Here is a 1,153,433-nt window from a genome sequence, read left to right on the forward strand (position 1 = left end):
AATTGAGCTTTATTCTTCACAGTTCAAAATCCAATGTCCTTCCTCCTTCATGACCTTACCTGCTTCCTGTTATTTTTTTTTAATTGGACAAATGATCCCATGAAGAGCTTTTCATGATAGCATCACATTATTGTTTGGCAACATGCATAAGTACTTTGAAGGTAGATGGTTGAAATTTTGATTAGTTTTGATGGATTATTTTTTTTAAATACCTGGAGCATGACATGCAAAAATCCTATTCCAACCACGTAAGACTTGTTAGAAATGGTTCATCTACTTGTTATCAGTATATTATTATATATAAAGAATACACTTGCTAGAAATGAGTCATATAATTTTTAATATATTAATTAGTATGTTTTAAGGGTTTTGTTATTTTGGCACAGAGGGTCCCCCTACTGGAATCATTTGAAAATGCAAAGGAGAATTAGAATAGGTACCCTAGTTATTTTTACTTTTGAATACACTAAAGTTTACAAAATTCTAAAATAAGTGATAGTTACACTATCACCTTAATCAACTTAAGGTTGAAAGGTCCAAATACATAAAAGGAGAATTTCTTTATGAAAAAATAGATAAGTGTAGATTATTCATAATAAAAATAATAAAAGAAGAAAATAGGGATTAAAAAAGAAGTGAAATTCACATTAAATCACATTCATTTTAATAATTGGTTTTAAATTCCTTCAATATCAAATCTTGACACAAGAAGACAATTTTGAGCTTTGACACTTCAGCTTCCTTCTTTGTTGGTGGTAAAGAATAGGGGAGAATTCTGTGTAAAACACAAATTGAATAGGCCTGTGCATCATGGTTATGAAATGTTGATTAAAAAAGAGAATACTAATAAAGTTCAAAGTTTGATTGGAATAAATTTTTTTTTGTAAGGAGCACATATTACTTCACAGATTTGTATGGTTACAATATACTTATATAACTTCCATTTACATAATGCTTTATAAAGATGACAAAATTCTTTCCTAACAATAACCCTGCGGAGTTGGTGAACACTTATGCATCATTTTATAGATTATAGAACTAAGGTTCTGAGAAATTAAGTGACCAAAACAGCTAATAAAGACTAATAGGATTTGAAGCAAGGTTACCTAACTTCCAAGTCGAATACCCTTTCCATTATATAGGTGTGCTTTTCATATGATACTTACATTGATTTCATGTACATTATTCTATGTGATCCTCACTAAGTGTAGTAAACCAGTCAAGTGTTTCTAATTTATTGGTTTATCAGTTTCATATTATTAGTTCCATTTTTACAGTTTTGTAAGTTGAGACTTAGATAGTAAATGGAAGACTTGGGACTCAGAATTTCAACAGAGTTTGACTCCTGATTCAATGCTTTTTACAATACTATACTGCTTTTCCACATGGTGGATTTTCAAACATTAACTCTTATCAGTAAATCAAACATTATTGCTTTTTTTTTTCAATGAGGAAGTTATAAAATTATTAGAGAGAATTCCCAAAAGCGAATTTCACTGAAATCATATAGAAAATCAAGTGGAATACATCCATAGACATACCTTATATATAAAACACATATGACTACACACACACACACACACACACACACACACACACACACATCCCACACAGTTTTACTGGTTCAATTTATCATGACAAAGCTCTTATCTACTCCTTTCTCCTCTCACCTATCCCTCTTTCCTCCCAATAAAACAAATACTCTTTGGCCAGTTCTTAATTATGTGTGTCAATGGAACCAGAAGGTAGAATAAAAGAGAGATCAAGATTTGCTCCCCATAAAAGCAGTAAAACATTTCTCCTTAATTAGTTCTTTGTATTTGTATTGTCAAAAGTAGAGATGTTCTAAGGTATTTTACAAATAACTAATTTCCTTATTACTTCTTGCAGAAAGACAAGTATATTAAAATTAAACCAGATTGTCCAGAAATTTGGCAACAGTAAAGAGACCATTCTGTGATGTCCATGGTTTTAAAAAAATATAAAACTGCCATACAAATGATTTGTTATTTATACTTTTCTACCCACATTCTTTCTTCCCTTAGCTTAGTTTAATAACATTAGCAAGACATTTACAAGGATGTCTATGTGACCAGGGTTGTCCATGTGATTATGTGGTAAGTTCAAATTAATTGATTTTATCTACTTAGCTGAACAAACCAAACCTACTGTTCCTTAAGAAATCTCCATTAGGAAATATTATGTCTATATATGTATAGTTAAATGCAGGGGGAAAGGGAATGATACAAAGAAATTAGGACAGTAATTAAAAAAAAAAAAAAACACCAAAAAAAAAAAAATAATCACATTCTCCTGAAATCAAATAGTTGAAGTTTAAAAAGTTGAATTAAGGCTTTTTTTCCCTTGAACCATTATTTATATTTTTCACCTGTTACCACCTGTTCCACAAAACTATTACATATTTTGTAATAGCACAAGTACTTTGCTTTTTCCAAATCTTAATTTTTCTATATTTAAAATTTCTGAACACATTCCTATGTGCAAGTTGACTAAGCACCAGAACAAAACATAACTAATTCTGAATATAGGTAATGAAACTAAAAGTGAAAAAATGGTAAAGGATATCAAGTAGAAGATATCATATTTCAGGAGTTCATGTTTTAGTGGCCTAAATAGCAAACACAAATGTCTGATTTTACAACTACATGTTTTTGTTATTCTTAGGGCTCTTGAACATGATAGAATAGTCTAAGAACAAATGCTATATGAGAAATGATGCTTTGTGTCTTTATTTTGGATTATCCTTGATGCCTTACCCCAGAACTGAGTTGAATCTGAATGGATTTTTTTTTTTTTAATCCCAGATGCAGCCCAATTGTTTCTAGGGTCCTAATCATCTTTCCTGCTTCTACACCCTGTCGTTTTTCACACATTTATGTCAACTACTATATAACTACATCCTACACTTCCTTCTGTCCCTTAGCACCCTTAGGAGGTCAGACTTTTTACCATCTGCTTTACAGCTAAATTTCCTTTTTACATATTGCATTCCTAAAAAGTATCAGCTCCTAGTAAGCAAGTACTGTCGGGGGTTTTCTATTTGTATCCAAAGACATATTAAGTACTTAATAAATGCTTTTTCATTTATCCAATTACTACGATACAGGAACCCTTTGGTATTTTGATTGTGAAAGGCCGAGTGGCAAAAGCATAATATTTAGACTAAGAAAATTTGCATTTAAACTTGACTGTAGTTTTTGGGACTTTAAGCAAATTAATGTCTCTGAACCTCTGTCCTCATCTGTAAAATGAGAGGTTGGAATCTATGACTCTTATAAAGTCTTTTCCAGTTCTTTTGTATGATCCTCTTCTCTTACACACTCATGTTTAACAATGCCTTTTCTAAAATGTGATGCTCAGAACAATGCTCCAATTTGGCTAGAGTGCACTTCCCTATTCCTGGATAATACAATTTGTAAATCAGGCCACTAGCACATTAATTTTAGCAACCATCTCACACTGTTAGATCATTGTTTGCAATGCACTAAAACCTTCCTTCTAGATCTTTTTTTTAGACAAACTGTATATGCCTAGTCTGGATCTAAGAAACTGAATTTTTTTTTTTTAACTCATGAAGCACTTTATATTTATTATTAATAAATTTCATCAATGGAATGCAATGTATGACAAACAGCAAAGACAATTTGATTGGATTGTGTAATGCATGATGGGGAGTGATATCGATAAACCCAGGAGGATAGAATAAAGCCAGGATGTGAAACTTTAAAGACAAACATGTTTGTATATAATATTAGGATAGGAAACCATTGGGGTTTATAAGCAGCAGTGATGACCTGTTTTAGGAATACTAATTAAAGGAACATGAAATAGGGAGACCACTAAGAAGCCTACTATGATAGTCCAGGCAAGAGATAATGATTACAATTAGTGGGGAAAGGAGGCAATTGCAAGAGATGCTATGGAGGCAGGATCAACAAAACTTGTTGAATGAAAAGGTGAAAGAAATATGTTGAAAATTACTACAAATTCATGTGCCTAAATGATAGTTAAGTCAGTATGCCTTGTATGTAAAAAATAAAAGTTCAGAAGTGGGGTTTTGGGGAAGGTTAACAAATTCTGATTGGGACATTTAATTTTGAGATGTCTATAGGATATAGAGTTGAAAAATGTCCAATGAGTAGTTGGTAATGTGGGACAGGTGCTCAATGAGAGAAGGCTAGATAGATATACAAATCACCCGCAAAGATCTAATTAAACTCATAGGAGCTTTTCAAATCTTGTTACATCAACTATTCCTCTCAGCTTTGTCACCTGCAAATTTGGCATGCCATTTGTGCTTTAATCAAAATCACTGATTAAAAATATTAAAACAGTCCAGTGTCAAAGATGATATTGGGGCACTATTCTAGATTTAGTTTTGAAGTGTAATAAAATGTTTAAAATGTAGTTGTTTTATTACATTTTTGGTTTATTATATATTTCCCAATTATATTTTCATCTGATTCAGGTTGCTGAAACTCTGTGTTTGACACCACTGACCTAAATAAGTACTGCCAGCTTCTAGGGGATGCAAGTATAAAATAACTCAGCTAGTTGGAAATCTACCTCCCTGTACTAATGGGAATCCCACATCACTCCATCTTGTCTAAAAGGACAACATGATAGGCTTTGTCATATGCGTTGCTAAAATTTAAGACTGTAGCCTTCTCTCAATTTACCACAGATCTAGAGCTGGCAGGGACTTTAGTTTACAGATAAGGAATCAGGCTCCTCAGGGAAATTAAGTGTTTTGCCAAAGATAACACAGCACTTCTGCTGTGAGTAGGCAGAGGCATAATTTGGAGATAGACACTCTGGCTACAAAATAATTACTTTTTACATTGTACCACAATGCTGAGCATTCTAACAACTCTGTATAAAGAAAACAAACAAACAAAAAAAGGAAATCGTCTGGCACAAACTAATACTGGTCCTCACATTTCTGGGAAAAGTCTTATTGCAGGATCAAAAACAATTTTTAAAAATTTATTACAAATCCTAAAAATTATTCAGGAAGAAAGAGCATTGTAGCCTAATTATTGCTTTGGTCTCTGGATTTAAATGATTTTAGTTAAATAACCAAAAATTGATATTTTAAAAGTACAGAAAAGAGTAAGTCAATATTACATTACAGATTCTTAACAAAAAACCCACTTTGAAAAGTTCCCACATTAGAGGATGTTCTTCACTTAATCCCAATTCTAGAATACTGAAATGTAACTTGATATTAAATTAGGAAAATGTAATAGACAATAGCAACAAAAACCTGACAATTTTATGCCAAATAATTAAGAAAGTACAATGAATTGTAATGTATAAAGATGCTTTACCCTTAGTATCACAAATGATATGATCAAATATCAAATGTAAGTATCATGCACCACAGAAATCTAAAGAGGTGACAACAAAAGGTATACATACATAATAATTATTTGGTTCCATGAGTCTTCAGTTTTTTTTTTTTTTTTAAAGGGTAAGATGGCTATAGAGCATAAAACTACCTTTCAAATAATTGAGTTTATGGTTATCAAACACTCAGTTTCATTTAGGCATTTAATTAAGCCATTTATTGCTTCAAATGTGTCACCATGAACATTTTAATACACACTCCACAAAAGTAAGGCCTCAATTTTCACCACCTATATAGTTTGTGAACCCACTACACATTTGGATTTATTTTTTTTTTGTGATACCAATTATCACATGTACAACAAAGATTCTAAATGTGCATTTCATAAAACCGGGTGTCTTCACTGTGGACCTTGCCGTATACATCACAGACAATATTAAATGTTTGCCATGTTTTCTGGGATGAGGTAGCTGCTCCGTATGTGGCCCAATTATTTGTGGCAGGCTTTAAAAACATTTTATCCATTACTTATCAACTTCATAAAATTTTGGTGTAGCACTTTATATATATATATATATAAAATATTTAGTTTCAGTTTAACCCTTGTCAAAGAGTAATTTTTTTCAATGGTAAAAATCAAAGTAGATCTAATGAAATCCATACATTGAAAAGTGGCTCCAGCAGCAATTAACCATACTTCTAGCTCAGAAGCTGAGACAATGCTGAAAATAAGATGTTATTAAAGACTTTTACCTTTGAGTAATTACAGTAAGATGACAAACAACAGAAAGTCATGCTGCACCATAGGAAGGGGTATATTATATAATTAAATGGCATATTCAGATAATATAGTAATAACTAATTATCATTTTGTGTAATTTTCTAAAGGCTTTATTAATGAGCTATCAATTAAAGGCGTCACTGGTGCTCATTTATAAAGAAGCCTAATTTGCTTTTATGTTACAATATGGTTGAGAGACATATTATGACAGGTTAGAATCTTAGAATTTGAAGGGTTCTCAAGAGATCATCTCATTCAGCTCCCTTGGATAGCATTGCATAGAACTTGCACTATTTTCTGAAAGAGGCTTTCTATATAGGCTTATAAAATGAGTTTAATTAATGAAAGCTGATGGGCCAACAAAGCTTTTAAGATAGATATTCAAAAAAGAAACATTAAGGATCTTAAATACTTATCTGCTAATCAGAAATTTTCATTTCAGTATCAAAACCCACTCACTGCAAAATTTAGAATTTCAATAGCACCTATGGAACAAAAATTCAATGTTTTTATAGGCATTTACAAATGTAGTGACAATCACTCTGGTTTTTAGAAATAGGAAACTAAGGCCCAGAGTGTTTACATTTGACTTAGCTGTCATGCTAGTCTGGAGGAAAACAAAAAGTAAAACTTAATTGTAAGTTTCTAACTCAAGGGTCTGCAGTCTATTCAGATGAGCATTTTGCCTTAAGACAAATATTTTATAATAATTGTTTTTATTTTATATAATGTAATTTTGTTTTCCCTTATATACTGAAGTAAAAGGGTATTCCTAAAAAAATAAATATTCATTTAAAATTTACATTAAAAAGGTTCTTTTTTCTTATGTTCATATCACAAAATTGCAAACAATATTAAAGAAATCGCAGAACAGTCTCTATATCATGGGACTCTAGATAAAATGAGAAAGGTGAAAGGTGATTGGACTTTAGAAATTTTCACTATTGTTAAATGTGTAAAATATAAATACAAGTAATTTTTTAAAAATTTTATTTTAACACCTAATACAATTCCAATTTTAAGGATTACTTGCACAAAAAAATAAACACATTTGGTATAAAAATTTATCACTTTAACACCCTTTTCCCTCAAGCCCCCCCACCCCACCCTCATGAACTGCATCCTATTTTGATGCAGAAACATATAAAGACTAATGGCACAAATTAGTTTTTACTCTACAGGAGTTTCTGTTTATGTACCCAAGTACTCTAGAGGACACCAGCCCACTTTATACATGAACCATTTTCTTCAGCCTGCTGAATTTAGTTTCACAAAGAAACAAAGCTATAAAGGCATTTAAAAACCATTATCTTAAATTCTTTTTAGAAGCACTGACTTTTTTTTTTTTTTTTTTTTTTTTTGCAACCAGTTATATACATAGTGTTACGTAACAGCTCTGGAGTACAGTACATGCAGCAGAATATACCTGTTGAATATAAAATACTTTTCTTAAAATCTTCACTGTTGGAATTCTTTGAAGATTAAATAATAGAATGCCCATTACTTTGAGAAAATGGCTGGAGAGTACAAATGTCTGCATATGTTGGCCACTGAAATAATCCAAGGCTAACTGGAATAGTATTTATAGCACACTGCGAGTGCATAAATAATTTACTTACATTATTAAAACACAACTAATAAAATTAATAGTTTGAGATCTTATAAGACTGCCTATATTAATCCTTTAAGTGGTTGCCAGGAAATGTGGTTTGTTGTTTTAAGTCCTGTATAAAATGCTTTGCATTAAGTTTTTCCAAAGCTTATTTATGTCTACTGCCTCTTCTCTTCATTGCAGCAGTACACTGTGGACAGTACCATTTTCCTTTTGGTGCTTCCGTCAATCCAACACACCCATAATGGAACCATTCTATAGGGCACTAGAAAACAAAATGTCAACAAAAATCTTTATTATCACTAAGGAAAAAAAAAATGACTGCTATTTCAATTATATTATTATTGTAATCATGTTACAAAATTTTTAGAGCTAAAGGTTATGTGTGTGTGTATACGTATATATGTGTATATATATATATATATTTTTTTTTTTTTTTTTTGCTGAGGCAATTGGGGTTAAGTGACTTCCAGGGTCACACAGCTAGGAAGCATTAAGTGTCTGAGACTAGATTTGAACTCAGATCCTCCTGACTTCAGGGCTGGTGCTCTATCCACTGCGCCACCTAGCTGCCCCTACACGTGTATATATATATATGTATATATATATATGAAACAGTTAAAATGCACTTGGTGCTTTACAATTTACAAAGGATTTCACTACTATTCTATTCTGAGATCTAGTCTAGCTCTTTCTTTTTATAAGTGAGAAAACAGAATCTGACTTCTGATAAGCTTATTTTATTCATTATTGGAATATCTATAATTAGCAATTCACTCAATTTCATTAAAAAGTTGACATGTGATCATTCAAAAGCAAGGAGAAAACTATGAGATATATTTTAAATATTTTTTAATTTTTTGCCTTACTAATTCCCTTCAAAAGTGTGGAAGCATGTTACAGATAACTTTTATCACCTTTATGTATTTAAAATATTCATAGAGGTCAGGTCTTATATACACAAGAAAACACAGGTCCTTTGTAGTTATACTGCTATATCTGATTATCAAAAACATTTCTAAGAAAAGAAATGGAACATAGATGAGCTAGGGAAGAAGTTGGGAAATGTAACACCAACAAATGTGCTACTTTTCTTCACCAACTGTTCAAATAAGGATTTTTTTCAGTGCCCTTTTAAAAATAATATAAAAAAAGATTCTTCAGCAGAACCCATTCACAACTAGGTAAGAGATTCTGGGAAGAAGAGCTGTTGTGTCCTCCTAGCCTATAACTTACTCCCTAAAACACAAAAGCGATAAGATACAATAAAATGTACAAGTTTAATTATAGCTTTCCTTTTAACCTCCACATGCTGCCTTTTCTAAATTTCAAATTTGCTTTCATTACTAGAATGCCTGTATAACCACTTAATTCTTTCTCTTTGCCGCTTTTTAAAAATTCAATGGTCTGCCTACAGCCAAATAACAATTACAGATAAAAAGAATTGATATGAATATAGATATAGAATAAAAATGCCAGGACCAAATCCAAAATAGGCTCCCTTCTTATGGAAAACTCTTTTTTCCAAAAATCTCTAACGATAAAACATTGGACCAGCTAGTTGTTGTAATGGATAGAGCACCAACCCTGAAGTAAAGAGAACCTGAGTTCAAATCTGACCTCAGACACTTAAACAATTCTAGCAAGTCACTTAACCCCAATTGTCTCAGCAAATAATAATAATAATAAAATAAACAAAAAAGATTTAAAAAAAAAGTAACTTCTTTGTCTCTACTCTCTGAAGGTTTGTAAGGTCCTAAAGAATAAGATTAGTATTATATCTTTGTTTATATACTAAATGAATAACATAAACTAGAAAATAAACACTTAAGTGTTTATCATTTGTAAGGCAGTATATATCACTGTATTATAGATCTGAATTACATTCTTATTCCACTAATTGAATTATAAGACATATCACTTCTCTACACACTCTTTAAAGCATTCCTTTTTAAAGTTTCTATGTTTGTTGCAATAAATGTATTCTAGATATTGTTAAATACATTTTTGTTTTAGGAGAAAGAGGTGTCAAATTTACATCTATGAAAACTGTTGAAAGAGATCATATGTCAGTAGTTATAAAACTAGCATTACATTTTAATACTGAGTAAATTTAAGAGAATTATTTACTTTTAGAATGTTCCAACATTCCAAAAGTACCAGTCAATAATCATAATAAACTTACATGGCTAGAGCCTTCTCCACTCCCTCCCGCCAATCACTTTGTTTTATTCAGATATAATTTTTATACATATCTATAAATCCACATGCATTCTTCCCCAATAGGATGCAATGTCTGTGAGGAAAGGGACTGTTTCTTTTTTGGTGCCTAGCACCATGTCTGATACATAGTGGCAGTTAATTAATGCTTGATGACTGATTTTAATTTTCTTGATCCAAAATTAATAACAATATCAAATAATAACAAAAACAAAAACACAATTTTGATATCATAACACAGAATTAAAGGACAATTTTCATATACTAAAAATGCTAATGCTTTCTACCATCCAACATATTATTTTGATACTTACATCTTGGTTATCGCATCCTACCATTTCACCATAGGATACCTGATTTAAAAAAAAAAAAAATTAAATGTGAATATTTAATAGCCAAAAAAACAAAACAAAACAAAAAAAAAACTGTGGATGTTTAAAAATACACTTAACCTTTGCAATCCCTAACTTACATAGTTTTTATCAAAATGTTACATATAATTACATGCAATTCTTATATGTAAATGGCCATATTTATTGCTTGGGAGACCGCCCCCTCTTCTCTCTGGTACCATTGCCACAGCTTGGAATTTTCCTCTTTCCACCTGTTTCTTAGCTTATTGCTCCCTGAAACTACTCATTCCAACTTCTTCACATTTCCTGTTATTTCAGGGCCGGTTGAGGATTAGGACGCAAGAATGACATTAGTAAGGAAAAAGGATAATAAGTATCCAATAAGTATCCAGAAGATTCTTTTCACTGATCTTCCCACTTCCATTAACAATCTTCTCCCATCTGCCCACAATCCATCTCATCATCCTTGCTCATCTTTGGATGAGTGAGATTCTTCAGGTCTGGCCTAAAGATGCTGTTATTCTCAAATTTATATGAATTTTAATCCTTAGGATGCATTAATATTTTAGAGTTGGACGTGGTAGAGAAGAGGGAAGAAGAGGAAATATACAATATAACAAAGAAGAAATTTTTATAATTTCCCAGTGGAGACTACAAACAGCATTATAAAGTTGCAAAGTTTTGAATATAGTCCTGATAAGACTATCTGTCTACTGTCTGTATAGCAACTTAGTTAAGTACAGAGAATGGGTGGTCACCAGGTGATGAATTCTTTTGTCTAGGATGATTTATGAAACTGATAAAAGTACAAAAATCCCAGATCTGCAGTCATAGAAAAGTAGCAAAAAAAAAAAAAAAAAAAAAAAAAAAAAAAAGCAAGGATCAACTCTTGCTAAAAATTTACATCATCTACAAATACTGGTATATGTTGTTGGTATACAATGTAAGATCTTGCCCAATAATTAACAAGTGACACATCATCAGAATCAATCCTATTTATGTAGACATTCTTACTATAAACAAAATGAGGAAAAATAAAGAATTTATAGTTAAATAAAAGAATGGTCCAGAGGTGTTCATTGGATAGGTGAATAAAGGAGTTTAGTGGAGTTGGTTTACTCAAAAGTTGTGTACTCAAAGTTACAAGAAAAAAAATTTTATGGCACTTTTGTTTCATGTTTCATTTCATGTTGAGGTATTCATCATTAGCATAAATATACTATCACCATGAAAAGAATTCCAGTTTATAAATCAACATTTATTAGAGAAGAGAAATTTATGAAGAACCGGATGAAGTAATTTACAAAAGCAAATACACATGCCCTGCTACTCTATGACTTCAATGCAAAGGTACACAAAGGTAAGATGATAAAAAAATATATATATTTTTGAAAATAAAGTTGGTAATTAAGAAATGAAAGAGGCCAAAGACTAACAGAATATGCAAAAACTTCACATCTATATAACACAAATAGCTTCTTTAAGAAGGGAGCTGGAAGGCATTAGAACATCAGAAAATCTCACTGAAAAATTAAAAAAAATGAAACTGACTACATCTCAACAAGAAAATGCTTAATTATTAATAATGACATCATTCTGAAGCCACTGTCTTGTGCACTGTAAAATTAATTACTGATAAACCAGAACAAAAATTAACAAGATTTAAAAAGAATAAAAAATTGAATATAATTACCAAATTTTTAGTTTAACCTCTTAGTCTAAAAAGGAGGAGAGGGAAGTGAACAAGATAAAGACACCAACTTTGGTAATTACTATTTGTAAGAGAGATTTGAATAATGCCAAAGTTGGCATAAGAAGCAGCCCAGAAACTGCCTCAGATGCTAAACTTGAAGGGAAAATTGATCTGTAGAAAGTTCAGCATGAGACCAAGTTAAATTAGATTATACTAAATATTCATAAATAAAACTAAGACAATAAATAGGTGTGAATTGGAACACATCTATCAGCATTTTTAAAGTAATCTACTTTTTTTGGTAAATGAAACCATCAGAATTGGACTCTTATCTTAGTAAATGATGTGTTATAGTGAATAGTGAAAATAATATTTAGGAAGCGCAAGTCAGAAAGGACATTTAGACCTTAATAGATAAAATAACCAATCTTCAAGTAATACATTCTTAATGAAACTCAGAAATACATTTTTAAGATCCCAAAGATAGTAATAACACAAAAACAGGAAAGGCCATAGATAAAATTATTACCAAAAAGAAAATACAGAAAAGATATTAAATATCAATCTACATATCAACTCTCCTATCTCTATAAAACCATTTTGAGGATGATCTATTTATATATCAAGAGTGTCCTTCAAGAAAATAAGAGAATTGATCAAGCAGGCTTTCACATTTAATTCTATATAACAAAGTATAGTTTCAGTTACAAAACTGACTGAGCAATTTAGATATTAAAAGATCCCACTGTTTGTTAATCACCAAAATCAAACAAATAAATATATTTCATTTGTTAGGATAAAAGTTTCAAAGATTCTTCTCCAACTTAATATTATAAAAACTTATATAATAAATGCACCTGATGAAGTAAATTGTTCAACCACCAATCAGTAAAGAATGAATAAAATAGAGAATATGTTTATGAATATATTCACACTGCTCTTGTGGAGAATGTTTCATACAAAAGAGGAATTCTGATATATGGCAAGGTACTTAATATGCTCCTGTGTGTGGATGACTTTATACTAATAATATACATTACACATTCAGAACACTGAACCTCTTATGAAATTGATGATTATACAAAGAAAAAAAAAAAAAGATCAGCCCAGGAATCCATGCAGAAAACAAAAATGAAGAATACATATTGCCCAGACACTGAAACATAGACAAGTGGCCCACTAACTCAATCTATCAGTGTATACATATTGGGGAGCAACTTCAATTAAAAAATGAGCTGGGTACTACAACAGGATTAGATAAGGCTAGATTGAAACTGAGAAAATGTAGTACTTTTAAGATGCTCAGTGCTGAAAAAACTCTACTAATTCATATTTTAAATACCAATATTATTATTTTATTTTTTATGATTTGCAATTACATAATATCATTATTCTAGTGACATTATGTGGTTGCAAATTATTAAAAAAAACAACAAAACACCACCATAATTTTAAAATCACCTGAAAAGCAAGAGAAAATCCATGTGATCTAACTAAGAACTGCTATTTCTTGCATACTAGAAAGGATATAAATAATTATCAAAGATATTTAAGACCAGAAACTGAAATAAGTATAGTAACAATCAGGAATAATAGTTGGACAGTACAAGTCCTACAATATTAAGCAAAAAAATTCTGTAAATTGCAGGAGAGCCAATATAATAATGATAATTCTACTAAACTAATATATTTATTCAATGCCAAAATTACCAAAAAACTATTTTATTGAACTATAAAAAACAAGAAGAAAATTCATTTGGAAGAATAAAAAATCAAAGACTTCAAAGGAATAATAGGGAAAAAAAATATAAATAAGGAAGATTAATAGTACCAGATCTCAAACTATGTTATAAGGTGGTAACAAAATCACTTGGTACAGGTTAAGAAATAGAAAGGTGGATCAGTGGAACAGAGAAAACATTATACACTACAGAATAAATTATTATAGTGTTTGACAAAAGTAAAAATTTAAGCTTTGAAGTCTAACAATGCACTATTTGGTTAAAAAAAATGTTGAGAAAAATGAAAATCTGTCTGACAGAAGCTGGTACAGATCAGCATCTTATATCATCTATCAGAATAAGGTCAAAATGGATATATAACCTAGATAAAAACAGAGATATTATAAGAAAAAAAGTAGAAAAACACAGAATACATTATCTAACAGATTTATGGACAGGAGAAGAATTTGTGAAAAAATAAGAATAGCATTATAAGAAGGAAGATGGATCATTTTAATGACATTAAATTAAAAATATTTTGTACAAATAAAATCAATGCAGCCAAGATTAGAAGGAAAGCAGAAAATTGAGAAAACAATTTTTATATGCAGTTTCTTGGAAGAGAGAGTCAATGGCTATGAACAGGTAGTGTTTTATAAAAAAATCAAAACTATATGTAATCACATGAAAAAAATGCCCACAGTCATTACTGATTAGAGAAATGAAAATTAAAACAACTTTAAGATATCATCTCACACCTATCAGATAGACTAAAATGATAAAAGAGGAAAATTACAAATACTGGAGGCGATGTGGAAAAATTGGAACATTAATACGGTGTTGGTGGAGCTTTGAACTGATTCAACCATATTGTAGAACAACCTAAACTTATGCACAAAGAGTAATTAAACTACTTATACTCTTTAACCTAATAATACTACTATTAGACTGTTTCTCCTAGAGATGGGGAAAAGGAAAAGAATCTATGTGTCCTAAAATATTTATAGCAGCTCTCTTTGTGATGGCAAAGAACTGAAAATTGAGGGAACCAAGAATGGTTAATCAAGTCGTGGCACGTGATTGTAATGGAATAGTATCACACTGTTAAGAAATAATGAGCTGATTTTAGATTTTGATTTTAGAAAATCATGGAAAAGACTTGTATGAAATAATGAAATAATGAAGTGAGCAGAACCAAGAATATATTGTACACAGAAATAGCAATATTATTCAAAGAATAATTGTGAACAACCGTGTTATTCTGAATACTGTAAATACTAAGATCAACTATAAAAGACTTATGAAGGAAGATGCTGTCAAACTCCAAAGAAAGAACTGATAAGCAGAGTATTCATAGTAAGTACAGTTTTACATATATTTATAAGTCTACATCAAATGGTGTCCTTCTCTAGTGTAAGGGAATGGTGTCCTCTAGTATGAGGGGAGGAAGGAGGGAGGGAAATAATTCCAAACTTAAAATTCAACAAAAACAAACAAAAATCAGAAGAAGGCTCCAATTACATTGGCTATCCAATTTTTGGATTAGTGAAAACATGGACAAGAATTGCACTGATTAAGGTGTAGATTGATTTTGACTTGAAGAGAAAGTAAGAGAGACAGAGAAGAGGGGAAGAAAGGGAGAGACATAAGGAAAGACAGAGACAGAGATATAGTGAGAAAGACACACAAAGAGAGAGAGAGAGACAAAGACAGAGATGGGGAAAGAGAGAGAGAGACAGGAAGAGAGAAAAGGGGGCAAGCAAAGAGACAGATGGGGAGAGAGAATGTAAGTAGGAAAAAAAGCAATTAAATTTTGTTATATTCTGATAGGCTGGAAAGGGGGGGATATAAGTTAGAAAGAAATAGGAATGACAATGGAAAGGAAAGAGAAAAAAAATTAGATCAAGATCAAGATCGCCATTGTTTCTTAGTCTTTGCTTGAGACCATGAAACTGGGAAAGTAATTGCTCCCACTGTGAGAATGGAAGTTTCAGATTCCTGTTTTTCTCAGTAAGAAATCTAAATACACTGTCTCATAAGAACACTTTATGAAAGTTCATTTCTATGATACTAGTAATTCAGATTTATAGTTTAGGCATGTTATATTCTTTAAAAAAAATTATTAGGTATAAATGGTATACATTAGGAACCTAGACACTTTATATGATATTACTTCTATGGGAAAGTAATCCATAGTTCAAAATGACTGTGAATTTTTAAGAACATACCACTTCTATAGAATTACTTATAATTATGAAATATTTGCAAAAAAATCTACATCTTATTTAAAAAGTAAAATAACACTAAATTTATATGTATAGACTAAGTAAAAAAAAAGAGTATTTTAATAAGCTGATGAAAATTATAATAAAGTAGATATTAGTAGATGCATTTACAATACTTAAAAGATGGTATTTACAAAACTTAAAAGATTACTAAGGTTTGTTATTTTGGGGGGTGACAAATATGAAGTTCTTATTTTTGTCCCTAAAATTTCAAGTTAAGTAAATGAGTACTATGCTGAGGAGCTTCTAGTTATGGCATTTATGCACTTTCATAAGCTAGTCTATTATCCCTACTAACAAAATAAGGAATAAATGTTAAAATACACCATGTACTCAATTACTATTTTCTTCTGGAATTTTCCCAGCTCATGAAGGGGTCAAGATGAATCTTATTTTCTAAAAAAAAAAAAAAAAAAAAAAAGATTTCCTTGCCTCAAATGCCATCTCATTCATTTCAGTGTGTAAGTTCATGCCTTCTACTTACTTACATAGCTTTGTCTATATACTAAGATCTACAATATATACTGCATTAAAATCCAGAACCAATTGTATCATTCAGAATCTTTTAGGGGATTGACTGAAAAGATATACTAACAAGAAATCAAGAGAGAAGGGGAAGGCAGAGTCTTTAAAAAATGAAGTTGTATTGTAAGTTGGATTTGTTTTTCACTTCATCTAGATTAAAAGAATATTAGATATTTACCTGATTACAAATACAATAACGTGGTTCATTTGGGTCATAAGTCCAATCAACCTGGTTGTTTGAATCAGATTCTGGTATTGCTGTTGTTTGTTGAGAGAGTTCTTGTGCTAATGCTGATGATGAGGAACATGATGATAAAGAGGAAGAAGAAGAGGAAGATGAAGACTGCTGGCTTGAAGACTTGTTGTTGTTTCTGGAAAAGAGCAAAAATTTTATTTGGTAGAGAATATAGGGAAAGTCAATTAATGAACTTTTACAAAAGTATCTGAAAGGAAAGAATTTGATTATATTATTTAGTGTTTCTTTTAATATGTAAATTTAAAAAATAATTTCAAATATAAGAATGAAAATTTTGTATAACGGGGAAAAAACACAGACTCCCGAAAAGTTGTTTATCATTACTGAATTGCTTTTTGTGGCTATTGAATTATTAATGACCTAGCCTCCTACTTTATTGTGAAGGCTGAGGCTATCTGATACAAACTCCCTGAGTTTCTTTCTTCCATTCTTTAAAAACTTATCATCATCTAACTTCTCTTAGTGACACAAATCCCTACTACTCACTAGACTAACCTCTTGGCTTATACCATTGATCTGATCCCACTCCCTCCTGCCTTCTTTAGGGCCTTGCTCTGATAGTTATCCCCTTCACCCCAACTTAAAAAAAAAAAAAAACAAAAAACAAAAACAAAAAAACCTCCCTTGATCCTGGTAGCACATATAGCTATAATCTCACCTTTCATCCTCTAGCTTCTTGAAGAAATGGAATAAATCTAAAGCTTACAATTTCTCCATGTTGTCCCTTAATCCCCACAAGGCTCCCCAATGAACTAATCAATAAATCCAATGTTTGTTTTTTTTTCCTAGTCATCATCCTCTAGAACCCCTCTGTAACTTTTAACACTGCTGACCATCCTCTCTTATGAGATACTTTCTCTTCTAACCAAACTGTCCTGGTTCTTCTATTTGTAATTGTTCCTTCAGTATTCCTTACCTTCTCCTCCTCCTTTTATTCCCAATTCTCTTAAGGTATACAAATGTTCCTTAAGAGTGAGTTTTAGGATTTTTCCACTTCTTTCCACAGTTTTTTCCTTGACAGTCTCATTCACTTCTATGGCTTCAATGATCAATTTTATGCAAATGACTACTACATATTTGTCTCCAATGATAACTTCTCTGAATTTTAGACCCATATTCAGTGGCCTTCATATCTCCATACATATGTCTAATAAAGTATATGTCACCCCTAAATGACATTAAGTTTGTAGGAACAGGAATAAAAGTTAAAATCCTAAACTAACTTATCCTACTGATTATTCCTACCCTGTACTTCTGTAGTCTATATCACTATTTAAAGATGCTGAAGAACAGGCTGTATTATTTCCTAGAGAGGATACTTTAAACTAAGTAAGGTTAAGTAAAACAAACATGAAAAACAAAAACAAACTTACTTGCTTTTTCGACCACTTCGTGAGTCTGTTGCTGCTGAACTTATGGTCTGAGTTAATGTAGATGCCAATGCTGATGAAGAATAGCCAGTTGATTCCCTGGCTAATGAAAATTCTCTCCCTAGCTGGAAGTCATTATTCTTAAAAGCTTCATAACTTGCCTTTAAACTTGATGTTCTTCTACCTTCTTTCATCTAAAAAAGATATGAAAGTATTAGAATACACAGTCATCAATATATTACTTCTTTTGTACTGTCTAACTTTAAACTTACTGCAGTTAAAATTACTGCATCTGAATATTAAAAAGTAGACATCAGTCATAAAATATATACTATCTTCTGACCAGAGGCACTAAAAAAAAAAGTCTGTAAACTCTAAGCTGTGCAGCTGGGCAAATATGCCAACATCTATAATAGGATGAACAACTTCAAGAACTAAAGAAAAGACTCAAGAGCACAAAAAGGGTACATAAGCCAAAGTGCAATCTTGGTAGATTCATCTTTCGTTATCTTACAATCTCTAAACCTGAAATGGTTTATGCTACAAGCTTAATTTGTTAATTCTACTTAAGAAAATTAGATATAAAACTATTTCAAATGAACTGATATGGAAGCAATATAATTTATTTCATTTTTAAGAAACTCTACCTTTTAGACATTTTAATATATTTCTTAGGGTTCTATACAGATTGGCAAAAGAAAACTATCTGCCCTACCCCCATATATAACTATTCTTTTACCTGGGCTGTGGCTTGAACTGCTTGAGCTGCTGCCATGGTAATTGCTCCAGCTCCAGTTCCTGAAGATAATGAGCCGATGTTATAGGATGCCAGCGGTTGAGAAGAATTCACATTGTAAGCATTGTTAGAAGACGTTGAAGAATTATTGTTTCGACATCCTAAATGAAATAAAAACACAAGAGAAAATGGAGAAAGTGTAATTTCAGTGAGATAAAAAATATCCCTTCCCCATTTAGACAGTAATGAATAACTCAAAAACAATATTGCTTAATTGAAAATCACTATAAAGTAGGTCAAAGAATTTCAAGAATTAAAATTTTCTGTTTTCTTTTTCTGTAATAACATGTAAATATATGGCATTTCTCAAAACAAGATCCAAACTATCTAAAATCCTAATTTAAAAAAAAAAATTCAGGCTTATAATAAATTTAGAGAAATACATTTAAGAAATTAAAATTACCTGGAGTATTTTCTTTAGAGGCATCTGATGTAAGAGTGGATAGAAGAGCTTCAGATTTAAACTTCTTTTCAGGAATGTGATCTGTTGTAGTATGGTGAGAAGTTGGATTATACTTCCTTTCTGAATAAGAATGAAGAATTACTTGGTTTTTAAATTTTGGAAAACTATGGTTGGGGAAAGTGAGAAGTGTTCTTTTTAAATAGAACTTTTTTTATAGTTTATTGAAATTAGTTTTAAATCTGTGGTTTTATAATCTTGTGAGGAAAGATGGAAAACAATGGTGGTTCAAGGGATAGAATGTCAAGAGCTAGAATCAGTAAGACCTGAGTTCAAATCCATTCTTTGGTACTTATTAGCTGTATGACCCTGGGGTAAAATACTTAAATTCTAATTACTTTGGTTTTCTCATCTGTAAAATGGGGATCATAATAGCACATCTCCCAGGGTTTGTTGTGAGAATCTGATAATAATTATAAAGTGCTTAGCACAGAAGCATAGTAATCGTCATAAAAGTTAACTATCATTATTAGAAACAGCCATAAGTTGTTACAAGATGATCTGAGGATATTTTTATCTGAGAATAAAGTACTAAGACCTTAGTGGGTACAGTTCAGGAAAATTTTCACATAGAAAGTAGCCTTTGAAATAAGCATCAAAAGGAATTTTTCTTAATTCAGCCATTGTCCTAGGAGATCATAGCCCAGTAATGGGTCATAACAATAGTTTGATAGGGGAGGTAATGCCCAGGGCAAAAAGCAGGTTGGTAATGAAAACAACAGGATAATAGACAAGATGATTAGTTTCCCAAGAGAATGTGTACATCTCATTAAGCAAAGTTTTCTAAATTTATAGTATCTATGTATTAGAATGTGTTTCTATTTTCATGATTATATAATTAGGATATATTAAAATTTCAAACACAACAAAATAAATAAATCCCCAAACTTACTCTCTACTGGTGTATGTGAATGAGCATGATGGTTATTTACTGGTTGTGATGGAGTATCTAATTCCAGTGATCCTGAAAAAAGACACACAGAGAGAGATAGGGCATTAAATTACAAAAGAATTTGGTAATTTATCTACTAGTTACAGAGATTATGTCCCTTCCTTTCCAATCCATCTGGACAGGCAACTTTAATCCATATATCTATAGATTTTGTTTAGCCTTGTCCATTTAAGTCAACACAATCTACACTATTACTGGTTGCCCAGATTTTCCTTAAGTCATCCCCAACTCTGAATAAATTAGAGTTACATAATGAGAAACACAGAGCTCAAACACTTTGTCATGATATACTAAAAAGATATCAAACTCAATTCAAAGAGATTACAATGTAGCGAAATGTTCAACATAAAATTAAACCAAAATAATACTACATAGATAACTGAAGTCTGGGTTTTCTAAGTCATTTCTATTTAAGTATGACACCATTGGTATCCTGAAAGAACTCTGGTTTTGTTATCATTACTCCTGGCTTCAGATTCCACCTGGAATACTTACTGCCTATGTGAGTGTGGGAAAATCACTGTATCTCCCTGGACCCCAGCACACTCCTTTGCAACATGAGAGGGAAACTTTAAAAACGGTCAAGTTTGATTAAGCATAATATGTTGAAGTGAGACCAGATAATCTCTAATATCACTTTAGCTCTAAATTTATCTTCCTTCAACAAGAATATATATGCGTAACTACATAATCTGAAAAAAAAAAAAAAGTTACTGTATAAGAGACTTGATGAACTTTTTAAACCCATTTTTCCACTATAGTCCTAACTTCACTGTCTCATCCTGGAGGAGACCCTACACCAATGAAACCTGCCAATGCTTAAGCTCTGGCAGTTCTATTATACCAGAAAGACAAGAGGCCAAATAAGAGAGGTTCATTATCACATTAGCTACAGAGTGATGAATTTTTTTAAACCACAGTTCTGAAAGAATGTCTATTAGGTTATAGATGGATGAAATCTATATTGGAGAAGAGTGATATTAAACTAGCAAAACAGAGCTCATTAATGTTGATGGGGAAAAAAAACTCATCTAAAAGCTAATTGATTAAGAGACTTTAAAACAAAAACAAATAGTTCAAGTCTAACAGAAAGGCAAAGGGGTTCGGAAGTCAGAGAAATGGTTCAAATCTACATTATTTGTAAAATGATGTTATACTCAAACTTTAAGCTCTAATTCTAGGATCTCATGGATATCATTACTATATAAAAGAGAATTCACTGTTCAGCAAATTAAAATGTGGTATTCTCCACTTTCATAAGGGGACAAAGTTAGGTTATTTTTGCTATGAAAAGCTAAGTAGAAGAGCCACAAGGTAAAATACTATATTGGCCCAAACGTGTGTCCACTAATTTCCAATCTGGTTTGTACAAAATCTGAAAGAAGCAATAACCACAATCTCAATGATGCATATCACTTTAAGCAAGTGATAAAATAAAGAAAGCAATTTTTGACAAGAATGAATATCTTTATTTCAACTAAAAGTAATGTAAAAACAATTCAGTAATTAAGTATATATTTTAACATAAGTTTTTACATCATTGTTTTTTAGTGTACTGAGATCAGAAGTAGTCCTGTTTTTTCAATTATAATTCTTAATTAGGAACTCTTATCAATGCATCCATACACTTCTTGTCACTTGTAAGGAGTCCAGAGACTCTAGGAGATCCTGGAATCTAAAGGCCAGGAATTTATGTATTTTTTAAAAACTCATTTTGATAATTATTTTAACAGAATTGGATTCCTTTTTAATCTCATGTATTTTATTTTATGCATTTAAAACACATTACTCTGAAGATCTAAAGATTTCACTAGCCAGCCAAAGAAGTTCATGATAACACAAGTGAAGGACCCTCCATGCTTTAAAACATTGAAAGGTTAAAAAAAACCTGTCTAGGATCAAAAGCAAATGACCCAAGCCAATTTTATAAATGCAAAAATTAATTTTATTTTCTAACCTTGTTTCCAGAGATTTTAAATTCTAATGTAACTCATATTATGACATGAACAATTTTTTTCAGTGCTGAAAACATACCCTTACACACACACACACACACACACACACACACACACACACACACACACACACACACACACACACACTTTTCCCTAGATAATTTAGGAATGGAGATTCAACCATTTTGAGAAATTTTGGCAGATGGTAAACATAAAATGGGGATGGGGGACCATCCGGCGATTGTGAAGTAATATTACGCATATTATCCGAAGTCTTTAGAGGATCTCAAAGGAAAGAAACTGAAAAGCAAGCTGAAGCCTTTAGAAGGAGAAATTAAAAATAGTTTATCTCTGGCAAGAAATAGATTTAGGGCAAAGAAATTTTAATGGGGAAAATATGTTGCTTCAGAAAGTAATTTAGAATTTTACTAGACAGGTTACTAGAGTATTTATATTCTTTCACTACAGGATCCCACTAATGGGAATTTATCCCAAATACTATATATGTAACAACATATCATAACAGGACTTTTTATTATTGCAAAAACAAACAGAAACAAAATATGTACCCACTCATTGGGAAATAAATTGTTTAGATAAAATGATAAATAAATCACTATTAAAAACATAAATTACACAGTAAAAAGCAATGAAATCTGAATTTTAACGATCAATTTCAGGCCCTGAGAAGTAGTAATCAAACATATTCTTCTCTCAGTGGAGAGGAAGAAATATAACATGGAAACGATGTAAGTTCGAGTTTTTTAAATATCTTACTCTGTTATAAGGGGAAATGATAATGGCATAAAATCAAAAAGGAATAATACATTTAAAAACAATCTTTTTAGAATGAAAGTTTTTAAATTTGGAATCTATAGACCAATGAAAAGTACATGAATAAATGTTAAAAGGTCTTGGAAAAAGACCTCCATGAATTTGTAGGGGAAAAAAATTATTTTTACTATTTTGCTTTGGTATTTAAAATCATTTTGGGAAGGGGTCTATAAGATTTTCCTGATTGCCAAAGAAGTCCATGACACAAAGAAAAGGTTAAGAACCTTTGCTATAGAAGAACGTCCACTGAATTTCTATAAAGGAGAAAAAAATGAACAATCTTTTCTTAAGTACACAATGATATTTTAAATAAATATAATCAACAAGTCATTAAATAAGCATTTATTAAACAACCCACTAAATGTCAGGCACTGTGCTAAGGGCTAACAATTAAGTTTAATTTTAAAAAGTACTTAACCTAAGGAATTACATTTCTTTTAATCTTTATTTTAACTGGTTGACTCAAATTGTTATAAGCAATTTGCAACAAACAACTGTGGGAGGAAAGAAAAAGAGCTGGCCTTGGAATCAGAAAAACTTGAGTGGCTTCTGCCAACTCATTGGCTGTGTGATCTTAAGCCCTCATAAACTCAGAGTGCCCAATACAACTCTCTAAAACTAAACTGCTAAAAGGGTAGTGATTTGCAATGGTAGAGAAAGTATCTTTACTGAACATTCTTATAGAAATGAAATCACAAGATTAGTCTAAAATAAAAACAACATTATTTTAGTAGAAAAATATCATTAATATAAAAAAAATGAACGGCATACTTTTTCTACTTTTTGTTATTCATGCCTGAAAACAAGAAAAAATGTCAGACCCCATATTAACTTTAAAAGGATGCCATCATTCATTCACTTTGCAGCAACTACCAAAAAGACTTAGAGGAATTTAAAAATATTTGTGGGACACATATCACATCTGCTTCCCAATATATGAAATCTTAACATTTACTTACTTCTCTCTAATATTTCTGTAATTCCAGCATTATCAGCTTCTAGCTCCATTTTAAACTTAGCCAGCTCTTGATCCAATTTTCTCAAGTGTCGATCTACCTGTTTGAAAAAATATCAAAGGTAACCACCAAAATTTGGGACTCAGTGTTAGTTTTGTAGGGAAATATATGATTTTTATTTTTAAACAGATATAGTTATATCACAATCTGTGACATGAGAAGAGTTATTTAACTACTCTATGCCCAGTTTCTCCAACTATAGAACCAAGGGATTAGACTAGATCTTAAATGTCTCTTTTAGAGTTAAAATTTAATTTAAAAAAACTTTTTAAAATAAAATGTTAATCAATTTTTATTTACAAATTTTCCCCCTTCTTTCCCTGCGTTCTATATTTAAGATAGAGAGAAAACAACAACCAAATAAGCTGCTACCATGGATTTTGGGGACTCAGCAGAAGAGTCCTGCAAACGTAGGCCTTCAGGTTTCTATAAAATCACTCTATGGATATTTACATTTTGTATAATAAAGTATGATGATTAGGGTTAAGAATGACAACTCAGAGACAACAATATCATTAATAAAATATTTAATTATGGTATACATATACTAGTACAGCTAGTAAGTGGATTAAAATAGTTATAAACTTAACAAGAGTTGAAACAAAGTATTTTCTGATTAATAATGAGCTAAACAAAACACTCAAAACTACTTGCCTTGGGAACTCCAATTAAAAATAAGTTTAATGTAAAATGCTTCCTTTTTATTTACATGGGACAAAATAATTTTTTTCCTATTAGAGATTTATGATTTGGTTGTAGATGCTGCAATAATTCTGAAATCTAACCCAACTGCTATAACTGGGTGAAAAAATTTTATTATATATTGCAGACAAATGAGAACCACCATTTTTTTGTAGAACTGTGCTTAAGAATACCTGCTAATTATTTTAATACTGCTGGATTGGAAAGGTAAATTTTATTCAAAATTATATTGTTCAGTCTAAATTCCATAGAAATAAATGGAGATTGCTTTTCCTAGAAGATCATACAATATATTGATAAAGAAAAAGTTAGTTTGTCAAGAAAATAATATTTAAGGTGACCAGTAAGTGATTAAGTGCTTAATCACTTTTGCCTATAAGTGAAGTTTCTACATTCCAGCATAAAAAGGGTTCATATTAGAGCGTAACATAGTTATTTTTCAAACTCACAGAATAATAAAAATCAAGTTGCAAAACACAAATAAAAAATATTACATTGTTTTTAGCCTTTGGCTGAATGGGCCCAAAAGAGTGTTAGTCTGTGAAATGTCTATAATTAGGACCCAGCTCCCTTTGTCCTTACCCGTAAACTGCCTGTCTGAAACTGTCAGAAGCTGTAATTAGCATCAGGGTCATCAATGTTGGAATCTCACTCATTCAAAGAGTTTGCAGGTATTTGAGCATCCTTGAATCTAACCTCTATTCTAGGAGAAAAATATGAACCTAAATTTCAGTAAGGCAAAGAAACTCCTCCTTACTTCTTGCCAAAAGTGGTTTTAAAGGAACTCAGAAACACAAAGAAAAATCACTTTAGAAGTATTAGTACCCATTTAAATTCAATGCAACCTATAATTGCAACAATTTACAAATATTCACTGTGCTCTACAAAAATATGTACAAAGTAGAGAGATAGGTCTCTGGTGGGACATCTGTCTTGAAGGAATTGACAATCTATCTGGGAAGATGGGGAGCTTCATAAACTGGCCCCTTCCTACCTTTTCAGCCTTATGCCTCACTTCCCTCCATCTATATCCCAGGAACAGGGCCTAATAACAGTTCCTCAAGCACAATTCTGTCTTTTGCTCTTCTTTGCATTAGCTGGGACACATACCTAGAATATTCTGCCCTTTCACTTCCACCTCTTAATTTCCCTGGATTCCTTCAAGACTTAGTTCAAATTTCAGTTTCTTCAGAAGGCTTTTCAGAGTTCCTCCAGCTGCTATTGCCTTCTTATATGCACCTAAATATTTGTAAACTGTCTCCTCCATTAGAATGTCTGATCCTTGGGAGCAGGCAGTATTGTTTGTTGTGGGGATTTTATTTCATTTTATTTTTTGGTGGGGAGAGGAAATTTTTGTAGTTTTGACTTTAATAAAAGCTTTATAATTGACTAAAAAAGTTAAATACCACCACCAGACTAAAAAATCATTTAAGAGATATTAAGGCTAATTACCTGCCTCCCAAATGATATAAATAATAAGTGCCAGGAATTTAGAACTGCAGAAACAAATGAATTTAGAACTGTAATGAGGGGCAACATGACAGAATCTAAACAACAGAAGACTAAAGTCAGAGAACTTGTGTTCAAATTCTTTTTCTGATGCTCTATAATCCTGAGCAAGTTACAACTCCTCTGGGCCTCAGTTTTTCCATCTATACCATGGAGGATTTGGACTGGGTGGTCATAAAAGGTCTCTTTCAGCTCTAGATCTAAGATCCCAGGAGTCTTAAGGGGTCACCTAATAAATATCACACATTTCAAGAAATTAGCATGGAGCACAAGGACCTAGAATGGTGCCCCAAATTTATTTCTTACTATGTGACTCTGGTCAAGTCATTTATCTTCTTGGAGCCTGAGATGCCCTTATTTATGAAACTGGGTGGGTGCTTCCTTGACTTCCTGAGTGATCATAAGGATGATGGGAAAGAATGAATGTAAAGTATTTTGTAAATTCATAAATCTATAAAAAAAATTGTACTACAAGTAATTTTTATAAATAAAGAAATCAGGGACCTGAGAAGTTAAGAGGAAGAAACTATTTTGGATTGAGGTAGTCTGGAGAAGCTTCAAAAGGCAAGGACAATTCATTCTCTGCTTTAAGGATATTTGAATAGGCAAAAAAGATATTCTAGGCAATGCAGAAGGTTCCAGAAAGAAAAGAAAAGTATTCAGGTACCAAAAGAGCAAATCACCTTGTTTCAAGTGGAAAGTTACTATAAAAGAGTTAAGGCTGGTTCCAGATTATTATAAATTGTGAATACCAGATTTAGGAATATAAATTTTATTATTCTGTAGGTCATGGAGAGCAAATGCAGCTTTATGAGTAAAGGGTTTAATCCAAATAGCATTTTAGAGAACTAAAACTAGTTAAGTCCAAATTCATTATTTGCCAAAGTCTAGGGAAATGAAGCTTAAAATCATTAACTATACTGATACTGACTACAGTCTAAATGTTACCTTTCCCCTTCCCTATCCAAGATAAGTTCTCAAGAGAACTATTATTACTTTTAAAAGGCAGGATAGCATATTGTAAAGAGCACTTGATTTAGTGTCAGAAAATCTAGGTTTAAATTCTGTCCCTTAACAAAGAACCTTGGGCAAGCCACAACTAATTTGCTTCTTTCCTGCTTCCATTTCTTCCTTCCTTTCTTTCCTCCTTTATCTATTCATGTTATATAATTGAGGATAAATGACTGGTCTAGGGTCACACAGCTAGTAAGTATTAAGTGAAGTTGTATTTTGAACTCAGGTCCTCCAGTTTTCAGGTTGGTGCTCTTTCTACTGCGCCATCTAGCTGCCCCCCAAGTCACAACTTCATCATCATCTTTTTTTTTTTTTTTTTAAACAACTCCTAAGGAAGAAAAAAGATTTTAGTGAAAGTGTGAAGAAGTCATCAAAGTAAGAAAAGTTACAGTAAGAAAGCAGAAGAACCAGGGAAAGGACAAGCAAAGGAGGTACAAATATGGGTTGGTAAGAGAGAAGTACTTTGAAGATTTGCCACTTTTAGCACAGGCACCGATGTGGAAGTGAAAAAAATCCTACAAGAGCTAAAAGTTTCTCTTCCCTAAAACCTAGTCAAAAAGAGGAAGAATGCAGCAAGTATCTGCTTCTATTTCAGGTTCCAACTACTTTGAAGGTTCTGAGGTATCACTTTATCCCTACTGCAAGCTACTACTAGAGATCTCAGAAAGACAAACCTTTAGTGGGGCCAAGAAGTCTATAAGAAAAAAGAAAGGGAAGGGAACTTTATTTTAACACTTCTCTTCCCAGGACATCTATAGTGGGTGAAATGGGCAGTTCCACTTTTCTCCATAGGATATGATTTCATAATTTGATTTCCACCAAATCCCACCTTTATAGGATTTGAATAGAGAAAGAGAAGATGAGAGATCCAATCAGATGCACTAAAAATTCTTGAAAAACTCCTTAGCTAAAATAGGAGCATGAGCATTGACTAACAACTTCATCTTACTAGTCTGTTTATCAAACTCTTCTATGAAATAGATCACAAAGTCCATCAGCATGTGTTCATGCATAAGTTTGTAATCAGAAAATTGATATTACAATCCTCTTCGAATTTCTTATATAAGATGAAATTCTCTACTCTCATCATCATGAAGTGAATGAATCTGTGGGAGAGAATCTTCTCAGTCTTATTGGTTTGATTCTCAACAATGCTACCAGCACTACTATAATTCTCAAATCACAACTGTTTTCTTTTTCATATCTGCTGATGGTCATAGGCTGTAAGATGAATTCTTTGTTATTCCTGTCTCTCTACCTCTGACTTACTGTGCTTTTCACAGAATTGGGAGAAGTTCTACAGAATGTACCATGGCTACATGGTACTAATGTGGTTTGAAAATGGAAGCCACACAGCCTTCTTTGTAGTGGCCAGAAACTGGAAATTGAATGGATTTCCATCAATTGGAGAATGGCTGAATAAATTGTGGTATATGAATATGATGGAATATTATTGTTCTGTAAGAAATGATTCTTATAGATTAAGAATTATTAACTATTAAGAATTCCTCTGCAGAAGATTTCAGAAAGGCCTGGAGCGACTTACACAAACTTATGCTGAGTGAAATGAGCAGGACCAGGAGATCCTTATATACGTCAAAAACAATACTATATGATGATCAATTCTGATGGATGTAGCTCTCTTCAACAATGAGATGAACCAAATTAGTTCCATTTGTTCAATAATGAATAGAACTAGCTACACCCAGAAAAAAGAACTCTGGGAAATGAGTATGAACCATTATATAGCATTTCTAATCCTTCTATTTTTGTCTGTCTGCATTTTTTATTTCCTTCACAGGTTAATTGTACATTATTTCAAAGTCCGATTCTTCTTGTGTAGCAAAATAACTGTATAGATATATACCTATATTGTATTTAACATATACTTTTAACATATTTAACATGTATTGTTCTACCTGCCATCTGGGGGAGAGGTTGGGGGGAAGGAGGGTAAAAATTGGAATAAAAGGTTTTGCAATTGTCAATGCTGAAAAATTACTCATGCATATATCTTGTAAATAAAAAGCTATGATAAAGAAAAATTTTAAAAAAAGAAAAGAAAATGGAAGCCAATGCTAGAGCACTGGCTATCTCACTGGTTTCTAACTCTAAATCTGTGATCCTATTATTAAGAACATAGAATGGAAAAATAGAATTGCAAAGTTGGAAAGAACCTAATATGTCATCAAGCCCTCAAGTCAATATAGGAAAATGATGCCCATAAAAGGGTGACTTGCTCAAGTTCACACAGTTGTTAAGAAGATACCACATTGAAAATCAAGGTTCCCAATTACTAGTCCGTTAGCTCCAGTTGCTAACTTCAACAGGATCAACTGGCTCTTACCTTCACCAGGTCTTCAGATGTCACAGCTTCGATTATCTGAATTGAAGAACGACCTCAAGAGGTCCCCCACAGAACACCAGATACACACAAATATGCAGCAACAAGTCTTTATTCTATTACTTCACTACATAGAGTTCCCGCAATCCTAATACTCTAATCCTACCCTCTCCTTTCGGCAACCTCTTTTTCTATAGTCTCCAGGTCACGTGTCAAAGAGTGCCAGAAGCAGGTGCATAATCAATCAAGAGTGAGGAGGGCTTTCACCTCGTGGGAGGAGGCTTATTCAATGCCGTCAATGCCCTGTTGGGCTCAGGCACAGTAAGCCTCCAACTGCCTCAAACTCTGCTCTTGAGATTTGCTCTGGACCCTAACATTAGTCTAATGGCATTTTGGATCACTGCATTGCAGAACTTAATTTCTCAAACTCTAAATAAATCTATGACAAAACAGAGACAAATCAGAAAATCAAACTATATGATAGCAGAATACTGTATAGAAATAAGAGCAGGAGAAAGGAAACCTGCATTATGGTCTAATTTTGCTGCAATGAAAAAAATCTAAGAATAACACTGGAAAACACACTTTTTAAAAAACTATACTTCTAAACAATATTCTTTTTGTTAAGATTTTGCTTCTTCCTCTTCCTCCCTCCACATCCTACCTTTATGATACATTCATTTTTATAGATGCTTTGTTATCAAAGATTTTTTAAAACAATGTTTGTGGATGACATTGTGTTATTTGCAAGAAGCCCTAGAACACTAAAAGAACAGCCTTCAACAAGAAATTTGAAACCACTCAAAAGAGTTTGATATGATTATTCACAAAGGAAAAATTAAATGGATGAAGAATATTTATTGTAAGGAGCGTTGATTCCCCACCATGTGGTCTATCTTGAGTATATTATCAGATTCTTTGTCTTCTGTAAACTATAGCACCTTCCAATATCCAGGTGAAAGAAAAAGAGGCAAGCCTCTATGGAAGCATTTGAGCCAACATATAGCCAATATTTACAAGAAGCAGTAACAGGATTACCCTTCTACCCTCTAAAAAAAGGAAAAAGCTTTCCCTGGAAGAAATTCAGAAGAAACTATAGGCTGCAGAAAAAAAGACAGAAGTCTTAAGAAGCCGAAATTTTGAAGAAGTTAGCCAAGAAGTAATAGCATAAGATAGTATACTCAGAAAGCAAATGAAGAAAATAATATCTTCAGTAAAATGGCACAAGAAAAACTAACACATAAAGTGGAAGTGAATAAAAAGATATACAAATGACTCCTATAGTGGAGGATTTATAAAAGAACAAACATACTCAAGAAGTGAAGAAGACTAAAGAATCTAAAAACCCTGCTAAAAAGAATGAAAGACGAGGCTGTTCTGAGAACCAACTTTTTCCTGCCATCCCCACTTCCTAAATCTCTCAAGACATTAGTTAATGCATTCACTACTTCTGTTTTGATAAATACTCTAAAAACTAATGTAAAACTGTATAGATAGGTCTAGATTATATAAATGTTTGTATAGGATCACAAATGGGGAAAAACACAAGTTTTAAAAAATTGAACTCTTTCCAATATAGCTATTTTTCTTGTTACATTCTTAAAAATTCCAATAGCCTTGATCCTGGATTAATGACTAGTACATTCGTTCTGTAAAACATGTTTTCTAAGGAATATATAGCATATTTTATTCAATTTGTCAAATGCTGAATATATTAGCTTTTAAAAATTTAAAAATACTTGAATGGTTAGTAAAACTGCACAGGATACTTTTATGACAATGAAGTCTTTCTATTTAGGTTTCAAACATTTGCACTTCATAGACCTATCCTGTTTAAATCTGAACCCCAAAGTTCCTTTGGAATAACAGAATGACTTAGCACATATAGCAACAAACTTTGGGCCCCCTTTCTTTGAACTTTTTCTAGAGTTGTCCATTTTCTACTATAATAGCTTTGTTTTGATACCTCAGCTCAGATTAGCTGTTCTTAGACTTTCAGGTATTTTTTCTCACACAATATATTTTTCTTGTTTTTATGTCCCAATTCAGATTAAATCACAATTCTCACTGTAAAAAGAAAGTCTATTGTTCAGATTATTACATGCAGTTTACATAGATAACCTGTAGAGTTTATCTATCAGTATGTTTATTTAGACAATATATATGTTAGGGAGAAGAGAGGAGCTAGTCACATGACAAGAATGAAATATGATAGGAAGATAAGTTCCATAGGCCTCTCATAGCATCAAGATAAATCAAGGAAAGCGTGCAGCATGTCCAGTGGAACTACAATGGTGGACTTCTGGAAGAATAGGGCCAAGAGTCACACAAGATGGAGAGCCATAGATGAGATGGTGATCTATATTTCCGGAGAGGATATCTTTAAGAATAACATCACAGCTCCATGTTAGTATTGGGTTTCTGAGTGTTCACTATTAATTCAATTCAACAACACATTAAATGTCTACTATATGGCAAAGCACTGAGATATATATATTAACAAAAAATAAGTTTCTTCTCACAGAAACTTTTATAATCTAGTAAATTAAGAGAAAACATATGCATAAATAACATAAGATAGACTATGACAAGAACAAAGAAGGGATGTTCTAAGAAAAATAAAGCTAAACTGTTGAAAGGAAATATGTAAGAAATCAAGGGGAAAAGGGCTCTGGCACTCACTTGATGTATATCTAGAAGAATAAGCAAAGATGTAGAGGGAGTACATTTCAGATTTAGGGTCTGAAGGTAGTGGGAAACCACCCAAAGGTTTTTGAGCAGTAGAATGGCAATAAACATACCTTTGCATTAGGAAAATCATTTAACAACAATGTAAAGGACATATTAAAGAAGTAAAAGACTAGAGGCAGGGAAACCAGTTAGGAAATTGTTATCATTGTTCATGTAAGAGATAATTAAGGCTTAAAGTGAGAGAGTAATAATAAGAGGCAATGAAAAGATGAGTTCAAGAGAAATTGGTGAGGTATAACTAACAGAACTTGATAGATATTGGGCACTTAATAAAAGCTTGCTGATTTGATCTGACTTGATTGGACACTGCTTGGTTATAGGGATGATGGAGAAGAAAAATCAAAGATAACTCCTATCCAACAAGCCAGATAGTGATACCATCAACCAAAAGAGAAAAGATGTCAAAAAAGTAGAAGGGACAGGATTCAAAGAGAATAATGTGGTTTTGGCTTTCAAGAATCAGGGGAATAGGGGCACCTAGGTGGCGCAATGGTTACAGCACCAGCCCTGAAGTCAGGAGGACCCGAGTTCAAAAGTGATCTCAGACACTTAATACTTCCTAACTGTATGACCCTAGGCAAGTCACTTAATCCCAATTGCCTCAGCAAAGAAAAAAAAAAAAAAAAAGAATCAGAGGGATATGATAAATCAGCAATCTTTTAAATTGGTAGAAGGAGAACAAGGAGAAATCTATGTCCTAGAATTAATTATAAAGTCATGGAAGCTATGAGAAGGGAGCAGGTCCATGGACAGTGTGGTCAATATCAAATGCTACAGAAAAGTCAGAGGATAAATACTGATAAAAGATCATTGGGACTGGCAATCAGGAAGTCACTGGAGACTTTAAAAAGAGTTCTTTATTTAAGATAATAAGGATTAAAACCAGTTTGCTGGAGTGATGAAGTAAGGAATAAATAACTGATGAAGTAAAAGACCGGGAATCTGTAGATTATTCTTCTAAAATGTTTTGTTGATCCTTTTTTTTTTTTTTTAAATATATCATAGACATTTCCCATCCAACCTTCAGACTGAACCCTCCCTGTGAGAAAGGGAGAAAGAAAAATTATTAATCCAAAACTATAAAACCTTGTCTACTAATGCATAGAAGACACCATCCTTTTATTACCTAACTACTTCTATTTAATTTTATGGGGTCATGTAGCTTGTATGTATTATATATTGGATGTTCTGGCTTCAAAGATGATTCCCTATACACAATGCCATACTGTTTTTTTTTTGTTTGTTTGTTTTTTAGTATTCATATATCATAGTTTGATTTAGCTATTCCTCAATTGATGGATACTTGATTTATTTCTAGTTTTTGTCTTTTAAGGATAATGCTGCTATGACTATTTTGGCATATATTGGATATTTGTTTCTGTCCTTGACTGTCTTCTGAGTATATGACCAGCAATGGGATTTCTAGGACAGAGAGATATTTATTATTATTATTATTTCTTGAATAATTCCCAATCCAAATTTAAGATGGTTGGTAAACTTCTATTAACAATGTCTAAGTGTGTCCAGATTCCCTATAACACATAAACATTTTTTCCATCTTTTGTTATCTTTGCCAATTTGCCTATAATACTGTGATATGAAATTTAGGAGCTATATTTTAATTTGAATTGCTCTTACTATAAGTAATTTGCTATATTTTTCCAGTTTGCAAATCTTTTGAAAACTGTTCATATCCTTTAAATATTTGTGAATTAAGCATTTTTGGTATTACATGTTTTTGTCTTTTGCCTGTAATTTGTGTGTATTAGCTTTTGTCAGTGATACTTGATGTCAATTACTCTTTGTAGAAGTTTAACAGAGACAAGAAGAGAAAAATGTCAATTAAGTTTGTTTATAAGTTTATTTTAGAATAGAGGATATTTAAGCATATTTGTAGATAGAAAAGAAGGAGTAAGAATAGATGAATGCATACTTTTAGAAATGATAGAGAAGTATCGGAATAAGATCAAGAGTCAGAGATGAATAGAATACTCCAATGTTAAACCTGATCTCCCTCCCCCCCAAAAAACTCTTATCTATTCATCCATTCATCTTTCTACCTACACTGGGAGCAACCTCCTTCCTCTCAAAGAATCATAAAATTGAAATGATATATAATAAATATGAGTTATTTTCTGTAGTAAACCTAAAAGCCAAGATGAAAACTTGTTACCTTTTAGATTTTCAACAAAATCTTTATAGTTAAAATTAGTTTGTCAGGTTATTCATCTTGTTTGTTTGTTTGTTTGTTTTAATATAAATTTATTTATTTAGAAGACCAAGTTTTTATCAATTCTGTCTATTCCTAGCACATTGGAGACATTCAATAAATATATATTCAATAAAATCTGTTACATTAATATTTTACTTATATGAATTTTTCTAAAATTCCATTAGTTACTATCAATCATAGCAAAGGAATGACAGTAACAATTAGTATAATGCCACACATAAAGTGAATACTTAATAGATTTTTGTTATTGACAATGAAAATTTTAATAGTGTATAACTATAAAGGTAAATGGCAGTATCCAAGTGATCATTCATTGCAATTCGAGATCTGATTTGAAAAAAAAAATCTTAACCATGTATTAATATTATTGATTACTTTATTAAATTGTTTCCTTTTCAAAATTCAGCAAAGGTGACATAAATACTGATAAACTCAACCCTGACATATAACAAAAAGAGAAAATAATTTACTTAAAATTTTTCATTTTACTTCTCTATTTAAAGTCTAAAATTCATAAATATCATCTTATTTAATGTTCTCAACACCTCTGGGAGATAGGTGCTATTATTATCCCATTTTATAGCTACCCACGGTCACACCTCTAGTAAGAGTAAGAAGCTAAATCTGAACTCATGTCTTCTGACTCCAGGGACGATACTACCCAGTTGGTAACTTATATAGGAAATTTTCAGATAGAAGAGAAAGAATATCAGACGTGGTAATCTAAGGGTCTGGATTTGAACTGGCATTTTGCTACTACCTGTGTGACCCAGATAAATTCACTTCAATTTTCTAAGCCTCAATTTCCTCATTTATAAAAATTAGATAAGTCCTTTCTTCTCTACTTAAGCAATGTAAAACATACATATTAAAATTATTCCTGAAAGTGAAGTTAAACTGAAAATGAATCAGTATTCATTTTATATTTGAAGTACTCTAACATCACAGCTAGTAGCTTCCAAAATTGGCTGTCCCTTGAAAAATGTCAACCTAATCAGAATAGCAGGAGCCTTATGGATAAACACTATTATTTTCCTTGTATTGCTATCCTCTAGAATCAACTAAAAAACTCTGTATGCAAAGTTCTCTAAATAAATATGCTTTCCCATGACAAGAATAAAGTTACTTGAACATAAAAAACTCTTCTGATATTAATGAATTTGGAATTGAGAAGGGAACTTTCATGGATGATACTCATGGTATATTTACAAATAAGGAGAGGAAAAAGGAATGTTGCTTGGGAAACTCCTAGAATTTCACAATGAATGAATAAGCAGTCATAAAATAGGCCCTTTAGGGGAGGGAATAAAATACAAGCTCTTCTCTTCAGAATCTCAAGTCCTTCACCACTTGGATCCATCTGGTCTCTCCAGGCCGAGTACACATTACTCTCCCTCAGGCACTCATGTTTTATCCAAAATGGCTTATACACATACACATACACATTATATCCCCTACATCCAACCTTTGTAGTTGCTGTCTGCCACTGTCTTTTTCATGCCTGAGTTCACCTCACATCCACTTATTAGAATCCCTATTTCCCTTGCAAATTACCCTGCTCAGGTACTATGGCACTTCCTACAATAAAGATTTTCCTGATTTCTCTGGTTATTAATTTCTATCTCCATTCTTGAATATTAAATTTATACATATTCTACTTTCATATAAAACTTTATTTAGTTGAAAGATGGAAAGAACTCACTTCTGGATTTCTATCCCCAATGTATAGCAGGCAACTCTAAGTCAGTTTCTATGATGAATAACTACTCAAAAGCTATTTTAATCTTTTACAAGATTCACAAATATCATTCAATTAGGAAATGAAAATAAAACATCTGAAAGAGAATTTATAGAAAGTTATTAAATACCTACTAAGATGTAGGACAAACAAGCAGTATATAAGTACCGCCTTATATCAACCTTAAACAGAAAAAGTTACATATTGATTTAGAAGCCATTTAAGAAGAAATTTAACATTATGTTGTATTGCATTTTTATTTATTTTGTTAGACATGTCCCAGTTATATTTTAATGTGTTTCTGGAGCTCAGCCCAATAGACCCCAGGTTTGACACCTCTAGAATAGGGAACATAAAACTGGTCAGGAGCAAGGATTCCTGGATTTAAGTCCTATCTCTGACACAGACAAGATGTACAGTCATAGACAAGTCATTTAACCTCTTACTGTTCCCAGGTGATCTTTTCAGACTAAGAGATGTGGATTATTTGTTGATGTGCATCAATGCAAGGAACTGTCATTCTACGGACATATACATAAGTCCAGCTCAAAAACAAAAAGAAAAGGGAAAATACAAATAAATGGTCTTTATTTTCATGAAACTTATTATGTGGCAAGGGTATGTTTCATTATGTATGAAACAAAGAATAAAATAATATATAGTGCTGGAAAAAAGTAATAACTGAGATCTAATGGAACAGAGGTTACGAATAGGAACAAATGACCTAGGCTTTGAAGGACTCATAGGATTTCAAAAGATGGAAGAGATAAGGGAAATCTTCCAGTCAGAAAAAACTGTATGATGATTATGACAATTATATGGCTCAATAATAACACAGCCTCAAGCCTAGTTAATTTTCATTCTCATTCCATGGAGTTTGAAAAATTAGTATTCTAATACTGAAATGAGGAATTATCCACATTTATATCATTACATACATGCTAACATCCCAAAAGATTCTTACATAGTATTTATTAGCAACAATAGGACATTAGTTGAAATTGGCTGGACTAAAGTAAGAGTACTTTATCCAGAGAAAAGGGTAAGTAAAAAAGGAACCCTAGGTGATTACTCTATTTGGATTAGACAAAGTTCTGTTATACTCAGAAAAAAACTGTGATATAAAAACAAAGGCATCAATTTTAAAAAAGGTCTTCTGCTAGTTGTTATTTTAGAACCTCTGGAAACAATCAGAAATAGTTTCCCATGAAAAGAATTTATGATCAAAGTAGTCACAGCTAAAGAAGAGGTTCCTTTTAAAAACACAAATCATGAAAACAGACTTTACACATTTGGATTATATTCAAAGTGGATGAAAATTATTCAATTTTAGGTTTTCTCTTCAAAATCTTGAAAATAATTGTAACTATATAAAGAATAGCCAGGCATGGTGGCACACACATATGTAATCTTGCTATGGAGGAAGCTGATCACTTGAATTTGAGAAGTTTGAACTCTGCTATGTGCTAAGCTAATGAGGTATATGAACTAAATCCAGAACTATTACAGTGAGAGGCACTAGACAGTATGAGAAGAAACACTTCTCAAGTGAGACACAGAGCAGGTCAAAGCCAATGAGCAGTGGGATTAGGTCCAAGAGCAGTTGCTGTGCTTCCACTGAAGGCGAGATAGGGAGATCTTCAAATACATGTGTGGGGGATATCAGAAAAATGTCATATGCTATATTTACTTAATCTGAGGATCAAATGATGGGTGCTCAAAGTTACAAGTAATCTGTGTAATGATGATGTATTATTAATCCTAGAATAACCAAAGATGTACAGAAAAGCAATGGTTCCCAATGTCATTGGGAATTTTAGAGATTATTAAAATCATTCAAGCATTAACTATAAATTCAAATTATATAAGATTCTATAAATCAACTTTATTAAGTATTATAATAGAATATATTCTCATGACAATGACATGTAGCAGAAGAGTACAAATAAACATTCAATAACTGAGTTTTAGGTTTCTAAAAAGGTAGAATTTTTTTTTAAATGGTTCCTGTCCAGGTTAGTCCATTTTCTGAAAACAAGTATTGAATTTGTTGGTAAGATTTTCAGCATTGGTACTTCAAAACTTCTACCACCATTCTACTATCAAATTCAATACTGATGATGTGAGATTAGCATTGTGGTAGGTAAGAAGCTACTATCGCTTTATTAAAATGGAAGAAAATTATTTAAATTAAGACAAAAAGAAAGAATAGAAAAAGTAAAATAGTAAATGAGGAAAGAAAACTTAAAAATTCAAATGGAGTTCTAATATTTAGGGAAAACATAATATTAAATTTCTAAAAGTTTAATAATAAATGAATATATTACTAAGATAGCTATGCTTATTAGAGAAGAAAAAATAATTTACAATTAAAGTACTAAGCATAAAATAAAAATATCAATAGACAGTAAATCAAATCCAAAAATGAAAGAAAAAGTAAGAAAATAATGGCATAAATTTCCATTATCATTTGATAGGTATTCATTGGCTGATAGGTGGTCTCTGGGGACCTACATCCTACCTTCTAGAAGCATGAGCTTGGGCTGAAGAACTTTATTCTGTACCACAGCTAATGGGGGGAAGAATAGTTTTCATGATCACAGAACCCTGGTATCCAGATATGTCCAAGATAGGTCAAAAATCTCCATTATGGTTCCATGTTCCTAGGGTCTTTTCAAGGTAAAAGAATGTTAGAAGGGGCATTAAAGATATCTCAGTCCAACACTCTCATTTAAGAAATGAGGAAACTGTGGTTCTGAAAAATTAAATGACTTGCTCAAAGTGAGAGTTTATAAATAAATGGCAGAAGTAGGATTTGAACTCAGATCTTCTAATTCCAGGACCACTTACACTATAATAATTGCTTCTTCTGGCCCAGACTTGAAGCCTAATTTACAATTACAGGGACACTTTCAGCTTTGGAACCTCACAGAGATAAGACTCATCACAGTAGAAGGAATTTTATCATTAGTGTGTCAAATACAATTAAATGGGATATCTTCCCAAATTTAACAACACTGAATTCTTTTCTGGCTAGTGAGGATGAACTTTTGCTACTCCAATTAGACTCCTTTAGTGATGTTCTTTTGTGATCTATGGTAGAACTTGCAAGAAGACAAATTATGCATTAAGTCTGTGGTTATAGAATGGAATGAAATTAGAAGTAACTTAGAACAAATTTGATAACTGGATAAAGGAAATTTTCATGTTAGAAATTCCCTCTATCAAGGTAAATGTGTATTTTTTCTGCAACTTACAATATTATAGTTACCTGGGCCACTGAGACATTAAATTACTTGCCAAGGGTGACAGCATATCAAGTGATTTGAATCTCAGTACTCCTTATTCCAAAGCCAAGTCTCTGTCCACTACTGCCTACTTACCAATAATATAATATAACATGTTTTAGCTAGATTTATATATCACAAGTCATAGTATCCCATTTGGGCAAATTTTGCTAAAATGTTCATAAAACATTAATTATAAGTATACAACAATAAATCTAATTATTGTGGTTATTGGCCAAGTGATGCATGAATATATATATTTTTTGCATTTATATGATATTTTTCAACCAAAGAGTTCAAGGCATTTAAAAAACACTTAGTTAATGGATAGCAATTCTCACAACCTCCACATGAGGAAAATAGAGAACATTAAATAAAATAATAGTAATAACCATTTCAACTGCCTCATTCATAGAGCATATGAGTGTTTTAAGCTCTTTGAACTCAGTTTTAAACAGAAACCTTTAATTTTTAAATCTTTTAATGTAATTTATAAAGTACGTTACTTAAATGCATAAATAACAGTGATAGTCCAGGAAGTATAATTAATTTGACATAGTAAAACTACTTAATAACTTCTCTAAGGAAGTTAGTCCTTTTCTTAAATTCTTCTGAAATTATTTGCATGCCAATTGAAACCCTTATTTTAAAGTAAGAAAATATTTAAACACCACCACTAAATTGCTACAGTGTGGTATAATGGAAAGTATAGCTACTAGATTATAAAGAAGAGTCAATTTAAGAACCACACAAAGCAATGTCAGATTATTTTACAAATTTCTTTCATTTTTTTTGGTCCAAAAAGTTATCACCTAGTTTGATTACTCACCTTATTCATAAAACTTGGTTCCAAATAGCTTTTAGCTGTTTCCATGAAACAAATCTAATCTTTAAAAGATTTGCTTCCCTGAAGATATTTTTAAAATGTGCCACAGACTACAATTTCAATAAGTTCCGAAATATTTTGAACAACAATGAGACAGATTCATGTGAATCTTTAGATTCTGGTACATTTGTAAAAAAAAAAAACTAATCATATTACCTTATAGTCACATTCCTACCAATATCAAACTTGGCATGCTGAAGAAAAGAAAAGAAATTAAAGGGTACTTATTAAGCACTTACTACATACCAGGCACTGTGCCTTAGCACTAATGCTATGAATACAAATATAAAGAGCAAGATAGTACCTATCCCCTTTGAAGAAGCTTGCATTTTAATAAAGGAAGATAACATGCAGAGTTGCAGTGGACAAGGAAGGGTAATTTAGTTAAGGAAGACACTAGGAAAGTCAGAGAAGTTCTTTGGTAATTAGCTGACATGTTCTTCCCAGGAAAAGCACTGCTGATTTGATTACAATTTCTAGAAGGTATATGGAAGAAGGAGTAGGAGAATATACTGGGTTGTGAAGTGAAAGAACAATGGAATGTGTATAATCAGGAAGAATCCTCATGGAAGGTTGGGACAGTTATAGTGAGCACTCACAAATCCTATTATATGCTATAAAATACACATAGAGACATATATACAAATATACTCATATACCCAGCCATTGATGAGGGAAAAATCAAAATCAATGGCTATATATGCAAAGTCAACAAGATAATTTCCCACAAACAGGCACTGATTTTGATTTTCCCTTTACCAATGACAAAAACTATATTCTCCCATCTCTAATGCTCAAAAATTTGGGGGCAGGGGAGGCTGGAGATGGAGGTCTATTTGGCCTCTGACTTTACTCTTTGATAAATGTCACTGATTCTCTCTCTCGAATCCATCCAATTCTATATTTTGAACAATTACCATATTAAACCTGGCCTAATTAATGGCTAGATTACATGTCTGACTTTACCTAAGGCCTGATTTTTCAGGTTACCTTGCCAGTCACCTTGACCTTGAGCTCTCAATACTAGAATTAATTTAAGAAATTTTAGGAGTTTGCTTATCTCAAATAAAGTCATCGTACAAAAAACCTTACAAAAATATTAAATCTGCTAAAAGTATTACCCCAACTAGTGTCAAATCTAAATGTAAAAATGAAATAGCTTTCATTTTTCTGAGATTTAAGCTATCAACACTGTTTTAATTTAAGCATTTCATTTTTTCATTGAGAGTTAATTCTAACAACTGAACTCTGAACTTTCCCTTTCCATATACAACCTGTAAATTTTAAGAATAGATAAGACACAAGAAAAGCCTAGGCTTGTGAATTTTACTTATCAAAAGGAACTAATTCTCCCAAGTGAGAAAACTCCTTCACCAATGAAGATCAATACCTACTCTGCAATTTAGTCTTCAAACATTGGGAGCCTAACTAAAGAATCTAGACTTAAAGACCTCAAAATATTTTAGTATTATAGGCAATATAAGACCTACTATGACACACACACACATATAGTAAGCCAATTTATGATGTAACATTTATAATAATTATACTTTCTGTACCTTTTTCTTTCACTAAGGCCCTTTACTTCAATTCCAAGGAGTTTACTACATTGTTCAAATGCCAAACATATGGTTGTCTAAAAAAATTTTATGAAGACCTCATACAGGGTAAGTACTCACATGGTGGTCAGAAAAAGTGATACAGGGATACTCTCAAGGTTTTTATTAAGAATTTTGGAACTGATTACATGACATGGAAGAGAGAAACTGATACAGAATTGCCCAGCATGGTATGCCCTCATAAGAGAAGGTGCTGTGCTCTGAAGCAATCCCAAATGTTCATATGGCCTATTTATGCCCAACTTGTGAGCATTCCAAGCTCATACTGGTCTGATCAAAACTTAATTCTAACACAGTGATGCCATTTTGGTCCTCTTCAAGAGTGAAGGATAACAATCATACTCCAATATACATGATGGTGTAGTATGCTTAGGTCTCAGAAGTTTTGTCAACTGACTATAACCCTAAAAGGTTCTATCAAAAACCTGAGTCTTTAAAAGACTAGTGTAGCTAAGTTCAGAAATAACTTATCACCAGCTGGATATTATTTTTAATGGCCACATCAACTCATGAAAATCATCTTCTAAGATGCAGAAGAGATACAATTTCTTAGTTAAGGAATAACTATACTGATGAAATCATGGATATTACTCTTTTAAAAGTAAATTCATATAGCAGATATTTTTTGTTTAAACATTTCCATGCAAAAGCTAATCTACCAGGGACACACATGATTAACAGTTCTAATAATAAATTAAATATTGCTAAAATGCTTAAGAATAAGAACATTCATTCATTGAACATTTATTAAATATTATGTGTTAGGTCTATGCTAAGAATCAAGCAAACAAACAAAAAAAAAAACAAAAGCAAAAAAGGCATCAAAGTACTGGCATGCTACTAAGAGGATAATAACTTATTTGGTTGTTTAAGTCATATCCGACTCTTTGTGACCTTACTTGGGGTTTTCTTGGCAAAAACACTGGAGTAGTTTGCCATTTCTTTCTCCAGCTCATTTTACAGATGAATAACTGAGGCAAACAGGGTGAAGTGACATTCCCAGGGTCACACAGCTAATAAGTGTTTGAGACCAGATTTGAACTCAAGAAGTCTTTCTGACTTCAGATTCAGCACTCTATCCACTGTAGAATTTAGCTGCCCAGAACAATAATTAAAGACACACACAAATAACCAGGGGAAAAAAAACAAAAAAACAAAAAAACAAAAACAAAACTTAAGAGATGGGGATATTAAAAACTGGAGAAATAGAAATCTTATATAAGAGTTGGTACTCAAGCTCAACTTTGAAGATAGGGATTCTAAGAAGCAAAAGAGAAGAGGAAGTACAAATATGTGCTATAAAGCAAATATTTAATAAATGCTTATTGAATGATTGATATTCCAAGCAAGGGGGACAGTGCATGCAAAGGCAATGAGATAGGAGAAAGAATGGTAAGGTAAATAGAAAATAGACTAGATTGGCTGAAACATGGATAGTGTTAAGGGGAGTGATAAATAATAACCTAAAAAGATAAAGTGAATGCAGAGATTAAAATGTCAAACAGGGGAGACTGTATTTTATCCAAGAGCCACCTGGGATTCACTGGAGCTTTCTGACTAGGCAAGTAATATGATCAAATCTGTTTCAGGAATACCAATTTGGCAGCTGTGCAAAAAATGGATTGGAAAGGAAAGAGATTAGAGACTGAGTAACCAATTAGGATACTAATGCTATTATTGCCAGAGATAGATGATGGGGGACTAAAATTGGATATATAAGTCAAGGAAAAGGACTGATTGTGAGACACAAGGAAGCAGAATTTAAAATACTTAAGTTTAGAAACTGACTGCATATTGAGTGTGAGTGAAAGTATAGTGTTGAAGATAACTCCTTGGTTGCAAACCATACTAGAAAAATGATGTTACCCAAGACAGAAATAGCCAAGTTAAGAACAAGACTGAGTTTTGGAGGAAAGATAATTCTGTTTTGGATATGTTAAGTTTAAAAATCTCTTAACAGACATTCAGATGAAAACACCTTATAGTCAATTGATAATGTGGGGTTAGAAGTTAAGCAAGGCACCATGGTTGGAGGTAGAGATCTTTGAGTTTTCTGAATTGAGATGATAAACTACACCTAAAGAATCAGGAGTTCCATAAAGTGTGTAGAGAGAGAAAAGAAGAGCAAAACTCTGGGTGATATCCAAGATTGGGGATAGGGAATGATAATAACTTAGCCAAGAGAATTTCAGAGGCAGCAAAAATAAGTAGGAGAACAAAAAGAGAGCAGTATCATAAAACCCTAGAAAGAAGAAAGAATTAGGAAGACAAGATAATCAATATACTATAGGAAGGTCATGCAGGAAGAAGACGGAGAGAAGGCAGCTGGATTGGCAATTAAGAAATCACTGGCTACTCTGGAGAAAGCAGTATTAAGTTCAAACTGACATAAGGTGAGATACCAGATAGTAGGATTGAGATGTAAGGAGTAGAAGGCTTTTTTTTCCTGGGCATTTAGGTAAGAAAGGGAAATATAAGTTGCAGGCTTGTTTTTTTTGTTTTTTTGTTTTTTAAAGGATGAGGGAGACCCAATATGTTTATAGGAAATAGGGATGGCTTCAAGAAATAGGGAGAGATCAAAGTTGAAAGATAGAAGGAATGATCGTAAGAGCAAGTGGCTGGAGCATTTCAGGTTCCCTGCTAGCATAAATTGAGGATCATCTAATCTAAGCATTTCACAGGCAAGGAAAGAGAGGCTCAAGGAAGTGAGGAGAGCATCCAAGATCACACTGCTGGTAATCATCAGACCAAGAATGTGCAGTTAAGCTCTCTGACAACCTACTATGGAGACAGGACCAATGTTACAAGTAATGGGTTTATCTTAGTAAGAAGGATCACCTCTTCATCAGAAAATAGTGGAAAAGAGGCTCTCTGGGTGGATTTGTCATTATTAAGGGCCATTCAAAAAAACAGGAATAAGAATAAAGAAGACATCCAATGTTGGGTATGAACCACAGCTGAGCAGGGTATAAGAGGCAAAAATTTCAAGAACTATCTGAAGAAAAAGTCCAAAATAATGCATCATGGCACAATGGGGAAAAAAAATCAGGCTCTGGATTAATAAAAGCCAAACATAAACACTATCTCTAACACTTACTACCTCTGTTACTTTTGGCAAGTTACAGCCTCCTGAGGCCTCAGTTTCCTCAAATGTAAAATCAGACAATCAAACTAGAAAGCCTTTGAGGTTCCTATAAATCTTATAGAGGCAAGTATATTAATGAATAAATAGGAACTTCAAAGGACACAAAAAAGAGGGTAGAACTGGATGAGGCACAATAGAAATAGGGGTGAGATGGACAGGTATAAGAGAATGAAAAGTAGGATTAGGTAGATTTGCTAACCACAAAATGGGATTATAATATCTTATGCCCACCCTTAAGAAGCATACAAATTGTAGAGGATAATACAATGGAAATAGGGAAAGTAAGCCTGTGTCAACAGCCCTTCATAAGATTCTTAAAACAAGAGGAATGGTTATCTGAGTCTTTGGTCTTGGCTAGGGTCCTAAAGAGCAGAGCAAGGCCTGGTGTAGAGGTTTTAGTAAGAGAAATGAAACACCTAGTTATCTGAGGTTTAGGTCTTGGGGGTAAGGGACAGGTCCTGTGATAGAACCTAGTGGTAAAAGGCTTGGCATGTGATGCTTGGGCTGTATTCAGTCAAGGAATAGGTAATAATGTAAAATTCTAGTGTTGATGCTATGATTAAGGATAAAGTATCAATAGATATGATAAAAAGCCAGAGAAACTGCTTATGATACAGGAAGACATTGACCCAGTCCCCCAGATAATGGCTGCTCCTCTGCAAGATGTTTGCTTTCTGGGATTCTTGAAATGGTATTTCACATAGGGCATTTGTCATTAAATATAAGTCAAAAAACAAGATATAATTTTATTTTCTGTGACTTATTTTGTGACACAGGCAGTAAGATTTTATTTCTATTTTTTCCTCTTTAATTTTTAAAAGTTACCATATCAAGTATTCATGTGAAACATTGTCTCTAATACTTTAGAAGAAAACCACAGAATGTCAAGAAAGCATTTCATGTTAAACACATTAGAAAAGACAAACTCACTAACTTCAGAAGATTATAGTCATTCAAATAAAAATTAAAAATCAATTCTTACTAACACACAAATTTGTAATCATAATAAATATATAGTCTGAATCAATTTTTCCAGTAATTCATACTCCAGGGCAAAAATTTCAGCTGTTACCCTATCATTAACTCATACCACTATTCTTCACAACTCCATATCAATAAAAGATATTTTTTAAAAAAAGGAAATACTGGCAGGTCTTCACTTATGAATACTTAAATCTCAAACGAACTACAATCAAAATAAGAAGTGAGAGAGAAAATAACAAAAAGCAGCTTATTACCATTGCCCCAGAAACAACTGCTCAATTCAGAACAGCAGGTAAATCTAATCTAGAGATACCTTATTTTAAAAAGATGTACAGACTTACAGAACTAAGGAGCTGATGCTCAAGATTATCCACTCATTCTTTAAAGGGATCTCTTCTTCCCAGATGCCAACAAGGGAAAATAAAATATGTTCCCAAGATCCAGAATTAAAAACAAAAATATATTTCCCCATAAAAATGTTACAAATAATTGTCAAACTGAAATACTATTAAACATCCAAGTACAAATCTAATCCATTAGTAAATTTTAATTGGGTTCTATATCTTTTAATTTTACTTACCAAGTCATATATCTGGTTTGCCAACTGTACCTTCTCATCTGCATCTTCCAAAGCTTTATAATAATCCTGCATGAAAACATGTTAATGTCAATAACAAACTTTAAGAATTAAAATGTCTATTTCAGAGACAAAACTGACTTTATGTAAATAGTGCAGTAATGGAAAGAACAGTAGATTTGGAAGACAATGTGGTACAGCAGAAAAAGTACTAGTTGTGGATTTGGTAAGACTTGAAATCAAATAACGCCCTTGAAATTTCTAGATGTGTGACCAAAGGCAAGTTACTTAATCTCAGTCTCAATTTCCTTCACAAGTTATGGACCTCAAATGAGATAACATTTCAGTGTTTAACAATTTTTAAAGTATTACATAAATGTCAGATATTAATGTTATTTTTTGGAATTAGAGGACTTGGATTTGAATCTTGGTTGTTAAAACTCTAGATGTCAGTTTCCTCAACTATAAAATAAAGAGATTAGGCTTGAGGATTTCTAAGATCCCCTTCTAGATCTAAATCTAAGATCTAATGGCTCACTGATATATAAATCAGCTCCATCCTAATTTATTATGCAAAAAATTAGAAGAAAATTTCAGTATTAATTAAAAAGTAAAATTTACTTGACCTCTCAATACTCTAGATAACTAAAAGTTCCTATAATAGTAAAATCCACAATACAGGTTCTATCTTTATCCCTTAAAAAAGCTTCCTGAGGAGAAATTTCTGTTACCTACAGTGGGGATGTTTCAGCTCTTCAAAGGTTTATCTTATCAGCCATGAATATGGAACTGAAGAATTGTATTCAGAGGAAGTTCACCTGGAATAGTCAAGTTCTTGGTGGAAGCCTACAAAGTGAACTTTTCTGAATGACAGGCAGGGCAATATTCTCCTAGATGATGCTATATCACTCAATCACCAGAGGTAATCAAACTGTTGCAGGATTATCAGAATTCCCAAACTTTTTTGAGATTCTATTAGCCAAAGTGGTTAGTATAATGAGAACTAATAACCATATGATAAGCCATAAAGGACTCTAAACCAGGCAAAAGACCATCAAAAAGTACAAAACCATGAGATCAAAGAATCTCTGAATTAGAAGAGATGGCAGATATACAGTCCAGACATTCTCACAGTTTCCTTAGGGTACCTGAAACCCTTTCAGTGAGTCTACAAGGTCAAAACTGCTTTCATAAAAATATTAAACTATTATTGGTCTATTAAATATCTGGTTTTCCCAAATGAATAGTTGTGAGAGATCAAGTTTTTTTTCAACCAAAATCACATATCACAATAGATAAAATACAAATGCAGGTTTCTAAATCCAGTTATCTTCTATTAAGCTAGATATTTAAGGAGATTTACAAAAATATATAAAACAATGTCACTCTTATCATTAATTATTTTTGTTTTGACAAATATATATTTTAAATAAAAATGTTATTTATGTTCATTTGTAGAGGGTTTCTATTGTTAATTTAATAAATACATATTTTAAAAGAGTATAAGTTTTCATTCTTAATAGTAAATATAGACTGATATAACCTACTTAAAAACTCTATGGAATCCTGAGACCAAAATGTTTAAAAATTGTTGATCTAAACCAACTCTGCATTTTAGAGATAAGGATACTTATAGGTTCAAAACAAATTAAGTGACTCACTCAAATTTATTATTATTTTACTAAAATATTAATCAGAGTTATAGATCTTATCAATCAATTCTGCTAGGATTTTACTTAACCTCTAAATTAAAGATTTCATTTTTGAAAAAAAAAAATTTTTTAAGGGATGGGAGAACAGGGATTGAAAGAGGAAGAATAGGTCTTCAAAATTTTGGAAAAGATTCTGAAAAAAAAAATAGGTATGAAGTTACAATTTTAAATTGAACCTCAATCTGAGGTTCAAATAAGGCTAAAATGAGACTATTTCATAAGAAAATATCATGCTGAAAATCTGATATAAGAGCACATTTAAATATTCAGCTTTTAAGAAACATTACAAAAATGCCATTTCCACTAAACATAAAATTCATCTTCAATTTCTAAATCTCCTTAACTATCCTATATCCACTGTAAAATCATAAGGTCACAAATCAATTCAAACAGATTAATGCTGAGAACAAATTAAATTCAAGAAAACATAGTTAATTTTTATATCACGCCACTTTAATTCTCTTAATTCCTTGCCACACTTAGATGTGTCAGACCTTACCAGAAGCTTATGGGTCTAATAATCTTTGGAATAGAGATCTTTAGGACTTCAAGTATCCCTACAGTCTAAGTTAGTTCTGTTCTAGACCTAAATCTGGTAGGCTATCAGGAATATGATTGGGTCCCGGTTCTAACCATTCTTCCTTAAGGATCTATGGAATACAACCAAACTTAGGTCAAGAAGAACCTGTCTGAAAAGGCTTGTTCACACAGGGATAGACAGCAACATGGACTAGAATTCTAGATAGTCTACAACTAGTTAGGGTTCAAGAAATCCTTTAGTCTAGGATCCAGCACATGTCAAATTATAAGTCTGGCAATCTATGTGATGTGCCAGAAGTCTTGAGGATTATTCATCTAGATTATATCATAACAAAATTGAAGGATCTTATTTTATATCCTCTGAAAGTAAAGGCAATTGATTACATGTCACACAATAAACATTTCATCAATGACCTGCATTGAAATGGCACAGACTGAACTGAGAAAAGCACACTTTTAAACATATTAATTTATGAAGAAAAGAGGAATCAATTCATTTTTTATAATTCTTGCAACTTTTAACTTAAAGACACAATTTCCAATGAAACAAAAATTACATCATGAAGAAAACATTTTAATGATTATAACTCCTTTTGTTGAAATTATATTTTAGAAAGTCTAAATCTTCCCAGCATCAGGTATATACCCAACAATCAATTACTTCCCTTAATTAAATAAAATTAAAATGGCAATCTTCCTCAGTCTTCCTTAAGATGTTCCAAGTTTTATGGTAATCATTTCCAATGCTGAACATACTTTTTTGATGGATGTCATTTGTTCTTCTCTCCATTCAGGTTTATTTTTCTTTGCATTCATAAAGAATTCACTAACTCTCTGTTCTAGTTGATCCATTGCATCTACAAAATACAAAAAGAAGCCTTCATCATTATGTCTCCAATCACATAACCTAAATACATTAATTTTTCCTTATAAAAATAAATGTGCATCATTTTTTATAACTTGCCTTTCTTTCTTACAAGATTCTTTCCAAAAAAATACTTCCATTTGTCCCTTTTCACTGGCCAGTGTCTTATCTTAAAGCAAAAATGATAGGATGTCTTAATTTCTTGAATAGAAGAAAAAACTACAAATCTCCCAAATGATCAAATAATTTAAAATATTTTTTTCTTAACTAAAAAACTTCTTCCACATTCAATGAAATTGATTCAACCATCGAAATCTGCAAACTATATTACCATTTCAAACTTTTGAATGGAAACTTCTTAGAGATGAAAATTAAATTAAACAGGTACAGAAATTGCCAAGCTGGAATGAGGCTATATGTGACTGGAAGTATATCATGATAACTTATTTATCAGAATAGACATTCCAATTTGTAATGTACCTTTATAAACTAACTCACATATCTTAGATGATCTGGCCCAATCCATTCATTTTACAGATCAAGATTTAAAGAGAGCAGCAGGGCAAAGACAGCTACCTCTGACACATGTTAGCTATGTGAAAATGGACAAATTATTTATTTTCAGTTTTCTAAGCATGAGTTGCAGATCTCCAAACATACAGGGAGTATTTTAAAAAATAAATTCTATTGATATTTTTTGTTTTTACATAACCTACATTTCCATTGTTTTCTTCCTCTTTCCCCTCTGCTGGAGAACAATTCTTCATAACAAAGAAAATGAGAGAAAAAGTTCAACAATCTAACCAACAGATCAAAAAAAAAAAAAAAAAAAAAAAAAAAAAAGTCTGACAGTATTTCTATATACATAGCTCCCTTCTGCAAAAAAAGCATTGGGAGGAGAGGAAAGGAAGAATATTCTCTTTTCTCCTCTTTGAGATCAAGCTTGTTCATATAATTTCATAGCATTCAGTTTTCACTGCTTTGTTATTTTTGTCCTTTCCATTTATACTGATGCAGTCATTGTTTAGATTCTTTCCCTTGGTTCAGCTTATTAAACTTTATATAAGTTCATCTAAGTTTTCCCATGCTTCCCTGTATTTACCATATTCATAGTTTCTTGTAGAGTATTCCATTATATTCATGAAGCACAAATTCCTCAATTGATGAACGTCTATTTTGCTTCCGTTCTTTGCAACTACAAGAAGAAATCCTATATTTTGGTGTATATTCCTTGAGGTATATGCCTAGCAGCAGAATTTCTAGGTCAAAGGGAAAGGACATTTTAGTCACTTTCTTTACCTCATACTCAACTGCCTTCCAGCATTCCTGGACCAATTCATAGCTCCACCAATACTTGTACTGGTAGGTCCCATCTTTCTGTAACCCCATACAACATATACTATTTTTATCTTTGGTCACCTTTTTTGTTATTAGGCAAAAATCTCATGATTGTTCTGGTTTACAATTCTCTTATTATTATTGATTTGGAGCATTCTTTTATATGATTGTTAGTATATCACGGTATTTCTTTTGACAGACCATAGTATATCACGGTATTTCTTTTGACAGACCAGGTTTCTACACCAATGAAATCACCATTTGGGGTCTTTCCTCACCCCACTTCCCAAAATAAAAAGAAATCCCTCCACTTATAGTCTATCTTACTTATTATATAATGTGACTTCTGACAAATCATAATATCTATAGGCCTCAGTTTCCTAATCTGTAAAACAAAGGGTTGGATTTAGTTTCTGAGAATTCTAGAATTACACCTCCATGAGCTGAATACTGGTAATTCCAGCCCTAAAACAATCATTCTAAAATTTAATTTGAAAAACAATTGTTTGGAATTCAAAGCATATTTTCACATAGAAACAATGTTACAAATAGCAGTTAAGTCCTCAGGCTAGCCCACGAAGTTATTTAACTTGTAACTAAGTTATACACTTGTTACAAGATGACACAGTACAAAGTGATACTATTACAAAAACAATTTTATCAGCTTTGCTGAGTGTTAGCATGAGAAACTCATTTATAATATTATTCCTACTGGGTAATATATTTCATAGTCAACAGAAGGGAGGACAGAAGTTCTAACAAATCTCTCCCCTCATTTTCTTTCTGTCACTAATGCTGACAAGCTAGAGCTCAGGATCCATAGAAGCCGAACATAGATGCGTGTATACATGTGGATCAGAACAAGCAAATAAATCTAGATCCTACCCACACAAGGAAACATAGTAGCTCAAGGCCTATTTCATTTTAGGGATTTTTTGTCACGTAGTCCAGAAATTTACATGAATTGTCCATTAACAGACTACTTCTAAAAAGATGACACAGGACAAGGTGTTAATAGTATATCTTTATACCTGCATAATGCTTTAATTACCAGACATTTTCATTATCTTGTCACAGCAACCCCATGAAATAAGACAATTATTATCCCAGTTCACAGAAGAGGTACATATGAGCAAGGCTCCAAGAAGTTAAAGAATATGCCCCAGTTCACTTAAATTTTACATGACAGAGCCAAGCCTTGAATTATCTTCCAGTTCTGATGTAATGCTATTCCTCCGTAGTAACAGCATTTTATGCTTTTTAAAATTCTTCTTCCTCCTTTTTGTTTAATCCTCACAACCATGAGGCTGTGATAGTAAAGCCGATAGTAAAGCTACTATACCCATTTTACATATTTGAAGACTGAGGCTCGGGAAGATCTTCCCTGGAAAAAGCTGGTTATGAACTTGGGACTCCTTTCTTGTTTTGGAGCATAAATTTGAGATACTGCCTCATCTTTCATAAGAATTACTTCATGTTCTTCAGTTTTAAAGTCACTCAATCTTATATAAAGAACCACGACTTGAGTAGGGAATTAGGTCACTGGTCCCTCACTGAGAGCAGGTTATGTTGGGTAAATTCTCATATTTGCACTGTAAAATTACGTAGGCAGGATCCTTCCACAAGGAAACTTCAATTCTAGAATTTATTTACTCACTCCTCACTCAAGGCTGCTAACCTTTCCTTAAATCCCATATCCATTATTAGGAAATAGCTTTTTCCCTCCAGCCACAAAAGCCTAGGTTGGTGCTAGAATACATCTTTCTATATGAAAATAAAAGTGGAATTAATTTAAATATGACTGACAGCATCTATAATAAACCCCCCCTCCAAAAAAAAAAATCTCTCTAAGTTTCACATTTGTTGTGCTATGAATTCCATTAAAAAATTTAATTCAGATGGTCTCTAAACACGTAGTATTCCGCACAATTCTAAGTAGCCCGAACCGTTGTACGAAGTGTAAGAAGGATGCACTCCTTCCCCAAACACTTCCTCCTGTCAAAGAAACAAGTTCATTCGGAGAATCCCATTCATTAACCGCCCATCCCAAACCCCACCAGCCAAAGGAGCTGCTAAGATGGGACCATTTACGCAGCAGGGGGCGCTGGCGGGAGGGAAACAGGTGCTCGGAGTTCAAGCAAGCGCAGGGAAAAGTCACTCACTCTGCACCTGCAGGTCCATCTCGCGCATCTCCGTAAAGCGATCTCGGAGGTCCATAGGCAGCTGCTCAATCACTGTCGGAGAGACAGAACCCGTCAGAGGGGGCGGGGCCAGGGGCCAAATTACGCACGGACGTCCGTGCGTCCGTGCGTGCGAGGAGGAGGGGGCCGAGGGGGGAGGTGGCAGCCCACAGCGAGGCTGCCAGTTACCGTGAGAAAGAAACATCCCCCCGCCTCCCCCCATTCCCGCCCGCCCGTTTGCTCGCCCGCCCGATGCTCCCGCGGGCAGCTCCCGCCCCGCCTCACACTCACTCTCCAGATAGTCCTCTAGGTACAACATCTCGGCCCTTAGAGCTGGGGAAATGGGGGGAGGGTCCGGGGGTTTGTTTGTGTCACTCGCTGTCGCCGGAGTTTTGTCCCTTTCAATATGGCGCCTCCGCTAGCAGCAGCCGCTCGGCTCGGGCAAAAAAACACTTTGGCGCCTGACGGCACTCGCCTCACCGCCGCCCGGCACGTTTATTGGTCGGCCGTCGCAATGACGTATCTTGCCCGGTGCCTTTTCCCGCAGCCTTATGGGAAATGTAGTTTCGTTCTTGCAGAAGTTGAGAAAGAACCGGCCATGATGACTTCACAGCGAAACTGCGTCTCCCAGGAGCAACTGCAAACGGTCTTGCACAAAATCTGAAATGAGGAACCGCGGTCTATTTGTTGACTTTATGCAGGGGGTGCTGGGAGTTGTAGGCAAGTGCATGACATAACTCGAAATTACAACTTTTCTCTGGCTCCTCACCGTGAGTTCGTGTCAGAGCTGATGGCTCTCTCCGAGGTATCCTGGCTGGGCTAGTGAGAGATGAATAATGGAAGGGATGTAATGCAAGTCACCTGAAACCGAGACGATCGAGAGGCAGCAATTTGGATCGTTTTGAAACCTTAACTCTTTGCTAGTATCTTCCTTCCAGAAATAGGACCCATTACTAGATATAGCAAAGTCTTGTATGTGACTGAATATACTAATTATCTGGAATCTAAGTTTTTGTCCAGATTTCTAGAGCCATTAGCACCTTCTTTACGACGTAAGACTTTGTAGGGGTGGTATAGTGTGTTGAGTGCTGGACTTGCATTCAGAAAGGTCAGACTTCTAATCCAGTTATACATTTTGAGTGACCTGAGGGTTATTTAATCACTTAATTACCCTTTTCTCATCTGTAAAAAGAGGATTAAGCATGGGGTTATGAAGAACAAATACTATCAGAACCGTGAAGCCATTTGCAAACTACAAAGCACCTTGAAAAGGTTAATTTTTGTCTTCACTTTTTTTTTCAGCTTCCTTTAACACTATAAAGAAATAAATATTTGTTTCCTTTGTTGAAGCATTTATTAGGATCCTATTATATGGCAGGCACTGTGCTAAGTGCTTTCAAAGGTCCTCGAAATAGCCTGGAGTAACTTATTCTATCCTTTTTACTGTGGGTGGAAACTAAGATATTCAGCGGTTAAGTAGCCTATCCAGAGCTATACAGCTGGCAAGCATATGAATCAGGATTAGAACTGCAGTCTTTATGATAACTGTTCACCTTAGTTTCATGTAGGAGGTCAGCTCCTGCTGACTAGGAACGTCTGTTGATGCAGTTTTTTTTAAAATGATTTTAATTTTACTTTGAAATAGAAATTTTCATCCTACTACCTTATCTTTATCTTATAGATTAAAAAAGTGAATTGCATCCATTGATAAATCTTGTCCTTTGAAATTTTTATTAAATTCCACACCTTATGTTGATAGCTAACATTCTATACTATTTTATTTCATTGGTCCATATTCACATGAGGAATAGAACAGACATTTTTTAAGTGCCTACTACGTGCTAAGTACTATATAAGTGATGAGGTTGTTCCTGGTCAGGGAACGAAATGATGAGGTTAGTGGGAGTGCAGAGAGTTGTGGGAATCCCCTTTTGGTTGGGGGTGAAAGAAAGAATTCCGGTACCGAAAAGTTAGATGAGCAAAAAGAAATTTATTGGCACTGAGAAGTCAGCTTTTGCTAGGAGGTTCTGACTGAGAAGTACAAGTCTAGTAAAGAAAATGATGGGGGAAACCCTGAATCTGCCCTCTCAGTTTGAGGGGAACTCTTTTGAGAAACTCTCCTTGAACTTTTTAGGGCAATGGGAGGGAGACTCTCCTTGAACTCTTGAAGCTCTTCTCAGACAGACCCACCCTTCAGGGCAGTTAAGTAGTTTCATTAAGATTAGCCCAGGACCATTCCCTACTTAGCTCAAACTTATGTGGTCTTATTTAATCTGGACCTGATATCTCTATTGAGCTGAAAATTGGCTCAGGACCACTCTTATTCAACCAGAAATCTAGGCTTGGGCGCTGTGACAACATTGGAAGTAATTTTTTTCAATTGAAACTTCAGTCTCAGATTTCCTCTTTAAAGGGCAATTTTGGGGCTCATTTCTTTGCAGAGGCCCAAAAGCAGGACTGTCCCTTGTCAAGGAACCTCTCTCTCATTGGCATAGCTGCTTATAAGGGCCTATGCCTGCTGTGAAGACATTCTCTTCTCAGCCTTAACCCCTCTTTGTCTCTCTGCCAGGACTTTGTTACTATGAAGTCAGCCTTCCTAGCAAAAGCTGACTCTTGCAGTGCCAACAATAAGCTCCCTTTTTTGCCACTTAAACTCTTCAGGTTCTTTGTGAATTCTTTGTGAATTCAATGTGAATTCTTTCACATTGGTTGTGCCAACCAAAGAGGATTTCCCACAACTCTCTGCACTGCCACTAACCACATCATTAGGATCTCATCTGAGCTTTACATCAATCTTGTGAGGTATTTACTATTGTTATCCTAATTTTATAGTTGAAATTTCAGGAGACAGTTGTTTAAGTGACTTTAGAGATGACAACTTTGTATTATATTTTCTTTCTCTTCTAGTATTTAGCAAGGACAATGAGCCATGATTTTTTTTTTTTTTTTTTTTTTTTTTTTTTTTTTTTTTTTTTTACCATGGATAGTCAAAAATATTCCTAATGTAATGGCCAATGCTCTACTAATGAAGGTTTCCAAATCCTTGGATGACAGGTAGAGGGTTGTCCAGTATAACCAAAGTCTTTCAGATTGATAGTATTTTCCAGAGTTTGCACTACCCTGATAAATGATCTCTAAGAACCCAAGGTCACTTCCATGTCATGTTGAAGGATGGTGGTGATTTTATTGGAGATTTAATTATTTTTTAACTAATAGTGTGTTTTCATTTCCAGTGGAAAATAACAGCCATTCCCTTTCATCTTTTCTGATTGTTTCTCATTTATGTTTCACCGAGTCCCCGATATGTGAGAACCTTATCCTATTTACCCCAACACATTCCACAGCCTTGAAAATGTTAGGTACACTCATATATAATAAATGCTTACTGAATAAATATCTAGATGAATGAATGAAGTTCTCTGGGCTTTACAAAGCATTTCTTTAATGAAGCACTTTCAAATCTAATATCTCTAATGACTTTAAAGGACTTATTTATGTATCGTAGAAGTTTTGTGATACAACATTACTTTTTTATTCCCTTTGAGTTCCACAATATTTTGTTCTTTTTGAATCTGTACTTGTTTGCTACTCTGATTTCTGAGCTACAATATTCAAATTACATTATTGCATCCTGATTTCTGGGATTGATGAATTGTGCTACACTAATGTACTTGGATTTGTAGTCACAACACTTACTTATTATAATTATTATTATACTACATGATATTCAACTTAGCATCCATTCTGGCACAAAAGATAGACAACCATAAATAGTGTCAACTCAATATCAAATATTTCCTGCAAAAGAATGAATGTAGTTTCCACCCTAGAACTTGAGGCATTCCTGGAATTTATAGAGAGAAACTGCTTTTCCACTTTAAAAAAAAAAAAAAAGAACCTTAAACAGCAATAGGTTATTCTCTAGCTAGTGTGATTAAAATACATTCCATAATAAGATCTCATTGTTCAGGCTAATTTTTGGATGGCAATGTTAGATGGACTTTTGGAATCATTGAAAAATATACACCATATCACCATCAATCATTATACTAAGATTTAATTTTAATCATCAGTTTGATGGAGGCACTCCTGTTTATACTGCAGAGTTATGCCATCTGTCTCAACATTAACATTTTGGGGATTTCCTAAATAACACTTTTTGTATCATCTTAAAAGTGGAATTGAAATGAAGCTTACTATTGGAATTATATGATTAAACTAAATCTAACATACCAATTCAGTCAAGGATCTACCTTCAGAATCTATGTAATTAAATATTAGACAAATTAAAGTAATTTGTAATATAAGTGTTATTTAGTGCATTGACAGAGAAATAATCCTATGTGTTCTTCAAGATACTAAAAGTAACAGTTTTGCAGATTAAGGAGTATAAATTTTTTTGTTTGTTTTGTTTTGTCTTTGATGACACATTGAATTTATTATTTTTAAAATTTATTTATATTAATACACATTGCTTTATGAATCATGTTGAGAGAGAAAAATCATAACAAAAGGGAAAAGCCATCGGAGAGAGAAAAACAAAAAAACAAACAAACAGAAAACCGAAGTGAACATAGCATGTGTTGATTTACGTTCAATCTCCATGGTTCTTTTTCTGGATGTAGATGGCATTTTCTGTCCAAAGTCTATTGGGATTGCTTTGGATCACTAAACCACTGGGAAGAACCAAGAATGTCATAGTTGATCATCACACATTTTTGTTGTTAATCCTGTGGATATGGATATTGTATGCCCATATATTGTATGTTTCTGTTTTGCTTGTTTCATTCAGTATCAGTTCATGTAAATCTTTTAAGGCCTTTCTAAAATCAGCTTGTTCATCATTTTTAAAAGAAAGATAATATTCCATTACCTTGATATACCACAGCTTACTTAGCTGTGTAGCCCTATTGATGGACATCTATTAATTTTCCAATTTTTTGTTACCACAGAAAGAGCTGCTGCAAACAGTTTTGCACATGGAGATACTTTTCCCTCCTTTATAGTTTCCTTGGGATAAAAACACATTGCTGGGTAGGTGCAAAGTATGCACAGTTTTATAGATCTTTGGGCATAGTTCTAAATTGTTTTCCAAAATGGTTAAATCATTTCACAACTTCATTCACAATGCATTGGTATCCCAGTTTTCCCACATCCCCTCCAATATTAGTCATCTTTTCCTGTCATTTTAGCCAATCTGAGAGGTGTGAGGTAGTACCCTCAAGAGTTTTAATTTGCACTTCTCTAATCAATAATGATTTAGAGCATTTTTTTCATATGACTATAAATGGCTTTAATTTTGTCATCTGAAAATTGTTCATATCCTTTGACCATTTATCAATTAGGGAATAACTTGTATTCTTACAGGTTTGACACAGTTCTTTATATATTTTAGAAGTGTGACCTTTATCAGAAACACTGGCTATAAAAAAATTTTTTCCTGCTTTGTATTTCCCTTTTAATTTTGTTTTTGTTTGTGCAAAACTGTTTTAATTTAATGCAGTCAAAGTTGTTCATTTTGCCTTTTGTAATGTTCACTAATTCTTTTTTGGTCATAAATTCCTCCCTTCTCCAAAGATCTGATAGGTAAATTATCCCTTGTTCTCCTAACTTTTAGATGGTCTCATCCTTTATGCCCAAATCATGTACCCATTTTGACCTTATTTTGGTATGGAATATGCGATGTAAGTCTATGCCAAGTTTCTGATGTATTATTTTCCAGTTTTTCCAGCAATTTTTATCAAATACTGAGTTCTTATCCAGAAGTTGGAGAAGAGTACAGGTTTTTTTTTTGTTTGTTTGTTTTTTTAATAAAAGAAGACTATCTTGAGAGGGTATACTATTCAAAATCAATTAGATGCAAACCTAAGAATGTCATAATAACTCATATATTTTGATTATTCACATTTTAACAAAGTCTAGAATTATGTAATTTTCTTTCTCTCTTTCTTTCCTTTTTTTTTTTTTCCTGAGGCAATTGAGGTTAAGTGACTTACTCAGGACCACACAGCTAGGAAGTGTTAAGTGTCTGAGACCAGATTTGAACTCAGGTTCTTCCAACTTCAGGGCTGGTTCTCTATCCACTGCGCCACCTAGCTGCCCCTAGAATTATGTAATTTTGAAGGTCTGGGATAATACAATATTTATAAATGGTTATAAATGTAAGATAGGTGTTGTTCAGTTGTAAATCACTTTTAACAGTATGGTATAGTGGTAAGGATTTTGTTGGAATCAGGAAAGACCCAAGTTCTTGTCACTCTTTATGACTATGAATAAGTCACTTAATTCCTCTGACCCTCATTTTCTTCATTGTCATTGCAAAGGGGTAATGCAAAAACTTAGGAAATAATTAGTTCACAGTATTAAGAGTTAGTGTGCCATGACCTCATACCTATCTAGTTGCAATGTACCAATTATGTTAGTACTAAAGTTTGGTGCTGATGAACTTAGAATTTGTGGAAATCATTTGTACTCACAATCTGCAATTATTTACCCCCTTGACAGACTTGGTAGGAACAAAGTTTTTGACAAACTTTTACCAAAGTTTGTCAATTGTGACTGATCACTGGTAGTCATTGGTAGTGATTTTAGGCATTTGAATATTATAACTCAAGTAACATCTCAGTTAAATGCATTCTATTTGGAATTTCTATGATTCTGGGATTTTCCAACATTTCACGAAAATTCTGCTTTTTAAGATTCCAGGTGAGGTAGCATTTCTATAAGATTCTGAGCATGTGATCAACCAAAGATAAACTTGTGGGAAGACTGTAAGGAAGTCCTACATCAATTTGATGCTTCAGGTAGCCAGGCCAAAAAATGTGAAATTTGAATTTCTATAGTTACTTTCTTTACCACCTCAATGTTGCATATTACATGAATTAATTTCGTTCAAGAAACAGGTATGTATAATCCAAAATGTACTAATCTATAAAAGTCAACATTTTCTTAAATGGCAACTGCATAGATGATCCAAGTAAGTTGTTTTTCAGTCGTGTACATCTCTTTGTGACCCCATTTGGGGTATTCTTGGCAAAGATACTGAAGTGGTTTGTCATTTCCTTTTCAATTCATTTTATAGGTGAAGCAACTGAGGCAAATGGAGTTAAGTGACTTGTCACACAGCTAGTTTAAACTATTTCTGAATTAGCAAACAAGAGGGAACACAAGTTACTGCTCCTTTCCTTTGAAAGCCACAAAACAGTGGATTCCTATTGAGGCATTCTTTGTTCAGTACACTCAAAAAAAAGTGTCCACTTTTAGTGTTTGAAGGATAGTCAATATATATACTGAAATCGTCAAATATAAGGGCAGGCATTGGGGAGAAGAGAAAAATTCTAAGCCAGGCATTGAACTCATTGATGAAGAGATATTTAGAATCTGGGCTAACAGCTATCAGATCTTTAATAGGGTTGTAGGTATTAAAGTAGATGCTTCTGAGTGATGAAGGTATGGGGAGAATCTGAAAGCAGAAATGGGAAGCAATTTATAAATTGACCAGGAAGTTCTATTCTGAAGATAATCAAGAAGTTCCACAACTACATCTATGACGACTTATAATTTGGACTATTCACAAGCCACATTTGGGGTTTTTTCTTAAGGGTGAGATTTCATCCTTAACTGTGTTGTCACATAATATAAACCTGGAGTCTATTTACATGAGTGATCAGCTGGATTAGAATTTTTATTATTGACAAAAGCACGGCCCTGGATACATAAGAATGCAGGTATAAACATCCTCAAATTTCCCACAGCTAGTTATATACCTCAACTACCATCCTTTCATTACAGTTATTAAACTAAGACTGTGAATTAAGACTCCTTCATCTCCTACTAGGCAAAATACTTTCCAAACATGATAGAAACTTCTTGTAGAATGAAACATGTATCAATGTGTATATAAAGATGAAAACCTATTAAAAGTCTTAGTACTCCAAAAGACTGTCTTGCACTGTCTTCTGAGTTATCCACTTGGGGCCATCTGATCAAGGATTTGTCCCATGGTCTTCTCTTTGATTTTCCTGGAAAAGCAAGATCTCATTGATCTATATCAATCAATAGGTAGCATATCTGAGCTGGTCAATTATAAGAGCTGGCAGTTTTTGATAGGCCAACTTGGTGGCATAGTGGAAGGCTATAGGGCCTGGCGTCAGGAAAAATCTGACTTCACACACTTGTTAGTTGTGTGACCCCAAGCAATTCACTTAACCCTGTTTCCCTCAGTTTCCTTATTTATAAAATTAGCTAGAAAAGGAAATGACAAACCATTCCAGTGTCTTTGCCAAGGAAACTCCCCTGTGGAATCACAAAGTCATATATGACTGAAAAAGGCTCAAGTTTACCAAAAAAGGTTCTTATTAAATATAAGAATACAGTTTGGAAGCTTCCTAAGTCTCTTAAAACAGGTAAAAAGCAGCTCTTCCTGATTCCAACTCCATGAAACAGTGTACCCATCCTAGAATAAGCTCATTATTTCTAATCTCATCACCGTGCTGCTAATTCAAGCCTTGGTTATCACTTCCTTCAGCCTTTTCTCCCCTCTGATTGAAGGGCTGGAAGATGGAGAACCAAACTCCTTGAAAATTCTTCCTTTTTTGAGGACAGAAATTAGATTTTAGTTTACTCCACTTTGTATTTGCATATCTGCTTGTATACCCTGCTATCCTTTTACCTTTCAACTTCCTTTTGTATGTTGTCTTTTTCCATTAGATTGAAAGCTCCTTGAAGGCAAAGGCCTTCTCTTTTTTCTTATTTATATTCTCAGGGTTTTGTACACATATATGTGCCTGACACATAAACAATATTTATTGAATTAAAGTGAAATTAAATTGAATATTCAGTGCAGGCTTTGTACTTATAAGGGTTTACTAGAAGTTTTGCTTGAGGAATTCACTATTCACAAATTATCAATATTAATGTAATCATAAGTGATGCCACTTATAGAAAAATTTTGTTATTCCAATGAGGACATCACATTATTTTGGCCATTCTATATATTGTATATCAGGGACATTTTTTTAATGGAAATATTGGGTGGAAGCTACATAGGATGATGTACTTCCTGCTATGCATATCTGATCTCCAGACAGAACTGAAAAGAGAAACAAGACCTTCTTCAGATCCTGTACCTTTCATCTCCAGTAGATGCCCTGAGGGAAAGTGGCAAAGAGTTTAGCTGACTTCCATCTGCTCCAAAGCAACTTTCTTCTACTCATGACTTTTCCCTGCTTGGCTACTTCCCCTTGTAACTCAAGACTAACATCTCTTACTGAGATAGATCTCCAGCCCCAGGTAAGAAGACTTCATTTAAACTCCATGCCTTCCATGTCCTGTTTTGCATGGTTGCCAAGGGAAGATTGCCTGAGGCTGGTAGAGTAACTTCCTTTGTACTAGAACAAGGCAGCTTCTACCTCCTACCAGCCTGATCTCCCACCTTCAATGTGAAGAATCTCCAGTGCAAAGAGGAGCAATTCTTTTTTTTTTTTTTTTTCCATCTCAGGTCTTCCATCTCTTACTGTTCCTTGAGTGAAGAGGAAAGTTGGTGAGGAGCAGTACTTCTATCTTCCATACTTCTATTTCCTGCCTAATCTTCAGCTTTTCAGGGGTGGAGTATTGAAATAGTGCATCCCATCTGGCTACATACCTATCTCATGGTACATTTCTCATCAGCCTAATCACTAGCATCTTTTGGCAAGTCAAGTAGTATTTTCTACTCAATGATGGATATTGTCATACCTGCTCATACACTATACATCTTACTGAGTCTGAACTTCTGTAAGTTGTCATCCAAATCCTATTCACTTTCCCCTACCACCTGATTATATATTTCCATTTCACTCAACTCTCCCATCCCCAAAATATGTCAAAAACACCATCCAACCCTTCCACTGTGCATTCTGAAATTCTTATTCTTAAATGAAACATTTCCCTTCATCTTAAATATTATCCCTCCCACTCCTTCTATTATCACTGCAACTGGACTCCCCACTAATGATACAATCTCCTTAATTTCCTTTTCCAGTATTGACTATATCCTTCACTTGTTACCCTTAGTTGAATGGTCAAGGAAGAAATTAGATTACTCCTTGCTTCCCATTTCTGCTTTCAGATTCTCGCCATACCTTCATCACTCAGAAGCATCTACTTTAATACCTACAACCCTACTAAAGTTCTGATAGCTATTAGCCCAGATTCTAAATATCTCTTCATCAATGAGTTCAATGCCTGGCTTAGAATTTTTCTCTTCTCCCCAATGCCTGCCCTCATATTTGAGGATTTCAGTATATATATTGACTATCCTTCAAACACTAAGCACTTAGTTACTCAACCTACTCATTACTCATAATCTCTACCTCACCTCAGTTACACACAAATATGGTCATATCCTTGAAATTGCCATCACCCACAATTGCACCACCTTCCTGTTAAAGAATTTTGAAATAACCATGTCTGATCTTAATTTATTGGCTTCCACTTCTCTTTCTGCCTTTTCTCCATTGTCTCATTTTCTCAATGTTCTCCCAAACCAATGCCACTATACTAGCCACTCCCATCTTTACCAAATCTTGACTCCTGTCCTTTGTCAACTCACTATCCCACTCTCCATAGCAATTCTTTTTGATCCTTTTTATCCTTCAATCTTTCTAAGGTTTTCCTTTTCCTCCTTTTTCAGCTGAAAATTTCACCTCATATTTTACAGAAAAAAAATGAGGGCATTTGTCATGATGCCCTTTTCCCTTCTTCATCTCATATCACTTAAATACCTTCTGTCACTGCTCTTGTCTTGCAGGAAGAGGTGATCTTACCCCTTACTAAGGCTATTTCTTCTATTATCACAAGTAATTACATTTAATCACCTCACCTCCAACAAATTGCTCCTTTAGTCATTCTTTATTACATATTCAATTTCTCCCTCTCCACTGGCTCTTGCCTACTAAAATGGTCATGTCTCCCCTATTCTGGGGCTGGGGGGAATGTTTGATCCATCTCTTAACTCTCTTCTTAGTGTTTTTTCTGACCTTTGTGGGTTTTTAGTTGCTTATTGTTGAACCTTGCCAATACAACAAAATCACAGTACTCTTAAAATTAGTTTGCACATTCAGTTCCATACCAAACTACCAAATGTCGGTGTATGAAACTTAAAAACATAATAAAACTCATTTAAAGAAACAAAAGATCAAGAATTACAAGGGAAGTAATGAAAACAAAGCAGAAAGTTAAAGGGTCTAGTAGTAGCCATGTTTGAATTTATATAGCAAAACAGTAATTATTAAAAGTATTTACTAGTTAAAAATAGAAAAAATGGTGAAACAAATTGGATTTATAAGATTCAAAAGCAAATGTAATGCTATTTAATAGGCCTAAGGTCCTCAATTATTGGTATGAGGACTCACTTTCTGACAAAAACTGCAGAAAAAAATTGGACTAGTCTGATGAAATTAAATTACACCAAAATTTCATACTGTATGCCACAATAAGCTCCAAAGGACATGGAATTATTTCTCCCCCAAATCTGTGTCTCTCCTAATTTCTTTATTGCTTTTAAGGTCAACATAATTTTCACATTTCTATAGGCTTACAAAATAGTTGTCATCTTCAACTCTTCACTTTCGCTCATTGCCTCTCACTGTTATATCTTATCTTTTGCCAAACCATGTCAATTTCACCTTTGGGACATCCCTTAAATATGTTCCCCTTTTCTCCTCAGACATTTCCACCATTCTGGTACTGGCTCAATCTTATTTTGCCTGGCCTATTGTAATTATCTGTTAATGAGTCTTTCTGCTCCAGATTTCTCATCATTCCAAACCATCTTCACCACCAGTGTGTTTTTCCTAAAGCTCAAGTTAGACCATGTTACCCTTTACCACTTAATAAACTCCAGTGGCTCCTCTCACACCTTCAGGATCAAATAAAAAATTCCTTCCCTCTGTCTCTCTTCCCATCATTGTCTCTGTCTCTTCGTCTGTCTCTGTGTCCTCTCCTCTCTCTCCCTCTCTGCCTCTTTGCCCCCTTGCTTCTCTCTCTATTCTCCTGCTTCTCTTTCCATCTCTATCTCTTCCCCCTTCCCTCTCCCTCTCACTCCCTCTCAGATCTCTCAGCATTCAAAAGCCTTCCTAATGTTGTCCTCTCCTATCTTTTCATTCTTTTATATCTTATTTTCTTGTTAGAAAGTCCTTGATTTGATGTCATTGGCTCTTTTTTTCCACTCCCCTTCTCCCCCCAGATATACCCATTGCTTAACTCAAGGCATTTTCTCTGGTTGACATCCACTCCTGGAGTGTTGTACCTCCTTTTCTTTCCCTAATGGCTTCTCTGCCTTCTTTTAGATCCCAACTATAACTCTGTCTTCTATATGAATCTTTTCTTACCCCTCCTTAATTCTAGTACCTGCCTTCTTTTAATCATTTCTTATTCTTCCTGTATATAGCTCGTTTGAATACATTTGTTTGCTTGTCTTCCAGAGTAGATTGCAAGTTCCTTAAAAGACAGGGTTTGTATTTTACCTCTTTTTGTATCCCTACTGTCTATCATGATGACTCCTCCATAGAAGGTCCTTAATAAATGTTTCTTGACATATTGATTATTGACTATTGTGGAATTTGATATGGAAAAGATTGTAAGTGCATATAGTACTTGATATCATTCATGTACTTTTCTATGGATAATGAACAAGAACTGGTCACTAATCTATAGTGATTTATATTATACTTTTATAGGGGAAGAACTTCTTTATTCCTTCTTGGAATTGCCCAATATGTGTGCTGCAAATTTTATATAAAACCTCTGAAACTGATCGAACTTATTCAGTAATTATTTGCAAGACAAATCATCAGATACTACTGAAACTTATCATAGTTGGTTAAGGGATTTATAAACAAAAAAAAAATCTTTGAGTTACCATACTATTCATCATGTTCAAGAAAATAGGACTGGATGGTGATAACTGCTAGCAGGAAATACTGACATACTTCTATACAGTTATTTGAGCAGGTAACACAGGATGTGCAATTAATGGAAGCTATTAGGTGTCAGTAGTTGGATTTGGAAGGTTGGAGGGCAATATAGAATTATGGAGTAATTCATTAACTGGCATTGTATCAGAGCAGCAGACTTTGAACAGGGATAAGAGCTGTCATATTCCACTGTTTTTTTGGGGTTTTTTGTTAGGATTAAATGGGATAGTATATTTAAAATAATTTATGAACTTGAAAGAGCTGCATAAATGTTAGGTATCAAAGATTTATTTGTAGAAGATACATGATATATTAAACAGCTGGCCTCCAAAAAGACTTGAGTTCAAGTTGTGTCCCTCATACCTACTGTCTCTGTGACCCTGAACTTAACCTCCTAGTACTTTAGGCAACCCTTTAAGTTGCAGAGAATGTGCCTACCTAAATTAGTAGAGAATTTCATCATCTGAAATTCTTCATAGCAGTTAAATTTCAAATTCAGTCCTTATCTCCACATAAAATTAAGAATGTAGGTCTGAGGCACTCATATTGCTTGTCCCCATTTCTCCTTTTATAGTATATATAGCATTTGGGCAAGAAGTCAGTATCTTTATATATTGCTAAGAATGCATTTTCCTAGATTTCTAGAGGGAAATAAAAAGACTAAATGGGTTCCTTTTTGTATTTAGTTGTAAAATTTAAAGAAAATTGGCCAACAAATTTTATACCATCCACCATTTCATCTGGTATAATCTTTCTACTAAGATATAAAATGTGAAATTCAATCTTGCATGTGCCAATAGACATCATAGCTTAGGGTATAGGAGCAGAACTAACATTTTAATAAATTTAAATAACAATTCAATAAATATTATCAGTTCAACATGCATTTATTATGTGAATAGTGACTTGCATGCAAGAACTGACAGTAAAGATATTGTTCATGAAATCTTTTACCAGATAAGGAGGTAGTTCAGTTGTATGGCAAAAGCAAAAATTACGGGTAGATAACACAAGTACTAAATATGTAACCATATAATTTACTAAACATTAGTAAAGGAACTAGAGAAAAGATGATAGTATGTTGGGTGGATCCCTTATATGGAAGAAAATAAACATGTGTCTCATGGGATAAGAAGATGAGGATGATTGCAATGTGCATCATTGAAGGAAGTACCCACATCTGTAGAGTCATGAATTCATTGTTGAATTATAAAGTAGTCCTTACAAATTAGTAATGGAGTAACATTTTGAGAAGGACCTTCACTCAATTCAGACTTATCTAAAGATTTAACAAGAAAAACACAAAAAATCCTCATTGTTCACACTTATTCTTGGGTTGTTGTTTTTATCATAAAAAAAATCAGCCATTCCTGTGAATTGTAGGTCCATAATAGACCAGTTAGCATGGCAGTTCTATGTTGAACAACTTCAAAAGCATTTTGAGTAGGTAATAGCATGAACAGTAAAAGCTAAAAATCTAGGAGTGAAATAATGAAGGCCATGAACCAGGATTCTGGAGGAGAAGGAGAAATAACCTACTTATTCACAGATTAGATTAACAGGATATAGTGGATATTTAAAGAGAAATGATTGCTGAATGGTGACTGAGGAAGGCTCTGACAATGTCATTGTAGATCAGGAAGTATGTCAATTCCTCTCCCTGGCCTTATGTTTCAGGAGGTGTTAGAGAAATAACAGGAAGTTCAGAGATTTGTATACATCAATGGATAAAGCGTATTCAAGAGGAAGTTAAGATTTTGGTGAGTTCTAGAACTAGTGTTAATAAAATAATAAATAAATATACAGAAGAGAGGAAAGAAGTTCAGAGGATCTAGAAAGACAGGGTAAATTGTTACTGCCAATTTTTTTTTAATACTTTAAAAATAAAAACCTGTGCGTAATAGAAAATTACAGGGTTTTTTTTTTTGGGGGGGGGGATGGGGTAGGGTTTGGTTTGGTTTTTTAATAGTTGATCTATTGAAATATTGGATTTTCATTTTTTTGGTTGATGTTTAAGTTCATGATAAAAAGAAAATTGCTATTTTAAAATGTTATGATACTTTGTTTCAGTACTACTTCCCTTATTTTCATAGAGACAATTGACACTGAACCAAGGGAGTTTAATTAGCTCACTAAAATGACTGAGGTCATCCACTAGACAGTGCTGAAAGTTTGTGAACACCTGAGCTTTTAAGATAATCATTTTTAATCTTTTTTAAGTCACAATCCATTTGAAACTCTATTGATACTTTCTTAGAACAATATTTTAAAGGAATAAAATACATGGAGTTATAAAGAAAACCAATTATTTTGAAATAATATCAAATATTTAAAATTCATGGACCTCAGGTTAAAAATATTTGCTTTAGGGTTTATATGATTGAAATTTTCTGGCAGAACATAAGAACGGCATGTTTAAAGCTAGAAGTGATTCTTGGGGCCATCTCATGCAATTCTTTATTTTTAGAAATGAGGATGCTAAGATCCAAAGAGATTATAACTAATCCATTACATAATGTGGCAAAGCTGGGATATAAACTGAAAGAGTAAAAGGCCCTAACTGGATGTATAATTGGTGGATTTCATCCACCATTCATCAATGAATAATTCCTTTTCTTTGACCTTTGGGATATTTTCTCTTTTACCCAAAGTTTCTAACATATGAACTATTATGTCCCAGAAGATCTTTATATCTATTAATGTTAAAAACTGATCCATGTACATTGAATAGAAAACAAAATAAACAATGTTATAATATTGCTGAATAGAAACATAGAAAATAGAAATATAATAGAAATAACATTTGTTATTTTGTTGTTGTTTGTATGCTTTTTTGCTTTCTTTCTCATTTTTTTTTCCTTCTTTGACCTGATTTTTCTTGTGCAGCATGATAATTGTAGAAATATGTATAGAAGAACTGTATTTTTGACATATATTGGATTACTTGCCATTCAGGTAAGGGGGTGGGAGGAAAGAAGGGAGAAAAAATTTTGGAACACAAGGTTTTGCAAGAGTGGATGTTGAAAACTATGTATTGTTTTGAAAATAAAAAGGTGAGGCAGAGCCAAGATGGCAGAGAAGGCACATGCTCTTTAAGCTCCTCTAATGCCCTCAATACCAATCTTTGAATTCAGCCTCAAAAATAGTGCTTGACTAGTGAAATTCATGAAGATTAAAGGTACAATGACTTATCAACCAAAGATAATTTGGAGGACCACCAGAACAGGTTTGTCCTGAGTGGTGGGAACAGACCAGCAGGGAGAGAGGAAAGTCTGGCGTCCTGAGTGGACTAGGGATGGGGGTAGCCTCTTTAGCTAGAAGAATAGTGGAAATGACCCTGCCATAGGCTGACTGCTTTGCTTTGATTGTAAAGGAGTGGACCAGCAGAGAGATTAGAGCCAAAGATACAGGGTACTCTAAAAACACCAGAACCTAAAAGGATCTGGCTATACCCTCCCCCCTCCCCTAAACTGGAAGTGACTCAGCATAGACCAGCATAACTGTGCTGCTGCATGCTGAAGCACAGCCAGGGCAGCTTCAAATCTATACAGCAGGGTGGTGCAGCCTGGGGCAGCCTCTAATCTGCACAATGAGGGGCTTAGCCTGGGAAAACAGAATTTCTGAGAGCGTCACTGTGCTTCTGGGGCACAGACACTTCTGGTCCCTGTACAGCTATTCGCTGGTCAGCTGCTAATACCCATAGCCCCACAGGCTTTGGATTGGGGTAGTGACACTTTTCACTGCTCAGACTCTTGCCTCAGGGTAGTCATTAATCCACACATCAGGGTTCTTAGCAGGGCACACCTGGCAGCTGGGCCGTGCAGGCCTGAGTTACTTCTGTTGGGGAACTATTTCCCAGAGCACTTCCATGCTGGCCACTCTTTGTAGCCAGTTGACAGGCCATCAATACAACTATCCCTGTTCTGCAGAGGAAGCTGGTAACCTCCTGGCCCTGAAGGCAGACCCTACAGGCTTTAAAAATGAGTAAAAAAAAAAAAGGATGATTGATAGCTTCTATACAGAAAGAGAGCAGGTTTTCAACCCCGAGGAGACTAATAGCAGACAGTCTCCAGACAATTGTTGGTCCCCAAAACAAAGGGCTCTCATAGAAGAGACTATTAAAAATCTTAAAAGAGAGCTAGAAGAAAAATGGGGAAAGGAAAGAGAAGCTATGTAAGAAAGGAACAACTACCTGAAAGACGAATTAGAAAAGGTTAAAAAAAAAAAAAAAAACCTCCCAGGAAGTTCAGGGAAACAGAATTTGTGAATTGGAAAAGGCAAAGAACTCCCAGGAAAGTAGGATTTGTGAATTAGAAAAAGAAAGTAACTCACTTAAAAAAAAAAATTAGTGAAATGGAAAAAAATTCCCATAGAGCAAAACAACTCATTTAAAAACTCAATTGGACATATACAAACTGAACAAATAGAAATGAATGATTCCCCGAGACAGTCAAGCAAAACCAAAAAAAAGAAAAAAATAGAAATATTTCATATCTATTTGGAAAAAAACAGAACTAAAAAATAGATCTAGGAGAGACAATTTGAGGATTATTGGACTTCCAGAAAATTATGATGAAAAAAAAAAAGAGCCTAGATACTATTTTACAGGAAATCATCAAAGAGAACTTTCCAGAGGTAACAGAACCAGAAGGGAAAATAGACATTGAAAGAATTCATCAAACACCTTCTGAAAAAGACCCCAAAAAACAAACAAAAAAACTCCACGGAATATTGTGGCCAATTTTCAGAACTATCAAACTAAGGAAAAAATATTACAAGCAGCCAGGAAAAAAACAATTCAAATACCAAGGTGCCACAATAAGGGTCACTCAAGATCTGGCTGCATCTACATTAAATGATTGAAGGGTCTGGAATCTGATATTCTGAAAGGCAAAATAAATTGGAATTCAACCAAGAATAAACTACCCAGCTAAACTGAGCATTTTCTTCCATGGAAGAAGATGGACATTTAATGAAACAGAGGAATTTCATTTGTTTCTAAGGTAAAAACCAGATCTAAACAAAAAGTTTGATCTCCAACCATAGGACTCAAGAGAAGCAGGAAAAGAGAACTGTATCTCTGTTGTGGATATACATAAAGTCCACATGTATAATTTGATTTTGCTGATATAACAAAAAAGGTAAGAAGAAATGGAAAGGAGATAATGTCAGAAAAAGGGAAAGGGGAGATAAAAAGAGGAAAACTACATCCTATGTAGAGGCAAAGAAAACTTATATCTGAGGGAAGTTAGGGAGGGGGAGGAACATTATGTGAATATTATTCTCATCAGAGTTGGCTCAAAGAGAAAATGATTGACATATTTGTTTTACAGAGAATTCTCTCTTACCTCATTAAAAAGTGGGAGAGAAAAGGGAAAAGGAAAAGAGTAATAAGGGAAGGGTGAAAAAAAGGGGAAGGGATTTAAAGGGAGGAGGGTGGGATACTAAAGAGGGAAGGCTACTTGATACAAATGGGGCCCATAAGTTTAATACTGGGGAAGGGGTTCGGGGGGGGGCAAGGAAAAAAAGGCTTAAAAATCTAGAGATATGATGACAGGAAATACAGAATTAGTAATTTTAACTGTAAATGTGAATGGGATGAACTCTCTTCTCTCATTAAGTGGAGGCTATATATATCAGACTGGATCAAAAGTCAGAACCCTGCAGAAAAAGCATTTGATAAAATCCAACATCCATTCCTACTAAAAACACTTGAGAGTATAGGAATAAATGGACTATTCCTTAAAATAACGAGCATATATTTAAAACCTTCAGTAAACATATGTAATGGCGATAAACTAGAACCTTTCCCTGTAAGATCAGGAGTGAAACAAGGTTGCCCACTATCACCATTACTATTCAATATAGTACTAGAAACTCTAGTCTCGGCAATAAGAGCTGAGAAAGAGATTCAAGGAATTAGAGTAGGAAATGAGGAAATCAAATTATCACTCTTTGCAGATGACATGAAGGTATGCTTGGAGAACCCCAAAGACTCTGCTAAAAAGCTATTAGATATAATTCAGAATTTTAGCAAAGTTGCAGGATACAAAATAAATCCACATAAATCCTCAGTATTTTTATACATTACCAACACCATCCAACAGCAAGAGATACAAAGAGAAATTCCATTCAAAATAACGGTCGATAGTATAAAATATTTGAGAATATATCTACCAAAGGATAGTCAGGAATTATATGAGCAAAATTATGAAACACTTGCCACAAAAATAGTTAGATTTAAATAAATTGAAAGACATTCAGTGCTCTTGGATAGGCCGAGCAAATATAATTAAGATGACAATACTCTGTAAATTAATCTATTTACTGCTATACCAATCAGACTCCCAAGAAACTATTGTAATGACCTCGAAAAAATAACAGAATTCATATGGAACAACAAAAGGTCGAGAATTTCTAGGGAAGTAATGAAAAAAAATTAAATGAAGGTGGTCTAGCTGTACCTGATCTAGAACTATATTATAAAGCAACAGTCACCAAAACCATTTGGTATTGGCAAAGAAATAGACTAGTTGATCAGGGGCATAGGTTAGGTTCACAGGGCAAGATAGTGAACAAAAATAGCAATCTAGTGTTTGATAAACCCAAAGATCCCAACTTTGGGGATAAGAATTCATTATTTCACAAAAATGCTGGGGAAACTGGAAATTAGTATGGTAGAAACTAGGCATGGACCCACACTTAAAACCACATACTAAGATAAGATCAAAATGGGTCCAAGATTTAGGCATAAAGAACGAAATAAATTGGACGAACATGGGATGGTTTACCTCTCGGACCTGTGGAGGAGGAAGGAGTTTGTGTCCAAAGGAGAACTAGAGACCATTATTGATCACAAAATAGAAAATTTTGATTACACCAAATTAAAAAGTTTCTGCACAAACAAAACTAATGCAAACAAGATTAGAAGGGAAGTAACAAATTGAGAAAACATTTTTACAGTTAAAGGTTCTGATAAAGGCCTCATCTCCAAAATATACAGAGAATTGGCTTTAATTTATAAGAAATCAAGCCATTCTCCAATTGATAAATGGTCAAAGGATATGAACAGACAATTTTCAGATGATGAAATTAAAACTATTTCCACTCATATGAAAGTGTTCCAAGTCACTATTGATCAGAGAAATGCAAATTAAGACAACTCTGAGATATCATTACACACCTGTCAGATTGGCTAAGATGACAGGAACTAATAACGATGAATGTTGGAGGGGCTGTGGGAAAACTGGGACACTGATGCATTGTTGGTGGAGTTGTGAAAGAATCCAACCATTCTGGAGAGCAATTTGGAATTATGCCCAAAAAGTTATCAAAATGTGCATACTACTGGGCTTATATCCCAAGGAAATACTAAAGAAGGGAAAGGGACCTTTATGTGCCAAAATGTTTGTGGCAGCCCTCTTCATAGTGGCTAGAAACTGGAAAATGAATGGATGTCCAATTGGAGAATGATTGGGTAAATTATGGTATATGAATGTTATGGAATATTATTGTTCTGTAAGAAATGACCAACTGGAGGAATACAGAGAGGCTTGGAGAGACTTATATCAACTGATGCTGAGTGAAATGAGTAGAACCAGGGGATCATTATACACTTCAACAATGATACTTTATGAGGATGTATTCTGATGGAAGTGGATATCTTTAACATAGAGAAGAGCTAATCCAATTCCAATTGATCAATGATGGACAGAATCAGCTACACCCAGAAAAGGAACACTGGGAAATGAATGTAAACTGAGAGCATTGTTTTTTGTTGTTGTTGTTGTTTTGTTTTGTTTTGTTTTGTTTCTCTTCCCAGATTATTTTTACCTTGCAAATATAATCCTTCCTTTGCAACAACAACAACGAAATTTGGTTCTGCACATATATAGTACCTAGGATATACTATAAGATATTTAATATGTATGGGAATGCCTGCCATCTAGGGGAGGGGGTGGAGGGAAGGAGGGGAAAAACTCAGAACAGAAGGTAGTACAAGGGATAATGTTGTAAGGAAAAAAAAAATTACCTATGCATATGTACTGTCACAGAAAATGTTATAATTATAAAAATTAATAAAAAAAAAAAACAAAAGAAAGTTGAAAAAAAAGTCAGAACCCTACAATATGTTGTTTACAGGAAACACATTTAAAGCAGGGAGATACATACAAAGTAAAAGTGAAAGGCTGGAGCAGAATCTGTTAGGTGAAGTCAAAAAAGCAGGGGAAGTCATCCTCATCTCAGATCAAGCAAAAGCAAAAATTGATCTAATTAAAAGAGATAAGGAAACTATATCCTGCTAAAGGGAAGCGTAGACAATGGAGCAATATCAATACTAAACATATATGCACCAAGTGGTATAGCATCTAACATCCTAAAGGAGAAGTTAAGAGAGTTGCAAGAAGAAATAGACAGCAAAACTATAATAGTGGGAGATCTCAAACTTGCACTCTCAGAATTAGATAAATCAAACCACAAAACAAATAAGAAAGAAATTAAAGAGATAAATAGAATATTAGAAAAATTAGGTATTATAGATCTTTGGAGAAAACTGAATGGTGGTAGAAAGGAGTATACTTTCTATTCAGCAATTCATGGAACCTATACAAAAATTGACCATATATTAGGACATAAAGATCTCAAAATTAAATGCAGGAAGGCAGAAATAGTAAATGCTTTCTTTTCAGATCACAGTGCAATAAAAACTACATTCAACAAAAAGTTAGGGGTAAATAGACCAAAAAGTAATTGGAAACTAAATAATCTCATCTTAAAGAATGATCGGGTGAAACAGCAAATTATAGACGCAATAATTTCACTCAAGATAGTGACAATGAAGAGACATCATACCAAAATTTGTGGGATGCAGCCAAAGTGTTAATAAAAGGAAATTTTATATCTTTAGAGACCTACTTGAATAAAATAGAGAAAGAGAAAATCAATGAATTGGGCTTGCAACTTAAAAAGCTAGAAAAAGACCAAATTAAAAATCCCCAATCAAATACTAAACTTGAAATTCTAAAATTAAAAGGAGAAATTAATAATATTGAAAGTAAAAAAAACTATTGGATTAATAAATAAAACTAAGAGTTGGTTTTATGAAAAAAACAATAAAATAGATAAACTTTTGGTAAATCTGATCAGAAAAAGGAAAGAAGAAAATCAATTGTTAGTCTTAAAAATAAAAAGGGGGAACTTTCCACCAATGAAGAAGAAATTAGAGCAATAATGAGTTACTTTGCCCAACTTTATGCCAATAAGTTTGATAACCCAAGTGAAATGTATGACTACCTCCAAAAATATAGGCTTCCCAGATTAACAGAGGAAGAAGTAAATTGCTTAAATAGTCCCATTTCACAAAAAGGGATAAAACAAGCTATTAATCAACTCCCTAAGAAAAAATCCCCAGGACCAGATGGATTTACATGTGAATTCTACCAAACATTTAAAGAACAATTAGTCCCAATGTTATATAAACTATTTGAAAAAATAGGGAATGAAGGAGTCCTACCAAATTCCTTTTATGACACAGACATGGTACTGATACCTAAACCAGGTAGGTTGAAAACTAAGAAAACCGTATACTAATCTCCTTAGTGAATATTGATGTTAAGATCTTAAATAAGATATTAGCAAAAAGACTACAGAAAATCATCCCCACGACAATACACCATGATCAAGTAGGATTTATACCAGGAATGCAGGGCTGGTTTAATATTAGGAAAACTATTAGTATAATTGACCATATTAATAATCAAATGAACAAAAACCATATAATCATCTCAATAGAAGCAGAAAAAGCATTTGATAAAATCCAACATCCATTCCTACTAAAAACGCTTGAGAGTATAGGAATAAATGGACTATTCCTTAAAATAGTCAGGAGCATATATTTAAAACCATCAGTAAGCATCATATATAATGGGGATAAACTGGAACCTTTCCCAGTAAGATCAGAAGTGAAACAAGGTTGCACACTATCACCATTACTATTCAATATTGTATTAGAAACACTAGCCTCGGCAATAAGAGTCAAGAAAGTGATTAAAGGAATTAGAGTAGGTAATGAGGAAATCAAACTATCACTCTTTGCAGATGATATGATCGTATACTTAGAAAAGCCCAGAGATTCTAATAAAAAGCTATTAGAAATAATCCACAACTTTAGCAAAGTTGCTGGATACAAAATAAATCTACATAAATCCTCATTTTTTATACATCAACAAAATCCAACAGTAAGAGATACAAAGAGAAATTCCATTCAAAATAACTGTCAATAGTATACAATATTTGAGAATCCATCTACCAAAGGAAAGTCAGGAATTATATGAGCAAAATTACAAAACACTTGCCACAAAAAGTCAGATTTAAATAATTGGAAAGACATTAAGTGCTCTTGGATAGGCTGAGCAAATATAATAAAGATGACAATACTCCCTAAACTAATCTATTTATTTAGTGCTATACCAATCAGACTCCCAAGAAACTATTTTAACAACCTAGAAAAAATAACAAAATTCATATGGAAGAACAAAAGACAGAGAATTTCAAGGGAATTAATGAAAAAAAAATCAAATGAAGGTGTACCTGATCTAAAACTATATTATAAAGTAGCAGTCACCAAAACCATTTGGTAATGGCTAAGAAATAGACTAGTTGTTCAGTGGAATAGTTAACAAAATAGTGAACAACTATAGCAATCTAGTGTTTGACAATCCCAAAGATCCCAACTTTTGGGATAAGAATTCATTATTTGACAAAAACTGCTGGGAAAACTGACAGAAATTAGGCATGGACCCACACTTAACACCACATACCAAGATAAGATCAAAATGGGTCCATGATTTAGGCATAAAGAAAATGAGATCATAAATAAATTAGAGGAACATTGCATAGTTTACCTCTCAGACTTGTGGAGGAGAAAGGAATTTGTCACCAAAGGAGAACTAGAGATCATTATTGATCACAAAATAGAAAATTTTGATTACATCAAATTAAAAAGCTTTTGTACAAACAAAACTAATGCAAACAAGATTAGAAGGGAAGTAACAAACTGGGAAAATATTTTTCAAATTAAAAGTTCTAATAAAGGCCTCATTTCCAAAATATATAGAGAACTGACTCTAATTCATAAGAAATCAAGCCATTCCCCAATTGATGAATGTTCAAAGGATATGAATATACAATTTTTAGATGACAAAATTGAAACTATTTCCACTGGTATGAAAGAGTCTTTCAAATCACTATTGATCAGAGAAATGCAAATTAAGACAACTTTGATATACCACTACACACCTGTCAGATTGGCTAAGATGACAGGAAAAAATAATGATGAATGTTGGAGGGGCTGTGGGAAAACTGGGACACTGATACATTGTTGGTGGAGTTATGAAAGAATCCAACCATTCTGAAGAGCAATTTGGAATTATGCCCAAAAAGTTATCAAACTGTGCATACTCTTTGATCCAGCAGTGCTACTACTGGGCTTATATCCCAAAGAAATACTAAAGAAGGGAAAGGGACTTGTATGTGCCAAAATGTTTGTGGCAGCCCATTTTGTAGTGGCTAGAAACTGGAAAGTGAATGGATGCCCATCAATTGGAGAATGGGTAGGGAAATTATGGTATATGAATGTTATGGAATATTATTGTTCTGTGAGAAATGACCAGCAGGATAAATACAGAGAGACTTGGAGAGACTTACATAATCTGATCCTGAGTGAAAAGAGCAGAACCAGGAGATCATTATACACTTCAACAACAACATTGTATGAGGATGTATTCTGATGATAGTGGATATCTTCAACAAAGAGAAGATCTAATTTAGTTCCAATTGATCAATGATGGATAGAATCAGCTACATCCAGAGAAGAAACACTGGGAAATGAGTGTAAACTGTTTGCATGTTTTTCTTTCCAGATTATTTTTACCGTCTGAATCCAATGCTTCCTATGCAACAAGAAATTTGGTTCTGTTGGGACTCTGGATGTCTTAGAATCAGCCGGAGTCAGGATAATTAAAAGTCTTTATTCTTGGTCTTTTAGTGGGTCAGGGGATTAGATCTAGCAATCTCCACACCTCCTTCCTCTCTCTCCACAGCCAGGAGAATGAATTAATTTCCTCCTCCTACTCTACCCACTCATGTCACTTCCCCTTCTTTGTTCACACCCACCAATAGAGCCTGCACAGAATAGTTAAGTAGGTTCATCCTCCAAACATTTGGCAATAGAGAATTGTCCAATTGGCAATTAGCCTCACTTGCTCGATTATCCAAGTGCATCTACTCAGTTCTAGCCCTCTACAATATATTGTATCTAGGATATACTATAACACATTTAACATATATAGAACTGCCTGCCATCTAGGGGAGGGAGTAGAGGGAAGGAGGGGAAATTCAGAATAGAAGTGAGGGCAAGGGATAATGTTGCAAAAAATTACCCACGCATATATACTGTCAAAAAAAACTCTTATAATTATAAAATTAATAAAAAATATGTAATGACAACAAAAAAAAGAAAAGAAAAGGCTTTAAAAAAATAAAAAAAAGTAAAGGAATAGGATGATTTTAGCATATACTTGAGCAGTGTTAATTCCTAGTTTTAAAAAAAGTGGTATGAACTAGTATGTTTATTTATGTCACATTAATTAGTTTTGGCCCCCTTATTTTTTTTAACACCTAAATCTTTGAAGCAAAGGAGGATTGTAGAAAACTATGTAATTTTTAGGAAATGTATTTTATCATCTATAAGCTTGATGAAGATTTTTTTATTTGTAAATTACACTTTATGTTATTATATCCATCCAAGCCATTTGATATTATTTTGATTGACATCAAAGCTGAACATTGGAAAAAGATGAAGGTTATCATTTTTCAGGGAATTTTGATGAGGAATATCCTCTGCCAATTCATGTGAGCACCTTCTTCACAACTTAGACTTAGGGACTTTCCTATAGCAGGATGAAGGTATGTAACTTCACTTAGTCACCAAGTCAATATGTGTTAGCAGTATTTCTTGAAAATTGCCCTTAAAAAAAAAAAAAAGAGAAAGTAAGCCTTCTAGGCTCTCTATCCACAATGCTATGCTTTCTCTTGACAATTTTCTTTCAAAATATATAGCTTTCTAGTATTTAACCCTGAATGTTATAGGTTCATCCTTTTGCATAAATTTCTCATTACAATGTAATTTAATTTTTTAATGAACCTAGAGTTGTTTTTCCTACCAAAGTAAAATTTTGAAGCATTCACTTTTCTCTCTTTCAGGATTAGTAGTTTTAAATACAAAGTCCCCAAACAAGTATTTTCTACATCAACTATATTTTAATGATTAATAAACTGAGATGAGGTACCACTAGGTGATATGGTGCATAGTTTGCCAGACCTGAAGTTTAGAAGATTCATCTTTCTCAATTCAAATCTGACCTAAGACACCTAGTCACATAAGCCCATGTGATGAGCAAATTTGTAAAATTAGCAAGAGAAGGAAATGGTGAACTACTCCAGAATCTTTGCAAAGGAAACCTCAATTGGGATCATGAATAGTCAGACAAGACTAAAAAGTGACTTAATAAAAAAATTGAAATGAACAAATTTTTTTTTTCCCAAATTTATATATTCAGGTAATGATCTGATCTAAGATTAAAAAAAAAATCTTTAAAGGTTTATGTTTTTAATATTTTGTATTCATCCTTTATGGCAGTTCTAAACTCATGTTTAGGAAATATACAATATTTGTGTATAAGTTTTTTTTTAATAATTTTTATTATATTTTTTTTATAATATTATCCCTTGTATTCATTTTTCCAAATTATCCCCCCCCTCCCTTTATTCCCTCCCCCCATGACAGGCAATCCCATACATTTTACATGTGTTACAATATAACCTAGATACAATACATGTGTGTAAATACCATTTTCTTGTTGTACAATAAGCATTAGATTCCGAAGGTACATGTAACCTGGGCAGACAGATATTAATGCTAACAATTTACATTCACTTCCCAGTGTTTCTTCTCTGGGTGTAGCTACCTCTGTCCATCATTGATCAACTGGAAGTGAGTTGGCTCTTCTTTATGTTGAAGATTTCCACTACCATCAGAATATATCCTCATACAGTATTGTTGTTGAAGTGTACAGTGATCTTCTGGTTCTGCTCATTTTACTCAGCATCAGTTGATGTAAGTCTCTCCAGGCCTCTCTGTATTCCTCCTGCTGGTCATTTCTTACAGAGCAATAATATTCCATAACCTTCATATACCATAATTTACCCAACCATTCTCCAATTGATGGACATCCATTCATCTTCCAGTTTCTAGCTACAACAAAAAGAGCTGCCACAAACATTTTGGCACATATAGGTCTCTTTCCGCTCTTTAGTATTTCTTTGGGATATAAGCCCAGTAGTGTGTATAAGTTTTTAACATAGTTTTTAAAATTCAGAACAAGGACCATATGTGACTCTTGGTAGCCTATCTTTCATAGAACTATGCAAAGGATAAGAACCATTATGAACTCTCAATAAATGTTTGTTGAATAAAAAATTAATTCTATTTAGGTTCATTTGAAAGCTTTAAAATATGTTTAATTGAAGCATTTTTTCTTTACATTACAGTAATTTCTGGGAAAGAGCTATCTCCTATCCCATTAGGTCCTATTTAGCAACAAATAATAACTAAGCAAAAACATCAGATATAATTGAGTACATCATGTCATATTATTCTAGTAATCCTTTATTTCTTTGCTGCAAAAGGAAAGGTATGTTTCATTTTGAAAACTGAGTTAGCATCCTGGATGCCTTGGAATCAGCTGGAGTCAGGATAAGCAAAAGTCCTTGGTCTTTATTCTTGGTCTTCAGGGGTAGAAGTGAAGGGGATGGACACAGGCTCTCCATGACCTCCCTTCTCCTCATCTACCACCAAAATGACCCTGGCTTGTCTTGCTCCATCCCCTAATCCCTCCTACAATTATCTGTATACACCAAAAGGTCTAGCCAGCACAGAATAGTGGGAAGGGCCATTTTTCAAGCATATGCTAATAGAGTATTGTCCAATCAGTAATTATCCTTAAGTGCTCTGTTATCTGATTCCAGTGCATCAACTTAGAGTTTTAGCCCTTAGATATCCATATTCCAGGATCTTTTTCTTTTACTGATTTATTATTTTCATTTACATAGTTGTAGTCAAGATATATATGTGTCTGGGTATTTCTTTTAGTTCTTTTTATTTCACAATATATCAGTTCATATGAATCTTCTCATGCTCTTCTAAAATCTTTTCCCATTTTTTTCTATACAATGATATTCCATTAAATTTGAATATCAAAGATTTTTTAGCAATACTATAATTGAAAGATGCTCATTTTCTTTTCATGCCTTTTTTTTCCCCAAATAATGTTGCTATGAATTTATTGGGTACATAATAGACTTTTATTTATTTCCATGAAATATAAGCTCAAAAATGGGATTATTAGGTCACAGAGTATGGACAATTTAAATTATTTTCTTGTGTAATTCTATCCTATGTCCAGAATTATTGGATCCACCAAAAGTATACCCATGGACCTATCCTTTAGTAACCCTTCAAACATCATTCCTGGTTGTTTTTGTTTTCTTTTGTTTTTGGCAATTTTTGTCAATTGCATAATAAAGTGAAATCTCAGAGTTGTTCTTTGCAATTTGCACTGTTGGCAAAATTGTAAATTGGCCCAACCTTTATCATATATGAATGTATTAGAACTCTGAATTGGAATGACATGTGAATATATGAAATGCTGTAAAAAAAAGAGTAAATAAATAATATACACAATTAATTTGGTTGTTAGTTGTTCAGTCCTTTCAGTTGTGGCCTACTCTTCATAACCCCATTTGAAATTGTTTTGGTAAAGATACTGGAATGGTTTAACATTTCCTTCTATGGCTCACTTTTACTGATAAGGTAACTGAAGTAAACTGGGTTAAGTTATTTACCAAGGCTCATACAGTTAATAAGTGTGTGAGAACAAATTTCAACTCAAGTTTTCCTGACTCCAGGCTCAGTATCTGCTGCTTAACCTAGATACCTCAAAGTGAACATTAGGGGTAACAAATCTGTAATCAAAGGAAATTGGCCATTCACTTTTCTCAGCAACTTATCTCACATTACTCACTTATCTTTCCATCGTTATCTCTGCCTTTATACTTGTCAAAGCAGATTCTTAATCTCATCCCAGCTTATCTCCTATAGCTATTTACTCCCTCTGTCCCATCCCCTTTCTTTCTCTTTTTAAACTGCTGGCATCTTCCCTTCTCTCTAACAAACACTGATACTTCATCCCAAGAAAACCATTTCTTGATTTAATTATCCTTACTACCTATCATCATATAGCTTTCCTCACTTCAACTTCTTTCTTCTAAACCCTTTGTAACGAAACTCCCAACCTCATCATTTAACTAAAACTGGTCTTTCCAAAGTCAGTTATCTATCTCTCAATTGCTAATTATAATGATCATTTCTCAGTTTTCATCTTTCTTTACCTCTTTTCCACTTCTGTGATTAATCTTGTGTATCATTTCTCTGCTAGGTTTTACAGTATTTCTCTCTCCTGGTTATCCTTCTCTTGTATGAGCTCTCTTCATACTCCTTTGGATCATCTTCCAGTAACACCCAAGTTGATATGTGCAATTCTAATCTCTCTATTTAGCTGTAGTATGATATAAAGGGCTGAAACTCTGAAAAAGGTATGCTTGAATCTGACAACCTAGCACTTCAGGTTAATTACTATTTGATATGAGACAATGACTATTAGTATGTTTGGATAAATTGCTTTTCTCACAGTTGATGCTGGGTGAATATTTGATGTTAAGATAGTCATAGGCAAGGATTAGAGGGTGGAGGGACAAGGCTAGAGACTCACTTTTCTGAAGGATGAGGAGCAGGGAAATTGGTGACTTTGGACTCCAGAATCGAGGATATATTCTTTGGTGCACCTAGTGGCAGTTTGCCTGCTTCTTTTATTTCTTCCCCTAAAAACCAAGGACTTTTACTTATTCTGACTCTGGCTGACCCTGAGGCCCTCCAGAGAGCTAAAACACACTTCACAATTGGCACCCAGCATGTGAACCAAGGACCCTAATTTCACTGAAGAAATCCTAGTGACCAGGAAATAGGGTGAATATTTTAATAAACAGGAAACTTATTTTGTTAAGAGCTAAACTAGTAACTCTCATTTTCTAGCTGAAATGGGGCAGATATTAGGAAAAGATTCTCCCCCCACCTCCACCCCAAGGGAGTTCTACAGGAAGCATACTCAGACTAATAAAGAAACAGGGTTTGATTGTAACTTGGGAGCAGATTGATGGACTCGTGGATATATTAGAATGCATGTCCCCTTGGTTCTTCAAGGAAGAAGAAATAGAGGAAGATAATTGGAAACTAGTAGGAGATTAACTATGTGAATATTACAATGATAAAGGTCCTGATTTAATTTCTAAGGAAACATTCCATATGTACAACTTAATACAATTGGCCTTAAAGAATCCTGCAAGTTTTTGAGACTCCTAATTGCTTATCAAAGGAAGAGACCTTATGGCAGATCACATTGAGGTGTAAATAAACTTCATAGAAAACTGAATTTTAATTATGTATAAATGAAAAGAGCTCAAGTGAAAATAGAAATTTATTTCTCAAACTTCACTGAATTCTACTCAAAACTTGTTCTATAGCTACAGTCTGAATATATCAAGGTGCTTAGCAGAAAAATGGAAATCTCCAGTAGTTATGATGTCGTAGTACGAAATTGCTTAACATTGATGATATTTGCCCAGCAAATACTCTTTGTAACTTTGTAATTTCACCTGGCTGTAATAAAATTGTAAAAGGTTTTTCTGACACACTGTTATATATATTTACCTTTTAACTGACATATACATGAACTGAAACATATTTCATGAATGATATTTCTGTTTCTTGAATTAACATTAAAGATTTTAAATTATAAGATAGAATGCCAAAATAAACCAAAGCAAATTTGTGTACCCAAGATATGATGGTTCTAATCTAAAAGATTGTCTTAAAGATATTTTTATTTTTTTCTTTATGCTTTATTTTTTTCTCTCTTGATATGCCATTTTAAAGGTATTTGGATGTAATTAACTATAAGAGTTTGAAGATGAATAAAGAATTATAAATTACTTGTATTCTTCAATATAAATTATTATAATATCCAAGAAGTATATTGCATTTCTTCTAAAAATTAGCATGTAACTATTCATTTCATAGTACATTAATATTTAGGTAATCCTTAAGGTTTCTTCAAGCTGTAATATTTTGTGACTGCGTAATATAGAAAAATATTTTCTCATTTAAAATATGCATTACTCTTCACTGCTCAAATATGATACATTTTCAATATAACATCTGATATGAATTATTCCCTAGATAAATTGAAGTTACAAAATGAAATGTTAACTATTTAAAGACCACTGGATCATAAACCATAATCTAAAAAGAATATAGTACTTCCTGGTACTAGAAATGCTTTATGTAAACTATCCCTGACTGATAGGTTTTTTATTTTTAGCAAACACAATAGAAAGGCTAATAACTATAATTGACTTAACATTTCTTAGTATTAGGAAGTTGTTCTTTATATCTAATGCAGATTTCAATTGCTTACTTTTTCTTGTCCTGGAAAACTGATAGCTTTTAGCTATCTTCAGTATAATAACTTACTAGATAATAAAATTATGAATGTTAGAAAATGATTTGATAAGTTTAGTTTTTATTTGAATACATGACTAATTTTTCAAAACAGATTGCTTGTTAATCCATTGGCTCTCTAATCTTATCCATGTAAAGTTCAACATATCTGTGCAACTTGCAATCATTCTATACTGCATCATGTACAATGTTTGTCTATAGTTTTTAAAAATCATTCATAGGCAATCCACTAAACACACTGGAAGTCTTTCTATATATCTTTTAATATTTCATGAGCAGTAGGATAGAACTCATGCTATCCATCTGTCATCACTAATTCTTTAAAAAATATTGTGGATGATTTTTTGTTCTTATATATCTTGTTTTATGAATATGTCTCTAAGTGAGACTTCCCTTTGTCAAAACCGTGTCTAAAAGTACATGCAACAATCTATGCCCATAATTTGCTATTTATGCTGTGAAGATAGATATGTACATTTTCTCAAATTTTTTTCTGACCAAGCTTAGCCATTAAAATTATATAATGTTTCATCTATTTTTCTTTTTAAATTTTTGTCAGTGTCTATTTGTTTTTCTGGTTCTACTAATTTCAATCTGTCTTAGTTCATATATCTTCCTGTGTTTCTTTTCATTCTTCACATTTGTTATTACTTATGGCACAATTTTATTAAATTACATTATTTACTAGCCAGTTCAAATCTGTGTGCAGATAACTTTCTTTGACAAGATGAAAGTTCTCAAATTAGTATTTTAAAGTAATAGAACCTTTATTTTTTTCTTTGATCTTTGGCCTACTATTAGGATACCTCTTATATATGCATATAACATATATGATTAGCACATATTATTTTGAAATACATTTATTCTTTTTAAAAAATATTTTTATTTAAATATTTCCACATGTAAGAAAAATTTTAGCAATCATTTAAAAAATTTGAGTTCCAGATTTCATATACATTCATAATGTTATCTTTTATAACCCTGCTCATGTACAAACCATCTTGGTATGTACTACAGCTTACATATATCCACTGTTTCTTTTGCCATTTGGGTTTCACGTAATTTTAAATTCTAAAGTTTTGTTGTGCTATTAACAGCCACATAACATTACATGAAAAACACCAATTTTTAAAATATGCTTTTGCATTCATTGGAGTCATCTAAAGCATTGCATGATTTCCCAAATGTCTGATATCTTCTCTTCAATTCTTCCTTTAGCTCATTGCCTAGCCAATAATTTTACTGTGCCCAAAAGTTTTGTTGTAATTTTAAGTTGTTAAAGCTTTTAGGACATCAAGATATTGATGAATTAGCACAATGAGCTATTCATTTAACTACTTGTGATCCAAGCAACATATAGTTGTCTTATCCACTCATACTTCCTACACTAGTTGTACCAACTATTCTTCTAGCTTTAAAAATTTGAGAGGGAGAAAGTTTTAATGACTCTAAAGGAAGATAAGAGAGAACTGATTAGAAAAGAACAAAGATGCAAATGTCATCCAGAAATGAAGGCCTATCTGATAGTAGATTACATTAATTCATACTGGGACATAGTAGATCCATTTGTGTGATATCTACCAGAAGCATTCAAGATATGTTCTTAGTTTCTTTTCTTTCTTTTTCCTTTCTTTTTTCCTCCTTTTTCCTTTTTGTTTAAAATCTATCTCTGTTATTAGTGATATTTTGAATATTATTCACCACAATTCTATTTGATACCTTGTTCTAACAGGGAAGTCTAGTGGTAGCCAGATGGTGCAGTAGTTAGATACTGGCCCCAGGGTCAGTAGGACTGGAGTTCAAATCTGGACTTAGATATTCAACACTTACTAGCTGTGTGATCCTGGACAAGTCACTTAACCCTATTTCTCTCACCCACGAATAGGGATTATCAGGGACAGGAGGTTTTCAGATGTTATGCCAATGGAGTATGAACTCTGATAATTTTAGACTTCAAGTATGGGCCTAGCATCAACCTATCTGCTGTGTTGAGACAAGTATAGGTAAGACATTAAGAATCATCCCTAGAGTTTTGACAAATAATTGAAAAATTTTTGGTGGTTATGGCTATCCATAAATAGACACTTGTACTAAACAGACATATAATCGTTTGTGGCCCCTTCTACTTATTCAGTAAGGGTGTAAGAACCGTGGGAAGGGGACTAGAAATTGCCAAGAATCACAGAGTTATTATATAATCCATGAAAGATGAAATTTTACTGAGGCATAATTGGTCCTCTTTCTCTGGTATACTTTTGAGAGAATTCTAGGCATTTCAGAGACATGGAAAAAAATAGTTGTGATTTGGTCAGGTTTTAGTCAAATTAATCAAAGTACTTCTTATGTGCCAGATGTGCTAGTAGTTGCTAGGAATATAGCTGTAAAAGTAAGGTAATCTCAGCCATTAAGGACATTATATTTTAATAGAGGATAAAATATTTTAACCAATTGGTAATTAAAAGTGATATAGAAAATTAATTAAATAATGGCTAGGAGCAAGGCACCAAGAACTGAGAGAATCTTGAAGGAACTGGAATGCTAAAGACAGAGCATTCCTCACTTAGGGACAGTCTGCAAAGAAGATGAGGCCCACTAGGGGGCTGCTGCAATATAACATTAGCCTAAGGGGAAGGTAATAAGCATTAACTCGAGGGAATAAATGAGAGATTTCAAGGGAAATATCAGTAAGGTTGGTTAATCGATTATTTGACCAATTAAATGGGTCTTAGAATTCATAAAATATGCCATTTAGCCTTATTTTATAAATTATTATCTTCTAGAAATTAGATACATTATAAAGAAAATAGCTCTGGAAACTACCAGCAAAAAAAGAATGTGAAAGTTTCTATTATCCCAGTTATGAAAGAATTTTGTAGAGAAATATTGGTCATCATATTTTATAGAACTCACAAGTGCCCAACAATGCATCCGTACTTTTTAGAACTGAAATATAAGCAATATTAGAGTCTAAAAATAGTAAACTAAGAAGAAAAAGTGAAGGTTTTTAGTAAATTAGAAAAACCGGGTTTATCTATATTCTTTGGTTAATAGATTATCTCTTGTTAATTATACAATAACATGACTATTTTTGCCTAATCTTTTATACTATACTCTCATGAAAAATGAAATAAAACAGTTGTCATAGTGCTTAGGTTATAAAAGGTAGAAATAACTATTTGTTGCATGATAAATGAATTGGAGAAGAGAAAATAATAAACATTTATATGGTATCTCTTACATGCTAGGCATTGTACTAGGCATTTTTTTAGGAAAAAAGTATCCCATTTAAATTTTACAACAATCCACATTCTATAATATTGTGTCTCTATTAGTGTTTTTGAGTTCTTTTAATTCCTACATGAGAGAGGGAACCTAAGCTATGAAACAATATCTTCCAAATTTATAAGAACTATTAAAATATCTTTTCTAGAGGTAATAATACAATAAACTTAATTATATAGTTTATTTTTTATTTATTAAATATAATTTTGTCCAGAAAACAATACATCATGATACAGTAGAAAGAGCATTGACTCTATACTCAGGACTTGGGTTTAAAACTTGCCTCAGTCACTTACCACTTATGTATTTTTGAACAAATCAACTAACCTCTCTGGGTTTCAGCTTTCTTATCTGTAAAGTTGTTATTGTTTTGTCCTTTATTCTCTAAGAAGACCATGGCATTAGGGAGGTGATACTGTGACATGCAAGTGATTTGGAATTAAGTGAGGGAGGGCTGTGCAAGGTTACCTGCCTCACTTTCTCCTTTCAGTTCATTTATAGAATCTTATTCTCTAATTAGGATACTCTTTCCCCCCCAACCCCCCCTGAGGCTGGGGTTAAGTGACTTGCCCAGCATCACACAGCTAGGAAGTGTTAAGTGTCTGAGACCAGATTTGGACTCAGGTCCTCCTGAATTCAAGGCTGGTGCTCTATCCACTGCACCACCTAGCTGCCCCTAATTAGGATACTTATTGTTCAAATCCTTTTAATGCCTCCTCATTGCCTTCATGACAAATTCTGAACTTTTTAGCTTGATGTTAAAGACCCACCATAATTTTTCTTCATCAAAGCTATCTAAACTTAACTCTTATTAAGTCCCAGCAATTTCCCTTCAAGATCACCCCCCACTAAACTGAAAGATACCTCAGGGACTATGTAGCCCATCTAGGTGCCTGACACATCTTTCAATAACATTACTAATAAATGATGATCCAACATTCACTTGAAGACCTCCAGTGGAATCTAGCACTGTTCAGCCAGCACTTTTCCACTTTTGTAGAAGTTTTCCTTACAAGAAGCCTAAATCTAACTTTTGTATGTTCACCTCTTACTCCTAGGTCTGCCATAAAATTCTCACATCATTTTCAGATGCATTTTTATCTAGACATGCCTCTCCATCTTGTATTTAGGAAGCTAATTTTTTTACCCCATGTAGTACTTTACATTTATCTCTATTAAATTTCATCTTATTAGACCCTGCCCAATATGCTAACCTAGCAATATCTGTAATCAAATTAGTTATCTCCCCTAGTTTTGTGTTGTCTAAGGCAGATAGGTAGATAGAATCTTAGGCCTAGAATTATGAAGATCTGAGTTCAAGTCTAGCCTCAGACATGTACTAGCTATCTTATTTTGAATAAGTCATTCAAACTCTATGTACATTAGTTTCCTCATCAGCACCTACCTCTTAGGATTATGAGGATCAAATAAGATAATATTCATAAAAAGTGCTTAGCAAAGAGTCTGGCACATGTTAAGTGTTATGTAAATTATAATGATGGTGAGAAAAGAAGGATGATAAATATGCTATGACTTCACCCAAGTAATTTATAAAAATATTAAAGAAAATAGGACTAAGGAACTTTTCTCCATCAGAATATTTTATTTTTCACCTAAGAATTTTCGCCTAATTGCTTGCCTTTGAATCTTGCAGCTGGCACAAAGGTGAAATTAAATCAAAATTGGATTCCTTAATCACTAATGCAGTCTTTCTGTTTATGCCAATCCTACCTGTTAAAGGCATAGTGTTTGCTCCCCCCTCCACTTACTTCACTCTAGGATAGACACAATTTTAAACAAAAATGGATGGTGCTTTCTATAAGGTATTTCAATTTGTATCAATTTGCCTATCTGTGGTTACAAACTCCCAGAGGGGAGGTATTCTGTCTCAGAGAAATAGAATTCTATATTTGAAAAGGATCCAAATAATGCCTAGTGCCATATACAATGAAACAACAATTCCAATAAATATCTCATTCTAAAAGGACATCACTGAACTTATATCATCTGAAAAATAATTTTCCCATAATAAGTTACTTATTTTAGGCTCTTCATCTTTAATTTTTTGCAATCACCAACAGGAAAATAGAATTTCCGTTTATCTTCAAGCATGACTTTTATTCCAGATTCAAGCAAATACACCTTGTCTTTGAGCTAATTTCATCTGCAGCTGACTTAGTCATAGTTTCCTTGTAGCTTCTGTTTCCTTCCAGTCTGTGAGTATACCTTTCATATGTTAACCACTTAACTTCCACATTAAAAAAAAAAAAAAAATACCCAATTTCATTGAGATGCTCTATTCACTACCACAATTATTTTGTGGTTGTTATTAAATCTTTAGCAAGAACAAATTGAAAATAAATGCATATTTTGAACTAAGGTTTTGCAAATATCAAGTTGTTAATTTATAAGATTTCAGAGTTATGGTTCTATGCAATTGTATTTGTAGATTAATATATGTCCTACATAGCATTTTCAAATTTTGCTTTGTTATAATTGAAATTTCAAGGGAATTCAAAAGATTCTAATTTAAATAGAATTATTTATTATAAAAATTATTTCTAAATTAAAGGCAAATTTTGAACTTCTCTGCTTAGCACTTAAAAACAATTGCAAGCATCATCAGGAATGAGTCATTCTAAAATGATTTCTGTTTAGCACTTAAAAACAATTGCAGGCATCATCAGGAATGAGTCATTCTAAAATGATTTATGTTTTTGTCTAAAAGTACATTCGATATATTTGACATTTGGAATAAGAAGTGAAAAGGTAATGAAATAGTAGGATTAATACAAAGTATAATCACTGAGTTCAAAGTTGAGACAGGAAGTATTAATATAGTCATTTATGAATAGATATAAAGCTAATACCATGCTTCATATATAGTAGATGCTTGACAAAAACTTAATGGAAGAAGATACCACAAAATGTAAAAAAAAAAAAAATCAGAGGCATTTACTTGTCTGTTCTCAAAGCCCATAATGTTAATTCAGCAGCAGGATCAAATCAGGCAAAGCTGTTTACAGACAGATAAACTGAAGAATCAATAAAAGCAAAACAAAAAAAACTTCAAGAACAGAAGCCAACAGAGTTCCTAAAGTCATTACCATAAAGGCATGAAATAGGGCTTCCAGGTCAGGTTTAACAAACAGTCCAGTCACGTACGCAGGAAACAGAGTTCAGGGCAGGACACAATGAGTTTACATTATGGTCTTGGCACATATTGCTCACTGGGGAGCTTCAGATTCTATGAAATCTTTTATTAGTATCTATCTTCACCTTTCTCTTTGGTTTCTACATCTATACTTGTTTGGAGCCTGAATAGCATATCTTTGCTCTAAAGCCTCTTAGACATCTAAGAACTAAAAGTGGCTCTCCTTTTGTTCCAAAGTATAAGTACTTCTAATAACTTATGTCTTTATTTTCCCACATATTTTCCCTCATCCCCAAGCTCATGATTTGAAGGAGATTGCAGTTGATTATACAAGTATATGATAGTAATGAAAAAGCATCTCAGATCATAACTCTAATAAAATGCTTTGAATTAAAAGTTACAGAGTAATATCAAGAAAAAATAATTCAAAAGTCAGACTTAATTGAAACCTCAGACTGTTGGTTATCAATGGGAAAAAAAAAGTTTAGTCTTTTTTGCAAGCTCAAACTTTCCCCCAAACAGGGATTTGAAGAAGTTATATAATAATTGAGAGCAGCAAATAAGAAGAGAATAGTTGGATTCTTTAGCAGAGAATAACTCAGTAGAGAAAATTGAGTTACAAAAGACCTTGTTAGTGGATAAAATAGCAGGAAACCATTATATTCCCTGCTTATGTATGTTCACTGCCTGTGTCTTTTATTCAACTGATATGATATGATATGATAACATTGGCAAATATCTTCCCAAATGTGTGTAAAACCTTGTTATTTATTTTGCTATGCTTTTATGATTATAATATTTTTCATTGATTCGTTCATTAAATGTATTTTGCTTTGAATTTAAGTGTCCTCTGGTCTATCAGTGAGGGCTTGTGATCTGTTGCTGTGAGCAGCTGATGATTCACAAAATGCCTATCAACAAAATAAATAATATTAGTATGGTATGACTCACTATTGATGAATTCAAGCTAGTCTACTTCATAATTCCTTTTTCCTTTTCAGTCACATCTCTGAGACACATTCTACAATTTTTCCAGGAATTAAACTCAAGCCCACTATCCTATAGTTTTCAGATTTCTATTTCCTTCCTTTTTTTGAAAATCAGAACATCTATCCTTTAATTCTATCCTTCTCATTATCCATGGTCTTTTAAAACCCATAGACAATGGTTTAGCAATCATAACTATTTTTTCACTACCTAATTTTGGATGTATATCAAGGATCTGTCTTGAATCTGCCTTTTTCTCTAAACTTTCTTGCTTAGTTACCTCATCAGCTCCCATGGATTTAATTTTCATTTCTATGCAGCTGACTCACAGATTTATATATGCATACCATCTCTTCTCTGAGTTCCAACCCCACATCACCAACTGCCAATTAGATATTTCAAACTAGATGTCTCAGAGACATTAAACTCAACATCTGTTAAACTTAATTTACTATCTTTACTCTGAAACTCATTCCTCTTTCAAACTTCTCTATTTCTGTTAAAGGAACTACTGTCTTTTTGATTTTTTTTTTCCTTCAATGTCTCAGCTTTATAACCTTGGCATTATCCATTGCTCCTACATGTATCTCTTCATTAACTAATTGCCAAATCTTATCATTCTTACTTCCACAATTCTTCTCTCACCTAATCCTTTTTTTTTTTTTCTTGTCATCTGATTCAGGCAATCATTATTTCTCACATAGATTATTATAATGACTTTGATTTTCTTGCCTCATCTGTCCTTCAGTTTTTCATAACAGAGTAATTTTCCTTAAGTTCAGATTTGACCATGTTACTGCCTGGTCAATAAAATCTAGAAGCTTCCCATTGTCTTTAGAATAAAAAGGGCTTTATCCCGCAATCTGTCTTTCTAGACCCATAGTACATTACTCTCTCTCTTCTACTTTATGATTTTCTTCTCTCAGTTCTTTGCATAAAATATTCAACTCCCATGTCAGTTTCTTTGCATAAACCATTCAACCATGCCTAGGATAAGTTCCTATCTAATTGAACCATTTTGTTCCTTCAAGATACAATTCAGGCACCATCTAAAATAAAACCTTTCCTGACATTTTCCCCAGATTCTAGAGCCTTTATTTCTTAACTACCTTTAGATTTGACCACACTATTTTCTTTTGGGTTAATTATTTTATATGTACTGACATATGCTTATATATGTATTTATCTTTTCCAACAGAAAATAAGCTCTTTGACAGTAAGTTTATGTAACTCTTTGCATTTGTACCCCTAGCATTTTGAATACTATTTGAAATTTAATAGGGGTTTAATAAATGTTTTTAGTTTGATCAATTCTTTCTGCATCCAAGGATATCTGGTACTGATGACTTAACTGATTAAGATCACCTAAGTATATTTTTTACTATCTCTTTAATGACTTTGAATATCAGCTCTATATTATCTATTTTTCTGTCGTTTTTGGTCCCCTCTAGCAGAGAAAACAAATAATAAGAGTTGAACATTTCTACCTTTCTCCATTTCTCTTGCCATCATGCTATCCACCCCAATTAGTGATTCTATCCCTCTCTTTCTCCAAGCACAGCACAAAACAAACAAAACCTCTTGTTATTAAATATCTTGACACTATTCTCACAGGAATATGCAATACTTATACATTTGTTCCATTATGTTCTCTTGCTTTTGTTTTTGCTGCATGTCTTTAAAAAATTTAATTTGATTTGTGAATCCCATATGTGAAAACATTGGTTTGTTTAGGTAATTTCTCCTTTCTTCTCCATCATCATTGTTTCTTTGTCTGTTTAGAATTTCACTTTTGGGGAATAAAATATCACCTAATCTGCTTTCCCTTGAAGAATTATAGGCTATCCTATATGCCTTTTTAAAAAGCCACATTATATAATTAATACTTATTTTTGCCTATTTTGGGGGGAATCAATTAGACTAAATGATTTTACTTTGTATTTATCTGATTATTGTGATTTTGTACATTTTTTGTTGAAACATTTCATTTTTATTGATAGCTTAAGTTTCTTCTTTTGAGAATTGCCTATTCATATTCTCTGATGACTCACCAACTGGGGGAATGATTCCTACTCTGACCATCTACTGAACTTTCCTGTGAATTTTGGCTATCAGATTCTTGTCATATGCTTTGGGCAAAAATTTTACCCAGTTTCTTTTTCTTTCTTTCTTTCTTTCTTTCTTTCTTTCTTTCTTTCTTTCTTTCTTTCTTTCTTTCTTTCTTTCTTTCTTTCTTTCTTTCTTTCTTTCTTTCTTTCTTTCTTTCTTTCTTTCTTTCTCTCTTTCTTTCTCTCTTTCTTTCTCTCTTTCTTTCTCTCTTTCTTTCTCTCTTTCTTTCTCTCTCTCTCTCTCTCTTTCTTTCTTTCTTTCTCTTTCTTTCTCTCTCTCTCTTTCTTTCTCTCTTTCTTTCTCTCTCTCTTTCTTTCTCTTTCTTTCTTTCTCTCTTCTCTTTCTTTCTCTCTCTTTCTCTTTCTCTCTTTCTCTCTTTCTTTCTCTCTTTCTTTCTCTCTTTCTTTCTTTCTTTCTCTTTCTTTCTCTCTCTCTTTCTTTCTTTCTCTTTCTTCTTTCTTTCTTTTCTTTTCTTTCTTTCTTTCTTTCTTTCTCTTTCTTTCTTTCTCTCTCTTTCTTTCTCTTTCTTTTCTCTTTCTTTCTTTCTTTCTTTCTTTCTCTTTCTTTCTTTCTCTCTTTCTTTCTCTTTCTTTCTTTCTCTCTTTCTTTCTTTCTTTCTTTCTCTTTCTTTCTTTCTTTCTTTCTTTTTTAAATTTGAATGCATTTTTGATTGCTCTGGAAAGGAAAAAATATGATAAAAATCATATCTTTTATCTATTATAATTTCCTCTGAGCCACAAATTTTTAGTTTTTGAAGTTATTCTCACTCGAAAGTTAAGAAAAATATAACTTCTTTGTTCTCTGATTTTTAAATGGTTATAGTTTTATATTTAGATTATTTTTCCATTTTATTTTTGCATACCATAAGATTTTGATTTGTTCCCATTATTTGTCAAATTGTATACAACTTTCCTACAATTTTTGTTGAATAATAAATTCTTTTTCTAGTGTTTTGTCACAGTATTGTTTTTAAACATTTGACTAGGTATTCATTTGTTCTAATTTATCATTGTATAATGTACTCTACTCATCTTTTTATTTTCTATCTTTTTTTAAAACTACTTACTGTGTTATAATATAGTTTGAAATCTGAGAGTACAAGGCATAAATTGTCACTTCTTTTTCATGATTTTCCTTGACATTTTTGAACGTTTATATTCTTCAACTTGAAATTATTTTAAAATATTGTTATCTTTACTATGTTGCTTTAGTCTAACCATGAACACTGAATATAAAATAATTGTTTAGTTTTTTATTTATAAAAATGTTTTAAGATTGTTTGAGTTGTGTATATGTATGTTTTTAGTCAATTTATTCCCATATATTTCATATTTTGCGTCATTATTTTACAATCCATTTATATTTTAAACACCTTTTTTTTTCATTTTGGTTTCTATAAGAAATGCTAGTGATTTTATGTCCTTTTATATTATAAAATGCTTTATGTTATTTACTGTTGTTTTTTAGAAGTTATTTGTTATTTCTATTTCTTTCTCTGTGGTCTTCCAAATAAACTATCAGTTCATCTGCTGATAGATATTTTAACCTCTTTTTTCTATTTTTTTGTTTGTTTCTTTTCCCTATTACTACAGCTACTACTTCCAGGACTATGTCAAACAATAATAGTGAAAGTGGTTAGATTTGCATAATCCATCTATTGAGTGCATGAAAACAGTTTTGTTTTATATAATTACTCTTGGTGACAAAATTTTTAACATATTGTACTTAATTAATATTTATTGTGTCTATTAATATCTATTAAAACAATGTCAGATTATTTTAGTTCTAAATATGTCTAAATAGTCAAAATATGATTTGTTATTAATTGGCATAGTTGATACTATTATTAGATAACTGTTAGTTTATATTGTTAAAGATTGTATCCATAAATTCTTATTGCAATGCTCTTTGTGATATGGAGGTGACTCTGGATTTTGGAAGGCTATTCCAGAAGACCTATTTTCTGGCAGTTTCATATAGATTGGAAAAGATTTTAGTGTAGTCCCTGTACTTTCTGTGAAATAGTTAGCTAAAGATGGAGAGACTCTTCACCTGTGGACTGGCCACTAAGTGATGAATTATTTGGCAATGGAAGCCTCCCAAAATAATTTTTAAAAAAATAATTTAAGGCTAAATTTAAGAAAAGAAGTCCATATTTGATAAGTGCTAGATAACTAGAAAGTAGTCTGGCAGAAACTAAGCATAAACCAACACCTTACATCATAGTTCATAAAACATTCTAAATGGATAGATATGTGACCTTAGTCTTTAAAATCATACTGTTTAAAAATTAGAAGAAAAGCAGATCATAAAACTTTTATAGGTATAGGAGGGATATGTGTTCCTAACCAAATCAGGGATAGAAGCAATTATAAAAAATAAAATAGATAATTTTGATTACATGAAACTGAAAAGTTTCTTCACAGACAAAATTAATATACTTAGGAAAAGAAAGGAGGCAGTTGAATGAGGAAAAATTCATTTCTAGTATTTTTGAGTGTTTGGTTCATAAAATATATTAATAATTAGCATATGTATATATTATATGTATGTGAAATGCATACATGAAATGCATATATAGCACAACAAAGTATATTACGCATATATATGTGATGACATGTATATTGCACATATATGTGTTATACCTGTTTGTGTGGGTCTATGCATATGCATTTATGTATATAAACCAAAAGATATTCCTTAATAGATAAGTTATCAAAGGATGTGAATGAATATTTCCTGAAGAAGATTTATAAACTGTTTACCACATGAAAACATGTTCCAATTCACTAACAATGTAAAAATGTAAATCGGAGCAAGAGCTATGTGATAAGACTCTTCTCCCCCCTTTTTTATGGGAGCTCCTTAAGTGTTGCACATTGATTAGCTATATTAATTGTTTATCTTTTTTTTTTTTGCCTTTTTTTGTCTTTAAAAATATCATTTGTTATATATAGATTGTTTTTTTTGAGAGGAAAAAGAGCAAGGATTTTGGGAGAAAACTGATGATGTAAAACAACAAAAAAAATTAATTAAAAGCTTATTTAATAAAATTAAAATGCTGGAAAATGTGTCTCAATATGTGTTTATATAAGCATATTATTTACACATATACATGTATAGATAATTTTGTATTTGTATTTATAACATGTATGCAAATTATTTACTAACTCTGTATACTTTTTGCATACATATGTAACATACATATATATGTAATATTTCTAGTTGACTTTGTTGGAGCATAAATAACCAACATTTTTCTGTCTTCTTATTTGGGTAAATAATCCTGTGCCATTTGAATTGATATATCTTGATAAGGAATAATGTCCTCCTTGACATAAGAAACTGCATTCTAAGGACAATATATTTTCTATATGAGATGATCCTGAGTGAATTGCTCTTTCTTTTTTTTTTTTTTTGAATACAGATGTTGAATTCTATTAATTTGTAATCTGTCATTTGATCTTACTAACTCTGGGAAGATTTCTTATTAAATTCCTTAAAAATGGAAGCTAAAACATTGTCTTTATAGTTTTCATGTAAGGATCCACTGAGATAGCATAGATAAAATGCTTTGCAAATCCTAGAGCATTATATAAAGGTATATTGATGATACTGTTGTTATAAGTAGAAGTTGGGGGCAGAGAGAAGAAGATGAAGAGGAGAAGTATCATCTTCTCTCTTCTTTCTGAATTCTGGTTCTGTCTTCATTGCATATGAAGTTTTTCCAGTTAAATATTTCTTTAGTCAGAAGTCAAATGTCTTATTTGGCAGCATTTTCTACTTTTGTTATTGTTACTGATTCATTTCAGTTGAACGTGGCTCTTTGAGACTCAATTTGGAGTTATTTATTACTTCTACTAACTTCCCCTCATTCTGAAAATTTTATTTCTAAGTGTGTTTTTTGTTTGTTTGTTTGTTTTGTTTTGTTTGCTGAGGTAGTTGGGGTTAAGTGACTTTCCCAGGGTCACACAGCTGGAAAGCGTTAAGTGTTCAAGGGCAGATTTGAACTCAGGTCCTCCTGACTTCAGGGCTGGTGCTCTAAACATTGCACCACCTAGCTGCCCTCTAAATGTTTCTTGTATTCAAATTTGCTACAACTTTCTCCAGTCATTGTTCAGTCATTTTAGTCATGTTTGACTCTTCATTACCCCATTTGAGGTTTTCTTGGTAAAGATGTTGGATTGATTGGCCATTTCTTTCTCCAATTAATTTTATAAATGAAGAAACAGGATTATTGTCTACAGTAATACAGCTAATGAATGTCTGAGGCAAGATTTGAACTCAGGAAGATGATCCTTCCTACTCCAACTTTGACACTATCTACTACACCACCTATCATTATTGTCATTTATCCTTTGCCTTGTTCTGTTTTTCTCTCCCACATTATAAAACCTTGTTATAGATGCTAAGTATTTCTTTACCAAACCTTTCTTTTTCTTTAGTGATGCCAGATCCTCCTAAATTTTTAAAGTGTTTATTATCTAGTTTGATGTTTTATGATAGATTTAACTCATTTTATGAAAGTAGTAGTTTTTAATATTTCTGCTGACTTCTCTTGGAGATAAAATTTTTAATATTTAACATTATTCATTATGGTACAAGATTTTATTTATATTCTCTTCCTTGTTTTTTTTTTTTTCTGAGAAGCTATTTTAAACCATTTTGGTTATTCTTCTTCCCCTTATTTATTTTTTTTATTTTGTTTATTTTAACATCTATATATGAAGTGAGGCTTGGAATTGAACAGCTATGATTTTTGTGGTTTCTTACTCTATCTTGTTGTCAGTATTATAAATTATATTTTTTGTTGTAATTTCAGTTAAGATTTGCATGATAAAATACAGCAAAACTCTCTTAATAAATGAAAATTAGAAACAATTTAGAAATAATTATACATAGAACCTATGTTACTGTTTTAATATACTTATAAGCATTCAGCAAAACTCTACCATAGTTACATATCAAAAGGTCTTATAACTAATATCTCTATATTCCAGTATATTTTAAATGATTGATTAAAAGTTCACACATATGCAGGACCATGTGGTAAGAAAAAAGCAAACAATTCCCTTCTCATTTTTAGCAATCTTGAATCATGTTTTCTGGATCCCATACACATTTGCTCTAACAAATGACAGTAAATATGGATTTCATTGAGCATCTTAGTTTCTGGTAACTGTTTAAAGCAGTATAGTCCTATAGAACCCAACTTTTAAAACTTTGGGTTGTGACCCCACATGGGGTCTCACAAAAAAATTGATTATATGTAATGTTTGATTTGCATAAATACTTATATACCTAGGGTCATGTAAAAATTTCTCAGGTGAAAAAGGGTCATGAAAAAGTTCAAGAAGCCCTGCTAGAAAACCTACTGGTGCTGAGTTAATAGAACAGTAGTTTCCATTTACTGTTTCATGAAAGGGATTTATTATAATAGTCTAAGGGGTTTATGCTAAATTTTTTAATGATACCATAAGAAGTAAATAATTTCCCAATTACATAAAAATATATTTTTTTTCTCATTTGAATCTTTTGATGCAAAAGATATCATTGTAAGTATTGTAAACAATTAATGAATAAATCTAAAAAACTATGAACAATATATTAAATAATTTTGGGACTTTATATAATTTTTGTTGTTGTTGTTGCTGAAAGAGATCCACATAAGAAAAATATCTTGGAACTACTAAAATAGAACAATAAAATCATATCAGCAGTTTATGGTGTACTTAAATATAATCAGCTGTTCTGTCACTATCATGAATCGCAGTATCATTGGGAAACTCCTACAGAGTACATACAGCTCTGGAAGCAATTGATTACAATTTATACTCCATTTGCTGAACACGCTCCCAGAACCACTTTCTTTCTGCATTTCTCTCCTCCACCTCTGTCAAATTGCCCATTTCAGCTTTTGCCCAAAGTCTCTTGTAAATCTTGCAATCTTTTGCAAAGATTTGTTTTCCTAGTGCTGTCTACTAAATTGGTTGGTATGAAAGTCTGATGATTAAGTCAATAGCTGGTAAATAGTATCACCAGAAATGATTCTCCTGATTTCATGCATAGGGGACAATGATATCATTTCTTTTCGGCATTAAAGAATATATCACAGTTCTTCCCAGCCAACCATTATCCATAAGCCACCTAGGTCCAATTATTACTCACTGCTTGTCAGGTAATTCTGCTCCCTCTCTGATCAATATAATGTTTATGTTACTATTTCATTCACTTATTGAGAAGTATTATTATCATTTTATAGAAGTTGAAATAAAGTCTTGATAAAGCACCAACAGTTCTTTACATAAGGAATGTGGCCATAGACTTTAAACTTCTACAGTAAAGTGATGAGAATCAAAATTAGATGGTATCTGTACTGTGCTTTAATGGATTAAAATATTGTCAAATTCTCATACAGATAGTTATAGGGAAAGAGGTAAAAAAATTCAGAAATTGATAAATGTCTAGGCACATGACAGAAATGACCTTATTCCACATTATCTTGTTATGAAATTGTGCTTTGATTCTTAAAAGTAAGTTAAGAAATAAGCTGTCACTTCCTAGTCCAAAACCTTTTGCTCCTTATTTGTTGCTTCTTGAAAATTTCATTTTTATGTTGGTGAATTAGATCATTTGCATACTTTAAATTCAATTATTGTTATTAATTGTTTTAAAATATAATGCATTCATTTAATAGTTTCCCCTTCAGGAATATAAAATTAATACATAAGTAAAACTAAAATCTTCCTCTTACTTTTGATAGAAAAATTATTGCCTTTCACACATTATGTTAAACAGGGAAAACTGAACAAATGCAAACAGCTGCCAAGCCATCTATCCAACATTCTGTTTATTCCTTTCAAAGAATGAATTTTCAAGAATCAGACATATGGACATTATATTATGTGTATATGAACATTTGTGAATTGAATCCAAAAAATGTGCTGATCCAAAACTATGGTTTTGGTAAATTAAAATGTTAAAGTCTTGTAGTATATTCAATTAAAAAATTTAGTAAGCATTGATTTCGTGTAAGGAATTAGTTTAGGCACTGGGAACACAAAGATAAAAATTAATAAATGAAGAAGAAATCCTTATCCTTGAAGAATTTTTTTTTTATTAGGCTGATACAATAAAATGCAAAACTTTACTGGTGAGTAAAATAGATAATGCAAAACAATTGAAGAAAAACAGTATTCTAGGCACAGGAGTCAGCATGTGCCAAGTTACCAGAGCAAAAGATGACTTCTGTTTCAGGAACAATTATTAATATATTTTGCTGTAACAAAAGCATGTATAAAAGAACAATATAAGATAAATCTGGAAAAAGTAGAATAAAGCCAAATAATAAGTACTTGGATAAGTAGTTTTGTCTTTTTATTCTGTAGGCAATATGGAATCACTGAGTAGGAGAATAATAACTTATATTATATAAAGATTATTTTGGCAGCTTTGTGGAGTTTGTATTAGGCAGGACTAATAATGAGAGAACTGATTAGGAAACTATTACAATAGTTCATGAAAGAGGTCATGAGAGGCTGAAAGCAATGGAAATATTTGGACTAGCCCTCTAAAATCACTTCCAACTTCCATCCTAAATCTATGATGTTGGGATCATGTGAGTAGAAAGAAGAGAATAGCTATGAGGGATGTTATAGAGGTGTAATTGACAAGACTTTTCAGGTAATTAAATATTTAGAGGTGAAGAAGAATAAAAGTCAGGGAACACACAAAAGTTATAAATTTCTGTTGCTGGAAGCACTGTGGAGAATTCAACAGAGATAGGGAAATGGAGGATAAACAAGTTTAAGGAGAAAGACTGAGATTCTTTTTGGACACATGAATTTGAGATGCCTATCAGGCATTCAGGTGGAGATTTAGATTATTAATACAAGATGAGTTCAGGAGAATGATTATGATCAGAACTGTATATACAAAACTAAGAGTCATCTGCATAAAAATACTGAAACAATGGAAATTGATGAAATTATGAAAGGGAGTATATGTAATTATAGAAAACATAAAAAATATCAGGACAGAGTCTTGAGGGACAATTTTGATTGGAAAATGGATGATGATCCAGTAAAGAGCTGAGAAAAAAGTCAGACAAAAAGAAGAGCTAAGATTGTAACGTCTATAGACTCCATCTATTGACTGAAGCTAAGAGAGGAAAATATATATATATAACAGTGGGGGAAGGAAGACTCATTAGCATTATTAAAAACTGCTGAGAGACAAAGACAAGGCCTGAGAAAAAAAAGTAATGGCTAAAGATTATTGTAAATGTTAGATAAAGCATTTATAAATGCAGATTAGGACCATTGATAGGAAGAGGTTAAAAAATAAATAGAGAAGTCAATGAGTATATATATAGTGACAATTTAAGGAATGCAGGCCAAGTTTTTTAAGAATGGGGGAATCCTGAGCATTAAGTGTATACATTTATATCTAGTTCAGTATCAACTTAATTTATATTTATCTATCAGTCATATAACAGCTAGTTTTTTTTATAATATTCTGATATTTGCAATGAACTAAGATGTATTATCTGATTTGATTCTTCCAACAACTGGAAGAAGAAAGTGCCATTATTATCTACTCTTTGCAGATGCGAAGGATAAGAGGTTAAGTGATTTACTAGATAAAGTTTACCTAGTAAGTATCTGAGGCACAATTTGAATTCAGGTCTTCCTGATTTCCTTCTCTGTACTCTATCCACTATTCTCTATACCTGCAATCACATCTTCTGGCTTATATTGCCCCCACAAAAACCTGCCTCCAGGAAACCTCAGAAGATAGTTTTATTATATCTTCTAAGTCTAGGTCTCCACATATATGGAAAAAGTCCCTTTATAACCAGATATATTTTTTTAATTCGTAAATATATCTCAGCAAATAGTGTGGGAAACTAATAAGTTTAATAATTTCTCTTTTATGTTATGACCTTCCACCCCCCCCCAAAAAAAAAAAGGTTATTCATTTTGGACATTGTGGTAAAAGTTGTAAGATATTTGTCTATTTCTAATTTTTGCTTTACTGTTTGAGGTTTTGAAGCATTATCCCCACTTCATCCCTCATATTTTCCTCATTTTCCTTGACATCCTAGATTTTTTGTTTCTCTAAGTTTTATTTTCAATTTCTCTTAACTCTATAAAGGCCACCCTTGGTTTTCTGATAGCACTAAACCTGTAAATTTATTTGATTCATATAACAATACAATTGTATTGGAATACCATACTCATGAAAAATGAATATCCCATAAATTTGTTGTCATTTCTTGAAATAATTTTTGTATTTGTTTTCATATAAATCTTGAGTGTATCATATTGTCCTTGACACTCTTTATTGGTATTTATAGCATAATTTAATTTATCCTTTAAAAAAATAATTCGTCTGCAAATCCATCTGAATCAGGTGTTCTCTGCCCACCCTATGCTCTTTGGCAGATCATTTGTGGTTAATTCAGTTTCTTTTTCTGAAATTTCTATTGTACTTTATAAAATATTGATGTAATAAGCAGGACTTCTAGGCAAGATGGTGGAGAGGAGGCACACAGCTGCTTGAGCTCCACATTTTCTCTCAGAATTTACTTCATGACCAGCCTTGGAATTAATGCTTGACCGGAAAACCCCCCCCACAAATAATCATCAACAGAAGATATTCTTGAAATTCACCAGAAAAGGTCTGTGTTCTCTAGAGGGAAGGGACAAACAGACTGGGCGCAGACTGAGGGCAAGCAGGGAGAGCAAGGCAGCTCACACTGCAAAGACCAGAGGGGGGGAGGGATGTGCTCTCTGCCATTTCTGCTGAACGACCTTTACCCCAGTGTGGATATTCTGTCGTGGCAGCAAGCCAGGATCAGAAAAGAAGCTGTAAACACCGGAGGTAAAGAATAAAACCCCAAAAGCTAGTGTCTCTCCAGACCTGGCCACCCCCACCCCCACCCAGAGTGACTCAGCATGTTCTTAGAGCCTCAGATTGCAGATGCAGTGCACAGCCATCGCTGTCCTATAAGTGCCTCGTTGCTGTCTCCCTCAGTCTGTAGAGAAAGCCCAGTAACATTATCCAGCCCCTCCTCCCCCCAAAAAGCAGAGCATTTGTCTTCCTTATTAATTTGTTTTCTTTGATTCTTCTCTGACAAATGAACAAAAAAATTTAAAAGGGCTCTAACTACTGAAAGCTTCTATATGGATAGAGAGCAGACTTTAAACCCTAAGGAGACTAAAAACAGACTGTCTCCAGAGGAATCCCCAAAGGGGGATATTATTTGCTCCTCAATACACAAAACAGTCATAGAAGATATCAAAAATGCTCTCACAAGAGAGCTAGAAGAGAAATTGGAAAAGGAAAGGGAAGCTTGGCAAGAGAGTCTGGAGAAGTCATCCCGCACATTTAAAGACAGAGTGGATAAAGAAATCAAATCATTGAAAAACAAAATTAGTGAATTGGAAAAGGTAAACAACTCCAAGGAAAACAGGATTAGTGAGTTGGGAAAAGAAAATAGCTCTCCAAAAAATAAAATTGGTGAAATGGAAAAAAATTCCATAGAATAAAAAAACTCACTTAAAAACTCAATTGGATAATTACAAAAAGATATTTAAAAAGTGAGTGAAGAAAATACATCATTGAAAATCAGAATTGAACAAATAGAAATGAATGACTCGAGAAGACACCAAGAATCAGTCAAGCAAAACTAGAAAAATGAAACAATGGAAAAGAATGTCAAGTACCTTCTTGGAAGACAACAACAGACATGGAAAATAGATCCAGGAGAGACAATCTGAGAATAATTGGACTCCGTGAAAAATATGAGGAAAAAAAGACCCTGGACACTATTTTCCAGAAAATTATCAAAAATAATTGCCCAGATATTTTAGAAACAGAGGGTAAAATAGACATTGAAAAAATTCATCCATCACCTACTGAAAGGGAACCTAAAATCAAAATGCCAAGAAATATAATGGCCAATTTCAAGAACCATCAGACAAAGGAAAAAATATTGCAAGCTGCTAGAAAAAATCAATTCAGCTATGGAGAAGCCACAATAAGGATTACCCAGGATCTAGCAGCATCCACATTAAAGGATCGAAGGGCCTGGAATATGATATTCCAAAAGGCTAAGTAACTTGGTATGCAGCCAAGAATAACTTACTCAGCAAAAATGAGCATCCTTTTCCAGGAAAGAAGATGGACATTTAACGAAATAAATGAATTCCATCTATTCTGTATCTAAACAAAAAGTTTGATCTTCAAATACAGAACTAAAAAGGTAAAAATAAATCTTGAGAACTATATTTCTCCCATAAAGATATATAAAGAACACATGTATAATTTGTTCTAGAAACTAGAGGTGGAAAGGAAATTATATCATAAAAAAGGGTAAAGTGGTGGTACTACATCTCACGAAGAGATTATATCTGAGAGAAAGAATGGAGGGGGATGAACAGAGTGTGTATCATAATCTCAGTAGAATTGGCTTAAAGAGAAAAATATAGACATATTCGATTTATGGTGAAACTCCTTCCACTTCATTGAAAAGTGGGAGGGGAAAAGTGAAAAGGAAAGGAGTAAGCTAAGGGGAAGGGAATATAGAAATTGTGAGGAAAAGGGGTAAAACAGGGTGAGGAATTCTAAGGTGAGAAAGGGATACAAAAAAGGGAGGGCTGTGAAAAGCAAGTGGTGCTCACAAGTTTAATACTGGGGAGGAGGGTAAGGGAGAAGGAAAGGAGAAAAGCATAAGCAGGGGTTAACAGGATGGCAAGCAATATAGAATTAGTTATTTTAATCATAAATATGAATGGGGTAAATTCCCCCCCCCCAACCCCCCAAAGCAGAGGCAGATAGCAGACTGGATTAAAAGCTAGAATCCTACAATATGCTGTTTACTGGAAACACACCTGAAACAGGGTGATACATTCAAAATAAAAGTAAAAGGGTGGAGCAGAATCTACTATGCTTGATCTAATTAAAAGAGATAAGGAAGGACATTATATCCTGCTAAAGGGTAGCATAGATAATGAAGCAGTATCAATATTAAACATATACACATCAAGTGGTGCAGCATCTAAATTCTTAAAAGAGAAATTAAGAGAGCTGCAAAAAGAAATAGACAGCAAAACTATAATAGTGGGAGATCTCAACCTTCACTCTCAGAATCAGATAAATCAAACCACAAAATAAATAAGAAAGAAGTCAAAGAGGTAAATAGAATACTACAAAAGTTTGATATGATATATCTTTGGCGAAAGCTAAATGGAGACAAAAAGGAGTATACTTTCTTCTCAGCAGTTCATGGAACCTATACAAAAATTGATCATATACTAGGACATAAAACCTCAAAATCAAATGCAGTAAGGCAGAAATAGTAAATGCATCCTTTTCAGACCACAATGCAATAAATTACATTTAATAAAAAGCCAGGGGAAAATAGACCAAAAAATAATTGGAAACTAAATAATCTTATACTAAAGAATGATTGGGTAAAACAGCAAATCATAGACATAATTAATAACTTCACCCAAGAAAATGACAATAATGAGACATCATACCAAAATGTGTGGGATACAGCCAAAGCAGTAATAAGGGGAAATTTTATATCTCTAGAGGCCTACTTGCATAAAATAGAGAAAGAGAAGGTCAATGAATTGGGCTTACAACTAAAAATGCTAGAAAAGTAAAAATATTGGTGTAATTTTGAGAAAACCCAAGTGAACTAAATATAAATCTAGCATTAGTTTTATAGGTACATTAATTCAGTGATATTTTCACTAAAAATAAATTAGTTTTTTTTTGTTGTTGTTGTTAGTTTATTTTTTGGCCATTCTACTACCAGGAAGAATTCAAAACTACTTGGAAAATAACAGCCACAAAGCAGAGAAAGAGACAGAAACAGACTAAAATATAGTAACTTGAACACGAAGGTAAATGTGCCAAACTTGAAGCTGAAAACTCTAAAGTATTCCCCTAATCATATGGGAATGTAATTGGAAAATATTTAATAAACTAAACAAAAATGTGATACACTATAGATGGTGATAATTTGTGGTTTTCTAAGTCAAGATTAGGCTTGCAGTGAATCTGTTTCTATTTGAGTCTGACTTCACTGTTCCAAGAGATCTTTTAAAAATCTTTTTTGAGGTAGTAAATAAGTCATTCATTGCTATAGTTGGAATTCCTTGTGTTTAAGAAATTTCAAATTGATGTTACTTGTTCAATATCTCTTACTTCTTTTTTCTTTTTTGTAGTAAATACCTCTACAAATAAGATTCCATGGGATAACACAATCACATTTATTAAGGAAGAGTAAAATAAATTCATTTATGAGACTTATGTGTCCAAAAGAAAATTTTCAAAGGCTATTTTTCTCAGCTGAAAATGAGAAATGTTTGTAGGCTATCAAAATTTGCCTGTAGAGTGGAGGTATGATGTGATTGTCCCCTAGAGGGTGGTAATGTAATAGCTCCAAAGATAGTCTCCCTATTCCCTTTATGGGGAAAAAAAAAAAAAGAAACAAAAACAAAAAAAACCTCCCAATGTTGTTAGATGTTGATTAGGGGGAGCATGATACTTGTTCTTCTAGATCTATGATTTTAGATTTTTTTAGTACAATTTATAATTTGTTAGAGGGAAGGAGAGTACTCCCTAATATAGCCCAAGTTGACTAGCAAAGATATAGAGATTCTGATCCAAAATTTCAGATGCTTTGGAGTCCCTTATGTTCCACATGTACATTTATCAATAAATTTATTATTAGGAAATGAGGTTATTGTTGTTCAGTTGTGTCTGACTCTTTATGACTTCATTTGGTGTTTTCTTGGCAAAGTTATTCCTTTACTAGCTCATTTTACAGAAGCAGCAGTTGAGGCAAACAGGGTTAAGTGATTTATTCAGGATCTCACAGCTAATAAGTGTTTTATTTGAACCCATGAAGATGAGTCTTCCTGATTCTAGGCTCAGTGTAATCCACTATGCCATTATGTCAAGCACTTGAGTGAGAAGACTTAAGTTCAAATTTCCCCCAAAATGCTTACTGGCTCTGTGACTGGGAAAATCTCTTACTCTGGTTTTCCTCAGTGTCCTTATCTGTAAAATGAACTGGAGAAAGAAATGGCAAATCACTGCACAGAAATCCCAGAAGGGAATCACACAGTCAGGCACAATACAACAACCACCTCAGATTCCACACCCAGGAAAAGAATAGGATTCTTTGTAAACTTGTTTTAAGAGTAAAAGCAAAAAACACAGAAAAATTTATACTTATAAAATATGTGCCAAATCATATAGGCAGAATTCCTGGGGAATCTAGGAAGAATGCCAGGAAAATGGCCTTGGATTATGAGGAATCAATGACATTAAGAGGTTTCCCATCCCTCTTTGTGAGTCCATATATGAAATGCTAACTCAGATTCCATGAGAGAAAGAAAATAAATAATTTTCTAACATAGAAATATTCTAACAATGAGCTATGTGTAAGTGTGTATATTCATCTACATATTCTATTGCAAGCAATATTGATTCTTTAGCATTATTCAGATTTACTAAGGATAGCATAATATACCATAATAAGAAATGGTCAGTACAGACATCTCACATTATGAAAAGCATTGCAGAAGTCAAAATTTTATTGACTCTGCTGCAGATAGACACATGTTGAAAGTCAAAGTTATGAGACATAAGAAGAGTGTCTGCTACCATTTTTCCAGTTCTAGAGATTACTTTTTTAATTGGATAAAACATGATCTTATTGTTGATAGTATCTTTTCAATTTGTAGATCATAATCCCTCTATAACTTCTAATTCCATTCAATTCTTATCCATATCTTTTGTTAAACTTTTCAAAGATGATCTATAGAATGCACTGGGTACTTTCTGGTTCTTTTAATCTTTTTTTTATACATAAGCTATAGTCTTTCATATTTCATTCTTGCTATAGAAGTCTTCTTTTAAGTAACATGTTCTCAATTATGTTTTTATATTACTTTTTAAATATGTCATCATGTGAACTATATTGCATCCTACTCACATCTATCATTCATCTTTATGTTTCCTTTTGGGTAACTTGTAATTTTGCAACTTTTAAAAATTTTTGCAAGTCAATTTATAGCTATATAACATCATAAGATAAATTTTGTCAAAAAGATGGATGTTTGCAAAAACAAACATTGGAATTTCCAAAAGTTCATAGTTTTCCAAATATAATTCAGTCTATAGTATTGCTTCTTTTCAATTCTAGATTCAACTATCATTCAGTAGTACATTGTAAAGGCAGAAGTATGTAGACACACATATACATTCACATTGATGGACATATTGAAGGACTGACTCTTGGGTTGCCTATCCAACTATAAATCATTATTTGGATAATTGTGGTTTTTGTTATCTGGGCAATTAAATTTTGACTTTTCAGTGTTGATGGACAGACTAACTTCTTTGGAGTGACTATAGATCTTTAAAACAGCCCTGAATTGCTCTGGGATTAAATAAATTCCTTATAATGCCAGCCACAAAAGAAGTTTCTGGAGAACCTTTTTACCAAAAGTATCCCTTGTCTCTTTGGACTTGGCACAAAACACTATTCCTGAAACTGCTGAACATATTTAATAAGCATATGCCTTAGGATTTTATGCCTTGCTTGATGTTGTTACTTAACGATTTATTGAAAGGTTATAGCTGTAATGTATCTTTTGTGATTTTAATGTATGTAATGATACCTTTTATGATAAAAGCCTTTAAAATTTCACTTTACTAAGTAAAATCAAATGCTTTTTATAAATTGTCAAACAACAGATATAGGAGAAAATAATATACAAAGATGTAGCGAGCTGTCGTCTCCAGAAGCTGCTGGATCGCTCTCTGGGAAGAGATCTGCTGTGTCTACTCAAATCTCTCAGACAGATTCTTCTTCCTGTAGTGAACCGTTGTCTCCAGGCAGTTGCTGTTAACTCTTGTCCTTAGAAGTGACTTCCCTTCCTGCAGAGAGCCCCGTCAAGCCTGATGCAATGCAGAGTCTTTCTCTTGAATCCTGGCTCTGAATCTCCTCCAACTCTTATCCTTCTTCAGGCCGATCTGCTCTCTGCGCCCAGTGCTGTGTCTTTTATCCTCCCAGAGAATGGGCGTGGGATAATGCAAGGGCTTCTGGGAAGAACCACCCCAGCCAATGAGCTTGCCCCCTCTATCAAGTCAACCTGAGTTCTCACCTTGTAATTGTCCAGAAAACCTGAGTTCTCACTTAGTAATCCTAACATCTCCCCCTTTCTTTTGATTTAGAACATAGGACAGTCATGTTCTAAAAATGAACAGAGGAGGAAGTGTGAGGAAAAAAGGAAAGATCAAGATCTTTCCCTAGAGCAAGAGGATTTAAATGAGGAATTATGGTATGATTCTCTTGAAGAAGCTTCAACCCTGCCTAGAGAACAGATTATTGACAGGCCCACATCAACCCCACCTTCAGAGATGGAGGAAGAAAGAGGGGAAGAGGCAGAAACACAAACAGAATTGCCTGTGAAGAAGCCTAAGCCTATGACAAGATTAGAAAAAGCATTGGTTAAAGCTAAGAGAGAAGGACAGGATATAAGTGATTTTATACATGCATATTTGGAGAAAATTCAGCTACAGAAATAATGACCAGACATCTGGCTAAGGAAAATGCCAATGAGCTTGCCCCCTCTATCAAGTCAACCTGAGTTCTCACCTTGTAATTGTCCAGAAAACCTGAGTTCTCACTTAGTAATCCTAACACAAAGACTTGCATATTTCCCTTTCTTTTTTCTTTTTTTTTTTTTTTGCAAAGCTCTCCTTGAAATATAGATAGACCATTATTATATAGAATTTATGGATGTCATAAAGACATTTATGTTAGTAATTATTCATATCTTCATAGTTAACTTTTTTCTAATAGTAGTATTAGTCATGATCTTTTTCATTTATTTGGTATTTTTCTCTCTGTTATAATCTGAAAATTAGTCCCCAAGTACTTTTAAGATTTTGTTTCATTTTGCAAAGTTTCTTCATCTTGCAAGTATTGCTTTCCTTCCTAATTTCACAATAAGTATTATTTCCACTTCCTCACATTATAGAGCAGGAAACATATCCTGAAAGAATCTAAATATGATGAGTACTGGTCACCAATAAAACCAGAAACAAGTATTTTTCATTTCATTTCAATTTTTATACTCCCAGTTTCATCTACAAAGGCTCCTTAGATGACTTGGCCTACCTAAATCTTTCACAAAATTCTTTGGGTTTCTGTACTCTTTCAGCTTCTTCATTATATTGATAGCTTTCTATAAGTTGAGTTTCTCCAGATCCACAAAAATCTACACCATTGTCTTAATGTGGTATGGGCATTATTCTGGATTTTTAAAGGATGTTCCAAGAGAGTGCAAAGTGGACCAAGTTTTACAAGGTTGTATAAGTTTTAGCATGGTTATATTGTGTGGTTATATGAATACATTGCCTCTGTTTTCCAAGGATCAACCTCATTAAATTCCAAGAGAGATTCATGATCAGCAAGATGGTAATAAGGCCATGATTTCTTTGACCATAGAAGCATGAAATGAATAAAAATGTTAAATGGTCAGTCCTTTGTGACTTCCTGAGTTATGTTGGATTCATTACAGCAGAAAGGAAATCAGGAGATACTCAGAATCACACACTTTTTAGAACATGAACTCTTGATACTCCCAATGCACTATCTTTGCCCAAAGGCATTACTTTGAGGGAGAAATTGAACAACATCTATATTAGAATGATCATTAGAAATGAAATGAGATCTATAGAAGTTATAGCTAAATTGAAGTAAGACTTGCAAATTCTCAAAGAAGCAAATGAAAGAACCAACAATTGGTTTCTTCATGTTCTGTGAAATTACATTTCTTATTGTCATTGGGCACAAGATGAAACTAATTCTGTGCATATGCTTTATTAAACTCCCTTTTAGCTACAACTTAAGACTCTTTGTACTTAACAAGTGTGGTCCTTAGACAGCACATATAGTTTGTTATCAGACTCCTAGATGAGTCCTTTTTTTGCTTGGCTGAACCTGTCAGCAATTGTGCTTTGCTACATGACCTTTCTGAACCAACTGTTATCTCCAAGCCATGACAAAGCTCCAGAATAAAACTTTGATGGAAGATAGCTCCTTATCATAACGGAATGAGCATTTTTAATACAGTATGTAGAATACAAAAATATATGTACACCTTTAGGGCTTTACACAGAGTTTTATGTATAAGTTTATAATAAATATTCATTTTATTATCACTCCAAACACAGTAAATTTCCACTTGAATTTAGTGTGAGATATCTAATTTAATTTGGAAGTCTGAACTGAAATACTAAAATTTAGATTTTATATTAAATTGAATGACTTTTTAGAGTACATAAGATTTTGTTTACTTTTAAGTTACAGATTAGAACACTGCAAGTTCTATCAAGGCAAGGACTAAGTCTGATAAACATTTAACTTTTCATTCAGCATAGTATTTTTATAGACATGAGATGATAAATGCTTATTGAATTGAATAGCTATGTCTTGAAATAACTTATCATATGTGCTTATGGCATAACTAACATCCATGGGATGCAGTTCAAAGATGAAAGCAGACCAAATCCACTAAGAACATTTTCCAGATTCAAGGAATTCTTCTCTACTTTTGGAGTCTGGTTTTTGGCTCAGTGGAGATAGAAGTTCAAAGGCACACTGGTCAGTTCAATGAAATAAGTACCTTGGTTACCCATTAAATTTGTCTTTGTAAATAAAGCATGGGGAGTTCTCCTTTGATCCTTTGTAGATAGAGCCCAGCAGGCTATCCTTAGCCCAGCAATGAGAGTAAGAGACTGCTTAAAATGAAGCATGCCATAGTTATATAAAGCATTCGAACACTTGAGCTGAAGCAGAAATTTTTTTCTAAATAAAACTGCAGCTTTTTAATTGTGTCATGCATAGGTGGCTAATAATTGGGTTATTGATGACAAAAATGAGAAAATAGTGGCCATGGTAGAAAAATGTTACATAAAATTCATCATGAACATGTAATATTTTATATTTATATCATTTTGGTTGCTTAAAATTTTCATCCAGCATTGTTACCTGTAGTGTGCTTTCTAGAGCCCTCAAGTTGGGGTGCCAGAATGTACTATGTTTTCTAAAGCTCCCATGCTGGGGTGCCAAAATATACTGTCGGGACTAGCTGTCTGGAGGATCTTGGAACCAGCCCAAGTCCTTGGTCTTGGTGGAGGAGTGATGAAGTAGGAATCCACAAGGCTGGTCAAAGATGGAGTCCTTTTATTTCAAGTCCTCTAAGCCCCTAAATACCTTAGTACAATTGCATCACTACAGGACACTGAGCATTTCCAACTATAGTATTATTACATCACCACAGCATACTAAGCAAGTGCCAACTACAGTACCATTACATCACCACATCACCACAACACACTTCACAAGTGCTAACTATAAGCATCCTGCTATTAATATGTAAATACCTCTTTACCATAAGTATCCCTTGCTTCAAGTAGAACATGCCTTGACTTCTCATGAAGGGTGAGACACACCAAGGGAAGATGGGGAGCCGAGCCAGACATTGTCAGCAGGTTCCCTCTGAGCTGAAGGGTCTTATACATCATCCAGAGTTCCCCCACTATCTGTGGCTCTCTATAGTTATCTTTTAATTTTGTATATGTTGAAGAATGTTTCCAGAGTTTTAGGTAATTTAATTTATAATTCAGTTTTGATTGATATACTTACTCATACATTATCTTCATTTCTGAATATATACTTCCTCCAGCATCCAGCAAAACATCCTTTGTAACAAAAATATTTTTAAAAGAAAGAGAAGGAAATAATACAATTCAGAAAGATTGACCACTATATCATTTGAGTTTAATAGGAAAGCAAGTGTTCTATCCCCAAAGTCACCCATCTCTAGAAAAAAAGGAAGGAAGGGAAGTGTACTTTGTCATCTTCACTTATGGGAAGAGTTTGACTATTATAGTTTTACACTGTTCAGTTTCATTTTTTTCCTTTCCATTTACTTTTTTCTAGTTATAGTGTTTGTGACTTTCCTTGTTTTGCTTATTTCTTTGTGTACATTTTTTTCTTCTTAGCCCACTATGTGTTTACATAGGCCTTGTCATGCTTCTCTGAACTTGTTACATTGTTTCATATTCATGTGCTGTAGTTTGTTTAGCCATTCTCCAACTGATCAGCATCTACTTTGTTTCTACTTCTTGAAAGAATTTCAAAATGTTGCTGTGAATATTTTGCTATATATGACATTTTCTTTATCTTTGACTTCCTTAGGGTAAATGATTAGTGGCACTTCTCTAGCTCAAAGGGTCCCCATATGGTTAATAGCAGGACTTAACTCAGGGAAAACCGATGACAAAAATAGTTTTTCTTTGGTAGCTTTTGTCCAATGTTGTGCTTATTCCTTCCATAGAAAATAAGACATATTCTATATCTTTTTCACACAAGACTTTGGTCTCTAATATCAATCAGGCAATCAACAAGATTAGCACCTCCTGTGTTCTAGGTGCTTATGATACAGATAGGACTGAAAAAATTCCCATTTACAAGGAATTTGTATTCTAATGAAATAAAAAACAAGTACATGTATATTTATGAAAAGAATAAATATGAATAAAAACAAAATAATTACATACAAGGTAATTTGAAAGGAAGAACACTAGCACTTGAAGGAATCAGAAAAGCTTCATGTAGAAAGCCATGCTTGTGCTACATCTTGAAACAGCAAAGGGATCCTGTGAGATGGGGGTGAAGAAGAAGTGCATTGCAGGTTTGGCAGTTGACTAATACAAATGTATGAAGAAAGGAGTTTGAGTATTTATCTTTTAAAGGAATAAAGACAAGTTCAGTTTGCCAATCAGTAGACAAACATTTTTTAAGTGCTTACTAGGTACCAGACACTATGCTAAATGCTGGGATTACAATTAGAAATCAAAAGAAAGATATTCACTGACTTCAAGTAGCTTACCTTCTAATGGTGGAAATCAAGCTGAAAGACAAAAGGGTGAGGGTGGGAGAAAGATACCAGGATCCAAGGATTAGAAGAGGAAGTCTAGTGGAATTAAACCAGCAGTATAGCTTGGAGAGGGATGAAAAGGTTAGTGAGGCAGGAAAGATAAGGTTGAGGCTGGCTTGTGAAGACTGTAAAAGCTAAAAGAGTAGTTAATATTTTATCCAATGGCTAGTAGGAAACTTCTGGAATTTATTGAATAGTCAGATCTGAGATAAAAGAAAATAATTGAGTGAGCTATTTAGAAGAAGGACTAGAAGGAGGAGGGACCAGAGGGAAGGAGACCAGTTAGGGGGCTAATGTGTCCATTAATCTGTCAACTACTCTCATCTAAAGGATTTTTCATTATTATAGCATTCTAAAAGAATAAATATCTAATAATTTAATTTTAAGTACTACTCACACATAGTAGGGAAGACTATTTTGAATGTATTAGGCTGTTCAGTGCTCTTCAAATCACATATCATAAATTTAATATACTTTCTATATATAATATGCCCAATAATAATCACTTTATTACATATAGTTACCTACTTCTGGAATTTAAATGAGTGTATTTGATCTTAGTTTTGAAGTTTAAGGAAAACTAAATCATAGGTAAATGCGGTATAATTGAAATTTATATATCTATATATATGTGTGCATACATATAGGCATATATAGATAAGATTATATTCTGGCCTTTATATTCCACAAAAGCACATGTTAATTAAATTCATATCCTTTCAATCAACCAACTTTTAAACATTTAAAACACTATTCTCTATACAATTGTTGAAATTAGGTCACTATATTATTTAGTCTTTTGTAAAATATTTAGTGTATCCAAGCATTAGATTTGAAACTTAAAGGGTATTATAATGCAACAATCTAAATTTTATTTTTATCTCTCTAAATTATATTTAACTATATTAGTAGAATTGATATATGGGGTAGATTTGGGGTCTATTTTAAGCTCATACTATTTAAGAACTCCCTAACTTGCCAGGACATGGATGTGGAAATGAAAAGGTACCTCTGCTCTATAGATCTGTTTGTTTATGTATTTATTAATTTATTTATTTGCAATTTTTATTGGGGAAAATTGGTTCATAATTTAATTTTTATGCCACTAGATTTCATGTTAATTCTAATGCAGCTAATATTTGCTAATAAGGAACAGAGGAAACATGAATAAATTGCTAATTCAAAAAGCCAGTTTTGCACATTTGTTTCAATCTGTTTTCTCCTTCAAATATCCTTTTTAAAAACAGAGCAAAAGAGATATTTTTGGAGTTTTGTTTCTTTTTTTCTACCTTATTCTATGAAGACAGAACAGACTTCCATCAAAATGACAAAACGTATATTGTAAAAGTGAGAATAACAAAAAGTGATGAATATGTTTTACCTACATATTGGACAAGTAATTTTAGGATCATTAGCAGTTGATTATATTTGTCCTATTCTGAGACATAAATGAGGGAGTTAGATTCAAACACTCATATTAATACTGTCCTTTGTTGCAGTACTTTAAAATTTGGTATAGCTCTGGACAATCATTAAGCTGCCTTTGAAGTCTATAACTTAGGTGCAGGTTAATGTCTATATTACTGCATTAGGGACAATAATTTACTTCCTTGAATGACATTCTTTCAGATTTTCCATAAATACAACACAATGTTATGACGAAAATATAGTTATCCAAATTAGCTGAAAACGTAGATTATTTAGGAGATATAATTAAGTTGATATTCTTCCCAGGGAATTCATATCTAATGATAAGGAAAACAATTTAGGAATTATATGATATGAACTGATGCAGCTTGAAAGTGAGCAGAACCAGGAGAACAGTATACACCATAATAACACTATTGTATGATGAACAACTGGAATGATTTGACTATGTACCACAAAATGATCCAAAGCAAGCCCAAAGGACTCATGATGAAAAACTCCAGAAACATAACTGTCAGCTTCTAAATACAAAAGCATACTATTTTTCTTTTTCTTTGTTTTTTAGATTCAAGTTTTCTTTCACAAAATGACACATAGAAATGATTTCACGTATATAACCAATTTCAGATTGCTTAACAGGGAAAGGAAAACAAAGGGAAGAAAAGATAGAGTTCAAAATTTTTAAAAATGTTAAAAAATTGTTTTTACTTGTAATTAGGAGGAAATGAAATATTATTTTAAAAAATATCAGCACATAAAATAATTATGTAACAGAATGCTATCCTTTTACAACAGAATGCTATCTTTTTCATAAGCTAGTCACATATTTCAGTTACAAAATCTTGTGCCTCTATTCTCATCTATATAGTAAGAGGAAATAGAAATTAACCTTGAGTGGTGAGGGGAGTTCCTACATTGGTTTCAAAAATATTTATATATATGTCTATCCCAGGGATCAGGAATTCACGGAACTGGGACAAAGTCCAGCTTGTAGGGACAGCTGCTTTAATAGTATGAGGCTGCATTGGCTCATGCCAGAGGGGTTCCAATTTGAGGCTTTGGATGTCCCTGTTCAGGGCAAGCAATGATCAGATATGATTGTCTTTGAAGCATAACAAAGAGCTATAATGTCTTAAGGATTCAGTTCTCTTAGCTACCCTGTACTTCCTCTCCACTTTCCCCCCTTCCTCATTTACCTTTGAGGAGCTTCTCAGAATGAAATGCCTATAACCCCAAGAAATTCATGTGACCTCATATTTTCTGCAAAGTTTGGATTTCCCAGTTATGTACCCAGAAGCTCTGTTTTACCACTTAATCTGTTAAATGTCCACTGACTTAAGCGGTTTCCATTTACACTTTGTGATGGATGACTGCTTTGTCCCAAGATTGTTTAAAAGTGCAGTTTCCAAAGTTGAATCCCTCATGTCAGATCTGGGAAAAGGTTAGTAGTACACACTGTTTTCATTGATGAACTTTTGAATGTGAAACTTAATACCAGACCCAAAGAATGAAATTTAATGTTCAAAGAATCAAAGAGAATGAGTCTAGATAAGGAAAGCAAATAGGGACAGGAATAAAAAATGCTGACAAGATTTTGAGCCAGTAGAGGAGAGTTAGAATGCTATTTTTTTTTAAAGGAAGGCATCTCCTTTATTAAAACCCTTATTAAAATTCACTGCTTTCAATGAAGGCTTTGTACACCTATAGACACCTTGTAGACTGAAAAGCTTAGCTGGGAGCTAATGAATAACAGAAGAAAATTGACACCATGTCTAAAGTGAAGAGCATTGAAACCAGATACTTTATCATCATACTCACTACACTTAATTGTTCCTCCCAAGGAATATATTGTGAAAGGAACACTTAGAATTGGAAGACCTGGATTTGAATTCCAACTTTGCTATTTAGTACCTATGCCTTTGAAGAAGTCACAGCATCTGAGTCTTTTTTTCCTCATCTGGGAAATAAAAGAATTGGACTCATTTTTCTATAAATTTTTATCTTTAAATATTATGATCCTGTGATATTCTTCATATTGACAACATTGATTTTGTGAGTTTTTAAAACCATAATTATTGAAGTTATTGATTTATAACAAATTTATTTATAAATCATTCTTTGATAATATATGACATGCTTCTCGAGAAACTATTATTACATTCTGATAATGGAAACAATAGGTGTACAATATATGCTTCTTACCATGACTAACAGCCTTGGAACTGACTTATACAGTGTGTATACCTATATTTATAAAATTATGTTATAAGTACATATAGTGCATGTTATATCTTATTTATATATTATATTATGCTAGAAAAAGAGTTAAAAGTTCATTTGTGCAACTTATAGCTATTATGAGAAAGTCATTTCCAAAAATGTAATTAGTGAAAAATTAATTTCTAAATTCATATAAAATTATATACATTCTGAAATTTCATATATATTTACTCATATAAAAGATTTTTTAGGCGGCCAATTAGCAATATAAATAGAATGCTATGCTTGGAGGTAGGAAGAACTGAGTTAAATCCTGCCTCATATATTTATCAGCTACATAGTGCTTCTAGAAAAGTCATCTGATTTCAATCTGCTTCTGTCTCCCCATCTGAAATATGAAGGTGCCAATTGCATTTATCTCATAGGACTATTGCGAGGATCAAATGGGATAACATATATAAAATGCTCTGTAGATGTGAAAGTGATATATAAATGCTATTATTTTAAGCAACTTGAAATTATTTAGGCCTTAATAAGAAGGGGATTTGGCAACAAGTTTAGGTTAGTGGGGGAAAACAAGACAAATTAAAGAAGGCTTAAAATTTTGCAACTTCAAATCTTACAAGAATGAATGTTGAAAACTATCTTTACATGTAATTGGAAGAAAATACTATTAAATGAAAAAAATTTAAAGGAGGCTTTTCCAGAACATCTGAAAGATTTAATGGGACTATTGATAGGAACCCAAAACCTGACTGAAAAATGCAATATGATTTATAGAAAAAACTGTGAAACTCACAATTGTATTCTAGAGAATTATAATTAAATATATCTCAGTTTAAAGTTACTTCATCAAACTGCTACAAAATTTAAGCCAATTAATTTAAACTATTTAAAATAGAAATGAAATGCTTTAAAATGTAATTCAACAGATTTAATATGCATTTTCCCTTTTATCCAGCCAAATCCAAATTAGGATTATATATATTTTTAACTCATTTACTTACCCTATGGTTAAAAAAGAGAACTGGAACCCAGAAAGGGAGGTGAGGTTATCGATGAAACAATAAGGAAGGGGCAAGTTAAAGGTATTAATGAAAAATTCAAATAGCAAATGGGAAGCAGCTGCTCCCCATTCCACTCTCTCCCAGTCCATTGCTAGGGGAATGCAACCCTAGAGGAGCGAGAGAGAGGAACTCTCTAGATCATCCTCTAAATGAATTAATGGGGTAGGAAGGAGGTAACAGACACACACACACACACACACACACACACACACACACACACACACACACACACACACACACACACACACACACACACACACACACACACACACACACACACACACACACACACACACACACACACGCCTTAAATAGAAGCAGCTGCTAACTCCTCTGGATAGCAATTTGACAGCTATTTAATTAGGTCCAATGGAACAATTTTATTTGGCAGGTGAAGCATCTAAACATATCATTATCCTCAAATATTTGGACTTCTAAGTTTTACTAGTTTTTATTTTTAAGGAGGAATAATAGATTAAATAAAGGAAATTCAAGTTAGTATACAGATATTTTGCTTATGTAAATATAATCAGATATTCACTGATTTCCTCATGAACACCCTAAAATGTCTGGGAACTGTACTTTTTGACCTTAGGGTTTTTCTCTTTCCCTAGGTAGAATGATTGCTAAACTATAAAGGAGGATGCTGAGTTCAAGCATATGAGTGGAAAGTTCAGGTTGGGTTTAAAGAAAAGAAAGCATGATGGTATTAGCATAATGGTGGGCATCAGTCTAATGATCAGGAAAATGGAAGGATTCCAAGGGATGATTTAAATGAAGGTCATTAAAACTGGAAACACTGATGTTGCTAGAGCTCTTTCCTGCTCAGTGCTTTGCCTAATCAGATTCTTGAGAAATAGTATGAAATGGGAATAGACTGAAACTGCTGGCTATTTTTGCTCCTTGAGATTAGTGAAAGGATAGTGAAGGTTTAAGTTCTCCTTTCCCTAGACTGGCAATTGGCAGGCATATCCTCCATGATTTCTCTATTTCATTAAACTTTTTAATTCCTGGGCTTTTTTTTTTTTCATGTGAAACTATGACTATATAAAACTGAGAGTCCTGGAATTCATATCTTTTCAATTTGAATGGAGAGATAACAATGGAGGAAACTATTGAACAGCTTTAAATACAAAGACTCAGGACAGAGGTTTGAATCTAGAGCTTCACCCTGGTTTGGGGTGATCACAGCTGTAAATTGTGAAGGACTCAAAAGTTTTGACCTTTTAAGAATAACTCATAAACTTAAATAACAGAAAACAATTTCATGATTCAGGACAATATTTACTCTTAGGATAAGGAATCATGGGTAAAAAAGATGCAGATGATGAGTGCAAGTATACTCTATGCAGCTCCTTGTCTCTGAATTGAGTAACATAATAAAGGTGTGGACCTAGGAAAATCATGCACTCCCCTCTAGTAGAAGTAGAAATTTTTAAAAACAAACAAATAAATAAATAAGATACAAAATTTTAAAAATGACTAAATAAAAAATAAAAATTGGAGCTGCTCCATCCCTATATAACCAACCTTCTCAGATAGTGTCACATGGTGATTACTTAAGGAACCTGAATGTGCCATTAATTTGAATAGATCTTAGTAGATATTTATGAATTGTTGCTGTTCTAGGATTTAATATTCAGAAAGGAAAATAAATCAATTTTTAAGCTCTTACTATGTGCTAAGCAGTGGGGATCCAAATAAAAAAGGAAGATAGTCCTTATTCTCAATGAATTCACAGTCTATTGGGGTAGAATATACCTATAGAATATTAGAACTGTAAACCGGATAGAAAGATATCATGATCCTTTGGATATAGTAGCAAAGCTAATGGTAATGCCTCTTTTTAAATGCTATTTACACTATTAAAATTATATCTGTTTTTGGATATTGAATCATTTGACTGTGCAAAGGACTTTGGTAGCAAGAACAACATTATTTTCTATGTCTTCAGTAGATGTTTCTGGAACATCTGCAGGCTCAGTTGCCATACTGTATCTCAAACAAGGATTGCTTTTCAGAATGATGGCTGAATTCACTGAGCTAAAACACCATTGCTATTCCCAAGACTTTGGGGTTAAGAATCTTGGACAGTCCCCATCAGTATCTGAAGAGAGATAAAGGTCAAGGTGGTAGTAAAAATGGTTTGATATGTTTAAAGCTTGCTATCTTCTATTCTCCAAAAGCATGCTTTGCTGCTTTGGGTGGCTGTTGATTTATAATTGATGGGGATGGCTGATCCCTTCTCTGTAGAGGTTACATTCATGAATTATGGCTATGAAAACTGGGATAGAAGCAGCACAAGTGGTCAGATGAGTACTGCCACTTATAGAATTCCTATGCTCAAATGCCCATTGGTGGCAAGCAGTCAGCTACTGTTGCTGGTGGTGTGTTGTTGATTTCTCCACAATGATTTTCTCCCTAAACAATGGCTATGGAGATAGGCTTGGAAGTAAATCTCATGGTTTGAAGAACACTTGGGGTTCAGGGTCCTACAATTCCTCCCTTTGAGGTTTGAGGGGGAGATGGTTGTCAAGGTTATGGTGGTGGTTTGATTTGTCTGGCACATGCTGTCTTTTCTTTTCCTCAGCTAAGAAAATATACATGTTAATGATGAACTATCTTTTTTGTTATTTCTTGATAATCATCAAAATAAATTTTAAAATTATTATTAAGGTTTGTTCCATGACATTTCTCAAAAAGATAACTGAATACTATATCTAGGATTATATAAATATAGGTAAATAATTTAACCTCCCTGGGTTTCATTTATAAAATTGGGATTAAAAAATATGTATATTGCTTATTTTCATAGGAAACAGCTTTATAAACCTTAAAGGCTTATACAAAATGAATACTACTATTAGCACTGGGAAAGTGCAAAAATATCTTTGCTGTTCCAACAGTTGCATTCTTCCAGATTGTCAACTGGTTGTTTTCATGTTGTCTCTCCCATTAGACTAAGATTCTTGAAAACATAAATATTTTTGCCCTTCTTTGTATCCCCATCATTTGTATCCTCACATACCAGGTATCTAATAAATACTTATTGACTGACTAAAAATAAGTACAATATATTTTTTAAAATCATTAGTTTATTCTGGTTAACATGACACTGTATAAAAGAAGCACATATATTAAAATAAATTAAAATAAAATTATTTTTAATGAGCACATCACTAAACAAAATACTGATAATAGTAAGCATGTAATAGTAATCATTTTTAGTTTAACATAAGAAATTGTTCAGATCTTTTACTCAGTGTGAATAAAAGCTTAAGGGTTTCCTCTCATATTCTGGATAAAAGAGATGAAAATCTAAGTATCTTTGGTCTGCATTGTTACTAAGTTAAAAAACAAGTTCAACAAGTTTCAAAGAAAAACTTGTTAGTTAAGTGAAAACATTTTTTTTCATTAGAATTGAGAGGAAAGGGGAAAGTTTATGTTACAGCACATCAGTGATCCATCATGTCTGTACTTTCATAAAATCTTTAAAATGGACATTGAGAAACAACAATGTGATGCATTTCAATAAGTGTCAATCAAGCAACACACAGAATTCCACAAAATATATAGGAAGTTAATAAAAGCCTATTTCTGAAATTATTTCTCACGTAATGTAGAATTATAGAAATCATCAAAGATGTCATCTAAACAACTATTTCAACTCAAAATTTCAGAATTTTTTTGTAAATGGGATAAAATGTTTATATCTGTTAAATAGGGGGAAATGTATTCCCTTTGGGAAGAAAATACATTCAGACAATTTGCTTCCAAAAAGGTTTTTTGATTTATGCTTTAGAAAATATTACCAGTAACACATAAACTTAAAAAAAAACATATTTGTAGGAATTGGTTCTCTGAATTAATTTAAGTAAATTTTTTCAGCATTCCTTTGCACATATTAATAACTCTTATGATGAGAAAATTTTGTCAGTAAATTTATTTTTCTTTATAATTCATATATAAAAAGTTGGAGTAATTTCAAAATAATTACAAAAGTTATAAAAATTTTTAAAAAGGTTTGTCATTTCACATGAATAGAATTGTACTATAGCTTAATTTTCACATTTCTTAAAGATGAAATATTTTAAAGACTATGTCATGTATAGATACAGATACCTTCGGTGGGGATGAAGTCTATGGACCTTTTCTCAGAATTATGCTTTTAAATAATAGAAGGGAACACTAAATTTCCATTGCAAATTAGTGCAAAAATAAGTATTTTTTTCTCGTCCAAGATCATAGATTCCTTGAATCTCTCCTTGTATCCCTTGAGCATCTGTGGACTCCGGGTAAAGAACTTGTTCTAGAATGAGTAGAATTGTATAGTCTTTTTAATTTTAAAAATGTATTTATTAGTTTTTGACATTTTTATAAGATTTTTGATTTCCATTTTTTTCCTCTCTCCTTTCCTTATCCCTCTCCAAGACAACAACCTGATATAGATTATATATGTTGGCATATTAAACATATTTCCACATACTAATGCAAATTTTAAGCAAACAAAATATAAACTTATCAAATGCAGCTCAACTAGAAAATTATAAAAATGCATGTATGTGTATATGTGTGTATGTATTTATTCATCATATTCAAGTTGTCCCAGTCCTGCTTTTTATTTGAAAAACAACAGAAAACCAGATAATTTAAAGCATCAATCTTTAAGCAAAATTGCTTCAAGATTTATCATTATACAAAGAAGTTCAGAGATGGGAAGGGAAGGGATTGCTACTTAGTTTGGGTGAAATGATGCTAAACCTGGCAGTAAAGAGAAAATAAAGCTGGTCTTCTCATGCTTCTCTTTTCTCTCGAGGAATATGACCTTTGGCTGAGACGGAACAGGACAAAAAGAAGGAATTGTTACCTAATATGAATAAGAAGATAGAATAGAGCAACTAGCTTTCCCTGGTGATTTTAAGCCACCTGACTCAGATGAACTACATCCTTTAGATACTGAAAGAACAAGAAGATAAGAATTCTGAATCATTTTTTATGATATTTGAAGCATTGTGGTAAATGGGCAAGGAACCACAACATTAGAGTAGAAAAAAAATGTTATCCCAAGTTTCAAATAAAAAGAGGAGAGTATAACGTCTATAAATTATGTTACTGAATTCAACTCCTAGAAAAATTACTGAATATATCATCGAGTTGACTGGTAGTTATCTCCATTAGGAGAGGAAGCAATGGTTACAAAGGAATCAGAATGCCTTCCTTAAAAAATAGATCAGGGGCAGCTAGGTGGCTCAGTAGATAGAGCACCAGCCTTGAATTCAGGAGGACCCGAGTTCAAATGTGGTCTCAGACACTTCACACTTCCTAGCTGTGTGACCCTGGGCAAGTCACTTAACCCCAGCCTCAAAAAAAAAAAAAAAAAAAAAATAGATCAGTCTGGATTTGAACTTAGAAAGATGAGTCTTCTGGACTCTAGGCCTGATATCTTATCTACCATGCCTTCTATCAACTCAAAAGATATGGGCTAGATAGATTAGATTACAGATAGATTTGGAGCTTGTTGAATAACCAGATCTATAGAGTAGTTATTGATAGTTTCATGTTAGTTTAAAAAGAATCTCTAACAAAATGATAACAAAATTCATTTGGAAAAAACAAAAGATCAAGAATGTAAAAGGAATCAATGGAAAAAATGTAAATGAAGGAAATTTAGCAGTACCAGAGCTTAAACTATCTTATAAGACAGTAATTGTCAAAATTATCTTGTATTGGTTAAGAAATATAAAGGTAGATCAGTTGAACACACTAGACATATAGCTACAGTGGCAAACAAATATAGTTACCTCGTGTTTGACAGCAAAGAGAAAATAAAGTTTGCTCTTCTCAGTTCCCAATTTCTCAATTGTAAAAGCTTAAGTTTTTGGGATAACAATCCATTGTCTAATAAAAAATGTTGGTAAAACTGGAAAGAGATCTGGCAGAAATTGTATGCAGACTAATATCTTACACCATTATAAAGGAAGATATTACAAGACAGTTTTTAGAATATGAAACATATTACTATCACATTTATTAATAAGTGAATAATTTATGAACAAACAAGAGAGTGTTGTGATATGTAAAAGGAATAATTATAATTAAATTAAATTAAAAAGATTTTGAACAAATAAAACAAATGTAACCTAAATCAAAAGGAAAGAAGAAAACTGAGGAAAAAAATGTATAGACAGTTACTCAGATAGAAGTCTCATCTTTCAAATATATAAAGAACTTTGTCAAATCTACAAAAATGTGACTCATTTTGGTTAATGGTCATAGGATATGAACAGGCAATTTTTCAACGAAGAAATCAAAACAATTTATTGTTATATGAAAAATGCTCTAAATCATTATTGATCAAAGACATACAAATTAAAACAACCATGAGAAAACTTTTTTATATCTACTAAATTGGCAAAAATAATAGAAGAAAGTGATAAATGTTGGAGGGAATTGGAAAACTTAGGACCTTATTCATTGTTAATAGAATTGCAAACTGCTTTAACCAATTTGGAGAGAAATTTAAAGTTATGACCAAAGAATCATTAAACCAGGGTATAGATAGTTTAATTTTTATCTATCTATCTATCTATCTATCTATCCTTTTTCTCAGAAATAACACTAGTAGGTCTATTCACCAAAATGATGAGGAAAAATGGAAAAGAACCTATGTGTTCTAAAATATTTATAATAGCTCTCTTGGTGGCAAAAACTGGAAATTACAGGGATGTTCATCAACTGAGAAATGGCTAAACCAATTTTGTTATATGTTCATGATGGAATATTATTCTGCTATAAGAAATGATGATCTCAAATGATTTTAGAAAAGCATGAAGAGTGCTCCATGAAAAAAAATGAAGAGTGAAATGAGCAGAACCAATGGAACCTTGTATATAGTAATCAATCATTCTTACCATCATTAAAAATTGTTATTAACCTCAAAGATCCTGTGAAGGCAAATGTTCTATACGAATCCAGATTCTATATGAATCCAGAAAGGAATATTGCTGTGGTATAGGAAACAATGAGCTGATTAATTTAGAAAAAACATTTAAAGACTTGGAATTATAAAAGAAGATTCTATTCACCTTCAGAGAAATAAATGATAGGAGGAAATAAGCATCTATGGTCTTATATATATATGTGTGTGTGTGTATGTTTAAATGTTTATGTTTATAGATATCTAAGTATATATATGTACATTTACATACACACACACACACATATATATATATATGTATATATATATATATATAATTATACATACTTAATGGTAACTTTCTTTGGGGTAGGGGGAAAGAAAGGGGAAAAATAAAGTAAAAAATGCACAGCAGAGAACAAAAGAAAATAAGGAAGCAAAGAAAATCTGGGCAGTTTTATAAGCAATGTGTAGTATGTATTATGTAGGATTTCTTGAAATGGATTTTTTTATTGAATCCTTTTTTATGATCTGCTATGTACATGGAAATGTATTTTTTTCTCATCTTGTATTTAAATGTAATATTTAAAAAATTACCCCCCTCCAAAAAAGAAGCAGCAGCAGAAAAAAAAAGTAAAGCAAAAAAGGAATCTTTAACAGAATGTTCCACTAACTTGGATAAAGACATCGAACTTTCATAAGAAAAGCAGGGCTAGTTAACACACTAAATGACACAAGCAAAGAGTGGAAATAGTGATAAGACAGAATATTGGTTTTATTCTAATAAAATAAAATTTAATAAGGCATTCATAAAGGTATTGTAAAATAGTAGCTAAAGGACAGTCTCATCTCTAATATATACTGTATCTATGTGATTGAGCAAATCATATAATTTTTCAATACTCCAATAACTCTCCAAGACTTTTGCTTAAAGAATATTTGCAATCTGACTTAATAGATAAGATTTTCTCATAGGAAGCTACCTATACTAATGAAATCATAGGCCAAAACACTAAATGAATTTGCTTTTAAATCAAGACATTCAGATTCTTTCAACAGCTTCCTGGGTGACCAAGAACATATTAAAAAAATACTTAGCATCACTTATAATTCCCAATATGTATCTACTCAACTCCTCTTCAAGAAAGCAATTTTTAAAATATCAAAGCAAATAGAAACATAAAAAAGTTCTGCAAAACCAACCAACCCAAACACAACAACTGAATCTGATATTTTACACAATGTTCTATTGCCTTAGCACTTTACCTCTGGGAACATGCATTTTCAAAGTAGAGTACTGGACTTAGAATTAGGAAGAACTCTGTTCAGAGGTAGCCTCAGGTATTTATTAGCTGAAGAAGTACACATGTTTAACCCATATTGAATTGCTTGCTGTCTAGGGAAGGAGAATGGAGGGAAGAGAGGGAGAAAGATTTAGAACACAAGATTTTGTGGGGATGAATTTTGTATGTATCTTTGCATGTATTTGGAAAATAAAAAGCTATTATTAAAAAAAAAAGATATTTACAAGTTATCACTCAATCACTGTTTGCCTCAATTTCTTTATCCATAAAATGGGAAAAATAACAGTGCCTATCTCCCAGAGTTGCTATGAGGTTAAAATGAAATATATTTATAGAATGTTTTACAAATTTGAAAATTAAGATTTGTTAACTTTGTTAAAATTTAAAGTATAATAATATATAAATTATTGGTATTTGTATAGTTGACAGGTTTTCATGGGAAATTGCTGGACTCATTCAGGGCATGAACCCCTGACTTGATCTCACTAATAAGGACAATATAAAACAATATAGGTGGTACAGGGTATGCTAGATCCCTAAAGGAAGATAAAAGTTACCAGGGAAAATTCTATAGTCACCTATCCTTGATAACTTTTGGAAAACATGATCAGCTTTCTTAAATATTCCTTCCCAGAAACATGGATAGATTAAATTGTGTTTGTTTCCCTTTGGGAGACTATGAATTAATGCTCTTATAACTTTTTTTTTTCAGAATGTCTGGGTTTATAAATTTCTTGATTCATTCATACAAAATATGTTATCAGTAGTATAATGGAGAATTATTTATTGATAACTTGGGACTAATAGGAATATAAAAAAGTATTAATACTGTTAATCTGGAATTTTCCCTTATTTAATTTTCCCAATTTTCTGTTCCTCTTCTCTCCCTCATTTTTCATTTTGTTTTATTTTGCTCTCTGCTCCTTTTCAAATTCCCCTATGTATTTTTATTCCAATTTGACTCATCTCTCTAACTCATCTGGACCTCACAATGGCTAACTCAGAGAATTGTGTGTCAAATGGAAGTGAGGGTCATGAAGGTAGAAAAGAAAGTTTGTGTAGCACTTATATAGTTAATGAGGAAAAACTGTGAAAAGTTATGTCTCCATTAGCCAAGAAAATATAAAATTAAGAAAAGCGATACAGAACGATACACAGATTAATTTAAACCAACTCCACATTAGTACTGCTGACTAATTAAATTAAGCTTATATTCATGATTTGTTTTTCATCTTTACATTAAGATCATTTTTATAATGAAGAGTAATTATAGCATGAGTCTAATTAGCTTTTCACATATCTATTCTAATGTATTCTGATGAACTAATGATTCTTTTATAGCATAATTGTTGCATTTTTTGTTGCATGTTAAATGCTTCTTTTGGAGGTGAGAGTAGAGATAAAGAAAGAGCAATACCTTTCTGTATTCGAGAATGAACCAATATAAATGAACTTGTCATTTTCATTACAGTTGCTAATGGACTGTTAACTTAAATCACAAAGTCTTTCTATTAGATTTTACAGGAATAAAGACATTTTTTGTTTGAAAATGGCCCATCCAAAGCACATATGCAAATTTATCAATGAGTATTGGTGCAGAGATCATTTTATGATAAATGAGTTGGCAACTTATGTAAAGTATTGTCATCTTACTTGTGTGCATCAAAGGATATCAGACCAAAGGCACTAAAAGCACTATACAAACAATATTTAGAATTATAAAAGGAACCCAATGAATAAAGATTGCTGGAAATAGGCACCATGAATTCACAATTTTTTTTTCCCTATGGTATGTTACTTTAATATAACAACACAGAGTATTAACACTGGACTTGTACACACCTAGCACTATAGAAAATTCCAATTCATACAACTCTCCAGGCAAGAAAGACCTCTTTAGTGTCTATAATAATATTTAAAATATACATGGATGATTTAAATCTTTTTAACTTACTTAAGAAATGGCAAGCCAGTTACAATAACCATGAAAGCAGCTGAAGCAGGCATTGTGGAGAGTTTAGAGCTTGGTTTGATAGTGCATCCCAAGCAATCGCCAGTTGTCTTGACTTTTGCACTGCCATTGAACTCCAGTGACTCTGGAGGAGAGAATGAGGCTAGGGACTTCACCCAATTCAGTCTCACTTAGATCCAATTTATGTACATGTCAAAAGACATCGCCCATACTTCTTTATCATTTTTACATACTTCAAAGTCCTGTGATGAGAGGCAAGTGGTGAAGCAACAGGTAAAGATACATTGGGAACTGTAGTCACAACCCTATACATAGGCAGCTCACATTAGGTATTAGAGCAGTCTTTGAAGGACTGCACTGCTCACTTCCTGGTGTAAGGAAGAGGGTAGAAAAAGTGCCTTGCAAATTGTCTGCTTATCCAACTCTGATGGCAGATAGGGATTCCACCCTGTGGTTGAAACACAAAAAATGTAGAGAACCTTCTTCAAAGATAATTCTACTCACCATTGGTAAATGTATATTTATAAACAATAGAAAATCCAATAGACCTGAAATACAAACAGCTTTTGTTGTGAAAGAACTCAGTAGATATAATATCTAAATAGCAGTCCCAACTACAAAATGAAGGAAAGCTTACTGAAACTGAATCTGGATACACATTTCACTGGAGTAGTCACAGTTAAGGGGACTGCTGTGAAACTAGCATAGGTTTTGAAATCAAAATTAATCTAGTCAACAAACTTCTATGGATACCAAAAGGAGTAAATAACGGGTTCATGATAATGTGATCACCTATCATCAATGCCTATACTCCTATTAAGATGAACTCTGATGAGATAAAAAAGAAAAAATTATGAGGCCTGGAGACCCCCACCATCAATGGGCTAAAATAAGACTAGTTTATAATTCTGGGTGACTTTAATACCGCAGGTTATTAGCTATGTATGGCAAGAAGTGCTTGGAATGAAAAAAGCCAAAATGGCAACAGGCAGTGGTCACTTACTACTGAAGATTTGTGTGTTTCATGACATCTGTCACCAACATTGTATTTACTTAAAAAAAATTTCATGAATGCAAACTAATGATCATCAAATTGTGTCATTTGTCATTGTAAAAAGAAAAGTCAGGATGCGAGAGTGACAAAGATGTGTGGTACAAAGTGCTAGAATGATCATAGACTTATCCTTTCCAAGCTAAACTTTTCCATTTAACAAGAGTGGTGTCCCCAAGGCAAGATGACTAACAGATTTAATGTCAACAGATTAGAGCATTTTTGGAGTTGGAAATGATTGTTAATTTGGAGGGAAAGCTGAGCCAATTCATGTTTGATATGTATTTTCAGAGATTTGGTGTACCAGTGCATTTACTCATCTGTGCTAGAACACTCATATACACCAAGTGATAGGGAAATTCAGAAGCTGGTTAAAAAAAAAAGTCCAGCAGGGCAATTCATTCAATTCTAAGAAGACAGTGTTTAACTCTATCAAAAATAAAGTACAAACTTAGACAGAGGCAGGGTTCTTGGCTCAGTAAGAAAGCAGATGAAATTCAATGTTACACTGATAGTAACAGTCAGAAGCATTTTTTTTTTGATGGCCATTTAAGGGGCAAAGACAAATGATGTATCTCATCTATTTAGTATTGATCGAATCACCTTAATAAGTGATAAGGACATGATCATTCTCAGCAGACCATCATCAATCAAAGTTAAAGCCATTGACCACATACCTCAAGTTAAAGTGAATCCTTCTCAACTAAAGAAGAGGTTTTGAATGCCATTAGGTTCCTCTCGTGTGGCAAAGCATCTGGTGTTTATTGTATTCCAGCTGAGATTTACAAGACAGTGGACCCACTGCATTTATAAAAGCTGATGGAAATTTCCCAGATTATAGGCAAGAGGAGGTCTATCCCCTAGGAGTTCAAGGATACCTCCATTGTCCATCTTTATAAAGGAAAGGGAACTAAGTTGTCCTGTGACAATCACAGGGAGGGAGGGGGCTTTTCTCTTAGTTATTGCTGACAGGATTCTTGCTAGGATCCTTCTTAATAGGCTGATCCTTCACCAGGAAGATTGGTCATTTACTCAAAGCCAGTGTGACTCCCAAAAGGAATGAGGACTATACAATGTAATGTTTGCTGCTTGACTATTCCAGGAGAAATGCCAGGGATAGAACAGATATCTACATACAATATTTGTTCATCTAACCTTTGCTAGATCTTTGTTACTGTCAGTCATTCCTGAGGTGGAGGACCTGAGTAAGTGAACATTTGAAAATACGATTGAAAAGACTTATATAAACTGATGCTGAGGGAAGTGAGCAGAATCAGGACAACATTGCATATAGTATTAGCAAGATTATGCAATGATCAGCTTTGATATGTTTAGCTCTTCTTAGAAAAGTGATGATCCAAGACAATTCCAATAGGCTACCTGTAACCAAAGGGACAACTACAGAGACTGAATGCAGATTGAAGCATACTATTTTTACCATTTTTGTTTGTTTGTATTTGTTTGCTTTTTCTTTCTTATGTTTTGTTTCCTTTGTGCAGATTTTTCTTTTATAACATGACAAATTTGGAAATATGCTTAAGGGTGATTATATATGTATAACCTATATCAGATTGCTTACTGTCTTGGGGAGCAGACCTATTAAGAAAAGAGGTAGAAAACTATTTGGAAATCAAAATCTTACAAAAATGAATATTGAAAATTATCTTTACATGTGACCGAGAAAGTAGAATAGTATTAAGGAAAAGAGAAAATGTTAAGAGAGAGAAAAAAAGAAAATTAGGCTGGAATGATTCAAATTAAGAAGATCTTGGATTTCAGGATATAATCTATGCTTTACACATCAACTCATTTACAAATCAAGAAACATATTAATGAGTACTTACTATGTGCCAGGCAGTGTACTAAGAACTGGGGATAAAAAGTACCTGTTCTACAAGAGTTTACATTCTCAAATATTTAGAGAACTTATTTAATTAAATTTACTTTAACTTTAAATAAACTTATTTAGTTAAGTATTTAGAGAATTTATAAGAATACAAGTTATTTGTCAGTTGATAAATGGTCAAAGGATATGGCAGATTTCAGACAAAGAAATTAAAGCTATCTATAGGCATATGAAAAATCCTCTAAGTCACTACTTCTTATAAAAATGCAAATTAAAACAACTAAGAAGTAATATCTCAAACCTATCAGACTGGCTAATGTGACAAGAAAAGAAAGTGACAAATGTTGGAAGGGATATGGAAAAATGGGCTTGAATACACTGTTGGTGGAATTGTAAACTGGTCCATCCATTCAAGAGAGGAATTTGAAACTATTCCCAAAAGATTATAAAAGTTTGTTTACCCTTTGACCAAACAATAATACTAGAAGGTTTGTATCCCAAAAAATTTTTAAAAGGAAAAGTACCTATATGTATAAAAATATTTAAGACAGCTCTTTTTGTTGGGGCAAAGGAAATTAAGGGGATGCCCATCAACTAGAGAATGGCTGAACAACTTGTGATATATGATTATGATGGAATATTATTGTTTTGTAAAAAATGAAGAGTAGAATGCTGGAGAGATCTATCAACTGATGCAAAGTAAAGTGATCAGGAGCAAGAGAACATTGTATATAGTAAAAACAATATTGTATAATGATAAATTAAATGGCTTAGCTATTCTCATCAACAATAATTCAAGACAATTCCAAAGTACTTATGACAAAAAAATGGTATCCATTTCTAGAGAAAGAACTAATGGAGTCTAAAAGCAAATTAAAAAAGAAAACTTTATTTTTATTTTTTATCAGTGTTTTTTTTCACAATATAACTAATATGGAAATATGTTTTGCATGATTGCAATTGTATTACCTATGTCATTTTGCTTGCCATCCTTAGGGAAAGAGATGAGGATAGAAGAAGGAAAATTTGGAACTTTGAATGGTAAGAATTTTTACAGATATTGGGAAAAATAAAATATTTAAAATATGTAATAGTTTACATCCTAATTGAGGAGATAATATGTACATAAATATATGTGCACACTCAATATATATATATATATATATATATATATATATATATATATATATATATATATATATATATATATATATATATATATAAGATACACACCAAATATATTCAAAGGAATCTTAGAAAAGAAGATACTAGTAGTTAAGTAAACCAGGACAAATCTCCTATAGAAAATGGTTGTTGAACTTAGTTTTGAAAGACACTGGATTCTAATTTGCAGAAGTGAGGACAGACATCATTTCTAGAGCAAAGGCATAGAGAAGGATGATAGATTGCTATGTGAAGGGAAAAAAATACCAAGTAGGCCAGAATTACAGATTCATATCAAGAGGATTAAAGTATCAGAAAGGTAAGAATGGGCTAGGTTATAAGGAGCTTTAACGATTAAACAAGTTTATATTTGATCTTAAAGGTAGTTGGGAGCCATTTGAGTTTCTTGAGCAGAAGGGTGGATTGGACAGACTTACATTTGATGGCTGTATGGTGAATTAATTAAAATGGGGAGAGACTTGAGGCAATGAGAATAATTGGGAGTTAATTCTTTTAGTGCAGGCCTAATGAGGGTCTGAACCAGTGATAGCTGTGTGAGAACAGAGAAAGATATGCCTATAAATTATGTTTTTAAAGTTGGAAAAAGATTTGGGAGTTGATTGAATATTTCAGATGAGTGAAAGTGAGGAAGAAACTAATGAACTGGGTGACCAGCTCATCAAGTAGTGCCCTTGATAGTGATATTGAAATTCAGAAGAGAGATAGAGTTCAAAGAGAGATGATGAGTTCTCTTTTGGATGTATTGAGATCGAGATACCTAAAGGACTAAGTAGCATCCAGTTCTCAGTGTTCAATAGACAGTTTGCATTGCAAGCTTAGAACTCAGGAGACACAGTAGGGTTGCATACAAAAATTTGAGAGCCAACTGAATAGAGATGATATTCAATCTAGGAAAAATGAGTTAATAGGTCTTCTTTGATTTAGAAAATCTTCTGTAACAGAAGAAATACTGCATTTGAAACCAGAAGAATTAGATTCAAATCCTAGCTTTCTCTAGACAAGCCATTTTCTGTTTCCTGCCTAAACAAGATGCCTTTCAGCTTCAAATTTAAAATCCCATAACTGAAAATAATATCACATCTTTCATATTATCCAGTTCAAAATAGACCTGCATTGGCCACATAAAAATTTCAAAAACTAAATTATCTTCACAAAATTGAGATAATTAGAGAGAGAATGTAGGTCACAAAAATGCTAGGGACTGATTTACTCAGATTTGATAGAAAGTATTTTTCTGTTCTTTGGTAGGTCTTGAATCTTATAAGCAAATGCTGCAATTTTATATTTCATTTATGTATAAATAGAACCTTTTGAAAGGTTAATTAGATCACAGTAATGTCTATATGATGAGGCTAATTTCATTGGGGTGCATTACTCATCTAATTCTGTGGTAATTTTGTCACTCATATCCATTCACAAATGGCAGAAAACCTAAGAATTATACAATGTCTAGCTTGGTTAAACACATAGTGTCACTTAAAAAGTCCCTGCTTGTTTTGCCAGAAGCAATAAGGATTTCCCAGAGTGCATATCTTTTCGTTTGTAGTAGGAATAGCATAATTTGGTATTGCATATTGAAGCCAAGTTAAATAAAATCTGAAATATATTTAGAACATTTTAGGGTTTTCCAAGAATTCATTGGTGAGCATTGCCTAGCTTTCCATAACTGAACATGTAAAATGTATTGATGCTACACGGTAACATATTTTAATAGGACAGAAAGGCAGAGGCTTTTGAATATTCTGCTTAGGACTTAGAATCATTGGACCTACATTCTTTTCCTAACTTTGTAAAATTAATGTTTTTTTTTTTTTTTATTTTTTTATTTTGAAGAGCTTGTTTCAACATCTCAGAGACAAAAGTTTTGAGTGATCCATGTCATAGTGGGAAAGATGCTGGACTGGTAGAAAAGAGAATTGGGTTACTGTCATTACTTTGTCATTTATAAATTTCATACAAAATTACTGGATTATATCTGCTGTCTCAGTTTCCTGTACAAAAAGGAATCTGAAGGAGATGATTACTAAGGTTCCCTTAAGCTCCATTGGTTGATTAGACTGCTAAGCCTAATCAAATATGTTCTTCTTTACAGGTACAAACCTGTTAAAGAAGAACATATTTGATTATTTTCTTAAGATTAAATAAACTATGTACAGATGGCACAAGGAATACATGCTTCCATTTGGCTACTTAATGGATTTTACTGACTGCATATTTCCTCTTTATGTCACTTTCAGAAGTAATTTTTAGAAGGAAGAATTAGAACCAGTAACAAGCACAAATTATTACCTTATTTTTCCCAGTTTAACTAATTTAAAGCCTATTGTGAACAATTCAGGTCAAGCAAGCATATATTAAATGCCTACTATGTACAAGGCACTGTGTCAGCATCTGGGAATAAAAAGACAAAAATGAAAAATTCTCTGCTTTTTTGAGTCATGCAATAATAAAATAAGAAAAGAGAAAATATAGAAAAAGATACTGCCCTTAAAGACTCTAGAGAGATTTGCCTAATATACAGACAAATAAGTTTAAAAGATATGTTAAAAATTACAAATTATTTTGGGGAGAGTGGAAAACTCTAATAAGTAGTAAGATATCTCTATCTATATTTATTTATATATACATGCATGTAAAGAGTTGCCTATTTGGAAACTTCTGTAAAGAAGGTTAGAAATTGAAAAAAATTCACTGATCACCTGAAAGAAATCACAAAGTGAAAACTCCTAGGAATATTATTGACAAATTCTGGAACTTTTAGGTCAAAAAGAAAATACTGCAAGTATCCAGAAAGAAGCAATTCAAGTAGAGTGGAGTCATGGTCAGAGTAACATATGATTTAGCACTTCTACATTAAAGGACCAAAGGGCTTGGAATATAATATTTGAGAGAGCAGTGGAGCTGGGATCACAACCAAGAATTACCTTCCCAGCAAAACTGAGTATAATCCTTAATGGGAAAAGGGGTGTATTCAGTGAAATAGAGGATTTTCAAACATTCCTAATAAAAAGACCAGAGCTGAGTGGAAAAGCATTGAGCCTTGAAGGGAGATAGGGATTTTTCAGATAGGAGTAGTTTATATAAAACCATGGAGGCAGGAGTTGGAATATCATGTGTAAGCATCCTTTAAATGGGCAGCCACAGTGCAACAGGAGATTGAGTGGCCTAGAAGTAATCTCTGTGGATACAGGACTGCCCTGTGGGTGGGATCCTGGCCATATTGATATAGCTTTGTAATGGGTGATGGCTCTCTCACTGGCTGGCTGTGTGTGTGACCTCACAGGTCCTTTATAAGCCCACTGCAGGCAGCAAGTCGCTCTCTTTTGGCTCCCTAGCCTGGGGTAGCCAAGCCAAGCTGATGGATAGCTGAGAGAGGTAAGGAGTTTGGTAGTGAACATGTGGCTCTTCAGACCAGTTATTCACTAAGGAGTTAACAAGTCAGGGCATTAAGTCAAGGTATTATGTGAGTAGGCATAATAAAGGCTTTTCTTGAGCCTGTTATTGGTCCAGAGACCTGTGAAGGCCTCAGAGGAGGCAAGCTGGGTAGAGTTGACACTGCAAAGGTCAGTGGTCAAAGGTACTCTGTTGGGCCTAGGACAGACTGGCAATAGTAACTGCTAGGAGTGCATGTTACATCATGTATAGGGAAGAGTAAGTAAGGCTGACTGATGGGATTATAAGAGATGCTGTGGTAGTAAAATCCACAAGTCTTGGCAACTTATTAGATATAGGGGAGTTAAAAGAGAGTCAAAAGTAGAGGATGACTGATATTAGCCTAACTAGAAGGATGCTAGTAGTTTCCACAGAATCGGGAAATCAATAATTCAATTAAACAACCAACAAACAAGTTATACTATGTTCTAGATGCTTTATCTGGCTCTGTTTAAAAAAAAAGTGCTTTTTTTTGAGATTACATTCTATTAGAGGAGACATATGTATTCACACATATGCATTCATATATACAAAATATACATGACACAATTTGGAAGGAGAACAAGAATTAGATCAGAAAAAATTTTGTGTAGAAGCTGGTGCTTCAGGTAAATTTTGACAGACATCAAGGATTCTAAAAGGCAGAATCAAGAAGGAAATGCATTCCAAGCATGAGGAATAGGTATTGCACAGGTAGAGAGATAGGAAAAATGTCATGTTTGAGGAATAACAAATGAGACTAGTATGACTGCCTGCTAAAGTGATGTTAATAAAGTGCAGGTCAGAACAGTCATCCATCCCTACTCATTAAATGTCAGTGACTATTACCTCCAGAATCAAATAGAAAACAATTGGTTTGGCATTTAAAACCCTTCACAAGTTTTTGTCCTTTTCTGGTCTTTCACTTTAGTGAAAATCTTTCTAGTCTTACTCTAGAACTCGAATTTAGACTTGAACATTCTGACCCAGTCATACCTGCCTTCTAGAATGACCCTCCATCTCCTCTCCATCCTCTTCTCTGGACTGTTCTCCCTCATTACCTCTTTCTTTTCAGTGATCTGATGTCATCCTGGTCCTTCTTACTCTCCCCCACATGCTGATAGCACCTTCCCTCTAAAATGACCTTCCATCTACTCCATAGTGATTTGCATGTTATCTCCTCAGTTAGAATGTGAACTTCTTTAGCATTTAATGGAGTTTTGCTTTTTTTTTTTTTTTTTTTTTTTTTTTTTGTATCTGATTTTTAGAGTATTACATGATAACTTTCTAATAATTATCTATTGACTGATTTTGGAATGTAGAAAGGAGAGTAATGATATTAGATCTGTAAAATTAAGTGGGCATCTGATTTAAATACTGAATAAAGAAATTTGTATTTTATTTTAGAGGTAATAAGGAGTCACTGGAATTTTTATCAAATGAGGTTACTGAGATTGTCAGATTTTGGAAAATCATTTTAGCAGCTGTGTGGAGGATAGATTGTGGAGAAAAGAGACTTTTTGACAGACTAAATAGGAAGCTATTGCAATAGTTTGGAGATGAATAGGTAGTGAACTGGATAGAATGCAGGGCTTAGAGTCAGGAAGACCCAAGTTTAAATTCAGCTTTAGGCACTTGTTAGCAGTGAGATCCTAGATAAGTCACTTAATTCCATTTGCTCAGTTCCTTATTTATAAAATGACTGGAGAAGGAAATGCAAATACAAACTACTCCAGCATCTTTATTAAAAAAAAAAAAAAAAGTAAGGTCACAAAGAGTCAACATGACTGAAAAATGTATGAATAATAATAACAGTAACAATAGTTGCAATAGTTCTGGGAAAAAGTAGTTGGGACCTGAAGTGAGTATTAGCTAGCCTCCTATTTGTAGAGAGAAGGGTACAGATAGAGTGATGTTGTGCAAGTAGACAAAACAATATTTGGCAATCTACTGGATATATAGAGTAAGAAATAATGAGGAGTCAAGGATAATACCTAAATTTTAAGTCTAGAGTTACTAGAAGGATTATGGCACCTCTAAAAGATATAGGGAATTTCAGAAAAGGGGTGGGTTTGTTGAAGGAGATAAGTTCTGTTTTGGATATGTGAGTTTGAATACAGTTTAAAATATCCAATAGGTGATTAGAAGTTCTGGACTCAGGAGTCATTTTCATGAAAATGAAAATTAAACTTATAGGAGTTGATAAGGTTACCAATTAAGAGAGTAAGAAGGTAAGACTCATTAGCTGGGAAACAGGAGGCATTATATAGATAATGAACCAGCAAAGGAGACTGAGAAAGGATAGTCAGACAGGGAGGAGGAGAAACCCAGGGAAGAAAAAGGAACCAGACGTAAAGAGTGGTTAGGGGTAGTTAGATGGTGCAGAGCCCTGAAGTCCATATCTGATCTCAGATACTAACAATTCCTAGCTGTGTGACCCTGGGTAAATCACTTAACCCCAATTGCCCCATATTCCCCCCCCCAAAAAAAAATGGTCAGTGGAGTCAGGTGGTGCAATAGAGGTGGAGAAACATAGACTGAGAAAAGGTCATCAGAAGTGACAACTAAGAAATATTTACTAACTTTGGAGGGAGAATTTTCAGTTATCTGGATTCTAAATTGGAAAGAGATGAAATGTTCCAGGGAAGTGAAAAAAATGAACATTTTCTAAAGTTTGACTGGGAAAGGGAGGTTGAAGGTTGAAAGGATTTTCAGGTCTACTGAGGGGTGTGTGTGTGTGTGTGTGTGTGTGTGTGTGTGTGTGTGTGTGTGTGTACTGAGGGGTGTATGTGTGTGTGTGTGTGTGTGTGTGTGTGTGTGTGTGTTTAAGAGAAATTAGGCAGAATACTAAAGAGGACTTTCCAATTAAAGACTTACAGAATTTTTTACTTCCCACTTGTGTGTCAAAGAACTGGACTTTTATCAAAGTTAATAAGATTGAACCAATGGAAGAAACTTATCATATGAACTATTTGCTGCTCAGTCCATTCAGTGTGACCCACCCTGGGTTAATCCCATTTGGGCTTTTTTTCCCCCCAGAAACTGCAATTTGACATTTTCTTCTCTAGCTCATTTTAAAGATGAGGAAATTGAGGCAAACAGGGTTAAGTGGCTTGTTCAGAGTCACACAGCTAGTGAATGCCTAAGGTTGGGTTTTAACAAAGATCTGACTCTTTAGGCTGGGTAGTCTATCTACTGTACCACTTCTTAATAGTCAAATTTTCAGATATTTAAGGGAATAATTTGGAATAATGATTTTTTGTTGAAGCGTACAGAGAACACTCCAAAAAACAACCACCACCACAAAAAAAACCAAACCAAAACCAAAACCAAACCAAACAAAAACAAAACAAAACAATGTGCAGTATGTTTTGGAAATAGTATATTGTATAAACATTATATTAATAAATTATGTTTCTAGTTTAAAAATAATTTAGATTTCCAAAGATCAATCATAGGATACAAACTTCAAATGAAATTTAGAGTCAAATCTAATTTAGTATGAGACTCTGAGGATTATATGGGGGGAGGTGAGGGAATTTGATATTGCTTATTTGAAGGATTAAAAAGGATTTGCCTACTTTGTGTTGAAGATCTCAAGAATCAATCAAATTCAACAAGTATTTATTTCAGTTATCTACCTCATGACAAGAACTGTGTGAAGCAATCAAAGATGAAACAATACCGGTTCTTCCTACTGCATATTATAAAATACACATTTACTACTCGGGTGACCTTAGGCAAGTCATTTGGTCTCCCCTAGGATTCGATTTTCTTATTCAAAAAAGTGAGAGTTGAATTAGATGGCCTAGTTCTAAGGACAGTTTTAAAATCTTTTGAAATGCATGAATACAAAAAATAAAGAACAAAAGAGGTATCACACCTACAATAACAATTCAGTTTTTGGGATCGTTAGACCTATTAGAAGAATCCCATTGTCACAAAGTTGAGTATACAGGTACTGATTTTGTCCCCCAATACCAACAGGAGCTTTCCAAAGGGATTCTACTAAACTGTTTTTCCCCATATCTCTCAGTTACCGGTTTTTTTCCCTGGGGCCACCCCTGCTGAGAAAAAGCGTGTCCAGAGGATACTTGCTCCCAGGAAGGGGGCAACTAGAAGAACGCCCATTAGGACCTAACCAGGAGCAGTTGCTGGTCCGGAGCATGCGCTGCAGACTTTGTGCAGCTGGCTACGGCTGTTGCAGCGACTGCCTCGTCGTCTAGTCTGTCCGGGACTTGGAGAGTTGGCGAGGGCTGGGGAGGGACACCGGCGCTGGGAGGCGGCTGAGCTGCTGAGACTTTCCAGCAACTGTTGCCCAGCATTTCCCCCCCCCCCATCCCCCCCAGGCGACGGCTGGGGGGAAGAGGGGGAAGGAAGAGGAGGAAGCGTCTCGTCCACTAGCCAATGCTATGCTGCAGAGCTCCCCGTAGCGCGTTGCTGCCCCGATGAGTCCCCGTGGTGTGTCCCCTACAGTCCCTGGACGGGAGGGGGGCACGGAGCCCCGCGTCCGAGGTGAGTGACGGGTTCTTTCTTCTTCCCTCCTTAATCTCTCCTCCCTCCTCTTCCCATACTTTCGCCACCAGCAAGTCTGCTGCTCCAGTCCCTAGGGAGGTATTGGAAACCTTCCGAATAGCTAGCTAAAGTACTTAAAGATGGGATTTCGTTTTCCTACTAGATTATGCTGCCCTGTTCCTGGGCTCTTTTTTCTTTGATTTTTTCCTGGTCCTTGGAGTAGACTTTAGGAGTGAGCATTTTGTGGTGGATTGGGAGTATAGGGGAGATTTGGTTTTTGTTGGCGGCTGTAATCTGTTTAGAATATGATTGGGATGGGGTGGGTAGACTAGGGGGAGGTAAAGAAGGGTGGGAAAAAAGAAAGAGAGGGCGAGTGAGGAAGAGAGGGGGAGAAAGGGAGGAGGGGGGAGACGGACGAGAGAGAGAAAAAGAGAGAGAGAAAAGAGGAGAGAGAGAGAGAGAGAGAGAGAGAGAGAGAGAGAGAGAGAGAGAGAGAGAGAGAGAGAGAGAGAGAGAGAGAGAGAGAGAGAGAGAGAGAGAGAGAGAGAGAGAGAGAGAGAGAGAGAAGAGAGATTGTGTGTGTGTGAGAAACTTTGTGTCTGCACAGCTGCCTTGGACTTAATTCCTTTGTGCCTCCCCTCCCCATTTATAATCTATCATTCCAGGGCAGAAAACATCATTTCTCACATTCTCTCAAAGAAACCCAAGTCGCAGAGCGGAATTACAGCTAACTCTTGTCTCCCCTCCCCCTTTCCAGATACTTTCACACATGACGTTTTGTGATAGGTGGGTGAGTGAGAGCAGTGATTTAAAGAAATGTAACTTCCTTAATGAGAATGGGGCATTTACTCCCTTCCATACATCAGTTACTTATTTAAAATTCCCTTTACGTGTCAGGAATTTATGGACTTTAGCCTTTAGGACTGTTTAAAAAAAAAAAAAAGGCAGTCCCAAAGGAGAATGAGTTTTTAAAAGTATCTCATTAAAACATACTGGGGGGGGGGGGATGGGGAACATAACAGCAGCCCCAAACAAACAGTACAAAGATAATAGCCTGCTCTGCACCCATTTGTTAACAGAGCAAATATTTTCCCTTTCCAGCAGGTGTAATCTGGGCTCAGTTTGGACTTTTATGTAGTTTAGGTTATCCTTCAACTCCATGTATTTAGCAAATGTTTTTTGTAAATGAAGGGAAGTGACTGTGTCCTATTGGTCAGACAAGATATCCTACTCTGAGGCCAGTGAGAGGATGTCTGTGGGTGGAATTAAGAAAAGACAATGATCGGATTCCTTTTTCCTGTCTTCCTGTCTTGAATCCATTGCAGAGTGCAGTTGCCTTGATTGGTGGCAGAGGATGTGGTAAGAGGATGGGGTTTCTTCAGAGGAGAGCTCACAATGGCTAGAGAAGATTCAGTCAAGTGCCTGCGCTGTCTTCTCTATGCCCTTAATCTGCTCTTTTGGGTAAGTACTTCTCTAAAACAGGTGGCACTGTCTGACTCAAGTTACAACCAATCACCAGATAATGCACCAAAGAGCACTGCAAATTAATTAATTATATGGGATTATTCCTAATGTTTTCCCAATTTGTAAAGGTTACCCTTCTTGGTAAGTTTGAACCACCTCAAATTCCATTTGGTAATTTAAACAAAATTACCATACACCCTTTCAGTAAAATTAGGTTTGAAGTTAATCTAGGGTTATAAATAAATACATATGCCTGTAGCTACAATAATAAAATTGTGACATATTGCTAAGGGTACTATTTGTTTTCATAAGTTAACAGATAACTGAGAAACCCATTAAATTGTTTTAGTTTAGACATGTAATTTTTGGCTGCAAAAAAGAAAAAAGTCTTATGGTTTATCACAAATTCTTTCTACATATATACTTTCTATATATGGTATCTTATAAAAAGTTTAGCCTGGTATATTAATTAGGAAGACTTTCTGGGGGCTGGAAATCAACTGAAAATTAGCTGTCATGTAACTATTTCATGTTAGAAAAAATTTAAGGTATTTTCTGCATATATATATATATACATATATATATATGCATATATATATAGTCATATGCTGTTTTACAAAATAATCAATAGAAAATTTAATGAGATGAAGGTAAATTTAATTTCCTTTGTGCCAGATTTTTTTTTTTTGAGGCTATGCTCTGCCATGAGTTTTCATAAAGTACATCTCATCATTATGATGCTGTTTTTAAAAATAAGTGATGAAAACTGTCAGTGAAATCTGTTCCACTAGAGATAATTGACTACTGCAGAAAAGTAGTCTCTGTTTTGTGTCTTGTTATGGGTTTTTGATAATTTATGGTCTATAATCTTTTGTAAGAAAATAGAATCTAGAAATAATAGCAATAATATAACTTGCATTCCCTAACTTTATATTTTTTCAGAGTGCTTTTATCCATGTTTTCTCCTCTGAGCTTTACCTTCTAATAGAGAGTGATCTCTTAGATACATTTAGATAAATCTCTTAGATAAATCTAGATATAGTCCAGAGAATGAAACATTCATGAAGTGACCAAGTTGAATGTTTATCAAGAAAGCCTTAAGAAACTTCTTTCACAAGAATTGCAATAGTAAGTGGTTAAATTCATTTAAAATATATATACTTAAGCCCCTTATTTATTTAAAAAAAATTATATTTCTTGCAAATTACATAATTCCTTCCTCACTCCCCCCACTGTTTACTGTTCAACTAATATATTATTAAATTCAGCACTTAATATATGATTTTAAAATTTTATGACTATGAAACTTATGCACTATGAAAAAGAACATATGTGGGTTTTTCCACAACAGGGGTAATAAGTATTATACTATAAACTGTTCAGATTCTTTGCTCTCTTATATCACTCTGAAAAGGAGAATTCCCAAAACAACATGTAATTATTGTAGATGCTAAAATATGACAAGCAGTATCCTAATTAATTCTAAATATTTTTTTCAATTTGAAGTTCCTTCATTTTTAGTAATCCTTCTCAACTTAAAAGAGACATTTTATTATATTTTGTATTTGTTCATTGCTGTTTTCTCAATAGGGACAGGTAGATAGCTTAGTGGATAGGACGCTGGACTTGTAATCAGTTTCTTCATCTGTAAAATGAACTGGAGAGGAAAAAGCAAACTACTCCAGGATCTTTTTCTTTTTTTTTATTCTTTTATTTTATTTTATTTTATTTATTTATTTAAATAAATTTTTTATTATATATTTTTTTTATAATATTATCCCTTGTATTCCTTTTTCCAAATTATCCCCCCCTCCCTCTACTCCCTCCCCCCGATGACAGGCAATCCCATACATTTTACTTGTGTTACAATATAACCTAGATACAATACATGTGTGTAAATACCATTTTCTTGTTGCACATTAATTATTAGCTTCCGAAGGTATGATAGACAGTAGTGCTAACAATTTACATTCATTTCCCAGTGTTTCTTCTCTGGGTGTAGCTACCTCTGTCCATCATTGATCAACTGGAAGTGAGTTGGCTCTTCTTTATGTTGAAGATTTCCACTTCCATCAGAATACATCCTCATACAGTATTGTTGTTGAAGTGTATAGTGATCTTCTGGTTCTGCTCATTTCACTCAGCAACAGTTGATGTAAGTCTCTCCAAGCCTTTCTGTATTCCTTCCAGGATCTTTTTCAAGAAAATCCCAAAATGGAGTCATGGAGAGTCAGATGCAACTGAACAACAATAATAAGTTCTCAAAATTACTAATTTTTAAATAATTCATTTTAAATTCATTTTAAAATAATATAACTATAGAATTTTAGGCCTTGAACATATCTTAGGTATCATTTAATAAAATAGAAATTAAATTTGAAGTTGTAAGACTTAGATAACTAATGTAAAACTCGAATATTGACCTGTAAGTCTAATATTTTTCTAATTTTAAATTGATAACATAAATGTTCCCTTTCTAATAAAGAATTAAATATTTTGAGTTGCTAAATGACAAAAATTGTGACCATTGACATAACTTTTCTGTGACTAAGTAAGTCTTCTAAAAAGATTAGGCTAGATAATTCCTAAAATGCCCTCCTATTCCAAGATTCTGTGATTTTATTATTCTGTTTTATGCAATAATTTTAATATCAATCTAAAAGTCATTTTCTCATATTCAATATGAAATACATTTAATTACTGTGACCCTGGATAAATCAATTAGGCTTTTTGTGCTTTAGTTTTCTCATCTGTAAAATGGGGATAATAACTCCATCTACCTCTCAGGTTGTTGTATAGATCAAATGAGATAATAATTATAAAGCTGCTTGGAACAGTGCCTGGCATATCATATAAGTGCTACATAAAAGTTATTATTAGCTAGTATTGTATTTTGGTGTTCATTAAATCTATTTGATAATTTAGTTACTGTTATGGTATTCTTGTTTCTATTTTACAGTAATTTTAGTGGGCTGTGTGTCTTTTTTTTTTTTTTTTTTAATCATTCATGCCATTGTAAAATATTTATCCAAGCCAGTAGTTAGAAAATGGACTATAAAAAACTGACAGAGGGAAGTCAGGTTCACTTTACTTGTAGGAAAATGTAGAAAATAACTCAATGCAGGAATAGAACAGTTTGAGTGTGTGTATGTGTTTCTGATATCTTTGTTTTTCAGCAGAGTGTGTAAGGGCTTCTGGTAATTTTCTGGGGTTGAAGCCATGGTCTTGAATAACTGCTTCAACACTTTCTTTTACATCTCTTAGATATGGGAAATGTCATAGCTTAGCTGGCCAATGGAATAATTTGACAGCTAGAGCTTAAGTGATTTCTACTTGAAATAGACATCTCATGCTGAGTGTGGAGCAGAGGAAAGAAAGTTTTTCTTTTTTTGGCTCTTCAGGGTGTATTCTCCAACCAGGGAATCTGGCCTTGTGGTTCATAGTTGGAGGCACACCCCTTCCTCTTGGCTCAAGTACCTTTACAGTAGCCCCACCCCAATCCCATCAGTGACTGTAATATCAGCCACTTAACCCCCCCCCCACCCCTCCCCCCCCGAATTAGGAGTAGTAAAAAGTAGATCTTCTGCAAAAACTTGAGTTCTATACTGTATTCTTTTATCATTATAGATATCTAGAATTTAGCTTGCTGAGTTACTGGGGAAAGAATGGTAAGGCAGTGGAAATACCTTTGCATTCAAAGAGAAAACTTTTCCCCCTAAACTTTCTATGTTATTTATGTATGACACATAGGCCCAGGAAGAAAAAAGTTTGCAACATTCAAAGTTACAAATATACTATTTTCTTTCTTTTTTCCGTTAATTACTTTGCTTTACTTGATTTTTTATGTGTTGAGTGTGTTTTCCCAAGGCATAGGGAAATATGAGCTCAGGGTTGCTGACTGGGATTGGCAAAGGGTCTGAGTGGTGGGGGTGGAAGGGGGATAGTAATTTGGCTAAAGTCCTGAACTGCATCTGGGTCTGTGATTAGCTCTGTATGGCAGTTCTGAGAACCTGATTCAAGGAAATAGAATTCTGCCATAGATATCTCTTAGTGTTCCTATTTTCAATTTGTTCACAATGGGGAACAAAAGCAAGTGCATGAAGCAGGGAAACTAAGACCTTAGAGCACCTTCACTCTGATTAAAAGATGATGGGCAGAGTTAATGGATATGTGAAAATCCCTCTTAATACTGTCATTATCAGTTAAAATTTATGGAACACTTTCAATGTACATGCTGGTGGTATTCTTTGAACTTATCTTCCAATTTTAGGACTAAAACTGGTGGCTTTGTGATATGAGTATTTATCTACTCAATAATCCTAGAATTATCTACTCATTTTACAGATTATCAAATGGCTTTCAGATGGTAATTTTCTGCTACTACCAAGATGGGCACAATTAGAAGCAAGGTTCTCCTTTTTCTTTTCCTTTGAAAATGCCTGAAAATTGATAGCACTTAACATTTGTTGTATACTTATTTCTGTTTTTTTTTTTTTTTTAAGCATAATAGTTTCTCTGCAGTTTTATTAAAATCTTCATTTCACACATACAGTTTGACTAGAGCTATCATAGCATGTTTATTGAAATATTCAATAGCAGGGTAGAGTTAAGGCCTGATTTATTATACAATGAAATTAGGGAAGAAGTGTGAAACATAGTAAATCTAGCAAATTTTTTTTCTTCCTGTAGACTCAGTTTTCTGTTACTATTCATTCATACTTTAGTTCTCCAACTGGTGCAGACAATGAAGAATTAGAACTCAATTATCTATTTTAAATTAAATTTTATTTTATTTTTTATTAAAAGAAATCTATTTTCTTCCCACCCCCAAGCCATAAAAATAACAAATTTCTTGTAGCAAATATTAATAGTCAAGACTAAATTCTCTCATTGATTTTATATATATATAATGTCTTATTTGGTACTCTGAATCTGTCACCTCTTTGTCAGAAGGATAGCAGTCTTTATCTTTGGTCTCTCCAGTAGTAGATGGTTATCTCATTGATCAGAGATCTTGTAGCTTTCAGAGGTGTTTATCTTCATAGAGTTGTTATTGTATAAATTGTTCTGGCTTAGGGCTTCAACATTGTTCATTTTTGTAATATTGTTGTTGTAGTATAAATTGTTCTGTTTCTGTTCACTTCACTTTGCATCAGTTCATACAAGTTTTTCTTGTCTCCTTGAAATAATCTATCCACATTTTGTATAGCACAGTAAATTTTCATTATATTCATGGATAACAATTTCTTTAGCCTTTTCCCAATTGATGGACATATTCTTGGTTTCCGGTTTGGTTTTCTTTTGCTACCACCAAAAAAGCTACTACAAATATTTTTATAATATAAGACCTTTTCCTCTTTCTTTAATTTCTTTGGAGTATAGGATTCTAAATGATAGAAATGAGTGAAAAGGGCATTTATTACACTGTTCAATAAAATTTTGTATATAATTACAAATTACTTTTCAGAATGGTTGTACATGTTCACAGGCTTACCAACAGTATTTCAGTGTTCCTACTTTTCTATAATTTTTCCAATATTTATCATTTTCTTTTTTTAAAATCATCTTCACCAATCTAGTAGATGTTAAGTAGAACCTCAGAATTTCTTCCATTTTTATTTCTATAATTATTATTGATTTGGAGCACTGGAAATCTTGGTAATATTAGATTAAATAAATCCACATTCACATTTGATTCATATATTTATGCAAAAATACTGAATATTCTTCAACTTTTAAAATGTAGTATAAAGACCATCTATGGAATCAAAGTCTAAGTTTATGCAAAGCCCTCTAACTAATGTTACTATTACTACTAGCCTATTAAAATTCATTGCACATTCTCTGGAATAATGATATCACTCAATTACTTTAAGTAAATGTTTTATTCCCTAATTTTCCATGCCTAAGTTAGCTACTTCTTTAATAAAGTGTAGCATAGCTCATAATGGGGTAGTTTATATGAACCACTGTCTGCCTCATAAGAGGAGTTTTGGGAAGAGTTCAAAGGATTATTTAAATTAACTATTTTGTTGTTGAGACTTTTTGCTTATCCCTTCCCCAACCTGTTGATCTCCTTACTTCTGCCTTATACCCATAAGTGGTTTGGTATAGTGGAAAGAGTTTTATATTTGATGGGGGCAGATAAGATGGGGATCAGAATACTGGCTCTGCCACTTATTTGGCTTTGTAATTTTGGGCAAGTCTTTTTAACCTGAAATGACGTTAATATATGTACTACTTATCTTACTATTATAAAGAAAGAAATGATATTTAAGACTCATGAAGCATTTTGCAATTATAGAGCACTACTTAAATTTAATCCAGTTTATAATTAGCAGGCATGTAATATGGAGGTGGGAAGGCTCTGGCTTTGGACTTAGAGTACATCAGTGAACATCTTTTCTTTGCCATTTACAACCTTTATGAAGCTTTTAAATTTCTTGAACCTCAGTTTCCCCAGCTATAAAATGAGGGGGTTGGATTAGATGGTCTTTGAGTTTCTTTCCACTTCTGAATCTGTGATCCTATTTGTGTTAATGATTTAAAGAAAGTCACAAATAATTCTTAAATCTTATGTTAGCCATTTTTACAAAAAAATTATATTTTATGCCATGTTTTATAATTTATACAATTGATAGGGAGTAAAGTTTTTATTAAATACTTATAATGCACCAGGAACTGTAATAAGTAGCCTGAATGAGCTTCCTGTATAGTTAAAAAAGATAATCTATAAAGAGGAACTAGAACAAAGGAGAGAAAGAGAAGAGAAAGTATTCACTGAAATGCAAGTTGTGCATGGCTGAGACTCCTTGTGAAATGTTATTTTCTTATGTACTTATAGCAGGGGTTCTCAAACTATGGTGGCGGGCCAGATGTGGCTCGATGAGGACGTTTATTCGGACCCGCCGAGTTACAGCAAATGGGCTGAGAGGCGGAGACAGTGTGAGTTTTTGTTTCTACTATAGTCCGGCCCTCCAACAGTCTGAGGGACATTGAACTGGCCCCCTATTTAAAAAGTTTGAGGACCACTGTGTAAATGCCTTGGAAATTGACCATGCTTTCATATTCACTCTCTAAGTATAAGTTAATTTTATTAACAATTTCAAGAAATATGCATAAGATTATAATCCCAACTTTAATTGAGGATATTTCTCCCCATGTTATTGTTTCAAAATTAAATCATGACCTCAATGTAGCAAATTACAGGTTGCTAAAAATTCATCTAGAGTCATTCATTAATTTACTCAACAAAGTATTTTTCTGCATTGTCTAAAAAGACAAGAGTTAAATTGTTTTGAGTAAGCCATTGAAAGATATTGCTAACACATATTCCTTGCATCATTTCCAAATAATGTTCTGAGATGGAGTGAAAAATTGTTTTTTATAGTAGTTGAAAAATATAAGGAGCCATAATCCTAGGTAAATAGGATTATCATAGTATTTTAGAAGTTCAGTAAGCTCAAATCATAGTGGAATGATTATTTTCAATTACAAAGTTGTTTTATTGTATACAATTCAGAAATTACTAGATATACTGGACTTATGGATTTAACAGTATCCCAGTAACTCCTTTCATGGTTTGTTACTGAAGTAGTGTTCTCTCCTTTTAGACATGTTTTATTATTATTATTACTCTAGATTAAGAAAATATAATAGGAATTAAATAATTCTTTTTCAGAGTACTTAATTGGCTTCATAGGAGAGATGCGGTTACTCTGTGAGCTTCTTATTACTATGGGATGAAGATTGTTATTTATAATACTTATTTTAACATTGTTGGTATGTGTAGCTGCAATACTTTTTCAGAGTTCCTGTGGCCCAATTAAACTAGTTACTCACATTTATTTAATACTCTATGCTACAAAGTGTTTTGTGCATTTTTTTTCTTCTTCGAATTTGGCCTTGTGAGGTAAGTCAGTCGATTTACTTAAAGATTCAAAAGAACCAGCAAAGTCATCAAATACACCCATATACTCAGTAGTTTTACATTTCTAACAGCTATCCACCCTCTCTTTAAACAAGTTCACTAGTTTTCAGGGAAGAATATTACAATTTTGGACAGTGATTGTTGTTAATAATATTTTCCTTATGTTGAGCTGAAGTCTTCTTCCCTGTGATGGTTAATTCAGTTTACATTTTTAAGTGTCTACTGTGGGCAAAGCTTTGTACTTGGCTCAGAAAATAATTTAAAATTTAAAAAAGCTTGATTCCTTGTTCTACAGAAGCTTATAGTCTAATTAGGGGTTGAGTAGAGGGAATGAAACATGTGCAAATTGATCTTCTTTCCTCTGACCCACACATAACCACTCCAAAACCTAGAAGTCATCTTTAGATCCTTGTGTCCATATATTAGAAACCCTTGTATAGAACAGAACAATTGCTGTTTTTACTTGATTTTCTCCATAACACATTTATAGATCTGAATTTAGTTTACCAGGAATTTTTAACATGTAGAGTACTGGACTAGGTCCTAGGGAAGATAGAAAATAGAAATTTTTAAAAAAGGCCCCTGCCCTCATAGAGCTTACAATTTAGTATAAGGAGCAATAGAAAAATACTACATGGGTACTATGTCAGAGCTATAAAACAAAGTGGTATATGAGTTCCAAGGTGGGAGGAGAGAAGTTCATGTGTGTGTGTGTGGGAGAGGTATGGTATGGTATGGTGTGGTGTGGTATGGTATGGTGTGGTGTAGTGTGGAGGGAAGCTTAGGCAAGAGAATATATCACAAGAATGTCATTTGGATTTGAATGGATAGGAATTAAGTGAAGGAAGAGAAGACATTCAAATACATAGATCTGAGAAGGCATAGATTAAAAAGTGTGGACCACATATAGTGTCAGAGAACCTAGGTTTGAATCCCAGCTCTGCCATTTATTTGCTTAAAAATCATGTAACTTTTCTAGATTTTTACTTTTTGTACCTCTAAGTTCCCTTCTGGCATTAAACATATGATCCTGTGATCAGGAAACAGAAGGAAATGATAATTTACAAGAAGGAATAGATGTCAGGTCCTATGAAAGAGTTCAAGGAGGACTTGAATTTTGTGTTTAATTAGATGAAATGGGAAATTCACATGTAGACTTTTAAAACATGTAGCATTGATGTGAAAACTCCTATCAGAAAAGATTTCAACTCATATACAAATATGTTTTTAGAGAGATTCCTGAGACTGCAGGAAATTAAGTGACTAGCCCATATCATAACCATATCCCCAGCTAGTTAAGAGCCCTACCTCTGATTTAAATACAGGTATTCAGAACATTTATATCTTTTTTTGTTTTCTTTTTTTTCCCCTGAGGCAATTGGGGTTAAGTGACTTGCCCAGGGTCACTCAGCTAGGAAGTGTTACATATCTGAGGTCAAATTTGAACTCAGGTCCTCCTGACTTCAGGGCTGGTGCTTTATCTACTGTATCCAGCATTGGGTCTATTAGAGTATGGTTCAAAACAAGCCCTATTTTTTTTTTTTTTTTTTGTTAAGGCTAACCAAAAAATCACCTTGCAGAACGGGGAAAATTAATATCTACTTAGACTTCATTTGAAGACATGGGACAGATTTAAATATCGAATCTTCTTTACTGTATTAATTAATTGACATTGAGGTTTTTCCCCAAGATTTTATTTTCTTTGCTTTAAGTGGTGGTTAAACAAAACAATCAGTGCTTGGGCTCAGAGGAGATAGAAATTTAATGGATTAAAATTTACTCCATTTCATTTATCATTCTTATATCTAATACTACAGGGAAGCAGATATGTCCTAAAATATCACATAACTTAGATTTAGGAAGAAGTGTGATATAGTACTTAGAGAATTAGCCTCAAAGTTCAGAAGGCTGGGTTCAAATCATGCTTCTGACCCACACTGGATTTTTTACCCTGGGGAAGTCAGTTTTTCCAGTAATGAAGGCAACTCTCTAAAATTGTAAATTGCAGCTAAGTAAAGGATATTTCCAGGAGTTACCTATAGTAATGCAATTACACTTCTAGTCCCTATCCCTATCTCTAACATTTATATAATGATTTAAGATCTAGAAAGCACTTTTCTCATAAAAACTTTTAGAGGTAAGTAGAGGTAAGATAATATTATCCCTATTTTACAGGAGAGGAAGCTAAGGTTCAAAGATATTAAGTGAGATGTATATGCAAACAAGATAGTATATATGAAAACAGGATTCAAGCCCAGGACTCATTCTTCAAGTCTTCAAGCCCTTTCCTATCTCTTCTCTTCACTGCCTCTTACCCTGTTTAGGAATGAATGCCTGGAGCTGAATTTTGGAAGATATGTTTGTTCAGGAATTGTATTAGATCTCTACACTTGGGATCATAAAGAATTGGACATGGCTGAATAAGAGTTTTGACATCTCTTAGATTGGTTGCTGATGTCTACAGGAGATTAACTATTTGCATGAAAACTGAAAATAATGGGAAACTGAACAAAGGAGTGAAAAAAAAAACCAAGAAGGAAAATAGAGAAAAGTGAAAAGAGAGCTGTAAAGATTAGTGATGATGATGGCTATAGTAGTATTTAGAAGCAGTGGCAGTGAGAATGGCAGAGTAGATAATTTCCTACCCAGAAAAAAGACCAGTGAGGAAAGTGCTATGCTCAGCAATATAGTGAGGGACAGAAGCTCATTTTGATCTAAGTTTGAGAGTTTGATCTAAGTATGAGAGTATCATCAGTTAATCCTGCATAAGACAGGTTAACCAGAAGACAGCAATTCAGATAGTTGTTGTCTTCATAGCAGGGAATGGTTAGTATCTAGTAGGTTTTTTTTTTTTTTTTAATGACTATTGTTATTTCATTGATTTAATTATTTAATTTATTTAGGGTTGTTGTTCAAAATATGGAATTTTAACTAAAGTTATTTCTTGAGAGAATTGATTCTTCACACAGTATAACAAAATTTTATTTTTATTTTTATCATATTTTTATTTTATTATTTTTTAATCTTATTATTTGTCTTATTTTAATCTTATTTTAAAAATCTTATTATTAATCAACAAATTCTTATTAAGCACCTGCTATTTTTTGTTCTAGACCCTGAGTAGGCAAATATATATATATATATATATATATATAAATTTAGTTTCTATCAAGGAAAATAGGTATCAAATATATAGGCACATACAGTGATATGTGGATTATTAGGGACAAACAATATTTTTGACATAGTTTCATTTTGTGACAAGTTATGGTCATATATGTACTTCTGTTGATACTGACTTCAACCAGATGAAACTGGATTGAGTACATTTCCCTATCTCTAGTTAGTTTCTCCTTAGTTTTATGGATCAATGACCTACATATTTAATTCCTCTTTTATTATGTTTATAATTCCATAGTTTTTAAGAATGAGCACTCCTCCAAGGAAATGGGCAAAAAGAACACACTTTAGTGACTACTAAAAATATTGCATTGGTTGTTGTAGGGAAATCTAGCATTTTAAAAATCAGATCATTCAAGCCCACAAAGAAGTAAGAACAGTCACACTGAAGCACAAAAGGAAACAGTGGCAGAAAGCAAAAGCCAGCAAAAATCCAAACCAAAGTCCCAAAAAAACAGTGCCAAGAACTGACAAACAATTGTATAATTAGTCCTTAGTACATAAGCTGAGAACTTAAAAGGGTCCTGGCTGATGATTACTTAAATTTCCTACAAATGTAGTATAGATTTTTTGAAGTCAGAAAAATAGTGATGAGACCTATGAAACAATCAGCTGTTAGCCATTGCTATGAAAAAAAAATGCTTTTTACAGACAAAATAATACAATGACTGGAGTGCTGAAGAACTGAAAAAAAGTAATTGTTATTGATAAAACTGTCTTCATTCATAAAAGTGATCCTGGGCAACTGAACCACTTTCAACCTTGTTTTCTCAGATATAAAAAGGGGATAAATAATGGTACCAGCTAAAAGGGTTGTTGTGAAGATCAAAGGTGGATACATGTAAAAATACTTTTCAGACATGGAAGTGTCATGTAAAGCCTGTTATTATCATATTAATAAATGCTATACAAAAATCATTCTCAAAAGAAGCTTAAGTAAGACTGAAAAATTAAAATCTAAGTATCCCTCATCAGACTGAAAAAACATTACATCAAAGAATTATAGGTTTTTAGACATGGAAGTCTTGTCCCTATGGAATGAATAATGAATGTAGATAATAAATAGCTACATAATAAGCAGCAAGATTTTACTGAAATTAGAGAAATTTCCAATATGACCTTGGTTCATGTTATATCATGAAAGTTTAAGAAATTTATCCATGAAATATATAAGCATACTTCAATGGCTTAGGAATTAGTCTGGATGGAAAAGAAAAAATCTGTAGACGATAATCAAGTCTAGATTGGGGTTGGGTGAAGTAGTGGACTATTTGTCAAAGAGATCCTAATATATAGTATGATAAAAATATAGTATCAAGATGAACTAAAGAATTTTTGACAAAATCTTATAAATGCAAGTCTGAATCATATAAAACAAGAGAATATAGGTAAAGAAGATATTACATATTTAAAGTTTTTAAAAGATGTAATAAATTGTAACATTTGTTTTCTAACAATAAATTTGTTTCATTTTGTCTCAAATATTGTTCACACAAGTATACAATTTCAATAGTACAAGTTTTGGTGGGGGTGGAGGTATGATGATAGAAGTCATTAACAACAGGGAGTGGTATCAAGAAAGACTTTGTGTAGAATTTCAGATATGAGCCAAGTTTTCAAGGAAACTACAAATTCTATCATGTGTAGTTAAAGAGGGAACATATTCCAGGCACAGGGAACAGGCCTCTTTGAAAAGCCATGGAGACAGGCAAAGGGCAAGGCAACAAGTATTTATTAAGTACTTACTATTTGCCAGGTACTGTGCTTGCCTCAGGATAAACTAGAAGGAAAAAAGGAAGACAGTTTTGGCCTTTAATAGAGCTTATGGAGCTTATAGCCTAATGGGAGAGGATGATGATACAGGGCATGATATTGAAGTTCAGAAAGTCAGAAGTATGGGAGGGAGGGAAAAGTATGTTGAGGACCAAGTTGATAAGAAGGCCACCTTGGCTGGACCATAGATTGTGTGAAGGGGGCCAGATTATGAAGGGCTTTAAGTACTAAGCAGTAGTTTTATATTTAAACCTGCCGGAGCCAGTGTAGTTTATTGGGCTGCAAAATGACAACAGTCATACCTGTGCTTTAGAATATAATTCATCAACTGTATGGATTCCAGTGTGAACATATCTGAGACAAACAAACCAGTTAAGAGACTTTTGCAGTCCAGGTGACAGGTGATGAGATCTTGAACCAGGGTAGAGGCTGTGTAAGTAAAAGGAATGGGAAAGATAGAAGAGATGTTGTAGAGTTAAAATTGATAATAATAACCACAATTGGAAGGAAATGGATGATTCTTTTTTTTTTAACATGCTGAATTTGAATTGCCTACAGAATATATATAATAGGAAATGTCTAATTGGTAGTTGATGATATAGGATAAATAGAACCTGGAATCATATGCCTAGAGATGATAATTGATGTTTAAATTATCTTTGTCACCTAAACACAGTCTTTCTATGCCTTATCTTTCTCATTTGCAAAATGGAGGGTAGAGAGGAGGGGACTCTATGTCTTCTAGAATGCCTTCTTCTAAATATATGATCTTGTGCACTTGTGGGAACTGCTGAGATCAAAAGACATTATATTATAACTTTTATGGTGTTGTTATAACCCTAAAGTTGTGATTTTTAAAAGCTTATTGTGCCTAGAGAAAAGTCATACATTATTATCATTCAACAGACATTTTAAAAATGTTTATTGTGCATACACTCATGGTCAGTTAGTATAATACATATTCATGTGACAACTGATTTTAGGGAGATAAAATTCTCTTAAAAAAACTGAAGATGAAACAGAAAAAGCTTCCTAGAGGATGTGACATGTGACATGTATAGTCATACTTACTTGCTGTGTGATTCTGGGCAGATCACTTAACCTATTTGCCTCAGTTCCTCATCTGTAAAATGAGCTAGAGTATTATTGCAAAAGAAAAACAAAACAAAAATAACTCCACAAAGAGTTAGACATGAGTGAAAAGACTGAACAACAAAAGAATTCAGAGAAGGGTTTTTATCATCTAATTCAAGATAACTCATTACCATTAATCAGATACACTTACCTGTGGTGATATCATTTATTTGTTCGAATCATTTTGTGTATTTTTCTTCTTATTCTATTTACTTCATTCTGTATCACTTTATGTACAGGAATAAAGCATTTAGATGTGGAAAAAACCTTAGTGTTCATGAATTACAATCCCCTCATTATTTGTGAGAAAGTTGAATCATAAAGGGGTTGAAGGACTAGTCTAGGGTCACATAATTCACATATTGTTTGAGGAGAGATGAAAGTCTCTTTCATCAACTATGACACATTGCCTTTTTTCATATAAACATATATTCTTAAAATGTGAAGTTATTCCTTTTTCCTTTTTCATTGCTAAAAAATGATGCATGTAAGAGATAAGTGAATATCTGCTTCCATCATTCTGTTTCAGCAGAAAACAAAGAGAGAATGGGAGAAAGATACTGTACCCTTTGATTCACCTGTTAATTTTTTTAGAAGAGGAACCATGTTATGCTCCTCAGGATATCATTCACCTGCTTTAGCTTTGCTTCAACTTTATGACAAAAAGGCAAATTACCAAAAATAAGGCTAATGTCAGAATTATAGACTCACATTACATATAATCTTACCATTTAAGAACAAAAATAGATCTTTAAAGTAATGTATGTGTGAAGCACATGTGGTCAAATCCTACCTTCAACACTTATTGATTGTCTAAGTAGTCAAGTCATCATACCTCTTTGAGCTGGAGTTTTCTCATCTGTATAATGTGTAATTGCTACTTTTGCTATGTACCTCAGATTTGTTTGTGAAGAAAGAACTTTAAAATTGTTAAGAATTAAAAAAAATGTTAGTTATCTAGCCCAGTTCCTTCAATTTAGTGTCTTTATCTATTGTTCTTCATTTCCTGAAAGCAATTTCCAGGACAACTGCTTGGGTGTACTCATTTAGCAAGTGTGCCACACTGTGTCTACCTGCTATCAAAAATCTGTTAGAATATATCACAGACACTATCATTCATTAAAATGACCAAATTTTCATTGTCAGTACTTAAAATAATTTGTGACTTCATGAATGTGGGCACTTCCGCTGCTATATATGAAATCCTTCCATACTTTAATAGATGTTTCATTGAGTTGCTGTGACCAAAATAAGCAAACCAAAAAAACCAAACTATTACATAGAGATTAAAATTCTGATAATAAGCCTTTCCATATTCATAGTAGACTGATTTGGAGGCAAAAGACAAAGTCCATGCAAAACCAATGCTAAAATTCAATTCACCTTCTTAGGATCTGTCAGAACTTCTATTCTTCTGGCATAGCCAGCTAAGTGGCACAATGTATATAGAAAACTGATTTGCACTCAAGAAAACTCAAATTCAAATCCAGCTCAGACATTTATTGTGTGACCCTGGACAAGTCATTTAACCTCTTTCTGCCTCTTTTCACAACTATAAAACAAGGCTAATAATATTATCTACTTCCTATGGTTATTTTGGGGATCAAATGAGAGAATATTTGCAAAGTATTCAGCACAATGCTTGGTACATTGTAAGTGCTTAATAAATGTTTATTCCTTTTCCCCTGCAACATCCCCTTCCATAGCTTTTGAACTTCTGGGGTCATTCATTGCACTTTACATTCATTACATTGAGAAAAAATAAAAATATATTCAACATTTTATAATGATTTTTGTAAAATATTTTTTAAAATATTGGCATACAAAAGGTCTTAGTCTAAATGTTTTCCTTTTTGAGTGTTCTTTATAACTAAATTTTATTGTATCATATCTATTTCCTGTTGATGCTTTCATTATAACTAGAAGGATATAGTACTGGCCATTAACATTGAATGTAATGTTTTTAATTATGCTTTCTTTTGCACAGTAACATTTTAAATATAATTGAAAAGTTAATAAAACATATAGTATGTGTCTTGGAATTAATGAAGAAAGTATAACCCTTAGAGGGTTGAACTAGGAGAAATGGATGAATGTTGCAAAGAGGCAAATTTAGACATCAGCCAGTAAACAATTATTAAGTACTTGCTGTATGCCCAGCACTGGGCTAAGCACTGGGGATTCAAGGAGAGGCAAAAGACTTCCCTTCCCTACCCTTTGTTCCAGAAGTGTCTCTACTGGGTCTGTATCCCAAAGAGATCATAAAAGAGGGAAAAGAACCTATATGTGCAAAAGTATTTGTAGCAGCTCTTTTTATAGAAACGAGGAACTGGAAGTTAAGTGGATACCCATCAGTTGGGGAATGGCTGAATAAGTTGTAGTATATGAATGCATTGGGATATTACTTTTTTTTTTTTTAGCCACTTTAATTTTTCTTTTTCTTTCTTTTTCTTCTAATTCTTCTTCTTCTTCTTTTTCTTCTAATTCTTCTAATTCTTCTTCTTCTTCTTCTAATTCTCTTCTTCTTCTTCTTCTTCTTCTTCTTCTTCTTCTTCTTCTTCTTCTTCTTCTTCTTCTTCTTCTTCTTCTTCTTCTTCTTCTTCTTCTTCTTCTTCTTCTTCTTCTTCTTCTTCTTCTTCTTCTTCTTCTTCTTCTTCTTCTTCTTTCTTCTTCTACCTTTTTTATTTACAAGTTATGTGCATGAGTAAAATTACAGCATTGACAATTGCCAAACCCTTTGTTCCAATTTTTCCTCTCCTTTCTCCCACCCCCTCCCCCAGATGGCAGGTTGACCAATACATGTTAAATATGTTAAAGTATAAGTTAAATACAATATATGTATACATGTCCAAACAGTTATTTTGCTGTTCAAAAAGAATTGGACTTTGAAATAATGTACAATTAACCTGTGAAGGAAATAAAAAATGCAGGCGGACAAAGGTAGAGGGATTGGGAATTCTATGTAGTGGTTTATAGTCATCTCCCAGAGTTGTTTCTCTGGGTGTAGCTGGTTCAATTCATTACTGCTCTATTGGAGCTGATTTGGTTTATCTCATTGTTGAAGAGGGCCAGGTCCATCAGAACTGATCATCATATAGTACTGTTGTTGAAGTGTATAATGATCTCCTGATCCTGCTCATTTCATTCAGCATCAGTTCATGTTAGTCTCTACAGGCCTTTCTGAAATCATCCTGTTGGTCATTTCTTATAGAACAATAATATTCCATATTATTCATATACCACAATTTATTCAGCCATTGTCCAATTGATGGGCATCCATTCAGTTTCCAGTTTCTGGCCACTACAAAGAGAGCTGCCACAAACATTCTTGCACACACAGGTCCCTTTCTCTTCTTTAAAATCTCTTTGGGATATAAGCCAGTAATAACACTGCTGGATCGAAGGGTATGCACAATTTTATAACTTTTGAGCACAGTTCCAAATTGCTCTCCAGAATGGCTGGATGTATTCACAATTCCACCAACAATGTATCAGTGTCCCTGTTTTCCCACATCCCTTCCAACATTGCACATTATCTTTCCCTGTCATACTAGCCAATCTGACAGATGTGTGGTGATATCTCAGAGTTGTCTTAATTTCCATTTCTCTGATTAATAATGACTTGGAGCATCTCTTCATATGGCTAGAAGTAATTTCAATTTCTTCATCTGAGAATTGTCTGTTCATATCCTTTGACCATTTATCAATTGGAGAATGGCTTGATTTCTTATAAATTAAAGTCAATTCTCTATATATTTTGGAAATAAGGCCTTTATCAGAACCTTTGATTGTAAAAATGTTTTTCTAGTTTATTGCTTCCCTTCTAATCTTGTTTGCATTAGTTTTGTTTGTTCAAAACCTTTTCAATTTGATGTAATCAAATTTTTCTATTTTGTGATCAATAATTATCTCTAGTTCTTCTTTGGTCATAAATTCCTTCCTATTCCACAGGTCTGAGAAGTAAACTATCTTATGTTCCTGTAATTTGTTTATAATCTCATTCTTTATGCCTAGGTCTTGAACCCATTTTGATCTTATCTTGGTATACAGTATTAAGTGTGGGTCAATGCCTAGTTTCTGCCATATTAATTTCCAATTTTCCCAGCAATTTTTGTCAAACAGTGAGTTCTTATCCCAAAAGCTGAGATTTTTGGGTTTGTCAAATACTAGATCATTAAGGTTTTTGACTGTTTTTTCCTTTGGGATATTACTTTCTGTAAGAAATGTTGAGTAGACTGATTTCAGAAAAGCCAGGAAAAACTTATATGAAGTGATGCTGAATTAAATAAGTAGAACCAAGAGAACATTATACACAGTAACAACAAAATTATGTGATGATAACTGTGATAGACTTGGCTCTTTCAAGGCAATTCAGTAGATTTATGATAGAAAGTATCATATGCAGGATCAAAGCATAGTTTCACTTTTGTTGTTAGTTGTTTGTTTGCTTTTTTCCCCTTTTCATCATTTTTTCCCCTTTTGATCTGATTTTCTTGCACAGCATGATGGATATGGAAATGTTTAGAAGAATCACACCTTTAACCTATGTCTGATTGCTTGCTATCTTGAGGAAGGAGAAAAATTTGGAATACAAGGTTTTGCAAAGATGAATGTTGAAAACTCTCTTTGCATGTATTTGGAAAAATAAAATACTATTTAAAAAAAAAAGACTTTTCCTGTCCTCGGGGCATTTCATAATCTGATAGAGAAGATAATATGCAAAATAATGAGCAATATAAAAAGAAAGTAACATACAGGATAAATAGAGAAAAACTAACAGAAGGAAGGCACTGGAATTAAGAGGGAATGAGGAAGGCTTCCTGTAGAAGGATTTTATTTGGGACTTAAAAGTAAGTCTGGAGGTTCTGTAGTCAAAGTGGACAAAAGACAGGATCCCATGCATTGGAATCAGCTAGAGAAATGCCCAGAACTTAGAAATGATATGTCTTGTTCCTGAAACAATTATTCCCTGATTGAAGAAGACTAGAAAGGTAATTCTGAAGGACTTTAAATGCTAAACTGATGGTTTTTTACTTGATCCTGGAGGCAGTTAAGAGCCAGTAGAGTTTATTGAGTGGTATGATATATGGACATAATCTTTGGTGGCTGAATGGAAGATGGATTGGAGTGAGGAAAGACTTAAGGTAGGTATACCTACCAGCAGGCTATTGCAGTAAGCCAGGCATGGGATAATAAGAATCTATAGTAGAGTGGTGTGGGTATCAGAAGAAGAGGAGTATTTGAAAGATTTTGCAAAAGTGAAATTGACTTTGACAAAAGATTGGATATCAGAAGTGAAAGAGGGAAGAGTTCAGGATGACTCTTAGGTTGGCATGCCTAAGGAACTTGGGGATGATGTCCTTTACAATAATACAAAAGAATACCCGGGGAAAGTTGAATATGTTGAGTTGAACAAGTCTACTGATCGTCCAGTTTGAGATGTCTTGAAGGCAATTGGAGATGAGAGATGGGGTCAAAATAGGTACATTTGAAAATCATCAGCATATTTCTAATTAAATCCTTCAGAGCTGATGAGATTATTAAATGAAGTAGTACAGAGGGAGAAGAAAAAGGGGTCCAGAACAGAACCCTGAAACTCACCTATGGTTAGAGAGTTTGATCTGGAAGAGGATTCAGCAAAGGAGACAGAGTAGAAATAGTCATAGAGGTAGGAAGAGAACCAGGAAACAATGGTGTCCTCAAAATCTTAAGATAAGAGAGAATCAAGGAGGGTAAGATGATCAACAGTACCAAAATAGAGAGGACAAGTAGAATGAGGCCTAAGAAAAGGCAACTGAACTTGGCATTATGGAGCTCATTGGTCACTTTAGAGAAAGTAGTTTTGATGGGACCATGTAATTAGAAGCCAAATTGTAAGGGATTAAGAAGAGAATGAAAGGGGAGAAAGGCAGGAATTGGAGACATATTTTATAAGCTTTTTTAGTCACAAAGGTCAAAAGAGATTTAGGTTGATAGCAAAGTTTGAAGGATCAAGTGAGATTTTTTCTAGGATGAAGGAAGCATGGGCATGTTTGTAAGGAAAAGAGAATGAGAAAGGGAAGATTGAAAATAAATGAGAAAATAGGGATGACAGAGAGAGTATTCTAAGTGGAAGAGACTGTATAGAATGGGAACATGAAAAAGCAGAAGGATTAGGCTTGTTAAGGACTTTGTGAGATAAGGATTCATTATGTGAGATGGGGAGAAAGTGGCAGACAGTACTTGAATGATCAGAGATGAGAAAGAGAAAAGAATAGAGTTCATGGAAATTTCTTCTGTAAAATATGAGGCAAGGTTTTCAGTTAAAAGAGTGGGTAGAGGGACCATAAGGAATTTGAATAGAGATGAAAAGATTTGGAAGAGCTACTGAGGGAAAGGTATTATAAATTGATGAGATAGGAGAGTGAAAATGTAGAGCAGTAATGAAGACCCAATTGAAGTTCTGTAACATAGGTGGCAAATGGTGGGAGTAAGGTTTGGTATGGTGATTTGTAATATAATAAAGCAAATAAAATTTGAGTGAATGGTGTAACATTTAATTGGGTCACCAAGGAGTCTAGAAGGGAAAAAAGAAGAGAGGAGGTTTATTTCCGTGGAAATGGCTTAGGAGAGAATTGAAGAGTGAAAGAATTGGAGATTTAATATAAGGGAAAAAATTCCCTTTATTGCTATCCCAGAATGCAATGGACAGGTTCAGGGAACAAATTAAATCATGCTCATTAGAAGTCTTTAGGTAGAGCATAATGATCACTTACTTCTTCGGGGGAACTTTCCCAGGCCCTCCTAGTCATGATATTCTTCCTTTCAGAACATTTTCATCTACTAATCTACTGTAAATACCTAATTGTTTATATGTTGATTCCTCCATTAGAAAATAAGCTTTGTGAAGGCAAGATTGTTTGTTTGTTTATTTTTTTTATTTTTTTATTTTTTATTTTTTTTCCTTTCTTCCCAATGCTTAGCATAGTGCCTGGCACTTAATAAATGCTTAGTGACTGGATGGAACAGGCCATTTATGAGCTACTGACTGAACCAGATATCCTCTTAGGCTTTTTAACTTTTTAACTTTTACTTATGATTCTGTGTCACATAGAGGAAAAACCACTATGAAATGAGTTAACTCCTTTATAGTTCTAACTACCCTTAACTAGCAATGTGACTTTGAACAAGTTAATTATTCTCTCTAATTCTAATTTTCTTCATTGATAAAATGAAATGATTGAAAGAGATGTGTTTCTGAATCTTTGGATATTGGGATCCTGGAGAATGATGGAGGAGATATTATAAAGAATCTTTATAAAAATAATATTTGCATTTATATTCACATCAGATGTGATTTAAATCTTCATTAGCTACCCATAATATAAAGAGTGAGTGATAATTAAAGAAGAATCAAATGGAAGATTTTTATTATAGGAATGGGAGAAACATGAACATGCCACAAGCTATAGGTGGGAAGAAAAGAGCAAGTAGAGAAGCTAAACCAAACATGAGTGGACAGCCTCAGGAAACATTGGATTCTACCTCATTAGCAGTCTTTTAGCAGAGATGATCACTTATTTTTTCCAGAGGCATTTCCTAGTTTTCCAGATCTTAATGCTGAGGAGATTAAAGATAGGATAAAAGAAGTGAGAGACTAATGAGGAAGTTTCCCGATGTTACAGAAAGGAATACAATGAAAGTTATGTTACCAGCTGTGGGGTTAGTTTTAGCAAGGAGAAAGGGATCTTTTTCCTGTAGAGATTAAATCAGTGGAAAACTGGGGGGTGGAGGGGGAAGGAACAAGGGGAGGGTTGAAAATGTGTAGAGGAGTTGTTATGTGGAGTAGGAAACTTTAGTGAGCTAATGACTGATGGTTTTGATTTTTATAGTAAAGAAAATGAATGTCATTTTCTGAGGTTGGAATTGGCACTAAAAAGGGTTGAAAATAGCTATTGTGATAAAAAAAAAAAAAGTTATCATCCATCAGCCGGTCAATAAAGATAAAAGTATTTCCATGTAGCAGTCAGTGCCTGAGCCAAATGTTCAGTCTATCATATGAGGCCTTAAGTAAAAAGGAATACTTGAAACAATTGGGAATCAGTGAGCTAGATGATGTCTGATAGTCATTCTAGCTGACGAAGGAAGAGAAGCCTAGAGGACTCCCATGACTGGTGTTCTTGGGGGTAGTTGGCCTCCTCTCTAGATTCGATTTGTAGTTCATCCCAGGATGATCCCCATTGGAAATTCAGCTATTCCCCATAGCAATGGTGCCCAGGGAGTTTTGGTAAGAAGCCTTGGGAATCACCTCAATCCCCAACCCTCCACCTAATGCACTTTCACTTAAGGTTCTCTAGGGAACCTTTTTTGGACTTTGATTTTTAAGCGGTCATAATTTCTTTCCAGCCATAATGTTTAGTAAATATTTTTTAACAGCAAAAATATTCTATGATCATGTTCATATATTATAATAGTAATATTGTGCTTCAGTAAGTAATAAATGGTTATTATGGATAATGACACAAATATTCTGATTAAGTCATGTATTTGATAATTGTTCCAGCAGTATCATTATATTAAATACTCAAAAACAAATATGTTTTTCCCCAGTTGATGTCCATCAGCGTGTTGGCAGTTTCTGCCTGGATGAGAGATTATCTGAATAATGTTTTGACTTTAACTGCAGAAACAAGGTAGGATTTATAATTATGCAGTAATATATTTTAATATTGTTGGCTATGGCTATTTTTCAAATAATCAGCTTAGGTACAACACACTATTGTCCATTTAGATCACACATGAAGGATTTTTCCTTCTTTCTCTTTCATTTGGAACTTGTATGGCATATTATTTTTTTCATGGGCTTTATCTATATGTGTGCCCTCCCTTGTCATTACTGATCCCTTGCTCATTCTAGACATTTTACAAACCAGTTTGTCACAGAGAAGACAAGATGACGGCATATATATATATATATATATATATATATGGATCAATCAGACATATTTTATTGATGCTGGATCAGTAGTATCAGCTTATATATTGGGGATTGCATATTTTCTGGTTATTTTTTTTTCTGGGTAATATAAAGATCTACTGCTACTGTTCTTCCTGATATTCTTGGTCTAAATCAAAATCACCTTCCTCTTGTAGTCCATTTTCTGACCACTTTTTTTTTTATTGATTATAGGATTGTTGAAATCCATGTCCATTTTGTGAGGGAGATCAATTTATAATTTTCTGAAAACCTTATATTCATTGGTGAGGATAGAAGAGAGGCTGGGATAAGCTTAATAAGCAGGGGAGGGTATATTTCACTGACCCAGTCTTCTTTTAGTTCATTTCCATTGCAATTCCCAATCTCTGCTAGCAAGTCTTGAAGGTTTTCCTCTAATCTGCCTTCTGGTCTATCAGTTAAGAGAGACTTTTTTGTTTTACTTTCCTCGTTTTATTTTATTGTTTTCTTTTTTCCCCTGGTTATACATGTGCATACACACACACACACACACATACACACACACACACACTCTCACACACACACACACACACACACACACACATATATATATATATATATATATATATATATATACATTTCTTTATGAATCATGTTGGAAGAGAAAAATCAGAACAAAAGGAAAAAAAACTATGAGAGAAATACAAAAACAGAAGAAAAAGAAACAAAGTGAACATAGCATGTGTTGATTTATGTTTAGTCTCAATAATTCTCTCTCTGGATATAGGGGGTGTTTTCCATCCAAAATTTATTGGAATTTCCTTGGATTATTGAACTGCTGAGAAGAACTTTGTCTTTCATAGTTGATCATCATATACTCTTACTGTTACTGTGTACAATGCATTCCTGGTTCTACTTATTTTGCTCAGTATCAGTTCACATAAATCTTTCCAGGCCTTTCTAAAATCAGCTTGTTCATCATTTTTATAGTAATATTCCATTACTTTCATATACCATTACTTATTCAGGCATTTCCCAATTGAAGGGCATCTACTCATTTTTAGTTTTTTTGCTACCATAAAAAGAGCTGCTATAAACATTTTTGCACATGTGGGTCCTTTTCCATTCTTTATGATTTTCTTGGAATATAAACCCAGCAGTAATACTGCTAGATCAAAGAGTATGCACAATTTTATAACCCTTTGGGCATAGTTCAAATTGTACTTCAGAATAGTTGGATCAGTTCACAACTCCACCAATAATGCATTAGTGTCCCAGATTTCCCACATCCCCTCCAACATTTATCACTATCCTTTCCTGTCATCTTAGCCAATCTGAGAGGTATGAAGTGGTATATTAGAGTTGTTTTAATTTGCCTGAGAGACTTTTGCCCAAGAATATGTTTATAATAAGCTGAAGGAGAGATTACCTCATGTTGAAAACAGCATTATATTTGTACGTAGAGATTTAAACTTATGAAGGAAAATATCGTGATTTTTTTCTTATGATTTACAACTTTGTCTTTTATTTTTTTGGTGATTTATCCCATTTTTTTGTTTGTTTGTTTGTTTGTTTCTTTTCAGGGTAGAGGAGGCTGTCATCTTAACTTACTTTCCTGTAGTTCATCCCATCATGATTGCTGTCTGCTGTTTCCTTATCATTGTGGGGATGTTAGGATACTGTGGAACAGTCAAAAGAAATTTGTTGCTTCTTGCATGGGTATGGTTCTTACATCTTCTTTAATTTTACCTTAAAAAGATTAAATAGTAATATGTTGTTGTTTTTTTAATCTGTGTCACAAGAAAAATGCCTAGAGATCTGTGATAGCAATGTGATTCTATGTAGTGTTTGCCAAATATGCTGTGGGAAAGAATACATTCTTTTCCTGAGAGATATGATTGAAATTAGTATATTTACAGTCTTGTGTTCATTTTTGGAGTTGTAGTAATATGAACAATTTCTCTAAAGCTCTGCATTATAGTAGCAAGTTTTGTTTTCTTTTGTTTTATTCTCAGAGGTCATGTTACCACTCAAAGAGATCCTTTGAGGCCTGAGGACAAAGAATTCAGCAGGGCCTCAAGAAATTGTCTTGAAGTTATATTACTCTTCATATTGTTTTAAACAAACACCTAAATATTCAAATACATTCATGAGATATTGACATAACTTTGGAGTGGAAAGAAGTCAGTGGGCATTGAGGTTTGGTTCTATCACTAACTAGTTTTTCAACTATGGGAAAGCTATCTATTTAGGTTTCAATTTCTTCAGTTATAAAATAAAACATTTATAAAATAAATTTGATGGCTTCCAATTTTATAAGCTAGAATTATATTTATAAACTAGAATTATATAAGATATAGACTCATGATTGGTAAAATTTTGGAAGTTCTCTGTGGTTCTCAAAAAGGTATCATGTGAATTTTTACATCAATATTTTATTAATCTCTTAAAGGAAGGCATTCTTTATATTCAAGATAAATCAAATGCCCTATTCTAAAAAAAAACTGATACTACTTTTAGAAAATTCTTGCCTATCGATTTGCATGTAACCTTTTATACATAAAGTCAGAAATACCTCTCTATAGCAGTTTTATTTTTGAAACTGGAAGCTATCTGAGCAAATTGATTAAAGAAACAAACCAACAAATATTCATAGGTTTTGGCACGTCTTGATTAGTTACTGAAAAGGAATTCCTATTGAATTGTTATGATGTTCAAAATGTTGTCCATAACACTTGAAAAAGTAAGAAATTAAGGGAACTGACTTTTATGAAATAAAATCAGATAAAGCCAAATGTGAGAGACAAACCTCATAAAATATTGCTAGGGATTGTAGTAATTGATTTGTTCCTTTATTAAAAATAAAGATTTAAGTAACTGCATTCAATTTCATTTTAAAAATAAATATGCAGTTACCAGAGGCAGAATATTTTAAAAATGTCTTATCAGTGAAACACTGAAGGAAATGAAATAATAGTTTCTCTAGCATCATTAGAATTAAAGCCAAAAACATGATTAGAAATATAACCTAGAATGAACTATTGTTTTTTAGAGTAATTTCACTAGCACAACTTCCTTCTTTTTTTCAAATGAGAAATTGAAGTTAAGTGGAAATTGTTTTTGTCTTAGAAATGAAAGCAGCAGATTGGTACTACTAAAAGCTTTTAGCTATATAGACAATCATTGAATTCATTTGTTATTGCAATTCTACCTTGCCATTAAAACAAGCATTTTGAAAGTTTCACCAGCTCAGTGGGGATGTAAACAAATTGAACTGACATGTTTACCCTGTTCAGCAGTAGCTTAATGTAACCATCAGGAAATCATCATTTGTCATCTTGTGATACTTTATGTATATTCAGTTGCAGGCAAACTTTAAGTATAAAATGTAGACCTAAAACAAAGTTTTAGGAATGTGTAAACATTTCAGATCAGCTTATTATACTTAAGTAGGAGATACATTTTTCATTTTGACTGTTCTAGGGTTTTTGCATATTTTTCATTATTGAAAAAAATAACTCCATGTTTTTAGTTTTTCATTTTTAATCTAGAAGTTTATAGAACAATATCAGGAACTGGCTGATTAATGACAGTCAGGCTATTGTGAATGTTAGTAAAGTTAATTTTATGCTTCTTGTTTTATAATGTTAAAGTAAATCATATTTTCAAAATGATTCATTTTTTTAAGACCTTCAATTCTCCATTAAGATCTTCTCAGGAGTAGAAGATATGAGTTGTAAATGTCAGAATTATGTATTTTGACAATGTCATTAATACATGAATTTTAAGTTTGTGAAATATCCATTTTGTTTCCCTGTGATGAAAATATGTTTGCATGATTTTTTTCTTTGTTGTTTGTTATTATCCTATTTCATTGATATATTACTTTTACATTGTTAAAATACAATTTTGCAACATGGGTTTTCTCAATGAGAATTTTTTCTCTTAAAATTAATCATTTATATATAAGAAATATTTAGTATTCAATATTAATCTAACTTATAAGATATAAAATACTTTTAAAATCTTTATTGTGAATAAAAAACCTAGAATTAGCAGTATCATTTACTTGGAAATTTCAATATAGTCAATTAAAGTAACTTTTGAAACTATATTTAAATCAATTAGTTACAATGTACAAAATACTAAAACAAATGATTCATTCTAAGTATCAGGTTGTTTTTTTAAAGTTAGTATGTACTCTGTTCTTCTGGTTTTGTTCTTTTCTTTTTGTACAATTTCATAAAGATTTTTTCAGATTTCTTTATATTCCTTTTTTGATTTTACATGTATTATAATATTTTTATGTGAATTACCAAAATTTATTTGGTCATTTTTAAAAAATACTGGGCATTTTGGTTGCTTCCATCTTTTTGTCATTTATAAATAATATTATTATTAAAAAAAAAACTTTGCTTATAGCCAGTTTTCACATATAAACAATAGTTGTATAAACTGGGCATAAAAATTGGCAGTAAAGAAAAATTGTTTGCTTTTTGCAAGCACATTAATTTTCATTATTTATCTGTCACAATGAATTGTACATTAGTGTTTTAAAAGCATTTAAATACCTTCAAAACGTGAGAAGATTTATGCTTCCCTCAATCTTTTAGTACAACTTTTAATTCTAATAAGAACATAATCATATCATTTTTGTATAATTTAAAAAAAAAAAGAACTTATTTGCCCACCTGGAGTCTCCAGATTCATTCTCTGTCCACTGCAGTGATCATAGATGTAAAGCTAGAAGAAACAGTAGAGGCATTTTAGTCAATCCTCCATTTTACAGAGAAACTGAGGAAATTTATGCATAAAGTCACTGTGACTTGTCAAAGAACACAAAAGTGAAGTTATAGAAGTAGCTTTCGAATCCAGACCTTCCAATTCAAACTCCAGATCAGTAATCTTTCTACTGTACCACATAGAATATATATATATATATATATATATATATATATATATATATATATATATATATATATATATATATATATATATATATATATATATAAAAGCGAGTAGATAGTAGTTTGGTTAGGTCACTGCAAATGTTATTTTTATTGGAAAAATATAATATATTGATGGTATATAAGTTATTTTTATAATTAGAATGCTGCATGTTACAGTTATGGCACAGTTGTTTATAATTACTGTAAAAACAAACATAAAGATTTAAGTCTATCTCTCTTTAATTGTCAGATTTACTTTATTATTTAATATTTTTCTTTCCCCCAGTTACTGTCAGATTTACTTTAAGCACTCTTAATGAGTAGTTTACTAAAATGCATTTTTCTGTCTTTTTGATCAAGTCCAACTCTGCATCTAATCTGATCTGTTCCTAGAATAAATAATTATTTGCTCAAGGTATTAGATTTAGAGTAAAGAAGACTAGTTATTTTTGGTTATTGAGTACTATTTGGGATGTCTATAGAGGCTTTTCTCCTACATTTGGAACTAAACTGTATTTCAGTATTTTGTTTTGTTTGAAGTTTTCAGAATTCTGATTTTTAGCTGTTGTATTTTGTCAAGCATACTTTTTCTAATGTAATCATTGTATCAAAGTATAGCTATGTAGACATTTACCTACACATTTCTCATTCATTATACATATATCGTATACACACACACACACACACACGTGTATGTGTGTGTGTGTGTCAAACAAAATAAGATTTACACAAGATATGTCCATCTCTAGATAAATAGTTAGATTCTTGTCCTCTACTCATCTCTGACACATACTAATTTCCCTAGGAAAGTCACTTTACCTTTCAATGTACCATATCCTCTAAGACTTTAAGTAACAAAGACAATGATCTCCATTGGGAGAGAATGTTTCTCACAGAGAGTATTCTTAACACTAATGAAACCTCAAACTAGCAAAAAATCCCTGGTTTTGCCTATATCTTATCTATATCTATGCATATATATATGTATAAATTTAAATACATATATATTTATATATAAAAACATATCTATTGAAGGCTACAAATGCATGTATGTTTATATATTTGAGATAACTTTGGTTATAATATCATAATTAAATACACACATCCAGCATATTTTTTCATCTCTTATAAATCATTATGGTTGTTTCATGCTTCAAAATTATCAAAAGTCACACTTTTCATAATGCATTATGTCTTTTGAATTGGAATCTGAAACTCATTGTGAAGGAAGGAGGAATAAATATTTCAAGTAGTTCCTATACATTGTCTTGTAATGTCTTGCCTCCTAAGTAATTTTCAGTGATGAAGGGTTGAAAACCAGTAGCTGATTTGAAGGGCAGCTAGGTTTCACAATGGGCATAATGCAGGGCCTGGAGACAGGAAGACTCATCTTCCTGAATTCAATTCTGGTCTCAGACACTTATTATGTGATTTATTAAGTGACTGGGGATAAATCACTTTACCTTGTTTACCTCAGTTCTTCTGTAAACTGAACTGGAGAAGGAGATGGCAAACTGCTCCATTTTGCTTTTTGCCAGGAAAACCCCAAATGGGATCACAAAGAGACTGAAACAACAAACAACAAAAGCTGACTCAAATTCACTTGTGGCAACGAGGATATGTTATATATTTAAAATTAGTTTAGTTTTTTATTTATCATCACACTTTTAACCATTACAAGCTGTAGAATAACCTATTTGAAATTTTAAAAATTAAAATAGTCTGCAAAATTTTGATTTGCACACTGGTAAAAATGCTGTTGGGAGAAAAAAAAGAATTGCATAGCTCTTTCCTTATATTTTTGGAGTTGTTGGGGTTCATAATGCTTAATATCTGACTGAAATTCTCTGGCATCATATATGTTATTAGTATATGTAATTTCTGCTTCATCACTTTGAGTTGAGCCAAGAACACAGTATTTTCACTCTTTATGTAACTGGGTTCCAAATGAACATATAGTTTACATCTGGCAGACATAAAACAGAGTCTGTTTAAATAATCACACCACTTTCTGCAGGGTTTAGAAAAAGCTATGTGTACTGCTAATACTAATTAGATTTTATTAGGTAGAACTCTTTCTCACTTTCTATACTGTGTCACACTGGCTTTTATATCCTTATTTATATTTGGAGTTTAAATAAAAGTTAATAAGAAAAGGTGAAGAATAGATAAGTAACCCAAACCAATGTGAAAAGAATTCAGTAAATGTAGAGGTAGAAGATGCCTCTGTTCTTGTGACATTCTTGCTCTAGAAGGTACCTACTCTTCTGCAGCTCACTCTTCTGATTGGTGAGTTCTTCCTCAAAACTTCATTGAGGAACTTCTCTAGTCTTCCAACTTACTCCTTTACTCCTCTCCTGAATCCATTCTTGATACTCAGTACTTCTCCATCTTTTTTTCTATGTCTTCCCTGCCTTCTTTCCTTTCCCTCCCTCCCATCCTTCCTTCCTTCCTTCCTTCCTTCCTTCCTTCCTTCCTTCCTTCCTTCCTTCCTTCCTTCCTTCCTTCCTTCCTTCCTTCCTTCCTTCCTTCCTTCCTTCCTTCCTTCCTTCCTTCCTTCCTTCCTTCCTTCCTTCCTTCTTTCCTTCCTTCCTTCCTTCCTTCCTTCCTTCCTTCCTTCCTTCCTTCCTTCCTTCCTTCGTTCCTTCCTTCCTTCCTTCCTTCCTTCCTTCCTTCCTTCCTTCCTTCCTTCCTTCCTTCCTTCCTTCCTTCCTTCCTTCCTTCCTTCTGTACTTCCTTTTTAAAGTGCCCTTCCCACAAAGCTAGAATATTGAAGAATTTAAAAAGGCAAACACTGTCTTAAAGGAATCTGTTGTACATTAGACAATATGACTTAACTACCTAACAACAACAACAAAAAGAATAAATGGAGTTGACAAGTTAATAAGCCTGATTTTTCTAAGAATGGTCACGTTTCTTGAGGAGGAAAAAGACAACAGTTTCACAAGTTAGTGGATGCAATTAAACACAATAATGATTTCAAAGAGAAATTGTAAATTATTCCTAGAATGGGAAATATGACTCCCTTCTATATTTCTCAATAAATCTGGCCTCAACTTGAATATCCCTTGCTTAAGGAAATTCAGTACATCATGCTATGAATATACTTTTATTGTTGAATAGCTTAATGGTATACTTGAAGAAAGTATTTGTTTTATCAGACATTCCTGAGACGAATAAATCTCATGAAGTATCATGGGTTAAAAGAAAGTGTTGAATTTGTAGTCAATAGAGATACAAAGTTTGAGTTTTAGCTTCTGATACATATTTGCTGTGATCATGCGTATGCTTGTTGTAGTCTTTGAATTTCAATTTCTTCATTGGTAAAATGGTAGTAATATACTTGTAGTACTATACTACTAGTGTTGTTATGAGACTGAAATAAAGTAATGCACATAAAATACTTTAGAAAACTTATAATGCAGTATAATTGTCAGGTGTTAATATTGATGCAGTTAAGGTTTTATGAAACTTAGTGTGAACTAGATCAAAGTCAGATTTTTCTTTTGCCATGAAAAATGGATTTCCCTAAGCAAATAATGTTACAAAATTGTATTTCTAATATGTTAATTAAAATAAACCTATTATTTTTAAAACACTCATTTGCATACCCATAATTGATGTACTGTTTAATAAATCATTCTGATGTACTTACTAAAACAGGTATACAAAGAATACTTTCAACACTATGTTATTCTGTTTCTAATGCACTTGAAAGTTCTATAGAAGAATGTCTAAACTTTGGAGTAATCTTGGTGTTGCTTGAGGTCAAGTACGTAATAGATTGTTGTTTTTCTATGTAGTTCATTTTATCTGACCATCTTGGTAGAGCTAGAATCTAATATGGTAGAGACCACTCTTTGAGATAGAATTAGAATACAATACTTGTTGATGTCTTTTAGACTACATTTCTTTGACCTTTAAAGTTTCCATTTCTGGAGAGATATTTTCCCATATTCTCAGGGCGTGCGTTTTGTACTTTCCCTCTCTATATTCTCAATTCCATCAATTCCTCTTGCCTTCATCCTTGAAACTGTCCTACTGATCATTCCTTTTCTGTCATCTTCAGGGTCTCCATATTTTGCTACTCTTTCCCTTTTATCTACTAAGATAACATCTCTCTCATTCTTTACTTGATGGTGCTATCCTACACTCTATCAATCTATAACTGACCTAAAACTGGCATTTTTTTCAATCCACATCTATATTGAACAATATGTATCTTTTGGCTTTGAAAAAACATTCTTATTGCATCCTCTTTCCTCCCTTGACTTCACTAACATAAACCTAATTTTAATCTTGCTTGTTTAGTAGCACTTCTCTGATCTCCTTTGCTGAGTCATTGTCATTTACATTCTACCCATTATACATGGGGATCCTTCAAAGTGCCATCCTGTTTCCATGTATTCCTTTAAACTCTCTCTCTTCATTATCTCCTCTGTTCTCATGGTTTTAATTATGATCTCTACATAGATAACACTCAATTCTCCATAAGCAATGAATTTCTATCTTGAATTTCAGTCCTTTTTTCTTCCAACTGCTTAATGATCTTTTCTTTTTGGATGTCCCATCAAGTTCAAATTATCAAACATTGAATAATCTATCCTTCTTCCAAACTTCCCCATCACTTTCAAGAGCAGATCCTCCCAGTTATCTAGATTTGTAAATTCAGAGTTATTTTTTTTTTTACTTTCTCCTCAGCTTCTCAAATTCAATCACTTAAAAAGTTCTATTAGTTTTTCCACTGTAATTTCTCATTTCCACTCCTTTCTCATTTTTCTCTGACACAATTATCAGTACTTGGCTGGTGTGTCAATAACCTCCTAAAGTCATCTTCCTACCACCAATCTCTTCTTCCTTCTATCCATGCCAAGATAATATTCCTAAAATACATCTGATTATATACCTTGATAAAAATCTCCAGTGTTCCATATTGCTTATAAGCTAAAATTCAGACTTTTAGCCTGGCATTTGAGGTCTTATGCGATTTGGCTCAAACCTGCTTTTTCAGTATTAGTTTTCATTACTCTGCTTCACATTGTTTGTATTTCAGCCAAACTGCTGTTTCTAATACTTAGTCTACCTTTTCTGCTACTGGGCATTTAAAGAAAGCTGACCTATATTTTTGCCTTTCAAATTTCTATCTTCCTTCAGGGTAGCATTCAGATACCATCTCCTCTATGAAGTTTTCTCTTTTCCCATCAGTTACTGACAATTTCCACTTCAAACTCCCTTGCATTTATCTCTCTGTGTTGCAGCCTTTCTGTAGAGTGCCCTCCCTGAGGACTTGGAATGGATTTTTGTTTTTATATCACCAGTGTCTAGCATAATATATTGTATATTATAAATATTTAACAAATATTTAACTGAATTAAATTATTTTTAAAAATAAAATGTTTTTGGCATTAAAAGTACATTACTAAGACTAAGGAGGAAAATGGAAACCTACTAAATTTCCCAGATCTTCTCTGGTAGAATCTCAAAATGCCTTACTTGTTAAATTCAGGTAAATATTCTTACTATAACATTCTTAATTGAAATTAAAAGAAAAAAAAATCTTCCTTTTATGAAAAATAATTTCATAAAATGAAGTTTTGTTATATTTGAGGATATATGTATATTCCTACATATATTATACAAATAAATAAACTAAAGTAAATGTAACTTCTTTGACAATAATTGTAAAATTTAATAAGAAAAAAATGACTAAAACCCAGAAGTTAATATTTACAGAATAACATTGCATATCATATTCTGAAGTATTGGTCAAGATTATTTCTTCCCATCTTTTGGATTTTTTTCTAACCTATCATATAGAGGATATTATATAAGTGCTTGAAATAATGGGCCTTATTTTTTCCTTTGAATCTAGGGGTGGTATTAGGTATATGCTACTGATGAAGAACCTCAACTAGAAGATTTTGGGTAAAGATGGCCTAGATCCTGGTCCCCAATTTATTCAGAATATATGTTCCATCAGTTCAGCATTGTTTTTATTTTTATTTTTTTGTTTTATTTTACTAATTCAGTTTTTAGTGAAAATCATATTATTTGGTGAATTTTGTCAATATCCAGTTGATCATGGCTTCTATTCAACTCTTAGATGATGATGGTATGATAGTTATAGAGAAGGAAGCTGTCATTCTGGGTCTCAGTGATTCTATGAAGAACCATAGTCTTTTTTTCATATGTTCCCCTCTATTGTCTATTTATCTGTCCAGGTAAAATATATATCCCACAGAGTGATTTGTTGGAGACCAATGAAGACTCTTTAAAACTAATAGGATAGGTGGCAACTAGGTGGTGCAGTGGATAGAGTACCAGCTCTGGAGTCAGGAGGACCTGAGTTCAAATCTGATCTCAGACACTTAACATTTCCTAGCTGTGTGACCCTGAGCAAGTCACTTCCCTCCCCATAGTCCTAAGAAGATAAAAGGTAGCAGAACTCTTAAGATAAGTTGTTTTATTAATTTTTTCCACAAACCTATTTTGGTTCCTGTTGAGAATTCTCAATTTAGCTTTCAATCTTTAAAATACCTATTGCTGATTTGTAGACTTTCTAGATATTGCCCTCTTTGACAATAAATATAAAATTCAATAAGAAATAAGACTAAAATCTGGAAGTTAAGGTTTATAAAGTAACATTTATATCATAAATCATGAACATATATCATGTTCTAAAATACTGGAGAATCAATTACAGAGTTCAAGAAATGATGGAGACTTTCTTAGGTTTTTCTTTTTTAAAGATTTCAGGACCTCTAAAGATTACATCATCTTATTTTTATGCTGTTACCTAGAAAACAAAGTTTGAGCCAAATTGTGAAAGACCTCTTTAATTTGAACTGCATTAGTATGCAAGTACTTTGTGAATAGGGATTGTTTTACTATTTGTACTTGTATTCCCAGCACTTATAATAAATGATTTTTGATTGATTGAAATTCATAACTATGGAATCCCTAAAATAATGATTTGGTTAATGTTTGACTATGTACTTTGACTAACAGATGGGGTGGATGAGAGTAGGGAGGAATAGAGGAAGTTAAGGTAAACAAATTAGCTGAATAAAACAAAGTCTCTGAGGAAATAGTTACTTATTTATTAAGAATTAATTGCTTAATCACTTACTATAGCCAGATTCCTTCTCCAGTCCCCAAGGTTTATGCATTCAAACAAATCCTTTAAAGAAACTTCATACTTTCCAACACTCTGATGGCTAAATTTGAATTACAGCATATTCTTGAAAGTATCAGAGTTTTATTTATTTGAAAATATTCTATAATTCAAATGTTTTAGTATTACACCAACTTTCCCTTTAATTATGTCCATTTATTAAGGGTTTACTTTCATTCTATTCAGAAAAGGTTGTTCAATGTTACCCATGTTCTGGAAATGTTGAATATTGTTAGAGATTGCACTTAGAACTGATTTCATTTTTTTGCAGTTACTTTTTGACCACAGGATATAACTGAGATTTTTATCCCTTTTTTTTTCCTGAGGGGGAAGGGTAGGTGCCCATGTAATGAAAATATTCTGTATATTCTGGTCTCAGTAGATTCTTAACAAAATGACAGCTATTCCATTACCTTGTACAAATATTTGACACTGGAATTCTATTATATACTAACTACAAGTAATGTAATATTTTAAAATCTCCTGTTTTGAGGTTAAGAAAAATAAGCAACTGACAGAGAGCTACTTAACACTAAAAGTCTGAAGTTTAGCATTAGATAGGCTAGAGACTGGAGTTTATCATTTATCATTTTCACAATCTAGGCCTTTAATCAAATGTTATGCTTATTAAAGTGTAGGTATTTAAAGAATAGCTAGTAAGAAAAGGACACTATTTAATGTTGAACATCCTTAATATAGTTTTATTTTTTGAAATGGGGTATATCTGCATGGGTACATGGATGTGAGGTTGCATGTGCACTTGTGCAAGTTGTTGAACTGAAGATGGGGCCAATAAGTATGTAAATAAATCTTTGGAAATATCTACTTATTTGTAGATAAGTCCTAGGAAATTTCTTAAGGCACATAGAGATTAAGTGTCCCTATTCACACAACTGGTTAATCTTAAAGGCAGGATTTGAATCCCTATCTTCCTGACTCCAGGAATTGTGTGTAATGTACCATATTGCCTCAGATGATTTCAAACTAGAAGCATATTACCAGATAGGTTATTCTGCTTCTGTGTTGTCATGGTGGAAGTGAGAGCCCATGGATTCAAATAGGAATTATATTCTTTATTACCTGCTTGTGTGAGTTTAGGCAAAGAATTTGCCTCAATATGACTCAGTTTCCTCATATGTAAAATAAAGAATTTGTATTGGATCGTTTTTGATGTCCTATTTAATTCTAAATCTCTGGTCCTGTCTTGGTAACTGTGATTTTAAATAAGTTATAGTAAAGAGCACATTTTTAGTTTTTAAATGAAAAGGCCATATTTTCAGACATTACTATCACAGGAACTACTATTACTCTTGTCTTTGGGGAACTATTTGGCTACATTGTACAAATTATCATAGAAACCAAATTAAGAGGTTAACTGCTAATGTAGTGGGAAAGGCTTCATTATTTTAAGTTAATCATTTAATTGCTGTGATCTTCATTTTCCTCATTTGTAATATGAGACTTGAACTAAATACATATAAGATCCTTTGAAATGCAAAATCCCATGGTCCTCAGGATGAAGAAGTGGAAATATTTTAGATGAATAAGCTTAAGCTAACTGACATTTATTTAGAAACCAAGTTATAAGATAAATTGCCTGTCTTAACATTTGTGGAATCTCTATAAATGAAAAAACAATTCTTTTTTCTAAATGTGGTATATTTCACAGCACGTGTTTCAAGCATGTGGGGTACATTAATATTTGAGATGTATCAACCAAATAAGCCTCAGTGATTTTCTAAAAATTTCAATATTTTTTCTTTTGGTTTCATCTTTGCTTACTGGTTAACTAGTGTTCACAGAATAGGAGCTCAGTAAATGTTGAGTTTTGTGTTTTGCAAGTTCAATAAAAATAATTATTAAATTAGAAAAATTGAAATAAATTAACTATGTAATTATATTTTTATCCTCAGTACTCATTTTAAGTTTCTTTATCAAATGTTATGCATACCCATTATATTAGAGTGAAGTATAAAAAATGTTTCCTACTCATCCCTTCCAAAATTTCAATCAAACAATTTGAGTTTATCAATGATTACATGCTTAATGACTATTTTAGGGACCAGAGATTCCATGGCATTCTATTGTGTTATCAAAGAAAGAAAATTCATTCTATACTCCACTAGAAAGAACCTAATGTTTCTCAGGGGTGCCAACATCTTGCTTTCTTTCCTTGTTGGACTCCTTTAAATCCCAATACCTTACATTATCCCTCACTATACCCCTACAGAACTTGGAAGTAGCTTCTAAGAGGGTGCCAGGCACAAGGGTTAGAGACCAGCAGAGAATGAAGTGGAGCAAGTCAAGAAGAGGTGCTTTTGCTCCCTCTTGCAGGGCAACTAGGAGACAATCTGATGGGGTTGATGGGAGGAAGTAAAGTGGTGCAACCATGAACCTCATTCTAGTGGTGCGTTACCAGATCAATTTTTAAGCTTTCCATCTTTCTTAAATACCTCATCCCCAGATTACCTAGAAAGTCTGAAGATGAGATGAAAATTCTTTAGGCAACACCATAGATGGAGTGGAATTATTCTGCTACTCAGAGAAGTCTGGCCCTATTTAGGATCGAAGTCTGCAAAAACAAAATGTGGTATGCCACGTTCTCCCTCCAACAGCTCAACTCATTTTCCTGGAGGATGTAGACTTTGCAATATTCTCCCTATTGGTGTCTCTTGATCAATTCCCTTGAGCAAACTGCTATGAGTCTGTTTAAGGTCCAGGAACCTTGAATTCTACTCCTCTCCCCCTCCTTCCCTCCCCCCCTGCCCCAGCACTGTGAGGGAATTCATTAACTGTTTTTGCCCCTAGTGAAAAACCACCTAGTTACACTTCTAAGGTAAATGACTGATTTTTAACAATTTCATTGTGGTTGTTAGGACAGCCTTTGACTGTGACTGAATAGGCTATGGGGAATGGGATTAGGGCCCACAACTGGGGCTAAAGTACTATGAGTGTACTTAAAGCATTTTTTCACTTATTATTCCCCACCATATTTACTTTTTTTTTTTTTTTTTTTTTTAACTTTTTTACTCCCTATATTTCCTCATCCATGTCTTATAGTTTTGGCAGTTTTTTAGACTTGTTTGATAGCATTCTGTATTTATGGGCCCTAACATGTTTTACTTTTATTTTCCAACCATCTTAATAGCTTTGTGGTTAATGACAGGAGTGGCCCCATGGCAGTTTCATTTAATAATTAATATGGATAAAATACAATAGTAATTTTTTGACCCGGATATCTCAGTGGTTGGTATATACTCCCCTGCAGTCAAAGACAAAATTTATTCACATTCAAAATAAATATTCATAGCAATACTTGGTTAAAAAAAACTTGAAAAAAGCTAAATGCTCATATAAGAAATGTGTATCATAAAGAATGATGAATGTCATGAATTCAGAGAAGTATTGGAAGAGTTCTAAACTGAAGAAGAATGAAGTAGAAACAGTAAAACAATGTATATAACACATGAAAATAACAAAATCTTAAAATAAAATACTGTATGATTATAATGACTAGAGTTGGCTCTGGAAAAGAGATAACAAAATATAGTGCCCCAACTCCCTACCTTTTCTTTGCTGAGATGAAGGATAGTGGGTGGGGAAAATTGCATATAAATTTATATTTCATTGATTTTGATTAATTTTGCTAAACTGTTCTTTTCTTTCATTTATTTATTTATTTATTTTCAGATTTTGCCGAGTAAGGGTTATGTATTTTCAGAAATGTTAAAATGTTATTAAAAACTAATGATGATAAAAATGTTTAAATATATAAAATACATGAAAATTGGTTGGAGGGAACAAAAATAATATAATCTCAATGTTGGTAAAAAAAAATGACATCTCAGGTTTTTTTAGAATTAGATCTAGTTAATTAGTTTTTTTTTTTTTTTTTTTTTCTCTGAGGCAATTGGAGTTAAGTAACTTGCCCAGAGTCACACAGCTAGGAAGTGTTAAATGTCTGAGGGCAGATTTGAACTTGAGTCCTCCTGACTTCATGGCTGATGCTCATTAATTAGATTTTTTAAAGTTTTTTTGAGGATTCTAGTTATAAAAATGCATTGTAATGAAAATGAATTTTAATAACTCTTTTTAATTGTTATTGTGAACTTATTGTCTTTATTATTATGGACTGAATCATCAAGAACAAGAAAGAGACTTGTATAAGAAACTACAAACTGTTTTTTAAATTGATCTTTTAAGAAACAAACAAAAGGGGCAGCTAGATGGCACAGTGGATTGAGCACCAGCCCTGAAGTCAGGAGGACCTGAGTTCAAATGTGACCTCAGACACTTAATATCTCCTAGCTGTGTGACCCTGGGCAAGTCACTTAAACTCAATGCCTCAGCAAAAAAAAAAGAGAAAGAAACAAACATATATGTATGTATAATTCATAATATAATTTTACAATGTAATTTATAAAAAATGCTTTGTGCCTCTCTTCCACATTTTTGTTTTCTTTTGTTCATTAAAATTTTATTGATTCTGTTTTTTTTCTAACATTTTTCACTAAGTTGCCACTCATCCCCTTTGTAGAAGCCTTCCCTTGAATCAAATATGTATAGTTCAACAAAGCAAATCAACACAGTAACCACACTAAGAATGTATTTCTCATATGCATTTCTTATCTATTGCCTTTCTGTCAAGTAGTGCTTTATTAAAAGCTCACAGGATGGGGATAATTAACCTGGGCAAGCTTCAAAATGAGATCCAATCTGCCCTTACCCCCTCATTTTCAAAGCAGGAAATTAGATTTTCTTTTCAACTTAAAATGATAATAAGATAAGAATTTATAAGAGCTGTGACTGTGATTGTTTCTAAAATAGCACAATTTTTAAGAGCTTCCTTTAAATATATATATGAAAAATGTATGACGTGTTCATATATAAAATATATTGTCATATAATATACATATTATATGTAAATATAACACTACAATTGCTAATATATAACATTAATTATATACTTCATTAAATATATATGTATACTTTGTTAAGTATAAAAGTATGCTTTTTTAAAAAAACAGCTTTCAGCAAGTTCACTAAATAAATTACCCTTGTACTTTACAGGGCTGATCAGATTCAAGGTTTGAAAATGCCAAGCTTAATGGCTTTTAATGACTATGATGACCACCATACTTAGAGGCTTCCAAAGGAGCATATAATATTTTATATTTTTGTAAGTCACTTAAGGTTCTTAAACAAATGCTTTCTTTATGAAAGTCTTCTGAGGTAGAGACTTACAGCTAATATCAAGAAAAGGACTCAGATCCAGGTGGTAAAGTCATACAACCATTTTCTTTTCTATTGTATTCTTTTCACTCTATTATGCTTCATTTTTGAGATGCTGGGGAGGATGGAGAGGAGGCTTCTAAGAAACTTTTGTGTTCAATTTTAAATCTTTTGGTTTTCTCTGAGATCTTTACTTTCCTGCCTTCATACAAAAAAAAAAAAAAAAAAAAAAAGGATCCCTTGAGAGGTTCTGGTTAATTGAAATTTTATCATATCTATATGATGCTGGCTGAGTTTTGGTTAATTTATTTTTAGCACCATGTTGGTTTAGATGGGTCTGGATACTTCTTTCTGAACAGAAAGGCTAATATCTCAGGTGGTCAGATTTTATGTTATTTATTGACACTATCTCCATTGTTTTGAAAAACTTTTCTTTACTGAGAAAACTTGTTTATTAATATAAGTGTGGTTTATAGTGAGCCAGATTTCTCTGAGAGTCTTAATTATGTGGTACCCAAGTTCCTTTGTATTTCATCTATGGAAGCCACTGAAAGATTTTGAGTAAAGCAATGATATAGTCAGCCTATGCGTTAGGAAGATTGTTTTAGTAGCTAGGGGAAGACTAAATTGGAAAGGAAAGAAAGTGAATTTGGACAGACAAGCCAGGAGGCTATTAAATAAGCAGGAAGTGATAAGGGCCTTAATTAGGATGATGAGAATATTAGGAAAAGAAGGATGTAATAGATTATATCATTAGAGTGGACAGATCTTGGCAAATTGACTAGATATTGGAGAAGTAGGAGTAAGGAGACAAAGATCTCTGTTTTGAATTTGGTGATGGGATGGAGTATGATGGGATTATCAGTGTAAATAAGGAAATTGAGAGGGAGATCAAGTTTATGGAGAAAAATAATGAGTTCAGTTTTTAACATGTGTTTGAGCTGTTGGCTGGATATCCAGGAAGAATTGTCTAGCAGAAAATTGAGATGTGTGATTAAATCTCAGAGGAATGATTCTGGGTGAACAAGTTTGAGAATCATATGCATAGACCATGATGTCTTAATTTACTTTAGCAGCATTAATAATCCACATAGCAGTAAAAATTTAATAAAGAGATAGTGAAAATTTCCCCATTTCTAAGGTTACCAAGAGGGGAATTGTTAAAGATGGGCAAGGAATTCAAAGAAAGAATAAAAGGTATTATTTAAATGTCATCAAATTGCTAATTAATTATAGAATTATGAAATAGGAGTAAGCACACTCAGTTATTTGAGTACTTTCAGTGAAAGGCCACAATGGTAGAAAGAGTAATGCTTCAATCACACTTTAATAAGGCATGGAAGGTGCAGGGGTAATTGACACAACAAGAACAGAGACAAATGGTATAAAAGGAGGGACCAAGAGGCAGATGGCATGGGAATGGGGCTAGGATGGTGAAGGAAGGCAGGCAGTATAGGGAAGAAAAATGGGATAGGGATGAGGCACAGAAAATAATTTACTTAACCTTAGTTTAGAATTGGAGCATGTGGCAGCTAGGACTGGAATGGAAATGGAAAAATAACTGGGAAGGGTACAGTAGGGGGTGGCAGGACTTTAGGGTCTCTTTTCTAATATCATTTTTGTGGGGGACAAACTAGTTCTTTTCTGTACCATCTTGAAATTAGTTCACTAACATATTCACATTATCTCAAAGTTTAAGCAATATTTGGTATTCTGTTGGTCTTACTGTGGGTTTCTGGACTTTATCTGAGATTAACATATAGGACCAAAATCCTGACATTAAAACCCATGATTTAATACATGATATCATGATGCCATTTTTTATTAATATCTGATATAATTTGCAAATTATACTCCTTTGTTCTTTGGATCAGTCTGTATGTGACTTCAAGTTTCTCGACAATTTTCTTGATTTGTTACTAATACTGGCTTTTTATAAACTTGGTTACCACACTGATTAGAAATGGAAGGGGTGGTCGGGAAACCAAAACAAGAAGCAATTTTAACACAGCTCCTGATTGTAGAGTCAAAGCTAAAAGAGATAGTAATTAAACCAAGTTACCTTGAATCCAAGGGTTGTTCTCATTGCTACAAACACATACCCACACACACCTCATTTTTACTTTAAGGATACTTGAATTCATTACTATGAAAACATTATTAAATTTGCAGAGTTGTAGAGAAAAGCAAATGAAATTACAATGTCCCTCATGGAATTGGAAGAGAAAGTTTCGACAAGGATGAAGAGAGAATTCAAAGAAATGAAAAGAAATGACCATGTGAAGCAGGAAGGTGATAAAATAGGATGATGGCACTATTGATCATCGAACAAATTTTCTTTCTGATGGGTGTCCATAAGAAAGCTTCTTACTAAAACATTCAATTTTACAGAGTACTTAGAAATCAATCTTGACAACTAATTGGCGAGGATTTGACAGAGCAGCCAAAACAATCTGTTGGTATTTTATTTGGGACTTGCTTCTCTCACAATCTAGAGTAGCCTAAAGTAGCAAACTAGTTATATTAATGACAAATTATTCTATTGTCCAAATATAATTCTTTCCAGGGTATTGATAGGCTTATATTGTCTTGAAGGAAATGGGATAGGATGGGACTCATATTTACACTTAAATAAAATATTCTATTATTATTAAATTAAAGTATTAAGTAAAGCCATAATTTGCATCTTCTTGAACAACAACAGCATATAGCTTATATTTTATCAGAGCCATTCTCAGAAGCTCCTGCTCTTGGATAGTTGAGAAGGCAAATTTTTTTTTTTTTTTTTTACAGGTAAATATAGCTGATTGTGCCATGAGTACTTTCTGAAGGATGCCTCTGACCTTTAAAACTTGTCATGGAGTTAGTAGAATATATTTACCTTCTAAACACACACACACACACACACACACACACACACACACACACACACACACATACACACAAGCTCTTAACAACAAAAAAAAGTCTGATGACCTTGAAGTAAAGAATAATTTTTTGGATTTTCTAGAAATCGAATTGAAGAACATGACATAACTTAATGAATAAAATTGTTGATCAAACCGATGTGAGAAAATTAAATATTGCTGGATTTGAGGCTTAATAAGAACATACTGATCATATGCTAATGTTACATAAAATTAAATATTTGGTAATTGGAAAATGGAATCCTTTGAGACTTTCAGAGACTGTTATATATTTGCATGTGAATAAAGAATTTTTTATTGTATCCATCATATTTTTGTTTTTGTACTGAAAGAATATTTTAGAAAAAGACTTAGGTGAATAGTAAAAATATTTTATTTCTAGCCAAATGCAGAGCATATCCAAAGCAATCTAAGTTAGATTTCCTTATATTTCCTTGTCTATATTTGTCAGCAACAGCCTTTCATTGTCACTTCATTGATTTTTACCTCTGGAGCAGACAATAATTTCTGGTTATAATAAATTGTGGCAATTTTTTCATTGTGCTGTGCTTTTGAGGGACCCTTTTTGCCCTAGAAAACAAGCACCTGCTAACATTCTCAAGTGGCCCAAGGAGGCTGCTACTGGACTAGACAAGGAATGGCTTAAGAGGAGAAGAGAAAAGGTAATGGAAACAAAAAGAAAAGGAGTTCTGCATAAAATCATACTATAATACTCTATTTTGTTACTAAGTAAAGGAAATGGAATTGCCTTTAACATGATTCCTTTGGCCATCCTTGATTTTCATTTTAATCAGTTATATGATATCTTAATATATTGTTCATATTCAGATGTGACATTTTTTTTAAAAATTAGGGATTGGGAAGAGGTTTGGGTATGCAACCTTCCTTGTGTGAGATGTTTTTGTAGGATAGATTGCATAATAAAGCTGTTCAGTCTGAAAATATATTTTTAAAACATTGCATTCTGGCCAGATTTCTGTCATAAGTAGAATTTTTTTTTTCATAAGTAGAATGTTAAAGAAGATTTGGAGAAAAATTGTGATTTACTATTATGATGAAATTTTTTTTCTGATGACAAACTCATACTTTGAAAGCTTCAAATTAAGGCTTACAAATAATGAAAATGATAACAAATAGTTTGGAGCTTGAAGTGGCATATAGTGCTATTAAAACAAAAAGAAATACAGATCAGATGCTGGAGTCAAATGACAGAGCTATAGAAAGTGAAGGAGGAAATTAGAGATGAGGATCAAACTGGAGGAAAAGCTGTCTCATACTTTTAGTCAATTACTTATTTTCCAGTGTTTTGTACTTTTCAGAAGTTTGCAAGTCACAGAATAACCTACTTTAATGATGTTCAACCAATTAATAAATCAGTATGTGCTTTACACATAGCACACACAAATAATGATTTGTTAATTGATTGAATATGATTGTTAGGTTTTTCTGTGACTTGTAAACATCTAAAAATTGATAGATGTTCACTTATATGGAATGGTGCCACGCTCATAATGAAGGGAGCAACAAACATAATGCTCTCTGAATCACTCCTTATTAGATTAGGTTTTGATTTATATAAATATGGTTTTCTGACCCATAATTTGGATTAAGCATATATAGTTTATTAGACTTTTACATGCTAATTCAGATGTTAAACTAATGAAGTACTGACATTTCTCAAGGATATTTATCCTGAGGTGATTAATAAATAATGGCCTATTTTTGTAAGAATTAATGTCCTTTGCAGATGTCTTTAAATTTGTAAGATATTCTCCCCCATCTGTTGATGAAAGTGACTTCCTATTTCAGTAATGATTGGCATCTGTTTTCTTTTCCTTTAGCTAAACTTGGAACTGAAGATATTTAGCCTGATTTTGATAACAGAAATTCAATTTAATTACACTCCACTAATATCCTATTATTCTGTACTTTTTCTCTAGTACTTTGGAAGTTTGCTTGTAATTTTCTGTGTGGAGCTAGCCTGTGGTGTTTGGACCTATGAGCAGGAAGTTATGGTAAGTTTGAAGGAGAAAACAAAAATATTCTAAGATTACAGTTGAACTAACTTTCAAAAAATATATGTTCTCTAAAGAGTGTTATAAGTTTAAAGGAACATTTTCTCTAATATGATACATATGATAAAAATCTTTTTTTCCTCTTTGGAAAATTTAGGGCATTTTCTTGGTTCATTGTAGGCACTTGATAAATACTTATTGATTGAGGGTGAGGGAGGGCATTCATTTAGGAGTTGCCTAATATATATATAATCTGATATTCTTCAAAAATAAGTTTGATAAAGTTCTGAGAATATTTTTAATATCAGACATATACTGAATTTAGTTCAGATTTTTCTTTAATACTGCTTGGAATGTCACTATGACTTAGCACTAAACGTATACTTGTTGGTAGAAAGTATATGCTGTCCAGGTTCACAGGCCAAAAAGTTTTCAGTTCACTAACAAGTATTATTTGAAGAGTTTTTAGTTTCAGTGTATAAACATTTCATCATATGGATTTGAAAATAACTTTCTCCCTTCCTTCTGTTCTATCTCCTTCCCATTCAACTGATATGATTTAGGGAAATAGGAATAATGCTTTTTCTTTTAAAAGTCAAAATAGTATTTGCTTTTTTTCATTATATTTGATAAGCATTTTTCCTATTTTGGGACATGTTGCAAGGTTTTATTTAAACTTTGCCATGTGAGATTTGCTTTGATATTTCCTTAATTTACTGTATTTCCCCTCATATATAGGTTCCATCGGAGAAAAAAAGCTTTATTCATTATAATTGTAAACACTTGCTGCTAATACAATACTTTATTTGCATAGCTATTGATATTAAACACATATACTCTCTTTATACCCTTTTCTGTCCATTATTTTAAAGTTTTTTTTTTCATATCTAATAGTTTTTATTTACCAGATATTTGCATGGGTAATTTTACAACAATGACAATTGCCAAACCATTTGTTCCAATTTTTCCCCTTCTCCCCCCCCCCTCCCAGATGGCAGGTTGACCAATACATGTTAAATATGTTAAGAGTATAAATTAAATATAATACACGTATACATTACCAAACAGTTGTTTTGCTGAACAAAAAGAATTGGACTTTGAAATAGTGTACACTTAGCTTGTGAAGGAAATCCAAAATGCAGGCGGACAAAATTAGTGGGATTGGAAATTCTATGTAATGGTTCATAGTCATCTCCCAGAGTTCTTTCGTTGAGTGTAGCTGGTTCAGTTCATTCCTGCTCTATTGGAACTGATTTGGTTCATCTCATTGTTGGAGAGGACCAAGTTCATCAGAATTGATCATACAGTATTGTTGTTGAAGTATATAATGATTTCCTGGTCCTGCTCATTTCACTCAGCATCAGTTCATGTAAGTCTCTTCAGGCCTTTCTGAAATCATCCTGTTGGTCATTTCTTATAGAACAATAATATTCCATATTATTCACATACCACAATTTATTCAGCCAATCTCCAGTTGATGGGCATCCATGTAGTTTCCGGTTTCTGGCCACTACAAAGAGGACAGCCACAAACATTCTTGTACATACAGGTCCCTTTCCCTTCTTTAAGATCTCTTTGGGATACAAATCTAGTAGCAATGCTGCTAGATCAAAGGGTATGCACAGTTTGATAACTTTTTGAGCATAGTTCCAAATTGCTCTCCAGAATGGCTGGATGTATTCACAGTTCCACCAACAATGTATCAGTGTCCCTGTTTTCTCACATCCCCTCCAACATTCTGCATTACCTTTCCCTGTCATTCTAGCCAATCTGACAGGTGTGTAGTGGTATCTCAGAGTTGTCTTAATTTGCATTTCTCTGATAGATACTATTTGGATCATCTTTTCATATGACTAGAAATAGTTTCAATTTCTTTATCTGAGAATTGTCTGTTCATACCCTTTAACCATTTATCAATTGGAGATTGGCTTGATTTCTTACATATTAGAGTCAATTCTCTATATATTTTGGAAATGAGGCCTTTATCTGAACCTTTGACTGTAAAAATGTTTTCCCATTTTATTGTTTCCCTTCTAATCTTATCTGCATTGATTTTGTTTGTACAAAAACTTTTCAATTTGATATAATCAAAGCTTTCTATTTTGTGATCAATAATGGTCTCTAGTTCTTCTTTTGTCCATGTATTTTTAAATACAAAACATTTCTTTTTAGTGCCTTAACCCTGTTTTTTGAGTGATCGTGAATTTTTTTATACATCATAACATATTCACATTGCAAGTACATATTTTGTTAGCAAATTAGTGATATTTACATAACTTACACAGTATACTTATGAAATGAATTTTAAACAATCAAAATATACTTGTCAAGTTAAATCCAGGCAAACCTGGATAAAGTTAAAATGTATTTGGCTACATTTCATGTTTGCCCTTCTTGCCTTTGCTGGACTAAGAATTTGCCTTTCTTAGCTAAGAATTCTATAGATTTACAAATTAAAATTCTATCATGTTGAAATCCTGTGAACCTAAAATTCTCTGGCTAATTGTTGATAGCTTAGTCAAGAGCATCTGTAATACAAATGGTGGGAGATTTTTGTTCCAAAACTTGTAATAACAATTCTGTCTACCATTGCAGTGGTATTTGTCAACTAGGCAGCACTTTTTTTTTTTTAATTTTTTAAAAAAAATATTTCTTTGGCCTCTAATATTTACCAAGCTTCATTTCTTCAAGTAAAAATAACAGTTTACATTCATTTCCCAGTGTTCTTTTCTGCATTGTTTTAGCTTTGTTAAAGTCTCAGATAATTTACTTCTATTTTTCCTTTCTTTTCTCTTATATTTTGTTCTTGAAACTGGAATCAAATCACTTAGTCTCATGTGATTGTACCAAATGCAGTACCATTTGAAAAGTATCCTGCTAGAGAGTTAATCCATTTCACCATGTTTCTAAGCCCTCCAGCTTTTAAGGCTTATCAGCCATTCATCTAAATGAATGGACTTTTTAATAAAGGGTTTTGGAAGATGAAGTTGTATATTAATTTTTAGGTAGGTTTAGCATTGTTTTTTTAAAATGTGCATTCATAAATGTTTCAATTTCAATGTGGGTATTATCTCCAGGGGAAGTAGCTCACTCCCTATCCATTGTTCTCCATATTATTTGTCTAGGCCCTTCTATTATAAATCTTTCACAGAGATTCACTTGACACTCTGTGGTTTTCCCCCTGAGGTCTCTTGGTAATGAATGCCAATGGAGTACATACTCTCTACATGAATTTATCTAATTCATTGGGTTATTTTTTGTTCTTACTTCATGACTAGCCCACTGCCTTTCTTGGTCATATAATTCTTCAACAATGATTTTTTTGGCTGCTTTTCCTTTGTAAATCTTTTAAAAAATTAGGGGAGGGAATTATGAATGCAGTAGTCAGCAAATATGAATATTCTTATATAAAAATAAGTAAATTGCTGTTTGTGCTCCCTTCTGTACATCTTTGTTTCTTCTATGTATTTTAATGTTTTGATAATACCCTTTTTTGTATTTCTACCATTTCTCACTAATTCATCCTTCACCCACCCACAGAAACCCTTCCTTTTAAGAAAAATATGCATTCAAACAAAACAAATCAGTACTTTGATAGTATCTGATTTTGTTATGCACTTCTTCATTGCCATAGCTTGTGACCACCATGTGACTTTCTGTAGTCCTTTAGGTGACCTGTAACTTTTATTCATTGAAAATTATGATATTCCATGCTCCATAGCCACATAACATCCCTAAAAGAAAATTAGTGTTAAAGAGATGTGTCTTTGTTTCAGAAAGAAGCCTGAAGTCATTAAAAGTACTGTACAATTTACCAAATGCAATCCAGCTGATTCGCCTCCTCTTTAATTCTATACCCCAGTTTATGGTGCATCTGGAGTGTCTATTCAAAATATGTGTGCAAACTGATAGACTAACTCAAGAGGCTATTTAAAGCCCTTGTTTTATTTTGATAATTTAATTTTTCAACTTATTAGTAAAACCAGTAAATGTGGGTTTTGTTAAACTCTGGGAAAGTAATAATAAAAATTGTCTTTTATAGTTTTTTAAGAATAAGATTGGCCCCTTTATATAAGTTTTTTTTCTAATTCAGGGTACCTCAAAAATTGATATTCTTAAATAAATTATTGAATGAAAGAATAATCTTGTTTTTGCTTTGATGCACATTTTTGAAAAGAAAAATAAGTCTTTTTTGAACTTTCTTATGTATCCAAAAGATAGATCTTTCCAACCTATCATCCAAAACATAGGTGCTATATAGCAACTGTGTTCTTGGTAGAAAGAGAGGAGGAGAAGAAGTATTTGGCTTTTTAAATAGAAAACCAAAGGAATTTTTGCAGTTGTGTATTCATATTTAGGCATTAGTTATTTTTTCCCCTGAGATTTAATCTGCTACTTTGATGTAAAAAAAAAAAAAAAAAAAAAAAAAAAAAAACTTTGAAAACTAAGTGAAAATTACAATTATGTTGATTCTTTTTGCATTTTAAAGTGGCATGTGCAGAGTTTATATTGGCACCTGTACAAATTTGAGACTCTGTATAAACATATGTGCTTCCAATTTAAGACAGTTTTAAGCTTGAAAGAAGAACTTATGACTAATTTCTTCCATCTACAAGATTAAAAAGTTAGGCAGACTGTTAAACTTAAAATAATAAACTCTTTCTTAAAAATTAAATATTATGTGCTTATACTGATTTATTGAACTGAAAGAAAACATAGGTGTACCCTTCACATTAAAAAACCTTATTCTTACACATCCAGATGGTAGCTTTCTTGAGGGGCAAAATGAAGCTAGTTGATTCTAAAAATTGATCCTGCTGCTACTATATGCATAGCTGGTAAAGTTAGTGCTCTTTTTAAATTATTCTTATTCTAAAAAAATTAATTTATAAACTTAGTGTTCATGCAGTGGAAAGTCCTTTTAAAATAAACTTTATTCCCTTGTCCAAGCAATAGCTTTTGAATAGTACTCTTTATGTTGCTTTTAAAAGTCAGGGGATTTAAAGAATAATTGACTGTCTTCTGACAAATCTCTGTTGAATTATTAAAAATAAACATGAGTTTAAAATTTACAAAGGAGATATTTTACCCTAACTATATTAAAAGCACACATTCACACAAACACAGACACTCAAATACAGACAGACACACACACACATAACCAACTTGTGGAATTAAATGTTGATTTGCAATTTAGGCATTTGCTGTTTTTTCCCTATTTTGATATTGAAATAATCAGATTTATTTAGTATCATATTTTAATTGATCCTATTTACAATTAATTGATTTTGTTCTGCAACTGCCTAAGCCATGTTTTTTTGTCTCTGAGCTTAGTTGAGAATTCAGCTGGCTTGTAGTGAGTTAAGTTTACAAATCCAGTCTTCTTGTTAATCACTGTTTTGTTCTTGTGTCAAGAAAATCTGTTATCCTTGAAGAATGCAGGTGGACACCAGGGAGTCTGATTTAGTATCTTTATACCACCAAGCTATCCTTCAAGGATGTCTGGCTTGTTATCCAAAGAAGTCTGGTCCACTATCTCTAATCTTGCAGGTAGACTCAAACAATAAACACTTCTTAGCCACAAGAGGGAAGGGACGGGTTGTTGTTAGCCCTTCATTCACAGTCTCCAGCTATTTATAATCTCCCATGCCTCAGCTCAGTAAGCAATCTATTGATTTCATACTTTACATTGTAGAGTTCTTTTTACTAATCATAACTTGCTCTTCAACTACGAAGTCCTGTTCTTTATTCTGTACTTCCCTAAAAAAGGTAAAAAAAAGTTAACTATTCTCTACCTTAAGGTTTTAAGTTTACCCAGAAAATCTATATCCTATTTTCTTTTTTTTTTTTTTTTTGGTAAATTAACATTTTCTAACAAATTGATCATTCTCAGAACTTTGTGCCTTGATTTACCTCATTTGGAACACAGCAATATAATGGTGTCTGTTGCGCATTATATCACTTTTTTGTGGTGCTAACTGCCTCATAAAAATCCTGAATAGATATATATTTGTAAAATTCTATTGAAGCAGTTAGGGATATTTTGTTATGTTACTTGTATATTGTTTCTCCATTTACTCATCAGGAAGGAGAGTTAGTAATTAAAATGTATAGAAAATTCCTTCTTGTCCTAAACAAAAAGAACATTGGATTTTTAGAATGGAGAACCTACACTTAAATCCTAACTCTGCTACTGCACTGAGTTGAAATCTTACTTCTGCTTCTTCTAGCATGTATAACCTTGAATAAGTCATTTGACCTCTTAATTTCCTCATTTGCAAAATTAAAAAACTATAGTTGATGGCTTCTAAGCATTGCTCAAATTGTAAGTTTATTATTTATCAACCATGAATGATAATCATAGATCATAGAGCTTGCAAAAGTTTCTCCCTCTCTGTTCTCTTTTTTGTGTACATTGATAACACTAAGAATGAAAGTTCCGTAGATTTCTAGCATCTGCCAAATTTTGTAGAATCCAAACTTCCATAAAATGTCCTTTGTGTTGATATATAGGAAACTAATAAAAGTTCACTCTAATAAAACAACAGATCCCAACATGTTATATCAGATCCTTAATGGCTTATCTTTTTTCTTTCCAAAATTGGTTTCAGTCTAATTGTTGTGATGTAGGATGACAAGTATATTTTATTAATAAGACTTTATTTAGTTAAATAGGCAGTATTTTGATGCTTAAGCAAGACATTTAAAATTAGATGTCCTCTGTACCCCTCTGGTATAGCTATGCTTTGAATTTTATTAGTTTTCATTTGCTATGTTGTCTCAGATGTTTGCCTTCATAGCCTGATTTAGATGGCAAGCTCCTAGAATATTTGGGCTTATGTACCTTACTCTTGACAATTAGGATGAATTTGTTTGTTGAACTTTTATAAGACTATAGATACTTAAAGTGGATCCAGATAAACCATTATTCTTCAAAAGATCCAAACTTTCTCTAGTGTGGGTAAGGCAGTCTCCAACACATCATACTATTTTCTTAAGTTTCTTTAAACAAAGTCATTTATTACCAATTAGCCGATCATCAAACATGGGAATCAGTAAGTGGTTTGGTTAGCAGCACCATCATAACTGAATTAAAAAAAAAACTTTTCTATAATCCTAATCTCCTTTAAAAAACTTATTAATTTCATATACAATATCTCATATATTTTCTAATTAATTCTCTTTCCGTATACCTATTTCGTTCATTATTTCTGGTCTCCTTTTTTTGCGCTGAATCAGATTGAATGTAGTCAGTACACCTAACTTCACAAGCTTCCTGAACTTCCATTGTTTATCATCTAAGATTATGCCAAAACCATATTGATAAAAATAGGCAACCAGAGAGATCAAATTTATATGCAGTTTCTACTATATATAGAGATTGGCACTGTGAGTGTATCTGAGGCTACTCCATTTTCACAGGCTCTCCATCACCTCAATTTTCCTACCCAAAGTTTCATGAATTTATTTAAGTTGCTAACATTTCTTTATTTTATAAGTTATCTCTTGCTTCATCTTCTGATCCTCTATATCCTATAGATAGGCATATGATTCAAAATTTCTCTTTTCTCCTCCCTGAAACCAATCTCTTAGCTTAAGTTTTATTCCGACATGATACCCTTTTCCAAAAAGTGAAACTGAAATGATGTTAGGATATTTGAATTGGTATTTCATCATAAATGGAGGCATTGTTTCCTAACGGATTTAAAAATTTCCTGTTTGACACTGGAATTCTGAAAGTTATTAACTATATGCTATGGTATTTCAAAAGGGATGTTTTTCTCAACAGAAATCTTTGCATTCAATCAGTCATTTATAATTGTACATGTCCAAAACTTTGGGTAGTTATTTTTTCCTATAATATATGGAATTTAAGGTTTATGTTAATGTCATGTTTTCCCAAGAGACCTAGGATCCTTAAATTAACTTTGTAAATCCCATCTTTAATGTTATTTACTTTGGCTTGTATAGTATAGAATTAATAATAAAGTTATTTTTTGCTTTCCTTTTGCCAATTTTTTGTCCACTTCAGTATTTTTGAGTTCTAAACCTTTGTTGCCTTTTAGATGCTATTGTTTTGGAGTCTCCATCATGTGTTTCAAGTTTGCCTTATTCTTTGAGAGCCTTGATTTCTGATGCAATCTTTCTTTTAAAAGTTTTATTTCTCTTTTGAATCATTTTGGATTTTCTTTAGGGAATTTGCACAGCTGTTTCTTTTGATTGCTTTCATCAAAATATCATATTTGTTATTATATCCTATGAAGGGGAATCTTACTCATTTTCCTTTCTATTTTGATTAAATTTGTTGTCGGATATTATCTGAAAGTTTGGAACTCAAAAATATAGAGGTGGAAAAAATTGGCAAAAGAGAAGCAAAAGAATTGAATTTTTTGTTTTGGACATTTCCTTTTACTCCCAATAGCTTATCTTGACTGCCTTTTCACTTTGCAAACTCTACTTTTTTTTTTTTTTTTTTTTTTATTGTGGCATCCACTTTTACTTTTGCACAGATTCCCCTCTCCCCAAGCCTGGATGTCCGAGTTCTGGGTTCTTTTTTGACTGTAATTAGCTCCATGGGATTAGAAGTGGGATTCTGTTTCCTCCTCCCTTAGTCATAGAATAATCTTTCCCTCTAGCTGACTGGAATACCACATCATTCCCTCACTGCCACCACTACCCATAAACACACAACACTCAGATAATTGTGCTCCCTTTCCTTCTTATGACTGGTCTGGATCAGTGTTTCCCACCTTTTGAAGATTATCTTGTGGGGTCAGGTTAGGAGTTACCATACCCAGACCTCAAAATACAAATGTGTGAGTTTTTCTACATTAATTGTTCTTAGCATGCCATTTTGGAGAAGTGTTGTCTGTGGGGAAGATGAGTGGAACTTTCTAAGTATTTTAGCTCTGACACAATACTCTGCCTTCTTATCTTGTTGATTCAGGCTTAATTACTATAAATTTGGCTTATTTCCTTTTTTTAGAGGTTGTTAGATTAGAGCAATTATGCTGAAAACAGTTACTGTGGCATATTACCTAATTCGTGGTCCTGTCTCTGTACTGCTCAGCTGGATCCATTAGCCGTAACATTTTTTCCTAGTGCAAGTTAGAAATTTTCCTGTTAACAATTAAGTAGATCCTATGGACCTTCCTTATTCTTTTTAAAAACATAATATCCTTTTTTCATATAAATTCTATTTTTCTTAGGTGTTTTGTTTAATTCCAGTTCAATTTTTTTTCTGTGTTCTGTTCTTTTGCTAATATATCTCTTTTTCCCCATTTTTAACTGTTTTTTTTTTTTTTTCTGGTACATTAATTAAAAAAAAATAAACATGTCTTGTAAATCATAATGGGAGAGAAAAATCTGAACAAAATGAAAAACCATGAGAGAAAAGAAAAAATAAAAGGGTACATTCAGTCTCCATACTTCTCTCTGTAAATGCAGGTGGCATTTTCTATCTAAAGTTTATTGGGTTTGCTTTGGATCATTGAATGGCTGAGAAGAACCAACTCTTTCATAGGTGATCTTCATACAGTCTTGCTGTTACTGTGTACAATGTATTCCTGGTTCCACTTGTTTCACTCAGCATCAGTTCATGTAAATCTTTCCAGATCTTTCTAAAATCAGTTTTTTTCATAATTTTTTATAGAACAATGATATTATTTAGCCATTCTTCAATTGATGGACATCTACTTATTTTCCAATTCTTTGCCATCACAAAAAGTGCTGCTACAAACATTTTTGTACATGTGGGATCTTTTCTCTCCTTTATGATTTCTGTAGTAGCACTACTGGATGAAAGGGTTTTTTAGCCCTTTGAGCATGGTTCTAAATTGCTCTCCAGAATAGTTGGATCATTTCACAACTCCAACAACAAGGCATTAGTGTCCCAATTTTCCTACCTCCCTTCCAACATTTATCATTATCTTTTCATCTTAGCCAATCTGAGAGTTGTTAGATGGTACCTCAGAGTTGTCTTAATTTGCTTTTCTCTAATCAATACTAATTTAGAATGTTTTTTTCATATGACTATAGATAGCTTTAATTTCATCATCTGAAAATTGTCTGTTCATAATCTTTAACCATTTATCAATTGGGGAATGTCTTATATTCTCATAAATTTGACACAGCTCTTTGTATATTTTAGAAATGAAGCCTTTATCAGAAACATTGGGGATAAATCCCGCTCCCCCCTCTGCAATTTTGTACTTCCCTTTTAATCTTGTTTGTGTTGGTTTTGTTTGTGCAAAAACTTTTAATTTAATGTAATCAAAGTTGCCCATTTTGCCTTTCATGATGTTTTCTTTAGTCATAAATTCCTCCCTTCTTCAAAGATCTAATAGTTAAACTTGTAATGCAGGAGAAACTGAGACAAGATAGAGAGATTAGAGAGATTTAATAATTTATTAAATGGGAGACATTTACTGGGACCAAATGGATCCACGATTTGGTCCCAGGGCTGAATGAAACTATTGTCTCAAAATTCAGCAAACAGTGTGAGTTCTCAATGACCTATATATACATGGCTCATACTCAGGGGGTAGATTGAGGCAGGGGCAGAGTCAGGTGCTGAGAGTGGGCATAGGACTTTGACAGGGTGGGGTGAGCCACCAGAGATGGGGGAGGCATCTTGATAAGATGGTATCTGACATTCCAATAGCTTGGGATGGGGAGAGGCATTCTGATATTCTAAATCATAAGATCTTTTATCCTCATCAAATATTCTGATAAAGAGGGAGGGAAGGTTTTGCAGGATTGAGCTTTGAGCTGAAGCAGAGAAACTGAGTCAGTACTAGGTTAGGATAATTAGGGAAACTGAGTCAGGACAATAAAAGAGAACTGTGGTATAACAAACTATCGTATGCTCTCCTAATTTGCTTATGATATCACTCTTTTTGGTATGGGGTGCGAGATATAGGTCAATGCTGAGTTTCTAATAAAATTGATTTTCCAGTTTTCCCAGCAATTTTTGTGAAATAGTGAATTTTTAATCCTAAAAGCTGTAGTTTTAGCATTTATCAAATACTAAGTTACTATAATTGTTGATTATTGTGTCATGTGAATCTTAGCCAGAACCAAATGGTTTTGATGACTGCTGGTTTATAATGTTGTTTTATTTCTGGTACTGATAAACCATCATTCTTTATATTTTCTCCCCATTAATTCCCCTGATACTATTGCCCTTTTGTTCTTCTAGATAAATTTCATTATTATTTTTTTCTAGCTCTATAAAATGAATTTTTGGCAGTTTGATTGCTATGGCACTGAACAAGATCAATTTAGGTAGAATTATCATTTTTTATTATATTAGTTCAGCCTATCCATTAACAATCGATATTTTTTATGTTTTTAATTTTTTTTTTATTATTATAGCTTTTTATTTACAAGATATATGCATGGGTAATTTTTTAGTATTGATAATTGCAAAACTTTTAGTTTCAACTTTTCTCCTCCTTCCCTCCACCCCCTCCCCCAGATGGCAGGTTGACCAATATATGTTAAATATGTTAAAATATAAGTTAAATACAATATATGTATATGTGTCCATACAGTTATTTTGCTGTACAAAAAAGAATTGGACTTTGAAATAGTGTACAATTAGCCTGTGAAAGAAATAAAAAATACAGGTGGACAAAAATAGAGGGATTGGGAATTCTATGTAGTGCTTCATAATCATCTCCCAGAGTTCTTTCGCTGGATGTAGCTGGTTCAATTCATTACTGCTTTATTGGAACTGATTTGGTTCATCTCATTATTGAAGAGGGCCATGTCCAACAGAATTGATCATCATATAGTATTGTTGTTGAAGTATGTAATGATCTCCTGGTCTTGTTCATTTCACTCAGCATCAGTTTATATAAGTCATTTATGTAAGTTACTCCAGACCTTTACAAAATCATCCTGGTGGTCATTTCTTACAAAACAATAATATTCCCTAATATTCATATACCACAAGTAATTCAGCCATTCTCTAATTCATGGGCATCCACTCAGTTTCCAGTTTCTGGCCACTACAAACACGGCTGCCACAAACATTCTTACACATACAGGTCTCTTTCCCTTCTTTAAAATCTCTTTGGGATATAAGTCCAGTAGTAACACTGCTGGATCAAAGGGTATGCAACCATTTTATAATTTTTTGAGCATAGTTCCAAATCATTCTCCAGAATGGCTGGATGTATTCACAATTCCACCAAAATGTATCAATGTTCCAGTTTTCCCACATCCCCTCCAACATTCCACATTATCTTTCCCTGTCATTCTAGCCAATCTGACAGATGTGTAGTGGTATTCAGAGTTGTCTTAATTTGCATATCTCTGATTAATAATGACTTAGAGCATCTTTTCATATGGCTAGAAATTGTTTCAATTTCTTCCTCTGAGAATTGTCTGTTCATATCATTTGACCATTTATCAATTGGAGAATGGCTTGATTTTTTATAAATTAGAGTCAATCATATATATATATATATATATATATATATATATATATATATATTTCGTATTTAATTTATACTTTAACATATTTAACATGTATTGGTCAACCTGCCATCTGGGGGAAGGAGGGGAAAAATTGGAACAAAAGGTTTGGCAATTTTCAGTGCTGTAAAATTACCCATGTATATATCTGGTAAATAGAAACTATAATTAATAAAAAAAAATTTAGGGTCAATTATCTATATATTTTAAAATGAGACCTTTATCAGAACCTTTGACTATAAAAATGCTTTCCCAATTTATTGCTTCTCTTTTAATCTTGTCTGCATTTGTTTTGTTTGTACAAAAACCTTGCAATTTGATATAAACAAAATTTTCTATTTTGTGATCAATAATGATCTCTAGTTCTTCTTTGGTCATAAATTCTTTCCTCTTCCACAGGTTTGAGAAAAAAACTATCCTATGTTCTTTTAATTTATTTATAATCTCATTCTTTATGCCTAGGTCATGAACTCATTTTGACTTTATATCTTCCCTTATCTTGGTGTACGTTGTTAAGTGTGGGTCAATGCCTAGTTTCCGCCATACTAATAAACAATTTTCCCAGCAATTTTTGTCAAACATTGAGTTATTATCCCAAAAGCTGGGGTCTTTGGGTTTGTCAAACACTAGATTATTAAAGTTAGTGACTATTTTGTCCTTTGAATCTAACCTATTCCACTGATCAACTAGTCTATTTCTTAGCCAATGGTTATAAAGCTATAATACAATTTTAGACCTGGTACAGCTAGGTCACCTTCATTTGATTTTTTTTTTCATTAATTCCCTTGAAATTCATGACCTTTTGTTTTTCCATATGAATTTTATTGTTATTTTTTCTAGGTCATTAAAGTAGTTTTTTGGGAGTCTGATTGGTATAGTGCTAAATAAATAGATTAGTTTAGGTAGTATTGTCATCTTTATTATATTTGCTTGCCCTATCCAAGAACATTTAATATTTTTTCCAATTGGTTAGATCTGACTTTATTTGTGTGGAAAGTGTTTTGTAGTTAAGCTCATATACTTCCTGATTTTCCCTTGGCAGGTAGATCCTAAATATTTTATATTATTGGTAGTTACTTTAAATGGAATTTCTCTTTGTAACTCTAAGTGTTGGATTTTGTTAGTGATATATAAGAATACTGATTACTTATGTGGATTTATTTTGTGTCCTGAAACTTTGCTAAAGATGTGGATTATTTCTAATAGCTTTTTAGTAGAATATCTGGGGTTCTCTATACCATCATATCATCAGCAAAGTGATACTTTGGTTTCCTCATTACCTATTCTAATTCCTTTAATCTCTTTCTCAACACTTATTGCCAAAGCTATCATTTCTATTACAATATTGAATAGTAATGGTGATAGTGGGCAACCTTGTTTCACTCCTGATCTTACTGGGAATGGTTGCAGTTTATATGTAATATATGATGCTTACTGATAGTTTTAAATAGATGTTACTGATTATTTTAAGGAAAAGTCCATTTATTCCTATAGTCTCAAGTGTTTTTGATAGGAATGGATGTTGGATCTAATCAGATGTTTTTCTGCATCTATTGAGATGATCATATGGTTTTTGATAATTTGGTTATTAATATGGCCAATTATATTAATAGTTTTCCTAATATTGAACCAGCCCTGCATTCCTGGTATAAATCCTACTTGATCATGGTGTATTATCCTGGGGATTATTTTCTGTAGTCTTTTTGCCAATATCTTATTTAAGATTTTAACATCAATATTCATTAGGGAGACTGGTCTATAATTTTCTTTCTCCATTTTCAGCCTACCTGGTTTAGGTATCAGTACCATGTCTGTGTCATAAAAGGAATTTGGTAGGACTCCTTCATTCCCTATTTTTTCAAATAGTTTATATAGCATTGGGGCTAATTGTTCTTTAAATGTTTGGTAGAACTCACGTGTAAATCCATCTGGTTCTGGGGATTTTTTCTTAGGGAGCTGATTAATAGCTAGTTCTATTTCTTTTTCTGAAATGGGACTATTTAAGCAATTTACTTCCTTCTCTGTTAATCTGGGAAACCTATATTTTTGGAGGTGGTCATCCATTTCACCTAGGTTATCACATTTATTAGCATAAAGTTGGGCAAAGTAACTCCTTATTATTGCTCTAATTTCTTCTTCATTGGTGGAAAGTTATCCCTTTTCATTTTTAAGATTGACAATTTGATTTTCTTCTTTCCTTTTTCTAATTAAATTTACCAAAGTTTTATCTATTTTATTGGGTTTTTTTCATAAAACCAACTCTTAGTTTTATTTATTAATTCAGTGGTTTTTTTACTTTCAATATTATTAGTTTCTCCTTTTAATTTTAGAATTTCAAGTTTAATATTTGATTGGGGGTTTTAAATTTGGTCTTTTTCTAGCTTTTTAAATTGCAAGCCCAATTCATTGATTTTCTCTTTCTCTATTTAATTCAAGTAGGTCTCTAAAGATATAAAATTTCCCTTTATTAACACTTTGGCTGCATCCCACAAATTTTGTATGATGTCTCATCATTGTCATTATCTTGAGTGAAATTATTAATTGTGTCTATAATTTGCTGTTTCACCCAATCTTTCTTTAAGATGAGATTATTTAGTTTCCAATTACTTTTTGGTCTATTTACCCCTAACTTTTTGTTGAATGTAGTTTTTATTACATCATGATTTGAAAAGAAAGTATTTACTATGTCTCCCTTCCTGTATTTAATTTTGAGGTTTTTATGTCCTAATACATGGTCAGTTTTTGTATAGATTCCAAGAACTACTAAGAAGAAAATATACTCCGTTCTGTCACCATTCAGTTTTCTCTAAAGATCTATCATACCTAATTTTTCTAATGTTCTATTTACCTCTTTAATTTCTTTCTTATTTGTTTTGTGTTTTGATTTGTCTAATTCTGATAATGCAAGGTTGAGATCTCCCACTATTATAGTTTTGCTTCTTGCAATTCTCTTAACTTCTCCTTTAGGAAGTTAGATGCTATACCATTTGGTACATATATGTTTAGTATTGATATTGCTTCATTGTCTATGCTACCTTTTAGCAAGATATAGTTTCCTTCCTTATCTCTTTTAATTAGATCAATTTTTGCTTTTGCTTGATCTGATTTAAGGATGGCTACCCCTGCTTTTTTGACTTCACCTGAAGCATAAGAGATTCTGTTCTAGCCTTTTACCTTTACTCTGTATGTATCTCCCTGATTTAAATGTGTTTCCTATAAATAGTATATTGTAGGGTTCTGACTTTTCATCCAGTCTGCTATATATAGCCTCTGATTTATGGGAGAGTTCATTCCATTCACATTTACAGTTAAAATTATTAATTCTATATTTCCTTCCATCTTATTATACCCAGGTTATACTTTTCTTTTTCTGGCTCCCCCTTTCCCCATTTATCAGTATTAAATTTATGGGCACATTTGTGTTACACAGCTCTCCTTCTTTAAGATCCCTCCCACCCTATTTGAATCCCTTCCCCTTTCTTGTGCCCTTCCCTTATTACTCTTTTCCTTTTCCCTTTTCCTCTCCCACTTTTTAATGAAGTGAGAGAAGTTTCTCTGTAAACCAAATATGTCAATGATTTTCTCTTTGAGCCAACTCTGATGAGAATGAGATTCACATAATGTTCCTCCCCCTCTCTAAATTCCCTCAGATATGATAGGTTTCCTTTGCCTCTTTGTGGGATGTAATTTCCCTCTTTTTATCTCCCCTTTTCCCTTTTTCTGACACTATCCCCTTTCCATTTCTACTTCCCTTTTTATGTTATATCAGTAAAATCAAATTATACATGTACTCTTTATGTATATCCACAACAGAAATACAGTTCTCAAGACTTCTTTTTGCCTTTTTCTGCTTCTCTTGAGTCCTATGGTTGGAGATCAAATTTTTAATTTAGATCTGTTTTTTTCCTTAGAAACAAATGGAATTCATCTGTTTCATTAATGTCCATCTTCTTCCATGGAAGAAAATACTCAGCTTATCTGGTAGTTTATTCTTGACTCCATTCCAAGTTCTTTTGCCTTTCGGAATATCAGATTCCAGGCCCTTCAATCCTTTAAGGTGGTAGCAGCCAGATCTTTAGTGATCCTTATTGTGGCACCTTGGTATTTGAATTGTTTTTTTTCCTGGCTGCTTGTAATATCTTTTCCTTAAGCTGATAGTTCTGAACTTTAACCACAGTATTCCTTGGAGTTTTTATTTTTAGGGTCTTTTTCAGAAGGTGTCTGAATTCTTTCAATGACTATTTTACCATCTGATTCTATTATATCTAGGCAGTTCTCTTTGATAATTCCTATAAAATAGTATCTAGGTTCTTTTTTCATCATAATTTTCGGGAAGTCTAATAATCCTCAGATTATCTCTCCTAGATCTATTTTCCAGGTCTGTTGTTTTTCCAAGTAGATATTTAATGTTTTGTTCTAATTTTTTTTGTTGTTGTTTTTGTTTTTGTTTTGTTTTGCTTCACTGATTCTTAAGGTCTCAAAGAATCATTCATTTCTCTTTGTTCAGTTCTGATTTTTAATGAGTTATTTTCTTCATTAGCTTTTTTTTTTTTTCTTACTTCTTTTTGTATATGTCCAATTGAGTTTTTAAATGTGTTGCTTTGCTCTATGGAAATTTTTTTCCATTTCACTAATTTTTTTTTTTACTGAGTTATTTTCTTTTTCCAATTCACAAATCCTACTTTCTTGGGAGTTCTTTATCTTTTCCAATTCACAAATTCTGTTTCCCTGCACTTCCTGGGAGTTCTTTACTTTTTCCAATTCACATTTCAGGAAGTTGTTACTCTCTTGCATAGCTTCTCTTTCCTTTCCCCATTTTATTCTAGCACTCTTTTAAGATTCTTTATAGTTTCTTCTAGGAAAGCCTTGTGTGATGGGGACCAGGTTACATCTCCTTTTGTGGTTTTGTCTGGAGATTATCTGCTATTAGTCTCCTTGGGGTTGAAAACCTGCTCTCTTTCTGTATAGAAGCTATCAAGCCTCCTTTTGATCTTTTTACTCATTTTTTAAAAAGCCTTTAGGGTCTGCCTTCATGGCAAGGAGGTTACCAGCTTCCTCTGCAGACCAGTGATAGGTATATGGACAATAGCTGCCATGCCAATGGGCTGCAAAGAGCAGCAAGGTGCGGGAGTGCTGTGGGAAAAGTTCCCCACTGGAAGTGACTCAGATCTGGGTATCAAGTTGAGCTGTGGAAGTGCCCAGCAAAGAACCCTGCTGTGCAGATTAGTGACTGCCCTGGGGTTAGAGGCTGAGCAGCAAAAGTGTCACTACCCCAGACTAAAACCCAATGTGGGTATTAGCAGTTGCCCAGCAAAGAGCCCTGTGGCACCAGAAGTGTCTGCCCAGGGGAGCACAATTGTGCTGCAGAAGTTCTATTGCCCAGGTTGAGCCTCCCACTGTGTAGATTAGAGGTTGCCCCAGGCTGTGCCACCCCTGCCTTGCAGATTTGTGACTGCCTTTTAGAGCCCCATGGTGCAGAATGCTGCTGTACAGCTTGTTATGGTCTGTGCAGAATCACTTCAGGTTTTGGGTGGGTATAGCCAGATCCTGTTAGGTTCTGGTGTTTTTAAATTTCTCTACTGGTATACTGCTTTGCAACCAAAGCAGAGCAGTTAGCCTATGGCAGAGTCATCTCTGTAAATTTTCTAACCATGGAGGCCATCACGCCCTGCCTGCTCAATATGCTAGCCTCTGGTTTTATCTTTGTTTGTGCTGGTATGTTCTGGCACTCAGGACAAACCTTTTCTGGAGATATTCCAGATTATCTTTGGCTGGTAAGTTGTTGCACTTCTAATCTTCATGAATTTTACCAGTCAAGCGCTAATTTTGAGGCTGAATTTAATAATTGGTTGTGAGGGTATGAGAGAGGTTCAGAAAGTCACGTGTGCCTTCTTTGCCATCTTGGCTCCACAATTGATATTTTTCCAATTGTTTAGATCAAACTTTATTTGTGTGAGAAGTGTTTTGTAATTGTCTTCATAAAATTCTTGGGTTTGTCTTTAGAGGTAGACATCCAAATATTTTATTTTGCCTACAGTAATTTTAAATGGAATTTCTCTTTTTATCTGTTGCTGATGGGTTTATTCAATAATATATACAAATGCTGATAATTTGTGTGGGTTTATTTTACATCCTGCAACTTTGCTAAAGTTTTCAATTGTTTCAATAGGTTTTGGATGATTCTCTAGGATTCTCTAAGTATCTGCAAAGAATGATAGTTTTATCTCCTCGTTGCCTGTTCTACCTACTTTAATTTATTTTTCTTATTGCTGAAGCCAACATTTCTAGTACAACATTGAATAATAGTGGTGATAATGTTTCTTTGTTTCTCCCCTGATATTGTTGGGAATGTATCTAGCATCTCTCCATTAAAAATAATGCTAGCTGATGGTGTTAGATAGATACTTTTTATCATTTAATAGAAAACTCCTTTTATTCATATGCTCTCTAGTGTTTTTAATAGAAATTGGTATTGTATTTTGTAAAAAACAAAAAAAAAAAACAAAAAAAAATACTTTTTCTGTTTCTATTGAAAGTATCATATGATTTCTGTTAGTTTTGTTATGGTAATAGTTTTCCTGATATTGAAGCAGCACTGCATTCCAAGTGTAAATGCCCCTTGATCTTAGTGTATTATCCTATTAATAAATTGCTGTAATATTTTTGCTAATGTTTTATTTAAATTTTTATATCAATATTTATTAGGGAAATTGGTTTTTTATTTTCTTCCTCTGTTTTGGTCCTTCCTGAATTGGGTATCAGAACCATATTTTTGTCATAGAAGGAATTTAATAGGACTCCTTCTTTACCTGTTTTCCCAAATAGTTTATATAGCATTGGGATTAATTGTTCTCTCGATGTTTGGATGACTTATTCAATTTTTTTCTTTCTTTTTTTTTTTTTTTTTCTAAAATGGGTCTATTTAAGTAATTTATTTTTTCTTCTGTTAATCTGGACAATTTGCATTTTTGTAAATATTCATCCATTTCAACCAGATTGTTAGATTTGCTGGCATATAATGGGGCAAAATAGGTCCTAATTACAGCTTTAATTTCCTTTTCATTGATGGAAAGTTTACCCTTTTCATTTTTAATGCTGGTAATTTGTTGTTTTTTTTTTTCCTTTCCCTTTTCTAATCAAATTAACAAAAGGTTTATCAATTTTATTAATATTTTCATAAAATCAACTCAGTTTTATTAATTACTGCAATATTTTCTTACTTTCAGTTTTATTGATCTTTCCTTTGAGTTTCAGAATTTCTAATTTGGTATTTAATTGGGGGTCTTAATTTATTCTTTTTAATTTTTTTTTTTAGTTTCATGCCAATTTATTCAACTCCTCTTTATTTTATTTATGTAAGTGCTTAGAGATATACAAATTTCCCCAATAATTGTTTTGGTTGCTTCCCATAGGTTTTGGTATATTATGTTATTGTCATTCTCTTGGATGAAATTTTTGATTGTATGATTTGTTGTTTGACCTACTCATTCTTTAGAATCAGATTATTTAATTTCCAATTTGTTTTAGTCTATTTTTACCTGCCCTTTTTTTTTGGAATACAACTGAATATATTGAATATAATTTTTATTGCATCATGGAAGCATTTACTATTTCTGTCTTTCTGCATTTGATTGTGAGGTTTTCAAGCCCTAATACATGGTCAGTTTTTGTTTAAGTGCCATGTACTCCTGAGAAAAGAGTATAGTTCTCTCTGTCTCTATTCATTTTTTCTCCAGAGGTTTATCATATCTAAGTTTTCTAAGATTCTGTTAGCCTCCCCAGTTTCTCTTTAATTTATGGTTAGATTTATCTAATTCTGAGAGGGGGGAGGTTGAGGTTCTCCCACTAATATATGTTTTGCTGTCTATTTCTTCTTTTAACTTGGCCTAACTTCTTTAAAAATTTGGATGCTCCACCACTTGTTTGCCAATATGTTTGGTATCACTACTATTTAATTATCTATGCTACCCTTTAACAAGATACAAATTTTCTTTTTTATCTCTTTTAATTAGATCTGTTTTTATTTTTGCTTTGTCTGAGATCAGACCTGCTTTTTTTTTTTTTTTTGCTTCAGTTGAAGCATAATAAATTCTGTTCTAGCCTTTTATTTTTACTCTGTGTGCTTTGCTATGTCATATGTTTCTTATTAAAAAAACATATTGTAGGATTCTATTTTTTGATTTACTATGCAATTCACTTCTGCTTTAAGGAAGAGTTCTTCCCATTCACAGTTGTTATTACTTGCTCTGTATTTCCCTCCATTCTATCTTCCTCCCTGTGCATGCTTTTGTTTTCTTCCTACCCCATTCCTCCTTAGTAGTGTTTTGTTTTTAACCAATCCCTCCCTCTTTCTGCCTTCCCTTCTATCACTCTTTCTCCCTTCTCTTACCCCTTTTTTTCCCTAATGATTCTGCCTTCCTTTCTATCCAGACCTTTCCTTTTCTTTCTCTTTTCTCCTAATACTTTCTTATAGGGCAAGATAAATTTCTGTACCAAACTGAATGATTGTTATTCCCTCTTTGAAGCAAAACCTTTGAGATTAAGCTTCAGACAATGCTCATCCCCCTTCCCTTCTTTCCCTCTATTGTAGTAGTATTTTGTGTCTCTTCATGTAATATAATTTGTCCTGTTTTACTTCTTTCCTCTTCTCCCAATACAATCTTCTTTCTATCCTTTTTTCCTTTGGTATTATCACATCATAATCTATTAATTCCACACCCTCTATCCATGTATGCCCTCTTTAACTGCCCCAATAAAAGATACAGTTCTCAAGAATTACAGATAGCATTTTCCCATCTAGGGATGTTAATGGTTTACCTTCAAATTACACACACACACACACACACACACACACACACACACACACACACACACACACATTCATACATACATACATACATACATACATATACATTTTCCCTCTGTTTACCTTTCTATGCTTCTCTTGAGTCCTGCATTTAACAATCAAATTGTCAGTTCAGTTCTGCTTTTTTTCAATAGAAATTATTCAAAGTCTCTTACTTCATTGAAGATCCATCTCCTCCCCTGAAAGATGATTCTCAGTCTTGCTAGTAGTTAATTCTTGGTTGCAACTCCAGGTCTTTTGCCTTCTCAAATATGGTATTCTAGGCCCTCCAGTCTTTTATTGTAGAAGCCACCAGATCCTGGATAATCCTGACTGCTCTTTGATACTTTAATTGTTTTTAATCTGCTAGCTTGCATTATTTTTATCTTATAGTTGTGGACTTTTGAAACAATGTTTTTTGGGATTTTCCTTGTGAAGTCTCTTGCTGGAGGTGATCAAAGGATTCTTTCAGGGATTATTTCCTCCTCTGGTTCTAGTACATCAGGACAGTTTTCTTTGATGATCTTGTGAAGAATGCTATCCAGGTCTATTCTGGGGCGTGACCTTCAGGTAGACTAGTATTTTTAAATTTTCTCTCCTGGATCTGTTTTCCAGATCAACTCTTTTTCCAATGAGAAATTTTATATTTTCTTCCATTTTTTCAGTCATTTTATTTTGTTTGGCTGATTCATGATATCTTATAGAGTCATTAGCTTCCATTTGTCCCATTCTAGTTTTTAATGTGTGATTTTCTTCAGTTAGCTTTTGTATCTCTTTTTCCATTTGATTAATTCTACTTTTCAAGGTATTGTGGAATATTTTTGCATTTGGCCAATTGTGTTTTTTAAGGAATTGTTTTTTCAGTCAATTTTTTCCCTTCCTTTTCCATGCTGTTAAATCTCTCATGCATACCTCTCATTTTTTTCTCATTTTTTTTCTATTTATCTTACTGCTTTTACATTCTTTTATGAGCACTTCCAAGAAGTCTCTTTGGATTTGAGACCAATTCATCTCACTTTTTGAGATTTCCTCTGTGGACATTTTGTCTTCATCTGAGTTGGAGTTTTGGTTTTCCTTATTCCTGTAGTGGCTTTCTGTGGTTAAGATTCTTTTTCTCTTTTTATTTTATGCCTTGTATAGTCAAGCTCTGCTCCTGGGGTAAAGGAGCTGCTGTCCCAACCTTTCTGTGCAGTTCTGAGCCTTGGCTTTGAGCACAGGCCCCCATATGTTTGATGTCTTGTGCACAGCAGGGACTAGCCAAGCTACTCTTTCCAGAAAACAGCCTAGCTGCTTTCCCTAGCTGACAATTTTCCTTCTCAGCTGGAACTGGGAAGCTGCCCCACTGGTGTGTTCTTCTACTGAGTCAGGAACAAGGATCTTAGTTGCTGATCTGCTGTGATTAAGATTCTGTTACTGGCTTTCTCAGACTCAGTCTGAGCTGGGATTAACATTCTTTCATTCAAAAGAGACTGACCTTTTCTGAAATCTTTCCAATCTGTCTTCGCTCTGCCATTTTGCCATCTCCCTCATTAACCTCTGGATACTAATTTAGTTTTCTTCCTGATTTCCTTAGGTTGTTAGAGTTGTTTTATTTTTTTCCTGTCCAGGCTAGAACTTTGGCATTGGTCAAAAGATAGAGAACATGTATTTAAAGCCTTTTTAACCTTTCCTTGTAGCTATTGGAAAAGAGCTTGCATTTTATACACATATAATTAACCAGGGTTAACAGGAAGACAAATACAACACAACCTAATATTCACTGGAATATTTCCTTCTACTTCCATACTTCCAGGGATTCAAGTAGAACTACTTAAAAATAATAATAATTTATATAACATCTTAAATTTTGCAAAGCACTTTCTATAAATAATCTCATTTACTAACTAAAGAACTTTTTAAAGCAATTAAATACTCTTGACAATAAAAGAAAAATTCCAGAGTTATGAGTTAATATGACTTAGGACTAAAAGCATATAAGTCAGGCCTAGTGTTTTTTCTCTATATTAGCAGTATGATCTTGGGCAAATCACTTACCCTTTTAAGTATCAGTTGTTTCAGTTGTCAAATCAGAACTGGACTAGATGATTTTAAGTTTTCTTCCTTTTCTAAAAATTCTTTTGCTTATCACTTCTGGGGATATTGAACAAACTTTTACCTTTAGCTGTTATTGGTATATTAAAAAAAAAGTGGAAATCATCAAAAGGTTGATGAGCAGAAGAACAGAACATAGAGAAGAAAAATAGAATTTATATGGAAATAATTGAAATCAGGTTTTGCTTTGTTTAGTTTTATTTTAATTAGGGAAGTGACAAAATAAATATAATGTGGTAAGTATTCATCAGTTCCATCTTATATTGCTTGCAAACACTTTCCTCATGAAATGACTTTAGATTATTGAAATACTGAATTTGGTGATCTATATAACATTCTTCTCTCTAGATACATTGTTTCTCTGTTCTAAATTCAGCAACGATTTCTTCTCCTTATTTCTTTTTCAGCATAGTCTCACTTAACTCCAATCACTTGAAAAACTTAGTAGCCAATTCAAGAATGACTAAAACACTTGTATCCTTCTTTAAATTTGCATATGATTTGTTAACTAAAACCCTCCTACTTTTATCCATTGTGATTATTGGTAGTTGCTTCTTTTGTTTGTTTGTTTTTTTCCATTAAAATATAAATATGGAAGTGAAAGTTGTTTCATTTCCTTCTGCTAATTGTTTCTGTGCTCTGTGGATGCTTTTTTTCAACAATTCAATGACAGTGTAGATACTCACATTTTTGTATTAAACAAATGTCAATTGTAGACTGTTTTATTCTAATAAATGCATATTGTTGGATGGTGTGTTTAGTGCAGAACATAATTTATTTTAGTTATTTTGCTTTTGATCTTTAGGTCCCAGTGCAGTGGTCAGACATGGTCACTTTGAAAGCTAGAATGACAAACTATGGTTTACCTAGATACCGATGGCTGACTCATGCTTGGAACTTCTTTCAGAGAGAGGTAAGAATTCCATTGAAATTTGTGAGTGAAGACTAAGTGACACATACTCAATCTTTTTGTGTGTAAATTTTTATTTTCATTGATAAATACCTCAAATTTCTGAAAATGCTATTTCCATCCTTCTTATTTTCCCATTTCTTCTTGCATATTATTATTTTTAGTATTTCCAGAATTTTTTATAGTTCTTTTGCTGAACTATAGCCAGGATTCTTCTCAGGGGTGGGAACAGAGAGTATTCTTGAAAACATTCAGGTTCAAGTTATTAGAAATGTTATTAGAAAAAAAATGGTTTTATTTTTTCTTTGATAATAAATGATTTATCTTTTCTTTTAAGAATATTAGAACTTTAACTTTCAAATCTGCCTCTGTTCATTCTCTTTAATGATCAGCATATTATATTGGAAAAAGCTCTGAATTTGGAATCATAGGATATAAGTTCAAATTCTGATTTCATTGTTTGACTACAAACTGTTTCCTCATCTGTAAAGTGAAGAAATTGGAATAACTAATCTCTAAATCCCATGATACCTTACATCCTCTTCTAGAGCTACATCTAGCACTTTTTGCATCTGGGACAAATAATATGGAATACATTGTCTTTTTTCAAAAAGACAAACTAAGTGGGAGATAAAGAGAACAAGGCAGACTTAGCCTTTAACTAAGGAGGAAAGCCATTGTCTGGTACATTCCAATTTTAACTAATTATTCTTTCTAAGTGCTAAGCATTGCTGAAGGATTGTAATTATAGTCAAAATCCTCTCAGCTTTAGAGTAAAGCCCTAGTTGCTCTGCTCTACTTATGACTCTTCTTTCTGTAATCACAGTATTTATAAGAGACATCAGGTTTTTGTTGTTGTTGTTGTTGTTGTTGTTATTGTTTTGTTTTGTTTTGTTTTTTGTAATTCTGTCTTTTATAAAAGCACTGGCTTCTAGAAAGGTGGTATAGAGATAGTATATAAGATAGTAACTTACATTTATAAAGCACTTAAAGGTTTCTCTTTGCATCTTTGCATTAATAATCCTGTGATGTGGGTAATAGAGATATTATTATCCCATTCTACATATTAAGCAATTGAGACTTAGAGAGATTAGGAGAATTTTTATAGTTTGTAAGGGTTAGAATTAAGGTTCAAACATCAGTCTTTTTATTCTAACATGGGGATCAAAAGACAGCCAAATGCTTCTCCATTTTTCAAGTAGGGACTCTTTACTCCTTTTTCGGGCTAATTCTGGCTCATTATACTAAATTTGTTGAAATGCACAGGCTTCAAAAATAGTAGAGATTGCCAATTTATTTGAATATTTCCTAATTTTATTTGTTTAGTTTATGTTTGTACTAAAAACAAGAACATAAAACTAATGAGGATATTAGAGTCTATGAAGAAAACTGATTAATGGAGCTATGGAATCTCATAATATTATGAAATCATATGTCAATTCCCCATCCACCATAAAGCCAAAAAGAAAAAATCCATTTGGATAAAAATGAAATCCAAAATGAAATTTTTTTTTCTTTTTTTGATGATTGAAGATGTGTGATATTATCGAGTGCTATAAATGGAGTTACTTATTTTGGCATTAATTCATTCAAATTGCCCACATACGTGATGTTTACCCTACTTATAATAGAGTCAGTCTTTTGGGTCTTTAATTATAACCTCTAAATCATCCTATAAAAGAAAAGAAAAAAGAAAAAAAAAAAGCTTTACAATTCCCTGACATAAGTAATTTCCTACACAAAAATAGCAGAATGAAATCAAAAGAAACTTTAGAAATTATTTTCTTCAATCCCCTCCATTCATTATAGATAGTAAGTAACTCCCTAGTTTATATAGTAGTCTTCCTTATTCGACTTGCTCTGTTTTGTCTGTAGGTCTTATTCAGAGCTGTCTTGATTCTATTCAACATAAGATTCTTAAAATCAAAAACAAAAAAAATCAAAAAAACTTGGTTACCTTTTCTCCCCAGCATATAGCATGTTAGAAGTAGCAAGTTCTTAGGGAGGCTCAAGGTTATTGTTAAAGATAAATGTAATGCTGGAAGAAAAGACATGCAAATGAAAAGGATACAGAAAACTGGGGTGTGGATTTGGATCTATCCATCATTATCACAGAATCTCTTAGACATAAGAAACCTTTAGAGTTAGCCAGAAGTTAAACTAATGACTTGGAAGTAAATTTACTTAAAGATTTAATTGTAGTGATCAAATTCCATCTTGTTCTATTGTTACTGTAAAATTTTTATAAAAATCTCTCCTACAGTTCAAGGATTTAAAGGGATAACCTGATTGGCAACTTTTTTGTATATTATGCACATTAGTTTTCAGAATTGTATTGATGCTATAATTGACTACACTACTATTATTGATACAGAATACATGTCATAATCATGGATAGCAGACATGGAATTGCTGTTGATATGAAAATTCAAAAAAGTTCTGACTATCTTATCTCCTTTGAGCAAAGAAAATGTTCCTGTATTCCCTGATCCTGGCTGATCTTTCTTTTGCAGTTTAAGTGCTGTGGAGTAGTGTATTTCACAGATTGGCTAGAAATGACAGAAATGGACTGGCCTCCAGACTCCTGCTGTGTTAAAGAGTTTCCAGGATGTTCAAAGCAGGCAAATCGTGAAGACTTAAGTGACCTTTTTCAAGAGGTAAGGAAAGAAACCATATTTTAAGTGCAAGTATTCTATGATTTTAACTTGATGATGAAGAAAAAAAGATTTGAACATCAATACTTGACTCAAGAATATTTAAATAGACATTTTCCTACTGACTTTAAGGTACTGCTTTTTAAAAATCTACTAAGCAATCAAAAATTAAATGCAGAAGTGCTTAGCATAAGGTCTGGAATATATTGGTGCTGTAAAAATGTTCTCTATCCTTAACCCCCCGAATTTCTTCTTTGCCAGAGTCAGAGAGAATACCAGTGAAGGATAAATATGTCTAAACATTAAAATATAAACATATCATCCACTTGAGTTTGAGTCTAAAACACACCAACTAAAAATATGGATGCTGTCTAGAAGTCATTTTTTTATTAAATGGATTTCATATTCTGATTTCTGAAACTACAGTAAGGCTTCCTTAAAAACACATACATTATTAACTTGTGTTTGGTCTCTACCAATGTTGTACCTAGGTTTGGATGATTTGAGGATAGCATGCAACAAAGGAGTCACAGAGAGACACAAAAAGTTTGGAAACCTTTGATACTTAAAAAAAATAAATAAAACAACAAAACCCCCTGAACAAACAGGTATCAGAATTGTTCTCCAGTTCCCTCTGCTGGCTAATAATTAAAGCTATTAACTTTATATAGTTATTCATTTAGTTAACAATTTTTTTTTTGGTTGGGGAGGGATAGGATGAGGTGGGGTGGTGGTGGTGGTAAGTGGCCACTATGTTGAAGACATAACACTAGATACCAAGTTGAATAAGAAGGACATGATCCTTATACTCAAGCACTTAGAATTTATTTCATAGGGAGAAAGCCTTCAATAAACAAGAATATTCAAACTCCAGAAATTGTCTTTTTTTTTTTTTTTTTTAAGAAAAGATAAGATAAGAAAAATTAAAGACAAAGGCTATGAGCTAACTGATCTAAATGAAAGGGTTGAATTAGTTGCTCTGGATATTCTTTTTCAGCACTAAATCCTTAGGGCTATCTAGAATATGCTTTACTAAAATACCTATAGTTTGTATTGTGCAGTTATTCTTAATAACTCAAAGGTTTTTTTTATATTAGCAGAAATGTTTAAAGTATAGTTTTCATGAAAGATTTGAACATTAAGAAATTATTTTAAAAATTTTTATTAGAACTTATGCTTCAGAGTTAGTGCTATCCTTTAAAGTAGCCACATTAGCAGGATATGCGTTATGCCAGTAATATTGCCATTACTCATGATGTTTTGGAATTGTCTTCTGAGACAGTTTACACAGACAGAGACAGACACAGAGGAAATTCCATGTCATTACTATATAGTCATACCACATTTTTTAACAGCTGTATTGCCTAGTTTCATTATTCACCTTATTCAGACTTGGCTCTAAATGATTTTGGGCTGTTTTCAGAAATCAAATCTACCCTCAAAGGATAAAAATTTTCCACTATTGGAAGTAATACACCCCACTATTGAAAGTAATATACCCCACAGACTCTTAAACTCTAAAAAATGCATTCCTAAATGTTTTAAGCAATGGTAGAATCATCAAAATAAGCATATAGCCTCTCAATTTTGCAGGGAACAGTACTCTTTTGGATTTTAAATTGTTTTATAGTCACCCCAAATAAGAGATGTTACTTTGTAGTTATGTTTATGTGGTACATTTGAAAATTAATTGTTCCTAGAATCAGCTAACCTGGCTCTTAGTGTTGGCTCTTCTGCCAGTTTCCTTCTTGCTTCTGTTATGTGATTGGACTTCTTTAGGTTTCATTTTTCTCATCTCTAAAATGAAGGACCTCTACTTTGTTTTCTAATTTAACATTCTGTATTTTTTCAGAATTTTATTAAAATATTGTTAATTCTTTCTTGATCCCCATTGCCTACCACAAGTCTTGCCTAGTCCTTACTAGGCAATTAGTAAATGCTTGTTGAATCAAACTGAATAGAGCTGAATTTATTGTGAAGCACTGTTTATTGGAAATGCTTTAAATCTTATTCTCTAATTTTTTTTCCTGTTTTCTGCCCCTTGTTATTTATCATCAAGGGATATAAAGCTAAAATTCTATCTGCAAGTAGTTTTTCTCAGTCACCCTCAGTATTAGGGCCTTCCTATATATAATTATCTCTACTTTTTCCTGTATTATATCTTGTTTGTATATATTGATTGCATATTGTCTTTTGTTGTTCTCACTCCCCTAAAACTATAGGCACTTTGAGGATAGGGGGTATTTTTGTTGCCTTTTTTTTTTTTTTTTTTTTTTTTTTTTAAGATTCTTAGCATTGGGGCTAGCATATGATAACTTAACAAAAGTTAATTGACTTGATTTACAAAGTGCGGTGGACTAGCATTTAGGTTTCCTCAGTCAGATTTTATGTTTATGTTCTTGTTATCTAGGACAATTAGGGATTTTGCTTTCAGAATGAAACACTATTCAGTGGCTATTATAACAAAAAAGATCATTAAAACTTTTTTTTTATGCTGAATGACAGACAGATAGACACACACACACACACACACACACACGTGTTTTTAACAGAAATTTATTTATAGTCTGGACATCTAGGTGGCACAATGAAATAAGTGCCACTAAGTTCTGAGCTCAAATTTGGCCTCTGACAATTACTACCTGTGTGATCCTGTTTACCTCAGTTTTCTCATCTGTAAAATAAGCTGGAGGAGAAAATGGCAAGCCACTCTAGTATTTTTCCTTGCAGAACCTCAGTAGTATTTATTTCTAGTTTATACCAAGTACTTAAGGTAAGCCAAGAGATAGCATTAGACAGTAAAGGTATAACTAAAGCCAAGCAAAAAGACTTTTTGCAGTCTTAGCTCGTAAAATATACCATCTCAGTGAAAAATAACTGGACAACTTGGAGAACCATTTATTTCTACTATTGTTATTGATTGAGCTGTCTGGAGGCCATCCTTACTGATCAAAAATGAACAGATCTACTCAAGACTTATTTATAGATTTTGGTCAAATATTTCAGCACTGTTTTATTTTGTTGTTGTTGTTGTTGTAATTGTTTCCTTGTTTTTTAGTCATGCCTGATTCTTCATGACTCCTTTTGGAGTTTTCTTGACAAAGATACTAGAGTGGTTTGCCTTTTTTTTTTTTTTTTTTTTTTTTTTTCTCTAGCTCATTTTACAGATGAGAAAACTGAGGCAAATAGGATTAAGTGACTTACTTAGGTTCAGACAAATCATAAGTGTCTGAGGCTAGATTTGAATTCAGGTTTTCTTGGAGATCTATTCACTCTATCCACCTTCCTGCCTTATTTTATTTTAAAACAATTGTAATCAACTTTTTATTTTAATCAAATTTTCATTTCAGAAATTTTATTTCTTCTTTTTAAAGATGCCTCAAGATTTATTTTGATCAAACTCTGCTTGTATTGCTTGATATAATTTACATTTGCATTATTAAAACTTTAAAAGTATTTATTAAGTGTGGCATTGAAGATAGAGACAGCCTCAGAGTTAGGAGTACTTGGAATCTTTTGCTCAACTTCTGACACATTCTGGCTCTTTCACCCTGAGCAAGTGATATAACCTCTCAATGCCTCCTGTAGCTTCCTAAAATTATAAAATTGAGGAACATATTTTATATTTTGACTTTGGGAGCTGCCTAAACCAATAAAATCATAGTTTTGGTCTATTTTTAAAAGCACTTTTATGATTAGTTGGTGGTATCTGTTTATAGTACCAGAATTCTAGCCATTAGAATTATAAAAATGGGGATGAGAAGGAGCATACAATAAGTGTAATGCACATTGCATTAATAAAAAACTCCATCTTTGTATATTTTCATGTAATATTTCTTTAATCTGCATAGTAATCAAATGACAAATGGAAATAAAAATTTAACCAAAAATAAGAACTCTGTAAAGTGCTGTTATAAAAAAGCAGCATGAGAGAGTATAGTGGGTCTCAAAGTATGACCTAGAGAATTTTTGGAGTCCCTGGGAGCTTTTCTTAAAACTTAAAACCATTTTCTTAATAATGCTAAAATATATTTTTTTAAAAAATATTGCAAATATTGATAGATTTGTTCTACATAAACAAAAGCTTTTGGGGATCTTCAACAATTTAAGAGTGAATTTAAGTGGTACTAAAACCAAAAAAACTTTAAGAATTACTGATATGGTAGAACCTAAATTTGAATCCTGGAGCTGCCCTTTACTAGCTGACTGAGCCTGGTCAAGTCACTTTACCATTTGTCAAATAAAGACTTGGACTCCATCTCTGAGATCCCTTCTCACTTTTGATCTCTATGTTAATGTTGGGATCTTATAGTTCATCTAAATGTTCATTTTCTCATCTGTAAATTGGACTACTATTTGTACTCTATATCTCATTGTGTTAGTCAAACAAATATTTCTTCAATGCCATCACGGAAAGAAACAGTGTGGCACTGTAGACAGGGAACTGACCTTTGAGTCAGGAGCCCCCAGTTTAAGTCACATATCTGATACTTAATGACTTTGTGAATACAGACACTTAAATTTTCAGTGTCTCAATTAATTTTCTAAGTATATAAATGGAAAACAGGTTTCTGTTTTGCATCAGTGAAGGGAATTTTTAAATTAGGGGTCCCCTAGACTGGTGAAGAAATTGGTTCATACCCCTCTCCCACAACCCAAAATATAAAAGAACTTATATATGCTAGGTGCTGGAAAATCAAAAATAGCTCCTGCTTTGTAGGGATAAATTTTCATTCTGGAGTTAGTGGTGGTAGAAATTTTTATAAACTTTAAAGCAGTATGTGTGTATGTGTGTGTATACATAGATGCACATATAATATATAATACACATATATACATACATGTTTAATATGAATTTATATTATGCTGTTAAACAAAACATTTGACAATGTTAGATTTTTTATCAGACTAATGAACTTTTTCATTTGCTACATAATAGTAATTGTATAACAAATAAGCATTTAATGTGAATAAGTAATTTTAATCATATGTGTGATAGATTAGACCTGCTCCTTTGCCTGTTTGTTACCCCCAAAGATAATATTAGGAATTGCAGATAGAATTTAGAGTAAGTCAGATTTAAATTTGTTATAAAAAGAAGGACTTTTAAGGGACTATTAAAATTCTTCAAATAAAGCTTCATAATTGAACTGGCTCCCTTACTAAATATTTATCTTTGTAATGAGACATATTCAGGCAGAGACCAGATGAGTATCCTTCTTACAGAAAGGATTCCTTCACTGAATATTGTTAGACTAGATGACTTTTAAAGACCCTTCTAGTATATAAGACCCTGTGACTTAGCAATAAAAAGACTTTCTTCCTTTAGCAAGTTTTACCAAGAAATTAAAGTAAGAAATAAACTTTCATTTTTAATGACATTTCATAATCACTGGTTCAAATTGAAATATCTTGCATTTAAAATGTCAACATTCAATTCTGTCCAATATGACAGATTTTTATTACATTTTCTATTAGACATAGAATGCATTTCTACATATTGTTATTATTTCTATTGCAATCAGTATTTTGGACATAATTTTCATTCTTTTGACATGATATGATAAATGAGAAAAAATTAGATAATCAGTAATTGTTAGGCCAACCTTACAATTAAGTGGGACAGGCAATCACCTCTCTATTTTCTTGTAAGGAGGTATAAAAAAGACCTTTGACTCAGATTTCTGTAATTAACAGTTGTCATGGGGGCCTGACATGCCACCATGAAGAATGAATTCGGTTTTATGGATTACAAAGTTTTATTTCACAATTTCTTTCATATCTGTAAAGATAGTCAATATCTAAGGTTTGAATGGCTTTATATGATAAATAAAGACATTGGTATTTGATCCTAGGTGTAATGGGGATCTAGTGAAGATTATTAAGCAGGGAAATAACATAGTTTGAATTTGTGTTTTAGGATGATCAGTTTGTCAACTGAGGGGAGAATTGGTTGAAAAAAGGAGAGAGTCGAGACAGACAGAACAATGAGGAAACTAGGGTAGCCAAAGTCTTGTGAGTAAAGAGAAAGAGGGTACGTGCTAGAGATGTGGAGATGGAACTGCTAAGACTTGGCATCTGTCAGTGAGGAATCTCTCAAACAACTTGGACAGTAGACATCAACTTCATTTCTAGGTCTGTATTCAAAACTTTTCCATCTTAATATGATCTACCAGAGTTTAATATTCTGTTCTCATAGACCTTGTCAAATCAAGGTCATGGCCAAATTATGGCAAACTATCAGAATACGACTTCAGAGAAATTAGTGGAAGGCAATAAAGCATTCTTCCTTCCCCCTAAAAAATCTGAAATGTTATTTGTTTACTTCTTCTGAAATCAGGTCCAGGGTCAATACTATTAAAGATTAAAAACAGAAGAATGAAACAATATTTAGTAGACTCTCAATAGCAACATCTACTTGAATTAAAACAACTTTTTTTGAAAGCAGCAAGTATGATTACAAAATGTGCAACTTAATCATTATATTTTCCTTTTTTCATATGGAAGAAGAAAAAAAATCAATAAAAATAAATTTAGTGGAAATATTTACCATTTCACAAGTTAAACATAAATTACAACAAAGTATGAAACTTATTTTTTTTCCAACTTATAATTATAGTTACTCAAGTCTTTTCTTTGAAAGAAAATCAAGACTTTTATTTCATATCACTTAATGAGAATTGTATTAATTTCACTTAATGGTGGTCGATTTGCTCTGTGAGTTGGATGGATGAGTCTTTGCTTCATTGTTCATTGTGGTAAGAAGATGGATGTTATTCATGGCAGTATTCTGATGTAGTACACAGAGCCCTGGATTTGAAAGGAGAAGCTTTTAATTTGAGTCCTAGGTCAGTCACTCACTATGGGACAATTTAACTTTTTTTTGTGCCTTATTTTCCATATCTATCAGATGGGGATAATGCCAGGACTACATACCTCATACAGTATTATTGTAAGGAAAAAAAAAATGCATAGGCTCAATGGATGAATGAACAAAAAAGCATTTATAAAGTATCCAAATCATTTTGTAATTGTAATTCCAGTATTAATTTGAAGTCATTACTGACCAGATTTTTGGTTTTACTGTATAACGCATATACTTCAGTCTCCCTAACGTGACTACCTCTGAGCAGTGGTACAAATGGCAGCCCATCTATGCCTCCTCATTTTTATTTATAGACTTCTAAAAAATTGTCATGAATTGGAAATGGGGGGAGGCAACCCAACACTCTGGGGGCCTTTTCTAGATTTCTTTACTTTGAGTGGATATAGAGTGCACATAAGCTGCCATTTGGTTAATTCTCACTCTTGCCACCTAATTGTTCCATTTCTTTTGGAATACAGCTTTCTAAAGATTTATGTAGTGCTTATTCTGTTTTACAATGCTTCATTGCTAATACACTGCAACCTGATTCCCCTACAGGTTGCTTTTTGTCCTTTGACTCTCCAGCCATTTTTTATATGATCATGGTGTTCATGATTTATGGATATATAGCATCACTGGAAGAATATCAATCTTTAAAATATAATTTTTTTTCAATAAGAACTATGGTGTCACCAAAACACAGAGTAGTATATGGCCAAATAGAGTCCCATATTTTGTCTTCCACTTATTAAGTTAGGAGCCCAGTTTATTGTTTATCACTAGTTTTGACTAGTACTGACTGGACATTTTAAAACACTTCTTTGTTCTAGATGCTTTGCTACTATCTTTCTGATTATCCATACAACTATATATAATAGTTGAAAAGATAGGCATTTTTCCCCAATTCATTTTTTCTGTGTGGGTAGTTAAGGACAAATGATTTTGAATGATGAATCTCAGTCAGGAGGTTCTGCAATGATAATACTTCTTGTCTTTGGATTCTTTTGAAAAGTATAGCACTTTTTGTTTTGTGCCTTGTTTGAGATTAATAATTAGAGGGTCATTGAAAAAGAGATGTTATATCTTTCAAGATATCATGTAAGTTAAAATATGGATGGGAGAAGAGCATTTAAGCTGGAATTTTGGCCTATGAATCAAATGTTTTTTTTATAGTTAAAAAAGATTAAATACAGTGGGATTTTGTGCTTTTCACTTTTCAATCAGTCTATGTAAATAAGTCTGCTAGAGAATAAATAGTCCATCAGTTCTCCTCATATTTTCATTAAGAATGTGCTTGATACATGAGTGAATACTTTTTACAAAGATCTTGAAGGGAAAGTAGGCATATGTTTTCTTAAAAGACATTGTTTTAGTGGTAATAATATCTATGATATATCAAATGCTTGGTTTCCTACCTTCTGAAAAAGAGAAGTTAAGCATTACTCTTGTTGGGAATGTAGAAGACCCTTACCCAAAATGATCACTCAGAGATCACTCAAAATAGAAAGCAGAAAGATTGTTTATTAAACCTCTGGAGAATAAGCGGGTCCATCAGGAGATAAGAAAGGCACTCAACCTCCTGTGGTGAGGGGGATGAGGTGAGTGGATCTAAATTTCCTAGACAGTGTGATCCCAGAATCTAACCTAACAAAGATAGGTGGGAGGGCTAAAGAAGGACTAAAGATACACAGCTTTCATACAAGAGATTACATCACAAGTAAGAGAGCATTGAAAAGGGGATAGGAAGGCATCTAATTTATTGTTGCTATCTGGAGAGATTGGAATGGAAAGTTTCTGTTTCCCCAAAAATCACCTGATTTCTAGGAAACAGAAAATCAGGCCTTCAAGCTTCAGATAATTAACCAGACAGTGGTCAAGCTAATAGACTAAATATTGATAAATGTCAAATACTAATAAATACAGCTCAGGTTAAGTAAATATGTTTATAGCTGGCCAAGGCTCAAGTAAACATGGGCCTGCACATATTATACAGGTCATAGGGGAAACATAGAAATAATGAAAATAAAATACAGAAAAAGAATTCACATATTCCTGTAAGTTCTTCACCTTATCTCTCTATTCCACACACTCAATTTTCATTTTATAAATAAAAAAGTGGGACTTTAAATAGCTAAATGATTTGTCTCAGCTCACACCTAATAAATATAGGACCTGGAAGACCAACACATGTCTTTAGATTCTTAGACAACTTGGCTTTCTTTGTGGAGAAAGGAATTCAATTGAAATCTAACCCTTTTGCAGTCATTTTTAAGGGAGTAGTGTAGAAGTCAGCCTTATTTCACCCCATAGAAAACTTAGATAGTTCAAAAGATTCAGGGATCCACGAACCAATATAGAAGCCTCAGAAAGTAATTACGGTAGTTTAAAAGATCTTCTCAGGGAGAAACTGAAGTTAGAATTGTCAGCTACAGTGTTTTAGTGAATCTCAGCTTACCCATGTAATCTTAAAAACAGACTCTTCCAGACTCATAGTGTCACATAGAAGGCAAACATACATTGAGGCTACTAGACAGGCAACTCCATTTCTATTTGTCCTCTACTGATAGAATAACTCATAATAATATCAGGAAGTGAAGTACCATTTCCTCCTTTACTTAGTTGTGTTAATCCATTATTGTGCTTAATCTTTGAAAGCTATGGGTGTGATCCATTGACTTCCCAGAGAAGTTAGTTATTCAGGAAATCTACTTCTCTCTTTGAATATGTGATTCCTCAACTTTTCAACTTGAGATAACCTCACAGAGCTGATACTGTACCATCTGATCTTTGTTAGGTTGGATTCTGGGATCACACTGTCTAGGAAATTTAGATCCACTCACCCCATCCCCCTCACAACAGGAGGTTGAGTTTTTGGAATTCAGTGGATAATTTAAGGCCACATGGGTTCCTATTTTTTTCCAACCCAAAACAACCATTAATGATTCCTAATGTTCTTAAGAACTTTTCTTTCCATTATAATTGAATGAGCACCTAAAACCCTTATTAAGCACATTTTCCTTAAGAAATCAAGAAGCAATGAGTGCCACAGTGGATGAATAGAGCATTAGACCTAGAGTCAGAAAGATTTTATTCCAAATCCAGCTTCAGATGTTTATTATCTGTATGATTCTAGACAACATTTAACCTTTGTCTGCTTTAGTTTTTTCAACTGTAAAATGGTACCTATTTCACAGAATTATTTTCAGGATCGAATAAAATAATATTTGTATAGTATATAACGTAGTTCTAGAAACATAATAGGTACCATATGAATGGTTATTCCCTTTTCTTCTCCTTACCCTCCAAAAAAGCCAGTAATGACTGGGGGCAGGATGAAGGGCTGTACCCATGTGTTGAAATGGACCGACATGAGATAGACTGCTCAGATCAGATTATTTAATTCAAAGCATCATTTATTAGCTGGCCAGTGACTGACTTCACTAGACAGGCTAGTAGAGATCAGCCCCAAACCTTTAGCGAGGTACACTTTTAAGTGCATTTACCACTTCTTGGTACAGCCTTGTGGTTACAAATTTCAGAAATCACTGACAGTTTCTTGCTTACAGTGGGGAAATATCAGGATGTGAATGAGCACACAACGGAATGTGTTGACATGTTTTGCAATGTTGACCTGACTTTGTTAGGCACACACTTCTCGCAAAGTCCGGGGCTTCAACCCCTTCTTGGAAAATCTAGGGTCTCATGAACCAGGAATGGGGCCCAGTCTTTTATCCATTTCAGTGTCAACCCTCTCCCCCTCAGTTCTGCCTTTCCCCTTTCTTCTACTAGGGAAGAACCCAGGTCTGTGTTATGTTCTTATCTGCCCTCTAAATAAAGGCCCAAAAAAAAAAAAAAAAAAAGAAAAAGAAAAGAAAAGAAAAGAAAAAAGAAAAGAAACAATGAGAATTTAAAAAGTAGTTATATAACTAAAATTTCTGATTTATTTAGAATCAACTCTACTTCATTTTCCTAATATAATGATCCTTTTGTCTAATTCTGGCCATATTATAGATCACTAATGCTTATAAATTGCATTATACATTTTTGTTTTGAGAGCTGTTGTAGATAGAAAACTGGTTAAGAAGATGGGGGTTCAAGTCCATCTGAGGTGACCTTGGGAAGAATAACATTTCATTGCTCCAGATAATTCTTTAAGACTTAAAATTATAGAACAAGTATTGATCTTTATGGGTAGAGGGAATCTTCTCACTGCAAATTCTCTATGTCAGTGAAATCACAGATCTATTCTCCCACCTTCCTCTTTTCCTACCTCTCCAAAATAAAATAAAATAAAATACCAAACTTGTATTAATAACTTTTAACTGATCATCAATGAAGATTCCTTCATGATTATCATTAAAATTTTCTGGATCATGTCTACTTTCTTTTTTTTTTTTTTTTTTTTCCTGAGGCTGGGGTTAAGTGACTTGCCCAGGGTCACACGGCTAGGAAGTGTTAAGTGTCTGAGACCAGATTTGAACTAGGGTCCTTCTGAATTCAAGGCTGGTGCTCTATCCACTGCACCACCTAGCTGCCCCCTCATGTCTACTTTCAAAAACAAAACACTGATGATTACTAGTTTCTCCCTCAAGGTCCATCATATATGGTGTTTTTGGCAGTGTTACCAGGATATAGTCTACACAGATTTTCAACTTTATGTTCACCTTTGTTTTTAAATATTTAGTTCTCCTAGAGTAAGGATGATGAGAGTTAGGTAAGGGATACCTAGATGAAATTAGGGTTAATTGAGGTCTAGTGGCAGGTTCGGGGTACAGGGAGTCAAATAGAGCTCCCCCGTAATCCCTTTGGATTCGGCGCAAGGATACAGAGTTAAATGACGTCTAGTAGCAGTGCAAGAGTCCCCTGCAAAGGAATTTACAGACCCAAAAACCTAGGTTAATAAAAGAGGTTTATTTGGGGTTTGGAAGTAAGGGTAAAGGTAGAAGACACCAGGGCCAGGCTGGAGCTGGGTGGACAGAAACCCTGACATGATGACCCGTATAAGGATGCCATGTTTGGGGCTCCTACAAAGAGTGGACTCCAGTTTCCCTCTTTTATAAGGGGGGCTTTTGGTGAAGGGGTAGTGGATGGAGTCCCATGTTGTCTCCTGGCAGTTTCAGCCAGGGTTAGAATTGAATAGAATTCAATGGGTTTTTAGATAAGGAGGAAGTTGCTTGTGGGGGTTGGGGAAACCTGAGCAGATCATTAGAGTGGGTGCTGGGACAGCCCAAGTTAGCTCAGATCCGGTGAGGGCTGGGAAAGTCCGGATATCTCCCATTGGGATTCATGGGGGCTGGGAATTAGAAAGGAATCTTTAACCCATATCAAGGATGTCTTTCTAGATGAATGGCTTAGACTGACTGCTAATGGATCAGAGTTTTACTGTATCTGAATAATAGAATCCTTCTTGCTGTTAACTGAGGCAGTAGGTTTTCCTTATTAAGTCCCTTTGCCTCTACCATTCTATCTTTGCAGTGGAGGAGTTAATAATGATGAGGTGGGAGAATGGAGGGTAAGAGATCCCTTCTTGTCACTGTTGTAGATCCACAAACCTGGAATCTGTGGCAAAAGGGGATTTATTTTAAGAAGACAGCTTTCTTAGTGGGCAGGGTCCTGTTTAAGAATTAGCAAAGGTATGTTTACAATGAGAAGAAAATATCTTCATCAGTGGGCCAAGTTCAGAAAAGCAAATAGCTCCTGATTAGGGATTTGGCAATTTCATCAGTGGGCAAAATCCTGTTAATCCAGGCCAAGATTTCCAATTGAATGAAATTTCTTATCATGAATGGCCCTTTTCAGAGGCTGGGAGAGTTTGAAACTCAGGAATTCCCCCCAAATAGGGAAGGCAGTTTCAGGTCCCCCCCCCAAAGTTTAAAGGGGGAGACAATTTACATCAGTAGGTCCTTGCTGTTGAGTTCTTTCAAGTCATGTTCACCTTTTTGCAAATCCATTTGGGATTTTCTTGACAAAAATACCAGAGTGGGTTTGCTCTTTCCTTTTCCAGCTCATTTTATAAATAAGGAACTGAGGCATATTGGGTTAAGTGACTTGCCAGGGTCACACAACTAGTAAATGACTGATGCTATATTTGAATTTGGGTCTTCCTGACTCCAAAATGGACACTTTATTCATTGTGCCACCAAGCTGGAGGCTAGTAGAACAAACTTTTTTTATTTATTCTACTTTTCTCCTTACCACCTCCTCATCCTCAGAATTCTTATACTGGATTTACTCTTTGAAAGTATATAGTATTACTATATATATACAAATATATGTTATATCCCTTACTAGAATATAAGCTCCTTAAAGGGACTATTTATTTTTGTCCTTGTAAGACCCTTGTAATGCCCTGAATAGAGTAGATGTTTAAGAAAATGCCATGTTTTTGTTTTTTAAAACTTTTTTTATTGGCACTTTTATCATTGTCATTTGTGGTTATTCTGCAAAGATTAAGTTTACAAATAATACCATTAATGTGGTGATTTTACCCATTTACCTTAAGCTGAAGGCTTAAGGAGCAAGCAAAAACAGTAAGACTATTTGTTGCCAGCCACAAAATAAAAGCAGGAATTTAAAGGATTTCAACTTAAAGATGTCTAAGGTTTTGTTTGCTTTATCTTTCCAAACCTGAAGAGGGAAAAATTTGAATTAGGAGGTACTCAAGACCTGAAAGCCTTGAATATTTGATTGATTTGGATAGATGACTGGGTCTTGGAGATCTTTGGTTTAACTTAGTTTATAGGTGAAAAAAGTGAGACCTGATAAGATTAAGTGATATGCCCAACATTATTTTAAGTGTCAGAGATGATATTTGAACTCAGGTTATCTTCAGAGCCATTTTTATTTTTCATTTTAGCAATCAAAAACTAAATAGGCTTGCAAGGACTTTCTAATCCTAAATCGAATAGGGGAGAGGTAGGCACAAAATTTCTAATTCTGGTAAGCAGGAAGGTTAAAATAACAGTTTAATGCCTAAGGCATTACCTAACTGGTTGACTGATCTCTGTTCCCAAGGATCTGACCTCTGGAAGTGAAAATTTTCCACTTGGATAGGAAAAATCTATATTAGTCAGTTCTTTGAAAACTGGCAGATTTTCTTTACATGGAGAAAAGCTTCTAAAGCATTCCCTAGTTTGATATTGGATGTAGGATGGGTTTGCTGTCCTAAAAGAGCTAAAGTTAAGCTTTTGGACTCTAAGCTAAAAGAAAAATGGTAAAGCTTATTCTTTTCCTCTTGTGGGTAAAAAAGCAGCATCTAAACTAGAGTTCCCAGAGGATAAATGCACCACTCAGCAAAGATTACTTGAAATCATCTGTGGACAGTATTTGGCAGGTACTATAGACCATGCCCATATACTTGGGAGGGAATACATAGCTGACAGAGACTTTATGTCATACAGAAACACTGAGCATCAGTCCAAGAAGGAAAAGTATAGCTTCACTAAAACATGTTAGAGGTATGAATGGCCTCTCCAATCATGAAGAATCACATTAAAAACAACATTAATCTAGAGTCAATCAAGAGCCATGAAGATTATAGTCATAAGATTGTTATAACCATATCTGTATACAAAGAAGATTACTCTGGGACATTAGTATTTATGGTAAAGATGGGTTTTGAGGTGAGAAAATGTGTTATAATAGTGTTAACGAATGGTCTGATGTTTTGATAAGAGTCAGAATAGAAAGGAAGAAACTGATGTGAGTGATGATGTATATGATGAGTATAATCAGCAAGATTTAGTAAATGATTAGAAATGAGAGATATTTGGGGAAGAAATTTAAGGGGAGGAGTATTGGATTCAGTTGTAAATGTGTTTGGAGTGCTAATTAGATACTCAGTTCAATGTGTTCATTAAGCTGCTGGAGATGAAGGTCTGGAGCTCAGAAGGGAAGAGGTCAGGATTAGAGATATGGATTTTGAAATTTTCTACATAGAGTTGCTAGTTAAGTCAAACTGGCAATTTCAATCACTGTATAAGTTCATTGGGAAAATTTATATAGAGAAAAGAGGATATTGTTGAACATCCTAGATAGGAAGTTGAGAATGGGATAAGAAGTCAGCAAAGGAGACAGAGAAGGGATTGTTAGAGAAGGAGAGGGTAACAAAAAAAAAAAAAAAAGTCCTTTCTCTGAAGCCAAGGAAAAGAGTTTCCCATTAAAAAGGAGTATCGATAGTATCAAACACTGAAGATTGGAGGGGAAATGGCAATGCATTTGGTGATCAGATTTTTGGTGGCAAGGAATTATAGAACAATGTTCATTTAAATATAAGTTAAGTAGACTCAGGTCAAGGCTAGACAGGGGAGAAATTGTCACTAGTGAAGGTATCAGATTACTAATAAATCACAAAATGTTTAATTGTTTATTGTGTACCAGGCATTGTGCTCAGTGTGAGGGGATGCAGAGACAAAAATTAAACTATCCCTTCTCTTATGGAATTTATATTCTGTTGGGGGAAACAACATGTACATAAATGTAGATACAGAATAAATACAAGACTTTACAGGATGGCTGCACATAAGTTGGGGCTAGGAGTCAGAACAAAGTTTCAAAGATAGTGGCACATTGTAATGTTCTCTTTAAAATGTAATGTTCTCTGTTGAGGTTTTTTTGGGGTCTCTTGGAGTAGCCTTCCTTTCAGTTCAGTAATCACCACATGTGTAGCCAGGGGTTAAAGTCTAAATCCTTTATTGTGTCTTTCAAAGTCTTGTCTTCTTCACTTGGGGCTTGGCTAGTTTTTCTGGAGGCCTTCCGGATTTTTCAGCAGAGAATCAAAGGAAGAGAGCCTGCCACCACTTCTCTGTCTTCTCTAGTTCTGGTTTTGGCTTTTTGTCCAATGTTATATGCTCTCTTATCAAAGGTGTGAATCTTGTAGAACTATAGTAAATACTAAGTACATGTAGTGAACTAGAGAACTGTCAATCACCATGCTAAACAACCATTGTCTCTATCAATTCCACTGACTTAGTACCTTGTTTCAAGTTCTGGCCCATAACAGTACATTAGCTAAGTTTTGAAGGAAATAAAGGAATCTTCAAGTCCAAGATGAGGAGGAATGCATTTCAGGCATAGGGGACATTGACCTGAAAAAAGGCATAGACATATAGAATGGAGTGCTATGAATGAGAAACAACAAAATAATCATTTGGAGTAGAATTTGGAGAGAAGGAAGAGCAGTGATTTTAAAAAGTGATCTGATAAGGACATTAAGAGTAAAGACTAGTTTTGGTGAGTAATTTAACAGGAGATGTGAAAAAATCAGCAATTGTCATTAGAGAGTAGAATTTCAAAGTTCCAGATCTTTGAGGTGGGACAATTATGAGAAATGGGGAAGATATTATCTAATAGTTATAGCCATGAATGGCCAAAGTAGAATCAAAAGTATTTTTGATGTTGAAGGAGTCAAAGAATTTGTGTTTGGGTTTTTAGAGAAGTTATGGCAGAATGTAGGATAAAGAGGAAGATCAAGAATCAAGTACTAAAATAATTGAGAAAATTATGAATGATCTGACTGGTTGGTAGATAAATGGTTACAGTAACACAACCTATTTCTAGAAAAACACATCTGGTAAAGATTAGCAATGTTCAATAAAATATAGGTAAAAAGAAAGTTAAACTGTACAGAGTATGGGGATGCATTTGATTAAATCAAGATTTAAATTAGTAGTCAGAAATATCTCCTTGGATGAGCATTTTTCTACAATTGTACAAGATTAAATTCTCATTTTAATACAAAATATAATCTATAGAACTCAGAAATGCATTTAATTTGTTCCAGAAAGGCACTGTACATTTTAAATAGATATTTATTCTGACTTTTTTTTTGTGTGTGCAGTAACTAGCACAGATGTAACAAAAAAAGAAATGGAATTTGTTTAAAATTTTTGGTTAAAGCTAATAAAAGTCAAATCAAACCTCTGTTATCTACCTATAAAATATCAGGAATTTTACCAAGTACAGGGGCTAAAAAAACAACAAAAACAACAACTTGTCCTGTTAATGGAAGAGAGAAAATGCAAACCACTATGTACATATGGGATATTATACACACACACACACACATATATATATATATATATATATATATATATATATATATATATATATATATATATATATATATATATATATATTATATACATATATATAGATAGATATAGATATATACATAATAAATTAGGGATAATTAAAAGAAGGAAGGCACTAATATTAAGCATCTGGATTTGAAGGAAGATAGAAAAATCAGGAGATGAGAAAAAAGGAGGATGAACATTCTAGGCAAAGGGTATGTGCAGGAAATGAAAATGTCTAATCAAGAGATGGAATATCTAGCATAAGGAACAGCAAAGAGACCAGTGTAAATGGATCTTATAATTGTAGTTATTGTTTGTCCTTCATTCTTGGAGAGGACCATGATACCATGAAGGTTAAGTGGTAGAGCAAGATTTAAATAAGGAGAATGGAAGGTTGGCGGCAGCCAGGTTATTATAAAAGACTTTAAGTACACCTTTGACTTATAAAACTTAAGAATCTTAAATGGCATTTAAAGCTTTATACTCTAGATACAAGTCTAACTTTTGTTACTTAATTTACATTACTTTCCTAAACTTATTTTCTACTCTAAATAAACTGGACTTTTGTTCTTCCCAGAACTTGATTATTGAACATTTCAAACTAGATATCTCAGAAATATTTTAAAATTTAAATGTCCAAAACTGACCTCATTACATTTCCCCTTTTTCCAAACCTGCCTATTTTTATTGAAGGCAGAAAAGATCTTTCATTCTCTCAGATTCATTACTTCACCTTAGTCTCTCTCTTCTTTATATTCATTCATTTGTCAGATCTTCTAGATTTTTGTTCACATTTATTCACCTGACCCAATCTCTTCAATCTTATAGCTACCTCTTTTTCAGGTTCTCCTACCTCACCCTCCTGATTGGTCATCATCTCAACACTCTAATATGTCCTACACATTATTACAAAAGTGTAGAGATCTGGATGTGATTCCCCAATTCCATCAGTTCCAGTGCCATCTTGGTGACTTGAGGATAAAATATAAGCTCCCATATAACCCATCTTTCCAGCATCAGACGTGACATTTCCTAATTTGTCACCCAACCAAATTGGTTTTTTCTCTATTCCTTACACATTACAACTCATTTCCAATCTTTTTATCTTTTTAATGGCTGTATTTTTTCCCCTTAAAATGTATTCCCTGCTTATCTCAAACTCAGATACCTACTCTTCCTTTAAGACACAGCTTAAGTACCATCTTCTAAATGAAGCCTTTCCTAGTCCTGCCAACTGCTTGTGCCTTTACTACCAAACTAACTTGTATTTAACTATTCTGTACTTATTCATTTTACTTTTATATTGTGTATATAACATTGTGTAAGATAGATAGATGACATATATGTACTTGTCTTGCCCATAAAAGCTCTTGGGAAATAGGAATCATTTCATTCTCTTTGTGTTCTCACTATCGAGCATATAATCAGGAATTAATAAATGCTTGTTGATTGATCAAATTTCCTTTGTTTTTTTGGTACCAAGTATTTCCTCCATATCTGGAATGTATTCTATCTTCACCTTCTTAGAATCTTTGCATTCTTCCAAGTCTCAGCTCAAGTATAATAGTTTTGAAAAGCTTCCCTAATCCCCCTGGTTATTAATATTCTACTCTTCCTCCTCAAAATATCATGGACACAGATATTATTTATGTATAATAAGTAACCCTCCTCTGCTCCCACTGCCCTTCCCCTAGTAGAATACCAGGTCCTTTGAGTACAGAGGCTGGTCTTCATTTGGTTTTCTATCCCCAGAATTTTGTATAGGGTAGATACTCAAAAATTATTTTGTTAAATTGGATTGAACTAGTATTCCACATTTCTCAAGATCTTCTATAGCAGGTGTTCTGTAATTCAACTCCCTCTATGACTTCTGATGACTCTACGGTTCAGAGGGAGATACATCATATCTCATTGAAAGCAGCTTATCCTTCTTTTATCTCTTATTATTTGTGTTTACCTCTATGTTTCTTAACTCCTATGTTTAAATTTCCTCCACTTCATGATGATAGCTGCTAAATTGTGTACTATTGACTATAATGTTTCTGGAAATTTTTATATTAGGGTTTCTTTTAGGAGGTAATCTGTGGATTTTTTTTTCTTTTTTCTTTTTTTGTTTCTAAGAAATCTAGGCAGTTTTGAAATTTCTTCAGAGATGATTTCCTTTCTCTCCCCTAGCATTCAGTAGTCCAGTAACCTCACTCCATTTTCTGCATTTCTTTGTGTCTCCTTGCACAAATATAGATTGGAAAAATGGCTCATTTTCACTTTTTCTTTGCACACATAGGTCCTTTCATTCCAAACCCAGAGGTCTTTTCACCTCTACCTCCTTTGCCCCAGATCTTCAATTCACAAAAATATACACACATAGCCTTAATATTTTAAAAATGTTTTTATTGGGCAGCTAGGTGACGCAGTGGATAGAGCACCAGCCTTGAATTCAGGAGGACCGGAATTCAAATCTGGTCTCAGACACTTAACACTTCCTAGCTGTGTGACCCTGGGCAAGTCACTTAACCCCAGCCTCAAGAAAAAAATAAAATAAAATAAAAATGAAATGTTTTTATAGATGTCTGTTTTTATATCATCACAGTTTTTCCCAGTATCCCCTTCCGCTTTTCCCAGAGATCAATGCCATGTAACAAATTGTAATTTTTTTAAACAAAAGATCAACTATCAGCACAACTAATTGATACATTGAAAAAGCTTTAAAATGTACAATACCTTTATTTTTGTTTTTTTAAATGTGGTTTGCTTTCCATTTGCATTATTTATTTTATATTACTTTACTGTGCTTCAGTTCACGTACCAAGATATTTTAAGGCTTTCTATAATCAATGGGTATCTAGTTTTATTCCAATTACTTGCTGTTACAAAAGGTGCTACTAGAAATATTTTGGTGTAAGTAGTGATTATCAGTGATTTATCAGTGATTTCCTTGGATATAAACCTAGAAAACAAAATCTGTGAGTTACAGATAAAGAAATTTGTTTGCACTTTGCATAATTCCAAATTGCTTGTATGAATTCTCAGCTCTACCAACAATGTACTAGTGTTCCTATCTTCCCACATTAAATATTGCCATCTCTTGTTTCCATTGTTCATTTGCATTTCTATCATCAGAAATTTGAAGCATCTCCTTTTGAAAACTGTTCATATTTTTAACAAACTGTTATGAAATGGTTAAGTCTTAAATATATTTATTATTTGCTTATATATTTTGGTGAGGCAATTGGGGTTAAGTGACTTGCCTAGGGACACAGAGCTAATAAGTGTTAAGTCTCTTAGGTCAGATTTGAACTCAGGGCTGGTACTCTAACCACTCAACCATCTAGCTACTCTGTTTCCTTTTTTTATGAGAAGTGTGTTAATTGTTTCTTGTAAATGCAATCTAGCTAAAGTTATCTAATTTTTATGAGTCTTTCCATAATTTGTTGGGTCAATAATACATTATGCAATCTGAGCTATAGATATGAGAAATATATGATCAACTTCTGTTCTAACTTTTTATAGTATGATCTTAAATATTGTCATATATAATTATTTAAAACATCTTGTGGTATATAGTATGAGGCATTAGTCTATTCTCTTTTCTCCCAGGTTACTTTTCAGTTTTTCCAGGTTATTTTATCAAATGTGGAATTCTTTCTTAGGTAATGTATGATCCTAGGTAATGTCAAACACTATGTTAATTGAGTTCCATTGATCAGTTGTTCTAATTTTAAAGCAAAACCAGATAACTTATATGACTAGTTTTATAACATGATTTGAGATCTAGAAGTCCCATTACCCCTTTGTATTTAGCTCTTTTTATCATCTTCCTTGATATTCAGGATTTTTTGCTTTTCCAATGAATTTTGTAATTATCATATAGAAATTCTGTTGTTTTTTAAGGGTTTATTTTGTAACATGAAAATTTGCTGAAGCTATTAGTTGTCTTAGTTTCTTTGCCAATTCCACACAATTTTCCAAGTATTTAATTTCTTTCTTTTGTCTTATTATTCTTGGTAGCATTTCCAGAACTATGTCAAATATCAGTAAGCATCCTTCTTTAAGTCCCATATTTATTGAAAACAGTTCTAATATATTACTATTGTGTATGATTTTTGCTTTTAGATGTCTAGGCTTTTATTAAGATTGTGTTCATTATAGTTCCTAATGTGGAACTATACTTACATCCTGGCATAAATCCCACTTGTTCATGAATGATTTGTAAGATAAATTCCTTTAGTCTATTTGACAGGATTTTGTTTAAAAACTTTTGAGTCAATAATGCATCAATAATATTATAGACTTACACTTTTCCTGCTGCATTTTATACTTTCCTGGAATATATTGTTTCACGAAAACTTTCTTAACAAGGTGCTTTCTCAGTTTTTGAGAATAATTTGCTTATATGACTTCCAATTGCTCTTTGAATTTTTTGTTGGAATTGTCCCGTGAATCCATTTTCTTTGACCCCTATGTTATTTAGGTTTTCATCATTAAGTCTCCAAGGTACTCATTCTGGGCAAATCTCAAAGCAGTTTCTGCCTCTATCTTGTATAATTTGTCCGCAAGTCCTTCCTTTTCCATTTGTCTCACTCTGAAAAATGTTGAATCCTGAAGATGACAATAGAACTCTGAGTACACTCTCAAGAATCTTTCAAACCTCCAATTATATCATAAAGCAGCAGTCATCAAAATCATTTGGTATTTGTTTTTAAAAACCTAAAAATAGAATAATAGAGCTTAATAAGCCAATGTTTGATAAATGAAAAACAAATTTTATCAAGGAAAGATTTTTTATCTTATAAAATTTCTGTGACAAATTACCACAAAATTATGAATCACCTTGTTTATATGTTAAATCAACATTTTTTGGTGGGGTTAAATTACTTGTTGAGCATGTGCCTAGAAAAAGGACTGAGGGAAAAGTGATTCCTGTGGTCTCTCAAGAAGAGAAGATCCTGCAGAGAGGTGAATGACTGAAAAGAGATGGGTGGTGCTTCTGATAAGTTTTTCTAGAGTGAAGAGGGATATTAAAAAGTCATATGTATTGCATGTGATCTGTAAGAATTTGGCAATTGAGACTACTTGTCTTGCCTCAAGAATAGATTTCTAGGAAGAAATTAGCCCCTGGAAAAAATTAGGGCACAGTCTCAAATTAATTTTAGGTAAATGGAGAAAGTGATGTTTGGGAAAGGTCTTCCATGAGGTAACATCATCTGTCATCTACCAGAATTGGTTTTTTAGAAATGAAGAGGCAAGATAGGAGCAGAAACTGCTTTGAGGGAAGATGTCAGCACAGGTGCCTTAGTAGTTTTGGTTCCGTAAAGAATACAGAGAATAAGAACTAAATAATTATCAGAACTGTGAACCAGGGAATGAGGATCTAGCAGATATATAGAAGGAAGATGGACAGTGAATAGAGTGAGACAGAAATCCTCTGTGGCAAAGGAGAAAAAAAAGAAAATCAAAAAAGCCTATTAAACTGGGGAATTGGGAGTGAAAGAGAGACAATGGGAACAGGGTTATTCTAAAAATTCATTAAGCTAAAATAAATAAAGAGACAGTATTGTATTTACAACAAAAAAGAGAAAAATCATAACTTGAAAAAAATCCAATAAAATGAAAAAATGGCAAATGAACAAATGAAAAAACAAAGCCCCATAATCTGTTGCATATAAGAAACATATTTTGCCAAGCTAAACAAACCTGGGAGACTGAAAAAAAAATTTTTTTTTTACTATAAATCAAGTGAATCCATAAAAGCAAGACTTGGACTCCTGCTATTTGACAAAGCAAAACATTTTTTAAAATAATGATAAACAAGGAAACTAGTTGAACTACAAGAAGGCAAACACAAACACAGCAGTGACATGAATATTCAATGTCTCTCAGTTTTGGATATGACTAACAAAAAATAAAGAGAAAATAAGGACCTGAACAAACTGCTGGTAAACTAAAGCTAGAAGATATGTGTTAGACTTCACAGAGAATAATATATGTATTTCTTAGTACCACTTTGTAGATTCAGAAAAACTGATCATCTCATGTTATTACATGTAAATATTATAAGGCAAACCAATAAAAAAATATTTTATAGACCATATAGTAAAAAAAAAAAAACAAAACAAGATAGATATTTGTTTGAGGACCAAAAAAGGCACAAATCGAAATGAAACCTTAAATAATAATTGAGTCAAAGCAAGCTGACTTATAGGGGAGTTCTATGAAACTTCTAAAAATAATTAATACCTATATTATACAAATTATTCTCAAAAATTGAGAAACTACTCTACCAGAATTCTTTTATGAAACAAATATGGTCTCATTAATCCAGAAAACCAAGGAAGGATAAAACAACAAAAAATTAAAAGACAATAAAATTAATGAAAATGGTTCAAAATTTTAAAACAAAATTCTATCAAGCAGATCATAGTGATTTATTTTAGAAATCATTCATTATAATCAAATGGGATTTGTAGCAGAGATGCAAAAATGGTTCAACATTAGGAACCACATTAAACATAACTATCTTAAGAGATACAGAAAATGACTTTGCCAAATATACTTATTTATGCTAAAATTCTATAAAGTGTAGGCAATGTTTAATAAAATAAAAAGCATCTGTCAAATTGCAAAAGCAAACATTTGTAGAGGATGCATGAAAACATTTTCTATTAAATAGGGAAGTAAAACAAGAATATCCAATCTCTCTACTATTATTGAACATAATTCTGAAAAAAAAAAGGGAATAAAACAAGGGAAAGAAATTAAAGATATAAATATAGGTAAAGAAGAAATAAAGCATTCTTTGCTGAAATGGTAGTATACTTGGAAAATCCCAAGGAATCAGCAAAAATACTATTTGAGAACTAATAGGTTCAGCAAAATAAATCCTCAAAAATCAATTTCTTTAATAACAACAAAGCACAAGAAATAATAGCAAGGGAAATCTCATTGCAAATAACTAGGAAATACATAAAGTATCTAGGAATTGATCTACCAAAGCATTCTAAAGACTTGTGTAGATGCAATTACAAAATGCCCCTTAAAGAAATAAAGAACAATTTAAATAGCTGGAGGAATTTTCAGTGCTCGTGGCTGGGCTATGCTAATATAATAAAAATGATACTATCATCCAAGTATCAATCAAATTGCCAAGAAGATACTTTATAGAACTTAATAGAATAACAGAACTAAATAGTTTATATATCAAGAGAAATAATGAAAAGAAGTAAACATGAAGAGAGGAAAGACTTCTAGACCTTATAAAGCAGTAGTCATCAAAACCACCTGGAAAAGGTTAAAAAAAGAGATAGCTAGATCCGTGGAACTTAATTTCACAGTGTTTCATAAGGGGAGACACACAATTTCCCTTGGAAAGAACTCCATTTTTGACAAAAACTCCTGGCAGAAAATAGACTTTACAATACATTGTAAAATGGATACATGAAAATAAATAAAATAAAATGGATACATGAATTTAATATTCAAATCATACTGTGAAAATATAATTACAGAAGCTGATCACATACTTCTTAAACTAGAGGTAGCAATGTAGTTTTAATCCAACAAGAATAAGAGGACCTTATTAAAGACAAAATAGGTTACGTTGGTTATATCAAATTGAAAAGCTTATGCACAAATAAATTTAATGCACATGTGATAGAGAAGCAGCTGAATTAGGGGAAAATCTTTATTTAATACAAATCTCTGTAGAGTTTAGTATTCAAGACTTATAAACAATTAATAAACATGGGATGCCCATTATCCCTACTGTAACTTGATTTGTTGTTGTTCAGCCATGTCCAACTAATTTTACAGATGAGGAAACAGAGGTAAACAGCTATGACTTTCCCAAGATCACAAAGCTGGTAAGTGTCTGAAGTCAGATTTAAGTTCAAATTTTCCTGACTGCAGGCCCAGTTGCTCTATCCACTGCATTACTTAGCTGCCAATTGTAAATGTTACCAATGAGAAATACTACAAGAGAAAGAAATTGGCACACTAGTGCACTAGTGGTGGAACTATAAATTGATACTACCATTTTGGAAAACAATTTGGAATCAGGCAAGCAAAGTGAGTAAAATTCATAATATTTGAATAGATTCAATTCCGTTTTCAGTGTTCATCACTGAGCTATGCCAATGTAATAAAAATGACAATACTACCAAAGTATCAAATTACCAAGTGGATACTTTATGGAATGACAATTCATTTGAGAAAAAAATCTAAAGATTTTGAATATCAAGAGAAATGATGAAAAGAGGGAAGCTTGAAGAAGGGAAAGACAGTCAATTTTAGGGCTTATACCCCAACAAAGCCCTCAATAAAAATATTTCTAGAAGCAATTTTTTGATAGTAACTAAATAGAAGCAGTGTCATTGCTCATTGACTATGGAATGGCTAAACATTACATAATGAATGCAATGGAATTTTACTGCACCATAAGGAATGATGAAGACAGAGAAACATGGGGAAATCTTCATAAGCTGATGATGCAAAGTAAAATAATTGTAGCCAACAGTATGACATAGCACACACATAAATTCAAAATAAATATAGCAAATATAGCATGTTTTCAAATGAAGTAATATGAAAAAAAAATATTTCGTACCTCCCCCCTTCTATGTGTGAGAGGTCCATACATATTACACATTGTTCATGTTTTCAAACTTTTTCAAAGTATTATTCATTTGGTACTCATTTTTTCCATTTTTTTCTTTTTTGTCTTTAAAAATGTTTGTTGTATGCTATGGGAAAGATGGGGGAAAGATACTGGGGAAAAAGACATCAATGCAAACTTTTTTTTAAAGATATAGTAACAAGACTCTTAAGAAGACATTATAGATTTTATAATTTTTTTATTTGATATATTAGGGAAGTTATTCCATAATTCCTAGCCAAAAAACTCCCCCTCCCAAACAAACAAACAAAAACTAACAAGTTTCTAAAAATTTGTTTCAGTTATTCTAGTTGCCCCTTTTAAAATGATCTAACATTGTAACTCTGATTTGGGGCCAAAATGTTTGCTTATTCTTGTTTTAGAAAAATAGAAAAACTCCATATGGAGTAGATGATCTTGAATCCTTACCTTCTATATTTTCAAGCTGATTGCTTACATCTTCTTGAACTGTCATGATCCTCTTCAAGGAGCAGAGAATAATAAATGATGGCTTGTCTTCCCTATAGCCCTTTATACTTCTTTGAAGAAATGAAAATTAGTTCCTTCACAAAGAAAAATAGTAATCTAAAATCTTAGGGTATGGGAAGATAAATAGACTTTCAGAAAGCACTTGTTAAATAGGTATTTTTTAGTAGATTATTGACAGTGAGTTAAGTGTTTTTCCTCCCTATCCTCCTGATGGTTGTTAGGCTAGGCTCCTGATAAAATTGAATATGCCTGGAGGTTTGGCTTGGTACATATGAAGTCACTGAGTGTATATCTGTGTAGATATTACTGACTATAACCTGAAGTTATACATGAATGATTTTTGTATAATCTATGTTAATGTATTTTATGCTCCTTCCCAGCCTTGTACCTATTTAAGAGCTTTTGTGTGAAATGACCTATAAGATGACATTGGTAATTCTTCCTGTGTATATTGGTTATGCATATGTAAAAGAAGCATATTTCAGTGCATTCATTGACATTTTGAGATTTAAACGAATTGGCATGAATTGCAAAGTATAGTAGTAGCTCTTGATCATATTTGCATAAATAGCAACTAAGAGGTAGAATTGCCTGATTCCTCTATTCTTGACTGCCAGTATTGCTCAAAGCAGTAGCTGATGACCAGTTTAATTCCTTCCTTAAGGTCCACTTAGTCTCTCCTTCTAGAGATATAGCCTAATAACAAGAATTAAGATTTGATCTCAACACATTTGCAGCCACTTATGTAGTATATTAGGGGAAAACTGTGTTGGTTTTTGAGAATAGTGGCAAAAAGAGTATTGACTGTACTTAGTAGCTGCATAATAAATGCTTATTTCATTTCGTACTGTCAGCACAAGTGAAAAAGCTGATTTTTCATGTGGAAAAAATATAGAGCAAAACAGTTATAAATTTTGTATATATTTATGTGTATGTTGTCAATATAAATGTATGTTCTTTGAAGCCTGTTTGTTTTTTTCTTTGAAACATTATTGCCTAGCTTATTACCTGGAACATAGTGCATACTTAATAAATAACTTTTTAATTGATTGTTAGCCAGAATGTTTGATTATCTCATATACCATCATGCAAAGTAAACTAATTTCTTAAAACATTTGGATGTACAAACAGCACTTGATCTTGTTAACTAATGCAAAATTCATGCTGTCTTTAAAAAGTTTTGCAAGAAACACATCCCAAGTGATTTTAACTACATCTATTTGCTTTACAGGGTTGTGGGAAAAAAATGTACACCTTCTTGAGAGGAACCAAACAACTGCAAGTTCTAAGATTCTTGGGTATCTCTATTGGAGTTACTCAGATTCTGGCAATGATTCTCACTATTACCCTGCTGTGGGCTTTGTATTATGACAGAAGAGATCCTGGGACAGATCAAATGATGTCCTTGAAGAATGACACCTCACAGCACCTGTCATGTCATTCAGTGGAGCTGCTGAAACCAAGTCTATCCAGGATCTTTGAACATACAACCATGGCAAACAGCTTTAACACACACTTTGAAATGGAGGAGCTGTAGATAATGCAAGAAGATGAGGCCACAAAATTCTTGGATCGGACTTTTTTATTTTTAAATACAATCCTTTGTCCATCTGTTTATGAAATATCTCCATAAAAGAGTACCCGGAGACTTGATTTTCTGCTTCCTTAATCAAGGAGAAAAGGATTTCATATCATACTAGGTATACTAGAACTGGCTATTCAGCTTTAAAAAGAACAAACACCTCCTTTATAGTGTTGGGGGAACTACTTCAGCCTTTTAGATTGTATTGTATAAGATTTTTATTGTTTGTAGATGTAGTTATGTTTGGGAGTTTACTATGGTAAAAATTTGACTTACATCCAGAGGCTATTTAGTTTAAAAAGCACTGATTAATTACTAATGTAGGAAGGTAGACAGTACTAATGATCCTTATTCTTGGATGGTGAATTATTTTGATGATGTTGAAAAGATTTTACAGCAGAATTTTCTGTGTTGGTTACTAATTAAATGTGACTTTCTGTAGTTTCTAAAAATGAACTTTACCACTTAAAAAAAAAAAAAAAAAGAGAACTAACCCAATGTCTTAAAGTTGATCAGGGATGTTTGTAAATGATTTTTTTTTTGTGTGTGTGTTAAGTCTGTATATTTTAGTAGATTTCAATCTAGTACATGGTAAAACAATTGTGAAAAGGACAATATTGCCTTTGCACAGCACCTTTTAATCTTTCCTAAGATGATTTTCTAAATTCCACCATTTATTTTATAAGTATTAAATATCACTAGCTTTGGAGAGTCACCAGTGTGATAAACAGGCAACAGGTTTGTTTGTTTTTTCAGAATATGATCCTGTCACCAGAAAATTTTTAACAGGACAGTTTCCACTTAACCAAATTATACTGTATGACTTGAGAGCTATACCTTTCCAAACTATGGTTTTATATAAAATTAACACATTTTCAAACACTCATTACTGTCCTCAATCTGTAGAATATACTATTCTTATTATTCAGTGACATTCTTGGAGTATAAATAATTTCAGTAAATTAAATATTATTTGATTAGAGTTTTTTTGCTATATTACTTCTATTAAGACACTGGGGTTACACAAATTATAAAATTTCTACAAAAGTTAGAATATATTTATTTGAAATGGGAAAAGTGCATTTTACTGTATTTTGTATAGTATGTTTAATAGAATATTTGAAAGAAAATTAAACAAGTTTCAATAAACCTTTTGTAAAGAATAGTCATTTCTGTATCCTTATTCTTATACATTAGTGCCATTCTTACCATTTTGTTGTAATAAATCCTAGGAAAAATATACAACAATAGGGAGGAAAAGATTATCTTTTAATAGTTTTCAGAAAAATTCAAAAGGAGCTTACAGATCTATTTGCTTTTAAACATAACTTTCATTAATCTTGCATTAAAAAAATTACAATTCAAGTAAAGCTAAACTGACCTTATCTTTAACATTTTAGTTTCTCATGCTTTTCATATTCTAGTTATTTTATCAAACTTCTATTTTTCTTCTTCAAAATTCCAAAAGCTTTATGATTCAAAATGAGTATGGAGTCATGGAGATTATAATCCTTCCAATTGAGAAAAGCCATGTGCATATTGAAAATAGGGAGAGGAATGCAGTTTCAATGGTTTCCCAGACATTCTGAAAGAGTTAAAGTAGGGGAACCAAGTATATATAGCACAGGGCCTGGAATCTGGAAGAAATTCAAATCCAGTCTCAGACACTTACTATTATGACCCTGGGTAGGTCACTTACCCTGTTTGCCTCAGTTTCCTTGTCTGTAAAATGAGCTGGAGAAGGAAATAGCAAATCATTCTATATTTGTATCTGTATCAAGAAAAACCCAAATGGGGCAGGTAGTTGGTATAGTGGATAGAGCACTAGCCCTGAAATCAAGATAACCCGAGTTCAAATCTGGCCTCAGACACTTAACACTTCCTGGCTGTATGACCCTGGGGAAGTCACTTAACCCCAATTGCAGAAGGAAGGAAGACCAATCCCAAATGGGGTCACAAAGAGTCAGACAATGGACTGAACAACAAAAGCATTTTTACAGAAAAGGAGACGATAACTAAAGTGCTTTATATATGTTTACTTATTTGACTCTCACAACAATCCTGTAAGGTAAAGTGCCATTATTTCCCTTTTACAAATGAAGAAAGGAAGGACATATAGATCACAGTCATACAGGTAGTGAGTATCTGAGACAGAATTTGAACTCCAGTATCCCTGATCTCAAGCTGCTCTTCACTTTAGTTTCCTCATTACTGCACTACCTAGCTTCCTACGAAGTTGGGAAATAGGAGACAAGAGTTCAGACATAAAGAAAACAAGTCTTATAAGGACTTGGGGATGGAATTAATGAGTAGAAATTACATGTTTTCTACTTTATGATCAGCAAGCATAGCTTTCTTATGTGTAGATACTGCCCCCAATTTCTGTTAATCTTTTGCAGCTGTGCCATGCCAAAGCCTTGACACCAAAGTCTGTGACATTAAATAAGCATTTAAGCACCTATTACGCACTAAACTTTGTCTTAGACTTAACTACAAAAATAAAATATCAGTGCCTGGCCCTCAAGGAATTAGTGGAGGTGATGGAGAAACAGGAGTACACTTGAGTTTACAAAGTAGTTCTCAGGGGGAAAATAGAGGTCCAAAACCAAAAGGAAATCTGTTAATAGAAGTTCCAGAGAATGCAGTGGAAGAAGGTAAAGAAGAGTAGAATAGGGACACCAGGGAAGGTTGGGTATGAGGGAGCAGAACAAGGTAGTCAAGAATGAGAACTTTGGCTTATCAACCCACAACTCAAGATCACAAAGATTCTAAATAGAGTCATGAGATAGTGTCATTTCCTTCATAGTAGCCAAGTCATTGTTGATTTATTGATTAGTCCCTGAAAGATGTATAAAGTATGCTAGTAGTAGAGGAGGAGTAGAGTTATTTCATATGTGGCTGCAGAGTTGACAAGCCTGCCTGATGGTCAAGATAAAAAGGGATTGGCAGAGTTCTGGACTGAGGTTGATAAACAAAAAGCTATGTTAAGCATTAAAATTAGTTATAATTTAGGGCAGCTAGGTGGCATAGTGGGCAGAGCACCAGCCCTGAAGTCAGAATGACCTGAGTTCAAATCTGGTCTCAGACATGGAATACATTCTGGCTGTGTGACCCTGTATGACTTAACCCCAATTGCCTCAGGGGGAAAAATGGTTATAATTTCCAGATTTCTTGATGTATCTGCTGTTGCACCAGGCCCCCATGCACAATGAACCTTAGTAGCTTAGAGTCATGAGCAGCCAAATTGCATAATAGATAGAATGCCAAGTCTGGAATCAGGAAGATTCATCTTTCTCAGTTCGGATCTAGTTTTAGACACTTATTAACTGTGTGACCCTGGGCAAATCACTTCACTCTATTAGCCTCAGCTTCTTCTTCTGGAAAATGAGCTGGAAAAGAAAATGGCAAACCAGTCCAGCATATTTGTCAAGAAAACCCCAAAGGGGTTCTTATAACTGAAACAGTTGAACAAAAGCCTGAAATTAAATATTATTTAGTATCAAAATGAGCTTAGTTTAAGTGGGGAAATTTTGCAACAGATTTTTTAAGGGCCCCAATAGCACCAACATGAAGTAATATATCTGCCAGAATTTTTAGAAATCAAATAATTCAATGAAGCTCAATAAGTTCACAGTTTTAATATTTTGCAAAAAAAAAAAAAAAAAGTGCCAAGCATTGTCTTGGGGATTTCAAAGTATGGGAGAAGTAGAGAGGACTGGGCACACATTTCATATGGTTTTGCATTGATTCCAAATTGAACTGTTGATTATTGATATTTCAAATAAATCTAATATTGCCAAAATACAAGTGTACTGAGACCATGAAAATATCAAGTGACATATTTTACATACATATAGGAAAAAGAGGAGAGATATTTCATAAGAGTAAGTCAGCATTCAATATATTTAAATCTCCCTGTTTAGATTCATTTTTTCTACTTTAGGAATCAAAATTCAAGAAAACTACTTTATAACACAATTACTAATTAATTTCCTTTGAGTTGCTTATTGTTGAACCTGAAAAGTTTTATTCCTTGTTTTCTGAATTCAGGATTCCTGAGATAAAAGGACCTAAAGACTTAAATCCTCCAACTCAAAGAGTAGACACTACAACTTTTAGAGGCTGTAGTCTTATCATTATCATTATCATTAAGGAAGCCTAGGCAATTTCTCTTTAAACCCTAAAAGAGAATTTCAAAGTAAAAAATTCTAACAGTCATGGAAGAAGAGACAGGTCATCTTTATTGTTTCTCTTTAGCTGTATCCCAAATAGAATTATGCACATACACAAAATCAGGGTTTCAAAGGCCCCCAAATTCTTCCAACATTGCAGTGGAGATAGAGCAGTGGAATTATGGAGATGAGCTCAAACCCTGCCTGCCATAATTTCTAGCCCTGTGGTCCTGCACAAGTTTGTTTGTTTGTTTGTTTGTTTTAAGCATTTGAGTGTCCATTTCCTTATCTGTAAAATAAGGTGACACTTGTCAGTCTAGAAGGCCCCTTCCCCCTTTGACTCTGTGGTCCTGTGATCCAACTCCTCCCCTAATCCCATGGGATCAGCACCCTAATTCAGACCCCCATTACTTCTCTCCTGGAATATTGTTGTCTAATTAGTTTTTGTTTTGTTTTGTTTGCTTCTACTTTCTCTCTTATTCAAAATATTTCTTAATATTCCTATGGCACAGACCTGACCATATTATTCTACTGCTCAGATCCTTATTGTGGCTCCCTGTTGCCTCAATATAAAACATAAATTTCTCATGCTGATATCTAAGGCCCTTCACAATTGGACTCCAACATATTTTGTGAGCCTTATTTCTCATTACTTGATTTCATGTACTTTGTATACCAGTCAGACTAGGTTACTAGTTCCTCATATTCAAGACTCCATCTCTCACATTTGTGCAGCTTCCCCCTTATGCTCAGAATTCAGTGTCTTTTGGATTCTTTTTACAGTGACCACAGACATCTCTTTACATCAGTTTTTGTATTATATGTCCCTTCAGAGAGGTTAGGAACAGCTTTTATTATATTTCCAGTGCCTTTTACAATGCTTTACTCATAGTGACTAATTAACAAATGCTTGTTGGATTATATTCTGTCTCTCAGAAGGTCTATCCCTCAAATCTCAGATTAAATGCCACTTTCTCTATGAAATCTTCCATGATTTTTCCCTCACCTCAATTATTAGTGCTTTTTCCTTCCTCATACTATCTTGAATATATTTATATCTTTACCCATCACTTCATTAGAGTAGAATGTAAGTTCCTCAAGGGAAAGAAACTATTTCACTCAGTCTTTTTTGTCTTTATATCACCAGTACCTGGCAGAGTATTTACATATATAATGAGCACTTTGAAAATACTGATTAAATTGACTTTTAGATCCTCTAGTCCAGAAGTTTTAAATGATTTTGGGTGCCATGAATTCTTATAGCAGTTTGGTTGAAACCTAGAGACCTCTTCTCAGATCATTTTTAAAAAATAAAATATATAGGGTTTCAGAGAAAACACTCAAGCCACAATGGTGGGGAAAAGTCAGAAACTCACCTGAGCTTCCACCCCCCTCCCCACAAATTCCTCTCTGAACAACTTTGAATAATTCCCTAAAATGAATTCTGCAGTGGCAAAATCAAAGCTTTTTTTTTAAAAAGGAAAAGAACCTATAAGTATATAAATATTACAGCAGCTCTTTTAATGACTGAATGACTTGTGCTATATGTTTGAGATGGAATTCTATTGTACTATCAGAAATGATGAGCAGGATGTTCTTAGAAAGACTTTACATCAACTAATGCAAAGTACAGAACCAAAAGAACATTGCACACAGTAAAAGCAAAGTTGTACAATGATAAACTGAATATTTTAGATATTCTTAGCCATATGATGATCCAAAACAATTCTAAAGGACTTATGATGAAAAATGATATTTATCTCCAGACAAAGAAAATATATTGAATGCAGATAAAAGCAGATTTTGCTAAACTATTTTTTCATGATTTTTTGGCCTGTGTTTCCTTTTACAATATGACTAATATGGAAATATGTTTTATATAACAGCACATACATAATATAATCAAATTGCTGGCCTTTACAGTGAGGAAGGAGAATTTGGAACTTAAAAATTGTTTTTTTACATGTAATTGGAGAAAAAAATAAAATAAATATATTTAAAGAAATATGACAAAGATGAAATAACATCTGTCCCTGGAGTCAATAGGGAGCCAGTGATGTTCATTGAGAAGGGGAAATGGAACTGTATAGAAAATGCTTGGAGAAAGGAGAGGCTTGACATAGGGAAAACAATTAAGAACCTATAGCATTAGTCCAAGTGTTGAAGTACTCAACAGATCTGATGGTTGTGTAAGCAGATAGAAGGGGACAGATGTGAGAAGTCAAGATAGAAAAATACCAAGATTTGACAACTTTTAGGGTATATAAGAAGAGGGACATTGAGGTGTAGAAGATGACAACAAGGTTGAAGATTTGGATGATTGGAAGAATGTTAGTGTCCTGATGGTAGTGAGGAATTTTGAAGAGGTCCTCAATTTAAGAGCTGCATTATTGAGAGTTCAGTGATAATTAGGGTGGGTGTATAAGCATAAGGTGTATTTGTGCTGGAGTCAGGCTCTATATCAAATATTGTAGAAAAGGAGGAATTCAACACACACCTTCCTACCTTCCCATTGGATGATCCCTTTGAATTCAGGTCATAATCCCCTACCTGCCCCCTGATAATTTGGAGATTATCCAACCAAGACTGTTGGTTCCAATTTATGAGCTACAGTTGCCAGGAGTTTCAGAGTTGTTGCAACAGTTTCAAAAATCTATAACCAGACAAATATTTTCATTTTAAAATCCATTTTCTACAATAATATATGCAGTGTGAATAATGGATTTTATGTCTTTGAGCTTATATTATTGATCCTTCATTTGAGCTAATAAGATTTAAGTTATTTAAAAGTAATCTTCATGCAAGAAGGTTTAGTTCTGGTCATGTTTGTCCTAAGTATCCTTTGCTGTTTAACTCAAGCCAAGAGTTAACTGAGATTTTTTTCCAGTAATATATGTTCATGAAAGTAGAATTTCTATGTTTGTAGCTTAGAGATTTAAATATTAAAGCAAGTTGGATGTGGTTCCAGCTCTAAGGTTGAAATTTGCATTGCTTTAAACTAGGTTTTAAATCTCTCAAAGCCATGAGATAGTTCTAGCTAGTTCATTAAATGACTCAGTACTATAAGCAAATGCAGCTTCTATGAATTGAAAAAAATGTTTTATTCGTGTGCACACAGGCACTCACATACATACTTTTTTTTCCCCCAAAATATAACTGCTGCTGTGATTTAGGAAATGAGCATTTATTAAACAACTATTAGATGCTGAGCTCTTTACAAATATTATCTCATTTGATCCTCTCTTTCAATAGCTCTGGAAAGCAGGTGCTATTATTAGCTCCATCTTACATATGAGAAATATGAGGCAAACAGGAATTAGTGACTTGTTCATGATCATACTTTTATGTGTCTAAGTCCAGCTTTGAATTCAATTCTTTCAGACTCTAGGATTCATCACCTATAGCTGCCTCTTTAAATTTCACATTAATAAAATACAAATTAGCGTTACCAAATTCATAGTAACTTTTTATCATAATCATAGCTAACTTGTCTATAATGCTTATGATGTGCCTTACAATTATCAGTTCATCTGATTCTCACAATGAAATGGGGGCTAAATCCATTAGTATTTTTTTATTCTTTTCTTCTAAACTTAAACATGCTTACAGGAACTTATCTCATCAAACCTGCAACTTACTCTTCATAGGTACCCCTGCCCCTGAGATTCCTCCCTGCCTTCCTCTAGTTGGAGAGAATAGAGGTTGGAAAGCAAAAGTTTCTCCTAGAACTTCCACTTAAGGAATATACACAGGTCAGAAATAGTTTCTTTTCCCACAAGGCTATATTTAGGTTTCAACAGACTCCCAAAGCAGGTATCTTTCTGCTATCCTCCTCTTCCCCTACCCCATTCCTCTTCAGCTTCTTTTGAGCTCCTTGAAGTCAGGAACTGCTTTTGCTTTTCTTTGAATCACCAGAATTTAGTAGTCCTGGGACATGATGAGTGCTTAACAACTATTTATTGATTAACTAATGCATATAAATAAGTACAATTTTGATCTGGTGTTTAGATTAGAAAGGGGTCTTCAAACAATAAGTCCAGCCCACATTTCTCTGTCTCATTCACAAGAATCTCCAAAAAGACTTTCTCAAGTATGTTGTGAGACCAATACATGCTGTGGCTAAAATATTCTAATCTATTTTAATCTTGTATCTTTGTAAAAAAAAAAAAAGGTACAGACAATAAGTATGGCATGAACCACCTGTTCTTTTTCTTCAAATTTAATAATTTTTAAAATTTTAATCAAGTATAAAATAAGAAAAAAATTTAAAATGCCATACACACAGCAGATTACAAGAGGATTCAATATAAAGCAATCAATGTTTATTTCAAGAAAACCTATATAATAAACACTACATATGATTTTCAAAGCTGCTTAGCTTTTCTTTGCATCCCTGTTTGAAACCCTGTTTTATGGTTTTCTTAACTTTTCTGCCATGTACTTTTTGCTTTATTTCTCCCATTCCTGTCCCCAATCTAATGAAGACCACAATTAAGGGTTATATATATATATATATATATATATATATATATATATATATATATATATATATATACATAGGTTTCTATAAATATTAACATATATAAACACATATGCACATATGTAAGACTGTATTATGCTGATTTCTACCTGTCATCTCTAAAGGTGAATAGCATCTTTTCTTTATAGGTCCAAGTCTTTCCACATTTTTGTAAATCAATCAATCAACTCATCTTTTCCTAGACCACAGCAATATTTCAACCTAGTCACATACTAAACTGACAGATTGTCTATGAAATTTCCCCCAAAATTGTCTGCATTCTTTCTATTCTTTACTACATAAGTTTTATTTATATAAGAAATCTTTAGTAAAAAATGAAATCATCCTAGTTTATACTTCAACAGTGCTCTCTCTTATAAAATAGTTCAAAGCCTGAGACAACTGAATTGATTTCATTTACTTCTCTTTTCCTGGTTTCTTTGAAGTCCTTCATCTTTTGCTCTTCCAAATGAACTCTTGGTTTGTTTTTTTTTCCAACTCAGTAAAATAATTTTTAGTAACTTAATTGGTATGACATTGAATAAGTAAATTAGTTAGATAAAAAATGTTATTTTAAAAATTATATTGGGGGTAGCTAGATGATTCAGTAGATAGAGTACCAGCCCTGAAGTCAGGAGGACCTGAGTTCATTTCTGGTCTCAGATACTTAATGCTTCCTAGCTGTGTGACCTTAAGCAAGTCACTTAACCCCAATTGCTGCCCCCCCCCTCTCTCCTCTCTCTCTCTCTCTCTCTCTCTCTCTCTCTCTCTCTCTCTCTCTCTCTCTCTCTCTCTATATATATATATATATATATATATATATATATATATATATATATATATATATATACATATATGTTTTACCTACCTACAAACAATAAATATTACTTTAGTTATTTAGATCTGAGTTGTATATCTCCAAATATTTATATGAATAAAATAGAGGAAGAGGAGAACAATGAATTGAGCATGCAACTAAAAAGCTGGAAAAAGAACAAATTAAAAATCTTCAATTAAATACAAAATTAGAAATCCTGAAACTCAAAGAAAAAATTAATAAAATTGACACAAAGAAAATTATTGAACTAATTAACAAAATTAAGAGTTAGTTTCATGAAAAAAAACCAACAAAATAGATAAATCAGCAAATCTGACAATCTAATTGAAATGGAAAATATCTATAAAAATACAAATTGCCCAGATTGACAGAAGAGAAAATTACTTAAATAGTCCCATTTTAGAAAAAGAAATTGAACAAACCACATTCACAAGTAAATTCTACCATTTAAAGAACAATTAATTCCAATACTACATAAATAGGAAAAAATAGGTAAAGAAGGAATACTGCCAAATTCCATCTGTGAGACAAATATGGTACTGATACTTAAACCAGGAAGAACCAAAACAAAAAAGAAAATTACAGACCAATTTCCCTAATGAATATTGATGCAAAAATTTAAATAAAACATTAGCAAAGAGATTACTAAAACTTATCAGCAGGATAATACACTATGACCATTATCACTAGGAATGCAGGGCTGGTTCAAAATCAGGAAAACTATTTCTCCCTAATGGACCATATCAATAACAAAACTTACAGAAATCATCTGATAATCTCAATAGATGCAGAAAAGGTTTTTGACAAATTCAGCATCCATTCCTATTAAAAACACTAGATAGCATAGAGATAAGGGAAATTTTCCTTGAAATTAGAAGCAACATTTATCTGAAATAATCAACAAGCGTTATTTGTAATGGAGAAAAAAAGGACACATTTCCAATAAGATCAGGAGTGAAACAAGGATGCCCATTATCTCCACTATCATTCAATATTGTACTAGAAATGTTGACTTTAGCAATTAGGAAAGAAAAAGAAATGAAAGGAAGTAGAATAGGCAGTGAAGAGACAAAACTATCACTCTTTGTAGATGATATGATGATATACTTAGAATCCTAGAGAGTCATCCAAAAACCTACTTTAAACAATTAAAAGCTTTAGCAAAGTTGCTGGATATAAAATAAACCCACAAAAATCACCAGCATTTCGTTATGTTTCTGACAAAGCCAAGCAACAAGAGATAAAAAGTGAAATTCCCTTTAAAATAACCATGGATGGGGGCAGCTAGTTAGTATAGTGGATAGATCCCTGGCCCTGAAGTCAGGAGAACCCAAGTTCAAATACAATGTCAGATAGTTAATACTTCCTAGCTGTGTGACCCTGAGCAAGTAACTTAACCTCAGTTGCCTCAGCAAAAAATAAAACAAAATAAAATAACCATAGATGAAATAAAATAAAATACCTGCTAAGATAAAACCAGGAATTATATAAACACAATAACAAAACACTTCTCACACAAAAAAATCTGATCTAAACAATTGGAAAAATATCAATCGCTCATGGACAGGCTGAGTTAATATAATAAAAGTGACAATTCTACCTAAATTGATCTATTTGTTCAGCATTATACCAAACCATGAAATATTTATTTTATAGAGTTAGAAAAAAGAATGAATAGCAAAACTCATCTGGAAGAACAGAAGATCAAGAATATCAAGGGAATTAATGAAAAATATACAAAGGATGGTGGACTAGCAGCACCAGACCTAAAACTGTATTATTAATCATGTCATCAAAACCATTTGGCACACATGATACAATAATCAATGACTATAGTAATCTAATTTTTGATAAACCACAAAACTCCAGCTTCTGGCTTAAGAATTCACTATTTCACAAAAATTGCTGGGGAAACTAGAAAATATTATATCAGAAACTCAGCATAGGCTTGCATCTCACATTCCATATTAAAAAAAAATAAGGGGAAAATGAACTGGGATATCACAAGGAAATTAGGAGAACAAGGGATAGTTTTCTTATCAGATCATTGGAGAAGGGAGGAATTTATGACCAAAGAACTAGAGAATATTATGAAATGCAAAATGAACAACTTTGATTACAATAAATTAAAAAGGTTTTGCAAAAACAAAACAAGATTAAAAAAGGAAATACAAAGTTGGGAGAAAATTTTCACAGCCAGTTTTTCTGATAAAGGTCTCATTTCTAAAATATATAAGGAACTGGGTCAAATTTATAAAAAATACAAGTAATTCCCCAATTGATAAATGGTGAAACTATATGAATTTTTATTTCATTACAATTTTCAGAGGATATGAAAAAATGTTCTAAATCATTATCGATCAGAGAAATGCAAATTAAAACAACTCTGAAGTATCACTTCACACCTCTCAGCTTAGTTGACAAGAAAATATAATGATAAATGTTGAAGGGAATGTGGAAAAACTGGGACACTAATGCATTGTTTGTGAGGTTGTGAAATGATCCAATTATTTAGGAAAGCAATTTGGAACCATGTCCACAAGGCTATAAAACTGTGCATTTGATTCAATATTGCTACTATTGAATCTGTATCCACAGGAAATCACAAAGGAGGGGAAAGGACATATATGTGAAAAAATGTTTGTAGTAGCTCTTTTTGTGGTGACAAAGAACTGGAAAATGAGGAGATGCCCATCAATTGAGGAATGGCTGAATAAATTATGGTATATGAAAGTAATGGCATATTATCGTTCTATAAAAATGATAGGCAAATTCTGCCGAAATTAGTCTACTTGTTCAGTGCCATACCATGAAAATACCAAAACTAGAAAAAATAATTTAAAAATTCATCTGGAAGAACAAAAGGTCAAGAATATTAAGGAATTAATTGCAAAACCTACAAAGGATGGGGGCATAGCAGTACCAAACCTAAAACTATATATTATAACCATTTGGTAATGGCTAAAAAGTAGAGGAATGTATCAGTGGAATAGATTAGATACACCCAACACAATAATCAAGGCTTATAGCAATCTAGTATTTGACAAATCCCCAAACTCCAGCTTCTGAAATAGGAACTCACTATTTGACAAAAACTTCTGGGAAAACTGAAAACATAATATGTCAGAATCAAAATGGATATATAATTTGGGCATAAAGAATTATACCATAAACAAATTAGGAGAACAAGGAATAATTTACCCATGAGATTTTTGAAAAAGGGAGGAATTTATGACTAAAGAAGAATTAGAGAACATTATGAAAGGAAAAATGGACAACTTTGATTACATCAAATTAAAAGGGCAATGAGATGAACCAAATCAATTCCTATAAAGCAATAATGAACTGAACCAGCTACACCCAGAGAAAGAACTCTGGGAGATGACTATGAACCACTACATCGAATTCTCAGTCCCTCTATTTTTGTCCACCTGGATTTTCAGATGATAAAATTAAAGCCATCTATATTTATGTATAAAAATGCTCTAAATCACTATTGATTAGAGAAATACAATTAAAACTACACTCATACCTCTCAGATTGGCTAAAATGACAGGAAAAAGATAATGATAAATGCTGGAGGGGGTATGGGAAAACTGAGGTACTAATACATTGTTGGTACTAATATACTGTTAGTAGTTATGAAATGATCCAACAATTCTGGAGAACAATGTGGAATTATACCCAAAGAGCTATAAAACTCTGCATACCCTTTGACCAAAAGTGCTATTTCTGAGTCTGTATCCCAAGAATATCTTAGAAGAAAAAGGACTCACATGTGCAAAAATGTTTGTAGCAGTTTGTAGAGGGCCAGAACTACTTGAAACAAGGATACTTACAACAAGGTGTTAACTCAGTGAAATTGATGAGATGATGATTCTTTAGTATACATATACTTAGTACTTAGCATAGTGATATAATGGTTCTCTAGCTCACACATAATTAGTATGCTGTAATGATGTAAGTGTAATAGGGTATTAAAGGCCTGAGAGGACTGGACATTCCATCTTTGACCATCCTCCTGGTGGCTCTCCTGACTACTTTACTCCTCCACTAAGACCAAGGCTGGACTGGAGATCCTCCAGAAAGCTAGCCTGGACACTACATTTTGGTGCCCATGGGGCCAAAAAAAACCGTATATTTGTTTCAAGTACACTTTTTAAGAGTTCCGGCCTCTACATCTGATGTTTTTGTGGTAGTATAGAATTGGAAAATGAATAGATGTCTGACAGTTAGGAAATGGCTGAACAAGTTGTAATATATGAAGATAATGGAATATTATTGTTCTATAAAAATGATGAATGAGCTGATTATAGAAAGGCCTGGAAAGATTTATATGAACTGATGCTGAATGAAACAAGCAAAATCAAGAATACATTATATACAATAACAGCAAAAATATGTGATTATCAGCTATAAAAGGCTTGCTTCTTCCCAGTAGTTCAGTGATCTGAAGCAGTCTTAATAGACTTTGGATAGAAAATGCCATCTGCATCCAGAAAAAGATCTAAGGAGACTGAATGTAAATTAACACATACTATGTTCACTTCTTTTGAATTTTTTTAAAATTTTCTCCCACGGTTTTTCCCTTTTGCTCTGATTTTTCTTTATGATTCATAAAGCAATGTGTATTAAAAATAAAGTTATTATAATTTAAAAAATGATGAACAAGCTGATTTTTAGAAAGGCTGGGAAAGATTTACACAAACTAATGCTGAGCAAAACAAGTAGAACGGGGAACACATTGTATATAGTAACAGCAAGATTGTGTGATGATCAATTATGAAAGACTTGGTTGTTCTCAGTAGTTCTATGACCCAAGGAAATTCTCATAAATTTTGGATAGAAAATGCCATCTTCATCCAAAAAGAAAAATATGGAGACTGAAATGTAAATCAATAAATGCTATGTTCCACTTCCTCCCCACGCATACCTTTTTTTTTTCCTGTTTTTTTTTCTCATGGTTTTTACCTTTTGTTCTGATTTTTCTGTCCCAATATGATTCATAAATGTATATATATATACATATACACATATGTATATGTATATATATGTATAAATTAATGTACATGTATAATCAGAAAAAAATATAAAAAAAGAAGAAAAAATTTTACTCCTGGGATCTCATTCAGGTACCAATTGGTAGCTTTTTGTTCTAGAACTTCAAGACATTTTCCCCTGTTTCTTGTAATATAATATCAAGATACTTTTAAATTGTATTCTTAAATCATTTCTGGTTGGACCTGTTCTCTAGATACGTTGTTTTTCTAATGAGATGTTTCACTTTCTCTTCTATTTTTTCATACTTCTGGTTTTATTTTATGATTTTTTTTGGTGTCATTAGCTTATTCCTGCCCGATTCTATTTCTCAAGGAATTTCAAGGAATTATTTTCTTCCTCAAGATTTTGGTTCTCTGTTTCAAGTTGGTTGACTTCCTTTTCATATATATTTTTTTATTTTCCTGGATATGTTTTTTTCTTTTTCCCTAATTTTTCTTCAATCTCTCTTATTTGATTTTAAAATTCCTTTTAAAGTTCTTACAAGAACTGTGTGTGTGTGTGTGTGTGTGTGTGTGTGTGTGTGTGTGTTGGACCATTTAACATTTCTCATCGAAAAGGAGTGACTTGGAGCAGCTAGTTGGTGTAGTGGATACATCACTGGCCCTCAAGTCAGGAGGACCTAAGACCTGAATTCAAATTTAATCTCAGACACTTAACACTTCCTAGCTGTGTGACTCTGGGCAAGTCACTTAATCCCAATTGCCTCAGAAAAAAAAAAAAAAAAAAAAAAGAAAGAAAGAAAAAAAGAAAAGGAGTGACTTTATTTAAAAACAAACAAACAAACACCTTTATTATCTTCCTGTGAATATGAAGCAAGATCCTCTTAACCCCATATTGATTATCTATGGTTGGGTTCTTTCTCCTTTGCCTACTCATTTTAATTTTTTTGCAACTAGTAGTGTAATGAAATTGTAATCTTTCTGATATGGGAAATGCCCCAAGTCTTAGGTCCTTCTGTCATTTTTTTGAGATCTTATGGCCCAACCTTGGATTTACCTCTCCACTCCTAGTCATGTCTAGGGTCCCCAGTTTCTCTGTTCCACAAATGATCTTGCTCCCTGCAGTCTCTCTGTTGACTGCAAATGATAGCTGTCCTCTTTGTCCAGCAACTAAAATCAGGCACTCTGTTCTCCTGCAAGGGCCCAGAGACCACAGGATTCCTGCCTCACCAAGTGTGTGCTAGCTCCTTCTCCCCACAGCAACATCCTGGGACTCATAAGGTTGACACAGCTGTGTGTGGCATCTCTTGATGGTCAAAGGTCCTTTAATCTTCTAGTCAATTGTTAGACCAGAAAATTTCTGCTAAATGATAAGTTTCTAAGGCTGAGGTTGCCTCTCCACCCATCTACCCCTAGGTGTTGCCATTAGTTGATTTTGTAGAGTTGGCCTGGAGGTATTTGCACTTCACTTAAGCCAACCTCTGTACTTGGAGTCTTCTAGAATCTTTTTAAGATGACAACTACTTTACCTTGTGTTTATTTCTGCTACTCAGAGGTGATGTTGTCTTTTTTTTTTTTTTGTACCAGTGGAGGAGATTTGGATAACTGAAAGTTTTCTGATCTAGTCCTCCATTTCCCAGAATCCTCTTGAGCCACCTCTTCTTGATGAAACCATGTAACTTTTAGTGATAATGCTTTCCATTTTCTGTTCAGAAATTATCCTTTAATAATATAATGTAAATTTAAGGCAAGAATTAAGAATTAATTAAGGGCTTAATTAATTAAGTCAAAAATGAGGAATAGTTGGAAGGCTCCCCCTTCTTCCTCCCCCCACTTAAAAAAAATTGGAACATCTTTCACATACCTATATTTTTTCTCATTCATTCATTAATCTGAAAAGATAAGTTTCTGAGGATTAAAAGCAGAGTGAAAAACCATGCCTGTTCTTAAGAATGTTACATTCTGTTCATTGGCAGTGGGTAAATCATGGAAACAAATAAATACAAGGACCTTAGACCATAAAATCTCAAAAAATGACAGAAGGAGCTAAAACTTGGGTCAACATTTCCTATATCAGGGAGACTAAAACTTGAGTACACTACTAGTTGCTAAAAACAAATAAAAATGAATAAACAAAGAAGAACCCCCACACACCATACATAAATAATTACTGTGGGGTTAAGAGGATCTTGATTCATATGCAGAGGAAGATAATGGCAATTTTGAAAAGAGAGAGGTGATACACAGGAGAGAGAAGTGAGAAAGAGAAGAGAAGTGAGGAAGAGAAGAGAAGTGAGGAAGAGAAGAGGAGAGAAAGGAGAGAGAGAGAGAGAGAGAGAGAGAGAGAGAGAGAGAGAGAGAGAGAGAGAGAGAGAGAGAGAGAGAGAGAGAGAGAGAAGAAGAAGAAGAAGAAGAAGAAGAAGAAGAAGAAGAAGAAGAAGAAGAAGAAGAAGAAGAAGAGAGAGAGAGAGAGAGAAGAAGAGAGAGAGGAGAGAAGACAGAGAGAAGAAGAGAGAGAGAAGAAGAGAGAGAGAGAAGAAGAAGAAGAAGAAGAAGAAGAAGAAGAAGAAGAAGAAGAAGAAGAAGAAGAAGAGAGAAGAGAGAGAGAAGAAGAGAGAGAGGAGAGAAGACAGAGAGAAGAAGAGAGAGAGAGAAGAAGAGAGAGAGAGAAGAAGAAGAAGAAGAAGAAGAAGAAGAAGAAGAAGAAGAAGAAGAAGAAGAAGAAGAAGAAGAAGAAGAAGAAGAAGAAGAAGAAGAAGAAGAAGAAGAAGAAGAAGAAGAAGAAGAAGAAGAAGAAGAAGAAGAAAGAAGGAAGAGGAGGAGGAAAGAGGGAGGAGGGGGAGGAGCAGGAAAGAGGGAGGAGGGGGAGGAAAGGAGAAAGGGGAAGAGGAGAGAGGGAGAAAGAACAAGGGAGTATGGAGTATCCTATGTATACCTGAAAATAACATGAGAGCTTTTTCTTGACTTCTCTATTTTTAACTATTCTGTTTTCCTCCAGTATTTTCTTCTCCTGTCCCCTCCTTAATAATTTATTGTAGAAATATAGTACTTATCTTGTTAAAAAAATTAAAAAGTTGGCTTATTTTGGTTTGAATAATGAAATGACTTCCAAGTCACCTAATATAACTATTTTTTTGCAGCATTTCTTACAGAAAGACTTTACAATGCCCTTTTCATCTCATGCTCAAGTTACTATAATAGTCTAACCATCCTGTCAGCCTCTTATGATTTTTTCTTTTCTACTATATCCTGCACATTATTTCAAGATATATCTTTTAAAATACTGTTGTGTCTTGCTCAAATTTTTGTAAAGTCTCAATCACCTTTCATTAAAGAGCTGCACAGTGTAGAACAAGATATCGTCCCAACTCATTAGATTGTTAGCCAAATCCCTCCACAGTCTCTGGCATTTAGTAGGGGATTAATACATATTTGTTCAGTTGAAATGATCAGACAGCCTTTCCTATATTATGTTTTAGTACTTTCAACAAAGATAGAGACATTACTTCAGTTCTTGAATGCGATTCTTGGATTCCTAGAATTACCCAATACCTTTTTAGGAAGGTCAAAACTAAATTCGTTGTAATTGGTTAAGTTGTTTTACGATTATTTCTGATTCTTTGTGACTACATTTTGGATTTTCTTGGTAGAGGTACTGTAATGATTTCTCAATTTCTTCTCCAACTCATTTTCTAAATGAGGAACTGAGGCAAAACAGGATTGTGACTTGCCCATTGTTATATAGCTAGTAATTGTCTAAGGTCAGATTTGAACTCAGGAAGTCTTTCTGGTTCCTAGCTCAGGGTTCTATCCACTGTGTCATCTAACTCCTCTTTTCATAATAATTTCATAATAATATCAATGTGTTATTTGAATTAAAATACTCCTTCCTTTTCCAACTACATATTTATGTGGAGTCAGATTTTCTTCTTGTACTTCATGCTAGATGTATGTATGTGTTATATCTCAGGGAAGGGGGAGAGGGATAGAATTTGGAACTCAAAACTTTTCTTAAAATGTTAAAAATTTTACAGGGGGAAATAAAATATTATACTTAAATAAAAGAATAATAATATAAATAATAAATAATATATTAGTAAAAGTATAACAACTGTCCTCAAAGTTTTTTAAAGAGTATGAAGAAAACAGAAAGTTCAACAATTGCTAGTATAGTCAACAAACTGACCTGTAGAATAGAAAAGCCTGGATTTGCATAACAGTGCCCACTGATACTAGGAGTTTGACTCTAGGCAAGTTACTTAATTCTTCAGGGAGCTAATCAACTATCTAAGACTTTAAATTGCAGAGAAAGTGCAGATCTGCTTGATCAAAGGAATTTTCTTACTTGTGCTTCCCATTTCCAATCCACAACAACAAACTCTAAATGCAAATACTTTCCTCAAGAATTATGTTGTATAATCCTCGCTCTGAGTTTTTTTCTCAATCTGGTAGATACTTCTTAAATAACTTCTTCCCTTTATTATTCCTACACATTTTTTGTATTTCCCTTACATCCATTAATACCAACTTCAAGTTCTATGAATTCTATTGTCAATCTATTGTCATCACTCCAGTCCACAGTGATAAATTTTTTCATGTGATCTAATAGTATTTGTTATTTATATGACACATTTGACATCTTCTACATTATTATATTATTATTAATACCTCATATTGTTATTTGACTTTTCACTGGCATCTGTCTTGTTTCTATATTAAATTGAAGGTCTTTGAGGATAGTTATAGAATCAAAGAATTTGAGTGTTGAAAAGGAACTTATTGGCCATGTAATATACAATCTATTTGTGAAAGGAATTCCCATTCTAATTGATATGCTTCCTCCTGTCTGTGCTAGAAACCCAAAAAGGTGGATCCAACAGTCCCTTGTTTCATAGGTTTTGTATTTTCAAAACAACTTTTATATAACTATTCTTTCCATGTTTTATAAATGTAATTTTTTTACTCAATCTCAAGATTTTGTCTTTGCCCCTGTTGCATTTTATCTTATTAGATTTAGCCTAATTTCTACCTCTCCTAGATCTGAAATAGAGAAAGGAATATTTGACCCTTGTCAATGTGGTAAAGAATGGTATAACATAATAGAGAGGATAGCAACACAGCTTAAAAACACATTTGAAACTTTCTGGAAAGACAGAGACTAATAAACATTTAATAAGTTCATCATTTAAGCCTTTATCCAAGTTATTGATAGAAATGTGACAAATCACTGCAGACATTCTGTCCCACTGACATTCAATCATTAACACTTGCTCTTGGTGTGTGACCAGTTCTCAGTCTGACAGTACCATTTTCAAATCTATATCCCTACATTCTTTCCACAAGAACAGCATGGAATATCTTATCAAAAGCTTTGCTAAAATAAAGGCACACCATATCCTCAACATCCCTCTGATCTATTAGATTAGTAATCCTGTTTAAAAAAAAAAATGAAATGAGACTAGTCTGGCTGATAATGCTGGATCTTGCTCCTTCTTTATGGCTATTCTCTAGGTGTTTAACTTGGGGGATATTTATAGTTTACTTTTTTTTTTTTTTTTTTTTTTTTGCTGAGGCAATTTGGGTTAAGTGACTTGCCTACAGTCACACAGCCAGGAAGTGTTAAGTGTCTGAGATCAGATTATCAGATTTGAACTCAGGTCCTCCTGATTTCAGGGCTGGTGTTCACTGTGCCACCTAGCTGCCCCTATAGTTTACTTTAATATTGATAAGCTTTTTCATTAAATTTGCAAGTCGCTTGGCTTTACCAAAACATTACACAATTTAGTAGACTTTATTAGCTGTGTTTCAGTTTGGTTAATATTGTAAACTGTAATTCAGAAATTCAATTCTACTTCTCAGACACCATCTTAGGCAGTTATTTGCTTCCCAAATAAGTTATTCTATTCATCATTTTTATTCAATGCATAAGATAGAGGAAAGCATAATTTTGTCCTTATAGTGTTCAGTTACTCCCTAATACTTCATAATCGTTTGTGATACTTTTGTGCTTCTTCCAGAACTGTCATTTTAACATGATGATTTAGGTGACTGTACTGTATCATTCTTTGAAGGACAAGCAACTTCTTTCTTTCAAGAGCTCCTCTGCAGCAGGAACTGTCTTTTGCCTTTCTTCATATCCCTTTGTGCTTAGCAGACTGACATGTGGTGGGCATGTGCTTATTAAATGTTTATTGAATGCCTAAGAACATATAACTCCTTCAGAAAAGCTTCTGATTTGTTTTTAAGCCTTGGGATTAATGTGCTGCTGTCCTCTCCCTTCTTTCTGGGGATCCTGATAAGGGTCAAGTCTCTCATTCATTCACTGTTTCCTTTTCCCTCATATTAAAGCCTCACAGTTTAAGAATATTTCATTACACTTACACTTAGAGAGGAATTCTTTAATTTCTTTCACATGTTTCATAAGAGATCATCCCACACTTGGAGCACAGATATTAGTAACTTGGCATAATAGAAACATTACATGCTTGAAGTAAATTGCTATATTATTTCCCATACTCTCAGTGTTGACTAAGATTTTCAGCCTTCTTTCTTTGAATATAAACACATCAATTCTAAGGTAGGCACCTGGTTAAAAACTTTCATAGCTAATTATCACCTTTTAATTACATGATCACCTTGCTCAAATTTCTGTCCTTTGTCTCAACAGCTCACCATTCACAAATATGCTTGCTTTCCCCTTCAGCTAACAATTAGGTGGGGAAAGTAGAGGGTGACCTGGGGCCTGAGGTGAGGAAGATCTGAGTTCAAATTGCCCCTCAGACATGTTCTAGTTATGTGACCCTTGGTGGGTCACAACCTATGTTTGCCTTAGTTTCCTCAACTATAACATTTTGATATTAAAATCAATTATAACCCCATCCCTTCAAGGGTTATTACATTGTTCAAATGAGATTATATTTTAAAAGCTTGCTTATCATGTGCCTGACACATAGGAGGTGCTATACAAACCCTTAATTACCCTTTTATCTGTTATTTGTTCCACCTACCAATACTACTTTAGATCCTATTTCTTAATCCTCCTTGATCCCGTTATATCTTTTTTAAAGGTCCTTGATCTTGTCAACTGATCAAAGGTCCTTGATCAAGTCAAACTTCAACTGAGAGCCAGAATTTAGATCAATATCTGGGCCTGGAGTTTTTGCTTCCACAATTTTCTTGACTTCTCTCAAATTTTGCAATATTTCTCCTTATTCAACCTCTAACCTGTACTACTAGCCCACACCTGTCCAAACCACCTGATCTGCTTCTTATTCAGTTCTAAGCCTTCTCTCTTCTCCCACAACCTTCTATGAAAGTTGAAAGCAGAAAACATCACAAGAATACCATTTTATCTGTTATCCTAGTATTTTGTATGATATAAGTTAAATTATTTTGTTTATTTTCCATAAGCACAACATGGTGATGTTAACATAACAAGTATTTGATAAATAATGAGTGAATGAATAGAGCAATTAATACAATCAAATGCCACTGGGATAGAGGCTTGAGTTCACTGAGAAATTCTTGAATCTCTCAGGGGATACCAGTTGGCTCTGTTTGACAGCTTGAGCACTCAGCCAAACATTACAAATGTCTGAGTGAAATTCCAAATTGCACTTAAGGCCAAAGCATACAACTACTACATTGGATTTATCATGTTTTTTTCATACTGAGAACTCATTTTTTTGGAGGGTGGAATTTAAACACTTTTAAAAGATATATATATATAATATATATTATATATATATAAATAATATTTATATATATATATATTTCTTTAAATTCTTTGGTATGACTTATTTTTCTTTCTTCTAGATAGATATTCCTTTTCTTGGATTAGTATTTTTTCTTTAAAGATAAGACTGACCTGGGATTTCAGCATTATAAGGAATTCCCACATGAGAGAACTTTTTTTTTTTTTTTCTAAGACAATTGGGGTTAGGTAACTTGTCTGAGATCAGATTTGAACTCAGGTCCTCCTGATTTCAGATCTGATGCTCTATCTATTGCACCACCTACCTAGCTTCATTAGGGGAACTCTCTTAACTGAGGCAAGTAAGCCTCTTCTCTTCAACTTCAAATCTTAGAGAACAGCTGAAAGCAAGTTCTTGCTTGCTGAAAGCAAACCAATCAGTCCACCAGTCAGCCTGGAATCTACAACAGTGATTATGAATACAATCAGATAAAAATGTAATTGGTAAATATTGTACAAAATAAGTAAAACTACAATGAAACATATCATCATGTGGTTCTCTATGTCAATATGTGTTTTTGGGATCCCTGTGCAGTATAATGGCTTTTATTGCTATTTGAGTTTGTCACTATTGGTCTAAAGCACTCTGAGGTTAAGGGTCTTATGTTAAGGGTCTTGAGGTTAAGGATCACATGGCTAGTATATCTAGAAAGTGGAACTTGAATCTAAGTCATCTTTTCTTTAATGAAGGTTCTCTAATTGTGCTAATTTTTTTCAGGGACCTCAAAACAGTTTATGTGTTTTCCAGTTCAGCTCTTATTCCTTATTCACTTAATTTGCTCTGCCATTTCCACTTGTATCTTTGAATCTACCTGCTTACCCTTTGTTAGAGTCTTTCTTAGTGGCTCAAAAAACATTTATTAAATATTAATTATAAAAGCCCTAGAATTCATATCATATAAGAACTAGTTGAAGGAAATGGGGTATTTTGCCTGGAGAGGAGAAGATTTGGCAGGGGTTGACAGAAGATACATCTGAAGAACTGTCACAAGCAAGCAGAATTAGGCTTATTCTGTTCTGCTCTAAAGGGCAATAATAGAAGTAATGAGTGGAATTTTACTCTTTTTTTTGTTTGTTTTTAAAGCTTTTTATTTTCAAAACATATGCATAGATAATTTTCAACATTCAACATTGTGTTAAATTTTTTTCCTTCCTCTCTTCCCTCATTGCAAATAATCTGATACATGTTAAACATGTGCAATTGTTCTATATATATTTTCCACAATTATCATGCTGCACAAGAAAAATCAGATCAAAAAGTAAAATAAAATGAGAAAGAAACAAAATGCAAGCTTATAACAACAACAAAAAAGGGAAAATATTATGTTATGAATGAGTAGAATTTTCAAATCAGAAAATATAGATTTGATATTAGGAGAAACTTACTCCTTCAGAAAAGCTATCCAGAAGCAAGACAGGCTACTCTATATGGGTCAAGTGGGTTCCACTTTATTGGAGAGTTCTTAAAACAAAAGGTCTATGACTTTTTGTTGGGTATGTTATAGAGGGAATGGTGTTCACGTCTCAACTGGATTGGTTGGTTTCTAAGGTCCCTTTCAAACCTGAGATTCTTTGAGCTTGTCTTCTTTAGTAAAAATTAAAGAAGGCAGTGGGGAGCATTGAATAGTAGGTATGCCTTCTACTTGGAATAACCTGAATTCAGTTTTTGCCTCTGACATAGTGCGTTTGTGCCACTCACACTTTGTGTGAGCAAACCATTTAACTTACCAGTGTTGTGTCCCCAAGCTGGGGTGACAAAATATACTATGCTTTCTAGAGCACCCATGCCAGAGTAAAAAAAATACTATCTTAATGGAGGAGTGATGAGGTGAGACTTCCAAGGATGGTTAAAATATGGAGAACATTTATTCCAAGGTTTATTCCCCTTTTTATACTCTAATATGCATGTGCTAAATACATATTGTGCATATGGGACCACATAAACAACTTGCTATTGTATGTAGTTTGCCACCTGGTATCACTCTGCTTCAATCACAACACAGGTTGTCACTGCCCCTTGACTTCTCAGGAAGGCGGAGAGCCCTTGGGGGAGATGGGTTGCTGATCCAGACATTGTTAGCAGGTTCCCTCTGGGCTGAAGGGTCTTATACCTCATCCAGAATTCCCCCACTGTGGCCCTCTACATATCAGTGCTTTAATCTCTAAAATTAATTTGCAGTTATTGGAGTTGTGAATTGCTCTAACTCTTATGAAAAACAATATAGAACTATACCCAAAGAGCTATAAAACTGTGCATGCTCTTTGGCCCAGTAATACTACAATTAGTGCTCCATCTCAACAAGAATAAAGAAAAAGGAAAAGGACCTGTTTGTACAAAAACACTTATGGCATTTTTTTTCCTGACATAGCAAGGAAATGGAAATCAAGGGGATCTCCATCAATGGGAAATGGCGATTGAATACATTGTGCTATAAGAAATGACAAAGGGGATTATTTTGGAAAAAAAAAAAACCTGGGAAGTCATATATGAATTGTTGCAAAATGAAGTCAAAAGAACGAGGAGAACATTATACACATAAGAACAATATTGCAAGGATAATCGACTATGATAGATTGAATTATTCTGATCAAGACAATAATTCAATACTATTTATTTATGAGAGAGAACTGATGAACTGAACACAGTTTGAAGTACACATTTTTGTTACTTTATTTTTCTTCCTCCTCCCTTTCTTTTTGTGAACACGACTAAAATGATAATATGTTTTATATGAATTTGTATGTATAATTGATATCATATATTGCTTGCCTTCTCAATGAGTGGGGAAGGGATCAGAAAGAGGGAGAAAATTTGGAACTTAAGTTTTTTAAAAAGGAATTTAAAAATAAATTATAATTATTAAAAAAGTTTTAAACAAATTTTCAGAAAAGCCCACCTGGTAGAGTGTTACAATTTCCAATTATTTGAGACTACTAAAAAAGGTACACAAAAGTTTCCCAGAAAGAACATAGATGTGGATAACCTACATTAAGTATCCATCCATAACAACATAATAATGCTAGTTATTTTAAAGTGGTGCAAAGCACTTTCCATATGTTAACTCATTTGATCCTTACAACAGTCCTGTGCTATTGGTGCCACTATATCTCCATTTTACAGATGAGGATAGGTAAAGTGACTTGCCTAGAGTCACAAAGCTAGTATTTTTCTAAGGCAGGTTTTAAACTCAGATCTTCCTGGGTCCATGTCTTGCATTCTATCAACCACATGATCCAACCGTTTGCTGATATAGTAGAATAGAAACAGGTATTTTGTGAGAGGCATTGTGACACGTTGATAAAAGAGCTAGTCTCTGATATGAGTTCAAACCTCAAAGGTGATACATATACTGACTGATTTTCAGTCATAAATCAATAAGCATTTATTAAGCACCTATGCTCCACAAACACTGTTTATATATTCCTTTGCATATTCAGGGTCTACAGATTTCCAGAATTTAGCACAGTACCATGCATATGTTTATATATATATATATATATATATATATATATATATATATATATATATATATATATATATATATATATATATATATATATATATATATATATATATATATATATATATATATATATATATATATATATATATATATATATATATATATATATGTGTGTGTGTATATATATATATAATGTGTATATATATATATATAATGTGTATATATATATATAATGTGTATATATATATATATATATATATATATATATATATATATATATACCAATGTTCCTTCCATACCACAATGAAATAACTGACTTGGACTTTAGCCTTATTAGGTCAGTTTAGTAACATTTGTCATTGTAATTTTTATTCAGGCATTTTTCAGTCTTATCTGACTCATTGTGACCCTATTTAGGGTTTTCTTGGCATAAATATTAGAGTGGTTTGCCATTTCCATCTTTAGCTCATTTTACAGATTATAAAACTAAGGCAAACAGGTTAGGTGACTTGCTCAGGGTCACAGCTTACAATGTCTGAGGCCAGATTTGAGAAGATAAATCTTCCTGACTCTAGGCCTGACATTATATCCACTATGTCACTTAGGTATCCCTAACAAACATTTATTAAGTGCCTATTATTTGCAATGCTCATACTGAGCATGTAAAAAAGAAAAATGACTTAGTTCTTCCCTGGGAATAGGAAGAATTTACACAGATAAGAATAATACAAGAAAGGAAGTAATGAGGGCAAGGAAGATCCACACAAATTTGTAGAATTTTGCACAAAGGAAATTGTAGAGAAGGATGAATGCTTTCATTTGGCAATAAGTGAAAGCTTCCTGAAAAAGGAGGTATGAGAACTTTAATCTTGAAAATTTTACTAAAAGAAGGGAGTGGATGACAGGCAGGGAATATTATGGCCTTCTGAATGATCAGAGCTAGAATATACCAAGTTAAGTTCAGAGAACACTAGTCATTTAATTTGGTTGAAAGCCAGAGTTCATGGCAGGGGGTGTATTTTATCCTCAAAATAGCTTAGGTAGCTCTAGGAGCACTGACCTTGGAGTCAGGAGGATTTGAGTTGAAATCTGGCCTCAGATACTTACTAGCTGTATGACTTTGGGAAAATCGCATAAGCTTGATTTTCTCAAAAAAAAAAAAATTAGCTACAGATTTTTTTCAGGAAGGGAATTATGACATTGTTAGATTTGCCTCTTAAGACAATTATTTTGGCAACTGTGTGTAGTTCAGTGCCTGACTCTTTCCTCTCCAACTCCTGCCTTCCTAATAGAGGACTTCAACATACATATTGATATTTCATTGAATATTTTAACCTCTCAGTTCAATTTACCAGTTTCCCATGACCTACTTCTCCGCCTCCCCTCAGCCACACAGAGAGTCATATTTTTCATCTTGCCATACCCACGATGCCATATTCATGAACTCAGAAATCTTTATCCAATCAGAAGCTATTGGCATTCTCCCTCTCCACTCTTCCTTAAAACTTCAGACTTGACTTGGTATTTCCTTCACATTAATCTCTAATCCCTCAATCCTTCCTGTTCTCTCTCAGGCTTGTACCATGTTCTCCTCCCATGTCCATCTTGACCCTTTTCTGAACCAAGTTAGCTTTAAACTATAGGTTTCTCTGGGATTTCTTGCCCTTTATTATTGTTTTGCTGATCTTGTGCTGCCAAGTCTCAAATGTAACTTACTCCCACCATATGTTACCATCACTCTTACACATGTGCTACTGAATGAAGCTGGAAAAAATCATGAATGTGCTGATTTGGTTCATTTCAAACACGTTATATAATCTTGACTGGACCTTCATTATGGCTCAGAAATCCCCTCATACCCCTAATTAAATCATTATCTTTGCAGTAACTCTTCCAAGCCTTTTTGTTCAAGCCTGTTGAAGGTTTAACACATTAAAAACTGGGATCTGGAAATTAATTGAAAGGATAACAATAATAACTATAATAATAATAATAATAACAACAATAATAGCATGTACATAGTACCTTAAGATCTGCAAAGCTCCTGACATATGTTAACTCGTTAGATATTCACAATAATTGACATGGATGCCATTGCTATCCCCATTTATTTTTAAACTTTACTATTTATTTTTAACATTGTATTTAACATTTATTTTAGTTCCAAACTATCTCTCTCACATTCCTCTACCACCCAGTGACAAGACAAGTAATATGATAATTATACATGTGAGATTATGTTCAACATATTTCTATGTTAGCCATCTCACCAGAAAAAAAAAAAAACAAACAAGAAAAAACTCAAAAAAAACCCCAAGAAAATTGCAGTTTAATTTGCAGAGTAAAATAGGTAAATAGCATTTTTTCATTAAGTCCTTCAGAATTGTTTTGGATTGCTGTATGGCTCAGAGTAGCTAATTGTGTATAATTGATCATTATTATGATACTGCTGTTATTGAATACAATGATCTCCTGATTCTCTGAAACCATTTTTTTCCACCATTTCTTATAGTAGTATTCCAATACAATCATATGCTACAACTTGTACAGCCATTCTACAATTGATGAGTATCTTTTCAATTTCCAATCCTTTGCTACCACAAAAGAACCATTATGAATATTTTTTAATATATATATACATATATATATACATATATATATACATATATATATATACATATATATATATATATGTATATATATACATCTTTCCTCTTTTTCTTGAATCTCTTTGGATATAGAACTAGCACTGGTATTGCTAGGCTAAAGAGTATGCACAGTTTTATACCCCTTTGGCATAGTTCCAAATTGTTCTTCACAATGATTGGACCAGTTTATAACTTCAACAATTCATTATTTTCCCTCATCCTTTCCAGCATTTGTCATTTTTGATAGGTATGAAGTGGTAACTCAGAGTTGGTTTAATTTGTATTTCTCCAACATATAGTGATTTACAGCATTTTCCATATGAGTATAGATAGCTTTGGTTTCTTCTGAAAACTGCCTGTTTGTATTCCTTGGCAATTTATTAATTGGGGAAATCTTATTTTTATAAATTTGACTCAGTTCCCTATATATTTGAGAAATGAGGCTTTTATTAGAGAAACTAGATATAATTTTTTATATTACAAAATATCATTTCCCTGCTTATTTCTTTTAATTATATGTATTTTTGCTTTTGCTTTGTTCAAGATCAGGATTGCTATCTCTTTTCACTTTAGCTTTAGCTAAATTGATTCTAAATAGGCTAAATAGCATAAGTCTATTCTGTCTTCTTATTTTAACTTTGTTTCAAGACATATTTTGTAAATATATTGGTGGATTCTGGTTTGTAATCAATTTTCCTATTTACTACATCCCTATTTCAAAGAAGAGAAAATTGAGAGAGAGAGACAGACAGAGACAGACACAGACAGAGACAACAGAGACAGACAGAGAGAGAGGTTAAAGGTTTTGCCCAAGATCATACAATACATATGAAGTAGGATTCAAACTTATATCTTCTTGCCAGGATGAAGGAAAATGAGTTTATCCTTTTCGTTTATCTTTATTTTTTTTCATGGATTCATTTATGTGTCAATCTGGAGAAAATCTCTGAAGAAAAGTTAGCTCTTCCAGCCAAGACAGGCTCCTCTGGGATTTCATTGTCAAGATCCCTTGAAATATCTTTTTTTTTCTTCCCCCCAAGGGAGGGCTGGGTAGATTAAATAGGACTTGCAAGGAACTCTTTATAAAAGTAGTCCTCAAACTTTTTAAATAGGGGGCCAGTTCACTGTCCCTCAGACTGTTGGAGTGCCTCACACTCTGTCTCCGTTGCCTCAGCCCAGTGCCAGAAGTGTGAGTTGGTAACACAAGTATAGGTCTAAAGTCACTTTCGGTCTGATTTTGCCATAACCTGGTGGGCCTCATAAACGTCCTCAACTGGCTGCATCTGGCCCTCGGGCTATGGTTTGAGGACCCCTGCTCTATATATTAAAGAAGCATCCACCTGTCTTTATGGAAAAAAAAAATTCTAGTCATTGTACCTTAGCAGATTATACCTGAGATAGCTAACACATGATCCTGAAAAATTAATACTAGAAACTGTTAGCAGAGAGAAATTTGGTAAACACAAGGCAAGCACAGACAACATAATGCCCAGTCGATGTAAGATGCCAAACAGAGGGTAGTGCCATCAAAGACAATATGACAAGCAAAGTTGGTCCTCCCAGCAAAAAAACATCTATGAGCTAGGAGGGGCTCCCCTAGTTGTTACACTATACTGTCTACCCAAAATTCAAAATGTTTTTACACTATTTGAAATATGCATTCCTTTTCTACCCATAAATAAAAACCTTAAATAACTCATACACAATTTCTTTCACAAGTCATATTTATGCTTTATTTAAGACTTTTCTCAAGGTTTTTTATTATCTTCCTCCCCAGCTCCTTTTGTCTAAACTGTCATAGGCAGAGGCATGGTCTCAGAACCAGGAAGATCTGGGTTCAAGAACTATTTAAAAATATATTGACTATGTGATCCTGTGACAATCACTTAGCCTTTTAATGGTTTAGGCAAGCATATCTCAAACTTTTTTGGTCTTGGGACTTCTTTACACTCAAAAACTGAGGATTTCAAAGATTAGTTCATATTGGTTATATCTATCACAATTTACTACATTAGGATTAAATTAAATTTAAATTAAAGCTGACTTATTTAGTATACATATTGATTAATTCATTAAAATAATGCCAATATACCTATTATAAGTTAACCTAAATAACATTTTAATGAAAAATAGCTATTTTTCAAGAAAAGGAAAGATTAGTGAGAAGAATGGAATTGTTTTATATATTTTTGCTAATCTCTAAGATCTAACAATAGAAAACAGTTGCACTTTCATATTTGCTTATCCACGCTTAGTTGTTATATACTTTGGTTGAAATATATGCCCAAATCCAGCCTCACACAGAAATGTATTTGGAAAAGGGAAGAATATTTTAGTAGGCAAATAACATCTTAGTATTATGAATATTGTTTTGATCTCTAAGATTCTATGAAAAAGTTTTGGGGAACCCAAATAGGAGTTGGAGAATTTCTGCTGTAGGCAATTTTCTAAGGCTTTAATTATTAAGCAGTTGATCTGCATTGGTAGAAGCATCTATGCATCTCACTTTCCTCATCTGTGAAATAAGTGTCTGAAATGATCTCTAAGTTCTCTTCCACCTCTAAATTAGTTCAGGTGAATTCCCCTTCATTAAGAATATATCAATTCCAATAGTGAAAAATTAGTCATTTATGTATTAAAAGAATGAAAAATAAAAACAGACAAAACGATATTAAAACCAAACCTAAATTGCATTTGGACTTGTTTCTTTTTCCTTATTCACTTAGCTGACTTCATTTCACATTTGTTTCTCTAACTTGGATCCTGTGCATAGAATTTTGGATTTGGCATGAGAATAAAAAAGAGAAGAAATAAAAGTGTCAATAGCCTTCCATTTTCTCCTTTGTTGCATGTTAATCTTTAATCCTCATATTCACTAAAATGTCCATCTAGATCTTTCCACTTTTTCTTGCATCTTTCTATGTTAAAACTCATAAGACCTGGAATATAATGGGAGAAATCAGTTCCACTCCAAAAATTTCAAATTCAAATCATAACATTATCAGCCAATCTATCATCTATCTTGTCTTGGTTCAGTCATCTTTGCTGGTTATCCTGAGTCATCCTAACTCAGAAAATCCAAAGAAAAAATAAAAGAAGAAGGAGGAGGGGTTGGCAACCACCTCCACAGTACCAAACATTTTCTTTACATGACTATCCTTCATGTTGTACAAGTCATTCCACACAGAAATACTTATTCTTTAAAATCTCTAGGAAATGAATTTCTATAACTAAGTTGCCATGTTGTACTTAGTTCTTAACTAATAACAACAGCTTTTAAATCTGGTTAGCCCCCACTTGTAGATTCAGCTCTACCCCAGACTTTAGAATTAATTCTAGTCTATGGGAGGAAAGCAAAACAAATTGCACATAGCAACTTTTTACAAGTTCAACATTCAGCATGCCTTTATGCTGGTCCATAATTGGATATATTTGTTATTGATTTTCACTTGTGTCCAGCTATTCATGATTTTGGGGATTTTCTTAGCAGACATAGTGGAGTGATTTGCCATTTCATTCTTCAGCTCATTTTACAGATAAGGAAACTGAGGCAAACAGGATTATATGACTTTCACAGAGTCACACAGCTAATAAGTATATGAAGCCAAATTTGAATTCAAAGGAAATGAATCTTCCTGAATCAAGGCCCAGCACTTTATCCAGAATGGCATCTAATTGCTCAACTACATGGCTACATCCCCAATAGTTGGTAACCTTCAGGCTTGATTCCAAATAGTTTGTACTAAACTTTACTGATGCTGACTTTAGTAACCCCTACTTATTACTTGCTTTCTACTTCAGATCACTGCTTTAAAGTTAGAAGGGAACTTGGAGGCCACTAAATCCAACCACTTCATTTTACTATGATTCTAAAAGCTTAAAGTGCATTATTTCCCATGGACACAGTTAACCCCTTAGGAAGGATTCAAACTCGGAACTTCCTTACAGTAGTCTGTCCACTACCCTGCTTGATCCTATAACCTAGATTAAGGGTTTTGATCCTGTATTTTCTTAGATCTGGGCTAACAGTTTACATGTCTTTTTCTTTCTTTCCCATCTTGAATTGATCTTTCCATTGTATCTACTTTTAACTTCAAGACTTACCTGTAGGATAATAGATGCCTAGTCATGGTTTCATATTGAACCTTTCATTTATCCTTTAGGTCTACTTGAATTACCAGCAGAGCCACATGTAGTCATTCTGGTACCTGGAACAATGTAATCTTGAATCATTTGGATGGTAAGAGGGGAGACATGACTCTCTGGAAGGACAAACTACAGGAATGAGACACATGAAGTGGGGAGATGAATTCTGGGACATTGTGCAGAGTATTGCTTGCAAGCTACTGCTGCTGCTGCTTCTGGAAGACGAATAGAGCCAGTCTGGGGAGAGATTATTTCGTGTGTGGTCTTGAGTGGCAGAAGGAGGTAAGCCATCTGGTATTTTAAAACCACTATTTAAAAATTTTTGCACCTTCTCAGCTTCAGCTCCTTAGGGGCAAATCCCCCAATAATACCCTGCTTCTGACTGATTCCCAAATGTAACTTTTCTATCTGGTCTATGCTGCCTTTTATGACAATTTGTGAGTTTTGCTTATGCCCCTGGTTCAATAATAGTTTTCAGTGATAATTCTTACTGCTATTATTGTTTCTTACATTGAACTTTCCCCCCTACTTTAAGTCCATTTCTCTTTCACATAAACATGATGATAGGAATAGAACAACTAAATATGGTCCTGCCTGACATGGTATGGTGTATACTTGCCACAGAAGAATCTTCTCAGATGTCAATAAACAAGGTGTTAACATCCCCTAGATATACTCCTGTTTTAAGCCAGTAACTTTGGTATTGTTCTTGGACTGTATCTCCTTCTTGTATTTAGAAAAAGGTTAGTTCAAAAGTTTCTTAAGTAGTATTGATCTTTCCTTTTAAAAATTTAATATTTTATTTTCTTCCCAATACAATAAAATTATTTAACAATTTTGTTTTTAATTTTTGAGTTCCAAATTTTCTTCTCTCACTCTCTCCCTCCCCTCATTGAGAAGACAAGAAATCTGATATAGGTTATACATGTGATATCATACAAAACATTTTCCCATATTAGTCATGTTGTGGAAAAAAAAAAACAGGCAAAAAAATTCCCAGGGAAAATAAAGGTATGATTCAATCTCCATTCAAACTCCATCAGTAGTAGTGATCTTTCATTCACTCAGCAGGAGCCAATAAAAAAGGATTAATAAAACTGTTGCCAACTTGGGGAGGAAAATATACTTTATACTTTTTTTTTACATTTTTGTTCATATATTCACTCAGGTGCATAGCATCTACAGCTTTATAGTAGCTTAAAAATAGATGAATTTTCCTGAAATCAAGTTGTCAAATTAAAAATAATGTCATATTTTTATATTCACTGAACTAGTATTATCAGAATTAGTCTTGTATTGTCAGGATTTATACACACACACACACACACACACACACACACACACACAGATTTATTTCCCTATGGGCAGCTATTTTTCTGGCAAATTTTATTAATAATAACTTTTTATTTTTCAAAATAAATGCAAAGTTAGTTTTCAGCATTCGCTCTTACAAAACCTTGTCTTCCATATTTTTCTTCCTCAGTGTTCCCCCTCCTCCCCTGGACATTATGTAATCTAATATGGTTAAACTGGTGCAATTCTTCTAAACATTTTCACATTTTGCTGGAACTCTGTCTTCCCAGAAATCAGCGGAAGTCAGGATCACTAAACATCTTTATTCTTGATCTTTTACGGTCAAGGTCAGGGGATTAAATCTAGCAATCTCCACACACACCTTTCTCCCTCCAACTCCATGAGAGACAGAGCAAGCATCTCAATTTCCTCTTCCTCCTCCTATTCCCCCCCCCACATCACTTCCCCCTCTTTGTCCCACCAATCAAGTCAGCACAAAATAGCTGGGGAGGTTCAACCTTCAAACAAATTAACAGAGAACCGTCCAATTGGCAATTAGTCTCACATGCTCCATTATCCAAGTGCATTTGCTCAGTTCTAGCCCTTTACAACATTTATCATACTACAAAAGAAAAATAAGATCAAAAAGGAAAAAAGAGAAAAAAAGCAAGCATACAATAAAAACAAAAACAATAAAAGGTGAAAATACTAAGTTGTGAACCACAGTCAGTCCCTATACGTCTCTTTCTGGGTACAGATGGCTTCTCCATCACAAGTCTATTGGAATTGGCCTGAATCACTTCACTGTTGAAAAGACTGGTAAATTTTTAAAAATATAGTTTATGAGAAAAGTACAATGTGCTATTGTCCAACTCTGAACTTAGAGGCAATCATTTTTGATACCCTAATGTTGGTCATCTAATTCCTATTTCTTCTTTTATGGATTTTTACAATATTTTTATCTTACTATCTTGTGTAAAAAAGCTTAAGCAAAGTTTGTTATAATTATCATTATTAAATTCATTATTAAATGAATAAATTATTAAATGAAGCTTAAACTAAGTTTAAAACAAATTGTTCAATCCATCAAGTACCTAATGCGTACTCACTATGTTTAAATACATGATTACTAGTGGGAATTTGTAATTTATTTGCTCAGAGATGTACAAAAGTGAAACTTAAATGGAATTAAATTGGAGGGGTTAAAAGTTAAGAGTCAAGAGATCAAGGCTTGAGACTCAGGATCAAGGGTTCCCTAGGCTTATTGTACCTTCTCCTCATACTCCAACCCTCTCCACTACATATCCCTTGGGGTGATACAAAAAGAATGTCATGATGATGTAATGTCATATCATGATGTTCTGATCACATCATGTCATGATCTTATAATGATGACTCTCAAATGATGTAGTACTTATAAAGTGTTAGGATAGTGCCTGGGACATAGTAGGTACTTAATAAATACTTATTCCTTTCTCCCCTTTTCCTTCCTCCTCTGAAAGAATATTTTCAAGACAACAAAGAGGTATACCAAAACAACTACACATCTTCTGATAACACAATAAGTCTCTGCTACCCTTGCCATCTAATAAAATAAAATGTAAATTTCTTTATAGAGGATCACAGATTTAAATCTACTGATGATCTCAGGATTCTTCATCTCATTTTACACATAAAGAAATGAAGATCCAGATTTGAGGTGCCTTGCTCAGGGTCAAATAGATGAATTATGTAGCTAGGATTTGAACTTAGTCCTTTGGATTACAAATTAAACTCTTTCTGTGGTATTGTGCTATAATCTTTCATAATTCATTGAATTTCTTAAAGTCATAGTACTCTTTCAAGGGGTACATAATGAAAAAACTTAGGCAACAAACTAAATCTCTTATGCTTTGCAAAATTTACATACTTCTAATTCAGTTTTAAAATAACTCACAGAGAAAGAACAGAAAGCCGAGAAATACCAGTCCCATGGCAATAAAATAGAAAATGAAATATAAGCAAAGCTAAATCACATGGCAAAAAAAGTGTTTATTCTGAGGAATAGGATCTGGGTGTCCATTTTGAGCTGGCTAGGGAGGGAGCTGTGGGTGAGCAATTTGGAGAAATGACGGAAAATGACAAACTTTTTCCGCTCTCAGTCTGAATTCTGGTTGACTAACCTTTTCCACCTGTTCTTCCCAACCTACCAGCTGAGTAGACAAAGGTGATTTGTGAGCTGGCTTGGGTTTCACCATACTCTTCAAGAAGATAGTGGCAGGTTTAAAATAAGCTTTATGAATTTTTTTTTATGAGGTGTTAATATGGTATGTAAGTTAGAGAGATCATAAAGTAGTGGAAAGAGTTCGGAATTGGATTTAGGATTCTTATGTTGGAATCTGGGCTCCAGTATAAGTTAGTGACTACGACAGCCTATCAGACAAGCTGTAATTGCCCCATGTGGGAAAAAACACCTAAGTCTTGGTTTCCTCAATAGGTGATCACTCTGTGTAGTGTAGTACCTTGCATGTAGGAGGAACTTACTAAGGTTTTTTATGTTTTTGTTTTTGTTTTTAATTAATGGAAGCATTTGAGGCAACAACTAGTACTATTAGTACTATTTACTAGCATTTCCTGCTTTAATTTTATTTTATTATTTTAGAAAGAATACATTCTTTCACTCCACAAGGAAGTAAACTTTATTTTAAATAAAAGGTAGAAGCAAAACACTGCTTAATTCAATTCATATCTGGGTTGAAATATAATAATAAGTATTAAGATGGGTAACTCATCAATAACTAAGTACTATATCTAGAGAATTACCTGAGGCCTCCCACAGAACTTAAGTGACTTCAGAGTCACACAATGCCTATGTATCACAGGCAGAATTGGAACCCAGATCCCAGTTATATTAAATTGATTCTACAAATATTAGCATTGAATTCATGTACTTCAGCTTCATTAACCAGAATATTTCAGGGAGAAAAATAGCTTGGATCAGATGTATACACATAATTCTTTTAGTCGATATCTTACTTTGTACTTTCAAACACAATACAAAATATCATTAATAACAAAATACTGGGATGATTCTGGGAAGATGAGGGAGTAGATCCTTACACATTTCAAGCTCTCCAGATTTCCCCCTCAAAGAGAACAAATTTACACCTCAGGGTGAAAATCAAGATGACTTGGGGCAGAACTAGGATCTTTTTGATACAATTCAAGATTTGAAGAAATCCCCCAGGCTGGAGATCAAATCTCTAGGCAAGCTCCACAGAAACCAAGTAGGGAACCCTGGGCTAGCCAGTTTGTCTGGAGTCTATGCTGGAGTCACAGAGACTTTCACTTCTCTGAGTGTTTGTGGAATTCAAGTCTGAGTCTGAGAAGACTGAGGGAAATTTACCTGATTGGGAATGCCAGGCTATGCTACTGAAATGCAGCTCCTGGCAAAAAGTTATCAGCATACTAGGTCAGTGCTAAAGCAGTGGGGCAGGGATGCTCTCCCACTTGCAGGGTGGAGGGGAGCTTTTGGTTTGGGATTCCAAGTCAGAGGGGAGAGCTGAACTAAAACTAGAGCCTTCATCTCCTTATCCTACGATTAGAGATACTTGCACTAATGCCTTTTATCCAAAAATAAAAATAAAAAGGAGCTGGCAAAGAAAAAGAACCCAAAGAAACTTATATGGGAGTTCATCTTCAGAGGAGGACACTGAAAAAAAAAACAACTTCTACTCCAAAGAATAATGTGAAATTGCTCCTGTCCAGAGAGAATTTATAGAACTCAAAAAAGAATTTGAAAATCAAATGAGACTCACTCAAGAAAAACTAAAAAAAAAAAAAAAAAAAAAAAAAAAAAAAAACCTAAGAAAAATAAGATTATAAAAAAGTAAAAAAGTTAACCAATTAGAAAAAAAAATACAGAGTCTTAAAATAACTCTGAAAATTAGAGTTGGGTAAAGAGAAGTCAGTGAAGCTATGACAGACCAAGAAATAACAAAACAGATTATAAAGAATGAAAAAAATAGAACAGAATGTGAAACATAAGAAAAATAACAGATTTAGAGAACAGATCAAGAAGAGAAAAAAATGAGAATAATTGGACTGCCTGAAAGTTGTGACCAAGAAAAGAACCTTGAAACAATAATGTAAGTAATAATCAAGAAAATTATCCTTTTTTACATGGGAAATAAGATTGACATCAACTATACAGCAGTTCAAAAGAAACATTGACAAAGTGAAGGTAAAAATAGCACTTAATTTATACAAATGAGGTACAGAGGAAGAATAGATACAGAGGCATTAAAGGAGAAAGGAGGGCTCATAATTCTGAAAACCTATTCCCATTGGGAATGGGTTAAATAGGCAACTACATATATACCATGAAAGGTATAGCACTCTGAAAAAACTATAAAGAAACAAGAGGAGAAGAATGGGGAAACAAAGGGTGAGAGAAGATAAGGGAGGGATCATTGGGTGGGGGGTTAGATAACAGCTAGGCGAGTCAAGGAGCAGAATTAAAGCAGAGTCAGCAGGCATAGGAAAAATATGTATGTGTATGTATATAACTTATAAATATATCCTTTCTTAACAATAACCTGATTGGGATAGGGGGATAAAAAGGGAGAAAAAAGAAAAGTAAAAAATGTGCATAACAGAGAACAAAAGAACAATTTACAAGGAAGAAAAGATGGGCACTCATGAATATAATTTCATCTACTAACATATATACGTTCTTGAATTGGTAATTTATTAGATATTTGGAATCCTCCCTAATGTTCTGTTGAGCACATGACAATATTCTCTTTTGTTTGTTTTATTTTGTTTTGTATTCCTTTTCTATTTTCCATTTTTCTTATTCTATTTTTAAAAAATAAAATAAACTAAAAACAAAGTATACATAGAAAATAAAAAAAACAAATAAAAAGAAAAAAGGGATAAATAAAATTCTGAAAAAAAGATGATGAAGTCAAGTTCTTAAGTTTTAGTTCAGGTTCTGCTACTCACTAAATATGCTGTATAACTGCGGCAAATCTCTATTAATCTCTGCCTCAGTTTCCTCAGCTGCAAATTGGGGATAACAATACTTAATTCTCTGGATTGTTGTGAGGATCAAATAAGATGGCAATTATGAAGTGTTTAGCACAGCTGGACACATAGTTAGCAATGTTTGATAAAAGCTTTTGGCCTGTTGACTGACCAATTAGTCCAAATCTTTATCCCATAGAAGAAGAAAGTAAAGCAAAAAGGATCAAATGATGGAGGGGAAGGAATAAACACTGATTTAGTGCTTTTTCAATAGGAAAAAGAGACAAAAACCCAGACAAAAAGAGTTAAATATTAGGGACTTAAGGTCCTGGAAGTAATCAGGAGCCACCAAAGATCATTGAGAAGAAGGCGTTAAGACATTTTAGAAAAATCATTTTAATAGCTTGCTGGAAGATAGATTAGAATGAATAAAGAACTAAGGAAAACCTCTTACTGATTTAAATCCAATGACTTTCCTAATATTTCTAATCTGCACTGGACCTGAGGTTTCTCATATTTTATACAAGTGGTTTAAAATCTCTTCCAATTTTGATGTTCTATTTCTTTGAGTTTTGATCTTCTAAAGAATTTGTGCTTGATTGTTGGGGGAATATAATTTAAGATTTGGATTATTGAGACAAAAGGGAAATTTTTTTAAAAGAAAATTTTAGAAGATAATAGCACTTAAGTAGAGAGATATCATACCATTTTGAATGTTCAAGTCAGAGACTTTGAATAATAAACAATTCAATAGGTATTTGTTAAAAACCATGCAGAATCCAGAGAGAAAATTAAAATAGTCCCTGCCCTTAATTAAGGAGCTTACCTTTATCTATGGGGATAAGTAGAGAAGAAAATGCAATATAAATTTAAAAAGAAGAGAATTTTCACCGCTGTAAGGATAAAAAGCATCTGACATGATCTTTGAAGGACTACAGAGAATCTAAGGGGTGGAGGTGAACTGGGAGTGGATTCCAGGCAAAGGGAAGGAGGTGTCCCCTACCCTATCATAGAGAATAAAGTCTAGAAGTTGAGAAATACAGTACTATGGGAGAAATATCTTGTAGGCTGGTTTGGCTGAAATTTAAGGTATGTTAGGTGGAGTATTTTGAAATAATTTCTTTAAAGGTAAATGGGAGCCAGATTTTGAAGGGCAATTATGTCAACTTGTATGAAAGCTAGACTTCAGAGTACAGATGGTTGGACAATATGAGGTAGGTTGGGGATGTAGAAAAGTAGGTGGGAAAGAAAGAAAGAAATAAACTCTGCCTCAAAATTCTGCTGAGGTTCATCTAGATGTTTTTGATGCATATATAAAAATTCCTTCCCTCCTCCACCATAGAGCTATTGATAACTACACAGGATTCCCAGAAGTGTCATTTTATGTTTTTCTTTGTCCACAGGGATTAAAAAAAAAAATTCTTTCTGATGAATGTTCATTCCCAGACACAGATGGGAGAATTAGCCACACATTAGCATGTCAAATGAGGCTGTCACACTGGATGAACTTTAAAGTCTGTTCAAGGTTGAAGCTCAAGCACAAACTTCATGGAATAGAAGTATAAAAATATTATTGTCTGAAATTTTTATTTTGGGGGGATAACTGTGCTAAATTTTGCAGGAGAGGCCAACTAAATGGCTCCCCAAATAAACATTTTAATTTTAAGCCTCCCAGCTGACACAAAACAGTAATTCAAGTAAAATACACCTCAGAATTATTTAAAAGATTTTATTTTTTATAATATGGGGCATTAGGGAGAGCCTAACTGATCTGATGGATTCCTCAATCAATTTGAGATTAGAAGACATTTAACTGAAGGATGCATCACATGGAACTTTAGAACTTTGCTGAGAGAATGCAGAGAAATCCTTGGATTGGTCCTCAGAGAGGATAGATACTTCATGATGACTGGTGGCAAAGTCAGGGAAGAGATTATTGCTGGAAGAGTTAGCCTTGGTTTCTAAAAATGTTATGTAAAACATCTTTTTCTTAGATTTCTAGCCAAGAGTATATGAATGGGTAGAGAGAATAGATTTCTCCTTTCAATTCAACTCCCAACCAAAAGCAGAAAATGTTATCTATAGAAGTACAAGGTAATTTGTTCATCATTGCCCAGGTAGCCTCAGAAAAGTACTAATTGATCTCGTCACTAATGATAAATAGCTCCCAAACTACATGGGGATATTCTTTATTGACAACCTTTCCTTTCCTCGTTTTGGGCAAGACTTTTATTCTGTTTTATTCCCCACCAATCCTATATTTACAATTCACTGCTCTTGTCCTACTTTCTCAAAACCCCCTCATGCTTGTTAGGAGACTTATGAAATGATTATCTCCTATCTGCTCAATTCCAGGTTAGGTGGGGATCTATCTTTAGCACCCCAGTTTTTGACTTGGGAGAAAAAATGTTTTCTATTATACTAATAACTGATTAGTTTAAGTTTAAATTACGTTTAAAATTAGAATTAGTTATTATTTTTATTATTTTTAAAGCACTTGATTCAGTAAATTCTATTGTAGAGATTGCCTTTTAACAAGATTTCCTCCTCCATCCATAATTAAAATTAAGCAGAGACAAATTTATTTGATCACCAGAATTCTGATCATAGCATCAGGGAGCATAAAACTAGGTGCTGTGTGTTTGCCAAGAGATTCAGAGCACATTCCAAGTCAAACAGGAATTCCTGAGAAATGGAAAGTTCTTCCCAAAGCTTTTGTTTATGGGTTATACTGTGATGGTTACATTAACTTCTATTGGTGGTTGTAGTTCTAATACTATTACTCATGGGTCTCTACCAGTTGTGATTTCTAACAAGACTTAACCAATAATATCAAATAGCCAATTGACATAAGTTGGGTTTTACAAATTGACATTTTATTGAGAGGGGCTAGATTGCACATTAGAGAGAGCACTGGACTTGGAATCAGAAAAAAAATCATCTTCAAATGATTCTATTCACAAATGACATTCAAAGTTTCCTCAGGGAATTCTATAATAATGTGAAAGATGATGGTCCAGTCAATGACACTTAAAAATCAAAGTAGATGATATGAAACTTCATACTATTAGTCTTTATGTCTGCATATGTATATGTATACATGTACATATAATGTATATGTATTTTTGAACATTATATGAACAACATATATGAACAATATGAATAACTAAGTAGAAGGGAGAGAGTTCCAAGACTGTATTTGGGAAACTAATAATATGTAATGGGAATAAACTAGAACCATTCCCAATAAGAGGAGGGGTGAAACGACATTGCCCCCTATCACATTGCTATTCGATATTGTATTAGAAATGCTAGCTTTGGCAATAACAGAAGAAAAATTAAAGGAATTAGAGTAGATAATAAAGAAACCAAATTATCACTCCTTAAAGACAATATGATGGTATACTTAGAGAATCCTAGAAAATTAACTAAAATCTCCTAGAAATAATTCACAACTTTAGCAAAGTTTCAGGATACAAAATAAATACATGTAAATCATCAGCATTTTAATATATTACCAACAAAGTCCAGCAGCAAGAAATACAAACAGAAATTCCATTTAAAATAACTGGAGATAATATAAAGTATTTGCAAGTCTACGTGCCAAGGTAAAGTCAGGAACTATATGAACACAATTCCAAACACATTCCACACAAAAAAAGTCAAATCTAACAATTGCAAAAATATCAAGTGTTCATGAATAGGCTGAACTAATATAATAAAAATGACAATGATACCTAAATCAGTCTCCTTATTCAGTTCCATACCAATCAGACTTCCAAGAAATTATTTTACAGAGCTAGAAAAAATAAAAAAATTCATCTGGAAGAGCAAAAAGTCAAGAATTTCAAGGGAATCAATGAAAAAAAAATGCAAATGAAGGTGGTCTAGCTGTAGCAGACCTAAAACTAAATTAAAAAGTAGTTGTCAAAACCATTTGGTACTGACTAAGAAATAGAACAGTCGATGGAATAAATTATGTTCATGGGACAAAATAGTCAATGACTATAGAAATCTAGTGTTTGATGAACTCATAGATCCCAGCTTCTTAGATAAGAACTCACTATTTGACAAAAATTGCTGGGAAAATTGGAAACTAGTATGGCAGAAACTAGGCATTACTCATCCCTAACACGCTATTCCAAAATAAGGTAGAAATGGGTTCAAGATTTAGATATAAAGAGTGATATCATAAGCAAATTAGAAGAACAAAGGATAGTTTACCTCTCAGATTGTGGAGAAGAAAGAAATTTGTGGCCAAAAATGAAAGAACTAAAGGACATTATTGAATACAAAATAATTTTGATTATATTAAGTTAAAAAGCTTTTATACAAACAAAACCAATACAGACAAGATTAGAACGGTAAGCAATAAACTGGGGAAAATTTATATTCAAGGTTCTGATAAAGACCTCATTTCTAAAATATATAGAGAATTGACTCAAATTTATAGGTATTCAAGCCATTCTCCAAGTGATAAATGGTCAAAGAATATAAATAGACAATTTTCAGATAGAGAAATTAAAACCATTTCTAGTCATATGAAAAGGTGCTCCAAATAACTATTGATCAGAGAAATGCAAATTTAGACAATTCTGAGATACCACTATACACCTCTTAGTTTGGCTAAGATGACAGGAAAAACTGATGAGAAATGTTGGAGGAGATGTAGGAAAACTGGGACACTAATACATTGCTGGTAAAGTTGTGAACTGAGCCAACCATTCTGGAGAGCAATTTGTAACTATGCCCAAAAGGCTATCAAATTATGCATATCTTTTGATCCAGCAGTGTTGTTACTGGGCTTGTAATTCCAGAGATCTTAAAGGAGGGAAAGGGACTCACATGTGCAAAAATGTTTGTGGCAGCCCTTTTTGTAGTGGCAAGAAATGGGAAACTGAGTGGATGCCTATCAGTTGAAGAATGCCTGAACAAGTTATGATCTATGAATGCTATTGTTCTAGAAGAAATGATCAACAGGATGATTTCAGAGAAGCTCAGAGAGACTTAAATGAACTGATGCTAAGTGAAGTGAGCAGAACCAGGAGATCATTGTGCATGGCAACAGCATAATTGCATGATGATCAATGCTGATGGAGATGGCTTTTTTTTTTTTTTTAAATAATGAGATGATTCAGGCCTATTTTAATTGTCTTGTGATGAAGAGAACCATGTGTACTCAGAGATAGGACTGTGGGAAATGATTGTGGATCATACCATGGTATTTTCACTCTTTTTGTTGTTGTTTGCTTGCATTTTTTCCCCTCATTTTTCTCCTTTTTGATCTGATTTTTCTTGTGCAACATGACAATTGTGGAAATGTGTATAGAAGAATTGCACATGTTTAACATATTGGATTACTTGCTGTCTAGGGGAGCAGGTGGGGGAAAGGGAGGGAATAAATTGGATCACAAGGTTTTACAAGGGTGAATGTTGAAATATCCATATATATGTTTTTAAAATAAAAAAAAACTTTAATAATAAATAAAGAAAATAAAAGAAACTAGCTGTGTGACCCTGGTAAATCACTTAAATCTCATCTATAAAATGAGCCAGAGAAGGAAATGGCAAAAACTACTCAAGTTTCTTTTAGGGTAGCTAGGTAATACTGTGGATAAAATGCCTGACTTGGAATTAGGAAGACTCATTTTCATGTGTTCACATCTTCTCTAAGACACTAACAGTTATGTACAATAGGACAAGTCACTTATCCCTGTTTGTCTTAGTTTCTTTATCTGAAATGAGCTGGAAAAGGAAATAGCAAACCACTGTATTATCTTTCAAGAAAACTCTTAAAGGAGTTTCGAAGAATTGAACAATAACTGAAAAATAATGACCTTTACTAAAGAGTATGAGCAAAGATTAACATACAATATTTCCCACCTAGAGTTTGAGATTTCCCACAAGTCTTTACAGAGTCCAGGACAAAATGGGTTCAAACTTAGAGAGCACATGTAGCAAAGTTTTTTATTGGATAGAAGTCCTTTTTTTGAATTCTCATGAAATTACTCTCTTCAAGCCTAGATTATCTTCCCTTATTTTCTAGCCATTGGTTGGGTGGTAGAGGACAGAGTTTCAGTCCTCCCCATTTTTATTGCACTCTGGGTACAGGATCAGTATTCTTGAAACAATTCTCAAAGCTGTAGCTGGAATTTTCTGGTGAGATCTTCTCTTATATACCTAGTCCCAGGAGTAGAAATTCACCAATTTAAAAACATTTCCTGATTTAGAATATTATGCTTTTGATAAACGATCTAGGAATTGTTTGTACATATGATAAAACTGAAGCAAAGAGACATTCTCACCTGGTAACATTGGTTTAGTTTGGGTGAAGTTCATTGGGTGAATGAAGAAATCCTGGAATTCCATGTGTGGGGCTAAGTTGACCCTCATTCTCCTGCTTGGAATATTATAGAACCTACTAGAAAAAGAATTATAACCATGAAAAATAACCACGAACACTCAAGAGGATAACAGATGCCCATTATCAGGATTATAAAATACATTTAGTTGAATAATCCATAGAATTTATTCATCAGGATCCAGATATTTATAACAAACTGTGAGAATAACCAATAAGTTGAGGCCAGAATTGAGCAGGAAGAAAAGACTGGATTACTTTTGACAAATTATGATTCTATAGTTATTTTCATTAATCTAAAACCCAAGTTAATTCTATCAGGACTGGGTATTCACTCTAGGTACCTTCCCCTTAAGGTAGGAAAATGGAGGAATAAGCTCAGAGAGGACAATCCAACAAACTCTTCCAGCCTGAATCTGGGATACAGTTTCATTGTTGTTCATAGATCCTGACTTGGGTCAACATGAACAATATCCTTGGACTGATAAAGTCATTCAGTAGTACCTTATGCTTACCACATGAATTCAGAAAAGTAAATTCCAATAACTGCAACAATCTGTACACAACAATCTACCCGACCTCTCCAACACATATAAGTTGATATACCAGTGCTGCTTGTTCCTGCCTATCTTCTCTTAATGTGCAACTAATTGCTACCTGTGCAATCAAGCTCTAACATGACCCAGCTGTCCCCTACCTTCCCAATACAAATGGAGTGCACTGAGGTATTTCCTATATCTTGCATGGAATGTCAATTGTGCCTTCTTTTGCCTTAGAATATCAATGCAGAGGTAATACATGAGATAAGACATAGATGATGTCACATTTTATAACTTTGTCAATATGTAGCCCTCATTTTTATTTTTGAACACCATTGCTGAAATGCTTCATGCTCCCTATTTTATTGAAAAATTCTATCAATGAGCCATGAATTTATATACAGGAAAATAATTCAGAGTTGATTATTTGGTGGAAACACATCCTGTTAATCTTGTCCTTGAGACCTGTGCCTCTGGAGTCTAGCTAAAGAAGCATCTTTGTCCAGTGTTCTTTGAGACATTCATTGATTTTAAGCAATATTCTAGAAAAGCCAGACAGTCTCAACCTTTGCTTTTTCAGAAGCCATGAATATTGGGTTCAAATATAATCCTTTCATTTTATATAACTACAGGCTTTGAAAATAAGATACCAGAACAGATTAAAATATATGTGAATTAAAGCACAGATAGAAATCACTAGCTTTATTGGTAGTCCTCAAAATATGGGATAAAGTCAGGAAGCTCTAGGTTCAAATCTCCCATCTGACATTTATTTCTTGTGTGACCCTGGGCAACCTTTCCTTCCTTTGTTTTCCTCATTTACAAAAGGGTATATTCACAACTTCTTCAGTAGCATATTGATATTCCTGTTTTCCCACAGCCTCAACAACATTTATTTTTTTCCTTTTTTGTCAGTTTACCAGTCTGTTGGATCCAAGATGGAACTTTGGTATTACTTTAATTTATATTTCTATAATTATTGTTATTTGGACTATTTTTTTTTCACATGGCTATTGATAGCTTGTATTTCTTCCTTTGAAAACGGTTTACATCCTTTAACTAGTGATTTAGTGGGGACTGCCTCTTATTCCAACAAATTTGTATCAGTTCCTTATATCTTGGAAAACTTTTTTATTTTAAAAAAACATATTACAAAGATTTTCCCTGTTAACTATTTCACTTCTAATCTTAGGTGCATTATTTTGTTTGTGCAAAAGCTTTTTGAATTTTATGTGATTATTTTTAGGTTCCTATTTTTTCTACTTCTTTTTGTATTAATTTTGATCTTTTCTTCCTTTCAATCAACAATTTGTCCTTGCAATTAATTATGCTTACACTAACTACTATCTATAACCTTTGCCTTCTTTATCTTCCTTGAATTTACTTTATTACTTTCTCTTTTATTTATTTAGTACCTTTCACCTCATCTTTCCATTCCTTCCATTGTCTTCTCAGGTGAGTATATGGTACAGTGGAAGCAGCATTGACTTTGGTATCAACGCCTAGATTGAAGTCCTATATCTAATAATTCCTTCTTGTGGAACCACAGACAAATCATTTGCATTCCTGAAACTCAGTTTCCTCAACTGTAAAATGAGCACGTTAGACTAGCTGGCTTCTGAGATACCTTCCAGTTCTAAATTTATTTGATCTAAAGTTCCATACACCTCTTTATTCAATTACACCACTCCAAGTAGCATTTTTTGATATTATTTTCTAAGAAGTTTTCAATTATTTTATATTCTCTCTTATTTCTATCATCTTCTAGCCATTTATGAATTATATTTTATTCATGGATTATATTATTTCTGTAGCACCAAGTGTACATTTCCTCTATCCCATTTCTATGTTAGTTCATTTATAGATCTTACATTATTGTCTACTTTGTGGTATATATTATTCTATTTTTTTGGTTGGTTTTTGATTTGGTTTTCTATTGTAACTCACTCCTAAAAAGCCCAAATCAGGAAGGAAATGGGCATTATGGGAACCACTCTGAATCCTAAGTCATAAAGTCTAATCCTAAACTTTGTTCTTTTCCTGATTGTTTGCCTCATCAATGAGAGCATAACTAAGCTTTTAATTTATGAACTTCTACAAAAAATCTTGGTGCTGGTCACTCTAGGGAACATATATTCTCCTCTTAAGTGATATACATTGCTGTGAGGCTTAGAGCTTGTTCAGAGAAGTTAATCACCTTTTATACCAATTTCAATCAGATGAAACCCATTAAAAAGACTCCCATCTCTCCCAATAATTAAATACTTACCTTCCACACCTGAGAACATTTTTAATAGCATGTTTTCTTTCTCTTTCCAGGCCAAGACCTGTCTTTCATTTCTCCTTTCCCATCACAGTTCCTTTCCACTTCATTTCTTTAATGTAGACATGTCTCATGCCCAGCCTGGGGCCACATTGTCGCCTATAACACTTCTAAGTGTGGCCCTTGCTGATACCTGCTTTTCTAAATCTAAATTTGGCCCACAGGGATCTGTAGGTAGGATTTAATGGCCCCTATTTCCGAGTTTGACACCAGTGTCAACTTTATCTTTACACTTTATGAAAGACTAAAAAAAATAGCTATCTCTTCCTTTGCAACAACAACAACAAAATTCGGTTCTGCACATATATATTGTACCTAAGATGTACTATAAGATATTTAATAAATATGGCCTGCCATGTAGGGGAGGGGGTGGAGGGAAGGAGGGGAAAAACTCGGAACAGAAGGGAGTACAAGGGATAATGTTGTAAAAAAAAAACAAAAAACAAAAAACAAAAAAAACAAAAACTACCTATACATATGTACTGTCAAAGAAAATGTTATAATTATAAAAATTAATTAAAAAATGTTCCAAAAAATAGCTATCTCTTCTTTGTTCATCTGTAGACTGAGTAGATGTGCATTTCTAGCTTTCTTTGATCTCTTGATTTCTCTCTTCCTATTGAAGGGTTTTGCCCAGTATAATTCTCCACCCTCACATGCTATAACAATTCACTAATAAGTGAATGTATTGAACTCTTTCTTTTTTCCCAATTGTTTAAGATTCTAAATAATTAATTCCTTAGATCCCTTTCTTTTATCTCTTGAACAACTTTACCTTTCTTTAGAAAAAGAATAGCTTAGAAATGTGAAAAAATTAATTTGATTAATTATAATTGTTAAAAAAACTTTTCTTGTGTTTTCCTTTTTTGGATTGTCTTCAAGTTGAATCCTATATTTATCCATTGTTTCATTTTCAGAAATATTTCAGATGTTTCTCTTTATTGAAAGTCTTGATCATAAAGCATAGTTAGGATATTGTTTTTTGAGATGCATTTTGAATCCCTTTGCTGTGGGGAATATCATCTTCCACCCCCTCCACCTGCCTTGTTATTTTTTATTTTTCATGGCTATTGAACAATCCATCAGTTATCTGAATTAAAATTCCTTTGGGCCGACAACATTTGTTTTCTGGATGCTTGCAAGGTTTATTTTTTGACATTAAAATTCTGAAATTAAATTTAGAATTTTAAATGTAAAGTATTTCCCTAATAATGATTTGTGGTTTTGATTAAGCAATCTCTTTTTGCCTATATTCAGAAGTTTTGAGAAATTTATTTATTATTTCCCATATTGTAATATTTAGTTTTTTCTTTTTCTAAATTGTCATTCCCACTCTCAACCTCCAGACCTGTACCTCTTGTTATCTTGAGACACATGGTGTTCAATCAAGTGCTTTGACTTTTACAGACTCCATGTTATTCATAGCTGTTGTCTTTGTTTTTCTTGAGACTTTTCCTTCCCCTTATGGATTTTGAAATTCTATGTCATTCTCTTTTTTACAACTTCTAATACTTTTCTATCATATGTTGTCTATTTCTTGTTTTTCTTTGCTATTTCTGCTTTTGGAACACTGCTTTCCAACCTAATTTATCTTTATGTGTTTTTAAAAAAGTTTTATTTCTCTGCTAAATTATTCTGGGTGATTTTTTGGTTGTTCTTATTCCACAATCTTTGGGAAAATCCATAAAATTATCTTTTTCTTTGGGATGTTTAGTTTTTTTAGAATTTTTTAGTTCATATCCCTTCATAGTCTAATTCTTATTTAATGTGTTATGGCCTTTAGGCAGAATTTTTATTCATTTTTCTTTCTGTCTTTATGAGTCATATCTATCTGTGTGGAAGATAGGCTTATGTCTAGTTTTTCTTTCTTTCACATTGAAAAAAATCTTTTGGCGTTTTTCTTGTATTCCCAATATTTTGGTTTAAGATTCCCTGTTTACTCTTTTGCTATGCCCCTTTCCAGTGTTGTGGAAGACCTCTACCGCACAGACCATTTCATGTAATTTTCCTCAGCCTTCTGAATTGGTGATTTTGGGGGCCAGCTGAGTTCCTGTTTAAAATAAATTTTATGGTAGGAAGACTGACTCCAGTGAGGTTTCTTTTCCCATTCAACCTGAAAACCCAATCCTCTTTAGCCATATTTATGCTGCTTTGTGTTTTATATCATCTCCATCCTTAAGTTGTACTTCCTTCCCTTCAGTGACTGAGTTCTACTGAATTGTACTTTGCTTGGGAATGAGTCACCCCTAAAAGGTCAGCAAGTTAGGGAGCCCTATATCTAGACTTTGAAACACAGCCTTGTAAGGTGGTTGATGCTTACTTACACCCTGACTGACAACCCTCTGATGCAGAGGGTTGAAGTAACAGATGGTATGGAAGAAGGGGAATGAGAACCTTGAATATCTAAGCTCATGAGACTTTTTACTTTGTGCAGCCAAATGATAGTCTTGCTTTTCCTTACATGACTTCATCTCCTGCCTCAGTGCCTTTGTACTGGCTGTCCTCAGTTCTCTATTCTTATCCTCCTGTTCCTAGTAACTATCCCCTTCAGGGATAAAGGGATAAAGGATATTCAAGGATAAATCCCTTCCGGATTTAGCAGTTTTTTATCTTTACCTAAATATGTGCTTATTCTCTCCCCTATTAGAATATAAATTTCTTGATCCTGAGACTTTTGTTTTTGTCTCCCTTCAACCTCTTGAGCAGTGCATGGCTTATAGTAGGTGTTTAATACATGTTTATTAATTAATTTTCATGTACTGGATTCAACTTTAGTTACAATATATTTGGCACAATTCATCCTTTTGAGGTTTTTAGGTTGGGGATTATAAAGAAAACAACTATCCTGCTTTCTTAATGATACCATTAGTGAGACCACTTATTGAATTCTAGAGGAGTTCTGATCCTACACAAATAGTTACAGATTTTTGAATGGTTAAAAACTGCATTTACTTAATGTTGGTACTTTTGTGTAATAAACATGGAGAATGCTTTTTTTGAACTGCCTACATGAAAGTTTGATACATTTAAAATAAATGAGAACTTCATTATTTAGTCATCCACATAAATTATATTAATAACTTGTTTCCTTTCAAGCTTTAGTTTTGTATTAAGTAATGATAAACCACATACATTTCTTTCTAAGCCCTCTAATAAAACCATTGTTAATCATGCTGAATGTTAAATTAACATCATAAAAAAATAGCTTCAAGCTTGCTAACAAAATAATAATTTTCCATAGTTCAGTTTCCTCTTAGGTGGCAAGAAAGGAGGAGGAGGATAAAGGTGAAATGATATTCTTAATAGTTTCATGTTATTTTGGAACATAAAACAAGTAAATGATGAAAACCAAAGAAGAGTTTTAGGGAGAGTAGTTACACACCAAGTACCATTTTCAAAGCTACATTAACTATCCTACAATTCTATATAAATCTAGTGTCTATGTTTATATCTTTGTTGAAACTTCCTATTTCAGCAGAAATTAAATGTTAAAAAAAATAAGTCTTAGCAAACTTTAATATTATTAGTCAAGTTGGGAAAAAAATCATATAGTTTCATTGTCATATAATTTAAAGTACTTTCATTGTCATTAAATTTAAAGTACTTTGGGCTATTTGGAGATTAGACTATTATTTTACTCATCTAAATTTCAGGATGGATCAATTCTAGAGAATATGCATCTTTAGTACCAGTCAATATGTTTGCAAATGTGTATCATTAAAGAAAAGTAATGAATTTAAGTTAAAAACTCAATAGTATAAGCATGAAATAAAAATATCTAGAGAAAGTTCTTATGAAGAAGTCCTAAGGAGTTTAGATGGCTATGAATTCAACATGAATCATTAGTAGAGAATATCAATATCAAAAAATTAAGGTGAATATATAAAAGCTGAATTAATAGAAGTATAGTATCCAGAATGTGTGAGCTAATTGTTCCATCATACTCTTCAATGGCTGGATTACATCTCTATTACCAAGTTCACTTTTGAGAATCAAGTTATAGGAGAAACATTAATAAATTGGAATGTGTTTGGAAAGGGTAATTGGGATGAATAAAGGATTTGACACCATGCCATTTAGGCAAGAATGGAAGGAATTAGAGATATTTCATTTAGAAAAAGAAAGACTAGATGAGAATATGATATTCAAATATTTGAAAGGTTAACATGAATTTGAAAAGTATTGAATGTATTTTATAAGAATCCAAAGGGCAGATTTCACATCTTTATAAGGAAGAAATACAAAATAATTATAGCCATTTAATAATAAAATAGGTTGCTTTCCAACTAATAGAAATATTCAAGCAGAAGGTGGATGACCTCCTAACAAGGATGTTGAAGTGGCGATTCACAAATATCAAAGAAATTGGATTAATTGACTTCTGAGAGACAGTGGAAAAATAACGTTGCCACAAAGATGTGCTTCTACAACCATAAACAGTTATGAAAGCACTGTTTTGTTTCCCAAATACAGTCTTGGAACTCTCTCCCTTCTACTTAGTTATTCATATTGTTCATATATGTTGTTCATATAATGTTCAAAATATACATATACATATATATATACATGTATACATATACATATGCAGACATAAAGAATATTAGTATGAAGTTTCACATCATCTACTTTGATTTTTAAGTGTCATTGACTGGACCATCACCTTTCACATTATTGTAGAATTCCCTGAGGAAACTTTGAATGTTATCTGTGAATAGAATCATTTGGAGAACTTTAACATCAACAGGGAATCTATCTTTTGCTTGAAATTGGCAAAGGATTATCATTGGTGATTCTGCAAAACACTATTTTATATCTCAGTTGATGGTAATAGGACTATATAGCATAAAATGCCTCTCTGAGCAAAAGAAAACTCTTAAGTTTTAGACAAGGCACTGTCTGCGTCAATGAATATAAGATCATTAAACAGTAATCTTTGTTAGATACCTCTGCCAAGCTTATGTGATTTTATTGAGAATTACTCACTATGAATCAGGATTTTGGTCTGGAAAATTTCCTTCAGGATAGAAGGATTTTTTACCTTTAAAAGAAATTTGTCAATAAAAGATAACAGTCTAATTTATGTATTTATGCTTTGGGCTTAACTAAATCCTTCCATCTTTCCTGACACTTCAAGTTTATGTAGATAATAATCAATTTTCCACCTTGCTTTCCTATTTAAAAAACTTGGGTTTACTCAGGAAATTCATGTTAAAATATTTATGTTTGATAATTGTAAAATATTTATTTCCAGGGAATAATTTATATTTTCAATTGGGTGATCTTGGAGAGTAAGAACTTTGATCTATAAGAATTGCTCTGAAGTGGTGAGTTCAGTCAGTTCTAATGACTTGTACAGAATCAACTTCAAACAAGATAGTGACTGTCCTCCTATTGTTTTTGATTACCCTCCTCTTCAGTTCCCATTGACGCATGATACTTAATAAGCTTGCCCTCTTCTTCTCTATTAAAACTTACATATTTATTTTACCTTTTCTCAGTGTTCTTTATGAATTAAAGCCAAAGCATAATAACTGATGATGACATAATCATGTGACCCTTTCATCTAATGTATGTGTTTTAACAGAGACCTTCAGTTTACTACCCAAAAGGAGTGAATAAATTAAAAATTCCATTCATCCCAAGGAATAGTTCTATCCATTTTTTGATCTTTTTATACTATAGATAACTTTTAAAAATTCTTTTTTCCTTTTTTTTTTTTTGTCAAATCTAGCTCATTCTCATCTCTATTGTTCTTGATGACCTACAGAACTATATTGCTATCATCCTGTTACCTGTTCTTGATGCCAGATGCCATGTTCTTCCCTTTTCTTCCTTTCAGAGTCATTTGTGTTGGACTTCACAATCTCAGTCTTAAGTACTTTAGAAGATAAGTTTCTGCTCAAGACAGAATAATTTAATGTAAGGATAGCTGAATGAGGAGTCAGGAGACCGGTCTTTGTTTTAACACTCATACAAACACACACACACACACACACACACACACACACACACACACACACACACACACACACAGACCAAAGATCTCCCACTGCATCTAGGACCATCTCCTGTTATCATCATCTATATCTTGCCTTGGACCCAGATGACTCTGGAGGAAAGAGTGAGTGTGATGGCTTTGCACAGCTCTCTCTCTCTCATTTAGATTCAATTCATTTGCAAGACATGATATAATTTCCTGATGTCATGGTCCTTTTTGAGACTAGAGCAAACAACAACCTGAGAGTAGTGGTAGCTGCCACATTGGGGACCCAACTGGCCAGTTCCAGTTGGACAATGCAACTTGCCTCTCCCTCCTTTCTTCCTTCCTTCCCTTCTTCCCCTTCTCCCTTCCTTTCTCCCTTCATCTCTCTTTCTTTCCTTCCTTCCTTCTTTCCATTTTTTTCTTTCATTCTTCCCTGCGTCCCTCCTTTTCCCTCTGTCCAGATAACATAGTATACCTTACCTGTGGGTACTCTGCCCAAAGGAAAAGAAAATCTGATGGCTAACACCTTGAAAGACATCTTGGAGTTTATAGTCTAGGACTATGCCTTAAACTCAAATCACTCTGGCTTTCACTGACTTTATCATTTGAAATGAAATGAATTCATTTTCATTGACTTTATCATTTGGGCCCAGATGGCTCTGAGTGAATGTAAATAGAAGTCCTTTCTGTTTTGGCAAAAAACCCTGAGGGTCTTCACCTCCCAGATTGATTTTCTTTATCTAGGTAAAATAATTCATTTTTTGGTCTCATTTCTTATATAGTCTTAATCATTGAATGGGTCTTGCCTCAGTCAAACTGAGACTAGTTAAAGACCTTAGCTTAAGAAGAGCAAGGTGGCGACCCTACATCCAGGGCCATCTCCAGTTGTCCTAATCTATATCTAGCTGCTAGATTTTCCATAGCTCTCCCTCACAAATACAGTTCACTTGCAAATCATGGTATCACATTCCTGATGTCATGGTCCTCCTCAAGAACAAAGGACAAACAACAATCACTAATGAATTGTGATTTTGGTCAAGTCATTTTCCCTCTCTGGGCTTTCATTTTCTATTTTGTAATGGAGATGCCATTGGTCTGATATGATAGTCTTGAAGAATCTTTCACCTATAATATTAAATCATTTTAATTCTAATCTCAAATATGAGAAGAAACTATGTATAAAAACAACAGCTCTAACTTGACCTATTTTAAAATGCTCTTGACTCTGAAAAATGAGGAATAAATCATTGTCTCTCATTACTTCCATTTCTGAGGAACTTAACTATTATAAAATGCTAAAATATGAGAGCTAGAAAATTAATCAGCCATCAAAAACTTGATTTCTCTATCAATTACAGAGAAGTGACAACCTGGGACAACATATTTTAAAATACAATCTCATTTACTAAATAAAGAACTACTATTGTGATCTCATTGATGTGTGGCATAACTCTAGGCTTTCAAATGTAATCCCATAAACTCTGGTAGCTTCTATCACCATGGAGAGTACTTGAGTAAGATGTTAGCTGCATACTAGGATTGCTTTCTAACAATCAGCCTAGTAAATAAAGTAAGGAGTGGATCTTATAAGTATCTTAGTAACAAGATAAGGAATTCTTTGTTCATGGCAATTAAAAAAATAAGAAAAAGTATTGAATGGCCTCCAGGCTTACATGAGTCCCTTCTACTCCAACACTGATATTTGGAATGTGGCAGAAAAATGGAAAGAAGATACTATAAACCATTACAATAGAGACTATAAATACAAGCTCCTTCCCACTGGCAAATGAGTGGTGGACATGGTATTGGGAAAACTATATTAATCTTGAAATTCTTATTATAAATGAAATCATTAAAAAGGAAAGGAAAACAAAATGGAAGGATGATTCAAAAGTTGTCTTTGGAGAGACAAACAAAGGAATTGGTTGAATTGGTTTTATTGTATTTTCAAAAGAAACATGAAATATCATTTCATGGATGACTGGGTTATCTCAATAAGCATTTGAAATATTACCTTAGAACAGAAAGTCATTTGAATAATCTTCTGGAGGAACATGGTAATTATAACAGTAACAAAAAAATTGAGCAGTAATGGAGGGAAAAACAAATTTTTAAAAAGCTTGGAAAGAGACCTAATTAATCCAGACCATCTAAAGAGCATTTAAGGATAAAACTTCAAGGAGTTCAGCAAACAGTGGAACAAATCTGTTAAGATTTATATTTTAAAGAAAAAAAAAACTTTTAAAATAAATTCATCAATAAAAGGGGTGACAATTAGGCTCTATCATCTCAATTCTCAATATATTGCATGAGGAAAAAATAGAACCAAGGCAAACACAGATGGGAATGGGGATGGCAATTGAGCTAGACAAAATGTTCACAGAGAACATCTGAGTTGAATATTACACAGTTTTGAGGTTTTTGAGATATTGATGTTCAATAATTGGAGAGATTACTCAATGCTTGGGAAAATGATTGGCTTTAACATTACTGAAAAATGTGATCAAGAAAATTACCAGTATTTAACATTGAACCTTCTACTTGCCCATTTCTACCAAATTATAAGAATATTCTTCATCGGTGTTAAAGGCATTTTTGATGAGAATACAGGAGGGGAACAGGCAGACTTTTTACAAGCTAAATTCCATAGTAGACTACATCTTTATATTTATGTGGTTGACTGAAAGATACTGAAAATACAAAATACTGTGCTTAAGTTGTCAATTATTTAATTGTTTTTTTTTTTTTACTCAGGGGAGCAAACTGTTGCCTTAAAAAGTTTCTGCTAACAAGGTGTCTCCCATGCATAATATAATACCATATTAGAATTCTTTTAAGAAGTAACTTTTTTTTTTTTTTAATGACATGATTATCACTGTCTTACAAGGCATAAAAAAGGAGAAAGGGGATGTGTGTTGACCCAGAATATCACTATCATGGAGGATGCCTAGTGGATAATCCAAGTAGAAATATTCTTTAATGATGGTAAAGTCTTCTAGATACTCCCATTTGCATCAAAACACAGAATACTATAGAATAATATAGCTACTTTTTCAATCATACACCAATTAAGGGCTTTTATCTTACAGAATTCTTCCTTGTAACAAAAACAAAGGATAATTTTAAATTTCATTAATTATTTAAATTATTATTTTCAATTTTTAATCAGTTTGTGTGCTTCATTGTGGTCTACATAATGAAGATAAATCTAGAAGACCACTCACACATTGAATATACCTCCTCTGGATGATCTGTGAGAGAATTTACACAAATTTTGCAAGGATGAAAAGACATTGATGGCTAGTAATCTATCTGGGCTGCATAACAACAATTTTGATAAAATAAAGGATCACTGGATTTTTGAGAGAATATCACATTTTCATAGTTCCACAATTATCTGAAAGATTTCATTTTGTCCATTGTTGTTTGATGACCTTAATTTAGTAAAGCACAATTATAGTAATCTATAGAGGAGATGTTAATCTCTTTTCTTTTTTAAAGAATAAATTTTTATTTTTTAAAAAATATTTTTATTATATTTTCTTTTTTTAATTGAAATTTTTTTTATCTTTAAAACATATACAAGAATGATTTTTCAACACTGACTCTTGAAAAACCTTGTATTTTAATTTTCCCCCATTCCCCTTATTCCTCCCCCTCCCCTACATGGCAAGTAATCCGATATATGTTAAACTTGGATTAATCTCTTTTCTAATAAACTATCTCTTATGGAGTTAAGGTCATAAAAGATTCCTTGATAAATGCAATGAATGAGATAACTTTATTTAATGATTTTTGCATTATCAAACAAGTCCAAATAAGATTTATACTTACCAGTGTTGTGGAAGATGTTCTATGCAGACGGCAAATCAGTGAAGTATTCTTGATGGTGAAGTCCTCTAGATGCTGCCTATAAATTATATACTATTGAACCTCTCCTCATAGACATTCAAAAGAAATTAGTAAATCTAGTAATCCTTGTAGGAAAGCCAAGTTAAAAAAAAAAAATATATATATATATTGCATATATTACTCAGTCAATAAACTTTTATTAAAGACCTACTTTGTGTAAGACACTGTGCTAAGCACTCAGGATATTAAAAAAGGTAAAAGACAGCTCTTGCTCTTGAGGAGCTCACAATCTAATGGGAGAGATAATATGCAGGTAATTGTACAAACAAGTTAAATACAGGATAAATTGGAAATAGTTAACAGAAAGAAGGCATTAGAATTAAGAGTGACCAGGAAAGGCCTCCTATAGGATTTGAGATTTCAGCTAGAACTTGAAGGAAGCCAGGGAAACCAGATGACAGACATAAGGAGGAGACTATTCTTGGTTATAAGAAATAGGCAGTGAAACTGCCTGGAGTCGGGATATGGAGTGTTTTGTAAGAGCAACAGCAAGGAGGCCAGTGCCATTGGATTGATTAGTGGTGGTGGAGTGTAAGGTAAAAGAAGACTTGGGGAGGGCAAGTTATGAATGATATTGAATAATAATAGAATATCTTATATGCTATCCTGGAGGTTATTAATAGATAAGTGAATTGAAATAAGAAAAGATTAGTGGTAGGCAGTCCAACCAAGTTATCAGGACTAATTGGATACTGATTGATTCAGACTGACAATCTTTTCTGTTTTGGCTAGGAAACCTGGGGATCTTCCTCTTCTGGATTTATTTATTTAGATTGTTATTATTTTTTGACTAGGTGAAAGATGACTTTTTTCCCCCTTAATTGTTTCCTAGCCTTAAGCACTGAATGGGTGTGGCCTCAGTGAAACTGAGAATTTTTGAAGACTTTAACTTAAAAAGACCCAGTCTTCCATTGAATTCAGGGTCATCTCTAGTCATGCTGATCTATATCTGTCCACTGGACAGATATCTCTGGAGGGAAAAGTGAGGCAGGTGATCTTGCCCAGCTCTCCCTCTCTTAAAATTCAATTCACTTGCATGTCATAACATCACCTCCCTGATATTATGGTCCTCTTCAAGAATGATGTACAAACAATAGTAACAACAACAACAGCAACAACAAGACTATCCAACTATCAGGCAATTTAGTAATCCAGGATTGAGGAGATGAGGGTCTACATCAAGGTGGTGTCAATCTTAAAGAAAACATTACAAAAGTAGAATACACAGGATTTGGCAATCTATTGGATAAAAAAGGGAGGAGGAGAGGGTAAGGATGAGGAATTGAAGATTTCACTTAGGATGTGAACCCAGGTAACTAGGAGGATGTTGCCCTTAATGGTAATAGGTGAATTAGGAAGAGTGGAGGTTTTGGAAGGAAAGATGCGTTCAGTTTTAGATGAGCTGAGGTTGTTTTCAATGGAACATATAGTTCAAAATGTTAAATAACAAGTTAGAGATGTGAGACTGAAGTTAAGTAGAGAAATTAAGACTGGATCAATAGATCTGAGAATCATTAGCATAGTGATGATAACTGAATCCTTGGGAGTTGATGAGATCATAGAATGAAATAATATAGTATAGAAACATTCATGGAGAGCATCCATAAACTGCATAAAGATTCAGCAAAGAAGGCTGAAGAACGGTCAGAGAGGTAGGAGAATCATGAGAGAGAACTGTCAGGAAAGAGAAGAGAATATTAAGGTAACTGGCAGTGTCAAAGGTCCATTATGTCAGTTAATCCATATATATTGGGTAGGAACTATATAGACAGTAATATGGGCTCAGAGTTGAAGAGAGGAAAGAGATAGGAAACAGAATAGAAGTAACTAAGGAAACAAATGAAGAAAGTAATTGGAGAAAAGAAGGAAAATGAGACGTCTGAGTAGTATAAAATAGTGCAGAAATTAGAGACATTGAGATATCTTTCCAGGAGCATTTAAAAACAAATAGGAAGAGGCACAATAGATTGATGTGAAACAAAATGAATATGCAAGCATTATGATGGTCATTGATTTTCATGACTGATGAATAAAAATACTACACATCTACTTCAACACCTTAGTATGCAGTTTTCAAGAGAAATACATATAGCACCACCTGATTATTCAGGAAGAGTAATTGGTTGGAACAAGTATTTTTGTAAAAAAAATTATGTTATGTATTCTTTTGGCTCTTTTAACATTCCATAAGAAAGAGTAATAGCAGTTATATGCTAACACTAAAAGGAATGTCAGTTGATACAAAAATTGATTATATATTAAAAAAATTTAACATTTTTATCCTACCTCTATTTTCTTTTCTTATAAACAATTACATTATGTTAGTTGGTTCAGCTTGATTCTTCTAGGTGTTTTAAATTCAGGTCCTTTTGTTTCTAGAAACTTGTAGTCACAATGTTTGTGGAAATTGGAACTTTCTGTTTTTGTAGTGATAGTTGCCTAAAGATCTAATGAATATCCATAGGAAACCAAAGGAAGGAAAGATGAGGAAATATTTAGTAACTGGATGAAAGAATGCTATTCTTCATAAAGAAGAAAAAGTAAAAAGGGAGAGAGAGCGAGAGCTAGAGCAACAGCGAGAAAGAGAGAGAGAGAGAGAGAGACAGAGAGAGAGAGAGAGAGAGAGAGAGAGAGAGACAGAGAGAGAGAGACAGAGAGACAGAGAGACAGAGAGACAGAGAGACAGAGACAGAGAGACAGAGAGACAGAAAGAGACACACACAGAGAGAGAGACAAAAAATAGAGAGAGAAACAAAAACAGAGAGACTAAGAAAGAGAGACGGGAAAGGGACACAAAGAGAAAGTCAGAGAGAGAGGGAGGAAGGGAGGAAAAAAAGGAGCCAGGGAGAAGAAAAGGTAGGATTCTCTATGCTAATAATTAACACTTATAAAGTATACAACTACAAAGTACTTTCTTACCAACAAACTTATGAGGAAGATAGTGCAAATATTATTATCCTCATTTTATGATGAATATATTGAGTTTCAGAGATATGAAAAAACTTGACCAAATTAACACATTAAAAAGGCAGGACCCAAGACTCAAATTCAGGTCTTCTGGCTCCAAGTATAATTATCCTGTCCTACTATATTGTCTATCTACTTATAACACAGTGTTAATAATATAAATTTAAATGTCTTTGCTGTAATTATTTTGTTTAATTCTCTCTAGGATTTAGGAAAAATAATTAATTTTTCCTTTCTGTAAAAAATGATTCTATTCAACTGTTTCAGAGACCTTAGAACATAAATGTACCTAATTGAAGTGGATACAATTTCAACTTTTCCTATGTTGATTATATTGTGCCTACAAAATGATGATGATCAACTTTTATGAAGTACTCATCACAAGGCAATAATCACTTTTGCACCTGTGAATGAATAGCAAAACAAACATCTTAATAATACTCAGGGGAAGAATAGCAACTTTTCTTTGGAAACACTCAGGCATCATCCACTTAATATCAAGAACATATTTTTTTCAAGGCCCACAAATCTTTGAATAGGTTGGGCTGATAGATATGCCCAGATCTTAAAAGTAAATTGCTAGAGAAAATTTCATGCCCTGTGTCTGAGTTGAAGAAATGAAGAAATAAATGAGGTCTCTCCAATAAAAGTTTGTTGCCTAAATAAATAGATTTGTTGTTGTTGCTCAGTCCATTTTTTTTTTCTTCAGTTATGTTCAATTCTATGACCCCATTTGAGGCTTTTTGAAAGAGATACTGGAATGCTTTGCCATTTCCTTCTCCAGCTTATTTTATAGTTGAAGATACTGAGGAAGACAGCATTAAGTCATGTGCCAAAGGTCACAGAACTCATTAAAGTATTGGAGGCTGTATTTGAACTCAGGAAAAAGAGTCTTCCTGACTCTAGACTCAGCATTTTATCCACTGCACCATTTAACAGCCCAATAAATATAAGCCAATAATGGCAGAAAAGTGAACAAAGCTGGAAAAACTGTAAAACAGGTTGTAAAACAGAAACTAGGTATAACTTTTGAGGAGGAAAAAGAGAATAATGGGAAGGAAACACAACTAACAATATTAATTGTGAAAAGAATTTTGAAACAAATTTCTCTGATAAGGCTTCATTTCTCAAGTGTAGAGGGAACTGAATGAAATTTATAAAAACATAAGAGACATTCCTCCATTGACAAATGATGAGAAGATATGACCTATGTCTCAAGAGCTATAAAATTATGCATACTCCTTGACCTAACAATACCACTACTAGACATGTATCCCAAAAGACATTAAAAAAAGGAAAATAATCTATATGTACAAAAATCTTTATAACAACTCTTTTCTCAAGGCAAAGAATTGTAAATTGAAGGGATGCCTATCAATCAGGGAATGGCTGAATAAATTGTGGTATGCAATTATGATGGAATATTATTCTGTAAGAAATGATGAGCAGGATGCTCTTAGAGAAACCTGGAAAGTCCTCCATGAGCTCATGCAAAGTGAATTGTACTGTGTACAAAGTAATAGCAATGTTGTGGGATGATCAATTGCGAATGACTTTGCTATTCTCAGGAATAAAATAATTCAAGACTACCCTGAAGAACTTATGATGAAAATGCTATCCATATGCAGAAAAAGAACCTATTCTGTTTTAATATAGATTGAAACATATTTTTTAAACTTTATTTTTCCTTGTTTTTTTGGGAGGGAATCTTTGAATTTTTGTTTTCTTTTGCAGCATGACTTTTATAGAAATGTTTTACATAATTTCACGTTTCTTCTCAATTGGCTGGGGTGGGAAGGGAGGAAAGAAGAGAATGTAGAACTCAAAGTTAAAAAAAAAAACATAAAATATGTTTTACATGTAACTGAAAAAGAAAATATTAAAAAAGAAAAAAGGTATAGATAAATACCAAGATAAAGTCAAAATGGGTTTATGATTTAGACACAAAGGGTGATACCATGAACAAATTAGGAAAGCATGGAATCATTGGCCATCAGATCTATGGATAAAGGAAGAATTTAGGAGCAAACATGAGAAAGAGAAAATTATGAGATGTTAAAATGAATAACTTTGATTGTATTAAGTTTAAAAGATTTTATACAGACAAAACCAAAGCAACCAAGATTAAAAAGAAAGCACACATTTAGGAAACAATTTTCGTATCAAGTGTCTTTGGTAAATGCCTTATTTTCAAATATTTAGAGAACTAAGTAAAATTTATAAGAATACAAGTCATTCACCAATTGATAAGTAGTCAAAAGATATTCCAAAGGCATTTTTTGATTTTTTTTGGACAAAGAAAGTGTATTGTTGTCCAAATCTTTCCACATCCCCTCCATATTTGTCATTTTCTTTTTCTGTCATATTAGCCACTCTGATGGGGGTACTAATTCAGAGTTCTTTTAATTTGCATTTGTTTAATCAATAGTGACTTGGAGCATTTTTTTCACATGACTATTCTTAGAGTTATAAACTGATTCAACCATTCTGGAGAGCAATATGGAACTATGCTTAAAGGGCTATAAAACTGTGTTTTCTCTATGACTTGCAAAGATATTTTTTTAAAGGGAAAATGATTTCTCTATATACAAAAAATATTTAGATAAGATCATTTTGTGGTGGCAAAAAATGTAAAAATTGAGGAGGTGTTTATTGGGGAATGGCTAAACAAATTGGGGCATATGATTGTAATGGAATATTATTGTGCTATAAGAAAGGACAAATAGGAAGCTTTCAGAAAAATCTGGAAAGACTTACATCCACTGATGCAGAGTGAAGTGAGCTTAACCAGAACACTGTACACAACAACAACAATACAATGGCAATTCCAAAGGACTCATGATGAAAAATGCTATCCATTTCCAGAGAAAAAAAGTGATGGAGACTGAATGCAGATAAAATATGCCCTTTTCCACTTTCTTTTATACTATGATTTTGTAATTTTTGGTGTATTTTATTTTATAACATTTCTAGCATGGAAATAGGTTTTGTACAACTTCACATGTATTACCTATATCAAATTACTTACTGGCTCAGGGAGAAGAGAGGGAAGGGAAGAAGAGAGAGAATTTGCAATGTGAAACTTAAGTAAAAAATGTTAAAATTGTTTTTACATGTAAATGGGAAATATGATTATTATTATTTTAAAATGATCAAGAAGGAAATAGAAAAAAAGAAACCTAGAAGATTCTACAGAGAATCTTCCAACTATGGATTTCATATGTTTGTGTGTGTGTGTGTGTGTGTGTGTGTGTGTATGCATGTACTTGCATTTGTGTATATGGGATTCATTTAAAAACTAATGTTTTCTTGATTTTTGTGAACTATATTGACATCATTTTTTCTTTAAAATCCAATTTAAATGTTATTTTCTTCTTGTATCTTCACTGGATTCCTTCTTTCTCCTGAACTTCACAGACTTTTGTTTCATACTTCTCTAACTTGTCATATTATATTGTATATTTCAGTTTCTGTGCTATTTTACCTATTTGATGATAGATTGTAGATTTCCTGAAGGCAGGAATCATATTTTATCTAAACTATATATTTCTTCCAGTTTTTAGCATTATGTAGCACACAGTAGATATTTTAAAATGTTTGTTGAATGAATAAATGATGAATAGGTTGATTAGCTCTTTTCAGGTTCTATTTCTCTGCTGAAAAAAAAAAAGGATTTATCACTTTTCTTCTCTCTTTTTAGCATTTGACCTCCCTTTATGTTACAATTCTAGGAAAATCTTTCAATTCATTTGCTGTTCACAAAAATATTGGGAAGTTTTCTTGAGAATAGATTTAGTTTTGGAAAGAATGTGGGGAGAATGAGTATCATGAGGAAATTGCATTTACTATGAGATAATATTTCAAGAAAGTGATATTATTTTCTATTCCTGCATTTTTTGTTATGAAAACCTTGAATAGGTAGCTTTTTATAAGTACAATAGACTCTCCTGTCTAGATATAACTTTATTCAATCTTATTATAGAAGTTTATATTACTGAAATATTTCTGTACAACTACAAAATAGAGATATTTGATAGGATATAACTCTTTAATTGATGCAAAAATATACATTTTTCTCCTCAGACCAATTTTTTTCTGAAGTGACATTCTTCTCTTTACTTCCCATTCTTTTCTATTTCCCTAACTTTTCTTTCTGTGATCAATGACATGAATCTTGGAACTTGTTTATTACTTTTTTATTTTCTTTTCCAGAAATTTTAATACTAAAGGACATAAATCCAGGATTATTCAGTAATTTGAGGCATGTGGTGTGTGGAAAGCTAAAAAAGTGATTCCTTGCACTCATAATTTAATTATATTTATGCATCTGGGTGTAATATTATTGAAAATCAATAATACTGTGGTGTGGATATTCTCCTTGTTCTCTGCTTATATGTAGTTTTTCAAATATTTGCAGAATTAACTTGAGAATTGAAATATTACAGCTGAGTAGGAGCCATGTAATATAGAGAATGCATACCAATTTTCATAGTTTTGGAAGTGATAATGTGATATGAAAAAAGAGAACTGGCTTCAGGGTAAATAAAGAAATTCTGTGTTCAAAGATCTTCCTTCTGATATATACTAGCTGTGGTGAAATATACTAATCACCATGAGCACTATTATCATTACCATCACCACTAAACCAGACCAAATTTTACTCAAGTTCAGATTCATGATAGCAATTTGCTATTTTAATGGGTGGCCCAGGCTATCTATATGTCACATGATTAGAATAATAAGGTCCATTGCTGTCTAACTTTATAGGTTTTCTTTCTGATTAGAACTTGTGAGCATACCTTCTGGAAACTCCTGACAAATATATACCAGTAACTTCTCAGAAAATTAAGATCATAGAGAGTTGCCCATAGGCCTGTGAGTAAAGTTGAGTAACTTTATGTTAAAAGGCAGGATGATAACTTGAGTTTTACTGATTCCAAAGACAGGGGTTTATCCATTTCTCGGGTATGACTTTTGAGAGTGTTCCTAGGGGACCTGGTTCAAATACAATGCCCTATAGAAGTTAAACCTATTGTGCATGGAATTTGGAAATGCAGAAAACAGTCTAGGAAGAGAAAGTTAGTTATTGCAAAACCCGTTAGTCCTGTTCAAGCATGCAGATGTTTTATTTTATTATTCCTCAAATGTCTATTTCTTTTTCAGCACAACGCAGTTATTATGCTATCCTCCAAAATAAGATAAATGAATTTCAAACAAAATTGTCAAAAACAACCTTGGTTGCTTCATATGGTACACAGAAATAATTACATTTCATTTACAGTACAGATGCACTTTACACAGTCATCAACAGTCATTCACTACCAACACAGTATTTGAAAAATCACCTAAAACACCAAAAAAGTTTTCTTTTTTTAATTTCAGTAGAAATGAAAGAGTTTTGCATAAGTGATGAGTAGGATGAGGGGCCAAATTACCAGTTGGAGAATTTTTGCCACATTTTCTTGAACATTTAGGATATTAAAAATAAAATTGGTAATTAAGGAATTAAAATCCTAAGTATTCCTGCATTGCAGTTTCCTTAGTCTGTATTTAATAATAACAAAAATGTCATTATCTGTTATCAAAGAAGTTTCATTGTATAATGGACTTCAAAGCACAAAGTGATAAGAAGCAGGCTTTAGGAATGATTAATTTTCAAGCTGCTAGCAAATTAGTAATTTGTTCAAGAAATATTAGGAGTGAAGTCACGTCTTCCCAAGTAAAATTTAAGTTTTCTTAATTTTTTTCATTCTATAAGCATTTATCTAATGCCTACTGTGTATACAACCTTGTCTTGGGGCAATTATAAAAATGTAAAGCCAAGTAAAATCTTTCAAAAAAAGATCACAAATTAGTATACAGGGGATGACATTTTGTCTTCTTATGACACACATTAAGAAAAAAATTTTTTAGAGGGAACAATAATCTTTCCCCCTACACATATAGAAGTTAAACTGTATCCCTTGTAGTAGAATCTTGGAATGGACAGAGCTTTTTGATTGACGTAAAACAGTTCACACTGGTACATGCAGACATGTCTGCTGATACAATAGTCTTTAAAATATAAACATGTTTCCATTTAATGTACACAGAGATCAAGTTTGCATCACCAAACACCTTGTCCTCCATCATGGGAGGAAACTGCTGTTTACAGGAATCTCTTTCTAGAAAAGATTTGTGTTGCTTTCCTGAACTAAGAGAGAAAGCAATCTTTCTTTAAGTATTGGTATAGAAAGCTTCCTAGCTTGAGCTCCATATTTAGAATCATGTTAGTTACTCTCAAAATATTTTTGAGAAAATGTAATCTAATCAGACCCAAAGCAAAATAAGTAGAAAAATGTGTAGGTACGACTGTAAGACTACTTGGTGCTGTGGCATTTGTCCCAGCCCATTGGGACTGTTTGCTCAAAACACCTCATGATAAATTCAATATCCGGGCTAGTTGTTAACAGCAAAGAGGCTTAAAGATAAGTACTCATTTGTCAAATAACTCCTTTGCCCCCCTTCACTACTTTTTGATAAGGGCAGAGAGGTTGATTATCATAGTTCACTAGTAAGAGACCTTGTCAGTTAATATAAAAGTAGGAAAGCCATTGGTACTACAAAAAAGGTTAACCCAGCTGCTAATGAGAAACCTTTAAAATGCCATTAGAGAGGTGAGCTAGAAATACATGAACTGACAATTCACCGTGTCACAGGACTACAGTGGACAAGAAGGCTAGTCTTGGAAAAAAAAAACCCCAAAAAACAAAACAAAACAAAACATCTATCGTACAACAGTTTGGATTTAAAACTTACCAAAAAACTTGGGCTACATCAAAGAATTTTTTTTTTTTTTTTCTCTGACTGTGGCACTAACTGTTAAAGGGTTCTGGAAATTAAAACAAACAAACAGAAAGTCCTGATTCCTGATACAACAGGTGTACAATGGATTATTGCAGTTGTAACAGTATCTAGGAAGCAAGGTAAAATGATAATCAATACTGAGCTAGCTGGACACTACAGGCTCACAGATGAGTATCTCACCCAGAAAGATTGCCCTGCTAAGTGGAGTTTATTTGTAGAGCTTACCATGGAATGGGAACAATCAGCTTGTTGTAAGTGCCCAGAAATGCCCCTTTCTACAGTTAAAGTTTATCATGCCTAATCTGAAGACAACATAAGTAAACTGAGATCACTGCTCCAAAGAATTTCAGCATGCATTATGATGGTATTCCTTTCAGTCAGTACAAACCTGTCATATGAGGTTTTCTTTTAAAACATAACATACTTCACTTGCCAATGTTCACGTTTGTTTGTTTTTACAGGAAAAAACATGTTATCAAAATGTTTTCCATATGTGTTTTTCATTCAACTGGAACATAGTGTCCAAAGTTGTTTTTTAAATTTCATTTTATTTTTTAAAAAAGAGTTCTTATCTTAAGAAGCATCAATGGGAGGCATTTCATTGTGCTCATTTGTAAAGTCAAAGGATCACAGATTATTCCGCTGTATAATAGGTCAACTTTATGCCCAGAAATGCCATTTGGTGGCCTTTTATGCACATCCTTAAGTTTGGAAACAATGTTTGGTTTTGCTACCAACCGGGTCTTCCATTTTGCTGTTTAATTTGTAAAAGACTGGATGTTTCTTTCATCTTCCTCTTTAGAGCCCTTTCACAGTCAGGACTCAACTGCTGTCTGTCCTTATTCCAATTGTTTTACAAAGCAGAAACTCTGACAATGTTTCCTCCTGAGTACTCTGGAGATTCTGGCCTGTCATCTCCTTCAGGGGTCGTAACTGGAGGTGTTGGTATGCTTATTATTGCTGTGGTCACGTAAGGTTGCTCACAGTTTAGTTTAACACATTCTTCCATTTTGGCATTTAAACTGGATCGGCTGATGGGGAAAGAATGGATTAAATAAAAAAGGTAAGTTGTCCACATTTTTCTTATATGCCTTTACCACAGAATTGAGGTGAAGATGTCTGTGTCCATGAACTAACATTTTAAACCTAAGAATACTTGTGATCATTTTGGGTATGCTTTAAAAGAAAAGTATAACAAAATAGATAGTGTAACCTGCAAACACAGTCAGTATTAACTGAAGACATTCTGACAAATTACACTGAAGTTTAAAAACTAGTTGACTTTGGTTAGATAATTCAAAATTTCTGAGGCTTCATTCTTAATAGAACTAACACTAGTGTATTGATTTTACTTTGACTGAATTAACACCCTTGAAGTCAATGGTATTTTAAAAAGTTCCTTAGGAATTATTACTATTATTATTTTTTAAAAATCCTCTTTAGATTACCTAGGCAATGATTTAAAACCATATGCCAAGAGCTGCTGCTGGTGTTTATGTTTTGGGAATGGAATTATTCTCTAATGCACATTACTCTTTCCCACTCTAGATGGTACTGTTTATAAACAAGACAGACTTCAGAGACAGAACCCTTTTAAGCTCTTAGAAGTTTGAGCTGTGTTTCCAAAGCCTTCTGCTATGTTAAAAAAGCCATAGATTATTTACCTAGTCTCTTCATATGCTGTTATGCGCACAATAAATGCTCAAATAAAAAGAGACTTGGAATACATTTTGTTTGAATCAATTTTTAAAAATCTCCCTTGATAATGCTTTTCTTATTTTCAAAAATGTTTTTTGATCAGCATCTCACTTTTGAGTCAATGGCTTTGTCTAACTGTCATCTTAGTTTTCATCTGGTCAACTGGTAATTCTTTTAGTTCCTCATAAGTTTTAAAAAATGTTTTCATTTTTATTAATTCTATTTTTAAGATATTTCTATCTTAAAAAAAAGATATTTCTATCTTAATTCCATCTATGCAATCTAAGTACTTTGAGGGCAAGTAGATAGAAGAGCTTCAATTTCTTTCCTATGTCTCCATAGCACCAACTATTTTCCTAAATTAAAAAAAAAAAAAATGAACTGAAGGGTTTCCTTTCCTGAGTGCAGAGACACTTACATTTGTGCTCCTATAGAAGAAGGAAGGGTGCTTCTAAAGGTAAAATGCCCCTATCTTTTTCCCTTCCATTTTCCACTTTCCTACTTTTAAGTAGGGTTGCATTAAGTAGAATTCTCTCTTAATGGATACGTGTACATGTACATGTCCATCTGACCTCCTTCTGCCCATTATATTAACCTCTCTGGTCTCAGTTGCATATCTCTGGTAGTGTTTGTGGAATTGTTACAGGTATGTGGACATGAATAAATTCACATGCAAGCTCTATACCTGCCATGATAGTGAGGATGATTTATGTCATCAACTCAGATCAAATTTAACATTCCAAATACCTGTTAGATAAAGGTGTTCTCTCCACACACCTGATTTGGATAGTACTGAGTTCTTGTACACTGCCTTGGCGGCTCCCTGATACATTGGCATTTGGGATCCGGAAAGTTTTTTTGTGTCGTCTTGAGCAGCAAGTGCTGGTGACACCTTGTTGTGATGAGAGAGAAGGGCTGTGACTTGAAGGACGGTTGACTGTTGAAACTTCCATGCAGCTCTCTTCATAAACCTGTTCATCCACAAACTCGTGATTCTGTCCAACATCATGTGGGTTGAAAACATATATATGTATATAAAGAAAGATAGATATGTTACAAAATATATTCAGAACTTGTTTTTGCTTTCATGCATTAAGACTTTGCACTGTGCTTAATTCTTATGAAAAGGCTAAGTCTGAGGCTTTTCCCCTCTGAGAAAACTGCAGAATGGAGTTTAACTCAAATAGAAATAGGAACCATGAATGTGTACATAAGAATCCCTGTGGGCATGTATTGACTTAGAAAACTACATTTATGCTTTCTTGTATTTGTATTTATTTTGTTAAATATTTCTCTGTTGCATTTTAATCCAATTTGGGCTGCATTTGAGAGTGTAGTCCATGAACCACATGTTAGATACTTTTGTTTTAAGAGGAACCTTTCAATCATAAGTATAAAATTTGATGTTTATACAAATAATTATTTTTGTTATCATTCAGTTGTTTCAGTTATGTGATTCTTTGACCCTTTATGAACCTTTTAAGGGTTTTCCTGGTACTGGAATGGTCTGCCATTTCCTTCTTCAGCTCTTTTATACAAATGATGAACTGAGGCAAACAGGGTCAAATGATTTGCCCACTGTCACACAGTAATTGGCAGGCCAGATTTGAATCAGGAAAATAAGTTTTCCTGTTTCCAAATTCAGTGCTTTATCCACTAAGCCACCTTGCAGCTAATGAACATTTATATTTTCAAGCAAAATCTCAAAGATACTTGTGTTTTTGATATACTCTTAATTTGATGACTGAATCCCTTTTCAAATTGTATTTTCTCAACATTGCACACAAAATCTCTATGTTAAAAGTTAAAAATGTAAAACTTTGGAGCAGCAGTAGGTTTGAAGTATCTTCAGGAGATTCTATCTTTAAAAATAAAACTAATCCCAACAAGCAAAAATATATAAGAAACTGTACTATTCTGATGATTTTGGAGGTGACCAGATGCCACTAGGTCTGGTCCTAGAATCAAGAAGACATGAATTCTAATCTGACTTCAGAAAATTATTAGCTGTGTGACTCTGGACAAATAAATTGCTCTTGATCTGCCTCAGTTACCTCATCTTTATATGAAGATATATATATATATATATATATATATATATTTTTTTTTTTTTTCATGAGGCAATTGGGGTTAAGTGACTTGCCCAGGGTCACACAGCAAGGCAGTGTTAAGTATCTGAGGCCACATTTGAACCCAGGTCCTCCAACTTCAGGGCCAATGCTCTATCCACTGCACCACTTAGCTGCCCCAAAGATAAATGTTTTTAAAGCACTTTGAAAACTTCAAAGCATTATATAAATATTACCTATTAATATTGGTGAAATCATTATTATTATTTAGTTTTTCTGCTACATATAAGCATTTTCAGTGACAAAGATTCTAAAAATTAGTTGGGAAATTATACATTTATAGTTTCTATGTTTTTAGATGTTTTTCTAAAATCGTGGGATGCAGAAAAAAATTTAGAATAATAATTATTTATTAGTTAAATAAATGGAATGTCTTAATTAGCAAATGGCTTAGAGTTGTCCTGTTGAAAGAATTTGCTCTCCCACTCTCTCCCTCCATACATTTTTCCCTCTTTCTTCATCTTTCCCTTTCCCCAATGTTCTCTCTACTCTCTACCCCAATCCTATATCAGTAACAAACTACCAAACTACCTTCTCTACCACTGATGAAAAAGCAAAGTCTTTTCAGGATCCATGAATTTCACAGAAGGTTTCACAATAACTCTTGAATAATCACATAATGCTCAGACACAAATAACCAATATTGCCTTCATTAGTTCATTGCATTTCCCGAAGGGGAAAATAATCCTACATTTTTAAAAAAGGAGAATGTATTTGGGAAATGTACTTTTTATAACACTTCCTATTTGATTAAATTGTATTTGGATTATCCAAACTCTTTATTTTCAGAATATAATATGTACAAGAAAAGCTACTTATATTAACTACATGCATTAAACATATTAAGTAATTCAGAGGGCATATGGATCAAAACATGGTAACAGTACAGAATAGAATAATTTTCTTACATAAAATCATCTGACATATTAGAAATAAAGAGCCATTAAATAACACAAACATCTATAGGATGGTAATATTAAATTTGACAGATGTTGAATGTTTTAATTTCAAACAAATGTCATGAAAGCAAAAATACTAAATGATGTATTGTTTTCATTAAAAAAAAAAAAAACTATAGGGAAAATTTTGATGGTTTCTTTTTTCTCCCACATTTGAATGAATAAGAATTTTTAAATGGGAGAGCAATGCTTCATTGGCCTGTTTAGAAACCTGTACTTTATTAGTATTTATCTTCATAACTGTTCATATCTAGATCTGAATCAAAATACTTTTACATTAGATTTATTGCTAATTGAGGCAATAATTTAGCGTCTCAATCATTTACTTAATTAAGATAAAAAAATTTTCCCTCTTATTTTGAAAAGCTTACTCCTTATTATATCAAGAGGACTATTTGGGGAGAGTACAGACAGAGTATGCTCAACAATAATACAATTTCTATTCCTTTAATTTAGCATGATATGCTGGAAATAATATTGAACTTGAAGATCTGAGTTCAAATTCCAATTCTGTTACTGTTTATGTGATTTTGGAGGAATCACAACTTTATTGGACGACCTTTTCCTTATCTGTACCATTATGGTGAGGGAATGGAACTGCCCCCCCCTCCCAAATTTCTTCCAATTCTCCATCTATGATCCTAGGATCTTGTGCATAGGAAGCATATTATATTTGTTTAATGAATAAATGTCTAATTTCACATGAGGTCTAAACCTAATCGAATGTGACAATCGTGTTATCTTAAGGAAGCCATGACATAACACAAAACCATTGGCTCTGTGTGTCCATGAAATGCCCCAAGGGAAAAACATGAGACAAGATGCATCACTTATAAAGCAAGTTAAACTCCAGTACCCATAAAAATGATAGGTCAAAAAGAAATTATGTTAATATCTTAATTTTCCACATCACATTATATTCACTTTTCAAAGCTTTAACACAAAATCACATACCAATGGAGAGGCAACATATCAGTGAATAGAGTTCTGGTTTTAAAGTCTACAGGTCATGAGGTTAAGTTCAACTTAATAGTTCTAAGCCTCTCATTGAACTTAGGTCTCCATTTGTAAAATGGGAATAATGATATAAGCCATACAAAGGAATCACATCATAAGCAGATATAAATTTTATGATTTCATCTATAAACACTAGAGAGTGAAGGTAGATGGGGAGGTAAAGTACAATTTAAATGTCTCCAATTATGCTTCCATTCTACTAGGTAGCTTGTATTTTGTAGAAAGATTGAGTAGATGTGAATGTTTTGTTCACTTCACACATACCTCACGAGTGTGAGGATATCCTCTTCCTATATATGCTTCTAGAAAATATTTTTCATCCTAGACTTGTAGACTTTAAGGAAAATCTTAAATTATCCTTCCTGGCTAACATGTTCCTGGTCAACTGAAAGCATCCCATTTTTCTTTTTGATTTCCTTGTCTATTCTTTATTTTTACAGGAAAATCAGGGCAAAGCAACAATTATATGTTTGTACATCATCTTCAAAAGTAATCATGCTTATGTGTTAAGTTCTTTTGTAAGTCTTTTCTCCCAATCATCAATTATCCTGACAGCTATTTTTTTAAATCTGTGTTTGTTTTCTGCTATATGAATAGAAGTCTTTGTTCCCATCCTTTTCCTTATCAATGGTTTAAGCTGGGCATAGTGAAAAAAAATAGTTTACATTCAATTGTTTCCTTAGCAACCACATCACCTTTGTCTAATTTCTAAAACAGAATATCTTCTTTTAAGAAAACCAAAAAAACCTAGCCTACTTAGCTCCTTCCCAGCTATATATGCTTAAAGATATTCTACTGACCTTTCTGAATGAGTTACAGGTTTTTCAACATAGTTCAGAATCTCACCTCATCTCAGAATTAGAGATGACTCTATTATTCCTGTTGGGTTTGGTGTGGGGTGTGTAAAGTCCTTAAAGAAACTGAAAATATCTCACACATTATTATGTAATTTTAATTTTGATTGATTTTGTTATGCTAAATTTCAGGAAAGTATCTGACTATCTTTTTCTGTTGGTCAGTATTTTCAGTTGAGGACATTTAGAGACAAATTTTTTATTATCATATGTAACAGGCTTATGGACTTTTGTAAAAGTAGAATGGCTTTGTATTTGTATGAAGCTCCTTATTAACTGTTTGGTTTCCCATCCAAATGCCATAATACAATGTGCATAAACATTTCCAAAATACATATCTGAAAATATTTCTCAGCTTGAACTTTCAACAGTCATACAATGCAATTCAGTATTAGGTTTTATACAAGGTTGATGAGTCACTCTATGAAAAAGAATGATGAGAAACAACAAGGTTCTGCAAAAGCAAACGAGATTGTTATAGTGGTCCAGGGGAAGGCATTGATGCTATCTCCTTACCGTAGTTTTTTCCAGACAGTGAAGCAGGTGGTGGTGCTGGGTTTCAAAGCAAGAGCCAGATTTGCTAACAAAAGCCTGTTCATCTTCTCCAGAGGACTGTTAACACAGAGAATACAGTATTACTGTCTATATTATTTGCAAACAATGGGGATGCTAGCCACATGTTTCTGCAAGATTTGGGCTACAATGAGCCATAATTGGAGTGTTTGCCAGCAAAACTGAACAGACAGAAAAACAGCTCTTGAGTTATATTATCAGCAGTCAAAACGACTAGTGTGTTTCCTTAATTTGGACATTTAAATCATATTTTAGGAAGCTTTAACTATTGTTATATCTCTGGGTCAGTCTGCCATCATATTGGTTTCAAATTTAAATAAGTACTTTATAGACACATTTTGAAGCCCTCTTTAGTGATATAAAAGTTACTTTGTTTTAAAATTTTATTCTGAATTTTATGAATGCCAAATAAAACAAGATGACTGAAATCATAGCTATCCATGTAGGAAAAGAGCTTTTAACTTGCTTGTCTTAGGCAGTGGAATAAAGCCTATGTACTTCTTTCTGAAATAATGTCTTTAAAATTATGAAATAAAACACACAAAATATAAAGGAAACCAATTATAATAACATATAGTTTTCAAAATATTAAAAAAAAACAACAACAACTCATGAATCCCAGGCTAAGAATCATGATATGAATTAAAACACATACAAAATAATTCAATAATTGAGATATTTGGGGAAAATTTTTACTACATTCTTCAAGTTAACTGAAGACTATAGCAATTTTTATGGGTGATATGAGACATGAAGCACACCTGAACAAATGGACCCCCAAATCTTGCTGGGGCATCTCTCTGAAGGGCGAGAGATAGCAGAAACAGGGTAGAGTAGAGTTTGTTTTGGACATAACTGTCAACTTGCCATCCGGTAGAGTGCTAAATTGACAAATTATTTTTGCTAATTGGTCCCTAACTCCATTGTTGTTATACTATTGAAGAACTTTTTTTCATGCAGGACATCAAAACATAGAAGGTGATGACATTATTCAAAGTCCTGGGGCCATACCCTACTTACCTGTCTTTTACAGACTGTCAAAAATGTTGCATAAGCATGGTAGAGGTTCAGTGTATAAGAAGAAAATACATTCCCTAGCAATACCATTGATTCTAAATTCATGGCATTGATGATTACTTGCCATGATCTGGTAATAAAGAAATCACAGGCAGGAGAAAAGGAAAAAGGAAATAACAACAAAGCAACTGGTAGAGTAAGATATTTGAAACATTGTTAATATAATTGCGGACAGTTTTTTTTTTCCCCCCCAAATAGGAAGGGACTTGTCAATTTATTACCTGGAGCTGGTTACTCAGTAATCCATTTCGTTTGCTCTGCATGTAAGCATTGGCACTTCCACTCTTGGCTGCCCGGATTCTTGCAAGCCTTGCTTTCTATATCAAAAGATAAAAAAAGAAAATTGACTTTTTGCTAGGTTCACCTTGTTGATAAAATATATTTCAATTAAGCACAATATATTAGTATTATTTTTAAGCATTCTAGCTTTTCCTCTATAACATTTATTTGAAAATTTGATTCTATCTTACTTAGATAGCCATGATCACATTAATACAGGCAGCCCTTCTGATAATATAGTTTCAGCACATGAAAAATATGGAAGGAAATGTACAACCTTATTTTGGAGTATTACAGTTTTAACTTTTTAGTAAGAACTGCTGTCTTCAGAAGATTTATCTGAGTATGAATATAACAATAAGAACTGCTATTCTTTAAAATATATTTTAACTTTCTTATTGCATGGTTATTTTGTTTTCTATTTTATTGAATTCTCTTCCTTTGATCTTGTTTCTGACACAGATGTGTGATAGTCCATTTAAAAAAAAGCCAAATATATAGTTCCCATTTTGAGAGGCTTGTCCTTCAGTATCCAAAAAGTCCTTCTTTCTGGTTACTATTTTTTTTCTTCTCATCCCTCTCTGAAACCCTTCATAGCTGGATCTTCTTTGCCTGAAAGACTGTAGGTTAGAAACTTACCATTTTCTGGTTGATTGGTGCCTTCTTGCCTATTACTTTGGAAATATAGATCTAATTGAATCTGATGTGGGACACTTTCTCTTCCTATAAAATATTTAAAATTACCTTTATTATATCAATGAGTCATAAAGAATGAAAAGACTTGTGGGCTCTGGAGTTCTAGAAAAAGCCTCATGTCCCAGAGTCATCTAATCTCAGGATCACTATGCACTCTCTCTTCCTGCCATGTTCTAAAGACTATTATTCCTCAAGATTCCCTAGTAATACCTTTGGTGGAGCTCCTCCCTGTCTTGCTATGGAGGTGTTATTTATGGTCTGAACATGAAAGAATGACAGGTGGGCATAATTTGTCAATCAATTCATCAATAAATAAATATTTCTTAAGTGCCCATTATATTTCAGTGTTGTGCTGTGTACTGGAGATAAAAAGACAAGAATAAAACAGTATCTACAATCAAGGAGTTATGTAGGGAGAAAAGTGATAGGTACATAAATAGATTCAAAATAGATACAAAATAATTTTTTGGGGGAAACTAGTATCTAATAAAATCAAGAAAACTGATTTAGAAGGATTCCACTCCAGATTTGGGGGACAACTGTGTATAAAGGCACAAAGACAGGGATGGAATATCATGTATAGAAATATCAGATGTTTCTCTACTTTTTGGGAGGAGGAGAACTTGTTGCCCCAGAATCCTCCTATTGCATCTTCCTTTCTCCTGTTCCTTTGGGTGACTCCAGTTGAGCTTGAGAAAGTAGCTTTTACTTAAATAATCAAATAGGAAGATCCATTAATGTCAGCATTGTGTATCTCATCTAATTCTTATATTAAGAACTTTTAATCCCAATACTACACCATCCTAGCCCCCTAACCTCCAAGGATATAATCATATCAGAGACTAAAGAAATCAATATTGTTGTGCATATGTTTTTCGATGACAGTATTTCACTGAAAATAATGAGTATCCTTGGGGCCCAGAAACAACAATAATCATTTAAAAAGCCCTGCCATTTAACCCACTATGTACAATCAATTTGGGGCCACAGATGTGTTTTTTTTTGGGGGGGGTGGAAATAAGTGTACATTTTCCATATCTGTTGTTCAAAGAGAAATATATTCTTGCCCATTCTCTAGATAAACTGGTCATACTAAACTACCAAATAGTATACTTTTATGAATTATCTGCTTTAGCTGTGAACAGTGACCAATATAATTGCATAGCTATCAGATTCAGGGATCATTTTGTAAAATGTAGAGACATCCTATATTAGGGTAACAACTCATAATCTTTCATCACAGAAAGGGACATTTTCACTCAGGAGGTCAATTACCTCCAGAATGATCAATCCTTCTGTGGATCAAATTCAAGAAGCAAGATATTTCTCTTGTACCACACTAGATTAATTGTGTGTGCATGTGTGTGTGTGTATGTGTGTGTGTGTGTGTGTGTGTGTGTGTGTACAAAGCAAGCTTATAAAGAGATGTTCTGTGCAATTTACTTATTATGATTTTTTAAAATTTCAAAACATATAATTTTCAATATTCACCTTTGTAAAACTTTATTTCAATTTTTTTTCCTTCTCTTCCTCCCACCTCCTTCTCTAGATGGCAAGTAACACAGTATGTTAAACATGTGTAATTTTTCTATATACACTTCCACAATTATCATGCTGCACAAGAAAAATCAGATAAAAAATGAATAAAAAATGAGAAAGAAAACCAAATGCAAGTAAACAACAATAAAAGAGACAAAAATACTATGTTGTGATTCACACTCAGTTACCACAGTTCTCTCTCTGGGTGCAGATGACTTTCTTCATCATAAGACCATTGGAAATGGCTTGAATCACCTTGCTCTTGAAAAGAGCCACGTCCATCAGAATTGATGATCATGTAATCTTGCTGCTACTGTGTACAATGTTCTCCTGGTTCTGCTCACTTCACTTAGCATCAGTTCATGTAAGTCTTTCCAGGCCTTTCTGAAATTGTCCTGCTGATCATTTCTTATAACAACTATTATAACATTCATATACCATAATTTATTCAGCCATTCTCCAACTGATGGGCATCCACTAAGTTTCCAGTTTCTTACCACTACAAAAAGGGCTGCTACAAACTTTTTATGCACTTTTCTTAAAGTTTACATAGAGAATTTTTTCAGAGAATTTTTTTTTTCAGAGAAAGAGGGAGGGAATATAACAGTATGCTAGTCAAGAAAACCTGGATTCACATTCTGCCTCTGATACTCACCAGCTATATGAATGTGGATAATTAATTTTCTGAGTTTGTTTGTGTTATGGGCCAGAATTTGAAACAAGGTGCTAAGTCAGTGGAATTGATAGAGACAATCGTTGTTTAGCAGGGTGCTTAACAGTTCTCTAATTCAGTACATTTACTTCGTACTTACAGGAGTTGTATAAGATTCACACCTCTAAGAGAGTATATATAATCTAGGAGCCTCAACCAGGAGTCAGTCAGGGAGATTCAGAAGCCAGAGCTCAAGTTCTCGGAACTAAGACTATAAGAGACCTGTAAGAAAGCTAACCCGGCCACAGGAAAGGAGACAAGACTTGGAAAGAGACAATAAAGGATTTGGACTTTAACTTCTGGCTGCATTTGGGGTGATTGAGTGAACTGAAACTAAGGCTGCCTCCAGAGCTCCCCAAGAAACCTGCTTCCAGAGAATATTACATTTTAAAGAAGAATATTACATGTTTCCTCTAGAAAAGTGAGATAAGGTAACAGTGAGACTTGAAGGAGATAATACATATAAATCACTTTAAAAACCTTAAAAGCATTATGTAAATATGATTTTTTTTTAATTCTGGGAGAATTTAGACTGCCATTGAGATTAACAAAAACAACAACAACAATAAGATATTTAGATGATAGTTATTATAAGGGACTAGTTTGGTGTTCTAGATTTGAAATCAGAGGCTGTAAATTTGGCTTCAGATTCAGGTTCTCAGTCTTGTTTGTGGCAAGTTGGAAAGCCACTTTCTGATCCCAGTTTTCTTACCTATAAAATGAAAGGCTCAGACTAGAGGAGCTCAAAGGTGGCTTTCAACTTTAAATCTATGATACCATGAAAGAATGGTTCTAGCTAATGGAACCAAGATTCTTAGACAGTACTGCATTAGTGATGGTACTATCAGTGGGACATCAATACTGTACTTCAGATGAGGAGGAAAAGTGTTTGCATGAGATGTTTTAGATAAGAATTTCCCTCCAAATTTCTGTTCCCCAATCTCAGATAAAATACCATATTAACCAATATTCTCACTCCCATTGTGCTGAGATGCTTTGGGTCTTCAAATAAATCCTCAAAAAAGTGCTAAAATGGCATTTCACCTTGTCTTCTTCCTTATCTTTAAAAGACTCACCTTCACAAATGGTATGACTAAAGTTTTAGAAGAACTATTTATTGAGCTCATCTTTTTTCAGCAATGGCATTTTAATACTTTCTATTTATTATTATCATGATCTTAGAAACTATAAAGCTTATTATTTTTTTCTTCTAAAATTATTTATATTGGTCCAAATTTTATTAGTTCAATTTTAACAAATGTATTAAAATTTATGATTTTAAAACTGATGATTATTGAAAACAACTAGATAATGCAATGGTCAGGTAGGAGGCTCTTGAAATAGCTATTGTACTTTTAGTCAAGAAAGATAGGGAAACCCAGGTACAAAGAAAAAAAAATAGTATCAATTAGTTAAGTACCTATTTTGTTACAGGTATCCAGGTACTGCTGATACATAGTGAAAATCAAAATAGTGGGATGCTCTCTAGAAGCTTATATTCTACATATATATATATATATATATATATATATATATATATATATATATATATTTTTTTTTTTTTTTTTTTTTTTTTTTTTAATCAATAGAGAGACTGGCTTGGAATGGAAATTCATTCCTAAACTTAATCTGGTCACACTAGGTATTATTAACTTTCTGCCACCACAACAGTGATTATATTGCCTATGGTGTGGTTATTTTAAAAATTCTGGTTTTCTCTTTCTCTCACACTCTATCCATCTGTCTGTTTGTCTTTTACTTTCTTAGCACTTAGTAGCAGCACTAGGAAACATTGCTTTCTTTTATTTATGAGACAAATTCCTTAATCCGAAGTAATGCTCAATACAGGAAAATTAAATATATTAATCACAAAGATAAGTCCATGCATTTGAAAGTAATCACTACCATAAGACTAGTTAGAGGCACAGATGGAAAAATACCAATTCTTTTATAAGAGAACAGCCATTTTAACTAGCTATGAACAATATTGTTAAAAAATGAACCACACTAATTTAAACCTATAACTCCTCCTTTCCTCCTCCAAATATGATTATAGTATTATATTTGGTAATAGGTTTTTAATAAGTTTTGTAGAACACCTTACCATATGGCTAATGAAGGATAGCTACCTTTTATATGCAGAGAGTTATACCTTTTGGTCCAATTTGTAATTGAAGGAAATTATTCCATAAAAACATTAGAGAAATTCACTAAATCTTTGCCCCACTCAGGCATATAGTTTTGGCAGCATGGATTGCTAAGATTAAAAGAAAATCAGCTGCAGATTCAAGTTTAAACTCAACTAATTCTTAAATGTCTACTATGTGCAAGGCAAGAAGCAACATGCAAAGTGAATAATAAGCTCATATATGTATAGCTTGAAAAAAAATTAGAGATCACTTAGTCTAGTCACTTAATTTTATAGATGAGGAAACTGAGGCCAGAGAAACTAGATCATTTCCCTAATGTTATACAGGTAAAAGAAAGTGCTTGCCTTGAAGTCAGGGAAAACAGGTTTCAAGACGATTGCTGAAATATTACTGGCTGTAAACATGGGCAATTTCACTTTTAACTGCAGAAGGCAACTGTCTAAGACTCTTAAGTTTCTAAAACTCTAAGTTGCTGATTTGCATTAATGAAAATAAGTTCTACTCTAGGAATCACCACACTGATGAAACTGCAGGCTAGAAATGCTTCATAAATTCTTGCCAAATGTAAAGTGCATTGTGCCAGGTGTTGAGGATAGGACACAGATTTGCACAAAAATGAAAGAATCCCTGCCTTCCAGGAGGTGAGATTTGATGGAGAGAAATATATCTTGTACATAGAGAAGTAAGTGCAAGGTAATCAGAGAAGAGGGAAAACACTAAATGTGGTGAAGAGATAAAGGTATTCTGAGACACAGAGAAAGGAATATACTCCAAGTGTGCATGCAAATAGCTATGCAAAGGTACCAAAGCAGAAGAGGGGATCTTGAGTTTAGGGAATTGTCCATTTAGAAGCTAGATAATAGAATGCATGAAAGGTAATAAGAGATAGCATGGTATAGAGGCTAAGGGGTAGACTTAGAGGCAGAAAGACCTGTGCTGAAATCCTACTTGAGCTACTTATTAGAAGCAGAAACCATGAGCAAGGTATAACCTCTTTGAATCTGTTTCTATCTATAAAATGGGGATATTAATTTTAGTATAAACAGTTGCCAAGAAGCTCAAATGAAACATTGTAGGTTAAAAGCATTCTGCAAACCTTAAAATACTTTATTAATTATTACTAACAAATGCTATTTTATTCTTGTATTATTTCAGTCTTGTACAATTCTTTGTGACCCCACTTGGGGTTTTTCAAGATATTGTAGTGATTTGCCACTTCCTTCATAGAGGGGGAAACAGAGTAAAATGTAGTTAAGTGATTTGCCTAGCCTTAGGGGCACATAGCTAATAATTGTCTGAGATTAGATTTGAACTCAGATCTTCTTGAGGTAGCTCTATTCATTGTACCACCTAGCTACCTCATTAAATGCTATATTCAATTACTAACATTATTAACATGAGTATGCATATTGAAATAGATCGAAATTAGATTATGGAAGTCTAAAAATGGCAAAATAAAGTATTTGCCCTTAGAAGCCTTCCCTGTTATTGTTGAGTGTATCACCATCTTCCCAGTCACTCAGACTCACAACCTAAATGCTATCCAGTCACTCCCTCACCTTCTTATCCAATTGGTTGCCAGTCTTGTGGAATGTTACCTTCAGAAAATCCTTTGTCTACTCCCTATTCTCTCATCTGACACTTTCCTCTGACACTGGTGTGGGCTCTTATTATTTCTCCTTCACACTGTTACAATAACCTATTTGTCGTCCTTTCTGCCTCAAGCCTCTCCTTATTCTAATGCATTCTTCATTCAGCTCCACTCAGCTAAAGTAATCTTGTTAAAAAGCCCAGGTCTGACCTTGTCACTTCCCTTGGATTTATGGACAAAGGTAATCCTATTCTTTTAATGCCTGTCCCCAGTTCTTATATACCCTATTACAATTACCTTATAGTATCCTAAATATGTGTGAACTAGAGAACTATTACATAACCATGCTAAATACTAAATATATGTAAATTCGATAACCATTGTATCATTAATTTCACTGAGTTAACAGTGAAATTATCCTTGTTTCAAGTATAACACAGGTGGTCAAGCCCTTCTTGACTTCTCAGGAAAGGTGAGAATGCCAAAGGGAGGTGAGAACTCCAAAGGGAAAATGGGAAGCCAAACCAGATATTAGCAGGTTTCCTTTGGGCTGAAGAGTCTTATACCTCACCCAGAATTCTACCATTATCTGTGGCCCTCTACATGCTCTAGTCTTTGTCTCTGGATTTCTCAGGTTTCCTTCAGGCTTGAATAAAATTCCACTTTCTATAAAGAGCCTTTTCTACTCTTCCCTAATGTTAATACCTTTTTTGAGGTTATCTCCAGGGTATTGATTAATCTTCTTTAAGATTACCTCCAATGTATCTACATTGTATATAGTTGTTTTGCACAGTTATTTATTTGCTAACTGGGATCTCCTCTGTTATCTTCTCCTCCCTCAACAGATGACAAATTCCTTGAGAATCAGGTCTCTTTTTAATCTTTCTATCCTTTTCTATAGTACCTAGCAAATAACATGCTATATATAATTTTTGCCTTGCCTTTCTTTTTTTTTTTAATTAAAGCTTTTTATTTTCAAAACATATGCATGGCTAATTTTTCAGTTTTGACCTTTACAAAACCTTGTGTTCCAAAATTTTCCCTCTTCCCCCCACCCCTCCCCAGATGGTAAGTAATCCAATATATGTTAAACATGTTAAAATATATATTAAATCCAATATATGTATACATATTTATACAATAATCTTGCTGCACAAGAAAAGTCAGATCAAAAAGGAAAAAAAAATGAGAAAAAAGAAAATGTAAACAAACAACAACAAAAAGAGTGAAAATGCTATGTTGTGATCCACATTCAGTTCCCACAGTCCTCTCTCTGGGTGTAGATGGCTCTCTTCATCACAAGATCATTGGAAATAGCCTCAATCATCTCATTGTTGGAAAGTCATGTCCATCAGAATTGATCTTCATATAATCTTCTTGGTGGTGTATAATGATCTCCTGGTTCTGCTCATTTCACTTAGCATCAGTTCAAAGTCTAGGTCTTTCTAAAATCATCCTGCTGATCATTTCTTATTGAAAATTAATATTCTATAACATTCATATGCTATAACTTATTCAGCCATCAATTTATTATGACTACAAAAAGGACTGCTATAAACATCTTTGCACATATGGGTAGTTTTCCCTTCTCTAAGATCTCTTTGGGATATAAGCCAGTGGGAACACTTCTGGATCAAAGGGTATAGATAGTTTGATAACTTTTTGAGCATAGTTCCAAATTGCTCTCCAGAATGGTTGGATCTGTTCACAGTTCCATCAATAATGTATCAGTGTCCCAGTTTTCCTACCTCCCCTCCAACATTTGTCATTATTTTTCCTGTCTTCTTAGCCAATCTGAGAGATGTATAGTTCTCTTAATTTGCATTTCTCTGCTCAATAGTGATTCAGAGCACCTTTTCATATGACTAGAAATGGTTTTAATTTCTTCATCTGAAAATTGTCTATTTATATATATTCATATCCTTTGTCCATTTATCAATTGGAGTATGGCTTGAATTCTTATAAATTTGAGTCAATTCTCTATATGTTTTAGAAATGAGACCTTTATCAGAACCCTTAAATATAAAAATGTTTTTGCAATTTATTGCTTCCCTTCTAATCTTGTCTGTATTAGTTTTGTTTATACAAAAACTTTTTAACTTAATATAATCAAAACTTTAACTTAATATAATCAAAATTATCTATCAATAATGAGTTCCAGTTCTTCTTTGGTCACAAATTTCTTCTTTCTCTCTAGATCTGAGATCTTGAACATAAACTATTCTGTTTTTCTAATTTTTTTATAATATTCTTTATGTATAAATCATGAGCCCATTTTGACCTTATCTTGGTATATGGTATTAGGTGTGGGTCAATGCCTACTTTTTGCCATAGTAGTTTCCAATTTTCTCAGCAGTTTTTGTCAAATAGTGACTTCTTGTTCCAAAAGCTGGAGCCTTTGGGTTTGTCAAACACTATGCTATGGTTATTGACTATTTTGTCCTGTGAACCTAACCTTTTCCACTGATCGAGTACTCTATTTCTTAGCCAGAACAAAAAGTTTTTGATGACTACTGCTTTATAATACAGTTTTAAATCTGGCACGGCTATTGTCTTGCCTTCTGGCAGCTACATGGACCATCAACTGGAGAAGAGGAAGATGAAAATCTCAGAGAACAACAAAGGTTTTTGAAGTGACATTAGTGAAACCATTTAAAAGAGGTAATTTTCCTGAAACTGAAAAGAAGGAAGATTCAGAAAAATGGTGCTAGAATGGAGAAAACACCTAGTTGAATATAAGGGCTGAGGAAGAAAGAAGAATCAAGAATGCATCCAAGATTAAAAACATGGGTGATAGAAGTGAGAAAAGTGTTGTGAATAATAACTGATGTTGAAAATCAATCTATGCCTTAGTTGAATGTAGGCTTCCTGAGAGTAGGTATAGTAGCATTTTAATATCTATGTATTCCTAATTCCCAGCACAATTCCTCTCATATAGTGGGGCAAGTAATACATGTTCATTGAAGGGAAATAAATAAATTTTCCTCTGCCATCTTAGCACTTTCCCTGGCAAATAATAGATACCTAATAAATGTTGATTGACAGACCAACGACTAGCATCTCAGCTCCCCATAAATTCAATTTCCATTAGTATGTATGGGATCTTGTTAAAAAGTGATACAAGACCACATTATGACTACCAATATGACATCTCTATTATCATCTTTCTTGTTCTGTGTGGGACATGGACAAGAAAAGACAGTTCAGGTGTAAGGAACCTCCTAGCTAGGCAGCCTACAAACCCCTGTTTCTACCAGGTAAATTGTCTTGCCGCTAAAGAATTTATATTTAGAATATGCAATGAAAGAGGAAACAGAAAAGGGCACATGAGCATTGTAGGTAAAGGTCATAATTAGAGTTCCATTCTTGAATTTCAGGTTATCTTTAGTGGGTGGTGACACTAGAACAGTTCATTTTAATTGGTGGGGGTTATTGAGGGAAGGTGTTAGTTCTGAATGTTCTAACACTGTAGTTGAATGGTGAGAAGGTTGAAATTATCTAAGGTAATTCAATCAAGGAGCTATTGAGAAGGCAAGTACTTCTAAAAGAGTTATTCCCTCAAGTGTATTTCACCCTACTAAATGAGGAATGTGGGAGATTACTGGACCATTTTATTGCCTAAGTCCCAATATGTTTTCATTGCCATTGAACAATAAAAGTGTCCAGGGACAGGCTTATAAGTAAGCAGACTAGGAAAATACTCTGGTGTGATTGGAGAAATGCCAGGAAGAATTTCTAACCTAAATTCTACCATTGCTAACTCTTTAAATCCAACCATTACAGAGCCATTCCTTTAGGTAAAGGAATGTTTTTAAAAATAGCTGTAGTAACACATTAAACAATGCCAGCTACTAGTTATTCAGTGTGTATTAATTGGTTGAACACATCCTTTCCCCACCCTGTTGAGCTCTCTATAGAATATTATGTAAATCATAGAGTGAATAAAAGAAAGAATAGAGAGAAAGCCTTGCTAAACTTTTTCTCCTCTCAACTTCTTTTTGCCTGAGAAACTCTTATGCCTTGCTTTCTGGCAGCTATATGGATCACTGATTGGAGAAGAGGAAGACCAAAAAGCTTAGAGAATAAAGGATGTTTTTGAAGTCATAAATGAGAAGTCATGAGGACACTGAAGAGGGGTAATGTTACTGCAAGTGAAGAAGAGGAAGATTCAGAAAAATGAAACTAGAACAGAGAAGACAACATTTGGTTGAATATAAGGACTGAAGGAGAAAGAATAATCAAGAATGAATCTTGTAGAAATGTAGAAGTGGATTCTGGGTATATAAGCATATAAAATACATATAAAATACACATACTTACATATATGTATATAAAATAGGTATACAAATCAAACATTTATTGATAATAAACCATAACTAAAGGCCAATTTTTTCTACTCTTAACTCCTTTTTTTTTTTGCCTGAGAATATGTAAAATGATATACAAATAAAACATTTACTGATAATAAACCATAAAGAAATTTATTTAAAAACATTTCTTTTTTTGGTGTACATGTCATTTTACTATTTATTAAAGACGAAATCAAATTCACATACTAATTAAATAGATGTGCTTGTTTATTTTTCATAAAGAATTAAATCTTAGTGGAATATTTGCTTTTATTATTGTCAAAGTTTTCATGATCCCCCTCATTCAGTTATGTGACCCCACATAGGATTGCAACCCACAGTTTGGGAAGTTTTGGTTTAGCCAGCTGTGGCCAAAGGTGGGAGGATAAGTTGGGGAAACAATGCAGAGGACTCTAGATGATCAGGAGTAGCCTGAGTGTGGCATTAGGTTCGGGGGAAATGAGAAAGTATCAGAATATAAAACAGAAGGAAAGGCACCAAAGGCAATATAACAAATCTATCTATTTATCTATGCATCTCTCTATCCATCCATCCATCTATTTATTTAGCTCTTTATCTATCTATCTATCTATCTATCTATCTATCTATCTATCTATCTATCTATAATCTAACAATTTTATGTCAGGTTGTTCTTGAAAGTTTCTGAAATATTTTGGTATGTCTAAAGTGGAAAAACATTCAATTAGTCAATAGACATTTATCACGTGTGTACCATGTTCCTGGCTGGGATTAAGAGCTGGGGAATTAAAAAAAAAAAAAAAAAAAAAGAGGTAAAAAATAGCCCCTGTCTTCAAGGAACTTACAGTCTAATGGGAGAAACAATGTGAAAACACACACACACACACACACACACACACACAAATGTAAATGTAAATTGTACAGAATAAATGGGAAATACTAGAGGAAAGGAAATAAGAGTTAAGAAAAGTTAGGGAAGGTTTCCAGTAAAAAATAAAACTTTAGTTGGGACTTAAAAGAAATTAGAAAGATCAGTAGATAGAGCAGAGAAGAGACATTGTTCCAGAAATGGGAGATATTCAGAGAAAATTCTCAGAGGTGAGAGATTTTGAGTGTATTGTTTGTGGAACTAACCAGGGGAACAGTGCTATTGAATTAAATATTTTGGGATGGAATGTGTAAGAAGACTACAAAGATAGGAAGAACCTAGGTTATAAAAGACTTTGAATGCCAAAGAGAGGATTTTGTATTTGATACTGGAGGCAATAGAAAGCCAATAGAGTTTATTAAGTAGGATCAGTGTTATACTTTAGGAAAATCATTTTAGTAGTAGCTGATTGGAGTATGGCAAAGGGTTTTAGAGGAAAGAAAATAAGTTTTGTTTTAGACATGGTGAGTTCAAGACATCCATTGCATATCCAATTCAAGATGTTTGAAAGACAGTTGGATATGAGAGGTTGGAGGCCAGTAGAATTTGGCAAGTTAGGTAGATTTGAAAATCATCAGCATATAGATAATAATTAAATCAATGGGAATTGATGAGAATAGCAATCAAAGTTATATAGAAGGAGAAGAGAAAAGGGCTTTGGATAGAATCTTGAGGGATACCCTTTAGTTAGAGAGGGTAAAGATTTTCCAGAAGATCCTGCATAGGAGACAAAGAAAGAGAGGAATCAAATTCATACACAAAAGAAGAACCAAGATTGAATGATGCCCCAAAAAACCTAGAAAGAAGGTATTAAGGAGAAGAGAGTGATCAAGTGTCAAATGCTGCAAAGATATTAAGAGGGATGAGAACTGAGAAAAAAGCCATTGATTTTGCAAACTAAGATTCATTAGTATCTTTGAATGCTAATATGAGGGAAGTTTCAGTAGAATGATAAGATTGGAAACCAGATTGTAAGGGATTAAGGAGAGAGGAAAGAAAATACAGGCACCTCTGTAGATAGGCTTTTTGAGGATGCTAGCACAGAAAAAATTGATCTAATGAGGGTTTTTTTCAGGGTATGGGAGACATAGGCATGTTTGTACCCATTAAAAATTATCCAGGAGATAGGAAAAAAATTAAAAGTAACTGAAATCTTGATAATAACAGACATGACAATATGTTGGAGAAGATGGGTTGGAATGGAATTATTATCTTTGATAAAGAGTAAGCCCATTACATCATGAGAGAGAGAGGGGTAAGGGAGAAGATTGTGACAAAGACATTTACAACAATGATAAGAGAAAAGAAAGAAAGGAGAAGAAGAAATTCTTGGTGAATGGCTTCTAGATTTTTTGTAAAATATGAGGCAACATTCTTAGCTTAGAAAATGGGAGAAGGTAGAGCTATGGAAGATTGAAGAGAGAGGGAAAGTGTTGAAAGAGTTCCTGTAAAGAGTAGAATGGTGAATTGATAAAGGAGCTATATAGTAAGGTTGCCTAGCAGCAATGAGGGTTCAGTTGAGGTTGTATAATATAAATTTGTAGTGGATTCATTTAGAATAGTTACATGATTTTTTTTTTTTCTATCTTCATTAAGCAGCACATTATAAAAACAACGATGGTGAGTTGTGAGAATGCAAGATTGAGGCCTTCTGGGTACAATTAGTAATATAATAAGAAAACTAGAGATTCAATAGAGAAGGACTGTAGTGTCAAATTGGTTCATCAATGGATCAAGATGGAGAAAAGAGGAGAAAGAGTTAATCAGGGGAGATGACCTGGGAGATAACTGAAAGGTTGAAGAACAGGAGGTCATGCGGAGGATGAAAACCAGGGTTTTGCTAAGGAGAGAAGAAGAAGTCAAAACCGAGGGATTTCACAATTCTTGAATATGGAGATGCTGCATTTGTGGATGATGGTAACTTTGAGTGTAAGTTCATATTTGTGTGTGATTGAGGCTCATGGGAAGTAAGTATGCATGGAAAATGAGGGGTTAGTATGTTTGAGGGAAAGTCAATATGTAGTATTTAGGACAGGACTTGGAGAGGAGAGAAGAATTTTAAGTTATGTGCCAAACTCATCAAGGAAGGCAGGAGAATGATCTAAAAATCTGTAGATAACTACTAAGATTCTAAATAGGTTGTAAATATGAATAAAATCTATCTTAAAGGAAGACACATTACTGAGTAAAGGAAAGAGAAGGAGTTCCTGAAAGTGGCAAGAGGAAGCAAAGAATACCCAACCCTCCCTTTACTCTCTGCTCTAATTTTGACCAGTGAACTGAGGAGAATGAATGGTTAAGGAAGCTGGGTCATGAGGGGTAGGGAGATGAAAGTTTCAGCAATAGCTAGTAATAATAAGTCATGAGTGACCACTAATATTAATAATTTTTGTTTATAGTAATAAACCTTGAAAATATTATTTAATGCAAATTAGCCATTTTCATTTTCACTGTTCAAATTATAATCATTAATGGAACACACACACACACACACACACACACACACACACACACACACACACAAAACAAACAAACAACAACTGATTTTTTTCCTTCCATGTCAGCAATCTGAGAACTTTGCCTTGAGTAATGTTTTATTCACTAAAGAATGGCAAAAGACAGATGGAAAAATGAACAGATCATTTGTTCCATAGTGATGACTCTCACCACTAGTAGAATGAAAACATTAAATAGAACACCAGCAGATTATAAGTCTTGAATCTTTAAAGCAAGGCCATAAGCTTTAAGCAGAAAGACTTTGTTAGGAAATTGTGCAAACCCCATAGTCTTTAGACTATGAAATACGAATGAAAAAGTAACATTTGGTGATTATCTTCTGAACTTGCATTTGACATGACTCTAAACATCTAGATATGTTTAGAATAATTTCTTAGAAAATCTCTAGAGTAGGGAAGGGTTTTTCACCTGTTTTAATTTTTGGACTTCTCTGGTAGTCCAGTGAATTCTCAGAAGTATATTTTAAACTGTAAACAATAATACATAGTATGACAAAGGAAACAAATTACAATGAAATATAGTAACCAAAAAATTTTAAGGCAATTTCTTAGATTTCAGGATAAAACCCTCTACTTTAAAAATTCAAGATTAATAGAATCATTATTTTGAATAGCTTCACAAAAGACTTTCAATTTTAAGTTATTCCTGTAGGATGGTTTTGTTAATTTTCACAGAGGCTAAGTGGCTTTATATGTCATATGATTTTAGTAATCTGTCTGCCTGAAAATATCAGTCTCACCTCCCATCATCAGACAATTATAGTTTTATTGTTTTGATTTTGTTTTTTGCTTCCTTACTCTATACTCATTATACTACTCTTTGCAATCTGATTTTTATTTCTCTTCTATTGAAACTCTTCCCCCTACTACACCTCATTCCCAGTTATTAATGTTCTCTTTTACAGAATAATCAACAAGCTTCAATTTTCTTCCTCCTTGACTACTGCATCATTTGAAACTGTGACTCCCTTTTTTCCTCTCGGACTTCTTTGATGGTGGACTATTGTGATTTTTCTTTGACTTCTCTTTTTATCCTAATAAATTTATTCATTTATTTTTTATTTCACATTACTTTATGAATCATGTTGGGAGAGAAAAATCAGAGAAAAAGTTAAAAAAAAAACCATGGGAAAGATTAAAAAAAAAAAACAGAAAAAAAGAGATGAATATAGCAGGAGTTGATTTAAATTCCATCTCCTTAGTTCTTTTTCTGGATGCAGATGGCATTTTCTGTCCAAAGTCTATAAGGACTGCTTTGGATCACATTGAAACACTGAGAAGAACCAATTCTTTCATTAACACTGATCATAGTTGATCATAACACATTCTTGCTGTTATTATGTACAATGTATTCCTGGTTCTTTCTGATTTTCTCAGAATCAGTTCATGTAAATCTTTCTGGGGCTGCTTTCTATAATCAGCTTATTTATCATTTTTATAGAACAATAATATTCCATTATCTTCACATAGCACAATTTTTTCAGTCATTCCCCAATTGTTGAGCATCTACTCATTTTCCAATTCTATGCTACCCCCAAAAAAGTTGCTACAAACATTTTTTGACATGCAGATTTTTTCCCTCCTTTAAGATTTTCTTGGGCTACACACTCGGTAATGGTACTTGTAGGTCAAAAGGTATGCCAAGTTTTGTAGCCCTTTGTGTATAGTTCCAAATTACTCTCCAGAATGGTTGGATCATTTCAAAAGTCACCAACAATGCATTAATGTCTCAGTTTTCCCACATCCACTACAACATTTGTCATTTTCTTTTCCTGTCATCTTAGCCAATCTGAGAGCTATGAAGTAGTATTTCAGAATTGTTTAAATTTGTATTTCTCTAATCAATAGTGATTTAGAGCATTTTTCCATATAGCTATAGATGGCTTTAATTTCATCATCTGAAAATTATCTGTTTGTATCCTTTGACCTTTTATCACTTGGGGCATGACTTGTATTCTTATAAATTTGAGAGTTCTTTCATATTTCAGAAATGAGATCTTTTAACAGAAACACTGGCTATGAAGGTTTCCACTCCAGCTTTGTACTTTCCTTTTAATCTTGTTTCTGTGGTTTTGTTTGTGCAACCCTTTTTTAATTTTATAGAATCAAAGTTGTCCATTTTGGTTTTCATAATATTCTCTAGTTCTTCTTTGATTATAAATTCCTCTCTTCTCCAAAGATATGCTAGGTAAATTATCCTTTGCTCTCCTAATTTGTTTATGGTACTCTTTATGCCTAAAATCATGTATCCATTTCGACCTTATTTTGGTATGATATGTGAGAGGTAGGTCTATGCCGAGATTCTGATATGTTTTCCAGTTTTCCCAGCAATTTTTGTCAAATAGTGAGTTCTTATTCCAGAATCTGTAGTTTGAAGGTTTATCAAATAGTAAATTACTACAGGTCTTGATTATCGTGTTGGATATCTCTAATCTAGTCCACTGATCCACCACTCTATTTCTTAGTCAGTACCAAATGATTTTGATGACTGATGCTTTATAATATAGCTTTAGTTTTGGTCCTGTTAAGCTACCATCCTTTGTATTTTTTTTTTCATTAATTCCCTTGATATTCTTGATCTTTTGTCCTTCAAGATGAATTCTGTTATTATTATTTTATTCAGTTCTATAAAATAATTTTTTGACAGTTTGGTATAGCACTGAACAAGTAAATAGATCAATTTAAGCAGAATTGTCAATTTTATTATATTAGCTTGGTCTACCCATGAGCAATTGATCTTTTTTCAGTTGTTTAGATTTTACTTTATTTGTGTGAATAGTGTTTTGTAACTGTGTTCATATAGCTCTTGGGTTTATCTTCAGCGGTAGACCTCCAAGTATTTTATTTTGTCTACAATAATTTTAAATGGAATTTCTCTTTCTATTTCTTGTTTATGGGTTTTGTCAGTAATATATAGAAATGGTGATGATATGTGTGGGTTTATTTTATTTCCTAAAACTTTATTAAAGCTGATAATTATTTCCAGTAGGTTTTTGGACGATTATCTAAGATTCTCTAAGCATATCATCATATTTTCAGCAACGAGTGCATTTTTCTCATTTTTTCATTGCCTAATATAATTCCTTTAATTTCTTTTTCTTTTCTAGTTGCTAAAGCCAACATTTCTAGTACAGTGCTGAATAATAGTGATGATAATGGGCATCTTTGTTTCACCCCTGATCTTACTGGGAATGCATCCAACTTCTCTCCATTACAAATAATGATTGCTGTTGGTTTTCGAATGATACTGCTTATTATTTTAAGCAAAGTTCCCTTTATTCTTATGTTCTCTAGTGTTTTCAATAAGAAAAGGTGCTATATTTTGTCAAAAGCTTTTTCTGCATCTATTGATCTTATCATGTCATTTCTGTAGGTTTTCTTATTGATGTAGTTGATTATGATAATAGTTTTCCTGATACTGAACCAACCCTTGAATTCTTGGTATAAATTCTCCTTGGTTATAGTGTATTATCCTGCTGATAAGTTTTTGTAACCTCTTTGCTAATATTTTATTAAAATGGGGCAGCTAGGTGGTGCAGTGGATAGAGCACCAACCTTGAATTCAGGAGGACCAGAGTTCAAATCTGATGTCAGACACTTAATACTTCCTAGCTGTGTGACCCTGGGCAAGTCACTTAACCCTAGCCTCATTTAAAAAAAAAAAAAAAAAAAGGAAAAAAATATTTTATTAAGTTTTTTTGCATCAATATTCATTAGGGATATTGGTTTGTAATTTCCTTTCTTTTGGCTCTCTCTGGTTTAGGGCTCAGTATCATGTTTGTATCATTGAAGAAATTTAGCAGTACTCCCTCTTTACTTATTTTTCCAAATAGTTTGTATAGAATCAAATTAATTTAATTGTTCTTTAAATGTTTGGTAGAATTCACTGTGAATATACCTAGCCCTGGATATTTTTTCCTTAGGGAGTTCATTATTGGCTTCTTCAATTTCTTTTTCTAAAATGGGCCTATTTCTGGCCCATTTACTCTTTTGTTAATCTGGGAATTTATATTTTTGTTCATATTCATTCATTTCAGTAAGATTGTCAGACTTGCTGCCATACAATTAGTCAAAATTGCTATTAATTATTGCTTTCATTTCCTTTTTATTAGTGGTAAGTTCACCCTTTTCATTTTTGATGGTTGTGATTCAGTTTTTTCTTTCTTTTTTCTAATGAAATTGACTAGTTTATCTATTTTGTTGGTTTTTTCATAAAAAAACAACTCTTAGTTTTATGTATTAATTCAATAGTCTTCTTAGTTTAAACTTTATGATTAACTTTGCATTGAGTTTCAGAATTTCTAATTTGGTATTTAATTAGAGGGTATTAATTTGTTCTTTATTCTAGGTCTTTTAGTTGTATGCCTAATTCATTGATCTTCTCTTTCTCTATTTTATTCATTTGTCTATTTAGATATATTAAATTTCCCCTAAGAACTTATTTGGTTGCATTCCATTGGTTTTGGTATGTTTTCTCATTATTGCCATTCTCTTGGATGAAATTTTGCATTGTTTCTGTAATTTTTATTTGATTCACTCATTTTTTAGAATTAGATTATTTGATTTCCAGTTGGTTTTTAGTTTATCTTTCCCAGCTCTTTTATTGAATATAATTTTTATTGCATTGTGGATTGAAGAAGTATTTATTATTCTTGCCTTTCTACATTTGATTGTGAGGTTTTTATGCCCTAATACCTGGTCAATTTTCATGAAGATGCCATAAAAAAGGTGTATTCCTTTCTATCCTTATTAAATTTTCTACAGGGATCTATCATATCTAAGTTTTCTAGAATTCTATTAATCTTAGTTTTTTTCTTGTTTATTTTGTGGTTAGATTTGTCTGATTCTGAAAGGGAAAGGTTGATTTCCCCTACTAATATAGTAATGATGTCTATTTCTTCATGTAACTGGCTTAAAATATTCTCTAAGAATTTGGCTGCTCTACCACTGGTGCATACACATTTAGTGTCCTTACTACTTCATTGTTTATGGTACCTTTTATTAAGATATCAAGAAAGATACCCTTTCCTTCCTTATCTCTCTTTTAATAAGATCTATTTTTACTTTTGCTTTATGTGAGATCAGAATTGCTACCCCTCCTTTTTTTTTTTTTTTTTTTACTTCAGTTGAAGTATAATACATTCTGTTCTAGCCTTTTACCTTTTCTATGTGTCTCTCTTTGTCAGAAGTGTTTCTTGTAAACAATGTACTGTAGGATTCTGTTTTTTAATCCACTCTGCTATTTGCTTCCATTTTATGGGAGAATTAATCCCAATCACATTCACAATTAGGATTACCAGTTCTTGTATTCCCTTCATCCTATTTTGTCCCTTTGTATAAGGCAGTTCTCTCTTTCCACTCTGTCCTTAAAGATGTTTCCTTTTAACCACCCTACTCACTACTTTATCTCCTACCATCCCTCCCCCTTTCTCTTAGTAGTGTTTTTTAAATTTACTCTACCAGCTATCTTATCTTCTATCAACCCTTACCCCTTCCCTTCCCTTTTTCCTTAGTGTTTCTGTCTTACCTTCTATCCAGCCTTTCCCTTTTCTTTCCTTTTTCTCCTCCAATTATTTAAAGGATTAAATAAATTTCCTTACCCAACTAAATGATTAAATTATTCCTTCTTAGAACCAAAAGTGATGAGATTAAGCTTCAGACAATGCTCACCCACCTTGCTTCTTTCCCTGGATTGCAATTGGTCTTTTGTACTTCTTCATGTGAACTAATATTCCTATTATGCTTACTTTTTCCTCTTTTTCAAGTACAGGCCTTTTCTCTCCCCTTAATGTCTTTTTCTTTGATGGAATTACATTAGAATTACACCCTCAGTCCACATGATTTCCCCCTCTGTATGCCCCAGGGACAGATACAGTTCTCAAGAATTACAGATATCATTTCCCCATCAGGGGATATAAACAATTTAATATATATATTTTCTGTTGTTTACCTTTCTATGCTTCTCTTGAGTCCTGTTCTTATAGATTAAAATTTCTGTTTAGTTCTATATATTTTTTCTATATATTTTTTTTTCAGTATAAATGATTGAAAGTCTCTTATTTCATTAAAGCTCCATCACCTCCCCTGAAAGATGATGCTGAGTCTCACTGGGTAGTTAATTCTTGGTTGTAACCCCAGGTCTATTGCCTTTCAGAATATCATATTACAGGTCTTTATTGGAATAGGTCTTTTGTACCTCTGATTCTTTGTTGAAGAAGCTGCCAGATCCTGGGTAATCCTGACTGTGATTCTTTAATATTTGAATTGTTATTGTCTTGTAGCTTGCAGTATTTTTAATTTGAAATTGTAGTTCTGGAGTTCCTTTGGCTTTTCCTTGTGGGATCTCTTTCTGAAGCTGATTGATAAACTCTTTCAATGAGTATTTCCTCTCCCCCCCATTTCTAGAATATTGGGGAAATTTTCCTTAATTATCTCTTGAAGAATGCTATCCAGGCTATTTTGGGCATGGCCTTCATGTACACCAATAATTTTAAAATTGTCTATTCTGAATCTATTTTCTAGGTCAGCTGTTTTTTCAATGATGAATTTCATATTTTCTTCCATTTTTCTTTCTTTTTAGTTTGACTGATTCTTGCTGTCTCACAGAGTCATTAACTTCTATTTGCCCTGTTCTAGTTTTTAATATGTGACTTTCTTCGGTTAGCTTTTGTATCTCTTTTTCCATTTGATTAATTCTCCTTTTTAAGGAGTTATTTCTTTAGACAAATTTTTCCCTTCTTTTTCCAAGCTGTTGACTCTGTCATGTAATTCCTTGCTTATTTGTCTTTTAATGTCTTTTATGAGTATTTCCAAGAAGCCTCTTTGGACTTGAGATCAATTCATATCACTCTTTGAAATTTCTTCGGTGTACATTTTGTCCTTGTCTAGTTTGTTTTTCAATCTGCCTTGTCACTATAATAATTTTCTATGATTAAGTTTCTTTTCTGTTTTTGCTCATTTTCTTTTCTTTTGGTATTTCCTCTTTGTAAAAAATTTTATGATTGAGCTCTGATTCTGGGGTAAAGGGGACAATGTCCTAAACTTCCTGTGCAGCTCTGAGCCTTGGCTATGAGCATAGAGGCCCTTTTGTTTACAGAAGGTAGCTTTGACTTCTCTTTTAATGAAACAGCCTGGTTTCCCAGATTTGGGACTAGAAACTGCCCCATTTGATCTGCTCTTCTATTGAGTTAAAACTGAGGGTCTCAGTTGCTGATTTGCTGTGGTAAAGACTTTCTCACTGACTTTCCCAGAATTTATCTGAGCTAGCCTGAACACCCTTTTATCTTCGTGAGACTGGCTTTTCTGGAAGTTTTTTCAGCCTATCTTGAGCTGGAGAATGGTTTCATTCCATCAGACTATGTTCAGAGTCTTGGTTTCATGTGGTTGTTTAAAGAAAACTCAAGAGAGCTTGAGCAGCTTCCTGGCTTTACTCTGCCATCTTGACTCAACTTCCAGAAGTCCACTCTTTTTTTGACTTCTCTGACTGTGCTTTCTCTTTCTTTCTTTTCTGATTCCTTTTTGATCTTTTTGCTGCTCTTGTTGGTAGTTTCCAAGATTTTTTCCTTCAGACACTTTTTTTCAACTACTCTATGTGAAAAATGATATACCTGGTTTGAAAATTTCTTGTGGGAATTTGTCTTGACTGCTTCTCTGCCCTTGTCACATTCTCCTTCTATAATAAATATTTTTACACTATCTCCTTCCATTTTATCCTAAATTCTTTGAGAATTTGGAATGTGCTTTCTTTATCCTGTTTTCCTTTATATCTCTATTATCTTTCTTTCTATCACTACATATCTATCATCACACAGAATCAAGTTCTTAATACATGACTATCAAATTCAATTAATTGAATTCTTAAGTCTGTTTTGAAAATAAATTATTTTTCTCAATAGACCTCCTAAAATTACTAGCTCTGATTTTTTTCTGAATCAATCAGTTGTTGAGAACTTAGCATTGTGCTTGGTACATTGATTTACTTAATAAATGTTTATTGGTTTGGACTGTTTTCCTGCATTAAGGAATTGTTTTGGCATAATGTTGTTCATTCTTTGTTTTTTGAGATGATGAATGGCATCATGATATCAGGTTAAACAGTGGATAATGAGTGATGTCTTGACTTATATTTGAATTGAATTTAAGTGAGGCAGAACCCTCAACCTCACTCTCTCTTCTAGAGTCATCAGTATCCAGTGTGAGGACAAAAGTCAAGATGACTGATAATGGCTTAAGATACACTGGATGACATTGGTCTAATTGCTCCACAGGTCTTCATAGCTGTTAGTACAAAACATTGTCATCTGCCCATTCTCCTGGGGAGAATTCTTCACATCCTTGGGGTAGATATAGCCCAACTCAATAAACATGAGACCTATCAGTTATCCTCAACTTTGTTTAGCTCATTGACTGAGATTGTTTTAGTGAGGTATAGTGAGCATGTGCTACAGATTTTTAGAGTCACACATGAAAGTTTGGTGATAGATGGATATTAAAACTGGATTAGCAGCCTTGAAAAAGGTTTATGGGATATTTAGGGAGGGCTACTAGCACTTTGGTATGAAGGCATAATGAAGGCAAAGCCTAAAATGATGCATATTTAGACTTAAAGATTTTTCCTGAAAAGAAATCAACCAAGTTCCTTGGTAACATCCTATTCTCTCTCCTGCTATCTTCAACTATAATATTCAGATTTTTGGTCATGAGTATTTACTAGTCATACTACATTAAATTATTATATTTCCTTTCACTAACAAGATTTTTCCAGCAGTCATGGTAGGCAAAAATTATGACATTAAGAGTCTGTTATACTAAAACACAGAACCTGATAGACATTTAAATTTATCAGTCTTCTTTTTTAAGGTGTAAGGAGTAGATCTTTTTTGATGTAATTATCTTCTGGGGGATTTGATTGTTTTATTTATTTTGTACACTCAACTTATTTAATGAAAAGGACATTGAAAATAGTCTTGCGTATTTAACAACAAAGGAACTAGTGTTTCTTGCTTTTCTGTATTGATTTCCATTTGTTGCAGATAATAGAGTTTAGAGGAGTGGAGATTGTTTTAGGAATAGTCTCAGTTGACAAACATTCAGCTTCTTACTATTTTCTTTCCTTAGAGTATTCAACTAGGCAGCTCTTATTTATATTTAAGGAGAAATTTCTAAAACCAAGAGAAATGGATAGCTAGGAGCTAAATCCAACTATAATTTTTATAGGTTTTATGCATCTTTAAGCAAAGAGCAAGTTTTATATATTCAGCTTAGTTTTACTATGGCAACTTTGCTCTAACACATGGAAAACCTTTTTATTTGCCCAGTCTTGTGTATTTATCAAGAACTGAGGATTGTATAAAATGATTCATCATCAGCTTAAAGGAAAATTCTCTTTCATAGCTGGACAGTGACCCCTTTCCTCATCCTCATTTGTTGATGAAAAACAGTATTCATGAAATGAGAAGAATGGTCTTTGGCCAAATTGAATAAAGTTTATGTATTTTAGTGTTAATGACAGTAATACCTATTTTATAGATAAAGACATTATATTAATTAAAGAAGCCTTTTTAGAAAACCATAAATGTATTCCATTGATCCAGATTTGGAACTCATTTTTGGTATCGTCTTCAAAGTCTGTTGAGCCATGCAAGAAAATCTGTTTTCTTATTTTGTAGTTACATCTGTTATTTTTTTTTTTACCCTAAATGATATTTCTTACATTAATCACCCTCATTTCATTCCCCAGACATGGCTTTGAATATATTTTGTCTGACCACAAAATGTTTTGAGTAATGGAAATATTACTGTAATAAGCAGATAGTTTTCCAAGATGGCCACTATGATTGGAAAACAACAACCAATATTTCTGTAGAGATGTAAGGAGAGAACAATTGGCATTTGCCTCAGGGCACTAAGATTTAAAAGATATTGATAGTATCTCCTTCAGCATTTAGATAATTAGCTTAGATAAGTAGATAATTGAATATAGCATTAAGTTAATAAGAATAATTTGAAAAAAATTTCTTTTATAATATGAAGTTACCAGATGGTATATTTCTTTTCCTAGACAAAACATAATCCTCATTCTTACCCAAACCCCGTGGGATGGCCTCCCTAGCAGTGTTTTCATGATGATCTAGGGCATTTGCTCATGTGGAACAATGTCCCAGGATCTCTGAATTCTTTCTACTAAAAGGCTTGTGTCCCAAGGTTGTCTTGTCTTTCTTCCATTGATTATCTTTTTTTAAACAAAAAAGTCATTTGAAGGTATAGATTGGTTGACAGGAGCACAGAAGCAAAGATTTAGATCTGGAAGGGACCTTAGCGGTAATATAATCCTAACTCCTAATTTTACAGTTGAGGAAACAAAGACCCAGAGAGTTGGTGGCAAAGTTACTTGGATAGTAAGCATTAGAGATGAGATTTGAGCCCAGTTCTTCTGACTCAAAACTCAGTGCTCTTTCTATTATAACACATATTGTGCTATTTAACTTGGTGATCTTTTGTGAAATTTACTATTTGTCAAAATGGCAGATATGGCTTTATTTTTTTCCTGAGGCTGGGGTTAAGTGACTTGCCCAGGGTCACACAGCTAGGAAGTGTTAAGTGTCTGAGACCAGATTTGAACTCGGGTCCTCCTGAATTCAAGGCTGGTGCTCTAACCACTGCGCCACCTTGCTGCCCCTAGCTTTATTTTTATATGTAAATTTATATATATGTATATATATATATCTTTATGAAGAATATGATACTCACAATTTATTTATTCTCTCTGATTCATCATAAGAAGATGATTACCTTGATATGAAATGTTAAATGGAGTTAGCAGTCCTGTTCATAATCTATAACAACTGGGAGCCATGGAAAAATTATTTCCCCTTTAATCATTAAAAAGAAACATTACAAACATATTAATGTTTTTCCCCACTGAGATATATTTATTGCACTTATGTTCTGTTCTGTTTGATAAAAGGCTCTATGTAAGTTTTTCTCTACTGATTCCCATAAATGAGGCTAAGGTTTCCTAGGCATACCAGGGCAGGATGAAGGGAAAGGAAATATAGGTCTTACACCCTTATTCCATGCAGGAGAGAAAGCATATTTCATTAATAAACCATGAAAAGTAGGAAAAATGTTATAAATTGATTCTGGATCAATATCTTTAGGGTGATGATAACATTTCTGTTTCTAGACTTTCTGACAGTCAAGAAGACTGGCATAGATGTTTTTTAAACTGATCTTTCATTCTTACTCTCCCAGACTATTTCAGCAATGCTGGATTTCCAGAAGTAGCCCATTGATTTAGGGACAGGAGAGAATTAAATTGTGTATCATCTTATTCTTGTGCCATAAGTATATTTAGCTTTTCAGTTATTGCCTTGTGCAATTTGCAAACAATATATAAGGATTGTTATCTTTATACAAAATATGGTTCTTTTCGCTCCATAGCTTCCCTCCTCTCTGTATTAGTCATGGCACAATAATTGGGCATCTTTCCATACTTTCCTGTAGGCTATTAACATTGCTCAAGGAGGGGAAAATGGTTTGCTTCAAGTAATAATGCTATAAAGCAAACAGGAATTATCCATTGTTGATGGGAGTTAAGAAGCATCTGCATTTAATAGACAAGTTAGATCCTGATAAATAAAAGGAGATTGCAATTTTGAGGGTACAAAGCTAAACACTGACTGTTATGTCTAGCTTTTTCATTTTGATGAAATATGATCAAGAACTGTTTTTGAAATCACCACATATCATACTTAGAAAATTAAATCACTGTTTAAAGTATGTTTAAGACCTTAGTACAAAGCTGGAGACAGTGATAATAGAATTCTGGAGTAAGAAGTGAACTTTCAATTCATCCAAGCTAACTGACTGTCTGATCATGAATCATTTTTACTATATCCTTAAGTGGTCATCTGGATATTCTTTGAATATCTCCAGTTTTGGAAATTCATTATTTCACACAAGCAATATGTTCAATTTTTTATGATTTATAACTTTTAGGAAGTTTTTCTTTATACTTTATTGTATTTTGCATCCTTGTAACTTCTATCTATTAATTCTAGTTTTTCTCTCTTGAGTCAAATAGAATGTTTTATAGTTTATATTATATTCTGTACATAATTATTCATGTCATCTCTGATGGACTGCAAGTTACTTAAAGGAAGGAGGTGATTCTTTTTAAATCTTTCTATCCCTCTTGCCTACCACAGTGCTTTGGCATATAATACTTGCATAATAAATGCTTATTTATTGATGTATTGATTCCTTTTTTCATGTGACAGACTTTCAAATATTTTAGGATTGTGTTTGTGCCTTCCCTATTTGTCTTTTCCAAGTTAAGCTACTGTAGTTCCTTCACATGAACATTGTATGACATAATTGTATATGCATGAAGGGAACTTGTATTTATTTATATACCTTTTGTGCCCTCCGTTTATCAGCTCGTTGATTTTGGTGGTAGATTCGACTGAAGTTGGAGACAATCACAGGAACAGGCAGAGCAATAACTAAGACACCACTCAAGGAGCAGATGGAACCAAAAATCTTTCCAGCAATGGTCTTTGGTACCATGTCACCATATCTAAGAAAGACAAAAATATATATAATTTTAAAAATCTGATACAAACTTGTCTTTGAAATATCAAAAGCATTGTAATATAAAATTTACTTTTGGCTATTTGCCCAATATTCCACATGCATAGAATTTTTGAATTAAAAGGAACCTTCTCATCTTAGATATTTTCTCTATTCTTACCCCCATTTATTCTATAGGAGAGCTATGAAGACCTTTCAAAAACCATCTAATCCAAAGCTTCTTAAACTATAGGTTGTGACCCTATATGGGGTCATATAACTGAATGTGGGGGTTACAAGAAATTTGGCAACAGTAAAAGATATCAAATATTCCACCATGATTTAATCCTTTATGTAAAAATAAGTAAGTACATCTATATTATTAGTATGCAAATTTGTTTTTGTCTTTAGTAAATGATAAAATTTTATGTATGCCAAAGAATTGTTTCTAAATAAAGTTCTTTGTGAGTTATTATTAGTGAATGTTGACTTTTATGCTTATTTTACCTATCTAAATACCCAGGGTTGTATAAAAGTTTCTCAGGTGAAAAGGGTCATGAGTGGAAAGAGTTTAAGAATTCGTGATCTAATCTAGCTTCCTGATTTAGTGACTCATTTAAGGCCAGAGAGTGACTTAAACTTTCTACATTGTGTCAGGTTTCTGTTGATCTATTACTAGCTCTTGGCTTCATCATAGAACATTTGTGACTTTAATTAATGACCATAAAAATTCAGTTATGAATATTAACATTTATATTCCAACCATTCAAAATATTCCTTTAAACTTTAGAGATATCTTTAATTAGAAAATAGGACAAATATGAAAAGGACAGTAGTAATTCTTCAATTATTACTTTATCTAGATGATTAAAAAAAACTGCAATTGGTATTCTGTATTTTTTGTGCTGAAAGTTACAGTATAGATCTTATAAAAATTTCCATAATTCCCTTTTCTAAATTGAGTAGGTTATGAAATTCAAATGGACATTTTTAACAAAAAGGTAATAGCCATGCCCAAGGTGGTTGGTTATGAGGCAATGATACTGTGTTTTAGGACAACTTTAGAAAATCTGTGGGGATGGGTGAAAACTATTGAAAAAGGATCAGAATATGATATCCATTTTACATATCTCATCTGTTAACAAATTAATAGTTGGAGATGTGGAGTGCCTAGTAAAATTTCTACTGGGCTTTGGATTTCCTTAGGAAACACCATCATTTGATGAAAAGAACACTGGATATGGAGCTACAGGTCTTGGGTTCAGATTTTATCTCTCTGCTAGTTGTGGGAATTTGCCTTTTTGTATGTCATTTAACTCTTTGAACCTTAGGATTAAGCATATTCTATGCTCAATTTAAGCTCTAAATCTATGTTATTATGATGAATTTGGGTAATGACAAAAGTTAAGTTGAGATCTGGCTAAGAGTGCATAGCACACTGCCTGACACATAGTAGGCATTCCATAAATGTGTCCTGATTGATTGATCCACTGATTGATAAGATAGGAAGGAGCCTGCTCAGGGGAAGGCTAGTAGATAGAGCTACCTTTTTAGTTATGCCATGGTGCTTTTGCTCACCAAATTAACTATTTACTGAAGATGCCATTTGTATTTTTCTCAAGTAAAAATATATTCTTAGGATGAAAAATACAATTTCCTTCAATTTCAAATGAAGAGATATCTTAGAATATAGATTTTTAACTACTAATATGTATGTATTTGACAGCTTTCAAAATTTATACATATTGCACCATAACTGCTTGATTTTTAATGATCATCTTTTTTCTGTCCTTGGCAAAACTTATTTTATAAATTTAGTTTCTCATAGTTTGTTCCTTATATTCTGTGATCTTAAAATTTTGTGCTAAGTCTAGCAGTATTATATATTCCATTTTTCTTGCTGTCCTTCAGATTCTTAATCTTATGAGTTAGTCTAATTTTAAATTCCTTCAAAAGCTCCTGGAAGAAGTTACAGGTTATTTTTATTTAAGACTTAATCCATGGACCATTTAGGGTCCCTAGGGCCTTAAATGAAGAAATACTTAACTCTACTCAACTTAATAGAAACATAAATTACCCTTTAAATAGAAAAAAATAGAATTTTTAGTCATGTATTGAGGTGTTTTTTTCAAATTAGAGATAATAATTATACTTTTTTGGGAAGATATCTTTTCACCCAATAGCTTCATATCTTCTCTGTCTTTTTCCTATTCTTATCAGTTGTAAGAAAGGAATGAAATTAAATAATTATTTCCTTGATCCCTATTTACTGTGGATTCATGTTATAGTTGCCTTCTTGTACTTTCTATCAGCTAAGTGTTATAAAGAAGTTACAGTGGATCATCATAATAAATTTAAATATATACAGCCATGCTGGGTAACGTTAGGCTCAAATGCTATATTTGATAGGTCTTGAGGATTGAGAGGCAGGGTGCCACGGAGATTGGAGATCCAGCCATAAAGTCAGAAAATATGGGATCAAATTGATGAGGGTTGAGGTTCCTTTAAGATTCCTTTCTAATAGCCCAACCCATGGCTGACCTTGATTCACAAATGCTGATCAAAGGCACCCTTTGAATATCCGGGCCCAGCCCCACTATCAGCTCAGCTTCCCCCAACCCTCACCTGATCTGAGTTAACTGAAAAGCCCAAGAGAACTTAGGGGTACCGCCCACCATCTTCGAAGTATAAAAAGGGCCAAGCTGGAACTCCCTCTTCGAAGGAGCCCTCCCAGCCATGTAGGGGTTCTTGCCCACCCAGCGGCCACCTTCGGCCCTGGCGTCTTTCTAACAACTTTACTAAATTCTTACAATAAACCTTTTATTTATCAATCTAGGTTTTTGGGTCTGTAAATTCATTTACAGGGAACACTGTGCCTCATGGGATTATTTTACTATCTATATGCTGAGAAATGGGGTTCCCCCTTTCCTTTCCCTCATTAAAATCTCTGATTCATGTTGATTTTGTGGTGTTGGACATCACTTAACCTTTTAGTATTTTAAGTGATTCTCTAATACAAGTTTCAGAGAAGGTGCCATGTTGTTTTGGTAGCACATACCAGTTCTTTGTAGCAATGGAATCAGGGAACAATATCAACTCTTTTGAGGAGCAAACCCTTGAAGTGCAGATAAAAGGATAGACAATAATTGACAAATCGTGCAGCCTTTGATCTGTCAACATTATAATCTAGAAAATTCTTCAGAACTTTCCACAGAATCTTAAGGAAATTTCTCCCACAATTTTCTCATTAGTTCTCCTTATATGATACAAAAAATCTGGTGTATTTCTTTAATGTCATTAAACACAATTGGTTATTTGAGAGAGAGATGTTTTTTCATGGCATAAGGCTTCTTGTATGAAATAACTTGGATGATATCCATAGTAATTTAGCATTTGAAACTCAAAAAAATCCAATTGTGTTTTACTGAATTTTTCATGTGTGAACTGATTGTATTTCCATGGTGACATGATCTCAGGGGGATTATTTATCTCATTGCTTCTAAGGCCTTCTGATTTAACCTCTTCTCCCTAGTGTCAGTTCTCTTCCCTCCCTATTTCTTCTAGGATAAAATACACAATCCTCATGTTGGTTAATTAGTTGAAAAACATTTATTAAGTGCCTAGCACTGAATTATAGGGATACAAAGAGATGCAAAAAAGATAGTCCCTTCTCTCTAACAAACTCATAGTCTAGTGAAATCATTTGAAGCCCTTCACCATCTGGATCCCAAGTACCTTTCTAGTCTCATTTCATATGAATCCCCTTCAAACACTTTCTGCTACAGTAAAAGAGGATTACTAGATATTTCCTTGGCAAAGATCAAATCTTCTGGCCTATGCTTAACCCGATATATGAAGTACACTTCTTCCTTGAGATACCTTGTAAAGTCCCCTGCTGTCTTCAAAGCACCATTCAGAAGATACATCCAATGCAGAATTTCCTATGATCTCTCTCTTGGAATTATTTTGTTATTATTTTATATTTCATATATGTGGATTTTAAAATTTGTGTCCATTTTGTTTCCTCCAGTAGAATGTTTCCTTGAAGCTAGGGATAGTTACATTATTATCTTTGCATCCTTTATACCTTATCTGCACGTAGTAGGCACTTAAAAAGATTTTTAACCAATTTTAACCAATCTCAAAAAGCATCATATAAACTATGATAATAAATTACAATTTTGAGAAATCTGACCTCAGAAGTTCACTAAAAGACCTTGCAAAAGTAATTTCACCTTGTTTGCCACAGTTTCCTCATCTGTATAATGAACTGGAGAGAGAAATAACAAACCCTTCTAATTCCTTTGCCAAGAAAACCCCCAAAGGGTCATGAAGAGTTGGACATACTTGAAAAATGGCTGGACAGTGTAGGCAGAAAGTATGATGGATCAGGGGATTAGTTTCAAGTCCTAGCCTGGTTAATTATTAACCTTATCTCTTTGGGCCTCAGTTTCCTCATTTGGTTGGAGACAAGAGCAGGTAAAGCTTATCTTTCCAGAAAAGACACAGCCTGATACTTACTGACATTGGTTATTTTATTGTAGGCTTTTGAAGGAGAAAAAAGGGAACCAAGTATTTTGCAACTAGCCATAAAAATAGTTTGGATCTTGCTGCAAAAAGGAAGAAAATGCTAATTTCAAAATAAAGCCTGGATGCTTATTTTAACTCCTTTTCCTCTTAGAATTAGCACAGCCCAAATTAGTAGGTATAAGGGACAGCAGTGAATGGATTTCTAAACAGATTTTCTGAAACTCAGAAATAGTGTGTGCATTATATAGGACAGGTGCTGCTATAATAAATATACTTTTTATTTCAATGATTACAATGGCATCTAAAACATCATTTATTTTGAGGGCGTAAGTGTATTGTATTGCAAATAAAAGATATCTTTAAAAAAGTTAAATGAAGGCGACTGCAGTGTGTATAACACCCTGGGAAAGCCATTAGCTGTCTGTATTTCTTTTAAAAACAATTATTGATTCTATGTTTAAGTTCTTTTCCTGCAACTAGGTCACCAGAAATTTCAGTGTGGGTAAGTGAGAGCTCTGCACCAGTTCTATAGATCTAAAAGCTGTCTTACTTTACTAATAATTTTTAAAAAAATATAGCCTTTTATTTTCAAAGTATATATGTAAATATTTTTTGATATTCACCCCTACAAAAAAATCCGTGTTCTAATTTTTTCTTCCCTTTTTTTCCCTCTCCTAGTCAGCAATTGATCCAATATATGTTAAACATATGCAATTCCTCTATACATATTTCCACAAATATCATGCTGCATAAGAAAAATCAGATCAAAAAGAGAAAAAAAAATGAGAAAGAAAACAAAATGCAAGCAAACAACAAGAAAAAGAGTAAATACTATGTTGTAGTCCACATTCAGTTTCCCACTGTCCTCTCTCTGGGTGCAGATGGCTTTCTTCATCACAAAACAATTGGAACTGGTCTAAATCACCTCATTGTTGACAAGAGTCATGTTCATCAGAATTGATCACTGTATAATCTTGCTCACTAACTGATAATTCTACCCCTCGATGATCTTGGTAACCGTGTTACCTTAGAATTTTTTTTGTCAATCAGTTTGGTTTTCTAGGATAATTTTATCTATTTTGTCAATGTGATGGTCAATGTTTACAAGCAGCCCAGTTTTTTTTTTTCCTTGATAGTACTTTAGTAGGGATGTCTATTTAACAGAAATTCCATATGAGAAAGAACTTCATATGTCTCCTGTTAATAAATATATTTATCTGGAAAGTGGTATTTGTTCTTTCTTGGAATTTTATCTTCTATTAATTACTACACGCACATGGAACCCATCATCATAATATTCTGGCTACTTTGGTCATTAACAAATTTAATTAAAAAAACCCTGTTTCTTCCTTTCCCCTTTAAAGGTAATCAAATGGCATATCATCACTTGCTTTTCTCACAAAATTTTGACATAACAACAAAAAAGAAGTAAAATGAAAAAATGCAAAGAAATCAGGGCAAGAATTATAGAACTTAGAACTCTGATCATTTCTACCAAATTAAGGGTGGAATATTTTTGTTTAAGTATTTTTCAACTGATTGTTAGTATATATGACCAAAATATACATATATATATATATATATATATATATATATATATATATATGTATAGTTTGCCCATAAAGACAATTCATCAAAGAAATACTCTAAAATGATAGTATTTTAAAACTGCAATAGCACAAAATTGCCACCAGGGGGCAGAAAAGACTAAATTACAGCTGGCAAACAGACTGTTGAGGTGTCCTCTACAATTGAAGAGGGAGAGAAGTCTATTTCGCATTAAATTGCTTTACTGATTCCTTATCTTTTATCTAGACCCATACAACATTTAGAGGTATTTGGAGCAACTTATTCGTTCAAAAAAAGTCAAAGAGGGATGGGACAGGAAAATAACTCTGTGGGTGTATGCACGCGCGGGTACATTTCAGAAAGACATAACAAATTCAGAAAACATCTTGATGTTTATTTTTTAAAACATTTTTCTGTTTACTTTAAAAAGAAAGAAGTAATTTGTGTTTTGCGAAACTTTAATATAGTTTCATCTGAAACACTCAGGAATAAGACCTCTATTGTGGGAAGGGATAAGAGAGAGGGAAAGGAAGATAGAAAGGAAGAAAGAGAAAGATAGAAAGTAAAGGAGATAGGGAGGGAGGGAGCAGATAAAGAAAGGAATGCAAAAAAGGAAGGAAAGGAGATGGAGAAAAAAGGGAAGAAGAGGAGGAAAAAGAGGAGAGGAAGAGAGGGCAGATGGAGGTAGAGAGAGAGAAAATGGTGGAGGGAGAGAAAGAATTGGAGAGGGAGAGAAAAAAGAGAGGAAGGAATGGAGGAGGAGAGAGACAGAAACAGAGACAAAGAAAGAGACAAGAGACATTTTAGCAATGTATTTTAAATATTTGTTCTTTTTAATTTTTTTTAATTTTGATTTTTAAAATTTTTTAAAAATTGAGTTTTGCCCCTTAAACTAGAATTTTACAATTATAAAATCTTCTGTCTCTCCCTGTCTCTGTCTCTCTGCCACTTTTTGTTTCTCACTGTGTCTCTGTCTGTCTCTGACTCTCTATTCCACTGGTACCTCCCCCCATCATGTATCTATCTGTTCCTTTCTTGTATGTGGGAGGAGATGTAGAGGCATCACGTTGTGGTAAATAGAGAGCTGAATTTGTAATTAGGAAGACAAAAACTCAAATTCTACCTTAGATGTTTGCCAGCTGTCACTTAATGTCTTTGGACTTCTGATACTCATATGTAAAATGAGGGCTTTTGGACTAGATAGATATCAGCTATTTCAAAGCTAATGTTTTGTTTCATTGAGGCAAAAGGATTATTATATTTATATGCAATATAAATGTAAAGTATTTATTGTAAATATTTTATATTATTATATATTATAAATATTATGAATATAAAAAAGAAATCTGTCATAGATTTCAAGCTGGAATGAATCGCAGAAGTCCAACCTTCTTATTTTATAGATGAAGAAACTGAGGCTTAGGAGCTAAATAGTTTACCTAAGATGCATAGCTATTAAGTGGCAGAACCACTGATTTAAAAGCTTGAGAAAATATTCTTATCTAAATGATTAAAATAATTTGCATAATTCATTAATTCAATCTCTTACATTTTTCATTTTTGCAAATGATGTCTTTTTGAGCCAATGTTTCTCATAAAATATACCCAATCTACTTAAAAAAAACTAAATTAAAAATACCTCATTTGCATATTCTAGAGAACACTAGATCACATTAATATAAAACTATGTTTTGCAAAGTTCTGCACACACATTATTTGGATTTTTACAAGTCTATAAGAAAAGTGCTATTGTTATTGGCATTTTACAAATGAGGAAACTGAAATTCCTAGAATTTAAGTATATTGCTCATAGCCACAAAATTAAGTATGTATCCGAGGAATAGATAGGATTTGAACTTTTCCTGATTCAAATTCAGGAACTGGAGTTATTATAGCCTCAAGTCTGAGATCCATGCCTATTGAGATAACTATTATTAAGGATAAAGGAATGAACAAATGAGTGAAAGAATTTATATCTATATGTCAATTATTATTGGTTAAAACTGAAAGGTTTTTTTTTTTTCAATTAACATTTGTATTTTTTTTTTTTTCCTGAGGCTGGGGTTAAGGGACTCGCCCAGGGTCACACAGCTAGGAAGTGTTAAGTGTCTGAGATCAGATTTGAACTCGGGTCCTCCTGAATTCAAGGCTGGTGCTCTATCCACTCGCCACCTAGCTGCCCCTCCTTCAATTAACTTTTAACTTGGCAACTGGTCATTGATAAATAGAAATTTATATCTTTCTGATCTTTAGAATATTTTCTTCCTGTCTTTGGGCCTGGCAAATCAAGATTTGAATAAGGGAGAAGAAAAGCTTGTAATTTCTCTCCCTTATTCTTTCATCTCTAATATAACTAATTAGCAACTCATATTACTGATTGTTCATTATTCTCTGTATGGTATAATCTAAAAGCTTGATAAAACAGATTTTTTTCCCTGTAAGTTTAAGAAGAAAAGATGAATGGAGAGGAAACAAGGTCACCCTAGAGAGTAAGTCATACCATGATCTTGTCTAGTATGTCCTAGGAACAATGTATAGTCAGTGAATGATTACCTCTATCATCATCTCTAGTTTTCTATAAAGAACTGATGTTCAAATTACAAACTTAAGTATTGCAATATCCTCAAGGAATGATTTAATTAAGCTCATTATATTGAACTAAAACATGAAAATAAAAAACAGAAAAATACATTTTGGAAAGATTTTGTTTTTTACAAGGGCAGAAATGGAATTCTTTTTATTGAGGTTATCCTTCAGTTAACTGGAGAATTCAATTAATGAGGTCTTCCTACTGTTGTAACATTCTCGTTAATGTAGGTTTTACTGTAGTTATTTTCTCTTATCTTCTGAGTTAGAGACATAAATCCATGTAGATGAGCCAAATGGAAATTGAGAAGGTAAGAGAAATACTCTGGGTACCTGTATAGTTTATAAAACATTGTATAAAAGGTTATTTTTCTATAGATCTCTCAGTACATTGTGGGAATGATTCTAAGTGTTACAGTTCTTATAATAAAGTGTTGTTCTTGTATTTGGTATTCCTTAACCAGACTTCTCCTTGTCATTTGTTCTGCTCCCTGCTCACACATCCACCCACATTCACTGGGCCATGAGGAGGCGTTAGCAGATTCTTTGCTGCTCATTGTTACTTCCAGGCCTTTCCTCAGCTGCTACCACCACTCCTTCAAAGTTTCCACCATCAGATAAGAGTACTTTGCCTAGACCTCTATCCCTCTCATCTGCCAATCTCTAGGATATATTACTTTTCTCCTCAATAGCTTCAGCACCTGGCTTAAAGCATTTTTCTTTATCACAATTTGTTCAATATTTATCTTAATGATGTTTCTACCACTCTGATCTTCTAACTCATGACCTTTTTAGTCACTTGACTTCAGCTACCCAGAGATGGTTACAACTTTGACTTGCTTTCAAATTGCTATACATATAAGAACACTGATACTGCAGTTCTCTTCATTCACAAGTTCCTGCCTTTTCATGTTTCATTGCTCATGCACCTGCTCTTCATTACTTTGATCTTGGCTCTGTTTCTGTTCATCTAGTTCATCACATACATTTTGACTTCTTGACTTTTTCTTTATAGGCTTGACATTTTAGTTGGATATTTTAGCAGGATGCTGTTTTTTTAGCTATGAAGCCCTTTCCCCCTCATCCCTTACTCTGTTTATTGTCAAAATTTGCCCTCTTTCAGCCTCTTCTCAAGCTACAAAGCAATGCTTTTGGAGGTCACCAAACAGTGCAAAGTAGACATGGCAGAGTGCCTATAGAGCTAGCTAGACTTGTTATTAGGAAGAACAAAGTTCAAATATTGCCATAGACAGTTAATAGTGATGTGACCCAGAGCAATTCATCTAACTTTTCTTTGCCCCCTTTCTATATATGTAAAATTATAAATGGATTCAGTGGCTTTTAAGATCTTCTCTAGCTCTAAATCTAGAATCTATGATAAATGGCTCTCATAGGAATTCATGCACTTTATCCTCATCTGAGCTCTCTGCTGAATAAGAATTAATACTTCTATACACCTCTGATTAACTTCCTATCATATACTTCACAGTTTCTGTTTTGAATTTCAGCCTCCAATTTCCCTCAGTCCTCTTTCTCTCAGTAGTTGACCTTATTTTCTTATTTCATTGAGAAGACTAAGATCATCCATCAAAGGATCTCTTGTTTCTTCATGACTCAAAAATCTTTTTTCACTTATTCTTTCATCCTTCCCTCTAGTCTTATGGAATAAAATCTTTCACTTAAAATTTGAATATCATCTTTTCACCTATCTCCCAGGCCCATTTACCACCTATTCTCAACTTCAATCATATTCTCTTTCTTATGCCTAGAAACATGTAGACAGTTTTATTCTTGCCTTTTACCCCTCCCTTAAGTTATCATACAATAGCCCTTTTTTCCTATTCCTTGCAAGTCTCCTAATAAAAGATACACTTGTGTCTTCTATTTCCTCATCACCTGCTTGCTTCTGACCCTCGGTAATCTGATTTCAATCATCATCACTCCACTGAAAGTGTTGACACTAAAGTCACCAGGGATCATTTAACTGTCAAATCAAAAGAACTTTTCTTGGATCTTCCTCCTTAACCTCTATTCTCATTTTTTGGCATTTCCTACCTTTCAGGGTTGTTATGAGAATTAAGTGAGATAATTATTGTAAAGTGTTTAAAATAGTATCAGATGTAGTTAGTTAAATGTTTATTATTATTATTAATACCAGTTCTAACCCTCTCCTTCATATTTCTTTCCTTTGATTTCTGTAACAGACCTCTCATTTTTTTTTCCTTATAACTAATTTTATTGAGTTGCATTAACTAGCTTATCTTCCACTTCTTGTAAGTATTCTCCCAAATCCCACTTTTTTATTTTATGTTATCTTCCTTGACAAACTTCTCACATCTATGAAAATGGCTGCCAAATCTAATCTGAATCTCTTCTCTTGAATTTTCTGGTCACACACTTTCTTGCTTTAAATAAATGAACCAAAATATCTATAGTAGCACTTTATGGTAGAAGTCAACAACTGGAAACAAGGTAGATATTCTTTGCTTGGGAAATGGTTAAACAAGTAATGCAATATGATTTTAATGGGTTATCTTGGGTTAATGGATTATATATATATATATATATATATATATATATATACACACACACACACACACACACACACATATATATATATATGTACATATATATATATATCCTATAAGATATGATGGAATATGGAGTATGGAGAAGATGGAAAGCATGTAATTGTTGCAAAATGAAGTAAGAAGAACCAAGAAAACAATATGTACAATGGCAGGAACAATATAACTTGAAATATCAGCAATAGCAAATTGATGGAAAGTGAATGCTATGGACTCATGATTTAGCTTTGCTCCAAAGAAGAGATAGGAAGGCACTTCTTTTTTTTTCTCTGCAAAGGTGAGGGAATATAGGAAAGGAACATTATATACATTGTCAAACTTTTTGAAATGATGGCTGGTTATTGTGAACTGTTTTCCCTTCGTTTTTTATTCTTTGTCCTAAGGAATTGTTCTGAGAATGTGTGTACATATGGGGGAGGTGAGATCTATTGGGAAATGTAGGTGATGTTAAAATAAAAATATCAATAAAATGCATTAGAAACAAACTAGAATTCAATGTTTCCCCATGATTTCTATGATGAAATAAAAAATTATATTTAGATTCATCTACAATCTGGATCTAATTTACTCTATTCCCTTTTTACATATCATATGTTGCAACCAAACAAAACTACTAGTTTTATTCCTTGCCATCCTCCTACCCCACTCTCACCACTCCCACACCTATGCTTTATTCCTTTTATTCCTCATGACTGGGACATATTTTCTCCATTTTTCTGCCTGCTGGTATCCTTTCTCTCCCTTCAGATCTCAGTTCAGCTATTGTCTTCTCCACGAAGGCTTTACTGTTTCCCTAACAAAGTATTATTTCCCTCCTCAAAATTTCTTGAACACTTTGTTGTGGTGAAATGTGCTGTCATCTCTGCATTATCATATTTTAAACCCTTTGAGGGCTGAAGGCATGTGGCTTTTTATCTTACTTCTACAAGCAAAGTGACTGTGTACATAGTAGGCATTATCAATTATTTTAAGAGAATTGTGTTCAGCAAATGCTAAAAAATGCTCAGTGTAGATGATTAATATTTGCTCTTGAGCAATACTGGCAGTAGATATTTCTTCCAATAAGTGTTCAGATATTCTCAATCCATGACCTAGATTACTAGCTCTTTCCTGATTTTAGTGCTGGACTTAATTTCCTTTTAGAGTAGCAGGGTTGTGAGAGTTTCAGTAAATATGGTACAGTGAATTAAACATCAGAATTTTTCCAATGTATTGATTGATTCCTCCAAATAATAGTATCCCCTACACTTCAAATGCTATGTATGTATGATTGTATGCTTATCTATCTTTTATAATAATTATGTCATTATTCCTTCCCTATATGTAAGCTCCACAAGGGCAGGAAAACTTATATGGTTCATTGCACATAGTAAGCCCTTAATAAATGTTTGTTGAATTGAATTTGTTAATTATTTTTATTTTCTTCACTGTCAATGTACTCTTATAAAGACCTTTGGTTGCAACTTTTGAAATTTTGTTAATCTTATTTTTCCTAAACAATTAGATAGTGGAAAATAAAACAAAACACTTAATTATTTGTTATAAGACCTGTATCACATATCTCTTCCCTTTAAGGAAACTAAATATATGTTCTGGGATAAATCACTTTAATCTTAATACACCGGTGATATAGTACGATGTACAAGACACTCCATCTCTTGATTTGGGTATTCTTTCTGCCCAAAGTATGTCTGGAATGCTCTTCCTCTTTTTCTTGGCCTACTGATTTCCTCAGCTTCCTTAAGTTTCAAATATGAAATCTAATTTTACAGGAAGATTTCCCAAACTCTCTTAATTCTATTCTTTTTCCCCTGTTAATTACTTCCTTTTTATCTTGTTTGGGCCAGCTATGTGGTTCAGTGGATAGACTGCTAGGCCTGGAATCAGGAAGCCTCCCTCCTTGAATCAAATCTGGTGTTGGACCCACTTGTAGTATGATACTTAGATAAGTCACTTAATACTGCTTGCCTCCACTCTTCATCAATAAAAAATGACCTGAAGAAGAAAATGGCAAACTACCTCAGTATCTTTACCAAGAAAACCCTGAAAGAGGTCTCAGTCTGATCTGACTGAAAAATGACTGAATAAAAAAAAAAAATTATGCTGTATATAATATATAGCTTGTTTTGTATAGTTTTTCTTTTTTGAATGTTGATCCCAATCCTGTCAATTGATTGTAAGCTCCTTGAGGATAGGTACTATCCTTTGCCTTTTTTTTATTGTTGTTGTTGTTGTTGTTGTTTTTGTTTTTGTTATATCCAGTACTTAGTGTTTGGATTTAAATGAGTCCCGAGGTACTTTATAACCCTGAGGTTCTAAGATTCATATGAGGGTTTTAGGTCTTAGCCAAAACAGTATTATTAGTTTTATTACATGGTCACCTCACTGCCCTGCAAACTCACCAAAATGTTCTATAGATGGCTTGAGATTAGAGCAGTGGTGTGTTGTATACTTGACTAAATAGAAATATTAGCAACTTCCTGCTGCACTGTTTGTTTAAATGTGTCTGATAAGCAAAGCAGTCTTAACAACCAAAGGAAAAATCTAGGCTTGCTTGTAAGCTGTAGGCAAGTAAGTTTCTGTCAAAACCCCCTATTTTGATCCAAAGTAAAATGATAATCAGCTAAGGACCGAAAATGTCTATTTTGACAGAGTAAGAAAAAATGCCAAACTTGAAGCAATGTTATAAAGATATCAAATTAGATCTGACAGTTGCAAACTGTTCCACTTGCTTGAGACAGGCACTATAAGTGATTATAAGAGCTGATCTCTGGAGATTCCAAGCTTCTGAGGACCAAGTGCTGACAAGTGACCACTAATGAGAGTAAATGTTTCTGCAGCCAGCACCTAGCATTTGGCCTCACACATAGTAGGCACATAATAAATGTAGCTGACTTGAATCCTGGAGCAGATTATCTAAATGCCACTGCTAATAAACTAATCTTTCAAAGGATAGTAAAGATATTCCCAACTGAGTTGCCTTGAAGAATTAACAATGTCTGAAGATATTAACAGGGCCCTCTGGACAACTTTTTTTCCTATTATTAAAATACAGATGGTTTTTCATTTGTAGCTAAAAATGCCAAAGCTTCACTTTGATGTAGAAATTAAAGTAAGAAAAATGATAATTAAAGGAAAAGAAAGCATAAATCAACACATCAAGAGTATGGCCGAAGAATTTAGTAATAAAATGAAAATGTAATATGTCTGATGTTTGTTTATGGTGTGGTTGTGACCTTTAAAGACTGACAACTTTTGTGATTGTTTTAAAAGTTAATATTATTAATATACATGTAGTTTTTATACTCTGATAATTTGTAGCACAAGATATGTATACCTACATGATATTTATAAGATTCATACAGAGGTTTGCTGTCATTGATAGGTATTTGAGGTTTCAGCCCAAATCCAATAGAGGCTTTTTCTACACCTCCAAGGGACTGCTCTTTAAACTTGAGTAGCTGCCACTAGGTGATAGGTATGTCTCGTTAGGTAAGAGATAAAGAAATGGATATATTATTCAACAAAAAAGTTTTTTTTATAAAACATATATTGAATATAAATATAGTTCTAATGTTTCAATTTCCAAGTCCATGAATTAACCATTGAGATTATTATATTTTAAAGTTTTTTCATTATATACTTATTGAATGGTAGGATTTCAGATTTGGAAGAGACTCCAGAAAACATCTAGTTCATTCCGTTCAAATAGACTTCTCTAAAGTTAGTAAGTTTCTTAAGCTCACACAACACGCAAAAGAATGGACCAGGATTTGGGGTCTTGTTTTCAAACTCTAAATGTGATTCAATTCAGTTAAATTCAATTCAAGCATCTTATTCAGCATTCCTGCTGTGTGTGTGAATCCTGTCTTCCTTTTATTAGTACAGACTCTTTTTTTTTAGTGAGGAGTGATTTTTTTTTTAAATCATATTTGCTCCTAAGATGGGTTTAAATAAGTGGTGGATTAACAGAGGAAACTGTATATTGAAGAAGGGGTGGAGAAAAGAGCTGTATGGATGGGAAGGTAAGAGTAGTAAAGAGTGAGGGAAAACAAATAAAAGAAATTTGAAGATTTTCAATATCAACTATGTTGCTTTCAGTTTTGTCTAAAGCCAACTTTAGGTAGTAGCTGTTCATTCTTGCTATGAGATTAAAAATATGGTAGCTTTTGGCAAGTGGTTCAGCCTCCCTGGGCTAAAGTTTCTTTATGCATAAAGCAAAATAATTAATCTAGATAATTTTTTTTGCCCTTTTTTTTTTCATCATGGATTCTTTTGGCAGTCAAATGAAGCTTATAGATCACTTCTTAGAATAACATATTTTAATGCATTATGGAAACCAATTCTATTGAAATAGTTATCAAAAAACTTCAGAATTTTTGATCTAGGTATTCTCTGAAGTCCTTTTACCTCTAGACTTATTATTCTTTTGTTGTTATTGTTTGCCCTTCATTCTCAAAGAAAACCATGGCATCTGGAAGGTGATGCCATTGACTTGCAAGTAAATTTTATTTAAGTGAAGCAGGACTGTGCAAAGTCCTTAAAAAAGCCTTACTCTCTCTCCTCTAGAGCCATCTGGGTCCAGTGGCAAGATATAGAACAAGACAACTGGAGATGGCTCCAGATGCAGGAGAAAGACCTTGGAATTTTTAAGGTAAGGTCTTTCCTAGGTATCAGTTTGACTGAGGTAACACACATTCAATGATTAAGACTAGGCAAGAAATGAAGTAGAGAATGGCTTCTTTTACCTAATAAAAATATCAAACTTGTCTAAAAAGAATCAACTGCTATGTACACTTATCCTGAGCCACCAAGGGCCAAACAATGACTAAGTAAGGTTTGAGTTGGGACCTATTGTTGGTTAATCAATGAGAGTCAGAGTGATTTGGGTTTAAGGAGTGGTCCTGAAGAAACAAATCTAGCCCATCAATTATAAGATATCTTGTACGGTTTTAGCAGTCAAAAATTATATGCCTTTGAGCAGAGCACCAACAGATAAGGATATGATTCCCTGTGGACAGAGGGAGAGGAAGGAGGGAGAAGGAAAAGGGAAATAAATGAAAGAAAGAAGGCAAGCAAGAAGGCATTGTTAAATTGGAATTGGCCAATTGGATCCTGGGGAGGGGGGCAGCTACTATTATTAATATTAAGATTACTCCTCACTAATAACCACAAATCATAAATGGCCTGAGGGAAGATTAAGAATAAGTGAAGATGAAGACTTCTTTAGGGAACTCATAAATATTATCCATGCTTTAAAACACAGTCATTTTGCCCTTTGTGGGTAGGTTTTCTAGTAGTACTATATTGCAATCAACAGTTGAAAATGAATTCTTCGGTCCACATAAGCCACCAATATAGGTTCATATCCATGAGCACATCAATAATGGTTTATGACATCATCTTTTTTTTCTCTTAGAAGGAAAGATCAAACTGGGAATGCATATTTGAAAGTTATTAACTCACTTTTAAAATATAATTTATAGTTTACAAATTATATCATCCTTGCGATTCAGGTAAGTTATCATATTATCCCCATTCTACAGATGAAGAAACTGAGGCTCAGTGGGGGATGGTAATCATAGTAATAGTAATATTTAGCATTTATATAGCATTTTAAGGTTTGCAAATTCTCTCCATATTCATGTGTACATAATGCATAATTATATATACAGGCATATATATGTATGTATATGTATACACATATACAAATAATGAATATTTATTAGAGCCATGTAACTAAATGATCTCTCTAGAGCAACTAAATATTTTGACTTTTAGTAAGAATAATTTTGAAAAAGAAAGCTTTGTTTATAATGACTTAACTTTTAACCTTACTTTAAGTTTCTCATTAGAATATTTTAAAAAACTGTCAAGTTTTAAACCTCACTTTTGCTAATAAGTTGTGACAGAGTGTCCTAAATTATTTTTTTTCTTAGTCTTCTAGATCACCCTGGCACAATTGCTTGGATACCTGGTTGATGATATCGCTGAATACCCATTTCCAACAACTGGATTTGTGATAAGTGTTGCCCAGTGCCCATGATTGTTTTTTTCTCTCTTGTAGGACCTCATTATTGGTGTGTTTCTCCTACCATTTACTGTTAATAGACTTCACATTGAAGGTAATTCAGAGGTGTGCTTATTAAATAGGAAGATGTATATAAGAACCCGGTATATCTATGCCTAGCAGCCATAAAGAAGATTAGTCCTATATGAGGTCAAATGTTACTAAAACTGAAAATCAGAGTTCGGATGCATGGGAACCAATTTGTATGTGGGGATGGAGACAGGGACTCTGTGTTATCAGCTTCTATAAGTTAACACCCCATGGTACTGTGAATAGCTATTGGCAATCCTGATATTGGCTGACAGGAAGTATATATTATTGGGCATAATAAAAAATATAAATAAAATAGGAATAGCTTCCTACTTTAATTATTCTTGCAAACTAGTTACTTATATGCTGGGTAACCAGTTGTGATGCTGAAGCAATGGCAGTACTATCAAAGCCCTTTAAATATTACTACCTTGGACCAAATTACTCTGACTTCCAGGCATGGCATCATATACTATTCTCACTATGAATTTTTATTTTCATTTGTAGAATGATATTTAAGACTACTTCCTCTTATTCCATTTCTACTACAAATGATAAAAAGCTATTATACTAAGCAGGAATTTTTTGTGATTGATTATGGGATAACTTTAAGATCATACATTCAGAAGTGGAAGGCCCCCCCTCCCCCCAAGATTATCTACAGTTGTCCCTTTCACATTGTGACTTTCCCTTGAAGACATAAGAAATTAATTGGAAGTTTTGGGGAGTTTTGCAGAAACTCTCACTGATAATACACAAAGTTTAGGATTTCAGAAATGCATAAAATATATTTATAGTAGACATATTTTTTATCTTTTTAATGCCATGATAATTCAGATAGCTCTAATATGAAAGGAAGGTAAAAAAAAAATTATGCAGACTTTCTAGATCACAGAGGCATTGCATCCCTAACTCTCATGATATGAAAGGGATAACTAGTTCATTACTCTTATTTTGCAGATGAGGAAACTGAGGCACAGAGAAGTAAAAGGATTTACTTAGGATCACACAGTTTCTATTAATAGCAAAGGAAAGATTTCCTTTAGTTCCTCTGACTCCAAATAAAGATCTCTTTCTATATAAGTACACTATGATGCCTTTCATTTATAGTTCGCCAAAGACAGGTTAAGTGACGTAAAAGAGGATTATTTTTCTTGAATTCAGAATTTGAGTGAAAATTATAGAGGTTAAGTCCCTAAATTAAATAGATCTTAGTCTGAGAGATACTTTAGTAGAAATGAGAATCACAGCAACATAAAAGAAATAGTTTTCTTTTTTCAGGCTTTTAAAAATTGCTATTGACGTAGAACACAGTGACTACTTCCAGCTGAGGCCAATCACATTTGTTTCTTCTTCACTACCATTTTCTTTTAATCTTTTAAGTGGAAGTGAACACCCTCTTTGTTACTTATGAGACACTGCTTTCACTGGATATCATCTACTGAGTGAAGTGGATAAATCCTTAAGACAGAATCCTTACTTTTCATTAAAATATCCAACGCTTTGAAATCTGGCAATTTGATAAACAACATGGTTACTCCTTAATGTTTACCATTTTGATTGGTTTCTTTGATTGAGTCAAGTGATATTCTTGACCATGAATTCCAATATGGAATCACTTTTGCTGATGAGATGACCTGAGCTAAGCCAAATATAGGACATCAACATTATCTTCATCTTTATCATCTTAATGCAACTAGGTGGCACAATGCATAAAGCATTGACTTGGGTCAGGAAGAAATAAATTTGAATTCTGCTCCAGATAATAATTATGTTTATTTTCTCTGAGCTATAGCTTCCTTATAAGGCTTTGGATCCAATAATTTCTATGATCCTGTCTGAGATGGCTAAGGGTACAGTGGATAAAGTACCAGGTTTAGATTCAGAAAGACTCATTTTGCTGAGTTCAGATCTCTCCTCAGACACTTACTGGGTATGGGATCCTGACTAAGTCACTTAACTCGTTGCCTCAGTTTCCTGACCTGTAAAATGAACTGGAGAAGGAAATGGCAAACCACCCCAATGTCTCTGCCAAGAAAAACCTAATGGAATCACCAAGAGTCAGGTATGACTGGAAATGCCTGAATAATAACAGCAAAGCCCTTCCAGTCAGTTCTTAATGTATGAACCTATGATTCTTCACCATTTTTCTGTCTTCTTCTGGAGCCCATGTATTCAATACCTTTCCTCCAGATCATAGAAATTAGATATTTGGAATGTACTTTAGAAGCAATATAGCTTAGTACCCTATTTTACAGATAATAAAATTAAGGATCAGATAGGTAAAAAAGACTTATTTCAGGTCATATGGTTATTTGAATAGTATGTAACAGAAATGAGATTTGAACCCTCTAACTACAAATCCAGTACTTATTTAGCATTATCTTCTCTTCCTTTTCATCATTTTACCTAACTATAAATAGAATCAATATATCTAAAAACAAAACATAAAATACCCAACATCCATAAACTATTCATACTTATAGAAACAATTTAGAGCACATTAAAACTTGCATCTGTTCATAAAATCTTAGAATCATTGAACCTCATTTTTGTGAGAGAATAAAGAAGAGATTCAGATCAATCTTTATCTGAAAAACAAATTTTCTTTATTGAAATATTGTTTGTTAATTGTAGGATATTTATATTTGAGGAAGGCATAGATCTTCAGCTCTCTCCCATATTGTATTTAGTTCTGCATTTGGGGGCAAAGAGAAACATCCCTCCAAGTTATAACTATTCATAAAAGTGAAGATTGTGACAATCTTCTCTTCTAAGTCTTTTCTTCTTTAAGCTAAATATTCTCCAATTCTTCTAGAAATCCTCCAGTGACACAATTTTGGATCTCCTTACCATCTGGGTTGGCTTCCTCTAGATTTGCCTGAGCCACAATACTACCATCATCATCATCATCATCATCATCATCATCATCATCATCATCATCATCATCATCAGTAGCAATTACCATAATGCTTTAAGATTTGCCAAGGACTTAGACATGTTATCTCATTTTATTCCCAAAATAACATTGGGAGAAAGTTGCTATTATGATTCATATTTTGCAGATGAGAAGGCAGAGGCACAGATGTTAAGTGTCACTTCCCAAGGTCACACAATTACTATGTATCTGAGATCTGAATTGAGCTTAGGTTTTCCTAATTTTCAGATTTCAATTCTATTTATTTTGTGACCTAAAAACTTCTAATAAAATGCTGTCTAAACTGTTCTTAGTTGAATTGATATGCATACACACCAAATGTGCTTACATATATTGACTTATTACTTGTTTCTGAGAGCAAGAATACAAAATATGTTTCTTCAACTGACCTCCATAAAGGTCAGCTATTGACTTATTTTACCTTTTGAAGTCAGAGAAAATATGAATTAGTGAAATTATCATGTCATTCAATGCTTTTTAAAATGATGGATGCTTAATATTTTATAAATAAGTGAATGTTACTTATGATAATTTATATCTACATATACATATATACGTCATAGTTTAGGAAAAATGAATTGGAACTTGGAAGTCCTAATTTGTGATCTCTTTCTATCTAATCTCTCTGAGCCACAGTTTCTATTTGCTTCAATAATAAAATATTTGGTTTCAGAGGATCTGGTTTTACAGGCTGACTCTGCAGCTGTATGATCTGGTACTACTCTGTTTTCCTCTGTTTTATTGCATAAGCAATTATTAAGTATTAGACTTTCGGTATACAAAGACAAAACCAAAATAACATTTGTCCTGAAAGATTATTTGATACTGTGGAAAAACATGAGAACAGTTAATTAAAATAAAATAAAATAGATTCAATTCACTTGTATCTAGGAGTATGGTAGTATTACCTGGAGAATCAGGAAAGCCTTAATTTTTTTTTTTGAAACAAATTGCATATAGATGAAAAAGAAAAACAATTACATTAAATAAAGTTGTCAAAATAGTTTTAAAAAACAAGTTCATAAGGTTAAGGATAAGAATATTTGTTATAGAATGAGGTAGCACTTAAGTTTCCATGTATTTTCTTCTACCGTTTTCATTAACTATCCTTTTACTTTTTTTTTTTTTTAATCTTATATGCTTTCCATTCATTGCTCATCGATTCATGGAATTCTAGATTAGGGACTGGAAGGGACCTCTAAAATCCTCTAATCCAATATCCTAATCGAGGAAAGCAGTTAGGATTCTAATAGTTAGATGAGGAGGGAGAATATTCCAGATATGATAAATTTGTGAAAAGGAAAAGTGGCGGAAAATGGAATATTTTGTATGAAAAACAAGTAGGCCATATAATGTATCTGAAGGGGAATCATTTTCCTATACTTCCCTTTTGTTGGCTTCAATATTCTCATCTGCAAAATGAGGAAACTGGACCTTTGAGGTCCATTTAAATTTTTTTTTTTAATTAAAGCTGTTTATTTTCAAAACTTATGAACAGACAATTTTTAACATTCACCTTTGCAAAACCTTGTGTTCCAGATTTTTTTCCTTCCCTTGCCCCACCTCCTCCCCTACATGTCAAGTAATTCAATGTTAAACATGTGCAATTCTGTACATATTTCTACAATTATTATGGTGCATGAAAAAGGGAAAAATGAGAAAGAAAAAAATGCAAGTAAACAACAATAAAAAGGTGAAAATACTATGTTTTTGATCCACACTCAGTCCCCACAGTCCTATCTCTGGGTGAAGATGGCTCTTTTCATTGCAAGACTACTGGAACTGGCCTGAATTACCTCACTGTTGAAAAGAGCCATGTCAGTCAGAATTATTCATCGTATAATTGGGCTTTGCTATGTACAGTGTTCTCCTGGTTGTACTCATTTCACTTAGCTTCAGTTCATGTAAGTCTCTCCAGACCTCCTTGAAATTATTCTAGTGATCGTTTCTTATAGAACAATATTCTATAACATTCATATATTAAGTCCATTTTTGTAGGAAGAAAATGGGAATCATAATATCTACCTTGCTTACTTCACAGTGCTGATTTGGAGGTCATATGGGATAATACAGATTAGTGCATGTTCAAAACCCTAAAACACTGCACACACATGTAAAATATAAATTTCAATAACTTAGAATTATGTGTGATATGTATTTTAAGATTGGCATCTATGAATAGAAAATTAAAAGTGAGCAAAGAAATTAAGCAATTATCCAGAGAAGTTAAGCCAATTTCCACACCACAACTTTTGATTCAATTATCTATGTATTTCAAGCACAAGCATATGGGTTGGGGGCTGGGATGAGGTTGCTGTTGAGGAATTGTGACAGTTTTAACAGCATGGTTTTGGAAACTCTACTCAGGGAACTTCCTTCTACAAGCACACAGGGGCAGAAAATTGAGAACGATCTAAGAAACACTGTAGGTAGAATACAAATATGCTCCCTTATGCATAAGAAGATGACAAACCAATGTCTTATTAAGAAGGATGTAAAGTAAAAAAAATAGAAAAATCAGCAGCAATGCAAAAAGCTTTGGTTACAAAAAATTGGGAGATTAGATGGCTTGGAGTTGGTAATGGGATCTGTAACCTTTCATCCCTTGGTGTTTGACTATAATCTCATCCTTTTTGGGAGAGACTGATATTCATTATTAGTTGATAGCTTGTTTGTGACCAAAGAAAGTTAGGCTGAATAAAAAGGAAAATGGAAATGATTGTCTAGAAAATTCCATCTAATGAATAATTAAAAAAATAACGTTAATTTAAGAAAATGTATTTCTGACCAGGATGTACTCTTATAAAACCTACAACTCTTATGTAACTTATTCCTTTTACTTCTTGGTTATTCTCAGTTTCTATGGATTGCTTTCTACCATTACCATTAACTAACTTTTCAGCAGTAGGGTTAAAAAAAAAAAAAAAAAACAAAAAAAAAAACCTACTTTTTTTTTTTTTTTTTTTTTTTTTTTTTTTAAATCTTACATGCTATTCATTCATTGTCAACTCATGGATACATGGGGTTCTAGACTGAGGGTTGGAAGGAGTGTCTAAGGTCCTTTAATCCAATATTTTTTCATAGATGAGGAAATAGGTTCAGAAAAGTTAAGCAACATGCTGAAAAATCCCAGATGAAGGAAATTAAGGGCTAAATTCAAATTCATATCCTCTGATTCTAAAACCAGTGTTCTTTCCACTGAGCTAGGTAGCATTATTAGCAATCCTTAAATGGTCTCTCAGTTTAAGATGTGAGGGTAATCTGGAAACATTCTCTTGACATAGCAGTTCTATCCATCTTGTGAGTACTAAGACTTTGGTACTATGTCAGAGAAAAATAGTGCCCAGAAAAATAGAAGAAAAATAACATAGTGAAACCAGTAAGCATTGTGACTAAAATCTAGGTTTGTTTCTTCTTCCTTTCTGAAGAATCTGAAAGGCATAACATATTTCTGACTAAGTTAATTAAATTCTTCTGTGCTTTATTGTGTTGTCTATTTTTTTAAATACTTATAATGTCTTGGTTACTGTTAAAGATCAAGTTCAGCCTAAGACAGTAAGATAAAAAGGGGGAGAAGAAATTATAATACTAAATCTACCTGCTCCCTGCCTAGATTTTGAATATTTAATGGTGCACGCACTAGCAAAGCCATTATAACTGTCTGGAAATAAAGTTATTTTTTCCTCCATGTTCTTTAAACATATTTACTTGCCTGCTTTATCAGTTGCTTTGGAAGTTCATAAGGACATTTAGTTAATGCTATGCTTACGTTGCAATAACATTTAATAGGAATTTATTAGGCTCCTACTATGTACAAAGATGAAACAATACAAGATCTCTGTTTTCAAAGAGCTTACAGTGTATTAGGAAAGATCAAACATGCACAAGATAACTATAATATGAATTGGAATATAGTAAGAGAATAAAAAAATAAGATTATCTGAATCCAGATGAGAGAAAAATAATTATTAGTTTAGGAAATCAGAGTAGAGTTTATGGGAAAAGTGCTATTCAATGATTATGACTTCAACAGATAGAAACAGGGATAAAGAGAATAAGAATGTATGAGACATAAGGAATAGTGAGAGAAAAAAAAAGAGGTAGGGGAGAAATGAGCTATGTTTTTTATATATATATATATATATATATATATATATATATATATTTTATAATATTATCCCTTGTATTCATTTTTCCAAATTACCCCCCTCCCTCCATTCCCTCCCCCCGACGACAGGCAATACCATACATTTTACATGTGTTACAATATAGTCTAGGTACAATACATGTGTGTAAATACCATTTTCTTGTTGCACAATAAGCATTAGATTCCAATGAAGGTACGTGTAACCTGAGCAGACAGATATTAGTGCTAACAATTTACATTCACTTCCCAGTGTTTCTTCTCTGGGTGTAGCTACCTCTGTCCATCATTGATCAACTGGAAGTGAGTTGGATCTTCTTTATGTTGAAGATTTCCACTTCCATCAGAATACATCCTCATACAGTATTGTTGTTGAAGTGTACAGTGATCTTCTGGTTCTGCTCATTTCACTCAGCATCAGTTGATTTAAGTCTCTCCAGGCCTCTCTGTATTCCTCCTGCTGGTCATTTCTTACCGAGCAATAATATTCCATAACCTTCATATACCACAATTTACCCAACCATTCTCCAACTGATGGACATCCATTCATCTTCCAGTTTCTAGCTACAACAAAAAGAGCTGCCACAAACATTTTGGCACATATATGTTTCTTTCCGCTCTTTAGTATTTCTTTGGGATATAATCCCAGTAGTAGCGCTGCTGGGTCAAAGGGTATGCACAGTTTGATAACTTTTTGGGCATAATTCCAGATTGCTCTCCAGAATGGCTGGATTCTTTCACAACTCCACCAGCAATGTATTAGTGTCCCAATTTCCCCACATCCCCTCCAACATTTGTCATTATTTGTTCCTGTCATCTTAGCCAATCTGACAGGTGTGTAGTGGTATCTCAGAGTGGTCTTAATTTGCATTTCTCTGATCAGTAGTGATTTGGAACACTCTTTCATGTGAGTGGATATAGTTTCAATTTCTTCCTCTGAGAATTGTCTGTGAAATGAGCTATGTTTAAGGATAACTGTAATGGGCCAAAACTCTGGAGAAATATACTTGAGGCAAGGATACTTACAACAAGGTGTTAATTCAGTGGAATTGACAAGACAATAGTTATCTAGTTTATCATGGTGATTAACAGTTCTCTAGTTCAGTATGATTGATTTAATCTTACAACAAATAATGGTTTCCTAGTGATATAATAATTGGCTTATATTCAGTATGATGAATGTATTTAATTGTAATAGAGTGGTTAAGAGGTCAGAGTCAGACCTAGAGGAAGGATGGAAGACTTGGAGATAGACTTGGAGAAGACAAAGGACTGGAGGCTGGAGTTCAAACTCTCAGATTCAGAGAGACATTCCATCTTCATCAGCTTTGTGGTGGCTGGCCTGTCCTCCTGCTTTCCCCCACTGAGACCAAGGCCCATGTGAAGGGCCTCCAGAAAACTAGCCGAGCCCTAAGCAAGGAGACAGACTGTGAAGGAGACAATAAAGACTTTTGGACTTTATCTCTGACTATTATCATGGTGATTATTTAGCTGAAATGAAGGTGGTCCAAAGACCTCCAAACAGCTAAACAAAAACATTGTAGATAACAAAAAGGTTAGGTTGGCCAGGACATTGAGTACATGACACAGTGTGATATAAACTGACAACATAGATCAGAAAATGTGAAGAGCCTTGAATGCTGGATTAAAAATTTATATCTTATTTGTTAAATAATGGGGAGAGATAGTTTGCAAAGATTTGTTGGCAGTTGGGTAAGGAATCAGGAAGAATTTGAGAATTGGAAGGGAACTTCTCAATCATTTAGTCTAACAACACTTAAATGAAAGAATTCCTACTATGATATACTCAACAAGTGGACTTTCTGCTTTTTTTTTTTTAATTTTTATTTTTTTTAAGATCTCCCTGCTTGAAGGAAGATCATTCATTTCCTGTCAGAGCAAGTTATTCTACTTTGGAGGCACTCTAGCTGTGAGGAAAATTTTCCTGACAATGAGCCTAAATTATCTTCTTTGCAGCTTTTGCTTTTTGCTCCTGGTTCTTTTATACTGGGGCAAACAAAGTAAATCTAATGACTCATCCTCATGACATCCTGGAAATACTTGAAAACAACTATCATGTCTTCCTCAAGTCTTTTCTCCAGACTAAATATATAGACTTCCTTCCATTTACCCTTATATGCCATAAAATAAAGGCCCTTTACAATCTTTTTTGGCATTCACTAGACAATCTGTAGCTTATCAATGTCCTTCTTAAACCATGGAGCCTAGAACCGAGTAAAATATTGCAAATCAAATCTGACAAGGAAGCCTATAGAGGGCTATCACCTCCCATGTTACTGAAAGCTGTATTCTTGCTAATGTATTTCAATCTCTGATCAGTCCTTTTCTCTGCCACATCACACTGATATCTCATATTGATCTTGAAATCCAGTATTCAACAGATTTTTTTTCTCAGAAAAATTGTGTTTTCCCATATTTCCCTTGCCTTATTCTCATTGATTTGAATTTTTGTACCCGAATATGACTTCACATTACATTAATCTTCTTAGATTCAGTCTAATTATTTAGCTTTTAGGTCCTGAGTTTATCATTCCTTGTGTTAGCTATCTTCTATTTTGAGCATTTCATACATTTGATATCATCTTATACATTTATCCATGCTATTGATTAATGCTAAATAACAGGGGTCAATCACAGATCCTTGCAGCACTCCACTGAAGACCTCTTGCCATGTTAACAACAAATCATTAATAATGATTCTTTGATCCTGGTTATACAACTAGTTCTGAAATAATTTACTGTATTATCTAATCAAATTCTTTCCCTTTTGTCCACTAAAATAGGATGAGATATTTTATAATAAGCTTTGCTAAAATCTATGTAAATTATATCTGTAGCATTTTCTACATCTAGTATTTGAATAGGAAATGAAATTAGTCTGGTATAATTTGATCTTGATGAAGCAACAATGACTCTCTGTAGTCACTATTTCCCTTTCAAAATAGTCACCAATTTTCCCTTTGGTAAACAAAGCCTCAATCACCTCATTCTAATTATGACTCTGCAGAAGAGAATCAAAGAAAGAGCTGAGATTATAAATATGGGTGATTTTGGAAAATAATAGAGCCACTAATAGTAGCAGAGATGTCAGGAAAAGGAATTAATTCAAGACAAAAGATTTCAGTTTTAAATATATTGAATTCACAATGCTGGTAGGATATTAAGCTTGTGAAGATGAGTTTATTGTCGTTGTTCAATAAAAGTTCAATAAAGAAATTTATTTTGCATGGCTATGTAGGCATTTTTTCTATAAAGTTCCTTCATCAATGTAGTCATTTGTTTGTTTTAATTTGCCTTAATTCCTCAACCCATTATGCCATCTGGCTCTTAAACCTCTCTTCTATGGGCCATATTTTCTTTTTTCATTCAATCATCAACATCCAATTGATTTAACTGGGAAAATTTTGATACTTATACTGAATTTGTCTCATTTGTTGACCTAGTTTTTTTTTTTTTGTTGTTGTTGTTGTTTTTTTTTTTTTGTTGTTGTTGTTGTTGTTGTTGTTTTTCAGGTAACATGCTTATCTTTGAGCATGATATCCCTTCATTTAGCAGGAGTCTGTCCAGGACTTTCCCTTTATTATTTTTTATACAAGTTATTGCTTTTAAACAACTGCCAGGAACAGGTAAACACAATATTTTTTCTTTGTTAATCATTACAGTTTCACAGTTGGTTTTTCCTTCTCGATGATAATTGATTTTATGTTTCCTAATGGCTCTTTTCAATTTGGAAACTTTCTTATGAATGACCCTTATCTGATGCCAGTCTATTGTTAAGGTTAAGGTTGATCAGCAAGTTGCAGAAATAAAAGGCAAATGGGGAGGCTATCTGCTGGTATTCTCCAGTATAAGTAAGTCTTGCCACAGGCAAAATGTTCGCTCAAGTAAAATTTGGTTTTGATGCCCTTCCTTTTGGGCTTCCCTATTCCATCTCTCCCTTGGTTAGCCCTAGGTTCTTTTCTTGGATACTCCGTATATTCCTATGGTTCGACACAGCACTCTTGAACTACATTAGGGAAGATTGTCTTCCTTTCAAACTATCTTAAACTTTAGTTATATCTCTTTAAGCTCCTTACCAGCAACATTTTTACTACATCCTATTCCCCTTCAATACTCATTTATTTCTCAGAGAAAGATAAATGTGGTTGAAATAATTGACTTTGAATCATAGGCTTTCAATAGTAATAGGCTAATAAATACCTGAACAAACATACTATCTATGACATCTTCAGTAGATTACTGCACATGGGAACCCACTTCCAGGAAGTGAGGAAATCCTTAAAATTTCTATTTTTGGATAGCTCTAAGTTAGGAAGTTTGACCTTTAAGACAAAATTTTCCCCTTTTCTATCTTCACCCATGGCTCTTCTTTCTTGAGAGTAGAACACATTTGATTCTTCTTTTGTGTAATAGCCTTTCAGATACTTGACAATAATTATTGTGCCTTTCTTAAGTCTCCTCTCAGGTAACACATCCAGTTCCTTCAACTGATCCTCCCAAGTAAAATTTTGTCTTTGAAAGTAGTTAGTTTTTTCTTTTTGTCTTGTATCTCCAGCACCTGATATATAGAATTTAAGAATGTAATAGATCTCAAAGTCCTTTAGTATTCTGTTTGCTCTTCTCTTGACAATTTCCAGCTTTTCAATGCTCAATATAAACTATAGAACTCAGAATGCAATACTCCAGGTTTTGTTTGCTATCTGCAGAGAGGCCTTATCATATCCCTATTTCTGTATACTCTGTGTTTCCTGATTCAAGGATCAATTAGATTTCTTTTTGACTGCCCTACCACACTATTTATTCCTGCTGAACTTCAATTTCATGAAAACTCCAGATCTTTGTCAGGGAAACCACTGTCTTTCCAAACCTTTTCCAGCTTGTACTTGTGAAATTGATTTTTTGCACCTTAAAAGAAAGCTTTATACTTATCCTTATTAAATTTCACCTTTTTAGATTTCCTCTCTTATTCTAACATATAAAAGCTTTATGAGTTTGATTTTGTCACCCAAACAGTTAATAATCACTTCTCCAAGTCACTGATAAAAATATTAAAAGGCACAAAGACAAGCCATAATACCTCTATTTAGAGACCTTGCAAGTTGACCTTACACCTTTAATGAATAATTTTTGCTTCTTTAATCATTTAATTCCAAATTCTGCTAAATTGTGGTCTTGGTTAAATGTTTTGCTAAAACCTCCATAATCACAGGTTTGGATAGAAGAAACAGTAGAGGCCATTTTATTCACCTTTTTCATTTTACAGATAAGTTAAAAGAAGCTCAGACAGGTCAAGTGATTCCCCAAAAAATATATAATTAATTAAATGGCAGATCTATGAATGGCATCTAGACTTCCAACTTCAAGTCTTCATTATGCCTAGTCACAGTAAGTAATATTTCTATTTAATATTTCAAATATATCTTTACATTTGTAGAGAGTACTCAACAACTTAGGATGTTGAGACCAAGCTGGAAAGTACGAAAAAATAAGGCAGAGCAAGCTATATATAAAAATCAGAATACTTAAAATATCCTTGCTTGTTTCCACTTTTTTGCTCTTCATAGGCATACACCTATTTATTTTGCAATTAACAAAAGGCAAGATGGACTGTTTTCTGATATTTTGCTTCAGGGTCAGAACTTCTATATGTGCCTCAGAAGGGTTCCTTGAACATTTACAACTTGAAATTAGATCACATCTAAAGAGATTGAGATTCCTCTCTTTCACCTTATGCAATTCACATAACTTTCTATGCCTCAAATTCCTTATTTGTAAGATGAGAGTACTGGTTAAGATGACTCTCATGTCTCTTCCAGCTTGAAAAAAAAAAAAGATCCTATTTTTTTTCTTCATTATATTTTTGTTTTAAAAATAACAAAAGATAACTTTTGAAAATTGATTTTTCTTTTCCTTAGCCCCCAAATTCTCTCTCCCCATATTGCTCCATCTAATAAGCATCACTCCCAATATCCCCTAAACATTCTTTTTTTAAAAAAAACATGTTCTCAAGAATATTACACAAATTGTACATGCATATGTTTTGAAAAATAACAAGCTTTAATTAAAAAAAAAGAATATTATACAGTTTAAAAAACCAATAATGAATGACATAAGTCTAAATTGATGCATTAGGCCTTTTCAGACAGGATGGGATAATGTTTTACATAATAAAACTTAAAATTACTATTACATATTTATTTCTTTATCACTGACATTTGCTGACCTTAATTTATTCCTTTTATTTCCTTTCTTTCTCTGAGTGTCTCTTTCTAAAACATTTTTTTTTAAACTGTCCCCAACATTTCTATGAGAAGCAGCTTGGTACACAGAAATATCCTTTGGGTTAAGAATTGGGTTCATACGTCTCCTCTGATACATTATAATTATGATACTACATGGAATTTATATTATCTAAGTGTCTCTGTAATCTACATGTTGTAGACAAGATGTTGCTCTAGATCAATAGATGCAAATTCTACATTAAGGATTCCTTATATTTTTGAATATTGGCATGAATCAAAGATTCATACCAATATTGTTTGTGTGTTTGTACTTTTGTAGTTTAATTTCTCCTCTTGTAAAATAAGAATCGGTGATCACCTAAGTATGAGTCTTCTGGAAGCTAATAATTTTTTGGGGTGGAGTTATCTAAGAAGTGCTTTGGGTCACGGTATCACAGAATCTAAGAGTGGAAATAGAGCTCAGAGATCATCTGGTGCAACCCCTTTCTATCTAAGAATACTCTTTACATCTCCAACAAGTGATTGCCCAAACTTTGTCCAAAGACTTTCAATGAGAAGGCAGCCCACTACTACTCAAAATTCCCAGCTCCTCTTCTGGAGTGCTTTAGGTAGATAATTTATCCTCAGATCAAAACAAAACATGTCTCTCTAAACTTTCTACATAGCATTAAATGAGAATGATTAAAGGAGATAAAGTATATAAAGTAACTTGCAAAAACTTAAGATATACAAATGTCAGCTTTTATTATTCATTACTTGGAAACAATTATGATCTCTCCCCAACCAACCTCTAAGACTTTCTTTTCTTGATGATCAATTAATCAGTCCCACTTCTATTGATCCACATCTAACATATTCTCCAAATCTATCATTTCTGTAAGTAGTTATCATGTAGTTCTATATAGAGTAAGGCATCAATGAATTTTTGCTCATTTGCCCTATCTGGAGAAGTAAGACATTCATTGAAGCCCCATAGGATTCTTTACTACCTGATTTTTCCTAAACAAGAGAGGCAAGAGTCAGAAAGCTAACCTTATAGCCTTTTGGGTTAGCAGAAGACACTCATAATTTCTATTCCTACACCAGAAAAACATTTACTGTATCAGAGAATTAACACTCCTTGGGAAATGAGATCAGTATTTCTAGAGCCTGTTGAAGATAGAATCTATGGATACAGCATTTGGTCCCAATAAATTGGCCACAGGGCAGTACATTTCCCATTCCAACTGCTTCAGCAATTGTTGGGAGATACAAGGTGGAGGGAACTTCCTTCATTTTTGGAGACTGACTTACCTTGCTACTGACCCCCTTCACCATTTTTTCCATTCCTTTTTCTACACTGTCTCTCCTCTTACCTCCAATGCTGTATTTTTTGCACTACCAATCCTGTAGGGCTGTTGTAAGAAAAGGGCCTTAAAATATAAACAAAGTACTATAAATATAATATATAAGTATAATAAATATTTTATTACTATTGTTACTCTTATTTTTTGACTGTCTATAGGTTTCTTCAGCTGGATGTCCATTCACATCTCACACGGAACATGACCAAAGACAAACTTGTATGGGCTTGACTTATTCTCTCTAATAATATATTGATTTCTATTTCAGGAATCATCAGAGAGGATTAGAGGCTCATAGACTTAGAGCTAGAGAGAATCTTTGACATCATTGAGTTTAACTCCCTCATTTTAGAGAGGAGGTGAGGAACAGAGAGGCTAAATGACTTGGCTAGAATTATACAGGTAGTAGTTGAGAAAGGAAAGATTTTAGTTCAGATCTTTCTGACTATGAGTAAAATACTCTGTTCACTCTGTTACCTTCATTCTTCCTGTACTACTTCACTTGATTTCATCAGCTCTCATGGATTCATTTGCCATCTATATGCTGGTAATTCCCAATTCCAGCTATCCTGCTCCAAATTCTCTTCTGATCGCTAATCTTATACATCCAATTGCTATTGGATGTCAAACTGGATGTCAAGCAGACATCAACTTACCATGTCCAAAGTGAATTATTGTTTTCCCCTACACTATTACTCCCTTTTAACTTCCCTATTACTACAGAGGGAAATACAATCCCCCCAGTCTTTCAGTCTCACAATTCTTGAATTCTGTATTTATCTTATTTCCAACATATAATCTATTGCCAATGTCTGTCAATTTCACTTTTTGCTATAACTTTTCAATATACTTCCTCCTTTCCTTTTATATTGCCATTACTCAATGCTGGGTCTTAATGGTTTAAGGCCTGGTCCTTAAGAAAGAAATCTAGCCAGAAAAACCCCAAGATATCTTGGAAGAGTTCAGAGATGTAAAAGGGAAAAAAATGCTTTTAAGAGAATCTATAGCTAAGGGTATTGTGAACAGAGGGTGGGAAGGAAGAAGAGAAAGAGGGAGGGAGAGAGAGAAGGAAGGAAGGAGTCTTCCAACTGACCAATTCTAGGCCAGCTTTACTCAAAGAGATTTTTGTTTCTCTTTTATTCTCAAAGAGGATCATGACAGAAGGAATTTCTATTCTATTGCAATAGATTACTGGTGATGTCTCTTCCAGATCTTAAAATTCTATTATGTTGTTAATAATTGATTGTTAATAAAACATTTCTTGTTCATTTTCTTGCTCCTTTGGCTTTGATTGTCTAGGGTTTCACCTTTTCTAATTCTGAAGGTAAATTATAGTAGGAAAGAACTTTACTTAGGAAGACCACTTTTGGAGCACATATCATACCTACATTTATAATATCTAAAGCTTACCTATAATATGCCTAGGAAAGCAAATGAATGATTTTCTACAACCTACATGAGAAAATCTGACTCCTTGAAATTTGTGGCCATTTTAATTCTGTTTGAAAATCTTGTTACATTTTTCTGTTTCTTGGACCACAGTGGACATTCTGTTGATATGCTGATAATGTATTCTGGTCAAAGTCTTCATTTGACATCTAGCAAGGGCTAAATAAAGCCTGTGCCTCAAGCAAAATTAACAGTTAATTAGAGGTTAAAATACCTCTTCAATTTAATACTTAGTAGAAGCCCTTACACGATATAGTAAAATCCAACCTGGAAAGCATTAAGATTTATACCATGTGGCTAGCCAAAAATCCTCTAGCTTCCTTCACTGAACCATTTTTTTTTTTTTTGATAGCCATTTTCTGTTCTAGACATATGCCTTCTTCCTATCTAACACCTAGCTCTTGTCCTTTATTCTGGGGCTCTTTTCCATTTGGAAACTTTGTTGGAATCTTCCATTTTCCTTGTTTGCTTGGGGATATCTTAGGTAGGGAATAAATTATGAGGCTGAAACTTCACCCTTCCTATGAAACTCTTGGTCCTCTTCCACATTACTGAAGAACATTATTATATGAAATAATCTAAGTGTGGCAGCATTAAACTAAGAAGGGATACAATTTTAGCATAACCTGGATGAAAGATCAGGAGAATTGTCTTGGTTTGGATCTTTGATTTTAATTTTTGCCCCCAGACATGGATGAGAAATCATCTTACCTAAGACTTAGATTCCTGCCCTCTTCTTCTCTAAACACTCCCCCATCTCTGGGTAGATAGTCCATGTTTCCTGCCTCTTTGCAGCCTCTATGATGCTAATGTGCCCTTGTCTCACTAATTTTTTAGATTAACCACACTCCTTCCCTTGTGTACCAAGTAAAGACCTATTGCTTTTAGCATCTCTGGCCATTTTACTTCTTTTGTGGAACTTAAAGTCCCAAAAGGCAAGGAAGACATACTAGAATATGCTTTTTTGATAGATGTTCTCAAAGTTTCTTGTAATATATTTAAAAAGAGAAATTTGCCTGTTATGTTAGAGGCTTTTTTTTTTTTTTTAATATTCTAGCTCCTTTAGGCATCTATGTATGACTTCATCTATTTCCTTGAACTCTCAGTTCTCTTTTGTTACTCCCTATGAAACAATCACTGTTTGTTTTTGAAATAAAACATCTGGTCCACATCTTATGGATTTTTCCTTGGGTAGAAATCAGAGAACATACACCAACTGGAGGGTCTGGTATGGTTTTTCTTGATGTGCAGTGGGTGACTATTTAAAGAAAAGAAAAAAAAAGTAGCAGAGAAACAATCAAGATTGTCAGAACTATATGATCTTCAAAGTAATTTTACTTTGAATTTTAGCTTGTAGCTCAAGGATTTTAAGGATTTGCTTAATCCTCTAGGAAAAAAGCATTCTGAGAAGTTTATCAAGCTGTATAACATATATTCTGAAAATAAACCATGATTTTAAAATTCTGATTTTAAAATGTTCCTTTTTTTTAAAAAAGACATTAGTTTTGGCCAGTAATAACACATAAGTTTGATCCTTTTTGCACAAATAGTTCAAGGCTATGAAAGATAATATTCTGTATCTAGATTTTTTTCCTCCACTCTATTGAGCTATGAAGAAGGGAAAGTAAGTGGGGTGGGATAAACAGTTTGGCTAACATTTGCAATAAAATTGACCAGATATTTTTAAGTTGATGTGCAAGCATAGCATCTTATCATTTGATCCTTGAGATCACTAATTTTGATTTGTTGGTGCTGGAAAATTTGTCTTACAGAATTGTATGAATTTTTAATTATTAAAAATCATGGCTCTTCTATTGCATTCAATTCAAAGTCATAGTTTTTGTCAATTATTATAGAAGATTTGATTGCACCATTTGACACTTCCATAACCAGAATATATCTTTTTTCACCTGTAAGCTACCAGCAATTTGTCTCCAAAAACCTATCACAGACTTGTATGAATTTCCTTCATTTAAGTCATGATGCTGTGTTATGAATATCTTCCAGAAGATTTTAGCAACTGATATAGTACTATTTCCTCTGCAGCATCCCTTTAGAAATGTTAGGATCAGAAATAATCAGTCTGACGTAAAACATTCAAGGAGAGAGTGGGTAGATTAGATATAGTCCTGACCCTGAAATTAGGAACTATCTAGGTTCGGCCTCAGACAATTAACAATTGTTTGATTCTAAGCAAGTTTATTAACCTCTCTCAGGCTCAGTTTTTCCATCAGCAAAATGAGTACAATACTAACTATATCATTCACCCTAATAGGATTTTTATAATGATAAAATGATGCATGTAAAATGTTTTACAACAAAAGAATAAGCAAATGGCAATAGTTATTGCTTTCCCCCCCAAAATATTCAAAGTGCTAAATTTAAAAATTTAGAACAATATTCAGGTGCTTAGTATATTATGGGTTGGAAATGTTTGGCAATCCTATGTCAAGCATCCAGCTCTTTTTCTCTGAGGTACTTATATTTGTCATAAGCAAAAGATCTTGATTTACTGATTTTTAGTTTAACTGTTGGTTAGAAATGTGGAAAGTGTTGGGATGGATTGATAGGTTTTCTGATGATGGCTTTCTTATGTTATTAGGAGTGGATTTCAGTGGTTGAAGCACTTAGCCCATTGTTAATTTATATAGTCCCTTGTGCCATTTTTGGCATACTTACATGAGATGAAACATCCAGATGTTCCAAATAACAAATTCTTAGCCATCAATGTGTGTTGATATTTGTAAACAAACAAACAAACAAAAAAAAAAAAACACCACCTCGATACTTGACATTTCTCATACAGCTCTTTTATTATTTTCCACTTGTAGAAAAAACATTGTATGATTATAAAATATACTCAATTATATCTCCTAATATTGATTTGAGAATTATTTGTGTGTAAACAGATGGATGTAACATGATGTGGGCCTTCTCTTTGTGTACAAAGATGTATAAACTCCATGTCCCCTCTGCATATAGGTCAGCCAGTTCATATCTCTTCTCTCATTTTGAAGAGGAGATCCTGAAACTCTGAAAATACTTGAAGGAGAAAATCTTCAACTCTGCCTCAGTAAGGGACCTTGCCCCAAGGGACAAACAGTTTCACCCTTGTTATCTGGGTGGGGTCAACTCAGTCCTCAAAGTCATTGAATTCAACTTGAATTCAACATTGAGCTAACTTGGGACTCCACCCATGGGCCTCCTTCAGCTTGTAGCCAAAGCTTTCATTATGAAAAGAGTCAAACTAAAACCCTCTCTCTGCATAAATTCCAAACATTCCAGCTCTATGCTTGCCATCCCAAGGAGCCTCTGTCCACTGGAATACTCTTTCCAGTGCCATCCTCTCTTTACCCTAACTTGTTTCCCTAACCAGACTTTATGCCTCTCTATCAGGATTTCTAACCTTACTTCCAATCCCATAATAAACCTTTTTTTTTTTTTTTTTTAATCAATCTACGTTTTGGGGTCTGTAAATTCTTTTACAGAGAACCTCTGTGTCACCAGAAGGGAGTCCCCAAAACTCCCTAACCTTGCGCCAATCCCAAGGGGTTACAGGGGAGCCAAACCTCTCCAATTGGTTCCCTGAACCCGAACCTGCCACTAGACCTTATCATTTAACTCCCTGACTACCAGAAACCCTAATTTCATTTTGTTTCCTAAATCTAAACTTCATCAGTTTCACTTAATGATTCTCTCTTCCAGTCAGGAGGAGAATGAGGAGAATGTTTTCCCCTCATAAAATCATATATTTAATATAGGGCACAGTGATCAAAGAGAAAATTTTCACTGATTTAGTGCACAGAAGGTTTCCAGTTAAGGCCTTTGGAACAGAATTTCTAGAATTGGCGTTGCTCCATTGTGAGTGGAACTATAATGGAGTATTCTGAAATCTTTCTTTCCATGTATGTGAAGCTATTATCTTCCCTGTGTGAGACTCTGGAAGGACACCTAATCTTTTTAAAAGTATCAATCAGACAGCTATTTCCTCACCAAAGGATGGAGAAAATTGGGTTCAACATTTGTTTGGTCACCTTTAAATGTACTAAACTGATTGAAACTGTCCTCTCAAACTGGAATGGAGTACTTTAACATAATCCCTTTTTTTAGTTTTTGTATTTGAAATTCTACTTGCAGAGCAGGTTTGTTTGTATTTTAATTAGGATTAGCACCATGGTTGCAAGCTCAGATCAGATCAGATCTATACAAAAGCTTGACTTCAAACTAAGAGGTAATACATTAATCATATAATATCTATACCTATGATTGCTGGAATATATTTTAATAAATTACTTTTTAAAATTTTTGTTTGTTTATTTTATTTTATATTTTAATAGTTTTTGTTTATAACATATATGCATGGGTAATTTTACAACATTGACATTTGCCAAACCTTTTGTTCTAATTTTTTCCCTCCTTCCACTCACCCCTTCCCCCAGATGGCAGGTTGACTAATACATGTTAAATAGTTAAAGTATAAATTAAAAACAATATATGTATTCATATCCAAACCGTTGTTTTGCTGTACAAAAAGAATCGGACTTTGAAATAGTGTACAATTAGCCTGTGAAGGAAATCCAAAATTCAAGTGGACAAAATTAGAGGGACTGGGGATTCCATGTAGTGGTTTATGATCATCTCCCAGAGTTCTTTCGCTGGGTGTAGCTGTTCATTACTACTCTATTAGAACTGATTTGGTTCATCTCATTGTTGAAAATGGCCACATCCATCAGAATACATCCTCATACAGTATTGTTGTTGAAGTGTATAGTGATCTTCTGGTCCTGCTCACTTCACTCAGCATCAGTTCATGTAAGTCTCTCCAGACCTTTCTGAAATCATCCGGTTGGTCATTTCTTACAGAGCAATAATATTCCACAACATTCATATACCACAATTTACTCAGCCATTCTCCAATTGATGGACATCCACGTAGTTTCCAGTTTCTGGCCACCACAAAGACGGCTGCCACAAACATTCTTGCACATACAGGCCCCTTTCCCTTCTTTAACATCTCTTTGGGATATAAGCCCAGTAGTAGCACTGCTGGGTCAAAGGGTATGCACAGTTTGATAACTTTTTGAGCATAGTTCCAAATTGCTCTCCAGAATGGCTGGATGTATTCACAATTCCACCAACAATGTATCAGTGTTTCTGTTTTCCCACATCCCCTCCAAGATTCTGCATTATCTTTCCCTGTCATTCTAGCCAATCTGACAGGAATAAATTACCTTTTAAATGGAACCACAGGATACTGTGCATGATTCCTTGGTGTTCAGCGATATTTAAGGGGATGCAGTCACATGTCACTAGTTATTTTTTCAATAGCTAATGAAAATTGATATAGGTATTTCTTCCATTAAAGTCTTTATCTGATCCTTTTTGCTTGTGAATTTTTTAAGGTTCAAACAGCCTTCAAAAATAGTGAGTCCTAGTAGATTAGAATGGTTTCTAAGATAAGGACTCTCTGTTTGTTATCCAAGGAGCAACCTGTTTGTCTCATAACTGGAAGGCTACTTGGATGATTAATTCTTTCAATCACACTAACTCTTGTAGAAGGCTTGTAATCTGCATCAGCAAAGGATTTACCAGTGAAATCACAGATTCACAAGTATGTGAAAGAAGCACAGAGATTTGGCAAATCTTTGTTCCGCTTTCATATAATCAACCTTAATCTAATCTCACTCCATTTCATACTAATTAGATTTCAATCATCTTCCTCCAAATATAGATTTCTCCTGAACTTCAGAATGTTCCAAAAGTTTTGGCAGTTTTAAACTTGAAATGCACAAATGTGTAGATGTTTAATTGCATTCCATAAGAATCATAGTACTATTCTCTTGTTGATCCATCTTGTGATTTTTTAAGAACACACTTTGTCCCTCCATAGGAGAGTTATGATGTAATATCACCAACTAATAGGCTCCTACCAAAATATGTTTCCAGGAAAAGAAAACATTGCTTCAATGTTATCTTTTTAGGGACTAATATCTCATTCATCCTGGTGGCATGCTGGAATAAGTAGAAAAGGCCAATAATGTGACCTGCTTACAGGTAGTGAAATTAGTTCCAGGATCAGTACCTATATGTAATCCCCTGGTCAAAGTCAAAATTCTTGGTCAAGAGATTTCTAAATATTCAGAGAAATACATGTATTATTAAATATGCAATATTTTCTAAGCAATTATATCTTCTTGAAATATAATAATACTGATGGGGCAAATATTCTTGCAGATCCGTCCAATCTGGAAAGACATTGAGTATGAACATGATGGACTAGTATCACTGGGTTACAGCAACTTATTGGAGGAATATAATTTTAAAAAAAATTCATATCAATTCAAAGATGAGCACTAATTCTGGAATTATAGAATATTAGTATAAATTTGCTCTGGGATGCTTATTTCCCATTTGATATTAGGCAAGTCACTTAGGCTCCCTGCTCAAGTTTCCTTGCCTGTAATATGGGAGATAGAAGTGCTCTAAAGGTGTCTTTTAGCTTTAGATTTATGATGGTGGTGTCTAGCCAGAATATAAATAGAGGCTTCTAAACCATACATAAGAATACTAATGTGAATCATATCTTGACTTAGAAAATCACATATTAACCTTATTTTCTACTGTATTTTTATTTATTTTGTTAAATATTACCCAATTGCATTTCAATCTAATTCACACTGTACTTTGGAGTATTGCTGGTCACAATTCAGTCTTCCTGATCTAAATCATAGAATCTCTTAAAGTAAAAAAAATCTCTTAAATCTTAATGGATGGAAGAAATATCTATACTGATAAAATCATAAATCCATGAAATACTGATATAATGATGGAATTACTGAATGAATCATACAAATATCTATTATTATTTAAGTCTAATATATGAGTGATAAATGATGCTAACCATGTTAACTTCCTAGAAGTATTAAACCTATTAAAATATTTTTCTAGTTTAACCATATTTCTTAGTTTTCCTAAATAGAGGTACCATTATTATTCTATCAGTGTCTTGACATTGGCATTTTATTCTCTTATTATTAGTCTATGAAATGCCCATCTTATTTCTTCCCTTTTTTCTGAATTTTATATTCTCACACCATCCTATGGTACTACTTTAAGTGAAGTAATATGTAAAAACATCTCATGTACATCTTTGATATTAATGGGAAATTTTTATAAAGTGCACTATTAAAATCTGTTCAATATATCAAATTGGGAACTCTTTGTAGTAAATATTTTATTTTACCCTTTCATGATAACTTCTAAAACAAATAAACATTAGTGCGAAAAACACATAGAGAACATATACAAATAATCCAAGGAAGACCTTATTTTGCCTATGGAGGCAGAAATAAATACTAATTTTAAAAAATATCATTAAAGAAATCTGCAGCAAAAAAGATGAATAACTTAGTTATGCAAAGAGAACAGGCTGTAGTGAAGAAAATGTTATCCCCTGATTGCTTTGTCTCCCAGTTGTCACATTTGAAAATAGAAAATACATAAACTATATTTGTAATTAGAATGTGAGCTTACTCATTTATCAATGCACAGGGAAGATTGATCCCCTCATCACATATTTCTCCTAGGTGAAAAATGGTAAATCTTTCTTCTACTGATTCAGCAATTCAAGAGGAGAGTGAAATACAATGTCTTCAATTTTATTTGAGTTGGTAAAGCAATTAGTCGCAAACAAAACTACTTCTGTCCCTTCTCCACTCCCCTCCCCCATTAAGGGGTTTTAACATTTAGATTCTTTACTACTGAAAATCTATAGACATTATTATTGGTGGTGCCTTGATTTAGAAGCACTGACAGGCAGAGAAAATTCAACCTAATATGTTGTTTGGCACACAAAGCCATAAACCCTTTGGTATCCAGTCTTTAGTACTGCCAATGATTTTCCTGAATTTATAAAATCCTTCGTTAAAAAAAAAAAAATGTTATTCTTTGTACCTTATCCCAGATTCCTATAATCCTTTGCCCAGAGCTGAACTTCTGGACTTATATGGACTAATTTTCTCAAAATATTTTCTTTTTGACTGGTTTCTTATTGATCATTCCCCAGGTCATATTGTAACTATTTTTCATAGAACAATAGATAGATATTTGTGTCTTCCAGGAGACAGGGATTTTCATTTTTGTCTTTGTATCTCAAGTATCTGCCAAATATTAGTTGTTTAACAAATGATTAAATGTTGAAATGATTATAACAAGGCTAGAACTAAGATCTCAGTAGTGGAGAACAAGATTTTAGATCAAGGGACATTGACATCATTGTATATCGATATCTGAACAAAGTGCCAGGATAAAGGATAATGGAGGTCTAGAACAATGCAAAAAACAAAAAGCAAAAACAAAAACCTGTTCATAAAGTTGGCTAATTGAAGCTTGGCCCCTTTTAGTCTGGAATTTGGCCTTAGGACAAGTCAAAATTTTCTTACTGAGAAAATACTTTTTATGTAGGGACAAAGGGAATCAAATATTACTAAATGCCTACTGTGTTTTGAGCATAAACACTTTACAACATTATCTTCATGCAAGTAGATACTATTATTATCCTTATTTTATAGTTATGTAAAATAAGACAGTCAAATGTCAAACAACTAAAGAATGTCAAAGGTTCAATTTGAACTTAACTTCTTGACTCCAGGTCTAGTACTTTATCTACCATGTCATCTACCTATCTAGGTTTTCTACATTATTATAAAAAGAAAAAAAACAAAAAGGAAAAATGGAAAATTTTCATAAAAAATACTATTCTTATAGTTTATTTACTTGTTATAAAATAGACTTTTATTCACCTTTACTATGTTGTTTCCATTGAAATTCATATTACATCAGCTTGCAGGACAGAATTACAGTGGTACTTTTTCTAAAAATATATTGCAGTTTGAATTAGATGGCTTTAGGCTTTAGAAATGTTGGCTAGACTAGTGACATTTCTGGTTCCTTGCCTGCTTTGAATGTTCTTAGCTGCAGTTTCCTGTGAGATTATTAAATAAAAGAGCTGATTTGACATGCTACTCAAGTCAAGAGTGCCCCTTGTATAAGAATTAGTTGACTCATTGATTTGCCTTCTCATTTAATTGTACCTTTTCTTGGAAATACTATTATACTTCATTGAGGTCCATCAACTCATTTCTTTTAAACTATTAAATGTTTCTATATAAAAGTCTTTCAGATAAACATAATAAGACACCTTTGCCTAATAAAGAATAGTTATTTTAAAAGCTGAAAGATATGTAGAGAACAATTATACATGTTCAACATGTATGGGATTATTTGCCATCTAGAGGAGGAGGTGGGAGGAAGGAAAGAAAAAAAATTGATACACAATGTTTTGCAAAGATGTATGTTGAAAATTATCTATGCATATGTTTTGAAAATAAAAAGCTTCATTAAAAAAGCTGAAAGATTTGGAACATGACATTCATAGTAGGGGTGTGAAAAGAACTCCAAGGAACCACAAAGTTTAAAACATCATTGTCATTGTTATCACCACCACCACTACCACTATCATCATTGAATGGTATTTATTAAGTTTCTGCATGTTCTTGGCCCATTACTGCTCTCTTCATTACAGTCTTACTTGGAGGCATTGGAATTTATGAATTACTAAAAACCATGCTAATTGAAATTCTAGTCCAATGCCTGGCCTACTTAAAAAGCAGTAGATAGCATACTGGAATATAAGCCAATTTGACAATTCATTGGCATGGTTTTTATAAAACATGTCTGACATAAATTTGAAAGTTTTATCAAGTATATAGAAGACACCTTTTTTTTTTTTTTTTTTTTTTTTTTTTTTCCCCCTGACTACAAGAAAACAAGGGAAATATGGATACTTATGACTCAGTGACTCTTCTTTGGTCAAGTCTTTTGTCTAAAATCTGTGTCAAAATGTGTTAAACATTACTATAGAAAGGAAAAGTCCTTTTCTATATATTTATATTAGTTTCTTCATAATGGAGCTGAACAATACATAGCCCATCAAGGAAATTTGTTATTTGAAATGGTTTGCTTACTTAGCAAAAACTTTTGATTATTCCCATGGCTAGCTTTTGCTTCGCTTTCTCTCATAGCCTCAGTTTTAGCCAGGGTCATAATGAATGTTATCCTAAATTCAGTTTTAGTTGACATAATATCCAATCTTCTGATGGAATGGATTTTAGTCCATTTTTCACTAAAATTCAACTCTTTGTACAGCAAGAGTGACACCATATATTATCATGGATCTCTCACAAACATATAGGTAGCTCCCCTAATGCCTATTCTCCACCCTTATACATATTCCACTCCAATGTTTAGATCCATTTTTCATCTGCATGAAAGAGGCAGTATGGTGTAGTATTTAGGGAAATGGACCGAAAGTTAGGGACACCCAAGTTCAAGTTTTTTCTTTAGCAGGGCAGAGTCATTTAATCTGAGCCTCATTTTTCTCATATATAAATTAGGGTGTTGGACTGGATGTCCTTTAGGTTCTCTTCCTAATTTAAATATATGATTCTATGTAATGAATCATTAGCATATGAAGTCAAAGGCATAGAAATCCCTTATGCTGGGAAGATCACTTAAAAACTTCCCTTTATTCCATTAATGCAAACTCATCTTCTCTACCTCATATTATTTTTTTCCTACTTAGCCTCAGGTAAGAATAACTTCCCCACACTATAATCTTTATGTCCACCCACCCCCCTCCATTTTTTGGGGAAAAATGGGGCTTCTAAGTCCTATTTATGTTGTTCTAAATATTAAACTTTTGTAAACAGGTCTGATTTCACAATAAGATATAATCTTTCTTTTTGTATTTTTCAACATGCTTTTCTCTGAAATATACTTTATATCCATGGGGATCAAAATCTTTATCTTCTTCCAATACCCCCAGATCCATATGTGGTCAAGTGAATCCTATGCCTTGTTTCCTAGATAATACAAAAAAGAGGGGAATTTTGGCAATGTGCTAATGGATTCAACTCAATAATTAGTAAATAACTTTATCAAACCCATATTTATTTAGAGCTCTTTTAAATTTAAGTTCTAATGACTCAGTGTGACATAAAAATCACTTTTTTTCAAAATCTCTTAGCAGAATAGAAGCTTTAATATGGCTAGAAAACTCCAGCTACAAATACTAAAAAAAGAATATATATATATATATATATATGTATACATGTATGTATATATATATATATGTATACATGTATGTATATATATGTATATGTCATGATTCAAGGAGAGACTCATCCCTAGATAAAAATTCCAGTATAATCTCACTAGATGATCAAATATGGAGCCATAACAATATACAAAGATCATCTATGGAGGCAGACTTATAGTTTACTTTAATGGAATGAGTACACATTCTGATGAAATCAGAAAGATTTTGAAGTATCAAAGTAAATATGTAATCAATATATGTTAGGTAATATGGAGGATATAGAAGAAGCATAAAACAAAGTGTATGTCCTTAAATAACTTATAGTCTTATTGTAGGAATAGTATTAGATTAAAATAAAGAATATTTTTATAATGAATTATATAAAACACATATAATAAAAGTTCTTAAGATGGAAAAACCAGTGTAAGCTAGAAAAGTTTCATTTAAGAGGGACAACTTAAGCTAGATTTTAAAGAATGAATAAAATGAACTGTGTAGAAAGAAGTAGGGGGATACTTCTGGGGCAAGGAACAATAGGGACAAAAGAACATGGGTGGGAAATGATTAGGGAAAATGCTGGAAACGATGATGTAAAAGGTTGATCTTAGTGGAGGAAAGTGAATATTGGAAAGAAACGGAAGATGAATTTGCATAGCTAACATTGAGCTAAGCAGAACTCTTTTGTAGTAAATAGGTTATCTTAGACTGTTGCACACACCTATTGATTCCTAATTTGCAGTTCTTTAATGTGACAGAAAGAGGTTTGTAATAAAAGAAGAAAAGACCTGGGACCTGGGTAGTGAACTAGCAGAAAGAAAGGATATATCGAAATGCCTTAGAACCAAGGTGGAGGCTACTTATTATATAGAGTGAGGTATCAATGAACTTACTTAGAATTCTAGTGCACAGAACTTACAAGACAGCTCTAAGACAAAGACTTGGTAATTAGCATTGCTGAGATAGAAACCTAGGTCTTCTCATATCAAAATTAACATTCTTCCCACCCTGCCTTGCTAGACTGCATTTTTTTTTTTTTTTTTTTTGCATTGAGTCATTTCTACATATACCACCACTTCTATGATCTTTTTCTCAGTAGGGATGTCCTTTTATTAATTTATAATCTAAGATATACAATGGGTTATTAATTTAAATTAGGTCTGGATGGTCTTATCAATGATTTAGACCAAACTACCTGAGAAGTTAAGGTAATTACAAAGTCAATATATGACTCTGTTTCATTATGAATTATATACATATATATATATATATATATATATATATAGGTTATATATAGGGGAAATCATATGTCTCTGGACATATGATTTAATAGATCCCACTTACCCATTTATGTATAACCAAGAGCATGAAATATATAAAGCTTAACATATTTAAGTGAAATTTAGTGATCTTGATAGGCCGGATCAATATCAGAGAAATTTCAGTCCTCCCGATTTGTTAAATCAAACATACTTCAAAGTCATACTAGCTTTTACAATAACATTAATTTATCTGCCTAAAAACAAACTTTATTATTGTACCTATGTAAGGATGATTAAATATCAATTGTCAGTTGAACAAAGGCAGTGTACTTTAAAACAAGTCATTCAATCTCAATATAGAGAAAAGGCATAATCTAGGTATGTGTATATATACATATATATAATCTAGGTATGTATAGAAAGAAGCCTCAGACTTCTAGGAGCATCCATTCTAAAGTTTCAAAGAATTCCTTTTGAGAAAATAAAATCCCATCATGGAGGAAAGTAATTATTTGAAATATCTGAAAAATTAAAGAATGAGAAACACACACCCAGTTTGTCGCCATTATTTTTTTCTTTTGTAGTTTTTGTAGTAAAATCTGGTTGATTTTCATTTTAACTGCATTACTCTAGTACATATATTTAGACGAGAATTTAGATGAGTGTTTTAATCCTTCAATGAACAAAAGGGTCTTCCTTGCCATTAAAACTCTCTGGTTGGTGGTGAAATCCCAGGATGTCTGCTTACATAGTTGTATACTTTAGTGGAAAGCCTAATGGACTTGGATTTCACAACCAGATCCAGTGTTTATTAACTGTATGACTGGGGATCTCTCTGTGTTTTAGCATTTTCAAATGTTAAGTGGGCATAATAATACCTGCCTTAAAGTGTTGTTGTAATGAAGAGATTTTGTAAAATTAAGGACTTCAACACATAAATTATTATTTTTATTATTGCTATTTTCAACATGTCTAGGCTCTCTCCTAAGAGTTTTGAAGTGACTTCCTGGACTAATTGGATTTTTATATTCAATATATGGATAGTTCCTGACCCTGATCAATACAGATATACAAAATTGTACCATAATTATAAGTAGAATTAATTTTTAAAAAGAATTTCAAATATTTACAACTTTCCCTTCACATTTCTTGCCTCTCTAGAAATTGCTGGCATCTTTTCTTTAATTCACACTGTTCTATAAAATAAGTATTTCCTGTGAATTCAGGCTTGAAGGAGTTGTGTGTGTGTGTGTGTGTGTGTGTGTGTGTGTGTGTGTGTGTGTGTTTTGGAACTTGGAATCGGGAGGAAAAAAAAGGTTCACCATTCAGCTAACCTAATAAGATCTATTGTTTGCTGCTCTCAACCACTTTTTTCATAAGGTTGTTTAGTAGTGTATTTTACAGGCTCCCTGTTTCTTTGATTAAGTGAGTGGTGGCTGCTTTTCTTCCTTAGGGAATATGAAAAACAGCATTTGAAACAGTAGGACACCCAGAAACTATAGATCTGATTCCATCATAGCCACTCAGTGGAAAAGCACACCTCTTTTCTTGAAGAGGAATTTCATGGTAATGATTAGCACTAGGACCACTACACAGTGGGCAATCCCTAGTGAGTGATGGAGGAGAGGCATGGGACCCCATAGCTCTGTGACTCCTGACTAGAAAACATTTCTCCCTACTGAGAAGGCAGAAGGCAGAAGCCAGTGGCTAAAACACAGCAAGAAATTTTTTCTCTTATTGGATAATCTTTCTCTTATCTTGTTTCACCTTGCAGGAGTTTGATTCCCTGCCGGAATTTTGAGTGGTTGCCTATGTTCACTGCTTTCTTAAAGAAATCTATTTGGGAAAATTGTATTTCTTGTTTCCTCTGTTAGCTCTAACTGGGAAATGAGGTTTCTGTTGCACTAGGCAGATGCTCTTATTCCCTCCTTTGTGCTTATGGGATCCTACATGATTGAACATCAGATGTTCCTCACCTTTTCCTTCTCTTCATTCCATGAGTTGGCTGAATAAAGATTGAAAAAAAACAAAACAAAACTATAGTAATAATAATGACTTAATTTTATGTAGTGCTTTAAGATTTGCAAAGAAATTTCTTTACAACCTGTGAGGTAGGTAGTTCAGGTATAGTTATTCTCATTTTGCAGATGAGAAAACTAAAGCTTTGAGAGACTGATTTTCTCAAGGCTGCATAACTATTAAAAGTGTCTATTAGTGGGTTTAAAGTGAAGGATCATGACTCCAAATTTTGTATAATGTTTCTTAGATCCTTTTATATCACATGACTATATATGACCAGCAAAGAAGTAGTTTTGTATAACATATTTCATTTGGTCTTTAGTGAAGACAATGTAAATGACTACCTAGAATTATGTCTATATTGTGCATAGCAGTACCCTGATGTGCTTCAGGGAACTCACATAGGCTCCTTAGAATATTTAAAATTTCAACCTAACTACTTACTAGAGTTATTAGAAATTTTTTTTGGCCTAGGAGCCCTGTGAAAAAAATACTGAGAAACAAAAAGCATTGTAAACCAAGAAAGTTTGGAAACCTTTGATAGTACATAAATATAATAGTTTAATATTAAATTATATTTCAAATAGATATTATAGCACAACTATGTAGATAGGAGAATTTAGGATACTAATTGTCCATTTTTCCTCCTTGAGCCTATGATTTCATTAGTGTGTGGAACTATCAGTAAATGAATGCCTTTATATAATCATATATATGAAATATTTGGGATCTTCCCTGTCTGACTGTGGGTAATTCAGTAACCACTTTTCTCCATGTTTCCCTTTCTTCATCTGTAAAATGTTCAGGATTGGATTAAGTTTTTTTCCAACTCTAGATTTAGAATTTTAGGATATTATCTACCCTGACCTAGCTCTCTTAAATATTATAGCATTAGAAACTTGTAAATTTAGTGATTAAATAATATGTTACCAAACTTCTGTAGTGTTTAAGGCTCATTTAAGGTGATTAAATAAAAATGCAAATTATAATGTGACATATATTTTAGTGGTCATGAATACATAAAATGATAGGCCATAGAAAGAGACCTTAACTTTAACTTATTCTAGGTTTTTCATTTTATAGCTAAGTAAACTGAGACTAAGACTAGATATAAAATATGCATGAGATTTTACAGTGGTTAAAAGAGTCAAAATTAGAACCCTGATTCCTTAATTTGCAGACACTAGGCATTCTTCTACACCACTCTAAAATTGTGAATCAAAACTAGGAAACACATAGTAATAGGAAACAAATCATCTCCTAGTCAGATACTGTTCTTGCAAAATATTTAAGTCCTTGATACTTGGGCTACATTTTTCTTTTCCTCGGAGTGAAAATATTCTATCGCATGGCAAGAGAAACTATCGTTTTTCCAGCTACTGTATAAATCTCTGAGCATAGCCCCATTCCTCTTTTGCTTTCTTCCTCACTGGTAAAATAGTAAGATTCATTTTTATTAATCCGCCATGGCATGTTTCTCAAAAAATCAGGAAAATTTTAAAGCATAGAGAGCCTTGTTATTTAGTGTGGTGGAGTAATATTATAGTATATTTTCTCTAATTTTTCATTAATCCACATTCTATAAACAAAGGTAAATATTCATCAAAGGAAATAAACCTCTCAGAATCTTACTGTTGGATTGAATGAGGAAAGAAATCTCTACCATTTTGGGGGGAAGGCAGGAATGCTTATAAAAGAAAATTATCTTTTAGAGTTCTGGCCATATAGTAAATAAATATGCAGAAAGCTAAACATATATATATATATATATATATATATATATATATATATATATATATATATATATATATATATATATATACACACACACACATCTATATATGTTTCAAAATTATTCTCTTTTCTATTTGCTATAGCTGGGCTTTTATCTTGAGGAGTTGATTTTGTCATCTGGAATGTTAACAAACCAAATGGATTCTTTCACTAAAAATAAAATCTGTGTCTATCCTGTCTTTCTATTTTGTTCTGTTTCTCTGTCTCTGTTTCTTTCTCTGTCTCTGTTTATCTCTATCTGATTCTCTGTCCCTCTTTCTCTAATTTTTCTGCCCCTGCCCTTTCCTTTGCCTCTGTCCTTCCCCCTTCCTCTCCCTCTCCCTACCATTCCCCGTCCCCCCTTCCTTCTTTCTTGTCTCTCTCTTTGTCTCTGTCTCTCTCTCTTTCTCACTACACACATACACACACACACACACACACACACACATACACAGTTCCTTAAATGGACCTTTTGTATGTTATAACTCTAATCCTCTACTATCCTGATTAATGTGATAGATTCACTGAATAAAGTAGAATTTAAAAAGTTCTATCCTTGTTGAGAGAGGAAATATAGATTCTTTGTGATGATGTCAGCCCCTTCCCCTTTGTGTGTGTGTGTGTGTGTGTCTGTGTGTGTGTGTGTGTGTGTGTGTGTGTGTGTGTGTGCGCGTGTGCGCGCGTTGGAGGGGGAGTGGAGATTGTTGAGTAGGGGCTAGATGACCATATCAGACATGTTGTAGTGAGAGTGATTTTTTTGGGGGGGCGGTATATGTTCAACAGATTGGCTAATAAGATCCCTTCAATTCTGTTGCAAAAAAGGTGACTGAATTAATACTCCATCTAAAAAAGCCAAAGTGTATCTCTCCCATTTATGGCTAAAAGTCTCAAATAAAATGTTCCAAAGCTAGTTGGAAGCATGTGATAAGCCACCCAGGACAGCTGTGTCACTTAAAAATAGGAGTCAGCCACTTAATACTGAGGTGTCCTAATCATTTGCTGCCAAATAAAAGAAAAGAAAAGAATATGGTCATAATTATTCTCTGGGTAATTATTACCTTGACAAAACCTTGATAGAAACCTACCTTATTAAAAGAAAGTTGTCATCATATATTAGAACATCATTGTACAACAAGACAATAGACTGTAAAACAATCTGGTAAAAGTGACAACAACTGTACACAAATTATATAAAGGTGATTTTTGTTGTCATGACATGGCTGAAGTTTCTCCTTTTAAGATTAAAATTTTATTAATTTTAATTTAAATGTCACTTCTGGATATAGTCTCAGTAGGCCTAAGAATCAGATCCATTTACTTTCAACTTTAGTTTCCTATAGTTGTAACCTTGAATTTATTTCTACTTATTCTATTATCAAAGTGTACACAACAGATAAATTTCAGCCCTATTAACTGATGAAACATTTATTTCTTATAGTATATTGCAAATAGTAACAACAATAGAATGCCCTTGCTTTATTTAGTAACTTTCTCCCGTAGAAAGACAATAATATAATGGAAAGAACAAAGGACTGGGAGATCTAGTTGTCACTTTAAGTAAGAAACTTAGGCCCTATCAGTTTCTTCATTTAAAAAAATGAAAAAGGGCTGGATTATATGATCTCCAGGCTCTCTCTTAAAAAAAAAAAAGTAAACTCCTATGAATATAACCTATAGCTGTTATTAATTTTTCTAAACCTTGTCCATTTATCAGTTTCTCATGTTTTCCTTACATTGCAATAAAAATAAAACCTTTCCATTTAAAGCTTCAGCTCAGCTTGATAGCAAAGTTCTTCCCAGTTGGTTACATCAAGAAGTGGTAGTGGCTTTCCTTATGTGAAAGAGGCCTTTATGTTAATCACAGAGATTATTTTAATTCATCTATTCAATCTTCTTATTACTTCTGCAGTAACTTTCAGAACTCTTGCTTCCTTTCCCCATGTGTGGCAACAAACAACTTTCCACCATGCCCTTTTGTAAGAAATAACAAATTACCTAGTACTAGAGTGTCTTTCATTGAGGACTAAATGACTTTCCATTTTATTCTTTTGGGTGAGAGTTCTAACTCAGTGAACTCCATGAAAACATCCTTAAACAACTCTTCTCCCCCCTCTCAATACTTTCATATCACAGACTATTTTGAACAAGACAATATTTCAAAATAGTTTTCATGGCAATAGTTTTCATATGGTTCTTCTAAGTGAAACTATATTTTCTAACAGAAATAGCTATTTCTACTGTTTCCTTTAGGAGATGTTTTCCATTTGAGAATGGTGACTGTTAGGAGTCAACTGGAAAATCTGATACTTGTTACAGTAATAGTGAAAAGTCAACATTTAAATAGTACTTTAAGGATTTTGAAGTGTTTCACTTTTATTGTTGAATTTGAATCTCATAACAATTGTGAGATAGATTCTATTATTATTCCGATTTCTCTTCTCCATCTATAAAGAGCTCCTGAGCATGCAGGATATCCTTATAACCATCATTCACCTAAAGAAGTAGCTCTAGGCTGCCTGTCTCAGCATCAAGAAGAAAGTAATATAAAGTAATATCTGCCAGTGATCTGGATGAATACATGCATAGTTACAATTATTAGACATATTAGTCATCTAATTGCATCAAAGATTCTCATCCTCACTATATGAGGCAGACATCAGCTATAAGCTGAATGTACAATATGTAATTCTAGAATAATAGTTAATACCAAAGTTGGTCTGAGCATGAGAAGTCTTAATACTCTTTTAGCCTCAATTTTGCAGGGTGGGGAGCACTGGACAGATACTCGAACTTCTTCATAAAATCTCTGCCTGAAGATCTTTCTGAGACTCCATAGCAGATCATTCTCACTTTGAAGGCCACAGAGGACCTTGAAGATAAGTTGTATGGTGTAGACCTCCAATGACTTTGAATACAAAAAGCAGATATTTTCACTCAAGGTTAGTAGTAGTACATTATCACTACTGGAATTATAGTTTGTGAAAGAAACACACATACTCTTTTTCTGAGATTGTTACCTCTAATATTTTCTTTTGGTATATCTTAGCTATCTTGAAAATAACTTTTACTTACAAGGAGCCCATCTAAATGCTAGGCTTTGAGGCACTGAGGTTAAGGGAACTAGCTAGAAATTTTGCTAAACATATTTTGTGGAAAATGAGTTTACTTGCATCTAAATGCTCTTTCTTTAGAAAATCACACATTTTTAGTCATGCATCTACATAGTTTCAACCCTTTTTAGAATATGAGAGATCCTTTTTTGATGATTGATATAGGTTTATGATTCCTAAGCAGTGTCCCTGTTCCTTGCCTATGGCGAAAATGAGGTCCAACATTTACTCACTATTTTTTTTTTAAATAAATGAGGAGGTCCTATTGAAAGCCAGGTAGACTGATCACTGTAGGTCAGATTCACAGCCAGATATCATTTTGGCAGCTACATGAGGCTTAAATTGATAGTAGCTTCTCTGGAATTATTATCAGCATTTTCAGGGTTGTTATTACTAATTATTTGTCTTATTAGCATTCAAATTATAAACATTCATCTCTACAGGTTTCTGAAATACTATTTTATGCCATTTTTTAAACTTTAAAAGTAATTAAATTCTTCAAGTCTTTTTGGAAATTCTAATCTTCCCTATTTTAAGGTTCAGAGGTTCAACTAAAGCTTCTATACATTCACTGTTTTCTTAATAGATCTACAAATTTGCTTTAATCAATGATTATAGCATCCTTCTGAAATTTTCAGATCTTGCAATCAACTTTTAAAAAATTGTTATAATATCTCCTAATCCTTCCATACATAATTCTATCTTATATTTTAAAAGAGAAATACTTGCTATGATTGTTGAGTAATTCACATTACTACAGAAAATGTCAGAAATTTGTAAACATTTTTACAATCCTTCCTTCCTTCCTTCCTTCCTTCCTCCTTCCTTCCTTCCTTCCTTCCTTCCTTCCTTCCTTCCTTCCTTCCTTCCTTCCTTCCTTCCTTCCTTCCTTCCTTCCTTCCTTCCTTCCTTCCTTCCTTCCTTCCTTCCTTCCTTCCTTCCTTCCTTCCTTCCTTCCTTCCTTCCTTCCTGTGTGCCAGGTGTTTGCTAGGTGCTGGGAGTACAAGGACAAAAATGACAATGTCAGCCCTTAAGGAAAGCCTTTGCATTCTATCAAACAATATATATAAATATGGGTGAATATGTATAATACTCTATTGTGTATAAAATAATATATATAATTCGATCAAGGCTTTAAGACCTCCCTACTAATGCAAACTTTTCTATAACCTCAAATTTTACATATCTTGTGTTGTAATTCCCACCATGTACTTTATAAAAATTCTTGTTTTGCTTTGCTGGGTGGCTAACTTCTTCAAGGAGCTTGGTCCATCCCCTGAGTGCATAAATCCCATTAAAATGCCTTTGCTTGGTTTGGAAACTGTCTGAGCCTAAATTCTTTCAAAGGTGATACCACAACACATATCTACTGTCTCAGCATTTTGATTTGTGAAATAAATGGATAGAATACAATCTCTAAGTACCCTTCTTGCTCTAAGCTCCATTGTGTATAGTTTGTATACTCTATGCATATGTATATTACATACATATGAAATAAGATAAGCAACTCATTTTGCAAAACTTTCAAGACATAAAAATATAAATAATCATTATTATATTCGTATACATTTTCTACTTGAATAAGAATTATGTAGAAAAGATTCATTGACTTTTGATTCAAATTGGAATATTTGAACAATGTATGAAGATGTCAATATTGGCTGCATCAATTTTTAATAGTGGATTTCCTTGTTTGCACACATATTTTTAAAAATTTGTAAATCGCTAAGAAAAACATCATAGTATGTCTGGACTAAATCATTCTTAGGGATATTTCTTTGGTCATGGAATTATCATTACATTCATTTATATCTTCTGGTAGCTAAAGCTTTCTGCTTGTGCTTGTTATCATTGGAATTAATGGATTGTTTCTGTCTCAGTACTTTGTGAGATCCATGTTATTACCCTGTATAATCTTTATTGTTACTGTCTTCACTTTCTCATTACCTCTTGATTTACCACTACTAAAATGAATGTCCTTATGATTACTGAATCTTTACCTGGTAAATTTGATGATCTTTTCTTAGTTCTCAACTTACTTGATCTCTCTGCAGCTTTTAAAACTATTTACCACTCCATCTAATATTTTCTGTACTTTCCCCCTCCTTCTCTTGGTTCTTTTTCTACCTATTTAACAAATTCTTTTGACCTATCAGGTGCCTTTATGGTTCATCATTCATCAGCACCACTTTGACTTGGATGTTCTTCAAGATTCTATTTCCTCATCCTTTTTTCTTCTACATTTTCTCCATTGATGATTGTGATAATTCCCATGAGTTCAACCATAATATGTGAATGACTCAAATCAACTTGTTCATTCCTAATCTTTTTATTGTACTCTGGTTCTTAAAGGATTGCCAATTGGCTGTTGTATATGAAAGCCTGGGTATTTGATAGCATTTGACACTTTCAAAATAAAACTCATCATCTTTAATCATAACATTCCTCCAAACTTTTCCATTTCTACATTGGCAGATAATTATATTCTCAGTAGCTTAGATTTGTAACCTTGGAGTTATGCTTGTTTCTTCCTTCTCTCTCTCTCTCTCTCTCTCTCTCTCTCTCTCTCTCTCTCTCTCTCTCTCTCTCTCTCTCTCTCTCTCTCTCTCTCTCTCTCTCTCTCTCTCTCTCTCTCTCTCTCTCTCTCTCTCTCTTTTGTTTTAATCATTTGCAAATCAAAATTAGAGTAATGTCTTCCTTATTTCTATCCTCTTCTCCATTTATATGATCACCATTCCAGTTTAAGACTTAATACATTTCAACTGACTCCTAATTGATCTAGCTTATAATTCTCCATTTGCCAAACCATTCTGAATATAGGTAACAAAATAATTTTACCTTTGGATTTAACTCTTATGACTAAATAACTTAATTGTTAGGATTACAAGGTGAGAACTCAGGTTATCTAAACAATTCTCTAGCTCAGAATTCACACCTTTGGTTCGGGCCTTTAAAGGGAGTTTACACCTTTGGAATTCTGAGGGAGAGTTTACATGTTTAAAGGAGTTTGCACCTTTAGAGGGAGCAAGTTCATTGGTTGAAGTGTTTCTCACAAGCCCCGTTGAGTTCTCACTACAATCTCTTCGAGGATAAAAGAGAGGCAGCATTGGGTCTGGAGAGTAGTTGAGTTTGGGACAGAGTTGGGATGGCAGTCTGGAAGGAGAGAGTCTGGCTGGGAGATTGAGTTGAGAGGGCGGTCTGGAAGGACAACTTAGAGATTTTAGGACCTTCACAATTTGGTGCCCACAATGTGGGGCAAGGACTTTTGCTTATCCTGACAAGGACTTATTCTGAGCCCTTCAGAGGAGCTAGCCCGGACCTTCACTTAAATGATTTCTTTTGCCTCAAGGATAAAATATAAATACCCCAGTCTTGCATTTAAGACTCTTTACATTCAGAGTTTAATCTATTTTTCCCCCATTATGTTACATAATTTCTATGTGTGTCCTCCTTAGTCTATTAATACTTGATTACTAGCAGTTTCCTGAACTTTGCTTTTGTCTCTCTGCTATATTCAAAATGTTTCTCATACCCAGAAAGCATTTTTTCCTTGATTTCAGTTCTCTGAATACATAACATTCTATTTCTTGCCTAAGCACCTTTGTACAGGCTGTTTCGCAAGCTTAAAATAATCTCCTTCCCTGCATTTGCTTCCTAGAATCTTGTTTCCTCACAGGCTCTGTTTAGGTCAGTTAAGACCTTGTATATGAAGCCTCTACTCATCTTTCCCAAGTTATTTATTCCCCTAATTATCTATTCTCTTGCCAATTACCCTACAAGCATTTTATATTTACTCTTCTGAGAACATGTTCTTTTCTCCAACACTACAATGTAAGTTTCTGAAAGGTAGGGTTTTGTCTTTGTTTTTCTATTCCCATTTCCTAGTCCAGAGCCTGGCAGTTAGGTAACAAGCATTTATTAAGTGCCTCTTCTAATGCCAGACACTATGCTAAACACTAGGAATTCAAAGAAAGGCAAAACCAAAACAAAATAGCAATAAAATAGTTTTGCTTTCAAAGAGCTCACAGTTTAAGGGAACAGAAAAAAGTGCAAAAACTATATACAGTGAGTGTATGTGCATACATGACATATCTTTAAATATATGTTCCTATGTATATACACATACATACATATGTATATGTGACACAGGCACAAACACATATATACAATGTTTGGAGGTAATCAGCAGAGAGAAGGTACTAGCACTGGGAAGTATAGGGACTGGATCTATAGTTTCCCTGGTAAAAAGGACTCCCTAATGAGGACATTGTCTCTGCATCCTTTCTGCAACTTTGAGCATTGGAGAGTTTTATAGAGCAGTAAGAGGCTAAGTAATTTGCCCATGGAGTATGTATTAGAGACAACTCTGTGAAGTAGGTAATGAGCTTTTGATCCAGAAAGCCTCAGAGTTATATCCTACTTGGCACAAAGGCAATATCATCTATGACTTTAAGCTGAGGGTATTACAGAAGGTTTAATGGAGAAGGTGACTCTGGCACCTTGGGCTGGGGGGAATGGAATGGAATGATTTCAACCAATAGAAAGATGTCACTGAAACAATTCTAGTTATTGTCTATATGTTTTACTTGGCCATATATTGTTAATATTATATTATTAGAGCAATTGTACACCTTCTCCCCTAACAGATGCTGTCTCCTTAGATAAATCTAATATAATTAGATGTTTTGCTATCCTCCAAGATGCTTAGTGTAATGTTATAAACACTATAGGTGCTCAGTTAATATTTGTTGAAGGAACTGAGTATTGCTTCGGTACGTGGTACTCACCTTGGAACTATTTAATTTAAGTAAAAATATTAGACTTTGAATGAACACATAAGGATGAAGGGCTTCATATTTAGTGATTTTTGAAGAAAAAAGTCTTAAAGGATATACATATGCAAACTATTATTATTTGTGGTTGAACACTTAGTGTCTACATCATATTTGAACAAAAACCTACTGTTAATCACCCAAAGATATACAATATAAGCTTAGATACATTAAGGAAGATACTTCCTACTTTGCTTCCCTTCAAATCCCAAGACTCTCATTTTAAAGAAATTATTTCTTTTTCTCTTTCAGTCAAATGATCAAACCATTTTATTTTCTGCAAGAAGACTCCAAAGTCATATAGAAGTTTTTAATCCTGCCCTAATATAAGCTGAATTCTCCAAAATGCTTGCCTCAAAGGTAAACTGAATCCATTAGGAAAATAAATAGTTATTAAGCCCAATGCACAGAAAAAAAAATATTAGAAGTCTGAAAATGGTAGCTTTGAGGCAATGAAACTCATTGGAAGTAGAACTGCATAAGCAAGAACAGAAAGGCAGTGGAATCTTTCTGTTAATAAAAAAAAAAGATCTCGATGGAAAATAAAGCTAATTAGCATTTTCATGGTTGCTTTCAATAAAAATCTCAAGGAATTTTACAGGACAAGAAAAGTGATAAAACCAAGCCTCAGGATAGGCTACCAGATGGAAGAATATATACACCAATAAAATATATGCCAATATGTAAACATTGCTGGCTATGTAAGCTATGTAACTGCAGGGTAGGCCATGCCTTCTATACATTGTATATGACATTTAACATATCCCACAGGCTTAGCTTCCAATGGAGACCAAATGATAATGGCATTGCTCTAGTACAAAGTTTAAATATTGAGTGTGGTTTAAATTGGATCCAATTTTAAATGTCTTCATATCCATTTCAAATAAAGTATCTCTTTAGACTTATATATCCACAGTAAGTTCTCATGGAAAAAGAATGATACATTTACATTTTTCAAATGAATACTCCAGGGAATAAAAGTCATACATATTTTTATATTACCGAATCTTATGTTATAAAAGGGAAACTAATTCAATGTGCACATGAAGATGGAGATGGAAATGGAAAAATACATAACCCTTATTTAGTTGTTGGTGTAAATGAAAATGATGTTCTGGTGAAGGTCAGAATTGTACTAAGAACTACCTTTGAGTTAAAATTGGAGAATCGTAATGAAGTTTAAATATAGACTATGCTAACAGAGTGTATGTGTTCTGTTCAGATAAGGCATATTTTCCATAAATGGAGTAGAAGATCAGTTTCAGTCTCAATTCACTAAAGCCATCTATTGCCCTGACAACTTAACAAAAATGGATCACAAATTAATGATTGAGTTCTGAGTAAAAGATATAGATGCAACACTGATTAAATGGTATGGATGGCTAATTAGTTTCATGAACCCTAAAATAACACTGGCTATAAATATACTCAGTAATATGCACACACTATCTTTTAGCAAACAATCCCAAATTTACCAGTTAGTAATTTAAGAATTTATTTTGTAGTATCTTTCTGTAATAACTATTCTATAGTAGAGATTAGCATTTCTCCACTAAAATTGTAGTTCTAATAGTTTTTATATGTTCATATAAAGAGATCTTAAAATTGTTCATTAATGTAATCTAGTTAGCCTCAGACTGTGTCCATATCTGTCTCATACTGGCTATGTTTCAATAAGCCAGGTGACTCTCTAGACCCTAGAAAGAATAATAGTAAAATAATATCATGACATATAAATAGGATAAATGTCATCTCACTTTTTAAAAAGGAAATTTGAGATGAATATATAAATATATGAATAATATAAAAATGAAATTGCTTATATTTTAATAGATAGGAAATGCTTGGTTACCAATGTGGGGACTTATCCAGTTGTTCCACTGTACCCTGTGCCTTTGTTAGACTAAAAAAACATGCCAAACTCAAATGATAACAAAACGCAAATAAAATAGTCAGAAATTGTGGCTATAATCACTTGATCAAATTAAACAATCTGTTTATGACTAAAAAAATTAAGAATGGATAAAGATCAGACAGATAAATCATCATTTCCTAGGGAAGATTAACTAATATAAACTTACCAGCACAATAGATTTAAAAAAAAAAAAAGAAAAGAAAAAACCTAGACATAATCTTATCCATGATCTTGTTTTTCTTGCCAATTATAAAAGTATAGCAGCCATGGGCTCCAGTCATTCAGAGTATATTTTTGAGGGGCAAAATCTTAGAAATGAAGATGTTGAACAGAATTGCCCCATAAAACAGTGAGAAGCAGTAGAAAGAAAAATAAGCTCAAATAAAACTTGGCAAGAGGTCCAATTAAGCCAGATCATCCAGAGAGTATTTAGGGATAAAACTATAAGGGAGATAATGAACTGGCAAAAAAAAAATGGAAGATGTCAGGTAAAGATATATATCACAAACATTTTTCTTTTTCCTTGGTAGGGAGATCTACATTTGGATTCTGAAAATACAATTCTTGATGTGCTGTGTGAAAAAGTTGAACGGGCCTCAAAGAAAAGTATGATAAGACCAAGAATAGACCAAGTAGACACCATATTGGAGGTGACATAATTTTGAAGGAATTAAAATTGATTATCATTGTATCTTGAAGAGAGTAGGATACCAAAGACTTGGAAAAAATTATGGACATTTTTATAGAAAAATCAAACCAAAATTATCTTTACATCACAACTCATGTCCCTTGTCTATCAAAATTCTTATGAGAATAATCTATACATACACAAAGGACATCAACAAATGTCTGTGAAGTATAGAGGCAGTCATTCATAGATAAAATTTTTAGTATATTCAATTTTAGTCAAAAGTATGTTTAAATGGTATGGAGAATATAAGATTGTGACTCCCTTCAACAAAGAGTGCTCCAAAAAGAGCTATCTCATGTATGTGTAAAATAGATAAGATTCTTGGGCAGAAGAAACAACAGCAGACCTCAGGTATTGAATCAGGTTCAGAATATTTGGTTAAAACTCTCTTCATTGATGAAGAGAAAGATTACTTGATGCTGCATGTCTACATGAGGCATATTTGACAAGAGTTTGAAAGAGGAAAGGCAGTCTTTTTTTCCCAGAGAGAAACAGAGAGACAAAGAGAGAGGCAGAGACAGAAAGAGATAGAGAGAGGGGCAGAAACGAGAGACAGAGACAGAGACAGAGAGACACAAAAACGAACAGAGAAATAGAGAGAAAGAGAAAGACAGAAACATACACACACAGAGTGAGTAAGAGAGAGACAGACAAACAGACAGACATGTGGAGACACATACAGAAAAACAGAGATAAACACTTTTGAAGGTAGACATCCATTTGATTACTCAAAATGTTTGTGATTATCATAATGCTTCCCTAGAGATTTTACTTTCTCTTGATGGGAACAAGGTGTTCCTGACTATCTAGAATTTGATGCAAAGGAGTGAAATATTCCCTTGTTCTTTTGGAGAAGACAACCAGGAAAGCTGCTGTCTCTTAAAGGAGAGGGAAACATTCTCCTAAACTAATAGTATTTAGAAGGGGGCAGATGGAAATCATTCTCATCCATTGACTCTATTTCTCTCTTCCAAGAAGCAACTTATTTCAGTTATAGATAATTTTGTCTCTATGGATTTTGTACAAAGACTTGACCATTCCCCCTAATATGAATTCCTTCTTTTTTATCTTTAAATAATTGGATCTAGTGTCTTCCTTGTCCTTGTTAAGCTTCAAGTCCTCACACTCTGCTTCTTCTTAGTGCTTTTCCTTCTTAGTATCTGGTTCCTGCTGCTACAGAAATTTTAGTGCTAATTGCAGTCTCATTATTGCATTTGGTCCCAGTGACCCTCTCCTTTTAAGCAACTTCTGCTTTGTTTCAAATTTCACTTAGAGTTCCACAAGTCCTGAATTTTAGGTACTTCCATCTTCTAATTTTCATAATTCATAATTCATAATAATATGGACTAGCCATGTTAATTAATGACATTTATTTTCCTTGTTGGCCTTGAATCCTATAAGCTTGGCTAGTGATCAATCCTGGGTCCTTAGAATGGGAATGTCAACATTTCATTTTGTTTGGTTATATGGTCTTCCAAAAAAGTGAATGGAAGGCTTATTTAGAACCAGGAATGACCTTGGAGGACAGTTAGTCCATCTCTATCACTTTACAGATGCAGAAAATTGAGGCCCAGAGAGGTTAAGAAGTGCCTAAGATTAGACAGAAAGTCATGTTATAGCTGTGACTTGTGAGTCAGTAATACATGATTTAATTCTTCCCTCTAACACATACTAGCTACATGAATAAGGCTAAGCCACTTAATCTCTTGTACCTTAGATATTTTTATAAGACTAGAGTTCTTAAACTTTTTGGCTATTGTGCACTTCTTCAGAATCTACTGAAGCCCATGGACCTTTTATCAGAATATTTTTCAGAGAATATTAGGGTTAAAGTAGAAAATAATTATATTGAAATAGAATCTCTAATGAAAAATATTGCAATAACGAGTGAACAAATTTTGAGTCCAGTAAGTGCAGTAATTTAAAAGTTATGATGAATTAAAATAATATTTTGAAATATCTATACTAATTCAAAATATCTGAAAATACACAAGATTTTGTGGCAAAGTCTTTGGTGCTGCTAGCATTACTACTTTTTTTTTTTTTTTTTTTTTTTTTTTTTAACATTTCTTTATATTTCAAGGAAAGATGTATTTCCCCCCATCAAAGTTCAATGACTCCCTAAAATCTCCCCAAGGACACTTGGGAGTCTGTAGACCCCAAGTTAAGAACCATTGCTTTATGATTGCGATGATAAAGGAATTTGCCAAACAACAAGCATTTATTAAGTGCCTTTTATAGGTTCTGGGGACACAGAGACAAATACAAAAGACGACTTATCTTCAAAGAGCTTACATTCTATGAGCAATAGTGATATAAGAGTGGAATCCTATGGAACACTAAGGAGGCAACATTTTCTCTAAACTAATGAAATAATAGGTCCATCTTCTTCCTCTCCTACTCTTCCAACAAAAGAGGTTCTTAGTTCTTCATTCTAGTGACTTAAAAAAATCAGAACTTCAGGAAGACAAATTTTATTAGTCATGATTTCATAGCAAGCTGCTCTTGACTCTGACTTTTAGAAAGCTTTTTTATTTGACTACTTAAGGTTCCTCCTTTTCCCTAAATCTTTATCTTTACTGCTTCCTAATGGTCTTTCATATTCGTTCCCATATCAACAAATTGGTACATTTCTAAAAGTTTGTTGTTTTGAGTATTTTGAAATAGCCAGATAGAAGAGAAGGAAAAGGTTATAAGAGAAATAGAAAAACACCAGATTATCCTGGTAAATAGATTTATTGATACTCCCAGAAGAAATATAAGTTCAAAATCATATTTTTTGCTTTCATTTCTTAATTTATCTTTTAATATTTTAAAGCAAATTAATTTTCAAAATAATTGGATTATATTTGACTATTTTAAGGCACCTCTTCAACCCAGAAAGAACAATAACTCAAGGGCATGTAGTAACCAAGTTATTGAAGTTAATTCCAATGATATTGGACACAGGAAAAGTTGGGATTCAGGAACAAAGTAAAACGATAGCAATTAAATGCCTTGAAATGTTCCAAATAAGCTCATAGAAAATGATTTTAAAATTTACTTGTGAAAATAAAGGACGACATAAAAAGTTGAAAAAAGTAATGTATAAAATTCATTCTAAAATAGCAAATACAAAATTATGCTAGCCAAACTCAGATATTTTCCCTCCTTGATTTTTCTGGCCTCAGTTATATGTGTGGAAGGAAGTAAAATTGGAGTCCTTAATGGGTAGCTTCTTCACATACATTTCCTCCCCTCCCCCTACATATCAATTCTGCTGTTATATGCTGCAGAGACACATGTACTAGCCACTGGAGAACAGTGAAAGGTCAACAAGTCCCCAAGCTTTAGAAAGTCTGGAAGTCACCCAGCCTCACTTGTGTGAATAGAATTGAGCAATTAGTATTGATTCTAAATATCTGGATAGATAGGAATTTGTGGAGTGATTTGTTGAAAGATTTGAGGAAATGAGGTAGATAAAAAGTCACACTGAAGAAATATCAGCAAGAGGGAAAGACTTTTGTGGAGGAAGGCTGAAAAAAAATCTTTGATTTTCCCTTAAAATTAATTGCATGAAGGTGATAGAAAGAATTCCTAACATTATTTCAAGTGATAAGCGATAAAGCAATGACCATCTCATTAATCATAAGTTAATCAGAAAAAAAAATCTATTTTTGATGCTTTAGTTCTTTATGTGAAGCAGATCAAGCTTCTAATAGATTTTATTAGGAGAAGGGGTAAAGCATCCAGGACTTAGAAAGCAAAGATCCAAATGTAGTGTGCAATAATTAGACCACATCTTAAGTACTGTATTCAGCTGTGAACAACCCATCTGGAGAGTGTATAGAGAGGGGCTGCCAGCTGATGCCAGGCTAGTTGAAAGATTTGGAAATTTAATATGGAGAAGAGAAGGCTTAGAGGAAATGTTACAGGTGTCTTCAAGTATTTGAAGAGGAGATTTATGAAAGAGAGGGTACATTCAGACTTCTTGGATTCAGATGCCAGAACCGCAAACAATGAGTAAAAACTGCAGAGGAATATTTTGGCAGAGATAGATTCTATAATATGTTCCAACCTATCTCTGAAGGGGTAGGTCTTAGCATAGATGGTATATGAAGTCTTTTCCAAATTTGGAATCTGTTAGAATTTCTGTGAAAGGTGAGAATGAAGAATGTTCATTGGTGCAGAATTAACTAAGTTTTTGTAGCTTAATATTGCACCAAGAAATTTGCTTCTGATCAAATTTTTAGTAAATTAAGCATTGTCATGTATATGTTAAGACACCTAAATAAAATGAAAATCATGGCTTCAATTGCAATTTATTAAAAGTGATGGTAATAAGCAAGCAGAAGTATCAGAACTGAACATTTATCTGTTCTAAGTCATTCCTTGATGTATAAAAATCTCACCTTGGCTTTGGCAATTTATCTCTTTGATACAAGGAATCACTAAACTGAAGAATTCAAAAGAAATGGCCTATTCAGAAAAAGTTAATAGAAAATAACACTCAAATAGAAAGTCAGAAATAAGTTTGAAAGTAGAGAAAAGAAAACCTAGAATGCAGTAGAGGACATGGTGGCTTCAAGTGCCTTTCACCCAATAGACAACTGAATAAATGTTTGATGATGATAAGGAGGGGAATAGGTAGTTACTAAAGCATCTATAGTTATGTGAATCTCATAGTTCCTTTATTTACAGATAATTAAATAAAATACAGGAGGAATCTTTGAAAATGCTAGGCTTTTAAAGACTAATTAAAATGATATAATGTTTAGGAAACATTTGGGATTTCATGGTCCCCTCAAGAATTAGATCTCAAGAAGGGGGCAGCTTTGATAAAGCTGAGCATAAGATTTATATAAGATTTATCTAGTTAAGCATATTTTTAGTCTTTTGTCCTTTTTTTTTCCTACTGTGGGTTTTTTTCTGCTTATTTTTAGAATCTATGTTTTGAATCAAAGAAACTCCTGGGCCAACTTTTAGCAAAAGTGCAAAATATTTTCAACAACTTTGACAAATCAAGATAAAAGATACAATATCCTTTTGAATCAAAATTGAAAAAAATATATAAGTACTGGAAAATAGGGGAAAGTAGAACTAAATAGGAAATTGAATGCATCTCACTTAAAGGAGTTTACAGAGACATATATGAAGTCTGTCATATACATTTTCAAAAGGGCATGGCAAAAAGGCAGTGTGATATAGTGTATGAAAATATCCCTTCTTTTTCTAGCTCTATAATCCTAGAAATCTTCCCTGTTACCTTTTGGCATTCTGGGGTGAGGGAAGAAAGGACTATAGTATTAATTAATAATATTAATAAATGCTGCTTCTATTTATTCTCTAGATCTAACACTTTTTCAGGTAGGGAACTCAATTTGAGGCTAGTGATGATAATGAAGAAGGAAAAAACTAGTGACAAATGCTAGCCTTTCATTGCCAATTGGCCAATGATCCATTTTAGAAAAATTGACAATGCTTAATTTACTAAAAATTTGATCAGAAGCAATGAAAAAATGTAAAATACAAAGCAGGGTAAAATAATGCAATTTTTTCCATTGTCTTAATATTAGCATGTGTTATTCAAATTTAAATTTGATTCATATTTTGCCTATGTGATGAGAGCAAGAGAACCTAGGAGCTCTTTGAATAAGAATGCAGTCTGTTGCCCTAAAAACTGATTTGGAGAGATAATAAGGATACAAATAAATTTATGTGCTGTCTGAAAATCAAGTCCCATAGAAATCAATATAAGTTTCTGAAAATTTCTGTAGCCAGTATATTCATTCTTTACCAAGGCTTCTAGTGCCTAGTGGGAACATTTTCTGTCTGTTTCATTTTGCTGTGCTAGAGCTTAGGGAAGGGGCTTGATTTATTGCCTTGGAAAATGAAGAATGGCTGAGAGCTTTAGTTTAAATATCTGAAAGGTTTTTTTTAGTTTCTCACCTTTTGTTATGATGTATATATATGTGTGTATACATATATGTTTATAAATACCCCCCACACACAAATAAACATATCTATGCATATGCATGGATGTAACTTTGCCATAGTTAGTTGCTGTTATCATACCCTTTACTTACTTAGGAAGTTATTAAATTTCTTGTTTATTTCCATGTTAAATACAATTTATTTGTGGACAATCTTTTGATGACATATATCTTAGAAGTCTCCTTTTCTGAGAAAAGCGTTATTTGTTGATAACTGAGACTTCTAATCTTTTAAACTTCTCTGTTGAGTTTGAGGAGAAAGATACCTTAGCAGGGGAAATAAGTTCTATTCTAGCAATATATTTTTTCCTTCTAACTTTTAAATTCCCTGAAGATTTTTTTTTGCAGTATCAAAAAAGATAGAAACAAAATTAGTGTCCACTGATTGCAGACTAGTTGAGTAAATGATAATATATGAATGAAATGATATATGTTTGTTCTTAAAAGGACATATGTGGAAAAAATAAAACAAATCCACATGTGGGAAAACTTGTATGAAAAGTTACAAAATAATAGACCAGAGGCAAAAGAACAATAGACATGATGACTACCAAATAAAATCAGCATGGAGAGAGGAGATGATTCTGCTCAATTACTTTGATAAATGGAACTGCTAGCTTCTTAGCATTGAAGGATACACTTTCAACTTAACAACTTAAAAACTTGGAAAAACTGTACTTGGCAGGAGGTGTTTGTGAGGGTATTTTTGTTGGAAAGCATATGGCATGTCATTAAGAGATCATGAAAATGAAGGGGAAGACACTTCAGAAGTCGTTTAGTTCAACCTCCTCATTTTATAGATGAAGAAATTGAGTTCCCATGAGATTGAAAGGATATACTTAAGATTATGCAAGGAGTAAAAAATAAAACTAGAATTCAAACCCAGGACCTGTGACTTTCAACAAAGGGTTCTTTTAACCTTTTCTTTGTTAAAGTTTATATATATATATATATATATATATATATATATATATATATATATATATATATATATATATATATATATATATATATACATATATACATATATATATTTATTTTAAAATTGCATAATTAAAAACATTAAAACAGAAACTGGAAGACTATTTTAGAAGCCAGATACATTTGAGATCTCTATTGTACCTGTGATAAGTTGGGTAACCTTGGATAAAAGCCCAGATCAGCATATCTGACAAAAAGAAAAGAAATTGGGACTTAGAAAAGACTCATCTCTTTATCCTATAATATTTTTACTTTAGTGAAATTACCTTTTGAACCTAACTTTTACCATTTAAAAGGATGATATTAACACATGACTATTTTTTTAAATCAGAAAAAAAGCCCCTTTCAATGATCATCCTATTTACTTGGATGTCTTTAAGTAGCTTGTTGAATGTCCTAATCTTTTGCAGTGATTATATCTTCTCCAAAAGGAAAGGCTTTACTAATCCATCTGTATATTAAACTGGCAAGAATGGGCTGTTAAAGTTAAAGATCTTCTTTGAGAACAGCTGTTTTGAAACCCAGAGCATCCATAAAATACTTGTACAAGGGACTGATCAAGGTTTCCAATGCTCCTGGATAACAAAGAAAAATGACTATGCAATGGGAGATAAAAATGAAATGATTTGGTACCTATATCATCATAAATAACAAAAAGTACCATAATTTTAATGTTGCTGAAATTGGTACTGGAGTGTTATTGATTTTCTGTACCTATTCAGCTTCTAATGGTTTCCTGCAAATATCTTTTACAAAAGAATGTTATCTGTCTTCTTATTTATTAATCTTTCATCTAGTCACATGCTATGAAATTCAGAAGAGCACTATTCAATCAAGAATGAGCTAAGCCCATTAAATATATTTCTGTTAAAATCTTACTAAGCTTGATAATATAATGATATAGAATATCACTTTATCTTTTTAATTAATTGACTGCTTTCTTCATGATAGGAAAATTAATAGCAAAAGTAAAGATTTCTAACCACTAAAAATTCCCCTTGGGAAAAATAATCTTTTGGGGTCTATTTTTAATATTGGATTAAACAATTTTGATGACTTTTATTTCATTGTTTTTGCATGTACACAATGGATTTTCTAAGCATGTACACATTTTCACATGTGTAACATAGGGTATACTTTGATTATAATGCCCAGATACTTTGTGTAAGGAAAAGACAATATTCTACTGCATGGGGCAGAAATAAGATAGAAGATGGGAGAAAACTTCTATGATAAGAATGGAATGTTTTTGGATGAAGAGTTAAATGGAAAATCTTCATACTCCAGCAATGCATTCCTGTTTATTTGTTTATAAGTCATTTGAGAATGCTTCTGTGAACTGTGATTTATTTGTGGTTTTCTGTACAACCATGTTCAAACGAATATTGTAGATTGGCTATCATGATTGGCTTCCAGTCCTAACTCTGTCACAGATCTGCGGTATGATCTTAGGCAAGTCACTTACTCAGTATGAGTTAGAAAATGTGATTTGGCAAAAAAAAAAAAAAAAAAAAAAGTGCAAAACCAAAATCAAAAGAAACAAACAAAAAATCCCCTGAACCAAAACAACAGCAACAACAATACCAACAACACCAACAACACCAACAACACCTAATGGATTTTTGGGTTGTTAAAAAAAAGAGGTATAGCTTTCAGGAATAAGGAGTTAATAATCCCTTTGTACTTTGTTTTTGCCAGACTGAATATGGCATATCATGTGCAATTCTAGGTACCATATTATATGTAAGCATAAAGAAGAGGACAATATAATGATGAAGGGCCACATTTTATGATAATCCACTGAAAACAATTAATTAACTTTAGTTGGTTAGCTTTGACAAAAGAAGATTCAATTTACATATGATAACTTAGCTCAAAGGTTTGAAGGATTGACATACTGAAAAGGATTTTAGTTTTTTTTTTTTTTTTTTTTTTAATCTCTACAGGGTAGAACCAGCTGCAGTAGGTAGGTGTTACAAAGTGATTCATTTAAGCTTCATATAAGGAATAACTCCCTAACTATTTTAGATGCCCCAAAATGGAATGGATAGTCTCTAACTAGAAGTTTTCATTTAGAGGCTGATGGCCACTTGTTGGGCATGTTTTATAGTATTTATAGTATTATTCCTTTCATTGATGGGTTGGACTTGATGGATGCTGCAATCTCTTAAAACTCCAAATTCTTTGAATCCTGAGTTAATTTCCTTGTGCCCCAGAGTCCTCATCTATTACTAGTCCTCATCTATTTACTAGTCCAGATTTTGGTCTGGGTGTCTGACACATACAGGTTTTGTGACACTGGCAGTCCACTTAACCCCTCAGTTGCCTTTAGTCAATTGTCTAGGACTTAAAATTGCAGAACAGTTGCTAAATTGGCAGAGATCTAAGACAAAAAAAATCTCTATTTGTATATTGCACTATAAAGCACTTCAATGCTAACAAAATTTTACTTGTTATAAAAATTTACACACAATGAATTATAAGAGCAGTAGAAATCTATATACAATCTAAAATTTTCAAAGGAATTTATACATGTTCTCTTATGTGAGATTTATAAAAATGCTGCTGGGCAGACGCTATGGATATTTTCACCATTTTACAAATAAGGGCTCAGAGGCTAAGGTAACTGCTTATAGCCACGTGGCTTAGTGTTCAAAGTGATGTCTGAATGAAGATTTTCCAGACTATAAATACAATACTAACATTCCATTTGCAAAAATACTCATCTTACCCTGTTTTAGTATAACTTTTTTCCCCTCCACTTTTTGAGAATGGAAGCACAATCTAAAATAGATTGCAGAAATGGGAAAGATTTTGGATAATTTTGGTTGCAAGTCCATTCTGTCTTAATTGTCAGTAATTAATTAAAGTGTGTTTTAAAAATTATGTCTCAATAATTCTAGAAAATTGCCTTGATTTCCAATTGCTTTCCCTGGTATAATTTCTGAATGACAAGCAAACTAAGTGGGAGCTATGATAGATATCTGTGGACTTCTCATTGCTAGTTGTCTGTTGAGTGGAGCTGCATGATGCTTTATTTGAGGACAGACATGGTGGGCAGTAGCATTGTAGATAGTCTGCAAAATGAGAAAAGTACTCGGTAAATTAGAAACTTTTGACCTCAGAATCAGGAAGCCTCACTTCTGATATATGTTTGCTGACTAAATTTGAGCACTGTGCTTCTCAGCACTCTCGGCTACAAGTGTCAAATGTACAATGGGCAGCCTCCAATACTCCCAACCAGATTAAAATGTAACTGGGAAATAGATAACAAAATAATAATATAATAAATCACAGATTTGTGTTAATATTAATATATGGTTTTCTAAATCAATATGTTCTCTCAGATATCCTCATGTACATTTAGTTGTTACATGTTTCTATTTGATTTTGACATCACTACTCCAGGTAATTCTTTTTGACTAATAACTTTATAAGTTGAATAATTATATAAGCTCCAGAGAGATGACAACTTACAGTGGTGGAGAGATATTCCTTAGTGTTAGAAGTTCTTACTGTCCCAGAATAGTTGCCGATCTTCATTGATAGAGGATTCTATTCTTATTAGCAATATTTACTATCAATGAATAATAAGTTTGATATCTTCTCCTCCTTCTCTAAAATGTGCAACTACTATTGAAATTGTTCTCAACTCATTCTTCAATGTATATACTATGCTCTTTAATCATTTAATCAAATTTATTTAATTATTTGAAATAGTTCATCTGGAGTTGTGCCTGAATATTTTGATGAATATTTGCCTCCATGGGAGCAGCTAGGTGGTGCAGTGGATAGAGTACCAACCCTGAATTCAGGAGGACCTGAGTTCAAATCTGGTCTCAGACACTTAACACTTCCTAGCTGTGTGACTCTGGGCAAGTCACTTAACCCCAGCCTCAGGGAAAAAAAAATAATAATCAAAAATACATATGTTAATGTACATAATCTACAAGTTTTCCATGCAACTATATTTGAATTTTCAAGGAAAAGGAAGTTGATATATGTCATAGATATAATTTCTTTTTATAACACACGTATGTATTCACAATTATAAATAAAATCATGTATATATAACTATGTTTATAGATCACCCAAATATAGTATGTTCATATACACATATATCTATGAATATATCTAAAATATGGTATATATCTATAAATCACTATCATCTTTTTCTTTTTTTTTTCCATTCTTTCCTTTCTCTTTTCATTTCTTTTCCTGTCTGCCTCCTTCCCTTAGAAATATTTATAATTTATTGGAGTAAGGAAAATAGGCCTTAAAAGTAAAATATTGACCATATCCTATAATCAGTTGATTACTATAATACAGTTGATTTCTATTTGATTAGATTCTTTTCTTTTCTTTTTTGGAAAATTTTGCCATAAAGATGTTTTACTGTTTCTTGCTGAAATGTCTAAAAAAGTGAAGATGACTTATGCTAAGTCACTTAATGTAAAGATAATGCAAAGTAAACAATTTCAATATTATTTGCATTAATAAAAGCAGTTTGAAAAACATTTAATTTCCTATTCTTTTCCTAAAGAATTTTATGTTAGACATATTACTAAGAAATTCACAGGCATATGCAACACCTTTCTTTCATACCCTAAAGGAAGGAAAGCTGTTGAAAACATTAGGGATAAGTGGAAAAGCTTAAATCTGCAGAGGTAGACAACTCAGTAAAATAAAACTAGTTAATGAGGAATTAACCTAACTTATGGTAAGGAAATGTACATTGACATCTCATAAAATTTAATACACAAAACATTTTGAGCTAGAGTATTTTCTAGGTAAGAGCTGAATGTAATGACAGGCAAATTTCTATTTTTGCTAATCTAGAACTTCAGAAAGACATGGCCAATTCCCCAATACTTTTATTTTAGCCCATTTCTACACTTGCAAGAAATTGATTGTTTTCAATTTGATTAAGATATTATACACGCATTTTGGTATCATGATATTTTGGGTTTTTTCCTCTTTGAAGTTGTCAATAGCTGGCTGGAGCAATTAGCAAGACATTTTGCCAAACATGGAAGAAGGCTAGATATGTATCATGGAGTATTATCGCCACCTCCTGGTTGATTTAAGATAACCATTTATCTACCTCATCCTGATAGGAAGTGATTATATAAAAGTCTGAAAAAACAGCTACAAATTTGCATTGTTTGCATATTTATATTAAATTGGGGAACTTGAAAATAATTAAAATTACCTGAATATCTATATCTAGCAGTAAGAAGACATAATGAATATAAATATAGCTATGCTTTATTGTAGTTTTCTTGGGGGTGTTGTGGCAAGGAAAGGGGAAAAAAAAGAATAAAGTAAAAAAAAAAAAACTGTATAGCAGAGCACAAAAGAAAACCTACAAGGAAGCAAAGAAATGGACAGCTCTGAACATAATGTATAGTGTCTATTTTATAAGCTTTCTTGAAATAAAAAATGTATTACTTTATATTTTGAATCTCTCAGCTTCTACTATTCATATGGATTTTTTTCTTTTCTTATTTTGTAATTAAGTTTTAAATAAAATTTAAAAAAGAAGACATAATGAAGAGAGATCACTGGCCTTTAAGCCTGGAAGACCTGGGCTTAATTGCTATCTCTGTCATCTATTGTCTGCATGATTCTGGGCAAGTCATTACCTCTCAGTGCTTTAAGTAATACCCTAAGACTATAATTTGCAGAAAAGGTACCAACATGTATTGAAAGTTTCATATACTAATGACTTCACAGGTCCAGTCACTATCACAATTTAGCTATTTTTAGACTAGCATTATGTACAGTGGGACTATTAAGATACGTGATCGGTATACTATATTCTATTTATAGAACTTAATTAACATAGCTTTTTTTTTCTCTTAAAAAAAACCAGCTACATTATACTATTGGTTCATATTCAAATTAATGCTCACAAAATCCTCAGGTAATTTTTTCCAAAATATATAATTTATTTTTTATATTAAATTGTGTATGTGTATATATATATGTATATGTATGTGTATGTATATATATGTACATATATACACACATACATATACATATATATATACACATACATATATATATTATATATATATATATATATATTTGTGCCTGAACACATCTGTTAAATCTCCAGTTTGGATAAATTTTGCTTATGTTATCTTGAAAAGTCATTTCTTTTTTGAGACTTTAGTTATCTGATCTTTAAAATGAGGGGGGAAAGTTGGATCAGATGATCCTTAAGATTTCTGTCAATTATACATTTATTCTTCCTGTTCAGGTTTTGAAGTTTTCAGCTTAGCAAGACAATTTTGGATTTTGATTCTATGATCTATTGTATTAAATATCCTTCACAGATTTATATTATCAGGGCAAACTACATAAAAAGCTATTATAATTTCTTTCTGCATGAAATTGATAAAGACTTTGAGCAAGAAAAGCAGGGTCAAGGTCAGAGTATTATGATTTCTCAATAGAAACTTCCTTGCAAGTTGATACTATTCCGAGAACAATACTCTGAATATTATTATTCACCCAGCTGCCAATCCATTTAACAGTACTATCAAATCCATATTCACAATCTTATCCCTAAAGATAAATGCATAATGAGACAGCATGATGTACTTGAAAGATTAATGTCTCTGAAATCAGAGAATTGACTAAGTTCAAATCCCAGCCCAGCAATTTATAATTCTTATAACTTTGGACAAATCACATTACCTCTCTTAGACTCAGGTTCCTTATTTGCAAATTAGATAATAGTCTGGTAAGTAGAAGATTTTTTTAAATCTTTCAAGTTGAAACCTTGTGATCTTAACTTACAAAGCACTTATACATAAAGTACTATAACTTGTAAGAGTACTCTTCTCTTATAAACATGTTAACAGGATTTGTTTTTTTAGATCTCTTATTTAACATTAGCCTCAAGAAAATTACTCAATTTGAAATGAAATGGAAGAGGGGAGAGGAATTAATATATCAATTGGCATGCATTTATTAATCACTAACTTTTATATCAGGAACTGTCCTAGGTTCTGGTCAAACACATACAAAGAATGAGATAACTCCTACTTGCAAAGAGTTTTACCATTTAAAGGAGGGGGGAGAGATATGTATGAACACTCATTCATATTCCTTACATATACACATATAATTTAAATATAAAGTGAATAATTACAAATATGTACAAAGTAGTGAAATGTACAAATACAAAAATTAGTTAAAAAAAACCTACCAGATGAAGAGATCAAGAAAAGTTCAGAAATATATTCTGCATGAAGTCTATGCCTTTGAGGAAGAAAGGATTCTAAGATTTAGAAGAAAGGTGAGAGTGCATTTCAGGAATGCAGGACAGCTAAGCAAATGCATCAAAACCAAAAATAAATGGATATATGAGAAACAGAGAAAAGACCAGAATATCTGGATCACAGAGTGCTAAATATAGATTGGGACTTAGCTCTAACTAATGAGGTTCAAAAAATTGATTGGAAACAGATTGTTTGAGCCCTAAAACCTAAACAACAACAACAACAACAACAACAACAAAACAAAATTTAGATTTTATCCTAGAGACAGTAGGAAACCACTGACTGCAGTTAATGCAACTGCATGGCCTTAGTACAATGAACTGGAATGCCCAGAAGGCTGAGTAAGGAGACCAAATTAATAGGCCATTTTGAAGATATATTGAAAATTTGTTTGTAAGAGATATACACATTGGAAGAATATAAAGGAATTCTGCAAAAAAAAAAATTTATTCATGCATATGTACTGTCAAAAAATTATAATTATAAAATTAATTTTTAAAAAAGTGAATTCCCAACATTTGGAAGGAAGAATGGAATAAAGACTTTGAATGTAAGACAAATTTAATAATTTGCCTTCCAGAAACTGATCCTAGAAATTTATAGAAGCATAGATGAGGAAATTGAGATACAGAGAGGTTATATATATTGCCAGTGGACATTTCAGTTCAGGTCTTCTGACATAAAACTCACCCTTCTTTTCACTGCATCACACTGTACAATAGAGAGACCATATCTTATTTGCCTTGGAAACTCTGTATTGCGCCTGGCACTGTGCTTTATACATTAAAGATGTTCAAAAGGATATGTGTGTCCCAGAGAAAGAACTCTTGGAAATGAGTATCAACCACTACATAGAATTCCCAATCCCTCTATTTTTGTCCACCTGCATTTTTTATTTCCTTCTCAGGTTAATTTTACATTATTTCAAAGTCCGATTCTTCTTGTGCAGCAAGAAGATTAACTATCCATATTAACTATGGATAATATATTTTAACTTTATATACTTTAACATATTAACAAATATTGGTCTACCTGACATCTAGGGGAGGAGGTGGGAGGAAGAAGGGGAAAAATTGAAACAAAAGGTTTTGCAATTGTTGATGCTGAAAAATTACCCATGCATATATCTTATAAATAAAAAAGCTTTAATTTTTAAAAAAGAAAAAAAAAAAGATGTTTGTGTGTGTGTGTGTGTATGTGTGCACGCGCAAGCCTGTGCATCTGCATGTGCATCATTTTAAGTGTAATTTTAATATCAGCACTATTTATGAATATAGCCTAACTTCTCTAACCAGTGAACCATCTCTTAAAAATAATTTTTAAAAATGCAAAAGACAGTTCAGCAAAATGAGAACATTTGCCACATCTGATAGTAAATACAACATTCCTTTCTCTCTTCACTAAAACTTCTTCCCACTTCCATGTTGACAAATAATTATTAATTATTTTCATATCTTCTCCAGGGTAAACAAATATTTATTCAATGAATTTTTGTGAGAGATGAAGTTTCTTGCTCAGCCTCTGAATTCAATTCTGCTTTAGAAGATTAAAAATCATTCTAAACACTGAAAACAGTCTGCAGATACTGGATTATAAAATTAACCTTAGGTATTTAGAGATTTCTTTGCTAGAACATATATAGGGCAATATGAGGGTGATCAGGAAAGAAGTCCAGTTTAAAGTTTAGATAATGAGACTCATAAGCCGATATGGTTTTCTTCATATATTTATAAAGTTCCTGGACATATTGTTAAATATGCTATTGCACCAACTCTATTTTATAAAGTAGAAAATTGAGTCACAAAACCTAGGCTGGAAAATATGAATCAATTTCTTGCTCAGCACTAGGATACGTTTTTCTTTTGAAATACTAAGACTAGTTAATTTCTACTAATTGAGAATCCTGGTGATTTGTTTAATTCCACTCAGCAAACAGTGAACTTGAGAGTTCATAAGAAAACTGACCTGCAGGTTGCTTCCTTTCACAACACTGGCAGCAAAATAATTTACCCCAAATTACCATTTATATAGTATTTTAAGGCTTCAAAAGGGCTTGATTACTGAAATTGAATATAATGCATTATAGCATTCTAGCAATAGTCATAACCTGCATTGAAGTTGGGAAACCAAGATGACAAGAAATAAAATCGTATTTTTTTGGCTAGATGTCTCCTAAGGTCTCAAAGGAGCTAGCTCTTCAGTTCCTTCTGAGTCTTGTCTCTATTTAGCTATCATTTCCAAAATAGTCTAATTCTTACCTACCCTCTCTCCCAATTCATCCACTAGAGCTCTTTCCACATAACTGAATTGTAGTAACTTTTCTTTGCTCCTCCTCTTTAATATCTATATTAATAATATTTTTCATTAAGTTCCCTCCTAAAATTGCCCTATCTCTGGCTATTCCAGCTTCTATAAAAAGCTTTTCTTACAGGATATGATCTTATTTTAGGAAATAATGTTATATAGGAAACAGAGATCTTAGGTTGGATACAAAAAAATCTGATCTTGACTAGAAAATTCTGGTTATGTGACCCTCAACATATCATATCTTAATGTTCCAGGCAAATGTCTAAGACTAAAGCAAAGGTTCTGCCCTTCATTGCTAGAGTCCCATCATCTTGATGTTCCCCATATCAACAGTCCTAGGCTAAGTTCCTATTCTCTCTGCCCTCTCCTCACATATATACATGAACTCTGTGAGAAGCAGTGTACACAATGGGCTGAGAGTTTGCTGATAGTCAGGTACACCTAGCTTTAAGCCCTACTTCTTACACAGATATTCTTTTCTTTCTTTTTTATTTTTTTTTTGGTGAGAAAATTGGGGTTAAGTGACTTGCTCAGGGTCACACAGCTAGGAAGTGTTAAATGTCTGAGATCAGATTTGAACTCAGGTACTCCTGACTTGAGGATTGGTTCTCTATCCAGCCACCTAACTGCCCCTACAGAGTTATTTTCAATAGAGTGGAAATTCACTTATTAGCTTATCAATCAATAAGCCTAGCTTCCTAGGGGACAACTGATTGGAACAGTGGATTGAATACTAAATCTTGAGTCAGGAAAACATGAATATAAATCCACCTTTAAATAATCACTAGCTATGTGATCTTGGGCAAGTCATTTAACTTCTACTTGTTTCATTTCTTCCATTGCAAAATGGAGATGATAATAGTGTCATTTATAACCCAGGATTGTTGTGAGGATCAAATCTATAAAGTTCTTATGCCTAACAGATAGCAGGTTTTATGGAAATGCTAGTTATTTGTTTCCTATCTCCAAGTTTTATTGTAAAGATGAAGTTAAATAATGTATGTAATTTTTTTGGCAAGGTAATTGGGGTTAAGCGACCTGCCTAGGGTCACACAGCCAATAAATGTTAAGTGTCTGATGCTGGATTTGAACTCAGGCCTAGTGCTCTATCCACTATGTCATCTAGATGCCCCAATGTATATAATTCATCCCTTATTGGAAACATTAGCCAGCATTTGGCCCCATTCATCTTTTATGATTTACCTCAAATTTTACTTTCTCAAAGGTATCTTTCCCAATCAGGACAGTCTATAATGTTCTTACCTTCTCAGAATTTTCATCGGCTAATATCTAGTTTACCATGAATTTGACACTAAATATAATTGCTTAACTTTTCATGTCTGTTAAGGCTCCACTACCCTGAAAGCTCTTAGAAAACTGAGACCATATTGTAGACTCACATGTATCACTAGCAAAATACTATGCATGTAGAAGATAGTTAAATACTTTTTGATGGAATAAATGACTAGCTTATACAATCATGAAATATACTGGATCTATTTTTCTTCTACAAGGATACCAGGATGCCATACTGCCTCCTTCTGCCAATGAAAATATTTTATACTTTCAAGTTATTAGAGAGCTAAAAGACAAAAGGAAATAATTTTTGTTAGGATTACTAGGTGAGAACTCAGGTTGTCTGGATAGTGACAAGGTGAGAATTCAGGTTGGACAATTACAAGGTGAGAACTCAGGCTGACTTGATAGAAGGAGCAAGCTCATTGGCTGAAGTGGTTCTTCCCAGAAGCCCTTGCATTATCCCACGCCCATTCTCTGGGAGAATAAAAGAGAGGACACCCAGAGATAGAAGAAGACTCTGCATTACATCTTGCTTGACGCAGCTCTCTGCAGGAAGGGAAGTCGGCTCTCTGCAGGAAGGGAAGTCACTTCTCTGGACAAGAGTTAACAGCAACTACCTGGAGACAACGGTTCACTACAGGAAGAAGAATCTGTCTGAGAGATTTGAGTAGACACAGCAGATCTCTTCCCAGAGAGCGATCCAGCAGCTTCGGTAGACGACAGCTCGCTACAATTGGCATCCACACGTGGGGCAAGGACTTTTGCTTATCCTGACAAGAGGAGCTAGATCAGACCTTCGCAATTTGGCGCCCGAACAGGGACAGACACGGTCCTGATTCCAGTGGAAAAGCCTCCCATCCAGATCTCAGTCTCTCTGACACAGAACCGTGAGTAACGAGGAAACTTTGTTAAAGATAAAGTGAGCGTGCTAATAGATAAATTAGGAACTTAACTTGTTAAGGGCTAAACCAGGAATCTCTTATAGCTGAAATGGGGCACATGTTAGCTAAATTCAATCCCTGGACCTCAGCCGACTCAACCCCAGCCCCAGAAGCAACCTCAGCTCCACCCCCATTCAGGAGTGGTACTATAGAGAGTATAATCAACATAATTGAGGAGCAGAGTTTACTTGTAACCTGGGTACAGATTGCTAAACTCTTGGCTGCATTAAGACACACATCCCCTTGGTTCTTAGAGGAAGAAAAGATAGATGTAGATAAATGGAAGCTAGTGGGATTTGAAATGAAAGAATTTCAAGCAAAAAATGGGCCTCGTTCAATTTCTGCAGAAGTATTTTATATCTACAACATAGTTCAATTAGCCTTAAAATATCAAGCAAGTTGTAGGAGAAGGAAAAGTTTTAAAAATGAACAGAGGAGGAAGTGTGAGGAAAAAAGGAAAGATCAATATCTTGCCCTAGAGCAAGAAGATTTAAATGAGGAATTATGGTATGATTCTCTTGAAGAAGCTTCAACCCTGCCTAGAGAACAGATTATTGACAGGCCCACATCAACTCCACCTTCAGAGGTGGAGGAAGAAGGAGGGGAAGAGGCAGAAACACAAACAGAATTGCCTGTGAAGCAGCCTAAGCCTAGGACAAGATTAGAAAAAGCATTGGTTAAAGCTAAGAGAGAAGGACAGGATATAAGTAATTTTATACATGCATATCCTGTGATTGAAAATACTGACTCTGTAGGTAAAAAAAGGAGAAGATATGCACCTTTAGATTTGAATAAAATTAAGGATTTGAAAAAAGGTTGTACCCTTTATGGGGCTACATCAGCTTATGTCAAAATGTTACTAGATGGTTTGTCTTATGAAGTCCTAACCCCGAATGATTGGAAATCCATAGCAAGGACATGTCTGGAACCTGGAGAAAATTTATTATGGCTTGCAGAATTTCATGAATTATGTAAAATTCAAGTCAGATGCAATTTGGAAATAGGAGTTAACACACAATTCACTTTTGAGCACTTGGCTGGTGAAGGTCGGTATGGAGAGAATTCAGAACAGACTAATTATACCATGATAATATATGAACAAATTGCTAAGGCTGCAATAAAAGCTTGGGGTGTCCTCCCTGGACAGAAAGATCGCGGAGAGGCTTTCACTAAAATACAGCAAGGTCCCAATGAACCTTTTGCAGATTTTGTGGGACGTTTGCAAACTGTTGTCAAAAGAACTATTGGAGAAAATTCAGCTACAGAAATAATGACCAGACATCTGGCTAAGGAAAATGCCAATGAGATTTGCAAAAGAATTATATGGGGATTAGACAAAGATGTTCCTTTAGAGGAGATCATAAGATGCTGTGCTACAGTGGGAACAAATGCTTTTTACACCCGGACAATGATGAACGTGGAAAGACAGGGTCCCTCCTGGCAAGGGCCTTCTAGAGAAACTTGGCGATGTTTTCAATGTGGAAAAATTGGGCATCTAAGAGCTCAGTGTAGATATGGAGATACAGTGAGAAGACAGGGTGAGAGAAGACCTAAAACCCCATGTCCAAAATGCAACAGAGGACTCCATTGGGCATCAGAGTGTAAACTAATTCAGGGAAACAGGATGAGGGGCCCAGGTCCAGGGCCCCAGGCAAAAAAGACTTGGGGCATGATGGCAGCTGATGTTACACCTAAAGAGCCTTTAGAAGGTCAGGACTCTGATTTGATCAACCAGCAGAAAAGCAATCACATGGCAGAAAGGGATTACCTGATAAGTCAGCTGAAAGGCAATCAGATTGCAAAAATGGATTACACTTGGGGAGAATACAGGCCTTTTAAACCAACAGGGCTGTGTCCAGTGCAAACAATTCCAATGTAATTGCCAGATGATGAGAAGAGATTTAAAAAGTGGTAAATAGAAGGTAATTAGATAGGTTAACTGCCTGGGAGAGAGGGTTTGCTTGTATTTCTTCAGCAGGAGAAGGAATCAGATGGGTGCCAACGAGTCATATTCGCCTTGTCCATCAGAGAGAGACAGAAAAAGAGAAAGACCTCAAAATAAAGGAGAAGATCTAAGAAACATCTTACACCGAAAGAGCATGGATAATAAAAAGACTGTTAAAGAACTTTAAAACCAGCAGGAATCATTGGACTTCCTCACACAAGATGAGACTAATGGACAATGGACTTATGGACATTTATAAATTTTCAATTTATGATTATTTGATTGTTATATACTTCTAGCATGTGTTATGTTACTATGTGCTTATGTAATTTATATAATTATCTGTAATACTTCCCATATTGATGGATTTATGTTTCAAGGTCATTTATGTAATTATTTGTAATACTTCCCATATTGATGGATTTGTGTTTCAAGATCATGACTGTCCTATGTTCTAAATCAAAAGAAAGGGGGAGATGTTAGGATTACTAGGTGAGAACTCAGGTTGTCTGGATAGTGACAAGGTGAGAATTCAGGTTGGACAATTACAAGGTGAGAACTCAGGTTGACTTGATAGAAGGAGCAAGCTCATTGGCTGAAGTGGTTCTTCCCAGAAGCCCTTGCATTATCCCACGCCCATTCTCTGGGAGAATAAAAGAGAGGACACCCAGAGATAGAAGAAGACTCTGCATTACATCTTGCTTGACGCAGCTCTCTGCAGGAAGGGAAGTCGGCTCTCTGCAGGAAGGGAAGTCACTTCTCTGGACAAGAGTTAACAGCAACTACCTGGAGACAACGGTTCACTACAGGAAGAAGAATCTGTCTGAGAGATTTGAGTAGACACAGCAGACCTCTTCCCAGAGAGCGATCTGGCAGCTTCTGGAGACGGCAGCTCACTACAAATTTTTATGGAAAATATTTCAATGGAGTACAGTAGAGGTATGAACTCTTGGTATAAGCTAGTTTCCCAAGAGGTAGAATGAGTAGATGAAGTTAGAGAGGGAAACTTTATAATATACTCTATTTGACATACAGTTTCTTGTATCCAAATTCTTAGAATTGTGTTTGTTAAGACATTTTTGGAAGATAAATGACCAAACTATATGTCCTTCCAGAAGTAAAATAAATCTGATATCCAGCAAGTGGGAAGCATTTTGAACAGTAAGGGACAATCAGTCTTTGGCATTACTATGTGCCAGTACTGGGCTAAGCACTTTACAAATGTGATTTCATTTGAGTCTTACCATCTGGGGAAGTAGGTTTCCTAATTTCTGACCTACTATGTTATCCATTATGTTAATTAGCTTAGTTTATTTGGGTTTTGTTTAAGTAATCAGAATATTTGAAGTAAAGTAGCAGAGAAAAATCTCTTTAATAATCTGCTTAACATTGGTATTGATACTTGTGACAAAGTTGCTCAAGTTGACAGAGAGGACCTCACACATACTTTAGCCATTATGGTCCCAAGGCTCCACTAACTCCAGACTTCACCATCAGGCTTAATCATCTTGCCTGGACATCTGTTCTGTGAGTATATACCCTGCCCCCATATTTTCTTAAAGGATTATAATCAATACAACATTACTTTTGCAACTGTGATAGGTGTGACAGTCTACTGCTTTAAGAATGCTCTTAGACACTCAAGATCTTAAGAATTTTAGAATTGATTATATTATGTGGGAGACACTGGCACAGGACCCCCAATATAGTGAGCCCTCATCAGAGAAGGTGCTGTGCTTTATGAGCAAAGCATAATTGAAATAGCTCAGAAAAACAAAACAAAACAAAACAAAACAACAACAACAACAACAACAAAAAAAATGAGACATGAAAGATTAGAGTGTCCACCCCAAATGTTCATATGGATTATTTGTGTCTGAACTGTGGCAAAGTGTTCTTAATTCATATTTTTCCGATCAGCCAGTTGGACACACTGTAGCTTGACTAAGTGATGTCATTTTAGTTCTCTTTGAGAACAAAGTACAACAACCAACCAACCAATTAACTACCTTAATTCTGCATTGAATGAATGAATGAAACACTTCCACATCCCATATATTCAATCTCCGCAAAACCTTTATTCTCTCTTTTACAAAATCTTCCATCTATGTAATCTATTCTCTTATCAAACAGACACCAACTACTCTAGTTTAGGCTTTAATGACCTCTCACCTGGAATTGTATAATAGCTTCCTAATTTGTTTTCCTGTTCAAGTCTCACTCCACTTCAATCCACTGTCCACTCAGCTGACAAAGTGACTTTCTGAAATGTAGGTCTGCCCATGACGCTGTGCATTTCCCATCCTACTTGAACTCAATTTTAGTGCCTTCCTCTGGCCTCCAGAATCAAAATGTGAAGTTCATTCTTTGGCATTTAAAATTCCAGAACTAGGTGGCTTCCTTATACTTCCTTATACTTTACTGCAGTCTATGGAGTCATTGACCTAGCTTATTAGTCATTCTTTATACATGACATTCAATGCCTCATCTTCATGGCTTTTTACTGGCTATCACTGATATGTTCTGTATCTCAGCCTCTGCTTCTTGGTTTCCTTCACTTCATCCAAGACTATGCTTAATTCTAATCTCTTGTAGGAGGTTTTTCCTAGTCATACCAACTGCTCTCATGTACCTTGCATGATGCTTGCATTTATAGTTAATTTAGGGTAGCTAGGTAGTACAATGGTTAGAATGCTGGGCCTGAATTCAGGAAGCTGAATTCCTGAGTTCAAGTCTAGCCAAAGATACTTATAGGTGTATGTCACTTAACTCTGTTTTCCTCAGTTTCTTCATCACTAAAATGAGCTGGAGAAAGAAATGGCAAATCTTTTCAGTATCTTTACCAAGAAAACCTCAAATGGGATCATAAAGAGTCAGACAGGACTAAAACAACTGAACAATAACAAAAACTTACTTACTTACTTACATTTACTTACAAGTTGGTGTCTCAGAACATGAACTTAATAAAGGAAAGACTCCCCACTCCCCTTCCCCACTTTCTTTATATCCTTAGAATTTAGTGCAGTGTTTGGCAAATAGTAGGCAATTAACAAATTGTTAACTTATTGACTGATCAAATAATTGCCTAGATGAATGAATGAAAAATATTTTCTAAGTTCTTATTTTGTTCAAGGTATTGTACTAGTCAGTAGGATTAAAAATAAAAATAAAAACACAACATAATCCTTAAGCTCAAGAAGCTTACATTCTTATAAGGGAAGGCAAAATGTGTATAGTAGTAGTAACAAGGGAGTAGTGGTTTGATCACTGATGTCCCAGGGATGGTGATTGGAGATACATGGCATTTGATTGCCATGTCCTTTCCAAAAATATTAATGCTGATTTCCTTAGTGTTCTTCGAACTAGAGTTAGAGATGAGAGAAGATACAGAAGATACAGATACATCAAGATGACTATAGAGGAGCATGATGAGACTTAGATGGAGATGGTGAGTGCACACTAATTAGAAGCCCAGGTTTCAGTATGTCAGAATGCCAATCAGGAGTATAGGAATATGGCAGAATATACATAGTTGAGGAGTAGTTAGGAAGTACAGACTCCATTCTCTGACTTCCCACTTTACTCTGGGATATCTCTCCATGTTCACCCTATCCCTTTGATATCTCCACTGCACTCCCTCTGCTTCTCCATTGAATTATTTAGAATCCCTGCTCTATTGTTAAGAAATACTCCTTCATATTACATTTAGGTCTTTTTCAGAAATTACTTTGCATACACACAGATGAACACCTATTATTATTTACTTATAAATGATATAAAATTGACTACTGATATTTGATTGATGTAATTATTGATAATTAGTAACATTATGTATTATTTACTTATACTATTATACTATACACTATCATTACTTACTTATATATGCTACCTCAAAAAAAATCAGTTCCTTGAGTATAGGGGATTTTTTTTTTTCTCAACTAAGTATATAACATACCTAAGTGCCTGCTGAACTGAGATTAAATAGAATCATAAACTTACAACCAGAGGAGACTTTAAAGATCATTTGCTCAACCATTTCCTTTTATACAATATAAAAGTAAGGAATCAGGTTACTTTGATTTGAAGTTTACTTTATTTTTTTTTCCAGAATGGATAAGATTAAAACTTTTATTCCTTTCTACTTCTTCCTCCAAATATCTTAAATTTTTCTAGGTTGCTTCAATATAAATAGAAAGAATTATAATAACAACAGCTAGCATTTACATAATACTTGAAGATTTTCAAAGTGCTTTACCAATATTATCTCTCTTTATCTTCAACACTAGGAAATGATTTCTATTATTATCCTCATTTTATGGATGAGAAAACCGAGGCAGACAGAGGTAAACTGACTCCACTCAGGATCACACATCTAGTTAGTGTTTAAGGCTATCCTTGAACTGAGGTCATTCTGACTCCACTGTACCAACTAGCCCACTTTAATTGGATTTTGCTTAAGGCAACTAGAATATTTTAAGTAGTAAAGTTTTAGGGAAATTTTGAAGAATAATTTCTTAGACATAAGGAGAGATCAAAATAAAATAGACAATAAATTAAATTTTCACTTCGGAACATTACAGAGTTACTGAATTTCAGAGTTGTAAGGAGCTTCAGAGGCCAGCTCATCCAATTAACCATTATGTAGTAATTAACCATTTCTGGACAAACTTTAGTGAAGGAAAATCCCATTACTTCTTGAGGTTTCTTATTTAACTTTGAGACAGCTAAAATTGTTGAGAAATATGTCATCCTATCAAGACCAAATCTCTTTTCCTCAATTTTCATTTCTTACTCCTACTCTTACTCATTGAGGTCAAACAGAACAAATCTAATCTCTCTTCCATTTGACAGCCCTTCAACTACTTGAAGAGAGCTATCAAGTCTATTCAAGTCTTTTGTTTTTTGGAGTTAATATCTGGGAATATGTGTTCATCTTTATTCTCTCCCTGAATGCAAACAGGGCATAATCAAGCTCTTTCTTTACTAAGTATGACTATTTCAAGGGCAGGGAGAAGAAGAGACACTTGTATAGGATTATGATGTCTACAATTCATGGTAAACAGATCATCAAAGTGTAGTTTGCATGAACCATCAGCTGGGATGTAAAAACCACTTTGTATATAGAACTATCCTTGGAAATAGCAATGAGATTTGCTGTAATGGGATTTTGCCTCTATAGCAAAGGAGACAAATCAAAACATGTTGAGACATTTGGAAGAAATGTGCAAAATAATGTAAGCTATGAAATCACATGATATTTTGGTGTCCTATTATTTCTTCTGTTATTTTATTTCTTCATGTTCAGGGGTCATATTTGGAGAAAGTCTAGGGAAAAGATGAAGCATGTGACCTGCTGCCTCTACTATTGTGCTACTAATAGCTAGAGACTAGAGGATACTAAATCAGAAGAACCCTTGGTCATAAGTACCATGGCAACTATTAGCAATATAAAATGTATTAGTTCTACCATGAACTGCCGTGTGATCTCACCACATAATTCTCCTCTTGGCTCCAAGGGTATGGAAGGGAATCTGCATTTATAGAGCACCTATTATATGCTAGACACTATATTGAACATTTAGCTTGTATTATCTCACTTGATCCTCATGCAAATCCTATGAGATAGGTACTATTATTACCTCTATTTTACAGTTAAGGAAACTGAGGCAAACAGGTTAAGTGATTTGCCCAGGGTCATATCAGCCCCAGATTTAAATTAAATTTAAAACTGACTCCAGGTTCAGTGCTCTATGCACAGCTATAAAGCTCCCAATTTCCTCATAAACTCATAAAGTAGATGACTTCTTAAATCCCTCCCTGTTTAAAAATTTTATGGATTCTGAGATTTTTTTTCTTGTTAGAATATTGTGATGACTAGTTGGTCAATATAATATTTTTTTCTTTTTACTTTTAAATAATTGAGAAGTTGGAAAATTCTAGTCTAATGGACTCCACTGAAAAAAGAGTTGAGATGAGTAAAAAAACCCAAAAAACTTAATTCACAATAACCAAGGAAAGGTATCCTTTATCTATCTAACATTTTCAAATGTTCTAAAGCAAACTTGACAACTCCACGTCTTGTTTTTTATCCCCCCCAAAAGGCCTCAATTTAATGGGGGGAAGGGAGGATTTTTAAATAGACTTGCAAAATGACAGTGGAACAAGATTTATAAATGAAATTCAATAAATATTTATAAAATGAATATTATCTATATATAACTTTTCTAGATACTTGGGGAGCTATTTATAAAAAATTTAAATAGGGCACTACTTTCATGGAACTTTTAGCCTAATTGGTTATAAGACAACAACCTATAGTATTGATACTCTGATGGGATTAATACTTTCATTTATGTGGCCTTTTCCTTTAGTAATGCAGATAATCCCTGTCAGTCTAGTGTTCTTCTTGAATAATATGTGATAAGTGTCTAAGAAGACTGTACATAAAGTTCTGTGGGAAATTTGGGTTGGGGGAATCATTAACTGATGGGAAGGACAAAGGGCATGTGATTGGAATTTGAAGATGAACAGGGTTTTTGATCAGAGGAAAAGAGGAGGGGAAGAAAGGAATTACTTTGCTTAACAAGAGGAAAATGATAAAAATGGAAAAGGATGCGAGAGTACAGGAGACATGACATAGCCTAGCTCGGGTAGGAGATATCAACAGGATAAAACTGGAAAAGAGTGGTGTTCCAGATTGTAAAAAGCCTTGAATGCCAAACAAAGCAATTTAAGCTTCATTTAGAAGGTACTTCAAGACTATTTGAGTGGTATTCACCCAAAGAATGCCATGTTCAAATCTATATAAGAGAATAAAAAGTCTACCAGTGACATGAAAGATGAAATTAGAGTTGGGACAAGATGAATGAGAGAATGGTTAGATGGGTGGTAATGAGGGCTTGTAACCAGCATGGCAGCTATGGGAATAGAGAGGAAATGATAAATTGAAGATAGAGGTACAGTAGAATGGACAGAGTTGGTAAGTGATCAGCTATGAGAAAGGAAGGAAAGGGAGAACTAAAAATCTATTGCTGGGATTCAAACATGGGAGACCATATAAGAATCAAGCCATTTAACGAAACATTAAAGTCATGAGAAGGAGGTTTTAGGGGTTAATAGTATTGGCCACTGTACAAAAAGGTGACCTGACAGTTGTCAGTTTATCACAATGGCCTACAGAGAAAGCTTAAATTATGAAAAGTTGCTCACTAATAAAAAGATTCAAAAAATAATAAAACAATGAAGAATACAATCTTTGATGCATTATACTCTTGGTACATTCTTTATAACAAAGGTACATTTCCCACTTTTGTATGCTGCAGAACTGCCCAAGTATAATTTTTATGCTCATTTATTTATGTAGAATAGCTTTCCAAGGCCAAGTTGTCAGATCTAACAATTATTAACAATGACATGGTTTATGTTTTAATAGTAAACTAACTAAAAAATTCAAAGCTAAACAACTCTAATATAAAACCTATTTTAATTGGAATCTAACTTACTGGAAAGAATTAGAAGATCAGGGCATATGTAAAAAATAGATAATCAATCTTCAATTTTTCTTTTTTAATGAATTTGAGGAAAAATAATTTTTCTCACTTAAGAAACATTCTACACAAAATTACAATTTCCTTTTATTTTTTAAAAAGAACTAATTTATTTTATTTGGAATAGCAACAGATTGTAAACTAGGCATTGCATTTTCTTAGGGGAAAAATGATATCAGAATTAGCAATGAGAGCCAAAAATTCTTTTCCCTTAGAAATTGGTTTGTTTAACTATGGTTTTATTTGTTGTTCCTAAGTGTCATCTAGAAAAGTAAGTTAGTGCTAGCTTGGGAAGCTCTTTAATATCAGACAAGGGATTTAATCTTCTATGGCAAGATATGGAGCTATAGAGAATTTTGTGCATAAGAGAGACATGAACAGAGTCCTGAATGTCTGACCATGCTATAAAAACTTAGCTAGAATCATGGGCTACTATAATCTTAGATCAGGAATAAACCTTAGAAGTAATTTGGTTGGGGGCAGCTAGGTGGCGCAGTGGATAGAGCACCAGCCTTGAATTCAGGAGGACCTGAGTTCAAATATGATCTCAGACACTTAACACTTCCTAGCTGTGTGACCCTGGACAAGTCACTTAGCCTGGGGGGAGAGGGGGGGAAGAAATAATTTGGTCAAGAGATCTTAAATTCATTCTAGCAGAAGGCTTTTTTTCCTCTCAATTTCAGATCATATTATGCAGCTCATTGTCCCTTTGTTCTATCAAATATGAAATTGTATTAACAGGACTTTGTGAAATGAAAAAAGGGATTTATATAGTATTAATGCAAATGGATTAATGATATAATCTTTAGCATGAGTCTAAAATTTAAACCCACTGATGTAGTCCAAATCCTTCAGTAAGCCTCCTTGCTATCATAAGCAATACTAGTTAAATTACAAAACAGGATTTTCAAAAAAATCTTAGTCCTGTTTTAAGCTTTAATAGTTTCATTCATCATTGTCTATAACTATAGTTTTATCAAGAGCTACAGTCTCCCAACTAAACTGGCTTCCTAATGGGGTAAATAGAAAAAAAAAATCCTTAATTTATCAATTAATCTTCCCTGGCCTTCCTTTCCCTTACCCAAACAAGGTTAATTGAGTTGACCAAAGTCACACAGGATTGGAGTAGGATTTGAACTCCAGAGTTCCTTTGATTCAAGAGCAACTATTATTTCAATTATTCCTGGTTGCCTCTGACATGACATGTGTAATAAGTAAATTGTAAGGACTCATATAAGACTACTTCTATTACCATATTCTAAATAACATATCACAGCATTTATACAGTGACTAAATGTGATATGTGGCATTAATTGCTTTTGCCATTTAGTTTAGATTGTCGCCCCCTGATCATGTAATCATAGGATTGAATTAGCAGTGGTAGTAATGAACCAGAACCTGGGAGGAACAGTGATCTTGTAAATAGATATAATTAAATAGATAAGCTGTCCTTCTGCAGATAGAGGTAGCAAGTGACTTAAGGACTGTTGTATGTGTCCTATACAGGACATGGAGTATACTGGTATACAAGCTTTTCTTATTTAACTAAATTTGGATAAGAGCAAAATTGTGAAGACTTTTAAGTTTTTATTCAAGCCTCTAGCTTTGCTCCATTTCTGTTTACTTTTCTCTCTATTAATTTACTTTTCAGGATCAAATGAAATAATATCTGTAAAACACTTAACACATTCCCTAGCTCAGAGTAGGTACTTATAGCCTTGTTTCTTCCCTCTCTGCCTCTTTCTTCCTTCATTATTTCTTTCTATTCCTTTTCTTTCTTCCCTTCATTTTGTATATATTGTTTTCTCCAATAGAAAGAAAAAAGGAAACAAGAATTTATTATATATATATTATATTATTATCTATTACATAGAAACAAGAATGTATTATATATTATATGATACATAGCTATGTCCTAGGCATTGTGCTAAGCACTTTGCAAACATCTCATTTGATTCTCATAACAACCTGGAGATTAGGTACTTCCTTTGAAGTAAAAATGGTATATGTTATTTCCTTCATTTTATACATGAGAAAAACCGAAACTCAGGGAGTTCTTGATCTCATTAAAAATAAGTATCAGTGGCAAGGTTGATAATTAATTTTTTCTGACTCCAAGGGCAGTACTCCATGTTGCTCTTTTAGCTACAGTACCATAATGTTGGTCATCAGGTGAGAATGTTTTGTGACCACAGAAATTCAGGAAGCCTGACTTCCTCTTAAGGCACAGAAGAGCTGAATTGGTGAAGGAAGTATCCAGTAAGCTCTCTGATCTCACAGAGTATTGGATCAATAAGGAACTTAATAGACTGGTTTTTCTCTTCTCTGCTCATGTTTCTGGCTTGTGTTTATTCTTTAGCTGTAACAAATTCATAGTGGAATTGTGCTGGTAGGGTTAGCATTGTGAATGCCAGTTATGACAACTGAATCCCATCCCATGCATGCATGCATGCATGCTGCTGTAAAAATGTTTTCCACTGCCAGATGCATATAGCTGTTTCTCTCTTCCAAATACAAAGCAACAATCCGAAAGGTTTTTCTCTGCCTGATGAATGTCAGTTCCTTCTCTATTGAAGGGTTATTCCCTTCCTCCCCCTGTTTGGTTATCTGCAAAAATAAGTTTTTTTGGGATGTCAGCGTGTTGCATTTGCATGTGTGGCCCAGAGGCCTCATACAGTCTCAGCTGGATAGGTCCCTTGGAAAGGGAAACAGCTACATATCAAATTTTATGATGAGGCTGCCAGATTGTTGTTCCCCTCTATGCCCCTCACAGTTGTTCTGCACGAGGAGCTCCCCAGGGTGAGTGGAAGAGATAAATGGGGTGTTGAGGGGAATAATAATTTGACCCAAGGTGAAAGGATAAAGGAAAAGTGAAAAACATGCCTGTTTAGCTGAAGGATAAGTCATATTAATTAGGCTGCTTATGACACGGCTCCATAAGTCGAAATGAAATTTACGAAAAGGGAGCCATAACAATGGATCTACACCTCCTGGATAAATAACACTTGCATGTGACTGTTTGCAGATTTTCATTTTGCATAAAACTGCTTTGTTAGCTATGACCTTAGCAGAAAATCAATCATACATGGAGATGAATTTTAAATGTTTAATTTTGAGATAGTAGTTTTTGTGCTTTTAAAATACAATGAAAATTCCATTTCAAGCATTTTGGATGTAGACATTTGCTTTGCAATGAGAAACTGTAAAAGGAAATAGCCTTCTATGGTTCATTTACTAAAACATTTGATGTAGTTAAGTCTAATCCATAGTAATGGAGAAGAATAGTGAAAAAATACAGTCCACAAAGCATGTGTGGGCACCTGGCTCTGAAATATATTGTATTAATCACTACATCACAAATCCAACATATTCCAGAACTGGATGGTGTGTGTGTGTGTGTGTGTGTGTGTGTGTGTGTGTGTGTGTGTACATACTTTGTGGATTATGACTGTCACTACCCCTATGTATATAGCAGGTAGAAGTGTGTGTGTCTGTGTATCTTGTGTCTATTTAAAGATGTATCTAGAAATAAATGTAGGCAATCTACTTAGCTACCTTTCAAAAGTCAACACCTAGGATTTCATTAGTTAAGAAAATTCTTTTTTTTTTTGTATTTATTATACTTGGATATATATTTGCAGTACATGATTAAACCATGGTGGTGAAACTGAATCACAGGTCTTCCAATAATCAATAAAAGTGGTGAATAATGCTACATTATTCTTGGGTGGCTTATTCAATAATCAGATAATCAATAATAAGCCAGAACAGAACCTTGAGCCCAAGAGCCCTGGGGACAGCAATGGTGCCTGTCCCCTTCCCCCAACCCCAAAGACCACAGATTCTGCTTCCAGTAGAGCCTCATTTAACCTTCAACAGAGAAGTAATTATTAACGTATCCTAATAATTGCTTCTGCACAATCTGCAGCTTTTGCCTTTTCAACAGCCACACAAAGACTCAGAAGAGAAATTTCTTCCTACCAAGATCCTTAACACCATTAGATATTTCAACATCAGAGAAAAGTATGGTTTTATTAGTCCTAAGACATGAGAAAAGACACATGGCCATTAACTTAGTTTTAACACCTTAAGAACCACCAGAGCCTGACTTTCAACTAAATGTGTTGCTTTTCTATTCATGCTCAGAATAGTGGTTTACACAAAGTTAGCAATGCCTTTTTCACTCATCAGTTAAGAGAATTCTTAATACAGAAACCAATGCAGGCAGTCAAATGATCTACAACTTCTACTCTTAACTCCCTTCTATATAGAAATCACCTAATTAGAAGCAGCACTTGAACCCAAATCCTCCTGAAGCCAAGGCTGACCCTATCCCTTTTTATTATAGTTTCTATAGTCCATCTGCCTCTATCTCCGTGTCTCTGGCTGTGTCTGTCTCTGTTTCTCTGTCTCTCAGACTTACTATTCTTTTTGTACAATTCATTTTTGACTTTTAATTTTATCTTGGCTCTCTGGCATCAAGTTCATGGCACATTAAGGAGTGCTTAACAGATGCTCTTCAGTTGAATTCTACAGAAATGAGGGTACAAACTTTGAACAGATTCCACCTCTTAATGGTATGAATAGGTATATCGGACAAGAAATGTTGAAGCTAGTTTAGGAGTACAAACAGAATGACCCGCAAGTAGCCCAGAGAGAGTTGGCTTTACATGGATTTATTTCTACCTCTATTGATGTAGAGAACTTAAAATTCATAACAATATAGTTACATATAGAAAGAGATGTAATTATAAATGTTATTTTATACACCTTAAATCAAATATGGTCTTAGGAAAGTTGTGATGGTTGGCAATCTCTGCTTTTACAATTATAAAGTATGGATAGTCATTTAGGCCTATGAGAGAAGAGGCTTTTATCTCACCTTAGCCTTTGGATTTGATATTTAATGTGCAAAGAACATCTTGGGATTGAAAGGGACTCATTCTTTAGCAACCTGGAATTTTAAATATTAAAATAGCATTCAAAGACACTCCATGCAGGTGATGTCAAATTTGACTCTGATTCTTTTTCCACTTATTTGAGGCAAATTTGAATTGTCAATAAGTTGTGATTTTTGTTGGAAACTTCAATAACCTTTAAAAAGAGCTGAATTTTATTATATATTTTTTTCAAAAATTTTCCATATATATGTATATATATGCATACATACATACATATATATGCATACATATATATATATGTATATATAAATACATATATATAAATATATATAAATACATATATATATGTACATATATATATGTGTATATATATATATATATGTGTATATATATATATATATATATATATATATAAACTTTTAGAAGCCTATCAACCTTGTATTTCTTTAAGAAATGCCTGAATCAGCATTGTTTCTATCATGTGATGAAAGGAGTAATCACTACAGTATAATAATTATCATTTTCTAAGGGGTAATTAGGAATGCAACCCTGAATAAGTAATGGTGTGTAAATTACTACTGTCCCAAGGATCCAGTAGTTTGTACATCTATCTCTATGGAAAAAAAAATTTTTCTCTTTGATAATTATGCCTCATTTATGTATCAAATATAGTTTTTGTCCCTCTTTTATAGCTGACATTGCTTCTTTTGGAGTAAAGTTGTTGAAGTTAATTGACTTATAGGAAGAGGAATAGAAATTTAAAGAATCTTTAAAAAAATCCATTCTACTTCAAGGAAAAAAAATCCAATTTCTGTCCCCCCCACCACATAAATATGAAACTAGATTAACTATCCTTAACGTTAATGATCCTTGTGAATATGAGAAAAAAGTGTTTCTGCAGTGTCAGTTACTAAAGATAGGGTTATAAAGGACATTTCTGTATACTGAAGGTATTTCATCTCTCTCTAGTCACAAGACAAATGACTGGTTAATTGAAGACTTTGCATGAGCATGAAACATGACATCCTATAAAAATGATTCACTTTTGTCATATCTCTTGTAGTGAGCATTTAGTATCCTGGGAAGAAAAAAAGCATTTGAACAAACCAAGAATCATATGCTGATATTCAAACTTATTACAGCACAGGATTGGTCAATGAAATAGAGTGTATAAAATTTTTACACTGGTGGACTTTCTTTATAAATGGTACAATGAAATTCAAGAGGATCTATGATCCCTATCATAATTTTTTGTTGCATGCCTTCATACCAAACAATACAAAACAAAAAGTGTCTCTTTATTTTTGTTTGCACTATAGTTGGGCTTACTCTCAGGATGTGACAGATGGTGATGCAATGAAGAAAGGCATATTCATCCGAACAAATAGAAAAAATAAGGTAAGAGGTAAAAGAATTGGGGAAAGTGGATATTCTTCCTTCAAATAGCAGAAAAGAGTACCTATTATTTGTATTTAAGTGATGACAAGAATGTGTATACCACATAAGTTTTGGCACAGAGTAGCAGATAATGTGAGCATAGTCAGAAAAACTCAAGAAAAAGGTGAGAAAGGTTATCATAAAATGCTCTTCCTTAGAAACACCCAAAAAACTGAGTACTTTCAGAGCAAATGGATATGCAAACTAAATAGGAAGTCTGCTATAGCTATTAGCCGGAAGAAGAATCAGAGAGAGCCACAGAGAATAAATGACCTCAATGTTGGTGAGTATGAAATATGAGAAGTTCTATGATGCAAAGAGATTTGTATTATGTTTGTAATTCTTTTTTATTATAGCTTTTTATTTACAAAACATATGCATGGGTAATTTTTCAGCATTGACCCTTCTAAAACCTTCTGTTGCACCTTTTCCCCTCCTTCCCCTCATTCCCTCCCCTAGATGTCAGATAGTTCAATACATGTTAAATATGTTCAAGTATATGTTAAATACAGTATATGTACACATATTTATACAATTATCTTGCAGCACTTGAAAAATAACCTGAGAAGGAAAACAAAAATGCAAGCAGACAATAACAGAAAGAGTGGAAATGGTATGTTGTGGTCCACACTCATTTCCCATAGTTCTTTTGCTGGGTAGCTGGTTCTCTTCATTACTGAACAATTGCAATTGGTTTGAATCATCTCATTGTTAAAGAGATCCATGTCCATCAGAATTGATCATCATATAGTATTGTTGTTGAAATGCATAGTAATCTCCTGGTTCTGCTCATTTCACTCAGCATCAGTTCATGTAAGTCTCTCCAGGCCTCTCTGAAATCATCCTGCTGATCATTTCTTACAGAACAATAATATTCCATAACATTCATATACCATAATTCATTCAGCCATTCTCCAACTGATGGGCATCCATTTAATTTCCAGTTTCTAGCCACTACAAAAAGAACTGCCACAAACATCTTTGCACATATGTGTTCCTTTCCTTCCTTGTATTTCTTTCCATTACAAATAACTTGTCATATCTAGGAAATAGAGATTGATATCCCTTGTTAGATCACAGCTAGATGGTATAGTGGATAAAGTTCTGAGGCTGGAGGCAGGAAGACTTATTTTCCTGAGTTCAATTCCATTCTCAGACTTACTGGTTGTGTGATCCTGAGCAAATTATTTAATTCGTGTGGTCTCAGTTTTCTCATCTATAAAATGAGCTGGAGAAGAAAATGGCAAACAGCTCTAGTATTTTTGCAAAGACAATCTCAAATGGGGTCACAAAGAGTCAGGCAAAACTGGAAAACAACTGAAGAACAACAAATTTCTTTTAGAAAGAAAGGCAAGAGGACTATCAGACTGCTATCCTATTTTTTTGGCTTATCTGGAAAGAATGAAATACTACTTAAAAGAATGGGAATAAATGCTTTAGGAAGGATATAATAAGACAAAAGAATTTGAAGGTACAAATTTATATTGGTAATATTTGACTCATAACTGTAATGCACAATAGTGTGTTGGGGCATTGACTTATAAGCCAATTGTTAAATTTTCAAGTGTTTACATTTACACCTTACTAAATTAGCCCTCACTAAAACTAGGACTTAAAGTTTTATTAATTGTCTAGACATAAGAAAATGTGAACAATGCAGATTAAACTCAAAGTGTGTGTTTATGTAATTTCCCAGCATGGTTGTTGAACATTAATTAGTTTACCCTTAGTAATTCAAGAAAAAAAAAAAAAAAACTCCTACACATATTTTTATATTACTTTAGTGTCTGCCATTTCCCATAAAACTCCAATATTATTACCTGTTTAAAGATATAATAGCACTTATATTATAAGTATATAATTCTATGAAGAATCTATAAACTAGTGGAAGAAGTACTATAAAGATAGAACATTTGGTTGAGGATAAAGGAAGACGACATTGTGTGGCAAGTCTAGGAAAAACTGCCAAGCCAGAAGAAATGCATGATTAGTTTCTGAAGTATATGACAAAGCCAATATAGAGTCATACTTAATGACTTCAAGTATTGGGCATTCATTCTCTACTAAAAGCAGAACATATGAGTAATTCCAGACCTTGATAATCATTTTAATCTTAAAAGGATTACATTTCTAGATCTGATTCTAATAAATATAAAGAAAGAAATTGGCAAAATAGAAAGGGAACTTGGAAAAAAATGACCACTATATCTTATATAAGGAAGAGGTATCCTGGATTTTGAAAGAGTAGATTTCAAAGAATTCACAGAAAGGATAATTAGAATTATGTGGCCTAAGATTCTAATAAGGACATTGATTCAAGAAAGATATGATGCTCTTAAGAATAAAATCCTGATGCTAAAATTCATGATTCTGAGGAGAATAACAAAGATATAGGATCCAAAGAAATTGATACAGATACACAAGTAACTTGTTTCTAGTTTGGATTTTATTCAATTTTTAAATTAAATTAAAAAATTGAATTTTAAAACCAGATGATGCAAATCTACACATACAGAAGAATAGAGGGTGTTTTACAAAAACTCATAAATTTCCAGTAAATATTTTTTAAAAGTATATAAAAATTTGTCATATTACTTTCAAAACTATCTTACCTCTCTGTGCTTCCTTCTGAAATTTCTTCTGTATATTAAAAATATTATAGTTGTTTTTTGGGAGGTAAAGATTAATATTGCTAAGACCTCTCATTTAATTAAAAAAAAAACAAAGAAAAAAACAGCAACTTGTAACTTAAGCATTGCCAAGTAAAGTGAATCCATGTAATAGCCATTTCTAAAAACATATGTTTCTTTTTCAGACTTTAGCTAAAATCTTCAAATGAGATAATATTTGCAAAGTATTTAGCAAAGTGCCAGCAACAGAGTAATCATTTAAAATGCTCATTTCCTCCCCTCCCCTTATCTCTCTGTCAAGAGGTACATAAATGTTTCTGCAGGTCTTTTGGAGGTATGCTGAGCTGTATTTTTATAAAAAATTTACAGGCCTGGCTTTGTGATATATATGTGTAGTCTCTACCAGCAAGCAGGATGGATCTGCTTAGGCTCATGACTTCTGAATTGTGGCAGGCTAGGTTGTCAGAATGTCTGTACCATGACTAGTATCAATATGGGGAGCCCTTTGGAACAGCAGACAAACAGATTGTCTAAGGAAGGGCAAATCTACTCACATCAGAACTAGGGTGTTAATTACTAATAGGATGAAGCCATATTTTCAGCATTGAAGAGAATGGAGGGCAGTCTCAAAAAAAAAAAAAACAATAACAAAGAAGGAAAGAATAAAGGAATGATAAAAGAAAGAAGCAGAAAAGGAAAAAAAGAAAGAAAATGTACAGAAGATGGAAACAATGACAGGTAACAGTATAAACATAAATGAACAGCAGGATCTTGTCCAAGTAATGTCAGAAATGCTAGTACTCAAAATCAGTAGAGACTTATAATAAATTTGTTTTGTGGTGGTTTCATTTTAAACTGTGCTTGGGGTATGAGAATGATAAAAAACGTATTAGGACTATTGTTTGAATTTGGAGGGAAATTATTCATTCATTAGAAAAGACAGGACTCAATTCTTATTTTTCTTGAATTTCTTTAATGAGAAAAATATACCCAGATTAAAAGTTCTAGAACAGAAATGATGAACAGGGAACCAAAACATAGGTCAAAGGAATGATTAATTGATCTTGATAAATTCATCATCATGCCCAACTGAACTACATTCCCTAGCCCTGAAATAATATTCTCATTTCATTGCTAAATTGTCAGTAATCTATGAAAAATTAGGGAGAAAAGGGAAGATGCCAAAGGAATGAGGATGTGTCTAATTTCAAAAAAGGAAGAAGGAAGTCAATCTTTCAAATGATGAGATGGGGAATTTGACTTCTGGAAAAATTCCAGAGAACATTAATAAATTGATGGTTTGGAGAGCATTTACAAAGGTAGGTACCATCTCTGAGACAGCTAATCAAGGAAACTTTTTGCATGAGGTTTCTAGAGTGGTAGTTCTGGGAAAATGTATAAACATATATGCCTGGATTTTTGCTATGCATTTGATAATCTTTATGATATCACAGACAAAATGGAGATGTGAAATAGAGAGATGACTTCAGAACAGTTTAAATGGCTGGATCTGAAGAATGCTGAATAATTAAATCATGTTAGCATTGTAGAGAAGTGTCTGATGGAAGAAAACAAGGTGCTGCCTTTGAGTTTCTTTCTGTCTTTATAGTTATTGATGAATCACATTTCCAATATTTTCTCCTTTTCCATAGTTGTTACACTGATTAGGAGGACCACTCATAGTGAATAGTGTAAAAGAGGCATAGACTTAAAGAATCACAGAAGGGACTTTGAAATCACATACTCTATTTCATTATTTAGAGATGGAAACTAAAACCTAAAGAAATCAGGTGACTTGTTCATATATGTCAAAGAACTGAATCAATAAAGCAAACTAAAGTCCTTGAATTCCAATCTGGGGACGAGTACCTCATTTTCTTTGAGATTCCATGATCTTAGGGAGAAAAATCCAAGCATGTTGAAGGTCACTTGTAAGGAGAATATTTCTCCCCTCTTGGATTGGTCAAAGAAAGCTGGTATTCTTCTTAGTAAGTACTACTTTTATGTTGAATTCATTGATGATGATTTTTGTTCTTATCATTTCCTCCCTTAAGTATGCTCCTAATTTATCAGAAACTAGCCAAGGAATCTTGGTACAAAAGCTAGGACTGCAAAATTCCTTAACATCCTAGTGCCAGCACCAAAATAGTCCCAGGGAACAGCTGACCAACGAATCCTACTAACAGATTTGGCTGTGTGGCCAAGGAGAAAATGAACAGTTTTCTTTCTACTGTAAATGGTACAAGAACTCCCTTTGTGACTTTCTAGCAGCCTATTCTTCTAATGTTCACTGAAAAGAACATTCTAGAAAAGGAAAAGAAAGGGTCTAATTATTATAAAGTCAAGAGACAGTGGAAATATTGAGTATTCCTGGAGAGTTGTTGTTTTCTTTTGGGAAGGGAGCTGTTATTGTTTTGGTAAGCATGTGTGATTAGTATAAGGAGCTTTCAATGAGGAAACCAACTGCACTATGCAGATTCAAATGCAATACAATTTATAGCCTTAGAGAGTTGCCTAGGACACTTAGAGGTTAAGTGTTTCATCCCACAAATCCTCAGGATGTATTAGAGGCCTGGAGGTTCTGCTTCTGACATTTAATGATACACGACATGCCTAACTTCAAGCCCAGATTTAAATCCACCATACACTGGAATAGAGTTAAAGGAGACCAATGTATCTTAAGGGAGAAAGAACAGGTGACTTGGGGATAAAGAGAAGAGTTATCATTAAAACTCTTATTAAAAAAGGATCAACTATTAAATATTGTAAGCATAGTCAAGTCTCTAATTTAGAAGATAAGAGAATAGGATGCTAGCTGGAAGTTAAAGGAAGTTGATGGAATAGTGGATGAAGTACTGAAACTAGATTTAAGAAGATGGATTCACATATAATTTGGAAACTTACAAGTTATATGACCCTGTGACAACTGGTATAAGTCACTTAACCTCAGTTTTTCTCAATTTCTTCAATAATAATAACATCTACCTTTCAGGATTATGGTGTGTAATAAATGATGTAATAGTTATAAAAATGTGTAGCAAGTTCCTGGAACATAATAGACACCATAAAATGCTTATTTCTTTCCCTTCTTTTCCACAATAGTTGGATTTAGCATAGTGCAGAAGGAAGAGAGGCATTATAAGGGTCAGAAAAACTGGTCCTAAAAGCATAGACACCACTGACTTCTGTTACCTTTGACATATTATTTAAATAGTACCTTCTTCATCCATAAAACAGGTAATAATGTCTGTTGTCCCAACTTCATAACCTCTTTACAAAAATTCAAATACATATGAAAGCATCATAAAAGATATAATAAAAATTAGTGCTATTACTTATTATAAATTTTTATGCGCTCAAATTATATGCTGTGGGAAAAGGGCTTGATTTGAAGTTGGGGCCTGGGTTCAAATCCTAGGCCCTGACATTTAACCAGTTAATCAGTCTGGAAGCTTTGTAACAAGTATTTTCTATTGGCCAGACATTATGCTTAGTGTTGGGGTTTCAAAGACAAAAAGCAAGATGTTCTCTTCCCTGAAGGTGATCTCATTCTACTTGGTAGTTATAACATATAACTTGCTATCTACATAAAAGTTCCTGAATCTCTCTGGGTTTCAGTTTCCTTATTTGTAAATTTAGGGGTTTGGATTTAAATGGCTTGTAAAGCTTCATCTAGTTCTAAATGTGGGTGGCAATGATTGTGATGTCCATAACCATAATGGATTATGGAATTAGTTATGATGTCATTGTTTTGGGATTATTAGTCATATTTGTGTATGACATCCAGATGACCTGAGTTGAAATCCAAGTCCACTTAACTGTATGATTTTAGGCAAATTACTTAATGTGAGCTTCAAGTTCCTCACCTATAAAATAATGATTCCTAATATCCCATATAGATCTAAATATGAGTTCTTTTTGATGGTTGTGAAATGGGAGGGGCAAAGAGATAGCAGACAAATGATTTTATTGATCTGGGGAATTCCTAGTGAGGGAACTTGCTCTTATCAATGTATGTCAGTACCTCTCATATCCTACAGTCTTTAATTATCCAGGGAGTTTAGATGTTAAATGACTTTTCTGCATTACACAAGTAATCTATATCAGAAATATCCAGTTCTTCCTAATACCAAGTCTAAGTCTATCACTAGGCCATCCTGCTTCTCATCCATCAAAGGGATTATTTATAGGAAAATTTGGTCATCAAGATAGTCAAGAATTCCAAATAAAGTACATTTCAGTCTATTTACCTTCCCTGCTCATTGCCTCACTCCTAGTCATTTAGCTGTCATGACTTAAATAGATTGGAGTTTTGAAGAATGAAGAAATGTTGAAACAAAGGTGTGTGTGTGTTTGTCTTGTATGGGGATTATTTTTATAGCTCAAGAAAGGTTGAAGAGTTTTAAGACAAAAAAGCAGAGAATTTCCTTCACTATTTGAAATTGTACTCAATACATGGCAACAGACTCGGGCACTGGTCTGAAGCTACATTTTTCTTTTATCTGATTTTTATGGACTCATAAAATGAGGTTTATTCTGTCTAAGTCAAATGAAGATTAATGGTTTCTTCTATCCTTTGAAGAAATACCCTTCCTCATTGGAAAAGAGATATTTTATTTGCTCTCTATGTTTTCACATGATATATACTTATGTTTAAAGTAGGCAAGGTCATGATATTCTATTGTTTATACTTAAACTATCCTTATTTTAGCAGTTTATCCTTGGTTCAGTGAATTCTAGTTTAGAATGTATCACACTACCCATAACTCCCTAGAATAACAAAACATACTACATTAGCATGCATGTATATGCAATGATGCATTCCTGACATAATAACACCAAACAGTATGAAAACAAGTATAAAACTACACATATTGAATACTTGACTTTTCAATAGACTTGACTCCAAAGTACCAACTATGAGAAATTTTACTAATATGATTATATGGGGGATTAATTTCTTAAGCCTCTTTAAGATCTTTGATAAAAAGTTTTCTTTAGAAAATTTAATTGTGAAGTTGAGTGATTTTTGTTGCATTAGAGAAGGCACATATCAAAATTTTAAAGAGACAAGTAGCAGGTTGGAAAGGATTATTTGGTTGGAATATTTTATTTCTGATGAATTATTTTAAACTTACCTTTATTTTAAGACAAAGTATTAGAATGGATACACAGCCTACTGCATGTTTAGGAAGAGCTAGGTTCAAAAACCCCTCTCTACCATTTAATGTCTGTAGTTCTGGCCCTCTCCAAATGTCTCATTGACCTGATTGTAAATTTCAGAGTAAGTTCCAGCCTAGAATGGTAGAATGAATCTTTTTATAGGAATTCTATTTAATCATTAATTAAATTCATTAAACATAAAATTAAAAACAAACTAACTAACCTAATATATTGCCAAAGTATTCCATGTAATGCTAATAATTCAAATGCATCTTAGAGACTGATTCTTCAGGGCTTTCTAAGGTATGTCTATATTCTTTTGTTTTAAAACGCCTGCTCAGTTTCTTAAAAGCTTGTCAATTAAAAAAAAAACATATAGAAACATCTCTCTACTAGTAGTTGAAAGCAATAAATGTGGTCCAGTTTCTTTCTCTTTTACTTCTTATCTACTTTTCTAGCTTGCTCTTTTTCTGTTTCAGTCTATACCTGCTCCTTTTCTGTGTTTCATGGTTCTCTTCTTCTCTCGGTTAGTTTCCCTATTTCCTTTTTTAGTGATATAGTGGGAAAAACCATTAGTTTTCCAGTCAGTCACTTACTATTGGTTTGATCTTGAGCAAGTCAATAATTTCTCTGTTAAGACTCAGTTTCTTGACCTGAAAAATGAGAGAGTTGATGACCTATAAAATCCCATCCAAGTCTCTGATCCATAGAGAACTCTGAACCATAAACTGCTATGATTCTATATTTTCATCCTTAAATGATTTCCTGAGAAACAGAGTGATCTGCCAAGTATGCTAAGGAATGTTCTGCTTTGTTTCCATTAACAAATTTCTATCTTCTACTTCTCTAATCTCTATACTACAATTATTGTCTATAAAGATAAAAATTCCTTCACTTTACTACCTCTCCCGGTATTATTATTCCTATATAGTTCTACCCTCCCCACTTTCTTTGTTTTTTTGTTTGTTTTTTTTCAATTGTTTTGGTTGTGTCCTACTCTTTGTGAACCTATTTGGGATGTTCTTGGCAAAGATACTGGAATGGTTTGCTATTTCTTTCTGCAGATAATTTTACAGTTAAGGAAACTAAGGCAAACAAGGTTATATGACTTACTCAATGTCACATAGCTAGATTTAAGCTCAGGAAAGTGAGTTTTCCTGACTCCTGGCCCAGCAGTCTATTCACTTCAACACCTAGCAGAGTAGCTCCCCCACCTTTCAATGTGCTCTTTAAAACTACTCTGTCATTATCATACTCTCACTTATCTCACTTCCCCTTAAGCTCCTTCCTTTTTGCATATTTGTGGAAACCTAGCTTTTTTGCTGAGGATACCTCATTTCTCATCATTCTTATTTGTAATGGATATTTTTTCTTATTTTTCTCCTGGTATTCAGAACTATGGAAGAAGATCAAGGTACTCTTTGCTAACATTGCCACTTTTGAACCATCTATCTCTAGTATCCCTTCCCACTTGGATGCTCTTTCAATCTATCTGTAGTTACTTCTCTCCAACCAACAGTAACAATGAAGTTATTATACCCTTTTGTTAGGTTTAGAAAATCAGTTAACATCTAACATTTCAAACAAGTTGTACTGTGTAATCGAGGGGGAAAAGACTCTGCTGTTTGATTGGAAAGAAACAGTCTATGGTTAGGCATTCTATAAATAAAAATGAAAGTCTGGTGATAGTCTGAGAAAATAAAATCAAGGTGGAAAGGCATTCAGAAGCCAAAGAACTCAGGTCAGCAGAAATGTAAAACCTTTCTGTTCTCTAAAATGTGCTTTTCTACAGAAGAACAATTTGTTGCAGTTGAGGTTTGCCACACTTTTCTCTTTACTGTGACTAAGGGATCTTTCATCCTTTTCCTTCTTTGCTTATGATATTGTAGATCCCCATGACTATGTTTCATTTTAAAGAGCTTCCTGCTTTAGAAGCTGATATAGGGGGTTTTATTTTCTCCCATGTAAAATAAGATTAAATGAAAGGCAGCATGGAATGGTAGAGAGAGGGCCATTTATTGAGTCAGGAAGAGTTAGAGTAAGCTTCTGCCCTTGCTCTAACTTATATTTTAACTCTTGGACCAAAATATCTGATGGTATCTTATAGAGATGAATTGCTAATCCTATTGGTGGGAGAAAGTTTCTGTACTGAGAACTTTGTACAATGATGAAAAAAGGGAAATTAAAAAAAAAAAAAAATTCCACTACCATCCTGCTGTTGTGTTTCATTATAATCTGAAATCTAATAGTAATAATAATGAAAATAATAATGATTTAGCTATTATCATTATTATGCTCATTATTATTACTTTAGACTCTTTACATAGTTCTTTAAGATTTGCAAAGCACTTTACATTTATTATCTCATTTGATCCTCACAACCCCATGAGGGACATGTTATTCTTCCCATTTTATAAATGAGGAAACAGACTAAGCGACGTTAAATAATTCTTTCAGCCTCACACAACTAAGGAATGAAGTGTTTCAGGCAGAATTTGAAGTTAGATGTTCCTGATTACAAGTCTAGCATCTTACCACAACACTCCCTTCTTGATAGTTGTTCCAATGACATGGAGTTCATAATGAGCAAGGTAACAGTTCTGCTATTCTCTGCCTCTGTGAGAACAAATCCGAAATATTTTGTTCAGTTTTGGATGCTACATTTTAGTAGGAAGATTTGTAAGATGAAGAACATTCAGAAGAGAACACCAGGAAGGATCTCACTTCATCCTCTGTGACATTCAGATGAAGGAATACAGTCTATTTGGCCTAGAGGAGAGAAGATTTTGAGGGGACATGACAGGTATATGTATTTCATGGGCTGTCATATATGAGAAGGATTACGATTATTCAGATTGGTTTCACAGGGCAGAAATAGAAGTAATTTGGAAATTTCAGAGATAGAAATTTAGTTTCAATTTAAGGAAAAGCCTAACAGAGAGCTATACAAGAGTAAAATAAATTGTATGTAGGATATAGTGGGTGGATGATGACTTGTTATGGATGTTGTAGGGAGGATTATTGGTCAAGTGTGGGTTGCACTGGGGCCTCTGAGGGCCTTACCATCTGGGACTGAGTGGGACTGAGAACTAACATGGATGTGTTCCTTTTTCCTGGTAAGTCTGAATATGAAAATATTGTATTCTAACTTAGGAAACCATCAAAGCATATGTTTATATCACTCAGATAGCTAGCATTTATTAAGCACTTATATGCTAGGTTCTATGCTTAATTCTGGGAATATAAAAAAAGGCAAAAAAAAAAGAAAGAAAAGAACAACTACAAAACAACAACAAAATCAGTCCTTTCTCAGAACTCACAGACTAATGGGAATATATACTACTTTGTAATGTTTTATTGATTAAAATGAAATCTCCTGACAAGCCTTTACATGGATAGGACAAGTTTTATCTAGAGCCAAAGGTATCAAACACAGGCGCCTACAATTATCTTGATCCTTGCCTAAACCAGATTAACATGTAATTGGTAAAAATTTAATAAAATAAAGATAAATAATGTTGATAATAATTCATTTTAAAACTGTAAATATATAGCCAATAAGAATCTCTATGATTAAACCAATGATCCTTGTTTCTATTTGAATGGGATACCACTGATCTAGATCTTTGATTTCATCAGAATAGAGAACTCCTAGAATGTGGGTTGGCAATTCATCTATAATTTCTGTCCTTATAGATTTCCCTGGAACTAATTAGAGGTTAAGTGACTTGCTCAAGATCACACAGCTTCCATGTGTCTGAAACAGGACTTAAAGCAAGTTTTTATTTTCTTCTGATTTCAAGTGCTATCCATTAAATTACAACACCTCTCCAGAATTTTTGTTGTTGAGACATTTTCAGTCAAGCCTGATTCTTGTGATCCCACTTGGGGTTTTCTTGGTAAGGATACTGAAGTGGTTTGCCATTTTCTTTTCTAGCTCATTTTACAGGTGGAGAAACTGAGATAAATAGGGTAAAGTGACCTGCCCTGGTCACAGCTAGTATCTGAGGCTGGATTTGAATTCAGGAAGATAATTCTTTCTGATTTCAAGCCAGTTTCTATATACTGTGTCACCTACCTGTCTAATTTAATTTCTTATTTTTATCTAAATTCCAAATTACAAAGGAGGAATCTGAGGATAACCAAACTTAGATGACTTGCTTAGATACCCAGAACTAGTTAAGTATCAAGGTTAAGACTGAAATTAATATATTATGACTATTACATCATGCCATGGGCTATCCGAGGCACAAAAATAGAAGCCACAATTAAATACTTACCGGGTATTATCACCAATCAACCCTTCTCTAGCTTTTCTATTACTTCTTTTTCAAAGAATTATACATAAATATTTAGAACTTGGGTGTATCACCCAGAGTCTTTCTCTGCTATTTCCACAGGAGGAAGAATTCTAGATTGGGTTACTATAATGTTGCTTTTGGTTGGCAAAGTCTTCTGAGCTCATTTTACTCCATCTGTCAGGTTAAGACACGTTTCTGTACCTATATATGGCTTGTGTCACTTGAGTCTCCACCTCATAAAGCACTGACTACAGTTTGGCATGTAAAGTCCTTCAAATATAAAATGAGGAGGAACATGAAAAGGACATCTCTCTCTCCTTTAGCCCTAAACCTGGCTATTTCTTAGGATTCTATTCTCCATTAGGGGTTCCACATTCATTTTGAAATTATCTACCCCAACATTTTCCTAGAGGGTAGAACCTAATAGAATTATCTATCATTTTCAGTCCTTTTTCTGGAGCTTTACTTTTTTTTAAGTTGTTAGATTTCAGTTTCAAACATAGGGGACTCATTTTGCCAGGAGGTAGTGGGTTGCAAAAATACTTAATTCAGCTGAGGGACCATTATATATCCCACACAGAGCAGCTGAAAGCAGGAGCCAACACTGAAATATGGTACAATTCCCTATCCACAAGTCTTTTTGGCAAAGCTCTCTTCCCCTCCCCCCTAAAATGAACATACACAGTCTATCATTCTTTCTTGGGTCTTTATGTACTTCTTTGAACTTAGAAACTTGGAAGTTATCAGGTTTACCAATATTTCATTCAATTCCTTAAGAAATTAATAATAATAATAATTAGTTTAATGCTTTAAGGTTTGTAAAGTGTTTTACTTATGTTATTTTATTTGATCATCAAAACGTTATTGAGAGGAAGATGTTATTGGTATTTGATATATGAGGAAATGGAGGATGAGGGACAGTGTTGGCTCAGGAACAAATATGAAGTATTTGTCTGAATGGGACAAACTTAATCTTTTTGATATCAAGTTTGGTGTTCTATATCACCTACTTGTCTCCAAGTTTTAGAAGACACGAATAAATTTGATTTCTTCGGTATTATGCTTCATAATGTTTTTATTCATTTCAACTTCCACTTATAATTATTGTTAAGAAGTGTAATTTTTTCTTAATAGTAATAATAATATCTTACAAATGGATCATCAATGAACAAAGAAAATTTTATAAAGTTATCTACTCTTGCAGGGCAGTTAGTTTCTCTTTAGCCACTGAAGATACTTTTTTTACTTCCTCTGGAAAGCTGCATTATATATTGATAATTTTGAAATAAAATCATTTTTGACAAAAAATAAGAATTATCGCAATCTTTATTTGTCAGTCTTCCAAGCAATGATTAGACTTTCAAAGGATTTTGGCTCTCATATGTTTAAATGATTTCCCAAAAGAGTTCAATGATAGTGAGTCATTTTTTCCCTAAAATCCTTTACAGCAATTTAAAATGCAATTTTATCTTTTAAAGGCATAAATATCCATTACTTTGATCTTGGCATACATACCTGTGGTACCTGAGTTTGCTTTTGGAATTTGGATCATTTTGATCATTTTGATAAGTATAGTATCTGAAACTTTTCTATATCTAGTAATTATGTTCAGTTTATGTAGCTGCATTCATGCTTCCAAGTCCAGAACTAAATCAAACACCCAGTGGCCATTTGCCTGAAAACTAGGTGTATCTATTCTGTATTTATTATATTAATAGAAGACCATCATACTGAGACTAATTTCCTTTTGCAAATCACTATTGTGGTATGCCATCAGTGTCCATTATTTGTTCATCTTTTACACAAAAATCAAGAAATTTTAGTGGAAGTTATTCTTCCACTGATGACTCCTTGTAGATAGCAGCCCAAATTATTGCTCAATATAGATGTGAATGGAATTTTTACTTTTTGAAATTGATTGATTTTCTCAGGTTTTTTTCCTTTTAAATAAATATTAAACGTAGTTGGTATGTTCAGTGATTTTAGAGTCCTTGACTTCAATAAAAATGCTAATATTATTGTCCTGAATTCAGTATCCATCCCCATCCACCTATCCACCCACCCATCCATTCATCCATTCATTCCATGAGATGTTAAAAGTTTTTACAGTAAAGTATCTTGTTATGTCCATGCTCCCAATTGATACTTTCCAGAACCTCACTTTGCCACCAGCACTCATCTATTTTCTTTCCTCTGAAGCTAACAAAATCAAAAATTTCCATTCAATTTGAACCATGCTAGAGCTCTTTTATATGGCCCTTTTGGACTTTCTCTTTTCTCAAGATGTTTCATTCCTGGCTCCCAATCCTCCTTTCCTCTATCTCTTAGACTTAAAGACTTTACCTTCCATTTAGATACTCCCTTAAACTCCCTATCTTCCTAATTCTCCAATCTATTTATAGCACATGATCTCTCCTTTTCACTAACAGCCATGTATAGGAAAAGTACCCATGGGATCATGATGCATAAGTATTCTACTTTATTAATTAAAAATTCTGATATTTCTCTATATGAACATAATATGCTCTCATCCCATTATTCTTTATAACACATCCCTTCTGTGCCCATTCTTTGTCCTCATCAACTCCTTCAATTTCTCTACCCTTCAGTACCTTCTCAGGTTCACTTGCCCCCCTGCCCATATTGATCCTATAACTAGTACATTAAACTCTTTACTATGAATGTCCTCAGTCCCCTACTATAAGTTGTCTCATAAGTTCCCATGGATTTAATTATTTCTATGCTAATAACTCCCTGATATGAAAACCCAATCCTAGTCTTTCCCCTGAGTTTCAATTCTGCTTCTCTAATTGCTTTTTGGCTATTTCAAACTGAATATCTCAGAAACATCTCAAATTTAACATGTCAGAAACAGAACTCATTATCTTAATCAAAGACCTATCTGAACTTCCCTATTTTGGTAAGATACAACCATTCTTCAAATTCCCAAGTTTAAAACCATATTATCTTAGCCTTCTTACTCTCTCTCTGCTCATGTATTCATGATTGCTAAATCCTGCAAGTTCTCTCTAATACCACAATATCTTTCACATATGTCTCCTTATTTTTCCTGACAGTTTACTGTCTCAGTATCTCAACTCTTACCTAGTTTCTTACTTGCTTTCTCTGCCTTAAATCTCTCACAATTTCTACATATCCTTTATGTTTCAACCAAAGTGATTTTTCTAAAGTGTAGACCTGATCATGTCATTCTCTTATTCAAAAAAGCTCTGGGAATTTATATTGTGTCAGAAATAAAATGCATAAACTTCTTGCTTATTGTACAAGCCATGTATAGTCTTTATTGCAAGCTATCTTTCCAGCTCCTGGTTCCTTTCCCTTGTTCATATGCAATCCAGCCAAACCAGTCTTTTTTCTGTTCCTCACCAAGGACATTTCATCATTTACTATCTCCTTGCTGTTGTACTGGCTATGTCAAATGGCAAGAATTCCCTTCTTACCTCTGCATTATAGAATTCCTGTCCTCCTTCAAGATATGTATCAAGTTCTACTTGAAGTCTTTCCTTATTATTTACTGGTGCCTTCCCTTTCACCCTACCTTGTATTGAAGCACTTCACTTATATTTATCTGCATATAATTGCATATGTCTTCATTGTCTTCTCTTAAAATGTGAGTTTCTTGCAAGTAGGAATTATTTCATTCTTTGTACTTTATATTTTGTACTTGCATCTCGGGCATGCAGTAAAATGTTTAGCACATATTAGGCACTTTAATAAAAATATAAATAATAAAAATTAGTTGTTGCATTGGAAATTCTGCTGAATTTGGTGTCAAGGGACCTGATTGGAGCTACCATATTTGTCACTTATTACCTGTCTACTCAGTCTTTCTGAGTCTTTGTTTTCTCATGTGTAAAAATAAGGGGATGGTTCTAGAGGACCTCAAAATTCTGTCCCAGCTCCTAATCTATGTTGTCATAGTCCTATGCACAAAACAACTTTAAGTACAAATCAAAATATGCTCTGCATAAAAGAGAAATGTTCAGAGATGGGAATCCTGTACAAATGACTTAATAAAATCACTATACTCTTATCCTCAAATACTTTCCTATAACACTTTATATAAGAAAAAAAATTTTTCTTCATATAAAAGTGAGAAGTTCTCCTTTGTCTAAGATCAAAAAGAGCTAGCGCTAGCTTTATTCTCTCAAGGTCTAGAAGAAGCTGAAATGCTATTATGGGAAGCTTTAAAAATCATAGCATTAATTTAAATTTTGATTTAACTTTGTGTGTGTGTGTGTGTGTGTGTGTATTCTATGGTTTGGAGTAAAGAGAAATTCATTTAAAGTAGTCAGTGTACTCTGAGCAGAAGGCGGCAAAAGTAAGTTTTGAAGATTCCTATTCTTGCTAAGACACTACAATGGTGCTCTTTCTATCTCTGTAATGCTAGGAAGAGTTGAGAGTGCAAAATTGCTTCTTTGCTTTCAGAATATTCAACATTTTCTATTTTTATCAGGATTTATTTTTCATTGTCAAAACTTTTTAGATTATAAAGTATTGATAGAGGAAGCATGCATAGTAAGAAAGTAATAGTCAGGAAACACATGATTAAAGTCTTTCCTCTTACACATACTGATTATATGATTCTGGGCAAATAACTCAATCCCTTCATGCTTCAGGCAAGTCTTTAAGACTATAACTGTAAATCAGTTGTTAATTTGCATTAGCAGAGGGAGTGTTCTTACTAGGGATTACCTATACCAGTGAAATTATAGGTCTGGAACAAAAAAAGTATAAAATACATATAAAGAACTAAAACATTCAAGTGTTAATAAACTTTAGCCTTGACAAAATATCTTATCAAACACTTTATCCACTCAACATTATTATGAAATCATGTTGCTGATAATTCCTGTCTCCCATTTATATGTAGTTTCATGAATATTAAGCAATGATACTTTTGAAGTTATATACAGTTGTGCCTTTCATCTGGAGGCCTCTTGGGCCACAGTGACCGGTTTTCCTGGTGTGTGTCTTCAAACTCACATGGTGAAGTCCAATTAAAGTCAGTAGGAGTTTTGCACCCAGAGGGGCACTAGCTCTTAGAGGGGAAAAAGGATATTATCAGTATGATTTATACAAAGGCAGGGAGTATATGAATCTCTAAAGGCAAGCTGGTGGGAAGAGAACTCAAAGCTTGGCTTGAAAACCCTTTCTTCTTGTTTGCCTGACTCTAGGGAATTGGGAATGTGCAGAGCTTGGAACAGCTGTTCCAGAAAGACCATCTCATTACACTTCCCCGAGGTGCTCTGTATAGATGTCACATTATAGGATGTACAGTGGGGTGCCAAGATGACAGTCCCCTGAATGATCCAGTGCCAGATCTATAAAGAATACAGATAATTGGATCTATGGGGTTAACCAGGTAGCTGGCCCAAAAGAAAGAGATAAGAACTTTAGACTGTTGGAAGTCATTTGAACTCTCTGGGTAATTTGAACCTCCCATTTTTCCACTTATTTTTCAGAACCCACACCCCTCAGTTAGCTACCCTTCTTTTCTCCTACCACACTGAAATACCACACCATAATTTCCCTGGATAAATTTCTATACTAACTGAGAAAGAATTATCAAAAATATAATAATGAAAATAGAATAGAAAGAAAATCATCCCCCCTCAGTTCTAGCATACATTAGAGATCATTTAATTTCACAAATAAGCAAAAAAAGGCCCTTTTTTGATATTTGAGAGAATCACCGTAATACTATTAGTCTGTTTTATAAGCAAATACATTTTAAAAATAGAAATCATTGAAGTATATAGAATGACACAGTGTTGTTGCATAGGGTTTACAGTGTCTCATGTTTAAGATGTCTTTTTGTGCAGTGAAGCCATTTAATGAAAGTGCTCAATGAAGCCTTTTGACATTTACGTTTCTCCTTATCGTATATTTATTAAGCCTGAATATCACATCATACACACATAAAATATGAATTTGCTGGAGAGGAATGATGACATATTTTAGTACTCTGATGGTGGTGCCAACATTTCATTTAGGATATTTATATGTGTCATCTAAAAAAAGGACAATAAATTTCATTGAAGACTCAATATATTACACGACTTTTCATCAGCACATACCAGAGGGAAGACTGAAATCATCAAAAGGCAAAGGAAGACATGCTATTGAATAATCAATCTCTGAAAGCATTTGATGTTATTAAAAAACCTACATTTAAAATATCATAATTCTAAAAAAATGGATGTGTTGAAAGTAGTATGAAACATATTGTAGAAAGGATTTCTATCAAGTATATTCTTTCTTTTCCATTTTCAAATATGAAAATCACTTGATATATGAACATAAAGAAATAAAGTGGTGTTATTAGTCTTAGTAATGCTAAGGTTATGCCATAGGCCCCATCCCATGAAAGTAGAAAATCTCTTAAATCTCTTGGAGTGAAATATTTGTTAGTTTCCAACCACTGCACTTGCTAAATGGCAAAAAATAAATCAAGGTACATCTAAAAGACATTTGATAAAACAGTAAAACTTCTTGGTTCCAAGAGTAGATGAACAGAAATTAATAAAGTCCCTTTTGGGGGATCCCATGATTGTATGGACACATTTGCTAATTTTTAGTTATCTTTTCTTTTCTCTAGTTTTAATTCTTTCCTTGTGAGCTTTAGTCATTCTATGACATTCAGTAGAAATTATGATGAAACTTCAGAGAATCCACCATTTGGCTATTTCTAGTGAGATTTCCAACCAAGAGTGCTGATGAAATGTTCAGTAGCCTTTCATTTTTAAGAATAGGAAGGTCATAATTCAATATAGTTTCTAGAGAGTTGTACCATATTAATAGCATCCAAGTTAATGAGAAGGGTTCAAACATACCACTTGGGTCAGACCAGGTGCTATATTTTAAAAGGAAATTAAGAATTATGGTTTTGGCATAAATATACTGTAAAATAATGTTTTTTGGCATATGTGACAAAGAATCAGCTTTGCTGTTACTTAACCTTTGTCCTCAGCTACTCAAAAGTTTGGATAGTGCTTTTGATAGGGCAGTTTCCTAAAGAGGTAAAAAAAAATACCCACACTCAGAATTCTTCCAAAGTTTTCTTTTTTCCTTATTTTACTTTGTGCCCAATGCTAGAAAAATTACACACCTCTTATTTTTCTCTCTTAAAATCTAATCTCACCCACAGGTGAGATTCTAAATCTTCTCTCTTTAAGGCTTTTGAACTAATCTTTCCTTATTTTATTTCAACAGAGGCCATCTACCATGAGCTCCCTCATTTTTCCCATTTCACACTTTAATAATCTTCTGCTTTGGTCCCCATTCTCTCCTTTTTTGTTCTTATTCTTGGATCTCATTTCACATCCATGATTTATTTCATCTTTATCTAATCATTTGAATGTTCTTCTTGTAGGAAAGGGGAAACCCTTCCTACTTCCCAGACCACAATGAAGGTCCTGAAAACAGACTGACTATTTTCAAGGCTAGGCCTAAACATACATCATCTTACCTAATTGACTACACATTTAAAACAGAATTTCTTCTCAATCCATAAAAACAAATTATTTTTGAAACACAAAATAAGAAAAATTCCTTGCCTCTTATAATTGACTCTGGATGTTCCTGAAACAGAGCTGCTCCTAGGAGTCACTTTTATATATATCTAATACTCTTTCTTATGATTCCCATTTCCAGAGAAATTAATTCATTTTTTAATGGAAATAGCTATCCTGAACTATTGAACTAAGAAATTCTTTATTGACTGGGTACCTATTTTTATATTTACCTCTAAGAATTCCCAAGTCACCACCTTTCATCTCAAGTTTATCTTGCAAATTACATGATTTGGTCTTGATATCTCAGCTCTCTAACCTCAACTTCACTAAAACAGAAAAGAAATGAAGCCAATTAATCTGAGCAAGGTTAACCATAAGCAAGTAAGCAGCTTGCCTTGCATGCAACACAATATAAGGGTTCAAGAAGGGACACTGTAAAATCATAGCATATTTGTATAAGCATAGGCTGCAATTCCTACCTTTATCCCTTTTTTCTCCCCCTAGCCTGGATTATTAAAAAATCCATGAATAACCCATTTTAACACTCTTATTGGAGAGAATTTAGTAAGAGACAACATAGAATAATCAATAAAGGACCAGTCTTGGAATTAGGAAGACTTCAAATTTTACTTCTGTTACACTAGTTAAGTGGCCCTGGACAAATGACCCAGCCTCTGAGTGCTCAGACAAACCTCTGTAAAATTATAAATTATACATGGGTTGCTGACCAGCATGGGGTTTCAATAATGGAAAAAAAATAACAGGAATGGTCCTCCTTTTTCTAAAGCAAAGCAAAATAAAAACTCAATAACCTCATACAAAATACATCACTGTGATTAGCAAGAAACTGTAATAAAATTATGAGTATGAATATAAGCCACTCTCCAATGAAAATAATATCTTACTTTTCTTGAAAAGAAAATATATAAATTATGTATGCATTTACATACATAAGGATTTGTTTTTATATGTTATATGTGTGTGTCATTTGTTATGTATATGCAAATACATACATGATTCTCATTTAAAATATCACTATCTAGGTAGAACAAAAAATAAGCATGGATATTAGATGATAGACAAGTGATAGGTAGATATTAGATGATAAATAGATGATAGATAAGATCAATATTATATTATATAGATATTAGATGAGGAGGAGCTAGGTGGCAAAGTGGATAGAACACAAGATCCAGAGTCAGGAATACCTGAGTTCAAATTCGGTCTCAAACACTTACTAGCTGTGTCACTGTGGGCAAATCATTTAAACCTGTCTGCCTTAGTTTCCTTGTCTGCAAAATGAGCTGGAAAGAAAAATGGCAAAGCACTCCAATAAGACAGACACGACTGAAAAGACTGGACAATAATCACAAAAAAAAGATATTAGATGTGTAGACAGATAGATATTACATGATAGAAAGATAGATGTTAGATGGATAGATTAGACCTTAGTTATATAAGGAACTTAACTATATTTTTGTAGTTTTCCTTAAAGGATCACATAATTAGATATATATATAGCAGCCATATGAATTATTATTCATTTTGAGATAATTCAAGGAGGTTACACTATGTTTTTATTTGGATTGTAAAAACACAGATTACCACAAAAAATTTATCAGTGGTGATTTAAAATGTAGCTAATTTTAAAAGGGCAGTTATTAGCTAGCAAGAATGATTAACAGCAGGAAGACAGGAAGGAGATAGTCTTTTGGGAAGTTTGGGGAAAAAAGAGAACAAAAAAATCTCATAAAAAGATAGCAGTGATGATGAAAATGAATAAAACATTTATTTGAATGGAAAATGTTTTAAAAATGCTTTCCCAGTGACTTTTAATATGGTCATTTCACATAATTATTTTTTAGTACAGAATGAGAGCCAAGAATGCTAATGTAATTTTAAGCTGAATTAAGATTTGAAAAACTTCCAGGAATAAGAAGGTGACAGTTTCATTGTACTTCACCCTAATCAGAATATATCTGGGGTATTGTATTCAATTCTAGGTGCTATGTTTTAGGAAAGGAATTGATAAACTAGAAAGAAGAGGGCAACTGGGATCATGAAGGGCATTCAGTTCATGTTATACAGTTCATGTCAGATGAAGGAATTGGGAAGGAAGGAAGGAATATTCGTCTAGGAAAAAGAGGTCTTTAGGGAGGTTACAATAACTGGCTTCAAGTCTTGGAAGGAATGTCACTTGGTCCCTGTTGTTAGATTTGTTTTGTTTTGCCCCAGAGGGTAGAAACTAGAAGAAAGGGGTAGAAACTTCCAAGAGTCAAAAGCAAGCTTGATATAAAGAAACACTTCCTAACAACTAGCTATCTAAAATGGGGAGGGCTGCCTCAGGATAGAGTGGACACTCTCTAACTGGGGGCTGTCATGCTGGATAATAGATATGACATAGTAGAAATTCTTCAGGTAGACATTAGACTAGAGACAGATCTCTTTCAATTCTGAAATTTTGTGATATTGTCTCTCTCCCTCTCTGTCTTTCTCTCTTTTCTCCCTCTCTTTTCCTTCTTTTTTTTCTTTATCTATCTACCTACCTATTGCTTTATTTAGATATAGATATGTAATATAAGGATTTATGCATATATGTATATTTATTCCTATACTACAAATTTTGTTAAAACTACAGAATCAATTCATATGTATACATATACAATTTATACCTTTTCAAGGAATGTAAAGTATAAACTTTATTGGGGACTGACATTTATACTTGTAACATACTTTTTATAATTGCACATTTTTTTAAAAAAGATACTCCCACATGGGACACTGGTTTCAAACACATGATAGGGGTAAAACTTACAACTTTTATGTAGATCACCTTATTCTGAGTTTTTATGCATTCAACACATATCTAAAAAGTTTTTCCCCATTATTTTGTCTTTACTAATAGCAACTAGTTTGTTTGTCTTTACTGTTAAAGGTGTTCCTGTTTTCTTGTCAGAAGAGCTCTTCTCTGAGCATGTTCCAGGACTTCCTCTGTGATGTTTTCTTTATTACCCACATAACTCAACTTTTTTCTTCAATTTCAAATGCTCAGCACAGACCATATGCTAGTTAATCTCTCAGACATGGGATGGGAATAGTGAGATGGTACACTCTGGGTCCAGACTACTGATAGGGATAAAGATGCTTGAACACTTAAAGACCAAGAGCTTATTGCCAAAATCTGACTTAGTAAAGTTTTCCCTCCCCTGATATATTTTCACCTACAAGGTGATTAAATCAAATTAATCTACTCTGTTACATTTCTCAAAGCTGAGAAAAAGTGAGGAAAACTATAGCTGTAGGCTAATGCTTAAATGTCAGACTTAAAGAATTAAATCCTTTTTGTATCATACAGTAAGCAATGACTGCATTTCAGTAAATTCCAACTGCTGAAATAAATGGTTTTAATGGAAAGTGAGAACATGTCTAGTGTTTCTAAAGAAAAAAAAATCTCAGTGTGACATGACTTTTTTCCCTTTAAGCTGGTCACCTTTCTGGTCACTATTGTCAAAAGTAAAGAGATTTTTGCCAACATATTGCAAGCTTCCCATTTGGGTGGATTTCACCTCTTCAAAGTTCAAAGGTAATTAGTTTGGGTGTTTAAGTGGGAATAATAACATCAGCAAAATGAGAAACAATTCCATTTCATCACAAGTTTTTAACCACTATTTAGTTGACATGTGCCTGCTGAGCTAAATGGTTCATTACTTAATTATGCAAAAAATAACAGCATCACTGACAAATATCTCTCATCAAATAGTATTAGAAGTATATAGAAACATGTTTCAGTCTCTCTACTCAGCACATAATTATTTCATAATGAGAAAGAACACTTAATATGTACCATTAATGAAAGAAACTTACATTTATCTTGAGTTTCATCAAAGAATTCCTACAAAGTTACATATAATGTAAAGGAATCATTTTACCCAGTACTGAAGCATAGTCACGTCTAGCATACAAATGTTGCAGATGTATAATACTGTTATGTTTGTTTTAAAAATGTCATATTATTTTACAGTTATATTTCTTATGAAATGACAAAAAACAAGAGATAAGTGGTACAGATGGGCATTATTTGGAACTGCTGGCTGCTCTTAGAATAAGAGAATTTGCTGACCTTTGTTCCATCTTAAAGAGTGGGTAGCTCTTATGTGCAAAAAATAAAAGATTTATTTTTAACAAATGAAAACTTTTGACCCATTTTAAAGTTATAAAGCAATCATCTTGGAAATCTCACACAGATTCCAATATTGCTGCTAATACTCATAACCATTTTTGGAATTCCTTAAGGAATTATTTCTGAAGCAATTTGAGTGATTCATAATAAAATCAGTTTTGTTGCTTTTGACTCCAAAATAGTAGTATCAAGCTTGATCGCTCATGTTAATCATTAGACTCTTTGAAAGACTTTGGTCTGTTCCCTAAATTTAAACAATGTCTTCTCCCATCATTTCAGATATCTCTAAATATGTGTATGGGCTTTGAAAATCATTTTGAAAAATAATTTCATATATACACACATAAATATATGCATGATTTTAAGAGGCATAGTATTGTGATGATCAAATGACATCTTGTTATCTTATATTTATTTGGAATGGGATGCTTAATAATGTTTTGTATTATAGTTCTGGCCAGAACAGTAAGATGGGAGGAAAAGGCACAGTTCTTGATCATATGACTGGATGGAACATGGGCCTTAATTTTCAGATTATGAAGGATAAAGTCTTCTTAATTTAAAATGTTCTTGTTTTTATTATAAGAATAACCCTCTCCCCCAATTTGGTTTTGTAAATACATAAGGTACAATCTTTCATTTAAACCTCATGGTGACAGTGATGAACAATCAAAGCAGTCACACAATAGTCATTTATTAAACCCTCTACTGTGTGCCAGGCACTGTACTAGGTACTGTTGTTACAAATACAAATACAAACCTTGTTCTTAGGGAACTTATATTGTCTTAGAGGAAAGATAATATACATATATACCATATATAAGGCAAATTTGAGCAGGGAAAGTCACTAGCATCTGGGAGGATTATTGAAAGACTTCATTTAGAAGGTGGTACATGAGCAGTTTTAAAAGAAATAATGAATTCTAAAAAGCAGAAGTAAGGCCAGAGTAAATTATAGGCTTGGGAGGAAGCCAGTGTAATGGAAAAGAAATGGATCTGCTACATACTAGTTGTGTGACTTTAGCTAAGTCACTTAACCTTTGATCCACAGTCTCTGTAGCTCTAAAATGAGAGAATGATTTCTAAAGTGTTTCCTGTGCTATTTCTGTGTTTGAGAGACAGCATAACATAATGGAATGTCTGATAGATTTGGACAAAGTATATAGATCCAAATATTGTTTCAGCCATTCATTATATATATAATAGTGGGTATCTCTCTGGGCCTTGGTTTCTTTAACTCTGAAATAGGAGAATTGGATTAGAGGACCTCAAAGGTTTCTTATTTCTTCATGATCTTATAATTGTCATTCATAAGAAACAGCAATTCATAAGAAACAGTCCAATGTAATAACTAGTAAAAGAAGCATTTTTTAAACGACTGAAGTACATATGATCTGATGAAAATTAACGACAGGGGTTTTGGGAACATTCAGATAAAACTTTGTCTTTGTCTCTGTTTTCTCTGTCTCCCCTTTTCCGTCTATTCTCCCTTCTTTGTCTTTTTTGTACTCCTACTCTCATTACCTTCTTTGCTCCTCTCCCCATTATCTAGAAGAAGTCACCTTAAGCTTACTTAACTTTCTCTTTTTTTCTGACCATCATTTCTCTATCTCCCCTTTCTTAGTGCCTTTTCTTTGTTTCTTCACATTCAGGGAGACTGATTGGTAAAAATTGAGTGACTTTGTTTCAAGTAAGCCCAATTAGATCCTAGGAGACCCATTGATTGGAGGTAATCTAATCTTTGTAATGATACCTCTGTGTTTGTCACTATCATTACTACTAAAACCCCTGAATTCTTAGTCTATAGATATAATTTTAAATAGCTAGGTGTTTATACTGAGCTGTAAATTTCCTGATAGTACACATGCGTACTAGTGCTTACTGAATATAATGCTCCTCTTTCCCCACAATGTCATGTTGGTTGATTGAGTGAGCTTCCATGAACCATAATGCTTTACAAGCTAAATGTTTAATATCTTGGGAGCTTTTGGCTGAGAAGGGAATTCCTTTTTGAAGTAACATAATAACCCAATGGCTCAAGGTCACTACTTAGAAGGGGACAAAACTTAGTTTGATGTATAATACTGTTATGTTTGTTTTAAAAATATCATATCATTTTACAGTTACATTTCTTATGAAATGACAAAACAAGAGATAAGTGGTACAGATGGGCATTATTTCGAACTGCTGGCTGCTCTTAGAAAAAGAGAATTTGCTGACCTTTGTTCCATCTTGAAATTACATTCTGCCTACTCAGAGTTTCCTGTAATTGCCAAATAAGAATATAGAAAAGGACATTAACGTTAAAAATTCCACTTATGGCTAGAGCATCACAATAACCTCCAAGATCACATGCAGTTAATTTTTGCTTCTTTCTCATAATGTAATTTTGTCTTTAAAAAAGCAACGTTCCTTTTCCTCTCATGCACCCCAAAGATAGTTTTCTTTCCTTTCCTTCTCTATAACTTCTTCACAATTCCAGATTTAAAATATCAAAATCCCAAGAGTTTCTGCTCAAAGAAGTGCCAGAAATTTGTCTTTTCCAAATGATAATGGGACATAATCATTTTCTAGGTTTTGAATTTCATTCAACTCTTAAAAAATTTTTCTTTCTGTATAAGTCTATATTTATGCTACATACTATGATGCCAGTTTCTGTGGACCTAGTCATTTGGAGTAGTAGTTTGTCTAATTCTTAAAAATCCTTATTAAGCATACAATCATTGAGACTCTCTGCTTGTTTATTTATTTATTTATTCATTATAGCCTATCTTTTTTAAAAAAATTCTTGCATTGATAAAGTATTTCTAAGGGACTTTCCTCCAAGACTATTTTTATCTGTGTACATAGTATATGTTCCAAACTCTAGAACCTATATCATAAATTATTGAGTGGAAAAATTCCTGTATGTAGCTAGAGTCAGGAACACCAGGTTACAAATTTTGCCTTTGACTCTCTGTCATTATGATCATGCACAAATTTTATTAATCTTTTTGAGTCTCAGTTTGTTAATTTATTGAAAAAATTGGCTGTAGTAATCACAGCATTAAGTTGCTATGATGGCCAATTGGAAAAATGTGAGTAAAGTTTTTAAATTGGTGTCAACTATTATTATTTGTTGCTTATCACATGCCTTCTAGAGAGCTTGCTAAATATTTTTGAATGAATGGATGGATTTATCTTAAATAAAAAGAAATTCTACTCATTGTTAAAAGCAACAATAACCTATTTAATTATTAATTTTAAATGAAAAGCATACTTCCTTATTCATATGCTCTTTCCAACTTCTTGCTGCTAGGGTGAATAAAACAAATGCAGCCATAACTAAAGTGATAATTATTGTCCAGTTTAATGCAGATCTCTTGAAATAGGTCACAGGATTATTAATGGAGGTTCATGATGAGGATACTTTCTTGTAGTTTTTTAAAAGTGAAAATAATGCTGTATTAATAAATATTCTTTTGCTCTAAGCTTGGTAGATAAACCTACTCTGGTGAGAGAAAACCCTCATTGGTTTGAAGGAAGCCATTGACTACAACTTTCTCCTAAGATACTGATGATTGTAACAAAATCCTTTAGCTGCCTAAAATATAGCACCATGTTGATATCTTCATTTCTGTGATTTTTTAATTTATAGTCAAATAATGGGATAGTGGTTAAGGATTTGATTTCTGAATCATGAAAATCTAGATTTTAGTGTTACTTTTGTGGTCCTAGGGTGGCCCCTCACTTCTCAGTTATTGCCTAGGTAGTATCTTAAGATTAGAAGTGGCAGAGCAAGTGGTAAGCAGCACGGTGAAAGGAATTTCTCATTGGAAGAACCATACACTCATCAAATAAATTCTTAATAACAGACATATATAGCTACATAGGAAAAAAAAGAATATATATTCACATAATATATGGATGCATCTGTATTTATATATGTATATATATAAATGTGCATATGTATATATACTTACATATACAAATAATTATGGCATAGTAATTATTTATAAATAAATTATTTATAAACTCATATATAAAATCTTCACATATAGCTTAAATATCACATGGGAAAGAACTAAGTGGAAGGATTCCTATCATTCAATTTACACTATGCTATTGGATGGATAGCCTATGACAGGCAGTTGCATGAAAGTATTATATATATCTTAGATAGATATTAGAGAGGACAATATATGTATCAAGCTTTGTAAACTTTAAGGCATCACCCAAATTACTATTATTATTATTATTATTATTATTATTATTATTATTATTATTATTAGTGGAAGGAAATGGGATTTTACTTAGAAAATCTGGGTTTCAGTCCTAGCTTTGCCAATTACTAATATATGATATTGGACAAGTAATTTAACTTCTTCAGTTCCTTTTCCTGATTTACAAAATGAGAGGATTGGGATCAGTGACTTCTCATGTACCTTTTGGATCTGAATTTATGATGCTAACTGAATTTTCAGAATTCAATATCAAGAATAAAATGGGTTGGATTGCATTTGGGATATTAAATACTGCTTTTAATAATGACAAGGTTCTCACCAAAACAAATTACCAATTTTAAAAAAGCAAGTATAAAGTAGGAGATTTACATATGATTGAGAGTCAGAGAAGTTTAGAGCATGATATTAAAAGACTTGGAGTTGAGGGTCACTCAAAAAGTGAAGATTCACATGGTGAGTATAGGTAGTATATAATGATACCTGTGAAAACTATGTATAAGAAACAAAAAGGATGTTAACAGAGATGCATGATGTGAAAACAGGGTAGATAAGAATGAAATCTTAACTGAACCATTTTACTAGCCTTCATGTTATATCAAGAGATCTAATGAAAGTCCCTTGGTTTATTGGATTTGTGGTGATATGGACAAGAAGATGCAGAATAGAAGGCTAGAATGACTTATGATCTATATGACTAGAAGGAGTATCTATATCCAAAAGGTATACCAAAACATATAGCAAAACTTCCCTGGTAAGAGAAATATATTATGGGGACTAAACCTTTGTTTTTCCTAGTAGTTCTGAATAAATAACTTTCTGGTTCTGTGCCTTGTAGTCTTTTTCTAACCTATGAGGGTAATACAATCTGCCAGTCTTGAATTGTTATTCTGGCTTAATTAATGTGTGCTTTAAGCACTTGGAGTACTTTAGATGAAATGTGAATACCAATGCCAAGCTATAGTATTTATTTTGTATAATTATGATCCTCTCTTCTGCTTCTTAGCATGTCTATTTGAATTGTGCATTAATGCTAACAAATGCCAAATGGCAGAATTATGAGAAATTCTGTACTATTTTTGGGGGGACTGAAGATACTTAATAGTAGATACTGCATTATGAAGGCAATTTTCTGGAATTGCTGTGCTCTAATCACATGGGAACCATATTATACTCCTGAAAGGTTATAAACAAATTAGGAATCCATTTATCTCCCAAAGAAATAGAGATCTTAGGAGTTAATGACAAAACCAATAATTGAGTCAAGAGCTTTGACATCATACATTGAGATGGTATCCTATAGAATTTATTTCACAAAGCCATACCATACTGAATAGATGAATAAAATGAAGACAATGCTTACTTCAAAGGGAATTCATAATTTTATCTCTTCATTGTTATTCTTAAGAAAAAAGTTTCAAGGATGTTGTTTGCATATTTTTAGGATGAAGATTCTATAATTTCCATTTATTTTCTGAGACCAGAAGGTTGAAATAGCTGTAATTTAATTATGTTAAGAATTGTTAAACTATATCATGTAAGAATAAAAAAAATACTTTCCATATGTTAATCAACTGTTATAAAATCATTTCTTTGTAAACTCTGGTGCATGTAATAGTTACACATCCCTTATTTTATCCTTTTAAACTTCACAAAAAGTCTAATATATTGTTTACAAAGTCATTACATCAAGCAGATAATAACGTAGTTCCTACCAAGGGGAACTGATATTTTTAATTATTATAAAATAAAAAAAATTGTGGAAAATAGTATGTATTTTATGCGCTATTTTGCATTATAGTAGATAATGCATTGCAGTAGATAATGAATTTCAATAATTCAATTTTAACTAAAAAGTATTTTTAGTTTTTAAAAATCACTAAGCTTAAAAATTGAATGTTCCTGTCACTTATTGAAAAATGGAACTGCTTCTTATAGTCTATTTAAGAACCAGAAGTAATATTTTTAGTTTTAATCTAAATACCTCTTTCTGTCTCTGTCTCTGTATCTTGCCTCTTTTCCTCCCCCCCCACCATGCCCATTCAAAGGAAGGATGAAGGAGGGAAAGAAGAGCAACATTATCTCAGCAAACAGTACTGGGGAGAGAATGAAAAAACATCATAAACATTATTTAAACTTGCATAAGCAGTATTTTATGATGCCCTGCATTTGATTTAATATCATCTAAATTGAAAACATCAAATATTACCTTGATCACATTTTCAGCCATTTTTCAAGATAGTAGGTACTCATTTCCTTTTCTGTCAACAGCTTTACAAACAGTTGTTAACAATACATCGAATCTCTTTTAATCTGCAGCTCCTCAAGGCTGATGTGATCACTAAACCAAAGATTTTCTAATTTACAGATTTCGTTAGCAGATGCAGTTAGCACCATTCTCATAACATTAACAACCATCGATTTCCACCATATGAGATTATGTTAAGTCTGCTTCTGGCAAGAATAATTTGCATATTAACACACTAACAAATGAAAATGAGAAGCAGAAAATTTAAGTTAGATCTTTTCAAAGCTTTTTGATGGATCTTAGAAAGTTTTAATGTCCTCAGTGTATATCAAATCACAATAATCCACTAAATTGCTTTTGAATAAGACAGCATAATCCCCATGTTTTCAAAGAAATGATCTTGAACAAATATTTTGTTGTTGTCCATATGATATTTTTCTATATTTAGCCTATATGTTATGCTTACTTCATTAAGTCCTAAAAAGCAAATTATTGAAAAGAAAAGATTGTAACCAAATAAATATACCCAGACAGAGAAAAAATAGGTAGCATGTCATTAAGCCACATTTCTTGACTATTTATTATATGGCATATCAATGAGAAGGTAAGGGAATTAAGTTGAATTAAAAGACATATTAGTGCCTATAGTTACAACTATGTGAGATAGATAATATGAATATTATTATGCCCATTTTGCAGTTGAGAAAAAGAGAAGTTTGAGAATATGAAGTCTCTTGCAGATGGCAATACAGCTAGTAGATATCAGTCCTGGGACTTAAACCTCTGTCTTCTTATTAGATATTTCTACTCAGATATTTTGCCAGGACTTCAAACTGAATTTATTCAATTTATTACCCTAACTTTCAGTTCTGTTTTATATATATATATATATATATATATATATATGTGTGTGTGTGTGTGTGTGTGTGTGTGTGTGTGTGTGTGTGTGTGTATACATATATATATGTGTGTGTGTGTGTATACATATATATATATGTATATATGTGTATATATATATGTATATATCTATATTACCCCCCCATATTGGAATATTTTCTCCCATATCTGCTTTTCGAGTTCCCTTCCTGACCTGGCCAGAAATACTACCTTTTTCTTTAAACCTTCTATAAGCTTTGTGAGGAGAATCCATTCCTTATCCCTCTAAGCCCTTACAGGTTTGCAACTCTTTTAAACTTATAAAACTTCATTTTGTTCCTACTCCTCCTTTGAGCAGGAATTGAAATAGTGACCTAAGGATGACCATAGCCTTAACCATTACAGTCCTCTGCTCTACTGTATGTGGAACCATCAATTCTTTTGAATGGTGAATATTTGAATGTTGTGGATAGGTTCTTTTACTTTGGCAATATACTTTCCAGGGATGTCCACATTGGTAATGAGACTGACACACACATTGCCAGAGCTAGGTCAGTGTCTGGGAGGCTCCAAAGGGAAGTGTGGAAGAGGAGAGGTATTGGACTGACCCCCAAACTGAAGGTCTACAGAGCCATTGTGCTGACCTTATTGTTGTACACTGGTGAAACTTGGACAGTATACCAGCACCATGCCAGGAAAATGAATACAAAACATGTGAATTGTTTTAGGAAGATTCTGAAGATCGTTTGGCAGAATAAGACACCGGACACTGAGGTCCTTTCTCAAACTAAACTGCCAGGCATTCCGACTCTACTTGAAGAGAGTACAGTTCACTAGTTTGTTCACATTGTCCAAATGCCAAATGTACACTTGCCAAAAAAAAAATTATTTTATAGAGAACTCACACTGGGCAAATGCTCAGAAGGTAGTCAGAAAAGGTGATACTAAGACACTCTCAAGACATCTATTAAGAGCTTTAGAATCGATTGCATGACATGTGGGACACTAGCACAAATCTGTTCAACATGTCGTGCCCTCATCAGAGAAGGTGCTATGTTCTGTGAGCAAAACAGAATTAAATTAGCCCAAAAGAAAAGTGAGATGCACAAAATTAGAGAATCTACACTTAATGTTCAAAGAGACTATTTGTGTCCTATTTGTGGCAGAGCATTCCGAATTCATATTGGTTTGATCAACCACACTCAAATACACTGTAACTTGACACTAAAATAGTGATACTATTTTGGTCCTCTTTGAGAATGAAGGATAACAACCAACTTCTTTTTGTAAAATAGTTATTTTTGTTTATATTTTATGCATTACCCCTACTATATATTTTTCAAGGATAAGGATATAGTATTCTTTATTTTTTTAAAACTTTCCTTATCCTTAGAATGTTACATTATATTTAGTAAGTCATTAATTAATGTCTGTTGGATCACACTATAAGTTGTTATTTATAAGAATGTAGCTATAGAGCTAAGATGTAAGGGATCTTTGAGATCCTTTCTTTCAAGCCTTTATTTCATAAATGAAGTAACTTAAGCCCACAAATGAGAATTGACTTGTATCAGGTCATTCAGTTGGTTAGTCATCCAAACCTCAGATCTTGAATGATTGTGATAGAAAACAATGCTTGTCTACTTTCGGGACCTTATTCCTGTCATATATTGTCTCAAATCCTGAATTTTTAGAATTTTTGATCTTTGAAGAAACTAGATTTATCTCTCTAGTGATTCCAAATCAGGGCTTCACAAAATTTTTCAGTTGGCTCATGACTTACTTTGGTTTAATAATTGGTATTGAGTTTCCTTTCCTCAGCATGTGTACTCTAAAATGGATGGATGCAGTGGGTAGATTGCTCTTCGTGCAAGACGCAATAACTGAAAACGCCTTCATTCATTCCCGTAAGTGCACTTACTCTGTGGATGGCAACTTGAAGCTTTTTACCCTTAACTTTTTCAATATGTTACTCTTGGCTCTTGGAGGAATACAAAATGAAAAACTTTAGCTTTCTTGCTATTTTTCTTAGACACATCTTGGAATTCCTTGGTTATGATTTCTTGCTAAATTTGAGGAAGACCAATACCTGCATATAAATAGCAATTGATTTTTACCGATTCTTCATGATTTCTCTGGCAATATACAAGAAAAAGGGTGTGGGTTTATTTTAAATCCCTTCATCTACTCATTTATAGTTTTCGATTAATTTCTCCATTGAATTCCTTGAGTCATTTGCAAGTACAGATACCTAAGACTTGTCACTGCTAATGTTTATCCATTTAATTGAAATTTCTTATCCTATTGCTATATTAGGGAGCCTATCCATTTCTCCTTCCTTCCTCTATTAGGATGCTGATTGCTAATTTTTATAAATGTGAATTCTTGGTACAGTTATTAATATTTAACCAGTGTATATATATTTCACCATTATTTAGTATATTTCTTTGTTTTATTGTTTTTCTTTGTGTAGTAAAATCAATAAATGATGTTTCCTCTTTCCCACCTCCCCAGCCCCTCCCTTTCTCCCTCTCTGCTCTTTTCCAGAGGCTTATAAACATGCTGTCTTCAATATTAAATCATACAGAGAAAAAAATTCAATAGCTAAAAAACCCTTCATTTGGCCTTGTATTCCTACAAGGCTTACTATTAGTTAAAAATTAATAGTTAATATTTTTTTCCCTCAAACCTTCAAGTTTTCTTAATGAGGCTATTTTTGTTGAAATCATCCTCCTGGTCACTGAGATTTAAAACCTCAGAGTCATACTTTGCTCTTCTCTGTTATTCTGCTCCAATACCTGATCAGCTGACTAGTCCTATTGATTCTCCATTCACAATATATATCAAATGCAACCCTATCTTTTTATTCCCATTTTACTTAAATTCCTGCTTTACTTACAACTTTCATTACCATTCACCTGGATCATTATCATAACCTCCTAATTGTTCTCCTTCTCTATAATATTTTCTCTGTAAATAAATCCTCTACTAAGAAATCCCTCAAAGTTGTTTTCTTAGGACCAAAGTCCAATCATGCGACTCCTCTGCCCCCAAAAACTTTACTCACTTTCTCAAATTAATTTCTCTGACTGGCTTTTAAGATCCTTCATAATCTGCTTCCAATCTATTTCATATTATTGTCCTTCACTCATTCTACTTTCTGGCTAAATTGAACAAATTTGGTTTCCAGAAATCAGACATCCCATTTCCTTTTTGATGTATTTTATAGAGCTTTGTGAGTTTTCATCTGGAATCTACTTTATACTCCTTTCTATTTCTCAAAATTATCAGAAGACAGGACTGATTTTTTAAAATTGGTAGCCTTCAGGTGCCAGCTTCTACATGAAGCAAGCCTATCCAAGTTCCCTGAAATGGTACTATCCTTGCCCTAATCAAATTACCTTCAATTTATTTATCTGCATCATACTGTGACATATTGTGTCTTCACAGGAGAATGTAAACTCCTTTAGTACTAAGACCATTTTTCATTTTTTTTTATCTTCTTGGCAGTTCGAATAATGCCTATCACAGAGTGGATGCTTAATAACTGCTTGTTGAATTTAACTGACCTCATCATCATTGCTTTTCAATAATCTTCTCATCAACTATATTGGTACTTGGACCAGAGTGCATGTTCTAGAGAGAGAATGTTCTAACAATCTCTGAAATTCTTGTCCTAGTATGCTAATGTCCTAATTGGTGAGTATTCTATCAGTTCTATCTAGGATGAAACAAATTAGGCTTCATTTTATTTACTAGATGTTTCTGTGTCTTTCCTGTCATGTGTACACCCACTGATCCTATTTCCAAGATTTTTAATTTTAGAACCATAATCAAAACAATCCTGCCATTGATACTAAACCTGGAATGAGTATCATTGCTTTTTATCTCCCTATACATTTATATGTATATATCTACATATACATGTATATGTATACATATATATATATACACATACACACACACACACACACACACACACACACACACACACATATATATATATATATATATATATATATATATATATATAATTAACTTTTTTATTTGTATCTCCAGCATTTAGTATAATACTTGGCATGGTCAGCATTTAATAAATGCTTTAAATTAATTAATTCATCAATGCTATAGACTATTTCATTAAAGCTTTGTTATATTATTTCAGAGCAAAATTATTGCAACAATTATTTACTTTTTCTGAAAATTATTTTTGGGTTTACAAAATATTTTACAGTCTATTTAATTATTAGTTTTTTAAATTAATCAGAAACAAGTAATGGATGCTTTGAGATGCCAAAATCAAATGTATTTTTCTTTATTAAGAGGATTCCTCAGATAAGTAGTTATCTTAGCTGCTCCAAAATATGGACAATTATCTTGCATAAGTGCATTCACTAACCAATGTTAGATAATTAATTAAGGCTGCAGGACCTTAGAGAAATTATCTTTGGGCTCTGCTATATTCCTTTTGCAACTTGAACAGTAGCATAAATAGAATTGTATCATCTTGAATTAATACAAGTTGATGATTCCTAGAGCCTCACTAAATTCACTTATTGGGGGTATCACAAAATAAATTTGATGTAGGAATATGCAATTTATTCTAACCAAAATGAATAAGGTGATTTTACATGAGTGTTTCACTTGACATGTTAGATGTGTCCTGATAAATTGCATGTATGTCAACTTTTTTATGCCTAAAAACTTGTGAAAGGGAACTCACTAGTTAAATGAATCTAGGGATAACTTCTTTAGATAAATGAAAGATTCTTTTTATAAAGAGCATCACTGTTCTTTAATTGATTTGTTTCATGACTATGGATCTTTAGAAATCAGGTTAATTTGGAGTATAAACTCATCATGTTTTAGATTATTATATGTTTCTGTTGTATAGAGTACACATTTGAAGAGTGGTAACAAGAATAAATGGCCATTAATGGGTGACATGGATCAAAACACAGCTGCCAGTGAATATTCTTAAGAAAAGCATCAGTCGGTTACATATGTGAAAATGTTTGTAGCAGCCCTTTTTGTCGTGACAAGGAACTGAAAAGTGGATATCCATTAATTGGAGAATGACTGAATAAGAAATTATGTTATATGAATGTTATGGAACATTATTCTATAAGAAATGATTAGCAGGATGATTTCAGAATGTCCTGGAAAGACTTACATAAACTGATGGTGAGCGAAGTGAGTAGAATCAAGAGGACATTGTACACATCAACAACAAGATTATACTATGATTAATTCTAATGCATGTGGCTCCTCAACAGAGAGGTGATTCCGACCAATTCCAATGGTCTTGTGGTGGAGAGAAGCATCTGCACCCAGAGAGAAGAATATGGGGACTGAGTATGGGTCACCACATAATATTTTCACTTTTTTATTATTGTTTTCTTTCATATTCTTTTCTTAATCATTTTTTTCCTTTTTGATCTTATTTTTTTTCTTGTGCAACATGATAATTGTGGAAATATGTATGGAAGAATCATACATTTTTGACACATATTGCTTGTTCTCTATCCAGCAGAAGGGGTGGGGGAAAGAAAGGGAGAAAAATTTGAAACAGGGTTTTACAAGGATAAATGTTGAAAACTATCTTTGCACATGTTTTTAAAATTAAAAGCTATTAATTAAAAATAAAAAGAATAACTCACCCAACAAAAAAAGAAAAGAAAAGAACCAGTCTGGCCTAAGATGTTAGTTACCAAATGTCAGACCTGAAATTTATATGGAGCATATTTCTGGTGAGTTCTTGGTAGTCTGAGAACACTGAGATATACAAGGAGGTCTGAAGAAGGGGTGAGAAAATGAAATTATGCAATTTTATCTGTGTAATTTTCAAAGAATTCTCATTTACATTAATCCCTTTAATCTCCTTAAGTCCTGAGAGGCAGGCTGGTGTAGTGGCTAGAGAGTAGCATTAAAACAAAGAAGCCCTTAACTTAATTATCTCTTGCCTCAGACTTATACTGGTTCAGAGGATAATAGATTTTGAGCTGGAAAGGACTTTGGAGGTTAGATATCCCACACATGACCAATATAGTCTGCAATATTCCCAAGTGTAGCCTGAGTCAAATTAAATGTAATTGAGAAAAATTGAACAAAATAAATAATAATGTGATTAATTATGGATAATATCAATATATGGTTTTTTAAGCCAAATATGTATCTGCAGGGCTTCTTATGTAGGCTTTAGTGGATCTTGTTCTATTTGAGTTTGATACACTGATTTTGTCCAATTACCTATTTTATTGATGAGGAAAGTTGAGTTCCAGAGAAAGAGCAATGAAATGATTTGCTAAAAATTACACAGGCAGAAAGTGATGGAACTATGATTTGAATGCAGGATTTATGACTCCAAATTCAGCACCCTTTCCACAACCCATTACCCATTATGTGGTTTGAATTCTATATTGAAATTCTTATGTAGATGAACTCACAGGTCTAAACCAAAATCAATCTCACAAAATGGGTAAGATAGCAATGATTATATCCATTTTATAGTTATCGAGATTATTTAAATTACTTGGTAATGGTAATGATTACAGAGTGAATGACAGAACAGGAACTAAAATCCTGATCTGACTAGTACACTGTGTTTTGGTTATTTAAATTGTTTCTTTAGGACCCCATTTGAGGTTTTCTTGGCAGAGATAGTGGAATGGTTTACCATTTCCTTCTCCATCTCATTTTACAAATGAGAAAACTGAGGCAAATAGGGTTAAGTGACTTACTGTCTAGGGTCATTCAGCTAGTAAGTATCTGAGACAGATTTGAACTCAGGAAAAATGAGTCTTCCTGACTCTAGGCCTTAGACTCCAACCACTGAGTCATTTACCTTCCCTGGACTAGCTGCCTAATCCAGGTTTCCTCAAACATATAGTCAATGCTATTTTAATGTCATAATAATACTACTTTATCTATGAGTGGACATATAGTATACCATTTGCTAAAAGACATGTGAACTAGAGGCTCCTGGATGATCCTTTAGTTCCTATGGAGCTGTGCCAAAGATCATTGGCATGAGCGAGAAGGAGCTGTCCACTATGCTTTAAAAGGGGATGACAAAATCTTGTCCCTTTTCTCTTCTCTTTTAAACATGTTACTTAAGATTCAAGCAGCATCTTCTTTGGATTTATAGCAAAGGAAGGGAGAATTTCTCTCTTCTTTTGCTTCCTAGTAGCAGGTAAATCAGCCATGAGAACATGGCAGCAAGAAGGAGTCTACCTTTATGTGAAGTTAGCACAGTGTCTCAAATATATTTGTTTCTTAATAAATGCTAGTTGAATGGTTAATTACTGACCATCTGGTTGAACCCTTTAACCCCCCAATCTTACTGACCATCTTAATTTCATGTATTGCTACATACAGAATGACCACACATACTATTTTGTGTCACAAAATCAATAGTCAGGCTTTATTTTTCAGCAATGACTTTGTAGAATTAAGGGCGTTTGACAATTATTTTTAGTGTTTTGCTTATCAAAAATCAAAACAAAATCAGTATTAACCTTTACTATCTAGTGATTATTCCTACTACCATTGGACATTTAAAGAAAATAAAATATAGGTGTGTAAGAATTTCCCATGGTGATTTTGTCTCTGGTTGGAAAAAAGCATCATATTAGTTTGATCATAAATTTCTCCTCCAAAATTTGGAGGAATATTGATTTGTTTATTTTGGATGTTTCGATATTTTTGATATCCCCTTTTTTCTTGACAAAGAAATCCATTCAAAATTCACTTCCTCCAGCAAGGGTTTTCTGTTCACAATTTGGTTCTCTAAAATGTTCTATAGATGCTAGTTGCTATTATTACAATTACTCTGTTCTTTTACCCTCTGGGAATGCTGAACAAATAGTGGGCACTCAATAAATGGCTTTGCAATCCCTTCTTGGCAATTTGAACTATTTTTTAAATTGAGTTCTCTCTCTTATCTTAAATTCCCATGTAAGAGACAACCAACCATCCAGGCAGATTTACAAACACAATTTTCACAGAAACCAAAAGAAAAGATAAATAAAATGATATTTCATTAAATATTAATTCATATCACACATTTATAAATGTATATCTTAAACTTTAAAACAAATACTAAAAAACATGCAATTTCTGTAGTTACAAATATTTATAATAGGGTCTCATCTAGGGTTAAATGCTTTTTTACAATGTGGATGGAAGTGTGTGTGGGTGTGGATATGTTCCTCCCTTTTCTCTTCACTTTCTTTTTTAATCCTTTTCCACTAAGGAATTTTAAAAGACAAATTAAAAGCCTTGCTTCTACTTGGAACTAAAAAGGAAAATTACTGGGGATTCATTCTTACTAGCCATAGTGACCTCTAATTAAGAGATCCTACCATGTCTCAACATTTTTCAAGGCTCATAGATATTTGCATAGAATTTTTTTACACTAGTTTTCATCTATATTTATGCCAAGAAAATCATTCTCATGAATTTTTCAGCCATATTTCATAGATTCAGAAAGCTGACATTGACTTCAGAATATCCCCCATTCTATTAATCTTTTGAAATTCTTCACTTCTTCTATTCAGTATTCCATATGTAAAATAAACTTTTTTTCTAGTATCTTTATTATAGACAATTGGGCCTGTTATCTGCTTTATTTGAATAAGATAAATTATGAATTTGTAGAATAGGAAGGAATCTTAAAGAAATCAATGATGGATCTTTATATATGGAATACTGTTTGTGAGCATGACATATAGTTGATATAATTCTTATTATTTCATATATTGGGAATAAAAGATGAAATCAGCCTATATAGAATGTTGTTTCCTTAAAATTTAGGAAAAAAAAATTGGAGTCCCTGAAATTTGTATCGCTATTGAAATCCTAGACTATATTTTTTCATGCAAAATGTTTAATGAGACGATTACATTTAGCTACTAATAGCTGTTGCTTTGCTTTGCTTTTTTTTTTTTTACTAGTTTTTCATCAATTACTTAATTTGCTTCATTACTTCTAAGTGATATACTTTTCTAGATCATTTGATTTTAGCCATCAGCTCCAAAAGTTACTGTTAAGGCTAAATGTTCATCCCATGTAATATGGATCATCTTTCCTTCTCTTTCTTTTCCTTCTTACAACATGTTAGATGACACCATATACTTGGAATCAAGCATCTTGACATATACAACAATATAAGAGATAAAATGATTTTTGCATTTGAGACCTTCATAAAATTGGGATAAATTGAGCGGAATGTGTTTATTGCCAGAAAGAAGCTTTCTAGAAACATTATTACAGCTGCTTCCTCTTTCTCCTATAATCTATTTGGAAAATTTCCCCATTCTCCTAAATTGGCCGTAATTTGATAAGAGGGTTCTAGAACTGACTTTTTGCCTTTAAATAATTGCAATAGTTGTTAGTTGTTTCATGCAAAATTACTTGTTGAATTATATCATTATTTACAATTCAGTAAAGGGAAAGCATTCAAAGGGTGATTCTTTTTTGAATGTATTGTGCTTTATTTATGTTGTTTTTCTTCCTTTGAGAAAGAAGTGCTAGGATTAAAAAAAATTTCTATGACAAGGTCTAAATCTGTGATTTTTTCAGTCTAAGTAGCTCCTTGGTGAGGAACTCTCTCTTTCATTCCAGATCAGAAAATTTTCTGTAACTTACAGCCTGAAAAAAATGGCCTAAAATACAAAAAGGTTAAATGATTTGCCCTTGATCACACAGAATTTTTATGAGCCAGAATTAGGATAAAATATAAATTAGGGAAATTACCTCTATTATTCTATAAGGTAGTGATGGGGAGAGTTGGATAGTTCTATTTTAAATCAGATAAAGATACTAATATCCCTCTGCAAATCAGCATGGGGTCATCCATATGGAAAGAGTGAGAATTTTCTCTCCCAGTATACTAGATTTTAAACCTCAGCATACAATCAAATATTCAGAAAACATTCTCTTACCTAAACTCTTAACTGGCCTACTTGCTTCTCATTTTTTTTCTCCTTTTCAATTAGTTTTGTGGGTTACCACCATATTTTTAAAAAATACTGTAATTTCATTTATGAGAGTGAACATTTCCGTAGAGGTACATTGCAAGCCTTATACATTTTAGGATATGGTGTCATGGCTTGTATTTGAAAAACATCACTTACTGGTCAGTTAACATTTTGTGTGTGTGTGTGTGTATGTGTGTGTGTGTGTGTGTGTGTGTGTGTGTGTGTGTGTGTGTGTGTTAAATCCACTGTGCAAACTGACAAGTCCTCAGAGGACTGAGCCTATGCTTGAAGTTGTGTTCCAGAAGAGTAAAATTTACTGACATTTGCTATCTTGTTAGCTCAGTCTTTGAACACCCATGACATGCCACAATAAAGGATGTGACTCAGACATCAAATGCCTGCATGTAAATTTTTCTAAAGCACTACTTAGATCATATCATTATTACTTTCTTGTTGCCTATGTGAAAAAAGGTCAAACTGCTAGACATTGAAGGTCTCCACAATCTGGCCTGTTCTAACCTTATCAGTTGATTCTTCTTCATATAGTTTGACCCAAAATGATCCCTCTCTTTTCTGAAACTTTTTGTCAGTTATTCCCTTTTTGCAGTTAATTGGCATTCATTTGGCATTCATCATGAAATACCATATGGTATCTTTTCTCTGCTTGATGGGAACTTTTATTTAAACAATTTATCATTATTAAGTTTTCTATCAGCATTTCATGTTTTCCCAAATTAGAGTGAGCTCTTTGAAGGAAGTAAGCTTTCTATACATCCTTTCATCAGTAACTTCTCTTTAGGTTCTTAGTAAATAACACTATTTTTAAAAAAAGTATAGTTATTTTATCATAACATTAACACATACATATAGCATTCTATTACTTAGAAAACACTTTCCTCACAACTTTCTTGTGAGATAAGTCATGTAAACATTATTATTTCCCAGAAAATAGGGTTAGGGAGGATAAGTGATTTGCTTATAGTAATGTGAAAGTTAAGTGCTAATATGGGATCTGAACCCAAGTTTTCTGATTTAAAGTACATTGTCCTTTCCTCTATACAATATCACTGCTGAAGAAAAAGCTTTTGTAATAGTCTTGATTGGTATTTTAGAGTTAAGAATCTTTTTAGTAAATATTTACACCTTCTGGATCCATGTAGAAAGTACTGTATTTTTATGTGTGCATTGATAGTTTTTTACAGTTCCATAAAAGTTGTATACTTGCCCAATAGTGGGAGAAAAAAAATTGACATGAAACCTGGAGAAATACAACTTATGAAGACATATTTCTCAGTTGTTTAGTTATGGCAAAAATTCTCTGATTTCTGGATGAACAAAAAACTTTTAGAATATCTTGGTAAACAATGGAAGAAAAAGTAGAAATTATGATTCTAGACTTCGTTATATTATATCACATTGTGGTAAACATAAAAATTTTTTGATATTTGCTAAAAATAGAAAAATAAATCAGTTGAAAATATATAGAAGCAAAAATCAAAAGTAATAAAATATAGTATCCAAGTATCAGGGAAATCAAAGAACATAAACTACTTGAGTCTCAAACTGAAAATAATGATTGGAAAGTATTTTTGGGGAAAAATTTTTAAAGCAGCATCTTCAATATATGATAACATAATAATAAACACAAAAAGATTTATAAATATATAAATGTAAATGTAAATAAAATAAGTTTTAAATGTAAATAAAATGTAAAATCACAAAATATAATTAAAATGAGAAATATGATACCTTTCCTAATTATGGCTAGGGGAGAATACTCAATACAATAAGAAGTAGAAGAAACCACAAAAATTAATCAATTAATCAAGAGATATATATTAAACACTTACTATGTGTAACACATTTTATATACTTTTTAGCACATTAAATGGAAAAATGCTTTTGGATAAATAAATTAAATGCAACCATGATAAGAAAGGAAGCTGTGCTTGGGAGAATTTTTTCCATTACATATTTCTGATAAGTGTCTAATATCCAAGACATATAGGGAAATACAGGAATATATAAGCCATTCCTCACTGTATTGGTGACCAAAGGTTATGAATAAATTGCTCTTAAAATAATTGCAAGCTATTAACAAACCTGAAAGATTGGTCCAAATAATTTATAATGGAAGAAATGGAAATAAAAAAAGTTCCAATTTGTTGGATGTGAACTGACTTTGCCAAGATGATAATTGGTCAATCAATCAATAAGCAAGTATTTACAAATGGAAATCATATTGGAGGGGCAATATCAAGACAGACAGTGTTTGTAAAGTTAAGAATTTGTGAATTCTCAAAGCAATTTGGAATATGGTTAAAACATATATTCATGAAAGAAAGTGGCCAAAATATATTGGCCAGAGGTATCATTACTAGAGATGTTAGATTCCTCAATAACATTAAAGACAGAAGGATCCCAACATATTTCCAAATATTCTTAGAAGCTCTTTATATAATAGCAAAGAACTAGAAATAAAGGTGTCCATCTAGGCTGAACAAATTTTGGCACATATGTATAACAGAATTTTTTAAAATTTCTCTGACAAAGTCAGAGAACAATTATAGGAACTGTTGAAATGAAGTGAGCATAACCAAAAAAGCAATATGAACAATTACTAAAAGAATATGTATGGAAAGAACAATAATATTGAAATCAAAATGATCAATTTTGGCCCTGCAGAAGAGTTGAGAGAACAGGTCACACTTTTTTCTTTTTATAAAGCCCTTTTTTTTTTCAAAACATGTGCATAGATAATTTTCAACATTCACCCTTGCAAAAGCTTGTGTTCCAATTTTTCTCCCTCCCTTTCCTCCACCTCTTTCCCTAGATGGCAAGTAATTTGATATATGTTAAACATGTGCAATTATATATATTTCCACAATTATCATGTTGCACAAGAAAAAAAAATGATCAAAGTGGAAAAAAATGAAAAAAAGAAAACAAAATGCAAGTAAACAACAAAAAGAGTGAAAATGCTATGTTGTGATCCACACTCAGTCTCCTAATCCTCTCTCTGGGTGCTCTCTTTATCATAATTCATTGGAACTGGCCTGAATCACCTCTCTGTGGAAAAGAACTATGTCCACCAGAATTGATTATTACATAATTTTGCTGTTGCCATGTACAATGTTCTCTAGGTTCTACTCACTTCACTTAGCATCAGTTTATTTAAGTCTCTCCACAAAGCCTCCTTTTCTTCAATGAAGAAGTTGGTGCTATGAGTGTAGCAGGCTCTAAGTACTGATGGACGAGATCAGTGTGCTGATTTGATTGTACCATTTTGCTTTTCTTCGGTTCTCCTTTTAGAATAATGTTATGAAGAATAATTGGAAAAACTTCAAGTATAGATCCAGCAAAAGATTATGTTTCTCTTGTTAGAGAATGAGGCTAAGGCAGTGCAAAGAGGCTAATAACTAGAAGTTTAGCCATTAAGTAATGAACCTATTTTGGAGTGTATAAATAATATCTCATTTTATCTTCACAACATCCCTGAGAGATAGGAACTTCCCCAACTTAGAAAAAGGAAACTGAGGCAAAGAGAGATTGTGATTTTCTCAGATCGCACTATTCGTCTCTGAGGGCAAATTGGCAGGCAGATCTTGACTCTAGAAATATCATTGGACTCACCATACCAAGCAGCAGCAATATTTATATAATTTTTGAAAGTTTGCAAAATGCTTTATAAAGTATTATGACATTTAAGCCTCTTGCCAAATCCAATGAAGAAAGAGACTATTGGTATTATTATTAGCCTCATTTTACAGATAGATACAGACAGATTAAGCAATAGAGTCACACTTCTAGTAAATGGGTTGAGGTAGGATTCAAACCCAGATTTTGCTGATTTTGAGACTTTTCTACTATACCATACAGCCTGTCTCACATAATGCTGCTTCCTTCACAAAATAATAGATCTTTCAAAGTACTGAAATAGGATACACAGTATATATTTTACTTTAAAGTGTTTGCATCATAAGAGAAGTAAGCAAACTAGAAATAATTTATGTAAAAAGAGCTTTGGGGGCACCACTAAATGTGCTTTCTCAAAAAAAAAAAAAGAGTTCCACTTCTTAATATAGGAGAATGCTTTTCCTCCTAGAAGTATCAAGGGCAGCTTAAATCTGTCAGCAAGGATGTGCATCAGAGGAAGGACACCCACTCAAAGAACCCCCAAATATTCTGCCTTCATCAATCAATGACAGCTTTTATTCACTCCTCCTGACACATTAACATTTCCTTTTCTAGTCCTTTTTTCTTACAGTGAGTCATCCAAGTTTTCCCTCTGAATTTGTTTCTATTTAATTTCTGCCCTTATGTACTTCAACTCCCACTTGTCGACATGTAGATGATAATCTGCATTGCGGATTATATGGACCTGGTTCTTGAGTTAGTTGCTGTTCCTGCTGACTCAACAGGTTTCTATCCACTGGCTTCTCAGATAAAAGGAGTCCTGGCCTTTATTTCCCAGGCATCCACTTTGAGATAATTTCATTTTTGTGAAACATCAAGCCCAATAAGTTGAGAAACTCTGAATTCAATATTCAAAGGCAGTCCTTTAAGTAAGTGAACTAGGCATCCATATACATGGTATGATTCAAGGAGAGCCATGAGTTTTCAACTATCCAGGATATCTCCCTTTCAGTCTATAGAGACATTTCTCTTCCTTGGAATTATTACAATTTGAGTCCCTAATTTACTAATCTAGTTTTCCACTGGTTAGGTTAACATTTTAAAGCTTCTTCATAGCTTAGAAGCAGAGTGAGCCAACTCAGAGGCAATATAGTTTGAAACATTTCGATTATGAACAATAATTTCAGTAGTTGCATATGGCCTAATAAGTAAAGGTAAAAGTCTCTTACTTGTTAAAGTCCTTGCAAATACAATGCTATTCAACCTTTCTAGCTGTAGCTTGTACCAACACATTCCATGTACCTTAATTCCAAACAAAGCTGAACTAATTCCTTGCATGATCTTCCCTAAAATATTTCTTGTATTTTATCTTCTAAGGATCTTTGTTCCTGCTATTACTTATTCCTGGAATGTCTGCCATCTCCTTCTTTGAACACTGAAATCCTAACCAACCTTTGTAGCCCATCAATATTATCTTTTCCCTCCTTAGAACTTATAATGCACTTTCCTTCTCATCTTCTAATGGGCTTATTATGATATTTTGTATTTAACTCATATATCCTGACTATATTGAAGCTGAACTGTGTCATAGTTAGCTGCTCTATAGTTCCACTGCATCATAGTTAGCTAATTTGACTTGAAATTTCTTATCTACTTCTTAGTAAACACTTAAGCCTGCAGCTATCAGCCTTCAATGAATGGAAATATCTCAGTGCCTCCTAGGAGGAAGAAGGCTTCATGCAGCTATGATGCTTTAGTTCCTGCTTCTCAGTGAGACTGACAGTTTTAAAATGAATAAATCATCACACTGAGTTTTAAGTATTACTTAATTGATATCACTTAATTTTCATAATTAATAGCTTCATTATGATCCTGATTAGAAAACTGTTTTCAAGTGCCATATTAACTCAAAGTTCTATAAACAGTTTTTTTAAACATGTATTTAGACTGAAAATGTTCATTTTTAAAGAGTTGAAAAAGAGGAATAAAAAACAATAATGTTTCATACTTCTTCAAACTTTTTATTCAAGCTCAAAAAAGCCTAACTCACTTTTTAGCATTACCTTTTTCCTTACTAGGGAAAATGTGGCTGCTACATTTTTATTCGACAAAGGGTAAACAGAGGCATATCATGAATTACAAAGGACACAGAAAGCCAAGAAAACTAAAATTAAAATAAAATTTAAAAAATAAAATTAAATGTGCCTTCCTGAGAATCTAAACCTTTTCAAGGTACATGAACATGGCTCTGGTTCTTTAGTGACTATCACCATTGATATGAATTCTATTTCATGCTTATAAATTTCATAAATGATATTTCCTTAATTTGTATGCACAAAAGCACAGTGTGATCTATGTGTTTTGTTACCTGACTTTCTAAACACATACACATGAATAGCTACTCTATTTCAACCATGCTTTTAAATGGAGTTTGAATTTTGAAATATTTGTGTTTCAAAGCAAAACAAAACAAAAGTAAACAAAAATAATATAAAAAATGTGTCTCATATCCACAGTCTTAAAACCTTGATGATACTAGCAAAAATTTAGGGTGCATTTTCATAATATATTATAAATTTAAGAGTTCCAAGTTTCCCACCAAGGGGAATAATAAATTGGGATTTTCAACTCTGGGGATGCTTTTGACAAGCAAAGCTACTGATGTGAAAACAGGGCATTCATAAGAATTGATGTCTCTTCTTTTTTTATTGCTCTTTCCTGGCTGGCATAGAGTAAAATGCTGCTGACTGAAGTCAGTTCATACTAGATATAACTGTAATGAAAATGGCATAGTTCAGTTTAAATCAATCGCTAAAATGATAATTGGAGAAAATATTGGAAAAAACAGTTCAATTAAAAAAAATCTAATGACAATCTGAAAGAAAACAATTTTTGCTATTCTGATGGTTGTAAGATGTGAGATAAGGGAATAACGTTTATAATAAAGGAAAGAAAGTATGATACACTAATTCAATCTGGGGATTCAGTCAGAAGTTAACAGCTTTAAATAGGTTATTTTTTTCGGATGATTATACAATTAGCCACATGATCCATAAATAGTGTCTTGAAAATGTTCAAGTCTCTTAATAGTATATTAAATCTTTGTGAATAGGATCTTTGACATATTCTGGAAGCCAAAAGAAAATCACATAATGTTACTTTATAGACATGATTGGAAGGACCATTTTATTAGGATAGGGATAATGTGATAAAAACCATTCTATTGATGAAGACTACTACCCATCTCTGCCAAAAAAGAAAAAAAAATGTGCAAAAACAACAAAACAAAATAAATGGGATCATGAAGAGTCTGCCTTAACTGAAAACAAACTTATGTATGATTAAATATATCAATATATCACAGAATCATAGATTAATAACTGGAAAGAATGTCAAAGGACATCTTGTTTATACCTTTCATAATACAGAGAAAGAAACTGAGGCCCAACAGAATAAGTGTCTTGCCCAAGATATCAAGGAAATAAGAGAGACAGAAATGTAAAGTGGCCTCAGGTCCTCTGATTTTCAAGCAGGGTTTTTTTTTTTCTCTGATACAATGATATGGATGTAGTGGTGTTGTTTCAGTTATAGAGAAATTAAGTGATTTATCTAGAGTTAGCAGGTGTCAGATGTAGTATTTCCTCCCATGTTTCCCTAACTTTAGGGCCAGTATATTATTTATTAAGGTCAGCTTCAGATAATTATGGCAGAAGAGGAAAATGAACATATAATCTATGTTCCAAAGAATTATTTTCATCATAGCATTTTATTTAAAGTCTGAGAAAATAGGTGAAAATATCTTAAAGTTAGTTCCACTGTAGTTCCAGGAGCACTAGAGCTTCACTATAACATTCTAGATTATAGAACATAGTCTAGGTTCATTCTGAATTCGCTGGGGGATGTTCATTACTAAAATAAAATCTCATTACTTTATTGTGAGATCATTTCTTACATAACATGACCTTGGCGTAGATTATATCTAAATGACCCTTCAGTATAACATTCATTTTGAAAGAATTTTAAAATGTGTGTATGTATGTATGTATGTAGAGGTGTAAAATTATATCTTGCTTTATGAATATGACAGTTAGGCTGCTGATGGAATAATTTCCTGTGCCAGCTATATCTAAGATGATTAATATGATGATGTAATACTTTATCCATACTTTCTTGATGTTACTCCCATGATCAATGATACAGAATGAGGTAACTGATGTTTTTATGCTAGTATGTAAAAGGGAAAATCAAGCTGAAAGTACAGAAGGAAGTAGAACAGTCAAAGTGATGATAGATAATGAAGAGCGAAGAATGGTTTGAATTAAAGCATTATGGAACCTTAGAGCTATAAGGGATTGGAGAGGCATTCTAATCCAACAAAGAACAGAGATCTCTGATGCAATAAGTGGTCAACCTACTAACGTCTGAAGATGTCTAATAAAAGGGAACTCACCTTTATATAGTTTTAATTATTAGAAGGCTTTAAATGTATTATGCCTATAATCTGATTCTCTGTAGCTTTTATACAGATTGTCATGTGGTATAATGGAAAAAGAATTGTACCCAGAGGCGGGAGGAACCAATACGTTCAGGTAGTCAGGACATACTACATTGAATTTTACTGCTGCTAATTATGATCATAAGAAAGTCACCCTAAAATCTCTTTTAGTCTTTGTTTTCTTTTCTTGAAATAGGAATAACCACCTTTAGTTCTCACCAAGTTGCTTTGTGAATCAAATGTTTTTCTATAAATAAAATGAATTTTTAAAATGTTAGGAGGCAAACAACATGCAGAACATGGAGATATAAACAGTATCTTGCTCTGTGATTAAATGTCAAAAGTTAACTGCTACTCAGAGGCTAAGGTAAGACATTAAGGAAGACCTGTAGTAAATAGTCAAGAATTAAGGAGAGGTGAAGCTAGTGCTAAAGAAAGAACAAGAGTTTGGAACTGGGTAAGCAGATGGATAATAAAGAGCAAATCAAGACATCCCCCTTATGATGTCATTGTTCTTACTGAAAAACAATAACATCACAAGGGGGATGTCTTAATTTGCACAGAAATTGAAATCCAGTGGCAAGACATAAGTCAAGACAACTGGTCATAGTCTGCAATGCAGTGAGTGTATATACTTCCTAATTATGATTTCCTAATAAAGCAGAATCCATTCATGGATCATGGGATGTTCATAGTCTGTAGTGCTATGAGTCATTGTTTTGGATATAAGGATGCTAAAATGCTGAGCATACCTGGAAGATCTGGCTGTAGTGGAGGCTGAGAGGATATAGAAGTCAAAGGTTATTGAATTGAATCCTTTATGTTAGCAGTACATAGATTTATGTCTATTTCAGCAAACCTATTTTTGATGGCATTTTGATCATGCCATACAGCACGCTCTCCCTCCCTCCCTCATTCCCTCCCCCCCCCTCTCTCTCTTTGTGTTTGTGTGTGTGTTTGTAGAGATCATGAACTGCATCTGTGATTTCATAAGTGTAGGGAACTACAAAGTGAGGCAGCACAGTACCAAAACAGGTCAGGATCTTCTTTTCATCCCTAGAGATTTGCCTCCAACACTAAGGAGTTAAATGCTGAGTTAGATGCTAAATTTGTCAGTGATCAGACTTGAACCCAATCTTTTTGGTTTCAAGCAAATCTCTCTATCTACTTAGCCAAACCAGTTCATAGGATGATATAAATTCCCGTCCTTTTAGGAAATTATTGTAGCTAGGGCTCAGGTATATATGGCTGTAATGGTTCACTACTAAAATTATAGCCAAAGTTTAATTATTCAAATTTGAAGGTGGCATATGAAATTTAAAAGAGCATGGTATCTGGAGAAATTTAAAGAAATAAGTGCCTCACAGCAGACTCATCTTTAAAATAAGGATTTCTAGCCAAATATGTGACTTCATAAAATCATAGATTTAGAGCTAGAAGAAGTAGATGCTATTTTATACATTCAAAAGCAAAGTTGCAGAATAAATATGGCACTTTTGAGCTATGCTAATTTCCTCCATTTTTCTTATCCATTTTTGTATATAAACATATCATAGAATCACATTTTTCTCAGGGATCATCTAGCCCACTGTTTTTTTAATGGATGAGACAACTAAGGTTGCAAGATGGAAAGTGATTTATTAGTAGTTACATATTTAGTAAGCTACCTCTATTACCTTTACTACTATTAATTAGTACTCCCATTACTAGTTGGCATTAAACATCACAATAACCTTGTGAGATAAGTGTTATTTTAAACCTAGTTTTACTGATAAGGAAAATGAAAAAGAGACACTTGACCTGTACCATGGAGTTTCTCAAGGCAGAATTCAAATGTAGTTCTTTCTGATTCCAGGTTCCGCATTTGGTGTCCTACCCCTCTATTGCCTCAAATACAAATTTTATGATTCTTAGGTTAAAAAAAAAAGATGTCCATTTTTAGTAACACATTTCTATACAGAAGATGTTTAGTATGATCATTGTCACAACAATGTGATTATAAGAATAATAATTACCATTTTATGGTGTTTCAAGACTATAAAACATTTTATATATATCTCATTTAATCCTCACAAATCTGAAAGGCAAGTATTATTATTATCCCCATTTTATAAGGGAAGAAACTGAACTAAATAGAGGTTAAATGAATTCCCATTGTCACACAGCCAAGAAGTATCTGAAATTGGATTTGAATTTGTCTTACTGACTCAAGCCTGCCACTCTATTGTGCTACCGAGTTGCCCTCGAGGCAGCTAGACTAGAAAATTCATTTTTCTCCTTGCTTGATTTTCTATTTCTTAAGCAAATATTTTATTTAAGTAAAGAAATATTTTGTCTTTTTAATCCTCGTCTATTTAATTCAGTATCTAAAGGCTGTAATCCTCCAATGAATACATTGATCTTTGTGATAATCGTTATTTGAGCAAAGGGTTAAAGGCATCATGAAGTAATGTGAATACCAATCCAGTGTTCAGCTTCTTAATTGGGAAGCTGGTGACTATAAATAGGAAACATGGGGAAGGAGGTGGGGTAGAGAGGTAAAGGGGAAGGAGGATTGTTGACAAAGGAATTGTAATGTGGCAGCAGAGTTCTGCAACTGCACATAAAGTGAGGGGAAGTTGATTTTTAATACTACAGTGTTTATTACAGCTAGAGGGAAGCCAAAGTCATATCAAACAGAGCTCCAAAATAACTATCTACTGTACTAATATGTGCCAGGCATGTAAAACTTTGTGCTGTATGCTAAAACCTTTAAAATCATCTCTCAAAGAGTAATATTAATATGGCAGATATCAGTGTAGCTGACCAATGTTAAATCACCCTAATAATGACAATGCCTTAGAGATCACATCAGGACAAGATATGTGGGTTTCAGAACATTTTTTAGGACCATGGACATAATTGATTTTCCACTGTTTGCTCATCCATTCATTCATTTCACATCAACCATAGATTTCCATAATTGCTAGCTACATCATTCAGGGTAGAAGTGCACATTTGTCTGTGCAAAGGAATCTGAAACTATGTCTATGCAAAGTGAAATGGAAAGTTGAAGTAACGATCTGGGCATTTGGGGAAAAAGCATCCTAGGGTGAGGTTATCTGAGTTATGTTGTTATTATTGTTCCATTATTTCAGTCCTGCCTGATTCTTCATGACTCATTTGGTGTGGTTTGCCATTTCCTTCTCTGGCTCATTTTATAGGTGACGAAACTGAGGGAATTAAGGTTAAATGACTTGCTCAGGGTCACCCAATTAATAAGTGTTTGAGACCAGATTTGAACTCAGGGAGATTAGTCTTCCTGATGCCAAGCCCAGTGTTCCATCCACTGTGACACTTAGCTGCCCTTTAAGTTATGTATAAAGTGAAAATTTACTTGAGTTTTCACATCACATTGATTTTTAAAAAGGAAGGGAAATCTTTCTTATTTTTTTTAAACAACATCAATAATAAATAGCATTTGCATAGTGCTTTAAGATTTGCAAAATCTCAGCTAATCCTTACAATAATTATGGGAAGTTGATGTTATTGGTATGCTCACATTACAGATGAAGAAACCTAAGCTCAGAGACACTCAGTGATTTGGCCATTGTGACACAGCTAGCAAGAGTTTGAGTCTAAATTTGAATTCAGATCTTCCTAACTCTAAGTTCAGTGTTCTGACCCACTGTGTCATCTAGCTATAGCTATTTTTTTTCTCTGTGGATGCTAACTGTAAGCATTTAAAGAGTCTGTAAAATGTAACTTAATTCTGTTGTCTATTCCTCTTCAACAATTCAATACTTCAATGCATCTGCAACACTCTCAATGTAAAGTGTTCCTTTTATTGCTGCCAAGAAATCTAGGAATTCTGCCAGTCAAGAAGATTGAGAGGACTCTCATTTTTCCATTAAAAATGATAAAGTCCTACAAAAGAGAAATAAGGAGAGAAACTATTGGATCTTGGAAGCTTTTTTAATACAAGAAAAAAGTGAAATTAATATCAAGGTAAAGTGAAGATTTGAGTTTAGATCCAAATTTTGCCACTTACTATCTGGGGGACTTGGAGCAAGTCAGGTCTCCAGGGTTCAGTTTTCTTATCTGTAAAATGAGACAGCTAGATAGTAGAAGAATTAGATAACAAACTCAGTCTTTTAATTCCCAAGGTAGAATTCTTTCTGTTGCTTCACAGGGGAGAAAACAAGCCTGTACTGAATTGATAACTAATCTCAGTTATATAAGTAGTTCTAACCCTCTGGCCCGATGGTTCTGTTATTCAGCTGCCAAGATATAAGGAGCTCATCCATGAGACCTCTTGAGGTTCTACTGGCTCCATGATTCTCTGAGACACGGTTTAAAACTCATTAGTCTTTCCCTAAGCCCACATTAGTTCTGCATGGCTATCTACAAATAAAACAAAAGATGAAAATTCAAACACCAGCAACTTAAGAAGTCCTTTTCTTCCTTTCTCCCTAGCCCATATGCCAAAATTTTCTATTTGAGTATGTAAGTTCTCTTTAATTAGCTATGACTTCTATTTCATTTTTAAAACAATAGATTTGTGAAGACAGTTAATGGCACTTCTGGACTACTCTTTCTACTTCAGTTTTTTGATTAAAAAAAATAGAGCTAATAATAGTACCTATTGTGCAAGGTTGTTGAAAGTACAAAAAATAAATAGATATGAATCACTTTGAAAACCTTCAAGTCCTCTATATATACAACCATCATCATCATCACCACCATCACCATCATTTTCTTAAAGACTGATCAATTTCCTTCAAAAAAGAATACAAGAAAGAACCTTTTCCAACTATTCAAGTTCTACCATCTCACTCTAATTGTCTAAAATGTAAAGTTAAATGAGTCATATGTAATCCTGATGTGAATATGACAATAATCATGAGCTCAATTCAGCCCATCTGTACCAAATTGCTTGGATGAGGTTTTCTAAAATCTAGCACATTGAAAATTTAAAAAAAAATCCTAACAACTTCAAAACCAAAATTCAACAACAGCAACAACTAGTCTTTTTAAGAAATCAACTTCCAAATCTGAATTGCACATTTCCTAGACTAATAGTCTTCCTCTGAATTATAACTGTGTAGGGTTTTTAGTGTATGCGAGCAGGAAATAGTCCAAGTATTAATTATATTGATGAATACTAATAAAAGTACGAAACTTAATTATGTAGAAGAATTGCAAAGAACCTGAAATAACTATGTATGCATCTTGAAAATATATTTAAAGCAAATTGGATATTTTATTTTTCAACATGCTATCTCATACCAAATTTAGTGCTTTAGCTGAATGAATTAAATAATATTTCTTTCACTGCTGAGTATTTCCTAATTACTTTGTTTAATGGCAAATATTACTTCATATAAAACTAAAGTATTATGAAAAGGAATTATTTTGGAAGCTAAGTGTTCTATTAACTGTGTGTTTCAGGAAAACAGTCTAAGGATCATAGATTTTGAGTCAGGAGGAATTGGGGAAACATCTTTTCCAAAGCCTTCATTTTATTGATGAGAAAACTGAAGCCCAAAGATATAAATTAACTTTCTTAAGATTACATTGGTTATAAATGGAAGATATCAGATTTGAATATTGTTCTTCAGAGACAAGTTCACCTGATGTAATCAGAAAATACAATAACAACACTATATTTCACAAGGGGGAACTCTGTGGTTCCTATATGAAATGAAAGCATATCTTTTCTTGAATGAAGAATATAATCTAGGATAAGCAAATATTTTTTTCGTACCCCAAAGCCCTGGGTGAACTTCACAAGTTTAATAGTCTAGGGATTGGATAAGCATCCTTATGGGGATGATGGAATTTCTCTCCTATACTGTCCTATACTTCTATACTGTCCTCTGTCTCTTATACTGACAGGTAGCTTTTAGGAGGGTTACTTTATTAATAGGAGAGCCTAGATCCAAAGGAGATCAGAAACACACAATCTACACAGACAGAGAAAGACAATGACTTAAGAGAAATAATTCTGGGATATAGGATTCCTAGCAGCAAAGAAAAGTTTTCATGACATATGAGAAGAAGCTCAGCTGAGCAAGTGACCTACCTAGCAGAAACAAGATGGTCTGGGAGAATTAAGCCCAGGTGAACAGCTTGTTCAGAACAGACACCTTCTACAACAGTGAACAGTATGATGACCACATGGAAAGAGGAAGGACTTGAGGATCCTGAAATAGTAGGAATTGAGGGTTGTCTTTGCCACTTAGGAATGCCTCATTACAATTGTACTCTGAATTTAAACTCATTTTTTTTCCTGTGGTCACTAGGTGTATTTATAATAAGGAAGAATTCACCTTAGTTTCATCATTTCCCTTCCCCAGTCCCTCTTACAGGGGAGCAGAGTATTTTGTAGTTTTTATGCCATCTTATTAAATGCTTTGGCTAATGTCCACTTTTATCTACTAGCTGCTACTAGCTACAACCTATTGTTGGTGCGATGAGAACTTGTAATGTATAGTTTTAGAAGCTAGTCTTAGACACTAGTTGTGTGGACCTGGGCAAATTTTTTATTTCTATCTGCCTCAGTTACTCAACTATAAAATGGGGATAATAATAGTAACATACAAAGATTTCTTTCTTTCTTTAATATTTTCCCCCAGTTACATTTAAACGTTTTTTTTTTTTTTTACATTTCTTTCTAACACTTTTGAGTGGCCTATTCTTTCACTTATCCCCACTCTCAGTCCTCATTAAGAAGCCGTTTGTGAAATTATGTAAAAAAAATGAAGAAAATAAAGGGAGGGAGGGAGGGAGAGAAGGAGAAAGAGAGAGAGAGGAGAGGGAAAAGTAGAAGGAGAGGGAGAGAGAGAGAGGGAGAGGAAGAAGGAGAGGAAGAGGGAGAGGAAGAGGGAGAGGGAGTGGGAAAGAGAGGGAGACAGAGACAGAAACAGAGGCAGAGACTGCTTCCATCTGTACTAAAACACAATCAGTTCTTTCTCTGGGTATAGAAGAATTTTTCATCATAAGTCCTTCATAGTAGTTATAGTAGATCATTGTACTGTGAAGTAGTCATTTACAGATGGTCCAGAACATTACTATTACTTTTTTATGCAGTACATTTGACTTTGCTTAGGTTTCAGGTTGTTTTTTTTTTTTTCCCTGAGAGCATCCTGGTCATCATATCCCATAGAATAGTAATGTTCCATAATAATTATATGCCACAATTTATTCAGACATTCCCCCATTGATGAACATCACTTCAATTTCTAATGTTTTACCTTGAGAAGAGAGCTGCTATAAATATTTTTGTATGTATACGTTTTCATTTTTTAAGAAAATCTCTTTTGGGATTCTTGCCTAGCAATGGTATTGTTAGGTCAAAAGATATGCACGATTTTATAGCTCTTTGGTCCTGGATCATATATTTTGATCATTTATCAACTGGGGCATGGCTCTTATTTATTAAATTTTTTTTTATAAATTGGATTCAGTTCCCTTTAGGTTTAAGAAAGGGGCTTTATCAGAAATTACTTGCTTCTAAATTCTTTTTACAATTATTATTCCTAACTGTATTTCCCCTCATTTATTCTATTCTCTCTTTCCTTTCATCCTGTCTGATCTCAAAAATATTTTTTACTGACCACTCCCTCCCCCAATATGCCCTCTCTTTTATCACCCTTCCCCCTTTCTGTATTCCATTCCCCTCCTACTTTTCTGGAGTGTAAAATAGATTTCTATATACTATTGAATGTATATTTTTTCCCTCTTTGAGCCAATACTGATGAGAGCAAGGTTCATTCACTCACTAACCCCAGGATTTTTGAGAGGATATAGTGGAATAATTTTTGTAAAGAACTTAATATAATGCTTGGCATATAGTATGCTCTTTAAAAATACAGATTCCTCTGGAATTATGCCCAAAAAGTTATCAAACTGTGCATACCCTTTGACCCAGCAGCGCTACTACTGGGATTATATCCCAAAGAAATACTAAAGAGCGGAAAGAGACATATATGTGCCAAAATGTTTGTGGCAGCTCTTTTTGTTGTAGCTAGAAACTGGAAGATGAATGGATGTCCATCAGTTGGAGAATGGTTGGGTAAATTGTGGTATATGAAGGTTATGGAATATTATTGCTCGGTAAGAAATGACCAGCAGGAGGAATATAGAGAGGCCTGGAGAGACTTAAATCAACTGATGCTGAGTGAAATGAGCAGAACCAGAAGATCACTGTACACTTCAACAACAATACTGTATGAGGATGTATTCTGATGGAAGTGGAAATCTTCAACATAAAGAAGATCCAACTCACTTCCAGTTGATCAATGATGGACAGAGGTAGCTACACCCAGAGAAGAAACACTGGGAGGGGAATGTAAATTGTTAGCACTAATATCTGTCTGCCCAGGTTGCATGTACCTTCGGATTCTAATGTTTATTGTGCAACAAGAAAATGATATTCACACACATGTATTGTACCTAGACTATATTGTAACACATGTAAAATGTATGGTATTGCCTGTCGTCGGGGGGAGGGAATAAAGGGAGGGGGGGTAATTTGGAAAAATGAATACAAGGGATAATATTATAAAATATATATATATATACATATATATATAATAAAAAAAAAAATAAAAATAAAAATACAGATTCCCTTCCTCTAAAGGACATTCTTTATAGCCATTCCACAAATGTGGGTGTGAAGGGTGGGGCATGACCCAGAGAATATGTAAATATTCCAACTTTGTAAAGAAATAACAATAATAATGATCACACTTATATAAGTGTTTACCATGTGTCAAGCACTATGCCAAGAGCTTTACAATGATTATTTCATTTTATCCTCACAGCAATCTGGCAGCCAGGTGCTATTGGTTTTGTTTTGTTTTGTTTTGTTTTGTTTTGTTTTTCCAATTTGGTGGTAATATTGTTCACTCATTTTTCAGTAGTGTCTGACTTTTCATAACACCATTTGATGTTTTCTTGGAAGATATAAAGTAGTTTGACTTTCTCCAGGTCATTTTCCCAAATAAATCAACTAAGGCAAACAGGATTAAATGACTTGTCCAGGATCATATAGGTAGTGTTTGAAGACAAAATTGAGCTCAGGAAGATGAATTCTGCTGTCCTCCTTTCCTATTTTACAAATAAGGAAAATTAAATAAACAGGTGGCATGTTTTGTGTAGTCACAAACCTAGTAGTTAATTGTTATAGGCTGTATTTGAATTCTGGTCTTCCTGTCTCCAGGCCCAGTAATCTCTCTATGGGGCCACTTAATGGATCCATACCTAGAATTTCTGTAGTTTTGAATATATGCTATAAATTAAAGGTATCAGAAAGATAAGTTCATTTGACATGTTGCTATATGTGTGTTTAGCAAATGTTGGGTACAGACGAGTTCTTCCATGATGTTTCCTATTGATATTAAAAAACTCTTTATACATTACTATGTGATATCTGTTATGTCTAACAAGAAAAACTGCCCAAGAAAAGTAGTTTAGTCTTTTCACTTATATCATTTTGTCCCATTAAAAAATATAGCAAAGACACTGTAGGGCTTCTTGGATTCTATACAATTAGACAATATTTTTAAAAAATAATAATTCACTAGAAGACTTGATAAGATATTTAATAGAAAGGGCTCCTTTGAAGTGTTCATATGTTACCTAATAATGTAGAAAATACAATGAAATCTTAGTATCGTTTAAATTGTCATTTTCAAGACCTTCTTTGGTTTATGTCTAATCTTAGCAACCTAATCTTGAAATAATAGAATAGAATATTAAAGAAAGGTTTTCTGCCCTCTTACAACAAAATCAACATGATCAACATTATTCTCTCTTTGTATATAGCTCTCAGATGAAGGGCTATTTACTAACTTACCCCATCTCTCATGAAAGAGCATTATATCTAAAAACAAAGTCAAAATCATTTGCCATAAATATTGTCATTATTTTAGAATTGTTATAATTATTATTTGATGAAGTGTATAACAGAAAGATTATCACAATTTGAAATAAAATAAACCAAAAACAAATGGAATTAACATGTAGGTCATATCTTAATATCTCAAGTCCTGATTGAGACACTTAGCTTTTTTGAAATTATAGGATATTCATATATAAAATGCAAATAAGATAAGAAATTATGTTGTCCTTCCCCTCCTCCCACCCTTTTTTAAGGAATGAGGAAACTGAGTCCCCAGTGTCTATATCCTGGGGACAGCTGAGGTAAACACATGGATGGGAACTCATATTAAATCCAGTTATGGTATGGTTTGGATTATAAATGAATTCCATTTTAACTCTTAAGATCAATAATTATCTGCATAACAGAATTGGGACTGATTTCTAAATTTCTGAAGCTTTCATGTAGGTAGCTAAGTGCTGCAATAGATAAAATGTTGGAGTCAGGAAGATCTGAGTTCAAATCCTTCCTTAGACCTTTACTAGATGGGCAACCCTGGATAAGTTATTTCACTCCCATCTCCCTCAGTTTTCTTATCTGTAAAACAGGGAGAATAATAACACCTATATCAAAGGATATAGTAAGAGTAGATTGAGATAATGTTTTAAAAGTTTTTCTAAATCTTAAAGTGCTACATAAATATTTATTATTATTTCTATAATTCCAAGTTCAACACTCTTTCCAGTGCCACAATATTCACTCCTAATTTCAGAACCATAACATATATGAGACATTGTATAAATATAATTTTTATACATGTTCTAAATAAGTCATTCTGCTACAAGGAGTTTTGAATGAATAAGAAATATAGTTCTTGTTTTCACACTTCACACAAGTCCCCAATGTATAGAGTAGTTTATTAAGGAGCATTTATAATAATAATACAATTTCAAAAAATTCCATTTGAAGTTTAACAATTATACAATTTATAAAAAACTCAGATTTCCTGACTCTAGAGTCTTTTATTGAGAGAATGAAATATTATGAGAAGAATTACTATTCTGTACCTTATTTCTACTGATAGAAAGCAAGTAGTTGCCAAGGTAGAAATGACAGAAAGCTTGGGAATTTTGTGATAGAAAAAAGAAAGGCAAGATGTCTATAACCTAACAAAAAATTTAGATATTGAGAAAGTGCATTTCAAAGAGTTAATAGAAAAAAATTAGATAGGATTACACAGTATAAAACTCTATAACTACACTTATCTTGAAAGGCATGGTAAACTACTAAGAATTACATTGTAACAACACAAATACAAATTACTCTTATGAGAAAGGGTGAAGCTATCCAAAGAGATGGAGGTGAATGTATTGTAAATTCATTGGCCAGGTTAGATTTTTAAGTCATGTATAGAAAATGAGGCAAGGGAATTTAACATAGGAAAATACAGAATAGTCATTTGATACTATAAGAATAGTGTCAGAATATTAAGATTCAGAATATGATAATGATTTGAAATTGGTGGATTGTTCATAGACAAACAAAAAGAGTTGTAAAAATTTTATTGTTGGCAATATGTGGTGTGAATACATTGATATAATTACCATAATTATCATTATTGATTGTAATAAGCTAAAACTACTTAATTCTTATTTTCATTCTCTTTTCTTTCTCAAAGAGAGTGATCTTTGAACTGGGATGGATAAAATAGGATTTTAAAAGTTTAATGTTCAATAGGAAGTTGAAATTCAAGTTGTCAGAAATGATAATAAAGGTTCACCTCAAAGAGTTGAAGTTGCTTAGCCCAGGCTGACTTCAACTTTTGGTAGTTCCATTGTCAGTGATCTTTGAAAGAATGATAAAAGTGGTAAAATAGTGATAGACACGGGAGTGTCCCAAGTTTTTTTTTTTTTTTTAAGAAGTAGATGGTGAATTTGATATTGACTAATAATAATAGTTACCATTGATATAGTCATTAGATTTAGCATTTAAGAAAATCCAAGAGAGTAATTCTGGTTCAATGTTAGAGATGAAAGATTTTGGAGTTGGAAATTTTATTTAATTTTATTTTTATAAAGTTTTTTTTTTATTTTTAAAATACATGCATAGATAGTTTTCAACATTCACTCTTGCAAAACTTTGTGTTCCATTATTTTTCTCCCTCCCTTCTCCCCATCCTGTCCTCTGATGACAAAAAATCCAATACATATTAAACATGTGTAATTCTATACATATTTCCAAAATTATCATGCTGCACAAGAAAAAATCAATTAAAAAGGGAAAAATGAGAAAGAAAACAAAATGCAAGCAAACAACAGCAGCAACAAAAAGTGAAAATACTATATTGTGATCCATATTTGATTCCCACAGTTCTTTCTCTGGTTGCAGATAACTCTCTCCATCACAAAACCATTGGAACTGGCCTGAATCACCTTGCTGTTGAAAAGAGCATGTCCAACAGAATTGATCATCTTCTTGTTGCTGTGTACAATCATCTCCTGATTCTGCTCATTTCACTTAGTATCACTTCATGTCAGTCTCTCCAGGCCTCTCTGAAATCATCCTGCTGATTGTTTCTTATAGAACAATAATATTCCATAACATTCATCTACCATAACTTAATCAGCTAGTCTCCAATTAATGGGCAGTTTCTAATTCTTTGCCTACAAAAAGAAGTGCTACAGATATTTTTGCTCATGTGGTTCCTTTTCTCTTTTTTATGACCTCTTGGGAAACAGACCCAGTAGAGACATTAATTTATCAAAGGATATGCACAATTTGATAGCCCTTTGGGTATAGTTCCATATTGTTCTCCAGAATGGTTGGATCAGTTCACAGGAGTTGGGAATTTTAAAAGAAGTGAGTTGGAGGTGGAAAGTTAATGTGAAGACATAGGGAACCTTTTCTAGTATTCTGAGTAAAGAAGGGGAAAATTTAGCTTGAGGTACAAGAGGATCAAGTGAAGGACTTTAAGGTTGTCGAGAAAAGTAAATCAGCAAGGAATGCTTGAGGATGAGGCAAAGAATGAAAAGAGAATGGGTAATCTTTCTCACTCTTCATATCCAACCCATTTTTTGAGTCTTTTTGACACAATATCATCATCTCTTAATCTTATGGCTACTTACATGTCCTTATTGCCTTTCTAACTGGATTGTGTCAATAGATTTCTTCCTATGCCTATATCCTTCCTTTTTTCATCCATCCTCTTCTGTGTTGCAAAAATGATCATTTTGGAACACAGATCTTTCCGTATCATTCCTCTTAAAATTTTCAGTGGTTTTCTATTGTTTCCATGACAAATTACAAACTCCTCCTATTAGCATTTAAAGCCCTTCTATCATCTGTCTCCAAAATGTCTTTCTAGAATTATTTCATAAGAAACTCCTTTACACATTTACTCCAGTCAAATCAGCCAGCTAATTGTTCTTTGAACTTGCCATTCCATCCTAAATGGCCTCAAGGTCTCTTCTACCAGTGAGCTTCTCTGATTCTGTAATACTCAGACTCTTTTCATGGCAGCTTCTTAGTGACTGACTCTTCTATTTAGTAGAACCATTAATTACTCTTCACATGGTCTACTTTAGTATTCAAACTAGTAGGAAAGAATTCACAGAATCATGGACAATAAAGTACAAGAAGATTAAAACTGATATTCCAAGATGCCCTGTGGTATGAATGAGAAACTAGAGCCAAAGATGGGAGGCTGTCCAGAGTCACAGAGTTTTTAAAGGGCTAATTGGGACTTAGAAATAAGGTCTTAACCCTGTTCTATTTTGACAAATGATGTGATATTTGGATGACTTTAATAAACTTTTAGAGGGCTTCCTTCTACTTCTACACATGACTTAAAAATTTAAGCTGGCCAACAAATTTGCAGTGCAAAACCCTTGAAACATGAAGATATGACCAAACATGTAAGAAAAATGATTTTGGTGGCTGGGAAGTAAATGCTGCTTCAAGGAAGCAGATGAGTAGGTGAGAGAAACAAAAGGGTAGTTTGAGTTCACAATGTTGAAAAGAAAACTTGCCTTCATAATTCTATAACTAAACCATGAATACAAGGTGAGAGGCTGAATAGCATGCCGCTAATGATTCCCTTTATAATTAAGAAATGAATATCTGATACATTGAAAAAAAAGACTATGGCTTTTGAAAAAATATATATATATATAATGACTTACTGCCTCTACTAAGTTCTCAGATGAAAGTAATTAGTTTTTTCATGAATACTGATTGCATATAAGGTCTCTTCTGCCTTTTATTTCTCGGCAATTGCTTTGAGTTTTCCAGGGCGCAAAAATGGTTTTCTTTTCTTTTCTGCAGTTTTTTAAAAATAGGGATGTTAAATCTGTCTGTACCAGTCAATTAAACATAATATGTGTTGTTGTGGCAAGAATACTAGGAGCAAATTCTAGTTTTGTCTTCATGGCTAAATTGGCATGTGTGTGACTTTGGGTAAGTCATTTCCTCTAAAAAATTTCTGTCTTCTCAGCTGTACGATGACAAAATGAACCAAAATGATCACTAATATCTCTTCTAGTTCTGAAACTCAATGGACCATTTTGTAGTGTATATATATATATATATATATATATATATACATACACACACACAGAGAGACAGAGAGAGACAGAGACAGACAGAGAGAGAGAGAGAGAGAGAGAGAGAGAGAGAGAGAGAGAGAGACAGAGAGAGACAGAGAGAGACAGAGAGAGACAGAGAGAGAGAGAGAGAGAGAGAGAGAGAGAGAGAGAGAGAGAGAGAGAGAGAGAGAGAGAGAGAGATTATCAGGAAGCTGACTCATCTATTCCCAAATTTTCTAGCTTCTTTAACTTAGTCATTCTTGTCAATATCACAGTCAATCACTGACACCTTCTAGATGTATGAAAAAAACATTGTAAAATAATCTGTCTCTCCCTTTCCTGGCTAAAGACAATATAGAAATAGTCCTCAAACAGACATTAATGGGACAAGTTCCCCTTAATTAAAAACTGACTCCTTTGTTAGAAAAAGAAGTCATCTTCAGTGACCTTCAATACTGGCAGGGCACAGAATATATAGAAGCTCAGAAATCTAGTAGAAAATGAGGGAAAATCTTATATTCTTGAAAAAAGGAATATGACTAGGCTAATGAAATCAGATTTGCCCTAAATATAATATACCTTCATTCTATTTTGTTTAGGAAGATGGAGAAGTGGAGACATAGTGCTCATTTATGAGTAGCAGTTAATTAATCATGTTCCCCAAAGGACATCAATGATTAAAAAGAAAAGCTCCATATACATCAAAATATTTACATCAGCATTTATTATTCTTACAAAGAATAGGAAATAAAGCTTATATTCATCCATTTGTATTGGGGAATAAATAAATTTTGGTATATAAATTTGTAAACAAATGATAAACATGAATATCAAGAAAGTTAGGATATGCATGTATTTGAAATTATACAAGTTCAAATAAAATAAAATAAAACAAATCCTGGAAAACAATTAATGCAATGAATAAAGCAATGTAATTAAAAGAACAATAAACTGACTAAAATTGAGTATTGTAAAATTATACTGATAAAACTTGTCTCTAAGGAAGAGATATAAGATGATTTCTCTCATTCCTTTCTAGAGATGATGTATAAGTGATATAGAACTTTGTGAATGGTGATCGATTTTGAAAGGTATATATTATTTTGTTTTGGAGATTTTTTTTCTCTCTATTATTATTTCTATAAATTGTGACTTTGCAGGCGGGGAAGAGAACAGAAAGAGATAAAGAAGGGAACATAGGGGATATACAATTTAAATATAGAAATGACATCTGACTTTTAAAATGACCAGTTATGTTTTGTTCTATCTCTTTTTCTTTCTCTAGACATTGGTAAATCTTGAGTTGCCTTAAGTCAAGGTAAGCCCACCTAGACCTAAGTATGGATATTGATAATAGTTCACTTATCATCATCTTCTCAGGAACAACTATGCAATCTTAGAATTATTGTTAAAAGCTCTACTTTCATTATGTAGCAATAATATTTTTAGTGCTGTTTGTTTGTATTTCCTAATAATTTGTGCACTTGACGTAAACTTATATTGCACTTGTTTATTTACTGTTGAGTCAAGAATTTCCCTTACAATTTTTGTATTTGATATTTCCCATTAAATATTACTTTCTCTCAAATAAAATCATTTTAAATTTTAAAAATTTTTATGGGATCCAACTTTCAGGAACTTTGATTATTAATGTCTACATGATGCAAAAAATCTTGGCCCTCAAGAGATTTGGGTTAGAGGCAGGTCCAGTGACATAAAGGAATTTGTACAGCTATCAATTCATTCTTTGTTTCTTACCTCTAAAACCATTCTTTACTGTAATTGCATATTGGGGAAAATTGCATATTGGGGAAAACATCCAACATTCTCTGCCATTTGTATTTTTACTATCATTTGGCATTTTATGAGTTTTTGCTATGTCCATTTATGAGTTTTGTAATGTAGCATGTAGCTTACAATTAATGGTCAAACACCAAAGATTCTGGTCATGAAATCAAGATGACCTTCACAGAGCCAAGGAAGACTAAAGAATTAGGAGTTCCTTATAACCCTTCCTTCCTCATTTTGATTCCTAAGAGTAGGAAGAGGAAAATAGTGGAGCATGGCTCTCAGAAATAAGCCTGAGAAAGACTTGCTTACATTTTTTTTTTGCCTGTTTGCCCATCCATAGGTTAAATGGAAGAATTGTTGTGTGACCCTGGACAAGTCACTTAACCCCGTTTGCCTCAGTTTCTCATTTGTAAAATGAGATCAAGAGGGAAATGGCAAAACTATTTCAGTATCTTTTCCAAGAAAACTCAGATGGGATCATAGAGACTTAGACATGACTAGAATGACTGAACAAAGATATTTGACAATGATATGACCAGTTGAATAAGAGATGATAGAGTGCTGGGCAGCCTATTCTTTAGCAGCAATGGAGTAAAGCACAATGATGCAATGATGTCCATCAATCTATGGACTAAAATATAATGGGGGAAATGAAAACTGTTTTTGTAATATGCTTCTGTACCTCTGAGAAACCATTAACTTTAGATAATATGTGCAAGATTATCAGTAATTTTACAAGATTGACAGTGTTGTAAAGTGAAGATTAACTTGATGAAATCAAAGTTATGTCCAACATTTTGATGGTATCATGGTACTGCAAGTTGTAGATTTGAAAAAACTTAGAAAGAATACTAACAATATAGTAATTTGCTTAAATATGGGAAAAACCTTTTAAAAATTTTTATAGAAAGCTAGTATATTTTTTAGAAGTTGGCAGACAAAGCATGACTCCAGAATAAACTGAGGGTAGAACTCAACCTATTCCTGTTGCATTTACATCTGTTACATTCATAATTAAATAAAAGTAACAGATTAGCTTTACTGTTTAAAACAACCCAGTTTTTGTTGTATTAGATGTGTAGAAAATGGTCCCCAAGTATATTTTGAACAGGAAACTTCTCCATATAATTCTTCTCACTATCTATTCCACTACTGCTAAAATCACTAAAGATTATTTAGCTTTGTTTGGAATCCTCAAACTGGTTCCTTCTCAAACATGCCAGATTATAGATAGTGCAAGTATCTAGCTCTTTGGTATTTGAATTTTATTCTATTCCTTCTTCCTGAAGAATTGCAACTGAGGAATTAGTGACAAAAGAAGAACTAGAAATCATTATTGATCACAAAATAGATAATTTTGATTATATTAACAAGTTTTTGTACAAACTAAATCAATGCAGAAAAGATTAGAAGGAAAGCAATAAATTGGGAAAACATCTTTACATTCAAAGGGTCCGATAAAGGCTTCATGTATAAAATATATAGAGAATTGACTCAACTTCATAAGAATTCAAACCATTTTCAAACTGATAAATGGTCAAAGGATATGAACAGACAATTTTCAGATGAAGAAATTAAAACTATTTCCACTCATATGAAAGTGTTCCAAATCATTATTGATCAGAGAAATGCAAATTAAGACAATTCTGAGATACCACTACACATCTCTCAGGAAAAGATAATGATAAATGTTAGAGGGGATATGGGACAATTGGGTCACTAATACATTGTTGGTGGAATTGTGAATGGATCTAACCATTCTGGAGAATAATCTGGAACTATGCTCAAAAAGCCATCAAACTAACCCTTTGATAGTGTTTTTATTGGGCTTATATCCCTCCAATTATCAGTAATGAAAAATGCATCTACAGCCAAATAGAGGACTATGGGAACTGAGTATAGACTGCAACATAACATTCTTACTCTTTGTGTTGTTATTTGCTTGTATTTTATTTTTTCCCCAGTTTTTTTTTTCCTTCTTGATCTGATTTTTCTCATGCAGCAAGAAAACTATATAAATATATATATATATATATATATATATATATATATATATATATATATATATATATATATATATATATATATATGTATACACACACACACACACACACACACACACACATTGGATTTAACATATATTTTAGCATATTTAACATGTGTTGGACTACCTGCCATCTAGGGGAGGGAGTGAGGGGAAGGAGGAGATAATTTGGAGCAGAAAGCTTTGCAAGGATCAATACTGAAAAATTACCCATGCATATGTTTTATAAATAAAAAGCTTTACTTTAAAATTAATTAATTAATTAAAAAAAAAAAAAAAGAACTATCTCCTGGTTTCAGACTCACCTTCAACTTTCATCTCTTTATGACTATTCTGCTAATGATTGATACAATTTGTCCTTTGACTGAAATAAGGCTCTGTCCAGCATTGCCTTCTCAATCAATCTAGTTTCATAATTCCATTGCAGGAGAGCCTTGAGTCCATGCTCGTTATCATTTTGGAAAAAGCATTTGACAAAATATGTTACTAGACTTATCACTATTGCTAAAGGTGTCACCCTGAAATCTCCCCTTTTAAATGATATAACTAAGTTTTTTTATTATTTATTCAGATCCTATCTAAGGTTTTAGAGCATAATTTTATCTAGGTATTGCCTATATGAAATAGTAGTATTTTTCTTCTCTTGTTATTTTGTTTTATCCTAATCATTTGGAGAATCTAAATTCAGTCAAATTATGTGAAAATAATGGCATTTAGGAAAGAAGCAAATGTTTCTTATATTCTCTTATTGTGAATATGCAAAAGCTTGACTTATCTATATTTACATAATTATGCTTCGATCATTGCAGAAAAGAGAGAAAATTATCTGGTGTAGGGTAAAATACACTATCTAACTGGAAGAATAATTCCTCATGATGAGAAATAATCTTTTATCTAACAGTCACAAAAAGATTTTTAAATGTAACTTTTTCAAGTAACCTCAATATTCTTTATTGATAGACTAAGTTGTAGCTCATAATATTCATTTAGGAATATTATTAATTAGTATTATATGATTATTATTCATAAATATTATTATAATTAATATATATTATTTTAATATACTATCTAGCATATGATCCCCTCACTTCATAAATAGTTTGAGTCTTGACCTTCATATTTATAGTAATAAATATGTGATGGATCTGGGAAATACATTTTAGAATTCCTTAAGCTACCCTTGCATTTAAATACAGGAAACATCTTCCCAACATTTTCACTATCTATTCTTTTCATTGTCACCTCCAATATATCAATGAAGAACACTGAAATGGGATTCACTGGACTCATCATTAATGATTTTATTAAAATCATTTAGATAAATTAAACAATAGTGTTTTTCACATTATCCATTTTAACACAAAGATAATAGGAAAGTATCCTTTAAAACCTCCATGATTTTATGGATATGAGCATCCCTCCACTGATTCAGAAACTTATCTATACCTTCTCATCTGGGTCCACTCTTGTCTGTGTTTTACATATAAAAGCTAGTTCTGACACTGTAGGGATAGCAAAGGAGCATGAAGACTTTCTTTCAATTATTTCTTATGTTTACTACATGACTAGCTTCCTTATCTGTTCCTTCTTCTCTCTGATGATGTCCTTTGTGCTACTTTTTATTTTCCTGCAGAATTTTTTGTTCATTATATGTTGCAGCCTGCTCACGTTCAACATGTGTTTCTTCATTGCCTTGTGAATGACCTTGACTGTGGTATTTCATGACTCACAGTTATATTGCAATACTAAAAGAATTCTGATATTAAGAAATAGTCCTTTTTTCAGAGAGAAGACTAGAATCATTAAACACATTACTTGTAAAAGGCACTCTAACTTGCTAGCAACAATTGACTGAAAAATATAAGGAATACAAGACTTCATTCAACATATTATTTGCAAGCTATTAAAAAATTTGATGTGTTAGAATCAAAGGTTTTTCTCCCATAAGGTAGTTCTCATGTACATACTCCAATTGTACTTAGATTTAAGTATCTAAAGTACTATCTCTGGCATGAAATGGCAAACCATTGCATGTCTCTAGCTTCCTTCAGAATGAATTCATTGAAATAGAAAACCACTGAGTGACTGTCTGATGACCTAATGATCTTATAACAAGTAAGGCATAAAATAGGACAACATATTTGCCAGAGTTATTTGTCAATGTTGTAGGGCATATCTAGTGTGGAGTTTAAATGGAAGGGAGTTTAAATGGAATGGGTGCTGAGTTCCCCTATAAACTATTGTTTGCAAATGACATTATCTTGATTGAATCAAAACCCAGAAAATTAAAAAAATGATCAATAATCATTTAAAAGAAGTCAACTTAAGCATGCACACAGGAACACCAAGTTTATAGCAAATGTTTATTGTTTAGGTGATGTAAGAAATTTCATGGACAATCCATAAAGCTGTCTAGATTCCCCAATATTTTTAGAGATTTTTATTTTATTCCTTTTACTTCTTGATGAGTTGCAAAGGCCTTGGAAACAAAAGGCATTGCTATCTTATTTCCGACTTCTTGATATCAGTGCTACAGTAATGTTTTCACATATCATTTGTGAATGTCTGAAGCCCAGCCACAGAAAACTAAATGTGATCTGTCCTACCTGAAGCAAAAGATATACTAAATAATCAATGGGGAGGTTGCCTTACTACTGGTGGCTATATCTGGGATACTGAGCTCAATAGATGTCTGGCTTGTTTTCTAGTATTTGTGAATGAAACCTATGACAATCTCCAATAATAAATGGATGTAGCAGTCCCAACATTTGTTCATATACATCCTTTCCTTACAGTTTTACCCCATCCTTCCTACTGTCTACAGCATCACAGATGTGAATCTATGTAACCTGATAAGTGTATGAGGCATAGATAAACAAACAAACAAAGAGATAGATAATGTAACAGGCACTATGTTTATGCATTGGGATAACATTGATTTATCTTTTTGTCTCAGAGAAAATAAGTTTTTGTTTGGCTTGTTAAGTGTAGAAAGTCAGTTTATCAATTCACAAGAAAGCCAACTAGCACAAGTAGCTAAGCTCAAAAGCAAAGATTCTTTTTCTTCCTTTCTATTCTTTTTTAATATTATTTTCCTTTCTTCCTTCCTTCTTTCCTTCCTTCCTTCCTTCCTTCCTTCCTTCCTTCCTTCCTTCCTTCCTTCCTTCCTTCCTTCTTTCCTTCCTTCCTTCCTTCCTTCCTTCCTTCCTTCCTTCCTTCCTTCCTTCCTTCCTTCCTTCCTTCCTTCCTTCCTTCCTTCCTTCCTTCCTTCCCTTTCTTCCTTCCCTTTCTTCCTTCCTTCCCCCCTCTATGCCTACTTCCCTTCTTCCTTCCTTTTTTTTCTTTCATTGTTTCTTTTCTCCCCCTCCTTTTTTTCCTCATTCCTTCCCTCCCTCCCTTACTTCCTTTTTTCTTTTTTTCCTTTTTCCCTCCCCCCTACAACTAGAATGTATTTTGCACAGATATAAGACAGCTTATACCTGAGATATAGCGGTATAGGAATTAACCTCATAAAGTTTCAGAAATTAATGAGATTTGAAACTATTAGTTAGTATCTAATAATCACCCCCCCTCCCAATTTTATGGTGCAGCAAGATACAGTGGATTGAGAATTGTCCTCAGCAAGGAAGACCTGAGCTGAATTCCAAGTTCTTTCATATTCTGGTTGTGTGGGAGAGAAAATGAGAGAGAGAGGTAGAGGAAGAAGAAGGAAGAGGGAAAGGGAGATGAGTGGAAAGGGAGAGAAAGACCGAGAGAGACAGAAACACACACAGAGAGACACACAGAAGAGATACAGAGAAAGTAGAGATAGAGAGACACACACAGATAGAAAAAGACAGAAATACAAAGATAAAGAATGACAGAGACAGAGACCTTGTGACCCTCAGGAAGGGTCTTAATTTAAAGTTCAGTACTTTAGGCAACTCTAAACCATAAATTACAAAGGTGGTACCAATTTGCATGGATAAGAAGGAGTTTCACCTTTTTCACATTTAACTCTTCCTTCCCTTTTTTAGTACCACTTCTCTACTTCATCTCTTGAAAATCTGTCATTTTTTAGTCAGAGTCCCAGTAGTACCTCCACCAAAACATTTTCCTCCAGCCCAAATCTTCCTAAATATGTAAATTGTCTTATTAATTTTTCCTATATTTCTATTCTTTGCATATTAGTTGGTGAGACATCAGCTTGAAAACTACAGTATATAGAAGGCTTGTGCTCATGTATTTATCCAATATATCCTTATTAAGTATATAATATATGCCAGATACTCTGCTACTCTGCTAGACATTACAGGTATATATATATATATATATATATATATATATATATATATATATATATATATATATATATATGACAAAAACATCCTCACACTCAAGAAGCTTACATCCTATCATGTTTTTCCCAGCAAGTGTACAATGGTAATATGTTGAATGAACAAGTAAATGAATAAATGAAAACTTTATGCATATATAATATTCAATGACAAGTGATATTCTGAATAATGACCTTGAATCAATCACCTCAATCATCCCAAAAGAGTGAATCATATTGATTATACTTATTAATACAAGTTATCTCAAATGTCAGAGCAATTTTAAGTTTTAACAGCTTGATATTCTTAATAGCACTAAGACTTTTAAAAACCCAGTAGAAGAATGAATGCATTTTAGAAAGATTTTCAGAAACAAGGATTGAAATCAAAATGGAATCTTCCTTGACTCTTGGTTTACCATAAAATTAAATTAATCAACACTCAGTGTCTTGAATTCTGTTTAATCAAGATTTTAATCTAGTATATATTATCTGGCCTGGGGGTAAGAAGACTGATTACTGATCATTTAAGAACAATTCAAGTATATGAAGGGTGGCCAATCAATTTGACCCTTCCAGCATTTTACAATATGCAATATGCAAAAATTATAGAGAAAAGCTAGGAAACATATTGAAGAAGCCCCTGAGGACATGTCACTATTTTAAAAGGATGACAACCAACTTTTCTATTTCTCCATTGAATACAGAAGGAAGGAAATAAAAATATGTAAACAGGCCCTGGGCATTATTTAACATTCATGTAGATTATTGAGAAAGATGAGTAACCAAAGGGTCAGCAAACTCTTGACAAGAAGTTATTAAGAGTAGTCTGGTCTCTTATCACCTGGAGGTCCTAAAAACTAGAAGTGATTAGAAAAGATTCCTTTCAGTCCTTGATTTTATTATTTTGATATCCATCACCTCGGGCTGTAATAACAAGGTAGACCATGTGTGCTCCAAATACATGGAATAATATTTTTTCTAAAGAAAAGCAGTGTCTAATTATACACACTACTGTGTAAAGAAAAACTCTGACCCAGCATATGTCTTCCTAGTTTAATAAAAATGTAACTTCCCAGGAATAAAATTTGAGTAGAACTACCACTCTTATTGATCCAAGGACTAGATATAAATATATCGATAGGTTTCCAAGGGTGATCTTAACGAGCTATCACTACTTGGATCTTTGTGCCTTTTTTTCTGTTTTCTCAGCTTTATTTCCATGGCACCTTTAAAATGCAACTTAACAGAAATGATTCCAGGGTAGAATAATGTGTTGTCTGACATTTTCAATAGCTTCTTTCTGGGTTTTGGACACTTACTCTCAAGGGTCTGTGGCAGTTGTTTTTCAAGACAAGATAAAGTCCTAAAAGGGATTGTATTCACATTTCTCATTCTCAAGGTCAGATTCTTATCCTAGGTAAATTGGCAGAAAAAATTTCCCCAAACCCTGTAAAGCTTCATATTTACTAGTAAAATCATGGACAGGAGTGGGACTGGTATCCAATATAATCCCTCTTTTTACTCCTCTTCCTCCCTAGAATGAGGATTTCTTTCACTCTTCATACTTCATTTTGTAATTATCGAACATCTATAACCACTGAAGGACTTGGATTCAAATTTTGATCTTGCCATTTACTAATATCTTTGTAGCCTTTAACAAACAACTTACCCTCCCTTGGAATCAGTTTTGTAAAAAAGGAGGTTGAAGCAGATAGCAAGGAGTCCCTTCCAACTCTCAATCTATCCTTTAGATGGTGAAGAGGTATATAGCAAAAAAGTTCAGAAATATCTTATCTCCAATAGAAAATGAACTTTAGATAAAGGAATTAGACTGTCTAAGTATGCTGGTACTTAATATTATACAAGAGAAAAGTGGAAGTCATTAGTATCTGGGTTTGCAGCTCTGCAAGGCAGGAACAGAAAGTTTCTTGAATTGAAGGAACTAAGTGACTGGGAAATTTGTGATAAGGGTGGTTTGTACTAACAGTACATGGTTAGAGATTTCCAACTATCGCCTCTTTCACCCTTATCTTTTGTCTCTGTGGAACATGTAGGCCATTAATGACTTCTTAAATTTCTATAGACATTTGCAATTTATGAAGCTGTTTCACACATAATCCTTCTTATTTGACCCTCACAAAAACCATACCACATAAGAAAGACCCAGAGTGAGAATGAACTGTGATAAAGAAGCTCTATAAAAGAAGAATGAATGTCCTTTCTCCTTCATGTAAAATATGACCTTTTTCTAACTCACAAATATTTTGGTGTCTGGGGCAGTATATGTTTTCAGTATTCTACTTCTGGATTTCTTTGGCATTGAGATCCAGTTGTGCCAAATAAGCCACTGAAATTGTTCTTAGTATTCAACATACTGGAGTGGGAATATATACTTTTCAACAATGATCTGTAAGTAATGATTCCTTCCTTAAGCAATATATGAATCTGTGGAATGTTGAATTATTTGCTATCTGTTTATGTGTATACTGACATACACATGCATGCACACATATATAAACATTTGCACACACATACATATGCACACATACACAGACACACAAATATTTCACTATTATTTAATTTATCTAAATTATAGATTATGGGGCTTTAAGTCAGGAAGACTTATCTTTGTTATTTCAAATCTGACCTTAGATACTTATTAGCTGTGTGACCCTGCATAAATCACTTGAACCTGTTTGCCTCAGTTTCCTCATCTGTAAAATAAGCTGGGGAAGGGAATGGCAAACCACTTTAGTATCTTTGCCAAGAAAACTCCAAATGGAATCACAGAGTTAGGAAAGACTGAATAAACAGAATAAGACAATACATGTCATTAATATTACATATTTAAACCCATAAGTATTATATAAAATGTATATATGTATAGTAGTTTATAAAAGTTATATAATGAAATAATGATTATTTTATGAAATAATTTTGCTAGATATATAACTGAGGGGATATGATTTTAAATCCATTACAAATACAATATATTTTCTTGAGATTTTGAAAATTATAATAATATTCATTCATTCATTCATTCATATTCATTCATTCACTTGATTATCATTTTCTACTCATTTCCACTGAAGTATGTCTTGCAACTATTAAATTTAAGATAAACATCTAAAATCTATGGCAAAATCTTTTGGTAAATTTGGATATTTATATGATGAGGTATTTTTACAATTATGGTCTTCACAGTGAAGATTATAGGGAGTTATAAACTGAACAACTCCCTGAGGAAAAAGAATATGAGCCACATTGGGACCCACTCTCTCCTCAATTTCTTATTGTGGTACTTTAATACAATAATTTCTATGCTTATCGGTCAATACTTCCTTTAGTGTACCTCGACCTTTCAAGTACAGACTTCCAAACTTCTCTCTTCTGTCAGCTTATAGGGAAAATTAAAGTCTTTCCTTTTTCTTTGTTCCTTTAACTTTGGGATTGTCTGAAGCACCACTTGGAGAGCAGATTATGGGCTTACTGGGAAATAAAAGCTCTAGTTCCCCACTTTTCACTTTAGGTGCTATAAAGTACTTCATATAGAATAATTAATTATGGATGGGTTGTGATTTTCACCATAGAATTCATTAATTATCATTTCCCCCAAACCAACCTTTTTTCAGGTTTCATCTCTCTGGTCAGCCAGGCTTTCAACTTTGGTGTCATTCATGACTTTTTACACTCCATCACTCTATGCATCTAGTTAGTAGGCAAATATGATCATTTCTATTCCATTACATGGTGCCTGTCTTCCATCCTTTCTCTACTCATATAGTTACTTCTTTAGTTATGGTTCCCATCATCTTTTTCCTGGATTATTGCAACACTCTTTTAGTCTCCTTAGCTTGTCTCTCCCCACTCCAATCCATAATGATTTTCCTAGTGCATCCGTCTGAGCATTTCCCTACTCATAATATCATAATAATAATAATAAGATTTTTCTTATCCTTTAAAACTATATATTACATAAGGAATACAGTTATTAATATAGTAGCAGATGCATAACATTTAAAGATAAATAACATATAGAGGTACATGTTCAAAATGCTTGACTGCAAGCAGCACATGATCAAAAAAATTGGGCAACTAGTGGATTGGTGGATAGTAGGTGAAATGCTCTAGGATTTAATGGGAACAAAAAAGAATTCTCACAGCTCCAAATCAGGGCCCTAAATCACTAATAGATGATGGCAAATGATGTCTTATTAAAAGCAATGATGCCCAAATGATAATTGACCACATTATTGTTTCCCCCTTTCTGTTTTGAAAAATCAATTTACAATTTACCTTCACAGGCTGCTGGTTTTCTTTTGAAGGAACATTTATGAGATTATCTATAATTAAAAGCTAATGGAGTTTGAAGTCCATTTAGAATTTGCTGGCATTTTTAGCCATCTAGCACTCTCTTCCCTGAGGTTGGAAGTAAGCAAAACTCATTCCTAGGTGCCAAATTCAAGCGTTTCCTATCACCAATAACCCGAAGAGATAATATGTTCACATTTAATACTTTAATGTTGAATATAGAAGAAATTGAAATAATGAAAAGACAATGTTTGGTAATATATTTTACTGTACTACTACTTCCTCTATTAAATTTGTTCCAACAAATTAATAGTGATGAAGTTTTCTTGGCTATATATTATCATTTATCATTTAATTATTGCTACTCCACTGAAGAAAGAAATTGAGTGATTTTTTTTTCTTCTCTTCTTCTGAAAATGGAGTGAAATTACAGTAAGAATTAAGGTAAACATTAATAATACATTACTGCTGCTTTCATCACTCAACCCCATTATACTGTCCCATAACCTGAAAACTGATACTTTTAATGGTTTCTTGCTCTGCATACCTCTAAAATTCGCCAGGCTCCAGTAAGATGTTAACAAGTTTTCCACATAGGCATTTTTGAAGAATTCAACTTATTCTAGAAAATAAAGCCATAACAAACTAAAATAAAGCCATAATAAACTTTGAATGTATATGTCTAAATACATTTTGGGTATCAAAGCAATATTTTTTCCATTGCTTAAGAAAATATGCCATATTTTAATGGCTTGTTAAAATTCTTCTCCTTTTATGCCCTATTTTTAAAATGATTCATTCAGCTTTCATTAAATCAAGATTGATCATTCAGATCAGGACAAAACGGAATCCTTATTTTCATTCTTTTTTTCTTAATAACCATGCTCAATTTATCATTTCATACATGTTAGTGAATCTGTACTTTAATAATGCTTTAATACAACTGGATTTTTGTTGGTATAGCTGGTACTCTATCATTAGAAAAAAGTATGACTAGAAAAAGGATGGGCCAGTAACAGAGAGAGAGAGCGAGAGCGAGAGCGAGAGAGACAGACAGACAGACAGACAGAGACAGAGACAGAGACAGAGACAGAGAGAGATGGATAACTAGAGTTCATATACTTCACTAATATTCCTATTGTGTCAAGAAAACAGGAGGGAGGCCCTCAGTACATTAGATGGCCAATTTAGGACAGAACATCAGTCCCACAGGATAGGCAAGAATGGAATGAGTATACACATAAATGATGTGATCACAGTTCTAGAGGGGCATTAGGTAATCTCTGAAACTATCAATCAACAAGTTTTTTGTTTTTTTGTTTTTGTTTTTGTTTTTTTTTAATTTTTTTTTAAGCAGTATGCACTATACTGGTCACTAGGAATAGAAAGACCAAATGAATCTATTCCATCCCTCAAGTATCTTATATTTGATCCCTATATTTATTAGATGATCTTTGGCAATTCCTTTCGTTAAACAAATTCAGCATCCCAAAGATATAGTAACAAACCTATATGACTTGCAAACATGCAAACGTAGCTCACATGGGCCCTTGGTGGAGTTGATTTACATTACAATGAATTTTATGGTTACTGTTGTTGTAGTTGTCCAGGTGTTTTTATGAAATTTTCTGTTGAGATGGGAGGCTTGCATCTATTGGCTAAAATTGGCCTTGGAGAACATTGATACATTTCATATATATCCTTATATTTCCTTTTATACCATTAACTGGACTGGATTTTTAAAAGCTGATTGTTTGAGGTTCTGCAATAAATTCCACAGCAGAATGTTTAGATAGTGATTAAATGTTCCAACCTACAATAAAGCATAAATTCCATAAGAGCAAGAACCATGTTTTATTTATCTTTCTTCTTTAGCTCATAGAATAATGTAATACTATAGTTAATCATTGTTTGCTGAAAGAATGACTAAATGTTTGAATTTTTATCAATATGCTTCAAAGTTGCTATGATTTGAGTTCAAATACAAGGATTAGATCTTTACTTGTAATGTCAGATAACTGAAAAAGAGACAGCTCCCAGCTCTAAATCAAAATGATATATTTCAGGTTTTTATTGGATTATAATTACAAATTGATAATTTTTTTCAGGTTGGGTGATGAAGGTGGGCAGGCATTCAAGAAATTTTTTCTATTTCTTGCATTTAATTTTGGGAGACAGACTAAAGAGATACATATTTTAAAATCACTTGTGAAAAGATATTTACTAATCTATTACAACTAAGTTGGTCTTATGGAAGTTGATATTACCCATGTAAGCTGAAACAAAATTTATCTTTTCTTGCAATGGGAGATAATTTCTCTGTGATAACGGACAATATATAATATAAAGCTCTCCAAGAAAATATAAGTGCATATTGCTTTAAGAGTGCCCCCTAGGGATCATTTTGTGACCACACTGGCAGTTTTCTCTGCTTTTCTTTTAATGAGCCCAAAAAGCCCTGAAACCTCTGTAAACTACTTGGGAAAAATAAATACATGGTGAACAGCTTTTGAGTAGCACAATCAGTCTCAAATGAGCTTTTGTTTTAATTTTCTACAGACCAAAATAAACCCAGAAGGTTAATCCCTACTCTTCTTTAAAATTCATGTGAATGCTTTCTACCAGATGTACTATGGAGTAAAGGGATTTATGAATGAAGGGATGATTGATGCTATGAGCAGGTCTCAGAGACTTTACAAGAAAATATGCCCAATTGTTCCTGTTATAATTTCATATTTTAACATATCCAGGGTAAGTTAATGGAACATTAGATTTCATTCACTTCTTTATAACATAAGTTAAATGCCAGGAGCCTCTAGTATCCTGATTGATTTATTTGATGTAACTTTCATTGTGTTGGCTGACAAAACTTACCTCCAGCACAGAGCACACCTGAAAGCGTGATCATTTCAGATGATTCAAGCAGCCAAAGCCACATCCCTACAAACACAATCACCACTGCTGCTGCCAAACTCAGCTTGAGCAAATATGGTCAAATGTAACATTCAAATGTAGCATTTCAGGAAAAAGAAAACTCTTAAGAAACTATAACCTTGGTAATCTGTTACCTGAAACCTTATTATCTGCACTCAGTTCCTCCTCCAACAAAAAGCATGTTCTGTAAATTACTAACCTAAGAAATGCTTTTAGCTTAAGGCTACATTTTTAGTCAACTGAAAAGGCTTTCACTGTATAACCCCTATTAACATTAATGTCATGGCAAAAAATTGCATAATGAATAGGGAATATGTCTGTGAAATTTAAATTATTTAATTTTATTTCACTGCGTATTAGAGCATAACAAGATTTTTGTCAAAATTTTGCATTAAGCCAAAAAGCTGGATAAAGCATTTTTTTAAAACATTTTAAATCAATTGTACACTAAAAGTTTTATTGTATACAATATATATTGAATATGCCAAATTATTAAAAACAATACAAGTTCACTTTAACATAAAATCATGGAATCTCAGAACTGGAAGATATCATCTAGCTAGACCCTTTATTTTAAAGGTTAATTTCCTCTAAGATAGATGTGATAAATGATCATTGCAAAATGAATGTAAGCCACTGGTGGCACTACCTTGCCCTTACATAAAATAGTAATAGTAGTATATACTACTTTAATACAGTTTTAATTATTGGAAAGTTCACCATTAAAGTGGGCTAAAAGTTACTTCTCTCTAGCTCTAGCTAACTCTAGTTCCCATTGTCATTCAGTTGTTCAATTGTGTCCAATTCTTCATGATCTCAAGGCCATGGAATTTTCTTGGAAAATATGCTGAACTGCTTTACTATTTCCTTTTCTGGTGAGTTAAAATAAATAAATATTAAGTGACTTGCCCAGATTCACACAGTTAATAAGTAACTAAAGTCAAATTTGAACTCAGGTCTTTCTTGCTCCAGACCCAATGATCTATTCACTAAGCCTTCTAGCTGCTCCATGTGGATCCCACTAGTTGTTCCTAATTCTGTTCACTGAGAGCAAGCAGAATAAAGCTAATTCCTTTTCTATGTGGACTCATTTCAAAATTTGTAGCTAGTGATCACGTCTTGCTTACATTGCTTTTTCTCAAGTCTGTGTCAATGCCTTTTAACTATCCTTATGCTATTTCAATTCAAAGAATGTTATCAGATAAATGATATCACTACTCAAACCCACCCCTAGTCCCCTAACAACCAAAACCAAATATGATGTAGAGAAGACTAGAAGTAGTTGATAATCCATTTATTCCATTTATAGCAAGTAACTATTATAAGTTTACAGAGCCATCAGTAGGTTAAAATATCTAAGCCTAAAGTTATTAGTCATCTTGTAAGCATGTTGTTTGTTTATTTGTTTGTTTTGGGAAGATACCAGACCCATGATTTTACTGTTCTAACCAATTCCCTCTATAACTGAAAACTGGCAAGGGGCTTTCCAACAGTTTTAGAGAAATATCTGGGTTACTTAGGAGTTAAGTTATTTGATAATGTCAGAATGCTCTTGAACCCTGGTCTTCTTGACTGTCCCAACATTTATCCATTAAACTATGTTGCCTTTCCCTATCAATACTGATATTATTGAAAAAAAGTGCTACATTTTCTTTTCTCTATGTTAGAAGAGGAAAATCACTTAAAGTGACTTAAAGATGAAATATTGGCAATGGGCCAATATATGAAAAATATTGTCCTGAAAAATCTTATTTTCTTCCAAAAGAGAATACAGGAATTAGAGTGTGAATAACTGATCCTTGAGCTTAAGTTCATATATTTATTTTATATTGTTAAATTTTGAAAAAAATGGTATTTGAAATATAATTAAAATAAAAAAGACCTTTTACATCCATAAAACCAAGGGTAGATCTATGTAGGAATCTAGTGCTCTTTTTATTTAAGGAATTCATTGGGTTGGAAAACCCCTACAAAGGTCACTTTATATGCCTCTTTAATTTATGCCTCCGTTTGGAAGAGGGAGGTGTCAATTCTATTCTGACTTATTAGGTGGCACAGTGGATATTTGAATTAAATCCAACCTTAGACACTATGTGTGTGACCCTGAGCAAGTTCATTTAATGTTTGTCTCCCTATGTTTCCTCGTTGTTAAAAAGGGAAAATATTATAACATCTCTCTCCCATTTAAGTATAAAATGAGGCAATATTTTTAAAATACTTAGCACAGTGGTTGGCAGATCATAGGCACTAAAAATGCATATTTCCTTCTACTTGTAGGGAAAAATTCTGTAGTTCCCCTTTTTGGCAACACGTATCAATATCTTACAATTGATATAGTCAATAGATTATATGCTTGATCTTTCTTAAAATTCTTTCCACTGTCAGATTTCTACTAAAAGTTAATGTTTGAGAATATTTGTGCCAATTCTTTCTCTAAGAATTTTAAAATACCATTCCTATTCATTATCTTTTACTCCATAATTCATGTTAATTAAAAAAGGAACATTTTCTATCATTTGTCTAACAGAAAATTCTCTCAGATTGCATATATTTACTAATAACTTTATGGCTTTCTCACATTTATTTCATTTGATCTGCAATCTTGCAAAAATGTATTGGATTTGGCTTCTTCATCAATCTTTTGTAATTTTACTCAATGACACCAAATACTGACAGATTAAATAATAATTTTGTTTTCTCTTCTGAAGAATAGGAAATGGTATTTTTAAGAACTGAGATGCTTCTGTACATTTTTAAATGATCATGAGGTTAAGAATTTAAAAAGGAATTAAGTGTAACAGATAGGAGGTGGTGGAAATTCTGCTGTGGGAGCAGGACCTCCAGTAGAAATTATCAGCTACTTATCAGTTTCCCTCCATTGTTTTGTGGGGACTTAATTGGAGGTTTAGAGTGATTCACACTGCTTATCCTTAAGTTCCAGGAAGTACAACAGGATTAGAAGGGACAAATGGGAAAGAAAACAAAACAAAACAAAACGAATAAACAAACAAACAAAAAACAACAACAACAACAACAACAAAAATTGAGGTTCCCTATTCAGTCTCAGGCGCAATCAACGAAGCTTCTGAGCCTGTATATATTTACTATGAGATATGAAAGAGTTTAAAGGTATTTACTTGCCCTTTCCCATTAGAACTGAGGTCTGGTGCCCTTCCATGAATAGAATAGACAGAAAAAGTTCTTCTAGCTGCACTACTGAATCGAAAATTTGGGATTTTTTGAACAACAGAGTTTAAGCTATGTTTGTTAAACTAAGGTGTATTTGACCAAGTCTTATTATAAGGAGCAATCACTTCTTTGAAGCATCAATCAGTGTCAGTGAGAAGAAATAGCCAGAGCAGGAAAGAATCAGCAAATAAGTCATGCCTGTGATGTACAGAGCAAATATAGATGGAATGAACTCTCTGAACCTTGCCAAGGAACCATGTGGGGAGATTTACCCACCTTGACATATTAGTCATTAAGAATTTATGAACTGGTTACCATGTGCCAGGCACTGTGGTAAGCACTGATAATACATATAGAGGCATGTGGATTTTCTGGGGATTTGATCTTTTCCCCAAAGGTGGAATTGTATGGAAGATTGTACTCATTTGTTCATGGCAGGGGCTGAGAATGATCCCACTCAATTATTTTTTCCCCTTGCCTGTTCTCTTTCATTTTTTTTTTTTTAAACCTTGATTTATATTCTCTGCCAGGATAGTTGGTAGACAACACACTGGTCAAATATCATCCCCTACAATAAACTCAAGTATTGGAGTGATCCCAAGGTTAAGTGGAATATCTATCACACCTGTATAAATAAAACAAACATTTAGCAAACATATAGACTAAATTTTAGGAGGTCTTCCTTGCTAGTATATTCACTGTTTCCTCCTACACACCTTAATCTGATTTCTGTCATTACTTGATACATGAGTGAGATCTGCATATATTCTGTTGCATATGTTTATCTTCAGCCCACAGAAAAAAAGAGTAAGTAGGAATGAATCTAGCTATGAAAGAAAATCAAATTGAGCAAGGCCAATCTAGTAGGTGGAAAGTTTTTGAATAGTGCACTGTTTTCAATGAGATGGATGAAATTAGGATTAACTTTAAGATTATCTATGTGAAGTCCAGAAAGCCTGAAGTTATGTCTGAAGCAGTCACATTCACATATGTTCAGGTGCAGTCAGAATCCTGTGTCCAAAATCTTATTACTTTATTTTAACTTTATAATTACCAAACTGGCTAGATATCGAATAATCGTTTTTATCACTACAGAAAAAAAATTAGCACCTAAGGATGTCCACTCACACATCCATCCATCCATCCATCCATAAGCCATCAACCCATCTATTTATCCATCTACTCATCCATCCATCTGAAAATGTATATTAAATACCTCTTACAGATAATGTAATATACTAAATATTAGGGGTATGAAGAGAAAAAAATGAAACCATATCTGACCTAAAGTTTATATTCTATTAGGAACAAAGTTAAAAGAGAGATAAACATTTTTGTAGAGGGCATATTATAATTGTTATTCTAATTTTTCCTCATCTTATATTTGATAGAGTATAGATTCAAAACAGAATTATTTGTATTTTTCTTATTTATATTGAGGAGAATTAATAATTAAAACAAAAGACAACTAGGGTGGTGCAGTGAGTAGAACACTGGGTTTGGAATCAGGAATCATTATCCTGAGTTCAAATCTGATTTCAGATAGCTATGTAACCTTGAGCCAGTCACTTAGTACTGTTTGCCTCAAATTCTCATCTGTAAAATCAACTGAAAAAGGAAATGGCAAAACATTCTAGCATTTATGCCAAGAAAATCCTCAAGTTGGATCATAGAAAGTCATACATGACTGAACAACAATAAATAATAATAAATAGAGTAACATGTCAGTTAAATGTTTTAATATTAGTGAATTATTTATTTTGATTTGCCAATAACCAGGATTAAAATGTTCCTTTGAATCATTATGATAAAAATAGATAATTTTGAAAAAATTTCTCAATCAATTTTCATTCAACTGAGACTAAAATCAATAATGAATAAATCTCAAAATATCACTAGTTCTTTAGTATAACTTAAATACAAACATTAAACTTAAATACATTAACATATGGGTTAGATAATCACACTCTCCAAATTAGCCCTCTACCCACATTAAGTCCCAGGGAAGGATAAGTATTATATATTTTCATTACTCAATCTATTGAGTGAAGTGATGTATGGAGATTTTTTATTTTTACTTTTTTTCCTTGGGTTTATTTCCCTGTGATGAACAATTATATGACTTTCAATCTTTCCATTAACTTTTACAAAAGTTTGTAATTGCTGAATTGCTGCCACAAAATTGACTACAGGTTTTTGGAGATTGAAATTTGTATATATGACAAAAAGAGTCCCTTGTCCCAAAATTGTGAAGCTTAATGGAATGAAGGAGCTGCGTGGTATCACTATATACACTGCTCTGGAGCCAAGCAACACCAACATCAAACAGTTGCCTCCCTGTCCTTGAGGGAGTCCTTGTGCTCTTTGGAAAATAGTCTTTGTGAAGATGGACATTTTACTACCTCTCAAAGTGGTTATTTCTCATTTTTATATTGGAAGTAGAGTGACCGGCTTTACAGATGAAATGTTGTCAGAGAAAGGTTGTCTTGTCTGTGATTCACTTAGTCCATTTCTTTTTTCCTTTCCCAAAGGCACTCTCTGGTAAGAAAGCTATTCACCTGAAAAAATTTGTAAGTCATTAGCAGATGGAATCCCTAGTCATTTAAATCCACATGAATAAACCATTCTTACTGATCCTGAAATAGATCAAGAAGAATAGTATATGGCTGCCTTAGGTTCAAATTTGATAAAACATTGTGATGCTGTTCATGAAATTAGTATTCTTGGTATCTCCTTACATGGTTATATTACTTTGAAATAAAAAAAAATGTGATAAATTTCTAATTCAGGGAGCATCTTCCTGTGGTTAAGACTTGTCATTTTTCCTTGTCCAGATACAGAAAGCTTGGGGCCAAGATATGTTGGAGAGTACCATGTATATGTCAGTTCCTTTCAACAACTAAAACTTTGAATTCTAATCTGGAAAAAATAATTAAACTTTTAAAAACTTTTAGAATGAGGTAGCGATTAGATATTGGAATGGCATTTTTGGTAGAATTTGCACTACTTTTACAGCTCTGAAAATATTCCATGATTTCAACTTTCAAAAGAGTATGAAATATACATGTCCATAAATAAATAGGTACTTTATAAATGTTGACTTGTTGATAAGTATAATCATATGTATGTATGTCTGAGTATATGAGTCAGTTAATTTCAGGAACATCTAAGATCAAATGTCCTTTTTCACATGTAATATTTGTATGAATCTTGGATAAGTCACTTAGACCCTTAGAGTTTCAGATAACTTTCTAAGGCATATCTATTAAGTGATAATCATGTTAGAATGTAGGCTAGTAGAATGAATTTCTGTACTGCTGAAATCACAGACCCTTGATATACATATATGCTAATAACAAGTTTCAAAGCAAAATTGGCTTCCTCAGAAGATCAGGAAATTTTTCTATAGACAATTCTGGGGGCTATTTAGAAGAGGAAGTGGCTGTTTACCCTTTAATATCAAAACAAAGTATTATCTCACCATGCTAGAGATCTTATACAAAAGACATTTTGAAGAGACTTGAAAAGTAACAGTAGTTTTAGTTTAAATGGATGTAAAAGACCATTCAGGCAGAGCTATGAATGTGCCTTTGGCAGAGATTTATAAGGGCTATTTAACATTCTACTCTGGTAGGAAATAAGAAGAAGGAGGAGGGTAGGGAACCTTTCAAAGTCAGGAAACTATTGAAAAAAGATGATTCTAATGTTAGTGGTAAGGAGTGAAAATCCTAACAATAAAACATTGTAAATCACTGTTAATATTACTTTGGCTATTTGACAGTTTGTCTACAAATTGTACAAGAGTTGTATAGATGGATAGAAAGCAAGAAAGGGGAGTTAATTGTTTAAATATGACAGGATATGCTTTCTTTGAAGCTGACAACTCCTGATACAGGTTCAATTTATGGTAATTTTCCTAATTATATCCTATCTTACAACTTTAATTATGAACAAAGGTTCTGGTGCATGTTAAGTGTGAATAGAGATCTTTTTTCCCTGTCCATTTAAAGGAACAAAGAAAAAAACAATAAGTGATGATAAGGATTTTGGTATTCATATGGAGGGAAAAGAAGGCAACACAGGCCACTATTTAGTAAATTAGAACAACTGATTTCAGTTTTGTCCTAAAAATTCAAGCCATAGGATTCTCATCAAGTACATGATTATGTTAGCATTTTGTAATAACAAGACATTCTTGCAGATTGTCATAGCATTTTTTTTTTTTTTGCAAATATAGCCTAGAAGTCCACATAGAGGACTACTTGGGAGGCCACTCGCATAATCTTTTTGTAGGAAAAAAAGCTTTCATGAAAATCAAGGAGGGCAGCCTTGGGCATTTTCCCTAAGAAAGGACTATAAGAGGGAGCAAAGGAAATAGAGATTGAGCTATTGCTGAACTGAGCCATTTGGCTGTTAAAGGCTCAACCTTAAAATGCTGCCAGCACTCAGAAATGAAACCTGGGGGATTTTCCTGTGAATGTGTTCTGAATGAATAGTTAGGGATGGTTCTCAGACAGCTGGAAAGAACCTCGACTTTCATTGGGTTGAATAGCTCAGGAAATAGGAGTAAATTGGTATTGACAACACATACTGTTTTACATAAGGGTCTATGTTCAAACAGGTTGGATTTGTGCATGGTAATTACTGCTCTGCAGAGGTCTGTTCATTGGACCCATATCCTATCAATAGTAAACCATACCCTGTTCAAGCTTCCAATATATTCTCATGACTTAACCCCAAGATCCAAAAAGTCAAAATGGAAATTGTATTCATGCACCCTATGTTAACTTTTAACTATATTATCCTATAGTTTTATAATCATATCAACCTAAGTTGATTTAGGTTGTGAATCCAACCATGGACTTACTCTATGGCCCCCACAGTGCACAATTCATTTTCTTCAAGCTAAAGAAATGCTCATTGATATTGGGAGTAGTTCATTCTTTTTCCCCACACTTAAGAATTATTCATTCATATAATAATTTGTGGATCTTAAAAATGGCAAGAAAAACTGATGAGATTGAGACTTTGCTCACTGATGAAGGTAGGTCTATCTTGGAATTACTAGTCCCTTTCAAGGAAGTATGGGAAAAATATTGACTTGAACAAAAATTATTATTCCTGATGTTATTCTCTATAGTTATTCTCTAAAAAGGCTCAGATATTCAGGCGCACACAATCTCAACCTATTTCCAGAAGTTCTGGATCAAAGTAAAGCTTAAATTCATCTGTTTGGGGTTCTAAAACTAAAGTAAGAAATCTTATGTACTCTAGAGTAGGAATTCTTAATCTGGGTCCATGTTTGGGACTACTCCATGGGTAGATTTGAAAAGGGTCCATTCCATAAACTTAGATGAGAAAAATATTTATTTGTTTACATTAACCTTTAATAGAAACTTAAAATTTTTTCAATTATTTAAAATCATGATTCTGAGCAGGGATCCATAGGCTTCACCAGACTGCCAAAAGTGTTTATGGCCCCAAAAAGGTTTAGAACTCCTATTCTAGACTGAGGTAGAAATAAAGGATCCTAGAACAATTCCAAGACCACTGTAAGTAAGAACCAAATTGTTAAATTCCCTACTGTGCCCTAACCACAGACTTTGGACAAACACAGGGTGCACCGTGTTTTTTTGTTTTTTTTTTCATATTAGATCATATTCTCTATTTTGGACATCTTGATTTAAACATCAGTTAATAAGTATTTATTAAACACTGTTTTACAACACTATACTAAGTGATGGTGATACAAATAGAAATCTGTACTGTTAAGGGATTTTATTTCTATTGGGAGATAAGAAATATTTTCAAAGAAGTAAGTGAAGGATATATACAAAATATACATTGATGTATACATTTTTTTGCAAGTGTATGCATATAAAAATGGGGTCCTAAGAACTGGAGTAATTGGGAAAAATATCAAGGAATTGGAATTGAATTGAGCCTTTAATGGAATTATGGGGTCCAAAAGGCAGTAGTTTAGAGGGAATGTATTCTAGGCATGGAGGATAACCTGTGCAAAGGTATGTAGGCAAGTGATGAGTGTCCTATAGAGTAATTTAAAACATGTGAGAGTGAATAATATGTGATGATCCTGGAAAGAAAAATTGGAGCCAGATTGCAGATGGCTTTAAATGTCAAACAGAAGAGTCCGAATAAATAAAAAAAAAGATAATGTAGAGTTACTGGTCTTCTGAAGTAGAGGAGCTGACATAATTAGAGCTTTACTATTGAAATACCAATTTGATGATTAATAAATGACGGATTATAAAGCAGAGAAAATAGATGCAGGGAGGTCAAACTAGGAGATAGTTACCATAATCCAGACTCAAAATGAGGGACTGAAGAAGTGTAGTTGTGGTATAAATTAGAGCTAAGGGATTTTAGGGAAGTTGAATTTACAAATTTTGGCAAGTAATCTTGTGTACTTTTTTGGTGGATGAGATTCTTTCTCAACTGTCAAGGAACATAGGCTAAGAAATTCCCCAATACATCATATTTAAGTAAAAAAAAAAAAAAAAAAAAAAAAAGACCTTTACATAAGATTATGAGGTCATATAATTAGAGAATTAAGGGACCCTAGAGGAAATCTAGTCTATTTTTTTTACAAATGAGGAAACTGAGACCCAGAAATAAGTGACTTGTCCAAGGTCACAATATACTGAGACAGAGAGAGTAGTTAAACCCATTTTCTCTGACTCTAAATTGGTGCTATACACACACACATACCCCCCATATGAAATTGTGTAAGTTGAGAAAGGTCACTCATTTAGGTGTATGACATCTATTTACCCAGGTATGCTCATCACCAGTGAATATGGCAGATGGGATCACTGTGGGATCCTGGGAAATGATTCAAAGGTAGGGGGACTCTTCTAAGGAAATGAAGGTTGTTTGAAAGCAATTGTTTTCTACATGATCCCCTTTATATTGATTCCCCTGTGCTTGTTCAACAATGAACATGTTTGAAATTATTTTTACGGATAGTTTAGAAAGGCACTGAACACAAAATTCATCTCAGTTGAATGAATACTTTTATGCTTCCTGTTAGGAGAGCCAGCTGGAAAATTACAACATGAGTCATTTAAGAAACAAGAACAGGGGTACTGGCAAGGAAACTTTAAAATGCTCTGAAAGACCTACCTGAACTTGTGACCAGAAAATGATCAATAGGAGCCATGACCAAAAGCAATCAATAAGTGAATGACCTCAATCCTACAAGGTTACTTTTGGGAAATAAATATGCCTGGAATACTAAACTGTTGATCCATAAGGTCAGCATATGTTATATGAGGTAATTTAAATTGGATCGTGTGCATCCCAAAGAGGATAGAGAGCTTATTTATATTATGAAAACATGCTCTCCATATGTCTCTGTCAATTGCACATTCCAGATCTTTACCCCAGTTTTATCATAGTTTCTCTAGGGAACAAAAATGAAAATGATTAACATCACCACCTCCCTTTTAAAAATTTCCATTTAATGCTTTAACTACTGCTTCTTTCTCATTGAAATAACCATATTGGATTATCAGACAATCTCTCCCTCCCCAACCTCATCCCTCCCCAAGTAAGCAACCATTCCAAGTGAAGAAAAAAGAAATGAATTGGGCATAGAGATTTACCCACCTAAACTTTCTTAAATGCATGGGATATGGTTTCTTTTTTATGTAGCTCTATGCTTTTGTTCAAAGTTTTAATGCCTACACTTATCTCATCCCTCCCCCACTTTCTCATACTTTCTTTTAATTCATTTGGCTGGATAAGCTGAAGTGAATGAATTCAATGTATTATTAATTTATCAATCCAAATTACCTACCTGTGCTGCAAATTGAAGTGTCTCATACATCAAATGGAATCAAGTTGAATCCACAAGAGGATACCCAGGAATATTAAAAATCATGATTTGGAAAAGGAGAGAGTATGAGATTTGAACCCATTTGAAATAACTAATAAAATAAACACAAAAATAATAATAGCTAGTATTTATATTTATTTAGCACTTTAAATTTTTCAAAGTGCTTTGCTATTTTATTTGAGATGATGGCAAAGGGAAAGTCCAAAGATCAAGGTTCTAGTTATATCTTTGCCACTAGCTGGCTTGAGTAAGGTAAGTCCTTTAACTTTTTCAGGCCTTGGTTTTTAAATAGTCATGAAAATTTGGAGTTAACTAGATAATCACTAATGGCCTATCCACTTCCAAGATTTAATTATTTCAGATGGAATGGAAGCTATTTTGTAAAATTTTTTGGGTCAGGGTACAGTACTTAATACTATATAGTAGTGGAAGGTGGAAAGGGGGAAAGAATCTTCTCCTCCCCTCAAATAAGCAACAATAAGATAGGGGCTGCATGATGTACAGCTATGTTTCAAAATACAAATAATGAATCCCATGAAGTGATCACTATTTAAAGTTTAAAATTGTAAGTATGTAAAATGTGGTAATTGGTTCTAGCCCACTGGAAACATTTAATACAAATTCATATAATGTGACCATTTCATTGGATTCTGTGACCACACTAATTACAAATGACCTTAAGGGAAGGATTAAGATATTAAAAACAAAAAAAACAAAAAAACCTTGTTCAAACACAGAATCTCCTACTTAATAATTGTGTGACTCATGGAAAGTCATTTTATTTTTCTGGCCCTAGGTATATAAAATGAGGAGATTAAGCTAATGTCCCTTTGAGCTCTAAATCTATGATTATACTTCCATGTGGGATTCCTTCCTTTCAGAAGGGCACTGTTCTTGTTACAAAGTCAAGATATAATACAACTAAGGTGGTAATTATAATATAAGGTAGTTTTAAAAAAATTGATAAAATAGCAAATATTCTAAATCTTTCTAGGATTTACAAGCAAGATAATTTTCATGAGACTTATTTAAGGAGGGTTGGAGATTCTGGTTTATGAAGAATGGGTAAGATTTTATTGAGAGAGCAGGCATTTGGAACAAGAGAAATAGCACTGCCATATTCACAGTAGAGGTAAGGCCCAATACATGCTCAGGGAGTTTTATGAGCAAGGTAATGTTTTGGAAAGATTAATGTGGCAGTGAGATGGACGGAAAAAGGAAGAGACAAATAAGAGCCTCAAATAAGAAGCTACTAAAATATCCTAAGTGTTGTGCAATTAGGAAGTAAGAAATAGTAAGAAATGTAATGGGAGAAATATTCTAAAGAAAAAACACAACAGATTTAGTCATTGATTAGATGTAGTGAATACAGTGAGAAGCCAGGTAAAGTCTAAGATGTCTTTCTAATGTAAATTCAGATAAATGGAGATACAACCAACAAAGATAGGAAAGTTTGGAAGAAGGGAAGAAAGTAAAATATTCACTATTTGAAAACATAAAAAGTTAAGTCCTGGGAATAAATGGGATTTCCAGAGGACAGAGCTTAATAACATATGAGCAAATAATTAAGAAGAAAGCTTTAAAGAACTCTTGTCAGAATTGACGTGGTGAGAGAAGAAGAGAAAAATGGGAAGGAAATTCAGAAGAATCAATAAAGGTAGAAAAAGTCTAGAAATTATACAGATTTCTATTCTTCAACATGAGATTTATTAAGTGCTTTTAGGAGAGCTTGTGAACTTAAAAAGGATCAAGAATATCTTTATTTTCAGTAACCTATCATGGAAATTTAGCATTTCTTTTAATCATTTAAAAACATTATTCTGAGAACCAGTTTATAGATTTCATCAGACACCAAAATGAGTCCATATGAAAGAAGGCTATATGGTCCTAGAAGCTAAATTAGGAAACTGTTCTCAGAATGAAGGGGATGATCATTAGTATAATTTCCTCCAGAAAAAAATCACAACTAAAATGGAATAAAAATAACCATTAGATTATTTTTTTATGGAGTTCTTGAAAAAGTATAGTTTCCACTGAGAAGAAAAGAAGCTAGTTTGCCAAAACAAATCATTCAAGAAATTTGACTATGAAAGGAGTAAATATAGAGTGATGGGTGAGAAGACATAAGAGCCAAGTGAAGGATATTTTATTTTTTAAGATGGGAAAGCATTGTGCATATTTGAAGGTATAAAAGAAACTGCTAGTGGAATGGGCTGTCTCATACGGTTGTGGGTTCTCCCACCTTGGCATTCTTCAAAAAGTCTGGATATCTACTTGTCTGGTAAATTATAGTGAAAATTCTTTTTATTCATGAGTTGGACCATATGGCTAATGAAACCTCTTCCAATTCTCGAATTCTCTGATTCTGTGATTCACCAAACCAGAAAAAAAAAAAAAAAAAAAAAAAAAAAGATATTTTCTTTTCTGTACTGGCAATAGGGTGGCAATACCATCTTTGTATATAATTAAATTTTTTTTTCACTTTTGAGGGGGAGTTTGGTGCTACTTTAGGATCCACCCATTCATGACTGCAGGCAAAGAACACCCTGATTGTTCCTCCTAACTAGTCTTTATCTGACTAAGGATCTTAAGTTTCATCCCTTGCATGATAAGTAGGTCAAGGATTAGTTTCTGTGTAACATGTCAACTCTATCCCATCCCATTTTTGTATCTGCTTATTTGACCTTATTCCCCTTGTGTCTCCTAATTAGGTGCCCAACAGTACTAATTTTTTAGTGTTCAGAAACCAAAGATTTTTTTTTTCTTTCTGCAACATGGAACTTAGTTTCTTTAAATGGGTAGAGAATCTCCTGCAAGCTTTAAGAAGGACTAACAGGGGAGAAATGGACCACTTGCTATTTTCCTTCTAGGAAGAGAAGCATCTCAACTAACTTATTTACTGCAACCTATTGATATGGGTCACATTGTTAAGTTTGTTAAGGGTCTGATGTTATAGAGAGAACATCTGTGAAGAATGCTTTTAAATTTAATTTGGCTTTTAAGGCTCATGAATTGGAAGTTGATATCTCTCCAACATTCCTTGATGTAATAGTGCAAAGACAACTGAACTGAGACAGAGGAGACCTGAATTTCAGTCTTGACCATGCCCCAATCTATTGGGTAACCTTGAATAACAATAGCAGTAATAGTTATCATTTGTACAGTGCTTATTATGTTCCAGGCTCTATGAGTAAGTGCTTTGCAATTATTATGCCATTTGATTCTCACAACAATTTTGAGAGGCAGGTGTAATTATTATTCATCTTTTACATATTATTTCTATTTTACAAATAATTGAGGCAGTTATTTGTCCAGAGTCCCACAGTAAGTGTTTGAGGCTTCATGTGATCTCATGTCCTCTGGACTCTAGTCCTAGAGCATGACCACTGCATTACCATCTGCTTCTCTTTTCCTGTGTTTCTGTTTCCCCAACATCAAAAAGGATTATATAATATCTAAGGAATTGTATGATTTCTTAGGCTTTATCTAGTCTAATTTCCTACCCAAAGTAGAAATTTATTCTTCCATGCACTAGACAAATTGTCATCTCTCCTTTGCTTGAACAAGTTTTTCTAACAACAAGATCACTACTTAGCTTTCATTGGGTCTTTTAAAACAACAATAAAATAAAAATAAAAAATTGGAAAGTTGAGATTATGGAAGCTATTTTTTGTTGAATCTAGCTAAATGTAATATATTTCTATGCAAGAATCTGACATCTTAAGGTAGAATGTCAAACATCAAAAATTCTGGAGTTATTACAGTAGATGGCACTGCAGAGGTTAAAAGGGAAAGTGAATGGTTTTCTTTAATTAAAAAAGAACATTAAAAACTCTAAGCTCTGGAAAAGGCTTACAAAAGATTTTTGGATATTTTTTACTATTTATCACATAGGTCTTATCTAGAATTGGTGAAAAGGAAGAGAAGGAAGAACAGGAGGAGATGGAGGAGGAGATAAAGGAAAAGAGGAATAGGGGAGGAGAAAAGGAAGGATGTTGAGAAGAAAGAGGAGGGGAAGGAAAAGAGGGAAAATGTAGTGGAGGAAGAGGATTAGAGGATTAGGAAATGGTGAGGAGAAAAGGAAGGAGGAGGAGAAGAAAGAGAAGGAGAAGTAAAAGAACGGGAAGGTAGAGGAGAGAAGGAGGAAGAGGACAAGGAGTGTTTCTAGGCTCTAGAGAAGTAAAAGAGGAGAAAATATTTTTCTGATTCTAAAAGCTCCTCTTCTGTCTAGCTGTACAGAATGACAGAACTGTGACTATTTTCATATTTTGTTTTGTGTATATTTTTATTTTTATTCCTTATACAGTACTGAAAATGTTATACCAAATTTAACAATTAATCTATTTATCTCCCAATGTCACAGAATCAATAAATTGCAAAGTTGGAAGAAACCTTTGAGACTATCTAGTGCAACTCACCTCTAAAGAGAATTCCTGCTTTAACATATGTGACATTTGTCTTTTGCCTAAGGACTTCCAATTAGAAGAAACTCCTACTTGCCAAAGAAAACCCATTCTAAAACCATTCTCCAATTGATAAATGGTCAAAGGATATGAACAAACAATTTTCAGATGAAAAAATTGAAACCATTTGTAGTCATATGAAAGAGTGTTCTAAATCACTTTTTATCAGAGAAATGCAAATTAAGACAACTCTGAGATACCACTACACACCTCTCAGGCTAAGATGACAGGAAAAGATAATGATGAATATTGGAGGAGATGTGGGAAAACTGGGACACTGATGCATTGTTGGTTGAGTTGTGAACAGATCCAACCATTCTGGAGAGCAATCTGGAACTATGCTAAAAAAAAAGCTACCAAACACTGTATACCCTTTGACCCAGCAGTATTTCTATTGGGTTTATATCCCAAAGATAGGGAAAGGGACCTGTATGTGACAAAATGTTTGTGGCAGCCCTTTTTGTAGTGGCTAGAAACTGGAAAATGAGTTGCAGAATGACTGAATAAATTAGGTATATGAATGTTATGGAATATTATTGTTTCATAAGAAATGATCAGGAGCATGATTTCAGAAAGGCCTGGAGAGAGACTTACATGAAATGATGCTGAGTGAAATGAGCACAACCAGGAGATCATTATACACAGCAACAGCAATACTATATGATGATCAATTCTAATAGACGTGGCTCTCTTCAACAATAAGATGATTCAATCCAATTCCAATTGTTCGGTGATGAAGAGATCCATCTACACCCAAAGAGAGGATCTTGGGAGCTGAGTGTAGAACACAACATAGCATTCTCACTCTTTCTGTTGTTTGCTTGCATTTTGTTTCCTTTCCCAGTTTTTTTTTTTCTTGATTCGATTTTTCTTGTGCAGCAAGATAACTGTATAAATATGTATACATATATTGGATTTAACATATATTTTAACACATTTAACATGTTTTGAACTACCTGCCTTTTAGGGGAGGGGTTGAGGGGAAGGAGGGGAAAATTTGGAACAGAAGGTTTTGCAAGGATCAGTTTTGAAAAATTACGCTTGCATATGTTTTATAAATACAGAGCTTTAGTTTAAAAAAAAAAAAAGAAAACCCATTCCAATTTTCTATAATAATGAGCATTAGGATACTTTTCCATTATACCATGCCCCAATTTCCCTCTTTGTAACTTCTACTCATCTCTTGGTTCTTTTCCCAGGTACCAAGCAGGGTAGAACAATGTAATTCCTACCTCCTATAATGGCCCTTAAAATAGTTGAAGACTGATATTAAGCCCACTTTGCCCTCCCCCATCAAGCCATACAGCATCTTTCTCTTCTCTCAGATCTTCAAGTAGCATGTTGTCTGGGACTCACCACCCTAGTAGTTCTTTAGCTCAGTAGTGTTAAACTCAGATAGAATAATTTGTATGTAATAATAAATTGCATGTACGAATGGCTGTGTGCCACTTTTTGATTTGAGAAAACATAGTAACATTATTAATGTTTTATTATATTTTATTTATTTTGTTAAATATTTCTCAATTACATTGTAATCTGCTTTGAGACCCATTTGGAAGATGCTTGTTTGATACTTCTGCTCTGGCTTATTCATGTTATAATTTGAATGAAGGTAATACCAGAGGCTAGTCAGACAATAAGCATTTATTTTAAACAGTACTATGTCTCAGGCATTGTTGTAAGTGTGGGGTATACAAACAAAGGCAAAAGACAGACATAATACATTGAGGGAGAATAGGCAAACAATAATGGACAAACAAGATATATACAGAATAAACAGGAAATCAAGACAGAGGAAACACTAAAATTAAGGATTGGGAAATGTGATCTGAGGAAAGCAAAATATATTAGCAACATCACTTTTATTGGATCTGTACATTATTTCTCTTTTATAGCCATATAAGATCCCATTTGATTTTTTCTACTATCACAGTGTTGACTCACAGTTTTTCAATCCACACACAAAAAAATCCAATCCCAAACCAAAACAAACAAAAATCAAAACTAAAACCAAGAAACCAAGCTAAAAGAAAAAAAAAAAAACATCTTTTACATAATATTACCTACCTTATATTCATAAAGTAGATATTTTAAACCAATAGGTGAAATTTTACAACTTATTCCGGAAAATGCAATCTTCAATTTGCCCCAGACAGGTATGTTTTTTTGGATTCTGACTCTGTCATCCAAAACTAGATTTGACAGAAGTGACTCTCGAGTTAAAAAAAAAAAAAAAAAAAAAAGAAAACTTGCTGGAGATATTTAGTGGCTATCTGAATGGGAACCAAGGCTTTTATACCTATAAAATAGGCATTATTAAAATAAAACATTGTTATGTGATAGAGGTTGGGCATAATAATTTTAATGTAGAGGAGACTTAATGTAAATCAACACATGCTATGTTCTCTTCTTTTTTCAGGTTTTTTTTTTTTTTTCTTTTTTTAATCTCTCCCATGGTTGTTCCCTTTTGCTCTGATATTTCCCTCTCAACATGATTCATAAAGCAATGTGTATTAAAATAAATAAATTTATTAGAAAAATGATTTTAATGTAGAGACTATTCCCAAATAAGGAAACTACCAATTAAAGCAAGCAAGTTCTTTGCAATTTCTAGCCTTATAAGATGCATAGGATGCTGAGAGTTTAAATTAATTACCAGAATCAAAAAGACAGTATGTATCTGAGTCAGGACCTGATTCCCAACTTTAAGGCAAGATTTGTGCCTTATAACATTATGCTTTTCCAAATCTCTATTTAGGAATGAGCCATTACTAACCAATATATTATCTCTAAATCTCAGGCTCATTCTTGCTTCTTGTGATTGAAATATATGTGCACTGTATGTGCAAGAATGTTTGTGGCAGCCCTCTTTGTAGTGGTCAGAAACTGGAAACTGAGTGGATGCCCATCAACTGGAGAATGGCTGAATAAATTGTGGTATATGAATATTATGAAATATTATTCTGTAAGAAATGACCAATGGGATGATCTCAGAAAGGCCTGGAGAGACTTACATGAACTGATGCTGAGTGAAATGAGCAGGACCAGGAGATTATTATACACTTCAACAACAATACTATATGATGATCAATTCTGATGGATCTGGCCATCTTCAACAATGAGATGAACCAAATAAGTTCCAATAGAGCAGTAATGAACTGAGCCAGCTACACCCAGCGAAAGAACTCTGGGAGATGACTATGAACCACTACATAGATTTTCCAATCCCTCTATTTTTGTCTGCCTGCATTTTGGATTTCCTTCATAGGCTAATTGTACACTATTTCAAAGTCCAATTCTTTTTGTACAGCAAAACAACTGTTTGGACAGGTTTACAGATATTGTATTTAATTTATACTTTAACATATTTAACATGTATTGGTCAGCCTGTCATCTGGGGTGGGGGGAAGGAGGGGAAAAATTAGAAAAAAAGGTTTGGCAACTGTCAATGTTGTAAAATTACCCATGCATGTATCTGGTAAATAAAAATCATTAAATAAAAGAAAGAAATATATGTGCATATATATGTGTGTATATATATATATATACACACATATATATGTATATATATATATATATATATATATATATATATATATATATATATATATATATATATATATATATATATATATATATATATATATATATATATATATATATACATACATGTAATGTTTGGGCTAGCTTTCTGGAGCATCTCAGGACCAGCCTTGATCTTAGCAGAGGAGTGCAGAAGGCAGGAGAGCCATCAGGAGCATGGTCAAAAATGGAATGTCTCATTTCCAGCCCTCTCAGCCCTTAAATACCTTGATATGATTACATCATTACTGCATACTGAATATGTGTGAATTAGAGAACCATTACATACCATGCTAAGTACTAAGTATATGTATACTAAAGAAACATCATCTCATCAATTCCACTGAGTTAATATCTTGTTGTAAATATCCTCGTTTCAAGTATACTTCTCCAGAGTATCTGGCCCTCCACATATACATATACCATATGCATGTTTGAGTATACACATATATATGTATATCCATATATAATTTTTATTCAATGTAATAATCAAAATTCAGAACTATGTGATGTCTAGAGGCTCCCCCAGAGAAATTAATTTTTTTATAGAACTTGTTTCTGAGTAGGCTTTTGTGGGTAGTTTGATAGATTGTTTGGATATTTTTATAAGCCTCATTTACTCCCTGAGTGAAACATCTTTTCATATTCTTCTTTGAGAGAGAGGATGAAGGGAAAAAGAGCAGGTTAGCAGAAAGCAGGAGCATAGGTCAGGAAATAAATAGGTAACTCTAGCCAGAATTACTGTGCAAGATTAACATCTTTTATAATAACTTAATGCTTGCATCTTCACTGAGGAAGAGTTGACTTTATGACTGTTTCCCTTGTTAACCCAGAAGGATTCCTTTATTATCATTTCAAATTAGATGAGAATTTTTTTCCTAAAGCCACCTTCTCAAATTTTCTATACTAAGCAAAAAAAAAAAAAAAAAAAAAAAAAAAAAAATCAGCATATTTGGTACCATGATGCAGAATAAGATGACAGACAAAGTGTACTTCATTCTCATCCCTGGAGTCATCTATGAATCCATGAGAAAGTAATTTAATAAAATTATAGAAATGATACATATTTAAATAAGCACAGATTTTGCAATGAACACTACTTTATGTTAACTTATGAGCTACAGTACTTAGAGAATTCATAAGAGAAAATTTAAAATGATTTTCTTTGAGTCATAGAATTTTTATTCTTTTTCATATCATCCTCCATTTACCATTTTGTTCTTCTGGAGATGGACAATTGGGACTCAAAGTTTTGCAGAATTTTAAAATAAAATTATAACTTTATGCTTATTACATTGCTCTTAATGATTACAGCTATAAATACACAACAGATTCTGCTACTGAATTTTGTTGTAGTGGTGGTTTTAAACTGTAACAATCTCCTTTACTTTCCTGCAAACTGGGAGCCATATGCCATCTAATCCAACATCTAGATTAATATTCTTAGAACTAAAGCTGAGAGGGACTTCAGAGACTATCTCCTCTCAGCTGGGCAGCTATGTGGCACAGTGAATAGACTCATGAATAGACCATGCCTCAGAAAGACTCATCTTTATGAATTGAAATCTGATCTCAGATGTGTATTAGATATATTCCAGACAGATCCCTTAACCCTGCGGGTCTCAGTTTCCTCATTTGTAAAATGAGTCAGAGAAGTAAATGACAAACGTATCCAATATCTTTGCTAAGAAAACTCCAAAAGGGTAACACACAACAGAAAAATGATAATGCAACACTCTACCTCATTTTATAGATGAGGGAATTGAAACTCAAGAGGCATCAACTGACTTGCTGAAACTTTAGACACTAATGAAAAAAGAAGGCTATGTCTGGAGCAATGAAGACCTCAGTTCAAATGTGGCCTTAAATCTTAGCTGTGTGACCCTGAAGAAGTCAGTTGGCCTTTTTTAGCTCAATCTATTAAATGGGAAATGTAATAGTACCAAACTCCAAAGGTTGTTGTGAAGATCAAATGAGATAATAGTTGTAAACTGCTTAGCATAGTGCCTAGTTCATAGTAGGCACAATTATTAATAATACAAAACAAATAATAACAGTTATTATTATTATTGATCTCATTGAAGACGCAAAAGTGGACATGTCTTTGAAGGGCCTTAATTGACTATGTCTTAGATGAGTTCACATTTAAAGGAGGCCAAAAGAGGAAACAGGTACCTGAAAGGGATCCAGACTTCTTACCTCAGTGATTATCCTTTCTCACCTGCACCCAAAGCACATGATATATATGCATTCTGTTGTCAAATCTTGTCATTTTTGCTTTCAATATATATATATATATTTTTTCACTTCAGACTCTAGCTGAATGTCAAAACAGATGGAGAAAAAAAGTATAGAAAATGTTATCTACTTAGCATTGAAGATTATACTATGAATACTCATTTGTATTATTTTTCTGAGTAAAGCTGAGAATTAAATATAATTTTACAAATAAAAAAGTTACTCATAGCTCTCTACTCTGGTAAGGGGTTAGCAATTAGGAGGGAAAGTTTGTACTTTTCATTAAGTATGTTATAGCTGAAGAAGCACAGCATGGCGCAAGAAGGTTTGAGTTTCTACTCCAGCATTTATTAATTTAATTTCTTCATCTCTCAGAGTCTTAGTTTCCCAATGTGTAAAATTATAGGAGGCCTATAATGAGGAGTTCTTAACTTGTGTTTTAAAAATATCTTGAAAATTGTACTCCAATATAAGTGATTTTCTTTGATATTCTATGTATTTTATTTTATGCATTTCAAAATATTATTCTGAGCAAGAGTCCATAATACAAAAAAGGTTAAGAATCCCTGGATTATATAATCACGGTTGCTCCTAACAATTTCTTTAGAGCATCTGCTATTTTTTAATTAGTCCAACTTTTATTTTCACATATTTAATGTTAATCTTTGCTTGGCAGACAACAATACTGCTTCTATTTCATCATATGTTTGCATTATCATGCTGTGTTTATATGGCAAAATTTAAACATTTTTCATTCAATCTATCCCTAAAGTCAACTTATTTTTGAAGCAATTAAAAAGAAGTTCATCTGTTTCAATTGGACAAATTAAACAAACTACAAATTTGACAGTTGGCAATGGCTCTCTTTTTTGCTTTCACTTTACATTAAAATTTCTATGATGTAGAAATGTGAATGACACCATGTCTTACTAGTAAGAAAAAAAGAGAAATCTTTAAGAAAATGAAATAGTAAAATTTTTCCACTATGCTTATGAGAAATATAATCTTATTGATGCAAATATTCCTTCAAATGGTGAGGATCATGTTACACCCACATCTTTATATCCTATGGTCATGTCTTCCCATAAACCTTCCCAAAATATCTATCTAAAATGCTGGAGACTTTCCTCTAGGAATTTAATCATTCCAGGACTCAAACTGCCTGTGATCACATATTGTTTTTGCTTCATGGCTAACTTATCTCCTTTTCCTTTAGAAACTTCAAAATAGTTTTGAACTCCTTTCCTCAAGTTCTTAATACAATCAAGGTAACAAAAAATAAAACAAAACAAAACAAAAACAACACTGTGTAGCTGGAAAGGTGACTTTCAAGGATTTTTAATGAGCTAAAAAATAGCTCATTAGGATTTTATTACAGCATTTTAAACTTATTTTTTCTAGTTTTAACTTAAGAATCATTTATCTGTTAGAGGCCTTACTTACCCTAGTTCTGGAAAGCCTCCTACACAAAACCTTGTTATTTACACATTAAAAATAAATAAAAAAGCCAACATAGAGATGTTTGTAAGCTAGCATTTCTTAATTAAATCTAAGCTTTAAAAAATATTCCCACCTACTTAACCCAGCCCAAATAAAAATGTACATCCTACTCAGTCCTCAATGAAATTGTCAAGTGTATAAGTTCCCCCTTATTGCGCACATGCTTATGTGTATGTATCATTGCTGGTGTGTTTGTTGGGGAAAGAATGATGAATGGGCATTTTTCACTGTTGGAACAATAATAGTGGTATTGGTGGTGGTGGTGGGGAATGGTAGTACCAATTCCAAAGAAGGTAGGTTAAATGATCTTTGGGGCTAAAAAAGAGTAATAGGAAATCTTTTTTGACTTCCCTGATGTTTTGGGCGTTGTCAATTCTCTTCTCTTTCTTAATGATGGCACTAATATCTCATAGTTCTCCTGACATCCATCTCACTGCTCCTTCTCAGTCTTTTTTTGATATATATAAAGGCCACTTCTACTAATTATGGGTTGTTATAGGTCCTTTCTCTTTCTCCTGTATTTTATCTCACTTGTTGACCTTTCATTATCTTCCATTCAATTACTTTCTAATCTCAGACCCATAAATTCAATTCTAATTTATCTTCCGGATTCTAGTCTCACATCCTCAACTGCCTTTTTGATATTTTAAATTGTATATCCCACAGACATCTCAAACTCAACATGTTCAACAGAGAGCTCATTATCTCTGTTAAACTCTTACTCATCAAAATTTTTCCTATTCTTGTGCAATGTATCCCCACTCTCACCCAGGCTCAATACCTCAGTATCATCTTTGATTCCTAACTCTCACTGATTCCTCATAGTCAATATGTTATCAAATATCCTTTGTTCTATCTTCACATCTTTCTCTTAAATCTTCTCTCTACTTACCACCACCTTAGAATAGGCCCTTATCATCTTTTGCCTGGAATTATTGTGATAGGATTCTAAGAGGTGTACCTTTCTCAAGACTTAACTCACTTCAAACCATCCTCTATTCATCTGTGAAAAATTATTCGCCCTCCTTCTCAATGATTTCAAGTAGTTCATCATAACCTCCAGCATTCAATATAAAACTGTCCTATTGGAATTTAGGCCCTTAACTATCTTGCCCCTTCTTACCTTTCTATTTTTTTCCATTTTATCCCCTTTGCACACTCTAACCAATTACATTGGCCTATTTGCCAATACACAGAACTATATATCTCCTGATTTCCATGCCTTTTTATTGGTTCACTTTCTCTCATAAACAATATATTTTCACTATTCATTCATATGCCCTGAATTCTCTAGTTTTCTTCCATACTCAGCTAAAATCTTACTTTTTGCACAAGCCTTTTTATGATCTTTTCTACCCCCTACTTCCAATGCCATCTCTGTGGAATTACCTTTTATTTACATGTGCATGTGTGTGTGTGCACATGTGTGTGTATGGAAGATGGTATACATATATAAATAAGCCACATATGTGCATATGCATATATTTTATCTATAAAGCCACATAAACACATATGCACACAAACACAAACTCAAACTAACATAGAAAATTGAAGTTGAATAATTGTACATACAGCTGACATGGAAAGAAAAGAATTTTTGTACCATGTCAGATTAATCAAATATTTATTAAACATCTCATATAAAGGCATTATGCTAGGTTTCAGGGACATAAAAATAGGATAAAAAACTTTGATTATACATAAAGTTTGATAGAGATATTATGAAAAGCTTTTTTTTTTCCCCCCTGAGGCTGGGGTTAAGTGACTTTCCCAGGATCACACAGGTAGGAAGTGTTAAGTGTCTGAGACCAGATTTGAACTCTGGTCTTCCTGAATTCAAGGCTGGTGCTCTATCCACTGCGCCACCTAGCTGCCCCAACAAGTTTTCACATAAGTGTGAAACAACTTCTTTTAACTTCTGTTCCATATATTATAGAGGTAAGCTGCTTTAGTTTCTGTGTTTATTTTTGAAATAATGCATTATATCTATTTATAAAACAATGATATTTTATATTGTTTTTGAAGACAGTTACTTTGCTAGAAACAGCTTTGCAAAGTACTCTTTGGTATATGCCTCCAACACTTAATTTCTACTTTATCTAATCCACCTACATCCACTATGCAAATGTTTGGTCCAACAGATGGGCTTTATATGCTACTTAGTCAATAATTTGAGTGCTACTGGAACAAAGGGGGAAAAGTGGTTGGTTTCATGATAAAATATTCATGCTCTGTCTTATACTCAGAGAAACTTAAGAGTTGGAGGAAAACTGGGGAGAGAAGTTTTATCTAATTCAGGTACCCCACCAAATATTGTGATTTCTGCTGCTTTAGTTAATATTGTAAATTTCAAGGAAATTACTGTTTGCCTGTCACAGATGGTTCCATCAGATGAACAATATACATTAGATGTTAGCCATTAAGACAAAGTGGCCAGTTTCAAACATTTAGCATTTTTTAGTGATGCTTTTCTTTAAGTCATTGATCAATCAATGGACAAGCATTTATTTTATGTTATGTACCAAACACTTTGCTAGGCACGAGGGATAACAATGAAACAAATCCTTGAACAAGTTCTTATTCTAATGAATAAGATAAATATCTAATAAATGCACACATGTTTATAAAATATATTTCACATATATAAAACCTGTAAGAATATATGTATGCATATATGTGTATAATAGGAGAGATACAGGAAAAAACACACACAGAAACAGATTCAAAGAGTGAGAGACATACAAAGAGACAGAGAAATAAACATTGAGAATAAGCAAAAAGCAATTTTGTGAGTGTTTTGCTTTAAGTGAATATCTGAAAAATATAATAATGAGATATAGTAGAAAGTTGTCCTCAGAATCAGGAATATCTAGGTTTAAGTCCCATTTTCTGATAAATATTATCATCTATCTAACCTTGAGCAAGTCATTTAATCCCATTATTCCACCTTGCAAACTTATAAATTTAAGAGAAGGAGATCAAGTCCATTGATAGAGTTTTCTGCACTGAGAATTTCTTAGGCCAATGAAATTACAGATCTAGCCAATAAAGTAGTTGTCTCAGAACTAAGACTGAAGAATCAGAATATTCCAGGCATAGAGGACAACTACAGAAGAAGCATGAAGCCGAAGATGAATGCCATATACAAGCAATAGCAACAAAGTCAGTATTACTAGATTTTAGATTTATAGAGTGAAGATAAAGTAGACTAGAAAGGTAGGATGAAGCTAAGTTGGAAAGGGTTTTAAAAGGGGGCAATTTTATAGTTGAACTTTGAGGTAGAGGGATGCCATTGGAGTTTTGGGGAGATATGTGACAGTGAGACTTTCACTTAGGAAGCTAACTTTGACAACTGTGAGGCGGATAGATTGGAGTACAGAGAGACAATAGGGAGTACAACCAAAAGGTTATTGCCTTTTTTTTTTTTTTTTTTTTTTTTTTTTGCAACAGTCTAGGCATGAGGTGAAGTTGTTTTTGAGTCATCTCAGTTGTGCTAACTCTTAATGAGCCCATTTTGGGGTTAGATTGGCAGAGATACTGGTGTGGTTTCCCATTTCCTTCTCTAGCTCATTTTTTTCAGATGAAGAACTAGGGCAAACATAGTTAAGCAACTTTTCCAGGATCACACAGCTAGTAAAGTGTCTGAAGATGGATTTGAACCCATGAACATGAGTCTTTCTCATTCCAAGTCCAGGGCTTTATCTGTTGTGCCACCTAGGTGTGGTCATGAGTTGAGAAGAACCTGTGTAAATAGTACAACTCTGTCAGAGATGAAAAGGGGACACGGATTAAAGATGTAATGAAGGTGGAATAACAAGATCTAGCAATAGATGGCATATGGATAGTGAATGTGAATGAGGAAGTGAGGATAATTTTGAGGTTGTGAGCCAGGGTGACTAGAAGAATGGTGGAACCCTCAAGAATGAAAGCAAAATCTGGAAGATGGAAGGATTGGTCAGAAATAGAATTTTCAAATTTTGGACATATTGACTTAAAGAAAGCTATGAGACATTGTTTGAGATGTCCAATAGTTAAAGGGGAATGTGATACTAAAGATCAGAAAAGATGTTATAGATGCCTTAAGGAGATCTGAAAATCATCTATATGTAGATAATAATTAAATCTATAGGTGCTGATGAAATCATCAAATAAGAGTGCTGAAGGAAAAGAGAAAAAGGAAATATAGTACGTTGGGCCCTCAGTTAGCTAGAGTGACTTGGAGGAAGAACTAGCAAAGAAGACTGAAAATTAGTGGATATGTAGGAAAAATAGGAGAAAACACTGCCATGAAAACCTAGAGAGAAGAGAGTATCCAGAAAATGGTGATTAACAGTGTCAAAGGAAGATCAAAGAGAATAAACATTTAGAAAAGGCCTTTATATTTGGTAACTAAAAGTTGAATGGTAACGTGGGAGAAAACAGCTTTATTTGAATGATATGGTTAGACACTAGATTTCCAAGAAAAAATAAGACCATAAGAGCAATAGAAATGTTGGGATCCTGGATCTCCCAGAATCAGCTGGAGTCAGGATAATCAAAAGTCTTTATTCTTGGTCTTTTGTGGTCTCAGTCAGGGGAATTAGATCTAGCAATCTCCATACCTCCTTCCTCTCTCCCCACTGTCAGGAGAATGCCTTAATTCCTTCTCCTACTCCACCCACTCATGTCACTTCCCCTTCTTTTTCCACACCCACCGATCCAGCCAGCACAGAATAGTTGCAGAGGGTCATCCTTCAAACATGTTAATCGAGAATTGTCCAATTGGCAATTAGTCTCCATTATCCAAGTGCATTTGCCTAGTTCTAGCCCTTTACATCTATCTCCATATTGAAGGTAATATGGTTTGGAGATCATTTTATTATGGAGAGAGTGAATCTATAGACATGGACAAAACATCAGCATATAAGAACAAAGGAATAAGAAATCAAATGGCAAAGGAATAAGAAATCAAATGGCCTTCTTTGGTAAAACAAAGGTGGGGAATAAGTAGGTAGGAGGAACATTGAAGAATATAGAATGTCAAGAGATGGTAGGGCAGTATGGCTGTAAGTGGAATGTAGTAAGTTTTAAGTGAAGCTTAATTTAAAATTTAAAACTTTAATTTTAACTACACATAATGGAAAGATCAATGTCTATAGAATCATAAGACTCAGCTATCACACCATTTCTGCCAGTTGTTATTTGGGGAAGACATTTTTTTAAGGGCTTCAGGTTTTTTCTCTTAAAAATGAGAGAGGGTGACCTCTAAAGCTCCTTCTATTGATAACGTTTTGTGTCTAATGCTCCATGAAATGCTCCAAAGTATCACATTATCACATTCTGCTTTAATATATAGCACTTCTATTTTCCAAACCATTGTCAATAATTGGAAAAAAAATCAACATGCAATGGGCAGCAAGATAGCATTATGAGTATAGCACTAGGCCTGGAAACAGGGAAATTCCTACAGAATCTAAACATGAGTTTAGATTTGGCCTCAACTCTTGTTAGATGTGTGATTCTGGGCAAGTCATTCAACCCTGTTTGCCTGAATTCCTTATCTGTAAGATGAGCTGGAGAAGGAAATAGCAAATCACGTCAGTATATTCACCAAGAAAACCCAACTGTCATGAAGAGTCAGACATGACTGAAAGAAATGAATGTTCAAAGACTTTTGGTCACCCTATTTAGTTTTAAGAAGAGAAGTGGTAAAAACTGAATATTTGTGTGAATATTATGTGGACATTAGTGTTTTGAAAGACCAAAAAGCTAGACAGATCAATGAGGAAACCACTGTAAGAATCAGAATAAGGGATTATCAACTCACAGATGAAAGTGTAGATCTAGTGCAAAAGAAGACAATATAGATTAAATAAAATTCTATCTTTACCAAGAGAAAGAGAAGAAAAAGTATCCTTAAGGACTAAAAGAGTTGTGGGAGGAAAGATGAAGATATATCTTTATCTATACATGCACATATATATACATATATATATATATATATACACACACACATACATATACACATAGACATATATATGTGTGTGTATATATAAATTTAAAATTGGGATTAGAGTTTTTACACTTCTGGGTAATCTACCAAATATTCAGGGGTGTTCAAGATAAAGTGAATGGCCAACACAATTTTAAAAGGACATAGACATAATAAAATCGATTAAAACAATAAGTATTTAAATAAAGAAGAAGATGAATGATTTTCTATATATCATTAATTTATCACCTAACAGAGGCAGGAATTTGAGTTTTTCTATTATCTATTTTCTACCAACATTAGCATTTGTCAAATAAAGATCGATCCCTGTCTGAAAGGTCCCTTGTCTCCATTACATCTCAATCAAGCTGTCAATCTTGTGCTTCTGTGCAGTCTAGGATTCAATACCAAATGAACCTCAACTGTCCTTTGTTTTGGCATTTCCATTTATTAACAAAAGGAGGAATCTAAAATCATCTTTAAAAGGAATTTAAACAATTTGATGTGAGAAATCTCAATTTGGGATTAAATAATTAAGAGTATAATTTCTTAATGATGGGAAAACCTTGAAACTATCCATTCAGCAGCTATTAATATTTGTTGAACTGGAGTCAAGTTTTTATTATTATTTTTTCCTCTTTAATTTAAAATCTTTTGGAAGTCTAGAGATTTCTTTGTATATCCAAGAGTTCCAAATTTTGATTTGTTTCACTAACAATGTCTCCTGAAGTGTGAGAAGTACTTTAAGTGATTATATTTTATTTATATGAGGTAAACAAGACATAATTAATGTCATTTTAGAGTCAACAAATACTGAGACTAGTCATATAGTAGCTGGAGGGTACTTTATTTTCCTTAAAATTAATTAAATATAGCATGAAATTAACCTATTTGGTTGGTAATGATATTCCTTGTGACTGATGGAAAATTGCAATGGAAGGAAACAATATCACCATCCCAGAAATAATAAGTGCTAGACTTAGTGTCAAAAAGACTTGGACTATTATCCTACCTCTGACTGTTTATTATTTGTGTGACCCCAGCCTCCCTATTTGACATGAGCTTCTGTTTACTTATCAATTAAGTGAAAATAATACCTCTATTATAGAGCTATAAAAAGCACCATAGCTTAGTGGATGGAGTGTCTACCTCAGAAACAACAAAAAAGGAGTGCAAATCTTTCTCTTTTATATATACTGCTTTCTCTCTCTCTCTACCTAGATTAATTGATAGATACATAGATAGATATATAACTATCTATCTAGATCTATAAATCTCTCAGAATAATTTGTCACATTACTAAGATTATAATTTGCAGAGAAATTGTTGACCAATATTAATAGTGACAGCTCCTTACCCAAGAGTTCTCTTTACTAATGAATTCACCAAAGAACTCTTATTTTCTATGTGTCCCATAAGATTATTGTGGAGCTCATACAGGATAATATATAAAAGGCTTTGCATATCTTGAAGCCTTATTCAAATATCAGTTATTATCATTATTGACACAGCATGAATAAATCTCAAATTCTCCTAGAAATCAATGTTTTCAATATCTTCAACTTCGTTCAAGATCAATCTTTTATCAAAACAAGCAACATATTAACAAATTATAATTTTCCAACTATTCCTTCCTTTTTATTTTTTGTCTTGTGTAGATACTATTAAGCAATGAAATGGTCAAAGTAATAGAAAAGCAGATGGGGGGAGGGAATGCTCTAGATAAATCACAGTCTCTCAATAATCACAAATTTGCCATAATAGAATTTCCTACTTCTGATTGTTAATTGTACCTTGAAAGTACAATTGGAACATCTGCCAGATATCCTGAATAATTTTTGAAAAATCAGGATTTGCATTTAACAATACTCTCTCATCATATTTAAATGCAAATATACTTTAGGAGGAATACATAATCCTTGAATTTCTTATCCCTTTCCAGTAGTTTTGAAAGACTTATTTGATGTTCAAGGAGACTTTTGATCTTACTAATTAGTTTTTTCCCCCTCTTAGTTTCTTTGGAATCTATATTTTGCTAAGTATAAATGAACATCATTCAAAACTGTTCACAATTAACTGGCAACTGAGAACATATAAGTTCAAATTACTTATTAATTCATCAAAAATTCTCATTAATTCTTATGTCTATTAGTCTTAATATAAGAAACTATCTTTTTCTGTTCCCCACCCTGACTCAACACCACTGATGTTTATATGGTATTTTTTTGGTACTCAGAAAAGTGCAGTTTGCTGATTAATACATAATTACTGACCTCTTTTCCTGGGAAAAACAGGGACTTATTTAAAGCTTTCCTGATGTAGATCCTTATTGGTAAAGGGCCTGATAGGAAGCAGAATTTTTCCTAGAGGGGAAAAAGTATGGAGAAGATGATAGAAGGCAGAAATTGTAGAGGACTGGATTTATGTGTGTGGGGTATATGTGGGATGAGGTGATACTTTGGAAGTCTGAGGAGAAGGGAATGGTATAAAGACACCCTAGATAGCCAGCAGCAGCAGTCATTAATTGCAAGTGAAAGGTGCTGCTATAACCAACTGAAGACTCTTTTGTATCCCTGACCCACTTAAAAATGATCTTGTTTTCTGCCTATTTCTTTTGGGATCTGTTGGATTTAGCCTCATTAATTCTTCTTATTCCTTTCTTGTTCTTTTTGAATTGGCATTACTTAATCTTAAATCTTATTCACCATTTGTACTTTTTACAATGTGTTTCATCTCTAGCTAAACATAAACTGATTTTTATTGCATTGTGAATGTTACAAATGAGTGGGTCATACTATAGGGACTGACAAAGAGGAAATTTGGGACATAGACTTAAGTTTGAAGGTTTCTGTCTGAATAGAAGCAGAGACTTTGATATTCACTGATATTATTGGAGCACTGAAGACTGTTTTTCCTTTCCCTCATATCCAAGAATTAGAACCTCATGGAATAATAGTGATAATTTATAGTAGAAGTCAAAACTAGATCATGAATCCAATATAATAAAAATCACCAACAAATGCTTCTACTAGAAGAAATGGGATTTCACTATTCTGAATCTGATATTTCCAAATAATAGATTTAACTCTCCTCTTCTCAAGATATCATATTACATTTTTGAATAGTATTAATTTTATTTATTTATTATTGTAGTAAGCTTATTTATTTTTAATACACATTGCTTTATGAATCATGTTGGGAAAGGAAAATCAGAGTAAAAGGGAAAAACCATGGGAGAGAAAAAAAAAAAACAGAAAAAAGAAGTGAATATAGCATGTGTTGATTTACATTCAACCTCCTTAGTTCTTTTTCTGGATGCAGATGACATTTTCTGTCCAAAATCTATTGGGATTGTTTTGGATCACTAAACTACTGAAAAGAACCAAGCCTTTCATAGTTGATAATCCCACATTCTTGCTGTTATTATATACGACTTCCAGAAAAACCAACAAAGATCATTACAACAATGTATTCTTGGTTTTCCTTGTTTTTTTCAGCATCAGTTCATGTAAATCTTTTCAGACCTTTCTATAATCAGCTTGTTCATCTTTTTTTTTTTATAGAACAATAATATTTCATTACCTTATGTACCACAACTTGTTCAGCCATTCCCCAATTGATGGGCATTCATTCCTTTTCCAATTCTTTGCTACCCCAAAAAGAGCTGCTACAAAATTTTTACATATGGGAGTGCTTTAAGCTCCTTGATGATTTCCTTGGGATATAGATCTGGCAATACTGGGTCAAAGAGGAGGCCCATTATAGCACTTTGGGCATAGGTCCATATTGCTCTCCAGAATGGTTGTTATTGTTTCTTAAGTAAACCAACAATGCATTAATGTCTCTGTTTTCCCACATCCCCTCCAACATTTATCATTATCTTTTCCCATTATCTTTGTCAATCTGAGAGGTATCAGGTGATACCTCAGAGTTGTTTTAATTGCATTTCTCTAATCAATAATGATTTAGAACATTTTTTTTCATATAACTACAAATGGCTGTAATTTCATCATATGAAAATTGTCTGTTCATATCCTTTCACCATTTATCAGATGGGAAACGACTTGCATTCTTATAAATTTGACACAGTTCTTTAATATATTTTAGAAATGAGACCTTTATCAGAAATACTGGTTGTTAAGATTTTTTCCTAGCTTTGTAATTGTCTTTTAATCTTATTCTGTTGGTTTTGTTTGTGCAAAACCTTTTTAATTTAATATAATCCAAGTTGTTCAATTTACCTTTCATACTGTTCTCTAGTTTTTCTTTGGTCATACATACCTCCCTTTTCCAAAGATCTGATAGGTAAATTAACTCTTGTTCTCTTAATTTATGCTATCCTCCTTTATGCTCAAATCATGTATCTATTTTGACTTTATTTTGGTATGGGGCTTGATTTGTAGGTCTATACTAAGTTTCTGACATATTATTTTCCAGTTTTCCCAGAAATTTTTGTCAAATAATTAGCTCTTATTCCAGAAGCTGGAGTATGGGAGTTTATCAGATACTAGATTGCTATAGGCCTTCATTATTGTGTCAATGTATCTGATCTATTTTAATGATCCAATACTCTATATCTTAGCCAGTACCAGATAGTTTTCATGATGATCCTTTAAGATATAGTTTTAGATTTGGTACTGCTAAGCCTTTGTATTTTTTTTTATTAATTTCCTTGATATTCTTGACCTTTTGTTCGTCCAGATGAATTTTGTTATTTCTAGTTTTATAAAGTAATGTTTTGACAATTTAATTGGTATGACACTGAACAAGTAGACCAATTTAGGCAGAATTGTCATTTTTATGATATAACATGACTTAATCACGAACAATTGATATTTTTCTAATAGTTTAGATCTGATTTTATTTTCATTAAAAGTGTTTTGCAGAGGCAGCTGGGTGGTGCAGTGGGTAGAGCACCAGCCCTGAAGTCAGGAGGATCTGAGATCAAATTTGGCCTCAGACATTTAACATGTACAAGTTGTGTGACTCTGGGCAAGTTCCTTGCCCCCAATTGCCTCAGAGTGGGGAAAGTGTTTTGTAGTTATGTTAATATAGTTCTTGGGTTTGTCTTGGCAATAGACCTTCAAGTATTTTATATTGTCTACAGGAATTTTAAATGGAATTTTTCTTTCTATCTCTTGCTGATGAGCTTTGTTGGTAATATATAGAAATGCTGATTATTTGTGTAGGTTTATTTTGTATCCTGCAACTTTGCTAAAGCTGTGAATTGTTTCCAGTAGGAGTTTGAATGATTTTCTAGCATTCTCTGAGTATAACATCATATCATCTATAAAGAGTAATAGTTTTATTTCTTTATTTCCTATTATAATTCCTTTTTTTTTTCTTTCCATGTTGCTAAAGCCAACATTTCTAGTACAATGCTGAATAATAGTGGTGATGATGGGCATCCTTCTTTCACTCCTGATCTTATTGGGAATGCGTCCAGCTTCTCTCCATTACAAATAATGCTTGCTGTAAGTTTTAGATAGATATTGCTTATTATTTTAAGAAAAGTTCCCTTTATTCCAGTGCTCTCTAGTTTTGTTTTTTTTAATAGGAATGGATGCTATATTTCGTCAAAAGATTTTTTTCTACATCTATTGAGATTATCATATGATTTCTGTTGGTTTTATTATTGATATGATTGATTATAGTAATAGTTTTCCTGATATTGAAACAGCCCTGAATTCTTTGTATAAATCCCCCTATTGAAAAGTTGTTGTAATCTCTTTGCAAATATTTTATTTATAATTTTTGCATTAATATACATTAAGGAGATTGATCTGTTAGAAACCCTTCCTGGTTTAGGTATTAGTGCCATATTTGTGTCATAGAAGGAATTTGGGAGTACTCCTTCTTTACCTATTTTTCCAAATACTTTACATAGTATTGGAATTAATTGTACTTTAAATGTTTGGTAGAATTCACTTATGAATCCATGTACTCTGGAGATTTTTTCTTAGGGAGTTCATTAATGACTTGTTCAACTTCTTTTTCTAAAATGGGACTATTTAAGTATTTTATTTCCTCTTCTCCTAACCTGGACAATTTATATTTATGTAAATATTCATCCATTTTAGATTCTCAAACTTGCTGCCATAAATTTGGGCAAAATTTCTCTTAATTATTACTTTAATTTCTTTTTCATTGGTGGTAAGTTCAGCCCTTTTATGCTGCTTTTTTTCTTTCCTTTTTCTTATCAAATAAACCAAAGGTTTATTTATTTTATTAGTTTTTTCCACAAAACCAACTCTTAATTTTGTTTATTAGTTCAATAGCTTTCTTAGTTTTTATTGTTTTTAATTTCTCCTTTGAGCTTCAAAATTCCTAATTTGATATTTAATTGGGGGGTTTTAATTTTTTGTTTTTTTCTGGAAGATTTGGGTTAAAATATAGCCTCAGATACTTACTAGCTGTGTGACCCTGGAAAAGTCACTTAACCTTCGTTTACTCAGTTTTCTCAACTGTAAAATTGTAATTTTCTTAAACATCAACTTCCCAGGATAGTGGTTGTTAGGACCAAAATGAAATAATATTTATAAAGTGCTTAGTTCCATGCTTGGGACATAGAAGGTACTTAAATGCTTGTTGAATAAAATTGGATTTTCAAGAACTGCAAAGTTATCTGGCTCCATGAGGATAATTTATACCCTTCATTTCCTCCATTGCCTCTGTGCATTGTGCTTTACTTGCCAATTTTTTCTCCATGTTATTCTTGTTTCTCTTTGTAACTTCTGCTTTTACATCTATAATTGAATACATTCCTAGCTTCCCTTGCTTATTCAATTTAATGCCTTCTTAGTCTGATAATTTAAACTTCAAGTAAATATACCCCCCCCCTCAAACATAGTTTGCCCCCAGCCAGGATCACCATATTTATTTATGTTATTCCCTGATGCAGAAAGGGAAAGCCTATCAGTAACATCCTAGACAACTACTCACTCCCCAAGTGAGTATTTTATTTCCTCTTCTGGAATTTTACTTTTAGTTGACAACAACTATAAACATTTTCTATGCCTCTTTGTGCTTTTGTTCATGTCTTCTTCATCATCAGAGGTTCTTTGTTGGTTCTTTTGGACTGTATCATTTGTTCCTGTATGGTTTGTCAGTAGTGGAGAGCAACCCTCACATCAGGCAAAGGTCTGCATATCCCGGAAAGGAAGTAAACTTCTCAATTATACCTATCAGTTCAATACATTGTTATCTCTATAACTGTTAGCAGGGGATCACTTATCTCAGCATATGCCTCTATGCTTCTCCTTTCCAGTACCAAAAGTAGATGCCTAAGCTCTTGTTGGCACTTATGAACCATTATTTTCTTTCTAGTTAATATGAGAAGCTGCTTTCCCCCTCCTTAAAGGGGATTCTATAATCATTCTCTATAGAAATTACCTCTCAGCTTTTATATAGTTCTAACTGCCCAGTGAGTGATAAATACTTTGAGGACAGAGACCATGATACTTTTTATCTTGATATGATGAGGGCTTTGAACCATGTCTTAGACATAATCACTACTTAATAAATACTTGTTGCAGAATGCCATTCTGGATCCATTCTTACTATCTCACATTCTTTATTTTCCAAATGACCTTATATACTTGGTTTAGATTCCCATTTGTCTCCTTATGGACTTTATTATCTTTGTTTTGCCTTTGAGTCCACCAACCTAATGAAGAACACTCTATTCCCCCTCTCTAATAAGCTGGAAAACATGGAGGTAATTCTTTACACCTTTTGCCTTCTCTCACTAAAGGGAGATCATTTTGTACCTCATAAACCCACACTTGTTGCTGAATGCCACTGGCAGAAATATAAGTTTGGCATAGTCACTGTAGGCCATTAACACGGTTCCTTACTCCTCCACACCTGCTGAAATTGAGATCCTTTGTGATTTGGGACTTCCAAATTGCTGTTAAGTTTAAAGAAAAATTTCCAATTGGTTTCATCTGTTTTAGGAACCTCTATTTTTATAAGATCTCAAAGTACTCATTCCAAGTGGGTGGTATTACAGACATGAACAATTCACTTGTTTCCCAAAAGATTTCCCAGAAAAAAATTCAATTCAGATCTTCTATTTGTCCTATCAGCTCACTGGGGTCTGCCCTTGCATATGTAATGTCTCTTTCTATAAGTTCTAACATAGCTAATAAAAAAGATTTTTAAAGACAATACTTAGGGAAGAAGATAATGTTTAGGATGGTATGGTTGTTATCCAAAGTTTATTTACATATTTCCCTAGCCTCAGGACATACTTCTGTCTATAGGAAGGGTGTTTATAGAATTAAGTTTTCCCATCTGGCGGTGGAGATATTGTGGCAATCCAAGGGCTAGACTTGTCAGATGTCGCTTAAAGTGAGGAGGATGGAGGAGTTTTCTTTTCTCTCTTCACTTGACAGATTGATAGCATTTATTTATTTGTGTTAGCTAGGTAGCAGAGTGGATATAGCATTGGGCTTAGAGTCAGGAAAACTTGAGTTTTAAGTCAGCCTCAGATAACTACTTGCTGTGTGAACATGGGCAAGTCCTTTAATCTCAGCCTCAGTTTCTCCAATTGTAAGATAACAAATAATAATAGAATCTATCTCAAGTGATTGCTCTAAAGATCAAATAAAATATATGTAAAATGCTTAACAGAGTACCTGGCATGTAGTAGGTATTAAAAAAAAATGATTGCTTCCTTTTCTTTCCTTCTTCATGAAAGGTAAAGTTTGTTTGGATTAATTAATTTTGAGCAGGAACACAGCAGAGCAATGAACTTAGTATTAGAAAGATCTGGATTCAAATTCCAACTCAGTTAGTTAAAAATTGCTTGGCACTGGGCATACCCCTTTGTGAGCCTCAGTTTCTGTATTTATAAAATGGAGATAATAATAAGCATTTAATTCAAGGGTAAGTTGATAGGCTCAAATGAGATAACATTAAAATATTTTGAAAACCTTAAAACCCATATACATATGAGCTACTATAATGATCTTAAGATATTCTTAATCTGTCTTGTTCAGAGACACATAATTGATCATTAAAGTATCCCTCTTAGGAAAGGGAGCCAAACTATACATGACAAATTTTATTTAGTCTTCTTTAATATTGTCTTAATTTTATGACAGTAGCTACTTCACTTTGAGTTGCTTGGCCAGTAGAAATTTTGCCATTTAAAGGTAGTCACAGACTCACACAGTTAGCATATAGAAGACACAAATTAATATTTTTTTTTTTTTTTTTTTTTTTTAAATTTTTTATTTTATTTTATAATTATAACATTTTTTGACAGTACATATGCATGGGTAATTTTTTACAACATTATCCCTTGCACTTACTTCTATTCAGATTTTTTCCCTTCCTCCCCCAACCCCCTCCCCCTGATGGCAAGCAGTCTTATATATGTTAAATATATTACAGTATAATTTAGATACAATATATGTGTGTAGAACCGAATTTTTTGTTGCACAGGAAGAATTGGATTCAGAAGGTAAAAATAACAGTTTACATTCATTTCCCAGTCCTTTTCTGGATGTAGCTGGTTCTGTCCATCATTAATCAATTGGAATTGGATTAGCTCTTCTCTATGTTGAAGAAATCCACTTCCATCAGCATACATCCTCGTACAGTATCATTGTTGAAGTGTATAATGATCTTCTGGTTCTGCTCGTTTCACTCAGCATCAGTTGATGTAAGTCTCTCCAAGCCTCTCTGTATTTCTCCTGTTGGTCATTTCTTATAGAACAGTAATATTCCATAACATTCATATACCATAGTTTACCCAACCATTCTCCAATTGATGGACATCCATTCATCTTCCAGCTTCTAGCCACTATGAAAAGGGCTGCCACAAACATTTTGGCACATACAGGACCCTTTCCCTTCTCTAGTAGTTCCTTGGGGTATAAGCCCAGTAGTAGTATGGCTGGGTCAAAGGGTATGCACATTTTGATAACTTTTTGGGCATAATTCCAGATTGCTCTCCAGAATGGTTGGATTCTTTCACAACTCCACCAACAATGCATCAGTGTCCCAGTTTTCCCACAGCCCCTCCAACATTCATCGTTATTTGTTCCTGTCATTTTAGCCAATCTGACAGGTGTGTAATGATACCTCAGAGTTGTCTTAATTTGCATTTCTCTGATCAATAGTGATTTGGAACACTCTTTCATATGAGTGGAAATAGTTTTAATTTCATCATCTGAAAATTGTCTGTTCATATCCTTTGACCATTTATCAATTGGAGAATGGCTTGATTTCTTATAAATTAAAGTCAATTCTCTGTATATTTTGGAGATGAGGCCTTTATCAGAACCTTTAACTGTAAAAATTTTTTCCCAATTTGTTACTTCCCTTCTAATCTTGTTTGCATTAGTTTTGTTTGTGCAGAAACTTTTTAATTTGGTGTAATCAAAATGTTCTATTTTGTGATCAATAATGGTCTCTAGTTCTCCCTTGGACACAAACTCCTTCCTCCTCCACAAGTCTGAGAGGTAAACCATCCCATGTTCCTCCAATTTATTTATGATTTCGTTCTTTATGCCTAAATCTTGGACCCATTTTGATCTAATCTTAGTATGTGGTGTTAAATGTGGGTCCATGCCTAGTTTCTGCCATACTAATTTCCAGTTTTCCCAGCAGTTTTTGTTAAATAATGAATTCTTATCCCAAAATTTGGGATCTTTGGGTTTGTCAAAGATTAGATTGCTATTTTTATTCACTATCTTGTCCTGTGAACCTAACCTATGCCACTGATCAACTAGTCTATTTCTTAGCCAATACCAAATGGTTTTGGTGACTGTTGCTTTATAATATAGCTTTAAATCAGGTACACTTAGACCACCTTCCTCTGACTTTTTTTTCATTAGTTCCCTTGCAATTCTTGACCTTTTATTCTTCCATATGAATTTTGTTGTTATTTTTTCTAGGTCATTAAAATAGTTTCTTGGGAGTCTGATTGGTATAGCACTAAATAAATAGATTAGTTTGGGGAGTATTGTCATCTTTATTATATTCGCTCGGCCTATCCAAGAACATTGAATGTCTTTCCAATTATTTAAATCTGACTTTATTTTTGTGGCAAGTGTTTTGTAATTTTGCTCATATAATTCCTGACTCTCCTTTGGTAGATATATTCCCAAATATTTGATACTATCGACTGTTATTTTGAATGGAATTTCTCTTTGTATCTCTTGCTGTTGGATTGTGTTGGTAATGTATAAAAATCCTGAGGATTTATGTGGATTTATTTTGTATCCTGCGACTTTGCTAAAATTCTGAATTATTTCTAATAGCTTTTTAGCAGAGTCTTTGGGGTTCTCTAAGTATACCATCATGTCATCTGCGAAAAGTGACAATTTGATTTCTTCATTTCCTACTCTAATTCCTTGGATCTCTTTCTCGGCTCTTATTGCCAAGGCTAGAGTTTCTAGTACTATATTGAATAGTAATGGTGATAGTGGGCAACCTTGTTTCACTCCTGATCTTACAGGGAAAGGTTCTAGTTTATCACCATTACATATGATGTTTACTGAAGGTTTTAAATATATGCTCCTTATTATTTTAAGGAATAGTCCATTTATTCCTATACTCTCAAGCGTTTTTAGTAGGAATGGATGTTGGATTTTATCAAATGCCTTTTCTGCATCTATTGAGATGATCATATGGTTTTTATTAATTTGATTATTAATATGGTCAATTATACTAATAGTTTTCCTAATATTAAACCATCCCTGCATTCCTGGTATAAATCCCACTTGGTCATAGTGTATTATCCTGGGGATGATTTTCTGAAGTCTATTTGCTAATATCTTATTTAAGATTTTAGCATCAATATTCATTAAGGAAATTGGTCTATAGTTTTCTTTCTCAGTTTTCGATCTACCTGGTTTAGGTATCAGTACCATGTCTGTGTCATAGAAGGAATTTGGTAGGACTCCTTCAATCCCTATTTTTTCAAATAGTTTACCTAGCATTGGAGTTAGTTGTTCTTTAAATGTTTGGTAGAATTCACCTGTAAATCCATCTGGTCCTGGGGACTTTTTCTTAGGAAGTTGGTTAATAGCTTGGTCTATTTCTTTTTCTGAGATGGGACTATTTAAACTACTTACTTCTTCCTCTGTTAATCTGGGCAAGCTATATTTTTGAAGGTATTCTTCCATTTCATTTAAGTTATCGAATTTATCGGCATAAAGTTGAGCAAAGTAGCTCCTAACTATTGTTCTAATTTCCTCTTCATTAGTGGTGAGTTCACCCTTTTCATTTTCAAGACTATCAATTTGCTTTTTCTCTTTCCTTTTTTTAATCAGGTTTACTAAGGGTTTGTCTATTTTGTTGGTTTTTTCATAAAACCAACTCTTAGTTTTATTAATTAATTCAATAGTTTTTTTACTTTCAATTTTATTAATCTCACCTTTTATTTTTTGAATTTCAAGTTTTGTGTTTGTCTGGGGGTTTTTAATTTGTTCCTTTTCTAGCAATTTTAGTTGTAAACCCAATTCGTTGGCCCTCTCTTTCTCTATTTTATGCAGGTAGGCCTGTAGAGATATAAAACTTCCCCTAATTACTGCTTTGGCTGTATCCCACACATTTTGGTATGATGTCTCATTATTGTCATTTTCTTGGGTGAAGTTATTAATTATGTCTATGATTTGCTGTTTTACCCAATCATTCTTTAGTATAAGATTATTTAGTTTCCAATTATTTTTTGGTCTATTTTCCCCTGGCTTTTTATTAAATGTTATTTTGATTGCATTATGGTCTGAAAAGGATGCATTTACTATTTCTGCCTTACTGCATTTGATTTTGAGGTTTTTATGCCCTAGTATATGATCAATTTTTGTATAGGTTCCATGAACTGCTGAGAAGAAAGTATATTCCTTTCTGTCTCCATTTAGCTTTCGCCAAAGATCTATCATATCAAACTTTTCTAGTATTTTATTTACCTCTTTGACTTCTTTCTTATTTATTTTGTGGTTTGATTTATCTAATTCTGAGAGTGCAAGGTTGAGATCTCCCGCTATTATAGTTTTGCTATCTATTTCCTCTTTCAGCTCTCTTAATTTCTCTTTTAAGAATTTAGATGCTGCACCACTTGGTGCATACATGTTTAATATTGATACTGCTTCACTATTGATGCTTCCCTTTAGCAGGATATAATGCCCTTCCTTATCTCTTTTAATTAGATCAATTTTTGTTTTTGCTTGATCTGAGATGAGGATGGCTACTCCTGCTTTTTTGGTTTTGCCTGAAGCATAATAGATTCTGCTCCACCCTTTTACTTTTAGTTTGAATGTCTCATCCTGTTTCAGGTGTGTTTCCTGTAAACAACATATAGTAGGATTCTGACTTTTAATCCAGTCTGCTAACTGCTTCCTCTTTATGAGGCAGTTTGCCCCATTCACATTTATGGTTAGAAGGACTAATTCTATATTGCTTGCCATCCTATTAACCCCTGCTTATGCTTTTCCCCTTTCCTTCCCTTTTACCCTCCTATCCAGTATTAAACTGGTAAACACCACTTGCTTTTCACAGCCCTCCCTTTTTAGGATCCCTCCCCCACCTTAAAGATCCTCCCCTTATTTTACCCCTTTTCCTCGAAATTACTGTATTCCCTTCCCCTTAGCTTACTCCTTCCCTTTCACTTTTCAATGAAGTGGAAGAAGTTTCACCATAAATCGAATATGTCTATTGATACACGCTATGTTCATCTCCCTCCTTTCTTTCTCTCAGATATAATAGGTTACCTTTGCCTCTTCATGAGATGTAGTACCACCACTTTGTACTTTTTTATGATATAATCTCCTTTCCACCTCTATTTTCTAAGACAAATTGTACATATGTTCTTTACATATTTTTTTGACAGAAGTATAGTTCTCAAGATTTCTTTTTACCTTTTTTAGAAGTCTCTTGAGTTCTGTATTTGAAGATCAAACCTCTTATGTAGGTCTGGTTTTTTCATCAAAAATAGATGGAATTCATTTATTTCGTTAAATGTCCATCTTCTTCCCTGGAAAACGATGCTCATTCTTGCTGGGTAAGTTATTCTTGGCTGCATACCAAGTTCCTTAGCCTTTCGGAATATCATGTTCCAGGCCCTGCGTTCTTTTAATGTGGACGCTGCTAGATCCTGTGTTATCCTTATTGTGGATCCTCCATATCTGAATTGTTTTTTTCTAGCAGCTTCCAATATCTTTTCCTTTGTCTGATGGTTCTTGAACTTGGCCACTATATTTCTTGGCGTTTTGATTTTAGGGTCCCTTTCAGTAGGTGATCGATGAATTTTCTCAATGTCTATTTTACCCTCTGTTTCCAAAACGTCTGGGCAGTTCTCTTTGATAATTTCCTCGAAAATGGTGTCCAAGCTCTTTTTTTCCTCCCATTTTTCAGGGAGTCCGATTATTCTCAAATTGTCTCTCCTGGATCTGTTTTCCAGGTCTGTTGTCTTTCTGGTAAGGTACTTGACAGTCTTTTCAATTGTTTCATTTCTCTGGTTTTGCTTGACTCCCTCTTGGTTTCTCCTTGAGTCATTCATTTCTACTTGTTCCAGTCTAATTTTCAATGATGTATTTTCTTCACTCACTTTTTTTATATCTCTTTGTAATTGTCCAATTGAGTTTTTATCTTCTATGGAATTTTTTTCCATTTTATCCGTTTTATTTTTTAGAGAGCTGATTTCTTTTTCCAGCTCACTAATCCTGTTTTCCTTGGAGTTGTTTACCTTTTCCAGCTCACTAATCTTGTTTCTCAATGATTTGATTTCTTTATCCATTCTGTCTTTGAATGCATGGGATGACTTCTCCAGGCTCTCTTGCCAAGCTTCCCTTTCCTTTTCCCATTTCTCTTCCAGCTCTCTTGTGAGAGCCTTTTTTATTTCCTCTATGAGGTTCTTTTGTATTGAGGAGCAGCTTATATCCCTCCCAGGGGATACATCTGGGGACATTCTGTTCCTAGTCTCCTCAGCATTTGAAGTCTGCTCCCTCTCCACACAAAAGCTGTCAATGGTTAGAGCCCTTTTGAATTTTTTATTCATTTTGTCAGAATCAAAGAAAACAAACTGACAAGAGAAGCAATTGGTCTGTTTTGCGGGGGATAGGGCTGGATGTTATTAATGGGCTTCCTCTACAGACTGGGGATAGGGCAGCAGAGAGCCACTAACAGAACAGCAATGACTGTACTGAGTCTGCGCTCTGAGGCTCCGAGAACGCACCGAGTCAGTCCAGGTGGGGGTTGGGGGTGGCCGGGCTCTGAGAGACGCTGGCTTTCTGGGGTTTTAATCTTCACCTCCGGTGTTTACACCCTCTCTGCTGCTCCTGGCTTGCTGCCAAGACGGAGCATCCACACTGGGGCAAAAGCCCTTTCGCAGAAACTGCAGAGATCACACCCCTCCCCCTCCGGTCTGAGCTGTGTGAGCTGCCTGCCTTGCTCTGGCTGTCTGCCCTCAGTCTGCGCCCAGTCTGATTGACCCTCCCCCGAACAAACACAGACCTTTTCTGGCGACTTTCAAGGATGTCTTCTCTTGGTGATAATTTGTGGATTTCTTTCTGGGACAAGCATTAAGTCAGAGGCTTGTCATGAAGTAAGTTCTGAGAGAAAGCGAGGAGCTCAAGCAGCTGTCTGCCTCCACGCCGCCATCTTAGCCGGAAGTCCCACAAATTAATATTTGCTGAATTCAACTGGATTGTGCTGTCGTGGATGGCTAGTTGGAAGTCAACTAGAAAATTCATCCAACCCCTCCAAGAACCAGAAAGGTTTGTCTTATGAGAATGCTTCAAAATTTCAAGCCTTCAAAGATATTGCAAGGGTCAGCCACAATTGGCTACTTCCTTTAGAAGAATTGAGAAGAAAAAAAATCTTAAGAAAGAGGAAAAAATGAGGAGGTGGGAGAGGAGGGGAAGGGAGCAGAAAGCTGTTTTCAGGTATTTCAAGAGATATCTTGTAGGATGTATTAGATTAGTTTTACTTAGCTTCAGAGGAAAGAACCATGGATTGGTGAAAATTACAAAAATGCAAATTTCAAAAAGTCTGAAATAAGGGAATAAAAGAACTTCCTTACAATTAGAATTGTCCACAAGTAGGATGGTCTTCCTATAGATATTACAGGTTCTCTTTCCTTGAGTTCTTCAAGCAGAAATTGGATAACTACTTATGCTGGACTCCCACTTCATTCTACTTTGCATCCTCTGTTCTGCCTTTGGATATCACTGAACAAGATGTCCCTTCCAAGATAAACTCATTACTTCTAAACTCACTACTATGCTGATAACTCAAACCTTGATTGATATTATCTCCCTCTGATTGGAGGACAGAGTACTGAAGGTACCAACACCTTCCTTTATAGAGAATAGAGAAAAAGGCTTTTAGCTGACTTCCCTTTGCTTCTCTGTTTAGTTTTAACTTGACAGAACAGCTAGTCCTGATATAACTTCCCCACTTCCCTACTTCCTTTTTTCTATTGTCTCTTTTAAATTGTGAACTTCTTGAGAATAGAGATTGTCATTCTTTTCAATAATTGTATCCCCAGAATATGCCACAGTTTTTCCCAGATATTAAGATTTTAGCAAATGTTTATTGGATCAAATTGTAGTAGGGATTTTTTTTTCATGGATAGATTGGACTAGATAGCACTTCTGACTCTCAAATTTGTGATTCTGTTGAGAAAAAATTAAATAACAAATTAGTGGAGAGATTCCTGATCTTTCCCAAAAATTTTACTTCACCTACACAATTTTATCTATCTTATTTTCTCACCCAATTAGAGAACCTTACAAAGAATTTAACCTAATGTAAATTCCAGCACATTGTATTCCTCTCAGGGAGATGTGGGCAGGGATGTAGATTCTTTACCTAGATTACCTAATGCTAGGGATGATTTGGAAGTAAGTGACATGGTCAGAGTCACTATTCCCAGAGCCCCTCAGTAGAATAAACCCACCTCTTACTATAATCATTCTTTTCATTAATTGTTAACCAATCAGAATCAATTGCCACCCTTAAGAACAGCCACTCTTCTAAGGGCATATAAGCACTAAGTAGGTTCCATGAAGGATCTCTGACATTTGAGAATGCTACTTTTAGTAACTATTTATTTACTAACATAATTAATAAAATGACTAATTATCCCAAAACTATTCTCATGAACTTTTTATATTTCACACTGTGAATTATAGATTTACAATTAAAAAAGAAACTTAGTCCAACCTCATCTTGGACATGGGGAAGAAAGGAACTGGAAAAATTGACTTACCCAAGATATTATTATTAATAAATAACAAACTCAAGTTTTAAATCCTAGTTTGCTCATTCCAAATGCAATGCTATTTCCAATATTATGCTGCCTTTGCCTCCTTGCATTTTGGCTTTGGTGACTTGCATTCCTTACTTCTCATGATTGCCCTCTCAATTTCCTAAGAAATGACTGTAGTTCAAAGAGTTCTTTTGGTCTGCTTCCATCAGCATTTGGTAATCTATCTTCAGTGTTGAACAATGAAAAGACATAAACACAGCTCAGGCCCTGTTACTATTATGGTCTATTGCCCCCAGGTTATCAAGGAATGTGACACTCAAGTAGTAATGAAAATCTATGCTTTTCTGATCTAGTACAAACACACACACACACACACACACACACACATACATATATACCCATACACACATACACACACAACCTCCCAACTCCCAGAATTCCCAGAACATTGTGGTGTTTTGTTTTGACCTACTTAATACATTTACATGGAAAGACACATACTTTAAAGATTCTTGGACATTTCTTGAACTAGACAAAGAGTTTCAGATAGTTAATCAATGCATAATTTCATTAAGAATGTAAGTCTTCAGCTAGACAACTCTGTACTTATCTGCTATATAAAGCTCTTTCCGAACTATAAATTATGAACAATATCCTACACTTTTTTCTCCATCTAGAAATGGAAAACTTTTTTTAGGTAACAAATGCTTAGATTACAACATAGCAAAACTACCTGAGACATCGATTTGTTTCTGAAAGGAGATATAATAAATATAAATTGCATACTCTATTGAGATTGCAAACTTTTGGAATATTATATGAGGTATACTCAGTTACACATGTCTATCTATAAACTTGGGTCCTGTGACACTAGTGTAAATGATTTTTAAAAGGATGTTTTCTAGTAAAGAACATTCCTTTTCCCTTATAATAAAACCTCAAGACCACCAATCATTTCAATTGTAGAAGAGATGATAAAAGGGGTGAGATAAATGAACTTGGGATAATGTCAAATTGTGAACACAGATAAGCACATCAGGGACCTTGTGATTCTGCTCAAGTGATATATTCTTTTTCTCCAGTGGCTAGCAATTTTAATAATAGATGTTTTAATGAAAAATGGTATCCTCTTTCTTAAAAAAGCCAGCCAGATTCACATGTAAATTTATATATTAATTTTGATGACTGCTCAATTTGGTCTTCAGGAATATAGAATCATAATTTATGAAGACTTGAAAGGAAACTTGGATAATTACTCTACAAAATAGTAGGTTAAAAAGTATCATTCTGGTTTTTGGAAGTATTTTGGCAAAACAAAACAGAACAAAAAAACCCAGACTCAGAAGTGTAGTCAAAAATGGGCTTGATTTTTTCAGATTCATATGTACATATGAAGCTCACATTTATCTAAAACTGCTATTATTATAGTAATAAAATATTGACTATAAATTTTAGGTGGGAACTACTTATTCAAAGCAACTCAAGAGAGCAATAATAATCATAATATTTTCTCTATACTGCTTCTAAATTTGACATGGTTATTATTTGCTTGACTTTTTGAACTTCAATGTTTCTGCCTGAAAGAGGAATATGAATAATTGCTAATTTTTGCTAAATTATAGGAAGCATTTTGCAAGATATTATAAGAACATTAAGTCAAGATTCTTTTTTCTCCATCTTCTCAAATTTATGGCTAATGCCATTTTTTTTCTGTCCAATATATCCAAATAAAGTTTGTTGGGAAAATGCTATGAGCAAGGAATTAGCTCAAATCATCTTTTCAGCTTCTGAATAAAGGTTTCTCTTTTTTTCCATTTTTCTTCTTCCCCCAATACCTTCCCTACCTCTGAAATCATTTTCCATTTATACCATATGTCTCATTGGTATATGTTTACATTCTGTCCCACCTATTAGAATGTGAACTTAAGAGAATCATGAAGGCAGGGGCCATGTTTTTTCTTTCCTTTGAACCATCAGAACTTAGAACAGTGCCTCATACATTGTAAAGACATAATAAATGCTTCCTCATTGTTTCTGACAGTTGAAGAGAGAAAATACAATAGTGCCAATATTACAAATACTCAACATTTGTTCTCTTCCATAGATATTTAGTGAAACTGTTTGGTAACATAATTAATTATTTTTCCCTTGAAAACCAACCTTACATCCTTCTTGAAAGTTCAAGAGTTAAGTCTTTTAATTTGGCCTGATAAAAAGGATGACATGATATAATCTCTGAAAACAGATATAATACAGAAGAGGATGATGTAGTAGCTAGAATGCAGATCTTAGATTTAGGAAGGATTGCATTCAAATCTGGACTTAGACACTTACTGATTGTGTGATCTTAGGCAATTCAACTAACTTTTCTTCATCTCAAATTTTTTTATATGTAAAATGGGGGGTAATAATACCTATCTCACAAAGTTATTGTGAGTATTATATGAAATAAATCTTAAAGCATTTCATAGCAAAGTGCTTGGAATATTGTAAGTGTTTAATATATGATTATTCCCTTCTCTTTATTTATCCTTTCCTTATTCTTTTTTCTTCCCCTTAGTCTAGTAATCTCTACATTCATATTTCTTCATGGTTCTCCATTGACTTCCAGGTCACTTGGTAGAAGAAGCAAACATTCTCTAGGGACAATCAATAATGTTTCTTGCTCAATTGAATATATTATAATCATTTTTCTGTTCACTTTGCTCTATTATAGCTCCTTGTTCAGATTTCTTTCCATCCAAAAGTATGATTTACTATAACTCAAGCTCACAATATAATCACAATAAATACATAAATGAATTTTCTCAATCAATAAAAATAGAGGATCACACAGCATAGACTTAGATGTTTTTCATTAAGGAAAATTCCCTTCATATGTCCTTAAATTGTATTTAATGTTTTCTCTTGTTCCATGATAAAGTATAATTATTTTTCATGTCAAAACATTTTATCTTTTCCAACTCACCTCCAGTTGATCAATGATGGACAGAAACAAATACACCCAGGGAAGGAACACTGGGAATTGAATGTAAACTGTTAGCACTACTATCTATCTATCTAGGTTACTTATACCTTCGGAATCCAATTCTTAACGTGAAACAAGAACATGGGATTTACACACATATATTGTATTTAGGTTATACTGTAACACATGTAATATGTATGGGATTGCCTGACATCTAGGGAAGGGAGTAGAGGGAGGGAGGGGAAAATTTGGAAAAATGAATACAAGGAATAATGTTATAAAAAATTACTCATGTATATGTACTGTCAAAAAATTTTTTATTAATTTTATAATTATAAAATTAATTTAAAATTTATTTTTAATTCAAAAAAATTTTTTTTTCATCACATCAAAATTTTTCTTTTTGGGCTCTACTAAGAAAAAGAAATAGCTAAACTATAGGAATTGAAGAAGTCATTATATTTACATGCACATGTACATACAAACACATATATGTGTATATATATATATGTGTTTGTGTGTTGAAAGTTGCTTCTTATTAAAATAACTTTTATATCAAAAAAGCATTTTATATCAAGTCATTTTCAGATTTGATTACATTATGCCCCTTCTTAAAATCCAGTGGACTCTACCTACCTCTAGGAACAAATATCTATGTCTTTTTGTTTGACATTTAAAGCTTTTTATATCCCAGCTGAAAAATATTTCTAACTTTATTAAATATTACTTCCTTCCATATGATGAATTTACCTTTTTTTCCCCCCTTATACATGTCACACTATCTCCCTTCTTCAATTCTTTGTATTAGATTACCTTCCCTATGTTTGGAATGCTGTCTCTTTTCACTTCTAGTTTCCTTTAAGATTCATTTCAAAAACATCATCTACAATAGAAGTTTTTGTACACCAAATCTATGGTTTTGTTTTTTTTCAGAAATTGATGCCCAAAAGATTAAGCAAAGTCACATAGGTAGGATGTATCATAAAATACTAGATCACTAAAATTTATCCTGCACTAATCTATATGTGTAATAATTGCTAACACATTGCTACACTTAATAGTGTAACTTTGGGCTAGTTACAACTTCTCTAGGTTTTTTTTTCATGTCTATAAAATTGTTAGACAAAATCATGAATTTTTTTTCCCTCCAGCTTCATAATCCAGTAATTTAGCTGTGTAACTGAGAGAGAAAGGGAGAAAAGAAGAAAGAAGAAAGAAGGAGGAAGAGGAGGAGGGGGAAAAGAGTTGCAGGAAGTGGAGAAGAAGGAAACAAAGGAGGAGAAAGAGGGGGAAGAGAAGGAAGAGAAGGGGGAAGTAAAAGAGGGGAGGGAAAGGGAGGAAGAAGGGAAAGAGGAGGAAGAAGAGAGGAAGGAGAATGGGGAAGGAGGAGAGGAAAGAAGGAGGAAAGGGGTGGGAGGAGGAAGCAAAAAAAAGAAGAAAAGAGACTAGAGGAAGGAAGATGAAAGAAGGGGAGAAGAGAATGGAGTGGAAAGAATAAGAAGAAAGTGAAAGCAAGGAGAAAGATGAAGAGAAAAATAGAGAAGAGGAGAGGATTTAGAATTTAGAGTTTAATTAAACTTCATGTGGATATTTTGAGACTGTCAGAATTAAACTAATAACCTCTGATTTTTCAGCCTGTTTCTTAGCTAAATGAAATATTCTGGTAAGACTGCATTTTCTAGAATCCATCACCTTTATATCAAATTCTGTAAGATTTTCATGTTTTGGCAATTTATTTGCATTGGATTTAACCACTAATCTCAATTTTTTCTTCCTCCATTCACAAATGAAAATTATTTTACTTTAAGCTTGTAACCATATTAATGTTTTGAACTTGTTCCAGAAAAGGGTTCTACAATTAAACGAAGTCTAATCATTGAAGATGTTCTAAGTATTTAAAAATCTGCCACTTAACAACACTTTATTGATACTTTCCCTTCCTTGTTATTTGATTGGGGGTTTTCTAAAAGGCAAAACATTTAAATCAAAATTGATTCATTGATCCACTTGATATAGCAAGGCTTTTAAATGTTACTTTTTAAACTTCTGAATGCCTAAATTTTCTTCTACTGTTGAATAATTTGTGGCATGCTTTTTTATAATAAAATGCTTTGCAAAAAATGATTTCTAGGACCCAGGAAAAAAAGATTTTCTTGTAGAAAACAGCAGTGTTTATAGCAATGTTGAATTATTTATGAGCTAGCTTTGCTAACGCTAAATTTTGACTGAGAATGAGGAGAAAAAGTTTTTGGCCCAGATGTATGCTTAAAAAAATGAAAAGTGTTATTCTATCAAAGACAGTCACATGCCGATTTGGGAAACAAAATAGGACAGCTATTCCAGTTTCATCATTTTTATGAAAGGTTAATTTCAATCCATTGGTAAATAGTTTAAATGACCATATTTTTTTGCCTTTCAGTATAGAAAAACTTTGGGCCTTTAAAGTTTGATTTAAAAAAAAAAAACTCATCAATTAATTCATTATAGAAAAAATATTATTAAGATGACCTTTATTAATTTTCAGATGCTTTTCATTAGATAATAAGTTCAAAAATTTGCTCTTTGATGGGTAAGTTTAATATAAACTTTTAAAGATTAGAACTCAATATATGGAGAAAATCCATTATGAAACATCTTGCTCTACAATAGCATGTTTCCCATGCACTTAAATGATATTGTGCTATAATTATCAAAATGTAACTAGCAAATCTTCTTAAGAGTATAAAGTAAAGCTTATCCTTCTTCCTCTACAACAATGTTGTAATAGATTCATCTCAAATTTAAAATAACTGACTTAAGAACAACACCAAAGTACTAATTATATCTCTAGACCTAGGCTTTTGCAAACTATAGTAATCTGAAATTTTTGCTTAGTGATTAGCTATTTCTGGGACATCTATATGGATTTTACCTCTCCTTCCTCCCTTCTCTCCCTTCCTTCCTTCCTCCCTTCCTCCCTTTATTCTTTCCTCCCTTCCTTCCTTGTGGCACAACGGATAGAGTACCAGCCCTGAAGTCTGGAGGATCTGAGTTCAACCCTAACACTTCTTAGCTGTGTGACTCTGGGCAAGTCACTTAACCCCAATTGCCTCAGGGGAAAAATTGACTTAGCTATTCATTCAACAAGCACTATGCTTAGCCTCCGTAAAAATAAATCCCTGCCCTCATAGAGCTTAAACTCTCTTGGGATGTAGGAAATATATTGTACTCAAATACATTATAAATATTAAACAGCAAAGAATTAAGGAAAACTAGATTCAAAACATAACCTTGACATTATCTTTATGATCCTGGCCAAAAATTTTAATCTCTCTGGGCCTTAGTTTCCTCTTCTTTCATAATATCTTTACCTAAGAGGTAGCAAGGCACAACAGATGGTTAAATACCTTTGGGTTAAGTTTTTGAGGCTTGATAGCTCTGTGACCTCCTAACCTTTCATAATATCTACTAAATAGGAATAGGATCTGTTTGTGGAAGGATTCTCTCTATTATCATTGACATCTGTATGACAATGCATCATGTGTAACAACTATTATTATTAGGTATGCAAAAGAAAATAAGATAACAGTGAAGGCATATCTTGTTAGTCTAGGTCCATGAAGAAAGGAACTTTCCTTTGTTAGAAATGAAAGTGAACTGCATTTATACTAGCATTATTTTTTAATCATTTATTGACTTATATGCCTTAAATTCTAAGGGTCTAAAAACTGGTGGTCTGTTTTTTATGTCCTGATCTTTTCCCCAACACTGTTCTGCTCTAGTGTTCTAGAAGATGTCATCAGTCACTATACTATACTCCTGTCTATAGAGTTAAGGAAAATGGACAGATAAATTAATAATCTATATTATTTGGAAGGGAAAGCTTTGAATGTGGGGATTTGAGGCCTGAGTTATTCTAATTATTTGCATAGCCCTAAGTAATCGTCTCATTGAATTCACAAGCATAAAATACAATTAACTCAATCTGTTAAACCATAAATATTAGACCATTATTTTCAGTGGGAGGAACATCACTCAAGTGAAGATAAGAGTCAGAGTAATTAATGACTTTTCCATATATGTCCAATATAAACATCCAAATCTTCCTGGAAGAACTGAAATAGTGAAATTCTTAAATATAGTTTAAATTGAATGTTCAGCTGAATTAAAAATATTAAGGCTTCCTTCCTACATTTCTGGGGGTGAACAGAAATAGGGATATATATATCCTACACAGTGGAAATATATAAAGAGGAGGAGAAAAATGAATCTGACAACTCATGTAAATACTTATATTAGTAATAGTTGGCTTGAGATAGTTTCAGATTCATATATTATCTAATTCTCATAACCTCAGGTAAAAGTCCTCCCTGATGTAGAAAGTATAATAATTATTATTAATAGCTTCATTTTACAGATGAAGAAAATGAGGCCTAAGAAAGGTTAAGTGGATTGTTCAAAGTCATAGAATAAGGGACAAAATAGCACTGGACCAGTTATAGTAAGGTCTCTTTCCTCCTTCTAGCTTTTTCTAGAACTATCTAAACTTGTAACTGTAGGAATATATGAAATGCCATATAGATGGTAACCTACACATACCTGGCTATCCTGAGGGACTCAGTCAGGTCATAGAACATATATTTAGAGCTGGAGTGACCACTCACTTTACCCTGTCCCATCAGCCTTCATTGTACTAATATAGACATGAAGACTTAGAGAAATTCACTGATTTATCCATACTCTTGGATGATAAGTGGCAAAGGAAGATTTTGAACCTAGAATTTTTTATTTTAAACCCAGAATGTTTTCCATTCTTCTACATTATCTCAACTTTTGTCCTTCTCCCACAAATCTGTAATAAAGAGTTCACTTGTCCTGCTACAGATCTTCCTATTGATCTCTTGACATTATGTGGCTATTGAGGGAGCATGAGGGTTACCTGCTAATTATCTCCTGCTCTTGCCACTTTATGGATTCCATGTTTCTCTTTTGTGCATTTATCAGACCACTAAATTCAAGTTATTTTTTTCAATTTCTTCTTTGTAGTGAGTTGTGGTTGCTTCATGAACAACATGACCTCTCCATTGCCACTTGTAACACCCTCAACGTCAAATCTTTAGTGATTATCTCATCCCATTCTTCTAATGAATAATCTGCAAAGCGAGAAAGATAAACTAAGCCCTGTGTTTAAGTAAAAAATACTTCTTGGGGAAGTTATCACTTATAATATTCAACTAAAAAACATTGTTAAATTCTTTTTACATAACTACAATTTAGTTTGTTATCCCATGAGATCTTAGTGTGTTCTTTAACTAAAATATAGTCAGCCTTTGCCTCTGGAGGTGAATGTTGAAAACCCTTGTTTTTAAGAGGTTTTTTTGTACTCATTGAACATTTTATCAATAATAAAGCTGATTTAGGTAAAAATGAATATTCCTAGTTATATAAATTCCTCAAATTATCTTTTATTTGCTTTTCTATATAAATGTTCCATATCCTTAGGACAGTAGGAGCCCATTGTAGTTGCATCCCTAGGGCTTAGCACAGTGATTTCTTTAGACATAGTAGGCACTTAAAAACCTTTGAAATTGAATTGTTAAATCAAATTTGAGTTTGAAATAAAGTTGCCTCTCAAGAAATAATTTGTAATTTCATTTTTAAAGTACCCTGTAGTTGGCAACTATGAAACTATAGGCACATATAATAGAAATGCTACTCCAATTTTTGAATTCTCTGTGGGAAAATTGCACTTTTAAAAAGGTAAAATATTATACAAATGCCAGATAATAAAACAGCAATGGAAAATATTAGTACCATTTAAGATGGCAATACATGAAAAACTCTGGATGGAGTATCTTCTTGTTCATTTTGGTAAAACATAAAGAGAACTGATCTTTATATAAATAAGCTGTCAGAAGACTAGTTCAATGCTCAGCTCTAACAGTTGCTGGCTATGTGATCCTAAAAACATGTAACCTTTCTGAGTCTCATTTAGTTTCCCCATCTTGTTGGCTCATTGTTTGTTCCTTCCTTTCTTACTTATCTACAAAAGGAAAGCTAGAGAGGCTGTTTCTAGCCCAAAGACGAGAGGATCAGAGTTGGAGTGATGAAGAGTCAGCATTCAAGTTTAGCTTCTGAAATGTACTCTCAGGGTTGCAGGCAACTTTCAAAGTATAAGAGACACAAAGAATGATCAGTTCTCTATATAGAAGAAAACACAAGCATGAATGATACCTCTCTACCCCCAAAAAAGAATACAATACTGTTTGTTCTGTCTACTTCACAAGATTGTAAGATAAGTACAATATTTATTAAGCATTAGTTATATAAAATGAATTGATATCATTAGCTTTTATTATGATTATGCCTATTTGCAGTACAAGCAGAAAATCTAGACCTGTACAGTTGAGTTAGTTAACTGTTCTGATCAATTAAATCAGCCAAGGCCACTCAAGTCCTTCCACTTGCAATTTTTCTTCAAAGTAAAAATTTTTAAATATAATAATTTTCAAACTGTGCATGCCCTTTGAACCAGCAGCACTACTACTGGGCTTATATCCCAAAGATATTTTAAGAAGAGAAAGGGACTTATATGTGCAAGAATATTTGTGGCAGCCCTCTTTGTAGTGGCCAGAAACTGGAAACTGAGTGGATGCCCATCAATTGGAGAATGGCTGAATAAATTGTGGTATATGAATATTATGCAATATTATTATTCTGTAAGAAATGACCAACAGGATGATTTCAGAAAAACCTGGAGAGACTTATATGAACTGAAGCTGAGTGAAATGAGCAGGACCAGGAGATCATTGTATACTTTAACAACAATACTGTATGATGGACAATTCTGATGGATGAGGCCCTCTCCAATAGTGAGATGAACCAAATCAGTTCCAATAGAGCAGTAATGAACTGAACCAGTTACACCCAGCTAAAGAACTCTGGGAAATGAGTATGAACCACTACATAGAATTCCTAATCCCTATATTTTTGTCTGCCTACATTTTTTATTTCTTCACAGGCTAATTGCATACTGTTTCAAAGTTCGATTCTTTTTGTACAGCAAGATAACTGTTTGGACATATATACATATATTATATTTAACTTATACTTTAACATATTTAACATGTATTGGTTAACCTGCCATCTGGGGGAAGGGGTGGGGGAAGGAAGGGAAAAGTTGAAACAAAAGGTTTTGCAATTGTCAATGCTGGAAAATTACCTATGCATAAAATTTTTGTAAAAAATAATTAAATAAATACATTAATTAAAAAAATAAAAATAATAATAATTTAAACCCTTAAATTGTTTTAAATGTTAATCTTACTTAATCTTAATCACTTGTAATTTTCAAAATGTCAGAATAAATAATAGAAGTAAAATCTGGTTCAGGTCCTACTTATGAAAATAATAGCCAAGGCCCCCATGACAAGTCTATTAATTAGTGCCCACAGACAGTTCTTTAAGACTATAATTTATATGAATTGCTGACTTTGACTGGTAAAGGAAGATTTCATATTGGTAAATTCAAATTGGTAAATTCATATATGAAATTATAGGTCAAGGTCCTTTTATTTTCCCTTCCACTCCTGTTTGCCCACATATTTCACTATATCTACACTTGATTTCTTCAATGGTGATATAGTCTATCTATCACAGAAAACTTTGAAAAGGACTTTCTCACCAGGTCTATATAACCCAGTGTAGAATTCAATCCAACCCAACAAATATTTACTGAGCAACTATTACTATAGACTAGCATTATGTTCAGTAATGTAAAGAATGCTATGTCAATGTCCAAGATTGCTTTTAGGCTTATTGTAGAGAGAGGATTTGCACATTTAACAGTGAATAATTTAAGGTGATATGAGATTAAAATGCTAAAATGAATGAATCAGTGATTTAGTTCTCAAAAGAGTGAGAGGGAAATCTAGGCTAGAATAGTCAGGAAAACACTGATTAAGCTGATAATAGAAAGACGGCTAAAATTAACTGATATTTATATAGTGAGTTAAAGTTTGTAAAGAGCTGTAGATATATCCCATTTTTTAGTGAGGAACTCAGAAATATTAAGTTACTTGTCCAAGGCCACATAGCCAGTAAGTGTTGTAGATAGGGTTTAAACTCAGGGGTTCTAGATTCCAAGCCTAATATTCTCTCAGCTCTCAACATTTCTGGATAAATAGAGGTAAAGGGGCAGGCATAAGAAACATGCAAAAGGCAGCAAGAGCAAAATAAATGATTTGAGAATAAGAATGGCCTAAGTCTGCAGAGAATGAGATTGGACTGGCTAGGGCCAAGGACTCTTTATGGTAGGGAGAAGTGAGAGATAAAATTGAAAAGATAAGAGAATGAAAGATTGGGAATTTTCTAGACCAGACAGCCCATTCAAATGATTCAAGATTTGGAACTCTAGATAGGGGAAAACACACACACACACACATACACACACACACACAAAATTGGGGATTTATATTTTAATAGATTTGTTCCTTTCTAAATTTGCCTAGAAAAATTTTGCAAAAAACGTTAGAATGGATAATGCCATAAAATTCCTTTATTGAGGTAAGAAAGATGGAGAGACTGATTACTAGCCAAATTCACTCACTTTCATGTGATGTTAATGTAAAATAAATTCCTGAGAATGATTTATATTTCATATCTATTATAAAGGTAAATCTGTTTTATTAATATTGTAAGTCTAAGTAGATTGTCTGCACATATATATATTTTCCAGGTAATCCTGTTTCTTAGTGCATGGGTGCAATAAATCTCTAACTTCAAAATCTATGCTTTAGTGGTAGTGAGTGCTCATCCTGCATCCCAATAAAGCAAAATGTCACAGCGAATAAAGTATTATAAGTATAGATCTGATAGCATTCTAAAAGGACCTGCCAGGAAAAGTCTTTGAAATACTGATAAAAGAGAAACAAATCTTGGCTAGAGTTCTACCCATTCCAAGAGGAAATTACTAAATTATGAAACAGTCTCCACAAATTCAGGCATCTCTGTGATCTCCTTGAGTCAATTACACATTCTGCTCTTTTTGACAGAAAGCTTCACACTGGTTTCTATTTGCCTCTTCTAAGAGGAACAAATGCATAGAGTACCAAGCCTGGAGTCAAGAAGACCTGAGTTTAAATTTAGCCAGAGAAACTTTATTGACCCTGTGATCTTGGGCAAGGACTTGATGGGGATAGTTAGCAACTACTTCCTATGCTGGTTGTGAAGACCATTATTCCTGGTATATAGTAAATACTTAATAATTGCTTATATGGGACAGCAGTTAACCTTTCTGAATTTCAATTTCCTTGCCTGTAAAATTTGGGGCTTGTATTACATGGCCTTTCAGCTCTAAATCAACAATCCTACGATTTATATTGGAATAGATTACTTTATATAACTTTTAGTTCTTTTGTTGTGACCTACTTTTTTTTTTTTTCCACTAAATATTTTGATGGACTTGAAAGAAGAAGGAAGGACCTATTTCATTTGGCCAATCAGAAAACTCCTTTCCTACTTCTGTCCAATGTTATGCCCTGATTTTATAATAACTGTTTTTGGACTTAATCCCACATCTTGCTTATCCAGCAACCCAAACAGATCTTACTTTATTGGCCATTGTTAATATAATTTCTTCTACTTTGTCCTTTTGTTATGTGAATTGTACCGGAAGCACCATTTGTCCTTGAAAACCCTTATAATATCTGAAGGCTTGTTCCTGAAAGAGACTTAGAAATTATTCTTGCAATTATCAACTGACTTTGTTAGAGATAAAATATCTGTGCTTCAGAATGCACTTAGCTTCAATGGTAACTGAAAATTTCATTGTGAAAAAATATACCTTAGACATATTGAAATCACAATGTCATTATTGACATAATTAATATATGCTACGATTGGAACTCAAATAGACAATGAAGCATATTTCTTTGTAATCACAGAAAGTCCTCTACCTCAATTATTTCAATTCTCTAAATTCATAGCAGATATAAAGTTGAATATAAAATATAAGAGGTCAGATATGTTTGAATTAATACTGCCTAATGATTTTCATGGGATGTTCTCACTGTTTATGACTATAAGTACATATAAAGGATGAGCATATCTCTCAAATTAAAAATAAAATTATTGCAAAAGTTCTGAGACCTCACAGAAAAAGCTTTGTTTTTAATAGTATTTCAAAAATCAATAGTGGGGGAGGCATTCTTAGGCACTAGGGGGCAGCAGAGACTAGGGATGTGAATCATTATTATTTCTGACAACCAAAAAAAAAAAAAAAAATCCAAGATTTCAGATAGTTCAGTAGGACTAGAACATATTTCAAAGAGGAAACAGGGGCTGGTGGAAAGACTTCAGAGTTCATCCAGTCCAAATATCTTATTGTACAAATGAGGAAACTGAGGTTCAGTGAGAATAAGTGGTATTTGTTAGATTAATATTAACTAATAGAGATGAGATTTGAAGCCACCTTCCCTAAATCTACATCCTTTACTTATACTATACCATGAGATGATTTTTCCTTAGCATGACAATAAAGTGTGGTCATATTGGGAAGGAATAAAGCCTTAGAAGAAAGGTTAAAGGGAAACTTTCAGTCTAGACTTATAAATTCATAGAAGAGGGGTGTGGAATAACTCACCTTGGTCTTAAAAAAGGATGTATATTACAATTGCAGCTATGGAGTTGAGGCCAATAGGCAGATTTCTATTTTGGAATCCATCAATAAGAATTTATTGAATCTACCAATCCCAGACTCTGCAATTACAAAGTAAAGGAATAATTGCTGCTATGAAAATATTACATTAGAAGGAATAAGAACATAAGCACACACGCTGTAGAAAGTAGTGCAATACCAGAAGTTGGGGGAACTTAGAAAGGGCTTTCTCTAGATGGTGGTGCTAAAACTGTCTTGAAGGAAGAGAGGGAATTTATAGGGCAGGGGTAAAAATGGAATGTATTCCAGGCATAAAGAAGGGTCAGCAGAATCAGCAAAGAAATGAATGGTGGAGTGGAATGATTGAAGAAAGGAAAGAAGGTAAGTTTTGCTTCCTTTCAGAGTTCAGAAAGGGGAATGATTTATGAGTTTGTAAAGATAAGTTGGGGCCAGTTTGTGAAGGGCTTTAAAAACTAAACAGAGGAATTTATATTTTATCCTAGAGACAACACAGAAACTCTGGAGACGATTGAACAGAGCATGATATGGTCAACTCTTGGCTTACGGAAAATCACTTGATCAACAATATGTAGTATTTTCAGGAGGAGTGTATTAGTGACTAAGGACAGGGAAGTCAATGATTAATAAACAAGGGGGAAAATGATGAAAACTTGAACTAAAACATTAGTTTTGTAAGTAAGACTAATTGGATATAGATGTTGATATGGAGTTAGAAATGGCAAGATTTATCAACTGATTGGATGTTTAGTGTGAGAAAGAGTGAAGAGTTCAAAAGTACTGCAAATGGAGGATTGAAAATACAGTAGTACCTTTGACAGAAATAGAGAAGTATAGAAGAGATGAGTATTTGGGGGTTTAGCTGAGTTCACTTTTGTTCATATGAGTTTAAGATATATCTAAGATATCCAGTTTGAAATGTCCTAGAAGCAACTGGTGATGCAGAACTGAAGCTTAAACTGCAGAAACTGTATCTAAATCTATATTATATGTCTCATTTCAATAGAAATGATCATTAAGTTAATGAAAGCTGATGAGGTTATCAAGAGAAAATGTATAGAAAGAAGAGAATAGGGTCTAACACAGAACTTTGGGCAACATAGACAGTCAAGGAGAATGATATAGATGATGTAACAATAAAGGAGATGTAGAAATAATCTGATAGGTATGAGGAGAATAATCAGACTCATATCCTTCTCTCCCTCTCTTCTTTCCCCCCTTCCTCTCTCCCTTTTTCTCCCTCTGTCTCCCCTGCCCTGTCCCTTTCCCTCTCCCTCTTCTTCTTCATTTGCCTCTCCCTCTTCTTGTTCTTCTTCTCTCTCTCTTTGCTGTCTCTCTATGTCTCTGCATCTCTCTTTCTGTCTGTCTGTCTGTCTGTCTGTCTCTCTCTCTCTCTCACACACACACATGGGTAGACTTTATTTAGAAGGATAAGGTAGTCCGTATGTCAAATGCAGCAGATTAGGCTAAAGCTGAGGACTGAAAAATGAATAATAGAATAGGCAATTAAAAAATGGTTGGTAACTCTGGAGAGAAACTGATGAGATCCTAAGCTAGGAGACTTGAGTAGTGAGTGAGAGAGTTAGAGGGAAGCAAGTGTAGACATATTCTAGGACTTTGTTATTTTTCCCTTCATATTCTAAAACTTCAGTAAAGAACTCTTTTGGAGTAGGCAATTGAATTTAAATTTTATAGGCTAACTGACCTGTTTGTCATTGAGTTTCCTTAATTTTTTTTTACTCTTAATAAACCTTAAAGTGACTGATTATTGGGCTTTGCTGATGCCTGATGATTATTTATTTATTTATTATTATTTTTTTTGATGTGTCATTTAGTTCCTCTGACCTTTTTTACTGAATAGCTGTAGAACATCAAACCATCAATAATCCACATGTAAAACACATTAAATTCAGAGAATCATGTTAAAGGAATCTTGTCTTAGAATAGAGAAGGCATTTTGAATTTTGTGCTCTCTATGACTGCCCTGCTCCAACTTTACATATTCTCTGCAAATTTTATTTAGTATTCTGATATAATGAACATTTTATTGGCCTGGTATGGGTCAAGTCTTGTCTCTGGGCTCACACGTACATCAAATTATCCCACATTTCAATTTCCCCAAAATAAAATGAGATTCCATGCCAGCTCACAAGATCACTTTTTCATATGTGTGTGTAAATATAAATAAATATACATATACATATATATATATATATGATATATTTAGTACTCCTTTGCAGGAAAATTAGTGAACTCATGATTATTGAAGATGGTTTGTGGTAGCATAAAAGATACCATGAAGGACATGTAAAAGAATATAGAAAGAATATAGATTAGTAAGAAGGGGAGGCATAACAGATTCACATTTAAGGTAGAATGCTATATTACCTTTTTTAGGATTCAGTTTCCTTTTCATCAAAAGAAAATGTTACATTAGATGACTTTCCAAAATCCTTTTCAGATTTAAATCAATAATAATAATATGAAGAGGAAGAGGATGAAGAATGAAGGAGAAGAAGAGAAGGAAAAGAAAAAAAAAAGCTAGCTATTATATACTTTAAGCCTCGAAAAGTCATTTACAAATATAATGTCTCTTTTTATCCTCAATCATATGAGGTCAGTGCTATTAACATTCTCATTCTATAGATGGGGAAACTGAGTTTGAGAGAGTGTGATTGACCTACTCCATGTCACATGACTAGTAAGAAACTGAGGCAGAATTTGAAATCAAACCTTCAGAATACAAGTTTAGAATTCTAACCACTGGGTAAAGCTTATAAGACTATATTGAAAGAACCAGAGGCAGACCTCCACTATGCAGTTTGGACCATCTGTGGAACACAAGAATTACACAGGTTATTGCAATCCACCTCTGGAGGGACTTAAGTAAACACTCCAGTGTGCTTACTGATTCATCTAAGTACTGATGTGATTTTCAGCAAGTTTTTTTTTTTTTTATATTGTCAACATCAACAAATATTTACTGGAACATTTTATATATGATGGAGGATGTTAAGTATGTGGAATATAGCAAGACATATTGTAAGATGACTCACGATAATATTGTAAGTTGACTCTCTTGCAACTCAAGAGACCTGAGACAAGATATGTACAAAAAAGACAAATTCCATTATAAGGTATCATATGCTAACTGCTCAATGACATTTAATAGATAATATGTTGGAAGAGTTATTAGGAAGGTCTAAAGGGGAGAAAGATATCCTTTAGAAAAGAGGATTGCTCTTGAAGTGCTGAAAAGTCTGAATTTTAAGATTTTTAAGGAATGGAGCTTTAATACTTTTATATACATAATAATTAAAAAAAAAAACTATTACCCACTAGAGGTCCCTAGGGAACTTATTTTGATGAATAAGAAAGGTATGCTATTTTAACACATCATTTGCATTCAAATTAAGATTTTCAAATTCTTAAGGAGGATCAAAAAGTTTGCTATATTAAGAAGTTAAAAGATTCCAATATAATTTTGTGTTTTCTTTGCCTTTCTGTTATAGAATGTTATAGAAAAACATTAATTTCTATCAGCACATTGAAAGAATTATTAAACAAATTAACCCAAAACAACAAAAGCAAAAACAAAATCTCTAAATAAGTAGGAGAGTGGGAATAAATAAGTTTTTTTGTCCTAGAAAATAAATATGTAGTAAATATGTAGCAGACTTTATAATCTTCACGAAGATGAAACCCTTGTATCTTCATCTCTCATTTCCTTCCTGACCCCCATTCGAATCTTCATTATCACCTGTCTTTTGGATTTTTTAAAAATGGAAGTCCAGTAGGTAACTTAAAATCAACACATCCAAAATAGAACTAATTATTTCCCTCCCTCTCCCAAACTTCCCTTTTAACATTGAGAGTATCACCAGGAAATCACCTCTTTATACTGAGAGCTAGACATTTAGGTTCATAGCCTTGGTGTCATCCCTTACTCTCAGTTACCTCACACAGTTAATCAGTTGCTAAATTTTGTTCTTTCCATTTTTATGATTTCTCTCACACACCTCAAGTTCTCTCTCCTCAAATAGCCCTCATCAGGCTGTCAGGCCCTCCTCATCTCTCATCCTGACTATTGAAACAGTTTCCCTGAAGTCTTTTCCTCACTCCATGCTATTCTGCATTTGGTTGCCAAAGTGATTTTCCTAAAGCGTAGATCGGGCTCAAATCACCTTCCAACTCTACAAACTCCAAAGTCTCCCTAATACTTCTAAGGGTCAAATACAAATTATCTTTTTTTCTTTTAAAACTGTTTTCAATTTGGGCCCATCTACCTTTCAAGTCTTAATGAACATTATTATGCTTCCCATACTCTGAACTTCTCTTTATTCAACTTATTATATCACATCTTAGAGTATAAGTAAATTTAAAGCAATTTTCTAAAACTTTATGTCTAAGCCTAGGGTAATGCCTTGCATGTTGTAGGTGCTTGTTCAATTGAATTGAATTAGAAAACTTTTGGATGCTATTTTCTAGCTATTTAATCAACAGAATTCCATCTCTTTTTGAACCTCTTCATTATAAAGACCTGAAATAATTCTCCAATATTGGCCTATTCAGTGCTTAACATAATGGAAAGACCAATTTACTGCTCTGAAAAAATGGGATAACAGGCCTTCTGTGAGAAATGTTAATTTAAAATATTTCCTTCACTAACTTTATTCACATGCCCATCTGAATGGGAAAATCCATATTAAAATGCACTTTTACTTTACCTCTGTCCTCAGAATTCTCTGTATGTCTCCCATATAAAAGTTCTGACATAAAAAGAGAAGTGTTTTTACTGTAGAGGCCCCCAGTTAAGAAGGCATATTGTATCCTGAAATAGTACCCTAGGGGACTGTAGGAGTATATGTGAATGCAAAAAGCCAATGGTTGGCAGCAAAATGTACCCAGTTTCATGAAATGAAAGGAAATTATGTCAAGTTAAACCTTATCACAAGAATATATATATATTTTCACACACCTTGGAATTTGACCAGTTTTTCATGATTAAAGCTTTTTTATTGCTTTGGCCTGCCTTTTTATCCTCCTACCTTTAAGAAAAGTGATGAGTGGAGAAATTCTCCTAAGATTGTGTAGAAAGGGTATAGGGCAGATATCTATATTATTTTGGGCCTCTGACAATGACATTATCCTTCAATATTTATATCCACAATTTCTCCATTTGTAAAATGGGGAATAAAAATATAGCTTTGAGGATCCAAGATGGTACCATTCACTGTTATAAGGATAGGAATGTTCCTGATTACAGCTGATGAAAATTTGGGGTGAGGAGAATATTTTATGTATAATATAGGAAAAAACTAGGAAACAGGCTCACAAGTTGATAATGGCCAATGTAAACTTGACCTTTTCTTTGTGAACTTCTTGAACATACATAAAAACCTAGGTAAAATACCAAACTAACACAAGCAAACAAACAACAACAAAAAAAAAAACTCTTTGTACAAGACACAGAGCATAAATGTTAGGTGTTGTCCATTCCATTGGAAAGTCATAGTCTCAGGTCAGATCAGATTTATTCTATAGTACTTTGTAAAAGCAACACAACAGAAAAAAGCAGTGTTATTCCAACCCAGGGTAATCGAATTACGCTAATCCCATGCAAAATTCCATAATAAAATCTATCTTCAGAAGTAGCACCAGACATTGAAAGGGAATACTCTATTTGAGATAGTCTTTTGTAAGCATCCACATATTAAATTACAAGAAAGCCAGGTGATGTAGTAGAGTTCTGGGCCTGAAATCAAGGAGACTCATCTTACTGACTTCAAATTTGGCCTTAGACATTTACTAGCTGTGTGACCCTAAGCAAGCTGCTTAACCATATTTTCCTCGATTTTGCATCACTAAAAAAAAAAAAAAAAAAAAAAAAATGAGCTAGAGAAGGAAATGGCAAACGACTTCATAATCTTTGCCAAGAAAATTCCATGGGGTCATGAAGAGTCCAACATGACTGAAATGACTGCACACTATCATCACAAAGTGAAATCACACATCTATCCCTGTTCCATATCCCCATTCAATTGTGATGAGCTGCAGTAAAAATCAGATAGCCAAGTAGATGAATTTGTTTTGTTGGTTCTTCAAATCCTCCAGTTAATTGCCTCCCATGGAGGTAATAAATATGGAGATAATAAATGAGTTTCACACCCTACACAGTTCATCTTCTTTAGCCAGGCACTTGCATCTTCAAATTCTCTTGATCTCACTAAAGCAGAACTAGCTTCATCAGTAGTGAATGCTGGTAGTTTGGGTACAAAGACATCTGTTGTTTTTTTGTAGACATAAAACTAGATTATCAAAAAATGGCTCATTTTCATCTTATGAGGTATTTCCAAAAGCTGTCCTCTCTTGTTACCAGGAAAATAATCTGATTAATTGATTACACTAAAATATTAGGGAGTTTTTAAATTTTTCTTTCTTCCTCTATAGTTTAACAAAAACTCAATCTTAAATTTCAGACTCTGGAGAAGTTTATGAATCAATGAGATCTATATTCAGGAATCCCTTGAATTTCATTACATGAATAACTTCTACTTCAATGCCCAAGGTTAACATTGTATATGAGATTATATATAGGATAGAAGTTTCTGTTTTATGTACTATCTTTTCCACCTGGTACTCTTTGTTTATCCTTATCCCCTTTACTGATTTTCATAGGTCACTACTTTGTGAAAGAGGAAACCTAATATAAAGAAGAAAAGACTACCCTTGGGATCTGGATTTTGTTCTTACTGGATTAATCTTTTAGAATCTTAAGACTCAGTTTCCTCATTTGTAAAAATAATGCTAATGAAATTTCTATTATTGACCTCCTCTTCCTCTAAAGGTATGTGTGGTAACAATGCTTCAGAAACCTTAAAGCTCTAAATATTTAAATATAAACATAATATCCATTTGCTTTGTCATTACTGATAGAGTAGTGCATCAAATGATGTAATCTTTATGGTACCTGAGATTAAAGCAACAATTCTTTTTGAGAGTAGTTATTCATAAAGAAATATAAAGAGAGGTCCTTCTTTCTGCCAGTGCATGGAAAATTTGTTTAGGCAATTCCCATTAATGTTAATGGAAGCTAATCGGCCAGAGAATAAACATCTTATAACAGGTTACATTTAAAACTCAGCATGAGCTAAAAAGCAGGCTTTTTACTCAGTTAGCAGGATGGATGTTTTTAAAGAAAAGGAAAAGCTTACTATTGAGCTCCCAATTCCTCTAAGTATAAAGAAAAGAAATTATTATAAGAGTAATTTGTATCTATAATCTACTACAGAGCTCTAGTAAGGGGATGCTGCAATTTCTTGCCATGTGAAACTGCAAATGCTCTAATCAATGCACAAGCATCTTGGATATGCAAAAGCAAGGAAATCAGCAGTGGTGTCTTTTTGTGCTTGAGTTCTTAGTCATCTTGTCCATTTCTCCCTCTCATTTTCATCTTTTTTTTTTTTTTTTTTTTTTTTTTTTTTTGTTGGTTGTTTAGAATACTTATCAACCTTTGCTTTTATATTTTTGATGAGGCAATTGGGGTTAAGTCACTTATCCAAGGTCACATAGCTAGTAATTGTCAAATGGTCTGAGGTCAAATTTGAACTCAGGTTCTCCTGACTTCAAGGTTGATGTCACCTTGCTGCTCCCAAAATGGTTTATTTTCTATGAAGTATGATAACTGATATATAGCAAGAAGACTTGGTACATTAAACAAAGCCCAAAATGGGTGAATTGCTTCTTTTAATTGACATTTTTTCTTTGTATTCTTCATGGAGTCACATAGGATCTCAGAATTAGTTTGGATCTCAAGGTTCATCTAATCCAAACAATATCTAAAGTAGAAAGATAGGAAGTGTTAAGTGTCTGAGATCACATTTGAACTCAGGTACTCCTGACTTCAGGATTGATGCTCTATCCACTGCACCACCCAGCTGTCCCAAATCAAGACTTTTTAATGTAAAAAGAAGTTACAAAATGTGTAAGTTGAGATAACAATTATACATTCCCCTCTCCCCACATCACAAAATTGAGATATAACTGAGCTTAAGTCTAAGTTATTTACATGTTGTTTCTTGTCCTTGACTTTGGATTGGTGGAGATAATGCTATCATTATCCATGGTTATATAAAGATTAGAATTAGTATGAAAGTTTTTGGAGAAGTCACTTTCAGTGAGGAGAGCCATGGGGTTCTAGACATTTTTTGAGACTGACTTCAGGAAGGAGTAAGAGAAACATTGCAAATTGTAGGCAAGTTAAGGAATTGACTCCTCCCTCCCGCCACAAGTCTGAACCATTCAAAGTCTTTCTCTGCCCTCTTCCCACATCCTCTCATTGATCCTGAAGGCTTAGTGCCAAGGGTATCTTTCTCTCTGTCTCTGTCTCTTTCATATACCACAGAGGCCTTACGTTTTGTACTATTATTGTCTCTATCAAATAAAAGTTATATTATGAGCCCTGTCCTTCTGAAAATGTAGCAGTATGCAAATTATCCCAACTTCAGCAAAAGTCCATTTATATAAAAAATTACATACATACATGTATACAGGAAAATGTATGTAATATATGCATATGTATTTATATATATTACAGAAATAAATGTCATAAGTATATATTCTTTGCATATATACATATACATATACATGCATATGTACATTCTTAATTCCTACACTTAATTTAGTTTTTCTTCAATCATTAAGGATTTATTTTGTGCATTTATATTATAAATGTATTCATTTTTAAACTTTATATATAACAAAATTAGATTTTAAGGAATCTCAGTAACTATTTAGTAAATGCACAGCCATCAGGAAACCTGAATATAACATACAAGGAAAATGGTCATCCAATCTCTGATTGAACACTTCCAGTGAGGGTTAATCCATCATCTCATTCCACTTTAGTATGGTTTTAATTGTTAGGACATTGTCCTTGACATAAGTCTAAAATTGCTTCTTTTCAACTTCCACCCATTACGTCTCCTTCTGCCCTCTGAGGCCAAACAGAATGAGTCTAATAAATCTTCTATGTGATTGCTTTTAAAATACTTGCAGACTGCTAATCTCTCCCTTTACCCTACTCATCTTTTTCTTTGCTTTTTGAGTTTTTTTGCTATTATAATGTATCTATTAATATCTTTGTTCAAGTAAAGGCACAAATATTTGTACAAAACTATAAATGTCTATATGTATGTTTGTCTATATGTATTTATATATGTGTATATAAATATATATATATATATATATATATATATATATATATATATATATATATATATATATATATATATACTTAAGTGTATATGTAGGTATACATAGATGCATATGCAATTTCATGACTTGTGAATTGACTGATTTCAATCTAGAAAGAGAATTCCAATTTTGCAAAAATGGTATTGGTTTTTAATCTCCACCATTCAACTAAATATATTGCCTGAAATGTGTTCCATCTTCGGGATTCCTGACCTTTAGCTCACATATTGATCTGCCTACTACTTATATAATCAGAGAATCAAAGCCTATTAGAGTTGGACGGGATTCCTAGGTTCATCTATCCTAGATGAGTCAAACACATGGCCCATAACACTCTTGGATATAATTGAACAGATTATGATGTAATTGGAAAATATTTAATAAAACAAAAATACAATAAAACAAAATCATAATATATATTTTTCTACATCAATATGCTCCCATAGGGATCTTTGTGGACAGTTTTGTGGCTCCCATCCCGATTTCAATTTGACACCACTGATTTTCATCTCATTTTACAAAGAAGACAGAGGTCCCAAGAAGTGAAATGAATTGCCTATAGTTCAAAAAGTGCCATATTTAGTACTAGAAATCTCTTTCCTGGGTTGAACAAGAAGCAGTATTTGGCTTATGATCTATATTCTATGTAATCCTACTTTAAACTCTGGAACCAGCTACTAAAACTAAACTTATTTAAGGGATAACATAATTTTAAAACTAAGATGAATAAAGGAATGCAATATATTTTGTAATGATGCTATTGGAACAAAATTTTGTCACAGAATCAATGGGCCTGATTTTCCTGCAGGGCCAACTGTAGGCAAAATTGTGAAATAGATCAAGTTTTCATTCATTTATTCATTCATATGCTTCCTGATAGAAAACTCCTTTCTATCCTATTCAGTCTTTATTGTGAACAACCTTTCCTACAACTAATATAATTTATCTGTTTAGTTTTTCATTTTCTCTATGAGCAGAGTGATCATTGTTTATTCTTTGGATACCATAAGTAACTGCGCAAAAGTCAGAGAGAGAGTTTTCCCTCTCTAGATGAAACAAGGCATGCAAAAATGTTGTCTTCTTTCTGTGTACACATATTTAGAGATGAAAGGTCCTTTCATAGATCAACTAATCTAAACTTTCTTTCCCATACAGCTATCTTATAGGTAGAGAAATTGAGGTAGGTTCTGAATGGCACACATTTGTTCAAAGTGAAAAAAAAAAAAAGTGAATTCTTCATTATAACAACAACTTCTGTCCACACAGAGAGAGGATGTATTGCCAGATTTCTACAGTATTCAGAGGAGTGAATTGGGTCTGTGATATCCAATTATAAATGTACTGCTTTAGGTACAAATCAGTATTATGGAAATTTCTGTAAACTTTAGCCTATTGTAGCTTTCTATTCTACTACTTATACTGTTAATAAAGAAGAGGCAATCAGCTCTCCTTTTCACTTAACATTTTAAGAATAATATTTCAAATAGAAACCAAAAGAAGAATTCCTGCTTATTAGGAGTCATTTCAATTAAGGAAGGCACTTTTTAGAAGGAGTGAATAATTTATCCCCTTCTTAGCCTGGCTACATAATCCACAGTATTACAGAAATGGGAAATCAGGACTCTTTAACTGCAACAGAAGGGAGATTTCTGAGGCAACAAAGAGCACTAATATTTCCATTAGAACTACAACAAGAGCATCCTTTGAGTTCGTTATTTGTCAAGTTGCCAGAGCAAGAGGCTAGTGAGGACTATTCTACAAGTAAATACCAAAAAGAAAAATGGTAAGAATAATCAGGGGCAACCTGACACACATACAAATAACCAACTTTTCCCTGGAAATCAAAATCATAGATAGGGCATCTCCAAGCTATTAAAGGCTGAGTATAATGGAGAGTGATTGCAGTCATTTTTACTCAGTGGACTCTCATTACATTCTGTGATATTAAAGCTACAGATATAGGTCAAAATACTCTGAAATTGACTAGTCATCGACAATCTAACACTGTTCTTTAGTCCTTTTAAATCTCATCTTTATTTAACAGAAAGAAAATATACAATTATATATAACATTTAAAATGCATAATATATAATTAAGTTTAGGCAGATCAAATGGATTAAATATAATTGTAAATTCAATATATTTGAATTTATACTTAACTAACCATTCTGGGCCTAGGATTTGGTGCACATGGCCATTCAAAAACTTTGCTTACAAGCCAGGTATTTTCATTTCTATTTATGCTAAATATAATAGGAACACTGGATTTTAGAGTAAAATCAGAAAGAAGAAATGATTGAGCAAAATACAGTTATCGTCATTAAATATTTAGAGAATGCTTTCAATCTTTTAGACATTGTGTAGAAAATAAAAAATATATGCTTCTTTTTATTGTTTATAAGTGAAGTACCTCTAATTGTTATATATTTCACAACATGCATATATTCACACTATATGTGTATATATTATCTCTATGTATATTACTCATTTTTAAAATACACCAAGAATAACAATTACTCATTAAATTAGGTATTGCAAGTATCTAAATACTCTAGAATCTCCTCATAGTGTAGAAGCCAAGTAGGACTCTTTCTACTGCAGCACATTGTTTCATTGGCATTTTCTGTTGTGGGCCACACTATAACTTATAGTTGTAATAGCGATTACATTTCCATGAAAATAAATAATTACTCTTTTAGCACTGAATGAATTATATATTTTCCAAAAAGTTAATCAGGCCTTTTTACCAATCTGTAGTTTGGGAATTGAGCAATTATAAATGTATGGAGAGAACATATACAGAGAAATGTAGAATTAATTTCCTTTCTTTGCAAATACAATAAAAGAAGACTTTTCTATGGCATCAAAAACTTCAGAAATTGTTGTTATATTAAAAAAAAATAAAAGTTAAATTATAACAATTTCAATCATAAAATTTCATGTTTGGAAAAGACTTTTATAAGCTTCCTGAGAACAGGGACTATCTTTTGCCTCTTCTTGTTTCTTCAGCACTTGTGCAGTGTTTAGAAAATAGGAAGCACATAAAAAATAAATGCTTATTGACTAATTTGGTTCAAATACACAAATACAGATTGTGATCTGATAATATACATATTCTCTAAGACTTCTCTGGCAAGTGATTGTCAAACTTTTAGTTTCACATTTCCAATGATGGAATAGTCAAGAGTTTCTAATAAAGTAGACAGCTCATTCTATTTTCAGACATGTCTAAGGATTAGAATTTTCTTCCTTATATCCAATGTTTTTCCAATAGTGAAATAAATTTATGACCTTGTTGATTTGCGCATTCTCATCAGTGACAGAGATCAAAACCCATTCATCTTGTCTATGTCTTCCCACATCCAATGTAATAGAGGCTATCCTTGCTGTTTACAAATATTGTGAAGATACTAGAATTGCACTCTGGTCATCTATTCATTCTTCTTTACCAGATCTTTTTTTTTTTTTTTTTTTTTTTTTTTTTGTTATACAGTTCCCCACAGTAAACCAAAATGTCTCCTCATCACTTTTGTTCTTTGTTCTGAGCTTTCCTCCCTTGAGAGCAGCAAGTTTCATTCCTTTTCCACATGAAAACTCATCAAACCTTTAAAGAGAGCTGTATGTCACTTTAGTCACCTTTTTACTCCATGTTTCATGCTGGTTATTTTCATTCCATATTGCCCTCCCACTGTTGCAGCAGGCTCAGCTGCCACTCAAACCTCTGCCCTGAGGCTAATATGTCCTGATTGGTGAGAGTCCATCACATCTAGATGGACCCAGATCTCTAACCATCATCTTCTAGACATGCCAGTCATGTACTCAGTCTCTATCTATATCTCTCTTTTCATTTTTTTGCTCTGGGAGAAGTAACTGCATCAATAATACCATAGCTTTTATAAAAGTGTTTCTACTAATTAATTGCCTTCCAATTACTGGTGATTTTTCAGTCCAAAATTCCTTTCTCTCAACATCCTTTTCCAATATTTCTGGTTTCCCTCCATTAGGATATCAGCTCCTTGAAAGGAGCTTTTGTATTTTCATGCATAATGTCTATTAAAGTACTTAGTCCATAGGAAGTAATAACAACTTAATGAAGACATTTAGGTGGTTCATTGGTTAGAGTCCTGGACCTGGAGTGAAAAAGGCTTATCTTTATGAATTCAAATCCTGCCCCCAGACACTTATATCTGAGTAACTATGAGCAAGTCACTTAATCCTGTTTGCCACAGTCCCTTATCTAAAATGAATTGGACAATGAAATGGCTAACCATTGCCTTATCTCTGCCAAATGGGGTCACAAAGACTAGGACATTACTGAAATGGCTGAAATGAATGCTTTTACATTCAATCATTTACTCATTCTTTCTTCTCTGTATTCCCAATTTCATTAACCTGTCTTGATCAGACAAAGTTTTATGTCTTCCTTTTTGGGTGTTGCTTTACTAGATTCACTTTTGCTTGTCAAAATAATTAAGAACAACAGTAACAGCTTGCATCTACATAGTACCTACTCTTTGCCGGGTATTGTGCTAAGTACTTTACAATTATTAATTCATTTAATTCTCACAACCACCCTGGAAAGCAGGTGCTATAATTATCCCCATTTTATAGATGAGGCAAACATATGTTAAATATCTTGGTCAAGATCATAGAACTAGTATATCTTTGAAGACAGATTTGAACTCAAGTCTTTTAATTTCAGGCCCAACATTTTATACACTATCCAACCTAACTACTGTCATATTCATCTGATTGCAAACATATGGTGTCCAGAAGAGAGTTTTTTTTTTTTTGTTTTTTTTTTTTTCTTTTTGCCTCACCTATTATACTTGCTGACTTTCTGAGAAAATATGAGAAATTTAATCTCTTTACTGGTCTTCAACTTTTGCTAAATATTCTAGAATCTCTTCATAGTGTAGAAGCCAATAGCAGACCAATGAATGTCAATAACAGGTCAATACGAACTATGGGAGTTCTTCTAAACTGATGGGTTTTTTTTAAGAGTTTTGATGTACTAGAATGTATGTCTGTTGCCTAGTCAGTCTGGAGAGATTTATCATTCAAGACTTTTTATCAAATAGTACTATTTCTTAGCCATAGCAACTTGTGAAAATCACTTATAAAGTCTCAGATTATATTTTGCATTGGTGGGAGGATCTACACTGATGAAAGCATAGCTCTTTGAAATTTTCATATAATTTCAATAAATTTTAGAAATTAGTCAGAAGGGAATTGTTTTTCTAATTTTACTGATAAAACTGAATTTCTATGAGCCGAAAAAGCTTAACCAAGATTACAGAGATAGTTAATAAAAAGATTGAGTTTATCATTTTTTCTAACTCTAAATCTAGTACTCTATCTCCTATAGCAAGTTTATTTTACAAAATGAAATACACTTTCATGATGTGGTTATTGAACCTACTGATAGCAATGGGGTTAAAGTAGGCCCCCATTCTATCAATAAATAGTATTCTATAAAAAAGGAAGGAAAAAAAAGAATAGATTCTTATAATGACTTGGGAAATTAGTGCTATTATTATCATTATTTTAAATTGAAGAAACTGAGTCAAGCAGAAACTAAGTCACTTGCTCAGGTCACATAGCTAGTAAAGTGGCTAGGACTGGATTTCAACTTAAGACTTTTTGACTCCAGATCCAGTTGATTGAAACATTTAGTAAGTGAAAGGAATATTTATTTACTTCTATCTTGTCTAGGTCGTTTTAATTTTTAGGATCACAAATTTTTGCTTACATAATCATGCAAATTGTCAAATTGACTTTTTTTCCCCTTCTTGAAACACATTTCTTCGTATGTGGTCAGCACACAGACTTATGGAAGCTGACCTTAGTTTCCAAAATCATTGCCTCTTGAGTTCTAATGGCTTACTGGTATAAGGGAGATTTATATTTAATTGAATTTTATAGGAGCAATGGTGACCAAGCAAGACCAAGATCAAGCAAACTCTTCACTGGATTTTGAGTACTTTCTTTTTGAAAGAGACAGACTTTCCCCAACTATTTTGAAATATCAATTATTTGTGAATTGTTTGCCAAGTCCAGTAAATTTGAAATTGTACTTCTCCTTTTTATACAGTCAATGTTTGTTGATTAAATATAGAGAAGAATATGAAGAAAGATCTGTAATACTACAATGTAAGTAATGGAGGCATTTTCATTGTCAGTGTAGATTGCAACCCAACAAGGTCTGATCATTCTGTGTGACCTTTACTTATGTTCTCTGATAAATCTATGAACTATGATCCATTTATCATTTTGGGGATCTTTTCTGAGTTTATTGATAATGTACTGATGCCAAATCAGATCACTGACTATCCATCTTATAAGTTGCCCACTTTTTTTCCAATTTATACATTTCTTTGAAAGCATTCTTTACCCCATTTCATCTGAATAATTTCTTATTTGTAATGTTATAGCCTATTTCCACTTGTTATATGCCTCTCCATTAACTTTTGGGTGACCTTAAATTGTAATTCTAAGGAAACTATCAGATGCCATGGCATGTCAATTTGATTGTTTTACAATTCTATTGATATTTTAAAAATAGCAAGATACTCCAGTTGAACTAAAATCAGTAGGCAGAATTGAATATGCAAGTAAATTCTTGCATGAGAAGTCTTGATTATCTCAGAAATGGTCTAGTATACTATTCACTATTGGCCAGAAGGCAATACATTTTAAAGATAAAGTCTGCAATCAGAAAAACAACAAACAAACAAACCTTTTTACTCAATACTCTAGTGTATAAAATTCTTTTTTCTTTTCTCTAGAATGTTAAAATAATCCTGGATTCCCCCAGTTCTGTCTTTTTTCCCTTTTCTACAACATGTGACTTGGCTCCAATGGGACAGATACAAGGTGGGGATTGATCTGCCTTTTGTTCTGTTCTAATATCATCGTCTCAGTGCCTGGCTCCTACTGTGACAGGCACTGGAGAAATGCAGAGATTGATAGGTAGGAAATAGAAGTAATTTCTGCACACAATGACAGTATGAATCAAGTTTCCTTTACCAGAAATTTTTCTTTGAAAGAAATTTCCTGGGCTCACAAACTAAATATTTATACCTATGTAAGCCTCAGTAGGGGAGAGAGAGGTACACTCAAAGAGACAGAGACAGAGATTGTGAGAGATAGACATAGAGAGATATTCAGAAACAGATACACACAGAGTCACAGAGCTATAGAGGAAGATCCAGGGACAGAGAAAGACTGATATATAGACATGAATGGCAATATTCAATTTCAATTAGCAATGAGAGACAATGATATCAATATCTAAGCTAATTCAATTGGCCACTGAAAAATAGGTGTCTTTCTAAATGGGAACTTCCTCCTTTCTCATTTTCAGGACACCACTTGACAGTTTCATGGTCCAAATTAGGTTAAAATATCACTACATCTCAGATTGCATGTACTTCATGATAAGAAAACCAGTTGGAAAATATACCTTTATAGTCTTTCCCGTTCTAGATAATCTGTTAACAGTTTTGTATATGTTTTCATAGTATCTTTTTTACCTTATATTCCTCAGTTAAGAAAAGTAAAATCAACAAGCACATATTACAAAGCCATGCTATGTGTCAGCCATGCTTTGTGCTAAGAATACAAAGAAATTCACAAATAATAGTCTTTGCTCTCAAAAGGCCTTTTGAAATCATTGGGATTTAATCTGAGTCTTGAAGGAATTCAGGGAACCCAGGGAGTGGAGATGAGGAGGAAGAGTAGTTCAAGAATGGGGGACAGTCAGTGAAAAGGTACAGTCAGGAAATAGAGTGCTGCGACTAAGGAAGCACAAAAGAGCTAGTATCATTGGATCACAGACTATGTGGAGATCTAAAGGTAAGAAAACTGGAAAGATAGGAAGGAGTCACATTGTGAAGGGTTTAAAAAGACAGAGGATTTTGTATTTAATCCTTGGGGTATTAGAAAATAATACTATCTAACAAGGATCTACTTTTGATCCAGTTGTAGTAGAATTCAAGTACTTCTGAAGGGAAATTTGAATTTCTGAGGACAAAAAAATGAGTTTAAGAAATCATTATGATAATATATAAAAAGTTTCCCTTAACCTGTGGAATATACATATATTTTCTTTATCTGTATGTCTCTGTTTTTCTGTCTATCTCTCCCTCTCTGTCTCTATGTTTGTTTAAAATCATTTCTAGAAATATTTAGCTAGTGATGCAGTTCATAAGGAAAGGAAGATATTCCCTATGTTTGTGGGGGCCATAAATAAGACCAAAGGTTTAGTACCACACATTAGAACAACATCAAACTCTCTGACCATGATAAAGATTAGAGAATAGCAACTCATATTCTCATAACCCTTTCAGATTGTTTCAGTCATTAATGGCTATAAAGATGGTAGAACAAAAATTATTCTTCTTTTGCATTTGAGGAAATTGAGGATCAGAGAATTTTAAGAGAATTGTCCATTCATGGTCAGGAACTGTCAGAGCCGGGATTTAAACCTTTTGCCTGATATCAAATGCAATACATTTTCAACTAAACTATGTCTTTTTCAGATAAACATTGTGGTCACACACAGCCTAGTATTTATTAGCTAGATCAAATTTGAAATGGTTATTTAAATTAGGGATAGGTAAAAGGAAGCACTTGATATTTTGGCATAGGTAGAATTCCCAATATGGAAATTTTCACTACTGGTATAGATCAGGGATATAAGTGTTTCTTTGGTAGGGTTTTAGCCCAATTCTTCCTGATTCTAAGGTGGACCTCAATCAATTATGTCATGCTGTCTCTCTTTCTTTATCATAGAAGATTAAATTTCAACAATCTCATGAATCAACTTAATACAAGGTCAATAATTAAATCAATAAACATATATTAAGTAACTACTACATACCAGGTACTTATCTAAGCACTGAATTACTAAATTTTGATTCTTTGTCTCCCATTTTGCTATAGGATTGTAATAACATGAATAGCTAGCAATTTATATAGTACTTTCAGGTTTGCAAAGAGCTGTAGATTTAACATCTCTTTTGATCCTCAAAATAACCTTTTGAGATAGGTACCATTTTCATTTCCCCTTTACAAATAAAGAAACTGAGGTTGAAAGTGAATAACATGATTTTTTTCCTACATCTATCTAGCTAATGTCTGAATCAGGATTTGAACTCAAGTTTTTGTAAAGGCCCAGTACTCTTGCTCACTGTACTACCTATCTTCCTCTAATGATGATAACTCTACGAACATTTGTTGTAATGAGATATACATTAACACTTAAAAGTTATTTCCCTAGGCTAACTTTGAAATAGGAAATAAGAAATTTAATGGCTTATGTTTTCTCAATACTGTGCTACCTTTTAAAATTACTCAATGGACACAAGCTGATCTCAACAAAATTGTGCTCTTACTTAATAATACAAATTACAAATCTTGTCTGTTGTGATTCTCCTTGTCTACTTCCACTCACAGACTCTTTGATAATTTAGCACCATTAGTAATGTAGGTCCTTTGGAGGCTGAAATGGAATCTCATTCTACAGGCCACTCTCAATTAATGCTTCCATTATAGTAAGCACATTCTGATCATTCAATGCCTCCCTAGAAATCCTAAAATTATTGCTCATCTGTGTTTTAAATGAATCATGAGAATGATCATTGTTTTCAATTCTTGTTTTCTCAGTTTTCAGAGGGCCTTATGATGTATCTCATTCATGACCCAGCTCACTTTGTGCCAGTTTTTGAACTTGTAGAGAATCTTAAAATGTGCCTCCCATGATAAGAAGAGCTCTGGATTTAGAATAATAGAACATAGTTTTATATCTTATCATTATTACTTAATACCCATATGTCCTCAGGTGAGATACTTAACTCCTCTTACCTCCATTTCCTCAAATGTGAAAGGAAAGCATTAAACCATATGAACTCATTGTAGTGAAATCTATGATACTGTGAACATAGATACAGTAACATTGACATGAAAATTATCCAAAATAAATGACTTAAAAGTCAGATTTAGGGGGCAGCTAGGTGGTGCAGTGGATAGAGCACCAGCTCTGAATTCAGGAGAACCGGAGTTCAAATCTGGTCTCAGACACTAAATACTTCCTAGCTGTGTGACCCTGGGCAAGTCACTTAACCCCAGCCTCAAAAAAAAAAAAAAAAAACAAAAAAAGTCAGATTTACTTAAGCTAAAACATGTATTTAAGCAAATTGTCCAACTTCTCTTGCTCCAGCCAGACAAACACAGATGATGGATAGAAAAATAGATTAGATATAGGTTGATATAGAGACAAATAGATATATAGATGGATGGATGGATAAAAACAAGAGAATATGATAGTAGTAGAGATGAAGTATACTATTGCATGATAATAGGCCAACTCCAATGAACCATTTGTTTGATATGTGCAATTGTAATAGCCAGCATCATGTATCACTTGATCTGTGGATGGCCTGAACATGCCTTCAATATTAGTTAGGAATGTAGGTTCTCCCAACTGTGATTAATCAAACCATATCATAATACATTTCTCAAATACACATGAGATCTGGGGGGAAAAGTAACAGTTTTTAGAACTTTAGAACCTAAGCATTAGTTCTTATTCATTCAATGATATTGCTATCTTTATTATTAAAAGAAATAGCGGGATAATTTTCTTATTTCACTGGCAATTGTACAGGACCAAAGAGTCAGAGACCTTTGCACTGTTTGGGGAGGGGATGAACTGAGTCAATTTCTTTGAAATTGATTCAGCCCTTTCAGATAACATACTAATTAGCCAAATAAGGAGCTTTAAGTGTTGTTTCTATCCCCCCATCAAGTTATAAAAGTGATTTAAAATCACTAAAAAGGGACTGACATTTGCAAATGAAACAAATTTATTCTACATCTGTTTCTGAAATATTGCAAGAGCTCTGAAACAAGCTAAATCTAATCCAGTCCAGTGATATTACTATTTGATAACTGACTGTCTATGATTTTTAATGCATTTCAGATACCAGAGCTTAATCCTAAGAGCCTAAAGTTTTGAGTTTTATTTCTAGCTCCATTAATTCAAGTAGTCCTGTCAAGAAAACAACTTGACCTACTTGTGTTATAAAATAATAATGATATTTGTTTGAAATATTTAACTTAAATATGGCATGTAAACATCACATTATACCAATATATGAGCTATAATGTTGGGAACAAATGTAAAATATAAATTCAAAGCTTTATAGATGACTAGAAGACCCATGTGGTATAGGATATAATATACATTAAACTTATTGGGTGAGGCATAGTATTCTATTAAAATCTATCACATATATACTTATGAATGCATATCTATTTACTATACATGAAATTTGCATGCTATGATTAGCAATAGATTGCTTCTCTTATTTCAATTTAGGGAAATAGTAGCAGTATCTTTCTAGGCAACAAGGGAAAAAGCCTTCTTCTATAATGCTCTCCCTTTTTATCTCTCTCTCTTTTTTTTTGTCTGATATATATCCAGGCATATGGGTTAAAGGCAGGTATAAAGGTTAATCTATATCTGTGGCTGCCAATTGAAAGACCTTATTGTTAGAGTTGCTCTAGAATATGCATTTTCCCCTGTAAACTTCTGAATTTCTCTATGTTTTGTTTTGTTTTTAGCTTTAGAATATTTGTATATGTGTGTGTGTGTGTGTGTGTGTGTGTGTGTGTGTGTGTGTGTGTATGTGTTCACGCACTTTTATGTCAAAATTCAAGCTCCAATGGGTGTAGTAATGGGTGGACAGTTCAATCTCTAAATCCTTAGAGCAATAGTATATGTCTCATTCCCATTAGACAAATGAAATCATCAGCTGTTCTTTTATCCTAACTAGTCTGGCTGCCCAAAGATAAGTGAATTGTATATGGTACCACAGCTACTATATTTGAAAGGTACAATTTGAACCTATAGGTTCTTGACTCAGAATCCAACATTTTCCATACTAAACCTATTATAAAGGATCAATAATTTTGCCAAAACAAAACAAAATAAAAAACAAATGAACAAAAATCCAACCCACTTAATATATTCTTAGAATCATTTATCTTGAGAATGTAGCATGTGTCTTGGAATTAGTTTTGAGTGAACATTGCCATGTCATTAACCAATAAAATAGAATCTAAACTGAGTTTGGTTGCTTTAATTTGGCTAAATTCTATTTTAGTTTAGGAAAGAACAGTTATGGGGAGAATGTAGAACAGAAGTAGAGATGATAAATTAGAGAATGCTAAAAGTGAAAGTATTAGAATCTCTTTAATTATTGAATCATTGTTCCTATCACTTTTTATTTCTTAACTTTTAATCCATTTTAAAAGTTGATGTGGACAAGTAAGATGTTTCACGTGAAAAAGTTCAATTCATAAAAGCAATTAAAATTATTCCCATTTTTTAAAAAAATCAAACATTTTCAATCTCTGGTAAGGAAATCAATCTTGTCAGTTTAAAAACAAAACCTTTTTAGAAAGACTTGATTGATACTTTGATTTATCTGTCATAACAGTTGACTCACTTGCATGTAAAGACATAGTCTGACTACAAAGGGAACAGCTTCCTAAGGAAAACTTAGGTAGATTTGATCAAGAAACATGTAAAATATTAGCATGACTTTTATGAATATTTATATAAATTTATCATTTTGTTGTTATTCAAATATTTGAAATTTCAATTAAGAAAAATCCTAAGGTCAGTCCTATGTCTTGATGAGTTTTTAGAACATATTCAAATTCAGAATATCAATAAAGTGTGACAAAAATGCTATATATCGAAGCTTTCTGTATAAATAAACTACATTTAAATTTCTGCACTAAGAAATGAAATTGAAAGCCATTAGAAAAATGGATATTGAATTTATATACTGATTCAGGATATACATACTCAAAAGTAGTTTAATATATAGAATAGAGGTAGCTTTAGAGAAATTTTGATAGTTTCATATAATCAGATCACTTAAAGATTTTTTTTTTATTTTTGTAACTTGGTTTCAGTTTTGAAGAAGTACACATTTTAAAAAATTATAACGATGCAGAAAAGATTCCAACTAACATCTACACTGAAAATTAAATTGTCCTTTCCATGTCCCTATATATTATATGGAACATAATTATAGAAATTATTTAATTATGCTCAAATATGCATATATGTCCATATATCTATATCCATTTTCCTAATATATAATATCCATAAACTTTTACCATTAAATATAACCACCTTGGGTTAATTTTTGACTATCCAATTTTTCAGAAATATTTTATTGCTATGAGTATCTAATAATATTACAGAGCAAATATCTAGAAACTACACTAGATTTTCACTAGTGCTGTCACTAACAACATCCTACCCCACATCAACATCACCTCTACTATTACTACTACTACTACAGCCCTCTAATATATATATATATATATATATATATATATATATATTATTTTAAATTTGAAAAGTGCTTTATTCATGTAGCACAAGGTAGTAGGGCATTAACCTTATCCCTCCAATTCTTGATAACTTCTTTGTTCCTGAAGTAAAGCTAGCTTATTCATCCTATCAGCATTCACACTGGCAGGTCAAAGTAGTTTGCTACAGAGAATAACCATAGGCTCTTACAATCATTCAGAGACCTGGAGGCATACATGCATATTGTTCTAAGCTATGGTTTCTAAGCTTCTACTAGTGTCATTATTATGTAAATGTATCAGCCAAAACGCTAAAATATACTTTTAAAATGAAATATTTTCTAAGAGAAGCAGAGAAAAAGAAATCATAATGTAAAAGTCTTCCAATAGACCTGGGTCATACTTACATTGTCCTTAGGGGACAGTGGGCACAAATTTGAAGAAAAGTATCAGTGAGGTATATGAATAGGGAAAATCATATGTCTCAGTTAGCTACAATTTAGGACCACAGGCCTTGATGCTCTTGGTCTCTTTAGGGTGTAGTCTACATCACATCTCACCTAAGGAATGGATTGTATCACATTCCTGGGCCATTCAAGTCTCATATTGGTTGAAGCTTCTTTGCTGTTCTTTGCCCATTGAAACATTACAAAATGCCTTGAGTTTGGGATGAGCAGAATATCCTAACTTATCTTTCTTTAGTTAGGTGCTAAGGACATGTTACAGTCAGCATGAAAAGTGATTCCTTTAATTGTAGAATCTGAAAAGCTATTCAGATCAGCTCTGTCAATCCACAGAAGGTAGTATAGGTTAATGTAGGCATGATTATCTAAAGTTTGCCCTTTTTTAATCTGGATAGTGCCAAAAAGCAAGGTGATCTTCCCCAATTCTTCAAACAGCAGAGGATTTTGCTTTTTCCAATAAGCTCTTAGCATGAGGTTTCCATCAATCAGATAGTTGTCTATCTTATGTATGAACTCCAAATCTGTCTAAATCTGGTTAAGCTGGGTCATGCTTTTGCTAGGTTGGCTTCTGTATTCTGTTGTCTGGCTTCTGATGTGCTAATTTCTATAAGCAGCTTTCCTCAACAGTTTCTAACTTCAAGTTCTCCAGTTTCTTATGTGACTTCTAAAGTAGCTTCTAATGCCTTAAATCAGGGATACCACTCTTATGGTGTGAAAACTCAAATCCATATTTCTGTCAGATATGATAAAATAGTAAATATATAATTTTCCCAATAGTCCCCAAACAGTTCTTTGATTCTGTATTTCCTAGTAACACACTTCAAAATCTTAAAAACAGACACATGCAAATTAGCTACTAGGAAAGAATGCATTGTAGACATCAGTCATTACTTTCACCTCTAAGGTACTGTATCCACTCAGACGTTCTTCATAAACTCTGTCTCTCTTCAATCACTTGTATCTGAAAAGCTGTTCTCTCAAGTACACTCAAGCTTTTGTGTATTTTTCTCAAGCTATTTTTTCTTCTGTATTTCTCATACAAATGTTAATTTTCTGTCCCCCCTTAATAAATAAATCATCCACATAAGAAAGAGGCAGTATCTCATATGAACATCATAACAACATTGTACATTTGGTATCATAAGTGTATATATATGTATATATATGTTATATAACATATTATATAAATAACATATATATACTATATATATATATATAGTGTGTGTATATATATATATATATTATATAAGTATCTTTGTTTTACAAATGAGGAAACTGAGGCTGAAAGAAGTGAAGTAATTTATTGCTGCAACCACTAGGTATCACTGGTGGGATTTTAACACAATTTTAAAGTACAACATTCTGTCCACTATACCATACTGTCTTCCATTTTTTAAGATAATAAAGGAATAGAATTATATAAGTTAGATAAAAGAATTATAGATTTTCAAGACTTTTTCGTGGTGAATCATGGATATACTATATTCTATTGAAAGTCTTCTTGCTGGTGATAAGACATTGGTTTTCCTTCTTATTTCTACAGGCAAATAATATGCACTTCGGAATAAATTTTCCATTTGTTATAAAATTCAAACTTCTGGTTGCTTAATGTTAGGAGAATTATAAAAAGTAGACAATTTCTACTGCAGATTCATAGTGATCAAAAATACCAGGGAACATATCTGCATACCTTTTCTGGGGGGATGCCTGGCATGTATGCACAAACTAAGCCTTTGCATAAAATGATTGGCAATTAAACTATGTGTAGGAGTCTTCTACTAAGATTTAGTTTTCTCAAGAAGTTCCAAATTTTCATGGAACTGTAGAAAAGAATTTAGAAGCTAGTAGAGCTACTGTTTTATGTCTCCACTGGTAGTGTGCAAATCTATCTCTGTAAGCTGGCCTTTTAGAAATAGATTTGACAGCCACAAAGGTCACACTAAACTTATTTTATTGCTATTTGTGAGTAGAAATAAGGAAGGAGGGAACTGAGTCATGCCCTTGCCTTAGCAACATGAAGACATCCAACTGGGTAGAAATACTCCATAATTTTCAAGAAGATTGTCACAGTATCAGAGTTTTGTTTTGCCCTTATCTTCTTGTGTGTGTGTGTGTGTGTGTGTATGTATGTATAAAATGTGCATATAAATTGTGTGTATGTACATATATATATACACAGTTTATATGAACATTTGTATCCATATAATAAATATGGACATATTTAATGCATACATATAAAATAGATTATACTATTTGCCTATATGTGTGTGCATATATACACATATGTATTACACACATGTATTGTGTACATTTGCAAAAAAAATTATGATTCCTCAAAGGATCAAGTGAGACACCAACTGCATTGAAATATGTCAGAATATCTTTCTAGGTTACTACTTGAGTTTTAACTAGCATGCTTTAAAAATCTTAATCATCAGGGAGTCTTGGTTATATTATACTGCTCTCCAGGTGGTAAGCAGAGGGTGTTCTGTGCAATTTGGATGGTATTGTGCAGTGGGTGGAGCATATGACTAATTTCTCTAAAAAAGATCTGACTCCCATGCTGTGCTACCTCCTGTCTCCATGTAAAGCAAAACTAATAATCTTCTTCTAAGTCTTAGCCTCACTTGTTGGAGGAACAAGAGTTACCACAGTCATGAGATTGTTTTGTATTTCACTGAGTTGAATTAAACAGAATTCTTAAGGACCTGGTTAATAAATAAGTACCTTTAAACTTTTCTTATCTGCTTGAGGGAAAAATTAGGTTGTATAAGATGTAATACCTGATTTTAAGAAAATTGCTATCTTATAGATGTAGCGAGCTGTCGTCTCTAGAAGCTGCTGGATCGCTCTCTGGGAAGAGATCTGCTGTGTCTACTCAAATCTTTCCGACAGATTCTTCTTCCTGTAACGAACCGTTGTCTCCAGGCAGTTGCTGTTAACTCTTGTCCAAAGAAGTGACTTCCCTTCCTGCAGAGAGCCCCGTCAGGCCTGATGTAATGCAGAGAGTCTTCCTTCTTGAATCCTGGCTCTGAATCTCCTCCAGCTCTTATCCTTCTCCAGGCCGATCTGCTCTTCAGGCACAGTGCTCTCTCTTTTATTCTCCCAGAGAATGGGCGTGGGATAATGCAAGGGCTTCTGGGAAGAACCACCCCAGCCAATGGGCTTGCTCCTTCTACCAAGTCAACCTGAGTTCTCACCTTGTAATTGTCCAGAAAACCTGAATTCTCACCTTGTCACTGTCCAGACAACCTCAGTTCTCACTTAGTAATCCTAACATCTCCCCCTTTCTTTTGATTTAGAACATAGGACAGTCATGACCTTGAAACATAAATCCATCAATATGGGAAGTATTACAGATAATTACATAAATTACATAAGCACATAGTAACATAGTAACATAACGCATGCTAGAAGTATATAACATAATCAAATAATCATAAATTGAAAATTTATAAATGTCCATAAGTCCATTGTCCATTATTCTCATCTTGTGTGAGGAAGTCCAATGATTCCTGCTGGTTTTTAAAGTTCTTTAACAGTCTTCTTATTATCCATGCTCTTTCGGTGTAAGATGTTTCTTAGATCTTCTCCTTTATTTTGAGGTCTTTCTCTTTTTCTGTCTCTCTCTGATGGACAAGGCAAATACGACTCGTTGGCACCCATCTGATTCCTTCTCCTGCTGAAGAAATACAAGCAAACCCTCTCTCCCAGGCAGTTAACCTATCTAATTACCTTCTATTTACCACTTTCTAAATCTCTTCTCATCATCTGGCAATTACATTGGAATTGTTTGCACTGGACACAGCCCTGTTGGTTTAAAAGGCCTATATTCTCCCCAAGTGTAATCCATTTTTGCAATCTGATTGCCTTTTGACTCACTTATCAGGTAATCCCTTTCTGCCATGTGATTGCTTTTCTGCTGGTTGATTAAATCAGAGTCCTGACCTTCTAAAGGTTCTTTGGGTATAACATCAGCTGCCATCATGCCCCAAGTCTTTTTTGCCTGGGGCCCTGGACCTGGGCCCCTCATCCCGTTTCCCTGAATTAATCTACACTCTGATGCCCAATGGAGTCCTCTGTTGCATTTTGGACATGGGGTTTTAGGTCTTCTCTCACCCTGTTTCCTCACTGTATCTCCATACCTACACTGAGCTCTTAGATGTCCAATTTTTCCACATTGAAAACATCGCCGAGTTTCTCTAGAAGGCCCTTGCCAAGAGGGACCCTGTCTTTCCACATTCATCATTGTCCGGGTGTAAAAAGCATTTGTTCCCACTGTAGCACAGCGTCTTATGATCTCCTCTAAAGGAGCATCTTTGTCTAATCCCCATATAATTCTTTTGCAAATCTCATTGGCATTTTCCCTAGCCAGATGTCTGGTCATTATTTCTGTAGCTGAATTTTCTCCAATAGTTCTTTTGACAGCAGTTTGCAAACGTCCCACAAAATCTGCAAAAGGTTCATTGGGACCTTGCTGTATTTTAGTGAAAGCCTCTCCACGATCTTTCTGTCCAGGAAGGACACCCCAAGCTTTTATTGCAGCCTTAGCAATTTGTTCATATATTGTCATGGTATAATTAATCTGTTCCGAATTCTCTCCATACTGACCTTCACCAGCTAAGTGCTCAAAAGTGAATTGTGTGTTAACTCCTATTTCCAAATTGCATCTGACTTGAATTTTACATAATTCATGAAATTCCGAAAGCCATAATAAATTTTCTCCAGGTTCCAGGCATATCCTTGCTATGGATTTCCAATCATTCGGGGTTAGGACTTCATAAGACAAACCATCTAGTAACATTTTGACATAAGCTGATGTAGTCCCATAAAGGGTACAACCTTTTTTCAAATCCTTAATTTTATTCAAATCTAAAGGTGCATATCTTCTCATTTTATGACCTACAGAATCAATATTTTCAATCACAGGATATGCATGTATAAAATCACTTATATCCTGTCCTTCTCTCTTAGCTTTAACCAATGCTTTTTCTAATCTTGTCATAGGCTTAGGCTGCTTCACAGGCAATTCTGTTTGTGTTTCTGCCTCTTCCTCTCCTCCTTCTTGCTCCACCCATGAAGGGTTAATTGAGGGAGGAGATGGGAGGTGCTCCTGTTGCTCAGAATTGTACTTAACTTCATTGTTATCTGATTCATCCTTTTCACCTAGTTTAGTTGACACTTCCCCATTTTGCTCCTTCATCTCTTCCTTTAGAATACCATTGTTTAAAGCCAATTGGATTACATTGTATATATGAATTGTATCTTTGGAAATTGAGTTTGGCCTGGAATTGTAGTGTTCACCTAATTGCTTTCCTACTAATTCCCATTCATCTGGATCCAATTCTTCTTCCAGAGAAAAAGAAGGACATATAACCTTCACAGTTCTTAAAAGTTCAGTAATCTCCTCTAAAATTATAATCAATCCTTGGCTTTTCATAACCTTGATGATGCTCTCTAAACATTTTCCTTGAACAGAAGGTGTTTGCCCCATTTCAGCTATAAGAGATTCCTGGTTTAGTCCTTAACAAGTTCCTTATTTATCTATTAGCACACTCACTTAATCTTTAACAAAGTTTCCTCGTTACTCACGGTTCTGGGTCAGAGAGACTGAGATCTGGATGGGAGGCTTTTCCACTGGAATCAGGACCGTATCTGTCCCTGTTCGGGCGCCAAATTGCAAAGGTCTGATCTAGCTCCTCTTGTCAGGATAAGCAAAAGTCCTTGCCCCACGTGTGGACGCCAATTGTAGCGAGCTGTCGTCTCTAGAAGCTGCTGGATCGCTCTCTGGGAAGAGATCTGCTGTGTCTACTCAAATCTTTCCGACAGATTCTTCTTCCTGTAACGAACCGTTGTCTCCAGGCAGTTGCTGTTAACTCTTGTCCAAAGAAGTGACTTCCCTTCCTGCAGAGAGCCCCGTCAGGCCTGATGTAATGCAGAGAGTCTTCCTTCTTGAATCCTGGCTCTGAATCTCCTCCAGCTCTTATCCTTCTCCAGGCCGATCTGCTCTTCAGGCACAGTGCTCTCTCTTTTATTCTCCCAGAGAATGGGCGTGGGATAATGCAAGGGCTTCTGGGAAGAACCACCCCAGCCAATGGGCTTGCTCCTTCTACCAAGTCAACCTGAGTTCTCACCTTGTAATTGTCCAGAAAACCTGAATTCTCACCTTGTCACTGTCCAGACAACCTCAGTTCTCACTTAGTAATCCTAACATATAGAGATAGTTATGATAATTTATATTTGATATATGAGAATCAATATGATATGGGAATTATAGAATATGATATAGGAATAGTATGATGTGATATATGGTAATATAATCATAGATCGTGATATAGAAAGAAGGACAACATAGAACAAAAGAAAGATATGCCCTTTGACTCATGAGGTCTTAACTATAATTAAGTTATTCCTGAAACATATTAGTTATGTAACAAGTCACTAAACTTCTCAATAATCTTCAAGCAACATTCTTAACACTATAATTTGCAAAGAAATTACCTGTTTGCATTGGTGGAGGAAATTCCCTCCATTGATGAAACATTGATCAAAGAAAAGTAACACTAATAACAAATTTTTTAAATGAAGTTACAAAATGCTATTAAAGATCAAAAGTAGAATGGAAGGTTCATGGTGGTATCTAAGCTGGGCTTTGAAAGCATTGGGAGAAGATATAAGAGCATGGTCAACAAAAGAGGGAAACATGGAAGGGGACAAACTAGAAAGAGCACATCCAGAAAACATGCAGGAGTCCTTCAAACCACAATTGGAAATCTAAGAACTATACATATTTGCCCCAAGGAGCACTGGAATATTTTGCCAAGTTCCATTTTAGATAGTGGGACTGGCTGTTTCTTGTTACATTCAGCAGTTGTCACTCTACTTCAATGCACAACAATTTACTTTGCTCCCTTTTGACTTCTCCCACCCCTGGCAACACTATTAATCAATTGATCAATCAATCAACCAACAAGTATTCAATAAATGCAGCTAATGGTGTGCTAGTAAATATTTAACAACCAGCTCTTTAAAATTGCAGGACACACTGCTAAGTTGAATTCACATTAATATTTTCTGTATCACTTTCTTAAGTCTAATGTAACAAAACAACAAATCAAGGCATAGTTTGTAGTATTTGTTGATTTTTTCCACATATAAATGTTCACACTGAAAAAAATCCAACACATCCTTGTGAAATGCCTGTCATGTAGGGATCGCTGCACTAGGCACTGGAAATATAAAGTCAAAAATATGATATTCTGCTTTGCCATAAATGAGCTTAGCTGGATGGAGGAGATGACATCATGTTTCCTTTCACTCCTGACTAAATTGCAAGCTCTTGGATGGTAGTGATTGGTTCATCTTTTTAAAAATTATTTACAAAATAAATATATTATTTATGGCAGAACAGAGGAGAGCAGCTATTAGCATCTGGAAGGAATTAGGAAAGTCTTCCCTTTAAGGTCACAAGACCTGAACCTGAAAAGAAACTATCACTCTAAAAGTTTCCAATGAAGAAGGGCATTCCAGGCATTGGTAACAGATGGTACATGGGGAAAGATGATGGAATATAATATTAAGTAGGCCAGCTTAATACGACTACTGAGTATATAAGAAGAATAATATGCAAAAAAACCTGGAAAAGTTGAGATTGGGAAGAGAAGTATATTAAATGCAAATTGGAAGAGTTCATATTTCATGAATCAATGATTGACTATTAGAATTTACTGAATACTAGCCTGGTGTCACAAAAATATCCAAAATTATGACTATCCTACTTATTACCTGGAAATCTGAGGACAAGAAGAAAATAATGAAATGACTTAAAAAACAAAGGTAAAAGTATGGGCCAATTGGAGCAGCAGGAAATCCTCTTTCACTAATAGATTGCATGGTTTTGAAATCAAGAAGCAGTCTTGAGTCTTGCTAATTATTGGCCCTACCAATATTGTGTGACTATAGGCAAATGTCAGTCTCTATTAATCTCATTCTTTCTCATCAGTAAAATGAGAATATTAACAGTGATATCACCTGCTTCTTAGATATGTTGAAAGAATATTTTACAAATTTTAGGATGCTATATGACAATGTGGGCTAGTACTATTTTATTAAATATTAAATCATTTACATATTATAAAATCTTTATATAAAAACAGGCTCTTGGATATTGCAAATGGAGTAACATATTGCAAAGTTCATTCCAGCAAATTCATATCAACGTGTATGTATAAAACATTGCACATCTGACTTTAGCAGATGCTTGTATATATGCAGGTGGATGCTTTCATGTGAAAGCAGAATTGAAAATAGTCCTGATGCTCAGTGTCCCTTGTACTATTTTGGGGTCAGTCTCTTATGTCTTTAGGAAATATATTTTTGGTGCTAGTCTGATTCTCTCTTTGGGATTTAACTGACATAGTTGAAATTTAGCCAAAGTGATAGAGCATTTCAAGTTCAGCTGGAAGTAAACCAGCTGGGCCAGAGCCACAAAAATGCATCTTTCTGGAAGAGATACCTAGAGTAAAGGTGCCCTCTGTGTGTCTGAAACATTGAGAACTTTCACAAATCTTTCTGAATACCCCAATGTTCTCATTTTGAGTGAACCATAAAAAGGACACTGCATCAAACTAGTTCAAGAAGATTAAATAAATATTATTGATAATTGACTCCATGCTTGTCCTAGAGTTGGAAATCAAACGATATTGCATATTTCATGGTACTTTAGAGTTTATAAAATGCCTTAACATTCATAATTTCATTTGAGTTTCATAGGAACATTATGTGGTAAGAAATAGAGATATTTGGTGACTTTTACATATGTGGAAATTGTAATTGGAAGAAGTTATTTGCCCAAGGTCATGTAGCTAGTAAGTGTAAGAATTGGTACTGCAATGAAGATTTATTTGCTGTCTGAGACTCTTTTCACAAATACTTTTCTGATTTAAGCCCTCAAAGTCGGTATGACTAAAACCAGGATTAACTGACAGTAGAAAGAAGACAATGAATCCATCAAGCAAAGAAAAGCATTTATTAAATCCTTACTATGATGTGGCATGGTGGATAGAGTGCCAGACCTGAAGTCAAGAAGATTCACCTTGTTGAGTTCAAATCTCAGACTCTTACTAGCTGTGTAACCCTTGGCAAATCATTTAACTCTGCCTCAGGTTTCCTCATCTGTAAAATGAGCTGGAAAAGGAAATGGTAAACCATTCCAATAACTTTTCCAAGACAACTTCAAATGAGGTCATTTGAAAAGGTGGGCATAACTGGAATCGAACAATAACAATGTTATATATAAGAGTGCTGAGTGTTAGGGATATAAATAAAAAAGAGTGAAATATTTCCTATTTTCATGGAACTCATTCTTTTAATGGGAAAATCAATAAATAAAAGAAAGTTTAGCTCTACAGCAGATGGGCAAGTTTTTGGAGTCCTTAAATTATATCAGGAGGTGAGAAGACAGTGCTCTAAGAGAGACTGTAGACAAAAGTAGCAAGAAGATAGGTCTAAGCAGGAAGTGAGAGAGGGCAGATGGTTGAATCTTCATGATCTTCTAACTCACAAGTCATACTGTTGCTGCCTTTTATTTCATAAAAGCACTATCAACAATCATAGTTCTGATGGGTTCTAGGTATCTTGAGCCAGGAGAACAAGCAAAGGGAAGGCAAACAGGAAAGTGCCTATGGTGGGAATGAGTATTCCTGCCATCTGGCCATCATGGTTGATTTCTGGGAAAACTTGGTTACAGGAAAGGGAGTACCATGACATCTAGATGAATAATATATCCCCTAACTTGGAGGAAGAAGACACCCAACCATCATATAGGGATTTTAGATGTCTTAAGATCAGGAAGAAGGTTCCAAAGTAGACATCAAGGGATGAACTAGTAATATTCTAGAAGCCTAGCAATCCTGGATGAATTTTGGTGTTTGGTAGTCTATGTATGCCTTCCAAGCTAACATCTATGTATGTATGTATGTATGTTTATATGAACATGAATTTCTCATTCTCATTTCACTTCTATAAACAACTCTAGATAATTAGATTTGTTATTATTAAAATCCATTTTACAAATGAAGAAAGTGACTTCCTAGGATAAATAGTAGAAAGTTTGTAAGGAATGACACAGACACACCACCATGCCATAAGGGCTCTTCACAAAAGTTATTTCAGCAAGGTTCATGGAAACAACGCCTTCAAACTGGGAGTAACCTTAGAGATCTTGTGATCCAACTCATTCACTTTATAGATCAGGAACCTGAAGGTCTATAATATTCTATGGCTGCTTTCCTAATTCTCTCTTTTCTTTTTTGAAAAAAAGTTTCCATGGGACCCAGCCACTTGAAGGTGAGAAGGGCTGGAGAATAATTGCATTTGAAATAGTAATGAGATCTAGAACTGGGATACCCAAATGAAATTAGGGTTTAATTGAGGTCTAGTGGCAGGTTCGGAGTATAGGGAGTCAAATAGTGCTCCCCTGCAACCCCTTTGTATTCAACACAAGGATACGGAGTTAAATGAGATCTAGTAGCAGCACAAGAGTCCCCTGTGAAGGAATTTACAGACCCAAAAACCTAGATTGATAAAAGAGGTTTATTATGGGGTTACAGTCTGGTTAGTAAAAGGTGAAGGTAGAGATAAGAGGGCACTTGAAATAGTGTTCCAGTGGGCAGAGAGTCTTTGGTGCCAGGCATGGTGCTGGCAGGTTTCGACCCTCTGAAAAGAGAGGACTCCAGCTCAGCTCTTTTATAATTAGAGATTTAGCTAAAGGGACCCATAGGTGAAGTCCCAAGTTCAGTGAGGGCTAGAATTTGTTTGGTGGGGGTTGGGAAATCTGAGCAGATCTTTAGAATAGGGGCTGGGACAGCCCAAGTTGGCTCAGATCTGATGGGGGGGTTGTGAGAGCCTGACTATCTCCTATTGGAATTCAAAGGGATGCTTTTGACCAGGATTTGTGAATCAAAGGTCCTAGCTTCTTGAATTGGTAATGCATGAGCTAGGAGGGGTTGGGAATCAGAAATCAATCTGAAAGGACTAGGGAGATACTGAGTATCTTTCTTTTAAGGAAGAAGGAAAAAAAGTAAGACATAGGGAAACATACATAGTTTCAAAGTCAAATATCATCTCCCTGCATCCCTACTATACATTACTTTATTTTTATATTCATTTTCCCATCTCTCTCTCTCTCTTAGTGGTCCATATTAGCATGAAAGACACAGACAAGGAGGAAAGGGGATAAAGGGAAAACAGGAAGTAGGAAACTGAGTAAGATACAAATTATACAAAATCTAGTAATAGAAAGCCTCATCATTCAAGAAAAAACAAAAAACAAAAACAAAAAAAAAAAACAACAACGGCAACCAAGAAAATAAAACAATTAAATCATGTGTCATTCACCATGGGAAATTATGAGCTAAAGATTCAGTTTAATCCAAAGTATCATTTCCAGTATCTATCATGATGCTGAGAAGGATGTTCTTATCACCTCCATTTGACATGATTGTATCCTGGGAAGGGCCAAAAGTCAGAAACAGGATTGTATAGTAGGGATAGAGCTGTTACCAGGGTAGTTTTGGGAATTCTGCTATCCCGTAATATATCGTTCATTGTAGAGTGTGGGGAAAGATTGCATTGCTCACTTCTCTGTCTCTCTGTTTCTCTCTTTCTATTTGATGGTTATCATTTAAATGTCTCATAAATAGGAAAAGATGGGAAGGAAACTTTCAAATTAAAAAGGAATATTGACTTTTGTATTATGATGAAAATAATAGAGATGTAGAGAAAAATGATTGCATTTGAATTCCAACTCATATACTTCCAGGATTTTAATCATACCTCCAGTGTAATTATATAATCCCAGAAAATGAAATGGCAATCACCTGACCATGGCTTATCCATACCCTTGGTTTCCTCATCTCTGAAGTGGAATTATAACACTTATGCTATCCATATCAATTATTATGAGGAAAGCGTTTTGTAAGCTGAAAAATATATAACTCGAAGTTCTTATTATCTGTTACCAATTTTTTAGATTAATAAGGATAAAATGCTAACCAAGGAAATAAAAATACTAGGCTTCAGATACCTGATATCTGCATCTATTTTTTTTTTTATCCCATCTCCAAGTACCCCATAGCAATAGTCAGGGAAGACTCTCAGATCTTTATTTTACATTTTGCAATTGAGAGACTCACTATGTTAAAGCAATCTTTATGGAAGGTGTACTGATCTAATTTAAAGTGAGGAGTTTGCATAAACTGCAGAGAAAATTGCTCTCTCTTCCCTTAGGGTCTTAAATCTTATAATAATAATGATTTTCTCAGGGATCAACAGAAAGAAAATAAAATCACAGTAAAAGAGTAAGCAAGTCTGCATGGTATTAATACTCTGATGGGCAATGCAATATAGAAGGTGAAAGGAAGAGCCCAAACACTAGCAGCTGGAACTCAAAAGTCAAGGTGATAACACATGATGATATTGTGAATACTTTTGAAAAGACTTCTTTTGTTTTTTTTCCTATTATAGCACATGGTTTTATCATAGTAACAATTTCTATTCAACACATTATACAAACTGATGCACACATATCCATATGTAATATACGTACATACTTGCACATATTTGTACATGTCATATATATGTATTTCATGTACAAGCAGCAATTTGCTAGTCATTTTGGAGTACAAAACTTAATTCTGTTTCAGTTTTTTCACTACATTATATGGACAAATTTATACTTGACACCTATTTCACTAGACTGAATCAAAGATGTATCAACTATGAACAAAACTATCTTGAGTCTGAAAATTGGTAGATTACTATCCCACTTAATTTCAGTAAATTCACTAATCTAGAACACAGTCTAAATTCAAGGGTAGGCCCACAAGGCCCTTCATTGACAATAATTATCCGGCACAGCCCAGGTACTTTACTCCTGTTGTTGTGCAGTCATTTCAGAGTACTGTTGGGCTCTTCATAAATAGCAGGAATTTTGTTATTGAGGCATTCCAATTGTGTCCAATTCTTCTTGACCCCATTTGGACTTTTTAATGGCAGAGATGCTAGAATGATTTGCCATTTCCTTCTCTAGCTCATTTTACAGATGAGGAATCAAGGCAGAGTTAAGTGACTTGACCAAAATCACATTGCTCTAAGTACCTGACATCAGATTTGAACTCAGGAATATAAGCCTTTCTGACTTTAGGTGGGTCCAGCAATACTAGATATGTTAAGTGTTACCATTTATCAGTGCTTTTGTTAAAGACTGAATGGAAATTTTCTAATATAAAGAAGGTTTTTTTTTTGTTTTTTTTTTTTAATTGGAGGTCAGGTAGACAAAGATAATATGTTGAGTTTCATATATATATATATATATATATATATATATATATATATATATATATATTAGCTGTTGCATTCAGCATTAGAGATAAAAATACAAGCCAAAAAGAAAGATTGGGGTTGTCCTCAAAGAGCTTACATTCTAATGGGATAAGACAAAGATAAAATTAAATTAAAAAGAAGGCAAAAGGAAGAGAAGGTATCCATGAAGGCTTGGTAGAAATGCCAGAGAATAATAAGCACTGCCAGGTGAGTAATAAAAAATGTCTATCTTAGGCACAAAAGGGAAGGCCCCAAAAGAAACTCATTAAGAGAAGAAGGTTACTAGCATGGCATGGTGGTGTTCTCAGGTAAGAAAGCTCTAAGCAATGAGGGAAGTCAAAGGATAAGAAGGTAGCTAAGATGTGATGGCAAAGTTTCGAAGAGTCAGAAGCATAGCCAGGACCATGTGGAACAATATATATGTCTCTACTACAAATCATAATTTATTGATCTTTAAAATTTTAACTAAAGCTCTTTATGATGTCTTGAGATTTCAATATGTGAAATCCAGATGTATTTTTTAAAAGAGAAAAGACATTTTTTGCTTTCTGGAATATAGAAGGACCATGTCACCCCACCCTGACCTCCATTTAATAAATTCCAATGGCTGAAGCATCATATATAAAACACTCTATTTGCTTTTTAAAGTTCTTTACAACCTGACTACTTCCTAATATTTCAATGTTCTTACACCTTATTCCCCTCCATGTATTGTGTGATTCAGTGACATAGGTCAACTTCCTGTTCCTCATACAAGCTACTCAATTTCCAGTAGAGATTTAACCATTCTCACTAGTTTTCTTCTGCTTAGAACTCTTTTTCTCCTCATCTTCACTTCCTCTCTTCTCTGGATTTCTTCCCATCTGAACTAACATTCCACCTTATGTAAAATATATTTTTCCTCTCCTCCTAATTTAATGACTTCTCTTTGACACTACCCTGCTTCAGTTTATGCTCCCTCTCTCTTATTTTTATGTTGTTTGCATGTATTCTCTCCAATTGGAGTGTGAGCTCTTTAAGACCAGTTTTTTTTTTTCCTATTTTCTATGTCTTCAGTACTTGGCACAGTGCCTGATATATAATAGTCATTTAATAAATGTTTATTGAATTGATTTAAATGGACAAATTATTGACCTTGACTTTGATTCATTTTTTTAAATGATTTTTTATTTTTCAAAATACATGCAAAGATAGTTTTCAACAGTCACCCTTGCAAAATCTTGTGTTCTAAATTTTTCTCCCTCTCCCCTTCCTCTCCCTCTTCCTCTAGACAGCAAGTAATTCAATATAGGTTAAACATGTGCAATTCTTTTAAATATATTTCCACATTTATCATGCTGCACAAGAAAAGTCAGATAAAAAGGGGAAAAATAAGAAAGAAAAAACAAACAAGCAAACAACAATAGCAACAAAGATGAAAATACTATGTTGAGATCCACATTCACTTCACATAGTCCTTTCTCTGGATGTGTAAGGCTCTCTCTATCACAAGACTATTAGAATTGTCCTAAAACATCTCATTGTTGAAAAGAGTCAAGTCCATCACATAATCATGCTGTGGCTGAGTACAATGCTCTTTTTGGTTTTATTCAGTTACTTAAATATCAGTTTCTCCAGGCCTTTCTGAAATCAGCTTGCTGATCATTTCTAATAGAACAATAATATTTTTGCATGCATTTTGAAAAAGAAAAAGCTATTAGTATAAAAAAAGAACAATATTCCATTACATTCATATACCATAACTTATTTAGCCATTCTCCAACTGATGGACATCCACTCAGTTTCCAGTTTTTTGTTCCTACAAAGAGGTTCTACAAACATTTTTGCACATGTGGGTCCTTTCACATTTTTATAATCTCTTTGGGATTTAAGCCCAATAGAGACATTATTGGATGAAAGGGTATACATAATTGTAAGAGGCTCTGGACCTGAACCTCCTGGGGGAGAGTTGAGATGCCTTTGTGTCAGGACCCGACCGAACCCGGATCTGTCACCATGGTAACTGATGCGGTAGGATCTGGGTGGGTGCAGGGGAGGCACAGTAAGGACTGGCTCCACCTTTGGGGAGGAATCAGGGAGGAGTCCAAACTCTAACAGGGAAATATGCAAAAAAGACAAATGGGCTATAAAAGAGCAGGCACGGAAGGGCTCTGGGAGACACTGCTGACTTGTAACATCAATAAACATCACTGTGTTCTATCCACCTCGGCTCTCTGTCTGGTGATTCCCTCTTTCTGTCTCCATGAGGAGGGCCGGAGACGTCCGAAGCCCCGTCGGGTCAGGGAAGCTGGAAGAGGCAGTCACTGTTGAGGTTTCCTGTGAACGGTCCCGGCCCTTAACACACAATTTTGTAGTCTTTTGGGTGTAGTCCAAATAATTTTCCACAATAATTGGATCACTTCACATTTCCATCAGCAATGTAATAGTATCCCAGTTTTCCCACATGCCCTCCAACATTTATCATTCTCTTTTCCTGCTTGACTTAGATTCTTTATAAATATTCCTAAAATGTCATTAAAAAGGCTACTTATGAGTGGTAATCAGGAATAGGCAGTAAACTTTTATCAAATACTGGGAAAATAAAACTTATTTGAATTTCTTTACTTATTTATTAAACTGGACTTGTTGTTTACTGGTTCAGTCCCCTCCAGGGTAAAGAATGTCTATTAATATATATGGTAGTCTTTTAGAATTTCCTGGAAGCAATGAAAAGTTAAGAAATTTTTATGGCTTTATAAAGCCAGTATGTATAAGAAGCTGGATTTGAACCCAGTCATCCTGACTTTGAGGACAGCTCTCTGTCTATTATGCTATATGGCAAAACAAATAATTAAACAAACAATTTTTATTTTAACAATGTTCATAATATAAATACATGCAAATATATTATCTCAAACTTAAGTGGATAAATTTCTCTGATAATTCTGGCATAGATTTAGAAATGAATGTAATGTAGCTCATCATGACAATGTTGGTTCTTGATTAAATATACTATAACAATCTGTTATTAGTATTAAATTAAAATCAAATATTGTGTACTTTCAGACATAAAAGAAATGAGTTACTCTCTTCTCAAAATTGATTCTGGATAGTATAGCTCAGCAGATCAGGCAGGTGGGTATAAGTATGAGATGTGGTGTTTATTCACTCAGCATTTGAATAATAGAAATCAAAGAGATGAAAAGATTCTGCAGCAGTCTTTATGTAAAAAGTATAAAAGTGAACATTATGATGTATTTTAAAACATTAAAATAAATTGTATAAATTCAAGGATTGGCTTCCCTGCAGTGACTATATATCAATAATAAATGTTTAAGACTGAAATGGGACCTTTTCACTGTTTTTCCCATATCCTGTCAAGCATTTAGTTAGGCAGTCAATAAACATTTATTGACCATCTAGTGTATTCAGAACATTCTGTTTTTCTGCTGCTTCTTTCCAAACTATCTATATCATTTCCTAGGTGCAGTTCAATTTGATTATGAAGGGACTGTAAGGGAGTGCAGAATAAAATGAGTCAATAGACAGGATGCCTGCCTTTAAAAAGTTGACAATGTAATTAAATTAAGTGAACAACAGATGACCATATCGTTATGGACAGTGGATTGACTGTGGTATCTGGAAAGATCATGCACTTGACAAGGCTATGGGTGGTAGACTGATGAGGTAGAAATAAAGGACAATCTTGGTGCCATTCTGAGAGAATTGAATAAAAACTAAGAAAATTGAGTAAATAGAGAGTACTGATAGATGTTATGATATGAAAAAGTTGAATAAAAGAAGTAATAATTGAAGTATAGATGAAAGGCATATACACTGATAGAATTTAAGAAGTGGGTGCAAACTTAGAGCTATCAATTATTTATATAGATCTGAGAAAAACACATTGGCTCTTGGTCATTTGTACTGAATATCAAGGATGAGAAAAGATTTGCATTAAAGATAATTCTAAGCTTTCATATTTGATGAAAGAGGTGGAGATGTTGAGCAAGGATGCCTTAGTTTCAGAGCAGATAAATGGAGTTTTTTTTTTTTATTATCCATATTAGGTATAAACAAGGCATTTGTCTGTTGATTTATTATTCATATAACAGATATTTTATCAAGTATCTGTTTTGTATAAGACAATGTGCCAAACTATTGAACAATATGTTATTATGTATTGTTGGAGAGATATTAAGAAGATATAGCATCAGAAGTTATTCCTAAAAAATGTCAATTCAAATCATACGGAGAAAGGAAATGTTTCATGAGAGGTGATTTTTGATACTTAGATGCTTTTCCTACACTAGTAATCTTTTACCTTTATAAAGTTCAGCAGACTCTGTGATCAAACTGTACATTAATATTTTGTTTTTAAGATTTTTTTCTTTCATGCTCAATATTATTTCATTAATTAGAATCATGAATAAAATCACAGGATCTATATTTGGAAAGGTTTAGAGACTAATTAGCCCAATCTCCTTATTTTTAAAGCCAAGAAAAGGGAATCCTTGAGTTATTATCTTCCCCAGGTTGTAAAAGTAATAAGTAGCACTTCAAGTTCTGTCTATCTTATTGCACTATATGATTTTAATATTCTGTTCAATTCTTAAAATTTGAATCAAAATTTTATCAAGTCTGCTAGAAGAAATTACTCTTTAAAATTTAAAATTTGGCATTTGTCTGAACTGAGATTTGAGAGACATAGACTTTAAGGCATGTTTCCTAGCATACTTTTTGATTGAAGTTAAATATTTAAGAACGTGAAATTTCATACCATTGATATGTTTTGAAGTTTCACTCACCATACCAGAGACTTTCTGAAAATTTTTTAAATGATTTTCAGATTACCATCAACTTGAATCTCTTGAATAAGCAAAAGTGAACTTCAAGTTAAATCTATATATGACCATATGACACTAAACTGACACTCTCTCACAACTCACAATGTTTTACTTTCCTTAATGCCTAACTTAAATATTACCTCCACCTAGAAGTATATACTGTTGCCTTCATCCTTAATGTTTTTGTTTGTTTGTTTGTTTGTTTTTTTGTTTTTTCTCCTGCTAGCTGAGGTTATCATTTCAATGCTTCCTTTTTTACATCTTGAATTTCTACAGTGGTATGAGGGCATAAGAACTACTTTTCTCTGTGTTTTTTTTTTTTTTGTTTGTTTGTTTTCTTCTAAAGCTTCAGAACCTGGCACAGTACTTTGTACTGTAAGTGTTTAATAAACACTTTTTGAGAGATAGATTAGATTTGAGAAAGAAACTAAGAGCCATCCATGACTCTGGAACTAAAGATGCTTCAGCATTGTCAGTCAGCTTAAAAATTTGTACAAAACTAACTTCAGTGAATTTTACCTAATTTTTTTCATAGGGAAGGTAGATAATAATTAGAAAAAGAAATGTATCTGAATTTTATGATGTTTTTACACACTTATAGTTTTTTTCTTCTTTCATATATACAGAGTACCAGATGTAGGCTAACAATGTATCACCAAGGAATCTAGGATGAGAGTTATTTAAATAAGCATAGCAAGTACAGATAGATAAGTATCTCAGAAGTGATTTAAAGTAATTTGTTTCTGTAAATAATGCTTTTGAATTTTGTTTACATTAATCATTTATCAAGAAACTTTTTTTTTTTGTTGTTATGAGAAAAGGTCAACTTTAATAGATCCCTATCCAAAGGATCAAAAGATTCTATATAATAGAGAACAAATTAATTAGATCTTACTTTGCTTCAAAGTATATTAATAATATGAAAGTGAACACCATGTCCTAATTATTTTTAAGTGAACCTTACTAAGTCTTTGTAATATTTGCTCAAGTAATTTCCCCCAGTCTCCACCCCCAAAAAGTCCCTAGCTGGCTAAGCAAAACAATATAATATAAACTCTGAGATAAAACATTTCATCTTATTAAGATTTCCTAACTTTTACACAATGTGCTGTTGGACTTTGACTAGTATACTGCTAAACTCTGTAAGAATAATTAAAGTAGAAGTTGTCAAAACAAAAGAACAAACTATACTTGGTGATGAATTTTCCACAACTTTCATTATATTTGTTCACATACTCACTAATTTGCAAAATTCAACAATTGTCTTCCTGTCATTAGTGTGAATTAATAAGGCTCTATTGTAATAGCAGTTATGATGATAATTATGGAAACAGAATTGCATTTCTAAACAAATGGAGGCTATGTTCCCACTTAGTCCTGTAGGCAGATAACATGACACAAGGACAAAGAATTTAAACATATTTAAAAGCTATCTCCCACTCAGAATGAACATTTTTCAAAGCAATTGACCAGTTCTGAGAAGTTTCTTTTTGGAATTTGTTTCAATTCTATTTTTCAATTGTCAGCTCACTCATCTCTCTTACTATTTCTTTTTTTGACATTTTCTCTCTGATCAGGATGCAATAAAACTCTGACTTGGCATGCACGACTTTTTAGCCGATTCTTTGTATGTTAAGAAATAAAGCTTAAAATGCCTATTTTCCTTCATCTCAGAATTCACTTTCTCTCTTTTCCATCACTTAACATTATACATATTGAGGTCATTCAAGATCACAATATTAAAATTTTCTTTTCCTTTCCAGTTAATACCCATGTGATGTTTTTTTTTTCCCTGATGGGTATGTGATCAAAAAAGTCGGAGTCCACAAATATAATCTGACCCCCTCATTTAGTAGCTAAGAAAACTGAGACTTAGGGATTGAGTAGTACAAGATTATATAATTAATGTCAAAGATAGAATTTGAACATGAGTTTTTTGATAATTCTTGCTAAAATATATATAGAAGTATATATAGTGCTTCTCTTAAAAAGAAAGCACTCACCATGGTGAGAGTTATTATTTTATCTTGAAATCCATAGAATTTAGTTAGTACCTGGTACATGATAGGCTATTGATGATACTTGTTAATTAACTGATTGACTCAAAAAAAATCAATTTAACTATTTATAAAAATTACCAAATAGATAGAGTGCCTGATGTCCAGGCTATGAGATTCAGTTGGATCAACATATCCATCTCTGAATCCAAAACACTGTAAATCAGAAAGCTGGCCCATCAGTACATCAGTACACAGTATATTGGATAGACACCAGGAATGCACAAAAAACAAAAACAAAAACAAACAAACAAACAAAAGAAAAAACCACAAAATAAAACCTGGGCTTAAAACTAAGTTGGAAGAAGAGAACAAATTGCATTTGTGAATTTTCCTAGTACTTCTAGTAACCGAGCTTATCTTGAGTTAAATATTGACATTAAGGTTAATACTCTTCTGCTACTGTATAACTATCATAAAAAACATCATAGTTCCCCAAAAAAACTAAAGTCCTGTATTACTTACCCAAAATATATTAGAAAGGGACATGAAGAGCATGAGTAGGTTGTAACATATTACTAGTTAACTATCTTTTAGGGAAAACAAATGGTACAGAAGACATCATCAGAAATATATATCTGCACAAAAGATGGTGGGTCAGTTATGTAATTATGAGAAGAAAGAATGAATAAGAGATACGGAGTACTCCACTCATAACTGAATAATGTCAAGAGAACTAGAGGAAAGCCCTCCAGCACATGGGGTAAATTTTCTATAAAGGATCTATAGGAGATTGTAAAACTCATAAAGAATGAAATGTGGAGATGCTATCATCTGAACTGGTACATCAGAGATGCTGGCACATCAATGAGATAATAGATCCACTGAGTTGTCAAAGTATTTTTTTCCCTGGTGGTACTGAAGACAATTTCTATAATGAGAGAAACAGACACAATTCTTAGTGTCAGAGTTCAGAAAGCAGACTGTCATAAGTCCATGGAAAGAAGTTGTCTTTTAGTTTATACAGAAGAGCAAGCAGAAAAATTATTTATTCTGATCTCAAACTGAAACAACTTCCAGTCAACAAATAGGTGCCTTATTCTATATGGCCAGACCATTTTTGCTTGCTATGAGACATGGAAGGATTTATACATTTTCTTCTTTCCTCAACTTTTATCCTCAGAATTTTCTTTTGGGTCAGAAAATCCCTGTTATATCACTTCATTTCTGTGAAATAGGTTGCCAAGGTTGCTGGTATATTATTTAATGATGAGAGATCTTCAAGATTATATTGGTATTCAACTCTCTGGAAGCAAAGTGTCAGACCCAAACATCTCTTGAGGTGCTCTTCTATGACTTCTAGTATTGTATGATATGCCCTGGCAGCTTATCATAGACTTATCTTCAGGACTGCCAGGAAAGCAAAAAAGTCAGCCTACCTGCCTATCACAGACCTATCTTCAGGACAGTCTCTCAAAATACTTACAAAAGAGATAAACCTTTTACCTTCACCTAAAAGCAGTATAAATGTAATCGTCAGGCTCCTCATTGGATATAAAAATAATTTACTTTTTCAGTTACTTGTTAAAATATACAAAATATTCTGGATAAAATTATAAACTAAATCATGAATTAAATCAGTATCTTCAAACTTTCCAGTTTTAAGCTGTGGAAAATCTACATGATGAAAGGAACAAGATTTTTAAACAAGGAACTTCACAATAGTCTATTTAATTAAACTGTTGGATTTATGAAACCCCTTCAATACTCACATCCTGCTTCAATTCACAGATGGAAGACTTTAAGTGATATTAATGTTGGAGGTGTAATTATGAAAGATTCTGGGTTACAAAGTCCAAAAAATTTTTTTTATATGACTATATATAACTGTCATTGTTTTGTCTAAAAACTACTTGTTTATATCGTTTGATCATTTATCAATTGAAGAATTAGTTTCTATTTATTTGAGAAATGAAGACTTTATTAGAGAAATTCACTGTAAAATTTTTTTCACAAGTATTACTATATATTTCTCTCCCCTTTTTTTATCTTACTCTTTCCTTTAAAAAAAATCCTATCTTTTCTCAAAAGAGTTTTGCTTTTTATTTTTACCTCCCTGAACTGTCCTCCCTTCTATCAACTTCTTTATCCCTTGCATAGTAAGGTAGATTTTTATACCTAACTCAATGTATCTAGTACTCCTTCTTTAAGGCAATTCTGATGAGAGCAAGTTCCATGTGCCTCCCTCCCTGCTTCCTCCTTTTCCCCATTTACTGAAACATCTCTTTTAGGCACCTTTTATGTCAAATAATTTGTCCCATTTTACCTCTTCCTTTCCCCTTTTCCCAGTGTATATTTCTTTCTTATCCCTTAATTTAATTATTTAAGATAATCATACCATCACATTCAAATCACACCTGCTTAATGTCTATGTATACTTCTAACTGTCCTAATAATGAAAAAGTTTTTAGGGGTTATAAATATTTTCCCATTTAGGGATGTAACTAGATGAATCTTATTGGATCCCTTATGATTTTTCTTTTCTCGATACTTTTTTATACTTCTTTTGAATTTTGTATTTGAGAGTCAAATTTTCTATTCAACTCTTGTTTTTATCAAGAATGTTGTGACCAGGGTTCCTACTCCCCTGTAGCTGCAAGCTTCTGTGTGCTAACACTCCTCCTTGCATTGGGACTAAGACCAAGGACTACTACCCAAATCCAAGTATAGGCAATCCAACATAGTTCTGATGATGATGCCAGCAAAGGGATCCCTGTTGTCCAATCCTCTCACTATATGTGAGCTAAGAGGTATAGAAACCACTACTGGTGCCACTGATTTATCAGCATGAAGACTGCTGCTAGTTTGCTGGGTCCCTGTTTGAGCTGGCCTGGCCCTATGCTGGACTGCATTTCTCTCTCACCCTGATGCAATAGACTTTTCCTGCCAAAATTCAAAGTTGTCTTGGGATGGAAAATTGTTTCACTGTGGGTTCTGATGCTCTAGAATTTGCTTAGAGCTATTATTTAAAGGAGTTTTGGAAGGGTTTGTTGTAGAACTCAGGAGAATTCCTGCCTTTATGCTGCCATTTTGGTTCTGCCTCCTATGTGGCAATTCTTAAGGTGACTGTGTTCATCTGAATATATACATACGTACATACATATATGTCATGATTCTTAAAGTATAAGGTATTATAATACATTCTAAAGATTTGTTAAAAAGAAGTTATTTTTTTGTATGTAATATACACACATATGCATGTATACACACACATATATACATGTACCTATTTGTGTGTATGTGTGTGTGTGTGTGTGTGTGTGTGTGTGTAAAGCACATATATAGCCTATTTTGTAAGGCTTATGTTAGAAATATGGAATCATAAAAGACCTTTGAGATTTTCTAGTCTAAGTAAACCTTGAACTCCACTGCATATTCTACATGGCAAATTCTTATTCAGAATTTGAACATCTCTAGTGATTAAGAATCTACCACTTTAATAGGCTTCTTATTCACATTTCTGAAGTTCTGACTTTTATAAATATCTCCCTTAAAATTTAGCCTAAATCTGCCTCCATGTAACTTTCAGCCACTGGTCTCCCCTCTAGGCTCACACAGTAAAAAAAAAAAATATAAAAAAAAATCTAATCTCCTTTCAATATCACAGCTTTTTACATATTAGAAAAGCATTATTCTAACTCCCCTAAATAATCTCATCTTGTATAGCACTGAATAACCACATTTCTGAGCTTTGTAGCCCAGGATGAAAATGAGACTTCTATATGAAAATCATAATAGAATACAGTAGAGTGGTTCCTTTTTGAAAGTGACCACAGAAGCAATAATAAAAGAACAAACTGTATTTATTTCCTAGCTTCTTTCCAAAGACCACTTTACATAGATTATCTCATTGATCTTTCACTATTTTGATCTGTAAGTGAACGTGGCAATTCCCTTAGCTAAGGCATAAGGAAATTAAGTGATTTGCTCTAGGTCACACCATATATCTGACATGGAGAATTAAATCCTCTGGATTTCTACTTTACTATGCTTTGCATCAAAGTAGTCAGGGCCCAACTGGAGTGATTTAAGTCAGATTTCTGAATAGCACTTATAACAAAATTATTTTGAAAACCCATTTGATAGCTACCATTGAAGCCAAAATAGAAATTTAGTCTGAAATAAAAACAAAATTATAAGAAGGGAAACCAGAACCCCTAAGCCAATAGGAACAGGAAGAAAGAGAGGGAAAGGTGACAAGAGAAAGCACTGGAGAAGAGTGGAACACAATGTGTCCTTGGAATCAGAGAACCTAGGTTTAGATCCCAAATTTTCTGTTCACTACCTGATTGATCATGATGAGTATTTTATTTATTTAATTACTTATTTAACTGTGATCACGAGTAACTTCTTAACTTCGGATTTTTCATATATAAAATAAGACAATAGTACTAAATGATATTTAAGATCCTTTCTAAGTCTGTCAATTCTCCTTTACATTCTATAGTGCCTTTTCATTTCTGGCATTTAATCAGGTTAATGTCTACATGATCACTGGCTATTCTCTCTTTCATTCCTTTAATTGTCTTCATTTTTTACTTGCCATGTTATTGTAGACTTTATTGCTTAACTTGGGCAGCTAGGTGATATAGTAGAGAACTGGGCTTAGAATCACAAAGAACTGAGTTCAAATTTGGCCTCAGACACTTACAATTTGTGTGACCCTGGAGAATTCTGGTTCAGTTGCCGCATCTATAAAATGAGCAGCAGAAGAAAATGGAAACCACTTCAGTATATGTGTCAAGAAATCGTTAAAGGTGTCACAAATAGTCTGAAATGACTGAATAACACAAATTTTTTGACTTAGAATAAATATTGGATAAAATAATAATACCACCTTATATCTTAAAGCTGCTTCATTTCAAAGTCCTTTCACATCCATTTTTTCCTAATTAATCCTAAATATAAATTCTCTGATAGAGAGAATAGATATCATCAGAAAATTGAGGTTCATCTTTGATCCAGGAGTGTTGATACTGGGTTTATATCCCAAAGAGATTTTGAAGAAGGGGAAGGGACCTGTATATGCAAGAATGTTTGTGGCAGCTCTTTTCATAGTGGCCAGAAACTGGAAATTGAGTGGATGTCCATCAATTGGAGAATGGCTGTATAAACTGTGATATATGAACATTATGGAATATTATTGTTCTGTAAGAAATGACCAACAGGATGATTTCAGGAAGGCTTGGAGAGACTGACATGAACTGATGCTGAGTGAAATGAGCAGAACCAGGAGATCATTATACACTTCAACAACAATACTATATGATGATCAATTCTGATGGACATTGCCCTCTTCAACAATGTGATGAACCAAATCAGTTCCAAAAGAGCAGTAATGAGCTGAACCAGCTACACTGGAAAGAACTCCAGGAGATGACTATGAACCACTACATAGAATTCCCAATCCCTCTATTTTTTTCCACCTGCATTTTTTATTTCCTTTACAGGCTAATTGTACACTATTTCAAAGTCTGATTCTTTTTGTACAGCACAATAACTGTTTGGACATGTATACACATATTGTATTTAACTTATACTTTAACATATTTAACACGTACTGGTCAACCTGCCATCTTGGGGAAGGGGTGGAGGTCAGGAGGGGAAAAGTTGGAACAAAAGGTTTTGCAATTGTCAATGCTGAAAAATTACCTTTGCATATATCTTGTAAATAAAAAGCTATAAAAATCATTTAATAAATATTTATTGATTTAAAAAAAAAGAAAATTGAGGTTCAAAGTTCCAACAAGCTAAGATACAAATGATACATATCATTTGTATGTCTATAATATCTTCTTTTCCTTTTCTGTTTAAACCTTGAATACAAGGGTATTTTCTCCAACTTGTTTGAGCCGCCTCTACACAGTAATAGCTCTTTTTCATGCAGTCTCATAGAATTCTGAGCTCCCCTTTTACACTTGTGTTCCAATTGATATTATACATATTGGTGTCCTTATCTTGGCACATCTTCAGATTTCTTCAGGGCAGGGACCCTGACTGCTTTAGCTATCTGTCCTCTCTCCAAGAATAGTATAAGACATATACAAAATAAGTAACTATAAAAAAAAAATCATAGCATGTTTTGCTAGTTGAATGTTCTGTAATGTTTAATGAATTCATGATTAGACCTAATAATAATGCAATTGATAATGGATGAAAAGCAAAACAGCATCAATAAAATCCTATCAAAAAACAAATAATAAATATTTAATAACCCAGACAACACATGAAAGAAATTTTTTGAGCAAATTTAGTAATTATTCCACTGATTTTGCAATACAGAGATATTGTTGAGCCATGATAGTGCTAAAAAGGAAACATCTGGATTATTACTTCAGAAGTCATTATTTTAGTTTGTTTGCCCACCATTTAAATATTATTAGAAATATGTATGGAGATAAAATGTCTCTAAAACCTAAAAGTTACATGCCTATGTTTTAAATAAAGATTTGGGGAAGATCAAAACTGGTTTTAGTTATCTGTACTGTATTTTTAATACATTTATTACAAAATCTGACATTAATTATTTTGATTGCCACATGGGAAATTTTATTTCTCAAATAAGAGGTAGATAAATAGACTTATATGAAAAGAAATAGGAATGCATTGCAATAATGATAATATGTGTAATTCCTTAGAGTCTGTAAAATTATTTACCTCATTTGTTACTCACAATGACCCCTTGAGGTAGGCGCTATGATTCTGCTTTTACAGTTGAAGATTCTAGGACAGACAGACATTAAATAACTTTCCTAGGGTTACGTGCTAGTCTAAACTCAGGTTTTATGTTACCACTTCCAACACTGTACCTACTTTGCCAATGAGCTTTCTCTATAATAAACTCAGGCAATTGGGTGGAATGATGAATAGGGCACTGGGCCTAGAATCAAGAGACTTTAGTTCAAATCCAGCCTCAGACACTTAAAAGTTGTATGACACTGGTCAAATTCCTTAAACTGTGTTTGGCAAGGTTATTATGGGGATCAAATGACATACTATTTATTTAAAAAAGAAGAAATACACCTGGTTTAGGTAGATTATTTTTGGGGATAATTTTTGATGAAAAAGTGAACATTCAATTCAGTAGAAATTTATTGAACATCTGAGGACAAAAAGACAAAGCAGTGGCTACCCCCACTGAGCTTTTATTTTTACCTGTAGGAATTACAAACAATGCAGAGATAAATATGTATGAAGTGATTTCACTTGCAACTCTAGTAATAGTTTGTGTGTGTGTGTGTGTGTGTGTGTGTGTGTGTGTGTGTGTGTGTGTGTGTGTGTTTGGGACCAGAAAAGACTTCATAAATGACATGGTACTTCAGCTACATTTGGAAAGAAACCAGAGGTTCTAAAATGTTGTAGAAGGACATTCTACACAAACCCTAAGCAAGTCGTGGAGGTGGAATATGGAATATGTTGAATGGTCAGGGCTAGAAAAAATTCATGAGACAGTAACCAGAAGTTTACTGAAATGTTTTTGTTAAGAATTCTGGCAACAATTTTCAGTTATCAAGCCTTTGCTAGCAATTCTTGTCCAAGATAAATATCAAATACTGTACATGTAAGAGCGAACATTTTCTTCCAGGAATTAATGATCTATATGATTTAAACAGTAGAGACTGATATTACAAGTTGATTATAATATAGCAGACTTATTCTGTATATATTACTACTTTCTATATGCTTCTGTAACTAATGAGAAGAATTATGACTGCCAAAATTAATTTTTTCTCTATGCAAATATTATGATCTTTAATAATTATGATAATTTGTAATTTATATTCATAGCTTACCTGATAAAATCATTATATGTCTTAACGTCAATTTTGATTGCATAAATATTACATTAACTTGAATCACAAATATTTCAGAAACACTCTTTAAAACAAATGTAAAGTAAGCAGTTTGGAGACAGAGCAGGAGTTTACATAACAACTGTTTTAAAAATCATATTTTTGTCTTATTTAAAAAAAAATCAGTAGATATATCCATGCAAAATCAAGTATATCATTTATTGAATTCTTTTTTCATGTGTTTTTTTCACCTGAAATATTCAGATACTTGAGAAAGAATAATATGTGCAGATATATCCTCCATAATACCTCAGTTTTTCACTATACTTTTCATATTTAGGCTCTAATCAATCACCTATATAGAAGTGATAACTAACTTCTTTGTGAACAAAGTTTCCTATTTGCTATGCACATGAACACTGGAAGCAATTAATGTAATTCTGTGCATGAAACTGTTCTTTGTTCATCAAATCAGATTATTTAATGATATAAGGAAATTCAGTATTCAATGCATTTATATCATAGAGAATGTGTGTAAACTTTCTTTTTCATAGTAACAAAGCATTAAACCATGAATGTCAAATGTTGCATATTGCCTATCAATAGGTTTTGCTTGAATTTTCTCTGTTCATGTTATGTTATATGTTATAAATGGAAGGGAAGGCTTGGCAAGCAGCATATCAAGAATTGGTTAAATAGTAAAAACAAATGGTATTGATAAGCCTTTAAAAAAGAAAAATTACATGAGCAAATAAAAGCAATATGAGTTTGACATTCCCACAGAAATTTATTCTGTAATTAGATGTTAGATTTGTATTATAGATTTGATAATGCTCTTTGAAAAAAATTAAAAATATCTGCATACCCCATATGTAACCTATTATTTAATAAATTATAGTCACTGTAATTGTTCAATTTATATCCTAAAGCTTTCTAAATTGTCTTCCTATACATTAAAAAGGGCAATGCAGAAAGTAATTACAAAAGCATATTTAATATGTACTGTATTGTAACAATTCTTAGCTTATTCCACTGAAATTTGCATTAGCTTTCCTAAAAACCAGATAGTGAACTTTATAGGGATGACCTAAAACAGATTTCATTTAGGGAGATTGCAAATATGATTTGGGGAAGCCTGTGAAGATAATGGCTTTTTAAGGAGTTGACATTCAAATATTTGTTTTGTTTACCTATTTTACTCATGTAGTTTCTCATTTCAATTTCCCTTTGAAGTTGGACTTTTCCTAATGCACACAGATACACACAGAGAGCAGACAATTATCCCTTCTACATCACAGGGATAATACTATATATGTATTTTGCACATATCTGAGTTTCTAATTTTTTTTTCTGTGTCATCTGTTGGCCATTTGCAGTTTCTGTAAAACTCCAAATTTCTTGTTTCTTATGCTGACTCTAAATATATCAGAAATATGATGGGGAAAGTTGTTATGTATAAAGGATAACTGTATATATATGCATAAGTGTATATATACATATATATATATACATATATGTATATATATATACATATATATACATATATTTTATATATGCATACATACATATATACACACACACACACACACACACACACACATACACACAATTTTTTTTTTTTCGAGAAGCAAATGTCAGGTTTGCTCACAACCTCACAGGTCAGATCTTATAGACCATTTGATCAGTCTTTCTGCTACAGCTGAGTTTGTTTCTGTTTTCTCAAACTTGACTGCATCTCACACCTTTATTTGCTGCCTAGAACCAATGCCTTAGATAATTATATGAGTGTGTTTGGCAGTGACTGCTCAGAGAAACAGATAAAAAGGTAGGGAGCAAAAACAAAGATATTATCAGAAGAAAGAAGAGTATTTTGTGGAAAAAGTAATGAGAAAGGTTTGTTTTTTTCTACCTTTTTGATTATCTCACAGCTATAGCAAAATTTTATTTAGCCTTTACTATTCATAGCTCACTGTCCTGTTCTACTGGTGAGTAGGTTGGTGATATGCTCTAAAGATTAAATGAAGAATTGGAGCTGGACTTGTGATTTCTTTGGTATTTGTTAGCTTCTCCCCTGCAATTTATTTTCTTAAGGAATTACCTAGAATACTGAGAGACTAAATGATTTGTCTAGGGTCTTATAGACAAATAGCTGCCAAAGGCAGACCCTGAATGAATGTTTGTGTCTTCTTCTATCCTCTATGCAATACCTATAATCAAAATATAAAGTAAATTGTGGTCTTATTTACAACCTTCATGAAATTGATAATCTAGAATGGTTTAAAAGGCACCATTAACAATAAAACAAACGAAATTTGTAAGTGTATGGGGAGGTGCAGACAAAGTACCAAGAAAACTGTGAAAAGATAAGGATCATTAGTGTCTTATATATGTGTGTTAGTTATAGAAGGATGGGTGGTAAAGAAGACTAAAACATATGGGAGAGGAAACATTTAAGTTGAGACTTGCGATCAATTATCAGGATGCCAAAAGGCAAAGATGGGGAAGGACATTTTAGGCAGAGGGAGTATCAGGATCAAAAGCAGAGCCAAAGGACTGCATATGGGTGATGACCAGTTAGTCATTTGGTGGAGTAATAGTACATCTGAAGGTTAGCAATATGAGATAAGACAAAAAAGGTATCACTGCTTCAGATGATGTAGATTCATAAATGTCAAACTTATGAAAATAAGGAGCCTCTTAAAGATTTTTGAGAGAGCAGAATTAACAAGGTGATCTGTAATATCTTAATAAAATTCTCTGCATTGAACAATGAGAAAAAGGTCTCAATCAATATCTCAATGAGTAATCCTAAGTATCTGCAAAGGTTTTAGTATCATAAGATTATAGAACTAAAAGGGACCACATACTTTTGCAGTTCATCTTCATTCTCTCCCATTTTATAGGTGAGGACAGTGAAGCTCATAGACTTGAAATACCATAGAAATTAGTCATAATCAACCCCTACATAAACTCCTTTGAGTTATCTTCCCCTGGTAGAGATTTCCTTATATCTTTGAATTTGTTGAAGTTAAAAGCTAAATAAAACAAAAATTATGGACGAGAGAAAGAACTGATGAATACAAGTATATATAGAATGATTTTACATATATAAAATATATGTAAACACATCCATACTTTTATCCAATGGTATTCATACTTATAGTGGGGAGGAGGAAAAATAAATTTATATGATAACTTTATTATATATTTAAAATAGCAAGTTGTATATAATAGATATGCAATTTCGTGTGCAATCATTTTTTATTATGTTATGGAAATGCTTGCTTTATTCCATAAATTAGAAATAAAATAAAAAAGTAGGATAAAAACTTTATAGAGCATAGATTTAGTATTTTTGTTTGTTTGTTTGTTTAGGCTTGCAGTGATTATATCCATGTAGAAAACAGGAGAAATTTCTTCCACAAATATAAATCAGCAAATTAGCAAAATAGCTTTCTTATATTTAGTTGTATGGGGACATTGAAAGGTGTATTTATAACTGTTATGCCAGAGATAAGATTTGCATTTAAGTTTATTTCTTTCTAAGACCAATCTTCCATCCACTCTGCTAGTCTGTCTCTCATAACATTTGTTATTATAAACTTGATGCAATTGACTGCTGTGTTGAATGTATTATATAGCTTAGTAAATGATATTTCATTAAGTATGACATTTGTAATATTGTTATAAAAAAGGAGGGCAACATAGTATGAATGTGCTGGGCCTATGTCATCTAACTAAGATGATTTTTAAATTAACAGTGTGGGCATTGACACCTCAGAAATTGACTAATGCTATCTATTGGGTTCTGAACTATTTTTTCTATTTCCCTGATTTAATAAACTTTAAAATTTTACAATAAAGTTTAACTTTAAAAGTCTGTGATGTAAACTATTTTTGGATATCTGGTTGTTAAATATTAGCCCATTACTTAATATAATTCTTAAGATTACCAAATTTAAAATTAGAAGGGACTTCACAAGCTGGCTAATTCCCAATCTCTTCATTTTTAAACATGAGCAATCAAAAACCCAAAGAGAAGAAATGAATTGCTCAAGTTCACATACACTGAAGAGCAGAGCCAAAATTTGAACCCCAAACCTATGACTGCAAATTTAGTTCTCTTTTGATTGCATGATGCTCTATTATGCTATATCCCCCAACAAAAAATATGTTCAATTTTCATTATTGGGTATTTGTTTCTTCTTTTAAAAAAGGTAAACACATATAAAATATTAAATATCAAGATTGTATTAATAATATATAAACTCTCATACAAAATTTTAAAAAATGAACAAACTAATCCTTTAAACTCAAGTCTTTTTTTACCTAAATAGAAAACACATGTGAGTTTCCAAGGATAGAGGAGAAATTCTGGCCAATTACTGCTAATGAATTCATATTACAATATTCATTACTGAAGAATTTAAAATATTGGTGCCAACACATTAAATGTTAGTCTATCTGTTTTACTAAAATTGTGGAATATTCTAAATCAAACTGTTTTCAAAACACTTCCTGAAATGCCCTGTAGTTTTAATTTGTAGGGTATTTAATGGATTTTATAATTATAATGTTGCTCTGTTACTAAAAATGGGATATATGATACATTCCTTTTTTCCTACACAAAGTAATTCTCTATAATTATAGAAACAGGTATGCATCAACAAAGAAAGGTAGAATTTTTTTTTCCCTGGGGGCTGCCAAACATCGTAACACATTCATTTATATCTGGGTCCAATATAGCAGAGAGAGATCTCAGGAAATGAATTCCCCAATGAAAATCCATGTTTCCATGAATTTTTCATAGAGATCCCTGTAAAGAACTGGGTAAACTTATTCAAAGGATGATGGAAAAGAGTCTATCAAATGGAAAATGTCTAGATTGTCTTGTTGTGCACTTGCATAGAATTTCATTTGCCATCTCAACACTTCAATTACCATGTAGAGAAAATTTAGCTTGGATTCCATGGCAGAGCTGAGATGTTGCAGTGAAGCCAGGAAGATGCTCTAGCTTTCCCAGTTTCCCTTGGAAACCACATGAAATCAAGTCTCTGAACAGATTATGATAGTTTGAAATCACTGTAAAGCTCAAAGTAAATTTGAAGGACTTCAAGAAAGGTCAGTTTCACTGAATTAAAAGGGGTATTCCATACAGTTCAGATAGTGTCTGGGAAAGCCAGTGAGACTGTTTTAATCCCAGCAGATCAGTAACTGAGACCCTCTATCCTGGCTCAGTAGCAAAGCAGAGCAGTGGAACAGCCTCCAAACTCAGCACAGAAGGCAAATTACCACTGAAGGAAACCAGGCTGTTATTTAGAGAGAGTAAGAAGGATTGCCTCCTGCTATGAGTAGCACACCAAACACAAGGGGCCAGGTTCTCAAAGCCAAGGCTCAGAACTGCACAAAAAGCTTGGGACACCAACCCTGCATCCAAGAATAGAACTCAATCATAAAATAGGGGGAAAAAAGAAAAAAAAATCTTAGCAAAAAATGGAAAAGAATCTTAACCATAGATAGCTAGTATGGTGACAGAGAAGGCAAAACGACCAACTCAAATGAGGACAAAATACCCACATGAGAAATCTCAAAGAATAATATGAATTTGTCTCAAGTCCAAAGAGGCTTCTTGGAAGTGTCCATAAATTTTTTTTAAAAGCCAAATAAGAGAGATTGGAGAAAAAATTGGGAAAAGAAATAAGAGGTATGGAAGAGACAGTAGACAGCTTAAAAAAAGGAAAAGAATTCCATAAAAATACAATTGGCCAAATGCAAAAAAAAAAAAAAAAATCGATTTGAAAAGTAGAATTAATCAAATAGAAAAAAGAGATGCAAAAGCTAACTGAAGAAAATCACACATTAAAAATTAGAACCAGACAAATGGAAGCTAATGACTCTATGAGACATCAAGAACCAATCAAACAAGCTAAAAACAAGGAAAATGTGGTAGAAAACATAAAAGGCCTCATTGTAAAAACAGCTGATCTGGAATATAGATGGAGGAGAGACAATTTAAAAATTATTGTTTGACCTAATGACCATTACCAAAAAAAAAATTAAAAAAATTAAAAAGAGCCTGGATTCTTCAAGAAAAACTGCCCTAATAGTCACTGAAAGAATCCATAAATCACCCCCAGAAACACATACCACAACAAAAACCCAAGTAATATTGTTGCAAAACTTCAGAACTATAATCTCATAGAAAAATACTGCAAACTGTCAGGAAAAACAAAAAAAATCAAGTACAAAAAAGCAATAGCCATGATCTGGCAGCTTCTACAATAAAGAACTGGAGGACCTGGAATATCATATTCCAGAAGGCAAAGAACCAGGGGTTACAACCAAGAATTAACTATCTATTAAAAACAAAACAAAACAAAACAAAAAACTTATCTTTCAGAAAAGAAGAGGGATCTTCAATAAATTAAGAGACTTTCAATCATTTCCATTGAAAAAAAATAATAAGAGGATCATAGAAAGGTAAACAGTGAAAAAACAGGTTAAACTGGTTTGTATCCCTAGATGGGAAAATAATACTTGTAAATCTTTATCATATCTTTTATTGGAGCAGTTAAAGGATATATACATAGACTGGGTATGAATTGACTCTAATATTATGATATGAAAGAAAAAGACATTAAGGGATGGAAAAAAATTGTACTGGGAGAAGAGGAAAGGGGAGGCAAAATGAGATAAATTAGATCACATGGAAAGGCACAAAAGACCTATTACAATGGAGGAAAAGAAGGGAAGGGGATGAGCATTGTCTGAAGCTTAATCTCACTAGTTTTTGGCTCAGAGGGAATAATGTATTTACTCAGTTGGGTATAGAAATTTATCTTACCATATAAGGAAGTAGGAGGAGAATGGGGAAAGAAAAGGGAGGGGGTGGATAGAAGGGAGGGCAGAGAAAGGGGTAAAAGAAAAATGAAAATTCCATGCAAGGTAAAAGGCAATAAATAGGTGTAACTGTAACCAATGTTAATTGGTTTCTTGTTGATTTCCTATGATGACTGAGTGTGTTACTCACAATGGGGAAACATTTCACTGAATGCAACAGGGTTTATTAAGTTTGTGCAGGACAATAACACCCAAATTAAAGTCAGAGACTCTCTAGATAAAAAGCAAAAAGGATTTCTTCCGATCTCAAGAGAAAGGACAATTCCCAACAGGACTTCAGTATAGGAGTGTAAACTATAAGCTACAATCATAGAATTATATAGACCCTAATGCAGAATCCCCTACCCGTTTTTGGCCTTTTCTCCTATGGACTGAGGGAGTCTAAGCTAACATCCTAATGAGAAAAACTACTCATAGACTAAAATCTACCCCAAAGAATACTTGCCCATGATACATTCTTTACTATATTAGGAACTTAATTCTGTTTATGGTGAAAATGACACAGGGAACAGGAGGCAAATCTAAGTGAACACCTGTGGCTTTTGGCTTTAGCAGAAATAACAAGTTATAATCAGAGTATAGGTATATACTTATGAGGATCTTCACTCAGTTTATCCCATTCAAATTTCTATTGCATGGTAGACATTGTCCTTCGTGTTAGTCATGCAAAAACAAAAATGAAACACTGCCTTTCAGCTATGTGATATATTATGTGTGTGTTGGGGGATGCTTGGGAAAGATAAGGACTTCTTTACATAATTTCCATAATGGTATAATGGCTTCCTATGAGCTCCCTAATGAAACTATTAATTGATAGCACACATTTTATCCTTTACCATTTAAATTTCAACAATCCTATGTGAAGTCTCCCAGAATGATCATTTCTTATGTGTAAATAGTATGTAATTTTATGTGTGAATAGTAAGAATGAGATAAACAATTAGAATAATATATGTTCATATTTAAGAGAAATAGCAAAAAATGTTTTTTATTGTTAACTACATTCATAATTTAGATTATGTTTACTCATTTCCAAAATAATCATCTTACTCAACAGAGACAATGTGATGATAGAAGTAATTGAGCCCTTTTGACAAAAAATTAAGTGCCTACTTTTATAAAAGTCAATAATCCAGTGTTCTACTTGCTCTGGCTCCTATAAGATGCTCCATTTTTCCATCTTCAAATCTTTGCACTGGTTTTCTCTCTCTCCCCTAAGCCAGAAATATTCTACTCAGCTTCCCTGATTTTCTTCAGGACTTAGTAACATCATAACTTCTGCAGAAGTTCTTTTTCAGTTTCTTCAAATTCTACTGTCTTCCTCTCTTTGATTTATTTTCCTTTATTCTGTATATATTTTATACTTAACATAATAAGTAATATAATATCTAGCATCAGTATAATAAATAAAAATAGTGTAATATTTGGTATCCTCATATTGTTTCTATCAGTAGAAGTTCTACCATTAAGGAGTTTCTTGAGGGCAGGATCCACTCTCTGTCCGGGCCTTTTTTTTGTTTTTCCCATTTCTTAAGACAGTCCTTGATGTACAATGATCATTTAATAAATGCCTGTGGACTTACAATCTAAATCTGCATGCATATGGGTAGAAAAACCCAGAAATTTAAGAAAAAACTTGTTTTGGAGTAGGAGAATTATATATGTTGGGTCAAATTCACTAACTGACATGGTCAGTTTATTGATTTCATTGTGTAAGTGTTCCATTCCTCTGAAAGCTACAACTATTCAGATGTTATATCTACAATTTAACCTTACATTTCTAAAGGAAAAAAAAAAAAAACAAACATGCTTCACTGATTTAACCTACAATTGATCATCTCAAGCTTGTATCCTCTATAAATAACCTCATCAACACTCAGAAAGGATTACCTAAATGAACTCTTCTACATATTGTACCTTATAATGGGCCACTATAAGACTAATGACTTATTAGTGCTATGGGCACTGAATGATTAATTAGTTAATTCTAAAGTGAATTGTTAAGAGCTTAATTGCTACCTTTCCCTAATTTCTGAAGGTTAGAAGAAGTTAATAGGATGCTAATGTAACACTACTGATGCAAGGAAATTTCTTGTTTACTAACAAGTAAAAGAAAATAAGGAGTTGTTCTAAATAGACAAATATGACTGCTCCTGAAGCAATATCTTCTGTTCCCCCATTTGAAATCTACTCTAATCAGTACAATATATAAAAAATCTGAAAAGAACAGTTTAAATTTAGGAGGAATAAAATACAGGAATTAAAAGCTATTTTTCTTACTTGTATCCCCATGGGGAAAAGGAAAACAAAACAAAACAAAACAAAACACTTTTATATAATTCTTGTGTACTAGGATGACATTTGTAAATTACCAGAGGAAACAGATTTCTCTTCACGAAGTCCAGCCATGAACTCCTTCCTTGTGGATAAGTTATCAATATTTGTTATATCACTTTATTGAAATTTCTGAATTCCTTCAAAAGTACCACTCTTTTCTTGTGATATTAAAATTTATCAAATCTGAATAAAGTTAAAAGTATCATGGAAAGTTCAAAGCCCAGTCTATATACTGCAGTTCACTGAAGAGATGTGTCTTTATTGAAAAATTAATATTAGAAAATGTTGCATCTAGTTTTATTAAAATTTAGCCCCAGGCAACAATTTGCTTATTCATTTTCTTAGATGGAAGACACAACAATATATGATGGACTAGAAAGAAGGCTTTGGTAAATGTTAAATCTGTTCACTGTGCCCATAGCATGCTTTAGAGACTAGAGAATGACTTTGAAAAGTTATATTAGAAATTTAGGCAATGAACAGGTATTGGTATTTTTATACTTATAATCAAATATACAAAGAAAGCTCCTCACAGTCTTGAGAAATCAGGTCCATACCCCAATAAGAAACAAGTACAAGGTTAAATCACAGGCTGAGTCAGACTATCTTACACCATCTCTTTCCTTCTTCCTTTACCTATCAACTAGTTACAATGTTCAGAAATTCCAAAATATATATCACAGAGTGAATTACTTCTTCAGCAACCACTGTTTGACAGTCTCTGGGAAGCACAGAAAAAATGAGCAACACACATCAGTGATGAAACCTTTCTAGCACAAAAAATCACACACAAAAAAAAAATCTGAGGAAAAATCTATGATAAGCTGTTTAGCTTTGCCTTCATGCCATCTCCAGTCCCTATCCCCACTGACATTTATATATACCTTCTTTTTGAAGCATACTGTACTGGACTGAGATTGGACTAAGATTTAGAGATTCCAAATACCTCCATCTTTTTTATCTCTCCCAACTCTGCCTTTCCGAGGCTTTGTTTAGCTATAAAGAATATATGCTACAATCCTATTTGGATATGTATATTTTGTTAATGGACTTTTAAAAAATCATCTTCCTTGCTTAGTAAGATGCTGATTCAATACAGTATCCCCAGTCTGGATATGCATTTGCTATCAGATATAGGAATCAAAACAGAAGAGAGAACTTCATCAATTCTCCTTTTCATTTTAAGAAAAATTCTGCATACTGAAAGAAATAGAACTAATTCAAATTAGTGACAATATCAGCAGTAATTCTCAAAACAAAGGCAAAGACATTTGCCTCTCTAGATTTCTAGATTCAAATCTAGAAGGAAAAACTTTACACAGGTCAGAAGAAATCACAATTCAAAATAGGACATAATTAAGTTCTTAAGAGAATTACAAATTACAAATATTTACTATATGTTCCCTATTGAGACGATTACAATATCTACTGGCTGGTTGTGCAGTTCCAATGGCAAAAAAGTTATATGATAAGGTATTGAACTATGGTTCTCAACTAAGAAATAATAGTGGCCACATCCATAATGCCCGATTTTTCAGGGAAGAATGGTCCTGCAGATATGTAAGTATTCTATAGAGTAGAAAAGCTTCATGTATATAATAAGGCATTACCAACATATTGCTTTATATGGTGATGGTAGTAAGTTATAAAGACAGCTAGATGGCATAATGAATAGAGCACCAGGATTGGCATCACAATTACCTGAGTTCAAATCTAACCTCTAGTTTATACTGGATCAATTAGATCCTGGGCAAGTCATTTATTCTTGCTTGTCTCCTTTCCTCATCTGTAAAATGAGATGGGGGCAGCAAGGTGGCACAGTGGATAGAGCACCAGCCCTGGAGTCAGGAGGATCTGAGTTCAAATTTGATCTCACTCACAACACTTCCTAGCTCTATGACCCTGGGCAAGTCACTTAACCTCAATTGTCTCAGCAAAAGGGAGGGAGGGAGGGAGGGAGGGAGAGAGGGAGGGAGGAAGAGAGAGAGAGGGAGGGAGGGAGGGAGGGAGGGAGGGAGAGAGAGAGGGAGGGAGGGAAGGAGGGAGGGAGGGAGGGAGGGAGGAGAGAGAGAGAGAGAGAGAGAGAGAGAGAGAGAGAGAGAGAGAGAGAGAGAGAGAGAGAGAGAGTGAGTAGTTAGTATCTTTGCAAAAAAAAAAATTCCAAAGAGATCACAAGTTGGACTTGATTGAAAATAACTGAACAACAAAAGCCAATTCACAGTATATATGGTGGCACAGGGAAAGATATTAGAACTAATCAGGAATAACTAGATGAAGAAAAATTTCCAGTAAAGCAGATAAGCACCTTTACCACAAAATGTAATTTTTAAAACATTGTCCAGAGGAAGGAATAGTTGTGGCTTGCCCAGAGTTATACAAAAGGAGGTAGATAGAACTTGAATCTAGATATTACTGACTTGGAGTATTGGCCAGTCTGCCTTTTCTAAAATGTACTGCATGGACAATATATCCTTTGCTATCAATAAGGACTAAGTTGTTTATAGTGAAGGGACAACTATAGCAGGGGGGCTGGTATGGATCCAGGATGGCAGAGCACATTTGTATTTTAAACAAATAAAAGTATGAACAAATATACACACAAACATATGCAAACACACTAACATATACACATTTACATATATAATTGCAAAATGAACCATAAGTATACAATCATTATTAGAGTGTTTTTGCATAAAGAATAGTTAGTATTAAATGAGACAGAATGTCTGGAGAATAGAACAACTAAGAAGTAGGAAGAGGCATGACTGGTAATATATACTGATCTGCATATCTAGAATTAAATTTGTATATTCCTTGATGTGTTTATATTGACTTACATGATGTTAGCACAAAGGTATTGGTTTATATTATGTATATTATTTGTAGTTATGTATATGTATACACAAACACACACACAAACATGGGATACACGCATATTTCTATAACTGTTGAGCATTTTTGTCATGAGATTGCTCAGTACTGCACCAGGGTTATCTGCCTACTCTAGTGTCTTCACATATTCTGTTTGCAATTGATTGGTTGGATCCCTTATTGCATCACTAGTAGCAAGTTTTGTTGGGGCATTTACTAAATAGTAAACACATATATTAAGATACTTTATTGCTTTAAAATTATATTCATGAGATCATAATCTGTTACCCATTTTTCTAAAAAATTACGTAATTCAATCCTGAGGAGAAAAAAAACAAAACAAAACAAAACTAAGTATATCAAACCATACAATGAGGATAAAAATCAAAGCTACTATCAAATAAAATGTATCCTGAAACAGCAAAAACATTTAAAAACTTGTTAAGTTGCTTATGATAGTAATATTTTAAGAAAAAAATTCCCTACAGGGGATCTAATGCCTCAGGCAAATGGTGTAAGAAGATTATATTAAGTCACCTTAAATTGAACATCAAGAGAAACCTTGAGAAAAAGAATTTACAAAAGGGTTCAGTCTGTAAGATGGGTGTAAATTTGGAGAAGAGTAGCATTATCCACTTTGAAGTGACAGGATTTACAATTTGACTACTTAATGTCCATGAAGATAAATATGAAGTTTAGGTCTTTAATAACATCATTTATCAGAACTATTTCCCATCCTTCCCATTGTCTCACATAGTTATTGTGAGGGAATGTTTATTTTCCTAGAGATATATATGGACACACATACATACAGACATATGTATACATTTACAAATATATATATATATATATATATATATATATATGTTTATATATAAAACCAACCCTAATGAGTCTTTCTAGATGTATCATTATCTATAAATTCACTAACAATTTGCACTCAATTTCATTTCTATTATTCCCTAAGGTAGAAAAATGTATTATGGTGGAAAAAAGCACTGATCCTGATATCAGAATACCTGAGATTAAATTCCAAATCTTATACATATATCTTTATGACCTTATGTAAGCCACTCACTTGACCTTTTGTAAGCCACTCACCTTTCCTGGGCCTTAGTTTCCACATATATGAAATGAGGGGGCTATCTACATTGCCTTGTATGTCTTTTCCCTTTAGATTGCAGATCCTATGATAGGTTCTTTCTTTCTTTTCTCTTATGCACACTGACAAAAACAGACAAATGGACTTTTGACAAAAAGAATTCTGCCCTCTATTTGGAACTATGCTTAAAAAGCTATCAAACTGTGCATACCCTTTGATCCAGCAGTGTTACGCCTGGGCTTATATCCCAAAGAGATTTTAAAGAAGGGAAAGGGACCTGTATTGCAGGAATGTTTGTGGCAGCCCTTTTTGTAGTGGCCAGAAACTGGAAACTGAGTGGATGTCTATCAATTGGAGGATGGCTGAATAAATTGTGGTATATGAATATTATGGAATATTATTGTTCTGTAAGAAATGACCAGTAGGATGATTTCAGAAAAGCCTGGAGAGACTGACACACACACATGAACTGATGCTGAGTGAAATGAGCAGGACCAAGGAATCATTACATACTTCAATAACAATACTATATAATGATCAATTCTGATGAACTTAGTCACCAATAGAGCAGTAATGAACTGAACCAGCTACACCCAGCAAAAGAACTCTGGGAGATGACTATGAACCACTACATAGAATTCCCGATCCCCCTATTTTTGTCTGCCTGCATTTTTGATTTCCTTCACAGGATAATTGTACACTATTTCAAAGTCTGATTCTTTTTGTACTGAAAAAAAAAAAAAAACTGTTTGGACACATATACATATATTGTATTTAATTTATATTTTAATATATGTAACACATATTGGTCAACCTGCCCTCTAGGGGAATGGGTGGAGGGAAGGAGGGGAAAAGTTGGAACAAAAGGTTTTGCAATTGTAAATGCTGAAAAATTACCCATGCATATATCTGGTAAATAAAAAGCTATAATAATAATAATAAAAAAAATTCTGCCCTCCTTGAGTATATATATGTGTATGTGTATGTGTGTGTGTATGTGTGTGTGTGTGTGTGTATTCATAGAACAATCTGCCCAGGTCATATCCAATGGCATAGACCACCACAGCCACATGAAACTTAAAAACAAAACAAGATTAAAAAAAAATCCAACAGACCCATAGGAAAGGAAATCATTAAAAGCAACTAAATGGGGACTCTTCAGGGTTTATAAGTTTTCCCTCTTTAGCCTTATCACCAGGAAAGGACTTTTTAAATTGATAAAATCAAGCAATAAACAAGCAACAAAACACCAACATATATGTGCAAACAGACCCAATCCCTCTAAAATATGTTAAACAAAACACATACACATACAAATGATAGAGAATAGTTATCCATACAACTGCACACTCTGTTAAATATTTTTTGAACGAAAGCATGGCTCTAGATTTAACAAGGTAATATTGACATTGTTCCTTGTATTCAATTAGCATAACATGAAATTTATGCGTAATGCCAAAGAAGAAATGTGAGAGAAAAAAAGAACGGAAGAGGGGAGAAAACAAATAGGAAATTCTACAGTGACTTTTCACTGAAAATGTTTTCTAAACTAGAAGGAATTTGCCTCAAATGAAACAAAATATCTCTCTCTATCCATCCAATAGAAACTATAAAAATTGAAAAGCAACTGTGACATATCCATAACAAAGGAGCCGATTTTTAAAATTAATTAGGCAGAATTTGTTTTGTTCTCTGAAAAACAAACAAATAACTTTTTGCAGTGATTTGAGAGGGATAAAACATCTATCACATTTCTTCTAAGGGTAGTATGATTGTATTTATCTACTAATACAGCACCAATTAAAATCTTGAGAACGTGTGACAGTTTGTATAGCAGCTAATAAGCTAATAAGCAATCAGAACTCAGTCTCATTAAAGTGACCAAAGTAGAAACATATTCTCTATCTACTTCTTAATAAATCTATAGGGAACAAGTATTTTTAAAAACAATTAAATCCATCATGCCATTAAATTATCAGTGACTTTAATTATTTTAATCAAAATAACACTTTTCCTGAAACGAACCTTTCAAACATTTGACTTTTTACTCCAAGAATCCTTTTTGTGAAATGCTAATATGTAAAATTTTTGCATTCTCCCAAGTAATACTATAACATATTTGTGAAAGAGACTTTACCTAGGATTCAATTTCAGTGCAGTTAATACAAATATTTGTTTCTCTACCTATTTGATTTCATAATCTTCTTATAAAAAAGAATCTTATGTAATTAGTCTCCTCTTCTAGCTTTCCCATTTAACTGAATACTATTCTTGAAAAAACATTACCTCTTAGTCTGCTGCAAAGGATCGGGTTAATGAGAAAATTTCTTGCCAATTCTCCAACATGATATTCTTTTTAAATGTACAATATTTTGAGTGAGAGTAGCTTGAAAGTGAGCAAAATCTTTAAAATAAATTATATAACTATAGGGAAAAAATGAAGAATACGATGGATCAATCCTCTCTGAATGATACCAAACACCCAGTTTAAGTAACATTATGATGGTACTAAAATTGCTTAAAATCCCATTTAGACCCTCTTCTTCACTCATACTTCTAATATTCTAGGTAAATGCTTCTTAAATTGTGGGTCATGACCCCTTTTGAGGTCATATAACTAAATATGGAGCTCACAAAATTATGATCAGCATATGTTTGATTTGTATACCTATTTTATAAACCTATATGCCCAGGGTCATATAAAAATTTCTTGGGTGAAAAGGGGTTGGGCCTGGGAAAGTTTAAGAAGCTCTAGATGAGGCCTTCATAACCAGTCATCTGAGCTACTGTAGTAGATTTCTAATAGCCTTTCTAATTTGTTTCATCTGTCTTCCCTTTATACTTTAAATAATTTTGAAAATAATTAAAATATATTTTTTATTTATTCCATTAAATATTTCCTATTATGAAAACAATCTTTTGAAAGCAAAGGATTGATGATAGAATTACCCTGCTCAAAAAGCTTTTATGCCTCCTCATTGCTTATATGTGAAAATTTTACTCATGAGGATTTCTATAATCTGGCTTCAAAATTCACCCTTCTATGATGTAGTACATTCTAGATAAGCTACATTATTAGTTTTTCTCTGTAACTGACAATTTTTTTTCCTTCCTCCAAATATTTATCCAGCCATCACTGATGCTGGATTGTATTTCCTTTTTACCCTTACCTTCCACATTCCTTTTATTCCTTCAAAGCTTAACACAGGTGACTTCTCAGGCTTTCTTTGATTCTCTTGTCCAAAACATCCTCTCCTTTAAGTTTTCCTAGATTTCCCAGCGTCTTTCTTATGCTTTCACCACATTCTCCTTTGAGGACAGAAATACTATGTCATTCAAAAAAAAATCTTTGTATACTCAGCACCTAAAACACAGATTTGAACATAGTAGTTCAAACTAATAAATAAATAATAAATAAGCTAATAAATGTTTGTTTTGCTATTGTATAGGCCAATGCTACATGATTTGATTATGAATATCTTTATCTATTATTCCTCATGATTTGAGGACTAGTAAAAGGATAGGGCTAAACAATAATATGGGGATGACAATCAAAACATTAAGTAACCAAGAGTAGTTAGTGATGTTGGAAAATGCTTAAGTAGAAATTACTTTATATGAGATCTGGAGATAAATGTAGAATATTTATCTACAGACAATCTGGAAGTGATATTAAATAAAATGTTTGAATTTTACAAAGTTCTTTATAGCTTTATTTCATATCTATTTGCTATATTTTGGGTTTCCTCCAAAATGGGTAGGATGAAGAATATTTGGATCTTTTCCTCCTTGGATAACTATTTCAAAGGTTTCTTTGACTACTATATTGAATGGAACATTATGTATGCAATCTTTGTTTAATGGACCAAGATATTCATCTAACAAAATGGCTTTTGAGAAAAGGTCTTTAAGAGGCAGTTCTGTTATTTTTCCTAAGTACATATATACACACATATATATGTGCACATTCCTAACATATGTGTATATATGTACATATACATATATATGTATGTATATATGCAATACCCATATAAATGTATGTATAATGTTAGGAATATACATGGAAATTTTGGTTTGTACATTTAAGAGAATCAAGAAATTAAACATAACATAAGATACTTTGTCTTTTTCAAAGGTCTTTAGATTGAAGATGCTGGAAACATGGCTTAACTTTGAAGATATTAAGATAAAACAGAACAGTTTAAATCAGAATTTCAAAAAATCATTTTACAACTAGGTTCCATATATTTATAAGTATCAAAGTAAGCATATGATCTGACTGAGGAAGGAATAATTTTTAAAAATATCCCAGAAACCATATATTCATGGAAAATTCTTAGAAGGCAATATTTAGATGTTAGAAGCAAGTCTTCTTATCTCATAATCATAATTAAAATGCATGGTGCTATAAATTTATGATATTACGATTAGATACTGACAAAAGAGCATATCTTTTAAATTAATTTTAACAGTGATAAATAATTTGTATTGATATGTCTCTATTTGGGGGGGGGAGAATCTGATCTTTCTTATAACTAATGGGACGCAGTTTTGAGATGAATGATTGAATTTATGGTTTACACTCTTAGAAGCAAGAAAAAAAAATTTATCTACATAGAGTCTATGACTTTGTTCTTTTAAGCCCATTGTTTTTTTCAAAAATACTTTTTATTGTTATCTTTATAACCATATAAACCAAGACATGTAAAATAGCTTTTTTAGAAAAAAAAGAAAAAGGAGGGAGATAAAAAGATAATATCAATAATCAATACACAGAAAAAATGTGAACATATATGCAATATCCAACCTCTGTGGAGCTCCATCTCTGGAAAGAATTGAATGAAGGTATCATCTTCTAGTTGTTCTTTGGGATCATTCTTGTTCTTTGTAATTCTTCAGTATTCATTTTTAAAATTGTTATAAGGTTTTTATTTTTTTTCCATTAAATACTGTTGTACTTAAGGTTTATATTCTTTCCTTGGCTGTGTTTACTGCATACCACATTACATGCCATCAACATTGGGTCCTTAACTAGTCTTAGCCTTTCTATAATTTACTGTTTGATCTATATACTTGAATATTATTTCTCCTCATGTATTTTGAAAGAATTTATTTCATATAACATTGTGTAAACCACTTTATTATTATTATTATTATTATTATTATTGTTTTAAAGTTGAGATAATCACCAAGATTGCCAACAACATTTGTTGTTATTGTTCAGTAATTTTCAATTGCGTCCAGCTCTTTGAGACCCCATTTAATGTTTTCTTGGTAAAGATATTGAAGTAGTTTGCTATTTCCTTCTCCAGCTCATTTTTACAGATGAGAAAACAAAGGCAAACAGGCTTAAGTCATTTATTTAGGGTTATACAATTAGTAAGTATCTTGGTCCAGATTTGAACTCACAAAGAGAATGTGTTATTGAGTTCAGATCCAGCACCCTTTCCAATGCACCAGCTATATTTTTACAGGACTTTTAAAGCATACCCTTTGACAGCTAGAAATGGATATAAAATATCAACAATGACTTACTTAAACTCCTAAGTAGGGATTTTTTTCCACCTTGAAAATCTTTTTTGCACAAAGTCATTTTAAGAAATTATGTTAAATTAAAGACCTTCCTACTAGGAAGAAAGTTGGGTCATTTATCATTAGCCAAAATGGAGAAAGGGTCAACATAAACTCTGCCTCTGCATAGTTGCCCTTCTCCTAGACTCTTCATTTATTGAATTGTCTTTATCATATTCCTTTGGAACTGAAGTATATAGGCTTGGATTCTTCTAATATTTCCAACTGACAATGAAATAGTGAATTAAAGGTAAAGCATTTGCTCAATTATTTTTCTCTGCAATGATTATAAGCAACCAAGCAAAAACTTTAAAGGAAATGAAATTCTAACTTCAAATATGACATTTCAATTACTTTGAACTTTCTCCCTTACTACTTTCTCTCTCTCCCAAACACACTTCTAAAATATATGAACATAATATACAGAACATTTTCCATTTTGAGTTGAATTTAGAAGCAAACCCAGATCTTGTTTGTTTTTAAAATAGGTTTTAATCAATGTTTTATTTTTTATATTACATTTCCCCTTCTTTATTCCTCCCCTTTCCCTAACCAGAGAGATATTTAACATTATAAATATATTTAAGATAAAAAAGAAAGAGAAAAAAATAGAAACAAGAAAACATTAAAAAAAATCTGAAGATATGTACAATGTACCACACTTGTGTGTGTGTAACTTTCCAACTTAAGTGCAACTCCAGATTAAATTGATCCTCTCACAGGGTTTTTAAATATTGTCTTTAAGAGAAAAGGAATAGAATCTGATGAACCAATATTCAACAGTAATCTTTGATCTTTGAAAGAGCTGTGTGAAGCATTGAGAGATGACAGAGAACTTTCCTAAAGAAACTTAAGAGACTCAATAGCTATGGAGAACAAGTTTATGAGACACTATAGTTAACTGTCATGAGAGAATGATTAATTTCATGATTTAAAAGTTTATTTTTGAAAGAGTCTGAAGAGTTATTTGGAGGGAAATGAATTTAATTACTTTTTTAGCTGGAAAATCCTGAGCTGAACTCAAATTTTCTTGCTGGGAGCTCAAAGCTAATTTATTAATTGACCCATAAGAGAAATTTTTGCTTTTTCAAGTACTTTAAAATACATTCTAAAATAATTCCAATTCATATCTATTAAATAGACTTAATCAGGCAAAATTAATAAAATAACAAGCTAGTTAGTAGGAAAGAATGATGCTGAATGGTTTTAAGATACCATAAAACTATTTTTCAAAAAGCATTCTGAGATTTGTGATAATCAGAATTATTTGACATTGAAATAAAACAAAACTTTTTTTTTCATGTGTTCATTAAAGAAAGACAAAATGACAAATTTTGATTGATATGGATTTTGCCATTAGCAAAATATATTGCCTAGATTATGTAATACCAAATATTTTCCAATGTATTGATGAAAAATGAATTCTTCTGTTTAGAACTAATAATATTTTTAAAAATGAAGAACATAAGGTGTCTAGATACAAAAACATAGTTAAAAGATGACAGCAAGTACTTGGGTAGAGTTCAAAATTTTCATTTGATAACTGAAATAAGCATTATTTTTTGAAGTAGAGAAAGCATTAAAAAGATCATACAGAAAAGGTCTTCTTAACCTTTTATGTCACACAGTGCCCTTTGTATGCTAGTGATACCTATGGACTTCTCAGAATAACATTTTTGTATGCATAAAATACAAAAGATAGAAAGGAAATCAATTACATTTTAAAGCAATTATTTAAATTTTAAAAATTGCTCTACTCTAGATTTAAAACTATATAGCAGAATGCAAGATGTACCAAAAGTCTAAATAGGCTCTCAAAATAGGGAGATTGAAGAGGATGATTTGTGAATCTAATTACTGCCATACTAGAAATTATGTCATTGGCTGAATTTGACCATAAATAACACTTTTAAAAGCACTATGAACATTCATTTCCACCCCAGTCCTAATTCAAATATGTATACTAATATTTTTTCTAATTTTAATGACAATTGCATCACATGGTCTTTAACATGGCAGGCTGCCTGGAAACTGTTTCGGTAAATTACACACCAAGATGATCTACTTTTTGGATTGTCTCCAGGACAAAAGCTATGATGTATAATTAAATCCAACTAACAATTAACTTCCATCCACTATAACATAAGGGACAAGCATTTTAAATTTAGTTATTTACAATAAAAGGTATGAAAAAGCTTTTTTTTTCAATGAATGACTAAAAATAGATAAATATACATGAGGTTTAGTTCTATGATTTATATAGAATAACAATGAAATGAAGTAGGGCAACTTGCTCTTTTTCTCACTATCTTTAAGCAATGTGTTAGCAAAAATAAAGAAATAACCATCTGATGAAGTACTCAGAATTTGTCTCTTTAGCTCATGTTTAATTCTAAAGAAATCTTTCAAGCAACACAGCTATAGTACTTTGGCATCACTGATTATGTAAGTATCAGTCTGTCAAATGAGCTAAAGTTATGATTTTGTTCTGTTCAACATATTTACGCATACTGATAAGGTTTGCTTAATCACCATGACATGCCTTTTATATTCACCACCCACTCATGGATCCTGGAGAAAGGTACTAACTCTTTCCTAACTTAGTCTTTTATCACATCAAAAAAATCTGTAGAGATGTAACTATCATGTTAAAATTTGTTTTAGGCCTAATAAGAATAATAACAGCAAAAGCTAATATTTATTATCCTTTTTGATATAACATTTGTTAACTAACTTATTCCTTATAACAACTCTGGTAAAATAGGTTGTAGAAATGGAAACTGAGGCTTTCTCTGGGAGATTAATAGTAAAGCAAAATAAATAACAACATTATGCCTTAATAAAATATTCGTGAATTTTAGCATATATTTATAAAACGTAGTGTTTGCTTTTGAAACATTTGCTAATTTTCAAATTCCTGAAGAAAATAAAGTGGAGTAGAAATCTGTTCTATTTAAATGACTCTTTGAAACTTCCTCTCTCTAAGTTTTTGTTCTTTGAAACTTCAGAGACTCATTAGATATTTCCTTCAATTTAACTGGAATGAATATTTCAAGGAAAATTAATTTTTAAAGGAAAGTTGTTTGTAGATGTATTGCAGACTCAGGGTAATATAGAAAACCACAGTAGGAAATGTGAGTTCTGGATGAGCAATGAGATAAATAATATTATCATCAGGTGCCTCTTAGTATTCCATTTTATGCCTTGTATAAACTTTGGGAACTATACTTTTCTTTTCTTGTTTTTTAACTTTTATTTAAAACATTCTTTTTCTTTGCCTTATTCCTGCTCTTGTTCATTAGCAATCAATAAGATTCAGACTAAGAGATCTAGATTCAAGAATGAAAGTCAAGTTCCCTCCTCCCCAATTTAGACAGTGATTATTGTTGATTGTTTTGTTGATTATTTGTGATTTAGTTTGGGAATTGCAATTTTCCATCAAATGATAGCATTCATGGTCAATAAATTATAATAATATGCTAAATTTAGAAACAAAATTATTCGAGTGGTTTTTACATTTTACATTTCAATGTATCATATATTATTCTTTCAAATAATTCTCAGATTATTTATATAATTCTAAGTATTCTTGCCGAGAAAGTGAAGGAGGGAGAATGAAAGATTCCTCAAAGAAATACAGGTGCCGATGTTATTTGTTGCTTTCACTGCCAAATAAATGTATTGTTTTCATCCTGAACAAAGAAAAAAATATAATTAAGAACATTTCAAAGGAACTCAAATCATTCACTGAGAACTCGTAGAAACTTTTTTTTTTTATTTTGTGCAGTTAATCTCTCCTTCTACTCTACCACCACCTTAAGGGATCTGTCATATAAATATTTCTAATGATCAGTCAATACCTCCAGCATTGTCATCAATCATTGCTGAACAAGTCCTGTTTTACACAGTAATCACATAAATCCTGTTACAAGAGATTATAATTCTTCTAGACACACCTCTTGATCCTTGGCAAGGTCATTACTGCTCTATGAGTCTCTACTTCAAGAAAATATATGTCAAAATACAAAAACTGATGAAGAAGCAATGAAGTATCTTTCTTGGAGTAATTTTATTTCTAAAAGAAAACCAAAAAACTCAAGCAAATAATATATATCAAAGTTTGTTTCAAGTTTGAAGAATACTGTTGATACCTACTAGAATTGGCATTGTATTCTCTATTCAAAGAAATATATTCTAACAAAAAGCTATGTTTCATTTGAGCATTATTAGTGGGGGTAATGGAATCAAGTTTAAGCCAAGACTTTAATTAACCATTAACAGTTGTATCTTTTAATAATTGTTTATGAAATCAATTATTTTCACCGCTCAAAATTTTACTTCTGCTATATAGGGTAGTTTAATTATCTAATAAATTTAGGAAGGTAATGAGCTAGCTAATATGAATAAACAATGCCTTAGTTATACTTTAAATGTCATGCATAATAAATCTACAATGAGAGTTAATATGACATGGAAGACCTGAATTTAAGTCTATCTCAAAACCCATACTAATTATATGGCTTGTCAAGTACCTCTGAACACTCTTTGCAGCTAAGACTAAAAGTTAAATTATATTAAGCTAAATAATAGTTTTGACAATGGAAAAAAATTGAAGTACACTGAATGTAGTAATAAGTCCATACAAAAATGGACAAACAATTGATTAAATGTCAAACAAGATGTCTCACATGTAATATGGAATATACTCCTTCTTTTGTCCATCTTAACAAGCTATATAGTAACAAGATAAAGCAGAATATAATAAACTCAAATATCTCCCATTTCTTAAATCTTACTCTTTCCAGCATTTTGTTCCAGTTGATTTCCATTTTCTCACCTTCATAGATATACTTGTTCACATGTATTGTTGCTATTCTTGAGTTCTTTCAGTCATTTCTGACTCTTTATGACTCCATTTGGGGTTTTCTTGGCAATAATAATGAAGTAGTTTTCTATTTCCTTTTTTAGTTCATTTTACAGATAAGGAATGTGACCTCAGATCTTCTTGACTCCAGACCCAGGACTCTATCTACTATGTCACTAAGCTGTCCAAGGCCTCCAGGGAACAAACCTCAATAAGAATTCTTCATTTTGATTTCTTTGTAGGAATTTTGATACTGGGAATCAACATTTGTTCTTTCTACACATTCTTCAAATTAATTTCTAGGACACAGTACTTGATGGTTTGCCTAGTATCTTACTAGTACAATAGTTTCCTTACTGCTTCTCTCACTGGGACATTTTATGTCACAAAACAGGCAGAATTTGGAATATGCAAATGGCAGTGTTTGTAAAGTATAAATGTCAGTGTTATGTAAACTTTCAATTATATTGGTAGCTCTTATTTAACTAGGAAATCTATAATTTCATAGATTCACTACTCTTTCTGCCTATCAATCAGACAAGTTCCTATTAAACATCTACTATGTTACTTGATTATTGCTGGACAAAAGTTGCATACTTCAAATTTCTTCAAACGTGCATTAAGGCTATATAAAATAAAGCAAAATAACACAAACAAGCAAAACCACCCCTGCTATATGACAGCTTATATACTATTCCTATACAATATATACATGTATAGGAATAAACACAATATAAATAAGAATGAATATTTCCAATAAAGATCACAACTCTTATATTACTAAGTACATACTCTTCAAGGGTTGCTAGAGCATAAAAAAATCTTGAAGCTAAACTTGTGATGATATATATGGTCTTTAACCAGGGACATCTTTTAGATTAGTATAGGTTGCCTATTCTTCTGCCTTTAAGAATACTGTCATTTCTCTTTTCTATTTGGGCAGCTAAGTGCTTCCGACAAACAGCAGTAAAATTAGAGCTAAGAAGATCTGAGTACAAATATCAGTTCAGATTAATACTAGCTATTCGATGATAGGTAAATCATTTATGCCTTTCAATGTCATTTTCCATATCTGTAAAACTGGGATAAAAGTAGCACCTAACTCCAAGGGTAGTTTTGAGAATCTAGTGAGATTGTATAAATTTAGAACTTTTCATACTTTATAATGTTATTTGTTGTTGTTGCTATTGAATGGGCATTGAAAAGGACTTCAGTAAAAGTAGTTATATCCACTTAAAAATAGTAGTATAAGATCATACATTTAAAACTATAGTCAATTATTAAATCTGACTTCATGTACTATGTACAAACATCAAGCAAACCATATGATAATTGGCATAATCTTTTGTAACCTTAATGAAATAAGTGAAAACTAGAGATTCAGCTTTGTATAGTGGTAGAAAATTTAAGAGGAAGGATGATCTATCTGAATTTGAATTCTGCTTCAAATCCTTGTAGGCAGCAGAAAGCTGAAATGATAATAATACCACTTACCTCAAAGAGATGTGGTAAGGACCATATGAAATGACTCATTGAACCATTTTTCATGGCCTAAAGTATTATATTATAAATGATAGTTAAACTAAAATGAGGTAGCTAAGTGGATAAAACTCTCACCCTGCAATCAAGAAGACCTGAGTTCAAATCTGACCTCAGATACTTAGTAGCTGTGTGATCCTGAGCAAGTCATTAAACCTCTAATTTGTTTTAATCTTCTGGAAAAGGAAATAGTAAATAGTAAAGGAAAAATCAACCACTCTAATACCTTTGTCAAGAAATTCTCATGGTTAGTGTGGTCTATAGGATCATTAAGATTTGAACTGAACTGAAGAACAAGTCTAATAAATGTATTTTTGTGTTTACTTCTAGACTTTAAATTTAAGATTGAACAAATGGATGCCTCATTCTTGAACAAACATTAACATCTAAGAAATTATAGGAATTTACTATGTGAAAAGGTTCCTTAGCTTTAAATATAGTTTAATTTGTAGTGATGTTTCTTCTCCCTTGCTTCAGCTGAACATTTAACAATGTAGAAATTTGGCAGGTTAAGTAATTAGGGCATAATTATAAGCCTTGTGTGGATGAACTATTACCTCACCACAATTTTGAGTGAGTCAAATCACAGATTTTTTTATGCTATTTCTTCTGAAAAGTTTTCTATGAGCCAAATAACACAATGATTTAACAAACCCAGAACAGAGCCTTGTGGGGCACCCAAAGTCAGCAAAAATGACCTGCATCAAGGTTCAGCAAAGGGAATTGAGGAGCATTCAGAAGTTAGGAGAACTAGAGGAAAATGAGGTAATAAAAACTTAGAGAAAAAAAGAATGTCAAGGAGAAGTTTGTTTGTTTGTTTTTTTCTTTTTTTTTGTTTTTTTCTTTAACAGTGTCAAACTTTACGGGAAGTTCCAGAAGAATGAGATTTGAGAAAAGAAAATCAGATCTGGCAATTAAGAGATTGTTAGTAACTTTGAGGAGAATGGTTTGGTTTGAATGATGAGGTCAGAAGCCAGATATAGAAACTTAAGAAGATAATGTGGGAAAAGGAAGGGAAGACCCCTATAGTGTATGGTTTATTTAAGAAGGTAAAGATCACCTAACCAGTATAACTTATTCGTTGTACAGAGAAAAAAGTTGAGGATAAAAAGAGACTCAAAAACCATTGGGATCTTAGATCTTAGAAACCACATTGTCCAACATTCTCATTTTATAGAGGAAGGAGGCAACAAAGATTTAGAATTAGTGTCAGAGAAGCAATTAGAACCAAAGTATCCTGATAGGTCTTTGAAATTTGGCATCCATAGAGAAATGGGCACATTCCCTTTCGAAGCAGAAGCATCTGGTCTAACAAGACTAAAATAAGTAGTTGAACAGAATGGAGTCTCTTTAGTCTTTTTTTTTTTTTTTGGCATATTATGGTAACAAACTTAACCATCATACTCCTGTCTATTGCCTGAGGAGAAAAAAAAAAAAAGAAAGAAAAAAAAAGCTTTTAAGGAAATAAAATTCCCAAGAGGAGGGATATCAAGGACTCCCTGCTTCAAGGACTAGCCACTTTAAATACCCCTGGATCTCTATTTTCCCACCTTTCCAGGGACATAATATGTTAAACAATAGTGGAGAATTACTTGTGTTGTGCAAACATTTTCTCCTTTTTGGATTAGCCTGGCCCCTTAAAAAGTCAGGATTGCTGAAATCACTCTGCCATTGTTCAGGGAAATAATCTTGATGTAGACTAAATCCTGCCATCACCACAACCACCATCATTAACTTCAGCCCAACCATTCACCACCAACTGGCAGGCAAGGTAGCCCAGGTTAAACAGCAAGGTACCCCAAATAGAAAAAAAAAAAAACATGTATTATTCTCATTGAGGAGGATTTGTTGTTCTTCAGTTGTTTTTAGTCATGTCTGATTTGTGACTCCATATGGATTGGGTTTGTTTGTTTGTTGGTTTTTGCCAATGTTTTTTTATTTTCTTCTCTTGCTCATTTTACAGAAGAATAAATTAAGGAAAACAGGGTTAAATGACCTTTCCAGGGTCACACAACTTATAAATGTCTGAGACCAAATTTGAACCGAAGAAGATAAATTTTCTTGACTTCAGGTCTGGCTTTTTATCAATTGTACCACCAACTTCCTTAATTTGAGGATTTAATCCATAATCATTACTGTCACCTCTTAGACCCTTATAGAAGTTGTTTAGCAATCCACGTGCAAGAGATTTGTGAGCCTTGCCACCATCATTCAGGAAAAGAATAATCCAAAGGAAGGAGGCTTCCCAACACCAACTTTTGGAAAAAAGGCAGTCCTCAATCCTGAGAAGCAGTAGAAATGGCCATATATCATAAACTCAAAAGTAGCAATGGAGAAATCCTGCTTCTTGCCAGTACTCTGGTGCCAGCATCCTAATCAACCATAGCTACTGAAGACCAGGAAAAGAAAATTCTCACTACCAAAATCCTTGGCCTTTTCCAATATTTCAACAACAGAATTGATATGGTTTTATTAACTAAAATGCCAGTAAAGAAGATGTTTATATATCTATCTTATTTCCCTTTATACTCCAGGCAGAATGGATTTATATGTGTTAATATTACCAGGCTTGACCATGTATCCTCTCGGTATACCCTTAGGACCGTCTACTGTGAAATTTAATCTTCCTATATGTGTTTTTCCTCTTTATTAGAATATGAGCTACTTTAGAGGAAGGATTATCTTGATTTTGTATTTGTATCTCCATAACTTAGTAAAGTTCATGATATATGGTATGTGCTCAAAAATGGCTTTTATCATTCATTTGTTCATTCATTCTCCCTTTGTAGTTCAGTCTGCAATACTTTTAACCTGCAGACTTCAAGTCTATATGATATGGGAAATAAAGGTGTTTAAGATAGATTTCCTGCAGGGACACAGGTATTTCTGTTTCCCTTCCCTGTTTTACTATTATATTTCATTATAAATAATAATGATGGGAGAAACATATTCCAAACCAATTATTGCTCTATTTTTTCTCTTCAGATGAAAAAGAAATGTATTGTGAGTTGAAGACACTTTGGGGTTAGATACTTAGGAGACAAGCCCCATGGGTTGGAAGATGTTTTCTATTACTATTCCTATATTGTTTACTAGTCTCCTAAATTTTAGGTAGACCTGAGAACTAAAAAACAAAAAAACTCAAAAAACCCCCAATTCTCTCCCTCTCCTCAGAAAACCAGCTTTCTTCCACTCTGATCAGCTAGGCTCTATTCCTACTCCCCACTTCCAAACTTTCCTCCCACCAGGTCTTCCTTTTTCCTGTAAACTGATCTTTCAATCTCTGCATTTTAGGCAAATTTTTCTTACCTGGAAGAAGCTAACCATCCTGGGATTTTTTATAGGGTTTTTGTTTGTTTGTTTGTTCACTTTTTTGACATAGTTTTTTCTATACTGATATCATGGATTTTATGAATAAAATGCTTCAGAAATTATGAAGTACAATAGAAATATGAGTTATGCTGCTGATGATAAAATATTTTATTACTTTGGCACATAGATAACTAAATGGTTTCATATCTTGAGAGAATGAATATTCTTGATATACTCATAGCACAACTTGGACACTTGGGAGAACTGGAAATAGAAAATGTTTAATTTTCATGTCACAAAATAGAAGCTATATGGAGAACTCTAGAAAATAATTAGGATTTCTAGCTTCCTTTGAATCAGTTTGGTGTGCTGGTTTTGATTTATTCCTCTTTTCTCTTACTGTAGAGTTTTGTTTATGTTGTACTTCATAACTAGATGGTTTCCTTCTCACCTCTTCTAATTCAGAATTTGCCTCCTCCACAAAGCTTTTCCAGACAAAGTGACCCTTTATCTTTCTCTATGTACATGTGACTATCTCAGCATTTAATTGTGACCATATCCTCAAGAGGAAGGGCTCAATATGACATGCCCCAAAGGATTCAGTGGTGTCATAGATAGTTTGTGGCCAATTGATTAATTAAATTAAAGGTCTCATGTCAGCATTAGAGATGTTACCTATTATTTCTATCTCTAAATATAACATTTGCCCTTTATTTTCACTTTAAATTGCAATCTAATTAACAAATAAAGTAATTAAGCAGTTAGATGACATAGAAGATAGAACTTAGCAGAGCATAGATATATGGTTAAATCTATTTAAACAGACTCTCTTAAATGACAGTTTCCATGAATTTGCCTGACATCTTTTTAAAAATTAATCTAATTTTCATGACATCACTATCATTTAGTTCAGTTCTCTCTTTCCTTAGGAAAAGGGGAAAAAGAGAGGAAAATTTGTCACTAATGTATATTGGGAAGGAAGGGACAAATCACTGATGTCTTTGAAAAAGTATAAAGATGCTGCAGTATCTTCTCAATTCTTATGAGCTCAACTGTCATCAAACAATGATGACAATCAATGCAATCTGGCATTACCTTCTTGTGTAATCTCAAATAACTCAATTGTGATCAGCCATATCTAGAAAATAAGGAAATTGGAACAGATATACTCTCTAAAGTCCCTTTCCATTTTGAAAAATAAACAAAAACAAACATGAGTCTGTAATTATATGGCCAGGGATGTAGGGGGTATTTAATTTTAGATAGTTTCCATACTTTTACTTGTATCAAGAGAGAACTGAGGGAGTATCACTTGAGTCCTTGATTTAGGAGAGAGTGTAATCACTAAGGATGAAATATGCAATGTCAGAGAGGGGAAAATACACTATTTGGATACCTCAAAGGACACTGAGGATACGGATCCTCTGAACATTCCCAAATCAAGTTAGATTTTTTTCTTTTAATATATGACAGCTTTAGAAGAGATGAAAAGGACAAAATGAACTAAACATGGCATAAAAGGGGCAAGGTTATTTTAATATGCAGAGAGACCCAGAAAGTACCCATGAAGGTTTGGAATAAAAACTACACAAAATTATTTCTTAATATGCCTGCAGATTCTCCTGGAGTAATCTTTTTCCAAGGGGAAAAAAAAAAAAAAGGTTAGATTCCTTCCAACAGAAATAGTCTGACATTGGTTTAAAACCTATATGTTTGATTTACTGTATCATTTTGCCTTGGTCCATGATTTCCTGGTTTCATATGTCCATAGTGCAAGCTACCTGATTTTTTATATTATATAACTTGAGTTTCCACTTATACCAGGTATTCACAATAATACATCTACTATAATTCATTCATATATCTGTGTGCATATATATATATCATTTATAATTAATTCATATGTATAGCTACATATCTTTTCCTCTAAAATGGCAACTAAGAGCCATAGACAGATTTTCAATAGCAAGTTCTGAACTGCTTGTAGGGATGTAAATATCTGAGACATCAGATTCTGATTGCTGAACTCATTAATCAAGAAATTCTATAAACTGTGCAAATACTTGAAGTCTCAGCATGAAGAACTCTTTGTGTAGAGACTTCCCCATCAGCACAGACCATAATTCATCAATAACTTGATGTATAAAACCTGGAGAGTTGCCAATCACAATTAGTAAAAGGAAATGTCACCTCACAAATGTAAGTTACACAAATTGTTTTCTGGATTCCTAGGCTTGAGAAAAGTTCAACGAAACAATAATAACTGTTATAGTATCATTTGTCTTGGATTGTGTGTGTGTGTGTGTGTGTGTGTGTGTGTGTGTGTGTGTGTGTGTGTGTGTGTGTAACTTGGATAGGAATACTTTTGGATGGAATAAATCCCTGTCCATCTTTTAATAAGCATCTTAGGTATACAGCCCAATGAGTTACTTCTTTTCACTCAATCCATATTCTATGGCTGAATATTATTGGAATTTTTGTCCATGAATCAAAATAGATCTTACATCATCCCTCAACATATGTATGCCCCAATAACTGGATTAGATGTCAGTGTCTTACCTAAGTAAACGCAACTGAATCAAAACCCAATGGCCCTTCCTAACCAAATCCTAGAAGTCCAGTAATAGAATCTAGGATGAAAATACTTGGTAAATGATAGTAGAATCTATTTTTTCTTCATTAGTCAGCTCTTAGATTATTATGAGATATTTGTGTTCAAGTTAAGAAATGGAAATATTATCTAAAGTGGCTCTAGCTTTAAATTAGAGTTACCAAATTTTGTGATATTATTAAATATATTTTATTGTAGTATATTCTTTTTTATGCAAAACCCAAACATTTCATAATACTTCTGTTATTCAACTAGCCTTTGATTTTTTGACATTTTATTTCATCATCATCTTCATTCATGAATACATAGGTTCCAAATCCTAATTTTTAAAAAACTATGAAAATAAATTATCTAAAATTTGTTATGGGCCAGAACTTGAAATAATAAGAATCTAAGTAGAATTGAGGAGATAATGGTTAAATCTAGTTTAGCATTGATTTAATCCTACAACAAATAATGGTTTCCTAGTAATATAATGATTGGTTTGTACTCAGTGTGTAGCATCTAAGCTAGAAGCCTCAGCCAGGGAGATTCAGAGATTCAGAGACAGAAGGTTGGAGGCTGAAGTCTGGAGCACAAGCCCTTGGACTCTGACAGATTCATCCCATCTCATACCACCTTCAAGGCAGGCTCTCCTCCTTTACTTCTCCACTGAAACCAAGACTCCGGAAGACCCTCAAAAAACTAGCTGCACCCCAAGTGAAGGAAATGGGACTTTGAAGGAAACAATAAAGGATTTGGACTTTTAACATCTGGCTACTCATGTGGTGATTACTGAACTGAAACAAAGGCTGCCTCCAGAGACCCCAAGAAAATCTCAACAGAGAACATTACATTTTAGAGAGAATATTACAAAAATTGTCATTGGACTAATTCTATTTCAGTCTATTTTGGAATTTTTTCCCATCTGTTTCCAATCTCATCCTTCTAGAAAGCTGACCATATCTGAATATAACTATACTATAGATTGAAATCAGATTTTGTGCCCAAATCATTTTAAGACCTTGTAGGGAACTACCAATTCAATGTTATAATAAGTACTATCTTAACCCCAAATATCTCTGTATTACAGAAAATATGACCAGATACTTAGGGAATCTCCCTAAGAGGCAAGTCCTAAAGTTATTTCACCATGCAACATGGCTATTATAGATGGTATGAGACTCCATCCAGCTGCTTGGTTATTCTTGCACACACTGACTATTGAAGAGTATGTATCATGATGCGGTACATATGAAGTATAGGCCTAGGTGTAAGATCATTGAAACAAATCAAATGCAACACATGCAAATTAGTGAAATGCTACTCTATGGTCATCATGGACTTTCGCAACAAGCAATTCATCCTCCTTATTAATAATGATAATGATAATGACAGTTACAAAGGACTTTTCAAAGCATTTCATATGTTTTATTTAATTTGATATTACATTTATGAAACTAAGGATAGAGAGAAAAAAGTGACTTTATCAACAGAGTGCATTACAGACTGTTTAAACAGAAAGAGGAGATGGATGAGGATTTTGTGAAATGGATCACAAGTGACTGGAGATCTCACTATCCAGATGATATTTGCTTGTGCTCTCTCTGTGAAACAGATCAGTTTCTTGGTTTATTTTATTGATAATTTCACCCTTCAAAATATGAAGCTAAGAATAAGTGGTCATTCTATTAAACATCTAATTCTCAAAATGAGGAAATGATTTCTGAAACAGATATGAAGGGATTCTTGGAGGAAGTGATTGTTTTATCAAAGAGTTTATGCAAAAAAGGAGAGGAAATTTGAATATATTCTCACATGTAAACCAAATTTTTTTGTTTTTGTTTTTGTTTTTTTAATTAAAAGGTTTGGAGAAAATTTGGATATGATCTAACGAAATGAAATTCAGCTGAGGAGAGACAGAAGCTATTTGAGAGTGAAACTTTGTAGATTCAAAGGCAAATAATACTATTGAGAGGGAAAGTTGAGATTTGTCTGAAGAAAACAAAATAGATACATAAGGAATACACTCATCAATTTTAATTTTAAAAATAAATTAGATAAATGGAAATAAGTCCAAAATATGAATGGATAATTGAATATGCTGTTTTATAAAAATAGTGTCAGGAAAGTCACAAAATAAACTGAGTTTGTTGAAAATAATGGAACTTCATTTGTGAAAGGTTATGTGACTTTCCCAGGATGATAGAAACTGTAAGTAGCAGAAATGGGACTCAAAAATAAAATCTTCCAGCTAACTCTGCATCAATTTTTTCCCCATTATGCTGTAGTTACACTGCAATAATTCATCACTAACACCATTAATATAGATGCCTTGACAAAGATTATTCCTTTCAAAGCATGCCAGAAGATATCTGTGGCTAGTCTTTTTACTCCTTTTTTCCTTCACAAATAATTCTAATTTGTGGAGCTCTTTAATCAGCTAATTTCTGACTGAGAACATTGATTTACCATATTTTCCACATTTGTATAGGAAAATGAATTTAAAATTTTGATCATATAGAACTATATTCAATGTTATTCTTATATATAAATTTTAAAAAGCCTCAGGACACCAGTAAAGCAATATGGATATTTTCTCCCCCACCTTGTCTTGCTTGCTTTGGATTCTATATATATTTCAAGTAAGATGATACATGCAAAGGAATTTGCACATCTTTAAGTGCTATGTAAATGCTAGCTGTTTTATTATTATTGCTGTTATAGCTTTTATTAAGTGCCTACCATGTGCTGCATACTTTCCTAAGTAATTATTATTATTGTTGCTATGATTGTCATTACTATTAATATACTTCATTAAGCTATATAACTCACAAGCTGATTTTTCATCTTTTTTGAAGCAGATCATAATCCTATATAAAATGTATTCTTTTTTTTATTTTTAAATGTTTATTATTCGAAAATCAACTGTGAAGGCTTCATTGCTTTGGCATTTCTGCCTTCAAAAACATTTTAATTATTATTTATAATAAAAGAAGGGTTGATGTTAGACATATCTTTTTTTATTAATTTTATAATTATAACTTTTTTTTGGACAGTACATATGCATGGGTAACTTTTTAGAACATTATCCCTTGCACTCACTTTTGTTCCAAATTTTCCCCTCCTTTCCTCCACCCCCTCCCCTAGATGGCAGGCAGTCCCATACATATTAAATATAATTACCAATGTATTCTAAAAAAAAAGTCCTGCACATATAGTAGAAAACCTGGAACCACAATTTGGTAATCACTCAATCAAGTTCTTTTCAATAACAACAGCAGCAACAAAATAAAAACAAAACCCCAGAATAGTAGCTTTTAATCTCAAAATATTAGATAATCTTGAAGGCATATCTAATCTAGTATTTCCATTTGTCCTCTGCCTTGATGAAAGTAATTCACAATATATGATAACACAGCTCAGTTTTTTGCCTCTTCTTGTATATATGGTTTTGGAACTAAGAATGTTTTATTTTATATTTTACAAACCATGAAATTTTTATTTGTATAAGTAAAAATCATCCTTGGCATTTGGGCTACACAAATCAGGCAGAAGGCCTGATTTATCTCCTAGTTTGCAGATTCTTAACTAAGATTAAAAGATTATAATGCCTCCTTACTCAAATTTAGTTTATGTAAATAATAAAATAGTTCACAAAATTATGTAAAATTGGCTCTATGAGAATTCATAATAATTAAGTCATAAAGGCTATAGATCCAAAGACCTGTGCTATATATAGTGTGTGATAATCAGGCCTTCAATTTGGATGAGATTTACAGTATAAGAATCACATTGAATATTGTTCTCTATGATCAATTGAAAAGTAGTTTAAAAATTTGCAGAAAAATGAATATACTTACATGAGATGATGAGTGGTGAAATGAGCAAAAATAAGAGAATGCATACAAAAACAGCAATGTTGTTTCAGGAAAAAAATTTTAAGTATATAAATCATGTTGACTATTATAAATATTCAAATTAATTACAAAGGACATATGAAGTATATGTAACCAGAAAAAGAACTAAGAGATAGAAGTATTGAATGGTTTTATATATTATATATACATATATACAGACCTATTTAGGTATTTGTGTGTATATGCATATATATATATATATATATACATATATATATATATATATATATATATATATATATATATGTATGTATGTATGTATAATTTGTGCCTAATAGTCATATCTACAGGAGAGGGGAAAAAAGGGAAAAAAAGTATAACTTTATAATATATTTGAAAGCAACAGCAAGTTATACATAATAGACTTGAAGTTTCAAGTTAATCATTTTTTTTTAATTATCCCATGTCATAGAAATGTTTTATTCCTTAAATTAAAAAATGCTTTAAATTTAAAAAGAAGTTGGAAGAAACAAAGATATTTGTACTCTGGTTTAAGGCTAAAATTCTATCCTCTACTTGGGAGAAGAGAGGCAGGGCTGGAAGGGACGGAGAAAGGAAGGGAAGAACGTAAGACAGGAAGAAGAAAGACAAGAAAACCAGAATAAAGAGGAAAGGTAGTAGGGAGGAAGGGAGAAATAAAGGGAGGATGAAAGGAAAGGAAAGGGAATAAGCATTTGTAAAGTGCCTACTATATGTCAGGTTAAGTACTTTAAACATATTATCTAATTTAATCCTCATAATAGCCCTGGGAAAAAGATGCTACTATAATTCTCATTTTGGAAATGAGGAAACTAAGGTAGACAGAGGTTAAATGACTTGTCTAAGCTCACACAGCTTATAAGTGTCCAAACTAGATGTGAACTCAGATTTTTCTTCTTCTCAGCCCAACACTCTATTCATTGCATATTATTAAGATGCAAAACAGAACAAGTCTCTCTCATCACTTCCAAACCCAAACAGCCTGTTGGGCCTTGGAAAGGATACTGGTAGTCTTGTGTATGTACAAGTTAAGCCAGAAGACATGGTTCTTCCATCTAATGAAAGGAACAAAAAAGATTCATTGAGCAAACAAATGCTCATAGTGAATAATCTTCATGTTTAGTACATAGCACCTAAAAAGTGCTTATTGATTAATTGGTTGACTTATTCATTGACTATTATACTTCTTTTATTCCACAGTAATAGGTAAGTATAAATTTAGAGAAAAAATTTAGAGAGGGCTGGGGTGCCAGAATACCTTTGGAAATATCAGAGTGAAAGCACTCAAAACCTCCATAAGATTTCAAGAAAGAAACTTTTCTTTCAGTAAACTTTTAAAGTTACTGCAAGGCATTAACGCTCATAGAGAAGCCTAATTAACACAGTTTGGGGTTAGTCATTAATAGTGGTTTCTGCCTATATTAACCTGACCCGTACAGGTTAGTTCTTTTATTATTTCCTTCTCTTTTCAGAAATATAACAATTAATGAGATTGTTGAGTGGTGGGACCACACAGGTCACTGTTCTCCTGGGAAAACTACATATCTCTCTAATACCAGTATCTAAGACTTTGACCCAGGTAGATACAGAAACAACCAGCCAAAGAAGAAATACCAAGGAACTATCAATGGAGTTCTTTAGTATATAAGGTCTCTCATAAACATTTGATCTCTGCAAGTATAGAGTTCCCACACTGCAATAACTTTTCCTATGAAAGAAGGCAACTGATCAAATCATCACATCAAATCCTTCCTTGATGATAATTCATCAGATTTGTTTTGTTTTCCAGAAGGCATGTGTGTGTGAATAGGGAGGGGGGTGAGAAGGTGGGTGAGGGAGGGAATAACCAACATGGTTCTAGATGTATGGGTCTGTTGTAATAATCAATATGGGTCTAGATATATTACAACATGTTTTTGCTTCCTAATAGTTGGTCTCTTCCAGACACAATTAGCTACGGAATTTTTAGTTCAATAGACGGAGAGTTGATTAAAAAAAAAAAATAATGGGTGTTTGCTACATGTCAAACATCCTGTTATATATTTTGGATACAAATATGGAAGAAAAAGAAGTCCCTGTCCTCAGGGCATTTATAATTCTATGGAGAAAACAACATACAAAAGAAGCAGTTGTTAAAAATGGGGTACTCTAGTCTAGAAAATCAGAGGAACAGTCAGATAGGGAAGTAGATAAGAATATTCCATCTAAGAGCAAGGTAATGGTAGAATTGATATGATCATGGTTCATAGTCTCAGAATTAGGAATGGAAGTGAAAAGAAAAGAAAACCCATACTGAGACAAGGCAACCTTCAAGGACAAGATGGGGCTGATCACAGCATTAGGGGGAAGTGAAATATGGCAGATTTTTTTTTTTTTCTTCCCGAAATAGGGGTAAGGAGAAAACTATTACTTATCAGAAGAATGGGATTCTTGGGCAAAAATTTCTCCAATGTATGATGAAAAGGAGATCAAGATTTCAGTGTGAAATAAAGCATGACTTAGGCTATCCTGTCACAGCTTTACTCTTGAGAACAAGTTACCTCTATGATAGAACGGCCTTTCTTATCAATTGTCCCTGGGAGAGGAATGAGGAAGTTCAAGATTCTCTAATTTAGAAAAGCATACTCTTGATCACAAGCTAAACCTTTAGGTACATAACAAGGAATAATGTATATGATTCACAACTTAAATGGAATGCAAGGATGTTTTACTGTGAGATTCTCTGTCCTCTGTTACCCAGCCCCCAAATGTGGCTTCTCTCAATTCTGTGTCCACCCTGAGTGAAAACTTCCATAGATACCTCTTTTAAAGCTGGCAATATTTTAGGAATTCCGAGAATCTGGGTCAAAGAGTCGCCAATGACACATCCAAAATAGTAACATTTTACTTTTTCTCCCTTTCTCTTCTCAGGATAAAACAAAGTGAATGGCATTAAAATGCATTAGTCTGATCAGACAGTATGCTAATGTGCAATCTGTATAGTTCTGGGTCAGTGACACTTCAGTTCCTGCCTCACTGATTGAAAGGGGCCTGGTGACCTGGGAAAATTGGTTTGACAGTCTTTCCCTTTACCTCAGCCATAGAGTGTGTTACATTCAGGACCCAGATCATATTGCATTGGGTTAAAGAAGGCTGAGATTGTCATTTTAAACTGCTTTCAAAAACCAGAAAAAAGATTCTACTGTTAATAACCTAGGATTTCAGTTGAATATTAAATCTTATTCATTGGTTAAGCACTATTATACTAAAAAAAAAAAAAACTGTCTATGGCTTGAAAGATAGATTTAAAAGTAAAATTTTGAAAATGTACATACATATGTAGTATTTCAAAGTTAATATAATCTAGGGGAGAATTAACTAAAACTAACAAGTTTGAAAGAATTGATTCTGTTTCCAAAGCATCCCCCCTTCTTTCTGCAATTTTATTATCACTAATGCATACGATTTCACAGGAGCCAAGAAGTACTGAATTTAAATAAGTACTTGTGGAACCATAGCACCAATTATGCACTCCACAGCTATTTACACCCTATGGTGATCAACTAGCAGTGGGAAGTAAAATTGATAACATACTGGTACATTCACAATTATGGGTCAGATTTCAACAAGCCTATTTGAACAGTTCCATTAGGTCTTACTTGAAACGCTTATTTGCATTTATTTTTGACCAACTCCAGAAAAAAAGCATGTTATGCATTTTAATATCTAGTGGTCATAGGAACTTTTTTTTTTTTTTTTAGTAATGAATGCAATATCCCAAAGGGAGTTGTGATCTTTTAGAAATGAAGATTCTTTTCAATGATTCAGAATAGAACTGATCCATGTCTGCCCAACTCATGTGACTAATTCCATGTTTCCCCATAAATTTACCACAATTGGTCCACCCAATGTAATGGAATCTTTCCTCACATTTGGTTGACATGATATGGATGATAAGGGGAAACACAAAATGTCCATACATTGTCAATCTACTGCTTTAGCTATGACGGTGTAAGATTAGATCTTTTGGTTTTTTTTCCTGGTTGAATATTTTCCTTGATGACAGCACTTATGCCATATCTTCAGCAATATTACTTATTGTTAGTATATTTATAGACTGTTCACAATCATCATAAAGATCTCCATTCCTTTTTCCATATTCCCCAACATCATTTCATCAGAGACTATGGCATCCATGCTGGAAGAAAGTTGATCTTAAAAAAGTATATTCCAATAATGGAAGAGAAATGAAATTAAAATTGTACTGAAATATGTTCTGAACAAAGTTAGAATTTGAGTGGTATATTACCTTTAGGTTTTTTTTTGTTTGTTTGTTTGTTTGTTTTTGAGATTTTTGTAGCTTTTATAAAATTCATTAATGTGAATCTTCATTGAAATTTTGAAATATAGTGTTTCTTTCTATATTATAATTATTCCTGAAATAAAAATCTTTTTTTGAAAAGAGAGAGATAAAGTCACTTACTCAAAAGTTGGGGATTATGAAGACAAGATATTTGGATGATCTTTTGGACTGAATATATTATTCTTTTAACCAGAGGATTCCTTTCAAGCATGAACAGCCTTGATCTACAAAAGGGATTGAAAGCAATCTTTAATTTTTAATTGCATAGGATTTACTTGAGAAATGTTTATCTTTATCTACTTTCCTCTTTTGAAAATACTTTTTTCTCAAGCTAAGGATCTCCTGATTGCTACATAGTCAATGTTTGAATGAAATTGCGTATGTCAGGTGTAAGTGAAGATTTTTTGGAAGGTAGAAGCCAGGAGGAACACTGTTCAAATTCTTTTGATATGTCCCTATTCTGAAAGAATAAAAACTCAAGGACACTTCTCCCTTTTGCTTCCAATCTTCCTTCTTCTTTATGCTCATTCCTCTCCAAAGCCCAAAGCACCTGGTAGAGAAAGGGATATGATTATGATATAAGAGGCTGTTAGTAGATATTTGGTTTAAGGGGCTCATTCCAAGTTCACTCTTGGAATCAAGATCTCAGTGTTTATTCACTATAATGAGAAAACAATAGAAGGGATAAAGTATATTTATTTTCTACCAATTATCACTTGAAAGGAGAAATGTGATCTTGAAGAAAAAAAATGCAAATCCATTCTCAACTTCATGATGGAGTGTCTATAAGTCAATCACCTGGCTTATATTTTCCACCTCCAGAAATCTTCAGATATTTTCTATCATTCGAAAAGGTATGGGTATATTGTTAGCCTTATTTTCACTATACAAACATGACATTTAGAAAAATCTTTTATTAATTTAAAAATCTCAGTAAAGTAAAGGCTAAATAAATGCTGGTGCAGTAGAAAGAACTAGAACTTTTGCCATAAGAAATTACATAATTATAGCTAAAGAGAAATTTCCTAAAGTTAATTCAATGATCGTGGAAACAGGAAAAAAAAAATCACATACTTTAATTTGTCAAATCATTGTGGGAAAAGCAACCATCTCTACATGAATACAATATATTTACAGGAGCTTTATGGGAATTTTATTAAAAAATGAGAAATTATAATTACATGATTATGTGTATTTACATTAATCACATAATGCTAATCACATAAATAAGAAATACTTTAAAATATTACTTAAATGAGCATCTAATTACCTCAAAAACCACTCCCATAAGAAATTAGTATTAAAAAGAGAGAGACAAATACACAAAAATGAAGGAAAACAGACTTCAAAGAATTAGAGTCCAAACTTTTTTGTAAGACTTCAAGGCATGACTTGTATCCTTTTTCAAGCACAGAGTTCCCTTAGAAGTTAAAGAAAGCTTCCTTGAAGAGATAAACAGAAATGCTGGAGGGGGGATTAAAATCTAGGCCATAATTCCCATGTGAAGGGAGTGTAAACATCTTCTTAGCACAGTCACACAGGCAAATGAAGAGGCAGCTAAACTCCAAGAGTTAAAGATAGAAATAATGTCAGTCAGAATGTTCTGTCATCTAATTTTTATTTCCCTTGTCAACCATCAGGAACTTATAAGAGGTGAAAAAATCCTTTTCTCAAAACCGGAATTTTCTTGCCTGTACGCCTAGAGGCGTGAAAAGTTCTGGCAGCTGTGGTAATGATGACTGAGTGCCTTGCACATAGTAGGAACACAAAAATGTACTGACTGATTTGTTGACATATATGCAAAGCAGGGATTAGTGTCAAAGACATGATCTTATCCCTTCTCAGAGGACAAGAAAATAAGTGGACAGAGGACAGTCAATAAATGTTTCTGATTGATTGGCTGATGATACTGATAATCATTCTTTAAAACAAAAGTTTTAAAGCCATCTAAAAGAGCCACCTATAAGATGATATTGAAGGGTGGGAGGGGCTTGATTTTAGTATTTTTAACTTTCAGTTCCCCAGAAGCAGCAAATCCTAACCCATTTCTTTATTATTCTTCCTTGTATTGAAAGATAAGCTTCTTGAGGGCTAGAAATGTATTGCTGACTTGTCTTTGTATTTACAGGGTTTAGAAGTGTGTCTAATATGAAGTACATGATTAATCCAGCCTCTCTTTTCTTTTTTCTGTCTTTTTGATTCGTGTATCTCTGTCTTTTTCTCTGTCTCCCCAGAGAGAAAGAGAATAGCTGGGGGCTCTCCTTCAGTTTCAGAGAAATATCAATCAAACCATTTAAAGCAGTTCACTGAAAGGTACCTTTAGGGTGTTTAGAAATTTTTGTTCTTATTGTTATTGTTCAGCTGTTTTAGTCATGTCCAATTTTTCACAATCCTATTTGAGGTTTTCTTGGCAAAGATACTATAGTTTGCCATTTCCTTCTCCAGTTCATTTTACAGATGAGGAAACTGAGGCAATGAGCAATTTAAGTGACTTGCCCAGGATTGCATAACTTACAAGTGTCTGATGCTTGATTCTAGGCCAAGTTCTCTATATACATTACACCACCTAGATGCCCCTTTCAACACATTAAGAATCAATCTTCTTCAGGAATCACATTTTTCTGATGAAGTCTCTAACATCTTTTTGCTCTCCCCTTATTTATAGTGACAGACAGGTAAGACAACATGGGAGATGTAGACAATCTAGTTCAAAGATGCTCTTTCTGTAAACCTAGCTCATGTCAGACTAATCAGCCTCCATGAGCAGTAAAAATAAATAGTCTTGAAACCATCAGTATCTGGGAGCATGCTTGTTTGGTAAATAGCTAGTGTGAGTGTCTGTTGTTTCCATTTTTCTTGCATTCTGTATAGGTAAATGCAATTTATGTTTCATTTATTGTATACATTGAATTTTGAACTTAGTTAAGTCAAGATCAGCAGAAATGTGATTTGTAGGTCAAGAATGAGAGAAAAGTATGCATCCTGCAGTTTCTAGTACCTTGAAAGGGGCAGCAAAACTCTTTAAGTAACATAAATGATGTGGACTCAATGAGCTCTAGGTCCCTTCCTTGTAGTTTTAAATATGATGTTCTCTAAAGTTCAGAATTCAGTGTTCTCTAAAGTTCAGAATTCAGTCATTGCACCTCTGCTACCTTACAATGAATGTCTGTATAACTTCAGGGGCAGCGTTGTGAGGGTTAATTGTTTTAATAGTCTTTTCATCAGATGTTGATGGAAAATGGAAAACTAGAAAGAAAAAAAAAATTAGGCCCCACTTTTTGATTAATTTTCAGACTTTATATTTACATAATTCTTTCATCTCATCACCTAGAATCCCTTTATAAATGGTAACTCCAAACATTTATAAGAATACTTTTCAAAGAGGCAGATGGGAAACCTAATTATTTCTATTTTTCATGCATATATCCTGTATTAGGAGATTATCAATAAGAGCCTATTGTTGTGAGACTTAGAGCAATCCCGAGAAGTTTCATTTCCCCTCACCTGTATAAAAAGTGACCTAAATCTTGTCAGCTACATAAGGTATTTTATTTCTTTTAGAGCCTGAGACATAGGTAATCTTTTTCTATATAGGTTCTGAAGTGAATCTATCCCGGGCCAAACAATATTGCTCCAGAACATCTGTGGAGATTAGAGTGATATTACGTACCCTTCTATTTCATATCCTATGACAACTGAGAAATTCCTAGGGCACAAGGAATAGTTGATACATATACTCCTTAATGTGTTCTGTGAGGTTGAATCTAACTCAGCATTAGAAGCTAGAAGATAGAACGAAGAAAGAAAGATAATGAAAGAATGAAAGAAAGAAAGAAAGAAAGAAAGAAAGAAAGAAAGAAAGAAAGAAAGAAAGAAAGAAAGAAAGAAAGAAAGAAAGAAAGAAAGAAAGAAAGAAAGAAAGAAAGAAAGAAAGAAAGAAAGAAAGAAAGAAAGAAAGAAAGGAAAGAAGGAAGGAAGGAAGGAAGGAAGGAAGGAAGGAAGGAAGGAAGGAAGGAAGGAAGGAAGGAAGGAAGGAAGGAAGGAAGGAAGGAAGGAAGGAAGGAAAAAAAATATAATTTTCCCAAAAGAATCATGAGTGTCTGCATGGAAGCAATATATCAAAGTCTTTGTAAACTCTGATATCATAGTACCAATATTTTTAGTACTTTGTATTATTGTTGTTGTTATTGCTGTTAACAACAATAGATGAGGAATTGGGGCAAACGGTATAAGGTTCTTGTTCAGAGTCACGTTTCTGAGGCTATATTTGAACTGAGGAAGACATGTCTTCTTGACTTCCAGCCCATTCCTTTAAATACTCATTTCCTAGCTCAGTGGCAGTAAGTTCCATTTCCTGGAGTTCAAAAAAATATTACAACTACTTAATAAATATTTATTCTTTGCAAGCCACATAATATTTCTTAATTTAAACATTTTCTTTAGAAATATTGACTTATCTTGCCATCTCCTTTTGTATCATATCCTAGCATGTTTTCTGTTTATCCTTTAAAACACCTAGGCAAGATTAATATTCTTTTGACCCAAGTATGGATGGATGTATAAAAACACTTCAAATGATCAAGATTACATCTTGATTATGAATGAGAAATAAATCCAGGAAAAAGATTTAGAAAATAACTCAATTGTGTACTGAATGCATTCTTCAGCCAGTAAGTTGGAAAATTGTTCAGTAATAATAAGAGGTAAGCGGCTGTTGTGCATGGACATATATTTTCAGAGAAAGACAGTGATTTTTTTTTAAGGAGTTCTGATGATACTTCTTGTGTTCTGCCTTGTGCAAATGCTATTTGCATGGAAACCTTGGATGTCTTTACTCAAAGTAAAATAAAAATAAAAAAAATTACAAATTAAGGGGATAAGAGTTATTTCTCTTTAGAAATACCATTTTAATTTACAAATTTGTTGTCCTTTTCATCTTTCAAGTTGTCATTCAGAGAATGTACAGATTAATTCCTGTATAAATCAGGTTACAGAAATATAACCTATTTTGAATGGGACTGTAGGATGTATTTTTACCTAAATGTGATATGAAATATTAATATATATTCAAAATATATAATTTATCTGCATCAGAATTGCAATTTTAATCAGGACATTTGTTATGATTTAACTGCAATTGACAATTTATCCCAATCTAACTCTATACATTTTCAAATGGCTAGGGAGAAAAAAATTCTAAGAGAACAAATTTATAAGAGTATATTAATTTTTTTAAAAATTCAGAGGAAAACTACAGCAAGTTTGGCTTACACTCTAAGAATGAATGCTGCACTTACTAGGAAAAAGAAAATTTCTCTAAGTCCCTGAAGAAGAGACCACATCATTTAAATAGGAATAAGTAACATTTACTTAAACCTTAGAGTTTCAACAAAAAAATTTTATGACTTTACAATAGAAATAAACTCAGCTGCATAAGTAGTTTGAGAATACAAATTTTAAAAAGCAGCATAAGTGGTTTAAGAATATTAGTAAACCTTACCTATTTTGCAATAATTGGATTGGATTGGATTTCATAGAGCAGTCTATTTTCTCTTTGCTTCAAATATTTATTTTATCTTTGTATCTCTAGCATCTAACACTATTCCTGGAACAAGCAAAATACTTAACAAAAGGCTTGCCAATCAATTCATGTATGGATGATGTTGTTGTCTCTTAGAGTTAAGGTTAAAGCAGTGATGGAGACTCACTTGCCTTGCTCTCCCAAGCGTGGAGAATACAATAGTCATGGCTACGACAGAACAGAGGAACAGAAGGAAGGGAACAAGATAATTTTTAAGAAGGAAAGAAATTCAGTGCCCTGATGTTCTCACAGGTCAAATAAAGGACTACATCATTTTTAATATAATTGTATTTTAGTTGTGAAAGTAAAGATGAGATAAAAGTAGAAGAAACTGGGGAGATGAGATGAATTGTAACTTTCCTTCACTTTTGAGTACCCTGGTCAATGATTGTTTTAAATAATGATTTAAAAGGGAGGTACAGGTCTGGGACATTCAGTCCTGGTTTTGTCATGCTGCTAGGACTTCTGCATTTTCCTCTATCTTGTTCTCTGTCTTTCTGTCTCATTCTTTTCTGTCTCTCTCTGTCTCTATGCCTAATCTCTAATCCCTGTCTAAAAATATTTTTGTCTTTCTTTTTCATCTTTTTTATTATCTTCTCTCTCCTTTGTTTTAGTCAGTTACCCACAGGTATTACTTAGCTCCTTTCATCTCATCAAGGGGTAAAATGTTACTTATTCCTATTTAAATGATGTGGTCTCTTCTTCAGGGACTTAGAGAAATTTTCTTTTTCCTAGTAAGTGCAGCATTCATTCTTAGAGTGTAAGCCAAACTTGCTGTATTTTAATTTATAGAACGCAGATGCCAGACGTTGATGTGAGCCAAGTTGGATCATTATAGTACTCTTGTACTGTGCCTTTCACATTGGCTTCCAATAGCTTACCATATTGATTTTACAATTTATGGCTTTCAAAGCCATTTGCAGCCCTGATCCTTCTTATAGTTCCAATTTGCTTATGTCAGTCATGAACATTAAAATCTCTCTGTGGCAGCATGTTTCCTTTGTCCCTCAGATTTTTAAAAGTTCAATTCATTTAAATTGGAATCGAAAGTTAGCATTGATTTTGTTTTTTAATGTCCAGTGTATCTCAGTTTGAAGCAGTATATGTTTTGTGCTTATTATATGAGTGCTTCAGACATCATCATCAATAACAGCATTATTTACCCTCTATCTTTATCAGTTCTACTTGGGTTATATTGTCTTATAAAATGATTTAGATAATTTGGTTAAGCTAAAACAAACAAACAAACAAACAAAACAACCCAATCAGGCACTTTCACGTTCTTTCTGAAGTTCTCTAGCTCTAAAGAGTTAAGATGTTTCAAAATAAAATTTAGGAAGTTACAGCTATGCCATTTTGTGTTTAATTTAATAATAGCTCATATATATTGATATTAAAGATTTACAAAGGGCTTTTCTCACTACAACCGAGTGAGAAAATTGAAGCTCAGAAAAGTTCTTCAGTTCTCCCATTGTCACAAGGCTAGCAAGTGTTAGAGGCAGGATTTGTCTAGACTGCTAAATAAAAATTCAGTGTATGTGCATGTGTATGTGTACATGTGTGTGTGTGTGTATGTATATATGTGTATTAACATCTCAAAATAAACTATTCAATCGGGTTATTGGGAACTAAAGGGAGGAAATTTAGAGATGATTTAGCCTAAACCCTTTATTTTATGAAATATGATATGAAAAAATGTAGATCTGCTAGATTATATCTCTTCATGAACTTGACTAACTGGCATTCAAATGAATTGCTTATCTTGACTTGATTCATCATCTATGACACATCTCATACTTTTTTTTCCAAAACACTCATACTTAAAGCCAAACCAGAAACCTTCATACTTTGCAGCATTCATAAATAATCCAGTGGAAGTTCCTATACCAAGAGATTCTATACATCTCAACATTCAAAAGCAAGGTGAGAAACTTCCCCATTTTGGAAAATGTGGCACCTGTATTCGTTCTACAGATACCATTCCCCATATACACTGACAAATGCATAATTGTTTTATATTTTATTTTAGTTCCACAATCTTCTCTAACTATTTTTTAGAAACTCAGGGTCTGAAATGTTTTATATTAATACTCCAGTTATTTCTGTGGAAAAGGTAATATGCTCAAGATGACAGTGTAATCTCTCTCTCAAACTCTCCCAGTTTTCCTCAAAAGCCACAGGAAACCAAACTTCTGAACAAAGCTCAAAAGAATGAAACCCCTCTCCTGCTCAATATAGACTGAAAAAACTTCAAGAAAGGTCAGTGAAAAGGGTGCTCAGCCCAGGTCAAATAGACTTCATAGCAAAGTTGGTTTAGTAGAGGAGCAAATCGGAAGGGTGGCCCCCAATATCAGCTTAGAAGGCATACTCTGGGAAACTAGGCTGTTTCCTGAAGAGAGTAGGCAAAGATCCCCCTACAAAACAAGGGGCCCTTGTGCTGAAAACTCAGAGGTGCATTGGGACAGCACCACTTTTAGCCCAGGATAAGAGTTACGCCTTAAAAGTTAAAAAAAAAAAAAAAGAGGAAATACTAAAAGGAAAGGAAAGAAAATGAGCAAGAAAAAAAAAAGAAAAGAACCTTGATCATAGAAAGCTACTATGATGACAGGGAAGACCATATTCTAACTCAGACTAGGACAGAATGTCCACAGAAGAAATCTCAAAGAGTGAGATAAATTGGTCTCAAGACCAAAAAGGATTTTTTGGAAATGGTCATAATAAAAGATTTCAAAAACCAAATAAGAGAGGTAGAAGAAAAACTGTGAACAAAAATGAGAGGTATACATGAGAGACTCAACAATTTGGAAAAGGAAGGAAAAATATTGTCTGAAGAAAACAACTCTTTAAACAGTAGAATAAAGCAAGTGGGAAAAGAGATACAAAAGATAACTGAAGGAAATCACACATTAAAAATTAGAACAGGACAAATTGCTAATGATTTTGTGAGACTGCAAAAGTCAGCAAAAAAAAACAAAAACAAAAACAAAACAAAACAAAAAACTAAAATGAATGAAAAAAAAAAAAAAACATGAAATGCCTTATTGAAAAACAACTGATCTAGAAAATAGATCCAGAAAAGACAATTTTAAAAGTATAGAGCTATCTGAAAGTCATGATAAAAAAAAAAAAAAAAAAAAAAAAGACATATGCTAGCATTCTACAAGAGGTCATTAAGGAAAACTGCCCCAATATTCTAGGAATAGATGATAGAAAGAATACATTGATTAACTTGGAAAGAGATCCCACAAGGAAAACCTCAAGGAAGACTGTTGTGGAACTTCAAACTATAATCTCAATGAAATAATATTGCAAGCTGCAAGACAAAATCAATTCAAATATCAAGAAAGAACATTCAAGATTACACAGCATCTGGCAGCTTCTACAATAAAGGATTAGAGGGCTTGGAATACCATATTTTGGGAGGCAAGGGATCTGGGTTTACAACCAAGAATTAACTGCTCAGTGAGATTCAGCATCATCTTTCTGGGCAGCATGGAGCTTCAATGAAGTAAGAAACTTTCAAACATTTTTACTGAAAAAACAGAAATAACATACAATTTAATATACAAATGAAGAATGCAAAAGAACCATAAAAAAGTAAACAAGGGAAAAATTATATATATATTCAAAGGATATACTATTTAAGTCCCTATATAGGAAAATAAATACCTGTAACTCTTGGTAATTGTATCTTGTACTGAGACAGAGTGGCCATCTCATGGACTGAGGGTGCAGTTGTGAATAGTGCCTGATGGTATGACATCAAAGAAAAACACATTAAGGGGTGGGACTGTACTGGAAATAGAGGAAAGGGGAGGTATAATGGGACAATTAGTTCACATGAAGAGGTGCAAAAGACTTATTACAATTGAGGAAAAGAAGGGAGGGGGATGAGCATGGTCTGAAGCTTGTTTTGAATCAGTTTTGTCTGAATTCAGTTTTGGCTTTAAGAGGGAATAATTTAATCATTCAGTTGGTATAGAAGTTTATTTAATCCCATTAAAAAATAGGAGAAAGAGGAAAAGAAAAGGGAGGGACTGGATAGAAGGGAAGGCAGAAACACTAGAAAATGGTAACAGAAGAGGGAGAGAAGATAAGACAGTGGGTGGAGTGGGTTAAAAAAAGGTTACTAAAAGAAGGGGGAAAGAGGTGATAGGAAATAAGGTGGTGGGTGGGATAGGCAAAAAAGAAGAAAAGGGTAATATGCTTAGTAAAAACTATACTAATAATAACTTTTTTTAATAACTTCAATAACTAGTCACTTTAATAGCTATAGCTAGGTAGTATTTATATGATAATTTAAGTTTTGCAGTGTACTTAATTTTTTCTCTCATTTGTACCTCACAACAATCCTCTAAGACTTATTATTGTTATTCTCATTACTAATTGTTGTCAACAATAATATTGATGTTATTATAGCCATTCTTTATAGAAAAGGAAATTGAGTCTGAGAGGCAAAGGGAAATATCCCGGTTTACACATCTAGTATCAGAAGCAAAATTTAAACTAAGATCGTTCTGACAACATCTACATTCACTTTGCTTTCCAGTTGCCTCATTGTACCTAAAGTCAGAATGACATGAAATTAAATCTTATATATTTCAGATAATTACTCGTTGTCTGATAGACTAGTTGTCTGATCCTGGGCTAGTTATTTAACTTCTCTGGGATGAAAGTGTTAAATAATTATGATTTACAAGTTCTGAGAAGCAAAGTGCAATATGTCAATGTATGTAGACTTGCTTGCTTTCCCCCATAGACTACATTTCCCAAAAGGCTGTGGTCAAAGAGGTCTATGCTAATGGTATGCTCTAATATAATTGCACAAATACAATTGGAAAGTAAAGATTGGAAGGACTTGAAAGATAGTGATGAGGACAAGGTGATTTCCAAGAATATGATCTTTTCTCAGATCTGGGAAAGGAATAGCAAATTTCCTTTTCTGTATTGTGTATTCCTAGACAGAACTGAGCTGAACCTGAGTGTAAACAGTGATGACTGTAGAAAAGCAAACATATTTCTATTTCATTGAACTAAGGAGGAAGCAGCATAAATATGTGATTAATGTTATGGTCCATGGTTCTATAGCCATTTGAGTAGATAAGCAGTCCTGCTTCAAGCCAACATTGACTGTCAAGTATGATTGGCAGCACTACCACCCCTACACCAGTGGGAGTGAAGACATATTAAGCACCTGAACATTCTGTTTCTTTCACCTTTAACAAAGAGTAAGGAAGAAGGTTCCACCCTGTAGGGTAGGTGGAAATTGTAATAGTTACTACTTCTGAGATGTATATATCTGTTGTTTGCATTTTATTAAGTTTTAAATATAATTCAACAAGAGAGTTTACCAAGGTTATGATCTTTGGGCAGAAGTATTGATTGGCTAGAAAGGGACAAACTTTGAGTTTTAATTAAAGTCAGCATAAGCCTTAATGAGTCATTTATATAAAAATAAGTAAGAATATTCCAGAGCATCATGTAAGGTTTTAGATTAATTGATAATACTTCTAACTATTCCCACACAAACTTCTACCACACAATCTTTAACAGAAAAATTGCAAGCAACATAGATATAGTCTACTCTAACCTTTATCCTAAATTGGAAATATTTTCTGTTAAAGTTTGTGCTTGGATATGGACAGTTATCATTTCACAAAGCAGTACAGTCACAACATCACATTCATATCCAGCTTGTGGGCAAGTAAAATATACTTGAGACTTCTATATAAAAGTAGAGAGCTCAATATACTCAGAGAGCAAAAACTCATAGACTGTGAACAAATATGTAAGGCACTGTTTTTATGACCTCCTCCAAAGAATTATAGCCTCACTCAACAAAATTTTAAAATCAGTGTTCAGTTTGTGATGCAACAGACATACACAAATACCGTATTTTAGGTTGAAAAATAGACTATACATAGCACTGACCTGGTACATGGATCAGGTGCCCAATAAGCACCTGAGTCTGAAATTCTCATTATTTTTATAATCACTCTCTCAATACAAATAAGTATTTCTCTAAAGAGTTCCAGATTTTCAAAAGCAGCATTCATATACAAATACTCTCTACTGACAGACAAGATAGAAAGATCAGCTGTTCACTTTACAGATAGTTAGGAATCTAACTACTGGTAACTACTTAGATCATTGTGATAAGCACTAGGAAGAAGGCCTTATATGATAGAGATGGGGGGTTGGTTCAGAGAAGTAAATCCATATTCTAAGCTTTAGATGTTTTCAAATGTGGTTTGCTTAACAGGGAATGAGGTAAAGGATGGTAAGATAAATTTGTATTTATACCTACAGACATCTTTGTATCTTTGTATCTATCTAGTTATTGAGAACATATTTGTCAAGGATTATTATTCTCAGAGTACTGAATTGTAAGGTTCTTAGGGGAGAAGTTTTTAGGAGAGAAGATTGCATGGATTTATAGGGGGAGGCATGAAAATAAGGCATTGGATGACTTAAGAAATGACTGAATATTTAAGACAAATGACTTCCTATAACATTTTCCCAAGGATCATATGAATGATGAATAGGAACACATTCATATTCTCAAGGGAATCAAAGTTTATAGTCTCTGAAGTGAGGGCACAGGAGCTGGAAGAAAATAAGGAATAATACAAACAAAATGAAGTAGTTGCTTCACACTAGAGGGGGAAAAAGTGTAAACTCTTTCTCTCTAGGACCAAGAAAGACATGATGGAGGAACTTCCCAACAGTGTATCCTATAATGTCACAGAGACATTTCTGAAAGAATTTCAGTTTTATATAATATTCCATGCATTAGATTGTGTTTGTTTCCTACAAATTTTCTACATTTAATGATAACTAAATACTTGCTGTATATATGTTCCGACTAGACATTATTGCATAGTCATTCACATTAGAATCAAAGGACATTAATTTGCCTTAACTTACCTGAATTAATGGATGTTAGGTAGGCCACTGTAATTCTCTAGACCAGTTTTCTCAAGTGCAGAATGATGAGTTGACAAGATGTGCTTCCTAAATTATTCTTCTGATGCATACTCTGATTATGATCCTACTTGAAGCACAATGCAGTGTGATGTATGAGCTTTGAAAAAATGTTTTATTGAATGAATGAATGATACAGCTATATACTCTAGGAAATTATGTTTGAAATTAGTGTATAACACTGGCATTGTATGAATTGACATGGTACAATGTCCACAAAATAGCATACCATTTTAAATTATTAAAGTTGTAAAGATTTTTAACTACACTAAGTCTTCTGGGACATCATGGATAGTTGTTGTATAGGATTGCTAACCTTGGAAGCAAGAAAAATTGAGTTCAAGTTTATCCTATGGCATTCACTAGCTATGCAGCAATCATCAAGTAAATTGGTTTCTTAATGACTTTGCACAGCTCTCTAAGACGATATGAGCTGAGTTGGTCTTTAGAAGAAATTGAGTGAATTTTCTGATCCCTATGTCATTTCTTATATTAACAAAATCACAGGTCTGGATCAGAACAAATACTTACAAACAAATATACATAACAATTTGCAAACCATGTCAGCTGCTCTCTGACTATCCTCTTCAACCTTCTACTTCTGAACTCAGACTTAGCCCTTGGGAGCCAATAGAGGAACTTCGGGCTTATCTTTCAAAGAACCAGAGTTCCATGCCACTTTCTAGTAGTTTCCAAACCAAATCTTTTTTCATTTATTCTTGCCTCCTCTTTTCTAGTTGTCATTTATGTTTTGACTTTCCCCGTGATGATGTATGCTCTTCAAGAGCAAAGGTTATTTTACTTTCCTGTGTTTTTCTAGGATTTAGCATAATACTTTCAACCTATTAAATGCTTCAGAGATACTTTAAAATCTATTTTATATCATATATTTTCATTAATATATGTTGCTTATATATACATATATAAACTGGATCATTTTAGTTTTGTCCTTATTTCTCTTTCTTTTTTGAAAGGGAATTTAGCAAAATTACTAAATACCATATGGAAGGACAATTAATTATTAGAGTCTCATAGGGGGGAAATTCAATGCAGAGACATATCTTAAGGAAAACCTATCTACTCTCTTTCTAGGGGGTCTGCATGAAAGGAGAGTATAGTACAGCATTACTGTGATCTATTCTTTCTCCTAGAGCTATGGAAGGCTATGGGAACAGACAACTTAGAATACATTAAAGGACAGGAGAAGAAAAAGCATAGAACTCCTTGTTTCCATCACTCTCCCTTCCTCAAGGCACCCGGTTCAATTAAAATTCTCCCCATTTCAACTTCATCTCTATTTCTACTTGAAAAGCTATGTAGATTTTTGTGGCTAATAGAGGAAGAAATGGTATGGGGATTTGCTTACCCCAAAAAAAGATATGTTATTATCTAAATGTCAGACCAAAAAAAAATGACAGTGATAAAGATAAAAACATACTTGATAATCTATGTTTCAGAAATGAATGGGAAATTTAGCCTAAATCTTCACAGCTGGAAAATCTTGCTTTGCTCTTCTTTGAAGGAAAATCTTCTATTTATCATCAGTTGGATTAATTTTTAAATATTCAATTAACCCCTTCCAATTAGAATTTTTATAGAAGTACATCACACTTCCATCATGGAATACACATAGTGTTTCAATGATAATTTAATGAAATGTAAAAGGTACATTCAGAGTGCAAACTAATTAAGTTCTTCTCCTCTTCATTAAAGTAATACCAACTCTGCCAGTTACTGTAATAAAGTAATGATGGCTGAATCTATTGCTCAGAGTGTTTTTTTTTTTCATAATCAATCTAAGGAAAGGAAAAACCTAGCCAACAATATTAAATATTTAGTTATGATACAGTTTCTAAAGAACTTGACTTGAGGATTACTTAAAGGGCAATGGGAAGATTATGGTGGGCAGGGATGGGTAGACTTTATCCCATTACACATGATGAATTGTATAGAAGAAACAATGCAAGAAATATGATCAAAGTAAAAAAAAAAATGTGTAATTATAAAAAGAAGATGGTTTGGTTACATAGTAAAAGCAAGGGACCAATCATTGCATATTTGTGCAACTATACAGCTTCAGAAAGAGGAACAATTCCTAGTAGATTGGCTTACCATGCAGAACTCACAAGAGGAAATAGATTAGAATCCCACAGTATAAACAGGCATAGATGGAATGTGATTTTTATTGCTGGAAGATCTAGTAAAGTTGATGGGAAAAATTGTTTAATTAACAGGCCTTGTCAAGCACATACTATATGCCAGATACTGTTCCATGGGAATACTGGAATATATCAACTTAAAATAAGCAAATAACTTGATCTCTTCTAAAATTTAGGATTCCCTACTACTACCACAGAAAGTGAAGGGATCCAAGGAACTAGACTTTTGAAATAATTATTGTGTGAATCAAGTAGGATCTAGATGCATTTTTTTCCCCTTTTAAAGGTTGACATGAAGAGAAAGGTTAAAGAAATAAATTCATTACCATGGCACAGAAAAAAAGGACTTGGGGCTTTTTGAAGGCTTAAAACTTTGAAAAGAGATACTTTATCTGAATATTAAATAGTAAACAATATTTACTAATTGCCAAAATGAGCTGGAAACATGTTTTTTCTCCACCAATTTCTTGGAAAACAACACTATTGATATAGTGGGGCCATTTTTAATGTCATATCATGCTACTCTATCCTGTACAATCTCAAAATAGTGTGAAGAAATTGGAAAAAACATGATTAAATGGGAAAGAAGGTAATTTCTTTTAGGAAAAATAAAATGAATATGATGGATTTAGCTTAAAGAAGATGAGACTGATTAGTTGAAGAATGAATAAGGTATAATATATGAATATTATATAATATTATTGTTGTGTAAGAAACAATCAGTTGTATGATGTCAGAAAGGCCTAAAGAAACTTACATGAACTGATGCAAAGTGAAGTGAGGAGAACCAAGAGAACATTACACAACAACAAGATTATATAATGATCAACTCTGATAGACATGACTCTTTTTAACAATGAGGTAATTTAGGCCAGTTCCAATGGACTTGTGATGAACAGAGCCATCTTCATCCAGTGAGAGAACTATAGGAACTGAATATGGATTAAAACATATTATTTTCACTTTTTTGTTGTTGTTTGCTTGCTTTTTGTTTTTTCTCATTTTTTCCCTTTTTGATCTGATTTTTTTTTTTAATAGCATGACAACTATGGAAGTATGTATAGAAGAATTACACATTTTTATATTGTATTATTTATATTGTATTTATATATTTTATATTGTATATTGTATTACTTCCCTCGAGGGGAGGGGGTGGGTAGGGGGGAGAGAGGGAGGGAAAAAAATGGAACACAAGGTTATTCAAGGGTGAATGTTGAAAACTATGCATATATCTTGAAAATAAAAGGCTTTAATTAAAAAAAAAAGATGTTATTAAATGCTTGATGAATTAGATTAAGCTTAATCTATCTCTATTCTTCATCTCTCAAAGCTGAGTGGTATTAAATTTTCTATGTCTATGAAGCAATTAGCAAAAAAGAAATAAAATCAATTCAATAAAAAAAAAAAAAATAACCAAGATTTTACTATGTACCAAGCAGTACTCTAGATGTTGGGGATACAAGGAAAAAAATAAGTTTCCTATCCTTATTTTCTCTCTTTATTGAGCTTATATTCAGGGATGCAACATATGATAGATAGACTTGAATTAAAGCAGGAGAAATATGGACTTAGTCATTAGGCATAAATTGCTGAAGTGCTTCATTAGCTGAGGATTTTCTGTTCCTGGATGTCTTTAGAAGGGAAATAAACATCTATATTGCATACTCAGATATATGACTACCTGAAATCTTTTTCTGTTTTAGGATACTCTGATTAGATAGTGTCAACTCCATAAGAAAAGGAAAGAGACAAGTGCATTTGGTTGTCAACCACTACTAAAGTATATGTTTCAGGGGTACAATGTCCATTGATAAGTCTGGATCCTCTTTTCTATGTTCTTATCAATTTTTAAATGGATCATAGAATGATATTTCTTTGATATGGAAAAATAAAAACAAGCAAAACATAACCTGATTTTTTTTTAAAAAAAGAAATATGTTATCATGAATGGCCAGGTAGGTGAGGACAGAGATTTGATCTGAAGAGCTGGGTGACTGAAACCTTTTAAACAACTCAGATGGATTAATATCTATTTGCATTATCACTGTCAGTAAATTAGTCAGATAAAACAGTGAGCCAAAATGCTCTCATTCTTAACCTCTGCTTTTGGAATATCTAATTTCCCATAAAGTTAAACTCAGGTACCATCTCCTGCAGGCCTTTCCAAGTCCTTCCAGATGCTAGTGCCTTTGTCTCTAAGATTATCTTCCATCTTCTTTCAATGTACTTTTTATCTATATGCTGTCCCTCACACCAGAATGTAAGATCCATAATATCAGAGATTGTTTTTGCTTTTTATTTGCACACCTAGCCCACTTAAAAGCACAGAACAAGGTACGTAATAAGGCCTTAATATATATATTTATTAATTGATTTATTAGTTGCTGGAAAAAAGAATATTAAGGTGGAGGGCACAGAGGCTGCTCTAAGAGGAGGTACAATGACTGTCCCTAGATATGTTGACATTGACTCATGAGAAATTCTCAAAAATGAACATTCCTTTTTCTATGCTATTACCTTGTATATATTTTGTATTTAATCATCTGTAATCACAGTCTCCACCCCACTTGACAGTAAAAATGCAAATTCCTGTGAAGGTAGGATTTTTATTTTTATACCCAGTGTAGTGCCAGGCACATAGGGATAAGTATAAGGGCTAGACCTGTATTTTTACTGATATTGGAAATTCCCAGGTGAAGAAAATTTCTCTACTGATGCAAACAGGCAACTTCTCTCCAAGTTTTAGGGTTAGAGTATTTCTTAGAGTAGTGATAAGTTAAATGATTTGCTTAAGGTCACACAGTCAGAAGTAAAAACTGAACAGGAGTTTTCTAGATTTCTAGAGAAGTTCTCTACTCATTTGATTTGAAATGAGGAATGAAAATATTCATCAGTGTATAGGATCATAAATTGAAAGGCAGAACAGATTTTAGAGCACATCTATTCTACCCTCTCCTGCCTCCCCATCTTTCTTATTGCTTTTTTACATATAAAGCCCAAAAAGATTGTGCTTTTCCCAAATCCTATCTAGGCACTCTGATGCCAGATAAAATGTTCTTTCTATTTTTAACATTCTGCCTAAACCACCTCCCATTTCTCCAAAATTAGTAAGTTGTGCTTGTGACTGAAATTTTAAAAACAGGACTGATGGAAATTTAGTATAGGCAAATATGATGTTTGGACTAAATACTTTAATGAACTGGAAAGACTGAGTACTGCTTTACATTTAATTCCTTGACCATTAACTCTTCTAAGGTTCTCAAAGTAATATTACTCAATGCTATTGAAACAACAATTATCAAATAGCATTCTGGAGAATGGTTTACTCCTAAACTGTATTTTGTTTGATTCACTTTGGCTCAGCATAGGGTGAATTATCTTGTTTGAGGCTATCTTGGTTTAAGAGTAGAGAGATCAGCTAATTAACATTAATTATATCAGTTTCATGGCTTGATTAGTGTAATTAATCTATCCAGTGATTACCTCTAGGAGAGAAGTATTTATAGCTAACTTGGTAAAATCTGGTAAGAATCTGTTTCAGAATAGTTTTGAGTAGGATAAGAATTATAAGGTGACTAGGTTTGGAATGATGAAAAGATATGACTATGACTAAAATATTTGTAATTAGATTTTAAAGGTAAAACAAAAGGATAACAGATGACCTAATTCTAAATGTCACCCAAAATAGCATTTCTCTGATGCTATTCTTTTGACACCCTCAAAAAAGATTCTGTAATACCCAATTTAATTAAAGACCTGATAATACAGTAGGGGGAAAAAAAAAACATTTTCTTTATAGTTCTAAAAATTATGCTGGTCTAACTTATCTGTGACCTTATATTTGGCCACATTCTAAAGTAACTCTTTCTGTAGAATGCTGGATCTCATTGTCAGATGCCATTATGTAACATTAAATGAGTAGTTCATTTATTAAAGGTGTTTCAAAATTGCTCTTTCTTTAGCTCTGCCTACATTTGCAGATATTTCTATGGTAAGTGTTAACATATTCCTAAACTAGGTTCAGGAAGAATTATAATTTGGCTCGTTTCCACATCTAATTGAAATCAATACGTGGCCTAGTCAACTAATGAGAACATGAAGGCTGATTCATGGATCCCAAGGACTTTTTTTTTTTTTTTTTTCCCCAGACTAGGAAGAACCATTAACTTATATTTCCATTACAAGTTAAATCCTTTACACTTGAGGGAAGATTATGCCATTGGTTTGCATTCTTATCTAAAAGAGGAAAATTTGATGGTTTATATTTTCAAAGAAGTACTTCTCTAAACCATTTTAAATGCACATTTAACAAACATATTATATATTTTCTAATACATGTCTTTGATAGATTTTGATTGTAAAAAGGGGAAAAATAAAATAGTTGTGACCTAAAAAAGCTTATAGTATATTGGAAAGACTAAGTAGTATATAAGTATACCAATTTGATACAAAATGAACTTTATAAAGGCAGAAAGCATGGGACAGCTTGATGGTGCAATGGTTAGAGTGCTGGCCCTAAAATCAGGAGGACCTGAGTTCAAATCCAGCCGTAGGCACTTAATATGTCCTAGCTATGTGACTGTGGGCAAGTCACTTAACCCCAATTGCCTCAGCAAGGAAAAAAAATACAGAGGGCATTAACAACTATAAACATTGGGAAGGAGCTTGTATAGAGGTAGAATCTGAGCTGTGTCTTGAAGAAAGCTAGATGTTTACAATTTTGATCATCTTAAATGAGTTCTCTGAAAGAAACCTAAAAAAAAAAAAATCAAACCAAAACAAAACAATCAACTTATTGGACAGCTTTTTCTTGGTAAATCAATACAATTTTCTATCAGTTTTTTTTTTTTGTATTTTATTATTTTTTCCTCAAGGAAATACTGATATTATAATTGAATTAGTTTTTCTAACTCCTTTGTGATGCTATATCCTATTTCATTTATTTTGTTGCTTTTAACTTTTAGGTTACTTCTTCAGTAGAAATTATTATTATTTTTTTATATTTCAGAGTCAAGTTAACAGTCATATTTTAGATATTATTGGATTATCTGCTTATTTACAGAACAATCCCATGCTGATTTTTGAGATGACATGAAATTTATCATCTCATAGATTTTCAAGTACTATTTGACTCTAATATTTAAGTTAGCTAAATAGAAATTTGTGAGACATAATAAATGTGGTTTATCTGTTACTGGGGAAAATATAGTACTGAGAACCAAAAGAGTAGGATTCTAATTGAAACTCTGCTTCTCAGTTTTGTGATGGAGAAGGTCAGACAAATTCTCCCCACACTTCATTTTCTTCATTTGTAGAATGTAGAGTTTATAGAAAATGATCATCAAAGTCTTTTTCATGATTATGATAATAAATAAGTGTTTATATAAAGATCTGCAATTTAAATTCACTATGTTCATTTCCTAATACAGAAACATGTTCCATTTCTATAAATTAAAACATTCACAAAACACCCACACCCACATGATTGTATATGTTTCTTTCTAGTTGTTCTGTAAGTCACATAATATTGATGTCTAAAATACTACACCTTGAGATTCTTATCAAAAAACATTATGAGATTTTTTTATTTGTTTGTTTTTAGTTGATGATATTGCATGCTAGAAGACCTATAACTCATATGCAACATTACAACCTTGAATTTTAAGTTGATATTGCCTTTAGTAAAGTGTGAGTCATGCATTTCAAAATATTTGTTTTAACTGTTTCCTGCACCAGGGATCCAGAAAAAAACACTTATTTCTCTAGTTAAGAATGATTTTTTTTTTAAATTTGGGTTAAGGAAAATATTCTAAGGTATTGATTTTTTTTAAAGCATGAGGAAAAACAAAATGTTAATAGATTAATGCACTATTAAATTAAAGATCATCAGGATTTCTTACTATCTTACTTTGAGATAAAACTATCAAATCTCAGAATGGTTATTTTCCATGCTGATCTAAGAGTGAGATAAAGGATCATTCTGCTTAGTCTTAGAAAAAACATTTTAGCCAGAAGCCAGTAAGAGAAATATGTACAATATGAAAAAAATGAAATGTTAGTCTGTTTATTTTTCCCTAATTCTTTTACATCCTTTTCTTCTTTGCATAATTATATTATTCAAATACATTTATTCATATTCCTTTTAGATCATCAGAGATTTTCTATAAAAATACTTTACTTTTCACAGTTATGTCAGGGCAAGTGGTCCTATTTCATTATCCTATTCACAGAAAAATTCTTTTTCACTTTTTTCAGAGCCTTAGGGAACAAGATGAAATGAAAGCTACATTTCTATCTGGCCCAAGTCCCCTCCTGCTAGAAAACTGAAAATGTTTTATTTATTGATATTTTCAGATAAAACATTTAAAATAACATCAAAAGCCAGAGTATGGGAAAGAGGAAGACATTTGTTTAGGTGATGGAAGGATAAAAGATTGGTTAGAAGGCCATGTGTTGTAGTAAATAAGGTCCAAGACTGGGAATTAAGAACCTGGCATAAAGTATCACCTTAGATAGTCATTAGGTGTAAAAACTTAGGCAAATCTAACTTCTGTGTACTACAGTTTTCTTATTTGTAAAATAATAGTGTGGGTCTTGATGGCCTCTAGGTTCTTTCTACTTCTCAACCTATCAGCCTAGAAGGATCTTTAATATGTTTTAACAAATTGACAACATTTTAAAAATGGTTTTCTGTACTAAGTAAAATATATATATATATATATATATATATATATATATATATATATATATATATATATATGTATCTATGTGTGTATGTGTTACATGTGTAACACATATATGCTACAAAGAATATTAAGGATAGATCAGCATCTTACAAATGGAGAAATAAACCCAGAGAGATGAAAGGAATTGATAATATAAGAACTTGTAACCTAGTCAGAATTTGAGCACACGTCCTCCTAAGGTACAATAGAATAGCTTAGCTCTTGTAGAGATGGTGAAGGGGACAGATTTGTGGATAAAAAATGCATAATTTGCGGTTATCTATATATCTATCCATCCATCTACACACATTCACATGAAACACACACACAAAGCATATAAAATGTTATGAAAAAAATTTAATGATAAATAAATACATAATAATAAAATTCCCTGAGAAGGGGGAAATCATGTAAGGATTCACAGAAGTGGTAACACATTATTTGAGTCTTAAAGGAAGGATGGAGCTTTAAAAGATAAAGATTTCTGTTTTGTAATGCTTAGGGAGTAGAAATGGAGAATCTGCCCAGATAGAAAGTGTACTAGGGTAACTTCTCTATTGAAATTAATCGAAAAGAGATAGCTGGGGACTATGTAGATTATAGGTTTTGTTTGTTTGTTTGTTTGTTTTTGTTTTTGTTGGTTGGTTTGTTTGTTTTTTAATGTAGCTTGCTTAACAGAATGAATAATGAATTTTGAATGAATGATTTTTTTAGCTTTATATCCACTGATAGTCTAATGTTACCAACAAAGGATTTTGGTATTGGAGAGAACACTGGGCTGATCTAGGAAAATAATCCTACCAATTACACCCCATAACTTTTTGATCTCCCATACAATCTCTCTATGCCTTAGTTTCCTCATGTTACAGATGAGGATACCAAAGAATTAGAGAACATTATGAAAGGCAAAATGAACAACTCTGATTACATTAAATTAAAATGATTTTGCACAAACAAAACAAACAGAAATAAGATTAAAAGACAAGTACAAAGCTGGGAAAAGATTTTTACAGCCAGTATTCCTGATAAAGGTCTCATTTCTAAAATATATAGATCTGTGTCAAATTTATAAGAATACAAATAATTTCCCAATTGATAAATGGTCAAAGAACATAAATAGACAATTTTCAGATGATGAAGTTAAAGCCATTTATAGTTATATGGAAAAATGCTCTAAATCACTATTGATTAGAAAAATACAAATTAAAACAATTCTGAGGTGCCATCTCATACCTCTCAGATTGGCTAAGATGACAGGAAAAGATAATGACAAATGTTGGAGGGGATATGGGAAAACTGGGACACTAATGTATTGTTGGTGGAGTTGTGAAATAATCCAAACAATTTGGAGAGCAATCTGGAACTATGCCCAAAGGACTATAAAACTGTGCATACCCTTTGACCCAGCAGTGCCATTACTGGGTCTGTATCCCAAAGAAATCAAAAGGGAGGGAAAAGGACTCACATGTGTAAAAATGTTTGTAGCAGCTATTTTGTGGTAGCAAAGAATTAGTAAAGGAGTGGATGTCCATCAATTGGGGAATGGCTGAATAAGCTGTGGTACATGAAGGTAATGGAATATTATTGTTCTATAAAAAAAGATGGACAAGCTGATTATAGAAAGTTCTGGAATGATTTGCATGAACTGATGCTGAGTGAAACAAGCAGAATCAGGAATACATTTTACACAATAACAGCAAGAATGTGCAATGATCAACTATGAAAGGCTTGGTTCTCAGGAGTTCATTGATCCAAAGCAATCCCAATAGACTTTGGACAGAAAATGCCATCAATATGCAGAAAAAGATCTAAGGAGACTTAATGCTAATCAATACATGCTAGGTTCACTTTTTTTCTTTCTTTCTTTTTTTTTTTTAATCTTTCCCATTGTTTTGTTCTTTAGCTCTAATTTTTCTCTTCCAACATGACTTATAAGGTAATGTGTATTAGAACTTAATACAAAAAAAAAAAAAAAAAGATGAGGATAATACTTTCTTTGCATGCAGCAATGTCATCATGAACCAATGAAAAAGTTAAACAAAATATTCATCATTTGAACATGCTTCAAAATTGTCAAATACTATTTGAATGAAAAAAAATCAGAGGATTTAGAAGTAGCAGAATCTATTGCAATCAAGGATAGCTAAGTGGTACAATCAATAGAACATAAGATCTAGAGTCAGGAAGACTCATCTTCCTGAATTCAAATCTGTTCTCAGGTATTTGTTAGCTGGTCAAGTAACTAATTCTATTGCCTCAGTTTCTTCCTCTTTAAAATGACCTAGAGAAGAAATTGGGAAACTATTCCAGCGTCTTTGCCAAGAAAACTCCAAATAGGATTAATAAAAGTTGGACATGACTGAAAAATGTCCAGGCAACAAAGAAATAGCGATCAAATGATTCATCTGTCTTCATTTTACAAATGTGGGAAATGAGACGGAGATAAAAGGTTACTTAGCCAAGATCACACAGGGAGAAGATCCAAAGTTTGAATTCAAGTTTACTGGTAATTTAAGGACCATTGTTCTGGGGAGATAATATATTGGGATTGTTTCAAACACCTATGTGTGTGTATGTATGTATGTATGTATGTATGTGTAGGCACACATGTGTGTAGATATGCACATGTGCATATGCATGTGTGTATTATTTATATGTGTATATTTGTAGGCATATTAGGTAAACAATACACATGTGAATACATGCATATGTGTGTATGAATATATGCATTCATGTGTATTTATATGCACATGCTTATATTACACATGCATTGCATTATGTATACATGCGATTGTATTGTACATATATTGATGTATGTTACAGCAGTGTATATACATATGTGTATTCATGTGTATTTATGGATATGTATGTGTATATAGAATATTCTTCCCTCTTCCACTATCACAAGTTTGTAGTCTCTAGGCAAAATTACATAAAGAATGTAATTTAGTTGGTTCATATTTTAGTTGATTTTGTTTTAATATAGTCATTACTTTATGAATGCCTATTGACTTGAGTTGAGCCAGAATTTAAATCTAGTTCTCCTGGCTTTAAATCCACTATCCCATTCTTCCACTCATATTTGATGAATTCTGAGTGTCCTACATGAAGAAGAGCATAAACTCACAGAGTTAGGTCTAGAAGGGAAATAAGAGCCCTCATAGGCAAACTCTCATTTTATAACTGAAGAAACTGAAGTCCAGAGAAGTGAAGCAAATTGGAAGAAATTACACACATAATTAAATTATTAAGTAGGGCCAAAATTTGACGCATGGCTCCAAATTTAGTCCTCTTCCCTCTGTTCCTGAGGTATAGGAATGCATCAAGAAATGGGTGAACAGGATGGAGAGACCATGCCATACAAGAATCAGTTAGAATAGGGAGTATAAAACTAGAGAAAGGAAGACTTGAGGGGTATATGAGAGCAATTATTGAGTATTTCAAGTTTTTCTATATGGACAGCTGGGTGACACAGTGGATGGAGTACCACATATGGGATCAGGAAAATTCATTTTTTAAAAAAATCACATCTGCCCCTAGTCAAGTTCCTTAATTTCTGTTTCCTTATCTATGAAATGAGCCAAAGGAAATAGCAAGCTATTTCTTTTTTTTTTTTTTTTATCTTTGCCAAGAAAACCAAAATGGGTTCACAAAGAGTTAGACTTGACTGAAATGACTAACAAAATATGGAAGTAGAATTAGGCTTATTCTATATAACTGGAGGGCAGACTTAGAAGCAAATGTAAAAATTAAATAGAGGTAGATTTTAGCTTGATATAAAGAATAGTTTCATAACAATTAGAATATAAAAGTAAAATAGACTGGTTTAGGAGGTAGTAGGTAAAGAGGATTCTTAAATCTGGTACAGATTGGATAAGTCCATTATGATTCTTGGTACCATCTACTTACTATTTACTACTGAACCTGAGAATAGGAGTAGAAAAGGATGGAATAAATTTTGTATGAAAAAAAGAAGAGAGTCATGTTCTTAAAACACAATCAAATAACCTTGTTTTGTAATAAAAAAAAATTTCATGTAAAAATATGAATTCTGAGAGTTTATGGAAAAATTGCCAAAGCTTGGGTTAGCTCTCCATTTGTTGCTCTGGCTATGATGTCTGCCAGCCATTTCCAAGAACAACTGAAGGTTGTAATGCTATTTTTAAAGGGCTTAAATGATCTGGGACCTTGTTATCTAAAAGCTTGTCTTATGTTTTAGTATCACAATTGAGATACATCCTTTTCTCAGGGTTGGCAATAATAATGATGAGTCCTCAACTTTGAAAGCTGCCACATTTGCCAGCTTTGCAGAGTCATATCTCGTCAATCTTCAGGACATGATGTAAGACAGACAGATTAGAGTTAGACAGAATTTCATTTAATTTTCTCTCTTTAATTTCCCTTCCCTCAATCTGTTTGTACTTTTGTATAGCAAATTTATTAGCTTTTCTTTTTTTTTTTTTCTTTTTTTTTTTTTTTTTTTTGTCTTGGTTATTGAGAAGGAAAACACTGCTTAACTGTTTGGACAGCTTTTTTGTATTTATGTTTGGAATATGATCAAAGAAATATTTATTGACCATTACAATATTTATCAATGAACAAATTATTCAATGTGTTAATCTGTTTTTTGGCTATTTCCTTGTCACATTATAAATATGGAAAATATTGCAATTAGAAAAAATACTGGAATAAAAAATATTTTGCCTTCTGTAACACCTTATCACAAGGATATTAAAATACTTTGCAAAGGCCACTTTATAGTTTTTCCTGTAATGATCTTGTGACCTCTCTATTTTTGTTAAAGTGGAATTCAATAAAAGTTAGATTGTATTCAATGTCCCATTTAAGAGGAGCAATAGTTAATGAATGAATAAAAAGACTTCATCATAAAGCTATCTCGCCTTATTAGGCGACCCTTTGTTTTTGACCCTGAAGACAGATGCATTTTTAGAGAATTCAAATAATCTGGTCAAAGTCAAAGAAGACAGTTACAAAAGAACATGCAAATTATTGGGCATAAAGTAACAATGCCAAGTCAAAAGAGAACAATATGAGGTCCCCTTTGCAAGGATATGCTTTTCCTATCTAGGTTCAGAACCTATTCTTTTGAACAGTAGTATAATTCATATTCCAGTCAAGTGGGCTATGACCTGCTGTTATTTGTAAAACTGCCACAATGAATTACCTTTATCTTGTCATGGATTAACATCTTAAGGGAAACTAATGATGTCTTCTGTGTGAGGACAGGTAGAGATGCCAGAGATAATGAATTAAAGTTGTTTATTGATCCTTAAGTGGTACTAATTAGAAAAAGCAAATTTAGCCTTTACTAAGAAGTTAGAACACTGCAAAGTGTTTCAAAAATAGATTTCCTTAGGTAGCATGTAAATTACTTTTTTTTTTTTTTTTTAAATGCCATTTTCTCTCATTTACATTCTATATAATACTTAAGTGGGATGGGCTTGCTGTGGGGAGGCAAAACATGCCAACCTTAGTTTCCTTAGCCAATCTTTATCCTGTTAAATGAACTACTCTTATTTCAATATTCCCCACAGCTTCAATTATCCACAGTGCTTTCCCCTTCCCTGACCTAAGCTAAAGGGAAGTGTTGTGATGTTTTAATGAAAACAGCAGTTTGGGAGGGAGGAAGAGCTATTTCTAGCTCACCTACTATCTGCTCTGAGATCATGTGAAATTGATTTAGACCTTTTTACAATATGAATGATGAAGGACATGGCTGTTATGGATTCTACCAATATCAAAATAAATGAATTAAAAGGGGGAAAAAAAACATATGGCATTTTCTTCTTCTCTGGGGGACTGGTCCCTTTGATGGGCCAATTTTCTATCTTCTTTCTTTTTTCTTTTGTATTGAAAGAACTGTTATCTATAAGCCAGCACAGACTGATAGACAAAAGAAATATAAAAGCTTGGGGGAGGCAAAAGGGAATTTTCATACTTTTTAATTAATGTAAATCTGAAAAAAAAAGTCTTTCCTTTACCTTGGACAAAAGTAGTAGAGGTAATCTGAAAAACAAGTAATGATGTACTCATGTTATTTAATATAGATACTGGGCATATGGGATATAAAATCAAACAAAATTGGATGAGTTTTGAATGGTCATCTAGTCCAAAACTTTCATTTTGCATTTGAGAAAATTTGGGATCAGAGATGATGTTACTTAATTAAAAGGGCATAATAAGTAGCAAAGTCAAGTTGTGAATAGGCATTACTTAAGTATCAAATAACATGACTACATAATCAGCTATTTTTTAGATTACTATTAATTTAAGGTATTAAGGTAAAGGACGCTAATTTTTTTTTTTAAATTTCTCAAGGACGAGTAACACCATGCATTTGAATTGGCATAAAAATAAAAGAAAGAACATTAAAGACTGTGTAAAATTAAAAAAAAAATTTAAGTTACTGATTTTTGTGAGCAGTGGCGTTTATTTTTTTATTTAAAAAAATATATATTTGAAAGGCAGTAGGGTAGAGTGCATAGAGAGGAAAGCTTAGAAATCAAACAGGCGTGGGTGTAAGTTTGACCTCTGACACACACACTAAATGAATTATCATAGGTGAATCACTTAACCTCTCAGTGCTTCAAGAACTATTTAGAACTAAGTTATTATATGCATCAATGAAGAATTCATTTCATTTGGGGAATTCTTTCTATCAATTCCTATCTATCATTGATAAGGACAGAAAAAAAACCAATAATAATTTCTTTTTGGTGATAGATAAGTCTGAATTTAAAATTAAAAATAAAAATTGTTTAATATTGCATTATAGTGAAGATGTAAAAACAGAATGAGGAATAAATGCATAGACGATGAATGGATGATCAGTAGATTCCTCTGACTCTCTTGAGATCACATAGCAACTATAGATCTTTAATAGGTTGATGACAGAGTGACAATTCCCTCAGTTAGTAAAAGATTCCAGAATGACATCTGTGGCTTTGTTTATGGCCAATAAGGGCTTAACATAAGCTTAATTATTTTTTAACTGTTTATGATACCTAATGATTTTTCCCTTTTTGGTTTTATTGAAGTTTTTTATATCTCTATCATGTCACATTCCAATAACTATCCTCTTTCCATCCTAATTATAAAACCATCTCTAACAAAAGAGGAAAACTGGTGAACAAAATACATTGATATCAATATTGTCTGATGACACATGGAATAATTCTTTGCTTGCATTTCTCCACCTTTCTACTGAGAGAAGGGACATATATGTTTTAGCACTATTTCTCAGGAACCAAGATTAGTCATCCTGTATAATCTTATTTTTTATTTCTATTAGTATAATTCGAATTTAAATTATTGCTGTCCCTCTGTGAACATTCTGGCTCTTTTTTCCTTCCATATAATTTCAAACAATTCTTGTTTCTATGAGTTTCTTACATTTATAACTTCTTAAAGTAAAATAATATTCCATAACTTTCATCTAGACAAATTGTTCCTCCATTCTCCAATGATAAGGTAACCAATTTTCCCACTTTTCCCCCAGTTCTTTGTTACTACAAAAAGTGCTGGTATTTGGAAATACATACATATGTATGTGAGTATAAACATATACATACATATGTCACTACAGATTAATAGACAAAAGGAATCTTAAAAGCCTTTGGGGGATACAATGGAAATTTTAATCTGGAAAAAAATGCTTCCTTAATTTTGGACAAAAGTAGTTGTATTTAATGAATGTATCATGGTAATCTGAAAATATTGAATAGTTAAATTACTTAAGGGAGATACTAGGTAAATGAAAAATAGAATTAGAGTGTATTTGCTGACATTTAAATATATATGTATGTATATACAAACATTTTTGTGATGATTATGTATCTATAGCTATGGATGCATATATGGATAATATCTCTATCTCTATATTCATTTTCAGTAAAACAAGCCTAATAACATTTGTGTAACCTAGTAGATTTTCATTAAATAATTCTTGTTTATATTTGCAATTATTTTCCTCTGAGGATTGTCAAATGCATTCCTAGGCAATAGAGATCCACAGTTTCATAAATAGTCCTTCTATCTTCTCTCTTTTTATTCTACTATATACATAACATTTTCTATGTTATTTTGTTTGTTTATAATTTTTAAGAAAAGTGTTAGTAATTGATAATATAATATCCTTTGGATAGTAACAAATAATAATAATATTCACATTCACATAGCACCATAAAGTTTATAAGATGGTTTTGAAAGGATGGTTAATTTCATAAAATGTTCTATTGCTATATATCAGATCAACAAGATCTCTCATTTCTACTTTGCTACTTTCCCCATGTCCTATTGTATCTTTAAGTAGGAGAATTTCATTAATGGTAAAGCACAGGTGAACATGAACAAAAATGAAAATAAAATTCAGGACTGCTTTAAGTCCACAACTAAAGAGCATTTTGTATAAACATACAAATACATATTAAAAATATTTGGGCAGGACGTTTTTATTACTATTTTCAGGCATTGGGATTTACAATAGATCTTTTCAATGTTCGGCATTAAAAATAATTTTAAAATATCAAAATGAAAAGCTTTGTTATGAATTTAAATACTCTTCTTATTGGTCAAACTACAAACCTGATTATATTGTTACGTGTAAAGGATATTAATTGGAAATACACAGCATTATAAATTCTCTCCAAATTAATAACTAGACCTATTGAATTACAGAGGCATGACAAAGATGAAGTGCTTAGGTTCTCAAATGAGAGGATCCAATTCATCTATGTTTTGTGACTCACTCATGCTTGACATCTAAAGAATTTACCAACTAAAATGTGCAATAGATTAAAACCTAATAAATCTTTAGTTCAATTTACAAATATGGGAAAGGAAGCAGGGAGGTAATATCTAATCATCAAGGTAACCTGTGTTGGGAGCTTATCAAAATGCCTACTCATCATTTTTTGAAAGGTTTTTCCCCCTCCTATATAAGGAGAGAGTATATATCTTTCTAGCTTTGAAATCTCCTCATCTTCTGGTAGGGATCAATCCAGAATTTGCCAGAAATGTTGCCTACTCATTGTGCAATCTCATTGTTAAAAATCAATCTATTCACTATTTATTGTGTATTTCACAGCTCTCATCAGAGATTTAATCTTGAAGTTCAACTTTGTACAGAAATCAGCAGTAGTAAAACCAATTTGGTAATAAAATTTCTATGAAACTCTAGGTAGCCTAGAGTTATTGGGGATTTTTGTCTATACTGCTTACAAGAAAACATGTTATTCCACCAAAATTAACATGCAAAAATTGTTTTGTCTGAATGTTGCCTGGCCCAAACAAGTAATTCATGTACAGTGATCTATTGTAAATTACTAGAGACAACTTGATATGAAGGATCAGGAAATGTCTAGAAGTTCTGAGTTACAGTTTTTCTTCTATCCATGGACAACATTTAATCTCTCATTGCTCCAGGCAATTATTTAACAAGATAAATTAATGATTTTTTTTTTTTTTTTTTTTAGTTATATACTTTTTCCCCTGAGGCAGTTGAGGGTTAAGTGACTTGCCTAGGGTCACACAGGCAGGAAGAGTTAAATGTCTGAGACCAGATTTGAACTTAGGTTCTCCTGACTTCAGGGCTAGTGTTTTATGTGCCACCTAGCTGCCCTAGTTACATACTTTTTGGAAGGTGAGGGGAGTTTCCATACCTGGAAGATCCCTACACAGAGTGGTGTGTTGCTATTTCAGGATAAATTTCCTTTTCATAGAGGTACAATTAAGCCAAATATTGTTGGTTTCAATTATCTTGTGATAGGTCTCCATTCTCATCTCTTACATTGTTCCCTTTATTGAAATATAAAAATTATTTTAACAGACTGAAAGCCTGATATCAAAACTCTACATTAAGTAATAATATGGTTAAATTTCAGGACATCATTTCCTTTATAGATATAAATAAATAAATTATCAGATTTGTATTTAAAATTTAAAGGGATGCTTAGAAATTTTTTTTTCATATGTATTTTTCAGACTTCTGAACTGGAGAATATGTTGATAATTCTGAATCATAAACTTTCTGCTCTAAGTTATTAACACAGAATCACATACTGCCTGAGATAGCTATTCGTTTATGATTCTTCACCTTTCATTTATATGGAGGCATAACTAAGCAGAGCATCATTGATCTGTATGTCTCTGGATCCCTTTTTCCACATTTTTCTTCTTTAATGGCATTTATTAACACTACTAATAATTGTGAACTTTGGGTAAGTGACCATTAAATTTTTTTCATTAAGATCCAGACCTTTTTCCATTGCATAAAAGCTAAACATACACACACACACACACACACACACACACACACACACACACACACACACACATATATATATATATATATTTATTATTTTTTCCCAGATGGCAGTGCCATATGGGAGCTAGTTTTTAATATCTAATAGTTCCTTGATACATTTGCATATATTAGGGATCAAATTCAGTTTTTGATTATGTTCATTTACTTTATAGCTTTTCTGCTTAGGCAAGTGTATTATGTGTGTTTAATATATAATATGATTTTGATCTTAGGTATGCAATGGTGAAAAAGGAGTCTAATTATTCTCATGTTCATGTCTGGGCCTGGAGTCAGGAAGATTCATCTTTGTAGGTTTGAAATCTGGCCCTTATACTTTAGGACACTAGTTATATGACTTTGGACACATCACTTAATTCTATTTTCCTCAATTTCCTGATCTGTAAAGTGAAGTGTAGAAGGAAATGACAAACCATTCTAATATCATTGCCAAGAAAACCCTAAATGGGATCACAGAAATCCAGACAAGACTAAAAAACAACGAAACAACAGCAATTATGTAAATAATTAATATCAAGAGAGAATTCCATTTCCAAAAATCAATATTCCTCACAAAATCAAAGTAAACAAGTATTTTTTTTCATAAATAAATTCACATATACATGTGAATACATATATACAGAAATATGGACATGTTTACATACATTACATATCCCAAGTAGATAGACCTGCCAAACTAATCCTTTGTGAAAGTGGACTTGCTACATGATATGGACCTTTATTTTCTTATGAATCTGTATTTATACATACCTAATGTATTCTACATGCTTAACTAGTGATAATTATACATACACACACACACACAGGTGTGTGTGTGTGTGTGTGTATTTTTTTTTACCCCACAACCCTTCAAGTACAAGAAAAAAATGAATGTTAAAACACTGTACTTCTACAAGCAAAGTCTAACATTATCCTTACTTTCAAAATGCTTCTTTCTAATAGGGAAGACAATACATACTGAAACTTAAAATTACTATAACAAATGTCAATTACAATAATGATGTTAGGTCCAGATTAGGTGAATCACTCTTTGACAACTTCTTTATTTTTAGTTATTATGATTTTCTCTAAGGTAACTCCAAATATTTTATTACCATAACCTAAGTGATTTTTTCATCAAAATCTCCCTTAAATTCATCCCTCTCTTTTCTATTTTTAATGACTTTAGCTTAGTTCAGGCACTTATTGCAATCGTTTCTTAACGCATTTACCAAGATACAATGACAGTCCACTGAAATACTAACTTAATTAATTGAAGAATATGATCAAAACTAATATTTAACTAAGACATAAGGAACAAATTGAGCCATAAAATACTCTACTTAGCTATGGGCTAATAAGTTATTTGACCAATAAATTAATCAATCCACCTGAAAACATGTAGTGAGCACTTTGTGCCATTGTGCTGGTGGTGATGTTACAAAGATGAAAATGAAATAATCTGTTCTCACAAGAAATCTACCTATTTTTTGGGGGGGGGTGGGGAACAGTTCAAGGATATATATATATATATGTACATAGAAAATAAATACGGGCTAATTTGGGGGATAGAAAAGAGGCACTAGCATCTGGGGTATCAGAAAAGGCCTCATGTAGAAGGTAATTCTTGAGCTGAGGTTTCTGAAAAGTTGAAATGAGGAATTTTGAAACAAGAGAAAGTAAAAATAGTTCTTGCCATTTAACAGTTTATAATTTTCAACACTTTTTTGCGTTTATTTTCTTATTCAAATCTCAGATCCATGCATTAGCTGTGATTCTACTTCTATTAAACATGTAAATTTGGGAGCTGATACACATTTCATAAAAATAAGTAGTACCTCATTCATTTGAAGGGTCATAGCAGTGCAGCTTTAGCAATGAAAGAAATCTCAAAGGTCACCTGACCTAAACTTTCATTTTATAAGATAAGGAAACTGAGGCTCAGAGAGAAGTGATTTATTAAGATTACATAAAAAATATATGGAAAAGCTAGCATTCAAATTCAGATCCTTTGAGACTAAATCTAGTATAGCATATAAATGAGATTGACAATGAATTTGCTTCTCATTTCAGATATTTAGATTGAGAAGAGATATCAGAAGTTATTGAGGCCAGCCTTTTTATTTTATAGATGAAAAAATTGGGAGTAAAGTAACATATAGGCAGTAAACATCTGAGGTAAATTAGAATCCAGGTATGATTTTAGCATAATTTCTTTTCTTTTCTTTTTTAATTTAAAAACATTTTAATGACTTTGACCAGCTGAATGAGTTATTCACATCAGATCATGACCATATACTCATCTAGAAGAAGGTCTTACAAAAAAGATCAATTTGAAAATTGTTTGTCAATTAGGGGGTAACAGAATTAAACCTGATTATAATGTGGTAATGAGAGATAATATATGTTTAAAACGAATAAAATAGAAATAATTGAATGCATAAGTGGATATGTGTAAAATCTAAACATGAACATCAAGACATATGATTAATCAGTATGAAAGAATATTTAAGTTTTTCTAATTATTATTTGTGAATATCATTATGCTTATTATTGTGGTAAGGAACCACTGCTTTATTTTTGTAGGATGTCACTGGGGAGGTGGAGGCATGGACAAAATGTGTGTAACTTATTGCTTTTAAGAATTTGTTAATCAACGAGATAATTTGTAAAATATAAATCTCTCAAATAGGTTTCCTCTATTGGTTTTTCCATATCAACTGTTTTATGATTTTTAAATTTTATTTTCTAATTTATAATCTCAGAGTACATACAGAAGAGGAAAGACTGATATCTTTCTTATTTCATGTTAGGTATTATTTCACATGTTACTTAACCATCTATATGTCTATCAAAAGAATAGGTTTCTAAGTCAATTGATATCAAGCATTTGCTAACAAACTAGATTGAATATATGATGAACTGAGCACATTTAAATATAATTTCTAAGAAGAAGAACTTTTCTTTTAGCCTGTTATTGATTTCAATGACAATGCATTAAATTTGGAGGATAGAAGACCTGCTCCAGAGATCCATGAGATTCAGTGATAATTACAAGACTACTTTGAGAAGAAAAAGCTAGAGGAAAAAAAAATGTAGCCATCAAAAGAAAAGGAGGGGATAGTGGAGGACTTGAATGAACTCATACCTTAGATTTAGATACTTTTAGTTGCAGTGAATGAATCATTATATCATGTGTTGACTTGGATTTCCCAATCTGTAAAATGGATACAATAATAACTATAGCAATTATCTCACAGCATTAATAATCAGTATTTAGTGAGCAACCTACTATGTGGTCAAGCACTATGCTGAGTACTGGGAATACAAAGAAATGTTCATTATGATGAGCAAATGTGTTCATGTATGCTAAATATTATCTAATCAGCATTTTTATTATGAATTGGTGATTATTAAATTATACATCAATGTGTGGAAGTTTAAAAGTGCTCAACTATGATGTAAATTAGATTATTAATTTTAAAGAACTTTTTTTAGCAAAGAAAGATGAAAGTCACATTTTCCCAAAGCTGCTTAATTATTTTTTTTAATGGAACATATTATTAGAAAGCAAAATAATTTCTTAAGATACATATAAGGATTCTAGGTCAAGTTTTAGAATCAGTAGTTGCTATTAAGTAGACTTAACATTTGTATTTCCTAGAAATATACTCATTTTCTTAATATATTAACAGCATGTTAAGAGTCAGAATTAGCATATCAGAGTTGAGAAGTTTGGGATGTGTGTGTGTGTGTATGTGTGTGTGTGTGTGTGTGTGTGTGTGTGTGTGTGTGTGTGTAAGTGTGTGTGTGAGTGAGATGAGGATGAAAGGAGGGAGTGGTTGCTATTGTAAAAGGCATATAAATAAAGTAAATAGAGTAAAACTCAATTGGTAATTCCCTTATGAACATTCATTCTTTTAGTCTGTTCTCAGTTCTTTTTCTAACTCAGTAAAATACCAAAATGATAAGATGGAGGTTGATAGAGAAGTAAATAGAATAGATAAATGGCAAAATGTGGAGTGGGAAAATATTAAAGTCATTGTAAAGGGGAATCATAGGGAAGAATGGAGAAAAAAAATGGAAGTGGAAAAGAGAAAGAAAAAGAAAGAGCAGAGTCAATTTGGTTTTGCTTTGAATTTCTAGTATTTTAAACTATTAAAATTTGATGATCAATTATTTGTAAGTGATTTTGTCTGTTCTTAATTCTAAAGAATTTTCTTCTCTTGGCATAATCTCTGTTTATTGCTTTTTCTGTAATGCAGCTTCAGGTTGTATGTGAAAATAGGAATTGTTTTTACTTATTTCTTGATGAACTTGTGAGGTAGAGAATGAGTCCAGTTAACAAGAGGGAGGCTCTGGGCAGAGGGCACGTGTTTTGGCCTTTTCCCATAATGATACTCTTTCAAAAGCATATTAGGTGCTTAGAAGCTGGCAAGTAATATGCCATTAAAGTTATTTTGTGGGGAATAGATTCATTTCTGGGCTGATAACCCATTACAGTCATCCTTTATATCCTACAGGTTACCTAAGGTTTACAGACACTGTAACAACCTTCCCAAGGCAACCTGATTCTTAGGTACTACTGCCAATTGATTTCAGGCTTCTTTCTACAACCTGTGTGAAAAACAGTTTAGTGAGCATTCAAATGGGGCTACACTGTTCTTTTGAGGTTTAGCAACTTGAATATTAATCACATGATCATAAGAACATAAATATAATACTAATAATTAGCATTTGTTTAATTATTTCAAGGTTTTGTATAGCCCTACAAAATATTATCTTATTTAGGCCTGGAAGGGGTTTTAAGTATCTATTAATCTTTACCCCTCATAAAGAAACTGAGTCCCAAATAAATTAACTGGCTTTCTCAAAGGCAATATAGTCAGTGTCACTGTCTGAATTTGAATTTATAACCTCTTAATCTAAATCCAATATTCTTGCTTCTGTACCACAGCTACTATCTCAGATTTAGCTAGCTGCATTCTTATAAAATCTTAGAACAAGGGAAATCAATGTCACTTTGTAGGTCTATATTTCAGATGCCAAGTTATAAATAGAAATTGATAGTCTTAACACTTTAGACTGTCGGATACCAAACATAGATTTTTTTCTTCTTGAGACTCATGGGGACAGAAAAATCTAAATGAGTCCCAAGGAAACAAAGACAATTAATTTAGGAAAGTTATAGGCATCAAAAATCTCTCAATACATATAGATTTACATTTCCCTATGGCTGTAAAAGGATGTACCTGAAAGTTTAAAAAATCAAATCTCTCTCATAGATAAGCATCCAAGTATAGACTGAGTAATGAAATATTTTGTAATAAAAATGTTTATAAAGGAAAAGTGAATAGTAGTAAGCTGGTGGGAAGCAATATCTAGATTTGTATTTCCACTAACATAGGGAACTTCCAGCATAGAAATTCCCTTTATCAATAGAGACAGATCAGCAACTGACTGTAACTTAATAGTTGGGATGTTATGGGATATGTCAATGATCACATAGCTGGTATGGCACACACATAGGACATGAAGTATGATTCTGTAACCAATTCTCTATTCATTATACCATATTGCTTTTCTAGAATGAATTTTAAAATTACTTGACAATTTCTTGAATTTACTAAATTTGCCCAGAGATTCACAAATGATCTATATATGGGAAGCTAGAAGTACAAGTGTGGGATGGTTATGATTATAGAAAAAAGAGAAAAGCAAACCCAATTGGGAAAAGAGATTTATTTGGTTATAAAAACAACACTAATACAAAAATAATGTAATTTCCATGAATATGCTCACATATATTTATAGACTTGTTTTAAAAATATATCTAGCACATCATGTAAAGCACTGACAGTCAATATATCTTAGTGTCATTTATATTATCCTAAACTGTAGTTCAAATATTTAACTGTCTTTCCAAATATTCAAAACTCGAGGCAAGGAGGATGTAATAACATGAATGAAAAAGGAAAAGACAAAATCAGAAAGTGAGGTGGAGAACTAAAATGGGAGATTTGGGCAAGATCCAATACATTTTTAAGAATAGAATAGTGGGTAGGATATTGGAACCCATGTTGCATTTGGATACTTGCAAACGTAACAGTAAAGTAGGAAGCATTTTCTTTTACAAAGATAAAACCAATGCTTAGAATATGTTCTAAGAATCCTAGTGAGAAAACACAGCATTGCTGGATCCTTCTATCAAAGGATACAGAGGCAAAGTGACCTTAGTGGACACTGACAAGTCAGGAGGGCTAATTAGCTGCTTTTCTGTCAATAGATACATATCACTTGTATGAGCTAATGGTAGCCTAAGGAATTTCTGCAGTTGTCAGTGCCTGTAGTAACCAGGTATTAAAGGCAAACTTTAGGCATAGCATACTATTTTAATATAAATTTCTGGTTTTTGGAGGTATTTAAAATACTGGTTGAGAGCAGAATTTTAAAAAATGGTCATTAAGTAAAATAATCACATCTAAAGTATAAAGAAGGGGAAAAAATTCCCCCTTATTTTCTTTAAGCTATTCTTCAAATTTTCCTCACTAGAGGGCAGTAATTATTATTCAAGGTCTGATAAGGGAACATCCCTAAATTCAAATAATCATCTTGATCCTGGGGCAGAAAGGGAAAAGAGAAAGAAAAGTGAAAGCTAAGAAACAGCTAACAATTGGCTGATAAAAATTCACTGTACACTGAATTTAAGCAGTAATTGTTGTTACCTAAATCTAATCTTTCCCTTAGTTTGTCCAGCACCCAAACTGTTATAATCCCCTAAACCTGCTAGATAGATTTTTTTTTTTTTTCCTTTTGAGGCAATTGGTGTTAAGTGACTTGCTTAGGGTCACACACCTAAGATGTGTTAAATGTCTGAGGCTTCATTTGAACTCAGATCCTCCTGACTCCAGGGTTGTTACTCTAACTCCTGTACTATCTAGCTGTTCTATGTGAACTCTTTCCTTCCCCTACTCCTGTAGGTAGCATTGGATGGAATAGATTTCCTCTAGTAGTTATCATGAGTTCCTGTTATTTACAAAAAAGTTAGAGGTTCAGGGCAGCTAAGTGACACAGTGGATAGAGCATTAGCCCTGAAGTCAGGAGGACCTGAGTTGAAATCTGGTCTCAGACACTTAACAAGTCCTGGCTGTGTGACTCTGGGTGAGTCACTTAATCCCAACTGCCTCAGCCAAAAAAAAAAAAAAAAAAAAAAATTAGGGGTTCTCCCAAAGTTCACTTTAGCTCTTCTCTTTAAAAAATCAATTAGGCTTAGGTTCAGGAAGAATGTAATTTAAATCTTGTTTCTGAAAATTTTAAACTATGTGACTTTGAACAAGTCACTCAATCCTCATGTATCTTATGAAACTCCCTATAATTAATCATCAAAGATATGGAAAAATAAGGAAAGATATGATTTGTTAGTTGGAGAGATTTTCTCACACTGATGAAAAAAATATATCTTTGTGTAAAAAAGTGTGAAGCTTTATCACCTCCTCAACAAAGGGTCAATGACCACTTGGATGGGAAGTTTTATGTGAAGGAGAAGAGCAATTGGTAATTGTTATTCAGATGATAAGGCTGAGGCATTCACTGCCAGAACTAACTCAGTGTTTGGGAGGCTCCAAAGGAAAATGTGAGAGAGAAAACAGACTCTAATGGAATTATGGGAGAATGAAAACCTGGCCTCATTATTACCATATGTGATTGAATCCCTCTATAGACCTTGGAAAGAGGGTTGCTGAGAGGATATCCTTATTTTTGAGGATTCATTCAATATTTTTCTATTTTATATTTTCATTTAATTTTTTTTCCTGTAATATTGAGACTTACCTCCTCAAAGGCATATAACATAGCATCATACACGTATTTCCCTTGGTTTATTAGATGGGATCTATGAGAAAAGTAAGTGAACTCTATGGTCATGTAAGTCTCTTTAAGTATATACTTTATAGCAAAGCATTCCAGATGTATGTACATACAGTTTGAAACTGTATTTCCTGTCATTCTCTACTCTCTGATTTTTACTTCCTTCCATACTTTTAACAAAGAATGACATTTCCCAATCTGCTGCAAGGCAATTTTATTTGGGATCCTACTTGCTCTAGATAACCCAACTTGCCACATGACATTACTCTCTAGTATTAATTTGGCAGGATTTTGAGAATTCCAAGTGCATTACTTGCATTTGTTTTTGGAATTGTTAATTTGCTAGTTTAGGAATAGAAAATGGATTGGATTTGCAATTTCATTGGCATGGGTCAGGCTGGCAGGTGAGGAACATCTCTACTGGTGTAGATAGTCACCTGTGCAAATTTACAAAAACTTAAAAAATTACTTAAAGCACTGATAGGTTAAGTGACTTTCCCAGTCACAAAATCTAGTATGTGTCCTTGATAGGCCTTGAATCCAGGTCTCCTGGAGATTCAAGGCCAAGTCTCTATTCATTTAAACCATGCTGAAGGAAAATTAAAAAAACAAAACAAAACAAAAAAAAACTAAACTAAAAGATTATGTATTTTTAGTGCCTATATATGTGTGTGTGTGTATGTATATATATATATATATATATACATACACACACAAACACACTGCAGGAATTTAGCGACTGAATTAATCTTATATATCATGAAATAAACAAAAAATTTCAATGATATATTATTCTGCAAGACTGGTTCTACAGGGAACAGAATAGAGGCCAATCTATTCAGTCTAATTTAACTTGTTCAATACAGTTCTGCTCACCCAACAAATACTTTTCCTTATAGACTGCCTTTCATAAATTATGTTAAATAAAATTGTTACAGGATAATATAACAAAATGTGTGGGATGCAACTAAAACAATCATTCAACAAAAATGTATCTCTCAATACATATTAGCAGAATTAGAAAGACAATGCATATCACATGGAGTTAAATAGCAACTATACAATCAGCACTTTGAAATAGTAAATTAAACAGATCAGAAAGATTTTAAAAATTGAAAATAGTCTACTAAGTAAATAGAATAGACCGTTTGCAAATTTTATTAAAAAGAGAGAACAAAAATCAACTTACTAAAAGAAATAATGGTGAGAATTTATGACTGGTTGAGAAGAAATCAAGAAAATTATTACAAATAAACCTGTCCAATTATTTGTTAATAAAACTAGAAATGTAAATAAAATGAATAAATTTCTAAAAATGTAAAAAGTATTATTTAGACAATTTTAAAGAAACTCCAAAAACATCCATCTCAAAAAGATAAATTGATTAACCAAATAATGGAACTCTGAACTTCTAAAGTAGTTATAGTGGTGGTGGTAGGGAAAAAGTGGTCCCATTGGACTTATAAGTGAATTTGAGAAAATATTTAAAGAATATATGTCCTATATTACATAAAATGTACTTTTTATTTCACACAGTATTAGAAATGCTAGCTAAAGCAATAAGGTAAGAAAAAGAATTAGAGGGAATAAACAGAGGCAAAAAGAGTTTAATTATCTCTATTTGTACACAATAGTGTGATTTACTTGGAGAAATGCAGAGAAGCAATAAAAAATCAAGGCAATAATTTCAGTAAAATAGCAAGAGACAAAATAAATTCAAAAAGCCATCTAATCTTTCTTTACTTTGCTAACAAGATTCAGGAGAAAAATAGGGAAAAAATCTACTTAAGATAACAATAAAAAGCATGAGATATTATATGATCAAGAAATAAAAAGAACTTAAATATAAGTATAAAACAAATTTTATTGAAATGTTGAAGACTTCAAAAATAGGAGAGATATTTGGTGTTTATGCCTGAGTAGTACCATTAAGGTAACATCGATAATGATACCAAAATTATTCAAAAGGAATGCATTATAGAATTAGAAAAACTGATATTAAAATAAATTTGGAAAATTAATGGTTGTGAATATCAAAACATACAACTGGAAAAATGTAGGAAGGAAGGGGCTTGGTATTAAACAAAAGTCAAAGAATACTACAAAGCAGTAATTAACAAAAAGATCTGGTAATGGATAAAAAATGGAAAAGTAGAGGAATGGAATAGTAGAGGATTAATGAAAAGTAGAGAACAAAAAGTAGAGGAATAAATTAAAACTCAAACAGAAAACTATGACTCGATATGTATTTGGATAGATCTGGGAGTTAATATGACAATTAAATCTTTGGAAAACTGATTATTTTATCAAGAGCAAGAGAAGAGAATAAAGAGAAAAGATCACAAGACAAACCTTTGGGATTCACACAGAATTAGAGGACACAGTACAAATGATGATCTATCAATAAAAGTCTAAGATTCAGTCACACCAATAGTAATAAGGAAAGTAGTGAAGAAAAGAAGAAAACCAATAGTAATAAAAAATAAATGCTTTAAATTTTACAATGTACTTTTTCTTATATTATCTCACTTAATTCTTACAAATATTCTGGGAAATTGGTGCTCTTATCATCTCCATTTTCCAGATGAAGAAACTGAGGGTTAGAGATGTTAAATGACTTGCCAGATATTATACAATTATTACTTATTTGATGCCAATTCCTGCCTTCTAGTCCAAAACTATATCCTCTGTGGCACTTATGGAGCACAGTCAGGAAAATAAACAGTAGAGAGTTTCCAAGTTATCAATAGAGTCCAGAACTCAGGGGAGTCAACAAGAATGAGGACTAAGGGCTTTCAATTTGGCAGTTGAGAGGTCACTGGTGATTTAGGAGAAACTGGTTTCAATTGAATGATAAAATTAGACACCAGAGTTGTCTAATTCTGAATTAGAGAAGCAAGCAAAAGGAGAGGAAGTATTGTTTGCTTTTACTAGGAGTTCTGCTGAGAAAATGGGGATAAAGGGTAATATTAAAAAAAAAAAAACCACCTCAATTAAAAATGTATAACTGTAGACAATTGTTATGTGCATTGTTTAAGCTCCCTAAGCTAATGAAGTAACAGATCTGCCCCAAAACAAAAATGAGAAAAAATATTTTAAGCAATAAAAACAATAACAACTATTAAATATATCTTGGGCAAAACAACTAAAAATAGAAGTAAGAGAATCTCTTTAACTTGTGAGTTGAAGAGAATAGTTTAAAAATATTACTTGAAAGTGTTGAATTTTGGGGTAAAGAGGGTTGGCAGACCTATGATTTCATCAGTATAGAAAACCCCAAGGATGCAGTTCCTTAATTCTTTAATTCATAATATTTGAAAGCTTAAGTGTCTTATCCATGGTTACTAAGCTAGTACATGTCAAATGGAAGAGATGAGCCTTTTAACTCCTCTCAGAAGCTTAGGAAGATAACCTAGGACTCTGAAGTCAAGAATCTTGGAATTATTACTACTACCTCTACCACACCTCTCAGATCATGACTTTTGCTTCCATGCTGGCTTTGATACTCATCAATTAAGGGAGAGCATATATAGAGGACAATAATATGTGCAGAAAAGAGAGCTCATCTCTCTTGCTATCATTAACATCAATCACTAACCAATTGCTGCTATCAAAGACTAGATTACTCAAGAGTTCTGGAAATGTAGTCACTCACCTGACACCTTACAGTACCAGGGGTTCTCAAAGTACGACCCATGGGCCAGATGTGGCCCACTGAGGACATTTATGTGGCTCGCCAGGTTATGGCAAATGGGCTGAGAGGCAGAGACAGAGTGTGAGTTTTTGTTTTTATTACAGTCCGGCCCTCCAACAGTCTGAGGGACAGTGAACTGGCCCCCTATTTTAAAAGTTTGAGGCCCATTGGCTAGCTCCTCCCAGCTTTCATTCTAAGAAGCTATTCCTGGGGAGACTATTCCTGGGGAGATCTAAAGTCTCAGCCACAATAGTTACTAAAAGAAAGTTTTCAACACCAAGATTCTTGGCATTGTCAAAAAGTTTAACAACAGAAAAACATTTTTCCCCAGTGTGGGTGGGGAAATTTAAAAGGATATATTACTATTCATTTCATTGTCTCTCTTTTTACTTTTTTTTCAATTCTTTGCAATTTGGCTTCTAACCTCATTTAACTAAAACCTAATCTCTCTAAAGTCACCAGTGATCTCTTAAATGCCAACTGAAAGTCCTCAGTCCTGAACATTCTTGATGTCTCTGTAGTAGATAGTTGATGAAGCTTCTTAAACTCCACAAGGACTATTAGGCCTTTGCATATGTTTTGTCTTGTCTCCCTCATTAGAATGTAATTTCCTTGAGAGCAGAGATTATCTTCACTTTCCTGTTTATATCTGGCAACCACTTAATTATTTTCATTTATTCATCCCTGATCCAGGGATGAACTGATCCAAGATCATCCCTCTCTGTACTACTACCATTATGTTTAAGGTGGACATCACAATGCCTACAGTATTTTTTGGTTACTTGTTTTATTTTAATTTTGTCTATCTAGCAATTTTATATTTCTGAAGATATAGGTACATAAATTCTTTATATATATGTTTTTTTTTTCCTGAGGCAGTTGGGGTTAAGTGACTTATTCAGGGTCATACAGCTAAAAAGCTTTAGTATCTGAGGGCACATTTGAACTCAGGTCCTCCTGACATCAGGGCTGGTGCTCTATCCACTGTGCCACCTAGCTGCCCCAATTCTTGAAGTATTAAAGATAGTAGTGATCAAAGGTCTAGACCTAGACTGGGATAAATCTACTTCTGAGTCTCTAAATTCACTTTGAATCACTGAATTTTAGATAGAGAAAGGACCTTTGAGATTATCTGATTCAATTTATTCATTTTACCAGCATGGTACTATTTTCACTTGTTTAGTCATTTTTCAGTTGTGACTGACTCAGTGTAACCCCATATGGGGTTTTCTTGGCAAAGATACTGCAATGGTTTGCCATTTCCTTTTCCAGCTCAGCTTACAGGTTAGAAAACTAAAGCAAACAGTTAAATAACTTGTCCAGGACCAAACAGCTAGTAAATATCTCAGATCAGATTTGAATTAAGGAAGTTAAATCTTCTTGACTCTAGGCATATACAATATTTTTGCTCACTAATTAAATCACCTACAACATAGCTAACTTTGAATTTAACTTTATGGACTCATTTGTCCAGTTCTGACTCAGAAGAATAAAAATATTTAACTTCATAAGATGACACTAGAATTATCTTAATTCACACCCAAATGGTTTCTAAGAGGAAGGTCCCAAAAATCCTAGAGAATACTTTTGTCACCAACAAACTATTAGTAATGGTCAAAATAGAATGCCATAAGATCTAGGGGGTCTAAGATGAATTATACCAGCCCTACTAGTCTTTTTTTAATATCTAGTCATGAGTTCAAATGAGGCTACAAACTGAGGGGGCTAGACATTGGTACTCTACAGCTGAATTCAGAGTATCAGCTTCTATGTATCAAGGGAAAGTCTTTCTTTCCTATGAAAGCTTAGGAAAGGTTCTCAAATTATGACACTTTTCCCTCCCCTTCAATTTCTCTCCTTTGATGATCATTCTTCTCTTCCTTTGTCTTCTTTAGCCCTCTTTTGGTAATTAATTTCAATTTAAAACTTATTTATTGAGTGCCTACTATGTAGCCAGTAGCATGGAGAATTGGATTTGTTATGCATTGGAATTGGTGACATACACTGCACAGTGTTTCAATAAAATCTTTACAGAACTTAATGAGATGCTTCACATTTGGAATTCCTAATGATTTGAATTCTTCCAAAGTTCTCAATTTTAGAGTGCAACTGCAGTGATGTTTTCTAACTTGCTGGTTTTTGCTCAGCTGTTTTTATTCACAAAAGACTGAAACCTGGCACATAAGCTGTCATTATAGATTCAGATTTTAAATTGGTTAAGCAAGCTGTTGTGTTATGTAGTGTGACATCACACACAGTTAGGCACGGCAGGTGAATTATAGAGTGAGTGGCAGGCTTAACTATGAACTTTGTTGCTTCTGTCAATTGAAATTCTCCCTATGGGAGGATTTTCTTATCTCACTGCTTTAGAATTTACACATTTTGCTTCTATTAATTCTAATGAAAGCTAAGTATAAGTACATTTCTACCTATCACAAAAAAAGAATATACCCTTTTGGCATTAGCACAGGATAGATTTTATTAATATTAAAATGTATAGTTTTTAATCAAACCATGGTTGGGAAAACTGGGAACATAGTGTTCTATTTCCTATAAAGAAAGAAGGGTCTTCTCTGGCTCTTATTTCTTATGCTTATTCAAGCAGGGATGGAGTTGGAAAAGTGGGGTGGGCAGTTAGTTCAAATACACCTTTAGAATGAAAGAGGGAAACTTTTATTGACTTTTTTTGTCAAAGAATGTATGATATTGATAGATATTTAATCTGTTTTTACTTATCTATTATTATAAAGTCACAATATGGAGTCCAAGTTATGTGGCAAGATGGAAAAGAGGCTGTATTTGCACTGAAATAAGCTTCTTGTCTAATGAAGATTGCTACAAGAATGCAAGGGAAGTCCAAATTATCCAAATGACTTCATTCTGAATTGATCAAATGCTAATTTTTTATAAGGTATTTTAATAATATTATTTTCAATCATTTACCAAGTTGACGATTCATGAATCAAAGTTGTAGTCATCTCTGAAAATAATGGTAGCGCTGATAGCCAGACAGTTGAAATTGGAAATAATAAAGAACTTGAATGAGGGAAAACAATTTTGTTATGAGAAAGGAAGAGAGGATACATGTCAAAATAAGTTATACTTTCACAATTGGGATCTTAAAAAAATTTCAAGAGGTATTCACCAATTGGGGTATTTTCTTATTTATGTGGTGATGTGAATCCTAATTACTGAAAAATAAAAGAGAAAGTTTTCATAATTTTAAGATCTTGCAAATTCTGGAAATGTGTGAACTTCAAAGATTCATGGAAAATTAGATTGAAAGTCAAGTGACAGAATAGGGCTTGTGAGACCTAGGTTTACTAGTAAAACTTTGGACTTCTTTAGGACATTTCTTTTAAAGTTAGGGCAAGCTGATTTTTCATAACAAAGTGGGTTATTCTACAGTAATAATATAAAATCATATTTTTGTAATGTCTCCTTTAATTGGTTAAATTATATCTCATTAAAAAACAAAATGAAAATGGTGTAAGATTTTAAGGTATGAGAAGATAACTTTGGTTTTTTAGGAAGGGTAATTTAGTGGTGGATGGATTCAAGAATCTAGAAGGATAAATTAACTTTAACGAAGTTTAAAAGAGGTGACTCATATTCTAGGTGGGAGAACTGGTATAAGCAAAAGTATGAAGGGAGGAATGAGTGTTGCAGGGTATGATGTGCATTTTTGATATACTTTGAATTTTCACATACACATTACTTTGCCCATTTTATAGATGAGGAGCCTGAGGCACAAAGTGGCTAAGAAAGTAACCCAAAGGCCCCAAAGTAATAGATGGCTGAGCCATGAATCAAAGCTAGGTCTCTCCTGATGATTCAGAATTCATTCCTCTTTCTACTACACCATCATAAGGATGAGGGAATAAAATGATTTAAATGGAAGGCTTGTGAAGGGGACTAATAGGAAATAATCTTGATAGAGGGAGAACAGAATGTGTAATAATCAATAAAATAAGTATCATGACATGACATGTGAATGATGATTAATAATTGATGTACTGGAACTATACTAAGATTTCTATGAAGGCAATATTTGCTAGAATTATATTCTGTTTAACAATGTAATGTATTTGTCAGAATATATATTATTCCATGGCAGAATGTTAAATATACAAACTCAATATAATTCTAAGGCAGGAATTCAAAATTATGTAATTTAAACATAATATCATGTATTTGCATCTTACCTAGAATTTTTCAATCTGGGCACCTATCATATTTATTAAAATCAAATATGCTAAAAATTGTTAGGAATAATCATCAGTGCCTAGTTTATACTTACTTTGTTCTGAGATACAAAACATACATGCCATAATACATAATTGGTCTTCAGTAATGGCTTTTCATATTTGTTTACTAAAATGCCACAAACCCCTATCCTTATAATAAGCATGTTTGCCACTGTGGTTATAATTTGTTTCCAGGTTCATTTTCTTCAAAGGAAAGGATATTGTAAAGGATAATGCAGTTTCTGCTTTTACTTTGGTTATATCAAATATAAGAGTCAATTTTAGTGTAAATACAATGTGTGAAAAAAAGATTTTCAACATCAATGCTCTAGCAATTCAGCCTGACATTTCTTTGTGAAGTAAGCAGAAAATTAAATTGCCTCAAATTAGAGGGGAAAATCACACACCACGAAAAAGGAACATGTTCAATAACAGTAGGGGTCATGCTTCCAGAGAGATATGTGTGGATTTTGCCACATGCTTTTCATTGATGTTAATAGAAATTGTGTGACTACCCTTCCTTCAAACGCACTGAAACATTACTGCTAACATCTGGTAACTGCAGAATATTAAACTTTTCCTAAGCATTTTATTTTAATATGACAGTATACAAATTGAATGAGGCACTACAAAAATTATGATGGTTCTGAGCGAGCATTGAAAAGAAATTTTGAGACCAGGATTTGTCTTGGATCATCTACTAACTAGATGTAATCTTAGATGAGTCACTTAGAAGTCTGCAGCCTTAATTTCCACATGTAAAAATACAATGATCATAGATAGCATGTGTAAAGCACTTGAAGGTTTACAGAATATTTCACATATATCTTTTGATCCTCACAAAAATCGTAAGAAGTACATTACTAATCTGAGTCATAATTTGAACTAAAATTTGAATTTCCTGATTCCAATTTTGGCATTTTCTCCACTGTGCTGTGTAGTTGATATTATACGATTGACTTATTTTAAGCCTAGGAGCAATGTTGTTGCTATTGTTGGTCCTTCATTCTCAACCATGACATCAAGAAGGAGATATCATGACATACAAGTGAAATGAATTTAAGTGAGAGTGGGCTGTACAAGTTCATCAACTTTACTTTCTCCTCCAGAGGCATTTGGATTTAGTGGCAAGATATAGATCAGAATGACTGGAGATGGTCCTGGATGCAGTAGAAGACTTATGGCTTTTTAAGGTGAGGTCTTTAACAGGTCTCAATTTGACTGAGGTCACACCCAATTAGTAACTAAGGGTAGGTACAAAATGAGGCAGAAAATGGTCTCTTTTATCTAGTAAAAATATCAATGGGATATTATATACACACACACACACACACATATATATATATATATATACACATACTTAGGTATACACATACACACACATACACATATATATACACATATATATACATATACATATACATATACATATATACATATATATATATATATATATATATATATATATATATATATATATATATATATATATATATATATAATATAATATTTTCACACAGACCAAAGTCTGTGTGATTTTATCTTCTGAGACTTTAGGAAGTTTTCTTTTATTACAGAATATTAAGAGTACAATTGGAATACTCTAAGTTCTCTATTTGGGAATAGTCTTAATATTTAAAGTTTGGTTCTCTGACTTAAGTAATTTTTATAACCATCATTAGCTAATTCTTAACCTCTTTATCTTTATGGTAGAGTCAAAATTTAGCATGCTAGAATCTTTGGGTAATGAAGCAGCAGATTATACTCTGGTATCTGTAGATGGAAATGTACCAAGAAGAGAAGTTGGAGAAAGAGGATTAATAACTACTCACCTAACCTTTATGGTAATTGTGAATTTATGGTTGAAAAGGTGACAATACATAAACAAATGACATATTGCTCTTCTTCAGAATAATCTTCCTTGAAAAGTTCCAGTCTTTGTGATGTTTCTGAGTTTCAGACAATAGACTTCTTAACCCCAGATATTGTCTATAATAGTAGTTAGATGTTTTAGTGAAAGACTTAATATCTAACAAACTTGCTACACAGATCCTTTTCCAATCTTCCCAAATTCATATTAATGTGAAAACTAACTGCTATCTGGTCAATATTTTCTGCTGACTAGGGTCTTAAAGGAGGGGAAAAGAATACTCAATTTGATCTAGTACAGCTAGACTTTCCTTGAATTTGCCAGTTATTATCAACTGCAAAATTTGAGAATATAGGGTTTCAGGAAAGGGGTAGTGGTAAAACTCAGCTCAAGCAGTAGTCAAATCTTCAACTTTTTATAGATCTTTCTAAATAACAACCTAGGAACATTTTTGCCGTTAAAAAGTCAAACAAAAATAAGTCCAATGGTGTTAGTGATATATTACTGCTTATAACCCTATCTCTTTTGTTCAAGATAGAAGATACAACTATATAGAGACAATCAGTTTAACTTGATAACTTTTCTCCTGCTATCCCTAGTCTCTGTACTGACTAGATTGCCAAGTGAAGAAAAACATACAAGAAGCCCTCATTGTGAAGAACTATGAAAATACAAACATAAATGTTAAAATACCCTAGACATCCTCTCCAATGACCCATAGGAAAAACTACTAATCCTATAAAAATCATGAGGTGTTTTTTTGGTTGTTAACAAGCAATTATTTTTTCTCTTTCCAACATTCTTTCCTCAAGCTGAAAAAAAAAAAAAAAAAAGAAATGAAAATGAAAGAAAAGAAAAATGATCCTTATAACAATTGTATAGTTAAATAGGACAAATTCCTGCATTGGTTATGTCCAAATTATGTGTCTCATCCTGCATATTTGTCTATTACCTATCTTTCAGGATATGAATAGCATTCATCATCATTGTCCTCTGCAAATGTGGCTGATCATTGATTCTAGATTCAGAATATTCAGGGTCAAATCCGGCTGACAAGCCATGTGACTTTCAACAAATCACTCAATAACTCTGGGCCTAAGTTTCCTCATCTCTAAAACAACAGAATTATACTAGACCGCTTCTGAGTTATTTTGATCTATGATGCTATCAGAATTGGTGACTAATAATTAAAACTTATGGTTACATCACTTCAGTACATAATGCTATATCCCTGAAAACTTTCTTGTTAATTTTGTGCAGATGTGTCTATTCCCTAGAAGATTCTGGGTTTCTGTTTTTTTTTTTTTTTTTCTTTTGTTAAATATTTTAAGCAACCAATTGCTTTCTACTAAGTTAAGAAAAAAAGTTCTATATGATAATGATACATAAAATACTTTCTGCTGCCTATTTTTATTATATTAACTTTTAGACATTTTTTCTTATATTTCATTCACTAACCTATAGATTGTTACAAAATAGTTATTCAATCCAACTCAACAAATACTCATTATGTACCATTCTGTACAAAGTACCATACTTGATGTAGTGGATACAAAGGAAGAAAAACAAGACTTTTCAGAGATTATAGTAAACTAATTATTTTTGTACATGAGCACAAATAAGTACAATGTCATTTAAAATAATACAACAACAAAAGCAGAGCCATACTTTTTGTGTCATTGAGAAGATCTTTCTTTTGAGAATGAATAGGAGAAAACAAAACAAATAAATAAACATGAACAAGAATTGTATAAGATGAGATAGCAGAATGAAGTTTATGGTTTGCTATAGTGAAGGGAGCATTTGGGCTGATATCAATCAAAACACAAATTATAGAAAGATCAAGAGCCTTGGAAAAATAAAAGAGAATAGCTTAAAATATTTAGAGAGGGAGATATTATTCTTAGCTGAAGAGGCTTAGTGAACATTGTTTCTGGAGGAGTTGCTACCATGCCTTGAAGAAGGGGAATGATGTCCAGAGATGGAAAAGATGTTGGCAACAGAAGTCAGTACCAATCAAATGTTTTTAAGTGAGCAAGAGAGACTCAAATAGGATTCAGAAATAATGAATAGTCCTGAAATTTTGACTGTTATGTTTGCAAAAGTGGACAAAATCAACTCTTCTTCTCAAATTTAGATCCATATTTTGATCAGAGTTCTATATAACTACATACCTTTTATAGTTAATTCTGTTAGTTGAAAAAGGAATTAGGTCCATTGTTGACATAATGGATGAGATACTAGTATTCCCATGAAGGTACTATAATACTATAACTCTGTCAGAATGGGAGGCCTAGGTTTTTTTTTTTTTTTTTTTTTTTTGGTTTGGCAGGTGGACCTTTATAGTAGCTGAACAATTTCCATCTGCTAAAGAGCTCTTCTGTAATGCTCTCAAAAGAGTTTCTACGTCAGGAAACTGACAGCTAAGTGGTTTCTGAACAGAAACCACTATCCTGAAGGCTGCCATATTTATGGAAGTGCACAGCAGGTCTGCTGTAACAGCCGATTGCCAGTAAGAAATTTATAGTCACCAGCAGAGGTGTGGTGGCTATAAATTTTGAACACATATATTATTTTCTGACCACAACTGATGATAAGCCTATTCCCTAAAGCACGATGATTTTTCTCCCTAATTAGTTTTAGTTTCATCTCTGGTCATTTGTTAAACTCACTCAACAATTAATTGCTTTCCAACTATGTAAAACAAAATGTTCTACAGGTTAATTATGTGTTGTTTAAAAAGGATTTTCCATTTTCTACTCATTGAGTTGCCTGTTGGGTACCCATTTATTCTAATATGTCATTCATAATTATATAGATTGCCATAAAGCTTTCATTCTTTCTTTGCCTTCCAAGTTAAATGGGGATCACTCTATATATTGGAATAGTTGACAAAATTGACCTTCTCACTCTTGCCCAGAATTAACCAATAATCATTTTCTGCTTTCTAGACATGTGCCTCAGAACTTCCACAAATACCAAAGATGACAAATGGTTCAGAACTACTACAGAAGGGGAAATTATGGTTGTGCCTATATGATATCACAGCAAAAAACTGATATGTTGGAGTGCTTAACTAATCAACTAATTAGCTACCTATATAGACTCAAATAACTTTTTTTGATCAATTTCCCAGGAAATTAGCTGATATTTTAAAATTGACAATTGAATAAACTGACCTATTAGGTTTTTTTTTTTTTTTTTTTTTTTTTTTTGTTTTTGGCTTGTAATGATATAAATCTTATACATGAAAATTAAGACTGTGATTGCTTTTTTATGGAAGTAAATAATAGATATGATTAAAAACCACTTATTTTGTTAAGTGAATTAATTTGGTATTTGATTAAAATACTGAGAAGTCAATTCTGCAACAGACTTTAAGAGGTAATATATAGCTATAATTCAACAATAGAGACATGAAGAATGTTTACAGTCATATGAACTTGGCAAATGCATTTAAAGGCAAAGTAGTAAGTAAATAACAATAAGTTAAGCAAGACAGTAGTAAGAGACAGACAAAAATAAAATTTGAGGTATGAATTATGTGTGAGCATGTGGTAATAATTAAGAAAAGATATGATTATCTTTTGAGGGTCCAGAACTATTCCTTTTCTAAACATTTAGTAGAGCCATCTTGCTATCTTGGACTAAAAAAGTCCATTAGGCCAATTATATGCCACAAAACAGAGATAAGATATTCCTTGAAAATACCTTGAGAATGCACTGCTTTTTACTCAAACAAGATGCCCTTGAGACCTGTTTATATATATATATATATATATATATATATATATATATAATTTTTTTCCCCCTCCATGAGGCTGGGGTTAAGTGACTTGCCCAGGGTCACACAGCTAGGAAGACCTGTTATATTTTTGAAGCTCACTAATGATTTTTCATACAAAACACAATAGTTTCCTTCATTTAGGTCTTTGTGTTTTGTAAATAATATTCTTTGAGAAAGTGTAAAAGAATCAGCATAATTTTAATGTAAATGTATTCTCCATAAAGTAGAGAATGTAATATTTTTTCCTGTGGACACTTTCTACTTTTCCTCACTATTAAATAGAATTGTGATTTACAAATGGAAAGGGAAAAGGAAAAGTTAACTTAAATTTGAAGATAGTTTTAAATTCCTCTACTAATAATGAATGGATTTGGGCAAATAACTTATTCAAAACTCAGTTGACTCATTTGTAAAATGGAAATAATAAATATATTGCCCATATTTCTCAGGGTATTGCTGTGGAGAAAGCACTTTTTAAAAGGAAAAGTTCTATTTAAATATGATTTGTGATTTAAGAGAGAAACAGAGTAGATGCAAGAAAGCTTTTAAAGGGCTTTTGATTCTTATCCTAGTTAAGAAGAGTGCCAATAAGGACAACTTGAATGCCAGTAAAGGAAACAGAGAGAAACAGATCAATAAATGGGCAAGAGGTGAAAGTGGAATTTGTATTTAATTAAATGTGAAAAATGAGAAAGAAGGAAGAATCAAGACAACTCCAAAAACAAGTAATTTCCAGTTTTTGATGAGGATTTCCTTACTCTCATAGAGGCTTTGAAAGAGGATGTTTTGAAGACATATCTGAGATGATAGGAAAGCTTTGAGATAGACTGTTCATAAGCATTCAGGAAAGCTCAATTTGTTTGAAGGCTGCAGAAACATTGAGAACCAGCCTTCAGTACATTATTTAGTCAGAAAATGAGGAGAGAGAAAAGCAAGACTAGAGTATGAGCATATAGACTGGTAAGCCATAAGAAGGAAGATAGGTGTATAGTAGATTGTACTGCCAATTATGGCAACCAGTGAGACTGGAATCCACACAATAGTTCCTTCTTTTTATCCTGCTTTTTCCAGTGCAAAGTACTGAGAAAATTCTGTCGAGAATCTAAATCTCCATTTAATATAATACTTCAAAGAAATATATTACCTGTAAAACATTCTTGCTGAGCAAAGAGATGGTCTCACTTCTGTATTTTTATGCCCACTGTATAACACAATGTCTAAAATGTAATAGTACTTAATACTTATTGATAGAAATCAGTGATTTGAGTTCTTCTTTACATGATGAAAAGAGCATCCCATTCACATACCATATGATTCCCATAAATCTTTCATAGAGAGTTCTTTCTCTAAAACTCAATAAATGAGTATAAAGTCAGCATTTGTATGAGTTAACAATCTCTCTTACCCTGATTAGATTATAAACCATAATAATTTTTGGTTATGTTATGCAGTGCTATTTGCATATAATTTGTCATTGGAAATATGCTGCAACATATTTTTGCCCATCATGAATCATTTAATTGCCCTTTGTATGGTCTACAATGGTCATAAAGACTATTATTTTTGAGGGTTCACAGCCTTAAATCATCACCAGAAGAATCCTATATTTAAAGATTGGCTTTTGTTTCAGAGAGAAGCTGGCTAATGTTGGAAGCACTTTACAGTTGTCCAAGAATAATACAAAACTCACTTTCTCCTACTCAATTTGGAATTCTGCTCATTGTTCAATGTGCTGTACAACCAAGATTTATGTGCTTATGAACAAAATGAATGAACACAATATACTTGCATCGTCATGCCTATTTTTCTGGATTTCACCGATCCATTCTTTCCTTTGTGGATTGTTAAGACTAAAATCTTTTGAGTAATTGTGCATCTCAGAGACTTTAGGCATTCAGTATAATGCTATTTGCAAACAGAAAAATACATCTATTAAGAATCACTCTTATGCTTGATTCTATCCCAGAGTACCTCCAGTACAGTGGAAAACACTATTTTATACTTCTATTGATAGCATGGGACAAGATTCTAATAAATTAAGTTTACATACTTTATAGTTTACAAATCTCTTTATTCAAAAAGTTGCCATAAGATAATACAAAATTATCATCTCAATTTTAAAGACATGAAGACTAGGGTCTAGAGTTCAAGTAAATTGTTTAAGGTGACAGTGGTAGCTGACTTCAGTTCCAGTCCTCTTTCTATTAGACCATGCTGTCTTTGATAGGACAATAAACTTTCGAGAACATATTAAAGCTCCGATAACTTCCTAAAATTGTTGATTTATGTAGAAATAAATAATATGGTCAGAAGAAACATGTGTGGACACTAAAGTTCTGGGGAGTAATATGAAGTGTTTAGGGAAACAAGTATTATTTTCATTTTTATCAGTGACTGAATGAAAAGGAATATAAAAATGAAAAAAAAAAAAACCTTACCATATATGTCATGTGGGAGAACTGGGTTTAATTTTCCAAATCATGGTTTACCATAGAACGGTAGCCTCCTGGCAAAGAATAGAATGCATCCCAAGAAAACTGGGGATAATGTATTTGGTAAGAATTCTGCTAACCTAAATCAAGAAGCCTTTTCAATGAAAATTAATAAAGAAGGGGAAATGATTAACTAAATATGTAGAACTCAATATTTATTGTGCTTCTCAGAGGTACACTAGGATCCAGCTCAATATTATGACATTGAAAGTAACTGCAAAATGTGGCAGGTATCATGAAATTTTCAGGTATGAGGAGCAGGGATGTGGATTGAAATATATGGCCTCAGATATCTATATACATATTACTGCACTATTGTCAATAAAAATAGTGACACTGATACATTGTTGGTAGAGTTGTGAAAGAATCCAGCCATTCTGGAGAGCAATTTGGAACTATGCCCAAAAAGTTGTCAAACTGTGCATACCCTTTGACCCAGCATTGCTGTTTTTGGGATTATATCCCAAAGAAATACTAAAGAGTGGAAAGGGACCTATATGTGCCAAAATGTTTGTGGCAGCTCTTTTTGTTGTAGCTAGAAACTGGAAAATGAATGGATGTCCATCAATTGGAGAATGGTTGGGTAAATTGTGGTATATGAAGGTTATGGAATATTATTGCTCTGTAAGAAATGACCAGCAGGAGGAATACAGAGAGGCTTGGAGAGACTTAAATCAACTGTTGCTGAGTGAAATGAGCAGAACCAGAAGATCTCTGTACACTTCAATGCTGTATGAAGATGTATTCTGATGGAAGTGGATATCTTCAACATAAAGAAGATCCAACTCACTTCCAGTTGATCAATGATGGACAGAAATAACTATACCCAGAGAAGGAACACTGGGAAGCGAATAAAAATAGTGACATCAATAATAATAAATAATAGCTAACATTTATATACTTCTGACTATGTGCCAGGGACTGTACTCCACAAAAATCTTGGGATAGAGGTGCTATTATTATCCCCATTTTATAGATAAGGAAAGTGAGGCAAACAGAGATTAAATGATTTGCCCAGGATCACACATCTAATATATTTCTGAGGATTTGATCTCAGTTCGTCACGATGGTAGGCTCAGAGCTTTATCCAGTTTACCATCCAGTTGTACCATAGAGATAAAATGAATTTTAAATTTCTACATTACATGGAAATCTATATATCATAAGTATTTCATAAGTAAGCCTTGGAGGGAAAGAAGAGAACTTATACCACAAGAGAAGGATATATCTTGTGTCTAAGAAACATATAAAGAGAGGATGGAATAACATTGTATCTCATATTTTAAAAATGCTATCCAAAAACACAGTTTAGCACACGATGTATATATTAAGGAGAGAAAAAATGAAGCATTTTTGTAAGATAGAAGAGACAGATGGACAATGTTTTCATTTTACAGGTAATGTAACCAACAAAAAAGGGAAGACAGTATGATAGAAACCAATTTTCCTGGCATCTATCAGAAGTCTTCCCCTCCTTGAAGAAAATAATCTGATAAATTCTTGGTACTTTGCAAAAGATAGAAGTGTAAATTAGGGGATCTACAACTAGATCTTGGAAATACAAGGAAGAAAAATTGTAACTGTAAGTATGATGTAGTGTAGGGCCCAAAAGAGTTGGAGTCAGGAAATTTATTTTGATTCAGTTATTTACTAGCTATATAACCCTGGGAATACAACTTAATCTCCCTTAATTTCAATTGTTTTTGAAAAAAAAAAGAAAGGTAATTTACTTATCAGGTCTTACCATAAGGATAAAAGAAGGTAATATATTAAAATTATTGAGCAAACTTCAAATTAATGTATTTAATGTCAAAGTGGTAGGAGCAGGAATATTGAGCATATTTAACCAAATCCCTTATTTTTGGAAAGATTTCAGAACATCAAAAAAATTTGGACATGATCATAAAATGACTCAAACTTCATAGTGCCACTGGAAATATTTAAGTAGATTTTAAATTATGTCCCTATAAGAAGTCTATAGAATGGATTTCTGAATGAATGTGAGGTAGGTTTCAAATGAAAGAATTATTCTTCTATTCATTCATTGAATATTTATTACCAGACACTATTCTGTACTTTACCTTCTACTCATTCAATCATTGTTTAAATCCTTTGCTGCCTGGCTACCACTACACTGTTATATAGTACATGTTCTTTCCAAGGACTTTGAATACCTTTTTTGTTATTCCTGGAATAAACTCCCTCCTTACTTCATCTCTTGGAATTCTTGGTTTCCTTCAAAAGTCTCCTCAAAGACAAATTTATTTCTGCCTAGTAGTGCTCCCATTCCCAAAATATACCTGTTATTCATTTTGTATAGATATTGAATAATGCAGCAACAGTAGTAATAGTAGTAGTCATAGTTTTTATCATCATAGTAATAGTAATAGTAGTAGTTATAGGTGATAATAATTATAGTATTTTAAGATTTCATTTAAATTTAAGAATTTTACATATATATTATTTTTGTTGATGGTTAGAATGCACACATTAATGAAAGCACAGTTATGTCAAGATGTATAAATTTTTGTTCTTAATGTCTTCCTCCTACATACTTGTGTGCTAGATAACTCTGCTCACATCTTCTAAGGCACATATAATGTCATGATAATCTTGCTCATACATATAAACTGACATGGATTAAGGGGTGCTTCATTTCCAAACAAATGAACAAAAGCACAAATAACAACTAACCAAAAATATGAATTAACTTATTTAGTATTATAATTCTTAGCATACCTACAACCAGGTGAGACATTAACACTTTTGTTTTTAGAACAATCTAAAGAATATTATCATGCTATTTTTGTTCTTTCCACCTAGTAAAGCTCAAAGAAATTGGAAAAATTTTAATTAGCATTTCAGAGCATGTAGCTAGAATACTATGAACCTACATGAATTAGTTACATGGTGACTTGATTTTACAGAGCCTGGAGAGTAGAATGGATTTTTTTTTTTTTAAATGGGCTGTCACAGACATCTTTTTAAAGTACCAAGTTTAATATGACAAGTCCATTTTTGTTCTAAAATGTACTGTTCAACTTTGTATAATGTTAAAATTAAAATGTGTTAGCTTAAAATCCTTAATGAAAATTCTCTAACCCTCAAGATTTTCCTTTCATGGTACTTTCTACAATGACATGTCAGTTTAATTACTCAGAAGGTTAAATCCTCACTTTATTGTAATTCTTTGACATACATGTGGAAACTGAGGGCATAGGTCTAAATCTCAGTCATTTTTATGACTGTAAAGGAGGATATCCTGCTACAAGGATGTCACACTGAAGGTCTCTCAGAAATAGCAGGGTTGAGGTTGAGTGGGTGGTGGGAAGGGGAGGAAAAATCTGTCACTTGTCAGCTGCAGTGCTGAATGGAGATTAGAGTGATCTCCACCCATTAGCAGCTGTTTAAGTATCTGACAGAAAAGAGAGTAGCAACAGCAATATGCAAGATTAACCACCATGGTATACAACATGATACATGCCAAAGAATCTTGAAATTTTATTATACTCTCTCAAAAAAAGAAAGAACGAACGATAATCATGTTATCCATACACTAGTCGACCTATATGACAATAAACAGTTTTGTTATGATGGTAATGTATATTACCTTCCAACTTTTACTTATTAGAATTATGCTTGATTCACACATACACAAAAAAAAAAAAGTTTTCAGTTTTTAGAAAAAAATATATACCTGCATGCATTTCACACAGTTATGTCTAGATGTATAAATTTTATTCCTAATGTCTTCCTCCTACATACCTGTGTGCTAGATAACTCTGCTCACATCTTCTAAGGCACATATAAAGGCATGATAATCTTGCTAATATATACAAACAGACATGTTTGTATTTTGGATTGGTCATATTGGTAAGCTGGTCATATCTTGCACTGGAGCTGTGCTCAATTGATTCCTTTTCTCCCTTGTAGATGTTAATGGTCTTGAGTTGTTTGCTTTGTGTATAACAGTGATTTTTTATTCCTAGCCTCATGTTAAGTTCTCCTTCACTCAATGGAATTTATCAATGTGGAACTCTGGCAGTTAATGATTTTTATTAACCACCTCAATTTATTCAATTTCCCCCACAATTCAGAATAAGCCAGAATGACCTGAGAATTAGAATCAGCCAAGCAGGAAAAAAAACGTAAAAATTCCTTAAGCTGGGCACCTCAGAAATGCTTTGCAGTAATGACTTGCTGAACCCAGAACTTCTTTTGCTATGCTACAGAAGACTCAGACAGGCTCAAGAGTCCCAGAATCAATGACCAAACCTGATTGGCCATGATTCACCTTGTGAAAAACAATCCAGCCCAAGGATAAAGTGATAAGACCATTTTGAGATTACTCCCCACCTCTAGTCCCATGATTTTTGTGTGGATAATCAGATCAAATCACCATATTACATCATCTCCCTTGTGATTTTTCTCTTTATAAACTTTGCTGCCTATGTCTCTCTCTGAGTTCAGTTCTAACAGTTCTCCCATATATACATGTATAGGTGTCTGCCTTCTTAGGAGGAATAAAACAATTGATACAACCTAACTATCAACCTAACTCTGTTTGTTTTTCTTAGTCAGAACTCTGGGAAAAAAGGTTGACATTAAGAAGTCTGGTACAATGAAATATGCATTAATGTCTCAGTATTGCTGAGGTTGGATTTAACAAATTTGAAGGGTGGATAGGAAAGAGGGAAAAATGAAGGGAGAAGTTCAAGAGGAGATTCTGGAAACTTTGTTTTCTTTATGCTTTTCAAAAGTACCCAGATTATTACTAGCTGTATGACCCCAGGCCAACCATTTAACTGATTCTTGCCTCAGTTTCTTTGACTATAAATAGAAGAAAATAACTGTACTGACCTCACAGGGCTATTGTGAACAAGTGGAATAATCTCAATACAATGCTTTGAAAACTTTAAATTGTTATGTAAATGATAGTGATTAAAATGAGCCTGAAGGAGACATAAATATGAAAATAATAAACTAGAGGAAAGAATAGAAGAATTTTTGTTTTCAGATTTTTTTTTCTCTACTCCAAATAAGCTCAAGGAAGTGGCCTGAAGACTTCAAGTGCAAATCAATACTTTTTTAACACTTATATATGGGAAGATTGTAATCCATCCTGCCATTCAGAAATTACAAAATTCATTTGCAATTTAACCCTCTAAGATAGAGCAAAAAATATGGGAGACTGATGTGAATGCTGTAAGCAGAATTAGGAGAATAATTCTTCAAATTTGTTCAAATTTTCCAAATTTTAAGAGTTTTGGATATTTTGGTTCAAAGTATACCCTGATGATTTCTATTAAACAAATTGAGATATGAGATACAGAATGTAGATCAAGAAAATTTTATTAAATGCAAAGCATATATAAGAATATAAAATATGATGAAACCTAGTCTCTATATCAAAGTCTTTACTTTTAATAATGGAGAAGAGATATGAAAATAACCACAATACCAAGTGTAATGTCCAAAATGCAAAAGAAAAATCCAAACAATTTACTATGACGCATTTCAGTGATTCATTCAAAGATATCTATTGACAAACACATCTACTGAGGCAACTAGGTAGGGATGGTAAATCGAGCAATAGATCTAGTCTCAGGAAGACCAGTGTTTCTATTTCATGATCAAATATGTATTCCTAGGAAAGTAATTTAAATGTTGTTTACCTTAATTTCCATCTATAAATGGAAAAAAATAACAGCACTGATATCATAGGTCTATAATGAAGAGCAAATAAGATTACCTCAATAAAGTGCTTTATAAACCTCAAATTGTATTGTAAATGTTAGTGATTAATATTATTATTTGTTAAACTTATCTAAATGCTTTCACATAGGCTCTCTGATCAGTCAATTAGCTGTGGTCTGTCTATGTAAATGCCAAATCCACCATTTAATAAAATTCCATGCATTGGACCTATCCCATCATCTTGTCATACCTAATTCTTCTATGTCAAAAGATATGCATCTTTTCCAAATTGTTGCTCAATTGTTTTAGTCATGAATGACTTTATGTGGTCACTGGAGTTTTCCTGACAAAGATATTAGAATGGTTTACCATTTCCTTCTTCAGCTCTTTGAAACCTGAGGAAACTGAGGCAAATGGGCTTAAATGATTTGCTCAGAGTTACATTGCCAATAAAACTGTGAGGTCAAATTGAACTCAGGTACTTCTGAATCCTAGAACTCTATCCACTTTGACATTTAGCTGAGCTGCTGTCACTATATTAAAAGAGTAAGTAATCTTAATATACATGTTCCAGTGACCTTTAAGAAAGTCTGAATTTCTGATATTTTTTATCAACTTTGGAAGTCTAGGGAAAGGGAAAGAAACACTATCTAACTGACATAGTGAACATTTTCATGGTCAGGATATGAGGTGTCTATTTATGTGATTTCTTCAACTCTGAGGGAAACCTGAGGGATAAACTTTTCTTCAGCTATTGATATGTTAGAGTTTTTTTCCAATGATTTGTCCAAATTGTTCACCTACTCTTGCAAAAGCAGAATATAAAGTGGGATCATTATGATTTGAAAACTAATCCAATTGTTCATTAGACTATGCTTCCTTTCTGGCTAATGGTCATATATCATAGAAATTGTATAATCACTTTTATAGAAGTTGTGATGTTGGTTTGGTTAATATAATTTAAAAAATAAAATAAAATAAAACACATCTTCTATTTGAGTTATATTCAGAAGGTGAAAAAAATAAACCCTGATAAAGCCCTATATTTCAAGCATTTGGTTTGTTATAGAAAGGCAAACTCTAAATTGTATTTACATTACTGTTCAGTATAAAATACAGTAAGAACAAACTAAGAGGAGAGTCATGTTGTTGGAACAAGGATTTCCTCAGATAAAAAGTAGTATCAGCTAACATTAATATAGCCCTTAACATGTGCCAGGAATGGTGCTACAACTTTTACATATATTATGTCATTTGAATCTGTGCAAGAACCCTAGCAAGTAGGTATTATTATTATGTGCATTGTACAGTTCAGAAAACAGGCATATAAAGGTCAAATTACTTGACAAAAGTCTCAAAGTGTTTCTAGTATCTTTATATTTATAAAAAGGTGTGTAAGATGCAAAGTGAGAGAACACAAAAGAGATAGATTTAAGCAGAAAATGGATTTTGCTAGTCAAGCAAGGAAGTTTAGGGAGCAGTGATGTCCTTGAAGGCTGAAAAACAAACAGAGTAATGAAGCAATGAGAATTATTCTTTATGAAGATGTATCTACTATTATGTATAAAATAGTTTCTACTTGTGAAAGACTGTATGAATTGTTATATACCAATAAGAGGTAATGAGGTCTAAGGTAGGATAGTGATGATGGGAACAGAAAAGAAGGAACCATGCATGAAACAGTGTAAAGGATTAATTGACAGGTACTAATGAAGGATTGGATGTTGGGAGTAAAGCAAGGAAGGAGAGCCAAAGGTGACACATAGTTCTAAGGCACAGGTGACAGGAATTGTAAAGCAAACCTTGTTTGGGAGGGAAGATGATAAGTTTGGAGGTGTCTTTACATAAAAAATATTTAATTAAAATTATTTTTTAGAAATGACATTGAACACCAATATAAATCTTTTTAACTCACTTTGAAGTTATTTACATTTAAATAAATGAAATTCATCTCATAAAATGTCATAACTTTTCATTCACTTCCCCTAGGGCTTTATCAGGATGCTTTATTCATTTGTTCTGATTTTTAATTTTTTACACTTGCAGTTCCTATATTCTAATTTTGCTTTTCCCCTCCTGCAATGCATTTCAAAATTGTCATATAACAAGATTTTTTTCAAAATAATTTAATATCTACACTTCAGTGGGAGGGCTATGAGAATGGCCTAAGATTAAATTACATTTTAGAGTAGGACCTAGCATTAGAGATTCAAGTACATAATCAGATTCATGAAATAAGAAGACAAGTAACAAGAAGATGTCACTGAATTTTTAATTTCTGTAAATAACTAATGTATTTTATAGAAAAAATAAATTTTCTTTCCTACAACAATTTCAAAATTCCATTTCATAAAAGATGAAGGAGCAGTAGAAAATTCACTAGAAGAAGCCAACTCCAGAAATAAATAGCAAGTATGAAGGTTTTTGAGACGTACGAATGAGAGGTAAGTCTCCCTTTTCTACCCACTCGTCATCCTCTTTCTCTAGACCTCTTTATTTCAGGAAAAACAGTGATTCAAGTTTTAAAATGTCTTGGAGTGATTGTACATACATGCACAATGTTTGTTCCAATTTGTCCACAGGTACACCACATTTTTGGAAGAAAATATAAATGCAGGGACTTATTCCAATTCAACTAAAGATAGGATGAGGATTGTTTGCCACAATGATTAATATTTAATAAGCGGTTCTTTTGAATTGTAGTGCTGAGAAAGATTTTTAAGAGCCCCTTGGACAAGAAGATCAAATCGATAACAACTTGAAAATATTAATTGAGACTATTCATTAGAAGGACAAATACTCAAGCTGAAGCTTAAATAATTTGGTCACATGAAAGAACAGGTCTTAGTGGAAAAGGTTGTGAAAAACACTGGGAAAGATTGAAGACAAAAGGAAAAGGGGACAACAGAAATGAAAGGTTTTATGTCATAGAGAAAACAAAAAGAGCTCGGGCAGATTTTGGGTAACAATAGAGGATAGAAGAGTCTGGTATGCTATGGTCTATGGGGAATCAGATATGACTGAATGAATGATCACTACCAACACCAGCCCCACCATCAACAATAACACATCTAATACTTTAATGATTACTACCTCTGTCACATTGGACAAGTTACCCTCTCTGGGCTCCTAATATGTAAACCAGGAGACTGTACTGTATTGTTTCTGACATTGCTTCCAGCTCTAGATCTAGCTACTCTGATCCATAAATGTCTGCATATAATGTGTGTTCTTCATCACCAACCTCTACCAAACAGACTTAAATTCTTATTTGCATAATCTTGACATTTAATATGGTTAAGTGGTTTTAAGGGGGGGGGGAGGTAGAAACTTTAAAATATTTCTGGAAGTTGTAAAAGGGAATTCCAAGAAATGTACAGTTCCTAATAATAATTCTACAAAGCAAGCTCTGGATTCCAAGTCCAACCTCCCCAGATTTGACCGTGGGGGACGCACACATATAGCATTTTTATATCCACTATGAAAATTTTGCTATTACTTACACGTAACTAGGTTGATCTTTTTTGGTCCTTTCAACTCTTAACCTGGCTTAGTCTCCACCCCTCCAACCCTGGAAATTAAAATGTAGACATGGTAAATTTCCAGTCTGCTTCTGTAGTGATATATTTTTAGCTGGGCTTAGGTGAGGAATTTGAATGTTTCAGAAAACCAGATTGCTTTTCTTCCTTGCCTCGGGGGCTGAACAGGCACAACAAAGTCATGTATATCATTTCTCCAAATTTATCCTTGCTTACAGTATGAGATTTTGTTTTAGCCTTTTATTTGTTCTCAACAGATTTTTCACAGCCACAATACTGGAGGCTGCTTCTGAAAACTGCTAATTTTTAAAAATAGACCAGTCAACCAAATTAGGAAGATGACTGAGAGAGAACTTTATTAGGAAGTGAGCAGCCCTAAGGTCTCAATAAATCTTTTTTTGTATTCTGCAAAAAGGAGAAAAGGGGGGGGGGGGAAGGAAAGGTATGTGTGGGGGAAGGGCAAAGCATAATAACTTCAGATTTATCCCAGCCACACAGAAAAGCAATTGTGCAATTTTGTGTAATTCTCTTCAAAATTTCATTTCTACTGACTAAATTTTTCCTTGCTTGAGGGGCACAGTAATTCTCAGTGAGAACAAAGACTTGTATGAGAATGAGAAGTACTATTTATTTTACCAGAAATGTTTTTATATCTCTTTTAGATTACTCAGCTGCCTTATCTTAACCTCTCTCTCCTCTGATTCCCCATTAGTTCCCAGCACAGTTTCTATAACAGGGATTTGCCTCAAATCAATATTAATTAAATGGTTAAGCAAGGGTTTTCTTTCATCAACTGACATTTCATAGAATTACTAGATTTTAAGGGAATTATATGAAAATAGATCTGGCAGAAATGTTAAAGATGATTTTGTCCATTTGCTTCTTTTTTCCATTAGAGGAAACTGAGGCACAAAGAGGTTAAATTACTGTCGCAGGGTAGAATGACTCCAAATGCAATGTGTTTTTCATTGCCTCATACCCTCTGCCAAAATGCCCCATATATCAAGCAGTCACGTCTGTTCTTAAACCATAAACTCTCTTTATGATGTTCAGTATTATTTTAAAGAGCTTCACTGAAAGGGAATTTATTACTTCCTGAGATCACCCATTCTATTTCTACACAGCTTAGACATTAAGAAGTTTCTTAATTCACAGAATATCAGAATATGAGTTAAACTACAGATGCCAATCTAAATCAATCATGTCTGAAGTCCAACCTGTATCTACTTTTTCCACTGTATCAATATTGACCTGCAGTATGAAATTCATTATCTTCATCAGCTGTTTGAATGATGCATTAAATGGTACCTTAATACCTGAAAGACTCTAATAATTATTACTTTTGATAATAATTCATATTCAAATATGGTTTATGATATATAAAATGTTTTGTGCATAATATATCATGCAATTTCATTCCTATAATATTTGTATGAAGTAAGGAATGCCAATATTATTGTAATTATTTTAAAATAAGGAAATTGAAACTCAGAAAAAATACATACTTCCTTAAAAATCATGTTTCTAGCCTTCACATTTATACAGTGCAAAGCCCTTTGTATATACTATCTTGTTTGATATATGGCTTTGCCACACTTTAAACTGAGTTCTCACTTAAAAGTGCGGTGTTCTTTTTTTTTTTTTTTTTTTTTTTCACTATAATATGCTTCCTTGAAGTATCATCTCAAGAGTCATGTTCTACAGGAAGTCTTTTCTTATCTCCCAAGCTTGTATTGTTCTTTCCCTCTTCATGTCATACTGTATTCATTATGCTGTATAATGTTTACATCCCAGGAGAATTTAAGAACCTTGAGAATAGGAAAATAGAAGTACTATTTATAAGAGCTAGCATTTATATATTAGTTGAAGGTTTGTTAAGTATTTTATATAGGCTAATTCATTTGACCCTTACAACAACTCTGTTATGTAGGTGCTATTATGTTTTTCATTCTATGGATGAGAAAACTAGGCACTGAAAAGTTAAGTAGCTTGTTCATGATCAGAAAGCTAATAAATATCTGAGACTGGATTTAAGCTTATGACTTCCTGTCTCCAAGTACTTTGTTCATTCTATCCCCCAGCAACCTAGTGAAAGAACTGGGATTAATACTAATGTCTTCTGATTCCAAATCTGGTACTTTACTCACAACCTCATCATGACTCTCAAATGGCATTTCATGATGCTAAGCAACTTGTTTGAATGATTTCTAATGATTAAAATTAATTTCTAAATGTTGGGATGAATAAGAGGAAGAAATTGGACTAGATAATAATTAGAAAACTGTACAATTCTTTTAATGTTCCCAAAGTGATCACTATTACAAAAGTTCTCATAATTTTGGTAAAAAAAATTAGCATAAATGTGTTTGGTTTTGGATACTATAGTCATAGTCTGATAACTTTTCTTTGCCTCCATAATAAAGAAAACTAGTTAAGCAAAACCATCCAGTCCATGTGATAGTTTATACAATATTGTGCCTACACATATTTTGCACTTCCCTATCAAGAAGAGGGAAGATTTTTTTGTTGTTGTTGAGTTTTGTTTTTTGACAATCTATCATCTGGTGCCAAAATGATTCCTTTTAAAAAAATCTCTTACCATCAATGCTGTATGATACCACATCATGAAACATCACAATCTCAAAAGAAACCAAAGAATAAGTGACCCAAAAAAGAAAGAGAGATATATCATTAGTATATTTAGGTTTATCATCAATAGCTTAATTGCTATAGCAGAAAGAGCCAGATTCAAAGACAAAGAGATGTGAGGTTAAGTCTTACTTTTCATTTGTGGAATTATGAATAACTCTCTCATGGTTCCTAAATGATTCTCAAGGACTAAATGTTACAAAGAAGTTGCTATTATACAGTGAACAAATAACTTGCTAAATGAGAGCTCTCTACATTGATTAAATCAACACCCTACAAGAAGAGATAAAAGAAAAAAAATTTGAAAAAGGGAAAAAAAAGAAGGAAGAAAAAGAGAAAGAAGAGGAGCAAAAGAAAGAGGGAAACGAGCATGGGAAAAAAGAGGAAGAAGAGGACTAAAAAGATAATGAGGGAAGAAACATCACCACAACTACTATTTGAAACTTATGTAAAAGTCATTATAAAAAATACATCTACAAGAACATTTATGATTAGAAGTAGTGACTAAGTAGCTCTTTTGACACACTAATTAAGATATAGTGGAGGGACAGACCAGTTATTACAGTGTCATAAATAATGAAATATTTTTTAAAGTAGTAAAACTCTCATTATATTATGCACATAATCTATCGATAACTTCTAGAAAGGCTTGGATAAGAATCATACAAGATGAGGATGACAAAACTTAAAGATAAGCAATCTCCACCATTAACTATAATATTAAAACTGAATGAGAGTAAAGATAAATGAAAAATATTTTATTTTGATAGTACACAATTAATCTGATAAAATATGATTTGTTTTAGGACCATATATTAAGTTCTATGTTAAGAAATCAGCAAATAAACTTTCAGTCAAGCTATCTGCAAAGCAAAAAATGGAACCCACTCAAATTCAAGAGAAGTCTTAACTCTTGACTTATGTTTATTTTAAAAAATTCTAAAACTAAAATTATCACTATTTTTGAACTTTAAATTATGTTTAAAGTTATAGTCCATTTTTTGTCTCTGAGATGGTTTTGTGTGTGCAAATGTATTCTAGCTAATTGTATATTTTTTGGCTTTAACCAACCTTCATTTAGGCAACTTCCCCATTTACTAATGAATTTTTCCACATAATCTTCATATAAATAATTCATAATTAAATTAGCATATACATGATTATTATTTAAACCTCATATTCCAATAAGTATATAGAGATTCTATATATTTACCTGTATGAAATATTTTGGCTTCATTGATTAACTTTATTTCTTTTTTTTTTTTAATAATAGCTTTTTATTGGGGCATCTAAGAGGTGCAGTGGGTAGAGCACTACCCCGAAGTAAGGCAGGAACTGAGTTCAAATCTGGTCTCAGACACTTAACACTACCTAGCTGTGTGACCCTGGGCAAGTTACTTAACTCCAATTGCTTAAGCAAAAATAAAGCTTTTTATTTTCAAAATACATGCAAAGATAGTTTTCAGCATTCATTCTTTCAAAACTTTGTGGTCCATTTTTTTTCTCCTTTCCTTTTCTCCACTGCCTGCTCTAGACAGCAAGTCATCCAATATATGTTAAACATGTACAGTTCTTTTATACATATTTTCACAATTATTTTACTGTAGAAGAAAAATCAGATCAAAAAGGAAAAAAAAATGAGAAAGAAATAAAAAGCAAGCAAACAACAACAAAAAAGATGAAAATACTATGTTGTGATCCACATTCAGTCCCCACAGTCTTCTTTCTGGATCTAGACAGTTTTCTTCCTTACAAGTATATTGGGATAGGTTTGAATCACCTCATTGTTGAAAAAAGCCACATCCCTCAGAATTGATAGCATATGATTTTGTTGTTGCTGTGTACAATGTTTTCTTTGTTCTACTCATTTCACTTACCATCAGCTCATGTAAGTCTCTCCAGGACTCTCTGAAATCATCCTGTGGATTACTTTTTATAGAACAATAATATTCTATAGCATTCGTATATCATAAGTTATTCAGCCATTTCCAAATGATGGACATCCACTCAGTTTCCCGTTTCTAGCTACTACAAAAAGGGCTGCCACAAACATTTTGCACATGTGGGTCCCTTTCCCTTCTTTAAGATCTCTTTGGGATATAAGCCCAGTAGAAACACTGATGGATCAAAGGGTATGCATAGTTTGATAGCTATTTGGGCACAGTTCCAAATTGATCTCCAGAATGGTTGGATCAGCTCACCACTCCACTAACAGTACATCAGTGTCCCAGTTTTTCCACAATCCCTCCAACATTTGTCATTATCCTTTCCTGTCATCTTAGCCAAGCTGGGAAGTATGTAGTGGTAACTCAGGGTTGTTTTAATTTGCATTTCTTGGATTGATAGTGATCTAGAGCATCTTTTCATGACTAAATATGGTTTTAATTTATTCACTGAACATTTTCTGATGATATCCTTTGATCATTTATCAATTGGAGAATAGCTTGTATTCTTCTAAATTTGAATCAATTCAATGAGGCCTTTATTAGAACCTTTCTCCCAGTTTTCTGCCTCCCATCAACTTTTGTCTGCATTAGTTTTGTTTGTACAAAAACTTTTTAACTTAATATAATCATCCATTTTGTGTTTCATAATGTATGATAGTTCTTTTTTGGTCACAAATTCCTTCCTTCTCCACAGATGAGGATAAATTATCCTTTGTTTTTTTCTAACTTTTTCATAGTATCACTCTTTATGTGTAAATCATTAACCCATTTCAACCTTTATTTTAGTATAGGATGTTAGATGTTGCCCATCAATTTTTGTGAAATAATAAGTTTTTATCCCAAAGCTAGGGTCTTTGGCTAACTTTATTGTTTAGGTAAGGTTTGCTAAAGTATAAAAGTAATTTAGTTGCAGTTACTACTGTATTTCTTTTTCAGGTGATTTGATGGTTCAAATTAGTTTAAATTGCAATACTAATTTGTCTATGTCACCAGAGGGGGATTTGTTGTATGCCTTCTATAGCTATAGTTCTCTCATCTTTAAAATAGAGATAATAAATTTTGTAGCACCTACCTTACAGGGTTGATGTAAGGTTCAAATGGGCTCATGTATATAAAATATGTTGCACACTTTAATGTCTAGTATAAATATAAGTTTATGCTGAGGAGAAGGATTTATAATGAATCTGTCATTGCTTAGATTACCTATTCTCATATTAATTTTTCTTTCCTCTATGAAAGAGATACTTTCTCGTCTTTCAACTGATTTTATGCTAGATTTTCAACAAGAAAATGAAATAAATGAAAGTATAGAATAATAATACAAATACAATACTAACAACTGACATTTTTGTAGAGCATTAAGGTTTATAAAGCACTTTACATAAGTCATCTCATTTAACTCTCATTAAAAGTTGTTACTAGAAGTGTTATTATCCTCATTTTTAGAGATGAAGAAATTAATAGTGAAAGAGGTTAAATTACTTGTATAGGGCCACATTCCTAATAATTACCAGAAACAAGGTTTGGACTTAGGGTTTTCTAACTCTAAGCCCTATACTCTATCCATCAGATAGTGGTAGATTTTTTATATAGTAAAAAGAAAGGGCAAATGCATTTATTTATTTTTTTAATATGAAATCACTCATTTCCCCCCACTTCTTATCTTTTCCAATTCTGTGTAAAGATAGTTTTCAACATTCATTCTTATAAGATTTTGAGTTCCAAATTTTTCTCTCTCCTTTTCCTTTTCTTTTCTTTCCCCTTCCCAAGACAGCAAATAATTTAATATAAATTATATATGTACAATTATGTTAAACAGAAGAAATAGTTATTTATGTAGTACCTTCTGTTTGCCAGGCAATATATTCACAGATTTGATATCATTTGATCTCCACAACAAACCTATTAGAAGCTGTTTTTATTATTTTCATTATATAGTTGAAGAAACTTCAGTAAGCAGAAATGACCTGACCAATATCACACAGCTGGTAAGTGTCTGAGGCTGTATTTGAACTAAAGTAAATACTGTTTTTATTAAATATTCAGTTTGTAACAAAGGGGGAGGGTATGCTTTGAGGTTTCTTGTTTATTTGTTTGTTTATTTTGTTCTTTAGTTCTTTAGTGATGCTGATTAGTTTATACTGAACCATTAATGGAATTGAATAAAATTATTAATTGAATTGAATTGAAAAAAATTAAGTTTTGGCTCTCTCATCCCTATTTGGCAATGAGGATATTAATTGATAAAATAGCTGATTATGTTGTTAGTACAACTTATAATGAGGGAAAAAAGGAAAGCAAGCTGATTTCATATATATATATATATTTATATACAAAATTGGTGTACAATCTATATAAAATGGTAAAGTAATCTGTGATAATAGTTTTGTTTATATATACTTTTACAATTTTCTTTCCTTTAAAGCTAATGTATTTCTATGTGAGTTAGTTTTTAAAGTTTCATCTCTATATTTGCTTACAATATACTAAGAATTTGATCAGGTCTCAGCAAGCAATAAATAATAATAAAATGCAAAAGGTTTTCTATGAATAGAAGGTGTTTCCTTTCCGCATGAAGAAGAGACTTACATCCTTTCCATTAGGTTTACCACAAAAGGAGGGAAAAAAAAGGAATTCGGTCTAATAGATTAACTTGCTGTGTATATTTGAGGGTGAGGGAGAGGAAATTGCTTAGGAAGCATTTGTAACATAAATCACTTTGAAGATAAAACAGAACCATATATTGTTGTGCCAAAAAAAGAAAAAGCATACTGGAACCGTTGATGCTAAGCTCTTTAAAGAGAAAAAAAAAAGAACAACTAAAACCAGCCTATGTTAATAATCTAAATAGGAAGCATTATTTCATATATTCAGGTAGGAAATGACATGGTGAAACATGATTTTCTATTTTCTAATCAAATTGAGGAGCCTTATTTAAAAAAAAAAATTCACATTATCGAATGAAATGCAGTTTCCCACAGAACTCCAGATAATTCTTCTAAGAGAGTATATCAGACTGCTCCTCTGAGAACAAAGAAGAAGGCCAGATCCAAGGCTGGTCAATGTGAATAGGCTAGATCCAAATGAAGAATAAATTAAAAATCAGAATTGTTATGATCTTGAAAAAAGATTATACCTATATGTGTTTCTCACAAGATTCATAATATTGTGACTCTCTTGTTAAGAGTAGCAATTAAAGAAGTAACTAGTACTTTTCCAACCCAAGGAAAACATCATAAAATGTGCTCCCTTGGAAAGCTGGACAAAAAAATACCCTTAAATGAACTTTTTAATACAAATTCATTTGTAGGAAGATTGATCTTAGGAACAGGGCTTTATGGAAGGAGCAACGTAAAGACAACTTTCAGGAACTATTAGGTTGATTATTATTGCATTAAAGACTCACCTGTTGTACTGTCAGGAAGGGAATAGTTTCTTATTTTAAGTAATTATTCCTTGATAAAAAGGTGCCAAGTCAGTTTTTCCTGGTGTCATTTTAACTATAGCATCCTTGGCAAGAACTAGATTACCTCTCCCTAGTTATACTGTGGCAATAATAAAATATATGTCTTAAAATAACTAACTATATATTTTGTTCTATTGAGAATCTAATATAAAACAGAAAATAAATGAAAAGGGATGATTAAGTAGGAAAAATATGTCATGTTGCATAACATAGGATATGAGAGTGATCTAGTAAAAGAATATTCATCTTCATAAAACATTAACTTTTATCATTGAGTTCCCGATTACCCATAAAATACTTAACATTATTTAACATCTTTACCAACTATCCTAAAGGATTATTATTAAAGATTCATAAATCTTCAAAATTATAATTGATATTTAAATATATTGGTCATATGCAATATCAATTGTAAAAAATAATGAAATATATACTTTTAATATTTTCAAAATTTATTTTAAACTTAAATACAAAATAGAAAAAGAAAAAATTGCTATGCACACAGCAGAGAATAAGAGGTTATTAAAAATATAAAACAACAAATTTTCATTTCAATAAAGCCTATGCAATATGTACTACATATTATGTTCAGAGCTTTCCATCTTTTCTTTGCTTCTTTGTAAATTTTCTTTTGTTTTGTGCTATGCACCTTTATTTTATTTTTCCCCACTTCTTCTTGTCCTTCATGGTTTCAATTGAGGACAGAGATACACACACATAAATATGTGTGTAGATACACATATGAATATATACACATACACATAAATATATACAGATATCTATAATCATATATACACATATACATTCACATGTAACTATGTAAGGCTGTACTATATTTTTTGTTTGTCCTCTGTTTCTCCAAAAGACAATAACATTTTCCTCTATGAGTATAACTTTTCAACATTTTAAAAAAATTTACCAGTTCATCATTTCCTATACTATAGTAATATTATTATTATATACTTTTAAACAATACTTTTTCTCTAAAAAGAAATTATTTAAAAATATGGGCTTAGACAGATCTCTTGTATAACTGTCTTCTATGACATTTTCACACTTTATACTTGCTATTGATAACTCAGTGACCCAAGACCCAAACCTCATTGTCATCCTCAACTATTCAACCTCATTCAGTCCCATATCTAATATATTACAAATCTTGCCATTTCTGCCTTCACAACATCCTAAAGTATAGGCCTGATCCTATCACTCCCTTGCTTAATGAGTTCTAGTGGTTTCCTATTATCTACAGGATCAAATAAAAACTCTGCTGTTTATATTTATATTTTATAGTCAGGCAAGTAGCTGGCCTATTTTCTATGCCTTGAACACAATAATTTATTTCTGTCTCTGTGCCTTTGTACTAGCTTTCTTATACATTTTGGAATGTTCTTCTTATGATTCAGTTCAAAGCATACTTTTTGCAGAAGGCCTTTCCTGATCCCTAGCTACTAGCATCTTTCCCCCTCAGATTGTCTTCCATCTATTTTCTTTGTGCTACTGTCTGTATAAACATATATGTGGCTTAAGTACATACACACACTAATGTATGTAAATATATGTAAGCATTTGGCACATACAAATGCATATATACTCACAAATACATATATAGATAGATAAATATTTATCCATATATACAGAAACTGACTGATTGATTGATCGTACCTAATTATTTATGGTCTGTTTCTCTCCTAGAGAGCAGGGACTGTTCTTTCTTTTCTTTTGCATCTCCAGTGTTTAGCATAGTGTCAGACAATGTTTACTAGGTGCTTGCCAACTGATTGTTTTTAGATTATAGAGAATCTAATCCCTAAATTCTTCCTTACATTTGTGTTTGAACAAGTATATTTACATTAAACAACAAATCCTTAAGGAAACAATACTATATAAAAGAAGGGCACTATGACTTTAATTATTCAATAAAACTTTATCATTAATTTCATATATGAAGAAATTCCAAGAAAGTCAAGTATTTGCTAATGGGCAATTTTGTTTCCTTCCAACTCTACCTTCATCTTCTTTATATAGTACTTTTTATATGTGTCCAAATTACTAGCTAATAGAGATAATACAATTCCTGATTTGGGTTGGAGGAAGATGTTTGAGTGTATTTTTAAATATTCTTCCTTAATCTTTCTTTCTTCAAATAGACACATGGCCACTCTCCTCTTCTCCAGAAATACCATTTCACTTTTTTTGCCACATATTTGCTCTTAAAATAAGATCTTCCAATTCCTAAATTTCTCCTTTGTGGACATTTCTTATACAAGCTTGCGTGCTTCATCAGTATCTGTGCACAGTTAAAGGAATCAGAAGAGGTTCTCCATAATGTGAAGTGGTTTTTATATAAAAGATTTATGGAGGGGAGAAAGAAAAAAAATGGGCAAGGATCACACAGAATGAGAACATGTGGAAAACAAATAACAATTTGTGCTATTGAAGGTATTTTTTAGCATCATGTCTGAGCTGGCAACTTTGCTCTCTGGTGCTTATGGGCATAAGACATGGAAGAGATCCATCATAGTTTGTCACCACATCATTTCTGATCAATGTTAAAATTCTTCTGTTATAACATTTCATAATGATGATAACTCATGTTTACATAGCTCTTTAAAATATACAACATTACTTGTAATCTCACTTGATCCTCTCAGCAATCCTGTGGAGTAATTTTTATATAATTACTTTTTTATATATAAAGAAACTGAGACTACTGGAGGTTAAGTGACTTTCAAAGGACACAGTTCTAATAGGTTTTTAACTATGATTCCAAAGTACAACTTTTTGACTTCATGTAACATATTAAGTACCTCATTATGCAGTCACCCCTGAGCTTCTGGAGTTGTTCAAAACTGTGTTTAGTTTTCTCCTACTTAAACAGTCCCTTTGGATTGAAGTGGCCTCTTTAAATATACCAATGCTTTTAAAAATAACAGTTTATTTTTTCCAATTTCATTTGAAAACATTTTTAATATTCTTTAAAAAAGGCATTTGAGTTCCAAATTCTCTCTCCCTCCCCTCCCTGCTTTGTGAGACAGCAAGAAATTTGATATGTTATATATGTGCAATCATGCAAAGCCTATTTCCATTTTAAGACATTTCCCAGTGCTTTTTGAAGCATGTTTATTAGAATGATCCTAAGTAAAGGTTTCACCTAGATTTCACAGATTGATAAATTGAGGTGTGGAGAGTCTAAATACCTTGCTCAAGAATTATACAACTAGCAAATTTCAGAAGTAGGGGATTTTCTCAGTAGTGTTATCTCCATTCTATCACTTTGGTTTTCTCAATGAATTGATACCATTGATATAGACTTCAGGAACTTAAGACTTTGTCCTTATGCAGGTATCTTCTTAGGAGATGTCTATATAATATAAGAACAGTTCACAACCACTTGTATTAATTTACAATAGAGTAGAAGGGGAGAGTGGATATTACAATTCCGTTTCTTAAGATGATAAGGTTGGAAATAGCAAACTTATTCTCTAACTTCCAGAAGGCAGTAGCCTTTGATGTTTCAGGTAATGAGGCATGTTACATTTATACTAAGATTGTTCTGTCAACAAATAGAACAATCTGAGTACATTTTACCTGATAAGAACCAATTCCAATCAAAGGAGAAAAAGAGATTGGAAGGGAGAACTTTAATTTTTACATAGTGACTAATTATTCCTCCTTTTCTTTTGAACTGCCATGCCTAATCTAGGACCAGAGTTCATCTTATCTTCTTCTTTTCCCACTTTATTTAGATTTCATCTTATAGGAATGAACCCCAGTTTTCAAGGTTCACCTAAATATAAAAATATTTCTGAGACAAATTTTGACCCAGAGGAAATCATAAGCCAAATAATAATGAATTACAACAGGGTCCCACTGTGTTAGAACACAAAATAGAGCGCTATAAACAAGCCAGGGGCAGGGCTGGGATTGATACAGTCAATGTAGCTTTCCAGTGGGGTTAAATGGTTCAACTATTATACTCAGAGGATATTGGTCTATTAGCCAGTTAGTTAAACTGCACATTAATCAAAGAAACTTTGGACATCATGAAAATGGGTCCTACTTTTGGGGATACTTTATTTACCAAGCCAAAGTTTAGTCCAGTAAATCATGTTGCTTTCCAGTGTCTGAGAACATAATCCTAAAGAGTGACCTTTTCATTTAACACACATACACATATTTCATATAAGTTATCATTTATAATAAACCAAATGCTTGAATTTTTGGTCCATAATCTTCTCTATCTGTCCTTAACCTATATCTCACATAGTATTATCTGATTCATCTTTCTCTATATATTCATTTATATCCCTTGGGCAGTGAAAATTTTTTTGTAGTGGTTATTGGTCTCCATGAAGTCTACTTAACATGATGAGTCCACTTAACATGATGACGTAGAAGCAAATTTTGTTTGGAATCTTTGCTCTTAAAAACTTTTGCTAAATAAAGAAAATAACAGTAAAATAGTATCAACCCATTTATCAACTATTTTACTGTTACTTGGTAATTGTCCTCTTCTTAGCATAAATAAACCTTTCGGTTACAGGTTGGTTTTCATGTTCCAGTATTCCAAAGTGATACATAAATAGTAGTCATTGATCTGTGCCAAGTGGGTAAAGTTGAAGTGGAGGACTCATTTACATATAGATATAATAGCAAGAGGTCAAGGTTCTCCCTGAGCATAAGAAGCCAGTGAAATTCAGTTTACAGACAGAAAGCCATAGAACAATTCTTTGTGGGTGAGAGTTGACCAAGGAGCTGTCCGATGTATTAACATCGAACATGATTGTCCAGCCAGAGGATTAGGAGTGTTGAATAAAGATACATTTGTTCTCATTTTATATTTATAAAACATCCAGAAATAAGCAATGCATTTCTACCACTATATTCCTCAAAAACTTTTACTTGTTACACAAGATAAAGTACAAAGCACGTAGTGTTAGACAACATTTGTTATATTTTTCTGGATTTTAATTCCCTATATGGATTCTCCACTCAAAGTGAATAATAGTTTACTCACTATCTCTAAACAAGCTATGCATTTCCCCCTTTTAATTATATCATTCCCAATACCTAGAAAACCTTTTCCATTCTCTCTGTTTCTCATGTCCTTTAACACTCTGCTCAAATGCTACTTCCTTTCAAATTATCACAGTAAAATTAATTCTTCTCTAAATTATTGTCCTTAGGACTTATATAAGAAACCATATAGCTTTTTGTTTTTTAATAGTAGTCTATTTTCCCAAATATATGCAAAAATAATTTTTACTATTTACCTTTGAAAAACCTTGTGATACAAAATTTTTCCCTCTTACCCAATCCCAAGGCAGCAAGCAATCTGATATAGGGTAAAAGTGTAATTCTTCTAGACATATGTCCATATTTGTCATGTTGCACAAGAAAAATCAGATGAACAAGGAAAATATCTGAAGAAAGAAGAAACAATGAAACAAAAAACAACAAAAAAGGGAATGATCTAATTCTTAATGCCTTTTTTATTTGTTAATGTAAATTGTTACTTAAATATCTTATAATAATATCACGTATAACAGTGAATTATAGGATATTTTCTTTGTTGCTTATTGCTAAGAACTTATTGGTTGCTCACAGTAAACCTGTGAGTTGTTTACTACAAATCTCCTTGTAATTATTGTATTAAAAAGAGAAAAATAAAACACCTCCAAGACTTACAAAAAAAAAACAAAGATAGGAGTGGGTAGATGGTGCAGGGAATAGAGTGCCAGACCTGAAGACAGAAGATTCATTGTAATGAGTTCAAATCAGACCTCAGATACTTACAAGCTTTGAGACCCTGGACAACTCTCTTAATTCTGTTTGCCTCATTTTCTCATTGGTAAAATGAACTGGGGAAAGACATGGAAAGCCATTCCAGTATCTTGGCAAAGAAAATCCCAAATGGGGTTTCAAAGAATTGGACATATCTAAAATGACTGAATAAGGGATTAATTTTATGTTCTTGAACTTTGTATTACTCTTGAAGTATACATTTCTAATTATTCTGAGATAATATTCATTCATGATTTAGATTCTTATAACATCAACAGGGTTTTTTCCCTTCTTTATCTAGATTTATGGTTTCATTAGTATAGGGATATCCAGATTTCAACATTCTGGATATTCATATTAAACTAAAAGGCATTTCTGCAGAAATTTAGCTTGCAATTATGAATGATTCTCTATTACTGCTTACACTTCTCTTATATACACCTAGATCTAACTCACTTTTAACAAGGTAATCCTTTCTAAGCGATGAGTACTGGCAGACTAATTTGATGTGCTGAACATTTAACTGTAGTAATACTAACATTGACCTAATTTTGATAAAAAAAATTTTTAACTAAGAAGAAGGCCCCTGATATGCTGGCTAAGCTCTCTATGGAAAGACAAAACATGAGAAGGCCTGGGTAGCATGCAATTTAGCCAATTTTGACAGAGGTTTTTCCCCATACCAATAAGATTTTGGAATCACTTAGGTATAGAATAGTATACAAATTAAAACTATTATTCTTATTATCATCTTTGTCAAAGTACATTAAAAGCAATTTGATACATCATATTAATTTGGGTAGGGTAGGAGTTCATACCTGTAGTGAGTAGATTTAGCTTTACATATCCACATTTAGAATGGGAATACTAATACTTGTCTATCAACTTTGCAGGGTTGTTGTAGGGAAAGTGTTCCATACAACTTTAAAAGTATATTATTATTATTATTATTATTGATATTGCTATGATTTATATCTGTATCATATGAAAGAATATATGTTTGTAAGAAATACTGTTGTAGCCAAGAAATAAGCCCAGAATGTACTGATGGAGTTTAACTATTTATTCTCCTTACTTCATTTGATTTCCTATAGCAAGTTACTAAAATGTTATTTAAAGAATAGAGTATTTTTTATTATTTGAATTGAATTCTAAAAAAAACCAAAAGTTTTCTATCTCTCTTAGTCTTATAAGACAAATGTATCCACTAGTAAGTGTATAGCCTAAAAATGAAACCCATAAACAAATGAATTTTTCTTTCTTTTCATCACTAGCCAATATCTACCATACCGTGACAGAAACCAATAAAAGCTCAATGCAATTTATATTCTTACTAGCATATGGTATTTCCCCAGGAGTTTCTTTCTTGAGAGCTAAAATGTTACAGTGAAAAAATATTGAATAGTCCAAGTTCCATTCTACATTTAATATCTGTCATGAGTCTGCCATTAGAAAGACAAATTAGTCATCTGATGACAAGTAGTTCAGTAAGACCCTGATGGAAATCAGATGATTTTTAACTGTTCTATGCAGTTCACTTGCTTTTGATTTTTAAAATGACATTTATTGTTATAAATTTGGGTAGCATAACCTTACAACTGTGTATTTAATGCTTTTGCTATATTTGACATATGGGTGATTAATTTAAGTTTAAAAATATATTTCCTTAATTGCTTGCATATAATCTGTAACCTTAATAATTGTCTTCTAAGAGAATGCTGTCCCCTTAATAGAAAGCAAATTTTTTGAGGACGGAGGACTGTTTCTTTTTTCCTTTTTATACTCCATGCCTTGCACAGTGTCTTAAACATAATAGGTGCTACATTAATGCTTAATCAAAGTAAATTGAATGGTTCCATGTATGAGTATGCACTGTTCTTTAATTTTAATGAATTGAAACTGTATTTTTAGTGTTGAAAATAATTTAACACAATTTTTTTTAAATCTGCTACTCATTTTCACTACTATTGCTTAGCAGTATCTCCATCAGCCCACACAATTCAGTAAAACTAGACCTACCAAACTATCATTCACTCCAGAGGAAATGTCATGAAGAGGCATTAGAAACTCAACTGGGATCCATCAAGTTAGATACCATCAAATGACAGGCTTTGTAAATTTGACTTCCAGTAACACATGGTCAATGTTAATTCCAAAATCTGAAATAGCGCATGATGCACTGGTGCACTGGACTTACTTTAATGCAGCCTTTATTTCTGGCTTTGACCTTTAAAAAAAGTTATGATAAATATGAATCATTTTATATTAGACTGTAAAAAATAGAATCTAATGTTCTATACATATATAATAAAAAGGAGGTCTTCTATATGAGCCAACCATCTTTGCAAAACTACCAGGGGCAGATCAATGCAAAGTCTAGTTAGTATTCTCCATCACTATCATTATTATTAATATGAAGTAAAGTAGATTATTATAATTAATAATAATATTATATATTAAAATACATTTCCTATTATGTTTTCTGTTATGAGTTCAAAGATCTTGACTATATAATTTGCACAAAAATTAGCAACTAACAGCAAGTCCTTAAACTTAGCATAGAAACATCAAATTGTAATGTTTATAGGGATCTTTATAATCATCAGAACCATAATTAGTAATTGTAGTTATGCTTCTAATTACACTCCTGTAAACTTCATTCTAATTACACTTCTGTAAACAGAACTAGATGTGGTGACAATAGCCCAGAAAAACTCTGAAAAGGGTACATTCTCCCCAAGACAGAGGCTAAGCATCATGTCACCTCTTTATAGGTTAGGGGAGAAGAGAGGGCCTAAACAAGCAAATTGGTGATAGGATCCTGGAGGAAAAGATGTGGAGGTGTATTCATCAAGTGGCAGCATATGCAGATGGAAGACACATGATGATGGTGACTGATGTCATGGGGTAAAAAGTGTAGCCCTCTTCATGATTAACCACCTGGCCAAAGCCTCCTTCTCTAAGTACTATGTATAGTAATCATCTATTCCAAAAGGGTAAAACAGTGTTCATAATATTCCTTAGTGCAGCCCAAACCAGATTAACATGATTTAAAATATTTAACAAAATAAATTAAATATAATAAAACATAGATTATATTTTAAACCTGAGTAAATATGTGACTCGCAGAGATCCTTATGCAAGATTTATTGACTGCCTTTTCTATTTGAATTTGACATCACTGATACACTCTGATCCCTTTATTTTCCTGATTGAACTCTTGCAGTTTGTTAGAATTCCAACAGTTCTGACTTCAAGATATTCAAACTCTTCTCTTCTTTCATGATGCTGTCGTCCTCAGAGCTTACCACAAGGACAACTGGTCATATTTCCCCCTCTTTCAATGCTTAATTTGCAAGTGGACTTTCCACAAAACACAGTGCTTCTAGCATTTTGTGTTAGCCACTGTTACAGAACATGTTGAACATCTAATGAGTCCTTTTCTAGTTTAGGTTAAGAGAATATCATTCCTTCTAGAATTTCAGAGAAGCAAAGCCTTAATTATATTCCAATTGAAAGCTTTAAGGGCTTAAAAAAGCAATAGATAACTTTTGAGATATGTGGAACTAATGCCAGATGCTGGTATGATGCCGCCATCTTTTCATTCTCTAATGTTCATTACTATATCATGTTGATTGTGCCAAGGGTAGTGGATTTGGGAGTGAATCACTTCTAGATGACAGATAGGAAAAGGTACGGCCCCAGCTGCCACTAAGCCCTGCACTGTTAGGAAGTGAAATGCAGAAATGATATCTCTGTAAACAAAGGAAAAAAAGATCGAGAATTTCCTGTTTTTACCCAGTGCAACTGGGTTCTTGTCATCAGTCCTAGTGTATAAAATATCATTTATGCAAGTTGCCTGAAATCAGGTTACCAGACATAGAGTGAATGCATTTTAATAGACAAGCTTGGAAACTGTAATCTTTCATTTGCAATTTTGCATGGTGGCTATAATGTCTTTTCCATGCTCTGAATATAGAAATATTCAACTAGAATTAAAGGGATGTGAGTAGAATTTTTTTGAAAGTACATTTATTCACTTTAATTTTTTTTTCTGTTTTGTAAAATTAGAATTTCTAGTGATAGCATCTGGATAAAATGTGCATAATAAATGAGTGCCTCAATTATATCTTGACATTGAAATGTGGTTCTGACAATATTCCAATGAATTTACATTACAAGGATGGTGTTTTCTTAATTTACACCCACACCCATATCCACACATATATACACACACAAAGCTTGGATCTGGTGTATGCTTATCAAAACATTAAAAAATGCATAAGGACAATGGAAAATCATTTGACAACAGAAGACTTGGCTCTACCACTGACTCGATGTGTGACCTGGGGAAAGGAATTAATTTCTCTATCTATTCATTTTCTTTTTTTGATATAAAGGTATTTGATAACACAAGCTCTGAATTTCCTTACAACTGTCAAATGCCATAACTGGGAATGGGGTGGTATTGTGTATTCTATGATGAATTTAATGTATAATTGAGAAGAGAAGATATAAACATGCTACCATTGGATGAGGACAATAGCTTTAGCTAATCAGAGACAAATCCCCTCATCAAATACCTAGAAATTCTCTGAACAGAGAATTAACCAAATAAATGTATATGAATATATATATGTATATATACATATATATTTTGTATATAACAAGATATCTGACTCCCCTTTATACACATACAGAATGGAAAAGAATTATCTTTTGACTAACAAACAAAAACATAGTTTGGAAATATCCCAATCTTGTACCCAAATGACTGTGATTATACAGCTGACTAAATAGAAAAGAAGTAGTTGCCTAATAGTTATTGATAAACAATCCACTTATTTGTGTGAAAACTAAGAAAGTATAAAAGTCATTAGATCAAAAAAGAAAAGAAAGGAAAGTATCACAAACTAGTAGAAGGTGAGAAAAGGTAAGCCATCAGAGAGAAAGGAATAAGTGATTTGTGGATTAGAGATCAAACAACTATTTGTCTCAAAAGGAAAATGTTATCTCCATTGTTTGTATAGGTGAGGGAGGTGGTGTGTGAACTAATGGAAGACTTTAAGGGAAAAGGTCCTGACATTTCTCCATTGAAAAGTCAACTCATAATTTTATTGAGTATTGAGGAATTTGTGTCATGCTATGAACTGAAATGCTAGGACTAAGAGGGATAAAATTTAAACTGTGCTAATACTTCAAGTTTATTTAATTTTGTAGAGGTCAGTAACTGATGAAGTCATTACTTACAGTTGGGAAAGATAGGCTGAAAAGGGGAAAAATATACAGGTGTCTATAATCTTGCCTGACTGAAGCAAAGAAGAGTAAATGCAAATTCTGGAGTGTGGAATCAGCAATATCAGGATAATAATTCTGGAATCATAATTCCAGAAAAGCAAACTAAGAGTTATGGCAAACAGTGATGCAAGACAAGAATGACCACTGTTAGGGAAACCAAGGTATCTAAGTCCAAAGTCAATATGAAAACAGGAAAGGTGGAAATGGTCAAAGAACAATTTGTTGATCTGAAATGTTCATGGATATAGCTATTTTACAAATATTTTTAAAATATCTAGAATGACATTGGAAGCTCTAAAACCCCAACTTATGCAAGACTAGCCAAGCCACAAAGTGATAAATGACACAAATAGCTGGGTAATTCCTAGAATGTATGTTAAAAAATTCTAACCCACTCCTTGTGAGAGCCAATATTGCATTAAAATAAAAAAGATTGTGTCATGTTACAAGAGCAAATTGATGTCTGTAAATGACTTGAATAGAATGGGCAAAAGAAACTATTAATGATTCAGTACCAGAACCCTCTATCTTATCAAGGCACAGAAAGCAGCCTCAGTTGGAATGTGTTACAGATTTTAAGTCTGTTCAAGTTGCATTGCAAAATCATAACACAAATCCATATAATTTTAGAGCACTTAGACTCTGTTCAGTATGTGTAGTTTTTAGTGGGGAAAAAACCACGTGGCATTTTATATGGACCAGTGTTCATTGAAAAGGCAACTTGCATTTATCAGCAAATTCAACAATAAAGCCAATGTGTATCTTTTGGAAGGCTAACAAGGGCTAGATATAATTTGTGAAAAACAGCAAATATAAACCGGTAAAATAATTTTCTTATTTTTCAGTGAATTCAAGTTTTTCATGATTCTTTTTCAGGCAGGGATCAGACTCAGGAAAAGACCTCAGAGGCTCCAAAGTTCCAAAATTCAGCTTGAGGAAATTAATGTTTGAGTCCATCTTATTTTTCAGTATTGCTTCACTGATTTATTATATAGACCAAGGAATTATTCAGAACATAAAATTCTATTACAAAAGATAATTAATGAGAAAGTTGCTCTACCATATATGCACAAAGCAGAATAAGACCTTACAACTTGTGATAATATTAAAGGCAACTTTATATAATTATAATCCTCAGTGGTCCCAACCCATTCTACCAAAAAAAAAAAAAAAAAAAGAAAAGAAAAAAGATTCCCTCTAACTTGTTTAACTTTTGATGGAATACCACAAGTAAATGGGTGTCTACTACCAATTGAAGTTGCCCATTAAATTTTTGGATGTCTGTGATTGTCAGGACCTTTTCCCGTATGTCCAATTTAAAGCTTCCTTTCTGCTGCTTCCATTCATTAATTTCAATTGTGCCCTACTGTTGTAACTAGAATTTTATTTTTGAAATTAAGCATTAAGGAGAGGTTAGAGGAAATTGAGGACTGATTCATTGTGAGTAGAAATATCATTCTCTTCTGGTGATAAAAAAAAATGATGGTTTTATTATAAGCTTTCTTCAAAATATTTTAGCACAAATTCTTGAATTGGTGAGTTGTTTTTTTTTTTTCTTTCACCCTCCATGAACAATCAGAGTGAGATTGAAGACTAAGTACAATGGTACAATAAGGCTATGGATCAAAGTGTTAAACTTAAAAATAATGTTTTGAATGTAGCTGGCAATTCTTAAGAACACCAATAACAAGAATGAAAAAAAATGATTTTTCTGGAGGGTAAGAAAACTACTTAAGAAAACAATGTTCAGTTTTTGATTTTCTAATTCATTTGGTGGAAATGCTGCCCAGGAGATCACCTAGTTAAATATGTTTTGCTCTACCTGTACTTGAAGAAGGTAAGTGGTGAAAATGCAAACTGACATCAGTGTCTTTTTGAAAATCAAGTTTCCAGGGTGATTACTAGGGTCAGTATTCATTTTATCTTTTGTTCACAGCATTTGTAGCAGCATGTTCATCTCAACCAACAGCTATGCTTTCAGCATGTAACTATATCTGATGCCCTTAATGATGTTACAGAATCTTGGCAAAAAACTTACATTATGTTTAACATATTGCATTTAATAAGAGAAGTACTTTAGAAAATTAGTTCAAAAATATTATTCTTAAATAGCCAGTACTTTTAGAATTTAAAAGCCATCTGAAAAAACTGAAAATCCCACAAATTTCTGAGAGTTGTGGTCTAAATGTAATTTCCTATACATATATTAAATAACAATTCAATAAGACAGTAGAAAAATATTACATAGTGGGGTTTTAACTGGACATTTAGTTGTATAGACAGTAAGTGCTATTATATAATAACTTTCCATAAAACAACCTTGTATTATTAGTTTCACTAAGAGAGAGAGAATTCCATTCCAGTGAAAATTCCATTGCAGAATTAGGAAACAGAATGTCTTGCTTGAGGGACATTAAGAAAGGCAGGGTTACTGAATTGTAGAGTACATGAACAGGATACAGAATATGCAGTAAAACTTAAGAAATAGTAATTGTCTTCAAAGACTGCATAATCAACATGTGGACAAAAGATGTATGCATACAAGTGAAACTAATAATGCAAGGCTTTTTTTATGGAAAGCTATTATATAATAGTACTGTCTATCCAGCTCAATTGCCAATTAAAACCCCACTATGTAATATCTTTTCTACTATCTTATTGAATAGATATTTAATACATACATAGGAAACTACAGATATACTACAACTCATAAATTTGGGAGATTTTCAAGTATTTCAGATGGCTTTTAGATTATTAAAATACCCAATATTTAAGGGTAATCTTTTTGATCTAACTTTCTAAAGTACAATATATGTTTCTATTATTAAATAGAATATGCTAAACATAATGTAATCTTTTTCCAAGATGTTGTGACATCATTAAGGGTATCAGATATAGTCATATGCTGAAGGCAAAGCTGTTGGTAGAAATGAACATACTCTCTCCTTTCCTACCTCCATTCAAGTCTCAGCTAAAATCTTGCTTTCTATAAGAATTCTTTCTTGCTTTTCCTTGGCATTGTGGAGCCTTTCCACTTAATTTTTCTATATATGTATGTATATATTTATAATGTTATTTAGGTTCAAATAACATCTGTGTCAAATATAGATTTTGATTTGAGATGCATCTATTGTTGTATATGCTATGTATCTTGAGTGGCTATATGTATAATTTCTCTTCTAAATAGTAGGATGCCAAATATTTGAGGAGAGTTTTCATATTTGCACTATCTGCTCTTTTCAGCATTCCACCAGATTCCCCCTTAGATTGTAATCAATCCATTTATAACCAATGTTCAATCAATGCTAACTATGGTATAATTAGTGTAATATATAATTTGCCCTGCATTTTTACACCTTGTTCATAGGGATATCTCAAGAAACTCTGTCAAGTGCCTTGCTGAAATCAAGATATATAGTTAATCCTTGAAATTTGCTTCTATGAATCTAGTAACAATATAATAAGAGTAAATAATGTTGGATAATATGCTTTATTAAACATACATCTATATTGGCTTCTAATCATCATATTCTCTCTCCATTTTCCTCCCTTCCCCCCTTCTCTGGTTCCTTCTGTCTCCCTCCCTCCCTCCCTCCCTCCCTCCCTCCCTCCCTCCCTCCCTCCCTCTCTCTCTCTCTCTCTCTCTCTCTCTCTCTCTCTCTCTCTCTCTCTCTCTCTCTCTCTCTCTCTCTCTCACACACACACACACACACACACACACACACACACACACATTTTAAAATTCTTATAGTATTTGCTGGAAATTTGCATCAAGCTCACTGGTGGTTTCTGGAATCCCTGTGCCTCTCTTATTCAGTTCTTATTGGAAATCAGGACATTTGTCTAACTCTGGTCTTCTGCCACTTTTCTGATTTCTTATAATTTCCAAAGATCACTAAAATTACTTTAGCAGTGACATTCATAAGTATTTTTCAATTACTGATTTGATATTGGAGATGAATTCCTGTAGAGCAGCTGATTACTATATGGACAACTACTTTGGATTTCAATTCCTTTTCTTGACTAAAAACTATTCTTGCTGGATATAGAAGGAAACTAAAGAGGGTTCTGTATTTTTCTCTTCTCTCTTCATTTAAGTTGTAGCAGTAGATAAATACTTCCCTTGTTCTTATTCCAAATATAATAAAAAAATCCTCATTTAAAAAATTTTTTTGGGGGGAAGGTGTCCTTTGGATTTTAGTATTTCTAAACCTATGCTTAAAGGTTCCTGAAGTTCTTTGTATTTCTCCTTTGTTATGAGTCTCTTCTTGATCTTTTTTAGAGCTAACCTTTTAAGAATCTGTATACTCTGGAAAACTTCTTTTTGGGGTATATGTTTTTAATTCATTACACATAAGCACACATATTCACACACATATACAAAAATGTATACATATATTTGTCCCCTTTCTTATTTTGAGTAACAAAGAATATCAATTTCATTATATTGTGCATCATTATCAAAATTTGGATATTTTACAGCTCAAATCACATATTAAAATAATTTATTAATTTTATAATTATAAATTTTTTTTGACAGTACAAATGCATGGGTAATTTTTTTACAACATTATCCCTTGTATTCACTTTTCCAAATTTTCCCCTCGCTCCCTCTACTCCCTCCCCTAGATGACAGGCAATCCCATATATATATGTATATAATGTGTTACAGTATATCCTAGATACAATATATGTGTGTAAAACCAAATTTCTTGTTGCATGGTAAGAATTGGATTCCGAATTTATAAGTAACCTGGGTCGAGAGACTAGTGCAAATATTTTACACTCCTTTCCCAGTGTTCCTTCTCTGGGTGTAGCTGTTTCTGTCCTTCATTGATCAACTGGAACTGAATTAGATCTTCTTTATGTTGAAGATATCCACTTCAATCAGCTCATACAGTATCATTGTTGAAGTGTATAGTGATCTCCTGGTTCTGCTCATTTCACTCAGCATCAGTTCATCTAAGTCTCTCCAAGCCTCTCTGTAGTCATCCTGCTGGTCATTTCTTACAGAGCAATAATATTCTATAACATTCATATACCATAATTAAGCCAACCATTCTCCAATTGATGGGCATCCATTCATTTTCCAGTTTCTAGCCACTACAAAAAGGGCTGCCACAAACATTTTGGCACACACAGGTCCCTTTCCCTTCTTTATTATTTCTTTGGGATATAAGCCCAGTAGTAGCACTGCTGGATCAAAGGGTATGCACAGTTTGACAACTTTTTGGGCATAGTTCCAAATTGCTCTCCAGAATGGCTGGATTCTTTCACAACTCCACCAACAATGTATCAGTGTCCCAGTTTTCCCACAACCCCTCCAACATTCATCATTCTTTGTTCCTGTCATCTTAGCCAATCTGACAGGTGTATAGTTGTATCTCAGAGTTGTCTTAATTTGCATTTCTCTGATCAGTAGTGATTTGGAACTCTTTCATATGAGTGGATATAGTTTCAATTTCATCATCTGAAAATTGTCTGTTCATATCTTTTGCCCATTTATCAATTGGGGAATGGTTTGATTTCTTATAAATTAGAGTTAGTTCTCTATATATTTTGGAAATGAGGCTTTTATCAGAACCTTTAATTGTAAAAATGTTTTCCTAATTTGTTACTTCCCTTTTATTCTTGTTTGCATTACTTTTGTTTGTACAAAAGCTTTTTAATTTGATGTAATCAAAATTTTCTATTTTGTGATCAATTTTGTGATCTCTAGTTTTCCTTTGGTCATAAATTCCTTCCTCCTCCACAGGTCTGAGAGGTAGACTATCCTCTGTTCCTCTAGTCTATTTATGATCTCATTCTTTATGCCTAAATCATGGACCCATTTTGATCTTATCTTGGTAGATGGTGTTGTGTGGGTCCATATCTAATTTCTGCCATACTAATTTCCAGTTTTCTCAACAGTTTTTTTTAAATAATGAATTTTTATCCCAAAAGTTGTTATCTTTTGGTTTGTCAAACACTAGATTGCTATAGTTGTACTGTATTTTGTCCTCATTACCTAATCTGTTTCACTGATTGACTAGTCTATTTCTTAGCCAATACCAAGTGGTTTTGGTGACTGCTGCTTTATAATATAGCTTTAGATAAGGTACAGCTAGACCACCTTCATCTGACTTTTTTTTTTTCATTAATTCACTTGAAATTCTCGACCTTTTGTTCTTTCAAATCACATTTTGAATATACTCCTGACTATAGGCTTGGTGCAAAAGTTCTTGTCTCACTGATTCAAGCAGAAAAGATAGTGGGAGGAAGGCAGGGAGGAAGGGAGAAAGTAAAGGGAAAGGAAGGAAGGAAAGAAGAAGGGAAGAAGGGAGGGAGGGAGGGAAAACGGGAGGGAAGAAAGGAAAAATGTGTTGCATGTATTAAATTATTAGGTGAAATCCCATAAATTTTGGAATATGCAAGGAATTTATTTTCTAAATTTCTTCTACAAAACCACAAAATTAATTACTTTGTGCTACAATGAAAAGTCCTACTCCAAAATAGGATAGCATATGACTAAAAATCTTAAAATGGTATTCTGATTTCACAGGCCTGAGGAAAAGCAATTTAATAATGATTTAATCTAGCTATTCCAACTGATTTATCCTTAGTTTCTTTAATATCTTATGTATCTTAAGGCAGAAGTAAAGGGAAAATCTGTTTAAAAGCTAACTTGCACCTTTATTTTCATTAAACCATATAGAAACCGCACTTGTGATATAAGTGATAGGATATAAAATATAGCTCTATGTGGTTGTCTACTTTTCATGCTCTGTTGTTTATTTATTTATTTATCTTTTGAGGAGCATAGGGAGAATGGGAAGCAGGATATTTCCTTAATTCAATTCTTTTTCTATGAGACTTTAAAAAACACCTGCTAATAGGAGTTATTTACAGTAACAAGAACAAACAGAGCAAACAAAAATGTGTAACTATTGTATAAATGAGTTAAAAAACAATATATTCTAACTTTGGTCTTAAGGAGGTGTTAGATGATCCCATATCCTCTTCTGAATTCTTCCCTTGAAACTGAATCAGTAACCTTTTTCATTTTATTGTCCTTTTTCTATTTCCTTACATTTATAACAACCTTGTTCATTTTGTTGAGACACAGGGTACCCTTAGGATATTATGCCCTTAGGTATTAGCTTTTACAGATTTGTCAGCTGTGTCTTATCTCTGAGGATGTGCTAAAATTGGGTTGTATAGCATATAATTTGAAACTGCTGCAACATTTGAACTGTACAGAACATAAAACAAGAAAATAAGTTTTTAGGATCAGAAATAATGGATAAGAGAATGTGTGAAATGCTAGAGTGACTAAAAAACCAAGAATCCCTCCAAAGAAAATTTAGATAGGGAGAATGGAAAAAAGGGAAGATGTATTCACAAGTTATGTGTATAGATAATAGATAAATGGTTAAAGGGGGGGACAACAAAACTGATATCCATCTCAATTTGATGCAAAGAGATTTAAAGATATTGAAAAATTGAAAAAAAAAGTGTTAGATTACCAGAGCTCTGTTGGGTGACTCTGCATTGCTAGCTATTACCATTGTCTGCTGAACCTGAGGAGCAGCACATAGAGAAGGTCTTACTGAGACTGTAGCCTAGTATAGAGAGATAAACTGTGGAAAAATAGAAAGCATGCTAGACTTGGAATCAAAAGCTATGGTTCTGTCATTCACTTCCTCTGTAATCTGGAACAAGATGCCCAACCTCTCTAGGCATCTCAGTTTTCTTGCTTATAAAAAAAAAAAAAAAAAAAAAAAAAAAAGGGATTGGCTTTATTATAGATGGTCTCTAAAGTCACTCTCCATTTTCAGTCTATGATCTATTGAAATCCTTAAACCATATATGGGAAATTTTTTCCCAAGAATTTTAACAATAGCTATTTCATTAAAATGTTCTAATGATCAGACTACTCATTTTACTCTATAGCACCTATCTTTGGTTATTTATTAACCAAAAGCATTGCATATTCATAGAAACTCTAAGACTATATTCTTTACAGATTGATCAAATAAGGATACATTAAAATTCTAGAAAGTTTGAAAATTGTTGGAACTTAAAAGAAATAAGATGATTTAAAAAAAATGTTGCAGACAGAACTGAGAATATTTCTCCCCCCTTCCCCCCCTGCATTTAACATTCTATTTAACTCAATAAGCATTTAAGTACCTACTATGTAAAATGAATTGTGGCTACAAAAATAAAAATGAAAGACTGTTCTGTTCGCAAATATTTGTATTCTACTAACTGTATAGATAGTCGAGATGGTATAACAATTTCTGTTTTTATTATATATTAGTAAAATATATATATATATATATATATATATTTGACCATGACACTGTAGTTGATAGCATTGCATAGACACACCTTTAGTTTTTACTTTGTAATTAACCAAAAAAAATTATGCAGAGGGAGAAATATAAATAAGAGAAAATGAGGGAAAATATAAACATGATAAGGAAAAAATGAAACTTTGAATTATGTTATTTCTGGCTAATTTTCTCCAAATTGTAATTTACTTCAGGTTTCCAGCAACACTATATACTTTAATATTAAAACAATAAAATTGCTATGTAAAGAATGTAAGGCGAGATGAAAAATTATTGTTAGCTTCCTTAATTTAAAATTTTTAAATTCCTGGAGAATGTGGACCTTAAGTAAATAATCCTATTGATTTGGTTTCATAATAGGTTAACTAAGTAAAGGGGCCACTAAATAATTTTTAAACGATGATAAAAATGTGGGGAAATTTTTTTCTAACAGACAGAAACACTGAACTAAGCATGATCTTTGTGTAACAAGGAGCTTATGCAAAAGTGGGTTGGACCACTTAATATCATTAAAGATTGCACTGGTACTTTGCATGGTGTCTTAATTCTATAATAATTTGAATTAAGGCAAAAGCTAAAGGATAAGAGGAAAAAAAAGAAAAATAACCAACCAACAATAGCAACAAGAATAAAAACAACAACAAAACCAACAATAGAGTAAGGAAGTAAAGGTCTTAGAAGCACAGCAGATTATTCAGGCCACCAGCACAATATGAAGATGGGGACTTAAGTGTGCTCACCTAAACTTGGTGCTCTTCTTAATCAGTAGGGAACTGGATTACCTTTTGAGCCATATATACTCACCTATCTTGCTTCCCTGCTGAGATGACAACATAAGAAATACCTACCATTTCCACTTCAACTAGCAAACATATGCTGGCTGTGACAATTTGTATTTATAAGGGAACCTACTATTTTTGCTTTCCTTACTGTAGCCTCAAGCCATTTGAATTTACTATAATGATATTGATATGAACTATCCTCCTTTTGAAATTGAGACAAAGCCTTCCTTCAGGACAATTGCTCTGGCTTTTGTTTAATTTTTAGAGTGAAGCTTTTTAGAGTTCTGAAGCACTGGAGTATATATTCATGTCTATGAAATACAGTTATGCCCTTTACATTTCCTCTTTTTCATAATAATTTCTCTTGTTTGTAAAGGTAGTGTAAAATGGATAAATGTGTGGGCTACGGGATTAGGTCGAAAAAGTTTTAGCCTCTGACACTTATGTTATCCTTAGCAAGTAATTTTATTTTTATGTTCTATAAACAATACTCTAGGACTTGTTGAGATTTGCATTTGGGGAGTGAATCTCAACATGAGAAGCTTAATGAAATTACATAACCTTTATATACTCTATTGCTTGCAGTTGCTATTTTTCAGTTGTTTCAGTAACATCTCTTCTTGAGCCCATTTGGGGTTTTCTTGGCAAAGATACTAGAGTGATTTGTCATTTCTTTGTTCAGCTCTTTTTACAGATGGTAAAACTGAGGTCAATGGGTTTAAGTGACTTGTTTAGGATTACACAGCTAGTATATGTTTGAGGCTTTATTTGAATTAAAGTTTTCCTAACTTCAGGCCTGACATATAACCACTGAACCACCTAACTGACCCATGTTCATAATACAAGCAGGTATTTAGCATATAATAGGGGTACGAGGTGAGTCACAGTTTTCAAATATTTTCAAGAAAGCCATATGGAAAATGAATGAATTTTTACCTAGTTCTAGCAAACATTACCTGAAACACTCAAGGAGAATTAGAAAAAAGCAAATGTCATCTTGTATAAAAAAGTATTTCTTAACAATTAGAGCTATTGAAATTAGAATGGATCAGAGCCTGTAAGGTAACCAATTCTCCATCACAGGAACTGCACAAACTGAGGTCAATTAGGCCTGAATGACTCCTATGGATTCTTTCTGTAGCATGCTTCAGTAATATCAGTAATTGTTTGATACCCAAGTCTTTGATCAAGAATGCAATCCCAAATTGTTATAATAACATTCCTATAGCAGTAATATGGTTTATCATCATCTGTCCTAAAAATTACAAAATTATATAATGATAAAAAGTATATAGGCATGATCCTTTGAAATCCATAAAAGGTGGCATATTGTTTTAATAAATTTTTCAAAAAATTCCAAGGTTTAGTGTATGCCTTAATACAGACAATTAAAATTATGATAATGTAGTATTCTTGCTTCCTCCATATAACATTTTATAGCTTCTATGAAAAATGTGACCTTAATTTCTTGGGCTCCTTGACTTAGAAATCTTGGTGCTTGTGTTTCAGTAGATTGTGTTCATGTTACAATGCTGTGAAGCTGTAACTCATCTTCATAAATTTAAAACTGGCCTGAGACATTTAGTAGCTGTGTGACCCTATGCAAGTCACTTAACTGTTCTAGTTCCCTTCTGTAAAATGAGCCAAAGAAGAAAATAATAAACCACTGCTGTAATCTTGTCAAGAAAAATCCAAATGGATTCCTAGAGAACCAGGAATCACTTCAAATAACTAAACAATAACAAACAACATTTAAAGATTTTTCTCTTATTAAAAATCATTTACTGAAAAGAATGAAATAACATTTCTATTTGAATGATTGTGAAAACTTTTTGAACTTTTAAGACAAAATAAATTACTTTAGATAATTTTGTTATAATCTTGGGATGAAAGAATCTTGATTAAATCAATCATCTTGGGTTTCATTGTCATTCTGTAATAATGGAAATCCTTGCAAGAAGTAATTGTCAAGTTTTCATTTTTAAATCCCTCATATCTAACTCAGTTCCTCACTCTTTCCATGTCATGATGAAAGAGCAGTTTAGTTCTCTGATGGGAAGTCTATCAATTGCTAGGTATTTAATAAATGTTCATTAAGTTGAATTGCATAATTTTTCTTTCTTTCTTTCTTTCTTTCTTTCTTTCTTTCTTTCTTTCTTTCTTTCTTTCTTTCTTTCTTTCTTTCTTTCTTTCTTTCTTTCTTTCTTTCTTTCTTTCTTTCTTTCTTTCTATTTATTTTTACTGAGGTAATTGGGGTTAAGGGACTTGCCTAGGGTCACATAGCCAGGAAGTGTTAAGTGTCTGAAGCCAGATCTGAACTCAGGTCCTCCTGACTTCAGGGCTGGTGCTTTAACCACTATATATTCTAGTTGCCCCTCATTTATTTTTTAAAATAAAATACAAAATAAGTCCTAAAGAAAAGCCACTTAAAATCTTTTATTTTTAAATGCACAAAGTATGAAGGCAGTATTTCTATTATAGATAAAAGAGGTATGATAGTTGTCTAGTGGACTCTGTAAGGTAGAGATACAGTTAAAAAAAAAAAAAAATCTGTAATGGTACCAAAAGATTAATCTATAGATTGGATTAAAAAGCTTACTTAAAGTAACTTGCCTAATTTGAATAGTAATTTTAATAAACATATCCTAAAATTTACTTGAATTTTTGTTATTAACAGTTATCAGAAGTGACCTGCAAGGTATTAAGTCATAGGCAATGGTGAATTTTATCATGGTCAGATAGGATATCTAAATATATTAATGCTTCATTATTTATTCTACAGAGACTGAAACAACAACACAGCCTTGAGTACCTCATTTCCAGGAACATGTAGATAAACTGGAGGGAATTCAGATAAGCATGACAAGAACAGCTAAGGAAGATTAACTTCAGGAAAATTGAAAAGTATTAAATGAGCATAGCTTGGTTTCACAAAGTCTGAAGGAGTAAACCAACAATGGATAAAGTGAACAATGAAAACACACAGCAAGTCACATGTGTATATTTCAACCCTTCCCTATCTTCCCTCTCCAAAAAATGACATTTGAATTCTGAACTTTGAACTCATATTGTCGGGTTGTTCAAAATCTGCCTCCATGCTACTTCCATTTTTTTCTTGGTCTTCCTCTAGATCAAAAAAAAAACAAAAAAAAGTTGTCATCTCTTTTCCCTATGAGTCTTCAAGATACTCTGTTTCCTATAGGGACTATATTAAAGGGTCAAGAGTTTTCTCTGAAACATTCCAGTTATATGAGCTCTGACAATTCACTTAACTTTCATTCTAAGAAGCTCTCTGGGACTACATGGCAGAGCTGGGGCCTATTCTACACCGATGAAACCATAACCCTCTCTGGTGACCACCACTTCCCTGAATTCTTATATTATTTTAAAGCCTACTTCCTGTGAAAACTTCTTTGATGACCCCCAATTCTAATTGCCTCCCAATATAACTTCCCATCATTGTATTTGTATTCAAATTTTATTTGTGCTCACCCTTACCCCAAACAGAATGTAATCTCTTTAATAATTAAGGACTATTTGTTTTTTTATCTCTGTATATCTATTTGTATAATGCCTTATACATAGTAAGTAGCAAAAATAGTCATCATATTGAATTATTTCCTTATTATTTTCTTCTACAGGATACATATCTATACTGTCTTTACCATGTCAATCACCTAAATGAATACATTCCATTTGTTTGTGCTCTTTTTAACATATAACACCCAGGATTAAATATATTATTCTCAATGAGGACAGAGAATACAAAGCACAAGGTGAATATCACTTTCCTTGTTTAAAGGAGCTAATGTTAAAACTGAATTTTTTTGTCAGCTTTGACATACAACAGATAGATGTTAAACTTGCAATCAACGAAGGTCTTTTTTTGCGTAAAATGCCATTATGTTTGGTCAATGTCTCCTGAATTTAGTTTGTATACAGTCATTTTAGTTTTGTTTATGTCTCTTACATTTCATCTTATTAAATTCAGTCCACTGTTCTGGTTTGTGAAGTCCTTTCTCAAATTCTAAATATCTATCTATCTATCTATCTATCTATCTATCTATCTATCTATAAATATTTTATTTGAGAATAGATTAGGACTGTTATGAGAAAAAAACAGTTAGAATCATAAAATATGTTTTAGTTCAAACAGTTAATAACCTACAGTTATGTCAGATTAGTTCAAATATAGTCGCACAGATGTGGACTTTCAGCAGATAATGGCCTATTTTTAGATCATTAGAATCTAAATAATGGAACTTTTAGAAAGGACTATGGTGATTGTGAAGGGCTCCCTATAAAGTTATAGGAGAAGTGAAGTTATACAACTGATTTGATCAATTCTGAAGCAAAGTTTCATGAAAAATTGCAACATTTTGCATTTACTTAAATACAACATACTTTAAATTACTTAATGCATTTAAATTACTTAAATACAAATATATATAATATATAAATACCCATATATCATACTTAAATACTTAAAATATGTAAATATAAATACAAATGATTTAAAATCATTCACTGCATTTAAGTAGGCAACATTTAATGTTTTTTAATCACCTTCACTCTTCAATAATTGCTTAATACAACATTAATTGTTCTGGTCTCAAAAAGCCTATCATGTGAATTCAAGGTGATGAATAGCACCTGGAAATCACTGAAAATGGCATAAAATTTTTCCATTTTTTTATGGTTATGAGCAACTGCACTTACATGTTCAACACCAATGGGCATTTAAAGCTAGGACACTTAGCAGTCCATGAGTAGTCTGGTGAGGAAAATAATGAGCTATGTGACTCAACAGAGCTATAGCTTGCAATTCTGGCTCCTAGGGTAACCACCATAGAACATTCCCTGAGGCAGAGTAGTACAAAGTGTTTTCAAATGAACTTTTAAAAGACACAGCTAGTTGGTATAGGAGCCAGGAATTTTAACTTCTTATTCTAAGTTGCTATGGTGGAGAAAAAACAAAAGACATCCTGAAACTACTGCCAAGGGAGGAAAGGGTGAGCTTGAACATGTACTGGGCCAAACATTCTAAGAAACACTGGGAGGGAAAATAGGAAAAATATTGCAGCAGGTAGCTTCCTTTTAAAATTAATTTAACCCATTAATGTGGTACTTGAGAGGCAGCATGGTGGAATGGATAGTCGTCTCTTCTATGTGACTAGTTAAATTATCTTATTTCAGTGCTCCAGGAAATTTCTCAAGATTATAAATTACAGGACTGGATCTGACCTGCATACATAAAAGGAATCTCCTTTCCAGGAATTCTCTAGTCTAAATTACTGGTAGCAAATTCAAATAGAAATGGATCTCCACCTACGGTATATTGACTCAGGAAACCACAAATTAGCATTATCTATGCTGTATGTTACTTTTATTTATTTTGTTAAAATTTTTCTAATGTTTAACAATGTTTTGGATACACTGGGGATGCCTTTGCTCTAAGCCAATTAAATGACAGGTGTAATAAAAAAAATGCTAGGTGCTAAACTGTTCAGTTATTTGCTTAGTGGTATCCAGCACTGCAACCCCATTTGAGGTTTTCTTTGTAAAGATACTGCAGTGGTTTGCCACTTCCATCTCCATCTCATTTTACCTATGAGAAATTGAGTCAAATAGGGTAAAATGACTTCATAAGGATCACATAGCAAGTAAGAATCTTAGGCCAGATTTAAATTCAGGAAGATAAGTCTTCCTAACTGCAGAACCAATTCTCTATATACTAAGGTATCATCTACCTGCCCTACTCCTAAAATAGTGATGCATTACAAATTTGTCTAGTGTCCCCTAAGGCTTTGTAACCTGAGGTGAGCTTGGTCACTTTGGCTTGCTCAACCTCTCTGGATTATAAGCAAAGCAAAAATCTCCGAGGTTAAGTTTCTATATTTATTTATATAATTGAGAAAATGGAGTGTCAGAAACCCATGTTAATATTAATATTCATTCTTTCAATAACACTTAAATGGAAGTTTGTAAGAGAATGGAATGGTTATAATTAATAAAACTTTAATTATACTGGCCTTGGAATTAAAATTTTCAATATTAGCTAAGTAAAATTCCAAATAGGGAACTGTGCTGGATATAATATACAGCTACAACTAAAGGACATGTCCCTGACCTACAGGAGCTTATCATTTATTTAAGAAAATATGATCTAAATAGTCATGGATATATACTGATATTGCTGGACATCATATATCTGGAAAATTCCAGCAAGAACCCTTTGTTTCATTATGGTAGGGATTCTAGCATCACAGCTAGAAGAGGAAGAGGAAATGGCAGTAATCTTTAAAATTAGGAGTAAAGAAAGGAATCAGAGCAAATAATCAAATATAGGTCTTACTTATGTTCCTATGTAGTCAATTCTCCAATTCCTGTTCAATTTCATATATGATTATATTTTCATAAAATTTATTATATTAATATATTATTATATTATAAAATAGTAATTAACATTACTATTTTAAAACACCAGTAAACAATGCATAGATAAAATTATGTATCTGCATATATACATGCATGCATAAACATGTATATATAGCACACATATACACATATGGATATATATGTGTGTATATATGTATATATATATATAAGCACAACACATATAGCATATAGGATTTATATACATATATACACACATACATATACACATCTATATTTTTGAGAAAATATTGACTCTTGGAAGAAGTGCAATAATTGTGATATATCTTGGCTAAAAACACAAATCACAATATTTATTTATGGTATGTAATTAGGGTTAAGTGACTTGTACAAGACCACATAGCTATTAAGTTTACCTGAAGTCATATGTGAACTCAGGTTCTTCTTACTGTAGGGCTGGTACTCTATCCACTGTACTACCTAGTTGCCCTACAGTCTTTAAAAATATGACAGACTACTGTGGCGATAGAAAAAAGAAAAGTCTATTAGGACTTAGCATCTCTTTTTAGTAATTTCTGGGGACATTTCAAAGGAACACAGGAGAAATCCACACATCATATAATCTGCACAATACCTGCACTCAAAAATGATGCAATCATCTTGAAATTTGTAAATCTGTATAGCAATACTAGTACTAAAATTATATTATAAAGTAGCAGTCATCAAAACCATTTGGTAGTGGTTAAATAATAGGTGGATCAGTGGAATAGATTAGATAGACATGACACAATAATCAAGGCTTATAGTAATCTAGTATTTGATAAACCCCCAAACTCCAGCTTCTGGGATTAAAAACTCACTATTTCACAAAAATTCCTGGGAAAACTGGAAAATAATATGTCTGAAACATGGCATAGACCTACATCTCACATATTAAAATAAGGTCAAAATGGGTATATATTTTGTGCATAAAAGCTGGTATCATAAGCAAATTAGGAAAGCAAGGGGTAATTTACCTATCAGATGTTTGGAGAAGAAAGGAATTTATGACCAAATTAAAACTGGAGAATATTATGACAGGCAAAATGGACAACTTTGATTACATTAAATTAAAAAAGTTTTTTACATAAACATAACCAACAGAAACAAGATTAAAAGGAAAGTACAAAGCTGGAAAAAATTTACAGCTAGTGCTTCTGATAAATGTCTCATTTCTTTAATATATAAAGAACTGTGTCAAATTTATAAGAATACAAGTCATTTTCCAAATGATAAATGATCAAAGAATACAAACAGATAATTTTCAGATTGATGAAATTAAAGCCATCTATAGTTATATGAAAAAATTCTCTAAATCACCTTTGAGCAGAGAAATGCAAATTAAAAGAACTGTGACGTGCCATCTCACATCTCTTGGGTTGACTAAGATAACATAAAACAAAACAAAATGAAACAAAACAAAACAAAACAAACAAACAAACAAAAACAATGATAAATGTTGAAGGGGATGTGGGAAAACTGAGACACTAATGGATTGTTGGTGGAGCTGTGAAATGTTCCAACTATTCTGGAGAGTTATTTGGACTTATGAGCAAAGGGTTATAAAACTGTGCATAACTTCTGACATTTAAGTGCCACTGACATTTAAGTGCCTATGGAGGAAATCATAAAGGAGGGAAAAGGACCCACATGAGCAAAAAATGTTTATAGCAGCTCTTTTTGTGATAGCAAAGAATTGGAAATAAGTACATGTACATCAATTGGGGAATGGCTGAACAAGTTGTGACTTATGAAAGTAATTAAATATTATTGTTCCATAAAAATGATGAATAACATGATTTTAGAAAGGTTTGGAAAAATTTTACAAGAACTGATGTTGAGTGAAACAAACAGAACCAGGAATGCATTGCCATACAGTAGCAGCAAGAATGCAATGATCAACTGTGAAAGACTTGGTTCTTCTCAATGGTTCAGTGATCCAAGACTTTGGATAGAAAATACTACTTACATCCAGAAAAAGAACTACGGTATTTGAATGTAAATCAACACATGCTATGTTTCAATTCTTTTTTTTTTTTTTTCTGTTTTTTTTTTTTCCTCTGTTTTATGGTTTTTCCCTTTTGCTCTGATTTTTCATTCCCAACATGATTCATAAAGCAATGATTATTAAAAACAAATTAATTAATTAAAAAAGGAATTCAATGATCATCTCTATACAAATAATCCTAACTAATTTTCTAATCATAATTTTGAGCCTTAGTGGCTTATCTACAAATGTCTTCAGGGTCTATTTGGATAAAAAGCTTAACTGAGTTTTCAAGTCAGGACTTCTTTAAGTCCTGCCCCTGAAAAATATTGGTTGTCTGATCCTGGGCAAGTTACTTAACCTATCAGTGCTCTAAAGAACTCTTAACACTCTTAAGTAGTGAAATAATAATCAATCTGCATTGGGGGAAAGAGAATTTTCTGATGAGAATTACTTTATATCCAAAAAATTATTGCTCTTGATATCCCTTTTTCCTCTCAAAACACATCTCTGTATACATATAAAAATAATGCATTTATAAAATGTTTCTATGTTATATTTTCTAGTATGTGCTAGATTATCTTCTTTAAATACTATATCTGTCTTATATGAGTATTTTTGCATGCTACCTTTCCAATACATATCTGAGTTCATTGAGGTAAGAATTGTGTTTTATATTTCTTTATATTCCCATTGCTTAGCACAGTAAGTAGTACATAGTAATTAATAAAGATGTGTTGGCTGACTGAAAAAAAAGAAATTCATAAATCTGAAAAATCTTTTAAAATTTGCATAATCATGTATCAATGATGCAATGAATTAAAAAAATAAGTTCACAAAGATAAGGCTAATATGTGAAGAATGAATGGTTAGGGGGGATAGCAAATATAGAAACTGAAAGTTCAAGTCTTGCCAAGCATGTATAACTTACTAATGGAGATGAAAACTGAGTAGAGAATGCTAAAATATTATATCTTGCAAAACTCATTTTAAAATTACCATTGTGAGTCAAAAAACAAGGGTTAAGAACTTAAAATTGTTTTCCTGAGAGAAATTGGCAAATGAATGACAGAATTTTCTCCTGAAAATTTATAAGATAGAACTATATAAAATTGACAAATATAACATTTCATCACTTTTCATTTCTGCCTGCAATCACAGGAAACATCTCAGTAAATTCACTGGAGGGAAAAGTGGCAAAAGCCAAAAAGTATTTTACATTCACCTTGTTATTGGATAAATGCAATTTTTGCAATATAGTTCCTAATATTAATTTGATTCTAAGCCTGTCATTCTCAAAATAAAACTCTATTAGTAGTCTACGGGTTTGCTACATAGCATTGGATTAATATGGCATCTTGTACATTTTCTGAGATTGTTATTTTCCTTGGTAGAGCAAGTACCCCTAGAAGCATTACTTATGAGAAATGATAGAAATGTTGAGCCCTTGAAGTGTTGGCTATAATCAGCTCAGTGCCCCCTGAACTAACTTTGCCTATAGCATAAGCACTGCAGTATCAAGAGAGTTCCTTATTAGAGTTCTCAAAGAAGAAGGCTAAGTTGGAAGAGGAATGAGATCAAAGTTATAAGCAAGATGAAAAATGCCTTCTCTATGTATAGTGGTGATAATAATGATTTTTACATAAAGGGAAATGGTAAATTTAATTAGAATGTGATTGGCAATGAAGCTAGCAGAAATCAAATGATTAAACTCTACCATTAAAAATAACAAAATAAAACAAAACTAAACTAAACTAAAACCAAAAACCAAAACAAAAGAAAAAAAATAGCAATTTGAAGGAAGTAGAAAGTCTAAATTTTGGTGCTCTCTAGAGGAGGTCATATCTTTAAAAGAAAAAGATACAGTCAAATTTTGTCAAAGGCTGTTCAGTATTATTAAGTGGCCTTTTTCTCTTTGGCCCCAGTTAGGAGCTAGGTCAGACTCAACTGATACTTGAAATGATGACCTTGATCTTGGTGCACTTTCAGACTCTCAAAAAAGAAAAAATACATTATCTTCATTATAAAATACCAACTAAAACAGTTTAACAAAATTTGAAACCCAAACAGAAAACAAGTTGCAGTGTATTAAAAACTGAATTTTCACTAGACTGCACAATTGATCTTGACTAGCTGATTCACCCATTCTCCTAGGATTTGTGATAATCTTAAGGTTCTGCTCTTTTGAGCCAGTTATATGTGTGACAGTGGATGTTTTGAAAAGCAAATGCAGTTTGGGTTTCATATTGCTTTCTGAATAGCTTTCAAAATGAAAATAAAAACAAAACAGGAGTATCACTATCAGGGCTAAAGAGACAATGGAAATGTCTCTGTTCATTTTGCTTTATAGACACATTTTGATTAGGAATAAAAACTTGGGCTATATATTATTTTTGGGGAAGGAAGGAAACAGATTTTTTTTAGCTTTCTTTCTTGGGTCATTGTGTTGATTTCATTTTGAAGGTAAAATGATAGTGTGAAAATTTAGATGAAAAGAGAATATTTTATCTATGATAAATTCAGAGAATTGTTATTAATAATGCTTCTTTCACATTATAATAAGTCATATTTATATAGCAAAATCATCCTATAATTCTAAATTTAATTTTGATGTGAGCACTAACCACATGCTATTTTAAGCATACAATCTCCCATTTCAAAAATCAAAATTTAGTTCCTCACTCACCTCCCCTACATTCTTACCCAATTCCTAAAGTTATTTTTAGAAGCTAATTAAAATACAAAGAAAGGTCATACAACAAGAAGAGTTAAAATGTTATCAGATGTCTTACAAAATAGTGATATCTTTGGGACTACCAACAGAGAAAAGGGAATTTTTTTTTTTTTTTTAAATCAGACTTGGCAGATTAAGAAAGGATGACAGGTTCACATTAGGATTTCTGAGTTTCTAAAGACATGATAATTAGATAGGTGTACTTATTCTTTCTTACTTGACTTTTGAGAAGTGTCTAACTATATTTCATTATTGAAGAATAATGTAATGCTATATTTAATCCTTGCTGTTAGGTTGTCTGCATGGACCTGTTCATTTCCACATACTGGTATATTCACATCAGTGCTGGGCTCCTTGACTTCAAAGGTAAAACTATGCTTTGATGAGCTAGTAGGGGAGACAGGTATGTGTGATACACAGTGAAATGAGAAATGAGCCTTACATTTTTAGACTGACAAAGCATACATATCTTTGAAATAAGATTTGGTTATTCTTGGAATACATAGCACATGGTCAAAAGGAAATTATTATTATTCTTATTATCATTATTAATTCACTTTCCTATGGCTCTGGCCTCATATGGAAAGTTGAACTCAGAACATAGGATTGAATTCTAAAGCCCATATTCATATATATGAAAAAAGGAAGGAATGGGAAAGGAAGGAAGGAAAGGAAGAAATGAGAAAAAGAAAGTTTATTTGTGATGAGAGCAGCAGAATACTAGTAAGCATATCATCAACTACCACAAAACACCTTTAGCTATCTAACTCTAGAAATCTTAATTCTAAGACAAATAGATTCCCATATTTCTCTAAAATGTTTTTGGTTTGGAGAAAGATGAAAGGGAAATTGAAAAGGGATAGAGAGAAAAGAAAAATTAGAAAAATTACCTACAACTTTTATGAATTAGTAGGATTAAAATGTAATTTACAAGGGCATAATGTATTAATCACAAATTACTATTAAAACTAATTTCACATTTTTCTCATTAAGATATTAAAGCTATGTGAATAGCTTCACACTATAATAACAATGTATCATTTGCATCAACAATTTCATATAGCATTGCATTAATCTTTGCTAGAAAATATTTATTTTATTGAATAATGGTTAGAGTTTTGGAAAAGAAATTGAATTCAAGATTAGAGTCAAAAGTAATATTTTATAGTAAATGAAAAAATCATTATATTTCTATATAAAATATCAATAAGATAAAGTAAAAATAGGAATTAAAAAGTGATAATCAGGTTACTAATGCCAGCCTTAAAATTCTTTTAAAGCTAAGCATTGTTGTTTAATTTGGGTTAAATTTTTGAAATTCTTTTAAAGATAAATGTTTTTAATATGTATATGTCCTTCCAGCAGCATAACAAGAAGCATTCTATTTTTGTTTGCTTTGGATATGATATCATTAGTAGATAAAAATGTCCTTCATTTTGATGCTTTTATGTGCAATTTTAATTATTGATCTAAGTAAGAATTGGTTTGCCCATTCAAACCACTTGTGATAGTAGAGATTATGTGAGAATAGTGAAAAGAAATTTGATTCCTCTTAGATTCTGGAATGTTTTAATAATATTCTAAATAAAAACAGAAATTAAACCTTCCCCTTATAGGAAATAGATTCTACCTAATTAGTTGGTATGTAGCAAGCTTTTATTCCATTGAATTCTGCAAACTCATCTAGGGAAGGATGAGTTCAGCACAAAAAATTTGATTGGATTCTAGATAAAACTGGAACTGTTAAAGTGAAGCACAGAAATTGTATAGCCCCAATGACCATGTTTATTTCTTTTCACTAAATAAAATAAGATAGATACTTGGTTTGGTTTATTATTATCATTGTTGCTCTTGGTTCTGTCTCCAAGCATAATCAAATTTTCCATTTGCTTTTGCTTTTAATCTGTGTATCATAGAGCATACTGAAAACTGGTGCTTTCCAATATGCTAGAAAGTCAATTTTGCTTGAGTTAGGTTATTCTATATGGAAAGGCAAAAAACTCCAAACTGAGAATATCCTAAAATTATACATAGTGGAAATTATTTTACAATTATTAGTTTTAAGTAACAGATATCAACAATATATTAGATCTTTCTTTGTTGTTTTATCATACTATATTCCCTTAGCTCCTTTATTTATTTTACCTACAATTTTTTGCATATCTTTATCTATGAAGATAAATCAATTATCTGGTGCAATTCTTTCCATCTGTTAGGGTAGCTTCAGCAGAAACCACTTCTCTTTTCATTAAGATGTTAAAATATTTACTGAAAAAAGAGTTGTAGAATCAAGGACTTACTTCATGTATTGATATTTAAAAGAATTTGTGTCAGCTTATGGTAATGGTTTCATACCTTGATTCTTTATTTTTATCCACATTACTATACCAATAAATTAACCAAGATTTGTGAAGAAATTATTTTGTCCTCAGCACTGTGCTAGGAGTTAAAGAGAGAAAATTAAAAAAAAAAATGAAAACAGTTCTTGTCCTCAAGTTACTCAGATAACGGAATGGGTTTTTACATAATTCCAAAAACCAATTTATAATGAAGGAAATGGTTTATAATTCTCTAAAGTACATTCCTTTTCCTTGGATTTGTCCGTATTCTATCTACCATAGAGTGGAAAATGGAGATTGAGCCCAGCTTTTTTTTTTTTTTTTTTTCCTTCCAGTGACAGCACAACAATGATTTTTTTTTTTTTTTCCTGGACACACAATCAAAATGCAGTGCTCAATCCAAGAACCCTATCCTATTACTGAAAGTAAGTGATGCAATTCCTAGAGGGCAAAGGGACCTCTAGGCCAGTGATACCTATTAATGACTGTGGAATAAAGAAGAGAATGACATATATTGACTTTATATCTTTAGCAAAGTATCTGGCCCATACTGGGCATTTAATAAATTTTTCCTGATTGATTGACTGAGTAAAAAACTATTTGAATAAGAGGGGAAAAGGGGATTGAAAAAATATTCAAGATCCTTTCTTGTTTTAAGATATTACTTTATTTTATTTTAATTCTATAACAAGCCAGGAAGTCTCTCTGCTGTCTTGAGACCAGTAAGTCCATAGTATTGATTATCTCTGCTCTGAAAAGCTTGTCAGTCAACTTGCCTCTGAGGACCACCCTGCTGATCCTTATTGCCTACAATTTGGGAAATGTCTTATTCCTGAGTTTTGCTCTCTAAAGCAGACTGGATACAGAGAATGGCTGACAACTAACTAATCAGTTGAATTGATTGATTGCCAACAGCAGAAATCCTGAGTGATATGTTATGCTGAACTCTGTCTTCAAAAAGTAGCATGTGACTCTGAATTGTTGGATAACACCAGCTGAAAACAGATGTGCTTACCTGACATATCACCATCAATCCATAAATATTTAGTGAGAGCCTACCCTACAGGGTGCCTAACAGTACATAAGATGTTGAGGACAATACCCAAAGAAATATAAGGACTGCCCCTGAGTCACAATCTATTTGGAGAGAGAAAATTCATACGTATAAAACAACTAGGAAACAGTAAGCTTTATGATACAATTGGTTATTATTAAATGGTTTTGGGAAGGGAGAGATCATTGACTCGGTGCCCAAATGTTCAGGGAAGACTTCCTCTAAGAAGTAAGGTTTGATTTGTACCCTGAAGGATATGTAGGATATAATAAGTACAGTGGAAATCGTGGGAAGGCTTTCCAGAAAATGGAAATAATAGCATGACAAACAACATAGAAGTTAGAATGAACATTGCATACTATGGAGTTACCATGGGGAATTGCTGTGATTGAAGTGTCTGTGCCCAAGGTGGTTTTGAAAACCATGGGAGAAACTGCCACAGACAGCTTCTGCTCCTCCATATCACATAGTTTTTAAGAAGTATGTAATTAAGGAAAAGCTACTGCTCACATATCTGTCTGCCATTACTTTTTGCACTTTTAAGATTAAAAAGGGCCGAAGACTAAGGGGTGAGAAGCCTAACTGTATGACTTTGTATTTTACAAGCTCTATAACCTTGAAGATATTGCTTCATGTTTTGTAAGATAATTTTCCTCATTTGAAGAATGACAGAATTGGAGTAGATGATCTCTAAGTTTCCTTTCATGTCCAATAATCTGTAATTTTATGCTTTACTTTGTAATGGCCTCTATTTTTCAGTATTTTATACCTCATTAACTATACTTCTTTCTCAAATGATCACTTGAAAAGTTTTCTCCTACTTCTGTGATTTGTGAGGATAGGTAAAGTTTGGCAAATTGCAGAAATCCATCATGGCTAATTTTTCCCTTTTAAAAATTATAATTTCTGTAAACCTGAAATCAATTTCCCCTAGTTGCAAAGAATAAGCATGGCTATTTCTCCAAAATACAAGAGTTCTCTCAGTGTTCCAAAAAGTTTTCTTAAAATGTGTACAAGTAGAAAATATATAAAAGCAAGAACAGTCATATGCCTTAACTAGTGGAAGTATTGATGCCAAAATTTAGTGTAAATTTGTATAAACCTTTTGAACTGAGATGAAACCAAAAGCTAAATTTTATTTAAGTTAATTATTTTACAATAACCTCCCCCATTTTTATCTTCAGTATAATTCATGACTCCAATTCCCTTCCAACAAGATTAAAAGAATTATTAGGGTAAGGTAATTTAATGTAATGAAAATATATAGGAAAAAAACAGAAAAAAAAGCAGGCCCAATTCTTATCCCAATGTAAAAGCATTTTGAAAATTATATTAAAAACTATATCGTACAAATAGTCATTTTTAATTTTTACATAGTAATTCAAAATGATATGGAAGACAAATGATTACCCCTAAGATTCGAAATAATCCATGTTAATTTAAGTCTTGATTTCCATTATGCAATATTTAATTGAGTTTTATTTATAAAAATCCTAAGAAAGAGTTAATCTAGTAGCACAAAGATTATTGAATATTTCCTTTAAAAATGCTTACAGAGAAATCTGTCTACCCTTAAATGACTCTTAAAATTTTCTGGCCATTTATTTCAGCTTTATTGTATTTTCAGATACAAATGAGCTCTTTTCTTAAACAGGCATATAAATATCCTGCACAGATTACAGTGGAAGACATGAGTCATTTACTACCAGAGAAAAGTAATATTACAACTAAGATTTTATCACCCTTTTCAGTCACTAGAACACTTTCAATGTATGAGATTCATTAAAAATATGCATGCTGATCGAAACACTAGTCAATTCTTCAGTGAACAGTTTTGTATAGCTGTAGCTGTTCTACTTTTCTTAAATGCAGTTGATTTTTTTTTGATGAAGGCATTCTATTTAACTATACATCTTTAAATGACTAAAATTTCAAATGGCATATCTCCATTGAATAATAAAATATTTAAAAAATTCCATTTGGGGTTTGAATTTCTTATATTGAATGCAATGTGGAGTAGGGGAAAACATTAACCTTCTAAAAAGAGTTAACTTGAGTTTTATCAAATTATTTTTATAAATGCTTTGATAATCACATTTCAGAATAACTGGTTTCCTTTATCACCATATATATTTATGCATCCTGAGAAGGGGTCTATAGGCTTCAACAGATTTTCAGGGATTTATATCTTTAAAATTGATTAGGAAGCCCTATTCTTTATCTGTGACTCAAGGTTTTGGTTCTGGCTTAAACAATAAGGAATTGTATGAACTTGATCAAGACCAAATGACTTCATGTCTCCAAGGTATAGTCTTATCTGTAAATGAAATGAGATTTAAAGATCTCTATAATTTTATATCCTATGAAGTTCTATTAATCTGCACCATTTTTATGTGAAATAGATATGCATGTATGTGTTTATATTTATTTATAACATATTCAACATTCCAAGAAACTCATTGGCCACTGAAGAAACATGGCGAAGAACTCCTTGCTTTCTTCTAAATGTCTCATCACAGAATTATAAGGACAAAACTTCCAATCCTGATAATACTATGAAAAATATAAGCCTTAATAAGCCTTTGGTATTTAGAGCCATAAAAAACTCATTTTTGAGTAGAGCATGGGGAGAGAGCTGACTATTTTGGAAGGAAGACCTGTGTTCAAGCCATGACTATACTATGTGACTAGAGATAAGGCAAGCACATTTAAGTGACCCCAGGGAAATCTCAAAGAAGAGTTACATAATCTATATTACTATAAAGAGTATGCTGGAAGTACCCCTTCAGAGATAAAATCACATCACAACTGAAAAAAAGAAAATTGAGAAATAGAGATATGTTTCACATATTTTAAGAGGGAATGTGGTATAGAGATCTGGATCTGAATTGTAAGCCAAAGTAGTAAAAGATATAGATACTTTTATATGTATATGTCCAAATTCAATGTGTCTTAAACAGAATTCATTATCTTTCCCACTAAACTTTTCCCCTCCCTCCCCCGACCCAGTCCTCCAATATCCTATCTGTTTAATTACCATAGAAGGTAAGATCATCATCCCATTCCTTCAAACTTACAAACCAGAAATTATGCTGGTTTCTTCACTATCTTTAACTCCATCTTAAGCCTTCACAATCCTCTCTGATCTACAGTCAAGATTTGTTGATTTTACCTTTGAAATTCTCTGACACTGGTACACTCTGGTACCAGTAGGTCCTCATCATCTCACTCCTGGATTACCACATTAACCTCCTGGTGATTCTCCCTTTTTAAATTTTCTCCTCACTGTAATTCATCCTCTATTCTGCCATTAAAGTGATTTTTTTAAAGTATAGGTCCATTCTTGTTACACACCCTTTATTCAAAATATTCCAGTGGTTTCCTCTTGCCTACAGAAACAAATTTAAATGGGTCTGTTGAGCATTAACAATCCTTTATAACTTAGGCTCCTTCTACTTTTCCAGGCTTTTTATACCTAATGCCCATGCCATCTTCAATCTAGTGCCACCAGATTCTTCCACAAACAAGACATTCCATCTCTCGGCTATGAGCATTCTCTGAGTTCTGAGCATTTCCCTGAAATGCCAGAAATGTTCTCCCTCCTTCATAGTGACTGCTGACTTCTCTTATTTCCTTTAAGTTTAAGCAAGTAAAATCTTTCCTTTGATTGGATACTGTCTCCAACCCTTCTTAATTCTAGTATCTTCAATGTTAATTATTTTTTATTTATTTTACACTAGCTTGTTTTGTGTATATTTGTTTACATGCTGTTTTTCTCGTTAGATTATAGGCTCATTAAGGGTGAAGACTATATTTTCCTTCTTTTTTTTTTTTTTTATTCTGAGAGTTTAGCATAGTGCTTTGAATGTAGCAGTTTCTTACTATATGTTTAATGATAGATAAATTTTAATTTCTCCCAAGCTAAGTTATTGCAGTAAGCAAGCAATAGATAGTACTATTTGATTTTTTAGCTCATTATAAAGTCATAAAAAATCTGATAACCCTTCATCCCTACTATTATTATTATAAGGGAATGTCCTAGATCAAATTTTCAAGAAAATAGTAAAAATCAGTTTTATTTAGTAAGCAGTTATAAGAAGACATTGAATTTCTGTAACATAATATAATAGTAATTATTTGATATTTATTCTTATAAAAAGGCAAATGAAATTCAATGTGAGTTTTTCAAAAGACATCCACATAGATTTCCAATTCTGTAAGTAATTATATTCTTTGCACACTGTGTGACATGTCCCTTTATAGTTATTTTTTATTAGCTCTATCTCATTTAAAATTCAATAAAACTCCAGGAAGGGAAAGCAAAAGAAATGTAAGAAGGAAGAATCTATAGAGCATTCTATTTCTATGTTTTGTCTGATGTTCTAGGTAATAAGCAATTGTGTGTCTAAAGATGTGCTAGTGTCGATGGTGGAATACTTTGTCCACAGGTAAGACAAATATTCAGAAGAAAGAGCTATCTGAATTTAGGAGAAGAGGTATCATAGAAATAACATTTTCTGAAAGTATCTATAGTAATCAAAGACACTCAGTTTTAGATTTTCAAGTTTTTCTATAACTACTACATTCTAAGTGTGTATTTACTTAAATACATTCATATAAATGCAAATATATATACTAAAGACCCACATTCTATTTTAATTAAATTAATACATTTCTTTTCATAAGACATGCAGCCCTTAATGTGGGGGCAATAGGAGATATTTAATAAAACTGAGAAATAATTTTAGGATAGTTATAACACCCACACAAATAGACTTAATTTACTTATCAGCTTGAGCCTCTTCAGGAAAATGCCATGTTAACTGGCTTTTCAAATGCCAGATGATGGTTCATTAGTTTAAATTGTAATATTATGATGACAATTCATGTAACAGAATTGAAAACCATATCTTTTTATCCACATAAAAATAATGCACTTTCTGACGAATTTAGAATTTCTGATGGTGCACTTAACCAGTCTTGATAGCCTAGTGAATTTTTGTAGTCCAGTGAAAAGGCCTAATTCCATTGTTACGGTACACTTCAACTTATAAGAAATAGATTTGAACAATGATTCTTTGATTTAAAAAGATCTGACGATATGCAATACACATTATGTAGACTAATATTTATACTTATAAAATTGAAAATCATCTGAATTTCAAAGTACAGTATAGCCTAAATATAAGTGGACAGATATCCTCAGCCAACTTAAGATTTATACTTTTTTCCTTTGATGATATATCTTACTTAAAATATTTTAGGAATTATGAATAGATATAAAAATTTAAATACAATGGAAAACAAAAATTTATCTAATAGACAAATGTAAAATGCTGGAACTCTGTCTTCCCAGATATCAGCCAGAGTCAGGATCACCAAAAATCTTTATTCTTAGTCTTTTGGGGTCACTGGGGTCTACACCACTTTCCTCTCTCTCCACCACCAGGAGAATGACTCAATCTCCTCCTCCTACTCCACCCACACAAGTCACTTCCCCTTCTTTGTCCCACCAATTGAGCCAGCACAAAATAATTGGTGAGGGTCATCCTTCAAACATGTGGCAATAGAGGATTGTTCAATTGGCAATTAGTCTCATGTGCTCCATTATCCAAGTGCATTTGCTCAGTTCTATCCTTTTACAGTAAAATATTCAAAGTACTATAGCATTTCATTGAAAGTTCTAAGACTTGTTCAACACAAATCCATTCTAAAATATTTTTCACACTTATAAGTGAAATGATATCTTATCCTTACCTTAGCTATTTTAGAAATAGTTTATGTTTAAAAAAAAGTTCATTGTTCAGTCTAGGTACAATAAGACAGATCCTTGAAAATATTTCTGGTATTACCATGGAAATGAGAACCAGATGACCAAAACTATGACATATATTCAATAGTAAAACTTAAATTCCTTAAGGGCAGAAATTGTTTTAAATTTTTAATTTTTTAATTCTTAAAGCTGAACTCAATTTCATGCATATAATAAGTACTTAATAAATGTTCCTGGAACTGGAACATAGATCTAGAATGGGAAGAGAGATTAGAGGGCATTTATTCCAACTGTCACTTTTGAACCCATGAAAACTAGGATTAAGGAAAGCCGTGTCCCACAGATAGTAATCTTTGAAAGGAAGATTTGAACCCAGGGCATCTGAGCCCCATGTTCCTGTTTTCATATTAGATATGGCCAAAACTGAAGAGCAACTATGTCTCTTACATGGATACTAGGAGGTGTTCTGCTTAGTGAAGGACAAAATATAGCCTTTTCTTCAATTCCTTTACAAAGCTAATTTTGTAAATGACTTTTATAAATAATACCTAGGTGAAATGATCAATTGTTACTATTTCTATATGCATAATTGTCTGGCAAATACAAATTTACTACTTAGAATTAACTTCAATGTAATTTTATAAAGAATATTCCAAGTCACCACAAACATGATAAACCTCAATATAATGTGAGTAAACCTATAATTTAATTCAATATTAAAACTGTTTTAACCCTTCATGCATCACATCATACATACTGTTCCCATTTACTAAGAAAATCCCCAACACCACCCCCTAACAGATCACATTCCCTAAAAATAAACAAAATTATCTGAGAGCCCAATGGCCCCCAATAGCATAAAGTCTAATATATATAGAAACATTATTAAGAAGACAAGATCTAGGCTTTTCCCATCCCTCAATATCCAACCTGTTCTTTTCTATTGAATAGGCTATTATTCTATTTTGCATCATTATAATGAGTTTTTTTTTTCTTTTTTTATTATTATAGCTTTTTATTTACAAGATATATGCATAGGTAATTTTTCAGCATTGACAATTGCAAAACCTTTTGTTCCAACTTTTCCCCTCTTTCTCCCCATCCCTTCCCCCAGATGGCAGGTTGACTAATACATGTTAAATATGTTAAAATATAAGCTAAATACTATATATATATATATATATATATATATATATATATATATATATATATATATATATATATATATATATATATATATATATATATATATATATATATGTCCAAACAGTTATTTTGCTGTACAAAAAAAATCGGACTTTAAAATAGTGTACAATTAGCTTATAAAGGAAATCAAAAATGCAGGCGGACAAAAATAGAGGGATTGGGAATTCTATGTAGTGGTTCATAGTCATCTCCCAGAATTCTTTTGCTGGGTGTAGCTGGTTCAGTTCATTACTGCTCTATTGGGACTGATTTGGTTCATCTCATTATTGAAGAGGGCCACGTCCATCAGAATTGATCATCATATAGTATTGTTGTTGAAGGATATAATAATCTTCTGGTCCTGCTCATTTCACTCAGCATCAGTTCATGTAAATCTCTCCAGGCCTTTCTGAAATCATCCTGCTGGTCATTTCTTACAGAACAATAATATTCCATAATATTCATATATCATAATTTATTCAGGCATTCTCCAATTGTTGGGCATCTACTCAGTTTCCAGGCTGCCACAAACATTCTTGCAATACAGATCCCTTTCCATTCTTTAAAATCTCTTTGGAATATAAGCCCAGTAGTAACATTGCTGGATCAAAGGGTATGCACAGTTTGATAACTTTTTGAGCATAGCTCCAAATTGCTCTAATGAGGTCTTTTTAAAGAAAATTTCAGTTCTAGCAAGTCATCTAAAATGACCCCTCACTCCTCTCATCTCAGAAACAGGCCCTTGGACTGCACATCTCCACTACAATTCTTGACTCTTATTTGACATATCATGCACACAAGGAATATGGTCACCAATGGTGATCTGGGACAAGAGAAATCATCAGTGCCCACTACTTGCAACTCTCAGAGGTCTTTGTTTTAGGACTAGAAGTGACTCTTACGGCCATGTAGTTCAATTTCATCATTTTATAGATGAAGAAACTTTGGCCCACAAAGGGTCAGTGAGTTTCCTAATACCACTCTTATAAAAAGCTGCAAAGCTAGGATTCTAAATCAGTTCCTATAATCCCAAATTTGTCACTTTTTTTTTCAATTGTGTCACTCACTATCTTCATATTTATGTAATCCAAATGATCTAAATTTTGTGCAAGTACATAGAGAAAAGATGAAGAACTGAATTTCAACTGCTAAAAATAAAATATTGCCATATTATCTTTTGTATGCATTTATTTTGTCTTTGTGTACTTTGAACAATCACTCCTTGCACACAAAGAGAGAGAAAAGATTGCCAAAACAAGGACAATCTCCAATCAAACAGGTTAAATAATATCTGAAAGCCCACATAATGGTTGAGAGTTGGAAGGACAAACTATGAATATACTTAAGTGCCCAAAGGAATAGTGATAACAAACGTGACCATTCCAATAGGATTCTTCTGCATGTCACTGAGAAAATACCATATGCTGTCATGGTCTAGTGAATTTCAATGATCTTTAGGGATAAAATCCATGAATAATTGAAGCCAAGGGCTTCAATATGAAATAAAACTTTATAGTGAAGAATTGAATACCTAGGGGATTAGCACCTGCCCCAAAATATTAAACCTTGTGAAGATGGAGAGTTAAAGGTCTATGGTGACCCTTCTATTTCTGGAAGTTGGCATAGAGATTTGGTTTGAAATGACTAAGATTAGGAGTCCTGTGTTTCTTTTTTCCCTTTAAGGGAATTAGAAAAGGAAAATAAGAATCTTTTCAGTGAAATGGAAGACAAATTTGTCATTAAATTCCTATTTAATTATGAACATTTCTGTATAGAAGTATACAAGAAAAAATAATAATCAAAAGACCAAAAATGGAGTTGTAGAGTTGATTATACTTCAGCAAATCAATTCAATAGACAAGTATTAAAATCAACTATCTGCTAAATTCTAGGCATAAAAAATTGCTATGAAACCAACCCTATGTTTAAGGAGTTATATAATTCAGGTGGAGACTAGTGCAAAAATAAATATGATTACAAGGGAAAATGTGATAATTATAAGGGAGAGAGAGCTACTCAGAATGCAATGGGAAGGTTTTGATAAAGAAGTCATTTTCAAGTGGTATATATGGAATAGTGGGTGATGGGGTAAACTTTAGGAAAGTCTTAAAAGAGAAAGTATAAGCTATTCTGTACCTTGAGAGACCCATGGAAATAGGAGGATGAGTATTCATCCCAGAGTTTAAAGACATGACAAAGGAAAACAGACTCAATTAGAGTCTGCTTGGAGGCAGGTATATATTTAGGAATGCAACTATGGGAATTTCATTGAGTTCAAATAGTTGGGAAGAAAGGAGTAGTGGATACCTTGGGGATCTCAGAGCTATACCCCATTCTTTAGGAGTATTGTAATTATTAACACTTTTTCCAGAAATAAATTTATTTACTTCCAGAAGTAAATTCCAATAACTTCTTTAGAGGCTTTAGATAAGAGCTCTTGATAATAGCTGGGAAATTTGGAGGATAAAAAAATTAAAAGAAAACCATGATCAAAAGTAGAGGCTTCCTTGTCCTGGGTTGCCATTATTAAAAGAGGTTTTACCTTTTTTTCTGCAGAAGTTGAAAATTGTCATTATAAATACAGTAATTCTGTACTAATATTTGGCTGTCTCTTACACTTACAGACCCTGAGAAGATTTCAATCCCCCATTCTCAGTGGTAACTGAGCCCCTGAGCTTATTCTTTATATTTCAGCCTCTCTGAAACAAATAGCACCAATAACCTAGGCATTAAGACCAACATGTTTTTAGTCCTCTAGCATGACATTTGTTATCACATCATTTTCCATCTTTTTGCTAGATTTACCTTAGGATCATGAAAAGGATATATTTACAATCTTATGTTTGCAAGAGAAATAAGATGGAATAAGGCTTTATACATAGTTTCTATTATATGCCAGGCAATGTGTTGAGCACTTTAAAAAACATTGTTTCATTTGCTCCTCATATCAACTTTATGAAGTAGGTTCTATTATTAATATCTCCATTTTATACATAAGGAAACTGAGGCAAAAATAATTTCAGTGGCTTGTCTAGGGTGACAAATAAATGTCTGAAGCCAAATTTAAAGAGGTATTTTGATTTCAGACCAAGAGTTCTATCCACTGAAAAACCAGCTGCTTCTATGTAATGTGAGAAAAGATGATGTTGGGTTGATTGGGACTAATGGGACTGCATGCTGATGGAGTCTTTATACCATGATGATCGCTAGTTAAGGAAACAATATATTTTAGTGGATAGGATACTGGATTTGTAATGTAGAAGATCTGTGTTTCAATCCCAATCTGTGCAGGTCACATTACTCTCTCTGAGTATTAGCTTTCCCACTGGTAAAAGGGACATAGTAATAACACAGAATTATTGTGAAGTTCAAATTACATAAACCACGTGAAGTACTTTGTAAACTTTATTTATTATTGTTGTTCAGTCATTTCAGTTGTGTATATATTTTGTGACACAATTTGAGGTTTTCTTGGCAAAAATAATGGATTGACTTGCCATTTCCTTCCCTAGCTCATTGTATAGATAAAGAATCAAGGTAGAATTACGTAACTTGCCCAGGATCACACAGTTAATTAGTGTCTGAAGTCAGAATTGAACTAGGGAAGCTAGGTATTCCTGATTTGGGGCCTAGTATTCTATCAAGGTTCCACCTAGCTGCCCTTGTAAACCTTATATGGCTTTATAAGTGACAGCTATTTTAATCAAATATAAGAGCTTTTTTTTTTAAGAGTGGACTTAATATGATAGGTTTAAAGTATATGGTAGCTAGGAAAAAAGTCTAAACTTGAGCCCTAAGACTCAATATTAGATACCAAGAAAAGGAGATGACCTTTTACCTATTACATTGTAGAGGATTATCCAGGATTATTTTAACTTTTGAATTACATATTGTAGGCCTTCCAGAGTACAAGAACATATGACTACATGGAAGGATGAGTTAATAGAGTTAAATAATTATTATCATATTCTTGTAAGACACCTTCATAGCAACTGCCCACAGCAAGGGTTGTCTCTTATCCCATTGTTTCTTCTCAGTACTTTTTATCACAATATTTACCTAAACATGCATAGGTATTCTTTTAACAAGAAACCATGCCAGTGTGGATGATAACTATATCATCAATTTTCATGCCCCTTTAGTAGACATTGAGGAAACAGTATGAATAAAGCAAGGTCTCAATCTGAGGTCTATAGATTCATAAATATTTTATGAATAAATATACTTGTGATGGAGAGAGCCATCTGTACCCAAAGAGAGGACTATGGGAACTGAGTGTGGATCACAACATAGCATTTTCACTTTTTTGTTGTTGTTTTCTTGATTTTGTCTCTCTCATTTTTTTTTATTTTTGATCTGATTTTTCTTGTTCATTGTGATAAATGTGAGAAAATGTATAGAAGAACTGCATATGTTTAACATATGTTGGAATACTTGTCTGGGGAGGGGATAGGAAGAAGGAATGGATAAGAATTTGGAATACAAGGTTATGCAAGGGTGAAAGTTGAAAAGCTATTATTAAAGAAAACAATCTATGGATGGAGTTCAGAGAATCCAGCAACTTGATTGGGAGGAAAATCATGTCTTTAAATGAAATTTACTATTTTTTTTCAATTACAAGAAATGTAGGCAACAGACCTTACTCTGAGAAAAGATCCATGGGTTTATGAAACTGTGCCTTTTTCTAGGGCTTTTTAATCTTTTGGGGGATGAACCAAAGATAGGAAATTTTTTAAAGCTCTAGAAAAAGGCACAGTCACAGGCAAGGGAAGTACAAGAAAAAAGAATAATAAAAAAAAAAATAGCAAGCGAAATCTGGCATGTAAAGGAACAAAGATTAGAACCAGATTTTGGAAGATCTGAAAAAAACAGAGGCAGGAGTTTGTACTTTATTAGATGATGGGTAGTCAAAGCAATTGTTAAGTAAAGATCCCAAATGGGACTATAGCAGTGAGTTAAGATTATTTGAACTGTATGATTTAGACAGAGCAATAGACTAGCATCAGGAAGATAATTTGGGAGGCTGTTACAATAGTTAACAGATAATAATTAATAGCTAGCATTTATGTAGTGTTTTGATTTTATAATTACTATTATATTTTATTCCCAAACAAACCTAGAAAATAGGTATAATCATTATCCCATTTTGAAGATGAGATAAACAAGGTTAAATGAGTTGCCCAAAGTTACACAGCTAGTAAGTGACTGAGACTAGATTTGAACTCAGATTTTCCTGACTCTGGGTACAACACTCTAACCACTGTACTATCAGATTACTACAAATAGAATTTAGAGCTGGAAAAGATTCCAGAGATCATGTAGGATTATTAATTAATTTTGTGGAAAACTAAGATACAGAATGTTTATACAACTTACTCAAGATCAAATAGCCAGCAATAAGCAAAATCAAGATTTGAGACCCAAATATTCTAATTTCAATGCTTTAATCTACTATGAAATATTTTACTACTCCATAAAAGGAGATAAGATCCTGAAGAAAGCTTATACAGATCACAGAAAGGAATGGAGGATAAAGAATTTTTAAAGATAAAATGTTAAAGCCAGACACTGACTATTTTGAGGTAAATAAAAGAATTCCAAGAGTCAAAAATTATTCACAGTAGAAGTTTGGTTATTATGCAGGTTGCTTTACTACCACATATTTTAATGAAATTGACTTTATTTTGACATTTGATGGCATATTATCTCAAGTTTTCTGTTCTTTTTTTGTAACTTGGAACAGAGAAGAAAGCTTACATTTAAAATATCAGCTTTGAAAAGTGAGCTCTTGAAGAATAAAATGCAATAAATATATTTTACAAATACTGAACTTTTATTCAATATCTCACTTTTTGCCTTATATTAAAACTCTATGGATTCAACAATAATAGCCAGTCTTTTTCAAAAGATGCACTTTGGGACAAAACCTTTGAAAATGATGAATTTTTTAAAAAGAAGCTTTTTAGGGGACACCTGCATAGCAGGCATCCAAAAAGGTCAGGATTTTGTGTCATTTTTTTATTCTACATTGACCCAAATTAAGATACACTAACTTCCGAAGTTGGACTTGAAAAAAAAAAAACCAAGGCAAACTATAAATTGGTATGATTTTTTATTTTGTGCAGCATAGTATATAAAGTTGACTTCAAATCCAGAAAGGTTAAAGGCCTGCCTCTCACACATATTTGAGACCCTGGAAAAATTAATTAACCTCTCAGTGCTCTAGGCAATGCTACAAGTTGATTTACATAAGTTACAGAGAAGATGCTGAGGTGTTATAGTAGTAAAGAGAGATTTCTCATGAGGGAGCTCCCTATGCCAGTGAACTCCAGATCCTATTCCTTTACAGAATTTATATACCTTTTATTTCTTTTATATATATATATATATATATATATATATATATATATATATATATATATATATATATATATATATATATATATATAAATGGCAACTAGCATTTATATAGCACTTTAAAAATTTATTGTTTCTACTTATTTATTTATTTACAAATATTATTTTATTTGATTTTCACAACAACTGTGGGAGGTAGGTGTTATTTTCATTTTACAGCTCAGGAAACTGAAGCACAGAAAAGTTATTTGATGCCCTCTCCCCCAGAATATCACAATTAGTGTCCAAATGCAAATTACTTGAATTTAGGTCTTTGCAGCATATGTGTGTGTATGCATGTATGTGTGTATATATATATATATATATATATATATATACATACATATAGATTTATAGACATAAACATTCCATATAGATATAAATATATACTGTATGCATACATGTATATTTTTATCTATTCTTTTATGGATACATATGTGAGTGTATTCATTCCTTCAAGGAGATCTGCTAATAAGGGCTGACCTAAAATTGAAATAATACATTTATTTGATTTGTAGAAATATTTCCACTAACAATCTCAAAGTTAGAGTTTACTTACTAAATTATTCTTTCTTTTGCCTATTTTAACTTTGTGTCTATTAGTCAATGAATCAATATCTTAATTCAAGGATTCCTACATCAAAAGTTAGTCATGGTGGCATAGGATCATGTGATCAAAGATTTAGAAGTTAGAGGTCATTTCCTCAGTTTAAAAAGCACAAAAACTGATATCCTAAGAGGCTGTGAATTCCCTATGGCTATATAGTTAGGTTATATGATTGTCTGAGGCAATTGGGTCTTCTTAACTCTAAGATGAGCACTTTCTCTACACCATGCTACTACATCCCCATAATGTTGGTTCCAATTCCTATCTTTGGTAGCCATATTCATGGGTGCCCAGCAATGGTACACCACAAGAATTCCTTCATCTTTGACTTGGATCTGGAAATTAGTCCATTTCCAGAGTTTTGCTTTTTTTCTAGAATGACCCATTTGGTTGCTACTTGTACCCTAGTTCTGAAAGCTGTGGCTATTTATGACTGATTATATAGCCCTTTCCTAAAGTATATTACTGTCAGCCCCCAACTACTCTGTTCTCATACTGCCAGGAAGTCTTCCCCATGTAATAAATTTTTATTTCAGAAAAGTGAAAAATGGATGGTCTATTATAAAATGTAGCAGATATCTATCTACCATACTTTTTTATTTGTGATTTTGAAGATATATCAGACTAAATTAATGGACAGTTCTTGTTTACTTTTATTAAGATAATATTTTTTACTTCAAAATCAAATCTCAGGCCTTTCAAAATTCAATTGTATTGACATATTGTGAAAAATTCCTTTTTATAAATAAATATTTTAGCCAAGAGTTGATTATTCCATTAGAGAAAGCTAATATCTAAGTCATTAGATAATTCTTAAAAGGATAAAGTACTAAAAAGTAAAGAAAGGAAAAAATGAAATATGGAGGCAGGATAAATCATTTTATATACATGCTGTTTCTACATTTGCACTGTGGAAGGTCAGTTCTCTCATATTAAAATGCAATTGGAACCATGTGCTCAATAGCCCTGGGCCCTTAACACTGTTTAGATCTGTACTTTAATATTTAATTTCACATATTTCCTGAAGGGAACTGATTAATAATTGCATCCACTGAAGCATATACTTTAAAAGATTGACCCCCGCAAGCTGTTGTTTTTTGAAGATTAGAAAAAGTCTTTCTGTTTCTAATAAAGCAAGTCACTTATATGACATCTTTTTCACTTCAGAAATCTGAAAATGAATGAAAGCAAAATTTGAAAGATAACTAATTAGATACTTGCTATGCAATTACTTGCTACAGAATCAGCAACAAAGCCAAGTTTTGTACCTTTTAGAGTAGATATCAAAATAATCTTAGTTGCTAAATATTAAACTTCTCAAAACACATTTTGACTCAGTGAATATGAGTATTAACTAGTTCTGGATGATCAAGTTAGGGAATATATTTTCAATTAAACATTTTCAAAAGAAGGAAACTAGGATTCTTGAGAAAAGTGATATGCAAATTAGTAGAAGGGATGTAACTTTGAAAGAAGATGACTTGGATAGATGGCAGGGGAAGGGAAAAGGCATAATATTGCCTTCAATTTTTTATTGTGGGAGAAGGATTCAATTCATTTTACTTAGAGATTGAAATAATACCCAATAGGAATATGCTACTAGGAGTCAAATTTCCAATCAAATAAAACAAAAACAACACCAAAAAAATCAGCAGCAAACTTCCCAATAAATAAAAATGTCAAAAAAATTTGAATATCCTGCTTCAAAATTAGAGCATTTCTAGACACTGAATGTCTTTCAGAAGAAAGTAAAGGACCATGTATTAGAGATGTTATAGAAGTTATTAATGCTTTCATGCAGTGGGATAAGGAATTGAATGGAATTATCTCTAAATGAAATATATAAATTAATAAAATTAAAAGCAACAACAGTTCTATCATACCCATAAGAAAAGAGGAATTGAAGGCTGAATAATGAAACCAATTCCAAATGCAAGTATGATCTTCTACCCTACAATTACTACAAACTGTAATTTAGAGTAGGGGAAAAATCATATCCAAAAGCCCCCCAAACTTAATCGATTTCTGTGTAACCCAATAAGGTAAGCCTTCTATGATGCGAATCATCCATTTATTGGATATATCTCTGGTTTTCATTTGACTCCCTTCAATTCTCTTATTTTATTATCTTTCTTTTCACTGTTTTTATCTATTGAGGGTCTCTAACAAACTTCCAAAATTCACTTATGACAAATCATAACAAAATAGGTTAGTTTCACAAAATTGTACAATTCTCTACTTCCCTGACAAAAATTAATGGATAAGGAAAAATTACTAAATTTTAAGATTCATCAGAGTCATAATGTTATGAAGAAGGAGAAGACATATAGAAGAATCATTTGCTTTGGTTAATTAAAATATATTATAAAATATATATTAGACCTTTGCATTTTTTTAGCTTGGTCAGTTTCTTAGAAATGATATATGTATATGTATGTATACTGATGCATACCAATATTGACAAAGATATAGATATGCTCCAAGCACAATAGAAATGGCTATCTATCAACATGGTTACTGTGGAGAATAGATTGGATGGGGAGAGTTTAGAGACAAGAAGTCCATTTTGAAAAAAAAAATAACACATTCTCTAGATGATGAGGACAAGAATTTGGATAGAAGCAATGTGAATACAGAGAAGAAGGAAGGATCAAAGTAAATCTTTAGAGCTATAATTTATATGACTTGGAAATCAATTGAATATGGAGGCTTGAAGCAGAGGGAAGAATCAAGGACATCTCTGATGCTGTGAATATGGAAGTGCCTAGGAAAAATTTGTGGGAAGTAAATATGTTTGGAGAAAAAGGGCGCCAAGTCTCTCTCTCTCTCTCTTTTTTTTTTTTTTTTTTTTTTTTTTTAAGCATTACAATATTTTGCATAGTGGAATTACTTTAAAAAAAAGTGAAAACCTTTAACACATATTTTGTTTGTCAAGGTGAATACCATGGTATTTATCATTATAGCATAGTTGCTAGTGGAGAAATATTTGTGTCTGCTTGTCAAATCATATATTTGTATGTGAGGAAATTGGAGGTGTCTATAAAAACTGATTTACTTTTGATTATTGGTGTATCAATCACACTGGCCGTGTGAACCTGGAATGAATTCTACATTCTATTTCCAATATCTCAAATTATACTTTTCTCATGCTTTAAAACATGATAATCAGCTAGAACTTTTAAAATTATTTAATTTGGTTCTCTAAATAAATTTATATTTGTTTATTTGACCTTGGTATGATGCATAGGGAACTAACTTATGAGTAAAGAAGACCTGCAACCAAGCCCTGTATAATCCTGGACACTGTCACTCAACCTCTTAGTGTCCTAGGGAATTCCTATTGCAGAATAGCCATTTATTTGTGGTGATAGAGGAAGTTTCCTCATTGGGAGCTCTATAATCCAGTGAAACCACAGGTCTGGGGAAAGAAAGAGAGAGCAGAAAAGAGAGAGAGAGAGAGAGAGAGAGAGAGAGAGAGAGAGAGAGAGAGAGAGAGAGAGAGAGAGAGAGAGAGAGAGAGAGAGAGAGAGAGAGAGAGAAGGAGAGGAAGATAAGGAGGAGCCAAGAGGAGAAGGAGGAGGAGGAGGGACAGAGGGAGGAATGAAGAGAGGAAAGGAGGGAGCGATGGAGGGAGGAATGAAAGGAGGAAAGAAGTAAAGAAGGGAGAAAAAAGGAGAAAAGAAGGAAGGAGAAAAGGAGAAAGAAAGATAAAAGAAAAAAAGAAAAAGAAAAAGAAAAAAAAGATATGACCTATATTATAAGTTTTTAAAACCAAGCAAAATGATCCTCAAGAGCAGTAAACACATGACATTTAATTAATTATATATAGAGATAAAAAGAAAATGAAATGAAAGAAAGTAGGTAAAATAAATCTAGTCTATTTTCAGCTTGTGAATAACATTTTCAAGACCAACAAGAAAAATCTAGCTTCATGTCTCAAAGAGAAATCTGAGGAATAATATAATGAAATGATTAAAGATTAAGGAAACCTCCACATTTCCACTCTGAAAATATCTTCTATCAGAGTCTGTCAGAGGCCAAAGATACGTTTGGATCAAATGAGCCTTGACACAATACTATAATTTGAGAACAGCCATAAAGTAATGATGAGCAATGCACTCAGACAATCATTTAGACACACATTTCCTGTATATAGCTTGCTCAACTGAATTAATATCAAATAAAACAAATACCTAGATAGATATTCAAAAACTTAAAAAAATGCACCAGGAAGAACCCTAAGGAACTTCTTCACTTAAACTTTCAACATTATTATTTACTTTGGTCAGACAGGTTTGCCATATAACTTGGACAAGAAAGTGATTAAAATAACTGATCAAATGATGTTAATATTCAACATAATCCTTCTAGTATTTTGGGCAATGCCATCAACATCACGCTCACAACCTTAAAACTGTTAGGCAAATAAATCACTGGCATTCAAGCAGGCTAACTGATGTCCTTGACTTTCCTCATTTATAGAAATTTGAGTTTAGTGTCTGTCAGTAGTAGAAATTGGACCTTGGCACCTTTTTCATCATTTGGAATTACTTAACTGATTCTGAAAATAATTTTAAACTTAATTTAAATTTAGATTAATTTCAAACAGATTTCACCTTAGTTCTCTAACAAAAGTTTGCCTTCTGTGCTATAGTATAGATGTCTATGTTTCTCCTTTACACAACCTTTATTTTCTTATTTCTACAAGTCAGCCACTAAGACAAATTGCTTTTTACACTTTCATATCCATTATACTCCCAATCTCAATATGATTGTGCCCTCTATGGACTAAATGTTTATTCACCCTCATAGTTTTTACCTGTATGAAAATTTTTTGAATGTTCTTGTTTACATTAGAAATTTTCTATTTAAAAACTCTGAATTAGCTTTTTCATTTACATGCAAACAGCTACCAGAATGTAAACTGCATTTATAATTAGTTACCTCATCTCTACTTGGAATGCCTTCCCCACTACCTTTACCACCTGTTTCTTGACAATCTTTTCCCTTCATTTAATCTAGTCTCTAGTCTATGTAGAGGGATGAAACTCTGAAAAAGTGTACTTGAATCAGACAGCAGAGCACGTAAGGCTAATTACCTATTCCACATGAGATAATTGTTCTACAAGCATATACTTAGATGATATAATAATCTGATGGCTCTCTTCACTATTGGTGCTTGCTGAATCTGTGGTAGTGAGGTAATCGTAGGCAAGGATTGGAAGGCTGAGGAAGAGAGGTCAGAGTCACTCAGCTGCAGTAAGAGTAGCAGAGAAGCTGGAGAGTCCAGACTCCATAATCCAGGATACATCTTTGGCAAGCCACATGGCAGCTTGCTTGCCTCCTTCGTGTCTACCCCTAAAGATCAAGGACTTTGACTGATCCAGACTCTGACTGATACTAAGGTCTTCCAGAAAGTGAGCGCAGACTTTACAAGCCTATACTTCAACTTGGGTTCAAAACTGTGTGACTTTTGGAGAAAAAGTCACTAGAGGCCTCAAGTTTCTCATCTATAAAATGAGACAGATAAACTAGATGATCTCTAAGGGTATTCCCAGCTCTAAAAGTATCATCCTAAGATAAAAATACTCATTACATTTATAATGGATATGACAGAACTGTCTATATTAAGACTATCATAGACAGCAAGGGAGAAAATGAAAGAGGAAGAAAAGAAAGATTTTTGGGTTAAGAGCTTTATGGAGAACAACTTTAATAATGAAAATGAGAGACCCTATATTCTTCATACTTGAGATCCCATCACAGTACCCAGATCTTCAAGGGGCAGTCTGTCAGTCAAAACAACAACAACAAAAATAAGCCTAGCATTTGAGAGTTGGAAGGGCCTTTAGCATATTCTTATTTACACTTATACTCTATCCACTATACTTGGGTTGGCAGGGTTCACAAAGCCAAATAAAATAGAATGTCCTTCTTATGTAGCTTCCATTTTATCAGGAAGAAAACAGCATGTATCCTGAAAATTACAAATATTACATCTATATATGTAGACATATAATTTCTGGATGAAGGATACTAAGATATTAAAGAATTATACAAAGACATGGAGATAGATGATTTGCAGTACCTTCCCCCATCCTTCACTTACTGAATTCTTTCTCATTCTGTAAGATTTAACTCAAATACAGCATCCTTGTTTCTTGTTAGATTTCAAATCATTTATTTGCATCTTTCTTATGAATTTGTCATATATATATGTATATATATACATGTATATTTCAAATTGTGCACATATCATATCCTTCTATTAAAGTAGGAGGGTAAAGATCATGTTATAGCTAAACATATATCCTCTGCCTAACAGTGTTCTTCAGACATTTTTTGTGGACTTTGATTTTTCACTTCTACAACAGAGAATTTGGATTAAGTAATCATTGATGTTTCTTCTGACTCTAGAATCACAAAATACTAGGTCATGAAGGTACTTTATAGATCACATGCTCTAAGACTCACATTTAACAGATGATAAAGTAGAGGTATATAGAAAGAAAACAATTTGCCCAAGGTTATTGTCCAATTTTGTAGCATTTCCTTTATTCTAGTACAATCTTTTTTTTTTTTTTTTTTCTCTACCAGAGTATGCTGGCCCTTAAGCTAATTTCTATCATTGACATAATTCATTTTATGAAACACATTTATTTGCTATTATAATTTTTAATGTAGAAATATAATTTATTTCTCACTTCATAATCAGCAGTTGTATTAATTTTATATTTTTTGATTAGGATTTTTACAAAGAAGCTCTAGAAGGGGGTATTATTCTCTATTTTTTTTTTTTTTAAACAAAACCTGTTCTATTTGCAACAAATGGAATTGCTGATTTTGTGTTCAGGTTCACACTTTTGGCAGTCTTGAAAATTGAGTTGTCTGTTTTTTTTTTTCTTTCTGCCCTGAAATCAAACCCCTAAAGAAGCCTTTTGGCATTTTGAAGATGGGTAAAATGATAAACAAAAAGGGCAAGTGAATAACTCCTTCAGACTCATGAGCCTTCCTGAGATTTGTAATAGAAAATTTGATTTAAAAAAAGTATAAGGTATACAATTGAACTACAGTAGAAATCAGAATATTCTCATACTATGTTTTTGGGAATGAGTAAGGGCAGGAGATTATTGTGTCTTATTATTCTGGGTACATTTTGGGAGGACAGATTACCTTCTGATATACTATTATTATTAGATTGCTATACCTCTATAATTTTATAAAAGTCTCTTGATTTTTAAAGATGTATTTCAAAACAATTACTTTTCTTTGTAATAGTATACATTTTGTCTTACTGAATTAAAAACATTGTTCTGTAAAGGGGTCCATAGGCTTCATCAGATTGTCAAAGAATTGATTACAAGAAAAAGGTTAAGAACAACTAAAGGGGGAATCACAAAGAAAAAATTGATAAAATCCTATATTTCAGGAAACATAGATACTGTAAGGTTTAGGAACCAGTGTGAGTATACGAGTTTCCAGTTGTAGTCCTCAAAGAATCACCTTTACTTCTATAGTGTGGTGTTATCAGCTTATTGAATGTGTGGTTGATTTTTATGAGTTGAATGTTCTTACTTGGATGAATAAAGGAGAGAGGCAATAGGAATATTGTTGGTTAAGGAGATTTTAGTGAATGCAAAGATGCGCTATTATTTGATGATTGTGGGTGGGTGAGTGGAAAGTACTTTACTTGAAAAGATCAAGTAATGTAAGGGGAGTGACTGGTGAAAACATTAATAAAGTCTGGGAGAAATAGGTCTAGTGTATATTGAGAGAGGGACAGCTATGTAATGTAGTGAATAGAGCAGTAGCCCTCCAGTCAGAAGTACCTTAATTCAAATCTGACTTCAGATACTATCTATTAACCCTGCTTTCCTCAGTTGCCTCATCTGTTAAATGAACTGGATAAAGAAATGACTAACTACTCTAATATCTTTACCAAGAAAACCTCAGGAGAGTCAATTATAACTATGACTGAACAACAACTAACTTATTTCCAGAAGTTTCCTTTCTTTTAGCCTTCCTTTTCATATGAGGACTGTTCATCAGTGTCTATTAGTCTGGGTTTGCAGTGTGTACATACAAGTATTGTATATCAGATTAATAAAGCTCATATGTATATAGCATAAATGTCCAAGGGGAGTTGTGAAACTAAATTGTTATCTCATGCATAAAAAAATGAAATCAAAATAGAACAAAATATTAAAACATGCTTGTTGTGGTCAGATCTAGTCTAGCACTGAAGATAAGGTGGCATAGTAGAAAGAGTATAGTATTTATAGACTGAGAATCCAGGTTAAATTTACCAAGTGCTGCAATTTGCTATCTCTGTGAGTTCAGGTAAATCAAATAACCTGTCCTGATTTTTATTTTTTCCTTCTCCAAAATATGAAATATGAAAAAAACCTGACCTCTTTGTTCTTTTAAACTCTACTTATATCTTATAAATTGAAAGGAAAAAAAAAAGCTGCTACTGCTCACAATTTCTTCTTTCCCCACATTTTTCCACTCCTCCCTCCCTGCCACCCTTAACCCCCATAACAAGAGTGATTAGGTGAGAATTGGGCTAAAATAACTCTTGCTGAGCTGAAAACAAAGCATATGACTCCAAACAGGGTGATGCAGATTGATACAATAGAAAATAATGCACTTATTTGGAATTTTAGTTGCTTATTTTTGAGCTTCCCTTCAATTTTGGACATGTATAAGAGGTCAAAGTCTTCTGAGAATAGATAGATAAGGTGATTGATTATTTAGGAGTTGTAATATTTGTAATTCAATATTGTCAAGAAGGTTGGACTCAATGTCCTCTAAGTTGATTTAATAATATGTTAACACAATAGTCCTGTTAAATAGCACCACAGAACAATTTGTAGCTTCTTTTCATCTAGCTTCTCTTATTATAAGTCAACTGTTGTGTTACAGCAAGTGAAATTGTTATGATGTCTTTTAAAATACTTTGTTCTTACTTGGCCAGAGACCATTTTACTTCTCAAATGACTATTTTCTCTTTGCTTGATCCATATTTTTATTCCCATTACTCTGTTCATTATTCTCCCCACACTTGAGAATTTTTTTCTATGACTGACAGTCATGGGTTTCTTTCTGAAAAAAGTGTATCTTTTACATTGCTTGTCCTTAGTTTTTGAGTAATTCATGGCTAAATAAGGACTCTGCCATGACATACCCTTGATAAAGTCCTAAGGAGGGGAAAAGCCAATTTACAGTCATTTCAACTACTCTTTTAGGTATAGATCATTCAGTTAAATGGCATAGGCTAGACCTGAAGTCAGGAACGTCTGTGTTTAAATGTAACCTCGGACTCTGGAAAAGTCACTTTACCTCTATTTGTAGTAAAATAATATGTAACATAATAATAATTGCACTATTTCCCAGGGTTGTGAGGATGAAATGTGATAATAATTGTAAAGTGTCTAGCACAGTGCCAGGTACATAGTAGACACTATGTAAAAATACATATTTTTATTTGTCCAAAGATATAATTTCATATATAATTTGTATATTTGTATATATGTATATATAATTTACATATGTGTAAGTGAAGCTTGAGTTTTTCACATATAAATTTAAATGCACCTATAAATGGTACCAAGATATAATGTTGAGGGAATGACTAATTGTCTCTTGATGGGAAGAGCTCAAAGAAGCATGGGAGAATAGGCAGAAGAAAAGAAAAAAAAGCTCTCCAAAGTCAACCTCAAGTTACAAATTTGAATTATAATTTATTTTGAAATATTCATCTACAGGTCTATTTACATTTCTATACCTTAAGGCTTCTGTTCAGCACATAGCAATACATTTTAATGAGTTCTACACATATACTCGTTATTTAAAAATTATGATTCTTTAAAAACACATTAAGAATACTTATTAAGGAACTCATTAGTTATGTAAAAGACCCTTCTTATGTGCAAACAGTCAGCCAGCAGTATTTATTAAGTACCTGACATATACTCAGCACCTTGCTAGGTTAGAAATGGAAATACAAGAAGGAAATAGTCCCTGACTTCCTTTATTAGGAACAGCCATCCGCATGACGCTATAGAAGATTAAAAAAAGGCATTATTTTTTGAAGGCCTCTATTTTTAAAGTTAAGACCTTAATCTATGAAGCAACTAAAAAATAACTCAAAATCTCTTGATAATTACAGTTACTCAAACATAAAATTGTCTTGCACAGGAGGTCTTAAAGGCTAATTGATTACTTGTTGGGCATACTACTATTCTCAGCCAATGGGAAAGTAGACAGTTTTTGATGGTTTCTTTGATTCTACTTTTGGAATTCAGATAAGATGGCTGATGAAATATAATTTCGTTTTTAGGTATGACAATGCTTTTTTGCCTATCAAACCAGAGTTAGTAATTTTAAGATCTTTTTTCAGGTCTTTTTTATTTCAGGTTTATCCTTCTATCTATTTCACTGCATGGTCTTTCTTGAGGAACTCAGCATTTTCTATATAACATATTTACATGAAATAATTTATAAGTAAAACGGATAATCATTTAATAAGTCCCAAATAAACCCATTATATTCTTTCCCAAATGGAAACATCTCTTATCATCAACTTTGGTCTTAGAAAATAGGAGGCAGAGAGTACTTGTATTTTTTTTTTTTTTAATGTTCTAACTGCTTCAAAATTACTTTCCTATTTTTTTCATTTTCTTCAATGTTTAAGATTTACTTTCATGCAGTGAAATCCAATACTTCTTTAGCCATTTTTGAGCTCTTTACATTCTTTAGAGTATTCAGCTTTCACGAGAAAGTGGGTCTTTAGGTATGCAAATGAACAATCTGTTTGCTCTGGAAAATTTGAAGGAGAACAGATTACTTGGATTTTTTTCAACCCAGGCAATTTCCCCTAAATAATATTCTCTAAAGAAAGTGAAAACAACAACAAAAAAGATTCTTAATGATCTCTAGAGATAGAAGGACCAGTAACTTCCCCTAATTAGTTCAGTTAATAGCTCATGAGACTGTTTACATTACAAGCATCACTACTCTAGTTTAGGTTCTCATTACCTCTTTCCTGGATTATTCCCCTACTCCCGTCTATTCAACATTCCTGTTAGATTAATTTTCTCAAAATATAGTCCCAATCATGTTGCTCTACTTTTCAAAACCTTTCAGTTGTCTCCCATTGCTTAACAGTAAAATTTGCTTTTTCTCTGAGTTGGTGAGACCCTCTAACTTCAATCTATTTTTTGAAGATTGACTTCAATCTACTTTTCTACATTCATTTCCTCCCTTTAATGTGCGAACACTATATTCTCCAGCCAAAGTGAATTTACTCACTGTTTCTAAATATTCCTCATATGTTCCTGCCTCTGTATTGGCTCATGTTATTAGAATTGTGTGAAATTGCCTTTCCTCATCTCTATCTGTCAAAAGCTTATGTATTTCTCAGGGGCTGCATCTAATGCTTCATCTTTCAGTAAATCTTCCTTGATTCATAGAATTTTATATTTGAAAAAAATATTAAAGATAGACTAGGTCAACTGATGCCTGAGTAAGCATTCTTTCAATAAGGTGCCTGATAATTGGTTATCCAGTCTGCTTGAAAACTGTCAATGAAGTTGAATTTACTATATCTTAAGGCAGCTGATTCACGTTCTGGGCTTTGTTTGGAAGCTTTTCTTTAAAGGGAAGAAAAAAATAAATGATGCATACACTGACTTGAAGTGTACTTCTTTGAAAGTTCCCCTGGGTCAGTCAAAACAATTCAAATTCTTCTACGACTAGCATGGCAGACCTAAAAATACTTGAATGTTTCCTCTAAGCCTTCTCTTCTCTGAGACAAGATTCTGTGGTTTTTAGACAGTGCTTGTAATGCTTTTGTCCCCTCATTATCGTGGTTGACTCCCTTTAGGCGCAGTACAATTTGTCAGTGCCATTCTTAAAATTTGTTGTGAAGTTGTGAAGATCAAGTAGAAAATATAAATAAAATGTACACCTTTGAAATGTACAACACTTACTACAATATACCAGACTTAGGGTTTCAATCCTGGGTGTTCAGACCAAAACTTTGCTCATTCTAGACATTACAATGATCTTAATGGGATTAAGATCATATTATAAAGGCAGCCTGATTTAATGGATAGAGAGCTGGCCCTAGAGCCATGAAATCTAGATTTAAGCCCCACCTATGTCATATCCTAGCTGGGTCACAAAGGGCAAGTAACTTAAACCTCTTGGGGCTGTAGGCAAGTCTCTGAGACTTAAAATTACAAAGAAGATTAGGAGTTACTTTATGACAGTTTCCTTATCTAGGAGTTCTCTATACCAATCTAGTCTCTATTCCTAATGTCTTATCACCTCACACTGTGGACATATAAATATTGAGAATATTATTATTATTAAATAATATCATATTATTATATACTACCCACATTATTAAACTGCCCACAGGCCTTTTAATGTCAACTAATTTTTTCCAGCTACAATCTCCCATTCTGTAATTTTTCATTAATTTTTTGAATCTGAGTATAGTGCTTTGTTTTTCCCTACTAAACTTTTTACTATTTGATTTAATCCATCTATGTAGCTCACTGAGACCTTTCTGCTTCTGTCATCTAATCTCTTTACCATTCTAGCTTGTCATTATCATTAAATTTCAAATATGTGAGATTGATGTTTTCATTCAACATATTTTTAAGAATGTTAAACAGTACAGGATCAAGGAAATAGTAATATAGTACTCCACTGGAAATAGCTCCCTTATTTAATTAAAGTCCAGTTGGCTTCATTCTTTTGGTCTGGTATTTTATTTTGTTTTATTTAGGGTACTTAATATAGGCCTGGAATATAGTAGATGCTTGATATTCATTTTCTTGACTTCTTGACTTGTTTGTTTAAATAGTTCCTAATCTACAGTCTCTATTCATCTCCTCCAAAGCATTTCATAAGACATTTCATAAAATGCCATGTCAAAATAACAACATCCACTTATCTACTGTTTTACCTACATAAACTCAATTGATTTTTTTTTATCAACCAAACAATAATTACTGCCCTTGTCAGAGTTGAGAGGGAAATCACATCTATTTCATTGCTCTTCTATATAAGCCTACTAAATCTCTCAATAAAAGAAAAGACATCATCCTGATGTAAATTGTACCTGATGAACTCAAAGTAATTCTTAGTATATTGAGAATAAACATATGATGAACTTTTTTTAGACTCACACAGTAAGTTAGTAGCAGAATCAAGACTGTATTTTAAATCTCTATATTAAATTCAATATCCCTTCTCCATTCTTCTTATATATGTTGACTCCCACCCACAGAAAATAGCAGATTTTGTTGGTTTCTTTAAAAAAAAAAAAGAAATGAGAAAGATTTACACAGGAAGATAAAAAAAAAATTCAGTTTTGGAGGCAATACCCAAGTATAATTTTGGTGACAATGTGATAGTATACACAATACATATGAACGAACAAAGAAGAAATACAAATGCATTTTTACTTATTGACAGACATTCATAGCTAGTCAAGTGATATTTTCTGAAGAGTAAAAGTGTGATTTGTATTGAAATTTATTCTTCTTGAAAGAGGAGTTGGTTTTCAGTTTCTAGTTGTGGTAAAAATACACACACATACCTACTATATATACTAGTCTTTTTCATATACACAACACATATATGTATACATACATATAAATATACATACATACATATACACACAGGTAAGTGCTAACAATGTGATCAGAAAAGTGATACAAAGACACTTCTAAGGTGTGTCTCTTAAGAACTTTAAAATCAATTGTATGACAAGGGAGACACTAGCACAGGACTGCTCATCATGACATGCCTTCATCAGAGAAGGTGCTGTCCTCTATGAGCAAAGCAGAATTGAATTAGCCTAAAAGAAATGTAAGATGCATAAAATTAGAGAAGCCACTCTAAATGTTCATAGGGACCATTTGTGTTCGACCCTCAGCAAACCATTCTGAGCTTATATGGGTCTGATCAGCCTCAATTGGACACATTATAACTAGACTCTAACACAATGTTGTCATTTTGGTCCTCTTTGAGTATGAAGGACAATAATAACCAATATACACTATATATACATATACTTATTATATATGCTATTTTTAATGCCTATAATATATTACACACATGTACCTATGTAAAAATGTTCGATAAATCAACGAATTTAAAAATTCCTTCAATTTTATGGATTATAACCTCTCTGCAAATTGGTATTCAGTGTTTTAAAGGTTCTATGTTTAAAAAAATCCATTGCTCAGAAGCCAATACAGTGATGAGCTTTTCAAAATTTGCCTAACCTTTCCTTGAATAATTAATGCAAATCTATCATTAAAGTCAAACTCGGTGCCCTTTCAGCTTGATAAAAAAATGAACATATACTTATGCATACAAACATGTCTATCAATATCCATTTGTATATGTATAGAACACAATAGAGATATGTACATAGAGAGTTGTCTGGTACATGAAAATGTTTTGCTATGTATGTGTAGAAAATGTGTGTACAATTATGTGTGTGTGTGTGTATACATGTTAATATTCTGACATGTGACTTCCTAATTGATTGTCCCTTATTATGGTTGTTTACTTGAATGTAGGTTTTGGTTTGTAACATATCTTGTAATAATTTCTGTCTTAAAATCAGAAAATTTTCCTGGAGTAATCATTAAAAATAAGAGAAAAAAGAAGATGGAATACAAAGAGGTAGACATCAGGGAATTATGACTTGAAGCTTCAAGATCATATTTTCAAACTTCTTAATTATATCCCTTAATTTTCATAATATTAGTGTGGCTCTTATCAATTTTTCAATCTTTCATTTCTTCCCTGCTTCATAAAAATTAGAAAATTAAATTCAGAGGATCTCCATTAGTGCAATTTTAAAATTGTAAATTTGAAAACAAATCAGAGAATATGAAAGTTAAGATCCTTTTAGCAACATTAACTTGTCTAACTTTGATTATATATAATTTTTTGATTATAGGTTAGTGTTTTAAATGCATGCTTTATTATAAGACATAAGCAAAGTAAGAAATTTAATGCTGCTATGAAAATCCTTAGTTTTCATTTTTGACAAATGAACATTTAAATTTGCAATATAGCATTATATTGCCATAAAATTCTGAAATTTAATAAAAACTAAACAAAATTGTCTTCGTTCAATTAAAGAGATGATGTTTCTTGAATGGCAAACTCTAAGACATCTTAATTTTAAGAATGCAAAAAGAACCTTCAATTTTAAATCATTTTATAAATACTGATAAAGCACTTTGCTGTGTCATAAAATGGTAATATTGATTATGCCTGCCAAATTTGTGAGATTTTTATTTGTGGGTATAATGCAGTGATGAATATCCATTAAATAAGGGTACCAAAAATGAAATCTATATATCATGTAATACAGATATATTTCGATGCTTAGAATAGCATAAAGTTTTAAAGGATGAAGGTAATAATTTAATTAAGATATGTCTCAGTGATGAATTGTATAATATCAAAAGACTAAAAACTAGCAAAATATTGTTATAATCAAAGATAATTTAATTGTGGTTGTGGTGGTGATGATGATTATGACAATGATAATTGAATTTATATGGTGCTTTAAATTTTCCTAAGTACTTTGTATGCATTATCTTATTTGACCCTTAAAATTCCCATTTGAATGTATCCCCAAAATCAATTGATTTTTAATGTTATCAGTGTGGATATTTCCTCTACAGAAGAGCTGGTAGCGGATAGAACACTGGACCTGGAATCAGAAAATTCTAAATAGCTATCCAATTTCAAATACTTAATAAGATATGTGAGGCTGGGCAAGTCATTTAACTTCTATTTGCTTTAGTTTCCTCATCTGTAAAATGAGAATAATCATAACATCTATCTCCTAGGTCTATTGTGAAGATAAAGTGAAATATGTATAAAGCACTTTAGAAAGTTTAAAATACCATATAAATGTTATGTATTATTATTATGATTACTAAAATCATTATTATTGTTTTTAAAGTTAATTATCTTTCATTTTTTATATATTTGAAAATTCAACTGTTGCCCAATGTAATCTTATAAGTTTTCCACAGAGAAGTCTACCTAATATGTTAGAGCCTTTATGTATTTTTTGTTCAGAATATATGAATACGAATGCGTGTGATTCTCATTTTAAACAAACATCTGCATATTTATGTAATAAAATTCTATCAGTCACCATTTTTCCTTGAGATGGAATTAAAATTTATATGAAAGGGGAGAATGTTACTGTAATTGGTATATAGGGTATAGGCAAAGTATAATTACAAAAGGCCTTAGGTGACTGGGGGTGAGTAAATGCTAAATAAGTAGACTAAAATAATGTGAAGCAGTATCATGGGGACTAGCAAAAGGACAGGCAGTGGAATGAATCAGAAACAACTGTTTTTGAAATATGTCTTCTACTACACATAGACAAATCAAATAAACCAATATTCCTTACTTCTGTGCAACACAATATGGAAGACGTTGTGGGGGATATAAAGAAATTGACAGATCCTTGAACTTAAAGATATTTCAGACCAGTAATATATGACCTTATGGATTTATAGGTCCTCAATAATTAATATACTTTATCTCTTTTCTTCTATCAGAAAGTTCTGGAATATAGTTCACTTAAACACTTATTTACTGTCATTTATTTATTACTACTACCGATTTTCTCTAGACTGGGTTATCTACATTCCTGCTTATACTTTAAGAGGCTAAAATTCTCTTTTTCCCCCCTTCTCTTAAGCTGTAATAAGTATTATATTTCCTTTCTCCCCTTGCTCTCTGCCCTTTTCAGGCTTCAGGCTATAATAATAGATGGCCAATAGTCAAAAGTGTTCTGGATCTGCCTTGCTTTACTTTTTGTTTACCTCTATGGACTGGTAATATTGCACATGTCTCATGCCACCTTTCTCCTTTTCCCTTTCCTTTTCCTATCCCAACCAAATGAGTGGATTACTAAAAGGCAAACTTACAATGTGAAAAACCTCCTTAATCACAAAGTGTACATTTGCAGAATATTAAATTAATCAAGAGTTTAGTAGAATAGGAAATAAACAAGCAAACAAATAATAATACCCTAAATCATTCAAACTGGGTCAAGAAAGGAGCATAGTGAACACACTTTGGAATGCTTTGAAGCTCATGGTAATTGTTCTGAAGATAGTTTCTCAACCAAGAATAGCTGCTGCTTAGATGAGGAGGAAATGTAGAACTTTTGGATAATGTTATCTCCTAAAGAAAATATATGATGCATTTTCCTATTCCTGACCCTATATCACCCAATATAATTTTCTCTGCTGAAAGATATTTTTGTTTCTTACATAACAAAAATGTTGTATAGCAGTTCTCTTTATTCAATTTTGTTTTTGTTTTTGTTGCCTCCTCTGCCATTTTGAGGTTATCTTCTAGCATTTTACTGGAATCCTAAACAGCTGTGTTCTCTTTACAGGAAGGTCTGTTCGTATATATTTCATCATGTCTGATACTTTTCTGAGTGGGAGGTGTAGTCTGTGCTTCATATTTTTATCTAATGTATATAGCTGTTTTTGTGCCATCACCTCTCCTTATGCCTTTTTAATTTTAGCTGAAAGGAAAGCTTTTTTTGGGGGAAAACAATGGGTTATGACAGCCAGGAAGACTTTTTCTACATATTAAATACAGCATTTTAGTTGATATTAATTAGTCAGGAAGAATGTAGATTAAAAAACAAATATGTTGATATGCTTTTAAAATTCCCTACAACAGTACTTATAATGCTAGTTGCCAGTGAAAACTAAAAATTATGTGACAATTATGATTACACATTTATTTATATGTTCATGTGCATAAGCATAAATTTATAAATCACATTCTAAAAATGAAGACTATTTTGAACATCAATGACATTATTCTAGTCAAATTAACATCAAATAAGAAAGAATCTTTCATTCAAAATGGAAAAAAATATTCATACTATATTTGTATATTTGTGATCAAATTCTTCACTTAAAATGTTACCTAAATTAACTTATCTGTGATGTATAATAATAGAGTAGAAACATGAGCTTTTAATAAGCCCTACTAATCCTCAGTCAAAGATTTAGGAAGCATTCCCATATGGACTACCTTTTTCCAATACAATCTTATATCTAATATCTATTCAATAACCAATTTTGACCCCAATCCATTTAATCCACTTATTGTTCTTTCTGTGTTTATACTTGCCTTCATATCTAGTCATTTCCTCTGGAATGACATTCCCCTTCCTTTTTATTTCAAGCTTCCTTCAAGTCTTATCGCAATTATCATTTCTATGAAGCCATGGCTTTCATATCTTACCATGGTCATCCCAAGGTTCTAAATTTCTTTAGGACACATAGGATAGAATTTAGCACTGGACTATACACTTCTATATTATTTTCAGTTTATTCTTGCATAATTATTAAAAATGGGAATTGAGAGGGAAAATAAGAGGTCATCTGATATGATTCACTATTGTTTGTGGGAATTCTTTCTAATATGGGTGATCAATATATTATTATATAAATAATATATGTATGTATGTATATTATATAAATAATAAATAATTACAAAACTATTTATTATGGATGTTATTTAATTAATATAAAACTGATGGAAATAAGGTGCATTTGATGAAACCCTATGAAGACCCTACTTCAAGCTGGTGTTGGTTCATTGATAGTCTATAGCAGAGATACATGGAAACTCAGTGCTTTATGAAGCAATTCATTCATCTTTGGTACTATCCAATGTTAAAAAATGATCATATTGTGAGATATGTTCACTTTGCAACAAATCTACTTGCTCTATTTCAGTCCACATTACTTAATGTTCCTCATTAAATTCACAAAAGACTTTATCAAGTATTTTGTAGTAACCCAAATTTAACATATTTAAATTGCAGTCTTGATATATCACCATATTGATACTGTCAAAATGAAAATGATATGGATTGTTCTGAGTGACCATATGGACCCCCAATGATTAATTCAATTCAATTATTTTATTTCTATAAACTTAAATAGCCTTGAAACTATAGCAAAGGGATAAACTCTTTAATTGGAAGATGCTATTTCTTTATTTAAAAAAAAAAAAAAAAACAAAATCCAACAGTAGTTATCTGCCAGTGCTGAGCTACAATAGGCATTAATAACTTGATAGTCATTTTTTAATTTAATGGATATTATTTTTATATCCTCATGTATCCTTACCACATACGCTTATCTCCAAAACATTCCAGGGTGTTTTCAATCATTTATTATGTTCATTTATTTTTATGCTACTAAGTGGTCTTTCTAATTTACCATTTCTCCTAATTAAAAATAGTAGATGCTATAACTGCAAAATTTGTATTTCCATTTTCTCCTCAGAACTTTCTTCTAAAAATATTTACATGAATATGAAAAAGCTAGCATAGTATAACAAGAAAACTTTCAAAATGTCCCTAAAATACTTTCTGTAATCACCAAAGTTACAAACAGTCAGTATATGAGTATGCGGACCCTATATATTATATCTTTATGAACCATTCATCACTGGTGTTGGAAATATAATGTATTTACTTCAAGTCTGTCTGTTCAAGTTCTCTAAAACCAGTTCAGTAATTTGCATATTATATTAGTGTGTGGTACGGAAATGGTGAGGGAACACCATTTAATAAAAAAAGCTGGAGAGAGCTTAGAGAAAAGCAAAGTTTATTGTACATTCTAACCAACTACCATTCAGACATAAACTCTTTTTAAAAATCTTTTTATTTATTTATTTATTTATTTTTTGAGTTAACTAGCATTGATGATAGCAATCTTTCATATTTATGCTCTCACACCTGCTCTGTGGTCAGAATACCAATAAGGGGACACTTGAATTTTGTCTTCCATTATTCCCATGATTTATCATGCTTCTCATAGTATGTTATTGAGTTTTTTTTTTTTTTTTTATCATGTTTAGATATACTGAGATTAATAGATATTTGTGAAGAGAAATACAGATTTAGAGAGTAATTGTACAAATACATGAAGGCTATAAAGATAAATCAAGCATGTAATTTGTGTTAAAGAAAAGTTTTAAATCAACATTAATTTATTTATTCTTCAATTCATTTACTGACTGCCAATTATAGTTGATCTTTCTTCTCTCTCACTATTGACCACCTTGGTTTCCTTTAAGTCCCAGCTCTAATCTTATGTTTTACAGGAATACAGGAAGTATCTCCTTTTAATGAAAATAACATGTTTTTTTCATATTCCCCATTTATCCTGTTTATAGCTTGCTTTGTATATATTGCTTTGCATGTTGCTTCCCTCATTGGATTGTAGAATACTTGAGATGAAGGACTATCTGTTGCTTCTTTTTATATTCATAGTGTTTGGCATACAGAAAATGCTTAACAAATACTTAATTTGTTGATTGATTAGTGGATAAGCACAGTGGTTTATACAATATTAAATAAGATAGAGTGACTGACCTATTTTATGATTTAATAGGGGACATTAGGCAAGGATAGAAAGACTCATAATGCAACCTAGAATTATTAGGTGAATTGGGGACTTCCGGCCAAGATGGCGGCGTGGAGGCAGACAGCTGCTTGAGCTCCATGTTTTCTCTCAGAACTTACTTCATGACAAGCCTCTGACTTAATGCTTGACCCAGAAAGAAATCCACAAATTATCACCGAGAGAAGACATCCTTGAAAGTCGCCAGAAAAGGTCTGTGTTTGTTCGGGGGAGGGTCAATCAGACTGGGCGCAGACTGAGGGCAGACAGCCGAAGCAAGACAGGCAGCTCACACAGCTCAGACCGGAGGGGGAGGGGTGTGATCTCAGCCGTTTCTGTGAAAGGGCTTTTGCCCCAGTGTGGATGCTCCGTCTTGGCAGCAAGCCAGGAGCGGTGGAGAGGGTGTAAATACCCGAGGTGAAGATTAAAACCCCAGAAAGCCAGCGTCTCTCAGAGCCCGGCCACCCCCAACCCCCACCTGGACTGACTCGGTGCGTTCTCAGAGCCTCAGAGCTCAGACTCAGTACAGTCATTGCTGTTCTGTTAGTGGCTCTCTGCTGCCCTACCCCCAGTCTGTAGAGGAAGCCCATTAATAACATCCAGCCCTATCCCCCGCAAAACAGACCAATTGTTTCTCTTGTCAGTTTGTTTTCTTTGATTCCTACTCTGACAAAATGAACAAAAAATTCAAAAGGGCTCTAACCATTGACAGCTTCTGTGTGGAGAGGGAGCAGACTTCAAATGCTGAGGAGACTAGGAACAGAATGTCCCCAGATGTATCCCCTGGGAGGGATATAAGCTGCTCCTCAATACAAAAGAACCTCATAGAGGAAATCAAAAAGGCTCTCACAAGAGAGCTGGAAGAGAAATGGGAAAAGGAAAGGGAAGCTTGGCAAGAGAGCCTGGAGAAGTCATCCCATGCATTCAAAGACAGAATGGATAAAGAAATCAAATCATTGAGAAACAAGATTAGTGAGCTGGAAAAGGTAAACAACTCCAAGGAAAACAGGATTAGTGAGCTGGAAAAGGTAAACAACTCCAAGGAAAACAGGATTAGAGAGCTGGAAAAAGAAATCAGCTCTCTAAAAAATAAAATGGATAAAATGGAAAAAAATTCCATAGAAGATAAAAACTCAATTGGACAATTACAAAGAGATATAAAAAAAGTGAGTGAAGAAAATACATCATTGAAAATTAGACTGGAACAAGTAGAAATGAATGACTCAAGGAGAAACCAAGAGGGAGTCAAGCAAATCCAGAGAAATGAAACAATTAAAAAGAATGTCAAGTACCTTACTAGAAAGACAACAGACCTGGAAAACAGATCCAGGAGAGACAATTTGAGAATAATCGGACTACCTGAAAAATGTGAGGAAAAAAAGAGCTTGGACACCATTTTCGAGGAAATTATCAAAGAGAACTGCCCAGACGTTTTGGAAACAGAGGGTAAAATAGATATTGAGAAAATTCATCGATCACCTACTGAAAGGGACCCTAAAATCAAAACGCCAAGAAATATAGTGGCCAAGTTCAAGAACCATCAGACAAAGGAAAAGATATTGGAAGCTGCTAGAAAAAAACAATTCAGATATGGAGGATCCACAATAAGGATAACACAGGATCTAGCAGCGTCTACATTAAAAGAACGCAGGGCCTGGAACATGATATTCCGAAAGGCTAAGGAACTTGGTATGCAGCCAAGAATAACTTACCCAGCAAGAATGAGCATCGTTTTCCAGGGAAGAAGATGGACATTTAACGAAATAAATGAATTCCATCTATTTTTGATGAAAAAACCAGACCTACATAAAAGGTTTGATCTTCAAATACAGAACTCAAGAGACTTCTAAAAAAGGTAAAAAGAAATCTTGAGAACTATACTTCTGTCAAAAAAATATGTAAAGAACATATGTACAATTTGTCTTAGAAACTAGAGGTGGAAAGGAGATTATATCATAAAAAAGTATAAAGTGGTGGTACTACATCTCATGAAGAGGCAAAGGTAACCTATTATATCTGAGAGAAAGAAAGGAGGGAGATGAACATAGCGTGTATCAATAGACATATTCGATTTATGGTGAAACTTCTTCCACTTCATTGAAAAGTGAAAGGGAAGGAGTAAGCTAAGGGGAAGGGAATACAGTAATTTCGAGGAAAAGGGATAAAATAAGGGGAGGATCTTTAAGGTGGGGGAGGGATCCTAAAAAGGGAGGGCTGTGAAAAGCAAGTAGTGTTTACCAGTTTAATACTGGATAGGAGGGTAAAAGGGAAGGAAAGGGGAAAAGCATAAGCAGGGGTTAATAGGATGGCAAGCAATAAAGAATTAGTCCTTCTAACCATAAATGTGAATGGGGCAAACTGCCTCATAAAGAGGAAGCAGTTAGCAGACTGGATTAAAAGTCAGAATCCTACTATATGTTGTTTACAGGAAACACACCTGAAACAGGATGAGACATTCAAACTAAAAGTAAAAGGGTGGAGCAGAATCTATTATGCTTCAGGCAAAACCAAAAAAGCAGGAGTAGCCATCCTCATCTCAGATCAAGCAAAAACAAAAATTGATCTAATTAAAAGAGATAAGGAAGGGCATTATATCCTGCTAAAGGGAAGCATCAATAGTGAAGCAGTATCAATATTAAACATGTATGCACCAAGTGGTGCAGCATCTAAATTCTTAAAAGAGAAATTAAGAGAGCTGCAAGAGGAAATAGATAGCAAAACTATAATAGCGGGAGATCTCAACCTTGCACTATCAGAATTAGATAAATCAAACCACAAAATAAATAAGAAAGAAGTCAAAGAGGTAAATAGAATACTAGAAAAGTTTGATATGATAGATCTTTGGCGAAAGCTAAATGGAGACAGAAAGGAATATACTTTCTTCTCAGCAGTTCATGGAACCTATACAAAAATTGATCATATACTAGGGCATAAAAACCTCAAAATCAAATGCAGTAAGGCAGAAATAGTAAATGCATCCTTTTCAGACCATAATGCAATCAAAATAACATTTAATAAAAAGCCAGGGGAAAATAGGCCAAAAAATAATTGGAAACTAAATAATCTTATACTAAAGAATGATTGGGTAAAACAGCAAATCATAGACATAATTAATAATTTCACCCAAGAAAATGACAATAATGAGACATCATACCAAAATGTGTGGGATACAGCCAAAGCAGTAATTAGGGGAAGTTTTATATCTCTACAGGCCTACTTGCATAAAATAGAGAAAGAGAGGGCCAACGAATTGGGTTTACAACTAAAATTGCTAGAAAAGGAACAAATTAAAAACCCCCAGACAAACACAAAACTTGAAATTCAAAAAATAAAAGGTGAGATTAATAAAATTGACAGTAAAAAAACTATTGAATTAATTAATAAAACTAAGAGTTGGTTTTATGAAAAAACCAACAAAATAGACAAACCCTTAGTAAACCTGATTAAAAAAAGGAAAGAGAAAAAGCAAATTGATAGTCTTGAAAATGAAAAGGGTGAACTCACCACTAATGAAGAGGAAATTAGAACAATAGTTAGGAGCTACTTTGCTCAACTTTATGCCGATAAATTCGATAACTTAAATGAAATGGAAGAATACCTTCAAAAATATAGCTTGCCCAGATTAACAGAGGAAGAAGTAAGTAGTCTAAATAGTCCCATCTCAGAAAAAGAAATAGACCAAGCTATTAACCAACTTCCTAAGAAAAAGTCCCCAGGACCAGATGGATTTACAGGTGAATTCTACCAAACATTTAAAGAACAACTAACTCCAATGCTATGTAAACTATTTGAAAAAATAGGGATTGAAGGAGTCCTACCAAATTCCTTCTATGACACAGACATGGTACTGATACCTAAACCAGGTAGATCGAAAACTGAGAAAGAAAACTATAGACCAATTTCCTTAATGAATATTGATGCTAAAATCTTAAATAAGATATTAGCAAATAGACTTCAGAAAATCATCCCCAGGATAATACACTATGACCAAGTGGGATTTATACCAGGAATGCAGGGCTGGTTTAATATTAGGAAAACTATTAGTATAATTGACCATATTAATAATCAAATTAATAAAAACCATATGATCATCTCAATAGATGCAGAAAAGGCATTTGATAAAATCCAACATCCATTCCTACTAAAAACGCTTGAGAGTATAGGAATAAATGGACTATTCCTTAAAATAATAAAGAGCATATATTTAAAACCTTCAGTAAACATCATATGTAATGGTGATAAACTAGAACCTTTCCCTGTAAGATCAGGAGTGAAACAAGGTTGCCCACTATCACCATTACTATTCAATATAGTACTAGAAACTCTAGCCTTGGCAATAAGAGCCGAGAAAGAGATCCAAGGAATTAGAGTAGGAAATGAAGAAATCAAATTGTCACTTTTCGCAGATGACATGATGGTATACTTAGAGAACCCCAAAGACTCTGCTAAAAAGCTATTAGAAATAATTCAGAATTTTAGCAAAGTCGCAGGATACAAAATAAATCCACATAAATCCTCAGGATTTTTATACATTACCAACACAATCCAACAGCAAGAGATACAAAGAGAAATTCCATTCAAAATAACAGTCGATAGTATCAAATATTTGGGAATATATCTACCAAAGGAGAGTCAGGAATTATATGAGCAAAATTACAAAACACTTGCCACAAAAATAAAGTCAGATTTAAATAATTGGAAAGACATTCAATGTTCTTGGATAGGCCGAGCGAATATAATAAAGATGACAATACTCCCCAAACTAATCTATTTATTTAGTGCTATACCAATCAGACTCCCAAGAAACTATTTTAATGACCTAGAAAAAATAACAACAAAATTCATATGGAAGAATAAAAAGTCGAGAATTGCAAGGGAACTAATGAAAAAAAAGTCAGAGGAAGGTGGTCTAAGTGTACCTGATTTAAAGCTATATTATAAAGCAACAGTCACCAAAACCATTTGGTATTGGCTAAGAAATAGACTAGTTGATCAGTGGCATAGGTTAGGTTCACAGGACAAGATAGTGAATAAAAATAGCAATCTAATCTTTGACAAACCCAAAGATCCCAACTTTTGGGATAAGAATTCATTATTTGACAAAAACTGCTGGGAAAACTGGAAATTAGTATGGCAGAAACTAGGCATGGACCCACATTTAACACCACATACTAAGATTAGATCAAAATGGGTCCAAGATTTAGGCATAAAGAACGAAATCATAAATAAATTGGAGGAACATGGGATGGTTTACCTCTCAGACTTGTGGAGGAGGAAGGAGTTTGTGTCCAAGGGAGAACTAGAGACCATTATTGATCACAAAATAGAACATTTTGATTACACCAAATTAAAAAGTTTCTGCACAAACAAAACTAATGCAAACAAGATTAGAAGGGAAGTAACAAATTGGGAAAAAATTTTTACAGTTAAAGGTTCTGATAAAGGCCTCATCTCCAAAATATACAAAGAATTGACTTTAATTTATAAGAAATCAAGCCATTCTCCAATTGATAAATGGTCAAAGGATATGAACAGACAATTTTCAGATGATGAAATTAAAACTATTTCCACTCATATGAAAAAGTGTTCCAAATCACTATTGATCAGAGAAATGCAAATTAAGACAACTCTGAGGTATCATTACACACCTGTCAGATTGGCTAAGATGACAGGAACAAATAACGATGAATGTTGGAGGGGCTGTGGGAAAACTGGGACACTGATGCATTGTTGGTGGAGTTGTGAAAGAATCCAACCATTCTGGAGAGCAATCTGGAATTATGCCCAAAAAGTTATCAAAAGGTGCATACCCTTTGACCCAGCCATACTACTACTGGGCTTATACCCCAAGGAACTACTAGAGAAGGGAAAGGGTCCTGTATGTGCCAAAATGTTTGTGGCAGCCCTTTTCATAGTGGCTAGAAGCTGGAAGATGAATGGATGTCCATCAATTGGAGAATGGTTGGGTAAATTATGGTATATGAATGTTATGGAATATTATTGTTCTGTAAGAAATGACCAACAGGAGAAATACAGAGAGGCTTGGAGAGACTTACATCAACTGATGCTGAGTGAAACGAGCAGAACCAGAAGATCATTATACACTTCAACAATGATACTGTACGAGGATGTATGCTGATGGAAGTGGATTTCTTCAACATAGAGAAGAACTAATCCAATTCCAATTGATTAATGATGGACAGAACCAGCTACATCCAGAAAAGGAACACTGGGAAATGAATGTAAACTGCTATTTTTACCTTCTGAATCCAATTCTTCCTGTGCAACAAAAAATTCGGTTTTACACACATATATTGTATCTAAATTATACTGTAATATATTTAACATATATAAGACTGCTTGCCATCTGGGGGAGGGGGTTGGGGGAGGAAGGGAAAAAATCTGAATAGAAGTAAGTGCAAGGGATAATGTTGTAAAAAATTACCCATGCATATGTACTGTCAAAAAATGTTATAATTATAAAATAAAATTAAAAATTTAAAAAAAAAAAAAAAAAAAAAGAAAAAAAAAAAAAAGAATTATTAGGTGAATTAAAAGAGGCTCTAAGAAAGCACAATGTGTTAGAGAAGTTAAGAGAAAGGAATCATTACATTTTAATGTAACTCAGAACAAGAACAAAAATAATGTTTTGGTGTAGACATATGTCACATTGAATGAAAAGGGATGGTAGAAAGGAGGGAATCTATGTTTGTGTCAGGAGTTCTTACATCAATGAACTCACATATCAAATTATTATTTATGCATTCCATTTGGGGTAAGAAAAATGAAAATCCAATTAAAATATAAAGAATACTGAATGTTGGCATAAGTAGGCTGTAATGTACTATTAATTATGGTTATCATAGTTGAAGCAATGAATGTGTACCAATAGGGCCATATTTGATTAAGAAAATGATAGAATTCTCTTATGTACACAACAGCATAACATATTGCCTCTAGGAATGATGTTCTACTCTCTAAAAATATTTCAAAACCTAGAACATGAGTTTGTAGTCTTGTTTTCATTATAGCCTCCTTTGCCAGTCAAATGGAGTTTTATGTATCTTTTCTCAGAATACTTGAAATATATCAAGTAAAATACATGGAGAATCACAAAGGAAATTAATTTCTTTTGAAATAAAATCATCAGAACATATTAATGTAAATTTGTGGATCTTATATTGAGAAAACTCTGACCAGGAGAATAATAGCTAACATTTATATAGCACCTACAATTCTTTGTATATTATATCAATATTATCCCATCTTCACAACAACATTGGGAGATAGGGGCTGTTATTTCCATTTTACAAATGAATAAACTGAACTAAATCAAGGTCAAGTTGACTTGCCTGAAGTCACACAGCTAATAAGTGTCTGAGGGTGAATTTGAAATTAGGTTTTCCTGACTAAGGTTTAGCACACTATTAACTGGATATCTTTAAGTAGCTAGAAGAGGAAATTTATGTAAGTTACAAACTAGACTGACAGAAGGAAATCACTGCTTCAATGAACAAGTTGAACCATTGCTTGATATGATTGTTATTTTTGCTGGTTTAGTCAATCAATTCCTCAATAGAATTGACAAGCCTGTTTCTCTATGTAGAATTTAAAAAAAATAACATTTTAAAAATAACTTTCATTAAAATATAATTATTTATGTTTTAAAGCATCAGTTGTGAAAGTAGCATAGTACAATAACATTTTTCAGTTTAAAGTGCTGTCTCTGCCAACTTCATTTTTATAAATAAGGAAACAGATACCACTTTTCAACAGTGGGTTTAATAAATACATAAACTTGCATGTGATATCGAGGAGAAAGGTCATCCCAAACAATTTTCTTCCATTGCTTCTACTCCCCCAAATTTTCCTGTTCCTACTAGCCATAATGTTAATAGAACTAAGTTTTGAATTTACAATGGGTAGTAGAATATTCCACAAGGACATTTCTTCCAACCCAGCCTACTTCTTAAACTGAATGTTAAATATGCACATTTTGTAGAAGATAAAAACTTATCTAGATCATTGTGGCAAGTAAATCTGAATTCAAAATAGGCTTCTCATAATTCAGGCAAAAACTCATTACCTAAATTGCAGGAGCAAATATTTCAGTTCTTTGTGGAGAACCTAGACCATGCATAATTGTACTTTTATTTATAAAGGATTGATATTTTAAATTTACTTTATTTAAATGTTTCTTGCTTTGTGAGATTTTGGATTTTTTGCACTCCAAAGTTTTAAAAGCCAGTATTATACAAAAAAAAAAAAAAAAAAACTTATAAATGCATCATTAGGGATTTCTTAGGACAACACAATAATCATGAAAAATAAATTCAAGTACTCTTGGATATCAGTAAATTCCCAATTACCCAAAGAGTTTCATCTGTTGAATCTTCATTTTAATGCTAATTTTATTTTTTTTTTTAATATTTAATGGATAAGGATACTATTTTGCACTAATATGAAATGTAAAAAAGATTAACATCTTTGAATCTCTCATACAGGAATATATTTAAATGGACTATTTTGTCATAGCTAAATATAAACCTTCAAAACTTTTAAAGCAGGCCAAACAGAATAACTGTCTTTAAATTTGTAATCACAATTATTTAAAAGAGCTTTAGAAAGATTTTTAGTAAGCTAATATTTTAGGAGTCTGTTCTTCCAAAAAGTAGTCGTTTAAGTAAAGGATGAAAAGGATGAAGTGAAACTATGGCTTCCATCTGTTTGTGGGACATCATGCATCCTTTTCAATTTAACAATTTAAGGAAAATTATTTAAAAGTTATCAAAGATATTGTGTGAAGTCTGGGTTAATTCCCTGGAGGTCTCAGAATCAGCTAGAGTCAAGATAAGCAAAAGTCTTTGGTCTTTAGGGGGAGAAGTGAAGGAGATCAACAAACTGCCACAGGTTCTCTACTGACCAACCTCCCTTCTTGTTGTCCTCCTCCAAGGTGATTCTGGCTAGTCTTAGTCCATGCCCTAATCCCTCCTATCATTATTTGTATACACCAAAAGATCCAGCCAGCACAGAATAGTGAGAAGGGCCATTTTTCAAGCATATGCTAATAGAGTATTGTCTAATAGGTAATTAGACTTAAGTGCTGGGTTGTCTGATTCCAGTGTACCTATTCAGAATTTTAACCCTTTACAATATTGTATGATAATGACTAATGATATTATTTTCCACATAGTGTATCAATTGTGTAAAGTTATCAGAATTCTAAAATATTGCTTTTCAATAACACATTCATTAGGCATATTTCAAAGTATGTGTTTCTCATACATTCATATTATATTCACACACATACTGGATTCGTGATTATAATATGGAAATAATATCAGAATGCTTATATAGACTTGAGATTTCATTATCAATATAAGCATTAACTCTAAAAATACCAACACCAACTTTTTAGTAGCTCTACCAATTGGATCTCTCATTCATGCCTGCCTATAAGTTAATCATGTAAGGAAGATTCAATATATCAAAGCCTATTTTAAAGAGGACAGAAGAGGTTTCAGTCTCACTATTACATAGATAAAGAGAAGAAAAAATTAGAAATTGTTTCCTTTTATTTAAAAGTTCACATTTATTTTGTGAAAATTAATTACTGGTTGATCTTCACTTAGTTCTAGTTATGCACTGCATTTCTGCATTTATTATTTGCACAATCTATAACTTATTTCCAATTTTTTTTTTTTTTTTTTACTGTGGTAGGCTGGAAGCTCTAGTTTTGTAGCAAAGAACTGGAAACAAAGTAGAAAGCTACCAACTTTGGAATATATAAACAATGTGTAAAACTTGCATGTAATGAGATATTATTGATTTATAGTAAAGGATAAGCATGGATGGGGAAACATACATTGAAACAAAATTATTGATTTATGAAAATAATTTGCATATTGATAACAATAGAATAAATATAAAGAACAACAACAACATAAGCAGACAAAATCTTGAACAAAGTATTATTATTACAGGGACCAAGTTTAAGCCCAAAGAAGCAATGAGAACAATGTTCTTCTTTCATATCTTTAAAGAAATGTAGGAAGATGCAAGGGAGCATCTATGGGTGGAAAACATTTCATTCATTGTTAGATTCAATTACTATATTACTGCATCTTTGCTGAATTGCTTTTACATTATTATTTATTATTACACAGCAATGTAAAAAGAAAAGAAACATAAATAGAAATGAAAAATGATGCAAATTAAAAAAAATAAATATAAGGTCCTTGATGGTAAGAATTATCCAAATTTTGCATCTGTATTCAAAGTATTTAAAAGTGTTTTGCAGGCTGATTTCAGAAAGGCCATCAATTGATGTTGAGTGAAGTACAAGAGAACAGTATACACAGGTAAACAGCAAGATTATAAGGTCTTCTCAGTAAGACAGTGATACCAGATAATTCCTATACATTTGGAATGAAAAAAAAAATGCCATCCACATCCAGAGAGGGAAAATTGGAAACTGAATAAATATTGAAACATACTATTTTTACCTTTTGGATTTGTTTTTTTTTTTTTCTTTCTTTTGGTTTTTCCTTTTTTCTGACTTTTCTTTCACAACATGACAAAAAGTGGAGATGTTTAAAAATAATAGTACATATATGACCTAATATAATAAAATAAAACATTGACTATAAAAATATTTTTTAAAAAATTAAAGCGCTTTACACACATAAGAGCCTTAAGACATATTTATTGATTCATTTATATTTACACTGATTCTATACATACTTTCTAAATTTTATTCCAGAAGGCAAACCAATAATATGAATATCTGTATATTAATAATTTTTTACTCCATTTGAGAAAAATCACTTTAATTTCAATTACAATTAATATATGCCAATAAATTTATTTATGATATTCTTTATGTTTCCACAGATTAAACTCATAAGTATCTAAAAGTATCTAACACATGCTACAGATACCCTGTCAGTGAAAGGAAAATCATATGTTATTAGTCCTCTTGATTCAAAATTTCCACTGTAAATTAAACTCAACCAATAACATGAAACAAATCTTTGAACAATGAGGTACAGAACTAGGATGGTATTGATGTTTTTTTTTTTTTTTTTTAACATAACTTTTGATGTGTTTATTTCATTTTGTTTTCCATTCTACATAAGCATCAGGATAACAAACAAGCAGACCATGCTAAATATTACCTATATTTCTGGGATGATCATTCAAATTGTTTTTCAAAGTGTGTGTGGAAACTTCTTTGTGAATACAGTTTGAATGTATTCAACTACCCAGAAATAACCAATGAGAAAAGAAATTTTTAAGCCTGATTTTTTTTTTTTTTTTTTTTTTTTTTTTAGTCCAAGAAAAACTTCTATTCTGAGCTTGATATAGTAATTGAATCAATGGAGACTTGGAATTACTCCAGTTATGCTTGTTCATTGAAATATATGTGTTGGTTTGATAAAATATCAGTCAGTATGGTTTGCTGAACATTTATTCATTTTTTTTTCATTCAAAACATTGATTAAGCATGTGATATGTCAACAAGTTTATAAGCATTCACTTTAGATAAATATACATACAGATAAGATTGTAATTTGTGCCCTCATCTTCAGTGACATAGAAGGTTCACATAGAAGGAATGAAGAATCATTTGAGTGCATCTTTTATATTATATACAAATACATACATTTCTTGAACACAGGACATTAATCTAGCATAGAAAATTGTTCAAAGGCACATTATTATGACTCATAGAATCATAGAGTTAGATCTAGAAGATATCTAAAAGTTCATATAAGCTGAATCCTTTAATAGATGGAAAGATATGAAGGATAACTGGCCTGAATAAATAGGGGAACCTTATTGTGTTATTCTAAGAGCTACACAGTTGTTGATGGGTTTTTTTTTTTTTTCTTTTGAACAGGGAAGCTATCAGTTTATTGGTAAGATACAAAAGTATTTTCAGATCTTTTTTTGCAAATAAACAAGTAATGGGAAAAATTAACCAATGTGCCTGCTGACACATAGTATTGTTTTGCCTAATCCAAATTACTTACGGATATGACAGAATTTTTTTTTTTTAATGTCCATTTAAAAATCTTGGTTTTCTGTTTTAGAAGAGTTTTATTTTTGAAAAATGTTTATAAAAATTGAATTAATTTTAGAAATGTCCTTTTTATAGGAAAGGGACTCTTTATTCTTATAAAAATCAATAGTAAATTTGAGTTCAGTAATCCTTTACTATGGTACACTGTAAAATTTTACATCACATTCTGGTTCTGAAATTAATAGAATAATTTTTTATCTTCAATTTAGCCTTCGCCATTAAATTCCAGAAAAAAAATTTACACTCACAGATATATAAAGTTTGTCAATACACTCATTTCAATGATGATGAATATATAACACTTCTTTTTACCCTTATATCTGGTGGGTATGAAGCAATTATATATGCAGATATTTGGTTATATAATTACATTTTTATGTAACTATTTCTAAATAAAGTATGATGAGTTCATTTCTGCAGAAGGGAAGTTAAAAATAGATTATAAGCCATCATTGCTGTTAGCTGTGTAAAAACCATATATCACCCCAACTGAAATGGAAATTGGGATGAAATCAAATTTGAAACCAATATCTGCATCAGAAAGCCAAGATAAAAAGATGGGGGGGGGAAGGGGTTTTAATTATAGCTATCTCTATAAATCTAATTTTGTTTTATTAAAAAATATATGTTGTAACCTTTAGGGACAGAATTTTCATTTTTCCTTAAAATACACTAAGATAATAAGAAGATAAAAATATTAGACAAGTTTAATATTTTGTAGTCATTTGTCTCAGTCATGCATATATGATACTCAAGTTTATCAGCTTCATTGTAATTTTAGTAGCATGTGATTTTCAAATATATTATAAATTGCATTTCATAACTCAGTTTAAATTCAGATTATCATAGTAACTTCATAAGCAATATTGATAGCTCATTCTTCTGGTCTTTATTGTAATGAGATAGGAACAAATTTTAAAATTGAAACAACAAGCCATATTTTTTTTATCTTTTATTTCTGCATTTCTCCTATAATTCATATTTTAAGACATATTTTTTAATTTCTTCAATGTTTAAGCATCTAAGAGGCAGAATAATTAGTGTATTGGATATAGAATCGATATCTCAGGTCAAATTCTGCCTCAAAGATTTACTATTTGATAATTTTGAGTAAATCGCAACTTTTCTGAGGCTTAATTTCTTTATGTATTAAAAGGTATAGTTAATAGTATCAACCACCTGATAAAATTGATGACCAATAAATTCCCTTTCAGCTTTAAATCTTTGATCTTCAAAATTTATGATTTTTTGGCTATTTGTTAAGAAGAAAAATTGATATTGAAGTTATGAAATTTCTATACTTTAGGAACAATTATTTCATATCAATAAACACATAAGGCTATGCCAACTAAAAAGCAAAATAGGAATTACAAATAAAATAATTTGGTTAAATCCCTTTGATCTTCCCTAATATAATTTTTTTCTTTTCTTCCCCCTATCCATACAAAGGTCATCTATATTTTACTACTGAAATTGCTTTTTTAGCTTTCTGCAAAGATTCTCAGTAAGTTAAGTTTTATAAATAGATTCACAAAATTAAATCTTGGTTGAATTTCAATTAAAAAAAATCTTAGCTGAAATTAAGTATATGAATTATATAATTTTATTATATATATTATAAAATTATATTTATATTTAACTAAACTAAAATATAATAGACATGCTATATGTAGTTAAATTTAGACATAGATATATTATAAAATTACTGTATTAGATTAGGTAAATATCAAAATATATTGTATATATTTAGCCTGCACACACATACATATAATTTTTAGCTAAGATTTTTTTAAAATTAAAATTCAAATAAGATATAATTTGGTGTCTATTATAATATGGTGTTGAGCATATTAAGGATGCAACAATGAGATACAGTTTCTTTTCATAAGAATCTTACGGTGTGGCAAGATGTTTTTGATATAGAATTTCCTAAAATAGCTTAATTTTAAACCCCATAACTAAATTATAAAAACTTATTTTGAGAGTTCAAAGAAGAGAAACATTATATTTGGTTAGGTATTCAGTGGTGTTCATGAAGGTATTTTATGTGCCTTTGAAAAGTGTGCTCTATCAGCAAAGACAATACATATGTTAGATTATCAGTAGAGAGAGGACAGAAGAAACAGAAAAAAAATAATAATTAATAAATCTGGGGTTGGGGGATAGCTGCATTTAGGAAGTAGATGACAGAAGAGGAACCAGTGAGAGAAAAAAGGGAAAAGTCAGAGAGATAGGAGGAACTGAGATAGTGATATTTGCAGGAAGTTAAAGAAATAAAATTTCAAAAAATGGATTAGTTCACTAATGTCAAATGCTATACAAAGGTTAAGGGGGTGTGAATCAAGAGAAGACTTTATTCACTGTCTTTTTTCTGTTTATTTTTTCTTTTAATACTCGGCCCCTAACTCTCTTTGAATTCCTTTTTGAATTATTCCTATCCTTAGAACATCTCTTGCATCTTCCACTTGTTACTACTTGCATAGTCATAATTCTAGTTCAAGCTTTCATCACCTCTGGTTCATTTAAATCTTCCCTTCTACTCACCATTATTATTATTATTATTATTATTTTCCTGGTTGAAACTCTCTACACTCAAGTCCATCTTTCACACAAACAGCCAAAGCAAATTTCCTTATTGGAACATTATGTCACATCTCTTCATTAATCAATAAGCTTCAATGGCTCCTTATTGCTTCTAGATCAAATATCAACCCTTCCCTGTGCCTTAAAAAGCCTATTTCATCTTGGGCTCTACTTACCTCTCTAGCTTCATTTAACATTATCCTACTTTTTGCATTGTTAAGTTTGAGAGGGTAGAGAGGAAGAACCAATGCATGCCTGTTTAGAAGTTCATCATTATTTCCAATTCCCAAGCTTTGTACTAGTTATCTATTCCTTTGCCTAGAAAACACAGTCTCTTCACTCCTCCCTCAGAGAATCACTTACTACTTTTAAGGTCACTTTAAGTCTTATTTTATATATGAGGACTTCCTGATCTCACCATCTGTTATTGAGTTCCTTCATATCCTATCCTCATATTTTTGCATCAATAAAATATCTAATATATTTATATATGTATATATTTTCTTCTCTGAGAACATAAGACTCCTTAAAAGCACTATCTCATTTTTACATCTATAATTTCATCATTTAGCACAGCTCTTGTCACAAAGTATGTTGTACACTTAATTTTTTTGATGGATTAATTGATTCATGGCTGGCTTGGATTACAAGGCTCTTCTAAATTCTACCAACTGTACCATTACTATGAAAAACAAAGGATAATAAAAGTAAAACTTTACTTCCATTCAACCACTTTTGCCTTTTTTTAGGGAAAAAAACCTATCCTTTGAGAAGTCATGATATATAAATATATAATTGTGAAGTCATTTTTTTAAATGTTCCTTTTCTATTAAATGCAGTATTAATGAAACTCATCATTAACTCTTACCTTAGCACATCATGCATGCCTTTTTTTTTTCTCCTGTGGTGCCAGATGTGAGACATAAGGCAGAACACCACAGTATATTTTATTCATGCATTTAAAATCAATGATAGGGTTTAGGAGGACTAATTATGTCAAGTAAGAAAAACATAGATGGACATGGCTACTATTTCTTGGAAGTTTCCCTTTATAATGCAAGAAGTCCAAATGTAGTTAGCTTTTGATTTAATCAAGTAGTGTTTGCAGAGTAAATGAATGGTTATTGAAGTCTTTATATCCCATACTTTTCCTTAAATGCTTCACTGAATGTTTAATATCCTGGCATCCCAATTTGTGGCTTCTTTAAAAAGTCTTTCATAATATCTAGAACAGAAGACCTATTCAAGAGTGCTGCAAAAATAATCTTACAAAAGTGCAATAAATTATAAAAGCTCAATGTTATTTAGTGGCTCAAATGTGTCATTTTATTTTATTTTTTTTTTTAATCAGGACTTGTGAAGAATAAAGATAAACCTACTTGCTACATGAATCCTGAATGACTGAAGATAAATGGATTTGAAAAGCAATCAAATTTTATATGGTATATGTGTGTGTGTGTGTGTGTGTGTGTGTGTGTGTGTGTGTGTGTGTGTGTGTGTGAGAGAGAGAGAGAGAGAGAGAGAGAGAGAGAGAGAGAGAGAGAGAGAGAGAAAGAGAGAGAGAGACAGACAGACAGACAGACAGACAGACAAAGAGACTTATAAACACACATATTGTATTTCACAAAAAGTTAAAAAATGTTTATTAGATAAAACAGTTTATGATATTAGGTTACTTAATAATAAATTTCATCAAAATGATAATGATAATAACAATATCTGATTCTTATATGTTTATAGAATCTTTTAAAATTTCCACTATTCTCTGAAGTTGAACCTTCTTATAAGAGTTATTTTGCTATCTCAGATTGTGAGTTCCATAATATCCAGGAATGCCTTTCTTTTCTATTTGTAGTCTCAGTTCTTCGAAAATAGGTTTGCACATAGTAAGTGCTTAATAAATGCTCTCATTCATTCAGTATAATAGCTAGACCACAGATGGCTTCATAGTACTATGGAGGCCAATTTAGAGGTAATTTGGCAAATCTATCAAATCTTTTAAGATCTTCCACTGCAATTCCAAAATAGGAAGGATGAAGCATAACAGTAATGTGAGAACTCAAAATATAGCTTCATTGTTGAAAAACCCTTTGGATTTTAGAAAATGCATTTGACTAAGCACAAAAATCTCAAAATGATTTACCAAAGATTTAATCAGTAAAGATGCATGCTTTCTAGAAAATATAAATAATAAGGAATGAAAGATTTAAGCTTCTTTCATGTTTAAACAAATTATTGGAAGATAAGAGAAGCACATAAAAGTTTTAATAAAGCAAAAAAAGTCCAGGGCACATGTATAGATGAAACCAATTACATTTCTATGGTACAACTATTTGTTTCATTGTACTATTTTATTTTCATGACAACAGATTGAAGTTATTGTCCATTAGCTTGATTAAGGCAAATCTTAACTGAATTAAGACTGGATAAATATGTAGTCTATCAAAGAATTTGTAATGAAATCTCCTTATAGCGTTTTCTAGATGACTTAAGTGCATCAGACTAAACTTATTGAAGATAGATGTCATGTACTTCCCAGAATTGCTAAGGAAATGTTATGTTTCAAATAGATAGTTAATTTACTTGTTATTTCACATAATAGTTAAAACAATATATAACAAAAAAAATTTAAAGTTATCAGCAAAAGAAAATGTGAGATTAACTATATTGCTATCTCAAATACACATGATCAGAAATAATGATCTGTGTGCACAACTACTAAATATCAAGGCAGGAATTCCAAAATCTATCTATAGGTCCAGACCTCAATGGTCTTTCAATTCTTCCTCAAGAATTTGGTCTATCTGTGATGTCTCTGATTTGTGTATTCCCTTCTTCCATTGATGTAGATGACAAGCCCCCATCCAGGCCTACCCACAATGGGTGATTATTGTCCATGTCCTACCATAAATCTTATACATGGGATTCCACTAAAGGGAGTTTCCTCTAAAACTCTAGACATATGAAGATATCAATGAAACATAGAAATCTTTTCTCTCTTTTTTTCTCTACATGCAGGTCTATCTCATTTTAAAAGCTTAATAACTAGAATTAAAGCAACAAAAATTTGAATTTATCAGATGTTTTTGTTTTCTTTAATGAGTAGAGCCGTATCTACTTGTGAAATTCTTATAACTGAATTAGATTAGTATATTTTTTTCTATCCCAGTCTTTGCTTTAATAGATAGGGCACTGGACTACAAATCAAAAAGTCCTGGCTTCAAATTTCATTTCAGACAATTACAAACTGGCTCAACAAATCCTTTAAATTCTATTGAATTGAATGAGTGACTGGCTCATCAATATTATTGCATTTTCATAGAGTTATATGGTTTGCAACCTGCTATCCTCAAAAACAATAGTGGGACAATATTGCTATTATTATTCTATTTTTACAAATGAGGAAACTGTGCTTAAGTGACTTTCCCAGGATCCTGTTTTATAAGTATGAGTTTGTTTTTGAACTTTTCTTAAAATGGGGACACATTTAAATAGAATTAGAAACTATGGTGTTTATTGCCATCAAAGAAACTATTTGTATTTTGAATGTAAACATTTATTATACTGCATTATTTATACCATTTAAATTTCATATCAACAAATATTAGGGTATTAAAGTATTAGATGCAGATATAAATCAAAAAAGAGAGAAAAAAATCACTTTTATTTGGATGCTATCCTTCACCAAGGCCATTCACTTATGCTTTTATTTTAGAATAGAAGTTATGTTAGTTTTCAAAGGCTAATGACAATGATGGGCAAGCACTGACAGGATTTCACCAACTGATGAAGTCTTGGAGCATGGGCTTGATGGATCTGTGTCTCTCTTCAAATAATTAGTCTAACTAGACATTTGAAGGCTTATCACAAAAAGATCAATCAACTGATAATTTAATGCTATTCTGATAATTATCATAGACAGTTTTAATGTCTTCATATCTGAATTCATGTATATGTGTTGATATAGAAGATGCAATTAGAAAAGTTTTTCCAAGAAATATATTATGCTGAATATGATACATAATTGCTTTATCTTTTCAGATTTTTGGAATCAAGTCAGAAATTTCCACTTTGTTTGACCAGATGTCAATGCGCAGCAGCAGCAACTACCAAATAAATCCTTTCCCTATTATGTTCTCTGATAAAGAAATGAAATATTAATTAATGGGGTTACAATTCAAAAAGATTGCATTCAATTTAGGAGAGTGTTTTTTTTTCCAAACACCACAGAAGAATAGTGACAGCTGGAGCAGGTGTTATTTCTTTCAGCTATACCTTATTGAGTAAATATGTATTTCTTTTAGATGGAAGTGGATACAAAATGTACCTGAGTAGGTATTTGTTTAATGGAGTTTAATATAAGGTCAAACATATGCTGCTTAACTTTTGCTTTGAAGCAGTCAAATGTTGTTTCTTCAACATGTAGCTGCTTTTAAGCCACTGATTTCTCTGTTGATATACTATTTATTTCCCAAATGCTAACATTTTTATGACACTATTTGGCAGGAGACTTTCACAAGACATAAGAGCAAAAAACACACCAAGTCAACAGTGCCATAGCATCAATAGTTTCCTATACAAAATTATGCGAATTAAGAGCCTCTATTTCCAAAAAAAGAGGTAATTTTTTAAAAGCACTAAATAAATTTATTGAAAATAGTCATTCTCAATTATTAATAATACAATTGTACTAAAAAAAGCTCATTTCAGAATGTTTTTTTTGACTGACAATCATAAAGACATAATTTAGAGTGAAAAATGTGACTTTTAGTTGGGACCATAATTCTTGAAATTGGTGCTGAAATATTCTATTTAACACCATTAACCAACTCCAATTTGGATATTTATTGAAATTCATTAGATATGGCTTACAAAACACAAACCTGTTACAGATGTCACTAAATGCTATGTACGTTACTTCCTACTTAGAATATTGCAAGAAGACAAATAACCAGTTATTAAGGTAGGGATGTCACCTAGTGTTTCAACAAGCAAATAATATGTATGTTTTCTAAATACTCAGTGACTGCAGTAGCAAACTAGATAATTAAATCATAAATATGCTAAGCCTATTATATATTTTCTTTTTTTGACAACCTGACTAAAGAGCCATGACTAAAGTTTTTACAAATAACAGAGAATGAACTATACCTGAAATGCATAATAGTATTATTCCATAAAGGATTTCATGGATTTAATCACAAAGAGGCGACATGGTTTAATGAAAAGATGGTTATAAGATTAAAGAAACAGAGATCAAAGGGATTTCAAAACCCATCAGGACCCAAGGTATATGAAGGTCAAGTGACTTTTTCCATGTCATCTAAGATAGTATCAAATGTGGCAAAGGTCCTAATACACTCTCTGTCTGTTAGTCAAGATGTCCTAATGTCCTGTCATACCTATGATCCATACTGTGACATTAAGCATATCATTTAACCCTCAAGCCTCCTAGACTACTCTTAAAGAATATAAGAGTTACAGAATAGTTACTGATCTGCATCAGTTGGAAAAGCTTACAAGTCTAATTAAATTACATGTTCAGCTTTTTTTTTTTTCCTGAGGCTGGGGTTAAGTGACTTGCCCAGGGTCACATTGCTAAGAAGTGTTAAGTGTCTGAGACCAGATTTGAACTAGGGTCCTCCTGAATTCAGGGCTGGTGCTCTATCCATTGTGCCACCTAGCTACCCCCAATGTTCAGTTTTTAAAAGAAATAATCACTTACTACTAAATTATAATCTAAATAATGTGAGAGAATTCCTTTTGCTTAGAAAATGTTTCATTTAAAACAGTCTAATATAACAAACATAACAAGAGACAGTGTTTTATAATATTAGAAGGTAGGCCTAGGGATCAGTAAGTCTGACTGGACTTTCTCAAATCTATAATGCATGTGCTGTACAATCTTGGGTAAGAGCTCCAAGAATCTCAGCCTCATTGCCTTCGTTTTACAAATGAAAAGTTTGGACTGATTAAGGAAACCTCAAGATCTACACATACAAAATTACAAAATCTCAGGAACAAAAGAAACCTCAGAAATTGGCTAGCTTAAATTATATTTTAGCAAGATTTCTTCCTGAACCATGCATGGGGGGATTAATCACACTGTTTCTATATTTGAAAACATTTAAGATATCCTAATTCTTATACTCTTTCTGGATTCTACCCCTAAAGATAGGCACTACTCCTATAACCATACTAAGAGGAAACAGAAGCAGGAGATTTGAGAAAGAAAGCATGGTGAACTCAAAATTAGAACTCTATTGTGTGAATGAATGGAAAAAACATAATTCACTTCTGATGTAATATACTTTGGACCAAGCTGTAGCTTCTAAATAAATCTCACAGAATTTCTTTCACTTTTCTTTTTCCTAAGAAGAACCTGTCCTCTCCCAAATCTGGTGTTCCTTTAGTTCTAAATCCTTCTTAGATTTTATATTTAACCTCAGTGTCCTTGCTCCTTTGATCACTGGTTTTCCTTTCCCTTCTTTCCTAGATTTATATTGCTTCACCTCTATAACTGGAAACTTATTGACACTGAGGATAACCACATTAACCACAATGGGAAAAAAGGAGATGAGATGAAATTGAAAGGCAGTTTTGTTGTTTATTAAAAGATATCAAAAAGGGTATACTAGAATAAAAAAAATTGAGGTTTTGGATTATATGGGTTTTTTGTTGTTGTTTTTGCTCAATCATTGCTAAGCTATCCTTTCCCAACTATTCAAAGAGTGTTTGAAATAAATAGTTCAATATTTATAGTTAAAAGAAATAACATTTGACTCTCTTAACTTGAGTTAATGCTTGAAATATTTGGGAAGTATATCCATTTAGACAACATGAAAATAGCTGATATTAAACATAAATATCATTATTAAACTGAACATTATTTTTCTCTAAACTTTATACCCATGCTAACATCCTTGTTCCTATAGAGGGCAACACCATCTTTCTGATCCCCCAGGTTCACTACCCAGATAGCACCCCTAGATTCCTCAGTATTTCTCACTGCACATATAAAACATGTTGCCAAATCCAATCACCTTTGCAACAACTTCAAATATCTCTTTTCTTCTTTAACACTGCCATGTCACCCTGGTTCAGACTCTTATTACCTCATCTTTGACTAATGCAATAGACTTCTGATGGGTCAGCCTGCCTCAAGGCTCTCCCCATATCTATCCATCTTCTAAATGCCAAAATTATTTCTGAAATCATATGTCTGACCACATCACTCCATCACATTAATTTAACTCATATTGTTCCTTATTGCCTCAACATTCAAATACAGTCTCCTATTTAAGGTTCAAAGGCCTAATGACCTAGCCCACTTTTACCTTTCCATTATTCTTACACTTTAGTACCCTTCATCTTTGATCCAGTGACACTGGCCTCCTAGATGTTCAACAAATAAGACACTCCATCTCTTAACTCAGGAATTTTCTTTGGCTATACCCCATCCCCTTTTTATCTTTATCTACTGTCTTCACTAACTTCCTTAAAGCTAACTTAAAATTCCACCTATAGGAAACCTTTCCCAACCTATCTTAATTCTAATGTCATTCCTCTTTTATTTTCTAATTATCATTATACAGTTTGCTTATACATATTTGTTTATTGTGGTTATAATTATTTTTACCTTTTAATATTTATATAGCACTTACTGTGCTAAGTGTTATAAAAATGCTTTACAACTATAATTTTATTTGATCCTCACAACTTTGGGAGGGAGGTGCTATTATTATCTTCATTTAAACATGAGGAAACTGAGGCAAACAAACAATAAATGACTTGCCCAGGGCCAAATATCCAATAAGTATCTGCCACCAAATATGAATTCGATTCTTCCTGGCCATAGGCTCCTAGCTGTATTGACTGTACCCTCTAGTTTTTCTTTGAAGGAAGGAACTGTCTTTTGATATTTTTTTTTTATCCCCAAAGTTTAGCACAATGCCTGGCACATAGTAGATACTTAACAAATGCTTATTGATTGACTGGCCAACTATCATCATTAAATTTTCTTCAGATTTCTAGGCTCTAGCAGTTTCTTCTTTCAGTTGCCTTTCTTTTTTGGGGGGAAGGGACTTGATTTAACCCAAGTTCATAAAAAAAGACGTAAATATGATGAAAAGTGACTGAAACAGACATAGTCATTGTCATGTACAAAAATCTAAGATAATATTCTCATGAATAAAGAAATATAGAAAATGAAAAGAGTAAATGGGAATGTTAATCACATAAATTATTAATGTGTAAAAGGAAGAACATTTTTTAGAGTGGTAGGGTGGTGAATATGAAGAATTCAGCATTTTCTCAATTCTCAGACTAAGGAATTCTTCATGAAAGTAGAAGACAAAAATTGTGTATGAAGGGATATATTAGAAGCTATGTTCTTGAAATAATATATAATCAGAGGGAATATTTTTAATTTGTTTATCATAAAGATGAGGACAAAGTGGTAGAGAAAAGGGGAGTGACAGAGAAAGGGAGTGGAAGATATAGAAAGAAAAAAATAGAAAGACCAATAAAGATCTTTAAAATCAATTAATCAATTGATGGTTTTGATCCTGTTCCTATTCTAAAGTAAAATAACTCTATATGGACTCAATCAGAGAATGTCATAGTTGATATTATAGTTGCATACTACTTCTTTTCATTATATTTACGTCTTTCTTTATGAACTCGGGTTAAATCAAGTCCCTTCCCCCGGAAAGTAAAGGCAACCGATATAGATAGAAATAGCTAAAATGATTAATGAGTCAATTAAGTATAGTCCTGGACATCAAAGGAATTCTATCAGCTCTCATGATTGTCTTTACTAATGATTAGTGTTCAAAGATGTCTGGAGTCTGCTTTCTCTAAATTCAGTTCTATTTTAGGGGAAAAAAGTTCTTAATACCTAGCTACTTCCATCTAAAAATCCCAAAGAACTTCATTATCTAAACCAACCAGTAACATATATTGAAGTTGTAGGCAGAACCAGTTGCTGTTACTATTGTATCTATAACTAACCTGCCAAACAAGAATGTACATTGATATCCGAAAACTAAATCAATTGAATATTTTATTGTTTATGAGTTTGTTGATGAGAAAAATGGTAACTTGAAATTAGAAGATGACATAACAGCATAACTTCAGTAGGCACTGCTGCTGCCCTGTGTCTATTTTATAGCAGAAAGTAGCATCTTACTACTGTTTTGCCTTTTTTTTTTTTTTTTTTTTTTTTTTTGCTAGGCAGTTGGGGATAAGTGACTTGTTCAAAGTCACACAGCTAATAGCTATTAAGTGACTGAAGCCAGATTTGAACTTATGTGTTCCTGACTCCAGGGTCACTGTTGTATCCACTGCACCATCTAGATGATCCTTTTTTTTTCTTGTTTTTAATTTTTTAAAGATTTTTTTTATTTACAAAACATATGCTTGGGTAATTTTTCAACATTGACCCTTGCAAAACCTTCTATTCCAAAATTTCCCCTCCTTTCCCCCACCTCCTCCCCTAGATAGCAAGTAGTCCAATGCATGTTAAACATGAAAAAATATATATATTAAATCCAATATATATATATATATATATATATATATATGCATAATTATATAGTTTTCTTGTTGCACAAGAAAAATCGGATGAAGCAAGAAGGAAAAAAAAAACTAAGAAAAAAAAACAACAAAATGCAAGCAAAAAACAACAGAAAGAATGGAAATGCTATGCTGTGGTCCACACTCAGTTCTCATAGTTCTCTCTCTGGGTATACATGGCTCTCTTCATCACTGAAAAACTAGAACTGGTTTGAATCATCTCATTGTTGGAGAGAGCCACGTCCATCACAATTGAGCATTATATAGTTTTGATGCCATGTATGATGATCTCCTGGTTCTGCTAATTTCATTTAGCATCAATTCATGTAAGTCTGCCCAGGCCCCTCTGAAATAATCCTGCTGGTTGTTTCTTACAGAACAATAATATCCATAACATTCATATACCATAATTTATTTATCCATTCTCTAATTGATGGACATCCATTCAGTTTCCAGCTTTTTGCTACTACAAAACTGGATGCCACAAACCTTTTTGCACTTGTGGATTCCTTTCCCTTCTTTAATATCTCTTTGGAACATAAGTCCAGTAGAAACAATGCTGGGTCAAAGGGTATGCACAGTTTGATAACTTTTTGAGCACAGTTGCAAATTGCTCTCCAGAATGGTTGGATGCATTCACAGTTCCACCAACAATGTATCAGTGTTCCCACATCCCCTCCAACATTCATCATTAGCTTTTCTTGTCATCTTAGCCAATTCCAAAGATTTGTAGTGTTGTCTCAGAGTTGCCTTAATTTGCCTTTCTCTGATCAATAGTGATTTGGAGCATCTTTTCATATGACTAAAAATAGTTTCAGTTTCTTCACCTGAAAATTGTCTGTTCATGTGATATTATATGATATCACATCCTGTCATATTTGACCATTTATCAATTGGAGAATGATTTGAATTCTTATTAATTTGAGTCAGTTCTTTATATATTTTAGAAATAAGGCCATTACCAGAATCTTTGAATGTAAAAAAAAAAGTTTTCCCAGTTTTTGCTTCCCTTCTAATATTGTCTGCATTAGTTTTATTTGTATAAAACCTTCTAAATTTAATATAATCAAAATTATCTATTTTGTGATTAATAATGATCTCTAGTTCCTCTTTGGTAAAAATTCCTTCCTCCTCCACAGTAGATGCCACCTTTTAAAAATACATTTTAAACTATTATTCTGAGAAGGGATTGATAGGTTTCACTAGACTGAAAATGGAGCTTTTGACAAAACAGTTTATGATTCCCTGTTAATGACTTGTGAAATACACAGTAAAGTTTATAGAATGGAAGAATACGAAATCCTTAAATCTACCATTGGTATTATAATTTCATTATTTTCTCCCATATAAAAATATCATAAACATAATCTAGTAATGTACTCATACAGTAAGGATTTATTGGGTAACATCTAAATACAAGGCACTGTAAGATTCTTAGGAAATAAAAAGTTATCTAACTTCGTCTTTTCTTCATGGTAATTTAAATAGAAAGCATCTAATATGTTCATTGGTAGAAGATATAGCTCCCTTAACCTGCAAAAGATATGACAATTCAGACTTTGTAATCTCAAGGTCAAAGAATCAGTTAATGATGAAAATAACTGAATTGCATAACTCTCAAATCCCACTCTAATGTTTTGTTTTTTTTTTTTTTTTTTGCATTTTCATGTTTATATACACAGTAAATAATGTATTACAGGAATTCTGAGGCTAGAAAGATTATTTTGGATGCAGGACTTACTTCCTTGAATCTCTAGTATAGTTTTTTTTTTCCTCTTCTCAGTAGAACTAGGATTCTTTTAGCAACATTCTTTACTGTAGCATTCACAGTTTCCAAATGATCTCTGCCCTTTAATAATTAATGAATTCTTTAAGCTAAGAGTCTATTGTATGCCTTGAGATAAATACCAGAAAATAGCCTTTCCAGATAGAACTATTATGTATAATGCTCTGTAATATGATATCTATTAATTTAAAGGATACTATATTATATAATATCAGTTATTAAAAATTAAATTTATATAATTAAATTAATCAGGTTTGATATATTTTAACTAATTTTTAAATAGCCTTAAAATGTCAACATTGAAAAAAGAATGTATACTAAATTATTTGTTGTTTTGTTTCTTTGAAGAACATTTTTATAATGGGAATATGTTCAACAGATTATTTGTTTTCTTGGATTATTTGTAGTTTAGATATACAAATTCAGAGGAAATCAGGATGGGTTGATGTTATGATAAATTTTAGCTAGAAGTTACCCAAGAGGTTATTAAGATCAACCTTTCCATTTTGCACTTGAAGAAACTGAGACTAAGAGGGGTCAAATGCAACGTATAAGATCACACAGTAAATTCCAAATTATGGTAATATCTCTGTTGATAAAGATCACTAGAATATTTCTGAATACCAGTCACAATTATCATTTCTATTCTAGAAATATATAAAAAGGCACAGAATAATCCCTTTCATTAACTAAGATATATTAATAGACTATCTACAGCACTGGTATTTATTTTAAAAGTTTGAGTACCATGGGCAGGAAAAAAAATTATGGGCAGACTTGGCTCATGTTATATGCATGACTATGCTGGTTATCTTTTCCATAACCATCACTAATGTTTAAGTTATGGGGCAAGGTATCAGTCACACTGTGATTCAATTTATCTATCAATTACTAATCGTAAGCACCTTGTTAGTTCCCAGTAATGCAGAAAGGAAGGTTAAGATATTTTTAAGTTTTCTGAATAATGATAGAGGAAGAAGGAAGACTAGTCATTTGAAGAGACATGCAGACAGATGTTACTAAATTATCCATATAAATAGAAGAGAATAAAAGCTAACAGGATATGAAATTAGAGAAGTCACTTCTTCCCCCTATTAATTATAATGAAAAAAAAAGATGGAATATAAAGGCTCAGAGGCCATAGTTGGTTGGTAGTAGACTGTATATGATAATGAGGTTATCTTATTTTTTTTGATTCGATATATAAACACACAAGTGTATATATGTGTATGTAATTTTGTCATTGGTAATGTATGAAGAAAACTTGTTTAGGAGTAATTTCTACAATTAATATGCAAGAATTATAGAAAATTTCTAGTTTACCCCATCTGATTCCTTTTCAAACAGTATAACTTCACTTAATAATGGAATAAATTCCTAAAATAATGTCTACTGTACTTGCTACTTAAATGGAGAACTTATGCTCATTTTTAATTAGAAGACCTTATTATATTTCTAGATCTGACAACTTTTTAAACATTGGATCATTTCTTTTCATTTTCATTTTCATTGTTTTTTTCTCCTAACATAATTGAGCACTAATTGTGAATCCAAGTTCTTTCCTTTCACACATTAGTTCAGGCTCTATTATTGCCAATCTAGGAAACCTTAACCAGACAATTCCCCATTGTGATCATTAGTTTTCTCTTGTACAGTATTATAAGCTTGGATTAGATTACCTATAAAATCCCTACCATTTCTGCCACAGTAACTTTTGGCTAGTTTTCTCACCCAATGCAGAACATTATGCGTTTGTCTCCCACACAACACCTAGTGGTGTTCTACAGGCAGCAGGTGCAGAATAATGCATGTTTAATGAATATGGGACAACATTTGCCAGATTTTAATGTCCAGATTGACTGCAAGAAGAGAACATGTCTCAAAGTTTCTTTAAAAAAATCTAATGGTTTGAAAAATCTTGAACTCTCTCCATCTGATTGATTCAAAATCATTGGTTTTAAGCTCCCACCATAAAACTGCAGGCTTTAAAAGCTTCACAGACAATAATCAGTGTACTTAATTACACATGCACAGTAGCTGTAATCTCTAAAGACAATTTAATTTCTGAAACCATGTACTGTATTCTCAACCCAATCACAATTTAATACAAATCAAATTGGAATGAAGTATAAGAATGGAAACAATTTGTATTGCTTTACAATACTCATAATCTACTTTTAAACCTTAGGTGGGTACTACATAAGATATAAATATAATATCATATTATATGTATTGATTAATATCATTATACACACATACACACACACACACACACACACACACACACACATATATATATATATATATGTAAAGGAATAACCTAGATTGTTATTTTAATTATGGCAAGAAGTTTCATATATACAACACACACACACACACACACATACATATATAATTTACTTCATGCACCAATGAATAAAGAAGAGCTCATATATTCCTTATCCAGTGAAAAATATGATTTCATTTCAGAATTCCATATGGTAATATTATATATAGTGAAAAACCATAAATCCTTAGGATCTATGATATCATAAACATTAACACAATTCAGAAATATACAAATTTAATTCATATGCAATCTATATGAGAAAATACATTGTCATTCTTTTAATGTTTCTTCTTAGTAAAGCTACAGTAGGAATAAAAATCATTCAGGTTGTAACTAAATGATCCTTCTCTCCTAGTAAAAAAATATGAAATATCAAATATTTGCATTCAATAAATCACTATAGAGCTTAGCAGTAAACATAAATGATCTGTAATTAAAATGTCATAATCTTATTTTTACGTTGATCATGACAAATAACTCAATACTATAAAAGATGTATCTGCCACTTTGCCAAATGGAAAACTTTACATATTGACAGTTTTATATTTTCAAGACAAATCTGTTTTCTTTAATTTTGTTTAGAAATTTAGGGCAACCGAGAATTTTAGACAATCAGGGAACCATAAAATTAATCTAGTTTAACACTTTTGCCTTGTAGATAAGAAAACTGAAGTCCACATAAGTGCAGTGAGCTACCTAGAGTTATATATGTAGTCCATGTTAGAATTTAATCCCCTGATTTACTTTTTATTGTTCTTTTCCCTAATAAAATACTAGGGCACAATAATTAAAACTAAAATAGTCTTTGATGAGTTTTACTAAAAAATAAATCATAAAGGGAAATGTAAATTCTACCTAAACGGTATAGAGATTTGAAGACAAAACTTCAAAATCCAAGGAAAACTAAAACACTATTAAAATTTTTTTTTATTAAAAATGTAAATCAATATCTCTCTCCCCCCACTTTCTTGGGCTCTCTCTCTCCCTCCCTCCCTCCCTTCCCCCTCCTCTCCTACCTTCCAATCCCCTCTCTCCCTCTCATCCTCTCTCCCTCCTTTCTTTACTTCCTTCCTCCCTCCTCCCCTCTTTCCCTCCCTCTTTCTCTCTCTCCCTCTTTCTTTCCTTCCCTTCCTTCTTCCCTCCCTCCCTTCCAATCCTCCCCCCATGTGAAAATGGAGAAAACTTTTGACCATGATGGATGTCTGAATTGAAGCAGACCTCCCAGCTTCCACACACTTCCCCCCCCAAAAAAAAAATCTGGAAAAATAATCAAAAACCTCAATTAACAATTGCATGAGTTAAATTCTTCCACCTGTAACTATATAAAATGCCAGGCAGAAGCATAAGTAAGAGGAAATTAGGCTCCTAGAAATAAAAAGTGCAAATATTCTCAGTCTCCCAGAAAGACTACTCAATCGAACATGTTCTTCAAAATTTTCTTCCAGAAGCACCAAAAGTGAAGGGTTCATTGAGATTATGCCAGGGAAGTCAGAAAATCTTAAAAGAGACTTGAAAGTCCCAGAAAAGAAAAAAAAAAACAGTAGTACCACACAGAGCAATACAGCCCAGGTATCAGTGATTCCAAGATACCCTAAGTTACCAAAGAAGACCTAAAAGGTCTTATTGAAATTATTAAAAATGGAAGTAGAAAGTAATCACAAGTTATAAAGATAGATTCAGTAAATCATGTGACTTGGGTATAACCTATCTTGGCTGACTATGCCAGCTACAAATTCAGAAGGAGCTGAATCTGTTCTGGCATAATAAAAACTTTGAGTAAATTAAAACACTAGTAGAATAAAAAATATTATAGTTAAAGAGCGCCTTCAAATGAAAGAGTAACTGTAGGAATAGCAAATAGTGATTCAAAAAATGTATAGGCTATTCTATTAAATGCATACCTAGATGAAATAAAAATATAAAGAAAGCTAATCAAACTCTAGGGGAATAAAGTGGAAGAAAATTAGCTTAGAATAAAAAGTGGAAAATCTCATTCATTTAATGAATTGAGAAGTAGTAGAGGACAAACAGAAAACAATGTTCTATGATACAGAAAATTATTTTGACAAAATCAAAGGTTTAAAAAATTATGATAGTTTATATAGAATACAACTAATCTGGGAAACTGATAATGAAGAAGTAATGCAAAAATTATCAGATTCTGAAAAGTATGCTAAACAAAGAAAAATCACAAATACATACTGTATTTCTAGAAGTATTTAATTAAAACTTCCCAGATTTCTTAGAATCACACTGCAAGATAAAGATAAATAGAATCTACTTTTTTATATTATGAAAGGAACCCTCAAAACAAAGATACTAGCAATATAATAGGCAAAATTCAATATTTCCATATTCAAATAAAACTAGAAAGATCCTCTAGTATCAAGGGACCACAATCAAGGATCACACAAGACTCGAAGCTTCTACTTTAGAGATTTTGGTATACAGACTGGCAAAAGATAAAAGTAATAGGCTTACAGAAAAATGCTTGAATACAATCCACATATCTTGTCTTCTCCAACAGGATGTAGGCTTCTTGAAAATAGGGACAATTTCAATTTTTGTCTATGGATTCTACATGCCTCTTATAGAGTAAGCCAATAAATGCTATTTGTTTGACTGATAGTCAATGAAGTGCTGCTAACAATAAATACTTTTTCTTTTCTTTTTTTTTTTCCCAGCAGGGTTATGATGGTTATCAGGAACAGGAAGGAGAGAAATATAGCCCAGAATAAATGGGCAAGATTCAAGATAATCAAAATAGGAAGATGGGTCAAAATAAGAAGTGAAAGTATGGAATATTAATAGATGGTTCAATTAGAGGCTCATTGGACCACTTTAAACAAATTCCCTATGTATATGCCTCATCCACTATCTTGTATCTTTTGCAGCTACTCTAATTGTCTCTGACTGTCTCTATATCTCTGTCTCTACAATAATTGAATGTTTATGCCTAGTATTTTATCTTTTCATAGGTACTGTCTCTCTTCCATATTTAGATGATTCAATTCTTGTAGGCATGAGTCATATTCAGTATGTCTTTTCTATTTCAGCATCTAGCATAGTGCTTGATATGGAGTATATGGTCAATAAATATTTATTATTGATTAAAATTGAATGAAGTTCATGTGCATCTCATTCTTATTTAATAGCTCCTTAAATATTAATCTTATTCTTTTCAGACCTTCCTTGATATAAAATTAAGAGCTGTAATCATTATTGTCTTATGACAGATTCTTCATCTCTAAGTCATTTTAGCTCTCCTCTGTACATCTATGTTATAGAGTTTATCTTCCTGAAGTGTTAAGAATAGTACAGTATGCCAATCTGTAGATCTAAACCAATCATACTGTTTTAGAACATAGGGTAATGATGAGGTTTTTTGTTTTTTTTTCCTATCATCCATTTTGAGGATGAGAGTTTTTGTATGTTCATTTGTTTATTTTGGTTTTTTTGGTCATTATTGCAGATTGAGTCAATATCTTTGGGTGACATCCCACAATAATCCCATTTCCATTTCAGGATTAAAATTAATGGTTTTTTCTATCATCATGCTATAAGTACATATTTCCTTATTTTTTCCTTAAATCGGTACCTTGCACGTATTCAAAAAACATTTGGCATATTTCTTCCTGCTTAGAAAATGTGTAAAGTCTTGAATTTGTCCCTATTGATTTTTTTCTGCCTAGAAAAATTTAATGTAAGCTACAAACTTTATTTCTACCTCAGGTTAAATTTTTAAATATTAAATTAAACATCTCAGTGAACAATCCTGAGGAATATAAATGTTCCACCAAAAAGGAAAAAAAAAAGATCATTTAAACCTACTTTTTTCCTAAAGCAATTCCTCAACCATTATGAAACATCACTCCTAATCAAATGGTGACAACTTCTGTTTTTCAATTAATTTTAGTGTAAATTTTTTGTCAAATGTTTAGATGGTTATCTCTTGTAGTATATTCAGTTCTAAGCTTCAGCACTTTAGGAAGGTCTTTTATTAGCCTGAGAAAAATCAAAGGGGAAAATAACAAGAATGGTTAATGGCATTTCATTACACTGAAGGAAGGGTAGCATTTTATCTAGAGGAGAAAAAATAAATATATATCTCTACAGGGGTAGGTAGGGGCCAAAGGGATGATAGCTGTCCTTGAGTACTTGGAAGGCTATTACATGGAGGAGAAATTAGACTGGCTGTATTTGATCCTATACAACAAAACTTTTGACAAAGAGAGGGATTTTTAAAAAGATCAATTTAGATTTTTTTTTGGTAAGGAAAATAAAAACTCTAATAGTTAGATATATACAAAAGTTGATTAGGCTGCTTTAGAAATAGTTTTTCCTTCATAGCATGTCTCCAAGCAATGATGTAACCATTTGCAATTTGTGGACTGAAGATCAAATAATTGAAGATTATTTTAAATGTGATATGGACTAGATAGTTATTCAAGTTCTATCCAATAGTGAAACCCTGGGATTCTGTGAAGAAAGATATTAACTCATTCTCCTTTAGCCACATGTATATCAACTCTTTTTGAAAAGCTCTAATGAAAATGCTGTTATCATTAGAGCAAATTACATGTCACTAGTAGCTTTGGGCTCTTAAATGTGCACTTTTCTTCTAATTTATTATAGATTCCAGTATCAAATTATTTATGAGCATAAGATATCTTATCTGTATATAACAGTATTTTTTTTGTGAAATTCTTCTTATATATTAATGACCATGATAACAATTTATAGGTCTTCAGCAACAAGTCAAACATTTTGGCCAAGAATTTTCAAAGTTTGGCCCCAAGTTCTTTATGCCTGCTAGAAAATCCCATATGAATAGGCATAGTGTCAACCATGTTTTATTACTGATGTAAATTACTGAATTTGGATCCCTACCCCATAGATTTCAAGGGGACTTTAGACTTTTTGATTTGGAGCTTCCAGAGATACTTCCAAGGATTCTGTCAAAATGAACTTAGAAAATTCATACCTATTTGATAAAGGTATGGGTACTAAAGATGTCTAAGATAATGGGATATCATAACTTAAACCACCACTTTTCCTTCACCCACCCATGTTATTTTCATAATTCCAATAGCTTTTCATATTTTGAATTCACGAAACGAGTTAGTTTGTTTCTGCTTTTATTAAGAGCTCTCAAGACTCTGAGGTGGCTAGATTGTCTGTGGAGTCTGAAAAATGTCTGAAAAATGTCTTATTCCTCCCATGACATTTCAGATCCTTTATTAAAAGATTGAGACTACCATTGTTCTTAGGAAGTTCTTCAGAGATATCCTCAGAGCAACCTTAATTTCTAGGGATGGAGATTCTTAGTTTACTTAGAGCCAGTGACACTGTTTGGGAGATAAGCCAGGGAGCAACAACCTAAAATGAGATGCTGGCTAACAAGCAATTATGGAAAGCTAGCATGAATCCAAAACAAATTATAGCATTCTGAAACAATTTGTAACTAACAAAGGCAATTTGATTGTGCCACACTGAGCCCTAATCAATTGGCAAATATGTGATTTGCTTCAGTATGTTTCCCAATATTTGTACTATACAGGAATCATGACTTTCAAGTTATGCTTTTCTCCTTATTTTTAAAGAAAATCACACTCTTTTTGTGAAATTTAGGAAATAATTCTGGAACTCTGTGTTCTCAGGAATTGTTGACATTGTCCCTAATAACTTCATTTAACTTTCCTCACACTCTATGCTGGACATCATTGGGGCATGCAATTTTTGGGAGCAAATCCAAATTTGTAGAGCAATATTTAATGATCATGTCCTTTCAAAACCTATAATCCTGAATTTAGGTAAAAATTATGTAAATTTTTATTATGGCCTTAATACACACACACACACACACACACACACACACATATATATATATATATATATATATTTATATAATTAATTTTCTACTTTTTAAGGGTTCTATCTTTGACTTACATTTACTGAATCTTTCTCTTTTTTAGTGTCACTTCTCTGGCTGTTTCCTTAATTATTAAAGTCACAATGACTAGTCAATACAGAGTATGAATTTTAATCTTGTGAAAAGTGCTTGGCACATTGCAAGTACTTAAAAAAAATATTTATTGATTAATCAAATGCTATTAATTGTAAATTCTTGTTAATTACTATGTAGCATGAAAATATATATTGTGAAGGATTTTGGAAATAATTTGAAATGATTTTATCATTATGTATACATATGTATGCATATAGATTTGTTATATTAACTCATTAATTTCTGAAAATGAGAATTCATTTTCTCTGACAAGTTATTTTCACTGAAGTACTTTGTAAAAAAAAACAAAAAAACACACACAAAAAAAAACTTGAATTATTTCTTCCAAGTAATCCCCATTGAAGTTAAAGTTCAGTATGTAGATAGCCATTAGCAAATATCCTAAAGAGTTGATAATGTGATTATAGATGCTTGAAATAGGGGCAAAATTTCCAAGAACATATATTCTGCTACTGAGTGGACTCAGATATATAAACTTTTGGTTTATGACCTGCAAAATATTGAAGAATCTAAAAACAAGCAAACAAAAACTTCCATATTGCTGAAGAAACACATTGCTCTTCAAAATTAAAAAAAAAAAAGAATCTTTATAGACATCTTGTGCAAAATTTTCTTTAAAAAAAAATAAAAATTAGATCCTCGATCAGCAGAAAAAACTGTGACAGACCTAGAAGCAATTTGGAAGCAACCAAGGAGGCTGCCTATGGAGTTCACTATGGACCCAGCTGCTACCACTTCAAGAAATCTTCCTATGCCTACCATCTGGGTCTTGTAATTACCACCTAAAGAGAAAGAGGAAGATATAGAAAACAGAGTGTGATTTAGAACATCTAATACTGTACTTTCTATATTTAAAGTTATTATAATGAATTGGTTTTTTATAAAGCCCTTATGAACATCATATTTTTGAAAGGAAAACACTGAATAACTCATACTCTCTTTTCTTCCAAATGAGTCTTTATATCAATGATAACACAGTTGGTCTTTTTTCATCTAGTTAATTTTATTGATGCATATACTTTGCCCATATAGCATTTCTTTCTATTAGAATGAGAGGATGAACATCTGTCTATTTAGAGATGCATTTCAGTCAGGTTTTCCTCTTTAATATTAACGAACAAGTTTTTCAATTAATATGTACCACTATATACACTATAAATACAAACTTCTTAGCTTGGCATTTAAAGTCCTCAAAAGTTTAGCTTCAGTTTCCATTGACAGACATTTCACATTATTCAATTTTACACAATCCATTGAAATTGGTCTACTTTCTATCTTCTAAACTGGGCATTTCATCTCTCCCTTTGCCTTCACATAGATTGTCAAGCTAAATGTTTCTGTCTCTACCTTTGCCTCTGAGAATGCTTTATAACTTTCAAGTCTCAATTTAGGTGCTGCCTCCTACAGAAAGATTTTTTTTTAATCAAAAGTTTTAAAATTTTTATTTATTTTTAGTTCCTTTTTCTTCACAAATTATATTAACATACATAAGTGTCATATCCTGCTGCTGCCAGATTTAAATACATTGAGGATAAGGATCATTTTGCCTTTCCCCCCTTTTTCCCCCCAAAACCAAGCATAATCTTTGCAAATTGCAGGTGCTTAATGTTTGTCAAATTGGATTGGATTATTTTTTTCTGAGCCATCAAGAAACTAAGATATAGTACTATTAATAGCTAATTCCTATTTAAAAATAAGAAAAGGGCACAGGGAAACTAATAAAGATAAAAGAAATATTCCTTCTGATTTTATTACTGGATGAGGAATAAAATTAGAGTTCTTATGATATTACAAAGATACTACAGCTCTATTCTTTTTGATACAGAATTCATTATGAGTCTGGTCATTCTTGGCCCAAACCAAGGACATGTAATTACTGCAATAATGAAGAGATCCATAGACTAAGCAGAATAGTAGCGCTGGGTTGATTCTATAATTAAACCTGTCTTCTTGAATCCCTTCACAAAGAACTTATCAGAGTGACTTGGGGTAGGCCCAAGTGATTTGGGGGCCTATATAGTTATAACATTAGATAATATAATTCAGCATATTGGAAAGTGTTTGGCTTTAGGGTGGTTAGACCTAAATTTGATTTCTTTTTTTTTACATATTAGTTTTATGACTTTAAAGAGGACATCTAACTTCTTTAAGTCTCAGCTTTCTCATCTGGAATGATTCTTATGCAAGCTATATCTTCATACTGTTTTAAGAATAAAACAACATAAAATAAGATGTTCTTTAAACATTTTTGTGCTATATAAATATAAACTAAATGTTATTTTTATTCTTGATAATGATGTGGCTTACTTTTGGTGTTCTAATTTTATTAGAATGGCTCATAGACTATTAATTTGGGTTCTTTAAAATAACTAGTATGTCTCTTTCCACAACATCTTAAAACCATTCAACAAACATTTATACACATATATGACAAAATGTGGTTTGAGGTCTGAATTGTGGCAAATGCTATTGGAATACAAAATGTAAAAGCCATTCTATTGGGGATGATACAGTTGGTAAATCATTTGCATTCAGAGGTTCTGAGCTTCAGTGGGGATAATGTGGTTTGAGGTATTTGCACTAATTCTGACAATATATTAAGACCCTATAATGGCTAGGAGTGGTAAAATGAATTATCTTGGAAATGGAACAAGTAATGCTCATGTGAAAATCTGTGATGGAATCAGGCCATTCAATCGTTGCATTTCCAGCCTGTAGTGGGAATTGAAAGAAAGAGTCAGAATTAGACAGAGAGATGAAAAGACACAGAGAAAGAGAAATGCAGATTGTGTTTTGCAACTTCAACAATAATAGGCTGCTAATTGGCACAATGAAGAGAGCTTTGGACTTGGAATAAGAAAGGGCTAAACTTGGATTGTTCTTCCTTTACTCACCAGTTATGAGATTTTAGACAAATTACTTAACCTTTCTATATCTAGAGGAAGTTCCTGATAATTAATTCTTCGATCCTATAAATAGTATTGGTGTGTAAGTCAGGCTATTGACTGGTTTTACTTATAATTGTAGCTGTGATGATAGTTCTCCATTTCTACACAATTCAACACTATATTGAAATGTTTGCCTAATATCTTATCCAAAGACTCATTGAATGTCTTCTACAGAGCCTGAAATATCTCTTCTGGTTAGAAGGTTAAAATGGTATATATGATGCTAAGTTTATGTTTCCATATTTCAGTAGCTACATCTGTACTAAAGATGGAAACATTATCAAGAGGAAATTTCGGAAAAGGGGGAGGACAAAAATTTCGGAATTGCAAATTCCTCAAAAGTATGTATTGTCTTTTGCCTTTCTGTGTATTACCCACCCTTAGCACAGTATCTAAGCAGGTACTTAAGGAATGTTTATTGACTGGCTGACTAAAGTATCAGGCTTCTATACAATATATTTCTATGTGTTTTATATTATATCTAAATACTCAATTGCGTCTACATAGGAGAAAACTTTTAATCTATTCTAGCCGATGATATACAAGAGACTATCTTCAAAGGAAAACCTTATTATTATTTTATTTTAATTGTCATTATTAAAATAGTCACAGAGAACAGTTACTATCCCTTTCATTCTGAACCACTGCCATTTTTGGAGCTTCTTTTTTTGTTCTTTTAGGGGGCATAAGGAGAGGACACCTTCAATTACTTTTGCAAGAAACTGTCTGAAAGCTACTTCAGAATTTAATATACTGTCTTCAGCATTTTAAAGACCCTAAATTTATTCTACAACATTAGAATTGTGAGTCAAGCCATCAATCTGTTTCAAATTTCTAAAAAACATATTCAGAAGATAGTTATTAAGAACTCCTCCCTTGTTCAACAAAATGGGTGAATGTAATAATGACTAAATTTAGGCTGAAAGGTAGGGGAAAAACAAACCAAAACAACTTTTAAATGAATAGATCTGCCTAAAAGTGGAATGGGCTACCTCAAGAGAATATGTAAGCTCCTTTTTGGAGCTTTTCATTCAGAGGATTGATGAGCACTGTAAAGTATGTTATGATGGGGATCACTTTCAAATATAGATTTTCAATTCTAAATACTTTGATTATTTGAACACTGACATGTATTAAAAGAATTATTCTAGGGTAAAATGGAATTCACTGCATTGTAGAGAAAGAATCCTATAAAATTGTATGATATAAACCTGAAAAAATATTTTATTCTACAGCACAACCATATGAGCTGTAGAACAATGGGCTTGAAATTGGAAGTTTATCACAACACATAGATGTTCTGCTATTCCACTTCATTGTATTATTTCTTAAAGTAAGTATATGGAGTTGAATTACACTCACGTGAAATATATTCTTCATATTTTAAAATTAAGGACATAGCATTTAGAAAGAAAACTACTGTATTCTCAGTTTTAAACACAAGAGGGACAAGAAAAAAAGTTATATGATTTTTGACTTGTGAAACCCTGCTTTGTAAGTTAATGATAGTATTCTATTATTGTCTGAGATGGCTATGAAATATACATGTTTCATCTTGGTGAGGCAACTGTCTAATGACAACCACATTCAACACAAATTATCTCTACACATATTCATACATGTATGTGTTCAGCTATATTTGAGTCTGTTATTCAATACAAAATAAATGTGCAATTCTGCTACGCTTTCAAAAGGCGACTAAAAAAGTCCTCTTGCTGATAACACTAAGAACAGTAATGTATCATCTCTGCATGATACTACTTGGAACTGTTTTAGTAAACTGGGTAAAACTAAGTCAGATCAAAAGAGAAATAATTCTTTCACCTTTTTTTTAAGAACAGCAAGCTGATTAGAAGATGCATAGGTGGAACCCCATCTTTGTAGTCATAAAAAATGTTTGCACTATTTTTTGCCTAACTATGGAAAAGATCAGAAGAAAGCAAATCTCTTTCTCTCTCCCCACCCCTGTTAAAGGCCTTTTGCACATGATGCTGTGAAAAAATACAGGGAGTTCACAACAGTTTAGGACACCCACGTTTCAGCTGCTGCAATGTTAAATTGATAATCGGCTGCATAAACATCTCAAACATATCTGTTTATTTTGCATGTACCCATGGGGGGAAAAGAGGACTGGCATTATAAAATACAAAACCCCACAAGTTTTAGCTTTTCTGTCACATCTCAGTGCACTTAATATCCTTCTGTCATATTATTTATGACTTCACAAAGAAACTGGTTATTTCCTATTATCTCTTCAATAAATAAGTAAGCAGTGCATGCTGCAGAGATACAATTCGTTAATGAGATGGCCTACAAAATCGTCACGCTGTCTAGTCTCAGAAGCTTGCACAGCATCTATTAAAGCTTGCCTCAGTTCTGAAGAGTAACTCCAACTTTGCATATTGATGCATTCCAGTCAGATAGTCAAGACATGCTTTTGGAGCGGATTACACAATAAAGGTAATGCATTCCATGATACATCTTCTATCGAATAAAAACAAACATGTGTAAGAGACACTTCTCATACCTGTGCAACATGAATCTATTACTAGGCAGATTACCCTATTCACAGAAATGTCAGGATCATTGTATGATCTTCATTATCTGGGATAGTGTTAAAGAGGAAGAACACTTTGCCTAACTTAAATCTCATCCAAATGCCCTTAAGTAGTGATATAAAGATTCTTTCTTGCCTAATTGTTAGAATGTGGTAAATGAGTGGAAATTCTGGACAAGTGATTTTTACTTGTTTGGTACTCAGGTTCCTTATCTGTAAAAATAAAGGGGGCATACTGGGTGATAGATAAGTTTTCTTCAAATTGTAAAATTGATACAAACACATATATACACATATATAATATACATATATATACACACATATATATAAATGCAAGAATATATATATGCAATCTGTGCATTTAAAGTGATGTTTGCATGCATGCATGTTGATATATGTATAAACATTTGCATATACATTAATATAGTATATGTGCATGTATATATATATGTGTGTGTATATATATATATATATGTATGTGTGTATATATATATATATACATATATATATATATATATATATATATATACATATATATATATATATATATGTATATATATATATACATATATATATATATATATATATATATACATATATATATATATATATATATATGTATATATATATATATATATATATGTATATATATATATATATATATATATATATATATATGTATATATATATAATGTGGGAAACTCCCTGTAATAATATTGGTCAATGAGTCCAATGAAATTTGTCTGGAACACTCTAAAACTGGAGTTTATGACTTTCCCAGGATCATAATGAGAAAGCATGTGGCAGAGAAAGGACTTGAACTGACTATATAGATAGTAGTCCCCTAACTAATAATAGCAAGAACACTGTATATAGTTAATATGTACTAAGTGATTATGGAATGAATAAATTCAGCTTTTTTTTGTTTGTTAGTTTTTCTTTTATTATCATTACCATCTTAAGAAATAGTGACCCATATACTATGTTTTTATATATTTTATATGTTTTTATATATTAAATTTTAGCTTTAAAAACAAAATATTAATAATAAAAAAGAATGACATTTAGCTATTCTATATCTGTATTTTGCTAAGGTCTTTTAATACTTTAAAATTCTAGATTCTCTAAGTTGTTCCGGTCATCCAGGAATTTATAGTTATATACTTAGAATAACATATTCAAAAAGAACAAATGACAGATTCTTTTCAATACTCAACATACCATGATAATCTACAATTTTTCTATTTTTCTATCAAAAGTCTTTGACTTCCATAAAAACAAAAAAAAACAAAACAAAAAAAAAACATACAATCTTTCTACTTTATTCCTTAAAATATATGGGCAAATACATTGCAAAATACAATGTAAAACTCAGTGGACATTTAATAATTATATATATTTATATCAATGTTTAGACAACTTGAGACTACATATTACTTAACTATAATGCAATCTTTAAAACTTTTATATTCAATTAGGGATCATGTGGTATAATATATTTTTAAACTTCCAAAACTATTTAGTATACCTCATAAGCAAAGTACTTTAAGCAACTTAATTAAGATATTATTAATTTTAATAGTAGAAATATGTAAACTATTGGGGATATATGTACATATATATATATATATATACATATATATATATATATATGTAATTATACATATCCAGACTTTACATATCTGTACACATATAGTACATAAGTATATTACACAGTTATGTGATAAAATGTAGAAACCTAAATAAAAAAAAAAAAACAAAAAAACATAGTAAGCTGTATTTCTGAGATGGACAGATGTGGAAATAAAAGATTTGTGATACATATCTATCTACATTTCAGCATTACATATATGTTGTATATATACAATACATATATATTTATATAAAACACTATATATAATATACTACACATATAGTACACATAATAAATATTATAATAGATATAGATATAGATATAGATAGTATACTTTAGTACAGGTTTAGTATAACTAGGATAAAAAGAGGAAATAGATTTTCACAAAAGGGGAACAGAGTTTTAAAAAGAGAAACAACCTATAGGACAATAATGGCTTCCATGGATGGGACAATAATAACATGTCATTCAAAGAATAGTTAAAGAATATATGAACAATAAAATAATGAGAATTCTGGGGAAGGTGTTTAAGTAAGTAAAAAAAAAACATCATCACTGAAAGAATTTTCGAAGAATTTTAGAAGCTTGCTTAAGCTTCTGATTAGTCTTAAGAGTAAAAAGATTATAAATTTGACTTTGATGATAACTGAAAAATGACATAGGCAGCTTATAATCAACAAACATTTCTTAATAGTCTATTATTTATTGGACTCCATGTCAGGATTATGAAATCAGTAATCTTTGTCTCCAAAAAGTACACATTCTATTAGATGGCTACATTCTACCACAATCAATGGAACAAAAGAAGCAGATATCCTCAAAAAGAGATTTAGCTCTGCAGAAATAAAAATTTAAGAGATTAAATAAAGAATACCAGAACCAAATGAAAGCAACATTTGAAGAACACGAGTTCCTTACAAGTCAAAATTAATCACCTTTCAAAATATATAGTCTTCTGAAAAACATCCTGAAACAAATATCACAAAGTGTATATTTCAATGTCTCAATCAGTTTACAAGTATCTGTTAAATGTCTATTTAGCCAGGCAATTTGCTAAATGCTCCAGATACAAAGATACAATCCTTTCTCACAAGGAATTTATAGTCTGATTGGGAAACCATATAAACAAACTGCTTAGTAGTGAAAACAAAAAGCAAAGTAGATATTGATAGAATAAATAGGATTTCATAAGCAATCCTGAGGAACTCTGAGTTTGGCCATCCCAGAAATGTGTCATAAAGTTCCATAGTAACCAAAGAAAACATAATTTTTTTAAAGAAAAAAAAATCTTTCAAGAATTAGGAGACCATATAGCACAGGAAAAAAGAAACAACTTCTAAAATAATAGAATGCCACTTATCCATTATGTGAAATGAAAGGTAATTATGGAAATATTATATATCAAAAGACAAATATAATCATTTTGTCCTCTAATGTAAAGAAGCACCTCTGAGTGTATTCCTTCTTGAGAAAAGATGGTTATTCAGCAAGATAGAGAAATTCAGACTACTGCTATTGAGGAAACCAGAGGAAAACCAAACCATTTGCTATACATACTCATTAAAAGAAAGAAATTTAATAAAGGCAAACAAGTCTATTTGTAATGAAAAGACTAACCGCAAATAATTGTTTATATTCTGAAAGAGGAAATAAAGTTATACATTATAGAAGTCTAATTTTTCAAATGGTCAAGGAGAGAAGAAAATAACAAAGATAACTTTTAAATGGAGAAAACCTATGAAGTGGGATCAGAAAGAACTATACTAGGAGATGAAAAATTAGAGACAGAAAAAAGGTAAATTTTTATTTCCAGGATTGGAATAGGCTATTGATGAAGGTCATTCAAAAGAAGAAGTAAGGAGGTAGGAAAAGGGATCATGAAACATTCTATATCTAGCCTATTTTAGAAAAATTTAAGAAAAGAAAATAACAATATTTTACAATTAAGAAATCTTATAAATCAAATGGCTTGGATGAGACTATTTACATAAATGTTCCCTTCCCTCATTTCATTACCAATTTATTATTTTTTTTTGATCCAAGTAATGGAAACAGTAAATATCTAAATCTGATTTAAATTGGCCAAAAGGGAAATAGGGATTTGTGTTAGGGGTGGATGTAGTATGTATATATGTGAAGGGAAGATTGAGATGGATGATAGGGGGAGGGAAAAGGAGAAAGAAGAAGTAACAAAGACAGAGAGAAAAATTGAGAAAGGTAAAACCTGTGATTATATTGTATTTAGTTTCCAGGAAGAAAAAAAAATCAAGTAGCTGGTGCTGATATAAAATTGTATTGATAAAATTACTGATTTAAAAGAGGGTAAAACAATTTAATTGTATTATTAGTAGATCTATCTCTAGAAACCTTTAAGAAATGGTTAAGTGAACACATGTTGGGGTATATTGTAGTACTAGTCCTTTATTATGTGAGGGTAAGGCTATATGCCTCTTACATCATTTTCAAAATTCTGTAGTTTTGTGTTCATCCCTATTTCTCCTGACCCAAGGATAATTATAATTCTTTTCTTTTCTCTATCTTATAGTTTCCTATACTAATTTTCAAGAATAAATCAAAGTTCTCTTTTCCACATGAAATTTTCCTGATTCCCCAGTTTTTAATGCTCTGTCTCCTAAAACTACCAAAAAATTTGCATTACTATATATTTGTATTTATGCATAAAATAAGAGCTCCTGGAAATAAGGGACTATTTGATTTCCTCTTCTGCAGATAGAACAACTATCACCAGAAGTAAGGAAAACAGTTCAGATTAATAGAATGTTATTTATTCTATAACACATGGTAGTTTCTGGATGATTGATAGATGCTCCCTCATCTTTACCTAGGACAAACATATCTTTTCTTTCTAGAAGAAAGGTTAAGTTCTTAACTTCGTCACAGAAGAATGCTTTTAAATGCATTTAAAAAGTGTGACAGGCAGATTTATACATCCCATCAATTTGCCAAGATGTCAGCATTCACTTAAAAAATGTTAGGGTTCTTCTTCCAGGAGAATAATAAGTATTGGATCATTATAACCATTCTGTATTTGGTTCCAATTTATCTACTATGTGGTTGATAAAAGCATTTTTTCTATTGGATGAAAATAAGGCCCATTGCAAATGCCAACAATTATGGCTATAAAACTGATTGGGGAGAAGGATACTTCTCTTGGTGTGGGAAATTAACCAAAATCAGGTATAAAATGTCCACAAATGGTCCAGTTCTCTGGATTCTCAGAGAAGCATCTCTCTAGTACTTTCTACTTGAATGATGTCATCTTAGCAAACTAGCGAGGTCTGCACATGTGCCAGAATTCCATTAAATAAAATACAGAAACATACAAAGGGAACCAACTTCAATGAAACAGTTATCAAAATAAGAATATAAACAAATTCACAGACTCAAGTTTAAGATCCCTTGTTAAGAGACATTGTAAAAAGTATTGAGAATTAAGACATTTGAGACTAAGGAAGCATAGTGTGATAAAAACAATCCTCCAAAATAAGCATTTTTTAAAAAATAGTAAAATGTTGTTTATGCAACAAAGAATTAAGGAGATTTGAAAAAAAAGGTAGGCAGGATTGAGGAAAATAATGATACTTGATAGAAATGCTGGTTTATAAATCAAAGAGTAGTTGTAATTAAAGTATAATTTTTAAAATAATAGATTTCATAAGCATAAATTGATGATGAAAGATTGTGAGACATACTATTTATAAAACATGATAATACTTTTTCCTTAAAGTAACATGGAAAGAATCATTCACTCTCAGTATACTTTAGTGTGCTTCATTTCTTTAAAAAAAAAAAAAAAACCCTCCTAGGCCATTTGATCTGTCTTCATGTTGGACTTTTTGAAACTTTTCCAAGGAAGAGAACATTTAAATGTTTTCCTTGGGGAGGGGACTTCTTGTTTAATGCAAGTGGTCTATCTCATTTTCCCCACTTATTTCATTGGTACCTGACATAAGGATCAAAGTATGAAAACAAAGTCCATGAAAAATACATGAGGGAAAAAATATGAAATTAATCCCCTTGTTCCTTGGACATTTTCTCACCTAAACAATTCAGCTCTGCTATAGGAGAATTTATCTTGAAGGTGACACTGATATAAATTGTTTCTTTGGGACTTTTCAAAGGCATTGGGAAGTTTGGTCTAACCAACCTCTGTCTAGAAAGATGCCAGTATATGTTTAACTATACCCTTTTATTTTCAAAATATAGTTACTGTTGATACAAGAAAACATGAGCAGTTAGACATACTTGAAATTCTATTACAATCAGAGAAATGATAATTCTAGAATCAATGTACTTAGTATCATCAGTATCATTTTTTTCAAGACATAGTAACCATGGAAGATTGTCCACAAGAAAGTTTACAGCAGAAAAAATATTTTATATCTTATACTCTGAACTAGTTTGTAAGGATTCTACCTCATAGAAACTGCAAAATATAGTGGGGAAAATAACCTTATAGTTAGAAGAGACTTAAATTGTAATCCTGGTTCTAACCTCTATTACTTATGTGAACAATGGGCAAATGGGCAATCGTTTAATTGCATGATACTGTAGGTAAATCATTTAATCTCACTTCTTATTTTCCTCTCTGTAAAACCAATAATAATAATAATAATAATAATAATAATAATAATAATACCTACTTAATGCAATTATCATGAGGCCAAGTTCTTTTTAAACTTTGAAAATTCAAATTTTAATTAAAAGCTTCAAGTCAATTTATCTGTTTACTTTTTGGAAGAACCTTCTTTTTGACTTAGATCCTTAAAAAATTATCTAGACCACTGAGAAATGGAGGAATGTAAGAAAAGAGAATAATGATAAATTAGAATTAAGGAATCTGATTTTTAATTACAAATCACGTGGCTTGGATGATTCTCTCTATGTAAATGTTCCATTCTCCCATTTCATAACCAATTTAAAATTCTTTAATTCAAGAAAGGTAAACAGTAAATATCTAAATGGAAATAGGGATTCCTGGCAGAGGTGGATATAATATGTATATATGTAAAGGGAAGTGACTTGGTCAGGGACATGCAGACACTGTGTGTCAAAAGCAGAATTTAAGGCCAAATCTACCCATCTCTAAACCCAACTCTCTAGTCTTTGTAGCAGGATGCACTTTTCCTCACTGACACTTTAATATTTATTTCAGTTTTTCCATCTGTAAAATATAGAAATTATATAAAATAGTCTCTAAATTTCCTTCCAATTCAAGCTTTAAATAAATCTAGCTTTTAAACCAAGGCATATATACCTCTAACCTGGCTAGACATTTAGGAAAGTTCCAAACAGTACTACTTCTAATGTCATCGAGAAAAAAAAATAATGAGCGGGGATAGAAATAGGGCATCCTTTTTAATACTGAATTATACTGATAATTTTGGAAGTCTTCATAACCAGTACTGATTGCAACCCAAATGATGATGCTAGGACAAATATAGATGACCAAAATATCTATACTGATTATATCATGGGCTGACCATTTTGAAGTATTAAAAACAATTCTATTTATATAAGACAGCAAAGTGAAGAAATGAGGAAATAAATGCAAAACCTGGCATATTTTTGCTCAAATCATTAAAATAATTTATTTTTTAAAAATTATTATGTTTAGAATGTCTGTAGAGTGACCTATCTCCTTTATTTCTCAATTTCAATTTATTTAATAAGGCTTTCCTTAAGTTCATAAGTTGATTTCAGAAGGAATATCCCTGAATTTGTTGTTGTTACATGTAAAATCATGTCCTATTTGTTTTACTTTGCCTCTGAAATTCAAATTGCATGGTATGTCATTTTTGTATACTTAATAAAATACAGAAATTTTAAAAGTCTGAAATCATATGCCAAGGGAAAATGATATTTCATAAGAGTTAGTAGCTTTTCATTACGCAGGTTGCAATGAACTGGACAGAATAAAGGTGGAAGGCTCCATGGTATATACTTAATATGAAAATTTGATCTTGACAGGCTTTAATAAGATAATATTCCACTTGATTTGTAATTCCAAATAGATTCACCAATTGATTTTAAACATTTCATTCAAATAATCTATTTAGAGTGTGGACTTCATCATTGAAACTGGAAGGGTAGTAAATCTTTGTTTTATAAATGATCATAAAGGCAGAAACAATTCCATTCTTCTCTTCTCTCTTTTTCTCTCTTTTTTCTTTTTCTCTAATCATTTAAGAATGATGTGTAAAGCCTTGTATTTTGTCAAGCATTTTGCTAGGATTTTCTAACAATAAAATAATTCATGTTCTCAAAGAACGGGGAAATGGAATAAAATTATAACTCCGTGTTTTTATACAATGATCTTGAGCAGAAAAAGACAAAAGAGCTGAAAGGTGATGATGGGCCTGAAGAAGAATATGGAGAAGAAGTGATAAAGTTCTCCCGCTAATACCAGAAGTAACTCCAGATGTCCCAAGGAGCAACCTGAAAATTATTATCCAAGAGAAAAAAGACACCAAAGGAGTCCCTTAAATACAAGAGGGGGAAATAATTTTTTTTTCTTTTGGGCATTGGTCAAAGAGGCAATCAGATCTCAAGGCTGAAAGAGATCCTAAGTATGTCTTACCATTAGATTACTTTCTAATCCAGAAAAGAACTCTTTATTTCAGTAGCCAGTCTTGGAACTAGTCTGGATCTTTACATGATACTTCAGCATCTGGCTCTAGCAAAATCAACAAATCCTCTCTTTTACTAAAGTCTGGATGAAATGTTCTCATATTACAAGCAAGAAAAGCATTCAATCAGTTGGAGAATGGCTGAATAAGTTGTGGTATGTGAATGTTATAAAATATTATTGTTCTGAAAGAAACGATCAGCAGAATGACTTCAGAGAGGCTTGGATATAAACTGATGCTAAATGCAATGAGTAAATCAAGAGATCATCATACATAGCAAAAACAAGATTATGGGATAATCAATTCTGATGGATTTGACTCTTTTTAACAGCAAGGTGATTCAGACAAGTTCCAATGGACTGTTGATGGAGAGAGCCATCTTCATCCAGAGTTAGGACTGTGGAGACTGAGTGTGGATCACAATATAGTATTTTCACTCTTTTTTGTTGTTTGCTTGCCTTGTGTTTTCTTTCTCATTTTTCCCATTTTGGATCTGATTTTTTTCTTGTGTAGCATGATAATTCTGAAAATACGTATAGAAGAAGTACACATGTTTAACATACATTGAATTACTTGCTGTCTAGGGGAAGGGATAGGGAGAAGGAAGAGAAAAAAATTGGAACACAAGGTTTTATAAGGGTGAATGTTGAAAATTATGCACAAGTTTTGAAAATAAAAAGCTTTAATTAGAAAAACAAAACAAAACAAAACAAAAAAACAAAAACATTCAAAATTCCAGGATAGTGATTTCTGCTGTCAGCTCTCTCCTTCAAAAGAATTTAATCTTAAGAACATTAATTTCTTCCCCCTAAGTCTTTCCAAGGGAAGTGAGATCATGGTGTTATACATATCGAAGAAATGTAAATAACTAGAATGCTGTTAATGTGGAAGAGTCTTGTAAAATTGAAACTGTAATTCTCCTACTCCTGGACTGGACTAATGGATCATTTTAATTTTATTACAGTGCTATTAGAATTATAAAAAAAAAAAAAGTGAGCAAGTCATTTAACTTTTCTGGGTCTCAATTTCCAGGTTCTTTATCTGTAAAATCATAAGTTTGGACCATTTAGTTTCTGTGTTTTTTTTATAACTCTAAATATATTATCCTATTAATGTATAATCCACTAAATACAAAGTTTATAAATAGTTTTCATTGGAATTGGACTAGTATACAATCATTAAGACTTTATCAGATACTTGTTAGATATTTTACTTGTTGCTAGGGATACAGGTATAGTGCAGACCCTATTTTCAAGGAACTTACATTTAAGAACTGAGGGTTCAGAAAAGGCAGTGGATCATGCATGAGATAACACTTCAGCTGAACTTTCTTTTTTTATTTTAATAGTTTTTATTTACTAGATACATGCATGGGTAATTTTACAACATTGGCAATTGCCAAACCTTTTATTCTAATTTTTTCCCTCCTTCCCCAGATGGCAGGGTGACCAATACATGTTAAATATGTTAAAGTATAAATTAAATACAATATATGTATACATGTCCAAACAGTTGTTTTGCTGTATAAAAAGAATCGGACTTTGAAATAGTGTACAATTAGCCTGTAAAGGAAATCCAAAATGCAGGCAGACAAAATTAGAGGGATTAGAAATTCTATGTAGTAGTTCATAGTTATTTCCCAGTGTTCTTTTGCTGGGTGTAGCTGGTTCAGTTCATTACTGCTCTACTGGAACTGATTTGGTTCATCTCATTGTTGGAGAGGGCCACATCCATCAGAATTGATCCTCATATAGTATTGTTGTTGAAGTACACAATGATCTCCTGGTCCTACTCATTTCACTCAGCATCAGTTCATGTAAGTCTCTCCAGGGCTTTCTGAAATCATCCTGCTGGTCGTCTCTTACAGAACAATTATATTCCATAATATTCATATAGCACAATTTATTCAGCCTTTCTCCAATTGATGGACATCCACTCAGTTTCCAGTTTCTGGCCACCACAAAGAGGGCTGCCATAAACATTCTTTTCAGCTGAACTTTCAAAGAAACTAAGGATTATAAAAGTCAGAGTTATAGTCACATATCTTTGTGGAGGAAAAAACACATAATTAAAAGAAACCTCTCAAAGTACCAAAAACTGACAGCAGAAAAATAAGTAGATTTTTTTTAAAATCTGGATTCATCTAATTTTTAGAATCAGAGTCTTTTCAGAAGTTGAAGAAAAAGTTGGCATGGCCTGCAAAGTATGTCTGACATGTGTACATAATATTCATGGATGGATGGAATCCTTCCTCTCTTGGCTGAACATATGATATGTACTGAAATTAAGGTGGGAGTACATTATAATTGTGTAATTGAAACTGTATTTGTATAATTTATAAACAATTATATTGTCCCTATATTAAAGAGTTAATATGAGAGGGGAACATATTGTTAGCACATATTCAGTGTTGGCTTTAACTCAAACGTATTTCTGCTAGATGTGGTAACCCAAATTTAGGGAAAAGGTTGGGGAGATGATGGCTTCCTTTGGCTTAGGGAATCAAGGTCACATACTTTAGAATTTTGTGCTAACTCCACCAGCTCCATTTAACATATAACCTACATTTAATATATTTAAAGTTCAGCAATTAATATAACATTTTAAAGATATAAACATTATCTACAGTAGTTCTTATGATAAATACACACCAAACATTATTAATCTATTCTAACCATTTTTTTAATCAGCCTCCTTGAACACCAGGTATAATTATGTTCTATTATAGAAGTTAGAACAATCAAGTTTTCTATGTAAAGAAGATTTTTCTCTTATTCATTACTTCCATATAATCTTTTCTTTACTCAAATAGATTTGCCTTACTGTCATTGTCTCAGAAAAGGCAAAAATTATTAAAAACTTGAGCAATCCATGGGCACAAAATAAAGGTATTGCTTGACTCATTTTAACATTCCAAAAGAATGAGGTGTTAAGGACTTATGGGGGAAAAATAACAAAAAGCCAAAAACAATGACTACTACCAAATACATTCTTTTGGGGTCTGTAGAAATATTTTTCTTTTAATGTAGAATAACCCCCATGTATGACATACTTTTTCCTCTGTAGCCAGTTATACAAGCTAAGACTTTTTCCCTTTTAGGATCATGTATACTCCAATAATTACAGAAATTATTCTCTTTTATATCCTTGTAATTGTCCTTTGTCCTATTCTGATGATGATAGGTGGTAGAGCTTTTGGCTCATGAAAAAATTACTTTGCTTAAAGAGACCCTAATTTCTACCCCAAATATCATTCACATTGTTCTAACTTGTGACTTTTTCTAGGTTCAGGTATACTGCACTTATGTAGAAAGCCAAAAAAAAAGATACAAGCTATACATTTCTCAAACAATTTTTTTTCAAAATGACCTTATTACTACATTATAATCAAACTCCATAGTCAATTTGTGAGTCTCTCCTGAAACATCATTCTCTTGTTCAACTAATCATTCATTTATAATACTATTTCTAAGGGAAATGACTGCATTCTGTAACACTGTTTTGTCTAAAATTATTTTTGTCATAGAACCAGTTAATAATATTAGATGGGGCATATCTCTAAGTTATGTACAAATCTGATTTTAGCAAGTAAGGTGGAGAGATAATGACTTCCTTTGAGTTAGTATGAATCATGGTGACATGTTTTGAAATGTTGGTCTTTCCCCATAATAGACTGACTTGCTTATGTACTTGAATAGTATTTGTTGGAACTATTTCACCAATCAGCAAAATATTGTCCTAAGCAACTCTTAGGCTCTACTGCTTATAAGCCAGTGAAAGATGCAGCCAGAAACTGGAGAATTGTCCCCAGTTTTGTTTATTTGTACAGCTGGCTCAGCAAGTTCGCCTGACCATTGCAGAGAACTGCAGATATAGTTTGAATGCTCCTGTTTCTGAAAAAAGGGGTATAACCATTACCATCTGGCCTGGAAGAGGGCAGTTAGACCTCAAATACCTTGTCATTTTTCATTTCTGTTGCTGCCATGCCTTTAAAAATATCAAGCGAGGAGAAAAAATAACTCCAAATTGATGGACTTCACATGGGAAAGAAACAAAACTACTTTTGACTGGTTAATTATAGTAGAGGTCCAAAAAAACCCCAGAAACACTGTTATTATATAATTGGTAAGAAATTCTACATTAGCAACCTTGTATTCACAAAACTGGAAAGCATTTGAGAAATAATTTGAACTCAAATCTTCTTAATTTTTTTTAGACCTAACATGAACCATTGGATCACCTAGCCATCTAGAAACAAATCAATAATCCTCATAAATAAAGGATTATGAATATGACATATTGCATATATATTGTTCAAGTAAATTAATCTCTTATTTTTTGTTTGATATATTGCACATGAAGAACTATTGAACTATGTTTCTAGTGACATCAGTTACCTGGATTGTTGGTGGGAGGGCAGAGTTCTGTTAAGCTAGGTTTTCTAATTAGTGATAAATATATTTATGCCTCCAAAGTGGTCCAATGAAATAATAGTTTCAGCATATGACATAGAAATATTCTAGAGAATTCTCTTTCAGAAATATACAATTGTATGGGAGAATGTCTCATTTTCATATTAAAAAGAAAAGCATTTTACCAACTACAAATCTTCAGTCTAGTAAGACTCAACTGCAGTGTCAACACACTTTGAAAGAGGCTTGGGAAAAAAAAAATTAAAATTTTCTCTGATGACTTTAGCTCAGCAGAATAAACCTATTGGGAAAAATAAAATTGTCCATTGCAATGTTAACAGTTAAAAAGGCAATAGCTTCAAAAGTCTCTAGGAAATGATGGTACTAAAGAAATAAATGTTGATTAGGAATGTTAGTGGTTAGAAGACATTCTGAAAAGCAATTGGGCAATTTATTAAATGAGATAATGTATGAAAAGTACTTTGCAAACCTTAAAGTGCATATAAATGCCAGCTATTGTCAATTGAGAGGCAGCTTAACATAGTAGATAGAGAGCTGATTTTAGAATCAGGAAGAACTGTGACTCAATGGTTATGTGACCTTGGAAGTCAGTGAAATTTTTTAAGACTAACTTGCAGAGCAAATTTTAGCTCTCACTGACAGAGAAAGCTGAGCTTCTTATATATCTCCACATTCTTGTAAAAGATGTGTGTGTGTGTGTGTGTGTGTGTGTGTGTGTGTGTGTGTGTATGTGTGTGTGTGTACTAACACATTACACATGTGCATATATGTAAAAAAAATATATATATATATATTTTATATAAATACATACACAGCCAAGTAGACCACTGGATAGAGCAATAGAACTGGAATCAGGAAAATCTGATTTAAAAATTGGCTTCAGACCCTTGCTAACTCTGTCTGGGTAGTCACATAACTCCGTTTGCCTCAGTTCCCTATTTGTAGAAGACAATGGCAAATAACTCTAATATCTTTGCCAAAAAAGACTCAAATAGGGTCATGAACAGTTGGAAACAAATGAAATGACTTAAACAGCAACACATATGCATGTGCTTATAAATATTATCATATGTAAACACATACACACACATATATACATACATTATAAATATATATAAATGTTGTCATTGTTAACAAGTAAAGTATGTCCTAGATTATTCAGTTGGTAGAATAATCTTAGAAAAGTAAATCAGTGTATTTTCCTCACCATTTCCCATAATTAAATCAAATTGTAGTTAAAGAATTTCTTGGAAAGAATATTCAGGCTATAAGGTTAAAATTCTAGTACATGGCAACTCAAATTATCATTCTTTAAAGAAAATCATTCCTTTTGCAAAATGTTAAAATATATTTAATGACATCAGGATTTGCTTGAATCAAAGACTCATGTTTAGAATACTATTCCAATGATACTGTATAGTACCACAAGGTCTCAAAAATGATCAAAGGGCAATAGGGAGAAACACAGTGTGCAAGAACAGGCTACAGGATTTTTCAATTAAGAAACAATGTTTGAGAATTGGTATAAAGGATGCTATTGAAGAAAGACAAGTAAAAATGAAAGTAGATCATTAAAGGACTGGAGAGCTTGGGATATGATATTTCAGAGAGCAATAGAGCTAGGATTACAAGCAAGAAATAACCTACCCAGCAAAACAGTATAATCCTTCAGGGGGAAAGATGGTCATTCAATGAAATAGAATAGTTTCAAGCATTTGTGATGAAAAGACCACAGCTGAACAGAAAATTTGATTTTCAAATACAGGACTCAGGAGGAGCATAAGGAGGTAATCAGGAAAGGAAAATCATAAGAGACTTAATAAGGTTTTTCTGTTCGCCTTCCTACATGGAAAATGTTAAGTTGTAACTCATAAGAATTTCCTCATTATTATGGCAGTTGCACAGAATATATATAGAGTACAAAAATGTGAGTTGACTATGAAGGGATAATATCTAAAACAATAAAAAAATAAGTGATTTTAGATGAATGTACTGGGAGAAAGGGAAAGGGAGAGGTGTAATGGTGTAAATTATCTGCCACAAGGGAAGGAGGAAAAACCTTTTAGGATGGAGGGGAAAACAGGGAGGAGAGGGCTGTGAGTGAATCTTACTTTTATCAGAATTGGTTCACAAAGGAAATAACTTACTTAATATGGGTGTCTGTGTATCTATCTGTCTGAATCTATCTTTGTATAGATAGATAGATAAATTGATAGATAGATAGATAGCTATCACCCTGAAGAAAAGTAGAAAGGGAAGGGGATATGAGAAGGGAGCAGGGTGATAAAACAGAGGACATAGTGAGCGAGGGGTTGGTCAGAAGTAAAACACTTTTGAGGAGAAGAAAGAGAAATAGAATAAACACGGGGAAATACACTTAGCAATAGCAATTAAGAAAAATAATTTTGAAGTAGGCTTTTTTTATGAAGGCCTCATTTCTCAAATATGTGGGTAATAGAGTGAAATTTTTAAAAGAAGACACATTTCCCATTTGATAAAGGAACAAAAGATATTATCCATACCCAAAATATTATAAAATCATGCATATCCTTTGACTTAACAATACCACTATCAGGCATGAATCCCAAAAGAGATTCGTTTTTATAAAGGAAAAGAACTTATATGTATAAAAATATTTATAGCAGCTCTTTTCTCAGGGCAAAGAATTAGAAAATGAAGGGATGCCCATCAATTGGGTAATGGTTGAATAAATTGTGCTATATGATTATGATGGAACACTATTATTCTCTAAGAAATGATTAGCAAGATGCTCTCAGAAAAACCTAGAAAGTCCTTCATGAGCTCATGTAAAAAAGGAAATAAATTGTATACAAAGTAATAGCAATGTTGTGGGATGATTAGCTGTGCATAACTTTTGCTATTCTCAACAATAAAATGATAGAAGACATAAATCTAAGAATTGAAAGACTTATGATGAAAAATTCTATATATACTCAGAGAATACAGACTGTCTGAATACAGACTGCACCATACTTTTTTTTTACTTTTCTTTTGTTATTGAGGTTTTTTTTTTTTTTTTTGCGGGGAGGGGGGCAGAATCTATGTTTTCTTTTGCAACATGATTTTTGTGGAAATGTTTTGGACAACTCCACATGGGTATTCTCAATGGGAATGAGTGAGGGAATCTAGAACTCAAAATTTTAAAAACAAATGTAAAAAATGGTTTTGCATGTAAGAAGAAAATAAAAATATTTTAATGTAAAGACAGAAAGAAAAAGAAGGTAAATGAAATCCACCAAGATGATATTGAGGGCAAGGAATTAAGAAATGAACATTCCCCTTTTTGCTTCTTTTCTTTATCATATAAAAAAGAAAAAGTCACCAAAATATTGAATTAATCTGTGAAAATTTATAGAAAGATGCCAATGATAATCTTATGTGTTAGGTTTGGATTACGATATACTCCAGATTATTTGATAAAAGTATTTTCTTGGATGAAATATTGAATCTTTGAGCATTTGAATGGGTTTATTTCTTTGTTCTCTGACAAAATGATCTAAATGCAACTTCATATTTAAATACATCATTCATATTTTAGATTATGGTTTAAATACAACTTTGATTTAAATTATATTTTACTGATTTTTTTACATATTAGACTGATCTATAAATAATAGGGTTTTCATCACTGCTTTAAAACTTTTACCCTAGCTTTAAATCTATTACAGTGTAACTTCTAAAACTTCTCCTTTGGGCTTGAAATCTCAGACAAAATATTTAAATACTGGTCTTCTGTACATGGGTTCTCCTAGAATTTCAAGTTCTAGTACTTTGAGGATCCTGGTAAATAGTTAACCTGAGTGTTACTACAGTCTTACACAATTAATGAATTAAAATTTGATAACAATGCTTTCTAAGAAGTCTTATTTCCAAATGAATATAAACAAAATATTTTTCCATATAATAACAGTCTTTATAATATCACAGTACATTAAGTGCCTACCTAGGTCTGTTACCATTTTAAAATAAGAAAATAAAGAAAATGTGAAGTGAGGCAAATAAAAAAAAAAGAACTTCATTTATGGGACTGACTGGGAAAAGAGAATTCAGGGCCTCTGGAATTAACTTAATGAGGCAGTTCTTTTAGATTTTGATATCTAGCACTTGTTTTCAATCTTAGGATTTCTGTGGGGAAAAGTTAACAAAAAGTACAGTGGAAAAAGAAGCTTTCCCGAAGGAGAGAAACTTCAGTACCAAATTCCAGACAGACATATTGCAAATGAACTTTGTCTTCGCTAAAGAAGAATTAATTGCATTATATGAATTCCTCAGTACCAGTGACAGATGTATTTACCTGTTTAATGAGATCAGAAGAAAAATAAATCCTCTCTGTTGCGTATTAAAGAAAAAAAAGCAATCCTTTTCTCTACAAGTAACATCAAAAGTGCTGAGTATTCACCTAGAATGTACATAGTATATATTTCATATTAGAAAAGAATATGCATATTTTGAAGATGAGTGAAGCCAATCTTGAAAATTCTAATATTCTCTAAAATAAATCTGAACTGAATCAATGTATTTGCTTTGATTCCCTAATGTCAATGTATATTCTTTGTATTGCACATTAAAAACTACTGCTGCTCAATGAAATGAAACTACATCCATTAATTTAGAAGTAAATTTACCTGTCAATTAACAGTCTTAGTTGCCTGGATTAGTTAAGGTGTCTTAACTTTGAGAAGAAGGACTTGAACTCAAGGCTATTCCATTCTAGTTTGAATTTTATGTTTTCTTTTTTTCTAGTTTACAAAATGTTTTCACACATACCACACATATATGTCACATTCCCCGAATGAATAGATTACAACTTCCAGTAAGAAAAAGACTAATAATAATAGCTTAATAGTGATAATAACTAGCATTTCATATTGCTTCAAATTTCTGCTGATTTTTTCATATTATCCTCACAACCATCTAGAAAGATGCTATTTATTATTCCCATTTTACAAATGAGGAAACTGAGGTATAAGAACTAGAAGTAATTTGCCCAGAATCATGGATCTACCATGTAGTAGACAGTAGCCATGTCCACTACAGACATTCATAGTGTCTGGGGATACAGTCAAACTCAAACCTTGCCTCCAACTCTTGTTTTCTCTCCACTGCACCACAGAGATGCTATTTCTCTTTTGTCTAGCAAGTGCCTTGCTAATAGAAACAGAAAGCAAGTCATGAAGATCTGAACCCTTTCAGTACTGAAACTTTCACTTTGTGTCCCCAGACACTTGATTAATGATTGCCTTTCTTGAACCAGTTTTTCAGAGAGGCTAAAGCAATGTTTCATTTTATTCTGTAATTTGTAGCCATATCCTATTTGTAAATATTATTTTATTTTTAATTTATGGAATAAAAAGACATTTCTATAATAGTGTGATAATGAAAAAAAATGATAGCACATGAGACTGAAACTCTACCATATTCAACTTATTATTTCTTTTAAATATACAATAAAATTATCATATCAATTTTCCCCTTCTTCCTTGCCCTAGAGATGGCTAGCCTTTAAAAAAAAAAAAGCTTTTTTATTTTCAAAACATATGCACAGATAATTTTTCAATGCTGACCCTTGCAAAATGTGGCCATCTTCTCAACAACCTCAATAACTACCTTGACAAAAAACATGTACCCCCCAAGCCACCCAGCTATATGATTCTGCAATATAATTAAATCAATTCTACTATTCTTCCTGAAAGGGGTCTTTTAACACATTCACCTACTGATCTATTCAGCATGCTTATGACTTTCTGGATTCAAGTACCCTGCTTGTGACCACTTTGTGTGTATGTGTGTGTGTGTGTGTGTGTGTGTATTCTCCCTCTTAGAATCTCCTTGAGCATAAGGATTGCCTTTGATTTTTCAATATTTTTATCCCCATCATAGCACAGTTTTGCACAGTGTTGCATTCATTCAATCATTCATTTATTTACAAATATCTGATGCATTGTGAATTTTCTAAACTACATGAAATTATGGAGTTGAATGATAGCATGCCTTCTTTATTCATTTGATAGACATGTTTTCCCAGCAAATCCTCATAAGTTTTATGAAAAATTTTGGTAAACTTTTTCATCACATGGAAGCTTTTAAATCAAGTCCTAATCAAGTTACTGCATACTATGATGCTATTTTAACTATAACATGCATATATTCTCGGAAAACTATGTCAAATTAAAATGTCATTACAAACATTTTTAAATATATATTTTCATATAGACATTAATTAAATTATTAAGTATGGATTCTATAAAAATTGTATAATAAATGTCATTATTACCTTAGGATCAACTAATGATCTGTGACTGTTCAAGAAATTACTTGTTCTTTATCCAAAGTAACATGACATATTTTTAGAGTCAATGCCAATTCATTTTTGCAAATGTGACATCTATAAACAACTTGCCATATAAGGCAAGTTGAAACTTGCTTGATTCAATACAAATTCAGTTCCTTCAGATGAAACATGATCAATTCAATGGCCGAAAATGAACATTTATTAATTCACATGATATTTGGATAACAGTTTGAAACCAAATGTGTCATCTATAGCAGGTTTCTTAGACTTAAACTCCCAATTTAAGAAGGTCTAATTTATTGTTGATCAGATTTTTCTTTAATGAGAAAAATTATACACACACACACACACACACACACACACACACACACACACAGCACTTTCCTCCCAAAAATAGTTTGGATAATTTTGATTATCTTTTCTCTGAACTGCCTATTGTTGGTCAGAAAAAACAATTTTTGTACAATTAGTACAAATACTAAAGAAATCTGAGGCAGCATAGTGAAGTGGTTAAAGAAATTTAGGAAACCTGCCTCTGTCATATAGTAGTTAAATGAACATTGGTAAATCACTTTTAACTTTTCAGAACCGTAAATAACTCTTTCAGCCAATTAAAGTTACAGAACATTAGAAGAGTGAGTTTCCTCATTAGAGAGTCCTCTATAAGCAAAATTATAAGTCTGGACCAATAAAATAAAAGAAAGACATGATGGGTAAAAGTTTCTAAAATTAGGATAATAAAATTGCAACTATCCACTTCATTTGATTGATGTAAAGAAAAATTGTATAAACTCATTAAGGGCTACATAATAATATCATAAGTTCAGAGGTATTGATAGTTATATTATAGATCCAGAATACTAATAATGTCAATACAACTTCTACTTCTCAAATGATTGCCTATATTATTTAAGTATAAGTAGATGTACTCTAGAGACTCACTTATGATATGTTAGCAAAATTCAAACTTAAAATCAAAAGCTCTTAGATAGTAAAAGCTTCCTGCCTACTCTTCTGCACTTCAGGTGTCCAAAGCAGGGATAGCCTTAAGTAGTGTCTCAGAGGCTCTGCCAAGGACCCATCATTGCCTCTCCTCAACTTATCTTTCAAGTTTTAGTCCCTAGTAGTAAGTACATACCAGTACTTTGGTAGTAAATAAGTAAGATTAGTAGTACCTTACATACTAATTTGGCCATGGATGTAAAAAAAAAAAAAAAAAACTAGCTAGGAAAAGAACATTATAATGCTATCAAGGTACCAGAGGTCACATGATGCCAGGAGATTCTTTTGAGATTTCCTAGATCAACTTTCTCTCATTATATGAATTATATTATATATGAATGTCTCTCATTATATATATAGAATGTCACTGATGAACAGAGATCAGGAATGATTAGGGGGGATGTTAGGAAAATTCAGTAGTACCTACTCATTAGTACAATTAATTCTTTTACTTTCAGGGCCTCTTCTACTTCCAAAGTTTTCTTTAAATCTGATCCCATTCTTGCAATTTAAAACTCAAATGGCTTGCTTTGCTGATTTATCAAGGGTCTCTTTAAGTTGATTAATACAAAACATAATTTCAATGTTGAATGGAATTTTCTGATGACTTTTTCAAAATAACATACTTTATCTAATTCATAGTAAATAGGTTCATTTTCATAATATGATTAAAAACTCACAGGGAAGCTCTGAAACATGTTTACTTAATTTGTATTTGATAGCATCCTAAGTTAGTTATTGGTCTGAATATTAGAAATAATCATAGGTTATGTTGAAAATAAATTGGCTGAATTTATTTCTAGATTAGTGTGTTATTTTGTCATTATAATATTCTCTTCCTAGTTAGATTTTTTAAATCAGTGGTCAAATTACATAACTGGACATCGTTCTGATTTTCAATTATAATGTGGTTTAAAGGGCATAGGACTCAGGAATCAGGCAACATAGGTCTAATCTTAGCTGTTAAGCCTTACACATATAATTAAACTTCTCTGAGTCTCCATTTTGTCTTCTATAAAATAAGAGAATCATACTTGTTCTTCAATGCTCCTTGCAGTTTTTACAACATATAATTTCATACTTTCTACCATTCCCTAATTGAGCTTATTCTGCTCTTCACCAACACTCTACATAGAAATGGAAAAAAGGGCAATCATTATTCTCCCCATTCTCTTTTTCACCATGACCTTTCCAAAAGAAAATTAAAAGACAGTTCTGAAAGTTATAAAAAGCAATTTTTTCCTGATAGAAATCCTTTGAAAAACTGTCCATTTATTGAGGATCCAACTAAATTCAGAAAGAGTCATTGAGAAAAGAAACAATTAAAGAACAAAATTTGGTTATGTTAAGTCATGTGGGTCCTTTAAAAATGCTAAGTTTACAGGAAATATTTAATTAAGTTAAAATAGTTTAATTCAGAAAACAGCATCTAGTTGGTTTATATGATATTAATTAATTTATTTGAATTTCCCATTTTTCAACTTCATATTTTGGCATAGAGATGGACCAATAATGTTGCAAGGTATATTTTACTAGGTGATAATTTTACAGTAGAACTGCCTCTGACCACAAATCATAATTAACTATTTCATTATAAATATTTTTGTACCCCATACCTTGAGGAATTAAACATATAACATCACATTTTCTTTACTTGTTCTCACAATTCCACAGTTTTATTGGACAATTCTGATACTTAGAGGACACTCACAAACTCATCACAAACAAAGTGACATTAAAGAACTAGCAGACACAAAAAGTTATCAAACTGTGCATACCCTTTGACCCAACAATGTTACTACTAGGCTTATATCCCAAAGAGATCTTAAAGAAGGGAAAGGGACCTATATGTGCAAGAATGTTTGTGGCAGCCCTCTTTGTAATGGCCAGAAACTGGAAACTACGTGGATGCCCATCAATTGGAGAATGGCTGAATAAATTGTGGTATATGAATATTATGGAATATTATTGTTCTGTAAGAAATGACCAAAAGGATGATTTTAGAAAGGCCTGGAGAGACTTGCATGAACTGATGCTGAGTGAAATGAGCATGACTTCAACGAAAATACTATATGATGGATGATGGATGTGGCCATTTTCTTTTTTTTTCTTTTTTTTTTTTTTTTTTTTTTCTTGAGGCTGGGATTAAGTGACTTGCTTAGGGTCACACAACTAGGAAGTATTAAGTGTCTGAGATAAGATTTGAACTCTGGTCCTCCTGAATTCAAGGCTGGTGCTCTACCCACTGCACCACCTAGCTGCCCCGATGTGGCCATTTTCAACAAGCAGTTCCAATAGAGCAGTAATGAACTGAACCAGCTACTCTGGGAGATGACTATGAACCACTGCATGGAATTCCAAATGCCTCTAGTTTTGTCAGCCTGCATTTTGGATTTCCTTCACAGGCTAATTGTACATTATTTCAAAGTCCGATTCTTTTTATGCAGCAAAACAACTGTTTGGACATTTTACATATATTGTATTTAATTTATACTTTAACATATTGAACATGTATTGGTCAACCTGCCATCTGGGGGGGGAAAGAGGGGAAAAATTTGAACAAAAGGTTTGACAATTGTCAATGTTGTGAAATTACTCATGCATATATATATAAATAAAAACTATTAAACAAAAACAAAAACAAAAAAAGAACTAGCAGACAAAAAGAAAAAAAATCCTATTTCTTGGCAAGGCCATCTCCTTCTCCAACTCCAGATTGAACTTTTCAAAATTATTGTAAATTTGTTTGGGTTGAACAATAAGGTTTGAGACATGTTCCAAAGATTATTTAATCCATAAGCATGTTACTGAGGGAACTTTTCCCCATTAGGATGATTTATGTCAATGGATATACAATTTCATAATTATGACAATTTCTTCCAGTGAAGCAAGTTATGACCTAGCTTTCCCTTCCCAGCCTATGTAATTCTTCTCTATGAGCTTCCAGAAATTCAACAAAGAGAATTTTTCTAATCTTCTGGGACTCTTCCTTATGTTTTCTTAATTTCATGAATATACCACTGGAAAATATGACCTAAGTAATTCCCCTTATTTATTATTCCCTCTTTTTATATTACCACCATCATATTCAATTTTATATGTCTATGCTGATGATATCACTTTTTCATAATTCCTTGAGTGTAATATTATAGCCTCTGAAGCCAGAGGATTCTCCATAAATTGTCACCACTAAAGTATAGAAGTATATTTCAAGGAGAGGGGAGGATTAGAATAACTTCATAAGTGACCAAGAGACTAAATAGGTGAGAGATGGGTGGGATACCTTATGTGGCACTGGATTATGGCCATTCATTTAATTATGTACACTGCTTGTTCAGTATGAATAAATAAACAAGGATTAATCAATGTGCAGACTTAATGCTATCAAAGTAGCTACCTTTTGCTGAATAAATTGACATAAAGTATTAATGCCAATCTAGCAGTATCTTTGGACTTACAGAAAAAAACAAAAAACAAAAACAAAAACAAAACTTTAATATAATCTGAAATACAGATACTTTAGATGATTATATATCGTGTACTACATAAGCCCATTGCTGTCAACACATTAGCACCCTTTAAAAGATAAATTATTAATCAAAAGAAGATAATATTTTAAATATCATATTAATTACTTCCATGTTTATATTCTCAAGTAAAATCTTCCTCATGTTTACATTGGTCTTCAAATCACTTTCACATCAGCTTAGGTAGGTAAACTAGCACTAATACTGGTTTTTTACAAGATTTGAGAGAGAACCTTTAAATAGCTCAGCACATGAGATTTGGAAGGGACCATCAATGCCATGTAGTCTTTGCTTGTCACTCAAGAAAAGAATCTTTTTTGCAACATTTCTTACACATGAGCTATTAGCTCATATCACTGTATTCATTGATGACATAATCACTATTATGAGAGGCAATGTTTTCCATTTTAAATAAGTATGATTGTGATAAATATTAAATTGTCATCTTTATCCTAATTCAAACTAATTATTTAAAAATGATTATTCTATTTTATTTTATATAATTTGTTCTATTTTGAATGCTTTTTTATGCATTTAAAATATTATTTTGTGCAGGACTGGTTCAATTATTAGCATAATTGCCTATATCAATAACCAAACTAATGAAAATCATATGATTAAAAAGCATTTTATAAAATCCAATACTCATTTCTATTAAAAGCATTAGAGAGTATAGGAATAAATGGAGTTTTCCTTTAAGTAGCATCTATTTAAAACCATCAGCAAGAATCTTACATAATGGGGACAAACTAGAACCAATAATATCAGGAATGAAACAAGGCTGTGCACTATCGCCATTACTATTCAATATTATATTAGAAATGTTAACTTTGGCAATAAGAGAAGAAAGAAATTAAAGGGATTTGAGTAAGTAATGAGGAAACCAAATTATCACTCTTTGCAGATGATATGATTGTATACTTAGATAACCCTAGAGAAACAACTAAAAAAAACTACTAGAAACAATTCGCAACTTAATAAAGTTGCAGGATACAAAATAAATACAAATAAATCATCAGCATTTTTATATATTACTCACAAAATCCAGCAGCAAGGGATACAAAAAGAAATTCCATTTAAAATAACTATTAATAACATAAAACATTTGCGAATCTACCTAGCAAGGCAAAGTCAAGAACTATATGAACATAATTACAAAACACTTTCTACACAAATAAAGTCATATCTAATCAATTGGAAAAATATCAAGTGCTCATGGATAGACTAAGGAAATGTAATAAAAATGACAATACCAGCTAAATTAATCTACTTATTCAGTGTAATACCAATCAAATTCCCAAGAAATTATTTTACAGATCTAGAAAAATAATAACAAAGTTCATTTGGAAGAACAAAATGTCAATAACTAAAAGGGAATTAATGAGAAAAATGCAAATGAAGGTAGCCTAGCTGTGCCAGACCTAAAACTATATTACAAAGCAGTGGTCATCAAAACCATTTGGTGCTGGCTACAAAATAGAGTAGTCGAACAGTGGAATAGTTTAGGTTCACAGGACAAAACAGACAATGATTATAGTAATCTAGTGTTTGACAAACCCAAAGATCCCAGCTTTTGGCATTAAAAACTCATTATTTGACAAAAAACTTCTGGGAAAATTAGAAACTGGTAAGGCAAAAACTAGGTATTGACCCACATCTAACACTATATACCAAAATAAAGTCAGAATAGATTTAAGATTTAAACAAAAAGAGTTATGTTATATGCAAATTAGAAGAACAAAATATAGTTTACCTCTCAGATCTGTAGAGAAGGAAGGAATTTGTAGCCAAAGAAAAACTGAAATTCATTATTAAACAAAAGTAAATAATTTTGATTATATGAAGTTTAAATTTTTGGTAGAAACAAAACTAATATAGACAGATTAGAAGGGAAGCAATAAACAGGGAAAACATTTTTACAACCAAAGGTTCTGATAAAGGGTTCATTTCTAAAATATATAGAGAAGTGACTTAAATTTATAAGAATTCAAGTCATTCTCCAATTGATAAATGGTCAAAGGATATGTCAGAGACTAGAAATGTCATATAAAAAGGTGCTGTAAATCACTATTGATCAGAGAAATGCAAAGTAAGACAACTCTGAGGTACCACTAAACATCTTTCAGATTGGCTAAAATGACAGGAAAAGATAAAATGAATGTTGGAAGGGGTGCGGGAAAACTGGGAAAGCAATACATTTTTGGTAGAATTATGAATGGATACAACCACTTTGGAGAGCAATTTGAAACTATGCTCAAAGGGCTATCAAAATGTGCATACTCTGACAGAAATTAAGCATTGACCCACAGTTAATACCCTATATCAAGATAAGGTCAAAATGGGTTCATTATTTAGACATAAAGAGTGATATTATAAGCAAATTAGAAGAACATAGCATAGTTTACCTCTCAGATCTATGGAAATGAAAGCAATGGAAATGTGAGCAAAAAAGAACTGGAGTTATTATTGAATACCAAATAGATAATTTTGATTATATTAAGTTAAAAAAAGTTTTTGTACAAACAAAACCAATGCATACAAGATTAGAAAGGGAGCAATAAAGTAGGGGAAAAATTACATTCAAGGGTTCTGATAAAAGCCTCAATTCTACAATATATAAAGAATTGACTCAAATTTATAAAAATTCAAGCTATTCTCCAATTGATAAATGGTCAAAGAACATGAACAATTTTCAGATAAAGAAATTGACACCATCTCTATCCATATGAAAAGGTGCTCTAAATTACTATTGATCAGAGAAATACAAATTAAGAACTCTGAGATACAACTACATAGCTGTCAGATTGGCTAAGATGACAGGAAAATATAATGACAAATGTTGGAGGGGATGTGGGAAAACTGGAACACTAATACATTGTTGATGGAATTGTGGATGGATCCAACCATTCTGGAGAACAATTTGGAATGCAAACTGTGCCTCCCTTTGATCCAGCCATGTTTCTACTTGACTTATATCTCAAAGATATCTTAAAAGAGGGAAAGGGACCTCTATGTTCAAGAAAGTTTGTGGCAGCCCTCTTTGTAGTGGCCAGAAACTGAAAACCGAGTGAACGCCCATCAGTTGGAGAATGGCTGAATAAAATACGGTATATGGACGTTATAAAAAAAATCAGCAGGATGATTTCAGAGAGGCCTGGAGAGACTTATATGAACTGATGCTAAATGAAGTGAGTAGAACCAGGAGATCATTGTATATGGCAATAGCAAGAATAGATGATGATCAATTCTTATGGATGTTGCTCTCTTCAACAATGAGATGATTCAGACCAGTTCCAATGATCTTGTAATGATGAGAACCATCTACACTCAAAGAGAGGACTATGGAAACTGATTGTGAATCACAACATTGCATTTTTACTTCTTTTGTTGTTTGCTTGAATTTTACTTTCTTTCTCATTTTTTTCTTCTTGATTTTATTTTTATTGTGCATTAAGATAATTGTATAAATATATATGCCTATATTGGATTTATATATATATATATATATATATATGTTTACCAGGTTTAACATATATTGAACTTACTTGCCATTTAGGGGAAGGGATGGGGTGAAGAGGGAAGGAAATTGGAACACAAGATTTTGCAAGGGTTAAAGGTGAAACATTATCCTTGCTTATGTTTTGAAAATAAAAAGCTTCAATGAAAAAGAAATGAGTTCTTTATAATAAAAAAATGTGCATAACCTTTGACCCATCAGTGTTTCCACAGGGTTAATATCCCAAAGAGATCTTAAAGGAAGAAAAGGGACCAACATGTGAAAAAAGGTCTGTGACAGCCCTTTTTGTAATGGCAAGAACCTGGGAACTGATGGATGTCCATCAGTTGGATAATGGCTGAATAAGTAATGGTATATGAATATTATTGAATATTATTGTTCTATAAGAAACAAACCAGCAGGTTGATTTCATAGAGGCCCGGAGAGACTTACATGAACTGATGCTAAGTGAAATGAGCAGAACCAGGAGATCATTGTACACGGCAACAACAACATTATATAATGATCAATTCTGATGAACGTGGATCTTTTCAACAATGACTTGATCCAAGCCACTTCCAATGATCTTGTGATGAAGAGAGTCATCTACACCCAGAGAGAGGACTGTGGGAATGGAATATGGATCACATCAGCATTTTCACTCTTTTTGTTTTAGTTTGATCACATTTTATTTTTTTTCTCATTTTTTTTGATTTGATTTTTCTTGCAGCAAGATAATTGCAAATATATATATATATATATATATATATATATATATATATATATATATATATATATATATATGCATACATTGCATTTAACATATATTTTACCACATTTAGCACATATTGGATTATTTGCCATCTAGGGAAGAGAGTAGGGAGAAAAGGCGGAAAAATTGTAACACAGCTTTGCAAGGGTTAATGTTGAAAAATTATGCATGCATATGTTTTGAAAATTAAAATGCTTTAATAAAATATAATTCTGAGAAGGGGCCTATAAACCTCATTAGACTGCCAAATGGGATCCATTATATATGAAATGTTTAACAACCTCTGTTCCAGAGAAAGAAAAAATTACTCTATTCCTTCTTCCCCATGAACCTTTCCACCATCATTCCTTGTGTCATGTTTCTCATTAGTCTTTTGTTATCCAGATTAGATTTTCCTAACTTCTGCCTCTTCTAATATGACTTATTTTTTCAATCTCCTTGACAGCCACATAACACCTTCTTAATATTCTTGAGGTATCCCTTCAAATCAAAGATCATAAATCGAATCTATTACTCCTCCCACATTCTACTCTGATCAGAACAGAATAATTGGGAATAGTTTCTCCTTTGATCCTGACTCCTCTTTTAATGGCCTGAGGCATTTACTTATTTGGTAGCCATATTATATTATTAGCTAAGATTGTATTTGTGATCAAATGAAATTCTAATATTTTTTCATATCCTAATAATAAGCCAGATGTCCCTACTTTGCATTTTCGTAACAAGTTATAATACACTAAATCTAAGACTTTGCTTTTAGATACCAAATTTAAGCCATTTGTCTTTCAATCATTTGTGAATTTTTTTTGAATTACTCATTAAGCAATTTACCCAACCATGTAGCAAGTATATTTGTAACTCTAATTTTATTTTGTTTTTTACCTTGGCTCTACAATTGGCTATCCACTGTTCAATTCTTCCTTTCAATTTCATCTGTATACTTACTAAATGGGAAAAATGTTGTCTATCAATTTGAAAACGGAAAAACAAATTGTAGTATATAACTATAGTGGGCTATTATTAACATCCCATTATATTCATATTTAAATTTGTTTAAAATAATTTTAATTATATACAGAAATATAAGAACTGATAAAGAGGTCCTAAATATTAGTAAAATTACATACATTATAAATAAAGTAATAGAAACAGAAGCAATAAACTAAACCGAATGCTTCATAATTATAATGATCACCTTTGGACATAGATAAGTATTGAAAAAATGTACCAGCTCTCTTTCATTTAACATGTTGGGAATAGAGGAGTGGATACATTTTCAAAATCAATAATTCTGGTAGTTTCTTTAACATCCTTTTTAGAGGTTTTCTTTTTAAATCTTTGTCATACAAAGACACTCATATGTATATATCCAAAGGGAAAAGTAAATGGCAAACCACTGCAGTATCCTTGCCAAACCATTCCACTATCTACTGCCATTAAGTGAAAAATGAAGCAAGACAGACTGAATTTTGTCAAGGTAACACAATAGTTATAGCAAACATTATTTTCCAACAACTCAAAAGGTGACTTTACAGGTGGACATCATCAGATGGTCAGTGACAAAACCAGATTAATTATATACTTTGCAGTCAAAGGTTCTATATGATCAATTAAAAACAAAAACAAAACCAAAACAAAACTGGATTTGACTGTGGCCTACATCTTGAGCTTCCTATTGAAAAATTCAGACAAATTGACAAAATTAGGGAAAGTCATCAAATTATATAGGAATAATTTCATTAACATCCTTGATGCATATGAAGTGGAGTTGATGAATTTATTTGAGATAATAGATCTGGTAGAGAGCCTATAGAACTATGGATTAAAGCTCACAGTACAGAAAGTACAAATAACAGTAAAAAGCTGGCTGTCTAAATGAGGCTTTACAAATAGTTGAGGAAATAAAGAAAGCAAAAAGAAAAGGAGAAAAGTAAAGATATAACCAAATGAAGAGAAATAAGCAAGGAGAGAAAAGATTATCTTAAATGAGCAATGCAAAGAAATAGAAGAATTTCATAGAATGGAAAAGCCAAGATATCTCTCCAAGAAAGTTAGGGACATTAAGGTAATATTTCATGCAAAAGGAGGCATGATAAAAGACAAAAATGGCAGTGAGTTAGAAATAGAAGAAATTAGGAGACGGCAAGAAAACATAAAAAGAACCATACAAGAAAGATCTTAATTGCTGAGAACCATGATTGTGTGGTTACTGATCTACTGCCAGATATCCTAAAGAATGAAGTCAAGCAGATTTTAAGAAGCATTACTAAGAATAATGCTATTTGAGGTGATACAATACCACTAAAAGACTTAAAATTATAAAATATAATGCTGTAAAAGTGATGCACTCAATATACCAACAAATTTGGAAAATTTAACAGTGGTCAATGGATCAAAAAAATCAGTCTTACAGATAGATAATGCCAAGGAATCTTCAAATTGATGGAGAACTACATTATTTTCACATACCAGCATGAATGTACTTAAAATTCTGTAAGCTTGGCTTTGTCAATATTTGACTTGAGATAACCCTGTTGGCATCAGTCCATCAATAATGTTGCATGTTTACTGCAATTAAAGTAAATGGGGTAATCTGTAAATATTTTAACAAAATTCATCAACAAAACGTTTTTTAAAAAATAAGTAATGATACTCTCATCTTTCATTTTTCTGTTTTGGGGCAAAGATTTCATGAAAAAATTGTAAAATTCTTAAAATCAAAATATATAATATCTAGGGAATTCAGTTGATCAAACAGTTCTATAGTTCTGTCACATAAAGAAATTTGTTCACTTTGTCATAATTTCTTTTTATCAAGCTCTTAACTGTTCCCACCTACTGCTTAAGACTCTTTTTTCTTTTAATTCGCCAGAAACTTGCTTTAACCTTGTGGGTCTGTTTACAGAGTCCATTTCTTTAAAAATAAAGGCATTTCCCCATTTTCATAATCATAATAATATGCTTTTTAATGCCTTAGGCTGTAATTTACCTAGGTCTGAATATTTACACTTATACAAAATAATTAGATGTCCTTATACTATCCTTTCATCTGACTTTTATGTTAATTCCTTCTTGAATGAGTGAATTCAATCATTTTTCATGTGTAGATTATTTTGGATAGAAAGACAGGAGCAAAATTGAAGATTCATTGTTTTAATATCTCAGTTCCTATGTTATACTTTCATAACTGTCATTCCTATTTTTTGCACCTTTCCTCCTTAATCAAGTATCATCTATTGTGATACTACTCAAATTTTGAAATAAAATCTATACCAACATATATTAATTATATATGAGATCTAGCTTTATATAGAAGAACTAGCTCCTCCATTTCACTTTATATAAAATGTTTCTTTTGAATGATGTATATATGTTATATCCCTGAATTTTTGTCATTAGGTCTACCCCCACCAAAAAATGAAGACACTCATGAAGTTATAATTCATGAGGTCATAAAAAGTTTCCTTACCTTCCCTACTTTGTCCAATTCCAGGTCTTCTTACTTTCCCATTTTCATAAATCCATAGAAAATTTCTAATCTTACTTAAACCCATATGAGCCTTTTGAGAAAGGTGTTCATTTTGGATGGAAACAATTTTAGTGACAGCCACAAATATTACCACAGGTTAAAGTTACTTTACAAAAAAAATGTTTCTTTGCTAAAATGTAATTTGACAAATCTCAAATTGCAAGTGTATTATAAATTATTTTCTGAATGACTCATGAAAAGAGAGGTTCCTTTAAATGTCTAGGCTATTTATTTGCATTTAAAAGCAAAATACTATTTACAACTGTTTTTAACTATAGAAATATAGATTTTCCCCACAATCAGCTTCCTGACATCATCATTCAAGTGAAATACCTAATTCAAAGGATGCCAAATATTCTTGCTCTTAAAATCATGACTTACAATGATATTTCTTTAGGTTTGCAAAGTGCCTTACAGATGTTATGCCATTGATCTTCACAACAATTTTGGAAAGTAGCTGCTCTTATTATAATCCTTATTTTACAAGTAAAAATTGAGATTTAGAGAAGCAACTTGCTAAGGGTCAGATAACTTCTGAGTCAGCATTTGAATTCAAGTGATCTAAATCAATACCTTGTGCCATGCCATGCTGCCTTACTATGGTAGCATGCCCACATCTCCTAATTTCTGAGTGTGATAGAATTTTTGACCAACTTCATTATTCTTTTATTTCTGTTATGCTATTCTTATCTGGTTCTCTTCCTCCCTTTCTGGCTGCATCTTTTTTGGTTTCCCTTTGCACAAACGTCCCTCCAAAGCTCTACTAAGCCCTTTTCTCTCTTCTCTTTTTGTGATCTCATCATCTCCTAAAGGTTTAAGTTCATACCTCTTGTTAATGTCTCCCAAACATTTAAATCCAGCCCTAACCAAGCTATTGAATTCCATGGTTGTATCAAAAATGCTCTACTAGAAATAGCCACCTGCATATACCATAGACATCTGGAGCTCATCATTTCTAAAAAAGACACTTATTACATCCCCCTACTCTACAACGTAACTATTTTTTCTTTCAAATTTGAGTGGGTTTGAGAGCACCACTATCCTTATATTTACTCAAGTTTGCAATTTTATATTTGTCTTGATTATTTCTTTGCTCATCTGTCATATCCATATGTCATAGTCACTAAGTTTTAGTAATTTTCCCTCTGCTATCTACATATGTGGGGTTTGTCCCTCAACTTAGTTTGCTATCCTCCTAATTTAGGCCTTTCTGACCTAGCCTATTCACATGGCCTCTTAATTGATTGCCCTGATTTATGACTCTTCTAGCTCCAGAAAATTTACTGAAAGCTTTCAAAATAATCTTTCTAAAGAACTATACAGTATATCATCAAAATTCTCCAGTGGAACTCTTTTGCAAAATATAAACTATTTGCTGAATATGTAAACAACAGACTATAGTTTTGATATTTGCTACATGTCAATTATACTACCACTGTCCACATCTTGAAAACATGAGACTGTATTAGTTCAAACTGTCAATCTCAAATAGGAATGAATTCTTGCCCTACAAATTAGCATCATTTTTGTTCTATTGTATTTATTTGGGAAATATTTTATTTTATTAGAAAATGTTTAATTAAATACAACATAATTTCACTATAATCTTTCAAGTTTCAGTATCCCCTATAAACTGTTTACAATTGTAATTTTCACAGCCCTGGACTGTGTTGCTTGAGGAAGTTTCTTCACTGGAAGTTCCATAAAGAAATGAAGTCATGGATCAGGTACGCTCATATATAGTGTGAGACCAGCTTATGAGGATTTGAAGACTAGAAAAAAAAAACCTGTTCCTGACATCAGGGAATTTTTATTTCATGTAGAAGGTACACAAGTAAACATAACAATTACAAGTTGTTTATTTTACTTCTTAATATTATTTAGAATATAGTGGTTCCATATTATAGTGAATTCTCATAACAAAGTTGTCAACAATTTAAAAGGAAAAAATTTCTATGAAGCCTTTTGTATATTAGATATACTAACGGAAATCCCACTAATTCAGGATTCCTTGGACATATATTTATCACACAAACCCCCATCTTCTTCCTTTCACTTCCTGAGAAAAAAGATTAGTAAGTGTTAAAGAAAGGTGATAAATACAATTATCACCTAATTGAAGTTTTAACTCTGTAAAGCTCTAAAAAAAGAACTGAAAGAACATAGGAAAGCTTTGTTTAAAAAAAGTGGGCAGCTTTCCAAAACATTTTGGGTCAAAAACAGGGATTTCTAAACATTTCCCTATAGATAGAGATCACAAAAATGTGTCCTTGGAGAATAGAGAGTGTAGACTTCATAGGAAGAAAGAAAAGCAAGAAAGGAAAAAGAAAAGGAATAAAAGAAAGAAAGGAAGAAAAAGAAAAGCAAGAAAGAGAGATAAATCAAGAAAGAAAGAAAGAATGAAAGTAAGAAAGGAAGGAAGGAAGGAAGGAAGGAAGGAAGGAAGGAAGGAAGGAAGGAAGGAAGGAAGGAAGGAAGGAAGGGAATGAGGGAGAGAGGAGAGAAAGGAGGGAGGGAGGGAAGGAGAGAAAGAGGGAAGGAGAGAAGGAGAGAGGGATAAAGGGAAGAAACGAGGGAAGGAGGGAGGGAAGGAAGAAAGAAGGGAGGGAAAGAGGGAAGGAAAGAAGGAAGGAAGGAGACAGAGAAGGAGGGAAGAAAGGAAGGAAAGAAGGCAGGAAGGAAAGAAGGAAAGAAGGAAGGAAGGAAGGAAGGAAGGAAAGAAGGAAGGAAGGAAGAAAGTGATGGGGGTTGAGGTTCCTTTAAGATTCCTTTTTGATTCCCAACCCCCCATGGATGAAGAAGCTAGGATCTTTGATTCACAAATCCTGGTCAAAAAGCACTCTTTTGAATTCCAATGAACTTGGGCTTTCCCAGGCCCTCACTATCTGCTCAGGTTTCCCCAACCCCCACAAACAACTTCTTCCTATCTAAAAAAACATTGAATTCTATTCAATGCTAACCCTGGCCAAAACCAGCCAGGAGCCTGGGATTCCACCCACCTTGAAGATTATAAAAAGGGGAACCCTTGGAAGTCCATTCTTTGTAGGAGCCACCCAAACATGGTATCCTTCAGGCCATGTAAGGGTTCCTGTCTGCCCGGTGACCACCTCTGTCTTTCTACCTTTATCCTTACTTCCAAACTCCTACAATTAACATTTTTTTTTTATCAATTTAGGTTTTTGGGCCTGTAAATTCCTTTACAGGGGACTCTGCGTAGTCACTAGACTATCCTTGTGCTGAACCAAAAGGTGTTCCCCCTTTCCTAACTCTCATCAGAAGGAAGGAAGGAAGGAAAGAAGGAAGAAAGAAAAAGAGAAAAAGAATTGTCACTACAACACCTCAGGCACCTGTAAATTCTCAGAAGCCAGGAACAAAGGTTATGTCAAGGAGTGAGGAGACAGCTAAAAGAAAGATAAGTCTGTGAAGACATTTCTTAATCAGCATTTTGGTTAAAAATAATATATTTCCACACTCACGGATAACTTTTCCTACTTTTACTGAAAAGCTTTTTCATCTTTTAGGTGGTTTTCTTCTCTGGGGAATATCCTTTGAGGTTCAGATAATCTAATTTAGATCACTATGATTTGGTTTTAGACTCTTTCCATAAAAATATTAAACTCATTTTCTGAAATTGGTTTGCATTTTACTTATCACTACTTTCAGACCATGCCAACAATGAATAAAGTGCCCTCTATTTGCATTAGACAGCAATTTTTATAGTTCTTTGTTTAAGCTGCCATCCACTTTTTTCTCTACTATAAAATAGAAAAATTGTTATAGCATCCATTGTTCACATTGATTCTAATTCACTGGACTTTTAAAGCTTAAAGAGGATATGTCAATTTTGGGAAACCAGGAAAGAGGTCAGCATGTGCAGTCCCCAAGTTAATTATGCTATTTGAAACCAACTGTTTTATTTTATTTTATTTTTTACTTTAAACATGTCTATCTACAAAGAGTTTGAAAAACTATCAATTCATTTTATATAATAAGAAATTTTCTGAAATTCTGTGTTAGAGCTTAATCCACAAAAATGTACTCTTTTGAACCTTAAATGAGATATGTGGAATAATTTAGGGAATATCAAGAGATGGAATTCTATTGAATATGTGAGAGCTTATTTGGCTGTACACATTTAGAAAATTAAAGTAACTTATTTTTTAAAAATTATATAAGCAATTTTCAAATACCATCAAAAATGGTATCTTGTCCCTTGGATTTCATGTGAAAATTAAATGAAAATGAATTGTTCTGAAGTGTGGAAAGTCAAAAACAAGGAAATGTGTTTTAGAACTTGTGAAAGGTTATATTTTTTCTCTGCTTCTTGGGTTGGAGACCATTAAATTTTGAACTTTGTTGGATGCATAGCCAGTTTTCATTGTCAATCTTCTATTATTAAAACAACAACAACAACAACAACAACAACAACTGACTCATGCTTTTTCAGGAATTCTTCTCTGTTGGAAAAATTGTTGAGAAATAAAGTAATAATTATCAACTTTGAACTAACCATTGACTCCTTTCATTTCCTCATCTATACATAAGCTATAGGGAGCCAGATTTCATCTCAATATAAGAAAAAAATCCATAAAATTAGAAGTATAGAATTGACTGCCTCACATGGTAGTGAGTATACTACCAGTGGAAATCTTAAACTAGAGGTTAGATATTCTAAGATTCATACAAGCTGAGGTGAAAACAGATGGCCTTCCAACTCTTAGATTATATTTTAGTATTTCACATCTAATCAGTTTGCCAAGTTCTGTCCCTGAAATCTCTCTTTAGAATCTACCCTCTTGTATCAAAAGTAACTTATACTAGGTTTATTGACCTTCATCTATATATCTGTTATAGCTTCTTAATTGAAACATTTCCCCTTTTCAGTCCTCACTTTTTGAAACATCTTTCAAATATCATGAAACATGGACAAAGAAAGGTATATTTCCATTTCTTTATATCTGGTTCTTCCTGGAACTCAATTTAAATACAAGTTAAAACAAAGTATTTTTGAGATGACCTTTGATCTTATCATTCGAGGGTTATTTTGAATATTTATGACTTTATTTAGAATCAGGGATATATTGCCCATGCCACTCTCCAAAGAGCACCTGTCATTAAATGAAGATTTGGTATTTAAAAAGATGTTCTGTGAAAAAAGGGATGTTCCCCATTTTTACATATTATGAATGATTTAAGATTTTCTTGCTTGGAGAATTAGAGATAAACGTTACCTGAAACACATAAAGGTTATTTGTATAATGTCAAAAGCTAGTAAATATTAAAGAGGGATTTAAACAGGGTTTCCTAAATCCAAGTGTAAACACTATTCATTACAACACTCTGCCTTTTTTTTCTTTTTCTCACTTATAAAATGGAGATAAAAATACTTGAGCTAATTACCATAAAAAGCTAGTGTGAGAGTAGCATTTTCCAAACTTGAAACTCCCGCCTTAAATAAATAATTATTAACATAATTTTCTTCAGATTAAAGGAAGATTGTATAAAAACTGTTACAATGTTAATCCAAGGAAAAGAATAATTTTCTCTTTCATTTGAATTCTATTGCTAAGAAACAGTGAAAAAATATTAAAGATAATTAAGATGTCACAATATCACAGGAAGGCAGGAAGAAATGATATCCACAGTACATGGAAAATCATTTATCATGGAAAAATTAAGGGTTATTTCTTCTGAGAAAAAGGAGAATGGGTATACAAGATAAGTGAAGACCTGAGGAATGAGTAAAGGGAGCCAGATAATTCATTTCTTATAGGTCCAATCTTCTTTATAAGGTATGAAGAAAGTTCATTTTGGGAATAATGGGGAAGAGATTAGATATGTGGATTTGAAGGGGAAAAATTGTGGGGAATATCAGTCAGTCAGAGAAGAATAAAGGGATTACCATTCAAGAGCACATATGAAGTTATATAGCACAAAATCCTGTTTGGCCTTTGTTAATGGCAAAATAACAAAGAGGGAAAGAATTTAAGAAAGTCTTTCCTTAATTGTCATTTAGTCATTTAGTTATGTCTAGCTCTTCATGACCCCATATAGGTTTTCTTGGCAAGTATAGTTTAGGGGTATGCCATTTCCTTCTCCAATAAATTAAGGCAAATTGAGATTAGATGGCTTTCTCAGGGTCACACAGCTGTTGGGTAATTGAGGCATGATTTAAACTTATCTTTCCCAATTTCAGGCCCATTAATAAATACGTATGTATAGACACATTTGATAAAGATTAAACAGAATTTATACCACACTAGCTGATGTTAGGTCATATAATCCATATTTGGTGCACTGATGGACAGATGTTAATATATGAAAATACATAAAGATTTGCTACAAATTGTGAAATTCAGAGGTGCATTTATTAATAAGTATCATTGGTCTCTCATCAAGGCAAAATTTACTAGCTATGCAGTTACGCATGATGCTAGCTTGAAATGTAAATAAAATATAATTTATTAACTGGTTAATTGTTCTTGCCTTCTTCTGACACTGTGGATATTAGTCTTTAGTTATGACAAGTCTTAATATCTCTGACACATAATAAAACATTCAAAAAAGCTCCACATATTTTGAAAAAATTATTTCTTGTGACTATGTTCTTATTGGGTATAATAAAATATTTTTTGAGGGATGTTGAAGTTGTGACTTATTTGTGTGGCAAACTCCTAGAACTGAAATGTCCTCTGTAAATACAGGTTGGAAACTGTAATTTTTATAGTAATAGAGAACCACTTGGGGATACTGAGAGACTGAGTGATTTGCTTGTTGTCACAAATCATTAAATTTTAAGGTCAGAACTTGAATCCAAGTTTATGTAACTTCATTGCCAGACCTCTTTGTATTATAATATGTTACCTTTCATAATGATAAGTCACTGGAATAAATTTTGGTCATTCTGATGTCAATTTAAAAATTTGATATGAAATATTTTACATACTTTGTTTTTGTAGTTAAATATTTATTACAGCATTCTGCACTCAGATCAAAATATAAAAATTATTTCTTTTTCTGAAACATGAAAACAAGTAACATTTAGAGTTTATAGGAACTTCAAGGTCCTCTAGTCTAAGTCCTACATTTTACAAATGGGAAAACTGAGACCCAGAGATATTACATGATTTGTCCCAAGTCATATAAGTAATATCAGAAGTGAAATTTGAATTTATCTTTTCTAGCTTCCAAGTAAGTCCAGCTTTCTAACTACTGAGCACAGTACCACTTAATACATTTTAAGTGGAACAGAATCCCTTATATTAGCAGCCTAAAGCTATGTGATTTTCATGAAAGCTAATGTTAGAATTGACATCTCTGAGAAAACCTACATATGAAATAAATACTTCTACTGAGGCTTCTCCCAAGTGGTTCCATATCCCCTGAACCTCAGTTATTCCATCTATAATACAGAATTCATTTTCCACTTGAATTAGTTTCATTTTAGGCAATTTCCAAAGGTAAGAATCTAATTTAATCATGTTTCATTGTAAAACAGAATACTCCTTTTCATTTTATTATTTAATTTAGCAATTGCCCCAAATACCTTTGAAATAATGAATAACAACCTCATCCTTCCCAAATCTGTGGATTTATGCATGCCACAAGAATAAAATTAAGGTTAATTTTGTCTCAGAAAAAGGGAATGGAATTTGAAAATATCATTTTATGCCACTGACAATGGATATAGAAATTTAGAAACAACTCATCCTCTCCATGTGCAGAAGAAAGAAATTGTTTCATACACCAGATATTAAATAAAGATCAATGCTCACATTTACAATCTAACTCTTGATAGCCATCAACTAACTAGTCTCCTTTCCAACACTGTCAATTTTATAGTCAGAATAGTGACTGCAGAAGTCTTAAACTAAGCTTTTCTTCTGGATTACATTTTTATACTCTCTTTTTTATTTTGTGGTAATACAATTTTGATACTTTTTTCATTTTTGAATTATTTGCAAACATTCAACTAAAAGGATTTGAATACAGTTCCTACAATGATCAAGAGGCAGTCTGGTCAGTGGATAGATACCTGCTTTGATTCCAGAAAGACCTGGATGTAAATTTTGCCTCTGACAAATACCAGCTATGTGAATTTAAGCAAATCCAAACTTCTCAGGATTTAGGGCAACTCTCTAAGAATGCAAATTGCAAAAAAATTGTGTCACTGTGCATTGGCAGATAACAATAAAATCACAGATGTATTTTCTATCTTAGAAGGATGGACTCTCTCCCTTCCCCCCAAGGAACCAGTTAAGCCCTTGAGGCTCATTAACAGTTCTAGTAATGAGGTCAACAGGTAATGGGTTTTGTTTTTGTTTTTTTTTTGGTCATAGAAGCTCAAGAAGACCATCTAATCTCTCTCTCTCTCTCTCTCTCTCTCTCTCTCTCTCTCTCTCTCTCTCTCTCTCTCTCTCTCTCTCTCTCTCTCTCTCTCTCTCTCTCTCTCTCCCCCCCCCCCCGCCTCTCCCTCTCCCTCTCCCTTTCTCTCTCCCTCTCCCTCTCCCTTTCTCTCTCCCTCTCCCTCTCCCTCTCTCTCTTCCTTCCCATCTCTCTCTGTCCCTCTGTCTGGCTGTCTGGCTATATTGGCACCAAATTGTTGGGAAATAAAGTTTTCATATGGCAGCACAACATGGTGTTAATTACCAAACTTAGGGATGTGATTTTACCTAAAGTTTGGGCACTCTTTGGTCTTTGGTATATCTATTGTACTGCTCAGTAGATGGCCTGTCTTCGGGAAATCTAGGAGAAAGTAGAGAGAGAATAGCTACCAATCAGAGCCAACAATAATATGGAGCAAATGAGACTTTACCTAAAGGTCCCACTATAAGGGCTGATGATTACAGCACACTTTCCTTTCATTTCCCACTCTTTCCCATTAGTGGGTCCCTTATTCTAGCCTTATATATAGTTGGTCCTGAAATAATGGCACCCCTTTCCTGAATCCACAGTCTCCCACAAAACATAGTGTCTCAAATGCCTTCTCTTCTAGCAGGACTTTACATATAATTGGAATTTCTTCTATGGTACCTTCACCCCTCCTTCCCTCCTTCACCCAGCAGTTTTGTCTCAGATGATCTAATATCAATACATACTCTAAATGATTACCAAAAAGGGTTCTGTGAATTGTGAACAGTTGTAAAAGAAACAAAAATTACCAATATTCATACAAAAAGGTTCAAAATTACTAATATTAAGAGATATGAGCTACATTGAGATATGACCTGAGACCTGTCAAATTAGCTAATAGAGATAAAAGGAAAAAATCAACATTTGTGGGGTAGCAGGAAATCAATAGACATGTATTTAAGAGTTTTCCCTATTTTGGAAAACAATCTAAGTATATGCATAACAAAGTGGGCCTTTGGCCCAATCCTAAATCCTTGGATTTATACACCAAAGATATCATCAACATGAAAAGTTTTTTTTAGTACAAAAACCATTATAGCGGCATTCTTTATAATAACACACAAAAAAGAAAAGAAAGAAGGGAGGGAGGGAAGGAAGGGAACTAGAAAGAAAGAAAAGCAGATTGGAAGGGATTATAAACTTTTTTTGCATGGACTATGGGCCAGGCATTGTGATATGTGTTTCTTTTACAAATGTTATCTCTACAAATTTCATTTGATCTTCACAACAACCCTGTATGAGTTAAGCACTACTATTATGCCCATTTGAGATTGAGAAAAATATAAACTGACCACCCCAAGATCACAAAACTTGTAACTAAGATGACAATTGAAATGAGATTTAACCCTTATCCATTTGTGCCACCATCTGCTTCTTTGAAAGAGAGAAAGAACTAGAAAGAACAAAAGCAAGAGTGAAAGAGCAAGAGTGATGGAGAGATAGAAACAAAAACAGAGCATTTTGATAAAACTTGGAGAATATCCATGTACATTGCATTATATAAATATAATCGGATGCTAATGTACCATTTGGAATAACAGGTATATAAATTATTCAAAGAAATATGTGATGAACTCTATGAAGAGATGCAAATGAAAATATAATATAAACATTAAAATGTTTAATGATGTCAACTTTGCAAATGAAAAGGACATTAAATAATGATTAAATCTGGATGAAAATCAAATAATGGTACCCTCATCATAGATCTTCAAGCAGAGTAAGTTGCAGGAGGGATTTTCATTTAGGTATTGGTGGAAATAGATTACTCTTACTATTCTTTTTAATTCTGAGATTAGTTGAGTATTAGCATATAAAATATCCCCTCTTCTATTTTTTGAAGAAATGGAAAATAACTATATGTGTTTTATGTGTTATCAATGACAATCACTCTTGTAAGTTGTTTTACTTAATCATTTTCAGGGATTGTTCATTATACATGTGTACATTGTATGTTTGTACATTATAGAAGAGAATGCTTGCTCCCAGTCAGTCAGTGAATCAGACAAGTAGCAGTTATTAAGCACTTACTGGGTACCAAGCACTATGTAAAGGACCAAGAATATGAAGAGAAATACACATGGTTCCTGTCTTGAAGAGGTATATATTTTAATTGAGAAAACAACATGAAAGCAACTATGTACATGAAAGACAAATAGAGGGCTCATGAGTTAATCTCAGTGGAAAAAAAGGAGGTGGGAAGGAAGAAAAGTTCTATAGAAAGTGAACTTTTAATTGATTTTTGAAAGCAGACAGAAGGTAGAGGTGAGTTGGAGAGGGGAGTATTCTGGAATCAAGGAGGCTGATAATTCTGGATTAAAGAGTACATAAAGGGAAATGAATTGAAAAAAAAAGTTGGACACAATTTTGGGAGTAATGTTGTGAATGATTGTAAATGGCAAGTAGCATACACTTTCTTCTAGAGGTAATAGGTTGCCATTGTAATTTCTTGAAAAGAAGGAGGTGCAATCATTTGTTCAGACATATACCAAGGGGAATTCCTTTGGGAGGAGGAGAAGGGAAATTTTTTAGTCAGAGAGGCACAATAAGCTATACAAGAGTCAGATGAGAGTCAGAACCAGTATGGTGGCTACATGACTAGAGAGTTGGAAATGTATAGAAGAAATGTTATGACCACAAAAAAGATATGAGCTGGCAGTCATATCCAGTATTGGAAATGAGAAATGAATGTGAAAGAGGAATTGATAATAACACTGAAGGATGAATTTGAATGACTAAGAGGTCACAGTGTCCTCAATAGTAGAGAAGCTTTAAAAAGGGAGTATTTTAGGTGAAAAGATAATTCTCTTTTCAACTTGTTGAGTTTGAGAAGTCTACAGGACTATAATTGAACTAGGGATTTAGTCTATTTTCAGAGGCAAAAGCCTAAGGCAACATATCCCATACTCATTCACCCCAAGGAGGGCAGCTAAAAACCTCTAATATTCATTAATGGTCCCACATAAAGTTTACTTTTTTTCCTGGCCAAATTATTCCTTTCATGCTTAATGGAACGAAAATACTTCAAGGTTTATTCTCATAGCCAACCTCCCTGCAGGGGCAAAATGACCATTTTGGGGAATTGAGATCCTAAATTTTCATAATACATTGTTAATTCTTGTCTCATATGCATCTGTTATCTCTGATATAAAGATCTTTCTTTAATCATCAGCAAGAATATTGACATATAAGGCATTGACAGAGAATTCAACTATGTATTGATTTTTATGCAGCATGTGCCAAAACCTCACTTTAGATAACTGATACTTGAATGAGACATTGTAATGGACATGTTTACTCTTCATTTCTCTGGATTCTCTAAAACATCCATTCCTGTACTAAGTCAAATTATCAGCAAGATGTTTATCCAAACCAAAGTATCTTATTCCCCTGCCTAGAAATATCTTTATATGGTTCCGATACAGTTACATTATAGCCCTAGGTTTTAGAGAAGGATGAATTAAGAATTAAAAAAAAAAAAGAAAAGAAAATCAAGATGTTTATTTGTCTATTTCTCTCTCTCTCTCTCTCTCTCTCTTCCAAAAATAAAAATTAAAGAAAGCTTAGAAAGCTTAATGAGTAGAAAAAATAGCACTGGAAGCACTGGAATTTGATATAGAGGACCTGGTTTAAAATCCAAGCTTTGCCACCTGTTCAGCATTGTTAATGCAAAGTTGCCTCCCTGGATCTCAGTTTTTTCACTTGTAAAGTTGAAGGATTTAAAAAGTCCATTAAGAATTCTTCCATTTATAAATTTATAATGCTATCCAATGATACTTCTAATAAGTAATCATGCAATAAATATATTTAAGAATTCAGATTCAGGCAAAAGATTATTTCCCCAGAAGAACTGGTGCTTTTCATTTTTAAAACTGAGAATTGCTTCATTCCATACTTCCCTTTGTGCCTAAATTAGCATGAAGTTCAAAGATTAAATTTAAATTTCAATTGCATTGAATCAATGTTTATACCAAGTATATCCATTTCTTTACATATTTTCCTTGTATTATAGTTATTTCAACTATGTATTGTAACTTTGCATGCTTCCTCAAAGAAGATCTAGATAAAAAGAATCTCTGAAAAATCTTAATCAAATATAACTTATCAATTTATTGTACAAAGAGTTTCTATGTAATTTATTATTATTATTATTCTCTGAGCTGCAATAGCAAGTAAATTACTCAAAAAGTAACTACACACATGAACTGAAATTACTACTTTTCTTTCACCACTTCAAAGTTATTATTATTTGAAAAAATTACAGCTAATTTTCAGGAAGAAAATAAAGTAGGATAACAAATCTGAAAACATGTGTCACATTCTCCAAATTCCAAAAATGGCATTAATTTCTAATTTTCTTATTAGTGTTTTCTGTGACATTGTCCAGTTTTCCTTTTCTTTTTCCACATAAGGTGACACTGTCTTTAAAAAGTTAAGGCAAAATAAACAATGAGAAAAAAAGTCACTGAGGGAAGGGAACGGAACAAGTAATACATAAAAAAATCATGTGCTACTTAAACCTAGGTCCAATCCCACTCCAATTGTCAGCATATCAGATAATTGTCTCTTACCTTTTTCAGTATACTATCATATTAGACAGTCCAATAAAGAACGTTATGTTTAGCTATTTGGTATTACCTCTTTCTCATTTTTTGAATAACTGCTAATGGTAAGGAACAACTTATATTGTGGATATCTTTATTCAGTTCCAGAAAATTAGCAATCAAGGAGACCAACACACCAAATGAATCAATAATCCACACTGATTGAGAGAGACAGTTAAAGCAGAGTTATACATAGTACACTTTTATTATTACCCAGTATACAAGAATAATTTTGAGGAGGGTACTTGGAAATAAAGCTCTAAATTACTTAGGACAGAATAAGTATCAACTAGTGAAACCCAAGATTTAAAAAAACAAAAACAAAAACAAACAAACAAAAAAAAAAACCTACGTAGTATATGAATATGAATGTGTGATCATCTATACAACATCTGATCCTCATTTTCCTAACAATATTTAAATAAAATATTTAATTCTTTGAACTCTACAGAGTAAAGAGGATGACAAAATCTAAAACAAAGAGAAAAAAAACTTTAAAAAGCACTTCATCTTACTCTATTCTTTAGCTATAGATATTTTTTAACATCTCTATACATCTAAGTTGAATGGACTATCTCTTAAATCACTTCAAGCACTCAAAGTCCATCATTTTATGATTCTAGCTGGTAACTAATGATAATATTGAGTGCTTTTGTGTCCAACCTATAGTAGAATCTTCCAAGCTCATTTGGTTTGATCAACAAGTTGGACACATTGGACGGTAACCTTAACAATGATGTCATTTCAGGTCTCTTCAAATAAATGACAAGAACCAGATCATTTATCAAACATGAGAGAAAACTGAGAGCAAAACTTACTATCAATTTCGATTTAATTTCCCTATCTCTCAAGTTAGTTATATATATATATATATATATATATATATATATATATATATATATATATATATATATATATATATATAACACGTGCATACCCATAGAATCTAAAAGTCAGCTGATAGGATTAGAAACAAATAAAAACTTCAGACAATTTCTTATTCTGCTTTATGCCTATCTGTTCAGAAAAAGGAACTTACCAAGCACACAGTATAAAATACCTCCTCCTGCCCTATCTCTCTGTAATTGATCTAGGAATACAAATACAAGTTCTAGATGCTACATGAACTGAATGAAAAATTTGAAAAACGTTCCTCATACAATCTCTACTTCAACTCATTATTGTTTATAACTTGAAATATGCTACACCCCAGTGGCAATGAAAATATCAGAAAATTTCACATGTATTGCAACATACTTTTTATATTTCTTTGATAACTTAAGGAGCACTAAATATTTTATAAATCTGTTATCATAAACCATTCTCCAAATAGCATTTTATAAGAATGTGGTCTTTTGTCAGGAAATTGACCACTTGTAAATCTGCTTGAGGTGAACACTAACAATATTTTTGTAGCAAGTGGGAAATATTTCCCTCCATTCTCAGTAATAGTTTGGCAAGTCAAAAGTCTCTGGACAAATGGTTTTAAGTGCAATATATATATATATATATATATATATATATATATATATATATATATATATATATATATATATATGATACACAGAGAGAGAGAGACACACACACACACACACACACACGTCCAAAACTGTAGAATCTGAAGTGACAGGCATTAATAAATAAAACTTATTTAGTGGGGTCATTCATCCTTTTGACAATCTATACATCCTTGTTGTGTTCATGTTAAATTCTTTTTCATATTATGTCATTTGATGTTCTTGATAATTATCTTTTGGTACAGTTAAATTTGTCTTGATATTTTGTTTGCCAGAATATTATTTCACAAAACATTTTAAAATGGAAATGGCATATCAATAATTAGTAAGCCTTTTCAAAAACAGATAAACCAAAATACTAAAATGACTAAAAAGGAAAAAAATATATATGTACATATATATATACATACATATACATATATATATATATATATATGTATATATATATATATATATATATATATAATTTCTGAGGAAGTTCAAAGTATATTTCAATCAAAATATCCACAACTTTTAAATAATCAAAACAATAGCTTTTTCTTTATTTAATTGGAATTTCATCAAAGTTGAGATGCTAAGCTTTGATTGGAACATGGAACATTACCATGCCTTTTTTTGAAGGGTATGGATAGAACAGAATCTAAATTTGTAATTTCACTAGTGTGTGGAAAATCCCATATTTACATATAAAACTTCTGCAACATATAGTCTTAGATAAATTCCTGAGTCCTGGAATGTATTCATCTTACATAGATCTATGCCTATATATGTTTAAAATGGGACTTCAGTTTTCCTGAGTCTAAAGTCCTCTCTAGCTATCACAGAACACTGACTTCTGAGGTACACTGACTTCTGAGGTGCAAACTATTATTTTTTAATTAGGAAGAGGTACAAACCAGAGAAGCAAAATTTCTCAAGAATATTACTATGATCTATTAATATTTAATTTATTTTTATTCTCCAAGTTCCTTTTCAGGCTTTTCTTTTTGTACATATGGTTTGAATATATGCATACAGCTCTACTCATAAAAATAGCAAATACATTAATCATTGGGTCAATCTTGGTAGTTCAGAAGAATGTTACTAGCTCTGGTATGCCATAAAAATACATTTAATCTGTTTTTTAAAATGATTTAATCACCCAGTAATCATAAAGAACTTAAAAAAAATCTAACATAACTATTATTACAAGATAATAACTCTCTAAATTATTAAGGGAGTTTCTCAATAACATTGCCAGTTCTAAAGCTTTGAGAGTGAGGTACCCTAAGAAAACTGAATTGAAACTCTGTGAAATTCACATTCATTTGCTAATTATTTTTATAAATACACACTGCATTTCAAATTACTCATTGAACTTGGCTATAATAGCAATATATACAAAGTCCAATTAGTTTCATTTAGCTTAAGAACTTCATTTGGTTTATGAATGGGAATTTGGATAGAAAGAACTGTCATGAATACTTTGTATTCTGTATACACACACACACACACACACACACACACACACACAAACAAATCAGATTCTGATTCTCCTATTGTCTTATAGAATAATAATCATTAGGGAAATAGGGTGAAGAGGAAAATTTTTTTTTGTCATAATCTTGTCTAGATATGTATAACACATATTCACTTACTTATCAGATTTATCCCTCACTCCCCAAAAAAGTAAGGGGCTACCAAAGCAACTCAACATAATTTACCCAATAGTTACCCAATTTAAACAGTAAATCCTGCTTTGCTTCTATACATTGTTTTAAACTTATTTTAAATTTAAACAAACTCCATACCACAGTTGTTTAGTAGTTGTTTCCAAATTTAAGAAGTATTTCTTAAAAATGAATATAAGAACTTTAATAACAATGCTGTGTTATACCCATACCTGAAATAATTGTTCACATCTACTTTCCTAATGTATAAGATGTCAGAGCAATTGATGATTTTAAGGTAAACACTCATATTAAGATGGACCCATTTATTACTGCACATAAAACAGCAACAAATGGTTAGATAAACAATTATCTAGGTGACATTGGATGATAGTGCCAACACCTAATGACTAGGCTTTTAGAATTTCACCTCCCGTGGTTAATGTTCTTACTGGTTGGAACTTCCAATAACCACCGATTTAGATTCCATTATCACTGCTTCTATTATCATTAGTGATGTATATTAGCACTATTAAAAATAATAGCCACTGTAAAATAGTCCAGCAAATGTAATGGAAAGTTTTTTGATTTCCTACCAAAAAGAGATTGCCATTAACTCCTGGCAAAATATATTTTCTCCAGAAAGTTTAAGTTTAGCATCAATCTTAGGAATACTGTTAAATTTAAAAGTCCAGACAAATAATAATGCTATTATTTATGCCAGATTATGCTAGCTAGGATAATGCTAGATTATGACATTTTATTACATTTTATGTTTGCTAAGAAACATTGATTCATTTCACAAAGATAAGCTCTACATGATATATGCATACATATCCTTTCAGTTATCTCTAAAATAGAGTTTGAAAGCAAGACATATTAAACATTATAACTTGTTGAACAAAGATGATTGAATTTATAGTCATTGATTTGGAACTTCTAATTTTAGTTTTGAAATAAATACATGTTTATAATATGTTTTTATATAATATATTTATACTTTCCAATGAACTACATATTCATTCTGAACTACATATATTTTAACAAAATTTTAATAGTCTAAGAATGGAGGCAAATACACACACACACACACACATATATATATATATATATATATATATATATATATATATATATATATATATATATATATATATATATATATATATATATATATATATATATATATATATATATATATATATATATATATATATATACAGTATATCATCTGTTATTATTTACTTTAATTTCCTAAAAAAATTTTCCCTAATTCTAAGATATAAGCAGAAGTGATATCTTAAAAGTAGAATCTAGTTTACATTCAATTTCTCAGAAAAGATGCATTTGGTTCCTCTAAAGCTCCTACATATGGAACACTTGAAATAAAATCCACTGTAGAGATTTTATTCATACATTATGATTCAGATTCTCAAACCTTTCAAAATGTAAATAGATTGATTCTATATCTGCATTTCATTTATATAATAAAATGTCAGTAATTTTAAAAGTATTCTTCCCAGAAAAGACAAAAGATTTTACCATCACCTAATCAACAGATGAAAGTAATCTCCAAGAAATGAACAGTCAGAACTACTGAACTCATCTCCTGTCTATAGCATAACATTTAAATCGCTTCTCTGAATCTAGCCTCTGGTCTCATTAGGATAGCAATCTTTGTCTTCAACCTATGGAATCACATTACTGAAGATTCACTGACATCTCATGGACAACAGTTCTATTTAGAAATAATTCCATGTATTTCCTGTATTTCATTTCTTCTTAACATGAAAATCTGTATGAAACACATGTGTCTGTTCATTTAGTGTGAATCTGCCACTTTTTATTTCTAAATAGAAGTCACTGGTTTGCTTGTTACCCAATAATTCTCTCCAATAAGTCCAATGATATGATAGGGGAGGAGGGAGTGAGAATCTTTTCATGAGGAGTGAACATGCAGAGTGAATGAGTTCTTCAACAGTCAAAATACAGATTTTTACAAACACCTTAAAAAAAACCAGATGAAATAGAAATAGGATATACATTTCCCTGATAAAAATAAACAAATTCCCACAGTTTTTATAAGTAGATACACAAGTAGATTATCAGCAAAAAGATAGGAAGACGAAAATGATAAATAACTACTAACATTACTCTTAATCATTCATAATTTGGAAATAATGCTTTAGCCTAAAAGATGTGTTGCATCAATTAGCCATATGAAAAAAAAAATTAGCACTCTAGTTCGACAGGACAATATTTATGAAACTGAGTAGACATTAATTAAATCATCATCTGTATTCCTTAAAGAAGTCAGTTAAATTACCCATCTACATAGAACTTAAAAACAGCCTGAAAAACAACCTTTTTTTTTTCTTTCTATAATCATCATCAAAACTTTACTCACTGACATCATATGCAATGAAAGTATAAAACGGCAGAAAAGGAATTAACATTCTTCCTTAACTCAGCTAAGAACTTATAAAAGTAAAAGACTGAAAATCTAAAAACGTTTAAAATGTACCTCTGTTTTTCTCCAGTCAGAATACTTTATTAACTATTTGGCTAATTTTCTTATTTGAATCTTAAGCACAGTAAGACTTTCTATGATATTAACATCTTTTTTAAAAAAATAAGCCATTTTGTGTTTGTTTCCTTCTTTTGGAAGCATGTACCACATGTATACCACAAGTAAGTAAATATATAAGAGAATTTTAGAGGGCAAGCATCCCTACACTTTACTCTTCTACTTTTATTTACAACCAAGGCAAACATATTGCATGATGGAATCTAGAGAACTGAGAGATTAACAACAACAAAAAACAACAGCAAAGTAGATGGCAAGTATGTGTGTACATACACACATACACACAATTTTAACTTACTCAAAAGTTTGTTCTCTTCAAATTGGTTTGATTTGGACAATTTCAAAGTTAATAATCATCTAAGTATATGGCCATGTATATGTACATGTACACATATGTAGGAAAAAACAACAGTAAGTGCTAAATGAATTGTTTTTATAGATGGATGAGATTACTATGCATTTTTAAACCTTTTGTGATGAAAAAGAACTTTAAAATGAGATTTACTACACAATAAAAGTAATATAAATAATGCTATTCAATTCATTTCAATGCATGATGCTATCCAATATATATCACAGGACTTGGGGAAAGGTGATTCTTAATATTATTTCTTCAGCATCCAAATATTAATTATATATTCTTTTTGAAAGTATAATGTTAACTTTTTAATTTGGTTTCATATATATGCATAAATACATATATATATCCATATATATCCATATATGTATAATAATTTTTAGAAAATAGGAATAGACTCATTAAATCAAGTCTAAAATTGTTGTCTTCTACCCATATGTCTGGGAATATGAATTTGTATTTCCAAAACTCAGTTGGATATTTTATATAGCGGTTTTAGTATAGTGAATGACTATTTACATTCAGGAATTCACTTTTCTCACTAGAAGTTTGGACATTCTCATTCACCTCTTAAAATGTACCAAACCTTATCATGATAGACACTTTCTAAAGAAATCAAGCAGAGACAACTTCCCCCCAAAAACAAATCAAACCAAAACAAACACCTTACAATTTTTTTTCTTCAATCATCACATAGAGATACTCAGAAATACTACTTTCTTTGGTTTATAACCACCATAATCTCTTGCAGCCACCCTTCAATGGCATTCCATTCCCCATCATGGCACCTACCCCAGTGTTGTCATGGTGACAATGGTATACCAGAAAGCAGCAGGGATACTGGTGAATTTGCTGGCTGAAGACCCCTTCTCTGCATAGAACATGACAGTAGCAAAGATGATGATAGCCATGGTGAGAGAGAAGAGCAGGAACCCCAACTCTGAAGCACAACTCTTGAGTGTGTAGCCCAGGATTCGAAGGCCCTGAGAGTGGCGGGAAAACTTAAAGATCCGGAAGACTCGAAAAACCCTCAACGTGACAAAGGCCCCGCTAACATCCTCATTGTCGGTCATCACTAACCCGATGTAGTAGGGCAGGATGGCCACCACATCTATAATGCTCATGACACTACGAACAAAACGATAGCGGCTTGGGGCCGCTGCCAGGCGCAACAGGTACTCAACAGTGAATATCATCACACAGGCTGTGTCCAGACAGAAGAATGCTACAGCATAACGCTCACCACATGGCAGCTCCTTGATGTGACCAGGACTAGAGCCACATGGAACTGTCTCCACAACATTGGCAATGACTGAGACAGCAATGAAGAACCCAGTAACATAGTAGAATACCAGGGCCATGGTACTAGTATGGGGATTCTCAAAGGCCCTCCAGACCCTCTGCCGGGCAGTCATTGAAGGCAGAGTGCTCTCCCCTGTATTTTCATTATCAGCATCATCCTGTAGTCTTTCAGCATTCTCCCGCCTACGGTCCTTGTATTCCTCATAACAACAGTCACCGATAATCTCTGGGATGAGGCCAAAAAAGGCCAATTCTTCATCATAGGCAGAGATGCACTCCTGTCTTGGGTAATGGAGTTTGCCAGTGCGATAGAAGTTCAGGATATGGCGGAAGATATCAGGATCACGGTCAAAGAAATATTGCTGGGTCTCAGGATGGTAGAAGAAGTCCCTCTCTGAGCTGCCCAACAGTGTATCTGGGTAGCGCTCCAGGGTATCCTGCCATGTCTGGAACTGAGTGCCACTCACATTCAGGACAATGAGGGCATCTTGAGTCCTCTTCCTCTCCTGCCTTGGGGGTGCTGGCATGGGTCCTGTGGCCACAGGCATCCAGCCTATGGCTGCTGCCCGAGCAAAGGGCAGCCATGCTGCCACCCCTGCAGCCATGGTTCCGGTTCCTTTTCGGGAGGTGCCGGGAGAAGGTAGGGAGGCCTTTAATACGTGGCCACAAAATTAAGTGCAAGTTACCGTTCTCTTCCCAAGAAATACTACTGATTAAGAATGTGGTAAAGATGAATACTGCAACTTCAAAAGTAGAGATGTTGCTGAAGACACAATTCTGAGAGAGGCAGCCAGGTACACAGAAGCCAGGTACTCAGAAATTTAAAATAGGGGTAATAAATATAGCAATTCACAAGCCTCCGTGAAATGAATCTAACCGAGCTCTCACCTGCAGCTGGTACCACCCTCCCACACACAGGCAGATATACACACAGGTGACTTCAGATGCAGCCCTTTCTTCTTTAAGCAGGTGTCTCTGATTTTCTCCCACACACGGTCCAGATGTTGGGGAGAGGGCTTACGCCTAGGAGGTGAGGGGATAACTGTCAGTCACCTGCTTTTCTTCACCAGAGGAGAGGGGCTAATTGCCGCCTCGCCGCCCCCCTCCCTCCTCCAAGACCCAATTCTTTATCCCCTTTCCTCCAGGAGTCTGTCCAAAAGGCGACCTGTTGTTGGAGCTCCCGAGATGCAATCACAGTAGTAGACCCCTCAGTTCTCCTCTTTTTGGGAACTGGGTATCCTGCCCTCTACCTGCCATGAAATGATGGGGAGTGAACAGAAGGGCTGACTCCAAATTGTCCCTTCCCGCAGAGCCTACCCATACACTGTGAAGGGGAGTAGAAAAAAACAAAATAATAATCTCCCCCCCCCCCCAAAAAAAAAAAACCTACAAAAAACAAACGAATAAAAAAATCCGTTTGCTCAAGCCTCCCTTCACTCTCTTTGCAAGTTTAGCTCCAGTGCAATTTGACATTTACAGACCCCAAGCAGGTTCCTCTTTGGCAGCGGTGACAGCAGCGGCAGCATCTGCCGCCCACAAGAACGTGCTTCGCCTGCGGTACATACCTGAGAAAGTCCAGGCGCGGAGCTGAGTTGCATAGAGACTTTATTCTTTTATCCGTGCATCCAGAATGAGAGACAGGGCAAAGCGAGAAGCCGACTCAGCTCCTCTGGGGAAGAAGCCGCCGAAAAGCTCCAGTCGCTTGCTCGTCCCCTTCCCCCATGCCTCCTTGCCTGCCTGCCTGCCTGTCTTTTCCCTTCCACGCTTCAGGAGCCCACGGGCATCAGGAGGCGGGGTGGGGAGGAGGTGAAAAGGAGGGGGTTGGAAGAGCAGAGAGGGTTGGCTGGAAGGGGACCCGGCAGGAGCAACAAGTTCAAAAGGTGGGAGGTGGGGGGAGGGAAATCGCCCCTGCCAACTTAATGCACCTCCTGCTTGTGCAGGAGCCCAGGATCCTGCAGCTCGAAAGCTGCCGGAGTCAGGAGAGAGTGGCCGCCGCAGCAGCCGCCTCCGAGGTGCTGCCCATCCCGGTGGGTGGCTCTGGGCTGGTGCTGGCAGTCTGTGCGCTGGCTCGGGAAGAGGCGCTCGGGAGCAGGAGGAGGGCGCGGGAGGGCTTCTCTCTCCTTCCCCTCCAGTGGGTGGTCCCGCATCTCCCCGAGCTCCCGGGGCTGCGCGGCTGGCTGTGCCAATAAAGAAAAAAAGAAACACGAAATAAATAAATAAATCAAGAAACAAGCAACCCCCTGGCACCGCAGGTTATTAAAGGTTCCTTGTTTTTCCCTCCCCCACCTTCGACCTTTCTCCTCCCTCCCTCCCCCACCCCTCTAGCATCTTGTTTCTCTCCTCCCTACCCACCTACCCACTGCCACCCCCTGGCTCAAAATGTCACCGAGCAAAAGCAGCCAGGTGGATCTTCTGTGGGAAAGGACAGAGATCTAAAAGCGGAACAAAGGGAATCCTCACGTTCTAGGTTGCGGCGGTTTGGTGGTGTCTGTGGAGGCGGCGGTGGTGGCAGTAGTGGTGGTGGTGGTGGTGGTGGTGGTGGTGGTGGTGATGGAGAAAGAGACACTGTGTGTGCGTGTGTGTGTGTGTGTGTGTGTGTGTGTGTGTGTGTGTGTGTGTGTGTGTGTTCTTCCCAGGTCCCTGTCCTAGACGACCGTGGGAAATAGACATACACATTAAGAACCACACACACGCACAACCCTCCACCCCCAGCCTCCCACCCCTCCAAAAAAAGCTGGGCATGGAAAACCGGATAGCTGAAATTAGTTAAGGTGTTAGGGGCTGAAATGTCAAGATATGAAAAGTCTGGGGCTAATTTTAAGTACTTGTTTATTTTGGTGTTTATGGTACCAGTCCAGGAAGAGAAAAATAATAATAACTTGTCGGAAGTCAAAGAATCTTGTCTGTCCCCTTCTCCCCACAACTCCCTCTCTATTGCTTTCTGATGAACAGTAAAACATTTAGATCCTTTCCCTAAAACGATCATTCGAAGGAGAGACAGAGACAGAAACAGAAAACAAATAGACAGACACATTGACAGAAAGAGAGGAAGACAACAAAATAGCAAGACAGAGAGGAAGATAAGACCAGAGAGGCACTGTTACAGAGACAGACTGGAAGACACGGAGAAATACAGAGGCACACACAGAGAGATTGAGTTCCTCCCTCGTCTTCTCACTTCACCTCTTCTCAATGCATACTCTTTCACCACATACACACGTGTGTTATGAATGTGTGTATGTAAGAAACAGGTTGAGGTGGGAGGATGAAGGGAGTGGTAAGTGTAGAGAAATTGTGACCCTTTTGGTGTTATGCTTCCTCACTTTAAAATCAAATAACAGAGCAAAAACCTCTTTATACCACTAGATGGCGGGAATGACGTGAAATTAAATTCTTGCCTAAGGAACTGGCAACTCTAGAGACGTGGAAAGACTAAAGTTTCTTACCCAAAAGTGAAGGAAAAACAATGAAAGTCTATTACTTTGTTTATGTTGCCGTTTTTCTCTTTCTTCTATCTTTTCCCCAGCTCTGTTCTCTTTTCATTTTTTTCCTATCCCTCTCAATTCTCCCTCATTTTCTCCTGTCATTTGTCCTCCTCCTTCCCTTCTGCCCTCTCCCTCCCCCTTCCTTCCCCTTTCTTTCCTTCTTCCCTTCCTTCCTCCTCCTTTCTTTCCTTCCTTCCTTTTTCTTTAAATGTCCGAGTCTTATAATGGCACTGCATTGCAAGAAGAAACATGTAAGTGAAAATAAAATATCTTTTGCATTTAATTTGAAAAATATATAACAAAATACAGATTTTAAAAACTATTATGGATAAATAAAAGAAATAAAATATCTCAAAATAATAGGTTATCATCAATATTTATTGTTGAAAACTGGCTAAAATTCTGTCTGCAAATTACCTTTCCTTGGTTTTGCTTCATTTGGTTTGGTAAAATAAATAAATGGATTGTGAGGGGCAGTACAGGAATTTGTTCTCTTCCACCAGTGATCATAGATATAACATCTTAGCCTTGGAAATATGAAATGTTATCTCACACACACACACACACACACACACACACACACACACACACACATACACAGGCATCACACATACCACAATGACTTGTACAAAAAAAAAAAAAAAAGGAAAGGATTCAAATTGTAAAATCAGACATCTAAACTAATGAGGTCAAAAAAATGTCATGAATTTAGTTGGGACTAAAGTGCAAAGATGTCTGCTGTTCAACTATTTTAATTCAAATGTATGTTGGGACTATAGCTGAAAATGTAAGTTTAGCAGAAAGAAAGATAAGGACACATTAGCTGATTATTATTACAAAAAGAACTCAGTCTAGTGAATTATGTGGTGATATGGCATTGTTAGGAAACAAAGTATACTCTATATAACCAGCCAGAAACTGAAGATTGATGAATACTCAAGTAATACCATAGATTTTCCTAAGGCACAGAAATGTGGAGAGACAGTATAAAGTGATCTGAGTAGTGCTTTTGATACTTCCCTTCCTGAGATTGAGAATTAACAGGAAGGAAAGTAGAATACTTAAATGTCCCCAAAATGTGAAATGATTCAATTTTTTTTAATGATACATTAAACAAATATCCTTTTCATTTAATTTGAACAATACATAACAAAATATAGATTTTAAAAACTAATACAGGATAAGTAAATAAAAGAAATAAAACATCTGAAAATAATTATTGATGCAAATTGACTAAAATATTGTGTATTTTAAATTAAATTAAATTTTCAATTAAAAGGTGAAATTTTATGTCTCTAATCATTAGAGAGTGTTCAAAAATGAACAAAAACAAATAAAATAGGATTGGTTTTAGGGACAGAAAAAACTTGGGTACAAATCCTGGATTGATACATAATAAACATGTGATCCGAAACAAATCCTTTAATCTCTTTAAGCCTTTAAAAAACTCATTAGAAAACTGGAAATGATAATATTTAATCATCTACCTTACAGAAATTTCTGGCTAGCCTTAAAAGACTCTGTATTTTAAAATGATATATAAATAAGAGTTGCTATTTTTCATTGCCTACTTGGTTAAAGAAAGAACTTGGGGCAAGGTGTTGACTTTGATTTCATGGATAGAAAAGAGAGAATTTCCCATGTAGAAAATCCTTCCACAAGATAGATTGTTAGCTTACTGATAATGTAAGAATCATAAAAGATTTCTTAGGAACACACTGAGAGGTTTAATGATTTGTCCATTGCAAAGAAACTAGTGAAATTTAGAAGTCGTATGGAAAAGTCCTTAGCTCCTAGGCTGTCACAATAACATTTTCTCTCTATTAGAAATACAAGTATTAATATAATTACTCAGAAATACTATCAATGTATGAAAACTTTTGCTCTCTGTATAGCCTAATATACAGTAAAGCATTTTTTCAATTTGTTTTATTAATGAGAAGGATGATGATGGTGGTGGTTTGCTTTATTGAAGATTCATGTTGCTATTATCATTCCAACTAAAGATCTTGTCCATAGAAATTATTGTTTTTCCCAGAGCATATAACTATTAAAAACAATGTTGTCCCTTGAAAATGAAGCTTTTTAGTGTGCCAACAATAAGGTACTTAATTTTTTTTGAGGTTATGGGGACAGATTCATATATTTTCTCACATTTCCTTTGATGTTAATTTGTGAGATTCAATTCAATAAATAATTAAAAACTTCTTATGATTCTGTATAGTGATACAATAAGAAAGAACATTTATACAAACCTCTTTCTCCAGATGTTTATAATATACTTGGAAAGCGATACAACATATGCAAAAATATAATAATATAATGTGATTAAAGAAAAATCTAGAAAACTTGCTCCTAGAAAATATGAGAAAGTAGAAGACATTTCTGGTGGGTAGAGACAGAGAAAAATTCATGTACATGTGTGCATGCAAAAAAAATACTGCTGAGAATATACTAGTGTGAATTCTAGGGTGAAAAATAGGGTGATAGAAGATAGATGGTGGTCAGAGAAAGAGCTCCTTTATTCCAGTTAGCCCATTTCAAATTTGACTAATAGTTAAGTTCTTTGCATAAATCCTGTTTTTTTTTTTTTTTTTAACAAATCACTACCACTGATTCTTGTTATGCCTTTTGGAGCCAAACAGAATAAGTCTATCTCCTTTTAAAAGAGACAGATCTTCAAATACTTGAAGACAGCTATCAAGTCCCACTCAGCTTTTCTCTTCTATAAGTTTATTCTCAATTTCTTTACATGATTCTCATATGGCATGATGTTGAGATCATTCATCTTCTATTTGACCTCCTTTGGACACTCACCAGCTTATTAATGCCATTTCTAAAATGTGGCACTATAAAATGCACACTACAATATAATGGCTTTTTTAAGAGCAGAGCACAATGTGACCATTATCTTCCTACTTCCAACAATATGCTCCTATTGCTATAGTATTAGCTTCTTTTTGATTGCCATGCTTTTGATGGCTATTAAGCAAACATTCCTCTAAAACTCCATTTTTTTTTCCAGACAAGCTGTGATGGTTCTATGTCACTCATTTATACTTATGAAATAGCTTCATTTCAAGCCCAAGTATAAGAATTTACATTTATCTTTATAACATTTCATCTTATGTTTGGCCCCATGTTCTAGACTGACAAGATTTTTTAGATCTTGATCCTGTCAGATATTTTGTTGGAGATTTTCCCCAGAATTATATCATCATCATATGTGTTAAGTCTCTATCTATTCTTTGATTCGTCACCGATTAAAATATCAAATAGTACAGATATAGGTACAGATTTCTAGAATATCTCATAGGATACTTTCTTCTAAGTTGACACTGAATATTGAAAAACTATTTTGGGCTCAGTTATTCAATCAAATTTTTTCTGTATTTCTAAATTTAAACAAACTTCTTATATAAGAAAAGCAGGAGACCCTTATCAAATCCTTTACTAAAATCTAGGTAACTGATTCTTTAGTATTGGATTATCTACCAATTTAATATATCAAATATTTTAAAGAGAAATGAGGATGCATTAGCATGACCTTTTTGATCAAGCCCAGTTGGCTGTTTGTTATCACAGTCCTTTTCCAAGTATTTTAACAATATATTTTTGATGTTTTCCAAAATCAAAGGCAAACTCACTGGCCTTAGTCTGCATAGTCCATTTTTTCCCAGGAGGAAATTGGGACACTTTGTGTTCTTCCTAAAATTTGCCTTGAAACAAAGAAAATACTTCAATGCGCAGAGTTGAAGAGGGAAATTTGTATAAAGTACAAGAAGCATGCTGATAGACTTGTTCTCATTAGTAGCATATTCAGTTCTTTATACTTCACCTAACATGCCAAAAATCTAACATAGGTAGACAGAAATGTAGACATTTGTAGCCAGCCAACTAGATTGGTTTTGAGGAATGTCCTATACAGTTTCAAGGAAACACACTCAAATACAGTTGCAGATCCCCACAGACAAATTGAAGTAATGGCTGTCCTATACATGAAATCAATGACAGACTAAAAGACAGGTAGAAAGATAGACAACAATAGGTAGGTAAACAGCTCATTTAATCAATTAATAGATTATGGATTGTATACTATACTACTACAGGAAATCCATATCCCATTGAAATCAAAATCCAATGATATATTGAAGTAATGCCTTTTCTACAAGTGAAATTCCTGATAAATATAAAGACATATGTATCTTCCTACATATCTTTATGTAGCTACACTATACATATCTGTGTTTATGTATGTATGCATGCATATATATATATAATGCATTTTACCTATATGTGTAGGTATATAATTATTCATATAACACACAAACATATATGCATATATATAGAAATATACATGTATTTGTATGTAAATGTAGATACAAATACAGAATTTTATCTACCTATGATGAATTTCATATGTAAAAGAGCAACTCTTTTAAAAATCAATGGATCTATTATTTCATTAAATTATGGTTTCCCTTTATACCATTTAATTTATCATCTTTGCCCACACATTTTCATAAATTCTCTAGGGAGAAGCCACCAATAAAAGTGTCTTAGTAGTTCATAAACATATACATGTGATATTTGATAAATATACCAGTACAAAATTTAGACTAGTATCCTTTTCTTTTGTTACTTGACCAAATACTTCCCATTTGTATAAACTATGTCTTTCATGATGTCTTTTATGCCACTTTTCATTAGCATTAACTTATATCTACCATCTGTCTTTTTATCATCTTTTTGGTCATTGGCCAATGTTATTATGTGAAAATCATAATTACCTATAGTCTTTTTTGGCCTAAAAGATAGGACTTTTGGGTATGAAATAGTAAATAATTTTGCATCATTGCAAGTGCTTCATTAGATTTTCCAAATGATATAACCCCTAATACTTCTACCAAAGAAATAGGAAAACAGTTAATGATATAAATACATAATAAGGCAAAATGATTAATTTTATAATGTTCCTATAATCTAAACATAAAATTAGTTAATTATATTATAAAATATTTGATGCAACCAATTTGTAAAATTAGTATAAAGTTTGACCAATATTGACAATTAAATATAAGACAAGATTAAGTAATAACTGGCATTAGTGATTTATTGTAAACCTCAAACCTAAATTTTTGTCTTATTTATAAACTTTTTATTTTTTTCTATCAACTTTACAAACACAAGATTTTCCATATATAAACAAAGAAATAGAATATTAAACATGTCTCAATTACAGTTTTTAATATTTAAATTTCATTTGTTAATATCAACACTGAATTTCTTGATTTTCCCCTTTGATCCATTTTCTGGTCTGATTGTGTGTATGCTTAAATGGCTCATTAACAACTATTATTCATTTTTGCATACTAATATAATTTAAATAATTGCCTCCAAGATACCACCTCCACTCTTCTCTTGTAACAAAGAATTATAGTAAAACAAAATAAATTCACATTTCCCTGAATTATAAAATGTCCCTGTTATACTGGACCAGTAGCCCAGTACTAAGAGGCATCTTTCCCTTTAACTCCTGTTATAGGGTTATGTTTTATCATATTTCTGATTAGAATTCTTAAGTTTTTTCCAAAACTGTTTCCCTTTAAATTATTTTAATCCTCCTGTTTCTATTCTCTTCATTCTACATCAGTTCTTATAAGTTTTCAAAGATTTTTCTAAATTCCTTGTCCTTTCTCACAATACAATAATATCTCATTACAATGATATGCTACAACTTGCATTCAATCAATAAGCAGGAATTGTTTTAATACTTCAAAGGGCAAAGTAAATTTTTGCCCCTACAATCAAACAAACAAGTCGTATGTGTCCTGTCAACAATCCTTTCCTGAATAAGTTTAGAAGAATTGAACATGTATAACCTATATTAGATTACTTGCTGTCTAGGAGAGGGGGGAGATGGGAAGGGAGAAAAATGTGTAGAAAAATGTGTAGAAAAAAGTTTTGCAAGTGTGGATGTTTAAAGCAATCTTTACTTGTATTTTGAAAAAAAAATTAGAAAGCTTTTCTTAATTTTTAAATAGAAAAAATAAACTAAGGCAACAAAGAGTATTATTTCCTATATGGGTTCTATTATTCTTAAGGAATGAAGTAATGGTAGTTCAAGATATGGATAATAACACGGAGGATTTAGTTTTCTGGATTATCAAATTCAATGAATCACTTTAATTTAGACTTAAACTTGTTTCCTAATGAAATGTGATGGAGAATACATTTGAAAGTGCAGTACAGGAATGTTGCAGGGGGAAGGTAGTGCAGTGGTCAGAGCACCAGCCCTAATGTCAGGAGGACCTGAGTTCAAATCTGGTCTCAGACACTTAACACTTCCTAGCTATGTGACCCTAGGCAAGTCATTTAACCTCAATTGCCTCAGGGGAAAAAAGGATCATCTGTTATCTGTTTTTCTTGAGAAACATCCTTTTCTAATAAATCTATCATATTTCTAAAATCTTTTGTTCTTTTTCTTAGAACATCTTAAAACTATAGATATAAAGGGATGTATATTGTTGATTAAACATTTTATTTTGGAGCCTGTTCAAATGAAATACTCCAGATAATGTATTTTGCATTTAAATGTGGAAATTTAGATTATTGGTTGCTAGTTCAATTTTACTATACCTGTGATTATTGTAGAACTCCGTGCTTACTTTAAGTAAATGGTACCAACTTTCCCAAAGTCAGATAAAATATTAACAAGATTAGTTTATATCAAGAGATATGAAACTTTTAAATTTGGGGTTAGACATATTTCAGCATTTTAGTATCTCTGTGATCTCATTGATGTGGGTTTTCTATTAATCTAGATGGCAACTTATTCATTCTTTCTCTTGCTCTCTTGTTCTTGTCTATATTGTCTCATAGATACTCCATCCAAGATATATGTAAGATTGAATATATTAGAGGTTCTGAGTTAGGTTTTTGTTTGATTGTTTGTTTTAATTTCCTCTTTACCACTGCAGATTTTGAGTCGTCCCATCTGTCATCCTTGGTCATATTGTATTTAAAAATACTACATTTGCTTTACGAAATACCCTTATACCACACTTTCTACATAGATCATTATAAGAACTACTAACTAGACTCAATTATTGCTTTCTAATTCATTTGAAATGTTGATTGTTTAAAAATTGTTTCATTTTAAGGCAGGAAATAGATTTACTGAGATACCATTTATTTTAATATCATGATTTTTGGTTCACTTGCTTTATTTTATTTTGTTCATGAAGGAAGTTTGTAATCACTGAAAACCCTGCTTTTCCCCCAAACACAATTTGTACTGTTTTACTTTTACTTGCTTCAGGGATCAGCACATTGTCCACCTAAAATTTCTGTGCATGATGTATGTTTTCTCAGCCTAATTCAATGATCTGGACATCCAACTGCACAATATAGTCTATATAATATTTTCATAACTGAGGGTTTTTTTTCCTTCCTGTATTCCCTATTATAATAATAAATTGTGTATGCTATGTCATTTTTTGGTATAGATGCATTGACTAAAATATCATATTGCTAATAAGAAAAAGAGATCCCACCATCTATAGACAATCCTTCCCCCATAAAAAGCTTTTTACAAAAGATATCCTTTATAGGATCATAGTTTAAAAGGGACCTTAAATATCATCCAGTCTGACACTTTCATTTGAAACATGAGGAAAAAAAAAGTTAGGTAATTTGCTCATGGCTATGCTGATAATGAGAATTCTACTGTTTCTAAATTCTACTGATTTTAAATCTATTTTTGGACCTTCCAGTTTAATACTTTGCTAAAAGTTAATGAGTAGAAAAACATTACCTTTTTATTTTCATTGCTGGAACTTTGTTATATTAACATAGGCAGGAAAAAACTTTTGATGCAGTAGATCTTTTAAGAGTTTTTTCTCTTATATGAAGATTTTTTGGGGGGGTAAATTAACAGAGAATATATTCTGAATATATTCAAAATCTTGTGTTTTCTGTACATTTTAGGCAATTATGTTACCAAAAATACAAATGGAAAGAGGTATGAAAGTCCAACTGTTGTCTTTCATAATATGCTTGATATTGTATATATGATTTAATAGAAATAAGAAAGAAATGGTTCGGTGTTTATTGATCTCTTCTTGATATTATTAATGATCATAATTTTTTCCATTCTTTTGAAATTTTCCTTTCTCAGAGATAGTTTACAAAATAATGCCTTAATGAAATCATATTGCATCCAGAACTTTCTTACTATATATTTGGTTATAGTATCTAGCTTTCAAGGATTTTTCTGTTTCAGTTTCTTCACTAAGGACTGAGGTATTTAAGATCCAAATAAGGTGATCTTCTTTATTTAAAATAGATTTCCACAAAATGCTAATAAGAAATTTATTCCATTTAAAATTTTTTGATTTGTTTAGTCATATCCACAAATATTATTTTCTCTCTTGGTGATCTTATGAACTTTTAGAGCTTCCATTATCATCCCAATGAGATGACTTTCAGATCTCATAGGATGAAATTATTGATATGGAGCTGGAAGGGATCTTAGAAGCTATAGTATCAGGGGGAAGGGCCTACATGTACAAAATATTTATGGTAGGTCTTTTTGTGGTTGCAAATTGAGGTGGAAATAGAGGGAATGTCCATCAATTGGGGAATGACTGAACAAGTAGTGGTATACGAAAATAATGGAAGACTATTGTGTTATGAAAATGATGAGCAGGTGAATTTGAGAAAACTTGTACTTGTATGAACTGAAGTAAGCAGAATCAGGAAAATATTGTACAGAGTAATAGTAGCATAGTGCAATGATCAAATATGATAGACTTAGACCTTTTCAGAAACACAGTGATTGAAGATAAATTAAAAAGACATGATAGAAAATGCTATCCACATCCAGAGGAAGAACTATGGAATCTGAATGATCAAAATATAATATTTTAACTTTTAAAAAATTGTCTTTTTTTCTTTCTTGTTTTCCATTTTGTTTTGATTCTTCTTTCACAAGACTCATGGAATATGTTTAACATGATTATACATATATAGCCTACATCAGATAGCTATATCTTGGGGAAAGTGGAGAGAAGGAATATAGGGAAAAGTATTTGGAATTCAAAAGCTTACAAAAATGAATGTTAAAAACTATCTTCATATGTATTTAGACAAAATAAAATACTATTAAAGATAAAAAAATTGAAAGAAGCTATAACAATATCTTAGAAATTGGTAAAATGAGGTTGAAACATTAATGAGCCTCGTTTACCAAGCGGATATAACTTTTAAATGTTTGAATTATTATTTGAACCCAGGTCTTCCCAATACCTTATTCTCTCTCTTGATCTCCAATCTTATATTATCAAATACGCACTAAATATTTCAAACTGAGTGTCTGCCAAGTTTCTCAAATTCAGCCTATCAATACCAAAAATCATTATATTTGCCTCTAAGTGCACCCTTCTATCAAAATCCCTTCTTAGTGTCAAGGATATCACCACTTTTCTAGCAATCAAGATTACCCCACCCCCCAAGATGCCCTTTTCAAGCTCCTACCCTTGTATTTATTATCATCAATGCCTATAATGCTCTCCTTTCTTAATTCTACCTTGAAAAATACTATTCCTGCCTTCCTTCAAGACTCAGAACAAAAGCTACTTTCTATAAGAAGATTTCTCATTGATTCATTGGTTGTTGTTTTTCTTTCAGTTACCTGGTATATACTCTGTATATTATGCACAAATTTGTGTATATTTCTGACATACTTTCACTTCAATTATTCCTTAAATTCCTTAAAACTGAATCTATTTTATCCCCTCATTTCTTAGCATAGTTATTAGCACATTGTAAATTTGTAAATGCTTGTTGTTTGTTTTACTTCCTGCCACTTCTATTTTATTTTTTATGATTCTTGAGAGTATCTGACCAAAGAGGGGAATTCATGCAAAACTTTTGTATATTGGTTTTCATTTGAACTTCTTTTTCATGTTTTTATTATTACTTGTAATTTTCTATATCTGCCCTCTATTGAATTTTACCATTGAGTTTTAACAAGTGGTTTGTTTTCTTTTTCCTTTCCTCTTAGCATGGAAAAAGTGTTCACGATTTCCCCCAGTTTCTAAACTCCTTTTATCTGTTTGTTTTGATTACTGATGCGATATACATTGGTTAAATTTTTGGAGCAATTGTTATCTTCTAGTCTTTATCCTTCATTCAAATTGTATCTCTTGTTTATTTTATTTTTGTGTTAACTAGTTGATACAGCTGATTGAACAAAGACAGCTAAATGTAATCTTTGCTAAAAAAAATATAATAGGTATAGCCATTTCTATCCTTCAAAATATAGTCGGTTTTATTTTCTTTCATTTCTGAAACTTGAGCCACATTTTGCAATATTTAAGTAGAACACTGCATTATATTTCTGAAATCCCTTCTGAATTTATTTTTTTCCTCTTCTGCTTTTAGTCTTGCAAAATGCTTTTCTTACAACAACCTTATGGGAGAATGAGCATTATTAACTGAGTGTTACAGAGGAAGAATTAAGGATAAAAGTAGCAAAATCTTTTTTCCATGCTCATTCAGCTAATATGTGTCATTGGAATCCAGGCCTCCTCACTCCCTTTCCAGCATATATTTTTCTCTGGCTTCACTGTGCATCATTCAGAGAGATCCATGTTTACTTGATAGAAAAAGAATAAAGAAGGAAAGAAATGAGAATACATATTTTCTTCTTGAAATCACTATCATATTAATAATATTAAAATTAATTGTGGTGAAGTAGTTCCAGTGCCATAGAGTGAAAATCATTTCTTTAAAGATAGACAATCATTTCTTTAAAGGAGAGACAAAAGTTTTCTTTTTCTGATAATGGCAAGATGTAGAATCTTGCATATGGCACATTTGACAGAATAGGTGAATTGCTTCTCAATAGTTTATGAAAATTGAATGTTTTAGAAAAGAAATGTATAAGATATTCATAACTTAAGTAACCATATTCTATGTGTAAATTGGCAATTAATTTACTTGTTTACTTTCTTCAAATTACTTGATTTGCTCTAATATGTTACTTACATATTCACAAAGCATTAATTTGTGTATTTTTAAATGAAAAATACATGTCTCCTTCCTTAAGATATTACTTATTAACATTTAACATGAATTTGTGAAATTCCTGCTTTGTATCAGCAGCCATATTTGACCCTGGTGATATAAAGACAAAATAATTTTAATGAGTTCAAGTATGTGGTGAGTATCAAATCCCTGAAGTTCTCTTTGTCTAAAATTAATATTATGTAAATCTAGTTTACTTACAACTTGAAGTGTAATTTTTAAAAAAAAGTAAAATTAATAAAATGTTATTAAATTGCTATTTACATTGTAGTTGTTCTAGTCCCTCAGGTATATACTTTTTGAAAAAGCTTATTAAGTTCGTTCTACTTATTTATAGCTAAATTCTTATTTTTCTTTCCTTTCTGTTAAATCTTTTCAAGAATACTCATTGCTTCTGAAAAGAGTTCAATGCAAAGAAGTTTGTTTGTAGTAACCAAAATATACTTAGTGGTTTCAAATGCTTGTTCAGTAATTGCACTTACCGTGCTTGATCTGGTACTTTCTGATATCATCTCTTGGAATAAAACCTTAATACCTTACATTTGTATAGCTCTTTACAATTTAAAAAGCACTTTCACATACGTTATCTCATTTTGATTTCATGTTTTAAACATGAATTGTACTCTGAATTAACTTAAAGGAGAGTGCTAAGCTTTTCTATTGTAAATTGTTTCATAACTAAAAGGGGCTAGCACTGGTGTAATGTAAATGGCAAAAGATAACATAGGAGAACAGGTAAACTAAAAAAAAAAGTACTGGAAACTGTAAGTATCATGAAGAATATCCAAGAGAAGCTATACTTGAAAAAGAATCAGAAGATATAGGATTAAGTTCCTATTGTAGAATTAACAAGGAGTTTGACCTTGCCAAGTAGCTTGTTAGCTAATGTCTCATCTCTGGTATTAAATTTCCTTTTCCTTTTTTGATTTATCTTATATATGGCTGTCAGTATGATTATCCTTAAGTGCAGGTTTCATTGTCATTTCCTTACTCAATAAAATTCTGTAGTGCCATATTGCCTTTAACATCAAATAGAAACTTTCCTGTTTGACTTTTAAAGCCTTTACATCCTGCACTCAACTGACATTTCTAACCTTATTTTACATTATATGTCTTCTCATTATATGATTTAACCAAACTGTCTGTCTTATTATTTCTGATATGGGAATTCCATCTCCTATCTCTGAGCCTGGGCACTGACTATCTCCTCCTGTGTTTGCTGGGATTTACTATCTCCTAACCTTTGATTCTTAGTATCTATTTTTTTTTCCTTCAGAACTTTTCTCACATAAAGCCCTTTTTAATCCCTCAACTTCTATTTTTTTCTCTGTCCCAATATTTTATTGTGTATTATTATTGCATTATATATATATATATACATTTCATTTGTATATACTTTCACAAATATTTATATGTATACATATTTGTATGCACCTGTGTCTATGTACATATTGCCCTCAACCCAATGAAAAGCAATACAATACTGGAACTATTCATCTAATTAACCCACAATCTTATTACATGATTAGTTCTGATCAGTTTCCAATCATATAATAAAAATCATTTTGTTCAAATGATATTTAATTTTTGGGGAACCCAAATCATTGTTGGCAATATGCCTCACATTATTTTGTCAACACACACACACACACACACACACACACACACATATATATATATATTCCATTTATGCTTTTCCATATCTTTGAATGACCTTTGCTTTTAATTTTTGGTTGTCCTTAATTTGCAGCTATGTCACATGAACAGGAATATGTTAATAATGATATGGGTTTTTGTGTCCAGAAGCAGTTATGGATTTCTGGAAGCCCAACAAAAATTTCCAAACAATGTACCTTGATATAGTCATTCACTTAATTTCAGGACCCAGCTCATTATCAATCTAGTATCTGCCCAAGAAAAATATACTGATGGATTAATTAATTGCTGAGGAGGTTGTGCCATTTTCCAAAACTTGACTTAGTTCTTATCATCTTCAAATAAGAATATTTAAAGAACTTTGTTTTTTATGAGAAATTTTCCTACATCAGAAATCTGAATAAACATCCTTCATGACAGTGGTAGAAACACTTGATAATAATTATCCCTAATAGTTCTCAATGTTGATAACTTAACCTTTATATAAGTTAAGATACAATTCACTTTACAGATGAGCAGAGTTCTGCTGACTTACTGTATATATTGTCCGAGGATTATCCTGGTCAGGCACATAGAACCTCAACACTGGTGAAATGAATACAAGAGATTATCCTTCATGAATTCATACAAACATAAATGTATTTTGAAAATAATTCAGTACAGAAAAGTTACAATGTTCATTCTGATTTACTCTTACCTCCCCTGGTCACCTCCGTTTTAATTTAGTAAACTGTTATTTTTTTAACTCCTCACTTAGAATACTTTGTTTCTTAACTGAGAAAATATTTAAAAGTTTAAAAATGGCTTTCAAATATATTGCTTTCTAATTATTAAAGGTATATAAAAGCCAGAAAAATATGTTACCCTTATTCTATGTCAAAAAATAGTTCATGATACTATCCATTTTTACTTGATTTTCACTGATTCTAAGCTAAATTAATTGTGATTTTTGATGTGGTAATATACCACATGACATAATTAAAATCTAATGCAATTTTACCAAATGATATTCTTTTATATGATACACTTGAAACTCACTTTAAATTAATTATTTTTTTCAAGGAATGACAATACATTGTCCAGTTTTCATATAAATTTCGATGTATTTGAGATATCTTCATTTATATAATAGAGTATATAATTGTATTTGGATTCTAAAAAATTTGGATTCTAAAATTTCCTTGTTGATATTGTCATTCACTTTTATATTTCACAGGACATTTCTTTGACATAAAAAGGTTCATCATAATATCACCTTTAAAAGGAATAAAAAAAAAGTGACTTTTAAACATATAATGTTACATAACATTGGTCTCAAGAGTAGTGGGTTAGAAATAAATCAATATGTGGTGGTGTGTTTTTGTTAAGGAACTCCCCATAAGAGAAAATTTCAAAATTGAACATTACTAACTCTGCACTTTTCATTGTCCATTCGAAGTATTGTTTTAATTTTTTTTTACTCTTATCAGAATGAAGAAACTTGAATTTCTTTTCTTTATATATTCAGATGTATTTCATTCAGAAGAAGATAGGAAAAAAAAAGAGAATCAGAAGTAAAAGCAAGGGGAGAAGGATGAGGATGACAAAAACAAAAAAAAAAATATTTATACAGTATTTACTATGTAGCAGGTATTAGGCTAAGTACTTTACAAGGATACTCTCATTCTATTTTTACAACAACTCTGGCAAATAAGTGATGTAAACATCCTCATTTTCAGATGAAGAAATTGAGGCAAACAGGTTAAGTAACTTGCCCAAGAGGGCCTAATAAGAATCAAAGGGAAGATTTGACCTCAGGTTTCCCTGATTCCAAGTCAAGTGCTCTATTCATTATACCACATAGTTACTCTTCTAAACTAAATATATGTGATTTCCCTGAATTTTGCTTTCTGTTAAGTGAATAGGCTGAATTAAATGGTCTCTATGGGCCCTTCCATATCTACAATCTACATATCTACATCTGTCTTTTTTTTTTTTTTTTTTTTTTTTTTACATCTGTCTTTTAACATGCTCTGATTGAGTAATTTTTTGTTTTGTTTTGTTTTCTTGCAGGTTTAATTGGAGAACTGTACTTTTGATCATTCATATAAACAGTATGTGTTGTGTAAACTTATTTAACTGATGTAGGTCTTTAATTTATACAATGAATGATTGTAGAGGATTGAATGCCTAGGTCACTAAGATGTTGATCAGCAAGATTATAACTTTGTCACATTACACAATCTATATGAGTCAATATGTTTTGAAAGCAGGTTTTATATTTGTGGATCTTGACTCTAACATCCTGTCACCCGCTCTTGTAAGCCTTCCAACCAAGCCCAGTTATGCTGCCTGATCTATTTCCCTCTTGAAATTGCAAACAACCTGGAATAAGGTGTCATCATGCCCCATTTTGTACCCTTATTCTTAGAACTAGCTTAATTGCAATATCCTGAGATCCTAGACAAACAAGTATGAAGCAATATCTGCCCCCCAGCACAGATACCCCATCCCTTTTTCTCTCTGGCCTTATAGTAGTATTGCTCCCTCCCTGAATGATCAACCCAAGAGGTAGAGCCACTCTCACTGACATTGGTTTACATAATCTGGTCTAGTTAACTGATTATTCATATTCTTCCATATATTCTTGACTTCACAAATGATCTTTTATTCTCTTTATATCTTCCTTTTTCTTTTTCTTTATTTCCCTCTCTATTTTTGACTGTCCTTTTCTTTCTGTCTTTGTCTCTCCCCTCCCTGTCTCTGTCAATAATTTGTGTTTTGCTGGCTTCCTATGTTGATTTTAATTCTAACATATTTAATTGTTCAGACTCCATTGAGTGTAAATATAAATTTCATTAATTTGACAGTATTTGAAAATATTCAAATTGTTTTTTTTTCCTCTCTCTCTCTCTCTCTTTCTCCTTCCCTCCCTCCTTCCCTCCCTCCCTCCCTCCCTCTCCTCTCCTCTCCTCTCCTCTCCTCTCCTCTCCTCTCCTCTCCTCTCCTCTCCTCTCCTCTCCTCTCCTCTCCTCTCCTCCTCTCCTCTCCTCTTCTCTTCTCTTCTCTCTCTCTCTCTCTCTCTCTCTCTCTCTCTCTCTCTCTCTCTCTCTCTCTCTCACTCTGTCACTCTTTTTCTTTCTTTGTGTGTGTGTGTGTGTGTATAGATAGGTAGATAGATAGATACAGATACAGGCATATAGAGCGTGTAGGTGTAGGTGATTATGAATGTGCATAAAGGTGTTGAATATGTTGGAGCATATATTTCAATAATATTTTATTTTTCCAAATACATACAAAGATAATTTTCGACATTTAACTTTATAAAACCTTATATTCCAAAATTTTACTCCTCTCTCCCTTCTTCTCCTTCCCTGAGACTGCAAATAATTCGATTTTGATTAAACATGTACAATTCTTCTCAACATTTTTATATTCATCAGAGCATATCAATTTTAATATTGATAAATGAAAATTCACATATAAGTATAATGACACATAAGTGCTTGTAGAAGTCCTTCAAGATCACATTTATAAGTCACAATCTAGAAAATATTATAATTTTCCAGTGACCTATGGTTGAAAAGCTGGTAAAGCTTTTTGTAAAGGATTATTGTTCATTGATATCTTGTCCTAGGACTAGCTTAGCTAAATTCAGAGAGGTCCATCATCAGAAAAATGGTGCTGAATTTTTGAAATATGGAAACTCCCACAGGGTGGCTATCTTTGTCAGTAAAGTGAGTATCTATTCTGATGAAATCAAGGATCTTTCAAGGCATCAGAGTAAGTATTATGTTTGTTGAATAATGATATCCAGTGCTCATATACAGCAGTTTTATATAGTAATTGTTCCCTTGATGCTCTTTAAGTATCCTAGACTTTTCTTAATGCAGTTTTCTTTAAAATCCCCCTTGGAATAGCCCCTGAATCAAAATGAAAAGTGAGTTATAAACCATTTTTTACGGTTCTACTTAAACTCTCTGACAGTTTTGCTGCCTCCTTCATAGGCTCTTTCCAAAATTTGAGTATTAGAAACTCCTTCTTCTATATCTGGATTTCTTCTATTTCTACAGCTTCAAACAACATTTCTCTGTGGATGTCATGCATACATCTATAACACATTTCTCACAAGGACTTTAGATAATTTATATTTCTAACTGGTAACTAGATAATGCCATCCAATTCCCAAATACAGCACACCTAAAATTAAAATCATCATATTCCTATTCCCATGCCATACCCTAATACTCTTTCTGACTTTCATATTTCTCTCAATGACATCATTATTTTCCCAAACAAATTGTTTTTTGCTGCTCATAATGAAACTTCTAGTCTAAAATATTATGAAACCATTTATGAAATCTATTCATCCTATAGCCACTATCCTCTCTTTCTCTTTCCACTCCCACTGCTGCCTTTTTCCTTTGCCAGGTTTCTTAAAATAATTTGTCTCCCTAACTTCAGATGTTTTCTTTCTAAACAATGATATACATTCTTTTCCAGATAATCTTTCTAAAGCAGAACTTCTGACGGTGTCATTCAACATCTTAAAAATCTCCAATGACTCCTAATTTTTATTCTTCAGTCATTCAGTTCTGTCTGATTCTCAGTGGCTTGATGGACAAAAGATGCTAATAATATCCATGAGGTTTCTCTGCAAAGATACCACAGTGGTTTGCCATTTCTTTCTTCACTGGATTAATGCAAACAAAAATTAAATACTTGTCCAGTGTCACAAAGCAAGTATTTTTTCTAAGGCTATATTTAAATTCATCGTCCTGACTCCAGGCCCAGTGCTCTATTCACTGATCCATCCAGCTGTCTTAGATACAATGAAGGAACTGAAGTAGCTTCTCATTGTCTTCTACATAAGATTCAGATACGTTTTACTTGCATCCAAGGTCATTAGTGATCTATTCTTCATCCCATTCATAATTTTTCTCCCATTACATAAATCTTATGGTTTACCTCAGAGAAATCTTTAAACAATACACAATGTAGTATCTATCATCAGAGGATCAACAACATATAAGAGTTTACTAGGTGATAAATTTGGGAGATCAACTATATTTCACAAAAAAATTATCTTGAAGACCTGAAAGATTTTAATTCATATAGGTAGAGAAAATATCCTAAACAAAGAAATCTCAGATCACTAGACTTGTTGAAGTAAATTGATGCTTTATTTTCCCCATTAGGTTCTAATCTTAAAGCAAGGGGACCATATTATATTTATTGTTTTATTCTTTACAAAATTAAATACAAGGGGGCAGCTAGGTGGTGCAGTGGATAAGAACAACAGCCCTGAATTCAGGAGGACCCGAGTTCAAATCTGGTCTCAGACACTTAACACTTCATAGCTGTGTGACCCTGGGCAAGTCACTTATCCCCAGCCTCAAAAAAAAAAAAAAAAGACAAAATTAAATACAATGCCTAGTATATAGTAGGTGTACATTGCTTGTTTATGGAATGGCTGAGTAAATGTATGATTGAATTAAATCATGGCTTATCTTTTGGATGAAATTTATGATTTTATGATGCTAATTAATAAATTTCCTTAGGATAAATAAAATTTAAGTGATAAATCCAAATTACCATTAAATATGAAGAAAAAATAAAAGTGTAAATTAGTGCAAAATTGCAAAATAAAAATTAGAGGTAGAATGTAACACGATAGTTCAGTATGATATAAAGATAGAACAATATGAAACCAAATAAGGGAAAAAAATTAGTATGCATTTGTTTTGTTTCTATTTTGAAACCAGCCTCTTTAAAATAGGCTTCCACATGCACTGTATTCAGAATTTATTTACATAAATAATCTTTTGAAAAATGATAACAGTTCAGACAAGATATTTCGATAAAAGTGCAATGTAAAGATATTCTATTTACTTTGTTTCACATGATGTGTTATTAAAAATAAAAGTTTTATAACCCAAGATTTACTTGATGTCAATAATGCCATTTACATATATGTGTACATCTATATCTATATTTATTGATGGAATACTATTGTGCAGGTGAAAATTATATTTTCCAAGATGGAAAATTTTATAACACTTTGACTAAGTCTATACAACACTAAATATCTTCATGAAGGTAAAAGAGTAAATTTTCTTATGAATGTGTAATTTTAAACATTTAATATTTTGAAACATTCAGATATTTAGCATCACACCAACTTAATACATCAAACAGATGTTCCAGTAATATTAACTCTGAATATATTACCTGTGGTCGCATTATTAAAGAATGTCAGACTTGGGAACAGACTCCAAATATTATTCTGTGTTTTCAGTAAGCAACACATCAGACTGTTTGTGTGTGCTTTTTAAAATAAAGTAAAATAAATGAGCAGTTTGTTTAAAAAAGTAATGGAAAATTTTAAACATTGGGCTAAAGGATACATATGTTACCATAGTTTTCTAGACTTATGAATATTCATAAACTTCATGGATGAAAAGATTTACTATGAAGAAAGCCTAACACTTGGCAGAGGAGTTTATAGGTTTTGTGAAACAGCATTTAAAAATCACACTTGTCTCTTGAATATGGATAAAGTATTAGCTTGGACCAACTTTTGATCCTAGAACCATAACCTCATCACTATAAGAAACTGCCCTTATAGATGCACATCTGTATTTCTTTAATTTACTGTCATCAGAAGTTGTGTTTTATATTGAGAGGTTAAATGGGTATGGCTTTTTAATTAGTGTGTGTCATTTCTATTGTCCTGTTTGATTCTTTATAGTTTTACTATTGCTAATCCAAATATATATCGATATATCTATATATATATTATAATCCAAATATATATATATATATTATAATCCAAATATATATCCAAATATATATCTAGTGTTGTAGGTTTGCTACTTGTTCTGATTATCTTTCATTTTTATTATGTACCTAGTTCATTTACTGTTTCCAACTCACATGCCTCATTGATATACTTAGGATCTCACTGCTTGTTATCATGTATTAATTGGTTGCTTTCTCCCCAAGTTGTGAATAAACTGGTTTTCTTTGCCCTACCTAATCACCATGGCATAATAAACTTCAGAAGATCCTTTCTAGTTCCTAAATCATTTTGAAGAAACACTTGTTGATGTCCCATATGTCCTGAATTTTTGCCTTGAAATTTTATTCAGTGGCAATTCTGGAATTCTTTGTGGCAAAATTTCATCTTTCTGCAGTCATTAGATGACATACATTGTGAAGAATTCAGGTTAAAAAATATTACCCTAATTTATATAGAGAGGACCTAAGATATGGAAAGGATTAGTGATTTGCTCAAGATTACACTGCTGATTAGTGGAAAAAGCAAAGACTAGAACTCAAGTCAGCAGGCTCTAGAAAGTGAGAGAACTACAGTTATCCTTTCCCAAACACAACTTGACCCATCATGGATTCAATATATCATTAATCAGTATAAAAAATAAATAGCGATTTTTGGGAAATTTTGAAGTACTTGCAACAAGAGTCAAAGGCCAACAAATGACACAGAAAAAACATTGAAACTCAGAAATGTGTAAAATACATGAATAATATTGTATATCAACCCACATTTTACAATAAAACACTATAAGCACTCTATAAAAGAAAAAAAAAAAATCAGACTTCTTCTCTAGTAAAAAGGGAGGGCCAAAAAATTTAGCATAGATTTTCAAGATCTCAAGGGCACAGGGCCCTAACATTCAAAATGTAGAAGGAATAATTGCATTTCACATAAGCTTCTAAATAATGCCACTATGAGAAATTAAGTTATAAAGGATAATAAAATTCTGTCTTAAATTATCCCTAACTCTATCCATCCTTTTAGTGGGATTTTTAGTTTGATTTTGTTTTTTACAGGGAGAGATATTAATAGAAGATACAGCAACAGATTAAGTAAGGGAACAATATGATTTCAAAGAAATAGTTTATTGCCTCAAATTAAAGACCTGTTTTACTTTTCTTTAAGTAATACAACATAATTGAAATTGAACCCAAATTAATTTGGATGGCCTGAAGCATCATTCTGGATAGGACAATAGTTATTGGATTGTTATTTACTAATCATCTTTAACTATATTTTAGTAAGCAGACTTATGATATGACAATAATTCTAGCATGATGCTGGTACCGTCAGAATCCAAAATGTAGAAATGAAAATGATAGCTATACACATAGATTTTTTTAGGGAAACACTAACTTTCAAATTTAAATCTTTAAAATACTTAAAGTTGTTCAGTAAAGACCTGTCCTATTATCAATTTCAATTTATAAATTGTGCATATCATTGTAAAAACAAAACAAAACAAAAAAACCTTTTGGATGCATCCAATACCTGATTAGAAAGTTATAAACATTGGAAGGATTAAGTTAAGCTTCTAAGCCCATTCATATGTATAGTCAATAAAGACATGTCCAGATACTTGGGATTTTACACTTCCTTAACTTAAATCAGACATCTGAATTCAATATATGGCGCCTAGGGCCATACTGAGGATTTGTGACATTACACTGAAAACCTGAAAAATAGAAAGAATGAAAACCAGAATGGCTCATAAATGTAAATTTTGAAAATCCATGATAAGAATATTATATTCAATCTTCATTTTATTAACAGTTTTAGAACTTCAGGGATAAGTAAATTCAGAAGTTGGCCATATCATACTCCCATCACTGAATATAACACATGATTAGTCACTAACAATGAGAGACTTGTACAAAATGTCAGAGGTCTCTTCTCTACATTAAACCTTCTATTCGATCACTCAATAAGTCCTCTTGATTTTTAATATTTCTTTAATACATTTTTATCTTCTTTATTTTGATTCAGCTACCCCTTTTTAGGCCACTTTTTTCTTACCTATATTCCTATTCTTGAATCTTTACTGCTCTTTCTGCATATAGTCTAGCCCCTTTTTAGTACAATATCTTGTTTCCTCAGTGATCATTCTAATACAGAGATTAATCTATTTTATTCCTCTACTCAGAAATTTCAGTAGCTCCCTGTACTCTGTTGAAAAAAGTTAAACCTTCTCTTGATCAGGTCCTTCAACAAGGTTACTCCAAACTATTTTACTAGTCTAATCACATACTTATTTCTCTTTTTTAAACTTATTCAAGAAACCCAACTTGGCTATAACCATGTTCTCATCATATTTTTTTAAATGAATTCAATAAACATTTGTCAAGTTACCAATAGTGTACAGAACATTAGGCAGTGGAACTTTTTTTGTTTTGATATCTTGGTTCATACCTATATAGATCTTACCCAATAAGTAAATAAAACAAATATACCTTAACTATCAGAGAAAAAATGCAAAATATATATGAATAAGAGAAATTTTAGAACTATTATGAACTTTCATAATGTCATTTAGGATATGAAACTTTTCTTATTCTAAATCTGCAAGTTCAGAAATGCAAAATATATAAACAAATAAACATAATGGAATTAAAAATAAATAGAATTGTGAGATGAAACAGGAATTGCAGAAATGTTTGATGATTCCTTAAGATTCCCTTGTGCAAATGATAACACAATTATTATTACCATATACAACTAAGCCGTAATTAGTGGGAATGATAAACTTATAAAGTGGGGATATTATTTGAATTCACATTACACATTTCTATTGGACTGGAACCAATGACTATATTTTAAACATACTTCTAACTTAAGATAGTTGAATTTGAATGATGTGACCCCTTTGTAGGATTTATTATTTGGAATAATTGGCATCCAATTGCATATTTTGCTTCATGCCTTTTTAAGTTATGGTGTTGAATTAACTATGAACTTATGGTATTTTTAGGTTTTAAGCATCATAATCAGTGTAGTTGTATTTACTTGGAAAATTTTTTTAAAAATAGTATATCATAAGATAGTTGTCTAAGTAGCTCATGACCAAATTTGATGCTTTAATGAATATTCTATTGTAATTTCTATAGGGTAGACATTTTACTTATTTTCAATTGCAAAGTAGCATGACTAGAATTTATATCCCTAACAAAGAGGCATGTTTAATCCACTCAAGAGGAAACATTTTTTACATAGTTTTATACAAAGCAAAGATGAATTAAAGTTTCAAGATTCAGGTTCATAAAATAATGAAATACAAGCTCTTTTGGTGAAAGTTCTTATCATCCTTATTTCATTTTTATTGCTTATTTCTTATGTGATTCCTCTACTTTCTCTCTTTTCATCAGTATCAATTTTCATTTACATTAAAATACATAGAAAAATATAGATATCTAGGGTGACTGTCAATAAATAACAAACCATGAACACTCTTTTACTACTCTTTTAAAAAACCTGAATTTTTTTCTTAGTTAAGCTAATTTAGGGAGTCCTAAATTCAAGTATACTTTTATGATTTTATTTGTAGTCTTTTGTTCCTGCAAAGCAAATGTTCTGGTGATGCTTATTATTAATATTGAGGAAATGACAACAGGTGTCATTTCATCTTGATAAGATCATCATTGATTTTTAGAGAGAAGAGTCAAGCAGTCAACAATATCAGTAAATCATCACAGTGTATCTACTGTGTTAACTACTTGGGACACATACACAGAGACAGAGAGACCCATCAGACACAGATACACAGACACACATTTATCTCCATATGTACAGATACAAAAACCTCAAAAAAAATTCTATCTTCCTAAAGAAGTTCACATTCAAATCAAAGAAACAACATGCAGAACACACACACACACACATACTATACATATGCAATAGAAAATGAAGATAGTATCATGGGAAAGCACTAAAAAGACTTGAAAGCCTCTTGAAGAAGGTGGGATTTGAGCCAAGTTTTGAAAGAATCTAGAGAAGCCAGGAGATGAAGAAGGAGAAGGGAAGAATTTTGGGCATGGGAAAAAGACAATGAAAAGGCAAGGAGTTGGAAGATGGAATATTGTTTTTGAGGTATAACAAAGAAACTAGTGTGATAGAATGATGGAATATGAGAAGTGAAGTTTAAGAAGACTGAAATATAGGGACTAGATTGCAAAGAGTTTTAAAATCCAAGCAAAGAATTTTATATTTGATGCTGAGGTAATACAGAACAACTAGATTTTAAAATAAATTCTGCATTTGTGTGTGTGTGTGTGTGTGTGTGTGTGTGTATGTGTGTGTGTGTATTGTGTGTGTGTCTTGGGGAAAATGTGAAAGATGACATGAGTCTGATCTTTATTTTTAAAAAGATATTAAAATAATCCAGTTAAATTTCACAGTTTATACATAAGGATAGTAAAGACCAGGGAGACCATGGCATAGAAAACACTTTCTTAGGAGAAAGAGGTGCTAGCAAAGTCAAAATCTGAATGAAGGTCGTCTGATTCTGGAAAAGCTCTCTTTCAACAGAATCATATGATATAGATTGTCACTGGCTTTTATGAGAGTGAGAATAAGAAAATTCAACTAACATTTCCAATATTGTGAAATTAGTTATCTTTTCACCTTTTGGATACATCATATATTGATTAAAAGTGAAAAATAATAACACTGTATCTTGTATACCAGTCAATAAATTCAGAAAGTTACTTATGAAAGTGATGATTTAATATCATCACATTTTTAAGGCAGCACTCAATTCAGAAGCTACAATGAAAAATATGACCTATTATAAATTTTTTCATTTTAAAATTAAATTTGAATTGTTATTTCATGTTTGGTTAAAAAATTTATAGCTGCAACTATACTCAAAGAAGTGTTGACTAGTCTTATGTTATCAGCATGTGCAAAATGGACCACTGAAATTTTAATGCTCCTCCCAAGTATAGAACCAACTATAGTTTTCATGGAACTAGTCTTATGAACACATAATAAGGAATAGAGAAATGGTGAAGGGATTGAAGGCAGAAGCTGCCTCAGTTAATAATTATCCCTAGACCTGTTCCTTTTTTAAAATTAAAGTTTTTTATTTTCAAAACATGCATGGATAATTTTAAACATTCACCCTTGCAAACCTTTTGTTCCAATTTTCCCCCTCCTTTCCCCTACCTTCTCCCCTAGATGGCAAGTAACCCAATATGTTAAACATATGCAATTCTTCTATACATGCTTCCACAATTATCATTCTGCACAAGAAATAACAGATCAAAAAGAAAAAAAAATGAGAAAGAAAACAAAATGCAAGCAAACAACAACAAAAAGATCAAAATACTATGTTGTGGTTCACATTCCATTCCTATAGTCCTCTTTTTGGGTACAGATGGCTCTCTTCTTCACAAGACAATTGGAACTGGGGTGAATCATCTCATTGTTGAAAAGAGCCATATCCATCAGAATTGATTATCATATTATCTTGCTATTGATGTGTATAATGATCTCCTGATTTTGCTCACTTCATTTAGTGTCAGTTCATGTAAGTCTCTCCAGCCCTCTCTGAAATCACCTTTCCTGAAGTTCTTCCAAAATATCTTCTGCTAGAAATATGCTACACTTCAGATATCTGGATCTATCACTCCAAAATGAGTTCAGAGACTTGATCTATTGTTGATCTGAAGGATGCCAGGAGGAGCTCAGTTAAAGATCTGTCTACTCTCCACTATCTTAACTCCATCTCATTTGTCCTTTATTTTCAAAGAGTACCAATGACATCAGGAGGGTGTCTTGACTAACAAGTGAACTTGATTTAAGGGAGATAGGACTGTACAATGTTATGATCCTCACTCTTTCCTCGAGAGACCCTGGAAGCCAATGGCAATACAATTCAGATAGTGTCAGTATCCTTAAATTCAATAGGAAACCTTGACCTTTTTAAACTAACATTTTCCCACTTTATCTGATGCAATACCCATTCAGTGATTAAAGGCTAAGCAATTATTGAGGGAAAAGATGTTTGATTAGGGGAAACAATCATACCAAAATTCACTCTAAAGAAATCCTGTGTATATTTCTAATTACTTAAGTAGTGTGATTTTTAATAAAAAAAAAAGAAATCAGATTTTATTTTGTGGGATAAATTATAGTCTCCTTTTATATATATGAAATTAGATCAACTCATGAACTAGACTTATCAATATTCAATTCAACTCAAGGGCTTGCTATGTTCCAGACACTGTTCTAGGTAATAGGAAGGCAATAACACAAATTTAAAACAGCACCTGCTTTGAAGAACTTACATGCTCTATTACTAGAAAAAAAAAAACAGAAGCTTAGTGATCTTACTTTTTAATATTACAGTAATATATTGTGACTATGAGGCTATTTGTAGTTCTGATAATAAACTAGAATTGAACATCAAAAAGTATTTAGTAATCTGAACTTTAGCCATTCCTAGATCGCAACAATTTTGAAATTACATTTTAGATGATTAATGGCCATATTTTCATTAATTCTTAGAATACTGCTATTGCCCATTTAAATCAAGTTAACTTCCAGTATAATTTTACGCATGCACACACACACACACACACACACACACACACACACACACACACACTCTGATTTGAAGGAAACTTGGATTTTAGAGAAAAAAGTGTGGATCCTGGGATGGGATCTACCAAAAATCAGTATTTCTAAAAATATTGTAACCCAAATTGAATAAAATGAGACATTTCATGTATACATATACATAATAAAAACATTGTTTTTAATAAATGTGTATAAAAACTTTTCTCCATTTCTCATAACTCTTCAATTTGCTGATGTATCTGTCAGTCAAGGCACTAAGTGGATCCAAGTGGATACGTTTAATGTTTTACAGCATAAGGTATTTGTAACATAGAGTATTCAGAATGCATATCTCTCTTAATTAAAGAGAAAGTCCAGAGTGTAATTTTAGTCATATATTACATTAATGTATAATACATTTAATACACCCACTTGACACAGCTAAGAGTAAAGCAACAATGGATGGGAATGGACAAGTATAGTGAATACAAGCTTTAAAATTTCTCCAAGTTTGTACATATGAATATTTTTATCATCCTGACAACAGTATAAACATAAGGATAAACTAGACACACTAAGAAAAAGACTGCTTTAAGAGAGAACTGACCTTTGGATCTCAAAAGAAAGCTAGAAGAAAAGGGAATTTGATGAGGATTTAACAATCTTCCCAAAACAAGAAATTGTATGTTACTCTTTACCTCTGTTCTATAAATTTGAGCCCACTATCCACAGAGTCAGGTTCCCTGTGTATTTGAAGAGAGAATGAATTATAGTCTTTTGGAGAAATATTTTTGTACCAATAGTTCGTCCTTCCTGTACCATTTCAGTAAACATCCCTTTGTAAAAGGGAATTAAGATTGGCTATGGGTTGCCCAATTAATAGCATGTATATGGAAGCTTGTTTGCAATAGATTTACAAAATTCTCCCAGCTCTGCATTGTTTTACGTAAAAACATAGACGATCTAATGATTGTTTAGTGGGAACTTGGCTTTCTAATGAAAATGGGAGTTGGAAAATACTCCAAAAGAGATACTACATATACAAGCACAAAGATTATTACTCATCTTATAAAAAGTGAATGATTTATGATAGCATTCTTTTTTTTTAAATTGCAATAATATTTTATTTTTTTCATTACATTCAAAGATAGTTTTTAATATTCACTTTTGTAAGATTTTGAATTCCATCTTTTTCTCGCTTCTTCCCTTACTTCCCCTGTGCCCAAGATAGCAAGCAATCTGACATAGGTTATACATGTACAATGAATTTAAACAGATTTAAATATTATTCATGTTATGAAGGAAAAATCCTTCACAGGAGAAAAAAAGCAAACCAAAAAACAAAACAAACAAACCATCAAACAAACAAACAAACAAAAAAAACAAATAGTATGCTTTGTTCTTCATTAAGTCTCTATTGTTTTATCTGGATGTAGATGGCATTTTCCATTCCATGTCAATTGGAATTGCATTGGATACTAAGTATATCATAGCTGATAATGTGATAGCATTCTTGGCATAAGGACCGGCATTGGGGAAACTTTGAAATTGTAAGAATCTTACTTTAGTTAAAACATTAATTATTTGGAAGAAATACTGTGCTTACATCTCTTCTTCTTCTTGTTTTTCTTCTTCTTTCTTTCTCCTCCATTATTTGTCTGGACTTGTGACTTCATTGCTTTAAGGAAGTTATGGTAAGAAATTTACATTTCCAATGTTCTTTATTATCCTTGATTCTCCATGTAGAATAATGTTGGAAATATCCATTATTCAAAGTTTATATTCCAGGATTCTATAATCAGATGTTTGTACTTTTCTTTTTTGGCACACAATATAAGACCATGAGTGATGAGGGACTTCCCACCAAGATGGAAGCATGGAGGCAGACAGCTGCTTGAGCTCCTCGTTTTCTCTCAGAACCTACTTCATGACAAGCCTCAGAGTTAATGCTTGACCAGAAAAGAAACCAACAAATAATCACCAAGAGACGACATCCTTCAAATTCACCAGAGAAGGTCTGTGTTTGCTCGGGGGAGGGTTGAACAGACGGGGCACAGACTGAGGTCAGGCAGCCAGAGTGAGACAAACAGCTCACACAGCTCAGACCAGAGGGGGGAGGGTACGATCTCTGCCGTTTCTGCAAAAATACTTACCCCAGTGTGGATATTTCATCTTGGCAGCAAGCCCGGAGCAGCAGAGAGGGTGTAAACACCTGAGGTGAGGATTAAAACCCGGGAAAGCTAGTGTCTCTTGGAACCAGCCACCCCCAACCCCCACCTGGAGTGACTCAGCTCCTTCTCAGAGCCTCAGAGCCCAAATGCAGCGCAGCCATCTCTGTCCTGTTAGTGGCTCTCTGCTGCCCTACCCCCAGTCTGTAGAGGAAGCCCATTAACACCATCCAGCCCCATCCCCCCAAAAACAGACCAATTGTTTCTCTTGTCAATTTGTTTTCTTCAATTCCGCTCTTGACAAAATGAACAAAAAATTCAAAAGGGCTCTAACCATTGACAGCTTCTGTATGGAGAGAGAGCAGACTTCAAATACTGAGGAGACTAAAAACAGACTGTCCCCAGAGGAATCCCCTAAGGGGGATAGGATCTGCTCCTCAATACAAAAGAACCTCATAGAGTAAATCAAAAAGGCTCTCACAAGAGAGCTAGAAGACAAATGGGAAAAAGAAAAGGGAAGCTTGGAAAGAGAGCCTGGAGAAGTCATCCAGAGTGGATAAAGAGATCAAATCATTGAGAAACAAAATTAGTGAATTAGAAAAGGCAAACAATTCCAAGGAAAACAGGATTAGTGAGCTGGATAAAGAAATCAGCTCTCTAAAAAATAAAATGGAAAAAAATTCCATAGAAGATAAAAACACAATTGGACAATTACAAAAAAAGATATAAAAAAAGTGAGTGAAGAAAATACATCATTGCAAATTAGACTCGAACAAGTAGAAATGAATGACTTAAGGAGAAACCAAGAGGTAGTCAAGCAAAACCAGAGAAATGAAACAATTGAAAAGAATGTCAAGTACCTTATTAGAAAGACAACAGACCTGGAAAACAGATCCAGGAGAGACAATTTGAGAATAATTGGACTCCCTGAAAAAATGTGAAGAAAAAAAAGAGCTTGGACACTATTTTTGAGGAAATTATCAAAGAGAACTGCCCAGACGTTTTGAAAACAGAGGGTAAAAAGGACATTGAAAAAATTCATCAATAACCTACTGAAAGGGACCCTAAGATCAAAATGCCAAGAAATATAGTGGCCAAGTTCAAGAACCATCAGACAAAGGAAAAAATATTGTAAGCTGCTAGAAAAAAGCAATTCAGATATGGAGGATCCACAATAAGGATAACCCAGGATCTAGCAGTGTCCACATTAAAAGAACAAAGGGCCTGGAACATGATATTCTGAAAGGCTAAGGAACTTGGTATGCAGCCAAGAATAACTTACCCAGCAAAAATGAGCATCGTTTTCCAGGGAAGAAGATGGACATTGAACGAAATAAATGAATTCCATCTATTCTTGATGAAAAAACCAGACCTACATAAAATATTTGATCTCCAAGTATAGAACTCAAGAGATTTCTAAATAGGTTAAAAGAAATCTTGAGAACTATATTTCTGCCATAAATATATGTAAAGAACACATGTATAATTTGTCCTACAAAGCAGAGGTGGAAAGGAAATTATATCATAAAAAAGGGTAAAGTGGTGGTACTACATCTCATGAAGAAGCAAAGGTATCCTATTATATCTGAGAGAAAGAAAGGAGGGAGATGAACATAGTGTGTATCAATAGACATATTCGATTTATGGTGAAACTTCTTCCACTTCATTGAAAAGTGAGAGGGAAGGAGTAACCTAAGGGGAAGGGAATACAGAAATTGTGAGGAAAAGGGGTAAAATAAGGGGAGGAACTTTAAGGTGGGGGAGGGATACTAAAAAGGGAGGTCTGTGAAAAGCAAGTGGTGTACACAAGTTTAATACTGGGTAGGGGGATAAGAGGGAACTAAAGGGGAAAAGCATAAGCAGGGTTAATAGGATGTCAAGCAATATGGAATTAGTCATTTTAACCATAAATGTGAATGGGGCAAACTGCCTTATAAAGAGGAGGCAGTTAGCAGACTGGATTAAAAGTCAGAATCCTACTATATGTTGTTTACAGGAAACACCTGAAACAGGGTGATACATTCAAACTAAAAGTAAAAGGGTGGAGCAGAATCTTCCATGTTTCAGGTGAAGCCAAAAAAGCAGGGGTAGCCATCCTCATCTCAGATCAAGCAAAAACAAAAATTGATCTAATTAAAAGAGATAAGGAAGGGCATTATATTTTGCTAAAGGGTAGCATAGATAATGAAGCAGTACCAATATTAAACATATAGGCACCAAGTGGTGCAGCATCTAAATTCTTAAAAGAGAAATTAAGAGTGCTGCAAGAAGACATAAACAGAAAATCTATAATAGTGGGAGATGTCAACCTTGCACATCTTAGAATTAGATAAATCAAACCACAAAATAAATAAGAAAGAAGTCAAAGAGATAAATAGAATATTAGAAAAGTTTGGTATGATAGATCTTTGGCAAAAGCTAAATGGAGACAGAAAGCAGTATACTTACTTCTCAGAAGTTCATGGAACCTATACAAAAATTGATCATATACTAGGGCATAAAAACCCTCAAAATCAAATGCAGTAAGGCAGAAATAGTAAATGCATCCTTTTCAGACCACAATGCAATCAAAATTACATTTAACAAAAAGCCAGGGGAAAATAGACCAAAAAATAACTGCAAACTAAATAATCTTATACTAAAGAATGATTGGGTAAAACAGCAAATCATAGACATAATTAATAACTTCACCCAAGAAAATGACAATAATGAGACATCATACCAAAATGTGTGGGATACAGCCAAAGCAGTAATAAGGGAAAGTTTTATATCTCTACAGGCCTACTTGCATAAAATAGAGAAAGAGAGGGCCAATGAATTGGGCTTACAACTAAAATTACTAGAAAAGGAACAAATTAAAAACCCCCAGACAAACACAAAACTTGAAATTCTAAAATTAAAAGGTGAGATTAATAAAATTGAAAGTAAAAAAAAAAACTATTGAATTAATTAATAAAACTAAGAGTTGGTTCTATGAAAAAACCAACAAAATAGACAAACCCTTAGTAAACCTGATTAAAAAAAGGAAAGAGAAAAAGGAAATTGTTAGTCTTGTAAATGAAAAGGGTGAACTCACCACTAATGAAGAGGAAATTAGAACAATAGTTAGGAGCTACTTTGTTCAACTTTATGCCGATAAATTTGATAACTTAAATGAAATGGAAGAATACCTTCAAAAATATAGCTTTTTCAGATTAACAGAGGAAGAAGTAAGTAGCCTAAATAGTCCCATCTCAGAAAAAGAAATAGAACAAGCTATTAAACAACTTCCTAAGAAAAAATCCCCAAGACCAGATGGATTTACATGTGAATTCTACCAAACATTTAAAGAACAACTAACTCCAATGCTATATAAACTATTTGAAAAAATAGGGATTGAAGGAGTCCTACCACATTCCTTTTATGACACAGACATGGTACTGATACCTAAACCAGGTATATCGAATACTGAGAAAGAAAACTATAGACCAATTTCCTTAATGAATATTGATGCTAAAATCTTAAATAAGATATTAGAAAAAAAGACTTCAGAAAATCATCCCCAGGATAATACACTATGACCACGTGGGATTTATACCAAGAATGCAGGGCTGGTTTAATATTAGGAAAACTATTAGTATAATTGACCATATTAATAATCAAACTAATAAAAACCATATGATCATCTCAATAGATGCAGAAAAAGCATTTGACAAAATCCAACATCCATTCCTACTAAAAACTCTTGAGAGTATAGGAATAAATGGACTATTCCTTAGAATAATCAGGAGCATATATTTACAACCATCAGTAAGCATAATATGCAGTAGAAATAAACTGCAACCTTTCCCAGTAAGATCAGAAGTGAAACAAAGTTGCCCACTATCACCATTACTATTCAATATAGTACTAGAAACACTAGCCTGGACAATAAGAGCCAAGAAAGAGATTCAAGGAATTAGAGTAGGAAATGAGGAAATCAAATTATCACTCTTTGAAGATGACATGATGGTATACTTAGAGAATCCCAAAGACTCTGCTAAAAAGCTGTTAGAAATAATTCAGAGTTTTAGCAAAGTTGCAAGATACAAAATAAATTCACATAAATCCTCAGCATTTTTATACATTACCAAGACAATCCAACAGCAAGAGATACAAAGAGAAATTCCATTCAAAATAACGGTCGATAGTATAAAATATTTGGGAATATATCTACCAAAGGAGAGTCAGGAATTATATGAGCAAAATTACAAAACACTTGCCACAAAAATAAAGTCAGATTTATATAATTGGAAAGACATTCAGTGCTCTTGGATAGGCCGAGTGAATATAATTAAGATGACAATAATCCCTAAACTAATCTATTTATTTAGTGCTATACCAATCAGACTCCCAAGAAACTATTTTAATGACCTAGAAAAAATAACAACAGAATCCATATGGAAGAACAAATGGTTGAGAATTTCAAGGGAAGTAATGAAAAAAAATCAAATGAAGGTGGTCTAGCTGTACCTGATCTAGAACTATATTATAAAGCAGCAGTCACCAAAACCATTTGGTATTGGCTAAGAAATAGACTAGTTGATCAGTGGAATAGGTTAGGTTCACAGGACAAGATAGTGAATAAAAATAGCAATCTAGTGTTTGACAAACACAAAGATCCCAACTTTGGGGATAAGAATTCATTATTTGACAAAAATTGCTGGGAAAACTGGAAATTAGTATGGCAGAAATTAGGCATAGACCCATATTTAACAACACATACTAACATAAAATCAAAATGGGTCCAAGATTTAGGCATAAAGAATGAGATCATAAATAAATTGGAGGAACATGGGATGGTTTACCTCTCAGACTTGTGGAGGAGGAAGGAGTTTGTGTCCAAGGGAGAACTAGAGACCATTATTGATCACAAAATAAAAAATTTTGATTACACCAAATTAAAAAGTTTCTGCACAAACAAAACTAATGCAAACAAGATTAGAAGGGAAGTAACAAATTGGGAAAACATTTTTACAGTTAAAGGTTCTGATAAAGGCCTCATCTCCAAAATATACAGAGAATTGACGTTAATTTATAAGAAATCAAGCCATTCTCCAATTGATAAATGGTCAAAGGATATGAACAGACAATTTTCAGATGATGAAATTCAAACTATTTCCACTTATATGAAAAAGTGTTCCAAATCATTATTGATCAGAGAAATGCAAATTAAGACAACTCTGAGATATCATTACACAGCTGTCAAATTGGCTAAGATGACAGGAACTAATAACGATGAATGTTGGAGGGGCTGTGGGAAAACTGGGACCCCGATGCATGTTGGTGGAGTTGTGAAAGAATCCAACCATTCTGGAGAGCAATCTGGAATTATGCCCAAAAAGTTATCAAAATGTGCATACCCTTTGACCCAGCAGTGCTACTACTGGGCTTATATCCCAAGGAAATACTAAAGAAGGAAAGGGACCTTTATGTGCCAAAATGTTTGTGGCAGCCCTTTTTGTAGTGGCTAGAAACTGGAAAATTAATGGATATCCATCAATTGGAGAATGGTTGGGTAAATTATGGTATATGAATGTTATGGAATATTATTGTTCTGTAAGAAATGACCAAGTGGAGGAATACAGAGAGGCTTGGAGAGACATATCAACTGATGCTGAGTGAAATGAGTAGAACTAGGGCATCATTATACACTTCAACAATGATACTGTATGAGGATGTATTCTGATGGAAGTAGATATCTTCAACATAGAGAAGAGCTAATCCAATTCCAATTAATCAATGAATCAGCTACACCCAGAAAAGGAACACTGGGAAATGAGTGTAAACTGAGAGCATTGTGTTTTTGTTTTGTTTTGTTTTGTTTTTCTTCCCAGATTATTTTTACCTTGTGAATACAATCCTTCCTTTGGAACAATAACAACAAAATTCGGTTCTGCACATATATATTGTACCTAGGATATACTATAAGATATTTAATATGTATGGGAATACCTGCCATGTAGGGGAGGGGGTGGAGGGAAGGAGGGGAAAAACTTGGAATAGAAGGGAGTACAAGGGATAATGTTGTAAAAAAAATTACCTATGCATATGTACTGTCAAAGAAAATGTTATAATTACAAAAATTAATTAAAAAATAAATTAAATTAAATTAAAAAAAATAAGACCATGAATACATATAGTAATAACATTATAACATCCATATAGTAAAGACTGTGGATTCTGTTTTGCCTTATTTTTTTTGTCTTTGTGTGCACAGCAGTTAGGTATTTAATTCTTTTTTAATTAAAACATTTTTATTTTTAAGAATATGCACAGATAACTTTCAACATTCCCCCTTGCAAAACTCTGTGTTCCAAATTTTTTATCTTTCCTTCCCCCCCACCCTCTCCCCTAGATGGCAAGTAATCACAATGCATTAAACATGCAATTCTTCTGTACATACAATTATCACGACACCCAAGAAAAAAAAAAGAATAAGAAAAAACAAAATGCAAGCAAATAACAACAAAAAAGTGAAAATACAATATTGTGATCTATACTCAGGCCCCACAGTCCTCTCTCTGGGTACAAATGTCTCTCTTCATCACAAGACCATTGGAACTGGTCTGAATCATCTTGCTGTTGAGAAGAGCCATATCCACCAGAATTGATCATTGTATAAGATTGCCATTGCTGTGTATAATTTTCTCCTAATTCTATTCAATTCAATTAGCATCAGTTTATGTAGGTCTCTCCAGGCTTCTCTGAAATAATCTTGCTGGTCGTTTCTTATAAAACAATAATATTTCATAGCATTCATATACCATAACAATTGATGGGAATCCACTCGGTTCTAGTTTTTTGCCACTACAAAAAAGAGCTGATACAAACATTTTTGCACATGTGGGTCTTTTTCTCTTTTTTTATAATCTCTTTGAGATACAGGCTCAGTAGAGACACTGCTAGATCAAAGGGTAGGCACAGTTGCACATAGCTCTATATTGCTCTCCAGAATGATTAGATAAGTTCATAACTCCACCAACAGTGTATTAGTGTCTCAGTTTTTCCCCATCCCCTCCAACATTCATCTTTGTCTTTTCTTGTCATCTTAGTCAATCTGAGAGGTGTGTACCTCTGGAATCTCAGTTATCTTAATTTGCATTTCTCTGATTAATAGTGATTTAGAAATGCTTTCATATGACTAGAAATGGTTTTGATTTCTTCATTGGAACAGGAAAATTGTCTATTCATATCTTTGGCTATTTGTCAATTGTACAATAGCTTGTATTCTCATAAATTTGAGTCAATTCTCTATATATTTTAGAAATTGAACTATATTGAATGTATTTTCCGGTTTACTGCTTCCCTTCTTTTGCATTGGTTTTGTTCGTACAAAAACTTTTAATTAAAAAATAATTATCCATTTTGCATTCCATAATGTACTATAGTTCTTCTTTGCCACAAATTCCTTTATTTTCCACAGCTCCGAGATGTAGACTATGCTTTGTTCTTCTTATTAGCTTATAGTAAGCAGCAATAATTTTGTCATATTGTGAGTTCTTATCCCAGAAGCTGGAGTCTTTGAGTTAATCAAACCTTAGATTACTATAGTCATTGACTATTGTGTCTTGTGAACATACCTATCCCACTGATCAACTACTCTAATTAGCGAGTACCAAATGTTTTTGATGTTTAACTAATTCTTGTTGAAGTGAATTGTATTGTTTGTAAGGAAGTTTAACCTTGCAATGTCATGGAAAAATAGATTTGGGTATGATAGTAAGAGCAGGAAAACTGGTAATGAGGCGATTGATTCAGATGAGAAATGTGAGCAGAGACAATGAGAATGGAAATCACTGTGAATGAAATTTATATTACAGAAATAAAATTAACTGAACTGGGTAACTGGAGGAAACAAAAGATGAAACTTTAGAATTTTTTTTTAATTCTCAAAAACTTGCTTATGGATTTAACAATTATTTTCTTAAAAGTGATATTGAAAATGTGAGAGAGGAATATAAAAAGATTTCACCATTTTATTTGTAGTTTGCAGGGGAAATATAATGCAGAAAGAAAAAGAACGAAATAATTTATGGTAGCCAAAGGGCTTGAAGAGAATAAAGAATTTTACAAATACTCCAGGAACAAAAGAAGCACTAGAAGGAAAGAAGGGATATTAATAAATAAAGAGTGGAAAGTTAATGATGACTCTAAAATGGCTCAGATATTGAGCTCATTTTTAAAAGCTGTCCTGAAAAGGAACAAAGAAAAGGTTTGCATAATTGAGGAATAATGATACAGACCTTGTAAAACTATTTTTTAAACAGGGTAAAATTGTTTGGAAATGCCTTCCTTTTAGTAGAAAAAAAGAACATCTGAAGGAAAATATCAATATGGTCTACTTATCATATAAGTAACTTTTTAAAGATGTGTGTTTTTTTATTGAGATAATTTATCTATTGCATAAAATGGCATTCTATCGTTTTTTAGAAACCACTCAATTAGCATGGAGTTTAGGGAGAAAAAGCAAACAAGGTGCTAATTTCACAGAAGAATGATTTTGGAAGAGTCAGCAAATATGTCTTCAGAATATTAGGAAAACAATATGACATATATAAATGTTGAATTCACTAAATAAGCACCAACACTGATCACCATCACTCTTTAAATAGCAATTAATTACAAATTAAATGTTTTCAATTTTATTGACACTTTTAAATTAGGCAAATGCAATAAATCAAAACATTACCCTTTGTTTTAGTTCCAAGTGCATCAACAATAAACAAAAATGATTAATTTTATTTGGATTTAATAAAATTTGGCCTGAACAGGTCTAATTCTAGCTCAAAATGAAGAGAATGAGAATATTAGTTAAGCCCCAGATGTTAAGGAATAAAAAGATAGCTGCCTTAACTTTACCTCTGCAATTTAAAGTTAATAGATAATCCATTAATGTTACATGCAAAAATAATTCAAGGATATATGTGTCAGTTAGCCCAGCTGGTCACTCACTTTTCAGCTATTCATTCTGGTCTAATAGAGGAAAGACAGCACAATTCCCAGAAATCTTAGTCATATCCACAATTCCTGGCTAAATCTTAGAGATAATAGCAGATAGAAATATAAAAAAAGATTTTATATTTGAATCTATAGAGTAAAATTAGTTAGATCTATTTAAAAATATATTCACAAACTCTACATAGCTCTTTGCATGTTGCCTCCATTATTAGAATATGTTTTACACCAGGGATTATTTTTATCTTTCTTTGTATCCCCAGTGTGTATCATAATGCCTGGCAAATAGTAAATATCCAGTATATGTTCATGACTGACTTTTTTTTTAATAAATTTGTCTTCTGCAAGCTAAATTACAATATGCATTGTTTAGGGATGGTAGTGGTGGGAGGCAGTTAATAGATTTTCTTTGGATGTATGTATATGGAAAATCATGGTCTGCCATCATGTATCTGTATTATTCTAGCAGCTTGATCTACCTATCTCTTGCTCTTTTTGGGAAAAGGAGCACCATCTTCCTAGCTAGCCACAGTGATATAGATGATTTATGACAATAAAAAAGGAGCTTCTCATGCAGTACTACAGACATATTTGGTTTTTTCAATAAGGTCTGGGAAAATCAAGCCTACAAATGATCCATATTAGGGAAGATGTGGTGACTACATACTTAATAACTGCAACATTTAAGATCATCTGTCAAAAGCATCAAATAAATAAACATATAGTAGTCATATAAATCATATAAATAATCCATTAATTCTTTAGGTGACATAATGTATAAAGCACTAAATTTGAAATCCAGCCCCATAAACACTCAAACATTACTTGTGTGATCCTGGATAAGTAACTTCACCCTGTTTGCCTCAAATCTTCACCTGTAAAACAACGTACACTACCAAGAAAACCCCAAATGGAAGTACAAAGAGTGAGACATGACTAAAATGATTCAAGAACAAGAAAGAATTAATGAATAAGGGAATATATAAATCTAAATACTTATTAGGGAAAGAAAACTCTAATAAGCAGTAATATAAAAAAAAGATATAAAAATGTTATATTCTGCATCAAGTTCAATATAATGTACAATCTAACACAAAAATAACAAAATCCAATATAATTTGGGAATACAGAACTAGTTGAAATATTTTCTTCTGTTTTAGTGAATTTAGGTGGAGATATTAATGGTAAGTCCCAACATAGCTATTTTACTTATTGATTTTAGCTGTTATTCTTCCTAAAGGACAGGATAGGACAGAAGAGGGGAAGGAACATTAAGAACAACAATCTTAACTGGTATGAGATACAAAGGAGTAAAAAAAAAAAAAAAAAAAAAAAAAAAAAGGAAATTTAAGCAAGATAACAAAAAAAGGGGGAAAAAGTTAAGTGAGCACAATAATCTTAGAAGACAGGATGTTGGGTGTTGGAAGACAAGAAGTAGAAAGTGTCTCTGTAACAACAAATTTGTGTAAATATATGCAATGTCTAGATCCACATTCATACATAAATAATTGAGGAGGGAGACTCAATACAAAACAATTAAGAAAAAGAAATTATAAATGTAATATTTATTATTTTATAAATGTGAATGAATAATGGAAGGAGGATAGCAGAATGAATTTTTTCCTCTTTCCTATTGGCCACCTAATGCAGAAGTCTGGTGAAATATATATAATATTACAGTCATCTTTTACTCTTTTCTTTCCTTCAATCATTATATCCAATCAATTTTTTCAAGCATTAAAAATATTTCTTCAGCAATATTAAAGCTGTCCCAAGCCATACCCAAGCCATTCTGTATTTAATTCAGACAATTATTATCTCTCAACTGAAATTTTTTAAAAGTCTCCTAACTTGCTTCACTTTTTTGGTTTCTCTCTTTTAATTGATAATTCACAGAACTGGAAAACTAGATAATACACACAAATATACTACATATATCTATCTATCGATCTATATACCTCAAGTTGACATCTCCATTCCATGTAACTTCAAATTTTGGCTTCACATTCTTGAAATTTATTTTTTCCTCACCTATACCACTCAAAATATTATCTTCTTTCAAGGGTCAGCTACTTCTGCTCTGAAACCTTGACATTTTTTTTTTAATATTCTAGTATTTTCCCTATTCAAATTCCTTTGTATTTACTTATTTCGGAGGATGTCATATTCTCTAGTAGTAGATTGTGACCATCTTAAGGGAAATGACTCTTTAATTTTTGCTTTTATTTCCCCATGACTTAAAACTGTTTCTTTCACATAGTAGGCTCCATTGAATTGGTATGGAAAGAAATCATATTATTATAATGTCAATATATCCTGGAAAGATGATGATAAACAATAGAATACTATTTTATGTTTAAAACACTAAATTGTATGAAACATATTATTTCTTTTAACATGAAAAAATATTAAATACAAACTAGTATTATATAAGGAGCCAGGTAACATAGTGGATAAAATTCAAGGCCTGGAGTCATATAAATGTCATTTTCATGAGCTCAAATATGAATTTAGATACTTCCTAGTTGTGTTACCATGGACAAATCACTTATCCCATAACTGTTTGCCTCAGTTTCCTCATCTATAAAATGAGTTGAAAAAGTAAATAACAAATCACTTCAGCATCTTTGCCAAGAAAACTCCAAATTGAGTCACAAAAATGTGAACACAAGTGAAACAATTAAAGAACAAAAGGAAATGGCATAAGTAATGGAGAAAAAATTAGAGGTTAACCAAAAGGGGTAGAGTAATATTATCTATACCACTATGACTATTTGACCTGGTTTTAAAATGTAAATTGTAATAATAAACAAGTGAGAAAAGGTAATAAAATGGAAAAAAAATAGTTTTTAAACATTTCCATTTGTATACTTCATTATCCAGAAAATGTAAAGGCTCAATATACTTCTTTCAAATTTAGCAATTATTTTTAAATGCTTACTAAGTGAAAAAAAGTCATTATACTAGACCCTAGATATCCAAAACAAAAACAGAAATATATCTCCTGTTCTCATGGATTCTATAATATATATTTTTAAAAATAATGAATTATTGAACAATTTTAACAAAATAGTAAGATATCATGTTAACCTATAAAAGTTATCTTTATTAAAAATGTTCTTAGAAGAAAGAGAAATTCATGGAGAACTACATTTAGTATATTTTAAAGATGCAATTAATTTTTAAGTATATAGAGTTTCTATATAAAGATAATATTTTCTTGCAACAAATCAAAGATATGCTACATTTTCCATTTTGTATAGACATAGAAAATCATATAAATTATGCACATATGTAATTTACATATATAAACATAATTATATGTTTCTATTATACATTAATATATTAATATGAATTTTCTATACATAATACATAGTCTATGTTTTATGTATAATGTAGAGTTAGCAATGATCTCTTATCAGACAAATGCAATTGCCTTTACTCAGTTCTTATTCTTTTCTATCTCTCTATATCCTTTAATATTCTTTATCATTCTCTTCATCTTAAAGCATTCTTCTTTCTAGATTTTAAGGACAATAGTCTTTCTTGGATCTTCCTATCTACCATTCCTTTGCCACATGCTCATTTAGATCATGTCATCTTAAAATGGGTGTCTCACAGAGACTAGTAATGGTTCCTATCCTTTTCCCTGTCTAGGAATTCATTTGGTTATATTATCAGCTCTTTTGGCAATAACTACCAAATCTATGCTCTATGTTAAAATTCTCAAACCTTTCCATTCAGTGCTAATGTTTTTGCTAATCTATTTTACTATTGAGACAAACCATCCGTCTAATCTACCATGCATGCAAACTGTGTCATCCTTGACTCCTCAGGAATTTTCAACCCTTTCCCTCTCTACCTGTCCCCCATAAATATTTAATCTATTTCAAAGACTTGTTCATTTCATCTTGAATATGGTCCCTTCTATTTTCCCACCACTTTAATATAGAATCTCATCACTTCACCCCTGAATTACTGAAGTAGCCTATTGGTGTTTCTGCCTGTCTCAAATCTCTCCTCTATCTTCCAATCTTCCATTAAGTCACCAAAATGATTTCCCTAAAGCACATGTCTGACCATGTCATTCCCTTATTGAAACAAACAAACAAACAAACAAACAAAACCCTCTGATTCCCTATCAACTCAAAAATCACATACAAATCTTGAATTTGATGTTCAAAGCTTCACAGCTTAGCCTATTTATACCTTAATTCCCTGCCACTTCAATGCAGTGACATTACGCTATTTGTTGTTCTATGAACAAGTAATTCCATCTTTTGGCTTTGAATATTTTCTCTGACTGGTCTCTATGCCTGGGATCTCTCCTTTTTCTCTGCTTACTGATTTTCCTAGTTGCCTTCAAGTTCCATCCAAAATTTCATATGCTACAGAAAATCTTCCACTTAATTATGCTGCCTTTCCTCTGTAGTTTCTCTCCCTATTTATCATGTGTGTAACTTGTTTATATGTATTCATTTACTAGTGATCCCCATTAGATGATAAATGCCTTAAGAATAGGTACTGTCTTTTGCTTCTTGTTGTATTTTGAGCACTTAGTCCTGTGCTTAGCACATAGTAAGTGCTTAATGAATTTCGATGACATATATGTGCATATGTAATGGCATGTTATTAATATTTGCATCAACAATGTATCAATACCATTATTTGTTATTCTAATGCCATGTATAATAATATTTGCATAATGTCTTAATGTAACATTAATATATTTTTGATCCTTATATAATTGTATATGCACCATTATATGACATGCAAGTATCTTGTGTATATATGTATATATACACCTATGTATACACACATATACATATGTAATATGTATAAATGTATGTGTTTGTATATAGGTATGTATGTGTGCCCTGTGAGTTGATATATCAACTCTCCATAGATAGCATGTTTTACCAAGACTTTTAAGAATCCTGTTTAATCATTTTTTTTTATTACATTATTTGTTCTTAACCTTATTGTTGTTATGCAAAAAATTTCTTCTGGTCCTGCTCACTTGACTCAGCATTACTTCATTTAAATTTTCCAAGGTTTATCTTAGATGTCTTTTTCATTTTTTCTTACTGCAAAATTTTGTTCCATAATATTCATATATTTTAACTTATTCAGCTATTTCCCCCTTGATAAACATCTCCTCTATTTGCTTTGTGACAACAAGATTTAAATAGTGTTTAAAGTATTTTTTTTTAATTTTATTTTTCATTGATCTCTTTGGGGGCATTGATCTAGTAGTAGTAGATCAGTATTTGGACATAGATTCAATTTGCTTTCCTGAATTGCAAGATCACATTTCATCTCCACCAATAGTATACTAGGATTTTTTCTCACCCTCCATTCCCTGACCTTCTAACAATTCTTATTTCTTTCTTTTGGCAATTTTTAAAGTAAGAAGCAGAACTTCATAGTTTTATTCTGTACTTCTCTATTAATAATTTAGAGAAAAGATGTCAAACATGATTCACACACAAGATTGTAAAACTGATCATAGTATTTGACCAACCAATTTTACTACCATGAATATGACCTAAAAATGTTTTTAAGAGTTCTATATAAATAAAATATTAATTTTATCTCTATCATGTTAACACAACAAAAACAACAGATCAAAACAGAAACAACTATAACCCCTGTGGTATTTGTTCAGCATTTTAGGTAGTCTTGAAAAGTTATGGTATAAGAATATAAAAATGGATGCAGCACAGTATAGTGGATAGAGAACTGGACTTAGAGCCAAAAAGACCTGGATGCAAGTTTGGATGAGTGAACTTGGTCAAATCACTGGAAATATCTATACTTTAGGCAACTCTTAAAGAGTTTAAGTTGCAAAAAACATGTTGATGTGTATTATAGAAGATTTTTCACTATTTATGGCAATGAAAACATAAGCAAAAATGTATGCCTATTTTTATATATAATGAAGTATCACTAAACCAAAAATAAATTGATAATAAAATAAAAGATAAAAAATTAAAAAGTGATGCACAATTTAAAAAAAGAAAAAGCAAAACACATACTGTCATAAAATTATAATTTGAAAATATGCACAGGATAAAAGTATTAGAAGAATCCAAAAACAACTCAATTTTGTAGCATATAAATTTATGTAACTATATAGATATACATATAGAAGTCTATATCTACATAAATAAACAGATATATCTATTTATGTATATATACCATAAATTTAGTTGTTTCTTATATAACTTATCTAAGTTGTTATTATATAAATATGTATTTTACAATATAATACAAAGATGATTAATATCTGTCACCAAGAATCTTTCAACTAAGATGGCAAATGAGGGGGGAAGGCCACAGTACAGAAACCTAAAAAGGGGAATGGACACATGATGACAGCAGGGTTAAAACCAAGTTGAGTTTTTGTGACTGTGTTATAGCACACATGTATAAAGGCAAAAACATATATAGAGTGACCAAGTTGAACAAGGGATACTTTAAGCAATATAAAACATAAGCACAATTCTATGTAAATGTTTAATTATCATGCTATGTGAAAATTTACTTCATGAAATTATCTAAATAGGTGTTTTATTTTTTTTTAAATAAGGGACAGAAATGGGAAGCACAATGATATTTTAATACTGAAGATAAAAGCATTGTCCATCAAATAAAGATATATGTTTCCAGGATTACTAAATGGGAATTAAGAGAAATCTATGCTGGCTATCTGGAAAAGTTTTGTCATTATCTTTGGTTGTTTAATAGGCTTTCAAGTGAAGTGGTTATAATGTCTTCATTTTGGCCTTTTAAAATTTATAATGGAAAAGACATTAGAAACTATATTGTTAAGAGCAATTCCATATTGATTGATGGATTCAATGACTCACAGTTATTTTCCACCCCTAAACTTACTGACTTTTCTCAGCCCCTTAAAGTGACAAAGGTTGGAAATTTTAGAATCTTATAGTAGTACTGAATAATAAATACAAGGTACCTAGTTGGGAACCATGTCAAGGTGAGCAGAGAGGTAATGTATCAGAGTCAGAGATATAGAAAAAGAACAGTCATAAAACTGTAGGAGTTAAAGTTAATTGACATCCAATTCAATCACCTCGTCTATAGAAGAAGAAACTGCCTCCCTGAAAAGTTAAGCAACCTTTACCAAGGTCACAAAAATTAAGCAGAGTTGAATGTATCTCTATCCTGGGTTTGTATGGGTTCTTGAGAATGTAAGGTTCTAGGTTTTCTTAGGTTTTCATTACTGAGAGTAGAATGGAATAATGAAAAATTCACTCCAACTATTGATGTCTTTACTGCCTTTCTGTTTTTCTGGTTTTTTTGTTTGTTTTTTTTTTTGTTGTTGTTTGTTTGTTTTTTAACAGCTCTGAGTAGAATTTTCTAATTCTCCAGATTTTGTTCTTGCTCAACATTTTCCCACCTTATTGCTTTGCCTCTTTCTCAAGTTGTTGGACTTCTGGACTAATATTCCAGGATCATTCTTATCTACTTTATTCATTTCATGCTTCTATTCAAGTAGGAGGATAATAGCTTTTATTCTTATAGATCTTTGATTTTGGAAAGTTTTTGCCTCACAATAAATCGGCAGATGAGCTCAATTTCAAATTGAGAAAACTGAGGTTTTAACTTACCTCCAGTCGCAGAGGCAGAATCTCTAAAAATATTCCCATTCAAATTTTCCACCTCTTAGTATGACATAACTATATGACAATTCATCAACTTTTTTCTATTTTCCACATTTTAAATCTCCACCTGAAGGACCAAGGCACCCATAGGAGGCACCATAGGCCAAGCAAATTAAAATGCCACCCTTTTATGGCTATAATTTCTCCTCAGATTCTGATGGACATGGTTTAGTACTTTGAAAAAAGTCTTGAGAACAGCAATATTTTTGAGTGTTCTCAGCCATTGTCCTTGTAAGTAACTTTTGTACGGATTTGGCCTGGTGACTTCTCCTCAAAGTATTACAGCTCAGTTAATGAAAATCCAGAGAAAAATATTCTTACCACCAAAGTCCTCAACACTCATCTATGGTTCAACATCAGAAACCAATACCATTTTATCAATGGAAATCACATTAAAAAGAGTCATTAACACTTGCTTTGCCATTGCATCTTAAGAGTGATCATAGAATTTTTTCATCTAACAGCTCAAACCTTACATAAATGTCTTCTTCATTAGAATGTGAGTTCCCTGAGAATAGAGACCACTTTATGTTTCTATATACAATCCCACTTTTGACAGTGTTTTACACATAGTAATTAATACCTTACTTCCTTTCTCCTTTATTTCCTTCCTCCCACCCTTCCTTTCTCCTTCTCTTTTTCTCCTTCCTTTATTTCTTTTTTCATCCTCTCTCTTGCTCCCTTTCTTCCCTCCCTCTGACCATTCCTTCATTTCCCCTCTCCATTTCTTCCTTCTTTCCTTCCTTTTTTCCTTCCTTAATTTCTTCCTTCCTCCTCTTTTCTTCCTCCTTTCTCCCTCCTTTTCTTCCTTCAGCTTTATCACTTACTCAGGTAGTTTTCTGATGAATGCCCTTTGCTAAGTCAGACTATGTCTTTCTGTTGGCTCCTAGGAATCTTGTGGGTAATAAATATGCCAACAGATACTATTGTCATGTGCCTGTAAGTTCTTTACTTCAAGCACAACACAAAGCAGAAAAATAAAACTACAGTTAGCCTAAGTGCCAGGATTAAGAGTCATAAAGATCTGAGTTCAAATTCTCCCGTAGATATTTCCTGTTTAGTCTTGTGCAAGGCACTTAAACTTATTCAGTCTCCCCATCTGTAAATGACATTTAATAATAGTAATGGCTTCATATGGTTGTTGTGAGAATCAGATGAAACATTTAAAATTCTTTATAAATAGCCAACATATATAAAACATCAATTGTTAAAGTGGTTATTATTTGTGTGGTACAGTAGAAAGAAGATGAACACTGGAATTAGAGAGCCAGGATTTAAATTTCTGCACTGGCATTGACTACCTATGTGACCTTGGACAAATTATTTAAACTTTCTAGGCCTATTTTCTCCTCTTAGAAAGGACCTAAAAAGCCATCTTGTTTAATCCCCTAATTTCAAATTCCATGATCCTAAAAATGTGTTGCATGATTCAATACATCCTGAACATTATAGTACAAAGTTGTTTAAACTGAGGTGTAAGCTTCCTTTCTATTTCTCAAATGTATGTTTTAAAGATAGTATTGTTATTCCCATCTAATTGTCTGAAAATTGCTTACTTGAAGGCATTATCAGAGCATAAGTCACTCCTTGCCTAATTCAATCTGTTCTGATAGGGAGTCATGGGGGCATTAGTATACAATCTTGAAGCCTTTTGTTTTATAGCTGTATTGTATGTGTTAATATAAAGGTCTCAGTCTGGATTTTATACTCAGAAACATCATGGGAATTTGAGACATTTCCTTGAGGATTTTGATTCAATCAGCAAACAAATTAAATAAACTCAATGACTTTAAATGGAAGCAATCCTCCTTTCAAGTGTTTCATTTTGAAAATCATTGCCTTCTTTTTTCTTCAGATTAGTACATATAGGCAGTAACTGAATATGAATGAATTTAGAAACAGACAGGAAATTTCTAATGCATGAATCTTATAAAGAAACTTTTAAATTCAGGTTTCAATAGCAAGTTACATTTTTAACTGTGTTAGGAGAGCTCTGAACATTATAAAAATTAAAAAAAAAAACAATTTGGATACTTTGTGATGAAAATTTATTTTCAATTCATTTTGTCTCTAATTCTGGTTTCATTCTGTGAACCCTGACTCACATTAGCATGTGAGTCTACTGTGGATCCTAATGACTACTTCCCTAGAAAATCTAGTGGTAGAGTATCTTTATATAGCATGGCTTTTCCCAACATCAATCAATTAGTTTTTACTAATTAGATTTTACAGGAAAGTATGTTTGGACAGGTTATAACAATTACTGTAGTTCTATATGGCCACCAAATCACTAAGAAGGAGGATTCTTAAGAATCCACAGGATAGCAGACACTTTGCAACTATTAGCTTGGGAATCATTTTTTCTCCAAGTCTCCTCAAAGTTTCACCCATGATATGGAGTTTTAGAAGACGAGTGAATTCTCATCTGGTCTACATCAAGCACAAGATTCCTCAAGGACAGAATAATCTGTGTTCCTGGGAACACATATCCATCATATTGATTCTGTGTAATGTTCTGGTTAGCTTTTTGTAGGTCTTGGGACCAGCCTTGGTCTCATCAGAATAATAACCAGAAGAATGATCAGGAATAGAGACCAAAGTCTTTATTGTCTCATTCAGTCTCCACGTCTGAATCAGTTCCTCCCAAAGTGCAAGAAGCAGAAGAGCTACCATAAGACTGATCAAAGATGGAATTGTGTTGGTCCTTATATATTCTATTACAAATATATCATTATAGGTGTCAATCTTGTAGAATAGGTATTAACTTGTAGAACCATACTAAGTACTAAGTATTAAACTAGAGAATCATTATCTTAATTCCACTGAATTAACACCTTGTATAAGGATTAAATCAATCATACTGAGCCTTAAGTATATTTCTCCAGAGTTCCTGCCCTTTAGATTTCTCAATTTCTTTTGTTTTAGAACATAAGTGGTCATGCCCTCCCTGACTTCTCAGGGAGGTGAGAATCCCAAAAAGGAGTTGATCACACCCTTCCTGACTTCTCAAAAAGGGAAATAAAAACACCAAAGGGAAATGGGGAGTCAAATCAGATTTTGTTAGCAGATTTCTGAAGGGTCTCACTTGAAACTAGTATACATAAATCCATCAGCATGGGAGGTATTACACAAGCACATAGTAATATAATATAGGCTAGTAGTGATGTAATTAACAACATGAATCAATATGAGGAATTATACATGTTCATAAGTCTTAGAATTAATCCAAAACCAATCTATTATCTATTACTTCATGTGTCAGGGTGTCCAATGATTCCTTCAGATTTTGAAGTTCTATAGCAATCTTATTATGTCTCAGGGAATCCAATGATTCTTGCTGGCTTTGAAATTCTGCAACAGTCTTATCAACAATTTTTCATCTCAGGGAATCTGATGATTCCTGTGGGTTTTGAAATTCTATAACAGTCTTATCAACATTTTTTGAAGTTCATGAGTCAATTGCCATACACATTAGGTTAAGTCATGCTTTTTCAATGGCACATGTAGTCAGAGATGGAACCACCAGATGTTTCTTGAGTTTTTCCTTTATTTCGAGGTTTTTTTCTCTTGTTATGTCTCTCTCCAAAGGACAAGGTGAATACAGTTTGTTGGCACCCATCTGATTCCTTCTTCATCTGTAGAGATACAAGAAAACCTTCTCCCCCAAGCAGTTAACCTATCTGGTCCCTTCCACTCACCACTTTCTGGGTCTCTCCACATCACTTGGGGATTATCTAAAGATATTGGAGCTGCTTGCACTGGACACTACCTTTCTGTTGGATCATAAAACCTGTATTCTCCCCATTTGTAATCTCTTTCTCCCATTGGATTGCTTTTTGGCTGATTGATCAAGTTGGAGTACTGAACTTCTAAAGACTCTCTGGGTGTAACCTTGGCTGCCATCATGCCCCACCTGTTTTTTGCATGGGATCCTGAAGCTGGGTCCTGAATCCCATTTCCCTGAGTCATTCTACATTCTGATACTCAATGAACGCCTCTGTTACATTTTGGACATAGGGTTTGGGTCTTATTCTCCCACTCTGTCCTCTCACTCTATCTCTATGCCAACATTAAGCTTTCAGATTCCCTACTTTACCACAATGAAAGTATTTACAAGTCTCTCTGGAAGTCTATTGCTAAGAGGAACCCCATCTTCCATGTTCTGCACCAAAGCCTGGGTATAGAAGGCATTTGTGCCCACTATGGCACAGTGTCTTTATGATCTCCTCTAAAGGAGCATCTTTGTGTAGTCCCTAGTATAATTCTTCTACAAACCTCATTAGCATTTTCTCTAGAAAGTGGTTTTATCATTATTCCTTTTGCTGCATTTCCACCAATAGCTTGTATAACAGCTGTCTACAGACGTCTCATGAAATCAGCAAGTGTTCATTTGGACCTTGCTCTATTTTTGTGAAGGTTTCCCCTCTATCTTGTTTTCTTGGAAGGGTGCCTCATGCTTTGATAGCAGCAGCAATTTGCTCATATGCTATCAAAGGGTAATTAATCTGTTCTAAAGTGTCTGCATAATGACCTATATCTGCTAGTAGATCAAACGTGATTGATATATTAACTCCAGTTTGCCTATTTTGTTGGTTTTATATAGTTGGTCACTATACTCTGAAAGCCATAACAAGTTTTGTTTGGTTTCTAAATATGCCTTTGCTATTGATTTCCAATAACTAGGGGTTAAAATTCCAAAAGCCAAATTCTCTAATACCATCTTAACATAGATGACATAGCGTCATAAAGAGTGAAACCCTTTTTCAGATCTTTGATAATTTCCAGGTCAAAATGAGTGTATCTTCTCCTGGCTTGACCTGAAGAATCAAATTCTTCAATCAAAGGGTTGCTTTTATTCTTAAATCAGATAAATCCTGTCCTTTTCGTAGCTTTAACTCTATTTTTGTACTCATCCTATTTCCCAGACATGGGGACTTTTCCACTGAACTTACAATCATGTCAATTGAACTGCTGAGTGTTATATACCAAGATAAAGTCAAAATGATTTTATGATCTAGACATAAAGAATGATATTATAAAGAAATTAGAAGAATATAGGATAGTTTATCTCTCAGACCTGTGGAGGAGGAAGGAATTTGTGACCAAAGTAGAACTAGAGATCATTATTGTCCACAAAATAGATACTTTTGAATACATTAACTTAAAAAGTTTTTGTACAAACAAAACTGATGCAGACAGGATTAGAAGGGAAACAATAAACTGGAAAAATATTTTTACATTCAAATGTTCAAATAAAGACCTAATTTCCAAAATATATGGAGAAGTGACTCAAATTTATAAGAAATCAAGGTATTCTCCAATTGATAAATGGTCAAAGGATATGAATGGACAATTTTCAGATGAAGAAATTGAAACTACTTCTACTCATATGAAAAGGTGCTCCAACTAACTATTGATCAGAGAAATGCAAATTAACACAACTCTGAGATTCTACTACATACCTTTCAGATTGGCTAGGATGATAGGAAAAGATAATGATGAATGTTGGAAGGGATGTGGGAAAACTGGGACACTGTTACATTGTTGGTGGAACTATGAACGAATAAAACCGTTCTGGAGAACAATTTGCAACTATGCTCAAAAAGTTATCAAAGTTTGGATACCCTTTGATCCAGCAGTGTTACTTATATATACTTTATATCCCAAAGAGATATTAAAGGAGGGAAAGGGACCCACAGGTGTAAAAATGTTTGTGGCAGCCCTTTTTGTAGTGGGTTGAAACTGAAAACTGAATGGATGCCTCTCAATTGGAGAATAGTTGAATAAATTATGCTATATGAATGATATGGAATATTATTATTCTATAAGAAATGATTGGTAGGATGATTTTAGAGAGGCTTGGATAGACATAAATGAACTGATGCTAAGTGAAATGAGCAGAACTAGGAAATCATTATACATGGCAAAAAGAAGACTTTACAAAGATGAATTCTGATGGATGTGGCTCTCTTCCACAATGAGATGATTCAAATCAGTTTCAATAGTTTGGTAATAAAGATAGTCATCTACACCCAGAGAGAGGAGTATGGGAAATGATTGTGAACCACAACATAGAATTTTCACTCTTTGTTATTATTTGCTTGCATTTTTGTTTTCCTTCTCAGTTTTTTTTTCTAGATCAGATTTTTCCTGTGCAGCAAGATAACTGTATACACACACACACACACACACACACACACACACACACACACATTATATATATATATATATATATATATATATATATATATATATATATATATATGTATATTGGATTTGATGTATATTTTAACATATTTGACATGTATTGGACTACCTGGGGGGAAGGAGGGGAAAATTTGGAACAGAATATTTTTCAAGGGTAAGTGTTGAAAAATTACCCATGCATATATTTTGTAAATAAAAAGCTATAAAAAAAAAAAAAAAAGAAAAAAGATTAAGCGAATGAGAGGAAAGGAAGAGAAAACATTGATTTGAGATGGCTAGCTCAATAATTTTAGCTATGAAAAGGACAAATGTACCATGATAGCTAGCAGGTATGGTTGAATAAAGTGAGAGGTTCCTTTAAAAAAAAAGTAGTAAGAAAGTGAGATATGTGAAGTAGAAGGAGAAAGCCCACATGGATGAAACACTTAAGATAGGCTTATGGTGATCATATTGCAACGTTATAGGAAATCGCAAGTAATAAATTATAAGGCAATCTAGCTATTCATTAGAAAGAGATTATAGGGGACTCTTGTGCTAGGATTAGATACAGAAGCAGACTATTTTGCACAAAGTATTTTTTAATGTGCTATTGATCATTTGCATTTCTGCATATGATAGTTCATAGTTGAGAAGTAGGAAAGAGAAATTTTAGTCAAGAAGGAGCAAGAAGACCTTAGGGGAAATATCATTTTTGGTCACAAATGATCAGGAACTCTAAGATATTCAGTATAATTTCTGATCCCTAGGGAATAGCGACTCTGAGTAACAAGATCATTTCTAGTCGCAAAGAAGCATAGGCCCAGAGAAAGAATACTGATTGATATCACAAGAGATCAGGGGACCTTTTTTGGTAAGGACTCAAATGCAGATTAAGAAATTAGTGACTACTGTCTTCCCAGTTCAGAGTACCTTATACTCTAAAAAATTAAAACCACCACAGAACCAGCTTAAACATAATATTTCAAGAAAATATCAAAGAAAACTGCTCAGATATCCATGAAACATGGAGTAAAATAGAAAGGGAAAGAATTCAAAGTTTATCTTCTGAGAGCTTAAAAGGAAAACTCTCAGAAATATTATAGCTTAATTCCAGAACTATCAGATCAAAGAGAATCTACTTCAAATAGTGAGAAAAGCAAACAACTAACCAACAACATTCAAATAGTGGGAGCCACAGTAGTCAGAATCACACAAGATTTAGCAGCTACCACGTCAAAGGAAAAGAGGGCTTAGAATATGATATTCTAGATGGAAAACTACTAGGAGTACATCTAAGGATAAACTATCCTGCAAGAATGAGTATAATCATTCAAGGGAAAAAAATGGACTTTGAGGTGGGATAAAAAGAGGATTAAAGTAATAAATAGAGGCATTGAAGGATAAACAAAAGAAAACAATACAGACAAAAATGCAATTAGTAATCATAATTGTGAATGTGAGTAGGATAATTCATCCATTAAACAGAAGTGAATAGCAAAATAAATTAGGAACTAGAATCCAAAAACATATTGTATATAAGAAACACACTTGAAAAAGTGAGATATGAAGAGAGTTAAAATAAATAGGTAAAACAGAGACAATGGTATTTTAGGTGAAAGAAGACAGAGGTAATAATCATGATTTCAAACAGCAAAAATCAAAAATATATTAAATTAAAAGGATAAGTAGAGAAATTAGATCTTGCTAAAAGATAACATGGGCAATGAAGTAATAACAATACTAAATCTATGCAACAAAATGGCATAGAATCTAAATTCCTAAAGGAAAATTTAAAAGAATTAGCAAAATAGCAAGCCAGGGTTGGATCTTGAGGCTTCTGAATCAGCTGCAATAGCAGCAGCAGCAAGAGGAGAAGCTTCTGGAGCTCTCTCAGCCCACAGAATAATGTTTTTTCACAGTACCTGTCTCTAGAAGGATCTCTGAAAACAACTGTATAATCCCTGATGCTTGGGATATTGTACCTACCCTGCAAAAAAAGCTGTGCTTTAAGAAAAAGTTAAAAATCAAGTAATAGGCTGCTAAATGGAGCAAACAACAGAAAAGGATTCTGACCTTAGAAAGTTACTATAGCAAAAAAGAACATCAAAACACACACTCAGAAGATAACAAAGTCAAAACTCCTACATCCAGGCTTTGGATCCAAATAAAGTATTACAAGCATTCAGAAAGAAATAGTTCAAATATAGTACAGCCACAGTCATGGTAACACCTAATTTACAGGTTCTATATTAAAAGATAAGAGATATTGGAGTATGATAACCTAGAGAGCAATGTACCTGAGATTACTACCAATTATCACCTAACTAGCAAAACTGGGTGCCTAGCACCCTGCCTAGCAGGGTGTTTACTATGATTGATAAGATAATGATTCTCTAGTTCCATATACTTAGTGTGAAATGGTGATGTAATGGTTCTACAGTTGTCACATGCTCAGTGTGCTGTAGCAGTGTAACTGTACTACCATATTTAAGGGCTGAGACGACTGGAGAGGAGAGTATGTGTGAACTTGAGCTTGATCTCATCCTCAGACACAGAGGAGATACAGACAAAAACTAAGACTCCAGACACCATCTTTGACTATTCTCCACCTAAGATCAAGGCTCATCCAGATAACCTCTATAGAGTTAGTCCAGACATTACAGGGAATGACTGAATAAATTGTGGTATGTGAATATGATGGAATACTATTGTTCTGTGGGTAATGATGAACAGGATGCTCTCTGAAAAACCTGAAATGTACTCCATGAATTCAAGCAAAATGAAGTGCACTGTTTACAAAGTAAGGACAATGTTCTTAAATCATCAGCTATGAATGATTGCGATTCTCAGTAATACAATGATCTAAGTCTATTCTGAAGAACTCATGAGGAAAATCCTATCCACATTAAGAGAAATAATTAATTGTGTGTGAATATGGATTGAAACACACTTTGTAAAATTTTATTTTTCTTCAGGTTTTGTGTTTTTTTGGGGAAAGATCTATTTTTTCTTTTACTACGTGATTTTTGTTGAAATGTTGTACATAACTTCACATAACTACCACCTTTTTGATGGGGGTGGTAGAAAGGAAAGAAGTGAAAGAATCTGGAACTCAAAGTTTTAAGAACGGACTTCCAGCCAAGATGGCGAAGAGGAGGCAGACAGCTGCTTGAGCTCTGCGTTTTCTCTCAGGACTTACTTCATGACAAGCCTTGGAGTTAATGCTTGACTGGAAAAGAAACCACAAATAATCACCAACAGAAGACATCCTTGAAATTGCCAGAGAAGGTCTGTGTTTGCTTGGGGGAGGGGACAAACACACTGGGTGCAGTCTGTGGGCAAGCAATGAGAGCAAGGCAGGCAGCTCAAATAGCTCAAACCAGAGTGAGGAGGGGTACAATCTCTTCATTTTCTATAAAACGACTTTTACCCCAGTGTAGATGTTCCCTCTTGGCAGCAAGACAGGAGCAGCAGAGAAGGTGTAAACACTGGAGGTAAAGAATAAAAACCCAGGAAGCTAGCATCTCTCCAGACCTGGCCACTCCCACCCCCACCTGGTGACTCAGCACATTCTTAGAGTCTAAGAGTCTCACTCAGAGCATAGACCCAACACAGCCATCTCTGTCCTGCTAGTGCCTCGCTGCTGTCTCCCTCAGTCTGTAGAGTAAGCCTGGTAACACCGTCTAGCCCCATTCCCACCCAGAAAGAGACCAATTGTTTCTCTTGTCAATTTGTTTTCTTTGATTCCTGCTCTCACAAAATGAACAAAAATTTTAAAAGGGCTTTAATCATTGCCAGCTTGTGTATGTAGAGAGAGCAGACTTCAAACACTGAGGAGACTAAAAGCAGATTGTCTCCAGAGGAATCCTCTAAGGGAGATATGAGCTGCTCCTCAATACATAAGACTCTCATAGAGGAAATCAAAAAAGGTTCTCACAAGAGAGCTAGAAGAGAAATGGGAAAAGGAAAGGGAAGCTTGTCAAGAGAGTCTGGAAAAGTCATCCCAGGCATTTAAAGACAGAGTGGATAAAGAAATCAAATCATTGAGAAATAAAATTAGTGAGTTGGAAACAGAAATAAGCTCTCTAAAAAATAAAATGGATGACATGGAAAAAAATTCCATAGAAGAAAAAAACTCACTTAAAAACTCAATTGGAAAATTACAAAAAGATATAAAAAAAGTGAGTGAAGAAAATACATCATTGAAAATTAGAATGGAACAAATCGAAATGAATGAATCAAGGAGAAACCAAGAAGTAGTCAAGCAAAACCAGGAAAACAAAACAATTGAAAAGAATGTCAAGAACCTTATTGGAAAGACAATAGACCTGGAAAACAGATCCAGGAGAGACAATTTGAGAATAATTGGATTCCCTGAAAAATGAGAGGGAAAAAAAAAAAAGAGCCTGGGCACTATTTTCCAAGGAATTATCAAAGAGAACTGCCCAGACGTTTTAGAAACAGAGGGTAAAATAGACATTGAAAAAATTCATCGACCATCTACTGAAAAGAACCCTAAAATCAAAATGCCAAGAAATATAGTGGCCAAGTTCAAGAACCATAAGACAAAGGAAAAAATATTGGAAGCTGCTAGAAAAAAGCAATTCAGATATGCAGGAGCCACAATAAGGATAACCCAGGATCTAACAGTATCCACATTAAAAGAACAAAGGGCCTGGAACATGATATTCTGAAAGGCTAAGGAATTTGGTATGCAGCCAAGAATAACTTACCTAGCAAAAATAAGCATCCTATTCCAGGGAAGGTGGACATTGAATGAAATAAATGAATTCCATCTATTCTCAATGAAAAAAACAGATCTACACAAAATGTTGGATCTTCAAATACAGAACTCAAGAGATTTCTAAAAAGGTAAAAAGAAATCTTGAGAACTACATTTCTTCCATAAAGATATGTAAAGAACACATATAATTTGTCCTAGAAACCAGAGGTGGAAAAGAAATTATATCATATAAAAGAGTAAAGTGGTGCTACTACATCTCATGAGGAGGCACAGGTAACCTATTATATTTGAGAGAAAGAAAGGAGGGGAATGCATATAGTGTGTATCAATTGACATATTCGATTTATGGTAAGAGGGAAGGAAATGAGGAAAGCATAAGTAGGGTTAACAGAATGGCAAGCAATGTGGAATTAGTCATTCTAACCATAAATATGAATGGAAGAAGTAAATAGTCTAAATAATCCCATTTCAGAAAAAGAAATAGAACAAGCTATTAACCAATTCCCTAAGAAAAAATCCCCAGGACCAGATGGATTTACATGTAAATTCTACCAAACATTTAAAGAACAACTAACTTCAATGCTATATAAACTATTTGAAAAAATAGGGATTGAAGGAGTCCTACCACATTCCTTTTATGACACAGACATGGTCCTGATACCTAAAACAGGTAGGCTGAAAACAGAGAAAGAAAATTATAGATCAATCTCCTTAATGAATATTAATGCTAAAATCTTAAATAAAATATTAGCAAAAAGACTATAGAAAATCATCTCATTGTAACACATGTAAAATGTATGGAATTACCTGCCATCGGGGGGAGGGAGTGGAGAGAGGGAGGGAATAATTTGGAAAAATGAATTAAAAAAAAAAAGAAAATCATCTCCAGGATAATACACTATGACCAAGTGGGATTTATACCAGGAATGCAGGGCTGGTTCAATATTAGGAAAACTATTAGCATAATTGACCATATCAATAACTAAATAAACAAAAATCATATGATCATCTCAATAGATGCAGAAAAAACATTTGATAAAATACAACATCCATTCCTACTAAAAAACACTTAAGAGTATAGGAATAAGTAGACTATTCCTTAAAATAATAACGAGCTTATATTTAAAACTATCAGTAAACGTCATATGTAATGGCGATAAACTGGAACCTTTCCCAGTAAGATCAGGAGTGAAACAAGGTTGCCCATTATCACCATTACTATTCAATGTTGTACTAGAAACACTAGCCTCAGCAATAAGAGCCAAGAAAGAGATTCAAGGAATTAGAGTAGGTAATGAGGAAATCAAACTATCACTCTTTGCAGATGACATGATAGTATACTTAGAGAACCAAAAAAACTTTACTAAGAAGCTATTAGAAATCATTCAGAACTTTAGCAAAGTTGCAGGATACAAAATAAATCCACATAAATCCTCAGCATTTTTATGCATTACCAACACAATCCAACAGCAAGAGATACAAAGAGAAATTCCCTTCAAAATAACTGTCAATAGTATAAAATATTTGGGAATATATCTACCAAAGGAGAGTCAGGAATTATATGAGCAAAATTACAAAACACTTGCCACAAAAATAAAATCAGATTTAAATAATTGGAAAGACATTCAGTGCTCTTGGATAGGCCGAGTGAATATAATTAAGATGACAATACTCCCTAAACTAATCTATTTATTTAGTGCTATACTAATCAGACTCCCAAGAAACTATTTTAATGACATAGAAAAAATAACAGCAAAATTCATATGGAAGAACAAAAGGTCGAGAATTTCAAGGGAAGTAATGAAAAAAAAATCAAATGAAGGTGGTCTAGCTGTACCTGATCTAGAACTATATTATAAAACAGCAGTCACCAAAACCATTTGGTATTGGCTAAGAAATAGACTAGTTGATCAGTGGAATAGGTTAGGTTCACAGGACAATATAGTGAATAAAAATAGCAATCTAGTGTTTGACAAACACAAAGATCCCAACTTTGGGGATAAGAATTCATTATTTGACAAAAACTGCTGGGAAAATTGGAAAGTAGTATGGCAGAAACTAGGCATGGACCCACATTTAACACCACATACTAAGATAAGATCAAAATGGGTCCATGATTTAGGCATAAAGAACGAGATCATAAATAAATTAGGGGAACATAGGATAGTTTACCTCTCAGACTGGTGGAGGAGGAAGGAATTTGTGACCAAAGGAGAACAAGAGATCATTATTGATCACAAAATAGAAAATTTTGATTTCATCAAATTAAGAAGCTTTTGTACAAACAAAACAAATGCAAACAAGATTAGAAGGGAAGTAACAAACTGGGAAAACATTTTTACAGTTAGAGTTCTGATAAAGGCCTCATCTCCAAAATATACAGATAATTGACTCTAATTGATAAGAAATCAATCCATTCTCCAATTGATAAATGATCAAAGGATATGAATAGACAATTTTCAGATGATGAAATTGAAACTATTTTTACTCATATGAAAGAGTGTTCCCAATCACTATTGATCAGAGAAATGCAAATTAAGACAACTCTGAGATACCACTACACAGATTGGCTAAGGTGACAGGAAGAAATGATGAATGTTGGAGGGGCTGTGGGAAAATTGGGACACTGATGCATTGTTGGTGGAGTTGTGAAAGAATCCAATCATTCTGGAGAGCAATCTGGAATTATGCCCAAAAAGTTATCAAACTGTGCATACCCTTTGACCCAGCAGTGCTACTACTGGGATTATATCCCAAGGAGATACTAAAGAAGGGAAAGGCATCTGTATGTGCCAAAATGTTTGTGGCAGCCCTTTTTGTAGTGGCTAGAAACTGGAAAATGAGTGGATATCCATCAATTGGAGAATGGTTGGGTAAATTATGGTATATGAATGTTATGGAATATTATTGTTCTGTAAGAAATGACCAACAGGATGAATACAGAGAGGCTTGGAGAGACTTACATCAACTGTTGCTGAGTAACATGAGCAGAACTAGGAGATCATTACACACTTCAACAACAATACTATATGAGGATATATTCTGATGGAAGTGGATATCTTCAACATAGAGAAGAAGTAATCCAATTCCAATTAATCAATGATGGACAGAATCATCTACACACAGAGAAGGAACACTGAGAAATGAGTGTAAACTGTTAGCATTTTGTTTTGTTTTGTTTTTCTCCCCAGATTATTTTTACCTTTCGAATCCAATTCTTCCTTTGCAACAACAACAACAAAATTCGGTTCTGCATATATATATTGTACCTAGGATATACTATAACATATTCCATATGTATGGGAATGCCTACCATCTAGGGGACGGGGTGGCGGGAAGGAGGGGAAAAATTTGGAACAGAAGGAGTACAAGAGATAATGTTGAAAAAAGTACTTATATGTATGTACAGTCAAAAAATGTTATAATTATAAAATTAATTTTAAAAAAAGAAAAAAAAGTTTTAAGAACAAACATAAAAAATGCCATATATGTAAGTAGGAAAACAACATAAAAAGAAATAACTAAAAACCTGTATAAAATACTTGAGAGTCTATCTTCTAACAAAAACCCAGGAAGCATATGAATATATATTCATATAAGCATATCAATATATGTAAGCATTGTTCACACATATAAAGAAGGATCTAAACAATTTGAAAACTATTAACTCCTTAGGGAGTAGATCAGTTAAGATCTTTAAGCTGATAAAAGTCACATTTCTCAGATAGCTAGGAAACTGAGTCACAATTGTTTTGAAAATATTCATTCCCCAGTAGATAAATTATCAAATATCAAGAACAGACTGTTTTCAGAAAAAATCAAAGGTATCTATAATCATATGAAAAATTGTCTAAAACAATTGATTAGAGAAATCTAAATTAAAATCTCTTTGTGGTATTACCACACACCTATCAGATTGGTTAGCATGATAGGAAAGGGAAATGGCAAATATTAGAGGGGAGGTAGAAAAGTTGAGACATTAATGCATTATTGGAAAAGTTGTGAACTCGTCCATCTACTCTAGAAAGCAATCAAAACTATTCCCAAAGGACTGTAAAACTCTTTGAACCAGCAATATTACTGCTAGGATTATTTCTCAATCATACAAAAGAAAATTAAAATGTATATATTTGTCCAAATATATGTTTAATGACTTTTTGCTGTCACAAAGAATTGGAAATTGAGCGAATGTTCATAGATTGGGGGATGGCTGAACAAGTTGTGCTATATAATTGTGATGAAAAACTATTGTATTGCAAAAAATGACAAGGAGAATGGATTCAGAAAACCCTGGAAGACTTATATGAAATGATACAAAGTAAAGTGGTATAACAATAAGAACATTGTACATCAAATAGAAATATTGTAAGGATGATCAATTGTGAATGACTTAGGTATTCTCAGCAAAATAATGAAACAAAATAATCCCAATTAATATATGTTGAAAAATGCTATTCATTTTCAAAGAGAGAACTGATGTAATCTAATTATATATTAAGGCCTATTTTCACTTAATATTACTTGTTTTTTTAAAAAATAGAAACATCTTTTGCATAATTTCTTATGAACCATTGACATTACATTTGTTTCTATCTCAGTGGGTAAGCGAGGGATGAGAAGAAAGGATTGACTTTTAAAAAATGATATTTAAAATTATATGAAAACTTCAAATAAATGTATGTTAAACATATTTATTTTTTAAAAATAACAGATAATCTTAGAAAATATTAATTCATGAGCTAAAAAAAAGCATCTAAACCATGAACAATTATGCTTCTTATTCATTTAGTATAAGAAAATAGAGCTCTGTGCTTTTAAAACATGGTTCAACTATGCAGTAAGTTCTATCTCTTGACAGATTTGCTTCAAAAGGAAATGAGTTAAAAATTGAGTGTTTGCCCAAATTGTCATAAGCCATTAAAATAGAGTTTGTATTTCTGGATAGAACTGGTTATTCTTGAAGTGTTAGTTCTCTTACCTATAAGGACTAAAATCAGATTAACTATATGGAAAGGTGACAATAAGCTAGTGAGGGTATATGAATCCTCAGTATCATTTATTCTCTCAGTTAGTTCATATACAGTCAATAAAAGTTAAATTTGGATCAATTGTGTATGAGACACTTATTCTGTTCCTTAAAATCTTGGACCTTATAGGTAGAGTTACTCATTAGAAAATGAGTGATTAGAAAAAGATGTGATTAAGAAGTTCTGATTAAAAATACAGTACCAATTATTTGCAGTTAATTATATTATCTAATGGAAGCTTTGAGTCAAAAATTTTGGCTTCATTTAAAAAAATGACATTAAGCAGTTAAAATGTGGCAAAAATGATAAAACTTCATGTACTTAGCAGTCCTTATTTAAATTGTCAAAAAAAAAACTTGAACTGTTGAGTGCATCTAATGAAGTTCAATGAATTTACAAGTATAGTTTATATCTGTTCTAAATTGCTGACAACTTAATAGTGCTTCATAATATTGAGCTCTTGGTAAAAATATTTTATGGTGAGTTAGGGAATACAAATAGATGCACTGTCCTAGTGGGAATCTGTGTTTGGGATGAAGATTAATGTATTTTATTCTCCACAGGCAATGACAAGGAATGCTATACAAATAATTCATTGGACACCTAAGAAGTCATATTATCTTATTCTGTTGTCAGAAAGATAGCCATTCAGGGCTCATACTTATTATAGAAAAAAAAATTTGACCTTAGCCAGAAATAATTTAATTTCTTTTCTCTCACCATTTCAAGGGATGGCTAACTAGGTCTATGATAGACCTAAAACAAACAATACTCTTTTATTATTCCATTTATTCATGCATTTATTTATTTATGTGTATGTTTTTTTTCATTTACCTCTGTTTTTTTTTAACTTCGTAAGAATAATTTGCAAAGAAGGTATCAATCTGCATTGCTAAAAGAAGTTAGATGTCAGTAACTATACCAAATGAAATTATAGGTATTTTTAAAAATCATAATTATTGGTAATTTTTGTTCATCTATTCCTGAATATATTTCTCCCTTTTTTTAAATGAGCCATTCCTATTGACAAGGACTTTTAAAAAATAGCAGTTCTTCAAAACTAACCAACATTTCAAATGTTGTTTTATGCATCATTCAACATCTGTAGTACCCTCTGTGTATGCATATGTGTGTGAAAATGAGACAGACAGAATGGATAGGGGGAGATGGATGTATTTTCCCACTATTTTCTAAGGCTAAGCTTAGTCAATATAAATATACAGTGCTCAGTTTTATTTTGTTTGGTTTTTTTTTCCACTTAAATTCTTGTACTTTATACTATTTCATATAAATTTCCCCATCCTATATCTCTCTAAATTCTTCAAATAATATTTTCTTACTATATGGTACTAATCTATCATATTCATCTATCATAAATTGTTTTGCCATTCCTCAATCAATAAACATCTATTTTATTCCCATTTTTTTCTACTATAAAAAGTGATGCCTTGAATGTTTCAGTATATATCATATGGCTTCATTTGTATTTGTCTCCAAAGGGAATATGCCTAGTAGTGGATATCTGGGTGAAAAAGTTTGGGCATTTTGATACTTTAAAAATCCAAATTAATCCTAAATTATTTTCCATAATGGTTAGCCCAACTTATAGTTCCACCATTAATATGTGTGTGCCAGTCTCCTTGCTCCATTTCCTCAATATTAACTATTTCCATAGTTTGTGAACTATCAGTTTACTGAATGTAAAGTAAAAACTCAGACATCTTTTGATTAGAATTTCTCTTCTTATTTGAGGCTGACTACAACTACATATAAAGAAAAAACAAAAACAAAAACAAAAACAAAACAGAAAAGAAACAGAAGGAAAATATAGCCACAAGTGGCGGGCCCAAAAGGAAACATTGAACAAAAATCTTTGGTTAATTATTCTGAATTAGCATGGGGTTGTGCCTCATCAAAAGCCACACATTTTGTATAAAATTTTATCCTTCCTTTGTATATTTATTTGATTTTTTAAATAATTTTTGTGTTTATAATTTTTTTAAAAACTGTAAAAAGCATCACTGTTAACTCTTTAGAATATATTACCTCTTCTTATTTAGACATAAATCAGACTCCTCAATGTTTGTAGCTGATAAATCTATTTTTATATGGTTTGGCATAATTATTCCATTTAGAACTGCCTTAAAAAAACCATGCCATCCAATTCAATTAACCAAACATCTCTTAAGTATCTCCTTTGTACATATTTCTGAATTAATTAGCCCAATTACAAAACAAAAAAGATTGAACTTGTTATCTATTAGTGACTACTTCCAACTCTAATCCATAGGTTATTTCATAAGAATGCATCAATTTTCACAATTAGATACTTGAACAAATTATTCTTTTTTCCTATCTATATTATTAGAGGACATTTAATTTTTGTTACTTTGTTTTATAGCTATATAGGTTAATCCAAGGTGATTATAGGTCACTATTACATTTCCCTAGCTTAGCTAACTACTTGTGGAATGTGGTTTCTAGATTCTGGCCAGTGCCAGGAGACTTCCTTACATAAGCAAATTTGTCTTCATAGCTCTCCAAAATGAGGTAATTTTTATACTGTCTTTTATTCTGCCTTATGTGTCTGGATTCTTGTCAGAAGTTTCTTGGGGGATAATTCTGGCCAGAATTCTAAAAATGAAATCTGCAAATGAGGGGTAGAAACCTGATAGAAATATGTACAAAACATTTTTGATATTCTCTGCTTCAAGATTCAGCACTAACATTATTTTGGAAAATAGAGTAAAGTGACTTTTGATATTATTCTCTAATGTTTTCTTTCATGAAATTGTCTCTGAAATTTTCTTATACACCTGCTCAAAAACTTACTCATGCACTATCTGTCCTACTTTCAGTACTCGGAAAAAAACTATCTTGCCTATTCTTTGCTCATTAAAATTAGCATCATGATTTGGTCAGAAGCAACACATGGTCTATTTTGTCCAGTTTTGTAATTTTACTTATATAGGGAATGTTATCTCTCATCTCTGGGCATTTTTACTGATTTTTCCCATGCCTACAATGTTTGCCCTCTTCTTTACCTCCTAACTTTTGTCACATCTCAGATAAAATTCTACCTTCTACAAGAAACCTTTAAATTTTTTCTAAAGGCCTATGTCTTTTTTTTCTATAAATTGTTTCCCATTTCTCTGGTGTATGACATGTTTGTACATTGCTGTTTGTTTGTCTCCCTCATGAGTTCCTTTAGGGCAGAGATTTTCTTGTATCCTCCATATTTATCACTCTGCTTAGAACATAGATAGGTGATTAATTAATGATTTTGACTGACTAAATATGTAATTATATCTATGTCTTCACATATATAGGGATAGGTGGGTGGCACAGTGGAGAGTTGTGCCAGGCTTAGTATCAGGGAAATTCATCTTTGCAAGTTCAAATCTGGCTTCAAAAACTTACTACCATGTGACCTTGGGCAAGTCATTTAACCCTGCTTGCTTCAGTTTCCTCATATGTAAAATGAATTGAAGAAGGAAATTACAAACTACTCCAATGTCTTTGCCAAGAAAAACAAAATAGAGTCATGAAGAGTCAGATATAACTAAAATAATGACTAACAAAAATAACACACAAAAATACATAATACACATTCACATGTAGGTCTTTATATATTGAATAATACTGCAAATGTAAAATAAAAGGACCAAAAACTGAATAAAAAAGTCGAAGATGAGATTACTTGTGGGAATCAATTAATCAATATTTATTAAGTGTCCATTATGTGCCAAACACTCTGGTGTTATAAAAAGAATCAAAACCAAATAGGGACATTTCCCTTAAGAGTCTTACAATATAATGAGAAAGACAAAATGCAAAAAAACCCCCCAAAAAAACAACATATAGAGAGTAGACTATATATAGGGTAAATAGAAAATGATAGAGGAAAAACACTAAAAATAAAAGGAATTAGAGAAGAATTTCAATAATTATTAAGGCTATTATAACCAACATATTTTCTGAAATAAAGACCCATTTAAGGCTAATTATCTTACAGTCTATGGATTATGGTTGTAGGAAGCTGATGCAGGATTTAGGATTTCATTCCCTATCTATAACACATGGATTGATTTATCATGGACAATCATCTAAAATTATGATTTGCCAAGAAGATGCAAGTATACATTAGTTAAGGAAATTCCTTATGGTAGTTTCAACTCCGCCCTCCCCCCAAAAAACAAAAACAAAAACAAAAACAAACAAACAAAAAACACAGTTTCAACAAATATTTTCTTCAGTGAGTTTTTGTACCTCTTTTTCCATTTGATCAATGGAAAGATTTTTTTTTTTTTTTTTGCATGTGGTTTTTAAGGAGTGATTTTTTTTTTCAGTGACTTTTCCCACCTCTTTTTTATCATTAAATCAAATCTTTTTTTTTTCCTTAAAATTATTTTGTTATGATTCTTACAAGGTACTTATTCAGTGGAATTGATAGAGACAATAATTATCTGATTTAGCATGGTTCAGTATGATTGATCTGATCCTACAAGGAGATGTTATGGGCCAGAACTTGAAACAAGGTACTAAGTGGAATTGAGGAGACAATGGTTAAATCTAGTGGAGCATTGATTTAATCCCGCAACAAATAATGGTTTCCTAGAGATGTAATGAGTAGAGTATGCTCAGTGTGCAGCATATAAGCAAGAAGCTCTCACTCAGGGCCAGACACAGAAGCCCACAAGTCCACTCTTGGGAGACAGAGTCAGATTAATTCCAACTTCCACATTTGAGCTGGCTGGAGACATTCAGAGGAAGAGAGGCTGAAGTTGGCAGAGACAAAGGACTAGTGGCAAGAGCTCTCGGAACCAAGGAGAGAGATAGGTCTCTAAGAAAGCTAATCGACCCCAAGGAAGGAGAAAAGACTTAAAAGGAAACAATAAAGGATTTGGACTTTAACTCCTGTCTGCATTTTGATACTAAGGCTGCCTCCAGAAGCTCCCCAAGAAACCTGCTCCCAGAGAAGATTATACTTTAGAGAAGAGACATTACAATATTTTCTTTTTTCTTTTTTTTTTTTTTTTGCCTCTTTTACCAAGTAGTTAATTATCATTCCCTAATTTTCTTTCATCTCTCTTTTTTTTCCTCAGTTTTTCCTCTACCAATCTTATCATTTCCTTTAACTTTTCTTTTGTTGAATATGGATCCAATTAGCATTTTTCCAAGACACTTTTCTTGTAGCTGTTTTCTCATTGCTGTATTTTGAGTCTGTCTTTGTTTTTCCTGCCATAGTAGTAGTAGTAGTTTTTTTTTTTTTTTTTTTTTTTTGTGGTAAAGTACTTTTTTTTTTTTTTTTAATTATTTGCTCATTTTTTTCCCAATCAATTTCTTGACTTATAATTTTATGTTAAAGTTGGGCTCTGTCGATCTGGGGATAAGAAAGAAGTGTCCTAAAGTTCAGTCTTTGTGCCCTCGTGTGTGTGTGTGTGTGTGTGTGTGTGTGTGTGTTGCTATTTTCAGAGATAGTTCTGGGACTTTCTGCAAGTTTTTAATGTTTCTTAGATAATGTGATCTGGGGAGATATCAGTGCTTTCCTCATCTGTTCTTTACCTAGAAACAATCCCTTCTCATTTTCAGCTGCAAGGGCCAGTGCTCCTCTTGGCCCTAGAATGTGACAAGCTTCTCTGCTTTCTCGAAAACCACAGCAACTATTGCACCTCTTAATCTTAGAAATGGAATTTCAGCACCTGCCCTTTTGTGAACAATGAAAAGCATTCCTTTCTACACAAGAACTTTGAACTATAACTGCTATGGGCAATAGAGTTGCCAGTCAGTGCCAAGTTTAATATTCAGTAAAGGGTTCCCTGTAATCTCTTTCTGACCAGTTGTCCACCCACTTACTATCTCTGGTCTGAGAGCTCCTAATGCCACTGCTCCTGGCATTGCAGAACATACTCTCTTACACTCTCCTACCAGGACTCTCTCGCCCCTTATCCCTGACCCAGGTTATAGACTCTCCTAAACTGTCTTAGGTTAGAAAGAATGTCTCACTCTGATCTCTGATTGTCTCTGCTGCTTCAAATTTTGACTTGAAGAATTATTTTAAAGTTATTTGAAAGGGAATATTGAGAGAGTTTAACTCTCTTGTTCCCTAGATGCTGACATCTTGGCTTCACCCTATGATTTTGGTATTTTCAATAATAATACCTCTGGAGGGCTTAAAGATAGATTCTTTCCTAACCTCATCTCTGTACCAAAATTTGAACCTTATAATATTGAGAGAGTATAAGGTTCTACTGTGTGGAAATATATTATAAATTTACTATTATTTCAGTAGCAGGTGAAGATATCCAATCTCCCCAGAAAAAAACAAATTCATTTTATATTATTTCAGTTAAATCATTGCAGTGAGCAAAAGGGAATTTTTATGGTAATGAAAGTAACCTCAATAAAGCACATCAGTCTCAGAGACATAGAGTGTTTGGACTTGTGATTAACTATTGATTGGTACAAGGATTTGTCCATTTTTGCCTTGTGTTTTTGTTGTTAGAGCAAGAAAATGTGAGAAAAATCTTTATTGATTGGGTGATTATATGGCCATTTATAATTTTCTTACTTTAAGATATTAGCTTTTCTAAAAATATTACTATCACATTATATAAGACATTTAAATGTGAAACACTCAAATGTATAGAAATTGTGAACCCTAAACAGTAAATGAGATATGTTTTTTAAAATGCAACAGAATTTTGTCAAATATAATTGTATTTTTGGTGCCTAGATTCTATTCAAGTCAGGGTTGGTTACTTTTTTTGGCATTGTCTAACTACTATTTTAAAAATACTTCTTCAGACTGCATGTACAAAATGCAAATATCAGCCAAAGTATGAAGTTACTCCTCATTTACAACGTGGATGTTTAACTTACTGTTTCTAATGGTTATTTTATTTTTAAAACAAATACATTTCAATATCATTTTTAAAAATTTAACTTCATAAAATTCAATCCAAAATGTGATCCTGCCTCATAGAATTGCAATTATGTCTGGAGCATTTCTTTCCAGAAACAGAATTTTAATCTTACTTCTAAATTAGTAAGAATCCTTTAGAAAATGATGACATTTGTGAGTTAAGTAAACACATAAAGAATAGATGTTAATACTCATTGAAAAGATTGTGTTACAAATTTGACTGCTGCTTTATTTATATTTGAACTCTTTTTAGCTGAGATGTGCTGTTTGATGACAAAATATCAAATTATAAAAATTATAAAAAAGCCACACAATGATAAATTATGGTAACATAGGCAACAATATCAAGCTATTCAACACAAATGCCATTTTATAGAATATAATGTTGAACTTCCATGGTTTTTCCCTCAATCTTGGAGTTTAAAAGAATGAATTAAGTTTTTTGATTATATTATTAAATCTCTGAGCCTTAGTAAGGCTCATTTGTAATTTTGAAACTTTTAATATTTCACTTTGGTTTACTAGGTAGCAATTGAAATTATATTTTTTATGGAAGAATGGAGGAGAAATTTAGTAAGACTCAAATTCTGATGTGTAGATTCTTCAAAAACTAATTACCTGGGTTGGTAGCCTTTTGCCTTTTATATGACAGATTGCTTTCTTTCTTATCATTTTTGGTATGATATACAGTGTTTGTTATTACACAGCACTATAACCATGCTAAATACATGTGCATTGAGTCCCAGCCCAGAGAACAAATGGGATTGTTACTAAATAAAAGGTTTTGTGAGAGGAAAGCAAAGGATATTTAGGGTTCATACTGTGGATGAGGCAAGATGGCAAGGTAAAAAATCACAACAAAATTATATATATAAAAACATTTTAAAAATGAAAATAATGGTTTAAAAAGGTATTAAATTTAAGAAAGAACATAGCTGGGAAACAAAAAAATGTTATAATTATATTACAGAATACTAAACCAGATGGACATTTAGATTATTCAATATGCTCTGTCAATTAATCATTCAGAAAAAGATTTATTAAATGGCTATTAGATTTAAGTTGTTGTACTATATCTTATGAAAAAAATAGGATATAGAAAGAAAAAATTCCCCCCAAAGAAGTTATAATCTCTTTGATTCAATTAGAAAAAAAAATTAATTAAAATTTAAATAAAAAATATAAGATTTCCCTATATAAGGAAATGTCATGAAGGAAGTCCATGATGATACTTCAATTAAATGGTATGTAGTAGGAAATGAAAAGTGACTTTTGAAGAAGAAGACATACTAGGATTGTAGAAAGACATTTAGAGCTGGTAGTAATATCATAAGTCATCTAACAGATCTATCCATTTTATAGATAAGGGAAAATATATTTTTAATGACAAGCAAAGTGTCACCCCATCTGTTATCTTCATAACTTTCAGTTACTGGCTCCCAAGTCTAGAATGCACTCTCTCTTCTTAGTTCCATTTCTTTGAATTCCTTCTTTATTTCCAAGCTCAGTTCAATCACTACTTCTGACATAAAGATAATTTCTTATCCCTGAAACTATGATATCTACCCTCCTGATTATCCTGTGCTTTGTTTTTGTATTGCATGTAACTATATGTGAACATCATGGAGTGTTTGATTTTTGTCTTGAAGTTCAGTGGTCCTACAAAATGCATGGCAGAATCTGGAATATGGTAGGTACTTAATGCTAACAGTTTTTGTTTTCTTTCATTGTTTGATGATGGTCAATAGCAGAGTTGTTATTTGAATCTATAGTTTTTGATCCCCAACCAGGTATGATTTCCATTTTCATCTCACATATACTTGCTGAGTCCCTGATCATCTACTAATCCATAACCACTTTCTGCAGAGGATGATATTTTTTGGTACAATGAACATGTTTCATCATTTTCCCCAATATTACTTTTAATACTCCAAATATTATTTACTTTTTTTAAATTTTCAGTTGCCCCAGCCTAATATGAGAATGAGTTAGATACAGATAAGAAAAATTGAGGGGTATAATGGCCAGAAAGTTACAATTATTCAAATACTTCTTTCATAATTTAAAGAGAACTCTGTCATCAAGATATTTAGTCTTTACTGTGAAGATTTTTTTGAATGATAATACTTTTGATTTCTTAGTAGTGTAATCATTTCGGGAAATACACAAAAAAGTACCTCTAGACACACACCTGTAAATTCTCATTTAAATAAATAAAGAAAAAAAATAAATAATTGCAGGGATGTTTAATGCTCATACATAGGAAAAACTAAAGTAATGATTAAAAAAATAACAAGTGAAAAAAATTATGAAATATCAGTTAATCCATCAGAGACATATAAAATTATAAGAAAGATTCATGGGTAGAGTTGGGGGTTAGAAGGAAGCCCTAAGATTATCAAAGGAAATAATGAGCAAAATAGGAATGATGGAGGAATAGTTCTTCCAGACCTCAAACAATTACAAATTCACAATCATCAAAATTAATTAGTCCTCATGAAAAAAAAAAAAGAAAAAAGTATATCAATGGAAGATATTAATCAAGGAAGAATGAAAAACAAAAAGCCCCATTGTTTGACAAACATGAAATGATGAAATATCTAAAAAAAAAACAAAAAAAACCAATTCTTTATTACTCCATTTCCCTGATAGACTAAAAGTGCAAAGTAACTTTTCTGCATAAAATGATTGACGATTCCTTTTTAAAGATTGCCTCAATGTTAATTGTGACATCAAAATATGCAAGGCACAAAAGTTTTCCATTTTTGAGTATTTTAAAATACATCCTAAAACAATCTATTTTAAAATATAAGAAAAATAGATATGTGGTGCCATTTGGTTGACGTTTATTGGCAGCCAGGGGAGAAGAGAGAAGTTATAGCACTAGATAAATTCAGTGAACATGTTCACCAAATTTGAATAAAAAGTCCTTGTACTATTTCTATTATTCTTATTTTGTTACATAAAATATTTTACCATTCACTTCATACTATCACATATAGCATTAAATGAGAAAAATGCCAAGAGGTGGAGGAACAAGTAAAGAAGAGAAAGAAAGGGAGAAAATGTCCAGATGAAGGATTTCATATTAAATAACTCACTTTACCTTTCTTTTTATCTGTTCACTGCTTGATAGTCCCTAATCCTTTTTCTGCTCCTTCTGTTTCTTTCTGTTCTTCTGTTACTAGGACAAGTAGGTAGAGCAGGAATCAGCAAGATCTGAACTCAAATCTGGTCTTAGGCACTTACTAGCTATGTGATCCTGGATGAACTCCTTATTTGCTTGTTTTCTCATCTGTAAAATAGTCTAGAGAAGGAAATGGCAAACCATTCCAATAAATTTTCCAACAAAATTCCAGTGGGGTCACAAAAGAGTTGGATGGTCCTGAAAGCAACACTACCACCACCAACAACAACAAAATAACAAAAACAACACACATTAACAAATACAACCTTATTCATAAACATACAAATATGTCATTAAGAGTCAGATGAGGATTGGGCTGAGCCAAGATGGCGGAGAAGAAACACACGACTCAGTGAACGTCCTCACTCCCTCACAACCAATTAGATAAATTAAGTCTCAAAATTAGCTCAGGACTGATAGATACCACAAGGACTGGAAGCATGACTTACCAGCTGAAGAGAATCTGGAGTTTCAACAGGAAAGGTCAGTTCTCAGGGGAGGAATAAGAGAGACCAGCACAGACGGTGGGGTAGGGGCACACTGCGCCCATTGCGCTGGGAAGGGCTCTGGGATCAGAGAAGCCACTGAGGTAAAGGAATCTGGCACAGGCTGTTAGCTCTTCTCTGCTAATTATTTAGCAGTTCAGAAGAGAAAGCCAAAATATTTTAAAACTCAGATTAGATTTTCCCCGATCCTGGGGGTGACTCAGCAGAGAATCGGCACCAGGGGGTGTGGCCTCAGCTACCACCTGAGAATAGTTAAGAGATTGACAAGTGGGTGGATACGGCCCAAGGCAACACACACTGCCTAGTTTAGCTGGAGGGAGAGGAACTCAGCTCAAGGAAGTCACAGAGAAGCGGAACCTTTGAACTAGGGACCGCGGTTTCTGGCAGACACTTCCAGTTTGAGCGCAGGGGCTTTTCACGTCACCTGCTGCAGACATCCACGCCCCACCCGGACACATAGGCTGGGCTTTGTGCTGTCTTTACTATTCTACGCCCTCGGGGCACAGCAGTGCTAATCACCTCTGAGGCACTTCCAGGGAGGGGGTGGGGAACTCTCTCCCAGAGCTCTATCTTAGCTCAGGCGCAGGAGCTGCTGCATCCATCCGGTCTGGGAGGAAGCTGGTAAAGAAGTAAATAAATAATTTCCTACCCCAGGGACAGACCCCAAAAGATTTTTTAAGTATGAGCAAAAAAGCTAGAAAAACCATAGATTCCTTCTATACAGAGAAAGAGCGGGTATCCAACCCCGAGGAAGTTAACAGCAGAGAGTCAGCAGATAACAACCTAAAGGGGAATGATCCCTGCCCCCCATCACATAACTCTCTCCTAGAAGAAACTCTTAAAAAATTGAGGGAGTTTGAAGAAAAATGGGGAAAGGAAAGGGAAGCTATGATAGAGAATAACAACGTCCTGAAATTGGAGTTGGAAAAAATAAAGAATTCACAGGAGATGCAGGGAAACAAAATTTATGAATTAGAAAAGGTTAAAAAAACACAGGAAAGTAGGATTTCTGAATTGGAAAAGATAAAAAAGTCTCAAGAAAATAGAATTTCTGAATTGGAAAAAGAAAATAATTCTCAAAAAAAAAATTAGGGAAATGGAAAAAAATTCAATAGAGCAAAATAATTCATTTAAAAACGAAATTGGGCATTTACAAAAAGAACTAAAAACTGTGAAAGAAGAAAATAACTCCTTAAAAGTCAGGATGGAACAAATAGAAATGAATGATTCACAGAGAACCCAAGAATCAGTCAAACAAAACAAAAAAAAATGAGAAGCTGGAGAACAACGTCAAATACTTACTGGGAAAATCTATAGACCTGGAAAATAGATCTAGGAGAGATAATCTGCAGATTATTGGACTTCCAGAAAACTATGACCAAAAAAAGAGCCTAGATTCTATTTTACAGGAAATTATAAAGGAGAACTGTCCAGAGATAATAGAAACAGAAGGGAAAGTAGATGTGGAAAGAATTCATCGAACTCCTTCTGAAATAGACCCTAAAAAAAGAACACCACGGAATATTGTGGCTAAGCTGCAGAATTACCACACAAAGGAGAAAATCCTGCAAGCAGCTAGAAAAAAACAATTTAAATACCAAGGTGCCACAATAAGGGTCACCCAAGATCTGGCTGCCTCCACATTAAAAGATAGAAGGGCCTGGAACCTGATATTCCGTAAGGCAAAAGATCAAGGACTGCAACCAAGAATGAACTACCCAGCTAAGTTTAGCATCTTTTTCCATGGAAGAAGATGGTCATTCAATGAAACAGAGGAATTCTATATGTTTCTAAGAAAAAAACCAGACTTAAACAAAAAATTTGATCTACATCCACAAGACTGAAGAGAAACAGAAAAAGGTACACAGAACCCTTGAGAACTGTAACTCTGTTGTGGGTATATAAAAAAATACTCAAGGATAATTTGATTTTACTGATATAAAAGAAAAAAAGGGGGGTGTAGTAAAGGGAAGGAGGTCGGTTCAGAAAAAGGGGAAGGAGTGATAAAAAGAGGGAAACTACATCCCAGGAAGAGGCATAGAAAATACACCATATCTGAGGGAACTTAGTGAGGGGGAGAATCGTTGTGTGAATCTTACTCTCATCAGGAGAGGCTCAAAGAGTAAATAATTAACATATTTGTTTTTCAGAGAATTTTCTCTCACCTCATTAAAAGGGGGGAGAGGAAAAGGGAAAAGGAAAAGGAGAATAAGTGAAGGGACTTGGAGGGAGGGGGGAGGGATCCTAAAAAAAAAAAAGAGGGAGGGTTGCGCGTCATAAGGGGGGTCTGTAAATTAAATATCGGGGAGGGGAATCAGGGGGGTCAAGGGAAAAAAGCATAATCTGGGGATAATACGATGGCAGGAAATACAGAATTAGTAATTTTAACTGTAAATGTAAATGGGATGAACGATCCCATCAAACGGAGACGGATAGCAGATTGGATCAAAAAGCAGAACCCTACAATATGTTGCCTACAGGAAACACACTTAAAGCAGGGAGATACATACAGAGTAAAGGTAAAAGGTTGGAACAGAGCCTATTATGCTTCAGGTAAAGCCAAAAAAGCAGGGGTAGCTATCCTTATCTCAGATCAAGCAAAAGCAGAAGTAAATCTCGTTAAAAAAGATAAGGAAGGAAACTATATCCTGCTGAAAGGTAGCATAAATAATGAAGCCATATCAATACTAAACATATATGCACCAAGTGGTATAGCATCTAACTTTCTAAAGGAAAAGTTAAGAGAACTGCAAGAAGAAATAGACAGTAAAACTATAATAGTGGGAGATCTCAACCTTGCACTCTCAGATTTAGACAAATCAAACCACAAAACAAACAAGAAAGAAATTAAAAAAGTAAATAGAATATTAGAAAAACTAGGTATGATAGACCTTTGGAGAAAACTGAATGGCAATAGAAAGGAATATACTTTCTTCTCAGCAGTTCATGGATCCTATACAAAAATTGACCATATATTAGGACATAAAGATCTCAAAATTAAATGTAGGAAGGCAGAAATAATAAATGCCTTCTTCTCAGATCACAATGCAATAAAAGCTACATTCAGTAAAAAGTTAGGGGTAAATAGACCAAAAAGTAATTGGAAACTGAATAATCTCATCTTAAAGAATGACTGGGTGAAAGAGCAAATTATAGAAACAATTAACAATTTCACCCAAGATAATGCAATGATGAGACATCATATCAAAATCTTTGGGATGCAGCTAAAGCAGTAATAAGGGGAAATTTTATATCGTTAGAGGCTTATTTGAAGAAAATTGAGAAAGAGAAGATTAACGAATTGGGCTTACAACTTAAAAGGCTAGAAAAAGACCAAATTATAAACCCCCAACCAAAAATTAAACTCGAAATACAAAAATTAAAAGGAGAAATCAATAAAATTGAAAGTAAAAAAACTATTGAATTAATAAATAAAACCAAGAGTTGGTTTTATGAAAAAGCCAATAAAATAGATAAACCTTTGGCAAATTTGATCAAAAAAAAGAAAGAGGAAAATCAAATTGATAGTCTTACAAATGAAAAGGGGGATCTTTCCACCAATGAAGAGGAAATTAGAGAAATAATAAGGAGTTACTTTGCCCAACTCTATGCCAATAAATTTGATAACTTAAGTGAAATGGATGACTTCCTCCAAAAATATAGGCTCCCTAGATTAACAGAGGAGGAGATAAATTGCTTAAATAGTCCCATTTCAGAAAAAGAAATAGAACAAGCTATTAATCAACTCCCCAGGAAAAAATCCCCAGGGCCAGATGGATTCACATGTGAATTCTACCAAACATTTAAAGAACAATTAGCCCCAATGTTATATAAATTATTTGAAAAAATAGGGGATGAAGGAGTCCTACCAAACTCCTTTTATGACACAAACATGGTACTGATACCTAAACCAGGTAGATTGAAAACTGAGAAAGAAAATTATAGACCAATGTCCTTAATGAATATTGATGCTAAAATCTTAAATAAGATATTAGAAAAAAAGACTTCAGAAAATCATCCCCAGGATAATACACTATGATCAAGTAGGATTTATTCCAGGAATGCAGGGCTGGTTTAATATTAGGAAAACTATTAATATAATTGACCATATTAATAATCAAATTAATAAGAACCATATGATCATCTCAATAGATGCAGAAAAAGCATTTGACAAAATCCAACATCCATTCCTACTAAAAACTCTTGAGAGTATAGGAATAAATGGACTATTCCTTAGAATAATCAGGAGCATATATTTAAGACCTTCAGTAAGCATAATATGCAATAGAAATAAACTGCAACCTTTCCCAGTAAGATCAGGAGTGAAACAAGGTTGACCACTATCACCATTACTATTCAATATAGTACTAGAAACGCTAGCCTCGGCAATAAGAGCCGAGAAAGAGATTCAAGGAATTAGAGTAGGAAATGAGGAAATTAAACTATCACTTTTTGCAGATGACATGATGGTATACTTAGAGAACCCCAAAGACTCTGCTAAAAAGCTACTAGAAATAATTCAAAATTTCAGCAAAGTGGCAGGATACAAAATAAATCCACATAAATCCTCGGCATTTTTATATATCACTAACAAAATGCAACAGCAAGAGATACAAAGAGAAATTCCATTCCAAACAAATGTTGAGAGTATAAAATATTTGGGAATCCATCTACCAAAGAAAAGTCAGGAATTATATGAGAAAAATTACAAAACACTTGCCACAAAAATAAAATCAGATTTAAATAATTGGAAAGACATTCAGTGCTCTTGGATAGGCCGAGCGAATATAATAAAGATGACAATACTCCCCAAACTAATCTATTTATTTAGTGCTATACCAATCAGACTCCCAAGAAACTATTTCAATGACCTAGAAAAAATAACAAAAAAATTCATATGGAAGAATAAAAGGTTGAGAATTGCAAGGGAACTAATGAAAAAAAACTCAGAGGAAGGTGGTCTAAGTGTACCTGATCTAAAGCTATATTATATAGCAGCAGTCACCAAAACCATTTGGTATTGGCTAAGAAATAGACTGGTAGATCAGTGGAACAGATTAGATACAAAGGACAAAAAAGGGTACATCTATAGCAATCTAATCTTTGACAAACCCAAAGATTCCAACATTAGGGATAAAAATTCATTATTCGGAAAAAACTGTTGGGAAAACTGGAAATTAGTATGGCAGAAATTAGATATGGATCCACACTTAACACCATATACCAAGATAAGATCAAAATGGATCCATGATTTAGGCATAAAGAGGGAGATAATAAATAGATTAGAGGAACAGAGGATAATCTACCTCTCAGACTTGTGGAGGAGGAAGGAATTTATGACCAGAGGAGAACTAGAGATCATTATTGATCACAAAATAGAAGATTTTGATTACATCAAACTAAAAAGTTTCTGTACAAATAATACTAATGCAAACAAGATTAGAAGGGAAGTAACAAATTGGGAAAATATTTTTAAAAACAAAGGTTCTGACAAAGGTCTCATTTCCAAAATATATAGAGAACTGACCATAATTTATAAGAAACCGGACCATTCTCCAATTGATAAATGGTCAAAGGATATGAACAGACAATTCTCAGAGGGAGAAATTGAAACTATATCCACTCACATGAAAGAGTGTTCCAAATCACTACTGATCAGAGAAATGCAAATTAAGACCACTCTGAGATACCACTACACACCTGTCAGATTGGCTAAGATGACAGGAACAAATAATGATAAATGTTGGAGGGGATGTGGGGAAATTGGGACACTAATACATTGCTGGTGGAGTTGCGAAAGAATCCAGCCATTCTGGAGAGCAATCTGGAATTATGCCCAAAAAGTTATCAAACTGTGCATACCCTTTGACCCAGCAGCGCTACTACTGGGATTATATCCCAAAGAAATACTAAAGAGCGGAAAGAGTCATATATGTGCCAAAATGTTTGTGGCAGCTCTTTTTGTTGTAGCTAGAAACTGGAAGATGAATGGATGTCCATCAGTTGGAGAATGGTTGGGTAAATTGTGGTATATGAAGGTTATGGAATATTATTGCTCTGTAAGAAATGACCAGCAGGAGGAATACAGAGAGGCCTGGAGAGACTTAAATCAACTGATGCTGAGTGAAATGAGCAGAACCAGAAGATCACTGTACACTTCAACAACAATACTGTATGAGGATGTATTCTGATGGAAGTGGAAATCTTCAACATAAAGAAGATCCAACTCACTTCCAGTTGATCAATGATGGACAGAGGTAGCTGCACCCAGAGAAGAAACACTGGGAAGTGAATGTAAATTGTTAGCACTAATATCTGTCTGCCCAGGTTGCATGTACCTTCGGATTCTAATGTTTATTGTGCAACAAGAAAATGATATTCACACACATGTATTGTACCTAGACTATATTGTAACACATGTAAAATGTATGGGATTGCCTGTCATCGGGGGGAGGGAATAGAGGGAGGGGAGGTAATTTGGAAAAATGAATACAAAAATAAAAAAAATAATAATTAAAAAAAAAAAAGAGTCAGATGAGACTGAAATAGATGAACACAAACTTTTGTTATTATAGAGGGGAATAGTCCAAGATTGAGGCTTTCCAGTGACAGCAAATAGAAAGACTAGAGGATTTAACACTGCTAATGTATTTGATAGATCCAATGACTAGATCAAATGATCTGTGAAACCAAGATAAGTGGCCAAGCAACCAGTGTAGTTTAAAGCAGCAACAGGCTGACCTGTCTGGCATTTTCTCTGGGAGGGAAAAATTTAGATAAATCACTTACTAAGAATAGATGCTATGATCTATAAGAAGAAAAACCAGTTGAATAGATGAGTGACGTGCTATGAGTTTGAGAGAATTTTCCAGAGAAATAATTAATAATGGTGTGTTGCTTTGGCTATATATCTTCCCCTAAAATGTGTGTTACTTCCACTATATTTTAAGTTGGTTCCTATTCTCATCCCCCAGATTAATGGTTTGAGTGTGTATTGGTGGATAGTAGAGTATATCCCTGTTTTGGGGAGAAAGTCTTGGTAACTACTCTCATTATGACATTTGAGTAAACACTAAAGAACTGAGCTTGCTAGCTAATCAGAGTAAGGCATACTTGGAGGGGATTATGAAACAATGTTAGGAATATGGCCATTCACAGGATTCTGAATCCTCTGAATCTTAAGGAGTAGCAACTACTCTTATAAGGAGTCAACCTGCAAATTTCAGTGGGCATTCCAAAGCTGAGCCCTGAGGGGATCTAACCATTTTTCCTTTCATCCATCAGTACATCCATATTTCTATATATCCAACTTACATAGATTATCTTAGTAATAAAACCATTTAAATATTATGTGTATTATATTAGGTGATATAGTCTTATATATAATAAAAATACAAGAGTCCTAAGTAGTAGAACACCTGAAAAAACGCTTGGACCTATCAGTTCACATTTTAACATTAGCTTTTCTGTTCAATGAAGGGCTGTGAGGTTCTACTATACTTTTCTCTCCATTTTAGTTTCTATAATATGGGTCTCAAATTAATCTTGCTTTGTGCCTCATGGTATTATTAGAATTCCACTTTATTTCATTCTTCATATGATTTTGACATTTTAAACAATGTTAATAAATGCCGTACTAGTCTTTGACCTCATCATCTCTAAAATAACACATTGGAGAGCACTGCTGAAAGGTATATAATACTCAGAAAGAACTTTTTTGCTACAGAACCAGATCCACAGAAAGACAATAAAGTCAGGTTGATACCAATTTATGACCTACAAGAGCCAATAATATGTTAGAAAGATTTAGATCTGCAAACAGCATATAAGCATCATTGAAATGTTGCCAAATAGTAAATCAAGTAATAATTAAGTATAGCATGAAAGCCACTGGAAAAGGAAATTGGATCAAATCAGATGTTTTTAGTTTAAATTACCTTTGGGCTACTATATATGTGTTTTAGATGACATAATCTATCAGAATAAACTTTATTCTCCTATCTGTGACTTTATAGTTAGAGGCATGTGCCTGAGGTTAGGAAGACCTGACTTCAAATATGGTTTTAGATACTTTACAAGCTTTGTGATCTTGAGGAAATTACTTAACCACTATCTGACAGAGTTTTCTCAACTATAATATGTAGATAATACTAGCATTTATCTCTAAGATTTGGGAGATTAAATGAGGTAATATTTGTAAAAACACACTACATTGCTGGGCACATAGTAGGCACTTAAATTCTTGTTTGCTTTCTTCCGATTGAAGAGGATAAATTATGGTAATAGTCATTGACAATCTGGATCAAGAAGATGAGTGAGGAAAATAATGACAAAATGACATAGATGAATGAAATAAAGCATATTGAAGGGTAGGAGGAACAGAAGAGAAATTCACTTGATGTAATGAAGAAAAACCAGGCAGCTTCTATTCACTGAACTATCTATCAAGATTGTGTATTTTAATGAATAGAGATCATTTTTGGTAATTTTGAAGAACAATTTTACTTGGACTTTAATTAGCTATGTCAAAAGTTTAAGACATCTTAAGCTTTTCTAAACCTACATAACAGAATTTTGCAAACATTTAGAGTTTCATCTATGAACAATATCAATTATCTACTATATACAAAAAAACATAAAGGAACTGAAATCATAATAATACAGAGGTCTTATGTAAGCTACCTTACAACTTAATTCTAAAGATAATAGGTATATAAAAACATAAAAGACTACACACAATGTCTAATAAATGATAAAGGGTTTGCCAAGCTATAGAAGTTTAGATATCTTCTAGCTGTGGGGTAGTTAGGAATATGCCGTAGCAGAGGTAAGGTTAGAGAGGACTTTAGAGTGGGTTTTAGGAAGTTGAAGGATTATTAGGGAGAAGGTGGTGTTTCTTATAGAAAGAGGACAAACCATAAACACAGTAATTGAGAAAATTCTAGTCTCTGACCTGGTACAAATGAACAAGTTCTTGAGTAAAACAGAGCATCTTCCCAAATCTGAGAGCATGTCATGCTGCAGACCAAACCACTGAAAACACAGACATTGTCAAGAAATTCAAAATCAAACTAAGAGATGGTGTTTCTCATTTGAAACAAATAAAGTGGAGAAAATGTACATATTTAGAGTCAGATAATCTAAATTTTAATTCCTACCTACATGACATTGGGCTTCCTGGGTTTAAACTCTTAGTTTCCTCACTTGTAAAATAGGATGGTTGGTCTCTTTGCTCTGTTTTAACTCTAGATCTATAATCCTCTGATGTTCATTTAGGAAAGTGCCTCATAAAAAATAAGTGCTTATAAATGTATGTTGATTGAAAGATTGATTCTATGAAGATTATTTGCTGCTCTGCAATAGAACAAGACTGATATAACTTAGTGACATTCATTTAACAATCATAAAATTTTGAAGTATTGTATGGAATAACCCAAAAAGATTTTGGATTTTGAGGATAAAACTCCATCTGTGTGAAACACAGCTGTACTTGGTGGAGGTAGGGCTCATCTCAAAGTCAAGAAGACTCTCATTGCTCCTCTAGAAAACACAAACATATAAAAAAGTAACAGATAGGTTGTGGATTCCCATTTAAAAGAAGTTTCCTATCTAGAACTCACACAAAAGACCCTTAGCATCTGAGAATCTTCTTTAATGTCACCTGGCCATTACACTGGGATTGTCTTTATGCTGATTGAACTTGTGACGGTTGTCTTCACAACCAGCTATCTTTGATAAGAGTTCAGATCCTTCTTATATGACTAATATGTATCAGATTCCCCCTCTCCTAAAAGGGATTAGTTTTCTCTTAAAGTCAACAACATTGTCTGGAAACTTGATTGGTCTTTACTTTCTTTGACCAGCTTCTTTCCCAAGGGCATTTAAAAGTTCCACAGATTTGGAGTCTGGTACTCTTTTATTTGGCGGATCTTTGAAGACCATTAAAATCACCACACTCTATCCTGATGACCAAAGTCTTTCCATATGGAGATGAGGGCAATCAAATTTAGAGACACTGAGCATCAATGTATCCTTGTTGCATAGTTTTAAGCAATCTTCCTTTTGTTAGATGCTCAGTGACTTCCAGGTGCCTAAATTTCACCCAAATTGACCTGGAACTAATGGAGTGCTAGATTTAAGGCCACCCCTTAAAAGCCTTATTCATTACTAGCCTGACTGACTATCCTATATTCTGCCTCTGCTCTGAACTTGAAGCTATTTTCTTGCCTCATTCTGAAATGACTTGAAGGCAATAAAATTAAAAATATGTCCTAGGGACAGAAAAAAGTCTAGTTTGGATGGAACATAGAATTCATGATGTGAAGTAGTGGGAGATGAGACTGTAATCATGTTGCCTAATTACATTAACATCGAGATCATTTATCTTTTAACCTACTGTTTCTGCCACTTGTTTTAGAGATTATATGGCAAAGATAGTCTATTTGCATTTAGATGTACTCTGCATAAATCTAACTGTCAGTTAGTGGTGCAGTGGATGGAGGACCAGGCTTGGAGTCAGGAAGATCTGAGTTCAAATTTCAATTCAGATATTTATTCATGTATCCTGGGCAAGTCATTTATCCTGTATGAGTCATCTATAACATGAATGGCAAAATGAGTGGCAAACAACTCCAGTAACTTTTTTCAAGAAAACCCTGAATGGGCTCACCAAGAGTCAGACACAACTGGACAATAACAACAGTATAAATTTAAAAAATAAAAAAATGAAAATAAATAAAACAAACTCATGTGTTAACATAACCCTGACACAAAATGTTGTTGATGCTATGTTTGCTTTGAGGGAGATAAGCTCTCAAGATAACAACATGGAAAAAAGTAAATCCATGCATTTTCAAAGTATATAAGAAATTCAGAAAGTTAACAAATTATCTTCTATATAACTAATTGGGCAATTTAAATTCTCTCAATTTGGAGGCAGCCCTGTCTAGATTTGGGAGATCTGTATTTAAATCTCTCTGCCACTTTTTACTGAATGATATAGGGCAAGCCACTAAATTTGTTTGTATTTTGGTTTCTCCATCTGTAGAATAAGATGGTTAGATGAGTTGTTGCTCCTTCCAATTTAATATTTACCTTATGAACTGACAAGCCTGTAAATCTATGCCAATTTTTCTACGTCACCCCAACATCCATATGGCATTAATAACTTTAAGACTAATGTTCTAGGATACTATGCATGCATGAACATAGGCTCTAAAAAGTTAAGAGTTTTTGGTGTTGTCCAGATGTCCTGGTCCTTTACAGCAAAATCTCTATCTTTATCCCTAAGTGTTCTCCATTTAAGTATGAATACAATCATCAATACCATCCTTAAATGTCACCTAATTTTTAATAGTTTACATTAGAATATAAATAATTAATTCGCTCAGAAGAGATATAATTATATGTAGAAGGGCTATGAAAAATCATAGCATATTAGCTTTGGAAAAAACATAAAACAAACCAAACCTCAGTGAACATTTTGTTCAACCAATCTATGAAAAATAACCCTTTCTTCTATAATAGACATAAATAGTCATCTAGTCTTTGATTAAAGACTTCCAATGAGAAAAAATACATCACATTCCAATATAACCCATTATACTTTTGAGTCGTTCTAATTGTTGGGAATTCCTCCCTTCTCTGCTTTCCTTAAATCTAATTTCCTTAAATTATCTTAAATCTAAATTTGCCTTTTTGCTACTACCCTTCATTGTTCCTAATTCAGTTATCTGGGACCAAGCAGAGGAAACTTAAGCCCTATTTCACATGACCATCCCTCAAATATTTCAAGGTAATATTCTTCTTAAAATTATCTCCTCTGTAGGCTAAATATAAATGGTTACTTCAAGCAATTCTTCTATGAGATAAGCTCATAGCCCTTCAAGAACCTGATTACCTTCCTTTCTCTGTTTATCCTCCAAGTAATCAATATTCTTTCTAAAGTTTAGTGTGCAGACCGGAAAATATATTGTAAATATGGTCTGACAAGAGCAAGATACTCTAGGACTATTATTACTTTGTTCAAATAAGCTTCCCCTAATCAGCTAGGGAGCACAGAAGGTATAGAAGACTTTAAGTTTTCCACTAAACATTTATGTGCTATGTTATCTTGGATAAATCATGTACTCTTTCATTCTTGTTTTCATCACCTACAAAATGTGCATAATAGTAATATCTATCCCATAGGATTATATGAATATAAAGTAAAATACTTTTTGAAAAGTGCTTTGAGAATTTAAAGTGCTATATAAATGTATCTCTTATTATTGTCATCAACTTCTTAATGTAGCCTAAGAGTATGTGTTAGGTCTTTTGGCTGTTATGTCATTATAAGAACTATATATTAGACCAAAACCAATCAGATTATCATTGGCCAAAAACAGGTCCTAGACAAAGCCCTATTTGGTCATTGTTTGGGTCTTGATTGACTCAGATTGAATGCAAATAGTAGTCATTTCTGCTCTGGCCAAAGATCTTCCCCTTCCAAATTTACATACTTATTTATTTATTTATTTAGATTGTTTCCTTTGCTTGTTTGTTTGGACTAGGAAAAAGAGGAGATTCTCTGCCTCAATTACAACCTAATCTCATTCATTGAATGGGTTCAGCTGGTGTCAAACTGAAAACTGTTGAAGACCCTAGCTTAAAAAAAAAGCCAAGGTCTCCAAATTCATCAAGAGCCATCTCATTATTCTGATCTATATCTGGCCATTGGATACAGATGACGCTGCAGAGGAAAGTGAGCCAGGTGACTTTGCACATCCCTCCTTCACTTAAATCCAATTCATTTGCATGTCATGTTATCATCCCCTTAATGTCATGGTCCTCTTAGAGAAGGATGAAAAAATAGCAGCAACAAGAAGATGCCTAACCCATTTCTTCCATCCTACAGGATTTAAATCTACAAGAGACAATAGAGAGAATTTGTAATGCCCTGAATAAAATTATTATAGACCCTACCTTTTCCTTGCCATTAGGACTGAGAGAATTGAGTCAGAAAAGAAGCCTTGACATACCATTGAATCATAAAACTCCAGGTGTATTATCTTGATCCTTGCTGGGATAATTCCCTCTCTTTTTGAGTACTATACCTCACCTCACTGTTTCCTGCCCTTGACCTTCTTATCTGGACCCTCATCCTGTCAGGACAAGTTATGGTGCTCTTATGGAATTATGGCTTGTCCAACCCCATTATCTGTCTTGTATACTCAAGCCATATGTCCTGTTTAGCTAAAAAATAGTCCATAAAATGTCCCTGCCTCAGTTACTCAGGGTGGAATGATTTTTGGACATGAGTCCCACTTGACCAGATAGCTTAAACTCTCTACAATTAAAATATTAAAAAAAAAAAAAAAAAACCTATCTTGCCTCAGTTTCTCTGGCATTACAAATTTAGTCCAATTCCTGTATGTGATAGATGAGAAAACTGAAAAGTAAAGTGATTTTCCCATGGGCATGTATTAAGTAGTAGAGTTGAGATACCTTCAGCAGGTATCACTTACTGATTTATTTCTCTCTGGGATCTATTCTGGAATCCTCAGACTTCTTTCTCCATGTTCTAATAGGTTTGTCACCTTGGAAAGTGACTTTGCCACCATCAGTAGCAGTTTTTTCAAACTGAAAGATTATACCCTCTCCTTCCTCTGATTGATAGCTTTGTCTCATAATCTTAACTTTAGAGGAAGGCCCCCAAGACCATCCAAATTCACATCTTCTCTGAATCTAGATCCAAACTTTTCTGACTTCTTTCTCCAACATACCTCAAATTGGGAATCTTCATCTTCTTCCTATTATTTCAGCTTCCTTTTATAGGTTTAGCTTCCTCCTTTTAGAATATAAGCTTCTTGAGGGCAGGGATTTATCATTATTATTTCTGTTTGTTTCTGTAGCTCTTAGTATGGTGCTTTATACATGATAAGTACTTCTTATATGCTAGCTATCTTGTCTTGATATGGATATTTTACAAAGGCAGAGGAAGAATATTAACTATATATGATCAGGGCAAATTGAGAGACTATGGTAGTTTTTGATGTTCATTTTTGTGTGTGTATGCTCCTCTTGAAATAAAAGAAGGTTAAACTGCACACTAAATACATGTAATTTAGCTTAATCAGGGAAATTGCAATACAAAGCTCTCTGGTAGACAGTTGTTATAAACAGTTGTCCAAATATATAAAATGAGTTATTTTCATTACAAGATTTAGAAAGCCTACACATTCTGAAACATTACATACACTTAATTTTAATCTACATGATTACTACTGAACTTGGATCTGTTTTAGAAGAAAATAACAAGAATATTCTATTTCTTAGAAGAAACAGAATACTTTAAGGATAAGAAAAAGAGCATTGGCTTTAGCCCTTCTCCTCTCATTCTTTCTTCTTCATTATCCCCATTTAGTGCATAATAACTATAGCTAGCACAAATTCTGAGATCACAATGACTCTTCCTTCTGCTAAGGACATGAAATGTCAGAATAAAATCATATCCTGGCTTTGGATAGGAATATTAAATTAGAAAGACAGAAAGCCATTTGAAGTGTTGTGTACTATAATTTTAATTTGCATCTCCTTATTCCTATCCAGAGTACCAGAAACCTCATTCTAAATCATGAATATTATTTGTTGCCTGAGTTCCCTTCCAGTGAGCTCATTTCTACCTAAGGAGACTAAAGGAGCATCTTGTAGAGATTGCTCATGGACAGAAATCAGCATGCTTTTTGATTCATTCCTTTTTTTTCCCTTTTCTTTTGTTAATATTTTAAATACTACTCAGTAGACCACAAAAGCTCTGTATATTCTTCTACAGATGATTAACTATAATGTCATCAGTGCCATCCCTATACTTGCCCTCTACCAAATACAAAATCTTATTAATTTTTTTTTTTGGTGGGAAGAGATGCCAAGGAAATTCTTAAATATATTTTAGAAATTTACTGGAAATTGACAGACCTTCTTTAAAGAGAAGCCCTTCTATTATCCTTGCCATTTATCTGGCTATGATTAGAATATTATATTCAGTTTAACCTCAAAATTGAATAGAAACATGAGGAAGAGAATGAAATAGTTAAATTCAATAATTACCAAGTTTCCACCAAGTAATCAAAGAATACTAGCTTGCTAGGCTATTAATTTAAAATAAAAAACAAAAAACAAAACCTTCAAAGAGCTCATGTTCCTATGTGGGTTATGGAAGATATAAAATGTAAATGAATAAAGAAATAAAAACCATATGAACTATAAATGCTAAGGACATAGAGTAAACTCAAAGTATCTTGCCTTGAATTTCATTTACTTTTCCCTATACAGACAAAATCAAAGTTGACCTGTTCTGCTCATCTCACTTAACACCATCTTATTTATGGCTCTCCTGATTACTTTGTGTTTTACTTTTGGATTTACCATAGGTTGTTCTTGACACTTGCATGTATTTCTATGACTGTCTTCTGGATCAAAGGTTTGTACTTTTCTCAATAGAGAAGAGAAAATTCTCGATTCCTTAACATGGACCTTGATACTTAAGGGAAAGGTCAGTAAGGTTGTAGTCAAAGGTATGCTAGAAAAGTTTTAATAATAAGCTCTCTGGGGAAAAAAAAAAAAGTATATGTGTATGTACGTATATCTATGTACATCTATCAGTCTATATTTATATAATTATACATATATGCATGCTTTTTAGTTCATTATATTTAAATTTCTCTATCACTTTCTTAAGTATAAATAATAAAAATAATAAAAAATATCCCCAATAAATCAAATCCTGATTTTGAGCATTTGCTTATTTCTAGGTGTAAATGAAAATTTAACACTAAAATTTTAATGGTTGGCTATTAGAAACCAGTGTAATCTAAATCCAGCATATTCCTAATTATTTTTGTAAGGAAAGTAGATAATTCATCTAAGAAAACTTTAATGTCTATTGCCTATTTTTTTTAGGGCAAAGTAGATTTAAGACTTTAATGAGCAGTCTGATTCACTAATTTACATTGTATATTAGAAGCTAAAGGAAGTTTAGTACAGATGAAATACTACTGAGTCATACTCATAGAAACTGAATTTCTGTAGAGGGCTATAGACAGTGGAGGAACTCTGGTTAAGGTATAAGACCCTTCAGCCCAGCAGACACCTGCTGACAATGAATGGTTTGGCTTCCCATCTCCTGAGAAGTCAAGGTGGACATGACCAACTGTGTTCTACTTGAGACAAGGGATACTTACAATAAAGATATGCATTTATTTATCAATAGCAGGGTGCTTATAGTTAGCTCTTCCTCAGTATGATGTGGTTATGTAATGGTTCTCTAGTTGGCACATGTTCAATGTGCTGTAGTGATGTAATCATAGTAAGGTATTTAAGGGCTGAGAGGACTTGAAATAAACAACTCTATCTTTGGCCATTCTCTTAGATCTCCTGCCTTCTTCACTCCTTCACTAAGATCAAAGACTTGGGCTGGTTCCAAGGTCCTCCAGAGAGCTAGTCCAGATGGTATATTTTTGCATCCCAGCATGGGGATGGTAGAAAGCATAGTATATTTTGACATCCCAATTTAAGGGCTCTAGAAAGCACACTACATTTTGGCACCTAAACGTGGGACCCTAGATGTGAGGCCCTATACTCAGCAGCTTGATCAGTGATGAGCAAGTTCAGCAGAGAAGTCTTCCTGACCAGAAATAGGTTAAGTATAAAAATAGGCAAGCAGGAAGATTCAGTAAAGGCTAAAATAGTTACTTTCATTTTTCACCTGAAATGGGGCAAATACTAAGAAAAGAACCTCCCCCATCCAGAGAGAAGTATGTAGCATGTGTAACTAATTAATAGAGAAGCAAAGTTTGTTGGTAACTCAGAAGCAGATCACTAGGCTCTTAAATATATTAGAGTGCATGTCTCCTTGCCTTTCTAAGAAAGAAAAAATAAAGCTAGAAATGTGGAAAATAGTGGGAGAGCAATTAATTGAATATTACAAAGCTATGGATCCTGATTCAATTCCTGAGGAAATATGCCTTATGTACAATATAATACAATTGGCTTTAAAGAATCCCACAACTTTTAAAAAAAGGAATGATTTTAATGTGGATGGCCAGACAAGGAAGTATAAGAAGAAAAAGCAGGAGGGGGATGTTACTGACAAAGCAGCTGAAGGGCATAGTCATTTGGGACAATTTAAGTACCTTAAGTACCATGCTGATGAGCTTGCTTTTCACCTTCCATGCTCCTTTTCAATTCTGCCTACACCCAAGCATGTACCCTTAGGGTATTCCCCATCTCCTCCCTTCTTCCTCAACTCCACCTAAGTGCGTGGGAAGAGGAGGAAGAGTGGGAGGGTCAATGACACCATCAGCACTGCCCATGAAGCAGTTTTGCTCAGCCTTTATGTCCTCACTATAAGAGGCAAGCCTGGCTCCAGGGCCCCAGGCAAAAAACACTTGGGACTTGATAGGAAGTGGTATTACACCCAGAGGATTTTTAAGCAAGCCAGTGGGGGAGGGAGATTGCAATTAAATAGAATAGAGCTGTATGCTGCTGGGACTACTGAGATATCCCCTGGAGAGTTGAAACCTGCCCCTGTCTGGCCTATAGATCCTTTGCCTCCAGGCACTGTAGGTTTGACTATTTCATCTTTGGGGGTACTTACAAAACAGTGTCCATCCATACACTGATTTGGGAAACTGGAGAATGTGGAGTTAATATCCCAATCACTAATATAGATAAACAATATGTGATCTATCACCCAGGAGAAGTAGTCCCATCAAACTTCTTGATACACACTCCTGAAATGCAATTTGGTAATATTTATCCAGATTTCAACTCCCAGCAACAGAATCCATGAATATTCTAGACTGCAGCTGTTATAACTAACTGTCCTATGCTCACTATCTATGTAAATGACCATTAAAAATACCATTAAAGGGTTGGCAAACATGAGTACAGATAGTACAGTAATTAGCAGTATCAGTTGGGCCAGTCATTGGCCAAAGATTACAGCAAAGACCTGCATGTCTTTCATAGAAGGATCAATATTAGCTGAAATTAGTGATACCCATTTGAGATGGAAATTTGAAGCAAAGACAGCAGTTTTTACTCCTGTTGTAGTAAAAAAAAAAAAAAAGAAAGAAAATCCTAGCTTTAGGCTATTTTACCTCATGAAACCTCAATTTCCTTATATGAGGGATAATTGTAGTACAACAGAAGTAGTTCTAGCTCTGGATCCACAAAAACCTGATTTTACACCCCTCTTCTGACACTTATTATCTGTCTAATGAACAACTCACTTATACTCTCAGAGATTCAGTTTACTCCTCTGTAAAGTAAAAGCAATGATGTGCTTCCTTTATGGGGAATAGTTATGGCTAAATTATCTAGGGAAATAATGATCTAGCTATAACTGTATTCAGAAAGAGGAAATTCATCAGACTCTGTTCAAGAATATTTCACATGAGGAATCCTGACTAACTAAATTTGACAAAGAGATTATAAGGTGAATAGTTAACTTACAATCAATTCTTTAAAATTCTATAAATTGAATTTTTGGAAAAACAAATCATATTTTAAATAAAGTCAGGAGAAAAGTTATTTAAAAATAGACACTCCATATTAGGAGAGATTGACTACTCATTTGAATAAGAAATCATCTATACAATATCACAAGTATTTATTAAATATTGAGTATGTGCAGGATACAGTGCTAGGTGCAAGATAAATACAGCAAATAAAAACACTCTCATTTGTCTTTCCTCAAATTAAAGATAATACATTCTTCTCAGGTGGCTACAATAGACATATATCTCTCCACTAAATATAAATACCACCTGTCAACTCTGAGTAATGTTGTGCTTTCAGAAATGACATTTTAAAAAAAAAGCTTATTTTTCAAGTCTTTGATTTCCTAGAAAACACATGGTTTGTATTTTGAAAGAAGTCAATGAATTATTGTATCTGTTTAAACTGTGCTACATATCTGTAATTTTTATTTTTAAAAACTAGTACATAGATGGCTGCTCTATTGAAATCTCCCACGATTACAGTTCTATTTCTTCTTACAACTTTCTTAATTTCTCTTTAAAGAATTTAGATGCTACACCACTTGGTGCATATATGTTTGATATCAATATTGCTTCATTATCTATGCTACCCTTTAGCAAGGAAGGAAACTTCCTTATCTCTTTTAATTGGATCAATTTTTGCTTTCACTTGTACTGAATTAAGGTTGGCAATCCCTGCTTTTTTTTTTTTTTTTTTTTTTAACTTCACCTGAAGCATAGTAGATTTTGCTCCAGCCTTTTACTCTGTATGTATCTCCCTGCTTTAAATGTGTTTCCTATAAACAACATATTGTAGGATTCTGGCTTTTGATCTAATCTGCTATCTGCCTCTGCTTTATGGGGGAGTTTACCCCATTCACATTTATAGTTAAAACTATTAAATCAAGATTTTCTGCCATCCTATTATCCCAAGCTTATACTTTTCTCTTTCTTTTCTTGCCCTCCTCCCCTCTATTAAACTTATAAGCACTACTTACCTTACACAGCTCTCCCTCTTTAGAATCTCTCTCTCCTCCTTAGAGTCCCTCCCCCTTTCTTATACCTTTCCCTTACTGTTTCTGTATTCCCTTCTATTTAGCCTACTCCTGTAATGTTCTGTTGTCTCCAGAAACTGCCCATTACTCTCTGGGAGGAGATCTACTGTTTCAATTCAATCTCCCAGCCAGACTCTGTCCTAGAGTAGACTCTTCTCCCTTGCTCAATGTTGCTTCTTTTATCCTCCCAGAGAATGGGCGTGTGAGAATGCAAGAGCTTGTGGGAAAATTACTTCTACCAATGAACTTGCTCCTCTTAAACATGCAAGCTCCTCTCCAGAAGTTCAAAGGGGTAAAATTCCCCTTAAAGGCGGGAACAAAAAGGTGTGGATTAATTCTATATTGCTTGCCATCCTGTTAACCCCTGCTTATACTTTTCTCCTTTCCTTCCCTCTTAACCCCCTAACCAGTATTAAACTTTTGAACACCACTTGCTTTTCACAGACCTCCCTTTTTAGTAACCCTCCCCCACCTTAAAGTTCCTCCCCTTATTTTACCCCTTTTCCTCACAATTTCTGTAGTCCCTTCCCCTTAGCTTTCTCCTTCCCTCTCACTTTTCAATGAAGTGGAAGAAGTTTCACCATAAATCAAATATGTTTATTGATCCACACTATGTTCATTTCCCTCCTTTCTTTCTCTCAGATATAATAGGTTACCTTTGCCTCTTCATGAGATGTAGTACCACCACTTTACTCTTTTTTATGATATAATTTCCTTTCCACCTCTGGTTTCTAGGACAAATTATACATGTGTTTTTCACATATCTTTATGGCAGAAATATAGTTCTCAAGATTTCTTTTTACCTTCTTAGAAATCTCTTGAGTTCTGTATTTGAAGATCAAACATTTTGTGTAGATCTGGTTTTTTCATCGAGAATAGATGGAATTCATTTATTTTGTTAAGTGTCCATCTTCTTCCCTGGAAAACGATGCTCATTTTTGCTGGGTAAATTATTCTTGGCTGCATACCAAGTTGCTTAGCCTTTTGGAATATCATATTCCAGGCCCTTCGTTCTTTTAATGCGGATGCTGCTAGATCCTGGGTTATCCTTATTGTGGCTCCTCCATACCTGAATTGCTTTTTTCTAACAGCTTCCAATATTTTTTCCTTCATCTGATGGTTCTTGAACTTGGCCACTATATTTCTTGGCATTTTGATTTTAGGGTCCCTTTCAGTAGGTGATTGATAAATTTTTTCAATGTCTATTTTACCCTCTGTTTCTAAAATTTCTGGGCAGTTCTCTTTGATAATTTCCTGGAAAATAGTGTCCAGGCTCTTTTTTTCCTCACATTTTTCAGGGAGTCCAATTATTCTCAAATTGTCTCTCTTGGATCTGTCTTCCAGGTCTGTTTTCTTTCCAATAGGGTACTTGACATTCTTTTCAATTGTTTTGTTTTTCTGGTTTTGCTTGACTACTTCTTGGTTTCTCCTTGAGTCATTCATTTCTACTTGTTTTATTCTAATTTTCACTGATGTGTTTTCTTCACTCACTTTTTAAATATCTTTTTGTAATTGTCCAATTGAGTTTTTAAGTGAGTTTTTTTCTTCTATGGAATTTTTTCCCATTTCATCCATTTTATTTTTTAGAGAGCTGTTTTCTTTTTCCAGCTCACTAATCCTATTTTCCTTGTAGTTGTTTTATCTTTTCTAATTCACTAATTTTGTTTCTCAATGATTTGATTTCTTTATCCACTCTGTCTTTAAATGCGTTGAATGGCTTCTCCAGGCTCTCTTGCCAAGCTTCCCTTTCCTTTTCCCATTTCTCTTCTAGCTCTCTTGTGAGAGCCTTTTCGATTTCCTCTATGAGATTCTTTTGTAATGAGGAACAGATCATATCCCACTTTGGGGATTTCTCTGGGGATAGTCTGTTTTTAGTCTCCTCAGGGTTTGAAGTCTGCTCTCTCTCCATGCATAAGCTGTCAATGGTTAGAGCCCTTTTAAATTTTTTGTTCATTTTGTGAGAGTGGGAATTGAAGAAAACAAATTGACAAGAGAAACAATTGGTCTGCTTGAGGGCAGGATGGGGCTGGATGGTGTTAGTGGGTTTCCTCTACAGACTACGGGAGACAGTAGCGAGGCACTAACAGGACAGTGATGGCTGTGCTGAGTCTACGCTCTGAGGCTCTAAGAATGTGCTGTGTCACTCCAGGTGGGGATGGGGGTGGCCGGGTCCTGCTGCTCCTGGCTTGCTGCCAAGAGGGAACATCCACCCTGCGGTAAAAGTCTTTTCACAGAAGCAGAAGAGATTGTACCCCTCCCCCCTCTGGTCTGAGCTGTATGAGATGCCTGTCTCTTGCTGCCTGCCCTCAGTCTGCACTCAGTCTGTTTGACCCTCTCCCGAGCAAACACAGACCTTCTCTGGTGAATTTCAAGGATGTCGTCTCTTGGTGATTATTTGTAGGTTTCTTTTCTGGTAAAGCATTAACTCTTGGGATTGTCATGAAGTAAGTCCTGAGAGAAAACACAGAGCTCAAGCAGCTGTTTGCCTCCTCTCTGCCATCTTGGCCAGAAGTCCAGCATTATTCTTTAAAAGACTGATATCAAAAGGAAGATCAAATTTTAGAAGGAAGAAAAATATAGTGTTTTTGATATGTTGAGTTTTAAATGGTGTTGTGTCTTCCAATTAGAAGCTTTTCTATAGATAGTTGGAAATAATCTGAAAATCAGAGAAGTCTGATTTGAACATAAAGGTTTAGGAGTCATTTGAATAGGGAAATGGTTTAAATTAGGAAGCTGAAGGCAAATGTGAAAAGAAGGAAGATAATAGGGATAAGGCCATAATTCTCAAGGAAAATTCATCTTCAGTTTTGGTAAGCAGATAAATATTGGGTCAAATCTAATATGATGATGTTTTGGAATAGGATGAGAGCTTAGGAGAGAGACAGCACTTGTGATTTCATAGGTATAGGGAACTACTAAATGAGAAAACTCCCTCTATTAATGTGGGTAGGAATAATTTTTCCAGTATTAGAAATCAGGGTTTCATAGAGTATTGAAAGGTTAAAAACTTTCCCATGGTCACAGAGTCATGATGTGGAAAAACGATGAACTGGATCTCAGATATTCTTGCCTATGAAGCTAAATCTTTATTTATTTAGGAAAGATGATAGATAATTGGGTTCAATATAAAGTTTTATCCTAACTTCAAAAAATTCAACTTCTTTCCAAGATGGCAGAGAGAAGACATAACATTTCCTGAGTTCTCCATGATTTCATTCTAAAACAATATTAAATCAAACCTCTAAAAGAATTCTGGAGCAATTGAATCAAAACCAAAACAAACATCAATAACAAAAAACCCAATCCAAAACAAAAGAAAACAAAATGAAAGAGTTTTTCAGCCCAAGAAAACTTAGAAGAACATTAGGAAAGGTCTGCCTTACTTGGGTAAAAGGGGAATACAATGCAATGAAGACCGTGTCCAGGAAAGCCAGTGAGACCCTAGTAGTCACAGCACAGATCAGCCACCAAAACTTGTTGTCCAGGCTCAGTAGGCCAATGGCTTAAAAAGCAGCTTTTAGGCCTCCAGTTCTTGTGCAGCAGAAAAACTATCAGCCCCAAGACCCACGGCACAAAAAATACAACTATGTGAGACCACTCCTGAACAGTTGGTAAGCTACCATCCCTAGAGGCCCCAATGAAGAAAGTTAGTAACCAGTGTCTTGGTTTTGAAAGCAAGAAGCTTGGGACAATGCCACCTGTACTTGCAAAGCAGAGCAAAACCTTTTAAAATGATCAAAAACCAAAAAAAAAAAAAAAAAAAAAAAAAAAAAAAAAAAAAGCCCTCACCATAGAAAGCTATTATGATAAGAAATTCAGAAGAGAACAATGCTATAATGACTATATTTGAAGCTTCAAAGGAAAAATATTAATTGGTCTCAAGCCCCAAAATTCCTTTGGAACAACTAAAAAAGCATTTAAAAAGTCAAGTCAGACAGGTGTAAGAAAAATTGGGAAAATTAGAATAATGCAAGAGAATTATATTAAAACATTACCAGCTTAGAAAAGGAAGCACAAAATTTGAATGAAAAAAAAAAAAAAAAAAAAAACTTCTTAAAAAATACAATTGAACAAATGGGAGAAAACAAGTCAGTGAAGAAAACAAACCCAAAGATTCCAACATTTGGGATAAGAACTGACTATTTGACAAACCCTTCTCAGAAAATAGTATAGTAGAAACAAAGCATTAATCAACCCCTAACACCCTATACCAAGATAAACTAAAAATGGGTTCATGATTTATACATAAAGTGTGATTTATAAAGAAATTAGGAGAGCAAAGGATAGTCTACTTTTCAAATTTGTGGAGAAGGGAGAAATTTATGACTAAAGAATAACTAGAAAACATTGAAATGCAAAATGGATAATTTTCATTACATTAAATTAAAATAGTTTTTCACAAACAAACCCAATGCAGTCTACATTAGAAGGGAAAGAGAACGTTGAGAAACAATTTTTACAGCCATTGTTTCTGATAAAATACAAGCCATTTCCCAATTGAGAAATGGTCAAAGAATATGAATAGACAACTTCTAGATGAAGAAAATAAATCCATTTCCATTCATATTAAAAAAAATGTTCTAAACCATTATTGATTACAGAAATGCAAATTAAGACAATTCTGAGTAGCGCTATATACCTCTCGGATTGGCTAAGATGACAAGCAAATATAATGATAAATGTTCTTTAATCCAACAGTGTCTCTACTAGGTCAGTATCTCTATGACATTTAAACAAAGGAAAAAGCATCCAAAAGTGCAAAAATGTTTGTAGCAGTTTTTTTTTTTTTTTTTTTTTTTTTTTTTTTTTTGTAGTGGCAAGGAACAAGAAACTGAATGGATGGCCATCAGTTGAGGAATGGTTAAATAAGTGAGGATATATAAAAGTAAAGGAATATTATTGTTTTACAAGAAACAAAACCTGGAAGACCTACATTAACTGAAGGTGAGTGAAGCAAATAGAATCAAGACAACATTATATGCTATATCAAGATTATGTGGTGATTGACAGTGATGGACTTGACTTTTCTCAAAAATGCAATGATTCAAGGTAATCCCAATAGATTTGTAATAAAAAATGTCATCCACATCCAGAGAGACATTTATGGAGACTGAATATGGATCAAAGCATAGTATTTTCACTTTTTTTTGTCTTTCCCCCCTTTTTTCCCTTTTTATCTGATTTTTCTTATAACTGAGAAATATGGGAATATATTTAAAAGGATTTCACATACTTATTTGGCTTGCTTGCTGTCTTGAGGAGGGGTGAGATATGGGAGGGAAGAACAAAAATTTGGAATACAAAGTCTTACTAAAACAAATGTTGAAAACTATTATTACATGTATTTGGAAAATAAAATATGATTAAAAATTTAAAAGAGAATAACAGTAATGGGACAACATATGAAAATTTATGGAACATAGCCAAATCAATGCTTAGAAGAAATTTTATATCTCTAAAAATATCTAAAAATCTAAATATCTAAATCTCAAAAAAAAAGAAAGAGCATATCAATCAACTGGGCATGATCCAAGAAAATTCCAATAACTTTGGATAGAAAAAGCCATCTGCATCCAGAAAGAGAACACATGCTATGTTCACTTCTTTTTTCTGTTTTTTTTTTTTTTTCTTTCTCTTGAGGACTTTTCATTTTGTTCTGATTTTTCTCTCCCTATATGATTCATAAAGAAATGTGTATTTAACATACCTCTCAGATTGTCTAAAATGACAGGAAAAGATAATGACAATTCTTGGAGGGGATGTGGGAAAACTGGAACACTGATACATTGTTAGTGAAACTTTGAATGGATCCAACAATTCTGGAGAGCAATCTGGAACTATGCTCAAAAAGCCATCAAACTGTGCATATTCTTTGATCCAGCAATGTTTTAGTCGGCCTTTATCCCAAAGAGATCTTAAAGGGGAAGGGACCTGCATGTGCAAAATGTTTTGGGCAGTCCTTTTTGTAGTGGCAAGAAACTGGAAACTGAGTGGATGTCCATCAATTGGAGAATGGCTAAAATAAATTATGGCATATGAAGGTTATGGAATATTATTGTTCTGTAAGAAATGACCAGCAGGATGATTTCAGAGAGGCCTGGAAAGACGTACATGAACTGATGCTAAGTGAAATGAAAAGAACCACAAGATCATATCATACAATGATTCATTCTGATGGATGTGGCTCTCTTCAACAATGAGATGATTCAAATGAGTTCCAATTGTTCAGTGATGAAGAGAGACATCTACATGCAGAGAGATGGCCATGGGAACTGAATGTGAAACACAACATAACATTTTTACTCTTTCTGTTATTGTTTGCTTGCATTTTGCTTTCTGTTTTTTTCTTCCTTTTTGATCTATTTTTCTTGTGCAACAAGATAATTGTATAAATATGTATACACATATTGGATTTAACATATATTTAAACATATGTAACATGAATTGAACTACCTGCCATCTGGGGAGGGGATGGGAGAAAAAGGGAATAATTTGGAACAGAAAGCTTTGCAAGGGTCAATTTTGAAAAACTACCCATGTATATGTTTTGTAAATGAAAAACTTTAATAAAAAATACATTTATACATACATTAATATACATATATCATAAAAATTAAACAATTAAAAATTTATAGCTTTTTTGTGGTGTCAAGAATTAGAAATTGAGAGATTGTCCATCATTTGGGGAATGGCTGAACAAAGTATGGCAGATTAATGTAATGGAATGCAATTGTGATATAACAAATGATGAACAATTGGATTTCAGAAAGTCCTACATGAATTGATGCTAAATAATGTGAGCAGAAGCAGGAAAATATTGTATACCACAAGAGTAACACTGTGTGATGATAAACTATGGTTAATGTAGCTGTTCTAAGCAAAATAAGTCTCAAGACAATTTCAAAAGACTCATGACAGAAAATGTTATCCATATTTAGAGAAAGAACAACAGAGTCTAAATGTAGATCAAAGATTATATTTTCATTTTTTATTGTTTTTCTTTCACAACATAACTAATTTAAATATATATTTCTATGAGTGATTATGTATAAACTATGTCAAATTCCTTGTCTTCTTTGGGAGAGGGTAGAAAAGTGGAGAAAAATTTGAAGCTCAAAATCTTATGGAAATGAATTTTCAAAACTATCTTTACATGTAATTAGAAAAAATAAAATTCTATTAACCAAAAAATTCAACTTCTGAGTTACAAGATAGGGAAATCAAATACAAATAGTAATATACAAGAACATGGGATTTTTAGCAGATATCTGGTTCAATATGTCAATAGATATGACAGTCCCCAAAACTACTCTGAATTTAGGCTACATTAAAGGACAGATAGTTTGCCGATAATAATAATCCATTTGTATTCTTCACTGGTCATATCATGGCTGGAATATTGCTCTGTGGATCATATTATTAAAGGATAATTATAAATATGAGAACACTCAGAACAGGGTAATCAAGACAGTGAAGGCCTTTGAAGTCATTTCAAATAAAGATTAATTAAAGAACTAAAGAAACATAGCTTAGAGAAATATAGCTTAAAGGGGACATAATAAATGTCTTGAAGTATTTGAAAGGCTGACAGAGTGAAAACATCATTAAATATGCTAAATGGCCTCAGAAACTAGAAAATGGTAGCTAATGGAAAAGAAGAAAACAATGTAAGGTGGGGAGGAATCTTAAAATCCAATTGTATATTAATGTATGTATAAATGTATTTTTTATTAAAGTTTTTCATTTACAAAACATATACATGGGTAGTTTTTCAACATTAAAAAAAAAATTAACGGTTTAAGTAAAAAGAAAATTCCCATAGGAGTGATGAATTCTTCCTTATTGGGAATGTTCAAGAAAAAGACTAATTGCCAGAACTGTTGTTTGTCCTTGTTTGAAGAGGTTCATGACATTAGGGAGATGATAACTGCCATCTGCCTCACTCTCCCCTCCAAAGCCATCTGGATCCAGTGGCAAAGTATAGATCAAGATGACTGGAGATGGCCATGGATAAAATGAGATACCTTGGTCTTTTTAAACTAAGGTCTTCAAAAAATCTCAATTTGATTGAAGTTGCATCCATTCAATGAATAAGACTACTTAGCAATTGAGACAAAGAATCTCCTCTTTCACACAGTCCAGGGGAAAATAAATAAATAAATCTGGAGGGGAAGACCCTTAAGGTTTCTAGGTAAATCAGAAATAACTGCCTTTTACATTTAATCTGAATCAATAAGGACCCAAACAATGACTAAATGGGGCTTCAACTAGGACCTATTAGTAGCCAATTAGAATGAGATTGTTTTTGGTTTAAAGCCTGATCCTTAAGAAAGAAATCTAGCCAGTAAACCTCAAGATATCTAGGAAGGGTTCAAAGGTACAAAAAAGGGAAAAATGACTTTAAGAGCATATGTATATAAGGGGTTCAGCTTTACTCACAGAGGCTGTGGCCTTTGTTTTTAAACAGGACCATGGTATTAGGAAGGTGATGACATGACATGCAAATGATTTGGATTTAAGTGATGGAGAGCTGTGCAAAGGGCATCTGCCTCACTTTACCCTCTAGAGACATATCTCACAGTAGATTCTTGATGAAGTAAGTTAATGATCTTGGAGGCAAAATGTTCTAAGCCTAATGATTCATGGAAAAAAAAAAGATCTAGGAAAAGAAGAAAGTTTAATGGCAGACTGAGAACTATATCAATTCCTGCAATTACATGATGGCAAAGGATAAAGTCATTGATACAAACTAGTTAGACCAGGTACTTTAATACAATGGAGGAAAAGGGAAACAGAGCTAAAGATTAAAGATGATCTGTGAGAGCTTATCCTGAAGCCAAAGGGTTTTTTTTTTTTTTTTAATCCCAGTTTTTAAATTCACAGTTGATGTATTCGAAGGTCATTTATGATCATTTTGCTTCAGACTGGTGCATCTATAAGAATTATTACCTTCAGCATAAAATCTCATAGCTACTAATATGGTAAAACTGAGGACCAGTCTGTTACCAAATAGAGGCAAGTTCAAGTTCTGCCCATGACAAATGGTGTGTAATCCTGAGGAAACCATGTAAACTTTCAGTATTCTAGGCAACTCTCTGAGACTGTAAGTTGCAGAGAAGGTGCAAATACACATTAGTACAGGCTAGAAGTCTCTTCATTTGGGAGATTTTCATATAAGTGAAATCACAGATCCAGTCCCTTTCCCTCTCCATTTCCAAATTCAGATCAAAAGACTAGAAAAGCATATAAACTTGTGGTTTAAGAAATGAGCAAAACTAAAACTATTCTCTTCTCAGAATCTGAATAATTTTGTGATATGAGACATAAATGTTTTTTAGAAAATTTGAATGGAAAAATAATTTATCTAATTGCTACAATTAACATTCTGGAGTTGTTATATTTAATAGCATAAACTAAAAATAATCTGTTGAATTTGTGGATAATCTTGTGATTCATTTCCCTGTAATCCCTTAAATATTGTCAGGCAAAATATTTTTCTTAAGGAGGATTTTATTTTATGTAAGTATGAATTTTTGTGTGTGACTTTAGTGAAGATATTATTGTATATTTGTTTCTTCACATTTTGAATACTTCAATTGGACTTATGCAAAGTCTTATTCGGTTTACATTATAGAATCAAAAATGGAAATCATATCAATATTGTAATGTCCAGGTTAGCTCTCTGGAGGGCCTCATGATCAGTTAGAGTCAGTATCATTCAAAGTCCTTGGTCTATAGGAGGAGAAGTGAAGGAGGCAGGCAAGCTGCCATGTGGCTCCTCAAAGATGGATCCTGGATCCTGAAGTCTGGAACCTGAAGTCTTCCCTGCTGAGGATGCTGCAGCAGAGAAACTCTGACTCTCTCCCTCAGCCTTCTAATCCTTCCCTAAATTAATTTACCACAACACATTAAACAGGAACCAATGGTGAGGAGAGCCATCACATCACCATATCATCTAAGTATATGTTTATAAAGCCATTTATATCACATTGAGTAGATACTTTGCCTTAAGTACTCTTCTTAAGTACACCTTTTCAGAGTTCCAGCCCTCTATACAATATGACTTCCAAAGCTAGCATTCTTTTCATTTTAGTACACTACCTTTAATAATTTGATAGATTCATTAATGCAATGTCTTCCTAAATATGTCTATTGCAACTTATGAATATATTTTTTGGATTTTGTAACTCTTATCCTAGTCCCAGGTAAAACTCCATCTTTTAATGGAAGCTTCAACCCCTCTTAATTCTAGAATCTTTTCTTCACTATTTATTATTTATCCTGTACATAATTTGTTCTCTCCCTCCTTCTCCCCGCTCTGTCTTTCTCTCTCTTTTCCCCTCTCCCTCTTTTCCTCTCTTCCTCTCTCTCTCTTCTTCTGTCCCTCTCTTTCTTTGATATATATGTACTATAAGTTATATATAACACTTTCATATTGTCTCCATTATATTTTAAATTTCTCAATGGCAGAGACTGTGTTTACTTCTTATTGTATCCCCAATTTTTATTACAAGGCTTGGCACACAGTAGACACTAAATAAATATTTACTGATTGATTGATTATATGTATCCTAATGTAAATTCTCCATATTACAAGGATTTTTACAAATATTTACTGATTGATTGATTATATGTATCCTAATGTAAATTCTCCATATTACAAGGGTAATTCACTTTTATGTTTCTTTTGGAAACTTAGGCACTATCTATGTGTTAGCCCTAATTTTTTCAGTCAGACCTAACTTCCTTTCTACTAATATTTTTTCATCAATATCTTTTATGATATCTTTTACTTATAGGTCATTAGCCATATGCTAGGATTTAGGATGTATTCAGGAAGACTAGAATCTCTTGTGAGAGATCTGTCAAGCTCTTTTCAGGGCAGCTTTCTACCTTTGGTCCCATCCAATTCATCCAGCTCTCACTTGTGTCTCTAAGAAACTATAGCATGCCCAGCACCAACACCCTGTTTTGGTAGATTAAATAAATCATGTTGAGGGTAACAAAATCATCTTAAAACTGTTGATAATTGTTTACAAGTATTACAGATGTATTCAATGAAGCCTCTGAAGCTGATATGCAATAAAGGATAGATCAATATGCTTCTGCTTGTGTTAATTTTGGCCTAACCAACAAACACAGGATCTCTACCAGCCAGCACCACACCATCAATATGTGGAACCATCAGCTACAGTAAATGGAGGAATGCTGTAGATAAATTTACTTACATTGGCAGTATACTTTCCAGGGATGTACTTATAATTGATGGCATTGCTAGAAGTATGCTCTGTGATCAAAGTAGAATTGCAGAGGTGAAAAAAAAAACATGAAATGTGCGATTTAGAGACAAATCCACTCCAGATATTCATAAGGATTATTTGTGCATGAACTGTGCTAGAACCTTATGAGCTCATATTGGTCTGATCAGCCAAATTTGAACATACTCCAAACTACTGATGTCATTTTGGCACTTTTAAAGAGCAAAGGACAATAGCCAGCCAATATGCTATAATCTGCCTATGTCTACATCTCTTCATTATTATTTACATAACTTATTATTCTGTTCTTTGGAGAGGTGAGTATTTCATGATTTGTTACTATTCAACAGTAAAAGAATACTAGTGTTATACAAAAAATGTGGGTTTGTTTCAGTTAACAATTTGTGGTTGATGAAAATTCTATTTTGTTTTCCATAGTATCCTGATCTCTTCATCCTGTTCATTTCTCTGACTAATAACAAGCAGTATCTGTCTAATATTTATTATGCACTGATGGACTAATTCAATAGGCTCTTCAAATGATTGTATATTATTGTCTGAATAAAGGTCATTCTTCCACCAACTGCTTTTTTTTTTTTTTTTTCCTTTCCTTCTGCTTTCATTGTCAAACAAAACTTTTTAAAATGGGTGTCCGTATCAGAGCCACTTATTGCAGGAATATAAAAAAAAAAAAAAAAAAGAATTATTTATCTGAGTGAGTTCTCACTACTTGAGTGAGTCCTAGAAGTCTTAAGATAGAATATTTTATCATTTTCCTACACATTTACATTCTATAAATGATGCAAAAAATGAACAATTTACTCATAAATCAGAATTCTAATGAACTGGAGAGAAAAAAGATTCTGCACAAGGTTTAAGTGTCCACATGAGATATATTAAAATGATACTTTTTACAGCCAGTAATATATGGAAGTGATGTCACAGTACTTGAAGTCTTTTGAACTCATAGATCCAAAGATATTTTCCCAATTTTCCCCAATATATTTAGGAAAATTTTCATTTCTGACAAGTATTAAGAATATTCATCTGTTTTTGGTGACTCCAGGCAGTGCTTAGTGACAAATAAAGCATGATAGTTTCTCTATTTTTCAGTTCTGCACAATAGATACATTTATTTTTGGCAGTGTGATACTCAGGCCATGGACAAATTTGAGCCCATTCTTTTTTAATTTTGAATGGACTTTATATAAGGTAGTGGAGCCAAACTGGAAAGAAGGCTGAAATTGAAATAACAAATTTAGAGTCCCAGAACTGGAATTTGAATTCTGGCTCACTTTTGAGCCTCCAATTTCCTCATCTGAAAGATGAAGAGGTTTTACCAGATTAATCAGATATTTTCTAGTTCTAAATGTTTGATGCCAAATTCTCCCTGTATAGATCATTATGAATTCTAAAAAAAGAATGTCATAGAATCATACCAAAATTTGTTCATGACCAGAATTTCTTATTTAACTCTTGATTTTATTGTGTGATTATCTAACTATAGAGCTTGCAATAGTAACAGTGGGCAAGTTAACATTTGGCCAGAGTCTTTCATTGAGTATTTCATATTTTAGGCTGTCTTGCATCTAGGAGATTGATTATCAGGAAATTGTCCAGGGCTAGAATAGGTCCTAATAGCATCACAATGATTTGACCTGAGTCTGTCAAGGTGAAGGAATTCTTTCTGGCACTGTCATCTAAATTCCTGAATTATCAGCTTTACAGAATGAAGTCATTGATGTTCCTTCTGGTCACAGACAATGATATCAAGGACTTTCAGAGAATGTCAAAGTCTATTAAAATACAATAACTCTTCAGGGGACAGAAAATACAAACAAATGCCTGTTATCATTGGTATATACAATAATTAGTTCATTTTTATATTCATTTTTCTCTACATGTCATTGAAAATGAATATTTTTAGCATACCAGAATTTTATTTTTTTTTTATTCAGTTAACCAAAATTTATGTCATGAATGATGCTTGTCAGCTTCCTTTTTTGATAGCCATGTTTCCTAAATTAAATACTCTTTTCCAAGAATCTCTGTAAATAAATTTTAGAATGTCTCTAAAAAGATTTGTGACCAATGTAAAAGTATGACTTTTCTGTACATCCTTTAATTTTTTTAAAATTTCCATTAAATTACATAGTTCAACTAAAAAAAAAAACAAAAAACAAAACTATTTTTGTCGGTGTGAATATTCCTACCCACTGAATCAGATTGTGATTCAATTCAATTTAATTAAATAATTTCTTATTGTGAGGGGGGGTAGAGCCAAGATGATGGAGAATATAAAAGTCTAAAGACTCTTCCTAGTCTCCATCAGTTCAACATCAGATCAAGACATTGAAGTGATTTTGTATTGGCAAAACACACAAATGTTTGGAGTATAACAAATTTCAAGAAGATATTTTGGAAAAAAAAAAAAAAAACAAAACAAAAACAAAAAACAAAAGCAACTTCAGAAAAGGTCTGTTCTGTGTCATTTGGGCAGAGGGAGAAGCTGCCAAATGGAGACATAAGGCAAGGAGCCTAAGGCAGGGAGCTAGGGCTTTAGAGCATCCTGTACCAAGGAATCTACTGGAAGGTTCTTAGGCTACTTTGTCCTGATTATAACCCAGTGGATCAGCAGGTTAGCTTTGAGACACCCAAATCAAATACAAAAGGCAAATAACATCCTTCTGAATCCCAGAAAAACCCGGGACTTGGCACTGGAAGTCAGCATCATTGGCCCTAGGGCAACCTAAAGCAACTGTTGGCCTTTTGACTTAAAAGACCTCAGCCTTAAAAAAAAAATGAGCAAAAACCAAAAATAATTCTGACCATAGATAACTTCCATGGAGAAAGAGAACAGACCTCAAACCCTGAGGATTCTAAAAGCTAATCATCTCTAAATGAAGTCCCAAAGAATGATATGAGTTTGTCCCCATTTCACAAGGCACCCTTGGAAGAATTTTAAAAGGATCTTAAAGAGAGTTAGAAAAAATTGAGCAAAGGAAATGAGAACTTGGCAAGAGAGGTTGGAAAAGTAAAAACAGAAATTGTCGAAAGAAAATTCCTTATAAAATAGACTTGATGAAATGGGGGGGGAAAGTATATAACTCCTTACAAAATAGATATGAAAAAGAAACTACTTCATTGAAAAACAGAATTTGTGAAATAGAAAAAAAAAGCAATGAACAAAACACCTCATTTAAAAGTTCAATAGGTCAAATGAAAAAAAGATATAAAAAAGCTAACTAAAGAAAATAATTCTCTAGAAATTAGAATTTAACAATTTGATGTGAATAACTTAACAAGACTTCAAAAATCAGTCAAACAAAACAAAAAATTAAAAAAAAACTATAAAAAATGCAAAATATCTCATTGGAAAAATAACTGTCTTGGAAAATAGATCTAGGAGAGAAAATCTAAGAATTATTAGACTTCCTGAAAATCATGTTGAAAAAACAAAAATAAAAACAAAAACAAAAACAAAAACCTAGACATGAGCTTTCAGGAAATCATCAAGAACAACTGCCTGGATGTCCTAAAACCAGAAAGTAAAACAGCCATTGAAAGAATTCACTGATACCTCTTGAAAGAAACCACAAAATGAAAATTCCAAGGAATATCATAGCCAAATTTCAGAATTATCAAATCAAAGAGAAAATATTGCAAGTAGCCACAAGGGAGCAATTCAAAAATTAAGGAGACACAATCAAGATTACCTAGGATTTCAAAGCTTCCACTTTATATTATAATTTATTAATTTTATAATTATAACTTTTTTTGACAGTACATATGTATGGATAATTTTTTTTACAACATTATCCCTTGTATTCACTTTTCCAAATTTTCCCCACTCTCTCTCTACTCCCTCCCCTAGATGACAGGCAATCCCATATATATTAAATGTGTTACAGTATAACCTAGATACAATATATGTGTGTAAAACCAAATTTCTTGTTGCATGGTAAGAATTGGATTCCGAAGGTATAAGTAAACTGGGTAAAAAGAGAAGCTTCCACTTTAAAGAATTGAAGGACATAGAATCTGATATTCAGAAAAACAAAGGAACTTAGATTGCAGACTAGAATTAACTATCTGGCAAAATTGAGCATTATCTTTCAGGTAAAAAATGGTCATTCAATGAAACAGGTCAATTTCATTTATTTCTGATGAAAAGACCAGAGCTGAATAGAAAATTTCATCTTCAAATGAAGAACTAAAGAGAAGCATAAAAAAGTAAAAAGGAAAGAAAAAATTACTTTCTTTTAAAAGTTAAAAAGCTTACATCCCTATATGGGAAGACAATTTGTTTAACTCTTGATATCTGTATCTCAGTTATAGGTATACTTAGAGGGTGCAGGTATAATTTGATTTTATTGTGAGGATACAAAAAAAGAAACTAAAGGAGTAAAAGTGAATCTACAGAAGAAGAGGTGGGGTAAATCACATCTCATGGAGAGACAAAAAAAAAAAAAGATCTATTATAATTGAGGGAAAGAAAGGAGAGGGATGAGTATTGTGTGAATCTTATACTCATCAAATTCTCAAAGAGAGAAAATCAGACACATTTTACTTCACAGAGAAGCTTGTCTCACCTTATAGAGAAGGAAGGGAAAGGACAAACAAAAAGGGGAGGTTAATAGAAAGGAGAACATAAGAAGATGGGGAAAGGGATAAGAAAGGGGGTCTGTAAAAGGGGAAGACTGTTTGAGGAATAGGGGGGTCAGAAGCAAAATACTGGGGAGGAAGAAAAGGGGAAAATGAAAGGGAAAAGCATAACTAGAGGAAAACATGATGGCAGGAAATAGAGATAGTAATTTTAAGTGTGAATGGGAATGGGATGAACTCTCCCATAAAATTAAAGTAGATACCAGACTAAATTAAAAGCCAGAATCCTACATTTTGTTCTTTACAAGAAACACATTTAAAGCAGAGAAATGCATTCAAAGTAAAGGTAAAAGGTGGGAGCAAAATCTATTATGCTTCAATTGAATTAAAAAAAAAAAAAAAAAAAAAGGAGGGATAGCAATCCTGATCTCATACCAAGCAAAAGCAAAAGTAGATCTAATTAAAAGAAATAAGGAAGGAAACTACATCCTACTAAAAGGTACCATAGATAATGAAGTAATATCAATAATAAACAGATATGCAAAAAATGGTATAGCATCCAAATTCCTAGAGAAGTTAAGAAAATTACAAGAAGAATTAGATAGCAAAATTATAATAGTGGGGGATTTCAATCTTGTTGTTTCAGAACTAGATCAATAAAAGTACAAATAAAAAAGAAAGATGTTAAGGAGATAAATATAATTCTATAAAAGTTATGTATGATATATCTTTTGGAGAAAATTGAATGGAGACAGAAAGGAGTATACTTTTTTCTCTGCAGTTCATGGAACCTATACAAGAATTGACCATGTATTAGGGCATGAAAACTTCAAAATTAAATGCAGAAAGGCACAAATAATTAATGCATTTTTTTCAGAGCAAACAAAGGGCAGGAGAAAATAGAACAAAAATTAATTGGAAACTAAATAGTCTAATCCTAAAGAATAAATAAGTGACACAAGAAATAATAGACACAATAATTAATTTCATCCAAGAGAATGACAATAATAAGACAACATATAAAACTTGAGGGGATGCAGCAAAAGCAATTTTTAGTGTAAGTTTTATATCTCTATATGTTTACTTTATTAAAATAGAGAAAAAGATGATCAAAGAATTGGGCTTGCAACTGAAAAAGCTAGAAAAAAGGACCAGCTAGTATAGAACTCTACCCTGATGTCAGGAGGACCTGAGTTCAAATCTGGCCTCAGGCACTTAGCACTTCCTGGCTCTGTGACCCTGTGTAACCCCCAATTACCTCAAGAAAAAAAAAAGTTAGAAAAAGAACAAACTTAAAAACCCCAATTAAATGCAAAATTTGAAATTCTGAAAATAAAAGAGAGATTAATAAAACTAAATATAAAAAAAACTATTGAATTAATAAAAGTAAGACTTGATTTTCTGAAGAAAATTAAGAAAATAAATGAACCTTTAGTTAATTTGTTTAGAAAAAGGAAAGAAGAAAAACAAATTGGTAATATCAAAAATGAAAAGGGAAAACTTTGTATCAATGAAGAGGAAATTAAAGCAATAATTAGGAGTTATTTTGCCCACCTATATGTTAATAAACCTGATAATCTAAGTGAAAGAAATAGATTGCCTAGATTAATAGAAGAGGAAATAAATTATGTAACTAGTCCCAGTTTAAACACAATAGAACTAGCTATTTATCAACTTCCTTAAGAAAAAAGTCTAGGGTCAGATGGATTTACATGTGAGTTCTACCAAACATTTAAAGAATGATTAATTCTAATACTATGCAAACTAAAAAAAAAAAAAATAGGTAAAGACGGAGTCCTACCAAATTCCTTTTACGATCCTGACACTGAAACCAGTTAGAGTCAAAACAGAGAAAGAGAATTATAGACTAACTTCCCTAATGAATATTGATGAAAAAATCTTAAATAAGATATTACCAAAGAGATTACAGCATGTCATCCCCAGGATAGGATGTCCTGAGCAAGTAGGATTTATACCAGGAATACAGGGCTGGTTCAATATTAGGAAAACTATTAGTTTAATTTACTCTATCAATAATCAAAGTAACAAAAGTCATATGATTATCTCAATAAATGCAGAAAAAGCATTTGACAAAATCCAACACCTATTCCTATCTAAACACTAGAGAGTATAAAAATAAATTGATTTTTTTTACTTAAAATCATCAATGTCACCTATTTTAAACCATCAGGAAGTCTAAAATGTAATGGGGACTAACTAGAACCATTGCCAATAAGATCAGGGATGAAACAAGGCTGCCCACTATCACCATTACTATTCTTTTTTTTTTTTTTTTCTTCTGAAGCTGGGGTTAAGTGACTTGTCTAGGGTCACACAGTTCGGAAGTGTTAAGTGTCTGAGACCAGATTTGAACTCGGGTCCCCCTGAATTCAGGGATGGTGCTCTATGCACTGCACCACCTAGCTGCCCCCTCACCATTACTATTCAATATTGTAATAGAAATGTTATCTTTGGCAATAAAAGAAGAAAAAGAAATGAAAGGAATAAAGAAGGAAATGAGGAAGCCAAATCATCACTCTTTACAGATGGAAAAGGGGTAAAATAAGGGGAGGAACTTTAAGGTGGGGGAGTGATACTAAAAAGGAGGGCTGTGAAAAGCAAGTGGTGTTCACAAGTTTAATATTGGGTTGGGGGGGTAAGAGGGAAGGAAAGGAGAAAAGTATAAGCAGGGGTTAACAGGATGGCAAGCAATATAGAATTAGTCATTCTAACCATAAATGTGAATGGAGCAAACTCCCCCATAAAGAGGAAGCAGTTAGCAGACTGGATTAAAAGCCAGAATCCTACTATATGTTGTTTACAGGAAACACACCTGAAACAGGGTGAGACATTCAGAGTAAAAGTTAAAGGGTGGAGCAGAATCTACCATGCTTCAGGTGAAGCCAAAAAAGCAGGGGTAGCCATCCTCATCTCAGATCAAGCAAAAACAAAAATTGATCTAATTAAAAGTGATTAGGAAGGGCATTATATTTTGCTAAAGGGTAGCATAGATAATGAAGCAGTACCAATATTAAACATATAGGCACCAAGTGGTGCAGCATCTAAATTCTTAAAGAGAAATTAAGAGTGTTGCAAGAAGACATAGACAGAAAAACTATAATAGTGGGAGATGTCAACCTTGCACCTCTCAGAATTAGATAAATCAAACCACAAAATAAATAAGAAAGAAGTCAAAGAGATAAATAGAATATTAGAAAAGTGTGATATGATAAATCAGAATGGAGACAGAAAGGAGTATACTTACTTCTCAGCAGTTCATGGAACCTATACAAAAATTGGTCATATACTAGGGCATAAAAACCTCAAAATCAAATGCAGTAAGGCAGAAATAGAAAATGCATCCTTTTCAGACCACAATGCAATCAAAATTACATTCAATAAAAAGCCAGGGGAAAACAGACCAAAAAATAATTGGAAACTAAATAATCTCATACTAAAGAATGATTGGGTGAAACAGCAAATCATAGACATAATTAATAACTTCACCCAAGAAAATGACAATAATGAGACATCATACCAAAATGTGTGGGATGCAGCCAAAGCACTAATAAGGGGAAGTTTTATATCTCTACAGGCCTACTTGCATGAAATAGAGAAAGAGAGGGCCAATGAATTGGGCTTACAACTAAAAATGCTAGAAAAGGAACTAATTAAAAACCCCCAAAGAAACTCAAAACTTGAAATTCAAAAAATAAAAGGTGAGATTAATAAAATTGAAAGTAAAAAAAATTATCGAATTAATTAATAAAACTAAGAGTTGGTTCTATGAAAAACCCAACAAAATAGACAAACCCTTAGTAAATCTGATTAAAAAGAGGAAAGAGGAAAAGCAAATTGATAGTCTTAAAAATGAAAAGGGAGAACTCTAATGAAGAGGAAATTAGAACAATAGTTAGGAGCTACTTTGCTCAACTTTATGCCAATTAATTAGATAACTTAAATGAAATGGAAGAATATTCTTCAAAAATATAGCTTAGCCCAGATTAACAGAGGAAGAAGTAAGTAGTCTAATAGTCCCTATTTCAGAAAAAGAAATAGAACAAGCTATTAACCACTTCCCTAAGAAAAAATCCCCAGGACCAGATGGATTTGACATGTGAATTCCTTACCAAACATTTAAAGAACAACTAAACTCCCAATGCTATATAAACCATTTGAAAAAATGGCCTAGCTATACCTGATCTAGAATTATATTATAAAGCAGCAGTCACCAAAACCATTTGGTATATGGCTAAGAAAATAGACTAAGTTGATCAGTGGAATAGGTTAGGTTCACAGGCACAAGATAGTGAATAAAAATAGCAATCTAGTGTTTGACAAACCTAAAGATCCCAACTTTGGGGATAAGAATTCATTATTTGACAAAAACTGCTGGGAAATCTGGAAATTAGTATGGCAGAAACTAGGCATGGACCCACACTTAATACTACATACTAAGATAACATCAAAATGGGTCCATAATTTAGGCACAAAGAACGAGATAATAAATAAATTAGGGGAACATAGGATAGTTTACCTCTCAGACTGGTGGAGGAGGAAGGAATTTGTGACCAAAGGAGAACAAGAGATCATTATTGATAACAAAATAGAAAATTTTGATTACATCAAATTAAGAAGCTTTTATAAAAACAAAACTAATGCAAATAAGATTAGAACAGAAGTAACAAATTGGGAAAACATTTTTACAGTTAATGGTTCTGAAAAAGGCCTCATCTCCAAGATATACAGAGAATTGACTCTAATTTATAAGAAATTATGACATTCTCCAATTGATAAATGGTCAAAGGATATGAATAGACAATTTTCAGATGATGAAATTGAAACTGTTTTTACTCATATGAAAGAGTGTTCCCAATCACTATTGATCAGAGAAATGCAAATTAAGACAACTCTGAGATACCACTACACACCTGTCAGATTGGCTAAGATGACAGGAAGAAATAATGATGAATGTTGGAGGGAATGTGGGAAAACTGGGACACTGATGCATTGTTGGTGGAGTTGTGAAATAATCCAACCATTCTGGAGAGCAATCTGGAATTATGCCTAAAAAGTTATCAAACTGGGATTACCCTTTGATCCAGCAGTGCTACTACTGGGCTTATATCCCAAGGAAATACTAAAGAAGGGAAAGGGACCTGTTTGTGTTAAAATGTTTGTGGCAGCCCTTTTTATAGTGGCTAGAAACTGGAAAATGAGTGGATGCCCATCAATTGGGGAATGGTTGGGTAAATTATGATATATGAATGTTATGGAATATTATTGTTCTGTAATAAATGACTAATAGGATGAATACAGAGAGGCTTGGAGAGACTTACATCAACTGTTGCTGAGTGAAATGAGCAGAACTTGGAGATCATTATATGCTTCAACAACAATACTATATGATTATATATATTCTGATGGAAGTGGATATCTTCAACGTAGAGAAGAACTAATCCAATTCCAATTGATCAATCTACAGAATCATCTATACCCCGAGAAGGAATACTGGGAAACGAGTGTAAACTGTTAGCATTTTTTTGTTTGATTTTCTCCCCAAGTTATTTTTACCTTCTGAATCCAATTCTTCCTTTGCAACAACAACAACAACAACAACAACAACAACAACAATTCGGTTCTGCATATATATGTGTGTGTGTGTGTATGTGTGTGTATATATATATATATGTAGTAGCTAGGATATACTATAACATATTTAATATGTATGGGAATGCCTGCCATCTAGGGGAGGGGGTGGAGGAAAGGAGGGGAAAAAATCGGAACAGAAGGAATACAAGGGATAATGTAAAAAATTACCTACACATTTGTACTGTCAAAAAATGTTATAATTATAAAATTAATTTAAAAAAAAAGAAAAGAAAAAAACTAAATCCCGTACTTTGAGGATAAGAATTCACTATTAAAAAAAAAAAAAAAAAAACTGCTGGAAAAATTAGAAATTACCATGGCAGAAACTAGGCATTGATCCTCAGCTAACATCATATATCAACATAAGGTCAACATGGGCTCATGATTTAGACATAAATAGTGATATAAACAAATAAGAAGAACATAAGATACTTTACCTCTCACATCTGTGGAGAAGGAAGGAATGTGTGGCCAAGAAGATGTAGAGTTCATTATTGAAAACAGAATAAATAATTTTGATTATACTAAGTTAAAAAGTTTTTATACAAACAAAACCAATGCAGACTAGATTAGATTGGAAGCATTTTATTGGGGAAAATTTTACATTGAAGAGTTCTGATAAAAGCCTCATTTCTAAAATATATAGAGCACTGAGTCAAATTTATAAGAATTCAAACCACTTCCCAATTGACAGATGGTGAGAGGATATGAAGAGACGATTTTCTGATGAAGAAATTGAATCCATTTCTCATTATATGAAAAGCTGCTTTAAATCACCATTGATCAAAGAAATGCAAATTATAACAACTCTGAGGTACCACTAAACACTTCTCAGATTGGCTAAAATGACAGGAAAATATGATGAATATTATAGGGGATGTAGGAAAACTGGGACACTAATACATTGTTGATAGACTTGTGAATGGATGCAATCATTCTGGAGACCAATTTGGAACTATGCCTAAGGGCTATAAAAATGTGCATATCTTTGTTGCAGCAATGCTTCTATTGGCTTATATCCCAAAGAAATCACATGTGCAAAAATGTTTTTGGCAGTCTTTTTTGTAATGGCAAGAAACTGAAAACTGATACCATCATTTGGAGAATGGCTGAATAAGTTATGATAAATTAAAGTTATGGAATATTATTATTCTATAAGAATTTATCAGCAGTATAAGTTCAGAGACACTTGCAGAAACTTACATGAACTGCTGTTAAATGAAATGAGCAGAACCTGGAGATCACTGTACACAGCAACAACAAGATTACACAATGATCAATTCTGTTGGATGTTGCTCTTTTCAAGAATGAGATGATTGAGGCCAATTCCTATGCTCTTGTGACTGTGGAAATTGAGCCATACTCATAGCATATGGATCACATCATACTATTTTCACTCTTTTTTTGTTTGTTTGTTTGCATTTTGTTTACTTTCTCTTTTTTTCTTTTAATTTTTGATCTGATTTTTCTTGTGCAGCAAGATAATTGCATTAATATGTATACCTATCTATATTGGATTTAACATATTTATTTAACATGTTTAACATATATTTAATTGCTTGCCATCTAGGGGAGGGAGTGAGGTTAAGAGGGAGGAAATTTAGAACACAAGATTTTGCAAAGGTCAATGCCAAAAATTATTGATGAATATGTTTTGAAAAGAAAAAAAGCTTTAATAAAAAAAAAAAAACAATTTCCTATTAAATGCCTATTATGATCTAAAATCAGTGTCAAAAAATTTGCTGAGTGTGATGAGATTGCAACATATAATAAACAAGAAATTATAAAGGCAATGAGGAGTAAGGAACCTGGCTTTAAAAAAAAAAAAAAAAAAAAAAAAAGAGAGAGAGAGAGAGAGAGAGAGATTTACATGGGGATATTGATAGGCCAAAGGGTAGCATAAGTTATATCCATGTTATACTAAGGGAAAGTAAGACAAAATTGGAAGAAATCCCTATAGTGAACTTGTGGGAGAACATCAATGGAAATCACCCTGGATCTATAGGCATGATTGGGTTATAATATGGATTTTTTGAGGGATAAAATTGCTCATTGATTAAAGTATTTAAGTCACTGTGCTAGATGTCACTGGCAAAAAGTGAAAACAAATAATGCCTGTTTTTAGTAGTTACAATACAAAAATAAAATCCATCACCACATGGTCAACTTTTTTCATGGTAAAGTTCCTTTTACTTTTAAGTAGGCTTAATCACAGATGACTAAGACTTTCCTCACATGGTCAACATGAAATGTTTTCTCTATGTGAAAGGATTTTCCAGATTTTGTACTCTTCTAAACTAAACTTTAAAACCTAAATCCTTTAATGAGGTGTTATTTTAGGACTTGAGTAGAGACAGCACTATGTTAATCTCTTAAAGATTATGTTTTCTGTAAGATAGGATACATAGAGTAGAATGCAGACCCCTTAAGTGAATGTTGTCTTGCAGAGATATATGTAGCATATATCTGAGATATAGCTTTGAAACATTTAAGAATTAAATGGCTGATTACAAAGCACAAGCTATGCCATATACAAATAAGTCCATTACCTGGATTTTAATTTCCCTGCAATTATTCTCTTTATAAAAGCAAATACCATCATTAATGGATATAGGCTATTAGGAAAGAAACAGCCAAAAGAAAATCATAGATGAATATGCTAATAATGTTACAGCAGCAAGGGAAGCTGAGTAACCTGGATAAATGCTGTTGTGTTGATTTCATGATCTTACAATTTGTTGACTCTTTTAGGAAAATCACCATGACTAAACATGCATTTCACTAAAGCAAAAGCAACTGATGTTCATTGGATTGATCTTAGACTTATTTTATGAATATTTTTTCAGAACTGTTCTTGTTATTTCCCATTTTTTCCCTAAAAAATCTTTTCAAATGCAACTTCTAGAAAGTGAAAGAGAGAATTCATGACAGAGGATTAGAAGACCAATCAGTCAGAAAAATTTGAGTTCAAGTCCTGTTTTAGACACAAATATTAGATATATATCTTAGCTAAAGTTAAGTAATCTAACTTCTCAGAGCTTCATAAAAATCTCTCCAACTAGAAATTATAGCTAAGTTTCCTTTTTGCACTAGGAGTTACCATAAATCTCTGTTCAGCAGACTAATCCACTTCTCCTTAAAATATACTAGTGAGAAGAAGTTGGAAGTTATATAAATTAAAGCTTACAACAAATACTATAGCAAAATATATATTTTAAAAAGGCAAAACAAAGCAAAACACCCACAATATATAATGTTGATAGGGTCCATAACAGGCACATACTCAATGTACTTTTAGTTGTTTTATTTATTTGTTTGTTTGTTTGTTTGTTTGTTTGTTTATTTATCTATCTATCTATCTATTCATCTATTTATTTATTTATTTATTCATTCATTCATCCATTTATTTATTTATTTATTTATTTATTTATCTATTTTTTATTTATTTATTTACTTATTTATTTATTTATTTTAAAGAAAGTTAAACGTTCTAATATCTTATTTCTTTTTAATGCTATGGTTGAGATGTGATGGAACTAAAAGGATATTTATATATGTAGTTCATCAAAAACTGAAAATTAACATAAATTTACAGCCTTAGTAATTGGGTAATCACAGAACCATTCTGGTCATAATTGTCATTTGCTTCAGTCGAATATAATTTTTCTTTGTATAGGAACAATTAATGCCTTTTATAATATTTAGTCTCTATAGTAAAGAAGCAAAGAACCTGACCATGGAGGAGTGGTACTTTATTCTTTGGAGGCTATATATAGCTCTATACATAGATAAGGAAACTGTCTTAGCTAGATTTTTTAAGTTATAAAGGCATTTACTCTAATCATTCAAAGAGGGATCCAGAGCTGAATATATCAAAGGTGTGAGGGAAATGCAACACATACACAGACACACACAAAAACAGAAACAGAAATCCAATCCAAAGACAGATACAGGAGAGAGAAAGAGAGATAAGAGAGAGAGAGAGAGAGAGAGAGAGAGAGAGAGAGAGAGAGAGAGAGAGAGAGAGAGAGAGAGAGAGAGGCAGAAAGTTAGGAAAGCATGACTATAGTTCATGTAATTACTCAGGTTTCTGCTCTCTTCTCATCACCCTTCTCATTCTCTTAAGTATCTTATTCTCTTAAGTATCTTATTCACTGTGATCTTTCTTAGTACACATTAAGAGTGACCAGACTGAAGGAATGAACCTGCAATGAGTCTTTAATTTAGATTCATTGTCCAGCTGCATACTCTATTACATGCTCTGAGACTGCTCAACCTTCCTGAAAGGTGGCCTAATGGGTCTCAGGCATAATGATTTATACTTCCACAGAATTTGACCAAAAATTATGCTGAGAATAATTTTGAAATGGTACTTCTGTCAAGCATGTAGACTCTGACTATAAAAGGTATTTAGTCTTTAAACATCCTTTCAATAAATCACTTTTATAAATGTTTCAATTTGTATTTCTATAGTGCTTAGGTTAAAAATTGCTTACTTTGATACATATGATTTTATTTGACCTCACCACAATGCTGTGAGGTGGAACAGGTAAGCAAATTTAAGCAGGTACCAAAATTTTGAGATGAGGAAATTGAAATTCAAGGAAATTCAGGGACTTGGTCAAGGTCACACAGTCAAAAAGGGGAAAATCCAGATTGAAATTCTCACCTCTATAAGGGAAAATTCTTCTGAAATATTTAATTAATTGGAATCCCTTTCTATGTTGGGATTTGTCCAATATTGCCTATATGAGCTGATCATTTATTTTCTGAAGCAGTGAAATGCTATCATATTAATATAAATATAAATATGTACAATATGTATAATATGTATGTATGATATAAACATATATATGCTCTAAATAACTATTGATCAGAGAAATGCAAATTAAGACAACTCTGAGATATCACTACATACCTTTCAGATTGGCTAAGATGACAGGAAAAGAAAAGGATGAATGTTGGATGGGATGTGGGAAAACTGGAACACTAATACATTGTTGGTGGAGTTGTGAATGAATCCAACCATTCTGGAGAGCAATTTGGAACTGTGTTCAAAAAGTTATCAAACTGTCCATACCCTTTGACCCAGCAGTGTTTCTATTGGGCCTATATCCCAAAAATGTTTTAAAGGAAGGAAATGTGCCTACACCTGCAAAAATGTTTGTGGTAGCCCTTTTGATAGTGGCAAAAAACTGGAAACTGAGTGGAAACCCATCAGTTGGAGAATGGCTGAATAAGTTACGGTATTTAAATGTTATGGAATATTATTATTCTATAAGAAATTATCAGGAAGATGATTTTAGAAAGGCCTGGAGGGATTTAGATGATCTGATGCTAAGTGAAATGAGGTGAATCAGGACATCATTGTATATGACAAATCAATATTATATGACAATCAATTCTGATGAATGTTACTCATTCCAATAATGAGATGATTGATGCCAGTTTCAATGATCTTGTGAAGAAAAGACCATCTATACCCAAAGAGAGGACTGTAGGAACTGAATGTGGATCACAACATAACATTCTTACTCTTTTTGTTGTTCCCTTGCATTTTGTTTTCTTACCCATTTACTTTCTTTTTTTGATCTGATTTCTTTTGTGCAGCAAGAAAATTGTATAAATGTTCATTAATATTGTATTTAACATATATTTTAAGAAGTGTAACATATATTGATTTTTTTTTCCATCTAGGGGAGAGGATAGGGAAAAGAGGAAAAAATCTGAAACACAAGGCTATGCAGGGGTCAATGTTGTCACATTACCCATGGCTATGTTTTGAAAATATAAACTTTATTTCTATCTCACTTAGTAAACATACCTGTTATATAAGGGTACCAAAAGTGTCAAAGTGTCTGTCGGATAGTAGGCAATAAGTCATTAGATAAATATCTAAACAAAGGTTTGTAGCTTTATAACTTATAAATAAATATATACATATATATATATGTATATATATATACATACATATATATATGTATATATATACATACATATATATACATATATATATATATATATATATATATATATATATATATGTAATGGTGATTAAAAATAAAGTTGCCAACCAATCAAATAATACAAAATATTTCTGCTCTCCCTGACTTTTAAAGGTATCACACATCTATTTATTATATTTGTTGGTTATGTATAATATTGTAGATTACCCAAGATGTTATTTTTAAAAAGGTTTTCAAAACAATTATATATATTGCGCTCTGCCCATCTCTGAATTGATATAAAATCTATCATTGAAGATAGTGTATATAGTCAAAATATATATCAGAGTTTATGACTAGATTGATCAATTACTAAAGAAGTGGTCCTGGGTCACTTAAATCACTTTTCTGACTTTATTTTCTTTCTACTTATACCTCTTCTACCTGAACTATTTAAGTAGTTTTGATGACATAACTTCCTTTTTGAAAAACAAAACAAAAGAAATAAAATAAAACTCCAGGGACTCTCTATTACAATCTTTACAAACTGTCTCTTTCCATATTTATAAATATACATGACTCCCTTCATTTTCTCTTTTCTAGTCAAATTGGTTTTCATTCTGTTCCTTACAAAAGAAAACAAAAAAGCAAAATAAATACCACTGGATTTTTCATCTGTTTTTGCACAGGCTGTTCATTTCCACCCTTAATATCACCTCGTCCCTGAAATACTTTCCCTCTGCATCTTGCACTTTCTCTATGAGATTTCCTAATCTCCAAACAGCCAATACTTCTCACCAAATATATATACTTTTTAATCTTTCTTATACCTCCATAAATTTAATCTCCTTGAGAAAAGATACTGTTTCTTTTTTTTCTTTTTCTTTTTTTTTTTTTTTTGTCTAGGTATTCTCACTGCCTACTAGAAGAGTCTCACATCTCATTACCGTCTAAAATCTTACTGATTGATTTATGGTTTGCTTCTTCTGGAAAATTAACACAAAACTATTTCTGCTTAATTGATAGGGTCATTAGGAGCACTAAGATAACTTTGGTGAAAATAATTTATAAGTTATAAAGGTGCAAACCTTTGTTTAGATATTTATCTAATGACTTATTGCCTACTATCCAACAGACACTTTGACACTTTTAGTACCCTTATATAACAGGTATGTTGACTAAGTGAGATAGAAAGTTGAATAAAATATGGTTCCTGCCCTTACTTTGCTACCCTTAAGCAAATTATTTCACATTTACCCTATAAGACTCATTGAGGGAAGCATTTAGACCAAAAATATTCATACAGTTGAAAGAAAAATTATTTCCCCCTGCAATCTTCCTTTTCTTTTATTCTTAATACATCTACAGTGAATACGAAGTTCAGATTATTCAGACTGGTCCCTTATCAACAGAAGGAATCAGTTTCATCTTTTACAATTAAATTTAAAAAATACACCTGTGATGATTTAATCAATTAAGAAAAAAAACATCAGTAGAGTAAGTGATAATACAAAAAAATTTATATCAGTTTGAAAATTCCACATTAATATTTTTAAAATTTTAATTTAATTAATATTAAGTTTCATTTTAAAATTTCTTGTTCTGAATATATGACCAAAAATGGAATATAGTTATTAATGCAGTAAACTCTCTTACTCTTACTCTCTCTTGCTATTGTTTTGATATTAGAAATACTTTTAAGGAAGAAAGATGTATCCATCTCATTCCACAAAACAACTGACACATTTGTGAAGAAGCATAGGGAAACAGTTTTGTGCTCAACAGATTTTTTTAACATATAGTAAATATTTAGGCCAAACGGTATAATGAATTGCTTTGTAGAGATCTCCTCATCACTGCTCATAAATCAGAGACTTGAGAGACTTCATTCAGGGATGCCAAATGGTATATCCTGAGATATAGTTGCTATGTTTTGCTTTGTCTTTGTCAAGAAGAGAATCTTCAACTTATTGTAAAATAGAAATTAGATTTTTAATTTGCATTTCTCAAAAGGATCCAAAAGTATAGACAAATAATATTTTGATTATATGATACCAATATTTCAACAATTTATGATTTCCTTTAGAAACTCTCTTAATTAACACAGGTTCCATGGCTTCCAAAATGTAGTATTTAATCTTAAAATATTGCTTGAGATTCAAAGAATTTCCTTTTGATCAAACAGATAACAAGCATAAGATAGTGTAGAACTGTAATGTATCATGTGTCTTCTATGTGTTGTTATTGGAATTGAGAAAAGGCTATTCCTCTTAAGGTCATTCATGAAGGCAGTCTAGAAATAGTGCATAGATAGCCACTAGCTTTAAAACCAGTTAAAATCCGACAAACTAGTTCTGTGACTATGAGCAAGTCACTTAATGGCTCAGGGCTCAGAGCTAATCTCTAAATTGCAAGTGTTTCAAATGAATTGCTGATCTGTATCATTGGATACACTTTCCACAATCTGAGTTGTGGAAGGTGCTCCTATTATTTGAATTATAGGTCTGTACACACACATATTTGTATATATGTATATATGTACATATCTATCTTTTATAGGCAGCCAAATGCTTGAATGAAAGAGTCAGAAGGACCTGAGTAAGAGACTTAACTGTTTGCTTGGTTGGGAACAACAATAGCATCTGACTCTCAGGATTGTGGTAAGGATCTAATGAGACAATAATTATAAACTGTTTGGCATAGTGTTTGTCACATAATAAGTTCTATATGAATTTTAGCTATTATGACAATAAGAAGGAGGAAGATATATGTATAAAATAAATTTCCCCAATTCATTTTAGTTGTCTAGGTCACACTGAAGTAAAGTTTATATGTGCATACATATACACACATGTCTATCGTACATATCCAATTACGATGTAAAATGCAGAGCTTTCTTTCTAATAAGTGATTGATGTATCACTTAGTGACTTTTGTCATTTAGGAGACAAAAGCTATCATAATTTGGTACTTTCAATTAAATTATTTAGAATATAACATCAAAATTATTGATTCTGCCTAAGAGAAGCTTAAAACAAGCAAGTTATCCAAGCTATTGCTAGTATAGTTCTAACAAGGAAAATCACAGTCACTTTCTAGAGCTAGTTTCTTTTAGACATATCATTAAGCAAAAAGGTCTTGCCAAGCTGAATTTTTCTATTTGCATAAAATTTTGATCTCCCTGTCTCTAAACCTTATCTATATATGCGCATTATTATACATTAGCCTAGGGAAGTAATAGCTAATCAGAAATTATCTTGATTTCCTTCATTTATACTAGCACTTAGGATGATGTTGGAAGTATTTCTTTCTGGTAAGTTGAGAATGCCTTTAAGCTGAATCCTTATTGTAGATTTGTTTTTAATGACAAGACTCTGGGAATAACCATTCTTGTGATAAAATTCTTAATCTTTCAATTCCTAAAATAAAGGTTTGGTGTAAATTCACAAGTTATGTACCACAAATGATCAGTTTTAGGTTATGTAACTTTGGCTCCTTTAAATTTTTTTCCCTCCATAAGTATAGCAATGTATATGAAAAGGATATAGGGAAAACTGACTAATTCCAACTGAGAATAAGGAAAGGCTTTTATTTCTCATGTACATTTCCAATCATAGAAGTATTTTATAAAACAAAACAAAGGTTTAATATTCAAAGTATCCCAAATGGTTGTGTTCACTTTTAAGTTTTAATATATTTAATAGCTAGAAATGAATAGATCAATAGAAAAGGATAGGAAAACTAAATCTAAGTGGTTTTCCAGTAAGAAATAGGACATGATAACAGCTAGCTAATGTTCAACTAGAATTATAAATAATCGAAGTTCATTGTCCATTACAGGAGTATTTTATTACTCTGAGTATCAATTTTTAGGTTATATACACATGTAAAGACAATGAAGTGAGACTTGGAATGCATGCCATCAGGAAATATTGTCATAATTCTGAAATACCTGTTTTCCTGCCTCAGTTTCCCTACCTTAGTTTCCCTGGTGGCAATACATACCCCCTTCCTTACCCCATTGGGACTGAGAGAATAGGGGACTCAAAGCTCTGGCCACTCTTACATTTCAAAGAGTCATGAAACTCCAGATGGCTTATCTCAAATGCTTGAGTATCTTCTAGTCTTAGACTTCCTGTCTCCTACTTGACCATCTTCTTGACCCCCAAACCTGTCAGAATTTAAAAAGTTATAGTCCTTTCTGGAATTTCCACTCATCCAGTGTTCTGCCCCCCTTGCCTTTGTTTCCCTGATAGCTGGAACCCGATAAAACTCTTTGGAATTACTTGCTGGTTGTTGGATGCTTTGAGACAAGAGTCCATCTAGCCATCTGGCTATGGCTAGCCCAAATTCTCTACTATTAAAATATTAAAAACCTAATCTCTTTCTTGCCTCAGTTTCTCCAGAATTACAATACAAACCTTAACAATATTTTGGTTAGGCTGAATTGAGACTTGCTAAGATTTTACTAGGTTTCATAAGTATGGTCCATGCCCTGTGAGGGTTATAATTCACATGGAAAGAGAAGATACACATACCTGTATAAAAAAGAGTGCTACAAAAGGAAGAATGATATTTACATAACATTTGCATAATCAAGTACTATAGTTCCTTCTTAACAATAAGGAAATAAGAGGAGAAAAAAAAAGTAGTCTTTCTGGCCAAATTAATAGTGAATGAAGTGAACTGTGAAAGCTATCTCACAAGATCAAGATAATGTTCTAAAAATTAAGTGAAGGTTGGCTGTGCCCCAGACCCAGGTTTCTGTCTCCAGAGATCATGTGGTTTACTAAGAATAGTATCATATAGCCTTTTGTTTTGTGAAACTAAGTTAGAGCCACCTTGGCATTAAAACTTCCATAAAAGGTAATTTAATAATCCTAAGGATGTGGTTGAGTTAGAAGTTTTTTCCTTATTTATGACTTAGAATGTGAGATCAAAGGTCCAGCCTATAGGAAGGTACCCAAGACTGTATATAATCTTTGTCTGTTAACTGCCTCACCTCTCCTTGCTTGACTGCTTGTTGGGGGAGAAAGACATTCTTTCTTGGGAGATTGTAATAAAATTCCTTTCTGCTTTTACTTTGAGAAAACTTTGATTTATTTGAGCCGGTGGTCTTTATCCCACACATTAATATTTGATTTCTTATTTGTAAACCACTAATTTTTTTTCTATCCTCTCCTGTGTGACCCAATCATTTCTTTATTTCTTTTCATTTTTATTCTTTTTGTTAATCTATTCCCTTCGTACTCTTCTCCTTGCTCCTCTTTTCTAAGGAAGTGAAGGAGTTATTATTAATCAACCTGAAATTCAAACAAGGGAATGGTTCCAGTAAAGGATAGCCACAATTAATTGTATAAGGGCTAATAATTTCCTGGAAGGTCATATTAATATTCACAGAATATTTGAATACACATATTTACTCATAGTTTTAATAACACAGAATTTTATAATTGGTTCCATGGAATTCATCATCCAAAAAGAGATCTATATAAAAGTATTAAATGAATTTGTATGTAGAAAAATATGTGTATACACACACAAACACACACATATATGTATAGGTATAATTATTTTATTGTATGTTCAGAGTCAACAATAAATATCACTTAATGGAATATTTGAAAATCATATTTTGCAGTATTCATGATGAGCACTTGCAAAAAAAAAACTCTATGAAAATAATTATGTTGAATTCACCAAAGTATGTTGCAGGGATAAGGAGAGAAAGAAATACCATAAAATATTTGATTAAAAAAATTCTAAATGAAATAAATAAATGTTTTATTTGGTTGCTTCAATGAAAAAGTAGATATAAGGAATTATAATGAAAACTATAGGGGCAGCTAGGTGGCACAGTGGATAGAGCACCAGCCTTGAATTCAGGAGGACCCAAGTTCAAATCTGGTCTCAGACACTTACCACTTCCTAGCTGTGTGACCCTGGGCAAGTCACTTAACTCCAGCCTCAGGAAAAATAAAAAAATAAAAAAAGAAAGAAAACTATGCTGGAAAACATGATTAAAAGATAAATTGAAAGAGAAACAAGACTGGTATACTATACAGAAGCAGTAGTTCTCATAATAAACACATAAACATAATAATACACACACATGCACAGGGATAATAGATATTTTCCTTATAAAGATATTCAAGAGGTTCTGTAAATAGCAAGCACCATATAACATGAAAAAAGATTCTCTTTTAAAAGAATAGAAAAACAAGCTCCTGATATAGGAACCATTTCTGAGAAGGCAATCTATATTATAGTCTTACAACTTACTTGTAAGAACAAAGATCAAAATCAATACCAAATTAAAAGAAAAAAAACAAAACATGAAATTGAGGGAATGTTTCCTGACATTTAAGTAATCTAATAATTCTGAAAAAAAAAAAAAAAAACAACAACAAAAAAACAAAAAACAAAAAACGACAAATGGATGAGATCATGTATTTCCCAGACAGTCTACCACCATTTCCAAAGCAATTACCTTATGAAAATTAATTGCCAAAATGAAAAGAACAAAAGGAACTAGAATATTTCAAGCTAACAAAAACAAGATCCCCTTGTCAAGTTTACAAAATCCTGTGGAGAGGAATGATAGGAGATTATGAATAGCATTGTCACATAAAATATCCAGAAACTGAGGATCTAGGAGTTAATCAATTAAGAAACCCTCAAGACACATAAAAAAAAAAAAAAGCTATATTCTTTATAGAAATAAAGGAAGACTTTCACAAATAAAAAGATATTATTCAATGGTTGAGTTATATAAATATAATATTACTGTTGAGGTTGCAGCCAGACTCTCCCTTTGTCAAGCTACCAAAATTAATGAGTTACCCCAAAGAAGAGGTATGGGGTGAGACCCAAAAGTATATTGGGATCAAGGAATGGTGTCAGGAGTATTTGATGAGGTTTAGATTTGGGTAACCCAAATGAAATTAAGGTTTCTGGTGGTCAGGGAATTGAGGTCTAGTAGAAGGTTCAGGGTTCAGGGAGTCAAATGGAGCTCCCCTGAAACCCTTTTGGATTGGGCACAAGAGTAGAGAATTTTGGGGAACTCCCTTCTGGTAGTGCAAGAGGTTCCCTGTAATGGAATTTAAAGACCTAAAAAACCTAGATTGATAAAAGAGATTTATTATGGGGATGGGAAGCAATGTTAAAGTCTGGTAAAGGAAATAGTGAGGATTAAGAGAAGATAGCACTGGAAACAGTATTCCAGTGGGCAGAAAGATCCTGGCTGTAAAGGGCACTGCCAAGATCCATCTGCAAAAGCCTTAGTTGATGGAAGCTCATTATATTGCTTATCTTGGTGGGAGATGGGAAGCCTGAACAAATCATTAGAATGGGGGCTGGGACAGCTCAAGTTGGCTCAGATCCTGTGAGGGCTGGGACAACCCTGGATGTCCTACTGAAATTCAGAGGGGTACTTTTTTTTACCAGGATTGTGAATCAAAGGTCCTGGATTGATAATGTATCAGCCAGGAGGGGCTGGGAGTAATCTGAAAGGAATAAATCAATCTGAAAGGAATTACAAATGTAGTTTCTTAAACAGACCACAACCTGCTTCATATTCTCAAAATAATTTGTAGACATAAACCTCTAAATCAAGGGGCAAAGATTTTATTACACTGCTAAGAGCAGGCTAAATTCCTACAGGGTTTTAGTTCTTTTTGTTTGTTTGTTTTTTCTTAGTAAGGAAAGAGTTTTTAGTAATTAAAAAGGGGAAAGACAAGTTCCCTAGAAGTAACCAAGATCAATAGAAGGGAAGTAGCTTGAGGTAGAATTAAGCCATTGATCACGGACTAAATTCATAGAGAAGATAAAGAAGATCTACAATATGTTATAGGGGAAATATAACCTGAGATCAGGGGAATGGTTGGCATCAGAACTTTCTGATTGCATACAGTAAAGACTGGCTTTTTAGAGACTTCCAGTTGGAGTGGGCCTGAAACAAAAGTCATCTAGAACAAAAGGCCTACTTAAGAACAGATTGCTTTTGGGTTATGGCCTGGTCCTGATTCTAATTGGCCACCAATAAGTTTTGAGCAAAGCCTTATTTAGTTATTATTTAGGCCCTGATTGACTCAGATTAAATGTAAATAGCAATCATTTCTGCTTTGGCTAGAAACCCTGATGGTCTTCCCCTCCCTGATTCATTTATTTATTTAGATTTTTTTTTTTTTTTTTTGGACTAGATGAAAGAGGAGATTCTTTGCATTGCTATCTAACCTTTTTCACTGAGTGGGTGCAGTCTCAGTTAAACTGAGATCTATTGAAGACCTTTCCTTAAAAAAGACCATAATGTACATTTTTATCTAGGGCTATCTCCAATTGTTCTGATCTATATCTGGTCAGTGGATCCAGATGGCTCTGGAGTGGAAAATGAGGTGGGAGACCTTGCAGAGCCTTCCTCACTTAAATCCAATTCACTTGCATGTCATGCCATTACCTCCCCAAAGCCAGGGTCCTCTTAAAGAAGGAAGGACAAAAGGAAAAGAATAATCAAAGGTCTAAACAAAATCAAAAGGACCATTTATAATCCTACCAGTGCTCCTTCCTTTTTGCCTGAGGGAGTAGCTTGGCTATCAGATTGCTTACAGAGATTCAGGCTTTTTCAGTCAATACACACCTGACTAACCTGCACTTCATTATTATTTAAATGAACGGATTTTATGGTATATCTAGGATTCTACATGACACAATGGAGAGAATGTTAGAAATGTAATCAGAAAGATGTGGGTTTTTAATACACAGATGATCACTAACTATGTTTCTGGATATAACTATTTCATCTCAGCCTCAGTTTCCTAATCAATATGAAGATAATAGCATCTACCTCACAAAGTTATTATACATAAACTTACAGTTTTTATTCAAATAAAATAGTATATGAAAAAAGCTGTACAATTCTGAAAACTTATATAAATTGCTTTCTATTATTATGCTCACTAAGCTACCAAGAGGTAACTTTATGGAAATACACACACATGTGATAGTGAGAGAATATTTTAAAAGTACTTAACACAGTGTCTGGCACACATACACAAACACACACACACACTTTTACACAATGTGCTAAGTACTTTGTGTGTGTTTGTATATATACACATACACACAAATACATATGTATATATGTGTATAAATACATGTGTATACATGCTCATATGTGTGTATGTATATATTTCCTTTACCTCCCCCTCATAATAAAATTAGGCAAAATTGTAACAAACTTCATATGAAGGATTATAATTCATAATATCTTAGTGCAACTTCTATAAATAAGTAGGAAGAATGTTATGAGAAGACTTAAAAACTTCAAAATATATTAAAAGTCAGTAATCATGCAACTACATCCTACTTCCTTGCAACGATGGCATCTGTCCATAAGTGTGGAACATTTCATATATATTTTAGATAGTGTTGATGTATTGATCAGTTTGGCTGATTTTTTTTCTCTTCATCTTTGTTTTTAAAAACATATATTTTTTTAATTATTTGGGATGACTCTGGAAGGGGAAGGATTTTATGGAAAATTATAATAATGTGGAAAACAATATTAAAAGATTTGTTTAAAAAAATAAGTAACCAGAAGAATTTTGCATTAGTCAAAAGACAGAAAAATTGATCAATTGAAATAGAGTCAATTAAAAGAAACTTTATCTGATAAGAAGTTTTGGGGAAACAAGATGGCAGTTAAGTACAAGTAGGTTTCAACCAAACTGTTGTACAATATTTTATATTGTATTTTTTGCAATGAATCCCAAATAGATATGTAACCTACATAAGATAATAGTGTACATATATTTAAAAGTAGACATAAATAGGAGACCCCTTGACCAGTTGTAGTTGGGGGAAAATGCTCAGCCAAATAAATTTAGATTGACAACCAAAATCAAATAAATCATTTTACTTCTATAAAATTATTTTTTAAAATTTCACATTTAATAAAATATAAATATTAATTTGTTATTTTTTGGGGGAAGAAGAAAACTTTGCAGTAAAAAATTCAGATATGTCAGGAATTACCAATAGTTTATCCCAATAAAAATGTAGTCAATGGTGAGAAAATAGTTCCCACAAAATATAGTAGAATGAAAGAATGGCCCAAACAAATCATAAAAAACTGCACATTCAAATAACTCTGGTTTCACCAAACACCATAAAGATGATCCAATTTTTTCACAGATATAAATAGGCAATATTCAAAAAGGACAATGAGGATATAGACACATAGCCTGTTGGTAGAACTTTGAATTGATTCAACCATTCTGTAGTTTAAATTAAAATTGTATTTTAAAAAGTAACTAAACTATTTATAATGTTTAATATATTGATCACACTGTTGGACATATGCTCCCAGAGGAAAAGGCAATCAATAAGTTCAAAAATATTCATAGCAGCATTTTTTGTGTTAACAAAGAACTGGAACTGGAGTAGGTACTCATTGATTGTGAAATGACCACACAATTGCAACATATAATTTTAATTAAATATTTTCTGCTTTAAGACATGATGAATATGAAGGGATAAATGAAAGACAGAGGAAGATATATGGGAGATATGGGAACAGATTCAGAAAACAATATAATATATACATATGCTCACACATCTGAATGACTAATCAATAGAAATGAAGAGAGGACTAATATGAAACTGAATACTATAAATTTGTAATATCTTATCTGGACCTTATCTGGTCCTTAGGGAAAAAAAAAGAATTGAAATATTTCTTTTGTTGAGGAAATAGTTAGTGTATTTTGGATAGTCAACTGCTAGGTTGATTGTGTTAAATAATTTTCTTTTGTTCTAGTGAAGCATAAAGGATATGGTGGTAGAGGGTATATGGAACTAGTGAAGGAAAGGAATTATAGTTGGTGTAAAAAAAAAACATGAAAAAATAAAACATTTTTAGAAGGAAAGAGACAGCAGTGGAAAGGGAAAAAAATTAATAAAACAAAACAATCCTCCACAGAATGCTTGCTGAAACACCCAACTAACAAAAATCACAGTGAGGGTATTTAAGAATGAACTCACAAGTAGAGTAACAAAGAAATAAAAAAAAATAAAAAAAAAATAAAAAAAAAAAGAGAAAGCTCTGTCAAGATTTCTATTACAAATTTTTCTTCACCATCATCAATAATGGAGTCATCACATTTTGATTCAGAGATCATAGTTCTTATTATGTTTCATGAAGTGGTAGAAATTGTGTTAAAGAAAACAAGGTAATAGAAAAAATATTTGGACTAAACAAGTTGATGTATGTGCTGCAAGCAACACAACTGTGAGAGACAGCGAGAGCGAGCAAGTTGCAAAACATCTGAACGATAATAAAAATTTCAAAAAAAAATTTAAATTCTGATATTATTGCTAAAATGCACTATTGAATTTCAAATGAGAAAATATCAATATTGAAACATATACCTGTAATTCCAGAGAAACTGAGGCAAGATAGAGATTAGAGAGTATTTAATATTTTATTTGAAAGAGAGAGATTTACTGGGACCAAATGGATCCATGGTTTGGTCCCAAGGCTGAATGAGACTATCTTCTCCAAGAATCTAGCATTCAGCAGTCAATGTGAGTTCTCAATGACATATTTATACACAGTAGCTAAACAAAGGTGGGGAGAGGGAGGAAGGTTGGTGGGGGGGAGTCCAAACTCTGGTGAGTGGGAATCTCCAGGCAGGAACCATTAATCCTGTTCTGACAGGTTGGGGAGTAAGAACATAAATTCTTAGTAGCGGAGAGGTAAGAAAGTGTCTGGCTAGAGACACTCCCCCTTTTTGAATTTACACATTGACAATTTATAATCTCTGAGTTATGCCAATCTTAATGAACGGGAGGGGGCAGGGTTTTCAACTAGGGGATTGAGGCAGAACGATTAAGGAAACTGAGGCAGAATCATTTTAGGGAAATTCAGTCAGGACAATTAGGGAAACTGAATCAGGACAATAAAAAGGAACTGTGGCACAACATGCCTACTTTCCCATCTTTATGAAAATTATTTCGTATAAATTGAGGTTTAACTAGATGAAGGTAAAAAACCTGCTGCCTTTCACAAATAATATTCTATAACATGAAACTTTTAGTCATACAATTGAATGAAGGAGTATAAACAAACCAAAAAAACAACAACATTTTTTTCATTAATCAGTGTCTTTGGTTTGTTAGAACAAAATAATTCTTTGAGGGTTTCTTCAAATTGTGTAACAGCAATAGTTTACAAGAGACAGTCTTTTAGATGTAGCTTTTAAAAGAGCAGTTTCTGCTACTTACTAGGAGTCCACAGCTATATAGCATCATTTCAATTTGTCTTTTTTTCTGTCAATTTTACTGTGAAAATGAAAGGCTTGGAAAAATTTTAGAAGACCCAAGAAGGTATATAATTCTAATTGGGATACAAATGAGTAATTGGGAAAATATTTCAAAGAAAAATAGAAGGCACACTAATTTCCTTTAATATTATCAAATCTTTTATGATTGCAAATGTTTGTTTGGTTTGGTGTTATACATGTCTAATTAGTGTTTTCTCTAAATTCTTATAGTGCATAATATTCCATTGCATTCAGACTACAATTTGTATAACTGGTTCCCAGTTGATGAGCATCCCTTCTGCTTCCAGTTATTTGTAACATCAAAAAATGTTGCTAAATAATTGTTTATTTGTGGGGCCTTTATCACTTTTTTCCATCTCTTTAGATAGTTAGCTATTTTTTGTGTGACAAGGGTCAATACCAAAGGGCCCTTCAAATTCTAAAGTGCGCAGTAAGACTAAATTTCCATCACCTTTATTGTCTCAAACTCTATCATTTATTCTTTTACACATATTTGCTGTCAGTATTCATTATCTGACAGAAACTTGGAATTGATGCAATTATACAGAGAATTCAACAGAAAACTTAAAATTATCTTAGATAAATTGTCCTAGTTGGATAAAATGCTTTGCCAGGGAATACCTGGCTTGCATTTTATTTTTAAAGCTGCCAAACAAATATATTCATTACAACTTATAATAGAAAACAGTTTCCAGGCCATCACCTTCAACATTATGTTTTATCTTGGCATTAATTTCAATCAAATAATAAAGTACTTGGCACTAGTGTATTTTCCTCCAGCCAAGGATCTCCAAATATTTAGCAAATATTAATTAAGTAATGCAATAGTCTCAAAAGAAAATGCATCATTACACCAATTTTGAAATTGAATGGATTGTAGAAAAGAGAAATTACTATTTTTTCTACTTTGGGTTACTATTATAACCCAATTGGGCTCTTTAAGAAGGAAGTTGGTTTTAACTCTTTCAGTTTAAATGGGTACTCACAAATGGGGATGGGGAATAACTAAGAAAAAAAAAAACTTATATAAACCAGTAAGCCCCATGCTCTTCAAGAATAAGAACTCTTAATTTATATCAGTTGTTTCAGACTTGGTGCTAATGGGGCCTAAATGATTTCGAAGTCCTGGTTTTGCTCATTTAAGTATTGCTATTTTCGATTAGTACAGACCGAATCACAGACCATTAGTCTTTTCAGAGATAGTTGCTGTAGGTAACAGAGACTAAAAGTTAATTGAAAAAATTAGTGATCCTAGTTCCTAGAATATATAAAAGCAACTCAAAACCTATGTTCACTTAGGTAGATTAATAGTATTTACTTTGTTTCTGTAAAATGCCATGACTAAATGCTAGCAGATTTTATAGTTTTATTAGTAAGAGGTTTCACTTCAAATTAAGGGAAACAATATGTAAGATAATCCTTATAATAGAAATGATAAAGTTATATATAGAAGGTAACATAAAAGTCATGATTTCATTTTATATACCAACACTTAGCTCTTCATATCTCAAAGCTGTTTGATAACTGTCTTTAATTGATTAGATTTGAAATGATATGCCAAGTCAGACCAGAGGATTTGTTTTAGGATTATTTATTTAGAACTGGGAGAAATCCTAGAGGTCATCTAGTTAAGCTTAAAATTCTAACTTTATATTTATTGGATCACTTGCTGCCTTGGGGATGGGGTGAGAGGAAGAGAGGAAAAAAAATTGGCATACAAGATTTTGCAAGGGTGAATATTGAAAATTATCTGTGCATATGCTTTGTAAATAAAAAGCCTTAACAAAAAAGTCAGAAAAAATTTAACTTTATGGATAAGAAAACAGATATATAGAGAAAGATAAATGGCACCATAGAGTATTTAAAGAAATCTGAGTTCACTTCCTAAAATAGATATTCTATCTGTATCACCTTGGTTATTTAACTTAAGTCATTTAACTTTTTTCACCTATAAAATAAAGTTGCACTTGGTGACCTTTATGGTTCTTTTTAGTTCTATGTCTGTGATCATATAATTAATTTTCCAAGGTTACAGATACAGTAAGGAACAGATCTGGAATTCAAATCCATATCATCTGACTCTAAATCTAGGACTTATTCCATCTTCTCGTCCTTCAGCCTGCTCCACTCCCACATTGTTGACCACAGGGGATGACCTCATTGAGTCTGACTAAAGGACTGGTAAGTTTCTGCTTAGAGCTGGTATGACATAAGAAGGCCTAGCAATGCTGCACTCTTTCTGACACTCTCCAACCTGAACCATAATTACAGTGCTCAATTCTTTCTACAACTAGTCTCTTCCTCTGGAAATGATTTCGTCTTGAGACCAATTCAATACCTGGTGAGTCTTTGCCTGAAACCTCCATGTCTTGAGAAGGCTCTGAGCTTCTGCTACTCTCTCTCCTTTTTTTTTTTTTTTTTTTTTTTTTTTTTTCATTCTTGAAACTAGAAACAATCTTGTTTGCTTTTCTTTTTTTTTTTTTCCTTTAAAAAACAAAACAAAACAAACTTCCAGCATTTAGCACAGTTCCTAGAATATATAGTCAGTGCCTATCAAATCTTTTTTCTATTATCTTTTTAGGTAGCTAGGTGATGCAGTTGATACAGCTAGTGAATTCAAATCCAGCCTCAGATACTTAACAAACTACGTCATTCTGGGCAAAGTCAATTTATCCTGTTTGCTGATTTTCCTCATCTGTAAAATGAACCGAAGAAGGAAGTGGCGAGCCATTCCAGCATCTTTATCAGGAAAAACACAAATAGCTGGACATAACTGAAAATTCTGAATAACAAAACCATTTCCATATATCTTAAAATTATGTTGCTATTTTTATTTAAAAAAAAACTTTAGTATTTGCATATGTGTATAAGTTTTCTTCTCTCTAGTAGAAAAGAAGATCCTTAACAGCAGGGATTTTTTTTTTTTTTTTAATTTCGATCTTTGTATTTAGCACAGTATTTTGCATATATTTATGTGGATGCTTAATGAACGTTTATTTAGTAGATTCACTGGGCTTAAAAACAAAACAAAACAAAACAAAACTTCTTTTAAAATTAATCAAATGGACCACGAACCAGTTTTTAGAGACTTGTGGTTTGCCTTAGACTGCCTATTTTACCTTCATTTCTATTAACTTCTATGAATTGGGGGAAATAATATTTAAAGACCATTTAATAGTTGCTTACTTCTACCTTTTTATATAAGTTTTTGAGAAACACAAGATGAAGATGACATTGCATTATGGAATAAATAGGTATTTAAATGTTTCTATGTGTTGATTATGTCATTTATTTAAAGAAATGCATTTGTGTAGTTGTTTTGATTGTTTTCTAAAAAGAAAATTACAAGTACATGTTTTGCTCATATGTGATTTCTAGAGAATCAAATGAATATTTTTGCTTAGTGGTAAAAATGAAATCATTCCATTATGTTTCAAAGCAAATGTCAGATTTAAGAAATTCCATTCTGTTTGCAATGAGTATTTATCTTCTAAAGGAATAATAAACTTTACATGTATAACATAGTTGTTAAGGACCACACCTAAGTGAGAAACCCAGAAAGCTTGTAAAGGGTTAAAGGGGACTGTACCATTAAGGGACAGGTTGGTTCTCTGAAAGCCCCCAGAGCTATGAATCTTAACACACTTAAGGAATTGCAAATCAGCCTTTATTGTTGCAGAAGTTCTTTGTGAATTGGGAATGAAATAAATGAAGGCAAGAGGGAAAAGGAGATAGGTCACAGAATTCAACTGCCTCTCAGTCTCCTAGTATTGTTATCATCCTCTCACATGAAGAGATATATTCTGCTAGTAAGACTTAGATCACCAGCAGTCACTAGCAGGTTGCTTCCATAATACATGGTCAAAAAACCTTCTGTGTTTTAAAGATACTTTCAAAATATGGACAATCAATAAATTTCACTATATACATATATATATATGTATATATATATATATATATATACATATATATATATATATATAAAATTATTATTATTACAATCATAATGTTTTGAAATTCCTTTCATGTGGAAAATCAGTGAGTAGTTTTGATTAGGAAGGTAATCAATCAACAAACATTTATTTATTTACCTCTTCATTCATCTATTAATTTGTTTATTTATTGTTTATTTATGGTAGAAACTTATTCTACCATATAACAGACATTAAATTTTTGGAATGCAAATATAATAGAAACAGTTCTCTGACATTAAGAAGCATATAGTTTATTAAGAGAAATAATACATACATATATAAGGTATATAATATATAATATTATATAAAATATATAAACTAATTAATTAATAGACATTTGTTAAACACCTACCAGGTTCCAGCCACTACCATAAACCCTAGAGATATAAAAAGAGGGAAAAGATAGGTTCCTATAAGAATTTATGACCTATTGGAGCAATATATAATTACTATATAACTGGAAGAAAGGTACTGCCCTATTTGAGAGATTCAAGAAAGTCTCCTATAGGAAGTAGATCTTTGAAAATCTGTGGGAATTTGAGGATGCTAAGTTGAGAAGGAAGTATATTCCAGAATATGGACAACTTGTTAAAAGGCACAGAGATGGAAAGTGGAACGTCAGGTATAGGGAATAGCAGATTAACTATGGTATAACACAGAATATATGTCATATTATATAGAATATACTATATTCTATGGAAAATCTATTACATATGATGTGTCTAGAAAGGTAAGTTAATGCCATTTTGTGGAGGGCTTTAAATACCAAAAAGAAAAGTTCATATTTTATTTAAAACAATAGGGAATTACCAGAGAATTTTGACCAAAGGAAGTAACATATCTAGATTTAAGAATATTCCTTTGGCATCTATGTGAAGGATCAAATTGAGACAGAAAGTTATTCAAATATTCATGCCCTTTGTCAGTCATTCTCAAATTTGTGCACATCTAGTTTACTTCTTGTTCATTTCTAATGCAAAGGGTGTTCTACCACAAAATAAGTTTGCATGTATTGCAGTTTGCTTCTGTCTTTTACTTCTATGAGATATGTGTTCAGCAGTAGCACTGGATAGGTATAAATTATTTACTAACATTTTTTTCATTATTACAAATTAAGATCCAATGATTAGTCTAGTCCACAACTCTATTGCTGAAGGATAATTTTCTTGGATGATTTCTTATATTATTGTGTCAAGGCTCTTTTTTTGTGAAATATATATAGGAAGTCTCCCAGAAAAAGTTAATAAAAATAGTTAGTCTTTGAGTCTCAGGTTCCGTTTCTCAGAAATAAGATCACTAAACTGTTTTACCTTCAATTCAGACCTTGTAAAATGCTGTTGCAACAGTTATATTTTTGTAAAGCCTTTGCAAAAGTACCTTGCAGATAGGTCACAAACTTCCTTGTTGTCTGCAGACAAGGAAGAACAGGTGGGTTAAGGAAGTACTGTGGTTTTTGATAATAAAAGGTGATTGTCAGTGTCTGTCCCACTAACTCCAAGCACTGAGTTTCCTCTTTAGACTCAGTGCTGGACCACCTGCTTCTTGAGATTCTAAATGAAAAAAAAAACAAAAACTTTCTGTCTGTACTTAGAGACATATCTGAGTAATCAATTTGAATGAGGGTCGTGCTATCCCACACAATAACTTTCAGATAGCGCAATTATTCTTATATTTTCTTTTCTTGATCTGTTCTCCAGATCTCCTGTTTTTCTTGTAAGATGTTTAACATTCTGTTCTATCTTTTTCACTACAGTTTGCTTTGCTATTTCTTGTTCTCCTATAGCTTCACTGGGTTGCCCTTGTCCAATTCTAATTTTCAAAGAATTTTTTCTTCTTTAAAACTTTTGATCTCCTTTTTTGTTTGGTTAAGTCCCTTCCTCCCCCTTCCTCCCAATAATCCTGTTTTTCTTGGATGATTCCTCTTTCCTCTTCTTTTCTTTTTTCTTTTTCTTTTTTAAGTTTTTCCTTAATCTATCTCATTTGATTTTTGAAGTATTTTTGGAATTTTAAAAATTCTTTCTGAATAGGAAGTCATTCAAAGTTACTTTTTTGGGTAGAAGAGAGTTTATTTTACTTCATTATCCTCCTCTAAAGATGACATTTAGTCTTCCCTATTCTCTTAGTGTAAGCACTATTAATCCTGGGGTGGAGGGATGATGAATCTAGCTTTACCTTCAATTTTCCCCTCTGACCTGGAACCCTAAACCAAAAGCTCCCTCCTTCTGTAGTGTCCATAGCCAGCAGCATCTCTGCTCTATTGTTGGTGCATTAACTAGGTGTGCTGGTTCCTTCTTGCCCAGAACAGAGTCTCAGCAACAAAGCTGGGACTGGTGTTCCTAATCAGCACAGTTTTCCCAGACTCAGACTGGGAAATTCCCTACACTGTCCACTGTCTGGAAGGTAAAAGTTCCTGTGGTTCTAACTGAGCTTCCAAGAGAAACCAGCTAGCTCTAGGATTACTAGCTTGCTGTTTTCTGAAAAGCTAGATTGGGAGTATTTATATTTCATATAGGTTAAATCCCAGAATATTAGGTTCTTATTTGGTTGTGCAAGGAGAACTCATTTTCTGCCCAAAGTCTCATTTCTTTATTCTTCTTTATTCTACATTTGCTCTGGATCACAATTTTGTTTTGTTTATGGGGTAACTCTGGAGAATTTGGAATTGTTGGACCTACTCCCAAGAATCCTTTTTGTGCTTTAAATATTTGAATTCACCTGTAAATACACCTTGCCTAAGGTTACCTCTTCTCCTCTTTTATCTTAGTTTTCTTACTGTAAGTTCATTTAAGGTTTTCTCAGTTTTTTTTTTTGTTTGTTTGTTTTGTTTTGTTTTGTTTTGTTTTTGTTTTTCTTCTGAGACTGGGTTGCTTAAGATTTCTGTTTCCTGTTAATCTGTTCTTTGTTAATTTGCATGTTTACATGTTTTTAGGTATTCAGAGGTTGCCTTTGAATTCTTACATTTCCTATTATGTAATTAAATTATTTTGACCTATGTTTTTATCCTGTATCTGTATATATGTATTAAGTCGTTTTTAATGTAGATTATTAGATTTTTATTTAGTTTAATAAATTTTCTATTATTTTCATTTTATGGTTATTTAATTCATTCAGAATTAGTAATTATATTTTCTTTCATCTTGTAGAAATTAATGCTATGTCCTACTTTGTCTTGTGTAATTTTTTTATTGTCTTGTTTTTCTTTCTCTTCTCTTCCAAGCTTTTTATACCACCACTTTCCTCTTGAAGAGGGGACCCCTGCTACTCTGAAGATCTTGGGAGAAAATCTTCAACCCTGCCTCAATAAGGGACACTGCCCCAAGTCTTTTTTTTTTTTTTTTTTTTTTTTTTTTTTTTTTTCTTAAATGAGTTTAAGTTTTAACTGCTTGAGGGGGAAAGGATGAGGAAACTCCAAAACTCTTAAAACCTCCTGGGACTCTGCCTCAGGGAAGGGACCCCACCCCAAGCACAAACAGTTTCATCTTTATCTAAAACCCCATTGAATTCTATTCAAATTCTAACCCTGCCTGAAACTCAAGCAGGAAGCCAATCTGGGACTCCAACCTTGAGCCCCTTCAGATTGTCTAAAGCCACTATCATAAAAAGAGCCAAACTGGAGTCCAGTCTTTGCAGAGGTCCCAAACATGGCATCCTTACACTGGACATATCAAGGATTTCTGCCCACTGGAACTGTGGTTCTGGTGCCCTTTTATCTCTACCCTCAACTTTACTAACTAAACTTTACTTCCAAACCCCATAATAAACCTCTTTTATCAATCTAGGTTTTTTTCAGTCTGTAAATTCCTTTACTGAGGACTCTTGCACCACTACTAGACCTCATTTAACTCTGTATCTTTGTGCCAAATCCAAAGGGGTTGCAGGGGAGCTCTATTTAACTCCCTGTACCCCGAACTTGCCACTAGACCTCAATTAAACCTAATTTCATTTAGGCATCCCTTATATAGTTCTCATCACTCTCAGATTTAAAAACTTGAGATTATCCGTCACAAATTTTCTTTCTTTCCAGTTCCATACTTCAAATCACATTATCTGGCCCATTCCTCTCCTTTGCTCCATTGTCAGATAATGTGGTGTTCTTTCACTTTGTGCAATACCTCCTATTTATTCATCTCATAATCTCAATCTTTCCATCTCCTATAGAAGCTTGGTCCTTGGATCATTTCTTTTACTTTTCCTATTTTTCTTCTTCTTTTTCCTCCTCCTCTTCTTTCTCATTTTCAATCTCTCTTGATATACTAAATTCTTCCTTTGTGCTTTCAAACATTTATAAATTTTCCTCATTCTTAAAAAAAAAAAAAAAAAACAAAACCTTTTGACCTTGTCATCCCATCAAGCTGTCATGTATTTGCACACATAGACATATGTAATAGACAAATAATACTCCCTTTCATAGCTAAAATTATTTTTAAAAAAGGCTATTTATACTACATAAATACAAATATATAGCCAAGATTGTGCATGCATATATGTGTGTGTGTGTGTGTGTGTGTGTGTGTGTGTGTGTGTGTGTGTAAGTTGTCATTTGGAAAAATGACAACACTTGTGTCATTTCTTTTTATCTAAAAAAGAGGAAATAATTGAGAAATTTTACTCATAGCAAAACTTTTCTGTTGTGATTTTGTGACCACGATTGACCCAATTTTTGAGAATGACACATTCTTCATGTAACATTGATCTGTTTCTAAGATTGCTTCACACATAATATTTTCTTCAGTTCAGTCCTTTGGAAAATGGAATAAATCATGCCCTGCATCTGCAAGTTTCTTTCAAATAGAATGGGGACAAAGAATTCACATTGAAAAACATAAAGTACAACCTGCTTGGAAAGCAGGCTGATTTAAACAGATTGCTTTTGACAAAATATAATAATTTATACAAAATATAATTCAACAAGTACAACACTAATAGTGAATATACATTACATGTATATCTATCACCTCTATTTAAGATTTAGCATTAAAAAAAATAGCAGACAATATTATGCTAAATATATCAATTCCCATTTTTCACTTATTAGGATTCAGCATGGCAGATAAATGGTGCAGTAGATATAGTACCAGGCCTAGAGTTAGGAAGATTCCTCTTCTGAGTTCAAATTTGTCCTTAGACATTTACTAGCTTTATGAATCTGAGCAAGTTACTTCACCTCAATTTGTCTTAGTTTCCTCATCTCTAAAAAAGAGATGGAGAAGGCAATGGAAAGAATCCAGTATCTTTGAAAAACAAAAACAAACAAAACAAACAAACAAATAAAAAGCCAACCCAAAGGCAAAACCAAATTAAAAAGGGTAAGACTGACATGACTGAAAAATGACTGAACAAAAAGGAAAATCTGACTTTTCTCTCTCCCACAACTTTCCCAACATCTATTAAAAAAAAAAAAAAAAAAAAAAAGCAAGAATAAAAAAAAAACAATAGTTACAAATATGTATGTTTACATATAAATATATGTCTATAAAATACATTAAAAACATTGAAGATTGCACTTTAAGAAGAAGAAACAGTAGGTAGAGATGAGGTGGGATATAAGATGATAATAAGCTTGATGACTTAGCAGAACATAGAAACATCATGTAGAAAGACACTTCAACAGACCAGTGAATTAATTGGATGATAGGTCTTCCACTGAGCAGACTAATGCTCTTACGAATTTTTAATTCAATGGCCTATTATTAGTTCTTTCATTTCTGCTGAAACTTCTCACCCTCATATACTTTGCCCTATAGTTTTTATGCATTGTCTTTTTTATTTTTTTATTCCTTGAGCTGTGGTTCTTTGCTTTTAATAGTTAAGGAAACTAGGGCAATAGGATTAAGTGACTTTCCTAGCATCACAAAGCTAATAAATTTGAACTCAAGAAGATTCTCCTCATTCCAGGCCTGGCACTCCATCTACTTACTGTATCACCAAATTGCTTATTCTCGTCTATATTCTTGTCTATCAAATAACTATTTAAACACATCTGATCTAACTATGCAAAACTCAACTACTTTTCTTGACTTTTTCTTTACTTTTAAATTTTCTGAGGCTGCTTTTTCATAGACAGCTTTTGTTTCTGTCTTTAGAATCATTTTCAAACCAGAATGCTAAAAAAAAAAATAGCAGTAGTTATTAAGTTCTTGCTGTATTCTAAATTCTGTACACATATAAATGGTTAATAATTCCTACCTGGAGAGATTTTTAATTAACTTTTAAATATAAAGGACTGGAAATAGATGCAAAAATTGGAAACATGTTTTAAAACAGTTCAACGGAGTCTCTAACTGGATGCTCCTTAGTTTGAGTAAAGATTTATAAATCTTTTGAGATACTATGGAGTATCAAAAGACAACATTACAAAGAAGTTCTAACATATATCATGACATTTTCTAATGTTTTCTTTAATGCTCTATATGGAATTAAAGTTTGTAGACAAAGCCATTGTATGATGTAAGTTCTTGAATACATCATCAGCTAAATACTCAAAGAAAGACTAAAATAGACCTTCTAATGACTTCTGGTTTGTGGTAAACAGTGTTATATAGGGATTCTACTATGTGCGACTATAAATTGTAACATGCCTTTAGCACAGGAGCTACTCAGTCACAATCTATTTGAGATGCTAGAAGTTGGTATAGTATACCCATTCTATCCTTTATCTGCTCTTATGATTTACATATATTTAGTTCAGGTACCCTGAGCTCTCAATAGGAGAATTAGACACTGAATTGTAGTATTTATTATGTCATGTCCCTAAGTTGGTTATTTTAGGCGTGGCTCTATTTTTGGCCTTAGTATAAAGATTCTCCCCCAGAAAAACAGAGGGAGAGGGAGGGGAGTAATATATATATTAAATACAAACATGAATCTACCATGAGTTACATTCTCACACAGAAAGCAAAACGCTTAGCAATAGAGTCATAAAATGATTAGAACAAAATCCAGTAACTTATTACTACTTTTATAATCAGTTGGAAGGTTAATATTAAAATCTTTTTGAGGTCTTTGTAGTTTCTTTGTAATTATCATTTTATTTTTTACTGCCACTATCCACCATCTAATCAAATCCAAGTCAGTATCTTCCCTCCTCCCATTTTATCTGAATACTTCTTTGACTGTTGACTATAACAATACTCTTGGGACTTTATTCTCTCCCTTTACTGTCTGCCAAGTGGAGGGACAGACATGCAGGTTGCATATCGAGAGGTCACAAAACACTGTAGCAAAGGAAGAATGACTCAAATGGAAAGCACAGGTTTATCCAGGAGGTCCATGAGGTAATTGTTTCTGCCTCTGAGGAATAGAAATGAATCCTGCAATGGTCTCTCCCATATCCCAGAGACTTTTTCTAGCACTTAAAAGTTAGCTTAAAGAAAAAGCTTTAGAGGTGAAACTCATCTCTATATTTTATCCACAGCTTAATCTTAGTAGCCTCTTAAAATTTTTTCATTACCTCATAGTATGAACTTAGGAGTCATTATATTATATCCATTAAGATATAGTATCAGATTTCCTCACCTGCTCTGAAGTGGAGATGATGGGAATTGCCCCTATATTATGCATAACTAGAAGCAGACTCACCTCAAGCTTTTATGCCTAGAATATCACCTGAGTGTGTTCTAAGGGATCACTACATTTTTTAAAAAGTTGATAATTTTGCTTTCCTGAAGCAGCGGGGAGGGAGAGGGAAGACGAAACCAGCTAGTGTTTCCTATATGGAGTAATTTCAAAGAACCATTTAATTATTGGAGTATGACAATACTCTAAATTGGATATTTTAAATATGTGAACCCAAGTTCTTATAATACCTCTGCATAACACTTAAAATAATGACTCTAAATGACAAAGTTCTAATTTTGACCTGAAACCTTCTCTTTTAGACTTCATTACATTCTATATAAGGTTGCTGCCACATTAGTACTTTTTTTTTTCTGAAGCACAGTTATAAAAGTTTTTCACATAAAATTTTTACAACTTTAAAAATGTAGAACCTATTAATAAGGCATAGTGCTGTATATTATTAAAACATCTTTGTACTTAATTGGAAGACTATTAATACTGGTCCCAATTCCAAAATTAATGCATTTTTTTCTAAGATTCTTTTGAGTAACACTGTCTTTTTAAAAGCTGTACATATTGTGCTATGGTCACCCAAGGTCAGAGTGCCCAGCAACCATATGCTCTGTGTGCCCTGGGGAGCTACTATGAACAGACTCCTATGGGTCTCCCACAGTATTTGGACCAAATTGTTTCCTAACCCATTTCCTGTAGTCAAGAAAAAAGAATTGGTGAAGAGAGACCAAAAAAAAATGTATATATTCCAATCCCCAATTTAACACATTTTAAACCAAGTGGGGGGAAGGGGAAAACCTTCCCTTACATAGTCATGACCACAATACAGAACCTCAGGGGACCATTTTATCAAAAAGGACCCTTTACTAAAGCACAATTCTTGCTAGCAGTTTATGCATCATTTGGCTTGAAATGAAATTAAAAAAACAAAACAAAACAAAAAACAAAAAACAGAAAAGGAATTTACACAAAGTAAATTTGACTTCTTCTATCCTAATTCAGGGAATTTTTACTCAGTATAACTTGTCAAAATTCCATCTGGGCAATTGTTAGTGAAATCTAAATATGTCAATAATGATTTCATCATATTTCTGGTGAGACAAGGTTAGTTCAGGTCAAGAATAAAATTTCTTGGATTCTTTTACCTTCTTAAAAAATAGGCTTTTTTTTTTTTTTTTTTTGATTCAGAATAGAAATTTCAGGAGTATGAGAAAAATGGCAGATAGCATGGACAATCTAATCCTTATATTCTAGGAATTAGTTCACTAGATATAGTCCCAACATAACAGGTATGGAAAATTCCTTCTATTCCTTGCTGCCCACCTCACACACAGTCATACATATACAGTATAGGTACTATCTCTTTCCACTAATTTAAAAACAAATTGAGAATTTAATTTTCCTTTGTTTACTTTTTACTTTTAATTTTGAGTATTGAATTATTGACATCAGAATGTTAAATGTTTGAATACTAAAACATCAGCTGTTAACTGTGAGAAATCTCTTCTAAACCCTATCATTGTGGTATTTATGTAACCTTGAGTTCTCAAAGATTATGCTAGAGAGTTGTAAGGGTTAACTAGTTCTACCAAGCTGGAAAGGTTTTGAGAATAGGTTAGTATGTTATTGTCACCTTATTATCTATAGCCAGCCTGATTAAACTGCTCATCATCAAGTCTAGCATTTTAGGAAATTTCTTTACTCATAACAATTCATGATACCATCTAGTTAATATTGAATGCATTATCTTCTGTAATAGTGGACGGAATATTCAGATTGAAGAAATTGTACACCTTATGAAAAATTCAAGTAAGAATTTTTTTTGGAAAAAAAAGAAAAAAATACTCCTGGTGAAGAGAAATTTTATTAAATTGAAGTTGGCCAATACCACCAAAACCATTTAAAGTCAGGAAAGGGATTATGGGAACTACAATTTATGAATATGTATTTAGTGTGTGTGTGTGTGTGTGTGTGTGTGTGTGTGTGTGTGTATGTGTGTGTGTGTAAGGCCTGTCATTAAAAAAAAAAATGCAAAAACAACAACAAATGGCCTTGTGTTGAAGGTTTGAGTTAATGCAAGAAGGAAGAGATAGGAAAATTTTTTATGGGATATATTTGGGCTGGGACAAGTAAAAAATGATTTACACAAGGAGATAGAATGAAATGAAATTGTAGGGAAAAGAGAGACAAACTTTAGGCAGACAGAAAATGGCTAGCTTAGTTAGTCACAGTGAAACTAACAGTACTAATTAAAAAAAAAAAAAAAAAAAAAAAAAAGCAAAAAACAAAAAACAAACAAACAAACAAAAAAAGCCAAGAGACATAGCCATCATGTTGTAATAAATTCTGGGGGGGAAAAAATTCATGACCACGACAACCAAAACTGATGCTCAAGTTTTGGAGGTATTTATAATGATGGGTAATTTTCCATTAATTCTGTTGAGGACAATAGAATGAAAACATACTACAAATGTCCCAATTTATCATGATTCTATATGAAGATAAAATCATATTTGGGGACATATTTAATCAGATTATCATACACATTATAGATTACTCTAGCTCAAATTAATTAATTAATTTATATTAATACAGATAAAAACTGCAGTTTCAAACTCAGTTTCTTCATTGTGATTAGATATCTCTCTCCTGTGCTACAAATGCCTCTTTTATACTAGGAAACTAGTGTAATGAAGAACCTGGGCTGAGTTTTGAAGCAAGGAGCATGAAGACTAAACCCTGTGCAAATATCCTAGAAAGAATTGTGTTCTAGGACTATGCTGTCCTCATAGAAAGGAAAGAATTAGCTGAGGCCCCATGATTTACACTCTACCTCATATATGTTTTTAACTAGTGGCATGAAAACCCTACATATTAGTCCATTTCCTTAAAGCTAAAACCCAACAGATCAAAGTATAACTGAGTTTGTGGCCCCAGCTGTGAAACCTATTGCAGCTTAATAAATATTTTGAGCCATCTGAGTTACTGCTGTGTCTTCTCCTCAGAATAACTAGAAAGGAGCTATTCATTAAATTCAAAATCCAAGACAGTAATGAAGAGGAAAAAATGAAAGAGCACTGGATTTTGGAATCTAAGCATTTATTCCTTTCCTGATAAAATGTGGAAGTTTTGTTTTGATTTGTTTCTATAGCTAATTTAAATCTCAGTCTCTCTTTGCTTTTTCTCCAACCATCACCAATATAATATACACATATGTATTTCATTTATTAAATGAATATTAAATATAACATATATATTATGTGATGCATACAATACACACATACACACATACTTCTATCTTGTATTCCTAAATCCATAACCAAAAAAAAAAAAAAAAAAAAAAGAATCCTGCAGTAGTTTTGATAATCTTATCAAGTCAATCAAATGTAAATAAGCCAATTATGATGAAGGGTTCAAAACTGAAAAACAGAACACTAACAATCTCTTGTTATCTGCATATGTGCAAAACAACAGCTGGTAATTACCAAAATATGTAGATAAATATCAACCGAAAAAAAATAGAAAACAAAAACATTGTGGATACTTCCAAAGTCCAAATCCTGGCACCTGATTATGATGATGCATAGTGCATCCATGAATTTAAATATGTGTGAATCAAGGCCATGTGAAATGGTCTCCAAGCTGCCAAACATTCCATAATACCAAACATTAAAAAAAAAAATCATCAAGGTAAAATTTCCAGAAGCAGATTCATAGGAATGTAAAGGTTATTTTACATCAATTATGATATGAAAGAACAAAATCTTTGGGAGCTGAATGGAAAAATTAATATTATTAAGCAAAACTTTATATCATGCTTAATAGCAATTGTTTTTACTACACAAAATTTTAATGGCTGCTGTAGTATAAAATAGATGGAATTTTAGGTTTGAAATCTTTGGGCTTGAATCTTGGTTCAAATCTAGTTACTGAGACTCATAACCTGTGTGACCTGCGAAGTCACGGATGGACTGCAATTTATAATAGTGTGTAGGGTCCCTCATTGGAATATCTTACACTGATAAAATCACTCATCCTTTTCTTTCACTTATCTATTTTTTAGGATTTTAAATAAAATAAAAAATATGCATTATCAATTCAGCCTATTATCCAGTACTTATAATAAAGGTATAAATAAATATAAGGCAAGGACCCAGCTTCATAGAAATAAATAACAAAATGATACACTGATTCCATACATTATCAGTGATATAGGAATTCCTGAAAAACATATTTTGGACCAGAGGATTATCAAAAAAGGCTTCAGCTTGAGTTAAAGAATGAGTAATATTTGAAGTAGAGAAAAAGTGAGATGGAGATAAGAAGGAAACAGAAACAGATAAGAGAAATATTGTAATGCTGGAGAAACTGAGCAAGATACAGATTAGGGAGTATTTAATAGTTTATTAAATGGAGAGATATATAAGAACCAAATGGATCCATGGTTTAGTCCCAGGGATGAATGAAACCATCATCTCTAAGAATCCAGCCAACAATGTGAGTTCTCAATGACTTATATACATGTGGCTCAGACGCAGGGGATAGACTGAGGCAGGAGTGGGAACAGGAATTTGACAAGGTGCAGTGACCCTCCAGGAGATGAGATAACATAGTCAGGGGGAAGGACTCTAGACATGGGGAGAGGCATCTTGATAAGACCGGATCTGAAGTTCCAATAGCTTGGGATGGGAGAGGCATTATGACATTCTAAAATATAAGATCTTTTAAACTTATCAAGTATTCTGATAAAAAGGGAGGGAAAGTTTTGCAGGTCTGAGCTTTGACTGAAGCAGAGAAACTGAGTCAGGACTTGATCAGGATAATTGGGAAGACTGAGTCAGGAGAATAAAAGAGAACTGTGACATAATATTCCACATTCTATTCTGAATATTCAAATCATTGAACGACCTTCCTCTAGAAGGTCTATCACTATAATTTTTGATCAGCCCTATGTAAAGCAAATAAACCAAACTAAGAATAGAAAAATGCAAGGACTTATGCCAAGGACCAGTTTCTCCCTCATAACCCCAGAGTTATTAGCATCTGACAGCACTCCTTATTCAGAGAGACACAAGCCTCCCTGTTTGAATCTCTGCAGTTGGGGAACATCTCAGCCAGAGATGGACAGTCTGAGGTCTGTGGTCATTTGTGCATTAAACTCAGCCTCTGCTGAGTAGCAGTACTCAAGGCAGTCCTGCTGCCCATCCTAAGAGGGCACCCCAAGTTTGTCAGGGGCTCCAAAAGGGAAAAAAAAGTGGGGCCTGGAGTAGCTTCACCTCTTCCCTCTGATAGAACAGGAGCTGCTACTAGGAAACAGATTTCTGAACAAATTATGCAGTTACACCAAGGTAGGCAACCCCAAACTATTAGAGTCCTGATACCAATACTAATAATTAAGGAACTGGAGTAACAGGAGTGGAGAAACAGATCAGAGAGACTGCCAGTCAGTCCCAGGATAGGTGTATGATTACTGGTGGTTTCTAAAGAATAATCCCCAAAACTGAGTCTGCCAGCACAGTTCCAGCAGAATTAGAGATTTCAAAGTCCAGTAAATTTTAAGCAAGGAGCAAAATAATTTCCAATTCAATCTGAACTAATGAGATAGGGGCAGGACAGAAGTACTTAAGAAAAATACATCAGTTTCCCAATTTCCTGACCAGGAAGTTTCCTTCCTCCCCTTTTTGTACACGGAAAAGAAATAACCAAATTATTGCTCCACATATAAATCCCAAGAGTGAATCACAATTCCTATACATAACAGACTAGTTTAGTAAGTTTCCTAAAAATCCCTCAAACATATAGCAATAGTTAAAGTTTCTTTCACACCTATAGCAATAGTTAAACAGTTTTAACAAATCTTAAACACAGTGATACAGTTAATATTTTAACAATAATTCAACCACTTTCCCACTCCCCAGTATCAGTCCAAATTACATCAGGAGCCCTGCTTCCTGCTGGGGAGACTCTTTGTCTAGAGAGGAGAGGGGGGATGGGCGTGGCCATGCTGCCTGCTCCCAAAGCTTCAGAAATCAATACCTGTAATTGACCAAAATCTAGAAATAAAGATTAGAGCAGACTGATACAAAATGTGAAGAGGCCAGTGTGAATTGGCCAGCAGCTTCCTAATAGATAAAATGGCAGTTAAGCTTTTGCTCTCTTATTACTTAGATATCTGACCTACCCAAGATTAGCATATTAAAAAGTCCCTGGGTCTACATATCCTTCACTTCTTGCATTTGAAAGAGATTCTTTGTCCCTTTATCTAACTCAAACATAAAACTTGCCTTGACCTTGCACTCCTTGGGCAACTACTAATCAGTAGTCTAAATATCTATAATATTTAAATATTATAAATATTTAATAAAATTAAATAAATATAAATAGTCTAAATATCTAAATATCCCATGCTGCTGTAATATTTCTAAGGCAGATTAAGATAGGATCCCTTAGTGGTAGTGAGATAACTATATCTCTCTACTTAATCTTTGCATATGAGAAGATCTGACCATATCATCCCTATTCTCCATAAGTTTCAGTGGTTCTCTATTTCTCTATATTACCTCCAGAGATCTCCCTTTCTCTCTCTCTCTCTCTCTCTCTCTCTCTCTCTCTCTCTCTCTCTCTCTCTCTCTCTCTCTCTCTCTCTCTCTCTCTCTTTCTCTCTTTCTTTCTCTTCCTCTCTATCTTTCTCTCTGTAAAGACCACACTTCTCCCAAGATCATCACCTTGGAGGCACTGAAAACCTACAGACCCCTAGCAGTATTTCTGACAACAGAAACACATGCAAACTTGAGACAATATGCCTTCCTCCTCTAGAGAAGTAGAGCACAACTTTAACATAAAATTCAAAAACAAGAAATAGGCTCAAAAATGAGCAAACGACAAGAAAAAGAACATAACTAGGTACTAGTTGTACTAGGGTGGCAGGGAAAGAAAGGCTGACTCAGAAGAAATATGCTAATTATACATAAGCTGAAAAAGAATGCCTGAAAAAAAATAAAATAAAGAGATGTATAATAGAGAAAAATGAAAATAAGTGAGAGTAATGCAGGAAAACTATGAAAAGAAAATTAATAGTTTGGTAACAGAGGCCAAAAAATATTGATGAAAATAGCACTTTAAAAAAAGAAAACTGACCAAATAGTAAAAGAGGCAAAAAAAAAAAAAAATCATAGAAGAAAATACCTCTTTTAAAAGCAAAACTGGTTGAACAGAAAAAGAGGTATAAAAATTCCCTGAATAAAATCCTTCCTTAACAATTAAAATTGGGCAAGTTAAAGATAATTTCTCCACAGGCCATAAAGAAGCAATAAAACAAAGAAAAAATAATATAAAAATACTACCATGGAAAAATAATTAATTTGGAAAATAGATTAAGGAGATTTAACTTAAGAATTGTTGGATGTCTAAAAATCATGATCAAATAAAGAGCCTAAACCTCATATTTCAATGTTTTATTTTATTTTTAATAGTATTATATTTTTAAAAATACATATAAATATAGTTTTCAATATTAATTTTTGTAAGACTTTACATTCGAAATTTTTCTCTTTTCCTTCTTTATATTCTCCTCTCTAAGATATATAGGCTAAATATATGTAATTCTTTTAGGCATATTTCTATATTTTTCATATACAAATACAAGTACAAAATAAGTGTGTTCTACTCCTAGATAAACAAATCTTTGGTAATATGACATCACCCTTCACCCAGATCTGGGTTACTGTCAACTCCTGAGAGCATTGTACTTAAGAAAAAAATGTACCAAAAGGAAGAAAAAAAAATACTATACCCTAATCTTTAATCATTCTTTTAGTTCTCTCTCTGGATGTGGATGGCTTTTTCCATCACAAATCTTTTGGAGTTGCCTTGAGTCACCATATTATTGAGAAGAGTCAAGTCCATCACAGTTTATCACCACACATTATGTTACTGTGTCCAATATTCTCCTAGTTCAGTAAGCACCCTCTCATGTAGGTCTTTCCAGGCTTTTCTGAAATCAACCTGCTCATTATTCCTTATAGAAAAATAATATTCCATTACATTCAGGTACCAAAACTTATTTTCAAGGCAATTCCAAAAGAACAACACATAGTGTTGCTTTTTAGAATCAGATCATAAGATCATACTCAACTCTGCCCCAGTCTTTCTTTTAAACTATCCAATTACTGATGTCAATCTTAAATATATGTTATATATTTTCATACAGAACACATAAACGATTTGTCCATGTTGAGTACCATGAAATTAATCTTTGATATTAGTTTTTATATGTAAAATTTTCTGTTAAGTTTGGGTTTAGTTGAGACAAAGTCCTAAAAATCTGCAAGTTTGTTGAATATTCATTTTTTAAAAATTGAATACTATGGATAATTTTGCTGGCTATGATACTTTTGGCTGCAGGAGTTCCTTTGCTTGCTGATATATATGATTCCAGGACCTGAGGTCTTTTATTGTGGATCCTTATAATTGTAGCTCCAACATATTAGAATTTGTTATTGTTGCTTTTTGCAAGATTTTCTCTTTGATTTGGGGGTTTTGAAATTTGGCTATAATATTCCTATATTCCTATAATATAATATTTCTATAAAGGATTTCTTTGAGGTGTTGATTGGTGGATATTTTTTTTTCTCTATTTCTATTTTTTCCTCATGTTCTATTATTCGAGGACAATTTTCTTTGATTATTTCTTGCATTATTATGTCATGGTTCTTTTTTTTTTTTTTTGGTCACAACTTTCAGATAATCCAATTATTCTCATATTTTCTTCTTGATCTGTTCTCCAGATCTGTTGTTTTTTCTTATGTTTCACATTCTCTTCTTTTATTGTCTATATTTTGTTTTGTTGTTTCCTGGTTTCTTATATCTTCACTGACTTTCCCTTGCTCAATTCTAATTTTTCTTTCTTTTTTTTTTTTTTTCCTGAGGCTGGGGTTACCCAGGGTCACACAGCTAGGAAGCGTTAAGTGTCTGAGACCAAATTTGAACTCGGGTCCTCCTGAATTCAAGGCTGGTGCTCTATCCACTGTGCCACCTAGCTGCCCCTCAATTCTAATTTTCATAGAAGTAATTATCTTCTTTAAGATTCTGTATCTCTTTTTCTAGTTGGTTAATTTTTTTCATAATCTTCTTGTTTTTAATGAATGATTTTTATTTTAGTTTAGTTTAGTTTTTCTTCAATCTCTGTCACTTAAATTTTAGAGTGTTTTTTGAGTTCTATGAATTCTTTTTGGACAGAGAGCCTTGTAACATTACTCTCTGGGGTAGAAGACGCTCTTTTTACTTTTTCCTCTTCTGAAGATGAACCCTGGTCTTCTCTATTCCTATAGTAAGTTTCTATGCCTGGATTCTCCTTTTCCTGTTCACTTAAAAACAAAAAACAAAAAAACAAAACAAAACAAAAAAAAAAAGAACTATTAGTGTAAGCATCTCCAGTCCTGAGGGGAGAAGGAGGTGGTGTCACTAGTTTCACTTCAGCTCTCCTCACTGAGCTGGAACCCCAAATCTAAAGCTCCCCCCTCCTGTAAGTGTCTACAAACAGTAGTGTCCTTGCCCCACTACTTCTGCACTCACCAGGTATGCTGGTTCCTTTTCACCCGGTACAGCCTCGAATTCCTTATCATCAGAGATTCTCTCAGTCTTCCTGGACTCAGATCAGGGATTTCTCAAGCTGTGTGGAAATGAAAGTTCCTGTAGTTTGGGGTGAGGCTCCCTCAGAACCCAGTTATCCCCAGTATTTCCCACTTGCTATTTTTGTGGAGCTGATCTGGAGGTGTTTGTACTTCATACTGGTTAATCCCAATCCTGGGGTCTTTTTTCCAGTCTTCTCCATAAGGACCCCTATTCTGTCCCCAGTCTTCTTTGTACTTCACCAATTTATGTTCACCCTGAGATATACATTTGTTCTGTTTTTGAGGGAAATTTGAAGAACTTGAAATTTTCTCATCTACTCTGCCACCTTCACAGAATTCTCCCTTGGTATGCACAGTTTCAATTAATTTTAAAAGAAAATTACCTTGATATTTTAGATATAAATCAAAATAGAAATAAAAAAAAGAAATCCCATCAATCTCTTCCTGATAGAAATCTTAAAAATAAAAATTCCTGGGAATATTGTAGCCAAATTCCAGAGCTCCCAGTTAAAGGAAAAATCTTGCAGTCAGAAATAAATAATTCAAATACTGTTGAACCACTGTGAGAATCACAAACTATTTAGCAACTATTATATTAAAGAAAGTGGTGGGGGAAGGAAGATATAATATAATATCCCAGAAGGCAAAAGAGCTTGGATTACTTACTTACGAACAACCTAAACTGAAAAACTGAGTTTAATCCTTCAGTGGAAAAACAGATATTTAATTTAAAAACTTTCAGCCATTTCTGATAAAAAGAGAAAATTTTGACATTCAAATAAAAGACTCAAGAGAACCATAAAAGAATCATAGGGAACACAATAAAGTTAAAATGTTTACATTCCTATAAAGGAAGATAAAACCTGTAACTCCCAAGAACATTATTATCATTAGAACAGTGAAAAGGAGTCTACATAAAGGCAATAGGATGAGTCAATTATTTTGCAATGATCTTCAAAAAATGAAAGAATGAGAAAAAAAATATGTACTAGGAGAAGGGAAAAATACAAGGAAGAATAGGACACAGTATCTTATAAAAGAAGTTGCAAATGAATTTTTAATAGGGTAGGAAAAATGGAAGAAGATGACAAGAAATGATTAAACTTTACTCTCATTTGACTTGGTTAATATTAAGCTAGAAAACTAATAACAAAATTCATCAGGTACACCAAAGTATCAAAAAAAAAAATCAGGGGAATCAATGGAAACAATGTGAAGGAAGGTGGCTTAACCATACCAAATTTCAAATTATATTACAAAAGTACCTATTTCTACTAAAATATTCAATATAATTCTTTTTGTGGTGACAATGAGGAATTTAAGATGTCTTTAAATTGGGGAATGATTAAAAAAAGTTCTGCTATATAATTGTGATGGAATACTATTAGGCAATAAGAAATGATTATGTGGAGATTTTCAGAAAAATCTGAAAAACTTACATTATCAATATGAAGTGAGTAGAAACAAGAAAACATTGTATACAGTAATAGGAGTATTGTGCAATGACCAATTGTGAAATCTTAGCTAGTCTCAGTGATATCATTATCTAAGACAATTCTGAATGATTAATGATAATATATATATATATATATATATATATATATATATATACATTTTTTTTCTATTTGTCCACTTCCAGAGAAAGAACTAGTAGAGCTTATATGCAGATCAAAGCATATTTTACCAAATCTTTTTTTTTTTTTAATTTCTTTTCTCTTTTTTGTCTTTTTTGTTCTTCTTTTATCACATGACTAATATGGAACTATGTCTTACATGAGCACTACATATATAAACTACATCAAATTTATTGTCTTCTCAAAAGGGAAGGAGAGGGCAGGAGGGAGGGAGAGATTTTGGAATTCTAACTAAAAATGTTATTTTCTTTTCATATAATTAGAAAAAAAGTAAAATATTTAGAAAAAAAAAGACTTTGAGGCAGAAGAGTTGAAAGAGAAGGATGAAGAGAAACACAGAATTGTAAAAATGTAAATGTCAACATGATGAATTCTTTCTTAAAATAGAAATGGAATAGAAAGAACCCAGAATCCAACAATATATTATTTGTTAGAGACACACCTAAAATAGAAAGAGACATAGACATAAAGAGTTAAAATAAAGGAATCATTTTCAGAGTAATGGCAATTTTGTAATAATGATCAATTAGGTAAGACATAGCTAGTATGATCAGCATAATGACCCAATACAATTCAGTGGTACTAATGGTGAAAATTGCTACCCATCCCCCACAACTTCTCAGAGAGAAAACTGATGAACTCTGAGTGCAAATGAAAGGATAATTTTCTCACTTCCTTCATTTTTGTTGATTTTTTCTGACATGGCCAATATGGAATTACATGATTTCATATGTATAATGATTATTATGTTGTTTACCCTCTTGATGGGTGGGGAATGTCCTAGACAAAGTGAGAGAATTGGCAACTCATTAAAAAAAAATTCAAAATGAATAGGTAATACATTTCAGAATATAAGCAAAAGCCCAGAAGGAGTAAAGTACTAACATGGTATTCATTTATGTGCTCTCAAACATATTAGTATTTGCCAAATTATGAAAATATAACATGAAGGACATAGGTGCATTAATAAGATATATTACTTTAAATATAATTAGTATTTTTATTTTTGATCTAGATGTGCATAAGAGACAATATTTCAACCCACATCTTAAATCTAAAGTGGACTCTCTATGCAATATTGTCTCTCACTCTAACTTACCTTACCCTGGGGATATTTAAATCCTAATTATCTATCTCTTCCAAAAAAGATTCTTCTTTCATTCTCCACCTGGAAGTGGTTCTTCCTTCCCTTAATAATAATAATAATAATAATAATAATAATAATAATAATAATAATAATAATAATAGTAATAATAATTCCAATCACTCACTTTTATATATTACTTTATAATTTAAAAATTGGTTTCCTTGCAATCCTGTGCGGTGAGTAGTACAAATGTTATTACAGCTATGTTGTGAAAGATAAAACCATTTCAGAGAGATCAAGCAGTTAGCTCAGGGCCACACAACTGTCACAACAGTTAGGAGTGTTTACTATACTGACCTCTGACTTATAGTATTATTCTAATTTGCATTTTTGTTCCTATGTCCCTATTGATTAGCTCTCTATTAGACCAAAAATTTCTTGACGGAAGGGTCTATTTTCTTTCTTAGTCTTCATGCTCCTTTTCCTAGGTACAGTGACATATATATATATATATATATATATATATATATATATATATATATATATATATATATATATATATATATATTACACAGAATAATTGTGGTTTTTTTGCTTAAAGTTGATTTTTTATTATATAGCTTTTAATTTACAAGATATGTGCATGGGTAATTTTTCAGCATTGACAATTGCAAAACCTTTTGTTCCAACTTTTCCTCTCCTTCTCCCCAGCCCCTGCCCCAGATGGCAGGTTGACCAATACATGTTAAATATGTTAAAGTATAAGTCAAATACAATATATGTATACATGCCCATACAGTTATTTTGCTATACAAAAAGCATCAGACTTTGAAATAGTATACAATTAGCCTGTGAAAGAAATAAAAAATTCAGGCTGACAAAAATGGAGGGATTGGGAATTCTATGTAGCCGTTCATAGTCATCTCCCAGAGTTCTTTCACTGGGTATAGCTGGACACTGAATAATTGTTGAACTGATCTCTTCTAGACTTTTTTTTTTTTTTTTAACAATTTACCAAAACGTCCTCATATCATAATTACGAAATAATTCCATTTTGGAAATTTATTTTTTATCTCTTCACTTGAATTTTTATTTAAAGGAACAATAGGACATTCTGAATTTCTTCTTGCTTGACCTTGGAAGGAATGTGGTAGAATGCAGACCAGGGTTTCAGTCCTTTTGGGAACTCTAATTAATCATCAATATATATTTTTATCACAACATAGAATGGTAGAAACAGAAATAGGTTTTGTATAAAAAGATGTGGGTTCAAAAACCCCTTTTTATTTGTTTTTCTTTGTAGGATTATACATAGATAGTTCTTCAGCTGGCAGAAACATCAGAGGAGATCTAATCCAAAGCCCTCATTTTCACAGATCAGAAAACTGAGATTTAGAGAGCTTCAATTATTTGCCTAAAGTTTTTTAGATAGAATGTGCTAGAAGCTGAATACCAACTTGAATCTTTTGATTCTACAGCTGACTTTTTCCAATATCTCAACAGTCACTGTCATTTTCAACTCTAAATCCTAGGAAACTATGATGTATTATGCATAAAACACTTCACTAGGTGCTCAGTTGACCTCTTTTGATGCTCAACAAGTACAGACAATAGTAGAATTTCATTCCTTCTTTTCATCTTCGTTTTCCTTTCCTACATCTCTCGTAAAGCTCAGTCAGAAAAATTTTGGCTATGGAGATAGGAAAATAGGCAAGGAGCAGGTCAGGGAGCAATTGTAATAAGAAAGTACAGTATTCTGGTTTCATTTTCTTGCCTATTACAAGCTTTGTCTGTTAACCCTGCAAAAGAAGAACCAAAATTATATATGACTTTTTTCATTTAATTTTAAAATGGAATCTTACTATATTTTTTGTTCCAATAAGGTTGATTATAAATGTTTCTGATGGAAACCTCAAGTTTAAGGAACAATATAAGCAATGACAATCAACTAGTTTTCAAAATATTTCAAAGCAGTCAAATGAGTTGTGAAATCAAATATTTCAGTTTTATAATATTCTTGTTAGGAGACTACTGACAAGGTGAAAATGGAGCCTATTGATTCTGGGAACTCTTCCTGCATTTATGCTAATCATTCTATTACTTTTGAATTATTTTCCTGCTGGTGGCCCATGGGATCCTAGAACAACATTCCCTCCCTAAAAAAGCTTCTTCTGACTCCTGGTCCTGATATTTCCACAACTTTCAGAATTATGATAGTAATGGAATAGATTGTGCATTTGCTAAATATGTATAACTGCCTCTTTGTTTTGAAACTGGGAATCATTAGTTTAAAAATTATGACGTAAGACCAACTTTGAAAAGTAAAGATTTTAGCTGCTTTTATTCTTACCTCATTTATATTGTCACTAATAAATGATCAGGAAGATAAAATATTTGATTCATTTGTCTTTATCTTTCACTATATCTTATTTATAAGCAGAAAGATTCAGGTCTTTCAGTGTAGTCATACTATCTATGGAAATACCTTTTGCTGGTAATGGATTGCTGTTAATCTATTAGAGTAGAGAGTAAACTTGAAAGACTTCAAAAAGCTGCAATTTAAATCTTAAATAATTTCTTTTTATCAGTCTGTCTCTTCCTCTTTTTATCTGTCTCTGTCTCTGTTTGTGATTCATTCTCTGTGTTTTCCTCCCTCCTTTTTTTCCAACAACCTGTATACCATTCCCTTACTTTCCTTCCCCTCCAAGGAAAATACATTATAAAATAACAACATTTCCCTTTATTTAGGTCCAACTTGGTTCTAAGTTAATTCACACAGAGATTTTAGTCACATTTATTCTAAGACATGTGCATTTTAAAAGTGTTTTTTACCTAAATCAATCTCTGTTTTTGGACTAATTTAAAAATGTCTTATTAAAGAGAATATATGAAAGCAGAGAAACTTGCTATGTACTTAACTGGAAATGTTAAGGTCAGTAGCATAATATTGATATGGGTTTCAGAAAAATGAGGTGAAAGATCCCCCATTTTCAAAGGAATTTCTTAAATGGTTTTATTTTCTATTCATATTCTATTCCCCTTTGGCTAAAACTGAATATCTTCTGTGAGTGTTGACAAGGTACCATTCTTTTTTTTTTGTATCTTAATACTTGTGAATTCTTAGGTAAATCTGCTTATTTTAGTGCTCTCTCTCTCTCTCTCTCTCTCTCTCTCTCTGTGTGTGTGTGTGTGTGTGTGTGTGTGTGTGTGTGTGTGTGTATGTGTGTAGACCAGAAACTTGGGATCAAATCACTCTTCAGAACTTTGTTACTTGATTGAGCATAAGCAAGTCAATGAAGTTCTGAGAGACTCAACTTCCTCATCTGAAAAATAGATTTGTTTTATGAGAATACTATAATTTAACCAACAAATCAAGTAGAGCTATTAAAAGTGCAGAAAAGCACTTTGTAAATTTGGAAACCTTGATTTCCATAAGGAATGTTTTAAAAATTTGTTGGAGAAAAAAAATAGAATAGGTAAGGAGGAGCAATGATTATCTTGAATTTTTTTTTTTTTTAATTCTTTAAGTGCATCTTTATTACAGTTCAATCCTAGCAAGAGGTATCTTTTAGAAATCTTTGAAGAATTCTTTTCATTGACAAAACCTACATAACTCCATGGAAATCTCTGCATTGACAAAAGCATCATAACACCACATTTACTGTATCCAATCAAAAAGTCAAGATATCATGCTATCACACATGTCCCTATATTATATTTCCTATATAAAACAACTTTACTAACTTGCTAACCCTAAAAAGGGTTAGTTTACTTTTTAGAGTCTAGGGTTCATTAGTAACTTGCTTCATCTTTTCATCTTTAATGGACATTTCTCCATGTTTAACTGTGTGTTCCACTAGAGAGCTTGTTTTTTTTTTTTTTTTTTTTTTTTTTTTTTTTTTGTTTTGTTTTGTTTTGTTTTGTTTTGTTTTTCCCTTATTAATTGCCAAAATACATTTTCTTAGCTAAAAACACATATGTTTTTGGTACTATAATAAAATCTTTGCCCCTTGATTAGGAGAAGATCTAACCCTCCAAATTCTTTTGAGACAACCCTTAGTACTGCTTTGTGACCCCAATATATTTTTGGGGTGAAAAAACCTCTAAATCCCATCACTTTCAGCCATTGGGCCAAATTAAAAGGTACTATAAGGAGAATATGTTAGTATTGGCTGACAAGTTCTTTTCTGTAAGATTTGTATAAAATAACAAATCAGTTAATCATTTAGCATTTCAGTGGCACATTGACAGCAGCACCTCTATCTGAGATCCTGAGAGACAATTACTTGAATTGAAGGAGGAAGCCTTTTCTTCCCCATCCCAACTCCATCTTGACCAGGTGACTTTGAGTACTTGGAATGTTTGGAATATATTTGAATTCCTATGATTGTTCTAGTGGTCCTGGAAAAGCAGAGATTTATAGTAATATCTTGAGCTAAGGAAAATTGAGACATAATGAGGAAAGGTAGTTAAGGATTCTGTGTGGAGGCCATAAGAAATCTACTTCATGTCTGAGGGAATTTTATGAGGACACTACGACTTTGAAGAAATAATTTTAAAAAGTCAGGGACTGAGAGTTAGGTTTTTGCTGCATGTGCTTTCCATGTGTCAATTTACTTTCTCCTAGACTCTGTATTTATCTGTAGGAGAGGATGTTCCAAGCTTAAAGGGTTATATTAATTCCTCATTTTATAGTGCCATTTTATAGTGCAGTTGGTCAACAAATATTTATTAAATGCTATGTTCCAAGCAGCAATACTTAAGATCAGCAAATATAACTACATGTACAAAGAAAAATATTATCCTATGCAAAGAACTTTCATTCTAATGCAGGAAGAAAACAGAAGATAGATGAAAAAGGTATAGGAGAAAGATGCCTAGTATGGAAGAATTCTGGAGGATTCAGGATTACAAGCTCATAAGAAATAAAGAAATGGCTGGCCCAGGAAGTAATTTTCTTATATTTATACTAACCTGATTAAGGACCTTTGAGAGACATCCATTAAACTCTTTTAATTCACTTTTAGATTAGACAGGTAATATAAGATAGAATTCAAATAGGAAATAGATGACCATTTTTCAAAGGTGTTGTAGAGAGAATTTGGATTCAGGTATAGATTGCAATAGATGAACTGAAAGGCCTTTTATCAATTTTGCAATTCTAAGATTATTCTAATTATCTTAAATAAGTATAGACTATAGAGGAATAATTTAAAATCAGGTTTTTAAAATGTAGATTTAAGATGCAAAGTATGCATTGATGCACCAGAAAATTAAGTCTGGTAGATAAGGAATTTTTTTTTCTTGTTTCAGTTCTTATACCATAGATTTGAAAGTTTGATTGACTAATCACTGCACCCTTTTCTCCATAGACTATTAAGGGAATAGACATCAGAAGAAATAAAATGTCCAGGTAATCGATCTGTATCATGTTGGAAAGGTCAAAATGGAATTGTACATTACTTCTGTCACAAAATATATAAAACATTAACATTTCAGTACCTTATTCTCATCACAGATTGTAATGGGAATTGAAAAAGACAAAATATTCGTCCATCCTCATGGTTGAAGTAGCTATTAAGATAGAAATAGAATGACATAAATTTATTCTCAAGATAGGGTCTGAAGGAAAATACTTTAAATTCGTTGTTTTCTTCTCATCTCCAGTCATTATGAAAAGCAGGCTATAAGCAGTTAGATATTTTTTCTTCGGAAAAGAACAAAATGACATCCAAACTGACTATGTTTATTTCTAAACAAAATAGTAGAACACTGTGAAATAGACTAATACTTTAGAAGAATTGAAAAATCATAGTAAATAATAATAACTTAGAAGTTTTCTCTTTGTACTCTATTTTGAAAAAAATAACATAGGCTCAAAGAATATAGGAGACTGAAGAATTGTTATAACCAATCATTTTAAATTTAGTGAATTAATAATTTTTAAGAAATTCTAATCCAGCCACATTCTTTTTAAATTAAGCATTTTATGTACACATATATAAACATTTATATTGTAAAAACACACATTTTTGCAGAGGGGGAATAAGACTTTCTGTTGCAATTTGTTTAATTATTTTCACTTGGAACATATGAGTACATGCTCAATTATTGGGTTATTTACAGTTGACATCTCTTTAACATCTTTAAATAACAAATATGGGCAAAAGTCATTTTTAAAAGCATTGCATTTGATGCTGTGCTTTGTAGATGCACAAAGCATTTCTTCTGGTCATTAGTAGTATAGCTTTAGTCAAAAGTTTGTTCTGTTAAAGCCTCTTCCCATCCATAGTTCTTAATTCACAAAGAAACTCAGCAGTAAGACTTACTGATTGTATTATTTACATTTTGGAATCCTCCTGCTAATGATCTAACTTTGAAATTAACTACTCAGTATTAACTTATGGGGCAATCTTTTGAAGTCATTTTTTCCCTCAAGGTTGCAAAATTAAGTTCTACATTTGAACTTAACTTTCAGACAAAGAAGAATAGGAGGAAATGAAATCTATTATTGGAAAGAATTCATTTACCTAGATTTGACCACAAATGATTATTGGAATGCTTTCAAAAGTTAGTAACTCTGAAAATTCTTCATTAGTGATCATTTAAGAAAGACTTAATTGATGAGACCAAGGAATCTATTTCCAATGCATCATGAACACAGGCAGGGCAACAAGCTCTTGAAGTTAGAGTGCTTTCTACACTGCTTTGTACTCTAAAAGACAAGGACATATGAATAACAGGGAAAAGGCCCAAGGAAAGCAAAAAAGAAAAAAAAAAAGTGAAAATAGTATGCTTTGATCTGCATTCAGTTTCCATAGTTCTTTTTCTGGGTGAAAATGACATTTTCCATCTCAAATTTATTGGAATTGTTTTGTATCACTGCATTGCTAAGAAGAAATATTCTTTACTTGAAAAAAATATCCATTTTACAAATGATAATGATAACGATTTATACACTGTGTATAATTTGAACGTCAAAATAACCCTAAGTAGTAGGTAGTTGAGATATTATTACCCTCATTTTATAGATGATGAAACTAAGACTCAAAGAAATTATGTGCCTTGACTGTAGACATAAAAATAATTGTCAGAAGCTGGTTTTGAATTTATTGTAGCTTCTTGATTCCAAGTCCAATATTCTATCTAGACTGCTTTATGGTCTCTCTGATAATAGAGATCAAGAAAAAAGTTTCATAACAACATTATATGATTTTATTAGGACTTTTAATATACATATAAATATATCTATGCATAAATGCAAATTTCTGTTTATAGGTATATATACATGGTATATGCGTATATATCCATATTCATATATACATACATAAACTCATCTCCAAAAAGGATTTCTCTTTAAAACACAAACACACACACAGACACATAATTTCCCTAGTTTGGGTATAGAGAAAAAATTAGGAGGAAAGGTCAAAGATTCAAAGGTAAATTACTTGTGCTTACATCTATGTTTCTATCATGAAGGCTAAGTTTTTGTTCTCTTGAGTGGCACATTGATAAAAATTATTAATAAATCAAACCATTTCAAATAACCTACATTTTCAGTAGTAATCTAGATATAATAGTTTATGCAGTATTATCTTTGATCAAGACATAATACTTTAATAAAATGCTTAGTTGTATAAATGGATTTGTACACAAAAACACAATTTCCTGATTGTATCTTCCTATTAAAAACATTAAGATTTCCCTTTAGAGTGTAGCATGTGGATTTACCACATTTTTGTAATTATCATTAGAATAAGCTTTTAAATGTGAATTCAAGCATAAACACAATGAAATGTTTGCTTCATAGTCTACTGCTGATTGCATTGTGAAGGAAATGACCATCAATAGCTGACAAACTTAGATTTCTTGCATACAATAAGCTGATGGAGTTTCTTCCAGGTCAGTATTTACCATCCTATAACTTTCATCCTATCACTCTTCCTACTTTCATGCTAACATGGTATTGAATTGGGAAATTTTCACCTAACATTTTGAGTTTATAAACCTTGTCTTAAGAGCTCAAAATGACCATTTGTCTGTCAAATAAATATTTGAGTATTTATTTCAAAATCATATTTCTTCAATCTCTGACTTTATCTTACTCTTATAAGAGAAACTGGAAATCATTACACTTGTCTTTTTGAAAGACATGAAAACTGTTTCCCATGTTAGATGTTTCCTATGATTCAAATTAGATGAAAAGAAAGCAATAAAGGTAAATAGTTCAGAAGAGAAAAAGCAGAATCATCAATAAGAATGCAATTTGCAGTTACCTTAAAATGAAAATCAGACAAAGTAGAATTTACGTTAACAGAATCATTAGGATACCTAAATAAATACTTTCACATAAATAGCTGATCATTCCTTGAGACAGAGTTTTTCCAGAGATACCTCTGACTCACAACACCCTGCTGGGAATTCATACTTAAATAGTAAGATAATTAACAATCTATCTAAAGATGTTGGGGTTTTTTGTTTAGCTTTTTCTCTTTTTCCTGTGACCACTGGCTTAGTAAAGAAGAATTTGGTGTTTCATATTCTAGGTAATTTAATCAGGAATATTATACCTTTTCTGTTAAGATTACATACTTCAAATAGAATAGGACCATGTTATGCATGGTTTAAACTTTTGCATTATATTAATAAATTTTAATAAATGTTTTTTTTTTGTTGAAACATTTATTTTTTTTTATTATATATATATATATATATTATAATATTATCCTTTGTATTCATTTTTCCAAATTACCCCTCTCCCTCTATTCCCTCCCCCCGACGACAGGCAATACCATACATTTTACATGTGTTACAATATAGTCTAGGTACAATACATGTGTGCGAATATCATTTTCTTGTTGCACAATAAACATTAGAATCCGAAGGTACATGCAACCTGGGCAGACAGATATTAGTGCTAACAATTTTCATTCCCCTCCCAGTGTTTCTTCTCTGGGTGCAGCTACCCCTGTCCATCATTGATCAACTGGAAGTGAGTTGGATCTTCTTTATGTAGAAGATTTCCACTTCCATCAGAATACATCCCCATACAGTATTGTTGTTGAAGTGTACAGTGATCTTCTGGTTCTGCTCATTTCACTCAGCATCAGTTGATTTAAGTCTCTCCAGGCCTCTCTATATTCCTCCTGCTGGTCATTTCTTACCGAGCAATAATATTCCATAACCTTCATATACCACAATTTACCCAACCATTCTCCAACTGATGGACATCCATTCATCTTCCAGTTTCTAGCTACAACAAAAAGAGCTGCCACAAACATTTTGGCACATATATGTCTCTTTCCGCTCTTTAGTATTTCTTTGGGATATAATCCCAGTAGTAGCGCTGCTGGGTCAAAGGGTATGCACAGTTTGATAACTTTTTGGGCATAATTCCAAATTGCTCTCCAGAATGGCTGGATTCTTTCACAACTCCACCAGCAGTGTATTAGTGTCCCAATTTCCCCACATCCCCTCCAACATTTGTCATTATTTGTTCCTGTCATCTTAGCCAATCTGACAGGTGTGTAGTGGTATCTCAGAGTGGTCTTAATTTGCATTTCTCTGATCAGTAGTGATTTGGAACACTCTTTCATGTGAGTGGATATAGTTTCAATTTCTTCCTCTGAGAATTGTCTGTTCATATCCTTTGACCATTTATCAATTGGAGAATGGTTCGGTTTCTTATAAATTATGGTCAGTTCTCTATATATTTTGGAAATGAGACCTTTGTCAGAACCTTTGTTTTTAAAAATATTTTCCCAATTTGCTACTTCCCTTCTAATCTTGTTTGCATTAGTATTATTTGTACAGAAACTTTTTAGTTTGATGTAATCAAAATCTTCTATTTTGTGATCTATAATGATCTCTAGTTCTCCTCTGGTCATAAATTCCTTCCTCCTCCACAAGTCTGAGAGGTAGATTATCCTCTGTTCCTCTAATCTATTTATTATCTCCCTCTTTATGCCTAAATCATGGACCCATTTTGATCTTATCTTGGTATATGGTGTTAAGTGTGGATCCATATCTAATTTCTGCCATACTAATTTCCAATTTTCCCAACAGTTTTTTCCGAATAATGAATTTTTATCCCTAATGTTGGAATCTTTGGGTTTGTCAAAGATTAGATTGCTATAGATGTACCCTTTTTTTGTCCTTTGTATCTAATCTGTTCCACTGATCTACCGGTTTATTTTGTAGCCAATACCAAATGGTTTTGGTGACTGCTGCTATATAATATAGCTTTAGATCAGGTACACTTAGACCACCTTCCTCTGAGTTTTTTTTCATTAGTTCCCTTGCAATTCTTGACCTTTTATTCTTCCATATGAATTTTGTTGTTATTTTTTCTAGGTCATTAAAATAGTTTCTTGGGAGTCTGATTGGTATAGCACTAAATAAATAGATTAGTTTGGGGAGTATTGTCATCTTTATTATATTCGCTCGGCCTATCCAAGAGCACTGAATGTCTTTCCAATTATTTAAATCTGATTTTATTTTTGTGGCAAGTGTTTTGTAATTTTTCTCATATAATTCCTGACTTTTCTTTGGTAGATGGATTCCCAAATATTTTATACTCTCAACATTTGTTTGGAATGGAATTTCTCTTTGTATCTCTTGCTGTTGCATTTTGTTAGTGATATATAAAAATGCCGAGGATTTATGTGGATTTATTTTGTATCCTGCCACTTTGCTGAAATTTTGAATTATTTCTAGTAGCTTTTTAGCAGAGTCTTTGGGGTTCTCTAAGTATACCATCATGTCATCTGCAAAAAGTGATAGTTTAATTTCCTCATTTCCTACTCTAATTCCTTGAATCTCTTTCTCGGCTCTTATTGCCGAGGCTAGCGTTTCTAGTACTATATTGAATAGTAATGGTGATAGTGGGCAACCTTGTTTCACTCCTGATCTTACTGGGAAAGGTTGCAGTTTATTTCTATTGCATATTATGCTTACTGACGGTCTTAAATATATACTCCTGATTATTCTAAGGAATAATCCATTTATTCCTATACTCTCAAGAGTTTTTAGTAGAAATGGATGTTGGATTTTGTCAAATGCTTTTTCTGCATCTATTGAGATGATCATATGGTTCTTATTAATTTGATTATTAATATGGTCAATTATATTAATAGTTTTCCTAATATTAAACCAGCCCTGCATTCCTGGAATAAATCCTACTTGATCATAGTGTATTATCTTGGAGATGATTTTCTGAAGTCTTTTTGCTAATATCTTATTTAAGATTTTAGCATCAATATTCATTAAGGAGATTGGTCTATAATTTTCTTTCTCAGTTTTCGATCTACCAGGTTTAGGTATCAGTACCATGTCTGTGTCATAAAAGGAGTTTGGTAGGACTCCTTCATCCCCTATTTTTTCAAATAATTTATATAACATTGGGGCTAATTGTTCTTTAAATGTTTGGTAGAATTCACATGTGAATCCATCTGGCCCTGGGGATTTTTTCCTGGGGAGTTGATTAATAGCTTGTTCTATTTCTTTTTCTGAAATGGGACTATTTAAGCAATTTATCTCCTCCTCTGTTAATCTAGGGAGCCTATATTTTTGGAGGAAGTCATCCATTTCACTTAAGTTATCAAATTTATTGGCATAAAGTTGGGCAAAGTAACTCCTTATTATTTCTCTAATTTCCTCTTCATTGGTGGAAAGATCCCCCTTTTCATTTGTAAGACTATCAATTTGATTTTCCTCTTTCTTTTTTTTGATCAAATTTACCAAAGGTTTATCTATTTTATTGGCTTTTTCATAAAACCAACTCTTGGTTTTATTTATTAATTCAATAGTTTTTTTACTTTCAATTTTATTGATTTCTCCTTTTAATTTTTGTATTTCGAGTTTAATTTTTGGTTGGGGGTTTTAATAAATGTTTTAAAAACACATTGAGCCAAATTTCCCTAGTGCTATAGGAGATGCACCTGAAACTTTAATATAATTTACTAAGTTATTCCCTGGTTACTGGATGCCACTTCCAAAGTGCCTTACTCTGAAAGATGTATATGGATTAATGCTATTCATACACATTATGACTATTTTTTTGCCACTTATATACATGGAAAGTTGGGGTTATGTAAAAGTGAGAAAGTAAATCACAAAAGCTGTTAGGAATAGGGTAGGAAGAGAAAAAAGGAAGGGAACCCTGTATTTTTCTTTTATTCACGTCATCTTGCCTATCCCTAAGGAAGAGGTTGTTAAGATGATTATGGAATGGCATCTCTGAGAAAGAACCATGACTTGCAGCATATATATCTAAGCTGGTGAAGGTAAATCTATTGAAATATGTTTTTTTCTGATTTTTTAATCATCCATTTATTCAGCCAGACTGAACAACTCATCTTTCTTCTCCACTAAACAATCTATTTGATTATTCCACTGTTTACATTCTCAACCAGGAGAAATACTACTCAACAAGGCAACACTCAGAAGTCAGGATCAGTTTACTCATTTGAGGCTGAGAAAAGACAGGTTAGGGACCAGAAGCAAATGAAACAAACAGGAAGGGTCAACAGGGATCCAGATCAATGTCTAGTGTTAATGTAAAATTCACTAACAAAAAAAGAGATTGATGTATGTATGGGAAGGGATTCAGATGGCCAAGGTCATCAGAAATTTGTTAGATATCAGCTGTGTACTTCTCTCCTAGTTTCCTGAAATTTGGTGCCCTGAAGTTGTAACATCCTACAGGCTTCCTATTAGGGTAACTATTGAAATGGTACTTTTTCTCTACTTCTTTCTACATCTATTGGAAAGGTTGTTATTGAAACTAATAGGTAAACAAACTGAGGGAATGGTTTATTCTCAGATAAATGACTTGCTGATAACCAGGAGAGGTCAAAAAGCTATTGAATTATTTTAAAAGACATTTGCATTTTTTAAAGCTACTAATAACCTGAGTGCCACAGTAATATAATTTCAGGAAGAAAATAAAGTGTAGTAAGATAATTTTTTCAGGGTTAAGCATAGATGAAGTTAGTAATTTTTATATAATACTTGGAGCAGAAGGTGGGGTAGTAGAGATTGGGGGATGATGCAGTTTCTGAAAGTGAAATAAGTATGTTCTGGCTTAGGTCTTCCACCATAATTAGGGAGAATAGCCAGAAGAAAAATTGTAAATCTGGATTGTGTTATTTGTAGAATCCTTGGTAGTCTATAAATTTATTTTATAAATTCATAAAATATAAAAAAATTAAGAAATAAAATAAATGTATAAAAAATAAAAGTCTTAATGGTCACTCTCATTATCCCTCTGAACTAAACCCCTTCTTCCTTGATTTACTGATTATGAAGAGAATACTAATAGGTAGCATTTATGCAACAAAATTTGAAAAATACTTTACAAATATTATCTAATGTTATCTTTACAACAAACTGGGGAGAAGCTGTTATTGTCATTCCCATTTTATAGAAGAGAAAATTGAGGCAATGCTATTAAATAATTCAATCAAGGTCATACAACTAGCAATAACTGACTTCATATTTGAACTTTCAACCTCATGACTTCAATTCTAGTACAATAACTTAAATTCTAACATAATGTCCACTCTGTCACCTAGTGGTTTACTATTGTTGTTCAAAAAAAATTATGAAAGAACATGTTAAATATTGAGAAAGAAAATAGGCTGACTGTTGTCTCCTTTTTTCCTGAAGGAAATGCATGGAATTGGTTGTATAAAAGTAACTATAGGAATTTAAAAAAAAAAAGATAATTCAAAACAATTTTGCAAATGTTTATTACTATTCTCTTCAACATAATTAATTCTTACACATTTTATGAGTGCATTATAACAAAATAAGTGATGGAAAAATTAAGCAATCATTCATATGTTTCTTTTCATCTGAATCTGCCAAATTGGATTAGTAGCCTTGATGCAAATTCAGAATTCCCCATTTTAAATTTCTCACAGAATGTTTCAGACAAAGAGAAAATCACACAAATACACACAGACACACACATGCAATTATAATCCTACATATGCAATTGACCAATGACCAATGCAAACTAGACGCAGGGATTTCATACATACATATGTATGTATGTATCAATCTATCTATCTATCTATCTATCTATATATATATATATACACTGAATTATATAATATATGTATATACATAATAGATATATCTAAATCTATCTGTCAATATAAACATATATAAATTGATATAGAAATGTTGCTATTTATGTACAAACATTGATATTGTATGTATTCAGATACTATATGTATATGTGTGTATATATATACATATACATATATGTATATATATATACACCCACACAGATATTTACATGTACATATACACATATATGCACATATACATGTTTTAAAAAAGTGAATCTTAAAGTACTGAAAAAAAATTCTAATGAATTAGCTATATGGTGTCCTTACCATTAATACTACAGTGTTAGTACACTGGGAAAGAGGATGATATTTTAAGGAACTCAGTAAAGTTGGAATTTAAAAATCCAGGTTTGAGTTTTAGCATTGGAGATAAATAATATCTTTAAGAAAGTCACTACTCTCTCTGGTCACTTAATTTTCTCATTTATGAAATAAAAATGGTGTTCTTTAATAGCTCAAATATTTTGATGTTTTAGAGTAGAAATTTCCACATTTAAAGTCAGAAGAGTGGGTTCAAATCCCAGCTCAGATACTTAATAACTATGTGATTCTTGGGTAAATCACTTAACCTGACTAAGCTTCTGTTTCCTCATCTGTAAAATGTAGATACTATTAGGGCCTATCTCCCAGAATAGTTGTGAGGATCAAAGGAGATAATAGAGGCAAAAGTACTTTGCAGACTTTGAAATCTTATGTAAATTCTAGCTATTATCATCTTATTTGTTTTTCACTATCACTTTAGGAGGTATGGTACTATTATTACCCATCATGGCTTAGAGAGAAAAAGGGATTTACCCAAATTCACAGACCAAGTAAATGGCAAAGCAGGGAATAGAATGCAGGTTTTAAGATCATGTGATTTAGACTTAAAAGGGTCCTTAGAAATTGTAAGTTTGAACTCTCATGTTATACAGAAGAGGAAATAGACCCTGAAAGGTGAAAGTTTGCCCAAATTTAGATAACATTATAAGTTATTCATAAATTCCTGAATGGAGCTGGAAGAAGTCTCTGAACATTGCTGATTCTGATTGGATCCTCCACACAAGTCAATCTGACTCCTCTCTCATAGTTAAACATTTTCCAAACCAAACCAATTGGTGCCTCTGTCATTCTTTTCTCTCAGCTTGTCAGTTGTGGGTATCTCTCCATATACACAGGAAAAAAATTAGGCCTCACATGTATTGCTCAATATTCTCTATTGCATATTACTAAAATATCTTCCTACATTTTCTCCTCCAGTTCTGCAAGGGAAGATGGCCTTTCTTGTTAAAGCTAAGCCATCTACCACATATTGGATCCCATCTCCTCCTATATTCTGAAGCAAATTGTCATTATTATTGTCCCTAATCTTTTTAATCTTGTCTCTCCTGATTTATTGATCTCTCCCCTGCTGCCAACAAACACACAAAAATTTATCCCATCTTACAACATAGAAACATTCAATATACCTTCAGGGACATCCCTTACTGGATGCTCAATTTGTTTCCAGCAAAAGTATATGTACTTGAAACAGGCCTGCTTGCTATAATCTGCATTCCATAATTTTATAACATGTACAGATAATCTCTGACTGCCTCTTGACAGTCAAAATGAATTAGGGCATCCTATTAAGTACATAGAAATGTTTTAATTGACTATTTTCTCTGAGGTTATACTAAAAGCACAATCCCCACTCTGCCCCATAATTCTTCTCTTTCTTATGGTTTTGAAAAAAAACTAGCACAAATTTCTGATCTGTACTAAAGGTGGGTAGGGGTAGTAAAGAAACTATTTAAACATTTCCCAACAAAGGTTGAATATTAACTTTTTAACTCATGATAGTTGTGATGTAACTGGGTTACTTAATCATTTTATGATTCTTTATTGGATAACATTCTCTTTTTCTTATGGAAATAAGATTACTTGTTCCTTACCTGATTCAGGAAAATGTACCTCTGGGTGTTTTTTTTTTTTCAATCTTTTCCCTTTGATTGACGCTGGAATATTCCATATATAAGGGTAGGAACCAATAATTTAAAAAATAGGAAGTTCACTTTCCTTGTTAAAAAGACAAGTGAATCTAGAGCCATTCATTCATAGCAAAGAGTAAGGCCAGTAAAAGCAGACGAAATAAATAATTCAGGTCACCAGGTCCTATAGTGCCCTATGGCCTTTGCTGAGCATCATCTAGCCAATCACCATGCTAATCTACCAATCCTGCAAGCTATCAGTCTTTATTCCCCTTCTCTTTCTTAGTAAATTCCTCAAAAAGTCATCCTTTTGAGCATTTATTTTATTTCTTTTCACTCTCTTTTAAACTCATTACTACCTAACTTCTGACTTCATCATTGAACTGAAACTGCTCTCTAAAGTTACCAGTTATCTCTTAATTGGAAAAATTTTAGCCTTTCTCCAAGCTCCTAATTTCACCTTTCTTTCTGCTGAGTTGGTACCTGGTCTTTTTCTCATATATATATTCTCTCATCTCTGGGATTCTGTTTTTATTTTGTGAGCTTCTACCTGGCTGATCATTTGTTCTCAGTGTATTTTGCCAGTTTTTCAAACTAATTTTTAGCATAGTGCCCATAGTGCCCAGAACATATCATTGTTATTGTCTCATTGGTTCAGACTATCACTACCCCTTTTGGGATTTTCTTGACAAAGATACTAGAATCGTTTTCCATTTTCCTTCTCTAGCTCCTTTTACAGATAAGGAAACTGAAGCAGAGTTATATAATAAGTATCTGAGGTCAGATTTGAATTCAAGAGTTTTCCTACCCCTAGCATTATAGCTGTTCCAGTATATATTAACTTAAATACTAGTTGATGACCTGATTTACCTTATTTTGCCCTTTAACCCTGAATACCCACATGGACCTTTCCTTGAACTTCTTTCCTTGCCATGTTGTCTCCCACCTCACACTTTCAAGGTGATATCAGCTTCCAGGGGTTCAATTTTTATTTCTATGTAGACAATTCCCATAGCCTGTCCAATCTCTATTCTAAATTCCAGTTCTACTTATCCAAGTGATCAATGACCATTACAAATTAGAGGTCCTGGAAGGATTTCAAAATCAGCATATCCAAAACAACACTCCTTTTCTTGTTATGAGCAAACTACCTCTTAATCACCCAGGTTTACAATACTGTTGTCCTTAACTCCTCAAACTTTTTTCTCCACATTCAATCAGTTGTCAAATTTTGTTATTTCTACCCTTAAAGAAAATCTTCTATCCATCCCCTTTCTCTATTAACACACTCAGCACTCTGACTAATCCTAACTCCTTATCTATCACCTGTTGTGCAAACTATCACAATAGCCTTCTGAATTGATTGAAATGCTTTCACACTCCAATCCATTTTTCACAGAGCTGCCAAAAGGATTTTCTTCAAATACAGGTCTGACCATGTCTCCTACCCTGCTCATTAAAGTTCAGTGTCCCTTCTTGCCTCCAGATAAAATAAAAAAAATTATGTAGTATTTAAGGCTTTTTATAACTTGGTACTTTTTCTCCTTATTAGTTGTCTTACATTTTTACTCCCTTCAAGTACTTGATGATCCAGAATAGATCCATTCGTGACTCTTTTTCTACTCTGTGTAGTACAGCTGCTGTCCCCCAGTTTGAGTACCCTTTTGAAAGATGGCTTTCCTAAAAGCCCTAATCAGCTGATCCTTTAGGTTTAACATTATTTTCCTTTTACTAGTCATCTTATCTTGTATTTATCTGCAATTTGTATCCCTCCTTTCACATGTAAGAATGGGAAGAGAGTGGGGAGTGTTTTCATGTTTTTATTTTTCTTTGTAGATACTAATTTTTGAAATAATTCATGGTATACATGGTCATCTGATACCACATGTTTATTACTTAATTTATTGAATTCAAGTCCTCAGGCTCCAAATCCAGTGTTTTCTTCTCTAATATACTACTTCTAATTCTTCCCACTGTATCACCAAACCTCTTTTAATAATGATCTCAGGGATTCTGGTGTTATTCTTTGACTAAAGATACTTATGGACCTACTTTAAAGGGGAAGCATGAAGGAAATATACATTACTAAGTGACTACTATGTCTCAGCCTTTGGGGTTTTGTGCTATACAAATATTATTCCATTTGACCACAAAGACCCTAGATGGTAGGTAGTATTATTATTTACATTTTACAGCTGAGGAAACTGGGACAGATAGAGTTTAAATGACTTGCCCAGGGCACACAGTTTGTAAGAGTCTGAGGTTAAATTTGAACTCAGCTCTTCCTAACTTTAGGTTCAACATTTTATCATTCGCACCACCTAGAATCCTACAGGGATATCTGTAGTCTAGAAAAAACATATCATATTGAGATTATGGTATTTTAATTTTTTTCAAATTGTTCTTTGTTCATTTATTTATTATTTTGATTTTTATAGCATCTTCAAGCATCTTTAAATGTTAAAAATATTTTTCAAATCAAAAGGATGAAAATTTTTATCGAATAACAGTTAACAAGAAGGCATTCCTGATTTTAGTTTCTTCATTCTTTAGATTAATGAAAACAACTTTCATTATTCTCTCTATCATTTTATCTCATTTTAAATGGAAATAGTAAAAGCAGTGCTGTGCCACCATTTTCCTAAAAAAGAATCTTCCTAAAAACAATTGTTCCTTGTTATGATAGCATACATTCTTACCATTCATTCTATATTCTTCCTTTTTTAGCTTTATGTTATTATTCTTATTCATTCCCTATGAGACACATGCTAAATTAATTGAAACCTTGTTAAGAACCATGATGACTCTCACTTTCAGGATTACCCTTTTGAGATCAAGTTATGGTGAAAATAAAGTGATTCATGAAATCTAATTTATCTCCATTTTATGGCAATTGGATGCCTAATTTTTAAAATGAACACTGGAATTTATTCTTTTAACACTAGGTGGAGATGGTAGATGCCTATTCATTTTCAATATTTTGTGTTACTTAATCTCCTCATTATTGTTCAAGACTTAAAATTAAACTGGATGACCAGCCCTGAAGTCAGGAGCACCTGAATTCAAATCTGGCCTCAGACATAACACTTTCTGGCTGTGTGATTCTGGAGAAGTCACTAAACTCCAATTTCCTCAGCATTAAAAAAAACAAAAAACAACTAAACTGGATGAATCTCTAGAAAACAATAGCAGAAGATAAAGGGGAATCTGCTTTTAAAGAACTTTTAAAATCATGAGAACATAAGAAACATTATAGTATAAAGAAGCATATGTAATTTGCACTCATTGAATTTAGCTCTGATTCTCTCTTCCATTTATTATGTGATCTTAAAAAAGTCATTTAACTTTTCTAGTTCTGTATCCTTTATTGTAGATAATGAGGTGTATTACATGTTGTGTTACATGACTTGAATTATAGCTTCCTGCTCTAAATGTATTATCTTAAATCTAATACATTTTGTATTTCTTGCTTTAATATTACATCTGTCTACATTTATCTGTGGGGATAGCTTTCCCCTTTGTGTTTGGTTGGAGATATTTTCTTCTCAAAATGAAACATAAATTGATTGATTATATTAAATTATACATAGTACAGTACACTACATATAAATATATGTAAATACATGTATATGCATGCAATCATGTAAAAGTCTGAGATCATTGAATTATTCACTTAATCCCTCTTAACACTGAAAGTATTGATGTTAGCCAGATGATAAACAATTCTATTAACTCAATCAACTTACAGTATTAAAATATATGGGGAAAATCCCTTATTGGGAATGAGGAAAAACATCAGATAAAATGAAATGACACTACACAGGGCTTGTATTGGGATTGGCTGAGGAGATTCAGTCATCCCCATTAGCGATTACACAAAATAGCCAGACAGTTGAGAATCCAGGAATTTAACCTACCTCAGTATAGGAATAGTTTTAAGTGATCTTCAAGCTACAATCCATTAGTGGTATAGAGAGCCTCTATCTCCTTCTATTCCTCTTTTATCAGAGAATGACCTTATTAAGTTCAAAAGGTCAGAAGATTTTAGACTTTCTATAAGTTTAATAACATGTTCCTGTAAGAGTCTTTGAATTGAGGACAAATTAAAACACTAAGTCACTTGTCAGAAAGTAATATTTTGTCTAAGGATAGCTCAATGAGGATCTTATAAAACAGTAAAAAATTGTTCCAGCAACCCAGAGATGTGAATTGCTCCTTACATGTTTTCTCTAAGTTTGTATCATCATCTTTTCCTTGGACTCTTTATGTACTGAAGAGGGAGTTTGATAGCTGATGGGCAGTTATTTTGTTCAAACTGCTCTTTTAGTCTTATTAACTATCTGATTTTAAAAGCTTGGTATGTTTCACTGGTTGAATGATATGAACTGATAATCAGGGGAGTAATTATACCATAAGGGCTCATGAGCTATATAAATTGGGGGATGAAGGGAACTTCTTGAGGGTTAAGTCTAGAACACAGCTGCTCTTTGGAAAATTAACTTCCGAACAGAAGTTGGATTCTGAGATCACTTAATCTATATATGAATAATTCTAGAATGCTGCCTCTAGTGCCATAGATAGCTCATTAGCACATAGCATAGATGTGTTTCTAGACATTTTTGGGTCTCGGACCCTTCTTAGTTGTATAACCCTGAAGAAGTCATTTTACTTTTCCTCAAGAAAATAATAATATCACCAACTTTCCAGGGTTGTTGAGAGGATCAACTAAAATAATAACTAGAAACTGCTTAACACAGCATCTGGTACATTGCGAGTGTGATACAAAAGTTAGCTGTTTTATTAGGTTTTAGAGTTTTGTCTAGCTTGCTGAATATCAATCCAGGATGTTTGAGGGAATTATAGACCTCTATAAAACAGCTGAATATGAGTCTTTTTGTGGTCCTGGATGAACTAATAGGGCCCTTTCAACTTGATTCATACTTTTAATTTTTCCAGATGTTAGTGAGGACCAGAAGTGAAGATGTTGGGTATTAAGTGGTAAAAGGGATTCCAAATGTTATTAACTCTATCTTTGTGAATATATATATATATATATATATATACATATATATACATACATACATATATACATATATATACATACATACATACATATATGTATGTATGTATGTATACACACTGTATTCTTGAAGTAGAATGAATGTGTGATCCTTCTGAAAAAAAGACTAATTAGTTTTCATTGTATCTCTAGCATCTAATGAAATAATAATAGATGCTTAAAAAATATTTCATGCTAAACTGAATACATATCCCTGGTAATGAGTCAGTTATGCTCTAAAGGAAAATGTCTTGCCCTTTTACTGGGAAAAAGGTCATGAAATCTAGCTTCACTATTCCTCTCCTTTCCCCTGACTTAATGGAAAGAGAAAAATCAAATCTATTGTTAACTATTTGGGCAAAGTTCCAGTTTGTATTTTTCCTGAAATAATATTCAAAAGAAATGTAGCAATCTCTATAAAGTTAATTATTATAGTAGGTTTAGGAACATTTTAATATAGTCTAACCATGGAACAAGACAAATGATGTGCAGTTGTTTCATTTCAAAAAGAGGTCTTGATCTCATCATCAAGGTTACTGATGAATCCCTTATCTCCAAATTCTATGGTCTTTTCTTAGTTTTAAGTCTCTTTGATCCTTCTGAATCTTTTGATACTGAATTTTCTTATTTTAATTGTTTTTTCTATCTTGATGATTTTACAACCTGATAAAGAGTATTTTGAGAAGATTAATCTTTCAGTGATATTTAGAATTTATTAAGGGAGAGATAATAGAAGAAAGTTGTTGCTGTTAGCAATCTACAATTTTAGTTCTTTTCCTACTTTCAGCTACTTTTCTATAACCTGCTCTTTCCTCATCTTCTCTAACTGTAGGAATTCCATGAAATGTCATTCTTTATTTTCTCTGTACTCTATCCCCAGAAAAACTCATTCAAGAAGTACTTTGCTATAAAGACTTTTAAATTTGCATCTCTATCTTGGTCTTTTCTTCTGAACTTCAATACCAAATCTTTGCTTCTGCTTGTATTTCAACATCACTTCAAATCCAACATATCTAAAAAATAGGTGTCATCTTCCCTTGAAATTAAGTCTTTTCCTTCCTGATATTTCTATGCTTATTTTCATACTCATCATTTAACCAGTTTTCCAAGTTCAAAATGTCAACACTAGTTTTAGATTGCTCTCTTTTACTGAACTCTCAAATTAATCTGGTGCCATGTCTCATCAACTTTTCCTTCATAATACCTTGTATCTATTCTTTCATGTATATTCTTGTTGCCACTAGGTGAGTTCAACCAATGTATTCTCATGCTTCAATTAAACTAATACGTATCTAAATGATCTCCTTGTTTCTAGTGCTTCCTCCTCTAATCCATCTGACATGTCACTTTCAAACTAATATTCCTTCAACCATGTCATTTCTTCCAAAACATTTAATTCCATTTGATCTACAGAATAGATTAAAATTTCAGCTTGGAATTTAAGGACTTCTTCAATTTAAACTCAAACTACTTGTCCAATTTTATAATGATGTATTTGTCCTAAGCAAATTCTTCAATCCATTCAAACTTTTCTATTCTGTCTTCTACAAATTTGTCTTGCAGTTTTAAATATATACTTTTTTATATTCCATTTCCTCCAACAAAAATGCCTTTTCTCCAAAAGGCATTCAATTCTTACCTATTCTTTGAGGTCAAGCTTAAACTTCTTTTCCTCCCTGAAACTTCCTAGATAACCATGGCACATGGTAATCTCTACTTTCTCTATTTATGGTACTTACTTAAACATTAATCATTTGTTGTCTTGTCAAATTTTCTCTAGTTTTGCATTATTACTTAAATTTTCAAAGAATCATAAAATTGTAGAGTTGGATGGATCTACTCTAACATGTCCTGAAAGAGAATTCTCTGTACAATATAGACACATAGTTGTCTATCCTTCTAATAAAGACAACTAATAAGCATAAGTTCATTACCTTTTACAACAGCTCATTGTACTTTAACATAAGTTAGATAGGAATCTGTTTCTTATATATACCCACGTTTGCAAATTTTACCTACTCTTCTAAATTCTTATCTTCATTTAGGAAGAACTAGTCCAATCCCTCTCTAGACTTGGATTCTATTCTTGAGCTATAGTTTCACTGAACATTCATCAGTCCTTGTGGCTTTCTCACTCTGGAACATGTCTTTTCTATGCTAGTGTCCTTCTGCAACAATGACTTGCTCTTGAGATCTTCTGACCAGAAAATTCCCAGGCCAGCCAACTTTCATTCCTCTCCTTGAATATCTCTGACTTACTATATCATGCCCTTAAGTAGGTATCTTCACAACCTTCTGCCATTACTTTACAGCTCTCTTTTGGATATTTCTTTCTCTATTAGATTATAAACTACTTGAGAGTAGAGATTGTTTGCTTTTATTTAAATAACTGTTGCTTAACATAGTGCCTGGTATACAGTAAATATTTAATGAATACTTGTTGAATTATCTTGCCTCTTTGTTGTGATAGGCATTTAGATATTTGAAAACATCAGTACCCAGCAATAGTCTTCATTTCTTCTACTATACATCTCTAATTCCTTCTACTTCATTAATGCCAACTTGGAGCTCTTCATTCTGAATACTCTCTGCTTGATACTTCATCTTATCTATATTCTTGCAAAAAGTAACCAATATTAGAGATCCGTCCTGATCATTGCCAAGTATCCTCATATTCTTAAAGCTAAAGGTACTATCCTGAAGGACTCTAAGATTACATTAGCTTCCTTGGCCACCATAGCAAAATATGAGCTCACCTGGACCTTGAAATGTACAAATATTTCTAGATTGTTTTTCTGCTTGTTTTGTTTTTAGTTCAATTTTTATCTAACAACACTGTTATCTATGTTAACAACACCATCTATCTATGTTTTGTTCCATTACTGAGTTTTATTTACTTAAGGACTTTCTATTTCTTTGTTTTCTTTAGAGATTAATAGAAAAAAAAAAGAAAATTCAAAAAAATTATTAACTATGTACTACATTAAAGGACTATATTAGATGCTAGTACTATAAAAACCAAATATGATGCCTCTTTGGCTTCAACAGATTTATATTATAAAGGAGACCTTTGTTTTGTTTTTTGTTTTTTTCTTCTAGGCCTTTGCACTCTATATTTTTCTTTTACATATTAAATGCAATGAATATTTACCAAATTGTTTTAATTTTTTGTCATGCATACTACTTTAGATGGATTCACTCATGCTTATGGAATTTAATATGAAAATATATTAAACCCAGATATAGGAGAACCTGAATAGGTTCCTAAACATTTGTAAAAGTATCAATTATTCATTAAAGCAGACTACCCTGGAAAGATAGGAAATAGGTTTCTCAGTGAATCTGTTAGATCATTGGATCAGAGAGTTAGAGTTTGTAGGCACTTCAGAGATTATCAAATATACCTTTTCCTTTTCATAGATGAGGAAACTGGGGCTTAAGAAGGATGACTTATTCAAAGTTACACAGGTAGTGAAGAGAGTTGAAAATGGGATTTGAACACAGCTTCTCAGACTTCAGGGACCTTTCCATTTTATAGTGGGATAGGTTTTATTTTTCGCATTTCCAATATTAGTTTGAGGGGAGTAAATCACCCTCAAAACAAATTTTATATTATTTTAGAGTCATAGCAGCTGCTGCGATAGTTTTCTCTTATAGTAAAGAACTTTCTCTTTAACTTTAAGTGACTTTATAGGGAGAACTTGATTAATTTCAAATCATTATGGGTCCTTAAAAGACTCAATGAGAAAAAATTAACTTATTAAGAATGATTGAGGTAGGGGAAAGGGAAAGAGAGTGTATCAACAAGCCTGATTTACCCTAATCTGTGTTAGTGGATAATTGAAAATGGTTTAAGTGACAGTGGAGATTGGGCTCTCCAGATTTTCTTCACACAAAAATGACAAAATTGTACTTCTGGGAAAACATTAGAGAGATAAAAAATTGGGCCAGAACAGTAGAGCTTTGGCTCCTGTGAAGTATAAACATCTCCAGACAAATTCTGCAGAGCCTTAAGACATATTGGAATTTTTTTCCCTTGTTGCTCATTATATTTTTCTCTTTGATCTGGAGGTTTCAGAATTTGACTATGATGTTCCTATGTTTTCCTAGCATCTCTTTCAGGTGATTGGTGTTTTTTTCCCCTCTAATTCTAACACGTTAGGACAATTTTCCCTAATTATTTCTTATATTGTTGTATGTATTATTATATTTTTTGAATTATTCTTTATGTTTTCTCTTACTCTGTTTCCAGATTTATTCTTTTCCTTATATGACATCTCACATTCTCTTCTCTTTTTTATTATTTTTATTTTATTGTTTCTTGGTCTCATAACTTTACTAATTTTCCTTGTCTACTTTTACTTTACAAGATGTAATTTTCTTCCTTAAGATTCTGGATCTCATTTTCTCATTTGTTGACTTTATGCTTTACATGATCTTTTTGATTTTTTTCTTTGATTGTTTTTAGTTTTAGATTTTTCTTAATATTTTTCAATTGATTTTTGAAGTATTTTTTGAGTTCTATGAATCTTTTTGGGGAGGAGAATATTTAATGTTACTCTTTGGGGTAGGAGAGGGTTTTTTGGGGTTTGGGGATTTTTGTTTGTTTGTTTTGCTTCAGTATACTCCTCTGAAGATGAATCCCGGTCTTCTCTTTTCCCTTAGTAACATTCTATCTTTGGGTACTTTCAACTTTGCCTGATCATTGTTTTTGTTTTTTTCTGTAAATTTGTCACAGATTATTGACATAATTTCCTCTTATTCTGAAGTGTAGGGAATGGTGCTAGGTCAAAGGGTAGATATTTATTAAGCATCTGTTATGTCTCAGGCACTATGTTAAATACTGTCTTTGAACATTTATTTATTTATTTTGCTGAGTCAGACAGGAAATGTTAAGTGTCTGAGGCTAGATTTAAACTCAAGTCCTCCTGACCTCGGGGCTGATGCTCTATTCACTGTGCCACCTAGCTGCCCCATATTTTTGAATATTTAAAAGGTTATCATGTGGAAGGTTATTATATGTCTACTTGCACAAGGACAACACTTGGAAATTGCCAAAAAACTGACACAGGAATTATTCACACGAAGTTTAGATATCATGTATGCTGTAGATGGAATACATTTTCAAGAATGAGATGTGGTAGATGACCACTGATGACCCTTCCAGCTCAGTAAGGATTGAGAAAAAGTGATTTTTCTTTCAAATCCATTCAGTATCATTGTGTGTTTACTTGTAATATTCATAAGATAATGTAAATTATCTCATACCAAATTATGGTAGGGCAATTTTCCTTCAAATAATTCTTCATGAAATGACATTACTCATGATATAACATCCTTTTCTGCACTGCATTTTAAATTGCCTTGTATTGATATTTTCGTTAGACTAAATGTCTCTACAAGTAGATTATTATAATCAAGTGTGAAGCATCTTTGATCCCAGTGTTTGGCTGATTGGTTTATACTGGTTAAATAGTTCAAAGAAATAAAAAAATCTTTAACATGTTGACTTAGTTTGGAGCATCTTGGTAAGTGAACCACCAAATTTCTCTTTTTTTCCCTCTGTAATGTATATTTTCATATAATCTCATTGACTTTATTTTGGTCTGTTTGCTTATATTGTTTATGAATTTTAAAAGTCAGATGACCCAAAGTTCTTATGTTTCTTATTATCTTTGGGAGCACAATGAAATTAGCACTAATAACTCCTTTATTTTCTTCTGTGAGGAAAATGTTATATTTCATTTATTTCTATATCATGTGTCTTCATTTTTATTAATATGTTTCATTTTCACCTATAATACATCAATCTCTTAGTAATTGAACAAATATTGTACATTAAGTTCAATAGTTAAATTAATGTTTGTATAGCATTTAATAAATTGTGATTCTTATCATTTTTTCTTTTTTTCCCTACTATGTCACTCTCATTGTGAAAGGTAATGAAGATTGCAGAAAAATGAGACATTTATATTTTTGCCCATTTCAAGTGCTTGACAGTGCTTAATAAATTAAGTATTTGCTCTTTCATTCCTAATAATAAGAAAATAATTACTTGTCTTCATATCTAATATTTATTTATTATTTGTGTTGACACTATGAAAGAATCATAATCAGGTCCTCAATTTTCTTATCTGTAAAATTAATGGTTTGGAATAGATGGCATTTGAGATCTCTCCTAATTCATGATCTTTCATGATGAAAAAGTTTAGTTGACTGAACTCTACTATTATCGATTTTTACAAGGTTTTGAGTCCCAAATTTTTCTGCATTCCTCCATAGTCCTTTCCTTTTCTGAAAATGGTAGGCAATTACATGTGCTATCATGTAGAACTTTTTTTTTTTTTTAATGTTAGTCAGAGTTGTTAAAAAAGAAACCAATAAATAGGGAAAAAAACACAAAAAAGAAAGAACAAAGAAACTGAAAAAAAGGATGGCTCAACCCACATTCAAAGTCCATCATTTCTTCATTTGGATGTGGATAGCAATTTCTTTCATGAGTTCCTCGTTACTTGTTTTATATTAATGCATTGATGAGAAGAGCTCAGTCATTCATAATTGTTCATTATACAATATTGCTAACATTGTGTACAATTTTTCCTGCTGCTGCTCACTTTACATCAGTTTGTAAAAGTATATCCAGTTTTTCTGAAATCTGCCTTTTCATCTTTTCTCATTGCACAGTATTATTCAATTATACTTATATAATACAATCTGTTCAGACATTTCTCCAATTATTGGGCATCTCCTCAATTTCCCATATTTTGTAATGACCAAAAGGGCTGTTATACATATTTTTGCATATGTTGGTTATTTCCCCTTTTTAATAATCTCTTTGAGATGCAGTCCTAAGAGTGGTACTGCTGAATCAAAGAGAATGCATTATTTGGTTGCCCTTTGGACATAATTCTAAAATGCTCTATAAAATGATTGGATCATAATTCAGAGAGAGTGTTTTGAGAACTGAGTGTGTATCACAACATAGTATTTTCACCTTTTTTGTTGTTGTTTGCATGCATTTTGTTTTCTTTCTCCTTTTTTTTCCTTTTTTGATCTAATTTTTCTGGTGCAACATAATAATTGTAAAAATCTGTATTGAAGAATTGCAATATTTAATTGGATTTATTTGGATTTAATTGGATTATTTGCTGTTTATAGGAGGGGTGAAGGGAAAGGAAAGAAAAACAATTTGGAACACAAGGTTTTGCAAAGGTGAATGTTAAACATTATCTATGCATATGTTTTGAAAATAAAAATCTTTAATTAAAAAAAAATAGAATAGTTGTATCAGCTTATAACTCTATCAAGCCTAAGTCTAAATTTTATGGAGTTTTTTCCCTCACTTAGATTTTTGTGCTTCCTATTTCATTTGGTTATTTGTACCTGGCTGTTTACCTAATGCTACAATGATGTTGTCTTGAGAATGAGAGGGGACCCTCACATCTGGTGCTGTGCTGCTGGGGTGTGGGTGTGGGGTGACTGTCAGTACTGGAACCTAGAAGGCCTTATTTGCTAATGGCTGTTTAGCCAGGATCTTAGTGGTGGTGTTTGTTTTGTGCTGAGACTAAAAGGGTGTCTCTGTGTTTTCCTGGGCTACCTTGAAGCAGGTAGTGGTCTGTCTGCTGGAGGCTGTCTGTTTGCCTGGGGCTACACTTAAGTATGTGGCAATTCTCTGGCCTGGAGGATGCTCATTCCCGATCATTTCTGAGGCTTGTGAGCAGTCCTGTGGTTGATGTTTGCCTGCTCCACCAAACTGGGACTAAATATCTCCCACTGGTTTCCTGAGGTAGAGCTTGCTGGGATACCATCTATACTGAATGATAGCATTCTCCTTTTACCTTTACCTGGGAGTGAGTTAGACCTTTCTTGCAAATCTTCTAAGTTTCTTCACCTAGAATGAATGAATGGTCTTCAGAAAGCACAGTCTATCTCTGGCCATGAGATGGAATTTCCAGATTGGTAGGCTATGTCATGCTTCACAGAACTGGAGTAGCTTCTGTCCTCTATATAATTATGAAAGAAAAAGAGAAATTAAGAGACATAGAGAGAGACAGAGAAAGAGAACACATGTGGGAATAAAACTCAGATAACTGTAAGAAAGTAAATCAAACTAAGGTGTTTACAGATATTATAGACATTAATCTATTAATTGTCATCTAAAATAATGGAGCTAGATTAGATTGAAATGGGAAATTAATGTTGATTTAGATTAAATAACCCAGCTACTTAGGTTTTAATTATGAATCTGCCTCTTCACATGATTTATCTGGGCCTATATTTTCTTATCTTTAAGGATATTTGATTACCTTAGTTGAACTCTTATGTTCTTTTCATCTTCAAGTTAATGATCCAACTTGACATTCAACATTAATTATAGGTCTAAACATATTATTCTGCCATCTAATGTAATTTAAAAATCCATTAAGTATGAAATAGAAATATAAAAATACACCCACTTTTTATATGATCAATTTGATATATCTTTCATGAAGATAAGTTATGATTAGCTATGATTAGGTAAAATAAAGATAAAGTTTGGTTAGTTTTTAATATAATTTAGCTTTCTCCCTGTCTCACCCAAATCCCTAATAAACATAATTAAAAGAAAAGAATGATGAGTTTTTTGGTATACTGAATAATCACTAGGATTTATACTATCTAAATTTAACAGATACTTACTCAACTCTACCCTTCTTTGCTTAATTAATATGGGATATGAAACTATACTTACCAATATATTTCAAATGAATCCCCTGTTTAGATATATCAAAGGGAAAACTAAAAACAAAAATAATTCTATTATCCTGATATTTCTGGATGTGTGATATCAAGTAGTCACAATCTAAGATCTTCATCAAATATGGTACCTCTATTTTCGTATTACTGATCTTGCTTCTGGGAAGTGTTTAGGTTAAGAAGATGAAAAGGCCTCAAATTCCTTATTGTACAGTAAGGGAATTGCAGTGATAAATAGCTTTTCAAAGGAATGATGACAGATGCCAGTTAAAGGCACAAGCTGTTGAAACTGAAGTCTCATATGTTCTTTGTTCTTGAATTCTAAATTTATCCTAAGTTGTTTTTGGAATTTAAGATAGTCATGAAAGGGCGGCGATTAGAGTAACTATTTGAAGTTTCATGATTGAAACAGCTGGTCTAGAGGATGATCATAGATAATGTTGAAGTTTATGAAGCAAATAAATACTAATCTGGTGATTTTTTTTTTGTCAAGTAATAATAAGAAACATCAAAGACTTTATTTTACTACTGGCATCACTTTTGCTCTTGGCTACATTTTTTTTTTTTAAATCTAGCATTTCAGAAAGTTCTGCTGTTTACAACTTTAGAATAAGGAGACACAAGTCAGAGGGAATATAAGCAATTAGTATGGCATAGTATTATACTTTTGTTTTGTTTTGTTTTGTTTTACAGAAGCAATGAATCAAGAAAAATGTAAGTCATCTCTTTTTTTCAATCCATGAATTTGTGGTTTCATTAGTATAGGTGCTTTCTTTAATGATGCAAATCACAACTCAATTTTCACTCCCATACTAGATTACTCTATATTCTCTTAGGAATCCTATAGATCCACCAAATGAAGTATTTCTCTTAAACTTATCTCAATAAATGAAAATAACCTATATTTCTCATTAAATGAACTAGTTATGAAAAAGACCTAACATTTATTGAAAAAGCAAAACCACTTTAACTATGTGTGAAAATATCCTTGATCAATTTGAAAGAATAGATGAAGTGAAAGGATACTATAGAGAACATGTATTGGATTTGGCTAAAAAAAAATTGATCACAATAATAGATTTTTCTGAAACAGCTGCAGACTAGTTTACAAACTTAGATATATCCAAGGGTAAAAGAAGAAAGAAGTTCCAGATAAATCTTTGAAAGAAAATAATTACAAGAAGTAGAATGTAGAATAGAGCTTTTGTCTCACTCATCACAATAGGATCCACTGAGTTTTGATTGATTGGAAATTTGAATGATTTATTTTGTATCCTAATAGTAGTCCTACAGTAGCCGTTGTGGATGTCTCTGCACTGAGAACTAATAACAAACTAGGCAGATTGATTTCCTGTTACTAGAACCTGGGAGTTGTATTTACATCATCTGATGTAGCCCACTTTCCCCTGGTTTTTGTATGTATGGTGGAGGAGTATGTACCAGACTGTTGAGGCAGCAGTTTTATATGAACTTATTTATTTATTTATTTTTTTTTTTTTTTAACTATAGCACCTTAGTAAATACCTTTTTCCCAAAAATTGTCTTGTGGCAAACTTACACCAACTGAATAAACAATGAGAAATCACACTGGTACAGTAGTACTAGAAAATCATCCTTATCCTTTTAGGTTTCCCTAAAACCCTGAAAAAGGTAGCAATTACCTTCTGGTAACCCTAACTGCCATTTGGGAGAGTAGGCCCAAATAATGTGTACAATGTCTAATAAACTCTCTTGCTTTGTGGGAGATCCCAATGACAAAAATATTATTAATTATTCCTAGAAGATTTCCTATTACTTTCTTCAATCAATATTTTTAACAAAATGGCTTCACCAGAGAAATAGAAAGATGCCTATAAACACCAATATTTATTTGCAATAATGTAGAAATACAGAAATCCATCTAGAAGGAGTATCCAAAGGCAAGTATTAGGAGGCTCTACTGAATCTGATAGAATGCATAGAATAGATTTTACTATATATTGAAATAATTTTTTAAAAATACTCATTTTTTAGGAATTAATACTAAGTATGAGGAGTGTGTCAAAGACAACTACTCTTTGAAGCTCAGTTAACCAACCCAGTCCTAAAAGACTAATCCCTGCCTTTGATTCAACCAAAGACCTTAAATTTTTCAGGAGAAAGGAAGTATGATTTGAACATATTTACTAGGTTTTAATAATGATAATATAAGTAGAGTTGTAAAATAGAAAAAGAACTGAATGTAGAGACAGAGTACCTGGAACCAGTTCAGCCTTCTTATACCAGGGTAACTAACACTTAGCAAGTTATGTTTGCTCTATGAGCCTTTTTCTCCTCATCTCTAAAATAAAGGAGTTGTAATCAATGACTTATGTGATTACTTTTATTTCTATATCTAGGATCCTATGATATTTTTGTTTGTCCTTTATCCTTTTTTTGTATACCCACACATATAAACTTATTTATCATTTTGATGCAGAACGTTCTTTTTTTTTGTTTAGAGTTTTATAAATGCAGTTAAAATATTCAGATCTGATGCTAAATTAATTAAATTAAGATTTTTTTTCCTTCAGAAAATCATATTGCAGATGTTCTTAAATCACTATAGCTCTATTGTAATCACTCTAACAGAGCAGCTTCATAGCCTAAGGGAATGATGTAAACTTCAGGCAGGTGTAATTGAAAATTGCCTCTCACTGAGCACAGAGATCATGTTTTGAGGTGAAAATATTGTTTTTGTGTTGTATTTCCTGAAGCTTATCTAATGAGTAAATATGAATGGTGATTAAACTAATTCTGCTGTGAATCTATTTCATAAAAAATGCTTGATTTTGCTTTAGAGAGATCTACCAATCAGTTGTTTTTTAAAATTTCCACATAGCCAGGCCTTTATAACAGCTTTGTCAGAAGGACTCCAGAATGGTATTTGGAGGGGACTATTTCTAATTGTGCCATCTTTGGCTTCTGTCCCCTAAATTTTATGTTGTCCAGTGATTAGCTGGTGGTGAAGGAGCAGTTGTCTGATCTAATATTTTACAAACCTGGAAAAAGATGTCCCAGTTACTACTGCTTTGTATCAAAAATTCTGATTTTTCTTGGTGCCCAGAATCAAAGGATTTAGAGGTATTGTCATTGTCAACTGGACTAGAACTGACCTCTGACTTATGAGTAACTGGAGTCAAACAAAAACAAGAAACAGGTGGTGTCAGGAGTCAAGAAGTAGTTTAATTAATTTTAAAGTGAGGAAAATGAGTTTACAAACCAAAATTCTTACCTCAGTCCCTTTAGTAGGAGATCTTGACTTCTTGGGGCAGACATAGAGCTTATATTCCTGAAAAAACACAAAAAAGTAGAACTAAACATCATGATCCTTAGGTTTTGAGAAAGAAGGTCCCATGGTAGGCATTTCTTGACTTGATCTCTGTGGGAACACTCTCCATGTTGATTTTCTTGAATCTTTTTTCCTTTCTCTCCTCTCCCTTTCCTTCTTCCTTTCCCTCTTCTTGTCTTTTGTCTTGTCTTTTGTGTGTCTTTTTGTCTCTGCCTCTTCTCTCTCTCTCTTTGTCTCTGTCTCTATCTTCCTCTCTCTCTCTGCCTTTCTCTGTCTCTCTCTGTCCATGACAATTGGGAATAAGTGACTTGCCCAGGGTCACAGAACCGAGTAAGTTAATTAAGTAAGTATTCAGGACCACTGTCCTATCTATTGTGACATCCAGCTGCCCCTTCTCAAGTTTTAAGGGTCTTTGAACCCTTATCCAACAAGATACAGAATCAAAGTTAGCATGATGGGAAAGGAGTACAACCTCTCTTTTAATTCACTGTGCAATTTTACAAGCACAGGTGTCAGGAGGGATGATTGATCACTTTGGCTGCTGAATGTTGGCTGTTTTGGGCTCTCAGTTCTCTGGGAAATAAAGAGATATAAGCAATACATTTTTCTAGTGGGTGAGATCATCCAGGGAGTGAATGAAAAGGATTGTTGTTATGCCAGTCTCAGGACACAGACTGCTTGCTGGGCTTTAGTTCTCGAAAAAAATAGAGTATCTCCTAATATTTTGATAACATTTGTGGCCAAGTACAAGACAGGGGAGTTTTAAAAGCTAACCACTGAAAGCATGTTAGGATCTTTTTCTTAGTAGGCATGACACAGCAGGAATGAGACTAAGGTCTAAGACTAAGACACTTGCCTTCCTTCAAGGAGCTTATAATTTACTTGAGAAAGATAACAAGTAAAAAGAGAAATCTATGAAAAAAAATTATATTTTGGTGGTCCTTTTTTTAAAAATTTATTATTATTTTGCCTCAGTTACATGTAAAAACTAACATTTATTTTTAAACTTAGAGTTCTAAATGTTCTCCCTTCCTACCAACCCCTCTCATTGAGGAGACCAATTAAAAATAGATTATACACGTGTAGTCAGGAAAGACATTTCTATAATAGTCATGTTGTCAAAAAAACAAACAAGAAAACTCAAGAAAAGTAAGAAAAGTAAAGAAAATAATACAAAATATGCTTCATTCTGTATTCAAATACCATCAGTTCTTTCTCAGAGAAGGGATAAAATTTTCATCAAAAGTTTTTCATTGTTATCTTATATCACTTATGCTGAGAAGAATTATATCATTTATAGCTTATCATCTTACAATATTGCTGTTTCTTTGTACAAGAACATTTTACGTTACATCACTTCATATAAGTCTTACCAGGATTTTCGGAGGGCAATGTGCTGATCATTCCTTATAGCATAATAGTATTCTATCATAATAACATATTGCAATTTGTTCAGTCATTCCTCAAATAATTGGCACCCTCTCAATTTCCCATATTTTGCCACTACAAAAAACAGCTGCCATTAATATTTTTGCACAGATAGATTCTTTTTCCTTTATAATGATCTCTTTGGGATAATTATGATATTGTTGGATTAAAAGATATGCACAGTTTGGTTGCCTTTTGGTCAGTTTCATATTGTTCTCTAGAATGTTTGAATCACTTCACATATTTACCAAGAATGCATTTTAGTATCCCATTTAAACATTGAAGATTTTCCTTTTTCTCTTTATTTTAGTCACTCTGATAGATGTGATTTAGTATCTCAGAATTGTTTTTATTTCCATTTCTCTAAACACAAATGATGCAAGATACTTCTTCACATACCCAGAGATAGCTTTGGTTTCTTTATCTGAAAATTGCCTGTTCTTATCATTCATATCATTTATCATTTGGAAATGGCTAGTATTCTTACAAATTTGAATTCATTTTCTATATAGTTGGAAAATGAGGCCTTTATGAGAAATATTTGCTATCAAATTTTTTCTCAGATTTCTACTTTCCTCTAATTTTGGTTGCATTGGTTTTGTTTGTACAAAATGTTTTAAAATTTGACATAATCAAAATTATATATTTTACATTTAGTAATAATTTTTTTATCTCTTGTGTGGTCATGAATTTTTCCCTTCCCCAGAGATTTGACAGGTAGTTTATTCTTTGCTCTTATAATTTGGTTATGGTATCACACTTTGTGTCTAAATCATGTATCTATTTTGACCCTATCTTTGTATGTGGTGTACGATGTTAGTCTATATCTAGTTTGTATTCTATTATTTTGCAGTTTTCCCAGCCATTTTTTTGGCAAACAATGAGTTCTTATCCTAAAAGCTGGGTTCTTTCGGTTTATCAAACACTGAATTAACTTTTATCATTGATTATTATGTCCTGTGTACTAACTCTATTCCACTGATTCACCCCTCCTTTTCTTAGTCAATACCAGATAGTTTTGAAGATTATTATTTTACAATTTAGTAGGAAATCTTTAATTTCTAGAGCGCCATTCTTTGTGTTTTTTCACCAATGCTCTTGATATTGTTGTCATTTTTTTCTTCCAAATTAATTTTGTTGTTATTTTTTTTTAAATTTAGTTAGTTGATAGTTTTTTTTTTCTGAGTAGTTTGTTGAACATGATAGATATTAAGTAAATTAATTCCGGCATAACTATCATTTTTATTATATTGGTTTAGCCTACCCTTGAGCAATTGATTTTTTTCCAACTATTTAGATCTGATTTTGTGTGAAAAGTGTTTTGTAATTGTGCTGATATAGTTGTTTTTGGAAGGTAGAGTCTCAAGTGTATTATATTGTTTACAATTTTTTAAATTGAATTTTTTTTATTTTAAAACATATTTTTCTATGTCTTTTTTCTTTGTGGTCACATAATTAATGATTTGTGTGGCTTTAACCCACATACTCCTTCTTTCCTAAAGTTGTTACTTGTTTCTTTTTTTTCCAATGAGGCAATCGGGGTTAAATGACTGGCCTAAGGTCACACAGCCAGGGAAGTGTTAAGTGTATGAGGTCATATTTGAACTCAGGTCCTCTTTCAGGGCTGGTGCTCTATCCATTGCACCATCTACCTGCCCCATTGTTACCTATTTCAAGTAATTTTTAGTTTTATCTTTAGGATGTTTTAAGTATACCATAATATCATCTGCAAAAAGTAACAATTTTGTTTCCTCATTGCCTGTTCTCATTCTTTTGATTTCTTTTTCTATTGCTTTAGCTAACATTCCTAAATTGAATTATAGTGTTGATAATTGACATTCTTACTGGAAGGCTTCTAGCTAAAGCCTATTCCAGATAATTCTTGCTTATGGTTTCAGAAAGATACTGCTTAGCATTTTAAAGAACATTTCCTTTATTCCTATGCTCTGTTGAGTGTTTAGAAGGAATGGGTCCTGTATTTTTCTATGTTTTTATATATTTGTTGTTAATCATGATTTCTGATGGCTTTCATTTTTATTAAAGCTTTTTCATTTTCAAAATACATGCATTGATAATTTTCAACATTCACATTTATAAAACTTTGTTCCAACTTTTTATGTTCCATTCTTCCCACCCACTCCTGAAATGACAAGTAATACAATATATGTTAAACATGTGCAATTCTTCTATACATATTTCCACAATTATCATGTTGCATAGAAATATTAGATCAAAAAGGGAAAAATGAGTAAGAAAACAAAATGCAAGCAAACAACAGCAAAAAAGTGAAAATACTATGTTGTAGTCCACTCTCAGTTCCTTCAGTCATCTTTCTTGGGTAGAGATGACTGTCTTCATTGTAAGATCATTGTAACTGGACTGAAACCTCTCATTATTGAGAAGAGCCATCTCCTTCAGAACTGATTATCATATAATTTTGCTGTTGCCATATACAATGATCTTCTCATTCTAGTCACTTCATTTAGCATCAGTTCATGTAAGTCTCTCCTGGCCTCTCTGAAATTATCCTGTTGGTCGTTTCTTATAGAACAATAATATTCCATAACAATTATATACCATAAATTATTTAGCCATTCCCCAATTGATGGGCATCCACTCAGTTTCCAGCTTCTTGCCACTACAAAAAAGGGCTGCCACAAACATTTTTGCACAAACGGGTCCTTTTCCCTTCTTTAAGATCTCTTTGGGATACAGGTTCAATAGAAATACTGCTGGATCAAAGGGTATGCACAGTTTGATAACCTTTTGGGCATAATTCCAAATTGCTGTCCAGAATGGTTGAATTGGTTCACAGCATCACCAACAATGTATCAGTATCCCAGTTTTCCCACATCCCCTCCAACATTCGTCATTATCTTTTCCTATAATCTTAGCCAATCTGAGCTGTGTGTGGCGATATCTCAGAGTTGTTTTAATTTGCATTTCATAAATAGTGATTTAGGCCATCTTTTCATGTGACTAGAAATAGTTTCAATTTCTTCATATGAAATTATCTGTTCATATCATTTGACCACTTAGTTGGAGAAGAGCTTGAGTTCTTATACATTCTATATATTTTTGTATATGTTATAGAAATGAAGTCTTTATCAGAACTCTGGAAAGACAGTTTATTGCTTCCATTTTAATCTTGTCTACATTGTTTTTGTTTATATAAAAATATTTAACAATATAATCAAAATTTTCTATTTTGTATTCAATAATGTATTCCAGTTCTTCTTTGGCCATAAATTCCTTCCTTCTCCCCAAAGCTGAGAGGTAAATTATCCTTTGTTCTTCTAATTTGCTTATAACATCATTATGTCTAAATCAGAACACATTCAAATTTATCTTTATATATTATTAGGTATGGGTAAATGCCTAGTTTCTGCCACACTAATTTCCAATTTTCCCAGCAGTTTTTTTCAAATAGTGATTTTTTTTTTATATCAAAATCTAGGGTTTTTGGGTTTGTCAAATATTAGATAACCATAGTCATAGGTTATTTTGTCTTGTAAACTTATCCTATTCCACTAATCAACTACTCTGTATTGTAGCCAGTACCAAATGGTTTTGATTAGCACTGATTGTTATAATATAATGTTAGGTCTGGTACAATTAGGCCATTCTTAACCATTTGTTCTTCATATGTACTTTTATTATTTTTTCTAGCTATGTAAAATAACTTCTTGTGAATGTGATTGGTATAGAAGTGAATAAGTAGATTAATTTAGACAGTATTGTCATTTTTATAATATTAGTTTGGTCTACCTATGAGCACTTGATATTTTCCCAAGAGATTAATTCTGATGTTATTTGTGAGGAAAGTTTTTTGGAATTGTTTTCATACTCTATCTTACTTTGCCTGGGCAGATTCCCAAATACTTTATATTATCTATAGTTATTTTATATGGAATTTCTCTTTGTTTCTCTTGCTACTGGAGTTTGTTGGTAACATATAAAAATGCTGATAATTTCTGTGGATTTATTTTGTATCCTGCAATTTTTCTAAAATTGTGGACTATTTCTAATAGTTTTTTAGTTGATTTTCCAGGATTCTTTGATTATACCATCATATCATCTGCAAATAGTGTTAATTTGGTTTTCTCATCTTACCTTGGAGATTTTTTCTGAGGTAGTTGATAATAAATAAATTTCTTCTTGCAGCAATAATTAGGAATTATTTTGCCCAACTGCATGACAACAAATATGATAACCTAAGTAAAACTGACAAAATACTTACAAAAATATAGATTGCCCAGATTAAGAGAGGAGAAAATAAATTACTTTTAAAAGAAAAAGTTCCATTTTAGAAAAAGTAATTGAAGAAGGTATTATTATTTATTATCAACTCCCTAAGAAAAAATCTCCAAGGTAAGATGAAGAATTCCAACAAACATTTAAAGAATAATTAACTCCAATACTATATAAACTATTTGAAAAAATAGGGAAAGAAGGATTCCTATTAAATTCATTTTATGCCACAGATAGGGTGCTGATAGTTAAATTAGATAGGGTAAAACAGAGAAAGAAAATTATACACCGATTTCCCTACTTATCTCTTTTGATTAGAACTTTTGCTTTTACTTGATATCTGAGATCAGGATTATTAACTCTGCTCTTTTTTTTTTTTTTTTTTTTTTTTTTTTACATCCCCCTGAAGCATAATAGTTTCTCCTCCAGCCTTTGACCTTTACTCTGTATATCTCACTTTGCTTTAAATGCATTTTTTTTTAAAGATATTTTAAGATTCTGGATTTTAATCCTGTTGCTATCTACTTCTCTTTTATGGGAGAGTCCATCCCATTTACATTATAGTCAAAATGACTAATTCTGTATTTCCTGCCACCTTATTTTCCCCAAATTATTATTAGTTTTTCTTTCCTTCCTTCCCTGTATTTTTCTTCTGACCACCACCTCCTTCAAATATCCCTCCCCTTTTACAGCTCTTCCCCCTTTCTTATAACTTTCTCCTACTACTTTTGTTTTCCTTTCTATTAGTCTTCCCCCCCTTTTTTTTTTTCCTTTTCTCCTCCTAGGTGAGACAAATTTTTCTGGGAAGTGAAATATGTTTGATATTCTTTCTTTGAGTCAAATCTAATCAGAGCAAGAATTATACAATGCTTATCCCCTTACCCTCTAAGTATACCCATAACAGAGATATAGTTCTCAAGAATCCTTTCCTTTTTACCTTTTTATGTTTCTCTTGAGTGCTGTATTTGGAGATCAAATTTTCTATACAGCTCTGGTCTTTTCATAAGAAATAAAAAGTCATTGAATTTCTATCTTCTACTCTGGAAGATAATGCTCAGTTTTGTTGAATAGTTGATCTTTGGCTGCAATCCAAATTCCTTTGCCTTTTAAAATATCAGATTCCAGTCCCATCCATCCTTTAAATTGAAAGGTGCTAGTTTCTGCGTAATCCTGATTGTGGCTCCTTGATAATTTTATTTCTTTCTCTCTAGTTGTTTACAATTTGTTCTTCTTGATCTGCTAATTTTGAAATTTAACTATGTTATTCTTTGGAGTTTTCATTTTAAGGTTTCTTTCAGGAGGTGATTAGTGAATTTTTTCAGGGGCTATTTTACTCTCTGGTTCTAGGATGTCAGGGCAATTTTCCTTCATGATTTCCTGAAAGATGATGTCTAGGTTCCTTTTTTTTCCATCATGGTTTTTAGGAAGTCCAATACTTCTTTCCAGGTCAGTTGTTTTTTTCCAGTTAGGTATTTTACATTTTCTTCTCTTTTTCCTTTTTTTGGTTTTTTGTTTTTTATTTTGTTTTGTTTGACTGATTCTTGGTCTCATTTAGTCATTCATTTCCATTTGTTCAGTTCTAAATTTTATTGAATCATTTTCCTTCAGTCAGCTTTTTTAGCTCCTTTTCCATTTGGCCAATTGAATTTTAAAATGAGTTGCTTTGTTCAATGGATTTTTTTGTTATGGGCCAGAACTCTGAACTTGAACCAAAGGATTTTTACAAGGTACTAAGTCAGTGGAATGATAGAGACAATAGTTATCTAATTTAGCATGGTTCAGTATGATTGATTTAATCCTACAAGGAATTGTTATGGCCAGAACTTGAAACAAGATACTAAGTGGAATTGAAGATACAATGGTTAAATATAGTTTAGCATTGATTTAATTCTACAACAAATAATGGTTTCCTGGTGACATAATGATTGGTGTGTATTCAGTGTGGGACATATAAGCAAGAAGCTCTCAGGGCCAAAAGGACAAGCACACTAGAAGTTCTCAGAGGCTGAGACAGATTCATTCCATCTTCCACCTTTTTTGTGGCTAGAGGCTGAAGCACATACCCTTGGAAGTTGTGGAGATTCAGAAGCCAGAGAAGGCAGGCAGGAGCTCAAACTCTATCAGAACCAAGGAGAGAGACAGGCCTTCAGAAAAACTAGCTGAGTCCCAAGTGAAGGAGAAAAGACTTTGAAGGAGACAATAAACGATTTGGACCTTAATCCCTGGCTGCACTTGTGGTGATTACTGAACTGAAATGAAGGCTGCCTCCAGAAACCCCAAGAAAACCCCAACAAGAGAATATTACCTTTTAGAGAGGATATTACATTTTTTTCCATTTCTCAAATTCTGTTTTTCAAGAAGTTGTTTTCTTTTTCCATTTTGTGAAATCTATTTTGTAAGTAGTTATAGACTTTTTCCACTTTACTAAATCTATTTTATAAGGACCTTTCTTCAAATAATTTTTATGTTTCCTTTTCTTAACTCTCCTGAAATGTTCTAATTTCCTTTCCCCTTTCATCTACTTCTCTTTTCAGATCCTTTTTGAATTCTTGTAATAGAACCATGTGTCTTTGGGTCTTCATATGAAGATGATTTACTTTTAGTGTCCTCAGAATTTGAGGTCTACTCTTAGTGGAGATTGTCCCACACTTTCTCTACGGTGACAGAGGGTTCCCTGCTTTGGTGCTGCTGACTTTAAGTTATAGTTGGGTGTGGCCAAGTCCCCCATTATTCCAGGGTTCTGAGACTCACTATTTGTATTTTGTTTTTCTGTTTAATGTCAACTAATCTGCTAATTTACTAGCTTGTTACCAGGATAGAGTAGCCAACACTGTTGTATTTTGATTAACAGCCTCCCAGAATATTCCACAGCAATGGATGCCACACCACTCTGGGTCTCTGTGCTGTACTGTGTTTGTTCCCCCTCCTGTCACTGTCCCCGTTGATTGAAACAGACTTTTTCTGAAGTTTTTCCAAAATATTTTCTTCTTGAAATGTGTTTGTGGTTTTGTCACTCTAAAACCAATTTAAAGGCTTGATCTGAGGAACTCCAAGAAGAGCTCAGATAAAGATGTGTCTCCTCTGCACCATCTTGGCTTTGCCCCATGGTTTCCTTATTGATGTGGTCAATTATGATGATGGGTTTATAGGTATTATGCAGATATTGCCCCAAAGCCCATGAAAGACAAATTATCTGATACTACTCTAAGGGAGTGGCTTTGGAATGGCTGGAAATGCTGAAGGTCATAGAAATCTGGCAGTTTACCTGGTGTTGAATTGTGCTCCTTGTGGTGGATGGTTGCAGTTGCTGAGGCCGGTGTGTGATGTTTTTGCATTTCCCCAAGCTTAAATAGAAGCACATGATGGTCTGACATTTAGAGGCTGGCTGTTAGCCTGGTACTATATTGAAGTGAGTGGTGATTTGACATTGTGGTTGCCTGATTGCCTGGAATCAGTGCTGAATCATGTGAAGGCCTGCTTGTTGGAGGATATAAGATCACTTTGATAGGTGAAAAGAGAATGAATTGGAATGGGAAGAAATTTGAGGCAGGGAAATCAACAAGAAGTATATTTAATAATTTTTAGCAAGAGATGATAAGGGCTTGAACTAGGATATTGGCAGTTTGAAAGGAGAGAATGTTAAGAATTTAGAATTAATATTACTTGGCAAGAGATTGGATAGTATAAATTTGAGATAGTAAAAAGTTGAAGATGAAAACTGAGTTGTGAGTCTAGGTGACTGTCAGATTCCAGTAATGCACTCAACAGTAAAATTGCGGGGAGAAGTTGAGGTGAACAAAATATGACTTTAGTTTTGGATATATGTGTTTAAGACAGCTATGACACATCTTCAAGATGTTCAATAGTCAATTGGTCATGTCAGGAGGAGGCTAGGCCTGAACAAATAAATCTGATGATCATCAAAGAAGGAGATGAATGTTGATGGGAGACAATAAGATTTAAGATTACCAAGTGAAACAATAGAGAGGGAGAAGAGAGAAGTGTCCAGGAAAGAACTTTGTGATACACAAATGATTAATGTGAACAGATGAGTATTCAGCAAAAAACGACTTAGGGGTTATCAGATATATCATCAGGAAATCATAGAATTCTGAAAGCCCCAAAAGGAGAAAATATCAAGGAGGAAAAGATGCTCAATAGAGTGATAGCAAATCAAATGAATGTGCTGCAAGAATCCAAATAAAGCTTTATATATCTGTGTGTTTGAATATTGAACACAACGGTCATTTTCCATCCCAAATTTTCTTCAACCACATTCTGGGAATTGTTTTTTCCTGCTAGACATATTTTATTTTGCATCAGATTTGAGGGAGATGGCATGACATAGCGACTAAGTATGGACTTATATAGTTAAGGACACCTACGTTCCAATCCTGCATTTGGTAGTTAGCAGCTTTGTGATCCCAGGCAAGTCATTTTGACTCTTTCAGCCTCAGTTTTCCCAAATTCAGTAATAAAGTAAAAAAATATTTGCTAATAATTATCTACTAATAATATAATTAAGGTAGTAAGCTTAGAGAGCTGTTATGAAGATTAATATTTATAAAAGCTTTGTATTTGCCAGTTTAGGCTATAAATTCTTCAAGGACACAGAATATGATTTCCCCCCCTATTTATAATGATAGTAGCTTGTACATAATAAACAATTAATAAGACAAGCACTTAAGTAGCTACTATTTTCTAGTCACTGTGATAAGTGTTTTACATTATTATGTTATTTTTATACCAGTTCTGTGAAGTAAGTACTATTATTATTCTAATTTTAGAGTTGAGGAAACTGAGGTAAAAAGAGGATAAATGACTTTTCCAATGTCACACAGCTAGTAAATGACCCAGGTGTTTCTTACTTTAGACCCATTATTCTATCCATTACACTGTCAAGAGATCTTGAATATAGTTAATGATTATTGATTCCAGGCACCAGAAATAAAATTTGGTTAAATTAAAATTTTAACAGTTCCATGCAACAATTTTCTATGCCACAAATACACATATATACATACATACACTATATGTAGTGTATATTTATGTAACTATATATACTTATATAATTATAAACAGATTATACATGAGTATGTGATTGCTTTATTCATTGGTCATTAAATTCTTAGTTACATTTGTTATATCTAATATTAGTTAATAATAATAGTAATAGCTGACATTTATTTAATGTATTATGCTTTATATACATTTAGAGGACAATATGTGCTTTCTGAAATCTACAATTTCACTAAAATGAAATATTTATGTATCACATTGCTTCATATCAGCAAAAGTATTATTAATAGAAATAAAATATTTATTTACTTTTCTGATTGTTATGTATTAAGATTCTTAGTTTTCTCTTATCCAACTTCCTCAAACATTGTACCCTAATTCCCTGCCTATATTTTCCATTCTCTCCTTTGCTTGCTTTTTGTCCTCTCAAGATCTGAGTGGTCCCTGTACCTGTGAAGATAATTTGAAATATTAATGTATTTGTTCAAGAGGACGTAGAATTAAATTTCTTTCTAACTACAGCAGTCCTTTATGCCTAGGCCAGCTGTCCCACTATGTATATCTTTGGGAACAGCAATTTAGTGTGATTGCAAGTGAAAGATTGAAAAAAGGAATGACAAAAGATATCAACATGAAAAAGACAAGCAACAAATTTATTAGGACAGGGAACTTCTCATATGGAAAACATCTTCCCAATGATGGTCTTTGAAGTAGAAGACAAGTATGAAATGGCTGATCCTTTTAACATAAATGGGAAAGATCTTAGTGCAGGAGTTAAGAAAGACTTTCTGCCATTTTATTCCTATGGCCTTGGGAAATGTGCTTTTTTTAACATTAGAAGATATCAGCATCCATTCTTATTAATGTTGATTAATCATTATTCTAAAAGACTGATAATATTCACTATTGTCAAAGTTGTTGGACTAGAAGCACAAAATGAGGTCATTTTCAGATGTGACAAATGTTTTGATTTACTTGGCTTGGTCATACCTATTTGTTAAAATGAAGTTTCTGTCTGTAAAGTTAGAAGATGCAGTAAGTGAGAAATGTTAATGCTGCTAAAATTAAAAGAAAATACTTGTAATAATAGAAAGAAATAATGTTTAACCACTCTGAGACTGAGTTTCATAATTATATAATGGGCATACTACTTATTCCTTATCTCTCACAGAATTGTTACAATGATAAAAAGAGAAAATAAAGACTATGCAAGGAGCTTGAAAAGTATAAATACTTTATAAATGTAAGCAAGGGTATGCAGCTTACTTGTTATGGTGAGCATAAGTTGCATATGGGTAGGGAATTAGAACATTAAGTGATCTGTAAAACTGCTATCAAACAGATGAAAGAAAGGCAAATAAAGAAAGCAATATGCTTAGAAATCTGAGGGTAATTTACATAAACCCTAAAAATAATATGATTTTGAAAATTTCATTCATGTTCTATGAGTGGGTTACCTAATCTGAGGTACATGAGTAGGTACACAAATGACCCCAATTCAATCAAAAAGTCATTTTTCTAGTTATTCTTCTAAGAGATATGAAGTTATATATATATATATATATATATATATATATATATATATATATATATATATATATATATATAGTATTTATATTTAAATCTTACTTTGCAACCCAAATGTCTCACTTTAAAATAATATATTTATTTATTTGTCCGGAGGTGGCATGATTTATCATTTGTCTTATAGAATCATGACTAGTCATTGCAATGATCAGAATTATTAACTCTTACAAAGTACTTTGCTATGATGTTCCTAATCTTAATTTTGTAGTTTCTTTCATTGATTGACTACAACAGATTCTTATTTCATTTTTTCTCTCTAATTCTAAAATATTGGGGCATTAAGCTCATAAAAAACCCTCAAACTTTTAAATCATTTCTTCTAGTAATACTAATTGATCTTTCTTTGAAGCACTGTTTATTTGTTTTTGATTTTTGGTTTGAAATTATTATTCATTTCTTTCTTCCTTTAGGAATTCTTGACATTACAATAGTGTACTTTGTCTCTTTTTGTCTGTCTCTGAGTCTGTTTGTCTGTGTCCATTTCTGTCTCTGTGTCTGTTTCTGTTTCTCTCCCACACACACAGTCCACACACACACACACACACACACACACACACACACACACACACACACAAACTCTAGCTCTGTTGCCCTCCCCCACACTGACTCTTTACTATCAGGGGCTCTCAAACTATGGCCCTTGGGCACAATGAACTTGCCCCCTTTTTAAAAAGTTTGAGGACCACTAGAACTTTACTTATTCATCCAGCTTCATTTCCAGCATAGTACTTTTAGTTTAAATTATTGTCAGGTTAAGTTACTGTATTACAGGCTGAGCTTTTTTAAAAATTTTATTTATTTGTTTATTTGTTTGTTTGTTTGTTTTTTTATATTTAGGAGACTTCAACCTACCGAATCTCTGAAGACTGAGACCTTATTCTGGCTTTTTACTACTGGCCAGAGGCTAGGGTTGAATTGACAATTCAGGCTTACTTCTGTTCCACAAATTCTTTCCTGCAAAATCCTCTGTTTTGAATCTTTAATCTTAAACACAATTCAACCTGGCTTTTATAGACAGAGATCACCAGAAACATGGGCCTTGAAAGACTATTAAATAATCAAAAGAAAGACCTTTTGTATACCTTGTTATACATCTTTCAGGGCTCTAGAAAAAGACAGATTTGGGGATGGCTTCATAAAGGGGAGACATAAGGATAACAAGATGAAACCTGAAGAGTCCAATATATCTCTGAATTTTTTTCTTAAATCATGAGGAAACAAGTATTTGTATCTTTTTCCAAACTCTAGAACATTCTGTCGTTCCCCCCCCCCCAACACACACACTCATTGCATTCTCTAAAACTTGACAGATTGGTCTATTTCAAAATTCTGTTTCAAATAGGTTTTAAGGGAAACTGTTTCAGGAACAGAATAGAGAAATCCTATCCTAATTGGATTTTAAAAATTTTTTAAAAAATATTTCCATAACTACTTTCAGTATAATTTGTTTCCTCTTTATTTTGCTTTATTCATTTAAAAACATAATTCTGAAGAAACCATAAATTTCTCCTAATTGTGAAAGGAAGGAAGGAAGGAAGAAAGAAGGAAAAAAAAACAAGAAATTTCCAAATTTTAATTTCATCCATTTAACATCCTGGGAACTAGGTGCTAATATTATCCCCATTTTACATTTGAGGAAACTGAGATAGATAAGGATTAAATGACTTTCTACACATCACACAGCTAGTGAGTGTGAGACTGTGAATTTGTATTTCTGTCTTTAATTCTAGCACTCTCTACTCACTGCACCATCTGACTGCCTACAACATATAAAACGTTTAAGATCATCTGGTGAAGATGTCAAATAAGTTACATTAATTAATGGGATAAATTAGCTATACAGAGTCAAAACCTAGGGTCAGCAAAATAGGCTGGGAAAGGGATTCTGGTTTTGGGCCTTGAGAAATAATCTGATTGAGAAAAGGAAATAGCTTCACCATTTTGCTGGTGTTTAATAAATGTAGAGCTCTCCAATATTCATTGGATCAGTCTATTACAAAAGTGAGTGGTGAGCTTAGCCTTTTTCCATCCCAAAACTCCATAGTTTCTCTGATAACATTTTAAAATTTAAGACTCAAAAATTAATTTAAATCCAATTTCAACCCTAGCCATTTTATAGTTGATGAGGTTTATGGACAGCTTGTTATAACTTATATTTAATCCCACCTCCCTTAAGGGTATCTTTAGGAGTAAATCTCCTTGAAAGGAACGGGTAATGAGACTTTTTTAACAATAGAGTTCCAGGAATATTGTATGTTTTGTGTACATTGATTTTGGAGTGGAATGGAGAGCCAACATTGAGGAAAATAGTACTGGAATCTATGAGTTCATGAAGCTTGTAAGTGAGAATATCTCAAGGACATAGTTCAGTTCTTCCCCTTATTTACAATCTTATTAAATTGGGAGAACAGTAATTTATTTAGTTGTGCTTTCTAGACATCCATAGACTTTATGAATCAAAGGTTTCCTGTGAATTGAACTTTTATGTTTCATGTAAAATAGAAACACATCTGAATATTTGGGGGGAAAGAGCAGAAATATAGTTGTCTTTTACTGAAAGTCTCAGAAAAATGTCACCTAGAGTACAAAGACTGATAGTTGAATTCCATTGGAAAGGACTTTTGTATTTGCAGTTCCTTAAAGATAGGAAAGAAATAGTACAATATCATCTATTCTTTTAGTCTTACCAATTTATTGCTCCAAGAGAAGGTTCTTAACCTAACTGGAAACTATCTGTCTGTCTAATTATCTATTACTTTATCTCAGAACTCTATCTACATACAATTGTTTTCCTTAGCAATCATATGAATTTTCTTTTATGCATTTAAATACATTATTTTGAGAATAGTGTCTTTTTGAGAAAGCATCCATAGGCTTCAGTGGACTGCCAAAGAGGTCCATGACACAAATAAATTAAAAACCAGTGTTCTACTAACTGAATCATAGCATTAACTTTCAAGTGTCTCTACAGGAAATTTTATACAATAGAGTCAAAATGTATCATGGTTTAGTTATTACAACTTCAACTTGGAAATCTGGGAGATTTATATTCAAATATTGTCTCTGATGTTTCATGGATGAATAATTGAAGATAAGCTATGTAACATATGAATGACTTAGAAATTTTATCAGTTCATAAGTTGAGAGAAAAATACTAATCTACATCAAAGGAGAAAGTTTTCATACTGAAAAACCCCCAAATTGATGAAATAACAATAAATTCTGACAAAATAAAAACTAAGGAAAATTTAGTATTTAGATTCCCTTCAGAAATCCTGAGGAAAACTATTAATTAATTGGCTAACTTCCAAAAGTAACTATTTCTGCACAACTCTAGACTAGATTTGAGCAGGTTTTCAAAACAACAGGTTTCTACAAAAAGTACCATCAAAGTCTTCATTTTTCCTGGGAATATTTTCTGCTGACTCTCTTCAGTGTTCTTCCTATTTTCTACTAATTTCTAGTTACTCTTTCAAAAAGGTTGACCATATTAGTTTCACAAAAGTATACTTAAACATCATAGTCACTCTCATGACAATGACAAGAAAAAAAGTTTACTCAATTAATATACTTTCCAAAATATTTTGCTTTCACAAGAGAACTTGGTTAATCTAAGTAAAATAAATGCATATTTTTGAAGAATATGTATCCTTACTAAGGACTTCTTTCCTTCCTAGTCCTCTCATTTATATAATGAATTTCAAAATTATATTCAGCAAAATATTATGTGATAGCTATTGCTTTAGATGATCAATGACTAATTTAATTCACTTTAAACAAATATTTAGCTGGGTATCTACAACACACAAGGTACTAAATTAAAAATGACTTATATGAACTTTGGGATTTATAAAACATTTTCCTTCTTTCCTCTGTCACTGGCATTATCCTAGTTCAGGGTTTCAATCACTTTATGAATGAATAATTGAAATAGTCTTTTGGTTAACCTGACTGCCTCATCTTTCCCATCACTGAATCTACCTTCCATTCAACAGGCACATTAATCTTCTTTTTCCTTTATTAAGGCTTTTTATTTTTCAAAACATATGCATGGATAATTCTTCAACATTAGCCTTTACAAACCTTGTATTCCAATTTTTCTCCCTTTTCCTCCAGCCTCTCCCCTAGATGGCATTAAACATGGTAGAAATATATTTTAAATCCAATATATGCATACATATTTATACAAATATCTTGTCACATAAGAAAAATCAAATCAAACCAAAAAATGAGAACAAAACAAATGCAAGTAAACAACAAAAAGAATGAAAATGCTATGTTGTGAACCATACTCACTTCCCACAGTCCACTCTCTGATAAGTAGATGGCTCTATTCATCACTAAATCACTGGAACTGGTCTGAATTACCTCATTGTTGAGGACAGCCAAGTCCATCAGAACTGATTACTGTATAATCCTGTTTTTGCCATGTATAATGAATGATCTCCTATTTCTGCTTATTTCACTTAGCATCAGTTCATGTAAGTCTCCTAAGCCTCTCTGAAATCATCCTGCTGGCCATTTCTTACAGAACAGTAATGTTCCAAAAAATTCATATACCACAACTTATTCAGCCAATCTCCAATTGATCTGCATCCACTCAGTTTCCAGTTTCTTGCCAATACAGAAAGGCCTACCACAAGCATTTTTGCACATGTAGGTCCCTTTCCCTCCCTTAACATTTCTTTGGGATATAAGGCCAGTAGTAACACTGCTGGGTCAAAGAGTATGCACAGTTTGATACGTTTTTCAGCATAGTTCCAAATTGCTCTCTAGAATAGTTAGATGTGTTCACAGTTCCACCAACAATGTATCAGTGTCTCAGTTTTCCCCACATCCCTTCCAACATTTGTCATTATCTTTTCCTGTCATCTTAGCCCAAGCTGAGAAGTGTGAGGTGTGTAGTGATATCTCAGAGTTGTCTAATTTGTATTAAAAGGCATAAGGGAGGTGATTGATAGCTTGTTTTATTTCTTTTTTTTTCCTAAAATGGGACTATTTAAGTACTTTATTTCTTCTTCTGTTAATCTGGGCTATCTATATTTTTGTAGGTATTCCTCCATTTCACTTAGATTATCAAATTTATTGACATAAAGTTGGGCAAATTAACTTCTAAATATTGCTCTAAATTCCTCTTCAATTTTTTATTAAAGCTCTTTATTTACAAAGTATATGCAAGGGTAATTTTTCCAACATTGACCCTTGCAAAACCTTTTGTTCCAAATTTTCTCCAAAGATCTATCATGTCTAACTTTTCTAGTATTCTATTTACTTCCTTAACTTCTTGATTATTTACATTGTGGTTTGATTTATCTAGTTCTAAGAGAGCAAGTTTGAGATCCGCCCCGTTATTGTTTTGCTGTCTATTTCTTCTTCCACTTCTTTTAACTTCTTCTTTAGGAATTTAGATGCTATACCACTTGGTGCATATATGTTTAGTATTGATATTCCTTCATTATTTATTGTACCCTTTAGCAAGATATGGTTTCCTTCCTTATTTATCTCAGTTTTGCTTTTGCTTGATCTGAGATTGGAATGGCTACTCCTCTTTATTTTTATTTATTTATTTATTTATTTATTTTACTTAATTTGAAGCATAATTGATTCTGCTCCAGCCTTTCACTTTTACTCTGTATGTATCACTCTGCTATAACTGTGCTTCTTTTGAATTTTAATCTGGTCTGCTATCTGCTTCTGTTTTATGGGAAAGGTCATCTGATTTATATTTATCGTTAAAACTAATAATTCAGTATTTCCTACCATCTTATTTACCACAAATTATACTTTTTCCTTTCCTTTCTCCATTTCTATCCTCTCTAGTATTTTACTTATCAGCACCACTTGCCTCAAGCAGCCCTTCCCCTTTAGAGTCCCACCCCCTTTCTTATACCTTTCCTCTATTATTTCTCTTTTCCCTTCTATTAGCCCCCTCCTTTCTTTTTCCCCCTTCAACTTTCCTATAAGGTGAGAGAAGTTTCTCTATGAAAACAAATACGTCTAATATCCTCTCTTTGAGCTAAATCTGATGAGAGTAAGATTCACAAAATGTTCATCCCTTTTCTTTTCCTCTATTATAATAGGTTCTCTTTGCCTCTTTGTGAGATGTAATTTCCCTTATTTTATCTTCATTTCCCCCTTTTTTTTCAGGACTATCCCTGTTCCCCTTCTAGTTTCTTTTTTTCCATTCCCAGCATTTTGTGTTTGTTGTATACTAGACATTTAACAAAAAGCTTGTCAATCTACTTCCTTTTCTGTTAACTTTATCTACGGATTCTAGTTAACATTTTTCACATTTTCAGCTTAATTGTTGAACATGACAGTTTTTCCTTTCAGTCTTTCAGGGAATTAGACATAGATATCTTAAGTTATGTTCACAAGATCGCACAGATGTCAAGCATCAGAATCAGGATTTGATTTCAAGGTTTACATGACATAATATCTAATACTCTATTCACTAACGAGGCATAGATAAGATAAGACTCTTTAGTAAAAAATTAAATGAAATGAGAATTACAAGGAATATTGTAGAAGTGAGACAACTACAAACTATCTAGAAAGGGATTCTCAACCCTTTTTATACTGATAAATCACTTTGGTAACCCAGCAAAACCTTTAAACCCCTTTGTATAATGTATGCATTATATATTTTATATATAAATATATATATTATATAATATTATTTATTATTTAATATATTTATATATATTATATATATGTATACATATACATATAATATGTATTTATATAATGCTTATATGTAATTTTATATGTATATATGTGTATATAGACATATAATATTTTAAAATATATAAAATATCATACTGTAAAGAAAATCAACTTTATTAAAATACAGTTATAAAAATCATTTTTGATATTCAAGTCATATGACAACATTAAAATATTCGTCATCTAAATTGGAGGAAAATTTGTAATTTGGGAAAAATGCAAATTTATCATAGAAACATGGCATAATAGTAACACTGAACATTAGTCATCTAGAAAACTTTTGGAATTTACTCATTGTCTCTCTTTGGCATTAATAATGAAAGATGAATAATCATAAGAAAACCACTAATAAAGAAATGCAAATAAAAACTCCAGTGTTTTAACATATCCACCAAATAAGCAAAAATGATGAACTATATAATCAAGAAAAGAATGGCTATGGTAAGACAACAATTCAAATAAGAGCTGTGGAGCTGTAGTTAGGTAGTCTAATGATACCCCCCAAAAAAATTGGAATTATGTAATTAAATTATATCATTTGATCCATAACTCTCACTTCTGAGGATAGGCGTGAAAGATATAAAAGGTGAAAAAAAGCAGTCAAATAAATATCAAAATATTCATTCTGGAAATGTTGTGGTAACAAAGAATTGGAAAAACAATAAGATATTTAATTTAATTATGACTGAATAAATTGATTCATATAATGGACTGTTATTTCTCTGAAGGAACAATGAATAATACATGATGTTCAAAGAAGCCTCAGAAGAGATGTATGAACTGAGGCAGAAGTGAAGGATGCAGAATCAACAAAACAATAGGCAGAGTGAGTAGGATGAACAAGATTATTCAAAGGCTTCCATTTGCCCCTTTCTCCCTTTGCTGTCCTTTACTATGACGAATGCTTCGATAATTTTCCTGGTATGAGTTTTCCTTAGTCTTTGGAAAATTATCTCAAAGGATCTGCAATTCTTGCAGTTTTTACCATCTCATGAACCTATGAGACTCTAGTTACAGACTCAACTTTGACAAACTACCTTAGTGTTAGATTCTCATCTTTCCCTCCCTCTCTCCCTCTCTCTTTTCAACTTCCTTCTTTTATTTCTCTCTCTACCACCCAAATGTCTATAATTTCTCTTCTCTCTCTATTCTTTTGTATCTCTTTGTTTCAGTCTCTTTCCTTTTTTCTGTCCCTTCTTTCCTCAATCATGAAGATAACTCCCTTTTTTTACTAGTAAGTATGGTTAAACTACTATGGTTTTTTGTATTGTTTTGAAAGAAAAATGAAACATTTAAAAATATAAAGGAAACATTTTCCCCTCAGATATAAACCTTTTTGTCTTCTAAAAAGGAGCTCTATGTGGCAAAGGCATTTTAAAAGATTATTTCCTTGGGGATGATAGAGTTTGCCAATTTATTTTCCCAACATGTCCCTGCAAGTTGCCCAAGTAGTCTGATTCTGAAAACCATAGCTCATTCCTTTCTGATGCTCCTAACCTGGCTCTTGCTTTTCCAACTCCCAATATCTTCCTATAGCCTCTGCTGCTCCAGCTTAGAACATTTTTTTTTGAGTCTAATAAGGAGTTTGATTCTTCTTGAAGTCTTTCTATTGAGTTAATTTCTTAAAGCTTTTCCAAAGGCATAGTTTATCATTCTTCATTTTTTTTCTTTTCAAATAACTCACAGAGATCCTATGTTATGAGCAAATATCTATAGTTTGTATAATAACATGTTTTGTACTCCTTTTCTATGAACAGGTTTATCTCCTTCAATTAATGTTCCTTTAAACTTGAATAAATTAAAAACAATGTAAAATGATGCTGTGTAAGTATTATTACTAATTTTTTCTTCAGGAAAGAAGCAGGAGAATTTATTGCTCTCATTTTGTTTGAGAGGTGGAGAACTAATATAGGAAATTTTATATATTATCAAACACAACTGTTAAGTTAGTTTGTTTTGCTTGACTTCTTTGTCAAAATGGAACATAATATGGGATTAGAAATAGTATATATATATATATATATATATATATATATATATATATATATATATATATATATATATATATATATATATATAAACTGTGATATGAAAACAAAAAGCATCAAACACACATTTTAAAAAGAATAATGAAGATCTTGTAACTTTGAGGTGTTAAAACTTAGAAATTGGGAAAATGTCCTATTATCCGATAATCCAGTTTAAAAGGTTATGAGTTCAATTTGCATATGTTGAGTTTAAATTTTCTGTCAGAACAGTCAGATCTATATTTTAATCAGGCTTTTCAAAATATAAAACAAGTGGTCACTGCTAGATATAGAATTCTGGAATCAACATCTTGGAGCTAAGTAGGGAGACATCAGTAACAATACATTCTAATAAAATATGAAAAATATACAATGAACAAATGATCACAGAAGTAAGAAGAGAACCCAGAGAATGACTTGTTATGTTATCTGAAAGAGGAGAGACTTTTTAAAAATTTTAATAGTTTTTATTTACCAGATATATGCATAGGTAATTTTACAACATTGAAAATTACCTGTTAGGTTTACTAGGGGATAACTCAGTTGTCTAATTTAGTATGGTACTTAACAATTCTCTAGCTCAGTGTTCACACTTTTAAAGGAGTTTACACCTTTAAAAAAAGCAAGTTCGCTCACTCAGTGGTAGCTGGCAGCACTTGTAGGCTACTTTGGACTCCCCCTTTACTTGCCCCCTCCCTTTACCCCCGCTCTAAATTCTGAGACTAGGACGGTTTGCAACCTCAGATTAAACAAAAATGGAAGAAGAAATCACTGCTCTTGTCATTGACAATGGCTCTGGTATGTGCAAAGCTGGCTTTGCTGGGGATGATGCTCCTCGAGCTGTGTTCCCCTCCATTGTTGGACGCCCAAGACATCAGGGTGTCATGGTAGGAATGGGGCAGAAGGACAGTTACGTTGGTGATGAAGCCCAGAGCAAGAGAGGTATCCTGACTCTAAAATACCCCATTGAACATGGCATTGTTACCAACTGGGATGACATGGAGAAAATCTGGCATCATACTTTCTACAATGAGCTTCGTGTAGCCCCTGAGGAACACCCTGTTTTGCTTACAGAAGCACCCTTGAACCCCAAGGCCAACAGAGAGAAGATGACACAGATCATGTTTGAGACCTTCAACACCCCAGCCATGTATGTTGCAATTCAGGCTGTGTTGTCTCTGTATGCCTCTGGTCATACCACTGGTATTGTTATGGACTCTGGTGATGGTGTCACCCACACTGTGCCCATCTATGAAGGTTATGCCCTTCCCCATGCCATCCTTCGTCTAGATTTGGCTGGTTGTGACCTGACAGACTACCTCATGAAGACACTGACAGAAAGAGGGTACAGCTTCACTACTACAGCTGAAAGGGAAATTGTTTGTGACATCAAGGAGAAGTTGTGCTACGTTGCCCTGGACTTCGAGCGGAGATGGCCACAGCTGCTTCATCCTCCTCTCTGGAGAAGAGCTATGAGCTTCCTGATGGCCAGGTGATCACCATTGGCAATGAGAGGTTCAGGTGTCCAGAGGTCCTCTTCCAGCCATCCTTCCTGGGTATGGAATCCTGTGGCATTCATGAGACCACTTTCAATTCTATCATGAAGTGTGATGTTGACATCCGAAAGGATCTATATGCCAACATAGTATTATTGTCTGGTGGTACTACCATGTACCCTGGTATTGCTGACAGAATGCAGAAAGAAATCACCGCCCTGGCCCCTAGCACAATGAAAATTAAGATCATTGCCCCTCCTGAACGTAAGTATTCCGTCTGGATTGGTGGCTCCATTCTGGCATCTCTCTCCACCTTCCAGCAGATGTGGATCAGCAAGCAGGAATATGATGAATCTGGCCCATCCATTGTCCATCACAAATGCTTCTAAATGGACTGCTAGCAAATGCGTAGCATTTGCTGCATGAGTATTCACAAAGTAAAAATTTGCCCTGGCAAATATACACCTCATGTTAGCCTCATGAAACTGGAATAAGCCTTCTTTGAAAAGAAACTTGTCCTTGGGGAAGTTGTAACTGATATTAGACAAATATCAGCACTTTTTAGATTGTTGAACCGTTACTGATTTGACCTCGTATTCAAGTTAACAGTTGTTCCCTTGGTGTACATTTTAGCATACCTTGTACATATCTTTGATCTAAACCCTGATACAGGTCACTTCATTTTGACAGGTAAGGCTAAGAGTTAACTTCTATAGAGATGACCTGATATGGCAATATAGTATTTGGCTGGTTGATACTCAACAGCTGTACAGTTTAGTTCTATAAAGCATCAGATCTGTACAGGGTATCTAAAGGTCAGATTTCCAGCATCTAAAAGAGCTGACTTACAGAATTTCTCTCCTAAGGCTGGCAAGTTTATTAAATGTGTGTTATATCTTGCCACCTTCGTAGCAGGAATACATATTAAATCCAAGCCTTAGGAACCAGTTGTTTTTTTTTTCTCTTAACCCACTGTTTCCCCCAATGTCATGGGGCTAAGTTACTCAACCTTGAGTTGCAAAAAAAAAGTTTGCATTTACAACCTGTAAATTTGTGCATCTAATTTATGTAAGATTTTTGTATGTTGCCTTAATGTTCTCACATGACAGTAGAATACCAAAATTTGTAAGTCATCCTAAGAGTTGAGAATTGTAATGCCCAACACGTCATTGTGTAAGGAAAAATAAAAGTGCTGCAAGTAAACTGAAAAAAATATAAATAAAAAAGCAAGTTCATTGGTTGTTGGAATTCCCACAAGCACCTGGAGTACCCACAAGCCCATTCTCTGGGAGGATAAAAGGAGAGGGCAGTCTGGAAGAAAGCAGTCTGGATTGGGTCAAGGACAAGACTTCCCAGGAGAACTTCCGGGAAGGTGGAGGAGAGTCAGGGCTAGGATTAAGGAAGAAGAGGATTCAAGATTCTACCTTTGCTCTGGCTGGAGGCTCCAGAAGCTTCCCAAGAGGGAGCCTCACAGAGAAAAACATTTACAGAAAAGAAACCTCCCCCCAGAAAAGGATTACAATTGAGAAACAACAGGACTACAATTTGGCACCCAACATGGGGCAAGGACTTTTGCTTATCCTGACTCTGGCTGATTCTGAGCCCTTCAGAGGAGCTAGCCTGGACATAATGATTACCAAACCTTTTGTTCTAATTTATCCCCTCCTTCCCCCACCCAGATGGCAGGTTGAACAATACATGTTAAATATGTTAAAGTATAAATTAAATACAATATATGTATACATGTCCAAACAGTTGTTTTGCTGTACAAAAAGAATCGGACTTTGAAATAGTGTACAATTAGCCTGGGAAGGAAATCCAAAATGCAAGCAGACAAAAATAGAGGGATTGGGAATTCCATGAAGTGGTTCATAGTCATCTCCCAGAGTTCTTTCACTGGGTGTAGCTGATTCAGCTCATTACTCCTCTTTTGGAACTGATTTGGTTCATATCATTGTTGAAAATGGCCACATCCATCAGAATTAATCATCATATAGTATTGTTGTTGAAGTATATAATGATCTCCTGGTCCTACTCATTTCACTCAGCATCAGTTCCTGTAAGTCTCTCCAGGCATTTCTGAAATTAGCCTGTTGGTCATTTCTTACAAAACAATAATATTCCATAATATTTATATACCACAATTGATTCAGCCAAGTTGATGGGCATCCACATAGTTTCCAGTTTCTGGCCACTACAAAGAGGGCTGCCACAAACATTCTTGCACATACATGTCCCTTTCCCTTCTTTAAGATCTCTTTGGGATATAAGCCCAGTAGTAACAATGCTGGGTCAAAGGGTACGCATAGTTTAATAACTTTTTGATCATAGTTCCAAAATGCTGGAGGAGAAACTTTTACGAAGAAAAAAATCATAGGATCTATATAATTATTGAATTTAGAGATGGGAAAAAAAGGTTAAAAAGTTTGAAATGTGAAAGAAATGTTGAAGGTAATTGATAAAGACAGTTTGATTTGAATATTGGAAAATTGTTGGTATTCTTCAAGAGGTCAATTTAACATTAGTGGTACAAAGGGAAGCTTTTCATGAAATTGAAGAATAACTATAAGACCAGAAAAGAATGGTACCCATTGTGTCCAGACCTTCTCATTGGAGGATTTCAGTGCAAGCCTAAATCCTGATCATGGGTGAGGAGTGAAGGGGCAGAACTCATAAAGATGATCAAACAAGAGTTTATTTATTCAAAATTCCCTCAGCATTAAATATATCCTAATACTTTTACATAACTATAGCATACTGTGCATGCACTAACTATATACTGCACATACAGGGTCACATAAACAACTTGCTATTCTGTATAGATGTTAACACTTAATATAATTTTGCATTAATTACAACACAGATTGTCACACCCCCTAACTTCTCAAGAAGTCTAAGACATCCCTGGGGTAATGGGGAGCCAACTAGACACTTCAGCAGGTTTCCTTCCTGGGCTGGAAGGTCTTATACCTCACCCCGTATTCCCCCACTATCTATGACTCTCTACACATTGTAATCAATTCATTAAAAAAAATTAAACAAAGAGAAAAAGAGATAACACAAATTGGATTTATTGTCATTTTAAATTTTATTTATTTGTATGAGTTACTTGAATATGCTAGCATTAAAACAGATTTGCGTGTTTTCAGCAGAAACTTGGGGTTATTAAAGACAATTTGTAATTTCTTATGTGTAGATAATCCAATCCACTTTTCCTATTCTGTTCATTCATTACATGGAGAGACATTATTACAGGGAGACAAATAGTGGATAGGACCAAAATGAAGCATCTGACTAATAAATAACTCCAAAGAAGAGAGTAAAATATTTTTGCTAAATGACAGCGAGGTATAGAATGTGAAATTCAAATTTGTTTTGCACACCTGTAAAGAAACCAAGAAAAATAAAAGTATTTAAAAAATATCAGGTCAAATCAAGATAGGAAAAAATGCTTCTCTTAAAACACTACCAATGTGGGAAAATTTTCTTGATATTTAAAAAGGACTCCATCAATTTACAAAAGTGTACACTACATTGTTATAGTAGCTGCTAGCCCTACTTATGTAAATAAATGAATTGATTTTTATTGATTTACAGATGTAAACATTTACTAGTTAAATTTAAAAGGAAAATATTATCAATGGAAAGATTTAATGTTTCAGCAATCAGTTGGCTGTTGACAACTAGTGCCTGTGCTGTCTGACCACAAAATGAGACAATAAGGCAGAAAAGGATGTGGCTTTAGGGGATAAGAAATGGCTTCTTTCCAAAATGCTTATGGTAGAATAATTATGAAAGCAGGGGCCACAACAACTTTTTTTCTTAGTTCCCTGGATCATTGAAGCCTTTTTAAGCACAAGAAATAGCTAGAGCAAATTAGTGGGAAAAACCTCCACAGAAACCTTTCTGCCTCCCCTGAGCAGAAGGTACTCTCTATAGTCAGTGTCAGTATCATTGCATATTTCTGGGCCTATTGCCAAAAGTATATTATTGCCAATGAACAGATTTTTAAAAAAAATTAATAAGTTTCTTACTCTTCTGTCCCCTTTATATGCTTCCTTCCTTTTCTTGACTTCCCCTTTGTATTTGCTTTTTATTCTTCAGAATTCTTTTGGAACTTTTCCAATTCTGACCTTAGAAGTAAAGAAGACTGATATCCTACTTTCTTTTTTTATTTAACAGCTTTTTCATTTATTCATTGTATCATTTAAAGGTAGCTGGAACAGGAATCAGGGCATTATAGAAAGTTTCTATGGAAATAATTATAGAATTATAACAACTGACTTGACAGTTTCTGCTACTCAGTGTCTGATTAAGTCACTTAAATATCTTTGGTCTCAATTTCTTCATCTATAAAATGAGGTGAAATCCATTTTCTGTAACAATAGCTACAACCTAGGGGTTAGGTGGAATACACAAAGTTCTGAAAACAAAATTAAATTAGTCATTTATTTTGAGACATATTATACTTCTTGTTATGATGTGCTATCATTTTATGGGTATGGGTTTTTGAGGCTATTTCTGCAGAAATTGCATAATATAAAAGGAGGTACACATGTTGTGAAATCAATTAAGCAATAAGTATTTATTTAACATTTGCATGTCATTCTACTATTCATTGGCACATTTTTAAATTTGGTTCTCCTATCAGCTGGGCAATGAGAATAGCTTTAATAAGTCATTATATGGGCTGATTCTTAAATATTCTTAGATTTATTATGATAATTAATGATATATCTTAGATGTATTTTCAATATAATATTCATTTCTGTATTCTATAATCTAAATATCTTGACTTCCTATAGATGTAGTTAATTGATCAATTGCATTTCCCTTCAATTAAACACATATATGTATATATCTATATAACTATTGATACTGATGAAATAGAATAATCAGTACTTATATTATTAAAATAACCTAAATTCCTTTTATGAGACAAATATCGTTACAATGCCCAAACTCATAAAGTATAAAACAGAAAAAAATGAATTATAGATCACACTTACCAAGAACAATTTTTTTAAACTCAAATGTTATAATTTCTTAAGTATGGATTTGTTTCCATAAGTACAAATAAGCTACTTAGTCTCAATTTATAATCTTAAAGAGGTGAAGGTATAAATGATTTGTTCAGTCACAAAAGTAGTATATGTCAGAGGAAATATTTGAAAACAAGCCAGACTTGAAGATACTATAATCTTTGAAAAAATGCTTCTTCTCATTAAATAATACTCAACTAATTTTGAAACAAAATTTTAGCAAAGGGTCTACAGAAATATATCCAAAATTATTTACTATGATAAAGTTAGATTTATAACAGGAATCATTTAACATTAGGGAGATGGCAAGTTTTTGTTTTTGTTTTTGTTTTTTTCTCTGAGGTAATTGGGGTTAAGTGACTTGCCCAGGGTCACACGGTTAGGAAATCTTGAGTGTCTGAGGCCAGATGATGGTGTTCTATCCACTGTGCCATCTAGCTGCCCAAAGATGATAAGTTTTAATTAATCATTTATACATCAAGACCACAGAATTGTAACAAAGTAGTTACTGCAAAATGCAGCACTTCTTTGTATTAAAATCTCTAAAAAGCATTAGCTTGAAAGGATAATTCTTAAAATTAGTCAAAAATATATATCTACAATAGAGACAAACACTGAAAACTTTCCAATAGGTATGAAGGTAAAAAGGAAGAAGGCCCCTCTTCCCACTATACTTTGACATAACTATAGAAGTGATAGTTTTAACAAAAAAGAAGAAATAAAAACTACAAATTTCAATAAAGAGGAGACAATTCCAAAATCAAGATTCTTTTGAAAATGAAAGATTATTTTTCCTAAACTTTAAGGGAAAAAAAAATTGAATGATATAGGAAACCCTGCTACAAAACAAATTTTAAAACTGCAGTTATGATCTTTAATTCAATTTGATATGTGATTTCATGGGGTTCTATATTTTCCCTTTCTCCACATAAGTAATACTAACTTAGAATAAGCTCATTTTTAGTGCTAAATGTTGAATTCCCTTTACCTTCCCAATTATCATGGAATATTAACAGAGAAATATAGTTTTCCTTGTCTCAGACACCTGATTACAAAGCCAAACTAGTCTTTATTTTCCCTAGCTTAAAACCAGCAAAATTCCTTTAAAGCTAGGTTCACTGATTGTGAACCTAGCACTATGAGTTTTGTGTGTGTGTGTGTGTGTGTGTGTGTGTGTGTGTGTGTGTGTATGTGTGTGTGTGTGTGTGTGTGTGTGTATTGTAAATATCTGTGGAAAATGGATTATACTACTTCCCTGTAAAATTTTCCCTTCTCTTTGTGTCAATTATTGTTTCTCCCTTCATTAACTTGTAATTTTTATATAGAATAAAACCACTTATTTGAAATTATAAACAATTCACTTTCTTGCCATGACAGATTATTACTAAAAATGTACCCAAAATTAACAGCTTGCTGATTTTCTACAAGTATGATGAAGACTATTAATCTATTTAAGTTTTCAAAGTTCCCATATGTTTTAATCAATTTTATTCTTACCATGATTAGTAAAGGTGATTTTTTGTTTTCAAAATCATCTTTGATATGTTCTATATTAAGGTAATATATCAAGCTTCCATATGTCTAGAAAAGTTTCTAAACTTTCCACCCCTTTTCTTCATATATACAGTGCTTAAGATAGAGCCTGCCATATGATAAGCCCTTAAAAATGCTTGTTATCTTACTGACTGTATTAGATTCTCTTTAGAGGGAACTTTTAGGTCTGATTCTATGATTCTGAAAATGATTGTCAAAAACAAACAATTAGTAAGATTTGATAGAAACATATTGGACTAGCAAATAGAGGACACCTAGTTTCAAGTCCTGGCACTGTCACTATCAGTTTTCTGTGTCTGGGCAAATTCATTTTACCTGCCCATATATAATTATTTCATAAAACACATAAACATAACATAGATGTTATCTAATGATTCTGGACATTAAAACACAGCAATTCATATTATATTAATACTCTACTTAGGGAAGAACAAATTGCCAAAAATAGCTAAGGAATATGAGATTTTGTATACACACACAACTATGCAGATATACAAATATAAATTCCTATAGACTTTACATGCATTATTGTTTACTAATAAAATTTTAGCTCTAATTCAGAATGAATGAATATGTTCTTTGAAATAAAATTATATGTTCTAGTTTATATAGAGAAAATATCCTCTAACCACTGTATGGAAATTATAAGTCAAATTTTCTTTCCATAGAAGTTGCTCATTCTATGCTTTTATTACAGTCTTAGGGCCCTGCCTATTTACTACTCCTTAAAATATAGTAATTAATAATTTTCTTCTTGGTAATTAATACCTTAATTATCAATTAACTTATTTTTATCCAATAGCTAGAATCAAGGTTATAATAACTTGACTATTAATCACTCAGTTCTATCCAGAACATTAGTTCTTTAAAAAAGTAGTGATAAAGGAATCACAGGTGAAATTGATGAAGTGACTTAGTATTTTTAACAGTATTGGACCATCTTTGAACTGTCTTTAAGCTGACTTGTGCCTTAAAATGAACCTGATCTATCATAAAGATCGAAATACAAAAGATATGTTTTTACCTTTAATCCTAATCTTTATGAGACTCTAGCCAGAAGGAAAAAAAAAAAATTGTATGTGATCCAATTATACTAAAAGTGCTGGGAAATGTTTAAATATGTAAATGTCTTTTGAGCTCTCTCTCTTTCCCTTTCAATCTCTATTTCATTTTTTTCTCTTTCCTTTACTCTATCTTTTAGTTTGTCTCTTATAATCTCTCCCCTCTTGATTCCACTCCTGACAGACAAAGCAGCAGGCTCTTATCTTCTACTCTTAATACATAATAATAGCTAGGAGCTCTTTTACTTTCCCCTTTGGTATTTCTTTGGTGTCTGTGTAGGAGCTCTCAATGCAATAAGAGCAAATATTAATCAATAATCAGTCCCTCACCTGTGCCCCATCTTCTGCCAAAATACTTTTGTATCTGTAACAGTAGGGTTATTCTTTAAAAAACTGAATAGCTGACAAGGAGTCACGAATCTATCCATCAGTCCACCAATCAGTAATTTTAATACCATGAGTCAGTCACTCTGCTAAGTGTTATGGATAAAAGTTAAAAAGTTAAAAAAGAACAACCTCTGCCCTCAAAGGTATTATTTTCTAATAAGTCAGACAACACATACAGAAAGAGACATATTCAAAATATGTACAGAGTAAATATGTTAACCTTAGTGGGGAAGGTACTAATAAATGAGAGAACCAGAAAGAATTTCCATAGGCAATTCTTTGGTGTTTAGATATTCAGGTGTTAAAAGTAGTCAGTTATCCTGAGAGACAGGTAAGAGGGGAATCTAGGCATGAGAGTAGGTCAGTGAAATGGCTGATAGGATGCAGAAGAGTGTGAGGAGCATACCTATATAGCCTAGAATCTATATTTGTTTTATAATTACCATTGCTTTTGACCAATTTAATATTTTAGAATGTACATATGGGAAATCATGTTACTGATACATTAAATGACTTTAGAGAACTCTAGCTAGTTTTGTTCAGATTAAATCCACAACTACATGATTGTGCATATAAGGCATCTGTGACAACCATCTAATGTGGGTTTTTTCTTCTATTGTCTCCTAAAATCGAACCCCAAATCCTCATTTTCTTTTGGGAACAAAATCATAGTTATTTTTTTATTATGACATATGTTCTATGAGGAACTGAATATAAGGATTATTTTTCATATGTCTCATCCCTATTTTCCCATTTCTGAAAATATTAAACATGCATGCACAAATGTGCATACTTATCAGGCTAAAATTAGGTGCCTATATTTTCAGAATAGATTAAAAATAATCACAGCCAAGACAATGATGAAATTTGTTTGTTGTTAAATAAAATTGTAAACTTTAGCAACAGCTTCTAAAAGTGTAGCAAAAGGCAAGTTATAAAATTTGTTTTTTTGCTGGTTCATCAAGTTCCAGACAATTTGCATGTGATACACCATTGAAGGCCCCCTTTACAAGTTTCTCTTTATGTGGTGCTATGCTAAAATTACTATGGAAGAAAGACAAATTCAGATTTGGAGCACACATACACACAATTCTTTTTTTAAAGACCTCTCCATGAAACATTCTCATAATAGGAGTTAAGTTGGGGGAAAGATGCTTAATCCAAGTCTCCAAACACTGTAGCTTTCCTATATACATAGTAAGGAACTTCATACTTAGTAAAACATTTTCTCATCGTTATGCTATCATATTGGTATCAATATGTAAGTAAATTCAGACACGTCTTCATATCATGTTATCAGATTTGCTGGGGATAAAAGAATGGCGGTTTGTGGAGCAATATTAAAGACAGGTTTAATGAAGAACTTTTAAAAAGTTTTTATTTACGTATTGACTTTTAATAATTAAAGATTAGAAAACTAAACATGTATATGTACAGAAAGAATGTCTGAATTTTTGAGCCACTCTTGTTAAACTTCTAGAATACATCTAATAGATACTCTATCAATATATCTCTAGGGTATTGCTGAATGGCACATTAAAAGTTCATGATACTCAGTGAAACAATTAACATGATGATTTTGACATTAAATGTCTGTTTTCTTGTAAAGCATTGGTTCATTAATCTTAAAAATATCAACATAACAGTGCCTTTCATGTTCATATAAATTATTTCTAAGATACTGTGAAATACATGGCAGCAAGAAGTGCATTAAATCAATTAGTTACTCCTGATCTACAGAGACTGTGAATACATTGCAAATTTAAGACAATCGTTTATTTTAAAGGGACAATGCATGGCAAACAATGCAAATGAGATGGAACCAGATGGAGGAGAGGGAAAATCATCAAGAACTTTCACAGTTATTTTTATAGTAATCATATGCAGAGCACAGTTCAGGAAATGATGGGATCTGGGTATGGAATTTTTCCCTAAACATAAATAGATTATATTCCTAACGCATATAAATAGAACTTGTGTGCCTTGAGTGTTTTTTCTTTAATATCTTCCAGAAGTTGAGATAGATTGGTGCATTTCCTTTTCAATTGGTGATTTAATGGAAATGCTATGGTTATATAAAATATGAAAGAAAATAAAAGATTAATAAAGGGAAGGGAACAAAAGGATGAGCAGAAAAAATAAAAGGAGATATGAAGGAAGATAGGTATTCAAAGGGAGAAAGAGAGAGAGGGGGAGAGAGGGAGGGAGGGACACGAAGTAGGAAGGGAGGGAAAGAGAGACAGAGAGACAAACACAAGATATACGTGGACATTGGAACTATAACTTTATTTAGTACCAAAGTACTAAGGTAATGAATAGCCTTCCATTATATATGTTATAAAATTTAATGAACATTTTTGTTTACTATTATATACAATGAGATGCATGTGCTCAAGTAGGTTATTCTAACTGATTTATTACATTAAACTGCCTCAGAAGGGAATTATGAAGTTCATTTTTTTAAAATCAAAGAACACGTAATTTAGGTAAATAAAACATACACATATATACTACATACAATATATAGGTTTGGGCACAGTTGTGTATTACCTATTACACAGAATAGCAAGTTTTTGCGTGTATTTTGAATATGTACATTATATAGAATAACTGAAGAATAAATCCACATCTTCCTATCTGATCCACCAATCTAATATTTTTCATACTTGACTCTTTTTACATTTCATTTTAGTTAGTTTCTCAGGCCCACATCTTTCACCAAGCTCAGAAGATAATAAATATTAATACCTTCATTTTACAGTATAGATGGTAGATGGGATTAGATATTTAACCATTTGCCACCTCATCATTTCATTCCACTGAAAAACAGTGGTTGGGACAGATACTTAAGAGTCTGTTGTTGTTTTTTATAATAATAGATAAATTCACAATCAAGATAAGAATGTTTTAAAAAAAGATAAAAGAAATTAAAAGAATAACTCCCTCCCTGGCAAAGAAAAAATTGATAACCAAAGGGAAATAAAACTCATGTTTTCATATAGCAGAATTCAGAAAATGAAGAATGTCAACGAGCAATTTGAAAAGAGTCAGAATTAAGAATGGTATATTGTAACCATTGGTTTACTGTTCCTTTGTGTTTAAATTTTGTTGATCAGACAAATAGCTATATATACAAATTATTTAAACTAATGTAAAATGCTCAGAAAATGTTTCAATGAATAAAAATTTTCTACCTGTCTATGTAACAATTTAACTATCTGTAACTTGGATATTTATATTCATCATAGGAATTTTTCACTTATTTACTCTGATCTAGTTTATAAGCCTTTAATTTGTTGAATAGAAGTTTTGGAGTCATTTTATTAGTGAGAATAAGGCTCTAGCAGAGATTCTTAAGAAGAGCTACATGAACTTTAATACACACATATATGCATGTATGCATGCATGTACACACATATGTATGTACAATATATATATGTGTCTATGTAAACATGTATATGTGTATATATTAAATTGTATTTCAATGTAATTGGTATCCTTTGTGATTCTCTATGTTCTGTGCATTTTAAAATATTTCTCAAAGGGTCTATGGGCTTTCTCAGACGACCAATGATTTAGAACAGAAAAAGGCTAAGAAACTCTGATCTCTGAAAGTTCATTCCTCTTAAATGTAATTACCAAACAACTTCAAAAATCTGTGGAGGTAACAAATGGAAGACACTGGAAGAAGGAAAACTAAAATTCTGGGAAATCTTCATCAGTTAGGATGGCTTTTGTCCCATTTATTAAAATATTTATAAAATTTTTATTTTTTATTTTATTTTTTATTTTTTATTTTTTATTTTATTATATATATTTTTATATAATATTATCCCTTGTATTCATTTTTCCAAATTATCCCCACCTCTCTCTACTCCCTCCCCCCGATGACAGGCAATCCCATACATTTTACATGTGTTACAATATAACCTAGATACAATATATGTGTGTAAATACCATTTTCTTGTTGCACAATAAGCATTAGATTCCGAAGGTACATGTAACCTGGACAGACAGACAGTAGTGCTAACAGTTTACATTCACTTCCCAGTGTTTCTTCTCTGGGTGTAGCTACCTCTGTCCATCATTGATCAACTGGAAGTGAGTTGGCTCTTCTTTATGTTGAAGATTTCCACTTCCATCAGAATACATCCTCATACAGTATTGTTGTTGAAGTGTACAGTGATCTTCTGGTTATGCTCATTTCACTCAGCATCAGTTGATGTAAGTCTCTCCAAGCCTCTCTGTATTCCTCCTGCTGGTCAGTTCTTACAGAGCAATAATATTCCATAACCCTCATATACCATAATTTACCCAACCATTCTCCAACTGATGGACATCCATTCATATTCCAGTTTCTAGCTACAACAAAAAGAGCTGCCACAAACATTTTGGCACATATAGGTCTCTTTCCCTTCGGTAGTATTTCTTTGGGATATAAGCCCAGTAGTAGTACTGCTGGGTCAAAGGGTATGCACAGTTTGATAACTTTTTGGGCATAGTTCCAAATTGCTCTCCAGAATGGCTGGATTCTTTCACAACTCCACCAGCAATGTATTAGTGTCCCAGTTTTCCCACATCCCCTCCAACATTCATCATTATTTGGTCCTGTCATCTTAGCCAATCTGACAGGTATGTAGTGGTATCACAGAGTTGGCTTAATTTTCATTTCTCTGATCAGTAGTGATTTGGAACACTCTTTCATATAAGTGGATATAGTTTCAATTTCTTCATCTGAGAATTGTCTGTTCATATCCTTTGACCATTTATCAATTGGAGAATGGTTTGGTTTCTTATAAACTAGGGTCAGTTCTCTATATATTTTGGAAATGAGACCTTTGTCAGAACCTTTCCTTTTAAAAATATTTTCCCAATTTGTTACTTCCCTTCTAATCTTGTTTGCATTAGTATTGTTTGTACAGAAACTTTTTAGTTTGATGTAATCAAAATCTTCTAATGATCTCTAGTTCTCCTCTGGTCATAAATTCCTTCCTCCTCCACAAGTCTGAGAGGTAGACTATCCTCTGTTCCTCTAATTTATTTATTATCTCACTCTTTATGCCTAAATCATGGACCCATTTTGATCTTATCTTGGTATATGGTGTTAAGTGTGGATCCATATCTAATTTCTGCCATACTAATTTCCAGTTTTTCCAACAGTTTTTTCCAAATAATGAATTTTTATCCCTAATGTTGGTATCTTTGGGTTTGTCAAAGATTAGATTGCTATAGATGTACCCTTTTTTGTCCTTTGTATCTAATCTGTTCCACTAATCTACCGGTCTATTTCTTAGCCAATAACAAATGGTTTTGGTGATTGCTGCTATATAATATAGCTTTAGATCAGGTACACTTAGACCACCTTCCTCTGAGTTTTTTTTTTTTTTTTTCATTAGTTCCCTTGCAATTCTCGACCTTTTATTCTTCCATATGAATTTTGTTGTTATTTTTTCTAGCTCATTGAAATAGTTTCTTGGGAGTCTGATTGGTATAGCACTAAATAAATAGATTAGTTTGGGGAGTATTGTCATCTTTATTATATTCGCTCGGCCTATCCAAGAGCACTGAATGTCTTTCCAATTATTTAAATCTGACTTTATTTTTGTGGCAAGTGTTTTGTAATTTTTCTCATATAATTCCTGACTTTTCTTTGGTAGATGGATTCTCAAATACTTTATACTCTCAACATTTGTTTGGAATGGAATTTCTCTTTGTATCTCTTGCTGTTGCATTTTGTTAGTGATATATAAAAATGCTGAGGATTTATGTGGATTTATTTTGTATTCTGCCACTTTGCTGAAATTTTGAATTATTTCTAATAGCTTTTTAGGAGAGTCTTTGGGGTTCTCTAAGTATACCATCATGTCATCTGCAAAGAGTGATAATTTGATTTCTTCATTTTCTACTCTACTTCCTTGAATCTCTTTCTCGGCTCTTATTGCCGAGGCTAGCGTTTCTAGTACTATATTGAATAGTAATGGTGATAGTGGGCAAATTTGTTTCACTTCTGATCATACTGGGAAAGGTTGCAGTTTATTTCTATTGCATATTATGCTTACTGATGGTCTTAAATATATGCTCCTGATTATTCTAAGGAATAGTCCATTTATTCCTATACTCTCAAGAGTTTTTAGTAGGAATGGATGTTGGATTTTGTCAAATGCTTTTTCTGCATCTATTGAGATGATCATATGGTTCTTATTAATTTGATTATTAATATGGTCAATTACATTAATAGTTTTCCTAATATTTTTTTTTAAATTTTTTTTATTATATACATATATATATATTTTATAATATTATCCCTTGTATTCATTTTTCCAAATTACCCCCCTCCCTTATTCCCTCCCCCCGACGACAGGCAATACCATACATTTTACATGTGTTACAATATAGTCTAAGTACAATACATGTGTGTGAATATCATTTTCTTGTTGCACAATAAACATTAGAATCCGAAGGTACATGCAACCTGGGCAGACAGATATTAGTGCTAACAATTTATATTCCCCTCCCAGTGTTTCTTCTCTGGGTGTATCTACCTCTGTCCATCATTGATCAACTGGAAGTGAGTTGGATCTTCTTTATGTTGAAGATTTCCACTTCCATCAGAATACATCCTCATACAGTATCGTTGTTGAAGTATACAGTGATCTGGTTCTGCTCATTTCACTCAGCATCAGTTGATTTAAGTCTCTCCAACCCTCTCTGTATTCCTCCTGCTGGTCATTTCTTACTGAGCAATAATATTCCATAACTTTCATATACCACAATTTACCCAACCATTCTCCAACTGATGGACATCCATTCATCTTCCAGTTTCTAGCTACAACAAAAAGAGCTGCCACAAACATTTTGGCACATATATGTCTCTTTCCGCTCTTTAGTATTTCTTTGGGATATAATCCCAGTAGTAGCGCTGCTGGGTCAAAGGGTATGCACAGTTTGATAACTTTTTGGGCATAATTCCAGATTGCTCTCCAGAATGGCTGGATTCTTTCACAACTCCACCAGCAATGTATCAGTGTCCCAATTTCCCCACATCCCCTCCAACATTTGTCATTATTTGTTCCTGTCATCTTAGCCAATCTGACAGGTGTGTAGTGGTATCTCAGAGTGGTCTTAATTTGCATTTCTCTGATCAGTAGTGATTTGGAACACTCTTTCATGTGAGTGGATATAGTTTCAATTTCTTCCTCTGAGAATTGTCTGTTCATATCCTTTGACCATTTATCAATTGGAGAATGGTTCGGTTTCTTATAAATTATGGTCAGTTCTCTATATATTTTGGAAATGAGACCTTTGTCAGAACCTTTGTTTTTAAAAATATTTTCCCAATTTGTTACTTCCCTTCTAATCTTGTTTGCATTAGTATTATTTGTACAGAAACTTTTTAGTTTGATGTAATCAAAATCTTCTATTTTGTGATCAATAATGATCTCTAGTTCTCCTCTGGTCATAAATTCCTTCCTCCTCCACAAGTCTGAGAGGTAGATTATCCTCTGTTCCTCTAATCTATTTATTATCTCCCTCTTTATGCCTAAATCATGGACCCATTTTGATCTTATCTTGGTATATGGTGTTAAGTGTGGATCCATATCTAATTTCTGCCATACTAATTTCCAGTTTTCCCAACAGTTTTTTCCGAATAATGAATTTTTATCCCTAATGTTGGAATCTTTGGGTTTGTCAAAGATTAGATTGCTATAGATGTACCCTTTTTTGTCCTTTGTATCTAATCTGTTCCACTGATCTACCGGTCTATTTCTTAGCCAATACCAAATGGTTTTGGTGACTGCTGCTATATAATATAGCTTTAGATCAGGTACACTTAGACCACCTTCCTCTGAGTTTTTTTTCATTAGTTCCCTTGCAATTCTTGACCTTTTATTCTTCCATATGAATTTTGTTGTTATTTTTTCTAGGTCATTAAAATAGTTTCTTGGGAGTCTGATTGGTATAGCACTAAATAAATAGATTAGTTTGGGGAGTATTGTCATCTTTATTATATTCGCTCGGCCTATCCAAGAGCACTGAATGTCTTTCCAATTATTTAAATCTGATTTTATTTTTGTGGCAAGTGTTTTGTAATTTTTCTCATATAATTCCTGACTTTTCTTTGGTAGATGGATTCCCAAATATTTTATACTCTCAACATTTGTTTGGAATGGAATTTCTCTTTGTATCTCTTGCTGTTGCATTTTGTTAGTGATATATAAAAATGCCGAGGATTTATGTGGATTTATTTTGTATCCTGCCACTTTGCTGAAATTTTGAATTATTTCTAGTAGCTTTTTAGCAGAGTCTTTGGGGTTCTCTAAGTATACCATCATGTCATCTGCAAAAAGTGATAGTTTAATTTCCTCATTTCCTACTCTAATTCCTTGAATCTCTTTCTCGGCTCTTATTGCCGAGGCTAGCGTTTCTAGTACTATATTGAATAGTAATGGTGATAGTGGGCAACCTTGTTTCACTCCTGATCTTACTGGGAAAGGTTGCAGTTTATTTCTATTGCATATTATGCTTACTGACGGTCTTAAATATATACTCCTGATTATTCTAAGGAATAATCCATTTATTCCTATACTCTCAAGAGTTTTTAGTAGGAATGGATGTTGGATTTTGTCAAATGCTTTTTCTGCATCTATTGAGATGATCATATGGTTCTTATTAATTTGATTATTAATATGGTCAATTATATTAATAGTTTTCCTAATATTAAACCAGCCCTGCATTCCTGGAATAAATCCTACTTGATCATAGTGTATTATCTTGGAGATGATTTTCTGAAGTCTTTTTGCTAATATCTTATTTAAGATTTTAGCATCAATATTCATTAAGGAGATTGGTCTATAATTTTCTTTCTCAGTTTTCGATCTACCAGGTTTAGGTATCAGTACCATGTCTGTGTCATAAAAGGAATTTGGTAGGACTCCTTCATCCCCTATTTTTTCAAATAATTTATATAACATTGGGGCTAATTGTTCTTTAAATGTTTGGTAGAATTCACATGTGAATCCATCTGGCCCTGGGGATTTTTTCCTGGGGAGTTGATTAATAGCTTGTTCTATTTCTTTTTCTGAAATGGGACTATTTAAGCAATTTATCTCCTCCTCTGTTAATCTAGGGAGCCTATATTTTTGGAGGAAGTCATCCATTTCACTTAAGTTATCAAATTTATTGGCATAAAGTTGGGCAAAGTAACTCCTTATTATTTCTCTAATTTCCTCTTCATTGGTGGAAAGATCCCCCTTTTCATTTGTAAGACTATCAATTTGATTTTCCTCTTTCTTTTTTTTGATCAAATTTACCAAAGGTTTATCTATTTTATTGGCTTTTTCATAAAACCAACTCTTGGTTTTATTTATTAATTCAATAGTTTTTTTACTTTCAATTTTATTGATTTCTCCTTTTAATTTTTGTATTTCAAGTTTAATTTTTGGTTGGGGGTTTATAATTTGGTCTTTTTCTAGCCTTTTAAGTTGTAAGCCCAATTCGTTAATCTTCTCTTTCTCAATTTTCTTCAAATAAGCCTCTAAAGATATAAAATTTCCCCTTATTACCGCTTTAGCTGCATCCCAAAGATTTTGATATGATGTCTCATCATTATCATTATCTTGGGTGAAATTGTTAATTGTTTCTATAATTTGCTCTTTCACCCAGTCATTCTTTAAGATGAGATTATTCAGTTTCCAATTACTTTTTGGTCTATTTACCCCTAACTTTTTACTGAATGTAGCTTTTATTGCATTGTGATCTGAGAAGAAGGCATTTATTATTTCTGCCTTCCTACATTTAATTTTGAGATCTTTATGTCCTAGTATATGGTCAATTTTTGTATAGGATCCATGAACTGCTGAGAAGAAAGTATATTCCTTCCTATTGCCATTCAGTTTTCTCCAAAGGTCTATCATACCTAGTTTTTCTAATGTTCTATTTACTTTTTTAATTTCTTTCTTGTTTGTTTTGTGGTTTGATTTGTCTAAATCTGAGAGTGCAAGGTTGAGATCTCCCACTATTATAGTTTTACTGTCTCTTTCTTCTTGCAGTTCTCTTAACTTTTCCTTTAGAAAGTTAGATGCTATACCACTTGGTGCATATATGTTTAGTATTGATATGGCTTCATTATTTATGCTACCTTTCAGCAGGATATAGTTTCCTTCCTTATCTTTTTTAACGAGATCTACTTCTGCTTTTGCTTGATCTGAGATAAGGATAGCTACCCCTGCTTTTTTGGCTTTACCTGAAGCATAATAGGCTCTGTTCCAACCTTTTACCTTTACTCTGTATGTATCTCCCTGCTTTAAGTGTGTTTCCTGTAGGCAACATATTGTAGGGTTCTGCTTTTTGATCCAATCTACTATCCGTCTCCGTTTGATGGGATCGTTCATCCCATTTACATTTACAGTTAAAATTACTAATTCTGTATTTCCTGCCATCGTATTATCCCCAGATTATGCTTTTTTCCCTTGACCCCCCTGATCCCCCTCCCCGATATTTAATTTACAGACCCCCCTTGTGACGCGCAACCCTCCCTCTTTTTTTTTATTTTTTTTTTTTTTAGGATCCCTCCCCCCTCCCTCCAAGTCCCTTCACTTATTCCCCTTTTCCTTTTCCCTTTTCCTCTCCCCCCTTTTAATGAGGTGAGAGAAAATTCTCTGAAAAACAAATATGTTAATTATTTACTCTTTGAGCCTCTTCTGATGAGAGTAAGATTCACACAATGATTCTCCCCCTCACTAAGTTCCCTCAGATATGGTGTATTTTCTATGTCTCTTCCTGGGATGTAGTTTCCCTCTTTTTATCACTCCTTCCCCTTTTTCTGAACCGACCTCCTTCCCTTTACTACACCCCCCTTTTTTTCTTTTATATCAGTAAAATCAAATTATCCTTGAGTATTTTTTATATACCCACAACAGAGTTACAGTTCTCAAGGGTTCTGTGTACCTTTTTCTGTTTCTCTTCAGTCTTGTGGATGTAGATCAAATTTTTTGTTTAAGTCTGGTTTTTTTCTTAGAAACATATAGAATTCCTCTGTTTCATTGAATGACCATCTTCTTCCATGGAAAAAGATGCTAAACTTAGCTGGGTAGTTCATTCTTGGTTGCAGTCCTTGATCTTTTGCCTTACGGAATATCAGGTTCCAGGCCCTTCTATCTTTTAATGTGGAGGCAGCCAGATCTTGGGTGACCCTTATTGTGGCACCTTGGTATTTAAATTGTTTTTTTCTAGCTGCTTGCAGGATTTTCTCCTTTGTGTGGTAATTCTGCAGCTTAGCCACAATATTCCGTGGTGTTCTTTTTTTAGGGTCTATTTCAGAAGGAGTTCGATGAATTCTTTCCACATCTACTTTCCCTTCTGTTTCTATTATCTCTGGACAGTTCTCTTTGATAATTTCCTGTAAAATAGAATCTAGGCTCTTATTTTGGTCATAGTTTTCTGGAAGTCCAATAATCCGCAGATTATCTCTCCTAGATCTATTTTCCAGGTCTATAGATTTTCCCAGTAAGTATTTGACATTGTTCTCCAGTTTCTCATTTTTTTTGTTTTGTTTGACTGATTCTTGGGTTCTCTGTGAATCATTCATTTCTATTTGTTCCATCCTGACTTTTAAGGAGTTATTTTCTTCTTTCACAGTTTTTAGTTCTTTTTGTAAATGCCCAATTTCGTTTTTAAATGAATTATTTTGTTCTATTGAATTTTTTTCCATTTCCCTAATTTTTTTTTTTGAGAATTATTTTCTTTTTCCAATTCAGAAATTCTATTTTCTTGAGACTTTTTTATCTTTTCCAATTCAGAAATCCTACTTTCCTGTGTTTTTTTAACCTTTTCTAATTCACTAATTTTGTTTCCCTGCATCTCCTGTGAATTCTTTATTTTTTCCAACTCCAATTTCAGGACGTTGTTATTCTCTATCATAACTTCCCTTTCCTTGCCCCATTTTTCTTCGATCTCCCTCAATTTCTTAAGAGCTTCTTCTAGGAGAGAGTTATGTGATGGGGGGCAGGAATCGTTCCCCTTTAGGTTGTTATCTTCTGAATCTTTGCTGTTAACTTCCTCGGGGTTGGGTACCCGCTCTTTCTCTGTATAGAAGGAATCTATAGTTTTTCTAGCTTTTTTGCTCATACTTAAAAAATGTTTTGGGGTCTGTCCCTGGGGTAGGAAATTATTTACTTCTTTACCAGCTTCCTCCCAGACCGGATGGATGCAGCGGCCCCTGCGCCCGCACTAAGAGAGAGCTCTGGGAGAGAGTTCCCCACCCCCTCCCTGGAAGTGCCTCAGAGGTGATTAGCACTGCTGTGCTTTGAGGGCGTAGAATAGTGAAGACTGTAGGAAGCCCAGTCTATGTGTCCGGGTGGGGAGTGGGTGTCTGCAGCAGGTGACGTGAGAAGCCCCTGCGCTCAAACTGGAAGTGTCTGCCAGAAACCGCGGTCCCTAGTTCAAAGGTTCCGCTTCTCTGGGACTTCCTGGAGCTGAGTTCCACTCCTTCTAGCTAAGCTAGGCAGTGTGTGTTGCCTTGGGCCGTATCCACCCACTTGTCAGTCTCTTAACTATTCTCAGGAGGTAGCTGAGGCCACACCCCCTGGTGCCGAGTCTGCCGAGTCACCCCAGGGTGGGGGGGGGGGGAAATCTAATCTGAGTTTTAAAATATTTTGGCTTTCTCTTCTGAACTGCTAAATAATTAGCAGAGAAGAGCTAACAGCCTGTGCCAGATTCCTTTACCTCAGTGGCTTCTCTGATCCCAGAGCCCCTCCCAGCGCAATGGGCGCAGCGTGCCCCTACCCCACCGTCTGTGCTGGTCTTTCTTATTCCTCCCCTGAGAACTGACCTTTCCTGTTGAAACTCCAGATTCTCTTCAACTGGTAAGTCGTGCTTCCAGTCCTTGTGGTATCTATCAGTCCTGAGCTAATTTTGAGACTTAATTTATCTAATTGGTTGTGAGGGAGTGAGGACGTTCACTGAGTAGTGTGTTTCTTCTCCGCCATCTTGGCTCCGCCCCCCCTAGTTTTCCTAATATTAAACCAGCCCTGCATTCCTGGAATAAATCCTACTTGATCATAATGTATTATCCTGGAGATGATTTTCTGAAGTCTTTTTGCTAATATCTTATTTAAGATTTTAGCATCAATATTCATTAAGGAGATTGGTCTATAATTTTCTTTCTCAGTTTTCGATCTACTTGGTTTAGGTATCAGTACCATGTCTGTGTCATAAAAGGAGTTTGGTAGGACTCCTTCATCCCCTATTTTTTCAAATAATTTATATAACATTGGGGCTAATTGTTCTTTAAATGTTTGGTAGAATTCAAATGTGAATCCATCTGGTCCTGGGGATTTTTTCCTGGGGAGTTGATTAATAGCTTGTTCTATTTCTTTTTCTGAAATGGGACTATTTAAGCAATTTATCTCCTCCTCTGTTAATCTAGGGAGCCTATATTTTTGGAGGAAGTCATCCATTTCACTTAAGTTATCAAATTTATTGGCATAAAGTTGGGCAAAGTAACTCCTTATTATTTCTCTAATTTCCTCTTCATTGGTGGAAAGATCCCCCTTTTCATTTGTTAGACTAACAATTTGATTTTCCTCTTTCTTTTTTCTGATCAAATTTACCAAAGGTTTATCTATTTTATTGGCTTTTTCATGAAACCAACTCTTGGTTTTATTTATTAATGCAATAGTTTTTTTACTTTTAATATTATTGATTTCTCCTTTTAATTTTTGTATTTCAAGTTTAATTTTTGGTTGGGGGTTTATAATTTGGTCTTTTTCTAGCTTTTTAAGTTGCAGGCTCAATTCGTTAATTTTCTCTTTCTCTATTTTCTTCAAATAAGCCTCTAAAGATATAAAATTTCCCCTTATTACTGCTTTAGCTCCATTACACAGATTTTGGTATGATGTCTCATTATTGTCATTATCTTGGGTGAAATTATTAATTGTTTCTATAATTTGCTCTTTCACCCAGTCATTCTTTAAGATGAGATTGTTCATTTTCCAATTACTTTTTGGTCTATTTACCCCTAGCTTTTTACTGAATGTAGCTTTTATTGCATTGTGATCTGAGAAGAAGGCATTTATTATTTCTGTCTTCATACATTTAATTTTGAGATCTTTATGTCCTAATATATGGTCAATTTTTGTATAGGATCCATGAACTGCTGAGAAGAAAGTATATTCCTTTGTCTTGCCATTCAGTTTTCTCCAAAGGTTTATCATACTAAGTTTTTCTAATGTTCTATTTACTTTTTTAATTTCTTTCTTATTTGTTTTGTGGTTTGATTTGCTAAATCTGAGAGTGCAAGGTTGAGATCTCCCACTATTGTAGTTGTGCTGTCTATTTCTTCATGCAATTCTCTTAACTTTTCCTTTACAAAGTTACAATGCTATACCACTTGGTGCATATATGTTTAGTATTGATATGGCTTCATTATTTCTTCTACCTTTCAGCATGATATAGTTTCCTTCCTTATCTTTTTTAACTAGATCAACTTCTGCTTTTGCTTGATCTGAGATAAGGATAGCTACCCCTGCTTTTTTGGCTTTACCTGAAGCATAATAGGCTCTGTTCCAACCTTTTACCTTTACTCTGTATGTATCTCCCTGCTTTAAGTGTGTTTCCTGCAGACAACATATTGTAGGGTTCTGATTTTTGATCCAATCTGCTTTCCGTCTCCTTTTGATGGGAGCGTTCATCCCATTCAAATTTACAGTTAAAATTACTAATTCTATATTTCCTGCCATCATATTATCCCCAGATTATGCTTTTTCCCTTGACCCCACTGATCCCCCTCCCCAATATTTAATTTATAGACCCCCCCTTGTGACGCACAACCCTCCTTTTTTTATTATCCCTTCCCCCTCCCTCCAAGTCCCTTCACTTATTCTCCTTTTCCTTTTCCCTTTTCCTCTCCCCCCTTTTAATGAGGTGAGAGAAAATTCTCTGAAAAACAAATATGTCAATTATTTACTCTTTGAGCCTCTTCTGATGAGAGTAAGATTCACACAATGATTCTCCCCCTCACTAAATTCCCTCAGATATGGTGTATTTTCTATGCCTCTTCCTGGGATGTAGTTTCCCTCTTTTTATCATTCCTTCCCCTTTTTCTGAAATGACCTCCTTCCCTTTACTACACCCACCTTTTTTTCTTTTATATCAGTAAAATCAAATTATCCATGAGTACTTTCTATACACCCACAACAGAGATACAGTTCTCAAGGGTTCTGTGTACCTTTTTCTGTTTCTCTTCAGTCTTGTGGATGTAGATGAAATTTTTTGTTTAAGTCTGTATTTTTTCTTAGAAACATATGGAATTCCTCTATTTCATTGCATGACCATCTTCTTCCATGGAAAAAGATGCTAAACTTAGCTGGGTAGTTTATTCTTGGTTGCAATCCTTGATCTTTTGCCTTACAGAATATCAGGTTCCAGGCCTTTTGATCTTTTAATGTGGAGGCAGCCAGATCTTGAGTGACACTTCTTGTGGCACCTTGGTATTTAAATTGTTTTTTTCTAGCTGCTTGCCAGATTTTCTCCTTTGTGTGGTAATTCTGCAGCTTAGCCACAATATTCCATGGTGTTCTTTTTTTAGGGTCTATTTCAGAAGGAGTTCGATGAATTCTTTCCACATCTACTTTCCCTTCTGTTTCTATTATCTCTAGACAGTTCTCTTTGATAATTTCCTGTAAAATAGAATCTAGGCTCTTTTTTTGGTCATAGTTTTCGGGAAGTCCAATGATCCGCAGTTTATCTCTCCTAGATCTATTTTCCAGGTCTATAGATTTTCCCAGTAAGTATTTGACGTTGTTCTCCAGCTTCTCATTTTTTTGTTTTGTTTGACTGATTCTTGGGTTCTCTGTGAATCATTCATTTCTATTTGTTCCATCCTGACTTTTAAGGAGTTATTTTCTTCTTTCACAGTTTTTAGTTCTTTTTGTAAATGCCCAATTTCGTTTTTAAATGAATTATTTTGCTCTATTGAATTTTTTTCCATTTCCCTATTTTTTTTGAGAATTATTTTCTTTTCCAATTCAGAAATTTTATTTTCTTGAGACTTTTTACCTTTTCCAATTCAGAAATCCTACTTTCCTGTGATTTTTTAACCTTTTCTAATTCACAAATTTTGTTTCCCTGCATCTCCTGTGAATTCTTTATTTTTTTCTAATTCCAATTTCAGGATGTTGTTATTCTCTATCATAGCTTCCCTTTCCTTTCCCCATTTTTCTTCAAACTCTCTTAGCTTTTTAATAGGCTCTTCATGTTGAGAGTTATGTGATGGTGGGCAGGAATCAATCCCCTTTAGGTTGTTATCTGCTGACTCTCTGCTGTTAACTTCCTCGGGGTTGGATACCCGCTCTTTCTCTGTGTAGAATGAGTCAGTGGTTCTTTTTGGCTTCTTACTCATACTTAAAAAATCTTTTGTGGTCTGTCCCTGTGGTAGGAAATTATTTATTTATTTCTTTACCAGATTCCTCCCAGACTGGATGGATGCAGCGGCTCCTGCACCTGAGCTAAGAGAGAGCTCTGGGAGAGAGTTCCCCACCCCCTCCCTGGAAGTGCCTCAGAGGTGACTAGCACTGCTGTGCTTTGAGGGCGCTGTGTTCTAGTGGCTTCCCTGAGGTTTGAGACTGAACAGTAAAGGCGACACTAAGCCCAGCCTATGGGTCCCGGTGGGGCGTGGATGTCAGTAGCAGGTGACGTGAAAAGCCCCTGTGCTCAAACTGGAAGCATCTGCCAGAAACCTTGGTCCCTAGTTCAAAGGTTCTGCTTCTCTGGGACTTCTGGGGCTGATTTCCACAGCCTTCAGCTGAGCCAGGCAGTGTGTGTTGCCTTGGGCCATATCTGCCCACTTCTTAATCTCTTAACTAGTCTGAGGTGGGACCTAGGGGCCACACCCCCGGTGCTGAGAGCTGCTGAGTCACCCCCAGGATTGGTGAAGATCTAATCTATCTTTGAATTTTTAAAGTAGTTTAGATTTCTCTTCTGAACTGCTGTGTTATAAGCAGAGAAGAGCTAACAGCCTGTGCCAGATTCCTTTATCTCAGTGGCTTCTCTGATCCCAGAGCCCTTCCCAGCACGATCATCGCAGTATGCTAGCACCCAGCTGTCTGTGCTGGCCTCTCCTCTTCCTCCCCTGGGAACTGACCTTTTCTGTTGAAACTCCAGATTCTCTTCAGCTGGTAAGTCGTGCTTCCAGTCCTTGTGGTATCTATCAGTCCAGCGCTATTTCTGAGGCTGATTTATCTAAGTGGTTGTGAGGTTGTAAGGATGTTCACAGAATCATGTGTATCTTTTCCGCCATCTTGGCTCCACCCCATAAATTTTTTATTTTTGGAAGCATTTGTTCATGTACATATACATATATAACTTTACATATACACACATATATGTGTTTGTTTTAGAAAAAATGATTCACTCTTTCACTCAGGATTTGGTACTAAAATAAGACAATTCCTATATGTATGTATGTATACATGTATATATGCACAAACACAAAAATATATTGTTTTATTCAGGCATTCAGTCACATATGAATGTTTATGATTCTGTACAAAGTTTTCTTGGTTAGTTATTAAAGTGGTTCGATATTTCCTCCTCCAGTATATTAAGGCAAACAGATGTTAAATGACAAGATCTCATAGCTAGTAAGTAAGCTGAGCTAGATTCAAACTAAGGTCTTTCTGACATTAGGCTCAGCATTCTATCCATTGAGCTACATAGCTGCTTCCACATACGTGTTTGTATTCACGCATGTATATATACACACATATGGGTATATCATGCTTTTATTTATGTATGCATACCTGAATATGTATGCAGGTAAAGCAATACACGTATCTATTGTTTTTCATTAATCATATTAATTTGAATGTTTATATCATCTTCTTGTGGTTTAGATGTCTTCTTTCCCTTCTGTACTTTCATGTTTATAATTTATTACCATATTTTCCCAGCTCCTTGAGCTGGCTAGCAAAATCTTACAGTAACTCCAGAAGTCTAAAATATTTATTAAGAACACCTAAACATCTATCCTAGCCATTAGATTCCTTCAATTCCCTGGAATGTAGTATTTTTGGCAAAACCTGCAAATACTTATTCATTCATTTCATGATTGTATAAACAAAGTTCATAAAGAAGAAACATCTGGATGAAATGGCTAATCTTGCAATGTTTCAATCACTGATATAGACCATAAGATTTCTGGACAGACATTTGAACATGGATGAACTTTTTCTATTTTCATTTTATGTAGAAATAGTAGGTGAAGAATATTGTCAGTTTAGAGTTGCTCAGATTAAATAAGGTATTTTCTTCAACTACAGATAAGTGAGAAAAACAAGACTCTTATGCCATATGAACTTCTTTGATACTTTTTTATAAACCAATTCTTATGTTTTTGTAATAATTAGTATTCCAAACACATGTTCTTCTACTATGTTATACTTGATATTCACTTGATTTTTTCCAAATATTTTTTTTCTTCCCTTGCCTCTTTCCTCCCAATATTGGGCAGGCCTGAAATATTATCATAATTCCAATTTTCTATTCAGAGAGATTATTGATGACAAGCTATTATTATTATTATTATTATTATTATTATTATTATTATTATTATTTTGTCTTGCATTCTACAATACACATCCTATCTGGAGTAAGGAAAAGTAAAATACAGCAATAGAAAATAACACATCAGTGCTGCCCAGGGCAGTAACTGATTGCAGCAATACTAACCAGTCAAATAAAGACCAAAAAAAAAAAAAAAAAATAGGACTGAGTACCAGAGTGTACAGGTAGTTTCATAAGGCCCAAAGAAAATGGAAATAGAATCTAACTGGGAGCAATTCTGTCTTCTTTCCACCCCCACACAGTCACTAGTCATGGAGACTGAAGCTGTTGGAAAGTGAATTTTTTTAATCTTGGAGGAGACTGAGACAGGATTGAGGTCTAATCCATATTGATTTGTAATCAAAGGGGAAGGAATTAGAAAGTGAAAGATAGAGAAATATCAATATAGGATTTGCTTAGACAAAATGGAAGACAGTCACTATGGTATCTAAATAAAATCAAAAGTCCATAAATAAATATTCCAAAATAATGGAAATTAAACCAATATTTAAGGAGAATGGACCACAGAAGGATGTTCCTGAATGGCTCAAAAGAAAATTAAGAATCTTGAAAGCATTAAACTGGAAAAGATGGCAAAATTTAAGTCCTATACAAAAATAATTAGCAGCAATAATTACAACAAAAACAATGAATCCATAGTAATCAGTCTCTAAAGAAGCAAAACAGACAAGTTAATGGGAATAGAAATATGCTGAAGGACCATATTGAGAGGAAAAAAATGCAGCAATAGTAAATAAATATATGATCATTAGGCAAGCAAAACACATTTACTTCAAAGACAGGATGAGTAGAATATTTGAGAATTGTAGGTCTTGAAGAAGAATATGACAACTCAAAAAAATAAGTAGCATAATTTGAGAAATAATGCAAAAACACCACATAGAACTTCTGAACAAGATAAGGCATAAATAAAAATAATATACAGATCACTTTATTCCAACTTAAAGACCTATGGTAACTACATTTTATAATGCCAATGAGAGATAATAAATTCTGCTAGTAACCAGGAAAAAGAAATTCACACATAAAGGAAAATACATTTGAATAATCTGAAAAGCAAATGAGCTCCAGACAATCTGAAGTTACATGCCCTGAAAAACGGAGCCTATCAGAAAATTAGAAAATATACACAAAATGCATGTTACAATATTCTAAAGAATAAGCATAGTCCCACTGAAGAAGTATGGGGAAAACACTCCTATTCCACACTGTCGCAAAAGCAAAATGTCTATGAGTATAGAACATTTCATATATTTTCAGAATTTTTTTAGTATATTTATCAGTTTGTCTAGTTTTCCTCCTTTTTCTTTAAAAATATTCTTTGTCATATAGAATGACTTTTGGAGAAATAAAGGGGAAAAAGAAGCATTGTAAAAACAAATGATATAAATAAGAATTCTTTTTAAATAAAAAGGTACAGATAAATATTTAAGCTATATTTAATTCTGCTCTAGCAGCCTGAGTTTATAAAGATCTGGCTCATTTTTTTGACTTCTCAAAAATTGGAGAATAAATATCTTTGAATTATTCTGTCTATTCAAGTTTTTCATTTGTGAATTATACAATTTAGCAGACATCTAGGTCCTTATAGATGTAGAAAAATCTCAGCTTCCATTTAGTTTAATGACTGCTACATAGCAGAGACATAACTGTTTATTGACTATAAAGCACATAAGCATCCTCCCACTAATATATTTTTGATAAAAATATATTTTATTTCATTTGATATAAAATTCACCAACATTAAAAACTTAGAACAAAGAATCCATTAACAAGCAAAACAATTCTCCTTCAATTTATAGCATTCCTAATGATATAGAAAGAGTTTCTAATTTATAGCTCCAAAAATTCTTTGAATATTTTCAAAATAAAATTGGTTACTAAAGAGGCAACCTCTTTCTCATTTGGACTTCATTTCCAAATTATTCACAGCCTTAAAAAAAGCTCAGGTTTGTCCTATCCACATAACAGCTAAGGATCTTACTGAAGTGAATCTCACTCCAAGGGCAAAGGGAAATGCTTGTTTTTTTTTGTTTTTTTTTTTTTTTTTTTCCTTTCTAGAATTCTGATACTATACAAGTATTCTTATTCCTCTTATTCACCCCCAACACACCTTTAGAAAGCTGAATTCCAGAAAACCATCTAAATCATTAACAACTGCCTCATTCTTTGATATTTTTTTTCATTGTTCAGACTTATTTTGAATCCCTCTTTACAAAAATAAATTCAAATCTACTGTGACCTAAAAAAATTAAAAAAAATATTATATTAGATTGTTGGAATACTTAAAATAGAAATGATAAAAAGTTATTTCCACTTAACAACAAATTAAGATTTTCTTCACTTCAACTGTCATTTATTAATGTAATTTGTTTCAAAGCTGTCTTAACTTGAATATCATATTAAAGTTAAAAATCAGTCAGAATGTTCAAACTTGTCCATACTCATGATTTCAAGTGTCTAAGAAAACAAGAGTACAGCATACATGTCCAGTGCTTTAAGAAATTAGAATAAATTTAATTAACATTAGATTTCAGGCCAAATAAGAAATGAGATATTCTGTACTTTTATTCTTTTGTGCCATTTTCCTATGAATCTGCATTCAAATGGAAGTTATTAAATTATATTTCATATGGAAAAGTGATTATATCCTTCTATGATAGAGGTATTTAAATAATGGCCTTTGCTCCAGAAGGCCTTGTATTGGTCCAGATTGATAAGAAGATTTGCTATCTGGTTAAGGGTGTAGCCAGCACTGGGAGAAAGAGCATATGGAAATAGGGATTGGAGGAAGAGCCCAGGGTGACTGAATAATTAGTTTAAGAATAGGATTCCTTGATCTTTCATTCTACTTTTTCTTGTATTTCAATTCCATCTATTTGAGACTACAGGGTGTTGACAAGGTTTATGATAAGTAATTTTTTTTTTTTTTGAGGTGTGAATACTTTTCTTTTTTTTTTTTTTTTTTGCAGTTTATTTTTTTTTTTAATTTTAATTTTATTTTATAATTATAACATTTTTTGACAGTACATATGCATGGGTAATTTTTTACAACATTATCCCTTGCACTTACTTCTATTCAGATTTTTTCCCTTCCTCCCCCAACCCCCTCCCCCAGATGGCAAGCAGTCTTATATATGTTAAATATATTACAGTATATTCTAGATACAATATATGTGTGTAGAACCGAATTTTTTGTTGCACAGGAAGAATTGGATTCAGAAGGTAAAAATAACAGTTTACATTCATTTCCCAGTGTTCCTTTTCTGGATGTAGCTGGTTCTGTCCATCATTAATCAATTGGAATTGGATTAGCTCTTCTCTATGTTGAAGAAATCCACTTCCATCAGCATACATCCTCGTACAGTATCATTGTTGAAGTGTATAATGATCTTCTGGTTCTGCTCGTTTCACTCAGCATCAGTTGATGTAAGTCTCTCCAAGCCTCTCTGTATTTCTCCTGTTGGTCATTTCTTATAGAACAATAATATTCCATAACATTCATATACCATAGTTTACCCAACCATTCTCCAATTGATGGACATCCATTCATCTTCCAGCTTCTAGCCACTATGAAAAGGGCTGCCACAAACATTTTGGCACATACAGGTCCCTTTCCATTCTTTAGTAGTTCCTTGGGGTATAAGCCCAGTAGTAGTATGGCTGGGTCAAAGGGTATGCACATTTTGATAACTTTTTGGGCATAATTCCAGATTGCTCTCCAGAATGGTTGGATTCTTTCACAACTCCACCAACAATGCATCAGTGTCCCAGTTTTCCCACAGCCCCTCCAACATTCATCGTTATTTGTTCCTGTCATCTTAGCCAATCTGACAGGTGTGTAATGATACCTCAGAGTTGTCTTAATTTGCATTTCTCTGATCAATAGTGATTTGGAACACTGTTTCATATGAGTGGAAATAGTTTTAATTTCATCATCTGAAAATTGTCTGTTCATATCCTTTGACCATTTATCAATTGGAGAATGGCTTGATTTCTTATAAATTAAAGTCAATTCTCTGTATATTTTGGAGATGAGGCCTTTATCAGAACCTTTAACTGTAAAAATTTTTTCCCAATTTGTTACTTCCCTTCTAATCTTGTTTGCATTAGTTTTGTTTGTGCAGAAACTTTTTAATTTGTTGTAATCAAAATTTTCTATTTTGTGATCAATAATGGTCTCTAGTTCTCCCTTGGACACAAACTCCTTCCTCCTCCACAAGTCTGAGAGGTAAACCATCCCATGTTCCTCCAATTTATTTATGATTTCGTTCTTTATGCCTAAATCTTGGACCCATTTTGATCTAATCTTAGTATGTGGTGTTAAATGTGGGTCCATTCCTAGTTTCTGCCATACTAATTTCCAGTTTTCCCAGCAGTTTTTGTCAAATAATGAATTCTTATCCCAAAATTTGGGATCTTTGGGTTTGTCAAATGATAAGTAATTTTAAGTAGATATAGTGGTTAATTAGTTCTTTTATCCTGGAAAAAGGCTTTTTTGAGGCTACTGTTAGGATTCCTCAGATTCATGGCTTACAAATTTGTGAGTAAAGAAAATTTCACACAAAAATATTCTTAACGGTCATAACAAGCTTTAAAATCTAGGCTGAGATCTTACCATAGTCAAATTCTTGAAGAAATTCTAGTGTTGTATCTGTTTATTCATTTTATTGGAAAGATTGAGGCTGGTGGATCAATTAATTGTGAAAGTTCTAAGATGCAATAAAACTAAATACAATTGGGTATTTGTACTATATCCTGCACTAGTAGGATAAACCCTTGAAAATAAGTGAATCACTAAGCTTCCCAAGGAGAGGCAAATTGACCCAAGTCAGAAAAGAAACAGTCAAAGCTTCCATGAAAAAAGGCAATGTTGTCAGGTCCACTAATGATCCCTTTATTTCCAGCCTTAGTGAGATATTTAAAGTATTTAAAAGGAAAATCTCCCTAAGGGTACAATTGAAGGCACTTCACACAAACTTTTTGTCCTCATTTTGTATTATTTAAAAGCTCCCAGAGTAATATAGTATTAACTATTGGATAGTATATTATCCTTAGAGTTATAAATATGCGGATTACAGTAGGTGCTTCACAGAGTGATGCTTGATTTAAGCACTATTCCTTGAAGTATTTATTTATGTTGAAAATAAAGCACAAGTATGACAAGATTAGTGTCAAAATTATTTTTATTAACATTCTATATAGAAACTAATATTATTAAACAAATTCTCTTTTCTGGCTATTTTTTATTATTACAGATGAGATAGTATTAATTATACTTTTGGAAATGTTACTTATAGTAAACTCAACAACTAGGATGAGTCATATTATTTATCTACTTTTGGAAAGTCTTGTGCTTAATGTTGCTTTAAGATAATGTTAAAATTTCAAATATTCACATCTCAGAAAATACACACACATGATTTTAAAATGGTATTGTGGATATTATTATTTGTTTAGCTCTCATTGTAGAAGTTCTATTATCTCAGAAGAAAAAAAAAAACATCTAGGGCTAATAAACAAGTTGTAGGGAATTACCCCAAAACCAAAAAGATGATGTAACTTTTCTTGATAAATAAAGTGAAAAAGTTGTACTTGTGTGAACTTATGCAAGTTATTTTACCTTTCTCATTTATAAAATAAGAGAACCGATCCTTTAAGATGCCCATTAGTTGTAAATCTATGATATTATGAGTCTCAGAAGTGTCAATCAATATATTTATGTAAGTGTCATTTGGCTTGCATGAAAGGGGCCAGGTGAACTAAAAAGATGATTAATTTCACTTTTTTAAATTTTCATTTTTTAAAAGAAAATACTTTTATACCTTAATTTGGTAGGTCAACATATTACATTTTAAAAAATAAAACTACCATCTTCAGGTGCTGTCATTATAAATCATTAGACACATCTCTTACAACATGTGCGGGCTTGTTTTAGCTAAGATTAAAGATAATACTAAATTTTTAAGGTATTTCATATATACTACGTTCTTTAAATACATGAATGGTTATTACTTCACAATATAAAACCTTTTAAGTTTAGCTATTTTGAAGAGGAAGTTAAATAGTTTTCTCCAGTAATACCCTCCCAGATGTCATTCAATGAATTCTGGAGTGTCAGAACACATAGTAGTATAAGGTGAAGAAAATTTCCATCACAATACTACTTAAAAGATTGGTAGGAAGGTATGTCACTCAGGTAAAAAGGGAATTTAGCGTAGAGCATGTGACTTCTGGTTAAACCAGCAATGGGAGGTCCAGGTTCATGTCAGTAGAGTAGGCCACCCTACTCCCTTAGCACAACAAACTTCCAACCTTAGTGCAGGTTGCTGGCTAGATTTCCATGCTTCTTAGACAATAAGCTTGAGACAATGTCCACTTAACACAAGGAATAAAGCCCAACTTTATAGTAAATAAAGTCTCAAATTGGGCTGGAAATGTGAGCAAAACAATAACAAAAACAATGAGACCAAGGAAGTTACTATGTTTCTAGGGAAGATCAAGACACAAACTGAAAGCTCAATAATTTGTGATGTTAGATTGTAATGGGATACTCTGCTATAAGAAATTGCCAGCAGCATGTTTTAGAAGACCTAAAACTAATGCCAATCAAGGTGAAATGAGCAGAGTCAGGAAAACATTGTATAAATTAACAGCAATACTGTACAATGACTCATGATGAAATACATTATCCACTTCCAAAGAACAGTTAGAGTCTGAATGAAGATCAAAGCATACTATTTTTCACTTTTTTTTTTTTTTGGTCTAAGTATTCTTTGGCAACATGATTAAAAAGAAAACATGTTTTGTATTATAGAACAGTTAAGATCTATATCAAATTGATGACTGTTTCAGGTAGAGGGAGGAGAAGTAGGCTGGTAGATAATTTAGAACTCACAGTTAAAAGTGAATTTTCAGAATTATTTTTGCATGTAAGAGGGAAAAATGAAATATTGACATATCATTCAAATATACTGAAATTCCATGCAATTAAAAAATCTGTACATAATAAATATTTGTAACTTCATGTATAATACTTTTTCTTCTAGTTTTTATATCCATGTTTGCTTTTTTGTTTGTTACATTTAGAATAAGAAAAAAAAGGAAAGAATGGCAAGTCAAGGAGAAATAGATAAATGATTGCTATTTTTGTATTTTTTCAATA

At 32.9% G+C, this 1,153,433-nt stretch overlaps 3 protein-coding genes, 1 long non-coding RNA gene and 2 pseudogenes across 11 annotated transcripts; 3 read left to right on the forward strand and 3 right to left on the reverse strand.

The window, feature by feature from the left end:
- Window positions 1-5,075: 5,075 nt before the first annotated feature.
- ING3 (inhibitor of growth family member 3) lies at window positions 5,076-54,100 on the reverse strand. 6 transcript variants are annotated; one of them, XM_074268147.1, is made up of 13 exons: window positions 53,916-54,054; window positions 53,607-53,678; window positions 51,209-51,301; window positions 49,998-50,098; window positions 46,993-47,058; window positions 24,144-24,240; window positions 20,336-20,407; window positions 19,387-19,467; window positions 18,927-19,084; window positions 18,191-18,381; window positions 16,740-16,932; window positions 10,299-10,337; window positions 5,076-8,029 (listed from the first exon to the last, which is right to left on the reverse strand). In XM_074268147.1, exons 1-13 carry the CDS (start codon window positions 53,941-53,943, stop codon window positions 7,913-7,915), a joined length of 1,308 nt encoding a protein of 435 aa, XP_074124248.1. In that variant the 5' UTR covers window positions 53,944-54,054; the 3' UTR covers window positions 5,076-7,912. The 6 variants fall into 6 exon arrangements, with proteins under 6 accessions (XP_074124248.1, XP_074124247.1, XP_074124252.1 ...); XM_074268146.1 differs by having other exon boundaries at window positions 19,387-19,506; XM_074268151.1 differs by lacking the exon at window positions 51,209-51,301 and having other exon boundaries at window positions 19,387-19,506; window positions 53,614-53,678; window positions 53,916-54,100.
- On the reverse strand, window positions 28,182-28,605 carry LOC141543215 (actin-related protein 2/3 complex subunit 4 pseudogene; annotated as a pseudogene).
- An 88,335-nt stretch (window positions 54,101-142,435) lies between the features above and the next one.
- On the forward strand, window positions 142,436-245,283 carry TSPAN12 (tetraspanin 12). Of its 2 annotated transcripts, XM_074268164.1 has the most exons (9): window positions 142,453-142,765; window positions 143,431-143,551; window positions 144,091-144,226; window positions 166,836-166,918; window positions 168,765-168,900; window positions 189,404-189,478; window positions 213,703-213,810; window positions 216,321-216,464; window positions 243,773-245,283. In XM_074268164.1, exons 3-9 carry the CDS (start codon window positions 144,161-144,163, stop codon window positions 244,076-244,078), a joined length of 918 nt encoding a protein of 305 aa, XP_074124265.1. In that variant the 5' UTR covers window positions 142,453-142,765; window positions 143,431-143,551; window positions 144,091-144,160; the 3' UTR covers window positions 244,079-245,283. The 2 variants fall into 2 exon arrangements, with proteins under 2 accessions (XP_074124264.1, XP_074124265.1); XM_074268163.1 differs by lacking the exon at window positions 143,431-143,551 and having other exon boundaries at window positions 142,436-142,765.
- A 63,568-nt stretch (window positions 245,284-308,851) lies between these two features.
- KCND2 (potassium voltage-gated channel subfamily D member 2) lies at window positions 308,852-908,127 on the reverse strand. 2 transcript variants are annotated; one of them, XM_074268169.1, is made up of 8 exons: window positions 908,051-908,127; window positions 907,156-907,767; window positions 905,081-906,613; window positions 347,358-347,520; window positions 320,423-320,518; window positions 319,068-319,163; window positions 314,370-314,587; window positions 308,852-312,925 (listed from the first exon to the last, which is right to left on the reverse strand). In XM_074268169.1, exons 3-8 carry the CDS (start codon window positions 906,193-906,195, stop codon window positions 312,748-312,750), a joined length of 1,866 nt encoding a protein of 621 aa, XP_074124270.1. In that variant the 5' UTR covers window positions 906,196-906,613; window positions 907,156-907,767; window positions 908,051-908,127; the 3' UTR covers window positions 308,852-312,747. The 2 variants fall into 2 exon arrangements, with proteins under 2 accessions (XP_074124270.1, XP_074124269.1); XM_074268168.1 differs by having other exon boundaries at window positions 308,853-312,925; window positions 314,340-314,587.
- LOC141543237 (uncharacterized) lies at window positions 769,816-778,787 on the forward strand. The gene is made up of 3 exons (XR_012482390.1): window positions 769,816-769,900; window positions 776,338-776,410; window positions 778,719-778,787. It is a non-coding gene; the product is annotated as an uncharacterized LOC141543237 (long non-coding RNA).
- Window positions 908,128-1,118,748: 210,621 nt separating the features above from the next.
- Window positions 1,118,749-1,120,829, forward strand: LOC141543241 (actin, cytoplasmic 2-like; annotated as a pseudogene).
- The last annotated feature ends 32,604 nt before the right edge of the window (window positions 1,120,830-1,153,433 follow it).

The sequence above is a fragment of the Sminthopsis crassicaudata genome, chromosome 5 (assembly GCF_048593235.1).
Source record: "Sminthopsis crassicaudata isolate SCR6 chromosome 5, ASM4859323v1, whole genome shotgun sequence".
In the NCBI taxonomy this organism is placed as follows: domain Eukaryota; kingdom Metazoa; phylum Chordata; class Mammalia; order Dasyuromorphia; family Dasyuridae; genus Sminthopsis; species Sminthopsis crassicaudata.

Excerpts from the sequence above, each read along its gene's own strand:
- TSPAN12 (XM_074268163.1), top strand. The coding sequence starts at position 144,161 with ATGGCTAGAGAAGATTCAGTCAAGTGCCTGCGCTGTCTTCTCTATGCC. Across the intron at positions 166,919-168,764 it reads ACTTTAACTGCAGAAACAAG|GGTAGAGGAGGCTGTCATCT; the intron begins GTAGGATTTATA and ends GTTTCTTTTCAG. Across the intron at positions 189,479-213,702 it reads CCTATGAGCAGGAAGTTATG|GTCCCAGTGCAGTGGTCAGA; the intron begins GTAAGTTTGAAG and ends TTTGATCTTTAG.
- ING3 (XM_074268146.1), bottom strand. The coding sequence starts at position 53,943 with ATGTTGTACCTAGAGGACTATCTGGAGA. Across the intron at positions 20,408-24,143 it reads TACAGAAATATTAGAGAGAA|GATCACTGGAATTAGATACT; the intron begins GTAAGTAAATGT and ends GTCTTTTTTCAG. Across the intron at positions 19,085-19,386 it reads CTCTAAAGAAAATACTCCAG|GATGTCGAAACAATAATTCT; the intron begins GTAATTTTAATT and ends TATTTCATTTAG.
- KCND2 (XM_074268168.1), bottom strand. The coding sequence starts at position 906,195 with ATGGCTGCAGGGGTGGCAGCATGGCTGCCCTTTGCTCGGGCAGCAGCC. Across the intron at positions 320,519-347,357 it reads ATAAACGGAGGGCACAAAAG|AAAGCAAGGCTTGCAAGAAT; the intron begins GTATATAAATAA and ends CTTTTGATATAG. Across the intron at positions 314,588-319,067 it reads ACTGTCTGGAAAAAACTACG|AATCACGAGTTTGTGGATGA; the intron begins GTAAGGAGATAG and ends GATGTTGGACAG.